The sequence below is a fragment of the Ochlerotatus camptorhynchus genome, unplaced genomic scaffold, assembly GCF_037179485.1.
Source record: "Ochlerotatus camptorhynchus isolate MF236.1 unplaced genomic scaffold, CSIRO-AGI_Acam_v1.1 ptg000367l, whole genome shotgun sequence".
Classification (NCBI taxonomy): Eukaryota; Metazoa; Arthropoda; class Insecta; order Diptera; family Culicidae; genus Ochlerotatus; species Ochlerotatus camptorhynchus.
The window spans coordinates 3,250,771-4,332,966 of NW_027040855.1; the positions used below are offsets into that span (position 1 = coordinate 3,250,771).

The following is a 1,082,196-nucleotide window of genomic DNA, read 5'->3' on the forward strand; positions in this document are numbered from 1 at the left end:
AGCAATCTAGCAAGGTTTTCTTGAAATGCAACACACGCACTACAAATTGTAGCTGATTTCGAGTTGCCGATACTAGAACAGCAGATTTACATGCAGTTCAAATGGAACGGTTGCCGAAGAAAAACTGGTTGCCGACAATACTCGCTCTCACTAGAGAAGATTGGAGCTTTGTAAAAGCGTTTCAAAACAGTTTTTGACAATTCTTTCGACTGAAATTGTTAGAGCAGCTGGCAGCAAATGATTGTAAACAAACCAATACTGCATATGTGTGCGTTCCATAGAGAAAAAGGCTATAGAAAGAAGGTCGCTGCTTAGGTTGCCGAGAATACGTAAATTCCCCTATATAATCTATTTTTAAAACATTCTTTTTAAGAAAATTACTCTTGAGAAAAGAAACTTATATTAAGATGAATAATGCGACCATTAGTAGTAGCGAACATATCAGCCATGTTTCATTAAAATCTGAAGGGGTGGAGACAAAACTAACATTTTTTTTTGCGTTTTGGGCTGGAAATGCTGGGGTGTGATTCAAAGTTCATCTCTCCGCTAAGATCAGCATCGATTTCCTTTTTTTGTTGCACCCAGTTCCTGCCAGAACCATACATTCTTTTCACTTCCCTATAGTGAGCGAGAGATAGAAAGTGTGCTGGTGAACGCGCAGTGGGATATCCACAGCATCCCATTTATATATTAGGGTGGTTCACAATATCGATCATGCTCCACCAAGATGAATGGATTCTAAATCAGGTCCTGATATTTGAACTCCATTCGTTGCGGTCTCATACTTTGAAGTTTACTTTTTGTTCTACTTATTCTAACCTTTCAATGATTTACGTGTTAGCTTACCATCTTACCTATAGTAAATTTTGTCAGCTACAACTTTGCTGGAGGCCAGTTTTGATTGATCGTTTTGATAATTTGTTATTCATTTGTTGACTGCTGATCAGTTGATGGAATGTGCCAGGCAAATATCGTCTTCTTTATTAATTAATAACTTACTATCCAGATTTGCAATCAAAAAAGGGCCTTTGACAAGGTTGTAGGTGAGAAAATTTCCTATAATTACTATTAGCAAGATAATACGTGAATCATTAAGCCGGTACGCTACGACAAGGTGAACAAGAAGTTCACTTTTCCCATAGGAATTCCCATATAGACTTCAAAAAAATAGCTAAAATAAACAATACCCGATTAAGAATCAATTGAGCTTGGCGGAGCAAAATCGATATTTTGAACCACCCTAATATATATATTTAGGTAGCAGGGGTGATATGACTTCACGGAAACAGAAACCCTCATTCCTGGCCGTGATTTAGCTGTGCACAGTAGGTTGACTGAGGGATGAAATTATGATGATAATAACGAACGAGTCCCTGTGCCACCTTCGTCACCGTTGCCACCAAGGTCGATTGCCACTGAATGCAACAAGACGCTGACTTTCAATATTATTGTAGGACTGACACAGAAGCCAGTACACGGCCAAGGAGCAGTGTCGCCACATTTTCCATCTGCATTTTAATTTTCTCAAATATTTTCCAATTTTCAATCTTAAAAGCCAGTACACATCTGAACATTTTTTTTTCCTCCAAAATCTGCAAAAAACTGCATATTTTTTACAAAAATCTGCAATATAGATCTTCTGTATCAAAAATGGTATAAAAGTCTGAACTGTATCAGAAAAATATGAGTATGTGGCAACACGGCCAATGAGAGTAAATTTTAATTAAATCAAATTTGATTCAAAATTGCAAACAGTGGGGTTACTCAATGACTGAGAAAAATGTTCAACGATATTCCAGGAAAACCTTCTTGAGTATAAGAAAAAAACCGAGAGATATTTTACTCAGTATATTAGTATACTCTTAGACTGAATAAAATTGGTGACCGTTTTTCTTCATTTTCAAGCATCTTTTACCGGAAAGTGAGGAACATTTTATTCAATTACTGAGTAGCACCAGCTTTTTGCAATTTTGAGTTGAATTTGCCTCAGTTACTGAGTTAATCTCATCGGCCGTGTAGAAGCTTTCGCTTCCTGCCACAAAGTGGAACAATAGTCAAGTAGAGAGTGAGAGACAGTATCCGAGAATCGATTGTTGGCACATGTTCAAACAGCGTCCTGGGTAATCTGCAAGGCCGAGAAACTCGCCTCGCTAGCTGGGAAAGAAAGAATTTTGAATAAAAAAATGGTTTTATAAATGATGGACGATCGATAAAGCTTTTGTCTGGTGCTTTCTGGAGTGTGAAATTTCATTCATTAATTTAAAGGCCGAGCTTATCAAGGAGAAACAGGTAGTAAGCATAGCATAGCATAGGCGAGTGCACAAATTGTGATGGGCTACATGATGGTCAACCAATACTTTTTGTAGAAAATATCGTGTGTTGCCGTGAAAAAACGCTATCTTTTTACACGAAACAGCTATTGGCAGTTACTTTCGGCACCCGCAGTAGTTGAGTTTATTCTTGCCAGATAGTTCTGTAGATCCGAAAAGAGGACACGGTTGCCGTCACTGGTGCTGCTGCCACCGTTTCCTCCATTGGTGACTTCTCCTGTGGTTGAAGCAGTCACAGGTACATGCATTAAAAAAAAAAATTAAAGGGTTGTGACCTAGACACGACCGCAGTATGACGTAGAACCTATCTATCTCTATCTGTGATGCATGATATATGCATTTAAGTTAACATCCGTCATCCCTCCTTTTTTACATATTTTGCAGAAAAAAAATCACCTGAAGTCCCTTTTTTTTTACATATTCTGGAGTGGGAAGAAATTAAGGGAAAAACTATTGTTTTAACTAATAATTGTGGTTTGTTTAAAATTTATTTCCCTGAAAAAAGTGATTGTCAAAGTCCATGTCGTTTTCGGGTTATTGTTGAAGGGGGGGGGGGGGAGAAGTTGTTGTAAAAGGGGGGGGGGGGAGGTTGTTGTGAATGGGGGAGGGGGTTTACATACATTGCTTTTCCTCATTGTGTCGCATTCCTCATTGTGATTACGCCGTGATCCACCTTTAGCTGCTGCAGGACCAAGTGCCACAGGAAGGATGATTTGTTTGTAGACAGCAAGCTTATTTTTCAGGGACAGGGTTGACTTCCTGTTGATAAGTGGATACAACGATCTTATAAAGATGTTGCACTTGGTTTTTGTTTTGTCAACGTGCTCCCTGAAAAGAAGCTTGCTGTCTAGTGTTAGTCCGAGGTACACGACCTCTTTGGACCATTCCACCACTGTGCCGTTCAGGCAGATCTTGTTATTCTCCGACGGAACAAGTCTAGGAGATTTAGAGTGTGGAAAGATAATGACCTGGGTCTTTGCCGCGTTGATACGGATCTTTCAGCTGTTGAAATATTCAGACAGGACGTCCAGGCCTCTCTGAAATTTGGCAGTCAGAGCTCCGATGACCCTACCCTTATAGACGATGGATGTATCATCTGCGAACAGAGACAACGATCCACCATCAGGGAGAGCCGGCATATCGGAGGTGAACAGGTTGAATAGGATGGGGCCAAGAATGCTTCCTTGTGGAACCCCGGCACCGATGTTGAAAGCATCCGATGTAATGCCATTCAGAGAGACTCGGAACGTCCTGTCTGATAAATAGTTGTTTATGATCTTCACTAGGAAGATTGGAAGACCGTACTGCTGCAATTTGAACACCAGGCCATCATGCCAGACATTGTCGAATGCTTTTTCAACGTCCAACAACGCCATGGCAGATGTTTTCGAAACAGACTTGTTCCGTCTGAGAATGTTTGTTACTCGAGTCAGCTGGTGGACGGTCGAACGACCTTTCCGAAAACCAAACTGTTCCTCGAGTAACAAGTTGTTTTCATCGGCAGATGTTAGGAGCCGGTGGTAAAGTGCTCTTTCGAACAGTTGTGATAACCCTGAGAGAGGGACGATTGGTCGATAACTTGAAGGAGAGGACGGATCCTTCCCAGGTTTCCGGACGGGTATGGCTTTAGCTGACTTCCAGCAAGAGGGGAAGTAGCCAAGTCGGAGGCACAGATTAAAAATCAGTGCCAGATGGTTGTAGAATCTGGAACTCAAGTGTTTGAGTTCCAGATTCAGGATGTTGTCGAAACCTGGGGCCTTCATGTTTTTAGATGATTTTATATAGGCCAACAGTTCGTCAGCCATAATCTCGGATTCCTCTGGAAAAATGTTAGGAGTCAGAAGAAGGTTGGTTGCATTTTCAGCAACCTCAGATTCATGAGGGCTGACGATGTTTTGTCCGAGATTATGGGAGCTGACGAAGTGTTGACCTATCGCGGCAGCCTTCTCTTCAGGAGTTATCAGATGAACCACTGGGTCGCCGGGACGATCCAGTGGGGTCAGTGGGGGAATGGGCCTAGGCTTGTTTTTAAGATTTTTTTGTAAGTTTCCAGAAGGGCTTAGCACAATCTGGAAGAGAGCGGATCTTACTAGCAAAATCGTTATTTCTGACATCCACCATCCTGGCCTGAATGATCTTTGTTAATCGATTACAATTGGTCTTCAAGTTAGGCAGGCCAGTACGCTGGTACTGCCTACGAATGGTGTTACGGAGTCTAATGAGATCTTTGGTAGGGCTGTCAAGGTTCAGAGTGTTACTCACCTGTCTGGATACTGGCACGTGTTGTTCCCTGGCCCGGGAAATCGCCTCCTGGATGGTTTGTAGACACCGGTCAACATCTACCGACGTCCCCGGTTGGACATCGTAGTCGATGATTGTGTCGACGCAGTGTTGATATTGCGCCCAGTTGACTCGATGGTAGTTGCGCCGAGAAGCTTCGAATCGGTTTACCGAGGATCCAACTTCGGCCACCACTGGGTAGTGGTCCGAGCTGAGTTCCTGATAGGTGATAGGTTGAGCGATGTTGTTGCCCATGTTGCTGATGAAGATATCGATGGTAGCGTGAACACCGGACCGACTCAACCGGGTGGGAGTTTCCGGACTCAAGATGTTGTACTGCGCTTCCTGCAGGTCATTGTTCAGGATTGTGCCGTTTTGATTGCGCCGATTGTTGCCCCAAGCTTGATGTTTGGCGTTCAGGTCGCCAGCGATGATAAAGTTTTCCCGTCGTCGTGTTAGCTTGATAATATCTCGTCGCAGATCTGCTGCCGATCCGTCCCTGATGTTGACTTGTTTGGGGCAGTAAGCCGCGACGATGGTGATGGGGCCGATAGGAGTAGAAACTTCCACCCCTACGGCTTCAATGATCTTCAGCTGAAAGCTGGGCATCAGTCGACAGCAGATGTTTCTCCTTAGTGCAATAGCCACTCCTCCTCCTCCAGAGTTGGTTCGATCTAGCCTCACGAGCCGGAAATCGGGAAGGTAGACGTTTGTTTCAGGCTTCAGGTGGGTTTCAGTTATGGCTTCAGGTGGGTTTCAGTTATGATGGCAATGTCGATGTTTCGTTCATTGAGAAACTCAACAAACTCGATGTTTTTGCTCTTCAAGGAGCAAGCGTTCCAATTTACGATCTTGATGGCTTCACGGTCCATACTTAGTGACAAGCGACAGGGCAGCATGTAGCTGTTCAGATCGAGTCTTGCAGGTGCGCAAGATGATGATGACCTCGGCCACGAGCGTCATAAGTTCCTCCGAGGTGAACGGAGAATCGTCGACAGGCTCACCTGAGACAGCACCAGCGTATGATAACCAAGGGCGGTGGAGGGACCTGGCATTGGCTGGGCAGCAGCAGCAGCGAGACGATGCTGGACTGTTCGATTGTTAGGAATACTCACATGCTTGACTTGTTGGTTGTTGAGCGGAAGTGGGACTAAGTTCGGAACATGTCGACGGGGCTGGAGAGCTGGGGACTGGACTTCCGTGCGTGCAGGAGGCGAACGATGATTACGGAGGCGACCGGGCTGATTATTGATCGTAGACTTCCGACGGATATTGATGAACTCCACTCGCTTGGGACATCCGCGATTGGAGGCTTGGTGGTTTCCACCGCAGTTGACACACGTTGGCTCGATGTCATCATCTTGCTCACAGGACGCAGTCGAGTGAGTTCCAGCACACTTGCCGCAGATAGTTTTCATATGGCAGTTTTTGGTGCCATGGCCGTAGGAGAGGCAGTTCATACACTGCGTAACATCACGATGTTGGGGTTTGTAATGCTCCCAACTGATGATGACCTGAAACAGGTCCCGGATTTTGGATCTCAGAGCCGCTAGACTGGTGGATCCCTTCGTGAAGTGCACCAGGAACAACTGGTCACGGAAGCTGGTGTTGTGGTTGGAACGCCGGTTTATTGGGAACACCGCCTCAGGTTTGAGCCCAAGCCGCTCCAGCTCGGATTTAACCACAGCCGCCTCGAACGACGGTAATCCACGCAATACCAGCTTCAGTGGCTTGCTCGATGGCAGATCGTGCGTGAAGAAGTCAACGTTGTTTTCCTTTAGGAAACATCCTGTTTGATTGTACTCCTCCAGGCTGGATCACATGATTTTGGTGCCGATGCTGCAAAGCTTGAAGCGAGGCAGCAGCTTGTGTTTTGCCAGTTTGGCACGCAGCTTGGCAACATCCTTCTCCGGCGTGAAAAGCGGGGGAATCCGCTCTCTTGCAGCGATGGGAACGACGTCACCATCGCCATTTTCTTCGGGGAGCACCGCAAACTGGTTGGCTTGCAGTACCCGTTTTCCGGCGTCATCCTGCGAAGCGCTGTGCTGGATTACCACCTTCTTTGAAGGGCCCGCTGCTGAATCATTGGTACGTTTACGCACCATTTGTTTCGTGTTGGCAAGTTGCAGTAAACTTGCCAGAACGCGCGAAGGTGGCGACGCTTCCACGGCGCAACGCGACAGCACAAACCGAATCGAATCGAGAACTCGAGCGAAAAGAAAACGAACTGAACAGCTCAACAGTCGAGCAAAGAGTGATGAGCAGAGGCAGGAGAGCAGCGCTAAATTATATCTTTTCAGGTTCAAGCAAAATGATGTACAACCAAGTGGTATTTGTTTATGATGACTGGGTTTGGGAAAAAGGCTTATTTCATGAAAACAGTGATAAAATTATCATTTGTACATTTTCAAAAGTTAAATTACAGAAAAAAAAAAATATTTACTTCAACAGGTACGTAATGAAATATCCTATCGATTGGCGTATTTGGATTTTAATTTCATCTATAAATGACAAAGTTACAAGCGTTCAAAACCTAACAATCCTTCACCACACATATTTTTTTGATTTGCACCCCAGTATAGTCGACAAAGACGTAGTTCTACGTCAAAAAAAAAAAAGGCAGGAGCTTCAGAAGCCGATTATCTTCGTAGAATATATCTTTGTAATGTGGCTTATAAAGTATATGCTAAAGGGATAGGTAACCAGCTTCGAAAATTCACAGGAGATCCAGGGTTCCATCAAGCAGCATTTACAAGGAGTAGATCAACAGATGATCATATATTCATTGCCAGGCGAGTCATGGAAGAATATTGGAATGCAGGAAAAGATCTAATTGTTTTAGCGTTGGATATCAGTAAGACATTTGATACAGTTAATGTGCAGAGTTTAAGATAAATTTTACTTAATTTAAATTTTCCATCTAGATTAGATGAACTCAATAGAGTTTTATGGCCAAACCAATTTTCTAAAGAGTTCAAAAGAGGTAAGGGAATTAAGCAAGGATGTCCCCTGTCACCTCAACTTTTCAATTATTTAATACAAGATGTTTTTAAAAACATGGCAAGAGATATTCCTGAATTAGAGTTGATGGATATAGATTGCTTAAAACTGCCGATAATTTTAGCATTTGCCGATGACATACTAATAATAGCAAGAAGTAGAATATTCTTAAAGTCCTAGAAGAGGAGCTATCCAAAGTAGGTCTTAAAATCAATAGGAAGAAAAGTCAAATTTTACTTAGATACCCACATGACACAGCAGTACAGCCAAACGAATTAATGCTTAATGAAACTGCTTTTAAAACTAGTGAACATATTAAGTATTTAGGAGTTTTTCTGACAGCAACCCTAAACAGGAAATTAACCAATACGCATAGATCTATAAACGCTGTGAAAACTTCAAGATTAGTAGTAGTAGTATACATTATTTTACATGAATAAAATAATTGATTTTCGTTTCGTGTATGGGGCGTAGTTGTGCCAGGTTGGTCGTGGCACATTTCGAGTATGCGAGGGTGATTGAAGTTTTCTCAGGGGTGCCTGAGTTAAATGCAAGTACTTTCAATGATTACCCGAGGTTGTGATAATAAATTTTTTTTTTCCTTGATTTGTTTTCCGTCGATCTTGTTTTCCGTGCTGAGCACCAATGCTACCGACGCCAGGGAGGCAGCTCTCACACCTGGATCCTACCTATCGACCCATCAACTCATGAACCGGGGACCAACGGCTTTACTTCCCTTCCGAAGGAAGGCGTGATCAGAGATGTTATGCCTCAGAGGTGAGAGGTTATCACGCTTACCACTACACCACCGTTATGATAGTAAAGATGTATAACCATATTCTCGTTTATGTACGGGTGGGGTTGACATACAGAAACCTTATTATTTGAATTGGTGTGGGGCATGAGGTTAGGGTTTGGACGGGCATATTGTATTGTTGTATCCTTGGTTGTATCTCTTTTTCGTTTGCATGCATTCCGGGTGGTGAGCGAACATGATAAAGAATGAGAAAATGGCTTTATCACAGAGCCCCATCTCGGAATTAGTGTATTGTTGATGGACCTGGTCTGCGATTCATTGGTTTCTGTGATGATAAGTATCACGATCTTCATCGAAATGTAAGTATTATTGACAATAATCATAACAATCAACTCGTATATAATCGTACATAAATAAATGGGAAGGGACGGTCCAACAGGGCACCCGATTGAAGCGATTTGGACGGGGAGAGTGAGAATGCCAACTCCCTGTTGATAACATTTCGTGGATAAAGGGCAGGCTCTTCTCCCCACTCCTTGGGGCACCTTCCTGTTTGGGGGCCTGTGTTTTTGACCAATTGGCTGATCAAGTTCCTGGAAGGAGATTCTTTATTGTTCCGTAGATGCGTATAGGCGACTTTGCCTATCGATCTACCCAATCCATTTTTGGCCCTTCACAGCGACATGTTGAGGACAATCAGAGGATATTAAGCTTGGTCAAGACAAACAGAGAAGAGAGCCCACTGCTGTCGGACTTAGTTTCCGTGCTACAATGGGTGGTAAACCACTATCATCATCATCATCCACGGTGCTATCAATCGGTTGAGTGTGGTGGTTAATAGTAGTGAACCGATTCGCCGCGGTCACTCACTACTACGCACGAACTGCACGGAGAAAGAAAGAGTTTCTCGTCGAAGAATGTGGGAAGTAGGATTAAGAGATAGAAATGTCAATAAAGGAAATTAGTTAGATCAAAAAGATACTCGTCGCGATCGGTCAACTGGGGCGAACCCCGTACGAAATACATATAGTTTGTTTTAGTTTAACTTCAATAAACATAGTGTTTTTGTAATAAATTGAATTTTGTGTGGAAATTTGTGTTCGGTGAAGGAAGGTCTACGGATGACAAAAGGATTTGGTCAAGGAAGGGATACAGATTCTATAAAGAAGGAAGGAAAGGGTACGTAGGGTATTTTTCTTCTTATGAGTTTTAATTCCGTATGGAGTAAAAATATTGTTTTAGTTTTTGCAGAGACATTATAAAGTCAATGGTTTCGCAATATTGATTAGTTTGAAATTTAATGGCCCATATTTTGCATAATTTGTGCGATGATGGTTAATGGCAAATGAATTGCGATTTAGTAGGTGCCGAGTAGGTGCATTGAAATTTATTGATTTTATATAAGTTTAAATAAAAAAAAAAAACAATATTTTTTTTATATTTTATTAAATTATATACACCCTTTAAAATACCAACAACATATATGTTTATTGTGTGCCTGTTAACCTGAGATATCATATATAAAAAGGTTGTCTTTTAAAAAAAACGTCAATAATTCTTGATCCGCGAAAGTTAAAGTTCTGCACGGTCTAAATTAGGTCTTCAAAAGTTTGTTCAGTATCCAAAGAAAAATTGGCTGAGAAATTTCAAATAAATAAAAAAGATCAATCAAACTGCTTTAAGAGATACCGTAAGTCACTCGATAAATTCATGAGATACAAACAAGTTTTTAAAATATAGTTGCTTAAAATTAGCTAAGCTAAAACTCTACCAAAAATTTACACCTTAATTTCTGCAAATAAAAAAGTTTTTATTTTTATTTCAATGATAATAAGAACCACCCTAGTGATCCGGTTTTATTCGAATAATCGGTTAATCGATTAACGAATCGAAAAAATATTTATTTTTACTCGGGTAAATCGTGCACCGGAGTGCAAGAACATAGTTGAGTCTTGTAGGGGGGTGGTAAAAACATTACGATTTATCCCAGACCACTATTGCAGAAAATCGTAACTGATAGATCTTGGGCGACAAGCTTCGGAATGTTTAGAATATATAGGATGCGTGATCCAGGTTGGGATACATTAGTGACTGCTCTCGAGTACGTAATTCTATTTTAATATTTTCTTCAATCAGGGCTTAAACAGTCGTCACGTCGGTCATAGCTTGTTATGATGTAAGAGGCACGATAGCATGAACAATAGACTGATGCAAAATTTGAAATTTTTGCTCCAAAGTGCTCAAACGGTTTCAAATCAGGTCCTGATAAGCCTCCCAAAATGTAAACTCATTTGGTAAAAAACTGACTTGGCACAAACCATTCGAAGTTTATATGGAAATTACTATGGGAAAACTAAAATTTCTGTTTATTGTCTTCTACATATTTTCCATATTGCTTTTTCGAAAAGTTCTTTATTTATTTTTACGGAAAATTTTCTAAGCTACAACTTTGCGAAATATCGTTTTTCAGTCAAATGTCAAATTAAATAGTTATTAATTGTTTAAGAGATTGATAATCTTATGGCATGATCAAGCAGCTGTTCGGTGAGCAACACTGTATTCCGCAGTGTGACATAGTAGCCATGATATTTGTGCTCTATTCTTCGCACCAGAAACACCAATGTTGCCTGCTGAACAGTTGAATGAGCATAATCATAAGACATTAGTGACTTGAATCATTAATAACTTTTGTTCCTTACATTTGATTGAAAAGTGGTATTCAACAAAGATGTAGCTGAGAAAATTTGCTACAATCACTGCTATCATTTTAAAAAGCATAATGATGTGGTGAATTGTTAGATAGATATGAACAAAAACATAAGTTTTCCCATAGTTATTCCCATATAAACTTGAAATGGTTTGTGCCAAGTCAGTTTCTTAATAAAGTAGTTCAAATTTTGGGAGGCTAATCAGGACCCAATTTGGAACCGTTTGAGCACTGTGGAGCGAAAATTTCAAATTTTGCATCAGTCTAATGAACAATGCTTAAAGAGCAAATTGAAACATTGAACGTCACGTGAAAGTGGAACTTACTGAAGACCTAAGTGCTTTTTCTTAGCTTTTTGTTTTCGGATTTGAAAGATCGTCGTTTTCAGTGGCTTGCATAATGAGCAGAAAAACGTGGTCCCAGGTCCTTTCATATTAAAAACATTTATGGTCAAATCGCTTGTTCATCGTGTATATTGCGAAACTTGTCGTCATCGGTGCCAGGATTTAAATGGTTACAACAACTTGAGTATGAGTATTATGTGATAGAGCGATCGTTTTTGCTTGCTGAGTAGAACATCATGAGTCCATCCACATGCAAGATTCGTCAATGCCTTTATTTGTTAATATGACTACATGGTAATAACAACAATTCTATAATTTAAAAGGAAGCTCGTTTACCTAGTGGCAAACGTTTTTGCTAGAGCAGAAGACCGTGGGTTCAATCCCAAGCTCCTTTGCGTTATATGATCGTTAGGGCATCAATTCAGCTTGTCGTTTACCAAAACGAACCCTGCTGCAAACCCAGCCCTCTTACCCACCATCGCAGAGATTCCTCGTGAAAGTGCAGAGACGCGGCTTCCATCAAAGCGACTGTCACGTCAACACATTCTTTCCCATAAGTTTTTTGACCTGTATTCGAACGCGGCCGGCGCCTAGTTTGAGATCACCAGTTTTTCCACATTGAGGACGATTGCTATATAGGTCCAAGCATCGCCTATTGGTTCTCTCTGAAGTTAAAGCTGATCTGTTAATAACAGATTAGCAACCGTGGGTGGTCAATCATGCTCATACTCATACGACTGGAAGTTGTATGCTGGTCACAAATGTCTGGTTTCTTACGCAAGTGATCAATCTTTGTTGTGAATTTCACGAATAAACACGAGGAGCATTTCTTGTAGCAAAATTTGCCATACGAAATGCTCATATTAAATTTTCGTCGACAAACTAACATTTCTCCTTTGTGTACCACCTACAGTATAACCATTTAAGGCAGTACACGTCAGTTAAATCCTTAGCAACGGTAAAGATAAACCCACTAACTAAATAAAAATCATTAGAAATCCCGTTGCGCGAACTACCAGGTTGTGTTTTCAATTTCATTATGATTTCTTGGACTGGATCAACTCCAGGTAATTTTGTCAATTCATGTTTGATCTGATCCAGTAATTCACCACTGGGCAGACCTTTCAAGAAAACTTTGAATAGACGTTGACTGTTGGTGTCGTAAGTGAAAAATTTGTGTTGCTTCACAGTAAGATGCTTGAGAAGACGTTTGAATCCGTCCAAGGTTTCAACCAATACACCGAATTCACCCCGACGGCCAATTTTAAGTGAAAACTTGAATCTAATGAAGTTCAAAAGTTTCATGCGAAGAGCATGGAAATTGGAAGTGGTTATCACAATAGGGGGTATCTTTTACATACTGGCATTCACTCGGGAAAATTTAGTATAATTTTTCCTTGATGATGGATCATTCTCATCATTCGTGAGCATATCAAATTGATTGCTCAAATACATTTCATCAGAACGGGGATCAAGATATTGCCTCTTTCTTTTGCGTTTAAGCGCCTTTGTTGCAGAAGAAAGTTTCTCCATATCGACTTCCAAGCAGATTATTTTAATAATCCGAAAGATTGAAAATTGATTTTACTAGTCGAACAAGGTAGAGTTCATGTATCATTTAGCACTGAGAAGTGTTGTTTAAATGTATCGTAGCTTTAGGTAGCAGTAACACTTCCTTCAGCAAAATCAAATAGTTTCGCACGGCAAGAGAGCACGATGGGGCTTGCCTGAAAAAATCCTGACTACGGCTCTGGCTCTACGTAAAGAAGACATTATTCAGCAGCTGCTGCGCACATTCGTGCATAAAAATTTGCAATCGCTAATAAAATTTCCTTCGTCGGAATGTCAGCACATTAACATTGAAAAGCAATTTCTTTTCATACATCTCTACCAGAAGCCTAATTTGGATTCCTATCGGCAGAAAAATGCAACACATCGCAAAAGCGACATCCAATTCGGTGGAAAACCGAACCCGTAAATAAATGTAACGTTCACCGGAATCGAAACCATCAGACACGAGCGATGGCTTAGAAGAATTTCGCTGGAATTCATGCCCCATAGCCTCGGAAGCGTCAGGAGGTGGAATATTCCTTTCCTTAACAGTAAGTCGTAAAGCAGCTGAATAAATTCAACATAACTCACACGTTCATTTTGGATGCATAATAAATCAGCTCCTTCGGATGGGAGTACTAGCATTTTTACGCCACCTTCGGTCAAATCGAGTGCCAACTGCCCTGGTGCCCTGCGGCAATGACACAAGCGTCATAAAATGATTTTTTTTTTGTATTCCTATAAACGGTCGTTAAGATGTGGATAAATAATATCGCATCCCAAACGACCAGAGGTGATTTTTTTTTCTAGGGAGCATGAGTAGTCAGGAAAAGTTCATGTCATGGTTGCCTGAACTTCAGGCGACAATATTCACGTTTCGTTGCTTGTGCGATTAAGGAGCTACCTGAAATGATACTAATTTCGGAAGGACTAACGAAGCGTTTCTATTTATCCAAGACAAAGCCGAAATCGATCCGACGAAAAATACTGCTAAGGTCATAGGTCAATGTGCCTCCCCCGTTTGCGATTGGTAAATACTGATATTCAAGAGCTGACAATTTAACGCAGCTTAAAGTTGAACGTGGTTCCAGTCGGACCTCATTCGTTCAATTCAACCAGTACTCAATTCTCATTAGGAATGTGATTCAATCAATTTGATTGAATTATATTTGATTTGGAACGATGTCGGAAAAGAGAAACAAAACGGAAGGAAACCGATTTTTGTTCATGTTCCCAAACGTACAATCCCGAATTGGGCTGACCATTACCGATCAACGCTCAACACTAGGGTGCCTCCTGATGGCGAAAATTTCTCCGTTGATTTTTCCTCGGGCTCACATTTCCGGGGCTATGAATCAAACAAGGTTCACCTTCAGGTGGCAGACATGGTTGCAAACAATTTTCCCATAATACATCACCCTAATAAACACACACACACACCCACACACTCAAGCTCAAATCGATGCGAAATTGTTTATTTTATGGCCGGATGCGTCCTCATACTAGTCGCAGTCAGGGGGATGCTATTTTTTCGGCAACTTTTATAGTCTGTTACAGGTAAATGGGACAAGCCCAACAAGCCACACCGTACCGATACAACACATCCCACGGTGAAGAAAACATGGATACATTCAACCAAACGAGGCAAAGTCTGTAATCAATACGAATTGTGAGCACTTGCCCGAGGAAACGCCTACCCGTTGGACTGTTGAAGGGAAACGTGAGCATGGACAAGGTCAAGCTTTACGACTCTGATTAAACAGCTATCACGGTTTTCGATGAAAATATTAGCTCGTAAAATAAAAAAAAAAACAGTGCGAGAGTGGGGCTTATTGATTAGCAGCAAAGGGCATCTAATTGAAATTTATTTCAACAAGCTTTATTGCCTCTAATAGCTGCTTGAAGAATGAAGCGTCGAGTACATACAGTTTAGCAAGACGGTGAGTTCAATTTATTGGGGGAGTGCGATCTCTTAAGTATGATAAAAAAAATATCACACACCAGCAACTGAATTCCGTGCGGTGCTGTTGTCGTTAAATTAGAGCTAATAGGGGAAATGGCTCTAATGTTGGCCTATGGATCTAAGATTTGGCCCATCGCTAAAAATCTGCTATTGATCAATTTTATCTAGATGAAAGCGTCATTGGGACGATACTAATGGATATTTTTGATCGCTATTGAAAATTTAGTCGATAGCTGAATTTATGTATGGGCACATATTAGGGGAGTTTAGGCCGATATTACATCCATTTTCCCTATGCTTTTTTTTATTTGGTGCAACATACATGATATAACAATACCCATGGTGCCAATAAGTGAATTTTGCCATTAATATATAATGTTTGTAAAATAAATAAAATCAACAAAAAAGGTTATCTTCCATTTAATTCCACTTAATTAATTTTGGTATCCATGACAAATACGTATTTCGACTACAATGTGCAGTGTTCATCAGTGTCATTCCCACTCAAGGACTTATCAAAATCTAACCCCCTTAAGTACTCATCCCCTAGGTATAAAAGTCAAGATCACAGGTATAAAAATTACGGTTGGTTCTTATTATCATTGAATTAAAAAATCTAACTTTTTTGTTTGTATATATTAAGGTATACATTTTCCGGCAAAGTTTTAGCTGAACTGATTTCAAGCAACTTCGTAGAAAAAAACTTTTTTGTATTTCTTGAATTGACCGATTTAGAGCTTTTTTCATGAATTGAGTTAGGGTGTCTATAAACAGTTATTTTGCTTTAGTTTTCTTATTTCCAATTTCTCGGTAAACGTGTCTAAAAATAACTTTTAGATCTTTAGTAGGCGCAAATTTTTGCTGCACAGAGCTTGTCGATATATTTGGTCGACCAAACATTATTGACGTTTTTCAACTTAAAATATACCCTTTTCAAATGTTAATATCTCTGGTTGGGACAAACAAAAAAAAAGGTTTTTTTACGGCATTTGAAAGGGCGTATGTTTTTCACAATAATATGAATAAATGGAGGTAGGTGAAATGGACATAATGTCGGCCTAAATGACCTTAATTTGGGCCCATACATAAATTCAGCAATCGACCGAATTTTTTAAATAGCGACCCCAAATATCCATTAAAAGAATGACTTGAAGATGACTTTCATGAAAACATTTGAAAAAATTATACCAAATAGGTTTTTTTGCACAAAGTTGCTTGAATTTAGTTCAGCTATGACTTAGCCGAAGAATGTTTACCTTAATTTCTAGAGTTAGTTTAGATTTTAGATTTTTTATTTCAATGATAATATGAACCACTAGACTGATGCGAAATTTGACTTTTTCGCTCCACAGTGCTTAAATGGTTTCAAATCGGGTCCTGATTAGCCTCCCAAAGTTACAACTCATTTGGTTAGAAACAGACTTCGCACAAGCCATTTGAAGTTTACATGTAAATTACTATGGAAAATCTCAACTTTTTGTTCATTGCCTTCTAGTCTTTTTCCATATTGAGCTGCGAAACAGTTCGATAGCCATTATTAAAGAAAATTTTCTAGGCTACAACTTTGCTGAAGATCGTTTCTATGTAAAACGAGACAGGAAAAAGTTATTAATTATTTAAGAGATTGGTAAACTTATGACAAGATCAAGCAGCTGCTCTGTAGGCAACACTGTATTTTGCTGTGTGACATAGTAGCCATGATTTTTGTGTCCTATTCAACGCCCCAGAAACACCAATGTTGCCTGCTGATCAGTTGATTGAGCATGATCATAAGACATCAGCGCATTGAACCATTGATAACTTTCGATACCTTACCTTACCAATCAGGCTAAGGCCTTGTTGTCCTCTGCTGTCCGAAGAAGTCGTCTCCACTCTACTCGATCCATGGCCACAGTTCACCAGCCTCGTAGTCTGCGAAGGGTCCGCAGGTCACCTTCTACTTGGTCGATCCACCTTGCCCGCTGCGCGCCTCTTCTTCTTCTTCCTGTTGGGTCGCTTTCTAGAACCATTTTCACTGGGTCGTCGTGCGGCATTCTTACGACGTGCGCAGCCCACCGTTGTCGCCCAATTTTTGCAATGTGGACGATGGATGGTTCTCCCAGCAGCTGGTGCAATTCGTGGTTCATTCTCCTCCTCCATGTTCCGTCATCCATCTGCACTCCACCGTAGATGGTACGCAACACCTTCCGTTCGAAAACACCAGGCGCTTTGGTCCTCCACGAGCATAGTCCAGGTCTTGTGGCCGTAGAGGACCACCGGTCCAATCAGCGTCTTGTAGACAGTCAACTTCGTGCGGCGGCGAATTTTATTCGACCGTAGCGTCCTCCGGAGTCCAAAGTAGGCACGATTCCCTGCCATAATGCGTCATTGAATTTCTCTGCTGGTATCATTTCCGGCGGTCACCAGTGAGCCCAAATACACGAACTCATCGACCACCTCGATTTCGTCACCGTCAATCTGAACTCGGGGTGGGAGGCTGAACTCGGGGTGGGAGGTCTTCCCTAGAACCTCTTCCTTTCATGTATTTTGTCTTTGATGCGTTAATGGCAAGTCCAATCCGCCTAGCTTCAGCCTTCAGTCTTATGTACGTTTCCGCCATCATCTCAAAGTTCCGTGCCATAATGTCAATGTCATCGGCGAAGCCAAGGAGCTGGATGGACTTCCTGAACATCGTGCCACTCGTGTCTATCCCAGCTCTTCTGATCACACCTTCGAACGCGATGTTGAACAGCAGACACGAAAGTCCATCATCCTGCCGTAACCCTCTTCGAGATTCAAAGGAATACTCGAACAACGCACATCACTCGATCCATCGTCGCCTTGACCAATCGCGTCAGTTTATCCGGAAGTCCGTACTCGTGCATAATCTGCCATAGCTGATCTCGATCGATTGTGTCGTATGCGGATTTGAAATCGATGAACAAATGATGTGTGGGCACGTTGTATTCGCGGCATTTCTGCAGAACCTGCCGAATCGCGAAAATTTGGTCCGTGGTAGAGCGGGCACCCATGAATCCCGCCTGGTATTGCCCCACGAACTCTCTTGCATATGGTGACAGGCGGCGGCATAGAATTTGGGAGAGTACCTTGTAGGCGGCGCTCAGCAGTGTGATCGCGCGGTAGTTGCAGCAATCCAACTTGTCGCCCTTTTTGTAGATTGGGCACACAACACCTTCCATCCACTCCTCCGGTAATATCTCCTCCTGCCAAATCTTGGCAATTATCCAGTGCAGCGCTCTAGCCAGTGCTTCACCTCCGTATTTTAATAGCTCAGTTGGTTGTTGATCCACACCAGTTGCTTTGTTGTTCTTCAGTCGACCGATCTCCTTCTCAACTTCTTGAAGATCAGGGGCCAGTAGCCTGTCGTCTTCTGCACGTGCTCCAAGGTCTGTTACCGTGCCACCTTCATTTTCTGCTGCTTCACCGTTGAGGTGCTCGTCATAGTACTGCTTCCACCTCTCAATCACCTCACACTCGTTCGTGAGAAGGTTACCGTCCAAGTCCTTGCACATATCGGCTTGCGGCACGTAGCCTTTGCGCGAACTATTTAGCTTCTCGTAGAACTTCCGTGTGTCGTTTACGCGGTTCAGATTTTCCATCGCCTCGCGATCTCGGTCCTCCTGCTGCCGCTTCTTCCTTCGGAAAACCGAGTTTTGTCTGTTCCGCGCTTGTCTGTATCGCTCCACATTCAATCTCGTGCGGTGTTGCAGCATTCTCGCCCGTGCTGCATTCTTCTCCTCTACTAACAGTTTGCATTCGCCGTCAAACCAGTCACTTCTGCGGTCCGGGATTGCAGTACCTAGTGCCGCTGCAGCAGTACTACCTATGGCTGAACGGATGTCCCTCCAGCCATCTTCAAGAGAAGCTGCGCCAAGCTGCTCTTCCGTGGGTAGTGCAACTTCCAGCTGCTGCGCGTAGTCCTGGGCAACTCCGGCGTCTCAAGTTGCTCAATGTTGCGTCGCGGCGTTCGACTTCGACGGGTGTTATGAACCGTCGAGAGTTTTGAGCGCATGCATACTGCAACTAGGTAGTGGTCCGAATCTATGTTCGCACTGCGGTACGTGCGGACGTTGATAATGTTGGAGAAGAATTTCCCGTCGATTAGAACGTGATCGATTTGGTTTTCTGTGTGTTGGTCAGGTGATCTCCAGGTGGCTTTGTGGATATCCTTGCGGGGGAAAAAGGTACTTCGAACTACCATTGCTCGAGAGGCTGCAAAGTTCACGCATCGTTGGCCGTTGTCGTTCGATACGGCATGCAGGCTGTTTGGCGCGATTGCCGGTCTATACATTGCCTTCCGTCCTACCTGAGCGTTCATGTCGCCGATGACGATTTTGACGTCCCGTTGCGAACAGCCGTCGTACATCTGCTCCAGCTGCGCAAAGAACGCTTCTTTCTCGTCGTCGGGTCTCCCTTCGTGTGGGCAGTGGACGTTGATGATACTGTAGATGAAGAAACGGCCCTTAATCCTCAGCTTACACATCCTCGCGTTGATCAGCTGCCAACCAATCGCGCGTTGGCGCATCTTACCCAGCACTACAAAGCCGGTTCCCAGCTCATTGGTGATGCCACGGCTCTGGTAGAAAGTTGCCGCTCGATGCCCGCTTTTCCATACCTTTTGTCCCGTCCAGCAAAGTTCCTGCAGTGCTACGACTTCGAAGTTGCGTGGTTGAAGTTCGTCATAGATTAACCTATCGCAACCCGGGAAGCCGAGCGATTTACAGTTCCATGTTCCGAGTTTCCAATCGTAGTCCTTATTTCGTCACGTACGTCTGTGCCGATTGTTCCGATCCGTATATCTTTCTTCGGTATTTGCAACTTTGTTTTTTTTTCAGGGCGGCTTGTTGGGCCTGCCCCAACCCCCTGTCTCGCCGGGGGACCATCATGCACAGCTCTGTTTAGAGTCCCACGCTGGCACTGGGACGGTGATCAGCCGCTCCTAACATGGAGAACAGACGCCGTTTTGAGCCGCACCTCCATGGTGAACAGACGCTCGAGTTTGGTGAAGCATTTCCTCTATCACCGTACTATGGTTACCACGCCAGTGTTCGCGTCGCACCTCTTCACTTTGCTATTGCCGGACTGGCAACATTGCCCAGGCTACGCCACCCAGCTGTGCCCATGTTTCAGCTGGTAGTCTTTTGTTATCATATGACTCGAGGAGGCGTGAAGTAGGAACTTGTGAGGACCAGGGCTAGGTATTCCGCTCCTTCCAGGTTGTCAACTCACCATTTTGTAGCCCAATAACTTTCGATCCTTGCATCTAATCAAAAAATGGTCTTCAGCAATGTTGTAGCTGGGAAAATTCCCTACAGGTAAAAATGAAAGTTTTTGAAGCAGACCGATATGGTGAATTATTAGATGGACATGAACAAAAATCATGGTTTTACCATAGTAATTCCCATACAAACTTCAAATGGTTTGTGCCATCTCAGTTTCTCACCAAATGGGTTCAAATTTTGAGAGGTTAGTCAGCATCCGATTTGGAATCGTTTAAGTATTGTGGATCGAAAATTTCAAATTTTGCATCACTCTAATGAACCACCCTTGAATTCATTGTCATAAAAAAGGGCCTAACTTTAAGAAACAACTTTGCAGAAGAGACCTTCCACCTAGAACTGCATCCTGGACCACTGTGCACTGGTTCCGCTGAATCGTCCCGATGATTCAGTGGTTCATATGATAACTTATGTTGAGATGCCTGCTGAGATAGGACAACACTTGGTCAGCTCCCAATCTCGGAAAAATCATCGTAAGTCTTCACGAAGCTGCAATAATTTTACATGCTTACATGCTCTTCAATTATCAACTGTGCTCAAACAAATCCAGCTATGACGTAACTAAAGCGTTTCTGTAATATGTAAACGTGCTTATGAGTTTATTGCGCAGATTACTGTAAACACAGCATAATTATTTAAATTATTGAGATTTTTTGTTTGTAGAGCAATCCCACAGCATTGGGTAAACCGCCCAGTGTAATGAAAGATGAAACACAGTAGGACGCAACATTTCATTGAACTCGGTTTTACGGTCCTAACAAAACTGGCCATAAATGTGTTTATAACGGAATACAAACATTAGTGAAGAAATCGGTCGACTGCCCTTTTCGGTTGGTTCACCCAGACCGGCAGTCCAAACCTTGAACCATTTTCTCTTACTCTCCTCTATCGCACCCTCGTTATACCTACTGCCGGTGAAAGTGGTCTGGTTTTAATCACAGCATGAATTTCATAACCGCCGATTGAGAATGGAAAATCCGTTAAGCAAATAAACAGACAATTGATACAAGTGAAATCGAAGAAATAACAACAACAACAGCATACTTCGGCGAATCGGATTTCATTTCTGCGTCAGTTTTTGTTTGTGTTGCCGAGTATGGAGCACACGGATTTTTTTCCCCTCCGAGCTGTTATCGGTATCGAGAGCGAACGTAGAGCACACAGACAACTTCAACGTGCTTGGTGGGAAGATAGGTCTAACAAAGGATCCATATTGCGACGTCTTTGAAGGCACGTAATAAAACTCCCGAAAAATGAAATTCGTCGAAGCGTACCAGATGAATATCCTGCCAGAGGACTTTCTTTTCTTTTTTTGTCAATTCGAGTGCAAAACAACATTGGGAGAAATAAGTAAGCTTATTATACAAGGGTATAAATATATAAAAAAACGGCGCTTCCTGAAAATCACTTCAGGCGAAGCTGGATGCTCGATATGCTTTTTGAGTTATCATTTTACAACCTTACGGCGACGACGATGACGACGACGACGACGGTGAGTGAATGAACAGAGCAGCTGCTCACTGGATGTGGATGATTTCATTCTCATGTGTTGACGAATGTTCTGATTCAGTTCAGTCCCATGGCTACCGGTGTTAAGGATTTATGCCTACATTCGAGGAGTTCAAAAGGACATTTAAATACCTAGTGGGAGCGGAAGCACGAATCAAATATCGATAAAAGTAGGCAGCGTTTAGGCCAGCTTTTCTTAATAGATGGGTGTTTGAGTTAGACTTTATAGAATTTAATCTCCATCAGGCATTTTGTACCGGAGATTGAATTGGTCGATGAACCTTACGAAATAAAAAACAAAACGGTTAATACTAGTTGTAGATTTGAAGGTTTTCACCCAATGATAGATGAACTCAGAGTTATATGCTTTTCTTAAGGAAAAACGACTGGAGTAGACAATGTTAATGCTAGAGTTATTCAATATTGCTTTCATGCCATTGACCACATCTTGCTGGACCTTATTAATGAATCACTGCTGACTGGACATGTACCATAAATTTGGAAGGAATCCTTGGTGGTTTCTATTCAAAAAGTTGCTGGAACGATTAAAGTCAAAGAGTTTCATCCCATCAACATGTTGCACGCATAAGGGACATTTTAGAACTTGTTGTTAAAGGCCAGCTGTTGGAGTGTTTAAATAGTAAAAGCATAGTAACTCTAAGACCAGAAGGTCTGGTCAGCTCTGGTACTCTCGTTGGCACCCCTCGAAACATAGGAAAATCCACGAACCCCTCATTTTAGAAGTCAAACTTTCATAGCGAATCTAAACAAACATAGTGTAGTGCTAGAATTTCGACTAAAATGTGGTACGCTCATCGATGTACTTGGGACCAATAGGCTAGTCCAGTGTGAGCCAATTTAAAATCGTAAGTTTCCATCGGTTGATAATGGTTTGTTTATACCAGAACAATCGGGATATCGAGAAGGTCATTATTGTGAATTATTTTGAATTTGGCATTAGCGAAGTGAAAAGATAACTTGGATCATAAAGTTGCTGTGTTTTAAACATTTTCTAGGCCCTTATTGTTACGATCAATCAAGCTTTTTGAGTTACAAGCACTGCATGAAAGCTATTTGTGTGATAGAACTTTAAGGACTATTTTTATTGTTTCTATTTCCAGTACCGTGGCGAATAACCTTGAAGTGCCCCAGGGAAGCGTATTAGGACTCCTTTTATTAATTATGTCTATTAATTACTTGCGACATGTTTTACGATTTTGCAACATTAATCTTTTTGCTGACGATACTGTGTTATTAATTGCAGCTAAGACTTGCATTTTCTTAGTAAACGGTTGAGAACTAAATGCATGATATTTTCACAAAATCGAGTAAATGAGAAAGTCTCTTTTGCGATAAGTGATGAGGCTATTGATCGCGTTCGGGAGATTAAATAACTTGATGACAAATCTTAAAAGTTCAACTCTCACATTGACAAGGTCATCAAGAAAATTGCCAAGAAGTATGGAATTCTATGTCGATTGAAAAACTATTTATTTATTACCAGTAAAAACAGCGATTCAAATCGATCATCTTTCCTCATTTTTACTTTTGCTCTTCAATTTTATTTTTGGTCGTTGCATTGAGAAATATGAAGATAACAGCGTAATAATGCGTAATTTTTAGATGTAATAGATTCATTTTGTTAACTTGATGCTGCACGCTTTAACATGGTTGTCAGTGAAGCAAAAAAATGTATATATGACTTTGGTGTTCATTTTTAAAGTAGTCAATGGTATTTCTATGCTAATCTTTTCCTCTTTCAATTCGATCACACAAATATAGATGCAGCAAGCGTAATATTTACAATTGTAACCAGTTCATTTCTGACGCAGGAGTACGTCTTTGTGGAAAATAATGGGATGCAAATAAAAAAAATGTGACAAAATAGTGTTAGGTTTTAAACGCTTCTTAATAAGTCATTCATTTATCTGTTCATGCCAATTGGTTCAGATTTGGTGCAATATTTGAAAGTAATTGAAAATAAACATTGTTTATCTTCATTTCCTACAAGGGCGCAAAGGGAAATGCTAAATTAGTAACCAGTTCCAAATTTTCCTCCGGGTTGCGGTCTTCCTCAAAGATTTTCTGATGGATAAGGCCTATTGGAAGGTGAACAATTGATTTCAGAATTCGTCTTCCAGATGGCACTAATATTATATTTGTTTTTCAAATGATACGCTTAACTTGACATTTTGACTAGATATAAGGTTTCGCTGTTTGGAAAATGTTTTCAATTTTAAGAAACTCATTGGATGATGTACTTCACACTAGTAAACTTTTTAATTTCTTATTGCTTTAATTTACGACCTCGACTCGATACAATGAGACCTATTGGATCATGGACAGCTCTGACGATCGAGTGCAATTTGACTTCTTATTGCTTGCTTTAACTTGACAGCATGACTAGATAGAAGGTTGCTGTAAACACGTCCAATTGCACAGTGGACATTTCAGTTCTGAACTCTTACACCACACCAGGTGATTTGACTTATTACTACTTGCTTTAATTTGAAAGCTCAACTAGATAGATGGATGCTGCTTTTGGCAAAGTTGATCAGATTTATAAAACTGGCAGTTGAAAATTTCTCCACCAGACGCTATGTTTGGACGAGTTTTTCAGATGCACAAGACCTACTGGATGGGACACAGTTTAGTTAAGAATTCTATCACCAGGGAAATGTGCCTTTGAAATCATGATTCTTTAAATCGATATTCTGATAAGTTCTTCTTATTCTTCATCTGTTGTTTTGGGACTGCCGTCATTACTTGTGATATGGAGATTACATGAATGTTACGTATTGATTTGTCATTATACGATTTGCGAAAGAAAACTGGACAAAAATTAATCAAAATGGTAGCATAATGTTAACCAATTTAAATACAGCCTTTTGCCTTGGGTAAATAAGGAAATGTCGGATTTCAATACATTGCAATGTATTTTAATCAGCGAATTTTCACTATGGTACTTGTTTTGAATGGGATAGGAACTGAATTTAAAAATATGAAAATTGAATTAAATTAAGTAGGTTGCCTTTTTTCAAAACTTTGAATTGAATTGTTTGTTTGTTTAAGAATAAAATTTATAAATCACTAACTCCATAATCATTATTAATTTTAGAAAGAAAAAAATACAATCTCGTTTTTCTACGTGAATAATGTGGTCAGGCTTGGGACAGAATTCTTAACTTGTTTTTTGGTAATCTGGATAAGATGTCATACTTAATTATCTTAAAGGTAAATCGTTTGGCTCAAACCTTTTTAAGGGTAAGCGGTGGGACCACTATCATCACCATATGCTGTGATGATAATTCGCCATCAGTGCACGATTTAAAGAGACGTACGGTTCCTTACAATAGTAATATCAATCTGTGAAGTCAAGTTATCGTCAATCCACTGCTGTAAAAGAGCCAAAAACCGAGATGCGGATTCGTTAGTAGAGGTATTTTTGCAAAGTCAGCTGAGAAAGAGAATCTCCTTCCAACATTAACATCTTATAACATGACATAACAGATCGTAGCTGTAATTTCGATTTCCGGAAATTCCAGGCTGATTGTGGAATGCTCGAGGCTAGGGGTAAGAATTGGTTAACAGGAGGATGAAGGCTAAGGACTAAGAAACAAGGGTTGGATGTTCACTGTGGTGGTGGTTGGACAAGTGCTCAGAATCTTACACAGACGATTGATGACAAAACTACAAAGAACACAAAAGTCGAATTATGGTGGAACACCGATGGAGGGCTGATGCTTCACTTTGGAGGAACACAAGACAAGATCATTTTAAATTGTCAGTAGTCATATAGGGTAGAGAACTACTTCATCATAATCACCCATTTTGGGCCTATCGAGCAGAAACATCAAATATATCCTTGATTTCGGCGTTAACAAGTCAATTATGCGTTTATGCGATACTTTAGCTCAAAAACTATCGAACGCGAATAAGACCGCGTGATATGAATATTGGCACCTTTAATCTCAAAACAAAAGAAGCGCTCAGACCGAATTAATTTTCATTTTCATCCGATAGGCCAAAGTGAATCCAATGGCGTTTCAATGCTTTAGGCTGAATTTAGAATCTTTAGAATGGCGTCAAGAAGCAGTGTTAGATTTTTAACGATATCACAACAATTTGTTACACTTTATAACATCTTACGGAAAGGTAAGTACATTTAGAAGACATCTGCAGTAAACACATTCCATTTTGTGAAAAAAAAACTCCGCTCGAAAAAATTTTAGTGGCAAAGGGCAAATTGTGCTTAGCACGCACAAAATTAGATCACATTTACTTACATTTACCCTGCAGTTATTTTCTGGGTTCAAGCCAACAGGGTTTAAGCTAGATTTGGAGTTTGACTATATGTTTAGTGTGGCATCTGCATAACAGACGCCATCGAATTCTATTCATTTCCAGCAGATCGCATTTGTTACGCCACTGCTGAGTCGAAATTCCTTAGCTGTCGCCAGTCATCGACCCTACAATAAGAGTAGAGGTACTGCATAATCAATTTCCGAGGAAAGGATCTAATTACTAAGCCAATGCACTACGTCTGTTTCCAAGCGGCGTTGTCACCATGCGACATGTAAACGTGGGAAAGCCGCAGCGCGGTTTCTCTCTTGATCATTTCTCTCCCTCTCTTTGTCGATCTATGTATCGATCGGTGATTGGCTAGCAAATACATAATGACTTCAATTACCTCCACTTTAGGCTAAGTTAAACATGAACAATAAAATCAATCTAACATAAACCATCAACAAGTGAAGTTGAATAATTTAATGAGAAACACAAGTGACAGATAGCAGGATACTTCACATTAGTATTACTTCTGCGTGAAGTCAACGATTTACATAGTTGAAGATGCTAATTTCAAATAACAGACTAAAGTGGTAATTTTTATACGATAGATGTCGATGAAAGTCTAGAGTTGATAGTTCCGTTAGAGTACGGCAGTGTGAAAATTGCATATAGATAGTAGATAGCGAGCTAGGACAACTTTTTTAAGGAAGGTACAAATCGGTTTTTTCATCTCTCTTTACCAAACTCCCCCTTTAAGAGGGATGGTGAGGAGTGAATTTTCGTAATCTTAGTTCAGTATTTTTTATATGAGATAACGAAGTGCCGTAGCTAATAAATTTTCCCGACCTTGGAAGAGGGGTTTAAACATAAAGGGCAGCTTATTATAGATCATTCTAATGAGGTCGTCTGTGAGGTCGCCGCCGAGACCGAAATCTAGTAACAGCAAGTGAACGGGAACTTGATCGTAATTTTTTTGTGATATAAGGAGCTCGGTGGCCTAGTGGGACCTTCATAATGCTTCCGTATGCCGATTAATTCTTGGTTGCTAATAGAACTTCCAAGATGAAATCAGCTGCTTCATGCAGACTGAGCAATTCTGATTATAGTATCAGGCCTCCCGTTTAGTAGATGTTATAGCATCAATATCCTTTCTTTCTCCGTAACGGAAACAATGGGCGTGGCCGGCAATGCTAATTGTCGTGATTTTCTGTTCTTAACTTTGATTGGAGAACTATTTACTCCCAAATAGAATTCCTTAAGCAATCGGAATAAGTACGTTAAAGTAGATACATGACAGTTGTTGGTATGCAATATACGAATTACTCCGTTTCAAACGTAACGCAATGCAACACATCCTTCTCAAGAGTCGTTTTTAGCGTAGTAACAGCAAGTTGAACAGGAACTTGGTCGTAATTTCAATCCCAAGCTCATTCACATGATAGAGTTATAGTTTAAATATGATTTCTTGCATAATATGATGTAAAGCGTAAAGAAATTCGGTTAGCGGGCTGGGTACGTGTTGATTAGAAATGCATATCAAATCCTTCTCAAGAGCAGTTGTTGTTGCCGTTGGTGAGGTCGCCACCGGGATAACAACAAGTTGAACGGAAACTTGATAGTAATTGTTTTGTGATATAAGGAGCTCGGTGACCTAGTGGTGACTGATTTTACTTACTGGGCAGAAGACCGTGGGTTCAATCTTTGCACCATTGAATCGTTAGGACATCTATTCTACATATCGTTTACCAAAACGAATCGTGCTGCAATCAAAACCTTTTTATCCAACATCCCGGTGAGTTCTCGTGGAAGTACAGAGGTGTTCTCGGCTTTCATTAAAGCGAGTCTTACCCAGGTAACAATTTGATGCTTAACAATTGTTGTTTCAACGATTTTAATTCAGCCTTTTTTGAATAATTGTTGTACATTGACCACGTTAACCTTTCTTCAGCTTTTAAATATCTAAAACTGGTGATTTTAAGCAGCCGAAAGCTTAACAGTAATATAAATTATAAGCTTTTTAAGGCATTCAATAACAGTCTTTTCCAACTCTTGTTCAGCCTTGTAGTTTTATTAAAAAATAGAAGATCGCTTCATATCTTAGATTTTTTATGAGATCACGAGCTTTACCATGTTGTTGCTGACTAATTGGATTTATAAACTTATATTGTTATTATACGTATGAAACCTTTGTTTGCATTTCGAGATTCGAACCGGTAGTCACTGATTCACAGGCCTTAACTATACCAACTGGACCACTTAAGCATATGTGTGGCAAAATGTATGATTATTAACTTGAAGCATGTCAAATTTAAGTTGAATAATAGCAACCGGAAGAGTATTATACAGTAATGCAGAATTTTGAACAATAAATGGTGACAGTAATCCTTCTCCCTTTAATTTTCAAGTGCAGTAATCACAATGTGGACACAAGTGCCCGATTTATTTTGATGGTCATTGGATGCTATTTTAGTGCCATAATTGAATTATATTTATGATATGTGGTCTGAAAATTATGTACAATATAAAGTGGTGACCCGGAGCTATTCGTTAAAAGCTTCTCTTCCTTGTCACAACTACTATCGCTGCTTGGGATTAGAAAGGTAGGAAATAAATTTATAAGAACTAAACTTTCGGAAATACAACAAAGGCAACCCTGAAGACATTTAACAATATTTTGCAATAGATTAATATTATTCTATCAGGATATCAAAATATTTGTAGCGCATTGCTGATTTGTGGAGTAGTGTTAAGTTTAAATAAATCTTGTTCATTCTTTAGATCAGCTAGTTCACTGAGGTTGAATTACGGGGATACAATTCGCTTTATGCACTACTAATCAACTTTATATTCAGCCTGGTGCTAACCAGCTTCGTACACCTTACCTCAACCAATAATCAGCTTCTGTTCTTACTATTCAGCTTGAATTGTTACTTGGGTATGTCAACATATTCCTACCCATTTCTTTCTTGACCAGCATTCGGACGTGGCTGGCGCTGGTATTGTCTAGATCTAGATCACCAGTATTTACACATTGACGATTATTGCTAGTCCCTAGCAACGTCTATTGGTTCTCTGTGTAATTACAGCTGATCTGGCAATAACGGAGTTGCATCCACATGCTCATGCTTATGCTAATATCGCATTAATCTGCAATATTTTATGCAAGCTTGTAAGCAATTTCGATAATTATGCCAACTATAGCTCAAAATTAAACGAGAGGACTTTTAACGCAACAATTACAATTCAGAACTTTTTTATGTGTTCTGTGGACTGCCGGCAATCTGACTGTTATTAATCTGAACACTTTTTAGTTTGAACCCCGCTTATCTGCACGCCATGCAAACTATTTTTTTTCCTTGATTTGTTCTCCGTCGATCTCAGGTTTACTTCCCTTCCGAAGGAACATCCCAGCGGCGCCGAGGCCTGCTGGAGTGAGAGGTAATCACTCTTACCACTACACAACCGGCGCCGCTGCCGATGTTAAAAATTGCTCAAACGTTATCTAGCACATGGAATAGAGTAAAGCAAAATGGAACGATGCGAAACGGAACCCAGAGCCACAACAAAACAGCAATTAAGACTACCACAAACTCGCTTTTCTGATGGTCGTAGGGTTGCTAGATGTTCAAATTAAAAATGAATCCCTGCAGTGCCGTTCAAATTAACGGGAGTCCACGGTATATATAAAGCTTTATAATATACCGTAGAACCGGCAATAAACGGCAAAATTGAATAAAAAACTTCAAGAGACAGCCTTATGGGGTTGAACCCAACGGTGACGTAGGACTACGTGGTCTTATATAATAAATCTTATTTGTTAACTGCAGCAGAAGCTTGTGTTTTGTGTAGGGATAGGAATTTGAGTGAGGTTCTCTCTGTTTATACTCTTTTGTATGACACGCTTGACATAGATGGCCCACAGCGACTCACGAAGAGCTACTGATTCCGATCAATAGCGGTGTGGCTTCTTCTTCCTTCTATGGATGTTCATGTGTGCTGCAGCTCACTGCCTTTCGTTGCGTACTGGAGAATGATGTTCAACGCCACGCGCCGAAAGCACTGCTGCTGCAGCAGCTGATGTTGACGACCGGACACCACCACACACGGTGATTGGAACTAGCTACTTGCGGGGAGCCTTTCGTTGTGTAGTGGAGAACACCACGCAGTGAGTGAATAAACATAGGATGAGATCGGATGGAATTCAACTTTGAAATCTGTGTTTGGGAAATCGCTTTTCGCAGGCAATCGGTGATAATTTTAATTATCATAGCAACAGTTGCACATTCAGTCAAATTTTAGATTGTAGGATTTTGAAAAATGGCAAAGTTTTAAATTGAACAGATGCGTAGAATTATTTCTGATCGATGATAAAATTATGGAAATTGGTCCAGGGGTAGCTGAGTTATTAACGTTCAAAATCTTTCATAATTTTGTTACATGTTCAATGTTTGGTTTCACAAAGTGTACCCCCAAATAGAAATCACACACGTAGTCCTACGTCACTGGACCAATGGGATAACCAGCCTTTCTGCCGCATCGAAGCTTCTCGAGCTTATCATCAGTGATCAAATTCTACGCGCTACAAAAAACAACATTTCGTCAGATCAACATGGATTTATTCCCGATAGGTCTGTCACTACTAACTTGCTGGATCTAACTACTACCTGTTTTTCGGCTATGGAAGATAAAGCGCAGGTTGACGTAATCTATACGGACCTAAAGGCGGCTTTTGACAAAATTGATCATAAAGTGTCATCATAATATATACTTGACTGGCAGAACGCTGTACGTTAAACACGGATCACATGTTTCATCGCCATTTGCTAGCACGTCCGGTGTCCCGCACGGAAGAAATTTGGGACCGTTATTGTTTGTGTTATTCTTCAATGACGCTGCATCTACCCTTGGCCACAAGTGCAAGCTCGTATATGCTGATGATCTGAAAATCTATGTGGTGGTACGCTGCATCGAGGACAGTTTTCACCTGCAAATGTTGCTCAACATGTTCGTTTAGTGGTGCCGCTCGAATAAGCTTGTCACCAGCGTCGCGAAATGTCATGTGATGACCTTCTATCGATCCAAAGACCTGTTAATTTAGGATCGCGTGTTCTTTGATATTGTCTCCGACGGACATTTTTAAGACGGATCAAGAGTTGAAGATCGTCGTCTATTATAATTGCATCGAATTTAACATCGCATTTTGGTACTGAAGCAGCAAATCGATGATACTGTTCTTAGCAGAGTGGATCAAGTGACGGATCTTGGTGTCGTATTGGACTCGAAGCTTTCCTTTCATTTCCATTATGCATCGATTATTCCCAAGGCTAATCGTCAACTTGGCTTCATCTCTAAGATTGCCAAGGATTTCACGGATCCACACTGTCTAAAAGCATTGTATTGTTCACTCGTAAGGCCGATCCTAGAAAATGCTTCAGTTGTATGGGCTCCAAACGACGTATCATGGAATCTAAGAATCGAGCGTGTGCAAAAAAGATTCATATGAATTGCGCTCAGAAACCTACCGTGGCGTTATTTTTTGAACCTTCCAGCATATCCCGATAGATGCCGTCTGCTTGACCTCGAAATGCTTGATCGAAGACGTAAGCTACAACAGGCTACGTTTATAGCTAAATTACTCAACGGCGACGTCGATTGCTCTCATCTTCTGTCAATGCTTGATTTCCATGCTTCAGGTAGGATGTTACGTCAGCAATCCCTGATGCAACCGAGCTTTCATCATACTCTCTATGGCTATTTGTGCAATGGTTCGTTTGTTTGTATCCGTCGAGTCCGCGTTTGATTTTGGTATGTCCACACCTCAATTTGTGAATAGAGTAAGAAGACTGAACCTTATTTAAGACGAATAGTTTATTCATTAAGACAACTTTGTCAGATGACTTATTAAATAAATAAATAAGTATATCCATAAACAATGTTTGGTACAAACTGCACTATACATTTCAAATTGAAATTCAAAATCTAATACATCTAGGTGCAGCAACCATAAAGTACACAGTTCGAAAAAGTAGTGTAAATGTATGTTCAGTATGATGCACATAAATGGAGCGTCACATATCATATAAGTTTACATTATGTATCATGTAAAGTTCTGAGACATTTCATGCAATGTAGCAAATATTGTATACAAAAGCCCATTTTTGTGAACAACATTGTTTACGAGTTCCTCGTTTGCGAGAAATGAAATACAAGTTTACGTGAATGAATGATTACATCACTATTAAAATTCAGAATTTTCATCTGTGTAACATACCGATTAGTTGAATACATGAAACATGCAAGACAACATTATCAAAACATGCATTCTAAAATCCTTCGTCATTTTCACATACTCGAACTATTCATACTTTCTGCCTTTTGTGTAACGTGATTCGATGTCACAATTCCGGGGAAGCCAAGACTGTTTGTTCCAACGAACCAAACCAATTGCCACCTGTGCGTGACGATCCAAGACCCCCCGTCATTGGCAAACGCTGCCGATATCCAGTCGACCTAACGGTTGACTGACAACTTCAAGCTCGGAAACGTCAACCGGAATTGTCAGTAATGCAAATTTCACTATCATTATCTATTCATAACAACTTAGTACAAGGAACACAGAAGAATACGTTAAAATTTGGAGTTTTTATTTAGTGCTACAATATTAAAAATTGTATCTTATAAAACCTACTGGTTATAAAACCATCTTGTGAGTAATTTTTTTTGCCTAAAATAAACACAAACACTGATTGAATTCATATAGACTAGGTTACAACAATCAAGCAAAGCAACTGTTACACACAGACGGATTAAAAAACGAAGAAGACTAATAATTGTAAGTAACAATAAAAATTTGTAAAAACGTACATAAAACTAATTAAAATAAATTGCAGCTAAAAGCTTACTCCGAAAGATAACTTGACGAGTTTGTCTTAAAGAAGTCCGAACGACACCGTCTCCGTAACAAACTTTGAGAATTATTATTTCAATTGCTCGAGCTAGACTTCAGCAAGAAATAAACATTTGCATAAATAGCACACAACCATGTCAGACCCTGCGCCGATTCATCGGATCATCAGTGCATTATCTGCAATCAACCGAACGATGCAGATCGGAAAATGGTACAGTGCGACGGATGTGAACGCTGGTACCATTTTAGATGTGTCGGTGTCAACGACAGCATCGAGAAAGAAGATCGAGGTTTTATGTGCATGGCATGTACAAATCCCAACCCCGGTTCGGTAGCATCAACATCCGCCAGCGCTCGAGAAGCCCGGTTGCAGCTAGAAATGCAGCGCTTGGCAGATGAGAAACGACTGCAGATACGGATGCAGGAAGAAAGGGAAAAACAAGACAAGCAAATTCAAGAGATGGCGTTACGTTTAGAGAGAGATCGGAGGGATAAAGCGATCGAGGCGATGTTCACTTTGGAGAAGGAGTTCATCTAGAAGAAATATAATCTCCTCCACACTCAGCTGGAGGACGATGGTGATGCAGCAAGTACTCGTAGCCACCGAATCTACAATCAAGGTAATAGCAAGGTTCAAGATTGGATTTGTCAGAACCCACCAGTAACCCTGAGTGCCAATACTGGGGGTATCCCCACTGGGCTCACGTTGCGAACGGAGGCACCATCGAGTTCAATCCAAACAACCTCAGCGACGACTACTGCAGTGGCTGGAAGCAGCAAAGTGCAACAATCATCGGCATCCATGGTTATTGTCAGTGAAAACCCACTGATGATGACGACCAGTCCTCTGATTTCTCCATTGAACTCTTTGGCGTGCACAACGTCACAGCAATTGTTTGTACAGCCACTTTCATCCGTTCAGCAACCGCTGCCTGTTCCGTCAATATCAACAACATTGATGCAGTGGAACCAAGGCAGACCAATACCAACTCCGTTGGTGAGTGCTCCGCAGAATGTGAATCTGCCGTCCACGACGAATGTCAACAATATGTTCGTGATATCACCAACAACGACGGCATCTGTTTCGTACCCTTTGCCTTCATTGCCACCGATGACTTATGTCCCATCGTACACGCCGTACCCTCTTACGCTATCGTCCACCACGTACCAACCGCAGGTATCGTCATCGTCAGCTTGGTCAATACCATCACACCCGCCCATGGTTTCATCATCTTCCGTACCGGTGTATGCGCAGTCAGGTGCAGCTCAGTCGGTTTGGCAGCAGCCTTCGTATTTTATACCACCACCATCTTACCATTCAACGCCAAGAAGCATACCGTTTGGGGAGCATATAGGAACAAGACGTGTGGTCAATACAACGCAGCCGATCATCTCGGATATGCAACCATCAGCCTCGATGATTTACCAGGGAATGTATACCGGCCAAAACGTGCCGGCCAATCCTGTAATGGGTCAGTATATTCCCCCCGACGACGGCGGTGAGTGATAGATGTTACGTGCATGACCAGCGAGAAACAAATCAAAATGTTGTACAAAATCCTTGGGGCACCGTTAACAATTATATACCGCCATCGTCTGTGGCACAGCAAGCAACTTATTAAAATCCTTTGGCTGTGTCATATTCGGATGGGAATTGGGGACAGAATCAAAATTCGGGATACCTAGGTCATGAATTTAATCAACCTGCCATGTCTTATCCGCAACCAGTATAAACCAGTACTCGTATGGCGGTGAACAATCCAAGAGTAACCAACATCCCGATCACGAATGCGCCGGATCATCCACCTCCGCAAGAGACATTCAGAGGACCAAACGCGCACCAATTAGCTGCACGTCATGTGTTTCCAAGGGATCTTCCATCGTTTGAGGGAAACCCAGTGGAATGGCCACTATTCTGGAGTAATTTCGAAACATCGATGCAAATGTGTGGGTACACGGATGCCGAAAATCTTCTAAGACTGCAGCGCTGTCTGAAAGGCGGTTAGCAATTTTTTGTTACATCCATCGAACGTAGGCGAGATTGTATCAACCCTTCGTATGTTGGATGAAGGATTCCTACGATACGTCCATGTGCAGTATGTCAAACCCCTGGACATAAACCAAAGGAATGTCCTACCTTCAAAGCGAAGAAACTTGATGACCGTTGGAAGGCAGTTCAGGAAGCACATTTGTGTAAACGGTGCCTGTATCCACACGGTAAGTAGCCGTGCAAGGCCCCAGTATGCGGAACTGACGGTTGCGAAGAACATCATCATAAGTTCCTACATCCGGGGAATCCGCAAGACGGAGGGAATTCCAGAAGTTTACCTGTAACAACTAGTACGGGCGTAGTGACGGTCCATCAACACCAACACCAGAGAATACTGTTCCGCATCATTCCAGTTTCGCTTCATGCCAATGGGAAAACCGTGAACACGTTCGCCTATCTGGATGGGGGATCAGATTCAACGTTGCTGGAGAGTTCGATAGCTAAGGAGCTTGGAGTTACGGAACTAGCCATTCCGCTGTGCTTGCAATGGACCAACGGTGTAAAGCGTACCGAGGAGGATTCCCAACGAGTGCATGTAGAGATTTCCGGAAGCAATTCCAACAAGCACTTCGCATTGAGCGGAGTACACACAGTATCCAGTTTGGACTTACCGCATCAAACTGTCGACTTCAATGAACTACAGGCCAAGTTTCCTCATTTGAAGGGGCTTCCTGTTACAAGTTACGATGGTGCGGTACCAAGGCTACTGATCGGTCTAGATAACACCAAGTTGAAGACGCCTCTCAAACTCCGAGAAGGCAAAGGGTATGAACCAGTTGCGGCGAAAACACGTCTAGGCTGGACGCTGTATGGGAGATCAGGAGATGCAAATGCCAAGCTGCCCCATCGAGTTATGCACGTCTGCAATCGCCCGACGAATTATGAACTTGACGAGATGGTGAAAAGTTTCTTCACTATCGAAGGTGCGGGCGTTGGAGCAACCGAAATGGTCGAATAAATTAGCGAAAAACGAGCTAGTGAATTGATGGAAGCCACTACAGTGCGTACAAATTCAAGGAAGTTCCAAACAGGTCTTTTATGGAAACAGGAAAAGGTGGAATTTTCTGACAGCAGGCCTATGGCGGAAAGAAGGACGCAGTGTCTTGAAAAGCGGTTATCAAAAGATCCAATGTTGTACGAGAAAGTCGACTATTTGGACAGCGTCGACACGGTCGAAGAAGCAGTACAGTTGGCAGAGGAGGTGAAAACAGTTCATGAACGTGGGGGATTTGAACTTCGACATTGGCTGTCCAACTCTTCAGAAGTGTTGAAGCGGATCGGTGAAGAATCATCAGATTCGACGAAGAACTTCATGATGGGAAAAGGTAACGGCTCGGAACGAGTTTTGGGTATGATTTGGCTACCCAAAGAGGACGTATTTTCCTTTGCGATACGCTTTCGCAGTGAACTCGAGAGATTGCTAAATGGATGTGTCTATCCCACCAAAAGGGAACTTCTAAGTCTTGTGATGAGCATATTCGATCCTTTGGGGCTGGTGGCGAATTTCGTAATCCATGGCAAAGTCTTGGTGCAAGATGTTTGGAGATCGGGCATAGGATGGGATGCAAAAATACCAGAGAAAATATTTCCACTGTGGCACCGTTGGGTTCTAGCTCTCCAAGACCTGGGAAAAGTACGAATTGAACGCTGCTATTTTCCCGGGACGATTTTCCAGGGAGCTCGGAAAGAACAGCAGCATGAAGTGAATCAGATCAACTATGTCTTGGCCGCCACGTTCACAAATGCAGCAACGCAGTGGAAGCTGAATCCTCCCTATGCTCCGCACATGGGGGGCATCTGGGAACGATTAGTGCGGTCGGTGGCCACCATGGATATTTCGAGGAATCCTGATGAAGAAACCCTCTTAACTGCCTTAGCAGAAGTGGAGTCAATGGTGAACACTCGTCCGCTTACGTATCTTCCTTTGGATTCAGCAGAGAGTGAAGCGCTCACTCCGAACCACTTCCTGCTTCTAAGTTCTAACGGAGTATGCCAGCCAGTCACTGCTTCGCTGCATGATGCATCGGTTATGCGTTCGAATTGGAAGCACGTGCAGGTCATGTTGGACCGTTTCTGGAATCGATGGATCAGGGAATACTTACCAGTCATATCGCGACAGTCGAAGTGGTTGGGGGAAGTGAAACCGATACAGATTGGAGACTTGGTCATGATCGTGAACGAAACAAGGAGGAATAGCTGGGAAAGAGGAATCGTCGTAAAAGTGTATACAGGAAAAGACGGAAGAATACGCAGCGCGGATGTGAGGTCTGCTACGGGCATACATCAGCGTCCGTTAACTAAGTTGGCTGTCTTGGATGTGCTGGAACAGGATGGTGTGGCTGAAGGAACTTCATGCAATACGGGGTGGGGTATGTGCGCGACGATCCAAGACCCCCCGTCATTGGCAAACGCTGCCGATATCCAGTCGACCTAACGGTTGACTGACAACTTCAAGCTCGGAAACGTCAACCGGAATTGTCAGTAATGCAAATTTCACTATCATTATCTATTCCCATTGTTATAACTTAGTACAAAGAACACAGAAGAATACGTTAAAATTTGGAGTTTTTATTTAGTGCTACAATATTAAAAGTTGTATCTTATAAAACCTACTGGTTCTAAAACCATCTTGTGAGTAATTTTTTTGTCTAAAATAAACACAAACACTGATTGAATTCATATAGACTAGGTTACAACAATCAAGCAAAGCAACTGTTACACACAGACGGATTAAAAAACGAAGAAGACTAATAATTGTAAGTAACAATAAAAATTTGTAAAAACGGGCATAAAACTAATTAAAATAATGAAGTAATGAAATTGGGTTGTTAGCGGAATGCTAAATAAAACAGCAAAAGGGTTTATCTTCCATTTAATTCCACTTAATTAATTTTGGTATCCATGACAGATACGTATTTCGACTACAATGTGCAGTCTTCATCAGTGTCATTCCCACTAAAGAACTTATCAAAATCTAACCCCCTTAAGTACTCATCCCCTAGGTAAAAAAGTCAAGATCATAGGTATAAAAATGAAACTACAATGTGTTGAATCGGAACCTACCTAACTAATAAAAACCAAAGATTTAAGTAAGCTAAAGGAGAAAAATCTATACAAATCTCTAATAAGGAAAATCCCCAAAGGCTTGGTAGCCATCATAATGAAGTAATGAAATTGGGTTGTTCCGCTAACAACCCAATTTCATTACTTCATTATGATGGCTACCAAGCCTTTGGGGATTTTCCTTATTAGAGATTTGTATAGATTTTTCTCCTTTAGCTTACTTAAATCTTTGGTTTTTATTAGTTAGGTAGGTTCCGATTCAACACATTGTAGTTTCATTTTTATACCTATGATCTTGACTTTTTTACCTAGGGGATGAGTACTTAAGGGGGTTAGATTTTGATAAGTTCTTTAGTGGGAATGACACTGATGAAGACTGCACATTGTAGTCGAAATACGTATCTGTCATGGATACCAAAATTAATTAAGTGGAATTAAATGGAAGATAAACCCTTTTGCTGTTTTAATTAAAATAAATTGCAGCTAAAAGCTTACTCCGAAAGATAACTTGACAAGTTTGTCTTAAAGAAGTCAGAACGACACCGTCTCCGTAACACCACCACTTAAAATTAATTTATTGGAAACCTTTTCTCTATTCCAACACGGACGATGACCCATGTTATCGTTACCTCACAGCAAAAGCAAAATTGTTTCCATAATCGATTAGTGCGAGGTGTTATTCGATCTCTCTAGTTATGCCTTGGCGTATCGTGCCCACAATGCAAGTGGCTGGTAAATTTCCATCGCTTACGCATCAATATAAAGAACCATTTCTCTCGAGTTCTATACGTCTCATGTATTGGTGAAACCTCTTGTATATAGCAAATGAGTAAATAAGACAATTAACTCTAAACACCTCCCTCCAGATTATTTTTGTAACCAATATTTCCTGTAAACAAAACAGATTGAATAAAACATTCTCATTTCAACACCCAGACAAACATCATGGTTAACAGGTTTAAAGGTCTCATAGAGTTTAATCCAATATTCGGTTGCGATCGTGGTTTATTTTTTCCCTGAAAACACCCCACAGTCGCGTGAACATGTCTCGGTCATATGCAATGGATCACGCGCGGTCGAGGTCATGAAGGATATCAAAGAAGAATGCGAGAGCACGCATCTCTATTGTTACCGACTAGATGTGAGCACCAATGTGTTTTTTCGTCAGCAGTGGCATGCATCGCATGGTGGTCTAAAACCTGAAAAAACGTGATCATTTGAGATTTTAGAGGGAAAACTTGATCCATATATTTTGCAAATGTCAATAGGGTAGATGTACCAGTTAGAGTCAATAGGGTAGATGTACCAGTAGCCGAATATATACGTTCCTATTATGGTGTGTTCCAATTATGGCCTATGGAAATTCCATAGGCCATAACTGGAACACACCATAATAGGAACGTATGGCCATAACTGGTACGCCTACCCTATATTGCATTGATGTCTTTAGCAAAGCTGTAGAAAATAGTATAACAATAAACTTTGATAAAGACAATAACTTTCTATGTGCTCGTTTATGTTTGTTAAACCATATTTATCATAAATAACCCCATAAAATCAATAATATATTATAACTTACAAATGTGTGGTTGTTATACAAATTTTGTATGTACTACAAAGTTTTACTGAAAGCAAAATTGCACTACCTTGTAGAACATAGTATGTCTTGGTTTCTTTCATAAATATAAAGACTATGATTATGATGAGATTATGATCGATGCAGTAGATTTTTCGTGCGTTTGAGATAGATTTTTAAAATCGATTAATTCATCCAGAAGAATCGATATTCCGTGAATCGATTTGAAATCGCCCACTACCAGCTTATATCAGCTTGTACCTAGTCGTCATGAATACAAATATTCCTTCACTCATCTCTTCTAAATATTAGAACCATGGCGTGAGACACAAATGACACTTTTTTCCTTTCTCCAATGGCATATTCGTTGGTCCCGTTTGGCTGCTTACCATCCAGCCTGAATCCTTTGAAATTTGTTTTATTTTGTTTTTACACGGGGATGGAACGGCAGTTTTGCATTTTATTTCCTACCCATCGAAGCGAAACACGGCCCTACCTTTGGAGTAAAATTCACCCAACCGTTCGTTAGACGGCTGGTAAAGCATAATATGGGTGGAAAAAATGCGAGCCAAGGCTAAGTCAGTCAGATAGGCATACCGTGAGCTACGCTGGTTAGAGTGGACCTGAAGTTACATAACGTCAATTTCCTCGGATTTACTTTTTTTTATAAGCATCGGAGAAGATTCCTAACTTTGGAGTGCTGCCGAATCTGCAATTTTGCTGGAGAACGTATCTTTCCTACTCTGCTTCTGTCTGGGGATTTGGCACTGAGGCCGAAGATAAGCAAATGGAAAGCTTCCGAAATTTTCCTTGCACTTGGCAACTGAGAACATAAAGTGGTGGACAAATCCCGGGACAGGCATAACAAGCGAAACGACGTAATCGCTAGTGGCAAAAACATACCGGCATGTCGACAGGTCTATAACTAGGAGTCGTGCAGACGCATAGAAGAGAAGAAAATTGCAAAACACAAAAAAAAAACGACACAACTTTGTCAGTCCAACTAGAAGAGCAAACCCTGCGGAATGTACTTGATGCGCGCTCGAATCGACACAGCAGAAGGATACATGAAGTGCATGAGCTCAGCTGTGGGTGTGCGTGTGTAGAGTATGGTGGGGCAAAAGTTTGACCTTAGTTGAAAAAAAAATTAAAGATCTCAAAACACCAAGCATTTTGGAATCAAACTAATTTCAGGCACAGGATCAGTTTTTTGACGTAGGACTACGTATTTAATTTCTATACTGGGGTACACTTTGTGAAAACCGAAAATGGAAAATGAAACAAAATTATGAAAGATTTTAAACATTAATCACTTAGCTGCCTCTGGATCATTTTCAACAATTTAATCACCAATCGATCAGAAATATGTTTACGCAATGCCTCCAACTGATGATTTTCAACAAGAAACTATTGAAAAAGTGGTAATGTCAAGCATTATCCAAAGTACAAATAAAAAGTGAGAATCTTTTCACTGTTTTCGAGAAATAAACGTTGTTGTCGTCATAATTGAGTACCACTTGATTGCACATCATTCTGCTTTAACCTGAAAAGATATAAAACAACTCATTTTCGCTTCTGAAGCCGTGGTGAGCAGACAGCAGAAGCAGCAAAAACAGTCGTCTGGCTCGCCTTGGCGGTGTCAAACGTGTCTCCAGATCTGATCTACGAAGTGTGCTGAAGGTGTTCTTGGAAAAGGTGATCCGTGATGCTGTCACCTATACTGAACACGCCAAGCGTAAGTGGCCATCGATGTCGTCTACGCTTTGAAGCGACAGACGAATTCTGTACAGTTTCGGAGGTTAAATCATCACCAACTTTGGCAACAAAACGACCCTTTTCTGTGCCAACAAGCTTATTGCAGTAAAAAGTTGGAATCGAATTTATCTGCCTGTTGGTCCATATGCAGAACCACATGACCCCAACGACCACACAAAATGCTCTCCATAGTTGTAATCTTGCAACCAAACTTCGAAGCAGGGGTGCAAGTGATTTTGATCGATTCTCTCCATCAACTTTCTCTTTGAAAAAACTACAATGGACAGCCCTATGGGGTTGTACGCAATGGTGACGTAAGACTACGTGACCGTATATAATAAATCTAATTTGTTAATTGCAGCAGGAGCTTGTGTTTTGTGTAGGAATAGTTATATAGTAGGAATTTATATTTAGTATGACGCGCTTGACATAGATGGCTCACAACGACTCACGAAGAGCTACTGATTCCGATCAATAGCGGTGAGGCTTCTTCCTCCTTCTATGGATGCTCGTGTAGGCTGCAACTTGCTGCTTGCAGGCAGCCTTTCGTTGTGTACTAGAGAAAACCACGACTCACCACGCGGTGATTGAATAAACACCGTTTGGAGAGACCGGATATAATTCAATTTTGAAATCGGTTTTAGGGAAATCGCTTTTCGCAGGCAATCGGTGATAATTATTTTTTATTATCATAGCAACAATTGCACATCTATACAATTTTCAAAAATGACATTTTGAAAAATGATAAAATCTTTTATTGAACAGATGCATAGAAATATTTCTGATCCATTGGTGATAAAATTATTTAAATTGGTCCAGGGGCAGCTGAGTTATTAACGTTCAAAATCTTTCATAATTTTGGTACATGTTTCATTTTAGGTTTTCACAAAGTGTACCCCCATATAGAAATCACAGACGTAGTCCAACGTCAAAAAAATTCTACATATTTGCTACGCCTACAAATCAAAAACGGAAAGAGTTAAGATAATAGATGATCGATCAATTTAAGAACTAAATTTTCTTCACATTTGTTCCGTGCCCTAGTGGTCCTACATCAAGCTCCCGTTCGTGCCCCTAGGCACAGACCCTTCTACTTTTTTTTTTACAAATGTGTGCAAACATTCGTAAACTTAATGAAAGTTTGTGAGAAGTTTTGCCACTACAAAACTATAAATGCCCAAGATGGTGTGAACGAGAAGGACAAAAAGAAACCACATGATTGTGCCCAGATATTATCATATTTTGGCTACAATGAAATCCACTCGAAAATAGTGGATTCTCACAATAAATGCAATAGGGTTACAATCGGTTCGAGGCTTTTGTCACATTCTGCTCCACTCAGGATTGTTTAGAGTTTTTAAATACATATAGACATTTGTGAATGTTTAAATGGATTTCTTAAAGGGAAACGCAATCAAGTCCTGTAATAAAACTGTTCTTTCAGTATTGTTTATTTTTTCATCTGCTGGTACAAATGTAAAAATTTATCATGTCTAACCAATCTTTTGCCTATAACTCTTCACGCCACCAATTTCTGTGTTTTTTTTTTTTTGAGAAAGTCTGGCTCCAAAATACCACCGAAAAAGGTGTCAAAACATTCAGTTATATTTTGAACGGGCTTCGAAATCCTCAAAACGAACTTTTGCCCCACCTTACGCTATCTGGGAGTTGGCAAGCGTAGGTCGGAACGACTTCCACAACCTAGCACATGCTCTTCAGCAGGAAAATCTTTCAGTTGTCGTTCGTCTTCCCCCTCCTGCCTGGTGTGCGTGGACAAGGAATGTGCGATGGTGCCAAGCACCGGGAAATTGAAGAGAACACATAAAAAGTAAAGCAGGCACCTGTTGATTTCATGCTGGATGGCATCGATTTTTTTCCAGCTTTTCTTTTTTACGATGGAAAGAGAGAGAGAGAGAGAATGTAGAATAAACGGAAACGCAATTGAATGCCGATAGATGCTCTGGATTCTATTATTGAGTATGTGTGTGTGTGTGTGTGTGTACCCTGATTCTTGATTGTGGAATTGTAAGAATTATTTCCAGTATAGCAGCTCAAGAAAACGACCGGTAAATTACTATAGCTTAGTTGTGCCATCAGACGGAGAGCCTTATTTTAACGATTCAGTAAGAAACTGTCATTTTATAGCTTTTCTTCATGTCATGAAAATTTGACCTATTGAAATCAAATCAAAATAGGCGTAGCAATATTGCCTGTTTTACTTTGAGCGTGTACACGCTAACTTCAAAGTACCCATTAATGAGTAAAATTTTACCCATTTCGAAGAAAAGTGGCTTAACTCATGAAATGAGTAAAACCGAGTTTACTCATTAATGAGTATTCGACTAGTACTTCATAAAATGGGTATTTTTTATCCTTCGTGTTTTTTGGCAATGAATAAAAAGTACCAATTATTTTAATTACTTCATAGGGCTCATAACTAACAATAATAAATATGTCAGAGGTCAACTTAAGATCAACAAAACACTTTATTTATTTGAATGATGAAACAATGGCACATTCGAGGGCACATTCAACACTCAAAAGCATTAAAAAATGTCTACCGCTTTTGCTAAGCTGGAAATTATTAAAGGATTTTTGAATCGGTAACTTTTGCGTCCTTTTCTCCTCCTGGTACTTTGGCTTACTGTTGTATATTGGCATGAAATCCTGCAAAATCATCTCGTACAGCTTTCTAGAGATAAAAAATTAGGATAGCCTGTAACGAACAAAGAGCATCATATGAATTGCAGAAAAATAAAAATAAACGAAAAATATTCTTACCTTCCAGTTTTTCGGATTGAAAGTTTCACGTCCGCACTGAGCATGCTTCTAGCTTCTGCTCTTTGAAAATGTTACCCATTTTAACTACAAGAAGCCAATATCAATATCAATACCACCAAAGATTTTGACAAAGACCTTTATTAATGGTTATCAATATGAATTTTAGTAAACATATGGCCTATTCAATGAATGAATCTAAAAAACGGTGTCCCATTGAAGAAGATAGCTAGAAACGGCAGTTTGTCAGAAATTACTTTTAGCAAGATTTTAATACTGCCTTTCTTTTGGCATGCGCTGCTATTTTTTCGAACACAGCTGTATAAATAATTTGAAAATACTGTTTAGCGACAAATTCAAATAATCATTAAAAGTTTATATTTCTTCATCGTAATCATAATTTTCAAGGCTCATAAAGTTGTATGATAATTTCTAAGAAACACATTCCAAAGAAATTCTGGGAAGAACTATGAGGAAAACATCAAGTGCAATCTGCTTCCAAGGTAGCCATGAGGAACTCTAGATTATATGTGAACCCTGAATACCATGGTATTTAGTTCTGAGTAGACATCCAAGTAAACCCTGAATAGGAAAGAGAAATTTTAATGAATATTCATACGAAATTCTAAAGTGTAAAACATGTTGCTTTCGTGTTGCATTTATCGGAAACCAAACCCTAACTTCCCAGGCAACAATTTGATGCCTAAAAAGTTTTCTTTCAGCATTAATTATTCAGTCTTAGTTTGAATAATTGTTGTACATACCGACAATCTACGTTAATATTTGTTCAGCTTTTCTCTATCTAAATCTGGTACCTTCTAAATCTGGTGATTTTAATCAGCTAAAAGCTTAACAGTATTGTAAATTTAAAGCTTTTTAAGGCATTAACACAGTCTAAGGGGGCGACCCCGTCGTAGTGGTTAACATCCATACCTCTCACACCAAAGTCCCGAGTTCAAATCTCACCCATAAAGGGCTGAACACAACGAAAGCGGCATAGCGGCATGCGCACATTTTCCAATACACTGAAATCCTTTTGACAACCCACAATGAGCGCGTTGCAGCAAAAGCGGCATTGTACTAAAATGCGTTTTTTTCCAACATTTTGGAAAAACGCGGTGCGGTTGAGCGGCAACCTGGGAAGTGCTTAATGTTTTCAGATGTATTTTTTTGTAATTTAGAATTAACCAGAAACTTCAAGACGTGAACCAAATAATCATGCAAGGTCAGAAAAATTATGGCCGCATCCGGACATGTTCTGGGTACCCCCGAGGAAGTGGTTAGATCCTTCTTGAACCAACACTCTCATGCGGCACATCAAATCAAGCTGAACTTTGCATTAGGTCCTAAGTAACATTGATCGATTCTCTTCGTCGACTTTCTCTTTCGTTAATAACTTATTCGCAGAACCGTTTCTTGATGTGTTTGTCATATTGTATGCTAGATAAAAGCTTCTTTAATCGATTTATGTCCTGAAAATATCTGGAAATGTCTTCACATGACCGTGGGGATGCAAAGGGAAAGTCGACGAAGAGAATCTGTCAATATTACTTAGGACCTAATGCAAGGTTCAGCTTGAAATTTTTTAAGAATTAAAAAATTATGACAATTTTTTCCATATTATGTATTGAAAACCACGTTGGCCAGATCCGGACACGTTCTGGATACCCCCGCAGAAGTGAAACTTGGACCTACAACCTCATGTGACACATCAAACTACATGAGAATTCAAAAATACGAACATTGGTGACCATATTTAGTACTGAGGACCACGCTGGCCAAACATGTTCCGGAAGCTCCCGGGGAGTTTCATAAATTTCCCGAAATTTTTCTGAGGTCAATGGAACTTCTCTGGAGTTCTCAGAAATTCTGAAAGTCTCCTCAGAATTACTCTGAAGCTCTCTTCAGAATTACTTTCTACTTCTCCTCAAAACTACTCTGAAGGTTTCCTCAGAACTACTCTGAAGTTCTCGTCAGATCTACTCTGAAGTTCTCCTAAAACTACTCTCGATCTTTGATGAAGTTTTCAAAATTTTCTTGAAATGAACGAAGTTGTTCGAATAATCTCTTGAACATCTTTGAACTTCTCTAAAGATATCGTTAATCCCCAAAGTTCCCCAAAGTTCTTTAAACTTCTCAATAAATTAGAGTTCTCTGGACCTCCCTAAAAATCATTGAGTTTTCTTTAAGCTCTCAAAGTTTTCCTAATATTCATAATTCTTCTATGAAGAGCTCTCAATATTTCCCCACGGTCAATGGTACTTCTTCAAAGAGTTTCTATTTTTTTTTTGAAGTTAATGCAAATTCAGAGACGATCACTGAACTTTGCCCCTTGGATATTTTTACAAGATTGATCAATCATTCAGAAGACCTTCTACTGATCAACTATACAATCAGATAATCCCTCACATATTTCCTCACTATGTCAGCTGAATCAGACATTATTCAAATAACCGTATGACTTCATGACGATTAGCTAGTTTGAAGATCTCCAACTGATTGGAAGTGCATGAACCGACTCTGCTTATCCACAAAATCATAAGAAAATCATGATAAAATATTCAATTTCCGATCAACGTGTACTTTTCAAAGATATCACACGTTCATGATTAAAAGTATGTAAAAAGCTATTAATAAAAGCGGTCTGATTATATGCTGTATTACGGTGTTTTACGTGTTTTTCTCAATCCGAAATTAGCCCGCCCATTAAGTCAGTCGCCCACACTCAAAACTAAAATCAAAATTATCCCATTTTCGTAGTTTGTTAACGTACAGCATGCAGCAGAAGAGGATAAATACATAGATTTTGCACGCATGCATTGTGGGTAGGAATGCGGCAAAGCAGCAGCGGTACAGCGTTTAGCGCAATTTAAGAACATTGCGCGTTTGCCGCTGTACCGCTATGTTGCTATGCCGCTGTCATTGTGTTCAGCCCTTAACTCAAAAGTGTTAAAGTGACTATTACAATAAAACATAAAAAAAATAAAAAATAAAACAGTCTTTTCCAAGCCTTGTTCGGTCTTCTAGTTTAAGTTTAAAAAAAAAAATCATGAAAGACCTTTTCATAAAGGCTGACTAAAATTAATTTGGTACGCACAAAAAGACCTATAATTCGTGATTCAATAAGTTTAAAAAGTCCATTAATGGCTGCTTTACAGTACTTTTATTAAAATTTCAAAGTTACATAATTGGATGGTTAAATTTCTCCAGTTCAAACAAAATCTCGAACCCTCCTCAAGATGGAACCCATCATCGCCCGCACAGTGGAAACGGAAACGGAATCTGCGCATTTCTTCCATTTTGCCCGCATTTGCTATATGTCCATGACTGCCCTGCTGCTTCGTCGAAGTCGCTGCTTTGAAATTGCCCTGTATTTTTCAATTGGTTGAAATTCCGGGCAATTCGGAGAATTCATTAGCTTGGGGACAAAATCGATCTTGTTGGCAGCATACCACTCCAGAACCACATTGGAGAAGTGGCAGCTGGCCAAATCGGGACAAAAGGCGACTTTCCCCCTATGCTTGTGGATGAACAGCAATACACACTTTTTCAGGTATTCTTCGATGTAAACTTGGGATGTCATCATCGAAGATGTGACGAATGGTTCCGTTTTCAGGACAAAACTGCAAATCGCTTGCAAAATCATGGCCTTCTTCGCGAACTTGTCGGCATACACGAACTTGAATCTTTCCGGCACATCCCCACGTCCAGTCACGATGTAAAACTTTTGACCGGGAAGCTGTTTACAATCGAGTTTGTCGCATGTTTTGTCATCGATCAAAGTGCAGCCCTTTTTTTTTTTTTTGTTAATTACTTTATTTGTACAGGCTCATTCGAATAAACTTTACAGAGCCAAGTTATCATTTTCTTTATACATTATAAATGTCTTAAATCTAAAATTAAAGGATTGGAACCGATTACTCGCGGTCTTCTCGAGGTTAGTGGATGACAATTGTTTGGATCGGGAGAGGGAAAAGGAGATTTGGAATATGATTTATGATTCAAAAATTTCACTATTTCTAAAACAAATACTTAATCCTATCGACGTTATATCAACTCTGTAATTATACAATTATTACAGAAACAAATCTACAAAAAAAAATACACACACACATACAAAACACAAACTTAACACAAGGTTAATCAAACTTACAATCTATGGTTAATATTCTTCAAGAAAACATATATGAGTTGCATAAACTCCAGATCGCGTCTAGCCAAAATATCCCGAACTGGAACATTAGGTTGTCTACCTCGAGCCCGAAGGGAATCGTACAACTCGGATCTGACTCCACGGTGCTCAGCACAAGACCAAATAATGTGATCTGCGTCCTGGTAACCTTGTCCACATTCACAGAGATTGCTGTCCCCCAGCCCAACACGGAACAAGTGAGCGCTTAGTGAATAGTGATTGGACATGAGGCGAGACATCACACGAATGAAGTCTCGACCCACCTCCAAACCTTTGAACCAAGGACACTTCGACACCTTAGGGATAATTGAATACAACCATCGTCCCAAACTCTCTTCACTCCAATTATTTTGCCAGCTGGCGAGTGACTGTTGACGATAAATGAAGAAAAATTCGTCGTAGGCGATTTGTCGATCGTAAATATCGCCTTCCATAGCGCCCACCTTTGCAAGTGAGTCCGCCTTCTCATTGCCCGCAATCGAGCAATGAGATGGGACCCATGCAAAGGTGATGACAAAAGATCTTAAAGATAAAGCACTTAGAAGCTCTCGTATTTTCATGAGAAAATACGAGGAGTGCTTTACCGGCCTCATGGAGCGAATAGCCTCGACAGAACTGAGACTATCCGTAAAAATAAAATAATGATCTGGTGCAAGTGAGGCGATCGTTTCTATCGTATAATGTATTGCCGCCAGTTCAGCAACATATACGGAACAAGGAGCATGAAGCATTCGAGAGGCGCTATGAAATTCGTTATAAATACCAAAACCAGCGGACGCCTCTATTAGTGATCCATCTGTGAAGAACGATCTTGCGGAATCAACTTGGCCAAACTTTGCAGCGAAAATTGACGGAGCAATCATGGAACGATGATGCTCTGGGATTCCGCGAATCTCTTGCGTCATTGATAAATCAAAATGAACAGAACTGTCGAAGTCGGAGAAGCAAACACGATAGGGATTATGCTGCGAAGGGCTAACATCCTGTGTTATGTACACGTAGTACAATGACATAAAACGAGTTTGAGGGTTTAGCTCAAGAAGCTTCTCAAAGTTTGCAATCACCAGTGGGTTCATAATTTCACAACGGGTGAGGAGCCTGAGGGATAATTCCGAAAACCGATCAGAGAGTGGCAACATGCCCGCTAACACTTCGAGACTCATCGTATGAGTCGAGTGCATGCATCCTAACGCGATACGAAGACAGCGATACTGGATCCGTTCCAGTTTGATGATGTGAGTTTTAGCCGCCGACTGGAAATAAAAACTACCGTATTCTAAAACCGATAAAATCGTTGTCCGGTACAACGTTAGAAGATCTTGCGGATGGGCTCCCCACCACGTTCCGGTAATTTTTCGGAGAAAATTGATCCTTTGTTGGCATTTCCGCTTCAGATACTCAATGTGGGATCTCCAGGTGCATTTTGAATCGAACCAGACCCGAAGATATTTGAAGGACATAGAATGAGTGATCGGTTTACCCAAAAGTTGAAGCTTTGGTTGTGCTGGGCTATGCTTCCTAGAAAAAACGACCAACTCAGTTTTCTCCGTGGAGAATTCGATACCTAGCTGGATAGCCCAAGTAGACAAATTGTCTAAGGTATCCTGTAAGGGTCCTTGCAGGTCGGCCTCTCTGGGTCCTGTCATAGACACTACTCCGTCATCTGCAAGTTGTCTCAACGTGCAGTTGTCCCTTAGACAATTGTCAATTTCTCTGACGTAGAAATTATACAGAAGGGGACTTAAACATGAGCCCTGGGGGAGACCCATGTAGCTAAATCGTGAAGCTGTAGAGTTTCCATGAGAAAAGCTCATATGTTTCTCTGACAGCAAATTGTACAAAAAGTTATTAATTAATGGAGAAAGGCCACAAGCGTGGAGTTTGTCTGAAAGGACTTCAACCGATACTGAATCAAAAGCCCCCTTAATATCCAAGAAGACAGAAGCCATTTGCTCTTTATTAGAGAAAGCCAACTGAATTTCAGTGGAAAGCAACGCGAGACAGTCGTTCGTTCCCTTGCCCCTACGGAAACCAAATTGAGTATCTGAGAGTAGGTGGTTCAACTCAACCCATTTGTCCAGGCGAAAAAGGATCATTTTCTCCAACAATTTTCGAATACACGATAGCATCGCAATGGGACGATACGAGTTGTGATCTGACGCGGGTTTTCCAGGCTTTTTAATGGCTATAACTCTCACCCGCCTCCAATCATCCGGAACAATATTAAGCTCCAGGAACTGACCAAACAAGTTCAACATGCGCCTCTTAGCGACGTCTGGGAGGTTCTTCAACAAGTTGAACTTGATTCTATCAGCCCCCGGAGCCGAATTGCCACACGAAAGGAGCGCGAGTGAGAGCTCCAGCATTGAAAAAGGCTGGCTGATCTCGTCTACCGAATTCGTCGTTTCGCGAGGAATCATCTGTGCCGGCACAGAATCAGGACATACTTTTCGCGCGAACTTGAGAATCCAACTATCCGAGTATTCCTCACTCTCGTTGTGTGAAGACCGGTTACGCATCCTTCGCGCCGCGTTCCAAAGCGTATTCATCGACGTTTCGCGCGATAATCCGTCCACGAATTGCCGCCAGTATCCGCGTTTCTTGGCTTTGATGAGGCTCTTGAGTTCGCGTTCAAGAGCCGAGTACGCTTCGAAATGTACGGGTGTTCCACGTTTCCGGAAAAGCTTAAACGCGTCGGACTTTTTACGATAAACCTCAGTGCATTGCTGGTCCCACCAAGGGGAAGGAGGTTTCCTACGGAAAGACGTTCCTGGAACCGGCCGAGTTTGAGCTTGAAGCGCGCTGTCCAAGATCAGATTGGAGAGGAAGTTATATTCCTCCAACGGTGGAAGCCCTTCTACCGACGTTAGGGCATCTTCTATCACATTCTTGAACTTTGTCCAATCGATATTACGGGTAAGATCGTACGCGACGTTAACGGGTTCCGACGGATTGAACCCACTGGCAATTGAAACTTTGATCGGCAAGTGATCACTACCGTGGGGATCTTGGATCACATTCCACGTGCAATCCAACGATAATGAGTTAGAGCAAAGTGTGAGGTCTAATCTACTTCCATTCGAGGATGGGCCAGCCAAACGTGTTACTTCTCCATTGTTAAGAATTGTCATATTAAAGCTGTCGCAGAGGTCATATATCAAAGTAGAACGGTTGTCATCATGCAGTTCCCCCCAGCCTGTACCGTGGGAATTCAAATCTCCCATAATCAACCGTGGAGCAGGAAGTACCGAACAGATATCTGAAAGTTGTTTGCGATTAACAACGGCTCTAGGAGGAATATAAACAGAAGCAATACAAAGGCTCTTACCTTTAATAATAGCCTGACATGCAACAACTTCAATACCTGGAAATTGTGGAAGATTCACTCTATAGAAGGAATGGCACTTTTTGATCCCCAAAAGTACCCCTCCTCCACGCGAATCCTCACGATCCAGTCGAATAATGTTAAAATCATAAAAAGGAAGATCGATATCTGAAGAGAGCCAAGTTTCACAAACAGCAAATGCATCACAATCATTATTGTGAATTAAAAACTTAAAAGAATCTAATTTAGGAATGAGACTTCGACAATTCCACTGTAGAACAGTGATCAAATCCCCGACCTGGTTTGGAAAATTATCCATCGAAGGAAATGATTGCTGCAATGAGGAGCCACTTCAATGTCAATTGCTTCAAGAGGGTCTTCACAGAAGGAAGCATTGCCAGAACAATGCTTTTGAGAGGATCAGAAATATTGAGGTACTTGAGAATATCGTCCACAATTTTATCAAATGAGAACAACCCGGATGAAGAAGGGGCTTCTGTTCTTAAAAATGGGCCATCAGGGGTTTTTGATGTCCCCGGGAGAGATGGAAAGTTCTGGTTATAGTCAGTTCTGCGGAAACCAGGAGGAGTTGAAACATCCTTTTTTCCATCACTCCTTGATTTGGGCAAGCTGATTTGGGGTTCCTTATCTGCAACTTTCCGCGAACGGATGCGTTTTCGTTTCCGTGCAGAACCTTCCGGAAAACTGAAAGAAACTCCCTCCTCAGCCAAGTCAGAGTCAGACTCGTCATCAGACAAAACAGCAAAAGGATTTTTGTCGTTGGTTGATGGTGTGGCTGTTTTTAGCATTGCTGCAAAAGACTGCCTGGAACGCTCCTTGAGAGAGCGTTCTAGTTTCTCCCCGCGTTGTTTGTACGCCGGGCACGATGAGAGACCATGAGGAGTTCCCTTACAGTACACGCATTTTGGTGCAGTGACTGTGCAGGCGCCATCCTCGTGCTTCTCCCCGCATTTAGAACAGCGTGCCTTGCTGCCACAGTGAGAGGCCGTATGTCCCAACTGTTTGCAGTTTTGGCAGTTCATGACCCGAGGAACAAACAAACGCACAGGTAGCCGAAGTTTTCCCAACTCGATGTAGTGAGGAAGGGCTGAACCAGAAAAGGTCACTCGAAACGAGTCTGTGGGGGTAAAGCTCTTTTTACCCTCGCTGAAAGATACTGAGTTCAGCTTCTGGACTTCCAGTATCTCAACCGTGGGAAGCAAGGGGTTTTTGAAACGGCCAACCGCTTGCTTCGCCAAGATCTCGGGGGTCAGACTCGCTTCGGTGACCACACCTTCGATCTCCACATTACGAGCTGGGATGTACACTCTATACTCGAGTGTAAAGAGCTGGGAGGCAGCAATCTCGTTAGCTTGTTTCAGGTTAGAGACGACAACGCGAAGTTTATTGTACCTCACCTTCGAGATTTCGGTCACGGCCGAGAACCGCTTCGTCAGATCATTAGTAATTTGCATTACATTCAAAGGTTTCTTTTTGGGCTGAAAGTAAACAACCCATGGGCCAGTCGAGTCTTCTGGGTAGGCTCGCGATCGGGGGCTTATCTGTCCCTGTCCATTACCAGACTGAGATGACGAACCAGGAGTGGCATCATCTGATTTCTGGGATGACAGACGTTTTCGACCCTTCTTGCTATCGCGTGGCAAAGTGGTGTCATCTTCCGACAAAACGTCCATTTCGTCTTCCGACAAAATGTCCATTTTGCCGTACTAGTGGGAGCGAAAAACGCTCTACCACTGCAACGATAATCAAAATTACTCGGACACAATACACGAGAAAAAAAAAAATACAAACACAGAAACACAAACTTAAAATTTAACTGATGGGAGAAAGAAAGAAACAAGAACAAAAACTTATCTGATAATCCTATACTACTACCACCGAGCGTTTACACAGCAGCAGCGGAGCGACGCGCAGCTTTGATGATCTTCGATCCGCGTGTGCGGGCGGTCTTCGTTGGTGTGTGCTTGTATGAAGCTCGGCACTCAGCTGAACACACGAGATGGATGAGCGGTTTGAATGTGGAGGCAGATGCTGACACTCGATGACGATGATCCGTGTGCACAGGTATGCGTGACCACGCCCCTATGGTGCGCAAAATGGTTGGCGAATTGGCAATCGCAAAAACAATTTTCCTTCCGATGATGCCGAAAACACACTTTCTTCTCAGAAAAAAACTCACTTTTTGATAAATTTATCGGGAATTATGCCAGGAATCACTAAGCGAGAAAAAACTGATTATTTACGTCAGATAATAGCGAGAAAACTTCCAAATTAACGGAGCGCGAAACAAGTCGACCGTTCTTCTTGCTAGGACGCAGTGAGATGAAAGTGCAGCCCTTGTATTTCGTAAAACACGGTCGTACAAGAGTCTTGCACGCTTTTTGGCCACGGAATGCTGCTTCATGTGCCGGTTTGGATGATAACTGGCTTTGTATGACTTGTATCCTTCCCTGGCAAGGACGTTCCACACCGTTTGAAAGTTGGCGTTGTACCTTCTGGCCACATATCGGATCGAAAGACTGGGGTTGGCTTTAACGCACCTCAACATCTTGCTGCGCAGCTGACTATCCCTGGTTCCAGTTTTTTTTATAGGCCCGCTGATTCCTTTCCACACTAAGGGTTTCCTTGTGGGTTTTTAGCACTCGACAAACTGTTGTTTTCGGCATATCCAGCACTTTAGCCAGCTTGGAACCGGACCACTCCGGATTTTCCAGGTGTTTGTGCACAATATGTTTTCTTCTTTCGAATTCTATTTCTGAACGCGATCGACTACTTTGATCAAACTTGCACCAGTTGTTTTCTATAGAAGTGTAAGCAAACCGTTGTCAAAGATTTTCGATTCCCAACACTAGAGACATGCTAGCGACGCACGAGGGGCGTTCCAATTTACTTTTAGTCAGTCTTTATATTATATTTGTTATGGGATTGTTTTACCTTATTAAGCTGACAAATTGGCTTAACATATGTATATTGCTATTATAAGTCTAAACAATACCTTTGCAATTCGGGATTCGAACTGGCAGTCGCTGATGTACGGGCTGATGTGCAAAATGCGATTTATTGCGATGGCCATTGGATGCTATTTTAATGTCATATTTGTATTATATTTTTGGACTGTGGACTGAAAATTCAGTGCAGTGAGTGAATATAAACAAGTCAAAACACAGGAATACGTTGACACTGTCGACTTCTACCTGAAGATATTCCTTAAAAGTTCCTCTTTCTTGTCTCTAATGCTGGATCTGCTTGGGATTAGAAAAGTAGGCAGTGGATTTAAAAAAACTAAAATGCCGGAAATGCTACTAATGTGCAACAGATTCCTATGCTTCCATCAGGTCATAAAAATATTTGTAGCATTTCTGATTTGTGGAGTAGTAATTAGCTTAAATAAGGCTTGTTCAGTCTTTAGTTCAGTCAACTCATTGCGGATGAATTATGGGGATACAATTCGCTTTATGCACTACTAATCAACTGGATTTCACAGTTTTTTTTTTTTTAATTTTAACCATCGCGTAAAATCTATCCTCGTTTAATCTTGAGCTACAGTTGACATAACAACGAAATTATTTACAAGCTTGTTTACAACATGGTTTATTTATGCAATATTGCCCAATTTACATTAAACATCGTCTTAATTTACGCCAAATCTAGCGTTGACAACGCGTGCGCTAAATCTCGCAAAAAAAAATACTTGGATTTTTCCAACGGTGTGTGTTTTTCAACTTTGTACAACTTTAATCAACCAATAATCAGCTTGTTTTTAGTTTTTTTTTGTTTTTTTATTGATTTATTTGATAAGGCTCAACCGAATTAACTTTACAGAGCCGAGGATTCTTGATACACCAGATACATCTTAAAATTACATATAGTCAAAAGGTACAGCACAATAAACATTTTACCTTCAGCTATCCAAAAAACCTCCTCCTCCAGAACGGGAGCTGCTTATAGTGGTTTCATTGTATGGTAGATTCGCCAACGAGCGTCAGAGCGCTTCCATTGCAGCAATGAACGCAAAACGTGGTCATCACTCACATATTCATCACGAAACGGTTGCTTTCCAAAGTCGACGACGCATCGACTGAAAGAACTGATGATGAAGAACAATGAGGAGTACCACACAATGGTTGCTGCCGAGTAAACAGACGATCGCGTGACACACATTGAGAGTGGTCTGCTTCTGTCGACAGCCGAGTGAACACTCTTATTGTTCTTACTGTTCAGTTTGAATTGTTACTTGGGTTACTTAAACGCTACAGTCCATTGCAGGAATTTCCATCACATTTTTTTGTAAGAAACATGTGCAGATGCTGTCAGAAATCCACACATTTGTTGTTCATGCCATTTGTTTTGCTTACACGGATAATAATGATCACTAAAAATTTATTAACCCTCCAAATGACTAGATAGCTTCACCAATGTAATGTTACCATGCTGATAACCAAATGCAACACAATAGTCATACTCAAAACCGCAATGACTCCCCTAATCCCTTAATGAGGACGGCCACTGCGTTCACCACAGTCAGTAGTGCAATTATTATAACATTGATTACGGTAACAAAACAGCAATTCAGATAGAGAGACTAAGCAAAACTGCAAACTATAATAATAAATGTTTCCCATGGGGCTGATTTTGGCCAATTTGAAGTTGCTTTCAAAACTGACCAACGGGCACATGCATTGATGTCGACTTTGAGGATGGAACACAAATTCAATTATTACATCACACGTCACGTCCTAGCACCTGAAAAAGTGGCATGTGGGGGACTATTTCGATATACATATTTGGATACGTCCAGTCAGCGGGTGGCACAATGTTGGATTTCACGTAGCACGTAGTCCTCTTTCCCTCGTCCGTCCGTCTTCATCGTCCACCGATCGATTGGTATTGTTCCTGTTGATATTAAGGCACAACAGCTGAGCACTGGTGGTGCAAAGCCAATGTAGTCACGTAACACCTTCTGCACAAGCCGAAAAAGCCAACCGTCGTCGTCAGCCTTAGCGTGAATAATAGGTACGCAATACACGAAAAACAATATACCTACTGCCCACATTTCCATGCGGCACATATATTTCGGTGATATGCGTGTGTAATTGTGGGTTGTATGTACATATGAATAAAACAGAACAGTCAGTGTGACTAACGGGGCAAAATTTGTTGGCAGGTCGGAAAAGTATGACTGCGCTTGCCAATTTATTACAATTAACTAAATCCCAGGATTACGGTTTGCTGCGTTGGCTTTTTACGATGTTCCAGATGTGATTCCATGGGGATTCTGGGGAAGAAACTCGACTGGTTGATACTAATTCAATGCAGCAATTAGGAGCGATTAGTTTGTTCTTTTCAAATGTGCTTATTTCTGTCCAGTAAATTCTTAATTAATCAGAGGACCAAATATTAATGAGTTTAACTCGAAATAAGTTGCAAAGAAATTCGATGATTTTTTAAAAAATATTTTTTTACTTCTTTTATTTTCAGGTAAACTAAATGGAAACTTCAGTTTTTGAACTATTGATGCAAATCGTTAGCTTGGTAAAGTATAGCTCTATATTTTATTTTCATTATTAATGAAACTGGTTTATAAAAAAATAAAAATATTAGTACACTACTGGATATACAAAATAATACAACGTGATGTTGTTTTTGTCATTCCGTGAAAGTTAAAAGAGTACCGTAAAACGGGAAAACTGTGATAGATTTTTGAAGCGCATGCAAAATATTTTTTTAAACAATGAATGTTTTCCATCTTCTTTACGTAGGACTACGTCTGTGATTTCTATATGGAGGTACACTTTGTGAAAATCAAAAATAGAACATGTAACAAAATTTGAAAGATTTTGAACATTAATAACTCTAGGGGCAGCTTTCAATACCAATCGATCAGAAATATTTCTACGCATCAATAGTAATGCTTCCGACTGATGATTTTCAACAAGAAACTATTGAAAAAAGTTGTCCAATGTACAAATAAAAAGTGACAATTTTATCACTGTTTTCATGAAATAAATGTTCTTCCCAAACCCAGTCGTCATAATCGAGTACCATTTGGTTGTACATCATTCTGCTTCAACCTGAAAAGATATAAAAGAGCGCTGCTGTCTAGCCTCAAGTGGCAGATTTGGTAGTCTGCTCTTCTACCCAACAAGATACAATGACTGACAAAGGAGAAAAGGTCTTGGTAAAGGAGGCGCCAAGCGCCATCGCAAGGTTGGTCGTGATAACCGCCATCCGTCGTCTGGCTCGCCGTGGCGGTGTCAGACGTATCTCCGGTCTGATCTACGAGAAAAAACGAGGTGTGCTGAAGGTGTTCATGAAAAATGTGATCCGTGATGCTGTCAACAACAGGTGGCAACTAGCAACCAACCAGGACGCAAGAAGGACAAAGTCCCGGCATTTCGGACGGAGGATTTCCCACCTCTTCGTGCTCCTCAGCAAAGGCAAGCGAATTTGCGGGTGCATCCCGCTCAAGCAACTTCCGGTGATTCTGCTGGCCAAAGCTCTCCATCCCCCCTGGATTCTGGAGACAACCAACAGCGCAAAACAACAACCCCGATCTGTTCTCAGCGGATGAACTGATGGAAATTTTCGTCAACATGTCCGGTGCTCTTCGTAAGTGCCGCAATAAGCCCGAACAGATCCAAGTGCTCGGTAAGTTCATCATCCAGTATGGCGTCTAAACCGATAACTATCGTCACCTGGAATGCTTGCTCTGTAAGAGTAAAAAAGATTGAGCTTTCCGACTTCCTCCGCAAGCACAGCATCGACGTGGGCCTTCTTTTTTTTTTCCTTTGGTTTGTTTTTTCCGTCGATCTTGTTTTCCGTGCTGAGCACCAATGCTACCGACGTGCCAGGAAGGCAGCTCTCACACCTGGACCCTACCTATCGACCCATCAACTCATGAACCGGGGACTAACGGCTTTACTTCCCATCCGAAGGAAGGCGTGATCAGAGATGTTGTGCCTCAGAACATCCCGGCGGCGCCGACTGGGATTGAACCCAGGCCTGTTGGGGTGAGAGGTAATCACGCTTACCACTACACCACCGGCGCCGTTACGTGGGCCTTCTAACCGAGACAGCTTCTGGTGCCTGACCACAACATTATTCGGCTTGATCGCACCAGCTCCAGGGGGGGTGGTGTTGCGGTCGTCGTCAAGAAAGGAATAAAATACAACACTCTGTCCCATATCCGCACCTCTATCATCGAGGCCCTTGGTGTGGAGGTAGAGTCGTCGACTGGATACGTTCAGTTCATCGCCGTCTACTGCCCTCGACAGTGTGCCGCCAGCAGTGGACTAGCGGCTAAATTTAAGAAGGACCTGTCCACCATCACCCGTACCGGTTCCCGCTTCATAGTTGGAGGAGATCTGAATGCTCGCCATGAGGCCTGGCAGAACTACCAGCAGAACCAGAACGGTCGTCTGCTGTTCGACCACTCACAGCATGGGCTGTACTCCGTTTGGTTTTCGGATGAACCAACATTTATCTCACCGACGGGCAACCCATCGACGCTAGACCTGTTCCTGACAAATATCGGCTCTGAGAATATTTAGCTAGAAAATGTCAGAGTTAGGGTCAACTCTCTCCAGAAGCGTTCGTTGTTTTCCCTGATACTTCTTTTTGCAGACATCAATAGACACGAGTTGAAAAGGTTAAACAGGAGCAGGTTGAATTTTCATCGTCTGGTGTTGTTGTGTTTATCGATATTTAACACAAAAGGAGCATTGTTGAATGCAGTCTTTTATTTAATTCTTCATTCTAGGTCCAAATAGGTTAGTTATGGCCAACTCCATAGTTGATTCTATTCTGAAACTTATATGAAGTTTGTCAATGAGCGATCGTCGAAAGGATGTAGGAACCATCGCATAACGTTTTTTAATGCTGGGACTGTCCAGAATCTACCTTTGGATTGACTGGATTATATGGAATCCCCCTCAATATTGAGTGCAATTCTTTCTGTGATTGTCCGGTATCCTCCCTGGTATAGTTCATATTACTTCTTTGGATTTTCCGAAGTTACCTTTGATATTGTTGGGAAACCGAACTGGAATTGTTTGAAATTCCCCCTAGGCTTGTTCGGAATCTCTACTGAGACTGTCATAGATCCCCTTTGCGATTGACTGAAGCCCTCCTAGAGATTGTACAAAATCCCCCTGTAATAGAACGTCATCGGTATGTCAGTAAAGCTAGATAGCTCTGACTGACATCTTCCATAGATTTTGAGGGGACAGCTTGTAGTTCCTTTCATACACGTGCAATTGCCCTTTCATTGCTGAAAGATCTTTCCAGTAAAGCATTGCAAGCGCACCGTTTAAAATGTTGTTGCTTTGCTTTGCTTGACAGTATCGGTTACTATGTGTATTTTATGTTGAGCAACGCGAGTTACTCAGAGTTACTCAAAACTAACTCCGATTTTACTCATGATCAAAAGCTGTCTTGCCCCAAGGTTCTGATGCATGGTCATTATCGGTGTCATTCCTTAATTTTGTTGCTAAGGAACCCAATTTTAACTGACAAAGTGGCGCGCCTTGGGAGGGTGTTTCAACACTCAGAAGGGTATAAATAGCGAGACCTTTCTATTAGAGTCGGATCCTTGCGATAACTGCAAGAATGACAACTGTAAAAAAATCAATAGTGATGGAGTAATACGACATGCACTATACTAAGGACACGGGATATACTACAATAGATCAAATTACTGGTCGCAGTGGTGTTAGGTCCCGAACAGAAAAAAAAATCACTTTCACTTTCACTATTTAAACGGCGCCGGTGGTGTAGTGACAAGCGTGATTACCTCTCACCCCAGCAGGCCTGGGTTCAATCCCAGTCGGCGCCGCCGGGATGTTCTGAGGCTTAACATCTCTGATCACGCCTTCCTTCGGATGGGAAGTAAAGCCGTTGGTCCCCGGTTCATGAGTTGATGGGTCGATAGTTAGGGTCTAGGTGTGGGAGCTGCCTTCCTGGCGTCGGTAGCAATGGTGCTCAGCACGGAAAACAAGATCGACGGAAAAAAACAAACCAAAGGAAAAAAAAAACTTTCACTATTTACTTTCACTATCGCTTTGAAAAATAACAGATACGCATTTTGGTTACTACTTGCAAACTTGCTCTGGTCTGGACTCATAGATACATAGAAATTTCTCATGTCCGGAATATTTCAATTTAAGCTTCTTGAGTTTTGAAGATTTTTCTTTATCCAGAGTCATACAATTTTCAAAACGTGAAATCTTATTTTTTTTATTATTAAATATTTCAAAATCTTGGCTCTTAATTAATTTTATTTGTCCAGGATCTCGAAAAAAAAATATATGCATCCTATTACCTTGGCAATCTTTACAGGATTTCTTCTGTATTTTCAGAATCCTCATAGTTCATCTTAGACCTCTTTCTGGTTTTCCCTTATAATTTGTTCCATTATATTCTTAAAAATCATCTGCATAACATTCTTTGTTTTAATCCTGCAATGCTCTCCAAATAATGTATAATTCATGCATTATTACCTAGGAGATCGGAGATTTCTGCGGAAAATTCACTTGGAGTTCTCCTTGGCATTCACTTTGTATTCTCCAGAAATTCCTATTGATTTTTCTAGGAATTTATTTTAAGATCTGCTCAGGCTCCCATTAAAGAAATGCTCCGCAGAATTCTCTTGGAACTATTCTTTGAATTCTCCAAAAATATCACCGGAATATGTTTGAAATTCACGGAATTCAATTTCCTTGGAATTTTTCTCTAAATTACGTTGAAATCCTTAGGAATTATTCTCAGAAATTCTTAGCAATGAACTTTACTCACTTTGAAAGTTTTTCAAGAATTCGCTTGTCAGTATAGTAACATATCCCGTAGATTTCTCATTTAAATTATTTGGCAATAATGTCAGAGCTCTCCTGGAATTCATTTCCACGATCCACTGAAGATCGTATGGAGTTATCTTTTGGTTTAACTTCAATCTTCAACTAAGCATACTCCCGAAGTATTCTCCCCCGGATTATTTTTCTTCTTGAAAATTCTTAAAATTATGCTTCTTTTTGGAATTTGGAATTCTTTTTTGAATTTCCGTGACGGCCTAGTCAGAATTCGTTAGGAATTTACTTCTGAAATTGCTATGAATTTTCATTAAAATTTCCTTCGAATGATATTTAGGGTTTATTTGGAATTTCACTCAGAACTACCTTGGTATTCTGGTTTCACATTGAATCTGGAGTTTTTCCTGACTACCTTAAAGAAGATTGTAATTGATGTTTTCATCACAGCTCTTCCCAGAATTCACTTGGATCTTGGAAAATACCCCGGAAAATACTCACTGTCAAACGTGGTGCATATGTGCTTTCAATCTATTTTTTTTCATTGATTCGTTTTACGTCGATCTTGTTTTCCGTACTGAGTACCAATGCTACCGATGCCAGGAAGGGCAGCTTCCACACCTGGACCCTACCTATCGACCCATAAACTCATGGACCTGGGGACCAACGAAAGGCGTGGAGAGAAAATCACACTTACCAATACACCACCGGGGCCGCTGAATTTGAATGACATTTAAGTAATTTTCCTCGGTTTTCCAGGAAAAACTTTTCGTAGGGGAAATGGATGTAATTTCGGCCTAAATGGCCCTTATTTGGGCCCATACATAAATTTAGCAATTGACTAAATTTTCAATAGCGACCAAAAATATCCATTAGTACCGTCCCAATGACGCATATCGTCGATTATCTTCATATTCGAGCAGATTTATGAGGAAAAGCCGAGGGGACGACTCTATGTACGATGCAGGAGAGATTTTGTTTTGGTGTGGTTAGCTGCACACACGCTGAGTAGATATTTCGCGAATAGATGCGAGAAATGAAAGAAGATTTTTCGTAGATTGATTTACTAGTGTGAGATTTTTTGATCATCTAGAATTGAGATTTAGATGTGACGCCCCCCCTTGGAAAAGGCGTGGAACATATATTAGTCAGTCTATGAGTGACCATCGTTATTGTGATTGATAGTGAAAAACCAATCAATTTTGAGTCTATCTCATCGGCCGTGCATTATAATTCCGATTAAGCCCTTCGGACAATTACTTCTAGAGCAACATGTGACAATGTCCTATGTGCCGAATGTAAACAATGGCTTTTAAACGTCGATTGCTCATTAATCACAACAAGTCCACGCAAACTAACTACACCATTTGATAGAGCAAACTTACTCTACCAGATGATGCTGTTGGTTTTCCTGAATGAGCCTTAATCCACGAGAAATCGACGTTTAATTCCATTGTTTACATTTGCAACATAGGTCCTTTTCAAATGTTACTCTAGACTTGATTTGACAGTTCGTTATATGTGTGGTCGTGAGATGAGTTATCTGCTTTGATTTTGATTCTAAAAGCATCGTGGTTTACATTATCTGAATCAAACGGAAAGAAAACACTGTCTCTTTCTTTCTCATCAGTTCTTACGCGGAAGTGTAAGTGACGTCAACAATGTGGTTACGTATGAATGCTAAGGAGTGGAAAAGAAGCGCGATTTCACATGCCGGACCTTTGTAGATCGAGGGTCATCTTCGAAAGGCTGAAGTTGCATCTATTTATAGACCCAATTTGAGTACAGTAGACTGACATTACAGTCACGTATCCGGAGAGTTTTTTGTTTTAAAATAGTGAGTTTTATAATTTTCGGTCGCGCTTAATTAATATCCAAATAATAAGAAATTCTTAACTTGCATGTTGCCAGTGAAAAATCGGTTGCAGCTCAAATATTAAATAAGATATGACATAAAATGTAACGCAAGGCTTCATATTAGACCGTGGCTTGGGGCATGTACCCTAATCCACCAAAGGAGGCATCGACTTGTAGAAATATCGACTTATGGAGAGTACGATAGATGGGAAAATGAAGGGACTGAAGAATCCATCGAGTCATAGAAAATATCGAGTTGTGGAAAGTTGACTGTACATGCTAATTTCTTAAGATTGAATAAACGTTGAAAATTTTCGAAGTTCAGAATAATTAAAGTTTTACTGTATATTTAAGTATCTCACAAGATCTTTGTCCAGAGTTAAACAATACGATTAGTTATGCATCATGATAATTCAATTTGTTCACATGATACAAAATGGCCATATGTATCCAATGTGTAGTACAAAGAACGTTCCTTTCAATCAACCGAAATCAATAACATATACGATTGCACCTTACCATACTGAACTCATTAACTTTCCCGCAACGGAAAAGCTACTTTCCCAATCACAATCTTCCACGCTGGCCCCCGTCCATTTAGTCAAATCCATTATCCGGTCCGATAAAGGACGGTTCAATGGTAATTTCAAGGACACCGACGACGACGCTGTCGACATTGGTTCTCGATTACCTACCATTTCTTTCGGTTCGATCGGTTTGATTGACACCATCCACCACGCTCTGAGGAATAACTTTCACCCGAATGAACTATTTCGGACACTTTGGTATTACTTCTGGGTGCTGTTGTGGTGAGCCACTCCGGCCAATAGCCAACAGTCATGAATAATGATATCGGAAAAGTTTTTTTTCCCCTCTGGCCCACTTTCGACACATTAATGATGAATTATGTACATTCTGTCGCAGGTTTACGGGCTTCCATCCGACCACGATCCATTTACTCGGAGAATAACGATACAGGATTCAACACGAAGTCGATAACAAGTAACGTTCGAAAAATCAACCAAAGCGTACTTGAACTTTATCCAATAAAATGTTTGGCATAGTTGTTGTCCAAATCGAAGGAAACGACGCTATCGATTTACCACAAATTGTTGCTGCCTGTTGGCACCCGGCCAAGTCATGCCCGATGATTTGTGATACGTTATATGTAGTGTCAAAGAGGCGGTCAAACTATTTCCTTTTCGGTCCACATCCCCACCAACAGAACAGATAATTGCAGTTTGTCGTTGGAAATGTCACCATTTCTTGCCTCGATGCACATTGTCGTTTGTCGTCTGTGGCTCTGCAGAGCTCACAAGAAAAGACTCGAACCAGAAGATAGTTGATCAAACAGAACTCCACAGCTTTGCAGTTTTCCTATCTTCCTGTGTCGTCCTGTGCACTCTTTTGTAGGTACGTGGGTTGCTGCAGGTGTGCTTCGAATTGACCCCATTTTGGTCAACGTGTGGTTGGTTCTATTATTAGATTATCCATATTTCGTCAGCCGAATGGAACTTGGTGAAGGGACCTAAAATAAGTATTTGCTTTCTTTGCTCAACCAACCCGGATCTGTGGGGTTTGTGCCATAACTGCTAGCTGGCGTCCTAGAATGGTTTCCGTTGTGCGTCGGTTGGTTGCGTATCATCGGTTCCCATCAAGGATGTTGTTGAGGAAGAAAAATTTCAATGAAAATTCCTGTGGCTCGGAAAACATTTCCCATGGACGCTTCAGTGCATCGAGAATATACTTACCTTCTTCGAAGCAGTGTGGCTTAATAAGAAGGGGGGAATGGTGGGTTCTGTGATGTATATTGCGGCTTTCGATAGATAGTTGGAATGGAAGGAATTTTCCTTTCTCGATAGACTCCTGCCCTTTAAAAGCTATCGTCAGAGCAATTTGATGAGTTTAAATAGGTCGCTTGGTTGAACACTATTTTAATTTTGAAATATTTATTTTCCTTTCAGACTTCAACTTTTTTGCATTCTTTTAAAACTTATTCAGCTTCGTTATCGAGATGAATGAAGAGCTATGTTAAACAATTTGCCGAAAGATTTCTGAATAGAAACAAGGTAAACATGTTTAGAGTTGGGAGGAAATGCTATACTTGTTAATATCACCAAGAAGCTTTAGTGCTTTTTTAGCTTTATTAGCTAAAAAATCGGTAAATGGCTCTAATGTTGGCCTATGGATCTAAGATTGGGCCCATCGCTAAAAATCTGCTATTTATCAATTGTATCTAGATGAACGCGTCATTGGGACGGTACTAATGGATATTTTTGGTTGCTATTGAAAATTTGGTCGTTTGCTGAATTTATGTATGGGTCCAAATTAGGGACACTTAGGCCGACATTACATACATTTCCCCTAGATATGGATTGATAGTTTCAATAGAATTGAACAAAAGTTGACATTAAGCGAGGGACCATTAATGCGACAATACGAATCAAATGCGCACTTCGTAGCAAATACTTTGATTGAATATAAATATTTTTTGGGCAGATTTTAAAACATAATACCAACATTTAAAAAATCAGCTTTTTATTCTGCCATTCGCGCTAAAAATCAAGAAAGCTGAAGCACATTCCAAACATCATTCATAACCAAAACCCTGCTCTGAATCATTATCAAAGAGAATTATCACCTACATAGGGAAAATGGCTCTAATGTTGGTCTATGGATCTAATATTGGGCCCATCGCTAAAAATCTGCTATTTATCAATTTTATCTAGATGAACGGTACTGATGGGGACGATACTAATGTAAATTTTTGTTCGCTATTGAAAGTTTAGTCGTTTTTCTGAATTTATGGGCCCAAATTAGGGACATTTAGGCCGACGTTAACTACGTTTCCCCTATATTATTTATTTATTTATTGCAAACCGTCTTCGACTACGTCGTACAGACCAAGGCCCAACAAAGTCACTTTCAATCGAAAATCGTCAAGCGACAACGAAGCTGTCAGTCATCATTTTCAATTGAAAGTCATTCTGTCTTCTCTTCGAGCAGATTTCCTTCAACATCAACAGAACCACTTTCGAACAGTTTTCAAGCTGTTTGTTTTGGCTTGACTCACGAGTTCATTTCGTCTTTCATTGTCAAATGAACTTACGTTCGAAGCTGTTCGATCCAAATTCGCGCAGTTGTCTGACTTTTTTTGATTGTTCACTTGTTTCATGCGCATAGATCTGTACACGTGATGTCAAATTTATCATTGTGGGTCGGTTTGTTTACCAATTAATATGTGTATTCTTGAAATTAGGGTGACGTTTAGAGGCTGGAAATCGATGACCGACGCCATTTTGAAATAAAAAATGGCGTCTTCCGACTTCAGAAAAAATTGGGAAATACTGAAACCGTCCCATCAATATGGTTATTTTTTAAATTGGGATGACGTCTAAAGATCGAAAATCGATATGCGATGCCATTTTAAAATCCAATATGGTGGCTTCCAGTTTAAGAAAAAGTGGGATATACTGTCAAATATCCATCAAAAGAGGTATTTTTGAATCGGGATGACGTATAGAGAATGAAAATCGATATTCGACACCATTTTGAAATCCAAGATAATGGCTTCCGTTTTTATAAAAAAGGAGGACATACTTATGCCGACCTATCAATATGGGTAACTTTGAAATCGGGATGTTGTCTACAGATTGGAAATCGATATTTGACGCCATGATGGTTTCCGATTTATCTCATAAATCCTGTAAAATTCCGATCAAGATTTACACTTTTTCTGAAACTCGATGGCCACCATATTGGATTCCAAAATGACATCGCATATCCAATTTCCGTATCAACGTGTTGTTCACGTTGGGAAAATACCCGTATCTTAGTGTATTAGGCACTTTTCTGAAAACCGATGGCCGCCATATTGAATTTTCAGTATCTATGTGTCGTTGCCGTTCCGAAAAAAATCCATGTCTTAGGGTATTTAACACGTTTTCTGAAAACCCATGGCCACCATCTTGGATTCCAAAATGACGTTGAATATCGATTTTCCCGTCGTCCCGTTCCGAAAATACCAATATTGTAGGCTATTTGACACTTTTTCTGGAAACCGATGGCCGCCATCTTGGATTCCAAAAAGGCATCGAATATCGATTTTAGTTCTACGTTCCGAAAATACCCATATCGTAGTGTATTTGACACTTTTTTTTGAAACCCGATGGCCACCATATTGGATTACAACATGACATCGGATATCCAATTTCCGTATCAACGCGTTGTTCCCGTTCGGAAAATACCCATATCTTAGTGTATTTGACACTTTTTCTGAAAACCGATGGCCGCCATATTGGATTCCAAAATAGCGTCGAATATCGATTATCGGCATCTACGTGTCGTTCACGTTCTGAAAATACCCATTTTAAACTTTACTTGAGCCCGATGGTCACCATCTTGGATTTTAAAATGGCGTCGTACATCGATTTTCAGCACCTTCGCGTCGTCCCCGTTCCAAATATACCCATCTCGGACTTCAGAATGGCCTCGTTAATTTAATTTTCGTTAAATATAAAATATCAATTTATATTTTGCGGATACTATCCGGATACTATATTTTTAAGCCCGACGACGCGATGCGTGACAAGTCGAATGAGTTCCGAATTGAAGTGAAAGTGGAAGAAACGAAGGAAGCCTAGGGGCATTTCACTCTAAACTTTAGCTCCAATACTCATTAAGTATTGTTAAATCTCTCTTAAATATTTTTAAGTATTTTCAAATATTTTTATCTTGACGTTATTTTGATCTTAGTAAGTCTTGGCTATAACATCGGTTTCTAGTGCAATTGTTTTTCATGTCGATGTCAAACATTACGCGTGAATTTTGCAAAATGTCTACCGAAGAGTTTGTACTATATTCATACTGATTGGATAAAATAGGTATTTTGAGGATTTGAATATAATTTAATTGACTACTGCTGCTAATCATTTTATATTAAATATTTTATTTGCAGACATCATTCAACGGGGCTTTGGTGAATTTCCTGTAAAGATGAAAATGGTGTTGGACGTACTAGCATTATCAGATAGCCTAACCATAGCTCAAGAGCGCTATGGTCTGAATCTATATCACAATTGGAAGAAGATATGAGGACGATGACAGATTCAATTCGGAAATGGCATGATGTCAATTATACAGACCTGTATGGGGATTTCAGTGAAACCCCGAGAACTTCCACCTGTTTACCCAATTGTTACCCCTAACATCAAGCATGCCACGAGTAATCGGCCCTAGGTCCACTAACATTAGGTTTATGAAAACTCTGTTAATCTAAAATTGAATTCGGCTTTTTTGAAGCTAATGCAAATGAGCTTTGACAAATAAAATACACAAATTTAAAATTAAATAAAGCATTACTTTGGTTTACATTTGGCTCACTGTCCTCTTTCACATGTTTGGCTAATACCTTGGCTAATACTTAATTTGACCAATGGATTCAAATTAGTCACTTATCTATTTCTATTTATCTCAAGTCACATTGCAAGTTTTATGGAGGTTTTAAAGTATGCTACAAGTCTAAATCGTGGTCTACATAACCCTTATAAAACCGAAATTGCTACTTGGGATTTATGTATCTACCCTTATTTTGATCGAAACAAATTTTTAATAAAAATACTTATGACAAATCTATTTCGATCCAAATAGGGAATAGGAGTGAATATCATAATGAAACTTGTTCAGAAAAGTGTGTTTGCTCAAATACTATCTCAAATATAGCTACTTAAGTAAGAGAGACGGGTACTTCAGGTTGAGAATCGGTGCAGCTGGAAAGCAGATTTTTTTTTAAATTTTCTCTTATGTCAGAAAAAAGACACATTCTCATAAATGGAAACTCATAATTAACCTTTCCTCTGAAGTTTTAAATCTCTTCGTTTGTATGATTTATTCACTAAATACTTTAACGCTCGCAATGCACAAAATCCAACCTGACACATAAAATCCCTGACATTGAGTAAACAAACATCAGTAATTTGTCTAGCAACCAGGGAAGCAATGTTGTACTAGGTATTTCTTAAGTATTTTTAAGTATTTATAGGTATCTAAGATATCAGATAGAAATTTATAAGTACATCGTTAGAAATACAAAGTTTAGAGTGGGATGCCCCTAGAAGGAAGCAGTTTTTGAGTCATTCATTGACCATTCCACGGAATAAACTGCATGAACAAATTGTTGTACACTCCGTGTTCGTGGGTTGGAGAAACACAGTGGCTCGGAAAAAAGCACCAGTACTAGAAACTTCTATTTCAAAGTCTTTATTGCCTGACGATCTGTTGGCTACTAACTCGCCTGTTGTTTATTATCTGTTGTTTTGTATTGCATGGTTTGTTTCGTTTCCTATACTTGCATGTGGTCTATGTACTTCTTTTCTATATGTGTTATCTGTAGTTATCAATGTTATCAGTGTAATAGTGTAGGTGTTGGGATGTTCAAATTGTCAGAGGTGTTTTTGTGTATAACAGTTATGCTTAATACTTATTCTAGCTTTAATTTTTAATCGTGGAACGCATGTATGTGTTGTTCTATTCCAGTGTCGTATAAATTCAAACTAACATGCTTCATTACCGGCCCCCTTGAACTAGCTTCAAAATTCATTTTTCAATTCAATCGTTCATCAAATGCTTATTTCTAAGAGCTCGAGATTGCTGGCAGCCCTGAAGACCTCGTAGTTCGTCGATCTACATCATCATTGGGTAGTGGACAGATGCGATTGACTGCCCGTTTATACACACCAGTCGCCGTCTTCACCGTCACTACTCGCACGATTCCGTCTGAGCCTGGGTGTAAGCTGATGATCCTCGCCAGTGGCCAACAAAGTGGTGGCAGGTTATCCTCTCGTAGCACGACGATTCCTCCGATTTGGATGGGGTTGATCGGCAGGTTCTTCGTTGTCACCTGTAGCTGCGTGAGGTACTGCTTGCTCCATCGCTGCCAGTAGCGCTGAAACATTTGCTGGATTTGCTGGTAGTGGTCAAGGCGGTTTGTGGGAATTGACATTACATTGGGGTCAGGAAGGGCTGTCATGGCTGAGCCTATCAAAAAATGCGCCGGGGTTAGCGCTTCAAATTCAGTGGGGTCGTCAGATAGAGGAGATAAAGGTCGTGAATTCAGTGCGGCGGTGATTTGAACTAGAAGCGTGGCGAAGTTGTCGTAGCTTAACTGTTGGAGGCCGATCTCCTTCTTCAGCGCAGTTTTCACGGAGCGTACCGCGGCCTCCCATAATCCTCCAAAGTTAGGAGCGCGTGGTGGAATAAACTTCCATTCAATTCCTTGCTGAGAAAGTTCCTTACTGATGATGGTAGAGCTAATCTGGTTATTCAGCAGTTCGTACAGCGCTTTTAGTTCGTTACAGGCCCCTGAGAAATTTTTGGCATTGTCCGAATGTATTTCAACAGGTCTTCCACGGTAGCCGATGAACCTTCGCAATACTGAGAGAAAACTAGCGGTAGATAAGTCGCTAGCCAGCTCGAGGTGCATTGCTTTTGTCGAAAAGCAAACAAAGACTGCAATATACACTTTCGGGGGAGCTGCATTTCGGCGGGTCGGCTTAAGATAGAACGGCCCACAATAATCAACGCCAGTTATCTGAAACGGTCGTCCCGGGCGTACGCGACCTGCAGGTAGCTGTCCCATGGGCTGCTGGATAGGCGTTGGATTGGTGCGGAAACAGCGAACGCATTGCCGAAGCACGGTGTTGACAATACGCTTACCATGTATGGGCCAAAACTCTTGACGTATTTCGGACAATGTAAATTGTGGACCGCTATGGAAATTCTGGTAGTGGAAGAAGTTTATAACGAGATTCGTTAATGGGTGATGACTTGGCAAAACAGCAGGATGCTTGACCGTATAACCTTCATTTGAGAAACGTAGCCGTCCCCCAACTCTGATGACTCCGCTATTGTCGAGAAAGGGGAATAGTCTCTTGAGGCTAGACTTGCAGTCGACTCGTTTCTGTTGTTGTAGAGCTTTGAGTTCGTCTGGGAATTGTTCAGCCTGTGCGATACGGGTCAGCGTCATCTTCGCTGATTGTATTTCATCAGGTGCGAGAGTGGTCGAGCTTTTTCTATCAGTTGAGTTGCGACAGTTGTAGGCAAAACGACGACAGTAAGCGACGATTCGAAGTAGAGGTGGCAATGAAGAACACAAGCTGAACAGCTCGTTGGGTGGTTCCGTGACTGTGACCTTGTGAACAGCCTTGCGAGTTTCCAACAGTTCTTCGGGGATGCTGTAGTCTTCTAAAGAATTGGGCCACGCATCTTCGTTACTACTCAACCATGGGGGTCCTTGTTTCCATAGCTGGCTATGTAGAAAATCATCAATAGCCATTCCGCGAGAAACCAAGTCAGCAGGGTTCTCCTTTCCCGCTATATACCGCCAAGAATGTGTGTAAGTGGAGGTTTGAATCGTCGACACTCTGTTAGCCACGAACGTATGTAATGTGTTAGGAGGAGTTCGTAGCCAATGTAACACAATCGTACTGTCCGACCAGAAAACCGAACGTACATTTTCCAAGGAGAGAGCCTTAACCACCTTCGAGTGTAGTAGTGCAGCTTCCTTGGCGGCACAAAGTTCAAGTCTTGGTAAGGTCAATCTTTTGAGTGGAGCGACGCGTGATTTTGAAGAAAGCAGCTCGATTCGAACGTTTCCTGCTTCATCCGTCGTCCGTACGTATAAACACGCACCGTAGGCAAGAGTAGAAGCGTCAGCGAAGCAGTGAAACTGAATATCCACCCAATTGGAAACGAAAGCAAATCGACTGATTCGTAGTTCCGATATTTTGCCCAACTGTGAGTGGAATGCTTTCCATTTCCTTTCGATGTCGACCGGAACAGGCGTATCCCATCCTGAGTTGAGCAGAGCGAGCTCTTGCATCAGCATTTTTGCCACAACAATCACCGGTGATATCAGTCCCAGCGGATCAAATAGTTTGGCTATAGACGACAGGATGCGTCTTCTCGTCCACGCTTGCTTGCTTGCTGTGATGTCATAGTAGAATCGTAATTGGTCCGTTCCAGGCTCCCAGGTGATTCCCAAGGTTTTCACCTGTTCCTCTGGACTTATTTCGAATGAAATAGATAAATTTGTCCCAAGTTGGTCGGCCGGGATGCCAGTCAGAACTTCCGGCCGATTGGAACACCATTTGTGTAAAGGAAATCCACCCTTCTTCATTAGCGTATCAAGGTCCTTTTGAAGCTGGATGGCCTCGTCTACGCTGGATGCTCCACCGATGTAATCGTCCACATAAAAATCCTTCACTACAGCATTGGCAGCTTCCGGGTATTCCTCTCCTTCATCTGCCGCAAGTTGATGTAGAGCACGAATCGCTAAGAATGACGAAGGTGTCAATCCATAAGTTATCGTTGATAACTCAAAAACTTTAATAGGTTCATCTGGAGAAAATCGGTAGAATATGCGTTGCAGCAAGGTATCTTCAACGTGTAGCCATACTTGTCGGTACATCTTCTCTACGTCGCCAACAAGTGCTACTTCATACTTCCGGAAACGTAGAAGAAGGCTGAGGAGTTCGTCTTGAATTATAGGGCCTTTCAGTAGCGCATCATTCAAGGAATAACCACTGTCCGTGCTGGCCGAACCATCGAAGACGACGCGTACTTTTGTAGTTGTGCTTGATTCCTTAAGCACTGCGTGGTGTGGCAAGTAGTACACCTTCTTCGCACTTGTTGCCGCTGCCTCCTTCTGAATTTCATCTCCACTTACTTCTCTCATATGCCCAAGATCCAAATATTCTTGCATGAATGCATTGTACTGCAACCGCATCTCCGGATACTTCTCCAGTTGCTTTTCCAATCTCTTGAATCGCGTTAGCGCCATTGCGCGAGAGTCACCCAACATCTGCTCGAAATTCACGTGCTTAGGTAGACGTACGACGTACCGACCTTCCTCCGTACGGCTGAATGTTCTCAAGAAATGATCTTCGCTGTCCTGTTCCTCCTTTGACCAAGCCGCTCGTTCTTCATTACTCTCGATCTCCCAAAACTTCTGCAACTGTACTTCCAAGTTATCCGGAGTTGCCGCTAAGCAACAGCTTACTGCCTTACTCGGAGCTTCCGAAACCTTCCCCGTGACGATCCAACCGAATACTGAGTTGACCAGCATTGGCAGCCCTGGTCCCAACTTGATCTGTTTCATATCTCTCTCGAACAGGAAACGATAGAAGTGCTCTGCTCCTATCAAGAGATCGATCCGATTGCTTATATTGAAGTTCGGATCAGCCAGCTGAATATGATTAGGAATCTTCCAGTACGCCACAGGTATGTGTGCCGATGGCAATTCCGACGTAACCTTCTGCAGAACTAGAAATTCCATCCCCACGGAGAAGTCTTGAACTCTGGAGCTAACTGTGGTTTTCACCTGGAATCTCGCTCGCGTTTCCGAATGACCGATCCCGCTAATCGGTAAGTTTATTTTGCGCCGGTTTAGGCTGAGCATCTGACATAACCGCTCGCTCATGATGTTCGCTTGCGATCCGTTGTCGAGCAATGCTCGCGCCAACTGTTTTCCTCCGTGCTGGTCCCGTATGACAAGTACAACTGTAGACAGCATTACGCTCGAGACTCTACCGCCCTTAGTCCCTACGCTGTATGTTCCAACCGCTTCTTGATCGTCGCTGTCTCCTTCTTCTTCAGATTCATCCTCGTTGGTCGCTAGGTTCGTCGCTACCGCCTTATCGTTCCGCTTGCGCTCCGATTTGCATCCCGATTGATCGCTGTTTCCGGCACCGCTACTGCTCAGAGGAAATCCTGGATGGATCAGCGAATTATGCTTTTTCCCGCAGTCTCGACAGCTGAATTTTGAATTGCAGTCACGTACCCAATGCCCTGACTTTAGGCAATTGCTACACAACCTTTTGCCGTTGACGAACTGCAATTTCTCCTTCAAGGTCATCTTCGTAAACTTGCCACACCGGCCCAAGAAATGTGAATCACCGCAACAGCAGCATGCTGAACTACTCCTATCACTATCGGTTGCGGAATGAACGACCACCTTTTGACGCCTAACTTCCACCTTCTGCGAACTGCCCTTCATCTCGACGTTTGATGATACCGCCTCCAACACCCTTGTCCGTTTCTCCAGAAAGTTCACCAGAATCGTATAAGTCGGATCGTTTGTTGATGCTGCGTGGTCCTCCCATAGCTGAAGTGTCTTCGTATCCAGTTTCGAACACATCCAGTGCACGATCATTGCACCCCAATGTTCAGTCTTCTCTCCTAACTGTTTCAGGATCTTCAAACGCTGATCAAATTCATCAACCAGAGCATGAATAGCAGATGACGACTCCTTTTCTACCCTTGGGTACTCCATAAGCGCCTGCAGATGCCTCTTCTTAAGAAGATACTCATTGGAGTACCGCTTCGTGATCGTATCCCAAGCGATTGGATAGTTTTCGTTGGTGAGTGTAAGCGACTCGATGAGCTTAGCCGCTTCCCCCTTGAGCGCCGACTTGAGGTAGTGAAACTTCTGGACGTCGCTAAGTTCTCCGGACTCGTGGATCAGCGAAACGTATGTAGATTTAAACGACAGCCATCCTTTGAAGTCGCCATCGAACTCCGGTAGCGAGATTTGTGGTAGACGCACCCCAGTGTGCGCCCCTACAGCTTGGCCATTCCTTGCAGTTGAGTTGTTTAAATCAGGAGCTGGATCTTCTCGTGGCAGTTTCGCTAGCAACGCTGCTCGTAGACGATAGTACAGCTTCTCAAAATCATCATAGGCTTTATTGCAGTCCTCTTCATACGCTCCTTCCGCATCCATCTCAGCAATCTCCTCCTGAACTTCCTCGAATTCCTCGAATTTTGCCTCAATTTTGTCCAGCCTCGACTGAACTTCCCCCGTTTGACTATCTGGATTGAAACTTCCCAGAAATGAAGCATGGCGTTTTACTGAAGCGACGATCCGCTCACGCCTTTTGACCTTTTCCTTAATTTTTTTCTCAGTCATACCCACTACCAACTAGGCCTTGTATTCAAATAATTTCAGTTTACGCCAACACTCGTGCAGTAGCAGACCGTGAAATAATCGTCGTCGTACTTCGAATTGAGGCTTATCCAAGAAAGGCCGAAGTGTGCAACCAGCAATGCAGACTGCGTTGCAGCAGATTATCTTCCAATGTGGAAAACTCCAACGGCTCAGCAAAAATCCAAAAAAGGGAAAGAAAATCCAAAATAGTACTGGCTTTAGGATATAGATTGGTTGGACAGGTACTAACCTTGTACCTGTCAACAACAGGCCTTGTATTTTTTTTTCAAAAATCGCCTCCAATGTAATCAGCTCCCCAGCAAATAATTTTGGTTCGATACCACTAGCCTCGGTTGTCGGTAGATTCAAGCGTCTCTTCCTCTAACCACCCAGATGTACCAGTATTCTTCCGTAACCATACGCCACTATGACGTCACGCCGTCCAGCAGTTGAACTCGATCCACTTCTGCTCCAAGTACGTCCAAGCCCAAACCAAATCGTCTCGTCGTGGTAACCTTTCGTCTCAGGTGTGCAGATCCTCCAATCGTAGCCAACGATCACGCGTATCGAGAAAGGGTCAAAATAGTACCATATAGCACCACCAAAAAGATTTAAATTAATTGGACAGGCACTCACCTGAGGCCTGTCAACAATAGGCCTTGAATTTTTAAATACAAACTCCAAATCGGCTCTTCTGCTGTCGAATTGGATTTCCACAGCCGATACAGTTGATGAACGAACACAGCTTACAATGCAATTGGTGTGCCTCAGGATCCCTTCCAGGCGTACGACTTGCACAATGTGTTGATACCGAGCCGTGCGACGTCACCAGCAGCAGTTGTATCCAGAGAACATGGAAGCAAAACAAACCTCAAAAGCACCAGCGAGATTGCGAGAGATAGTTGGAAAGCCACTCACCTGTGGCCTGAGGGATGCGGGCCTTGTATTAAATTTCCAACTGCAACTGGTTGTCGCGTGACACTGTACGTGTACGATGGCTATATTCGTCCGTCGTTGGCGTTGGAGAGAGAGAGTGAGTTCTCCAGCCGTTGATGAACCTGACAACAGCAGATCCGTTGCCACAAAGATGTCCTCTATTCGGCCTATTCTTCCTCCAAACAATACACCGCGGAACGCAATGGCCTTCTCCAACCACGAATCCTGGTCACGGCACAAAAATGTTGTACACTCCGTGTTCGTGGGTTGGAGAAACACAGTGGCTCGGAAAAAAGCACCAGTACTAGAAACTTCTATTTCAAAGTCTTTATTGCCTGACGATCTGTTGGCTACTAACTCGCCTGTTGTTTATTATCTGTTGTTTTGTATTGCATGGTTTGTTTCGTTTCCTATACTTGCATGTGGTCTATGTACTTCTTTTCTATATGTGTTATCTGTAGTTATCAATGTTATCAGTGTAATAGTGTAGGTGTTGGGATGTTCAAATTGTCAGAGGTGTTTTTGTGTATAACAGTTATGCTTAATACTTATTCTAGCTTTAATTTTTAATCGTGGAACGCATGTATGTGTTGTTCTATTCCAGTGTCGTATAAATTCAAACTAACATGCTTCACAAATGACGGAATAAACTGCATGACGGTTGAACGGTGCCGTGTTTAGTAAAAATGAACACATGAATAATACTCGCGTAACATTTAAAAATGGCCTATCAAGTTATGTACACACAACTTGTTAGACATTTTTCGCGCGAACCGAAGCATGCCCATGCAAACCAACAACACCATCGGGTAGGGTGAATTCTCCCCTTTCCGATAGTGGTTTGGTTTGCGTGGGTGTTCTTCGGCTCGTGAGAAAAGGGCCTAACAAGTTGTTTATAAAAGTTGATAGGGGGCTGTTCATAAACTATGTAGACAGTTTTTTTTTAATTATTGACCCCCCCCCCCCCTCTCCCCCTGCGTAGACAATTGTCCATACAAAAAAATTCAAATTTGTATGGGCCGTGGATAATTGTCAACATAGTCTAGTATGAACATGAGCATGATTGACCACCCACGGTTGCTACTCTGTTATTTACAAATAAAACTTTAGACTAGCATTCATCCTCAATGTGTAAAAACTGGTGATCTCATAGTTTACAATAGGAGATACCAATGTCGGCCGCCTCCAAATGCAGTTCAATTAGGAAATGGGTTGGAATATGTTAAGGGGAAACTTGTTTTGATGAAAGCTTAGAGAATAGAAGTAGGCTGCGCTGCTGAATTGACGTTTTTGTAGTGTGCTGCGTGATTTTCTCGTGAAAAGTTAAATTCAAATTTCAAATAAATAATAATGTGAATTAAAATGTAACAATTGTGAAGTAAAGTTTTTAGTGGATTGCGTGACGAAGACTAAATGGAGTTCCAGTCCATTCCGTCGCTGTAATTATTGGCATTGATGAATAATGAAGTCTTCCGGATAACAGCAGTTTGTTCCAGCCGGCGCCGAAGTTCAGCTAAGTTATTTTTTGGCTTTCGCTTCTGTAGCTCTTATACAAAAATTCAATAAAATTAACAGTAGCTCATTAAATACACGTCAATCAAGTACTGCATTACTGCTTGATTGAATGTTTCAGGGATATATTGGCATCGATATTGTACTGGAGCAGGACTTACCGGAATACTTGCATTCTTTTGTAATGGGCTATTGGATCTACGATTGAGGTGTCACCTTCTGGTTCTTGGATTCAAGGTTCTTAGATTCATGATTGCATAACTCATCCAAATTAAAATGAAGTTGATGAAGCAGAGCACGCAACAAGAATACATAACATTACATACATCTATTTATTTAACAGGTTATTTCTCGTCATGCATGACGTCATTTCGATGCGATTGGATTTACATTTTACTTTTAGCCCTGTTAGTTATACATCCTATTATTTTTTTCATTCTTGAAAAATATCAAGTATCATTCGAGCTAAAAATACTTATTTGCATAATATAACCACCGACAAACAGACATAACACTTAGGAGAAAATTCTTCAAAAAATATCGTCAAGCGTATTTTGCATTTGCACTAGCACCATCAATCATCCACATTCCCAAGCATTGTTTTGCAACCGGAGCATCCCTCGTTCATGCATTTTTTTAACTAGTTGCTTTTCCCTCGTTCTGTCAACGCGTCATCATCAACACAGCGTTGAATTGGCGTTGACGACATCGTCGAAAAATTTGCCCTTCCATCAAATATATACAGTTTCTTATGGGAAGTTTCGGTGGAGTGAAAGGATAGTACAAAGTCCGCCATGTTTCACGCACAGTCTGACGTTTGCTTATGGATTATATCATAGGAGTAAAGAGCTACAGAGTCGCCATCAACGCCAATAAAAACAAAACAGATGGAAGTTATTGATGTCGGTTCTGCGAAATTTTCGGATTTGTTTTGTTTGCTTAGTGTGCTTTTTCTTTTGCTGGAAACAAGTTTTTAAACGAGGTTATGCATCACTTATTAGTGCCCTTTCTAAATGTAGATGTGTCAATGTAATATGTATCAATCAATGATATTCATGGTGAAGTATTGAAGATCAATAACTGGTAATGTTAGGAAGGGAATGACTAATGTGCAGCAGTTTTGATGTAATATTCAACAACTTTTTTTTGTATTCGTCAGATGTGGTATGCCTTGACCAAGAACTGACATCTACTAACTAGACGTGAAAAAGAACTGGCATCACTGATAAGTTCAAAATGTGGTGGCTTGCTCAATGCTTCAGTGGCGTCACCATGACAAATGCAAGCACATTCCCAACTAAAACATTATTTGCGATGAATGTGATTGTGAGAGTTATGTTTGTATGTTTGTCTGTGATATAACTTTGAAATTTCAGTGTTAAATCCACCTTTTAGTGAGAGCTCAGGAGACATAGAGCTGCATTTTATTGCATGTAAAATATTTATTATTTTCGTTGCAGAATATCAAGTAATTTATCCATATAAATTTATTTTCATTATTTCATGTCTAATGTTCTGAAATATTTCATTTCTCCATTAGTTAATCTTTCAATATATAAATAAATACTGGGTTGGGAGGAAGCATCAGGGTATAATTAAAACTGGAGCTGGGCGATTATATGATTGACATCCGGAGTCTAAGAGGGAATAAACACTATCATTGTCTTTATCCTACCGATTCGATTGTGGTGGTGTGAATTCTACTCCAACAGTTTCAGTGAGCTTGACGCACCCTTCTTAACAAACCATCATGTAGGAAGCTTAATAAGTATTGAGAATTGCGTTATTCGATTTGTTGGATCGTATCGTTGGAAGGAGATTCTTAAATTCCTGTGGATTTCGCGTAAGTGCCTCTGTGGACCCGTAACCACCTCTCCGTTTTTGGCCCTTCATACAGCGATATTGTGAATTCAGATCGGTAGCTCAAATTGATCTTGTTATTAAGTGGAGCTGCATAACGGGTGTTCAATGAAAAATGAGAATGATTTCAGTGCCATCCAGCGCTCTTGTGAGAGCATCACAACTAAGTTGCGTCGTACGGCTGACCAGGGCCCCTTCTCCAATATTCATTGCGGTTTTTTTTAGAGAATAAACATTATGTTTTTAATAAAAAAAACTGAATTCGTTGATTTTTTTTTTACTAGCTATATGACTGAAAAAAATCTCATTTTTTATTGAACACCCGTTACAAGATCTTCGAAGGGATGGTGGCTACCTTATATACATACATACATACATACATACTTGTTTTGATGAAAGCTGAGAGGTTATATGCAAGTTGACCCTTCATATATTCCCTTAACATGTCAAGTTGGTAAGCAATTATTCTGAAGACCTTCAGCCTTTCAGATATGTTCTAATATAATTAGCATAAAATGCTGATTCTGATTTCTTCCCTGATTTTTCATATCGTCCGGCCATTTTCCACAGAGATGGCACTGTTCCGCTGGTGGAAAATGATAAAAATCCCCATATATAAATTGAGAGAAGTGGGAATAATTCGCTTTCGGTGCATATTCAGATAAAACAAAAGTGAACGACAACCTAAATAACCCAAGTACCAATTTAACAGCCTTTTGGCTTTCACTCTGATTCATTGTGGTCTTAAAATGGCAATAAGCAATCTTTTTAGTTTAAATACAGCATTTTGTAGTGCAAAACATTCGTGATTAGTGGTTCAGCTTAATTCTGTTTTAAAAACCTTTTGAAGTCTGACGAGCACTATATCCCTTTATAAAACTGTTCAGTAAATCTATTGGTATTTTTTTATTGCTGTCATGACAAAATTCTCCATAAAGGTGTTTTATCGTTATAAAAGCAATTTTGAAACGGGATCAAAAAGTACACATTGATGCGTTTTGGTGTCAATGAAGTGTATCACCTCCCACTGTTTACAAATAAAACTAAAAAGATGAATCCGCCTAGAGACAGAGAAAAACATAATCGAGTGGGGCTTTCAAACACAGAGTCACAAGGAAATGCCAAATGATAATCGAGTAATAATTCTAGCAATACTGTCGACGGAAGAGAAAAGGAATCCAATTCCAGAACTTTTTGGGACTTTCTCCAACAAAATCGGTCACAACAGAGTAGCCGACTGAGAGGAGCGAAGTGAATGCGAAGCACTGGAAGCCGTCAAATTAGATACTTAAAATTGATGGGAATACACAGCATATTTGCAATGACAGCCTTCTCCAGAAACAACGTTGCGATGATGATCCGAATAGCATCAGTGCCAAACTGGGACTGTGGAAATTGCTGATAGGAAACTCATCCGGAAGAAGGAAAACTTTTCGCGAACGATTGAGCTTCCACCTGTTCCAAGTTAGTAGACTCACTTCCTGAGTAACTGCTTTCAATAGATGAATTGCCCTTATCAAGGATGTCACGCAACTTGTTGATCCAACGCTAGAGTAGAACATCGTTGCAATGATCGCACAACAAAACCATCGAAAGATAACTTTTTCCAGGCAACTTTGCCAACGGCATTAAAACTAAACGAAATAGGATCAAGCTAAATGGCTTCAGATAAAAACAATTCAGTCTGTAAATTATCTGCATAATAGCCACATTAAAATGTTTTGCATTTGTTAGCGATTTCATGAAAGCACAACAGCTTTTTCACAAATGGCTTATGGAAAATTAATATTTATACTATCGCCATTTTGTTATTATTCCATTTGCTTTTTTAAAATCTTCGTTTTTCAAGATTTTTTTCTTTTAAAATAACTTTATTCTCATCAATGCATTAATGAGCAGTAATAGAAATTACGAAAATCATCAAATTGTCTCCGCTGTGAGCAATGATCAACATAACATATAACTATATTTTTTTTCCTAAATTAAAAATAATTTGGCAAATCAACGTTTTCCGAAGGCGGGACTTATTTTTTCGATTTTCCGAAGCACATTTCACATTAGATTAAATCTGTCGCCTAAAAATAGACCACAATATAAATTTCGAAAATTTTTGTAATTCTTTCACTCTAATGATGAGGAAATTTATGAGGATTATTGACCGATTCATTTTTGAACAATGAATTTGGCAAGTTCGGACGATATTTATGTATTCCTTTTTATCATGATTGATGCTTTATTTTTGGCATTTATTTAAATGGCAAAAGTATTGGTGCTTAATGGCTTTTATTGTACTTTAAATAAGGATTTCAAATGGTTCTCAATGCATTCGTCATATAAATTTTTTTGCAGCAAATCATTCTTGAAATGTATCGATAATACACTCTTTAGAACCTTCTCCAGGGTGGGCCAACTAGACAGATGCTAGTCTTAATGAGGTTTTGGTGAATGTAATAAAGGCAAAGCTATCTTGACAAGGGTTTAATGAATGTTGTTTTATAGAAGCCTTGTAGTACTTAATAAAACGTTAAATGTTACTAGGGAAATTAGTCAGGGACTCTGTCGTTCATTTGTTTCCCGGAAACCATTGTTAAACTAGCTACAATTAAATTTCCCCTTTCCCAAATTACAAAATAGAGTATCTAACACTACAAAACATGTCTGGTATCTCTATATATGCATTTAGATTAACTTCAAGCCCCTCCTTTTTTAAATATTCTGCACAAAAGTTACTTTCTGCCTTGCCCCATTCATTAAAAATGGGGGGGGGGGGGGAAATTCTGTGAGGGGTGAGCTATTCTGCTTGCAGAATGTGTAAAAAAGGAGGGACTTCGAATATTAATCTAAATGCATATAACTATAGAGGTACCATACATGTTTTGCACTGAAGTGTCCTCTGTGAACAATTAACGGAAAACAGATTGTGTGTAGTTTCCGATAGATGTCACTGCAAACAACAGCAATGACATCTGATGGAACATTAATGCAGAAGCTTGACAAAATGATTAATGAAAAGAAATTTCCAGTGTAAGCTAATGTAAACTTTTTGGAGAGATTGGATAAAACTTGTGAAACGGAGAAAGTTGGATGTAACTTCCAAAGGAAGCTGACCGACTCTATTGGAAGGTAAACAACCAGGAAAAGTCGGAAGGAAAGTCATTGTTCAAAGTTGAAATCATTACAATTCATCCCCTTGGCTCGTTGCCCTTGGCGGGGATCGTTTTCACTACCCTGTTACTACAGCGCAGGACATGCCTACTTCAATCAGCTATGTTTAAAAATATGTTCAAACTTTCACAACCCGTTACCCTTTCATTTTCATGTTGACCCATTTTCTTGACTGAAATAAATACAAAGTTATAACCGATGTTGCACTTCCGACAGACAAGTTGTTATATGTGCTACAAACTGACAGTGCCCTGTGACTTCTCAGCACCTCCCATCAAAAAAAGTTTCACAATAAATCCCACGCTTCCGGAAGCAGTCTAACGGACGCAAAAAAAAGAGAAGTTCTCCTATTGTTCGAAATTCAGAAACGAGAACTGGCAACGAGCGGAAGCAAAGCGTGATGACCACAACATGTTTATGAGCTAACTGCAACAAAGAATTAATTTGCGTCTTTGTGGGGCGACATAAAACGGTGAAATATTTAACACTGCCAACCGGTGCCGCTTTTTGAGCCCAACCGAACTCATCCTGGTAATGGGCAGTCAAATGTGCGGGCGTTTAATTTGCTGATGGTAAACGAACTTTTTTTTTCTCCTCTTCCACTCGCTCCCTGAGTTGTTTGATTCTGGTTGAATTATTCATCCAAAGCAAACGAGCAAATCCACGCCAACTGACGAATCGATTTTGATTTACCCGCTGCGAATTCCATGAAACTTCGCATAATTGTTCACTAGTGGCAATTGATGATGATGATGATGATGATGATGATGATGATGATGATGATGATGATGATGATGATGATGATGGACCCACCTCTTGCCCCTACAAAGGTTTGAGCTGGACGATTTATCTTTAAGATAATTAAATATGACATTTTAACCAGGTTGGCAAACAAAATCGAACTGGTTTCAGTTACAGATATTAATTCCCTCTAGAGTTTACAGTTGCTTCACAGCGATATAAATGTGGAAAAGCTCAGGCGTCCACCTCTTAGTTCGCCTTTTTGTCCACCTAAAATATTCAGAAGTATTACAAGCAATCAAGAGTTAATGAACAATCAACAAAGCATCCTATTACACTAGCAACCCCGCAATCTGATGCTGTCATAATTTTCAGCAATGTCAGGAATGCTCACGAACCCCTAACAAAACTTACTACTAAGGTATCATTCAAATAAGCTTCAAAATTGCATTTTTTTTTTTACTCAAATGTTAAATTCAGTCCTCTATATCCGTAATACGCGCGCGAGGCTCAAACCCTTGTAGACCACTTTTTTTTTAAATCTACTACTATTAAATCAAATATTAAAATTCCATCAACACCATCGTGGCGAACAGAAATAGTTTTTGCAGTGCTACAATAATTATTAAAAAGTCGTTATGACAGCTATCCATATAAAATAATCCGTTAGAGATAACTTCGTCAAGATACATATTTTGTCAATTCATAAAAAAAATCACAGGATAACTGTTCAAAAGACAGTTTTAACGTGTGAAATGCAGTGTCTTTTAAATTCTGTAAGTGTGGCTGAACGTTTGATATGTCTAGGCATCGAATTGAAAACATTTATTTCTTTAAAATACAATGAATTTTGTGAAGCACAAGTCAATAAATGTGGTGTTCTTTTAACCGCGTTTCTAGTATTAATATCTATGAAAGTCACTTCCTCTTTCAATTTGATCACACAAATATCGAGTCAGCAAAGGAAGTGAATCTATTATATCTCAAAATCAAACGCATTTTTTTTATCCTGCAAGCACTGTAATCTCGATATTTGTGTTGCATTGGCCAGAAATAAAATGGAAGGGCAAAAGTCTAGATGAGGAGAGATGATTGATGTGTATAGCTGTATTTTACTTTCAATAGTTAAATCGTTTTTCAGTCGACATAGAATTCCATACTTCTTGGCAATTTTCTTGATGACATTGTCAATGTGAGAGTTAAACTTAAGTGTGTCATCAATAATCACGCCAAGATATTTAATCTCCTGAACGCGATCAGTAGTCTCATCATCAATTACAACAGAAACGTTCGCATTTATTCTATTCCGCGAATTACCATAAATTTAGTTTTACTTGTATTCAATTTGAACTTCTTATACTTCAACCATCTACTTAGAGAACGCAAATCTTCATTCAAGTGTAGCATCTGCAAAAAGATTAATGTCGCAAAATCGTAAAACATGTCGCAAGTCATTAACATACATAATACATAACAGGGGCCCTAATACACTTCCCTGGGGCACTCCAAGGTTATTCCCCACGGGACTGGAAACATAATCATTAAAAACAGTCCGTTGAGTTCTGTCAGACAAATAGCTTTCAAACCATTTATATGCAGTACTCGTAATTCCAAAGCTCTTGATTTTAACAATAAGGGCCTAGAAATTGTTTCAAAAGTGCGTTTAAGATCCAAAAAAAAACAGCAACAATCGTATCTTTACACTCCAAGTTATTTTTCCACTTCGCTAATACCGAATTCAACGCGGTTTCACAAAAATGACCTTCCCTACCAATGACCTACGTAGATTTCTTCATTTTTTGAGTACTTTAATTTAGAAGTGAACATTTTTGATGTAGGGGTATACACTAAGATAAAAAATAACTTTTTTATGCCTAGTTGAAATTGATGATCATCTATTGTACATTGTAGATGAAGTCATTTCAAGAAACTTTGTCGAAAACATCCATTTTCAATCTCTCAAGTGAACGAAGTTATAGAGTTAAAATAGAGTATTAACGCTAGTACCCCCTTAAAAACCTTTTTTGGATCCCACTATGAATTGTATATGTAACAGTAGGGTATAAGCTGCTGAACGGAATTACGTAAAGTTTAGCTGCTAATACCTGCTAACATACAAGATACACCCCCTTACAGATAGCGTTAAAAAATTAAAAAGGGACTTAACGATTTGTTTTGGCAGCAAAAATGTGCAACTTTAGAACACACTTACAACTTTGTAGAACATGGAAAAAAAATGCAACATTCAAACTAAAAAGTTATGGTAACAAACATGGTTTTTAATTGGGTACTACCGGTTGTGCTCCATTTTCACTCTATAACTTCGTCCACTTGTGAGATGGAAAATTGACGTGTTGGACAAAGTTCCTTAAAATGACTTCATCTACAATGTTTCCATAGATGATCATCAATATCAACAAGACATAAAAAAGTAATTTTTTATCTTACTGTATACCTCCCTTAAGCAAAAAATTTCACCACTGCAACAAATTATTTAAAAATTGAAGAAACATTCTAGAAGACATCAAAATGCTACACTGAATAGTTTCGTCGTAAATAGCCATGTTCCTATTTTTTGATTTCGTCCCACTGTGCAGGGGCGGGATGTGCTGTCAAATCGGCCTACTGTAAATCCATCAATGAGATGTTAATAAGTAATAGCGAATTCGTTTATTATCGGGGTTGGAACCAGTTCCAACCCAGTGTGAAACCGAACTTTTTGTCAGTGCGAACCTCAACCTGAGCTAGGTTTTAAAAACAAACGAGCAAACTGACGTTTGTCAGAAAACAAGCAGACCCAATCCTGATAACCGATCCAGGTTGGAACTGAATTATAAACGAATTCGCTATAAGGCTCAGTGAATTTGTTATCTCTCTCATTCTCCCGCTGTTTAAACGGTGGAAGGAGTGTGACGTCAAACTCCGTCATCCATTCAATCAGCCGGAGAACGAAAGAGACGATAAATTTACTGGGCCTGACTTGTTTACGCTCATTGATTTTCCATATGTTAATTTTCTTCCAAACATCAACAAACCAGCGTTGCTTCTGGCTTTGTTATCGTTTGGCACCAGTTATGCGAACCAGCTTTTTAAGTCATCCCACACCGAAAAAAAAGTATTCTCGCATAATTTTAAGTACACGTATTTAAAATTATTTGTCAAGAAGTAATATTGCTAGGTTTATGATTCACAGCAAAAAATAAATTTTAATATTACATTCAAGAGGATGCACTTCTATAATGTTAAAAATGTCATGTAATTTTTATTGGCCACAACAATAAACAAATGTAGTAAAACCAGCGTAATGTCAGTCCATGTACTGTATTTATTAACATAATTGTATCCTTTTTGGCAAGTAATATTACAACATATTTTCGACACGATTGAAGTGCATCTACTTTAATGTGATATTAAAATTATGTTTTTGCTGTGTGGAAAATTGCAATAATATGAGCGCTTCTTTCGTGTGCGTCTTGGGAAACGTAAGTTAAATTTTTAATTACGTCAAATTCAAAAATCATATTTTTTGGTGTGTTGTTTGAAAATAAGGTCGTCGTTTCGTCGGAAAAAAAAATTAACAACAGCAGCACTTTTTTTTAATTTTTTAAACTTTTTTTAATTGAAAGCTTAAAGCTTTTGCCCCTAAAAAATGAAAAAAATAAAAAAATTGTGCCATAAATAAAAAAAAACTGTTAGAAATAGTTCACATAGGGTAAATTATGGCTTCGGCACCCATTGACTGTTTTCGGCAACCGAAATTGAAACGTTAATTTCACTGTATTTTCCCATCAAAACTCTTCGCTGAATGTATTAAGCCGATTCCTTACCTTTTCAGCTTCAATCTGATTACATTTTTACGACTGTGCAATCCTGTTCTGCCATATTTTTCTTTAAATGAAATATACACACTACAAAATACGGCTGATTTCGAGTTGCCGATAATTGAACAGCTGGTTAACACGCAGTTCAAATGGAAAGGGTGCCGAAGAAAAAGAGACTGCCGACAATAGTCACACTCACCTGAGAAGTTTGGAGCGTTGTAAAAACATGTTCAACCCGTTTTGATCAATTCTGTCGATTGGAATTGGTAGAACAGCAAGCAGCAGATAAATGTCAACAAACAAACCTGTCATGTATGTTTGTGACGCTGAGAAATCGCTAATAGAAGTTCGGACGCTGCTTAGACTGACGAGAATACGTAAATTCCCCTATATATGCTGTTTGCATTTTTTTTTAATAGGCAAAAGTTGTATTTTTTGATAAGCTTTCAATTAATTGAAGTTTTCATATATTTTTTGAATTGTGTGTGTTTTTTTCAATGTTATTTTTTCTTAGCAGACAATCCAGATTCCTACAAGTTTGTCTCCGATAATCATTTCGATTTGATAAGCCGTTTTCGTGCTATGGCCATTTTAAAACTAAGGTGGGTTACGAATTGGCCAAATTCTAGCATAATCTTGGTTCATTACCCCTAGCAAACGATTACACGAAATTTCATGGAGTTCTGAGGAGTAAAATATGATTTTCGTTTCGCTATTTGGCGTCAATTTTCTCAAATGGCATAAGCACCAAATAAAAGTATTGGTTTCTTATGCCATTTGTTTCTGCTTATAACATGCAATTTAAAATAAAGCACTCTGACTGTTACTGAATCCATCTCGTACTCACATGGAACCGAATTTCACCCAAGCTTTTCAATAGAACTGACAAAAACGGCCCACATTTAATAATCCCTGCCACTCCATCTAACAATTTAACGGCTTTAAACTTGCCACCGTTCATTCGCTGCTGATGGTTGGACCGGCAGGGATCCGTTGAATCGTGCCTTAATTCATCCCTTCGTTTGATATATGCACAGCCCGTACACGGAACGACATTGTAAAAGGCTAAATTAAACCATATAAATATAGGCTGACAAAACCTATTTCCGGACCGAACACCACTCTCCGAGCGCATGCAGAAATAGCAGTAAAGCAACAACAACAACTACAACAACATTAACGTGTGCATGTGTTCCCGTTGACTAAAACGCTATCGACGAGAATGTAAAGTTTGAACACGAAAAAATCCGGACACATTACAAACGCTGCCATTAGGGCATTTTTTGAGTCAAATTGATCAAAATGTCCCGGAATTGTGGTCAGGATAAGTTCATTTATTTAAATCATGACTGCACGCTCGAAACGAAAATTCTCGGTCTTTCCACTCCTGACAGTTTTCGATGAAATTCCTGGGCAGAAATGTTATACTTCGGTAGACTGTAAGAATGTAAAATCAAAAAGAAGTCTAAATTCTCCAAACAAAAACCTTGTCTGACAGAAAATCTGCAGTTGTGGGCTGCAAAACTGCGAAACTTTCAACAAGTTTACCAGGAGGAGTGCCTATGGAAGAGACTACTACCTTTGCTGGAGCAACATGAGGTGGATTGCCTATTCTGACCGGACTTGGCAAGCTGCCACTACTTCAATTCCACCAAACAGTGGTAGAGCGAAAATGGCGTCACAGTGGTTCCCAAGGGAGGTGAATCCAGCCAGTATTCCGAAACTATGTCCAATTTTGAAGCACATACTAAATAAAAAAAAAGGTGAAACTGCAACTGGCATGAAGGATTTCAAGCGGAAATGGAATATGGCAGCCAAACAAGTGGGAACAGGGCTCGTACAAAAGCTGATGGGCCGTGTACGAAGAAAAGTTCGAACAATGGCCTATGATAAGAAGAAAGACTGAAGCAATGGTCTTCCAATAAGCAAAATACCTACTGATGTATAGCTGTTACATTGTAATATGAAAAAAAAAAAAAAACGCATTTTGAAACTCCAACAAGATTTGCGTGTCGAAATTGTTTCGTGTTCAACCTTTAGTAGATGGCAAGGCATACCGCTATACCTGCAATACACAGCTAGCTATCTAATGAGGTAGATGGACCGTAGATCCGTGCTTACGCTCTGTGATGTGAGCAACGCCAGTGTGCGGAATGAGGACTACTATTTTCAGCTTTGGAACGACCAACTACAAATGGTGGAAGCCTAAGAATCTCTTCATCATTGTTGGTCGTCCGAAGCTGTGAAAAACGCGTTCTACTCATCCGGTTATCCATTATTATTACATTTTCTCAAGCACTCACCCCTCACGAGGCTCAACTGAGACACCTCATATGGTTGTACTATCGTTGTAGACACATCATATGGTCATAATTGGCGATGGGTTTTTATAGAGATGGTTCGTTTTTAGTTTGCTGTTATGGTGTTGATAATTGGACTAGTTTGTTGTAGCATCCCTACTTTGATGGTATTTTGTTCAACCTGCCTGAACACAAGGACGTCATCAGTTCATTAGAAACTACGGGGTCGAGATTCATCTTGTGGAAAGCGTAAGTGAACACGGGTTAACACCTGGGTGACGCGAAGCGATTCTTTTCAATATTTAATGCGCTGAAATCAGGGCTGCTATCTGATCATTCAATGCGCGCAATGTTCTGATTTTCTAAAATAAACAAAGTAAAAATCAAGCAAACACAAAGTTGCTTGTCTTTCACCCTGCGCAAGTGTAAAGCAACGGAGAAAGAGAGAACAAACAATGTAGAGCCATCGTTCCGACGGCTCCGTGTATGGTTGCAAATGGGAAACCCAGCAAAACTCAAAATTCTTCTTCGTTATGCCATTCTTCATCTCCTATGCATGCAGTCGTGGTAAGCAAAGTCTGCGACGAATTCAAAGAAGACATTAGTGCTTGTTGAATTATATTCGCTCCCTGTACCACACGGAGTATACTGCTCAATGTGGTGATCGCTTTCTCACAGATTAGTTGGAAAAGAGTGTGCAAAGTAAATGGGAGAACCACACACTCTTTGTCGAGTGTTGTGAGATGCATACACAAAGTTGCTTTGCTAACGCTCTGAGGTGCTTTCCAGCTCTGGCTGAAATAATCAATTCATCGCCTTCAGTTGGCAGCAAACGCTTTCAAACTGCATTTTGCGTAAAGCCGTGACTCTTTCATTCTTGACGTTCATCAATTCATGAAAGAGAACACAGATAATTTTGACGTAGGACTACGTCTTTGATTTCTATATGGGGGTACACTTTGTGAAAACCGAAAATGGAACATGTAACAAATTAAGAAAGATTTTGAACGTTAATAACTCAGCTGCCCCTGGTCCAATTTCAATAATTTTATCACCAATCGATCAGAAATATGGTTACGCATCGATAGCAATCCGAATGTTGATTTTCAACAAGAAGCTTTTGAAAAACTGGTGAATGTCCAGCATTGTTCAAAAGCGTCGAATTAACTAACAAATCCACCAATTACCTACATGCATATGCTGCTTCCCCAGCACAGTCGTCAGAGAGTAGTAAGTAGACGAAACAAGTCGAAGTGGCATTCGCCTTCGATCCTCGGGCACGTGCAAATAGGGAGGATGGAATTGCGTAATATTTTGCACACTCATCGCCATACTCAGAACCACACGCTCCCAACGACCACACTATTGTGTGGTGGTGTTCGGTCGTCGAAATTAGTAGCAGCAGTAGCAGTGCTTTCGGCGTGTGGCGTTGAAAATTATTCTCCAGTAACAACGAAAGGCTGCCTGCAAGCAGCGAGCTGCAGAGCCCACATAAGCAACCATCAAAGGAGGAAGAAGCTGCACCGCTATGCTATGGATCGAAATCAGTAGCTCTTTGTGAGTCGCTGCGGGTAGGTCATCTATGCCAAGCGTGTCACCCTCGCTCCAAACGACATATAGCTCGACAGCCGCATCCTTGTTGAACACCTAGCTCAGCATTACTCAACCATCACTACAAAACGGTCCTTTTCAGGGCCACCAAAAATTGGTTAAAGAGTCTTATTTGGACATTTTTCAAGGTCATCAGTTCCCGCCATCGGCTAGCTATCAAGGCTCAACCTGTATATAGAGGTGCAATTAGTTTTTCCTCGGCTTTCATTCCGCACGATTCGTTTCTTTCGTTTAATCAATCCGTGTAGTGATGCCAAAAAAATTTGTTTCGATCGGCGCTTACACATGAAATTGAATGTGGATTTTAGAATTTTTTGTATGTTACCAAAATTTATGAATGGTTTGCCACTAAATGTTGAGATAATTTATTGATTATTGAATTATCACACTGTATACCATAAAAAAGCAGCCTGTTTGTGAGCTTTTGCCTGTTTTCAAGTAAGGAGTTATCATAACAACAAATCGCCAGCTGGTATTTCAAGGCGACTTTACATATAAATAAAATCATACAAAATCATCATGCAGAACTAGCTAGGATTTGTTTTACTTCATATTTCACAAAATTGCTTTCGAGTGTTAAGACATCGTCTCCCGCAAAGTTTACCTTTTTCCCTCTACCAACACATACATCAGGGCTAGATAGATCTCCACAGGATCTATAGAATACACGCAATTTCAAAAAAACCAAAATGCACAGCATTACGAAAAGAGGTCAGGTTTCGACCAATGGCAGATAGATTTTAATTCTAAACAAGCCAAACGATTGGAAATTTATATACCAATCTGCTAAAATGAACACTTAGTTAATTTTCAATAGGTCACTATTGAAAAATACCAAATGTCCAACTGTTGCAATGGTGATCAAAATTATCACCGGATGTCTGAAAACAGCGCATTCCCTAACACGGACTTAAAAATCGAATTCGATACGGTCCCACTGAACGGTGGTGGTGTCCTGTCCAGCAGCAGCAGTAGTAGCAACAGTAGTAGCAGCAGCAGCAGGAGTGCTTTCAACAACAACAACAACAACGAAGGGCTGCCTGCTAGCAGCGAGCGCAGAGCTCATATGAGCAACCATAGAGAAGGAGGAAGAAGTCCCACCGCTAGGCTAGGATCGGAATCAGGAGCTCATCGTGCTCAGCTCAGCATTACACAACCATCGCTACAAAACGGTCCTTTTCAGGACCACCATAAATGTGTTAAGAGTATTATTTGGACGTTTGTCAAGGTCATCAGTTCCCGCAAGCAGCTAGGTATCAAGGCTCAACCTGGTCTCTATAGAATGTGTGGAATTGTAGGCCCGAATGTATTGATGAGATTAATCATCGTCCGACCATTTTCGATAACACGCCAGTAGGAAGTGTTAAAAATCCATATAGAATTTGAAAGAAGTGGGAATAATTCGCTTTGGGTGTACATATATTCAATACCTAGAAAGCCAATAAAATCAAATTTGTGAGAAAATTAGCTCTCACGAGTTCAAACTCTCGAAGTCCCTCCTTTTTTACATATTCTGCACAAACGATACTTTCCGCTCCACCCCATTCATAAAGTTTGGAAGGAAATCCTGTGAGGGGTGAATTGAATACACTTTAATACCAAAATGCGCAAAACTTAAAAATTCATAAAACACAAAAAAATCAAAATACACCTATTAAATTCGGGTAGATGAATCGAAAATACTCAAGTTGACAGTCTCTTGGATTCTCTTCATCAACTTTCTCTTTGAAATAAATACTACAAATTTGATACGCTTACAAATTAAAAACAGAAAGAGTTAAGATAATTGATGATTGATCAATTAAAAGAAATAAATGTTCACATTTGGAACCGTCCATTAGCGGTCCTACGTTAAGCTTCCGTTTGTGCCCCTAGGCACAGACCCTTCAACTTTTTTTTTCATTTTCTACTACCAACTGGAGTAGGTTTTTAACAATAAAATTACACGCTTAACAATCTGAATTCAATAATTTAAAACTGGAATTAACACATTCATTAAAATTTCAATGGAACTTTTGACTTCCATGTAAAAACACACATGTATGTAAAATTCAATTCAAATGAATATATTAAAGACTGTATTCGAAAAAAATGAGACACACAAAAATGATCAATAAACATACTGCCACTTACAGGAAATAAAGTATTCATGAATTTATTCAACCCTTTTCTCTATATCCAAATGCCCGCACCTTTGCCTATACACTGCTCATTCGATACAGGTCAATGGTGGATCCAACTTGTCAACTTGCCAAAATTTGTGATTCGTTTTCAGTGTCCTTTTTTTTTCTTCTGAAGATTAAATCTAGTTTCCTAAAAAAATTCTTAGACGTCATTCTTTATTCTTTATTCTTTTTCTTTATTCTTTATTCTTTATTCTTTATTCTTTATTCTTTATTCTTTTACTTTATTCTTTATTCTTTATTCTTTATTCTTTATTCTTTATTCTTTATTCTTTATTCTTTATTCTTTATTCTTTATTCTTTATTCTTTATTCTTAATTCTTTATTGGGAGCAGGGAAAAGCCCATTTGACTGGAGCTTATAAAAGATTTTTTCTCAAATGGGCATAAAACCTCCTTATCTCTTCACATCAACAGAACATTACATTCCAAATGTTACATTATTAACTAAAGACTAAACAAAATACGACCTTATTCTTTTTCTTACTACTACCTATAATTTACTAACTGAGCACTTCACGGAACCTATTTTTATTATTGGAACGTGACAGATGAAAGTCGAAGACATGGTAACAACGGTTGAACACACGACACATACTACTAAAAGGCTCATAATAGCCATAATTAGAACGGAACGTCGATATACGCATAAATTGATGAGAATGAAGAGTACGACGACGAATATCAAAATTCAACTCACGTAACACTGTAGGACAATCTATGTGAGATTGAACAACATCAGATATGAAACAAGCCTTAGTGACATTCCTACGAACCTCCAGAAGGTCAAGGTCAATTAATTTACAACGATCTTCATATCTAGGGAGATTGCGAATAAACTAATGTGGAATAGCTTCTAATTGCTGTTCGCTGTTCTAATAGTAAGGAGCTCATATCACAACTGCATACTCCAATGTAGAGCGAACTAAAGAACAATACAGGGTCTTCAAACTGTGAATATCCGAGAATTCTTTTGCAGCACGAAAAATAAAGCACAGGCATTTAGAAGCTTTGGAGGTTATATATGATCTTTAAAAGCAAGTTTCGAATCTAAAAGAACACCCAAATCCTTAACAGTAGATTCTCTCTTTAGAGATATTCCGGAAATGGTGTAATCAAATGAAATGACAGAACGTTTACGTCCAAAAGAAATTACTGAGCATTTGTTGGCATTCAAGCTCATACGATTAGTTGCGCACCATTTGGAAGAAGGTTAAGTTCTTTCTGAAGGAAATGTGCATCTTCTTCACAGGTGATTACATAATAGAGTTTGAAGTCATCGGCATACGAGATCTTAAAACATTTGAGCACTAGGTTGACGTCATTCAGGCACAGCAAGAATAAGAATGGTCCAATATGACTGCCCTGTGGAACACCAGATGTGACATGGAATAGTTCTGATATAGTATTACCAATTTTGACCGACATTGAACGACCAACCAGATAAGAGTTTAGCCAATCTAGCAATGAACCAGAGAAACCAAGACGTTCAAGCTTTGCGATCAAGATTTCATGGTTGATTTTATCGAAAACAGCTGAAAAATCAGTATAAATGGCATCGACCTGCTTGTGAGCTTCTATAGTCTTGATGATAAATGACGTATATGGAACCAGATTGGTGCAGGTGGATCTCTTTAGCATGAACCCATGTTGTGTCGCGGAAACGTAGTTGAGACAATGATGCTTGAGGAAGTCGAGGACAATCAGCTCAAATAGTTTAGACGTAGCACATAGTGCAGCGATTCCTCTGTAGTTTGAACCTTTCGTTCATCGCCTTTTTTGTGCACGGGAAAAACGAATGATATCTTCCATGTTTTAGGAAAAGATCCGGATGAGAGCGAGCGGTTGAAAATAATAGCTAGAGGATGCGAGAGAGCAGAACTACACTTCTTCAAGATGATAGATGGTATGCCGTCCGGACCGGGGTTTGGTGAGCATTTCAACCGAGCGCAAGCTGATTCAACAGTATTATGTGATATCCGTGGATGAGGACGAATGACAGAGCGGGGAGGTACATTAGCTGCAGCATCAGTCACCAGATGTAGGTCAAATGATTCGTCAGTAAATACTGCTGAGAATTGATCTTTGAAAAGGTCAGTTATGGCCGGAAGCTTCTTTATGGCTGAGCTTCATGGTTGAAGGTAGTCCTATTTTCTTCCGCTGTTCGTCGATATATGACAAGAACTTCTTAGGATTGTCTTTTAAATTACGTTTAATTCGACGCAGATAAGTATGAAACTGTTTCTTGTTTAGCCGTTTGTATCTACTGTTGCACGCGAGGTAATACGACCGTAAGTAGGAGTTACGATTCTTGGACAGTTTTTTAAGAGCCGATTTTTTAACCAACTTCAGGCGCTTAAGAAGGTTGTTGAACCAGGGTGGGTACACAGGATTTTTACACACTATTTTGGGGGTGAACTGATCTATGGCGTAAGCTACGACGAAAGTGAAGACTTCAACTGTTGTTTCGACGCTCAAATCATGCAACATGTTCTCCCAACCGATAGAGGATAAAAATAGATTCATTTTCGAAAAGTCAGTTTTTCTGAATGTATAACGAGTGGCTTCGGTGACAGGGATGAATTCATAAGAAACACATTCCTTTATGAACAATTGAAGAGGCGGATGATGGCGGCATTCCTTAACAAGAGGGGTTGGAACTTCAGAAACAGTAGTATCGTGATTGAGATTAGATAAGCCGTTTCCGTGCAATGATTTTTCTAACATGTCCAATACTAAATTTTGAAAAATTAGACTTGTGTCATGGCAAAATTCCAGCACAAACACATAAGCGAACATTTATGCGAAATTTGATGGAATTCTGAGAGGTAAAATCAAACATTTCTGATGAATGTGTGCGTCTTAGTTGAATACCTTTATAAAGAGAGAGAGAAGGATTTGTAATTTCCTTTTAATTCAACTACCTTATATGCTTATCCTTGACAGATACGCGTATTTCATTTACAATGTGCAGACTTCAGAAAAACATCGCATTTTACCGATTATATATCTTAACCCAGGTACATTTTCACTTAGAAGCTAGGTAAACTAAGATTTCATTTCCTGTGGGAGCAGGTACACCGCTGCTTACTCGTTTATGTGTCATTGGTAGTAACTTGAAAAGCCATGTGTATCCGTTTCCTTGATCCCTGTTGAGTAAAGTTGAATTCCGTTGTTTGTTGATCTCGAGGCTCTCTGCAACATCCAATTTCTATGGTGAAGATACGGTTCGTAAAATCGTGATGTCGTCCGTCGATAGTTGGTGGTCCTTTGTGAAGATGTGTTCTGCAACCTTGGATTTGAAATCATATGTTAGGCCTTTTACCTCTTGCTTTTTGGCCTTACTAACCTCCGCTATATGTTCTTTAAATCAAGTTGCTAAAGTTCTCTTGGTTTGTCCTACGTATACTTTGTAACAATGATTACAGCTTATTTTCCATACACCTGCTTTACCTAAAACATTAACTGGGTCTACTGTCTACTGGTGAAAACTAAATCTAATCAATATTGTTTTAACTTTGGTCTTAGCTTACAACTAATATCTTTCCCAGACAACCAGAATGCACGTATATTCAAAGTTGTTTTCGTGATATAAAGGGTGTCCACGATGAAATTGCCACACACAAAATTGATTCGCAAAATTCGAGTTTTCATCCGATTGCCATCAAATTTTCAGGGATTGAGAAATAACTATTAAACTTCATTTTACCATTTTACTCGTATTTTTCTTACAGTCCATACGCAAATGCCCGCACCTTGGCCTTAACCCCGGCCATAAGATTCTGCACAACCTGTGAATCAACCGTTTTTTGCATGTAAACCCATACTTTCTTCAGTTCCTCGACTGTCTTCACTACCTTAGGTCGTTTAAGAAGGTGCTGCTTCATAATCGCCCAGTACTTCTCGATGGGGCGGAGCTCCGGAGTGTTGGGAGGGTTGAACATTTTCGGCACGAAATTGACCTTATTGTCCGCATACCACTTCAGCACGTCCTTGGAGTAGTGGCATGAGGCCAAATCCGGCCAGAAGATTGTTGGGACGTTGTGGGCCTTCAGGAGAGGAAGCAGCCGCTTCTGGAGGCACTCTTTTATGTACACCTGTCCGTTCATCGTGTCCTGGGTCACGAAAGGTGCACTCCGCTTCCCGCACGTGCAGATGGCTTGCCAAACCAGGAATTTCTTCGCAAATTTGGACATCTTCTGAGTGCGGACATGCTCCGGAACGCTGAACTTATCCTTGGCCGTGAAAAACAGGTTGCCGGGGATCTGTTTGAAGTCGGCCTTCACATATGTTTCGTCGTCCATGATGCAGCATTCAACTTTCGTCAGCATGTTGAGGTACAACTTCCTGGCACGGGTTTTGGCGGACTTGTTCTGCTTCTCGTCGCGATTAGGGGCCTTTTGTACCTTGAACGTTCGAAGCCCAGCCTTAGTTTTGGCCTTCTGGACAAAACTTCGGCTTAGGTGCAGCTTCTTAGTCACATCCCTAACGGAGGTGTTCGGATTTCGGTTGAAGGCCCCAACTACGCGGTTGTGATTTTTGGTGTTGTACGGAATACTTTTTCCTTCACTTCTGGGCTTCCGATCGGTGGTCAACCGTTCCTCGAACCGCTTAATCACTCGCGACACCGTGGAATTCGCGATTCTCAACGTTTTAGCGATGGAACGATGCGAGAGATCCTTGTTCTCGTGATGAATGCGCAAGATTTTATCATGCACGAGCTGTTCTTTCGACTCCATTTCCGCGAGTTTTGATCACAGGACTTTAAAACTTGCAGGATGTAAATAATGCACTATGAACTAAATCCACCCAAATTTTCATTAAATTCTACCCAACGGTTAAAAAGTTAGAGCAATTTCATAGTGTGGTAATTTCATCGTGGACGCCCTTTACAAACATATATACAAACAAACAATTCGTATAGAATGCAAAGAAATGGCTTATACGTACAAAAGTGGAGGCCATATACGTGCATATTTTAATTTAATTTTAGACGAGTTGATTTATCATCATTTACGATTTAATTTGTAATAACAAATTCATTTTGAAAAGTCTAACGATGTAATCCGATTTAATTTGTGATACAGTACGACGGAAAAATGAGTCATCGCATATAAGTCGGAAATTTGCATTCTATACGATTTAACTTAAACATAGTGCGAGGTATGCCATTCTTATATGCGATTTTGACTTAAACTGTAGCAATTTACGATACGGTCTGTACATTGTTATACGATTTCTGGTTGTCTGGGTTATCAAATGAAACGGACACTCGTTTCAAGGGTTCAGGTGCTGCGGCGAGGGTTGTAAATAATCTCCTAGAATTCTCGCTTTTTTGTATCAATGATTGCCTGGATTGTGGTCTCCTTGTATCCGTTGAGTCTCACGGATGTACTGTAATACTTTAATCTTTCCTGTATCGCTGAGTGGAAGAGTCTGCATTCGATGAATCATGTGGTGAAAGGCGGCCATTTTCTACTGGAACGAATGGTAGGAACTATAGGGGATAACTCTTTTGGTGCTGTTTGGTTTCCTGTAAATTACATATTCAAGCAAAGAAGATGATGACGATTCCCTGCTGACTAGAAGATCGAGAAATGCGAGTTTTCCGTCTTTTTCTACTTCGTGAGTGAATTTGAGATCCTTGTGAATTCTGTTGATCTCATCTAAAATTTCTGGAAGGGCTTCCCGTTTAACTACGCTGAAGATGTCGTCAACATACCTCCACCAAAGGTTTGGTAATAGTCCTTTCTCCCTCAGGATTGTCTCCAAGTTGGCGATGAAAAGTTCACACAAAAGTGCTTGTAGAAGTTACCTCGGAAAGAGAAGTAGTTCTCTTCCATACAAAGGCGGGTCAGTTTAAGGTACGACCGAACCTTGTTTCTCCATGCTGCATCCTCTCGTTGTGGTAATAGCCAATCCTCCAAATGGTTGATCGCTTCCTTGACCGATACTCTGGGAAAAAGAACTGTGACGTCGAAATATACCATAATCTCGTCCTCGTTGATGTCTCCTGAAGATTGCATTTGCTGGGCGAGCTCCTGGATGTTGCTAACTGCTTTACTCTGGAACTGATTCGGCATACTCTGTAACTCTGTGACTAGCCACTTCACTAGTTTGTGGCTTTGAGAACCAACTGCAGACACTATCTCTGGGATTTAATTCCCCGGTTTGTGGACTTCGGGGAGACCTTTGATCCTGGGTAGAATGGGATTGGATTCCTTCAGTGCTTTCTCCACACGTTTCAATATGATCTGTAAGGGGTCTACTCGAAGCTGTCAATATGTTCCTTTGTTAATCTTCGTTGTCATCTCATCTCATCGTTGTCCACGTTTCCCTTGTCTTCTTTCACATAGTATACTGCTTTACTTTTCAGCTCCTTTACAATCCGAAGTTCCATTTCGTTGGTGTGACTTTGTTTCTGTCCGTCCTTGATTATGTTCGATCCTTAGTAGCACCCTCGTTATAAATTGGTCTTTCAGTTATAAACAAGTTGCTGCAACTTTTTGGGACATAATTATGCTACTTTGGATGCGATAGTCCTGACCGTATTCTGTGATGGTGTTGGAAGTGTCTTTGTAATCGCTTCCGTGAATGTAGTCGTCGATCGGTTGACAACCAACCCATCAATGGAGTGAACCCTCGGCGTCGTGGTGATGGTGGATGGGATCTGCTTACCCGTTCGGTGTGTCGTCCATCTCCGTTGAGACTCGTGTCGTAGTTTGTTTAGCTTCCTATCATGCAGCTTCCGTTTCTTATCCGATTCGCTTTCCTCTGCTACCGTGGCCCTAGACAGAAACTCCTGGAATTTAATTGGATACTCCAATTTGAAATGTAGAGAACAACATTCCAAAATCTTCATGTCCAGTTTGCTATACAGTCGTATACTATAGTCGTGCTAAAAACTCTGAATTCATTATGATAAGACGCCTATGAGTGGTTTCGACAAAACCACGGAGCTCTAGGATCGGTTTCATGAATTGACCACTTTTATAATAATACGTCTTTGAGTGGTTTAGAAAAAAAAAACGCGGAGCTTTAGGATCAGTTTCATAAAATGACAACTTTCACGGATGTTCCGGATCTTCCACCTGACCAGTCTTGTGACTTACCGGGAACTGGATATTCCCAAAAGATGATCAACTATTTGATTAACAACTTCTCCAAAGACATCAGGAAGTTATCTCTTCAAATTGTGTTTGGTCCCAATTAGCTCAAATTCCATATGCTCCGTGTATTCGTTAATGCCGGATCGACCGTACTATAGGAATCCGGCAAGAACAAATCCGTACTATAGGAATCTTGACTGTTTATCATCGACCAAAGAAGGCATCGACTTATGGAGAGTACGATACATGGAAACAAGAAGGGACCGCAGGATCCATCGAGTTATAGAAAATATCGAGCTATAGAATGTAAAGTTGTGAAGAGTTGACTATATATTAAACATACATTGTCTTTAGAGTTCGTTTGAAGTTTGTGTTCATGATAAGCTAGTTCTTTTGAATTAAACGTTTTCATGATTAAGGGTAGATTCTTATTCAAAATTTTCAGAAGATCGATTTTTTTGTTATTGCATTTTTTGAAAGGTATAAGTGTCTACTATATTGTGTTGAAAGGGTTTTTCGATCCGAGCACAAAAAAAAACTTTCTACTTGCCATTTTTCGAAACTTCGACCCGGCCGCCATTGGACGCTCTCGGCGCGACGCGTTTAACTCGAAACATGATTTTTCAAAACTACGTACAATCTTATTTGAAAACGGTTCAATTTAACTACTTATACCTGTGACCATTCGAAAGAAAATCTTTTTCATTGGAGGAATGACTTATAAAATCTAATAATTCTTTGTATTCACAATTGTTTCTGAAGCCTTAAAGAGGAAAAAAAAAGGGTGCAAAATCAACCAAAAAGTTTGAGATCGCACTATTAAGTCAAATTTAAAGTTTTTTACTCGTTCTTAGGTTATTCTTCCAATAAATTTAGTTCAATTTACAGCCTCATTAATCGTGTTGCGTTTCAGATCAATTCTGAGGTTGGTAGCTGTATGCAGTTTGATAATTCTAGGCGTACACTACCTTACTCAAAACGTGACCACGGGTGCCATTTTCTTTTTTTTTGTCTTGTAAAAATTTTAAAATAAGACGAAGTTCAAAGCTTTTTGAATTTCAAAACCGCGTCCTTCTATGTTTTTTCATTGGCCAAAAAAAAAATGCCAAACTTTGCTTACTTTTTAGCCATTTGAATGAGAACCTCCCTTTACTCCACCAATCAGGAAGATAGTAACATTTTTTTTTTAAAGTCGCGATAGGGGAAATGTCGGCTTCAGCAACTATTAACCTTAACCTATTATCGTCAGGAGGAAAACAAAGTCCTAGAGCACTCAAATTTGGCCAATTGATGCTCTGAAACACAATGTATCCACATGCCAAAATTGAGCTCTCAAGGACGTTGTTTACCCCACTGACGATAATAGGTTAAGGTATTGCCGAAGCCGACTTTTCCCCAAAATAGTATGGTGGGCAAAGTTTTAGATAATATTAAAACAAGCATTTTTGTATAAGACATAAACTCTATATCTTTTACAGTTTTTGAGAAGTGTAATGTTGTTGAATGGGGACTTCTACAAATCAATGTTTTGTCAATAACTTTTCTGGTAGTGATTTTCCGTTATTGACATATTCTACAATCCTTTTGGGTCATGAAGGTACGTGGTTTTGTATTTGGAAATAAGTTACTATCTTTTAGTTTTTATGAGTTTTGTATGTATGTAAAAGAAGCCGGCACAACCATTAGACAGTAAACTGTCCACCTCATACGACTTGATCAAGTACAACACCTGACCTGATTGTATTCAATTTACAATTGTATGAAGGTCCAAATATGGAGGGCGAACCTGTAAGCAGAGACACTTACGCTTAGTCAGCGAGAATCTCCTTCCAACTATAAAATCCTGCAACCGGGTAATGTACAAATGGGGAAGAAGAGCCCGCCTTCAATTCACGATCTGTTAACGACAGGAAGTTGGCAATTCCACTCTCCCCAGCCAAATCGCTTCAATAGAGTGCCCTGGTTGAACCGTCCCATACCTAGCATATAATGTGTCATATATGTAATAATGGAATGAATGTTAAGAGAACAATAAAGGAAAGATCTCACCCGATACGTTGCAAAATAATCCATAACTTTAAGGCGATTTCGAAGAACTCCCATAGATTACAGGATGAATTATATCCTTCTGCAGTTAAACAAAAACTATCGTCTCTGAAAGACTCTCGATAGAACTACACGATGAAAGCGTGACATCCGAACACGGTGAACCGGCCTCCCAGGAGGCAATGCAATTCGCAGGTACACTTATACAACCGCTGGTTACAAAAAAAAACACAGCTGTACAAATAAACGTCACTCTCACGAAAGCACACCTGTCGTCGACGAATGCCAAAACAAAAGGAATCGGTGGGCAATTTTGTGATATGGAATTTCCACTGAAAATCAACCGGGATTGTACGAATTTCACCACACCCAATTGCGAATCACGTTCAAAAGCATTTTTGGAACACTCTCGATCGAAAACACTTATTTTTTTTTTCAAAAATTGTTGCGAACAAACCAACATCATAAACTGAAATTAAAATTATCACTCGCGATGCCACAAATTTCTGGTCCGGGAGAAAAAATCAAACAACGCGGATAGCGCTAAATCTTTTGATGCTTGCAAACATGCTGAATCATAACTTTGACGTAGGATTACGTCTTTCGGCAGCATATTGGGGGTGTTATTTCAAAAAACCAAAATCGTCCGCGTTACGAAAAGTGGTCATGTTTTGATCACTTATAACTCTGTCAATACCTGATAGGTTTTAATTCTAAACATGCCAATCGATTAGAAATTCTTTTACGTATCTGTTAAAAAGAACAATTTATACATTTTCAGTAGGTCACTATTTAAAATAACACAAATGTCTAACTTTTGCAATGGTGATTAAAATTACCACCAATTGCCTGCAAGAAAAGTGGTTTCCGAAACACAGTCGCCGAATATGGATACCGAGCACATAATATTACGTCAAATCTGCAGTCGTGTCTTGGATACAACCTCTTACCTTTTTTTTCTCGATTTCTAAAACTTCTCGGAAAGAGAGAAAACCACCAATCACACACGTATCACCGTCTGGAAGGTGCCAGCGCTAGTCCGGCAAATGCAGCCGAAAACTATTAGCGAATTTGTTTATTCCCAGGTTGAAACTAGTTCCACACGAGTTTTAACTTAAAAAACGATAGGTTCGCACTTAAATATTTTATAGTTTCGCAGTTGGGTTCACCAATACATTGAAACAGACCTGTCAAACCAATATTATTTTTAATGAACCTCGGCTGGGGTCAAAAATTAAAAAAAAAAAACAACTATAAACATAAAATAAAATATTTTCCGTAGTGATTCAGTGGTTTATAAAGTTACTCCAAAAGTATGTGAAGTGACAATGTGCTTTGTCAAGTGAATCCAAATGTTTCCAAGTGATTCAGTACATGCCGAAGTAATTCCAATGTTTTCCGAACGAAATCAAAACTTTATCATTCCAAAGTTTTCTGAAACTACTCAGTACTTTGAAAAATGCATCCTAATTTTTCTCAAGTGATTCCACACTTTTCCAAGTGATTCAGAATATGACGAATATATTCTTAAGTTTTCCGAGATAAATCAAAACTTTTCTACTTAAGTTATTCAAAAATTTTATTAAGTAATTCAGAAATAGTTATTCCAAACTTTTTCAATATGATTCAGTACTTTTCGAAGTTATTTCAGAATTCAATACTTTGTGATGTTTTTTTAAATTGATATTTAGCCAACGGCTAGTTCATCTAAAACATCCTGAAGTGAGCTTTTCCGAAGTAGTTCAGAACTTTCAGAAGTAATTCCAAAAGTTTTCACGTTTTTCGACGATTTTTAAGGTAATGTTTTGGGAGGTGATACAATGAACCGTATTAATAAAAGAGTATACTTAAGAGTACGCTCCATAAGAAAAGCACGTAAAAAGCGACTCCAGTGTATGAGAAAATGAAATGAAATACTACAAAGCAACTATAAAGCAACATTCATAACACCCTGGTCAAGGGTATTTTGTCATTAATGCATCCACCAAAACCTCATTAAGACTAGAATAGGTCTAGTTGGCCCACCCTGGAGAAGGTTCTGAATGGTGTATTCTCAAAGCTCTTCAAGATTGATTTACTGCAAAAGGTTTTATGACGCACGCATTGAGAACCATTTGAAAGCTACAATAAGAGCTATTTAGCAACAATAAAAACCCTTTGCCACCCATTTCCCCTAGCCGCTTGCTGAATCCACTAGGAAAGGATCAATCAAGATAGAAAAAGATTTATGCATCCGATCTTATCAACATAATTTAAATAGAAACTGATCGTATAAATATCTTGTTGAATATCCAAATTTATTAAATGTACGTGAAAACATCGAAACAAATAAGTTCGCCCTTATAAAACGTCGATTTGACTAATTATTTTACATTGAAAAAAAAAATCTTCAGATCGAGCTAGGCCGAGATTTTTTTTTTTTTTGATTTACGCATTTAAATGTTTGCTCATTGCTAAATTTACCAAAATATAGTTATATCCAAGAAAATATAGATTAAGAATCGAAGATTGTAAAAAACAGGCAAACTAGTTGTAACATGGCGGTGGATTAAAAGTTGATTTTCATGGGTCATTTGCGAAAAAGTTGTTACATTCAAGAAATCCTTAACATATTCATAAGGTTTTGAAATGGCTTTTATGAAGAAAACTTGCAGGTTGAATTGTATTTATCTTAAGCCATTTTGCTTGATCCTAACCCATTCAGATTTAATGCAGCTAATAAGGCAGAATAAGGCAAAGTTACCAGCAAAAAGTTAAGCGTCAAAGTTTGTTTATCTTTCAATAGGTGCCATATGGGATCCAGGGTTCTTCCAGGCGGTTTTCTCCCGATGGATTGTGAACAGTTTGTCAGATAGTTTGCGATACTGTTTTACAACATTTCGCATTTCGAACAGCTGAAAGCGCAATCGTTCCCGAAAAAGATCCCCTTCTTCCGGATGGTTTCAGAAGTGCACCATCCAACAATGCAAGGATATACGCTTGAATTAAATTTTCGAAGAGTTGATTCTTACGTCGAATAAAATCGCTGGTTCGGAAACCCGCTAATCTTCGCTAACTAACAGTTTCAGTGGTTTGCTGTCGATTTTTATTTCGATTGCCATCTATTCGAACGATCTGGAGAAGGCTGGTATGTTTTTAAACTTTCAACAAGCTCACTTTACTCTTCTCCGCCAGATGGTCAGTCATTGATGGTGTGCTGGTTCTTCTAAAGAAGTAAATTTTGCTTAAATCGACTTGAATTTGTCATCCTATTTCGTCTATTCTTCGAGATTTCCTTGTCATAAATTTGGCTTTTATTAACTATGAGGAACCATCTCTTAACCTCAATTTGTAAACAGATTAATTGGTGAGTTTATGATGCACTTTAAAAAGCCTAAAAAACAGCAATAAATGCTTTTTTGCCCTACTGCAAAACCCAATGGTTCTATGGCTGCTTTTATAATGATAAAACACGTTTATGAAGTATTTGATCAAGACATTAACACACAATTGCTAATGACGTTTTTGCTTGAATTACAGAACAGTTTTACGGAGGGATTGAGAACTATTTTAAATTTATTTTTAAAACAAGACAGTTTTTGTCGTTTTAGCCAGACTATAAAAGATTTTTAAAACAGCAAAAAAACTGAACTTCTAAGCAGGAATGTTTTTCACTTTGAAATTCTGTATTAAAACTAAATGGATTGTTCATTGCCGTTTTAAAACCATCATAAATTCGAGTGGATGCCAAATGGTTACCGAATTGTTACTTGGGCAGAATCGCCCATATTTGAGACTTAGATTGTACAAACCATAGAAAACAGCATCATGCATAAGAGATACAGAAATGAGTTATTGACATTATTTGTAGCTTTTGTATCAAAACCACATACAAAAGCGTCACACATCATGTTACGGAATTCTGTTGATGAAAAAAGTTAGAGGCAAACGAATGTAAATGAATGCACAAAATGAATGGTAAAAAAAATAATAACATGTTTTTCACCGCAAAATATCCCCAGTCAGAAAGTAACTTGATTGCCCCCTTTCACATGGACCCCTAGTGACAACCCCTTGCATACACTATTCTTCAAACGACCCAATCACTATTCACGCTTTACTTCTACCCATAAAAAGCACTACAAACGAATTTACAATGATTTATCCGAGCGAACGTTTACGGTCTTCTACCCATATGCGAGGAACGGGATGTGCCGTCAATGTACCAATGTACCTCTGGCCGTTCCGAAGAGACGATGATGGGATTTGCACTTCGGTCAAAAAATCCCTGCGCCTTGATGTCTAGTGAGCATCCCACATGAGCCAAGGACCTGACGAGTGTTACTCGAATGCTTGTTCCAGCATAAAATTGGATGTATCGTTCGAGAGTTCCATTGCTCCTCTTTCGTCGCCGGATGAGGTTCAACCATTTTTACTTGCATTCTGTGAAATCGTTTGAAATGCACCGGTGGATTCGGATTTGTTTGTGGGATGTGGATAGTAGTGATTTTTTTAAGCTTGGATTTCGGAACAATAGAAACAATGTGGATGAAGTTCTCTGGAAAAAAAAAATGTCAAACTTGGACGAGGTCGATTCATTCGCAAACATTCAATTTCCGTTTCTGGAAAATGCAATTAAAACTTAACTTTGAAACTAAATGCTCCTTCATCTTCTTGGCTGACACAAGACTCGGGTTATGAGCTGTTGGTCTTTCCTATTTCCAGCAGAGCTCCCGGAAACGAAGAATTCCATTTATCCGAAATTAGTGTGCACATGAGGGGTAGCTAACTTCTTTCGGCACATTTCCTGAGTCTTTGAGTGTCTGTTGCCAGGAATTTTCCGACCAAAAGGGAAAGTTCCATAACGACTTACCGCCACCTATAATGTTGATACAACAAGTTTAACATTGGTTCCAAATTGGCTGCCAAAGTTTTAAGAGCGTATGTATCTGCGGGACGAATCATTGCTGAGAGAGAGAGAGAGGGAAATGTTCTAAAGATAAATGGTGAGGTGAGGGATTTCGTTCACACCCCAGCACACTTGTCCTTTTAGATTGGCTGGATGTGAGACTGTTGCTCTCCCACTGAGATTATCTTTGGCAGAGATCGATTATATTGCTTTCTGGCTGGATGCTGGTCGGTGCTGATGGAAGGGCAGATGATGAAGATGATGACGACGAGATGATGGTAGCTGACTTGTGAAAGTTGTTCTGCTGGAAAATTGCTGTGGATATGACAAGGACGAAGTTGATTTCTTAGTGTAGTTTTTTTTTTCGTCGTGCTAGAAGTTCGTGTTCAAAAAGCTGACTGACATGACAAAGTATATCCAAAGTAAGCATGTGAAAAGGAAACTAATTTTCTCCAAAAAGAGATTGCTTTTGGCGGTTTCTTTTGTGTTACTCAAAAAGAGTAGGGTGAGGAGCAAGATGCAGGAAATTTACGAAAAAGTTCCACTTGTCGGTCAATATTGAAGATCCTTTTATGATGAATATATGATGGATGCTGTGTATCGAACGCAGGGAAGGAATTTATTCTTGTAGATACCTTTTGACAGAATTGTTTTTGTATGTTTCAGCTGATGGAAAGATTGGAAAATTTTCACAACAGGACAAACTTTAAATGGCGTCTTTAATATTCGATGTCCATGAACATCTTCTCAAACCACTTAAAGCTTTTCTTCTTTGAATTGAATTTCAAAGCCTTCATCGTGCAACCACATTTCCATCGCTTCTCTTGAAAAGTTGTCCGAATTTTCTACAAATAATAAATTCATAAGCCAGAACGAGACAACCGAGTTTACTGAATAATAAAAACCTTCCACTTTGTACAAGTTTCCATCAAATGAAAAATTGACTCCCTCGACGTCCCCAGCTCAACGTTGGACGGGAAATATTTTCATTCCGTTAAATCACTGTCATGGAGTGGCACGGTACTTTAAAACTTCTCGACCACTGCCGCATTGTAACACACCGTTAAAATATACTCCATTTTACTCGAACGAAGGAAACAGATACCAGAACGGAAAGCTAGGTGATCAAGAACCATAATGTCATATATACTTATAGTTGTTAGATCCCTATGCCGTGGCTGGACCCATCAGATGACGCAGTAGACTGGTCCGAAAAAAAATTCGTCGGACCAATTTCCAGATTTGTTCTTTTAGGTGAAAAAACCACTCTGACTTATGGGATTCGTGATATCCCATCAAGCTTTTCATCCGATTTTAGTGCCGTTTCTTGGAAATGCTGCTACGGTGCAACAACCTCTCATGAAAAGAATCGAAAAACATCAGTCGTTTTAGAATTTGCCACTTCATCGACATCATCGATCCTGTATCCGAGCTCAGCGGATGTTAGCGCCATCGTACAATGTTTCTGTTCCTGCTACTGACTCTACGAACGGTTTTAGTGCCACATCGCACTACTGCCTCCTACTTTTTCTCGCCAGCTGCCACACATCCAGACAAACATAAACACGATGTCAGTCTTGCATCCTCCTGCTAATGCTAGCTCCAGTTGAAAGCTAGTTGCTCCTACAGCCCTATCTGGCACCAACGAGTCAGCCGAAAAGTTTAAACAGTTTTATATAACACCATTCGAGCCTTCAACGACCACTGAGCATATATAAAATCACATCTGAAGTAAAACCGGCTGGACTAAAACTTCGTTCCGTTGTCAACCGTTAACTTCCGCTGCTAGAAAGGGACGTCCTTTGAGCTTTGTATCCTTCAAAGTACTCGTTTTGGATAACCCAGTTTTCACTAACACCATCACCAACAATGGATTCTGGCCCAGTATTGTCAGCGTTGCCCCATTCGAGCCTCGTCTTCGGATGTAGCCATCAGCTACTGAACTTTTTTCTCAGGTCCTTCCGCACTTTCAGCCGCTTCAGATTATTTTCTCAGGTAATTGCACGATTAGGTTATTTCCTGCCGAAGCGGGGAATGATCACTACACCTCCCTGCACAATTTCAGTCATTCCCGCCATGATGACAACTGTAACGCAACCAGGTTTCAGGGATAAGAAATATTGCTGTAGTACCAAAACGTTTGAGGCATGAATACAACCGTAGCTGAGTACAAATTGCTGCTCGGATCAGGGTTTAAAAAATCACCAGCATTCACTACACGCTATTTCAAACCTATCTAAATTTGGGTAGAATCCACCCAGATCGGTCAAAACTGAACCTACCCAAAAATGGGTAAACTATGTTGGGAGTGACATGTTGACAAATTAACAACGTCGATCGGATTCACTAAAAAAAATATTCAAATCTAAATAGTATAAAAGTTACACTAAATCGCAACTCTCCTGCCCGACGCATAGCTTGGTATAAAGACAGAGAATGCACGCCTAGTATAAAACTGGATTAAGGATAGTTCAGTTTAAATATACTTTATACATGCAGTGATTAGTCTTGCTCTATGCTGGTTTTAGATTGCTTTGCGTTTTTGTTTTGATTTTTGGTTTCTTTTGAATTTATCAATTTGTTCACAGGATTAAAAACATTGAACCATTTTTATTTTTCTAGCAATAAACATTTACAATGTCATCATTTTACTTTATCGCTTCGTGCTACATGAGTATGTACCAATATTAGCACGGATATAGCTTAACTACCAACACCGACCATATTTCTTCGGCCACGCAACAGTTGCAATCCAAAAGCCACAAGAATCGACGCTGGTAGGGTTATGTAGTCGTAGTAGAGTTGTTCGCTCTCCGAACCGGATGCTAGCGAATTCATCGACAGTCGACAGAGGGCCCTTACTATGTGCTCTATAACCATTATCAGCGTATTTCAGTCGCCACGAATTTCTCCGGTGTCACCTACTTTCCAGCTCAGGTTTCTGTTCCTTATTTTTATTCATGAAAACGACTGACAGCACAAATCGATTTTCGAAGCGATCTATCTGTGAAGCGAAATGTCTTATATTACGGCTGGAAGACATACGGCATCTTCATCGCTGGAATTAGAGGGTAGAACGGGTAGAGCAGAAAGGATAGTTTAATTTGGGAAATGATTTCATAAAAAAAAAATGTCAGCAGATCGAACGAAGTGATGCCTAAGTTAGCTTTAACATAAATATCAACTCACCTTAAATTCATCCATCGGAAGCATCGGAAGATATTCTTCCAGCCATCTTGCGTCAGGTCTCTGGGACTGTTGTCATCTGACCGATCCCCACTTCAATTTCCTCCGTCGGTTTTCTGTCCTGGATTCTGCTCACTTTTTTTAAATCATGTCAAAGGCTAAATCAGCAGTATACACTAAACGAATACTTCATGGGTATTCAGACTTAGTATAATTTGGACATAAAAAATTAGATTCAATGTATAAATATTGATTAAGCATAACATGATTAAATTTTTATCTATCTGTGTATAGTAATATTTTTGAGTGTTCATGTCGATGTTGTTCACTCAAAAATATTATAAAACGAATATAGATTAAAATGTATGCATTTTTTGGATTTTCAAAATTTATACATTGGTTCGATTAAAATTTTCGTCAAAATTATACTAAGTCCGAATAACAGAGTGGAATTCGATCAGTGTTTACTACATGATAGGAAAAAGATCATCTGGTTGATCTTCGGAGCTTCGTGCTGGTGAAGAGCTTCGTCTCGGCGGATTTACACAGCGCATGTGATCAGCTGTGCAGCTAGACTGCGTGAGCACGAGCTCATCCTAATGAACATCGAAAAGGTATGTATTTTTTTTAAATAATATTCATTAAAAAAATAATTAAAAAACCTTCCTGAGACAATTTTAATTTTGATTTGAAAACAATAATATTTACCATAAATAAAATAAAAAAGCGAAAAATACATTCTCTCGAATAAACCGTATCTATGCATTGTAAGTATATTTCGATTTTATACTATGGCACGCATAAACCATTTTTATACTAAGTTTGCATTCTCTCCCTTTATACCGACCTTTGCGTCGGTACGGAGAGTTGCGATTTAGTGTAGCTTTTATACTATTTAGATTTCAATATTTTTTGAGTGTTCATTTGTCAACTTTTCACTCCCAACATAGTCTACCCATTTTTGGGTAGGCTCAGTTTGGACCGATCTGGGTGGATTTTACCAAAATTTGGGTAGTTTAGAAATAACGTATACGAAATGATGTAAAAGTATCATATTCTTTTCATCACCGCTGGCCATTGGCCAGCGGGGCAAACGACTGGGTAATGCGTACCACCAGTACCGCGAGTACTTGAAGGATAAAATAGACCCCATTAGTGGTCCATTAGCCTCTTACCCAGTAACTCCTATCCCTACCTCCTCGTGGTGTCTCCTGGGATATGAGCAACCTTAGCGAAGATCGGGTAACCAACCCCGGTGGGAGCTTTGGTCATATGCTGACAGGGAAGGGGGCCCCTAGCGGGTTCGGCCTACACGGCCTGAGCGTCTGTTCACCATGGAGGTGCGGCTCAAACAGCGTCTGACTGGCATCCAGCGGCTGAATAAGAAATGCTGTATTGTGTCAGCTAAATCTAAGATGGCAGCCCCATCTACACAATAACTGAGCGTCTGTCCACCATGGAGGTGCGGCTCAAACAGCGTCTGCCTGGCATCCAGCGGCTGAAACAAGAAATGCTTATCCCCGAAAGCTATACCCAAGATGGCAGCCCCATCACGGCGGATAGGAGACCTTAGGCTAACTACCTACTGTCCCCGAAACTTTACAACTGTTACAGAAACCAATAGAGAAAGATCACGGACTGATATTACGGCAACGACTTTTAGCGCAAAACAACGGACAAGAATTGGAACATGGAATGTACTAACGCTAGCCCAACAGGGGAAGCTGGCACAACTCGCCAGCGAGGCTCGACGCATGAAGCTCGAAATCCTGGGACTAAGCGAAGTCCGTTGGCCAAACTTTGGAGAACACAAGCTGCCGTCGGGACAGGTACTACTCTATTCTGGTATTCGAGGTGAAAACGCTCCCCGCCACCGTGGAGTTGGTTTCCTGCTTAGCGCCCAAGCAAATGCGGCGCTCATCAAGTGGGAACCTATCAATGAGAGGATAATCGTTGCCAGATTCAGAACGCGGGTTCGTAACCTAACCATAATCCAATGTTATGCGCCAACCGATGCTGCCGAGTTACAGGACAAAGAGAACTTTTACAGTCAACTGAATGCAGTCGTGGATAAAATTCCGAGAGGTGACATCAAGATCTACATCGGCGACTTCAATGCGAAGATCGGCTCCGACAACACGGATTATGAGCGTGTCATGGGGCGCCATGGTCTTGGCGAAATGAGCGAAAACGGTGAGCTGTTGGCAGAGTTTTGTGGCAATAACGACATGGTGATCGGGGGTTCGCTCTTCCCCCATCGACCAGTGCACAAAGTCACGTGGGTTTCCCGTGATGGACATACCGAAAATCAAATCGACCACATCTGCATCAGCCGAAAATGGAGAAGGAGCCTTCTTGACGTTCGGAACAAACGCAGTGCCGACATCGCGTCTGACCACCATCTCCTCGTTGGAGAGATCCGCCTTCGTATCGCGCGGGTCCAGCGGCGGGAGGAGCGGCTCGGACGGCGATTCAACACACGCCGATTGGAAGATCCAGCAGTAAAAAGGTCATTCGTCGAGGAACTGGAGACCAGAGCTGCGGATATTCCTGATGGTGGCAGCGTAGAAGAGCAATGGACGGCGATCAAGGATGCCTTTACTGAAACGAGTGAAAACAACCTGGGCGAGCTGCGCGCTCAGAGAAAGGAGTGGATCACGGATGACACCTGGAGGAAGATAGAGGAGCGGAGAAATGCAAAAGCCGCGATAGAGCGGGCGAGAACCAGAGGAGCGAAGAACCAGGCCCGCCAACTGTATTCGGCTCTCGAGAAGGAAGTGAAGCGCTCGTGTAGGCGGGATAAGCGAGCGTGGGTGGACTCCCTAGCCGATGAAGGTGAGAAAGCCGCAGCAACAGGCGATATCCGTCTCCTCTACGATATCTCACGACGCCTGAGTGGAGCAAGGATGAATCCTAGGATGCCAGTGAAGGACGCGACTGGTCAGTTGCTCACCGACCCCACTGATCAGCTGAAACGCTGGTTTGAACACTTCGAACAGCTTCTACAAGTTTCGTCGGTCAACCAGCCATCAACATCTCGGCATGAACCGCCAAGAGTGCGACGCATCACTCGCGTCAATTCTGAGGCGCCATCCCTACCGGAGATCGAAGCTGCTATCCGAACCATGAAATCCAACAAGGCTCCCGGGGTCGATCGCATATCAGCAGAGATGCTCAAAGCTGACCCCATGCTATCTGCACAAATGTTGCATCAACTATTCTGCAATATCTGGGACACCGCGACTTTTCCGGCTGACTGGATGCAGGGCGTCTTAGTGAAGGTCCCAAAGAAGGGGGACCCAACTGTATGCGATAACTGGCGTGGCATTATGTTACTGTGTTGTGTTCTCAAAGTTCTATGCAAAGTTATCCTCAACCGGATACAGGAGAAGATCGACGCGACTCTCCGACGGCAGCAGGCGGGATTCCGTGCTGGAAGATCCTGTGTGGACCATATTGTCTCGCTCCGCATAATCTTGGAGCAGGTCAACGAATTCCAAGAGTCCCTTTACTTGGTTTTCATTGACTACGAAAAAGCTTTCGACCGACTCAACCACGAAAACCTGTGGGGCGCCCTAAGGCGCAAGGGAGTTCCGGATAAAATCGTCAACCTCATCGAAGCTCAGTATGAGGCTTTCACGTGCAGGGTGCTGCACAACGGAGCCCTATCTGACCCTATTCGGGTAGTCGCTAGAGTGAGGCAAGGATGTATTCTATCACCGCTACTGTTCCTCATCGTAATCGACGAGATAATGGTTGGTGCGATCGACCGTGTGCCGAACCGTGGGTTGCTCTGGCAGCCTATTACAATGGAGCATCTAAACGACCTAGATTTGGCGGATGACGTTGCTTTAGTATCACAACGGCGTTCTGACATGCAGAGTAAGCTCGACGATCTCGCCGAACGCTCCTCAGCGGCAGGTCTCAACATCAACGTCAGCAAGACTAAATCGTTGGATATCAACACGGGAAATCCATCCAATTTTACGGTAGCTGGTCAGGAAGTGGAGAAGGTTGAAAGTTTCCAATATCTTGGCAGCCAGATAGCGTCGGACGGCGGAACCAAGAGTGACATAGGTGCACGGATCAAGAAGGCAAGGGCTGCTTTTGCGAGTTTACGAAACATCTGGAAGTCAAATCAGATTAGTCTCCGCACGAAGATCCGAATTTTCAACTCTAACGTGAAATCTGTACTGCTGTACGCTAGCGAAACATGGTGCGTATCAGCGGAGATCACACAGAAGCTGCAGGTGTTCATCAACCGATGCCTGCGGTATATAATTCGTGCTTGGTGGCCTCACAACTGGATTTCGAATGCCGAGCTCCATCGACGGTGTCACCAGAAGCCGATATCGACAGAAATTCGGGAACGTAAGTGGAGGTGGGTTGGCCACACTCTACGGAAGAGCGGAAATGAAATCTGCAAACAAGCGCTGGATTGGAATCCAGCCGGACATCGCAGCAGAGGCAGACCCAGGGGCTCATGGCGGCGAAGCCTAAACAAGGAGATTAAGCAAGTCGACCGGAATTTGACCTGGGCCCAGGTCAAGGCGAAAGCAAACAATCGCCCAGGATGGAGATCTTTCACGTTGGCCCTTTGCGCCAGGGATGGCGCTCAGGACACTTAAGTAAGTAAGTAAGTATACGAAATGAATGGTTCATCCATAGTGAACTTTGATGAATTTTAGTGATTTTTTCAGCCCTGGCTCAGATGCAAGGGGCAAGACAGTTGTACACAGAGTAAATATATTGGCTGCGGGTAAGTTGCTCAAATTTACTCAAAAATGAACAAAGCAGTCTCTTATTTTTCATCATAAGAATTTTTGGAAATTACCACCGTGTAACAGAATGTTTTGTCAAGCGATTGAGCCTTCCAAATAAACGAACTAGTTAAAAATAATGTTTTGTTTAAATATTTTCAATTGAGAGAAAATTTAGCATTTGGCGTCAGATTATCTACTTGATGTCCATGCAATGGCAATATTAAGTTTTTATATATTAAAAGATCCAATTTACATTGCTTTTGTCGATGCCTACGCCTTCTTAAGCTGACATCACACTGTTTGACAAGACATCAAATTTTTGACTAATTTTTACAAAAATATTGACAATTTGTCAAATAGTGTCATGGCCTTTTTATGTTTTACTAAACAGTCAAATAACACTGTGTAACATTTTTTAGGTCATCAAATGTGAACAAAATTTGGACTTCAGTTCCTGTAAGTACTCACCCAAACTAGCAAAACCCTACTTGGGTTTTGAGAGTTTTTTTTTTTGAAATTTTGATTTATGCCTTCATCAATATTTTTGCTCGTCCATTGGTTTTGCATGACTATATCTCGTAAACTATTTTGTATTTCTCAATGCAGTATTCTGATGAATTATTCTTCATATCACCATACAAAACATGTTAAGGCCAGAATTTTACTTTTTCGGAGTGTTTTTAGTGCAGAAAGCTAAAAATTTGCAATTTTTCTCACGTTTTTGATCATAACTCACAAGTCATGCATCAACAAATTTTTTTTCAACGAATTCAGTATTTTTATTAAAAGCATAATGTTTATTCTTCAAAAAAACGCAATGAATATTGGAGAAGGGGTCCTGGGCAGCCGTACGACGCAACTTAGTCGCGATGCTCTCACAAGCATGCTTGGCATGCACAGTTGTACACACCAACTGCTCATTTGCCAACTTTTCACTCAGTTGTTGAAAGTTAGTTTTCTTTAAAGTAATAGATAGATTACGATCATAGTATACTATAGATATGCTAAGAGTAGGTTAATCTTAATATTTGAACCAACACCAATGATTTTTTACACTAAAAGTCCGAGATGTGCTGCGAGCATTTCTCATTTCATTTTTACAACGCAAAAACAAATATAGTTTATTACTAGAATTAAAATCAACTTTTTGCTACGTATCTACACAGTTCGAAAAAGTAGCGTAAATTTCTGTTCAATATGATGCACATAAATGGAGCGTCACATATCATAAACGTTTACATTATATATCAAGTAAAGTTCAGACCCATTTCATGCAAGGTAGCAAATACTGTATACAAAAGCCCATCTTTGGAAACAACATTGTTTACAAGTTGCTCGGTTGCATGAAATGAAATACAAGTTTACGTGAATGAATGTTTACATCACAATTAAAATTCAGAATTTTTATCTGTGTTTAACAAGCTTATACTCTATTATATCTACTGCTTCAAAAAGAAATATGTTTCGTTATTAGGATATGAGCAGTTCGTGACCAAAACTGTGTATGCCAAGCATGCTCGCAAGAGTGCTGGACGGCACTGAAATCATTTTGGTAAGAGCGCAGTACGGCACTGAAATCATTTTGGTAGGTGATTTGCCAGTTATCTGTGTGGGTAAGTGTGCACGTGTATTTCATTGTAAATACACTACACTTACGTGGTCTCAGGCAAAGCTTATCACGTAATGCAAATTTTCTGTTCAAGTGTGATAATTGTCTATCAGATCAGAGTTGCGACGAGCAGAATGATCTGATCTCGCCAAGGGGGGGAGGCGGCTGTCAAATACGAACAATCGTCGCCTACCTCGCATAACTGCACTGCTAAAAAAAAGTAGTGTAAATTTCCGTTACTATGATGCACATAAATGGAGCGTCATATATCATGCAAGTTTACATTACAGATCGTGTAAATTTATGAGACATTTCATGCAATATGCCATATATTGTATGCAACTGTCCACCTTTGTTTGCAACATTTCTTGCAAGCTTCTAGTTTACGTGAAAAGGAAGTTTACAGGCATGAATGTTGGCATGCATGGATGTTTACATCGCCAGTAAAATTCACATTTTTTTGGTGTGTGGTTCCAAACGTAAACAAGCCATAAGAAACCTACAGCGTTTGTTTACGTTTGGAACCAGTTTGATACAAGATGATCAGTAGGCTGATTTGACAGCACGTCCCCCCCCCCCCCAGGATCTCGCGCGTCAAAAGGATAGAGGAAGAGACTCGGATCGGACTCGATCACTGGCATGCGAGATCACATTGCTGCTCAGATAGACATCGCTTTAAAGAGCGGTATGGTAAACATTAGCCGAAATGTAAATGGTATTGAAAAATTAATATGTGAGAAATTGGACGATATGAAAAACTAATTTTTTTCAAATTACTGTGGAGAAACAATTAGCTGCAACGAATGACCAGCGCAGTGTATCTAGGACGGTTCAGTCAAAATCGGACCAAAATACCGGACGCAAAAAAACGTAAATTAGTGATTAATAGTGATAATGATGATAATGTTTTTCAAGAAAATGCGAGTTTTGCGGATGTTGTAAAAAGACATAGTCGTGAAAGTAAAAATAAAAATATTAGTAACAGTAACAGTAACATTACCAGTAACATTAACAGTTACAGTAACAAAGAGAGTAACAAAGAGAGTAATTGTAAAACTCGTCAGGTCATTGTGATTAAACCAAAAGAGTCCAAACAAGCTTGCGAAGATACTCGTAAGTTTTTAAAAACTCAGTTAGATCCAAAAACACACAAAATCAGTAATTTCAGGAATGGTAAAGATGGCTCCATTATTGTTGAGTGTGCAACAGGAGCTAATCTTAATGATCTGAAAATGGTATTGTAAGCAATCTGGGTGAAAAATATAGTGCTGTTGTTCCCACTTCGGTGGCAATATTGAAAATAATGGGCATGAGCGATCAGTATTTACTTAAAAAGTCAGAATGAAGACATCGCTATAAATGATGTAAAAGTAGTGAACATGTTTGAAAATCCACGCCTCACTTATAACAAGTTTAGTGATGTAATTGAAGTCGATGTCGATACGTATAAATGTTTGTAAATGTAGGGTTTGATCGGTACTCGATAGTTTCCGCGATTAAAGTGTTGAGATGCTTCAAATGTGGAGAATTTGGGCACAAGAGCATGGATTGCAAAAATTGTGATGAGTGCTCTAGGTGCAGCCAACAACACAAAACGTTGGAGTGTACGTCAACTGTATTGAAATGTATTAATTGTTTGAAAATGAATAAAGAACCTAAAATGAACTTGGACAACTTGGACAATGCCATCAAGAAAATTGCCAAGAAGTATGGAATTCTATGTCGACTGAAAAACGATTTAACTATTGCCAGTAAAATACAGCTATACAAATCAATCATCTCTCCTCAACTAGACTTTTGCCCTTTCATTTTATTTCTGGCCAATGCAACACAAATATCGAGATTACAGCGCTTGCAGAGTAAAATAATGCGTTTGATTTGAGATGTAATAGATGCACTACCTCAACTTTGATGCTAGACGCCTTACAATGGTTGTCGGTGAAGCAAAGAATTGTATATTTGACTATGGTGTTCATTTTTAAAGTAGTTAACGGTTTGCTGCCTCGATATTTGTGTGATCGAATTGAAAGAGGAAGTGACTTTCATAGACACAATACTTGAAACGGGTTGTTAGTGTAATAGGATGCTTCGTTGATTGTTCATTAACTCTTGATTGCTTGTAATACTTATGAATATTTTAGGTGGACAAAAAGACGAGCTAAGAGGTGGGCGCCTGAGCTTTTCCAGATTTATATCGCTGTGAAGCAACTGTAAACTCTAGAGGGAATTTATATCTGTAACTGAAACCAGTTCGATTTTGTTTGCAAACCTGGTTAAATTGTCATATATAATTATCTTAAAGATAAACCGTCCAGCTCAAACCTTTGTAAGGATAAGAGGTGGGACCATCTTCATCTTCTCATATTTTATTGAACACCCGTTATAGATAAACTTTTTCTATCTTCCTCCTTCAGAATTAACTCTGGATCTAGTCGAGTAGATGAAAAAATTGATGCGATACGGCATACTATTTCATACGAATTTTATATGATAAATAGAACTGCATAATATAAGATCTTTCCTGGATGCCGTGAAATCTGTTTCAGAATAAATAAAGTGGAGAAAAGGATTTATTTGATGGAAATAAAACGAGCTTGGGGGCGTTTATAGGACTTCTCGAATAATTTATTTGACTTTACTGGGATATCCGTTGGACTTCTCAAGGTAACCCATAAGTATCTGAAGCTTGCATGACCCTCTGGGTAAGCATTTTCACAATGCTCGAGGCAACATTCTTGCTCTCTTTTGACCACTTGATAGGTAGTCGACTACTAGGGAGCAAGCTCGCTGCGCTTTATGCATGGTTCATATATACTTCGGTGGCATGTCATCAGAACTCTTCTATCCTCCCTATAAATGTTTTTCTCATTTTCCCTTCTTTTCATGTTTACGACCCTAAGATAAAGTCTTACGTTCTGGGCATATTCAACAATAATTTTTTTCACGCCAACCCATCAACTCCCGAACCGGGGACCGAAGGAAGGCGTAATCAGAGATTTTATGCCACCGAAAATTATTATTATTATTATTATTCTTTTATTTAAGAGGTTTTCAATTTTAACAAATTCAATCGCCTCTATATGCCACCGAAAATCCCGGTGGCATCGACTGGGATTGAACCCAGGCCCTTTGATGTGAGAGGCAACCTCGCTTACCACTACATCACCCAAGTAACAGTTCAGTAACCATTTAGCATCCACTCTGATTTATGACGGTTTTATAACGGCAATGAACAATCCATTTAGTTTAAATATAGCATTTCGAAGTGTAAAACATTCCTGCTTAGTAATTCAGCTTTTTGCTGTTTTAAAAAAACCTTTTATAGTCTGGCAAGAATGTCAAAAATTGTCTTGTTTTAAAAATAAATTTTAAACAGTTATCCATCCCTCCTTAAACTGTTCTGTAATTCAAGCATAAACTTCATTAGCAATTGTTTATTGATGTCTTGATAAAATACTTAATGTGTTCTATCATTATATGAGCAACCATAAAACCATTAGGTTTTGCTTTAGAGCAAAAAGCATTCATTTTGTTAGGCTTTTTAAAGTGCATCATTAACTCCCCAATTACTTTGTTTACAAATTGAGCTTAAAAGATGTTTCCTCATACTTAATAAATGCCAAATTTATGACAGGGAAATCTTGAAGGATTGACGAAGTAGGATGAAAAAATCAAGTCAATTTCAGATAAATTTACTTCTTTAGAAGAACCAGCACACCATCAACGACTGACCATCTGGCGGAGAAGAGCAAACTGAGCGGGGCCCTCAAATTCATAAAAAATTGTCGAAAGTTTAAAAAACATACCAGCCTTCTCCAGATCTTGCGAAAAGATAACAACTGACAGCAAACCACTGAAACTGTTAGTTAGCGGAGATTAGCTGGTTTCCGATCCATAGCAGCGATTTTATTCGGCGAAAGAATCAACTCTTCAAAAATTTCATTCAAGCGTACATCCCTGCATCGTTGGATGGTGTACTTCTGTAACCATCCGGAAGAAGGAGATCTTTTTCGGGAACGATTGCGCTTTCAGCTGTTCGAAATGCGAAATGTTGTAAAACAGTATCGCAAACTGTCTGAGTAACTGTTCCGAATCTATCGGGAGAAAACCACCTGGAAGAACCCTGGATCCCACACCGCAACTATCGAAAGATAAGCAAACTTTGACGTTTAACTTTTTGCAGGCAACTTTGCCTTCATAAGAGCTGCCATAAATCTGAACGGGTTAAGATCCAGCAAAATGGCTTTAGATAAATACAATTTAGCCTGAAAATTTTCTTCACAAAACCATTTTAAAACCTTATTAATTTGTTAAGGAATTCTTGGAAGCAAAACAACTTTTTCACAAATGACCCATGAAAATCAACTTTTATGCCACCGCCATGTTACAATAAGTTTGCTTGTTTTTTTTTTACAATCTTCGATTTTCAATCTATAGCTCCTTAGAAATAACTATATTTTGGTAGATTTAGCAATGAGCAAACATTTAAATGCGAAAATAATAAAAAAAATTTCGGCCAAGCTCGATTTGAAGAATATTTATTTTTTTCAATGTTAAATAATTAGTCAAATCGACGTTTTACGAGGGTGGATTTAATGTTTTCGATGTTTTCACGTACATTTCACATAAAGTTCAATATTGCACTTAAAACTAGGCCACTTAATGAGAACTATTGTAATAAATTTGGATATACAACAAGATTTCTATACCATCTGTTTCCATTTTAATTATTTTGATAAGATCGGATTCATTAATCCTTTGCTATCTTGATGCTTCCCTAGTGGATTCAGCATGCAAAAGGCTCGGAAAGGGTTTTTATTGTTGCTAAATAGCTTTTGTTGCAGCTTTCAAATGGTTCTCAAAGCGTTCTTCATACAACCTTTTGCAGTAAATCAATCTTGAAGAGCTTCGAGAATACACCCTTCAGAACCTTCTCCTGGGTGGGCCAACTAGACATATTCTAGTTTTAATGAGGTTTTGGTGGATGCATTAATGACAAAATAGCCTTGACCAGGGATTTATGAATGTTGTTTTATAGTAGCTTTGTAGTATTTCATAAAACTTTAAATGTTACTTGGGTACTGGCAACGCTGATGAGCTTTTCCTTCCAAATAAATAAAAAAAAATATTGATGCACCATTTAAAAAAAATTACTTTTTCACAAATTGACTGTGCTGTTCTCGTTGTCCGCCTGCGAATGGTGTAGCCAAGTGATGTACCAACCAGTTCCATTACGCTGAAAGTTTCAGCTAATTTTGGCTGGCGTTTTTAGTTTGATTTTTTTATGGGAATTTTGGTTAGAATGCCCCTTCACTCTTTCGGTCATAAAAAAGGGTCCTTCAGTCTCGATTTTACTTAAAAATTTCAGATTTTGCAGCTCACATAATGATAAACATCTTTGTTAAGGACAGCACCATGAATCCAATCAGTTTGATTGAGATATTAGCGTTGCAATGTATATGAGCATACATTTCAACCAAAAATCCTATGTAAATTAAACCAAAAGTGCCGGCCATAAAAAAAAAACAGTTGAAATATTCAGAGAGTGGCTTTTTCACCTAAAGTATTTGGGCTTTGGATTATGAAAAATATGAACTTTTTCTGGAGCAATCTGGTTAGCACCTCTATTTTGTTGAAAATTTCAAACAAAATACTAACATAAATTTTAAAATAATATCTCTATCAGGCTTCCTTGCACTCACTTGCTATAAAACAATGATTTTCGGATTTTTTAAATCATTAGATATTATAATGATATTCTGTACTTGCTAGATACAAAAAGAGGTTGAAAGGCAAGTGTTTGATACATGAAACCTGTCAAACTCACTTTTACACTCGCGAGCACTCACGAATCAGTGAAGTGAACGCTTACAAATCAAACAATCGCTGATTGTAACACTCTGAAAGCAAAATAGACAAATTGTATGTTTCAAACACATAACTTACAACTTCTTCTTTTAACTTACAAGTACAACATATTCATATTCATAATTCCAAAAAAACATTTTTTATAGCAAGTGAGTGGAAGCAACCCTGATCTCTATATCACTAATAGAAATCGTGATGAAGTCTTCAGCAAATTTGTTTCTCGAAGTTAAGCTACAAGTACTGAACCAGTTCTACGGCCGAAATAGTGAAGGGATGTTAATTATAGCAAAATTTTAACCAAAATCCTCATATAATTTTTTAACTAAAAGCGCCAGCTCATGTTACATCCAATTGAATTGAAACATTCAGAGAGCGGATTTCTCACCTTAAGGAACAAATCTCTTTAAAATAGTAGTAAAAATGTCTCCCACGTAAATTTGGGCCAGCCTAATAAAGCAGCAACAAACGCACAATGAATACCTACTGCCAGATAGAGCGAATGAGGTACACAGTTCCCTTCCTCCGACGTAGGGTGGATAACGACTTCAGCCCCCCAAGAGACCCTATTCCAAGCAAGGTTTTTTTTTCTATAGAAAATAGATCATAAATCTATCCAAAAGCGAAAAAATGAGCGTTTTAGGTTCTTTTTTACCCCATCCTTGAAATAGGGTCTGGGGGCCGAAGCCGATCTCCACCCTAGGTTAGTTTGATTTAGTATGATGTTTTATTGCGTTACGCGTCGTATTGCTGCCGCTTGCAGTTGGAAGCACCGCGGATTGTGAACGATACTGATTTACGAGATATGAATAAATATTGATTCGAGGGCGGTGGTCGTAAATTGTATGGATATATGCAAGGCAGAGGATTGACTAGGCGTGGTGCTTATTTAGCGAAATAACGAGCAATGATGGTTGAAATGTGTATCCAGTATGGACACCAGTGTTGTCACACACTATAAAAAAAGATGATCCCACCCCCTTGATGGATGTATGTAAACCCTTCAAAAACTGTCAAAGTTCCTTTAAAAAAAGGAAAACAAATATTTTTATACAGCCTACTCTAGATGGAGTTCGAATTCAGTTCGCGGATGAAGTTAAATACCTAGGTGTTACTTTGGATAGGAAACTGAACTGGAACTCTCATCTTGACAAGGTTATCACTAAGGCTACAAATGCGCTATGGATCTGTAGTAAAGCTGTGGGGAAAGCATGGGGACTACGACCGAATATGGTACACTGGATATATTCGGCCATAGTTCGACCAAAAATTACCTATGCTTCACTGATATGGTGGCCCAAAACAAATGAAATAACCGCTCAAAAGAAGTTAAGAAAAACACAAAGACTAGCTTATGTATCAATGACAGGCAGTCTTCAAGGTACAGCATCTAGGCGAGTAAGAGAGGTGCCACAGTCGGAAGAAGTGTTAGTTTGTTTACTTAAATGAACCATGCCCATTTTGTTATGGGAAGTTTGCTATAAGAAATGCTCCTCGTGTTTATTGGCGAAATTCACATCAAAGAAATGATTAATTGCGTAGGAAATCAGTTTGGCACGGCATTTGTGACCAGCATACACCTTCCGGTCGTACGAAACAGGTCAAAAACAGTCCAAATCCGCAGATAAAAATTTTTGTTTGAATTTCTGCATGGCAAAATAGTGAACATTAACGGCAAAGAACTCACCAACACTGAGACCGTGAGTTCCTGCCCACCTGTCATAAAAACATCTCGGTACAGCATAGCACTGATGTGCAAGCAGGCTTTTGCACTTACCTGAGCATTCACTCTATGTTCACGCATGCACTCAGGCAAATGAACTTGCACCCGCGCATGAGTGGAATGTTTACGTGCGAACATCGCTTGCTTCAGCGTTTAAAAAACATCGTTCGTATTCAAGTGCAACAAACAGACGTTGGCGTTGGAAAGAATTAATGATATTGAAAAGAATTATAAAACGGGATAATTCAAGCTCGAACCATGAACTTTGAGTGTATCAGACTGGCATGTTCACCTCTCGTCAGTTATTACTCTGAATGATGTGTAGGCTAAAAGCGTATAAGAAGCGTTCAACGATTTCGTCTGCCTTTTCTGTTGCAACATAGCAAGCCTCAATCGTTCACACTTGCGAGCAGGTACGAAGTATCACGTTCGATGTGCAGAGTACACCTGAGTTCGAAAGGTAACACGCGCGTTCAATGAACGTGCACTGAAGAAATTGAAACTCAAGCTCAACGCCGTCTATGTTTCGTGAGGACTGATGACAGGAGCAATAAGAAGCACATCGTCAGATGCTTTGGATGCCGTTCTCAATATTTTGCCCTTACACCAATTTGTTAAGCTACAGACAGCAAAAAGTGCTTACAGTTTAACCGTCAAAATAAACTTTTAGATGGTGACTTGGTAGGACATCTAAAGATCCTTAAGTATTTCAAGTTAAATTCAGCTGTAAAAACAATAGATGTTCCCTCCAAAGTGGTTAAACCAAGCCGCCATACATAGGAGTCTGGTGGGCCAAACATACGTTCAGGATCTATTGTATTTTACACCGACGGCTCGAAGATGGGTGAAGATACTGGAGCTGGGGTCTTTGGCCCTGGAGTCAGTAAAATTATTCCAATGGGGTATAGTCCCACAGTATTTCAAGCAGAAATTCAAGTAATCATAGAATTTGCAAACATCTGTCTAACAAGCAAATACAGGTTTGCCAAGATTTGTATATTTTCGGATAGCCAAGCTGCTCTTAATGCGCTTAAGGCGTTCACATGTCGATCTAACTAGTGTGGGAATGTATTCTTAGCTTAAAACAATTGCCTGAAAGGAACGAAGTTATATTATATTGGGTGCCCGGCCATTGCACTATGGGGATTCAGGTGGCCAATAAGAAGAAAACAGACTTCTGTCGATTCGGATTCTGTAATCTGCTATCGATGCATAAAATCCCACAAAAAGAATTCTCAAAACCGACTCTATTACTGCGATACAGGTAAAAGAGTTGGTAACTTACCATTTTTTGTGAAAAGCAGTCATATATTTGAAACTTAATATCCCCAAACTGACACAACCTAGTGCTTAGGAATAAGATGAAGCTGAAAGCTTAAATCTTAAGCTTTCAAATTGTATAAACAACTAGAAAAAGCATGCAATATAGACCAATGAAAAAAAAAATGTTTTTTTTTCAGCTTAAATGTAAAATACAAAAAAAGTTTGTAATAGTTTACAGTCGGGACAACATCCACGATTATCTTTAGAATACCTAGAATGGCAAAAGAATAAGATGCGCATAGCTGCGCGTATGAACTTATGACTAGATTAAATATATTTGGCTTAACAATTATAATTAGTGATAAATCAAATATTCGGCAGCTTGAACTTGGGCAAACATAAGGTCTGTTCCCGTACCTTTTTTTCTGCTGTTGTTGTAAGATACTGTAAAATAGCATGGGAAAACCAAGATTAGCAAGTCCAAAATGTGCAAAATCCAAGTAACAATTTTGGTTTGATAAGGGTTCTGTAGACCATGATTTAGACTTGTAGCATGCTTTAAAACCTCGGTAAAACTTGCAATGTTTCTTGGAAATGCATGTTTTTAACATACTTTATTAGGTTTTACCAGATTCTTATTTTACTGCAACATACAGCGGAAGCGTTAAAGCATGTGCGGAAACAAACCTACTATTTACTGAAATTTACGTCCAAATTGATAAACAATGAAGTTTTACCACAGTTGAAAAGATCAGATATAATAGAGCGCTTTCCCGGCGCATGTTAGTAATTTAGCTTCCTGTACCAAAAACCACATTATTCTTTCAACTCGGTTCTGCCGTCGATATCGAGATAGAATCTGTATTATTATGTTCAAAAAACAGAATTGGTATTATGACAAGCGTAAACAGTGAAATACTATTCCTTACGTCCTAGGTATCGATAGAAATTCACCGTACGCACCTACATGCAAATAAAGCATGAAGTGATTCATATAAAGCATGTTAGTGTGAGAAGTGATTATTCAAAGATAATATGGAAAACCGAAAAATTATTAGTAGTTTGCCCCAGGGCAGTAAACTCAAAGAATTGAAAAGACATTTGAGTAAATCTGCGAAAACTTCCGAGTGAGTAAAAACAAACAACTGCAGCTGAAGGAAAAATTAAAAAAATCTTGACTTAAAATTCCGACATCTATGGGAAAAGGCTAACAGACACAATCACAAAACGCAGTTTGTTAATAAAGATTTTCTTGACGCGCAGTTTAATATGGAAATATTCGTGGAAATTGAACCAGAACCTTCAACTTCATCGGGACGTGGACGGCCATCAAAACAATTCGATGTATCAAGCGAGTGTAGTAAACGGCGGAAAATAAACGACGAATTGATCGATCCAAAAGTGGATTTGATAGAAAAAGCGCTTTTGGTAGCAAAAAGAACTGCGTACAATCGTCGTGAAACCAGTCTTGTTAAAGTGATTGGTAACATTTTGAAGAACCGTGACAATGGTGCCAAAATGTTTGTTACTTTAAAAGATTCTCGAGAAATGATGTCAGCTGAAGAAGCATTTGATTTGATTGACTAGATTGTGACATGACCGAAAAAAATAAAAAAAAAATCCCGCGAGGTTTCCTACCTATAAAGTGATACAAACTATGAAAACGATCTGCTCTCCTCCACTAGAGTGCATTGAAGAAACGTCAACAAAAATACAAGTGAGTAATAATGCATTGATATTGAATAAACCAATAATAAAGGTTTTGATTTTCCTTTTTATAGGTTAAATTACAATCGCTTATGCAGCATACAACGGAAAGAATTTTAAAAGTGGTAAACTCAGAAATTCAACGATGACTGAGGTATGATCTTGAATACTTAGAGTTAGTGCTTCTGAGTAGTTGGGGCATGGACGGCTCAACTGGATACTCACAATATCATCAAACGTTCTCATCTGCAAATCAGCAAGACGATTCCGATGTATTTTCGGCAACAACAACTCCAATTCAACTATTTTTTTTTCCGTAACGATCAAAAACAAATATTTTGGTATAATTTAACATCACAGTATAAGATATTGTAGACAAATAATGTTAAAGTTTGTTAAATAATCTAAACATGTAGTACTCGTCCATTTTTATGATTTGAACCTCTCCCTACAACGTGGTCAAACGTCCATACAAATTTCTGCATGGACCTTAAGATGCATATTGCGTTAAACATCATTAGTAGGGACCTGATGGCATGTCAAATACGTCAATCCTTGATTTCATCGATAATATTCTCTAGACTAATGATTTCTTCAATAATGTTCAGGTCGTGAGTCTCAGAGGTGTTAAAAAGTTAACGCTATTTACCTGAATATAATTGAACTGCCCTGAAGTTCTTTGATGTATCCTGAAGCTCCCACAATAATTTGATGTTTTTGATACTTCCTTGAAGCTTAAGGAGCTTCTTTTAAAATTTTAAAACTTAGCTGAAGTTCCCTAAATTTTCAAGAACTTCTGGAATTTTCTCTTACGATTCCTTATTTTTCAAATAGTTTTTTGATCTTCTCTAGCGTTCCAGCTTATGGAACTTTCGTAAAAACATCACATATTAACAGAAATTTTCAGATCATTCCTGAAATTCTCGAAATGTTTCATAACTCTTCAGAACTTCTTGAAAGATATTTGGAACTGCTTTGTAGATAATCTAAAAATAACGATACTGCTTAGATATCTTAAGGTGATACTGTAAGGAAGCCTTAGCGTGAAACTTTAAAGGCACAATTGTCAGCTTCCACATTACATACAAATTTGAAATTGCTACTCCTTGTTTGCTGCGCTACTACAAATAGAGAGTAGTTATTTCAAATTTGTATGTTTTGTGGAAGCTTTTATTTGTGTCTTTGAAGTTTCACGCTAAGGCTTGTTAAGAGTATCACCTTAAAACTTCTTCAATGATCGCTGATTTTCTATGAAGGTGTTGGAACATTTCTGACGTTTTAGAAAATTCTCTGAGTTTATTGGAACTTCTGTTAAGTTCCTGTTATTTCCTTGAGGTTAATTGAACACCCCTGAAGATTTCGAAGCCATCTTGAAGTTCTTGCAATTCTTGTAAAGTTCTAGTTACTGTCCTAAAATAAATGGAACTGTCCTAAAAATCTTTAAACTTGCCAGAAAATCTCTGACCTTCTTTTTTTTCTTGATTTGTTTTCCGTGCTGAGCACCAAATGCTACCGACACCAGAGAGGCAGCTCCCACACCTGGACCCTACCTATCGCCCATCAACTCATGAACCGGGGACCAACGTCTTTACTTTCCTTCCGAAGGAAGGCGTGATCAGAGATGATCCCAGCGGTGCCGACTGGGATTGAACCCAGGCCTGCTGGGGTGAGAGGCAATCACGCTAGTGGTAAGACCACCGGCGCCGCTGTCTGCCCTTCTTTAAAATTCACAAAATATGTTCAGAGATTTATAAAATTTCTAGGACTTCTCTGGACTTCCCGGAAATCCCATGAAGTTCTTTAAATTTCTCAAAATTATGCTGACGTTCATGGTGCTTTCCCAAATTAATCGAAACTAACGTTCAAGGTTTTGAAAACTTGTCCAAAAGTTTGGACGTCCCTCAAGTTAGTTTGACAGCCTAAAAATACCTGAGCCACCCTAAAATCTCAAGTTCTATCTTCCCTGAGGATCTTGGAACTTCTCTAAAGTTTCCACAATTTCCGTCAAGTTTTCTGAACATTTCGGAAGTTTTTTAACTTTCCTGAAGCTCTCAGACTGAAGTTCCAATAAAGGACTGTTCGTTAACTACGTAGACAGTTTTTTGGGATATTTGACCCCCCTTCTCTGCGTAGACAATTGACCATGCACATTTTTTTTTAATTTGTATGTTCCGTGGATAGTTGTCAACCCCCCCACTATCTACGTAGTTTATGAACAGCCCCTAACTTCTTAAAAGTTTCTGCAGTTTCCTTGAAGCTGATGGAACCACCTCAAGAAGCTTCTTTGAAGTGAACCAAATTTTACAGAGGTTTTTCTTACTATCCCGCAGTCTGTCCATGAAACTGCTTCAAAATCCTCGGTATTTCCTTTCATTCCTCAGAACTTCTTCAAAGTTTCAGCGGCGGTGTAGTGGTAAGCGTGATTACCTCTCACCCCAGTAGGCATGGGTTCAACCCCAGTCGGTGCCGCTGGGATTTTCTGAGGCATAACATCTCTGATCACACCTTCTTTCGGGAAGTAAAGCCGTTGGTCCCCGGTTCATGAGTTCATGGGTCGATAGGTTGGGTCCAGGCACAGACAAACAGACATAACTCTTAGAACAAAATTCTTCAAAAAATATCGTCAAGCGTATTTTGCATGCGCACTAGCACCATCTGTCATCCACATTGCCAAGCATTGATGTGCAACTAAATACACAGCAAAAAAATAATTTTGATATCACGTCAAAGTGGATGCACTACAATCATGTCGAAAATATGGTGTAATATTACTTGCTAAAAAGGGCAACAGTATCATTAATACAATGCATGAACTGACATTACGCTGCTTTTACTGCATTTGTTTATTTATGTGGTCATAAAAATTACATGAAATTTTCGACATGATTGTAGTGCATCCACTTTGATGTGATATCAAAATTATTTTTTTGCTGTGTAGAGCATCCCTCGTTCATGCCATTTTTTCAGCAGTTGCTTTTCCCTCGTTCTGTAAACGCGTCAGCTGTGTTGAATAAAAACAAAACAGATGGAAGTCAGTAATGTCGGTTCTACTAAATTTTCTGTAGATCTATAGAATTGATTAAATCCTGCAGAAATAAGGATCCGTAGGAAAAATTCACAGAAGCTTAGACTTTTTTTTAGGGATTTGTTTTGTTTGTTTAGTGTGTTCATTCTTTTGCTGCAAACAAGTTTTTAAACGAGGCAATGTATTATTAATTTCTACCACTTATCATCACTTTAAAGTGTGTACAGCACAAAAAAATAATATGTATCAATCAATGAAATTCATGGTGAAGTATTGAAAATCAATAACTGGTAAAAGGAGTAAAAGTTGATAGAATATTACAGTTATCAACATGATTTGTTCTCGAATTCTGTGTTAATCGTACAGTGTAATATTAGCAACGGAATGACTAAAGTGCAGTACTTTTGATGTACTATTCAACAACTTTTTTTTCTGTATTCGTCAGATGTGGTTTGTGTCTCCAGTGGGATGTCTTGACCACTTATCATTTTCAAGAGCTGACATGTACTAACTAGACGTGAAAAAAAACTGGCATCAGTGATAAGCTCGAAATTTGGTGGCTTGCTCAATGCTTCAGTGGCGCCACCATGGCAAATGCAAGCACATTCCCAACTAAATCATTATTTGCGATGAATCTGATTGTGAGTGTTATGTCTGTTTGTCTGTGGTCCAGGTGTGGGAGCTGCCTCCCTGACGTCGGTAGCATTGGTGCTCAGCACAGAAAACAAGATCGACGGAAAAAAAAATCAAGAAAAAAAATAAGAAGTTCCTACAATTAATGATGACCGCCTTGAAGTTCTCTTATATATCTTGAGTTCTCCCTACTCTTATGATGATGTTCCTGGAATTGCTCTGAAATTAATAAAACTACCCTGAATACCTCTAAATTTTGCAACGTTGTCTGCTGTAATGAGATTGTTTTTCCTTTTTGTGAAGTTTCCGACATTCTTCTTGTTCTATAATCACCCAAATGTTCTTTCTAGACTGTCATTAATTACTAGAACTTCTTGAAGGTTCTCGCTATTTTTCTGAATTTAATAGCATTGCCCTAAAGTACTTAAAATTCACCTGAACTTCTTGGAATTTCTCTGAGATTCTTGGAATTTACTTGAAAATCTCAAGATTTTCCTGATAATCATTAATCTGTCCTGAATTGTCAAAATTACCCAAAGTTCCGAAACTTTCCTTAACAACTTCAAACAGCGGAAGCTCCTGAAGTTCCTGCAGAGCAGTTCCACGCTAAATGATTAATCGGAAAACCTCGACCTTCTTTGAGTTGCATAAAACATTGCATAATTGTGTGTAGAGGGCAATCATTCACATTTTTACAAAAAAATCTCTATTTTTTTAATAACGTCTTTGAAATTTTTCAATAAATTGTAGCACGAAAACGTCACTCCCGATCGAAATGACGTCTGAAACAAAGTTGTAGAGCAAAATGACTGGATGCCGCAGATGACGCAGAGTTTTCGAAACTGGTTTCATTCGAAGTCGTTGGGGTTTTTGGTGTGCCCCGTCCGCAGGCGTGACGCAACCTTTTGATCCCGATGGGTTTTCAGGTCCATCAATTCATGTATGCTTCCTTAACTTTGAGTATTGCAAGCGACCGGTTCTGCGCCCATTCGGAATTCCATGCATCCCATATCACTCCAGTTATCCAAGTGCCTTGCGTCCTGTAAGGGAACCTTGTTCATGTAGCGAGGGCCGGAGGGTAACGCTCCAGCCAGGTTGTCGGCGTCGTTGTTGCCGGAAGTCCTTCAATGTCTCGGTATCTAGGTGTAGACGGTGCGTACTTGACAACTGCTTGCACCTAGGGATGGGCGGGGGCCTTCGACGACAGTGGAAGCACCAAGCTATGGGAGCCGGTAAGGACCAGGACAGGCCGGTCGGATAGATTTGTTGCTGCTATATAGATGGCTGCGACCTCAACCGAGCAAACCGAGCATTGGGGTGCCAAACTGCTGCTGCTGGTTACGATGTACCATGTAACGCCTACTCCCACACCTGCTCGAGAAAGTGGTCCATCTGTGTTACGGTGCGCATATGTAGCGTAGCCTTCTCCTATCATTTCCGCTACCGACCTTCGGAGGGGAGCAGAGTTATCTGCTGCCTTGAAGCGGTCCTTGATCCAGGCATCTACATTTATTAGAGGTGCGTGCTAACTTCGTTCTCCATGCCAGTGACACTTGTCCTGTGTTGAGGTTTACGTTGGCGGTCGTGCGGAGGATTCTTTTCCCCTCATCAAGGCGTAAGATTCGGTGAGAGTCCGGTGTTTTTGCTGAAAAATAAGCGAACTAGATGGCAATATGCTGCGTAGAGTCGATGCTGGAAAGGAAGAATTCTTGCCTCGGTGGGCGTCGATGCCAGAAGGCCATCTAAAAAACTACAAGAGACAGACCCATGGGGTTGTACGCAACGGTGACGTAGGACTACGTGGTCTTATATAATAAACCTTATTTGTTAACTGCAGCAGGAGCTTGTGTTTTGTGTAGGAATAGGAATTTGAGCGGGGTTCTCACTGTTTATACTCTTTAGTATGACGCGCTTGACATAGATGGCCCACAGCGACTCACGAAGAGCTACTGATTCCGATTAGTAGCGGTACGGCTTCTTCCTTCTTCTATGGATGCTCATGTGGGCTGCAGTTCACTGCTTGCTGGCAGCCTTTCGTTGCGTACTGGAGAACACCACCACTCACTACCACTGTAATTCAACTTTGAAATCTGTGTTAGGGTAATCGCTTTTCGCAGGCAATCGGTGCAGCTTTCAATAGTGACATTTTGAAAAAATGATGAAGTCTTAAATTAGAAATAGTTGAATTATTTCTGATCCATTGGTGATAAAATTATTTTAATTGGTCCAGGGGCAACTGAGTTATTAACGTTCAAAATCTTTCATAATTTTGTTACATGTTCCATTTTCGGTTTTCGCAAAGTGTACTCCCATATAGAAATCACAGACTTCAAAAAATGTATTTCCGGGATCCCGGCAATTGCCAGGAAATAATTTTATAAATTCCTGATACACGGGAACTTTAGACAAGCACACTCACGTGAAATCTACGGGAAAGTAAGAAACTCATTCCAACTATACGATTCAACTAATCGAATAATGCAATTCGCTTCCTTCACGATGTTTTGTTAAGAAGGACGCGTCCATCTCGCTGAAACTGTTGTAGTAAGATTCACACTATGACAATCGAATCCGTAGGATAATGAAAATGACAATGTTCGCTCCCTCTTAAACTCCGGTTGTCAATCATACCATCGTCCAATTCCAGGTCGATTGATAATTTAAAAAAAATAAATATACAGTATCAGTACATTATAATATGACATAATAAAAAGTCTTCCTGCTACGTCGACATCTGATCAGTAATTATGTGGCAAGGACAAATATAAAGAATGCGCTATAAATACTGAATGAATAATATATAAATATATGATGTAAGGCCATAATTAAATATGTAATAGGCATCACATCTCATCAGATGTGGGTAAATCCAGGGTTTTCAAATGTGGAACACTGTGCGTCTACCCAACCCGAAAAAAACCAAGTCGTACCATGCAAACCACAATCGCTTACACATTCCCATTTTGAAAAAAAAAAACTATATAGACAACACAGTAACAAATTCTGAATTTCACTTATGATGCCTACATAAGTGTTTGTAAACTTATATTACACATAAACTTGCAAGAAATTATGCCTATCTCTTTCTCGACCACTGCAACTAGGACAAAGAACACATAACTCCCTGCATTGTGCATTATTAATCCCAATTTAAATGCCATGACACTTTTCAGGGTGCCCTCCATTCATTTTGACTAAAAAAATGTTTTATGAAATTATGGAATAATAAGATATTATGATAATATTTTGTATGTGTTAGGAACAAGAAATGATTTTAAAGTTTGTGTTTGACACATAAAACCTGAAAATTTAGCTTTGACAGAGTCACAATGAGCGGTTTTGAATGGAAGGCACCCTGATCCCATTCTACGTGTTTGACACTTCATCACCACTCTAAAAGTGCCAGACTTTGGGCAATCAAGGGTTTAGTTGTGTTGGAAAATAAAATTCAATTACAGGAAAATGTTACAGTTCATTTATAGACACAATTGAAATCGGATCAAACCTTCAAAAATGTGGGCATAACGTTGCAATGACAATCAACGTTGCTTTGTCCTCCATGTTTACCACCGTGACGAATAACCCCCCTACAAAATCATAGCACATTATCACTCTATACATGAACACATATATTGTAAATCAATGTTTTATGGCACTATGAAATGATTTACCCTTACCCCCATTGGCTTTCCCATTTGTGGTTTTCGATTATTTTACGACCGTTGTCACCCGTTGAGTGGTTTATGCCAGACAATGGTAAACACGGCGAACAAGCAATAACATCAGCATGTATCCCAAATGTGAGACATAACAGCAATTCGAACAGCGTGAACTCAACATTACCGAATCATGATTTGTGGCCACAAATGACCATACATAACCGTGCTACAGCTAATTGTTATGTTGCGTGCTGTGATGATGAATGCGTACATCCTAGTCTTTTTTTCCTCGAAACCCACTTTCTCTTATTCAATCAAATTTTAAATTTGGGTCACCTGAAATTAAGCTGTCACCCCTGAATGATTAATAACGGTTTACTTCCTCTCGAAGTCCTTACTAGGACGGAAGCTCATTTGATGCCCGGAGGAGCAACGCTCGGTACCCGTTTTAATGGGAATTAATTTGCCTTGCCCTTGCCCATTTTCCTCCTGTTGCTTGAAAAGCTTCCACTCTAAGTACCATTAAATATCTGTCTTTTTTTTTACTGGAAAAAGTTGACGCCATTAGAACAGACCCAATCTAGGAAAATAGTTTTCCGATTGAGGCCACCAACTCGATCTGACATCTGCAAACAATTTACTGAACAAATACTCACTGGTGACGGAGATCATAATGGAAGCCATGAGACATTATTCGTCCCTTCGATAAATTAAGTACCATTTGCGGACAGTCATGATGACTCTATCATTATTGGTCGTATAAAAGAAGTAGACGGAAGGAGTCTCACTTAATAGCTTCCGAAGTCGTTCGGCCAACAACAATGCCGAGAGCACTTGAGCGACACTATCGAATATGTTGGAAGCTATACAAAAAGGGAATGGAGAAGTTCTCAAGACAGTGCGGCATAGAGTTGACCACCAACTGAATAGCAAGTTTTTCCCGGTGGCCGACAAAGGGGACTTTTATTCCATAGAGATGCGGGGAGAATTGTGAGAGTCGAATCATTCTGTCAACTTACTCTCTCTATTAAGCTGATGGACGATGATGGTGGGAGAAGAGTGGGTGGTTTATTCGAACAGCTGATGGAGCTTTACTTCCATGAGGAGAACATTGGTTTTGACTAGTGGCCAGTAGGTGGCGTCACAGTGGAATCTTTTTAATTTTGTTTTTGGAATTGCGGTTGCTTTATTGGTGAAAGTAAGCAAACAATTATTAACCCCCTTCCGTCCCGTTTGCTGTCACATTGCTTGTCGCATAATTTAGCACACACCTCTTACCTCATGGACCGTGACATAACAAATTAATCACCCTTAAGTTCAGTTCCCTATTGTAAATCAAAAAAAAAAATCGTGGGCAGTCTTTTCAATCCGACGCTATCAAACCTTACGAAATGAAAACATTAAGAACTACACAGCCAATGAGAACGACCCAAATTTGAGTTTAGTTGCATAAAGTGCGGGAACTCAGCGTAAAGTAAAGTTGTCTCATATTTTAGCAGGCTTATCTAAGAAAAAAATCCCGAATATGAGAAAAGTAAAGATTGGATTCACTCAGTCTATTGGTACAACACCTAGCCTGAGTAAAAAAAATCATAAATTTTCATCATTTTCCGACAGATTTTCGAGGTTTTCCACAGGAAAATATAAGGCAAATTTACACACTGCTCACGTTTGGCGTTTATGAGTGAACTATACTCAAATTTGGTTAAGTGGCTAAGCAAAACTTCGCAGGAGATAATTTGGGTTTATGAGGGTTCTGTAGACCATGATATTGACTTGTTGAATGCTTTAAAAGCACAATAAAACTTGCAATGTTACTTGGGTTTGTTGCTACTACCGACACTTTTGGTGTGCAGCTTACTAGACAACACTAGAGCTTAAGTATAAATTACGTTTGCATATTTTTTAATCCGGCATCATCGGATTATCGAGAGCCGGATTATGGGGGATTCTGGATTAAAGAGCGTCGGATTATTGAGGGGATGCTATAAACGCTCAGCAATGATAAAGTTAAGCGTTGATTCAGCTTTATATTAAAAAAGATTATAAAAGAGAAAGAGGAAAATCATATTCGATCGATTTATAAATCACCAAGGACTGAGAATTAAAATTTAGTAAACTTCAGTATAGCTTAGCTGAAATGTACAATATTTTGAAACCTGCTTCCCTGTTTCCCTGTTTGTAGCATTAATCCGGAAGAAAAAAATACTGGAAGGGCCTTCTTCCGAGCTGGAACATCCAGAAATCATTGATCAATAAATAAAACGATCCAGACAGTTTTGATGTTCTTCTTCTTTCCAGTTTTGATGTTAAGCTAACAGAGAAATTGACAGATGTTGGCAGAACATGGTCCATGAAAACAACTTTAAATTGAGTAGGATTCACTTTTTCAACACGCTATTTTGACTCTACCTAGAGACTGGGTAGATGGTACCAATTCTTATGTGTAGTAAGGAGTTGTCAAAATCTGGGTAAAACAGTTTTGCTACGATGAATAGAATCCACCCAGATTCTGGGTAAATGGTTCTAATAACATGTTTCTCAAATTTAGAATGGCGGCGGTATGAAAGGGAGATTTTTACGCTGTCTAATTATCCTATAATATCGTGGACCCCCGTTACTCTGAACGACACTTCATGCATATTAACGTGGTTCATTTTTAATTTGAACTTCTAGTAGCCCTAATAGAGTTCTCCAGATGTACAAAAGTGTGCGTGAGACCGCGCGCTACCTTTTTAAGTAGTTGTGATATCGCGATACCTTTTTTGTTCTTCTTCTTCTTCATTTTTATATATGGATGTTGAATTTGAGTGTTCGTGAGATTGCGCTTGGAGATCGCTATATCATCAGAAATTTGAGTTACTGGTAGCCTTATTATTTTGACCAATGTTTGTTGTTGGTTGTGAACCAATTTACAAAACTCATTCAAAAGCTCATCTATATGGTTAAGTAACTCGATACGATACCCTTACTTGAGGATTGCATTGTTGAATTCCATTTCGAAAACTCATGATTAATCACCTTGATAGAGCCCAGAGAAGCCAGTCGGATGAGGTTATGTTTGCGCAGTGGAACTCGGCTTTTCATATCTATCAAAATGGGTAAAGTTTACCGAGATAGAAAACGTCAACATCTGAGTAAACTTTTCCCAGTTTCCTTCAAAAGTATGTTTACCCATTTTTCGATAGGGTCTGTTTTGACCAAGCTGGGTAGACTCTACCCAATTTTGAGTTATTTTCAAATAGCGTCTAGGCTTCAAACGCTGTTTTGCCATAACCTCCAGTTTGAATAAAATTGTAATATAATTTAGAATAGGTATTTTTGCGGGGTAAAATGTGGGGTAAAATTTTACCCTGTGAGTTGTTTTTGACAGTCTTGTTTATATTGAGCTGTCAACTGCTAGCGCTCAATTTACAGTGTAATAGTCACCTTTGGTGTCTCTAGAGCCGCTAGTGTCGGGGAAAAATCGTGTCGTGTCGTGTGAAAATAATAGAAGAGTGAACCATATTGTTAATTTATAATCTTTGACCACTCTGAAGTTTTCGCTTCTGAGGATGTTTCTGAAACTGCTCTGAAATCAATCAAACCGTCCTGAAAATCTCTTGAAATCCCGAAGTTTTTTACAGTGTGAAGTTTCAGAAATTTTTATTGAGTTCTCTGAATATGTTTAATTTTTTTAACTTCTTGAAATTTTGCGTTATTTTTTTATAATTTAACTGCCATAAAATTGTAAAAATATATTTGATGCTCTCAATTTCTGAAGTTCCTTCAATTTTCCTGTTATTCATGGAACTTATTTGAGGCTCTCATAACAACCACATAGTTCACGTTACTTCCCTTAAAATCTTTAAACTCTTTAAAGGAAGTCATTTAAAATCTGTAAACATCTGATAAGTTTTTGAAATTTCCCAGAATTTAATGAAGTATTTTTTGAAATTTTGCCAGAAATGTATGGAAAAGCCCTGAGAAGTATATTTATTTATTTATTTCTACTTGTCAACAGATAAAATAGTTACCCTAATGACAATTTTCTAGATCTAAACATCAAAACTGCTTCAAACACAAAATTAACGCAAACATCTCTTAAAGCTACGCTTATTTTTCTCGCGGGACACATTAAAATCGAACACATAATAACAACTATTGAAAACGCGGCACATACTCAACATTGGTTCGTGTACGCCATAGTTGGTCCTCGAACGCCGGTTGTTGAAGAACGCATGCAGCCGGAGGTCCCGTCGTTGAGTGTTGATGTCAAGAAGACTGAGAAGTGTAGAGCAGTCGACGTTCCCTTGCAGAAGATCCGCAACGAAACAAGCCTTCGCCACATTACGCCTTCCTTCCAAGAGCTCCAGGTCGATGAGGTTACAGCGACTTTCATAGCTCGGCAAGTTACGCGGGTCGCGCCAACGAAGGTGTCGCAACGCAAAGCGAATAAATTTTCGCTGAACAGCTTCAATTCTATGGATGGCATTCTGATAGAATGGCGACCAAACAACGGCAGAGTATTCCAGTATAGGTCGAACCAGGGAACAGTATAAAGCCTTCAGGAAATACACGTCCTTGAAGCTTTTGGCGAAACGGAATAAAAATCCTAGCTGCGATGAAGCTTTAGATACAACATAAGCAATGTGATCCTTGAACGTTAATTTGCAATCGAGCATGACTCCCAAGTCCTTGACAGTCGATTCGCGTTTCAAGCTTATTCCTCTTAAGGTGTAATCGTGGAAATGCATCGCCCGTTTACGGCCAAAGGAGATGACCGAGCACTTGGACACATTTAAAGACATCCTGTTTATCCGGCACCAATCATCAAAAACTTCAAGTTCTTGGTGGAGGAAATGAGCGTCTTGAGGCCCTTTTATTACGTAGTAGAGCTTCATGTCGTCGGCGTACGAGAGTTTAAGGCATTTGAGGATCAAGTTCACGTCGTTCATATACAACAGGAAAAGCAATGGCCCCAGGTGGCTGCCTTGAGGAACACCAGATGTAACCATGAAGGGTGGAGAAGCGTAGTCACCGATCTTAACAGACATAGATCTGCCAGTCAGATAGGAGCGAAGCCAGGTAAGTAGACTCCCATGAACACCCATTTTGTCATATTTAGAGATGGTAATTTCATGGTTCACTCTATCGAAAGCTGCAGAGAGGTCGGTGTATATGGCGTCAACTTGATGGCCACGTTCAATCTCACGAATAATGAACGATGTAAAAACAGTTAGATTAGTCGTCGTCGAGCGCTTAGGCATGAAGCCGTGTTGATCCTGAGAAATACTGTACGAGCAGTCTTGAACCAACTTTTCCAGGACAATTAGCTCGAATAGTTTGGAGATAGCACTCAATGCAGCTATTCCGCGGTAATTGGCGACAGTCTGCTTGCATCCTTTTTTGTGAACAGGGAAAACAAACGAATCCTTCCAACATTCTGGAAAAACTCCGGAGGTCATTGACAAGTTGAAGACCTTAGCTAAGGGCTCTGAAAGAGTGTCTAAGCAACGTTTCAGTACTAATGAGGGAATGCCATCTGGACCAGATCCTGTTGATGTTTTCATCTGTTTCCCGGCTGAAATCACCATGTCGCTGTGGATGGTGAATGGAGAACCAAACACCGACGTACGAGGGACATTACTCGTGGCAGCAGCAATTTCCTGAGCATCAAGAACTTCGTCTGAAAAAACGCTGCTGAATTGTGTGCGAAACATATTGGCGATATCTGCGACGGAGTTGGCATCAGTAACGCCATCAGTTATATTGGACGGCAATCCCGTTTCTTTCCGTTGCTCGTTCACATATCGCCAGAATTCCTTAGGATTAGCTTTGAGACGACTCTGCAAGTGAGACTGATGTGCGTTGTACAAGCTTGCATTGAGATCTCTGTACTCGTTGTTGGCGCGGACGTAATTAGCCTTCATAGAATCTGTGTGATATTTACTGTGTTTCCTCAGTGCAGCCCTTTTCACCTTTTTCAGATGCTTAAGATCAGAGTTCGACCAGGCGGGTTTGGCAGGTTTACACCGTAGTTTTTTAGGTACAAACTGATCGATAGCGTAGAATATGATACCACACATGGTCGAGGCAGCCAGATTCGCATCCCCGGAGTCTAGTGTCGCATTCCAATCCACATTAGCGAGAAAGTTATTCATTCGCTCGAAGTCTCCTTTGTGAAAGTTGTAGAAGACGGTTTCGGCGTGGTCTTGGAAGCGTTTCTCAGGATCGATTGCAAGCGTCAACAGTAGAGGTGAATGATGTCTGCAGTTTTTGACGAGCGGTGCCGGAGCATGGGTAACAGAGCAGCTTTGTCCCAAATCCTCCCCGACAAAGCACAGATCGAGCAAACGGTTGTTTGCATTCAGAACGCCATTCACTTGCTGAGCCCATTGGAATCTAATATTAAGTATCTTAAGAATTTTCCGTAGTTCTAGACGGTTTTGAATTTCTCAGAGCTATGCTGAAGTTATGAGAAGTCCTTTGAAATTCTCAAAACTATGATTGTCGCAATTTTTTCGATGTTAAGGACCCAAAAAAAAACTGCGTTTTGATGTTTCTGAAAATATTGGAAAATAAAAACCAGATTTTTATATTTACTTAAAAAAACCTACATGTAAAACAATTTTTTTTTTCTATGTCATCATCGCACATAATTGGACTCGAAAAATAACTAAAATCAGTTGTCAATTTTGTTTAGAGTTAAACATTTTTCATGGAAAGATGGAAAATATTGTTGCATGTATTTTTTTTATGAATCCAGTACAGAATATCCAAGAAAATTAGATTTCTCTTAGAGTCATGAGAAAATGTACATGCAAAATATGTTTTTTATCCCATCATGAAAAAAAGTTGAACTCTAAACAAAACCGAATGGTCGATTTATGCGGTTTTTTTAGTCCAACTTTTTGCCATGATGACTTAGAAAAATGTTTGTACACGTAAATTAAAAAGAAAAAGCCAAAAAAAATCGAATTCATCATATCGTATTTTGGAATCACTGTAAGGTTCCCTTACTGGAACTAACATAGCGTTTTCAGATTTTTCTGAAATTCTCGGATCTTAATTAAAGTTCCTAGAATTTTGCTGATGATCATTATGATCCCATATTCTTTAAAGTTTCCTGAACATTAATCTTAGAGTATCTGTCAAGTTCCTGAAGTTTTTTTTTAAATTAATCAAACGGCCCTGAACTTTAAAAAAAAATCTGAAGTTTTAAGTATTTTCCAAATGCTTCCAACCTTATGTTCATGGAACTGCTCGAAACTTCCCAAAACTTTTTCGATGTTCTCTACCCTTTTTTTATAGATCTTCAAACTTACCAGAATATTTCATGAAGTTCTTGTAAATGCTTGAAGTTGATGCAACTGTCTTGAAGTTCTCTGATCGATTTTTTTTTATATTCGTAGAACTTTCCTGAACTTTTCGGTATCATCAAAAATCAATCATCAATAATATCACCCGATATTACCGATAATACCGGTACTACAATCCTAGCAGCATTCAGATTCCTGAAATGTATTGAATAAGAACAATGAAATTCACTTCCCTTTGCTGCAGAATCCAAATAAACAATGCTTCTTCCATCAACGGGAAATGCTATTTCTTTGGAGTCCTCCGCTTCTCCACTCCATATTCTCTATATTTCTCCATTGAAATCTGAATCATCGTTTTAATTTGATGAACCTGCTCACAGATGACTTGCAAACTCTATGCTTCATGCCGATCTATTCATGGGACATTCCACGCGACTCTGTTTCATCAATAAGTTTTATTTGTCCACCAATGAAAGTGTTTTGTGTTTCCGATTGAATCCCGATGGATAATATATTGTAGAATACTGAACATGAGAGTTTTTATTTACATATTCAACATAACAATAAGTTCAAATTATTACATAGAGGAAATGGCTCTAATGTTGGCCTAAGGATCTAAGATTGGGCCCATTGCTAAAAATCTGCTATTTATCAATTTTATCTAGGTGAACGCATCATTGGGATGGTACTTTTTGGTCGCTATTGAAAATTTAATCGATTGCTGAATTTATGTATGGGCCCAAATAGGGGCATTTAGGCCGACATTACATCTATTTCTCCTACTTGTTTTAAATACGATGCATGTAGTATTGCGTAGAGTATCCCGTTTCCAGTCAACAAGTACGATGAAATTTACCCAACCACATCCAGTGGTGCAAAATATCGTGACACTCACTCGACAGTGTAGTCAACGCATCAACCGACTATCGCTGACAGAACGTTTTGTCACGCAGTGAGAGGTACAGCCAAAACAACAATCACCAGTAATGTTCGCTGCTCACAGGCAAAACGTAACACTCGCTGCTGATGATGTAAATCACAACGAAAACAACGAAGACTTCTGCAGTACGATGAAGAAAATTAAAACAATGGCTACGCATTCCAAGTTCGTCTGGCCACGCACGACTGTGTGAGTAACAAACAAAGCTGAAAAAATTCACCGGAAGCTGTTGGGCTCACTCAACAACACACACACATAAGCACCACCGAAGACGACATTCACCAGTTGCTTTTCACTTCTTTCGTCAACTTGATGGATGGTCATGGAGAGTGCTTCGACAAGCACATTGATAGGAATGTACCAAGCGTTACTACCATCAGCTGTTTGACGATCGTGATTGTGATAGGCACAGAAGCCAAATATTTTTTTTTCAGAAGTCTGCGAATGTCTGTTAATTTCAAAAATGTCTGTAATTGGGGTGCATAAAATTAGCACAATTTTTGCGTGTGATGGGGGCGGGGGTGTGGTCATGAAATCGATGCGAAATTTGAAATGTCTTAAGGTCATGTTTGAACAAAAATCACCTGCTTTTATCGAATTGAACCTAATTGAAGTTGGAAATGCATTTATTTACGCCGTATACGTTAAAAGCTATTAATAAAAAGATAAATTACGATTAAACTACAAATGAGGTCGACTCAAAGTTGAGATTAGTTCACTCATATTCTTGAAAACGTAGTTAACTCATAGGCTGAGTTAAACTTTCCGAGCTTTAACAGGTATTTGTTTCCTAATATGAGCAACATCTCGATGTGCATTCGAATTTAGTACACGGAAAAAAGTTTTCATGTAGTTTCTATTGGAAATGCACATAATATTTGTTCCATTAACAAGACCAATGCTATCTATATGAATTTCACATGTGATTTTCATGTGATCAGATTAGTTCTATATGATAAATCACTTAAATTTCATTTGACATATAAGGTTCATGTAATTTTGTGGTGCAATTCGGATTTCTATTAAATTTGCAGCACCTGCCGATATTTTCCGATTTCATGCACTATTCATCGATAATCTTGGATGTGTTAGAATTATCGAGCATTATGCTGATGTTGTTTTTAGTGTGTTTTGTGATGTGAACTGACACTTTCTTGAGCACTTGCTTTTGTGATTGTTGCATGTTCAAACTCTGGAAGCAACGATGTTTGCCCGGAGATTTGGCAACATAATTGATGGCCAAACGTGACCAAACACAAGACCAAACGATAAACGTCATCGATGCTGATCTTCACCGCATGCCTGAGATTGGGGAAGTCTGTTGAGGTAGTGATGGAAATAAGTAATGACCTTGGAGATATCCGAAAATTCCACTTAAAGTGATAGGGTATCTTCGCCATCATCAGGCAATTTGTGGACTCTTCAAGGAATCACCATAAATGATTTTTGAACAGATTTATCAACCAACAATACTAAAGGGTGAATCAGTAAACTTGTAATGACCTTATCATGCAAACTGAAGCACGCCTACGCAAACCAATTCCACCATCGGATAGGAGACAATTTTCCTTAGCCGACGGTTTTGTTGATTTGGCAAGGCGAGCTTTGATTTGCGAGAAAAGAGCATTACAAGATTTGATTACAAAACCTGATCCGCCTTTTTAAATTGTGTGGTGGAGACTTCACTACATTAATTTCTTACAAGCAAACGGCAGTCATCGTTATCTGTTATGATGCTTATAGCTTATGTATTGATATTATTTCTTTTTAGATATTTAAGCATGATTATATCGGATGAATTTGATAAAATGGATTTCTCCGGCTATAAATCAATAAATCAAACTTTCGAGTTATTTTTGGCAAAATTTGAATAAATCTGGGACTTTCGTTTCCCTCGGTTGCATTCACTTTTTTGGTGACAGTGACTATAGACAGCCAAGTTTAAGACCGGCCAACGTGAGTTGATGTATCCAAACAAACCGACAAATCGTATGAGAACGATTTGAATGCATCCCACGTGTATATTGATTAAAGATGAAAACATTGTAATCAAATAAATTTTGAAATTTTCCTTAAAAGTCTGTCAATGTCTGTAACGAAAAAAATGTATGTGAAAAAAATAAAAGTCTGTACATTCACAGACATGCCTGTAAATCTGGCATCTCACGCAACACATCAAACGATGTCTGCACCCGTCAAGAAATTTTACCCTTCTGTCAGTTGGCCTGAGTAACGAATTGAATTCGTTAGATGGGCTAAGGTGGTGGCCCAACCAGCCAATTTCTACTGTATTCAGAAATGTCATAAGCAATAAAAAGACAACATTGAATTTGTGAAGGCTACATCGGAAATTCATTTCATCATCATCATATTAATTTATTTTATTTGATAAGGCTCAACCGAATTAACTTTACAGAGCCGAGGATTCTTGGTCACTATACAATACATCTTAAAACTATAGTCAAAAGGTACAACACAATAAACACTTTATCTTCCGCTATCCAAAAAGCCTCCTCGATCAGAACTGGAGCCGCTTCTAGTAGTTTCATTGTATGGCAAATTGTTGTACGCCAACGAGGGTCAGAGCGCGTCCATTGCAGCAATGGACGCAAAACGTGGTCAGCACTCACACATTCATCACGAAACGGTTGCTTTCCAAAGTCGACGAATAATCGACCGAAAGAACTGCTGATGAAGAACAATGAGGAGGACCACACAATGGTTGCTGCCGAGAAAACAGACGATCGCGTAGCACACATCGAGAGTGGCCTGCTTTTGTCGACAGCCGAGTGAACACTGGTCGGAAATTCATTTAATAAGTGATTTTTGAGTGCATTTTCAATCATGCGAAAAACAAGATAATTGTTTTCATCGGATATTTGAAAATGTAAAACAGTATATAAAAACTCTATACCATATCAAAGGTCATATCCTAAGCTACAAAATGGAACCAATGTTTCTAATTCGGAAAGAGAGCACTATCAAAGCTACCCGCATTATCAAAGGTACCCCGTTTTACGGCGTTTCATGCACTTTAATCAACTTTTTCAATGGCCCCTATGAGTTTCTTTTTACGTAAGACTACGTCTGTGATTTCTATATGGGAGTACACTTCGTGAAAACCGAAAATGGAATATGTAACGAAATTATGAAAGATTTTGAACGTTAATAACTCAGCTGCCCCTGGAGCAATTTTAGTAATTTTTTATCATCAATCGAACAGCTATATTTCTACGCATTTTAAGACTTTATCATTTTAAAAAATTTAACTATTGAAAATTGCACGAATGTGCAACTGTTGCACTGATAACTAAAATCATCACCGATTACCTGCGAAAAGCGATTTCCCTAATACAGATTTCAAAGTTAAATTCCATCCGGTCTCACCAAACAGTGTTTATTCAATCACCGCTTGGTGAGTGGTGGTGTTCTCCAACACACAATGAAAGACTCCTCGCAAACGGCTGCCCTCAAGCGCTGATCGGATTCAGTTCTAATCACCGTGTGTGGTGGTGTCCGTCGCGTGGCTTTGAACATTGTTCACCAGTATACAACGAAAGGCTTCCTGCAAGCAGCGAGCTGCAGCCCACATGAGCATCCATAGAAGGAGGAAGAAGCTGCACAGATATTGATCGGAATCAGTAGCTCTTCGTGAGTCGCTGTGGGCCATATATGCCAAGCGCATCACCCTCATCCCAAACAACAGACAGCTCACCAGCCTCATCTGTGTTTAACACCCTAATACCTCAGTATTACCGAAGACAACAAATCAATAAGACTGGCAACTCTTCCATTTTCTCACACAAACTCTATTTATTTATTTATTTATTTATTTATTATTATTATAGTCCATCTGACTTGATAGTCTCAATGAAACACTTAAATCTAAATGTAGTCACTCATTAAAAATTAAAAATTGGCCAACAGCAAACGATGACGAAACATCGAGGCATTGATTTCAAAGTCAAATAGGTCAGAGGCTTCGTTGAATTGATGAATCATGGCGATAAAGGAACTGTTTGCAGCATAGTTGGTTGCATGTACTACTTCATGTAGTAAGGTTCTCGGACGGAGTGTTCGGGCAGGCCAGTAACTCAGGAACATCATATTCTGCGAGTAAAACTTTAGGAACGAAGACGACCTGCGATATGTTTCGTCGCTTAGCAAGAGTATCCAAACCCAGTAAACGACAGCGGTCAGCATACGGTGGTAAATTCAGCGGGTCACTCCATGGAAGATAGCGCAGTGCGTATCTGATGAATTTGCGTTGAACAGCTTCGAATCGTCCACTCCATACAGCTTGGTAGGGATTCCAGACAACAAACGCGAATTCCAGTAGTGAGCGTACCAATGAACAGTAAAGGGCTTTAAAACACAGAGGATCACGAAATTCCTTAGATATCTTGAACATGAATCCAAGCTGCCGATTAGCTTTGTCGATCGTGGTTGAGAAGTGGCGAGTGTATGTGAGCTTTTCATCCAACATGACACCGAGGTCTTTAACGTGATCGACACGTTGAACTGCAGTTCCAGCAACGTTATAATCATACAAAATGGCAGTCCTAGTTCGACGGAAACTAATTACGCAGCACTTTGAGGCGCACAGGACCATACAATTACGTTCACACCAATCATTAAAGATTTCAAGAAGGTTTTGTAGTTCTAAACAGCCGGCATAGCCTCGAACGACTAGATAAATCTTCAAGTCATCGGCAAAAAACAATTTACCTCCACGTAGTAGAATAAACGTTACATCGTTCACAAAAAGAGAAGAGCAGTGGTCCCAAAGTGCTACCCTGTGGAACTCCTGATCTGTTCGAGAAACAGTACGATGAGTAGTTTCCAATGCATACAGTAACTTCACGTTGCACGAGTTACGATCTAAGCCAGCTGCAGAAGGAAACAGTACATCCAATTTTGTCAAGCTTTGCTAGCAGAACGTCGTGCACAACTCTATCAAACGCAGCTTTAAGATCAGTGTAGATGACATCCACTTGAAGTTTCTTGCATACATTTTCCATACAGAACGACGTAAAGCTGACGAGATTAGTTTCCACGGAGCGGCCAGGAAAGAAACCATGTTGACATGTACTTATGTGATGCTTGCAGGAAGCAAACAATCTCTCATTTATCAGCGACTCAAACACCTTAGATTCAACCCCAAGCGGGGTAATCCCACGGTAGTTTTCCACATTGCGTTTGCCTCCTTTCTTGAAAACAGGGAACATAGTAGACCGTTTCCATAGTGCGGGAAATTTCTGTTGACGAAGTGACAGGTTGAAGAGCAAGGACAACGGAGCAGCTAAGATATCGGAGCATTTTTTTAGGACTGCAGATGGAATAACCCTCGCACCTGGTGAAAATGATGATTTGGTTTTACTCATCACAGAGAGAACCATTTGTACATCTACGGCAAAAACATCCATGTTTACGACGTCGGTTGGCACATCACGGGCGGCTCGCTAAATTTCTGCTTGCGATGGGGAGTCATTCGAGAAGACGCTTAAGAAGTGCCTAGCAAATAGGCTGCATTTGTCCTCAGTTGTCAATGCTACGTCATTGCCGAGAAACATTTTTGACGGCAGTCCAGTTTCCTTCCTCTTAGTATTCACAAACGACCAGAATCCCTTGTGGTGGCATTGCAGATTATGTTGAGTACGAATTACATACCTCTTGTAAAGAAGCTTGGTGTAGTGGCGATAATCATTACTGGCAATTGAAAAATTTCGCTTGGTAAGGGTACATCGTAGATGAGTGAGAGCACGGAGAACTCTAGATCGCACTCGTTTCAGGTTGCGGAGAGTAGCGTTAGACCAAGGCGGTTTTCTTCGAGGTTGGCACTTCGGTACTGAAGCACAAACACAGTCGCGCAAAAGGCTATTATAGCGAGCGGCTGCTGTATCGATATCACGGTCATTCAACACGTTCCAGTTGATCCGGGACAAGGAACGTCTCAGCAAATGGAAATCGGCCTTCCGGAAATTGAGCCGAGTGGCAGTCATGGCAGTATGAGACAGGTACTATCGCGTCATCTGCCGCTCAAAGGTAAATGCTTCGAACGAATTTGTTAGCAAAGATTACATCATCAGAAGAAGGGTTCGAGTATTTGCTCATTTTTCTATGCGTTGCTTCCATCTTCACTCAAGCGCAGCGCCATTGTATCTGTCGCTTGGATTCTGGCAAAGTGGCCAGTCTTCTTGATTTGTTGTCTTCGGTATTACTCAATCATCACGACAAAACGGTCCTTTTCAGAGCCACCATAAATTTGTTAAAGAGTATTTTTTGGCCCATGGGCTGTTCCTTGTGGGCGTAGTCCTATGTCAACTGTTCGTACAGCCTTATTGGGCTGTCCCTAGTAGTTTTTGGCAGTTTTGGCTCTTGACCTCAACGTTTTCTCTAACAGTTGCTTGATCTCAGTCTGGACGTTGCTTTCATCCTATATGAACTCAAAAAGCTCATTGATCTTCTTCTTGACTTCCATCACTCTGGTTCTCTCAACTGCTGCTGGATTTCGGTGTGAATATCTGGGGTCACATTAAGTAACCGAGACGAAATGACTTTACTATACAAGCGTTTATACGAAAAAGGTTTCTTTTCGAGTTCCTAAACGAAGCCTCCGGTTTAGCATTAGACCTTGTTGCTCTCTTTGCAGTCCTTTCTATTTATCTTGGCGGGTGATTTTTGCATAGATTAACTGGTGTCGAAACTCTCTTTCAATATTTCTACAGAGGTTATAAGGATGCTCTATATGCTGAAATAGCTATAGCATAGATTCAGAGATTGACAAAGACGCAATTTTGTTCATCTAGTTAACGTTTGTTTTGTTTCCTGATAGGCCTTTTTATTCGTTTGAGTAACGTATTCGAATTTACATCGCAGTCTTTCTTAGCCTATTGCAATTATTCATATGCGTTAATTGAATAATTTCTCCCTTTATTATAAATAAAGTAAACCTAACATTAATCCTTCTTTAATTCTTTTCAGGTAAGACAGACTCTCTTACACAAATATAATCTTTTATTAAGGTAATTATATCTGATGGATTGTTCACCATGAAAGTATTTGTTCTTACTATTATATAATTATAATATATTCGATTCAATTAGACCTATTTAGAAGAACAAACAACACCGCTCTACAATTTACTAATCTATGTTGCGAGTCTGAAAGTCCCTTCCAGTCCGCTATTAAGCATATTCCACCAACCAACCAAGGTCATCCATTGTTTACATTAATGTCAAGTTTATTTACCCGAAATCCAAATGGCTGAAACTGACATTGTTTTCCACTTTCTGTCACCTCTTCAGTCATTTTGGAGAGCGGGAGGGAGTGGAACTAAATTGAAAGCATTAGAAATTACAATTTTTAGCAGAAGAATGGGTTAGCGTAGCAGGGGAAGCGGACTCAGAAGAGCGGCTACAGTTCGTTTTGTTGGAATTGGATGAAGGATAATGGTTCGTATGGGATGGAGTGGAAATCGTTAAAATTATTCTCAATAGAGCGCACGTGCTTCGCTAATGGACACCGTTATGTGCTCAAGTCTGATGGGAGTAATTTTAAAAATAAATTCATTCGTTCATTCGAGTGCGTTTGGTGATCAAATCTCTAATCAGCATTTTTTTTTTTGAGAATCAATTGTGCAATCAAATGAATCGAAAACATCGAATCGTGTGAAAGTTTACCTTATTCAATCACAACTCACTATGCTGCTATCAGTTCTATTTGTGTCTCTATTAAATTTCCATATCAATGTCGGTTCGTCACCTCGATTTCATTATCACGCAAACTGCATGAGTTGGGTTCCGGTGGAGGTGGAGGTGGTGCTAGATCGCAATGGTTCGGCGATGGCACGTCAATGTCGAATGGAAAACGGTGTGGGCGCACACTGGCTGGTGATAAGAAAATAATAGAATGATATTCTCGTCACGTTCAGCCGGAAAGTCTCACTGGCTGCACGTGCATATGGATGGATGTGTGGGGGTAAGTGTGTGTGTGTGTGTGTGCGATTCAACCCGACCACGACGACGTGCTGAATACAGACAAGCTATGTAAAATAACCGGCTGCTGGTGGGAATTCCTGTTCGATAAAATTCGAACGGAAGCAAACGGTGCATGTCTGTGTGAAGATAACAAAGTTGGCTAAATTGAATATTTATTACCGCGATTGGAGATTTATACCCAGACTGAATTTCATCGACTTCAAATCAATTTTCATTTCCAGGAAAACCGAAATAAGACACTGCTTTGAAAATTCAAATCTATTGTTAATGGATTCAACTGAGTGCGAGCTTTCATCGTAGCCCATATTTACAAAAAATACCTAGTTCTAATAATAGCTCATTCGCCAGCCTACCAGTCGGGTGCTATCAAAACACCGAACTCCCATTACACTAGCTAGAAAATCCATCAATTTTCGCCTAAATGGGCCTCCGGGCAATTCTATATCACCAATCACCATCAGTGGACATAGTCGGTAATTGCCTTGACAGTCGGCAGACTAACCATATATCACATGTCCGACCGTCATCGTCCCGAGCATCAGTGGAATTGTAGCACATAGTGTCAACGGAGCCTTGGCAACCCCTTTAGAGAACGTTTTTATTATTTTGTCTCTCAGTCATGGGGCTGCACACGGTGTTGAAGGACCGGAAGGGATTGTGATGATTTTGGGGATAGATGGCCGTTGTTGGAAGTTTTCAATAAAATGTAATCATTACGCTTTTGATCGAATTAGGGGAATTTGTGTTTTCTCGTCAATCTAAGCAGCACCCGCACTTCTGTTAGTAATTTTTCATCATCACGCACACATATGACATTTACATTTTCTACTGGCTGCTATACACTCCATTCAAATTTGAAGCTCTCTAACTCTCTAACTTACATATTCTTCCTAGAAATTCCTGATGATCAATACTCCCAAGTTCTTTTAAGTTTCCTGGACACTATTCTTGGAACAGCTGTCAAGTTCCTAAAGGTTTTTTTTTAATTAATCAAATGGCCCTGAACTTTAAAAAAATCTGAAGTTTTAGGAATTTCCCAAATGCTTCCAACCTTTTTTTATGTCCATGGGACTGCCCGGAACTTCCCAAAACTTTAACGATGCTCTCTAACCTTTTTTTAAGACCTCTAAACTTACCAGAAGATTTCTTGAATTTCTTGTAAATGCTTGAAGTTGATGCACCTGGCATGAAGTTCTCTAATCGATGTTTTTTTTTTAAGTTCATGGAACTGCCCTGAACTTTGCAGAATTTACCCTTAAAGATCCCAAACTTCCCAAAGTACAGGACTAGACCATCAAAAATTGAAATTAGATTTAGCATTTTTCTAATCACCAGTACCGAAAATACCGGTATTTTCACATGCCAGTGCTGGTTTTTTTTTTTAAATCCCCCGGTATTACCGATAATACCGGTACTACAATCCTAGCAGCAGTGATGTTCCTGAAATGCATTGAATAAGAACAATTAAATTCACTTCCCTTTGCTGTAGAATTCAAATAAACAATGCTTCTTCCATCAACGAGAAATTCTGTTCCTTTAAATTCCTCCGCTTCTCCACTCCATATTCTCTATATTTCTCTATTGCAATCTGGATTACCGTTTTAATTTTGATGAACCTGCTCACAGATGACTTTTCAACTCTATTCTTCATGCCGGTCTATTCATGGGACATTCAACGCTGCTCTGCTTCATAAATAATTTTTAATTTGTCCACCAATGAAAGTGTTTTGTTACCGATTGAATCCCGATGGATAATATATTGTAGAATACTTGCATTGATACAGTTACATTTTCTACTGGCTGCTATTCAATCTATTCAAATCGACAGAATTGTCACAGGATTTAAAATATTTTTAGACCGGTCCAAACTTCTCAGGTGAGGGTGACTATTGTTGGCAGCCTATTTTTCATCGGTAACCTTTCCATTTTAACTGCGTGTTAATTAGTTGTTCTATTATCATCAACTCGAAATAGCATAGCATAGCATAGCATAGCATATGCGATTGCACAAATCGTGGGGGGCTATATAATAGTCACCCAGTACATTTTGTAGAAAACTGCGTTGCCGTGAAAAAACACTTGGGCCTAGTGGTTTCTCCCACGCATTAAAATCTACAAATCAAGCATCGCATTATACACCTGGCCACATCCTTACAATCGCAAGGGATAGGAAGGAAAATTAGTCCAACATCTACTTAAGAAGGTGCAGGGAACCCATACTACCTTCGTAGATGCCACGGGAGGGAACATTTGTGTTATAGCGAATTCGTTTTTAATTATTATTCAGTTCCAACCTGGATCGGGTATCAAGATTGGGTCTGCTTGTTTTCTGACAAACGTCAGTTTGCTCGTTTGTTTTTAAAACCTAGCTCAGGTTGAGGTTCACACTGATAAAAAGTTCGGTTTTGCACTGGGTTGGAACTGATGTTAACCCCGATAATAAACGAATTCGCTATTAGTATGAAATGGAATATACACTGAAACCTCCGTTTACGAAGTCTTTTTTTACGCAGTATTCAATTTACGTCCCTCTTTTTACGAAGTAAATCCCAAATAACGAGTTTCTTTTTACGAAGTAAATTCCAAATAACGAGTTTTTTTTGTGATTTTGGGAAACTAGGATATACTGTGAAATACCCCACAATATGGGTATTTTTGGAATCGGAGTGACATGTGGGGACCGGAAATCAATGTGTGACGTGATTTTGAAATCAAAAAGGCAGCTTCCGGTTACAGAAAACCTTGGACATTCTGCCAAATAGCCCTACACTATGGATATTTTTGGAATCAGGGTGATGTGCAGGGACCAGAAATCGATATCTGACGCCATTTTGAAATCCAAGATGGTGGCTTCCGGTTACATAAAAACTTGGAAATTCTGTCATATACCCCACAATATGGGTATTTTTGGAATCGGAGTGACCCGGAAATCAATGTTTGACGCCATTTTTAAATCCAAGATGGCGATTTCGGGTTACATAAAAACTTGGAAATTCTGCCAAATACCCCACAGTATGGGTATTTTAGAAATCAGATTGACGTTTAGGGACCGGAAATCGATGTCTGACGCCATTTTGAAATCCAAGGTGGAGGCTTCTGGTAACAGAAAAGCTTGGAAATTCTATCATATACCCCCACAATATGGGTATTTTTGGAATTGGATTGACGTGTAAGAAAAGGAAATTTATGTTTGACGCCATTTCAAAATCTATGAAGGCGGCTTCCGGTTACAGAAAAATTGGCAAAAACCACCACGTCACCCCGATTCATAAGATAACCATATTGTAGGTTATTTCACATTATTTTTATGTTTTTATGTAAACAGAAGTTGCCATATTGAATTTCAAAATGGCGTCAGACATGGGTTTTCAGTCCTAATAAGTAACCCCGATTCTAAAAAACCCATATTGTGGGGTGGTATTTGACAGAATTTCCATGTTTTCCTATAACCGAAAGCCGGCATCTTGGATTTCAAAATGGCATCAGACATCGATATTCGGTCCCTACACGTCACTCAGATTCCAAAATCACCCATATTGTGGGGTGGATATTTGGCAGAATTTCCAAGTTTTTCTGTAACCGGAAACCGCCATCTTGGATTTCAAAATGGCGTCAGACATCGATTTCCGATCCCTACACGTCACTCCGATTCCAAAAATACCCCTATTGTGGGGTATTTGACAATATTTTCAAAAACCTCTTTTTACGAAGTAAATCCCAAATAACGAGGTTTTTTACGCAGTAATTCGACTTACGAACCCCCGTTTTGGTTCGTAAATGGAGGTTCCAGTGTATTTAGGAATCTTTATTCGGCAATATAAAATAAAGGTTATATGAAAATGTAAACAAATTTAAATTAATAAAAAAAGAAAGATTTCACCAAAATCATCTGCTATAAGCCTGTCTTTCCATGTTTTCGAAGCTGTTTCATGAATCATCCTTACCAATACTATCCAGCAACCGTTTTCTTTTCACACCGAAGCACACTATTTATCACTCTTTCGCCTGCGCTACTGTATTGGAAGCAAACCGCAGGATTCACAGCAGAATGCGCAGACCCTTCAGTGTTTGGAGTTCATCTGATCACCAACACCATTATAGAACGATTAGAAAACCCAACACCTCCGACGCAGGCATCGATCGCTTCACTATGCCACACATTTCTGGTCCGGGAGCACACGGGAAGAAAATAAAACAAGTATGCAGATAGCGACATCTCTTCTGATTCTTGGAAACACGATAAATCACGTTTTCTTCTCGAGTCGAAAATCTCCCAGAAAGCGAGAAAACCACCACAATCACACACGCATAACCGTCGGGGAGGCAGAGTGCCAGCGCTAAACAGCCAAATACAACCGAAAACAATCAAAGCGAACGCACGCACAAAACAGAGAGCAAACTTAAAACAGAACCGTATCCGACGGATTTCGAAACTCGAATCCCTACCCGCAGGCAAAAGAACGTAAGAATTTCATAAGAAACACTTATGAATTTTAGCCACAAGAAATCAGTATGAATTTCATTGATTTGCCTTATGAAAAATAATGTTGACAAAAAAAATTATAAATCGGAGCAGACTGGAACTGGAAAATGGACGTTGAGGTTAGGGGGCCCGTGTATTGACCGCTCGTCTTTCAAAGCTTGGGAAAATGAAATGGTTAAAGGCGTATAAGAGCAACCGCATGTTACCCGAAAATCATTCATAAGTCACGCTTATGAAATTCATATATGTTGTTCATAAGACAAACCTTATGAAATTATTAGGACTATTTGCCTCAGTGTACATTCAGCACTGTAGGTTGTAAGTAATTCACATCTTACTTAATGAGACTGTAGAAATTAGTTAGGCCGTTCTCAATGTTGCGCTTCAAAAATGTTTCAAACTAATCGACAGTTCTAAAATTTGAAAATGTTAGAAATCGAACTGCAACGCGATCAGCGCAACACACAGTTTTAAAAATTATTTGGTATTGATCCCTACACTGCCCATAAAAGCATAACAGTCCCATATGGAGTAATCCATCAGAATCAAATGTAAACTACCGGCATGATACACTCTGTACTAAAACAGAGTGTATCATGCCGGTAGGTTACATTTGATTCTTATGGATTACTCCATATGTTACATGCTTTGTTAAGAAAATATCGTGAATAATACCAAAACTAGGTTGTCCCATGCATAAGAGCCTATGGAAAATTTAAAGGTTCAATAGTGTATTTGTCGGCTTGCTGTTTTCCTAAATGGAACTGATATGCTTTTAAGGGCAGTACATATGTGTATCTGATATATAGTACGTGTGCAAAGTTTACTTGCTTCGATGATTTTACCTGATAGCCTTTGAAGTAATTTCTGAGCAAACTGGTATCATAAAAAAATATTTGATTTATTTTATTTTACAGTAAAAGATCTTCAGAACAATTGATCCGCCAGCAGTATTAAAAGAATATCCACAGAAGTATTATAAGATCTTTGGAAATACTAGGAATCATCTGGTTTCCAGAGAGAATATCTTAGATACATAATGGAATTTTTTTTATATTTACCGAACAGGTTTGGGCCGAAAGGGGTCTTCGATTTCTATGAAACTTGACCCATAGGCAGAGTTCATCGATATATTATCATAAGTAAATTAAAAAAAATCAGGATTGCCCATTTTCCCGGAAAACCTTAGTTAAAGTTTCCGATTTTCTCGGACACCACCAACCACCAAATCATAACTTTTGAACCGAACATTGCACAGTCGAAGTCAATTAACTGACATAATCCCAAGTCATCGAAACTTCCTCAAAGTACCAACGGAAAAACCCGGAAAAGTCCCGAGCGAAATGCGTGTCGATTCATGTTGACATGACTGGATCTCGGCAATTTGGTTACCACATCTTAAGATTGAAAGGTATGACTATCTACTTTCAAACGGAACAGACAAGATACCGATTGGGGTTGTGGGTGGAACAATCGGAACGATAAAACCCGTGAAAGGTGGCTATGTGGAAATTCGGATTCACCGGGAAAATGGTCGAATCTTAAAAGTAGTCCTAGAGCTGCGCGATTTTTTTCTAAATAGCATATTATCATGAGCATAGAGGAAATATACCATCGCCATATCGATGTTGCAACCAAGTGGCCAGAAAACGGTCCTCTGGAAATCCGGAATCACCGGGAAATTAGTCAATTCCAGAAAGTAGACCTAGAGATCCGCGATTTGTTCTAACCTGCATATTTAGCATAGAGGAAATACGACATCAACATATCGATTTTGCTACCGGGTGGCCAGAATACGGTCCTTTGGATATCCGGAATCACCGGGAAAATAGTCAATTCTTAAAAGTAGACCTGGAGATCCGTGCCTTTTTAGAAAATGTGAAGAACCCTTAGTTGAGAAGATGTTTCTCAGTGGCATATTTATTTGGTCCCCGGTGGTTATTGAACACCTTTCTGGATATCCGGATTCATCGGGAATGTTACCTATTCTCAAAATTAGTCCTAGAGATTCGGGATTTTTATTTTATAAAATGCATACCCTCACCACCATACAGATTCTGAACTGCATAAAGCCCTTAGTTGAACAAATATATCTCAGCACCATATTGATTCGATCCCCCGGTAGCCATAAAGTGCGCTTCTGGATATCCAGTTTCACCGGCGAAATGGTCAATTCCTTAAAGTTATCCTAGTGATTCGCGATTTTTTCTAAATTGCATGCAATCTTGAGCATAGAGGAAATATACCATCACCATATTGATTACACTAGTTTACAGCATATTTGAACTTTGTACGCTGATGGTCTTTTCCCATGTAAAATCATGCGCTGAATCCAAAAATGTTGTTCAAACAATAAGGCTGACATATCTTACCAATAAACAGATTCACTTACCCGGTAACCATAAAATGACAGGATTAACCTGAAAAGTGGTCGATTTGCTACCAAACGGCCATACATATTACAGGGCTGGTAGCGAGCCACTTTTTAGTGACTTGGTCACTTTTTTCAAGCCAGTCACTAAAAAGTTTCTTTTTTTAAGGCCAAGTCACTAAAGTCACTTTTCTTGTAACCAGTCACTATTTTCAACTTTTTTAGCGTGAATTTATTTCAAGATTGATCATTCTTTGATTTGTGGCGTTTAATTGTCTTTCTCTATCTACAGGGTGTCTACTTATTTTTCTAAATAGAATTACCTGAGTTTTCCAAAGTTTTCCAGTTATTTAACGGATAAATTCCAGGTTTATAATAAGAAAGCTATTTTTTAAATGCGTTAAAAATATGCTTTTTTTGGTAGATCAAAAACAATAGCAATTTATCCAAACTTTTTTAAGACTGGCAATCAGTTTTCAAGAAATAGCTTCACAATCAAATCCATTGAATGTTGTAGTTTAACACTTACTTAATTTCTCAGGTAATAAAGTTAAAAAAAAACTTTCTTAATAATGAGTAAGTCTAAGATCTAAATTTTTTCAATATCTTGAAGTTTCGTATTCCATGTTCAAGATATTGAAAATTTTCAAAGTGCCGGATTCAAGGAAAAAAAATAATGTTTTTTAAGATCGTAATTGTAGGAACTTTGGAGAAGTTCGGAGTAATTAAAAGAAATAATGAGAATTTTAGTGAAGCTCCATAAACAAACTGCGGGAACATAAGGGAAGTCAATACGCTGAAAATATGGGGAACTTACTGGAAGCATTAAGAACCTCAAAGCGGTTCTTTTGGCATCCGAAAATTTTCGGGAACTTTTATGAAGTTCCTAGAATGTCAGAGAACTTCACAAATGTCAAGCGAACTTGAGAAACAGTTTCGGTAGCTTCAGTCCAGACTTTTTGAGCAGTTTAAAGATCTATAACCGTAAATTTAGAAAAATCAGGATAGTTCCATGATGTGCTGAAAAAAATCGAGAACCTTTAAGATGTTCCGAGAATTTTAGGGAAATTTAAAGGTGTTTACGGGAATTTCGTTTATTTCCGAGCAGAACTGAGATCTTCAATAGAATTGAGAGCTTTAGGGAAGTTTCGAGAACATCAAGACAGATTAGATAATCAAAGGAGAGTTCATATAATTTCAAGGAAATTGTAGAAACCTTAAAGATGTTGCGAGAAACTCAGGGAATTTCCGGAAACTTCAGCAAAGCTCCAAGAGCATTTCTGGAACGTGATTAGAAAAAATCAAAGAAGTTCCATTAATTAAAAAAAACGCGAGAACTTTTAGCAATCAGTGATATCTTCAAGCAATTCCAGAGAACTTATTATAAATTTAGATACTTTTAGATAGTTTCATGATATTCAGCGAAGTTCCGAGTATTTCAAGGACGATCAAATAGCTTCAGAATAATCCCATGAACTTAAGCAATTTTGCAGAGACTAACAAGGAGTTCCGTGGAATTATGGGGTATTCCATGAATTCTATCTTCTTCTTCTTCTTCGCATTTTAAGCTTATTGCATATCGCATATTAGCTTATTGCGTGCTCTCAACTTAGTGTTTTAGATGCACTTCCACAGTTATTAATTGAGAGCTTTCGATGCCTGTACCATTTTTGCATTGATATGATTGTGTGGCAAGTCCAATCATACTTCTATGCCCAGGGTAGTCGAGAAATTTTCCAACCCGAAAAATTCCTAGACGGAATCGTGAACCGAACCCAGCCGCCTCCAGCATGGTCTTGCTTTGTAGCTGCGCCTTTACCGACTGAGCTCAATTCTATGATTGATCCGAAAACGTCAGACTGTCAAACTTTCATAGCGAATCAAAACAAACATTACGTAGTACTAGAATTTCGACTAGAATGGGGTACGTTTGCTTGGGACCAATAGGCTAGTCAAGTAGTGAGCCAATTTAAAATCGTTAGTTTCGTATTGATTGTTGCTAATACCGTGGGTTTGGACATAAACATTCTATTGAATCTTTCGTTGTAAAGGTTCATATCGTACATAAGTGTTTATGAGATACTTGTTGAATAAGTCTAAAACATCAAACATTTATTTTCTCTTAGGACACTTTTTAGTCACTATTTTTACAACTATAAGTCAACATTTGGTCACTTATTTCTACAACATGGTCACTAAAATCACAATTTTTGACAGCAGTGATCGCTACCAGCCCTGATATTACTTCAGATAAAGGGCGAACACGAAATTATTGCGACACCGAAAATGTCATGCCAATTTTCTTATAATGTTTAGAATCAAACCAAAATTTTAGGGTAGTTTTATACAAATATTCACTTCAAATTAAAAAAAGTTAATCGATGGAGCCTTGAGTGTAAAATTGAACGCATTTGCGCTTGATGCCCTCCATCAAAGTCTTTACAGTGTCATCCGGTACCAGTTTCTCAGTTTTTTTTCCATTTTCTTAACATGTCCTTCTCGTCTTTGACTGTCTTCTTGCTCTTCCGAAGTTCCCGCTTCATTATTGCCCAGTACTGCTCCACCGGGCGCAGCTCCGGACAGTTTGGCGGATTCATGTCCTTTGGAACAAAATGGACAGAATTGGCCTCATACCACTCCAGGACACTTTTAGAATAGTGGCATGATGCCAAATCTGGCCAAAATAGCGGAGCTTCGTCGTGCTGCTGCAAGAACGGCAAAAGGCGCTTCTCGAGGCACTCAGATTTGTAGATCTCGCCATTTACTGTGCCCTGTCAGGGTGTCACGAAAGGCTCACTCCTCAGTCCGCAAGAGCAGATGGCCTGCCAAATGAGATATTTGGAGGCGAACTTCGACATTTTCTTCTTCTTAAATGTGTCGTCCACATCGAACTTGCTCTTGCCGGTGAAAAACTCCAACCCCGGAATTTGCTTAAAATCGGCTTTTATATACGTTTCGTCGTCCATCACACAGCAGCCATATTTTGTCAGCATCTTCTCGTAGAGCTTCCGTGCCCGAGTTTTAGCCGTCGATTGTTGCCACTCATCGCGGTTTGGGAAGTTCTGTACCTTGTATGTATGTAGTCCAGCTCTCTTCTTTGCAGTCTGGACGTTGGGATTTGCTTTAATCATTCGCTTCACCTTTCCCTCCGTCTTTTTGTTCTCCGGTCCCGGTTTTCTTCCAGCTCCTTTGCCGTGGTCCAACGTCAACCGCTCCTGGAACCGCTTCAACACTCTGGAGACGGTTGAATGGTGAATGTTCTACATTTTTCCCAACTGCCGGTGCGACAGGTCAGGAAATTCCAGGTGTTTGGAAAGAATTTGTTCTCTCAACTCGCGTTGGTTCACCTCCATTTTCGTTGAATCGAAAAACACGACTTCGAGTTTGACAGCATGTACACAATACACATCAATGAGAAAGTGTGCAAAATTTGGTTGATTTTTACCCAATGGTAAAAAAGTTATGCCCTGTTGAATGTGTCGCAATAATTTCGTGTTCGCCCTTTATCATCAGTCTGTCAAAGAGATTATTGTATTGTTTACTAGAGTAATCTGACTTGACGGTTCTTCGTCTTAAGTTTTCTCCTTCACAATTGATGCAAACATAATACACTTACAAATTAAACTTTCTTAAATGGTTTGACCGAGTGCAACTCTTACAACTTGTTGTATGCGGAAAATTTTGATTTGCTTTGATTGATTGCCCTTTTGCAGGAATAATTCAAAGCCTCTTTGTAATTCAGTAAGCGCTCCTTTTTTTTCTCCGATTTTTGCTGTCGCGGGATCGTTTGCAGGATCGTTTTCTGGCCACCCTGAAGCAGCATCGATAGGGTGATGGCATATTTACTCTATACTCAAGATTGCATGCAATTTAGAAAATATCGCAGATCTCTGGGACTAGTTTGGGAAATAAACAATTTCCCAGTAAATCCGGATATCCAGATGGGCATTTTATGGCCACCGGGGGATTGAATCAATAAAGAGCTGAGATATCGCTTCTCAACTGAAGGTTCTTCATATTTTCTAAAAAATCATAAATCTACCGCAAAAAAATGACCTTGATTCCAGTGATTTTGGATATCCAGAGGACCGTTTTCTGGTCACTCGGAAGCAGCATAGATATGGTGATGACATATTCCCTCTGTGGGACTCTAGGACCATTTCCAGGAAATGGTGAATCCGGATATACAAAAGGGCACTTTATGGTCATCCAGCAGCAGAATCTATGTATTGATGGCTTATTTTCTCTATGCTCATGCTTGTATGCAATTTAGAAAAAAAAAAAATCGCGGGTATCTAGGTCTACTTTTAAGAATTGATTTTTTTCCTGGTGATTTCGGATATCCAGAGGACCGTATTCCGTCCACCTAGTAGCAGAATCAATATGATGGTGACAAATTTCTTCTATGCTCATAATTGTAAGCAAATCTAGAAAAAAAACACGGATATTTATGTCTACTTTGAAGAATAAACTATTTTTCCGATGACTCCGGGTATCCACAGGACCGTTTTCTGGCCACTTGGTTGCAGAATCGATATGGTGAAGATTTTTTTTTCCTTAATGCTCATGATTGTATGAAATTTATAAAAAAAAATCGCGGATCTCTAGGTCTACTTTCCGGAATTGACCATTTTCCCGGTGAATCCGGATATCCAGAGGGGCATTCAATAACCCCTGTGGGATCAAATCAATATGGCACTGACATATATCTTCTCAACTAAGGGTTCTTCACATTTTCTAAAAAACTCACGTATCTCCAGGTCAACTTTTTTGAATTTACTATTTTCCCGGTGATTCCGGATATCCAGAGGACCGTATTCTGGCCACTCGGTAGCAAAATCGATATGTTGATGTCATATTTCCTTTATGCCAATGATTATATGTAAGTTAGAAAAAATCGCGGATCTCTAGGTCTACTTTCAGGGTTTGACTACTTTCCCGGTGATTCCGGATATCCAGACGACCGTTTTCTGGCCACTTGGTTGCAAAATCGATATGGCGTTGGTATATTACCTCTATGCTCATGATTATATGCAAATTAGAAAAAATCGCGCTGCTCTAGATCTACATTCAGGACCCTTTTCCTGGTGAATCCAAATTTCCACAGAGCCACCTTTCACGGGTTTTATCGTTCCAATTGGCCACCCACAACTCCAATTGGTTCTTTGTCTGTTCCGTTTGAAAGTAGATAGTCATACCTTTCAAGTAGTGGCTCAATCTTAAGATGTGGTAACCAAATTTCCGAGAACCAGTCATGTCAACATGCATCGACACGCATTTTGCTCGGGACTTTTCCGGGTTTTTCCGTTCCGGCTGGCCAACCACAGGTCCAATCGGGGTTCTATCTATTCAAAATAAAATAAAATAGCCATATCTTTCGATTGGTGGCTGAATCATAACGATTGGTCATTGCATTGCTGAGAACCAGCCATGTCAACATGCATCGACACGCATTTTGCAGAATCTGAGCCCACGTTTATGCTTTTTGATGCTAGTAGTAAAATTATGTTTATTTCTGTTGATTATGATAGTACATTGATTTTAACATTTTTATTGATTAGCCTAGCTGGCTCTTCATCTTTGTTTAATTTGATATTCTAACTTAGTAATTGCGTTTTTCAACTAGTTTACAGAATACCCCTTTGGCGGTGTGTTTTGTTTGAATTGAAAAAAAGTGAAAATCTACCTAACTACAAGTATAACCTAACCTAACGTGCTAGATCACGTATGATCTGAGGATTTGATCTCAGACAGGTGTCTCTGAACCTTTCCAGGATGAATACTTTCCGTTCTTTTAATGACTGAACTCCAGCAAGAAGGTGGATCTCAGAATTTCTAGTCCGCAGGGGACTGTTTAGGACCATTTTTTTCCCTCTGTTCGGGACCTAACACTACTGCGACCAGTAAATTGATCTATTGTAGTATATCCCGTGTCCTTAGTTTAGTGCATGTCGTATTACTCCATCACTATTGAGAAATGATGAAGTATTCGATTTTTTTACAGTTGCCACTCTTGCATTTATCGCAAGGATCCGACTCTAATTGAAAGGTCCCGCTATTTATACCCTTCGGAGTGTTGAAACACCCTCCAAAAGCGCGCCCCTTTGTCAGTCAAAATTGGATTCCTTAGCAACAAAATTAAGGTATGACACCGATAATGACCATGCATCAGAACCCTAGTCTTAACCACTTCAAACTAGGGAACAACGAAGAGAAGATTAGGAATCACATAGATGAAAACAACTAACTCAATTTTTCCTTGTATCAAGATCATCCTCGGTAGACAAAGCCGAGTCTTGTCACTATCAACAAGGCGTAAAAAGTAACAAGGACTAAGATGTGTTTCTTGGATTACTGAAAAATCCTGTTCCCCTAGTTTGAAGTAGTCAGGACTAGGAATCGGTGGTAGATCTTACATCCCGTAACGGACGGAGTTTAGGACCATTCTAAGGATCTTGTTCTGGATCCTTTGGAGTTTGAGGTGATGGCATTTGGCTCAACTCTCCCAGATTGGCATCCCGTATTTTTTTTCGGGAAGGATGATTTGTTTGTAGACAGCAAGCTTATTTTTCAGGGACAGGGTAGACCTCCTGTTGATGAGTGGATACAGTGATCTTATCAAGATGTTACACATGGTTTTGGTTTTGTCAACGTGCTCCCTGAAAATCAGCTTGCTGTCTAGTGTTAAGCCGAAGTAGACTACCTCTTTTGACCATTCCACCACTGTGTCGTTCAGGCAGATCTTATTATTCACCGACGGAACAAGTCTGGGAGTTTGGGTCTTTGCCGCGTTGATACGGATCTTCCAGCTGTTGAAATATTCAGACAGGATGTCCAAGCCTCTCTGAAGTTTGGCAGTTAGAGTTTCGATGACCCTACCCTTGTAGACGATGGATGTGTCATCTGCGAACAGAGACAACAATCCACCATCAAGGAGAGCCGGAATATCGGAGGTGAACAGGTTGAATAGAATGGGGCCAAGGATGCTTCCTTGTGGAACCCCAGCACCGATGTTGAAAGATTCAGAGAGACTCGAAACGTCCTGTTTGTTAATTATCTTCACTAGGAAGATTGGAAGCCCGTACTGCTTCAATTTGAACACCAGGCCATCATGCCAGACATTGTCGAACGCTTTTTCAACGTCCAACAACGCCATGGCAGATGTTTTCGAAACAGACTTGGTCCGTCTGAGAATGTTTGTTACTTGAGTCAGCTGGTGGACGGTCGAACGACCTTTCCGAAAACCAAACTGTTCCTCGAGTAACAAGTTGTTTTCATCGGCAGATGTTAGGAGCCGGTGGAACAGTGCTCTTTCGAACAGCTTTGATAACCCTGAGAGAAGGCTGATTGGTCGATAACGTGACGGAGAGAACGGATCCTTCCCAGGTTTCCGGATGGGTATGACTTTAGCTGACTTCCAATACGAGGGGAAGTAGCCAAGTCAGAGGCACAGATTAAAAATCAGTGCCAGATAGTTATAGAATCTGGAACTCAAGTGCTTGCGTTCTAGATTCAGGATGTTGTCGAAACCTGGGGCCTTCATGTTTTTAGATGATTTAATATAGGCCAACAGTTCGTCAGCCGTAATCTCGGATTCCTCGGAAAAAAATATTGGGAATCTGATGGAGGTTGGTTGCGCTTTCAGCAACTTCAGCTTCGTGAGGGCTGACGATGTTTTGTCCGAGATTATGGGAGCTGACGAAGTGTTGACCTATCGCGGCAGCCTTCTCTTCAGGAGCTATCAGATGAACCACTGGGTCGCCGTAACGATCCAGTGGGGTCAGTGGTGGAATGGGCCTTGGCTTATTTTTAGAAATTTTGGTTAGTTTCCAAAAAGGCTTTGCACAATCTTGGAGAAAGCGGATCCTGTTAGCAAAGTCCGGATTCCTGAGGTCCACCGTCCTGGCTTGGATAGTTTTTGTTAGACGATTACAGTGGGTCTTAAGGACAGGCAGACCAGAGCGTTGGTACTGCCTTCGGATTTACGGAGTCTTATAAGGTCTTTGGTAGATCTGTCAAGGTTCAGAGTATTACTCACCTGTCTGGATGCTAACACGTGTTGCTCCCTGGCCCAGGAAATCGCTTCATCGATGGAGCGTAGACACCGGTCGAACGTCATAGTCAATACTGGTGTCAATGCAGTGTTGGAACTGCGACGATTCTACCCGATGGTATTTTCGCCGTGATGCTTGGAACTTGTTGACTAAGGAACCCACTTCAGCCACCACCAGATAGTGGTCCGAGCTGAGTTGCTGATGTAGATATCGTGGCGTGATCACCGGACCTACTCAACCGGGTGGGAGTGTCCGGACTCAAGATGTTGTACTGCGCTTCGTGCAAATCGTTGTTCAGGATGGTGCCGTTTTGATTGCGCCGACTGTTGCCCCAAGCTTGATGTGTGGCATTCAGGTCACCAGCGATGATGTATTTTTGCTGCCACCGAGTCAGCTTGATGATATCTCGTCGAAGGTCCACAGCCGATCCATCCCTGTTGTTGACTTGTTTGGGGCAGTAATCCGCAATGATGGTGATGGGGCCAAGCTAGATGTTGATGTTGACTTCCGGCTTTAGATGGGTTTCGGTGATGATGGCAATGTCGATTTCCTTGGCGTCAAGCAGTTCGAAATGCTTGTTCTTCAGCGAACAAGCGTTCCAATGTGCAATCTTTATAACTCCATGACCCATACTTAGTGACAAGGGACACACGCAAAAAAACCGTTCCTCTATTCGTGAAGAAAAAATCATGAATCCGTGAACTGCTAGTTCATCTGACTTCATGACTTTATTCCAGTAAACGTGATCACTTAATTCGGATTTTCAAGAATGTAATCATAAATCCATGAATATAGTTCACACCCCAAGTAACAATTTTGGTTTTATGAGGGTTCTGGAGACCATGATTTAGATTTGTAGCATGCTTTAAAACCTCGATAAAACTTACAATGTTACTTGGGACCTATTCAGTGTAACCAAAAAATCGTAACGCTATATAAAATTCAAAATGAAATCATGATTTCGTGAACCATTAACCCATAAGCGTGATTTCGTTCCTGCTATCGGGAACTTGGATCACGAGCAGTTGTTTATGGCCGGTTGTTTGGCAGGCAATGTGTCCCGGGGCAAGGTTCAAGTTCACTTATATCAGCTAGATATGAACTAGTTATTCCGGCGGTGGCAGCAGCGAGCGGTGGCAGTAGAATTGGTCAACCAACGAGTGCTGAATTCACCAATCAGTATATTTTATACGGCAAATGATCGTCTAGTTTACGGGCACTGCTACAGCAGCAATCTTGTCTAGCTTCGTAATGAACAGTGGAGCGCTAGCTGCTTTGAAGAGTTGTCTGGATTTTTCCCCGGGACTGGCTTTGTCCTACACTTCTTCTTCTGTATCGATGACAACATTAGCAGGTTCTGGTCTTTCGTCGTCGTATTCTAGCTGCAGATTTTTCGGTGGTGCTAACGGTAGATCTTGGTAAACTAACGGCAGTGATGCACCGATTATTTCATGGTCAAAACATTGACAATAATATTATTGTTTACATTTTGAAGCTCATGAACCATGCTCCCGTTTTCTAGAACAGGTTCACAATTTTAAGCACAACTCATGAACTTAAATCACGTTTACCAGAACTGAAAATCATGATTTTCAAAACAGAGTTCACGTTTCTATGACTTCTATTACCATTGCTGGTGCCCGGTGCACCGTAACGCAGGCGTTACGAATATTTTGTGGAACAATGTTCACGATTCCATGAATTTTATTCATGGTGTATATTCGTTAACGAAAAATGTACTTGTCCTGAAATTCGTGACCTGAGGTTGACGAATTTCAGAACGGATTTTTTCCCGTGCAGGGCAGCATGAAGCTGTTCAGATCTGATCTTGCAGGTGCGCAGGATGATGATGACCTCTGCCACGAGTGTCACAAGTTCCTCCGAGGTAAATGGGGAATCGTCGACGGACTCACCTGACACAGCACTGGCATACGATAAACCAGGGGCAGTGGAGGGACCTTGTTTCGGCTGGGCTGCTGCAGCAGCGAGGCGATGCTGGGCTGATTGGCGGTTGGGGGCTGCTTGCTCTGTTGGAGAATACCCAGCGGGGGTGCTAAGGGCTCGTTGATTGTTGAGGGGAAGCGGTGCTAGGTTCGGGACCAGTCGACGGGGCTGGATTGCTTGGGGCAGTCGCGAGTGAAGCACGGTGATTTCCACCACAGTTGGCACACTTTGGCTCGTTGTCATCAGCTTGACCACAGGACGCTGTCGCGTGTGTACCTCCACACTTGTCACAGCGTGGCTTCATATGGCATTTTTTCGTGCCATGGCCGTAAGAGAGGCAGTTCATGCACTGCGTTACATCACGGTGTTGAGGTCTGTACGTCTGCCAAGAGATGATGACTTTGAACAGATCCCGGATGTTGTCCTTCAGCCCGGCAAGTGTGGTGAAGCCCTTGATAAAGTGAACCAGGAATAGCTGGTCCCGGTAGTTGGTGTCGCCGATTCGTCGGATACACGCCTCTGGTTGTAGACCAAGCCGCTCCAGCTCAGCCTTCACAATGGCCGCCTCGAATAACGGCAAACCTCGCAAAACTACCTTCAGTGGCTTCAGCGATGGCAAATCATGCGTGTAAAAATCCACCTTGTTGTCCTTCAGGAAGCTTCCGATCGCCTTGTACTCCTCCAGGCTGGAGCACATAATTTTTGTTCCGACGCTGCAGAGCTTGAACCGAGGCTGTAGGTTGCTATCTGTCAACACAGTCCTAAGCTGGTCGACATCCTTCATTGAAGTGAAGAGTGGGGGAATCCGCTCATTTTTTGTTATGGCAAGAGCGTCACCACCACCTCCTTTGTCTTCCTCGAGCACTGAGAACTGGTGCTTTGTAGCACACGGTTTTCAGCGTCGTTCATTGACGTTCCGGTCTGCGTTCGGGCCTTTTTCGTAGGGCCCCCTACTGCTGATCTGGTTTTTGGCGAGTTGAACCAAACTTGCCAGAGCGTATGCCGATGACGGCACTTCCACGGTGCGAAACGAAAAAACGTAGAACGAAACTAACTAAAACCGAACAACTCAAGAATGCGAGCGGGAATCTGAACTGAACAGAACTGCGCTTTTTGATGCAAAATTTAAGCCTTAAGAGAATTCGGTAAGATTTTTTTTTCCATAATTCTCTAAATAGGAGGGGCTTAAAATTATTTTCATCAAAATGCATTAATAAAGGTACGGTCTGGCATGCTCAGTGCTAGGTATCAATATTCGGCGACTGTGTTAGAGAGACCACTTTTCCCAACACGAAAATGCCTCGTTTTCTCAAGTCAAAATTATGCATTTTCGTGCTCAAAACGCACAGAACTTTTGGTTTATTCAATAAATAATAAAAAATAAAATAACGAAAATTTATTTAAGGAATTTCTTGCTTAAATTGAGATTTTTTTTTTGCTTCAATTTAAAAAAAATGATAAATCCTTAATTTTAACAGATTTGTAGAAAAATTTCCTATAGATTTGCATATTCAGAATTCAAATCCATCATCTTGGTATCAAAATCAGACCACTTTCATGCCGCGACCGACTTTGGATTCTGAAATTGCACCCACAAAGATGCCTTAGATGTTAGATTTAACCATATGGGACCTGAAATCCGATTGATGACCTTTGCAAATGTCCAAAAAATACTCTTATCAAATTTATGGTGGTCATGGTCATTATGGTATCAAAGGACCATTTTGTCGTGATGGTTGAGTAATACTGAGCTATTAGGGTTTCAACATGGATGAGGTTGGCGAGCTGTATGTTGTTTTGCACGAGAGTGACACGCTTGGTATAGATGGCTCACAGCGACTCACGACGATGGATCCCGATCAGTAGCGGTGACTCCGGTGACGCCGGTGAGACTTCTTCCTCCTTCTTCGGTGAATGGACGCTCATGTTGGCTGCAGGTCGCTGCTTGCGGGAAGCCTTTCTTTGTGTACTGGAGAATAATGTTCAACGCCACGCACCGAAAGCACAGCTGCTTCTACTGCTGATGACAACTGACCACAAACCACCACACACGGTCTCATAACATACAACAAATCAGAGTAATTGGTTGAAGGACAGCCGAGCAACAGCGGAGGAAGGACGGTACCACCCACCGCATATATGGAGAAGTTACTGCATTTTTTTCTTTCCTTTCACACTATCTTGATACACGATTTATTCTTCTTTGTTCTAAAATTGATGACATGGTGACCCTATCCCCTTGAAACCTCTTGAAACACTCACACAACCGTCAACTTTCAAACGCCGGTTCAAAAACGTCATCGTTTCCCCCATTTTCCCTCCCAATTTTCCCACACTACTGAGTGGCAGCTTTCTCTCCCAAATTCGCACAACCTCACCGAAAGCTTCCACTACTCCCAGGTCCCGTTGCTATTAGGTTCGTTGCAGAGAGTGCCATTTCTCTCATGGTCCTCGCCATGGTAAGTGTAACACCGACCGGTGTCACTTCCACTTTCCCACGAGCGCATTGCTCTTCCTTTGGAACGGAGATGCGAGAATCGTTTGGGGAGTCGTTTGTGTTTCATCTTCGACTAACGACCACCACAATCAATGAATGCTTGTGTCTAACCTTCCGAGGATGCTTTCAATGAGGGAGGGGGGAGGGGGTATTTTCCGAAAGATTGTATTTGTGCCTCGATGCGTGGTAGGAGCAAGGTTTGCCGCAAAATTGTGATAGCTTTAGGATTCCCAAACCTTAACACACCTCTGTTGAAAGCGTCCAACAGCTGCTGCAGTGGTAGTTAGTTATGAGTTACGACATGCAGTGAAATCCGCGGTGGTCACGGGGACTGGGGTTTGTTGTGGTACTTTCCGGAGTGAAGGTCTACCCACCAGTCGAACCACTTGGCAAGTTTAGTCCTGTTCGAGGGAACACGTGCTCCAGAGGGGATTTTCGAGGGCGAGCCTTCGCAGTTCCACTTGTTTCGGTCTCTCGGTTGGTTATTACCGTCCGTGTGGTGCAGGCCAGTGTGGAAATCGTCAGTTTGGTTAGGTAGCAGCAACTGCATCGCTCGGTACGTGTGGTTTCGTGTGTTTGTGGTGCAAAGCAGGTTCGAGTGTTGTGGGTGTTGAAAATAAATCTGTGCTTATCCCATCTACCTAGTCACCGAAGACTTTTTTTTTCAAGTGCAACATACTACGCTATCAGGTGCGCTGTGGTTAATGGAAACAGATGGTTCCGGGAAAAATGAAGTGATTCTCGGTTGCGATGTGGGTTGATTGAATTGTAGAGTGCTGGTGGTCTTTAATGATTGCATATTTTCGATTAACGGTAATGCAGAGATGCAGGTTGCTCAATATCCGGGTATCTAAATAAACGCATATGTTTTCGACCGGTGAAAAGTTGTCGCATTAGTGCGTAAGAGCGCGAGCCCGTTAAAGTGGTGGGCGTGCACGTGGTCGATAGTGTGTCTGGTGCAAAGTGTTTAAAAATAGATTTGTACCTGGGCCTGTTTCGCAATGTTACACCGTTGGAGCAAGTCTGCTACGGTGGAGGGGCTTGTTAGTCGAACCGGATAGAAATGAAGTGGTTGCTTCCGTTTCCAGGTCAGTGTCTAAGAGAAATCCAGTACGTGCGAATGAGAAGAAGAGGCAATACCATCGGAATGGTGAATAGTAAACACAAGCACCAAATTAAGGATATTTAATTAATTGCGGAACTCCATGACATTCGCCTGCGCTTGGTACTCGGTTGAGGAATAAATACACGAACTTATCAGTGTTGGTCAAAGAATCAAACTGGATGTAAAACGAGAAACTGGAAATGGAAAAGAGATGAAACGATGGTACTTTGCGAAACATTAAAGCAGATTTTGTGCTCTCCAGTAATGATTTACTAACTTTGGATTCGTTGCGGTTCAAAAGATATTCGCCGGAGCATTTTAAAACATGCCGAGTGATCATAAAATTTCATGTAGAAAAAGTTTCCTTATTTCGAATAAATTAAAAGTGAAACTGTCATACTCACAAAAAGTTATAAATAGAGAGTTGTGGGCCCTCGTCATAGGCGCCAAGTAAAAAGGGGTTGGAGAGGAGGGGGCATCACCATTTTAGTCGCTCCAATAATTTTTAATAGGAGCAAAATATCATCAAAGTATTTACAAAAAAAAAAGAATATTACTGAAACTGTCTGTAGAAGCTTTTATCCAAATATGAAATTTCAAATCAACATTCAATTCAAATTAAATTTAAGGCGACTAAACTAGTGCAACCGAAAAAACCGGGAACTATCACAAATGTTTTAGGGTAGCTACGTGAGCTTCAGCACAGTTCCGAGAGTTACGTCTCAGATAGAATTATGGCGAGCTGAATGCAGACAAATTTTACTAAAATCTCAGTGTCAGTTTGAGGGAACTAAATCCAATTTATATGCAGATAAACAATAATTCCTTTATTTGAATCAATGGCGTCAGGCTGATCAACACCAAATTTAGGTATCAGGAACATAATTAGGTATTCATAAGTTATTTCCTCCTGCTCAGGTGAAGTTCACTGGAAGTCCTTGGAACATTTTAAAAGCTACACAATTATCCTGAAGTTAAGCTCCGTTTAGACTATCTGATTTCTTGGTCTGATTTTGACTGAATCCTGTAGCCTTTTAGCTGCTCAGAAGGGAAAACGGGTAAGGTTATGCTGAGCACTGGGTCGCTAATACTCAATGAGCACTATCACACAACGTCAACAGAATATTCATTTTAGCCGGCGCTATACTTTCGTCAACAATTGACTTTTCCAGGTAAAGGGAACGGTTACCAATCAAAACACCAAGGTAAAAATATCTAAGGTATAGTGGACTTAAAAGGTTGAGGCCTGGGTTCCCCTTTTTGGATACGGAATCATACAGAACGAGAACGGTGTATATAAATTACCTTTGGGAATGCTTGCTTGAAAGAAAGCCAACTACTACCTCATTACATGCCTAATTTGTTTTTATTAGCCCATACTGGGGCTTTTGTTTTAAAGAGAGAGAGACATCTTTATGGGTGTACTACTTGCGGTTTTTTCTGCAGTGGTGTTGATGGTGAACGATGGCTTCGGTGGCTAGCATTGGTGGTGGTGGCGGCAGGTGATAATTGAAACGTCTTGGTGGCTTCTGAACAGTGGGTGATGGTCACGGCCCGGTTCAACCGTATTGGGGGTTGATCAACGGACTATTCAGGCAGACGACCTGTATTGTTGGCAGCTGCGTGTTGTCTGGTCAGCTTCCAAGATGGCGCTGGGAAAATGGCCGCAATACGTTCTCCTTCAATCCAATTTGACCGAACTTCCTTCCCAAAATGTCACGGAATATCGGCGTCTTACAAGGATACCGACGTGCTTCGTCTAGCGCTCGGCCTACGCTATTGCTGTGGGTACGTAAACGAAAAGGCCCGAATATGGACCTTTTCTTATAATCTTCACGCTGACACCAGACGCTGACGGCTTTGACTACGAATAACAATAGCTAACTGTGTTTAACAAAGCGTACAATTAGGCTATAGGTTTCTTTTACGTACTACTACTGTAACTGACCGTACTATTAACTTTTTGTACTAGCACTACTTTTTATGAATTGTTTGTGACCGTCCAACTATCGACTAACTGCAAGAAAGCAACTTTAAATTATCGCGCACTTCGACTACCTTGTAAGTCACGGACAGGAATGAGAGCGACCAATGCTTTGAAGCGGTTATTTAATACCTTGGTTAAAATATTCTGAAATATCTTCGGGAAAATCCGAAGTTTGACATGTCTTTTCTTTACGGTTGGTAGCCCTTCCAAACAAGGAACTCTTTGTCGACTACTAAGATGGGTGTTACCTTGGCTACAACCGCTGTCAACAAACACCCTGTGAGAGTTGTGTAACGCGTACTCATTAAATAAATGGACGGCTCTGCGCATTTTTCTAATGACAGCTAAGGATGCAACCGCCAGTGAGGCTGTCCGATATTCTACAGGCTTGGATTAAGGAATTAGGTTCTCACTGGCAGGCGTGACAAATGACATTGGGATGCTTGTGGAGGAGCCAACAAGCTACAAGATTGGGACCAACGGTTACAAGCCATAATGAAAAATCTGCTCGAATTTACTTTCGACACACTTTGTCGAACCACCATGTTTGCTGGTGTTCACACTGCTTGCACATGTCCAAGGAGCTGTCAATTTGGATTTCAAAACAAAACTGTAAAAGTAAATACTTCAATCACGAATTACCGGAAAATTGCTCTAGCTTCAGCAGGCGTGTTTTCTTTTATTATTTTAAATAAAAGGAGAAGGGAATGGTGAACTTTGTGGAGTAGGAAATGGTTGCTCAGGAGGAGCACCGGCAGGGATCTGGCTCATCTTGTCGTTCAAGAGCTGCGATATGAAGGGAAGCTAGGATGACCATACCAACTTTCGACCAGGTAGTGGGAAAAGTTCTGTATAGATCTACATGATTTCTTTCGCTTAAAATCCAAGAACCACAATAAAATTTTGAAAATTTATTGAAACGTATGCAAATTTTTCAGCAGATTAACGATCTAACTCTGAACTTTTCTGATGTTCTTAAAATATTTTTTGCAAATTCTGTAAAGTTTTCTGAAGTACTGTAAACTTTCTGCTCTCAAGATCTACGAACTGCCCTTAAGTTCAATAAATTGCTCAGTAGATCTCCGAACATCTCTAAAGCTCTGTAAATTTATTTGTGGATTCTTGGATTTCCATAAAGTTCTGCAGATCAAAAATTCTTTGAAATTCCCCAAAGCTCTACAAATTGTCTGAAAATATTTGAAAATTTCCGAATTTCTCTGAAGTTGTGTTAACTCTTCTAAAGATCGGTAAACTTTCCCAAAGCTCTGTGAGTTTTGCTGAAGTTTTACATTTTTTTCTAAAGACGTATGAGCTTTCCGACGTTCTACAAACTTCTTTTAAGGACTACGGACTTCTCTGAAGTTTTTCAGATCTATATATTTCCAACATCCATGGAGTTCTGGACATCTTTACTTTGCAATATGTTTTTGGAATTGAAACTTTCTGAAAAATTCCTGCAAATATCTTTAAAGTTCTGTAAAGTTGTCTGAAGCTCCGTAATTCTATTCTCAAGATATACAAAAAAAAACCTGGAGGTTCAATCAATTTCTCAGTAGATCTGCAAACTTCTCTGAAGTTTTGTAAATTCCTCTGTAGGCTCTCGGGCAACCATGAAGATCTGAAAATTTCCCTGAAGATCTTCTAAAGTACCTAAAATTCTCAAAATATATCTGAACATATGTGAGCTTTCTTGAAGTTTTAAATGTCCCTCTCAAGATCGACAGATTTCCCTGAAATCGTATTAATATTTTTTTGAATCGCTGAACTTCCCTGAAATTCTGCAAATTTTACTAAAGATCCATTAAAATTTCTTAAATTCTAAAAATGTATCAGAAAATCTGCACACTTTATTGAAGGTCTTCAAATTTATCTGAAGATCTTTGACTACCGGAAAATTGTGTGAATTTTTCAGAAGTTCCGTATTTTTTTTTCAAGGGTCTGTAGCTTTGTTTTGATGTTGAATAATTTTTCAGTAGATCTCCAAATTTCATTGTAGATTCTTGGACTTACCTGAAGCTATGCGAATTTCCCTGAAGATTTGCAAAATTTCGCTTATAGTTTTGAAAATTTCTTTGAACATTTATTTGAAGATCTACTGATCAAAGTTATTACGGCATCTTTCTGCCAATCACAGGACATTACTGAACAGTGAAACCGGTTGACCTTCCCTAATAAAAGTACCATACCATAGACTATCTGATTTGTTGGTCTGATTCAAGCGGACTGCTCGATAATTTTGTTGGATGCAATATTCGAATGCGTTCACACTTTTTCGACATGACGATTAGATTTGACGTTTGATTTGTCTAACGTTGTAGGTTTGTGATTGATTTTCATTCGACTCATTCCGAAAAATAGCCGCAAATTAAATGAAAATATTGATTTGCTTCTTCTAAAATTTCAAGGATTTGATTTGCGTTTTGATGACATTCAGCAGCAAGGTAAACCGATTTCACTATTCAATGAGAATAATTTGACTTATTTTTTATTTTCCAGTAAGTTTGGGCATCAACAAACAGGAGTTTATATAATACGAAGTATGTATTATATAAGAATTAGCATACCAAACAGCAGGTCTGAGAGCCTACTAAGATTTTTTTTAGAGCTTCAGAGAGATTTGGTGATCTACTGATAAATTTGTTGAGCTTCAGAGTAGTTCGTAGATCTTGAGAACAGAACTGCAAAACTTCAGAAAATTTTACAGAAACTAAAAGAAATTCGCAGAAATTCAGAAAAGTTCACAAGAGAGATCGTAGATCTTCAGATCCAGGTTTCCCTGGACATTGCGAAAGCCTTCAACCGTACATGGACGAACGCGGTACTGAAGCAATTCGTCACCTGGGGCCATTTCCATTTCGTCCAAAATTTCCTGACTGGCAGATCCTTCCGAGTCTCGGTAGGTAATACCAAATCCCGCACTTTCTGCGAGGAAACCGGCGTTCCCCAAGGTTCTGTGATCGCTGTCACTTTGTTCCTGGTAGCCATAAACAGTGTCTTCGAGCGGTTATCAGCGAACATCTACATTTTCGTGTACGCAGACGACGTGCTAATCGTAGCCACAGGTCAAACTCCGGGACGAACGAGGATTAGAGCCCAAGCAGGGGTTTCCGCCGTAGCCAAATGGGCCTTCGAAAGGTTTTCAGCTGTCTACTGGAAAGAGCGCTAGGTGCCACGTTTTCCAGTACCGACATCGGGTCTGCGGACCTCCCATAAAGATCGGTAATCAAGCTATCGCATTGAAGAAAACTGTGAAACTGCTAGGGGTTGTCATTGACCGGTCGCTGAGTTTTGACCAGCACCTTCAAGGGGTCAAGGCCAGCTGTCACAGCAGGATCAACCTCATCCGCACAATCTCCCGTCCTCACTGGTCCAACAACAGAGAAGTACGTCTCCGTGTTGCCCGGGCCATCGTAGACAGCCGGCTGATGTATGGACTGGAGCTGACCTGCACCGCTACCGAAAAAGCATAACAAATACTCGCTCCGGTGTACAATAGCTACACACGCATCATCTCCGGTCTCCTACCCTCGACGCCAGCCGATGCCAGCTGTGTCGAAGCCCTCCCTTTCCGGTACCGCATCTACGCAGCCATTGTCAACAAAGCCGCTGCATTTTCAGCAAATACTGCCGGAAACGACAGAATCTGCCTCCTCAGCGAGAGGGACACAGTTCTCCGTACAATCGCCAACTCAGAGCTCCACCCAGTGGCCAAGATTCACTGGTACGGAGATAAGAGTTGGCAATCTCCCGCACCAAACATCGACAGCCGGATAAAGGAGAAGTTCAGAGCCGGGGACAATTCCGTAGCCCTTAGGAGATCGGTAGCAGAGCTGACCGGATTGTACCCAAAATACATGCATCGTTGCACGGACGGGTCAAGATCTAGAGCTGGAGTCGGAATGGGAATCGCTGGTGATATTTCCCCAACGAGTAGAAGTCTGCCAAAACAATGTTCGGTGTTCTCGGCAGAAGCCGTCACGGTTCCTGCGGATCGCCCAATCCAGATCCTGTCGAACTCCCACAGTGTTATTCAGGCCCTTTCATCGGAGGTCCCGGTCCACCCCTGGATCCAGGGCATCTTGAAGATTGCGCCACCAAACACTACATACGCATGGATTCCCGGACACTGCGGGATCCCAGGGAACATCGAGGCGGACAACTTAGCTGGGTCAGGCCCATCGGGTCCTCGGTACTCGCACAAGGTACCGTTGCAGGACGTGAAAAATTAAAGGTGACATCGGAAAGTGGACGGACCTTGCAAACCTACGAGCTCAAAGGATTTTTTCCAGAATCCGGACAGGACACTCCCTAATCTCACAAGATTTCAGCGGAGGACCCTTAAGGAAGACCTGTGAATTCTGCCATATTCCTTCGACGGTGGAGCACGAGTTATGCGTATGTCCACAATTCGAGCACCTTCGTTGCCTCCACGGTCTGCCTGCCAGCGTACGGGACACGCTAGTAGACGAGCCCTCAACTCAAGCAGCTGTACTGCGCTTTTTTTTTAAGGCGGCGAAGCTAAGCCGTCCGGACATCCCCCCACTGGACGGGGCCCCCAGGAAGTTCGTACATTTTAAGCAAAAAAGGCAAAATACAGTTCGCTGATCTTCAGAAGTATTTACACAAATTCAGAGAAATTCAAATACCTTCAGATATTTTTAGAGCTTTAAGGAATTTCAAAGAATTTCAAATAAATCGGCAGAACTTTATGGAAGTCCGAGAATCCACAAAGAAATGTAGAGAACTTTAGAGAAGATCTGCAGAATTTTATTGAGGTTCTTGGATTTTAAGTGGAATTTACAGAATTTCTGGGAAGTTCACTGATCTTTATAGATATTAGCACAGCTTCAGAAAAAATAGCAGATCTTCAGGAAACTTCTTTAAATTTCCAGGAGCTCAAAAATTTCTAGATATTTTTTTTTATTCTTATGGGAATTGCGTAGATGTTCATAGATAACCGGAGACGAACCAGCCCAGGGGCGAAAGTCTCCTTAATAAAATGTTCATAGTTATTTACAAATATTAATTGAATCATGATAATCTACAGCGAAAATTATATAAATTTCGCGAAGTTCGTGGATTATTAGACATTTAGTGAACATCAGAGAAAATTGTTTATATCTAGGATCTTAAATCTGCATGGATTCAGGAACTTTGTAAAATTTTAGAGAAATTTGCAGATCTTCAGGAAAGTTTGTTGATTTTCAAAGATATTTTACCAGAGAACAGAAATAAAACTTCAGGGACGTCCGAAGGCCTTCAGAGAACTATGCAGAATTTAGATCCTAACAGAAATTTTCAAAACTCAAGGAATCATATAGATCTATAGAGAACTTTTCCCACAAGCTTGTCGAAAGTTGGTATCGATAACCTGGTGAAGTTTTGCAACCATTTCCTACTCCACAAAGTTCATCTTCTCCTTTTTATTAGCAAATACGCCTTGCAAAGATTGAGCAATTTTCCGGTAATTCATTATGGAAGCATTTACTTTTGATTCCGGATACAATTTTGTTTTGAAATCTAAATTGACAGTTCTTTCGACTTGTGAAAGCAGTGTGAACATCAGCAAGTAGTGGAGTTCGACAAAGTGTGTTGAAAATAAATTCGAGCAGATTTTCCATTATGGTGGCGGTCAAAATCAGACCCAGAAATCAGATAGTCTAAACGGACCTTTACTGAGATCTCAACAAAAGTGACGTTTGACTGCTGAGTCTCAGCACACAAATGACATGTTTACTGAGATCTCAGTAATACTGATTGCCAAGCGCTCGGCTGTGCAAATCTCGGCAAAAAATTGCCAATCTGGTGAAAATTAAAACTAAATTGTATTACAATTTCTCTGAAGTTCTCAAAACTACAAAAAAAATGTATTTTTTTCCGGAAATAAATAGCTAATGTTCTCTGTTCTTCCCTGAAGATCTCGGAAATTCTCCAAAGTTCTTGCAATTTTCATTGTTCTGAGTCATCTGAACTCCTATGAAGTTCTTATAAAATTTCAAAAGATTTTCAAATATCTTTGAACTTCTCTGGACTTCCTGAAAACATGTGAACTTCTTAAATTCTCGAAACAGTCCTTAAGCTTACGAAACTCTTTTTCAAAACTGTTTTTGCGTTTTCCTGATGTTCTCAGAATTTCTCCGAAATTTCAAAATCTTTCCTGACGTTCTCTGGAATTCTTCTTTGAATTTCAAGCTTATTGCTTACCGCATATTAACTTATTGCGTGCTCTCAACTTAGTGTTCTAGATGCACTTCCACAGTTATTATTGAGAGCTTTCGATGCCTGTACCATTTTTGCATAAGTATAATTGTGTGGCAAGTCCAAACATACTCTATGCCCAGGGAAGTATCTCTACATCTCTGAAGTTCTCTTGACTTCCCTGAAGGGTTTTGGATACCCTGAAATTATCAGATCTTCTTAAAAGTACCTGCAGATTTTTTTGAAGCGAATGGAACCACTTTCAAGTTCTTTAAGATCCCATGAAGATTCCAAAACATTCCAGACGGAAACTTCCATAACAGTTGGTAGCAGTCGCCTCGCGTTTGCCATCGGTGAAGAAGTAAAAACATTATTATACCTTCTCTTTCTAAGAAAACGAGGTGCACTTGCTATAAAACATTGATTTTCGGAATTACGAAATCATGACTCAGTGGTAAGCGTGATTGCCTCTCAACCCACCAGGCCTGGGTTCAAACCCAGTCGGCGCCGCCGGGATGTTCTGAGGCATAACATCTCTGATCACGCCTTCCTTTGGAAGGGAAGTAAAGCCGTTGGTCCCCGGTTCATGAGTTGATGGGTCGATAGGTAGGGTCCAGGTGTTCAAGCTGCTTCGCTGGTGTCGGTAGCATTGGTTCTCAGCACGGAAAACAAGATCGAAGAAAAACAAATCAACGGAAAAAAAACTATTATAATCGGCTCCGTAAAGCTAACGCACTTGAGCCTTTCAAATTTATGAAAAAAATACTCTTCACGAACTGATTTTTTAGTCTCAAGGATAACAGAAGGTAACCAAATAACTTTGAAAGATAAATCAAGATTTTAAATCGTACTTCAAGATCACACCATGGTCTACAAGACTATGATGAAACCGAAATTGATACTTGGGCAGTAGCCTAAATATTGAGAGAATCATCATCAATATCATCAGTTCTGTCAGGCTAAATAGCTCCTTTCATTTTGAAAAATGAACTATTTTCATAAACATCTAGCCCTCCAATAATTTCATTAGATTGACACTACTGGCACCCCGTAGATGTTAGGTCAGAGTAAGTAATCAAAACTCCAACTGAGGTGTGAACGTTGAAAGAATCGAAAAGTAGATTTAGCTGTGCTAGAAATATATTCGTTCCAAACCATTAACTGCATTTGAGTTTCGAAGCAATTTTCACTTTTTCCGCATAAAGTTACCAACTCACTATGAAATGGTAAAAGAAAATGCTATCAAACCCAAACAACATTCCGAATATTATCGATAAAAAAATACGATTGCGCACTAGCTAAATTCCCGATGCAATATATCCACTCACTCCCTACGGGCACCGTTCAAAGATCCCTGCAGCAAAACTTCGCCCACCCTATTAGAGTGATGTACACTGGCAAATTTTGCGTTCCACTCCATCATTTATCCACAATTCGTCGGGAAAAAATCTCTAGGAGTGGAATAAAACAAAAAAGTTGAATTTTCCTGAAAGTTCCAACAGCTGAAAGATTCTGTGCTCAGCAGCGGGTGGCTTCCCGTTGCCAGGTAACAAAAAGATCCAAAAAAAGGATTGAAACCATTTAAGAAGAACTTTTTCTCCCGGGCGGCAGCCAGATTCCGGGCCAGGCAGCTGACAGAGTGCAGTTTGTGCAAGTTTTCCGCTTAAGTGACGACAATTGGATCGGGTGGTTTCATGACGGGGTTTTGGCATGTTTTGTGGCCGTTCCTTGGCTGATAACGGCTTTTTCCGGGCTGGGAGCCGAAGAAGGAAACCTGATGAGTAGCGGATAAGTTTCCTGAATGAATACGGCATTGTTTTGGGGGACGATAGTTACTCTTTAAGAATGAATTAATGTGAGCACAGTTCTGTAAGCGTGTTTTAAAATGCGCTAAAACTTTGTTGCGCTTCGAATAGCTGCCTTTTAATCGAAGGGAAACGGTAGGTAGTGTAAAAGTTGTAATTTTAACTGGAATAGAAGAATAGAAGATTTTTGGAAGTTGTATATCATTGTTTGAATTTGGAGCATTTAGAGCCATTCTGGTGGATAATTAAACCTAATGGGTCGGTTCAGCGTGGTTGAATGGAATTTGAAAATTGTTTACAATTCTTGGACATGGTTAATATGGTTAATATGAAGTAGAGAAAAACAATATTCAACGATACAGACTGTAAAAAAAATAATATCGTAGATTATGGCTGCTATTTATTAAAACGCAAGCTGCTTTTCTTCTGTTCAAAAAGTCTTTTGTAGAGCAAACATTCAGAGCTTAATGCGGCATGGTTGACGTCCAAGTTAATTTTACGTTCTTTATTCAGTTTCAAACAATTAACATATTTCAATACATTTAACGTACACTCCGACGTTTTGTGTTGTTGGCTGGACCTAGAGCATCTCTCACATTTTTTGAAATCCATGCTCTTGTGCCAAAATTCTCCACATTTGAGGCATCTCAACACATTGATCGTGGGAACTATCGAGCACCGATCAAACCCTACATTTACTTTTTTCGCACATAGCAAACATTTATACCTATCGACATCGACTTCAATTACAACACTGAACTTGTTGTAAGTGTGGCGTGGATTTTCAAACATGTTCACTACTTTAACATCATTTATAGCGATGTCTTGATTTTGACTTTTTAAGTAGTCAATGAAGACATCGGAGGAAAACTGATCGCTCATGCCCACTATTTTCAATCTTGCCACCGAAGTGGGAACAACAGAACTATATTTTTCACCCAGATTGCTTTCAATACCATTTTTTAAAATCACTCCGGAACTGTGCCCAATAGAAAAATACTGGGCCATTATGAAGGAGCACCCTCTAAAACGACTTAAAGTATTGAAGAATGTAGAAGAAATTAAGAGAGCATGGGTTAATATGCAAAAAAAAACTGTCGATTCTGTGGTTGTGCAGAACCTTAGAATGAATTTTGTGTGTGCGGGTTTTAAACGGTACACGCTTTAGCAACTCTTCCTCGATATAATGTTAGCTTGGTTTGCTGTCTGACTTTGTAAAAGGATCTATTGATTGAGGTTTTACTTCTGCTTAGTCATCTTACAGTAAAATCAACGCGAGTTCCCTTATCATTTCAACAGTCTAAAATTTGGGGCTCCTCACTTAAGATGAGTGTCCTTCAAGAACTGCGTTTTGATGAGCATGTATAGAGGTACTTAAATTGACCACCAGAGGCGCTACCATTTCAAAAAGGTGCTCGAATATTGCTGCTTCGTTTCCAAGACAATTAACCATTTAATTCGAGCAGTTGAAAATGACGTTTCCTACCACTCGAATTTCAAAATAACACAATATTTTGGAGGTTTATCTTTTAAAACCACGAGAAAAGTAGCCAAAAGTAGTGCGTTTCATAGTAAAATAGTAATTTGTTGGTCCAATTTTGTGAAATCGCTGGTAGCAAGTCACGGTGAAACTGATTGACAAAGTAGTCCATTTGAATCGATCATTTCGAAGCGAAAAGAAAGACAATCAAAAATATAAATCAGAACAATCATTCGTTTCTTGTAACCTCGTTACAAGCTAAGGATTCATGTTCACACATAGTAAAACTAGAGTCAAAAGCGAACCCTACACGATTGCTTGTATTGGTAATAATCGTATTGTCAATACATTCTTTATTGGAGTCAATACATCGATATGGACAATATTTCTGTATTTACATCATCAATAGTATTGTCAATAATTCCCCTTCGCATCAATTTGTTGAAACGTGTGGGGTTTGCTAGAAGGTACAGCACAAGAAACACTTTATCTTCCGCTATCCAATAAGCCTCTTCCACCAGAACGGGATCCGCTTCCAGTGGTTTCGTTGTATGGTAGTATCGGCAAAGGGGAGCAGAGGACACCCATTGCAGCAATGGACGAAAAACGTTGGAATCACACACAAACTTATCACGAAACGGTTGCTTTCCAAAGTCGACGATGCATCGACCGAAAGAACTGTTGACAAAGAACAATGAGAAGGACCAAACAATGATTGCTGCCGAGTAAAGGTCCCCCCAAACTGGCGCGTTTAAATCGCGTTAACCACGGCAGCGAAATTTGCGAGGATACCCACACCAAAGCAGCAGTTTTTTTTTTCAGTGTCGTAGCGATCGTGGGAAATGGATTCGTCGTCGGATGAAGAAGAGGCGCTTTTGCTAGTTTCTTTACTAGCAGATGAAAATGCTTTGAAGTATTTGGTAATTTCCTTCATTTAAGTGATATTTATTTTCAGTTTTGTTTGATATTACAGATTTCTTACCACTGATGATCACGGAAGTTCATGCAATTTTAAAGAAAGTTTGTCAATCTCTAGAAAAAAATACAAAACTTAATTTCCCCTGGAATGCATATCATCAGAAAAAATTGCAGATCTTCGGGAAATTTCATAGACAGAACATCAGGGAAGTTCGCATAACTTCAAAGAAATTTGCAAAACTTCAAAGAAAGTCTGTATATCTTCAGATAAATTTGCAGAACGTTAGGAAAATTCGTAGATCATCAAAAATTAAGCAAAATATCAAAGAGGTTCACAGAACTTCAGAAATGTTTATAGATCATCAGAGAAATTTGCAAAATATAAGGGAAGCTCACAGAACTTCTGAAAAGTTCATGGATCATCAAAGAAATTCAAGTTGAAGATTGAAAAACATATCCTCCGAGGAATTTGTGAAAGTTCAAGGAAGTTCATAGATTATTTTATTTATTTGCCGTCAATTAGTGTAGACCGTTTTACAATTGTTGTCTTAAGAGCTATTTTTACAATTTTGTCTTTGTTTATATTTTTTTTATAATATGTCTTGAACAAGTTAAAACATTACTTCTAGCTGACGTTATGCGAGGAATTAAAATATTGCTTTAATTTGGTTTTTGTCATTGTAAAGTCAATGTTATCGCAGTGCTTACTATATGTGTCCATCATTTGGTTCAAGGGTCCAAATTTGGCATAATTCGTACGATGACGATTTGTAGCCAATATATTTCTATTTCGTAAATGCCTAGGTGGTGTATATACATTTAAGGATGACAATAGTTCTATAGAATCAATGCGATGTGATACGATATCGTTTACGAAAGAAATCATAGCAAATTCACGACGCTCTTTTAATGTTTGGATTTTTATGAGCATACACCGAGCTGTGTAAGATGGCAGAGGAAATACAGTCCAACCTATCTTGCGGAGTGCATACAATAGAAACTGCTTTTGAACTGACTCTATTCTTTCTTCGTGTGTGATTGGAAAAGGAGACCAAACTATGCTGCAATATTCTAATATCGACCTTACATAAGCAATGTACAATGTTTTTATCGTATACGGATCGTGAAAGTTATAGCAGAAACGTTTTATGAAACCAAGCATGTTGTTAGCTCTGTTAATAATTGTGTTATAATGATCGGTGAAAGTAAGTTTTGAGTCCAAAATAACACCTAGATCCCTGACTCTATCACACTTTTCTACGATCTGGTTTCCTAAAGTGATTGTTATATCGGGTAGGATTTGTTTTCTACTAATGGTAATGGAATTACATTTTTTATATTTAATTGTAGCAGGCTTTTTTGATATCTAGTATGGAATATCTGAATTTCCGCTTTGAATGTGATGATGTCTTTGGCATCTTTTATTTCCAAAAAAAGTTTAATGTCGTCAGCTTAGATTAAAACTTTCAATTTCTTAATAATGAAAGATAGGTATGTCATTGACGAAGAGAATAAATAAAAGCGGTCCTAAATGGGAGCCTTGAGGAACTCCAGAAGTGACATCAACGGGATTTGATGTCTTTCCTTTGTATTTTACTATTTGATGGTGGTCAGTTAAATATGATTCAAGCCACTTGAGGAGTGCGTAATGAATCCCCATTTTTTGAAGTTTAAAAAGAAGCATAGGTATGTCAATTCGATCAAACGCTTTGCTGAAATCTGTATACAACGCTTCTACATGGTTTCCGTTATCCATTGCATTCAAGGAATAATTAATTAATTCGAGCAAATTCGTAGTTGTTGAACGGCATTTAAAGAAGCCATGTTGCATAGTAGTTATTCTGTTTTTAATTTGAAGAAAGAGTTTTTCATTCACAATCGCCTCGAAAAGTTTTGGAATGCAAGAGATAATAGCTATACCACGATAATTACGTATGTCGGATTTTTTGCCCGATTTAAAGATAGGCACTTAAAACGAGTTTTTCCATATTTTAAGGAAGTTTCCAGATTCCAGTGACGTATTGAAAATCCAAAATAATGGAGCAGTAAGTTCAGTTGCTAAAGCTTTCATAAAAACTGGCGGAACACCGTCAGGGCCAGGACCTTTAGATGCATCTAAATTGTTTAAACCCTTTAAGATATCATGAACTTTGATTTGACTTACGCTGATGTCACTTGAAAATTCTGCATAAGATTCAAAATATTCACGGTCACGGTCCTCTTCTGAAAACGTAGTATAGATTTATTGGAAGAAATTTGCAAACAAATTGCATATATCATCCGAGTTCTCACCTACCCTATCGTCCAAATGCATCTTTAATGGAAAATTATCAGATTTTAATTTGGTTTTCACATAATTTCCTAGGACAAGATTTTATTTCAAGTTCAGTTTTTAAATTATACTCGGCCAAATTTAACTGATCGCAATTGACTTCTTGTTGTTCCTCGTCGTCCTCGGCATTTATTTCGTTTTCGTGCCATGAGAAATCCATTGTTCCTGCATCCAACAAGTACAGAAGGTGTCGATCTGCTGTATCATCGAACGATTCTGTTGGTTGTGGCTCCTGGACTAATCTGGATAGTGCGTCTGCTAAATTTTCATTTCCGGGTATTCGCTCCACTTTGAAGTTGTACGGTTGCAATCTGAGCGCCCACGCCTCTGCACGTGATACTGCCCTTTTACCAATACGGTGCATACCGCCGAATATAAACTCGTTCGATTCTGCGTCAGATTTTATTGTGAAATTGATACTCATGATACACCATCGCCAGAGCCTCTTTTTGTGTCTGTGGGTATTTCATCTCGGTAGCTGAGAGTGCTTTAGAAGCGCAGGCTATCACTCTAGGTTTCAAGTTTTGATCAAACTGTACAAGTACTGCTCCTAGTCCATATGGTGAAGCGTCCACAAAAAGCTCCGTAACGTCCTCTCGATTATAGTAACCCAATGTTTGAATCATTTTCCAGGCGTTGTGTGTGAGATATTCAAACTCTTTATCTTCATCGTGTGACCAATAGAAGTTGTCAGCTTTTGCAAGCTCCCTGAGATATCGTGTTTTATCTGCACGTTGTGGTATGAACTTCTCTATAAAATTTATTAAGCCCAAAAAACTCTTTACTTCGGCTTGAGTTTCTGGTCTCCGGAATTGCTTTATTGCTTGGATTTTGTCATCTTCAATACTCCAACCCTTTTCGGACAACCTGAGACCCAGGAACGTTACCGCTTGCTGATTTAGTGCACAATTATTCAAGTTGATATTCACGTTATGATTTTTTAATCGTGCCATAACTTCCTTCAGGTTGTCATCGTGCTCTTCTTTTGTTTTTCCAACAACAAGAACGTCGTCTAGATAATTTACTAAGCCTTTACATCCCGAAAGAATAGTCGATTGCATGATTTCCTGAAAAATATCAGGGGCATTGCAGAGCCCAAATGGTAATCGACAACATCTATATATGTACTCGCCGGAGAAAAAGTTGGCAAGGTGAAGACAGCTCTCGTCAAGAACGACGTGGAAGAAAGCGCTTTTAAGATCAATGGTTGAAAACCATTTCGCTCCATGAAGATCCATCAATATCTCCTCAAATGTCGGCATACTGAACGGTGTCCGATGGATGCATTTGTTAGGGCCTCTTAGGTCGATAACAAGTCGTATATCATCACGACCTTTTGGCACAACCAAAAGTGACGAACAGAATAAACGATCCATGTCCTCAGTTACAACCTCTATTATGCTAGAAGCTAGCAATTCGTCTAGTTTGAGCTTTGTCAGTTCTTTGTATGTGGCCGGGATGTGGGTGAACACATTTCTGGATGGAGGCATATTCTTGTCGTAGTACAGAACAACTGGTGGGACATTAAACTTGGGGAACTCTTCTCCGGGTGACTTTGATACTGTATTTACTGATGCTAGTTCACATGACCAATTGCTGTATTCATGAAAATTACCGACTGGGATTTTCAAGCCCACCGCAAGAACGCTGTATCTTGTTGCAGTGTCGAACCCTAATAGCGATCTTTTCTCATCTACAACGTAGAATTTCTCGATACAGACAGGACGATCTTTGGATATGAGCAGTTTAGCCGAAAACGTGGCTATTATCTTGATATCGGAGTTTGCAGCATAGGCTCTAAGTAATTTATCTGGTGTGTAGCTCAAGTCAATCAACTTATTTCTTGTTGACTCTTTTTCAAGGATCTTGTAAAAGGTTGACTTTGTTACTGTGTTAACTTGCGCTCCAGAGTCTATGACGAATATGACACGCGTTCCGGCTACACGTGCTATTACGAAGGCATCCTCCCCATCTTGATAATTTTGTATCGTTGAGGCAACTTTATCAATTTCTACGGAGTAACTCGGCGGTGGAATCTGTACCTGAAAGATTGTTTTTGTTTTGACGGTTACAACTTGATTTTATTCTCGGTCAACCATGAGTCGATATCGACGGGAAATTCGAAGCGAAAGAACAATGATTTGAAAATTAGGTCCTGTCAGCAAATTTTCTCGCGAGCAGCGTCGCAAGTTTTTTTTTTTTGATTTAGAGATTTCTTTTTTTTTAAGGAAATCACCGCTTACTGATAAAAGTCTGATAACGAAGCATGGGAGTGAGTGTACTATTTCTATTATGTAATGAACCAACAAATTTATCGATAACAAGTTTTATTTAACCATTTTCTCAGAATTCAACAAATCCGTTTTCGTAGATAACATGTCAAATTAAAAAAATAAAGATCACGTTTGAGATTATTCAATTTCACTTACATCAACTGTTGCTGCATCATTTTCTTCTTCGTTCTTGATAGCCGCAATTTTACGAGGAGGGGCTTCATCGTCTGAGTCGGCTTGGCGTTGCGTTGACGGATTGGCTCGATTCCGTTGTAGGCAGCATCGAGAGAGGTGTCCTCGCCTGTTGCAGTTGTGGCAAACTTTGTCGATGCATGGGCATTGCGCAGGACCATGGTAAATGCTTGCACAACGCGAACAAGCTTTTCTCGGCAGTTCTCGCTTGCGGATTGCTCCACGGTGAAATGTGCCCCTACCGCGATTTCCGTGGTTGATTCTGCTCATAGAATTTCGATAGAATTGTCCGCGTCCATCTGTATTACCAGTGATTGCTGCGACCGTAGCGGTCCCTTGTGGCTTGCGTAATTTCTGGAACTCTTCTTCATTAGACAACTCGGTTTCATGATCTCGTACAAGGTCTATTAGGTCATTTAATAAACCTTGCTTGACCCAATTACGGTGCGCTAACGTACGCACACGCTTGTCGGTTGAGCTTTTGATTATTGTGCGTGCGATTCGCAAATGTCTTAATAGTATGCCAAAGTTTCTTCACTATTTTTTAAGTTGAGCAAATTCCAAGTACAGCAAGGAATTTTGTAGAAGTTCTTGGAACTACATATAAGCTCTGCTAGAATTTGGAGAATTTCGGGGGGATTCAGGGAGTTTTTTTAGTTGGAAATATTGTATGATAGTATGAGATTTTGATCAAATTTCAGGGAGCAGTAAAGTAAATCTTTGAAACCCAATTCTATTAAGGTTTCCGTTTTTGCCATTTTTTATCACCTGAAAACATCTCATAGAATCATAAAAATAAACCTTAAAACTCCTAAAGCATAGACTTGCGACCGTAGAAATCATAAAGGACTTTTCCTAACACATCGAAATCGAATCAGTCAGGTGTCAAGCCTGCAGGTTTGAACCCGATTGCGGTATCTATTTTTTAAAAGTGCATCAAGTTTCAACATGAACAAAAGCTCAATCGCACATATCCAACCAACACTCAATCTCTCAAATAAGTAACCAAATACTTATCAGCTGTTTCGTTATGATTTTTTCATAAATTGCCGTACCACGGTAAGTCCTTAATTCGGCATTCAGAACAGGATACCTTGAGTTTAAATCTTCAAGGAAATATTTTAAATTTACCTAGTGGAAACAATTTGGTGCCCATCATCCCCCATCCGGCCGTGTTCGATTCAGCAAAATACCATATCATCTTGCCGGGAACAAATTGGAATGTAATCGAAATATGCAATTACCGAAGGCATTCCACCGGCGGCAGCGTATATCATGAAACCCTGTTACAGAAGCAACTGAATTGCGGCATAACTATGAACCTGAAGGCGAACAAAATGTCTCAACCACGGGTTGGAAATTCGTGGCTTTCTCGACCACCCAAAGTAAGTTTGCAATACATTTTCTTTGAAAGACAAAATCGTGATTTTTTCCTGAAGGTATGTTTGAAGTGTCTGTATACCAGGCATCAGCAAGATACACAAGAAGACGAGGGGTTGAACAGTCCCGTCTGAAACACTGGAATATTGCATTTCTGATGGAGTAAATATTTACATATTATCACGGGGGCAACAATCAATTGTTTCGTCGCAGATCACATCAATGTGATTAATATAGGGGTTAGGATGATTACAACAGACTACTCTTTCTAGCATTCAGCGCTGCGACGGAAGTGTGAAAGAGTAAGCTGTTTTGTTCTGTCATACCTCCGTCAGTTTAACCGCTGCCAGTTTGCCCAAAAATGTCAAAATCATGTGAGTTATGGTGCATCTACATGTGGTTGACAGGGATAGAGTCCCCCGCATATTATCTATCCAGCTTCCGGCATCCCACAAAGAGTAAACAAGACATACAAGAATGCGTATCATTTCACAGTGTCTTCTTGGTATCAACAGACGCCATTTTACGGAAGTTATTTGCCCTGAAAACGTGAGCAACGACAAGGCAAGACTAGACGTTGAGGAACAAGTTCGAAACAGAGAGAACATTTCCCTTCAACATCCAATCCATCATTGAGAAGCTCTCTGTTATGACATGGGATTAACAAAAATCCTACGGCGGAAAGATGCGCTACTGATTGTGTACTTTGTAGGAGAATGTAAATATTTCGCTTCTGCTTTCGTTCGTTCGCCCCTTAAGTAGTGTAGTTTATTGTAAATAAAAGTATATGACATAGGACTTAGGCAAATGGCGACGCTCGTTCGTTTCGGAGAAAATCAAATTCGATGCTAATTTTGCTTACTTTTATCTCACCCACAAGACTATTGACGCCTAGTATGCTTTTAGGATGCTCAAACAATTTTAGCGGTGAAATCGGATTTAGTTTCTATAATTAGAACACGTTTCCAGAAGCAGCAGGGCTGCGTTTGCCCTATTTATCCTTCTTATAGGGTTATTGTTTCGATCTTGAGCCCATGCTCTTATTTTAGTCATTCAGACCGCTGGCATTGGAATTGAGGAAAGAGAGAGAGAGCAATCGCTTCGCAGCTAGTTTCAGGAATTAGAATTGAACCCAAAATAGGAACAATGATACTGTTTTTACTTTCTGAGAGAAGACGATGGCAACATTTAACAAAGAAAGTGGAGGCGTCTGACAGCGACTGCTGGGCAAGAAAATGGTTTTGCTTGTAAATCCGAAAGCTGGGTGCTTTCTAGGCAATCTCGGGCAGGATTTTGGCTTCTGTCTGGTATTTGATTGATGTACAAGGAGAAAACCGACGTATGGATGAAGAAGCTGGTTAAATTCTGTGGGTGAAATAATATGTTTGGATCTCTGCATTGGATGGAACACGAAACTCATTTGTCTAAAAACTGTTATTTCCAGATGTCCTTTAATAAAACTCCAGTCACAGGCTGAATTTCTGATACACCCAAAACCTCGAAATCTGAGAATGAAAGAACTCATGGTACACGCTATCTCCAAAGTACCCATTAATGAGATTTATTTTACTTATTTTGAAGAAAAGTGGCTTAACTCATGAAATGAGTAAAACCGATTTTACTCATTAATTAGTATTCAATGAATAAGTAAAAAAATCTGTATTTTTCATTCTTCATGCTTTTTGTACATCACCAAATCATTAAAGAAAAAAGCTTCATACTCTTTATTATACACACAAAATCAATAGTATCAACCAGGGATCGGTCAACGAGGGTTGCTGCTTATCGAACAGGTTCGGACCTTTTCGCATCTAAATTTTGTTGACAATGAGACGATATACAAGAACGCTAGCGTGATGAATTGTGTCAGTGTAATATGTTCTGACTGGCAACATTGACACGAGCAAAAGTATAGAGAAGATAAACTGTAAAAGAAACAGCGAGATGAGCGACATTCAGTTGTGTTCCGAACGTCGAAGAAAAAAAAACCGTTTTTTTATCTGCACAACAAAACAACCCTGTTTTACTCTTGCTTGTTCAACAGGTTATGGGCCCAGCACAGCAGAGTTTGTTGTTGTTGTTGTAATTAGATTCGTTAGAAAAGTGATTTCTTCGTGTGCTACACCCGTGTGCAAGTGTAAGCAAGAGGAAAATGGATGTCGGAAAGCTGGGAATCAAGAGACTGACGTACGATAATTATGAGACCTGGACGCTTCGTGCACAACAGGTTTTGACCCGTAAAAAGTTATGTAGCTATGTGTGTGCAGAAACTCCGATAAAGTACAGAACAGCGGAATGGATTTCGAACGATGAATTGGCGCTAAAAACCATCGGTTTTCTAATGGAGGATCCTCAATTGAGGATAATCAAGGATGCTGCAACGGCAAGGGAAGCCTGGGTTCTTCTTAAGGATTACTACGTGAAGGATTCGTCGGTTGGAAAAGTAGCTTTGATTAAAAAGCTTTCGAAAATGGAGCTCTCTGAAGGTGGTGATATGCGGCAATATCTGATCGAGTTTGAAGGATTGATTTAGCGGATAGAGAATGTTGGATGTAAAATGAATGAAGATATGAAGGCGGCATTCATACTTGCGAGTTTGCCCAAGTCGTATGAGAGCACTGTGGCATCTATACAAGGTCGTATGGACGTGTTCACGATAAATTTTGTTAAAACAAAGTTGCTTGAAAAATTTTAGCGCCGTCAAGAGAAAGGTAATGATTATGATGATGGAAAAGCATTGGCGGTGAAAGTTGGATACAAGCAATCGAACTATTTGGAGGGCAAACGTTTGTGTTATGCTTGCAGCAGTCCTAATCATTCGATGCGGAATTGTGGATTATTGCGAAATGTTCGAGGCGAATCATCTACAATGCCCAAAGCCCGATCTGCAGTATCTGATAAAGATGGATCTGGACAAGGAAACATTTGATATGCAGCGTTTGAGGAGGATACAAGTTCTTGTTGGTTCCTGGACTCAGAAGCGTCGAGTCACATGACGGGTCATGTGCATTTTCTGGATAGCCATGAGCAGGTGAAGAAAAGAGGAGTGATACTGGCAAACGGGACGATTACGAGCTGCGATACAAAGGGAGAAGATATAATTCCTGCAGTCAGTGGAACAGGATGTTCGGTAGCAGTGGCATTGAAGAATGTTATTGTTGTCCCAGGGTTATCAGCAAATCTTGTGTCAGTGCAAGTCATTACAAGTAAAGGTTTTAATGTTGTATTTGGGGTTAATGATTGCCAGATTATCAAAGACAATAATATTGTTGTTTTGGGAAAGAAGGTAGGGAAACTATATCGCTTAAGTGCATAGTAAGTGTAATACTGACGTTCTTGAGGAGGAGTGTTGACAATGAGACGATATACAAGAACGCTAGCGTGATGAATTGTTTCAGTGTAATATGTTCTGACTGGCAACATTGACACGAGCAAAAGTATAGAGAAGATAAACTGTAAAAGAAACAGCGAGATGAGCGACATTCAGTTGTGTTCCGAACGTCGAAGAATAAATAAACCATTTTTTATCTGCACAACAAAACAACCCTGTTTTACTCTTGCTTGTTCAACAAATTTCACTTCTTCCTCTTTAAAGAACTTCGCTAACCTGTGCTGTTGATTCCGATTTGACTCTTCTCTTCTCTAAAAGTGAAGGAAACAATGAAACTCCCAGTCGCATGATTTTTTTTTTAAATAAACTTGTTCACCTCAATCTACACCGGCCGAATCAAAACTGCTAACTCCATCGTACCACCGTCACGTAATCGATGTTAAAAATTATTAAACACTCGGCACTTCCACCACTGACTCTTCCACTTCACCAAAGATGTCTTGGCATTAATTTAATACAAAATGGCGTTCCGTACACAATGGCGGGGCGGATGATTTGCTTGTGGACGGCAAGCTTGTTTTTAATGGAAAGGGTGGATTTTCTGTTGATAAGTGCATAGAGCGACCTAATCAAGATGTTGCACTTGGTAGATGATTTGTCCAGATGGGAACGGAACAGTATATTTTTAATGGAAAGGGTGGATTTTCTGTTGATAAGTGCATAGAGCGACCTAATCAAGATGTTGCACTTGGTAGATGATTTGTCCAGATGGGAACGGAACAGCAGCTTGCTATCAAGGGTGAGACCAACGTAGATGACTTCAATTGACCACTCTATGGGAGTATTATCAAGGTGGACCTCGGGACAAGCCGAGGTGAATTGGAGTGTGGAAATAGTATGGTCTGTGTTTTAGGTACATTGAAACAAATCTTCCAGCTTTTGATATAATCGGGCAGAACATCCAGGCCTGATTGGAGTTTTCTCATCAGAGCAACGATCACTCGACCCTTATAGATGATGGCAGTGTCATTCGCAAACATTGACAAAATACCACCACCCGGCAGGGGAGGAACGTCTGACGTGAAAATGTTGAATAGGATAGGCCCAAGCAGGCTACCCTGAGGAACCCCTGCATCAACGTTGAACGTATCAGAGGGGACATTGTTTAAGTAGACCCGGAATGATCTGCCCGACAAGTAGTTTTTTATGATCTTCACGAGGTATATCGGAAAGTTGTATCGATGCAGCTTGTACACTAGACCATCATGCCAGATATTGTCGAACGCCTTCTCGACGTCCAACAATGCCATGGCAGATGTATTGGAAACGGACCTTGTTCCGCTTGATGATGTTAGTAACCCGTGCGAATTGGTGGATGGTAGAGTGGCCATTCCTTAGCCCGAATTGCTCTTTGAAAAAGATGTTATTGCCATTTGAAAACACCAGCAGACGGCTGAGTATCAACTCTTCGAATAGCTTCGAGATGGAGGACAACAGGCTGATGGGGCGATAGCTTTTGGCACTGGTAGCTTACCAGTGGTAGGATCTTTGCCAGGTTTGTGTATTGGACCCACTTTGGCTAACTTCCAGCATGCAGGGAAGTTGCCAAGCACCAAACATTTGTGGAAGATAACGGTAAGATGGCTGAAGAAGTCAATACTCAAGTTTTTCAACTCGAGGTTGACTACACCATCCATACCCGCGGACTTCATGTTTTTAGTGCTTATATAAAATCGTTATTTTTGAGTTCTACCATCCTGGCCTGGATAATTTTGGTTAGCCTATTGACATTGGTCTTCAATTGGGGTAGCCCAGAACGTTGGAACTGCCTACCAATGGTGTTACGGAGCCTGATAAGATATTTGGTTGGGCTGTCAAGGTTCAGAGTATGACTCACTTGTCTCGATGCTGGTACGTGTTGCTCCCTGGCACGGGCTATCGCCTCTTCAATGGTTTGCAGACACCAATCGACTTCTTCGAACGACTCCGGTTGGACGTCGTAGTCCATTGCTGTGTCCACACAGCGTTGATACTACTGCCAGTTTACATGATGGTAATTTCGCCGGGAAACTTGAAACCAATTGGCCAAGGAATCTACTTCGGCCACCACCGGATAGTGGTCCGAGCTCAGTTTCTGATAGGCGATAGTTTGAGAGATGTTATCGCCAATGTTGCTGATGAAGATGTCGATGGTGGCATGAGCTGCGGATCGACTCAACCGGGTGGGAGTGTCCGGACACAGGATGTTGTAGTGGGCTTCCTGCAGATCGTTGTAAAAGATTGTGCCGTTCTGGTTTCGCCGACTATTGCCCTAGGCTTGATGCTTGGCGTTCAGGTCGCCAGCGATGATGAAATTTTGTTCCCGTCGTGTTAGCTTGACGATGTCTCTTCGGAGGTCCAGCCGTCCCTAATGTTGGTTTGCTTGGGGCAGTAGACCGCGATGATGGTGATTGGACCAAGCGATGTGCTCACCTCAACTCCTATGACTTCGATAGTTTTCAGCTGGAAGCTTGGTAGTAGCTGGCAGCTGATGTTCCGTCTCGCAGCGATGGCCACTGGGGAGGAAGAGTGGCGGCGAAAGTCGGGAAGGAAGACGTTCAGCTCGGGCTTCAAGTGAGTCTCGGTGATGACGGCTATGTCGATGTGCCGTTCGTTGAGAAAGTCAACAAAATCGAGGTTTTTGCTCTTCAAGGAGCAAGCATTCCAATTTACGATCTTGATGGCTTCACGGTGCATACTTAGTGACAAGGGACAGGGCAGCATGTAGCTGTTCAGATCGAGTCTTGCAGGTGCGAATAACGATGATGACCTCGGCCACGAGCGTCACAAGTTCCTCCGAGGTGAATGGAGAATCGTCGACAGGTTCACCTGAGACAGCACCAGCGTATGATAAACCAGGGGTGGTGGATGAACCTGGAATTGACTGGGTCGCAGTAGCAGCGAGACGATGCTGAACTGTCCGACTTTTGGGAACCATTTGGATACTCACAGGATTGGCTTGTTGGTTGTTAAGCGGAAGCGGGGCTAGGTTCGGAACATGTCGGGACTAGATAGTTGGGTACTGGACTTCCGTGGGTACAGGAGACGAACGTTGATTACGGAGGCGACCGGACTGTTTGTTGATTGTAGCCTTCCGACAGATATTCATAAATTCTACTTGCTTGGAACATCCGCAATTGCACACAGGACGCAGTTGAGTGAGTTCCAGCACACTTGCCGCAGTTTGTCTTCATGTGGCAGTTTTTGGTGCCATGACCATATGAGAGGCAATTCATACACTGCGTTACATCACGATGTTGGGGTTTGTAATGCTCCCAACTGATGATGACCTGAAACAGGTCCCGGATTTTAGATCTCAGTGCCGCAAGGCTGGTGGATCCCTTCGTGAAATGCACCAGGAAAAACTGATCACGGAAGCTGGTGTTGTGGTTGGAACACCGGTTCATCGGGTACACTGCCTCAGGTTTGAGCCCAAGCCGCTCCAGCTCAGATTTCACGGCAGCCGCCTCGAACGACGTTAATCCACGCAAAACCACCTTCAGTGGCTTGCTCGATGGTTTCTAGCGGCGCCGGTGGTGTAGTGGTAAGCGTGATTGCCTCTCACCCCAGCAAGTTTGGGTTCAATCCCAGTCGGCGCCGCCGCGATGTTCTGAGGCATTACATCTCTGATCACGCCTTCCTTCGGAAGGGAAGTAAAACCATTGGTACCCGGTTCATGCGTTCATGGGTCGATAGGTAGGGTCCAGGTGCGGTAATTTACAAAAATCCATCCGTGATCTACTCTATCCTTCGATACTGTTTTGAACAATCTTGAATGTTAAAGTGGAGAACCACAGCCATAAATAATTTTCATTTCCATCGGTAAAAGTCCCTCGTCACAGTGCCCCGAAAGATGAAAAGATTCCTATAATTTTCCGATTTTCCATCCTGTTCACATCTTCCATCATCGGTTGATTATTTTCAGATAGATCCTGTCTGGAGCTGTGCGCGTTCATTTCATTTTTTTTTCCATTTTTATCTGCCAAGGTCTCGCCATCTTCGTCGTCACCGTCGTCATCGGTCCGGATATTTGGAAGATGGCCTCGGCATTTTCCCTTTCCACAGTGTGCTTTCTTGCACTGTCCTACTACTACAGTGCTCTCCCGATTTTTTTAAACCCACTCAGCTTCCGTTGTTTTTTTTTTTTGTTTAACTGACTTCTCAAAAACCTGATTCAAAATCTTTCACAATCATCATCTTTGATGCAGGGACAAATCTATGAAGAAGTTTAAAAGTTTACAAAGTCGGTAAAGCACTGTACATGAAGACTGGAAATGCACACAATTTTCTCCCAGCCACCTGCTTGATTTCAGACGGTGGCGACGGCGGGCGGCGCAGGACAGAGATTTCTTCTTTGAACAAGTTTTTTTTTCGGTTTCTCAAAGAGGCTAGATGAGATTCGTTGTGGATTGATAAATTGTCGAGATATTAAATAATCTTGAATGAAGCGGAGGACAGCGGCCAATACGTGGCTTATCAAGCTTTCGTTTGCGTAGCAATGGAGAAAACTGGCAAAAATTGACGAAAATTGAACGCCATTATGAATGGTGGTTTGAATTTGTCTGTTGGTAGTTCTTCTTCTGAAATGAGAAAAAAAAAATGGAATGAGATATTTATATCTATTCAAAGATGGTATTGTATAACACCATTCTTCTGCATCTGGAAAGGCAATTTTTTAACGCTTCTCGAACATAAAAAAATCAATATTAAAAAAACCTACTAATAGTAGCCTTCCGCCCAGAGCCACTTTAAACCTGAATTGAGGCTCATTAACCGCTTGCATCACAAAAGTTTGTGGCGCAATTATCGTTCACGGAAGCTCTTATGCTTGCATAATACGGCTGCCAACGCAATCGTTGTGTGCTTACTCATCTCAACGTCCCAACGACGACGACGACCACTCAGTGGTCCCATCTCGGTCCATCCCAGGTACGTTCCGGTTCGGTAACTGCCCAGAAAAAGGATGCCTACCCATCCACCGGCGATGGTGCTCTCTGTGGAGTTTCATATTACGGCTTTCTGGGAAAATTGAAATATCAAACCTATTTGCCTGATATTGTTTGAAAAGCGAACGAACAACAGACGAAGCCATCCCGATGGCAACGGGCCAGACTTGGATTTTACATGGAGCCAGTCATCGGCTGTGGACTTTGTCGGTGGAGTGTTGTTGAACAGTTTTTTTTTTTTTTTTTTTTTGGTTGTGTGCCAGCCTGGCTTTTGAGAAGATTGTACCAGGTTGGCCAGAAGCCAGAAGCCTGCTGGGGTGAGAGGTTATCACGGCTACCACTACACCACCGGCGCCGCTTCAATTTTATCTAGATGAACGGGTCATTCGGACGGTACCAATGTGTATTTTTGGTCGCTATTGAAAATTTAGCCAATTGCTGAATTTATGTATGGGCCCAAATTAGGGGCATTCAGGTTGACATAACATCCACACATTTCTCAAACACTTTTTTAACTCTTTATTTGTTCCAAAGTCAAACTAAATTACATTTCATTGTAACCTAGGTGCTCCAGTTACTACAGTAACTTACCAGCCTTAATTGTTATGATATATTTCTAACTATGTTTACATTGTTCCTGCCTTCAAAATTCAGTATTTTAAACAGGTTTTCTATACCTGCATGTCAGTATAACAATTGATAGCTTAAAACTAAAAATAAAACAAAATCTTATGTAAGTATCAAGGGAATTAATCATTGCAATTAACGATCGCAACGATTTTTGTCTGAAATTATTAATTATTTTGTTGGACAATTGTTCTATAGCCTCAAGCCTGGGAGGCAAATTCAAAATCATTTTCAGAACTTTGTTCTGAATCCTTTGAAGTGCTTTTTTCCTGGTAGTGCAACAACAAGACCATATTGGCACAGCATAAAGTATGGCCGGTCTAAAAGCTTGTTTGAATATTAGAAGTTTATTCGTCAGACAAAGTTTGGATTTCCTGTTAATAAGAGGATACAAACATCTATATAAAAAACAAAGTTGCATACATAAGACAGCGCATAACTCAAGAATGGATAGTCCGATTGGAGCAATTTTTTTTGTTGTGTTCGTCTCTGCCCAAGAAACATTTTTACATTGAAAAAACAAACAAAAAATGGCAAAAATGAACATTTTAAAGGACGTTTCTTATAAATGCCTTTTTAGAGTGTCATACATAAGCATATTGCGTTACTTTCACACAGATCTAGATAGAGCTGGAATTAGGGCCTAACAGTTTTTGTAAACAATGACTTCTATCGATGATTTCTAGAAATTCAAGGCTCGTCCACGCAAACCAACATTCTCATCGGTAGGGAAAGACTTCTCCTATCCGATGGTTATGTTGGTCTGCGTGGGTGTGCCTTGAGTTCCCAGAAATCATCGATAGAAGTCATTGTTTACAAAAGCTGTTTCGCCCTAAATCCAGCTCTATGTAGAAATGAGTTTTCTATAATTATTCTGACTTTGCTTTTAAACCAAGAAAAAATAATCTATCTACCAAACTGCGAACCTTACTTAACAGTCCCAACGCTGAGTTTATGTAAACTTAATTTTGGGTACTTTTTCCTTACCACGTAGATGGTGTTACATTGCGCCATCTGACAGGTATGCTTTTTGCTTCGTCAGTTCATATTGATATTTTGTTTAGTGAGGCATCTTCAGATTGAGTCGGCAGTCCATGTTTTGCGATTTTAGAGGTGATTTCAGTGGAAATTTTCATGCATTTGCGAGTACAATTTCTTCAACTTTGAATTTTAAGTGTTACAGAGACATTATGCCGCCGGTCAGACGATCGATCTTTGGTTCACGCAGTCGCAATGCACGAGGATTGGCGGTTCGCCGTGCGAATCAAACTCCTGAGCATTGCGCCGAAGCTAATGAACAGCTTTGAGCCCAGAGATGCCAGATTTTTTTCTATGCAATTCCGTAGACTTATTCAAATCTACGGATTTCTACGGATTTTTTTAGTCGAAGGTGATATTTTTTTTTAGTTCTAAGGTGATATTTTACGTTAAATGATAAATCGATGAAAGAACTTTTGAAAAAAAAACTAGGGATAGCCCTCTGGGGTTGTACGAAATGGTGACGTCGGACTACGTGGTCTTATAAAATAAATGTTATTTGTTAACTGCAGCAGGACTTGTGTTTTGTGTAGGAATAGGAATTTGAGCGGGGTTCTCTCTGTTTATACTCTTTAGTATGACTATGATTGCCCTGAAAAGAAGCTTTTGATATGAATTTTAGTTGGGACATGTTCAGAAATTTAACTCTTTTGGAAAATCTTGGTGGCCCTGAAAATGGCCGATAGTAGTACAGGCATGAATACCATGATACTGTTGCACCTGTAGTTTTTGGCATACTTTCACTGATTGCTTCCCGGGGATCCTTGTTCAGCCATAGCAAGATGTGTGCGTGAGGACTTCCACGGTGCTGAAATTCAATCGTGTCAACCAGCTTGTTGAAGTACACACAGCACGTGACTGGATCATCATTCATCAGAGTTGCTCTTTGTAGTGCAGTCAATTCCTGGATAGGATCTTTTAAGTCATTGCCATTGTGTCCTTCTGACAATCGATGTAGGAGATTCAACAAATGGGGCCACTTCATCTCACTTGCACTGAGTGTGATGAACATCGTAGGCTTTCCCAGTTGTCGCATCATGGTGAACAAATTTCTCTTCCTTTGTTGCCAATACTGTACTGAATTCGGTATGGATTTGAGGACGGATAGATTTCGCTCAATGCACTGCTCCATGAATAAGGCGGTCCTTAAGGTCCACGTGTAATGTTTGCGGTCGCCGTGCACTTAAAAGTACATTGCAAGCCTTCGGAAACTCTAAACCGAAGAACTTTCATTGTCATATACAACAAATGTGGTTTGGCCACATGCCTGTCTTGAAGACGAGTTTCACTAGATGCCATCATGAAATATGTCACCCGAACCCCTGGCTTGAATTTCCGTAGATGACCGAAACAAATGGCAGGAAAATCTATCTTTTCGCCGTGCTCGTCATATATTAAAGACAGAGGAACCCTGTTTTGCGCGGGAGCGATCTCCAGGCATTTGTTCTCATACCAAAGGAGTGTTTCCTGTTGTCCAAGCAGCAATCCTGTCTCACTATCCACGGCAATGGCTTAGAGCTCAATTTGAGGATCCACTGCAGGGGTTTCAAGACCATCTATGGCGATCTGATCAATTGTGATCCCGCAGCGGTGGTACAGTGGAGTCGTAATCTAATAAGAAAGCCACACTTTAACCGTAGTTTCCTTTATAAAGCCGGACAAGTACGACGACTTATGGATTACGTGCTTTTTGATGAACACGTTAAAGGCCTGATCATCATCGAGCTGACGGGGAAGAGAGCGTCGTCTCTCTTACACAACGCAAACGGTAGAACAACATTCGAGCAAAAAGAAAATTATAAAATGACTATCATATGACATATGTGATTTCGTTCTAATTCCTCAATTTGGTGTAAATGAAACCATTTCTGATCAAAAAGGTTATTACTATGACATCGTTGCTTGCTTAAGCACAACATCAGCAGCTCTTATTATGAGAAAAACTAAAATACTTACATCCGTGATGGTCTTTTAGTTTGGTACTGTAATTTGAAAGCTTGTTTTGCAAGTGTCGGAAGCAAAGGCAATCGATTATCACAGAAAATGTGTTGACTACGGTGACCGCTTACAAGACTGGTCTCGACATGACTTTTATTCGCCTTCACACGGCACCGTCGAAAATTGTTCTCTTCATGCAAAAATTGACTGTATATTATGGGAACTTTCGACGGAGTGAAGAGATAGTACGAAGACCGCTATGTTTCACGCACAGTCTGACGTTTTTTACTCAAAAAGCGGATAAGTGAGCAAGAAAACGGTTGACAAGTTGCAGAGGTGTATTTTACATGCTTCTTTGCCTTCAGAAAGATTGTAAAATTCGATTCTGAAGGGAAGCGTACACTGAAGAAAAACATCCGTAGAAATTGTACCGAATTCCGTAGATTTTGCCTACGGATCCGTATTTCTGCAAAAATTTGCAAAATCCGTAGATCTACGGAGATTTCCGTAGATCTGGCATCTCTGTTGAGCGCATGCATTGCGAACTCAGGAGGAACGAGAAATACATGCATGTTCACGTGTTGGAAACCCAAACAAAGGATTATACTAAATTGACCAAAGAAATTACTGGTTTAACTGTTAGTAGAGGAGAAGAAGTAAAGTTAAGTTTTCTTTATTAGGGTAGCCATTCCATAGTAAAACATTATAATGGTTCTCAGAATTTCGTAACAATTGGTTGTTTTTTTCCTTATCGAAAAATATTAGACCCGTATTTTTTTCAAATTTCTCATTAGGGTGACCATTTTCATGTTTTAAAAATTGGAGTTTTGTCTAGAAACATGTTGGATGTATTTGTTTTGTATGGTTTTTATGGTTTAAAGACAGAAGGCGGAATTTGTTTTTATATCCTTCCCTAATTTAGATTTTTTTACACAACGATGTATTTTTCTTCGTTTTTGAATAACAATTTTTTGAAATGATCATTTTTAGAAATTTCGCTCATTACGCCAATACGACTGGATTACCCTGCGTCTCCATTGATACATATCGAATGTAACATGGTTACATTACTTTCTTATTTCAATTTCTGATCCTAGACTACCATGACATTCATAGCAACTTGAATCAAATTTATTGATTGCTTTTGAGTTGTGTGTCAATAATAATTACCACAGTGATTCCCCGAGTAGCACACTTCCACTACCATAAGTTGCAGCATCTTGTTTATGACTGAAATAAGTCGTATAGAAGTTTCCACAACCGATTAACGACAAGCGTGCTACTAGGGTCGTAGTAAAGGGATTCAAATAGAATATTTTTATATTAAATTTGGGTAGTAAACCTTTCACGGACTGTTTTGAGCTCCATACCGATATCCATTTGGACTAGAATCAATGCTTTGATAAGACAATCTTATGATTTGCAACGATGCACATGGCAGGTTTGAAATAAAATTTATTAATTTGTTATATTTTTATTTATTTTTATTTGTAGACATACTATAAAACATGCTTAAAGATACTTTCAAAGTTTCACAGAATGTTCTTCTTCCGAGAAAGAGAATCGTTTCACAAGTTCATCCTTCAATATACTACCATGCATTGAACCTAAGAACGAACACCTTACCTACCAAGTTTTCCATATGATTTTAGCATGTGCTCTATCTATGTAGCTATTAACTTCTTGAAGTATTCACTTTGAATAAACAAGCCTATACCAGCGGAAGCAGAAAATTGATATGGATTATGTGACTATGTCAGCTATGTACCAATGGAGACGCAAGGTAGTCTAGTCGTATAAGAGTAATGAGCAAGATTTCTAAACATGATAATTTAAAAAAAAAATGCATAGCTGATTTGTTTATGTGTTGTATAAAAAAGCCTAAATTTTTAAAGAAAATATAAATACGTGTTACATCCATTATCCACAAACCATGAAAACCATAAAAAAAAAAAAACAAATGCAATCGATGTTCTTCTAAACAAAATTGCAATTTTTCAAAACATTTTTATTATTTTTCTGTAAAGTATTTTTAATAACCTTTCATTTGATATTTTGATCATTCAAATAAACTCAGTGGTTCAAAAGTTATGTTTTTCTTTTAATGTCATTGTTAGAAAAAATAGAAAAAAGATATTTTGCGGATCACCCTAACAGGTAAATGGTTACCCTAATGAGAAAATTTAAAATACGGGTCTAATTTTTTTTCGATAAGAAACAAAACAACCAATTGTTACGAAATTCTGAGCACAACTATATCGTTTTGCCATGGAATGGCTGAGGGAGACTTTCAGCTTGATGCTGGTTCGCCTCCGTAGAGGAGAAGAATGCAGCAACGTAGCTGCAACACTGCACGAGATTGAATGTGGAGCGATATAGATAGGCGCGGAACAGACAAAACTCGGATTTTCGAAGGAAGAAGCGTCAGTAAAAATATCAAGCCTAAGGAAATTCTGTACCGCGTAAACGACACACTAAACTAAAGTAGAAAATACAATTTTTCGAACAACATCTTCAACGTCAGGGGCCTGTGCATCGTTATTTTAGGCAGATTTATATTTCAGGGCACTGGTCAATATTGGCTGCAATCACTTAAAGGGTGTCCCACATCACATTTGCATCACGGAAAAAAACGCTGGAGAAAATTACCCATTGAGTATTTTCTCTTGAACATTTGGGTAGAAGTAGTTTAGATTGTATTGTTTACACTGTATTTTTATAAACAACTCGGAATCGTGCAGTCAACGGTGAGTCGTGTGATTAAACGTCACTACGAAACTCTGAGCATCGAACGGAAGGAGAAATGTGGTCAGAATAGATGTTCTATTAGTGATCAGGATCACAAGCGTATCGTGAAAGCGTATAAGCGGAATCCCAATGCTTCGGTCTGGGTTGTGGCCAAAAAGTTGAATCTGTCAAAGTATTTTGTTCATAGAGCCAAGGACCGGGAGGGACTGCATACGTACAAAGTGCAGAAGGCTCCAAATCGTGACGAACGCCAAAATACGGTGGGAGAGTCACGGGCCCGAAACCTGTACACTAGACTGATGCAAAATTTGAAATTTTCGCTCCACAGTGCTCAAACGGATTCAAATCAGGTCCTGATTAGCCGCCCAAAATTTAAACTCATTTGGTAAGAAACGGACTTGGCATAAATCATTCGAAGTTTATATGGAAATTACTATGGGAAAACCAAACTTTTTGTTCATTGTCTTCTACACATTTTCTTTATTGCTTTTTTGAAAAGTTCTTTAATTATTCTTACGGGAATTTTTTTAAGGTGCAACTTTGCGCAACATCATTTTTCAGCCAAATGTCAAATTAAATAGTTATTAATTGTTTAAGAGATTGATAATCTTATGACATGATCAAGCAGCCGTTCTGTTAGCAACACTGTATTCCGCAGTGTCACATAGTAGCCATGATATTTGTGCTCTATTCTTCTCACCAGAAACACCAATGTTGCCTGCTCAACAGTTGAATGAGCATAATCATAAGACGTCAGTGACTTGAATCATTAATAACTTTTGTTTCGAGCATTTGATTGAAAAGTGGTCTTCAACAAAGTTGTAGCTGAGTAAGTTTTCTACAATCACTGCTATCATTTTTAAAAGCACAGTGATGTGGTGAATTGTTAGATAGATATAAACAAAAAAATAAGTTTTCCTATAGTAATTCCCATATAAACTTGAAATTGTTTGTGCCAAGTCAGTTTCTTACTAAAGTAGTTCAAATTTTTGGAGGCTAAGCAGGACCCAATTTGGAACCGTTTGAGCACTATGGAGCGAAAATTTCAAATTTTGCATCAGTCTACTGTACACCCAGATGCTGATGAAGCCTCATTGTCATGGATGATGAGACTTACGTCAAGGCGGACTTCTGGCAACTTCCGGGGCTACTGATCTTCACCGCCCAACACAAGTTTATTGTTCCAGAGGAAGTAAGGAAGCAGAAACTTTCAAGGTTTGCCAAGAAATACATGATTTGGCAAGCGATCTGCTCATGTGACAAACGGAGTGCGCCGTTCGTGACTACCGGGACTGTAAAAAAGGAGATCTACCTCAAAGAGTTTCTACAGAAGCGTCTGCTTCCTCTGTTGAAGCAACACGAGGGCCCTACGATCTTCTGGTCGGATCTAGCTTCGTGCCACTATTCTAATGTTGTCCTGGAGTGGTACGAAGCCAACGGGGTCTCTTCGTACCCAAGGGCATGAATCCCCCCAACGCACCGGAACTAAGGCCCATCGAAAAATACTGGGCTATTATGAAGCAGGCACTACGGAAGCATCCCAAGGAGATCAAATCTGAGGAAGACATGAAGAAAAAGTGGGTTTCCGCACAGAAGCAGCTGCAGCCAGATGTTGTACAGAACCTAATGAGTGGAGTTAAGCGTAAGGTGCGAGCGTACGGTTATGGCATTGAAGTTGAATGAAATAAATATTCAAAGTGTTTTCAGAGTTGGTTGGAAATGCCATCTAACATAAAGCTTTAGTGTGATAATTTATTAGCTAGAGAATGATCTTAGAAGAGAGTAGGTAGATAGTTCTGTTAGAGTACGGCAGAATGAAAATTGAATAGAAGTTGAAAATAAGCGAAGGGCTATTAACCCGACAGTGCAAGTCAAGCGCACACTTTTTGCCTAACCCGTACGATGTACGCGGAGATTTGAAGTATGTCTTCAAAACTACAGGCAAAAAGTGTGCGCATGTCTTAACTCAAATACTGCCTGCGGCTGTAGAACAGTTTTAGCTAAAATTTGAGGAACACAGCACTGACATTAGGGTACATTTTAAATCAAATGCCGTAAGCTTTCGAGTGGTTTCAAGATTAAGGCGAACATCAGGGAATACTGTTTGAATTTCAATTAATTGCAGGAAAATTTAGAACAATTTTGAGAGGTTCCCAAATGTTCTAGAAATCTAGAGCACTTCAAAGATGTTTAGACATATTTTAAGAATCTCACCGATTTACAAGCATTTTCAAGAAAATTTTGATTCTTATGATAGTTCTAATAAATTCAGAGCAGGAACAAAGGTTTTAGGAGCATTGGAAAATTTTTAGAGATGTTCCAGGACAATTCCATAAACTTCAAAGCAATTACAACAATATTGAAAAAGTTTCGACAACTAATGGGAATTTGATAAAGCTTTATGAACTTTTCTGAATTCCATAAAAAAAATCGGGGAGTTAAGAGTAGATCCATGATCATTCGAAAAATTGAGGGAACTTTAGTTTAGTCCAGTGAATATTAAGGAAGCACAAAGATTTCAAGGGATGTTCCATGAGCATCAAGGTAGTTTTGAAAACATCGAAAGAACGTAACGGCAGTTCTTTTAACTTAAGGAAATTTATAGGAACCTTAAGAAAGAAGGCCAGAGAACTTCAAGAAAGTCCAGCGAAACTAACGAAAGCTTAGAGATGTTTAGGAAAATTATGTGAATTACAGAGTAGTTCCGTGAACTTAATATTTGATTTTTGCAAATAACAGTCACGTTTCAAGTTAACCCTGTCGATTGGGATCTTTTCGAGATTAATATTCTCGCTTTAATTAAGGCCGGCTATTGCCTAATTCTCTGTAATACTACGCAGGCTATCAACTTAGATGTACTTTCCTTTTTGTCTTGATTTGTTTCTCGTCGATCTTGTTTTCTGTGCTGAGCACCAATGGTCCCGACGCCAGGGAGGCAGCTCCCACGCCTGGACCCTACCTATCGACCCATAAACTCATGAACCGGGGACCAACGGCCTTTTTTCGTGAGGCGTGATCAGAGATGTTATGCCTCAGAACATCCCGGCGGATTGAACCCAGGCCTGCTGGGGTGAGAGGTAATCACGCTTACCATTATACCACCGGCGCCGCTGAGATACACTTTCCTTGTAATGCATAATTTTGGTAATTGGGTGGCAAGCACAATGATATTTTATGTCCAGGGAAATCAAGAAAATCCCAAACCCGAAAGATTTCCTCGATCACACCGGGAATCCAACCCACCGCCTCCGGTTTGGTAATACCGTGACTAGGCTATATGAGGCCCAATTATCTCTACCCAATTCTTATTTGTGAACGAAGACAGTGAAACAAGCATAGTGGAGTCAATCAATGATTAGGGGTTTGGCATATCAAGGCTAGGGTCTGGGTCAATTTCAATTTGCGAACGTAGTTTACGTCTCAAAAATCGATTACTTGCAAAAGGTAATGATGAAGCTCTTCCTTTTGCCCATAGAGGGATCAAAATTGTGTGTACAAGCCCAAGTAACACTTTAAAAGCCTTTTGGCATTTACTTTGATTTAGTGTGGTTTTATAACGGCAATAAGCAATCTTTTTAGTTTAAAAACAGCATTTAAAAGTGCAAAGCATTATTGATTAGTAGTTCAGTTTTATGCTGTTTTAAAAGCATTTCATAGCCTGATGATAAAATCAGAAAGTGTCTGGTTTTAAAAATGAATTTAATGCTGCACTGTATCCCTTTATAAAATTGTTCAGTAAATCATAAACCAGCTCGGTATTTGATTAAAAATAAAACTAAAAAGATGGATCCGGCTAGAGACAGAGAAAAACATAATCGAGTGGGGTTTTCAAACGCAGAATCACAAAGAAATTCCAAAGGATAATCGAGTAATAATTCTAGCAATGCTGTCGACGGAAGAGAAAAACGAATCCAATTCCAGAATTTTCTGGAAGGTCCCGAAGCTCCGACAAAATCTGTCAACAACAACAGAGCAGCCGACCGAGAGAATCGAAGTAAATGTGGCTTACAAAGCACTTGAAGCTGACAAATAAGACACTTAAATTGATGGGAATACACAGCATATTGTCAATGGCAGCCTTCTCCAGAAATAACATTGCGATGATGATCCGAATAGCATCAGTGCCAAACTGGGACTGCGGAAAACTGCTGACCGGAAACTTCAGAAGCTGTCTGTCAGCTGGAAATTGACTGCCTTCCGAACCATAGGGTTAACTGTTCCAAAAATGTCAAGCAAGCGCACATAAACTTCATCGCATTATTCAGAAGAAGGAGAATTTTTCGGGAACGAGTGAGCTTCCACCTGTTCCAAGTTACGTAGATACACTTCCTGAGTAACTGCTTCCAATAGATGAATCGCCCTTATCAAGGAGTAGAACATCGTTCAAAACAAAACTATCGAAAGATAAACAAATGTTGACGTTTAACGTTTTCCAGGCAACTTTGACTTAGTGGAATAGGATCAAGCAAAATGGTTTAAGATAAAAACAATTCAGTCTGCAAATTATTTTCATAAAAGTCGCACTATTTTTATTTTTTGCTTTTATTAGCGATTTTATGAAAGCAAAACAGCTTTTTCACAAATGGCTTTTGGGAAATTAATATTTGTGCAATCGGCATATTCCATTTGCATTTTTACAGTCTTCGTTTTTCAAGATGTTTTTCTTTTAAAATAACTTTATTCTCATAAATTCATCAATGAGCAGTAATAGAGATTACGAAAATCATCAAATTGACTCGGCCTAAACCCTAAAATAGACCACAATACGAGTTTCGAGAATTTTTACTAATTTTAGTTTCACTTTAATGATGAGGAAATTTATAAGGATTTTTGACAGATTCATTTTTGAACAATGAATTTTAGCAAGATCGATATTTATGTATCCCTGTTTAGTGCGCTTAGCACGCATCAAATACAAATGGCAGAAGTAACGTTTGCATTTAAAAAAATGGACAAAAATTATCGATTTTTCATGGGTTTACCTTCATCCGCACTGACGAAACTACCCATGCAGCATCAATCATAGTAGCCCATGAGTCAGCAGACAAAATTTGACAGCTCTATCAGTCGAACTCTAACCGTGTTGGCAAAAACAGTGTGCGAAGTGAAGAAGTGTGCGCGTTCAAAGAACGGCACCCCGCCGCGTCAAAAACGGACATCGTGCGGCACTTTGTGGACGCCGGAAACGCCCGTTCCGGCATCTACAACATCTTGGTACTATTAGACAACAATCAGAGCATCGAAAGAAAGCTCGGTTCCGGACGGCCGACGATCCTGAGCGACAAGAAGCTCCAAAGGATGCTAAAGAAGAAGACTGAGGGAACCGGCTAAACAGTGACCAACTAGACAGATTGTAGTCTTAATGAGGTTTTGGTAGATGCAGTGTTGGGAAAATATCAAAAAATCAAATCTCACCAACGCCCAAGATCACGCTTGATTTTCGTAGACAAAAATCAACAAGCAAACAACTGCGGTTGATTTTGCAAGCTGTGATACCGCAGCTCGGAATATTTATCAAGCTCACCAACTGCAAATCTCACCAGATTGAGTTTAATGATTTTTGCTTTACACCCGAATGCAACCGAAACTTCCATAACGGCTTGCAGCAGTCCCTTCGCGTCTGCCATCGGTGAAGATTAAAAAGCGATAGCAAACCATGCTTTCTCTTTCTAAAAAAACGATGTGCAATGGAATCATTTTTGTGTCGAGTCAACTCTCAGCTTGATTTTTGCACGTTGTGAATAGTCTCGCAATATCAAAAGAGCTTGTAAAATCAATAAGAAGCATGATTTTTTGTTCCAATATCACGCGTGATATTGCGAGCCCAGGAGAGCGGAAAAATACCAATTGATTTCTGAGTTTGCCAACACTGGGTAGATGTAATAAAGGAAAAGCTTGACCAGGGTTTTATGAATGTTGTTTTATAGAAGCCTTGTAGTACTTCATAAAACGTTAAATGTTAGTTGGGACCACACATTACTTTAGAGTAAGTGAGCCAATTTTGGTACTAGTGGTCGATTGTTTGGCCATATCTTAAATTCGAAACATTATTTACCAAATTTATTTCGATACAAGTTAAGAGCATACTTTGTTGCCAAATATCTACGCAAATAAAACCATAACAGATGACAAAAACTGGACTATGCCATAACTGACACACTTATCCTATAAAAAATAATTGAACGGGGGTGCATGGATTTAAATTGGGCGGAGTGCGCACATTTATAAAATCAGTGACTAATAAGCTCTAAATTTACCATGAAATTGAAATTGGTGTCCAATAAAATCTCTTATACCAGGATTCAAAATGAAATCTAGTGCCCTCTTCTGTAAATACATCAATTTTAGTTTAGAACAATTTGTTGGTCAGGACCTTGTTTCTAATTGTCGAATTTTCTCTCACTTGAAAATAAAAATTAGTGTCAGCTAATCAAGCAAATATAATAAAAACTCTGAGTTGAGCTCTCAATTCTGTGCATTACGAACCGGATGTATGCTTATTGTTAAATTAAAAAAAAATTGATATAACCAATGCGATGCTTCATATAACTGAATAGCTTCTCAAAAAGGACATTCGATAAATCTGTCACGAAACTTCGAAGCAGCCCAGAAAAAGTTTTAAATTCCACTTGAATCTCAACATTTCCAACGAAGTACTCAAAAGTTTTCCATCGACAAGTTACTCAGCATTCTTTCAATTCTTACATCCGGATCTGCCATGCTGTGGCAAAAGTGACGACATCCTCGCCAACAACAACAGCAACTCACGGTGGCAAACAAGCATGTGAATAATTTATTACGTGATCATGTGTACAATGTTGTTCCTTGTGCCATTGCCGTTGCCATTTCCACCCCCTCAACGATTTCGAGGTCGAAAGCACTCTACTGGGGGATAACGGAGAAAACTTTCATCATATTTGTTCCCGTTCTCGTGATGTTACTATTTTTTATGTCCTACCCACTTCTGCTTCATATTGCGTCGCACCTTGTTGTCCATTTGGAACATACCTGAAATTCAATGATTTTACTACGGGCAGGAATAAAGCATTCCCTTTGCTGATGCCGAAGTGAATAACGTGCTCGGAGAACGGTGGAGAATGATTCAACTTTTTGTGAAGGGGTTGGGGACATCTGTAAATATTCCAATGGAATGATAGAGGAAGCTCTTAAGATTATTTTGATGAATTGATTGCTGAAATCCATGATTTTTTTTAATCTTATCGTTGGCTTTTTGGGTATTGATCCTATGAGTAAATTGGTAGCGAAAAAATAAACAAATTTCTGATTTTAACTACCATGAAAATTTGCATAATTGTTCGCCGGGGACAATAATCCAAGTTTCTGCTGGAATTCGGTGATTTGGACCCTAGCCAAATTTTTAAAATTGCGTAATCGATATTTTTCGATAATCAGATCACGAAAAAAATTTCGATGCTCAATATTTCTATATAGGTCATTCTAGCTCAAGTGGGTACACACCCTGTGTTCCCAATGTATCCCAAAGGAACGTATTTTTCACTTTTAGGATCATAATTAAATTATGGACAGAAGTAAATATATGAGGCAGTTATGATTTCATATATTTAGAATCCTGCCAGTAACATGTGAAAAATAACATAAAAATATGATTGTGCCATCGGCGTGAAAGAAATCAAGAAAAAAAAAATGGTATTGATTTTCCACCAAAAAAGCTCAAAACTAACACTCACTCATCTGGTTATATCTCAAAAACTATTTGTCCAAATCATTTACGCTTGGAAACACAAGAGTTTTTCAAGGTGTAGTGAAAATTAGAGATTTCTCGAAAATACAGGGCTGTAGCTCAGAAGGATCTAGGCACTTTAGAGCAAAATCAAAAACGGCGTTTGTTCAAAATGCCAAAATAAGCGTTTTGGCCAAGTTTGGCTCAAATCGGTGACATCGACCATAACTTTTTTTAAATTCTGTTCCCACTTGAGCTGGAATGACCCATATGTGATCGAATTTTTCTATATGTCAATGGTCGTCCCACTCCCTTCGAACGGTCTAGTAGGCTAATGTTGTTCTATACCTCGATGGTCCCTTTAATCTCGTGTTATATAGAGCTGACTGTATTATGCACAGTTTCATCGAATTCGAAGAAGCGAAGATTGGCTCATATCAATAATGATCCACTTGCTCTCTATTTTTTTATCAAGTAATGAATACTCTTGCATTCTATAACAATAACTGCTAATGTACTAAAATATTGTTTTGCCACGTTACGAAATTACTAAACTGAATCGTTACTTCTACGTTGCTTGTATTCATCTTCATTGAAATAACTCAAGATCTTTTTCGTTTCCACCATCATAATTCGTAAGAAAATCGCCTGCCTTCAGGAAAACCGAGTACCTAAAAATTAACTGTCTGTGTAAATTTGCAAATTAATCTTTCCGCGTCAAATTTACTTCCAGTAAATTAAATTAGACCGTTTTCGGTGCAGTCTTGTTTCTTCATTCTGCAGCAGCTATTCTGCTGTACTGGTGTACTGGTTTGGTACCTTCTTTGAAAACAACGCGTCACAAAACAAAAGCAGCGCCTCGAGATGTAAAAACACAAGCGAAAAATAAAAATAAATTAACAATGGCTTGGTGTCGAGGGAAAAGGAAAAGAAAACCCACTCGACAGAAAATGGTGAAGTAAATTCAAATAAACGTGGGTTCGCTGATGATGGAAAAGCACTCAGCACCGCGCTCTTCGCTTCTTATTTATTCTTGAATTAAGCCGCCTCCATTCTTGCGCTCTTTACTGGTAAACTCAAACATGCAGGCGAGCTACAGGTCCTGTAGTCAGTTGAAATGAGTTCCGGCTTAGCACCATAGAAACCAACCAATTTCATGACATCAGCAGTGATGTCACGGTGTGGTTAGAACTGGTGGCCCTCTAGAGTTATCGAAGGCAAGCAATATTTTTGGGCAGTTTCATTATTTTCAGCATGTATTTGAAGGATGGTCTGAGAACTTCATAGCAGTTGAATTAATTAATTGCTGGTACAACATCATCAAATAACGGCGCCGGTGGAGTAGTGGTAAGCGTGATTACCTCTCACCCCAGCAGGCCTGGGTTCAATCCCAGTCGGCGCCGCCGGGATGTTCTGAAGCATAACATCTCTGATCACGCCTTCCTTCGGAAGGGAAGTAAAGCCGTTGGTCCCCGGTTCATGAGTTGATGGGTCGATATGTAGGGTCCAGGTGTGGGAGCTGCCTTCCTGGCACGTCGGTAGCATTGGTGCTCAGCACGGAAAACAAGATCGACGGAAAAACAAACCAAAGGAAAAAAAAAAACATCTTCAGGGAAGTTATATGAATACCAGAAAAATTAATGGTACGTTAGAGAAGTTCAGAAAACTCATTGAAAAATAAGAGAATTCCATGAAGAAACGTAAACTTCAGGAAAATGCCGGGAACTTCAACATAGATCAAAAAACATCAAGACATTTTAATCAACTTTAGTAAAATTGCGAGTACTTTCAAAAAGTTCTGAGAAACTCGTGAAAGTCTATAAAGCTTTGTTGAAGTTCAGAGATCATAAAGACAGTTCAAATAACTTTGCTGAATACTTTAGAAAAGTCTGAACTTTCGGGGAAGCTTACAGATCATGAAGAATTAGAAATTTGATTTTGTCTTTTCATACTTCAAGTGCTGATTACAGTTTTATCATCGCCAACGTCCCTTTCCAAGGGGTTGTGATCTTCATTAATCGAAATGGCCCATAATTATATCTCCCACGTGCACCTGTATCTAAAGTCCTACTGTACTACCAGAACGTTGCGTTGGTGGTATTAATAGTTCGCTCGCTGAGTACCAATTAGCATGCAGTGACGCTTGCTACGACATGTATGCTGAATGGCTCAACAACCACACCGATCAACCCTCAACAGCAATAAGAGCTCCGGTGGTGGGGTTCTTTTGGCCGTTCGCTCCAGCTTCATATCTCGGTTACTAAAACCGCCTGAAGATTCAACGGTTGTGCATTAGCGGGTGGCGATTTCCACTCTGAATGGAACACTCTTTATCAGCGTAATGTATGTTCCTCCCGATCGCGTTAAAGACTGCAGCCTAGTCGAGAAACACGCACTTTCTCTGGATTGGATTGCCTCTCAGATCTGAGTCAGAGACAGCATCGTCATCGTGGGCGATTTCAATCTCAGTACCATACCGTGGCTAAGCGACTGTTAAGCTGGGTTTCGACTATGCAAGTCAAATGATCAACTCAGTTGAATTCAATTGGCTTGAAAAGTTGAGCCTGGTTCAACTTTTGACGTAGGACTACGTCTTTGATTTCTATATGGGGGTACACTTTGTGGCAACCGAAAATGGAACATGTAACAAATTAAGAAAGATTTTGAACGTTAATAACTCAGCTGCCCCTGGTCCAATTACAATAATTTTATCACCAATCGATCAGAAATATGGCTACGCATCGATAACAATGCTTCCAAATGTTGATTTTCAACAAGAAACTATTGAAAACTGGTAAATGTCCAGCATTGTCCAAAATCGTCGAATTAACTAACAAATCCACCAATTACCTACATGCATATGCTACTTCCCCAGCACAGTCGTCAGAGAGTAGTAAGTAGACGAAACAAGTCGAAGTGGCATTCGCCTCCGATCTTCGGGCGCGTGCGAATAGGGAGGATGGAATTGCGTAATATTTTGCACACTCATCGCCATATTCAGAACCAAACGCAAATTCTTCAAGATAACCACCATCCGTCGTCTGGCTCGCCGTGGCGGTGTCTGACGTATCTCCGGTCTGATTTACGAGGTGTGCTGAAGGTGTTCCTGAAAAATGAGATCCGTGATGCTGTCACCTACACTAAACACGCCAAGCATAAGCGGCCATGGATGTCATCTACGTTTTGAAGTGACAGAGACGCACTCTGTTTGGTTTCGGAAGTTAAATCATCACCAACTTTGGCAACAAAACGGTTTTTTTCAGGGCCACCAAGCTTATTACAGTAAAGAGTAGGAATAGAATTCATCTGCTTGTTTCTCCATATTCAGAACCAACGATCACACAAAATGCTCATGTAATCAAACTGAAAGCAGGGGTACACATTATTTTGATCAACCTTGATCAACTTTGAATCGCCACGGCCGGATATTTTGGATGGAAGAAGCAACAATCTAGCATCTAATTCGACGAAGACGGCAGGAAACATTCGTGAAGCCGAGTTATTTACGAAAGAGTGTGTCGATGAAGAGAATCGATCAATGTAGATAGGACCTATTGAAAAGTGACGCGAGATTTGTTTTCCGTACTGAACTCCAATGCTACCGACGCCAGGGAGGCAGCTCCCACATCTGGACCCTACCAATCGACCCATCAACTCATGAACCGAGGACCAACGGCTTTACTTCGCGAAGGAAGGCGTGATCAGAGATGTTATGCCTTAGAACATGCCGGTGGCGTCGACTGAGATTGGACCCAAGCTTGATGGGGTGAGAAGTAATCACGCTAACCACCGGTGCCGATATCTTTCAAGATGATATCACGGTGAATGAGAACGACCCAAATTTGAGTTTAGTTATCTCAGAAATTAGAAATAAAGTGCAGGAACTCAGCGACGAGTAAATTTGCCTCATGTTTTCCTAGGTTTTTCCAGGATTTTCCAGGGAAAAATTCCTGAATTTGAGAAAAGCAAAGATTGGATTCACTCAGTCTATTGGTACTACTCCGAGACTGAATAAAATTTTCGTCAATTTCCTCATTTTCCAGCAGATATTTTAGGTTTTCCACAGAAAACCATGAGACAAATTTACTCATCGCTGAGTTTCTGCACTTTTGGCGATTATGAGTGAACTAAACTCAAATTTGGGTCGTTCTCATTCGCCGTGTATGCAAAAAGAAAAGAGCCAGTGTCGCTACTTGATAGCAAACTACTCATAATGGGAGGAGTCTTTGTAGCGTTTATACCACTTGGTTGCACGTCATTCTGCTTTAACCTGAAAAGATATAAAAGAGCGCTGTGGCTAGTCCACTCCTTCACGCATAACAAGCAACAATTGACTGGTCGTGGCAAAGGAGGAAAAGGTCTGGTAAAGGAGGTGCCAAGCGTCATCGCAAAGTTCTTCGAGGTAACCGCCATCGGTCGTCTGGCTCGCCGTGGTGGTGTCAAACGTATCTCCGGTCTGATCTACGAGGTGTGCTGAAGGTGTTCCTGGAAAATGAGGTTCGTGATGCTGTCACCTACACTAAACACGCCAAGCGTAAGTGGCCATGGATGTCCTCTTCAATAAACGGCCCTTTTCAGGGCCATCAAGCTTACATCAGTAAAGAGTTGGAATAGAATTTATCTGTGCTTGATTGTCCATATTCAGAACCACAAGCCCCCAACGACCACACAAAATGCTCTCCAGAGTTGTAATCTTGTAACCAAACTTGGAAGCAGGTGTGCAATAGGGTGTTTCATTTTGAAAAAAGTGATGAATTTTTGATAGGCCACCCTCCAGTTCGATTCATAGCCCCAAAATATGAACCTGTGCAAAAAATGGTAAAGATTGATGAAGGTTTAGAGGTCGCGCCAATGATTTGGATTTTGTATGGAGATTTTGGTGAATTAGTATGGGAAATTATTGATTTTCGTTTACATTGCTCTAACTTTGGTTGTAGTTGTCCAAACGTTGAAAAAAAAAAAATATGTGGTTGTCATGACAATGATCAACAAGCCTGTTGTTGTTGCGATGAAATTGGCGTTGTTGCCTTGTACATATTCATCTGTCAAAATTACCCTATTTTGCCATTTTTTCACATTTTTATAATTCTTGATACGCTGCAAAACTGAGCGTAGCAACTGTAGGCTTTTTGTTTATTGCCATAGCAATAACATACTAAATTTTTTCGACATTTGGACAAGTAGAAGCAAAGTTATAGCGATATAAGCGATTTTTTAAATTCTTCCATAGTAATTCCCATACAAATTTCAAATCATTGGCGCGACCTCTAAACCTTCATCAATCTTTACCAATTTTTGCACAGGTTCATATTTTGGGGCTATGAATCGAACTGGAGGGTGGCCCATCAGAAATTCATCACTTTTTTCAGAATGAAGCACTCTAGTGTGCAAGTGATTTTGATTGATTCTCTTAATCAACTTTCTCTTTGAAAAAAATTACTACAAATTTGGTGCGCCTACAATTCAAAAACGGAAAGAGTTGAGATAATAGATAATTGATCAATTTAAAGAACTAAATGCTCTTCACATTTATTCCGTTCACTAGTGGCCCTACGTCAAGCTTCCGTTCGTGCCCCTAGGCACAGACCCTTCTACTTTTTTCAATCGCGGCGCTGGTGGTGTAGTGGTAAGCGTGATTATCTCTCACCCCAGCAGGCTTGGGTTCAATCCCAGTCAATACAAGTGAGTTGATCAAGTCAGTTGAATGACATGGTTTACACGTTCAATTCGCGTTCAAGTCAGTTGAATTCAACTGGCTTGATCAATTGACTTGCCCTGTCTTAACCCAGCTTTATGGTTTTCACATTCCCGATAACTCCCGTTCATCGTTCAGATCAGCATCTCTCTCGTTGCTAGACGCGCATTCTACCGCTGGGTTTCGGCAAGTAAATGGCATTCCGAATGCAAACAACTGTTTGGTCGATCAGAGCTTTGTCAGCGAAGAATAGGACAAAGTTGTTCGGTCATTCATGCTCCGGCACCGCTCGTCAAAAACTGCAGACCTCATTCTCCTCTATTGTTGACGGTTGGGATCAAACCTGAGAATCGCTTTCTGGACTACGCCGAAAACGTCTACTACGACTGTTTCAAAGCAGACTTTGAGGGAATGAATATCTTTCTCGCTAGCACAACAAGCCTGTGTCATTGAATTCAGGTTTAATTGGAAACTACGCCGCTAGAGGTGCTTCACTTTTACATATGCTACTTATGACGGGCGCTATAATATATGGATGTTAGGTCCAACATAGAATATTTCGTGATCCTGGCCAAACAGAAAGTTGCTGTCTTCAACGAAGCTGTTAAAGTGACCATGTCCTTTCAGATGGTGGCCATATTAGTTCAGAACTCTCTCACTACGTAGCGCAAGTGGTAATGTTCTACAGCGTCTTTTTCCGTGATGCAATTTGATGTGGGACACCCTGTAAAGCTCTACTACGTAATTTGCCCACTACCTACCACAGGAATTAGAAGTTTTCGATGACTGGTGCCTGATTAACAGGATGTCATTAAAATGCTTGGTCATCTCCTTTGGTCGAAAACATGCGATATACTGGCACGATTACGCCTTAACAGGGACGAGCTTGAAACGTGAATCAACTATTAAGGATTTGGGCGTCATGCTCGACTCCAAGCTGACGTTCAAGGACCACACCGCTTATGCCGTATCTAAAGCTTCATCGTCCCTAGGATTTTTATTTCGTTTCGCCAAAAGCTTCAAGGACGTGTATTGCCTGAAGGGGTTTTATTAATCTCTTGTTCGTCCTATACTGAAATATTCAGCCGTTGTCTTGTCTACATTCTATCAAAACGCTATCCAGAGGATTGAAGCTGTTCAACGAAAATTTGTTCGATTTGCTTTGCGACATTTTCCTTGACCCACGTAACTTACCGAGTTACGGAAGTCGCTGTGAGCTCATCGGCTTGAAGCTACCAGAAGGAAGGCGCAACGTAGCTAAGGCGTGTTTCATCCGCGATCTTCTGCAGGCGAACGTCGACTGCTCTACACTTACTTACTTGTTTACTTATCCTGGTCCGACATCCCTCAGGATTGCACCTGCATCACAATGTTGCGTCAATTCACTCGGTCCGTGGCTGCTTGTCTCCAATTTATTGACCGTCCCAAACTTCCAACATCCTGCTCCACTTGGTCTAACCACCTTGTTCGCTGTGCTCCTCTTCGTCTTGTACCGGCCGGATTCGAAGCAAACACCATTTTTGTGGATTGTTGTCCGGCATTCTTAAAACGTGTCCCACCCATTGAACCCGGCCAGCTTTTGCAACTTTCTGAATACAGAGTTGGCCATAGAGTTGCACCAGCTCGTGGTTCATCCTTCGCCTCCATACATCGTTTTCACATACCCTGCCATAGATGGTCCTAAGCACTCGTCGTTCGACACCCAGTGCTTGCAGGTCCTCTTCGAGCATCGTCCACGTCTCGTGCCCGTAGATAACTACCGGTCTTATCAGCGTCTTGTACATGGTACATTTAGTACGGAGGTGAAGTTTACCCGACCTCAGGATCTTGTGAAGTCCGTAGTAAGCACGACTTCCGGCAATAATACGCCGACGAATTTCTCTGTTGCAGTTGTTATCCGACGTCACCAATGATCCGAGGTACACAAATTCATCCACCACCTCGAACTCATCCCCGTCGATTGTCACGCTTCTGCCTATGCGAGCCCTATCCCGCTCGGTTCCTCCAGCTAACAGATACTTTATCTTCGACGTATTCACCTTTGATCCAACCTTCTCTACTTCACGTTTCAGCCTGGTGTACTGCTCCACCACGGCCTGAAACGTTCTTCCGAAAATGTCCACATCTTCAGCGAAGCAGATGAACTGGCAGGACTTATTGAAGATCGTGCCCCACATGTTAAAGCCCGCACGTTTCATAACACCTTCTAGCGCAATGTTGAACAGGAGGCAGGAAAGACCATCGCCTTGTCGAAGTCCTTTGCGAGTTTCAAACGAGTCCGATCTTCTTCTTCTTTTCCGCATTTCAAGCTTATTGCTTATCGCATATTAGCTTATTGCGTGCTCTCAACTTAGTGTTCTAGATGCACTTCCACAGTTATTAATTGATAGCTTTCGATGCCAGGTACCATTTTGCATTAGTATAATTGTGTGGCAAGTACAATTAAACTCTAAGCCCAGGGAAGTCGAGAAATTTTCCAATCCGAAAAATTCCTAGACCGGACTGGGATTCGAACCCAGCCGCCTCCAGCATGGTCTTGCTTTGTAGCTGTGCCTTTACCGACTGAGCTAAGGGAGGCCCCGAGTCCGATAATCCACCCGAAATCTTCACGCAGCACTGTGCACCATCCATCGTATACCTGATCAGTCTGGTCAGCTTCCCGGGAAAACCGTTCTCGTCCAAAATCTTCCATAGGCCTTGAAATCGATGAATAGGTGGTGCGTAGGGATTTGATATTCACGACACTTTTGGAGAATCTGCCGCAACGTATAGATTTAGTCCGTTGTCGATCGCCCGTCCATAAAACCGGCTTGATAACTTCCCACAAATCTGCTTGCTAGCGGCGATAAACGGCGAAAGATTATCTGGGTAAGCACTTTGTAAGCCGCGTTAAGAATAGTGATATCTCGATAGTTCTCACATTCTAGTTTGTCACCTTTTTTATACACTGGGCATATTACTTCCTCTTTCCACTCCTCCGGTAGATCCTGACTATCAGTCGGTGCAGACAAGTGGCCAACTTATCCGGGCCCATTTTGATAAGTTCCGCTTCGATACCATCTTTCCCAGCTGGTTTGTTGTTCTTCGGCTGTCGGATAGCATCCTTAACTTCACCTATCGTAGGAGCTGGCATGTCCCCCTCATCCGCTGTACCGACGAAGCCATTCATCCTGCCGCCTTGGTCCTCCGCACCTGCGCCGTTCAGATGTTCATCGTAGTGCTGCTTCCACCTTTCAATCACCTCACGTTCGTCCGTTAAGATACCCCCTTCCATATCCTGACACATTTCGGCACACATTTCTTGTAGAACTTGCGTGTTTCTTGAGAACGATACAGCTGCTCCATTTCTTCGCACTCCAGCTCTTCCAAGCGGCGCTTCTTATCCCGGAAAAGATGGGATTGCTGTCTTCGCTTCTGTTTATATCACTCCACATTATGACGGGTTCCTTGCTGTTCTTCTCGTCCAAAACCGTATGACACTCTTCGTCGAACCAATTGTTCCGTCGATTCCGCTCCACGAACCCAACGGCGCCTTCAGCAGCGCTCTGTTGCTCTACACTTCTTAGTCTCCTTGACATTAACATTCGTCAACGCAACCTCCGTATGCATGCTTTCTTCAACAATCGGTGTTCAAGGACCAACTACCGAAGTAACCAACAAGCCCGCTAATTCGCCTTTTTGCAATATAAGGCTGATACACGGCTGACATAGAGCATGCAAAGCTTTTTATTAGCCGCATATTGGCCTTATATTGGTGGTTACTTGGGTATGGTGCACACGAACCAGTGCTGAGCAACGTGCCGCGTTTTCAATAACTGTTACTATGTTTTTGACTCTAATGTGTCCCGTTAGAAATATAAGTAAAGTCTGGAACGCGCAAAAATTGATCAACTTCAAATTGGTGTATTTCTGTTAAAAATTTATTTGAGTGTATATACAATGGTTGCTATGATGAGTTTTTACCGTCTGCTCTCCAGTTTTCAAAATGACGTCCAAGCAAGAGGAGCAGCCGGTCAAAATTTTGTTCGCGCAGCAAGAGAATCCGACGTTCTCACACGCCAAGTTGGCAAAATTGCTGGATGTGGCCAAATCGACCGTGACAAACGTTTTAAAAGTGTTCGGGGAGCGTAAAGCGTAAAGTTCTGGAAGCGGCGGCAATCGTAATCCGGACGTGGCAGTGACGAGGTGGCGGTGAAATATAAGCGGATTCCTGACCACTCCATCCGGGACGTTGCTGGTAAGCTCAATGTCTGCCCATACTACTGTGCAGCGGGCCAAGAAACGAGCCGGGTTGTCGACGTTTAAGAAGGTGAAGGTGGCGAACCGAGATTACAAACAAAACAGGTCGGCAAAGCAGCGGTCCCAAAAGCTGTATACGAATCTGCTCACAAAGATCGACTGTGTCGTCATGGACGACGAAACTTATGTGAAGGCGGATTTCAAGCAGCTTCCGGGACAGAAGTTTTATACCGCATCAGGAAAAGGGAAGGTGACTGAAATTTTCAAAACCATCAAACTATCAAAGTTCCCGAAAAAATATCTCGTCTGGCTGGCCTAAAAAGCGGCGGGACTACGGGAATCATCGATCAAGAGATCTACGTACAGGAGTGCCTGGAAAAGTGGCTGCTACCATTCCTAATGCAACCTGTGCTGTTCTGGCCGGACTTGGCGAGCTGCCACTATGGGAAAAAGGCAAAGTGTCTTAGAAGCACTTCCATTGTTATTAATTGAGAGCTTTCGATGCCTGTACCATTTTTGCATTAGTATAATTGTGTGGCAAGCACAATCATGCTCTATGCCCAGGGATGTCGAGAGATTTTCGTACCCGAAATATTCCTAGACCGGACTGGGAATTGAACCCAGCCATCTCTAGAATGCTCTTGCTTTGTAGCTGCGTCTTTTTCGACTGAGCTAAGGGAGACTCCGGGCCCCCCCGGTTGTTAAATCCGGCACTGCCTTCATAATCGGGTGGAAACGAAATCTGCAAACAAGCACTGTATTGGAACCCAGCAGATACAGGCCCTGGGCTTATGGCAGTGAAGCCTCAACAATAAATCGTGCACGTTATCGTATTAGTAGTCTCCCAGAATAAAAAAAAAATTGGTGGTGTTGTGTACAAGACACGACCGTATGGTTGACGTAGACTACGTTAAGCTATGTATTCTGGTGTATATGTATTCTATGTATTCTAGGGCATTTTTCTAGACATTGATTTAAAATACAGTTTAAGTAACCCATGATTTCGGTCCTATGTACATATTTTGGATGTCCTACTTAGTAAAAACTTGGTTTAATTCAGGACCTTATAAAAATACGAATACATATTCTATTACATTTGGTTCCTAAATTACAATCAGATATGAGTAAGGTGGTGGCCAGGGTAGACGCGATTCGCGATGCGACGCGACCAATTCAAAGGAATCTTTGCGTGTCGCGTCTACCCTGGCCGCCACCTAAGGCTTTCTTCAGGTGACTCATATAAGCGTCCAACAATGACCGTCATGATGGCTGATATTCCCTACCACTTCAAGATTTCTAGGGCATAAATCTTGGACGGTTGTAACTTCACTGATGAAATTGAAACTCCTTGTGTACTGCACTGCAGCAAACGTGAAGTCCCAGTTTCTTTGAAATAAGTTTCGTGAGAGCTGATATTTGTGCTATTGAAATTTTTATGTGGTACTGAGATTGATCAGTAATAAGATTTCCTAAGCGATTCAACTTCAAAACGCCAAAAACGGAGTGCACAATTTTGCACCAATGTTATGCAACATTTTGGAGTTCCGGAGAACTTCGAGATTTGGGCGTAATTGCTATTGTAAACAAATATGTCAATCGCTGATTTATTTCAAATAAAAGCTCAAATCTTAAATCACTCCGGAGTTGATCGGGATGATCTCGATTGGGCATAAATCCCTCCAATAAGTTCTCAGTAAATCTTTTATCTACCGATTGAGCAAAAAAACAAATACTAAATATTGCTGTTTTTTAAAGATTTCGTTCGCGTTTTGTAGACGCAAATGTATAATATGTCGTACGGGGCGTTTCTGTGGTGGAAAAAAAAGTGACTTTCATATCTATCACAGATTACACAGTGAGCATACATAAGGACGTAACTGTGATCGATTTTCTCTCTTGATAATAACTCGCTTGGATTAACATTTCTCGGTGCGTTTGCTTTTGCTATTGATAACCAATACAACCTGTTACAGCACTACAATGATCTAATTTCAGAAAATATTCAAGCTGAACATTGCATTAGGTCCTAAGTAGCATTGATCGATTCTCTTCATCGACTTTCTCTTCCGTTAATATTTTGAACACATAACCGTTTCTTGTATTAGTCGTATAAGATGCTAGATAAAAACTTCTTTTATCGATATGTGTGTTGAAAATACCTGTGCCAAATGGATTCAAGGAGAAAATCGACGAAGAGAATCTTGTCAGTGTTACTTAGGACCTAATGCAATATTCAGCTTGAATTGTTTCACTTAGTTGTAGCAATGTAAACGGAAAATCAATTAATGAATAGACCGTTACAAGTAGGCCCTTTTCACTGCCGAATTTCAGTACCTAGCACTGAAAAAAAAAAACTCGACGGTACTGCTAAGAGATAAGCATCCTACTTGGAAAATTATACAATCGAACGGCTTGCTATGCCTCGCCCCCATCAGCATAAAATCTAGGATTTTATAAACCGTTCTATGGTATAATTTTCCAAGTAGGATAGACTTTTACATAGAGGTACCGTCTGATAATTTCAGTGCTTGGTACAAGAGTCTGTAATCTGTGTAGGGAAATCCTTTTTTTTCACCACAGAAACACCCCGTTTTCTTATGCAAAATAATGGATGTGCGTTCATAAAATGCACGAAATCTTTAAAAAAACAACCATATTTAGTAATTTTTTCTTCAATCAATAGATTAAAAATGTACCGAGAATTAAATGGAGGGATTTCCAGCTAAAATGTTCTGATCGCGAGATATTGACGATCAATACCGAAATTTCGCCTAAATTTCCAACCCGTTTTGTGTGGTGTGTGCTGCTGATTTTCACTGTTGCCCAATGATCAGGGAACTTTCATAAATAACGTAGTAGTTGAGGGAGGATTGGGGTTTCAGAAGTTGGAACCGGCCATGTATTAGGTGTATTTTGCTCCAAGGGGGAAGGGGGGTTAATTGGTAAAAAAAAAACGCAATTTAAGGATGGCCCTAAATTTACTTCCAAACTGTGCTGCAATTGGCGAGTTAAATTTAACTCGTGGTTAAAAGTGACAGATGAATTATCGAATAACCCTGCTATACGAGCGTTTGAAGTCTGTACGAAAATTGATAAATTTCCGGCATTTCCAAACATTGAAAATAACTTTGGAAATGTCACGTTTAACAACGAATTAAATTTAACTCGGCAATTGGTACACAGCCCAAGAAGTATTTCTCGATTGCTTTTTCGAAGGGACGGATCAGCTTTTGAAAACAACGCATTTGATCGTCGATTTGGCGCTACTGGTAGCTCATCCACGCAACACTACCATCAGATAAAGGAAATTTTCCCCTACCTGATATAGTGGTGTTAGTCTGTGGGGCGAGCTATCCGTTATGCCAAACCGGCGATAAAATGCGATGTTTACAAAAGCTGATATGTCCTTTCGAAAAAGTAATCGTGATTTGTAGTTATCATTCAGGCAAGAAGCGCTTGCGCCATCGAGGCGACGCCGTTTCTAGCAGCCAGTGATCTCGACGGGAACGACGCGCAAAGTTCGAGGTGCTGCGCGCTTGACAGGAACCGCCTTTCTACTGCTACTGCTGCTGCTGCTACCTGCTTGCCCGCCGTCGGAAGCGAAAATGAGTTGAGGCACATTACCCAAGTAACAATTTGGGTTTTATGAGGGTTCTGTAGACCATGATTTAGACTTGTAGTATGCTATAAAACCTCAATAAAACTTGCAATGTTGCTTGGGTAGCACCGCTGTTTTAAAACTTTTCAGATTCAAGCAGCACGATGTTTATTTCATGAAAACAGTGATAACATTACCACTTTTTATTTGTACAATTTAATTTTTTTTTTTTTTTTAAAATATAAAACGCGTTTATTGAAACAACTTACAAGAGTTATTTCCTATCGATTGGTGTATTTGGATTTTAATTTCATCTTTAAATGACAAAGTTATAAGCTTTCAAAATTTTACGCCTTTTCGTGACGGTTGCAATTTTAGATTTTTGATTTACCCCCAGTACCTTCCCGTAAGACGTAGTCTACGTCAAAAAATCAAGATGAGGTACTCCGGATACATGAGTGAGTAAAGTGAGACTATCGGACGCCCATGATCAACTTTTTCAACTTTACCTTCAACCTAGTGTTCTGTAAGCACTTCTCTGTCGATTGAGAAATATACAGCCTGCGATAAGATTTAGACAAATTTCTAAACTGAGATAAGGAAGCAATTAATTTGAAATAGTATCCAGTTCTTGGTTTATATTTATATAATCCATCAAAGTTTGATAACTGTGGATGTCATTATAAAACGTTCCCTTTATCTGAACCTCCACCAACCGCCACATTCCACTGCAATCCAGTTCCAATCGCCTTTTCCGTCAGCCAGCTGTTTGTCACAACATTTTTCACATCCTTTTGTCCACACCACGATACCATCATCGGTTATTTATTATTTTCCCACAGTACTCTATCATTCTTCGACACGCTCCACTGCCACGGCTATCGAAGGCATGGTTGGTGTTCTCCTCCGGTCGTGAAAGTTTGAGCCATCACACGAGCTGCAGCATCATGCTGATCTGCACTGCCCCCACCCACGAGCGCAAACCGACTGATAGGCAGGTTTTCTTTACACTGCTTCCAGCCAGCTCAAGTGGTGGAAGTATTGTCCATGTTGACAGTGTATGTCCTCCCCCCCCCCCCTCCCACCGATGTGATTACTATGACTATGATGAAATGCTGAGCTCGTGCTATGAAATACCCGCAAGAGCACAAGTTGTATTTTTTTTTTTCACTTGGACACTAGTGATGTTCAATCGTGCATTTTGCCATTGGGATGAAGCTTACTAAGAAAGGAAAATCGTACTTCCCTACTGGGGACTATGGGAACAGCTGAATCCTGCCTCACTGCCACACTGCATATACACACACACACCCACTCGAGATGAGACGGAGAATTCATTTGATTGAAAAATGCCATTCATCGTTTTACCCCAAGGCGAGTGTCTTTTAAAGCCAAGCCAAGCCAACAACAATGGTGCAGCCTATCTCATTCACACCAGTAACGGTCGACACAGTCAGTGCCTTCCGTTGTAAATGGAGCACACCCACCAGCAATAACTCGGAAGCTGATCCTAGGTACAGAGCATGTGCAACGACCGAAAAAAAACGAGTTGCCTGAATGTGCGACGTAATCCGGGTGAATTAAATCATGTTGGCGCCCGCTGATGCTGTTAGTATTAATTTTTCACGCGTGAAAAATGAACTTTCAACGGCTCGCCTCGTTCCAGGCAAAGTGGCTGTCATGTGATGGAAAGTGGGACACAGGGAAGTTGATGCATGTGAAATGTTTCATATGCAGTTTGGCGAGTCGGGAATGGAATTTAAATATGTAAATTGAGTGCAATTGGTGGGTAATAAATTTAAGCAATTTTTTTTTATTTCGTTTCAAATGAATCGATAAAAACTTTGTGGTGACGTCAACTAGGATGGTTGGGAAAGCGAATGATGGGAAAGAGCACCACAACGTGACAGTGGCGTTACAGGACTGCTCCCCCTAACTCAGCAAAAAATTACATTTTTAATTTTATTTGCTTGTTCAATATTATTCATGCAAGTACTAATGTTTAAGTTTCAAGTTTAAATTTTATAAACCTCGCAATTATTATTTTTAATGGTCTCAGAACTTCGAATTTTTGTTAAGCTACCTTAATAAGAACTTTGTCGATGGCCATGGATCGAACGTTAATGGGCTGCTTTGGAGCATGAGCCCAAATATTTGATTGTAAAGATTGATCTGGGATTTTATTTTAATTCTTGAATTAAAATAAATAGTTCCATGAACTTGAAATCAGCAGCATTTTGTAGTGTGTATTTAATGCTAAATCTGGTATAACGGGAATGCTCAGTCGTAAAAATGTAATCAGCTTAAAATTTAAAGATTGAGGAATTTCAATTAAGTACATTCAGCGAAGTGTTTTTTTTTTTTTGCAAATACAGTAAAATTACCGTTTAAATTTTGGTTTCTGAAATTATCCAATGGGTGCTTACTTACTTACTTAAGGGTCATGTGCACCACCAGCGGTGCAAAGGGCCAACGTGAAAGACTTCCATCCTGGGCGGCTGCTCGCTTTAGCCTTGACCTGAGCCCAGGTCAGATTCCTATTGACTTGCTTAATTTCCTTATTGAGGCTCCGCCGCCATGAGCCCCTGGGTCTGCCTCTGCTGCGATGTCCTGCCGGATTATAATCCAGCGCTTGCTTGCAGATTTCGTTTCCGCCCCGCCGAAGTGTGTGACCGACCCACCTCCACCTTCGCTCTCGAATTCCTGTTGCTATCGGCTTCTGATGACATCGACTATGGAGCTCAGCATTCGAGATCCAGTTGTGAGGCCACCAGGCACGAATTATATACCGCAGGCATCGGTTGATGAAGACCTGCAGCTTTTGAGTGTTCTCCGCTGATACACACCACATCTCGCTGGCGTATAACAACACAGATTTCACGTTCGAGTTGAAAATTCGGATTTTGGTGCGTTGACTTATCTAGTTGGATCTCCATACGTTTCGTAAACTCGCAAAGGCAGCCCTAGCCTTCTTGATTCGTGCACCTATGTCGCTCTTGGTCCCGCCGTCCGACGCTATTTGGCTGCCAAGATATTGGAAACTTTCGACCTTCTCCACTGCTTGCCCCGCTACCGTAAAGTTGCAAGGGTTGCCCGTGTTGATATTCAACGATTTGGTCTTGTTTACGTTGACGGTGAGACCCGCCGCAGAGGAGCGTTTGGCTAGGTCATTGAGTTTACTCTGCATATCAGAGCGCCGTTGTGCTAGTAGAGCAATATCATCAGCCAAATCGAAGTCGTTGAAATGCTCCATGGTGATAGGCTGCCAAAGCAGCCCACGGTTCGGTACACGGTCAATTGCACCTACCATGATCTCGTCGATTACGATAAGAAACAGAAGCGGTGATAGTATACATCCTTGTCTCATACCAGCGACTACCCGGATAGGGTCGGACAAGGCTCCGTTATGCAGAACTCTGCACGTGAAAGCCTCATACTGCGCTTTGATAAGGTTGACGATTTTATCCGGGACTCCCTTGCGTCTCAGGGCGCCCCATAGATTCTCGTGATTGAGACGGTCGAAAGCTTTTTCGTAGTCAATGAATACCAAATAAAGGAACTCTTGGAATTCATTGACCTGCTCCAGAATGATGCGGAGCGTGCCAATATGGTCCACACAAGATCTTCCGACACAGAATCCTGCCTGCTGCCGTCGGAGAGTCGCGTCGATCTTCTCCTGTATCCGATTCAGGATAACTTTGCACAGAACTTTGAGAACAATACACATTGTACACAGTTGTCGCACACAGTCAGATCCCCCTTCTTTGGGACCTTCACTAAGATGCCCTGCATCCAGTCGGCCGAAAAAGTCGCGGTGTCCCAGATATTACACAATAGTTGATGCAACATTTGTGCGGATAGCATGGGGTCAGCTTTGAGCATCTCTGCTGATATGCGATCGACCCTGGAGCCTTGTTGGATTTCATGCTTCGGATAGCTGCTTCCATCTCCTGCAGTGATGGGGCCTCGGAATTGACGCGAGTGATGCGCCGCACCCTAGGCGGATCATGCCGATATGTTGATGGCTGGTTGGCCGTCGAAACTTGAAGAAGTTGTTCGAAGTGCTCAAACCAGCGTTTCAGCTGGTCAGTGGGATCGGTAAGCAATTGTCCAGTCGGGTCCTTCACTGGCATCCTCGGGTTCATCCTTGCTCCACTCAGGCGTCGTGAGATATCGTAGAGGAGACGTATATCGCCAGTGTTTGCGGCTTTCTCACCTTCGTCGGCCAGGGAGTTCACCCACGCTCGCTTGTCCCGTCTGCAAGAGCGCATGACTTCCTTCTCTAGAGCCGAGTACCGTTGACGGGCTTCGTTCTTGGCTCCTCTGGTTCTCGCCCGCTCTATCGCGGCTTTTGCTTCTCTATGCTCCTCAATCTTCCGCCAGGTTTCATCTGTGATCCACTCTTTCCTCTGGGTGCGCAGCTCACCCAAGTTGTTCTCGCTTGTTTCTATAAAGGCATTCTTGATGGCCGTCCATTGTTCTTCTGCGCTGCCACCTTCTGGAACGTCCGCAGATCGAGTCTCAAGTTTTTCAATAAAAGACCTTTTTACCGCTGGATCTTAAAGTCGGCGTGTGTTGAACCGCCGCCCGACTCTCTCCCCCTGTCGCTGGATCCGTGCCATGCGTAGGCGGATTTCTCTGATTATAAGGTGATGGTCAGACGCGATGTCGGTGCTGCGTTTATTCCGGGGTGCCGAAGCCGATATTTACCCTATTTGAACTCAGAAAACAATGTTTGGGACATTTTTAAGATTTTTGACATAGGACTACGTTTGTGATTTCTAGATGGAGGTAATGAAAACCGAAAATGGAACATGTAACGAATTTATGAAAGATTTTGAACGTTAACAACTCAGCTGCCCCTGAACCAATTTCAACAATTTCATCACCAATCGATCAGAAATATTTTCAGATTTCAGATTTTTAATAAGAAACTAATGAAAAAGTGGTAAATGTCAAGCATTGTTCAAAAGCGTTGAATTAACTAACAAATCCACCAATTACCTACATGCATATTAGACTGATGCAAAATTTGACTTTTTCGCTCCACAGTGCTTAAATGGTTTCAAATCGGGTCCTGATTAGCCTCCAAAAGTTACAACTCATTTGGTTAGAAACAGACTTCGCAAAAGCCATTTGAAGTTATCATGTAAATTACTATGGGAAATCTCAACTTTTTGTTCATTGCCTTTTAGTCTTTGACCATATTGAGCTGCGAGACAGCTCGATAGCCATTCTTACAGAAAATGTTCTCAGCTACAACTTTACCGAAGATCGTTTCTATGTAAAACGAGACAGGAAAAAGTTATTAATTATTTAAGAGATTGGTAAACTTATGCCATGATCAAGCAGCTACTCTGTAGGCAACACTGTATTTTGCAGTGTGACATATAGTAGCCATGATTTTTGTGTCCTATTCAACGCCCCACAAACATCAATGTTGCCTGCTGAGCAGTTGATTGAGCATGATCATAAGACATCAGCGCATTGAACCATTGATAACTTTCAATTCTTGCATTTAATCAAAAAGTTAGCTCGAGCAAAGTTGTAGCTGGGAAAATTTCCAACAAGTAAAGTTGAAAGCTTTTGAAGCAGACCGATATGATGAATTATTAGATAGACATGAACAAAAATCTTAGTTTTACGATAGCAATTCCCATCCAAACTTCAAATGGTTTGTGCCATCTCAGTTTCTCACCAAATGGGTTCAAATTTTGAGAGGTTAGTCAGGATCCTATTTGGATGCATTTAAGTATTGTGGAGCGAAAATTTCAAATTTTGCATCACTCTAATGCATATGCTGCTTCCCCAACACAGGCATAAGGAAATCGTTTCTAGACGAAACATGTCGATGTAGCATTGCTGTCTTCCCAACACTGTCATCAGAGAGTCGTTGGCAGACGGAACAAGTCGAAGTGGCATTCGCCTCCAATCTTCGGGCGTGTGCGAATAGGAAGGATGCAATTGCGTAACATTTTGCACACTCATCGCCATATTCATAGCCACACGCCCCCAACGACCATACAAAATGCTCTACAGAGTTGTAATCTTGTAACCAAACTTGGGAGCAGGGCTGCGAGTGATTTTGATCGATTCTCTTCATCGACTATCTGTTTCGTTAATAACTCGAAGGCAAACACATTCATTGATACTTTTGTTTTTCTGGATGATAGAAAAGCATAGCAGAAATAGTGCGAAATAGGTTAGTGAAGCCATGGTCATCAAAAGAAGGAATCGATGAAGAGTATTGGCTTTCACCTTTGTGCTTCTAAGCCCCTTAATTCAGTCATTTTCATAGCAATGAAAACTAGCATTGCACCGCTTTCGGTTCTTGGGTTACACTTGCTGGTTGCAATTCTGCTGTTGGACATTTTCAAAGGACCACCAAAAAACATGACATAACACTATTTTCTGGAGATACCTTACAGTCCAATTATTCGATCAACGATTAATCGTAAGGATTTTCACAGTTATTCAATTACATATTTATCGAATTTTGAATTACTCGAGCGCGTAACCGACATCCCTTCTTATTTCTACTCATTTGATTTAGCGCAATAGATAAAATAAAAAGATACTAATTTATGTGAACAGGCATAAAAAAGAACTACGACGTGAAACAGGATCATAAATTCGCCGAAAAAAATGTTAAACGTCGTTCTGCTAAAGGCTAAGATTTACCAACTTGTTGAGAGAAGGAGTTTAACGAGAAAAACTAAAAAAGGGAGGAGCTTTAGCTCGGTGGGCCACTAATATTCCGCGGTCGCAGACACCAGTTCAAATTCTGTCCAGCAGCAACTGACCACTTTTTCTCAGACGCCATTTCGATCAGAATAGCCGTTTTCAAACTGCAATTTTTTGAAAAATTTCAGAGTGCCATTTTGAAAATTTGGACTGCGAATCATTGCCCATAACAGGTCCCCGAGAAGGTCGATTCAAACAATTGTTTTGTAGTTTTTAGGAAAACTGCTGATGATATAAAAGAAAGTTTATATCTCAATTCTTAAGTTTTAAAATGTTCCAGAACTATTGCTTAATAAAAACCTTAATATTTGTTTGAATGAATCCTAATAAATTATCAAAATACCATAACATGTTGGAAATTTTATCATTAGCGGGATCTCAAAAATGTTTTCCAAACTCAGAATATTATCATTATTCTTCTATGCCTATGATCCCATGAATTCGTTGAAATTCAAAAAAAAAATGTTATATGTATTCATGAACAAAACAAACAACAAAAAAAATCATAATGATGACCCTTTTATATATTTGAGCAGTGGTGAATAATTTGTCAATTAAAAACGTGTGGCAATTACGAAAAAAAAAACTTTGCGGAAAACCGAAGGAGATTTTTGAGGAAACCCATAAGAAAACCTGTTGAGCTTCTTTAAATTTCGCTGTATTTATCTGTAGCCTAATAATATTATTTCAAATTCAGGAAATTTCTCCATGGAAATTCTGAGAAGAAGCCCAAAATAGTAAAATTACTAAGAAATTATGAGGAGATTTTTAAGGGAATTAGAAGGATATTAGGGAGAAGTATATAGATAATTTTGAGGAGAAATCAAAGACTAATCTGAGGTGTATTACATGGAATTTTTATTGAGAATTCAATCGATTGTGAATTATGAAAATACATCTTAGGATGAATTCCATGATTTATGTAAGGATTGTTTATAGAATTTCTAGACTATTATAAAGAAAATGTCAAGGGAAGTGTGTGTGTGTGTGTCCCCTCCCCCTATTTTGAAACCTGGCTAAGCCCTTGTGCAGCAATTACAACAATTTGCAGAACACTTCTTTCAGCTTTTGTTCAGATTATCTTATTAGTAGCCTTTTAATAAAGAACCCAAACCATTATCTTAGTAATAGTCTGATTCCGCACTCATGAAACCAACTTCCTCTCGCCAATTCATTTTGAACCATAACCCAAGAGCATTTTTCCACTTCAGTTTCGCATCCGACAACCGTTCAAATAAAATGCTAAAACCTCGTTTGCAGCTGATAAAACTGTCTAACGATGAAGAAGATCTATAACAAAGTGTCATAATTGTTAACAAAGTTAATAAATACGAACAGCGAGCATAACATTTTCCATGCAGTGAAAAATAAGCTCCCGAAATAAAAAACGGCGACTCAGCGTTGGAAAGGAAAGAAAAAAACCACCCAGACAAAAGTGATACCATCAGTGTGATGAAAAGCAATTCAACTCGAACAGCAGCAGGATGGAAAGGAAAAGTTTTATCGAGATGAAGTAAATTTCAAAACCATCATCAGCGAGTGAATAATCCACGTTGGAACGTTGGCCCCGGGAGTTTCGAGGGAAAATCAATTCCAATAGCAAGACCTGCGAGATATTTGAGCGTTTCGGTTTGGATAAGCGAGTGCGTTTGGCTTAGTGATTGCTTAGTGGAGCGATTGCGGGAAAAGTTCTGCAGCAAATATTTGCAAAAGTGCTTTTAGTTCCCATCACTTGGCGGAGGGAAGGAATGAAGTGAAGCGAAGAAAGACAAAAAAAAAATGGCAAACCAAACCAATCAATCGTTGAAAAGTAATAACCCATCATCGACGACATCATCGGCATCATCATCGTTTGCCGGAGATGTCCCTAGTGCTGCCAGTGGAGCTCAATCATCCAGTGCTCAGCTGTCTTTGGGATTGGGTGTGGGTGGTCCGAAGCCAGCGGTTGCAGCTAGACCCACAACCCTACCGGCGGGAAGACCAGCCCCGCTGGTACGTAGCTCTAGGAGTACAACCCGGGCAGCGTCCACCGTCGGGGCAGCATTCCCATCGCAGATCGCTGGCATGAGAGTGTTCAAAAAGTGCAAAAGCGCCACGTTTCAGATCGATGGACATACGTACACAATAGGTGAGTTGTTTTTATTTAGGAAATTTGAGACATTTTATTTTCATTGATACTACATTTGTTGTTAAATTAGTTTCATAGGGAAAACATTTTTTTTTACTGAAATGAGTATTTGCAACCTTGCATAAAACTACCAAAATTGCAAGAATTATATGTTTATATGTTTTTTTTTTTGAATTTTATGTTATATGTTAGTTTCTAATAAGCCCTCCCAGTTCCTCTGTATACAGAACAAATCTGATACTATAATCCGAATTGCTCAGTCTGCATGAAGCAGCCGATTGCATCAAGGAAGTTCTATTAACAACCAAGAATTAATCGTTTGAGGCATACTGAAGAATTAAGAAGGTGATATGTATCACTATAGGAAATCATCAGCGTTGCAAATATAATGAAATTAAACATAACCCTTTGCTTCAGTACCGTCAACCTCCATGTCCATGGGGAGGGAGATTGGTGATGTAAAAATCGATTCATGCAAAAAGTCATGCCTGTAAACTTCCTTTTCACGTAAACTGGCTACTTAAAAGACATAATACAGACAAATATGGCTAGTTGCATACAATATATGGAATATAATTGTCTCATAAATTTACACGATCTATAATGTAAACTTGTAAGATATTTGACGCTCCATTTTCATGGCAAGATATCGAATACACTCGAAAAATTTGACTCGAGTCAAAATGGCCTAATTCCAGCACAAGCTTGGTTAATTGACCTTAGCGAGCAATTATGCGAAGTCTCATGCAATTTGGAAGGGTAAAATCTAAGATTCGTTTACTTTTTCGCTTATTGACATGGAACAGCTCAACCTCATTCAGCTGAATTAGGGTTCAAAATATTGTTTTGTCTTACCGCTCGAAAGTCTCCCAATGAGCAGGGAGACTTTCGAGCGGTAAGACAAAACAATATTTTGAAACCTAATTCAGCTGAATCATCGTAAGTAACAATTCAAGCTGCCCATTAAGAACAGAAACTGATTATTGATTGATTTAAGGTATACATAAGGTAGATATTTCATTCTTATCTTCTACAGCTGATTCTGTTTACGGTTGACCGTTTGATTCATCGGGAGAAAGGTTCTGTATTTTCGAAACAAAGAAAAGAAAATGAACTCTCCACAGAATCGCTTCATTTCAGCAATATCATTTTCGTGTATGTCATCGTGTTTCTTGTTATCGAGTCACGATGAACATTCCTCCTGTCAAACATGACTGGATTTTTTTTTTTTTTGTTTCGTTCGTCAAGTGCTTCAGTTCATTTCATTTGAAGCAAAGACTTATTTCAATTGATACAACGAATGACTCGAAAACTGTTTTTTTTTCCACTTTCACTTCAATTCGGGGCTCATTCGACTTGTCACGACCTGACGACGCAGGCATCAAAATATAGTATCCGCACAATATCGGTTGCCGATAGGAGTGGCATCCGGATTATATGTAGTAATAATATATTATTTTATAATTAACGAAAATTAAATTAACGAGGCCATTCTGGAGTCCAAGATGGCAGCCAGGGAAAGTCTCAAATACCCTACAATATGGGTATTTTCGGAACGGGGACGACGTGAAGGTGACGAAGATCGATATTCGACGTTATTTTGTAATTCAAAATGGTGGCCATCGGGTTTCAGAAAAAGTGTCAAATACCCTAAGATATGGATGTGGATGCTGAAAATCAATATCCGATGGTATTTTGGAATATGGTGGCCATAGGGTTTCACAAAAAGTGTCAAATACCCTAATATCTGGATATTTTTGGAACGAGGACGACGCGTAGATGCTGAAAATCGATATTCGATGCTATTTCTAGGCTATTTGACACTTCTTCTGAAATTGGAAGCCTCCATCTTAAATTTCAAGATGGCGTCGGACATCGATTTCTGACTTCTAGATGTCAGCTCGATGTCAAAAAACCCACAGTGATCGGTATTTGACAGTATTTCACAAACCAAAGCCGGAGTTAAAGACGGCGTGACATAAATTTTCGGCAAATCGGAATCAATTTTCCGCAAATCGGAAGCCGCCGCCTTGGATTTCAAAATGGCGTCGGATATTGATTTCCAATCTCAAGACGTCACCCCGATTCTAAAAATACCCATTTTTTTAAAACTTTATTAGAGAGATTTTTAGCCGTTGGCTAGTTCATCTCTATAAAATGGGAGGACCCTGAGGGGGGTTCTGCCAGAAAATTTTGTTACGGAGTTGGCTTACAATTCACATGTACTCAAATAGAAGCAATTAAAACAGATTCCAGTAAAAAGACTAACAATACAGGCAACGAGAAAAAAAACAATCTGGTGCATCAAAGTTAGGTAGGATTTTGAAAGAGATCGGAGCTCCACCGTAGTTGGGGTAATCTCCTGTCCGGCAGAAATGTACCGTCAGCCAAAATAAAATTTAAAAGGACCTAAATGTTGTTGTATAACCCAGCGTCCTTGAGGAAATACATAACTGTCGCTAAAGTGGAAGGTTCGTCGCCCAGTATGTCCCTAATGCTGTTGGGAAGTGCGTACTGCTCCCGTAGTTGTTGGTATTGCGGACACAGGCATACGATGTGTTCCACCGATGCAGTGGTTCCGCAAACGTAGCACATTCTGTGGAACTGTGTCCCACCAAAACTATGTGAGATCCTTGTATGGCCTGTCCTAAGACGAGAAACCACCTTCTGGACCACTCTGCTTCCCAGGCTTCCCACATTTGGCTGACTATCCATCGCTTTATGTCCTGTAGTGGCACTTCGTCGGTGTAACGGGGGCCAGCTGGTCCAGACCCTGCCAGGCTGTCGGCTTCGCTGTTTCTTGGGATACCGCAGTGCCCAGGGATCCAGGAAAACACCGTGTTCGGAGGTGTGGCCCTGTATCCAGGGGTGAGTCATGGTCTCCGATGTAAGGGCTTGTATCACGCTGTACGAATCAGATAGCACCAGTATGGGCCGGTCCGAGGGTGTTGTAACGGCAACAAAGATGGCCGCAGCTTCGGCGGAGAAAACCGAGCATTGTGGCGGTAGGCTGCTACTCATCGGTGCTGAAATTCCGGCTACTCCAATTCCGACCCCGGCTCGGGAAAGCGATCCGTCTGTGTATATGTGGGCATGGGTTGGGTAGTCCGAGCCTAGCAGTTTGGCTATTGTTCTCTTCAGCGCTGCAGAGTTATCTCCAGCCTTGAACCTGCTTTTTAGCCCCGTAACGTGGGTAGATCACCTTTTCGTGGTACGTTACGGGATGTAAGATCTACCATCGATTCCTAGTCCTGACTACTTCAAACTAGGGGAACAGGTTTTTTCAGTAATCAAAGGAACACATCTTAGTCCTTGTTACTTTTTATGCCTTGTTGATAGTGATGAGTCCTCGGGTTGCCTGGACCGAGGATGATCTTGAAACAAGGAAAAAATGAGTTAGTTAGTCTTCACCTATGTATGTGACTCCTAATCTTCTATTCGTTGTTCCCTAGTTTGAAGTGGTTAAGACTAGGGTTCTGATGCATGGTCATTATCGGTTCCATAGCTTGTTTTTGTTGTTAAGGAATCCAAATTTGACTGACAAAGGGGCGCGCCTTTGGAGGGTGTTTCGACACTCCGAAGGGTATAAATAGCGGAACCTTTCGGTTAGAATCGATTCCGTGCGATGAAGGCAAGAATGACAACTGTATCAAAACCGAATACTTCATCATTTCTCAATAGTGATGGAGTAATACGACATGCACTAAACTAAGGACACGGGATATACTACAATAGATCAAATTACTGGTCGCAGTGGTGTTATGTCCCGAACAGAGGAAAAAAAAAAACCTGCTTTTTATCTGCCTCTCGATTTTTAGTGGAGGTATGCGCCAACTTTTGTCTCCGTACCAGTCGACCTTGGCCACCGGGGAGAGCTCCAAATTGGCAGTCATGCGGAGGAGTTTGTTCCCCTCATCGAGGAGAAAGATCCTGTCATTTCCGGAGGTGATTGCGGTAAAGGCAGCGGCTTTCATTGCAATTGCTGCGGTTATACGATGGCGGAAGGGCAGAATACCCGCTTCGATGCATGCGGCATCGGCGGGCGTTGACGGAAGAAGACCGGAGACAATCCAAACGTAGGTGTTAAAAGTTGGTGCTAGTATCTGCACGACCTTTTCGGTGGTGATGCACGTCATCTCAAGACCGTACAGTAGGCGACTATCGATGACGGCTCTTGCAACCCGGAAACGAATGTCGCGATTGTTAGACCGGTTGGGGCGAGAGATGGTGCGGATCAAGTTGATCCTACTGCGGCAGTCGTTCTGGATCGCCTTAAAGTGCTGCTCGAAGTTGAGGGACCGGTCAACAAGTACCCCCAGAATACGGACCGTCTTCTTCAGTGGTATGGGCTGGCTTTGAACTTAAATAGGTGGCCCGCTGACACGGTGCCGGGATGGACACACGTGGCACCTGATGCTTTTGGTGGCCGAAAGCTGGAAACCTACCGCGCTGACCCACCTGGCTACAGCGGAGACTGCTGCCTGGGCCTTGATCCTGTTACGTGCTGCCTTTGGGCCGGTAGCTACGATAAGTACATCGTCAGCATACACAAAAATGTAAACATTTTTCGGCAGTCCTCCGAAAACTCCGTTCATGGAAGAGGGTAACGGCGATAACTGAACCTTGTGGGATGCCCGTCTCTTCTCTGAAAAACTGGGACCTCGTGTTGCCAACTGCGATTCTGAAAGAGCGATCGGTCAGGAAATTTCTGATGAAGTGGACCATGGGTCCACACAGCCCCCAGTTGACAAGCAGCTCTAAGACGAGGGGCTTCCACGTCCTGTTGAAGGCCTTCGATATATCCAGCGAGACGATCTCGGTGTGAAGACCGCTATCGTTGGCACTCTTGAGGACCTCCCCTAATGTTGCGAAATAAGTTGACGTTCCGTACCCTTGACGGAAGGCGTGCTGTCGATGGTCTAGCAGGTTTTCGGCTTCAAGGAAATGCTTTAGCCTCCTGTTGACCATTCGCTCCAGGACCTTGGCCATACAGCATGTCAAGGCTATTGGTCGGAACTTGCTAGCTTCACGGGTTGTTTCATTGGCTTTTGGGATGGGAATGACTAAGCTCTCTTTCCACGACGCTGGATACGAGTTGGTGAGCCAGAGCTTGTTGAAAAGCTCCAGCATTCGTAGCTGGCCTGGCGTTGGTAACCTCTTGAGTAGAGGGTACCCGATTTCGTCGGGACCCGCAGACTTTCCGTTGCTGCAGTGGAGGGCATGCTGCAATTCCTGCCAGGAGAATGCCTGGTTGATGTCCGAGTTTCCAGCGTCAGAAGAAACAGAAAAACTTGCAATGGATGACGTCGAAGGCTTAGTTTTCCGCTTGAATTCGTCTTCGTGCTTCTCGATGGCTGCGAGATCGGCGATGGCTGCGAGATCGGCGATGGCTGTGAGATACCCATATTGAAGGGACGGTATCAGCATTCCCCCTTTTTTCTTAAATAGCAAGCCACCATATTGGATTTCAAAATGGCGTCGGATATCGATTTCCGACCTCTACACGCCATCCCCATTCCAAAAATACCTATATTGATGGGTATGTGACAGTATTTCCCACTTAATATGAAATCGGAAGCTGCCATCATGGATTTCTAAATGGTGTCGCATATCAATTTTCGATCTGTAGACTTTATACCGATTACAAAAGTACCAATATTGATGTGTATTTGGCTGTACTTCCACTTTTTCGTAAATCGGAAGCCGCCATCTTCGATTTTAAAATGGTGTTGGATATCGATTTTCATCCTCTAGACATCATACCGATTCCAAAAATACCTTTGACAGCATTTCCCACTTTTTCTTAAACTGGAAGCCACCATCTTGGATTTCAAAATGGCATCGCATATCCATTTTTGATCTCTAGACGTCACCCCGATTAAAAAAATGCCCATATTGATGGGTAAACAAACCACCCGACAATCATAAATTTGACATCCACGTGCACAGATCTATGTGTATACGCTTAAATGAACCGAGTGAACAATCAACAAAAGTCATAAAAACTGCGCGAATTTGGATCGCTTCGCTTGAATTCAACAGTAAGTTCATTTGACATTGAAAGAAGAAATGAACACGAGTCAAGCCAAAACTTGAAAACTGATCGAAAGTGGTTCTGTTGATGTTGACGGGGATCTGCTCGAAGAGAAGATAGAATGACTTTCAATTGAAAGTGATGGTTGACAGCTTCATTGTTGCTTGACAATTTCCGATGGAAAGTGACTTTGTGGGGCCCTGATCGGGAGTTGATTGGAGAAAAAAGCCTATTCGCACACGATCACTCCATGTGTGTGATAGGGAGAACGAAAGGGACTGATAACGTGTATGCATTCTAGTGGAGCAATATAGCCCACTGATAATGTGGAACCTATTTGGTCGCTCAACGTTCACTCGATCCCTAACGTTCTAGCTTGCTTCAACAAGGTCATTCGTAACTTATCTCGTGCTCATTTATCGTGAGAGGCATGGATGCTAACCACTAAGATGGGCTCGACCCATCAGAGTGAATTAACATTTGAGCATGTTCATGTGGAATGTTCAATAGCTTTTTATCTGACAAAAATACTGCTTATGTTGAAAAGAAGGAGTCAACTCCAAGGACGAGGAATAAAGTTCAAGCATTTCAGGTGGAAAGATCAATAGCTTTTATATATCAAAGACCTCTTCATCTGATTCGCAGATTGCAACTTTTTCAGTTAAAATGTTCAATGGTTATACTTGTCACTCTGTTGAAATTTTGTGCGTTTATAATTAATTCGGTCTTTTATCTCGTTATATTTCATTCGGCACTGTGTCCATTTACAAATAACAGCTGATCAGTTCGGAAAAAGTTCAGACATTTCTAAATTGAAATTATTATTGATTAGTTTTAAAGAAAACTCTACAAATTTTTGTAAAAGTAGCCTAGATTTTCATCTAGTTAGAGAAATTTTATTGTACGAATATGTAAAAATTATTTTTTGTTTTACGCAAACAATTAAATAGGGTATTGAAATACTGCGGCCTAATCTCCTAGTTTGGGCCTATCGAGCAGAATACATCTAATAAATTTATGATTTTGGCATTAATCATTATGTCAATTATGCGTTTGGCACGACACTTTAGTTCAAAAGCAACCGAACAAAGTCAATAAATACGCGCGATATCAATGTTTGCACCCATTATTTTCAAAAATAAAAGAAGCGCTCCGACCGAATCAATATTCATCTTCATCTGATAGACCAAAGTGAATTCAGAGGCATTTAAATGCGGTCAACCAAATTTAAAATCCATCGACCGAGTTTGGGGTCAAGAAGCAGTGTTAGATTTTTAATAATATCTTAACAATTTTTACTCTTCATAAAATCTTAAGGTACGTGCCGGTAGAGGTAAATAAATTAAGATGTCACCTGCAGTGAAAACATTCAATTTTGTTAAAAATATCCGCCCGAAAAATAAAAGCAATGGATGGGTTGTGCTCAGAAGGCCCAAAATTTGATCTAAGCCAAGGATTTAAACATCTGGAAAATAGGAAAACGAAGTGTGGCTCGCGCATTACGCAGCCAAAAGATGCAATGGGAACAAAAAATTCTACATGGGTCACAGACCCCAGTTACAATCTACTTATAAATCAACATCAAACTTCCTCGATTCATCCTTTATGCACCCCTTATGTTAGACGAAAATCGCATACATATTTCAACAAAGTTGTTCAACATTTTTAGCTTACATCTATTATCAGCCCGAACTGGGTTTTCAGAATCATTAATCTTGATTAGGCACTCTCTGTTGTGACATCTATCACAACCATGCCAATCACACTTGGTGATTTTCGGATTTACTCGTTATATATATAACATCCGACATAGCATCGTGGGCATTTTGACAATGAAAATATACATTCCCTCCGTTGCCCACAGAGCACAAACGAAACCGGCGTGAGAATTCCAACACAAAAACAACTTCAATTCATTTCCGCATCGCGCTCATTCTGATGCCATCCCGATCGTCATCTTGTTAGGCTAACGAACTTTGACAAACTTCATTATAAGTTTGGTGGTTTGTTTTGCTCCTTAGCGCCGGAAAACCGTGCGTTTCGGGAAATCCAAACATTCAAATATGCGTTGTTGTGTGGAATGTGGAGACGCGGGATTCAACGTCACTTCTTCAGTGTAAATACATGGCAAATGCGATTTTTGTTGGATCTTGAACGACCATCGTTTCATCGGTATGTGACTTTCCAGTTTTATATCCCATGGATGAAAAAAAAAAATAGGAACCGTAGCGTCCCACGACAGATGTGTCAAATTATGCAAATAAAAGTCAAAACCGATTTCAGTGAACTTTTTCTCAGCGACGCTTCGCAGGCTTGAATGGCAGACAGCTTCAACCTTGGTCGTTCCAGCATCGAATCAACAGCTTCTTCACTCATTCTCCGGGATCTCCGGGCACAATCTCATGAAAAATTCGCTAATTTGACCATAATTTTTCAACCACATTGCCGCTCTGCTTTGAACTGAACTTTATCCTTGCTCGCTCTCGGAATCGCTCCGTTGGGAATGCTGCATACCGTGCCGCACTTCCAGGCGTGGTTTTTGTATGGATTTTTTGTTCATGCATAAAAGTCTATTTTCGGCGAAGACATCAACGCAACATGTGCAAAGGACATGTGAGCCAAATGTAAGCACACGTTGATTTCTGATAAATCACATCACACTCCCACAAACAAACTCCCTTCCCTTCTTTCTTTGAGCAGATTTCCTCTACCAGATGCTGCTCTTGGATTGCCATGAATCGACATTTGAATGAATTGGTTACATTTAGAACAAAGGTCCGTTTCACACATTGCTCTTGAATGATTGTTTCATGGTGCATTCAAGAATTACGTCACGATTCAAATGACGAGCTCAAAGAAACGATGTATTAAGTAGGTATTCGGAACAAATTAAACAGAAACGAAGTATGCGTTTGACTTGTACTGTTGCTCATTTTCAACTTCTATTCAATTTTCATACTGCCGTACTCTAATCAAACTATGAACCTACGCTCTTCTAAAATCATTCTCTAGCTAATAAAGTATCACACATGTTAGGTAGCATTTCCAATCAAAACTCTGACGTGTATTAAGATTTTCTCAACCTTGGGTTGCATAGCTCAAGAACTTCTTCTTCTTCTTCGCATTTCAAGCTTATTGCATATCGCATGTTAGCTTATTGCGTGCTCTCAACTTAGTGTTCTAGATGCACTTCCACAGTTATTAATTGAGAGCTTTCGATGCCTGTACCATTTTTGCATTGGTATAATTGTGTGGCAAGTCCAATCATACTTCTATGCCCAGGGAAGTCGAGAAATTTTCCAACCCGAAAAATTCCTAGACCGGACCGGGAATTGAACCCAGCCACCTCCAGCATGGTCTTGCTTTGTAGCTGCGCCTTTACCGACTGAGCTAAGGGAGGCCCCGCTCCCTAGATTAATGGGCATGTTGTGTAACCAATTCACAGTGGATATTACATGTGCATGCAAAACACGTTGGTGGTAGGGAAAAATGGGCCCTCGTGGAATTCCAAGACGGTTTGGATGGAACGAGTAGAGATAACATTGAATTTACGAAGTCTTTCTACCCTGTAATAAATACATCATGCCACGTGAGCAGTAAGTATGGTTTGATACGGTAAAGGGAGGTTCGATTGAGTTATTTTTTCTTTAAATTTTTCCTCAGCGTTTTTCACCGTTTGTTGTTGGAAAATGAGCTCTGATTTTTTGGCTTTGATCTGGAAAAGGTCCTTTGAAGTGCCGCTTGTTTGTTGCTGATTTATAAATAAAATAAATTTAACTTGTTTTTTAACAATGGGCTGATCTTCACTCAAATCGAAACTGTGTTTCATCGTATTCAATTGTGGTGCTTATTTTAGTAGTATTTTACAATTAAGCAGTTCCATACCAAATGAAGAATCGGAAAAACTCGACCTTCTCCGATTTGCATGAATCGTTGTATATTTGTTTGTTTTTCTTTTTTTCTTTTCGAGTATTTTCATCACTGCGACTATCTTTATGATCTATTGTGATATATTCCCCATTTTTTTCCTTATCTATATCAAGATGCCGTATCACTATTATTAGGAGTGATCGCCATGGTTTGACTAATATCATTATCCCAGCACGGCATTATACTTTGAATCAAGTGTGCTGCCGTACTGGGAGTTGTTCTCAAAATGCCAAAGGGTTCTAGCAGCCCCTTGTCGAAGAACTTACGCCTTTTATTGAAAATTGCCGAACAGTGGCATAGCAAATGTTCCGAGTCTTCCTTTTCTATGCCACAGAAGTGACATACGTCATCTTGAAGTTTTCCAATCAGCTTCGAGTGATAATGGCTCGGACAATGACCTGCTATAAGATCTGCATATATACTAAGACCTTTATTAGAAAAGTCCAGGATTTTGTGGGTCACAGAAATGTTTGGATTAATAAATCGCTTCGACTACCTAGAAATAGAAGTGTTCTTCCAGTTTTCCTCCACTTTTGAAAATTCCCACGCTTTTAGCTCCATTCTAAGAGATGCAGCCAATAAGCCACAAAAGGGCTCTGGCCCGATGAACTTATGAGAAGATCCGAGTCTTGCTAGTGCATCAACTCTTTCATTTCCGTCAATCCCACAATGACCAGGAACCCAATATAAGTTGACTTGATTATGACAAGAACATTTTTGAAGTAATTGAACACACTCCCAGACAAGTTTTGATGTACATGTCGCCGACTTTAAAGCATTTAAAGCAGCTTGACTGTCGGACATGACGCATATATTTGAACACTTATAGTTTCTACGCAAACATAAAATGGAACACTCTAAAATTGCTTGGATTTCAGCTTGGAACACAGTTGGCCATCTGCCCATAGGAACCGATATTTATATACCTGGGCCAGTTACTCCTGCTCCCACTTGATTGGTCAATCTTGAACCATCTGTATAAAAAACAATCGATCCTGGACGAAGAACCGGGCCACCAAATTGCCATGAATTACGCCCAGGGTCAACTACTTCAAAAAGTCGATTGAAATTGTATCTTTCTCCATCCAGTCTTCGTTGTTCCTTATTAGAGAGTTGATACTAACAGTTTTTAGAATCCTAAGATGTCCTCTAAGGTCTCCTTCTAAGAGTTTCACTGACCTTGTAATCCTTAGAGCACACTTTTCGGCTTCAAATGGTACAAATTGATGCCATGGTGTACTTCTCATTGCACCTGTTATTGAGAGAGTTGCTAACCTTTGGAGTTTTTCTAACTTTCTCTGAGCAACACTCTCTTTTGTTTTTGGCCACCAGACCAATGCACCGCAAATAATCCTGGATTTCACAATTGCCGAGTAAATCCAATGGATCATTTTCGGTTTCAGTCCCCACTGTTTACCGAATGTTCTTTTGCATATCCATAGAGCATTAGTAGCTTTGTTTATTGCCTGCTCTAGATGCATATTCCAATTAAGTTTACAATAAATGATTACTCCAAGATATTTGACAGCATTAGAAAGTTCCAAAAGTGTGCCTTGCAATCTTATGTTGTCTAATGCAAATTTCTCCCTTCGCGTAAATGGCACGATAGTAGTTTTAGAAGGATTTATGTTTAATCCTTCCCTATCACACCACGATGAGACAAAATATAAAGCAATTTGCATTCTGTTAGCGATAGTACAATCATATTTGCCACGTACATTTATGACTATATCATCTGCGAAGCTAGTTATTTCGAAGCCTTGGGCTATAAAATTTTTTAGAAGATCATCAACTATTAAAGACCTATTTGCGGGCATCTTTTGGTTGCTTACACTGATGAGTGAGCTTCCAAGGTTGGCTGATATTTCTCTTTTTGATAACATTTCATTGATCCAATTTACAATGCTTTGATCGAAACCACGTTTCATCATAGCTGTAGTCATTGAATCGTGAGATGAATTATCGAATGCACCTTCAATGTCAAGGAATGCAGCAAGTGAAATTTTTTTTGCTTCAAAAGATCTTTATAGTTTTGTAACAACCGTATGAAGTGCTGTTACCTTCCTGGTATGCAAACTGATGTTTGCTCAGAGGATTTGTAACTAGATATGATGACTTTATGTGTTCATCTATTGGTTTTTTCCATTATTTTTAGCAAAATAGACGATAAGCTTATTGGCCTGAAAGATTTTGGTGAAGTTTTATCCTTTTTATTAGCCTTGGGCATAAAAATAACTCGCACTCGTCGCCACACTGCCGCCAAACCGCTTTTCCCTTCTGTAGTAGTACAGGAAAAAATCCATCCCATTCTACTTTTCTTTCAGTAAAGATTTTGTTGGCCAAAGTGCAAGCATCAGCTCTTGTTCTGTCTAACTTAGTCGTTTCATGCAATATTTCATGAATATCCGTCCTGGTTTCATCGATACCAATTGCTGTTGTCGTTACGTTTTGGTCTTCGTTTGAATTAATAATAGAACATGGAAAATGCGTTCTCATCATCAACTCTAACGTTTCATTTGTAGAAGTAGTAAAAGAGCCATCCTCTTTTTTCAAAGTGCCCAGACCATTGGAATGATCTTTAGCGAGTATTTTCTGCAACCTAGCAGTTGCTGGAGTATTTTCAATGTTCTCACATGTATGCCTCCAGTGTATTCTCCTTGATCTCCGTATTTCCTGATTATAAGCTGTGAGGGATTCCTTATATTGTTCCCACTGTTGTGTTCGTTTAGCCATATTTAAAAGCTTCCGGGCTTTTTTAAGAAGTTTCTGTAGCCTGTTGTTCCACCAAGGTACATCCCTTTTTGTAGAGCATTCCTTTTCGATGCAACTCTCATAAAAGTCATGTTGGATCAAATTTGAAAGTTGTTTAGAACTATTCTCAAGTTCTTCACAAGTGTTTAAGCTAATAGCTATCGTGTCTCTTCCTGCCACTAGCTCTGAATTTGTTATTATTCGATCATTTTGGATCTTGTAATATTTTCAAAATCGCATTTTATCATTTTTAAAGAATTGTAGCACGGAAATGGCACGTCTGATTGAAATGACGTCAGACACAATGTTTTAGAGAAAAAGTATATTTTTCTGGGAAAAATATATTGTTCAGGGAAAAATATAACAAATTTTGTTTAAGTTAATTTAAATAAAATGTTAACTGTCTTTGGCAACCAAAATTTAAACAAAAATTTCACTGCATTTTCTCTCCACAACACACGCTGAATATACTCAAACGAATCCTTAGACTTCCAGCTTCAATCCGTAAGATTTTTGCGACTGAGCACGACAAGATGCATCTTTGGAAGATATTAACTTTGTGATTAATGCCCCTAAAATTAAGATGAACAATTTATTTTATCACAATGTCGAGATAGCCGGGTAACGTCTCAAGCAAAGTTATAGCAAACATTGTTACAAACAACTTTGCTCAAGACATAAAAGTCGTATATTTCAACTAAATCGAGATAGAGAGGGTTGTTTGAGGACGGACCACAAAAACACTTTTTTTTTTTACTAAAACACACTTTTTTTTTTTTAATTTTACTATGTTCTACAAAGTTGTTGTTTTTTTATTTAATAATGCGTTTATTTTTCCAGGCTCATTTGCTGTAGCTTTGTGGAGCCAATATTACAAAGTTGTTTGTCAAACTAAAATACACAACTTTTTATAACTGCATAATTTGAATACGATGAGTTATTGATAAAATTTCTTCAATTTTATTCATTTTTTCGACTTGTATATTTTTCATTGATGCATATAAATGCATAAGAGGTCAAATGCATCTAAACAACATTAAAATAGCTTTAAAATGGTGGTAAACTTGTCCGTTCACGACCGTCTGCTGGGGAGTTGTGCTCAAATCAAACACTCGTTGATAAGCTATAAGTATGGAAATCATGTAAGATTGTTTATTTTGTATTTTATTCCGCTTAGTAAATTCATTTCCATAGCAGCTGGCTCCATAAAAAAGCTTCCCATTTCTCAGAGCATATAAATTGCAAAAACTGTACATTATTTTTTCAAACGTTTCCCAGACGGCGGAACTGAAGCATCAAAAATCTGTCAAATTCATACAAAATCATGAGTCGTTAAATGTTTTTCCACAGTGTGGCAAGATCGGACTTTTGGATTTATCCACTATAGTCTTAGACAGTTGAAAGTAGAATGTGAGTTTATTTTACCGAGTTCTTCAAATGAAAACTAGCATGGAGGGAAGCGACGCGTTAGGCTGTTTTGTAAACTATTTGGCGTACATACGCGCGGAATTTATTGTGTACATATGGTAGCACTTAAATGGTCTCAAAATAAGGAAAAGGAAAAGGTTTTGGTGCTGACTGAGTGTTTTCTCAGTAGGTTAAGAATTTGGGTAATTGTTTCTATGTCAAGCTGAGTGAGTATTTAATTTATGATGTGTAATGGAATTATACTTTCCATGTGATGCATGGTCCGTAGTAAGGGATAAGGAATTATTCAAAAGGGTAATTTGTTAAGGGATAAGATATTATTCAAAAGGGTAATTTGTTGAGGTTAGTATTACTACAATCACTGTTTTTTTTTTTTCAATAATCTTTTGTGAATGCTGATTACGTTCTATATTTTATTAAAAGTTTCACAAAACTTAGTAAGGGAGATTTGCCCACATATTTTTGAGAGTAAGGAACGTTATCATAAAGAGCCATACAATGAATGATTTATTCATGCAGTAATCAATCATTTATCGTATTCGTGGAATTTCTAGAAACCCTGAGCACTTTTGGTATCTTCTGAAAATGTAAAATACTCCGGAGTTATGGAAGCTTTGAAATTTTAAATATAATATTTATTCACGGACCTCTTGCAGCAGAACTCTAAAACCTTGCATCTTCTGAAACTGCTGGGATATAGATAATTTGAAGCATGAAAAACTAAAATAACTTCCAATAACTCGTTAATAAGTATGGATAGATTCCTTAACCTTTTGTCGGTACTTTGGGGTCAATATGCAGAATTTTAAGAATCTTGATTATTTATAAATTCATTTTTTTTTTTGTCTTTTTGCTGTGCTTAGTTTTTGAGACATATTCTGATTTTCGTTCAACCCGTAAAAGCCCGGGACAAAATTTTTATTTTCAAAAAGTTTGTATCGAAGAGATGCCATGGCCGATTAAATTGAAATTTATTTGACGTCATTACGGTGGCTGATTCTTACATTTGTTGCATGGTACTCCTCCCCATTTTTTGTTGTACAGTTGTGTTCGATAAAATAGCTAAAATAGATTTTCATACAAAACGGTCAACTTCAGCATGATGTTACTTTGTTAACTTACTGGAACGTTTACCAAAGAACTACAAATATGTTCAATTTTACGATTTCAAAATATTAAATTTTTGGAAGCACCTGCCGGAAAGTGAGACAGCAGGTAAAATTAATCAAAATACCGTCAACGCGAATAAATGCGTCTTTCCTAATTCACAGACTGTAAAAAGCAAAAAAAAAATCATGATCATTATGGCAATGATCATCACGGTTGTTCATCAGTTGTACATAATCCGAACAACTTCTTGTACTCCGCTGTATGCATTGAGATCTATAAATTGTAGCCAAAAAGCCTTGCGTAGTACAAGTAAAGTATCGTGAGTGCACACAGCAATTATGTTGTTTGCTCTCTTGAGATCTTGGTAACTCACTGTTCAAAATGCTCTCTCTGCGTATTAGTGTTAAGAGTCAGATTGCATCGCTAGCTTATGATGATACTAATAAATCTTATACGGGTGTGTGCGTATTCATTGATAGCTAGAAGAGATTTTTTGACATCACTGAACATAACACATTCCAACTAAAGACGACCGTCTTACCCCGATACAAGTCAAACTGTAACAGCTTCTTTAATACCTAATAATTAAAAGAAATCTTTTTTTTTTGTCTCTGAAAGTACATCGAACAGACTTGTATTTTCCTATAGTAACGTTACTTTTACATGCTAAATTATTTAATAACAGAAATTAAAAAATGTAGTCCACCGCCATACACAATGTTTGGTTTTGTTTTTTATTTGGCATTTCACTTGTTATCAAACTAGAATTTGATTTACAACTTCAACTATACTATACACGCATACCAAAAATGTATGACATTGAATGTTAGTTGCATTTTATATCATCCTCCGCAGCAAATACCTCAGTTGACCTAGTAGACGATGTAATGATAATTTGTCTTTTTTGTGTCGTGTTCTGTTTACGCTTGCGGCTTTACCAGCAAGCTACTTCGATTCTCTCTAATTTCCGTTCAGCAGAAAAAGCATGCGAAATTAAATTATTGAACTATGAGCGCTTCTTATTCGCTTATAGCCTCTCCATGTTCCGAAGCATGGAGAGATCAATGGAGAAACCACAGGTCTGATAATCGCATCGTTCGTGGTACGAGTCCCAGTTGACGGCAAACCTTTTTTCGACGTTATACAGTTCACTCACTCACGAGATGAACTAGCCTACGGCTAAAAATCTCAAAAATAATGTAAAAAAAAAGTTTACTCACTAATACACTCCACATTTTCTTGCTCCATTTTATTGCATTGGACCGCAGCTCCGTATATTGCATCCTCCGTTCATGCGGTCTCCACGAACATCCTGCTATCGTCATAAGTGTAAGTACATCTTACATACTTCGGTTGGGTGTAGCATAGAACTCTGCTACAAGAGTTGATTGTTTCAACAATCTAAAGCTTGGCCGTCTTACCCCGTCGTCCGCTATCACGCAAACACATTCCTTTACATTCCCTAATTGACCTGCATCCGGACGCGGCCGGAGCTGGTATTGCCTTTTTTAAAGTATGAGATCACCAGTTTTTCACATTGATGATGCACAGAGTAGCAACCGTGGGCGGTCAACCATGTTCATGCTCCAATCTTTGTAAGATATTGATAATGATCGCCTGTCTTCAAATATATCCATTCATATTTTTCCTGGCCAGCAGCAATATCAAGATGATCATCTTTGCGTTAATCGTAAGGTGTAACCATTTTTTTGAATTTCGTAGAATAAGCATTGCAAAGAATTCCATAACTTAATCTCATCAGACCAGCAAAATATCTCAGGAATGACTCGCAATATTACTTCCTCTGGAAAATAATGAAGCTAGGAAATTAGATTTCGAATACACCATCACTGTCAGACCAGATAACTGCCCACTAAATAGAATCAATCCAAAAAGGGACGAACTCTTTGATTGCAGTCTGATAAATTTTCTTCTGAAGAATTGTGACGGCCGAGTGTACCCTCCGGGTGCAAAGTTCACGTTGAAACCAGAAAAACCGCCGACCAGACACACGGATTGGACGGATTCGAACGCGGCGGGTTGTACAGCCCTCTTCGACTTCATTTTCTCGGTATCTGATTACCGACTGACGATGTGATCTGGTGAAAGGGTGATGGTGGGTGGTGGTGGTTTTGGAAGAACAGTTCAGTTCATCCGAGAATGGAAAAGCTTTCAAGATTTGTCTAATGGTACTGTGGGTAGATGTGTAAAAGAGCATGTAGGTGTGTGTGTATGTGTGCAGCATGTTCTGATGAAAGCGAAAGTCTATGTTGATTTGGGAGTTTAATCTCCGGTTCATAGGGCTTGGGATGAAAAATGGGAAATGGGTGTTATAGCACATAGTAGCTATGTGGTTCATTAGGAGAGAAATTAGTTTTGGATTGCTCAACGGCATTAAAGTAGAAATGTGGAATTGAACTTGTTTTATGTGGTAAAATTAAGCATACATTTAATTAGCTGCAATATCCTCACATCGGTAAGTCTAGAGTATGAAAAGAAAATCGCACCGCTGAAACTTTTCACTTGTACTTTCATCCGTATTCAGAAGATCCGGATGTCGTCGTTTCAAACTTTCCCAGAAAGCATTGTTCCATTCGGGTGTATGGTGTGTGTAAATTTTACATTAGCGTTGAAATTTACGTTCATTTTATTTCCGTACGCTCGCTGCTGCCGCCGGCAGTATAAACAAATTAGCGAAGCACTCATAACCTTTTGTTTTCTTGAGAATTTGAATTGTGTGAGATAGCGACAAATGAAAGCTCCCTCTTTGTTGGGGGAAATGGGAATGTGGAATCTTGGCAGATAGCATACATCTCCGGCGGGAAATTACCTTTGACAGCTGGGGACACTTTGTTTGTCGCCGCATTGGCTGAGCAGAAGAGAGGCCTATCTATTATGGAAGCTGTCGTCATTATGGAAGATTTCATGACATCCCTGAAAGGGATTTCAAGTTCAGGGATGGAAACGAGTGTCAGATAAATGTGAAGCTATGGCACCACTAGGGGCTTTATTGATTTATCATTCCTGCTGTTTAAGTATTGATGGGTTTCCCCAACATTTGAAACGCCGCATTCTATTTACGAGATCACATTCAAAGGCGGTTTTCAATTAAGAATTCTACATCGCACGTTTCAATTAATCAGAAATGCAAATATTTTCCCAAACGGCCTGAAGGTCATAAAAGTGGAACAACAACAACATCGATAGGTCTAATTGTTTGGCTATGATGTGTTGCGCCATCCGCCTCCATAAACACAAAGCTTACTTCATGGTATGAAAACCCAACGATATTGATTCTAATTCATTCAAACATTAATTGCTACCAAGCGAAACGATTATTTACTTTGCCAATTGCTGACGGCTTGCTAAAATATCGCTTAAATTTACCGCTAGCAAAACGAGGCGGAATCAATCAAAGACGTCGTTTTGCCGGAAAAATATACAAACTTGCCAAAAACAAATTCTTGTTACTTCGGAAGCTAACGTTAGTTTTCCATGAAGATTTCCACAGTTCTGTCCAGTGAAGTCTAATTCTTAGCACCAAAACCAGTTTAGCACAAAGATATAATTGTTTCGTCAATGCAATTTAATGTACAATAATGAATCAATTATTGATAACTGACTCATCGCAAAGCTTCCTGGTATGAAGATCCTTCGTGAAACATCCATCCAAGGTGGATAATGTTGTTTATTATCATCACAATCTCACAAAATTTAATAAACAGTATCTTGAAAGCGAAAATTGAGTTTGCAGCTTAGGTTGCTTACACTTACCATGTTCCGCTACCTGATTCCATGAACATGGAGTCAGCTGAAAACACGGATTCGAGAGCACATTGCTAATTGAATGTGGAAGCACATTTACCGAGGCAGGTTCCAAGAATCCGGCATCCACATATGTAAGGCCAGGGCACACACACACACACACACACACACACACACACACACACACACACACACACACACACACACACACACACACACACACACACACACACACACACACACACACGACCCCACTCAGGCAGTGTTCAAGCGGTGGGTAAACATGAGCTGAGAGAAGATTATATGGTAACGATGCCTGTGGGAAATGGCTATTGCCGTGGCGCGCTTCTGGCAGGGAAGCAACTACGAATATGATCACTAATTCTATTTGATAGTGGTAATTTAATTCGTCCTCGTTTGAAGCAATCGTACTCTGCCGGCATGTGGGTGGTGTTTTCGTTTTGGTCGAGAAAATCGTATGTCGGAGATTCGATAGCTGTCGCAAATTGTTGTAAATTGGAATGATTATAGTATTATTAGTCTTAGAGGATGTCTTACGTTTTCGTGGCAGTTATTTTGTTTCGCTAGGATTTCAATGTTGACATAAATAATGTGATTACTAGTGTAAAATGACAGCAATTAGAAGGATCGTTTATTTCAAATTTGTTAGCATCTTCTTCTTTGACTGCCACGTTTGTACTAAGATTTTGTGGCTTGGTGGCATTAAGCAATTCCAATGAAATGATGTCCCGCATCGCATACAGGGAAAGACGATGCAGCTCAAAATTAAATCTATTTTGCTCAACTTGACACCAAAGTGCAACCAGAGTGATCGAAGTGTGCGGTATTCGAAGACGGACGTGATTTTTGACGTAAGACTACGTCTTTGATTTCTATATGGGGGTACACTTTGTGAAAACCGAAAATGGAACATGTAACAAATTAAGAAAGATTTTGAACGTTAATAACTCAGCTGCACCTGGTCCAATTTCAATAATTTTATCACCAATCGATCAGGAATATGGCTACGCATCGATAAAAATGCTTCCGAATGTTTATTTTCAACAAGAAACTATTGAAAAACGGGTAAATGTCCAGCATTGTCCAAAAGCGTCGAATTAACTAACAAATCCACCAATTACCTACATGCATATGCTGCTTCCCCAGCATAGTCTTCAGAGAGTAGTAAGTAGACGAAACAAGTCGAAGTGGCATTCACCTCCGATCCTTGGGCGCGTGCGAATAGCGAGGATGGAATTGCGTAATATTTTGCACACTCATCGCCATATTCAGAACCAAACGCAAATTCTTCAAGATAACCAGCATCCGTTGTCTGGCTCGCCGTGGCGGTGTCTGACGTATCTCCGGTTCGATTTACGAGGTGTTCCTGGAAAATGAGATCCGTGATGCTGTCACCTACACTAAACACGCCAAGCATAAGCGGCCATGGATTTTTTTTTTTTTTTTTTTTTTTTTCCTTTGATTTGTTTTCCGTCGATCTTGTTTTCCGTGCTGAGCACCAATGCTACCGACGCCAGAGAGGCAGCTCCCACACCTGGACCCTACCTATCGACCCATCAACTCATGAACCGGGGACCAACGGCTTTACTTCCCTTCCGAAGGAAGGCGTGATCAGAGATGTTATGCCTCAGAACATCCCGGCGGCGCCGACTGGGATTGAACCCAGGCCTGCTGGGGTGAGAGGTAATCACGCTTACCACCACACCACCGGCGCCGCTAAGCGGCCATGGATGTCATCTACGTTTTGAAGTGACAGAGACGCACTCTGTTTGGTTTCGGAGGTTAAATCATCACCAACTTTGGCAACAAAACGGCTATTTTCAGGGCCACCAAGCTTATATTACAGTAAAGAGTTGGAATATAATTTATCTGTGCTTGTTTGTCCATATTCAGAACCACAAGCCCCCAACGACCACACAAACTTGGAAGTGATTTTCATTGATTCTCTTAATCAACTTGCTCTACAAATTTGGTACGCCTACAATTCAAAAACGGAAAGAGTTGAGATAATAGATAATTGATCAATTAAAAGAACTTGATGCTCTTTACATTTATTCCGTCCACTAACGGTCCTACGTCAAGCTTCCGTTCGTGCCCCTAGGCACAGACCCTTCTACTTTTTTCTCTTGTCAAATATATTGATTTTGTTCCGTTTTTTCGTGTTTCGATTAGAGTTTAGTACGATTTTACACAGAAAGTTTGCAAGAATCGCCAATGACGAAGAAAGTTCTGCTAAATCTGGAAAATTTTGAAACTGGCTAGAAACCCAACCCAATGGAATCCCATGAATTTACCATAAAGGAATTCAAACAGAGAATAATCAGCTTTCAACATCACAAAATTGGTGAAAGCTATCCATTTTTATTTATTAAAACACTCTCACAGACACTCACACATACACACATAAACATTTAATTTATTTTGACCAATAAATAATACATAACCAATGCTACCGTAAATCTGCCAGCAACGTTTACCGAACGCATGACCTTACCATCCCCACTAAGAAACCTCCAAACTCCTGTGACACTTATGAGCGGTCGTAGAGTTTTCTGCATCTCTCTTAAGTAAGTGTCCAACCAAAAATCCTTCCCATACCCAGCAGTTGCAAGAACGTGGCCAGGACAGTTCTCGATTATGGGAAATACTGCTACTTTCATCTAAGAGGCCGAGTTCAATCCCATATCTCGGTCAATACGGTAACGAAAGGAGGTGGCAGTACTCACATAAAATGGTATAGGGCTTGTACCACCTACGAATTTGTGCAACTTGCTTAATACTAATGCTAACTTAACACCTTAGTGCAACCAGACAAAATTTAGTTCTTTGCCAAATATCCAATTTAAAGTATTTTGTAAATACAAAGTTTAGAGTCAAATGTCACTGTTGCATAAGAGTGAATATTAGGTAAAAAATTAAAAATTGAGGTTTTTCTCTAAGGAACTTTTATCACAAAAATTGAGTTCTAATTGTTTCTCTTCAATATTCAAATTAAGCATGAGTATGAGCATGATTGACCACCCACGGTTGCTACTCTGTTATTGCCAGATCAACTGTAATTACACAGAGAACCAACAGACGATGCTTGGGACTAGCAATCATCCTCAATGTGTAAAAACTGGTGATCTCAAATTAGGTCATACCAGCGCCGGCCGCGTCCGAACGCAGGTTAAGAAAGGAATGGGTAGGAATGTGTTGACGTGACACTCGCTTTGATGGAAGCCGAAGAGTTCTCTACACTTCCATGAAGAATCACTGGGATGTTGGTTAATAGGGTTTGGTTTGCAGCAGGGTTCGTTATGGTAAGCGATAAGCTGAATTAATGTCCTAACGTTCATATAACGCGAAGGAACCTGGGATTGAACCCATGGTCTTCTGCTCAGTAAGCAAAAACGTGCACCACTAGGCAGACGAGCTTCTTTTTTAATCACCGAGTTGCTGTTATTACCATGTAGTTACATTATCAAATAAAACGATCGACAAATCTTGAATGTGGATGGGCCTGAGATGAGACTCATACTCAAAAACGGTTGCTCTAAGGCCACCGAGCACCTGATATCACATCATACCGTTACTCAAGTTGCTGTAACCATTCAAACCCGGCACCGACGACAACGACAAGTTTTGCAAAATACAAAAGTGATTTTACCATATATTTCTTTAATATGAAAGGGCCTGGGACCGCGTTTTTCTGTTCAGTAAGCAATCCACTGCAACCGACGATCTTTCAAATCCGAAAACTGAAAGCTATGAAAAAGTACTTAGGCCTTGATTAAATTCCACTTTCACACACCATTCAATGTTTCGATTTGCTCTTTAAGCATTGTTCAGGGAAAGTGATGCGATCTTTTAAAGTATGGTTTAAGCAAACGACGTGACCCTATCAAATAAGTAATGTAAAGGGGCTTGGGTGCTAACCCATGATCTTCTACGCTTTAAGCAAAAACGGTTGCTCTAAAGCCACCGTGCCATTTACATCACACCTCGACTGATAATATATCAAGCCCGGACCAATCCGACAGTTTGTTTGCTCGTTCAAAGTCGATATCGTACATGAATAATAAAACATTGTTAATGAAACTTAAAGAAAAACCTTAATACAATTGAGCAGTTCCACACAGATTCGCAAATCGTTTTGGATCTACCTTTTAAGATTACATATGATGAAACTTTGCGCAGTTGTTTATTATTGGCCAACATGCCATTTTACATATATGGTATCCTAGTTTTGCATACGACTAACACTTGAAAAGGGCTTATGCAAAAATGATACGCATCAGTAGAAAATTATATATCTCGTGAACGATTTGTTTGATCGAGATGGTGTCTTAGAAGAAGTTGCGGACAAGTATTGTGCCTTCCAAGAAAAAATATACAATGTAAAAAATTATAATTTTTTTTACGCAAAAAATAAATCAAAATTATAAAAAAAACAATCTAAAATTACGCAAATTGCATATTTATTTTTAAATTATTTTTTTATTTTTACTTTGTAGTTTAGATAAATTTTTACCTACTGACACTGTGCATTTGCTGGGCAAATCATAAACAAAAAAGTTATGAATTATTGAAAAAATAATTATTTTCCAAAATACTAGTAATAGTTATCGAATATCTTTAAAATAGTGTTGATATTATAACACATTAAATTTACAACAAAAAAGCTCGTTATGCTTAAATTGCCCAAAGTTGTTATTTGCGAGATACTCGTAGGTTAAAATTCACTTATCGCATAATTTGAGCAATTTTCGCTCTTTTGAGATGTTATTCGTGAGTGTTCAATCTTGAAAATATATTTAACAAAAAGCCCAAATAATTTCCCTAAACTTTGCTGTTCACAGTTTTTTAATCATACGCATGAGTTAAGATGAGCGAGCGTGAGATGAGCGTGAGATGAGCGTGAGATGAGCGTAACCCAACAACCGTACGAGGAGCGTTGTCGTCTCCTGGGAATCGAACCATTAGAGGCGAGACGGACTGTCGTTCAAACTATGTTCGCTGGAAAGCTGCTTACGGGTGACATTGAATGTGCAACACTGCTGGCTCAGCTAAATATGTATGGCCCTCAGGGCAATTCCGAGGATTCATTAACTTGACAAAATTGATCTTGTTGCCGGCATACCACTCTGACGAAATCGGGCCAAAAGATGACTTTGCAACGGCAACACTTTTTCGGGCATTCTTCGATGTAAACTTGGGATGTCCTCGTCGAGGATGTGACGGCTGGTTCCGTTTGCAGGCCACAAATTCAAATGGCTTGCCAAATCATTGCCTTCTTCGCGAACTTGTCGCAAACACGAACTTGATTCTTCCCGGCACATCCCCACGTCCAGTCACGATGTAAAAATTTTGACCGGGAAGCTGGGTAGAATCTAGTTTGACGCATGTTTCGTCATCGATCAAAATACAGCCTTGTGTTTCGTCAAAACACGGTCGTACAAGAGCCTTGCACGCTTTTTGGTCACAGAATTCTGCTTCATGTGCCGGTTTGGACGATAACTGGCTTTGAACAACTTGTATCCTTTCCTGACAAGGATTAAATTCCTTTATTTAACGTCGGTATCTGTTCCGCAATCTATTACCAATCACCGACGAACATCGATTGCCATCAATTGACGACAATCGAATGTGCACAGGAAGCCAGACCCATTGGGGTGAGAAAGCAGTCACGCTTACCACTGCACCACCAGTGCCGGCTCCTGACAAGGATGTTTCGCATCGTTTGAAAGTTGGCGTTTTACCTTCTGGCCACATCTCGGATCGAAAGACCGAGGTTGGCTTTTACGCACCTCAACACCTTGCTGCGCAGCTGACGATCCTTGGTTCCAGTTTTTTCGTAGGTCCGTTGATTCCTTTCCATACTCAGGTTTTCCTTGCAGGTTTTGAGCGCTCGACAAACTGTTGTTTTCGGGAACTTCAGCACTTTAGCCAGCTTGAAACTGGACCACTTCGGATTTTCCAGGTATTTGTACACAATATGTTTTCTTTTTTTGAGTTCCATTTGACGTTATTTCTGAACGCGATCGACTACTTTGATCAAACTTGCACCAGTTGTTCTCTATAGACGTGTAAATAAACCACTGTCAATGATTTTAGATTCCCAACACTAAAGGCGTCCAAGCAGCGCGCGAGGGGCGTACTAATTTACTTTTATTCAGCCTTTAATGTCAGTCTAGATCCTTGCTTCGGCCTATCAAGTTAATTCATAGGCCAACATTAGAGACAGTTGTTTGAAAATCTAAAGCTTTTATTTGTTCGCCAACTTTTCACAAAATCTTGCGTTCTACAACTTTGCCCAAGACAGCAAAACTCTATCTGGTGAAATAAAAAAAGTTTAAATTGCTGCGCCAGCTTTGCGGCCAAAAGGTGAACTATAGTTATTCATCAAATTGTATTCCTATTCAATCCAAGAAACTTCACTGCAAGCGTCAACTCAATTGGATGCATTCCAAAAGCGTTATTATTGTCCTTACAGAAATACTCTAGTTTTTTATTCGTGTAAGGCGGGTCACCAACGTGAACTATTGACATAAGTAGTTGAAGCACATAAGCAAATTCGCGGGAGTCTCGGTTTGATTTATTTCCTCTGATGGTTCTTGTCCAGGAAAGATGTTCCAAAATGCTAGGGTAGACTTTAATAAAAAAAAATCTGAACTCTGTTCCGAATGTTTACAAATCCTGATATAGAATTATCTATTAACGAAAATTCCTCCAAATGTCTGTTTACCCTTAATATTTTCCTCTGATAACACAGGGATTGGTTTCCTCGACGAATTGTGTAAGCAACTCATCCCAAAAAAATACGACTGCCTCCGAAAATGATTTTTTCTACTGTCGAAAAAGAAATGAAATCGTACTCCACGCACAGGGAGCCCGAATGAAGCGTTAAACCAAATTTAAAACAAGTTCTGATAACCAGTTATCAAGATTGAAAAACTGAATATCTAACCATTTTGATTGAATAAACAGACAACCGAACAAACAAAAAATGCTCGTGGTATATCACAAAAATAACTAATTTTGTTATCATTGAAAACAACTTGATAACAAATCCTGTGATCAATATAAATTTTCCTTACGCTGATAACTGAAATATGATTAGCGGTTTAAATCATAGTTGTTTTACCATGCGAATATTACTTTGAGTTTTCAGCTAGCCTTGCATCGCTTGTAAACAAATAGTACTTTAATTTTATGATAGCAAAATTAGTTATGGTTGATTACTAAATTAGTAATGCAGTAACAATTGAAAACAATAGCGGCGTCGGTAATGGCAAATAGTGACTGCTTCTCACTCCACAGGACCTGGATTTAACCCAATTAACGAACGACGCCGGGTTTTTCTGAGGCATACATTGATCATGCCTTTTTTTGTAAAGCTTGATTAAGGAGCTTTTTAGCCAACTGGCTAGTTCATCTCCTGCAGTAAAGTTGTTGGTTCCCAGTCCATGAGTTGATGGGTCAATAGGTAGGGTCCAGGTGTGAGAGCTGCCTCTCTGCCGTCGGTAGAATTAAACAAAATTGATGATGACTTGTTATTTAGATGATATCAGGTTGTTACTTTACTTTGCTCGGGAGAGCGAAGCCAGCAAGAAGGCAATCTATAATACCAGTAGCCCTCGCGCTTGGTTTGGTTAAATGAATTGAAGCTAAGGGTTCTTTCCGGAAACGAAAATATATGGTTTCAAACCATTATTCGGTTATAGGCTGGAGGTCTGCCACGTGGCACTCCAAACATCCATCGATTCGGGGAATCTTATTCCTATTACAAGGTTCATAATGATGCGGTTGTTGATCGTGATGATGTGTTTGACTTCCGGTTATTATGGAGATGTTCACTGTCCCATAACGGTTCAGCGATGGATTTATTCCATCTTGGGTTAAATATAAAAACCGTAATTTTTAACCAGTCAGAAATCCTTACCTCACCTCCAGATTGATCCAATATCATTAGAAAGAAATCAATCTTGTTCGGATCCTTTTCAATTCACGAATCAAAAGTAACCCACCTTGGCAAATCAATGAAAACTCTTTCCCTGTTTCATAACAATTTCGGAGCATGTCTTCTCAGTGCGAAATCAAATCTGCATGATACTGATATGGGTTCATTCGCATCCCTGGCTGGTTATTTCTGGGTTCTCTTCTCCAACGTGACACAATCGATTATAGCTACCTGATATTTCCTGTCTATTTTTTGACTTTCCTATATAGCAGACCCACGATGGATGTAGAAATAGACATGTGCGCCGCCGCGGTCGATAAAAATCTCCCGGCGCGCGTCCAAATATAAATCAGGTGCTGGTCAAATTAATGCCACGCTGATGATGGTTTGCTCTTGTTGTATCGGTTTTCATACTACAATTTATTAAATATTGTCAAATACACCATTTTGTTAAAATTTTAAAGATCCCAGAAGGTCGAATTTTAGCACGAAGGTGAATGATTGCCCACAAAAAACAATTATACAAAGTTTCATGTAAATTGGACCTTTAGTGGAACATTGCTATTTGGCCTGCAACTGCTAATAGAGCCCGTCTCTAATAAAAAAAATACTGTACTCGAACGACAACCCAAATGACACAATAATTCCACAAATGTTAAGCATAATAACCATACACATTTAATAAGGACTTGAATTGGGTTCTTTACATCATTTGAAAGAGCTTCGTTTTCTGAACGCAACGATATTATTTTCGATTCCATAGGTTTTCCACTCGATTTAAATTAGGACTTAAGTCAAAATAATAACTTCGCTTCGTGACACAGAACTAACAAATTGACAGCTCGCTCCCATACATAGCGCTAATATTGTTTAGCTAATATTTTGATCGGCACACATCTCTAGGTAGAAAGAGAAAAAATATGTACGCCCAATCGAATTACCGAATGGATTTGTTAGGCCCGGCCTTGTGTCGCACATTCACCAACAGAAAGGCAGAGGGTAAATAAAAACGGAAAATCATTGATAAGTAAACCCTTATCGTTTGACTTCTACGCAGAAGTACGGGCACACACGCACGCAACCCTCTGTGTAGAAAATGGTGACAGCCAACATGTAAACTTATGTGACAATAGTGTTCCCAACCCATAACTGCTGCTGGAAGGTATGAATGCGAGTATTTTACGGTATAAAAGGGTGATTCAAGTAAGGGAAACCGATTAAGTGGTAATGATTATTATCTAGATCGGTTTTAAGATGTGGTTACGATCCACATAATGTAAATGGTTTTTCAGATGTGCTGAAGCTAAAATATAGCAGAGCATTAGAACTACAGGGTGAGGCAGAGTAACTGTCACCGATTTCACATGTATGCAATGCTGAATGGGTGAAATGAATGTATGTTCAAGTAAAAGTAAATCCGTTTGTTGCCTGGCGGGAAAGCTTCGATCGCACATGATCGATTGTTTGGTTTTCGTTAGCTCCTAGCCGTTGAAGGCGTTAAGTTGCTCCCAAGCAATACAAAAAAAAACATCTTTTCAACGAAGAGTTAGAAAAGGATGTTCTATAAATGTATTATAAGCGATACAGAAAACATTCCTTGTTTTAATAGAGCTTTGCAAATGTTTCCTTGCTACTTCCCAGATTTTTTCAACCTTCAAGATGATATTTTTTTAATTTGATCGTTAAAAGTTTTATAAATGTGCATCTGACTTTTAAAATACCACAGAAAAACGTGAATGAACGAATAGGCTTTACGATGATTGACATTCAATATTTCTACACATTAATTCAAATTGCAAAAATTTGAATGCTATGGCATACGTGGACTGGCAAATGACATTATTCGTAGTTATTTAAGTGATAGGCAACAGTTTGTGGTACTGAAAGATGCACAGAGCTCGCTCCGGTTAGTAACCGTAGGAATTCCTCAAGGAAATAATATTGGGTCCCTCTTATTTCTAATCTACATAAACTATATTGGAAATTTACCTCTTAAAGGAATAGCCAAATTATTTGCGGACGATACAGCACTTTTTTACCCTTATCATGATACTTTATCTATTGTTTCTTGCATAAACGATGATATGCAGGTTCTCATGAGAAACTTTGATACAAATTTACTCTCGTTAAACTTGGATAGTGAGCAAAGTATGGGAAGCTTGGGACGCGAAGTGGGCCCAAAACCACACCTTCTTCATTAGACGGATCAAAGGGACGACGAGGAAGTGGGCCGAACCGTTGAACCAGTGGGATCAGAAGATACCGTCGCGTTTGAGAACCGGTCACAGCAAGATCTCGCACAATTTCGGTGGGACGTCGTTCCACAGGACTTGCCTCAATCGAGCACATTCTATGCGTATGCCCTCAGTATCAGAACCTGCGGGAACTCCACGGGGTACCAAATAGCATACGTGACATGCTGGGCGATGATCCCTCCTCACTGGCAGCAGTAAAGGGTGATACGGTCAAAATTTGGTCAAGGGAAAACGCGTGTAAATCGGTAAAATCGTTTATTTAAAAAATCAAATTAAATTTCTTTTTCAAGTTCAATTAGTATAAAATTCAGGAAAAATATTCAGTTAGGCTTCCGCTTTTCCAAATCCGAATTGCCGGGCCTTACGCTTGACCCCTGCCATCAGATTTTGTACAGCCACCTTGTCCACCTTCTTCGCCGCAGAAAGCCAGTTTGCCTTGAACTGCTGCTCGCCCTTAGCAGTTTTTTTGGTCTTCTTTAGGTTCCGCTTGACAATAGCCCAGTATTTCTCAATTGGGCGGAGCTCTGGCGTGTTGGGAGGGTTCTTGTCCTTGGGAACCACCTGCACGTTGTTGGTGGCGTACCACTCCATGGCCTTTTTACCGTAATGGCAAGATGCCAAATCCGGCCAAAACAGTACGGAACAACCGTGTTTCTTCAGGAAAGGCAGCAGACGTTTATTCAAACACTCTTTCACGTAAATTTCTTGGTTGACAGTCCCGGAAGCTATGAAAATGCTGCTTTTCAAGCCACAGGTACAGATGGCTTGCCAAACCAGATATTTCTTTGCGAACTTTGACAGTTTCATGTGCTTGAAAACATCTGCTACCTTTCCCCTTCCTTTTGCCGTATAAAACTCCTGTCCCGGAAGCTGCTTGTAGTCGGCTTTGACGTAGGTTTCGTCGTCCATTACCACGCAGTCAAACTTCGTCAGCATCGTCGTGTACAGCCTCCGGGATCGCGCTTTGGCCGTCGTATTTTGTTTATCATCGCGATTTGGAGTCACTACCTTCTTGTAAGTCGATAGTCCGGCTCGTTTTTTGGCTCGATGCACGGTTGTAGACGATACACCCAGCTTATTTGTGGCATCTCGGAGAGAGAGGTTAGGGTTTCGCTTGAAACTACCGGCAACTCTCTTTGTCGTCTCAGCGGCTTCCGGTTTTCGATTTTCCCCCGATCCAGACTTCCTGGCTGTCGACAAACGTTCCCCAAACACTTTAATTATATTTGTAACGGTTGATTTGGCAACTTTTAGCGATTTTGCCAACTTTGCGTGCGAGTAGCTCGGATTTTCGCGATGCGCGAGCAAAATTTTGATACGCTGCTCTTCTTGCTTGGACGGCATTTTGACAACTGAAGAGTGAATTCCAAAATCAAAATAGGAGCAACATTCTACACACACACACCTTCAAAATGAGGGGTGTTCAGGTTTTTTAAATGCAAAATTGAAAGAAATACGTCAAGTTGATATTGACCAAATTTTGACCGTATCACCCTTTAATGCTAGACAAAGAACCGGAAGTTGAAATGCAATCAAAAGTACTTAAAGTAATTAATGCGTTTTGAAGTAGTACTGACGGTTATTAAAATTATCCATCCGTAATTAATGTAATTAAAAGTATTGAAAATGTAATTAATGTACTTTAATTACGATTTTTCTGCTGTAATTAATAGAGTTAAGAAAGTAGTTAATGTTCTACATTGTGCAATAAATGTAATTAAAGCAGTAGTTAATGGAATTAATTTAATTACAGCCGTTGCCTGTGTTGGAGTTAAAGGTTATTGCATGCCCCTAGTTCCAAAAGTACGCCTAGAAGTTGAGTTTGTATATTTTATTTAATCGTTTTTCAATCGAGCAGAACTTTTGACAATACTTACATCATCCCATGCCTCTTCCATTTTAAAAACGGCACCGAACTTGGTGCATCTCAATAAGTGTTGGGAAAATATCAAAAGCTCAAATCTCACCAACCCCCAAGTTCACGCTTGATTTTCGTAGACAAAAATCAACAACAATCGCAAACAACTGCGGTTGATTTTGCAAGCTGTGATATCGCAGCACGGAATATCATGCTAATAAAACTCACCAACTGCAAATTTCACCAAACTATGGTGAGATTGAGTTTAATGACTTTTGCTTTACATCCGAATGCAACCGAAACTTCCATAATGGCTTGCAGCAGTCCCTTCGCGTCTTCCATCGGTGAAGATTAAAAAGAGATAGCAAACTATGCTTTCTCTTTCTAAGAAAACGATGTGCAATGGAATCATTTTTGTGTCGAGTCAACTCTCAGCTTGATTTTTGCACGTAGTGAATAGTCTTGCAATATCAAAGGAGCTTGTAAAATCAATATCAAGCATGATATTTTGTTACAATATCACGCGTGATATTGCGAGCGCATGATAACGGAAAAATATCAATTGATTTCTGATTTTGCCAACACTGATCTCAATAAACTTTTACAATTCTAGGATTAACCACTGTCACACCAGTATTGACGGATATTTTCATTTGGAGTAAACAAACGGGTAAATTGATTAGAAAAGCTTCAGCGATCAACAGTGTTGCCGTTTTATATAATATTGTTCGTGTCATACGTGTCAGCGTGTGCCTTAACGTTCCGAACAGTCTGGCACAGTGTGCAGAGTTGATTCCCCCTTGGCAACACTGTATGTTGCACTTATGACATAGTAGCCTGTTGTCCCCAAGTATACCAATGTTGCCTGCTGAGCAGTTTGTACTATGCATCTTCTCTAGTAGCACACTTGTTATAAATTGGTCTTGGAAACTTATATACGACTTATTTCAGTTATAAACAAGTTGCTACAACTTTTTTTGACAGAATTGTGCTATCCTGATCAATCAATTAGTAGAGTAAAGCGTATCCACAATTCAATTAACAAACGTTACCGTTAACTCACATTTTACTTCATTCATATCCACATAGTACCGCGATAGAATAAGGACGGTCGGAAATGCATGCATGGTGCGATTGCCCATAGCGAACGAACCGAACATGTGTGTTGCTGAGTTTCCTTTTTCTAGACTCGGCGCACCAAAAAGTTTCGAACTAGTAGAACCAGAAAGGGCAATAAAAAGTGTCCAATATCACAACACTTATATCGATGAACGCGTAAAACCAAATCAGCCAAAATTGTTCAATGTTTGTCAACACCTTCCCAGGCGTCTCTTTCTATATCTTTTTAATACACTAGATTTAAAGAAATGTCAATTGTTACCGTAGAAAATAGTGAAGCCGTTTTCGGCTATATAAACTCTGTAAATCTTATGAAATAAAGTTAGTCTTGTTCAAGCACGACTCTGACTTCAATGCGATTCCCTTTGGGAAGACCGCAAACTGAAGAAAGCCATTGGCTAGTGATCTACGGTCCATCCAGTAGATACCACTAAGTCTAAGTCTTGAAACGTCCGCCGCGACTATTCACTTTCGTATGAAACAAGTTCTACCGCGATAAACCACGGTGCTGTTGTGTGATGTAGTTTTGTAGCACGCCAGCATCGTATAAGTTGATGGAGCATGCCATGAAAAATTGCATATTAGTGCATATAGCAAACCTTTCCGTATATCATTGCGGTGAAGGGTCATAGTATGCGTTCACATCCAAATGAGCTCAAAGTTTGGCAGAATTATCAGGACCTGATTTGGAATCGATTGAGTTCGGTGGAGCAAAAACGATGTTTTGAATCACCCCATCATGTATATCCTTTTGAAAATAGGGCAAATGAGGGGATGCAAACATAGCTGTAGCTAGCTGGCCAATCTTTGTCCTCCTTATACCATCAACACGGTTGTACCCAGGTGTTGAAGTTGGGAAGAAAGCATGGTCTTAGCAGTTTTGTAATTTGCCAACGTTTTGCTTTTTCAGCTCGTCTGGAGATATTTAATATAGGGTAGAGAACTACTTTGGCCTAATTGACCAGCTTATCTAGCAAAAACCATAACATAAATCGAAGATTTCGGCGTTAACAAGTCAATTATGCGTTAGCAACCGAACGAAGTTAATAAAAACGCGTGATATCAATGTTTGCACCCAAAAACAAAAGAAGTGCTCCAACCGAATCAATTTTTTTCATCATCAGGTGTGAATTCAATGGTATTTCAATGGCATATCAATGCCTTTGGCCGAGCTTAGAATCTGTAGGCTACGTTTGAGGGGAAGCAGACCGCTCCGAAAAAAAATTACGTTTTGATTTTTCTAAAAATATTGAAAAAAAAGTATCAAAAATCTAAAAAAAATCACAAAAACATGTTTTATAAGTCATTATGGCATAAAGTTGGACTCAAAAAACCACAAAACATCAACTTTTCGGTTTTTCTGAGAGTCCAATTTTTTTTCATGATGGGATAGAAAAAATTTTTTTGCATGTAATTTTTGACAAAAATCTAAGGAAGAAACTGATTTTCTTGGATTTTTGATAATTTTTCCCAATATTTTTAGAAAAATAAAAACGTTCCGAAAATATTTTTTTATTTTTGGGCCGGTGAGCTTCCCCTAAGAAGCAGTGTATGATACCTCAACAATGTGTTACTCTTTATCAAATCTAACGGTACGTACGAAAAGGTAAATAAATTTAGAAATCATTTGCACTGTAGGTAAATTTATAAATAAACGCATCATTCTGCAAGGTCATGGCCACTGACACTGGTTTTTCCCACCCAGTGCGGTGTTATCACAGTCACACCCCTTTGTTTAATCATCACATCAGCTGACAAGAACTCGTGGCTTAGTTTCCCACCATCCGCGACAGTGCCTGGCATGACTTCTATAAAAGCCAGCAGCCATCCTTAATAAGCAAAACACGTCAACACTAAAGCCGACGATGCTTTCCCTTGTTCCTCACCCATTATCGCAGAACATTATTTGCGTGTTGATTTATTTATTCGTCTACTCATAATCCATCCCAACCACCAAATCCGGTGAATGAAATCCGTTCATTTGGCTCACGCTCGTGTATTACTAAATACCTAATGTGATAAATAGCTAATCACGATTATCGTTGATTCTGTCAGTATCGCTTTTCCTGTGAAATGTGAGAAACACCACGAATCAAAATACCACCCATTGAAACATTCATCGCGTGATAATGAAGTGGCGATACGAGTGACTGATGAAATTCCCACTTTGTTTGAAATTAATCGAAACAAATTGCTTTCAATTACAGTTGATTTTCGTTGGGATTGTTGAAACTTTCCGAGTTGATAAGATATAAATATTATCCTTTCAAGATTAACCACAAGGGAGGGAATGTTGATGACCATTTCTTATGACCTGCGGCATGTAACAGCAGATGCTACCGCTTCTACCGTCCAAACCCATTTCCATATCGGTGGTGACCTCTTCTAATTTACATCCATTCCATATTGAACATTCCATGATTTGCATTTTCATGATATATAAATACGGGTAGATAGAGCGAATAAAAGATAATCGCTTTTGCACCGTCGTCGTCGTCGTCGTCATCAGTCGAAATTAAATTCAGAAATTCCAACCATCTTCCACTTGCACAAACGAACGTTTCTTCTCTTTCATGGTGGATAGTTAGTCCTTGCAGCAGCAATGGATACTATCACGTTGAACCTCCACTCCCTCGAATGATGCAATTTATCTCACTGCACTGTCGACAACCGGACGTTTTTTTTTTTTCCTATGCCAGGATTCTCGAATCTCGATGCTGTAGATTTGTGATGCAGTCCCGTCTGTACTTACAGGGAAAAGCAGCTTTGCTTGTCTTCCCATGAATGGCACATCAGCTTTTTCATGGACCATCTGGTTTAGTTCTGTTTCGCTATTTACTGCTTTGTGCACTAGCTGGGAACTGACTATCACTGGGGCCAACTCTTGATGACCGTACACATCAATTCCATTTCTTCTGTCTCATTTCACTTCGATGCTTGATTGTGATCAACAGAAACAGTGTGCAGTCATTCTCCGTACGTAACGATGTGAGGTTTTCTTTTCTTTTCTTTTTCTGACTCACTACAACTTTAATGGAGTTGAAGATCGTGGTGGGAACACTCTCTAATGAAGATTTAAATATTAATTTTAGTTACAACCGAGATTTTTGGTGTGCAGTTGAATGTTGCATGCAGAATCAAGTGTTCGGAAAACTATTCTGAGTGTGGCCAATGTGGAACTCGGCACTTGATAAAACCACCACATGTGATTAGCATGATGGGCTTGATTCCATATCAGAAACTGGTAATTTTTCCTAGAGACTAGGAGCCGGGCCTGATGGGTCCAATGTGGATGCTTGATATAACTACCGTTGCAGTTGTTTTTGAATTCTCATGTGATTTGAGCTGTCACATGATGGGTTTTGACACAAGTCAGAAACGTCCTCGGGGGTACCCGGAACATGGCCGGATGTAGCCAATTTAGTCCTGCATGACAGTTCAACTGTGTCAACAGTACCCAATATTCTTTATCGCCCTCAACGCATCGTTTCTTAGGAAGATGAATTCGTATTCTTCTCATCGATTATATAGAATTTGTTATCAGTGTGCTTCATCCCATTCATTTTCATCATTTTGAAAAAATCGTCAACGAAATCGATGAGATGTCACATTTCTTCACCGCTACTTTACAAATTGGAGAGTGGGGGAGTTCAACGTTTTAGAAACTTCTTAGAAGTTATGACATCATCATATGTTTTCAGAGAAATTCGTAACAGTTTAGAGAACGTTGTAGAACCTCAAGGAACTTCGTAGATCTTCATAAACCTCGTATATTTTCAGGAAACTTGTTCTGTAATCTGTGAAGAAGTTCAGGAAGCATTCCTTTCTTATTTAATAGAAGTTCAGTTAATTTTTCTACGAGAGGTGATTCATCTTTGACGCTGGACGCTAACCATTATTATTATTTATCTTTATTAGGGAGGCTTTCAGCCTTGGGCTGGTTCGCCTCCAGAAGGACGCTAACCATTTTTATGGCACAGTTGCAGAAGGCAATGATTTATTTAATTGTTCCAAAAGTGACAGGTGATACATCAATATTTCTACCACTTCGCTGCATGGCCCCGGGCAGACCAAGGAGGAAGTCCCACAGGATCAGGACCAGAAGCTTGAACTGCAAAAGAAAAATCTCGAAATTCAGGAAGACAATTTGGAGAATTTGTTCGAACGCTCAGGAGTTGCCGCCAGTGCCCAACAAAGTCACTTTCAATCGAAAATCGTCAAGTGACGACGAAACTATCAACCATCACTTGAAAGTCATTGAAAATTGAATGAACTTACTTTCGCATTGAAGCGAAGCTGTTTGATCCGAATTCACGCAGTTTTTCTGACTTTTGTTGATTGTTATTTCGTTCGGTTTGTTTGCCTATCAATATGGGTATTTTTGGAATCGGGGTGACGTCTACAGACCGGAAATCGATGACCGACGCCATTTTAAAATCCAAGATGGTGGCATCTGATTTCAGAAAAAGTGGGAAATACTGATACCGAACCATCAATATGGCAGTTTTTGGAATCGGTGCGACGTCTTAAGATCGAAAATCAATATACGGCACCATTTTCAAATCCAAGATGGTGGTTTTCAGTTTAAGAAAAATGGGAAATACTGTCTAATATTCATTAATATATTATTGGAATCGGGATGACGCCTAATCCAACGCCGACGCTTCCGATTTCAGAGAAAATGGGAACTATTATCAAATACCCATCAATATAGGTATTTTGGGTATCGGGATGGCGACTAGAGGCCGAAAATCGAAGACCGACTTCATTTTGAAATCTAAGATGGTGACTTCCGATATCAGAAAAAGTGTAAAATACTGATGCCAACCCATCAATAAGGGTATTTTTTGGAATCGGGATGACGTCTCCAGAATGGAAATAAATATGCGACGCCATTTTGAAATCCAAGATCGTGGCTTCAGGTTTAATTTTTTTCCTTGGTTTGTTTCCGTCGATATTGTTTTCCGTGCTGAGCACCAATGCTACCGACGCCAGGGAGGCAGCTCCCACACCTGGATCCTACCTATCGACCCATCAACTCATGAACCGGGGACCAACCAGCTGTACTTCCATTCCGAAGGAACGCGTGATCAGAGATGTTATGCCTCAGAACATCCCGGCGGCGCCGACTGGGACTAAACCCAGGCCTGCTGGGGTGAGAGGCTATCACACTTACAACTATACCACCGACGCCCTTAGCTTCCGGTTTAAGAAAATTTGGAAAATACTTTAAAATAGCCATCAATATGGGTATGTTTGGAATCGAGATGACGTCTATAGAATAAAAATCGATATCCGACGTTATTTTAAAATCAGAGATGGCGGCTTCCGATTTTAGAAAAAGTGGGAAATATTGTCAAATACCCATCAATATACATATTTTTGGAATCGGGATGCCGTCTCGATGGATAGAAATCCACTTATAGCTTTTGGCAAATTTATATTGCTGATTATTCATAAAATGTATAAGTCAACTTATAAGCAGACGCATTGCAAAAAAAGCTAATGAAGATCATTAGATCATAAGGTATAAATTGTTATGATCGCGCACGGGCTGGACCCCATTTACGTTGTGTTTACAAAGAACTGTATAAATAAAAAAAAACGACCGTTGGATTGGCCGTCCTGCCATGGTGGAGGCAGACGAACTATAATTTTATTTGTCAAATACAATACAAAACAGTACACAACAGAAAGAGCAGGGTGGCCAGATTGTTTTTTTTTCATTATCGGTAGCTTCTCAAACGTTTATCGGTAGTTATCGATAGGCCATCTTAAGAAAGCTTTCCCGATACTTCCCGATGGTGGCGGGGGGGGGGACACCCCTCACCATCCCTCTCCAAAGGGGAAGTTTGGTAAAGAGAAATGAAAAAACCGATTTGTACCTTCCTTATAAGTTGTCCTAAGCTCTCTATTCTAATATCTATATGCAATCTTCACACTGCCGTACTCTAACGGAACTATCAACTCTATGCTTTCATCTACTCCATCTATCGTATAAAAATTACCACTACAGTCTGTTATTTGAAATTAGCATCTTCAACTATGTTAGATTTATGTTAGGTTTCGTCCGTTATCAGCCCTGTCGGCCCCTCCAACATTAGTTGCAGGCAGTGGTTGTTAGATCATGCCACACTGTAATAACTACTATGTTAGATGCATGATTCGTCAAGTTTAAACAACTCAATGTTTCAAATAAGGTAAAATATTTATCTTATAATTTCAAAAACAAACTTAAAATTACAATTATATGCAAATGCAAAATAAAACTTGACAAATCATCGTCCGCATCCTATCTCTGTCTTAACTCAAATACCAAATGCCAATGGTTTGAATGTATCAATATATAAATCGGAAATGACGGTCAATCAAATAATCCCATACCCCACTCACTTGGCCAGGCTTCAGAATCCCTTTTTTTTTCAAATTCACCCTAAATTTGATATTTTACCCCTTTGAGTGTTGATTAATCGCAATGAAACATTGTGATAGAGCACGGACTTGAGGTTACTAGAGTATTAAATAATCTAGGTCCTATTTAGGATTATATCTGAAAATCCAAATCTGGCCAACGCACTGTGGTTTAAAAGTGCAAATTCGTGAACTTAATTGTTTTCTGAGATGTACGTACGTTTTAGCATTAAGGTGTCTTCAGAAGATTTTCATAGTTCTGGATTCCGCACCTTTTGGAATGTTCACCTTAATTTTTCTTAAGGTGCAACTGCACTTCAAAAAACTAACTTTTTTATATTAACAGATATCGAGATGATGTCTTCTACAAAGTTGTAGGGCTTTCAATTTCAAGAAACTTTGCTGAAGACATCAAGTTGCCATGACTTCATTGTATGAAGATATAAGAGATTATTTGCCAGTTGCACCTTAAAATCAGTTGTTTGAGTTTTTCTATGTCTTATTCACGTTGTATCTCTTTGGTTCTGCAAAGTTTTAGATAATATCTAAACATACAACTTTTCTGAAGACACCAAAGTGCTATGATTTGATTGGCGAGAGATACAGTGATTTTTAAGCAAAAAATCACCCTTTTTCAAAAAGCTATAACTAAGCTGGCCGCAAATTGCCGCACTTGCAACAAGTTTCATTTGAAAGCTCAGAATTTGTACTTGAAATGTTGTGGAGATCATTAGTATCCGTTAGTATCCTGGAAACTGTGGTGGATTTTAGTAAACAAAGATTTAAGATTTTTGTATGGGGCTATTCAAGTAAAAACGATATTTTGCTATCTAACAATGGTCTCGATTTTTTTTTGTTTAATTTCTTGTTTGTTTTTTATTATTCTAAAGTAACTTAAAAGTAAAATAACATGTACGATTAATCAAAACATAACACCGAATTTAAAAGTGATGTTTTTAATACAAAAAGATTTTGACATCCTCTCTTACACAATGGACCCTTTGATATCGAGCTAGGGAGATTCGACTGTAATTTGTTTTTAAGGAGGAAAAATGATCAAAGCAAACTATATATTTTATTTGAAAAAAAAAAATAGTTTGTCGGCTGCTGTCGTAAGACCTGTTACTGCATTTCAAGTACCAAGAGAAGATCAGAACATCGTTTTCAAGAAACATCCATCGAAAATGTCCAATTATTCATCAGGTATTGATTTTAATCTTCGTAAAACTTATTGAAAATTGTAAAACATTGAAGGAACATGCTAACTTTTTTGTTCAGTTAAAATTGATAAGCGTAAGTTGCTGCAACTCTGGAAGAAAACCCAAGGAAGTGAAATTGAAAAAGTTCGAAAAATGAGTCAAGAAGTGTATAAAGCGTACATCATTGACGAGTCCGATTTAAATAGAGATGATGTGGAGGAGGCTCTGTTACCGATTGGCAAATATTTAAAAAAGCTTTATCGCAAGTTCCACCGATCCGAGACAAAAATGATCAAATGCAATATCCGCTACTTCGAAAAACCCTTCAATCTTCCCACTCTCTTGCTCTCTTAACTTCCTTCAACAAGCCGAGGTAGAACAACGACACCTTTCCGAGATAGTTCTGATGCTGTAAAACGCCGAAAGACTGCGTATCTAAGACGGGGTCATTCCGTTAGCAACTTGACTTACGCTACTCAAATGAAGTTGCGTGAAGGTGGATCCGTAGATGCGGCAAAAGTAGTGAAGGAAGCAACAATGACAACCCCTACCCGAGCATCAAAGATACTTGTTTCGTGGAGAAATTCTCAGGAGAAGCAGCCCTTACAGTATTCTGACCTGGAAGCACTAGCAATGAGCATAGATGCCAACTTGACCAAGTCACAATACCTCAAAATCCAAGGAGAAGCAAAACTGAGAAACGTGAATATTTACCCGTCGTACAACAAAATTGTCAATGCCAAGAAACAGTGCTATCCGGAAGATCAATTTATTATGGTTGATGAAAAAAATGCCGAAGTAAATCTTCAAAAGCTTTTGAACCATACCTCAAGTAGGATTGTTTTGGCAAACAAGGAGCATCTTGAAGATTTTTCAGATGACGAGCTCAAGCAGGTTGTACCTTTTTTATTTTCATTATAGAGACTTTGAACCAATAATTTATTTTCCTCAGGTTGTACTTTTGGTAAAATGGGGATTCGATGGCAGCAGCGGACATGCGGAATACAAACAAAAATTTGAGAATGACGACGGAGAATCTAGTGATTCAAATATGTTTATTACTTCCTTAGATGTAAACGGAAAAGTTCCAAAATCCCCGACCATCATCAACCCGATTCTGTAGACCTGTGAGGATTCAGCTCGTGAGTGAAACTACGGAAGTATCAATCAACGAGAAGAAACATATAGAGAATCAGATTGACCAGCTTGTTTCAACAGTAATTACGGTAGAAGGCCGTACCATTATTGTGCGCTATGAGATGGTTTTGACAATGGTAGACGGAAAGGTCTGCAATGCTGTTACGGGCAACAAATCGTCACAAACTTGCTATATTTGTAATGCAACCCCAAAATTGATGAACAATCTTGATTCAGTAACTGAACGCGTGGAGAACAGCGATGCTTTCCAGTTTGTGCTTTCAACTTTGCATGCCTGGATCCGGTGAGATTTATTAAAATTAAGTGTTAAGTATTATGGTTTGATACAATATCAATATTTTATAGCTTTATGGAATACTTTCTTCACTTGTCTTACCGACTTGAAATTAAAAAATGGCAGGTAAGAAGACAGAATGTTCAAGCCATGAAGATTAGAAAGAATCAAATCCAAAAACGGTTCAAAGTGAAAATGGCCTGATTGTTGACAAGCCTAAGCCTTGAGGATCTGGAACGTCCAACGACGGCAATACTGCCCGACGTTTCTTTTCCGATCCCAAGAAAACAGCTGCAATAACTGGACTGGATGTGACAGCACTGGAACGATGTGGTACCATATTACAGGTAATAAAATGGAATGCTGAAAAACCAGATGTACATACAAACAATACAATATTCTTAGGTATTAGCGTCAGGGCACAAAATCAACACGGAACGGTTTTCTAGTTATTGCATTGAAACAGCAAAGTATCTAGTGGACCTATACCCCTGGTACTACATGCCAGCTTCGGACAGCTTTCCGAAGAAGCACAGGAATCGAGGAATAAAGACCTCAAACGATACCGCCGAGACCGCACTAGAAAATTTTCCAGAACGATTTTGAATCGTGATTTGATTCGCCGTTTGCTAGTGTCTTCAGATCCACTAATCTCAAGCATGCGGAAAAGCCCCAAAAAGGAGACAAAAAATTTGTCTCAAGACGCAAAGTTCTTGTTGAGCTTAGATGATGGAGAAGAAATGGATTCGGAGGATGAACATGATGTTTCAGATGATTTTGAAGTTTAATTTGTTTATCAGAAATTTTTAATTGTTACTTTGGTTTTATGTTTGGATTAGTTTAACATGTTATTTTACTTTTAAGTTAGTTTAAAATAAGTAAAAACAAACTAGAAATTAAACAAAAAATCAAGACCATTGTTAGTTAGCAAAATATCGTTTTTACTTGAATAGCCCCATACAAAAATCTTAAATCTTTGTTTACTAAAATCCACCACAGTTTCCAGGATACTAACGGATACTAATGATCTCCACAAAATTTCAAGTACAAATTCTGAGCTTTCAAATGAAACTTGTTGCAAGTGCGGCAATTTGCGACCAGCTTAGTTATAGGTTTTTGAAGAAGGGTGATTTTTTGCTTAAAAATCACTGTATCTCTCGCCAATCAAATCATAGCACTTTGGTGTCTTCATAAAAGTTGTGTCTTTAGATATTATCTAAAACTTTGCAGAATACACCAAAGAGATACAACGTAAATAAGACATAGAAAACTCAAACAACTGATTTTAAGGTGCAACTGGCAAATAATCTCTTATATCTTCATACAATGAAGTCATGGCAACTTGATGTTTTCAGCAAAGTTTCTTGAAATTAAAAGCCCTACAACTTTGTAGAAGACATCATCTCGATATCTGTTAATATAAAAAAGTTAGGTTTTTGAAGTGCAGTTGCACCTTAAGAAAAATTAATGTGAACATTCCAAAAGGTGCGGAATCCAGAACTATGAAAATCTTCTGAAGACACCTTAATGCTAAAACGTACGTACATCTCAGAAAACAATTAAGTTCACGAATTTGCACTTTTTTTTTTTTTTTTTTTTTTTTTTTTTTTTTTTTTTTTTTTTTTTTTTTTTTTTTTATTATGTCACTTTAACACTCTTGGGTCATTCGTGACTTGTCCGGGGGTGAGATTTGAACTCGTGACTTTGGCGTGAGAGGTATGGATGTTAACCACTACGCCGGGGTCGCCCCCAAAAATTTGCACTTTTAAACCACTGTGCAACGCCCACCCGGAACGGGACGGCACGTAGATGCCGAAAATCGATGTTAGACGCCAGAGATTTTATGTCTCTGAAAATCCCGGCAGCACCGATTGGTATTGAACCCAGGTCTTTTGGGGTGAGAGACACTACAGGCGCCGCTTACAACTGATAGGATGGCTGTTAGTTTAGCAGGTCATTTGTTTTTTTTTTTTTTTTTTTTTCAAGAATCTCGATCAGAATTCAGAGTGATACTGTAGTGGAGCATTTGTTCCGCTTACCTGATCCAGAGAGATTAACAGCAATAAACAAGGTCAAATTTCTACTAACATCACACGTACAACTAACTAGAGCAAACCGCAAACGAAAAATGTTCACCAGTCTTCAATGCACTGTCTCACACTCCTTTTCCAATCAATGTCAAACCCTCTTCACTCCTCAGAGTCATGAGCCACACATTTTACCACCGATTTATGGAGAGTGTCAACCTGGGTCTGAAAGGAATAGTGGAATAGTGGCTGGCAATGGCGCGTTTCCATCCTCTCTTCACACTACTGGCTTTTCCGAATCAAAGTACGGTGCGAGATAATGTTGGTCCGATGATGATTTTTTTTTTTTTTATCTAGTTCGTTTATTTGGAAGGCTCAATCGCGTTAGCTTTACGGAGCCGATAATTCATTGTTCACTGTGTGTAACAAAATTCACTTAATTCTATGTCTAGTAGGAGTTGGGCCGATTACTCGCGGCTTACTCGAGGTTAGAAGGGTACATTTTCGAAGGATAGGATCAGGGGAGGAGCTTGGGGTAGGGTTTCGTTGTCTCATCAGAGCGTTGTCGCCAGTATGAACGGTAGTGCTGTTCTAGCTTCGTCCGGAGTTCGACCGGCTATGGTGGGTGACCAGTGGGCGACGATGAGACTCATCGAGACGGGGGGATAAGACAAACAAAAACTAATAAAGAGAGACAAAAGACAAAAGGAATTAAATTCTTATACTAGACATTTGAAGAAAAACATAAACGGACTGCATATAGCAGAGATCACGGGTTGCCAACACGTCTCTGATAGGAGCATAGGGTTGTCTTCCTTGGGCCTCGAGGGTATTCAAAAGTCGCTCTCTGGCGGCGTCATTATCCGTACATTGCCAAACTGCGTGTTCGATGTCATCGTAACCGTTTCCACACCGACAGATGTTGCTGTCCACGAGGTTTATTCTATTGAGATGAGCATCTAGCGAGTAGTGGTTGGACATAAGTCTACTCATCACGCGAATGAAGTCACGACTTAAGTCCAAGCCTTTAAACCACGCTCTCGAAGAAACATTAGGAATAATTGAATGTAACCACCGTCCAAGATTTCCAGTGTCCCAATCGGTTTGCCAACTCGAAAAGGTACTCTGACGCACTAAATGGTAAAATTCATCGTGTGAAATTTGCCTGTCATACAATTCGCCTTCCTGTGCGCCCACCTTTGCGAGAGAGTCCGCCTTCTCATTGCCTGGGATTGAGCAATGTGAGGGGACCCATACAAAGGTAATCATATATGATCTTTCGACCAGCACACACATCTGCTCCCTTACCTTTGAAAGGAAATAAGATGAGTGCCTACCTTGTTTCATCGACCGAATAGCCTCAATCGAACTGAGACTATCCGAGAAGATGAAGTAATGGTCTGCGGGCATGTTGGAAATCATCCCCAATGCGAAGTTGATTGCTGCCAGCTCAGCAACAAAAACGGAACAAGGTTCCTGGAGTTTGCGGAAGGCGCTAGAGTTTTCATTGAAGACACCGAAGCCAGTGGATCCACTGAGACGAGACCCGTCTGTAAAATATCTTTTCATGCAATTGACTTGTTGGTACTTTTCAGTAAAAATACGCGGAATAATAATAGGTCGAAGTTGATCGGGAATCCCATGAGTTGCTTGATTCATGGTCAGATCATATTCAATTGAGGAACTGCAATTGGTGAAGTGAACACGGTCTGGAGTATAACAAGGAAGACACATTATCTGATGATATGTAGTGGTGGTAGATTCTCATAAATCGAGATTGTGTGTTCAGCCCAAGAATTTCTTCAAAATTAGCAATTATAAGTGTGTTCGTCACTCCGCATTTGATTAGTATTCTGAGAGAGAGCTCCCAGAAACGGTTCTGGAGGGGTGTTACTCCTGCCAGAACCTCGAGACTCATGTTATGCGTTGAGTGCATACAGCCTAGAGCAATACGCAGACAACGATATTGAATTCGTTCCAATTTTATTAGGTGACTTTTTCTTGCCGAGAGAAAGCAGAAAGAGCCGTACTCTAGAACAGAGAGAATAGTTGTTTTATAAAGCGTTATGAGGTCTCCCGGATGAGCACCCCACCATGTGCCGCAAATTGAACGGAGAAAGTTGATCCTCTGCTGACATTTTTGCTTCAAATACGTAATATGAGCATTCCAAGTGCACTTTGAATCAAACCAGACCCCAAGGTACTTGAAAGACAATGATTGGGTAATGTTTCTGCCCAAAAGATTAAGCTGCATTTGGGCTGGGTACCGCTTTCGAGTAAACACTACCAGTTCAGTTTTCTGCGGCGAGAATTCGATCCCTAGATTCATAGCCCAAGAAGACAAGTTATCTAAGGAATTTTGCAATGGTCCTTGCAAGTCCACGGCATGTGGACCTCTTACGGAAACCACACCGTCATCTGCAAGTTGTCTTAGCGTGCATTGTTCTGCCAAACAGTTGTCGATATCTTTGACGTAAAAGTTATAAAGAAGAGGGCTGAGACATGAGCCTTGGGGCAGGCCCATGTAGCTAATTCTGGAAGTTGTCAGTTGTCCAAGGGAAAAGTTCATTTGCTTTTCTGACAACAAATTGTACAAGAAATTATTTAAAATTCCAGAAAGTCCACATCTGTGCAGATTGTCTGACAGAATTTCAATGGAAACTGAATCAAAAGCCCCCTTAATGTCCAAGAATACTGAAGCCAATTGCTCCTTGTGTGCAAAGGCCAGTTGAATATCTGTGGAAAGCAGCGCTAGACAATCGTTTGTTCCTTTGCTCTTGCGGAACCCAAACTGTGTATTTGATAGCAAGTTATTTGATTCGACCCAGTGATCGAGTCTCCGAAGGATCATTTTCTCCAACAATTTCCTAATGCACGAAAGCATAGCAATCGGACGGTATGAGTTATGGTCAGACGCTGATTTGCCAGGTTTTTTAATGGCTATTACTTTGACCTGTCTCCATTCAGGCGGTACAATGTTGTTTTCTAGCAAGGAATTGAATAAATCTAGCAAGCGTCTTTTAGCAATATCTGGGAGATTTTTCAGAAGATTGAATTTAATCATATCGCTTCCCGGTGAGGAGTTGTTCGATGAAAGAAGAGCCATAGAGAAATCCAGCATTGAGAATGGTCTATCCAGAGAGCCGCCGCTAGGAGACGCTTCTCGAAGAATATTTTGTGCTGGAACTGAGTCCGGACAGACCTTTTTAGCGAAATCGAATATCCATCGGTTGGAGTATTCTTCACTCTCATTGAAAGATGAGCGGTTACCCATGTTGCGAGCCACCCTCCACAAGGTGTTCATTGAGGTTTCTCGTGAGAGTCCCTCGACGAAATTGCGCCAATAACCGCGTTTTTTTGCTTTGATTAATTGTTTCAGCTTTGTCTCAAGCTTTGAATATTCCTCGAAGTAAGTGGAGGTTTTGTGTCTACGAAAAGCTTTGAAAGCATCAGATTTTTCTACATACAATTTTGTGCATTCTTCGTCCCAACCAGGTGTGGCTGGTCTCCTTTTGAAGGGCGCACTTGGAACTTTTCTTTTTTGTGCTTCCAGTGAGCTTTTGTATATCAAATCGGCGAGGAATCGATATTCTTCCAATGGTGGAAGCGTATCTATTGATTCTACACCGATTGTCACCGCCGTTGCATATTTCTGCCAGTCGATGTTCCTTGTAAGATCAAATGGAACCCGAGATGGTTCTGCAGAGTGAGGGCCACACTTTATTGAAATGATGATTGGCAAATGATCGCTACCATGGGGATCATTGATAACCTTCCACTGACAGTCCAATGATAGCGATCTTGAACACAAAGATAGGTCGAGTCGGCTTTCTCGAGCCGGAGGTTTTGCTATACGTGTCGCTTCACCAGTGTTCAAAATAGTCAAATTGAAATCGTCACATAAATCGTAAAAAATAGCCGCTCTATTGTCGTCATATAGATCGCCCCACCCAGTACCATGGGAGTTCATATCACCCAGAATTAATACTGGGGATGGAAGAATCGAAACTAGATTCCAGAGTTGACTACGGCTAATGGAGGTTCTTGGTGGAACGTATACTGAAGCTATGCAAAGATCTTTGTTCTTCACATTTATTTGGCAAGCGACGATTTCGACGCCTGATAGAGCAGGAAGGGAAATTTTGTAGAAAGGGTAGCACTTTTTGATCCCTAAAAGTACTCCTCCATAAGAATCGTCTCTATCCAGGCGAATAATGTTAAAATCGTGGAAGTTGAGTTCTTTATCGGAAGAAAGCCATGTTTCACAGAGAGCAAATATATCACAATCAGAATTGTGAAGTAAAAATTTGAACGAGTCTAGTTTAGGCACTAGACTACGGCAGTTCCACTGTAGCACAGTGATCATATCTTCAACCTCGTTCGACGAATTATCCATCGAAAGATATGATTGATGCAAGGAGGGGCCATGAAACAGTCAATTGCTTAAGATATGATTCTAATGTTGAAAGCAAGGCAGAAACTAAGCTTCTAAGAGGGTCTTGTATGTTGAACATATTTAATATGAATTCCACAATGTCCGAAAAAGCTAGCAAACCGCGTTCGGACTTGGATTTCTTTTGAGAAGTTTGAGGAGCAGCTTTTTTGTTTTTCTTTTCTTTGTTGGGTAATGGCGGAAAATCCTTACTGCAGCCAGGAAGTGGAGCAGTAGGAGCCTTCGATTTAATTTTTTCAGCCCCATTACCCTGGGAATTTTGCAATCCTCTGGGAGTGACTTTAGTTTTCTTACGGCGCACTTTCGGGGAGGAGCATTTTCGTTTTGAGGATCCGTTCGTTTTCAAAGGTGCGTGTACCACCGTAGAGTCACCCTCATCGGATGAGTCAGAGTCCGATTCTTCAACTGACAAAACCGAAAATTGGTTTGCATCTTGGACGGCTGATGCAGCCTTCAACATTTGAGCATATGTCTGCTTGGAGCGTCCAGAGATTGAACGCTGCACTTTATCGGAGTGCTGCTTGTACATCGGGCACTCCTGCAAGGGGTGAGGATTCTCGCCACAATAAGCGCATTTTACTGATTCTTTGTGGCAAGAATCCTCTTTGTGGTTTTCACCACATTTGCCACAACGAGTTTTGTTGCCGCAATGGCTGGCCGAGTGTCCCAGCCTTTTGCAGTTGGTACAATTATATACCCTCTGTACAAACAACCGCACCGGAAAAAAAGCACCATCAACTTTGACAAAGTTTGGGAGAGCTGAACCAGCGAAAGTCACCCGAAACGAGTCTGAATGCTGATAAACTTTCTTGTCATCTTGCAAAGATACTGAATGCAGTTGCCTAACATCCAGTATCTGTACCTGCTGACCGATTTTCGAGTTTTTGAAGCAACCCGATGCTCGTTTTAAATCCTCGACACTCAGACTCGCGTCGGAGACCACACCTTCTATCTCCACATCTCGAGAAGGGATGTAGATGTTGTACTCAACACTAAACAGCTCATGTTCAGCAATTTTATTTGCCACCTCATAAGTCGGTGCTTCTACACGCAGTTTATTGAATCTCTCCTTATGTACCAAGATTCCCGGATACTTCCGCAGCAAGTCTCTCGAAATGTCGAGAGTTTTCAAAGGTTTATTTTTAGGCCGAAAAAAGACAACCCATGGTCCTTTCGAAGACGGTTGGTAGTATCTAGTTCGCGCAACGTAGGTATCCGAAGACGCCATGAGTGTTGCGCAAAAGCGGTGCACAACCGCTTAAAAAGGAAAGAGAAAAAAAAACTAAAAAAAAAAAACCCTTCACCAATTAAACTACTTAACTACTAGATGTTAATATTTTGTTGCCCAGTGTATAAACAACCAAGCAAAACAAAATTATCAAAAAAAAAAAAAAAAAAAGTAAAACTTTTCACTAGTTGCAAGAAGTTGCACCACTATAGCCCTCACAACCCTATCAGGGGAGAGAGCAAAGCCACGCGCAAAATTGAATAACAAAAGCGCGGCAATGGGCTAGAGAAGACTATTGTATAGTAGGTATACTTAACACCGGCCGGTGCCGGCTGTGTGAGCTGGTGCAGCCACTCCGTTTGCTGCTTTGTTGTTGTTGCTTGCTGCTTTGGAGTGGTGATGAGATGATGACGGTGAGATGATAGTCCACCTATAGCGTCGCTAAAGGTGGCTACTTCCTCTGCTGACTGCGGTTGCCTTGGGCACTGAACTTCGTCCACGGTAGGTAAAACGCGCGATATAAAAAACCACTATGGTGGGAAAAAAACTCCACCGGCTACGAAACCAATACCCGCAACGGAGACACGAACAAACTACGTCCGGCTACTTCAAGCTATCGGCGAGGAATGGTCCGATGATGATAATGATGATGATGATGATGATGATGGGAGAGAGGAATGGGCAAAGTTTTACCGTAATAACCTTAGCAAATGATGCAGCATAAGTATCACGGCAATGGCATTCGCGACGGTGGGAGGGGCTCAGAAAAGGGATAAAATTGCGGGAAAAAATCGGATTTAAGCTCATTCATAGTTAATGAGGATAAGCTTTAGAGTTGGGCGATTTCATTTGAGTTTTACTATTTGGTGGTATTCGTTGGATGACGGTGAGGACAACGACGATCAGGAATGTGATCCACTGCGTAGGATACGAATAATTAAAGCTTATTTATAAACAATCTTCTTGAATTTCTTAAACCATCAACACCAGTCGGTAGTTCGGATGAATTTCTAATTGTTCTTCATTCTCTCTCGTTTCAGGTGGGTGACTACAAGGTGCAGAGGATAAGATTGAGTCAGGTGATATAAGTACTGTAATTATGGAACGATTTCAGAGCATATTCGGGAAGGTTAAAAGAGGAGGTTTGAACTCAGAACGAGAATGAATAAATTTGGATTATGAACTTGTTACTACACTCAAAAAATTCCACACGTCATCATCATGTGTCTCACATTTAATTTTGCGCTTATTGTGAAACACATTCATTTCATGTGTGAATCTTATGCTATGAACCATGCCTGAACACTATGGATTTGAATTGTGACACACTTGGATTCTATGTGCCTCATATGGTGATATCAATAGCTTTGCACATCATAGTTCAATATTCTACTTTATCGACATCTACTTTACCGACTCTAAAAATTAATCGACCAATATATAAACAAAACTTCCAGAGGCCAGAGCATTCACATATCTTTTTAATGGGTCTGATTTAGGATTCGATTATGGACTGTTGGGGTGTGCTGCTGCCGGAGTCTTCGTTCGATCCCACTGTGCCACGGTTGTTCTCATTTATGAGGTGGGGGTTGATAGGATAAAGTCACAACTCTTGTTTTCGATGTTTACCTTTATGAGCAAGCAATTCACATCGTATTGAAATGCAAAACACTTTAAATCCATCTGTTTTGAACAGTAGTGTGATTCAATGTGCAATACACTTGAATAGATAGTGAAATATTTTCAACATTTCAAAATTTGAAACACCAGAAATTAACGTGTATAACACATTGAACCAAGGTGAAATACACTTAAAGTAAATGTGATTGTGCATTCAAAAAATCAAAACTTCGATCAAACGTGTGGAATTTTTTGAGTGTATCATTGAGGTTGGGCTGGATGAAATAATTTACCAGACAAAAGGAGGGAAATGCAAAGCAGAAAAAAGGGATTTGTGAATATATTTGATTTAATTTTCAGCGTTTAAAAGAGCAAGAATTAAATTCAATCAGGTAGCTGAATGCACTGTATGATAAACTTACTTTAATATGATTTTTGTGTGTGATTTATGCGGCATCTAATCACACTCACATGAACAAGGGAAATTTAAAATGATGATCTCTGCTTGAATCGAAACAATCGCTACTTAATATTACTCTGTTTTTGAAGCTGGAATTGGAAATTTTCCAATGCGTCAACTATCACTATTTATTGAACGCGACCATTGCTAGATCTATTGTCAACTTATCATAAAGAATGTCAGCAATGAGTTGGATTTTTAAAACACCAAATGCAATGTGTTATCAAAAGGGAATAGTTACTCTTCGTTCGTCAAAGTTTATATTCGAATAAATTATAACAGCAAACAATCATCATTTCCCTCTCTCGTTTCGTAAACAACCCATTTTGGTCCAATTACAGTAATCACAGTATGTGCTTCCAATTTGGGTCCTTCTCCTAGCGATCCAATTACCTTTAACCGGTTGTTGCTGGATGCTCATCCTCTTTGTTTCGCATTTGAGCGGTTCCACGAACAAGTGGGAAATTTTTCCAGTTTTTATTTTTTGTATTTTTTGATTTGCATGAAACCTTGCATACAAGTTTTTGGGGAAGAAAAACGCCGTTTTGCATACTTGGTTCGCCATTTTGAATCTAGCCTTACTTATGAGAAGGGCCTATGAAAAATGCACATGATATCTTCAAAAAATTGTATCTCGGAAACGGTTTGTCCGATTGGTTTGGTGTCTTGGGCGAAGTTTTAGACAATTGTTGGTGTTATATGGAAAAAATATGCACGGTAAAAAAAAAAGTTTGGTATTTGTGTTTTGAACTAAAATATAAATTTTCCCTTTAAAGTGACATGTCAATAATTTTTTTATTATCCTTATGTTATAGCTGACTAAAAATGCTATCAAGTGCACAGTAGGTTGTTCTGGAGAAAAATAGGTTACAATGAGAATTTTTTTTTTTTTTTTAAATACAATTTTCAAAAAAGCTATTAAGAAAAGCCAAAAAAGTTTGTCACCCTAATTTTATAAAAGTACATCAAATTTGCAAACAAAAAGTACTTCGGTAACATTTTTCTAAGATGCACCGTTTAGAAGATATTACTGATTTAATTTTTTTTTATATAACTTAATAAGTTTTGGCCCTTTTCGGATGTACTCCGTGTTTTTCCAGTTTCAAAAGTATTTTTTCGGAAAGATTGGAAAATTTTGAGTTAAAATAACACTGACAGCTTAAAGATTCGAGTGAAATTCTCTGCCTTAAAAGTATTTTGAAAAACAAGTTACAAAATCCCACTATCAGGAACAATGATTTTTGGTGCGTTGTGCTGAAAACGTGCTAACAAGTATTAGATACAGGTAATCAGATACAGGTAATCAGATACCAGTTAGCTGTACTAGTACTGTACAGTTGGTGATTGTAAACATGGTCTTTGTTGGAACTAGTCCACCATGGCCACGCTGGTCATAACGAGGCTAGCTCCGTCGTTGACCGTTCCTTAATAATAAATAAAAAGAACGCAGTAGTCACCTTCCATCAAGTGGGCTGCCGACTGATACCTCAATCAACAACCGCCGCACTCTTTATTCATTCCAGGTATATACAATTTACAATCTTCTTCAATAACAATATACCTACGCCAGCAAATCTACCTCGCTTTAACTCTCCAAACTCGTACCTGAAGGTTCGACGATACCTGAGCGTTCAACTCTACCTATCTTCCAACAGTCTTTACCCAGCATTCTATGATTTCTACCCGTGAGCTGTATAATAATGTCTGACTCGGTTCTGAATTCATCCAGTATCTACTAGGGAAAACCATAACAGTAAATGCAGAAAGGTTGCTAGTAGCATAGTGATTATAGTAATTTCAGCTCATAATCCTGTGTTTTTGAACGAGATCCAGTGTTGTTTGATAACATAATAATTGTAAAGGAAAGTGTAACACGTTTTGGTGCAAAGGTAAGTTTTAAATACACATTTTAATTATATGTTTTGTGATATTTTCGTACAAAACTAACAATTGGAAAATATTTTCTATGTTACAGATTACAAAATGAGTAAAATAAGATGTATTCGCCCATTCAAAGACATTCAGTGTTCGAAAGAGCTGCGATATCTCACGGATGGTATCATCCAAAAACTAAAATCAATTGGATTTTCCAAGGTATCCACACTGAACACCAAGGATTTTCGTGTTTGTTCGTCTTGCCGTCTACATATTGATTCAAGAGCTCACCTCACCCAAAACGAGGAACAAAGCGTAGCCGGCGGCTCAAGGATGCCAACTGTTCAGACCATACCTGATGTACCTGATTCGCAAAGCTATGAAAGTTTGGTCACGATACCATCAGAGTCAACGCTAAGCACAATTAAATCAAATGAAGACTTCACGATGCCTGTAGACGTCGAAATATTCAACCGAGGAATAGCAGCTATTCGTGTTTCGCCTATAGATTTAGGTAAGGTTAAAAATGTTCACTATCATGAAAAAAAGGTGTACGAAGAAATCTTTTTAAATTAGACGCTAAAACAGAAAAAGCAAACGAGTTTGATGAAGTCATAGAAAATATGAAAATTAAATTTTTAAATTCAGCCACAAGGCAAGAAAAACTATCAATTTTATCATTGTTGCCAAAATCATGGTCAGTACAAAAAATTGTTGACGAATTTAAAACCAGTAGAAATATGGCATCAGATGCAAGAAAGGAAAGAGATAATGTATTTGATTCATCTCAAGGTTCAAGCTCTGGAAAAGCTTTGAGTAATGAAACAAAAGAACTAGTTTTGAATTTTTTTGAGGACGATGATATAAGCCGTGCAATGCCAGGCCAAAGAGATTTTGTTAGCGTAAAGACAGGAAATAAGAGATTAGCTGTTCAGAAAAGATGATGATGACATTGAGAGAAGCTTTTAATCGCTTTAATGAAATGTACGTCAATGCAAAATAAGGGTTTTCATCAATTGCAAGCCTCCAGCCAAGGCAATGTAAACTATTGACTATCACAGGAACACATAATGTTTGCGTTTGCACTACGCATGAAAATGTCAATTTAATTCTACATAGCTTAAAAAATACAATGTTTTGAATGATCTAAAAACATTAACGAATAGATTACTTTGCGAAAATAAGACAACTCATTGCCATCTACGAAGATGTAAAAACTGCCCAGATAGCTCAGTTTTAGAAACAACTGGAAGAAAACTTTGTTGAAAAGCTTTCATTCGAGCAATGGGTTACCACTGACAGATGTGATTTAGAAACTATTGTAAAGCAAACCGATGAGTTTGTTTCATTTTTCAGCTCAAAATTAGAAAGTTTGATTCCGCATGATTTTGTAAAAACCGAACAATCCAATTTTTTGAAAACTACAAAACCAAAACTTGCAAGATGGTGAATTTTTAGCTATTTGTGACTTTTCTGAAAATTACAGCTTCGTTTTGCAGGATGAAGTTCAATCACACCATTGGAACGTGCAACAGGCCACAATCCATCCTTTCGTAATATATTATACTGAAAATATGCAAATTAAACATTTTAGCTTCATTATAATTTCTGAAGAACTAAGACATGATTCAGTCGCTGTCAATTTGTTTATTGATAAAATGATAAACTTTTTACAAATTGATCAAAATAAAAACATAAAAAAAAATTTATTTTATGTCAGATGGTGCTGCTTCACAGTATAAAAACCGAAAAAACTTTTCTAGCCTTTGTACATTTAAGTCAAAGTATGGTATTGACGCTGAATGGCATTTCTTCGCAACATCGCACGGAAAAGGTCCATGCGATGCTATTGGAGGTACGATAAAACGCATGGCTACCAAAGCAAGTTAAGATAAAGACTGCAAGAGAGTTGTTTAATTGGGCAAACAAACGAAAAGAAGAAGAACTTACAAAGTTGTCATTTTGTTATTCTACTACAGAAGAATACGAAAATATGTCTTTGCAGCTAAATAATCAATATAATAATGCAAAAACAATTCAAGGAACTCTAAAATTCCACTCATTTCTTCCTCTATCAGAAAATACAATAAAGGCAAAGCTTTATTCAAACTGTCCTGACAATGATGCCAAAATATTCAATATTGTTAAGAAAGTTGTGTAAACAATAATTTTATAAAAATACAGGAATAAAAATAAACTGATGATATCCAACATATAATGTTATTTTTTATTGCGCACAATCACCATCCCTGAAAAATAAGCTTAATTCGCTCTTTTGAATCTTGCTAATTGAGGAGCTTACATTTGCAGTTCTCAAAAAGGTGTATCTCGAAATCGAGTTGTCTCATCGGTTTGATGTCTGTGGCGATGTTCGGCAATAGAGAGAAAATATGCACAGTATAAACACATCCAGTTTAAATGGATTAAACTGTTAGGCGATATGCAAGAGTTGAATGCACATTTTCAGCACAACGCACCAAAAATCACTTGAAGAAATTATTGCTCCTGATAGTGGGATTTTGTAACTTGTTTTTCAAAATACTTTTAAGGCAGAGAATTTCACTCGAGTCTTTAAGCTGTCAGTGTCATTTTAACTCAAAATTTTCCAATCTTTCCGAAAAAAATACTTTTGAAACTGGAAAAACACGGAGTACATCCGAAAAGGGCCAAAACTTATTAAGTTATAAAAAATAATATTAAATCAGTAATATCTTCTAAACGGTGCATCTTAGAAAAATGTTACCGAAGTACTTTTTGTTTGCAAATTTGATGTACTTTCATAAAATTAGGGTGACAAACTTTTTTGACTTTTCTACATAGCTTTTTTGAAAATTGTGTTTTTTTAAAAAACAATTTTTTTCATCGTAACCTATTTTTCTCCAGAACAACCTACTGTGCACTTGATAGCATTTTCAGTCAGCTATAACATAAGGATAATAAAAAAATTATTGACATGTCACTTTAAAGGGAAAATTTATATTTTAGTTCAAAACACAAATACCAAACTTTTTTTTTTACCGTGCATATTTTTTCCATATAACACCAACAATTGTCTAAAACTTCGCCCAAGACACCAAACCAATCGGACAAACCGTTTCCGAGATACAATTTTTTGAAGATATCATGTGCATTTTTCATAGGCCCTTCTCATAAGTAAGGCTAGATTCAAAATGGCGAACCAAGTATGCAAAACGGCGTTTTTCTTCCCCAAAAACTTGTATGCAAGGTTTCATGCAAATCAAAAAATATGAAAATTACTCGTTGCTTTAATGATATGGAACCGCTCATTTTGCATCCATCAGCAGTAATGGTATTCAAAACCGAACTGAAGACTCGACAAATCCACTCTCAAAGTGTTACGTCGTGTAATCTGCAGCACAAAGGGATTTATCATTCTACAATACCAGCAATTTACCTCAACAAATCCCTGATTTGAAGTCATTACAGTCAGCACTCTTTCTTCGTTTCCGATGAACTCCAATAATGGCGGGGGCAGGAGGCAGAGCATGAGTGTCTCCTTTTAGGATCCGTTGGCTCGGAAAACGTTGTGCACACCTTTGCGTAAGTCTGTTTCGCTTCGGATCATTCCGAGAAGAAGTCACTCATCCGCCACAAATATATGTGTACCCTACATGAATGAAAGTGAAAATTTCTACGACGTGCTCCCCCCACACCTGCCATCATAATGGAATGTGGATCCTTGTGTGTCTGTGACATGACGACCGAAGTGATTCCTAGGAGGAAGATGGGTTAGTCAACTGGTTGCCTTTGAAATGGAAATGAGATTTCTTCTTGATTTGGGTTCGCAAACGAAACGGAGCATCAGCAGAAGTCGACCGGGTATGCTTGTCAGTGAAAAAATACATACGAATCAGACACAGGTCTTTTACTTTCATTGCATGTGGGGGAAATGTTTGTCATTCAGGTACAGCAAGTTCTGAAGAAATATATGGCATCTGGCAAAGAGGTTCGAAACCGTCGACACAATTCGCTGAAGGTTTCAACGTTGCTCGGTTACTGCTGAAGGCCCTATTGCTGATTTACTTCGTTGCAAACGAAGCAAGGGGAACGTTATTTGCGTCGTTGAAGTCTTATTTTGATACATGGTCGGAACAGATGATTTCCAGAGGACTTATAAGAACTTCGATGATAAATTCAACAGGATTTTTGAAGGAATTCTTGAGGAAGCTCAGTGGGATCGATACACAACAAAACAATAAATTTTAATATTACATCCAAGAGGATGCACTTCAATCTTGTCGAAAATCTCATGTAATTTTTATGGCCACAAAAATAAACAAATGCAGTAAAAGCAGCGTGATTTCAGTTTATGCACTGTATTAATGATAATTTTGTCCTTTTTTACAAGCCATATTTTCGAAACGTTTTATGTGCATCCACTTTGATGCGATATTAAAATTATTTTTTTGCTGTGTAGGAAAAACCTATTTCAGTGCCAGTGGCTCTCAAACTTTTGTCCATTGTGACCTACATGGAGAAACTCCATAAACTCGGAACTTATTAATATTGAAGTAAGTTCAAAACGATCGTAGAAATGCGTTTTGCCAGTTCGTAACTACGTTTTCTAGATTAACTACACAGTTATTAAAGTAATACCCTTCGATGTTCCCCAAGAAACCTTCTTTATTTAATCGCTGGATTGATTATTCTCTGTGAAATCAATGCCCTGGGCTTTGGCAAAACCTTGAGGTAGTTTAATTAGGCTACCAGGTCCCATGGCTGATCTGGATCTTTAACACATTGGAAAGATGCACACTAGCGTTGCCAGATCAGTGTTGATGCTTACCAATAGCATAATAACAGATTAATCATCACCGTACATTGTTTATTTCTCTGTATTTATAATAAATTATTAAGCACAGCATTTGATATTTTAGTAGGAATGCTGGATTTAGTCACAGTAGTCACAGTAGAAATCATCTGTCACTGTAGAAGTCATCTGAAATCACTCGGTCTACAGCTTGTGGGCGGGTAGAGTTGTTTTTTTAAATCTAGTTATAGAGTAAATTCTTAGAAATACGGATCGAAAGACAAACCAAGCATTATTCACAAGACCTTCAAGAAAACTAACAACACAAAGTCTAGAAGTGGCAATGTTTCATTCAAAACGTCAAGTATTTCAAGAATATCGGGTGAGACTAATCTAATTGTATTTAATCTTATTTTTGTGTAGTAGGATATTCAATTGAACCGCTCTGGGTTATAATGATGCTGTATAATATTTTAAACATTTTTCTTAAATTTTGGGATGCAAGGGTTAAAAAATTATGGATTTTTTTCCTTTTACATAACATATTTGTTTACGTCTCATCTTTTATGTCAAAGATGGATTCCATCACGTGTAAAATTAGTTATTTCTAAGAGTGTATGCTTTAAAAAATATTGCAAATTTTCTCAGCTACAACTTTGTTCAAAACTGCTTTTCAATCAATTGCGATGAACAAAAGTTATTAATGATTCAAGTCACTGATGCCTTATGAATATGCTCATTCAACTGTTCAGCAGGCAACATTGGTGTTTCTGGAGCAAAACTAGAGCACAAATATTATGGCTACTATGTCACACTGCTGAATACAGTGTTGCCCACAGAACAGCTGCTTGATCATTAGAGTGATGCAAATTTTGAAATTTTCGCTCCACAATACTTAAACGATTCCAAATCGGATCCTGACTAACCTCTCAAAATTTGACCCCATTTGGTGAGAAACTGTGATGGCACAAACCATTTGAAGTTTGTATGGGAATTACTATGGTAAAACCAAGATTTTTGTTCATGTCTATCTTATAATTCACCATATCGGTCTGCTTCAAAAGCTTTCAACTGTACTTGTAGGAAATATTTCCAGCTACAACTTTGCTCAAAACAACTTTTTGATTAAATGCAAGGATCGAAAGTTATCAATGGTTGAATGCGCTGATGTCTTATGATCATGCTCAATCAACTGCTCAGCAGGCAACATTGGTGTTTCTTGGGCGTTGAATAGGACACAAAAATCTACTATGTCACACTGCAAAATACAGTGTTGCCTACAGAGCAGTTGCTTGATCATGTCATAAGTTTATCTTTCTTTTAAATAATTAATAGCTTTTTCCTGCCTCGTTTTACATAGAAACAATTTTCAGTAAAGTTGTAGCTGAGAAAATTTTCTATAAGAATGGCTATCAAACTGTTTTGTAGCTCAATATGGAAAAAGGCTAGAAGGCAATGAACAGAAAATTGAGATTTCCCATATTAATTTACATGTAAACTTCAAATGGCTTATGTGAAGCCTATTTGTAACCAAATGAGTTGTAACTTTGGGAGGCTAATCAGGACCCGATTTGAAACCATTTAGGCATTGTGGAGCAAAAAAGTCGAAATTTTACATCAGTCGATTGATCATGCCATAAGATTACCAATTTCTTAAACAATTAATAACAGTTTAATTTGACATTTGGCTGAAAAACGATTTTCCGCAAAGTTGTGACTTAGAAAATTTCCCGTAAGAATAGTTATAGAAATGTTCGAAAAAGCAATATGGAAAATTTGTAGTAGACAATGAACAAAAAGTTAGGTTTTCCCATAGTAATTTCCATATAAACTTCGAATAGTTTGTCAGTTTCTTACCCAATGAGTTTAAATTTTGGGAGGTTTTGGTTTAAAACCGTTTGAGCACTGTGGAGCGAAAATTTCAAATGTTGTATCAGTCTAGTGTAGATACGGCATTGGGTCCATTGTGCGTTCTTCGGAGATACATTGCGATTGGTCCTGCTCTGCATCAAGTAGTCAAATAGAAGAAGAAGGTGGTATCTTAACATGGTTTGCTATTGATGAACTCTGCTCAATTTGCATAATTTGCAAAAGCATCCTAGCCGTCCTCCACTCCCATATCCTCATTTCTACGTTTTGATTATCCGCTTTGGAGTGAATATAATTCCATAAACTCCAATGAGTTCACGGAAATATATCCTCGAGTACACACCAAAACCAAAAGCTACAACCTACAGCGTCTCCTCGGACCTCATTACGTAATCCGCAATTAACGAGCTCGCAATCGGTCACCATCCTCCGTTGCCTTACCGACGACCGACAGCCCAACCAACCAACCGCAGCTCAGCTCTACTTACCAGCATCAGTGCAGCGTAATTTGTAATTGCTCGGATTATGCTAATGCAACCAGCCAAGCCAACTGAAGGGGATCTACCAGCCGTCCCTGTAGACATCCTTTTCCTAGCACACCCAACGAGTGAACATGACTCGGAACTCCCACGTTCGACGGAAATGAGCTTCGAAGCGAATCCAAGAAACTGCAATTTAAAATCCCAGCGCCTATCATCCTGTCAGCATCATTTATCGTCGTTCGTTCATCCTACGAATGTGTGTGTGTATGTGTGTGCGTGTTCCTGTGAATGGACATTGCGTTAGAAATAGCCATCATTCACAAACACATGGCCCTGGCGGCCGAAGAGGCAACATAGTTCGTAATCCGTAAGTGAAACGTTTAATCTGCATTATATTATTGTCCTTCGTTATGAACATTTCTGCAAAAATGTAGGTAAAGACGTGACGCCTTGCTGCAGCCACCCACAACGTCAAGAGAAGATATATTCCATCGGAACGTTCGTCGGTAGAGAATAGCTACGATTTAGTGCATATATTCAAGGGAAAAATTCTGCACTTGGAACGGACCACCGGAAACATAGCCGGAAGAACGTTTATGAATGCATTTAGATTTCGTTTTTTGCAGAGCTCGGAAAACGTTGGGATCCGACAGGTGAAGCTTTCGGTTAGGATGAATAACATTTGTCGTTTAGGGTGGTTCTATTCTGTTAAAGCTTTTCAAAACGAAAAGTTTGGATTAGGTGGAACTCCAGGCTGCTTCAATGCTAAATTAGGAAGAGTTAAGTTTTTTACGAAACTGCAAGAGAGTATCATAGCATATGATTGGATTTTTTCAAATGCTGCAAGACCTACCCTTATGTTTGATCAGCTACTTCAAAAAATTTCATCCGCTGCAAAACAAAAGTGATCTGTGTTTCCTACCAAACACAACCGTAGAGTGCAGAGCTGTTGGCGTCCATCCAGCGAGTGGAATGAAAGATGAATCGGTCCCACAGACAAATGGAACAAATGTGTTGCCATAAAGTGAAAAATTTATTATTCATATTCACATTGTCCCAAGTGGAGCATCTGTATATTTCTAGCATTCTTTAGCTACCGTTCGTTTGTCCTAAACCGTTTTACCCGTACGTCACTTTTTCATGATTTCAAGAGCATTATGTCGAAAGTAACATTCGCACCGATCCGAGTAAAATAAAGTTTTGTTTTGATGACCGAAAAGTTATTCCTATTTCCAATTAAACACATATAGTCTCATAGTGATAGCAATGTTTAATATATTAAGTAGGGTTTTAATCATACAAAGCAGATCGCTAGCTTCCATGCTAAAAAAATCTGGTTTTTGAGTCAAAAGTTATTACACGTCGTTACCTAAGTAAAAATGTATTTACCAGGATATTCGCGAGAATAATCAATCACGTCTCCTTACGTGCAGCCCATTCATCATTTTTGGACCACCGAAATCATCTTAGCAACAAACAGTTCGATTTATTCACTTTAAAATGAGAAAGCGAAACGACGAACGTACACTTTTCACGGGTTTCTCTGCGCTGTTACTTAAGACTTTTTTTTCTTTTTTTTTACTTAAGACAAACGGCATATCCATAGAAATCGGGTGACTTAAATAAAATCGAAAAATATTTTGATCGGAAGGTGATTACGTCAAATAGCAATTTGACTGGTAAATAAATTTAAAAATGGGATGTGATCCTATATTCGAACCGTATATAATGTAATATGTAGCAGGAGCTTTGATTGACACTGATAGCTCGACTTTGTTTACCTTTGCTACTTTCTACGTAATGAACATTTGATCTTGATTCCATGTACTTTTGCGTAGGGGAGAAAGGTACATAACGCATCCCCGGGATAGAACGCACTTTTTAATTTTATTTAGAGTTTTTCTTGGAATTTTTAATCCAATTCTAGGATTTATCATGCAGCATTACGAATTCAGATGCTATGATAAAAGTGCTGTTTGATAAGAGAACAAAACAGTTACGAAAAAGCCATGAAAAGCACAAATGAAAGTCAGCTGGTGCGTTCTACCCTGGGGATGCGTTTTTTTAACTAGTTCGTTTATTTACTAGGCTCAGTCGTGTGTGACAATTTGCGAAGCCAAAAATCAGTAATGTTTGAATTTACATTTTATAAAGCAGTAGTTCTAGGTTAGTATTGGGTACCAATTACTCGTGGCGGGCTCGAGGTTAATGGGTAACAATTTCGATTGGAATTAGCTAGGTAGGAAACTAGTTTATGAAGCCTCCTTCAGATACTACTCTCGGACGGTTGACCAAATCCTGGCTGGGCTTTCCCCTGCTCACAGAAACAGGAGGATAATAAGACTGGGACACAATGGCTGGAAATTGTTTGGAAAGGAGGGGATGGTCACATCAAACTCTAACATCAGACAAACAAAGAAATTCGTAGATCGCCTGCATGTAGGGAAGATCATGGGTTCCCAATACATCTCTTATTTCACGGAAGGGTTGTCTACCTCGGGCCACTAGGGTATCCAACAGTCGTGCTCTGGAGGCATCATTATCCGGGCAATACCAAACTGCGTGATCGATTTCATCACACAGCAAAAAAATAATTTTGATATCACGTCAAAGTGGATGCACTACAATCATGTCGAAAATATGGTGTAATATTACTTGCTAAAAAGGACAAAATTATCATTAATACAATGCATGAACTGACATTACGCTGCTTTTACTGCATTTGTTTATCTATGTGGTCATAAAAATTACATGAAATTTTCGACATGATTGTAGTGCATCCACTTTGATGTGATATCAAAATTATTTTTTTGCTGTGCATAACTGGTTCTGCACCTACATATATTGCTGTCAACGAGGTTTATTCTGTAGAGGTGTGCGTCTAGCGAGTAGTGGTTGGACATAAGTCTCGGCATAACGCGAATGAAGCCCTGAATTACATCCAGACCTTTGAAGCACGCTCTCGAAGAAACATTTGGAATAATGGAGTGTAACCACCGCCCAAGAGATTAACTTGTCCAAGCGTTTTGCCAACTTAAAAGAGAACGCTGATGTACTAATGGGAAAAATTCATCATGTGAAATTTTTCTACCCATACAAAGGTAATCATATAGGATCTGTCGACCAGCAAACCCATCTGCTCCCTTACCTTTGAAAGGAAATAACCTTGTTTCATCGACCGAATAGCCTCAATCGAACTGAGACTATCCTAGAAGATGAAGTAATGGTCTATGGGCATATCGGAAATCATCCCCAATGCGAAGATGATTGCTGCTAGCTCAGCAACATAAACGACACAAGGTTCCTGAAGTTTCCGAAAGCCGGTTGAATATTCATTGAAGACGCCGAAGCCAGTGGATCCATCAATGCGTGAACCATCAGTGAAAAATCTTCTATTATTATTGACTTGTTGGTACTTTTCAGCCAAAATACGGGGAATTGAGATAGGCCGAAGTTGATCTGGAACTCCTTGAATAGCCTGTTTCATGGAGAGATCATAGTCAATGGGGGAACTGTAGCTAGTAAAGCATACACGAGGGGGGTTATAGCACGGAAGGCTAATATCCGATGACATATAATTAAGATAGATTCGCACGAATCTAGACTGGATGCTCAATTCAAGCATTTCTTCGAAGTTTTCAATCATAAGGCTATTACTGACACTACATTTAATCAATATTCTTAATGAGAGCTCCCAGAAACGGTTCTTCAGGGGTTTTACGCCCGCTAGGACCTCTTTATTGTGTGTTGAATACATACAGCCAAGGGCAATTCGTAAACAACGATAATGAATGCGTTCCAATTAAATTAGGTGGATTTTTCTTGCTGAGAGGAAGCAAAAAGAGCCATACTCAAGTACTGAAAGAATAGTCGTTTTATACAGTTTAATTAGGTCTTCCGGGTGAGCACCCTACCATGTCCCGGAAATTGATCGTAGAAAGTTGATCCTATGTTGACACTTTTGTTTCAAATACGTAATGTGGGTACCCCAAGTGCATTTTGAATCAAACCAGACTCCAAGGTATTTGAAGGTTAAAGAGTGGGTAATGTCTCTTCTCAAAAGGCTTAGACGCAGTTAGGCAGGAAACCGCTACCTTGTATACACTACTAATTTAGTTGTTTGCGGTGAAAACTCGATCCCGGAATTTTACAATGGTCTTTGCAAGATTTCCACACGTGGACCTCTCAGGAAAACCACGGCATCGTCTGCAAGCTGTCTAAGCTTGCATAGATTATCTAAGCAATATCTTTGACATAGAAATTATAAAGTAAGGGACCCAAGTAACATTTTAATTTTTATGAAGTAATACAAAACTTCTATAAAACAACATTCATAAAACCCTGGTCAAGGCTACTTTGCCATTGATGCATCCACGAAATCCTCATTAAGACTAGAATCTGTCTAGTTGGCCCATCCTGGAGAAGGTTCCGAAGGGTATATTTTCGAAGCTCTTCAAGATTGATTTACTGCAAAAAGGTTGTATGACGAACGTATTGAGAACCATTAGAATCCCTTATTTAAGCTACAATAAAAGCTATTTGGCAACAATAAAAACCCTTTTCAATCCATTTTCGCTAGCCCCTTGCTGAATCTACTAGAAAAATCATCAATCCTATTCTTTTTTCAAAATTATAAAAATTGTTCTCTTAAAGTGGCGTAGTTGTAGGTGCCATATTAAATCTTATGTGAAATGTACTTGAACACATCGAAAAAAATAAGTACCCTCGGAAAACGTCAATTTTGCTTATTATTTTTAATTGAGAAAAAAAAATAGTTATTCTTCAGATTAATCATTAAGTTCAGCCGAAATATTTTTTTATGGTTATCGTATTTCAAATATCTGCTCATTGCTAATTTGACCAAAATAAAGTTATATCCAACACAGATAAAAATTCTGAATTTTAATAGTGATGCAAACATTCGTTCACGTTAACTTGTATTTCATTTCACGCAACCGAGCAAGTTGTAAACAATGTTGTTTACAACAATGGGCTTTTGTATACAATATTTGCTATATTGCATGAAATGTCTCAGAACTTTACATGATATACAATGTAAACTTATATGATATGTGACGCTCCATTTATGTGCATCATACTGAACAGAAATTTGCACTACTTTTTCTAGCTGTGAAGGAAATACGCATTGAAAACGAAAATTGTAAAAATCAAACAAAATAATTGTAATATGGCGGTGGCTTAAAATTTGGTTTGCATGGGCCATTTGTGAAAAAGTTGTTTTGCTTTAATGAAATCCCTAAAAAATGCATAAGGTTTTGAAATGGCTTTTATGAAGAAAACTTCCTGACTGAATTGTATTTATATAAAGCCATTTTGCTTGATCCTGACCCGTTCAAATTTATGGCAGCATTTATGGAGGCAAAGTTACCTGCAAAAAGTTAAACGTCAAAGTTTGTTTATCTTTCGATAGTTGCGTTGTTCGATCACAACAGGTTTACTCCAGCGTTCTTCCAGGTGATTTTCTTCCGCTGGATTGGAAGCAGTTACTAAGGAAGTGTGCGGAACTGTTTTGCAGCATTTTGCAATATTTCGCATATATAATGGAACATCTGGGAGCTCAACCGTTCCCGTAAAAGATCCCCTTCTTCCGGATGGTTCCCGACCTACACCATCAAACGATGCAGTTTAAATTAAGTATAAAAAAATGTAATATCGATCAATGTAATTCAAGCTGATGTATGAAATAATGATGTAATAGCAAAAAGCAGATACAATATTACATCAATGGATGTAATTTTGTTTGCAAAATCGATGTACATCGTACAACGTTATATTACACAACCGATGGATTGACCTGGTTGCAGCAGTTTGGATGTTATATTCAACAACTTTTTTTTTCTGTGTACGCTTGAATGAAATTTCGAACCTTTCGCCGAATAAAATTACTGCTATGAATCGGAAACCAGCCAATCTCAACTTACTGACAGTTTCAGTGGTTTTCTGTAAGTACAAATACAAATTAATCTGTTCGTCCGATCTGGAGAATGCTGGTCTGTATTTTGACTATTTCATAAATATTCAACACCGGTTTGAATGTGATGCAAACGCCAGCAGCTCAGTCATTGCTGAAATTGACTTCCCTTGGGTAGTTAACATAGTTTGAATTTTTCATCCTACTACATCTTTTCTTCGAGATTTCCTTGTCTTAAATTTTGCTTATATTCACTATGAGAATCCAACTTTTATGTTGAATTTGGAAACAGAGTAATTGGGGATTTTATGATACACTTTAACAAGTCTAAACATCAACAATATATGCTTTTTGCTCTCATTTAAAATCGAATGGTTTTATGGTTGCTTTTATAATGATAGAACAACTTTGTAGAGTATTTTATCGAGGCATTAATAAACAATTGCTAATGAAGTTTATGATTGATTTACAGAACAGTTTTATTGAGGGATTGAGAGCTGCTTTAAATTTATTTTTAAATCAAGAAAGATTTTGATTTTCTCGACAGACTATAAAAGGTTTTTAAAACAGCAATAAGGTGAATTATAAACCAGGAATATTTTACATTTTGAAATGCTGCATTTAAACTAAATGGATTGTTCATTTCCTTTATAAAACCAACATAAATCAGAGTGGATGCCAAGTAGCTGCTGAATTGTTATTTGGGGACTAAAACATGAATCTTGGGGTAAGCCCATCTAGCTAATTCTAAAAGTTATCAGTTGACCTAGATTGAAGGTCATTTGTTTTTCTTACAGCAAATTATACAAGAAATTATTCAAAAAATCCACTACTGTGCAAATTGTCTGACAGTATATCTATGGAAACAGAATCAAATGCGCCCTCAATATCCAAGAAGAATGAAGCCAATTGCCCCTAGGCTTTTGAATAGCTATTACTTTAACCTGTCTCCATGCCGGTGGAACTATATTGAATTACATAGGTTAAGTAATCGTCTTTTAGCGATATCGGGGAGGTTTTTTAAAAAGTCGAATTTGATCATATCGCTTCCCGATGCAGAGTTATTCGATTAAAGAAGTGCCATTGAAAATTCCAGCATTGTGAATGGTTCTTCCAGAGAACCGTTACTTTGGGCTGTATCCCGTAAAGTTGGTTGTGCTGGTACAGAGTCTGGACAAACCTTTTTAGCGAAATCTAATATCCATTGGGAGGAGTATTCTTCACTCTCATTGGAAGAAGCTGTTTCGCATATAGCGAGCATTTTTCCAAAGCGTTGTCATCGAGGTTTCTCTAGAAAATCCTTCGATAAAAGTACGCCAGTTATTTTGTTTCTTTGATTTTAGTAAGTTTTTAAGCTTTTTTTAAGCTTTAGATGCTTTTCGAAAAGCTCAGATCTTTCATGTCTACGATAATCTTTAAAGGCATCGGATTTCTCAAGATACAACTTTGTGCATTCGTCATCCCATCCAGGAGTGACGGGTCTTCTTTTGAAGGATGCACTTGAAATACGTCGTTTCTGAGCTTCTAATGCACTTTTATAGATTAGCTCGATAAAGAAACGATACTAGTCCAATGGTGGTAAAGGATCGATACAATCAATACCAAGAGCTACCGCCGATACAATTTTTTTGCCAATCAATGTTCCTCGTGAGGTCAAAAGCAATTTGAATTGACTGATCTGTTTTTAGACGACCACTTTTTATTGAAATAATCATTGGTAAGTGATCACTATCATGGGGATCATTGATAACCTTCCACAGACAATATAATGTTAGTGAGTTAGAGCACAAAGATATGTCAAGATGGCTCTCTCGAGCAAGAGGTTTTGCTATACGTGTTGCTTCACCAGTGTTCAAGATAGTCAAGTTGAAATCGTCGCACAAATCATAGAAAATACCTGCTCTATTGTCATCGTATGATTCCAGCCAGTACCGTGTGAGTTCATATCGCCCAGTATTAAAACTGGAGATGGAAGGATATTAACTGAACTCCAAAGCTGTAGGCGGTTTATGGAAGTCCTAGGAGGGAGATATACGGAAGCTATTAAAAGATCTTTGTTCTTCAAATATATTTGACAAGCGACAATTTCAATGCCTGATTCTCTAGAAGGAGTAGCACTTGTTGATCCTCAAAAGTACGACACCATATGAATCATCTCGGTCCAGGCGGATAATGTTAAAATCGTGGAAGTTTAGTTCATCTTCAGAAGAATGCCCAGTTTCACAGAGTGCAAATGTATCAGAATCAGAATTGTGAATCAAATACTTGAACGAGTATTATTTAGGTATTAAGCTACGACAGTTCCATTGTAATAAAGTGACGAGAAAATACCATTCTCTGCTTGTTCGTCAAGCAGTTCAGTCCGGTATTGCTCGCTCTGTCGAGTTGTTCGATAGCTTATTCCAAACGTTTATTCGCGTCGTCAGTAGTGTCGGTCGCATCGTGTGATGGGAAGACAGCGCTCCCGGAGCAGGCTCCGTGAGAAAGCGGAGATGAACAGTGGTGAGTGTAGCACGAGTGTACCTATTTCAAATAGGTACGCTACTCTTCCCACCGATGTTGGAAATACCACCACCGCCACGGTGAAGCGATCCAAGAAGAGGAAGAAAAACCAAGGCCAGTCCGATGGTGCGAGTGGACGTGATGACGTCACAGCAACGAACGCCAGCGACATCGGTGATTTCGGCGACGCCATCGACAACGAAAATTCTGCCGGCCCGAGTGCGGCAAAAGTGAAGCTACCTCCGTTGGTAGTGAAAAATGCTCATCTTAATGAGCTCATCGCGGATCTAGCGACGCTGGGCGTTAAAGCCGAATACAAGTTGGGCAGAGTCGGCACCAAGGTGGTGCTCCGTACCAAAGCGGAGTATGACTTGGTCGTCGCCCACCTGAGGACTTCCAAGGTGGAATTCTTCACCCACGACATTCCCGGTGAGAAACCATTCAAGGTCGTCATCAGGGGCCTACCAAACTTCGACCCGAAGTTTATCGAAGCTGAAATCAGGGACCGGTACAAGCTGGCCCCAAGTGCCGTCTATCGGATGACAAGAAGAGACGAGAATGTGAAGGCGTATCCGGATAGCCTTTTCCTGGTACACTTCCAGAAGGGAACGGTGACACTCAAAGCGCTGAAAGCCATCCGCTCCATCAATTGCATCATCGTCCGCTGGGAGCCATACCGTGGTGGCCATCGCGATGTGACTCAGTGCCAACGGTGTCTGAACTTTGGACACGGCACCCGCAACTGCAACATTAAGCCACGCTGCGGCAATTGCGCTCAAGACCACGCCACTTCCGACTGCCCTGCGGATGGAGCTGTGGTGTTAAAATGCGCCAACTGTGGTGGTGCTCACCAAGGTTCCGACAGACAGTGCTCCAAACGCGAGGACTTCAAACGGATCCGAAAACAGGCGGCAGCTAACAGCCAACCAGGACGCAAGAAGGACAAAGTCCCGGCATTTCGGACGGAGGATTTCCCGCCTCTTCGTGCTCCTCAGCAAAGGCAAGCGAATTCGCGGGTGCATTCCGTTCAAGCAACTTCTGGTGATTCTGCTGGCCAAAGCTCTCCATCCCCCCCTGGATTCTGGAGACAACCACCAGCGCAAAACAACAACCCCGATCTGTTTTCAGCGGATGAACTGATGGAAATTTTCGTCAACATGACCGGTGCTCTACGTAAGTGCCGCAATAAGCCCGAACAGATCCAAGTGCTCGGTAAGTTCATCATCCAGTATGGTGTCTAAACCGCTAACCATCGCTACCTGGAACGCTTGCTCTGTAAGAGCAAAACATATTGAGCTTGCCGACTTCCTCCGCAAGCATAGCATCGACGTGGTTCTTCTAACTGAGACCCACCTAAAGTCCGGTGACAGCTTCTGGTTGCCTGACCACAACATTATCCGGCTTGATCGCACCAGCTCCAGGGGGGGTGGTGTAGCGGTCATCGTCAGAAAGGGAATCAAGTTTTGCACTCTGCCCCACATCCGCACTTCTAATACTACTACTAATGATCTCCACAACATTTTAAGTAAAAATTCTGAGCTTTCAAATGAAACTTGTTGCAAGTGCGGCAATTTGCGGCCAGCTTAGTTATAACTTTTTGAAAAAGGGTGATTTTTTGCTTAAAAATCACTGTATCTCTCGCCAATCAAATCATAGCACTTTGGTGTCTTGAGAAAAGTTGTGTGTTTAAATATTATCTAAAACTTTGCAGAATACACCAAAGAGATACAACGTGAATAAGACATAGAAAAACTCAAACAACTGATTTTAAGGTGCAACTGGCAAATAATCTCTTATATCTTCAGACAATGAAGTCATGGCAACTTGATGTCTTCAGCAAAATTTCTTGAAATTAAAATCCCTACAGCTTTGTAGAAGACATCATCTCGATATCTGTTAATATAAAAAAGTTAGTTTTTTGAAGTGCAGTTGCACCTTAAGAAAAATTAAGGTGAACATTCCAAAAGGTGCGGAATCCAGAACTATGAAAATCTTCTGAAGACACCTTAATGCTAAAACGTACGTACATCTCAGAAAACAATTAAGTTCACGAATTTGCACTTTTAAACCACAGTGGGCTGTGGGGAGATCCTGCTGCCATGGAGCAACAGCCGTATTTTGACCTGAATTTGCAGGGGCTCTGGCAGTTTGAACTTGAGTAGCAGTAGCAGCGGTACGAGCAGCAGCCAATCATTGATTGAGTGGCAGCGGTGGCAGCACCGGAACCGGTCATCGTGGAACCGGTGTGAAGTTCTGATCATTCATTTCCGGCACCTTCTTGCGGCCTTGCTTGTAACTTTGTGAGCAGCAGCCGGTGCGCTTGTACCGCTCCCACTTCACCACAATGTTGAACAGGACGCGGATGCCCTGGAGGTCCATCAAAGTTGTTGAGTTCTTCACAAGGTGAACCAGGTATAGCTGGTCGCAGTACTTGACGGCCTTGTTGTGGCGGGCCATCTTGTGAATTTGGACCGGCTTCAGTCCAATAGCCACCAGCTATTCCAAGAGCACGCCTGTGTCCATGTCGTATAGTCCACGCAGGACCACCTTGAACGGCTTAACAGCCTCGATGTCGTGGGAGAAGTACTCCACCTGTGATTAGTCCAGTATGGTCTGTACGGCCTTGTAATATTTCAATACCGGAACCATCAGTTTGTATCCTTCCGTGCACAGCTGGATGGTGCACCGAACGCCATGCGTGATGAAGAAGTTTATTTTTTTTTTTTTTTTTTGTTATAGTCACTTTAACACTCTTGGGTCATTCGTGACTTGTCCGGGGGTGAGATTTGAACTCGTGACTTTGGCGTGAGAGGTATGGATGTTAACCACTACGCCGGGGTCGCCCCCCGAAGTTTATTTTTCCCCACAGTCCGGAAGGGAAGCCCTTCGCGTAGACGGGCGGCATTCTGCCCTTCTTTGGCGGTCCTGTTTTTACCGTCACCGGTTCTATTCCGTCCTTCAAAACGGAGAACCGATTGTTGTCCAGCGGCTTCTTCGCGGCTGTCGCACTGTCACTGTTGTCTTCAGGCTTAGGCCCTTTTCCCGGGATTTCCGGTACTCGAATCACCGCGCGATTTTCTATCCATGGCTGCGTCTGTGAGAGCGTCTCTATTCAACGCGAGAATACACGGAACAACGCAGTCGAACGAACGAACGAAAATAACGAGAGAAAAACGTCGACTGTACTGCTCAACAGTCTGGCAGTGAATCTTTGGATGAAAGAGATAATATAATGAACATTTCAAATGATCCTATCTGCTTTGATCGATTTTCTTCATCGACTTTCTTTTTTCAAAACCTCTGCTATGCAAACAGATTTCGCGCTAATTCCACCACATAGTTTGATAAAGGAGGTTCTTATCTAGCGTCCAAAACGTCAAATACAACAAGGAAAGATTTTACATGTAAAACTGATGGCATTGCTCTACAAGCGTTATGTAATCTATAATTTAGAACGTTAATAATTGAAACCCCGTAAAAAAGTAGCCAATGAAATGCAATGACATTGCGTAGCCATGTTGAACTCTCTGGATTTTTTTTATGATGATAGGCTGACTTGTTGATATATGTTTGCAAATAAATTGATCTTAGATTCATTACCAACACGGTCTGTTTAGATAAGTTATTTTTAATGAAAATAGCAAAATAATCGGACAATAATAGAACCAGTGGGTAGTTTGCAATGTGTAAACTATCATCCGAAAGAAATAAGCTTGTGATGTGTTTGTTGGTGCCAAATTAATGAATGTTTCAAAATAGAATCAATGAAAATAAGGTAGCAATAACTTGCTGCTTTTCTCAGTAATGCGGCAGCTAAGAGGACACAAATATTATTTACTATCTCTCAGCAAATGTTTTTTTCTAATTATGTAATGCGTGGAATGTGAACAATGCCATCTATAAATGCTTTCGAACCATTCTACCATCCAGCATCCATTCCAAAACCAAAACTTTATCTCTAAAGCTAAAATATCAGTTAACTTTCTACCTTTCACCATACCTACACCTGTGAATTCCAATCCTGCCAAAAACATAAACTTTTCCGGACCGACAATCACAAAATCTGCTCACACACCTACGAACACTCAACCCAAACAAAACGAATTTAAACCCAACTGCTTTCACTCGGTTTGCTACATTCCGGATTCCTTCCAGGTCCATCCCATACGCAATGTTCGGTTCAGAATGAAACATCAACTGCGTCTCACATCTCCTAGCAGCTGGACCCCTACCCCGATATGTACACCATCCCATTGTCCTTTTCTCGGTCGTCCGTCTCTGCCGGAGTGTGCCAATGCAATGGTTACTTTTTCATTAAATGTATGCTTTATGCAAATATGTGCTTTGCCATTTAGAATGTGCAGTTTTTCCCAAGTTGCAGCATATTTTCCACCGTCCCCGCGCGCCCCCTAATGGAAAACGTGAAGAGGGAAGTGAAAGGCCGGCTTTGTCATATGTGTGTGTAGACGAGTCGGGCTTTTGCCGCTTCAACACAAAATGGCTTGACAATTTATGGAGCGAACGATTTAGTGCTTGCCGATGTGTGGGCGACGTTCGGCGGAAAAGTGGTACGATCAACTTTCATTTAGTCGCTGAATTGAGTCGAAACTGGTGCACACATTCCGCTGCAGCTCTACCATCGACCGGGTCCGGTGGTGGTGTGTGTGTGTGTGTGTGTGTGAGTTTGCAGTTTCCATTGAGGATATCGGATTTCTGCTCTAGTCAACGTTGTTGTTACAGTTATAGGAGCTAAAGGTGGTGGATATATGCATGTCACTGTGCTAGAGACCGTTACCGAACAATAGGCGCATAAGAACGAATAAGTTCAATTGAGCGTGCAGGTGAGGTTACATTTTGAATCGAACGAGCACTTACCACCGGAATCGATACGTGGGGATGTGACTACCTACATGGTGACATTTTAAGATTACTTGACGAGCGGGATGAAAATGGGATATGAAAACTTGTTCACAGTATGGGAACATGCATAAATGACGTAGCATTTGAGGGGGGAATGGGTTTCAGAAGTTGTGGCCTGCCATGGATTAGCTGTAACAAAATAAGCTACGAGGGGGAGGGGGGTCTAAATTAGTCAAAAATATGCCACGTCATTTATGGGCGGTCCTTAACAAGGAAAAGTTTGTTAATTTGAATATGTTTCTCGTTTTGAGGTCATTCGGCTATTGAGCACTATGAGCGAGAAGCACATAGTTCGCAAAGGAATCCGTTACACTTCAACTTTTGGCTTTCGATGTTTGCTGCTCACAATGTGGTTGGGATGGTCAAGAGTTGTATTATATTGGCTTAAGGGGGTATTCCCAATCTTTTGCCTTTTTTCGGCCTGTTTTTCAATTAATTTTTTTCAAGGAAAATGAATAGTAATGCGCCTAACTCTTTGGGATTCTTGTTTATTGAACATTAAAGTTTACAAATAAAAATTTTTCGACATAAAAAAAGACATTATTGACGTCACAAAATGGCGGCAAACAGACCCCTGTTCGCCGCAAACGCCTGGACGGGCGAAGACTTTTCTCTGGAACGGCTTCATCTGAAACAGATTTCGTGATGAAATTAATAATCTGCATAAGATTCTCTGGAGCTTCTCCCGTTGGCAGCAAAAAATCTTGCAAATTAACAAAATGGCGGCCAGATGAAAAAACAGGCGATTTTTAGCCCGCTTTTTTGCAGCTTTAAGGTGCTTCAAACAATGTTAAATGTTAATATTTTTGGCTGAAAGTGGGAGAAGCTCCAAAGAATTTAATAAGGAACAAAATGCGCAAAGATTCAAGTCAATATCTCTTATAGTTTCTGAGAAAAATCTTCGCCCGATAAAAAAAATGTGGTTTCGAGAAAAACGCGTTTAAAGTTTTGACTTTAGTTAAAACCATTTGGGGGTTCTTACCATTAGTCAGCTATGCCTGGACACCGAATTCGCTGATCGGAAAACGGCTTGGGGGGATGAAAGTATATAGTCTAAAGTACAAAAAAACGTGAAAAAAAAATTTAATTTTTGGAAAAAAAAGATCGGGATTACCCCTTTAATTTAACTCGTAAAGTACCAGGACGAGAACTGTTATTTTCTTAAATGCTCGTTCTCAGCAACGTTTCAAGCGATTTTAAACCTGGACTTTTACTGAAGGAGAATATTGGATCTAACTTTTGACGTATAGGCTGATTTAGAGTAAATTGGTACGCACAAAAAAACCTGTAAATCGTGATACAATAAATTTTAAAAGTTCATTAATGGTTTCTTTACAATACTTTTATTAAAACTTCAAAGTTACAGCATTATATGGTTACATTTCTCCAGTTCGAATCAAATTTCGAACCTTCCTTTTGATGGAGCCCATCAGCGCCAGTGGAAACGGACACGGAATCAGCGCATTTTTTCTGCTTTGAAATTTCCCAGTATTTTTTGATTGGTCGAAATTCCGGGCTATTCGAAGGATTCATTAGCTTGGTGACAAAATCGATCTTGTTGGCAGCATACCACTCCAGAACCACCTTGGAGTAGTGGCAGCTGGCCAAATCAGGCCAAAAGATGCCCCCTATGCTTGCGGATGAACGGCAATACACGCTTTTTCAGGCATTCTTCGATGTAAACTTGGGATGTCATCTTCGAGGATGTGATGAATGGTTCTGTTTTCAGGCCACAACTGCAAATCGCTTGCCAAATCATGGTCTTCTTCGCTAACTTGTCGGCAAACACGAACTTGAATCTTCCTCACACATCTCCTCGTCCAGTCGCGATGTAAAACTTTTGACCAGGAAGCTGTTTCAAATCGAGTTTGACGTATGTTTCGTCATCGATCAGAGTGCAGCCTTGTGTTTCGTCAAAACACGGTCGAATTCTGCTACATGTGCCGGTTCGGATGATTACTGGCTTTGTACGACTTTTATCATTCCCTGGCAAGGATGTTCCGCACCGTTTGATGTTGGCGTTGTACCTTCTGGCCACATCTCGGATCGAAAGACTGGGGTTGGCTTTAACGCACCTCAACACCTTGCTGCGCAGCTGACGATCCCTAGTTCCAGTTTTTCCGTAAGTCAGCTGATTCCATTCCACACTCAGGGTTTCCTTGTTGGTGTTGACCCTTCGACAAACTGTTGTTTTCGGCATCTTCAGCACTTTAGCCAGCTTGAAACTGGACCACTCCGGATTTTCCAGGTGTTTGTGCACAATATTTTTGCTTCTTTCGAATTCCATTTGACGTTATTTCTGAACGCGATCGACTACTTTGACCAAACTTGCACCAGTTGTTCTCTATAGATGTGTAAAAAAACCACTGTCAAAGATTTTCGTTTCACAACACTAAAGGCGTGCTAGCGGCGCGCGAGGGGCGTACCAATTCACTTTTAGTCAGCTTTTAGGTTAAATTCCGATAGACTGCTCCCCACGTTTGAAATATGCAACAAGGGGAAATGGCTACAATGTTGGCCTATGGATCTAAGATCGGGCTCATCGCTTAAAATCTGTTTTTAGCGGATTTTTTTTCTTGATATTTTGTTTTCCGTGCTGAGCACCTATGCTACCGATGCCAGATAGGTAGCTCCCACACCTGGACCCTACCTATTGTCCCATCAACTCATGAACCGGGGACCAACGGCTGTACTTCCCTTCCAAAGGAAGGCGTGATCAGAGATGTTATGCCTCAGAACATCCCGGCGGCGCCAACTGGGATTGAACATTTTCAGCCGATGAACTGATGGAAATTTTCGTCAACATGACGAAGTGCCGCAATAAGCTCGAACAGATCCAAAAGCTCGGTAAGTTCATTATCCAGTATGGTGTCTAAACCGCTAACCATCGCTACCTGGAACGCTTGCTCTGTAAAAGCAAAACAGATTGAGCTTGCCGACTTTCTCCACAAGCACATCATCGATGTGGGCCTTCTATCCCATCTAAATATTTGGGTGTAATCACACATAGCCGGTGAAACGCACGTGTTCGCCTCAGTGTATTTTCCACCAGACCATGCTCATAAAAGCACTTATGAAGCCTTCTTCCAAAGTGCTCAACAAATTCTATCTGCGCTTCCTCCTGAGGTTAAAGTTTACATCTATGGAGACTTTAATCAACGCCACGCTGACTTTATTCTGGTCTCTGAAAATGAATGTACCTTACTCCCAGTCGTTGGGGATAATGAAACATTGCAGTTCATTTTTGACAAAACTGCTAATTTAGGACTGAACCAAATTAACCCCATCAAAAACCAACAAAATTGCTATTTGGACTTTTTACTAACGAATATTAATGAAGATTTCTGTGTGACCGAATCATTAAATCCACTGTGGAAAAATGAAGCGTTTCACACAGCAATTGAATATTCTTTATTTGTGCATGAAAACCAAATACCCAATGACTGCGAATACGAAGAAGTCTTTGAATACAAATTAGCAGGCTACAAAATGGTGAGTTGACAACCTGGAAGGAGTGGAATACCTAGCCTTGGTCCTCACAAGTTCCTACTTCACGCCTCCTCGAGTCATATGATAACAAAAGACTACCAGCTGAAACATGGACACAGCTGGGTGGCGTAGCCTGAGCAATGTTGCCAGTCCGGCAATAGCAAAGTGAAGAGATGCGATGCGAACACTGGTGCGGTAACCATAGTACCAACAATCAATACGAAACTAACGATTTTAAATTGGCTCACTACTTGACTAGCCTATTGGTCCCAAGCAAACGATTAACGTACTCCATTCTAGTCGAAATTCTACTACTACACAATGTTTGTTTTGATTCGCTATGAAAGTTTGGCAGATAAAATGAGGGGTTAGTGGATTTTTCTATGTTTCGAGGGGTGAATCGGTTAGCTTAGGACCGAAGATAGTACCAGAGCTGAACCAAAAAGTTGAGCACGTCATTTCGGGACCTTCTAGTCTTAGAGTTACCTATATCATAGTACGGTGATAGAGGAAATGCTTCACCAAACCCGAGCGTCTGTTCACCATGGAGGTGCGGCTCAAAACGGCGTCTGTTCTCCATGTTAGGAGCGGCTGATCACCGTCCTAGTGCCAGCGTGGGATTCTAAGCAGAGCTGTGCACGATGGCCCCCCGGCGAGACAGGGGGTTGGGGCAGGTCCAACAAGCCGCCCTGAAAAAAAAACAAAGTTGCAAATACCGAAGAAAGAAATACGGATCGGAACAATCGGCACAGACCTACCCGACGAAGTAAGGACTACTTCGAAGTCGTAGCACTGCAGGAACTTTGCTGGACGGGACAAAAGGTATGGAAAAGCGGGCATTGAGTGGCTACTTTCTACCAGAGCTGTGGCATCACCAATGAGCTGGGAACCGGCTTTGTAGTGCTGGGTAAGATGCGCCAACGCGTGATTGGTTGGCAGCCGATCAACGCGAGGATGTGCAAGTTGAGGATTAAGGGCCGTTTCTTCAACTACAGTATCATCAACGTCCACTGCCCACACAAAGGGAGACCCGACGACAAGAAAGAAGCGGCTGTTCGCAACGGGACTTCAAAATCGTCATCGGCGACATGAACGCTCAGGTAGGACGAGAGGCAATGTATAGACCGGCAATCGGGCCAAACAGCCTGCATGCCGTATCAAACGACAACGGCCAACGATGCGTGAACTTTGCAGCCATCCGGGGTATGGTAGTTCGAAGTACCTTTTTCCCCCGCAAGGATATCCACAAAGCCAGCTGGAGATCACCTGAGCAACATACAGAAAACCAAATCGATCACGTTCTAATCGACGGGAAATTCTTCTCCGACATTATCAACGTCCGCACGTACCGCAGTGCGCACATAGATTCGGACCACTACCTAGTTGCAGTATGCATGCGCTCAAAACTCTCAACGGTGCATAACACACGTCGAAGTCGAACGCCACGACCTAACATTGAGCAACTACGGGACGCCGGAGTTGCCCAGGACTACGCGCAGCAGCTGGAAGTTGCACTACCCACGGAAGAGCAGCTTCTCTTGAAGATGACTGGAGGGACATCCGTTCAGCCATAGGTAGTACTGCTGCAGCGGTACTAGGTACCGCAATCCCGGACCGAAGAAATGACTGGTTTGACGGCGAATGCAAGCTGTTAGTAGAGGAGAAGAATGCAGCACGGGCGAGAATGCTGCAACACCGCACGAGATTGAATGTGGAGCGATACAGACAAGCGCGGAACAGACAAAACTCGATTTTCCGAAGGAAGAAGCGTCAGCAGGAAGACCGAGATTGCGAGGCGATGGATAATCTGTACCGCGTAAACGACACTCGGAAGTTCTACAAGAAGTTAAATAGTTCGCGCAAAGGCTACGTGCCGCAAGCCGATATGTGCAAGGACTTGGACGGTAACCTTCTCACGAACGAGTGTGAGGTGATTGAGAGGTGGAAGCAGTACTATGACGAGCACCTCAACGGTGAAGCAGCAGAAAACGAAGGTGGCACGGCAACAGACCTTGGAGCACGCGCAGAAGATGACAGGCTACCGGCCCCTGATCTTCAAGAAGTTGAGGAGGAGATCGGTCGGCTGAAGAACAACAAAGCAACTGGTGTAGATCAACTACCAAGTGAGCTATTAAAATACGGTGTTGAAGCACTGGCTAGAGCGCTGCACTGGGTAATTGCCAAGATTTGGGAGGAGGAGACATACCGGAGGAGTGGATGGAAGGTGTCGTGTGCCCAATCTACAAAAAGGGCGACAAGTTGGATTGCTGCAACTACCGCGCGATCACACTGCTGAGCGCCGCCTACAAGGTACTCTCCCAAATTCTATGCCGCCGTCTGTCACCATATGCAAGTGAGTTCGTGGGGCAATACCAGGCGGGATTCATGGGTGCCCGCGCTACCACGGACCAAATTTTCGCGATTCGGCAGGTTCTGCAGAAATGCCGCGAATACAACGTGCCCACACATCATTAGTTCATCGATTTCAAATCCGCATACGACACAATCGATCGAGATCAGCTATGGCAAATTATGCACGAGTACGGATTTCCGGATAAACTGACGCGATTGGTCAAGGCGACGATGGATCGAGTGATGTGCGTTGTTCGAGTATCGGGGACACTCTCGAGTCCTTTTGAATCTCGAAGGGGGTTACGGCAGGGTGATGGACTTTCGTGTCTGCTGTTCAACATCGCGTTAGAAGGTGTGATCAGAAGAGCTGGGATAGACACGAGTGGCACGATATTCAGGAAGTCCATCCAGCTCCTTGGCTTCGCCGATGACATTGACATTATGGCAAGGAACTTTGAGATGATGGCGGAAACGTACAACAGATTGAAGGCTGAAGCTAGACGGATTGGACTTGCCATCAACGTATAAAAGACAACATACATGAAAGGAAGAGGTTCTAGGCAAGACAATGTTAGCCTCCCACCCCGAGTTCAGATTGACGGTGACGAAATCGAGGTGGTCGATGAGTTCGTGTATTTGGGCTCACTGGTGACCGCCAAAAATGATACCAGCAGAGAAATTCAAAGACGCATTATGGCAGGGAATCGTGCCTACTTTGGACTCCGGAGGACGCTCCGGTCGAATAAAATTCGCCGCCGCACGAAGTTGACTGTCTACAAGACGCTGATTAGACCGGTGGTCCTTTACGGCCACGAGACCTGGACTATGCTCGTGGTGTTTTCGAACGAAAGGTGTTGCGTACCATCTACGGTGGAGTACAGATGGATGACGGAACGTGGAGGAGGCGAATGAACCACGAATTGCACCAACTGCTGGGAGAACCATCCATCGTCCACATTGCAAAAATTTGGCGACTACGGTGGGCTGGGCACGTCGTAAGAATGCCGCACGACGACCCAGTGAAAATGGTTCTAGAAAGCGACCCAACAGGAACAAGAAGAAGAGGCGCGCAGCGGGCAAGGTGGATCGACCAAGTAGAAGGTGACCTGCGGACCCTTCGCAGACTACGAGGCTGGCGAACTGTGCCCATGGATCGAGTAGAGTGGAGACGACTTCTTCGGACAGCAGAGGACAACAAGGCCTTGGTAAGGTAAGTAAGACTACGAAAAAATAAAATTTAAATTAAACAGTGTCAATTGGCAATTAATTTTAAGGAATGTAGGAAATGTCGAAATTGGTATAGACGTGATCTACAAAGTTTTAACAGAAATAATTTCGGAAGAAATTCCTTTGAAGAAAAAAAGACTCAACAGGAACACATAAAATCCAGTCTGGTTTAACAGACAAATAAAAAACTTGAAAAATCGGAAGCAAAAAGCACATAAAATTTATAAAAAACACAATAGTAGTAATAATTTATTAATTTATTTGGATATAGGGGAATTTACGTATTCTCGTCAATCTAAGCAGCGTCTGCACTTTTACTAGCATTTTCTCAGCGTCACGCACATATATGATGTGTCTGTTTGTTTACATTCATCTGCTGCTTGCTTCTCTATCCATTCCAATCGACAGAATTTTTCAAAACGTTTTGAAAGCGTTTTTACAACGCTCCAAACTTCTCAGGTGAGTGTGACTATTGTCGGCAGCCTCTTTTTCTTCGGCAACCTTCCCATTAGAACTGCGTGTTAACCAGCTGTTCTATTATCGGCAACTCGAAATCAACCTCATTTTGTAGTGCGTATGCTTTATTTGAAGAAAAATGTAGCATTACTGGATTGCTCGATCGTTCAAATATAATCAGATTGAAGCTGAAAGGCTAAACAATCGTTTGGACACATTCAGGGAAGTGCGTTGATGGGAAAACATAGTGAAATTAACGTTTAAATTTTGGTTGCCGAAAACAGTCAATGGGTGCCGAAGCCAACATTTACCCTACTACTAGGGTAGTTTACGTGAAAAGGAAGTTTATATTTATGAATGTTTGCATGCATGGATGTTTACATCGTCAGTAAAATTTAGAATTTTTTGGTGTGTACCTTCAGCAAAAGTCATTCAGGGTATCGTTGAATGGCTGCCTTTCAAACACGTTCTTCATCTCAGCAGGAGTCCCGCAAGGCAGTCTGTTGGGCCCGTTGATTTACAGCATCTACACTTCCGACATTCCTCCCCTCGGAGACGGTTGCGTGTTCTTCCTGTTCGCAGATGATACCGCAATAGCCGTCAAAGGAAGGATGCCTCGCGAAATAACAAACAAGCTCCAACGTTGCCTTAAGGTTCAATTTACTTTGATACATTTTTTTAAAAAATCAGAAGCAGTTTTTTTCGACGCATTATTTAAGATTCCAAAAAGCTCGCGTCATTTTGTGTAAAATATCAAAAGGAATCGAATAGAGCAAGCTTTTTGAAATCTGAAATATTGCGTCGGAAAAAACTGCTTTTGAAATTTTCTAAAAAGCATCAAAGTAAATTGAACCTTAACGCCTTTGCTGATTATGACACCACGTGGAAAATTAAAATCAATGCCTCCAAAACACAAGCGATCATGTTCCTCCATCGGTAATCGCCAAAACTTAAACCGGCTCCATCTTGTACTGTAATCATGGATGGCACAAGGGTTGAGTGGTCCGCCGAAGTAACCTATCTCGGGATGTTGTTCGATGAAAAGCTCCTCTTCCGTTCGCATGTAGAGAAAACAGTAGTCAAGTGTTCTGCCTTGGTTAGGTGTCTGTATCCGCTGATTTTCCGCAGATCCCGCCTCTCAAGGGTGAACAAACTGGCTGTCTACAAACAAATCATAGCACCATCGGTCCTCCTGCACAGACTCACAGGAACAAAATCCAGGTCGCTCAGAATTGAGTGCTGAGGATGGTACTTGATCGTCCTTTCGATACAAGAATTTCCTATCTCTCCTATCTAATTAGATTTCAAAATTGCTGAAATTAAGACAAGGCTTAGTTTAGCTTAGCTTAGCTTAGACTGACTGCACATATCAATGGTTGCTACTCTGTGATTGATCAGAATCAGTGAAATTGTACAATTAATCAACTGAATGGGGCTGGGAGTGACCGTCCATTTACATTGTACAAGTTTCAATGACTCCATATTTTGTAGATCAATAACAGCGCCGGCCACGTCCTTGAAATCAGGTGGGAGTAGGGAAGAAATATTAGAGTGACCTTTGTTGTTTGTGGGCCGTGTTTACCTCTGCACCCCAACAAAAGGCACAGCAAAGGAGATAAGTAAGTTGGGTTCGTTGGATCAGGATTCACCTTGATAAGTGATGCAACCATGGTTTTAAATTAATCAGTGTTATCATGCATTATACTTGGATTTGCCTGAAGCCTAAACAAAATGGTGGATCATTATAATATAAATCTGAAGATGTTCCATCATCGAAAAGCTGAAAATAAACTTGAATGAGCCAAATTGGCCGCCCGTGACTGCCAACACCAAAGAGCTGAAAACCAATTCAAACAAATCCAATCAACAATCCAAGAAAGCTGTAATAGTGAATCATTACAGTATAAATCTAATGATGTTCCGTTATCTAAGAGCTGGAAGAAAACTTAAATAATTTAAATCGATAGATCCAGTCTGAATGAAGGCTGAAAATAGATAATAATTATACAGCTAGCACAGTATGTGTATCTTAAACATTCATCTTGAAGGAGGAAGATATGAAATCACAATTATGTGGAGTTACTGAAAAATAACAGTCTAATGCGCGGAAGGGAAGTGAAGCCGTTGGTCCCGGCCCATGTGTGTGTTGAGTGGGTGAGATATCCTACGCAGGTGTGGAAGCTGCCTTCCTGCACATTCGATTGCCGTCAATGGATGACAATCGATGTCCGTCGGTGATTGGCACTAGATTGCGGAACAGAGACAACTCCAGCCTGTAGAAAAGCTGAAAATAGGGGTGTTGGGGAACAACCTTTTCTCACCGCCTTACGGACGTCGTTTGCCTAACGGTTAGCAACACGCAGCTTTTTCTTTGCACGGTTAAACGAATCAGATTCGCACAGAGGGACGATACGTTAATTCAACACCAAACACTTAACAAACTTTGTTTCTTACTTCTAGGAAGAGTATATTTGCAACTCGGTTTCTACTTGCAAACTCAGTGGTGGCTGATACTCCTGCATACAAATTTTCACACCGATCGGTTCAGTAGTTTCAGAATCTATAAGGGTCAGACAGACAGACAGACAGAAATTTGTTTGTATGTATAGATATATATTTGTAGGTGAATTTTTTTTCAAACGTTTGTCCCTCCCCAACGGCGATGATCAACTCTATATAATATATATATTTATCTTCTATCTTAGGCATAACATTTGATAACGGCACAAAAGCATTTGTAAACAAACTTGCTAAGGCCCTTTACACGCGAACCAAAGTACACACACGCAAACCAACAACATCATCGGATAGGGGCAACTATCACCTTTTCGGAAGTGGTATTGGTTTGCGTGGGCGTACTTTGGTTCGCGTGTAAAGGGTCTTAGAAAGTTTGTTTACAAATGCTTTTGTACCGTAATCAAATGTTATGCCTAATCTTATCTATAGTATAACTTTAAGTCTAATAACGTTAAGCATCTCCAACTATGTAAGTCGTTAACTTCACGCATGAAGTAATTCAAACATGTTTGCTTTAAGTAATTTGTTATATGTAATTTAATTTAACATTTAATATATTTCATGTTGTTGTAGTTCTGCCCCCAGCATTTTTTTTTAAAACGAAAAATAAATAGGGATTTGGAGCCAGCATGACAGGCCTGGCTACGTCAATATTGGTGTCGTGTTTCGTTCACACCTATTTTATTATTCTCGATATGTTATAGTGATCGAAACAAGTTGCATCATGGAATTCATGCAGTTCAACCGATCATGCTGTTTCTAAAAATACAAACCACTAGCGATATTTTCGCCTACTTTTTCAACATAGTCGGACATCTGATATAACCTTCACCTTGGGTCACATTCTGTGATTGCTTCTTATTCGAAAACCTGGATTGTTGTAAATAAACAAATAAATTTCAAACTTTCCCCACATTATACCACTTGGCGGGTTTTACTCGGAGAATCGTTATAAATACACCATCGTCTGGGTCTGTGGGATTCGAAACAGCAGAATCGAGGAGAGTTTTCGCACAACAATACCATAATTTCAGTGAGCAATTCCCTCTCTGCGGTGCGGTGTTTGGGGATCGACCTGAGGTAGCACGGCAGAGGTGGTGGTCGGAAACGCCATTGTACTCGATTGCGACCAGGAAACATGTTCCCGACATAATTTTACACTCCTCTGTCGACACTAACACGCTTGTTTCAACGCTCGTCCGGTTCAACGGTGCTACAACAGCCGCCTTCAACCACTAACGGTGCTGCTTCCCGGCGAACGTGTCGGAAACCATTTCCGATGAGGGGTTGAGAATAACAAAAAAAAAGTTTTATTGAAAACAAAGCTGGGGTTTAAAGCGATGAAATTTTCTTTTTGTTTCACTGCTGTCATATTTCTTATGGGTCATTAGCGAAAAATAATATTGACGGGTGAACGGGAAAGATAACTTGGAAAGGAAAACGTGTTATTTTTAATTGTGATAACTCAAGGACTGTAGGTGACATATACCGTGATGATGACGATGTCATTTATTGTGTCATGTTTTTTTTTTTTTTTTTTTTTTTTTTTCCTTTGGTTTGTTTTTTTCCGTCGATCTTGTTTTCCGTGCTGAGCACCAATGCTACCGACGTGCCAGGAAGGCAGCTCCCACACCTGGACCCTAAAGGGTGATACGGTCAAAATTTGGTCAATATCAACTTGACGTATTTCTTTCAATTTTGCATTTAAAAAACCTGAACACCCCTCATTTTGAAGGTGTGTGTGTGTAGAATGTTGCTCCTATTTTGATTTTGGAATTCACTCTTCAGTTGTCAAAATGCCGTCCAAGCAAGAAGAGCAGCGTATCAAAATTTTGCTCGCGCATCGCGAAAATCCGAGCTACTCGCACGCAAAGTTGGCAAAATCGCTAAAAGTTGCCAAATCAACCGTTACAAATGTAATTAAAGTGTTTGGGGAACGTTTGTCGACAGCCAGGAAGTCTGGATCGGGGGGAAATCGAAAACCGGAAGCCGCTGAGACGACAAAGAGAGTTGCCGGTAGTTTCAAGCGAAACCCTAACCTCTCTCTCCGAGATGCCGCAAATAAGCTGGGTGCATCGAGCCAAAAAACGAGCCGGACTATCGACTTACAAGAAGGTAGTGACTCCAAATCGCGATGATAAACAAAATACGACGGCCAAAGCGCGATCCCGGAGGCTGTACACGACGATGCTGACGAAGTTTGACTGCGTGGTAATGGACGACGAAACCTACGTCAAAGCCGACTACAAGCAGCTTCCGGGACAGGAGTTTTATACGGCAAAAGGAAGAGGAAAGGTAGCAGATGTTTTCAAGCACATGAAACTGTCAAAGTTCGCAAAGAAATATCTGGTTTGGCAAGCCATCTGTACCTGTGGCTTGAAAAGCAGCATTTTCATAGCTTCCGGGACTGTCAACCAAGAAATTTACGTGAAAGAGTGTTTGAATAAACGTCTGCTGCCTTTCCTGAAGAAACACGGTTGTTCCGTACTGGGCTATTGTCAAGCGGAACCTAAAGAAGACCAAAAAACTGCTAAGGGCGAGCAGCAGTTCAAGGCAAACTGGCTTTCTGCGGCGAAGAAGGTGGACAAGGTGGCTGTACAAAATCTCATGGCAGGGGTCAAGCGTAAGGCCCGGCAATTCGGATTTGGAAAAGCGGAAGCCTAACTGAATATTTTTCCTGAATTTTATACTAATTTAACTTGAAAAAGAAATTTAATTTGATTTTTTAAATAAACGATTTCACCGATTTACACGCGTTTTCCCTTGACCAAATTTTGACCGTATCACCCTTTACCTATCGACCCATCAACTCATGAACCGGGGACCAACGGCTTTACTTCCCATCCGAAGGAAGGCGTGATCAGAGATGTTATGCCTCAGAACATCCCGGCGGCGCCGACTGGGATTGAACCCAGGCCTGCTGGGGTGAGAGGTAATCACGCTTACCAATACACCACCGGCGCCGTTATTGTGTCATGTTAAACTCCTAGTTTTGACAATTTAATTTTCATTCCAACCTCTCGCTAGATTATTTTCACTCTGAGAGACAACTGGCCAACACCACCCAAACGAGCAATCGTAAATTAATAAGTCCATTTCCCGGGACTAATTAGTGTTCCTATTCAACGAACCGTTTGACACTTCCCAGGCAACCCGAAATCTATTTCAATACAAAGCAAAGTCACACAGTCACAACCAATGGCGGGACATGTGGCATAAACGGCCGCCATTACCAGCATCTGCTGCTGGTCGTCATACTTTTGCTATTTTACGGCATTCCGATATTGGACTGTCACGCTGATGCTGCATTTACTGTCGCTACCTTTTGCTACAAGGACAACGAGCGTATCATGCGGTGAGATGTTTATTAACTCCCATCCCTCCCATCGCTTCAGCACTGCAATGAGAGCTTTCTATCTATGCTTCGGGTTGCATTGGAGTGAGAAATCGGAGAGATTGGAGACACATTATCCGGAAGCTTTTTAGCTCTTCATACAATGGGTGAAGCACAAAGGAGAGAAAAGCTTTCGATTTTACGGCGCTTGAGCGGTGGATATCCAATTCACATTCGGAGCTTTCAAAGATAAGAAATGTTATGGTTCCTCTAGTGCCCACCAGACGTGTTACCCTATCCAGATTAAGCTCCTCATGCGATTTTAATGTGTGTACCACAGTTTTTTCCTATAATACTATTTGCTTATTGCTTTTATAATGGACTCATTACCTACTGATTCAATTATTTTCCGTTTCGTTACAGGTAAGCTAAATATTCCTCAAAGCTGTCTCAGGTAAATAATTGAAAACTTAATTGCTATGAAATTAAATATTTAAGATCCAAACAATTCTGCGAGTCACAAAGGCGTTGAAAATACTGATTTATGCCAACAAAAACTAGGGGAAACGCTCCAGTATTGGCCATGTTCTTTTATTGCCCACCTTTTGACAATATTTCACGTTGTTTACAATTTTGAGATGTGCAATTGCTTTCAGTTTGTTGGTACAAATCATATTCATCGCTGTACATAAACATGTCGAACACAAAAGGCAAGAATATTGTAATTTAATCGGTTTTCTGAGGTGTGGCCAAAATAGGAACGGATGACCAATACTGGTGCCCTTCCCCTACACCGTTTGAAAAATTTATGTTAATTTCTGCGTGGTATAGTGCACATAAAATTAAAGCCAGTTTCGGCGCAAATTTACACGTTAGCAATATTGTATGCAAGCTTGTAAACAATTTCGTTGTTTATGCCAACTGTAGCTCAAAATTAAACGAGGGGAGGTTAAAATTATATTATATTTTAATTATTATTCCTTTATTCATTAAAATTTCAAATCATTACGCATGAGGAATTCTATTTTTCAGGTGCAACATCTAGTTCATTATAAACAAATTCAATAACTACAAAGAAAAAAAAAAGTTTTTACTATTACTTCCAAACAACTGCACAGAGGTCATTCCGCTGGTTGTGTAATATAACGTAATACGATGTACAGTTGTGTTCAATATAATAGCAGCGCATGCCGATTTCCATACAAAATGGTCAACTTTGACATGATGTAACTTTGTTAACTTATGATCAATTGAGTGTGTGTAGTGTATGTGGTGTACACAGCAAAAAAATAATTTTGATATCACATCAAAGTGGATGCACTACAATCATGTCGAAAATTTCATGTAATTTTTATGACCACATAAATAAACAAATGCAGTAAAAGCAGCGTTATTTCAGTTCATGCATTGTATTAATGATAATTTTGTCCTTTTTAGCAAGTAATATTACACCATATTTTCGACATGATTGTAGTGCATCCACTTTGACGTGATATCAAAATTATTTTTTTGCTGTGTAGTGATTGTCTCTGCGAAATCACATGGTGAACGAAATTCTTTGATTTTGAACAAAGTTAGGCACACCGTTTGAAAAATTCACGTAAATTTCTGCGAGATATAGCGCACATAAAATGAACGCTAGATTTGGCATAAATTTACGCGATATTTCGTGTAAATTTAAGCGCAATATCACATAAATTAGCAATATTGTATACAAGCTTGTAGATGATTTCGCTGTTTATGCCAAGTATAGCTCAAAATTAAACGAAGGGAGATTTTAAGCGATAGTTTAAATTCAGAATTTTTTACTGCGCACTACGAAAAAGTCATGTAAACTTCGATGAATCAAGAATCAGTTAAAAGAAACGAGAAGTTGAATTCAATCAAACGCACTTTTCGTTGATTTACTAATGCTTAGGTCTCGGGACACTTAATTTTACATGATTTGTTTGTTTACGTTCCATGATTTACGTCGAAGATGGATTAAGTCTCGTGTAAAAATAGAGATTTCTAAGTGTGTGTATGATCGAAATTTTATTAAGGTGCAAATCAGATTGGATTCACCCTTTGTATATATTAGTATGTTTTAGCGATTTGAGCTTATGTATTGGTTATGGTGCAAGGATACTAATACATATACTAAACTCGTGTATATTTTCTAAAAGGTGGGAGGTATTGTAATCTCGCAGATTTAAATTTAACTATAAGATTATCTGAGAATGTAATGGCATGCGTTAAGTTCAGATTCAAAACAAACTGATTCATGTTAGAGGTCTTTCACTTATTATTTAAGGGTTTATAGGGGGAGAGAAGTCTAGGATTTTCTTATTTTTAGGATTTGTTTTGTTATTTCTCGGATTTTTTAGGAAAAAATCAGGAGGGTTGAAAAATACTGAAATAGTCTTACGTAATTAATGGACGGCCCCTAAATAATAGAAATAAGCATGTTGACGGAGGTTGCAATATTCCCAAACAATGGTCTAAGACTTGTACCACCTACGAATTTGTGAAACCTTTATTCTTTCGGAACAATATGGAGGAAAAAATATAAATTTATTTTGAAGAGCAACACTCCTGATTTTTTTTTCTCATTTAGGGTTTTGACAGGAACATTTTTTTTAGGAAAACAGACTATTTTGGAAAACGGCATTCGTCATGGTTTCTTCCTTAATTGAAATTTTGCTATACAGGGAAATCAGCTTCAATAAAACAATAATTAAGAATTATTTATAACATACCTTCATCCTTTTCATTTCTGGCATCATCATGCACATGCTGAATCCACAGACAAACAGAAATAACACTCACAAGTTGTTCATCGATCAAGCATTTAACAGTTAATTTAAAAGTATCTCAGTTGTTAGTACTGCCACCTGTGGCGCGCATAGTCAATTTCCTTGCGTTTGACGTTTACACATTACCGCCATCTGTTCAGCGTACTACCCACCACAGTGTACTCAACAGATGGCGGTAATGTTTTAGCGACGATGTTTTACAATGAGAAATATTCAATGTTTTATGTCTGTTTGTCTGTGCTGAATCATTTCTTCAGTTTCCTCGGTCATTTTATCACAATCAAAAATACTTCCTTCCATTTCCATATTCTTAAATAAATCCATATTTTCAATTTACCCGAGTGAGAAGCTCTGCAGTTCACTGCCTGGGCAAGCATTAAAAGTCTTCTATACACTTCCGGAACCAAGTATGTCTGATTGTCGATTCCGAACCTCCGGACTTCATTTGCATCTATGAGCTTATAATGGAACTCATAATCACTATCATCATTATTGACCGAATGTTCTGAATCTGATTCTAAACCACCGTAAGGAAATCCAAGATTTCTTCAAAATCGTCATCGCTTTCCGGTTTTGAATTACAAATCGCTACGTTTTCTCATACTGAATTTGTATTTTTACGTTTTAAAGCTGCTTTGTTGCCTTCGAAAAATTCTGAATTTTTATCTCTGGTTGAAAAGCTTGATAAGCCGCGCTCAGGATACGCAGAAGTCACGCACAAATTGAACACAATTTTTGTATACATTAGTCAGCTGTCAGTGCTGCCAAAAGTTAATTTAGTATTGAGACATTATTTCTCTTATTACTCGATATAATCATGTAAATAGCACAACAATTTGCAAATTGATCAAATTGAGAAAAAACTAAAACCAGCGGTTTCATGAATAAATACATCGAATTATTGGAATTTCGGGGTGCTGAAAATCATACGTTGTAATAAATATGAAACTTAGCAAAATGGCAGGTGATTTGCACCTGTGGGCTGAAAAGTGAAATTTTCGTGATAACTGGCATTTTCAACCAAGATATTTATTTAAAGGAATGTATGCAAAAACGCTTCCCGAGCAAAGTAGGATATCAAAATACTATATCATGGTGGAGCATATTTTGAAATGCTTTTTTTTTTTAATTTAGACTGAATTCATATATTGATATTATTTTGATATTTCAAGACCAACAATTGAAATGGCCTTAACTTCATTTTGTAAACAAACCTTGTAAGGCTATTTTCTCGCGAACCGAAACCTTCATTCGCAAACCCAAACCACAATCAGGCAGAGGAGAATTTCCCCTACCTGTTCATTATGTTGGTTTGCCTTTGTGGACTTCGTTTCGCGAGAAAATGGCCTTACAAGGTTTGTTTACAAAATGGAGTTAAGGCCATTTCAATTGGGTCTGGGTTCAATCCCAGCCGAGGTCGGTAGGATTTTTCTGAGGCATAAAAATCTCTGGTCACGTCTTCCTTCGGAAGGGAAGTAAAGCCGTTGGTCCCGGCCCATGATGTGTGTTTAATGGGTGCGATATCCTACGCAGGTGTGGAAGCTGCCTTCCTGCACATTCGATTGCCGTCAATGGATGGCAATCGATGTCCGTCAGTGATTGGCACTAGATTGCGGAACAGAGACCGACGTTAAATAAAGGAAAGAAGTACACTCAGAATCATTCCTGTTGCGCTCAGCTGTCTGTTTTGCTCAATTCTGCGTTCACCGAAGAAAATAGAAGCAATGCGAATAAGAATGAAATAAGTGCGGCTCGCACAAGCTGCTGTTCGTTTCTGATGTTGTATGCGTGTGAGTGAGTAGTAAATGCAAAATGAAGCGATTTTTCCCATGCTTGTTCTTCATATATCATTTAGATCTCATTTTTGTTATGATTACTGTTAACTCGAACACACGGTAGGAAAAATATGTTATCACGAACGCTCAGGAACGGTATACTGCCAACAACGTGCAAGTCGTACCCAAGGACAAAAACACTCCAAACTCGATTGAAAAATATTGGACAATCGTTCGGCGGAACATCAAGAAAACTCAGTAAACCGTTGGAAATGAGAAACAGTTCAAAGCAAATTAACGTCAAGCATCAAATAAGGTTGATATAACAGCGGTACAAAATCTGATGAAGGAGTGAAATATTAAGCCCAACAGTTCACATTTGTAAAATCGGAAGCCTTATCAAATGATTTTCCTGTATTTTGTTGTCATTGAGCTTCAAAAAGAAATAAAGTTTGATTATTTATACAATAACATAATCAGTGTACACTTAATCATATATGATGAATTTTTGACCGGTCCACCCTTTAGTTGATTGATTCAAAACCACACTTTGTACACTTTGATCATATACCCTCAAAAGATTTTCAAATATAAATAGATTAAAAGTTACGCTAAATCGCAACTCTCCTGACCGTCGCATAGCTTGGTATAAAGTGAAAGAATACGAACTTAGTATAAAAATGGTTTATATATAGATTGGAAGAAAGTGACTGTATTTATTCGATGCATGAAGTGAATGTATTTATTAGAGTATGTTTTATTTTCTGTCATTTCATTTGCTTTGTTTTTGACGTAAACTACGCCTTACGGGAAGGCACTGGGGGTTAATCGATAATCTAAAATTGCGACCGTCACGAAAAGGTGTAAGGTTTTGAACGATTACAACTTTGTCATTTATAGATGAAATTAAAATCCAAATACACCAATCGATAGGAAACAACTCTCGTAAACTGTTGCAATAAACGCTTTTTTATTTTTTTTTTTCATAAAAACTGTACTAAAAATGTACAAATAAAAGGTGATAATTTTATCACTGTTCTCATGAAATAAACGTTCTCCCCAAACCCAGTCATGATAATCGAATATCATTTGGTTGCACATCGTGCTGCTTGAATCTGAAAAGTTATAAAACAGCGCTGCCTATGTGCCTCAACTCATTTTCGCTTCGGACGACGGGTAACCAAGTAGCAGCAGCAGTAGCAGTAGCAATAGCAGCAGGTGGTGGTTCGAAAGGACATATCAGCTTTTGTAAACAACGCATTTTATCGTCGGTTTGGCATAACTGATAACCCCACATCACTATCAGGTAGGGTAAAATTTCCTCTATCTGATGGTAGTGTTAGCATGCGTGGATGAGCTACCAGTTACGCCAAATCGACGATCAAATGCGTTGTTTACAAAACCTGATACGTCCCTTGGAAAAAAGTAATCGAATAATACTTCTTGGGCTGTGTACCAATTGCCGAGTTAAATTTAACTCGTGGTTAAACGTGACATTTCGAAAGTTATTTTCAATGTTCGAAAATGCCGCAAATTGATCAGTTTTAAAACAGAACTCAGCCACAGTTACCAAAATTTAACTTCTAATCGGTCCGAAATAACCACGCTCGTATAGCACGAGTTAAATTTAACTCGCCAATTGGGACGCAGCCTTGGAAGTAAAATAAGGAACAAGCCATAAATGACGTAGAATTTGTTAGACCAATTACCCCCCTTCCCCCTCGTAGCGTGTGTTGATATACCTAATACATAGTCGGTCACACCTTCTGAAACTCCTCTCCCCACTACTACGTTATTTATGAAAGCTCCCTAAGCATTGGTCAACAGTGAAAATCAAAGCTATGTCTCAAAAATGTTCCTATTTTAATATTCAGGCACAGCTTCTTCAGAATGCTATAAAAAAAACACACAAAAAACGGGTTGGACCTTTATGCAAAATTTCGGTATTGATCGGTATTGATTTAGCTTAAAATTCCGTGCGTTTTGTTAAAGCACATCCATTATTTTGCATAAGAAAACGGGGTGTTTCTGTGGTGGGGATTTCCCTGCACAGATTACAGATTTCTGTACCAAGCACTGAAATTATCAGGCGGTACCTCTATTTATGCTTCTAGATTAGCTATGAAAGTCGATCCTACTTGGAAAATTATGCTATGGAACGCTTTATAAAATCCCAGATTTTCGCTAATGGGGGCGAGACATAGCAAGCCGTTCGATTGCATAATTCTTCAAGTAGGAGGGACTAACAATGCTTATATCTTAGCATTAAGAGAGGTCTATTTTTTCCATACTACGTACTGAAATTTTACAGTGAGAATTTTAAAGGGCCTACTTGCAATAATCGATTCTCTTCATCGATTTTCTTTTTACATTGCTACAGCTAAGCAAAACAATTCAAGCATTAGGTCCTAAGTAACATTGACAGATTCTCTTCGTTGACTTTCTCCTTGTATCCCCTCGGCCATGTAAAGACATTCCCACGTATTTTCAGCGATTTGTGTGCTAAAAGAAGCTTTTATCTAGCATCTAATACGACAAACACAACAAGAAGCGGTTATGTACTCAAGCTATTGACGTAATAGAAAGTCGACGAAGAGAATCGATCAATGTTATTCTTAGGACCTAATGTAATGTTAAACTTGAATATTATCTGAATTTTGTTCAATGTTGTGCTGTGACCTGTAACAGGTTGTATTGGCTATCAAAATCAACAGCAAGCGCACCGAGATATGCTAATCCAAGTGAGTTATTAACAAAAGAGAGAATCGATCATCGCGGTTACGCTCTTATGCATGCTCACTGTTGAATATGTAATATGTGATAGATATGGAAGTCAATTTTATTCCCACCACAGAAACGTCCCGTGTTCTTATGCCAAATGATGCATGTGCGTCTACAAAACGCAAACAAAATTTAAAAAAAATATACCTAAAACTTATTGAAGGGATTTATGGCTAATCGAGATATTCCCGTTCAACTACGAAATGTTGCATAACAATGGTGCCAATTTTTTTTTTTATTTTTCCCTCGTTTAGTTATATATATACGGCCTATCCAAAAATGATTGCAGAACTCAAACCTCCAGGTATACGGTAAGAAAAAAGTACTCTACAGTAAGTTATATTCACTCGTCTCGGCACTTTAGTGCCAAGCCAATAGTAGGTAAAGTGGGTCAAAGTAGTTTTCATTTACTTGTGTGCAATTCGTATGCAATTTTAAATTCGCTTTCTACCCAAAAGTAAGTTATTTGTACCCAAAATTAGGTGAATATGATTATACTCAACATTGGGCTACCGTTTCTGACAACATTAAAAGGAGAAAAGAGACAAACAAGTCAAAGGTAGATAAAAGTGAACTGGCCCTGGGTACTTTTTTATTATCGTGTATGTTTTTGATTTTGCATCATCCTTTTGCCTACTTTTTCATATCAGCTGATGGCTTCGACCAGTGTCACCAGAACTAAAGAGCCTGAATTTATAACGAGACGACATGTCAAAATTAGAACTATCGATTGTCTGTCAAAGTCATAGGAAAAGTCATTCCAATCGAGCAGAAGACCTGTCAAATAGATAACATGTCGCCTCTTTATAAATTCAGGCTCTTTAACCAGAACGACTCATATGTTTTCTATAGATGATTTTTAGGTTCGCTTACTTCCATTTTTTTTTTCTTGAAATTGTTTGTGATAAATCGTACCATGCCCCCCAAATTTGGATAGACATTTATTTTGGATAACTTATATTCGACTCAACACCATTGGCAATGATTGAGTGACGTTTAATGAGTGAACTAATATGACTAACCAATCTGTTCATCCTCAGGACCATAATTCACTATCTTCAATCATGTTAAACAAATAAAAACATGTTGCTCCCCTGCATAATTTTACACGTTTAATTACAACCCATTCCACCAACATCCAAGCTCGCCACTTCCAGTTGGTGCAGATTCGTTTATCTCTCAGCCTTCTTTTAATAACCATTTACATATGTCATTCTGCTTGTATCATTAGTAGGCAAATTCGATTTATCTCATCGCATGCATAAAAACGCGTAATCTCTCACGCATGCATAAAAACGGCACATGTTGAGATGAAGAAAAAAAAACAGAAGGGGCAAAACCCTGAATCAACACGGCCGGAAAAGCTGCCCCAGCTAAGAAACGAGTCACTTAATAAGCGAGCATCGCCTCCCGAAAGCGGGCTCTCCATAATAATTCGCATTGCACCGGACGTAGGCCGTAGGCTTCGACCTGATGTGCCTCAAGTGATGGGAAGTAAATTCTCGATGAATAAGTCTAAAGACTTGCACCCTGGGAACCGGTTCGGAGCGGCCGTACTGTCGGACATGCATCTTTTTAATCTCGTTATCGAATGCGTAATTGGGCATCCTTTCTGTGCTTCTTGCTACGGGGGTCTCGATCAAGGCCACTCTTTTAAGATTTCCAATTTCACCAGATGCTGCTAACTTTGAAATGCAACCAGTTTTACCAGGTGATATTTGTGCATTCAATCTTGGCGCCATTCCAACAAGGTTCCAGCTAATCGCCGGCTAGCTGTCAAAATATGACCCGATCCAGACTGACATGCTGGCCATCGGCGAGACGTGAATCATTAATCATCTGCCACCCAAAAACAGACTATCTTGGTTAATTTATCTCTCCGCGTCGTTCACCACCGCCGGTTTACCTCATCTCTTGGTTCACAGGGTGGGTCCAATTCGGCAATATGCCAAACGCTTGTTAACACGTGGAAATATGCGTGTCCAACTGGGGAGACTGGGTAGATCGACCGAGCAGATAGCCAAACGAGTGTTTGGTGATTTCATACAGGCCTATCTAATCGCCATCTCGAAGGAAACAAAATGTCACACTTAACTGTCACCAGATTCTGTGCAATATCAACACGCTACCACACTTCAACTTACCGAACTTGGCAGCACACATGGTTCTTCAAGAGAACACTTAATGATGACGGCTCAACTGCAGCCACCGGCTGAACAGGGTTGAAGCTCCATGCTTGTTTTATGCCGAACAAGTGACAGTTATGTCATCTTGACTGCACTCATGATATCCAAATTTGGCACCAGGTATAGATTTGAAAGATTGAATCATTAGTCGTACCGCCATATACTGCCATGCCTCTAGCTCCTTATCATCCTAGCATTCCTCATACCGAAAGCACAGTCATCAAACCGCTTCAGTTCAGTCGACTCCAGTGAAACCTCGTGCGACGAAAACATTTATGTGCGTGTCATGTGAGTATGTCGGAGCTGCCTTTTCGGTGTTACGTTTACCGTTCTCCTCCTAATAGGCCGCCTCCCAACCCAACTCTACATATTCCGCTTCTCATCTTAACGATCTGCACCACTTCGCGACTCGACCGACCCAGCACCTACCTAGGACCTAGTATCATTGCACTTCATCTTTTTGTCGTGCCTGCGCCAGCATCGGAGGCCCAACCTCTCGCTTGGCGGCGGCGATGCAACTTGCTTTGTGAAGCGGTAAATGGACACAATACCGACCGGCGGCTGACACACTGAACGGGTTAACGAGCGAGCGAGCGAGATGGAGGTGGTGGGACAAAAAGTTGGTACAAGTCTAGATTCGTAGTACCTAGTAGTGCAAAAGAACTGGCAACCAGCCAGACGGAGATGGGATCACGCACTTTGGCGATTCATTCTGTTTTGATCTTCGGGGTCGATCGATGTATTTTATGAACTTGCCAGGTGGTTTGTCACTAATGAAGGTTCACGTAGCAGTGAGGTAGGGATCGTTTTTCCGAGAGTTTTAAATTATAATGAAAAAACAATGGAATTTAGAAAATAATGCAATTCTTGTTGTTTAAATCTGTATTCTAGAAAATAAATGGTGGGGTTGTGTACAAAACACGACTGCATGGTTGGCAAAGACTACGTTGAGCTGTTTAGTGGACGTCTCGTGTATTTTTCTTGATATTGATTTAAAATACAGTAGATGAAATCTTTTATGTTGGTCCGAAGTACATATTTTAGATTTCATACTATAATTTATGGTATCTGTTTATTTTTTACATGCTATAAATATGTGTTAACGGCGCCGGTGGTTTAGTGGTAAGCGTGATTACCTCTCACCCCAGCAGGCCTGGGTTCAATCCCAGTCGGCGCCACCGGGATGTTCTGAGGCATAACATCTCTGATCACGCCTTCCTTCGGATGGGAAGTAAAGTCGTTGGTCCCCGGTTCATGAGTTGATGGGTCGATAGGTAGGGTCCAGGTGTGGGAGCTGCCTTCCTGGCACGTCGGTAGCAATGGTGCTCAGCACGGAAAACAAGATCGAGGGAAAAAAGAAACCAAAGGAAAAAATAAATAAATATGTGTTCGCGAGTGCAAGTCAATGGAAATGGAAGAGAGTGCTCAATATGCTTATTATGCTCCTTCCCATCTTATCTATAGATTACTGTGGCTTTTCTCAAATCAAACGTTTGGTTTACAATAAGTAGTTGCTCAGTATAACATTAATTGAAAATTAGGGGAATTCAGTTATTCAATTTTAAATTAGAGCGAAAGCTCGTATACAGGTTCTCCATCTGTTAAATGTTTTGATAATATGCATCATAGTTACGTATCGAACGTACGCAGTTCCGATGGCTTGAATTACCTACCTTAGCGGTGCCGGTAGTGTAGTGTTAATCATGATTGCCTCTCATCCCAAAAGGCCTGAGTTCAATCCCAGTCGGCGCCGCCGGGATTTTCCTTTGGAAGGGAAGTAAAGCTTTTGGGTCCCCGGTTCATTAGTTGTGATGGGTCGATAGGTAGGGTTCAGGTGTGGGAGCTGCCTCCCTGGTGTCGGTTGCATTGGTACTCAGTACGGAAAACAAGATCGACATAAAACTAATCAAGGGGAAAAAATGTCAACCTCGAGTTTGAAAGACCTCAAGCGTTCCAACGAGTAGATGGTGACGCATTACCTCTGACTACTTTCATGTTAGCTTAATAACACCGAGCTCTCTCTGCAGCGGTTTTGGGTCGTTTCGCGTTCTTTTGGGAATTACGCATGTATTTTACAGCCATATGTTGAGACAAAGCTGATTTTCACTGCTGCACAATTTCTCAACAATCACTTATTTTACTTCCAAGAAGTATTTGTACCGTTGGAGATACTGCTGCTGCTAGTTTCTCAGGAGATCGGTACACTACGTTATCCGACGTGAAATTTAGAGCTGTGACTTAAACTATCCGGATACTTCAGTTTTTTCAATAATATTACTTTCTGCACTAGTGAAATTGAGCTACAGTACGACATAGTTCTTAACTTAAAGCTCATCCCACACCTGCACGATATCATCCGATTGACTCTTCACAAATAAAAGAGCGAGATACATATAGAAATCCGCCAGTCGGCTCAGGTAATATCGGGTAGGTGCGGATTGAGCTTAATGCAAAAACAGCTCATAGAAGAGGTGAGTATTCTTCCCTCCTTTATCGTTGACTTGCTGCTCGTATCACTTGCCACGCAATTCGATGCGAAAATAAGCGGAGGCATAGCGATAATGTTCTGCACGATGACAAAGAGAGGGAACAATTCCACCTTTAACCGATGACTTGCTCCTGCTTTCTGCTGGTACCACTAATCACGCCGTCCAAAGCGGAGGCACGACAGCAGCACTCTTTTATAACTTTTCAGGTTGAAACAGAACGATGTGTAACCAATTCGATTATGACGACTGGGCTTGAGGAATACGTTTATTTCATGAAAACAGTGACATTTTTCAACAGTTTTTTTTTTCAGCAGGATTGTAGAGTTATGTACTATAGATTGATGTATTTGGATTTTGAATTCATCTATAAATTACAAAGTTATAAATGTTCAAAACCTAGCACTTTTTCGTGACGGTCTCAATTTTAGATTTTCGATTTACCACCTGTACCTTCCCGTAAGACGTAGTCTACGTCGAAATGGATGAAATGATAAATCAGTTCAAAATAAACATAAGTTGCTCTAAAGCTGTCAATTTCAGGAATATGATCCATTTTTAAAACAAAGACGTTTATCGTTGTTGCCGAAAAATTTGAACTGAATTTTTATCACTGGCCTTGATTATAGGTGTACGGAGAAGGCTTGTTTCATATAAATAAATCTCATACCTTTTAGGTTTGAAAAGAAATCCAGAATTGGCATCGATTTATTTCGGTTTTAGTTTTATATCAGTTACAACGAGTATCTTAAATCTATGTATTGAGGAACGTGGATTAGCGTTCGGTAAAATGTTAACCAATCAGAAGTTAGCATTCTGATCGGTACATAATCGATTCTAGCATTTAGATGGATGGTGCATGGAGGGGATGATAGAAAGATAGAGAATGTAAATATAGAGAGAGTGAGTGCCCTAGCGCGAGTGACTTGTCATAGTCGCTTGCGCTATGCATTTCTCGAGAATGGAACTGTGTTAGCGGTGTGGTAATAGGACACTTTTTGCATGTTCTTCAGTTCTTAGTTTCAAGTGCTGTTGTGCTACTTGAGGTTTATTGCTTTGTATGAATGATTGGAACTGTCCGTGGGTACGGGTTAATATGTTGTAATTAGGATGGGAACATGGACTTGATGTTCTGGTGGGAAATGGTTAAGTTTAAAGGATGTGTTAGGAAATTTACGATGTGTTATGAAATGTAGGCTTTATGAGAAAGATTGTACTGTGAGAAAGTTTATGTGGGTAAGTTTGCTTACACCTTCCCCTTTTGAGAAGAATGATATTACATAGTAGGATCATTCTTGATATTACTAATCCAAGGACCTCTTAATTGATTTATATAATGATATTAATAATGATATTAATGATATTGATATTGTTATTATAAATTTTGATACTTATGTTATATTTTAAACTTTATAAATTCTTGATAGATTGTGTTTTGCTTAATCTTTAGTTAATAAAACATGATTTTCATTATATATATATATATATATATATATATATATTTTTTTATACATTCACAATTCTATTTTTATGAACTTTTTGGGTATCCTGTGTAATTAAATTTTTAATTATAACATTTGGGTGATCTTCGCTAATAACTTCAAATAGACCTGTATATACCGGATCGAGTTTTCTTCGATTTTCTTTTTTTTAACCATACTTTTGTTCTAATATTTATTTGAATAGGATTTGAATGTTGTTGCTGTTTGTTAATTCTATTTAATTTTGATTTATCCAAAAGATTCTTTGCTTTTTGACATACTGTATGTAACTTGAATTTCAGCTCCGAGAGATACGACTCATGATTGTAAATTGGCTCAACTGTAGGGTTATTTGTAAATTGACTTGGTAGATTAGCTTGTTTTCCGAAAATTAACTCAAACGGTGTGAAGGAATGCTCTGAATGTGGAGTAGTATTGTAACAAAAGGTATAAAAACTTAGCCATGAGTCCCAATCGTCATGTTGATCATTAATGAAATGTCTAAGATATTCATTAAGACAACGATGATTGCGCTCAAGACTGCCTATTGTTTGTGGGTGGTAGGCTGTTGAAAACTTTTGTTGTATCGATAGTAAATTGCTTATGTCGTTGAAAATTTCATTTTTATACTCTGTTCCTAAATCAGATTTTATAACTGATGGACATCCGTAAATGAGAAAACAGTTTTCTACCAATGCTCTTGCTAAAGTCTTAGCTTGTTTATCTTGTAGTGGTACTACTGCTACATATTTAGATAAGTCACATTGAATTGTCAATGCGTATCTATTTCCTTTGTTTGACCTTGTAAACGGTCCAATTGTGTCGATTGAAATTACATCGAAACATTTAATTGGTGTCGTAGTTTTAGTATAAGTTTCATTTGTTTTAATTTTATGTTTATTTTGTATACACTTATTACAATTTTTTATGTAATTAGAAATAGAGTTTTTCATATTAAACCAATAATATTTTGACCTTAATTTTTTAAGTAATCTATTAGTACCAACGTGACCTCCCGTAGGTGTGTCGTGGTTTTCAGATATCAATTTTTGTATCATTTCTTCATTTTTAATTATTTTTACCGGTACATATATTACGATTTGCAAATTTTTCAATTCATTGTTACACGCTTGCTTAAATACCTCTAATGGTATCATCGTGAACAGTTTATCATCTCTTTTTATTGCAAGTGATTTTATTTTCATTTTCACTGCCATTTCATTTATGACCTGCAGGCATTTTGTTAAATCTACTTCACCATTAATATAGAATAAATGCGCATGTGCGATTATTCTTTTCAAGTTTTTCGTAAGTAACTGTATATTAACTTTATCGTTTTGTATGTCGAATATAATTTTAGGCATATTAAATGCTTCTAAATTGTTTACTGATTCATAAACTCTGAGGTGATCAATCTCAGGTGTAAATGAATTAGTGTGAGTCAAATATTGGTGTGGGTTTACACCCTTTTTAGTCATAGATCTTGTTTGAACTTGTAAAATGGAAAGATTTTTAAGTTCATCAGAGTCAATAATAACACGTGAAAGTGCGTCGGCGCCAACGTTTTCCTTACCTTTGACATGTTCTATATCAAAACTGAATTCCTCTAAATCCAACCTCATTCTTGTTAATCTTGATGAGGGGTCTTTCATTGAAAATAGGTATATAAGTGGACGATGGTCAGTTTTGACTGTAAATCGTCTACCATATAAATACGGTCTAAAATAAGTGATAGCCCAATGAATGGCTATCAGCTCTTGTTCTATCGTTGATTTTTTTTCCTCGCCTTTAGTGAATGCTTTACTGGCATATGCAATTGGCATTTCTAAACTGTCATGAATTTGTGTAAGTACCGCTCCGCATGCAATTTTTGAAGCGTCTGTACTCAATATAAATTTTTTAGTGAAATCAGGATATTTTAGTATTTGAGGAGATAATAATTTGTTTTTTAAATTCAAAAATGAATTTTGACAATCTTTAGTCCATTCAAATTTGGAATTTTTCTTCAGCATTGCATTCAGTGGACTTGTAATTTCTGAAAAATATGGTATAAATCTTCTGTAATAATTGCAAAATGCAACGAATCTTCTGACGTCGTCTGCATTTTTAGGAGTTGGGTAATTTTGAATTGCTTGATACTTTGATTTGTCCGGTTGTATACCCATTGAACTTATATGATGTCCTAAATAGGTAACATCAGAACAAAAAAAATTGCATTTTGAAGGATTTAACTTGAGGTTATATTTAGCAAGTTGTTTAAAAACATGTTCTAAATTTATGAGATGATGATTTATTGAACAACCTATTACAATAATATCATCTATATACAAAAATGCACATTCCGGAGGAAGACCACTTAGTGCTATAGTCATCATCCTCTGGAAACTGTTTGGGGAAATTGATAGACCAAAAGGTAGTCTATTAAATTCATAATGACCATGATTTGTTGAAAAAGCTGTAAATTGCTTTGAACTATCATCTAGTTCAATTTGATGAAATCCTGACGCTAAATCGAGCGTAGAAAAATATTTAGCTCTTCCTAGCTGGTCAAGGATTTCGTCAATTCGTGGAAGTGGAAATTTGTCTGCAATTATTTTCTTGTTTAGTTGCCTAAAATCAACAACTAAACGCCATTTTTTATCTCCTGTGGAAGACTTTTTTGGAACTAGTAGAATAGGTGAATTGTACGGTGATATCGAATGTTGTATAATATTTTCATTTAACATCTTGTTAACTTGTGCATCTATTTCAGTTTTATGAACTTCTGGAGTTCTGTAGTTTTTAATATAAACCGGTGTAGGATCATCTAAATTAATTTGTTGTTTATAAAAATTATTGCATGTTGAAGTATCTGTTTTCAAAGCAAATAAATGGTTATATTTTTCGCATAAATTAAGCAATTTTGGCTTAATATATGTTAAAACATGTGATAAGTTTAATTCATCCAACAGTTGTTGATTTCTGTTATTTATAGAATCCTCGTTAAAGCTGAATATATCGTAATTTTCTAAAGGTATACATTTGTAGGATAAATTTTTGTTGACTTTTGCTGTAACATTAGTTGTATTTATGAATTTAACTATTGAACTATCTGAATTTACTATTGTATTAGCATTGAACACACCTGGAATCAATTCATCAGATGGAAGTAGATAGTTACCTTGTGGAAAATCTAATTTGATTTGTCGGAAGATTTCACATCTGGGTGGCAGAATAATTTCTCCTTCTAAATTATCTTCAATTAAAATTTCAACTGCTTCGTTTTTTATAAAACAAGTTAATGTCCAAGTATCATAATTAACAATACAATGATATTTGGTGAGAAAATCTCTACCTAAAATACCGTCGGTAGGGATTGGAAAACTTTCATCGACGATTTGGAATTTATGATTAATTACAGAATCGTTTGAGAGTTGAATATCGGTTTTGGACGTACCAAGTGTTTGAATTGCATTGTTATTGATTCCTGTTAATAAACATTTTTCATCAGTTTTAACAAATTTGGTTGAAATCATTTTAGAAACTTTAAATATTGAAATTTCGGCTCCTGAATCAATTAATAATGTACATAAAGAATTGCAAAATTTTAGTTTAAAAATTACAAAATTTGAAAAATTTGCTTGAATTTTGAATATATTTTTTACTGTCTTTGTTGACGAATTGTTGGTGTTGTTGTTTGATTCTGATAAAATATTTGCTGTGGTTGTGGTTGTTGTTGGCTTGAAATGGGTTGGTGAAACCCCAACGTCATATGTGGGTTTTGAATTGTTTGCACATCGTAATCTTGTCTCCTAGTTTGCTGTGGAATTTCAGAATTCCCAGTAGCATAGTAGACTCTGGAATTACTATTATTATGGAAGTTTCCACGGCTGTTGCCTCTGGTGTAGTTATTTTGATAATTTGGATAATTTTGGTTATTTTGATAATTTGGACGATAATTTTGTTGAAAATTATTGCGTCCTCTGAAATTTCTACCGTTTCCACGTTGACTGCTTTGTCCTTGGTAGTGGTTATTTCTGTTTGATTGAAAGTAATTTCTGCGATTTTGAAAATTGTTTCTGGGGGCTTGTCCTCTGCTGCTGTAATGTAGAACTTGAGACGAATTTTCGAACGACCCTGAATTTTCATTAAGTTTTTGGATCGCTTCCTGAATTGTACTGAATGATCCAGCTTTCAGTATTATTTTGGCTTCCAAACTGTTGACATTGTTGATGAGAGCATCAACACCTGCCTTAGTAGACATTGTTTTTGCGATGTTCTCTGGGATCTGCTGTTCCAAGTAGATTCCTTTTAATTTTGTTGTTAAATTTTCGATTTCTTTGCAAAAACTAGTTATTTCGCCTTTATTTTTGATTGCCTTAATTTTAGCCAATATGTTGTCAGGTGTCGATTTTTCCTCGCACCTGTTCTTAACATCATCAATTAAAGCTTGTATTGTTGCACAATTTTCCGGTAAGCCAACTCTAGCTTTACTCGTTAATCGCGTTTTAATAAATCTCAATAACATTGGAAGGTGGTTTGCAGTAGTTAAATCTTTTAATAGATTTACTGCGTCTACAAACGCACACAAATTTTCTGGCGATCCATCATACGGTTGAAGTATGCTGGATGCCGTTTTAACATCAAACTGAGCCATTTTCGTTTCGTTGTTGTAATCGTTACTGAGTTTACGTTTTATAATTTCTGTTATTTCATGAATCGCTTCTCTTGATGCTTTTATGAAAAAATCTAATTGTTTTATGGGAATATTTGATTCTTTACTAATCAAAGTTTCTTGTATGTCGTTAAATAATGCTGTCGCAAATTCTAATTTTGCTTGTATCGTCTCTCTTTTATATACTGTATTGATTGATTTTTTTAAATTATCAGATAATTTTACTAAGGTAACAACATCTATTTCAAGTTGTTCTAACATTAATAAAAATATTAATGTAATTAGTTTATCGTATAATCTTATAATTACATCTCAAATTTTAAATATAAATGTTTGTATCGTTAATCGTCGTACCTTTCATCCACTCGTCATTTGCCGTCCTGTGTTGAAGCTTTTTATTCGGTTACGTCTTCTCTCAGTATTCTCGTCCTTCGTAGACCCGCCTATCGGCCTCAGATAGTGGGCTCGCCTGCAGTTGATAGTTGGTAAATACCACTTTTAATTTTTCCTCATTTTTATTAACTTTTTCCACTTTTATTAAACGTTTTTTAGTTCGTTGTCGTTTTGTTTTGCGATGCAAACATCAGTGTAGGCATCGATTGACTCTTTTAAGCTATTCCAATCCATGCCTTGTTTCGGAACATAGGTCATGGTTCTATTGTATCTATTTCTGATGGGATTTATTCGGCGATATTCTCTGTATCCGTGATTGACAATGAATTTTAACGCACTTATTTGGGCGTCAATTTGCGCCTTAATGTCTTCCCACGTTTCACTCATTTAACTAGAGTTCACACTTTAGAAACACACGAACTTTATTTGTCTTTATTTCACTGCACTTTACCTTATACGGTGTGAATTGTGGCTACTGATTTTGCCGCTTTCAGAGCTTGTGATTTGGAGTGACTCTTGTACATCTTGTACGCAGTGATCACCAATTGCATAATCACTATCACAAGTATAATTATGAGCAATTTATCATGCTCGTCATGTTTTTCACTGTGCACTGCAAGCTGATTTAAAACGTTCACTTGTGGGTCTCCAGAATTAGAAACACTCTTCGATTGTGTTTTACCCATTTTTAAGTTTTCACAGTCACTTTTTATCACTTCTTTTAAAAATTTTTTTTAACTATTTTTCTAAATCTAGTTTGAACCTAGACTTAGACTGTCTACGGTCAGCCATGTACGGAGAAGGCTTGTTTCATATAAATAAATCTCATACCTTTTAGGTTTGAAAAGAAATCCAGAATTGGCATCGATTTATTTCGGTTTTAGTTTTATATCAGTTACAACGAGTATCTTAAATCTATGTATTGAGGAACGTGGATTAGCGTTCGGTAAAATGTTAACCAATCAGAAGTTAGCATTCTGATCGGTACATAATCGATTCTAGCATTTAGATGGATGGTGCATGGAGGGGATGATAGAAAGATAGAGAATGTAAATATAGAGAGAGTGAGTGCCCTAGCGCGAGTGACTTGTCATAGTCGCTTGCGCTATGCATTTCTCGAGAATGGAACTGTGTTAGCGGTGTGGTAATAGGACACTTTTTGCATGTTCTTCAGTTCTTAGTTTCAAGTGCTGTTGTGCTACTTGAGGTTTATTGCTTTGTATGAATGATTGGAACTGTCCGTGGGTACGGGTTAATATGTTGTAATTAGGATGGGAACATGGACTTGATGTTCTGGTGGGAAATGGTTAAGTTTAAAGGATGTGTTAGGAAATTTACGATGTGTTATGAAATGTAGGCTTTATGAGAAAGATTGTACTGTGAGAAAGTTTATGTGGGTAAGTTTGCTTACATAGGGGAAACGGTCTAATTTTTACAATATTTTAGAAGCATTAGGAGCTTTTTTCATGTGCCATCATTGCACATATTATGCAAAATATATGCCATTAAATTGCATGATGTTCTCTTACAATCAATATTGCGAAATCATTGACTTTACAAAATCTCGGCATGAACTAAAACAATATTTTAACTACATAAAAAATCATAACTCATAACTCATATGAAAATATTTAAGCAGACACTGCCTAATTTTGTTTTTAAATTTTTATTTCAAATACTATATTGACATTATATTTAAGAAAAAAAAATTGTTTTTAAATTAGTATTAGTTTACGTCATTTGACGAAGTAAATAAATCTCAAATTTGTTGTGTGAGACCTCCATACACAACAATAGCCTTCTAACGCACCACAACAATAAAACTGTTTCCCCTAGGCACTTTGACACTCTAGGGACATTCGTGACTTGTCTAGGGGTGAGATTTGAACTCGTGACATTGGCTTGAGAGTTATGCATGTTAACCACTACGTGGGGGTTATCCTCACACAACTAAATTTTGTTGAGATTGCGAAAATTAAATGTAACAAGAAAAAAAATCTAGATCTTCAACTAAGCCTTGAAATTATAAACTTTGAATTCATTTGAGATCGTATACCTACTCAATTTAAATAATTGTTAAACTTCAACTAACGGTTTTCGATTGAATATATTTAAGCTTTAAAAATGAGTGTCATGTTTAAAAACTTCCATTGCAATTCAGTTTACCTTTTTTAAGTATCATTATTACGAACAGTGTCTAACTTCCCGTATTTGCAGTGTATTGTAATATTTTTGCATTTTTTTTCCTTTACGTTAGTCGCAGCCTAAATTTCTGGCTCAATTATAAGTGAAGACACATATATATTTTGTTAGACATTGAATATATTCCAAGGTATTTTCCATGTCCACAAATTTTAAATACAGCGATATTAAGGACCTTACATAATTTTCAAGGCTCATTTAATTTGATTTTTTCTGTTAAATAGTTAATTTCATAAGGTCAATCGAATTAACATTACAGAGTCGGAGGTTTCTTGTTCACTATACAAAAAAAACTTAGAACTTAAGTCAAAACTTTAAACTTTAAATGATCTATATTTCTTGAATTTGTGTGGTTTACATGTATAACTTATCAAGTGACACAGATGCGTCTTTTCAACTTTAGTTCCTGTGAAATTTCAATTATTATTAATTACAGTTCCTAGTCCTATCAGGCCTGTTTTAGAGAATGACCACCTTGGTGGGATTGGTTTGTTTGAAAATTTGAAAAAGGAGACTACTTATAACTACTATTTACAACTACAACTAACCTACAACTACTATATACACCTAATCTACTATATACAAATTGCTTATCAAAGCATGTTCTGATAAATTACATTTTTGTGCAAATTTAGTCTTAATTTCGTTAATTCTGGAATCTATTTTGGCAATGCCTGCCTCTTCGTGTAAATTTGTTATTCTAGTGTCAAAAGGACGATCAAGTACCATCCTCAGCACTCTATTCTGAGCGACCTGGATTTTGTTCCTGTGAGTCTGTGCACATGATTCCCACACCGGAGCTGCGTAGAGGATCGCAGGTGCTATGATTTGTTTATAGACAGCCAGTTTGTTCACCCTTGAGAGGCAGGATCTGCGGCAAATCAGCGGAAACAGACACCTAACCAAGGCAGAACACTTGACTACAGTTTTCTCTACGTGCGAACGGAAGAGGAGCTTTTCATCGAACAACATCCCGAGATAGGTTACTTCGGCGGACCACTCAACCCTTGTGCCATCCATGATTACAGTACAAGATGGAGCCGGTTTCAGTTTGGGCGATTGCCGATGGAGGAACATGATCGCTTGTGTTTTGGTGGCATTGATTTTGATTTTCCACGTGGTGGCATAATCAGCAAAGGCGTTAAGGCATCGTTGAAGTTTGTTCGTTATTTCGCGAGGCATCCTTCCTTTGACGGCTATTGCGGTATCATCTGCGAACAGGAAAAACACGCAACCGTCACCGAGGGGAGGAATGTCGGAAGTGTAAATGCTGTAAAGCAAGGGGCCCAGCAGACTACCTTGCGGGACTCCTGCTGGGATCGAAAACGTGTCTGAGAGACAACCATTCAACGATACCTTAAACGACCTTTGCTGGAGGTAGTTACGGGTGATTTTAATAAGATGTAAAGGAAAGTTGAAGTTACAAAGCTTGTACACAAGTCCATCATGCCAAACATTGTCAAACGCCTTTTCAACGTCTAACAAGGCCATGGCTGTGGACTTGGATACAGCTTTGTTACTTCGGATGTTATTCATCACCCGCACTAGCTGATGAATGGTGGAGTGCCCCTTTCTGAATCCAAACTGTTCCGGAAGGAGAATGTTATTTTCCTCGACAAACTTGAGCAAACGATTGAGAATGAGTTTCTCGAACAATTTGCTCAGCGCTGAAAGGAGGCTGATTGGTCTGTAGCTTGAAGGCAATGTTGGATCCTTACCGGGCTTGCGGATTGGTATGATTTTTGCTACTTTCCAGATGCTTGGAAAGTAGTGCAGTTCCAAGCATCTGTTGAAGATAGCGGTTAGAAGAGACTGCACTTTCATGCTGAGTCTCTTCAAGATCAAGTTGAATATACCGTCAAACCCGGGAGCCTTCATGTTCTTGGTGCATTTCAGCGCTGAGCAAATTTGTTGTACTGTAATCATATCCGCCGGAGGCACGACACAAGGGGAGGCATCTAGGTTTTGAACGCATTGCGCAACCTGGTTTTCGAGCGGACTTTGGATAGTCGAGCCAAGCAAATGCGATGAAGCGACATGCTCGCCGATCGCATTTGCTTTCTCCTGTGGGGTAATTAAAAACCGATCGTCATCATTTTCGACTTTGAGCGGTGGAACGGGTTTGGGATGATTTTTCAGGACCTTGGCTACCTTCCAGAATGGCCTGGAGCGGTCGTCCAGATTCTGGACAACACGCTCGAAACTTTCATTTCGGAGTGAGTCCATTCTGGAAGCAATCTGCCTGTTCAGATCGGCCATTTCACGTTTTTTGCCCAGGTCTCCAGTCCTCTGAAACTGGCGTCTACGCACATTTCTCAATCGAATCAATAATTGGGTGTGGGAATCAATAGCAACAAACTTACCCCTCACAGGAACTTGTCGAACGCATGTCTCGTCAGCCTCGGATATGGCCTGTTGGAGTCCTTCCAACGCCCGGTCGATGTCATCTACGGTGTCGAGTAGTGGATTTTCATCGATGTTGCTGTCCACCATTCGACCGTACTGCACCCAGTTGACATGGTGGTAGTCTTTACGCAGGCAGCCTCTAGCAGGAACCACGTTGACACCGACTTCAGTAACCACCGGTTGGTGGTCGGAGCTGAGATCGTTGTGCGCCTCCGGCTTGGATAGTCCGATGTTTGACAGGAAAAAGTCTAGCGTGGAGGGATTTCCCGCTGGAGAGATGAAAGTTGGTTCGTCCGGAAATTGCACTGTGTACAGTCCATGTTGTGCGTGGTCGAACAATAGACATCCGTTTCGATTCCTCTGGTAGTTCCGCCAAGCTTCATGGCGGGCGTTCAGGTCGCCCCCAACGATGAATCGGGAGCTAGTACGGGTGATGGCGGTCAGGTCCTTCTTGAATTGGATTCCTAATCCGTTGCTTGCGGTACACTGGCGTGGGCAGTAAACAGCGATGAACCGGACGTTTCCAGTTGGTGATTCCACCTCCACACTAATGGCCTCGATGATAGAAGTGCGGATGTGGGGCAGAGTGCAAAACTTGATTCCCTTTCTGACGATGACCGCTACACCACCCCCCCTGGAGCTGGTGCGATCAAGCCGGATAATGTTGTGGTCAGGCAACCAGAAGCTGTCACCGAACTTTAGGTGGGTTTCGGTTAGAAGACCCACGTCGATGCTATGCTTGCGGAGGAAGTCGGCAAGCTCAATCTGTTTAGCTCTTACAGAGCAAGCGTTCCAGGTAGCGATGGTTAGCGGTTTAGACACCATATTGGATGATGAACTTACCGAGCACTTGGATCTGTTTGGGCTTATTGCGGCACTTACGTAGAGCACCGGTCATGTTGATAAAAATCTCCATCAGTTCGTCTGCTGAGAACAGATCGGGATTGTTTGTTTGAGCTGTTGGTTGCCTCCAGAATCCAGGGGGGGATGGAGAGCTTTGTCCAGCAGAAGATCCAGACGTTTCTTGAGGGGGCGCGGATCGCACCCTGGGATTCGCTTGTCCACGAAGAGGTGGAAAGTCTTCTGTCCTGAAAGCCGGGGCCTTATCTTTCCTTCGTGCTGGTTGATTGTTGGTGGACGCTTGATTTCGGATGCGCTTGAAATCCTCGCGTTTAGGGCACTGCTTGTTGGATCCTTGGTGAGCACCACCACAGTTGGCGCATTTGGACGCCACAGCTTCATCCGCAGCACATTCGGAGGTGGCATGGTCTTGAGCGCAATTTCCGCAGCGTGGCTTAATGTTGCAGTTGCGGGTACCGTGTCCGAAGTTCAGACACCGCTGGCACTGAGTCACATCGCGATGGCCACCACGGTATGGCTCCCAGCGAACGATGATGGAATTGATGGAGCGGATGGCTTTCAGTGCGTTGAGCGTCACCGTTCCCTTCTGGAAGTGTACCAGGAAAAGGCTATCCGGATACGCCTTCACATTCTCGTCTCTTCTTGTCATTCGATACACGGCACTTGGGGCCAGCTTGTACCGGTCCCTGATTTCTGATTCGATAAACTTCGGGTCGAAGTTTGGTAGGCCCCTGATGACGACCTTGAACGGCTTCTCACCGGGAATGTCGTGGGTAAAGAATTCCACCTTGGAAGTCCTCAGGTGGGCGACGACCACGTCAAACTCCGTTTTGGTACGGAGCATCACTTTAGTGCCGACTCTGCCCAACTTGTATTCGGCTTTAACACCCAGCGTCGCTAGATCCGCAATGAGCACATTAAGATGGGCATTTTTCACTACCAATGGAGGTAGCTTCACTTTTGCCGTGCTCATTTCGGCAGTATTCATGGTTTCGGCAGCGTCACCGAAATCTCCAACATCGCTGTTGTTCGTCGCAGTGACATCGGACTGGCCTCGATTCTTCTTCCTCTTCTTACTGCGTTTTTCCAACACAGCTGGCTGGATATTCCCATCCATGGGGAGAACAGCAAACCTGTTCGAGGTAGGCACACCAGAGCTTCCTTCTCCGGGGTTCTGGACCTTCGCCGGGCTTCGCGACCGATGCTTCCCCATTACGGGGCACACACACACGCACGACAAACCGCGAAAGATAGAACGCGAACACTATCGCAATGAACTTTTCAAACAACTCGAGAGAGCGAGCTAACACCGAACTGAACTGCTTGACGATCAAGCAGAGAATGATGAGCTAATGCCATACAGCAGGGCTCTTTTATATCTTTTCAGGTTAAAGCAGAATGATGTGCAACCAAGTGGTATAAAAACTACAAAGACTCCTCCCATTATGAGTAGTTTGCTATCAAGTAGCGACACTGGCTCTTTTCCTTTTGCAGACACGGCGAATGAGAACGACCCAAATTTGAGTTTAGTTCACTCATAATCGCCAAAAGTGCAGGAACTCAGCGATGAGTAAATTTGTCTCATGGTTTCCTGTGGAAAACCTAAAAAATCTGCCAGAAAATGAGGAAATTAACGAAAATGTTCTTCAGTCTCGGAGTAGTACCAATAGACTGAGTGAATCCAATATTTACTTTTCTCAAATTCGGGAATTTTTCCCAGGAAAATCCTGGAAAAACTTGGGAAAACCTGAGGCAAATTTACTCATCGCTGAGCTCCTGTACTTTATTTCTTATTTCTGAGATAACTAAACTCAAATTTGGGTCGATCTCATTCGCCGTGATATCAAAAGATATCGGCGCCGGTGGTTAGCGTGATAACCTCTCACCCCAGCAGGCCTGTGTCCAATCTCAGTCGGCGCCACCGGCATGTTCTAAGGCATAACATCTCTGATCACGCCTTCCTTAGGGAAGTAAAGCCGTTGGTCCCCGGTTGAGTTGGTGAGTCGATAGATAGGGTCCAGGTGTGGGAGCTACCTCCCTTGGCATCGGTAGCATTGGAGCTCAGTACGGAAAACAAATCTCGCGTCACTTTTCAATAGGTCCTATCTACATTGATCGATTCTCTTCATCGACACTCTCTTTCGTAAATAACTCGGCTTCACAAATGTTTCCTGCCGTCTTCGTCGAATTAGATGCTAGATTGTTGCTTCTTCCATCGAAAATATCCGGCCGTGGCGATTCAAAGTTGATCAAGGTTGATCAAAATAATTTGTACTACTGCTTCCAGTTTGATTACATAAGCATTTTGTGTGATCTTTGGTTCTGAATATGGACAAACCGGCAGATGAATTCTATTCCTACTCTTTACTGTAATAAGCTTGGTGGCCCTGAAAAGAGCCGTTTTGTTGCCAAAGTTGGTAATGATTTAACCTCCGAAACCAATCGGAGTGCGTCTCTGTCAATTCAAAACGTAGATGACATCCATGGCCGCTTACGCTTGGCGTGTTTAGTCCATACACAACAATAGGCTACCAACGCACCACAACAATATAACCGTTTGCCCTAGGCATTATGACACTCTAGGGACATTCGCGACTTGTCCAGGTGTGAGATTTACGCCAAAGTCACGAGCTCAACTCTCACCCCTGGATAAGTCATGAATGTCCCTAGAGTGTGTATGTTAACCACTACGTCGCAGTTACCCCCACACAACACAATGTTGTTGAGATTGCGAAAATTAAATGTATCAAATGTTTGGGACATCCTTCTTTCAAATTCTGGCAATTATAACAAAAAACAAATCAAGATCTTCAACTTCCTTCGCAGACTCGATCAGTGGGTTGAAGCAAATAACTTGCTATCAAATACACAGTTTGGGTTCCGCGCTGCTTTCCACAGATATTCAACAGGCCTTTGCACACAATGAGCAATTGGCTTGAGTATTTTTGGACCTTAAGGGGGCTTTTGATTCATTTTCCATTGAAATTCTGTCAGACAATCTGCACAGATGTGGACTTTCTGGAATTTCAAATAATTTCTTGTACAATTTGTTGTCAGAAAAGCAAATTAATTTTTCCCTTGGACAACTGACAATTTCCAGAATTAGCTACATGGGCCTGCCCCAAGGTTCATGTCTCAGCCCTCTTCTTTATAACTTTTAAGTCAAAAATATCGACAACTATTTAGCAGAACAATGCACACTAAGACAACTTGCAGATGACGGTGTGGTTTTCGTTGGAGGTCCACATGCCGTGGTCTTGCAAGAACCATTCCCTAGTAGCATTGCAAGTTTTATCACGGTTTTAAAGCATTCCACAAGTTTAAATTATGGTCTTCAGAACCCTCATAAAACCAAAATTGTTACTTGGGTTGGGATAGGAATCTAGGGATCAAGTTTTCGCCGCAGAAAATTGAACTGGTAGTGTTTACTCGAAAGTGGTACCCAGCCCATATGCAGCTTAATCTCTTCGGCAGAAACATTACTCAATCATTGTCTGTCAAATACCTTGGGGTCTGGTTTGATTCAAAGTGCACTTGGAATACCCATATAACGTATTTGAAGCAAAAATGTCAGCAGAGGATCAACTTTCTCCGTTCAATTTGTGGCACATAGTGGGGTGCTCATCCGGGAGACCTCATACATAACGCTTTATAAAACAACTATTCTCTCTGTTCTAGAGTACGGCTCTTTCTGCTTTCTCTCGGCAAGAAAGTGTCACCTAATACAATTGGAACGAATTCAATATCGTTGTCTGCGTATTGCTCTCGGCTGTAATTCAGCAATGGATTTTAAATCATTAAATGTTTTAAATTGGAATGCTCGATCTCTTAAAGATAATGAAGACGAGCTATTTAACTTTTTGAGAGTTCATAAAGTGAATATTGCCGTTATAAATGAAACGTTCCTTAAATCTGACGCAAATTATTTCATTAATAGAAATGATCGTCTTGATGAAACCTGTGGTGGCGTTGCAATCATTGTTCATTGACGAATCAAACATAAAATTATATCTTCATTTGAAAAAAAAGTTTTTGAGATTTTGGGAGTTTCTGTTGACACAAAATGTGGACAACTTACGTTTATAACTGCCTATTTGCCATTCCAATGCGTTGGCCGGCAAAAGAATTTTCTCAAGGGTGGCTTTCAGAAACTTACCCGTCTTAGGTCTAAATTCTTCATTATTGGTTATTTTAATGCAAAACACTGCAACAGCTCTACTTTCTATTACCAAAGAGCTGATAAGAAGCAATATCGAACATTTATGGAAAACAACTTCGATCCAAACAATCCTTTGCTAACCAAAGATGAAGTTAATTATGCTCTTGAATCTCTGACTACTTCTCTAGTTGAAGCGAGAGCTGCCCCAGTACCAAAATGCGAGGTTAAATTCGATTCAATTATAATAGACGACGACCTTCAGCTTTTGATCTGTCTGAAAAATTCGTCAAAAAACATGCGATACTGCCATGATTTATCTGGCGGGATTTGCAAAAACAAATTAAAAAGCGAGTATCTGGCCTGAGGAACAAAACTTTTGAAAATAACGTTTCTAAATTAGACCCGAGTTCTAAACCCTTTTGGAAACTCACAAAAATTTTGAGAAAACCTCAAAAGCCTATCCCAGCGCTTAAAGAAGGTGGTAAAATTTTGATCACAAATTTGGAAAAAGCTCAGAAACTTGCTAAGCAATTCGAGAGTTCCCATAATTTCAGTTTGGGTCTTACTAGTCCTATTGAGAATCAGGTTGCTCGGGATTATCTGAATATTTTCTCTCGGGAAAATATTTTTGATGATTCCTGGGGGACTGATTTGGACGAAGTAAGGTCTATAACTAAAAAGTTTCATAATATGAAAGCTCCAGGTGATGATGGACTTCTCTATATCCTCATCAAAAGACTCCTAGAGAGTGTATTATCTTTCTTGGCAAAATTATTTAACAGATGTTTCCATTTGGCATACTTTCCTGATAAATGAAAAAATGCAAAAGTTGTTCCAATTTTGAAGCCGGATAAAAATCCAGCTGAAGCTTCTAGCTACCGTCCATAAGTTTGCTTTCTTCAATAAGTAAACTTTTTGAAACGATAATTTTACATAGAATGATGCTTCACATCAATTTTTGCAGATGAGCAGTTTGGATTTCGCCATGGGCATTCAACTACTCATCAACTTTTAAGAGCTACCAATTTAATTCGTTCAAACAAATCGGAAGGCCACTCAACTGGAGTTGCTCTTCTAGGCATAGAAAAAGCATTCGACAGTGTTTGGCATGAAGAATGGATTGCTTAATTGAAAAAGTTTAATGTTCCACTTTATATTATTTAATTAGTTCTAAATTATTGAACTGACAGAACTCTGCAGGTAAATTATCGAAATTCCAAATCTAAACGACCACCTGTTAGAGCAGGAGTACCTCAGGGTAGCATTCTTGCGCCTATATTGTATAACATTTTTGCTTCGGACCTCCCTGATTTGCATCAGAGTTGCCACAAATCTTTGTTCGCTGTTGACACAGGCATTTCCGCAAAAGGAAGAAGTCTTCGTGTTATTTGCAGCAGACCGCAGAAAAGTTTAGATTTTTTCTCTGCTTATTTACAAAATTTGAAGATTTCTCCCAACGCTTCCAAAACTCAACTTATAATATTTCCACATAAGCCTAGAGCTTCCTTTTTGAAACCTAGTAATAGTCATATATAGTCACTATGAACGGAGCTCCATTTTCATAGAAAAAGTGTCAGGTAAAATATCTTAGGTTAGTACTTGACCAAAAATTAACTTTTAAAGATCACATTGTGGGCATTCAAGGGACCAGCCATGCTTTACGATGTGCCAATGTGGTCTAGTTGTTGCACTACCAGGAAAAAAGCACTTCAAACGATTCAGAACAAAGTTCTGAAGATGACTTTAAAGTTGCCTCTCTGGTACAGTACTATCGAGGTACATAGAATTTTGAATGTTGAGATTTTAGAACAAATGACAAAACAAAATAATTAATAATTTAAGGCAAAATTCGTTGAAATCCTCAATTGCAATGAATAATTCCGTCTATACTTAGATAATATTTAGTTTTTAGTTTTAAGATCTCAATTGTCATACTGACAGGTTTATAAAAAAACCTGTTTAAAATACCAAGGAAACGAAAACGCATCCGTTCGCGGCAGTGTTGGAAAATTCGCGATATTTCTCGAAGTTCGCCAAGGGAAAAGTTCGCGAGTCATGGTGATTTTTTGCGAACTTTTCCATCACTGGTTTGCGGAAAGTTGAGAATGAAGAACCTCAAATCAAGTTAAAGCCAAGAAGTGTTCTAAAAATAATTCTAGAGGACTTCTGAGAAGAATTTTAAAGGAGCTCAGAGATTTCTAAAAACTTTGAAAAGACCCTCAAGGAATTCTAAAGATGGACTTTCCCGCAACTGTACACAGGTTAAAGACAGCTTTTGGATTCCCTAATTGAAAAATGGGTAATAGTTTGCCATTGAACCTTGGTCTATTGTTGTCTTGCCAAGAATTCGTCTAAGAATCTTCTCTGAAAATTTCAAGTCATTTGTTACCGTGGTTAAAAAGTTATAGTTGTTCATGTACGTTGCAATAATTTCGGGATTGTCCTTTATATCATCTTTAAAACATGATGAATGTTCGGCATCATTTCCTGTCACCCCGACTGGCGGTAATTTGGGACAGGGTTGACATGCTCAATCCTTCGCAAAAGTCGTAATTCTGTTAACAATCCTGTACTCGCTTGTCAAAATAGTTTTGTGCGCTTTTATTCCAATAATTACATATTTTTTAAACCTTTTAATGATCCTATTAGTCTTGGCATTTAGATCAAAATTTGAAAAAAAAAAATTGAAGTACGATTTTCGCTGAAAATGACCAAGTTCAACGTACTCACAACGGTTATAGTAAAGTGTAAAGTGTAAACCTTGAAATAGTCAAAAATAAACTGTAACGATGCCTTCAAAATATACAAAAACGTGCTGCACAAAATATCAGAAAGATAACTGATTATAAGATGATACCAGGACGTTGAAGAATATATCATTTTTGGGTTTATATTTTTAACCTGTAAACAAGAGCAAGAGGCAAAATATTATTACAAGGATTCAGAAATTGTAAGAAAGCGACCGAGTTGCTGGGCAAACACAATCGCAGTGATACCCATATTGGTAGTATGAAAGCGTGGAAACATTTCAGAACCAGGAAGGGTATCGACGAAAAACTGGACCGCCAAAAAACAGCTATGATTGCTGCTAGTGAGGCTACAAAATTGCTTTATAATGGAACGTTTCATCGATATTGTGTCTGTGTGCATATTTTGCAAAGGTGGCCGACCACTTCGTGGATATTCGTAAGGAGCGGAAAGTTGATGGCTAACTAACATCCTGTGCTGGAAAAACACTTGGCGAAAGGTGCCAAAAATTGCCAGTATACATGTAACCGTATTCAAAATGACATGATTACGTTGTTGCACAATGTAGTGTCGTATTGATAATGATGGGATTAAATTTCCAATTCCATTGGCTGTCTGAAAGCCATTTGCATTGAAGAAGATGAACCACCACCGGAGCAAATAATAAATAAAATTAGCTAAATTGAATTAGCCACCACTGAGGATGAACAGCCACTCCCCATCCCCATATTAAATGCACCATAGAAAAAAAAACATTGCCCCTCCTTAACAAGTTTCCTGTGCACGCTAGTGATTGAAAGTACCGTCTTCTGATAAGGAAAACAGCTTCCTGGTACGTTATCATGAAATGCAACCTTCACTCCCTTCTCTGCTTCAGATACCTAATTTAAAACTAATGATAAACCTAACTAAACTAAAAATTAAAGTATTTTATGCCAATTGTTTCATCCCACAACATGCATGGCGTCTTTGTGGACTATACTAGGGGCTACTCAAAAAGATATAACGGCTTGTTTAGGACCCCACATTAGAATTTTCATAATTTATTACATTCCAGGAGAAACACTTGAACCAACATTGAACCATAACCGAAACATTGAAATTCTTGAAAAGTTTAAGATAAAGTATAATAAATAAAAATGCATGACATTCATTAATTTTACGTAGTTCCTCGTCATACTGCGGTCGTGTCTAGGACACAACCCTTTAGTTATTATTTTTCACACTATGCAAACGAAACCTCAAAATTCCATGATCCTACCCTTAAAAGTCTCTAGAATTTATCAACTGCAAAATAAACACTACTTGTACCAATGATCCTAAAATGTGCACCCTCGATACGCTGCAACATTGTGTGATAATGCGCACCTTAATCACACGCATACTGCACTTTCCAACCGACGACCGTTCAACAAAACACAGCTCCCGAACAGTTTTATCACTTTTCGTTCGCACATAAATCACACTTTGCCGGTCAGCCGCCATTGCAGAGTACTACAGAGCACGCACCCAATTATAATGATTGTCCACGGGCAACTCGTTTAATAACCATAAAAACCCATTTCCATCGCCCGACTTTGGTCACATGTGCTGCACAATTTAGCTCGCACTAGAGGCCTGCCTACCTACTTACCTATTGGCGCTGTCTGTCGTCGTTTTGATCGTTGTCGTCGTTGTAGACTCTCGGCGGGTCAGTTCAACAGCAGTAAAATCAAAGCTCAACTGCTACTCTCACTGAATGACGAAGCGATCGACCGAGTGGAGGAGTCTCGTTGCAACCACCAGCATCCAAAAGAAGGGACCAGCGTGTTGGAATCGTAGAAAGTTGAAAAATCGGTTGAAGGCAATCTAATCTTTCCAGGTACCTCTTAGATTTCCGACCTCTTTGATCGGGGGAACCCTCCAAGCCAATTCATTTGTTGGCCACCACGAGAATGTGATTATACGACGATTTTTTTTTTAGTTTCGATCTTTACCTCGGCCGAACTTGTGCGCAACCGTTGGCACTTACTGGTAGGCGCGATCGCGATCATTTGTTTTTGTGTCTGAAAATGTTATGACTATTATGATTGTTATTATTGGTGCTCCTTAGTGCGTCGTGTTTCAAAGTTAGCTTTGAACTTCAAAGGGCCTCGGGACGCGAAACAGGTCCGATACGAATACCTTAATTATGTTGCGCTTGTTTGATTGATTGTTTTTTTTTTTTTTTTTTTGGTGTTAGCGTGAGACTGGGGGCCATGCTACGATTTGCGTACGTGTTCCCCGCGTTTAGGATTTAATTGCACCCGATTTACGACAACAGTTTCAAACTAGTTTTGGAACTGAAAGAAAAAAAATCAAACTCGGTTGTTGGGTTCCACCGATTGCAGCGCGGGAAAGGCAATAAATGGTTTTTTTTTTCGAAAAGTGAAATACCAAAGCGAAGCAGTCACCAAAATTATCATACGTGCAGTGTTTATGAAACGTATAATTACAATGTTGCTGGTTTAATTATACTTGACATCGAAAGCTGCGCACAACGTTTATGAGGTGTTCTGAGGCCCGTGTACCGACATATGTAAATTTGGAGTCGAGCAGCTGGGGAAAAAATATTATGAAGCATAAATGTGTTCAACACCCATCGAAAGTGTTGGGGTGCGTGTAGTTTGTGCCACGGGGTAGAAGAATTCATAAAATATTGCAAAGAGAAAAAAATGAATGTGCACTATTAGAAGCCAACCGAGAATGGCCTCTGAGTGAGTCTCGTGACTGCGTCTGACTGGGCTGTGATCCTCCGCTTGCAGAAATAAGGGGCCTAACCCGTCAGCATCTGAATCTCTTGAAGCAGCCCTGAGGTGCAGAGATCCGACTGCCAAAGCGTAGGAGGGGCCGTGTGACCCACCCGGTGAAATATTGAATCATAAATTATCGGAAAAATACCAAACGGCGACGGTCGGTGGCACGCAGTGCATATGAAGTGCACCAGGTTTGGTGACGGGGTGGCAAGAATAAATATGAGAAAAAAAAGTATGAAAAATGTGCACTGCTTTGAGCGGTAAAGTTCTGCTCGGCTGCTTAGAAGAATTGTGCCAAGTGAAGTGATTTGTATTTGTGTGTCTGTGCCCGATAGTCCAAGTGGGGCTTGAAGCTGCAATTAACTGCTGAAGTAGGTCGGTGGGTGTTTAGATGATTGAAGATATTTATTAGAAAAAAGGTGCTGAAGTCTGCGATCGGCCCTCACTGGGTAATGCGAATTTGGTTTTGCTTTGGTTGAACGAAGCTTTAAAATGTCGTGTTTCCTAGGGGATTTAACTGTCTTGCAAAAAGTCATCTTCATGGGTACGAGACGGATTATATTCGGTCCTCGATTGAACTGACGCAAACTGAACCACGTAGAGAAATATATAATTTTCTAAACATGCTTAAAAGTGGTTAGTCTCTTCAGCAAAGTTGTATAGCATATGAGCATGTGCATGATTGACCACCCGTGGTTGTACCTCCGTTATTTTCAGATCAGTTGTAATTACACCGACAAGGTTGGTAGCAGGTCATTTTTTAGCGGCTAGGTCACTATTTTCAAGTCAATCACTAAAAAGTCACTTTTTTACTTTGACTATATGTTCTAGTATTACTTCTACGTGAAGTCAACGATTTACATAGTTGAAGATGCTAATTTCAAATAACAGACTGTAGTGGTAATTTTTATACGATAGATGGAGTAGATGAAAGCATAGAGTTGATAGTTCCGTTAGAGTACGGCAGTGTGAAGATTGCATATAGATATTAGAATAGTGAGCTAGGACAACTTTAAGGAAGGTACAAATCGGGTTTTTCATCTCTCTTCACCAAACTACCCCTTTGGAGAGGGATGGTGAGGGGTGTAAAACCAAAACCTCATTAAGAAAAGTATATGCCTAGTTGGCCCACCTTTGAGAAGGTTCTGAAGGGTGTATTCTCGAAGCTCGTCAAGATTGATTTACTGCAAAAGGTTGTATGACGGACGCATTAAGAACCATTTGAAAGCTACAATAAAAGCTATTTAGCATCAATAAAAACCCTTTCCGGGCCATTTTCCCTAGCCGCTTGCTAAATCTAGAAGAAAGCATCAATCAAGATAGGAAAGGATTTATGAATCCTAGCCTATCAAAATAATTAAAATAGAAACTGAAGGTACACAAATATTGTTGAATATTGAAATTTATTACAATAGTTCTCATTAATTCGCCTAGTTTTAAGTGCCTTGTTAAATGTTATGTGGAATGTACGTTAAAACATCGAAAACAATAAGCCATCGTAAAATGTCGATTTGACTCATTATTTTTTAATTCTTAAGATAGAGCTTGGTCGAGATTTTTTTTTATGATTTTCTCATTTTAATGTTTCCTCATTGCTTAATTTACCAAAATATAATTTAATCCAAGGAAATATCGATTATGATAACTCGGCTCTGTAAAGTTTATTCGATTGAGCCTGTACAAATAAATTAATATAAAAAAAAAAGGAAATATCGATTGAAAATCGACGATTGTAGAAAACAAGTAAACACGGCGGTGGCAAAAAGTTGATTTTCATTGGTCATTTGTGAAAATTTTATTTTGCTTTCAAGAAATCCTTAACAAACTCATAAGGTTTTATAATGGCTTATTATGAAATAAACTTGTAACAAGCTGAATTGTATTTATCTAAAGCCATTTTGCTTGATCCTTACCCGTTCAGATTTATTGCAGCATTTATGGCGGCAATATTGCCTACAAAATGCTAAACGTCAAAGTTTGTTTATCTTTCAAAATTAAGTTGCGCTGTGGGATCTAGGGTTCTTCCAGCCGGTTTTCTCCAGATGGATTGGAAGCAGTTACTCAGATAGTTTGATATATTGTTTTGCAACATTTCGCATTTCGAACAGCTGGAAGCGCAATCGTTCCCGAAAAAGATCCCATTCTTCCGGATGGTTACAGAAGTCATCTGTTCGCAAAATCTGGAGAAGGCCGGTATGTTTTTAATTTTTCGACAATGTTTTACGAATTCGAGGGCCACGCTCACTTTACTCTTCTCAGCCAGATGGTCAGTCGTTGATAGTGTGCTGGTTCTTCTAAAGAAGTAAATTTTGCTGAAAGCGACTTGAAGTTTTCAACCTACTTCGTCTAACCTTCGAGATTTCCTTCTCATAAATTTGGCTTTTATTAACTATGAGAAACCATCTTTTAAGCGCAATTTGTAAACAGAGTAATTGCGGAGTTTATGATGCACTATAAAAAGCCTAAAAAGCAACAACAAATGTTTTTTGCTCTAATGCAAAACCTAATGGTTTTATGGTTGCTTTTATAATGATAGAACACGTTTATAAAGTATAAATGAATTAATAAACAATTGCTAATGACATTTATGCTTGAATTACAAAACAGTTTTAAGAAGGCAACTGTTTTAAATTTATTTTTAAAACAAGACAGTTTTTGACTTGCTAGCCAGACTGTAAAAGGTTTTTACAACAGCAAAAAGCTGAATTACTAATCAGGAATGTTTTACACTTTGAAATGCTGTATATAAACTAAATGGATTGTTCATTGCCGTTATAAAACCATCATAAATCAGAGTGCCAAATGGTTACTGAATTGTTACTTGGGTTGTCTGCCAAAAATAAGTCTGGTGGAATAGCAGGGTTATTTGAAAAATTATCATATGTCAAATTTAAGTGAAAATTTACCAAATGAAACACAACCATAGGGACATTGAGGTAATTGCATATTCATCAATTTTGAAGCACTGGAACTATTTTAATTAAGTGCGATTACATTAACAAAAACCTCCCAGCGCTCCTCAGTGGTACTTTAAATGGGAGCAAGCTGTCAATTTGTTAGTTTTGTGTCAGATAGTGAAGTGATTATTTTGCATTAAATCTTGATTAAATAATCAATGGGATCAGAAACCATATCGTTGTACTCAGTACACGAAGCCTTTTCAGATGATGCATGACGTAGGACTACGTCTTTAATTTTCATATTGGGGTTCACTTTGTGAAAACCGAAAATGGAACATGTAACGAAATTAAGAAAGATTTTGTACGTTAATAGCTCAGCTGCCTCTGGACCAATTTCAATCGTTTTATCACCAATCGATCAGAAATATTTCTACGCATTGATAACACATGCTTCCGACTGTTGAGTTTCATCAACAAACTACTGAAAAAGTGTAAAAAGGTAAATGTCATGCATTATCCAAAAGCGTCGAAATAACTAACAAATCCACCAATTACGTACATGCATATGCTGCTTCCCCAACACTGTAATCAGAGAGTCGATAGTGGACGAAACAAGTCGAAGTGGTGTAGAAGCACCGGTGGTGTAGTGGTAAGCGTGATTACCTCTCACCCCAGCAGGCCTGGGCTCAATCCCAGTCGACGCCACTTATTGTTAAGATCAATCAAGCACTTTGGAGTTATGAGTACTGCATATAAATGGTTTGAAAGCTATTTGTCTAACAGAACTCAATGGACTGTTTTTAATGATTCTGTTTCCAGTCCCGTGGGGAATAGCCTTGGAGTGCCCCAGGGAAGTGTATTAGGGCCACTGTAATTTATTATGTATATTAATGAATTGCGACTTGTTTTACGATTTTGCGACATTGATCTTCTTGCAGATGATACTGTGTTATTAATTGCAGCTAAGGATTTAGATGATGCCGTTTTACACTTGAATGAAGATTTGCGTTCTCTAAGTAGATGGTTGAAGTATAAGTAGTTGAAATTGAATTCAAGTAAAACTAAATTTATGGTAATTTCGCGGAATCGAGTAAATGAGAACGTCTCTATTGTAATTGACGATGAGACTATTGGTCGCGTTCGGGAGATTAAATATCTTGGCGTGATTATTGATGACAAACTTAAGTTCAACTCCCACATTGACAATGTCATCAAGAAAATTGCCAAGTATTATGGAATTCTATGTCGACTGAAAAACGATTTAAGTATTGCCAGTTAAATACAGCTTTACAAATCAATCATCGCTCCTCATTTAGACTTTTGCCCTTCCATTTTATTTTTGGCCAATGCATCACAAATATCGAGATTACAGCGCTTGCAGAATAAAATAATGCGTTTGATTTTGAATTGTAAAAGATTCACTTCCTCAACTTTGATGCTAGACGCCTTACAATGGTTGTCGGTGAAGCAAAGAATTGTATATTTGACTACGTTGTTCATTTTTAAAGTAGTTAGAAGTTTGCTGTCTCGATATTTGTGTGATCGAATTGAAAGACGAAGTGACTTTCAGAGATATAATACTAGAGACGCGGCTGAAATAAGAACATCACATTTCTTGGGTTGTGCTTCACAAAATTCATTATATTATAAGGGAATAAATGTTTTCAATTCGATGTCTAGACATATCAAACGTTCAGCAACATTTACAGAATTTAAAAGACATTGCATTTCACACGTTAAAACTGTCTTTTGAACAGTTATCCAGTGACTTTTTTTTTAATTGAAAAATTATGTATTTTGACGAAGTTATCTCTAACGGATTATTTTATATGGATAGCTGTTATAACAACTTTTTAATAATTATTGTAGCACTGCAAAAACTATTTCTGTTCGCCACGATGGTGATGATGGATTTTTAATATTTAATTTAATAGCAGTATGTATATTTAAAAAAAAAAGTAGGTTTGAGCCTCACGCGCGTATTACGGATATAGAGGAATGAATTTAATATTTGAAAAAAAAAATGCAATTTTGAAGCTTATTTGGAAGATACCTTGAGTTAGCAGTAAGTTTTTTGGCAAATGTTGGGGGCTCGTGAGCATATTCCTGACATTGCTGAAAATTATGATAGCATCAGATTGCGGGGTTGCTAGTGTAATAGGATGCTTTGTTGATTGTTCATTAACTCTTGACTGCTTGTAATACTTATGAATATTTGAGATGGACAAAAAGGCGAACTAAGAGGTGGACGTCTGAGCTTTTCCACATTTATATCGCTGTGAAGCAACTGTAAACTCTAGAGGGAGTTTATATCTGTAACTGAAACCAGTTCGATTTTGTTTGCTAACCTGGTTAAAATGTTATATATAATTATCTTAAAGATAAATCGTCCAGCTCAAACCTTTGTAGGGGTAAGAGGTGGGACCATCATCAAAAGTTATAATCTTGTAACCAAACTTGGAAGCAGGGGTGCAAGTGATTTTGATCGATTCTCTTTATCGACTTTCTGTTTCGTTAAAAACTCGACGGCAAACACATTCATTGATACGTTTGTTGTTCTGGATGATAGAAGAGCATAGCAGATATAGTGTGAAATAGGTTAGTGAAGTCATGGTCATCAAAAGACGAAATCGATGAAGAGAATTGACTTTCATCCCTTTGCTTCTAAGCAACTTAATTCAGTCGTCGCCACAGCAATGAAAACTGGGTTACACTTGCTGGTTGCAATTCTGATATTTGAAACTTTCCAAAATCCACAAAGAAACATGAAATTAAAATTTTTTCTAAGGATGCCTAAAAATCCAATTATTCTATTAACGAATAATCAGAAAGATTTTTCCAGTTATTCATTTACATATTTATGGAATTTTCAATTATTCGAACGCGTAACCGACATCCCTTCTTATTTCTACTCGTTTGATTTAGCGCAGCAGAGATTCTTGAATTAGAGAAAATAAATAAAAGTACTAATTTATCTGAACAGGTATAAAGAAGAGCTATGACGTGAAACAGCATCATAAATTCTCCGAAAAAGTGTTCAGCGTCTTTCTGCTAAAGACTAAGATTTACCAACTTGTTGTGAGAAGGAGTTTAACAAGAAAAACTAAAAAGGGAAGCAGCTTTAGCTGGGTGGACACTAGAGTGATGCAAAATTTGAAATTATCGCTCCACAATACTTAAACGATTCCAAATCGGATCCTGACTAACCTCTCAAAATTTTAACCCATTTGGTGAGAAACTGAGATGGCACAAACCATTTGAAATTTGTATGGGAATTACTATGGTAAAACCAAGATTTTTGTTCATGTCTATCTAATAATTCACCATATCGGTCTGCTTCAAAAACTTTCAACTGTGCCTGTAGGAAATTCTTCCAGCTACAACTTTGCCGAAGACCACTTTTTGATTAAATGCAAGGATCGAAAGTTATCAATGGTTCAATGCGCTGATGTCTTATGATCATGCTCAATCAACTGCTCAGCAGGCAACATTGGTGTTTCTGGGGCGTTGAATAGGACATAAAAATCAAGGCTACTATGTCACACTGCAAAATACAGTGTTTCCTACAGAGCAGCTGCTTGATCATGTCATAAGTTTACCAATCTCTTAAATAATTAATAACTTTTTCCTGTCTTGTTTCACATAGAAACAATCTTCAGCAAAGTTGTAGCTGAGAAAATTTTCTATAAGGATGGCTATCGAACTGTTTCGCAGCTCAATATGGAAAAAGACTAGAAGGCAATGAACAAAAAGTTGAGGTTTCCCATAGTAATTTACATGTAAACTTCAAATGGCTTGTGCGAAGTCTGTTTCTAACCAAATGAGTTGTAACTTTGGGAGGCTAATCAGGACCCGATTTGAAACCATTTAAGCACTGTGGAGCGAAAAAGTCAAATTTTGCATCAGTCTAGTGGACACCAATATTCTCCGGCCTTCCAACCTGTCACAGAACAGCCCCTGTCCAGCAGCAGACGGGCAGAGACTTTTGCGAGTGCCCAATCATTGAACCGAAGAATATGGGACTGTCCGGTCCAATTTGCTGATCCAGCTGCCTACACGTCATCATAATCTTCAAATCTAATCTAATCTAATCTAACACCAACACAGCCAGTTCATGAAAGCATCCTGGAAAATGATAGATATACCTCCATCCTGTTTCTTGTCTATTTGGTATATTTTGTACATCAGAGATACCCAAAATACATCAAAACTGTCAGGCCTACTGTGCAGGGGCAAGATGATTCAGAAACATCGGGCCTGTTTAAATCAAAGATTTAAACATGATGCTTCAAAATCCAATAAATGGATGAAACGTGGACATCTCGTACCGTACGTTTCGTTGTTATAAATGATTGGTCGTTGGGAGCAGCTTATCTAAAATAGTTAAATGATGCTACATTTTTCTTGAGTGGTTGGGACATGAGCACTAGCTCTTGTCTTAGCCCTATATGGCATATGGTTATAGCACCATTACTCGCTTTCTGAAAAGAAAAAAAAATGAAATAAAAGGCCGTAGGAGAAAGGAAAAGGAGGAAGGAACCCTAGTTCTATCTTCCCTTGTTTAAAAACTGAAAAAACGGGTATCTAATCAATCTACAGGAAAAGTTTGTGAAACTCACAATGACTCGCGAACTTTTCCTTTTGTGTGTCTATATTCTATATTTACCGTAACTAGGGATAGGAAAGGAAGTACTGGATGAAGTACTTACTCAACGAAAGGCCACCGAATTAGTGACACCCTCATAAGTACTACGATCTTATGCACAGTAAGCAAACACAGCAGCCGCTAAGCTAGCCGAAATCCTCAATTTGTCTTCTTAGTACTGTATTAGTGAAATTTATATGGATCATAATGTTACGAACTAAATAAATAAAAAGGAAGCATCTCACCCGAATAATCCTTGAAGCTCCCGAATACAGTTCAGAAATGTTTCTTGGATCTTGATTAAGGAAAACCGCTACTCGTTGCCAGCCCTCGGAAAGGGATGCATAAAATGCAACAGTCCGGCATATCTCGGTATCACTATAAGCCTGCTGGATTCACACCATCGTGATCATCTTGGGATCTTCGTTGCCCATCAGCTAAGACAGCTCCCAACAAACACCGCTGCTGGATCTTCCTTTTTTTTTCTTTTTTTTTTTCCACTTATCATCTGCCATGGTCTGGTCTATTTCGATCCCGTCCATGAGATTTTGAACAATTGAACAATCGGAAGTTTGTTTAAACATGATTAAAATTGTTAAAATCACTAAATCAGCAGCAACGTCATCATAATCTTCAAAATGCTTTAAGTCTGTACTACCATCGGCCACCAAGATGTTTCAAAAGAGTTAAATTTCTGAACATGTCCCAACTAAAACTCATATCAAAAGATACTTTTCAGGGCAATCATAGTCATACTAAAAAGTATGAACAGAGAAAACCCCGTTCAACTTCCTATTTCTACACAAAACACAAGCTCCTGCTGCAGTTAACAAATAACATTTATTATATAAGACCACGTAGTACTATGTCACCATTGCGTACAACCCCATAAAACTGTCGCTTTTATTTTTTTGCTTTTTTCGAGCGTCTTCGAGAAAACCTTAACTTAATTCGAAGTGTTTCTGGTTAATTGACAAGGTACTGTGGTATCCGGTCATTGCAAGAATGTTTATGTACCACTTCAATATTGTTACGCATTTAACCACAAACGTTTGGCATCGAAGAGCTTTGGGGGTGATGTGGCTGGCAGCAAGGCGAGCGAACGTTCAATGAAAATTAACTCATATTTAAACAACAAAAATCTATGGTAGTCCTGAGCAGAACAGATTTGTCGTGATTGTTGAGTAATGCTGAGCTATTAGGGTGTTCAACACGGATGAGGCTGCGAGCTGTATGTTGTTTGGAATGAAGGTGATGTGCTTGGCATAGATGGGCCTCAGTGGCTCACGACGAGCAACTGAATCCGATCAGAAGCGGTGCGGGTTATTCCTTCTTCTTCAGTGAATCGAGGACTCTTGAGGACAGCCTTGTTATCTAGCTGCTTGCGGGTACAACGGTACGCACCGAAAGCACTGTTGCTGCTGCTGATGACGACCGGACACCACCACCACACGGTGATTGAATAAATACCGTTCGGCAATACCAGATGGAATTCGATTTTGAAATCTGTATTAGGGAAAGCGCTTTTTGCAAGCATTCGGTGATACTGTTGAGCACCATTGCAACAATTGGACATTTGTGTAATTTTCAATAGCGAATAATTGAAAATTTATAAAGTGTTCATTTTAGCAGATACGTAGAAAAACTTCCAATCGATTGACTAGTTTAGAATAAACATCCATCCGCTTTTGACAGAGTTATATTTGGTCAAAACTTGACCACTTTTCGTAACGCGGTCGATTTTAGTTTTTTGAAATTGCGTCCTCAATATGTTACCAAAATACGTAATCCTACTTCAACAAATAGGAAATTATACATTATTATTATTTTAGATCGCTTTAGAATGTGAGTCACGATGTCCAGGTGTTTAATGTATATATCATGATTGCACTGTCAAAATCACCTGTTCTATTTTAGTCTCAGTCGAAATTCATGTTGTTAAATATATCCAGGACGGATTCTATACTGTAACAATCCCTTTTGTTACGCCTGCTCAGCCCACAAGTGACTCTAACCACACTCTGGGTCGGCTTCTTTCCACCGAGGTTTGCGAAATTAGAGGAAAAACCATGATAAAATTAATTTTCTTACTGACGGCGATTTATTGAATTTTTGCCCTAACGGTCCCTAACAGCCCCATCTCTTCCTATCAATAAGTACTCACAGTTTTTGTTCGTGTGTGGTGTCAGTGTCGTGCCCGTCGATGAACGTTAGCTGGCTGGTTCTTTCAAGGCTGACACGAGGACTCCGTGCCTGGTTGGATGCTACGGATTTTGTATCCTTCCTTGTCGTTCACGCCAATCGTGCCGAATGCCCCGATTGCGCCGCTCGCGTCGATTACGCGGATCTGGCTTCCCCGAATCTGGTGGGATGGTTGTGCCAATCGTGCCGATTGCCCCGATTGCGCCGTGTACGTCGAACACACTTATTGTTGAGATTGCACTCGTCTGTTTCCCCGGGACTTAGATGATTCCAAGCCGACACGTGTTACGACGGGACTACACTCAGTGGAGCGTTGATTCGCAGCCTTATTGTGCGTCTTCGTCCACTTGATGACGGTGTCGCTTACCGTTTTATTCAAGTATGGCTGTCGATCGTAGTTCACAGAACTTTTCCACCACTTCACTTGGTTTTGGTTTTCTTCGAGAGCTAAGGTCTGGATGCTTTTCTAGTGCTCAAGCAAGTGACCGAGTCTATCTACTTGCAATCCTCAGGACTCAGGAACTGGCGAATAGGCCTTTTTCTGTGGTTTTTAAAGGTAGCAACCACCCATCAGGCAGTACTGCTACCATAATTACCAGCGTTTAGGGGTGTACTGTGGGTGTGTCGTGTTGTTGAGGCTGTGTACAATACCTTCACAGTGTGTTGTGCTTTTCAATTTGGTCGTTAACCGTCTTTTGCCTTCTAGATAAAATTTGCATGATACCTAGTTTAGTTTATTTGTTTGCATGAATTTTACTGTTTATATAGCTTTTATATTTATTATTTTAGTTTGAACTAAGTCCCTATCTAGCTCGCTCAGGTTTTATTTATGATTTTTCATAGATATATTTATATATAAATCCCCATTTGTGGAACGAACGGAGTGACTTGTCACAATACAAACACGACTAGTGGTTGGCAGTGCACCCTAAGACTCCAAATGACCGTAATTGCATGTAGAGACTTTAACTGATTAGCCATCTACGCATACTTTTTGTCGGTAAAATAAAACAGGACATCATTTTTAAAACTGATGAGCTTAGGAAAAATTTTGATACAGACTATTTAATTAAAAATGATGCATAAAATTTGGGTTAGGATTGATTTACATAAAAATACGAAATACTAAAAAAATTTAAAATTTGTGCAAAACAAAAAACTAATTTGAAAAAATATGTTTAAGAATTTAAACATCTAACACTTTGCACCAGATTTGAGAGCATAATTTCAGCTTCCTCCACAAAAAGAATTGAAAGGTATCTTTTGTGAAAATTTAAAATTTTACTCTTATACATTGCATTTTGTGTGTGCATGTGTTTTTTTTTTATTTCTGTAATAATTGTTTAATAACAAAGCTGAAAAACGTTGAATAGGATAACGTACATGTTTTAGAAATAGAGAAATTTTTGTAACATTAATCATACTTAAAATCTCCTTCTCCCTATCCACATCCATGAAATTGTCATCCACGAACCTAGAGAAGACCGGGAGTATTCGGTTGAATTCCTTTAACTTTAGATTCAAGACAATAATAATGTGGGGGAAATGGATGTAAAGTCGGCCTTAATGCCCCTAATTTGGGCCCATACATAAATTCAGCAATTGACTAAATTTTCAATAGTGACTAAAAATATCCATTAATACCGTCCCAATGACGTGTTCATCTAGATAAAATTGATGAATTACAGATTGTTAGCAATGGGCCCAATCTTAGATCCATAGGCCAACATTAGAGCCATTTCTCATATAACGTAAATGATAATTTGGCTCTGTAAAGTTTCCTCGATTGAGCCTTTTTAAATAAAGTAATTAATAAAAAAGGTTTATAAAGGATTTAACAGCGACTTTTCTCTGAGTGTGCTTTTTTCGGATATACCATACAACTTCCTACAACTTCTTCTTAAACGTCATTTTGACCACTTATACTGTTTTCAAGTTATACTTTTTTGAAAAATATAACCCATTTGTTATATAAGTCCTTTTAAAAAAGTAGTCCGGAAAAATTTCATTTTTTTAAATAGAAAATGTCAGTACTATGCAAAGGTTTATTCAAATCTGAAAGGGTCGGGACGGAAGTGGGACGGAGACTGCGGTTGGGCTGGAGCAAAGATGCCAGATTTACTGACATGGCTGTGAATTTACAGACTTTTGTTTCTTTCACAGACATTTTTCCGTTACAGACATTAACAGAATTTTTTAGGTTTTTTTTGTAATCAAGGGAAAATTTTAAAATTTATTTGGTAGCACTGTCATACATATTTATTCAAATTAAACGTGCGATCCATTTTGCAACATGCATTAGAAATTCGGGCGTTTTCCAATGCACCACACGAACGAGTTGTCACTGTTACAGACGGTCATAGTTGTAGACCTGTCAATGTGTTGTATCCAAAATGAACATTTTCCATATGATTTGACAGTTTGTTTGGATACATCAACTCACGTTGGCCTGTCTATAACTTTGCTGTCTATAGTCACTGTCACTGAAAAAGTGAATGAAATCGAGGGGGACGAAAGTCCAAGATTTATTCGAAAATTACTCTAAAGTTTGGTTTATTGATTCATCCGATATAATCGTGCTTAAATCTTATATCGGGTCACATCTCTATAAGTATCATGACAGGTAACACCCGTTTGTTTATAAGAAAGGAACGTCGTGAAATCTCAACCAACAATTCAAAAAGGCTGATCAGCTTTTGTAATCAAATCTTGTAATGATCTTTTCTCGCAAATCAAAGCTCACCTTGCCAAATCAACAACACCGTCGGCTTGGGAAAAGCTTTTCTATTTGATGAAGGAATTGGTTTCCGTAGGTTTGCTTCAGTTTGAAAAATAAGGTTATTAGGGTTAACTACCCCATTTCTGGCCTATTAAGCACAACCCGCACTTAGTCTTTCTTAATCTAGCGCAGTTTAGCACCAAAAGGAATGTTATCATTACTGATGGCTTCCAAATTCATTTACATTCACTTTCCGTATGTACCATAAGATTTGATAAAGAGAAACAAACCGTTGAGATATTGTTAAAAGTCTAACACTACTTCTTGACGCCAAACTCGGCCTACGGATTCTAAACTCGGCCTAACGCATTGAAACGCCATTGAAACGCCAATGAATTCACTTCGGCCTATCGGATGAACACAAAAATTGATTCGGTCGGAGCGCTTCTTTTGTTTTTGGGAATATTGGGTGCAAACCTTCATATCATGCGTTCTCATCTTTTATGTCAATGACGGATTCCGTCACGCGTAAAATTAGTTATTTCTAAGTGTGTATATTTAGGTGGTGAAAAGTTGAATCTTTCACTAAGATATGCTCGTTCCCTCGCTGCTGGCGTGCAAAAGAACCAGTACTAAGTAACTAACGGATTTCCACACTAAATGGCATATAAGATCGACTCAAATTTAAGTTTAAATTACTCAAACTCTAGAAAACGTAGTTTACTTGTAGAATGAGTAAAATTTTTCGGGCCTCATCAATCTTTTCGAATATGACAAAATTCGACGAAAAATCCATTCATTCTAGAAGTTTACACTCAAAGAATAAATCACATATCCAATGGAAAATAATTATTAGAATTTCACATAACTTTCATGTGATATCATAATTGGGAAATGCACCACAAAATCACATGAACCTTATATGTCAAATGAAATTTAAGTGATGTATGATATAGAACTCATGAGTTTATCTTTATCTTTCATTATTAAAGAGACTTTCAGCCATCGGCTGGTTCATCTCTGGCAACCCCAGAAGGGAGTAGAACTCATGTGATCACATGAATGTTATGTGAAATTCAGATAGATATCATTGGTTTTGTTCAGGGTGCCTTCCATTCATTTTTCCTAAAAAAATGTTTTATTAAATTATAGAATAATAAGATATTATAATGATATTTTGTATGTGTAAGTTACAAGAAAAGATTGTAATGTTTGTGTTTGACGCATAAAACCTGCAAATTTAGCTTTGGCAGAGTCACAATGAGCGATTTTCTAATCGCCGCTTCGCGAAGAGTGAAGAGCGAAGAGTGGGTGAGATAAATGACAAAATCGCTTATTGCGACACTCGTGTAGCAAAATTGGAAGGTATTAGGTGTCAAACACAAACTTCACAGTCTTTTCTTGTTGCTTACACAAACAAAATACTACTATAATATCTTATTATTCCATAATTTAATAAAACATTTGTTTATCCAAAATGAATGGAAGGCACCCTGGTTTTGTTATTGAAAACTTTTTTCCGTGCTCTTATTTCATATGTACACCGAGATGTTGCTCATATTAGAAAACAAATTCCTGTAAAAGCTCGAGAAGATTTACTCAGTCAATGAGTTTACTACGTTTTCAAGAAAATGAGTGAGCTAATCTCAACTTAGAGTTAACCTCATTTGTCGTGTAGTCGTAATTTATCTTTACATTAATTGCTTTTAACGTATACGGCGTATATGGATGCATACCCAATTCCAATTAGGTCCAATTCGTTTTAAGCATGTAATTTTTGCTTTTACATGACTTTTACAGGCATTTCAAATTTCGCTTCTATTTCATGACCACCCCTCCTTCCCCACGACCCTTCGTCACACGCAAATCTTCTGCTAGTTTTATGCAGTCCAATCACAGTCATTTCTGAAATTCACAGATATTTTTCGCAGACTTCTGAAAAACAAATCTGGCATCTCTGGGCTGAAGTGATACTGGTGCAAAAGTGGCCGTCCCTTTTGGAGCCAGCAGTGCTAAAGACATATTCAACCTACCGTCCTTCGGCGTTATGACCCAGTACCATATATTCGGAACCAGTAGACCAATTAACGACTTCATTCGAGCAGTTAAAATGACGTTTACTACCACTCGAACTTTGAAATAAACATTATTTTGAGATTGTTTCTTCTAGAACCACGAGAAAAGTAGCCAACATTTGTGCGTTTCATAAAAAAATAGAAATTAGTTGGTTTTTTGTGAAATTGCTGGTAGAAAGCCACGCTCAAACTGCTTGACAAAGTAGTCAATTCTAAGAACGCCTCTACCACCGGTACTCGCATTCAAAAGCCTGATTTGTTTACAAAATTTGATTTCCAAAATGTCAATGCATTTTTAGTATTGGCTCTAAACAAGAGAAGAAGATAATATACTTGCCTAGGTGTAATCGAAAGTCGTTCCTAAAATGATATCCTGCATTTGATGAAGAAAGCATCTAAATTTGTACCATTACGCTACACCACATTCACTTTCTATAATCATGTCTCATGATGAGACATCACACGAATCATTTTGCTACACCAACGAAATTATGATCAGACCAATTGAGAAGCAAAGGTTTCAACATTTTTCATTTTGCTGCCTTAACATCTGCAACGGGTTAAGCCATCATTGCTCCTAATTACAGGATCAGACATTTTCAGCGCTGCCATCAAGAGGAATACGGTTTTTATTGCCGATCTCTACCCGCAACATAGCATCGTTCATTTAATTCCACTGACGGACCCCTCATCAGTTGTTGGACGTTGGAGATTTTTTGCTGATTAAACCCAAGCTCGGATAAAGCTGGAAGCTTGCGCTCGGTTGATGTTTATGCTGCCAGCTGGGTAAGCAGCATAGCAGTTTAGTTTTATTTTTTACTCTGCAAATCCATTTGAGCTGAATGTCGAAGCCCGGTAAAAACAGTGAACAGAGAAATAAACAGCGAGGGGACAAATCAAACTAAATAATTAAGCAGTTTCCTCCCAAATAGGAAATTACATCAAAATTGCAGCAGGGTACTCATTAGCGAAGTGGATTGTACTGCTGATGTGGAACCAACTGTGATGCAAGGTAGTAGATGTTTATGGTGTGTGGGGAGATTTTCAGAATAACTTCCTTTTATATTTACATAAATGTGACCCAATATGCACATATCGACTCGTATCAGCACTCCACAAATTAATAACCAACAACCAAAGTGTGCTGTATTTATTTATGCACCAGAAAAAGCCCGGTGGCTGTGCATGGAGCTTAAAATCAGTGACCGAAATAATAATCATAAAAATAACCTCACAACGGAACATGAACCAATAAAACCGAGTGTGGGCGATTGAAGGGGTATTAAATGTCATAACTATTAAATTTCTTCGTTTTACGATGCAAATGGTGCGAAGTTGAAAGCTTTGCTGAAATTGTGCGTATGATTGCCGTTACCGGCCGAGAGCTGATCCGTTTCCAAGGCCAACATCAAGGGAATTTAATGGTGGTCAGTCAATTTAAAAAAAAGGGATTGAAATGAATGCCTTCACCATGCAAGAATTTTGTTTAATTACAATGCACAAAAATAATACCGGTGATTTAGTTGGGAACGGAAATGAGTATGAGTTTCCTCGCATGGACATTTGGATGATTTAAAGATTCGATCAATTCGAGCAGAGGTGTAGTTGGGGTTGTTTGCTCCCTAGGCATTCTTTGAAAATAACGTCCCTTTCCAAACAGAAATCATCAAGCGCCATGTTTTGAACGCACCGGTGGTTGAGTGGTAAGCAAGACTGCTTTCTCAACCCATTGTGTCTGGATCTAAGCCCAGCCGAGGTCATTGAAATTTTCAAAGGTAAAAAGACTCTGGTCACACCTTATTTCGGAAGGAAAGAAACCTCGTTGTTCAAGGGCCATGCGTTGTTGAGTTTGATATGTCGCCAATGGTCGCAAAGCCGAATTTAGGAAGGCTAACATTGCGCTAAAGCCGTTAGTTTTAGGTTCATGGTGTCTTGGGGTGAGTTTTTATTTATTGTTTAGAACTCAACTTCACCCGATCATTACACCGTTCATTTTTCGTTTCTCAATAAATATTATTTTATTATATTTTTATGAGATAATTTCTCCAGTGCTTTTTGGAGTAGTTTAAAATAGGTCGTTTGACGCGTTTTTTTCTAACAAACAATGCATTCTACCGCTCTTAATTTACTATTTTGTGGGAGTGATAAAATATACAACTTTTAACTGCTCCTCAAAATCCGATCATTATCAGTATCTGGTGCTTTGATCGGCAAAATCATGTATTCTACTTAGATTTGGGATGCTGAATACAAATCTGGAATCATATTTTGTTAAAATAAAAGCCTTAGTATCATAAGAATGATTTTATATGAATAAGGCAGGTGGCTTTATACGCTTACATTTTTCAATATTTTGCGACAAAATATCAGTTTTTTCGTAATCCACACCTTTTGGTGAAATGTTAACACCAGATTCTTTTTCAGCAAACACACATCAAGTTTAAATGCTAACTTCTGAATATTGGGGGCGACCCCGGCGTATTGGTTAGCATTCATACCTCTCACGCCAAAGTCTCGAGTTCAAATCTCACCCCCGGACAAGTCACGAATGACCCAAGAGCGTTAAAGTGACTAAAAAAACTTCTGAATATTGAATTGCATAAACACTTGCATGATCAACTTCCCCCCAGAATAGAATATTATAATTTTTAATCAAATTATAATTCTACAATGGGTCAATATGTCATTTAAAAATTAAATTCGTACAATGTAAAAAGCATTCGTTGGTACAGGTTTGAGAGGTGTTTTTGGGCGCCAAACATATTAGAGATGGGCGATCAGATCCAGATCCATTCAAAAGATCCGGGTCAGCGGGGAGAATTCTCTATGTTCTTGGATCGGAAGGATTGAAAACGAGCTGTCAAAAATGATTCGGATCTCTCTCTCACTCGCTCTTACATGTTGCTTTGCTTCTATCCGTCTTCCCACATTTGACAACTCTTGTCAGGCAGCCCAGCGGAAACCCGCTGATGTATCCAATTGGTTTTCTAACAGTATTTTTTTTTTCGTTGAATGGATTTCAAATAATTTGGATTTAAGATGTGGAGGCAAATATAGCATTCTTCATATTATATGAAATCTGATGATGCCGGTGTTACAACGAAATCCAAACGTTTATTATTACGCCCGCTGGGGTTTTTTTTTTATACAGGGGGGAATCTGCTCCCAGACACCTGAGAAGATAACTCAGGGTGTGGCGATGGGAGAAGAAGCTCTCCCGACCCACTAAACCTTACCCTGTGCTCTAGGCCCTTGCCCTCCCCGGAACCGCCCGAAAGCATTACGTCATGGGAGGGGGCCGGTTGCGCTATGGCGCATCACTAGGTGTTGTGTCCGACGTGACACTGGCTACTGCACAGTGAGCAGCTGTGCAGGGCCTTCCTCTTGTTGCTCGCTGTTCGTTGTTCGCCTGAGTTCTAGAGCAGACGTGATAGCCAGCCGACTGTCCAGGGTCCATACAGGACAGATGTGACCGCTTACCAGCTGCGTGTGCTAAGCACTAAGAACCCGGCGTCACTCCTGCCTTTGCATAACGAGGGTTTGTGCAGGGCTTCTCTGCGGTAGTTCGTTTAGCCGCAATATCTCTCCCTTGGGTTCGATAATTAGCGTTTCCAGGGCACACCACGAGGAGGCGAGCTACTTCATGCCCCCTGGGGTTGCAGAAGTTCATTTGCTGTTTTGCTGATTACTGCTGTCAAAATTTTGTTGTTGTGAGTGTGGGCTTTAAGCAAAACAAAATCCTCCAGCTGGAAGACAAAATTACGTCTATTTTCGTAATCTGTGAGTAACTAATTTGAATCATTGGTCATGAAATTAAATCTTTACAAACAATTATGTATTCTAGGAACTAATTGCATAATGTCTGCTCAAGGAAAAGCTTCGAGTGAAATTTGGTATCATTTCACGAAGGAGAAGGGCAAAGGTAAATGCCGGCACTGTTCTGATTTGATAGCAACAGTCGGTGGTTCGACCGGAAACCTAAAAAGGCATATTAGAGGCAAACATCCGACGATTCAGAGCGGATAGTCCTGCACCACCAGCAAAATATGAAGAGATTTTAAATCCTGCTGCTGTAAGTACAGGCAAACCCAAGGATGATTTGGATCAATCTCCGGAATCAAGTTCGGCTCCAGTTTCCGCTCGATCTACCTCTCAAACAACGATGTCGAAATTTGTTGACATCGTCAAGCCAATGTCGGTGCAAAAAAGCAAGCTTTTCAACACACAACTGTTGAAAATGATATGTAAGGGATACCACCCGTTTTTAATAGTCGAAGATGATGAGTTTCGTAAATTTGTGAAAATGTTGTGCCCATCATACACGTTGCCAAGCAGAAAGACGTTAACAAACAGTTTACTCCCAACCGTTTACGATGAACTATTGGCTAAAGTTATGAATGATCTGTCGGCTGCTTCGGCTGTTTGTCTAACTTGCGATGGATGGACCAACTCAAACAATGTCGGATTTTATACTTTAACCGCTCATTTTTTTTTTGGTCAGAATTCACGGCTCCAATTTTACTTGTTGGAGTGTTCCGAGTTCAGTGATAGACATACTGGAGAAAACATTTCTGTTTGGATCACGAATGTCTTGAAAAAGTTTACAATTCAGAACAAAATTATTGCTTTGGTTACTGATGATGCCGCTAATATGAAAACAGCTGCATCAAAATTGAACATTATTCATCTGTCATGTTTTGCTCACTCCCTCAATTTGATTGTTCAACGCAACATTGCAAACTCCATCCAGCTGGTGGTAGATAAATGAAAGTCCATCGAGCAGTATTAAAAAAAAGTAGTTCAGCGCTGGCTAAGCTTCACGAGCTGCAAGGAAAACTTGGCATGAAAGAGCTGAAACTAAAGCAAGACGTTGCCACTAGATATGTTGCAACGGCTTCTTATTAACAAACAAGCTGTTGTATCAACCTTGGCATTGCTGGAATTGAAGCTTCGTTTGGAAACGCGTGAATGGGATTAAATTGAAAGAGCTGTCAAGATTTTGGAGATTTTTTACGCCGTTACGGAGGAAATTTCAGCTGAGAAAAATGTTTCACTGTCGAAAACTGCAGTCCTAGTCCGAATCATGAGCCAACAAGTAAAACAAAATTTGGAAAAAGAGTCATAATCACCAGCGATAGTGCGGAAGTTGGGACAGGAACTTCTTGATGGATTAGCCAAGCGGTTTGGTGGCAGGGAAACCAACGAGTTGGTGGGCCTGGCAGTTTTATTGGACCCCAGATTCAAGAAGCAAGGATTCAGCGAAGATTCGAACTATAATGAGACGTATCAATCATTAATTGAGAAGATTCGACAAGCTGATCCTGGCAATTCAGATCAGCTGCACGTGCATATTGAAGGATACAACGAGAAACTATGTTGATCCATAGTTTGGGATGAATTCGATGAAAACGTCAATGAATTACAAAGCACCAAGGATCCGTCTGCATCGGCAATCGCCGAAATATACAAATATTTGGCAGAACCCTATCTTGCCAGAACCAAGGATCCCCTGGAATGGTGGGAGGCAAGAAAATTGCTTTATCCAAGGCTGTATGGCGTAATGCAAGAGCGGCTTTGTATTCTGGCGACGTCTGTTCTTTCTCCGAAGAATATTTCCAAAATTTTGTTCATCACCCATAATTACTAAAAGATGCGTTTGTAGATGCGAATTATTAGAGAAATAATAAATGAATAATTGATGACAATAAGTTGTAAATGAATTTTCTGTGCTCAAGGTAGAATCTCCGAATAAATTTAAAATGCACTAGGTGTAAGTGATCCGATGATCCGATCAACTGATCCGGATCACCTTTGTGAATGATCTGGTTGAAAAATGTTCATATAGTTAAAAAAATTTCTTTAGGTTTATCAGAAAATAGTGATCAACTTCCTCCAGTTTTACGATAAGTGACATAAGGGTGGTCCCTATGTTTATTGAGTTCAAAATATCACCTTTTAAGCATATTTTATATATATCAGCACAAAGTTCTACAAAGTTGTAGAACAATTAATTTGAATCAACTGTCTCTAATGGTTCTACTTATATAAAACTGGTTTTATGATGACTTAGGGTAGGGTGACTTAGGGTAGTGTAACTTAGGGTAACCCCAAACAAATCAGTTTTTTACATCAATTGTGTAGCCCATGATTGGTAACATGTTTCGTAGCTAACGCATGTCCAAAGAAATAATATACTCATTGAGATCTTTTGATGGTAGTAAGAATGTGTTTAATCAAATGGTCTAAAAGTGTTCATATTAAATCATTTGCGAGAAATCTATGAATACACATTTTATTTAACCTAATGCATTAGGAAAAAGTTACTCTTTGAGCATTAGGGTAAAAAAGACCCAAACTGCAACTCGCTCCCATAATTCCATTTTTGAACCGATTCTTGATATATTGGCCTCAAATGAAAGATGAAGGATCCTTTAATCTGACCCTTCCCAGGATTTCCCCAATTTGAACATATAGGCTACCTGGTACCGGTTCCGATAGGTCACAAAAGGAAATATCCAAAACCTCATTTACTGGTATCGTCCGTCCTTAATTTTGTAAATTTTGTCAATTCTTTAATACATTCTCTAAACGTTGTTAAATTTGTACATTTTAATTTTTTTTTTCATTTTTTTTCAATTTTTTAGATGATGTAATTTTTTTAAATTTTTTCAACTTAATAAATTTTATAGAATTTTATCAATTTTGCCCTTTTTTAATTTTATCTTATGTGACAATTTTTTAAATTGAAATCTTTTGTAAATTTTTCAACTGTGATTTTTTTTTTCAATTTTGACAATTTAATCTTATTTTCTTCAAATTTTGTCATAATTGAATGTCAATTTTATCTTTTATGTAACTTTTTAAAATTTTGTCAGTTTTGACAATTTTATCAATTTTATTAATTTTGTAATTTTGAACATTTAAAAATTATTAAATCTTATAAATTTTACCTATTTCATATTTTTTAAATGTTGTTAATTATATAAATTTCCTTCAATCAATTTTGCATTTTTTTTTTCAATTTTGTCAATCTTCTAATTTTTATTTAAGGTTGCAAATTTGTAATTTTTTTCAGCATATCAAGTTTGAACATTTTGTCATTTTTTTCAATCGTGCTTAGTTTGAAAATCGTGCCATTTTGTATTTTTATTTTGTCAATTTTGTAAAAGTTGTCTTGTTTGACAATTTTGTCTATTTTATCAACGGCAGTATATCAATTGCCAAATTTGTAGATTTTTTCAACTCTTGTAAATTTTTTCAACTTTTTTAAATTTTGTAGAATTTTTAAAAACTTGTCAATTTTGCAAATTTTTAAATGTTTGTCAATTTTGCAATTTTTTCTAATATTGATAGTTTTGACATTTTGGTGAATGTTGAATGACACTTTTTTTCAAAATTTGTCTACCTTGTATTTTTTTTTCATTTTTTTTTAAATTTTTGTCTATTTTTTCTATTCTACCGATAATGTAAATTTCGTCAATTAAGGTTATTTTGTCTATTTTGTAACATTGATAATTTTGTTATTTAGTACATTTATGAATTATGTACATTTTATAAATTTTGTCACTAGTGTATTTTTTTTTGTTAACATTGTTAATTTTGTAAATTTTGTACATTTTTCATCCATGTATTTTATTCAGCGTTTTTTATTTCAATATTGTTAATTTTAAAAATAAATAATTCTTTAAATTCATTTGTCTTTTTTCCAATAAATTTTTAAATTTTGTTTATTTTGTAATTATTTAGTTTTTTTTTTTATTTTTTTTATTTTTTTAAATTTATAAAATTGCATTTTTTTTTTTAATTTTGTCATTATGTCAATTTTTCCATGTTGTAAGTTTTGAAATTTTTTCCATCGAAAATCTGGATATTTTTAAAAATTTTATCAACTTTTTGAATTTTGTCGTTGTCAATTTTGTCAATTTTGTCAATTTTGTCAATTTTGTCAATTTTGTCAATTTTGTCAATTTTGTCAATTTTGTCAATTTTGTCAATTTTGTCAATTTTGTCAATTTTGTCAATTTTGTCAATTTTGTCAATTTTGTCAATTTTGTCAATTTTGTCAATTTTGTCAATTTTGTCAATTTTGTCAATTTTGTCAATTTTGTCAATTTTGTCAATTTTGTCAATTTTGTCAATTTTGTCAATTTTGTCAATTTTGTCAATTTTGTCAATTTTGTCAATTTTGTCAATTTTGTCAATTTTGTCAATTTTGTCAATTTTGTCAATTTTGTCAATTTTGTCAATTTTGTCAATTTTGTCAATTTTGTCAATTTTGTCAATTTTGTCAATTTTGTTAATTTTGTCAATTTTGTCAATTTTGTCAATTTTGTCAATTTTGTCAATTTTGTCAATTTTGTCAATTTTGTCAATTTTGTCAATTTTGTCAATTTTGTCAATTTTGTCAATTTTGTCAATTTTGTCAATTTTGTCAATATTGTCAATTTTGTCAATTTTGTCAATTTTGTCAATTTTGTCAATTTCGTCAATTTTGTCAGTTTTGTCAATTTCGTCAATTTTGTCAATTTTGTCAATTTTGTCAATTTTGTCATTTTTGTCAATTTTGCTATTTTGTCAATTTTGTCAGTTTCGGACTTTTTTTTTAAATTGTTAGTTTTTAAACTTTGTATATTTTTGTAATTTTTTTTTCCATTTCTATTAATTGATGTAAAATTTTGCAATTGATTTGAAATTTCTTTAATTTTAATAATTTTGTTTTTTTTTCGATGGATGGACGGAAATGTGAATCTGGTTACATCCGGATTCCCACTTCCGGTTCTGGCAGGGTCCCAAAAATGATACTACCAAAATCTTATGTACTAGTGCCGTTCGATTGCTCAAAATTTATGATTTTTCATTCAGAAGTAAATAGACATCATGGCAGAGGCCGAAAGATAAATCTGGCTACACCTGGATCCCTGTTATCGGTTTTGGTAGGACTCAAAAAGAACAATTCCTGAACCTCATTTACTGGTATCGTTCGACGGTTAAAAATTAATTGCTTTTCATCCAGAAGTAAATAGACATCATCCCCTGAACCAAAAGGTGAATCTGGTCATATCCGGATACCCAGAACCGGTTCCGGCAGAGCCCCAAAATGAACATATCCTATACTTCAATTTATGTAAAATTTTCCAATTTATTTAAAATTTCTACAATTTAATCAATTTTGTGTTTTTTTTTCGATGGATGGACGGAAATGTGGATCTGGTGACATCCAGATACCTGATTTTGGTTCTGGCAGGGCCCCGAAAATGATACTAAATCTTATGTGCTGGTACCGTCCGACGGCTCAAAGTTTATGGTTTTTCATCCAGAAGTAAATAGACATCATGCCATGGATTTCGTTGATCGCCAAGTTCTGACTGGACATAAACTTGTGCCCAACTAACATGTTTAGCTTTATAAGCCAACTTTTGCAGTGCAGAATTTGGGAAAAATATAAACGGAAACTTTGAATAGTAATTTTGAGTACACATTCAAACAAGTTTTAAAATATTGAATATAACTCATGAAAAATGCAAACTTTAGGTGTTTTTAAAACCATAAACATTAAAAAAATTACAAAAACTTTCAAATGTTGGTTATATTTTTCAAATATTTAAGCCGCCATTTTGAAAAAAAAAATATCATTGTCAAAATGGACGAATTTTTCGTAAAAATGTAAATGATTTCGCATAGCACACATTTATGCAAAGTTCATGCAAATCAGAGAAGGTTATTCCGATTCGTTATTTGGTGTGTAACTGCTCAGTTTTAATAAATCCTTTGAAAATAAGTAGTGGCTAGTGGCCACCGGAGATGTTCTGAATTTTTGGGAGCAGAGAACTAGTTCGGCCTAATCGCCCATTTTGAGCCTATCGAGCAGAAAACTTCAAAGAAATCCATGATTTGGGAGTTAGCAAGTCAATTATACGTTTGGTACGATACCTTAGTTAATAAGCTACGGAACGAAGTCAATGAGAACGCGTGGTTTGAAAGTTCGCACCAATTATTCCCAAAAAAAAAAAAAGAAGCGCTCCGACCGAATCAATATTTATCTTCATCCGATAGGCCTAAATAAATTCTTTTGCGTTTCAATAGCGTTTCAATGCGTTAGGCCGAGTTTAAAATCCGTAGGCCGAGTTTGGCGTCAAGAAGCAGTGTTAGACTTTTGACAATGTCTCAATGATTGGTTTCTCTTTATCAAATCTTACGGTACGTACGGATAGGTAAATACATTTGGAAGCCATCAGTAATAATAACATTCCGTTTGATGCTAAACTGTGCTAGATTAAGAAAGACTATAAGAAAAAAAAATAAGTGTGGGTTGTGCTTAATTGGCTGGAAATGGAATAGTTAACCCTACATCTTAATTTTTTTTTTCATCGCTCTTTTTTTTCTGGAATGAAATTTTATTTGAATTATTTTTTTTCCTGATACTAGAAATAGTATTGAATTCTATGCTGACCACAGATTCAAGCTCTATTGAGAAATAACCGAGATCTGGCCATTTTCTTAAAATCGGTTCCGGTGAAGTGACAAGTATTGATAATGTTTCGAATCACGTCAATATGAGTATCAATCCTTATGATTTTTCAGCGTGATGCCTCCAGTATCGTTTAAAGCGTCACAAGTTTCAATGGTCATCCTAAAGCAGGGTCTGGGCTCCCCGGGGGAAGTGGCAATTTTAGAACATGACCGGAACCATATCAATATGGGTGTCAAACTTCAAGATGTCAATAGTAGCTTTTTCAGGTTCACAGCTTGCCCCGGTTTCATTGGAGCAGGTTCTGGGTTCCCCAGGGAAAGCGGTCAATTTAAGACATGACCGGAACCATATCAATGTCGCTGTCAAAGTTCAAGATTTTGCAAATGGTAGATTTTTCATGTCTTTAACTTGCCCCGGCTGGTTCTGAAGCAGAATCTGAGTGCCTCGGCCAATATCGAACATGACCGGAACCATGTTAATATGTCAATCTTCAAGATTTTACAAGCCAACACCAATGGAGGATTTATCAGGCTATCAACTTGCCATGGCTACTCTGTAGCAGGTTCTGGATGCTCTAGAGGAAGTGGCCAATTTGAGACATATCAATATGGGTGTCAAACTTCAAGATTTTGCAAGCCAACACCAATGACAGTTTTATCAGGCAAACAACTTGTCATTGCTACTATGTATCAGGATCTGGGTATCCCAGGAGCAGTGTTAAATTGAAAATAGGATGGTCCCCATGGCTATTAAGTTTGAAACTTCTGCTTTTTAGGAATTTGAGATCGACCAGCACGATTTTTAACAAAGTTGTACGCACTTAATTATGTTTGCCAAATCTGCACAGCCGAGCTCGCGGCAAACATATTTTGCCGAGATCTAAGCAAAAGTGAGGTTTGCTTGCTGAGTCTAGGAAAATGTATTGCTGAATCTCAGCAAACAAAAGCCATGTTTGTTGAGATCTCAGCTTAATTCGGCTCGGCTGTGCTAATATCGGCAAAAAATTGCCGAGCTGGCAAACAAAACTAATTGTGTAGGACTATTTATTTGAACCAACCAAGCGGGGAACATGATGACAGCTCCAGTGTAATGTAAATGTTCCCCGAAAATTTTGGATCTCTGGCTCAGTGCTGCAAAATATCAATATCAATACCTACAAAATTCTGAATTTCACTAGCCACCTAATGTCAGTATCAGTTCACACAGTTGGAATATCAATATCATTCGCCTCAATGTCAGTGCGGTTATGATATTGACATCGTAAAGCGACAACTTATATTAAAAATTTGGCCGCAATTTTTTTCTTATATACGCCAGCTAATCGAGTACCGATCTCTAGGATTTATCTGTAATATTAAAGCAATGCAACGGTTTTATAAAAAAGTTGATTTATTGAGATAAAAGTAAGATTTTCAACTTTTCCATAGTAATATTCATATGGAGAGTAATGTCAAATCCGTACCGCCTGATATCATGCTTACTGTGAATATCAGTGTCGGAAGTGAAATTTAGTGCAAGGCCAATATCTTACGTCAATTTACATTGTTGACAGCACGCAGCCCTTCTCTTGTTATGTAATATCGAATGAATATATGTGTTATTTTTTAATTGAGCTTATTTTAGTTATCTTTTTTTCTCGCATGTGCAGTTTCTTTTTCGGCAATTGAAAGCATTTTTTAACGTTTATATTCTTCGTTTTGACAAATAAATGAAAATATGGGGAAACTTGTCGATTGAGCTGATTTTGATTGAATACTTTCAAATAACGGACATCCAAATTGATGTCAATGAACTGCGAGATCTTTTTCTTTTAGTTTATGCATGAATAAGCGCGTAACGTAGTTGATTTGTTACACACTTAGAAATAACTACTTTTACACGAGACGTAATCCACATTGGACGTAAATCATAGAACGTAAACAAACATTTCAAATTAAGTGTTCTCAAACCGAAACATCAGCTAGTCGACGAATTGATTTGCACATTTCTTTCAACTGATTATTATGTCAAAAGGCCCGCTTACATGTGTCGGTCTCAGGGAACCGAAATTTACATGACTTTTTAGTAGTGTGTAGTTTTGAGTGCAATGGTATTTGAATTGGGGTAGATTTTACGGTATTTTACCTCGATGCCTATTGTCCGATGTATAAACATAGAATTCATTGTGATTTCACTAGAGCTAGTAATAAGGACACTGAAAATGTAAGTTTTTATCAATATGATAGGTTTATAAAACTAAGAAATAAATGAAATTTCAGCTTTGTAGCAGCTTCTTCGGATGTTTGCTAAAGGAGTCAGTGGTTTGCACAGTAGTAAAAGATTCAAATTAAATACGATCTATGACGATTGTTTCTGGTTTGTCAAGTTTTAATCATTTACGATTTTATTTAAAAAATTTTGGTTGTAATTTACAATTAGAGATTTCGACCAATGAATTGTTTTAAAGTCAAACGACCAGCCAAACCAATTTGTAAACCAGTGCAGGGGCCATCAATTTATGATTAATAAAAAAAATACAATATCCAAGTAAATAGCTTTCGTTTATATTTGCGTATTTACGTTCCCGTTCAGTGAATGCAAAGTGCTTTTGTTAAAACAACAAAAGAAAAAAAAACATAAATAAAAATACCGACAAAGATATAAAAAAGCTGTGTTTCCGCATCCTGCGAATAAAATTACATACCCATAAAAATGGATAAAAAGCTACAGTTGCAGGACGACAGCGGCGGTGGTGGTGGAGAGGGCGAGAATGAGCGAAATGTCTCTTCCCCGGGACAACGTGACAATAAAAGTGGTCCTCAGGGCAACAACCGCAAAGTAAACCGAGCACCGCTGCCATCATCGTCACCACCATCGACGACACAGATGGAGGATGGCAGCAGCAGCAGCAGCAACATCGGTGATGGAACTGTGGCCAAACTCGTGGCAACTGCGGTCGCCCAGAAGCAGCACGTTGTCCGCCAGAGGTCGCAAAAAATAGTACTCGCACCGGGCAACAGCGACGATCCCATCTATCACATTTACGGTGAGTTGGATGTTGTTTTGTTTTGGTTTATGATTATATTTGTTTTAATTGCTTGAACAAGTTGACATTGCAAACATGTTCATGGGATGAGTAACACTCAAATACAAGCTGCAGTGAACCAGAAATATACAATTCTACAAATTAATGCTGTTCTGCCCTCTGACCTTTTAATTCCTTCAAGCTTTAACTTAGACGTTTATCAGTACAAACTATCGAAAACCTTTTAAAGTGTAGAAAACAGTTTCATTATTTAAAAACACATCTTTGATTTACGGTGCCCTCAGCAAAACTGGCAATTACATTTTAATCAACTTTGGCACAGACCCAATGTCTCACGCAGGAAAAACAGTGCATGATTTAGAGCTTATAGTTTCTGTTTTCCAATCCCAAAATGATTCTTAAACATAGACTGGAAAAATAACCAACCTTCGTCCAACCATCCCATAAAACAACTCAAACCAGCCAAAACTGCAAATGCGTGTAACCGTTCTCCGGAAGCACGCTTCGCATCGCAGGTCATACCTACAAAACTGGGTCATTCCCAGAGGGTGGGGCACCACGCGACAGCCACCGACCTTCCGAACAGCAGCTGTGCAGCACAGGAAACGACATACGACAGGAGGACAAATTTTACGGATGAGTAATTCCGCCTTGCTCGGGTGGTATTTTTGGCAACCGTTCCGGTTCCAGTCCGCGGAATGATTTTATGGCCTCTTCTGTTTTTTTTTCCTGTGCAAATTATTCCAAAATGGGAAAACTATGTTGGTTCACTGCGATGAATACTCTCAATGGATGGGGGGGGGGGGGGTTAAGTGATCAAGTCTATTGGCTGGGTAATCCTTGTTTAATTTGCTGCAGTTGTTAGATGCTTTGACACTAATGACTGTTTTTGTTTTTTGTTTCATTTCAGGTGAGTTTCAAATGTCATACTGAGAAAAATAAAGGTGGTAAGTATAAGTCAAATCCCATGAAAATTTGTATCCTGGTGTTCGCGTTGACCAGGGGTTTTCATATTTCTTAAAACTTGCCATGAAATTTCTCAAATGCTTTTCAGATGGCATCTGCAGCCGGTCTGAAATTTCAGACATGCATCTACTGCCGGTGAGATCAACTCAAAATTGAGTCGGATCACATTCAAAATCGTTAAAAGTAAAGTTACTCGTATGGAGAAATTTCTAATATCTCGTATGGAGAAATCGTATTATCTCGCTTCATTTTTTTGTTTGTTAACTCTTTATTTGTTCCAAATTCAAAATAAATTACATTTCATTTTATTGAAGGTCTGCAAAATACGCCTCCGCGGTGTTGATGATTTCCTCACGCAAACTGATTTTTTTATTGATGAGCCATCTTTTGAGGTTTGGGAAGCGATAATAGTCTGAGGGAGCCAAATCGGTTGAATACGGTGGATACAGAAGCAATTGGGGCCGTAAGTCATTGATTTTAGTCGTGGTTGCGATGCTCTTGTGCGCCGGCGCATTGTCCTGCAAAAAAAAAATATATATATTTTTTTCGTTTCGGCCTCTTGCAGCGATTTCGGCCTTCAATCGCTCCAATAATGCACAGTTATACTCGCTGTTCATGGTTTTTTTCCTTTTTCAAGGTAGTCCACGAAAAGTATGCAATGAAAATCGCAGAAAACCGACGCCATAACCTTTCCGACCCATCGAGCCTACCTCGACCGCTTCGGAGCCTTCGTGCCGGCTTCAGTCCATTGCCTGGCACTCATTCTGTTCTCTAGGGTGTAATAGTAGATCCAGGTTTCATCAACAGTTACTAACAGATTCCGCATCAGCAAGTCCAAACACTCTTTCGAAGTGCTATTGGGTTCGTGTTTTTGTTCAGGAGTGAGCTTGCGCGGCACGTGGCGGTACCCAGCGGCAGGATAACCTTTTCATATGCAGAATCTCGCCCAAAATATAGCGTGAGCGCTCAGTACTAATCTTTGCGGTTCCTGCTAGCTCGCGCACTTTTACTTTCCGGTCAGCCAACACCATTTCATGTTTTTTTTTTTACATTGTCCTCTGTAATCGCATCGGAGGGCCTGCCGCTGCGGACTTGATCGGTAGTGGAGTTGCGGCCACCACGAAACTCTCGAAACCAATATTTGACGGTATAAACTGACGGAGCATTATACCCATAATATTTATCCAACTTTTCGTTTGTTTCCTTCGCCGTTTTGCCTCTCAAAAAGTAATGTTTTATGAGAGAACGAAAATCGTTTTTATCCATACTCAACATGATGTCAAACACGTCAGCAACAATCAACTGTCAAAACAAAACTAAAGACAGTATCACACTGAAATTTGGAATTTCTGCTGAACGGACTACAAGGCACCATAAGCTTTTTGCAGTAGCAGCGCATTCTGGCGGTCAAGGAGGCTACTTTTCACCCCACCTAGTAAATTAGGTGCTCCAGCCAGTACAGTAACTTACCAGCCTGAATTGTTATGATATATATCTAAATGATCGCGCACGGATAGGACCCAATTTGCCATGGCTGCTATGTCAGATATTCTAAAGGGTGATACGGTCAAAATTTGGTCAAGGGAAAACGCGTGTAAATCGGTGAAATCGTTTATTTAAAAAATCAAATTAAATTTCTTTTTCAAGTTCAATTAGTATAAAATTCAGGAAAAATATTCAGTTAGGCTTCCGCTTTTCCAAATCCGAATTGCCGGGCCTTACGCTTGACCCCTGCCATCAGATTTTGTACAGCCACCTTGTCCACCTTCTTCGCCGCAGAAAGCCAGTTTGCCTTGAACTGCTGCTCGCCCTTAGCAGTTTTTTTGGTCTTCTTTAGGTTCCGCTTGACAATAGCCCAGTATTTCTCAATTGGGCGGAGCTCTGGCGTGTTGGGAGGGTTCTTGTCCTTGGGAACCACCTGCACGTTGTTGGCGGCGTACCACTCCATGGCCTTTTTACCGTAATGGCAAGATGCCAAATCCGGCCAAAACAGTACGGAACAACCGTGTTTCTTCAGGAAAGGCAGCAGACGTTTATTCAAACACTCTTTCACGTAAATTTCTTGGTTGACAGTCCCGGAAGCTATGAAAATGCTGCTTTTCAAGCCACAGGTACAGATGGCTTGCCAAACCAGATATTTCTTTGCGAACTTTGACAGTTTCATGTGCTTGAAAACATCTGCTACCTTTCCCCTTCCTTTTGCCGTATAAAACTCCTGTCCCGGAAGCTGCTTGTAGTCGGCTTTGACGTAGGTTTCGTCGTCCATTACCACGCAGTCAAACTTCGTCAGCATCGTCGTGTACAGCCTCCGGGATCGCGCTTTGGCCGTCGTATTTTGTTTATCATCGCGATTTGGAGTCACTACCTTCTTGTAAGTCGATAGTCCGGCTCGTTTTTTGGCTCGATGCACGGTTGTAGACGATACACCCAGCTTATTTGCGGCATCTCGGAAAGAGAGGTTAGGGTTTCGCTTGAAACTACCGGCAACTCTCTTTGTCGTCTCAGTGGCTTCCGGTTTTCGATTTCCCCCCGATCCAGACTTCCTGGCTGTCGACAAACGTTCCCCAAACACTTTAATTACATTTGTAACGGTTGATTTGGCAACTTTTAGCGATTTTGCCAACTTTGCGTGCGAGTAGCTCGGATTTTCGCGATGCGCGAGCAAAATTTTGATACGCTGCTCTTCTTGCTTGGACGGCATTTTGACAACTGAAGAGTGAATTCCAAAATCAAAATAGGAGCAACATTCTACACACACACACCTTCAAAATGAGGGGTGTTCAGGTTTTTTAAATGCAAAATTGAAAGAAATACGTCAAGTTGATATTGACCAAATTTTGACCGTATCACCCTTTACTACGTGGAGGTAAATCGTTTTTTTGCCGATGACTTGAAGATTTATCTAGTCGTTCGAGGCAATGCCGACTGTTTAGTACTACAAAGCCTTCTTGAAATCTTTAATGATTGGTGTGAACGTTATTGTATGGTCCAGTGCGTCTCAAAGTGCTGCGTAAATAGTTTCCGTCGAACTAGGACTGCCGTTTTGTTTGATTATAACATTCAAAGTGTTTTTATGTTACTTATTTACTGTTTACGTTGCTGGGACTGCAGTTCAACGTCAACGGTGTCATGTTGGATGAAAAGCTCACATACACTCGCCACTTCTCAACGACGATCGACAAAGCTAATCGTCAGCTTGGATTCATGTTCAAGATATCTAAGGAATTTCATGATCCTCTGTGTTTTAAAGCCCATTACTGTTCATTGGTACGCTCACTAGTGGAATTCGCGTGTGTTGTCTGGAATCCCTACCAAGCAGTATGGAGTGGACGATTCGAAGCTGTTCAACGCAAATTCGTCAAATACGCACTGCGCTATAGTCCATGGAGTGACCCACTGAATTTACCACCCTATGCTGAACACTGTCGTTTACTGGGTTTGGATACTGGTCAAAATTAATCTATATGCTCCTGCCCGAACACTCCGTCCGAGAGCCTTACTACATGAAGAAGTACATGCATCCAGCTATGCTGCAAACAGTTCCTTTGTCGCCATGATTCATCAATTCAACGAAGTATCTGACCTATTTGACTTTGATATCAATGCCTCCAGATTTCGGCATCGTTTGCTGTCGGCTTATTTTTAATTTTTTATGAGTGACTACATTTAGATGTAAGTGTTTCATTGAGACTATCAAGTCAGATGGACTATAATAATAATAATGGCGGAGGTAAAGGTACTACAGACGTTTATTTACAGTAACATAACAAGAACAGTACATAATTAGTAATGACAATGGTTCAAGGACAAGTGGTGACATCTATGTGTAGGTACAGTAGCTATTTCATGTTAAGGGAAGAGGCAGTAGTAGTAGCAAGTCAGTATAACAATTGAAATCTTAAAACTAAAAACTAAAACTAAATCTTATCTAAGTATAAAAGGAATTAATCGTTGCAATTGAGGATTACAACGATTTCTGCCTGAAATTATTAATTATTTTGTTGGACATTTGTCCTAAAGTCTCAACATTCGAAATTCTATGTACCTCGGTAGTACTGCACCAGCAAGACAGCTTCATAATCATCTTCAGAACTTTGTTCTGAATCATTTGAAGTGCTTTTTTCCTGGTAGTGCAACAACTAGACCATATTGGCATGCATGGCCAGTCTAAAAACTAGTTTAAATATTAGAAGTTTATTCATCAGGCAAAGGTTGGATTTCCTATTTATAAGAGGATACAAACATTTTATATATTTGTTACATATGGCTTGAATGCCCTCAATGTGATCTTTAAAAGTCAATTTTTGTTCAAGGTTTGACCAGGAAATTAGAACTCCGTTCATACTGACTATGCGACTACTACTAGGTTCCAAAAGGGAAGCTTCAGGCTTATGTGGAAATACTATAAGTTGAGTTTTGGAAGCGTTGGGAGAAGTCTTCCATTTTTGTAAATAAGAAGAGAAAATATCTCAACTTTTCTGCAGTCTACTGCAAATAACAAGCGGAAATGCCTGTGTCATCAGCGAATAAAGATTTTTGGAATCCCTGAGGTAAATCAGGGAGGTCAGAAGTAAAAATTTCATACAATATAGGCCCAAGAACCCCAGCTCTAACAGATAGTCGTTCAGATTTGGAATTTTGATAATTTACCTGCAAAATTCTGTCAGTTAAACAATTTTGAATTAATTTTGTAATATAGAGTGAACAATTAAACTTTTCAATTTGGCAATCAAACTTTCTTACCAAACACTGTTGAATGCTTTTCCTACGTCTAGTAGAGAAAATTCAGTTGAGCTGCCTTCAGATTTGTTTGAACGAATTAAATTGGTAACTCTTGAGAGTTGATGAGTAGTTGAATGCCCATGGCGAAATCCAAACTGCTCATCTGCAAAAATTGAGCTCGTATCGATGTGAAGCATCATTATATTTAAAATTATCTTTTCGAAAAGTTTACTTAGTGAAGAAAGCAAACTTATTGGACGGTAGCTAGAAGATTCAACTTGATTTTTATCTGGCTTCAAAATTGGAACAACTTTGGCATGTTTCCTTTTAATAGGAATGTACGGCAAATTAAAAAAATATGTGTAAACAAGTTTTACCATGAAAGACAAGTACTCTCTGTGAGTTTTTTGATGATGATATAGAAAATGCCATCATCACCTGGAGGTTTCATAATATAAAATTTTTTAGTTATCGATCTTACTTCGTCCAAAACAACAGCCCCCCAGGAATCATCAAAAATATTTTCCTAAGAGAAAATATTCAGATAATCCCGAGTAACCTGATTCTCAATAGAAATAGTAAGACCCAAACTGAACTTATGGGAACTAATTATAATTGAATCGAATTCAACCTCGCGTTTTGGATCTTAGACAGCTTTTACTTCAACTATAGAAGTAGTCAGAGATTTAAGAGCATAATTACCACCATCTTTGGTTCGCAAAGGAATGTTTGGATCAAAGCTATGTTCCTTTAATGTTTGATATTGCTCCCAATCAGCTCTATGGTATTTTTTTTTATTATTATAGACCCTTTAAATTGTTATTCGAGTCCTTCTTGTTACAGAGTTTAAGAAAATGCGCTTCTTATAGATTATAAGTGATTGTTATATGGTATTCTCTGCATCTCATTCGGCCTGAAACATCATCTCTGGAGGTCTCTTTTTGTGGTGCTATCGGGATCACGGTTATCGGTTACAACTGTTGGATAATAGCGATGGGTACCCAACAAACAATTCAAAATCACAAATAAGCATACACATTGAATAAATGCTGTATAACAGTGTACAAGAATAAAACAGGATGTCAAATTATGTGCTGATAAAAGCTCATTGAGATCGATAGATGCGCCTTTATTCCGCCTTTTGCTCTGATGTGATTAATTTCCTTATTAAAAGCTTTATTAACGATGACTGTCTTCCTTATTCAGAACCAGAAGTTTGATCTAATAACAAACTGAATAAGTGTAATTTGCACATACATTGTCGCTTTTATTCGACTGTTTTCAATTGATTGAATAAAATTATGCTTTATTAAACGTCTTATAAATATTTTCTAGCTCCATTATTAGATTTCATTGCATTGCTTTACAATATTGCTGTATAAAGATGAATACACTCATCAAAATAGCTTTTACACCACCCAACAAACAATTCAAAGTCACAAATAAGCATATGCTGTATAACAGTGTACAATGCTGAATAAAAAAAGTTGTCGAATTATGTGCCGAAAAGGCTCATTGAGATCGATAGATTAACATTTATTCCACTGTTTGCTCTGATCTGATTAATTTACTTATTAAAAGCTGTAAAAGTGTTAAAAATCTTCCCAATTCAACGCCAGAAGTTTGATCTAATAACAAACTGAATAAGTGTAATTTGCACATACGTTGACATTTTAATTCGACTGTTTTCAATTGATTTAATAACATGCTTCATTAGACGTCTATTAAATGTTCTCCAGCTCCTTTATTAGATTTCATTGCATTACTTTACAATATTACTACATAAAGGTGAATACAGTCAGTATAATAGCTCTTAAACCACTATGCGTCCATGTTGTTATCACATGATTTATAAATGCTTTATAAACGACGTATTAGATTCATTATTCCACCACACTGATTCAGTATTACAACAAGGCAAAATCAGTAGAGTAGTGGTTACCGTTTCCGCTTTCCAATTAGAAGGTCGTGAAGGTCAATCCCAAGCTCAACCCTTTTTTATTTGTGTAGAACATAATTAATTTAAATAGTAATCATCGATCACATGACTCACGATAATGAATGCATTGATGTAGTTTAAAATATAACAGAGCATCCTTTCTTTCGACTTGGCGATGGGAAGATTCAACATTGGTCTCATTTAAAACAACGATGAATGAATTAATCATTCCCACAGGGCCTTGAAGGAGATAGAGTTGTGATCGGGAGTGCTGATAGGTATTTACTTTCAAGCAAGCTTTTATAGATTATTGAGTTGCCCGTATGATGAATTCTAGGATAGCTCAGATGAATAGGCAAGCGGCTGGTGATCGGAAGGTGCATGGTTCGAATCCCATACAACGACATGTATAAGAATTTAATAAATTTTCTAATATCTGTATGGTGCGAGCCACGTCAGAAATAATGAAATACGATACACTTAAGAAACACACCTTTCCCTGTCCCCTCTTATTTTTGGGTTTATTTTCCCACTGTTGAATAATCGTTTAGTAATGAATGTATAATAATGTCTAATTAAACGTTACTTCACATGAGAATCAAGCGTATACAGAGCATCACTGTTTTAAAGAAGCAGTGATGTCTAATAAACGCTGAATAATCAAAAATTATATCGTATAAACTCTGTTACAACTCATATAAGTCGAATAAAAGCTTCTCGACATACCTTATACAACACCAGTAGTTCAATGTTGTGGTTGAATAAATTCTCCAGAGTTTTGTGAACAAAGCCTGAACAGAAGTTATTATTAAAAATTGTACAAGTACTATTAAGCATGCAGTTGAATAAAATGCCCAAGAAGTCGTTTCTTCAATAGACGATTGTTTGTTGGGTAGTGCTGTCTCTGGGGGTCTCTTCAGTGTGTTGTCGGGGTAGAAGTTGCTGGTTACACCTCCTGTATGGTAGCGACGGACCTTGCCGTTTTGAAAGCTTGCTTCTTGCAGAATCTCCATCCGATTTTCAGAATCTTCAGGGCCAGTAGTATCAAGACCGCAGTCATGATTTCTAGCAGCTTCCACTCGTGTTGCGTGTGGTTCTCAGTGTGAACCTCCTGGTTCTCGACGACGGTGACCTGCTGATCACCAATTTGCTTAACCTTCTGGTCTTTCGAGTCAGAGTTTCCCATATTGTGGTTGTCCGAGAACTGGTGTAATAAGACTGTGCCAGTAAGGGACTCCTCGCGGTACTTTATAGGTTTATTTTGTTCACCAAGCAATGCCATCATATTGCATCCATCAGCGAAATTTCTTTGAAGAACTCGAGCACTTTGTTTTGCTCGGGCGTTATCGTCAGCTAGGGCCTATCTTATATTGGGTTGAAGTCCGATTTTTCTCCTTTGGTCATCATATCCTGGTTAGTCGACGATTATGTGTTTAATTAAGCTTAGTTCAGCTCTTCTTTGTCTCAGGCCTCTTATGTTCCACGAAACGATGCTGTTTTCTTTGTGTGTTTGCATGTTTGTGAGTAAGTTCAGGGTTCGATTCAGGGTTGCATTTCATCATCATTTTGTTATCATGATTCGTCTGAATCAGAGTTCTGGTATTCCACATTTTCGCATGGCTTCATAGGTTTGCTTCCTTTCTTTTTCCTTGGAGGCTATGGTGCAGGATTTTCATAGCTTCTGGGGTGCTTTGTAGATAACTTGTAGCCATATAACATAATGCACAGTGCGGTGAAGAAGCTCTTAAAAATATTGAACAAGCGGCTTTCCGATACACTTCCGAAAGATCCTGCTTTACCCGGCTAGATGGAAGCACGAACCCTTCTTAAAACAACGCAGACAGTTTCACTAAATCCGGTTGGAGATGGCCAGTATTGGCATCACGGCTTTAAACCTTGTATTGGAAAAGCTTTTAGTGGATCCAATAAGCATTTCTTACATCTTGATTACAAGATAAAATAGGAGGATCGCTTGGAATGTTGTCTTTTTGACAGGGTTGCCATGGATTATATTTTGTTTTGATTGGTAAAAAGGTAAATGAATCATTAAACAATGACGATGTTCCTTAATAAGTAAAAAAAAATCTCCTTAAAATAGATCGGGTTGCTCCTTAAATCATTGATCAAAACACGTTAAAAATCTTTAAATGCTCAGTAAATATTTAAAGTACGCTCCCTAAAATAGAGAAAACTGTACATTTAGCATTTGAAAATGCTCCTTAGTATGCACCGCTTTGCACCATTTTGAAGTGTAATTGTACCATATATCATCGGAAAAGCTGCTGTAGAAAGGTTAATAAGTACCATGAAATCAGCTGAAATGTTCAGTAAAAATGCACAAATGCACGCAATGATTTCCATGTTTATGTTATGACCCCAAATTAATTTATATATGACAGTTCCAAGTGATTTCAAGAAAACCACGGAGCTCTAGGATTAGTCTAATAGATTGACAACTTTTACTGATGTCGCGGATTTTCCCGAGGACGGTTCGATGGCCATCTGGGTCCATTTTTATGTCACAACCCAATTTTTTTTCTTATAGTAGAAATGGCTCTAATATTGGCTTATGGATCTAAGATTGGGCGCATCACTAGAAATCGGCTATTTATCAATTTATCTAAATGAATGCGTCATTGGGACGGTACTAATGTATATTTTTGGTCGCAATTGAAAATTTAGTCGTTTGCTGAATGGGCTTAAATGTATGTATGTGCCCATATTAGAGGCATTTAGGCCGACATTACATCCATTTACCCTATCACAGCTTCAAATGTTAAAATTTTTTTGGGGAGCTCTAGTATCAGTTTCGTGGATTGACCTCTTCTACGGATGTTCCGGATCTTTCGAGTACCGTTCCGTTGGCTCCAGGAACCATATACAGGAACCATGACTGTATTCTAGCTAATTTTGAACATATCTGCCCAATCAAAGTATCAAATCAATTGTACAATCAAAATAATCTACAGACCCTAGAAATGTTAGAGGTACCACAAATTATGAAATTCATCAAGAAGTGGCTAAGTTATGTCATTGCTAACTTCCCAACTAACAATGTTCACAATTTAAACGCTGGAACAAGCTCTTATTGAATTTCCATTTACGCTTCTAAACAGCTGTTATCCTGCTGTTTAGTTGTGTACAAACTTGAAAGGTGCTTATTAAACCTTTTCCTGGTTATCCAATAATCACTACACAGCTTTCTGTTGAAGCCGGGTTGAATATTGTTTAATATTTTTTGTTGGAGGAATTGATTGAGTTTATTTTGCTGTGAGAATCAAATTAATCGAAATTAGTTATAAGCACACCACCAAATTATTTACCCTGCACCGGAACCTGGGATCAAACTCTAGATGACCGCATTGGCAAACCTTGGCACTACCAACTTCGCTACGCCAACATTTTGAACTGACGTAAACAAATATACATGACTTTCTATAATAATATCGTTGAGTAGAGGATATTAGCTCTTTATTATTTAAAAATAGTATTAATGCTTGAGGGGCTGAGCTTACCACCAGTTCCCCTAGTTCTCAAACAAAAAATGTATATTAAATAATTGAATTCCAAATTCATAAATGAATAGCTCTCAGGCTAACTCATTTGAAAAGTAACAAAAAATGGTAGGGCAATTGTTCGTTAACAATGGAAATCATAATTCTAGCTACTAATAATCTGAAAATTCATCAAAGCTCTGTAAGAGAAAGTTAATTAGGGATCCTGTGTTTAGAATTAGTTAGATTCCTAATGCTTGGGGCATTGTGATATATTTTTTTTTTCAATTCGTGGTATCGATCTTTTGCCCCATCTTAATGCTTTACATTTTCTTCAACACATATTTTAAGAAGCAAGTTCCGTATCGATTCATAGTTCCGCAGTACCTGTGAAATCACTAAACTAAAGATGACACTCTTCCTTCAACAAATTCAATAAGCGCACATCTCTCACCAAACCATATCATCTAAGCGCATCTTCCTATTGTATCAGCTCACGAAAACCTTCCATCAATGCAGGCTTGAGGAAACTTTTCCCCATCAGCCATAAAAGTTCAACCATTTCCAATCAAAAGTTAGCTCTACATGAACATATTGTGCAAATAGTGCATCTTAAAGTTTTCGCAATGAACTTGAGCGGAAAATTTCATTCTGTGTAAACAACCCATCACCTAGTAAGCTCTCGTAAAAATCGGGCAGGTAGGTTTTGAACTTCCCTGAGAGCATCATTTACCTGTGCAAAACGAGAAGAAAACTTTTCCTTCCAACAGCTGTCCAACGCATCTCCCACCACTCATGCTGGATGCTGGAATATCGATTTTTGATCCTTCTCTCTTTCTCTCTGCGGGCCCATATCTCCGCACTGAACCTTAACCCTGAAGCGAAAAAGGTTGTTGTTCACTCTAGTAGGTCGTAACAAATTTGCGCTCATCCATGCACAACATCTGATGATTATGTTGCCAAAAGCGAAAGCTTCCATGTTGAACGAATGAATTTGCCCAACTGAGAGGAAAAGAGCGGATTGAAAAAGGCTATGGTTGACGAAGCTCGCTCCGCCAAAATGGTATGCTCCTCTCTCACGAACATTGAATTTGTGCGAGAATGTAGACTGATTCACCACCTACCTCCCCGTGAAGGCATACATAGCCGCGTGTAAATTGAGCAACAACATGTTGCTTCGGTGCACTGTTATCAGTCAGCTGATGAATACAGAATTTACAGACAGTTCACTCGGAGCAACTGACGTCGTAACCGGTTCATTCTCATGCACTGCGGCAATCGTGTGAGAAGTGGTTCAGTATGTTTGTATCGTGTCAAAGGGTGATTGTTTACCAACAATAGCCGATGGGAAACGGGACGAAAATAGATCCGACGACTCTTGCAACGCATACCTGTCATACAATGCTGGTCTTGGACTCGTCGAGGCCATCAATTGAAGTGTTTGTTTTTCATAAGCTAAAAGATGTTGAAGCTAGGCACTAGGTGCACCAAATTTCAACAAACGATGTGTGCGATTGAGGAAATTTTCTGGTGTTCTTCGCGCAACTATCCCATTTTTAATGGAAACAATGCTCGACGTGGGACAGTTCTGCGGATAGGGGTGGTTTGAACATCGTCGAAAATTGATTCATTTAGGCGGATGTTTATAAGTTACATTTGCAACAGTTAACATTTATTATTATGTCACGCTCATAGGCAACTGACCAAAGCCCCCAACCCCCCCTTAATCTCTGTTGCGAAATATATATAGATTGAAGCTAGATTCATTATTTCAGAAAACTCGAAAAAAAAACGTAACAATTTTTTTTTCTTGATGATTACAGACTACGAAAATCCTCCTGATTCATGGATTTTGTTGAAAGACTGATAATTATTATTCAGATTATAAAATTTTAAAATAATGTTCTAAAAATCCAAATTATAGCTTTGAATTTTTTGACGTAGGGCTATATGGGGGTACACTTTGTGAAAACCGAAAATGGAACATGTAACAAAATTAAGAAAGATTTTGGACATTAATAGCTCTGCTGCCCTTGGACCAATTTCAATGATTTTATCACCAATCGATTAGAAATATTTCTACGCATCAAGAACAATGCTTTCGACTGATGATTTTCAACAAGAAACTATTGAAAAAGTGGTAATGTCAAGAATTGCTCAATGTACAAATAAAAAGTGATAATTTTATCACTGTTTTCATGAAATAAACGTTCTTTCCAAACCCAGTCGTCATAATCGAGTACCACTTGGTTGCACATCATTCTGCTTTAACCTGAAAAGATATAAAAAAGCGCTGCTGTCTAGCCTCTACTCATGTGTGGTCATTCTTTAAACAGGCCTGATAGGACTAGGAACTTCAAAAGAACTAAAGTTGAAAAGACGAATCTGTGTCACTTGATAAGTTACATGTATAACATGTAACCACACAAATTCAGGAAATATAGATCATTTAAAGTAAAAAAAGTCAGTCTCAACTTATTTTCGCTTCGGACGGCGTGTTGAGCAGGCAGCAGAAGCAGCAATAGCAGCAGTAGGAAGGTGGTGGCAGATTAGGTAGTCCACTCTTCTACTTAACAAGTATTAATGGCAGGTCGTGTCAAAGGAGGAAAAGGTCTTGGTAAAGTGGGCGCCAAGCATCATCGCAAGGTTCTTCGTGATAACCGCCATACGTCGTCTGGTTCGCCGTGGCGGTGTCAAACGTATCTCCGGTCTGATCTACGAGGTATGCTGAAGGTGTTTCTAGAAAATGAGATCCGTGATGCTGTCACCTACACTGCACACGCCAAGCGTGTGTGGCCATGGATTTCATCTATGCTTTGAAGCGACAGAGACAAACTCTGTACGGTTTCAGAGGTCAAATCACACCCCCAATGACCACACAAAATGCTCTCCAGAGTTGTAATCTTGTAACCAAACTTGGAAGCAGGGATGCAAGTGATTTTGATCGATTCTCTTTATCAACTTTCTCTTTGAACAAAAAAAATAGCTACAAATTTGGTACGCCTACAATTCCGAAACGGAAAGAGTTAAGATAATAGATGATCGATTAATTAAAAGACCTAAATGCTCTTCACATTTGTTCCATCCACTAGCGGTCCTACGTCAAGCTTCCGTTCGTGCCCCTAGGCACAGACCCTTCTATTTTTTTTTCTCTTCCATGAATCTCCAATTACTCTTAAACTTTCCCAAGAATCTGACATATTGAAATGTTTTCAACAGTCTGGCACTTCAAAGATTGACAATGTTGGCTAGAATTCTAAAGAAATGTTTTGCTCGAGAGATAATTTCAATGGGTTCTTAATAAATATTAGGGAATTTTAAGAAGAACCCCTGTTAGGGAATCTTGAGAAGAATTTTATCAAAGTTCTGAGGAAATTTTCGGGAATGTTCTGAAGAAAGTTTCAAGAAAATTATAAGCAAACTTCAATAGAAGGTCAAAGGTGAATTTCAAAAGGTTTCAGAAAAATGAGTATAGGTAAATCTGAAAAAAAGGAATTGTAATGAATATAACAAGAGTATTTTATACATAGAATAAACTGAAGTGTGAGGTTTTATGAGAGTGAATTAAAAAAAATCAGTAGATGGTGAAAGTTTGAAGGGAATTCCAATTAGAATCCAAATTGTTCCTAGTGTGCCGAGTTGCTTCCACTCACTTGTTATAAAAACAAATATTTTTTGAATTTTGAAATCATTAGATGTTAAAATGATATGTTTTCCTCGTTACATACAAGAAGAGGTTGAAAGGCAAGTATTTGATACATATAACCTGTCCAGGTCATTCCACATCGAACGCTCGACTGTTTCGGTCAAGTATTGCTTGCACTCCGTAATCGGTACTAGTTTTTTTCCCCTATTGAGGTTTTTTTTTCAATCCGCTTTCATACTGAGTGGTGTTGTAGTATACAACAGTGCAGTGAGCATCGCGGAATTGTAATTGCCGCTCAATCGTTCGAGAAAGGAAGCAGTCATTTCCGGCCGAGTCCGGCAGATGAGCTGTACATCTCTAACCAACAAGTTTCATCGCATCACGAAACGGCAAACTCAAGGTCATCGAGTTCACCAGCCGGCGAGCCAGCTGGTGCTTTGTTGCAAACACTCGAGGGCAACAATAGAACGATCATCACCATCATTCTCACATCAGGATAGATCATCGTCATCAGCCACACTCCGTGCGCTTGTGTGGAGAGTTAAGTAACAAACGGTTATCTTCCGTTCTCCGCAACCTGATTAATCTCCATACAGTGTTGATTAACTTTTCTGACGCCTTTTTGTTTTTTCCTGAAAAAATTTTCATTTTTTTTTTTTCTCTTTTTTTTTCATTTACTGTTTTTTTTTTTGCAAGTTGATTAATCTCCCTATAGTGTTGATTAACTTTCCTGGCATTATTTTTTTCCATTTAAAAGTTTTTTTTTTTTTTTTTGCTTTGTTGGATTAAGTATTATTTTTACCGTTATATTTTTTGGATAAGTTTATTTTTTTTCTTATTTTTTTTTATTTTTTTTTTTTTTTCTCAACGCATATATAAATATATATATATATATATATAAATATATATATATATTTCCTTTTTTATGTCGAAATCTGTTGCGGAGGTACTTAAGACCCCGCAATGGATGAAACCAATGATGGCGGGGGTATTTCGCTAGCAGATATCTCCGATGATGAGTCTGTTAAATCTCCATCATTCGAAAATCTGCTTCTCACTGAAGAGGAAATGGATACCTCAGGGGATTCTACTTCGGACCCCAAAACGAGCACTGGAGCTTACCCAAAGGTGATGTCTAAACAACAACCTCCTTCACCCCCTGCCCCCCCTTCTCCACCATCGCCCCCTCGTCCACCTGTTCCCCCTACTCCAACCGTTCCCTTAAAAATTTCTGCGACCCCCCGCCATAAAGCTTACCCAAGCGACTCAAAAGGTCCGTGGGTTGTTTTTTTCCGGCCCAAACAAAAACCTTTGAATATTTCTCGGATTTCGAAGGATCTGACAAAACATTTTTCGGCCGTAACCGATATCTTTAAGGTAACGTCAAACAAACTGCGCGTTACCGTTGATGACCTGAAACAGGCAAACCGGATTGTTGCCTGTGAGCTTTTTTCGATCGAATATCGAGTCTACGTCCCCAGTTGTGACGTAGAAATTGAAGGAGTGGTCACCGAATCGAGTCTGACTTGTGAGGATTTCCTGCAAGTCGAATCTTTCGGCATTTTCAAAAACCGTGCCCTCCCGAAAGTCAAGATACTGGACTGCATTCAACTGCAGTCAGTGTCGCACATAGGCACAAAAAAAAAGTATACCCTCTCAGATTCGTTTCGTGTGACCTTTTCAGGATCGGCATTACCTGACTACGTCACAATTGGGAAGGTTCGACTACCTGTACGCTTGTTTGTACCGAGGGTAATGAATTGCTTGAAATGCAAACAACTAGGTCACACCGCGGACTTTTGTTCCAACAAACCGCGGTGCGATCAATGTGGGGAGGAGCATACGGAGGGTCCTTGTCATGCCACCCCAAAATGCGTTTACTGTAAGGATGCTCCGCATGCTCTGAGTGATTGCCCGAAGTACAAACAGCAGGGAGAAAAACTAAAGCGGTCTTTGCAAGCTCGCTCTAAGCGCTCGTTAGCAGAAATTTTAAAAACGACCGCTTCATCTTCCCAAACCACCCCAAAAAGCAACAACACATTCCACCTCCTGCCAGATGATGATCAGGGCTCTGACTCAGAGGTGGGTGAGAGTAGTCCTTTTGTCTTTAATGGCAACACGAGGAAGCGGTCCAAAATAAACGTCACCCAAAAACCTCGTAAGGCCTCTCGTATGGACTACCAACCTACCTTGACAAATTTAAGAGGTAGCGGAAATGTACCGAAACCCCCACCACCGGGATTTAAATCTTGTAATTTTAACAAGGACTTTCCGCCACTTCCGGGATCATCTAAAACCCCAGATATCCCAGTTTTTCAGCCAGAAAAACAGCTGAATAATCAGCAAGAACATGATGCCATGTTCACGTTTTCTGAAATTGTGGAGAGCATCTTCAATATATTCAACGTCTCTGACTCAACTCGGAACATTATTAATTTAGTGCTTCCATTCGTGAAAACTCTTTTGAAGCAACTAGCTTCTAGGTGGTCCTTCCTTGCATCGATCATATCCTTTGATGGATAATTTTCCGAATGAGGTCGGGGATATGATCTCTGTTCTTCAGTGGAACTGTAGAAGTCTTATACCGAAACTTGACACATTCAAATTTTTAGTTCACAACTCACTTTGTGATGCATTTGCTCTTTGTGAAACATGGCTTTCTTCAGACACCGATCTCCCTTTCCACGATTTTAACATTATTCGCCTTGATCGAGCAGATTCGTATGGAGGGGTGCTTCTCGGGATTCATAAGCTCCATTCCTTTCATAGAATCGATCTGCCTTCCGTGACAGGCATTGAAGTTGTCGCATGTCAGGTAAATATTCGAGGTAAAAGCCTCAGTATTGCCTCAGTGTATCTTCCTCCAAGAACTGCGATTTCTCGCCAAGGTCTCTCAGATATCTGCTCAGCTTTATCTGAGCCTCGGTTGATATTAGGAGATTTTAACTCCCACGGTACAGGCTGGGGGGAACTGTACGATGACAACCGCTCAACCCTGATATACGACCTTTGCGATAACTTCAATATGACAATTCTAAACACTGGGGAAGTAACACGAGTGGCCAAACCTCCAGCAAGAGAAAGTAGATTAGACCTCTCCCTCAGTTCGAGTTCACTATCGTTGGATTGCTCGTGGAAAGTAATTCAAGATCCCTACGGTAGTGACCACTTGCCAATCAAAATTTCTATTACCAATGGTTCATCTTCCACTCGCTCGGTTGACATCGCGTACGACCTCACGAAAAACATCGACTGGCAAAAATTTGCGTCCGCGGTTCTCGGTGGTACTGATTCGGTTGACATACTCCCTCCGCTGGATGAGTACTCCTTTTTATCGCGGCTTATCGTTGACTGCGCTCTTCAAGCACAGACGAAACGCGTTCCGGGTGTTTTCGTTCGCAAACGACCTCTCACTCCGTGGTGGGATAAGGATTGCACCGACGCGAACAGCGAGAAGTCCGCCGCGTTTAAACGCTTCCGCAAACACGGTAAGGTCGAGGATTTCGAGCGGTACACCGACCTCGAGAAAACTTTTAAGAGCTTGATTAAAGCCAAAAAACGCGGTTACTGGCGTCGGTTCGTCGATGGTTTGTCGAGAGAGACTTCGATGAGAACACTCTGGAATGTCGGCAGGAGAATGCGCAACGCGTCATCACCGGTCAACGAAGACAAGGAGTACTCAGACAGTTGGATATTCAGCTTCGCGCAGAAAGTTTGCCCGGATTCGGTGTCGGTTCAAACCAACGTTCGTGATAGTCCGTCGGGTAGTAACGAAATAGATTCTCCGTTTTCGATGGTGGAATTCTCACTTGCTCTCCTCTCATGTAACAACTCAGCTCCAGGAATGGATAGAATCAAGTTCAACTTGCTCAAAAATCTCCCAGACGTCGCGAAGAGACGCTTGTTGAACTTATTCAATCAATTTCTGGAGCACAACATTGTTCCGGATGATTGGAGGCAAGTAAGAGTTATCGCCATTCGAAAACCCGGTAAACCCGCGTCGGATTATAACTCGTACCGTCCCATCGCGATGCTGTCCTGTATACGGAAATTGTTGGAGAAAATGATTCTTTTTCGTCTAGACAAATGGGTCGAGTCGAATGGTTTACTTTCAGATACGCAATTTGGATTTCGGAGAGGCAAAGGAACGAGCGACTGTCTTGCGTTGCTTTCAACTGAAATTCAACTGGCCTATGCGCAAAAACAGCAAATGGGTTCAGTTTTCTTGGATATTAAGGGGGCTTTTGATTCTGTTTGTATCGATGTCCTTTCGGATAAACTCCACGATAGTGGGCTTTCACCAATTATGAACAACTATTTGAGCAACTTGTTGTCTGAGAAATATATGAGCTTTTCTCATGGAAACTCGACAACTTCACGAATTAGTTACATGGGTCTCCCCCAGGGCTCATGTTTAAGCCCCCTTCTTTATAATTTTTACGTTAAAGACATTGATGGTTGTCTTGATGAAAATTGCTCGCTAAGGCAGCTTGCAGATGACGGCGTTGTGTCCGTTATAGGGCCAAGTGCACCGGACCTGCAAGGACCATTGCAAGATACCTTAGACAATTTGTCTACTTGGGCTATGAAGCTGGGTATCGAATTCTCTCCGGAGAAAACTGAGTTGGTTGTTTTTTCTAGGAAGCATCATCCTGCACAGTTACAGCTTCAACTAAAGGGTAGAACAATCACTCAAAGTATATCTTTCAAGTATTTAGGTGTCTGGTTCGATTCCAAATGCACATGGGGAAAACATATTGCGTATCTAAAACAAAAATGCCAACAAAGAATCAATTTTCTTCGTACAATTACCGGAACTTGGTGGGGAGCACACCCGGAAGATCTTATCAGGTTGTATCGAACAACCATCTTGTCGGTTCTAGAGTACGGTAGCTTCTGCTTTCAATCCGCGGCGAAAACACATATCTTGAAGCTGCAACGAGTTCAATACCGTTGCCTCCGAATCGCGCTTGGCTGTATGCACTCGACGCATACGATGAGCCTCGAAGTACTCGCGGGTGTTCTCCCACTGACAGATCGTTTCGCTGAGCTGTCTTTCCGGTTCCTCATCCGTTGTGAAGTATTGAATCCTTTGGTAATAGAACACTTTGAGAAGCTGCTCGACCAAAATCCTCAAACAAGATTCATGAGTTTGTACTATGAGTACATGACGCTGGAGGTTGGTCCTTCTTCATTAATCTCCAATCGTGATTGCTTCCAAGCCTTCTATAGTTCCTCTGTAAATTTTGATCTGACCATGATGCAAGAAATCCATGGAATACCAGATCACCATCGGTCGATGGTTGTTCCCTCAATTTTTGCAATCAAGTACCACCATGTAAGTAACGATAAAAGATTTTTCACAGATGGGTCAACCATAAATGCTTCCACTGGATTTGGTGTATTTAATCAATTTCATAGCGCCTCCTATAAACTGCAGAAACCATGCTCCGTATACGTTGCGGAACTTGCAGCTATATTTTACGCAGTAGAGCGAATTGCCTCACTACCTTCTGACCATTATTTCATTTTTACGGATAGTCTTAGCTCATTGGAGGCTATTCGTTCAATGAGGCCGATGAAGCACTCCTCGTATTTCCTGCCTGAAATACGATCTAAACTGAGTGCTTTATCTAACTGCTCCTATACTATCACCTTAGCTTGGGTCCCATCTCATTGCTCAATTCCGGGTAATGAGAAAGCGGACTCATTGGCTAAGGTGGGCGCTATGGAAGGCGATATTTTTGAGCGACAAATCGCCTTCAACGAATTTTTCTCCATTGCTCGCCAGCAAGTCCTCATCAGTTGGCAACAAAAATGGAATGATGGTGAATTGGGAAGATGGTTACATTCTATTCTCCCACAGGTGTCGAACAAACCATGGTTCAAAGGGTTGGACATGAGCCGCGACTTTATACGCGTTATTTCAAGGCTTATGTCCAATCACTGCTCGTTAGACTCGGACTTCTATCGAATTGGGCTCTCAGGCAGCAATTTATGTGCGTGTGGCAGTGGTTATCACGATATCGAGCATGTTGTTTGGTCGTGTACCTTACACCGTGTTGCCAGATCTGAGTTATCCACATCCCTCAGGGCCCGAGGAAAACAACCCGCGATACCCGTTAGAGATGTCTTGGCGAGCCGAGACCTTGACTATTTGAATTTAATTTATGTGTTTTTAAAACGGATAGATTTGAGGATTTAGAAGTTAGTGTCATCTTGTGTTCTCCCAAGTTGTTAGCTACCCATCGGTGTACCCCCATGTTTGTCTTTTTCATCAGAGTGTCGCCTAGTTCGAGATCAAGAGCACATTGCTCTCCAAACCTTGTGTTCACAATCCCTACCCTGCCATCCATTTGTTACAATTTGTTACCCCTAACCTCGAGATAGCCGCGAGTAATCGGCCCCCGCTTTACTAACGTTAGTTTTAAGTAATTTTGTTATCTAAACAATGAATATCGGCTCCGCAAAGCTACAGCAAATGAGCCTGGAAAAATAAACGAATTATTAAAAAAAAAAAAAAAAAACCTGTCCAGATCGTTACAATTAGCGATTTTATGATTCGCTCACTCAGAGTGAACGCTCCCGAATCGTAAAATCGCTGATTGTGACTATCTGAAAGTGGATTTGACAGGTTTTATGTGTCAAACACTTGCCTTTCAACCTCTTCTTGTATCTAAACAAAGACAAATATCATTATAACATCTAATGATTCCAAAATTCAGAAAATTATCTTTCAGAAATTTTACTTGTGAATACAGTTCCTTCCCGTTTTAGGCAACACGACTTCATCAACAAATTATTTCTTCAAACTTGTGCTAGCGCTTTCTGGGGAATTTTTTTATGAAAATCCAAGGGTGACCCCGGCGTAGTGGTTAGCATCCATACCTCTCACGCCAAAGTCACGAGTTCAAATCTCACCGCCGGACAAGTCACGAATGACCCAAGAGCGTTAAAGTGACTATAATAATAAAAAAAAAAACATGAAAATCCAAGTAGAAAGGATCCTTAAAGAGGTGTCTTGTGATATCAGAAATGGATTTAAGCGTTGAGTCTTCTGCTCAGTAAGCAAATTCGGTCACCACTAGGTCACCGAGCTCCTTATATCACAAAACAATTACGTTCAAGTTTCCGTTCAACTGATTGTTACCGAGGGGGACGACTCTATCTACGATGCAGAAAATATTGTGTTTTGCTGTGGCTAGCTGCGCGTACGCTGAGTAGATAACAAGAAGATTTATCACGATTTTGAAGATATCCTGCAAAAAAATTATGCGCGATGCAAGTAGATGCGAGAAATGAAAGAAGATTTTTCGAAGATTTATTCGCTAGTGTGAGATTTTTTGAGCATCTAGAATCGAGATTTAGATGTATCGCCCCCCTCGATTGTTACAAGGTTTCGATCGACGACGATAGCAACTCCTCTTGAGAAGGATTTGATATGGATTTCCAATGTACACGCTTTTTTTTCTGAAATTAAAATATTACTTCTTTTACGTACCCGACCTTCCATCCGAATTTCTTTACGCTTTACATCATATTATGAAAGAAAGTTGAGTATAGAGTATAACTCTATATTGTGGAGAAGCTTAAGATTAAACTCATGATTTTCTGCTCAGTAAGAAAAATTCGTCGCCACAACGCCACCGAGCTCCTTGTATAACAAGAAAAATTCCGACCAAGCTCCTGTTCAACTTGCTGAAACTACGGTAAAAACTACTCTTCAAAAGGGTTTGTTATTGATTTTTGATCAGCACGTCTTTCCTAAAATTCGAATATAATTCCTTTTACGTATTCGTTAAATTCGATTCACTCTAAAACACTATAATGTGAAGGAACTTGCGATTACTTACAGAAACTTCCACCCTTCATCGACTTGAAGTAAAAATCACAATTTAGGCCTTCATTAATAAGATAAGCGCGATTAAAGATTTTGAAAACCAAAGCACCCCTCAAATCACGAGTTCTTAATTAAGGAGACCAACGCGATTAAAGATTTTAAACTCCCAATTGAGGGGTTGGGATAAGTCGCAATAAGTCTCAATTAAGAAGATTATCGCCATTGCACTTCTGTCATTGTATGGAAAACACGCCTCGAACGAAAAGTATAATACGTAATCTAATGAAGTTTCATCATCGGAGGGCGAAAAATAAATTTAAATCAATAGACTCAATCTGCACGAAGGCTGAAAAAAGGTGAATCTATAAATGTTCCATCTATCGAATTTAATTCAATAGATTTAGCCTGCATGAAGGCTAAAAAGGGTGAATCATTATAATATAAATCCAATGATTTTCCATTATCGAAGGGCAGACAAAATAAATCAAAAAGCTCAGCCTGAACGCTGGGCTGAAAAGAGTGAATTTAAAGATACCTCATCATTAAAGAGTTAAACAGAAACTCAAATTAAGGGAACTTTTGATAAACTTAAATAATTTAAATCAATAGATCCAATAGAAGTTTTGTAACATCTGTGTCACACATGTTGTGCTGTTGATTCTTAAGCTGCACGATAATATGATATGAATAACGATACTTCCACATAATTTTCACTGGACAGAACCTTAACCACCAATCCCAATCACACACTCCGATCATTGACGAATAGCGACGCCGGTGGTGTAATGGTAAGCGTGATTACCTTTCACCCCAGCAGGCCTGAGTTCAATCCCAGTCGGCGTCGCCGGGATGTTCTGAGGCATAACATCTCTGATCATGCCTTCCTTTGGAAGGGAAGTAAAGCCGTTGGTCCCCGGTTCATGAGTTGATCGATATGTAGGGTCCAGGTGTGGGAGCTGCCTCTCTGGCGTCGGTAGCATTAGTGCTCAGCACGGAAAACAAGATCGACGAAAAACAAATCAAGGAGAAAAAAAAAGAAATCAAAATCAATAATAACAAATGTATAAGAACGTTCTTCAACTGGGACAAACTCATCAAATCAAACCATGATCGTTGCCCAATGGTGCGGATTTATACATAATGAATTCAAATTGTACTTTATTTAGAAATGGCAGAAAACGACTAGGAACTCGTCATGCATGACCATAATTCCGCGCACATTCCAAAGTTTATGAATGGTCCTATGTAACACAAACTGAAATACAGGAAACTTCTGAAGACCACCATTGCTTGGTGGTTTTGTAGCCGATTAGACTGATTTTTTTCATGGAATTAGAGTCAACCCTAAAGCAGCTATGCATGAATAACGTAGCATTATAGGAGGAGAGCCTGCAGACGTTGTGAATGGCATTACAGTTTGTAAATTCATGTAAATGTCAGTGACATATAGCGCACACGTAGTTGACGCAAGATTTGTCGCAGATTTAGAAAGAATACATAAATCAGTAATGCACAGTAATCCCGTATGGGACTTCAGCAGGAAAGTAGTAGTAGTAAGACTTTTCGTGACGACATGAAGTTTCTGTGCTTGAAAAATCCGTTCTTTTTGAGGTTGTAAAACATTAGGGTAGTTCTCAACTGGATTGGCATCGAAAAACTAACTTCCGTGTCTTTGAAAATAAAGAGTTTCAAGTATAATTCATTTCAAGCCCCTTTTTTTTTAAATCATCAGGGTGTACCTGAAAAGCTTAGTTTTGTTATGTTTAATCATTTATTTGATAAAATTCATTCGAATTAACTTAACAGAGCCGACGATTCTAATTAACTATTAAAAACATCGTGAAACTACAGTTAAACGGTACAACATAATAAACACTGTATCTTCAGCTATCCAATAAGCCTCTTCCATCAAAGCGAGATTCGCTTCCAGTTGTTTCATTGTATGACAGTATCTCCAACGGGGGCAGGACGCTTGCATTGCAGCAATGGACGCAAAACGTGGTCAGTACTCACACACTCATCACGAAACGGTTGCTTTCCAAAGTCGACGACGCATCGATTGAAAGAATTGTCAATGAAGAACAATGAGAAGAACCACACAATGCACACTGGGCAAAAATTTACAAAACCGCTACTAAACTGAATATCTCGGCTGCCAAATGGTTTCAGTAATCATGTTATACATATTCTCAAAGGAAAAACTCTGCTTATGCCACTATCTATCGACATAATTGTACACATTACTTAACGTATATTACTGGAAATTGATAGTAATAAGTATATATGGTGTAAATACACCATAAACGCCCTCAGGGAAACTCTACTGGCCTAAAGGAGGATCCCGAACGACCGATAAAGTGGCCACATTATAAAAAAAATGTCCAATAACCTTGTGATTTTTTCTAGGTTGTTGTTCAGAATCAAGAGATCAAAACGTATTTATTATTGAAACTATATTTTGGGGTATAGTGGCCATATTCTGCTTCTTCGGATAATCTGGATTGACCGAAAAAGCGGCCACATTATAAAAATTATCCTAGAACCTTGCTGGACATAAAAACGAAAACATCGTGATTTGCTTTGTCGAATGTTCATGATCAGTCCGATCGAAAATTGGTCCCTGGTATTCCAAATCATCTGGTAGTGGCCTAAGAGGTGGTCGGAGGTCCCAATACTATTTGAACAGTTAATTTTGGCATTTTATTGAAAAAAAAAAAAAAAAAATAGTATGAGACGATTCAAACATCTTGTTTTTTTTTTGGAAATTATTGTGATCTACCATACATAGAAAAAATATACCCCATTTAAATCCGGTATTACTCTGAAATCAAGTGCCTAATTCTAGCTTTTCAGAAACATATCGATAATTAACCAAGACTTCGTGATTTTTTTTTCTCTTCAAAAAATTTAATGAGCTATGCGCGGTAACTTTTCAGGACGGCTTCAACATTTTGGAAATGTTGATTGCTGCACACTTAGTTTTTTTTCTACCGACCTCAGCTGTGTAAATCTCGGCAAAAAAGTTTCACTGAGATCTCAGCAAAAGTGACATTTGATTGCTAAGTCACGGATAATGCTTAGCTGAATCTCAGCAAACAAATGAAATGTTTGCTGAGATCTCAGTAAAACTTTTTTTTGCCGAGATTTGCACAGCCGAGCTCGGTAGAAAAAAAACTAAGTGTGTGGTACTTCAACTTTTCAAAATGTATCAGTATAGTTTTGCGCTTGATTGGCTGAATTCGTTGGAAGTTTGTGCAATTTTAGTAAAACGCTTTTTATTTGTTGCCCTTTTTCAAAGTGTTATTTCTTGAAGTATAATAAACCAAATTACCTGAAATTTTATATATTTGTAGTCAAAAAATTATTCTTAGAAAAGCTTAAGATTTGAATTAAATCTGCTCACGATGTTTCAAAGGTCTTGAATACACATGAGAAATAAATCAGCTAATTCAGTACATTGTGCTTCACTTAAATTAGTTTAAAGATAGAAATTTTTAAAGAAGCCCCTTCATTGAAACTGCTCAAACTTCATACAAATTCGACCAACCAAACTCAAAACCATACCGATATAACTTGAATAGTTGCCCAGGTTTCAGAAATTTTAATGTCCATCCAAACAAGTTACAGCTTATTGAACTTTTGTGAAGAGTTAAAATACTTTTGTCCAGTACTGCACATCTCTGCTTTTACATTTCCAGGTTCGAATCAGATTTAGTCATGGAAGTATTAATATTTATATATAAAATACAACAATAAAATCTGCCAAACTTTCACGTGTTAAAAATATTATGTATTACTGATCGATTGGAACATGGCGCATGAAACTTCATTAATCCTTTATTATGATAACAAGGAACGCACCAGTCTTAAATAACATACTTATTCTATGGTTAATGGTAATGGTCGTGTTATTCAGAGTATAATACACACACATACCAAAACTGCGGGTTTCTAGGAGAGTTTACAGTGCCGATCGATATAATATTTAGCAGATATAACTTTGTTCTCTTATGATTAATTGAGCTGAAGCCTTCTTCACAGAAGTTCAAATGTGTTCAATTTTTCGATTTAAAGTACCAATTTTTTTAACGCACCTTCCAGATCTCACAAAAATTCCAGGGATTTTTTTTTGTTCCTTGGTTTGTTTTCCGTCGATCTTGTTTTCCGTGTTGAGCACCAATGCTACCGACACCAGGAAGGCTGCTCCCATACCTAGACCCTACCTATCGACCCATCAACTCATGAACCGGGGACCATCGGCTTTACTTTACGAAGGCATGATCAGAGATGTTATGCCTCAGAATATCCCGGTGGCGCCAACTGGGATTGAACCCAGGCCTGCTGGGGTGAGAAGTAATCACGCTTACCACTACACCACCAGCACCGCTCCCAGGGCTTTTTTTGACGTAGGACTACGTCTGTGATTTCTATATGGGGGTTCACTTTGTGAAAACCGATGAAAGATTTTGAACGTTAATAACTTATCTGCCACTGGACCAATTTCAATAATTTGATCACCAATCGATCAGAAATACTCCTATGCATCTTCCGAAATTATCAACCGATTTCCTCTGGAAGATTCTCTCGATTTTCTACAAAATGCCACTTAAAACTCTTCTGGCTTACGTTGACAGTTTTTCCAGAAGCTATCCCAGGAGATGACGTAGGACTATGTTTTTGTCGACTATACTGGGGTGCAAATAAATAAAAAAAAATTGTGTGACGAAATAGTGTCAGGTTTTGAACGCTTATAACATGATCATTTATGAATTAATTTCAATTTTATTTCTACTATTTGATTCAGATTGGATGTAAGATTTGTTTGGGATAGAGATCATAGTTCTTTATCAATGGTCAACTATTTAAAACTGGTCAAACTTTTTAGTCGTAATCAACTAATCACATGCTTTCTAGAGAACAGAGAGACGAGCCGATTTCGCGAGGTTATAAATGAGCGTACCAGTATGTTTTGTGTCAGTTCGTCTGCGGATGTGACGGCGGAGACTCAACTCACCGTTAGATACTATTGCAAGTTGACTTGAATGACTCGTTCCAATATCGAAATTCCCTCCTAATGAAGGATACCAGCAAAGATGATCAGATGGACAAGGCCTATTAAATTGAGCAGTTGGTCTCTGATCTGCTGTTGCTTGCACTTTGGCCAACAAAATCTTTACTGAAAGAAAAGTTGAATGAACTCCCTTGAACCCTGCAAGTCATCAGGTAGCAATGGAATTTTTCCTGTACTTCTACTGAAGGGAAAAGCGGTTGTAACGCCTATTCTAACAAAGCTATTTCACGCAAGCTTAATATTAAGCTATATATTGGCAATGTGGCGATAAGCGCGGGTTATTTTTATCCCCAAGGCTAATAAAAAGGATAAAACTTCACCAAGATCATTCAGGCCAATAAGCTTATCATCTATTTTGCTAAAAAAAAAATGGAAAAAAATAGATGAACACATAAAGTCATCCAGAGCCCTTTTGTGGCTTATCGGCTGCATCACTTAGAAGGGAGTTAAAAGCGTGGGAATCTTAAAAAGTGTAGGAAAACTTGAAGAACACTTCCATTGCTAGGCAGTCGAAGCGATTCATTAATCCAAACATTTCTGTGACCCACACAAGATCCTGGAACATTCTAAGAAAGATATCAGTATACATACATGTCTTATAACAGGTCATTAACCGAGCCGTTATCACTTGAAGCTGATTAGAAAACTTCAAGATGTTGTAGGTCGCTTCTGTGGCATATAAAAGGAAGACTCGGAACATTTGCTATGCCACTGTCCGGAACTTTTCAATAAAAGGCGTAAGTTCTTCGACAAGGGGCTGCTATTAGTCTCAATCGAATTAACTTTACAGAGCCGAGGATTCTTGTTCACTATACAATACATCTTAAAACTATATTCAAAAGGTACAACACAAAGAACACCTTTTTTCCGCTATCCAATAAGCCTCCTCAATCAGAACGGGAGCCGCTTCCAGTGGTTTCATAGTATGGCAGTATCGCCAACGGGAGGCAGAGCGCTTCCGTTGCAGCAATGGACGTAAAACGTGGTCAGCACTCACACAATCATCACGGAACGGTTGCTTTCTAAAGTCGACGACGCATCGATCGAAATAACTGGTGATGAAGAACAATGAGGAGTACCACACAATGGTTGCTGCCGAGTAAACAGACGATCGCGTGACACATATCGAGAGTGGCCTGCTTCTGTCGACAGCCGAGTGAACACTGCAAGGGGCTGATATAACCCTTTAACATTTGGAGAACAACTACCAGTACGGCAGTGCACTTTATTCGAAGTGTAATGCCTTGCTGGGATAATGCTATTAGTCAAACAATGGCGATCACTCCTAATAAAAGTGATACGCTATCTTGATACAGCTTTTAAAAAAAATGGGGAATGTAGAGGAAATGGATGTTATGTCGAATAAATAATGAATTATTAATTTTTCAAAATGTCACTATTGAAAATTGCACGAATGTGCTACTGTTGCTATGATAATAAAAATTATCACTCATTGCCTGTGAAAAGCGATTTCCCTAAGACAGGTTTCAAAATTGAATTCCATCTGGTCTCACCGAACGGTGATTATTCAATCACTCCGTGGTGAGTGGTGCTATTTTCCAGCACACAAAGAAAGAGGCTGCCTGCAAGCAGCGAGCTGCTGCCCACGTGAGCATCCATAGAAGAAGAAAGAAGCCGCACCGCTATTGATTGGAATCAGTAGCTCTTCGTGAGTTGCTGTGGATCATCTAAGCCAAGCGCGTCATACTAAAGAGTATAAACAGAGAGAACCCCGCTCAAATTCCTATTCCTACACAAAACACAAGCTCCTGCTGCAGTTAACAAATAAGATTCATTATATAAGACTACGTAGTCCTACGCCGCGATTTCGTACAACCCCATAGGGCTGTTCCTTGTAGTTTTTTTTAAATAAAAATCGTTTTAATTATTTGAATATGAACAAGATTGTTAAGAAAAACAGATCGCGGTTTTGCAGGACTGTTTACATGGTAGGACAACTTCTACGTCAATCCAAATTTTCCGGAGCATATGGCCACTTTACCCCAAAATATTTTTTTTTATTAAATTCGCTTTGATCTTATGATTCTGAACAAACATAGAAAAAATCGCAAGGTTCTTGGATCATTTCAACGTTGTTGTTCTTGACATCCCAAGTAACATTTTAAGTTTTATGAAATACTACAAAGCAACTATAAAACAACATTCATAAAACCTTGGTCAAGGCTATTTTGTCATTAATGCATCCACCAAAACCTCATTAAGACTAGAATATGTCTAGTTGGCCCACCCTGGAGAAGGTTCTGAAGGGTGTATTCTCGAAGCTATTCGAGATTGATTTACTGCAAAAGGTTGTATGACCAACGCATTGAGAACCATTTGAAAGCTACAATAAAATCTATTTAGCAGCAATAAAAACCCTTTCCGAGCCATTTCCCCTAGCCGCATGCTGAATCCACTAGGAAAGCATCAATCAAGATAGAAAAAGATTTATGAATCCGATCTTATCAAAATAATTAAAATAGAAACTGATGGTATAAAAATCTTGTTGAATATCCAAATCTATTACAATAGTTCTCATTAAGTGGCCTAATTTTAATTGCTATATTAAATTTTATGTGAAATGTACGTGAAAACATCGTCGATTTGAAAACATTGAAAAAAAAAAAATCTTAAGATCGAGCTGGACCGAGATTTTTTTATTATTTTCGCATTTAAATGTTTGCTTATTGCTAAATTTACCAAAATATCGTTATATCTAAGGAAATATTGATTGAAAATCGAAGATTGTAAAAAACAAGCAAACTAATTGTAACATGGCTCTGGCATAAAAGTTGATTTTCATGGGTCATTTGTGAAAAAGTTGTTTTGCTTACAAGAATTCCTTAATAAATTAATATGGTTTTAAAATGGCTTTTATGAAGAAAACTTGCAGAGTGAACTGTATTCATCCAAAGCAATTTTGCTTGATCCTAACCCGTTCAGATTTATGGCAGCATTTATGGAGGAAAAGTGGCCTGCAAAAAGTTAAACGTCAAAGTTTGTTTATCTTTCGATAGTTGCGCTGTGGGATCCATCTTCCAGGCGGTTTTCTCCCGATGAATTGTGAACAGATAGTTTGCGATACTGTTTTACAACATTTCGCATTTCGAACAGTTGGAAGCGCAAACGTTCCCGAAAAAGATCCCCTTCTCCGGATGGTTACAGAAGTGCACCATCCAATGATGCAGGGATGTACGCTTGAATGAAATTTTCAAATAGTTGATTCTTTCGCCGAATAAAATCGCTGCTTTGGATCGGAAACTAGCTAATCTCCGCTAACTGACAGTTTCAGTGGTTTGCTGTCGGTTGTTATTCTGATTGTCATCGCAAGATCTGGAGAAGTCTGGTATGTTTTTCAACTTTCGACAATGTTTTATGAGTTCGAGGGCCCCGCTCACTTTACTCTTCTCCGACAGATGGTCAGTAGGGTGTTTCATTTTGAAAAAAGTGATGAATTTTTGATAGGCCACCCTCCAGTTCGATTCATAGCCCCAAAATATGAACCTGTGCAAAAAATGGTAAAGATTGATGAAGGTTTAGAGGTCGCGCCAATGATTTGGATTTTGTATGGAGATTTTGGTGAATTAGTATGGGAAATTATTGATTTTCGTTTACATTGCTCTAACTTTGGTTGTAGTTGTCCAAACGTTGAAAAAAAAAAATATGTGGTTGTCATGACAATGATCAACAAGCCTGTTGTTGTTGCGATGAAATTGGCGTTGTTGCCTTGTACATATGCATCTGTCAATTTACCCTATTTTGCCATTTTTTCACATTTTTATAATTCTTGATACGCTGCAAAACTGAGCGTAGCAACTGTAGGCTTTTTGTTTATTGCCATAGCAATAACATACTAAATTTTTTCGACATTTGGACAAGTAGAAGCAAAGTTATAGCGATATAAGCGATTTTTTAAATTCTTCCATAGTAATTCCCATACAAATTTCAAATCATTGGCGCGACCTCTAAACCTTCATCAATCTTTACCAATTTTTGCACAGGTTCATATTTTGGGGCTATGAATCGAACTGGAGGGTGGCCCATCAGAAATTCATCACTTTTTTTCAGAATGAAGCACCCTAATGGTCAGTCGTTGGTGGTTTGCTGGTTCTTCTAAGGAGTAAATTTATCTGAAATTGACTTGATTTTTTCATCCTACTTCGTCTATCGTTCGAGATTTCCTTGTCATAAATTTGGCATTTATTAACTATGAGGAACCATCTTTTAAGCTCAATTTGTAAACAGAGTAATTGGGAAGTTAATGATGCAATTTAAAAAGCCTAAAATCAACAATAAATGCTTTTTGCTCTATTGCAAAACCTAATGCTTCTGTTACTCTTGTTTTGATTGGAACCAATGTTTACTCCCCAGCATTATTCCTGAAAGTAGTCTTACTGAGAATTTCAGAAGAGACGTGAGTGTCGCTAGTATCCAATCTACGAAGTATATCATAACAACGCTAACGCTAACGCTAACGCGATTGCAAAACCTAATGGTTTTATGGTTGCTTTTATAATGATAGAACACGTTTATAAAGTATTTTATCATGACATTAATAAACAGTTGCTAAAGACGTTTATGCTTGAATTACAGAACAGTTTTAAGGAGGGATTGATAACTGTTTTAAATTTATTTTTAAAACAAGACAGTTTTTGGCTTTCTTGTCAGACTATAAAAGGTTTTTAAAACAGCAAAAAGCTGAATTACTAAGCAGGAATGTTTTACACTTTGAAATGCTATATTTAAACTAAATGTATTGTTCATTGCCGTTATAAAACCATCATAAATCAGAGTGGATGCTAAATGGTTGCTGAATTGTTACTTGGGATGTGTGATTTCGTTCTAATTCCTTAATTTGGTGTTATTGCTAGGACACCGTTGCTTGCTATTTTCAAAATTCACACAAGCACAACATCAGCAGGTCTTATTATGAGAACAACTAAAATACGTACATTTGTGACGGTTTCTGGCGACAGTGTCGTATAATTGTAATTTGATAGCTTATTTTGCAATTGTCGGAAGCAAAGGAAGTCGATTATCACAGAAAATGCATCGAATATGGTGACCGCGACACATCAAAACACATTGATGCGTATGAAATCATTATTCGAAAATATTCTGGTTACTCGTGGCCAGTGTTCCGATGGCCTGATGTTCCGGATAGGTGCACGACGTTAGGCATACGGTCGTTAGGCATACGGACGTTAGGCATACGTACGTTAGGCATACGGACGTTAGGCATAATGTACGATAGGCATAATGGACGTTGGGCAAAAAGGACGTTAGGCATAATGGACGTTAGGCATAATCTACCCGATGAATTCCAGAAGGATGATAATGGAGACCGTCTATTGATTGCTGACTTCGGTGACAATAATGAAAGAGCCTTAATTTTTGGAACTCATGAACGACGTGTTGGACAGGCAAAGTATTGGGTTACAGATGGTACGTTTGCCACAGTTCCTTGTTTGTTTCGGCAACTCGTCACTGTTCATGGAAGTATCAATCCCTCACATCAGCAGACGGTTCCGCTAGTTTTCATTCTGATGACAACAAAATCAGAATCGTTGTATCGAAAAGTTTGGCAGGAAATCCTGGAAGCAGCAGGTATGTTTTTTTGTTATTGAATGAAAAACCACAGAATTAACCATTCTTGATTTCATGAGCTGTTCTTTGGCATCATATTTTATTCAACTTTGGCTGTTTTTTTTTGTTATTGAATGAAAAATCACAGAATTCACCATTCTTTATTTCATGAGCTGTTCTTTGAGGAAAATCTTTTCTTCTTTGACTTTTGCAATATGTGCGTAAGAATATATTACAACAAATGTGTGATTTTTTTATTTCTAGATGCGATTGATTTCAAGATATAGTTCAAAACAAAGCTGAGTTTTCATTGTAAGATTACTTTACCACTATCGCTACTAATCATGGATCTAAGTAAATATGTAGATACGTCACTTATGATATGATAAATAATGGATTCCAAACTGTGCTTATTAAATAAACTATGTTTGTTTAACTTGTATCATTTTTTATTCAACGCTAAGCCTAATTTAAGCATTGTTTACAGGTTTACAGGTTAAGCAGGTTCCTAGAGTTGCACAGCAGCAAGGTATTTTATGCCTAACGTCCATTATGCCTAACGTCCATTATGCCTAATGACTTGATGCCTAACGTCCATTATGCCTAACGTCCGTATGCCTAACGTATTTATGCCTAATGGGGTACACTCGTTCCGGATATTGGTTCCAGAGGCCACATTCATCTTTTTCATAAGAATGGCCATGTGACACACCGAATCACATAAAACTGCTGCATTTGAAACGATTCTTAGACTATTTTGCCAATATTGTGGTTACTCGTGGCCAGTGACCTAGTCCAAATGTTCCGGATACCGGTTCCAGGGGAAAAATTAAACTGTTTGATAAGAATTGTCATGCGACACATCAAAATAAGTCATATTGAGCGTATGAAACGATTCTTCGAATATTTTGATATTTTGCTAATATTCCTTCCTCGGATGTTCCGGATACCGGTTATAGTGACCACAATCAAGTGTTCTCATAAAATGGCTTGGTCTACCCGAGCAGGAACGAATATCTCGATACCTTAAATTGGTATGGATGAGCCTGACATAAAAGGTAAAATACCAAAAAAATGCTCCCACAATACCATTCCAATAACAAATTATGATAATGCAATACCAAAACAATACCACCCAGGTATTCTTTTGGTGTCCAAATATCAATTTTTGGTATTTACAAAGTATTTTCCATGTAATTTTTTGGTGTTATTCTTTGGTATTTTACCTCTTATGTCATGCTGGTCAATACCAAATTTTGGTATCAGATCAGAATGAGGTATTCATTAGTTATTTTCTCCTGCTCGGGTAACGCTATTTGAAGTATACTTCCTTGCTGAACAGATGCTTGGTGAGGTGAGCTTCTACTACAGCGCATCCTAGCGTGCGGCCCGTGGGCCAGACGAGGTCTATGGATATCAGTCATGATATCAATCTAGTCCAATTTTATTCATCAAAATGAATTATAGCCCAGAATGAATGAGAAATATTCAAAGTGCAGCTTGAAACATTTAACAAGGATACAGTCATTTAAGATAGCAAGATGCCCTACTATATCCTTATTCCTTCTCCTCATAAGATTTGAAAATTATTGTTTATAATTTCAGCTGCTATCATGTGATGATGATGAATATACCCGACCTATTCTAAAAACAAATAGTTCCATTATAACTTTATCAATCAACGCCATCAACCTTTATCACTCGGATATTGATTTACCCAACTTCGTCATGACCTAAGCAACATAGTAATATTCAATCGACGTAAAACGAAATGAATTGCGAAATGATTCCCTTATCTTTGATGACATCTTACCCATCTGCTGGACATATAGCAGATCAGCAGCGCAGCAAAATGAACCTGTTTAGCGTTCGACATGCAAGTCCGCCACCACATGGTCTGCCTCTCGTCTGCGCAGTGAGAGCGAGCGGAAATTGCTCCACATTTTCCCCTCCAAGTCTGGTTCTCTTGGCTCTTCGGCAGCCAGCCGGGAGGCGCCCCAACTCAACAACCGAGAAAACGCACGGCACAGCATGGGAAAAGAATGGGAAAAATAAACAACTTTTTCCACCCCGCAATGCTCCTTTCTCTTTCCCTCTCAGCTGAGATTTTCGCAAAGGCTAGAGACTAGACCTACCGGCTGACTCTATTGCGAAAAATGAAAACACCGACAACATAAACTCACAGCTTTTCGTCTCAACAACGGTCGGGTGGTGATGGTGGTTCACTAGCAGTGGATCCCAGCTGACAGCCCAAGACCCGAGTCGACCGACTGTGGACGACCGAGACCGGGCAGACTGGGAGGCAGGCAGGCAGGGCCCGAACTGGCACCGGACTGAATTCGATAATTCATTTCAATCGCAACAACACAAAAATCGCAGTCTCAGTCTGTGTCGCCGCCGTCGTCGTCGTAGTCGTCGTCGTCGGTCTGCTAGTACCAACCTGCCAGTTGATTGCCAGTTTGCTCACAGAGGGCACTGAGTTCGCGCGCGTGAATTCTTCAATCTCTGCTCGGTGAGGTCCCCAGCCCTATGTCCGGTCAAAGGGACACGTTAAAGCTCTAACTTATGAGAAACTAGTCGTGTTCGGGTTTTTGATATTTGGTTGGTTCTACGATTAGCATCGAACTATGGACAATCGGAATTTCAGAATGTGTTAATCGATTCCGCGCAATCTGGTGAAAGTTGAACCCACTCTAGATCTTATCGTGTGATTTGTGCAGTGTTGTACTTGATCAGGAAAAACAAGATAAGCCTGTACCGCTCGCGTTATCAACGTCACCATATATATCGATGACGGCACGCGTTCCACCGGCGAGGAAAGCTCCGTAATTAAGTGAACCAGCCCAGAACCTGTCGGTTGGAAAAAAAAGGGGGGCGAAAGGGAAATCAAAGTGCGTACATCAACAGCAAATTGCTCCGGGAGTATTGAATGAAAAATTGAAAGTGTTTGTAAACATAGTAAACAAGTATTCAAATAGCTCTAGATCAGCAGAAGCCTGCTGCCGCCACCGCCGCGGTGTCAGTGGTGAGTGATTTGATCGCCGAGAGTAACACACCCATATCGGCGTCTGGGAGGAGGGGGCTGAAATCCGCCCGGAGCCAATGAAAAAGCAATTTCGAAAAATTAGCTCCCATTAATTTAAAGTGATGCCGAGAGGTTCCCCGCCACTCCCGTAACAACAGTAGTAGTACTAGGTCGTCAACGCGATACACTCGTCCAAGATCACCGATATCGGCGAGTATCGATTCATTGATCACTGTGGCCTAAGTGTGTCTGGTGTCGCGAAGCTAAGTGTTCGGTCGGGGCCCCAGAAGTGCGAGCCGAAAACAAAAGTATATGTATCAAGTCCCTAAAACGGCCCCTCCCGCTGCCCTGGGGTGGAAGAAGAAGCAAACGACGAGAAGAAAAGTGCAAAAAATCGATCTCCCTCGTGGCTGTGAGTGCGTCTGCTAAGAGATCCAATTTAATCAAATTATAAAATAAAAATCGCGTAAATATTGATGAAGGTGAGCGGTGTCCGATCTCGACGTCGCGTCGTCATCGTACCTCCTCAGGCAGGAGCCGTAGGTGTTGTGTGTTGATATTATTAGTGCCATTTTCCTTCTTATTATTTTTCCTGTTTCAAAAGAGAGTGGGTCCAATCAATGGAGCGAGAAAATGGAGTGATCTTTAGGCTATGAGATTGGTGTAGCAAAAAAAAATAAGAAGCAAATATACGATCCAACCGAGATCGATCTCGAATGGGTCAATCAAACCTCGGCTGGGGAGAGGAGACCTTTGGGCAGGTGACGCGGTGTGTTTGTATACTATATGCCTACAACAGTAAATCCGGAGCATAAACACAGCCGACGCCGCCGTCGTCGTCGTCGCGTGGTAAAACGAGATTTTGTTTGAAGTTGCGGGCCGTCGTCGATTGCTGAAGCAGCTCAGCGCCACCATCGCCGGTTATATCGATCAACTTTTTTTTTTATTATAAATCTTGATGTGTAGAGTGTAGCCTTCGATTGCACGTTTCATGGTGGCAGCAATCGGTTCGAGTAGAATTGATTGAGTATATTTTGTCAGAAACATGAAACTTATCTTTTCCTGCGGGGACTTCAGATTGTCGCTTTGGCAGAATGTGGGGATGAAGCATCAATAAATCCTTTTTATTAATCTTATGTCAGAAGATCTTTTCAAGTACGAAGTGAACCTTTGTTGAATACGCGTCCAGGTTCAACATTGAATGATGCATTTCAGCATGCGATAGGGTTTAATATAAAAAATGCAAAAACCGAATTATTCGAAACACTTTTTTTTAGCTATAAACTATTAACAAACTCAGAACTGCCTATATTTTTCGACGCAAAATACACATGACAGAGCTTTGTGTTGCATCTTTTATGATAAAATTTTGAGTTAAATGTGCTGAGAGATTATTTATTTATTTATTTATTCTATGTAATTCCATCTGACATCAAGTCTAACTGAAATATGGGATGGAGAAAAACCTTTTTGAGATAGCACATTTGACTCAAAAAGGCGTAAAAACCCCAAATATTTTCACAAAACAGTACACATTAACGTTTTTCACAAGGCATTAATGGTATACAGATTATAAATAAAACATAGATAAGTTTCAAATAACAGACTGTAGTGGTAATTTTTATACGATAGATGGAGTAGATGAAAGCATAGAGTTGATAGTTCCGTTAGAGTACGGCAGTGTGAAGATTGTACAGTCTGTTATTTGAAATTAGCATCTTCAACTATGTAAATCGTTGACTTCACGTAGAAGTAATACTAAAAACATATAGTCAAAGTACATAACTCTGGATGGGAGCATACCATCAATTACTGTCAATGGTCGAAAGGTACAGTAGCAGCACCTACCCCACCCGTGTCCCCTCGAGATCGTCAAGTCGACGATGACAGGAGCACATATCGTGGTAGGGGTAAACAATAGTTGCAATTTCCAAACCTACGACTGGATGCCTTCCTTCAAATAACAACTGAAGTGCGGTAAACAATCGGTAGAACTGTTTCAAACACACAGTTGGTACATGAGCGGGTCGGTTTTCATCTCTTTTTGCCAGTGGTGGCGGGGGGGGGGGGGACACCCCTCACCATCCCTCTCCAAAGGGGGAGTTTGGTAAAGAGAGATGAAAAAACCGATTTGTACCTTCCTTAAAAGTTGTCCTAGCTCGCTTGTCTAATATCTATATGCAATCTTCACACTGCTGTACTCTAACGGAACTATCAACTCTATGCTTTCATCTACTCCATCTATCGTATAAAAATTACCACTACAGTCTGTTATTTGAAATTAGCATCTTCAACTATGTAAATCGTTGACTTCACGTAGAAGTAATACTAAAAACATATAATCAAAATAGATAAGTTCTTAAAGTGAATCAATCAATAAAACAATTTTTAGTTGGCAACTGCAAACAGGTCAGATGGCAGGAACCAATGTCGTGTAGATTATGGCGAATCATGAAACAAAAAACAACATTTCCTAGTTAATGATTGGACAGATACTCACGAATTGCATTATTGTTCGATTCAATATCGTTGATTATTATTAAGTTGGCGTTGCAGAGTGGTGGCAGAACTATTGAAGTCAAATCTGCTGGCGATTTCGTTAAACTGAAGTGTCATGAATCTGATTGGATCATGTTGTCCATAACGAGTGTGACGGTTATCTAAATGCAAGAAATTGCGTTGTCTCAAATGTCGTTCTGGAACATATATATTCAATTCAGCGAGAATATCTGGGACGTCAATATCGTTGGTCAACACCTTAGCCACGAATACAGCTTGCATAGTCGATCTTCTTTGTTCCAGGGTATCAATTCCCAGCAGCATACAGCGCTGTTCATATGGAGGTAGATTCAGTGCTTCGTGCCAGGGTAAGTGTCGGAGAGCTAAGCGCACAAACTTTTTCTGTACAGCCTCGAAGCGATCGATCTAGTTTCTATTGTATAGACACCATACTAATACGGTAGATTCCAAAATAGAGCGTACTAGGGCACAGTAGAGGGACTTTAGGCAGAGAGGATCGCGAAATCCATCAGCAAGCTTAAAAATGAACCCGAGCTGCTTGTTAGTTTTTGCTAACACATCTTCACAATGCGGTCGGAAAGTGAGTTCACGGTTCAATATCACACCAAAATCCCTCACCTGATCCATGCGTTCGAGAGTTTGCCCAGATAGCTTGTAGTTGAAATATAACGATTGACGCTTTCTACTAAATGAGATCGTCAAGTAGTCTTCAATACAAGTGATTACCATAAATATCTTAACGTCATCTGCATACAATATTCGCTGTCCGCGTGGCAGAACAAATAAAACATCATTTATGAATAACGAGAAGAGAAGCGGGCCTAGATTACTTCCTTGCGGTACGCCGGAAGTAATGAAAAATTCATCTGAATATGAAGAGCCGATCCTTACTTTCACAGACCTTCCAGTCAGGTACGATCTAAACCAGTTTACTAGGTCGGAGGAAAGTCCAAGTTTCTCAAGCTTTCCAAGTAGGATAGAATGGTTCACTCGGTCGAATGCAGCTTTGAAATCTATGTACACGGCATCTTCTTGTGTACCAGCGTCCATCGAGCGTATGCAGAGTGAATTAAACTGTGTGAAATTTGTAGTGACGGATCGTTTCGGGAAGAATCCATGCTGAGAACAGGATATGTAGTTCTTGCTAACCTCAAAGAGAATATATTTAACGATAATCTCAAAAGGTTAGAGCAGGCACTCGACGAAGTAATTCTCCGGTAGTTGGCAACATTACATTTGTCCCCCTTTTTGTGAATCGGAGACAGGAATGAAGTTTTCCATCCAGCAGGAAATGTTTTCCTTTGAAACGGTAGGTTAAATAGTTTTACTAATGGTTTCAGCAGAGCACTTGAACATTTTTTCCGTGCGGTTGAAAGAACCCCATCAGGACCAGGTGATACAGACTGTTTTTAACTAACGTAGAGCATTTTGGACGTGCTCCCCGGTGATTTGAAAAATTCCAAGTTCAAAGCTGTGTGACGGAGTATTACTGAGGACAGCGTCGACCTGCGTTTCCGTGGTCAATGTATTCGAGAAAGCATTCTTGAAGTGATCACATTAACCAGACGCTGAACTAGCAAAACGCTCATCAAAGAACATGGATGTAGTTAATACATCTTCCTTACGTTTAGTACGAACAAACGACTAGAATTTTTTCGGATGAACACGCAAGTTCCTTTGCGTCCGATCAATGTACCGAGCAAACAGAATAAGGGAAATGGCTCTAATGTTGACCTATGGGTCTAAAATTGGGCCCATAGCTAAAAATCTGCTATTTATCAATTTTATCTAGAGGAACGCGTCATTGGGACGGCACTAATGGATATTTTTGGTCGCTATTGAAAATTTAATCGATTGCTAAATTTTTATATGGGCCCATTTCCCCTACGATTACGTATTAATCCAGTGTGTCCCGAGTTTTAAACCATACTTTTTGTCCATTCTGGAGAAAATTGTTTAAAAATATTTCAATACTTCACAGCGAGATTTCAAAAACACATCGAGATTTTACTAATTCGTAGTTTTTTTTTAACGTTTTAAAATAATACCATAAAATTAGGCAACAAGTATGGCCTTAAACCAAAATTTCACATATTGTCACATTTTCTCGACCACCTCCTTGAAAAGTTAACCGCTTTATCACAAGGGGAGGAGGCTAGGGGGGCTAATTATTTCGAAGTTTGTTTGGCAATCAATTTTAAAAATGTTTGACCGAAGCATGATTTTTTATCAATGAAATTTTGTTTAAACTCTTCATTTGTTCCAAATTCAAATTAAATTGGGTGGTCCAGCTACTAAAGATAAAGCCTGTTCACGTTAAATTTCGGACGCTAAGATAATGTCGGGGGGAAAAATCTACCCATAATATAACAAAACTGATTGTTTATTTCAGTAAAGTATACTTATACCGATAGCATACATAGCTTATTTGAATGTTAATTCTTTTGTCTGTAAAATTCTCAAACTTTTTGTGGGATACTCGCCATCAGGTTGCGTATAGTATCCTCAGATACCTTTGTGGCGGCGTGCCTCCATCTCCTCTTGAAATCATTGATGCCATTTGCTTTCCTCTTTATTTCGAATAGTTTCTGCCAAACCAGAGCCCAGTACCTTCCTATTGGGCAAAGTTCTGGTCAGTTTGGCGGATTGGATGTTTTTAGCACGTAGTGCATTATACCATTCCACGACGGATTTTGCATAGTGACAAGAGGCCAAATCAAGCCAAAATAAAGCTGTTTTTGGCTGCTGATGAATGGTAGCAACCGCATTTGCAAACATAATTTCTCGTACACATCTTTGTTGATAGTGCCGGTAGAGATGAAACTTTTTGATTTCCGATCGCAACTACATATGGCCTAATACTTTTTGGGAATTTTTTTGTCCGGAAACACTCGAAAACGGTATTCCTTTGCATTGCAGTATAAAAAGTCAAACCCGTCCGTCCATTATGATACTAGAAATGTTTTGCAAAAACTGGGTGAAAAGCTCCTTAGTACGATTTTTTGCAGTGAAATTTTGCTTATCATTACAAAATTGGCACATAATATATATAGAACCTCATGAAAAACTGATGACTAAAAGTTGACCCCTTTTTTGTGTTGGCTCAGTGGTATAACTGGTATAGTTGGACATCGATCTGTCAAAATTAAATTTTCGTGATTCGACACTGAGCGTCCATGTGGGCCAATGTGGTAAACGTAAGCAATGGCTTCTTTCGTAAACATCTTGTAATTCAAAGCCAATTCATGTAACCCAGAAATTATATCAGCTTATTATATCAGCTATGGGGACTTTCCCTGTACGCAACCGTCGTGGTGGCTTACTTGAGCAAGTTTTACTTCTCAAGAAATTCGTGGAAAAGTCAGTGTTTACGTTTGTGACATTGGTCTTTACGAAAGAAAAGCAGATATTTGATTGCAATCTCAGTACACGTTATTTGAAAACTACCCAAATTTGAGTAAAATCCACCCTGATCGGTCTAAACTGAACCTATCAAAAAATTGGTAAACTACACAGCAAAAAAATAATTTTGATATCACATCAAAGTGGATGCACTACAATCATGTCGAAAATTTCATGTAATTTTTATGACCACATAAATAAACAAATGCAGTAAAAGCAGCGTAATGTCAGTTCATGCATTGTATTAATGATAATTTTGTCCTTTTTAGCATGTAATATTACACCATATTTTCGACATGATTGTAGTGCATCCACTTTGACGTGATATCAAAATTATTTTTTTGCTGTGTATGACTGGTTAACAATTGAACAACGTCGGTCGGATCCATGCCAATGTAGTCCATTTGTCAACTTGTCACTCCCAAGTAGTGTACCCATTTTTGAGTAGGTTAAGTTGTGACCGATGTGGGAGGATTCTACCCAAATTTTAGTATTTTTGAAATAACGCGTAAGTATTGACGTTGAGGCTCTGTAACTCTTTACTTCTATGATGAAATCCAATCTGTCAATATGTGCTTGAAATCTAGTGGATTTTGTCTTTTCTCTTCGCTCCACCATGGTACCAGCGAGCCGCTATCTCTTCATGCAAAGATTAAGATGCGATTTTTTACTGGAATGAAAGGTTAAGGAAATGTCTAACATGTTTCACACACAGACTGACGTTCGCATTTTTCCGTAGGAGTAAAAAGTTAAGGCCCAAACGCAATGTGGGCGGAAGCGGAACGGAAACGGAAAGTTTGACAGTTGCCACAAATGACATCAAGATGCCTAACCGAAGTCGATTTGGTTCTAGTTTTCTAGTTTTCAATTCGACAAGTAGGATTACTCAGATTGGGCTTTTCCGCTGTCGTTCCGCTTCCGCTGTCATTGCGCTTGGGCCTTTACAGAGTGACAGAAAAGGCGACTTGTCAAGGTAATGCGGTCATTCTTGTTAAGACGAGCTTTAGGGCACAGGGGGCTTATCAAAGGATTTATTAAAGCGTGTTTACAAATCGGACAGAAGTCAATCAAGCACGTTGTAAACCAGTCATATTGTTGATAACCAGTCAGTAGATCTTTGTGTTGGGATTCAAGCAGAAACATTCAATTGTACGGAATTGAGGAAAAATTGAAAGGTAAAACCTTGGGTGTTACAGGTATCGATAAGAGCTCGGTCTCATTTATCCTTCTTGCAAAATTCTAGCGAATGGAAAGATGCAAAGTCAGCTCAAAACACAATATCCAGAGATTTATGTCTGTTTTACGAAATAATTTCAAGAAGAAGAAATTCCACCACAGCTATTTAATGAAAAACAGGTGGAATTTTTTTTTATCTAAGATTATCATAGAAAAATAAAATTGAAAAAAAAAATACCCACGTAAATTTAAAGAAATAAACAAGTATTCGCTTGGAGTTTCGCCTGTTCTGGTCATAATTACAAAAAAAAAGCAATACGTATCGCTTTCAATACTGAATTATAAGCAGTTAACACATAGCATCTTAAAATTACATTTTTTATATGGCAGGTCATCGCTTAAAAAATCGGCAAAAAATGTCAACTTTAACGTTAATTTATGTTATGCTGTGTGAAGGCAATACAAAAACATGAGTTCAAGAGTGCTAAGAAGATATTGAATCAAAAACCTCGTTAGGATTATTTTAATAGAACTGACTACCCTCTTGATCTCCTTTCTCATTTTACAGCTGGTATATTCAGTTTGACAGATCGATGTCCTACTATACCACTTGAAATCACTGAAATGGGGTTGTTTTTTTTTAAATTGAACAGTTTTTTTTAAGATGTAAGCATGTTTTACCACGAAATAAAGTAGAGAGCTTCAGCTGTCATAGAAGTGAAATGTTTTAGCGGTTGGTGAAATATTTCAAAAACTGCACTGAATGAAAACTGTTCGAAATTTAACGTGGTCAGGCTTACCAGCCTAGATTGATATTTTTTTTTTGTTGGGGGGAGTTGAACCACTGCGTCCATTATTTGAACTTTTGTGGTACCCCTGCTTCTTCTTCTTCTTCTTCGCATTTAAAGCTTATTGCATATCGCATATTAGCTTATTGCGTGCTCTCAACTTAGTGTTCTAGATGCACTTCCACAGTTATTAATTGAGAACTTTCGATGCCTGTACCATTTTTACATTGGTATAATTGTGTGGCAAGTCCAATCATACTTCTTTGCCCAGGGAAGTCGAGAAATTTTCCTACCCGAAAAATTCCTAGACCGGACCGGGAATTGAACCCAGCCACCTCCAGCATGGTCTTGCTTTGTAGCTGCGCCTTTACCGACTGAGCTAAGGGAGGCCCCTGCTTACTGTTCGTATCATGCAAGCTGACCACCATTTAATGAGTGTACAGCTAATTGCTTGGACACGTCCTTTCCCAGTCAGGTATTATATGGTTTATGAAACCAAGATTGATATTATGTGTTTTTCTAAGTGTGTTTACATTGTTCCTGCTTGGACAATTCAGTATTTTAAAAAAGTGTTCTATCTCTTAATTTTGTCGAACCTCTTAACGGAATCGCTTTATGAAGAGCTTTTTGAGAGTGTTGATTTATTTCCTTTTAAGTCCGTTATAATTTCTTATCTTTTTACAAACACGCGTATTTCGTCTACTACTTCCAGACTTCATCAGTGCCAAGTACTCAACTCCACTGAAGAATCCAGCTTGTATATACAATTTATAAACTAATCAATAGATACTATAAATAAGCAGATACCCAACTGCCATTGCGTGTTGCGTTACGTTGCGTGTGTAACGGAGTAATTCATAGATTACATACTGGAAACTGTCATGTATCAACTTTAACGTTCTTATTCTGATTGCTTAAGGAAAACTCTTTGGGAGTGAATAGTTCTCCAATAAAAGTTCAGAACAGGAAAAGCATGACAATTACTATCAGGCTTCCAAATAGTACAGCCTCTTCGCGACAGTTGGTTTATACCTGAATTGACTGTTGCTTTGTGTGCTTTACTGCCGCTTGCTACCGTACGTTCAGATCTGAATTCGAAGTGTATTGGCAACAGCGCACGCACGAACGAATGAAAGCTGTATTAGAACAGTCGCATCTATACCCGCTTTGCTAAAATCATCGTGCTTGGAACGTAGTGAACCGAATGGGCTGTATTTATACAATTCTTTATGACCAGGTTCTCAATGTTTCTGTCGTCATAACAGCCTTCACAAATCGACGACATCCCTCAGCTTACCCAAGTGGCTGTCACGAAAAGGCTGTCACGAGACATTATATACAATTGATATACGGCAGTGGAGTATGGAAGAAACCCAGAAGAATGATCCCGAACAGATATGTCGGCCCGATGTCGGATCAATGTAAGGTCAATTTATGGTCGACGTCGGCCAAATGTCGGGTCGATGTCGGGTCAATTTTGCAATTATGTCGGGTCAATGTCGGGCCAACATCGGGTTGGGGTTTGGTAGAAGTCAGGTTGGTGTCGGGTAGGCTTATATTTTTCGCCGGAGACCGCGCGTTTTTAAAAAAATATCGGATGAAAATTTTGCAATGGGCAGCACGAACGTGATAGCAACACCAAACGAGCTCCGGCGCCACACTGGTAGTGTAGTAGCAGTCTTACGACACACAAACAAAATTTCAAAGACAGCAGCAACGAATCGGCAGTTCGACGGACTGCTTGTTGTATGTACGAGGAACGTTACGAATGACCATCCGAGGCTGTCATAGCCGAACGAACAAAATACATGACTGAGAACGAGCTGTCGTGTACTGCACAAGACGGCAACGTTGCATGTCGTATAACAGCCTCACTGTGGGCTGTCGCTTATAGCTCAATCTCAAGGCTGTCGTAGGGAAAAGAAAGCGACAGCCGTTGGAATACTGTCATGAGGCGGTACTTTTGGTATGCCTGATTACTATTGCCGGGCACGCCCATCTTCTCCGTTACGAGAAAAGGAAAGATATTGTTGATGTTACATTTCATCGAATTCATCACAAAGAAAACCATTTCTACTTTACTGCTTTGCTAGCAATCGTGAAAGTATCATTGAAACAGCGGTGCCTGATGTATTGCCACTAGCAATAAATTTAAGTTTATTAAAACAATTAATTGCGAAGTCTGCCTTATTAACATAGATGAGTGGATGTGTTTAATGGTGGATAAATATCAAAAACTGATTAAATAAAACATAAATGACCATTTTAAACATTTTACCGGTCCAATTAAAAAAGTCACAGAAGATTGAATTCAACACTAACAGGGTTGATGGCAGCAGTGCCCGTAGCCTGTTATACACTTTCCCGCTCAGGGGTGTAAACAAACTTGCATACAGCGCAGTCTGGCAGTGCTTATGTTTTATCTGCTACATTCTTATCCACTAGATAGTGTGACATCACATTTGCTGTTGTATTGAAATGAAGGAAGAAAAGAGATGGTTAAGTTTTCCTCACCATTTCCTCACCATACCAGTTGATATTTATGAAAAATGGGCAGTTTTGGCGTGGGGACATGCACTTCCAATGAATTTTACCAATACATTTAGAAAATGATGATCGAAGAATATTTCAATTAGAAGAAGTAAACAAAATAATGACCCTTTGTAGAACCTTAATCCCAACCTTTCCCACAACATGGTAAACCGCCATCGTTGGGTTCCGAGAGCATAAAGCGCAGTTAATTACCAATAGTTGAATTGTTTAAACCATGAGTTTCATAAAGGGTGGATGCGTGAGCTAGTTTAGAAGACATTGTTGGCTGCTTTCAGAGACGATAGTTATTGTTTAACTGCAGTAGGATATAAATCGTCGCGAAAACGAATTAATCTCCACGACTATCGACCGTCGTTGGAGTAGTCCTCAGAACTGGCCAAGTGGCCCAACAAAGTGCATCAATATTTTTAACACATATAGCTGGAGTAAGTTGGATAATTTGGGTGAGAAGGTTCCTTTTTGTTTGTTTTATTTTATTTTAAACAGGATTTAAATTTAAATTTAGGAGCTCAGCTAGCTTGGCAGCTGCGGCTTTTGTATACTGAGTAGAAGATTGTGGGTTTACTCCCAAGCTCCTCAAGAAAAAAAAAAAACAATTAGTATGGTCGCATCGCCTGCTTAAGCGAATCCTGACCCATCTCCTACCAAACTATCCAAATAAGCAGGTACCTAACTGCCATTCCACATTTATCTAATTAGTTTAGCTGGTACCTAAATTCATGCTTTTTTTTTCCTTTGGTTTGTTTTTTCCGTCGATCTTGTTTTCCGTGCTGAGCACCAATGCTACCGACGTGCCAGGAAGGCAGCTCCCACACCTGGACCCTACCTATCGACCCATCAACTCATGAACCGGGGACCAACGGCTTTACTTCCCATCCGAAGGAAGGCGTGATCAGAGATGTTATGCCTCAGAACATCCCGGCGGCGCCGACTGGGATTGAACCCAGGCCTGCTGGGGTGAGAGGTAATCACGCTTACCACTACACCACCGGCGCCGTTCTAATTTCATGCTACGATGTGTGGTTTTAGGTAGTATCGAAGACAACAAATCAAGAAGACTAGCAACTCTTCCAGTTTCTCATACGAACGCTATGAGACAGGTACAATCGCGTCATCTGCCACTCAAAGGTAAATGCTTCGAACGAATTTGATAGCAAATATTACATCCTCAGAAGAAAGGTTTGTGTATTTGCTCATTTATCTATGCGTTGCTTCCACCTTCACTCAAGCGCAGCGCTATTGTATCTGTCGCTTTGATTCTGGCAAAGTTGCCAGTCTTCTTGATGTGATGTCTTCGGTAGTATGCTAAAGAGTCCCGAGTATATGTTTCCTTGATATTTATTAAGCAATGTTGATGGATTATGTTAAAATATTTCTAAACTGTCTCCTACGTCTAGGCGAATATACACTTCTTATTCTTCTTCCTCGCATTTCAAGCTTATTGCATATCACATATTAGCTTATTGTGTGCTCTCAACTTAGTGTTCGAAATGCACTTCCACAGTTATTAAATTAAGAGCCTTCGATGCCTGCACCATATTTGCATTAGTATAAATGTGTTGCGATTACAATCATACTACAATGCCTAGGGAAGTCGAGAAATTTTCCAACCCGGAATATTTCTAGACCTGACCGGGAATCGAACCCAGCCACCCCAACATGGTCTTGCTTTGTAGCTGCGCCTTTACCGACAGAGATAAGGGAGGCCCTAGCATATACTTCGCAGGATATTAATATTATTATTTTTTGTCAAGGGGCACACCCTTTGTAAAGATATATTCTGCAACCTTGGAATTTATAATGAAGTCCTTTATCAATATCTTTGTTAGCCTTCTTTACCTCTGCAATGTGTTCCTTAAACCTTGTTTCCAAAGTCCTTTTCATCTAACCAGTGTAGATATTATTACTATCTGGACACGACAATCTTTTGTTGATCCTAACAAAGATTTTAACTGATTTGTCCTGCTTCTGAATACTAAATCTAGGTCAATCTCAATGGTTTGGTAATGTTTTTGTCGAAATTCACCGCTACCCGATGTAAACCCTCAGTTACTGGTGTAAGAGTTGTCAAAGAAGGAAGAGTGAATCATGTGGTTAAAAGCGACCATTTTGTGTTGATAGAAATGGTTTGAAGAACTTGGTAAAGGGTGATACGGTCAAAATTTGGTCAATATCAACTTGACGTATTTCTTTCAATTTTGCATTTAAAAAACCTGAACACCCCTCATTTTGAAGGTGTGTGTGTGTAGAATGTTGCTCCTATTTTGAATTTGGAATTCACTCTTCAGTTGTCAAAATGCCGTCCAAGCAAGAAGAGCAGCGTATCAAAATTTTGCTCGCGCATCGCGAAAATCCGAGCTACTCGCACGCAAAGTTGGCAAAATCGCTAAAAGTTGCCAAATCAACCTTTACAAATGTAATTAAAGTGTTTGGGGAACGTTTGTCGACAGCCAGGAAGTCTGGATCGGGGGAAATCGAAAACCGGAAGCCGCTGAGACGACAAAGAGAGTTGCCGGTAGTTTCAAGCGAAACCCTAACCTCTCTCTCCGAGATGCCGCAAATAAGCTGGGTGTATCGTCTACAACCGTGCATCGAGCCAAAAAACGAGCCGGACTATCGACTTACAAGAAGGAAGTGACTCCAAATCGCGATGATAAACAAAATACGACGGCCAAAGCGCGATCCCGGAGGCTGTACACGACGATGCTGACGAAGTTTGACTGCGTGGTAATGGACGACGAAACCTACGTCAAAGCCGACTACAAGCAGCTTCCGGGACAGGAGTTTTATACGGCAAAAGGAAGGGGAAAGGTAGCAGATGTTTTCAAGCACATGAAACTGTCAAAGTTCGCAAAGAAATATCTGGTTTGGCAAGCCATCTGTACCTGTGGCTTGAAAAGCAGCATTTTCATATCTTCCGGGACTGTCAACCAAGAAATTTACGTGAAAGAGTGTTTGAATAAACGTCTGCTGCCTTTCCTGAAGAAACACGGTTGTTCCGTACTGTTTTGGCCGGATTTGGCATCTTGCCATTACGGTAAAAAGGCCATGGAGTGGTACGCCGCCAACAACGTGCAGGTGGTTCCCAAGGACAAGAACCCTCCCAACACGCCAGAGCTCCGCCCAATTGAGAAATACTGGGCTATCGTCAAGCGGAACCTAAAGAAGACCAAAAAAACTGCTAAGGGCGAGCAGCAGTTCAAGGCAAACTGGCTTTCTGCGGCGAAGAAGGTGGACAAGGTGGCTGTACAAAATCTGATGGCAGGGGTCAAGCGTAAGGCCCGGCAATTCGGATTTGGAAAAGCGGAAGCCTAACTGAATATTTTTCCTGAATTTTATACTAATTGAACTTGAAAAAGAAATTTAATTTGATTTTTTAAATAAACGATTTCACCGATTTACACGCGTTTTCCCTTGACCAAATTTTGACCGTATCACCCTTTATTGTTATCTTTGTATTTGTTTGTTTCCTATAGAGGACGTTTGATGAAAAGATTGAAGGTGAGTTTTCCGTCTTTCTCTTCTTCGTCAGTAATTTTGATGTCATTGTGAACGGTGTCCACAATTTTTGATAAATCTTCCCTTTTGACAATGCTAAAAATGTCATCGACATACCTATACCAGCACTTGGGCAACAAATTCATATCCTCAAGAATATTTTCTATGTTAGCCATGAACTATTCACATAATAATGGAGAAATTGAATTGCACATAGGAGGTCATTTAGTTTGTTTATAAAAATTTCCCGTGAAAATGAAATAATTATCCTCCATACGAGTACGCTTGAGATATGACCGAACTTTGTTTTTCCAAGTAGAATACTCACGTTGCCGCCAGAAGCCAGTCCTCTAAAAGGCAGATGGCTTCCTTTACTGGCACGCTCGGAAAAAGGGCTGTGACAACAAATGAAACCATGACTTCATCTTCCCGAATCTTTCCTGATGCCTGAAGTTGATTTGCGAATTCCTGTATGCTGTTAACTGAGCGCGTGGCAAACGGGTTAGGCATATTTTGAAATTCTTTTACAAGCCATGTATAAAATATCAAAAAAGACTTTTTTTCACAGACCCCTCTCTTGTTCATCTACTAGGTATTTTACCACAGAACAGAAGGGGAAGTGCAAACAAATCGGTGAATCAAAAAGTGGTACGTTTTTCTGCTCAACAAGCGATACGTTGTGGTAGCGTTCCACACGGGCTTTCTGTGCGCACTTACACTACCATAGCATGCTGCCTATCTCAGCTGCAGGCAGAAGATGCCTTCTACAGCGAGGTGCGCTAGTGTTCGTCAATGAAAAAAGGATCCACTTTCTGATCCGAAGTTCCAATTCTGTTCTGTGTTTTTACAGCAAGCGCTTTTCCGGCTCTCATCTTAGTGTTTTTGATGCACATTACATAATTGTTTAAAAATGTCAGGAATCGAACCCGCCACCTCCAGTTTGGAAATACTGTGCTTTTTTAACTAGGCTATCTGAACCCAAGTAACACATATTCATGGAATTATGTTGAGTAATCTTCTTTATAACCAAAATCAGGTTATGTAAACTGTTATGGTACTTGTGTGTTGCTCGGAAGGCCACCCTATATACTAGCTCCGGAGGCTAAAATTACAGAAAACCATAAAAAAAGAACTCAATCTCACTTGATCCGTACCTTCCTGGGAATTCAAATCCATTACAGTATCTCTTTGAAAAAGTCAATGGCATAGCGCACCGGTCCTAAGCCCGTACTGAGAATTTCAACTAACCGCATTCTCTTCTCCGCTTCCACTGCTATTGAAGAGCATAACCAGCCGTACCAGAAGCTGGTGTCCCCTTTCCCAGCCGTATTCTTCATTCCCGGAAATCCACCGAAGAAGTGGACAACAGATTTCAACAGCGCTTTCACACCCGGTAGGCGGGAATTTTGCAAATGAAATGAAATAAAATGACCTGACCTGGTTGCAAGGACTACTGGTGGCTGGCTGCCTGAGCCAGCAGTCTATCTACCGCAAACAATTTAATGTGTTTCTGTGGTCATGGTTGGGACGCGCAGCAAAACCGAGCGACCGACCGACCAAGAAGGTGGTCCCTACCATCATCGCACCTCCCGTTCAGGATGAGCAAATTTTTAACACCAGCCCGGAAATTAGTCTTGTGGGAACGGAGATGGAGGCCCCGTGCGTTTCGTAGTCTTGGAATTGAGCAGTTCCACGCCAATTGACGGATCAAAATGATGCGACCTTCTCCGATTCGCATGAAACTTTGCATAATTGTTTATTATGGTCAATCATGAAAATGGCGTGTTCCATGTTTTTAAACAAATCTTAACTCAAAAATGTCACTTTCAGTCAAAATGACGTCTGGCACAGAGTTGTAGAAAAAAGTAATTCCTTTTCAGGAAAAAAAAATTTACCCGGCAAAAAATTCTTTTGAAGTTTAAATATCAAAAATTTAAGCTATTCTATATTTCAAATATGTGTCATTAAAAGTTTATGAAAAATGTTATCATCTGTGAAATTTTCAAGTTGGACACACAAAAATTGACAAAAGTTACAACATAGCATCAGTTAACTTTTTGTTTAAAAATTTCTGTGAAAAGAGTTGCACTAAAAAGCATTTTTTAGATAATCAAAATAGTTTTCTGTGTATAAATTTAAAGTTAAAAAATTTTACCAAAAGTTTATGTTCTATAATATTTGTTAATTTTACAGTGTCCTGCTTGATATTTTCACAGCAGATAGATTTTTTTACAAGATTTGCAATAAAAATAATTTTAAAATATTGAGGAAGGCCATTTCTTAGTATTAAAGTTTAAACATTTTAAACCGTTCTTTTGATTTTCACATCACAATTACTTGAAATTTATAACCGTTTATATTTTTCCTACAAAGCAATTATTATTTTCCTATAATTTTATCTCAGACGTGCAGTTGAGTTTTTTTTATACATTACTATAGTTACTTTAACGCTTTTCGGTCATTCGTGACCTGTCCGGGGTTAAGATTTGAAGTCGTGACTTTGTTTTTTTCTTTCTTTATTTATAGTCAAATGTGTTTTTAGTATTACTTCTACGTGAAGTCAACGATTTACATAGTTGAAGATGCTAATTTGGGAGTTTGGTAAAGAGAGATGAAAAAACCGTTTTGTACCTTCCTTTAAAAGTTGTCCTAGCTTGCTATTCTAATATCTATATACAATCTTCACACTGCCGTACACTAACGGAACTATCAACTCTATGCTTTTAACTACTTCATCTATCGTATAAAAATTACCACTACAGTCTGTTATTTGAAATTAGCATCTTCAACTATGTTTCTTTATTTGTTTTCCGTCGATCTTGTATTCCGTGCTGAGCACCAATGCTACCGACACCAGGGGGCTCCCACACCTGAACCCTACCTATCTACCCATCAACTCATGAACCAGGGAACAATGGCTTTACTTTACAAATTTCGTGATCAGAGATGTTATGCCCCAGAACATCCCGGCGGCGCCGACTGGATTGAACCCAGGCCTGCTGGGGTGAGAGGTAATCACGCTTACCACTACACCTCATGGCTTTGCTGTGAGAGGTATGGATGCTAACCACTACGCCGGGGTCGCCAACCCTCGCTTTCGAGTATATCAAATACGCCATTTTAAAGCTCAAATTTCAATGATTCACAATAACAAACAATTATGCAACTTTTCACACACATCGGATAAGGACAAGTCTGAAATTCAATTTTGTTTTGCTATATGACCTGGAAATGCTCAATACCGAGTGAAGAATTACAGGTGAAATATTCAAAAGGCACAACATGTTATTGCTTCCTCTTTTGAGATTGACGTGCGACAGTGGTGGACATGCGCTTATTGGGATTAATTATGGAGGAGTGGTTGTTGCTGTTGCCGCAACGACTTGGACTTGCTTGAGTTGTATCCCGAAAGCGATTTATCCATTTCTCCCACATCACTTCCCAAGTAACATTTTAAGTTTTATGAAACACTACAAAGCTACTATAAAACAACATTCATAAAATCCTGGTCAAGACTGCTTTTCCATTGATGCATCCACTATAACCACATTAAGGCTAGAATCTGCTTAACGCCAAATATCAGACCTAAAGAGGTATTTTTTTAACGATAGATGAGTATAAAGACCACTTTAAGTTCTGATATTTGACGTAAGGCATCTCCAACTATGTAAATCGTTAACTTCACACTAGAAGTAATACAAACATGATTAGTTATCGTACTAGAATCTGTCTAGTTGGCCCACTCTGGAGAAAGTTCTAAGGAGTGAATTTTAGCTCTTAAAATAGTCGGACAAAACATCCAGGCCTGAGTTTACTCGCCAGAGCACGGATCACTCGACCCTTATAGATTATGGAGGTGTCATCTACGAACATAGACAGGATACCACCACCCGGCAGGGGAGGAACGTCTGACGTGAAAATGTTGAATACGATAGGCCCAAGCAGGCTACCCTGAGGGACCCCTGCATCAACGTTGAACGTATAAGAGGGACCTGGAATTAGAGCTTCCATTTCCCGGTGGTTTTCACCATCCCGGCATTCGGGAAATATTTATTTGATATCCCGGGAAATCCCGGGATCCCGGGAAGTCAATAAAGGCAGTAAATTGTTTTAATATTCGTATGTATCTAATTTCTTTTAACGATGTTCTGAAATGTATGTTTCATCTCCTTAGAAGAATGATTAAAAAAGAAGATTTCTTTAATACAAGGGACACCAGATTTAACGAAATATCTTCATTTTGAAGACATTTAAAATTCTGTGAAGGCAGATATGTAGACATTTTGAAGACATTTCATGATAAGTAAAGTTGTTTCAAGACATGCGGAAGCTGAAGCAGACTTCCGATGGATTTTTTTATTTCAACCTGGCATATGAAGATTTTTGTTAAATAAATGAAGTTTATGATTTCATATTTTAAGCTTCTTCCTGAATATGTTGAATATGAATAATTTAACCAAAATCGGATGTTTCAAGATAAAACTTGATCCAATTGAATATTCACAGGACTTTCACGGAAATATTAGATTAGCTGGATGCCAATAATGTTGATGATTTCTTTCAATTCGTTTTTAAAAAACACTAACACTTCACTTCTTATGCTAGAAAATTATATTGACTACACTGTTCACTTACTGCACCGGCGGTTATAATGAAAAAGATCAACGTTCAGTTTTGGGAGAATATCTTCACAATAATACTTGATCGACCTGAAGTCTTGAAAAATATCCAGAGGTCTTTAAATATCCGACCAGCTGTACATCCTTTAAATACTCTCTCATCAAACTTCCGTCTGGGAAGGATGTCAAGAAGACGTCTTTTGAATTTATGAACACTTGCAAATATTCAGAACATTACTTGATTAAGTTGGAAAGTTTTGAATAATATCCAGAGATATCATCACAAATCCGTGAATATCAGTTATACGAAGATTCGTGTACTTTCAAGAAGTTTCTTGACCTTAAGCTCAGTGCCATGAACTCAAAGCATATATAAAGTTCCCTGAATATGTAGAATATTCTACGAAATCCTGGGATTTTTCGTCAACTTCTTCGAAGTTCCCAGTACTTCAAAGATTTTTCCATAGCTTACATCTTTTAATTTTTCGATGGGTACAACTGAATTTCTGCCCAGTTTGCTGAACTTGTACGAATTTCAAATAATTCATGCGATGTTCCGTAATCATCGTCCACGAAGTTGTTTAACATTCTACGAAGTATCCTGAAGATCTATGATGTTCCCTGGACTTTTACGAAGTTCCACGAACTTCTATGAAGTTCTCTAAAATCAAATGAATGTCTCTTGACATCTAAGAAGTTCCCTAATGGGACGTGATATTATGTCTGTCAGCCAAACTGCACAATAGTCTGTGCAGATCATGATGATTTTGGTGAATGATTTCTCTCATGAATGTATTTGTAAAAACTATTTTGCCGTGCTTTAGGATTACAAAGATTACATACTAACGGGTAAAGGTAATGCATACCTTTCAACGTAACGACAAGATTCCGCTAGCTAATCTAAGGAAGGACTCTAAAAACTGCAAATACTGAGTCTTTTCATCAGTTGAGACTAGCACTACGTACTTCCAACCATCTTAACAATGCATTTCAATGATTTTAGATCAACTGATTGATGGACATCTCACGACGTTCAACCTGATTGAATCAAAATGTTTACGGTTTGTTTCACTGCTAGATCGTATTTTTCACGAGTGCTTCTTGTACAACGATCATATACAAAACGTGATGTCTGTGTGCAATTCTTTCGAAAAATCAGAATGAATGGCAAACTAAGGGAAGAGATATATTTCATAAGATGTAAAAGTTCTGGATTCAAATTCTGCTACAGATATTCCAAGAAAGGTTTAAAGTGGTAAAAGAGTCTCAAATTAAAAAAAATCCTGGGGTACACGCGATCCCGGGATTTTTAAATTAATTTCCCGGGATTCGGAAATCCCGGGAAATGTAACAATCCCGGAATTTTCATCCCGGGACATCCCGGGTTGGAAGCTCTACCTGGAATGATCTGCCCGACAAGTAGTTTTTGATGATCTTCACGAGGTAAATCGGAAAGTTGTATCGATGCAGCATGTACACTAGACCATCATGCCACATTGTCGAACGCCTTCTCGATCTCCAACAATGCCATGGCAGATGTTTTGGAAACGGAATTGTTTCGCTTGATGATGTTATTAACCCGTGCGAGTTGGTGGATGGTAGAGTGGCCTTTCCTAAACCCAAATTGCTCTTTGAGAAAGATGTTATTATCATTTGAAAACACCATCAGACGGCTGAGTATCAATTTTTCGAATAGCTTCGAGATGGAGGACAAGAGACTGATGGGGCGATAGCTTTTGACACTGGTAGGATCTTTGCCAGGCTTGTGTATTGGAATCACTTTGGCTAACTTCCAGCATGCGGGGAAGTAGCCAAGCTCCAAACATTTGTTGAAGATAACGTAATGTTTAGTAGAGGGAAAAATATCACTTTTTCCTAATTTGCTTCTGCTTTTGCTTGCCATGCCGTCTGAAGTTTTAATGAGCAAAGGAACGACAGCAGAGTTCTTATATAGGTTATAGGTATAGGTTCAAAATGATGCGCAAACAAATGATACTCGATTATGACGACTTGGTTTGGGGAGAATGTTTATTTCATTGAAACAGCGAAAAAATTATCACTTTTGTAGGTTTTTTAAGGATCTGTTTTTGGAGAAAACTGAAAAAGCATTTATTGTAGTAGATTGTGGGAGTTATTTCCTATCGATTGGAGTATTTGGATTTTAATTTCATCTATAAATGACAAAGCTATGATCGTTCAAAATCTTATACCTTTTCGTGACGGTCGCAGTTTTAGATTTTCGATTTACCCCAGTACCTTCCCGTCAGACGTAGTCTTCGTCAAAACTGATCATATTAAAATACTGTTTCTTCATATAGTTCGCTTATTTATCCAGGCTCAGTAGCTGTTCATGGAGCCGAAATTCAGTTCTTGTTAAACAAAATTACTTCAAACTAAAATTAGTGTAGAGGGGGCCAATTACTCATGGCTTGCTCAAGGTTAAAAATCCTGTTGAGTTTCAAAAAATTATTTCATTTTTTTTTTCATAAGGTGGCCTACTTTTCGATGCCATAATAAATCTTATGTGAAATGTACGTGAAAACCTGAGTACTGCGAACTAACTCAAAATGCTTGTCATCTGGGAGCCGAGTCGAACTTTCAAACGGGAGCCAAACATTCAAAAGAGCTCATAAGTCATGTATAGTTACTGTTTGAACCACAAGTAAAGGTATTGCCACTTACTGAAATCAAATTATAATTATAATTATGAAACTGTCGAAACATCAACCTTAGTAGGCAGATAATGTAAATCATCGAACGTGACGCTCGAATAAGTATTTTTATTTGATATATATATAATAATGCCAAAACTGGGTTACGAATTGCTGAAACAAGAATTTAATCAAACTTTATAAGAGTCATGTGAGCTTTGTCGGCAGGAGCATTCCCAACACCATGTATACGTTATTTATGGAGCAGAAAAGGAGGAGCCTAGAGCTCATTTGACAGCATGTATACACGATTTCGTGAGCTGTTTCAGCAAAACAATTTGAAGCTTCGAAAGATTTTCAAGATGTTTTCTTGCTCACTTGAAACATTAAATCGACAGAGCTCGCAATACGCAGGAGAAAACATCAAAAAAAAAATAAGTCCGCCCTGAGCAATTTGGTCATTGAGTATAGCCATGTTGTTTTTTTATGATTTTCGCATTTTAAATATTTGCTCATTACAAAATAGACCAAATAAAAGTAATATCCAAGAAAATGATGATTGAAAATCAGAGATTGTAAAACATAAACAGAATAACTGTAATATTGCGGTGGCATAAAAGTAGATTTTCATTGGCCATTTGTGAAAAAGTTGTTTTGCTTTCAATCAATCCCTAACAAATTTATAAGGTTTTAACATGGCTTTTATGAAGAAAACTTGCAGACTGACTTGTATTTATCTAAAGCCATTTTGCTTGACCCTAACCCATTCAGATTTATGGCAACATTTATGGAGGCAAAGTGGCCTGCAAAAAGTTAAACTTCAATGTTTGTTTATCTTTCGATAGTTGCACTGTGCGATCCAGCGCGAGGGAGAAGGCAGTGAGAAATTAAGAGCAATCGAGAGTAACTTTGAGGAACTATTTTGCTCTCTGATGAACGATTTTATTATCTCGATTAGTTTTTTCAGCCGGTGATCTATGCCGTAAAATACACTCAATTTATCAGAGAACCTGCTAGCAAAACAAACATCACGCAATAACGTTGCTGTTTTGATACAAAATAAATTGGGCTAGGGGGACGTATGTGGAATAGTTTGTACGTTTGTGTTTTCCTGTTCTAGCAACCGAGACCCTCACAGGATTCATCCTCAAGTACATGCTCCCACCAGAGTTGGTAGCCGGAAGGGAATATCCATTCGCTCGCTCTAAGCATCTGGATGCCCAGTACTACAGTAGCAAGATCCTAGTCAATTTCATTAACATTGCAAAGAGAAAAGTGCCCTGCAGAAAGCCATCATCAGAGTGATTTAAGAAAATTTGCAAACCTTCAATGAACTGGTAGAAAACGAGATCATTTCCTTATTTAAATATTGCATCCACTTATTTTCTTCATTCATTGTTTTCGTTTCGTTATCGAACTCATGGTCAGATTCCAAAACTATATGCCCTACTAATTCTGTTTTCGTCACAAATCACAACAGATCCCAGAGCAAACCAGAGTAGCTCTGAGCAATTCTGAGTAAAAGAGGTACTCAAATGAAAGCCGTCTTCCCCCTTGATCCTGCGTTCTTCCAGGCGATTTTATCTCGATGGATTGGAAGCAATTATGACCCAAATGCAATGTGGGCGGAAGCGGAAGGAAAACGGAAAGTTTGACAGTTGTCACAAATGACTTCAAGATGCCTATCAGAAGTCAATTTGGTTCTAACCTGAGAGAGATACGTGAAGAGAGAAAAATGGAACGTCAAATGCAGCCAGACGACTGCTGTCACGAGCTTTCATTGGGAGCCAAGCAATTTTATAATGCTTTCCTTACAGTTGTGTGTTCTTGACAAGGCGGTATTGAAATTTTGCGTAAAGTAATTTATTACAAACTGTCGTTTCCAGCTATTTCATTCAATGGGACACCGTGTATTTTTAATTCATTCAAAATACACACAAATTAATATAGAAACCAAGTTTTTTTTTTCAAAACATCCAGTGGCAAAATAAAATACCAAACAGCAAAATAGAGCTGTTTACTGCACAATGAACAATCTCAAACAATTACTACCCGTTCAAAGCAAAACACGCTATTTTCCACGCCTGTTTTGATTTGATTTCAATGGCACAAATATTCATGGCTAGAAGAACAAGTATGCAATGAATTCCGTGTGTGCAATCTGCTTCTCCCTCCCTGGCTTTAACGAGTTTTCAATCGGACAAGTAAGCTTACTCAGGTAGGGATTTTCCGCTGTCATTTCGCTTGGGCCTTTACTCAGAATACTGTTTTACAACATTTCGCATTTCAAACAGCTGGAAACTCAATCGTTCCCAAAAAATATCCCTTTCTTCCGGATAGTTCCCGAAGTGCACCATCAAACGATGCAGGCAGCAAAAAAATAAAAAAATAGCTGCTATGGATCGGAAACCAGCAAATATCCGCTAACTGACAGTTTCAGTGGCTTGATGTCGGTACTGATGAAAGTTATTCTTATCGCAAGGGGTATTCAACTGTGCACACTGTGCCGAAACACTTTATGGCATACTGTTCGGTACGTTAGGGCACACTTTGACATCTACACACTTTGAAAAATTAATGTAAATTTAAGTGCTCTGAGACTGACATATACGAGCGCCAATTTTGACATAAACCCCCCGTCTCGATGAGTCTCATCGTCGCCCACTGGTCACCCACCATAGCCGGTCGAACTCCGGACGAAGCTAGAACAGCACTACCGTTCATACTGGCGACAACGCTCTGATGAGACAACGAAACACTACCCCAAGCTCCTCCCCTGATCCTATCCTTCGAAAATGTACCCTTCTAACCTCGAGTAAGCCGCGAGTAATCGGCCCAACTCCTACTAGACATAGAATTAAGTGAATTTTGTTACACACAGTGAACAATGAATTATCGGCTCCGTAAAGCTAACGCGATTGAGCCTTCCAAATAAACGAACTAGATAAAAAATTTGCCATAAAATTAAGCCATTATAAGCAAAGTTCAGTTCAATAAAACATACTTTTCGTCGAGTAACGAACTTTCCAGTCTCGGAGTTCTTAACAGTACATGTTTGTTTACGTCAAAAATGTAAAATTTGTTTAAGTGTGTAAATAAAACTGATAAAACAACGATTCAATCAAGGATTTAAGAACGACAAGCCGGTTTCGAGGATCGTTCGAAAAAATCCATGTATATTCTCTGAACCGTGAATCTCTTTGAATCTTTCAAAATCAGTTCGTCTCGTCCGACTCACAGCAAAAATCCCGACGGCTCATAGTGGGACGAAAAAAAAAAAAAAAGAAGACATGGCCATTTGCGACGAAACTATTGAGTGTATCATTTTGAAGTCTACTAGAATGTTTCTTCAATTTTAAATACTTTATAAAATTTTGCGCTTGTATACACTTAGATAAAGAAAAATAACTTTTTTATGTCTTGTTAAAATTGATGATCATCTTTAAAATCATTGTAGATGAGGTCATTTTAAGAAACTTTGCCGAAAATGTCAATTTTACATCACTCAAGTGGGCGGAGTTAGAGGGTCAAAATGGAGTACAAACGGTAGTAGCCCATTAAAACCCGTTTTTTTACCATCACTTTTAAGTTTGAATTTTCCAATTTTTTCAATGTTCTACAAAGTTGTAAGTGCTCTAGAACTGCAATTTTACTGCATAAACAAATAGCTATCTCTTTGTTTAAAGGATTTAAGTCCCTTTTTATTATTTTTTAACGCTATCTGCAAGGGGGTGCTTCTTGCAGGTTAGCAAGTATTAGCACCTAGTCGCAACGTTATTCTGTTCAGTACTTTCTATTCTACTGTTGCATATACAATTAGGAGGAGGATCCAAGGGGATGCATAATGAATTTTCTAAAAGGTACCTCAATGCTTTGTTACGTTTTGCTTTTTTCATGACCATGTTTCCAAGTGTTTAAAGTTGTGATTTAAAAGTTATGGTGAAAAAACGGGTTTTAAGGAGGTACTAGCGTTTATGCTCCATTTTCACCATTTACCTTTGTCCACTTGAGAGAAAAAAAATTGACGTCTTGGACAAAGTTTCTTAAAATGACTTCATCTACAATGTTTCGATAGATGTTCATCAATTTCAACAAGACATAAAAAAGTTATTTTCTTTATCTTAGTGTATACCTCCCTTAATCAAAAATGTTCACTGCTCAATTAAAGTACTCAAATAACGAAAAAAACATTCTAAAAGACATCAAAATGCTACACTCAATAGTTTCGTTGCAAATAGCCATGTCCCACTACTTTTGATTTTGTCCCACTGTGCGGCTCGTAGTTTCATGCAGAACAGCTTTTATTCGGGCTTCTCTTTAATCGAGTTCATCCACACCATGGCCGGTCGAGAGGGTCTTGTCTATACGACAGTAAAGGCGACTGAAATGGGTTACTTCCAGCGACGATTGGTGAAATACGGTACAATACGGAATGCGATCGGCGAAATCGTTGAGTCTTATGGTGAAAACTGGTTGTATAACGTGATCATGCAAATCAAAAACAATCCTGGAGACTTCAATGTCAGTAAATCAGTCTATGCAATTTCACAGTACGTATGCTCGTTTGGGACGCAAATCTAAATTAAGCCGACTGCAGAGGAATTTTTGAATCCAGGAATTGAGAAGGAAACTACGTATAAACCCCACACATTCCATCAGACCTGGATCGGTGTACGATTCCCTTAGCACAATAATACTGGATTTAAAGTAACGGATCATTGCACTTAGAATGCAATTTAATTCTATTCCAAGAGTCCGATATTAAGCATATGCCCGTCATCAGATCCGGTGATTTTCCAGATGCATCTCAGTCATCATCTTTCTGTTGAACTAGCTCGTATCAAAGGACTTCAGTGGGATGCCTACCGATGATCGGTCTGTAACTGTAAAGTCTGGCTCATTATTGAAAATTTGATTCGAGGCTTTAATAAAAAGTGGCTCAAGGATGTTCCTCCTAGGGTGGACTTGATGTCTACTATGGGTTGATGCATATATTATGTCACGCTCTAGGGAGGGGGGTCCAAGATTTTGTGACAAGCAATGCATTAGGTATAGGAAAAACGTCACGATAGAGGGGGGGGGGGGTGGTAAATGCATGGGCCCTATCCCGTTCGAGTTCTAGGTTACGTCTTCGTTTATATACATCTGCAAGAAATCAGCAGTTCAAAGGGACATCGAGCCGAAATATGGTGCTTGAACACCGTACAGTTTTGATGGCTTCCACTTCCTCTTCCACATTCAGATCCGCTAAATCTGTAATAAGATAGAAGGGAAGCTGAATGCTTGCCATGATCCATCAGAAAAATATTGAATGTAAACAAAATTACAAAAGTAATAACTTTCGCGGTGGCCAAACTCATGGAATATTGACACATTGAAAGGCACACTTTGATTGACAACTTGATAGGCACGTTCGGCACAGAGCTTGGCACAGCTTTCGGCACAGCTCAATTTCTCGGCACGGATTGAGGTGTGCAGAGTTGTAAACGCCTTGTCCGATTGTCATCTATTCGCAAGACCTGGAGAAGGCTGGTCTGTTTTTAGACTGTTTCGGCTATGTTTCATGAATTCGAGGGCCACGTTCACTTCACTATTCACTACCGAATGCTCATTCAACGATCATACCAGTTCAGCTGGACGTTCTGGTTCTTCTAAAGAATACAATTTTGATGACATCGACTTCCCTTTGGTCGTAAGCATCGCTTCGTCTATCCTTCGAGATTTCTTTGTCATAAGTTTGACTTTTATTCCCTATGAGGATACATCTTTTAAGTTCAATTTGTAAACAGAGTAAATGCGAAACTTTTTAACAATATTGAACACTGTAGATTTACTGCACCTTTACTGAGGACCTCCCTCAGTCAGTAAAGGCGCAGCTACAAAGCAAGACCATGCTGGAGGTGGCTGGGTTCAATTCCCGGTCCGGTCGAGGAGTTTTTCGGGTTGGAAAATTTCTCGACTTCCCTGGGCATAGAAGTATCATTGGACTTGCCACACAATTATACCAATGCAAAAATGGTACAGGCATCGAAAGCTCTCAATTAATAACTGTGGAAGTGCATCTAGAACACTAAGTTGAGAGCACGCAATAAGCTAATATGCGATATGCAATAAGCTTGAAATGCGAAGAAGAAGAAGAAGAAGATTTACTGCACTTCACGCTTTTTGCCGATTCTCGAAACGATTTTCGACTTAAGAAAAAGGGAAACCATTTGCGCAGAATTCATCTGCGAGTTGATAAGTTGATCCGACCCATCGTTCGAAAATTCTCACTTTTGTTTACAAACAATGTTTTTACACACTGAGCGAAAATTCACAATTTTTCGTTAAGTTTTAACCCTAAACCTAATTTCAAAACACTGTCAGCCTGGTTCAGATAATCGAGGATGGCAAGGATTGCGGTGAAGTTTCTTTGTTTTGAAGTTTTAAATCTAGTGAATTAAAATGTATTTCTCCATTACATATATTTTCATTACATAAATAAATACTGTGTTGGGAGGGACCATCAGGGTATCACTTGACCTGGAACTGGACGTTGGAGTGGTATGACAACCGGAGTCTAGGAGGGAATAAACACTATCATTTTTTTTATCCTACCGATTCGATGATGGTGGTGTGAATTCTACTTCAACAGTGAGATTGACGTGCCCTTCTTTACGAACCATCCTGTAGGAAGCTTAATAAGTATTGCGTTATTCGATTTGTTGAAGATTCTTAAATTCCCATGGATTTCGCGTAAGTGTCTCTGCTTACGGGTCCACACCTCCGTTTTTGGCCCTTCATACAGCGATATTGTGAATTCAGATCGATAACTCAAATTGATCTTGCTGTGGAGCTGCATACAAGACTAGATCTTGTTACAATTTGTAAACAGAATAAATTGGAATTTTATGATACACTTTAAAAAGTCTAAAGAGCAACAATATATGCTTTTGCTCTTATTTAAATCCTAATAGTTTTATGGTTTATAGAGCATTTTATCAATACATTTATAAATAATTGCTACCGAAGTTTTTGGTTGAATAGGGGGTAGTACACTTTGAACGTCCAAAAAGTAAGGCATTTTCGTTAATTTTTTTAAGCAATAAAACACTCAGGGAGGGCAAATATGTTATAACCCATTTATTAGTCATCCTTCGAACTACAATTTGTATTTTTTTGAACTCGATTGGCGTCTCCCCGTGGTCGGTGCACCAGGTCGCGCGGGCGTCCTCGCGCGGAAGTCGGAAAACGGCGTGGGAAAATACTCCTTTCCATGTGATCCTGGAACATAAATCGAACAAAAATCCTGATTAGTAATGAAATTTGGGTTAGAAATACGTATTTCGATTTTTTTTTTAAATTAATTTTTCAAAAGTTGTGGCCTTAGGGAAAAAAAAAATCCATTTTTCACCCTAAAAATGCTTACAAAATCGTGGATTAAAAATCCATTTTTGACAAAATCGAAAATGTGGATACGTATTTCTAAGCAGAATTTAATTCTGAACAAGAAAACCTAGGCGATATCCAAATTTGATGATAACTGGTTAGAGTTATTTCCCACGCCAGTTTGAAAAACCCCGTTTCGAGATAAACTCGTTTAAAGATAAAATTGCTCTCTCAGCGCGCCGGTAGATGTTTTAGGAAATCGCTTCGTAAAGCGGTAAGAAATATTCTGGTGGACTTGGAGTCTTTTCTAAATTAAAGTATACATCCCAAGAAACATTTTAAGCCAAAAAAATGCATTTTTTTCTGAAAAATCAAGGTGTACTCCCCCCTTAAAGAACAGTTTTAACGCGGGATTGAGAGCTGTTTTAAATTTATTTTAAAGCCAGACTGTTTTTTTTTCTCGCCAGATAAAAAAAGGGTTTTAACACAGTAAAAAACAGAATTAATAAGTGAAAATGACTATAAAATTCAGTAGTTAAACTATAACATTGTCATTATAACACCATCATGAAGCAGATTGTATGCCAAATGGGTGATAAATTGTTACTTCGGTAGCTTTTTATCAACAAGGTTTTGCGCAATGAGTATATTAATCCCTCAATTTTTAGTTTTCTCAATTGAATATTACTTTCCACAATCGAATCAGACAAATGTGGTTTATCCTGGCAGATGAGTAAAAATAACTTACTTTTGGGTTATTTTTTCTTACTGTGCATCATAATCCTAGTCTTAACCAGGATTCCCGGAAACGGAAAATGTGAATTTTGTTAAATTTGCGGTATTTTTTTTTCCTGAGCTGTCCTGGGTAGGAAACACTACCTGATCTTATTGCACAAATCATGTCCCCGTGTATCCTCTAAGTACAAAACGTACCCTATAACAATCGGTTCACATTACTGCATCAGTAGACTATATAGGACTGCTGTTCACGAAGACGTCGACGATGAGTGAACCTTTCTTGTTTTCGTTGATCAACCAAAAACCTTCTCATGGGGCTCTTGCCGACTGACTACCCTGGTAGGCAGGCTTCCACTGCACACTCCAATAAATTGTGGTCGTTAAATTCGAACACATACCCCGATAGGGAGGGCACCCATTAACTGGCTGAGCTGCTTCTTGTCAAAATTGCTACTTCCATCACGCCTGATCGTGACAAGCGCACTGACTGCATCGAGTGGCCTGTAGTCAAAGGAACAAGTTTTGATTGCTGTTTTGGGAAGTTGAAGTTCGGTGATCTGATCAATCAATTTCGTAAATGTAGTCATTAACACTCGTTACGGTCGAAATTTTGGTGAAACCTTCAAAAGCCGGCTGATAATGGTTCCACATGGGAACAATTTTATCGATAAATATCCAATGTCTTCAATTTGGTCAACGGAATAATAAATTCTTGACTCGAGAGTATATCATAAACAATCGACGATGTTGTAGCAATTAAAATCCAAAACAAAAATCAGAGGCTTAGGCCAGGATCATTTTAATCCAGCTAACCGCTGAACAAAATCACTCCTGTCACTTTCCGCGCGTTACCTGTGCTCAAACCAGCACACGTAGTCACTTATTAATTCGACAAGCTACTGACACTAATTTGTTTACCTTTTATTATTCTCCCTTTTCAACGAAGGCATTTTTCTGCGTCTTGTTTTTAGCCTGTTTATGGTCATACTCGTATATATTTTTATTTTGGTGTTTCCGAGTCAGCATCTGATGCGTAAGTAGGTAGGTACAAACACGCGATCTTCGTCGTGTTGCTGCTCGGTCGTACAATCCTGTCATAAAGTGGTGAATGGAACTTGCGAGCGAGCGTGTGCCTCGCGCCCTAGCCATACCACGTATGGTGATTAAAAGTGAATGAAACCACCACACGATGACGGTTGGTTGCAGCAAAAGAGAAACCGATCAGAGGAAGAATGTTAAACAATTAAAAAGAGAGATGAGAAACTGCCACCCCTGGGACTTGGGAGACGGATTGAATGGTTGAACAAGAAATTGATAATGGACCGTTTGCTGCATTCCCCGTCGCAGATTATCTCATTTAGTCATAAGGGAACAATCACTACCATTCCCTATTTATTTTATTTTTTCGTGAAGGACGCCTTTCATCTTAATGATTCTTTTTTGAATGTTTAATGGTTATGCATGAGTTTTTAAAATCAGAAACAAATTGCTCTGGCTTAAGAATGTTACGACTCTTACATGAACGCAACAAAAAGAGAACATTCGAACAGATATCTGGTAGCCGGAATTCGTACCCTACTTCTCGCGCAAAATCACTGCAAATTTTAAGCTTATTTGATGAATTAATGGAACGATCTACAAACGATGATATGATCGATGTGCCATCCAAGTGAAGTTGAGGTTTTCAATACTATCATACGGGGACATTCATAGAATAGAGTTTGCTCGAGATCGCTTAAAAGATGTGCAATGTTCGTGTTATAATACTCGATTCTGATCGAAAATTATGGCTGGGCCTTCCGAGGAGGTCATTCTATGTGTAGGGGACGACGGGGTAAGACGGCCACCCTAATTTTGAAGTGAAGTTTAAGTCTGGTGAATATTAAACTTTAGAGTACTTTCCCTAATTACATTGATTTTCAGAAAATTTCCTTTTGGGGCTGTCCATAAACTACGTAGACAGGTAAGGGGGGAGGTGGGGGGTTGATAATTATCCACGGCCCATACAAATTTAAAAAAATATATGGACAATTGCCTACGCAGGGGGAGGGGGGGGGGTCAATAATTCCATAAAACTGTCTACGTAGTTGATGAACAGTTCCTTTCATTTGATGATGTTTTATCACGAACAAAAAAAGACCAAAAGGTTGGCCACCCCTAGTATTAAGACGGCCACATGGAATGTCACATGATCCTGGCCATATAAAAGATTACTATCTTCGCACAGTAGGTCAAGGTGGATAGAGAACAGAAGCACAGATTTTTTTTTCATTATGCGGCGCTAATGTGAAAGTCAATTTCCTGTATAAAATATATCTTGAGATCTTTACCATTTACAAAGTTTCTGTCTTCGGGAAAGTTGTTCAGGGTAACAATGTCTTCTATTTTCATAATATATAATACAGGAAGTTCACATGTACACTAGTGCCGCGTAGTATGGGAATTTCAAATTTATCGGTAAACCATCTTCATTTGTAATGGCTACACAATAATACATCTGATCACCAACACCATCATAGATCGATTAGAAAACCCAACACCACCGACGCAGGCAACGATCGCTCCACTATGCTACCACTACCACTATGCTCACGCGAAGAAAATAAAACAAGTAGGGGAAGTGCACCAGTATTGGCCATAGGTTCCTATTTTGGCCACACCTCAGAAAACCGATTAAATTAGAATATTCGTGCATTTTGTGGTCGAAATGTTTACGTACACCGCTGAATATGGTTTGTATCAACAAACTGAACGCAACTGAACATCTCAAAATTGTATAAAACGTGAGATTTCATCAAAAGGTGGCCAAAATAGGAACATGGCCAATACTGGTGCGTTTCCCCTACGCAGATAGCGACATCTCTTCTGATGCTTGCAAACACGATGAATCACGTTTCGTTCTCGATTCGAAAACTTCTCAGAAAGAGAGAAAACCACCATTTACACACGTATGACCGTCCGGGAGGCAGAGTGCCAGCGCTCATCAGCCAAAAGCAGCTGAAAACGATCAAAGCGAACACACGCACAAATCACAGAGTACACTAAAAACAGAACCGTATCCGACGGGTTTTGAAGCTCGAATCCGAATACAACTCGATTGAAACAGTGCGAAAAAAAATGGATTAAATCCATTCCAAATTCAAATTTTGTCGATAAAATATTTGATGATTTGATTTTTCCATGATTTGTGTCCGTTGAACTTGTTTTCCGTGCTGAGCACTGATAATACCAACGCACACTGGGGACAACATCGAAACAATGTGTTAAAATTCAATAACTTCGGTGCTCGCTGGAACAAGAGACTAAAAATAGTCATTCTTATAGAAAAAAAGTCTCAGGAATCGATTGGAGTGGGTTTTATCTAAGACACGATAAGGTAAGTTGGGGTTTTTCACAGTTTTGCCCTAAAATCTCCTATTTTGCATGATTTGAATGCTGTATCTCAAGATACCGGACGGATGATTTCTTGCGCAAAGTTGATCAGGAGGTCAAGAACTGTTCGATGATGGACAGAACAATTCGGAATTCTTCCGCTAGGCGGCGCTAGTGAGCATTCGAAGTGTATATGTTTGTGCTGCTGTATCTCAAGATCCTGACTATTTAGACGGATGATTTTTGGGCAAAGTTAATCAGGAGGTCAAGAACTGTTGGATGATGGACAGAACAATTCGGAATTCTTCCGCAAGGCGGCGCTAGTGAGCATTCGAAGTGTATATGTTTGTGCTGCTGTATCCCAAGATCCTGACTATTTAGATAGATGATTTCTTCGGCAAAGTTAATCAAGAGGTCAAGAACTGTTGGATGATGGACAGAACAATTCGGAATTCTTCCGCTAGGCGGCGCTAGTGAGCATTCGAAGTGTATATGTTTGTGCTGCTGTATCTCAAGATCCTGTCTATTTAGACGGATGATTTCTTCGTCAATGTTGTTCAGGAGGTCAAGGACTGTTGGATGATGGACAGAAAAATTCGGAATTCTTCTGCTAGGTGGCACTTGTGAGCATTCGAAGTGAATATGTTTGCGCTGCAGTCGGTAGTTTTTGTTTAGGATTTTTATAAATTATTCATACAAATATCAAAGACAAATCTTCTTCTAATCGCGGTTGATGCTATTGATTATTAAGTAACATGAACAAAAACATATTTCATCAGTAGTATGTCTTGCTTTACATTAACGCATTTCCACGCTTTTACTAATTTTCATTCAAGTTCAATTTAAATTGGTTTGGAATCCGTTGTTTTTTGAATATTTAGCACTTCGCTCAACAGGTACAATTTTTCCGAACTGTTAATTTTTTTAATGTTGGACGGTATCGTATTAAAAACGTTTCTTCGTTAATTTATGCTGTTTTCTAAAATTAAGCACGCCCAGGGATTCTTACCTCGAATATGCTTTCAAGCCACTTTGCATTCTTCTTAAAGAATCGATCCTTACTGTGGGTTTTTGACCATCGCCGATTAAATTGACCAATCCAGTTTTTAACACCTTGCGCAACAGCCGCAGGTGCTTTCGACAGTGCCCTCGACACAAAGTCAAGTAAACGGTTTTTATCTCGACCAGACGCAAAATATTTCTCAACGATAATTTTATTTGACAGAATTTTGCTTAATGAAATTCAGTGGAACACACTTAACACCACGTGAGAACTGCACTACACTGAGGTACTGTCACGCAAGAAACAAGAGTAAACAAATAATTCTTTTGGATTGGATTTCGATGACGACATTTCACATTTTCGCGTCAAAGTGGTCTTCGTGGTCGAGTGGTTAGTGGCGTCACCCGTCTAACAGCTATTTTGCGTGTGCCATGGAGTGAGGGTTCGATTCCCGCTCCAGCCGGTGGAATTTTTTTAAAGATATAATATATACAATAATGACCCGATTTTATCAGCCTACTTTTTGATAATATTTTCTAATATTCTACGAATCCCATGCGCTATTTCAATGGTTTTATTGCACCAAAGTTTACCCTAAACATCGATCAAGTAGATTAGTGGAAAAGATTTCGAATTATGGATATAGGAAATTACTGAACATTAAAAGAATATTGCGTGAAGGAACTGATAAAATCAGGTCATTACTGTAGTTTATATTTTAAAGGTTATTAAGAGACCAACCTTGCTTATATGTATAGGAAAAATCCCAATTTATTCACCTATGGTCTGACCCTATTTACACTCAATATGACTACCAATGGTCTTATTTAAAAATTCTCACGTCATTTGATGTGGCACACGATTGATTTAAAAAAAAAAATCAAATCTGGCCACTTCCCCGGTGCAACCCGGAACATATCCGGATTCAGCAAATCTGGTTCAGGGTACTAGACATCATTGTTATTGAACTTGTTTTCGATGTCTGATGTAATTTATTGTGTCGCATGATGGGTTTTGAACTTACTCATAAGCTGGTTATTTTCCCTGAGACACTAAGAACTTGTTCCGGCCGTATCTCCGGAATTGTATGACCAATTTTGAAACTATTCCGTAGCGATCTATGTAATCATAATCCCGAGCAAAGTAAAATATCAAATTGATAACAAGTTCTATGACCCGGTCATCACTTTTTGATAATTTCCTGCAAAATACCTCAGCTGCGAAACCTGCCCAAACATGTTCAAGGCAGGGTTGCTTCCACTCACTTGCTATAAAAAAAATGATTTTCTGAATTTTGAAATAATTAGATGTTATAATGATATTTTGTGCTTGTTAGATACAAGAAGAGGATGAAAGGCAAGTGTTTGACTCATAAAACCTGTCAATTTTGCTACCAGAGTGTTACAATAAAAGATTTTATGATTCGTGAGCATTCACTCAATCGCTGATTGTGACTATCTGAAAGCGAATTTAACAGGTTTCATGTGTCAAACACTTGCATTTCAACATTAAACGTTAAACATATCATGCACATTATTTGCGTGTGACTTCGATATGTTTAAGACGTTCTAGGTTCACCAAATTATCCTCAAAACTTGTTAATTAGGCTACCATCTCGCATTTTAGTTTGATTACATTCATAGATCAGGGGGCTTCCATAAGCTCGGTCGGTAGAGCCTGTGACTATAAAGCAAACCATGCTGAAGGTGGCTGGGTTCGAATCCTGATTGGTCTAGGATTTCAGATTGGAAAATTTTTCGACTTCCCTGGGCATAGTATATTATTGTACTTGCCACACAATATACACATGTAAAAATCGAACAGGCTTGGAAAGCTTTCAATTAACAACTGTGGAAGTGCAACTAGAGCACTAAGTTGAGAGCAGGCGTTAAGTTACAGTTTGAACGTAATAGCCAGAGAAGATCATAGATAGCACTAACTAGCGGATGAATTCCGAATTGTTCTGTCCATCATCCAACAGTCCTCGACCCCCTGATCAACTTTGCCGAAGAAATCATCCGTCTAAATAGACAGGATCTTGAGATACAGCAGCACAATTTTTTTTCACTTTCAATAATCACTAGCGCCACCTAGTGGAGGAATTCCAAATTGTTCTGTCCATCACCCAACAATCCTTGACCCCCTGATCAACTTTGCCGAAGAAATCATCCGTCTAAATAGTCAGGATCTTGAGATACAGCAGCACAAACATATACACTTCGAATGCTCACTAGCGCCACCTAGCGGATGAATTTCAAATTGTTCTGTCCATCATCCAATAGTCCTTAACCTCCTGATCAACTTTGCCGAGGAAATCATCCGTCTAAATCGTCAGGATCTTGAGATACAGCAGCACAAACATATACACTTCGAATGCTCACTAGCGCCGCCTAGCGGAAGAATTCCGAATTGTTCTGTCCATCATCCAACAGTTCTTGACCTCCTGATCAACTTTGCCGAAGAAATCATCCGTCCATATCATCGGTATCTTGAGATACAGCATTCAAATCATGCAAAATAGGAGATTTTAGGGCAAAACTGTGAAAAACCCCAACTTACCCTATCGTGTCCAAGATGAAACCCACTCCAATTGATTTATGATACTTTTTTCTATAAGAATGACTATTTTTTAGTCTCTTGTTCCAGCGAGCACCGAAGTTATTGAATTTTAACACATTGTTTCGATGTTGTCCCCAGTGTGCGTTGGTATTATCAGTGCTCAGCACGGAAAACAAGTTCAACGGACACAAATCATGGAAAAATCAAATCATCAAATATTTTATCGACAAAATTTGAATTTGGAATGGATTTAATCCATTTTTTTTCGCACTGTTTCAATCGAGTTGTATTCGGATTCGAGTTTCAAAACCCGTCGGATACGGTTCTGTTTTTAGTGTACTCTGTGATTTGTGCGTGTGTTCGCTTTGATCGTTTTCAGCTGCCTTTGGCTGATGAGCGCTGGCACTCTGCCTCCCGGACGGTCATACGTGTGTAAATGGTGGTTTTCTCACTTTCTGAGAAGTTTTCGAATCGAGAACGAAACGTGATTCATCGTGTTTGCAAGCATCAGAAGAGATGTCGCTATCTGCGTACTTGTTTTATTTTCTTCGCGTGAGCTCCCGGACCAGAAATCCCCGAGTCAATTTTTGATATCAACATCAAATTGAAATCATAATTTGATTTCAGTTTACGCAATTGACAAATTTGATACCATTTTTTTTTTTCGTTTTGCTGTACATTTGCTTTTCAAAAATATGTTGTTGTGGGTTTGTTTTCATTGCCTTAACATTGAATACTTGTTTTGTTATCAACAGGAAAGAATGATATCAAATTTTGTTTTCAGTTTGCTCTCACTGATAGCAGAATTAGTTTTCAATGTGATGTCACAGGAAGATATTTTTGCTCTCAATTTTGATATTTTAACCGTAAAAACGACCAAAACGACAGCAACCTGTGTAATCATTATCAGCGAAATCACAACATCAAATTTAGATTTCAATTTGATCTCAGACTTTGCTCGGGTCTGGTATTATATAATGCCTTCATTATACCCCGTAACGTGGGTAGATCACCTTTTCGTGGTACGTTACGGGATGTAAGATCTACCACCGATTCCTAGTCCTGACTACTTCAAACTAGGGGAACAGGATTTTTCAGTAATCCAAGGAACACATCTTAGTCCTTGTTACTTTTTATGCCTTGTTGATAGTGACAAGACTTGGCTTTGTCTACCGAGGATGATCTTTGAAACAAGGAAAAAAATTAGTTAGTTGTCTTCATCTATGTGGTTCCTAATCTTCAACGACCCTAGTTTGAAGTGGTTAAGACTAGGGTTCTGATGCATGGTCATTATCGGTGTCATACCTTAATTTTGTTGCTGAGGAATCCAATTTTGACTGACAAAGGGGCGCGCCTTTGGAGGTTGTTTCAACACTCCGAAGGGTATAAATAGCGGAACCTTTCATGCAAAAGTGGCAACTGTAAAAAAAAATCGAATACTTCATCATTTCTCAATAGTGATGGAGTAATACGACATGCACTAAACTAAGGACACGGGATATACTACAATAGGCAAAATTACTGCACAGTTCGAAAAGTAGTGTAAATTTCTGTTCAATATGATGCACACAAATGGAGCGTCATATTTCATATAAGTTTATATTATATATCATGTAAACTTCTAGCACAATTCATGCAATGTAGCAAATATTGTATACAAAAGCCCATCTTTGTAAACAACATTGTTTACAAGTTGCTCGGTTGTGTGAAATTAAATTTAAGTTTACGTCAATGAATGTTTACATCACAATTAAAATTAAGAATTTTTATCTGTGATGGTCACAGTGGTGTTAGGTCCCGAACAGATGAAAAAAAAGGTCGATAATAGGCCAATTTACCCTATTATCAAAAAAAAACTTCTATGCTTTGTCTCGAATAAGAGCTCGCCTGTGCAAATAATACACTATCAGATAGAGGAGAATTCTTAAATCCGATAATGTTGTTAGCATGAATATCCGAGCTCTGATAAGCGACAAAAGGATGGCGTGTAAGATTTTTGTTAAAAAAGTAGATGTGGCCATCTAAAATGATTGTCCTGAATTTACAAACAACTACTTACATCTTTAAAATCAATCTTAAAGACATCATAACAAGAACTTGTATCCTACCTTGAAGTCAAACCTATCAGCAAAGTGGTCAATTCCCTTCTACCTTAGATAGTACGTGGCAACGTTCTACGCAAGCAAACTCCTAATAAAAAATTAATCAACTTCCTGCAAACCAATCGATTCCGAAAGGTTCACGACTCAGACATCGATTTTAACACGACCTATGGTACACAGCGTGCCGTAGTTTCTAGGTAATACCAACCTATACATAGCTAGATCAATTTACGCGATGAACTCAATCGAACTGACCGACCACAGCTGTAAACTGCTGCCTGCGACGGCGGCGGCGTCAGCCGGCTGCAAATCGATCCTACCCATCCCTGCTGTGGTCTACCAAACAAACAGTCTGTACTAGTTGTTGGCCACCAGCGCATTAAAAAAAATAACCGTATCACAACTGCCGACTTGGGACTGGGCCAATTTTCCCGAGAGAAAAAGAACGGGAAAATAAATCAGTAGTTTCGTGACTGCTTTCATTGAGAAAACGATTTCCTCGACCCTTTGTTGCCCGTTGTCGTGTGACAGAATAAAAACGAACGGCGACGAAAGTTGAACATCGGATCGGCTCTCACGTGCCTCGATGACATCCACGTACCGCTGTAATTAGCCAACGTCAAGGGACGTTAGTATTTACAATGTTTCAAATTGGTCCCCGAGTGTGTGCTGCTGTAGCTGCTGTGGTGGGTGGTGCTGTGCTGAGTGAGAGGAATTTTTAATTTGGCATCTGAATTCAATTTCGACATTTCAAAAGGGACGGATCTAAATTGTGTGGTGAATGTGTGGCGTGATTCGTGATGTTATTTCGACATACGTTTGTGGGAAGATATCTTGAGGAGGAAGTTTCAGTTGTTACCGATACGCTCTATTTCGGTTCGCTATGTGGGGACACAATCGGGAACGATTGTTTGGATTTATGGCTTCTTGAATTATTAGTGCAATACGATGTTTTCCGTCTTTGTCAATACCTTTACCTTTTTATCTTCTGGAAGGTAAAGCCTTCGTCTGTGCCAAAACAAAACTTACGTTGTCTGTACGCTGGGGTCAAACTCTAAATTCAAATTGCGCGGTCCTTGAAAAAATGGGTAGCCCATATTTTGTACCAATAGAAATACTAAGCACCCTAAAAAATAAATAATTTACCCACAAAAAACAGGCAGATATACCAAGATTTAAGTAGAAATGCTTATTAAAAAAAAAAGTTGGAGACATGATTAATAAGACCAGTTTAAGGCTCGACCTTCTACGATTTGCATGAAACTCTGCATAACACATATAACGCAATCATTCACATTATTGCAAAAATGCGGCCAAAATGGATGCTGTATTTTTTATCAAAATTGTTCTTTCAATAAATTGTAGGATGGTAAGGGTGATTGCCTCTCACTCCAGCAGGCCTGGGTTCAATCCCATTAGGCGCTGCCGGGATTTTCTGAGGCACAAAATCTCTGATCACGTCTTTTTTAGGAAGGGAAGTTAAGCCGTTGGTTTCCGGTCTTGAGAGTTGAGAAAACAAATCAAGGAAGAAAAAAAATTGTAGCACTAAAACGTCACTTCTGATCAAAATGATGCCTGGTTCATAGTTGTTAAGCAAAGTAAAGTAATTCTAGGAAAAATCAAGACGGTATTTCTTTTAGTAATAATGAGTAATAATTCAAAAAAAAAAGTGTTAATAACTGAAAAAGTTTAAAAAGTATATCTGCAATGTTTATAATTTGATTTTTAAATAAAAAATGCATACTTTAGGATATTTTAAAACCATGTTCACTTAAAAATTGATAAAAACTTGAGAACATCAACTTTTGGTAATATTTTTAAACTTTTTTTTTAACTAGCTTTTTTAAGTTATTTTTTTTCACAGATACCGATTAGGAATGTTTCAATTATTGATTCTTGTTTAGAAATTACTTTAAAAAGAGTACCAGCAAAAAGTTCAAAAATTTTACCAAAAGTTCTTGTTCAACGATCTTTTTAAATTTGAAAGTGTCCATGGTTTAAAATATTTTAAAAGTTTTCGTTTTTCATGATTTTTTTTTTTTTGTATTATAAAATTGGAAGATATAGTTTTTGAGATATTTGAGCTTGTAACTAGTTTTTGGGATTTGTACCCAAAATAAAAAATAAAGTACCGTAAAACGGGGTATCTTTGATAATGCGGGTAGCTTTGATTGTAGAATATTATGATTAAATTTAAACTCTGCACTATTTCCGAATTGGAAATATTATTTCTATTTTGTAGCTTAGGGTTTTAACTTCGATATCGTATACAGTTTTTTGCAGTATGTTTTACATATTTTCCACATACTGCAAAAAAAAAATTTCTTGTATTTCGCCTGATTAAAAAGGCACTCAAATAATCACTCATAAAATGTGTTTCTTATAAAGTAATGACAAACTCAATATTGTTTTGTTTATTGCTAATGATGTTTCTGATTACATACTCATTCAAAGTTTCTTTTTTCTTGATCAAAATTGTTTGTGATTCTCGCATGGTTTTCTACATTTATCGAGTATTATCGAAGTAACCCCAAAACAAAAATCTGATGTTCGGTCACAAGACAATAAAAAAGAGTGCAAATGCAATAATTCCAGGTAAACATGTTACCAACGAATTGACTTAAGGATCCCCAGTACTTGATTAAACAAATTAAAATTTGAAAAACATTCATTGTTGTAAACATTATTTAGAATATACTTAAAAAAACTATCAAAGTTACCCCTTTTTACGGTACAAAATATAACTGTTTTAAGGTACCTGGCCCTACCGAGTTTCATTAAGCTTTATATCATATCATAAAAAAGCCGATTTAAGTATAACTGTATAATGTGAAGGTGCTTGAGATTTATCGCATGATTTTCTGCTCAGTAAGCAATATCGGTCACCACAAGGCCGCTGAACTCCATATTTCATAAAACTATTACGACCATGTTTCTGTTCAACTTGCTGTTACTACGATATTAACTACTCTTGAGCAGAATTTGATATGTTTTTGCGATCAAAACGTCGTTCCTAAAACTTGAATGTTATTTCTTAAACGTACTCGTTCCTCTAACCGAATTTCAATACGGTTTGTTTCGTATTAAGAATAAATCCGATTTACACTAAAACACTAACATGTAAACGAGCTTGAGATTGAACTCATAATGTTCTGCTCAATATGAAAAATTGGTATCAAAGAGTGCTTTGAGAGGCATCTTTTGGTTAGACAAAACAATAGTCTTTATTACGTATCTCTTGAAATAATAAGGGAAAACACGTAGAAAAACATTAATTTTAGACATGATTATCTCTTAACTGTAACAGGTTATTTGAAGTTAAAAAAGACACTTTTAAGTTGAAAGTTTGCTTAGCTGTCTAATCTAGGCAATTATGTTGTGTTAAGTAGCATATTTTTTAATTATGTATGGCAGACGTAATTTATGTGTAGAAGTAGTCAAACATTTCCACTGATTCTCCGAAAATGTATGGCTTACGGGCAAATTTGCTTCAAAATCAAATTTGGTGCAAGTGTTAAGTGTTTTTGGGTGTCATTAAGGATGTAAAACTCGAATATGATGCAAAGTGAAAACTGATCATGGTGACTATAACGTCACTATCTTATCTCAAGGCAGTGAAGTTGCCGCAATTTTTCTAGAATTCTAGGAAACTCCTAATGTTTCAAAAATTTGCAGAAGTTCTCGAATTTTTTTTTTGTTTATGTTATTTCTCTTAAACTCAAGGAACTTTCATTCGGTTCTCTGTTCTTTCCTGAAATTACAAAAACTTGCTAAGTGACCAAATAATGACTTATATAGTGAATGCAATAAAAGGACTAAAGAGTTATCCCGGTTTCCGTTGGGGTTACTCTGGGACGGCATTGGACTTAACTGTTCTGCAATAATTATACACACTGTGATCATAATATTTTCACACTCAAATGATGCAATTGGACCAATGGCGGCTATACCGATGGTCCATGATCACCTTGGCCACCCGGAAAGATACTGTTCCCCTGGGAAAGTGGTACATTCTCAACAAGAACCAAATCCCGTCGTGTGACATATCAAACTTCATGATTTTACAAAAGTTGGCCGACAATGGCCTTATTGACAGTCCACAGTCAAATTACCTCTGCTGGACAGAGGGAAGTAGATAATTCCCGACAAGAACGAGAACCCATTGTGCGAAATATCAAACTTCATGATTTAACAAAAGTAGGCCGGTAATGGGTTTGTTGAGAATCCACGGAAATAATACCTCTCTCAGGAAAGTTTCGCTGCTCACAGAAAAAGTTCCGGTGCCCCCGAGAAAGTGTTCAATTCTCGGCAAAAATCAAAACCCGACGTGCGATATAACAAGCTTCGTGGTTTTTCGGCTGGTATTGGCCATGTTGAGAAACCATGATCACCTTGACGATCCCGGATATGTGGTAGAACTCTCGAGCAAGTTGCCAATTCTCAACAAGAATTAAAGCTCGTCGTGTGACATATCAAACTTCATGATTTTACAAAAGTTGGCCGACAATGGCCTTATTGACAGTCCACAGTCAAATTACCTCTGCTGGACAGAGGGAAGTAGATAATTCCCGACAAGAACGAGAACCCATTGTGCGAAATATCAAACTTCATGATTTTACAAAAGTAGACCGGTAATGGGTTTGTTGAGAATCCACGGAAATAATACCTCTCTCAGGAAAGTTTCGCTGCTCACAGAAAAAGTTCCGGTGCCCCCGAGAAAGTGTTCAATTCTCGGCAAAACCCGACGTGCGATATAACAAGCTTCGTGGTTTTTCGGCTGGTATTGGCCTTGTTGAGAGTCCATGATCACCTTGACGATCCCGGATATGTGGTAGAACCCTCGAGCAAGTTGCCAATTCTCAACAAGAATTAAAACTCGTCGTGCGACACATCAAACTTCATGGTTATTCATAACTCGGCTGGTCTTAATGATAGTCCACGGTCACACTAGCTCTCACAGGCATTTTCTGGTGCCCCAGAAATGTTACAGTGCTCCCGAGGAAATGGCCGATTCTCGACAAGAACCAAATCCGTCGTACGACATATCAAACCTCATGATTTTGTAGAACTAGGCCGGTAATGGCCTTATTGAGAATCCATATATCTCGACAACCACTGAACTTAATTGCACCGTATGAAAAAATCATGTTAATTTCTGCGATATATAGCGCACATGTTATTAACGCTAGAATTGGCGTAATTTTATACGATATTTCAAGTAAATTTAAGCGCAATATCGCGTTAATCAGCAATATTGTATACAAGCTTGTAAGCAATTTCGTGTTTTACGCCAACTATAGCTCAAAATTAAACGAGAGGATCTACGCGACGCCGGCGCCGGTGGTGTAGTGGTAAGCGTGACTGCTTTCTCACCCCAATGGGTCTGGGTTCAATCCCAGCCGAGGTCGGTGGGATTTTTCTGAGGCATAAAAATCTCTGGTCACGTCTTCCTTGGGAAAGGAAGTAAAGCCGTTGGTCCCGCCCCATGTATGTGTGTTGAATGCGTGCGATATCCTACGCAGGTGTGGAAGCTGCCTTCCTGCACATTCGATTGCCGTCAATGGATGGCAATCGATGTCCGTCGGTGATTGGCACTAGATTGCGGAACAGAGACCGACGTTAAATAAAGGAAAAGAAGAAAGGATCTACGCGACAGTTAAAATTCAGATTTTTTTCTGTGTGGATTTGTTGCTAGTTGGGTCAGACCTTGAGTTCACAAAGGTCATTAAAAATTACCTGTGATTCACGCAAGTTTTAGGTGTCAATTCTTAAGCAAAATTGACTCCTAAAAGATGCGTGAATCACACATCACATGGTCATGATCTAGAATATTATCTCTATTGAACGTTTTGCGGAGCGACATAAACCAAGCATAATCGTAAAGAAAAAAACAAGAGACGTTGTCAAATTAGCATTAGAGCACTGCACGTTAAATCAAACCTCTCTTTTTGCCGCCTCTTGCGAGGAATAGAGATAAGGAGATTTAGATTAAGGTTTCGCGTAGAGATCTATATGAAATTTGACTTCATTCGAGTTGTTTGCAGATTGACGACGTTTCAGTCCTGTGTGCCAAATGTGTTCAGTTGCTATTTTTATCTTGGATAGTTCTGAATGTAAGAGCATCATCGATATTGATACGGATCTTGTTGGAAATTGTCCATTACCTAGGGGCATCGGAACATTTCTGGGAGCACTGTAACATGCCCGGGAGACCCAGTATGACCGCGAACTCTCAATAAGGCCGGTCGAGTTTTGTAAAATCATAAAGATTGATATGTTGCACGACGGGTTTTGGATCTTGTTTAGAATTGGCCACTTCCCCGGGGAAACCGGAACTTTTCCGGGATGCCCAATGTGATCATGGACCATTGGTTTAGCTGCAATTGGTCCAATTAGATAATTTTAGTGTGAACATATTATGATCACCTTGTGTATAATTATTACAGAACAGTAAAGCCCAATGCCATCCCAGAGTGACCCCAACGGTAATCGGAACAACTCTGAAACCAAGCATTTTCCTGACGGATTAAAAATTTGAAAAAATTCCCATCAAAATGCAGCTTGTTGTGTAGACAAATATTTAGAACTGATGTTGTTAGAGCTTATTGAATTTTGAAATCAATGAAAATTTAGACGTTAGGCACGTTAAAGTAGGAACTTTTGTTATACCTAAAATATAGACCTCTGGTGTCCTTGAAACTGTTTGAAGTCCAATTTGACATACGTTTTATCATCCATAAGTATGCATCCGTTGAATTTGTTCAACACTTGGTCATACATCTTTCGGGCCCGCGTTTTGACTGTAATGTTTTGCTTTACCGATCCGGTGACTTAATAGCCCGATACTTGAAGAAACCTTCCCGAATGCGTGTATTCCAAACTGTACTGTGCAGCACCGAGTTTGTTTGTCCACGACCGAAAGTCCTGGATTCACTTTGAAAGCCTTCTTTACACGGTAAAAAAAAAACATCATGTTCATGTGAAGTGATTTGCTGTTGAATTTGTATTATTTGCACTATTATTGAATACAGCAACAATGTCGTATTATTCACGCTCTAGAACGCAAATTATTTCTCTAGCTTGACATCATTTGTTGTTGATTTGCCATCGTCGCGAGTAATGTTTGACATGTGCGTTTTTGAAATTTGCTTTCAAAAACAAAACAAATCGATAATCATTCTGATTTAAAGGTGTTATACAGTGCATATTTTTCAACGACAAATCACTTTGTTTCAAAACGCAAATCACTTGAAAATCAATGATTAATCACTTCGATTCGTAGTGCCGCATGACAGACTGAGTCAAGTGCAAGAGCATTTGGATAAGATGTGACAACTTTTTACCGTGCACGTTCTGACACAGTTTCCGGTCTACTGTATTGCTTCTTGACGCCTTTGTTTTTTTCTTGGTTTGTTTTCCGTCGATCTTGTTTTCCCGTACTGACTACCAATGGCTACCGACGAAGCCAGAGGAAGCAGCTCCCACGACCCATCAACTCATGAACCGGGGACCAACGGCTTGAGGAGGCGTGATCAGAGATTTTATGCTTCAGAAAAATACCGGCGGCGCCGACTGGGATTGAACCCAGGCCCTTTGGGGTGAGAAGCTATCACGCTTACCACTACACCACCGGCACCCTTTAGGTTCGACGCCTTGATTGTACCTTTCTTTCCGGACTACTTCACAGACGGTGGTTTTGGCCATTTTCAACTCCTTTGCGATCCTCGTACCCGACCATGTCGGGTTTTCATTTCTTGTGTGCAAGATTAATTCTCTTCTTTTTGCTTCCATCAAGTGTTAATTAAAAAAAAACATAACCTTTTTTTTTGAAAATATTGGACAGGATTTTATGAAAAAGACATTGTTAACAAATTTCTGTCAAAAGATTCCAGAACCGATCACTAGGAGCGCTGTACCGGACAAAGAAAAGTGTACCGATTCTAAATTGGCAGGGCTTTATGTGCCTGTTACTGATCGATATGTATTTATTCATGATTTGATGGTGAAAGGATAGTCATATTTTTGCATATTTTCATTACAATATTGATATATTTTCAGAGTGTTTTTATGTTACTTCAGACGCGAAGCTTACGATTTTCAGAGTTGATTGGAAATGCTATCTAACATGAAGCTTTAGTGTGATAATTAAATAGCTAAAGAATGCTCTTCTGAGAACATTATCTAGCTAATAAAATATTAAACTAAAGCTTCATGTAAGATAGCACTTCCAACCAATTTTGATATGTTTGCCATGCAATACAAAAACGCTAAAAAAATATGATTTATTTGGAAAAACAAACAAGTTTGATTTATTCAGAACTTAAAAGTATGGACATCTACGAACACAAATACAAATATTACGGAGAGTTTGGGGCTGAGCAGAAGTTACTAAGTTAAATGAGATATGTCGACGAGTTACAATTGGTAACTAATAATTATCAAAAAACTAAACCATCATCTGCATACATTTTCATACATTAAAGCTAAGAATAAAATTAGTGGATGGCGATGATTATTAGGTTATATTTTTTTTTAAATTTGACATCCCAATTAGGGTTGGCAACACCGGAGGCTTATTTCTTAAACCGGTTTTCCGATATTGAAAAATCTAATACCGGTAAAACCGGTATAAGAAGGAACTACAAAAACTGTATGATTTTAAGAAAAAAAAATCATGGTAAATGAATTAGTTAGAGCGTTTATCGCATGATAGGGTATCCCAGAATGTCTAAGCATGATTAAAAAAAGTTAACGTAACTCTGTTTACAGCAAATTCAATTTGTATTTCGTATTCATGTTCTTTTACAGTTTAACGTAGAAAATCTGAGATCCGATCAGTCGTAAGCCAAGGAGCGGATTTTTGATCTCACGCTACTCATTAGCTTCAGCTAAGATGCCTTCCAACAATTTTTTTGATAATTTTTCCCAGTCTTTCGCAAACTTTGTAACGGGGCGCTGCTTTTACATGTTTTCGCAAATATGCTTTGGACAGGGCCCAAAAAGTTTCGATTGACCTGGCTTGGGGACAGTTTGGAGTAATGAACCGACGCCAAATCCGACCAGAACAGTACTGAGGCGTCGTGTTTGCGCATCTTGGGTAACAGACGCTTGTTTAGTCACTCACGCACGTTGTCACAAACGGTTTGGAAAGCATACAACACTCAAAAATGGTTTGCCAAACCATAGCCTTTTTGCCGAATTTTTCGGAAAAAAACGACTTATCCGCGACGTCAACACTTCTGCCATCACGAGTTTTGTAATCACATTTAACGTATCGTCCATAATCACGCACACCGATTTTCTGCACAGCAATTGGTCGTATAACTTCCGCCGGGATGTTCTGAGGCATAACATCTCTGATCACGCCTTCCTTCGGATGGGAAGTAAAGCCGTTGGTCCCCGGTTCATGAGTTGATGGGTCGATAGGTAGGGTCCAGGTGTGGGAGCTGCCTTCCTGGCACGTCGGTAGCATTGGTGCTCAGCACGGAAAACAAGATCGACGGAAAAAGAGCCCTCTGTTTGACGGATGCTGCTTGTTTTTCACTCCGATTTGGCTTCTTCTACTTCTTATACGTTTTTAGACCCATTCTAGCCTTGGCCCGCTGGACGTTACTCTTCGAGGATCCCACTTTTTTAGTTGTTTCATCACCATACTTCCGAATCGCGTTTCGAACGGCTCCGATGCTTACACCTTCCGATTTCGCTAATTGACTCAGACAAATGTTGGGGATTGTACACCATTTGTGCACGATCTGTTTGCGCTTTTCAAGAGAAATGCTACGCATTGTCACGGAAATGTAAAGAACCGACGCTTGCGATACACAAAACTGTTGGTCGAAATGTAAACAATGATTCAGCGTGATAATCAGCTGTTTAAATGTCATCTGAAACAAGCAGGGGTGTTCCAAAGTCGTGCTTGAACATTCTGGGACGCCCTATATCTCCCAAACGAGATCGGATCTTACTGACGAAGTTTCCTGAAACCGAAAATGCTCTTTCGGAGTCCACTGATGTAGAAAGTACAGTACAAAGTGCACCGTAAATTATCTGCATATATTTTCCTTTCAAACCCTGAGCATCGTACTAGGCAAACTTTTGTTTAATAACTTTTTTCAAACTGTTTGCTAACGTTGACACTGAGATAGTTCTGGAAGCTGTACACGGAACCGAAAAATTACCCAAAATTAAGTTATTTTCACTCATCTCCCATGCTTATAGTTGTTTACATTTGACTACGGCAAAAATAATTACTTACTCGTGAGTATTTTCTACCCTAAATTAAGTTCAATTGACTCAAATTTGAGAATATCTCATATATTCACTAGCAGTTTATTGAATGATAGTCATGAGGAAATCGAATCTCTCGTTCCGGTTTTGACAACAACAAAAAGTGAGAGTGAGATGCAAAACTCAAAATTACCCAAAATTAAGTAAAAACAACTTAAATTTAAAAAATCTCTTCGCTCGGCTTCTGCATGTATTCCGTTTTCTTCCAAATCAATCAAACGACGAAGAATTTCAAGCGAATGTTTTATCAAAGAAGACCGCGATGTCTTGTATGTAACTTTTATTATTCTTTTGTTTTTTGTTCTTAATATAACAAACATTCATTTATACTTCAGTCACTGTGGGAATCATGTAAAAAATAATAATAAAAAATGCTGGAATAATCTAAAAATACCGAAAATACCGTTTTTTTTATCGTATAAAAATTGAAAATAGCACGGTAATACCGGTAAAACCGGTTAATCAACTCTTATCCCAATGTTCTTTGGATTAGCTGAAAATTATAACGAGTTTGCTCTAAACACTGATTATCATAAGCACATTAAAAAGCATTTTTTCAACATATAAAATATAAAAAAAAAAACACATAAAAGGGCTGGGTTGCACTAAATGTCAATTCTTTAGAAATATTTGATAAACTCTGACTATGAGAAATCGACTTTCTTCATTAAATCTCATCGGGGTTTCCTTTAAATCAAATTATTCAGAGTTTTCACAATACAAAAGTTTCTTTGAAATAGCCTTGGCTATCATTTAGAGGGTGAGCCCTCAGTTTTCCAGACAAAGTGTTATTTTGGGACACCCAACTGTTCTGTTCCAAAATAAACTTACATGTTTTCTTTCCAATTGCACATGCTGTATGTCAAGTTTTTTCAAGAAAATCTTGCAAACTGGAATTCAAATCAAACAAATTAGCAAAACGAATCTTTTGATTTCTTCAGCAGAGATCTGAAATGTAAATTTTCTGGGCAGAATTCAAAATTCCAATTTGCTAACGAGCTCCTAAACCATTCGTCAACTGATAATTAAACAAAATCGCTGGCTGTCTGGCACCCGCTTGGTATGCTGTTGGGCAAATAAGCGACACTCGTGGACAGAATTGAAAAAAAAAAAAATCTCAAGTGCATGCCACTTGGGTGTAATTATCTTGTTTCCATTTTCACTTACGTTGGCAGCTTCACGCCATGACACTATTTAGCACCACGATCGACTCCTTCGGGTCGGGGCACATCAATCAATTTCAGAAGCCCAAGTTGTCCCGCGCACACCATTCCACCCGATCTTGTCCGCTGCTGTCAGCATTGAATTCGAAACGTGTGAGCAGCACAAAAACGACGACATCTCCCAGCATGTCGCCATCGAGGACGATAATGCTTCGAAAGTAGCAATTAAGAAAATGATGGCCTCTTTTCTCAAGATGATAGAGGGACCATGCCTCGATTCTTGGAGGCATCGTTCGCAAAGAAAGGCTTGAGAAAATGGGTTTGCTTGATTTTTGCATGATTAGAACTTTTCTCCTATCAACAGCTATTAATTATACGTCCAAGGAGCTAATTTATGACAGTTTGATAAGGCCGTTTTAAATATCCTACGGGGGGTGATTGAAGGTTTCCGACAGTTTGTACAAATTCTTTCGTCACATTTGGCGTCGCTAATCGCGCCAACCGCTGACGGCATTTCGCTAAATGAAATACGACGTGCACGCGATCCAGAAATTACGACCGGCGCTCATACGGTGCCCGGTCAATTGTATGTAACGTATAGTACGTAACACCTTCTGGGGACGGAGCAGTGGAAATTAAAACCACACAGATCGCGTGGCAGCAGAGTTTTCGTTTCTAAAGTGAGAGAAAAGTGTGTGTGTGGGTTGGTGCTGCATTCTGGCAAAAAGCTGTCAAGACTAATTAATTGTTTCCGACGAGGGTGCCTGCGGGACACGCGTCTTGCACGGGATATTTGTTTTGGGCGGTCTCAGGTGAACCCCCGGCTAGCACGGTTTGTGGTTATTTAGTCTGATGGGAAAGGCGTTACTCATCAAATAACGCATATTCTGAACTGTGCTGAACCCAGGAGGATTTTGATAACCTACTATGATGTTATAAGAAATCTATGTAGTTGCTTCCAAAAATGTGTGTATGTGTGTGTGTGTGTGTGTGTGTGTGTGTGTGTGTGTGTGTGTGTCTATCTAGCCGCAATCAGTTTTAGACATTATTTGAAGATACTGATGTTCATTGATGGGGTGTAAATTTAGTTTTTCGAGAATTTTAAGTTATCCAGGATGAAGTATTTGGAAGTGCTGCGAATTTTATATGAGGAGTCTTTCGGTAATAATTCCAGCGTATTTTTGATAAAATTTAAAATTGCAACACAGTGAATTTATGAAAATAACTTGAAAAATTTAAGAGGGTGATCGCGCACGGGCGGGATCCCTACGTTGTGTTGAGTTTTGTGATAATTTCGAAGACGGATAGAACTAAAAAGCACCGATTGCTTCGCCGTCCTGCCATGGCGGAGGCATACGAGATACTGTTTATTGTATTTTATATTGTTTTCTAGAATCGTTCAGTGGGTAGGGTAGTGGCACATATAATCGACGATGCATAAACAGAGGGTTTCTTGGAGATTATTCAGATATCTAGAAATTATTACAACGACTTAAGGGTTCAAGTGGAAAGTAGATAAGATTGAATTTCTCAGTCCTATGAACTATCTAAGGCCTTTTTTTGTTATAGTCACATTAAAACATTTTAGCTAATTCGTGACTTGATATAGAAGACTGTGTTCAGTAGGGTCACAAAATTGCACTATGTCTGGAAATCTGGGGGCTCTCCCTCCAAATGATAGCTAAAGGTGTTACAAGACGAGAGTCAGTTTTTCATAGCTATTATCCAATAAATATGTTTAGTTCTTTCAATTGCAGTGAAACCTCAACCTTTTATATTTTTCGCAGATTTTCAACGGTCAACGCGCAGTGTAGAGTAAAATTTCTAATTTGAAACAGTCTAAAAGTACTTCAAACTCTCCATATATTTTCAGAACTCCTCCTAAAAGATACCTCTAACTTTCTGGAGCGGGTAAACACCAAATGACGAATCGGAAAAAACTAGACCATTTCAGATTTTCATGACACTTGCATGCATAATTGTCTTCATAGGCTTCATTGCTAAAATTCATCCATTTTGGGAAAAAACTTTCGAAATGGCGTCTCAGAAATTTTTCAAAAATTTGTTGCACGAAAATGGCACATCTGATAGAAATGACTTCACATTTCCTTGTTTGGTTTTGATTTCTTTTTAAACTAATAAAAATGCAATCTTTTGCAATGTTTAAAATTATAGACACTTAAAAATTTACAAAAACCGTAGCTAAAGAACTTTCGGTAAATTTTTTGAACGTTTTGTTAAAATGGGTTTTAGTGGAATGTATACTCAGAGTATAATGTTTCAAATCGTATTTTTGTGAAAAAAAATTTACCAAAAGTTCTTGTTCTACGGTTTTGGTCACTTTTCAAGTGTCCATGGTTTTGAATATTGTGAAAACCCGCATCTGGCATTTTACCCCAGGGTGCATTTTGGACTGTCTTCCCTTATTGTATTCTGCTTAAGCATGGGTTTAGATTTCCAGGCGTCAGAACCACTTCAAATAGCCATCGCCTGACTAGATAATGTTGGTGGAGTAAATCAGTTGAATTTCAAATTCATCCAACTCTACTATCAAATGTATTTTCAAATATCCGTATCTTCGTCAAATAGTCAAAACTCTTAGCTCACTGTGTCCCTAAAAATAAAATAAAATAAACGGTTACAAAGTTGATCCAATTGAGGTTAGCCACTGACGGTACAAATCCCCATCGGCGGACAAAAGTTGGCGCACTTAGTGGCGAGAGATAGAAATTTTGACATAATGATGCTTTCAAAATTATTTCACGGTGAGCAATGAATGAGAATTTTAAAAAAGGCCTGTACACCCGACCCTTTCTGGTTCTGATTTCCTTTTTTTTTTGATAGTTATTTGAAAACAAGCTCAATGCAACTACACTAGTAAAAATCCTCACATGTTTAGAAGAAGATTTCCGTAAAAAGTTTAGCATAATATTAATTTGGTAACACATTACTAGATATCACGGAAGTAGTAGTAGTAGTAGTAGTAGTAGTAGTAGTAGTAGTAGTAGTAGTAGTAGTAGTAGTAGTAGTAGTAGTAGTAGTAGTAGTAGTAGTAGTAGTAGTAGTAAAATTACGTTAATTTCTATTAAATATGATTTTACATTGTTTTAACATTTTAACTGATTAGCCTATCAGGCTCTTCATCTTAGTTTAATTTGATTTTCTAATTTACGTATTCCTCTTTTTTTTACTAGTCTACTGAATACCCCTTGGGGAGTGTGCTATGTTTGAATTGAAAAAAGTGATAACCAACCTAACTACGAGCATAACATAACCTAGCGTGCTAGATCACGTATGATCCGATAATCTGATCTAATTTCTAGTTCGCGGCTGACTGGATCTTGTTCTGGATCTTTGAAGTTTAAGGTGATGGCATTTGGTGCAACTCTCTTAGATTGGCATACCGTACTCGTACGGGAAGGATGATTTGCTTGAAGACAGCAAGCTTATTTTCCAGGGACAGGGTAGACCTCCTGTTGATGAGTGGATACAGTGATCTTATTAAGTTGTTACACTTGGTTTTCGTTTTGTCGACATGCTCCCTGAAAATCAGCTTTCTGTCTAGTGTTAAGCCGAGGTAGACCTCTTTCGACCATTCCACCACTGTGCCGGAACAAGTCTGGGAGATTTAGAGTGTGGAAAGATGATAACCCGGGTCTTTGCCGCGTTGATACGGATCATCCAGCTGTTGAAATATTCAGACAGGACGTCCAGGCCTCTCTGAAGTTTGGCAGTCAGAGCTCCGATGACCCTACCCTTGTAGACGATGGATGTGTCATCTGCAAACAGAGACAACGATCCACCATCAGGGAGAGCTGGCATATCGGAGGTGAACAGGATGCTTCCTTGTGGAACCCCGGCACCGATGTTTTCTTTTGTTTTCCTGGATTTGTGTTCCGTCGATCTTTTTTTCCGTGCTGAGCACCAATGCTACCGACGGCAGGAAGGCAGCTTCCATACCTATCGACCCATCAACTCATGAAGGAAGGCGTGATCAGAGATGTTATGCCTCAGAACATCCCGGCGGCGCCAACTGGGATTACCCAGGCCTGCTGGGGTGAGAGGTTATCACGCTTACCACTACACCACTGGCGCCGCTATTCGTCTTCATCTTGGTGGGGATGATTTTGAGGTCAAATGCAAAATGATGGGGGTATGGCCAATAGACTGATGCAAAATTAGAAATTATTGCTCCACAGTGTTCAAACGGTTTCAAATCGGGTTCTGATTAGCCTTCGAAAGTTTAAACTAATTAGATAAGAAACTGACTTCGCACAAACCATTTGAAGTTTATATGGAAATTACTATGGGGAAACAAAACATTTTGTAAATTGTCTTCTACTCTTTCTACATACTGCACTGTTAACAAATTCTATTACTATTCTTATGCGAATTTTTATCAGCTACAACTTTGAAGAAAATCGTTTTTCAGCCAAACTTCAAACTAAATAGTTACTAATTGTTTAAGAGATTGATAATCTTATGGCAAGATTAAGCAACTGTATTGTGGGCAACACTGTATTCTGCAGTGTGACATTGTGTTGCCTGCTGAACAGTTGATTGAGCATAATCATAAGACATCAGTGACTTAAATCATTACTAATTTTTATTCCTTACATTTGATCGAAAAGTGGTCTTGAACAAAGTTGTAGCTGAAAAAAATTCAACAAGCTCAGCTATCATTTTTTTAAGTAGAGGGAACTGGTGAATTTTTAGACACATATGAACCTTAATTACGCTTTCCCCATAGTTATTTCCATATAAACTTCAAATAGTTTGTGTCAAGTCAGTTTCTCACTAAATGAGTTCAAATTTTGGGAGGCTAATCAGGACCCAATTTGAAACCGTTTGAGCACTGTTGAGTGAAAATTTCAAATTTTGCATCAGTTTAATGGCCAATTGATTAATTTGGAAAAAGAGCCGTCCTAGCCCTTTTTTCTGGTTTTAGGTGTTTGATGTTTTGTACTTGAAAGTTCATGTGCTCATGATTTTCCTGAAGCAGTGTTTGGAAATCTGTCAACATGCCATTGAACTACCGTGTGTCAGGTTCGTAGCTGATCATGAATAGATATTCACAAATGAGTGAAGTGTCAGACACCTTTGCCGAATAAGAGTATTCAGTTTTGTAGCACCAAATGAATGAACGAAACGAAGAACGATGGTTGCACAAAAAAAAACGATCTCAACAGTTCACCGAATAACGCGTTCAATGATTGTATACAACTTTGAACTGCACATATCTTCTCTTCGTGTCTACCGCACAACATTGCCGTACAGAGCCATACAAAGCAGTGGATGATACATAAGGAATCGCAAACGTCATCTTTCTACCGCACCAAATCTGGCAGTAGCACAGCGCAGCTAGGTACATAAGAAACATTCCTTTGTCCTGCGGTACCTTAAGAGCGAATAAGGGAAGAAATAATCGAAGAAATGGAACGCGGATAAGTTAGTTAGTTTTGACATATTATGAACACGAATCAATGTCATAGTCGGTTTAAAATGAAAGAAACTAAATTTATATACAGTCAATAAAACTCTGATAAACTCTGATATTAAAGTTATATGCATAGATAACTTCCTGGTATCTTCGGGGAAATTGTTAACTTTCCTCCTTTTGGTACAATGTGTCTTCCAGCGGGACACCGTAACATCCTTAAAAGTGGTAAATTCATGAAATTGGAGTTAGAGCTGCGCAGTTTTTAGCGGAAGCACTTATTGGTGAGTTTTAAGAAAAAATATGGGGTTTTGGTACAAATATGTACCCTGGAGGGCTAAGGCTGGTCCATTAAAAGATCCGGAACATGCGTAAAAGTGGTCAATTCATTAAACTATTTCTAGAGCTCTATTTTTTTTTTTTTGCGAACACACTTGTTGATGTGTTTTTCGAATTAATTTCATATTGTGGCCAGAATATTGACGATCACAGACTGGTCCTCCGGAAGATCCAGAACATCCGTAAAAGAGGTAAATAAATTAAACTGGTCCTAGAGCCTCATGTTTTTTTTTTGCGCAAGTACTTGTTGATGTATTTGACTGAATTTGGCATTGAGGCCAAATTATGCACACTGGATGATCCGGATTATCCATAAAATGGGCAATCACGCTTGCTACAACGTATGAAAAATCTGTGAATGGGTGTCTTCGGGAAAATTTTCATATATTTTTTGGACAACTTTGCAGTGACCTTGGCCATATGAACAACTTTGCAGTGAACAGTTATTTCTCAGAATGCCAAAATCTTGAGATATGATACATGCACAAGCTCTTACGTACACTAGCGCAGTGTACGTAAGAGCTTGTGCATGTTTCATACACACTTACACACTAAGATGTTGTTTCCGTGTTCGGTAAATTTTACCGAAATCAGAACAGCTGAACGTTCTGTAAAACTTTTACCTTCATTTTAAAGGCTATTGAATTTGAAAATAATATCAAAACATTTTCAACCTTGTTTAAAGTATCAAATCTTGTCATTTTAGTGGAGATTTAGTTTCAAAGTAGCTGAAAAGCAATTGAATTGAATTGCATAAATTTTACCGAAAAGTTCAGCTGTTCAGATTTCGGTAAAAATTACAGAAGTCGGCGATAATTTCTAAGAGTGTATTGTCCATCATTTGAAATGACTTGATTAGCTTGGCAACTATGTAGAAGACTGTATTTTCCAAGTAAGTCAGGATCTTGTGATAAAGCACATATGCAATAGAGCCGCGTAACAAGAGCATTCGCAACTAACCTGTTCTTCATGTAGAAGGCCTTGTCCACCGGAAAAAAAACATTGTTGAGGACTGTACTGTCCATGAATGTCAGGTTCATGAGATGTAAATAGCACATAAAAAATCTCATATATACACTTACGCCACCTAGTGACTGAACTCTGAACTTATATGTCCACCATCCGAAATATCTTAGTCACCTGAAAATGTTTGCCGAACACAGTAACTTCCTATATCGCCGGGATCACGGGGTGTTCCATTTTGGAACCAATTAAATCAAATCCCACATGATACGTGTATTAAATTTACGACATTCACTCGTGTAATCGAAAAAAAAAACTCTAGAACAACGTACTGCGGACACGAGACGAGGCGCCCACTGTTGTGGCGACGGTTTATCAACATGCCAGAAGATCATGTGGATGTAATGTGGCGTAAGGCAAATCTCGACAAGCTTTTTTACCATGCTAGCAGATGCCACTCCGCCGCCATATCAGAAACTAACTTGACTAACATCATGTTGACGTTCGCCACATGCAATATTTCATCATAATGTTTTGACATGCCACATCGCCGCCACAGTAGTGGGGCAGTGGGTGTCTAACATTAATCGAGGTTGCATGCACGTTTTGTGGAATGAGAGGAATGTTGTCATGATGTTTTGACATGCTAGTACATGCCACATCACCACAACAGTGGACGACGCCTTAACATCCCGACTAATAAAGAAAATCCAGTCAAGAACATGAGGGGTACTAGGGATTATGTTTTGTTGGAAATTCTCTGAAAAAGTTGTCAGGAATATAGTATTTCAATGGATTTACAATGGCTAGGATATATACGCAAAATTAGGAACCTGGCAATACAAAATATCCCCCAATAACCCACGTAATTTGATGTGAAAAGTGTTAATGTTCACTTTATGCAACAGCTTTTGACCATTCATATTCAGTGTCATTACATGTTGCTGAATATAAACCATTCGCCAGTGTTATACTACGATACGCAGATGTATCATGAACAGAAACTAACGCACACAATCCATGCCGAATGGTACACACGAATATAAAGATTCTTTCGATGATACCGTCAGTAGTAAATCGTTTGTGTGAACGTATTTGATCATCGATGCAGCAAGATTTATTTTTCTCTGTTTCTTTATGTGCCATGATTCGTCGTCTCGCCGATACAAGAAACGGTTGCGGAAATACACGTGAATTATTCAGTGAACAGTGAAAACTTCAAACACGGGCCTGAAGAATTTTTGAACTAGTTTGGAACTGGAAGTTTGGGTTTAACAGTAGTGCAGCAGATCAGTAAGAGTACAAAATTATGAAACTGGCTGAGATTTTCCCTTTATTTTCATTTATATGTTCTTATTTTTATTTTTTTTGATATATCTTCATTCTATTACTCTCTACTGAAATCTAGTTTCCACGTGGAAATTTATGGAGCACACAAAAATAAATTTGATTTACATGGCAATCACTTCACCATGAGTGAAAACTGGTCACTTCACTTCGTTTTCATCGTAAAGTGACACCCGTAATATGGGCCATTGTGAGTTTTAGCGAACTTTTCCAGTACATTGATTAGAGACCCGCTTTTCTTTCCACGTTTCATCCATTTATTGGATTCTGAAGCATCGTGTTTAAATCTTTAATTTCAACAGGCCCGATGTTTCTGAATCATCTTGCCCCTTGAATACTGCACAGTAGGCCTGGACGTTTTAATATATTTTGCGCATCAATGCGATGTTCAAAATATACCAAATAGACAAGAAACAGAATGGAGGTATATCTATCATTTACCAGGATGCTTTCATAAACTGGCTGTGTTTGTGTTAGATTAGAGTAGATTAGATTAGAGTATCATATCAACTAGATAATACACTAGTTGAAACAACGTCATCAACGACAGGGGTGGGTGCATCTGATTTATGATGGTTTTATAATGACAATAAATAATCCATTTAGTTAAAAAACAGCATTTCACAGTGTAGAACGTTCCTGCTTAGTAGTTCACATTTTCACTATTCTAAAAACCTTTTGCAGTCTGGCGAGAAGTCATAAACTGTCTTGTTTTAAAATTAAATTTAAAGTAGTTCTCAATTCCACCATAAAACTGTTCTTTAAATCAGTAATAAACTTCATTGGCAATTTTGTATTAATGTATTGATAAAATACTCTTTAAACCTGCTCTATCATTATAAAAGAAATCATAAAACAATAAGGTTTTAAATGAGAGCAAAAGGCATATATTGTTGCCTTATAGGCTTTTAAAAGTTTATCATAAAATCTCCTCTGTTTACAAATTGAATTTTAAGGATGGATCCTCACAGTGAATAAAAACCAAATTTATGACAAGGATATCTCGAAGGATAAACAAAGTTGGAGGAAAAATTCACGACCGAAGGGAAGTCGGTTTAAGTAAAATTTAGTTTTTTAGAAGAACTAGCACGTCCGGCGGAACGGGTACCATCAACGACTGAGCATCTGGTGGAGAAGAGTGAAGTGAGCGTGGTCCTCAAATTCATAAACATTGTCAAAACAGTCTGAAAACAGACCAGCCTTCTCCAGACCTTGTGAGTAGATTAAGATCGGAATAACTTGTGTCAGCACCGACAGCAAACCACAGAAACTGACAGTTAGCGGACACTAGTTGGTTTCCGATCCATAGCTGCAATCAGTGTTGGGAAAATATCAAAAAATCAAATCTCACCAACGCCCAAGATCACCCTTGATTTTCGTAGACAAAAATCAACAAGCAAACAACTGCGGTTGATTTTGCAAGCTGTGATATCGCAGCTCGGAATATCAAGCTAACAAAACTCACCAACTGCAAATCTCGCCAAACTGTGGTGAGATCGAGGGGGACGACTCTATCTACGATGCAGGAAAGATTGTGCGCGTACGCTGAGTAGATAGAAAGAGGATTGATGACGATTCTGAAGATTTCCTGCAAAAAGATGATGCGCGATGTAAGTAGATGCGAGAAATTAATGAAGATTTTTAGAAGATTGATTCGCCAGTGTGAGATTTTTCGAGCATCTAGAATTGAGATTTAGATGTGTCGCCCCCCTCGGGTGAGATTGAGTTTAATGATTTTTGCTTTACATTAGAATAAAACCTGAAACTTCCATAACGGCTTGCAGCAGTCCCTTTGCGTCTGCCATCGATGAAGATTAAAAAAAGATAGCAAACTATGCTTTCTCTTTCTAAAAAACGATGTGAAATGGAATCATTTTTATGACGATTCAACTCTCAGCTTGATGTTTGCACGTTGTGAATAGTCTCGCAATATCAAAGGAGCTTGTAAAATTAATATCAAGCATGATATTTTGTTCCTATATCACGCGTGATATTGTGAACCCATGAGAGCAGAAAAATATCAATGGATTTCTGATTTTGCCAACACTGGCTCCGATTTTATTCGGCGAAAGGGTCATCACTTGGAAAAAAAATCATTCAACCGTACATTCCTGCATCGTTTGATGGTGCACTTCCAGAACCATCCGGAAGAAGGGGATTTTTTTTCGGGGATGATTGAGGTTACAGCTGTGCGAAATGCAAAATGTTGTGAACACTTTCTGAGTAACTGCTTCCAAACCATCGGGAGCGAATCACCTGGAAGAACGCTGAATCGCACAGCGCAACTATCGAAAGATAAACAAACTTTGACGTTTAACATTTTATAGGCCACTTTGCCGCCATAAATGCTGCCATAAACCTGAACGGGGTAGGATCAAGCAAAATGGCTTTAGATAAATACAATTCAGTCTACAAGTTTTCTTCATAAAAGCCATTTCAAAACCTTATGAATTTGTTAAGGATTTCTTGAAAGCAAAATAACTTTTTAGCAAATGGCCCATGAAAATCAACCTTTATGCCACCGCCATATTACAATTATTTTGTTTGTTTTTTACAATCTTCGATTTTCAATTTATATTTCCTTGGATATAACTTTATTTTAGTTAATTTAGCAATGAGAAAATATTTAAAATGCAAAAATCATGAGAAACAAAAACTTAGGCCAAGCTTAATGATCGAACTAAAGGACTCAATTTCTCAATTTTTTCACGTACATTTCACATCAAATTGTATATGGTACATAAAACTAGGCCACCTCATGAGAATTATTTTATAATTTTGGATATTCGGCAGAATTTTTATACGATCAGTTTTTATTTTAATTATTTTGATAAGATCGGATGGTATTTATGAATCCTTTTTCATCTTGATTGTTGTTTTTCTAGTGAACTTAGCAAGAATCTTGGGTAAATGGCTCGGATAATGGTTTTAATTGTTGCTAAATAGCTTTTATTGTAGCTTAAATACGGTTTTAAAATGGATTTCAATGCGTTTATCGTACAACCATTTTGCAGTTAATCAATCTTGAAGAGCTTCAAAAATATACCCTTCAGAACCTTATCCAGGGTGGACCCACTAGACAGATTCTAGCATCAATGAGGTTTTGGTGGATGCATCAATGACAAAGCAGTCTTGACCAGGGTTTTATTTTAAGGGCGCAGTAAGGCGCAATATTGGTGCGACTGCTTACCTCAAATTTTAGGAACACAGCACTGCATTCACTCCGATCAGCCAAAGGCATGATCAGATCATCGCAACAACTGATCAATAAATCAGCGTAATCGAGGTCATATCGGATAACGCATGGAAACGAAAGCATACAAAGCATATTAAACAATCCAAGAAAAAACTTATTCAATCAAATCAAATGATCGCGCACGTAATACAAAACTAACAAAATGCGATCATCTCTCCACAAAAACACATCCGAAAAATCAGAGCTGCTCGACAATCAGGCACGACCAACCTCTTTTCCATATCACTCCACTTTTTCCCTGCCGGTACCCTCTTCACCATCACTCGCTCCGACCAGCCAAGGCCAAGTTAAAACATTCTATATCAGCCGTATATCAGAAATAAGGGTCCTTATCGGGTTTTTTTGGTTACTCGAGTAGCTATGCCACACCAATGCGTGGGTTTAACGACAGATACGAATAATCTCGAGCTGGGAGTTTTTAGGATCTAATGATTGCGATTGTTACCATACAGCATTTGTTTGATGACCACCGACACACGAACACATCCTGCGCTCAATTTATGTTTAAAATTACTACCTATCGTCCGATAAGGTTCGATCGACAACATCTGTGCACAAGTGTGAAAATCAACTCTGTCTCTCTTGCTCTCTGCCTACCATTCAACGCTTACAAACTGAGGTGCCAAAATCCAACTGACTGCAGCCAGGTAAATAAACACTTCGATTTTCCTGAGCAGAAACGACTGGAAAACCGACACAAAGTTAATTCACGAACCAAAACCAACTAAGAGAGGGATAGAGAGGGAGAAGCGGAGAGGTGGGGCGCTTGGCTAAGGGAAACTTTCGATTTCGTTCCACCCTCACACACCCCCACGAGACACACAGAGGGGAAAAATCTGGACAGTAATTATGGCCCGCCTGCACGCGTCATGGCGCGCTTCGGTTGTGTTTATCGAACCAACGAAAAATTTTAATAGGCTAAAATTAGATTTTTGTGGTTTTGCGGCTGGAAATGTGCTAAATAAAATAAATGTGGGTGCTGAATATCGACAACGTCGTTTGTCGATTATGACGTAGTGGGTTTTCCGAGAACAATTGGCTACCGCCGGTCATCGGTTGGTCGATAAAAAATCTCCTAGGACGGGTCACCGGTTTGCGCTTTGCTGGAAATAGATGCTGTGATTGATATAGAGTTAATTACAAGGTATCCCAAGCATGGACATTTTCCCCAGGCTTTTGGAAAGTAATCTTTTAAATTTCTCTTAATGATTCACTTTTCGCGACAAAATCCGCTCAGAGTTGACGGCAGAAAAAATCGAATGAATTAGTTTGAATTATGCAATCTGTCCTAACTTGCGTAGTAAAAACATTACCACTTTGTCGATAAGCTCCCAAAACACATTTAATAAATCTCCCAATGTGCAAACACCAATTCAACAATCACAACACAATCCCGCAAAGCCACTCCAGCTGAATATCAATAACTTTCCGAACGATCAATTACCGAATCAAAACACGGAGTTTTCCATACCACGCTCGCTGATGCATTCGTTGGAGCTTATCCCCTTGTTTTGCTTTCGTCGTGTTTACAAATATCTATCCACCAGCTAAAAGTTGTCCATTCCACTCAAACAAACGCCACTTGGCGCTCAGCTCGACTTGGGCAAAAACTTCCACGGATCAAATCGGGGAAAACATTTTCTCGTTTTTTTTTTTGCTTCTTCCTTTCTTTCTGGGAGGAACTACTTCAACGAAACCGAAAGTCACAATTTGGCTTGCGAAATATTAGCATCATCATCCTCGTTATCATCTGTGCTCAAAGCAAGGTCAGAAAGATTACTAAACGAGAGCTCTTCCAAGAAAAACACGTTGAAATGAGGAAAATCGGCCCAACTGAATGATTAACTCAATGAAAACGATGACATTGTCAACGGGGAAAAAGGTTTTACCTCAAAAGTATTAATCATGCAATCACGTAAACGTAAAATACACCATTGTAAGGGGTGGGTAAGATTGATTTCCAATCAAATTCCCTTCCTTGAACAGTTGAGAACAGGCAAAAGCTTCGATAGCAACGAAGCAATCCAGAATGCTAAAGATGTCATCGTCGCAAAAACCAGTTTCAACCCAACGACGACACATTTTTTTGCAAGTTATCAAATTTTCTCCAACCGAAAAGAAAAGGTTAATTTGTGTTGCGACGATTCTCTGACAACTGCTGGGAAAAAATGAGGGTAAAAATGGAATAAATTGTCCTACATTATTGGTGATTTTCGATGTTTTCTCCTTATTTTCTTGCTCTTTTGGCGTCATCATCCACACCCACCTCTTAGCTTCGGATAATCAGGATGCTGTTGGATCCGGCATAGACACAGACAAAAGTTGCTGACCTAGCACAAAGAAAGCGTTCGTCGCCCGGCTTCGGGAATTGGGACGAGTTGATGTTGAGTTCGTCCCCGGTGGCGATGGCAAAACAGTGGCAAGCTCGAATTGTCCGAATAATACTTTCCAAAAGGACAAATTGTTGCAAGGGTGGCGGTTTAAAATGAATACAAATGAGCGCTAAACTGATTTTGAATAAGTTGATCATACTAAACAGCAGGCTCTTTTTTGAAGCGCTAGAGTATCCACCCGTAATAAATGGCTTCCACTCAATCTGTTCACTGTTCCACATTTGTCATATTAACACGTATGTGAAGTCTGATCAACGTCGTAAATTTTCCACCCTAGCTAGAAGCTTTCATCCCATGCGCCATTTGAAATTCCTGCGATGAACAGGTGTGGAATGTTCGAAATATAGGCTTTCGACAATAATGCCATGGTATGGCATGTGTATTTTAATATGTCACTCCACCGAATTCAGATACGGCGTGTGTGACAACAATGTCTACAGCGAAAGTCATCGTCTTCGTTGTCGACAGCTATTGAAGTAGCAAAAAGCTATTGAGTGGGAATTGTGGGGCTTGATTTTCACGAGCTTTACTTTTCTTACTTTTCTATGCAAGATGAACAGGAATAAATATAATGTTCATATTATAATGCCTAATTTTTCAAAATGGCGTATTAGATATTGAGGTAAACTCCGTCTGTGATTTTTATATGGGGGTACACTTTGTGAAAACCGAAAATGGAACATGTAACAACATTATGAAAGACTTTGAACGTTAATAACTCAGCTGCCCCTGGACCAATTTTATTAAGTTTAACTACAATCAATCAGAAATATGTCTACGCATCAGTTAAGTTTAAGACTTCATATTTTTTATTTCTAAATTTCAATATTCAAAATTGTTGAATGAGCAAATGTTGCTATGATAATCACCGATTGCCTGCGAAAATCAATTTCCCTAACATGGATTTCAAAGTTGAATTCCATCCGGTCTCACCATACGGTGTTTATTCCATAACCACGTGGTGAGTAGTGATGTTCTCTAGTACACAACGAAAGGCTCCCCGCAAGCAACTAGCTGTCAAGGCTGCCCACAACCGCTGATCGAATTCAGTTCCAATCATCGTGTGTGGTATTGTCCGGTCGTTTGTATCAGCAGCAGCAGCAGTGCTTTCGGCAAGTGGCGCTGACATTTTTCTCCAGTACACAACGAAAGGCTGCCTGCAAGCAGCGAGCTGCAGCCTACATTTAGAACACGGGTTCGTAACCTTACCATAATCCAATGTTATGCGCCAACCGATGCTGCCGAGCTACAGGACAAGGAGAATTTTTACAGTCAACTGAATGCCGGGTGACATCAAGATCTATACTGGCGACTTTAATGCGAAGATCGGCTCCGACAATACGGACTATGAGCGTGTCATGGGACGCCATGGTCTCGGCGAAATGAGCGAGAACGGTCAGCTGTTTGCAGAATTTTGTGGCAATAACGACATGGTGATCGGGGGCTCGCTCTTCCCCCATCGGCCAGTGCACAAAGTCACGTGGGTTTCCCGTGATGGACATACCGAGAATCAGATCGACCACATCTGCATCAGCCGAAAATGGAGACGGAGCCTTCTTGATGTCCGGAATAAACGCAGCGCCGACCTCGCGTCTGACCATCACCTTCTAATCGGTGAAATCCGCCTACGCATGACACGGATTCAGCGACGGGAGGAGAGACTCGGACGGTGGTTCAACACACGCCGACTTGAAGATCCAGCGGTAAAAAGGTCTTTTGTTCATGAACTTGAGACTCGAGCTGCGGATGTTCCAGAAGGTGGCAGCGTAGAAGAACAATGGACGGCCATCAAGAATGCCTTTATAGAAACAAGCGAGAATAACTTGGGTGAGCTGCACACCCAGAGGAAAGAGTGGATCACAGATGAAACCTGGCGGAAGATTGAGGAGCGTAGAGAAGCAAAAGCCGCGATAGAGCGGGCGAGAACCAGAGGAGCCAGGAACGAAGCCCGTCAACGGTACTCGGCTCTAGAGAAGGAAGTCAAGCGCTCTTGCAGACGGGACAAGCGAGCGTGGGTGAACTCCCTGGCCGACGAAGGGGAGAAAGCCGCAAACACTGGCGATATACGCCTCCTCTACGATATCTCACGACGCCTGAGTGGAGTAAGGATGAACCCGAGGATGCCAGTGAAGGACACGACTGGACAATTGCTTACCGACCCCACTGACCAGCTGAAACGCTGGTTTGAGCATTCGAACAACTTCTTCAAGTTTCGACGGCCAACCAGCCATCAACATCTCGGCATGATCCGCCTAGGGTGCGGCGCATCACTCGCGTCAATTCCGAGGCCCCATCACTGCAGGAGATTGAAGCAGCTATCCGAAGCATGAAATCCAACAAGGGTCCAGGAGTCGATCGCATATCAGCAGAGATGCTCAAAGCTGACCCCATGCTATCCGCACAAATGTTGCATCAACTATTCTGTAATATCTGGGACACCGCGACTTTTCCGGCCAACTGGATGCAGGGCATCTTAGTGAAGGTCCCAAAGAAGGGGAATCTGACTGTGTGCGACAATTGGCGAGGCATCATGTTACTGTGTATTGTTCTCAAAGTTCTGTGCAAAGTTATCCTGAATTGGATACAGGAGAAGATCGACGCGACTCTCCGACGGCAGCAGGCAGGATTCCGTGCCGGAAGATCTTGTGTGGACCATATTGTCACGCTCCGCATCATCCTGGAGCAGGTCAATGAATTCCAAGAGTCCCTTTATTTGGTATTCATTGACTACGAAAAAGCTTTCGACCGTCTCAATCACGAGAATCTGTGGGGCGCCCTGAGACGCAAGGGAGTCCCGGATAAAATCGTCAACCTCATCTAAGCGCAGTATGAGGCTTTCACGTGCAGAGTTCTGCATAACGGAGCCTTGTCCGACCCTATCCGGGTAGTCGCTGGTGTGAGACAAGGATGTATACTATCCCCGCTACTGTTTCTCATCGTAATCGACGAGATCATGGTAGGTGCAATTGACCGTGTACCGAACCGTGGGCTGCTTTGGCAGCCTATCACCATGGAGCATCTCAACGACTTCGATTTGGCTGATGATGTTGCTCTACTAGCACAACGGCGCTCTGATATGCAGAGTAAGCTCAATGACCTAGCCGAACGCTCCTCTGCGGCGGGTCTCACCATCAACGTCAACAAGACCAAATCGTTGGATATCAACACGGGCAACCCTTCCAACTTTACGGTAGCGGGGCAAGCAGTGGAGAAGGTCGAAAGTTTCCAATATCTTGGCAGCCAAATAGCATCGGACGGCGGGACCAAGACCGACATAGGTGCACGAATCAAGAAGGCTAGGGCTGCCTTTGCGAGTTTACGAAACGTATGGAGATCCAACCAGATAAGTCAACGCCCCAAAATCCGGATTTTCAACTCGAACGTGTGAAATCTGTGTTGTTATACGCCAGCGAGACGTGGTGTGTATCAGCGGAGAACATTCAAAAGCTGCAGGTCTTCATCAACCGATGCCTGCGGTATATAATTCGTGCCTGGTGGCCTCACAACTGGATCTTGAATGCCGAGCTCCATCGTCGATGTCATCAGAAGCCGATAGCAACAGAAATTCGAGATTGAAAGTGGAGGTGGGTCGGCCACACACTTCGACGGGGCGGAAACGAAATCTGCAAGCAAGCGCTGGATTGGAATCCAGCAGGACATCGCAGCAGAGGCAGACCCAGGGGCTCATGGCGGCGGAGCCTCAATAAGGAAATTAAGCAAGTCGATAGAAATCTGACCTGGGCCCAGGTCTAGGCAAAAGCGAGCAGCCGCCCATGATGGAAGCCTTTACGTTGGCCCTTTGCACCGCTGGTGGTGTACAGGACCCTTAAGCAGCCTACATGAGCACCCATAGAAGGAGGAAGAAGCCGCACCGCTATTAATCGGAATCAGAAGCTCTTCGTCAGTCGCTGTGGGCCATCTATGTTAAGCGCGTCATACAAAAGAGTATAAACAGATAGAACCCCGCTCAAATTCCTATTCCAACACAAAACACAAGCTCCTGCTGCAGTTAACAAATAAGATTTATTATTTAAGACCACGTAGTCCTAGGTCACCATTGCGTACAATCCCAAAGGGCTGTCTTTTGTAGTTTTCTCCAATATATCGGCCCATCTAATCGAAATGACGTCTGAGACAAAATAGTAGGTAACCGGACTGCCTTTTCTGAAAAAATACACACTGGAAAATAACTCAATTTATTAACCTGAAAAAAAAAACTCTTATTAACTTCAATAACAAAAAATAAAGACCACTGTTTATTTGAAAGCTTATCAAAAATTTTAACTTTTCTGGAATTTTGACACCATAGACACTTCATGCAAACCATCCAAAACCATTGTTTGAAAGCAGTTTACAAGAAACGACGATTGCATTCTACACTCAGCCAAGGTTGCAAATACTCATTTCAGCTCAAATAATGTTTTTCGGAATAATAAAATCAAAAGATGATATGATGGCATGTTTTACTTGTAACTTACAAGAAGAGGTTACAAAGTATGCGTTTGAAACATAAAACCTGTAAATTTTGCTTTCTATGAGTCACAATCAGCGATTTTCTGATCGCTGAGTGAGTGAGTGAGTGAGTGAGTGAGTGTGTGAAAAATCGCTGATTGTGACTCTCATGAAGTGAAATAAACAGGTTTAATATGTCAAACACATTCTTTGCAACCTCTTCTTGTATCCTACCAATTCAAAATTTGATCATGGCATCTAATTATTTCATAATTTAGAAAAACATTGTTTTAGCTGAAATGAGTCTTTGCAACCTTGCTCGTAGAACGAATTTAGAATCAAGAAGCAGTATTAGATTTTAAACAATATCTCAACAATTTGTGACTCTTCATCAAATCCAATTTCCATACGTATCGAAAGGTGAATAAATTTAGAGGTCATCTTTGGCAGGAATATTTAGTTTTTTTGTTCAAACCCGTTCAAAAAAGAGAAGTTAAGCACGGGTTGTGCTTAGTAGGACAGAAATTAGATCAAAAACCCTATTAGATCATTGATTCTTATGAAAGTTTGTATTTTGTGAAAAACATGACACAGGTTTGGAAATCACCGTGTTAAGTGTTTAACAGTATAAACAACATCATGGAACGAATTCACTCGTCATATAAATTTTAGATATTTGTTAATTTCAGTTTAACACTCTATTCAGACCTTATTTTTAAGTGATGCATTTTACTCCAATGTTGCTGGAGTTTGAAATCACTCGATCTTCGTCGAAAACATTTTGATGGACCATACTTAACAACTTTTTCCTGAAATTGGAGCTCCCATTCCGCTAGCCAATCGTGATTTTGCTTAAAGGGTGCGTTACAGACATTTGCAGACTTTTAAGTTTATTCACAGATATTTACAGACTTTAGCGAAAATTTTAAAATTTATTTAGTTACATGGTTAATCAAATTACACGAGCGATGCATTTTGCAACACGCATTAGAAATTCGCGATCGGGTATGGGGATCTGGAACACATCTTCTGGAACTTGTTCCACTAAAATTGGTCAAGTCATCTCTGCGAAAATGGAGATCTGAAACACATCTTCTGGAACTTGTTCCACTAAAATTGGTCACGTCATCTCTGCGAAAATTGAGTGAGTAACACTCATACGAACTTAAATACATACATACATACATACATACATACATACATACATATTAGGGTGGGACAACATTCAAATTCCAGTTCCAGTATGATTTTCGGGGGCCTTCTGGGTCCTAAAATAACTGTGTAAAATTTCAGGTCGGTCGGTGGAACTATATTTTGGTGCCAGCGGTTTTAATTTTACATAGGATTTTATATGGTAAAACTTACTTTTCCAAATAAAAATCTGGTGAGGTCACCCATTGTCCTCTAAAAATAAATCAACCCATGTACTCCCTAGGAAATTTTACAAGGAAACTTTTCTTTGAACACCGCAAAACGATCCGACGCTTGTGGAAAAAGTTAGTTAGCCATTACTGAATGCTAACCAAACGAACTGCTCATTATTCTTTTTTTTTCTAGCAGCACTGCCAGCTGCCGCCTGCTGCTGTCTGCGCGAGGCAGTCACGTTGTGTGGGGCAGTCACTCAGCATGGAGGAAAGCCGATATCATGCGCAAAGAATCTTCGATTTTGATGAAACTTTACACTGGTCTCCGTTATAGTACAACAATTTTGTTTCACGGGGGTCATTTGGAAACAAGCGTGATTTTTCACAAGGGTGTATTTGCTCTGGCGCACAATTTATTCAAACCTTATCAGTCGATGTGCTGCTGCTCAGACATCAATATTTCATCGGCTGCATTTTTCGGTGGTACTCCACAACTTGCAGTAGGTATTCATGTTGTTCGAGATTCTTGGTTCTTGGTTAGGTCGGAAACAAGCTCTACGGCCCTTTCCGCGACATCATACACAACCCAAAGAGCTCGAACTCGCTACTGCGCTGTTAAGAAGAAAAAAAAACCGCCGTCACTTTCAATAATTTTAAAGCACTTTTTTTGTTCAAAATCGAAACAATGTTTGTGAAAATATATCACTTTCTTTCGGTTGGTAACAGTGAATACATTTTCATGAACATGGCACATCAACAAAAAACTACAAGGGACAGCCCTATGGGGTTGTACGCAATGGGGACGTAGGACTACGTGGTCTTATATAATAAATGTTATTTGTTAACTACAACAGGAGCTTGTGTTTCGTGTAGGAATAAGAATTTGAGCGGGGTTCTCTCTGTTTATAATCTTTAGTATGACTATGATTGCCCTGAAAAGAACCTTTTGATAAGAATTTTAGTTGAGACATGTTCAGAGATTTAACTCTTTTGGAGAATCTTTGTGGCCCTGAAAAGGGCCGATGGTAGTACAGGCTTAAAATCTTTGGAAGATGATGATGACGTGTAGGCAGCTGGATCAGCAAATCGGACCGGATAATCCCATATTCTTCGGTTCAATGATTGCGCATTTGCAAGATTCTCGGCCCGTCTGCTACTGGACAGGGGTTAAACTGGTGTCTGCGACAGGTTGGAAGGCTGCGAGGGAAACCTCAACCTTGCTACGATGAATGGGCACTCGGAAGAGTGTCAGCGCGACTGCTGCTGGACACGGGTTGACTAGGTGGATCTTTGGAAGATGATGATGAAGTGTAGGCAGCTGGATCAGCAAATCGGCGGGAAAGGCGCAGCGAAGGATACATCAACTTTGCTACAAGAAATGGGCACTCAGAAGAGTGTCGGCCCAGTTGATTAAGGATTAGAAGCTTGGTTGCTACCGTTTTGCTGATTGTTGCGATCATAGGCGTAGCCAGAGGGGGAAAGGGAGGGCAACTGCTCCCAACTAAACTCAGCAACACAAAGGTTTTCGGTGAAATGGCGTTCGGTGAAATGGCATTCGGCCAAACTTTCCACAGTAATTTTTTTTCACCCCTCACTAGTTCGAAACCTGGCTACGCCCTTGGTCGCGATGGTTCTACTTCCACACATAGATTCGGCGATACACTAGATGCTAACGACACCACCAAATGGGAGGAGCTTCGGTCAGCTACTGTATGGACAAAAGCAACAATGAAAGGCATATCAGTTGAAGTTCCTCCTTTTTTACGGTTTTGTCGCTTGTCAATCGGACATGAAAAATAATCATTTTTCGAAAGCTAGAAAATCATGCCCCACTAATTTTGGGTATTTTATCATACACTCATCTGCTGTGCTTTACTACACTAAATTATGCGTTGTATAGACAAAGCTGGTATAATATCAGTACTAAAGCTCCTCCCATTTTATTAAAGGGCTTAGAAGCAGAAGGGTGAAAGTCAATTCTCTTCATCGATGACCATGGCTTCACTAACCTATTTCGCACTATTTCTGCTATGCTCTTCTATCATTAACGAAACAGAAAGTCGATAAAGTCGATCAAAATCACTTACACCCTTGCTTCCAAGTTTGGATACAACTCTGGAGAGCAGTTGGTGTGGTCGTTGTAGGCGTGTGGCTCTGAATATGGCGATGAGTGTGCAAAATGTTACGCAATTGTATTCTCCCTATTCGCATACGCCCGAAGATCGGAGGTGAATGCCACTTCGACTTGTTTCATTTATTAACGACTCTCTGTTGGGTAAGCAGCAATGCTACATCGACATGTTTCGTCTATAAACGATTCTCTGATAACTGTGTTGGGGAAGCAGCATATGCATTTACATAATTGGCGGATTTGTCAGTTATTTCGAAGCTTTTGAAAAATGCTTGACATTTACGAAAGCATTGTTATCGATGCGTAGAAATATTTCTGATCAATTGGCGATAAAATTATTGAAATTGGTACAGGGGCAGCTGAGTTATTCACGTTCAAAATCTTTCATAATTTCGTTACATGTTCCATTTTCGGTTTTCACAAAGTGTACCCCCATATAGAAATCACAGACGTAGTCCTACGTCAAAATAACTTTGATCTTGATGATTTGTTATATTTACTTACCTCTCAGATAATCTTGATTTAAATCCCAATGTTCAGGGTTTTCACCGAGAAAATTGGTGGAGATGTTCATTACAGTAAAAAACTCTCTTGAAGCCTCAGTAATATAGTCCAAAAGGGTCGAATGGTCACTGATGCTAGATACTAGACCTGTTCATTTTAAACGAAATTTTCGGAATGTAACGGGTCAACGGTGATTACTGTTCGTCATGTTAATTTGAACTTCTGTGCAAAATTTCCAGCCAAATCGGTGATGATTTAGAGGTGCTTCAAGTTAATTTTATGTTTTTAAGGTAATTTACGGCTTATAATATTTGTATCTCGAGACTGAAACAACGAAAACTGCTGTAGCAACTTTCATAGCAAAGCTTAATGTGTTATCTATCAACTTTGTAACCAAAGGTTGACTATTCAAAGTGATTATATTGAAGTTTGACTTAGTTTCATGCTCAAAGATATCTTAAAAAGTGAAGAATTTTAAAGTATTTGTTCTACGAATTTTTAACCCATATGGTATAAACATTTGTAGTCTACGGTATAATGTTCCTCATATTGTTCTAGAAATGTCGTTGAGATATAGTTTTCGTGTATATGTCATAGATTGAGAGATAAAAATCAGAAAAGAGGCAGCTATAGCTAAAATTCACAAGACAACAGAGCCATTAAAAGTTTAATTAGATTGACAGAACATAGTTGCATTGCTTTTCAATGACGACCGATGACTGTTTCATTGATATATGATTTTTTCCATAAATATGAATCCTAAGTAGACGTGTTTTTTTTTTATCAAAGGTAAGTGTCACTCGAGCCATAACAGCAATTTATAAAATAACGACCTAGGATTTTCGGCTGCGTTGGTGAGGAGACCGGCGGAGGTACCGAAGCTGCGTTGCGCACTACTTCGGTCCGGAAACTATCATCGATATGATATACGGCTGTCTTGGGTGTCTCCTACACCGATTCATGGCCTTACGCGTGGAGCGTGGTACATACGCTCTTCGTCCAGAAACTGTTGCTTTCGCGCCGAATCAGTAGAATGCGCGTGGATCCGATTGCTGTTAATCGACACAGCGATGGTTTCCCTACCTGCCAATGGCGCGAAATGGGTGATTTAGTTTCAGGAAGACCAATGCACGCATGGGGAGAATCACAATCACGGCCTTAAGGTTATCTTAACCGGTAGCTTTACCTGAACACATTCATTTCCACACGCACTACCGCCACTAAGGCCTGTACCCGAAAAAAAATGCACCAGACAAAAGTGTTCGCCAAAAATTTATTTTGCTAATAAATATGGATCCATATGGAATACATATGGATAATGTTTCGGCATAATTACTTTATTCATAGTTGAAGATTCATCGTTGACTTCACGTAGAAGTAATACTAAAAACATATAGTCAAAGTACTTTATTCAATTTCCTTTCCATCGCTAAAAGCCCGCACCTTTCCCTTAAGACCCCTCATTACATTTTTTGCAATGGTGGAGCCGACCTTTTTGGTCACTTTCATCCATTCTTTCTTCAACTCCAGCTCGTTCTTAAACACCGTGGACGATTTTCGAACTTTGGCCTTCATTATGCCCCAAAATCTTTCCACCGGACGAATCTCTGATGAATTTGGGGGCTTAGCGGTTTTTGGTACAAAAGCAACGTCGATCGCGCGTAATGGCATTGGACGCTTTTTGGATCGATAGGCTTGTGGGTCGATGTCCGCAAGCCAACGCAGTGACAATGTGGTATCAGAGTGATATACCAGGCAAAATTTCAGCCTATCGGGACATTTCCTTTGCGCTTGTAGCTTAACGTAGGGAAGTCATTCGATTTATATTATGGCTATTGTAACTTTTATAACTGGATATCTCCCTTGGTGGTACATTTAGGCTTAAATTTTAAAGACGAGCTTTCATGCTATAAATAATATAACGTGATTACAGACAAAGCAAAGAATAATGAATTGAAAAACTATCTATATTTACAGTTGATAAATATTCAATGATGATTAGTAAATAATAAAGCGTGCTTGCTACAAATAATAGCTTTTAAGAAATACTAACTAAATTTCTAACCATTCTCTAATTATCTGTTACTCAAATTAAATTTTCCTATATTTGATCATCAGATGCAACGTTCCAAAACGAAATTCATGAAACTTTCTAGATGAATTGATCCCATCATTTTTCCCCATCGAAGGAAATGGATTTAGCTATACTTGTGTCCTTTTAAAGCACACGTTCCAACGAACGAACAAACACCATCCTTATATACATTTCCCCCTCTCTCTTTGTCTCTGTGTGTGTCTTCCTGCCTGGATCAGTATGAATATATTACGGGCTGACACGGGTGAATACCGAGGAAATTCCCCGTTTGAAGCAAACAAAAAATTGCTATTCCAGAGACATTTTTCCATCGTAGGCCCAGGATAAGTCGCAACTCAGCATCAGACCGTAGAGTTGATTGACAGAACCCGCCCGCAGCCAATACAAAGCAGCTGCGGAAGAGAAAGTTGAGATTTATTCCCTCGTCTGACCTAGATTTAAATTCAAGACGATTGGATTCGATTCCCAACTATATCGGAGGAGATGGTGTAAAACGGGGTAATATGGCCAACAGCATTTTTTCATGGACTTTTCAAAGAAAATTTAATGGTTTGTCATCCAGAAATTCTGATCTATCATTAAGTGAAATTATAATTTAAATTGCTGCTTTAAAAGTACTTTAAAAAAAAGGTCCATGGTCATATTACCCCGCTGGCGCGTATTACGCCAAGTTTCCCTTTATGCATAACTCTGGATGGGGCAAAGTGCTTCCTCAATAACCTACAGGCAATAAATATTTCAGCGCGGTTGATGTAGATATATGCTAGATAGAGGAGGCATGTGTCGTCCTACGTCACTTCAAAAGGACAAAATTGACACGAGTTAAGAAAGCCGTTTTAGGCGGGTGGTGAATAAATCCACATGATTGATCGGGGTCCTGGCTTTGATCGACACGTGTTGTCGGTGTTGCTGCGGATCGTAGAATGGGTTAGACGAACGAAGCATGAGTATAAATATGATTAATGACTCTGCGAGGGAAGCCCTTTATATCGGTTGTCAATAAGGAAAAATGGTGACATTACTCTCTCACACATGTTGATGTTGAGATATGTTCGTACATTTGTCAACTACTAAAAGCTTGACTCAAATCAATTTATTCGACATTCATGCCCTGGCTTTCAATTGGTGTGACTGGTGCAACAAATTCCCTCACACTAAAAGGTACTTAACGATAAGGGCAAAAGCTGCGGCAAACGAAAGCGAGAAGACGGTAGCAGAGGAAGCAGCTCTCAGTACAACTGAATCGTACGGGCCTAGAGTTAGTTTGCTGATTTCAACCTCATCACTAAAATATAAAACAGTTATTTAAAAAACAGGTATTATCTATAATAAGTTCACAAAACCTACCCAGCTTTCAGCGCAGACTTGGGTTGTGCTACTTCAACGATCATCCTTTCCGGGAGGTTCACAAAGTCTCCGAGATCCGCTTCGTACTTCTCACCGGCCATGTTGAGAACGGTCAGGAACGAATCTTGACCACGAAGTTCTCTCAGCAAAGCGTAAACATGGCTTCCGACGGTTCGATGCAGATAGTCACCATTCTGCATTGTTACGTGCCGTCGCAATTTGGTCAAGGAATCGAAGTGATGGTAGGTGTTCTTTTCTGTATTTTGCTGTATGTAAACGTTCCGAGTGGGATAATCTGGGTGTACCTTCAACCAGGTGCTAGAGTTGGTACTGAAGCCTGCACTGGTTGTATTATCCCACTGCATGGGAGTACGATTCGGATCACGGCTGTCGTAGACATTAGCCTCCTTGTAGTCCAGCATGCCAACTTCTTCACCCTGTAGAACTTCTGTTAGTGTCATTATACCAATAAAAGGTTTACAATCTACTTACATAGTATGTGATGCTGGTTCCCGGCAAGGTATGCATCAGTGTCATCACCTGATCCACACGGTCCTCCCCGACCCTGGAAGCAAACCGGGAATGATCATGCGATCCGCTAACCCAGCTCGGTGTATGTCTGGCGGGCATGTGATTCATCCACCAATCAATCGATGACTTCAAACCGGCAGCATTTTGATCACTCTTAAAATCATAGATCAACTGGAAGTTGAACGGCATATGTGCCCCTTGACGGGTACGATTCGCATTCTCATAGTACAGCATCGTGCCTTCGATCGAGGAATACGCTTCCGTCATCAGAATGATCGTCCGTCCGTGCTCCTTCGAGTAGGCATCCATCAAGTCACGCCATCCATACACGACACCATACACATCTTCAACATCCTTGGTATAGATGTGATCCAGCGAATCATAAGATCCCGGCACACCACCAGCTGGAGGTTCATTACGAAACTCTGCATCCTCAAACATATGATTGATGGCATCTAGGCGGAATCCATCGACTCCACGGTCCAACCAGAAAAACAACATCTTTGTCATCTCTTCCAGCACCGCAGGGTTGCGGTAGTTCAAATCCGGCTGCTTGTCCGTAAACTGATGCAGGTAGTACTCCTGACGACCTTCATGGTACTTCCAAGCGGGTCCACCAAATACCGAGATCCAATTATTCGGTGGATCATACTGACCCGTTTGCTGATTTTGCACTCCCTTATGCCAAACGTAAAAGTCTTTGTACTTCTCATCTCTTGCCACCGACTTAACGAACCACTCATGTTCATCACTCGAATGATTCGGAATGAAATCCAACATCAGTTTGATTCCGTTTGCATGTGCTTCCTTCACCAGCTCATCGAACTGATCCAGCGTTCCATATTCCGGTTGGATCTCGTAGAAATCAGACACGTCGTAACCGAAATCCCTCAGCGGCGATTTGAACGGTGGACTCAACCAGGTCGCATCGATACCGATATCGGCTAAGTACTTCATTTTCCCGGTGATGCCCGGTAGATCACCAATTCCGTCACCATCACTATCCATGAACGAGCGCGGGTAGATTTGATAGAACGTTGCATGCTGATACCAATCTTTCTGCTCCGGTTCACGGATGTCGAAACTGCTACTGCAACCGGCAACCGCTAGGGCCACCAGACACGGAATCACGAAACCCATCTTGACAGCCGGGCTGTTTAGAGCCAACTGTGCGACGGTGGCTGATGCTAGGCAAATTGCCATGCTATCTCGCGCATTGAATTACTCCCGATAAGAGGCATTACGATTTAGAATTGAACGATAATTTGAGTGTGACGGTTATATACGGTCATCGAACGTCGGTGCAATAAACACATCAATGGAATAATTGATCGGAGTCAATTGCTTAGCGAGTCTAACAGGGTGAATTGGTGCAAAAATATGAATCATCATATTTCGGAAACTTCAATCAGAAGTAAAGAATTGAAGGGATTTGAAGTTGATTTCAGTAAATTGTAATTACCATGCAGTGATAGTTCGGTACACGGAGAGTTGAGTTGGACCAATAGAAAATCAGTCAATATTTTGCATCCTCCAATGTTTCGGTGCAAGCATTGTAAAAGTTTACATGATTTGACAAATCTCAGGTAATCATAATAGCAGTAGATCTCTTTTCGTTATTTAAACTGTTGTCAATAATCAAACGTCATGATTACCCAGTTTTTAGTCAGATAAGGTAAATATTTACACCGGTTGCACCAAAGAATGCAGTTCAAGTCAGTATCTAAATGAATCGTGATCAGAATTGAGTTCTGTGTCTCACTATAGGGTGTGCCATTAATTATGAGCATATTTTCAACACGCCTTCATTTCAAGCTGAACATTTCATTAGGTCGTAAGTAACATTGATCGATTCTCTTCACCGACTTTCTCTTTCGTTAATAACTTGAGCACAGAACCGTTTCTTGGTGTGTTTGTCATATTATATGGTAGATTAAAACTTCTTGTATCGATCTGTGTGCTGAAAATACCTGGGAATGTCTTTACATGACAAAGCGTGACTGCTTTCTAACACCCCAATGGGTCTGGGTTCAATCCCAGCCGAGGTCGGTGGGATTTTTCTGAGGCATAAAAATCTCCTTCGGAAAGGAAGTAAAGCCGTTGGTCCCGGCCCATGTGTGTGTTGTGAATGGGTGCGATATCCTAAGCAGGTGTGGAAGCTGCCTTCCTGCATATTCGGTTGCCGTCAATGGATGGCAATCGATGTCCGTCGGTGATTGGCACTAGATTGTGGAACAGAGACCAACGTTAAATAAAGAAAAAGAAAATTCTATCATGATCAACAATCTGCCTTAATTGAGTATGTACAGGAATTGAAGGCACCACTTCCAGCCAGATTTCCGACCTATCAACAAACATGATCGTCAAACAACTGATGAAAGTAACACTTGGTACATTCCCACCAATGTGCTTGTCGAAGCACTCTCCATGACCATCCATCAAGTTAAAGAAAGAAGTAAAAAGCAACTGGTGAATGTCGTCTTTGGTGGTGATCCTTCACCCAACTGGTCATTCCTGACAATCACGACACTGATCTGTGCTCGTTTTGAAGCAGTTGCTGCTTTGCTTGCTTATGTGAGTGTGTTGGTAAGTGAGCCCAACAGCTACCGTTTAAATTTGCCAGCTTTGTTTGTAATTCACACAGTCACGCGTGCCGAGACGAACTTGGAATGCGTAGGCATTGCTTTCATTTTCTTCTGTCGTTTCGGGTTTTCTCATCATCGTTGATGAGCGGTTGATGTGTTGACGAGTGTCGAGTGAGTGTCATGATATTTTGCATCACTGCTTCCAGTTATCATTGGCTCTTAATTATTATTCAAAACATGGAAACTATCTATAAGTGTTGATTTTAACCCAAAGTCTTGATAATGGCCAATAGTTGAGCATGGCAAGTTAATGATCAAGGTAGATTGCTAAATAGGTTAAATTTTTTGTCATGCGATCATGTGATTTGATCAAGACAAGTTTTTGATCATAGCAGGTTGTTGATTGATGAAATAATCATCATCATGAATAACCAATCTCGAAAAGAACAGATGTGCCGTAATATTAATGATGTGGCCAATTTTAATTGCTGAAAACTATGTCACGACCAGGCATGGAAAATCATTTGCATTCATTTCGTGCATTCATTTACATTGCCCCTAACTTTTTTCATCAACAGAACTCCGCAAAATATTGTATGGAGCTTAAGTAGGTTTTATTATTAGCTACAACTTTTGTTAACAACTCAAATCCGTATCTCTTATGCATGACGAACCAGAGCGAACAGAAGCCACTACTGTTTTTCAGTGAATGTATTTTACATTCACTGAAAAACAGTAACAAGTTCTGCCCGCTCTAATTCGGGATGCATAAGAGATACAGATTTGAGTAACGGTTGTAGCTAATAACAAACCCTACAAAAGCACTATACATCATTTTGCGGAATGCTGTTGATGAAAAAAGTTAGAGGCAAATGAATGTAAATGATTTTCCATGCCTGGTCACGACAATCTTATTTGGCCAACAACTTGTCTTAACTCTCCAGAACCTATAAGGGCACCGATAAAATAAACGCATTTCTATTCATACCACACCATTTAGGATGTTGTTAGGATCAGGAAAAAAAAGATTTGGAACCGACTCAAAGAAACCATTCAGGTTGAATACGATCCACACCAAAGCAAATGAAATTAGAATAGGAATTTGAACGGGATTCTCTCTGCTTTTACTCTTTAGTATGACGCACTTGACATAGATGGCCCACAGCGACTCTTCACGATCTACTGATTCCGATCCATAGCGGTGAGGCTTCTTCTTCTAACGGCGCCGGTAGTGTAGTGGTAAGCGTGATTACCTCTCACCCCACCAGGCCTGGGTTCAATCCCAGTCGGCGCCGCTGGGATATTCTGAGGCATAACATCTCTGATCACGCCTTCCTTCGGATGGGAAGTAAAGCCGTTGGTCCTTGGTTCGTGAGTTGATGGGTCGATAGGTAGGGTCCAGGTGTGGGAGTTGCCTTCCTGGCACGTCGGTAGCATTGGTGCTCAGCACGGAAAACAAGATCGACGGAAAAAAACAAAAACCAAAGGCTTCTTCTTCTTTCTATGGATGCTCATGTAGGCTGCAGCTCGCGGGGAGCCTTTCGTTGTGTACTGGAGACCACCACCACTCACCACGTCGTGATTGAATAAACACCGTTTGGTGAGATCGGATCGAATTCATCTTTGAAATCCGTCTTAGGGTAATCGCTTTTCGCAGGCAATCGATGATCATTTTAATTATCATAGCAACAGTTGCACATACATGCAATTTTCAATAGTGTCAATTTTGAAAAATAATAAAGTGCTCATTTTAACAGAAAACAAAGTTTAAAGCGTCAAAACCTGACCACTTTTCGTACCGCGGTCAACTTCGTTTTTTGTTTCAATTGCACCTCCAAAATGTTGCTGAAAGAAATATTTCTGATCGATTGGTGATAATATTGTTAAAATTGGTCCAGGGGCAGCTGAGTTATTAACGTTCAAAATCTTCCATAATTTTGTTAAATGTTCCATTTTCGGTTTTCAGTTCGCGTTTGGCTTTCAACGTTAGCAGTTCAGCTCGTTCCGTGCTTTGTGTGGGCATTTTGTCTTCTCTTTGCTTGTTCGTGCTGGCGTTCCGCCTCCCGGACGAATGTTGTCATCGTCGTGTTTGCTGACGCGTGTGTTTTCGGTCGCTGGAGTTTTCGGTTCTGATTTTGGCGTCGGTCGCGAGTTGATTGGGCCGGTGAGGAGCTGCCGTCGCGAGAGTAAATTCTTCCAACCAAGTGACTCTGCAGGTCGACTCAGAACTGACAGCAGTGGAAGGAAAGAAGGATAAACTGAAAGGCAGCCGAAAAATTTTCTCTACCGAGGGAGAACCAGATTGAATGAGAAAGAACGGAATGCTAACGATTTTAATAGCCGAGTCAGACAGCTTTTGGCTCACTGATTTAAATCAGTTGAATTGGCCACAGCAGTTTTACGATATTTGCTTGACGGTTATGTTAATGTGTTACTGTATAACAGTTTTATCCATATTAACAGCAATTTAAATGTGTCAATGTATGTTTAAAGCTAGAAAATAAAAGTGATTCTTTCAGCAAAATTCTCATTCGCTCAATCAGCAGAATGCAATCGTAAAAGGCTCAGCATGGCAAAAATAATAAAAGAGAAATCATACACACTACTACACTCAGAATCATTCAGCTGAGCGTAGCTGTCTGTTTTGCTCAATTCTGCGTTCATCGAAGAAAATAGAAGCAATGCGAACACGAACGAAATCAGTGCAGCTCGCACAAGCTGCTGTTCGTTTCTGAAGTTGTATGCATGTGAGTGAGTAGTAAATGCAAAATGAATCGATTTTTTTCATGCTTGGATGCAGTCTTTTTTTTCTCTACTGAGATCCCTCTAGTTGGAGCAGCTAGAGTGTATTTCGTGGTTGATGACGTTTGTGCTGCTGTGTGAGAACCGAAAGGCGAGAGTGCTGTTTGTAACACCAGTTGATGAAGTAGCGGCAGCATATCTACACCGTTCGAAAAATTCCTGTAAAGCGCTCTTCAGATATAGCGCACATAAAATTAACGCTAGATTTGGCATAAATTTACGCGATATTTCGTGTAAATATAAGCGCAATATCGCATAAATTAGCAATATTGCATGCAAGCTTGTAAACGATTTCGCTGTTTATGCCAAGTATAGCTCAAAATAAAACGAGGGGAGATTTTACGCGATAGTTATAATTCAGAATTTTTTTCTGTGTATTGGAGCTCTTCGAAATCATCATCATTTCAAATTTGCAAGAGTGATGAGATGAGAGTGGTGAGATCTCTCCTTTATTTTTCTCTCAACTCAGTGAGATTGACGCGCCCTTCTTTACAAACCATCCTGTAGGAAGCTTAATAAGTATTGCGAATTGCTTTATTCGAATTGTTGGATCGTATCATTGGAAGGAGATTCTTATATTCCCATGGATTTCATGTAAGTGTCTCTGCTTACGGATCCGCCATTTCGTGTTTGGCCCTTCATACAGCGATATTGTGAATTCAGATCGGTAGCTCAAATTGATCTTGCTATTAAATAAGTGGAGCTGCATACAAGACAAGATCTTTAAAGGGATGGTAGCTACCTTACATACATACATACATGTTCCATTTTTGGTTTTTACAAAGTGTACCCCCATATAGAAATCACAGACGTAGTCCCTACGTCAAAAAAAATTGTTCCATCAAAAAAGGATAACAATTGGATTTTTACAGCCAAATAAAAAAAGAAGTCACTTCTCATCAAATCAAATGGCTGATCAGAGCTAATTTTCAATCAATGCAGATTGCTGAAGATCAAAAATTGTTGATCAAGCTTATTGAAGGTATGAATAAAGGTACATTTGTGGTTCAGATTAATCATTTACTATAACTGAAAAAAATGATGATTAAAACCGAATTTTGATCAAAATAAATAGTTCACTAAGGCATGCATCAAGTAAAATTGGCTTCCAATCTTATTGCTTGTCGCATATTAGCTTATTTCGTGCTCTCAACTAAATGTTCTAGATGCACTTTCACGGTTATTAATGGAGAACTTTCGATGCCTGGTATCATTTTTTCATTAGTTTAATTGTGTGGCAAGTACAATCATGCTCTATGCCCAGGGATGTCGAGAAATATTCCTAGACCGAACGGGGAATTGAACTCAGCCACATCCAGCATGGTCTTGCTTGTAGCTGTGGAAACGTTCATTATAGACATGTTTAATCAAGGCTTGTTTATCAAGACAAGTCGTCGATCATATCATAATGTATATCATATGTATATCACTATAAACTTTTCAGCTTGACATATTTTATATCAAGATTAAAACACATCGTTAGTCAAATTGAATTGTTCATCAACGAAGATTATTGATTAAGGCAGATTGTTGACCAAGGTATTTGATGATCAGAGAACATTCATGACTACAGTTAATTTTTGATCAAGACTTATAAATGCCAAGGTAAGCTAAAGAGATTGTTGATCAACGTGATTAGTTGGTCAAGTTGAACAGTTAATCATGGTAAACTGTGTATCTTGCCATTCCGATTTTCTTGCCATTCCGATTTTCTAGTGATTGTGTGAGATTTTCCAGTGTGCAGTGAGAAAATGTACTTTTTCTGTTTTGTATTTTATTATGCCACTAAATATTTTGAAAAAAAAATTTCAATATGGATTTGAGTATTTATTCAATGCATGAATTTAAAAAACTATGTCCCATTGAATAAGATACCTGAATACTACAGTTTTTCACGCAACATTCCAATTCCGTCTTGTGTATTCTAGACTAATATTTGAAAAGCGCGTAATTTCATTTTTTTAAATCTTTATTTTAGAGATTTTTAACCTAACGCTAGTTCATCTCTTTAATTCCAAAATGATCATTTCGAGAAAATCGCTTCCGAATTTTTATGACCTAAAAATTCATCCTATTTCACAACCTTCCATTTTTTTTGGATGATTTTATAAGCTTGACATATAGTTAATAATGTAATCTATCATTATGCATCACTAAAAACTCAAAAAACCTAAAAATTCATCCTATTTCACAACCTTTCATTTTTTTTTTTTTTATGATTTAATAAGCTTGACATATAGTTAATAATGTAATCTATCATCATGCATCACTAAAAACTCAAAAAAAAGTTTTCTTTGTCGTGAAATTGAGAAGAAAACATCATACGCCTGATAATTTCTTACATGTTGTTACCCCCCGCATCTTCCATCCTTTGAACTGCCAACACTGGTGATACGCCGTGGAAGTACACCCTAGGGATTTTTTGTTTGTTGTTCCGCCTTGGTTCCTCGTTAGGAAATTTTGTGAGAATGGAATTACGTCTGGGGATTTTTTTTTTGGTCTTCTTTTGGTTCGTTGTTTACACGTTAAATATCAATCGGATGCATTTCAAACGCTTCGGGCATGACTAGATACTACAGAATCAGTACGTTTGACATATTAAAACAATATAATTCGTAGTTCTGCTGCAAGGCGTAACAACCAGATACGCATCATTGAGTTGAAAGTTGGGAATACGCCATGTAAAAAGAAACGTTTTTGATGATTTGAAGTGATATTTACTTCTACTTTTTCGTATTAATCGAGTTGTTTGCGAACTGTTCTCTCTATATGTGGCAAAATATGGTTTATTTACATTTTGGCACTTCCACCCCTTTCAAATGTTAGTCTAGTATTCTTGTTCAACTGTAGGAAAAGCATCAACCAACTCCGGAGTTTGTTGGAAATGCTAACATGAAGCTTTAGTGTGATAATTTATTAGCTAGATAATGATCTTTAGAAGAGAGTAGGTGGATAGTTTCGTTAGAGTACGGCAGTATGAAAATTGAATAGAAATTGAAAATAAGCGAAGGGCCATTAATGCGACAGTTTTTAAAGTTAGACGCACATCTTTTGCCTAACCCGTACGATGTACGCGGAGACTTGAAGTATGTCTCCAAGTCTACAGGCAAAAGATGTGCGTCCTCCTTCTGCTCATCTTCTGCGGCTGTGGAATAGTTCTAGCGACGTTTCATCATTAACTAAAGCCCCACGTTTGCGAGAGCATTTCCAGTCGATGGTGTGTAATAATGCAATTCGTCTTTACTCAACTATTGTGTTGCTCTGCTTGGCTCCCAATGACGGTTCGTGACTGGCTCCTATTGACGTTCATATTTTTCGAGACTGCTTCTCCCTCCCAGGTGTAGACTAAGGTACAAATTGAGTAGATTGGTATGTATTGGTATGCAGAATGCCGATCAAAACAGATTGATGATGAAGGTCAAGGTTGATAGTTTAGTAGGTTGAAATGTTGAGGTTAAAAATAGTTGATAAAAACAGTTTTGTTGATCATCATAGTTCGTTGAACAAGGCAAGTTGTTAATCAAAGAAAGCTCATGATCAAGACAAGCTGGCCATTTTCTGTTTATGCCAAAGTGTTGGTCAAGCTCAATTGTTGATCAAATCAAATAGTTGCAAAAGGCAAATAGCTGTTTTCTGATATATTTGATCATTACAGATCGTTAATAGAAAAAATTAAAATGATCAAATATAAATTATGATCAAGACAGATTCATGATTCTGGCACATTTTTGTTCATGGTTGATTGTTGTTCAAGTTGAATTCAGATCCAAAGCAAACCATATTGCTCTTATCACACCAATTATCCAGAAAAGTTGTAGGTTAGGACACATTGGGCAGAATTAAACCAAAGCAAATTTTGATCAAGGAAGAACGTTGATCAAGACGGATTGATGATCAAACTATATTATTGGTCAAGACGGATTGATAATAATGGCTAATTCTAGAGCAACATACGTGAAAAAGGCCTGTGCGCCCAATATAAACAGTGAATTTGAATGGAAATTTCTCCCTGATTAAGCCATATTCAAGCAAAGCAAATATGACACAGCAAAGGGGGGATTAGTGCTCCTTGAGGAACATATAACATGCACTTACTCGATCGCTCCCTTACACTATATTGCCCGTAACTCGATAGAAATCCAGAACACTTCGATCACTTTTCCCATATAATTGCCCATAATTTACCTCCATAGCTCGATTTCTTCCCCAACTCGATGGTTCCTAGCACGGAAGAGTTGACTGTGCAAAATTTGAGTCAATTTGAATGCTTATACTTACCTTGCCAATCAGGTTAAGGTCTTGTTGTCCTCTGCTGTCCGAAGAAGTCGTCTCCTCTCTACTCGATGCATGGCTACACTTCGCCAGCCTCGTAACCTGCGAAGGCACCGCAGGTCGTCTTCTTCTTGGTCAATCCACCTTGCCCGCTGCGTGCCTCTTCTTCTTGTTCCTTTTGGGTCACATTCGAGAACCATTTTCACTGGGTCGTCGAGCGGCATTCTTACGACGTGCCTAGCCCACCGTAGTCGCCCAATTTTTGCAATGTGGACGATGGATGGTTCTCCCAGCAGTTGGTGCAATTCGTGGTTCATTCGCATCCTCCACGTTCCGTCATCCATCTGCACTCTACCGTAGATGGTACGCAACACCTTCCATTCGAAAACACCAAGGGCACGTTGGTCCTCCACGAGCATAGTCCAGGTCTTGTGGCCGTAGAGGATCACCGGTCTTATCAGCGTCTTGTAGACAGTCAACTTCGAACGGCGGCGAACTTTATTCGACCGGAGCGTTCTCCGGAGTTCAAAGTAGGCACGATTACCTGCCATAAAGCGTTTTTGAATTAAGTCTCATCCAAATTTATAAAGTAATGATAAATTCTTAAATAAAATCATGGCATAATTACATTTTAATTCAATTAAGTGACCATCTGTATTTTGGAAATTCACTACTATTAAAGAATTAATTAATTTATCTTTATTTGGGAGGCTTTCAGCCTGGGGCTGTTTCGCCTCCATTGCTATTAAAGAACTACAAAGCCTTTTACTGAGATGTATGGGCTATCTTAGCATTTTTTAACTTATTTTTTGTATTGAATAGCCTTTTTTGGCATTTTAGGGACCAATCACTCAATTGTGTTGTAATTGTGGCGCTTTAAACGTTTTATAATAGATTTGAAAGTTGGTTTGGCGTTTCAACATTGTTTTGATTACTTGGGTGGTATAAAAAAAACCTACAAGGGACAGCCCTTTGGGGTTGAACGCAATAATAATGTAGGACTACGTGGGCTTATATAATAAATCTTATTTGTTAACTGCATAAGAAGCTTGTGTTTTGTGTAGGAATAGGAATTTTAGCGGGGTTCTCTCTGTTTATAATCTTTAGTATGACGCGCTTGACATAGATGGCCCATAGCGACTCACGAAGAGCTACTGATTCCGATCAATAGCGATGCGACTTCTTCTTTCTTCTATGGATGCTCATGTCGGCTGCAACTCGCTGCTTGCAGGCAGCCTTTCGTTGTGTACTGGAGAACACCACCACTCACATGATTGAATAAACACCGTTTGGTGAGACCGGGTGGAATTCAACTTTGAAATCTGTGTTAGGGAAATCGCTTTTCGCAGGCAATCGGTGATAATTTTAACTATCATAGTAACAGTTGCACGTTGGTGCAACTTTTAATAGTGACAATTTGAAAATTTATAAAGTCTTAATTTTAACAAATTCGTAGAAAAAAATCCTATTGATTGGCGTATTAAGAATTAAAATCAATCATCTCTGGATCAAAATGAGACCACTTTCATGCCATGACCGTTATTGGTTTTTTAAATTGCACCCCCAATGTTACCTTGAAGTACATGGTATATTAGATTTAAATAACTCTAGATAAAGCTGGAATTAGGCGTAACAGTTTTTGTAAACAATGACTTCTCTCTATGATTTTTAGGAATTCAAGGCACGCCCACGCAAACCAACATTACCGTCGGGTAGGAGAAGTCTTACCCTACCTGATGGTGATGCTGATTTTCGTGGGTGAGCCTTGACTTTCAAGACATAATCGAAAGAAGTCATTGTTTACAAAAGCTGATACACCCTAATTCCAGCTCTATCTTGATATGAGAACTGACATCCGATTGATGACCTTGACATATGTCCAGAAAATACTCTTTATTTATGGTGGACCGTTTTGTCGTGATGTTTGAGTTATGCTGAGCTATTAGGGTGTTAAACACAGATGGTAAGGTGTATGTTGTTTGGAGTGAGGGTGATGCGCTTGGCATAGATGGCCCACAGCGACTCACGAAGAGCTACTGATTCCGATCAATAGCGGTGCGGCTTCTTCCTCCTTCTATGCATGCTCATGTGGGCTGCAGCTCACTGCTTTCAGACAGCCTTTCGTTGTGTACTGGAGAACAATGTTCAACGCCATGCGCCGAAAGCACTGCTCCTGCTGCTGGTGCCGACGACCGGACACCACCGCACACGGTGATTGGAACTGAATCCGATCAGTGGTTTAGGCCAGCCTTGGTAGCAAGCTGCTTACGGGGAGCCCTTCGTTGTGTACTGAAGAACACCACCACTCACCCCGAGGTGATTAAATAAACACCGTTTGGTGAGACTTTGAAATATGTGTCGCTTTTCGCAAGCAATCGGTGATAATTTTCATTCGTGCAATTTTCAATAGTGACATTTTGAAAAATGATTTAGTCATAAACTCAACAGATGCGTCGTCGAAATATTTCTGATCGATTGGTGATAAAATTATTGAAATTGGTTCAGGGGCAGCTGAGTTATTAACGTTCAAAATCTTTCATAATTTTGTTACATGTTCCATTTTTGGTTTTCACACAAGTGAAATAGAATATCACAGACGTAGTCCTACGTCAAAAACTAGGATTAGGTCAAGGTGAAAGCTTGTAGTTGCCCTATATGGTTATCTTGCACGATGGTGCTATGCACCACTGGAAGTGGCTGAGTGAGCCACCTGTTTCTAAAAACTTTGAATGCGAAATCAAATATATTTAAAGATGTCAAACCTTTCAAGATAAAGATACTCACATGTAACGCAACTTGAACACATCCACGATGAAACCAATTACATCTCGTCCAACCATCATCGAGACCGAAAATAACGCCATCCAATTTATCGCAACAAAGCGTGCGAAAATCCAATCACAGCTCCAATAAAAAGCCCATCCAATGGATAATCGTGGCTAAGAGTGCAATAAATAGATACCCAAACACACACCCACACACAATTACTGTAAGGCGTCTACGAAAAAATAGCTTTACGGCGGGCGGTGATGGGAGTCCCAAACAAAATTCGACATGATGAAATCCCCCCCGCAATTCATTCGTAATTCCCTTCATTCTATATATCTATATAGCTGCTGCTGGCACGATACAGACAGAACACTTAAGATAAACACGCACGCAAACCGGAAATGGCTGCGTGACATGAAAGCGAATTGAACTCTGCGAACCGTTTTGCAATTTGTCGTTTCAGTTTGTCACGAACAATCTTTTAGTAAGCAGATCATTACTTAACAGGTTGAAATTGAAATCAGTTCTATTGATGTGTTTAAAAACTTTGCTTTAAAATTACGCACTCTGTTCGTTTTTCGTGTTTTGCAAGCAGTACTCTTTTTTTGTCTTATCAATTTTATCACCGTAAAAAAATTCCGAGTTCTCATAAATTCCCCAAAATGATGATGGGCATCCATCTGTGACCAAACATCGGCAGGGTACGATGAAGCTATCTCCTTGTTCACACCCGTTTGAGCAATCATCGACCATATAGGACATTTTCGAGTGCACTTCTCAGGGGTGCGCAATCATCGAAACCACCCATTTCGAATTTTAGGATCCCATTCTATACCCCTGTACATACTAGGGGAAGACAGGTCAAAATGCACCTTTGGGATAAAATTCCACTTGCAGACAAACAACGGTAACTTATTTCTCAGGGGCTATTATTTTTTTTTTATGAATTGATTTATTTGTACAGGCTCAATCGAATAAACTTTACAGAGCCAAGCTATCATTTTCGTTATACATACTTAATCCTAATCTTAAATCTAGAGTTACAAGGATTGAACCGAATACTCGCGGTTCTCTCGATGTTAGAGGAGATTTACAATTTTATGGATGGGGAGAGCAGAGTTACATTTTCCTCGTGTGTACAAAAATGTGCTGCCGAGACTCTCAACAAACCGTCTCCCGTCGCAACGAAAACAACATGTGACGAGCGAGAAAGAGACACACGAGAATAAGATACGAGCGAGAAACAAATGCGACACCCAAAAATCCTGGCGTGCGCGAGACTCGCGCTGATCTCATGTGCCTCATCTCATGTGCCTCATCTCATGTGCTACGATTAATGCTAGAACTGCAGAGCTCGAAGTTCTTGAAGGTGTAGGTAAGCAAAATACAGGCTGTTGAAACTTGGTTGCTTTGACCGACATTTCATTTGCGTTTGCACAAACCATTTCTATTTTAGAGGAAAGGTAGCATATATTTGCAGTGCTTAAATTCTTGAAATCCTCTAATAGCAAAAGCCATTAAGTTGCTGGTCAATTAGAATATTCTTTGTTTATTTTTTCCGGTTCAACCCTTAACTTCACTTGCATGACTAACATCTTTTGACACGTTATTTTCAAAATATAGAATGGACAAAAATTCTACAAAAAGTGTATCGGTATTGTTTAGTACGAAGATTTGACCGTTGCAAGACGTTCACACATTTTCAACGTAATTTAACCATTCATCGGCAACACAACTGATATACATTGTTAGATGGGATGTTACGTATTTTGAAAAGATTATATCGGAATGCTACGAATGCAGCAATGTTATGGTAATTCAATGGGTGAAAGAATTTTTTGCAGAACATTTTTTTCTTGGCGTTTTACCTTTACGCTTTCCCTTGTACTTTGTTACCATTACATTAAAAATGTTCAGATTTTTTTTAATGTGCCTCATGCATTCAGATAAATTCTATAACAGAAGCGGTGACCCACTGGGTGATGGCGTGGTCTATGCTAAATAGTTGCTGCAAAATAGTGACATGAGCGGGCTTCGTTGGCTTTAACTCAGATGAGCGTGTAGACCAGTGCAGTGATATATTTACCATTCCAATTATTAATATCACCAAGTCTACCGAACTTCTGTTCCGTTCCTTCAAATCGCTTTCTGGTTGGCACGGTACGATCTAGGTGGCTTCTGCTGACCATTGCTCTGCGGGTTTCGACGGCATCGTTTTCGCGTCGATGTCCGTAATCGCTAAGAAGAAATAACCTTTTCGGTTACATGACGGGACGAACTTGTCTTTGTATACCAACAGTGTCAGAAAGAAGCGCCTAAGTATCGGCACCAATTCCACAAAGTGACCACCAACCGCCACCATCTCGCTACAACAAACCAGAAAGTGGTACAGCCATTGCTACAACTTGCAACAGATCAACCAATCAAATCACATCTTCAGGAAGTTCATTGAGATTTTTAATAATCCTGACAAACTGCTATGAAGTTCCCTAAACTGAAACGAAGATCCCTAGCCAAAACATCCCGAACTGGAACATTAGGTTGTCTACCTCGAGCCCGAAGGGAATCGTACAGCTCAGATCTGACTCCACGATGCTCAGCACAAGACCAAATGATATGATCTGCGTCTTGGTAACCTTGTCCACATTCACAGAGATTGCTGACCCCCAGCCCAACATGGTACAAGTGAGAGTTTAACGAATAGTGATTGGACATGAGGCGAGACATCACACGAATGAAGTCTCGACCCACATGCAAGCCTTTGAACCAAGGACTCTTCGACACCTTAGGGATGATCGAATATAGCCATCGTCAACTGGAGGTTTCGCAAATAATTTCTGGTCAAGAAATCCTGTATTAGAATCATTGATTCTTCTGAAATTTGGTATTTTGTGCAAAACATGCCACAGGTTTGGAAATCACCAACCACAAATTAAGCTTCTAACAGTATAAACAACATCATGGAACGAATTCATATAAATTTTAGATATATGTTAACTTCAGTTTAACACTCTTTTCAGACCTAATTCCTTTGTATGCTCTACATGCAGGTTTTTTTTTCAAGTGATGCATTTTACTCCAATGTTGCTGGAGTTTGAAATCACTCGATCTTCGTCGAAAACATTTTGATGGACCATACTTAACAACTTTTTCCTGAAATTGGAGCTCCCATTCCGCTTGCCAATCGTGATTTTGCTTAAAGGGTGCGTTTTGCACCACCGTACCCCACCTAGGTCTCTGGTATGGTTGTCATGTTTACGGTGGGAAACCGAAACGTTCACTTTTACAGCTTCCGGTTGTGTTGTACTCCGCATAAAAGTTGTCGTCCGTGTGGTCAACATGTACTCTAGGTATGCCCGGGGGACGTCAGATCAGTACCGTGTCCGGGTGGGTAGGACCGAACCCAGCTGTATTTTTTTTTGCTCGGTCCTTTATGGGCAACCACTATCAATGATTACGGGCAGAGTGGTGTTTGTCGTCATACTCTGGCAGTTTTCACATTGATGAAACCATGAGACACATCTTTAGGTACATCGCTTGTGGCGAGATGGATCCAAAAAAAATGGAATGGATAATGCTAGAATAAACCACACTCGCACACAACGAAACGGAAACTTCTTCTTATGCCTCTTGTTCCTATGCGGTATTGTACGGCAAGAAACGGTAAGTTCCTCCCCTAATATTGTCTCAGAATAAAGGAGCCGCATCGTTCCGGTGCCATCACCGGGCTGGAGACAATGTACAAGAAACGCAGCAGGATTTGAGGCAATTTATTCAATCGGAAAGAAACCATTTTCCCCACCTCAATCCAGGTCTAACAGGGGTTCAGGGTACTTTTATTTTCGTTTAAGTAGCTGTCGTCATTTGACATAGGCTGCTGGGGGTTGGGAGATGTGTTTATGAAGCTATTTTTGTGGATGCGGTGGAATATTAGATGAACCTGGGAACTCATTGTACTACTTCTGCTTGATTGAAATTAAATCCCAAAGGAAACTTTTGGAAAATTGAGGTAAGGGATAACGGAGATCTGGGGTAAGACGGCCATTAGACTGATGCAAAATTTGAAATTTCCGCTCCATAGTGCTCAAATGGTTCCAAATTGGGCCCTGATTAGCCTCCCAAAATTTGAACTCATTTAGTGAGAAACTGACTTGGCACAAACCATTTGAAGTTTATATGGGAATTACTATGGAGAAACCATAATTTCGGTTCATATCCATCTCAAAATTCACCAGTTCACTCTACTTTAGAAAATGATAGTTGAGCTTGTTGAAAATTTTCTCAGCTACAACTTTGTTCAAGACCACTTTTCGATAAAATGTAAGGAACAAAAATTATTAATGATTCAAGTCACTAATGTCTTATGATTATGCTCAACATTGGTGTTTATGGCACGTAGAATAGAGGACAAAAATCATGGCTACTATGTCACACTGCAGAATACAGTGTTGCCCACAATACAGTTGTCAAAATGATTTACATAATCAAACATTGTCGGCGGCCAGTACTTGTTATTTTATGAATACGGATTTTAATATTTTAGAGCTGCTTTATAATCTATCATGTAAAATTATGTTACCATAAAAGGATGTCCCAGAATGTCTAAGCACGACTTTGGAACACCCCTGCTTGTTTCAGATGACGTTTAAACAGCTGATTATCACGCTGAATCATTGTTTACATTTCGACCAACAGTTTCGTGTATCGCAAGTGTCGGTCAATGCGAAGCATTTCTCCGAAAAAGCACAAACAGATCGTGCCCAAATGGTATACTATCCCCAACATTTCGCTGAGTCAATTAGCGAAATTGGAAGGTGAAGCCTCAGAGCCGTTCGAAACGCAATTCGGAAATATGGTGATGAAGCAACTTTCCAGGACAAGTAAAAATCTGAATGTAAACCGAACCCTGCTGACTGAAATCTGGACCGGAAAATCGTGCATCTTTCACTCACAAGAAAAGTGCTTCGGTTCGAGACGTGGCTAAAAAAGTGGGATCCTCGAAGAGTAACGTCCAGCGGGTCAAGACAAGGACGGGTCTTAAGACGTATAAGAAGTAGAAAAAGCCAAATCGGAGTGAAAAACAAGCAGCATCCGTCAAACCGAGGGCTCGGAAGTAATACGACCAATTGCTGTGCGGAAAATCGGTGTGCGTAATTATGGACAATGAATCATACGTTAAATGTGATTTCAAAACTCTTCCTGGTGATCAGTACTACACCGTTCGTGACGACGCGGATAAGTCGATTTTTTATCGAAAAAATCGGTAAAAAGGCCAAACCATAGCTGTTGTAATAGCAAGTCATTTGTGAGTGTGGTATGTTTCCAAACAGTTTGTGGCCGTTTATTTGAAGTAATACTTGATAAAGTACCATGACAGAGAAGAAGGCATCAGGGCAACTCAAAACATCCAGTTTGGTTCAACAGACAAATCAAAAATTTAATAAACCAAAAACATACAGCATATACAAATTATAAAAAAAAGCATAACCACAATGGTAATTTGCATAACTATTTGAACATTTGCATTCAACTACATAAGGCCATCGATATTGCATTTGAAGAGTACAATGCAAGAATAGAATTTGAATTTATATTGTGTCCAAAAACAATTTTTCAACTACGTTAAAACCAACCCCCTGGATTATCTAGAAAACTCTATCTATTTTCCGCAACACGGTGCGACATGTACCAAGCCTGATCATAAAGGAAAAGGAGGAGCTGTCAAATTAGCACCAGAGCACCAGAGAAATTTGGCTTCACTCGAGTTGCTCACAGTTGACATGCGTTACAGTCCTGCTGTTGAAACTAAATAAAAATTTGCATAGGGGAATTTACGTATTCTCGGCAACCTAAGCAGCGACCTTCTTTCTATAGCCTTTTTCTCTATGGAACGCACACATATGTAGTATTGGTTTGTTTACAATCTTTTGCTGCCAGCTGCTCTAACAATTTCAGTCGAAAGAATTGTCAAAAACTGTTTTGAAACGCTTTTACAAAGCTCCAATCTTCTCTAGTGAGAGCGAGTATTGTCGGCAACCAGTTTTTCTTCGGCAACCGTTCCTTTTGAACTGCATGTAAATCTGCTGTTCTATTATCGGCAACTCGAAATCAGTTACAATTTGTAGTGCGTGCGTTTCATTTCAAGAAAACCCTGCTAGATTGCTTTTTCTCAGTGGTAAAAATATAGTCAAATTGAAGCTGAAAGCATAAAGAATCGTTTGCATGCATTCAACGAAGTGTTTTCGTAAGAAAATCCAGTGAAAATAGTGTTTCAATTTGGGTTGCCGAAAATAGTCTGTCATGTCGAAGCCGTCATTTCCCCCAATTAACTTTTTTTTCCTTTGGTTTGTTTTTTCCGTCGATCTTGTTTTCCGTGCTGAGCACCAATGCTATCGACGTGCCAGGAAGGCAGCTCCCACACCTGAACCCTACCTATCGACCCATCAACTCATGAACCGGGGACCAACGGCTTTACTTCCCATCCGAAGGAAGGCGTGATCAGAGATGTTATGCCTCAGAACATCCCGGCGGCGCCGACTCGGATTGAACCCAGGCCTGCTGGGGTGAGGGGTAATCACGCTTACCACTACACCACCGGCGCCGTTGCATAGATAATTAATTTGGACGAATTTGGAACATATTTGCAACTTTCTTTCAAGAAATATAGACCACTTTTTCTGATGAATTTACAAGAGTCATTAGTGTCAATCAAGTCAAAGTGGAGGACATTAAATATGGTGGCTTTAAGAAATTTAGACATCTCCTAAGGTTCAGGACGAGATTCCACCAGTATTAATAAAAAGCTTAGCAATAGGCCCACTATTTTGGCTTATAAATAAGTCGCTCAAATATGAGAACTTCCCTAAAAACATGGAAAAGTTCTATCTTAGTGCCTATATTTAACAGTGGAAAAAATCTGACATACGTAATTACCATTTCCGGGATTTACGGGATTTCCATTATATCTTGCATTCCAAAGATGTTTGAAGCAATCGTTAATGAAAAATAATTCCATGAAATCTCAAACAGAATCACTAACATGCAGCATGGTTTCTTTAAAGGCCGTTCAACTAGTAAAAATTTATTCGAATTTGTTAACTATCCGCTGATTGCAATCGATAATGGAAATCACGTTGAAGCTCTATACACAGACTTCAGCAAGGCATTTGATCGCATTGACATACCCTTGCTACTTTTCAAATAGCAAAACATTAGAATTGAGCCAGGACTTCTCAAATGGCTAGAATCATATCTTACTAATCGCCAACAAATAAGTAGATACATAGGGAATAAATCAAATCCCATTCAAGTCACTTCAGGAGTTTTGCAAGGTTCTCATATAAGCCCCCTTTTGATTGTACTATTTGTAAATTACATATCCTTCAATTAAAAAAAAAACACGTTTTAATTTATGTATGATACATTTTTAATACATTCCAGAATGCAATATACAACACAACCGAATCTTTGAAAAAATTATTCAATAGTTATTACCAACAAAACAAAGCTCACCATATATTACAATCTTTTAAGGAAATCAGGCAAAAGAAAAGTGTGCAAGAGTTAGGGATTTAGGAGCTATCATCGATATCAAACTAACATTCAGTGATCATTATAATACAATCTGTTCGGAATCGAGATCCTCATTAAACAACAACCCTGGCCTTCATAGATTACAGCTGAGCAGTACAATAGCCAGTCCGTGCAACCGCCAGGCAGATTTTTAACGTTTGGGCTTTCGCCTGCAGTTTAGACCATCAAATAAACGATCTACCGATGGGGATAAGGGATCGAGGAGGTTTGGGTGTATAGGAATCATTTCTTCTTCGTGGTTAGGTTAGATCAGTAGGTACCACATATCATCTAATGTAATCTAACGAGAGCATGAAGAGAGGATAATAACCCTAGCTTGCCAGACCATCGACCGGCAATATCCGTGACGTCACCTCTCATCATCAATCATCAAATCATCATCAAAAATATTTTCCCGAAAAAAAAAATGTTAAGAAAATCCCGAGCAACCTAATTTTTAAAAGGGCAAGTGAGATCAAAATGACATTTTGGGAATTCTCAAATTGCTTAGCAAGTTTCTGAGCTTTTCCAAATTTGTTATCACAATTTTACAACCGTCTTTGAGCGCTGGAATAGGCTTTCGAGGTTTTCAAAAATAGTGTGAGCATCCAAAAGGGTTTGGAACTCGGATCTAATTTCGAAACATTATTTTCAAAAGTGTTGTTCCTCAGAGCAGTGAATCATTATTTAATTTGTTTTCGTGAATCCTGGTCTTGATTTGCTTTCTCCTGAGGGGTGATTATGAGCCGATCGTCATCATTTTCATCTTTGAGTGGTGGAATGGGTTTGGAGTGCGTCTTTCGCCGATCGGACGTCGGCAACTTTCTAGAATGGTCTGGAGCGGTCGTCCAGATTCTGGACAAGCCGCCCGAAACTTTAATTCTGGAGTGATACCATTCTGGAAGCAATCTCCTAGTTCAGATCGGCCATTTCACGTTTCCTCGCTAGATCTCCGGTTCTTTAGAATTGGCGTCTACGAATATTTCTCAGGCGAATCAAGAGTTGGGTGTGGGAATCAATGACAATAAACTTACCCCTCACAGGAACTCGTCGGACACACGCCTCGTCAGCCATGGTTATGGCTTGGTGGAGTCCCTCAAACGCTCGGTCGATGTCCTCTACGGTGTCAAGCGGCGGGTTGTCGATGATGTGCCTGTCTACCACGCGTCCAAACTGGGCCCAGTTTACGCGCTGGTAGTCCTTGTGCCCAGTTCAGCCACCACCGGTTGGTGGTCGGAGCTGAGTTCGTTCAAGGCTACCGGCTTGGACAAGCCGATATTTGTCAGGAACAGGTCTAGCGTCGATGGGTTGCCCGCCGGTGAGATAAATGTTGGCTCATCCGAAAACCAAACGGAGTACAGACCATGCTGCGAGTGGTCGAACAGCAGACGACCGTTCTGGCTCTGCTGGTAGTTCCGCCAGGCCTCATGGCGAGCGTTTAGATCTCATCCTACTACGAAGCGGGAAACGTTACGGGTGATGGTGGGCAGGTCTTTCTTGAATTTAGCCGCAAGTCCACTGCTGGCGGCACACTGTCGAGGGCAGTAGACGGCGATGAACTGGACGTATCCAGTCGACGACTCCACCTCCACACCAAGGGCCTCAATGATAGAGGTGCGGATATGGGACAGAGTGTGGTATTTTATTCCTTTCTTGACGACGACCGCAACACCCCCCCCCCCCATTATCATCATCCGTGAGCATATCAAATTAATTGCTCCAATGAATTTGATCAGAAGGGGGATCAATAGATTGCCCTTAACTTTTAAGTTTAAGCACCATGGCGGCAGAATACAGTTTCTCCAAATCGACTTCCAAGCAGATTACTATAAGAATACGAAGGATCAAAGAGGAGTTTTCCAAATCGATATGGAAGTAAGATTACCTCGGGGAGGGTCCAAACAAGGATCGAAGAGGAATAAGAATCGAACATGGTAGAAAATTTTGCAGGTAATATTTAACACTGAAATGATCTGTTTAAATAATGTGTAGCTTTAGGTAGCAGTAGCACTTCCTTTACCAAAAAAAGCAAATATATTCACACGAACACGATGCGGATTGACCATGATTTGCGTCCATTTCGGCAATGGAAGAGCTTTGTCCCCCTTTGGCGATATTGTCACATCTTGAATCCACTGGAAGTAAATCCTATTCTAATGGAAGTAGCTTATTGGATGACGAAAGATACAGTGATTTTTTTTTATGTATTGTACATCCTGACTATAGTTTAAAGATGTATATGGTACCTCTCTATCTCTCTCTCTCTCTTCAACACAAGACAATCAGAACGGAGAAGTAACATAACAAAAAAATCCTATTAATGTACGAGTCTAATCGAACTGTGTATCATGCTGACAAAGAAGGCAAACAACAATATTTTGATGCATGCTGTTACTGATGACTAGGGCGCTTCATTTTAAAAACAAAATTCCCTGTCAATGCAGTTTGATTCATAGCCACAAACTATGGGTCTGTGCGAATCATGATAAAAATTTAATTAAGGATTCGGTACAGCTAGAAGACTTCCAATGATAAATCCACCGCCGGGTGGAACCAAGCTTTTTGACCAAATGGTAATTCGAGTTGATAAGGGTAGCCATATTGGTCTTGATGGCATGTCGTCGCAGATGTGGGTTGATAGTGTCATTCCGATGCTTTTTAAGGATTGTAAACCTTTTCCAATACGCCATACGGCATTTTTAGGGAAACCCAACGCTGTCGCAAGATCAAATGTGAACTATGTTTAAGTTTCCAGGAGATTGAGTGCAATTGTTTATTATCGCTCTTTTAACATCCATTTATGTTTTATCGTTGTTGTTGTTGTTGTTGTTGTGTTATAAGCTTTTAAATATATGCATTAGATTAGCTGGTAAAACCAAAAATGTTTATGTCTGTACTAAATGACCTTTAACAACGATCTGAGCAATACCTCTGCAAAGAAAAGTATTTTAAAATGCATAAATCAAACTCACTGCAATCAAAGTATTTTTATGTTACTTCATACGCGAAGTTTGTGATTTTCAGAGTTGGTTGGAAATGCTATCTAACATGAAGCTTTTGTGTGATAATTTATTAGCTAGAGAATGATCTTAGAACAGGGTAGGTAGATAGTTCCGATAGAGTACGGCAGTATGAAAATTGAATAGAAGTTGAAAATGAGCGAAGGGCCATTAATGCGACAGTACAAAGTCAAACCCACACATTTAGCCTAACCCGTACGATGTACGCGAATGTGTGGCTGTGGAAGTAATGAGCCGCAGACAGTAATTAGCAAATTTCGGGCGCACACTTTTTGCCTGTAGATTTGAAGACATACTTCAAATATCCGCGCACATCGTACGGGTTAGGCAAAAAGTGTGCGTTTGACAATGTACTGTCGCATTAATGGCCCTTCGCTCATTTTCAACTTCTATTAAATTTTCATACTGCCGTACTCTAACGGAACTATCCACCTAACCTCTTCTAAAATCATTCTCTAGCTAATAAATTATCACACTAAAGCTTCATGTTTGATAGCATTTCCAACCAACTCTCACTACAATCAGCCAAACAACAATTAAAGCACGACAAATGCCAATTCGAAAATCCTACTGCTATCTGAAGCGCAAATATGCTTTGTTTAACATTAAAACTCGTTGTACATATCAATCACAACCGCTTTGCTTGTCACAGTGGCAATTTATGAGCTGATTATTGCGTTTGACAACTTGACAAATAATTGATAAGCGCGCACCAACGCCACGAGCGGCAAAAAGCATTTACAGCTCACATTTTACATGTCAAGACATTTTGCGATTGACTTTTGTTGACACTCACCAATCAATTTGGGGTATTACCTGTTGGTGAGCTGGTGATGAAATTGGAATCATTGAAAACATATAAATTACCATCACTTTTTTGCCGCTTCCCTAAAGTTTGATTGCGGTTGTGAAAAGAGAACGGTAGCGCATGTCCGCAAACAGTCCTAATTAACTTTTGGGTATTATTGTTGTAGATAAATTAACATTTTCGGGTGCAAACATAGGACTTGCTTTGAAACAGAAATGACTGAAAAAAAACCAAAACCGAAACGGCGGCAGCTAAAACAACTTTTGAAAAGTTAATCAAACTTTGCAGAGAGGCGGAAAGTCTGAGTTGATATTTTAAAAACTGTGCTTGGGTCGATTATTTACGCTTAAGAAGGTGGCTGAGGTGAGCTTGAGTTGAACTTATATTTATCTTTAAAACCATCCCATCTACTCATCTTAACGATTGACTACATACTTCGAACCAATCAACATCCTTGGTTTATTGCAAGTGGTCTAATATTGGAACGCTAATCTTCCTGGAAGCGGCTCACTCATTTCCAGAGAGCCAATGTTCATTAAGAATTCACGAGAATGTTGTTTTCCTTGAAATTAACGAAACAAGCATTGAGCCTACTTCCTACTTCCATCGTGATTCGCATCTCCCTGCTTCCATTGAAAATGCTGCCCGAAGATATTATGGAAATAGAAGCCATTATCCACATTGAGACAACAACTGTCAGTGCAACAACGACGACGGTACGCAAATGAACGAAAATGGAGCGAGAAAATTGGGACATTAAAGGTTAATGTGCTTTCCTTAGAAAGACCCCCCACTGAGCTAATACGAACGTGCAGCCACTTAACGGGAGATGAACGGGAAGGATCAGCTTGAGAGTGGGGCTTAGATAGCCGCTCTGGGTCACGTCATGCAGGTAGTGCTCAGGGCATCTATATGCCTAATTCAATTTCCGACATTCGAATTTTCCGGGCTGCCTGGCAACAGCCTATCAGGCAAATGGTTTCTGGCGAATGGTATGATTGGGAAATGTGATCCGATTTTGTTTTTCCTGAGATTTCGCCCAAAGCATGCCATGGATGTTGTCATCTGAACTAGCCAACTGTGTTGCTACGGTGGTGTCAATTCTTTTATTCGGGCGATGGATAACCAAATTGGACTGGTGTCCGTGGGTGGAAAACTTTGAGGTGATGAATTTCTTTTTAAGAATTTTCTCATTTAAACTTGTTAATTAACTCCTCGAGGGACAGTGGTGGAAAGTTTTTGATAATATCTGCGGAGGGATGTTTTGCGGTGGTGGTGTTTTGTCCTTCTGGTTTCAGGGTAGCGTTTATTTTAATTTGATTCTAGATTATTACTGTGGTAAAAACAACAACAATATTTTACTGAAGAAGTACAAGCTAATTTTAGTCAAACAACACATTTCAGAGCATGGTAACAAGGATGGATCCGTGTGAAATTTCCGTTATTATCCTAATCGTAGACCAGTACCCGATTCGGGAAATAACTCTTCAGAATCCTGAAAATCAAGTTTAATGATTATTTGAACTAACTCTTTAGTGATCCAGAGACGAACAGCCCTAGGCAGAAAGCCTCTTTAATTTTTTTTTTTTTTTTATATATTAATTTATTTGTACAGGCTCAATCGAATAAACTTTACAGAGCCGAGTTATCATTTGCATTATACATGATTCATGTCTTAAATCTAGAGTTAAAGGAATTGAACCGTTTACTCGCGGTCGTCTCGAGGTTAGTGGAGATTTACAATTTTTTGGATGGGGAAAGGGAGAAGGAGGTTTGAAATATGATTTATTATACAAATATTTAATTAATCCTAAAACATGAACTTATTTCTATTCATCTTGAAGACAAACATTAAAAAAAAAAAAACTACACGCACAATACTCAAACTAAACACAAGGTTAATCAAACTTACAATCTAAGGTTAGTATTCTTAAAGTAAACATATATGAGTTTCATAAACTCCAGATCACGTCTAGCCAAAATATCCCGAACTGGAACATTAGGTTGTCTACCTCGAACCCGAAGGGAATCGCATAGCTCAGATCTGACTCCACGATGCTCAGCACAAGACCAAAGGATGTGATCGGCGTCTTGGTAACCTTGTCCACATTCACAGAGATTGCTGTCTCCCAGCCCAACACGAAACAAGTGAGCGTTTAACGAATAGTGATTGGACATGAGGCGAGACATCAGACGAATGAAGTCTCGACCCACATCCAACCCCTTGAACCAAGGACTCTTCGACACCTTAGGGATGATCGAGAATAGCCATCGTCCCAAACTTCCTTCACTCCATTTATTTTGCCAGCTGGCGAGCGACTGTTGACGATAAATGAAGAAAAATTCATTGTAGGCGATTTGTCGATCGTAAATATCGCCTTGCATAGCGCCCACCTTAGCAAGTGAGTCCGCCTTCTCATTGCCCGGAATCGAGCAATGAGATGGGACCCATGCAAAGGTGATGACAAAAGATCTTAAAGATAAAGCACTCAGAAGCTCTCGTATTTTCATGAGAAAATACGAGGAGTGCTTTACCGGCCTCATGGATCGAATAGCCTCGACAGAACTGAGACTATCCGTAAAAATAAAATAATGATCTGGTGCAAGTGAGGCGATCGTTTCTAGCGTATAATGTATTGCCGCCAGCTCAGCAACATATACGGAACAAGGAGCTTGAAGCATTCGAGAGGCGCTATGAAATTCGTTATAAATACCAAAACCAGCGGACGCCTCTATTAGTGATCCATCTGTGAAGAACGATCTTGCGGAATCAACTTGGCCAAACTTTGCAGCGTAAATTGATGGAACAATCATGGAACGATGATGTTCTGGGATCCCACGAATCTCCCGCGTCATGGATAAATCAAAACTAACTGAATTGCCGAAGTCGGAGAAGCATACACGATGGGGATTATGCTGTGAAGGGCTGACATCCTGAGTTATGTACACGTAGTACAATGACATAAAACGAGTTTGAGGGTTTAGCTCAAGAAGCTTCTCAAAGTTTTCGATTACCAGTGGGTTCATAACTTCACAACGGGTGAGGAGCCTGAGGGACAGTTCCGAAAACCGATTAAAGCCTCTTTAATAATGATTAACAAACTAACTTACTCCTTACTTATTTTGATCCCACAATAATTTTTGACATTCTAAATCGTGATACTAAAATAATCAATCTCCCATATAATTCATATGCATATTTCAAAAGGAGAAAAGCACATTTCCATTTGGGGCTGCCCATAAACTACGTCGACAGGTTAGGGGAGGAGGGGTTGGTAATTATCCACGGTCCATACAAATTTTAAAAAAATATGTATGTACAATTGTTTACACAGGGGGAGGGGGGAGGGTCAAAAATCCCAAAAAACTGTCTATGTAGTTAATGAACAGTCCTTTTGTTTCTCATGATGCAGTTGGTTCTATGTGTGGCTCATGATGATTTGTCATCCAAACACAAGTGGCTTATAATTTACGATTCTTAAAATTAGTTAATGCTTTTCAAAGTTTTTTTTTTTTTACAGTGTACACACTTAGAAAAATCTAATTTTACACGTGACGGAATCCACCACCCAATGACACAAAGGATGAGACGTAAACAAACATGTCATGTGAAATTAAGTGCTCCGAGACAGAAAAGTTTGTTACTCGACGAAAAGTACGTTTGATTTAGCTGAATTTCACGTCTATTATGACTCAATTCTATGTCAAAATTGACGCTCGTATATGTCAGTCTCAGAGCACCTAAATTTACATGATTTTTTCAAAGTGTGTAGGTCAGCCGGACGAGATGGGAAAATGTGTTTTCTTCATGGTCACTTTTCACTACAAGGTTGTAAAACATTGTTATAATGTTACCCTGGATGTATTTTTACTAAAAGAGACATTTGCAGTACTGTCATGATAATTTTTAGAGCTGGTAACTCACTGATTTTCATTCTTAAAACAAAACCCACACACTTATAAATAACTTATTTTACACGAGACTTAATCCATCTTTGACGTAAATTATGGAACGTAAACAAACATGCCATGTAAAATTAAGTGTTCCTAAACCGAAACATACGCAACTCGACGAAAAGTACGATTGATTGCAATTATTTTCTCGTTTCTTTCAACTAATTCTTATGTCATTTGGGCCGCTTGCATGTTTCGGTCTCAGGGTACGGAAATTTACATGACTTTTTGGTAGTGTGCATAAGCAACTGTTAGTTTCATGAAACATAGCGGACCATTTCTTATCCTTTTACTCCTCTGAAAAAAACCCGTAAACGGTAACTCCAAAATACCCAATAATGCCTACAAAGTAAACATTTTAGAGGGAAACTGTGGCTACCCAAAATTTCACCCATTTATGAGTAATTACAACTACATAAATGAGTAGTAAGTATTGAATTATGAGTAACAAACACTCATAAATTGGTAAAAAAATTCCCTCGAAAATGCTTACTTTGTAGTCAATATTGGGTATTTTGCGATTACCGTGTAGGCAAAATGCCAATCTTTGCATAAAAGGACGTGTCGAAACTTTCAAAATTTGAGTTGGATATACTCATATTCGTCAAAAGTAGGGTTTCCCAAAATTGAGTCAACAAAGTTGGGACTGACATTATGATGGATGGAAAACATCAAGTTGTAAGTGTGATTATCTCTCACCCCAGCAGGCCAGGGTTCAATCCCAGTCGGCGCCACCGGGATGTTCTGAGGCATAACATCTTTGATCACGTTGGGTTGTAAAGCCGTTGGTCCCCGGTTCATGAGCATTGGTGCTCATTACGGAAAACAAGATCGACGGAAAACGTCCCAATGGAAGAAAAACATTGTTTGCTCAATTTTGGGTAGCCCTACTTTTCACGGATATGAGTAGATCCTATTCAAGTTTTGATAGTTTAGAAATAGCGTGCAGTCAACCCTGCCGTCAAACACACTGAACGCTATTTATAAACAACCCTAATTTGAGCAGGATCTGCTCACTGACTAAGTAAAATGTTTCTCGATTTTCCTGGAAAAACTTTTCGAATATTAGGAGGTTTCGAGAGAGGTTGAAACTCAGTGAATTCAGTTTAATAAACTCCTAGGTTGAGTTAAATTTTCGTCGAAAATTCTCATATTCGAGAAGATTTTTGAGAAAAAGTGAAGAAATATTTAGCCAGACTATAATCAATCGGTGGAAACTAACGATTTAAAATTGGCTCGCTACTTGACTAGCCTATTGGTCCCAAGCAAATCGATTAACGTTCCCCATTCTAGTCAAACTTCTAGTACTACACTATGTTTGTTTTGATTCTCTATGAAAATTTGACACATAAAATTAGGGGTTCGTGAATTTTCCTATGTTTCGAGGGGTGCATCGATTAGCTTGGGACCGAAGAGAGTACCAGAGCTGAGCCAAAAAGTTGAGCACGTTTCTACGGGACCTTCTAGTCTTAGAGTTACCTCTATGCTATAAATGACCTACGTTTTTGCAATTTTAAGTAAAAAACCATTAAATTTCGAATCGATCTCATGAGCCGTGCATTACAATTCTGATTGGACCCTTCGAAAAACTCTGGAGCAACAATATCACGCGTTCTCATTGACTTCATTCGGTAGCTTATTAACTAAAGTATCGTACCAAACGCATAATTGACTTGTTAACTCTGAAATCATGGATTTATTTGATATTTTCTGCTCGATAGGCCCAAAATGGGCGATTAGGCCGAAGTAGTTCTCTACCCTACTCCATCACTATTGAGAAATGGTGAAGTGTTCGATTTTTTTTACAGTTGTCATTCAAGCATTTATCCGAAGGATCCGATTCTAATTGGAAAGGAACCGCTATTTATACCCTTCGGAGTGTTGGAACACCCTTCAAAGGCGCGCCCCTTTGTCAATCAAAATTGGATTCCTTAGCAACAAAATTAAACAATGACACCGATAATGACCATGCATCAGAGCCCTAATCTTAACCACTTCAAACTAGAAAACAACGAATAGAAGATTAGGAATCACATAGAAAAGACGGTGGACAAAACCGAGTCTTGCCACTGTCAACAAAGCATAAAAAGTATCAAGGACTAAGATGTTTTCCTTTGATTACTGAAAAATCCTGTTACCCTAGTTTGAAGTAGTCAAGACTAGGATTTGGTGGTAGATCTTACAGCCCGTAACGTACCACGAAAAGGTGATCTACCCACGTTACGTGGCTTACTCCCAATTTATTATCTCCTAATCGAAATAAGGATACGAGAAATCTTTTCTGTTAACATGAAACTTAAAAACAGTAAACAATTTAACAATGGATCAACAATGTTTTATATCTGACGTTTCGTTCTTTGAACTTGACCACCTCTAGGGGATATAAAGTTGTTCCGCCTTTCGTTCAGAGCAAACATCTTTACGGTCCTAAACTAAAAGTAGTCCTGATGAGGATTCCAATCCCTGGATCGAAACGTTGACGATGACAAAACTGTAGTCTACAGTTTGTCTTGAAAAATTAAAAGCCGAAACAAAGTGATTAATTCTTCATGATCTTTAGATGCCCCGCAAATCTAAAATTTTCTGCAGATTTTCGTGCTCAATTGAAGTAATTTGAACTGCTTTAAAAAGCTCTGTACCTCAAAAGTTTCCGCAACTTTCATGATGTTTGTTTTCGGAATTTCTCTTACGATCCAAAAATTTCCCTGATATTTTCGGAACATCCCAGAAGAGCCTGCAAATTTCTTAGAATATTTTTTTTTTCTTTGATTTGTTTTCCGTCAATCTTGTTATCCGTGCTGAGCACCAATGCTACCGACGACAGGGAGGCAGCTCCCACACCTGGACCCTACTTATCGACCTATCAACTCATGAACCGGGGACCAACGGCTTTACTTCCCTTCCGAAGGAAAGCGTGAACAGTGATGTTATGCCTCAGAACATCCCGGCGGTGCTGACTGGGATTGAACCCAGGCCTGCTGGGGTGAGAGGCAATCACGCTTACCAACGGCGCCGCTAGGAATATTTCATAATTCTTGGAACTTCTGGAAATTTCCTGCTATTAATCAATGAAACTGCTCTGAAGTTCTTTGATCTACCTCGGAATACTCGGAACATCCCTGTGAATATATGAAACTACATGAACATCTTTGAACTAACCGATATGTTAGGGCAGGATCGTGGTTTCCGGTGGGGTATTTCGGGATCACGCACGGGCACTAGTCATCATCAAATAGACACACAGTTAAGTATGAGGCGAATTCTTTGTGAAATCAAAGGAGAATTTCAAACTAATTCTGAGTAGAGTTTTTGTGGGCTTCGGGGTCGTGCAGCGTCACCCATCATATAGGCGTATTGTGAGTGCCATGAAGTGAGGGTTCGATTCCCGCTCCAACCGGTGCAAATACAAAGGAAATACAATCCGGAAGAGAAATCATAAAAAATTCTCATGATGAAACTTAAGGAGTATGCTGATACGAATCGTAAGAATAATTTCAATGGAATTCTGTCCAATGTTTCTATGGAGATTAATTTTAATAAAATTTTAAGCGCAATTTCTGGGATACTTTCAAAGCCATTTTGGCAAAGTCTGAGAAGAGTGCGACGGTCATTCTGAAGAGTGTACAAAGGAAATTGTTAAGAATATTCTAAGAATTTCATAGAGAAAAATGGACACAAAATTGAGCCAATTCTTGAAAATTATTACCAGTTTGAGGGAGTCGTGGAATTGGAGAGTGATTTATAAGAGATTATAAGAGGTTATGCTAAGAACTTGTAGAATGGTACTGGAAAAGTTTAGATTTTTTCAAGATTATTTTTGGGGAATAGAAAAAAGAAATATGATGGGATTCTAGGATGATTCAAATTGAACCAAAAAAAAAGGTGAAGATATCCTGTTAAGAGTTCCAAGTAAATTCAGATTAACAAAAAAATCCATGATCTGGGACGCAGGAAAAATATAAATTCTTGAGACTTCAAAAATGAAGCTATCAGACTTTCATTTAAGTAATATAATAAAAAAATTCTTTGGCAACATAATCATGCGAATAGTGGAGTTACCCGTAGTTTAGATAAACTGTGTGTGAGTTCCACGATGTTAGGCTTTGATTCCCACTTCAGCCCGGTGAATTTTGTTTCAAAATAAAATTGCCTACTGGTCTGCTGGGTGTTGTGTGTTGTATGATGTCAAGAATAAAACTGTGAATGATCAACCTCAGAGTAATATCAGAATTATTAAGAACTAATAAAAACTTTAAATTCTGGTACTGCATCAAATAGTACGGACTACATCGACTATTAGTTTAAAAAATCCATCCCATCAAGTTTCCTTGACTGTTTGCTTCTCATTCTTTTTAAAAAGTTACAGTTTAAAAAAAATTCTAACCATATTTTCTGCTGTTTTTTACCCACATCTAACTCAATTTTTGAAATGCTGCGTAATAGATGTTTAAACTTTTTGGGCACACCGTAAAACTTTTGGATGATTTTAGCAATGCTAACTAGTTATTTGCTTTATTTAATTTATTTAAACATGTAATTTATAACCATTCTAGTACATTAAATAAATTTCAGATGATCATATTCAACTATTTTTACGGAATATTCGCACATCACTTTGATTTCAATAGAATTATGTTAAAAAGAGGATTTTTGGAGCATTCCGGATTTTTCCAAATTTTTTATTTTACCTGGTCCTGATTTTTCTGAAAATGACCTGGCAACGCTGATTGGAACAGTGGATATTGATCGCAAGAATAACATTTTTGCGAAGTGGCTTCTGTGTGGCATACGAAACGGTTTTATGGATCGGTATGGACTTCCCTGAAGATCACAGAACTTTGTTGAATTTTCGGAAATTTCCTGAATTTCTTCGGAATGCTATAACACTCCTGCATATACCATGAAATTAAATACCCTGCAGTTTTCAAAATTCTCAGGAAGTTCTTGGTACTGCTTTGAAATTAATGGAACTGCTTTAAACATATTTAAACATTCATGGAAAACTATTGTAATCTGTGAAATTCCCTAAGTATGTATATAGTTAGATATCTTGACTTTCCTGAAATTTCGGTAAATTCTTTTAGAAGATAAGGAGATTTGGGTCTTAATAATTTTCCTAATGTTCTGTGGACTTCTCTAGACTTCTCTTAAGTTCTCTGGCCAGCGGAACCGGTGGTGTAGGGTTAAGCGTGATTGTCTCTCACCCCAAAGGGCTTGGGTTCGATCCCAGTTGGTGCCGCCGGGATTTTCTGATGCATAACATCTCTGATCACGCCTTCCTCCGGAAGGATATTAAAACCGTTGGTCCATGAGTTGATGGGTCGTCAGGTAGGATTCAGGTGTAAGAGCTGCCTCCCTGGCGTCGGTAGCATTGGTACTCAGTACGGAAAACAAGATCGACGGAAAACAAATCAAAGAAAAAAAAATCTCTGGCTATCCATGAAGTTCCTAGAACAGTTGCCTTTAAACTAATTGAACTTCCTGTAAGATCTCCAAACTTCCCAACGTGTTCTGCAGTTTACTGGATTTCTCGAAATTTCTCTAAAGTTCTTTTAATTACATTCCTGATGTAATACTCAACAGCCTTTCGGAAACTTCAGGAACCTTGTTCCGTTTATGTTGCAGAGCCAGTAGCAATCAACTTCGTATTGAGGATGATTTCCGACATGCCCATAGACCATTACATCATCTTCTCGGATAGTCTCAGTTCGATTGAGGCTATTCGGTCGATGAAACAAGGTAGGCACTCATCTTATTTCCTTTCGAAAGTAAGAGAGAAGATGAGTTTGCTGGTCGAAAGATCATATATGATTATCTTTGTATGGGTCCCCTCACATTGCTCAATCCCAGGCATTGAGAAGGCAGACTCTCTCGCATAGGGGGGCGCATAACAAGGCGAGATTTATGATAGAAGAATTTCACATGATGAATTTTTCCCATTAGTACGTCAGAGTTCTCTTTTAAGTTGGCAAAACGATTGGACAAGTAATTCTCTTGGGCGGTGGTTACATTCCATTATGCCAAATGTTTCTTCGAAAGCGTGGTTCAAAGGTCTGGATGTAAGTCGTGGCTTCATTCGCATGATGTCAAGACTTATGTCCAACCAATACTCGCTAGACGCACAACTCTACAGAAAAAAAAAACTCGTTTACAGTTTGGTATTGCCCGGGTAATGACGCCTCCAGAGCACGACTGTTGGATACCCTAGTGGCCCGAGGTAGACAACCCTTCCGTGAAGTAAGAGATGTATTGGGAACCCGTGATCTTCCCTACATGCAGGCGATCTACGAATTCCTTAGTTTGACTGATGTTAGAGTTTGATGTGACCATACCCTCCTTTCCAAACAACTTCCAGCCATTGTGTCCCAGTCTTATTATCCGCCTGATCCTGTGCTGCTTGCCCCTGCCCAGCCAGGATTAAGAGTAGTATCTGAAGGAGGCTTCAGAAACCGTTTCCTACCTAGCTTCTTCCAATCGAAATTGTTACCCATTAACCTCGAGCCTGTCTCGAATAATTGGTACCCAATACTAACCTAGAACTACTGCTGTTTAAAATGTAAATTCAAACATTACTGATTTTTGGTTCCGCAAAGTGTCACACATGACTGAGCTTAGTAAATAAACGAACTAGTTAAAAAACATTCCTGATGCTCTCAAGACTACCTCTAATTTTTGGAACTTCTTTAAGGTCGCGAATTTTCTGAATTTAATGGAACTGCCTTAAAGTACTCTAAATTTACCAAAAGGTCTTGAAATATTCCAGAAGTTACCACAATTTGCCTAATCATGTGCCTATACTGAGTTCTCTGAACTAACAAACCAAAGTCTTGTAACTTTCCATAAGATCTTTAAACTCAACTGAATGTTTGGCAACTTCAGTTTAGTTCCTGAAATTTTTTTGAAGTTGATGGAACTGCTCTGAAGCTCATTGGTATTCACTGAGGTTTTCAAAGTTTTCTAAAATTTATGCCTAAAGCCATCGGAACTAACCATAACATACCATACATGTTGTTCTGGACTTTCTTGAAGGTCTCGAAACTACTCTGAAGTTTTCGGAGCTTCCTATAAGTTCTAGGAATTTCCATGAAATTCTTAGGACTCTTTGAAATTTCCCTCAATTTTTGGGTATAAAGCTTTCAAAAATTATCTATAAGATCTGGCACTCATGGAACTCGTAACTTTGTTTGTGTTTTCAGGACTGTGTTCTTGGAATATCTGTCAAGATCCTACAATTTTTCAGAAGTTAATCCAACGGATCTTCCTTAGTAACCAAACATTCCGCATTGAACGATAAAACTCACTTTCAAGTTCCATAAAGGTCCAATAAAGTTACGACAGAACCTTCAAGTTCCATAGAGTACGAATAAAGTTCTGACAGAACTTTCAAGTTCCATAAAGTTCAAATAAAGTTCCAAACGAACTTTCAAGTTTCATAAAGTTCCGAACGAACTTTCAAGTTCCATAATGTTCAAATAAAGTTCCGACAGAACTTTCTTCCCAAGCAACAAAAACTTCCGCATTCAGCGATAAAACTAACTTTCAAGTTCCAAAAAGTGCATTCCCCAGGTAACATAGCAAGTTTTATCGAGGATTTAAAGCGTTCTTTAAGTCTAAAACGTGGTCAGCTTAGCCGTCATAAAACCATAATGGTTACTTGGGTATAAAGTTCCAACACAAATTTATGGCTACTTTAGAAGCTAAATAAATCACACGAAGAACTTCAGGCTCCAAAACGTTCCGATGCGTACTCCTAGCAACTTGAAGTTCAAAAAAAAGTTCCAAAAAGCATCCCTAAGCACTTCTCAAGAACTTCAGAAAAGGCTGAAAACATGACCAGAACAAAGTTCCAAACAAGCTCCCAGCGGAACTTCTTAGCTGCTTTAAAGTTTGTTAAAAGTTTTCTGCGGAACTTCTTAGCAACTTGAACGTTTCTTAAAAGGTCCGTCATAGCCCACACGAAGCAATCCGCACAAGTCTTCATTAGTAACAAGATTTAATGTACGTAAATATGGAATGATCAGTGGCTCAAATAATCCATACTTATTATATTTATGCAGTGCATAAATATTCTATCCAAACATAAAAAATGAAGATCAATTTCCTGGATTCGAACCCGTGTATTCGGCATACGATCTACGAACACTAACCACTGCGCCACAAGTGTGTTTGTTTACCAGGTGGAAAAATACCGATTTAAAATTCATCAAGGTGTTTTGTTTCGTAGTCAAGTCAGTCAGCTGGCATTGAAAACTCCAACAGTAGGCGGGACAACAGCTCACTTTAATGTATCGCAGATGGCGTAGTGGTTCGTGCTGGGACTCTCAATCAGAAAGACTGGGTTTAATTCTTTAAACAGCTACACAACTGCTACTAATGCTGATAAATCAATACTCGGTCATAACTGTCATTGAAATAACTTTCATAAAGACCTGACTTTATAATTAACTTTCATAAAAGTGCGAACTAAATATACAATGGGTTTAGAAAGTAAACCCAACAAACAATTCAGAGTCCCAAATAAGCATATATATATATATATTGATTAAATGCTTCATAACAGTGTACAATGCTGAATAAAACGGGTTGTCAAATTATGTGCTGAAAAACCCTCATTGAGATTGCTAGAAGTGCCTTTATTCCGCTGTTTGCGCTGATTTTATTTTATATACTTATTAAAAGCTATACAAACGATGACTGTCTTCCTGTTTCAACACCAGAAGTTTGATCTAATAACATACTGAATAAGTGTAATTTGCACATACATTGACGCTTTGATTCAACTGTTTTCAATTTATTTAATAACATGCTTTATTATACGTCTAATAATTGTTTTCTAGCTCCATTATAAGATTCCATTGAATTGCTAGAAAATATTGCTGAGTAAAGCTGAATACAGTCACCATAATAGCTCTTATACCACTATGCGTCAATGTTTTAATTGCATGCTTTGTAAATGTTTTACAAACGACGTATTAGATTCATTAATCCACAACACTGTTTCAGGCTAACAACAAAACGAAATTGGTAGCTAAGTGACTACCGTTTCCGTTTTCTTAGTATAGAATGTCGCGAGTTCAATCCCAACCTCAACCGTTTTTTTTATATATGTTCTACGCTTAATTAATGTAAATCATGATCATAGATCGTATCACTCACGACTACCAATTCATTGATCTATCTAAAAGAATAGCCCAGCATCCATTCCATCGAAATTAGAGAGATGGAGAGGTAACATTGGTCTCATGTAAAACAACTATGAATGAATTAATCATTCTTACATCTCCTTGAATTAGCTAGAGTTACGACAGGGAGTGCTGATAGGTATTCAGATTCAAGCTTTCATTGCTTATTTAGCGGCCTATATGATGTATTCTAGGATAGCTCACAGGGCAAGGCAAGCGGCTGGTGATCGGAAGGTGATGGTTCGAATCTCATATAACGACATGTGTGTGTATGTATGTATGTATGTTAGACTGATGCAAAATTTGAAATTTTCGCTCCACAGTGCTCAAACGGTTTCAAATTGGGCCCTTATTAGCCTCCCAAAATTTGAACTCATTTTATGAGAAGCTGACTTGGCACAAACCATTTCAAGTTTATATGGGAATTACTATGGAGAAACCATAATTTCGGTTTATATCTATCTCAAAACTCACCAGTTTACTCTAATTTAGAAAATGATAACTAAGCTTATTAAAAAAATTCTCATCTTCAACTTTGTTGAAGACCACTTTTTGATCAAATGTAAGGAACAAAAGTTTTTAATGATTCAAGTCACTGATGTCTTATGATTATGCTCAATCAACTGTTCAGAAGGCAACATTGGTGTTTATTGCACGAAGAATAGAGGACAAAAATCATGGCTACAATGTCACACTGCAGAATACAGTGTTGCCCACAATACAGTTGCTTAATCTTGCCATAAGATTATCAATCTCTTAAACAATTAATAACTATTTAATTTTACGTTTGGCTGAATAACGATTTCCTGCAAAGTTGTAGCTGATAAAAATTCCTATAAGAATAGTAATAGAATTTGTTAACAGTACAATATGTAAAAAGGCTAGAAGACAATGAACAAAAAAAAAATGTTTTCCCATAGTAATTTCTATGTAAACTTCAAATGGTTTGTGCCAAGTCAGTTTCTTATCAAATGAGTTTAATGTTTCGGAGGCTAATCAGGACCCGACTTGAAACCGTTTGAACATTGTGGAGTGAAAATTTCAAATTTTGCATCAGCCTAATGTATGTATGTATGTATGTAATACATTTTCTAGTAGCTGAGTAGTGGGTGGCGTGCTTCGACAGAAATAATGACGCAACAATCACTAACGAGAACAACCCTGCTGCTCTGTGCCGTTCTTATTTTCGGATTAATTATCCCGTAGTTGAACAATCGTTTATAAATGTATAATATAGTGCCTAATTAAACATTATTTTATTTCACACGAGAATCAAGCGTCTATATACACCGAGATATACACCTTTATATCATCGCTGTTTAAGGAAGTTATGATGTCTAATAAACGCTGAATAATCAAAAATTTGATCGAATAAGCTCTGTTACAACTCTTGTAAGTCGTCGAATACCTTAATCAACACCAAATATTTCGATGTTGTGGTTGAATAAATTCTCCAGATTTGAGTGAACGTGCAGGCTTTGAAGTTATTATTTGAAATAGTACAAGTATTATTAAGCATGCAGTTGAATAAAATCATCAAGAAGTGGTTTATTCAATAGACAATTGTTTGTTGGGAAGTTCCGTTCAAGTTCGGCCAGAAACTGCTAAGAATGCTCTTCATTTATGGTACCGAACTTTTCAAGTTCTTATATAACGACTTAAAAATGAGGCTGCTTAGAATTCTATAGACCACCTTCAACCAAGCTGCTTAAGCCGTAAGTAGCCTTTTATCTGAACTTTTGGTTACTTGGGTTAGGTTCACATAATTTTCCTGACGCTTTCAGAATTTCTCTTCCGTGTCCACAATTGACCAGATATCCATGGAACTCCCAATGGACGTGTTCATATATGACCCCGATAACCCGAAATGGTTTAACTGATAATAAATTTCATCACCACGTACCAAATTAAGATACCATTCCATCGCAAGCTGTGTTCATGTCTGACGTGCTCAATTCCATCTAGATTTCCAAAACAAAAATAATCCTGAAACTCAGACATAACATATTGCCCGTTTGCGTGATAGATTGTAATTTTCTCGAACAGGAATTTAGTCTTCCCACCCGCACGCTCAAGCTAATCTCAACTCTCTCAAGCTAACCGAGATGTCATGACAGATATACATCTTCAACATCAAAGTACTATCTACCATGCGTGAGACAAACTGAAACTGGCTGTCCACTTGTAGAAAGGAGGAAGGGCATTGTCAGTTGTGGGAAGTGAACCAGCAGCGAAACAAGGTCATCAAGTTTTTGCAAGCCACATTCTGGGAGGCATTTTCCCAGCTAACCCGGTCATTTTCTTTCTCCATTGCCACTTTGTCTCATCCATTAATTAATTAGCCAGTTTATCCGATTTCCAATGTTACCGCCCCGCTAGATAACGTCTGGCTAATCGATAGGTAGTTAAATTTATTATCAGGATTATGATGGTGCGAATAACAGCACTTGCCACTTGAATTATTCATTCGACTATGTTTTCTCCAGTTTCATACTTGATTTTGGCGACGTTTGGTAATTCATTGAACATGATTCATTTTTCTTAAGCAGCACAATTATCCGAAACGCAGATATAGGATTTCAAATTCACAACATAAAAAAACCTTCAATTATGTCTCATTTCTTCGAAATCCACTCCATCTGCCATAGATCCACCTCGTTGCCCGGGAAAATTCATTCAGCTCTCCGTCAATCCGACACTGATCCGGTGACATAAGAGCGACACAGACATGCAACCAACAAAGCGAACAGAATGGCAAATGATTTCGAATGTTCCCTCCCCATGTTGCTGGAGTTTGACAAAGTTGTAAATCGCTAATGGCTTCAAAAAGCAAAAAGTTGTTCTTTTTCATTCGCGTACCTTCGATTCGCTTTTCCCTGATGCCCTTTTAAACGGCTGTTCCATTGATGGCAGGACGGGATGATATCCAGGCGTATGCAAACGTACGATAGGAAAATAAAGTTTAAAGACGATGAAAGTTGAAACGTGTGGTTCCTAGTAATTACGATCAATAGTATTAAAATTCTTAAATTTCCCAGATCTGACATCACTAAAGATTTGTTGGTATAGCAAGGAACATACAGAGCAGCAAAACCTCTGATAATATTCATTTTTATATTACTCTAGATGAACATTTCAAAAAGTCCTATCTGCTGTGATCGAATCTCTTCGTCGACTTTCTATTCTGATAACCATGGGTAGGCAAACAGATTCTGTGTTATTCTAGCAAACATACTTTTATAAAGGAGCATCCACGATCTATGCGCCATATGTACAGGTGCCACAGAAGGAAGCAGTGTTAGTTTGTTTACTAAAATTCACATCACTTCCTGTCGTATGAAACAGGTCCAAATCTATCCTAATCCACCCGTACAGTTGTCTTGTTTTTTCACCGTTTATGGCAAAATATTGAACATTTCATGAACATTAACGACAAATAACTCACCAACACTAGCGGACCGTGACACTTGTGCAACCTGTACAGCTATCCATCTTGATCCAGGACGTCAAACATAGTAGTGAATGATTTTGCGGCTGAGATATATTAAAGAAAGTGAAAGTCGCTGAAGATAATGAATCAAACCTTTTGAAACGTTCTTCTAGCATCGTCGTATTACTCAGCGAAAAACATGACATTGATATGCTTACTGCCTGCAGCAGAGTGTCATCTTTGACAAACGATTTAATGAGACATCAACAGAAAAGCTCTGGGAAGAATGATGATGACGATGCATTATTTATCTGCTAGTGGTCTGATGGTACGATTCCATTTTTCGTTTCCTTTGCCAGAAGGCACATATCCATCTCCGAGCAGCTTAAATGTCTGCCATCGATGTTTGATAATCGATCGTGTGATTGGATTGATATTGAGCTGATTGAAAAATACGAACCGAAAACCAAACAACGAAGATAATTGTCTCGGAATAAAGAACCTCATCCTTCGGAAACGCCTGAGAGTGCCTAGGGAAGAGGCTTTGCTGTGAAGATCAATTGTGATGTCTTGCGCCGGTAGGACTTGCGATGCAGGATGATAAAGTAGGGACGTAAGCTGATAGAAAAAGTTATGCTCGCTCTGAGGAAGAATGATGATGAGGAGCCTTGGGAATGCTGTCTCGGAGGATAAAATTATCACATTATTTGCAAAGTGGCATAATGGTTTGCGGTGGAAACGAGCGTCTATCTTAAGGTGGGAAGGACTGTGCATTGGTTGTGGATTGAAGTGGTTTACTCAAAGGGTGTCCCGCATCAAATTGCATCTCGGAAAAAATGCTGTAGAAAATTACCTAGTTGGCCGATCCTTTTCAAACTTTCAGACAGTACAAAATAACCCATTAGTAAGCTTTTGGCATATTTATTTCATTCAACTTCAATACCATAATCGTACGCTCGCACCTACGCTTAACTCCACTCATTAGGTTCTGTACCTCATCTGGCTGCAGCTTCTTCTGTACGGAAACTCACTTTTTCTTCATGTCTTCCTAAGATTTGACCTCCTTGGGATGCTTCCGTAGTGCCTGTTTTATAATACCCCAGTATTTTTCGATGGGCCTTAGTTCCGGTGCGTTGGGGGCGTTCATGTCCTTGGGTATGAAAGAGCCCCGTTGGCTTCGTACCACTCCATGACAACATTTGAATAGTGGTACAAAGCTAGATCCGGCCAGAAGATCGTAAGGCCCTCGTGTTGCTTCAACAGAGGAAGCAGACGCTTCTGTAGAAACTCCTTGAGGTAGATCTCTCCGTTTACACTCCCGGTAGTAACGGCGCACTCCGTTTGTCATCAAACTTGTGTTGGGCGGTGAAGAACAGTAGCCCTGGAAGCTGCCGGAGGTCCGCCTTGACGTAAGTCTTATCATCCATGATGAGACAATTAGGCTTCGTCAGCAGCTGGGTGCACATTTACCAGGCCCGTGACTTTCCCACCTTATTCTGCCGTTCGTCACGGTTTGGAGCCTTCTGTACTTTGTATGTATACAGTCCGTCCCGGTCTTTGGCTCTCTGAACGAAAAACTTGGACAGATTCAACTTGTTGGCCAAATCCCTGACCGAAGCATTGGGATTCCGCTTAAAGGCTTTCACAACACGCTTGTGATCCTGATCACTTATAGAACATCCATTCTAACCGCATTTCTCCTTCCGTACGATGCTCAGAATTTCGTAGTAACGTTTAATCACACGACTCACCGTTGACTGCACGATTCTGAGGTGTTGTCCGATATCCCGATGAGAGAGTTGAGGATTTTACAGGTGTTTGCGTGAATTCAATTTGCAACCTTGCTTTTCGGGTGACGCCATTTTTTCCAACTTTCGAAAATTGGACGGTGATAAAAATACAGTGTAAACAATACACTCTAAACTACTTCTACCCAAATGTTCAAGAAAAAATACCCAAAGGGTAATTTTGTACAGCGTTTTTTTCCGTGATGAAATTTGATGTGGGACACCCTTTAGTGTTAAGTAAGAGTTCGGTCTGTGCAACCTCTTTTGTTTACGCCTTCATGGATTGCTGCCAGTTTTTTTGGATGCGTCAGATTCTGTAGTAAAAACTAAAGCCCTCTAGTAAAAGTTTGGACGTCTGCCTAAAGTTGTTCCAATCTAACTGTGTAATCGAAGGGATCTGCTTTTTAAAGATTTTTGGTGACAGTTGTTTATACTTTTCCTAGAGGGCTTTAGTAAAAACGATTTTACGATTTTGTGAAGAGGTGGTTGCTCACCTCAGTTTAGCGTTACACAATACGCACATCTACCCCTCGACACGTTACGAGTCAATCGGTCAAATTTGCAAAATATTTATTTGGAAGGTTTATTGTCTCTTGGAGCTAAACGAAGCCGAGGGAATATTTTTTTTTTTTTTATACAATGATTGACATTTTGACTTTTGTTCACTAATCTATTTTTTCTTCTCTTTCAATCTCATTTTCTTCTCGCCGATTCGTAGGCCACCAGATCCACCTAATGCTCTGTCGTCAGTTTGGGTTTCCTACTGTTGGGCTTGGGTCTCCGGGGTCGCCTGGTTCATTTTTACCACCTCCTCATGCTGCACTACGATTACTTCCTTCTTCTTGACTGTTGCTGTCCAATTCACTTCCCGTCGCTACACTAGCGTACGTACCGCTCTGTTCTTTCATTTCTTTCTGACTGTCCCTGTCTTTTCCCTCTTCCGGTTGCTTTCGGACCATCCACTTGAGACAGGAATTAATCCGGTGACCCTCCGCCTAACACAGAATGCATTTATTCTAATTCCCTGAATAGAATGTATTCCCCTTCCGATTGAAGAGATTGAGTAAGGAGGGATTCTCATTTTCCACGTCCATGTAACTTCTTTGCACCTCTGTATGGGGCTGTTTATAAACTACGTAGATAGTTTATGGGGGGAGTTGGCTATTATTCACGGCCCATACAAATTGTCTACACAGGTAGAGGGGACCCAGAATCCCAAAAAATACTGTCTACGCAGTTAATGGGCAGCCCCTATGCATATCTAGGCCCAGCACTGGTGGAAATTTTTCCCAGATGACACACTTCACTTTCCCATATTTTTCCAGCACCCACGTAAGGCCCTTACACAGAAAAAAAAAGTTCTGAATTTTAACCGTCGCGTAAAATCTCCTATCGTTTAATTTTCAGCTATAGTTGGCATAATCTATATAAAAATTTTCCTTGACCTAAGAGCACTCGCGTCAACTTTTGAACCTCAAGTTCTCACGTGTTGTATTAAATATTCTATAAAATACAACAGCCCATGGGCACTTAAGGGCACTGTTGTTGGACCATTCCGCATTTCATCGACTTCACACCTGACAATCTATGTTTCCATGTAGGGAAAATGGATGCCCCTAATTAGGACCCATACATAAATTCAGCAATCGACTAAATTTTCAATAGCGACCAAAAATATCCATCAGTACCGTCCCAATGACGCGTTCATCTAGATAAAATTGATATATATCAGACTTTAAGCGAAAGGTCCAGTCTTAGATCCATAGGCCAACATTAGAGCCATTTCCCCTATATATATTCTTTTTCAGGAATCTATTCGATTTTTCCCCTTAATGGATTTTGCCCTTGTTTAAAATGAAGACATTTTATGTTTGAAAATAACCACCAAATTTTAAAATAAAGAAAAAAAAACATAAGAAAAGGCGAAACGATGCTCTGCCATCTGTCCAAGCCATTGAAGGCTACCCCCGACCAGATGTGGTAAATGTCATGAAAATTTTATAAGGAAAATGTCACGACATTATTTTCTCCATAAAATTTTAATGTACATTAACCCACGAGGCAATTGGATTGATTTCGGGTTTTCGTGCTTAAAACATTTGTTAGCGCCTGATGGCCAATGGTTCACTACATCCACACATTATTCATTCGATGAAAAAATGCAGAACGTCTAAAGGCTGACTAAAAGTAAATTGGTACCCACAAAAAGACCTGTAATTCATGATTCAATAAGTGTAAAAGTCCATTAATAATTACTTTACAGTACTTTTATTAAAATTTCAAAGTTACAGCATTAAATGGTTACATTTTTCCAGTTCGAACGAAATCTCGAACCTCGCAACTTTGAAATTGCCCATTATTTTTCGATTGGTCGAAATTCCGGGCAATTCGGAGGGTTCATTAGCTTGGGGACAAAATCGATCTTGTGGGCAGCATACCACTCCAAAACCACCTTGAAGTAGCGGCAGCTGGCCAAATCGGGCCAAAATATGACTTTGCCCCTATGGTTGCGGATGAACGGCAATACACGCTTTTTCAGGCATTCTTCGATGTAAACATGGGATGTCATCGTCGAGGATGTGACGAATGGTTCCGTTTTCAGGCCACAACTGCAAATTTCTTGGCAAATCATGACCTTCTTCGCGAACTTGTTGACAAACACGAACTTGAATCTTCCCGGCACATCCCCAATGTAAAACTTTTGACCGGGAAGCTGCTTGAAATCGAGTTTGACGTATGTTTCGTCATCGATCAAAGAGCAGCCCTTGTGTTTCGTCAAAACACGGTCGTACAAGAGCCTTGCACGCTTTTTAGCCACGGAATTCTGCTTCATGTGCCGGTTCGGATGTTTACTGGCTTTGTACGACTTGTACCCTTCCCTGGCAAGGATGTTCCGCACCGTTTGAAAGTTGGCCTTGTACCTTCTGGCCGCATATCGGATTGAAAGACCGGGGTTGGCATTAACGCACCTCAACACCTTGCTGCGCAGCTGGCGATCCTTCATTCCAATTTTTTCGTAGGTCCGTTGATTCCTTTCCATACTTAGGGTCAGTCTTCGGTATTCTACATACAACGTAGTGTTCGAGATGAAAGTGTTTTCGCTGTGTTGCTGCTTTTCATGTTTGCACTCACACATAATCTTTTTAACCTTGTGTTCGAACATGTGGGCGCGTCTAATGTTTGTACATGATGTTTGAACATTGTGTTTTCAACGTCTCAAAGAACAACAGTGCAGCGTGTTGCAAAGGGTTCTTTGATAAAATTACGATTAATCTCCAGAGCCTTCATTTTGATTTCTTGGTGAGCGAACATGCATGCATTGCGCGTAATTTATGCTTTTGAGTTCACAAATATGAGTATGCCTGAATATATGAATTACGTTGGTACAAAAGATATAGAGAACTTGTGGATTTCTACCAACATTCGATAAAGAAAAAATAGTGAAGTAAAACAATGATAAAGTGCATCTCTTTCTACTTTCTATTTAACAGAAATATTTTTCATCATGCTTCCAGTGCCTGTAAAATAACAAATAATGCATATTGCTAAAGTCAAGCTGAATATTGCATTAGGTCCTAAGTAACATTGACAGATTCCTTCCGTCGACTTTCTCTTTGTATCCCCACGGCTATGAAAAGATATTCCCAGATATTTTTGTCGGATTAAACCAAACGAATCTAATTACAATTGAAATGCTCACTGCGTGTTTATGGTCATTTCTTCGATCAAATTTTATATTTTATTGCAATACCTACAATATTTTATTGCAATATGTACCAAAGCTACACGAAGCTTTCATAGCATCGTGATATTTATTTATTTTGCACGATAGGTAGCCAGTTTGACAGTTCAATAGGTAGACTTGGCTTCACTCTTGGCGTGACTCATTATACACTGACTCTACACGCTATTACAAAACTACCCAAATTTGAGTACAATCCACCCAGATCGGTCAAAACTGAACCTACTCAAAAATGGGTAAGCTGTGTTGGGAGTGACAAGTTGACAAATGAACAACATCGACATGAATCCGATCAACTTTGTTCATTTGTCAACTTGTCACTCCCAACACAGTTTACCCATTTTTGGGTAGGTTCAGTTTTGACCGATCTTGGTGGATTCTACCCAAATTTGGGTAGTTTTGAATTAGCGTGTAAGCTTAGATAATTAAAACATAGATTGCTCAGTCGGGCATCCCTGCTCTTACTCGAAAAGTAACATTGATAGCGCGCTATCTGTCGGCCAACGGATGAACTATAAGTTTAGCAGCTGAAATGAGTGCGCATTTCGAATCAAAACTGTCCTGCGTAAATTAATATTTTGGATGGCGCATCACATCGGTTTTGTTTTGATTTTTATTAGATGTGTTCAATCTTAAGTGGTGGAGTCAATATTATTATTAATGTGCAACTATATTGTCATGAATATCGTCAATCTCTATACATTCCGATTCCGACTCGCTAAATTGAAAGTCAACATCCATCGAACTAACGACAACGTGAAATTTGGCTCGCAACGTTCCGATTTGAAGACGGAACAGCTGTTGGTAGTAGTCTGCAGATAAGAAAACTTTATAATATATTATTGAGAATTAATAGACATCAATTAACGCTAATTCCTGAGTTTTGCAAAGCGGAATAATGAAGTCATCATCCTGGAAGTGATCGCTGCAAATAACCGAGAATTTCATGGCACCGCAGACGTTAATCCAATTCTACAAGACTCTTGAGCTGGAACCTAAGAAAATATCATTCAAATGTTCATCAAAAACCAACAGCTGTTTTTCACTAGAACCTTGTGAAACGTTTTTGAACTTGGACTGGAAGCAGCTATAGTACAAGTTTGAAACTCCCACCGTCGAAACCCTATTTTGGTTTCTGGTATGAATCACTATTGTTTTAGACAGAAATCGGTAATGAAAGTGTTTGTTCACGCAAATGCAGATATACACGTTAATCACAAATTACTCTGCACGCTTTGATTAAATAACTAAACTGGACGAACAAAAACATGGGAAAATTTATGACAATTTTGCATAAAAATAAATCATATATCAACACCATTTGGGTTTGTTCACTATGCACCCAATCAAGATAATTTCTTTGTGCAATCTAAGTAAATTTATCTTAGCGTGCAAAGTTATGAATGCGCAGGGAGAAAAAATAGTTCACCCGTTGACCGCCTTTCTCAGTTAGGCGCCACATTTTTGTTGTCATTTTATTTTCCGAAATGGCAAACCTATGTTTTAATTATCTAAGCTCTAAGTCATATGTTTCCATCAGGAAATTATTCTACCATAGTCCATTCTACGCGCACGAGTATTAATAGTCCGAAAGTGAGGATAACAATAACAAACCAACATTTTTGGCTGGAGTGAAAGTGAGGATAACAAACTTCGCACTTTAACATGGGACTACGCAAGTGTGCGTGTTATAAACGACAGAAAGGTCAATGGAAGAAGATTTCCAGATGAAAACATTGACATATACGCCTATCTCAAACACGACACAAGGTAAAAATACCCTACAAGCACCAAATTCCACACAGTGTCTACTTCTGCGCATAAAATATTTTTTGTTTATTTTTCAACAATATTTTTGAAATGATAAAATTTTAAATAATACTTCCCGTGCATTACAGCTGTAAGTACATGGAACATTTTGTAAATATTTCATAATATGTTGATGCTTTCTAAACACTTGATTGCACAATCATTATGAACAACGTAGAAAATGGTCTGGCACGGTAATCCGTACAACAAAAGCAATCCCAAGAAAAACATCGTGTTCAAACACCGTGTTTGCACATATGAAAAAACCGTGGTTTCAACAAAACGTTCATGTGTGTGTATTGGACAGCATGTTTGAAATGAACATTACAACACAAGGAAGAGCGCGTACGTGTTCAACCAAAACGTTATGTTTTTCATCGGGCGCAAATGTGCGCGTGTTTTTCGGAGGGTTTCCTTGTAGGTTTTGAGCACTCGACAAACTGTTGTTTTTGGCACTTCAGCACTTTAGCCAGCTTGTAAACGGACCATTTTGGATTTCCCAGGCGTTTGTGCACAGTATTTTCTCTTCTTTAGAGTTCCATTTGAAGTTATTTCTGAACGCGCTCGACTACTTTGATCAAACTTGCACTAGTTGTTTTCTATAGAGGTGTAAACAAACCACTGTCAAAGATGTTCGATTCCACACACTAGAGGCGTGCTAGTGGCGTGTGAGGGACGTCCAATTTACTTTTAGTCAGCCTTTATTTATAATTTTGTTCATATTCAATGCCAATCTGTTTCACTGCTAAATGTTTGCAGGCACCCACCGAAAAAGTTGCTTAGATTTCGGTGCTCTGAGCGCAACACATGAAAAATTCATGTAAATTTAGGTGTTCTGAGACTGACATATACGAGGGTCAATTTTGACATAAATTACAGAGTACTTAATATTACATGACATGATTGTTTACGTTTCATCTTTTATGTCAAACATGGATTCTGTCACATGTAAAAATAGTAATTTCTAAGTGTGTACGTACACACTTAGAAATACCTAATTTTACACGTGGTGGAATCCATCTTAGACATAAAGGATGAGACGTAAACAAACATGTCATGTAATTTGGTCCTGACGAGAGGAGCAACACAATAGTTGGGTAAAGAAGAACTGCATTATAACACACCATCGACTGAAAATGCTCTCGCAACGTGAGGCTTTAGGTAGTGATGAAAACGTCGCTAGAACTATTCCACAGCCACAGTCAGTTTATGAGCAAAAAGAGGGACGCACATTTTTGCCTGTGGACTTGGAGACATACTTCAAGTCCCCGCGTACATCGTACGGGTTAGGCAAAAATGTGCGTCTATCTTGAAAAACTGTCGCATTAATGGCCCTTCGCTCATTTTCAACTTCTATTCAATTTTCATACTGCCGTACTCTAACGGAACTATCCACCTACCCTCTTCTAAAGATCATTCTCTAGCTAATAAATCATCACACTAAAGCTTCATGTTAGCATTTCCAACCAACTCTGATGTCATGTAATTTTAAGTACTCCAAGACTGTTCATTATTCGACGAAAAGTGCGTTTGATTTAGCTGAATTTCGCGTCTATTATGACTCAATTTTATGTCAGAATTGGTGCTCGTATATGTCAGTCTCAGAGCACCTAAATTTACATGAATTTGTCTAAGTGTATACTTTTTGGTCGTGTTTGTGTACGTTTCATGATTTAAGTCAATGATGAATTTCGTGTAAAATTAAATTAGTTAGTTCAAAGTTTCTGGGATTTTTTTTTTCATCCTCTGTAAAAGTTTCATAAGCGAAATGTTTTGGTTGTATTTGTAGAATGAGCACATTTGAAAACCGATGTTAGCAGTTTAGTTGTAAGCGCTACTGCCATCTCACCCCGTTTGGGTCTGGATTCAATCTCAGCCGAGGTTGTTGGGATTTTGTAAGGCAAAAACCTCTAGTCACGTTCTTCTTTGGAAGTGAAGTAAACCCGTTTTTTCCCTCTATTCGGGACCTAACACTACTGCGACCAGTAATTTGATCTATTGTAGTATATCCCGTGTCCTTAGTTTAGTGCATGTCTATTACTCCATCACTATTGAGAAATGATGAAGTATTCGATTTTTTTACAGTTGCCACTCTTGCATTTATCGCAAGGATCCGATTCTAATTGAAAGGTCCCGCTATTTATACCCTTCGGAGTGTTGAAACACCCTCCAAAGGCGCGCCCCTTTGTCAGTCAAAATTGGATTCCTTAGCAACAAGGTATGACACCGATAATGACCATGCATCAGAACCCTAGTCTTAACCACTTCAAACTAGGGAACAACGAATAGAAGATTAGGAATCACATACATGAAGGCAACTAACTCATTTTTTTCCTTGTTTCAAGATCATCCTCGGTAGACAAAGCCGAGTCTTGTCACTATCAACAAGGCATAAAATGTAACAAGGACTAAGATGTGTTCCTTGGATTACTGAAAAATCCTGTTCCCCTAGTTTGAAGAAGTCAGGACTAGGAATCGGTGGTAGATCTTACATCCCGTAACGTACCACTAAAAGGTGATCTACCCACGTTACGGGGTACGTAAACCCGTAAACCCGTTGGTTTCGTTCCATGTTGGGCTCGATATTAAAGGGATTTATAGCCTCCCATTGATGATAGGCACTCGTTTGAGGAACAGGGACCTACGAAAAATAAATAAAAATATCCAATGACTAGTTTAAAAATATAAGCTACACATTTTTCATTTCTTATATAAAAAAAACTGGAAGACAGTCTTACATTTTCCGGTCACTATAATGAATTCAATTCTTCGACTCGTAACATCAGAAAAAAAAATTAAAAACGCACAAACAAAGCACATCAGCCAAACTCCGCACTGCATCGCTCCATTGACTGAACCCTACCAACAATTTAAGTTCCTTTGTTTATTCAGTTATTTAAGTGAATCGAAAAAAAAATCAATTGATTGCCGTCAATTGTGAAGAAATCATCGCCTTCAACGTCATCAGGTGTATCGATCTCGGCCAAGTCAACTACGTGTGTATCCTGTTCATCCATCCATCCCCAATCTGCGAGAGAAAAAAAAAACCCGCGCAATTGTTCGTAAATCAACCAACCGCGTCCGTCATCGCGTCCGACAGCAATTAATACGTGAAATTCTTCGTGTAATCGTTCGTAATTAACCCGTCCAACCGAAAACCTGTCCGCTGCTGCCTGGTCGCTGAAACGAGAAATTTAAACAGGACGAATTCCGCCACACTCAACAACTGCCGCAAATACCACACTGTGTCACCGGCAGTACCAACAGCATGGCGTCGCCATCGTTGCCGTTGTCGTTGAAAAGACAAGAAGTGAGATTTCAATTAAGCTGCTAATTTATTTACCATAATTATATTGGATGTTAAAATTTCCAACTCGTTCCTCGAGGCAAGCTCGAGCAATGTGAACCGGAGCGTGGAGTAATGGTCACCCATCACGTTGCTGTGTGGATCCCCGGAGATCTGGAGCCGCCCACACACCATCGTTGCCGTCAATGAAGCATGGGAAATCAAGTAATCAAGAACCGGGAAAACAACAACAGCCTGAAGGTGTGCCATTTGCTGGCCCGTAAAAAGTGTCCCAGCAGCAGCAAGTGCACTATGTAGGTGAAATTGCATTACGGAAAAAAACGTACTTCTGCTGCGAAGAATCCAGAAGAAACGTGACTCCCACTCACGCCAGGATGCCAACCTGGAGGGTCTGAGAGTTCTTTCCGAGTTTTGTGAGGCTGTGCTTAAATAGCATCGGTGGAAGTCAATTAATAATTAAGTTGATTGTAATTTATTGATCAAGTTTTGGGTGCGACTTTTGAGTTAATTAGAATTACGCACTGGTGCTTTTCGCTGAAAGTGTTTGTAAGCTGCTTTGAAATAGCTTTACAGTGAACAGTGTACCATTCATAAAAGACTGGAAAAAGTTGGAGGGCCTATAAGGCTTCGAGTACGTGAAGAAAATGTAAATTTCTACAAGCCGTCGTAATAAAGATGGTTCTGAGAAAAAGCGACTGAGAAAATATCTTACGACGATAAAAAAATTATGTGCCGTTGAGTGGTTCCAAGTGGGGGAGATAGAGAAAGGAAATAACAACCATTTAATAGTGTGTGCATTGTGCAAAGATCGATAAAATCCACCGAAGATTAATTCCGTTCGGAAAAAGATAAATAAAAATAAAAATGGCCGATTCAAGCAGCAGCGATGAAGAATTGGCTCAGGCTGCTGCCACGGCATCCACCGCTTTGGTGACGAAGCCTTCGACAGCAGCCGTGAAGATGGTCCAATCGAGAGAACGTGGACCGGCTCAGTGTCACGAGTGCTACGGAGACTGCAGTGATTGTAGTGCCGTCTGCTGCAAGGATACGGTGCACAAGTGCCACTCGGATCCACTGAGTGGAAGGATTATAACGGGGAAGAACTTGCTGACCCGTTCGCTTCGATATGCACCCGGTCCGGCTACCAGAAAGTGTGTGCTCACCCTGGATGGGTACTCCTATGTTATCGGTGAGTATGGGTCTTTGAATGTAAATGATTTTGCCATATTACTTTCTAGGAAACGTTTGATTTACTGTTTTAATTAAGGTCAGTACCTAATGGATTTAGCAACCGAAAAATTACAGCCAGTAATGAAAAGATTTATAAAATATCAGCTCAATTCAATAGCTCCTTATTCCAGCTAAGATTACATAAAATATTCCTCATTTTTGACTAGGGTAAACGCTCCTATAAGTTCGGTACGTACGTCTAACGTACCGTAACTATAGGAGCGTTTCCCCTATGTAAACCTTTGTGAAGATGACTCAATGCACAGTGGTCCAAAATGCAGATTTAGATGGAAGGATATGTTTTGAGTCTGAAATTGAAATTTTAGACTAAAAGCGTCTTATACAAAGTTGTTTCTTATAGTTAGGCCCTCATTTTTATGACAAGGAATTCTAGGGTGGTTCTTATTATCACTGAAATCAAAAATCAAAACTTTTTTGTTTGTAGAAATTAAGGTACAAATTAATCTTCAAAATTATAGCTGAGCTAATTTCAAGCAACTTTGTAGAAAGAACTTTATTGTATCTCTTAAGTTTGCCGATTTAGAGCGATTTTCTTGAATTGAGTTAGGGTGTCTCTAAAAACCAGTTGTTTTGCACTAGATTTTTTATTTCAAATTTATCAGCAAAAGTGTCTGTTGAAAACAATGGCGATGAGCACCGATCTTTTAGCAGAGCAAATAAAACAATTGCAATATTTGCCACATGCTGCAAAGCTGTAATATTTATATAATTAAAATACTCATCAAAATAAAATACATTACAGTACTTACAATTTCGGTGTTTTCTCGCATTGGAATAGCCAACAGAGCGATTTGCTCTTCCAATGCACCGTGCCGTCGCTTGCTTTCACTGATCTATTGTGACTGTGATCATTGACAGCACCGGCGTGTCCAAGAAAACCCCGAAGAACGACAAACAAACACACTACAATATCAAACAATTCTTCACGGGGTTCGTCGAGCGTCAAAACGCAACAGTATCTTCAAATATTTTTTAGATCTTTACAAGGCGCAAACGTTTGCTCCAAAGAGCTTGTCGATATCTTTCGCCGATCAAGAGTTATTGACGTTTTTCTACTAAAAAATATTCCCTTTTCAAATTCTGTCTCTCTAGTTGGGGAAAGCAAAAAAAATGGTTTTTAAATGGCATTTTCAAGAACGTATGTTATTCTTAATAAAATGAAAATATTAGAGGCAAGTTATTTTTTAAACAAATATAAAATCATTTTTAATTTATATGTTTTACTATAATTGGATATATCTTTTTTATTAGAAGAGATACAGATAACTATTTTGCAATTACACATTCGTATTAAAGAGCTTTAGAAGTCTCTAGAAGATGACTTTCATGAGTAATTTGATATAAAAAAGTTAGTGCAAAAAAAATTTTTTTTTCCAGGAACACCCTAAGTAAACTTAAAAAAATTTCTCTAAGCCGAGAACGTTAAGAGATAAAAAAAAAACTACAGGACACAGCCCTATAGGGTTGTGCGCAATGGTGACGCAGGATTACGTGGTCTTATATATAATCACGATGGTGTTGCAATATGATGTCTGTGTTTGGGAAACAATCACAAAATGATGGATTGCCTTTCTTTTTGCACACGCCGTTAAGCTACACAGACTCCTCCCATCATGAGTAGTTGCTATCAAGTAGCGACACTGGCTCCTCTACTTTTGCGTTGTTTGCCAATGTCAACACCTTGAAAGCAAAGGGAAATTAACTAGTTATTAACGAAACAGACAGTCGATGAAGATAATCGATCAAAATCATTTGATTACAAGATTACAACTCTGGAGAGCATTTTGTGTGGTCTTTGGGGGCGTGTGGTTCTGAATGTCGACAAACAGGCACAGATAAATTCTATTCCAACTATTAACTGTAATAAACTTGGTGGCCCTGGAAAGGGCCGTTTTGTTGCCAAAGTTGGTGATGATTTAACCTCCGAAACCGTACAGAGTGCGTCCCTGCCGCTTCCATTTTCCAGGAACACCTTCAGCACACATCGGGTTTCCTAGTAGATAAGACCGGAGACACGTTTGACACCGCCACGGCGAGCCAGATGACGGATGGCGGCCTTGATAATACCCTGGATGTTATCACGAAGAACCTTACGATGACGCTTGGCGCCTCCTTTACCAAGACTTTTTTCTTCTTTGCCACGACCAGTCATTCTTACTATTTAGATAGAAGAGTGGACTACCTAACCTGCCACTTTCCTACTGCTGCTATTGCTGCTTCTGCTGCCTGCTCACGACACCATCCGAAGCGAAAATGAGTTTAGGCTAGACAGCAGCGCTCTTTTATATCTTTTCAGGTTAAAGCAGAATGATACTCGAATGATACTCGATTATGACGAATGGGTTTGGGAAGAACGTTTATTTCATGAAAACAATGATAAAATTATCACTTTTTCTTTGTTCATTGGACAATGCTTGACATTTACCACTTCTTCAATAGTTTTTTGTTAAAAATCAAAAGTCGAAAGCATTACTATCGATGCGTAGAAGTATTTCTGATCGATTGGTGATAACATTATTGAAATTAGTCCAGGGGCAGCTGAGTTGTTAACGTTCAAAATCTTTCATAATTTTGTTACATGTTCCATTTTTGGTTTTCATAAAGTGCACAGACATAGTCCTCGTCAAAAAATTATCTTCAACAAAGTTGTTTGAAATTACCTCAGTTAATGTCTTTATTTTGTAAAACAAAAAGTTAGTTTTAAAAAATACTCTAATTTGAGGTCCATCCTGATGCTTGCAAACACCGAAAGAAGGGAATTTTTAAGCACAAAAACTTCTCCGAAGTCACAAATGTTCAAATATTCAAACAAATGTACTAGCACATTTTATTTAAATTTGTCATTAGAGTGGTCCTGTAAAAACCATATTTTGCCAATAGCTTTTTTATTTAAAAATTTTCATGTAAGTCATCTTCTAGAGACTTTTGAAACTCTTTATGACGGATTTTTAAAACCAAATTTTGCTGTCTGTATCTCTTCTAATAAAAAAGATAAACCCAAATATAGTAAAAATATGAATAAATTCAAATTGATTTCTTGCGACTTTAAAAAATAACATACCTCCATTTTTTCATATTATTGAGGATAACATACGCCCTTCCAAATGCCGTAAAAAACTTTTTTTTTGTTTGCCCCAACCAGAGATATTCACATTTGAAAAGGGCATATTTTAAGTAGAAAAACTACAAAGGGCAGCCCCATGGGCTTATTTAATAAATCTTATTTGTTAACTGCAGCAGGAGCTTGTGTTTTGCGTGGGAGTAGGAATTTGAGCGGGGTTCTCTCTGTTAATACTCTTTAGTATGACGCGCTTTACATAGATGGCTCACAGCGACTCACGAAGAGCTACTGATTCACAGAACACCACCGCGGTGATTGAATAAACACCATTTGGTGAAACCAGATGGAATTCAACTTTGAAAACTGTGTTAGGGAAATCGCATTTTGCAGGTAATCGGTGATAATTTTAATTATCATAGCAATAGTTGCACATTCGTGCAATTTTAAATAGTGACATTTTGAAAAATGATAAAGTTTTGAATTTTTCAGATGCTTAGGAATATTTCTGATCGATTGGTGATAAAATTATTGAAATTGGTCCAGGGGCAGCTGAGTTATTAACGTTCAAAATCTTTCATAATTTTGTTACATGTTCCATTTTTGGTTTTCACAAAGTGTACCCCCATATAGAAATCACAGACGTAGTTCTACGTCAAAACGTCAATAGCTCTTGATCGGCGCAAAATATCGTCAAGTTCTGTGGAGACAAAATGTGCGCCTTCTAAAGATCTAAAAGTTATTTCCAGGGAGAACGGTCGTTCGATTTCATGCCGTCAGTAGGACGTCGTGATCTTCTACCTCAACAAATAAGTTCAGATGTTGCAGAGTTCCAACAAACCAATGGCGTCGCCTTAACCTCAATCTACCTGTGCACCAACTCTCAAAACATAAACAATTATCAAAATATTGCTTGCAATGGATAGATATCGAGTTAACTAGAATATTAAGTGTGTTTTTCAACCGATTTGAGTATGAATATGGCATTAAATCTGTTTTTGAAAGTTGGTGCACAGGTGAAAAGTGAGGTTACGCGACGCCACTGCAACAAACTGTAGCGGATCGTTGCTATGATGTAGTTGTGACGTACACACTACCAAAAAATCATGTAAATTTCCGTGCCCTGAGACCGACACATACAAGCGGCCCAAATTACATAAGAATCAGTTGAAAGAAACGAGAAAATAAATTCAATCAATCGTACTTTTCGTTGAGTTGCGCATGTTTCGGTTTGGGAACACACGAGGAAAATTTTACTGAGCCTATGAGAAGATTTTGAATGAAAAACCAGTTAATTTTGAATCGATTAGTCGTGAGACTTCCGTCTACGGTTGATCAGTTTTCATAGTAATGGAAAATGTAACTCCAATCAGGGCTGGAAAGCACCTCAGAGCATTAGCAAAGAAACTTTGTGCATGCATCTCACAACACTCGACAAAGAGTGTGTGGTTCTCGCATTTACTTTGCACACTCTTTTCCAACTAATCTGTGAGAAAGCCAAGCGAGCGGAACACTCCGTGCGGCGCAGACTTTGCTTACCATGACTGCATGCATAGGAGATGAAGAAGAGCATAACGAATAAGAATTTTGTCTTTATGCTGGGTTTCCTATTTGCAACCCTACACTGAGTGGCGCTCTTTGCGTCGGAGCCGTGTGTGTCTGTCTTCTCTTCTCCGCTGCTTTACACTTGCGCAGGGTGAAAGACAAGCAAACTTTGTGTTTACTTGATTCTCACTTTGTATATTTCAGAAAATCAGTCGCTCATTGGGTGATCAGATGACAGCCCTAACTCCAATTAATCATATCACCATTCCATTTTCCACAGAGATGGCCCTGTTCCGCTGGTAGGAAGTAATAAAAATATACACAATATATAAATTGAGATAAGTTTGAATAGTTCGCTTTCGATGCATATTTAGGTCAAAAAAGTAGACGATAGCCTAAAAAATCATTCATGGATTGTCATTTATTTATTTCCAGGAAATTATTGTTAAACAAGCTACAATTAAATAAAAATTATTTTTCCCATACAGTTTTACCAGCTCTACTGCCAGTCCTCAGGGAGCCAAAAATTTCATATTTGAGAGAGAAAATTTGCTCTCTCGAGCTCCATGCGAGCCACATGCCATGCATTTTTATGACACTCTATTTGTGATTTGTCTCTCACAGACTGCAAAATAGAGTAACTAACACTGCAAAACCTGTCTGGTACCTATGTTTATGTATTAAGATTAACATCCGAAGTCTCTCATTCTCTGCTTGACCGTCAAGCAGTACAGTTCGGCTTTGGCTCGCTTTGTCGAGCTGTTCGATAAACCTATAGTTTGTAACAAACGTTCGCAGATATACTGCATGTCGCGTCGTCAGTAGTGTTGGTCGTATCGCGTTATGGGAAGACAGCGCTCCCGGAGCAGACTTCGTGATCAAGCGGAGAAGAAGAACAATGGTGAGGGTAGCTCGGTACCTACCTCGAATAGGTACGCTACTCTTCCCACCGATGTTGGGACTACCAACCCAGTCCCGGTAAAGCGGACGAAAAAGAAGAAGAAGAAGAAGAATCAAGGACAGTCCGATGGTACGAGCGGACGCGACGATGTTACCGCGACGAACGCCAGTGACATCGGTGATATCGGTGACGCCGTCGAAACCGAGAATTCTGCCGGCCCGAGTGCGGCGAAAGTCAAGCTTCCTCCACTGGTGGTGAAGGTAGTGCCACTCAAGACGCTCATTGGCGATTTCGCATTCCTCAGCAGGATCGGCACTAAGGTGATGCTCCGGAAGAAAGCGGAATACGAAATCGCCGTCAAATTCCTGAAGGATTCCAATGCGGAATACTTCACGCACCATATCCCGGGTGAGAAGCCCTTCAAGGTAGTTATCAGGGGTCTACCGAATGTTGACCCCAAGGCGATCGAAGAAGAACTCAAGGACCGGTACAAGCTGGCTTCAATCGCTGTCTTTCGGATGACGAAGATAGACTAAAACGTGAAGACGGAATATTCAACCTAGTGTTGAAAAGTCTCCGCATGAAAGTTCACTCTCTGCTGGCTGCTGTGTTCAACAGATGCTTGGAACTGCACTCCCAAAAAACATTGCAGGTTTTATCGTGGTTTTATAGCATTTTACAAGTCTAGAACATGGTCTACAGAACCCTCATAAAACCAAAATTGTTACTTGGGCTACGTTCCAAGTATCTGGAAGACAGCGAAAATCATCCGCAAACCCGGGAAGGACCCAACGCTAACTTCAAGCTACAGACCGATCAGCCTCCTGTCAGCGCTGAGCAAATTGTTCGAGAAACTTATTCTCAATCGTTTGCTCAAGTTTGTCGAAGAGCACAACATTCTCCTACCGGAACAGTTCGGGTTCATTAAGGTGCTCTCCACAAATCATCAGCTAGTACGGGTGATGAATAACATCCGAAGTAACAAGGCTGTATCCATGTCCACAGCCATGGCAGTGTTAGACGTTGAGAAAGCGTTTGACAATGTTTGGGACAATGGGCTTGTATACAAGCTTTGCAACTTCAACTTTCCTTTGCATCTAGTTAAGATCACCCGTAACTACCTTCAGCAACGGTCGCAGCTCCCTCTTGTACTGTAATCATGGATGGCACAAGGGTTGAGTGGTCTGCCGAAGTAACCTATCTCGGGATGTTGTTTGACGAAAAGCTCCTATTCCGGTCGCATGTGGAGAAAACCGTAATCAAGTGTTCCGCCTTGGTTAGGTGTCTGTATCCGCTGATTTGCCGTAGATCTCGCCTCTCAAGAGTGAACAAAATGGCTGTCTACAAACAAATAATAGCACATGCGATCCTCTACGCAGCTCCGGTGTGGGAATAATGTGCACAGACTCAGAGGAACAAAATCCAAGTCGCTTAGAATAGAATGCTGAGGATGGTTCTTGATCGCCCCTTTGAAACAAGAATTTCAGATCTCCACTAAGAGGCGAATGTTCCAAAATTAGATTTCAAAATTGATGACATTAGGACTAGGTTTGTGCAGAAATGCAATACATCAGAACATGCTTTGATAAGCAATTTGTATATAGTAGGTTAGGTATATATAGTAGTTGTAGGTTAGTTGTAGTTGTAAATAGTAGTTATAAGAAGTCTCCTTTTCCAATTCAAATCAAACCAATCCCACCAAGGTAGTCATACTTTAAAATAGGCCTGATAGGACTAGAAAATGTAAACAATAGTTGAAATCTCAAATGTACTAAAGTTGAAAAGATTCATACATGTAAACCACGCAAACACAAGAAATTATTTGTGTAGCTAATTTAAAGTCAAAAAAAAGTCCCTAGTCTCTCCATTTCTACATATTTTGCACAATACATACTTTTTGTCCCGCTTCATTCACAAAAAAATGGCGGGAAATCCTGTCAGGGGCGGAGCTTAGAAAGTATTGTTTTTGCAGAATATGTTTATAAGAAGGGTCTTTGGATTTTAATCTAACTGCATATTAACCGTACTGTCCTCTGTTAACAATTAACGGAACTAAGTGTATGCGAAATCTGATAGATGTCACCATTAAGAAAATCATGACTCTAGGATTTCTAGATCTTTTAAATATATGAATTCTTTAGAAAGCAAACTTCACGTTTTAAGATTCCAAAATTTCTTCATTTTGAACAGAAATGGCCTCTCCATGCCACAATTTATTGAAAAATGTCATGGACACCATTTAAAAAAATGTACAAGTTCAAAAATGGCCTAATTTTTGAAAATTATTACACAAATTTCCATACAATTTGTTTTCGCTATTTTTCCTGCAACTGCTCTATAGAGATATTTTGTACTTGTAAGCTGCACGAATAGGTTGTAAAGTAGGGTGAGTGTACCAGTTATGGCTATACGATCCTGCTATCCTATTATGATATGTTCTAGTTATGGTCAATAGGATTCCCATACGCCATAATTGGAACACACCATAATATGAACGTATAGCCATAACTGGTACATCTCTCCTCTGTCTTTGACTAATAAAACCTGCCAATTTTGCTTGTCAAACGCATGTTTTAACATGTTTTATTGTAAGGTACACCAGGGCAAGTTAAAACGCGCGGGAAAGTTGAAACGGGACGTGTATCTCTTAGCGGAAGTAAATATTCACTGTAATTATTTTGCCGGAAACTATTAGATTAGAAATAATCTCAGCGATTATTCACTTCCGATAAGAAATACACCTACCGTATGCATTTCAACTTGCCCCGGTGTACCTCACATTAACAAGTACAACAGCTAATGGTTTCTTAATTCTGAAAAACCTTTTTTTACAGCAAGCTGCGTGGAAGCAACCCTTGCTACAGGTAAATCGAAGAAAAATTGGCTGTTTCGACTCAAATTCAACTTATCGCAATCAATTCCTTTGACATTTTGTCATAAGTAGTAATAGTTTGTGTTTAGATAATCATTCAAAACTGTTTAGCTTTAGTCTCCGAATATAGGGAAATTCTTCACTTTTTAGCTAATTGCGTGCTATCAACTTAGTGTTCTAGATGTACTTCCACAGTTATTAATTTGAGAGCCATATTTGCATTAGTACACTTGTGAGGCAAGTACAATCATATTCTATGCCAAGGGAAATTGTGGAATTTTCCAACCCGAAGAATCCCTAGACCGGACCACGAAATATGGTCTTGCTTTGTAGCTGTGCCTTAACCGACTGAGTTAAGGAAGGCCCCTGACTTCTGTCGTCTATGAATCCTAGCACAATTTCATCAAACAAATCATAATATATCAGATATGAATCTAACTATCCATAAATAACTTTATATCAGTCAATTCCACTTATATACTCAAATCTACAAATACTATATCATATTTATTTTATTCGTTTCTTTCCAGGTAAGACCATGAGTGGAATACACATTTATCAGTAATAAATATAACATTCAACACGATCCGGGTATGTGATATAAATAAAACATGGTATAATCCGTACAGCATGCCAAGGAAAGCTCTTTTCCAACTAATTTGGTTGATATGCGAATGTAAACCCCATTTAAATCGAAATCAACCGTACCTTTCCCATAAATCACCGTCTAAAGTAATTCCATTCCTAAGAAAACGGTTCAAACCACACTTGCGATCCCATCGCCTTACGACAGTGGAAATCCCCCAATCAAAAATCAATTTAAGATTCAATAGAAAATCTCTTACCCACCTTCGTACACACCCACACACGCATAGGTACATAGGAAGAATCTATCCTTGAAATCGATTTTCCTTATGGCACCGTCAATTTGTAAAAAATGATTGATAGTGCTACGTGTTCTTAGCGTTTCGCTTGCCGCTCTCTACTGCCACTGCACCACCCGCGGTCCGCTATCGGAAGTGGAGCGTGAAGAATACCAAGCCCAAACACAGAAGACCAATATTTACCCGGCAGCTTCACATCGCCACAATCCTAGACGGCACATCCGTTCTGCCGCTCCATGCACCATGTAGCGTGAGTCCGCTTGGTCTTGGATCTGTTTTATGTCGTTTTTCTCCTGCGTTTATCTAGGAAGCAATCGGCGAGGTCAACCTAGATAAGAGGAAAACAATAAACCATATCGCTACTCGACTAAACTGACTGGTTATCGTCCGTCCCATCCAACCATCCACCCCATTTATGGATGTATTGATTTTTCCTTTATTCCGTTCCACCGAGCTGAACGGAAATGGGCCACATATGGGGACGTGTGTGCGTGTTTGTTCAAATGATTTTCCGACTTTGCTTGCTAAATTCACACACACACACATCTACGCTGACACAGTGACGCTTTCGGCTGATATTTTTGTCCTTTGCTAATGTAGTAATAAATCAATCATTAATTTACATCTTCGTCATATTGATTTTGTATCGTTATTTCTGTGGCTTACGGGTTGACATGACGTCATTGATGACGATGGTAATGCGGTAGTACGATTCTTTCTTATCATCGGACGAGCAATTTAGTGTTTTGCTGTGTATTTTGTATTGACCGTTAGTAATTTATTTGTCATCGCTTGGTTTAACTGATTTACAATTGATAACAATATTGTATTTGTATCAGCAATAAGTATTTAATATTCCGACATTTGAACACAAGAGACTGCTGATTCAGTAGTTCGCTTTTGCTTTGCCATCTAAATAGTTCTCTTCAGCCCCCGGAAATGTCACATACCTACCTAATGCATTTCCACTCTCTTTTTCCATAAGCGTAGCCAGGGGAGCACAGCCGCAATTTTTTTGTAAGTTCGCGATTTTTGCAAAATGTTCAACGTTCAGTCCAAATTTTCTAAGTATCATAATTAATTTGCTTGAGTTGCAGAAACACGAAGTTTTTCCCATTGTATCGAATTTAGACTTTAATTTTGGATCAGGATGATTGAACGATTTAATTTTTATTAATCCTTGAATTTATAAAAATGCGTTTCAGGAAAACCGTTTTGACTGATTGATATTTTGTATATTCGCACGAGCAAAATGTAACTCTGATTCTAACATATGGATTTTTTAAAGCGAAATTATCTTGCAGAGCTTCTGGTAAATTATTGAAAGAATTAAAATAAAATTCTGAAGAGAACTACATGAGCGAATACAGGAGAAATCCAACAACATTCTATCGACATTGTGAGGAGATTTAATGTTTGCCATGCATATCAAAACCCTCAACTTCTTTTCTTCTGTCTATGGGGTGTAGCATGGTCACTTTTATGTAAATATAATTTAAGGATTGCCACGTATTTATTTGAATTTATATTTTGTTTTGTCATTTATTTATGAATTCCATTAATAATTATCGTTCACGTTATTTATTTATTATTTATATTTATTCATTTTGTGGAATAATTATACGCTCACTTTAATTAAATTGAAATCCCTATTACAAATGAAACATATTGTAAATCCGCATAAAAACGAAACGCTTGCATATAAGCTGCCTTTCAAAATACATTTTATCCGCCACTGGAAACGTTCACTGGTTTGTAAGACTCGTCGTTTCAGTCCAAGGTTCGAATTTTAACATTCTCTCTCGTAAAAAATAACAATCTAACCAGAAATAGATTGAAACAAACAGTTTAATCAAACCGTATGGGCGAGAAAGAGATAGAGTGTTCAATCGGCTCAAGATCGTAGTGGATGAGATTTGTCGTCTGAAAAAGTCGTTAATTACTTCGGTATAAAAAGCACAGCCAAAACTTGGCACCAGTGCTGTAAATTCTCAAAATCATTTGAACATTTTTGATGAAAATGAGAAAAGTAGCTATTCGCTATCAAAGGGGACCTCCTCCGAAGGGGTGATATCAGTTGCTTAGTCATTTGACGAAGGCATGGATCATTCTCATTTGAGAAACGCTATATATCATTCGATTGAGTGTAACCTACACACAAACGGAGCTCTGGTCGACATTCCGGCGAAAAAGCTAAGCCAACCCGACACCAACCTGACTTCTATCAAACCCCAACCCGATGTTGACCCGACATTGACCCGACATAAACCCAAAATTGACCCGACATTAACACGACATTGGGTCGACATCGACCTTAAATTAGCCTTAAATTGATCCGACATCGGGTCGACTTGTCTGTTCGGTACCATTTTCCTGGATTTCTTCCATACTCCACTGTCGTATTTCAAATGATACTGAGTGACTTAATTGACAGTGACAATGAGCTTCGAATGAGAAAGGGGCTCTTCAAATTATGGTCATGTGAGAATTCGTTTACACAGAATTGATTGAATGGTTGTAGTGGTTCATCTTCAATCGAATGATATGAAAATTTACAGCACTGCTTGGCACACCGCATCTCCAACAAAAGCGTGACTCTCAACCCCACGCTTCTGCGTCAAAAGTCCCGGTTTGAGGGGAAAGCCGGAAGGAAGCAAACCGTTTCGACAGAGCGGCCATTTCATCATTTCCGCCACACGCGGTAAGCACGTTAAAAAACACCGACGTCCCCAACGTCGTCTACAGCGCAAATCCATTTCGGCGCGAGTTCAGTACCAGCTTCGAGACCATCCATCGACTGGGAATTTCCGTAGCAACATCGTCAATCGCCACATTTCGGGCGATAGCCACAATACCGCCGCAAACCAGCCGGTATCTGCTTTGCCGACCAATTCATCAAGCAGCTATTTCGGTACCGTGACTAATTAAACAATTAACCTAACCATGCGCATGCGTTAACCACACCACATATTTACACACTCCACGAAAGAAGAGCTCGATGAGTAAAAATAGCTAGCGAACACTAGAATAAATCCGCACACAGTAGGGAAACTAGAGAGGAAGAAACACGAATAATGAAAACCTTAATAATGCAATTAAATAAACTTTAATGTTTTATAGTAGTTTACTCCAATAAATGTTTTCCGCTAAATGTTAAAGTTTCCCATGTAACTTATTTTTTAGTTTCGAGAATTCTCACATTTCGCGTCGTTCTACTTTTTTGTGTTTATGTTCTTGTACGCCAGGTTCGACTGCCTGGGACATCACGTGTCTCGATCAACGGAGATTTTTGAATAAGTGATGATACTGGTGAGTGTTGTTTTTCGTGATAGGTAGAACGACCGGTAGCATCAACTATTTTCTCGTCGCGATTGAGGCGACCTCTTTGTGTGGAGAATCTCGATCCATCGTACCGTTTGAGTCTTCTGTTTCGTTTTGAAATTAAATTTTTGGTTCTGATTGAACAAACCCGCCCTGAGGTTGGGTTTCTAGCCGGGCAAACAAGACTCGACGGACGGTCCTCCTTGGAGGTAGCGCTTAAGCCGTCCGTTTATCGAGCCAGAAAACGATTCAGAAGACGGAAAACCGTTAGCCGCATTTGGTATACCCTTACCAGAAATGTTCAAGCACGATTTTGGAACACCCCTGCTTGTTTCAGATAACGTTTAAACAGCTGATTATCACGCTGAATCATTGTTTACATTTCAACCAACAGTTTCGTGTATCGAAAGTGTCGTTTCTTTACATTTCCGTGATAATGCGAAGCATTTCTCCGGAAAAGCACACACAGATCGTGCACAAATGGTGTACTATCCCCAACATTTCTCTTAGTCAATTAGCGAAATTGGAAGGTGAAGCCTCAGAGCCGTTCGAAACGCAATTCGGAAGTATGGTGATGAAGCAAATTTCCAGGACAAGCAAAAATCTGGACGTAAACCGAACCCTGTTGACCGAAATCTGGACCGGAACATCGTGCAATCTTTCACTCGAAAAAAAAAAAGTGCTTCGGTTCGAGACGTGGCTAAAAAAAGTGGGATCCTCGAAGAGTAACGCCCAAGTAACAATCCAGTAACCATTTAGCATCCACTCTGATTTATGATGGTTTTATAACGACAATGAACAATCCAATTAGTTTAAGTATAGCATTTCAAAGTGTAAAACATTCCTGCTTAGTAATTCAGCTTTTTGTTGTTGTAAAAACCTTTTATAGTCTTGCAAGAAAGTCAAAAACTGTCTTGTTTTAAAAATAAATTTAAAACAGTTATCAATCCCTCCTTAAAACTGTTCTGTAATTCAAGCATAAACGTCATTAGCAATTGTTTATTAATGTCTTGATAAAATACTTTATAAACGTGTTCTATCATTATAAAAGCAACCATAAAATCATTTGGTTTTGCATTAGAGCAAAAAGCATTTATTGTTGCTTTTTAGGCTTTTTAAAGTGCATCATCAACTCCCCAATTACTCTGTTTACAAATTGAGCTTAAAAGATGGTTCCTCATAATTAATAAATGCCAGTTTTATGACAAGGAAATCTCATAGAATAGACGAAGTAGGATGAAAAATTCAAGTCGATTTCAGAAAAATTTACTTCCTTAGAAGAATCAGCACACCATCAACGACAGACCATCTGGCGGAGAAGAGTAAACTGAGCGGTGCCATAAAACATTGTCGAAAGTTAAAACACATACCAGCCTTCTCCAGATCTTGCGAAGTATCAACCGACAGCAAACCACTGAAATTGTTCGTAAGCGGAGATTAGCTGGTTTCCGATCCATAGCAGCGATTTTAGAATCAAATCTTCGAAAATTTCATTCAAGCGTACATCCCTGCATCGTTGGATGGTGCACTTCTGTAACCATCCGGAAGAAGGGGATCTTTTTCGGGAACGATTGTACTTCCAGCTGTTCGACATGCGAAATGTTGTAAAACAGTATCGCAAACTATTTGAGTAACTGCTTCCAATCCATCGGGAGAAAACCGCCTGGAAGAATCCTGGATCTCACAGCGCAACTATCGAAAGATAAACAAACTTTGACGTTTAACTTTTTGCAGGCAACTTTGCCTCCATAAATGCTGCCATAAATCGGAACGGGTTAGAATCAAGCAAAATGGCTTTAGATAAATACAATTCAGCCTGCAAGTTTTCTTCATAAAAGCCATTTTAAACCCTTATTAATTTGTCAAGGAATTCTTGAAAGCAAAACAACTTTTTCACAAATGACCCATGAAAATCAACTTTGATGCCCCCGCCATGTTACAATTAGTTTGCTTGTTTTTTACAATCTTCGATTTTCAATCAATATTTTCTTAGATATAACTTTATTTTGGTAAATTTAGCAATGAGCAAACATTTAAATGCGAAAATAATAAAAAGAAAGTCTCGGCCAAGCTCGATCTGAAAAATATATTTTTTTTTCTATGTTAAATAATTTGTCTAATCGACGTTTTACGAGGGTGGACTTATTTTTTTTCGATGTTTTCACGTACATTTCACATAAAATATAATATGGCACTTAAAACTAGGCCACTTAATGAGAACTATTGTAATAAATTTGGATATTCAACAAGATTTTTATACCATCAGTTTCTATTTTCATTATTTTGATAAGATCGGATTCATAAATCCTTTTCTATCTTGATTGATGCTTTCCTAGTGGATTCAGCAGGCGGCTAGGGGAAATGGCTCGGAAAGGGTTTTTATTGTTGCTAAATAGCTTTTATTGTAGCTTTCAAATGGTTATCAATGCGTTCGTCACACAACCTTTTGCAGTAGATCAATCTTGAAGAGCTTCGAGAATACACCCTTCAGAACCTTCTCCAGGGTGGGCCAACTAGGCATATTCTAGTCTTAATGAGGTTTTGGTGAATGCATTAATGACAAAATAGCCTTGACCAGGGTTTTATGAATGTTGTTTTATAGTTGCTTTGTAGTATTTCATAAAACTTAAAATGTTACTTGGGCGTCCAGCGGGCCAAAGCAAAAATGGGTCTAAAGACGTCTAAGAAGCAGAAGAAGCCAAAGCGGAGTGAAAAAGAAGCCGCATCCGTCAAACCGAGGGCTCGGAAGTTAAACGACCAATTGCTGTGCGGAAAATCGGTGTGCGTAATTATGGACGATGAACCATGTATACGTTAAATGTGATTAAAAAACTCTTCTTGGTGATCAGTACTACACCATTCGTGATGGCCGAAGTGCTGACGACGCGGGGTTTGGCAAGCCATTTGTTAATGTGGTATGCTTTCCAAACCGTTTGTGACAACCGATGTTTACGTGCGTGAGTGATTAAACAAGCGTCTGTTACCTATGATCCGCAAACACCACATCATGGAATTTGAGAAACGAAAATTAATTAAGAACTCTTCGTGGTCTGCCTCAAAAATAGCAAAAGTGTTAAAATTCCTAAAGTCAACGGTGAGTCTTGCAATCAAACGTTGCAAGGATACTCTGAGTGTGGATAGAGCACAGCGCATCTATCATAAAAGTGGCACGTGAAAAGCAATGCAGGTGTCTCCATACGTGATTTGACAAAGAAATACGATTCCAACTTTTCCACCGTGCGTAACATCCTTTCAAGAGAAGGATATTAGTCTTTTTGTGCCAGTAAACATCCGAATCGCTCCCTGAAGCAAAATTTAGTGGCCCAAAAGCGAGCACGATTACTATACGAACGAATTTTGACGAAATTTGATGGCTGTATTTTAAAAGATGACGTAACATATGTCAAAATGGATTATAAACAAATCCCAGGCGAAAATTTTACCTGGCAACTGGTCGTGGGGAAATTTGTTTTTGCTGATAAGTTTGCTCGGAAACTAATGATTTGGCAAGGAATCTGCAGTTGTGGCCTTAAAAACAAGGTTTTCATCACATCTCACACAATGACGTCGAAGTTTTACATTAAAGAGTGTCTGAAAAAGCGGATTTTATCCTTCATTCAGCACCACAAGACCAACGTTATATTTTCGCCGGATCTAGCCAGCATCCACTACTCTAAGCAGGTACTAGAATGGTATGCTGCAAACAATGTTAATTTTGTCGCAAAAGAGATTAATCCTCCGAATTGCCCTAGTTCAGACCGATCGAAAAATATTGGGCGAATGTTAAGCAAAACATTCAAGGATGCGGTAAAGAAGTGACAAATGCACAACAAATGCGTTTAAAGTGGAATAAGTTTGCCGGTACAGTCTCACCAGCGACTGTGCAGATCATGATGGCATCGATCACAAATAAAGTGCGACAGTTCGTTCGAAATGGTAAAATGTAATAAATTGTTATATATCGTTTGTAAGCTTAATAAATGTTCCTTTTGTTTGACGTTTTGATCAACCGTGTATGTTGTATAGTTCTTGAGTTATGATCACTTGAATGCGTCAAATTTACTTTAGCTAGCTGCTTGCGGATAGCCTTTCGTTGTGTACTGGAGCACACCACCACTCACCACGTGATGATTGCATAAACACCGTTTGGTGAGACCGGATGGAATCAACTTTGAAATCTGTATAAGGGAAATCGCTTTTCGCAGGCAATTTATGATAATTTTAATCATAGCAACAGTTGCATATTCGTGCAATTTTCAATAGTGTCATTTTGAAAAATGATAAAGTCCTAAATTTAACAAATGCGTAGAAATATTTCTGATCGATTGGTGATAAAATTATTGAAATTGGTCCAGGGGCAGCTGCGTTATCAACGTTCAAAATCTTTCTTAATTTTGTTACACGTTCCAATTTCGGTTTTCACAAGGTATACCCCCATATAGAAATCATAGACGTAGTCATACGTCAAAAAACTCCAGTTTGAATGATCTTATCCGTACTAGTATGCCAAATCCCGTCACCGCAGTTTTACTTTCTTTAGTGCGATCAGTGTCCAGATTTAAATAGTTTTAAATAGCTACTAAATGATGGCATTAATTACTCTATTGAAGAAGTTAAATTCAAAAACTACGTACAAATCGAACATTATAACCAGCTGGTTGATTGTTCGAAGTCTCCAGAAGAATGCATTATAAACAAATCCAGAGAGAACCCCGCTCAAATTCCCATTCCTGTACAAAACACAAGCTCCTCATGCAGTTAAAAAATAAAGATTTATGATATAAGACCAGGTAGTCCTACGGCACCATTGCGTCCCTTGTAGTTTTTACTATAAGAAGTGATTTTATAGAACGCAAGCACAGTTCAACATTCTCATGTCGCATACATACGCAGACAGAATGAGTTCCAGGAGCGCCCATCAAAAGGAGAAGTTTTGCAAAGGTCGAAAATCCAATATTTGCGCTATGGGATGACTAACGCTGCTGGCGTACGTCCCTATCAGTTCGAGATGTTTTTAAAGTGGTTCGCTGTGAGATCCTTATTCTCGCTATCACTTCGAAACTTTAAGTGCACAAGTATCAGCTTCCACGGCACGTACTACAATGAAACTGTTACTCTACGTTTGCTACGCTGCAGCAATAGACTGATGCAAATTTTGACATTTTCGCTCCACAGTGCTTAAACGGTTCCAAATCGGGTCCTGATTAGTCTTCCAAAATTTGAACTCATTTGAAAAGAAACTGACTTCGCACAAACCATTTGAAGTTTATATGGAAATTACTATGGGAAAACCAAATGTTTTGTTCATATCCATATAACAATTTACCATATATTAAGAGATGAACTAGCCTCAGGCTAAAAATCTCTAAAATAAAGAAAAAAAAAAAAAAAAAAAAATTTACCATATAGCTCTGCTTTAAAAAATGATAACTGAGCTCGTAGAAAATTTTCTCAGCTACAACTTTGTCCTGAACGACTTTTCAATATAATGTTAGCATCAAAAGTTATCAATAATTCAAGCCACTAATGTCTTACGATTATGCTCAATCAACTGTTCAGCAGGCAACGTTGGTGTTTCTGGCGCTTGGAATAGAGCACAAAAATCATGGCTACTATGTCACACTGCAAGATACAGTGTTGCTCACAAAACAGCTGCTTGATCATGCCATGAGATTATCAATCTCTTAAACAATTAATAACTATTTTATTTGACGTTTGGCTCAACAACTACATTCTGCTAAGTTGAAGCTGAGAAAATTTTCCATAAGTATAGCTTTTGAATTTTTGAGCAGTGCCATATGGAAAAAGGTAAGAAGACAATGAACAAAAAGTTTGGATTTCCCATAGTAATTTCCATATAAACTTCAAATGGTTTGTGCGAAGTCAGTTTCTTTTCAAATGAGTTCAAATTTTGGGAGACTAATCAGGACCCGATTTGGAACCGTTTGAGCACTGTGGAGCGAAAATGTCAAAATTTGCATCAGTCTACTGCAGCATACATGCAGTAGCAATTTCAGGTGAAATGGAACTCTAATTTCCGAGATTTGCGTAATTGAAAATTCGAGGTGGAAGTGCATTTATAGCCTACGTGGTGGCCATTTGTGGACTCTACAAGGAATCACCTTAAGACAGGTAGGCAGGAACTCACGGTCTCCCAGTATTGGTGAGTTCTTTGCCGTTAATGTTCACGAAAAGTTCACTATTTTGCCACACAGAAATTCAAAACAAAAATTTTTATCTGCGGATTTGGACTGTTTTTGACCTGTTTCGTACGACGGGAAGGTGTATGCTGGTCACAAATGCCGTACCTAACTGATTTCCTACGCAATTAATCAATCTTTGATGTGAATTTCGCTAATAAACACGAGGAGCATTTCTTATAGCAAACTTGCCATAACAAAATGGGCATGGTTCATTTAAGTAAACAAACTAACACTTCTTCCGACTGTGGCACCTCTCTTACTCGCCTGGCTATCAGTTGATGTTTTTATGCTTATTCTTTCTTGAACACCGGGCATGACTGTGCTGGATTCGTAAAAGTATTCAACGGCCTTTTATGAGCTTCTCGCTCCTCCACGGAGGCATTTGTCGTTGGGGTAGGTAACTAGGAAGGACCCTTAAAACTTCTGATGCTAAGGGCTTTTCTAGCGGTCCACTTACCTTTGACGAAAGACAAAACTCATCAAGATGATGATGATGATGGTCCCACCTCTTACCCCTACAAAGGTTTGAGCTGGACGATTTATCTTTAAGATAATTAAATGTAAACATTTTAACCAGGTTAGTAGATATAAATTCCTTCCAGAGTTTACAGTTGCTTCACAGCGATATAAATGTGAAAAATTTCAGGCGGTCGGCTTTTTTGTCCACCTAAAATATTCCTAAGTATTACAAGCGATAAAGAGTTAATGAACAATCAACAAAGCATCCTATTATACTAGCAGCCTCACAATCTGATGCTATCATAATTTTCAGCAATGTCAAGGAAGCTCACGAACCCCCAACATTTGCCAGAAAACTTACTACTAACTCAAGGTATCTTCCAAATAAGCTTAAAAATTGAATTTTTTTTTTTATCAAATGTTAAATTCAGTCCTCTTTATCCGTAATACGCGCGTGAGGCTCAAACCTTTGTAGACTGCTAAAAAATATATTTTTTTACTACTACTATTAAATTAAATATCAAAAATCCATCATCACCATCGTGGCGAACAAAATAGTTTTTGCAGTGCTACAATAATTATTTAATAGTCGTTAGAACAACTATCCAGTGCTTAGCTCATTAAACCAGTTTTTTTTTTCTTTATTTTTGTGATTTTTAGCCCTAGGCTAGTTCATCACATTTGATAGTAGAAGGTCAGGCTTAGGGCTTGCCTCTAAGGAAACGTTTCAGTCTAACATTAACGTAACGTAAAACTGGCTCTGAGACAACATTAAAAAAAAAACTTAATGTTAAATGGGAGTTACATCGAGACTGTGGTGATGAATGGATGCGCGAATAAGGTAGAGCTCCACCGTAAGAGACAGTGCTCCAGTCCGGCAGAGATATCCCGATTGCAGGAAAATAGGAAGGTGAAAGAACACGGACAGCGCAGCCAACGACGAGAGTGCTAGATTTGGTTGTACAGGTGAGCGTCCTTCAAGAAAGCAATCAGCGCAGCCAGCGTCGAGGGGTCGTTGCCAAGTACCTCCTTGATGTTCTATGGGAGTCGGTGTTGTTCGCGTAGCCTCTGAAACTCTGGGCTGACACACAGCACGTGTTCCACCGAGGCAGGGATGCTGCAGATTGGACAAACCTTGTGGAAGGGTGTCCCACCAAAATGGTGGGAAATCCTCGCATGGCCGGTCCGGAGTCTTGAAATGATCCGTTGGTCCTTGTACTAGCCAGGCCAGGATCGTACAGTTTTTCTTTGATCTTTCTCAGGAAAGTGGTCCGCGACTGAAACCATTCCTCCTGCCAGGCTTCCATGATAATATTCGCGATCCAACGCTTGACGTCTAGGAGTGGTACGTTCCTGGTGAAGCGGGGACCAGATGGACCGGATCCCGCCAGCCTGTCCGCAGCCTCATTTCCAGGAACACCGCAGTGCCCGGGAATCCACGTAAAAACGGTTGAGGTTGGGGCATATCGTGTAATGGCTTGTATCCAGGGGTGGCTCGGGGCTTCGGATTCCAGTGCCTGGATGACGCTGTGTGAGTCCGTTAGCACAAGGATCGGTTGATCTGCAGGAATGATGGCTGCATCAAGAATAGCAGCGGCTTCTGCGAAAAAAAAAAACGGAACACTCCTCCGGTAGACTTTGACTTGTTGCGGAGTTTGGTCCTACCACTACGAGTCCCACTCCAGCCCGTGATCGCGATCCGTCCGTAAAGCGATGAACGTGCCCCGGATAGACCGACCCAAGAGGTTCTGCAACAGAACCCCTCAACGCTACAGAGTTATCTTCGGCTTGGAATCCTCTCTTAATACGCTTATCTATTTTGATAACTTGGCGTTGGCTGCAGTGCGGAAGGCTCTGTTCCCCTCGTTGAGGAGAAAGACCCTATCATTCCCGGATGTCTTAGCAGCGAGGGCAGCGGCTTTCGTAGCAGTAGCTGCAGCAGATCGATAGCGGAAAGGGAGAACTCCGATTTCCGCACAAGCAGCGTCTGCAGGCGTGGAAGGTAGAAGGCCGGATGCGATGCGTACGTAGGTATTGTATACCGGAGCGAGGATGCGGTTCAGCTTCTCGGTGGCTAAGCAGGTAATTTCAATGCCGTAGAAAAGTCGACTGTCGATAACAGCCCGGGCGACACGAAGGCGGATCTCGCGGTTACTGGAGCGGTGCGGGCGGGAGATTGTCCTGACGATGTTGATGCGGCTACGACAGTTTTCTTTCACCGTTCTGAAGTGCTGGTCGAAACTTAGAGTCCGATCCAGAACTACCCCCAGAACACGTACTGTTTTCTTAAGCGGAATTGGATGGTCCTGGATGGTGATCGGTGGTCCCCGAACCAGATGGCCCGAGTGGCAGATATGGCACCCAACACTCTTTGGAGCGGAGAGCTGGAAACCAACAGAAAGCGTCCACCTGCTGACGGCGGAGACAGCTGCTTGGGCAATATTCCTGGTCCGTTTAGTCGTTCGTCCCGTTACGACGATGAGTATGTCATCGGCATAGACGATTACGTGCACGTTCTTGGGCAGTCGGCTGAACACCCCGTTCATTGCCACCAGGAATAGCGTTACCGCTATGACGGAACCCTGGGGCACTCCAGTTTCCTCGGGGAACTGATCCGATCGAGTGTTCCCGACAGTAACCTGGAAGGTACGACCAAGGAGGAAATTCCATACAAAGTGCGTGATGTGGCCTTTCAGGCCCCAGTCGATGAGCTCCCTGATGACGCCAGGCGTCCACGTCCTGTTGAACGCCTTTGAAATATCAAGGGATACTAACTCCGCATGGTGACCGTTGTCCTGGGCTTCCTTGAGTACATTCCCGAGGGCTGCAAAGTAAGTGAAGGAGCCATGTCCTTGCCGGAATGCATGCTGCCGTTCGTCAAGGAGACTGTTAGACTCCAGGAACTACCTAAGTTGACGATTTACCATTCTCTCCATCACTTTTGCCGCGCAGCAAGTGAGCGCAATCGGCCTGAAGGAGGAGGCCTCTCCACTCACCGCGTTGTGATTTACTTACTACATCCAGTTTCCAATAACATTTTTTTTTTCGGTTCCACGAACAGTAAAAACAGTAAATATTTTTAATTTCTGTACATTGGAACCATCTGCAAAACATATTAAAAGATCTTGCCCCACAGGAGTCTCAGAGTCTTAATAATGAATCTCATCGTCCAATTATGATCTCAAGGGCGGCTTGTTTGAAAATGTCAATGCGTGATTTTTCGAACGAATACCTGACATGGATACTTCCTAATCCGAGTAACTGCAGAATCTCTTTGAGCTTTTCATTTCGGGAAAATGAGCACTTCTTGTTTGCTTTTAGTCTATCCATATCTTGAAGCGTATAGAGAGCAGTGTAGAAAGCACAGGTCTGATAATCGCAAAGTTTGTGGTTCGAGTCCCCAAGTCAGCATAAGCAATCGAAAAGTTTGAATATCCGAAAAATAGTATGTTAGGAAAGTTTGATGAACAGGGATTTGAATTTTAATGTAGCTTCCATGAGCTGTCTCGGCAGATCGTCGGTCAAACAAACTCTTACTCCATTTAAGAAAAAAAAAAGATCTGATTGCAAATTCAAATTACAGCTAAAATGCATTTTTTTCGGAATTGATTGATAATTAATCATAATTTTTATTTGCACCTTGCAAATGGAGGAAAAGTTGTGTGTGACACATAAAACCCGTCAATTTAGCTTTCTGAGCGAATCAATGATCATTAAATCGCAAACATGACATAAGGGAAATGACGGCTTCGGTATGCCAGACTATTTTCGGCAACCCAAATTGAAACACTATTTTCACTGGATTTTCTTACGAAAACACTTCGCTGAATGCATGCAAACGATTATTTATAGTTGAAGATGCTAATTTCAAATAACAGACTGTAGTGGTAATATTTATACGATAGATGGAGTAGATGAAAGCATAGAGTTGATAGTTTCGTTAGAGTACGGCAGTGTGAAGATTGCATATAGATATTAGAATAGCGAGCTAGAACAACTTTTAAGGAAGGTACAAATCGGTTTTTTTATCTCTCTTCACCAAACTCCCCCTTTGGAAAGGGATGGTGAGGAGTGTGTCCCCCCCCCCCCGCCACCACTGGCAAAAAGAGATGAAAACCGACGCGCTCAAGTACCAACTGTGTGTTTGAAACAGTTCTACCGATTTTTACCGCACTTCAGTTGTTATTTGAAGGAAGGTATCCAGTCGTAGGTTTGGAAATTTCAACTATTGTTTACCCCTACCACGATATGTGCTCCTGTCATCGTCGACTTGACTATTTATGCCTTCAGCTTCAATTTGACTATATTTTTACCACTGAGAAAAAGCAATCTAGCAAGGTTTTCTTGAAATGAAACGCGCACTACAAATTGTAGCTGATTTCGAGTTGCCGATAATAGAACAGCAGATTTACATGCAGTTCAAATGGAACGGGTGCCGAAGAAAAACTGGTTGCCGACAATACTCGCTCTCCCTAGAGAAGATTGGAGCTTGTAAAAGCGTTTCAAAACAGTTTTTGACAATTCTTTCGACTGAAATTGTTAGAGCAGCTGGCAGCAAAAGATTGTAAACAAACCAATACTGCATATGTGTGCGTTCCTTAGAGAAAAAGGCTATAGAAAGAAGGTCGCTGCTTAGGTTGCCGAGAATACGTAAATTCCCCTATTTGATGTGTCATAAATAAACTTGGCCACCTTTTCTTGCTTCTTGCGAATAAATATAGTAGGGGAAATGGCTCTAATGTTGGCCTATGGATCTAAGATTGGACCCATCGCTAAAAATCTGCTATTTATCAATTTTATCTATCTGAACGCGTCATTGAGACGGTACATATCCATGGTCGCTATTGAAAATTTAGTCGATTGCTGAATTTATTTATGTATTCAAATTAGGGGCACTTAGGCCAACATTAGAGCCATTTCCCCTACATCATAGTTTCATAATCACGAAAAATAGCATTTGTTGCGATATAGGGGAAATGGATGTAATGTCGGCCTAAATGCCCCTAATTTGGGCTCATACATAAATTTAGCAATCGACTATATTTTCAATAGCGACCAAAAATATCCATTAGTACCGTCCCAATGACGCGTTTGTCTAGATAAAATTGATAAACAGCAGATTTTTTGCGATGGGCCCAATCTTAGATCCATATGCCAACATTAGAGCCATTTCCTCTATCTTTTTTTTTTTCCGCTACCTTTATGGAATATGTTGAGGACATCGTAAAAATGGAACCAGGACGGAGACTCAAAAATTAGAGTTTGCCACCTAAAACATATCTTGAGTACGGTTCTGTTAAGAGACACTCCTTTGAAAAGGGTAGATCCGAACGACATGTTGTTCTCCGCACCTGTGGTATAGCGAAACGTTTGCTCTGTATGATATTCGAGATCAGTTGCTTACCGAACAAAAGCTGCTTTGAGAGGACCGCTTTTGACAAGAAGGATCCGAGGGGGTTCCAAATCAACCAGAACATTTGGATCAAGAGGCATCTTGGACAACACTCCACCAGATCTTCTGAGTGCCTATTAAAAGTCTTGGATCGCTCGTAGTTCAGTGGATCCCTTATGCGACTTCTTCGTAAGGTTTATAAAACCGTTAGGTTTATATATATCGCTGTATAACTAACTAATACCATCTATTGAACGTTTGAAATTTCGGAAAACTGGTTGCTTTATTCGATATGAATGAATGTTTGGAATTCATTTCCCAAGACGATCACAGCAACAAAAGCTGAAACGTTGGGATGGCTCACAACCGTGCCGTTTTAATTCCAACTTAGTTTGAACCTCAACAGACGAAATTTACTCCACTATCTTAATGATAATATAATTATTGTTCAATTCAATTGAATATTTACGCAACGAAACGTGACCTATACGAATCTAATCTTTATAGCCCTTATTAAATTGATTACTGCAATTCAAACGATCCATTTCGAGCCTGATTAACATTCAGCATGATTCGGTCAGATAAGCTATCAATTGATAAAAGTGTCAAAATTTTATCACGATCTGCTAGAGTTATATTCAGTCAACTCACAGTTCTGAATGCAGATAATGTATGCATTGTTACAAATACATAGAAAATGCGCTGTCTTGAAACGCTTAAATTTAAACTTGCGATCCTTATTAAATCTATGAGGGAGAAAAATCTTCTCAGCAAACTGTATTGCTTTGCATAATATCCCCGTTACTTGTTTTATTCAACCGTTGAATACCAATCTTCATCCAACACACATTCAACGACCCTCTATCTCTCTGATTGCCGTAACAAGCGCCGGGGTTGTCAGTCTATATATAGAGCTCACGACGGCGTGCCAATTATCAGTCCAATCGAACAATTGCAATGATTAGTCTTAAGGTGTCATTGTCGCTGCTGGTGGCGACGACGACGACGGCCATCCTCTTCGTAGCAGCTCAGCAGCCAGTCACCGATCAGAAGGATTGGTGGGAAACGGCCGTCTTTTATCAGATCTATCCGCGATCGTTCTTCGACTCCAACGATGATGGCACCGGTGACGTTAAGGGAATTACTGCTAAGTTGCAACATCTGAAGGATACCGGGTTCGAGGCAACTTGGCTCAGTCCCATTTTCAAATCTCCCCAAGAGGACTTTGGATACGATGTGAGTGATTTCATCTCGGTGGATCCACTGTTCGGCACGAACGAGCACCTGGAAGAACTGTTTGTCGAAGCAAAGAAACTTGGAATCAGGATCGTCTTGGATTTTGTGCCCAATCATTCGAGCAAGGAGCACGAGTGGTTCAAGATGTCTGAGGATAAAATTGATCCCTATACGGATTACTACGTGTGGGTTGATGGCAAGCTAGATGGTGCCGGAAATCGAACAGTTCCAAACAATTGGGTATGTGATTTATTCGTGGTGAAAGCTTCGAATGGTAATTAATAAAAAAGTGAGTTGTATTGAATCATCCACAGCAATCCGTCTTCTATGGGTCGGCTTGGGAGTGGAGCGAGAAGCGTCAGCAGTACTATTTACATCAGTTTGCTGTAGGTCAACCGGATTTGAACTACCGCAACGAAGCGGTGATAGAGGAGTTTGATGAAGTTCTGCGCTACTGGATGCGGAAGGGAGCTTCCGGATTTCGAATCGATGCCATCAACCATATGTTCGAAGTGGAAGATCTTCGCGATGAACCGATCAACGATCCGAGAGATCCCAACAGCTACGGTTACACACATCACATCTACACGAAAGATCTCCCGGAGACATACGAAGTGATCGCTCGCTGGCGTAAGGTTATCGATGATTTCGTGACGGAAAACGATTCCGAGACAATGTAAGTAAATGGGAATGGTCATTAGAAGGCACTTTCTGAGAAATTACATATTGTGATCCATTACAGCATTATGATGACTGAAGCGTACGCCAATTTATCTATGACGATGAAGTTTTACGAATCGGATGATGGTACTCAGCAGCGGGCTCATTTCCCGTTTAACTTCGCAATGATTGAAGACTTGAACGATGGCTCCAATGCTCACCATTTCAAATATGTGATTGATCGATGGTTGGACAACATGCCTCGTGGTAAGGTCACCAACTGGGTGCTGGGTAACCATGATAAGCCTCGTATTGCTAGTCGCTACGGTCGGGAACGGATCGATGGAATGGCATTGATTCTGATGGTGCTTCCTGGAGTAGCGGTCGTGTACAATGGGGAGGAAATCGGTATGGAGGACTACCGCGATATGTCCTACGAAGACAGCTTGGATCCCCAGGGATGTAACTTGGGGGAGGAAGGCTACAAATGGGCATCACGAGATCCTCAGCGAACTCCGTTCCAGTGGGATGATACTTTCAACGCTGGATTCTCAAAGTCTAACAAAACATGGCTTCCAATGAATCCACTCTACAGGCAGACCAATCTGCTGAAGCAAAAAGAAGCCGACTACAGTACCTACCAATTCTACGTCGATTGCTTGCAGCTACGCAAGGAACGCATTTTGACTCATGGAGACTTCCGATCTCGCGCCTTCAACGACGATGTGTTTGCCTTCGTTCGATTCCTTCGGGAAAATGAAAACCGCGAAAAGGATCCCTACTATGTAGTGCTGGTCAACTTCCAAGGAAACACTCATACGGTGGATGTGAAGGAACTGTACCAGTTTGTGGGTGACAGTGCTACGGTCAGATTGGTTGGCACCGAGTCCCGTCACATGGTCGGTCATAGCGTCAACACCACCGCGGTGACACTGGGCCCCTACGAATCCATCGTGATCGGTGGAATCAGTGCGGCGGTTGGAGTTCATCTTTCGATGGGATTGCTTATTGCAGCTCTAGTTAAGTATCTGTTCTTGTGAGGAAATTGAATAAATAGCACATCAATTTTTCCATCGGTATAATCATCCTTGCAGGTCCATAAATCATCGTTGACTGCCTAATTAATAAATCAAACAAGAATTCCTAATACATCTCAGCAAAGGCTCGGGGATGATAAAACATCAAACTTATCGCACCTGTCGAAACTCCAGCGAATCACCTGACCAAAGAAGTGATGCTCAAAAGGCAAACAGCAAACAACTCCCCGTAAATGGGCAATGTAATAAACAAATTATTGATTGCACATTAATCTTATCTCCTGCCCGATAATATGCACTCGAATGGGCCGCAAGTTTGCTCCGGGAAGATGTTTTCTAGATCGGCACCAGGCCCGTTGGTGCTAGCTGGCAGCGAAAGATTTATTATCGTCTTCAATTACGCTTTATCTACTTGGTCGTTCGCTTACGATCGGGATGATGAATATTACATTCGGATGGTTGAATGCCGATAAGAAAATGGGCAATATTTTTTTCGATAACATATTGGAATGACATCATACAAAAGTTTCCTACCATGTATGATTAGTTTGGGAGGAAACTTTTGTCTGAAGGGGGTTCATCAACATCTTCTTCGTATTCATATTATTATTATTATTATTATTAGACGTCCCCCAAACTGGAATTTAACACTTGCTCTCAACCAGAGTTGTTACTTGAACCTCTATGCCCGTACTGTTTTTGAATTAATGTATTGTATGCCAAGACCGGTGATACGGTAAATGTCGGCTGTTGACTGATAGGGTAATGTTGACTGTTTTCGGCAAAAAAAAATGTATACGGTTATTTCATTGGGGAACACATTCCATCAAGGGAACAAAATGTGTGTTTCCTTTGTAAGATTGAAAGGCATCGGATAAATTCCTGCCCAGTGCTGCAAAATATCAATATCAATACCTACAAAATGCTGAATTTCACTAGCCACCTGATGTCAGTATCAGTTCAGACAGTTAGAATATCAATATCATTCGCCTCAATGTCAGTGCGCAAATGACATTGGCATCGTGAAGGGACCACTGATATTCAAAATTCTACCCTAAATGTTTCTTATATACGCCAGCTAATTGAGTAGCAATATTAAGAAAACTCATCACTAAAATTAAAACAATATAACGGTTATACAAAACAGTTGATTTATTGAGATAAAAGTAAGATTTTCAACTTTTCCCTAGTGATATTTATATGGATAGCAATATCAAAACCGTACCGCCTGATAGCATGCCTACTGCGAATATCAGTGTCGGAGGTAAAATTCAGTGCAAGACCAACATCTTACGTCAATTGACATTGTTGACAGAACGCAGCACTGTTCCTGCCCTAAGCGCAAGGATTGCAAGCAGCCAGTACAACAACGTACGGAAGAAGAAAACCAACAACGGAATGTGGAAGAGACCAGCACGTACGCTGGTGTAGTGACTGAAGGTGCATGGCCGAACGAGGAAGCGGTTGAGGTCCTGAAAGAAGAGGTGGTGATGATGTATTTGACGTTCCTGGATGCCGGAAAGAACAGTGGAGTGGAAGCAAGTGCTGCTGAGAAACAGCAGCCGCCTGATTCCAAGCGCTCAAAATTGATGCGTATTAGAATTTGGGATAGTGGACTATACGGAGAACTTCGCTTCTTACAATATAGATTTATGCACCAAAGGAAATGAACCTACTTTTTCAAATGTCATTGGACAGGAAGTTTTAGATTTGACATTATGCATTCCTTCAATTTCGGAAAAAAAATCGGAATTGGCATGTGTCCGATGAAATCTCTTTGTCTGATCATAAACATTCTTCTTTCTTCTTATTCGTGTTTCAAGCTTATTGCTTAGTGCATATTAGCTTATTGCGTGCTCTTAACTTAGTGTTCTAAATGCACTTCCACAGTTATTAATTGAGAGCTTTCGATGCCTATTACCAATGCATGAATTTGTATATTCTGAGGCAACCACAATGATACTCTATGCCCAGGGAAGTCGAGAAAATTTCCAACCCGAAAGATACCCTCGACTGGACCGGGAATCGAACCCGCCGCATCCGACCTGGTAAAACCGTGCCTTTACTGACTAGGCTATGAGGCCCCATATTATGTTTGAATGGGGGGGAGGTGATTTGTATTTAGGAATCCTAGGAAAACAAACATTGATCTTGAATTCTTACATATTTACAAATGATATTAAAATTGAATCGATTCAGCAGTTGGAATCATTTTCCCAAAAGGTAAACGAAGGTATTATCAGTTCTTTCAACAGTAGTTGTCCTATCAAGTGGTCCTCCTCTAGCAGGGATGTACTGTGGTAGAATTCGAATTTGGAACGCCTTCGGAAAACTTCTCGTAAGATTATCAATAAGGCGAAAATCACTTCTGATTGGACACAGTACAAGAAATCTCTATCTGAATATAATAATGAAATAAGGAAATCTAAGAGGCGGTCTTGGATTCGAATGTGTGAAAGCATAAACAGTATTCCGGAAGTGACAAGGTTACAAAAAGCTCTTTCGAGTGATCATACGACAGAACTCGGTAATCTGAAATCTCTTGATGGAGGTTTCACCAAATCTCCTTCTGAAACTTTAGATCTAATGATGGAAACAAATTTTCCAGGATCAGTCTTGTGTGAGGAATCGGGTAACTCTGATTTTGTTGATGAAAGATGTCCTCTTGGATACCTCTTCGGAGTCTCAAAGAACAGGAATCACCACACCAGATATAGACGATGACATCTTCACTGAGGCCAGAGTAGAAAATGCGGTGAGATCTTTTAAACCCTTCAAATCTGCAGGTGTGTACGAAATATTTCCGACGCTACTTCAAAATGGTGAATCAGTGCTGATTCCGGCTCTAACTAAGATTTTTAAGGCAAGTATAAGGATAAATTATATTTCATCAAAATGGAGGTTGGTAACAGTTATATTCATACCAAAAATGGGAGGCACGACAAAACTCATTCAAAATCATTCAGGCCCATCAGTCTTTCATCAATTTTGTTAAAGACTATGGAAAAGGTGATGAATGATTTCATCAATTCAACTTACATGTTCACGCATCCATTATTTAATTTTCAGTTTGCGTATCAATCCGGAAAGTCAACAGTTACTGCTCTCCATACCTTAGTAACAAAAATTGAAAAATCTCTTTCAGTTAAAGAAATTGCACTTTGCTCTTTCTTGGATATTCAAGGAGCTTTTGATAATGCATCCTATTCGTCTATGGTTTACGCCATGAAGGCAAAGAACTTCGATAGGCGCATCGTCAACTGGATACAGATTATGCTTGCAAAAAGAGAAATCACTTCTGGGCTGGGTAGCTCATCTATAACAGTAAAGGCAACAAAAGGTTGTCCTCAAGGAGGAGTTCTCTCACCACTGGCACTGCTGTGGTCTTTAGTTGAAGATGATCTTCTAAGAAGCCTGGAAGCAAAAAGGTTCGAAGTTGTGGGCTTTGCGGATTACATAGTCATTATAGTGAGAGGAAAGTTTGACGTTATCATTTCTGAATGAATGCAAGAGGTCTTAAAGTCTACCCAGTTTTGGTGCATTAAAGAGGGCCTTAGTATTAATCCAGGTCGGTTAATGCTGGGTAATGCTCAATACAGATCCCATTGAGATCACTAGCCTCTTCCTTATCCCTACCTCCCCGTGGTACCGGTCGGGAACTGTGAGCAACCTTAGGGAAGATCGGGTAACCAACCCTGGTGGGAACTTTGGTCATAGACTGACAGGAAAGGGGGGTTTGCCTGAGCGTCTGTTCTCCAAGAGGAGCGGCTCACAACAGCGTCTGTTCCCCTTGTTAGGGGCGGCTGATCTACGTCCGAGTGCCAGTGAAGGACTCTAAGCACAACTGTGCACCCTGGTCCTCCGGAAAGTTAGGGGGTTGGTGTCAGGCCCTGCGAGCCAGCCGTAAAAAAGCATTGCAACGGAAAATCAGCAACAGAGGACTACGAACCGAGACCAACGGCAACGACCCCAGCGACGAAATACGACTCGGCACGTGGAACTGTCGATCTCTCAATTTCATCGGGAGCACCCGAATACTCGCCAATCTACTGAAGGACCGCGGATTCGGCATCGTAGCGCTGCAGGAGGTGTGTTGGACAGGATCCATGGTGCGAACGTTTAGAGGTAATCATACCATCTACCAGAGTTGTGGCAACACACGCGAGCTGGGCACAGCTTTCATCGTGATGGGCGAAATGCAGAAGCACGTGATCGGTTAGTGGCCGATCGACGAAAGAATGTGCAGGTTGAGGATCAAGGGCCGATTTTTCATTTTAGCATAATCAACGTGCACAGCCCTCACTCCGAAAGCACTGATGATGACAAGGACGCAATTTACGCGCAGCTCGATCGCGAGTACGATCGCTGCCCAAACCAGGAGGAGGAATTCAGACCGACGATTGGAAAGTTCAGCGCCCACTAGCTGACGAACGGGAACGGCCTACGACTCATCGATTACGCCGCCTCCAAGAACATGGCCATACGTAGCAAGTTCTTCCAACACAGCCTCCCCTATCGTTACACCTGGAGATCACCACAGCAGACGGAATCGCAAATCGATCACGTTCTGATTGATGAACGGCACTTCTCCGACATTATCGACGTCAGGACCTATCGTGGCTCTAACATCGACTCTGACCACTACCTGGTGATGGTCAAACTGCGCCCAAAACTTTCCGTCATCAACAATGAACGGTACCAAGGCCCGCCACGGTACAACCTAGAGCGACTGAAGCAACCGGATGTCGCCTTGGCATACGCGCAGAATCTCGAGGCAGCGTTGCCAGAGGAGAGCGACCTCGATGTGCCCCATCTAGAGGACTGCTGGAGTACAGTAAAAGCAGCCATCACCGACGCAGCCGAGAGCACCATCGGGTACGTGGAAAGAAGTCGACGGAATGAATGGTTAGACGAGGAGTGCAAATGGAACTGCTGTGCCGTTCCCAAGAAACACGGAAGTTCTACCAGAAGCTTAACGGATCCCGCAACGGCTTCGTGCCGCGAGCCGAAATGTGCAAGGATAAGGACGGGAGCCTCTTGACGGACGGACGTGAGGTTATTGAAAGGTGGAAGCAGCACTTCAATGCGCACCTGAATGGCGAGCAGAACGTAGGCACGGGAGACCAGCGCAATGGAGGAAACGCTGAGGGAAGTTAAGGATCTGAATGGCATCAGCTCAAAAACAACAAAGCAGCTCGTAAGGATCGCCCCGTAACGTGGGTAGATCACCTTTTCGTGGTACGTTACGGGATGTAAGATCTACCACCGATTCCTAGTCCTGACTACTTCAAACTAGGGGAACAGGATTTTTCAGTAATCCAAGGAACACATCTTAGTCCTTGTTACTTTTTATGCCTTGTTGATAGTGACAAAACTCGGCTTTGTCTACCGAGGATGATCTTGAAACAAGGCAAAAAAATGAGCTAGTTGTCTTCATCTATGTGATTCCTAATCTTCTCTTCGTTGTTCCCTAGTTTGAAGTGGTTAAGACTAGGGTTCTGATGCATGGTCATTATCGGTGTCATACCTTAATTTTGTTGCTAAGGAATCCAATTTTGACTGACAAAGGGGCGCGCCTTTGGAGGGTGTTTCAACACTCCGAAGGGTATAAATAGCGGGACCTTTCAATTAGAGTCGGATCCTTGCAATAAATGCAAGAGTGGCAACTGTAAAAAAATCGAATACTTCATCATTTTTCAATAGTGATGGAGTAATACGACATGCACTAAACTAAGGACACGGGATATACTACAATAGATCAATTTACTGGTCGCAGTAGTGTTAGGTCCCGAACAAAGGAAAAAAAAGGATGGAATCGCAGCCGAACTCATCAAGATGGGCCCAGAAAAGTTGGCAATCTGCCTGCACCGGATGATGGTCAGGATCTGGGAAACAGAACAGCTACCGGAGGAGTGGAAGGAGGGGTTAATCTGCCCCATTCACAAGAAAGGCGACCATTTGGAATTTGAGAACTTCAGAGCGATCACCATTTTGAATACCGCCTACAAAATGCTATCCCAGATCATCTTCCGTCGTCTATCACCTAAAATGACCGAGTTCGTGGGAAGTTATCAAGCCGGCTTCATTGACGGCCGAGCGACAACGGACCAGACCTTCACCGTACGGCAAATCCTCCAGAAATGCCGTGAATACCAGGTCCCAATGCATCAATTGTTCATCGACTTCAAGGTGGCATACGACAGTATCGACCGCACAGAGCTATGGAAAATCATGGACGAGAACGGCTTTCCTGGGAAGCTGATCAGGCAGCTCAAAGCAACGATGGACGGTGTGCAAAACTGCGTAAGGGTTTCGGGTGAACTATTCAGTTCATTCGAATCTCGCCGGGAACTGCGACAAGGTGACGGACTCTCATGCCTACTCTTCAACATCGCGGGGATACTTTCGGGGCAGTGGAGGAAGTAGGAAGTAGCTCTTAGAGCTCAATAAAAGAACTCTTAGTATAAAAATTGGCCTAGTAACTGGGCATTGTCCTAGTAGATATAACATGAAGAACATTGGTCGGGTTCAGAGTGATTTCTGTCGATTCTGAAAGAAAAACAATTAGGTACTGCAGCGTCACAAATGAACTCAATGTTCATCTGATGAACTTTTTGACAGTTCAGTGGTACTGTTTACATGCACTTAGAATTTTTTTCGAAAAATTTATTTGAAAAATTCCAAATTTTAATTTGAAAAAATACCAAGGAAATGCACGAGGAAAGGATGTTTCTTGGGGACATTGTAAAAGTGGGGTTTCATCTTACTGCAGTCTGAAAAATTATCAAGAAAATCTTACGCAAGAAAAATTGACAAAGTCCACGTAAACAGCACCACAGATCTGTTATCCGATTGAGGTTAACTCCAACGGTGCAAAACCTTATTGGAAGAAGCAATGGAGATGAGGGCACTGATGAAAGTGGAAGCAAGCTAAACTCAAGTCACTTCCAACCGTGTTTTGCGACCACCGTACATAGACGAGTGCAAGGGTGAACTTTTGTTCAGCTACTGAAAAAAAAATTGACACAACAGCGGGGCCCTGTTTACTAAAAATGAACACATGAATCATGCTATCGTAACATTTGCAAAGGGGCCTATCAACTTTTGTTAACAACTTCCTTGGTCCTTTTCACGAGAAGCTCAGTACGCCCACGCAAACCAAGCGCACTATCCGAAAGGGAAAAAATTGTGTGCAAAAGTTGATAGGCCCGTTTAAAATGTTACGCTTTTTGTCTATGGCAGGTATTGTGCACTGAGCATAGCGTTAAAAAACTCATTTGCGCTCGATAGCTTGGTGTTTTTCTTATACACTGTCATACCTATCTCGAACGTATTGGTGGATTTTCAGAATCGAATATTATATGTTTGTGCGGCGACCTAGTGTGCTTTTAGCAAACTATTCTGAGCATAAAATGCAGGGTTTTATGTCTTGATCAAGACAGCTCGTTCTTTTAAGAACGATTCTTCCTCGTTTTCAAAACGGAAATGATCCGTTCCTGAGTATAATATCATCACTCTTGACAACCCGGAACGGGCTGTATTCAGTAGAGGAATGTGTGGTCGAGTTAATGACTACTTCTATTACCAGTTCGGTACACATAATTTTAGCTGAAATGTTTGGAAGGGCATGTAACTGCACCCCGTAACGTGGGTAGATCACCTTTTTGTGGTACGTTACGGGATGTAAGATCTACCACCGATTCCTAGTTCCAACTACTTCAAACTAGGGGAACAGGATTTTTCAGTAATCAAAGGAACACATCTTAGTCCTTGTTACTTTTTATGCCTTGTTTATAGTAATAAGATTCGGCTTTGTCCACCGAGGATGATCTTGAAACAAGGAAAAAATGAGTTAGTTTGTCTTCATCTATGTGGTTCCTAATCTTCTATTCGTTGTTCTCTAGTTTGAAGTGGTTAAGACTAGGGTTCTGATGCATGGTCATTATCGGTGTCATTCCTTAATTTTGTTGCTAAGGAATCCAATTTTGACTGACAAAGGGGCGTGCCTTTGCAGGGTGTTTCAACACTCCAAGTGGTATGAATAGCGGGACCTTGGATCCTTGCGATCAATACAAGAATAGCAACTGTAAAAAAAATCGAATACTTCATCATTTCTCAATAGTGATTTGGTAATACGACATGCACAAAACTAAGGACACGGGATATACTACAATAGATCAAATAACTGGTCGCAGTGGTGTTAGGTCCCGAACAGAGGAAAAAAAAACTGCACCCATCTACTGAACAGATCCAACGTTACTAAGAAGAATGCCTCTCTGTTCTGAGACTAAAACCCTAGATAAACCCTAAATTAAAAAAAAATACACCGGAAAAAAGACCTTTTCTAGATTCGAAGACGAACAGAAATGCTCAAGATGCCGAATTTCAAAATTTGTTTGAGATTTCAAATAAAAAAAGGATCCTGCTTCTCTGAAACTTTCAATGAACAATCACATTATAATTAAATCAGGCAAATTTTCAAGAACATGGACATCGAAAAATGTGTAATACTCTTGGACTGCTTCCAAAACTAAACTCCCAACATCGTGGATTAAATTATGCTGTTAGGTTTAGATCACTTTGAAGCTAAACAATTTAAATTCAAATTGGAATCCATCTGCAATGCATCCTTTGGCGTCAGCAACGCAGTGCATTGATTAGAATGAAAACGCACTCCAACAGTTGTTATTCTCTCGCTATTGTGTAGCTCGTTTCATTTGTTCCGTTATCACTCTATCAGTTTTCCTTCTTCCAAAATTGCCACATGAGCGGACCGGTCACCATCACCCATAGCTAGAAAAATTATTCGATAGTGAAATAAAGAAATTAGTTTTAAAAGTGAATAAATTGGTTTTTTTTTTTGTAACCGCGCCGTATCAGTTAAGTACAAACCCGAAATTTACGCCCGTGATTCATCCCCGTATAAAACATATGCATTAACGATATGTTGGCTTCTTTCATTTTTTTTCGTTGATTTGTTTTCCGTCAATCTTGATCGAAGGAAAGCCTGATCAGAGATTTTATGCCTCAGAAAATCCTGGCGGTGCCAACTGGAATTGTACCCAGCTGGTGCTGTAGTGGTATGCGTGATTACTTCTCACCCTGGGTTCAATCCCAGTCGGTGCCACCGGGATGTTCTGAGGTATAACATTTCTATCAGGCAAGTAAAGCCGTTAGTCCCCGGTTCATGAGTTGATGGATCGATAGGTAGCGTCCAGGCGTGGGAACTACCTCTTTGGCGTCGGTAGCATTGGTGCTCAGCACGGAAAACAAGATCGACGGAAAACAAATCAAGGAAAAAAGAAAAAAAATAGGCTGTATGACTAACTATGGATGATTACTAGAATTTTGCCTAAGAGATCCCTGTGACCTAGCCACATTTGCTTCAATAGCGTACTGCTTAGTGACATTTCATGTAATGACCTATTTGAAAATAAAACGTTCACCCATTATTTAGAATACTTTCTACCTACTTTCTATATGCTTCAATATGAATAAGGATTGTGATGAAAAAATCTTGAGGGTTGAGAAAGTTTCTGCAATGCAAAAATCTTTGGATTCATCAATAAAGGAGCCTTAAAAAATGGTTTGGTGAGCGGCGGTGCTGTCTTCTTATCTGAGTCTCTTATTCGAAAGAACATATATTTTCCCATAAAAATACGGTATTACAGTTTTTATTTCGTTTTTTTATTTCATAATTTTCAATTTCATTAGTATTAACTCACTTCGACCAAACAATAAATAAATTAATCTCCGAACTAAATCACTATTGGAACAAACATCTCAACACAGACGCCAAAATCAACATCAACGAACCGGTGATGGCAGCACTGCCAGCCGTGATGATCTCAAACACCACCGCATCGTAGCTCTCTAATGTCATGTTCTGCACGTCGGTCACTTCCTGGTCGACTTCAAACTTCGACTCCGGCGTACTGGCCACAACCTTCAGCTTCTCTGCCTCACCGTCCAAGTGTTTCATGTTCAACTGAACCTCGGCCGAATTCATATTCATCACAACGGCGTACGATTTGTGATCGGCCAACTTTCTCGTGTAACCCAACACGTTGTTGATCAGGGCCTTCGATTCAAAGTCACCGTACATGAAGGTGTGATCCTTACGTAGCTGAATCAAATGCTTGTACAACTTGAAGATGCTCTTCGGTGCTGCCTTCTGGGCAGCCAAGTTCAGGTCCTTGTAGTTGGGATGAACCGGCAGCCAGGTCTTCGGGGTAGTGGCAGCTGTGAAACCAGCATATGCCGTAGCATCCCATTGGAATGGTGTCCGCACCGGGTCACGTGTGTACAGCTGATATATCTCTTTGTTGGTATTGGCAGCCTGAGGATCCTGTGTGTCCTCGAAGGAGATATCCCGGAAGTCCTCCATACCGATTTCCTCTCCATAGTAGACCACAGCAATTCCCGGTAGAGTCAACTCCATTATGGCAAAACTGGCAGCACGTTCTGGACCAAAGCGAGATGCAATACGCGGACGGTCATGATTTCCCAAAACCCAGTTGGCCTGCGCTCCCTTTGGCATGTTTTCCAGCCACTGATCGACGACCGATTTTAAATCAGCAGCGTTGGAACTGCTGGACAGTCCATTGATCATGGCAAAGTTGAACGGGAAGTGCGAACCGTTACGTTTGCCGTCACCATACCAACGCATGGTATGCTCCAGATCGGCATAGGCTTCCGTCATCATCAGTTTGGTCTTATTCGTCTTGGTGGACCATTGATCAAACACCTCACGCCAATCATAAATCAAGTCGTATGATTTGTTCTAGGGTTAGTAAGAGCATAGATTAGATTCTTGAAATCTGTGGCAAGATAATTTACCCGCATACCTGATTCATAGTGTACTTGTGTTCCATATTTTCGTAGAACAGCCCCTTGTTTGTATCGATAATTGGTTCATCCAGGAATCGTTCGTCTTCGTAGGCATGGTTGATGGCATCAATTCGGAATCCGTCCACTCCCTTTTCGAACCAGAATTCGATCATTGTCTTCATCTCGTCCTTGACCTTGGGATTTTCGTAGTTCAAATCCGGTTGACCCTTGTCGAACTGATGCAGATAGTACTTGGTCTGACCGACCGGTTTGGTCCAAGCGTCGGTATGGAACACGGATTGCTGAACGGAGAAAGAGGAATTGAGATGATCAATAATCAATACCAAGGAATTTGGCTAGTTGTCTATAAAATCAAAAACACAAACTTCAAACGATAGAACCGCAATCCAACCTGGCTAGAAAATGTCAATTTTCAATGAAAGGTCTCACGCGATATTTACAGAGATACTTCTGTCACTATCGTCGGATGAGAAAACGATGATAGAGATTTTCTTCAAAATCTCATCGATTTTTTTTTTGTCATGACAGAACATGACAGTGTTGTGATCATCGTTATTAATAGCTCATTTATCGCTATTGTTGATACTTGTACCGAGGAAATATTAAAAATATATTCAATCTGCCGATTACATAAGGTTATTTGCTTAAATTCATCAAAATCAGTTAGAAATGTTAATGTCAAAACCGCATAAGAATTATAAGGTCTATTCTACGAAATCCAAGCCTGATTTTCAAACGGACGGAGCCTAAATCCTACTTGGCTGATCAAGAAACCCACATTTCTATAAAAAAAAAACCTTCTTTTGTCGATGTAAACCCAGTTTTCTCAACAATTGTGCTTGCTTAAACAAATCTGCCATTAGGTATGAACACACAAAGGTCCATTCTTTAAAATCTTAGCCTAATTTTCAAAGGATGTGAATCTTACAAGAACGAGGGAGGGGTCTAGGGGAGGAAAGCTCAGACTAACATTAAATATAATTCAATCACTCAACAGAAAAGTTTGAACTCCTTAAGGAAAGTATTGAACCACTTCAGAAAAGGATGAACTCCATTTGGAAAATTTTAGCTCAAAAAGGTGTCGCGCTTCGGAAAACTTCCTACACTTTTTGGAAAGCTAGATGACCTCAACAAGATTGTGTCCTTGCCAAATACCAAGCAGTTAACACAAATATGAGGCTCACTTAGGAAAATGTCAAACCCGTTCTAACAAGTTTGGATTCAGTTCGGAAAAAGTTGAATCAACCCGAGCAGGAGAAAATAACTTATGGATACCAAATTTGGTTAAGAAAACAGCATAACTGGCATCCTAAATATGGTATTGACGAGGCTGACTTAAGAGGTAAAATACCAAAAATAATACCTCAAAACTGTAAAAATGTAAATGAACATACCAAAACAATGTATCATACCACATTAAGATATTCAAATGTTATCGGTTAGCTATCGGTTTCTGCTCGGGAATGCAGGAAACATTGAATTCATTTAGGAAAAGGGATTAAATCCGCTAATGTGGCTTCACTCCAGAAAATGTGAAACCAAGTCTTTAAAGCTTGGGTTCGGGATATGTTGAATCACTTCAGGAAACATTTGACAACTTTAAAAAGAATTGAATAACATAACAGAAATGTTTAGACTCAGTTATAAAAATGTTGATGACTTATTCGAAAGTTTGAACTCACTTCAAAAAAGGTCAGCCTCAGTTTTGAATCTGCTTTGAAAAATGTCACCTCAATTAGGAATTTCCTAAATCGTTTCTGATTTGGTCTCACTTCTAAAAATTTTAAACCAATTTTGAAAAGATTGGATTTAGCTCGGAAATTGTTGAATCACTGTAGAAAATATTTGAATTAATAAGTAGCATTGCAGCTGGTTTGTAAGTTAAGAAATTTAGATGGAATGCGAAGATCGGGCGACTACGAAGGGCTGAGCACATCGTAACAATGCCGAATAACGACCCAATGAAACTGGTTCCTGGTAGCGACCCGACTGGAACAAGACGAAGATGTACGCAGCGAACAAGGGGGATCGAGCAGATTGAAGGCGGCTTACCTAGTGAGTTGTCAATCAAGATTAGGAATGATGTTCGATGAAATTCGTTTTCAAAAACTGAAACAGGCTGATCCGATTGCAAGGACCTGACATGCCGCACCAGTCTAGTACTAATTTATGTAAACTTCTATAAAAGCACAAGGTGATATTCTACAATATAATCAGGGATCCAACTTTTCGTTTTCGCAAAAAGAAAATAACCTTTTTTTTCATTCGTCATGAGAAACGATAATCGCTGAGAAGCACGGGTGGTGAATTTCCTACCAACCTTTTCTCACAATCGTTTTCGTTCTCGTTTCTCATTTTTATTCATTCTGGAGAGGGCATTCACTCTCACTTGTACAACTGCTCGTGAGCGAGCAGAGTTTTTCATTCATACTTGGTTCATCAGACACAATTTCCGGTCTCTTTCACTCTGCAGATGTTCAAATATAACAAGGAACGTGACGTCGTTCCTTGTTACATGTAAAGAACGGCCGAGTAAAAGAGACGGCAAATTCTGGCTGATGGACCTAGTATATATGACATTGAGCTACAAACAAGTCCTCAAAATATCTAGCATACTTTTGAAAGAAGTCCGATGTTCAGTTCATTAATTAAAATTTCAAGTAAATCAAGTTACATACGTTAGAAAAATTGTAAAATTTCATTCGCTACACAAACAATATTCAATCATAAATCAAAGCTAATTGAATTCGGTTTTTTGATAATTGATTTGATTTTGAAATACGGTTCAAATTGATTTTCACATAAGACTTTTTGAAAAAAAAAATAGTCTATTCTTCTTCCGCAGCAACGGTTTGATCACATTACGATACCATTCGGTTCGTAAATCGAATTATTGCGTAAAAAAAACTCGTTATTTGGGATTTACTTCGTAAAAAGAGGTTTTTGAAAATATTGTCAAATACCTCACAATATTGGTATTTTTGGAATCGGAGGGACGTGTAGGGACCGGAAATCGATGTGTGACGCCATTTTGAAATTCAAGATGGTGGTATCCGGTTCATGAAAATCTGGAAAATACTGTCAATACCCCACAATATGGGTATTTTTGGAATCAGAGTGACATGTAGGAATTGTAAATCTATGTCTGACGCCATTTTGAAATTCAAGATGACGGCATCTGGTTACAGAAAACCTGGGAAATAATGTCAATACCCCACAATTCTTTGGTACAAGCAATGTAAATATTTACGACTTTCTTCAGATGTTTCTTCCAGTCAACCTTAAGAAGTTTATGTCAGCGTCTCCAGGAAGTTTCTTTCGTCTTCTCCAGGAAGTTCAATTAATTCTCCCAGAAATTTCATTCGTCTTCTCCTGGAAGTTTGACCATAAGTGAAAGGTATTTTTGATCGACTTCTATTGGAAGGTTTTTCCGAGCTTTAACTGGCTTTTAAAAGAAATGGCTACTTCCGGAAATTTACTTCCAGCTTCCGAAACTTTTCGGGCTTCCTTTGGATGTGACATCCGATTTTTTTCCGATAGTTCATTTAAGGAAGTTTCCCGGATGATTTTCCAGGTTTTATCGAACTTTATTCAGGAGAGCTTCTTTCGTCTTTCTCTGGATGTTTTTTCAGCTCCATTCAGAAACTAATTCAAACATTCCCCGGAGTTTCTTCCGGAATTTTCCGATCATAGTTCAAAGATGTTGCTTTGATTAACGGCTTTCTTAGTCTTAAAACACTGCAACGATGTAATTTGCCGGACATTTCGGCCATGGGTTGTGCCTTTTTTCAAGGGAAAATATTGTTTGTCGTTGTTTTGGCTGATTTTTCTTATTTTGGTTTCATTGAATGATATTTAATTGGAAAAAAAACGCTGCTTGGTTACAATTTTGATCACCACTTGAGGACAACGATAGTTTTAAAATAAAATTAAAAAATTAAGGAGTATTTTAGGACTGAGAAAGCCGTCAAACAAAGCAATTCCCCTCAAATTCCAGTCGTCACCATCGTTAAAATTTTCGCTTTCAAAAACGGCAAAATATAAAATTAAATAAATAGAAAATCCGATAAATACCGATTTTTTAATACCTTCGATACCGATAAGCTTTAAACAATCTGACAACGCTGATCACAGTAGGGTTGAATAAGATCTCTTATTCCTTCGAAATGAATAAACGAAAATTGGAGCCCATGTACTAAAACACACTTGATTACACCACCATATAAGCGTTGCCTGGTCATTCGCACAGGAATCTTTGGATCCTGACGTTCCGAGTGAGGATTAGCTTGGCCGGTTCCGAGTTCCAGTATCTGAAATTCTCTCGTGTGGAGTTTTTAAATATGGTATTTAAACTTTCCAACATTGTACGTTGTCTGTGTGTAACAACAACCATCAACAACTGTACAACGGTATTCACTGCAAGTTAACTTTTTAGTTACGGTATTAACAAACTCCTGAACGCTCCGACGTTTTTTTTTTAATTTTGCCATCAATTTCCATCAGTAAAAACCACAAATGCACAAAAATATCAAACGATGAAACAACACCATGAACTTGATAGAGCCTTCCGCTAAGTCAGTGTGAAAGAGAATGAAGCTTTTTGCGTGTGGAGAATCGATGCTATGAGCGAGAAATAAAAGTCATCGATTTCCAATGATTTTTCTCAACATACAAGAGTGAGAGAAAATATTTTTTTCAGTGAGGATTCAGTGAGGGAAAAGTTGAAAAGTTTATTTTCAGAGAAAAAGATGACAAGTGAGGATTTAATCCTCACGAAAATGAGTGAGAAGTTGGAACCCTGAATATAATAAAATCCAGCAAAGTAGGGTTTTTGATCTAATTTCCGTCCTACTAAGCACAACCCGCGCTTTACATCTCTTTTTTGAACGGGTTTGAACAAAAAGTTGAATATTCCTATCAAAGATGACTTCTAAATTTATTCACCATTCCATAAGTACCGTTGGATTTGATAAAGAGTCACAAATTGTTGAGTCATTGTATAAAATCTAATACTGCTTCTTGATTCTAAATTCGTCCTATGAGTTTCAATTCCATCCTAACGCATTGAAACGCCATTCGATTTTCTTCATCCTACGGATAGAAAAACGGAATTTGCTAGGAGCGCTTCTTTTGTTTTGAGAACAATAAGCGTTAATATTCATACAATGCACTCTAATAGGATTTATGTTGCAGCTAGTGAACTAACGCATCGGAACAAACCTATTATTGATTTGTGCACGGTTAAATCATGAACATTATTGATCTTTTCTGATCGATAGAACGAAAATGGGCGATTACGACAAAATAGCGCTCTACCCTATCCATACCCAAATGAATTAGCGATACTCGATATCAAAGGAACGATCCTGTTATTTTTATCGTCTGATCCGTTTCCTAGACGAGTATGTCGATGGGAAGCTAAATCGGAGCAGCTCCAGGAGTCCGTGATGTTCCGTGATATTGTCATACGACGCTTTTCGAGCGTGAATATTGTTCTGCCAAACTTGGTTACAAATAAAAATTTGTAAACAGCAACGTAACAACAAATAATCACTATTAAATCTACACTTCGAGATGCAAGAGTTAAAGCACGAGATCACACCGCCATGAACTCTTTTGACTCTTTGTATAGAGTTCTCTACCACCGTTACTATTAGTGAGCAGTTTCACTAATCATGCGTTTTACTGGTTGAAAATAAAAAACAAACCGCTGTCAAGTCGAAAACTTTGAGAGCTGATTTCGTGGTTGAAAATAATAAACAAATCGATTTTACACGACTACACAAGCTAGGTTGTATTAGTGAGATCTTGCGTCGAGAATTCAATAGCTGAATAGAGATCTCCAAGCGCAATCTCACAAACACTAAAATCTAACATCCATATATAAAAATGAAGAAGAAGAAGAACCAAAAAGGTATCGCATTATCACAACTACTTAAAAAGGTAGCGCGCGGTCTCACGCACACTTTTGTGCATCTGGAGAACTCTATGACTGTTCTGTACGAGAATCGTTGAGCGGAGCGTTGCAGGAAAACGCGCAAAGACGAATGACAGTTGACCCAGTGCTTAAATATAAAGAGCCTAAATTTATAAAGAGGCGACATGTCAAAATTGGAACAATCGATAGTCTGTCAAAGTCATAGCAAAAGTCATTCCAATCGAGCAGAAGACCTGTCAAATGGATAAGATGTCGTCTCTTTATAAATTCAGGCTCTTTACTCAAATAATGGCAATGAAGGAACGAAGCGAGGGAGCGCGCTTAAGCAGCGCATCACCCAGTGCATACAAAATAAATATACACTGAAAGTTTTTTTTAGTATTTCCCCCTTTGTGATATTCCAAGCTTTTGAAGGGAAAGGAGTCACCAAATAAAAACTTGAGATTTGTTCTGGCCTTATTAACCTCAAACCTCGCAGCAAATTTCACAAGTGCTAGAATTTATATTACTGTTTGAACCAGAACATGTCGCAAATATTTAAAGGGATGAGATTTCAAAAAGATCCTCGGTATCGTAAAATGAACCAAAATGTTTAAATAACTTCCGGAGTGATTTGAGATTAGATTGTAACTGCTTTTGAAAACAATGACCTAAGTAACCAATTTTTCGAAAATAATAGTCACTGCCGTAAGCAAACTATAGCAGCTGTGAAGGAATCATTCCCCTACAGGCTTGTTTTGTAAGTTTACGAGTATGAACATTTATTCAGAAGAAATCGATGAAACACAACATATGTGCCCTAATCTCAAACCAATCCTGAAATGGATTGGAACTTTGTGGGATGCATTTACATTTACAAGATTTCAGAGTTTGCTATTCAAACCTCTATAACTTGTGTTAAGTAATTGGACCAGCAAAGAATAGCGTCCAACTTAAATTTATCAACGTTGATTTGGTTTTAAAGGTTTTAGAGCAACTTAGAGCCTTAAGCAAACATGACTGATGTATTTTTTATACTGCTGATTTTCAAAAATTTGCGAAAACGTTACCACTGAATATGATATCACATTGATTGAACAACTTTAAACTCGCTTGACGTCAAGTGACAGGTTGGCTTCTGGCAAAATATAAATTTATTTACCTTTGCTTATCGTAGTATCTAGTAATGGTTGGATAAGGATTTTTTTTTATCACAATCACACTTTTGTCTTAATAACCCATATTTTGATCCATGACAACTTCTGTCTCAATGTCGAAAAACTATCTCGATTATATTCCTTCAAAATTTGTATATATTGGGAAAGACAAAAATGCGGCAAAACTGTTGTTTTAAAATATATACAATGTACAGTGTACATTCTATTGTTAATTATAATTTCATCGTTTTCCGGTGCATTTCATCAATCTTTCAACTCAGTTTAAGTTACATTAATGTTTCTGCTATTTTGAAAACAAAATACTTAGGATCCAGTCTAAATTTCAAGTCGACACATGAAAGTTCACCCTGAACGAAAATTGAAACCATAACTCACCTACCCAGGGGTTGAAACTGTTGACGTTTTTTACTACGCTCGCTTCGTTGTCGTGCGCGACAGTCTGTTTGTATGCGTAAACTCATGCTCTACCGTCATCTCTCTCACACAACATTCGAGCAAAAATAAAATTATCAAATATCTATCACATGACATGTGTTATTTCGTTCTAATACCTCAATTTAAACTATTTCTGATCAGAAATGTTATTACTTGGTCATCATTGCTTGCTATTTACAGAACTCACACAAGCACAACATCAGCAGCTCTTATTATGAGAAAAATTAAAATACATACATTCATGTGACGGTCTTCGGCGACAGTGTCGTTTGACAGAGCCTGTCATATGACATTTTAGTCTGTTACTGGACTACACACTTAGAAAAATTCATGTAAATTTAGGTGCTCTGAGACTGACATATACGAGCGTCAATTTTGACATAAATTTGAGTCATAACAGACGCGAAATATAGCTTAATCAAACGTACTTTTCGTCGAGCAACGAACTTTTCAGTCTCGGAGCACTTTATATTGCATGACATGTTTGTTTACGTCTCATCTTTTATGTCAAAGATGGATTCCGTCACTTGTAAAATTAGCTATTTCTAAGTGTGTATGATAACTTGTTTTGCAAGTGTCGGAGGCAAAGGCAGTCGATTATCACAAAAAATGTGTCGAATACTGTGACCCCTTACAAGACTGCAACTAAGATATTTTTTTTTTTTCTTCAAAAATCATGTAAAAAATGCTTTTTTGAACAAAATATACGTGAGAACACGTGAAACTGAACCGAAACTAATTAAATGAACATAAGCCTTAGCTTTTTAATAACATTCCCTCTAAACAAACTTCTACTGCTCTAGTATTTTTATCAAATCATCAGTCCCTCTGCTCAAGGCCAAGCTTTTGACGTAGACTACGTCTTACGGGAAGGTAAATCGAAAATCCAAAATTGCGACCGCCACGGAAAGGTGTACGATTTTGAACGCGTATAACTTAGTCATTTATTGATGAATTTAAAATCCAAATACACCAATCGATAGGAAATACCTTTCGTAAGCTGTTCCAATAAACCCTTTTCTTTTTTTAAACTGTTTTAAAAATGGACAAATAAAAAGTAATAATGTTATCACTGTTTTCATGAAATAAACGTTCTCCCTAAGCCCAGTCCTCATAATCTAGTACAATTTTGTTTGAATCTGAAAAGCTGAAAAACCGCGCTGCTAATGTGCCTAAGCTCATTTTAGCTTCGGACGGCGGGTAAGCAGGTAGCAGGTAGCAGTAGCAGCAGTAGGAAGACGGTTCCTGTCAAGCGCGCAGCGTTCGAGTTTTGCACCTCGAACAACGACGAGTTTACTGGCTGCCTGTAGCAGCGTCGCCTCGATGGCGCAAGCGCTCCTTGGTTGAATGATAACTACAAATCTCGATTACTTTTCGAAAGGACATATCAGCTTATGTAAACATAACTAATAGCTCGCCCCACATACTAACACCACTATATCAGGTAGGGGAAAATTGCCTCTATCTCATGGTAGTGTTAGCATGCGTGAGTGAGCTACCAGTTACACCAAGTCGACGATCAAATGCGTTGTTTACAAAATATGATACGTTCCTTCGAAAAAGTAATCGAGAAATGCTTCGTGTACAAATTGCCGAGTTTTTTATCGTGATATTTCGAAATTTATTTTCAATGTTCGAAAATGCCGGAAATTGATCAGTTTTCAAACAGAGCTCAGCCAAAATTTAACGTCTTTACCAAAATTTAACTTCTAGTCGGTCCGAAATAATCACGCTCGTATAGCAGAGTTATTCGATAACTCATCTGTCACTTTTTACCACGAGATAAATTTAACTCGCCCATTGCGACACAGTCTTGGAAGTAAAATTAGGGCCATCCATAAATTACGTATATATTTTTTGACAAATTAACCTCCCTACCCCTCAGAGCGTGTTTTGCAATACACCTAATACATGGCCGGTCCCAACTTCTGAAACCCCTCTCCTCCCTCTACTACTACGTTATTTATGAAAGTTCCCACTGAGCAACACTGGAAATCAGCACACCACACAAAACAGGTTGGACGGTATTGATCATCAATATTTCGCGATAAGAACATTTTAGCTTGAAATCCCTGCACTTAATTATCGGTACATCTTTAATCTATTGATTGAATTAAACATATTCTTAACATGGTTTTTTAAGGCTGTGAACCATTTGCCGAGTTAAATTTAACTCGTAGTTAAAAGTGACATTTCGAAAGTTATTTCTTATGTTCGAAAATCCCCGTGCTGTCGATCGACCGGTTTTCGAGCCACGGTCGTCAAAATTTAACTTCTTGTCTGTCAGAAATAACCACGCTCGGATAGCAGGGTTAATCGATAACTTTCCATCTGTCAAATTTTAACCAAAAGTTAAAATAATCCACCAAATGGTTCAGAGCCTAAGATTTCGTGCGTTTTGTGAACGCACATTCATTATTTTGCATAAGAAAACGGGAACGGGGTGTTTCTGTGGTGATAAGAAGGATTTTCCTACACAGATTGCAGTTTTCTGTTCCAAGCATTGAAATTATCAGACGGTGTCTTATGCTTTTAGATTAGGTATGAAAGTCCCTCCTATTTTGAAAAATTATGCTATAGAACGGTTTATACAACCCCAGTTTTTTTTCTGATGGGGGCGAGACATAGCAAGCCGTTCGATTGCATAATTCTTTAAGTAGGAGGGACTTGCAATGCTTATCTCTAAGCATAAATAGAGGTACCGTCGAGTTTATTTTCAGTGCTAGTGCTAGGTTCTGAAATTCGAAAGTGAGCGTTCAAAAGCGCCTACTTGTAATGTTCGATTCTCTTCATCGATTTTCTGTTTACATTGCTGCAGCTAAGCAAAACAATTCAATCTGAACATTGCATTAGGTCCTAAGTAACACTGACAAGATTCTCTTCGTCGACTTTCTCCTTCACTCGGCCCAGGTATTTTCAGCACACATATGGATAAAAGAAGTTTTTACCTCGCATCTAATACAACAAGCACAACAAGAAACGATTCTCAAGTTATTAAGGTTGTGTTCCATTTGGTGAATGTTTACTTAAATTTGAAAGATGGAAAATTTTCAAATAAACCTGCTTATCCAGCAGACTTATTACTGACATACAAGGAATCAATTTTGATATACGCTTTCTCGAAAATCGGCCGATCAACGATCAACAACAGGGTTTTTCGAACATCTTAATTTATTTTCGAAGTGAACATTTTCCAAATGGAACACAGCCTTAGTATTTTTTTATTTGTTCAATCGGTGGATAAAAGATGTACCGAGAACTTATTGGAGGGATTTATGGCTAATTGATATCCCGATCAACTATGAAATGTTGCATAACATTGTTGCAAATTTGTGCACTCCGTTTAGCGTTTTGAAGTTGAATCGCTGAGGAAACCTTATTTCTGATCAATCTCATTACCACATAAAAATTTCAATAGTACAGATATCAGCTCTCACAAAACTTATAACAAAGAAACTGTAACTTCAAGTTTGTTGCAGTCCAGTACGCAAGCAGTTTCAATGTCAGAAGTGATGTCACACCCGTCCAAGATTTATGTCCTAGAAATCTTGAAGTGATAGGGAATATCAGCCATCATGACGGTCATTGTTGGACGCTTCAATGAATCACCTGAAGAAAGCCTTACTCATATCTGATTGTTATTTAGGAACCAAATGAAATACAATATGTATTCGCATTTTTATGAGGTCCTAAATTTAAACAAATTTTACTAAGAAGGAAATCCAAAATGTGTACATAGGACCGAAATCATAGGTTACTTCTACTGTATTTTAAATCAATAGCTTGAAAAACGCACAAGAATTTTATGCCCGTTACAAAAGTATAAACCGTTGTAAATTCAATCAAAATAAAATTTTCTAAAGTAACAGTTATAGTCACTTTTATGTTGCCAAATTTAGCCAGAATCAAATTACTTCAACTTGAAGCGGCAGAAGTCGCAAACCTATATTCCAACTTACAAATATCACAAAAAATATTCCACCATAAATAATTTAGTTGGCACGCATCCACTTAATCACTTGCACGAACAACAACAACAAAAAACTGAAACCGCTACGCCCCACAAAACTTACCCAATTATTCGGTGGTTCACCATTGGCTTTACCATCCTTCCACACGTAGTAATCCACGTACGAGATATTGCCGGCCAGCGCCTCCTGGAACCACTTGTGCTCATCGCTCGTATGATTCGGCACAAAGTCCAATATCACCTTGATGTCCAGCTCTTTCGCCTTAGCAAACAACCGTTCCAGATCGGCCAACGTCCCGAACGTTGGATCCACGTCCATGAAATCGGAAATATCGTACCCAAAGTCCTTCATCGGTGACTTGAACAGCGGACTGAACCACACTCCCGTTACACCCAGCTCGGCCAGGTGATCCATTTTTTCCAAAATGCCAGCGATATCCCCTACACCATCACCGTTCGAGTCCTTGAATGACCGTGGATAAATCTGATAGAACACTCCGTTCTCCCACCAATCCAAAGCCGGCATATCGTGGTCGTGGTCGTGGTCATCCTGCCGGACGGTTAATTTGGCACCTGCCAGGGCCAACAGACCCAGCAAGCACAACACTGAACACTTCTTCATCCGAAACGCAACACAGAACAGGGACAATCGCGGATTAGTACTATTGACAGACAGACGCAGATGGACGACAATTTAGGCTTTTTATAGTGTCCCGCTTATCTGGGAACACGTTTCGGAGATAAGTGGCTGATAAGTGACGAACAATGCTGGTATGATTCGGCTGTTAGTCAACAGCTACGGTTTGCAATTGCTGTTTTCGATTGGAATCGATTTGGAAGGGATTGAATATTAATGACTTATTTCCTTTTTGATAATGTAATTTATAATCAGAGTTTATTGCGTGATGGAACTCTCCATCCAGTTACCCAACGAATTCAAACAAAAACGAAACGAAAAACTGACGCCAAAAGAAGCGCAATAGACATCCTAATCACAGCAGTTCCGCTTGTTTCAAACACCACAGCGTTGTACCTTCCGAGAACGATGTTCTCCACGTCTTCAACTTCATCATCCTTTTGTAACTCCGCGTCCAGTGATGCGATCACCACCTTAGCTCTGGTCATGTCATCACTCAAATGTTTCAGGTTCACATTGACCTCATTCGGGTTGACGTTCACCACGACTACGTAGTTTTTGTGGTCAACCAGGCGCCGGGTGAATGCAAACACATTATTGATCAACGAGTATGTTTTTAAATCACCGTGACGGAAGGTATGTTCCTTACGCAGTTGAATCAACTCCTTGTACAGCTTGAACATACTCTTCGGAGCCGCTTTCTGGGCTGCAAGGTTCAGCTCCCGATAGTTGGGATGCACCGGAAGCCAAGTGTCGTTTTTGGCGTCTGCGGGTGAGAATCCTGCATTCGCGGAGTCATCCCACTGGAATGGCGTACGAACCGGATCGCGGGTGTGCTCCTGGAAGACGTCCGGGTTGGTGTTGCAAGCTTGCGGATCCTGCGTGTCATTCCAGGTGATGTCCCGGTTGTCTTCCATACCAATCTCCTCGCCCTATGGGTGGAGAGAAAGACGATTGTACTTAAGCTAGAGACGATAGTGTTAAGGGTAAACTTACATAGTACACCACAGCGATTCCAGGCAGCAACATCTCTAGAATGGCCATTCCCGATGCCCGATCTCTGCCGAAACGGGAAGCCACCCGAGGACGGTCATGATTTCCCAGCACCCAATTTGGAGTTCCATACTCAGGCATCGCTGCAATCCACCCATCGATTAACCGTTTGTAGTCCTCTGCTCGGGATTCGTTGCGTATATCCATGACAAAGTCGAAGTTGAACGGCATATGCGATCCACGACGGTCACCCTGTCCGAACCATTTCATCAGATTCTCCAAAGAGGTGTAAGCTTCAGTCATCATGAAACGCGTATGGTTGTCGACTTGCTTGTACGAATCGAACAGATCTCTCCAAGAATAGATTATTTCGTAATTTTCCTCCTAAACAATGTGCAACATTAGAAATCGGCATCAGCTAAGCTCAGCGGATCACTTACCAAATCCCTAGTATAAATGTGATCAAGATTTTCATACGACAGAGGCAAGTTCTCGTCGATGACAGGCTCATCATCAAACTTCTGATCCTCGTGAACGTGATTGATTGCGTCAATTCGGAACCCATCCACCCCTTTGTCCAACCAAAATTTAATCATATCGTCCATTTCCTTCTTAACCTCCTCATTGCGATAGTTCAGATCCGGTTGCTTCTTATCAAACTGGTGCAGATAGTACATCGACTGCCCAACTGGTTTCGTCCAGGCTGGTGTATGGAAAACGGCAACCTAAAATTAGCACAACGAATTTGTAACTTCTTATACACTTATCTATAAACGTCAGCACATTACCCAATTGTTTGGTGGCTGCTCCTGAGAATTCACAACCCGTCCATCACGCCACGTGTAATATTCCCGATACTTTGGATCACCCTCTAGCGCCTTCTGGAACCACTCATGCTCATCACTGCTATGATTCGGTACGAAATCCAAAATCACTTTCACTCCAAGTTGCTTCGATTTTGCAATCAACCGATCCAAATCTTCGATCGTTCCGAAAATCGGATCAACATCCCGAAAGTCGGAAATGTCATACCCAAAGTCAGCCATTGGCGACCGAAACAGCGGACTGAACCACACTCCATCGACGCCGAGCTCCACCAGATGTTCGAGATTTTCCGTGATTCCTTTGATGTCCCCAACACCGTCCCCATCACTGTCCTTGTACGATCGTGGATAGATCTGATAGAACACTCCACCTTCCCACCAGTCCAGTTCATGATGTTCGTGATCATTTCGAACGTCCAAACCGAACCCTAGGCAGACGGCAACGCCGACCGACACTATAAGACCACACACTATCAACAGTCGCATCCTGACGGATACTCAGCACACAACTTACGGTAAAAATTTACCTTTGGGATGGGTTGCTATTGGGCTTATATATCGATTTGGATTCTTATCGAAAAAAAAAATGCCGATATTCCTCCAGACGATAAGTTAATCCATCGATAGCGATACGATGGTAATCGTGCGACTCATATTAAAGAGGTAGCTTAGCTTTGGCTCAATACCTAAATAATATACTATGTAGAATTTCTTTTGCACCGAAAGAGATTTCAGGTGCAGGAACGGTGGACCGGATGTGAATTTGGAAGACTACGGATCAGGTGAATTTTTGGTTGGGACCGCGAAACTTCATATGCAAATTCAAAGAGGGGTGTTTGGGATTTCCAAATCTTAAATTCCATTGATCTCCTTAAAAAGGCCTTTATCGAGATTTTAGGAATGTATGGGATTTTCAAATCTTAAAATTCATGTTTCTGCGTAAATAAGGACATTTATAGAGATTTTTTAGGGATACTTGGGTTTTCCAAACCTCAAATCCATTTTTCTCGGTGAATAAGGCACTTATGACGATTTTAGTGGTGAATGGGTTTTTCAAATCTAAAAATCCAGTTACATCCGAAATAAAGGCCTTTATCGAGATTTTAAGACTTGACTTTATATGATCTTTATTTCTTGTGTTTGTGTGGTTTACATGTATTACTTATCAAGTGACACAGATGCGTCTATTCAACTTTAGTTCAATTATTATTAATTACAGTTCCTAGTCCTGTCAGGCCTGTTTAGAGAATGAGCACCTTGGTGGGATTGGTTTGTTATAAATTTGAAAAAGGAGACTACTTAAAACTACTATTTACAACTACAACTAACCTACAACTACTATATAAACCTAATCTACTACATACAAATTGCTTATCAAAGCATATTCTGATAAAATACATTTTTGTGCAAATTTAGTTTTAATTTCGTTAATTCTAAAATCTATTTTGCAATGCCTACCTCTTCGTGTAAATTTGTTATTCTAGTGTCGAAAGGGACGATCAAGTACCATCTTCAGCACTCTATTCTGAGTGAACTGGATTTTGTTCCTGTGAGTCTTTGCACATGATTCCCGGAGCTGCGTAGAGGATCGTAGGTGCTATGATTTGTTTGTAGACAGCCAGTTTGTTTACCCTTGAGAGGCGGGATCTGCGGCAAATCAGCGGATACAGACACCCAACCAAAGCAGAACACATGACTACAGTTTTCTCTACATGCGAAAAACATCCCGAGATAGGTTACTTCGGCAGACCACTCAGTCATGGATATGGCCTGTTGAAGTCCTTCCAACGTCCGGTCGATGTAATCTACGGTGTCGAGCGGTGGATTTCCATCGATGTTGCTCTCCACCATTCGTCCGTACTGCACCCAGCTGACATGGTGGTAGTCTTTACGCAGGCAGCTTCTAGCAGGAACCACGTTGACACCGACTTCAGTCACCACCGGTTGGTGGTCGGAGCTGAGATCGTTGTGCGCCTCCGGCTTGGATAGTCCGATGTTCGACAGGAAAAAAAAATCCAGGGTGGAGGGAATTCCCGCCGGAGAGATAAAAGTTGGTTCGTCTGGAAACTGCACAGTGTACAGTCCATGTTGTGCGTGGTCGAACAATAGACACCCATTCCGGTTCAACTGGTAGTTCCGCCAAGCTTCATGGCTGGCATTAAGGTCGCCCCCAACGATGAATCGGGAGCTAGTACAAGTGATGGCGGTCAGGTCGTTGTTGAATTTGATTCCTATAGTCCGTTGCTTGAAGTACACTGGCGTGGGCAGTAAACAGCGATAAACCGGATGACTAACGGCCTCAGTCTCGATTAGAAGATGGGTCTCGGTTAGAAGAACCACGTCGATGCTATGCTTGCGGAGGAAGTCGGCAAGCTCAATCTGTTTTGCTCTTACAGAGCAAGCGTTCCAGGTAGCGATGGTTAGCGGTTTAGACACCATACTGGATGATGAACTTACCGAGCACTTGGATCTGTTCGGGCTTATTGCGGCACTTACGAAGACCACCGGTCATGTTGACGAAAATTTCCATCAGTTCATCCGCTGAAAACAGATCGGGGTTGTAGTTTTGCGCTGGTGGTTGTCTCCAGAATCCAGGGGGGGATGGAGAGCTTTGGCCAGCAGAATCACCAGAAGTTGCTTGAGCTGAATGCACCCGTGAATTCGCTTACCTTTGCTGAGGAGCACGAAGAGGCGGAAAATCCTCCGTCCGAAATGCCGGGACTTTGTCCTTCTTGCGTCCTGGTTGGTTGTTAGTTGCCGCCTGTTTTCGAATGCGTTTGAAGTCCTCGCGTTTGGAGCACTGTCTGTCGGAACCTTGGTGAGCACCACCACAGTTGGCGCATTTTAACGCCACGGCTCCATCCGCAGGGCAGTCGGAAGTGGCGTGGTCTTGAGCGCAATTGCCACAGCGTGGCTTAATGTTGCAGTTGCGGGTGCCGTGTCCGAAGTTCAGACACCGTTGGCACTGAGTCACATCACGATGGCCGCCACGGTATGGCTCCCAGCGGACGATGATGGAATTGATGGAGCGGATGGCTTTCAGCGCGTTGAGCGTCACCGTTCCCTTCTGGAAGTGTACCAGGAAAAGGCTATCCGGATACGCCTTCACATTTTCGTCCTTCCTTGTCATCCGATAGAAGGCACTTGGGGCCAGCTCGTACCGGTCTCTGATTTCAGTTTCGATAAACTTTGGGTCGAAGTTTGGTAGGCCCCTAATGACGACCTTGAATGGCTTCTCACCGGGAATGTCGTGGGTGAAGAATTCCACCTTGGAAGTCCTCAGGTGGGCGACGACCAAGTCATACTCCGCTTTGGTACGGAGCACCACCTTGGTGCCGACTCTGCCCAACTAGTATTCGGCTTTAACGCCCAGCGTCGGTAGGTCTGCGATGAGCTCATTAAGATGGGCATTTTTCACTACCAATGGAGGTAGCTTCACTTTTGCCGCACTCGGGCCGGCAGAATTTTCGTTGCCGATGGCGTCGCCGAAGTCACCGATGTCGCTGGCGTTCGTCGCAGTGACATCGGACTGGCCTCGATTCTTCTTCCTCTTCTTGCTACATTTTTCCAACACAGCTGGCTGGATACTCCCATCCATGGGGAGAACAGCAAACCTGTTCGAGATAGGCACACCGGAGCTTCCTTCACCGGGGTTCTGGACCTTCGCCGGGCTTCGCGACCGATGCTTCCCCATTTCGGGGCACACACACACGCAAGACAACCCGCGAAAGAGAGAGCGCGAACACTGTCACCACGAACTTTTCAAACAACTCGAGAGACCGAGCTAACACCGAACTGAACTGCTTGACGATCAAGCAGAGAATCTCAAAACAAAATGGTATTTCACCATCCCAAATATATGTCTTTATTTAAACTTAAGCGATTTTAATTTCATGGTACTCAAATTTAACTAAACACCCTTTCAATCTTGCGCTCTATTTATTTGTTGCTTTTTATGTTATGCGTACTTTGGACCCATTCTTTCTAATTCATCCAGCGATTTTGTCTGCTAAAAAAACACGCACTCCTTGATGCAAAGAAAAATACATTGGAAATGTGAGTTTTAATACCTGTAGAAAATTTTGCAAGCTCAGATATGGAGTTGAAGTTGAATAATCTAAATATTTGCAATATTTCTTAATAATTCGGTGTCAATATTTAAATAGAGTGCAAATACTTTTGTGAACTGGTTTTATACAAATAAATGCTCACACACATACACTAAAACAACAGGAAGAGGAGTATTTCGTCTAATAGAAGATTATAAAGCGTAATTCAAATAGGGGAATTTACGTATTCTCGGCAACCTAAGCAGCGACCTTCTTTCTGTAGCCTTTTTCTCTAAGGAACGCACACATATGCAGTATTGGTTTGTTTAAAATCTTTTGCTGCCAGCTGCTCTAACAATTTCAGTCGAAAGAATTGTCAAAAGCTGTTTTGAAACGCTTTTACAAAGCTCCAATCTTCTCTAGTGAGAGCGAGTATTGTCGGCAACCAGTTTTTCTTCGGCAACCGTTCCATTTGAACTGCATGTAAATCTGCTGTTCTATTATCGGCAACTCGAAATCAGCTACAATTTGTAGTGCGTGTGTTTCATTTCAAGAAAACCTTGCTGGATTGCTTTTTCTCAGTGGTAAAAATATAGTCAAATTGAAGCTGAAAGCATAAAGAATCGTTTGCATGCATTCATGCATGAAAATAGTGTTTCAATTTGGGTTGCCGAAAAAAGTCTGGCATGCCGAAGCCGTCATTTCCCCTATATAAAAAATTATTTGCCTCGAATCGATTTTTTTTTTCTTTCGTTATTTTTGAGGGTTGATTTAATATTCAGTTTTAAAATCGAATCACTAACATCGATTTTTTTTTTTTCAAAACGTCCATTCCTATGACGATCAAGCAGAGAATGGCGAGATTTTAAGGGTGGTCTCTGTGAATAAGAACTTATTCGACATTTTGGGGGTGTTTTTCTTAATATTAATTTTATTATTATTTACTAGTCTTCGTATAAAAAAAACGCACAGACAGCGTATCTCCTTATTTTTCTAAAGTATCTATAAAGTACTGTTGGGAGCTTATATGCACCTAATGGAACGTGAAAGTGGGTTTTATCGTGGAATGTGAAACTTTTGGTTGTTTGAGAAGAAATTTTTTTCGGAACTTTATTTGAACTTTATGGAACTTAAAAATTCTGTCAGAACTTTATTCGAACTTTATGGAACTTGAAGGTTCTGTTGGAATTTTATATAAACTTTGTGGAACTTGAAAGGGAGTTTTATCGTTGAATGCAGAACTTTTGGTTGCTTGGGATTTTGTCGAGAGAAGTTGTTCAAGTACGATTCAGACGTATGTGGTCAGTTGTTACTTTTCACATTCGGAAAGAACGCCGGGAACAGATTTGCATAGTCCGAGCGTAAATCGGCTGTGTCTCCCTGATACCGAAGAGGTCCTCTGGTCCATTTCCGATTCTTCACATATGCGCAAACCGATTTTAAGTCCCGTTTCAAACTTGCTTCGGTGCGATGAATGTAGCAGCGAAAGCATTAGGGAAGAGCACTACTTCGTCGTAATCGCCCATTTCCGTTCTATCGATCAGAAAATATCAATAATATCAATGATTTCACTGTACACAAATCAATAATAGGTTTGTTCCGATGCGTTAGTTCATTAGCTACAACATAAATCCTGTTAGAGCGCATTGTATGAATATTTACGCTCATTGTTCTCAAAACAAAAGAAGCGCTCCTAGCGAATCCCCTTTTTCTACGTTTATCCGTAGGACGAAGAAAATCTAATGGCGTTTCAATGCGTTAGGACGGAATTGAAACTCGTAAGACGAATTTAGAATCAAGAAGCAGTGTTAGATTTTAAACAATATCTCAACAATTTGTGACTCTTTATCAAATCCAACGGTACGTATAGAAAGGTGAATAAATTTAGAAGTCATCTTTGACAGAAATATTCCATTTTTTGTTTAAACTCGTTCAGAAAATAGAGGTAAAGCACGAGTTGTGCTTAGTAGGACGGAAATTAGATCAAAAACCCTATATTCGCTTTCTAAGCAACGCAGTTCAGCCATAGAGGTAACTCAAAGACAAGAAGGTCCCGAAGAAACGTGCTCATTTTTTTTTTGCTCAGCTCTGGTACTATTTTTGGTCCCATGCTAATCGATGCACCCCTCGAAACATAGGAAAATCCACGAACCCCTCATTTATCGGTCAAACTTTCATAGTGAATCAAAACAAACATAGTGTAGTACTAGAATTTCGACTAGAAGTACCCCATTCTAATTTAATTAATTTGTTTGAGACCAATAGGCTAGTCAAGTAGTGAGCCAATTTAATATCGTTAGTTTCCATCGGTTGGCTCAGCCTTGTGCTGTTAATTTTTCGAACGAAAATAACGTTTCCTTGCCCTGCGTAAACGATTTTGAAGCCTTTAAAGCTGGTTATTCCACCAAGATTGACTTTTTCTGTGGACGTCAACCCGCTGTTTCAAAGGCACAACTACAATGATAATCCCATAGAGGTTATTTCAGAAGGTCAAAACGGCTTCACCTGCACTTTCTTCTTCTTCTTGTTCGCATTTCAAGCTTATTGCTTAGCGCATATTAGCTTATTGCGTGCTCCCAGCTTAGTGTTCTAAATGCACTTCCACAGTTATTAATTGAGAGCTTTCGATGCCAATACCAATGCATGAATTTGTATATTGTTTGGCAAGCACAATGATACTCTGCCCAGGGAAGTCGAGAAAATTTCCAACCCGAAAGATTCCCTCGACCGGACCGGAAATCGAACCCGCCGCCTCCGGCTTGATAATACCGTGCCTTTACTGACTAGGCTATGAGGCCCCCTCGACTTCACCGGCGCACTGCAACCAATTAGGAAATCATAAAATTATGGAGCTCAAAACCGCAAAATCACATGGATTGGAATCAAAGTCCAACGCAACTGCATGAACAATTTCTCTTTCACTCGTAGTTTCAATCAGCAGCACTAGCGGATTATGATGATTATCAACACGCAGTAGCGGTGACGGAGGCTCCAAAAGCTCGAGACCACAGGTATCTCTAGTGAAAACCAAATCCAGAATCCTACCATTCACATTGGCATTCATCTGATACATACACACTTAGAAATACCTAATCTTTCACGTGACGGAATCCATCTTTGACATAAAGGATGAGACGTAAACAAACATGCATAGGCGTAGCCAGATAGGGGCAGGGGGGGGCGACTGCCCCCCCCCCTAAACTCGGCAACACAAAGGCTTTCGAGGAAATGGCGTTCGGTGAAATGGCATTCGGCCAAATTTTCCATGGTAATTTTTTTTTCGCCCCTCCCTAGCTCGAAACCTGGCTACGCCCTTGCAAACATGTCATGTAAAATTAAGTGCTCCGAGACTGACAAGTACGTTTGATTGCGCTGAATTTTGCGACAATTATGACTCAATTTTATGTCAAAATTGACGCTCGTATATGTCAGTCTTCGAGCACCTACATTTACATCAATTTTTCTAAGTGTGTACCATTAGCAAAGAACGATTTAACCGCAGTTAACTCATGCTCAGGTGACGCATTTGTAGGTAGCAAGCATCGCAATTTATCAGCAACATCCCAATGCAAATACGACAGATTGTAGTCACCAACAACAACAACTACACTACGATCTCGGGCTTGTTCCAACATTATTTGAACACATGCACAGTGCTGTTCATACAGTGAATTGTCGCAATTTGAATGGAGATAAACTGAGCAAACGAAGAGTTCAAAAGGAAGCTTGATCGAAACGATTGTTTGCTCCAAACGCTTTCTACCAGAAATCTAAACAACGGCACTATACAAAACATTTCTGACTCCATCCAAAACACCTCCACCACGTCAAAATCGGCTTGCTGAGGCGTTGCGATTACAGCGATTGATCATATAGTTGTGTGAAAATTCATAGTTTGAAATATCAGGACCGAGCCAGGTTTCGGAAAAACTACTACATTGGGATAGTTCTGTTTCGGAACTGTGTTTTGTCATTTCGTATGAAGATTGCGAGTTGACCGTCTGTGATGATACACCGATTTGTAGGGTGCTCAAGGTATTACTGTGTTGTGGCCAGGGTTCTGCATTTTCGAAACAAAGAAAAGAAAATGAACTCTCCGCAGAATCGCTTCATTTCGAGCAATATCTTTTTCGTGTGAGTCATCGTGTTTCTTGTTATCGATGGCAGCCATCGGGGTCAGGGAAAGTCTCAAATACCCTACAATACGGGTATTTTCGGAACGGGGACGGCGCGAAGGTGCCGAAAATCGATATTCGACGTTACTTTGGAATCCAAAATGGTGGCCATCAGGATTCAGAAAGTATCAACCATCCTAAAACATGGGTATTTTCGGAACGGGGATGCCGACAATCGATATTCGACATCATTTTGGAATCCAAGATGGTGGCCATCAAGTTTCATAAAACGTGTCAAATACCCTAAGATATGGGTATTTTCGGAACGGAGATAACCCGTAGCTGCCGAAAATCGATATCCGATTCTATGTTGGAGTCCAATATGGCGGCCATAGGGTTTCAGAAAAAGTGTCAAATACCCTACAATATGATTATTTTCGGAATTCGGACACACAGTTTTTTAACCAAAGCCGCCATCATGGATTTAAAGAGGGCGTGACATCAATTTTCGGCATCTACGTCTCATCCCCATTCTGAAAATAACCATATTTTAGGATATTTTACACTTTTACGCAAATCGGAAACCACCATCATGGATTTCAAAATGGCGTCGGATATAAAGCAGGGACTTCAACTATCCGCATACTTCAATTTTTTTACTAAAATTACTTTCAAACAAATGAAATATCATTGAATTGATATTCAGTAAACAGAATATCATGCTTTCTCTTGCCGAATATTGAAATAAAATAAATTGAGAAAACGTTGAGATGGTTATCAGGCGGATAGTAATTATGCGGATATCCGGATAGTGGAATTTCAAATTTATCCTCCCTTTAACAGTTTTCTGTTTTACAGTTCTAAATATTTGTCAAAAATTTGGTTTTAAGGTGCCCATGTGACCTGATGTGGAATGGTAGATCTGTTAATTTTCAAAATTTAATAAAATTGAAAACTAAAAATATCCGGATAATCCGAGTCCCAGCACTAGTCGGATATTGATTTCCAATCTCCAGACGTCACCCCGATTCCAAGAATACCCATATTGATGGGACGGCATCAGCATTTCCCATTTTTTCTGAAATAGGAAGCCGCCATATTGGATTAAAAAATGACATCGGATATCGATTTCTGGCCTCTAGACGCCATCCCGATTCCAAAAATACCTATAATGATGGGTATTTGACAGCATTTCCCACTTTTTCTTAAACTGGAAGCCACCATCTTGGATTTCGAAATGGCGTCACATATCAATTTTCGATCTCTAGACGTCACCACGTTTAAAAAAAAATGCTAATATTGATGGGTAAACAACCCACCCGACGATGATCTGAACCGAAATGAACCGAGTGAACAAGCAACAAAAGTCATAAAAACTGCACGAATTTGGATCGAACAGCTTCGCTTCAATGCATGCAATAGTAAGTTCATTTGACAATGAAAGAAGAAATGAACACGAGTCAAGTAAAAACAAACAGCACGAAAACTGATCGAAACTGGTTCTGTTGATGTTTACGGGGATCTGCTCGAAGAGAAAACAGAATGACTTTCAATTGAAAGTGATGGTTGATAGCTTCATCGTCGCTTGACGATTTTCGATTGAAAGTGACTTTGTGGAGCCCTGGTTGTGGCTCCGTGGTAAAGGTGAGGGTTTTCAACACAACTCGCAAAATTGTGTTATGGCAGAAACCAGCATAACAAGCTAACTCCCTGTGCTATGTCTTCAAAATGGGAATTACAAGTTCAAGTCCTTGTAGTTTCATTATGCTACCCGCGCCAGGGATGCCAAATATGAAGACATTTATGAGAAAAAAAAATTTCTCCCTCAACATTATCCAAGTTACAAATGTTGCTAAGCTCTCTTAATTATAACAAAATTTCAGCACATATATGAATTTCTTCAAACATACGGGAAGACCCTCAACATGTTGTAGAATATACCTGAACTTCTGGGTAGGTTCCTGAAATTAAATGGGATTTTCCAAACTTCCAGGAAGTTTACAAATGGTAAGCTTTCTGAATAACAGAAGTTCCCTGAAGTTCTAAGAAGTTATTTAAACTATTCCAAAAATTCCTGAGCTTCTATGTAGTTTAAGTATTTAAGTCTGATGCGTATGACAAACTTCTACGAATTTAAGACAAAAGAACAAAATTATCTGCACTTTTCCGATGTTTTTTAAAGATTGTTTTGTTTACAATTTTTAACACCGTACTCTAACGGAATTATCAACTCTATTCTTTCATCTCCTAATCTATCGCATAAAATGACCATTTCAAGTCTGATATTTGACTTTAAGCATCTCTAACTATGCCCCGTAACGTGGGTAGATCACCTTTCGTGGTACGTTACGGGATGTAAGATCTACCACCGATTCCTAGTCCTGACTACTTCAAACTAGGAGAACAGGATTTTTCAGTAATCCAAGGAACATATCTAAGTCCTTGTTACTTTTTATGCCTTGTTGATAGTGACAAGACTCGGATTTGTTCACCGAGGATGATCTTGAAACAAGGAAAAAATGAGTTAATTAGTCTTCATCTATGTGATTCCTAATCTTCTATTCGTTGTTCCCTAGTTTGAAGTGATTAAGACTAGGGTTCTGATGCATCGTCATTATCGGTGTCATCCCTTAATTTTGTTGCTAAGGAATCCAATTTTGACTGACAAAGGGGCGTGTCTTTGGAGGGTGTTTCAACACTCCGAAGGGTATAAATAGCGGGACCTTTCAATTAGAGTCGGATCCTTGCGATAAATGCAAGAATGGCAACTGTAAAAAAATCGAATACTTCATCATTTCTCAATAGTGATGGAGTAATACGACATGCACTAAACTAAGGGCACGGGATATACTATAATAGATCAAATTACTGGTCGCAGGGGTGTTAGGTCCCGGACAGAGAAAAAAGAATATCCAACTATGAAAATCATGTTATTGTTAATCTATTCTGTAATGAACATTTACAATTATCTCAAGGATTTCATTTAGAACTGGCTGGGGTCCGTCTTACCTCACCGGGTAGGCATTCATATCCCCTACACCCAATCGTTTGCTCAGTTCAATTCGCATGATTCATCCATCTCAATATCTCATCCTGAACACACTTTTCTACGTTTGTCACATCTTACAGATACAGATATTTGCCTTTACTGCTTCAACACTCCTGAATAAAAATCCATTGGTGGAAAGTACGTGCCAACTACCATTCACAAAGCCCCGAAACAGAGTTCGGACAGCACGAGCTGACTTATTTTGAGCAATCAATAAACGCTAATCTAATCAATCGTCCAAGGCAAATTATCAAACCTATTCAACCCCTGCTATTGGTACTACAGCAATCGTTTGATATTGCCAAAACGAAACCTAGTTGTTATCTCCAAAAGCTAGAATAATCCGTCTTCGTCGGGGTCAATTCAGCCAATATTGATGGTGGATTCCGATTCGACTGTAATCTTATCTTTCAAAAGCAAAAAAGCAAACCAACGCGAGAACGGTGTATTGGATTGATATATTAATGTACGAATACGTTTTACAAAACAATGCAACACTGAACACATTTGGGTTTTATTTGATCGATGAAAATTGAGCAATAGCTTCGATTGGTCGGTGCGAATAAAATATCAAACCGGTTATCAAAATAATTCTCTTGACTTATTTCTGGAGAATTCCAGGTCTGCATGGAGATATTTCAATAGCCTGATTCCACAATCGCACGAACCAACATTTAAATAGATCTTTTGCTTATTTTTCATGTGTAAATCCTGCCATGGTATTCTGAGGGTAGATCCTGCAAGCCACACTTAAACAAGAAGCAAACCGAAATGGTAATGATTATTTCTTTCTCGAGTGGTTTTGATACATTTCCTAGTTGAGTGGCGGTTGCGGTCGTCACATGGTATACTGGTTCAACTGAGTTGCAAAAACCTACGTCAAATACTCAGGTAGAGCAGGGCTTTCCTTCTGATTAATTCTAAAACGCCATCGTTCTCTTATTCTTAATATATTTCTTGAACAAATTGGCATCACTGCCTCATTATCTACTCACCACTGTTGATTACTATGTATTTCTACCACGAGGTGGCAATTTCACCCAGTCCACCCATTATGGTTGCGGTTATCTACAGCGAAGGTACCACCAGGTCGCACTTTTCCCCCATCTTGCTATTGATGTAGTAGTGGTAGTTAGAGCACCAACTGAGGAGTGCCTGTCGGCTCCAAACGCCATCAGCTCCACGTCCACTGCCGCGCCGATAGAAATGGTAACAACCAGTGCCGAGTGCAATTAAAATTGTCGCAATTATGGCGATGTCCTTAGCCGCACTTGGCAGGGAAACCGGAAGGGGGATTCCAAGGGGTAGCCGCTGCCGGATGGTGTAGCTGTTTGTGACAGAGGACGTAGGACGAATAATAACATGAAAAATCACTTTCTGTACGGTTGTCAATTGAAGGAGTTGCGTGCTGGAAGGAGAGTACAGCGGCCCGAGAAAAGTTTTATATCAAATTGATAACAAGTTTGTTATCATTGTGGTTGAATACGGCGATATTTAAAATTCGGCTTTGGTCACTCAGTTGTCAGTTGTGCTAACAGTCATTGTCAGGGCAAACCATGTCAATTGTCAGTGACGAACATGTGCAGATTTTTGTATTAGCTTATTTTGTTACAAAATTCATTGACTTGAGCAAAAAATTACATGAAGCCGTTAAAGTGAACAATCGTCAGAGATGCCAGATTTGTTTTTCAGAAGTCTGCGAAAAATGTCTATGAATTTCAGAAATGTTTGTAATTGGGCCGCAAAAAGTCTTGCGTGTGATGCAAAATTTGATATGTCAGTAAAAGCCATTTTAGACCAAAAAAGACCTGCTTTTAACGAATTGAACCTAATTGGAGTTGGGAATGCATCCATTTACACCGTATACGTTAAAAGCAATCAATAAAACGATAAGTTACGGCTGCACGAAAAATGAGGTCGACTCAAAGATTAGTTCACTCATATTCTTGAAAACTTAGCTAACTCATAGATTGAGTAAAGCTTTCGGAGCTTTTAAAGGAATTTGTTTTCTAATATGAGCAACATCTCGATGTACATATGCAATTAGTACACGGAAAAAAGTTTTCATGTAGTTTCCATTTGGATACACATAATATTTCTCCATTAACAAAACCAACGATATCTATCTGAATTTCACATATCATTCATGTGATCACATGAGTCCTATATGATAAATCACTTAAATTTCATTTGACACATAAGGTTCATATGATTTTGTGGTACAATTCCCAATTACATATGATATCACATGAAATGAGGAATGGAAAAGGAAATCGCTCACATTTTTGAAATCGCTAGACTTAATGGGTATCAAGAAAAAACAATTCAAGCAGAACAAGGGATCATTTAAGGCGTACTTTGACAACTCTTACACCAGTAACTGAGGGTTTTAAACGAATTTCGTCAAAAACATTACCAAACCATTCAGTTCGATGTTTTGAAGTTTTGACCAAGATTTAGTATTCAGCAGCAGGACAAATCAGCTGACGTCACTGCACAGTGGTCGGAAATGCCAATTTGGTGAACTTAATTGTTTTGTGGTCAAACCGTTGACTTAATCCAAAAACTGTCTTCAGAAGAATTGTTTACAAAAACATTGCGCATATTATGACAATTTTCAATATTTGTCATGGCATACTATGAAAAAATTAAGAAAAATTACTTTTTTTGCAAAAGAGATAGAAGGGTAATTACTTGAGCAAACTTGTAGTACTTACAAAAATATGAAACTTTGTTGAAGACATCAAATTTTTATGACGAATACTTGTGAAGATATGAAGCGTTTTTGATGGAAACCCCCTTAAATTAAGTTTTTTATGTATAACTTTTTAATAAGAGTTTTTTTAAGTAAACAATGTTCTAATAAAATGTAAACAACATACAAATACATATTTTTGCTGAAGACAGTATGTGGCTAAAATCATTCCTTTCAATGTTATAGTACTTTTTACATTTATTTTTCCTTAATTTCAGCTGCATATAGGGGAGAAGGTGGCAAACCGGGACACAGCACCAAGTGCTCTTTTTAAAGCTTAGACTCTGTACTACAAAGTAGTGAAGGTTTGGTTAGCGCCAATTCATAAGTGAGTGAATAGGGTCACGTTGAATGTTCACGTGTTTGGCCTTTTTCTATATAAAAATAACCCTGTCTCCTCATTTATGAACGGTAAATTACGGATTATCATCCGTGAACAACAAGGACATTTTCTGTATGTGTCCATTTAAGTGTGCATGTGAGGAAGAGTATGTAGGTTATTGTGGATTAAAAATGGTTTTTGAATTTACTTTCACTTTCATTTATCTGCGCGAGTCAAGAAGAACATAATTATCTTGCTGTTAGTAGTTTTATCTGTAGTTTAACAATAATAATTTTTCTGAGAAGTAACATGATAACATGTTTCACTTTTCATCTGTTTCCTCTTCGCTGTCTGAAAAATATAACGAAAATTGTGCATCTTCGGAAAACTCTCTGTCCTGAGATTTTACACGCAAACCAGCAATTAGTGGATCTGAAGAAACTAATATTCGCCGCATGAGATCACCGTTTATTGTAGCTCGTGATGATTTTCGAGTGTGATCTAGTCTGAACCTTTTCAGTACTTTATTTTGCAACTTTTGTGCCTCTTCAGACACAAAGACGTTTACTACCACTCGAACTTAGAAATAAAACAGAATTTAGTTGGTCCAGTTTTGTGAAATCGCTGTTATAAAGTCACGCCAAAACTGCTTGACATCGTGGTCTGGCCGATAGGAACATTGAAATGGAGAATTATGTCTGAACCGTGCATAAAAATCTTAGGGACCGTGGCGGGCAAGTAAAACCAAGGGTATAGGGTTACTAACAACTGAGCTTTTTCTAGACAATAGTTCTTGAACTTAGATGCATTGATTTCTCGTCCGGAAGACAATACCTGCAAAAAAGTTGAGCAACGTTCTATCACCTGCAGGTCGACACCCAAAATCTCTGCAGGAAACTGCTGCATTCACAAAAAAACGTCGCGCAGTATTCCCACGTTGCCGCGTGGCATATCAATAAGAAGTCCCAATTCTTGTTTGAAGCGTTGTCGGATAAGCTGCTTGCGGACTTTAACTTTTTCGGCATCAGGTCCTGTACATCTCCATTTTTTGACTTCTATTTTGTAGCCCAAGTGTAAAAATTATTCGAAAAATCTGTAACAATTTGTCAAATTTTGAATGGATTGAACAACGTTATATTACATTTTTATTATTTGATTTTTGCATGGAGAACTGATAATCCAAACTGAAATACTTCTCCATCGATTGGTCGCAAAAGAACATTTTGAATATTATTCATTTGAGTGGGTGTAGCCTTGCAGATATTACATCGCTGTGCTGATTTGGTGGTGGTAACAGCATTAACAACTTTGCCATCAATCATGGTCATATGTAGCCTATATTCGACTCGGATCCGACGACCATTGATTTCGAATTCTGTTGGCCGAAAATTTTGGAACTTATTATCCACATACTCTTTTTCTATGAGGGTAGCTTCAGTTGTCTCACTAACCAACTGAATTCGCACGGGTCGGCAGTATCTTGTTGAGGATGGTATAGGGTTTTTCACCACCGCTTTAATTTCACTCTTTTCTAACCAAAATATATATTGACAACTGGAGTACACTAAGCACACAAAGTGCTTTTCTTAGAAAATGTTTTGTTAATACATACATACAGAAAATTTCCTTGTTGTTCACGGATGAGTTTGATAATATCTGTTTATATAATCCGTAATTTACCGTTCATAAATGAGGAGACAGGGTTATTTTTATATAGAAAAAGGCCAAACACGTGAACATTCAACGTGACCCTATTCACTCACTTATGAATTGGCGCTAACCAAACCTTCACTACTTTGTAGTACAGAGTCTAAGCTTTAAAAAGAGCACTTGGTGCTGTGTCCCGGTTTACCACCTTCTCCCCTATATGCAGCTGAAATTAAGGAAAAATAAATGTAAAAAGTACTCTAACTTTGAAAGAGATGATTTTAGCGACAAACTGTCTTCAGAAAAATATGTATTTGTATGTTGTTTACATTTTTTTAGAACATTGCTTACTTAAAAAACTGTTATAAAAAAAGTTATACATAAAAAACTGAATTTAAGGGGGTTTCCATCAAAAACGCTTCATATCTTCACAATTATTCGTCATAAAAATTTGATGTCTTCAACAAAGTTTCATATTTTTGTAAGTACTACAAGTTTGCTCAAGTAATTACCCTTCTATCTCTTTTGCAAAAAAAGTTATTTTTCTTAATTTTTTCATAGTGTGCCATGACAAATATTGAAAATTGTCATAATATGCGCAATGTTTTTGTAAACAATTCTTCTGAAGACAGTTTTTGGATTAAGTCAACGGTTTGATCACAAAACAATTAAGTTCACTAAATTGGCATCTCCGACCACTGTGCACTGTTAGGATCAACAAAATATTCAATAAATGTCTTAGAAAAAGTCAGAGTCTACAAAATCTCTTATCCAGACTCCAATAATATCTACATTGGCTACACAAAAAGGACTTTGGAAACAAGGTTTAAGGAACACATGGCAGAGGTAAAAAAGGCTAACAAAGAGATGGATAAAGGACTTCATTATGAATTGAAAGGAAATAAACCAACACACTCAAAGCTCTTCATATAGGGATTCAGTTAAGAGGTTCGAAAAATTTAAAGATTATATCACATGAAAGTTATGTAAAATTCAAATGAATATTTTCCATTGGATATATAATTTATTCTTTGAGTGTATAAGTAAATTTTTCGTCGATTTTTGTCATATTCGAAAAGACTTATGAGGCTCCGAATATTTTACTCAGTGTACAAGTAAACTACGTTTCCTAGAGATTGAGTCATTTGAAATCAAATTTAAGTCGATCTTATATGCCATGTACCGAATGCGTGATAATGTTTGCACCATCGTAAAAATAAGGTTCCCGTTTCACCTTGGTTTTTTTTTTTTTGCATGCACGTAACCTATAGCTCATACTGTAGTAGGCTGTGTATAAAAGAAAATGATTTACATGAAAACGACAATAGTTTGAAAGTTGCACCATATTCGCAGCGTATTCGTGATTTGTCCCACGCGCAAATGTCGCAAAAAGACATTTAAATCACCGTGGGAGTGTTCCGGTGGACCGTCAAAAGGGTCACACCTCGAACCGCACTCAGAAATGGTTGCAGGAACATCTTCCGTTCTGGGCGAAGGATATGTGGCCGCCATCCAGCCCCGATCTTAATCCGCTGGATTACTCAATATGGCGCGTCATGAAGGCCAAGGCCTGTTCTAAACGCCACCCTAGAGCAGCAAGTCTCAGACAAACATTGACCCGTACCTGGAGAGAAATGGATCCAGACTACATTATTAGAACCTGCCGTGCATTCCGGAAGCGTGTGGATGCCGTAATTGCAGCAAGTGGAAACTCGATTGATGATTAACATAGTTTAAGACATCCCCCCTTTGAATAAATAACAAACTCGAAAACGCAATCTTTGAGAATTTTTTTTAATTTTGACATTGCTCAGTGGTGCAAACATTATCACGCATACGGTATGTGGAAATCCGTTAGTTAATTAGTACTGGTTCTTTTGCACGCCAGTAGCGGAGGAACGATCACGGCTTAGTGATAGATTCAACTTTCCACCACTTAAATATGGAGAACTCGACAATCAAAAGAGCAATTTATAAGCTTATTAATACGACTATAAACACTACGTGCTTAAAAAGTGTTGATGAATCAGGATCAGTGTTGCTGAAACGATTCAGATAGCAACACTAACACTAAACACTCACACTGTTGTAATGATTTTACAAATACAGTTTACCGAAAGACTATGATATCACTTGAAAAAAAAAACAATTTCGTTCCAAGAACCGGAGAGACGAATGGCATATACCAATATACTCATCTCAACAGGATCGGAAAATGTTTCTGTAGTATATGTATGTATGTATGTATGTATGTATGTATGTATGTATGTATGTATGTATGTATGTATGTATGTATGTATGTATGTATGTATGTATGTATGTATGTATGTATGTATGTATGTATGTATGTATGTATGTATGTATGTATGTATGTATGTATGTATGTATGTATGTATGTATGTATGTATGTATGTATGTATGTATGTATGTATGTATGTATGTATGTATGTATGTATGTATGTATGTATGTATGTATGTATGTATGTATGTATGTATGTATGTATGTATGTATGTATGTATGTATGTATGTATGTATGTATGTATGTATGTATGTATGTATGTATGTATGTATGTATGTATGTATGTATGTATGTATGTATGTATGTATGTATGTATGTATGTATGTATGTATGTATGTATGTATGTATGTATGTATGTATGTATGTATGTATGTATGTATGTATGTATGTATGTATGTATGTATGTATGTATGTATGTATGTATGTATGTATGTATGTATGTATGTATGTATGTATGTATGTATGTATGTATGTATGTATGTATGTATGTATGTATGTATGTATGTATGTATGTATGTATGTATGTATGTATGTATGTATGTATGTATGTAGGTTCGTATAAGTGTAGCTCACTAAATTTTCGCATAGATGGCTGGACTAGTGGAGCAAGTTCAAGAAGGCGAGTTGCAGATCCCCATTGATCGCAATTGATTTTTTTATCGGAATTACGGTTCCGAAGATATGAACAAAAATAAGAATTCCAGATTCCACTAGGGAATTCGCAAAGATTGATGTATCGAAAACTCATCATGTGAAACCTCAAATCACATTAGAATCTTATTATAAGATCAATGGGGGACAAATTCAGACCCAATGAGCATAATGGCCTCTTTCAAATGTACCGGGTACTCCCGGGAAGTTGACAGATTCTGACATGCGCCGAAATGCATCGCGCAATACCTCAAATCACATGGAACTCAACATAATGATTAGTGCAAGTATATATATTCATTTTCCATAAAACCTCATTGAAATTTATTTATGGAAGAGGAAAAGTGCGTAACGGCTGAAATCGAGGAGCGGTGGTCAACTCGGATCTTTGACGGATTGATTCTGACCAGCGGTTTTGGATGAAGCATCGAAATGATTTGGACCAGCAGTGCCTATACACATATAATACTGAGACTCAGAAATGAAACACACTTATAGCATACCTGATCCTTTGAAATAGTTGGTTTTACGATTTCCACATTTTTACGACTCTTATTCAAGTACAAAACTTCGATCAGCACTTAAACTGCGCGGGGGGGAGTGTGCTCGAATAAAAAGATGGAATAGAGTGGAATCACAATGTGCAATTTCATTCCCTTTTTCAGTGACATTGACTATAGACAGTCAAGTTATAGACCGGCAAACGTGAGTATCCAAACAAACCGTCAAATTGTATGGAAAATGTTCGTTACATACAACATGGCAGCACATTGACTGGTCTATAACCACCGACAAACCGACACGACACTTAATTCAGACTTATTCTAGAAAATCGTAAACGGCCGATTTAAATTTGCAGTGATCCGAACTGTCAAAAACACAAAAATAATTTGTCCAGAATAGATCAGACACGAACCAATTCATAACTTTTGCATGCGGTTTCAAGGCTTAGCTCAATATTTCCCGCGAACACGGAGCCAGATGTCAGTAGTGTGCTTTGGTCAGAAATTTCATGGTTAAAGCTAAGGTCATTCATGTTGGTTTGTCCGTGCTATAACTAAGACCATCTAAAAATAATATGTGTTGCAAAATGCAACGCGCTTGTAATTTGATTAAAGGAGTAAGACAGTGTAACCAAATAAATTTTAAAATTTTCCATTGATTACAAAAGTCTGTAAATATCTGTGAAAAAAAACTAAAAAGTTTGTAAATGTCTGTAACGAAAAAAATGTCTGAGAAAAAAATAAAAGTCTGTAAATTCACAGACATGTCTGCAAATCTGGCATCTCTGATGTCAAAGATGGTCCTTATTATGATGAGAAACTTTGCCCAAGACACCAAGTCGCGAAAATGCTTCGTTTCGGAGTTATTACTGGCCCAGTCTGGTGGCAAAAGGCTATCTTCAGAAGCAAAGCCAGAACTATGAAGAAACCTATGCACCTACAGCTCGATTGGCAACCATCAGGATAATTTTAGCAGGAGGTGTGCACAGACAATACTATTTCCCCCAAATGGATGCGTGGGCTGCTTTCCTCCACGGTAGCCCGAAGGAAACCATTTTCATGGAAGTCCCGGATGGTATATCTGCATTGCATTTCAATTTTGGCCCAATGTCACCCCGTCTTACAGTATTAAAAACCATGGACAGTTCAAATTCTTATAAACAGGAAATCCAAACTTTGCCTGACGAATAAACTTCTAATATTTAAACAAGTTTTTAGACCAGCCATGCTTTACGCTGTGCCAATATGGTCTAGTTGTTGCACTTCCAAGAAAAAAGCACTTCAAAAAATTCAGAACAAAGTTCTGAAGATGATTTTGAAGTTGCCTCCCTGGTACAGTACTACCGAGGTACATAGTATTTTGAATGTTGAGACTTTAGAACAAATGTCCAATAAAATAAATAATAATTTCAGGCGAAAATCGCTGCAATCCTCAATTGCAACGATTAATTCCCTTTATACTTAGTTAAGATTTAGTTTAAGTTTTTAGTTTAAAGATGTGAATTGTTTTGTAACAACACTTAGATATATATCATAACAATTAAGGCTGGTATGTTACGGTAGTAACTGGTAGGTTAAAATTAAATGTAATTTATTTTGAATTTGGAACAAATAAAGAGTAAAAAAAATTACAGTTCGAAATTGACACTTTTCTAGAATTGTTACACTAAATTTAAAAAAACAACCGTGAACAATTTTCCCAGCGGTTTTTAATATGACACACGTTAGTCCATGCAAAAAAGCTATAAACTAGTACACTCAGAATTTTTTTCGCTTAGAAGTTAAATGAAAACATATATAAATTTTTTCCATCTAGTTTTTCACGTAAATTTTACATTTTTGCATATGTAGATCGGTTCGAAAGTTTTAATTTCAATCCACATAAAACTGTATAGGCTTTTGAAGTATCTAATAGTACGTTCAGAATACAGAGTTATAACATGTAATAGCGCTATCTTGATGGTGGTTTCTGTGTTGCAATTATTTGTCAACCGTTATAGCATGTTGTAACTCTCCAGTCTGGACAGCGTTTAAGTTTCAAAGCTTATCACATTGCTTTTAATATGATTTGTAATGAGTTTTATTAACGTAATGATTTTTTTTACTTAAATGATCTATATTTCTTGAATTTGTGTGGTTTACATGTATAACTTATCAAGTGACACAGATGCGTCTTTTCAACTTTAGTTCCTGTGAAATTTCAATTATTATTAATTACAGTTCCTAGTCCTATCAGGCCTGTTTTAGAGAATGACCACCTTGGTGGGATTGGTTTGTTTGAAAATTTGAAAAAGGAGACTACTTATAACTACTATTTACTACTACAACTAACCTACAACTACTATGTACACCTAACCTACTATATACAAATTGCTTATCAAAGCATGTTCTGATAAATTACATTTTTGTGCAAATTTAATCTTAATTTCGTTAATTTTGGAATCTATTTTGGCAATGCCTGCCTCTTCATGTAAATTTGTTATTCTAGTGTCGAAAGGACGATCAAGAAGCATCCTCAGCACTCTATTCTGAGCGACCTGGATTTTGTTCCTGTGAGTCTGTGCACATGATTCCCACACCGGAGCTGCGTAGAGGATCGCAGGTGCTATTATTTGTTTGTAGACGGCCAGTTTGTTCACCCTTGAGAGGCGGGATCTGCGGCAAATCAGCGGATACAGACACCTAACCAAGGCGGAACACTTGACTACGGTTTTCTCCACATGCGAGCGGAATAGGAGCTTTTCGTCAAACAACATCCCGAGATAGGTTACTTCGGCGGACCACTCAACCCTTGTGCCATCCATGATTACAGTACAAGATGGAGCCGGTTTCAGTTTGGGCGATTGCCGATGGAGGAACATGATCGCTTGTGTTTTGGTGGCATTGATTTTGATTTTCCACGTGGTGGCATAATCAGCAAAGGCGTTAAGGCATCGTTGAAGTTTGTTCGTTATTTCGCGAGGCATCCTTCCTTTGACGGCTATTGCGGTATCATCTGCGAACAGGAAGAACACGCAACCGTCTCCAAGGGGAGGAATGTCGGAAGTGTAAATGCTGTAAAGCAAGGGGCCCAGCAGACTGCCTTGCGGGACTCCTGCTGGGATGGAAAACGTGTCTGAAAGACAACCATTCAACGATACCTTAAACGACCTTTGCTGGAGGTAGTTACGGGTGATTTTAACCAGATGTAATGGAAAGTTGAAGTTACAAAGCTTGTATACAAGCCCATTGTGTCAGACATTATCAAACGCTTTCTCAACGTCTAACAAGGCCATGGCTGTGGACTTGGATACAGCTTTGTTCCTTCGGATGTTATTCATCACCCGCACTAGCTGGTGATTGGTGGAGTGCCCCTTTCTGAATCCAAACTGTTCCGGAAGGAGAATGTTATTTTCCTCGACAAACTTGAGCAAACGATTGAGAATGAGTTTCTCGAACAATTTGCTCAGCGCTGAAAGGAGGCTGATTGGTCTGTAGCTTGAAGCTAGCGTTGGGTCCTTCCCGGGTTTGCGGATAGGTATGATTTTCGCTGTCTTCCAGATACTTGGAAAGTAGTGCAGTTCCAAGCATCTGTTGAAGACAGCAGCCAGCAGAGAGTGAACCTTCATGCTGAGATTTTTCATCACTAGGTTGAATATTCCGTCAAACCCGGGGGCCTTCATGTTTTTGGTGCATTTCAGCGCTGAGCAAATCTGTTCCACTGTGATTCTATCCTCCGGAGGGATGGCACAAGGGGAGGAATCAAGGTTGAGTACGCATTGCTCAACCTGAACTTCGAGCGGACTTTGGATGTTGGAGCCAAGCATGTGCGATTTGGCAATATGCTCACCAATCGCATTTGCTTTCTCCTGAGGGGTGATTATGAGCCGATCGTCATCATTTTCATCTTTTAGTGGCGGAATGGGTTTAGGGTGCGTCTTTAAGACCTTGGCAACTTTCCAGAATGGTCTGGAGCGGTCGTCCAGATTCTGGACAAGCCGCCCGAAACTTTCGTTCCGGAGTGAGACCATTCTGGAAGCAATCTCCTTGTTCAGATCGGCCATTTCACGTTTCCTCGCTTGATCTCCAGTCCTCTGAAACTGGCGTCTACGAACATTTCTCAGGCGAATTAAGAGTTGGGTGTGGGAATCAATGGCAATAAACTTACCCCTCACAGGAACTCGTCGGACGCACGTCTCGTCAGCCACGGTTATGGCTTGGTGGAGTCCCTCCAACGCTCGGTCGATGTCCTCCACGGTGTCAAGCGGCGGGTTGTCGATGATGTGCCTGTCTACCACGCGTCCAAACTGGGCCCAGTTTACGTGATGATAGTCCTTGCGCAGGCTTGAAGCAGGAGCCACGTTGCAGCCCAGCTCAGACACCACCGGTTGGTGGTCGGAGCTGAGTTCGTTCAAGGCTACCGGCTTGGACAAGCCGATATTTGTCAGGAACAGGTCTAGCGTCGATGGGTTGCCCGCCGGTGAGATGAATGTTGGTTCATCCGAAAACCAAACGGAGTACAGCCCATGCTGTGAGTGGTCGAACAGGAGACGACCGTTCTGGTTCTGCTGGTAGTTCCGCCAGGCCTCATGGCGAGCATTCAGATCTCCTCCAACTACGAAGCGGGAACCGGTACGGGTGATGGTGGACAGGTCCTTCTTAAATTTAGCCGCTAGTCCACTGCTGGCGGCACACTGTCGAGGGCAGTAGACGGCGATGAACTGGACGTATGGGACAGAGTGTGCGGATATGGGACAGAGTGTGGTATTTTATTCCTTTCTTGACGACGACCGCAACACCACCCCCCTGGAGCTGGTGCGATCAAGCCAGATAATATTGTGGTCAGGCAACCAGAAGCTGTCGCCGGACTTTAGATGGGTCTCGGTTAGAAGGCCCACGTCGATGCTGTGCTTGCGGAGGAAGTCGGCAAGCTCAATTCTTTTTGCTCTTACGGAGCAAGCATTCCAGGTGACGATAGTTAGCGGTTTAGACGCCATACTGGATGATGAACTTACCGAGCACTTGGATCTGTTCGGGCTTATTGCGGCACTTACGAAGAGCACCGGACATGTTGACGAAAATTTCCATCAGTTCATCCGCTGAGAACAGATCGGGGTTGTTGTTTTGCGTTGTTGGTTGTCTCCAGAATCCAGGGGGAGATGGAGAGCTTTGGCCAGCAGAATCACCGGAAGCTTCTTGAGGAGGGGCGGGTTGCACCCGCGAATTCGCTTGCCTTTGCTGGGGAGCACGAAGAGGCGGAAAATCCTCCGTCCTGAATGCTGGAGTTTTGTCCTTCTTGCGTCCTGGTTGATTGTTGCTTGACGCCTGCTTTCGGATGCGTTTGAAGTCCTCGCGTTTGGAGCACTGTCTGTCGGAACCTTGATGTGCACCACCACAGTTGGCGCATTTTAACGCCACGGCTCCATCCGCAGGGCAGTAGGAAGTGGCGTGTTCTTGAGCGCAGTTGCTGCAGCGTGGCTTGATGTTGCAGTTGCGGGTACCGTGACCAAAATTGATTCACCGCTGGCACTGCGTTACGTCACGATGGCCGCCACGGTATGGCTCCCATCGTACGATGATGGAGTAGATCGATCGGATGGCTTGCAGCGCATTGAGAGTCACCGTCCCTTTCTGGAAGTGCACCAGGAAGAGGCAATCCGGGTACGTCTTCACGTTTTCGTCTCTCCTTGTCATTCGGAATACAGCGATTGGGGCTAGCTTGTGTCGGTTGATTTCAGCTTCGACCATCTTGATGTCGAAATTTGGTAGACCCCTGATGACTACCTTGAAGGGCTTCTCACCGGGGATGTCGTGCGTGAAGAATTCCGCCTTGGAATCCTTCAGATATTTCACGGCCACTTCGTACTCCGCTTTTGTTCGCAGCATCACCTTGGTGCCGATCCTGCCGAGCTTAAACTCAGCGGCAACGCCCAGCGATGAGAGATCGCCAATCAGCGTGTTGAGTGGTACTTGCTTCACCACCAGTGGAGGAAGCTTGATTTTCACCGCACTCGGGCCGGCAGAATTCTCGGTTTCGACGGCGTCGCCGAAATCACCGATGTCACTGGCGTTCGTCGCGGTAACATCGTCGCGTCCGCTCGTACCATCGGACTGACCTTGGTTCTTCTTCCTCTTTTTCGTCCGCTTCACCGGGACTGGGTTGGTATTTCCAACATCGGTGGGCAGAGTAGCGTACCTATTTGAGGTAGGTACCGAGCTACCCTCACCACTGTTCTTCTTCTCCGCTTGGTCACGAAGTCTGCTCCGAGAGCGCTGTCTTCCCATCACGCTATGCGACCGACACTACTGACGACGCGACGTGCAGTATATCTGCGAACGTTTGTAACAAACTATAGGTTAATCAAACAACTCGACAGAGCGAGCAAAGACCGAACTGTACTGCTTGACGTTCAAGCAGCTAATGATCGAGCTTAACGTAATGATCTTTACAGGTAACTTTTAATATCTGAAGGTTACGTTTTTTTTTCAGTGAAATTTATGTGACAAATTTTTTAGTGTAAAATACAAATCGAGCTGAACATTGCATTAGGTCCTAAAAAACATTTATCAATTCTTTTTGTCGACTTTCTTTTTCGTTAATAACATGAGCACTAAGGTGTTTCATTCGTGAAAAAAAGATTGATATTTTTGATAGGCCACCCCCTAGTTCAGTTCTTAACACAAAAACAAACATCTGTGCAAAGAATCAGCTAAATTGGTCAACGTTAAGAGGTCGCGCCAATGATTTTAATTTTGATCGGGTTTTTCGTCAAATTAGTATGGGAGAAATTGATGACCCACTAAAATCATTCTAACTTTTTTCCTAACGATCCGATTTGCATGAAATTAAAATATGTTATACTTAAAACTATAATGAATAACTTTGTTCAAGATTGTAAGTAGATTTGATGCTTCAGAAAACAGAAATTGGCTTTCGGAACTCAGATTGCAGATAAACTTTGATTTGAGCAGAAAAACAGGTATGCTGATAGGGCATATTTCATAGTATGCTTTGCCAGATTTTTTTTACCTCAATGTTTATAAACATATTGTGCTGTCATCTCTGGATACAATAGTGCCATGGAGTTGAGAAGTGATACGGAGAAGCAGTTGATTGGTCAGCCCATTATTAGGTTCACCGGTGGAAAACTTCCGAATTACCGAGAAATACTGCAGCTCTTCACAATCTCGCTCCACGATACGAACCTGCTGGAAGGTGGTTCAATTGGCAGAACAAGTTTAGGTCAGGGCTCGTATCCCAATGAGGAAAACCAGGCTTTGGAAAAACTTCATGATAGGTGGACAAACATAAAAAAAAGTATTTCTCACATTGACGACAAATTTGTTCAGCAAAGAAAAGCTTTCAACGAAGGATTGGACAACCTTTTCGATATGGCTCATTTGAATGCCTTGGAGATGATTACGGAAGCAGAAGATCGCGATTTCATTTTAGCGCAGAGAGGAGACCAGGATTCATGTTGGGCTCTTAGAGCGACGCATGTGATGACGGTAAGAGTCTGAAGGAATCGGAAATCAAGGAGAGGGCCGGAAAACGCATCAATCAAACAGCAGCTATCAATCCATACTCTGAAGTGCAAATCGGTTAATTAGGAAAAAAAGTTAGAGTGATTTTAGTGGGTCATCATTTTCTCCCATACTAATTTGACGAAAATCCCGAACAAAATAGAAATCATTGGCGCGACCTCTTAACGTTGACAATTTAGCTGATTCGTTGCACAGATGTTTGTTTTTGTGTTATGAACTGCACTAGGGGGTGGCCTATCAAAAATATCAATCTTTTTCCAGAATGAAACACCCTAATGAGCACCTAACCGTTTCTTGTTGTGTTTGTGTTATTAGATGCTAGATAAAAGCTTCTTTTATCGATATATGTTCTGAAAATACTTGGGAATGTCTTTACATGGCCGTGGGGATACAAAGAGAAAGTCGACGAAGAGAATCTGTCAATGTAACTTAGGACCTAATGCAATACTCAGCTTGAATTGAGCTTTAAATTTTAATTTTCAGGTAAACGATTTCAAAATCATCATTATCGAAAAAAAAAACGCGGCATTGTGATGTACACTCAAATTTGTTTTTACGAGATCACGTGATCACGAGATCGCAAATAACAACCAAATTTACGGAAAATTGTTGAAAAAAATCACAGAAAAATATCGTAATATTAAAAATCCTCCTGTATAAAGCCAAAGTTGAAAAATAAAAATCGGGCGAAACAGAATTGAATCGATAAGGTAAATGTCAACTTCAACAGGCACAACAGGCAACGATTGATTTCAACAAACAATATGGTAAAATCAATTTAACTGGACTTTACTAAACACATCGCTGAATGAATTTAAACGATTTTTAAGTCTTTTAGTTACAATCAATTTCAATTTTCAGGAAGTACAAACGCATTTCACAAGGCTTATTTTAAAAATTGTCAGTAGTAGAACAGATAATTAATTCCAGGCAATTTAAATAAAAAAGGAACAGGGGGCCTCCCTTAGTTCAGTCGGTACAGGTGCAGATACAAAGCATGACCATGCTGGAGGTGGCTGAGTTCGATTCCCAGTCTGGCCTAGGAATTTTTCGGATTGAAAAATTTTTCGTCTTTCCTGGGCATAATAGGGTATAATTGTACTTGCCACACAATTATGCTAATGCAAAAATGGTACAGGCCTCGCAAGCTCTGAATTAATAACTGTGGAAGTGCATCTAGAATGCGAGGTACAAGAAGAAGCGGCTGACAATAGCTACCAAGAGGTTTAAAGAGTTTAAAATCGTGTTTCAATAATTTGAAAATATTCTATCCATTGGAATGGATAGTTAAACCAGGAGCAAATATCTTTAAACAAGCAGACTTTTCTTATCGGACCGTATTCTGCTTAGATTGACGGGAATACGTACTATAAATTTTCACTTCTTTCAGAATAATACCAAAAAAGACTGTCTTACTTCACAATAAAATTAAAATAATAATCAAACTCAATTATTTCCTTTCTTTTTCTTAATTTCAGGTATGTGTCATCGGATATGCATGAATCATTGTTTATTAGCTCAAACACGTCCTTGAATGTTACCAAGCTAGGTTGAACTGTGAGTACAATTAAGTATTCTCGGATGAAAATTGTATATATCAAACGTTCTGAATTTTCCGATCCCAAATCATAATCCACTTCAAAAGAATTCACCACAAATTGAAAACAGTAGATATTTGAGCAACGCATTCCAGCTAAACCTACCTCTCCTGCAGTACCAGCGCGTCATACGGTTCGATTAGTAACCTATCTCGTTCAACTGAGTCCCTGTTGGCGAAACAAGCAAACAATAAGGCAAATTGTTATTATTAGCCGCAAAATACAACCCATCGGCCGTCGCTCTCGTGCTTGTCGATGAGTGCGATAATTTATGTGGGATCACTTCAATAAAAAAAAAACATAAACCTATACGTACACTCTTATCGTTCTCACTATCAAAACGGGATACATTTACCATGCTGGTGATAACATTGAACACTTTTTACACACCTAAAATCAAGCAGAAATATCACGCAAACAAACACTGACCGGCAGTTTCCAAAACAGTTCGAATCGAATGCACTTTTTCCCTTCAACCTTCTTTTCCTCAACCAAGATTCAATGGATGCTGCAGTGTCAGCCCCTCCGCGTATGTAACTGACGTTGATTGACAACATTTCTAATCGTCAACGACTTGCTTGACCGAGAAAGAAAAAACAATAGCTTTCTGGCAGCTCTTCGAATCAGCACAAGGTGTGTTGTCCCATGGCGTTACTGATTGATAGAGTGAAACGGCGGTGGCACCGAGAGCAGCGCCCGGCTCGGTGTCCAACGTCAAGATCTGAACAAACAAAAAAGCATGCAACGAGAAAACACGGCACACAGTCGAATGACATTTACTTTATTGGACAGGTGATGGCTAATTATGGACGTCCCCAGCTGGGACTCTTACCCTGTCGAGATGCTGGAGCTAGACGATGCGACTGCCACCTTCAAGTGCTGTGAAAGTCGAGGGAAAATTGACAAATCAACAAGTTGCTCCCGTGGGCCGAGGTTCAACACGACTACGAAACTATCGTGGTTCGTTAGTTCTCTGGATTAAAGTGGATGTTAGTTGATTAGCGGGTAGCAATGTAATGAACATTTACCTGATAAACAGAACCACCTCGTCATTGTACGGGATAAGTTGAATTGTCCCCTTCCGGAATGTATCGTATTTTCGAAGCTCGACAAGCAGCTGATAGGTTTTATAATGGCTTTTTTCGGCCTGTTTTTGGTTTTTCAAATTGAGTTCGACGTAGTTCGGATTGATAGGTAGCCACGTTTTAGAAGCGGTGGAAAACCCACCATTCATGCTATCATCCCACTGGAATGGTGTCCGTTCCGGATCACGCGAAAAGTCTATAAAGATTTGGTTATTGATATTCCTTGCCGTAGGATCCCGCGTATCTTCCCTTGGAATATCCTTAAAGTCTTCCATACCGATCTCTTCGCCGTAGTAGGTCACGGCAATTCCGGGAAGCGTCATCAGCAGCATATTGATAGAATCGATCCGTTCCGTTCCGTATCGCGATCCAACCCGGGGCTGGTCGTGATTTCCTATGACCCAGTTAGCTTCCTGATCACGAGGCATGTAGGTCAACCATTTATTGATGGTAAAAATGAAATCCTGGGAGCTGGAGGCCCGATTCAAGTCGGTTATCAAAAGAAAGTTGAACGGCATGTGTGAGCCAAGTCGAGTGCCGTCCGTCGAGCGGTAGTACTTCATTGTGAAGGTAATGTTGGCGTAGGCTTCGGTCATCATGATTCGCGCTGGCCCCCCGTGGTCCTGCGTCCATCCGTCCAGGAGGGATCGCCAATGGTATACCGTGTCGTAAACTTCTGGCTGGAATAATCGGAAATGGAAAATCAACTGTTTTCTACATATATCAACGCTCAAGATTCGGGAATGCTCCTGTTAAATGAGGGGCTCGGTTTCCCAGTGGTGACCATTTTTTGTTACTGGGCAGAACATCGTGGGAGTAGCTATTCTCCTCAGCGTACGCAAAGTTTAGAGAGGAAAATAACAATGCACTCACCAGTCCACATGGTACTCTCTTGCCGTGCGGATCTATTTACTTTTTTGCTAAAAGAAGCGTTACTGCTACCTAAGGCTACAACAAATTTAAACAGCACTTTTCAGTGCTCAATATAGGGGAAATGGATGTAATGTCGGCCTTAATGCCCCTAATTTGGGCCCATACATACATTTATCAATCGACAAAATTTTCAATAGCGACCAAAAATATCCATTAGTACCGTCCCAATGACGCGTTCATCTAGATAAAATGGATAAATAGCAGCTTTTTAGCGATGAGCCATTTTCCCAACCTGCAAATTTTATAGTTTGTTCGACTCTTATTCCTCTTCGATCCTTCTTTGAACCCTACCCGAGGTAATCCTGCTTGGACATCAACTTGGAAAATTCCTCTTCGATCCTTTGGATTTTTATAGTTATCTGCTTGGAAGTCGATTTGGATAAACGTTTTACTGACGTCATGGCGCCTAAGCGTAAAAGAAAAAGGCAGGCTCTTGATCCCCCTTCTGACGAAATTAATTTGAACAATCAATTCGATATGCTGACGGATGATGAGAATGAGGCAAATTTCCACTAAACTTTTCCGGCTTAATACCAAAAAAGAAAAGGTCACAATCTATGCTCATCGCACGGAACTTTTGAACTTCGTTCAATTCAAGTTTTCACTTCAAATTGGCCGTCGGGTGAATGCCGTGAAGCAACACAACACACTTATGAAACCAAAACTGAAAGTCTGTTCATGGTTGTCTTGAAAGGTCTGCCCAGTGGTGAATCTCTGGATCAGATCAAAGATGAGTTGACTAAATTACAGTGTACTCTCTACAACTCGATCGATTATTGAGTTACAGAATAACAATTCCATACAAAATCGCTACCACAGTAGCCATGAAATCAATGTTTGCTATGGTTCTATAACTTGATATCGAGCTAGTGGACATCGAGTTGTAGAGAGTTGACTGTACTTGGAGTTGAGCCAATCCAAGTAATCAAAATAAAAATGATATCCCGTCCAGGTGATTCACGCAACGGGATTTCCAATGATTTTTATTTAGTTCACTTCGAATCTAGTGAACTAAACAACCTTAAGGCCTCTGACAAAGCTAGCCTTATGCTTCATGTCCAAGTGAAGTGGGAACACTTCAGGAAGACTGGAGGAAATTTCCAAAACCTCTCCCAGTGCCGTAAATGCCAGGGATGGGGTCACGGAAGCAAACAATTGCTTTTTGGGTTCAAAATGCATATTTGTCTATCCCGTATCCAAAACAAAATTTGATAAATTACTTCTAGGTAGAGGGCCCTACTCGGGATATGCGGAATCTGAAAAATCCTGAATCCCTAGATTTCCCGAAAATTGAGAATTTATAACCTTGAATAACACTAAAAAAGAAAAACAAAATGCCTGACCGATTTATCAAACTACAATGATTGAGTCAAGGCAGCACATAATACGCTTTGTTAATATTTACTTGAATTTTGATAAAATTCGCCTTCGAAGGTTTGAAGCCTATTTGATTCGTTAATGAAGTTGAAGGAATCGAGATACTAGATTATCGGCGTCTGAAGGTGGCTGAGCTGTTGTTGTGGATAGTCCTTCCAAATTCATCAAAATGTTTCAAGATGGTTTTGGAGCGCGGCATTAGTTTTATTTTTTCCAGTTCGGCAATATTTTACCAAAATTTACAAACTCGAGAGTGCTCGGCATTAAATTTTACTATGATCTTAGCAAACATGACGTATAACATTTTCCAAGACTCAGAAGCCAACCGTCACTTTTGCGGAGATCTCTAATTGTTTGGGAGACTTCCAGACATTTCTAAAAAATGTCGGGCGGAGCGATACAAAAATTTGGATTTTCCAGATAAATCTAAAAAAGGTTCGCATTGCTGGATGGAAGATGAAATAAGAAAATTTGTTTTGCTCAAATTGATCGCATATCATAACCCGAAGTGGTCAGCTAAAAAAATCGCGAATTAAAGGGTGATACGGTCAAAATTTGGTCAATATCAACTTGACGTATTTGTTTCAATTTTGCATTTAAAAAACCTGAACACCCCTCATTTTGAAGGTGTGTGTGTGTAGAATGTTGCTCCTATTTTGATTTTGGAATTCACTCTTCAGTTGTCAAAATGCCGTCCAAGCAAGAAGAGCAGCGTATCAAAATTTTGCTCGCGCATCGCGAAAATCCGAGCTACTCGCACGCAAAGTTGGCAAAATCGCTAAAAGTTGCCAAATCAACCGTTACAAATGTAATTAAAGTGTTTGGGGAACGTTTGTCGACAGCCAGGAAGTCTGGATCGGGGGGAAATCGAAAACCGGAAGCCGCTGAGACGACAAAGAGAGTTGCCGGTAGTTTCAAGCGAAACCCTAACCTCTCTCTCCGAGATGCCGCAAATAAGCTGGGTGTATCGTCTACAACCGTGCATCGAGCCAAAAAACGAGCCGGACTATCGACTTACAAGAAGGTAGTGACTCCAAATCGCGATGATAAACAAAATACGACGGCCAAAGCGCGATCCCGGAAGCTATACACGACGATGCTGACGAAGTTTGACTGCGTGGTAATGGACGACGAAACCTACGTCAAAGCCGACTACAAGCAGCTTCCGGGACAGGAGTTTTATACGGCAAAAGGAAGGGGAAAGGTAGCAGATGTTTTCAAGCACATGAAACTGTCAAAGTTCGCAAAGAAATATCTGGTTTGGCAAGCCATCTGTACCTGTGGCTTGAAAAGCAGCATTTTCATAGCTTCCGGGACTGTCAACCAAGAAATTTACGTGAAAGAGTGTTTGAATAAACGTCTGCTGCCTTTCCTGAAGAAACACGGTTGTTCCGTACTGTTTTGGCCGGATTTGGCATCTTGCCATTACGGTAAAAAGGCCATGGAGTGGTACGCCGCCAACAACGTGCAGGTGGTTCCCAAGGACAAGAACCCTCCCAACACGCCAGAGCTCCGCCCAATTGAGAAATACTGGGCTATTGTCAAGCGGAACCTAAAGAAGACCAAAAAAACTGCTAAGGGCGAGCAGCAGTTCAAGGCAAACTGTCTTTCTGCGGCGAAGAAGGTGGACAAGGTGGCTGTACAAAATCTGATGGCAGGGGTCAAGCGTAAGGCCCGGCAATTCGGATTTGGAAAAGCGGAAGCCTAACTGAATATTTTTCCTGAATTTTATACTAATTGAACTTGAAAAAGAAATTTAATTTGATTTTTTAAATAAACGATTTCACCGATTTACACGCGTTTTCCCTTGACCAAATTTTGACCGTATCACCCTTAAGTGTAACAATTATGCCGCTAAAACCCAGGTTTTCGCCACAAACTTGAAGGTGAAGAACAGTTTAATCAAGAGTGACTGAAAAAACGCCTTCTACCGATTATTAAGACACACAAAGAACCTGTGAGGTTTTGTCGAGGGAAATATGAGACGGGGTGGAAGGAAAGGGCGGGGGTTGAATTTTCTTAAATTTTGCATGTCCCTTAAGATGTGTAGGGCATTTAATAAAAACAGAATTGAGTATAGACAAATCAGAAAAATACGCTGTATGGGGAGAAAGGGGGTTCTATAATTTATGAAAAATATGCTGTACGTCTTTCAAGTATGCTCACAGTGCTGCTGTTTTAGATGCTGTTTCATATAAAAATTCCCTTAACACTCAACACTTTCAACTTACCAAATCTTTCGTGTAGTAATGGTGCGTAAATCCATAGGACAATGGGTCCGGATCCGTTCCCGTTTCCGGTTCGTCGCGAAAATCTTCCACCTCAAACAGATGGTTCACCGCATCTATCCTGAATCCAGCCACACCTTTGCCCAGCCAAAACCGCATCACCTCGTCCATCCGTTGCACCACGGCCGGATTGCGAAAATTCAGATCCGGTTGCTCTTTCGTAAATTGATGCAAATAGAACTGCCTACGCTGCGGGTGATACGTCCAAGCCGAACCGTAGAAAACCGATTGCTGTAATTGGACCAACCATAATTGAGACACACCATACTAAATAATAAACGAAATGAGAAACTACTACCCAATTGTTCGGTGGTAAAGGCTCGCCTCCCGTCGGGTTCTCCCGCCCATCGTGCCACACGTAGAAATTCTCATACTCCGGGTCTCGCGAAACGGAGCGCAAAAACCATTCACACTGATCGCTGCTATGGTTCGGTACGAAATCGAGCACTACCCTAATACCCAATCGATTCGCTTCCTGCATCATTCCGTCGAACTCCTCCATCGTGCCGTACTCGGGCTGAATGGCCATGTAGTCGGCAATGTCGTAACCAAAGTCAACCATCGGTGAGCGAAAGATGGGGGACATCCAAGTTGCACCGATTCCCGCATCCCGCAGGTGCTGCAGCTTTGAAGTTATGCCCCGAAGGTCCCCCACACCGTCACCGTCGCTATCCATGTAGGACCGTGGGTAGATCTGGTAGAACACGGTATCCTGCCACCAGTCCCGGGAATCACTGCCGCTGCAGTGAATCGTTGATAATATTGCAAACAGCAGGATTATTCGATATAATCCCCTTTGCCGCTGCCAGTAGTGCAGCAACAGGTAATTTATCATTCCGTCGTTTCAATTGATTACAGAGGAACCCACGGCGGAGCTTATTTGGATGCAGAAGGGCAATCCTCGAAAAAATAGAGGATGGAATAGTGAGGTGAGTGTCGTTCCACAGGAGGGCCTTCGTTCCGAGCGGTTAGCTTGACATCTGTGAAAAGAATAGAAAATGGCTGTGCTTTGAGTTTCTTGATTGGATTCGGAGCTGATGGAAATTTTCAGAGGACTTTGCGAAAAGCTACTGCCTGTCATTGGGTAGTGTTTGTAACACCAAAAACAATAGTATTCAACGTGAATTGGATTATTATGAAATGTGAAGAACGTAGACGAAGGTTCGTGTTGCACAGTGAAATTAGCCGTACATTTATTTCTGATGGAATCCCTACGCAAACATTTCACATGTATCTGAAAGTGAACATTTTGATTATTATTTTTTTGTTTTCACAGTGATGAATTTACCGTTCCTATTCAAATTTCGGACGATTCAAATTTCGGACACTTTCATTTTTAATTAAATATTACATCCAGTTAGAAACAAAGTAATAATGTTAGATGATCGTGGAGGGCACTAGTCAAAAAAATTTAAAAATTACAAGACATGTGGATCATATTCGACCGAGATAATCAACTTTTAAAAGTGTCCGAAATTCGAGTTTAAGTGTCCGAAATTTGAATCGGCACGGTATATAAACTTAAAAAATAACGTTCCCATCCCATCCCAAAATAATGTCTTTGTTCTGCCTTCAATCAAAGATACCCATATTAGTATGTCAAGTTTGCCGTGACCTTAAACATCTGTGGCTATAAATTATTCATGATGGGTTCAAAAAGAGTAAATCGCTTTCTCCATTCCGAGGGTTGAAAACGCATAAACAACGGCACAAAAGGTGTTAAAGTGGGTGCCTATACCGTTTTCCACATCACTGCCAGTTCAGTCAAGCCTGACTCTTTGTTGTTATGTCCTGCACTTATCGGAATGCTGATTCGACAACACATGTTTAGGACTAGTTAGCGCAAAAATTGTGTATCCACCCAAGGGATTTGATATTTTTGTCCCTTACTGTGGAGAATCCTTCGACTTTTAGTAGGTCAGGACGATGACATGCACAGCCGAGGGAAACAGATCCAGGAAATACGAACCATTCGGGCAAAAGAGAAAACGTTAATCCAGCGACCGTACTTTGTTTTTCCACATCTCATTTGGCAAACATGTGCAAGATTTGTCCATCGCCTACCTACTTTTGTTGCTGTGGTAGCTTGTTTTCCCGTTCTTGAGGCACGAAATTTGGGGATTTCCCAGAACCGTCTCGTCGTTGAATCGTAAAGCCGTCTTTTAGCCACCATGCTTACCGACGCAAGTGAGATGGGGTTTGTTTTAATTTGATTCTTTCGAGTGAGTTGTGCCTAGCCGCATTTTTTTTTTCATCCTTTCGGGGCAAAAGCTCAAGGAAAATGGTGTATCAAATGGGATCCATTCATCCCTTTCTCCAGTGCTGCAGTAATGCAGCAAAAGTAGGTAGGTAGGTACCCATTCTAGGCGAGAGTAAACTTGAGTAGGCTTAACTCTTCTGGGGATCAAGGTTAGGTTAATAAATACATTTGATGCTGCAGTCTAGCGGTGTATTCTTACAGGTGGAGAACGGATATTTTTGAGGAGCCTTATTGCAAAGTGTGTGGCAAGGTGTAAAGGCGGTAAAGGTGTTATTTGTCAAGATAGGGTCAGACACGGTAGGCCTTTTTCATTAGAATATATTTTATATAAAATTATATTCTCCCGGATAAGTGAATCGAAACCATGGCTGTGAAGACGGATGAAAATCGATCGATTCCGACTCCAACTCCTATTCAAACAAAGTACAACTATTGCATAAACGAATAATAGTAAAAATTGCACCAAAATGTTAAGCACTTTTAAGCAAACAAAAATCTTGGGATTATAATTTTTTTAGCAGATATTTCACACATTTTTAATAAAGATTCTTGTTCATATTTGGAAACAGGGTGCCTTCCATTCATTTTGACTAAAAAAATGTTTTATGAAATTATGGAATAATAGGATATTATGATGATATTTTGTATGTGTAAGTAATAAGAAAAGATTGTAAAGTTTGTGTTTCACACATCAAACCTGCAAATTTAGCTTTGACAGAGTCACAATGAGCGTTTTTCTGATCGCCTCTTCGCGAAGAGTGAAGAGCGAAGAGTGGGTGAGATAAATTACAAAATCGCTTATTGCGACTCTCATGTAGCAAAATTGGCAGGTATTATGTGTCAAACATAAGCTTAACAATCTTTTCTTGTGGTTTACATAATCAAAATATTTTCATAATATCTTATTATTCCATAATTTCTTAAAACATTTTTTTAGTCAAAATGAATGGAAGGCACCCTGTTTGGAAATACTAGCTGTATGACAGTAAACTGATACAATTAAATTATAAATAAAAACAGTAATCGTACAATGGAATATAATGTGAAGATATTTTAATAACATTGTTCCAAGGCCAATGCTTTCAACCTTTATTTTATTTTTAATAACTACTAGCTAACCCAGCAGACGTTGTCTTGCATAAGAATGATATTTCTCGGTGGCTTTATAATAAAAAAGTAGAAGGGTCTGTGCCTGGGCACGAACGGAAGCTGGACGTCGGATCGCTAGTGGACGGAATAAATGTGAAGAGCATTTAGTTCTTTTAATTGATCAATTATCTATTATCTCAACTCTTTCCGTTTTTGAATTGTAGGCGTACCAAATTTGTAGTAATTTTTTTCAAAGAGAAAGTTGATTAAGAGAATCGATCAAAATCAATTGCAATCCTGCTTCCAAGTTTCGTTAGGTACATGATTACAACTCTGGAGAGCATTTCGTGTGGTCGTTGGGAGCTTGTGGTTCTGAATATGGACAAACAAGCACAGATAAATTCTACTCCAACTCCTTACTGATGTAAGCTTGATGGCCCTGAAAAGGGCAGTTTTATTGAAGAGGACATCCATGGCTACTTACGCTTGGCGTGTTTAGTGTAGGTGACAGCATCACGGACCTCATTTTCCAGGAACACCTTCAGCACACCTTCTAGATCAGACCGAAGATACGTTTGACACCACCACGGCGAGCCAGACGACCGATGGCGGTTATCTCGAAGAACTTTGCGATGACGCTTGGCGCCTCATTTACCAGACCTTTCCTCCTTTGCCACGACCAGTCAATTGTTGCTTGTTAGGTGTGAAGGAGTGGACTAGCCACCACCTTCCGACTGCTGATATTGCTGTTTACCACGCCGTCCGAAGCGAAAATGAGCTAATGCCATGATCTTTTTGTTTTTGATCTTTATTTCAGTTCAACTTGGATGATTACCATGTACATTTGTCTAAGTGATTTAATTGCTTTCTTCATCTTTAGGTATGGGCAAAATTCAAAATTTGTTTTACAGAATTAGTCCTAGACTTAGTACACGGTCGACCACCTTGGTGGGATTGGTTCGTTTTGTTTTTAGAATTTGAAGAGAAACTACTTAATACTACTATTTACAGCTTAAAACTAACCTAATCTACTATATACACTTAACCTGCTATGTACAAATTACTTATTAAAGCATGTTCAGAAAGATTGCATTTTTGGATAAATTTAGTTGTCATATCCTTAATTTTGGAATCTATTTTGGGAATTTCTGCCTCTTGATGGAGGTCTGCTATTCTTGTGTCGAATGGACGATCTAGGATCATCCTCAACACTCTATTCTGTGCAACCTGGATTTTGTTCCTGTGGGTCTGAGCGCACGATTCCCACACCGGGGCGGCATAGAAGATCGCGGGGGCTATGATCTGTTTGTAGACAGCCAGTTTGTTTTGCCTTGAGAGGCGGGATCTGCGGCAAATGAGCGGATACAAACACCTAACCAAGGCGGAGCACTTAACTAGGGTTTTCTCTATGTGCGAGCGGAACAGGAGCTTCTCATCGAACAACATCCCGAGATAAGTAACATCAGCGGACCACTCGACCCTTGTACCATCCATTAATATGGTACAGGAGGGAGACGGTTTAAGTTTTGGTGATTGTCTGTGAAGGAACATGATCGCTTGGGTTTTCGAGGCGTTGATTTTGATTTTCCACGTGGTGGCATAATCAGTAAAGGTGTCAAGGCATCGTTGGAGCTTGTTCGTAATTTCACGAGGCATCCTACCCTTGACGGCTATCGCGGTGTCATCTGCGAACAGGAAGGACACGCAACCGTCTCCTAGAGGAGGGATGTCTGACGTGTAGATGCTGTAAAGCAGTGGTCCCAGCAGACTCCCTTGCGGAACACCAGCTGGGATCGGAAATTGTCCCGAAAGGGAACTATTCAACGACACCCTGAACGACCTTTGTTGGAGGTAGTTACGGGTGATTTTCACAAGGTATGGTGGAAAGTTCGAGTTACAAAGCTTGTATATAAGTCCGTCGTGCCAGACATTGTCAAACGCCTTTTCGACGTCTAACAAAGCCATGGCTGTGGACTTGGATACAGCTTTGTTACTTCGGATGTTATTCATCACCCGCACTAGCTGATGATTGGTGGAATGCCCCTTGCGGAACCCGAACTGTTCCGGAAGAAGAATGTCATGTTCCTCCACAAACTTGTTTAGTCAGCTGAGGATCAATTTTTCGAACAGCTTGCTCAGTGCTGAGAGCAGGCTAATCGGTCTGTAGCTTGACGGTAGTGAAGGGTCTTTCCCAGGTTTGCGGATCGGGATGATTTTTGCCACCTTCCAGATGCTTGGAAAGTAGTGCAGCTCCAGGTACCTGTTGAGGATGGCAGCCAGCTGCGAGTGCACCCTCGCGCTGAGATTTTTCAACTCTAGGTTGAATATTCCGTCAAACCCGGGAGCCTTCATGTTCTTACTGTGTTTCAGCGCTGAGCAAATTTGTTCCTCTGTAATCCGTTCTTCTGGAGGGGCGGTACAAGGGGAGGCATCTAACGTCTGAACGCACTGCGCAACCTGGTGCTCGAGTGGACTTGGGATTTTGCAGCCAAGCAAATGCGACTGGGCAATGTGCTCCCCAATCGCATTGGCTTTCTCTTCGTTGGTGATAAGCCGTTCGTCATTGACTCTAAGTGGTGGAATGGGCTTGGGGTGAAACTTCAGCACCTTGGCAACCTTCCAGAATGGTCTGGAACGGTCGTCCAGGTTCTGAACGAGCCGCTCGAAACTCTCGTTCCGGATTGAGACCATTCTGGAAGCGATCTGCCGATTCAGATCGACCATTTCGTATTTACGCTGCAGATCCCCAGTCCGCTGGAACTGGCGTCTACGAACATTTCTGAGCCGAATCAAGAGTTTGGTGTGGGAATCAATTGCTTGAAACTTACCCCTCACAGGAACTCGTCGAACGCACTCTTCGTCAGCCACGGATATGGCTTAATGGAGACCCTCCAGGGCCCGGTCGATGTCCTCCACTGTGTCGAGCGGTGGGTTGTCGACGATGTGGCGGTCGACCACGCGCCGAAACTGGACCCAGTTGACTCGATGGTAGTCCTTCCGCAGGCACGGTGCAGGGGCCACGTTGCAGCCCAGCTCGGTCAGCACCGGTTCGTGGTCCGAACTCAGGTCGTTGACGGCAACCGGCTTGGCTAATCCAATGTTTGCCAAGAACAGGTCCAGCGTCGATGGGTTGCCCGCCGGTGATGTGAAGGTTGGTTCGTCCGGAAACCAGACGGAATAGAGACCATGCTGGGAATGGTCGAATAATAGGCGGCCGTTCTGGTTCTGCTGGTAGTTTCGCCAGGCCTCGTGCCGGGCGTTCAGGTCCCCTCCGATTACGAAGCGGGCATTGGTGCGGGTTATGATGGCAAGGTCGTTCTTGAACTGATGTGCTGTACCATTGCTAACGGTACATTGCCGGGGGCAGTAGGCGGCGATGAACCGGACGTTTCCGGTCGATGTTTCCACCTCTACGCCGACGGCCTCGATGATGGAAGTGCGGTAGTGGGGTAGGGTGCAGTACTTGATGCCTTTCTTGATGATGACCGCGACATCGCCCCCCCTGGAGCTGGTGCGATCAAGCCGGACAATGCTGTGGTCGGGCAGCCAGCAGTCCATAATTAGCGACGAAGGAGATGATAGCTTGGAGCTGTTGTGTTCTTGTAGCGCTTGATGATGATGGCCTGGGCCAGCAGTGTGACGATCTCATCCGTTGACAGCGGAGAATCGTCGGATGCTTCGCCGGTTGTACCGGCCAATCCCGGAGCAGGGGGATCCGTCGATGGGCTGGAGGCTTGACCGGGTACTGCAGCGGCAGCCGACTGGGCAGCAGCCAACTGTTGGTTGAGCGGGAGCGGCGCCAACACTGGAGTTGGCCGTGGTTGGACCGGTGATAACGGAGGAAAGTTCTGCGCGTTGTTTTCCAGGACCTTCTTGCGACCGGGCTGGTTGTTGGACGAGGCCTTCTTCCGGATCTCGGCGTATTCGGCCCGCTTCGGACAGGCCTTACTCGTGGCCTTGTGGGCGGCACCGCAGTTGGCGCATGTGGGAGCGGCTTCATCGATGCTGTCGCAGTCGTCGATCTTGTGGTTTTTGCCGCATTTGATGCAGCGACTGGCCATGCGGCAGTTCCTGGTGCCGTGCTCGAACAATAGGCAGTTCGAGCACTGAATTACGCCACGGTGGGTCGGCTTATACCGCTCCCACTTCACTACGATGTGGAACAGTGTGCGTGTCGTCTGGAGATCCTTCACGGTTGTGGAGTTCTTCTGCAGATGGACCAGGTAGAGCTGGTCACGATACTTGATTGCCTTGCTGTGGGTCATCTTGTGGATTTCGACCGGCTTGAGGCCGTTCGCCTTAATCTCGTCCATTAAGGTGGTGGTGTCCATGTCGTGGAGCCCACGCAGCACCACTTTCAGCGGCTTGGTGGCCTCGACGTCGTGGGAGAAGTACTCCAGCTTCATCCTGTCCAAGAGGGCCTGGACTGCGTTGTAGTAATTTTCGGCCGAGACCATCAGTTTGTAGCCTTCCGTGCACCGTTGAATGGTGCAACGAAGGCCCTCCTTAATGTAGTAATCCAGCTTTTCCCATAGCCCGGGAGGGAAGCCCTTCACATAGAAGGGTGGCAACTTCACTTTTTTCGGCACCGTCACAGGGTCCGACTGCGGCTGGGCTCCGTTCTGCAGGGCGGAGAACGGATTGGTGCTCAGCAGCTTTTTTGCTGCCGATGCGGTGGCACTGCTGTCTTCAGTTCTGGGTCGTTTAGTTCCGGGAGGCCCCGGATGCGGGTCCGCAACGCCCGTCGGGACGGGCAATGGGGTTATCTTTTGCTTCTTCTGGGCAGGCTCGGTGGTCGCGCCGTCTCCTGGGAGAGGCTGTTTTCCGGTAAACTGGCACTCGCGTTACCGCGCGATTTCTTACTCATGGCTGGGTCAGCGAGAGCGTCACTACACAACGCGGAGCTAATTCGATTTGCGAACGAACGAACGAACGAAACGAGAGAGAATAAAAATCGACTGAACTGCTCAACAGTCTGGCAGCGAATGTCGACGTTGAGACTGGGCTAATGCCATACAGCAGCGCTCTTTTATATCTTTTCAGGTTAAAGCAGAATGATGTGCAACCAAGTGGTATAAAAGCTACAAAGACTCCTCCCATTATGAGTCCTACGTCAAAAAAACGTATCATTTTTTTTTATTCAATATAGTCCCTTTTAGCTCGATACACTTATTCCAGCGATTTTCCAACTTCATGATCCCGTCCGAAAAGTAATTTTCCAGAAAGTCTGCAAAATACTCCTCCGCGGCATCGATGATTTCCTAACCTGAGCTGAATTTTTTATTGATGAGCCATCTTTAGAGGTTTGAGAAGTGAAAATAGTCTAAAGCTGGGTTTAGACAGGGCAAGTCAATTGATCAAGTCAGTTGAATTCAACTGACTTGAACGCGAATTGAACGTGTAAACCATGCCATTCAACTGACTTGATCAACTCACTTGAATTGAAAAAAAGTTGTTCCAGGCTCAACTTTTCAAGCCACTTGAATTCAACTGAGTTGATCAAATGACTTGCCTAGTCTAAACCCAGCTTAAGGGAGCCAGATCGGGCGAATACGGTGGGTGCGGAAGCAATTGGATCCGTAAGTCATTGATTTTAGCCGTGGTTGCGACGCTCTTGTGCGTTGTCTTGCAAAAACAATTTTTTTTTCGCTTCATGTGAGGCCGTTTTGCAGCGATTTCGGCCTTCAATCGCTCCAATAATGCACAATAATACTCGCGGTTGATGGTTTTTCCTTTTTAGAGGTAGTCCACGAAGAGTATGTAATGACAATCCCAGAAAACCGACGCCATAACCTTTCCAACGCATCGAGCCTTCCTCGGCCGCTTCGGAGTTCATTGCCGGGCACTCATTCTGTTCTCTGGGGTGTAATAGTGGATCCAGGTTTCATCAACAGTTACCAATCGACGCCAAAACCCAACCCGATTCCACATCAGCAAGTTCAAGCACTCTTTCAGGAGTGAGCTTGCGCGGCACCCAGCGGAAGGTTAACTGTTTTCATATGCAGAATCTCGCCCAACATATGACGGGTGCGCTCAGTACTAATCTTTGCGGTATCTGCTAGCTCGCGCACCTTCACCTTCCAGTCAGCCAACACCATTTCATGTATTATTATTTTTGACATTGTCCTCTGTAACCGCATCGGAGGGCCTGCCGCTGCGGACTTGATCGGTAGTGGAGTTGCGGCCACCACGAAACTCTCGAAACCAATATTTGACGGTGTAATCTGACGGAGCATTAGCCTCATAATATTTATCCATTATTGTTTCGTTCGCCATTTAGAATCTCAAAAAATAATGTTTTATGAGAGAACGAAAATTGTTTTTATCCATACTCAACATGATCCCAAGCACGTCAATAACAATCAGCTGTCAAAACAAAACTAAAGATAGTACCGCACTGACATTTGGCATGTCTGCCTCAGAGACGATAAATAAGAGACGCGCAAAACCAGTCCGCATCGTGCTCTCTTGCCGTGCGGATCTATTTGCTTTTTGCTTAAGGAAGTGTTACTACTTCCTAAAGCTACAACAAATTTAAACAGCACTTTTCAGTGCTCAACCTGTAAAAATTTTCTACCTCGTTCAACTCTTATTCCTCTTCGATCCTTGTTTGGACCCTACCCGAGGTAATCCTTCTTGGATATCGATTTGGAAAATTCCTCTTCGATCCTTCAGATTCTTATAGTAATCTGCTTGGAAGTCGATTTGGATAAAAATTTACTGCCGCCATGGCGCCTAAACGCAAAAGAAAGGGGCAAACTCTTGACCCCCCTTCTGATGAAATTAATTTGAGTAATCAATTTGATTTGCTCACGGATGATGAGAATGATCCATCATCCAAGAAAAATTCTAGTAAACTTTCCCGGCTTAATGCCAAGAAGGAAAAGATTCCCCCTATTGTGATAACCACTACCGATTTCCATGCTCTTCGCATGGAACTTTTGAATTTCGTGAAAGTTAAGTTTTCACTACAAATTGGACGTCGGGGTGAATGCCGTGTATTGGCTGAAACCTTGGACGGATTTAAATGTCTTCTCAAGTATCTTACTGAGAAGAAGCACAATTTTTTTACTTACGACACCAAAACTGAACGTGTGTTCAAGGTTGTCATGAAAGGACTGCCCAGTGGTGAATCCCTGGATCAGATCAAAGATGAACTGGCAAAATTACTTGGAGTTGTGCCACTCCAAGTAATCAAAATGAAAATGAAATCCCGTCCTGGCGATTCGCGCAACGGGATTTCTAATGATTTTTATTTAGTTCACTTCAAGTCTAGTGAACTAAACAACCTTAAGGCCTTAGAAAAAGCTAGCCTTATGCTCCATGTCCGAGTGAAGTGGGAACACTTCAGGAAGACTGGAGGAAATTTCCAAAACCTCACCCAGTGCCGTAAGTGCCAGGGATGGGGTCACGGAACTAAAAATTGCTACATGCCAGCTAAATGCATGAATTGTGGTGATTCCTCTCACGCAAAGGACGACTGTCCTGTGAAGGAAGATCCTAAGAAATTTAAATGTTCAAATTGTGGTGAAAACCACAAATCCAATTTTTGGGAATGTAAGACTCGCAAAGCGATCCTACAATCTCGTTCTAACCGACAGGTAGGAAACGCTCCACGTTTCCGACCAGGTACAAATTCCTCTGCTGTTAACAACGGTCAGCGAGGAACAAATTCTACATTCGTACCCGTAGGTACAAATATCTCCCCTGCTTCAAATGTTTCATCTGTACCTACTCCCCTCGCTGCTAACAATGTTCAGCGAGTTAATGGAGCTACCTATGCTGCTATTGCAGCGGGTAGAAATCAAAATACTAACCAACGTTCTAACGGAAATTTTGACAATTTTGACTTAGGAAGCATTACTGCCCCCAAAATGGAATTTTTACAGAATTCATTAATTGACATGATTTCTGATATGCTTAAATCTAACTCCATGTTTGATGCTATTCAAACTGGAGTAAAATTTGCAAATAATATTGTCATGACTTTAAAATTCAGTAATGGATTTTAAAGCATTAAATATTGTAAATTGGAATGCTCGATCTCTTAAAGATAATGAAGACGAGCTATTTAACTTTTTGAGAGTTCATAACGTGCATATTGCCGTTATAACTGAAACGTTCCTTAAACCTGCCCATAAGGTTAAGAAGGACGCAAATTACTTGATTTATAGAAATGATCGTCTTGATGGACCCTGTGGTGGCGTTGCCATCATTATTCATAGACGAATCAAACATAAAATTCTTTCTTCATTTGAAACCAAAGTTTTTGAAACTTTGGGGGTTTCTGTTGAAACAAAATTTGGACAACTTACGTTTATAGCTGCTTATTTGCCATTCCAATGCGTAGGCCAGCAAAAGAATTTTCTCAAGGGTGACCTCCAGAACGTCCATACGTCTAAATTCTTCATTATTGGTGATTTTAATGCAAAACACCGCTCATGGAATAATGCTCAAAGCAATTCCAATGGTAATATTCTGTTTGATGATTGTTCTGCAGGTTATTACACTATTCAATATCCAAACAGCCCAACATGCTTTTCTTCTGCAAGAAATCCCTCCACTATTGATTTGGTTTTAACTGATTCATGTCAACTTTGTAGCCAATTGGTTACCCATGCTGACTTCGGTTCTGATCACCTTCCAGTAACTTTTGAAATATCCCAAGAAATAATTTGTAATCCCAACAGCTCTACTTTCAATTACCATAGAGCTAATTGGGAGCGGTATCGAACATTTATGGAATATAACTTCGATCCAAACATTCCTTTGCAAACCAAAGATGAAATTAATTATGCTCTTGAATCTCTTACTACTTCTATAGTTGAAGCAAGAGCTGTCTCAGTACCAAAATGCGAGGTTAAATTCGATTCAATTATAATAGACGATGATCTTCAGCTCTTGATCCGTCTTAAAAATGTCCGTAGGAGACAATATCAAAGAACACGCGATCCTGCCATGAAAGTTATCTGGCGGGATTTGCAAAAACAAATTAAAAAGCGATTCTCTGCCCTGAGGAACAAAACTTTTGAAAATAATATTTCTAAATTAGACCCGAGTTCCAAACCCTTTTGGAAACTCACAAAAATTTTGAAAAAACCTCAAAAGCCTATTCCAGCGCTTAAAGAAGGTGGTAAAATTTTGATCACAAATTTGGAAAAAGCTCAGAAACTTGCTAAGCAATTCGAGAGTTCCCATAATTTCAGTTTGGGTCTTACTAGTCCTATTGAGAATCAGGTTGCTCGGGATTTTCTGAATATTTTCTCTCGGGAAAATATTTTTGATGATTCCTGGGGGACTGATTTGGACGAAGTAAGGTCTATAACTAAAAAATTTCAAAATATGAAAGCTCCAGGTGATGATGGAATTTTCTATATCCTCATCAAAAAACTCCCAGAGAGTACCTTGTCTTTCTTGGTAAAATTATTTAACAGATGTTTCCATTTGGCATACTTTCCTGATAAATGGAAAAATGCAAAAGTTGTTCCAATTTTGAAGCCGGATAAAAATCCAGCTGAAGCTTCTAGCTACCGTCCAATAAGTTTGCTTTCTTCAATAAGTAAACTTTTTGAAAAGATAATTTTGAATAGAATGATGCTTCACTACGAACTCAATTTTTGCAGATGAGCAGTTTGGATTTCGCCATGGGCATTCAACTACTCATCAACTCCTAAGAGTTAACAATTTAATTCGTTCAAACAAATCTGAAGGCCACTCAACTGGAGTTGCTCTTCTAGACATAGAAAAAGCATTCGACAGTGTTTGGCATGAAGGTTTGATTGCTAAATTGAAAAAGTTTAATTTTCCACTTTATATTATGAAATTAGTTCAAAGTTATTTAACTGACAGAACTCTTCAAGTAAATTATCATAATTCCAAATCTAATCGACTACCTGTTAGGGCAGGAGTTCCTCAGGGTAGCATTCTTGGGCCTATATTGTATAACATTTTCACTTCGGACCTCCCTGATTTGCCTCAGGGTTGCCACAAATCTTTGTTCGCTGATGACACAGGCATTTCCGCTAAAGGAAGAAGTCTTCGTGTTATTTGCAGCAGACTGCAGAAAAGTTTAGATATTTTCTCTTCTTATTTACAAAAATGGAAGATTTCTCCCAACGCTTCCAAAACTCAACTTATAATATTTCCACATAAGCCTAGAGCTTCGTTTTTGAAACCTAGTAGTAGTCACATAGTCACTATGAACGGAGTTCCAATTTCCTGGTCAAACCAAGTGAAATATCTTGGATTAATACTTGACCAAAAATTAACTTTTAAAGATCACATTGAGGGCATTCAAGCCAAATGTAACAAATATATAAAATGTTTGTATCCTCTTATAAACAGGAAATCCAAACTTTGCCTGACGAATAAACTTCTAATATTTAAACAAGTTTTTAGACCGGCCATGCTTTACGCTGTGCCAATATGGTCTAGTTGCTGCATTACCAGGAAAAAAGCACTTCAAAGGATTCAGAACAAAATTCTGAAAATGATTTTGAAGTTGCCTCCCTGGTACAGTACAACCGAAGTACATAGAATTTCGAATGTTGAGACTTTAGCACAAATGTCCAACAAAATAATTAATAATTTCAGGCAAAAATCGTTGCAATCCTCAATTGCAACGATTAATTCCCTTTATACTTAGATAAGATTTAGTTTTAGTTTTTAGTTTTAAGATATCAATTGTTATACTGACATGCAGGTTAAAAAACCAGTTTAAAATACTGAATTGCCAAGACATGAACAATGTAAAAACACTTAGATATATATCATAACAATTAAGGCTGGTACGTTACTGCAGTAACTGGAGCACCTAGGTTAAAATGAAATGTAATTTATTTTGAATTTGGAACAAATAAAGAGTTAAAAAAAAAAAAAAAAAAAAAAAAAAAAAAAAGAGACGCGCAAAGACTGAAGCCAAAAGTTCCAATCACGAAGAAAAGCGTGGGAAGTATTGAGATTGGGGTTGAATTTAATTTTTGAGGTATGTTGTCTTTAGGAGATTTTCAGCGGTTGAGATTTAAATAATGATAATTAAGTTTGCGCATGAAACGTGAAATTGGACAGGGAATATTATTGTTATTCATCGGCTGTATTCAGGTTATGTTCTCACGAAATATTTGCTCCCGAAAATATTAACATCTACAAAAGCTCTGTAACAAAGATCAAGGCGTTTCCGGTGTAATTTTTCAAAATAGTAAAATTTGTGAAATACTTCAAAAGAGAATTTTTTTTCCTTGATTTTGTTTTCCGTCGATCTTGTTTTCCGTGCTGAGCACCAATGCTACCGACGCCAGGAAGGCAGCTCCCACACCTGGACCCTACCTATCGAACCATCAACTCATGAACCGGGGACCACCGGATTTACTTCCGTGATCAGAGATGGTATGCCTCAGAACATCCCGGCGGCGCCGACTGGGATTTAACCCAGGCCTGCTGGGGTGAGAGTTAATCACGAAGCGGTGCCTAACAGCAAAGCCTTCTTTCAATTGCCAGATCGTTATTTAAAAGTATTTTCAACTCCGTATAAGACAACCTATAATACATTTATACAACGAGCCGTTCTAATTCTTTTTCAAAAAGATGCTTTATGTGTTACTTGGGTTTAATTGTACATGAGCTGTTTGTTTGCGTCTTCTCCTTTATGTCAAAGATGGATTCCGTCAGGTGTTCGATTAGGTATTTCTAAGTGTCTAGAGCATACGGCCATTTTGTAGTAGTAGCAAATTATATGACAGATATGGGCATTAGACTGATGCAAAATTTGACTTTTTCGCTCCACAGTGCTTAAATGGTTTCAAATCGGGTCCTGATTAGCCTCCAAAAGTTACAACTCATTTGGTTAGAAACAGACTTCGCACAAACCATTTGAAGTTTACATGTAAATTACTATGGGAAATCTCAACTTTTTGTTCATTGCCTTCTAGTCTTTTTCCATATTGAGCTGCGAAACAGTTCTATAGCCATTCTTATAGAAAATTTTCTCAGCTACAACTTTGCTGCAGATCGTTTCTATGTAAAACGAGACAGGAAAAAGTTATTAATTATTTAAGAGATTGATAAACTTATGACATGATCAAGCAGCTGCTCTGTAGGCAACACTGTATTTTGCAGTGTGACATAGTAGCCATGATTTTGGTGTCCTATTCAACGCCCCAGAAACACCAATGTTGCCTGCTGATCAGTTGATTGAGCATGATCATAAGACATCAGCGCATTGAACCATTGATAACTTTCGATCCTTGCATTTAATCAAAAAATGATCTATAGCAAAGTTGTAGCTGGGAAAATTTCCTACAAGTACAGTTGAAAGTTTTCGAAGCAAACCGATATGGTGAATTATTAGATAGACATGAACAAAAATCTTGGTTTTACCATAGTAATTCCCATACAAACTTCAAATCGTTTGTGCCATCTCAGTTTCTCACCAAATGGGTTCAAATTTTGAGAGGTTAGTCAGGATCTGATTTGGAATCGTTTAAGTATTGTGGAGCGAAAATTTCAAATTTTGCATCACTCTAATGGGCATATTGCCGCGCATAGTTGAAGAACCTAGCATTGTGGGTGTTTTCGAAATATTTTCCTAACTTCTTTGTTAACCCTTAAATGCATGATATTTTTTTTGCTATGATTTTTTTTTCTTATGATATATATTGCGCTTACTATTAAAATGTTGTTTCATTATGTTTAAAGACTTACATAGTTATGTTGCCAAATGGCAACACTATGCATTTAAGGGTTAACTGCCACCGAAGGAAAAAATATAACAAGTTATTAATAACTTCCAAAGCAACTGATCAACGTGATTACCCCGTAATTGAAGTCAAAACGGTACAAATATAACCGTATACTAAAAGGGGCGTATTATACCTGTTTACCCTACTCCGTTATGACAGAGCTATATTTTCGATGATAACGGTCCGAGGGACACTGTCATTGAAGCAAATGGTTTGCCGTACACCTTCGCTTCCGCATTACCATTCCCAATTTCAACTCAATCAACGATGCAATTCAATTTCCAACTCACGTAAACCTGTCAGATTCATCCACAATCTAAGAAAAACAAATTGAATTCTGAGTAGGGAAGGCTTAAGCCCGAAAGCTTTTACCCGGAAAGTATTAGTTCCACTAACACTCGCAATTTCCTTCCACCATCATATTCCTATATACATCATAACCAATTACTGCTACACTGCTGCTACTGTTGATGCTATTTTGAGCCAAGATTCATTTCACTCTGCCGTCACTCTTTCTCCTGTCTCGCGAGTCTTCTTAAAATCTACTCTCATCACTCACCTCGGGATTGAAGACTCTATCTAGCAGCAGATTGCACACACTTCGTAATCTGAACAAAACCGAAAACAAAGCTGCACACTTGATAAAGCTGCCGGATCACTCCGCTTGCCTCTTCCAGGAATATCGAGCAAATTTGTTACCTTCAAAGAAGGACCGTTACTTTTAATGCGGTAAAATTAATCAAAGCCGATACACTGCAAACAACTCTCACTTCGGTCGCGCGGGCTTGTTTACCGTCTTACTGGGGAAAGCAAGACGACGACTTTTGTTGACTTTCAGCTGATCGATATAGCTACTTCAAGACACACTGCAGGACATGAACCTGGCTGGTGCTGTGAGATAGAACAAACGCAGTATGGCGCATGTGCGATGAATTCGCACTTCGGCTGCCGTGTTCATCTCGGCCGATGGGGTGAATTTTGCTTTACTATTTTGATTCGTACCGTGCTGATACCATAATGGAAAAGAAACATGTTGTTTATAGAGGGAAGTGAAAAAGTGTCGACTTTAAAATGATCACACTCTGAGGAAATTTAATTGTCAAAAAGCATAATTAATAAATGGACATCTGGTTGCAGCTGGATCGGTTCGTCAGGAGGCTGACGAAAATTGTCAGTAACACGTACTAGTCATGAAGAAAACGATATCAAATAATGTATCCTATCTCAAACAACTTTGCCCTCCACATCGAAAACCAAATTAATCATAGAAGCTTTTAGCACCAATTTGCTTCACGTAAGTAACATTTGATCAAATATAAATAACGAACTTTCCTCCTGCCATACTGTTCTCAGGCAACTAATGCACTGCAACTACATCGTCCATTAGCAAGGCAGATTAAATTTACAGCAGCTTTTCGAATAAAATGCTCTCAGTACCATGGATATCGGGGAATCATCACATCGCTCCTCTGAAGGAAAACACTGGCAGCTCTATCAGTACCGACATCATGCAAATATTTACCAACCCAGTATCCAACGCATCTCATATCTGCAACAATGTTTTTTTTGTTTTTTCGAAAGCGCGAACGTGTTGAGAGATTCCGAAAAATCACGTTTTCTTGTTATCAAAACGAACACGAACGACAATCCAGCTGTAAGCATAAGCATGACATTTTTTTATATTCTGAAACTGGAATATGTTTTACCGGAGTGCTGCTGCTGCTACTGCTGTGGGGACACAGCTAGTAGATCCAATTTGCAAGATAGCAAATCTTCTCCATCGTTGCTGCTGGAGATTGTAAGCTTCTTATAGGGAATAAAAAAGAAGCCGGCGAGATCAAAATTACATCCTAGTTTCCTTATCGAGATATTGATGTAAAATGGAATTTTTTCGATCGTTCGGGTGTATAAAATTGGTAGGTTAGAGCCAAATTCATCGATTGGCAATTTTGTTATGCTGCTAAAGGGTGACCACGAAATTAATGTCACAGACATAAGAAGATGTAACTTTTTAACCACGTTGCCAAATGATTTGAAATTTCCAGTGATGATTCTTTAGTAATATTTATGACGGTCTTGGGGACTGTTTAACCCGAGTTACAGTCAAGCGAACAGACGACTCTCAAAAAAATGTTCTCCAGTCTCAAATTTGAAATCAGCGGTTATATGAGGAAAGTTGTTGATCATTGCTACTTTTGATTCACGGGGCTTACCCATTTTTTAGGCCAATATTACATCTCCAAATATTGTGCAGTTGGTCAGATAGAACCCTTAAAAATTCCGGCTCATTCTGTCACAAAAAATCTGAATTCCCCTGAGCACAGGACAACTCAACTCTTTAAATCCAAACAAAAGCAACAATTTTTCTCACACCTTAAAGTTTTATAATCTGTGAATAAGTTGAACAAAGAATATACCAAATTATTTAAATTAGCTAAATTTACTTTTTGGCAAATGGACAAAATTTGTAAGACAACTTTTTGTATTCCTGATTGGAACAGGTTTAATTAACAAACATTGCCTGCTGAATAAGGGCTTATTCTGGTAAAATAATGTTTCTTCTGCTTAATTCAGCTTTTAATCCATGCACAGTATTTGTTGGGTAAGTTTGTCGTTAAACCTTTGGTTTTTTTGTTTTCAAATTTATAACCCGCTTAAGAATCTTCTCTGAAAACGTCAAGACATTTGGTGATATTCATTTCGTGTTCACCCTTTATCACGTAGATGTACAAGTAATCTTGATTGGATTCAGATGAGCGGAAATGGTTTGTGATGAAAATTGAAGATAGTGCTGAACCAGACCCCCTTCACTCTTTGGAACTTATAGAGACAGATAACAGCGCCAAATGGTTTGTGACGAGACAACGTTGAACTGCTGCGTTGGAAGAAAACACGCACACAAACATCTATACATGTACGAACCCACACAACTGAGCGCACGATACAGCGCAAATCAAAACACGAAGCGGTGTCACCTCATCGTCATCATTCAGCTTTAGCTACTCCTGTTTGCGTTTGTTTTCAGCGGGTTTGTCAAATACTTCATACGGAAAGTAATGTTTATTCCAACGTATTTTTTTAATAGAATGCGTGCTGCGTTGGCCAAAAAAGACGGCATATCTTATTACGTTTAGCAATGATGTAGATACGTTGCATTTCCAGTGGCAGTAGAGTAATTCTTTAGAGAGATTGAAGAGGTTTTTCCCATGTTTACTTATATGCTTATTAAGATTATGTTGAATAACAGCTCCACAAATCATCAATTACTATTAGAGATTTGCATCTTACTGGTATATTTGAAACTCTTTCGCTCGAAAGCAAAACATATTACAAGCACATAATGATGCGCGCTTGGATGTGTGATTGTCTTTTCAAGTGTTTCTGTTGCGTTAAAAGTGGTAATGATTGAAAATCGAAGCAATCACAAACAAGTAAGAATCTTGCTATCGCAATATAATGATGACTTCGAGGATGATATCGTCCTCTTCCCTCGGCTGATCATCAACGTTCGCGTTGACATCTGTCATGCTGACACCCTTCAGTTATTGAGCCCTGGTGGTAAATTTGGCGGGGAACTCTCAACAGTTTCAATGCGCACTCAACAGATAGCACTGCGATCACATAAGGGTGGTAACTATATGCCTTGTATGAGGAATTGATTAGTGGGATATCTTGTTAATTAGATATCTTTGGCTGAACATACCGCGCTCTTCCTAACATACTCGTTTCCTTAAAAAAAAAATTTTAAACAGCCCCTGAAACGACTGTGTAGGCAGGCCAAATAATGCTTGGCACAGTTTGGTCACGAATAGTGCTGGAACTATCCGGATAGTATTCAAAATCCGGATCAACCGGATATCCGGATAAAATATGGACGGATATCTGGATATCTGGACAGTCAGATATCGGATAGTGTCAGGCATGGAAAATCATTTGAATTCATTTCGTGTGCATTCATTTTCATTCATTTGCCTCTAACTTTTTTCTTGAACAGCATTCCGCAAAATGATGTATAGAGCTTTTGTATGTTAGCTACAACTTTTGTTAACAAGTCAAATTCGTATCTCTTATGCATGACGAACCAGAGTGAACAGAAGCCACTACTGTTTTTCAGTGAATGTATTTCACATTCACTGAAAAACAGTAACAACACAGCTAAAAAATAGTAGTGTAAATTTCCGTTACTATGATGCACATAAATGGAGCGTCATATATCATACAAGTTTAGATTATAGATCGTGTAAATTTATGAGACATGTCATGTAATATCCCATATGTTGTATGCAACTGTCCACTTTTGTTTGCAACATTTCTTGCAAGTTGCTAGATTACGTGAAAAGGAAGTTTACATGTATGAATGTTTGCATGCATGGATGTTTACATCGCCAGTAAAATTCAGAATTTTTTGGTGTGAAGTTCTGCCCGCTCTAGTTCGTGATGCATAAGAGATACAGATTTTAGTTATGAGCAAAAGTTGTAGCTAATAACAAAACGAACAAAAGTTTCATACAACATTTTGCGGAATGCTGTTGATGAAAAAAGTATGAGGCAAATGAATGTAAATGAATGTATGAAATGATTGCAAATGATTTTCCATGCCTGGATAGTGTAATAAATTATGATCAAATAATATAAAAAAAACGTTTCTCACACTGAATTACTATTAATTTATGCATTTTCTTATGTTACAATTAATTATATCATTCTCATAAATTAACACCAATAATGAAAAAACACAACATACAATGGAAGAATAGAAAAATATTACAAAAGCAATAATACATTGTCATATCAATTCCCTAATTTTTCTAACAAAAGTTCTCTATTATGATGTAGAAAAACTAAATTATTTACAGTGGCTGGAAGCAAACAATTTTGTCTGGCCGAAACAATATAGCCTACCCAAGAAAAACTACTTATTACAAAACATCACGAGCAACAAGGAACTCTTTTTTCTTCCACATATCGACTTCAAGTGGACAATTAGAGATGAGAAATTTCTCATATAGCAGTTAAAACATAATCTTTGCTCTGAAAAGACGTGAACTTGAACGAAGCTGAATTTCACCAACGTCAAATTCTTGCAATTTTCCACACTTTTTGGTGCATTGAAGCATTTAAAAAAAAACGGGCTATTCAAATTTCCTGAAAGTTCTCTTCCTGAAATTCGGTAGGCGAACGCAAAGCCGAACGAATAGGCACAATGAATTTTCAATTGAAATTTATTTCCATCTGAACTCAGGGTACTCATTTGTATGTCTGTTGCAAATCTGAAATGGGTTCTCCGTAGCGGTGAATATTATTTAGACTAAAAACGGAAAACGAAAATATCCTTCGATTTGATTAAATGGTCGGTGTTAAGTCAGCGGGGACTAAGATGCAATTTAAAAAAAAATAGATAATGATAGCATGGGATGAAAAGTTTCCTCAGCTACATTTTTTTTCGGATTTGGTAAATGTTACAAACGGCAGCGAAGTTGTCCCATTACATTTGAAACAATGCTTACAATGCAAATTTTAAAATTATTTTTTCTCGAATTCAAAAGAATATGCGATCTGAATTTACATGTGAGCAGTGTCGATGGTGAACTAATCACTCACAGAAAATAAGAACGCCGCCGAGAATAATCGGTCGAGAGAACTCAGTGGTCAACTCACTCTTCGGGAGAATGCTGTATGCCCACCCGGATATTCGGATGTATAAGCTTCACTATATATGTACCGTTATACACTTGGTACAACTCGTGATTCATGCGACACCGCCAGATGCCATTTTCTTGTTTCCCGTCGAGTATTGTTCACAGCACCTTACGCTTTAAGACACCAAATGCTCTCCGGTCAGTCTCCTTTTACGTCCACGATTCATGGCCGTAGAGGGCCACCGAAAGTCAGTGTTGCTAGATTGTTTTCATGATTATCGGTATCAATTGATTAAAAAATCGGTATTTATCGGTATTCACTGATTTAATTAATTTTAATTTTTTTTCAATTTTTTTGGACTAGAATCGAGAGATGTACTTTCTATGTAAGTCAGAAGAAATCTCTGGGAAATATTTGAATAAGTCTCTTAATGGTACCGACTAAACTTCCAGAGGAAGAATAAAGAAGATCTTGTGGAGAAAGTTTGAAGGAAGTTCTAAAAGATGTCTAAAAAACATCCAAGACAAATATTGAGAACCTTCTGGCAAACATATTTTAGTAACTTTCGGAAAAAATTTGGAAGTCCGAAAAGTTTGGAAATTGGAAGCCAATCCCGGAGGACCCATTTGCTGGGAAAGTTAGGAGAAGCTTGGAAAAAACTTCCAACAATTCGGAAAAAAAAACCTACGGAGAGTGACTTATGAAGAAACTTTCATAGGAAGACAAAATAAACTTCTGGGAGAACTCGATAGATGCATCCGGTTGAACTTTAATTGAACTTCTTGGAGAAGACGGAAGAAACTTCCAGGAGACACTGGGAGAAACTTCGTTAAGTAGATTGGAAGAAACTTCTGGAAAAAGTCGGATGCCATGTACAAAACAGTCGAAAGATATCAAGTCAAGAAGAAGATGGGAAAATATCTGGAAGATTTAGATTTCTTGGGGATGTTAGCACAATATTCCCTGTAGTTACTCATATGTTCTATTAATTCAGAAATTTTCCTGATATTCATAAAACATTCATGAAAATCCCACAATGTTCCTGAAGTTTTCGGAACATTCCTGAATTGCACTTCGGAATATCCCATAATTCTTCGGAACTCCTTGAAAGTTCTTGCTATTTTCCTAAAGTTAATGGGGATGTTTTGAGGTTCTCTGATCATCCTTGAAGTACTCGGATCTTTCCTGATTATTTTGAAACTACCGGAAAATCTCTTATCTACTTTAAAAGTCCCTTGAACATCTTTAGCACATACTTTTTTTTAAATAATGAACATCAGCATTAAAGTTCTTTGATCTTCCCGATGTTTTTAATTTTTTTTTTAAATTCTCTAAACTGCCGATAAAAAATACAGAATTTCCCTTAAAATGTTCTCCCAATTTTCTACTGTTCATGTTACTTTTCTTACGTTTCCAAAATTTTCATGAACCTCTCGAAACTTAACTGAAGTTTTCGAATATTCTCTGAGAAATTTCCTTGAATTTATATGTCCTGATGTTCTCAGAGCTTCCCTAAAGTTATCTCAAATCTCCTGAAACAAATGGAACTATTCAGAAAACCATTGAATTTCTTTGAAGTTCTTTGGTCTTGTAGAGATTCCAAAATATTTCATTTTCCTTAAGTTCATTAGAGTTCTCTGGGCTTTCTTGAGATTTCGGGGTTCTCGAATATGAACAGAAGTTCATGAAACTGTTTTTAATTTATCGGAACCTACCCAAAAGTCCGAACTATTCTGAAGTTTCAGAACTTCTGAAAGGTTTCTGAAGTTTTCCTGAAACTAATGGAACCGCAATAAAACTCTGGAAGCATTTCTGAAGTACCGGGGAAGTTGAAAAAACTGACGGGAGGAGACGGGAGAACCTTTCGACGAAGCCAGAAGAAGCTTCCAAGGGAAGTCGAAATAGCTTTCCGGAAGAAATAGGAAAATAAGTTACAGGCTAAGGTGGACGGAAATTCCTAGGGAAAGTTGGAAGAAACTTCAAAGAAAAGATTGAAGAAATTTCAGGAAGTTCAAAAATTAACGTTTTTATGGACCCATTTTTCCAAAGAATAGAAGTATTTCCCGATTTCCAGAAATTACTGGGGTGATCCATTAGCTGTTTCTCGACTCCTTGGTAAGCAAAAATGGCGAGGAAATGGAAGCATTAGTCGAAAGAGTATCAATCATAAGACATTTTTGAAGATGAATTTTTTTTAGAGCACTCTCAAAAATGTTAATTTTTAATAAGATAAAAGTTTGTCACAATAGATTCCTCTGACAATTCAGTGCGGGCAGGCAGTAATCATTTTGATTATTAATAAAAAAAAAATCGGTATAAATCGGTATTAAAACTCAAATATCGGTATTTTGAGAAACCTTATCTGTATATCGGTATCAAGTTTGAAAATCGGTATAAACACCGATAAATCGGTATATCTGGCAACGCAGAAAGCAAGTATCAATGTCTTATACAAAGCAAATTTCGTTTTCGTTTGCAAGCTACGGGACTTCAGTTGGTTAGGTAATCCGTAAAAGGCCCTGTTTGCAGCTGCACACATCTCTTCACTTCGCGTGTCACTAGTGTTCCAAAATACACAAATTCTTCCACTACCTCAAATTGTTCACCATCTAACACCACTTCATTTCCAAAACCACTATTGCTGCCACGCTGTCTACCGGCTACCATGTACTTTGTTTTGGTAGAACTTATCGTGAGCCCAATCCTAGCCGTCTCCCTCACAAGGCACAAAGGCCTCTTCCACTGTTCTACGGTCAATTCCGATGATATCGATGTCGTCCGCAAAGGCAAGGAGCATGTGCGATCGTGTGATGATGGTACCGTTCCTCTGCACACCAGCTCTCCTAATCGCTCCTTCAATATCAATGTTGAATAGTAAGTTTGAAAGTGCATCGCCCTGCTTCACTCCATCTAAGGTCACGAACGAGGTCGAAATCTCATCTGCAACCCGCACACGTGATTTCGATCCATCCAGCGTTGCGCGAATCAGTCTAATCAGTTTCTTCGGAAAGCCATGTTCTAGCATAATCTGCCAAAGCTCTTTCTCTCTACTGAATCGTACGCTGCTTTGAAATCAATAAACAGATGGCCAATCTGCAAGTCGTACTCCCGGAATTTATCAACGATTTGACGCAAGGTAAACATTTTATCCGTCGTTGGTCGGCCCTCACGAAAACCAGCATGGTATTCGCCGACGAAGGACTCATCAAGCGGTCTCAATCTGTTAAACAGAACGCGTGACAGAATTTTGTACGCCGATTGTAGCGTTAATTGGCGCACTCTAGTCTGTGCCCTTTTTTGAATAATGGGCAATTGAGACCATCCAACCAGCTAGCAGGCAGTTCTTCGTCCTCCCATATCTTCATTAGAATACGGCGGATTGCTTGATGCAGCTGCTCACTTCCGTGTTAAAAAAGTTCGGCCGGGAGCTCGTCCTTCCCAGCAGCCTTATTGTTTTTCAGCTCACGTATTGCCTTTTTAACCTCGGGTTCCATTGTTCGGAGTTGGGAGCCTGGTTCTCCGAGTTCGGATGCTACACTTTCGGCGAGTAGTTCTATTGAAAGATCGGTCCGGTTGGTGAATTAGTCCGGGAACGTGTTGAGAATGTGTCCGTCGCGAGGTTTGGTGGTGATTCGCTGGCTGACGTTGCCGTGAATCAGCAAGTTTCCGCTTGCAAAAGTGCTCGGCTGCTGGTCTCTCGCCGGTGTCGGAGATTGCGAGTAATATGAAAGATGTCTCGCAAACCTCCTCCCAGATGACCATGACAATGCAAGAAAATTTGTGTTTGTTAAAGGAAGTATTACGACAAAGGTACATCACGAAATGCATAGAGAAAATCAAAATTACGGAATCCATAGATTGGAGGATCAAATTAACATGGTGATACCAGCCCAAATACATTTAACAATTAAAAAAAATATATAAACTAAATACGTGCCAGGTTTGAAAAGAATATATTCGAACCTGGAAGCGTGTATGTAAGACCAATATCTATTTGATAACGGTAATGCATACAGCGGGGCTTATTGTAAGTGAAAGTAACCTCGGAATGGGCGTGACTCTCCAGAAATTCTGAAATGGGTTGCTGGAGCTGCAATAGAGCTATCACCTTTTAACTCCCGGACTAAAGCTGTCTACAATGGCCATAAATGCGACATTGTAGAGAGAGTTTTTCCATAATAACACTGCCGGCCAGTGGGGGTTAGAGGGAATACACACACACACGTATTGCTTTTTTAACCTCGTCTAGCGTTAGAGGCTCTACAACTTGATTGTCGTCTGCGTTGTTCACTCTGCTTCTTGATACACCTTCACTCTCTCCATTCAACAATACCTCAAAGTCTTCCTTCCACCTGGAAACCATCATTGTTTTATCTGTCAGCAAATTTCCGCGCTGTTTTACTCCACACACCATTGACTGTCCTACCTTCGCATATCGTTTTGATCCATACTTTCTTGCGCCTCAGCAATCACACGTTTTTCGTATTGCCTTTTCTTTCTGTGGTGGGTTCGTTTCTCAGCTGCCCTTGCTAATTTGTACCGCTCTTTGTTCAGCCGGGTACCAAACACTAATATCCGGCTTCTGGCAACGTTCTTCTCATCCGTCAACCTCTGGCACTCCTCATCAAACCATCCATTACGTGGTCGTCTTTCAGCTGTACCTATCACTTCTTGTGCTGTTGTGTTCACCTCTCTGTGGATTGTGTTCCACAGATTGTTGAGGTCCTCGTTCACGTTGATTTCACTAATTCACTCATCAAGCTTCTGCAGTAACACCCTCTGCTGACAAGCGATGGATATTGAAACGCATCGATCTCCGGTTCGTTGAATTAATAACGGTCGCCAGACGCGCTCGAATTTTGCAGATAATGATCTGAGTCTATGTTAAAGTCCTTCATCGATAAAATCTGAGAAGTGCTGGCCATCGACCAACATGTGATCGATCTGAGTGCAAGTTTCGCCATTTGGATGTCTCCAGGTGTTCTTTTGGATATTCTTGTGTGCAAAGTAGGTGCAACTGATGGCCACACCTCTAGCAGCAGCGAAGTTTATTCATTTCAGGCCGTTATCATTGGCTCTCTGTACCAATAATTGGACGAAAGAAATCTTCCCTCCTGACCTGCGCATTTGCATCTCCGATTACAATCGTCTCGTTGTGTTGTGGGCACTCATCATAAGTTTTATCGAGACTGTCATAAAACGCATCCTTAACGTAATCGGATTAATCGTTAGTTGGCGCATAGATGTTGATCAGGCTGTAGTTTAAGAATTTGCCTCGTCGCTTACCGGTCTCCATCTCATAACATGCTGCATCTGCTTCCTGATCACTATGAACCCTACTCTATGTTATATGCCCTATCGCCACCGCTGTGATAGATACGATATTTGAAAGAAGTGTTGGCGATGGGATCCACCGCCCAGAATTCACGTTCTCCAGATTTAGACCACCGTACTTCCTAAATAGCAACTACGCTCACATTCACTTTTTGCAGTTCACGAGCCAAAAGGCCCACTCGTCCAGGTTTATTCAAGGTTCTGACATTCCAAGAACCTATTTTCCATTCATTGTCCTTATTTCTTTGCCGGGTTGTTTTCTCTTTCTTCGTTTCTCTGAGTAAAGGTGAGGTTTCGGTATGCTACCTTACCGGGGTCGCGATACCTACATCATGTTGGTGGGGCTACCACCTTAGGTGTAGCTGACGTGATACAGCATTTCGTATTCATCCGCTCGCTCCAAGACAGACGCTGTTTGAGCCGCAACTCCATGGTGAACAGACACTCGAGAGTCGCACCTCCTCACTTTGCTATCACCACGATTCGGATCCATGTTTTTATCGTGGTGACATTGCCCAGGCTACGCTACCAGCATCTTTTGCTGGTGGTCTTCGTCATCGGCTGACCCGTGGAAGCGTGAGGAACGAACTTGTGAGGACCAGAGCTGTTGGGAAAACACTCCTTCCAGATTGTCGACTCATGAACATTTGTAGTCCATCAACATTATTGAAAAAAAAAATAACAATCGCGAAGCTCTGCGATTAGTTTCAACTTGAAGTTTGACGATAGATTTAGCAACAACCGGTGCGAAAGTTAAAAGGATAAATTAACAATCGTGATAGCAACGACCGCGTAAACCAGTTGATATCTAAAATAGCAACGGCTAAAGTTGTCAAAGTAGCAGCCTGAATAGCAACACACCGGTGCGGGTGGTCTCAGAAATCTGTTTGTAGGTGAGGATGGTTATTTTTGTTGTGGTGCTCGCACGAGTAAACGAAATTTCTCATGCTTGGTTATGAAAATTATAGGTTTTTTTTTTTTCATTGGTTTGTTTTCCGTCGATCTTGTTTTCCGTGCTGAGCACCAATGCTACCGACGCCAGGAAGGCAGCTCCCACATCTGGACCGTGCCTATCGACCCATCAACTCATGAGTCGGGGACCAACGGTTTTACTTCCCTTCCGAAGGAAGGCGTGATCAGAGATGTTATGGCTCAGAACATCCCAGCGGCGCCGACTGGGATTGAACCCAGGCCTACTGGGGTGAGAGCTAATCACGCTTACCACTACACCACCGGCGTCGCTTGAAAATTATCGTTATCTTGGTTATTTTTTGATTTTCTAACAATGGCATATATTGCCAGTTCGCTGAAATCTTAGCATTCATTGATTTACCAAAAACAATAAAAAAAAACACAACCGCAGCTGTCATACATTCCAAACACTGACACAAAAACCTATTATTAAATGAATTGTAGACTCCGAACTTTTATAAAATTCAGATCTAATATCTGCGGATATCAAAATATAACTCTGTTGGTCCCGAATAGCAAGCATTTTATCATGAACTATATTTCGGAAGTTTGGGAGTAACAAATATCGTTTATTGCCCGTTTAAGGACAAAATAAACTGTTTTCCGCTGACCCGCTAGATGACTTGGTTGACGGCTTTGAACGTGTTGATTATAGCTGGATCGCTCAAAGATCGCTATAAAAATTTGGTTAATTTAACTAGATTGCAGGCTAGAATGCAGGATGAATATTCGGTATATTTTACGCATGATAGTGTTGAACGGTGGCTGGATTGCCAGCTGGATTATCGACTGCATTATTTTGCACATAAAATATTTAAAATCTTTATTTTCTTTTATCTAAATGATGCATCGGGGATGTAGCGCTACAAATCCGCACACAAACTTATTGTGATGCTTTTCGCGTTGTTATGAGGGCATAGCCTTCTGCGAATAGTTTTGGGTCAGTGCTGGAAAGATTCATTGACATTGGCTGTCAGTGACGATTGTTAATTTCGGTTGTCAAATCTGACGCCAAATGCTATTTTTCTCTGAATTGGTAATAACACCACCAGTGAAAGGTAATAAATTTGATAAGAACTTTAAAATAATTCCCACCACGTGCGCAACCAAACCAACTGGCCAATAAATCACACGCAATTGAGATTATCACACCAGGTAGCAAAAGGGATTCAGGAAAAATGACTAAAAAATATATAAGATATATGTTTTTCAACAGGAACAAACTCGCCAAATCAGTCCATTATCGATGTCCATCGGTTTGGATTCGCGCACTTTAAAATAAAGCCATATCTCATTTGCATTGCTTTTTTTTTAATTCCTACCTTTTTTAACTCTTTATTTGTTCTAAATTCAAAATAAATTACATACCATTTTAACGTAGGGGCTCCAGTTACTAGTAACTTACCAGCCATAATTGCTATGATATATATCTAAGTAGTTTTACATTGTTCCTGCCTCGGCAATTCAGTATTTTATACAGAATTTTTTTAAACCTTGATGTCAGTATAACAAGTGAAATCTTAAAACTAAAAACTAAAACTAAATCTTATCTAAGTATAATGGGAATTAATCGTTACAATTGAGGATTTCAACGATTTTTGGCTGAAATTATTAATTATTTTATTGGACATTTGTTCTAAAGTCTCAACATTCGAAATTTCATATACTTCGGTAGTACTGTACCAGGGATGCAACTTCAAAATCATCATCAGAACTTTGTTCTGAATCCTTTGAAGTGCTTTTTTCCTGGTAGAGCAAAAACTAGACCATATTGGCACAGCGTAAAGCATGGCCGGTCTAAAAACTTGTTTAAATATTAGAAGTTTATTGAGCTTGCTTGATTGACCGCCCACGGTTGCTACTCTGTTACTGCCAGATCAGCTGTAATTTCACAGAGAACCAGTAGACGATGCTTGGGACTAGCAATCATCCTCAATGTGTAAACACTGGTGATCTTAAATTAGGCAATAACAGCGCCGGCCGCGCCCGAACACGAGGAATCACTGGGATGTTGGATAAGAGGGTTGGGTTTGCAGCAGGGTTCGTTTTGGTAAACGATAAGCTGAATTGATGTCCTAACGATCATATAACGCGAAGGAGCTTGGGACTAAACCCACGGTCTTCTGCTAAGTAAGCAAAAACGTTTGCCACTAGGCAGACGAGCACCTTTTTAATCACCGAGTTGCTGTTATTATCATGTAGTCATATTAACAAATAAAACGATTGACGAATCTTGAATGTGGATGGGCCTGAGATTAGACTCATGATGTTCTGCTCAGTAAGCAAAAAAGGTTGCTCTAAGGCCACCGAGCCCCTCATATCACATAATACCGTTGTTCAAATTTGTGTATCCATTCAAACCCGGAACTAACGACAACAACGAGTTTCGCAAAATACACGATACACAAGCGATTTTACCATAAATCTCTTTGATATGTAAGGACCTGGGACCGCGTTTTTCTTCTCAGTAAGCAGGCCACTGTAACCGACGATCTTTCAAATCCGAAAACTAAAAACTACGAAAAAGTACTTAGGCCTTCATTAAGTTCCACTTTCACGCGACGTTCAATGACAGGGTCCTATGCAGGATTACATCTGAAAAATCTAAATCTGGCCAACGCCCACCTAAACCTGTTCTTATCCTCCTGAAATGACTAACGAATGGAAGACTTTGATTACCCAGCCATGCAATAGTCTCATTCCGTGCCTTACGGCAACTTGATGATTCTATTGCGCTCATCTTTTGGCACCACCCAGGGGAGACTTGGTCCTGTACCCAATGCTTAACTTATCTTCATTCCACTCAGCTACTCGCAATTTCTTGTAATATAGTGGGCGGAATATTATTATATGAGACAATTCATTGCAGACGTCTTTCCAAATTTGGCAGATCGACAGGTAATCGGTGAGTTACCACGATAGTTGCTATTCAACAACTCGACAACGTCCCATCGTCAACGCCTGCTATGAGCATTTCCCATTGCAGACGCCAACGAAATGACGTCATCGAGCTATCGATCAACTACCCTGCTGATCGCCTGGTACCTTATAGCACGATGCTAGGAGGCGAACCGGAAGAATCGATGAGCTACCTCTCCCCCATTGTTTAAATATTAGAAGTTTATTCGTCAGACAAAGTTTGGATTTCCTGTTTATAAGAGGATACAAACATTTTATATATTTGTTACATTTGGCTTGAATGCCCTCAATGTGATCTTTAAAAGTTAATTTTTGGTCAAGTTTTGATCAAAGATATTTCACTTGGTTTGACCAGGAAATTGGAACTCCGTTCATAGTAACTATGTGACTACTACTAGGTTTAAAAAACGAAGCTCTAGACTGGAAATATTATAAGTTGAGTTTTGGAAGTGTTGGGAGAAATCTTCCATTTTTGTAAATAATAAGAGAAAATATCCAAAACTTTTCTGCAGTCTGCTGCAAATAACACGAAGACTTCTTCCTTGAGGGAAAATGCCTGTGTCATCAGCGAACAAAGATTTGTGACAACCCGGGGCAAATCAGGGAGGTCCGAAGTGAAAATGTTATACAATATAGGCCCAAAAATGCTACCCTGAGGAACTCTTGCTCTAACAGGTAGTCGATTAGATTTGGAATTTTGATAATTTACCTGCAGAGTTCTGTCAAATAAATAATTTTGAACTAAATTCATAATATAAAGTGGAAAATTAAACTTTTTCAATTTAGCAATCAAACCTTCATGCCAAACACTGTCAAAACTACGTCTAGAAGAGCAACTCAAGTTGAGTAGCCTTCAGATTTGTTTGAACGAATTAATTTGGTAACTCTTAAGAGTTGATGAGTAGTTGAATGCAAATGGCGAAATCCAAACTGCTCATCTGCAAAAATTGTGTTCGAATTGATGTGAAGCATCATTTTATTTAAAATTATCTTTTCAAAAAGTTTACTTATTGAAGAAAGCAAATTTATTGGACGGTAGCTAGAAGCTTCAGATGGATTTTTATCCGGCTTCAAAATTGGAACAACTTTTGCATTTTTCCATTTATCAGAAAAGTATGCCAAACGTAAACATCTGTTAAATAATTTTACCAAGAAAGACAAAGTACTCTCTGGGAGTTTTTTGATGAGGATAAAGAAAATTTCATCATCACCTGGAGCTTTCATATTATGAAACTTTTTAGTTATAGACCTTACTTCGTCCAAATCAGTCCCTCAGGGGTCATCAAAAATATTTTCACGATAGAAAATATTCAGATAATCCCGAGCAATATAATATTCTCAATAGGACTAGTAAGACCCAAACTGAAATTATGGGAACTCACGAATTGCTTAGCAAGATTCTGAGTTTTTCCAAATTTGTGATCAAAATTTTACCACCTTTTTAAAGTGCTGGAATAGGCTTTTGAGGTTTTTTCAAACTTTTGTGAGTTTCCAAAAGGGTTTGGAACTCGGGTCTGATTTAGAAACATTATTTTCAAAAGTTTTGTTCCTCAGGGCAGAGAATCGCTTTTTAATTTGTTTTTTCAAGTCCCTCCAGATAACTTTCATGGCAGGATAGGTGTGTTCTTTGATATTGTCTCCTACGGACATTTTTAAGACGGATCAAGAGCTGAAGATAGTCGTCTATTATAATTAAATCGAATTTAACCTCGCATTTTGGTACTGAGGCAGCTCTTGCTTCAACTATAGAAGTAGTCAGAGATTCAAGAGCATAATTTACATCATCTTTGGTTTGCAAAGGTATATTTTGAATGAAGCTATATTCCATAACTGTTCGATATTGCTCCCAATCAGCTATATGGTAATTGAAAGTAGAGCTGTTGGATTAAATTCCTACCTGTTTCCACGCTTCCCAGAGTTGACCGGATCACAACTTAATTAATTTCTGTCAATGTGCTTGGCTCATTCAAACACGATTTTTACATCCCCACGGATAATGGCATGACAGACGTATTCTCTTCTCTGGTTCTCAAATTAATTTAACTAATAATATTAATAACAATGTATGCAGTGGCAACCGAAACCCGTACACACGGAAAACGACACGTAACCCATTCTTTCTGATACATGATTGTAGCATTGTAGCAAGGAAACTGTGGGGTATCATCACTGTTGAACTTGATCATGCTTAATAACCTCTGATTGTCTTCAGTAAATCGCTGTATCAAGGGCCAAAAACGAATAAATTGAATGATAGGCAATTCGCCTATTCATTTCCTTGAGACATTTAAAAATCTCCTTCCAACGACTTGATCAGCCAATTGGTTAGAAAACGAGCCATCCAACAGGGAGATGTCCCAATGAATGGGGAGAAGATCCCGCCCTGCATCCACGAAATATTAGCAACAAGGAGTTGACAGTTTTACTCTTCCCATCCCAATCGCTTCAATTGGGTGCCCGGATGGTCTCTACACATCCATTTTTTTTTTAATTTAGTAATATTTAATATAATAATCAGATAATCAGAAGCAGAACATCTACAAAAAATATGCGAGTCAATTGAAAACTGCCGAAAATAAATGAGGGCTCAGTTGATTCTCAACATAGAAGCGTAGATGCATAGGTGAAGGATTAAGAGAAAGGAGAGTCACGCACAATTAGAAGTCGTACGCGAATGCGAATGAATGCGCTTGTTTAAATATCGTTGATCCACTTACCTATCATATAAATTTAAATATCATATTGTTATGATTATTGTCAGTAATACTTACATTTCAATGAAGATAGTGCTACCTATTTTACCTTTTATGTAATACCAAACGTCACAGAAGCCAACTTTAAAGCGTAGACCAGGTAGATTAATAATACACTCGTTCCGTGAAGAGGCTCATACTGTATCTTCTTCTTCTTCTTCTTCTTCTTCTTCTTCTGGTTTACTTATTACCCAGAATGATCTCCCAGTGCTTCATAAATTTGATATGGTTAATAATATCAAATAGTGTTGCACGCAAACGAAAAAGAGGTACAGCCCGGATTAGTAAAACGACACAGAAACTATTATTCCTATACAAAAATGTATACATACTGCATAAGATAAAGAGGCCCTGAAATAATCCATTCCAGTTCCACACGTTAACTACTGACAAACTGATATGAATGACCAACATTTATTTATTTTTTATTTAAACACCATCCTTGACATTTTAGCCATACAGACTGTTTAAAGTGACTAAATCCTATTCTTAAAAACTGGTCTACTTATATTAAAATCAAAAACATCAAACACATCATTAAACAGTCTGCAACATCTATCGAGAGGATTGTTATAACCGTAGGCAGTACGATGTCCGGGAGTCCACAGAAAGTAATAGTTCCGGAGACGGTGAGCTGGAGTGTGGAAATTGATGTTCCCGAGCAAACAACTGCAGTCAATGTGATTTCTAATCATGTATGAACATCTTATGGAGAAAGACTCGGCGATTTGTTAGTGTTTGCAGTCCAATAAGCGCACATCTATGCTCGTACGGAGGTAAGCTATCTGGATTTGTCCATGGCAAGGTTGCAAAGACTCATTTCAGCCAAAACAATGTTTTTTCTAAATTATGAAATAATTAGATGCCATGATCAAATTTTGAATTGGTAGGATACAAGAAGAGGTTGCAAAGAATGTGTTTGACATATTAAACCTGTTTATTTCACTTCATGAGAGTCACAATTAGCGATTTTTCACAAACTCACTCACTCACTCACTCACTCACTCAGCGATCAGCAAATCGCTGATTGTGACTCATAGAAAGCAAAATTTACAGGTTTTATGTTTCCAACGCATACTTTGTAACCTCTTCTTGTAAGTTACAAGTAAAACATGCCATCATACCATCTTTTGGTTTTATTATTGCGAAAAACATTATTTTAGCTGAAATGAGTCTTTGCAACCTTGGTCCATGGCAGACGTCGTAATGCAAACTTTAAAAACTGTTTCTGGATTCTCTCGATGCGCGGTAGATGAACAGCATGATATGGAGTCCAAATTTGTACTCCATATTCAAGAACACTGCGGACCATAGAGCAGTACAGCGCTTTCAGGGCATACACGTTGTCGAATTGTGCAGTATTGCGGCCCAAAATCCTAGCATGGAGTTGGCCTTTGCAACTGTTATGGATATGTGCTCGTAAACCGTAGTTTTCTGTCCAAGATGAGCGCAAGATCCTTAATGGCATTAACCCTTTCCAGCGGCGATTGATTCATAGAGTAATCAAAAATAATCGGAGAGTGAGAGCGGGTAAGGGTAATCACTTTGCATTTGGCAGCATTGGCTTGCATTCCATTCATCTGACACCAGAATGACAATCGCTCTATATCAGCTTGTAGTGCGCAACAAACCACGATCGATTTGATCACACGGTACAGCTTAAGATCATCCGCATATACCAACTTACAGGAATTTAGCATATCACACACGTCGTTAATAAACAGAAAGAAAATTAAAGGTGGTGACTCCCTTGTGGAACCCCCGATGGTATATGGAATACCTCGGATCTGGTAAGTATGATTTCAACTAACAAACGATCCACGGTGGAAGACCAAGGCGGTTTAGCTTCATAATGGCTAGGTCGTGAGGGACTTTGTCAAAAGGCTTAGAGAAGTCGATGTAAACGGAGTCCACTTGCTGACGCTTCTCGATGCTACCTATAAGAGTGTTCGTGTAAGTCATCAAGTTAGAGACTGTCGAGCGCTTTTTCATGAATCCATGCTAAAACTCTGAGGTTATGGATTGAACAGCTGGATACAACTTCTCATGCAGAAGACTTTCGAGAACTTTGGCCAAGCAGTTCAGAATCGAGATAGGTCGGTAATTTTCCACTTTGTGCATGTTACCGGACTTGAAAATTGGTGTAATTGAGGCGAGCTTCCAGGCATCCGGAAAAGCGCCATCCTTAAGCGATCGATTGAAAATAAACATAACGGGAGTGGCCAACGATGCTGCACAGTTCTTGACGAAAGACGGTGGAATACGGTCCAGGCCTGGACCTTTCGATGGATTGACTGAGCAAAGGACTTTGAGAATAGCGTCTTGACTTAAGATGAGCTGCTGCAGGTGAATGTCGTATTTTGGTAGCTGATCAATGTATTGCTGCAGTGGAGTCGGTGGTGGAGCTCCTACTACCGTAGGTGACGTCCACGGGAATACCAGCTGATCTTTTCCGAGAGTTGATAAAAGACCAGAACGACGATGGATTTTCCTTGAATCCCTCTGGAGGTTGTCGACGTACTCACGAAAGCGAGCTTCCTGCAAACTATTATACTCTGCTTCTACTAGCTGCACCGTATACTTGTTTTCTGCGGTCCGGGAACGAAAGTAGCGTTTTCGAGCATTCCGCAGATTATGCAATTGCGGATTCCACCAAGGTTGTTGGAATTGCAAACAAGACTTTCGTGTCTTCACCGGAACAGTATCTTGGATTACTTTATAGATGTTGTCGTAGAATACGGAGACGGCGGCATCAATGGTAGGTTGGTCAAGTATTTGTACCCAATCCAAGGCGGCAATCCTCGTGTTAACAACATCGAAATCACATTGTGCAAAATTATACTCACTGCGGGCTGCTGGGTACGGGAGCGGATGATCTCTCGAACGGGAGTCAACTTTTAGAACCAACGGCTTGTGGTAACAATCAACTTTCATAATTGCAGAGGGTGGTTCAAACAGCTCGATGCAATCGGAGTCACTGGCGAGAACCAGGTCAAGAAGCTTACCATTCGTGTTCACCAGATCCTTGATTTGCTTCAATCCAGCAGACAGTATGGACTCCACTACAGCGAGTTCATGTTCTGATGAAGCATTGAGAGGCAGAAATCGTCTGACGTCTTCATCGAAGTGCCAAGCTAGATTTGGCATATTGTAATCACCCACAACTATGGTTGTATCGTGAGGGTTCGCCATACCAAGGAGCTGTTGTACGGACTCAGCGTGTTTGGTGTAAATGTCGGGCTGACTGTTTGGTCGAATATAGGAATCAGGAACACAGGAAGATCGATTGATGTTATAAAGCGACTTGAACAGCAATTTGTTCGAGGCTCTCAACGCCCACAAGATGCACAGCCTTACACTTCAGCTCGGATTTCACGGCAATTAAGACGCCACCGCCACGTCGCAGTGCGCTGGTGCGAGAATTCCGGTCACATCGGTAGATTGTGTAGTTGCTTGCGAGTTCAGCATTCGTAATGTCGGTATGAAGCCAGGTTTCAGTGAATACCACCATGTAGAAATCACAAGAAAGCAGTGAATGGAGTAGAGCGTTAGTTTTTGTCTTCAAACCTCGGACGTTTTGATAATAACCGGTCCAATCTGTGCGAATGTTGGCAGGGTCACAAGACGCTAGGTTAGGCGAGGTGCTTGGTTCAGTTGACTCTAGGCGTTGCTCATTGGACCAGAATCTATGTGCAGTACTGGTTTCCAAAAAAAAAACATTCCACGCATATTTTCCTCTAGCCAATTCTAAAGCTCCACGATAATTATGTATGATTAGCTTTTCTTCCACATCATTTTCATTTTTGCTTGGCGGGCACTATCATCATTCCTGGTCATTCACTTCAATCAGCCAAGAGCCAAGCTCCACCGCTGCATCCTATATGAGTTTATTTACCCATAATTTTACATTTAGAAATTAAATATTTAAGTCCTCTCCTAAGCCATCAAAATTCTTATATTCAAGCTTCCAATCTCTGAGAAAATATAACGACGAAAAAAGGCTCCATTCTATAGAAAAATGTGCTCAATTGAGATGAATCTCACAATGTGCTGGAAACCTATAACCCACATTTTTTATTTAGTTTCCAACAAAGGACGAGCAAAAAACATCCGAACAGAAAAGAAACTTCAAGCTGGAGCACAGATTGCATGTTCCGAGAAATGTATCCATTGTGCATGAATGATTGCTGCTACAATGTGATACATTTTTAAATAATCTCCCAAAGTTGTATGCAATACGACACTTTTCTGGGAAATTATACCCCGAGTTGAACGGGATACCGAAACACATGTAATTGGCATGTGTGTACTATTGGCCCTTCCTTATTGTGGTGCAGTTTTGCTCTCGAAATCAAAGGCTGGGTGTCATGACTATAACGCAGCTAAAAAATATTGGACTCAAACAAACGGTCTTGTAATGCTGCTAAAAATCGCAGAGTAAATAGCTTCAAGTCAACTTGTGAAATGGGTTTCATCACTACATTATCACTAGACTCAACTGCACAGGCTCACCAGAAGGTCAATTTTATTTTGTTGGAGGCTACAGAGTGCACAAATTCTCCCTCCAACGAACGAATGGCTGAGAGTAATCTCACCTACCTTAAAACAATGTTATTGAATAGAAATTGAACAGATGTAGCTTACCAACGTCAACACTTGCTATTGACTTTTCAGTTCGGCTCAGTAAGTTTTGATAGAGAGTCAATATTTTCGTTTAATTCAACTCGGAACAATATCCCGCATGATGCCGAACGTGCCTGTGTATTTACATTACATCCTACCTCAACAGCCGGAGAGTACCACTTCTCCGGGCCAACATCCGAAATTTATTCAGCAAAATGATCTCGAGTTTGCTCATCCATTTTTCCGTCAATCCCTTCGACTGGCTGCTCAGAGTCAGCCTGAGGAAATCCCATTAAAATCACGTCAAAGCGCGTAAAACTATAAAATTCAGCTACTGGATCAAAGTTAATGTTCCCATCGGTTTGCATTATCCTCGGGGAATCCCAACCTTACTTTCCATTTCTTCTTAGTTTCTTGGCGCAGATTTCATCTTCTGAAGAGTAGCTACTGAAGTCTACCACCATTGCGGCCGGCGGTAGGTAGGGGAAGCTAGGAAACTTTTCACCACTCATTTTTTGATGGCAACAGGGGAGGTTGGGGTGGTGGTGAGGCGAACGACATAACGACTTGTAAACGAGTTTTCCCGCTTCGTTCGTCTCCCGGCCTTCCCTGCATTTCCCAACCGACCGAACGATGGTTGACTTGAATCCCGAAAAGGGTTCCTTTTGTAAACATGTAGCGTTTGACGATGCGGTTACGACGACAACAAGGACTCCGACCCGAGAAATGCTTCGGAAGCTGCTTTTGAAAGATGTGGTCTTCTAGAGGGTGATGGAAACTCTTGATTTCGATTGTACACTTTAGATTGCCTTCGAGAAAAAGAAGCACGGAGGTGGTGAGACGATTATTCCACAATAAATTAGTTGTGTAATGGTAGCTGGAGTCCTGTATAGCCGTCGGATAAGGCAGGTAACATAGCTTCATCTATAGCGTTTGATGGATTGTGCTGTTGCACAATGAGAATGAAGAATGCTTTCTAAAGATTGCAATTCATTTGATGTGGTTGCATGTAATAGGAATGATTTTCGAATGGTTGTGGTATTTCTGTTTGGATGCAGTGATGCATCGCTGCATGTTATTTAAAATATCGGCTTTAATTTAATTAATGCAACACATCAGCTGTGTACTGGAGTGGTTAAACTTACGCAAAAACTACATTGAAAACGATTTGGAAAATTCGAGAAAAACGCCCAGTACTCTTAAAAATCACGAAGTAGGTAGCTTAAAACCACTAAAATTACCTAGGAAAGCCAGATCGGCTAAGGTAATATCTAATGATTTAATAGGATAAAAAACAACACTTATTTGCAAAAACTAGCTCAAAAACGGCCAAAACGACCTGAAACTTTCAAAATTATGTTGAAAATCCAAAATGACTCACAACACGAGAAATCCTGAGCAAGAACCGATAACTAAGCGATAACATATTATTAAATTAATTAGGTATGATACCTTATTTAATTTTGCTATTGGTTAGTTATTGAAATATTTTGTAAAATATCAAATGAATGCCAAAATAACAAAACGTGATCCTCAAGTATTTACCCGAGCCGGAACCGATAGCTAATCGATAAAAATTAATATCTTAATGTGGCATAATATCAAATTTCGGTCTGCTTGTGGTAGAAAACCTTGTTTTGATATTTCATTTTTCATTTTGCAGCGTTTGGTGGGGCAATGGGAGCGCAAATCAATCCAAAGCCGAGGATAAAGGAAGGGTAATGGCTGAATAGTCTATGCGGACCACTTGAACGCCATGGGAAAGGAAGGGGTTGAAGAGGTCGGTTATTGGGGGGTTTTGAGGAAATGACACATAGTACTAGATTTGTGTTGCGAAATGTAAATAAACCAAAAATCCAAATCCCACCGATTCATCCTTTCACATATATACCAAATTGATATTTTAAAGCAACCATCAAAATAAACAGACAATATATGAAAAGGCTAGTTGCCAGTTGCTTTAAAGGCTTATTGCCTCCTTAAGCGGACCCTCCGCATCATAACTCTTTTGTTAATCTACATAATGTTATTAGGCTGCTTAAATTTTCTTATTCAAGTTCGTTTGATGATTATGATATCTAATTGAATAAATAATTGAAATCTCTAATTTACCTAATCAATCATAACTCATGCTTTATTAAGTACCTAAACTGCTATTTAATCTAAAATTTAATGTGTTTCAAGTAATTTAAACTTTGATCTATATTTATTATATCTTAGATCGACCCAGATCGACTAAAATGCTTCACTTTGAAATTAGTTTCCTAGCTGATTTTTAAATAATATAAGGTTTATGCTCCAACTACACTCACACGTTGCCACTATGTCGTCCCACAAAATTACGTATGGATATGTCACAATAGAAGCACGCCACAGTAAAAATCCCGAGCCGTAGTTCAAACACTTATCCCAAATCAAAATGAAGCACATATAAGATTAGTTACAATACCATGAACAAAAATTGTGTTTAACATTGTTCCCAGAGTAATACTTCAATGAAAACAACAATGAAAGCTTGTCACGCAAATAGAAGAAGCACTGTTGGACACTTTCTGAAATATTTCAATAGTATAATTCCCTTGCAAGCTTAAATAAATCTATCTGCGTAAAAATAAATAAAATAAGAATGATTTGCGAAAAAAAACCCGCCAGTATCGCACCCAACATCAGTGCCCATACGTAAGCGTACTGCAAAGCGGCTTTCAAACAAAGGAGTAACAAGTGTAATACTATCACTTCAGGCTAGAACTTTGGTTCTCCCATGCAATGGTTCATCAGAGAGGGGAAGCTCAGTAATCCTCATCGCATGCTCATGACGCTATTCTGCCACGGCATGAGACAACGATGCCGGACCTAAACCAACCGTCTCCAACGCTCTACTATGAAGCATAAGATTAGGCCCGCCCACCAACGTCCAGATTAAAAACTAGCCAAGGGGAGGGAAAACCTTGTTTTGATATTATTCAGCTATCGAAATACTTTGTAAAATATCAAATGAATACCAAAATAACAAAATGTGATCTTTCAGTTTTTTGACATTAACACCTAAAAGAGATATTGAATTGGTAATAGAAGACCTTCAAAATAACAAACAATGGTATTCTGGCATCTAAAAAAGCGTCTGAATATTTTTGAGGCATAATTTTTGGTATTTTACTTCTTATGTCAGCCTCACTAATACCATATATAGGTTGCCAGTTATGCTATTTTTATACCTTCATCTGGTATCAATAAGTTATGTTTACCTGCACGGGTAGATAATAATACCTAAAAGAGTTATTAGATTGGAATTTAAATACCTTTTAAATGACAAATTATGATATTCTGGCATCAAGCGTTTATTATTCGTCGATCATTTTTGAGGTATTTTACTTCTTATGTCAGGCACATTTAAGATGCCAGTTAAGCATACCTGGATTTGGTATTCATAAGATAATTTCTCCTACTCGGGCTTAGAACATGAAAACCAGCTTTAACAACGTTACAATGCCCTCAAAGAGATTAGAATTGCTTCTAAACGCCAGAAAGACCTAACAAGCTCTTGATACACAAAGGTATCGTCAAGCGTCAAACACCAAAAATCATCAGAAAACCTCAAAGGCAACACCAAAAAAGGATAATAATTGCGATACAATGGCAAAGAATCATTGAAAAAAAAATGGAAAATTTCGTAAAAAAAAAAGGTCAACAAACTAATCTTTAAAACAAAATCACGACTTACAACCATAATAAGAATCTTGAAAATTTTAAAATGACCTTTACCTATTCGATCCCTTACTTACCTTACCAATCAGGCTAAGCCTTGTTGTCCTCTGCTGTCCGAAGAAGTCGTCTCCACTCTACTCGATCCATGGCCACAGTTCGCCAGCCTCGTAGTCTGCGAAGGGTCCGCAGGTCACCTTCTACTTGGTCGATCCACCTTGCCCGCTGTGCGCCTCTTCTTCTTGTTCCTGTTGGGTCGCTTTCTAGAACCATTTTCACTGGGTCATCGTGCGGCATTCTTACGACGTGCCCAGCCCACCGTAGTCGCCCAATTTTTGCAATGTGGACGATGGATGGTTCTCCCAGCAGCTGGTGCAATTCGTGGTTCATTCGCCTCCTCCACGTTCCGTCATCCATCTGCACTCCACCGTAGATGGTACGCAACACCTTCCGTTCGAAAACACCAAGGGCGCGTTGGTCCTCCACGAGCATAGTCCAGGTCTCGTGGCCGTAGAGGACCACCGGTCTAATCAGCGTCTTGTAGACAGTCAACTTCGTGCGGTGGCGAATTTTATTCGACCGGAGCGTCCTCCGGAGTCCAAAGTAGGCACGATTCCCTGCCATAATGCGTCTTTGAATTTCTCTGCTGGTATCATTTTCGGCGGTCACCAGTGAGCCCAAATACACGAACTCATCGACCACCTCGATTTCGTCACCGTCAATCTGAACTCGGGGTAGGAGGCTAACATTGTCTTCCCTAGAACCTCTTGCTTTCATGTATTTTGTCTTTGATGCGTTGATGGCAAGTCCAATCCGTCTAGCTTCAGCCTTCAGTCTGATGTACGTTTCCGCCATCATCTCAAAGTTCCGTGCCATAATGTCAATGTCATCGGCGAAACCAAGGAGCTGGATGGACTTCCTGAATATCGTGCCACTCGTGTCTATCCCAGCTCTTCTGATCACACCTTCTAACGCGATGTTGAACAGCAGACACGAAAGTCCATCACCCTGCCGTAACCCCCTTCGAGATTCAAAGGAACTCGAGAGTGTCCCCGATACTCGAACAACGCACATCACTCGATCCATCGTCGCCTTGATCAATCGCGTCAGTTTATCCGGAAATCCGTACTCGTGCATAATCTGCCATAGCTGATCTCGATCGATTGTGTCGTATGCGGATTTGAAATCGATGAACAAATGATGTGTGGGCACGTTGTATTCGCGGCATTTCTGCAGAACCTGCCGAATCGCGAAAATTTGGTCCGTGGTAGCGCGGGCACCCATGAATCCCGCCTGGTATTGCCCCACGAACTCTCTTGCATATGGTGACAGACGGCGGCATAGAATTTGGGAGAGTACCTTGTAGGCGGCGCTCAGCAGTGTGATCGCGCGGTAGTTGCAGCAATCCAACTTGTCGCCCTTTTTGTAGATTGGGCATACGACACCTTCCATCCACTCCTCCGGTAATATCTCCTCCTCCCAAATCTTGGCAATTACCCAGTGCAGCGTGTCGCGACCGTCCATTATTTCTTCCTCCATATGGAGGGTTTGATACTGGCTTGATTGATGGGCGCTACTGTCGAGCAGTCCCGGTCAGGGTATCACCCTGCGACTGATGATCAGATCTTCGAAGCCGCAGTGAGGGAAACTCTTCAAAAGCCCTCACTGTGGATGCCACAGAAGCTGTGGTTGCTGGATGGGCACTACTGTTGAGTAGCCTCGGCCCGGATGTTGATGCTGGATGGGCGCTACTGGTGAGTAGCCTCGGCCCGGATGTTGTTGTTCCTGGATGGGCGCTATTGTTGAGTAGCCTCGGCCCGGATGTTGTTGTTCCTGGATGGGCGCTACTGTTGAGTAGCCTCGGCCCGGATGTTGTTGCTGGATGGGCGCTACTGGTGAGTAGCCTCGGCCCGGATGTTGTTGTTCCTGGATGGGCGCTACTGTTAAGTAGCCTCAGCCCGGGTGTTGTTGTTGCTGGATGGGCGCTACTGGTTAGTAGCCTCGGCCCGGATTTGATTCACTGTCGTTGTTGCTGGATGGGCTCGTGATGGAGGCCCGTTGCTGTATTTGCTATCTGCTGCTGTATTTGCTATCTGCTGCTGTATTTGATATTTGCTGCTGTATCTGCTGCTGGTTCTTGGTGCTGCCGCTTCCAAGTCTGCCGTAATTCTCTTCGTTTCTCTGACTTTTGACTTAAATGATCTATATTTCTTGAATTTGTGTGGTTTACATGTATAACTTATCGTCCTCGTTTCTCTGTTTTGCATGAGCTTATATAAGCACATATGCTTCTTCTTATTTTCTGTTTTTTTCGTAACAGTAGGCGCTCGGCAGTCGTTCGGATTACGGAGCAATGGGCGATCGTACATAGCAATGAGCGATTTCATTTTTGTTTTCGATCAAAATATAAAAATTCATTTAAATTTTGAAACTACAATTTAAGAAAATAGATTATTATTTCTTATTCCACTCTCCATTACCACACAGCGCTCTAGCCAGTGCTTCACCACCGTATTTCAATAGCTCACTTGGTAGTTGATCTACACCAGTTGCTTTGTTGTTCTTCAGCTTCCACCTCTCAATCACCTCACACTCGTTCGTGAGAAGGTTACCGTCCAAGTCGTTGCACATATCGGCTTGCGGCACGTAGCCTTTGCGCGAACTATTTAGCTTCTCGTAGAATTTCCGTGTGTCGTTTACGCGGTACAGATTTTCCATCGCCTCGCGATCTCGGTCTTCCTGCTGACGCTTCTTCCTTCGGAAAACCGAGTTTTGTCTGTTCCGCGCTTGTCTGTATCGCTCCACATTCAATCTCGTGCGGTGTTGCAGCATTCTCGCCCGTGCTGCATTCTTCTCCTCTACTAACAGTTTGCATTCGCCGTCAAACCAGTCATTTCTTCGGTCCGGGATTGCAGTACCTAGTGCCGCTGCAGCAGTACTACCTATGGCTGAACGGATGTCCCTCCAGCCATCTTCAAGAGAAGCTGCGCCAAGCTGCTCTTCCGTGGGTAGTGCAGCTTCCAGCTGCTGCGCGTAGTCCTGGGCAATTCCGGCGTCCCGTAGTTGCTCAATGTTAGGTCGCGGCGTTCGACTTCGACGTGTGTTATGCACCGTCGAGAGTTTTGAGCGCATGCATACTGCAACTAGGTAGTGGTCCGAATCTATGTTCGCACTGCGGTACGTACGGAAGTTGATAATGTCGGAGAAGAATTTCCCGTCGATTAGAACGTGATCAATTTGGTTTTCTGTGTGTTGGTCAGGTGATCTCCAGGTGGCTTTGTGGATATCCTTGCGGGGGAAAAAGGTACTTCGAACTACCATACCCCGGGAGACTGCAAAGTTCACGCATCGTTGGCCGTTGTCGTTCGATACGGCATGCAGGCTGTTTGGCCCGATTGCCGGTCTATACATTGCCTCCTGTCCTACCTGAGCGTTCATGTCGCCGATGACGATTTTGACGTCCCGTTGCGAACAGCCGTCGTACACCTGCTCCAGCTGCGCATAGAACGCTTCTTTCTCGTCGTCGGGTCTCCCTTCGTGTGGGCAGTGCACGTTGATGATGCTGTAGTTGAAGAAACGGCCCTTAATCCTCAACTTGCACATCCTCGCGTTGATCGGCTGCCAACCAATCACGCGTTGGCGTATCTTACCCAGCACTACAAAGCCGGTTCCAAGCTCGTTGATCCCACGGGGGCATATTTGACCCTTACACAAAAAAAAAACTGTCAAACGGTGGTTCAGAGAAAGCAGAAAAAATATGAAATGGGATTTTCAAGGACCCGTTCGCGACCTTCATTTCCCAACGCTCATGGAAATATGAGATTTCGAATACAATCAAAGAGATGTTGTCTCTACATGTTGAAAAGTGCATACATCAGTACAAAAGAACTGATCACGAAAAATTCGGTTTTAAAAGTTCTCCAAATCATCCTGAAGTTTAAATTTTGCAGTTCTGTAGGCTCAACAAAGCATTGTGCGATGACTCGAACGATTTTTTGAACCTCTTGAGCTAAATAGAACTCAATAACATTCTATGGGACATATTGTTGTACTTACGCAATATTTTATGTTCTAGAAATCATTCTGGAGTTAAAATCTTGAAGTTCTACAGGTTTAACCATGTATAGTGTGATGCACCGAATGAATCTTATAACTCTAATCACTTCATAACTCTGATCTCTCTTCAATTGTCGAATAATCACTTCATAGTGCTCTATAGCATCATGTGAAGCATAAAGTTGTGTTGTTCGCGGAGGGTTCAGGATCGGGATGGGAGGTGGGAATGGTAGGTTTTTGCGCTAGCGATTGGGTTTTTTGGTGCCCAATTCGAGGATCGTTTTTAAATACGATATAAACGGTTGCCAAGTCCGATGCGAAGGTAATCGGATCGCTTGCGCTGGATGGTGTTGCGAACTTACTTTTTTCCTTCTTGAAGTATAGTGAAGTGATTGATTAACTTTGGCCCTTTGAACCGGATTGCTGGCTATTTGCCACAACCGGGTCTTAGTTCTACTTAAGTTAGGTTCCACCTAAAAAGAGTCCGGTGCTACATGCCAGTCTTAGGGGTGGCAGTATGACGTTTCCGCATTCAATTTTAAGGTTGGATTACTAATTCTGTAGACCAGTGATCCAAAGTTATTCTGCTAAACTCAAGATTGGGCTCTGGGAAATAGCTATCCGGTGCTACATGCCAGTCTTAGGGGTGGCAGTATGACGCTACCGGAGTTAACCTTTTCACTACATATTACCAACTTGGGTTGTGGCCAGCCCGAAAAGGTTTCGGATGAAATGAGTTCCGCATGGAGTTCCTTATGAACGTAACACAAAAACTGAATCTTTATTTTCTAAATGTTTCCCTTATATAGAGGTTTTGGGCCCTAGAATTTGCTGCTATGCAAGGGTCTAATGCACCTACACTCAAGTCCCTACGTACAAGAATTTTATTACCTTTCTTCTAATTTCGGGAGTCAGACGATGCATGTGATCATCTCGCGCTACAATTCTTAAACAATGTACTTCTTAAAGTAGACGCGGGCCTTACCTCTTACAGGTAGTTTACTGAACCTTCCCAAACATCTTCTAGCTGGTTCTATAAATGCGCCCTTGCTCACTGAGGTATCGTTCTTCTAGTACTCGGCCGTACCACCACGTATCGAGTCTTTTACGACCTTTTAATGGGCTAGCGCTCTATCCTCATTTCCTTATCGAGCAGATGCCCTTGGCTCTACGCATGGTTCAAGTGCAGGCCTAGCGCGCTGCATGCTATGATGCCCGTTTAAACGGAGAAGCGGCAGAGAAAGTAAAAGTCTATTCTTATCGGCTGCCTTACTAGGCTTGGGCTTGCGACTTTGCTTGCCGGCGCAAGGCTGAGCAGTACACGTGTGTATCTATGCCGTCCTTTGGCTTGTGTTACCTCGGTCGTAAACATGGATTGACTTTCGTCACCATGCGCCGTTTATTTTGGTGCAGTACAAGCACGACCTCTTCCGAGCAGTGGCTTGCCTTTGTTTTCTTTTCACTTTTGCCCTTTTTTATAAACAATAATTTCCTACCGAAATACTTTCGCTATCCCCTACCACTCTCATACGGTGAATGACCTGGCAGAGGAAGCCCTCCTCTCGATTAGGGAATTTTTAATAATTACGATGTCGCGTTCGCAAAAAGTTGTGTAAAGAAAATATGTATGATTCTCCAAATTACCCTGGAGTTAAGATCCGTATGTGCGAAACCGAACTTTTTGTCAGTGCGAACCTCAACCTGAGCTAGGTTTTGAAAACAAACGAGCAAACTGACGTTTGTCAGAAAACAAGCGGACCCAATCTTGATACCCGATCCAGGTTGGAACTGAATAATACAAGAATTCGCTGTAAGCGTGATTATCTTCAATCCCAGTCGGCGCCGCCGGGATGTTCTAAGCATAACATCTCTGATCACGCTTTCCTTAAAGCCGTTGCTCCCCGGTTCATAAGTTGATGGGTAGATAGGTAGGGTCCAGGTGTGGGAACTGCCTCGCTGGCGTCGGTAGCATTGGTGCTCAGCATAGAAAACAAGATCGACGGAAAACAAATCAAGGTAAAAAAGAAGATCTCATCAAAATCTCAATCGACGTATGTACCCAGTTTCTTGAGCCCTAGCACTTTTTGGAAATTTATATCATCATGTAAGACATGTAAGATTCAAATAAATGTTAGAAGTTGTAAACGTTCGTGGAGCCCCATAATATCATGTGGGATTTATAGTTGCAATGACAAAGTATTTCGAGATCTCCAAATTATTCAGGAGTTCAGATCTTAAAGCTCTACATTCTCAACAAGATATTCAAGATAGATCGTGAAGCTGTACAGGCTCAACAAAGTCTTGCACGATGTCCTGATTTAGTATAAAAATCTTTAGAAATTCTCAGGATCACACAACATCATGTGAGATATACAGTTGTATTTAACAAATATCCTTGCTTATTCCAATCATCGGGAAAGATCAGACCCTGCCCAGACAACCAGAAGTCGTGTAACAATGTACAGACAGTATCGTAAATTGCTACAGTTTAAGTCAAAATCGCATATTAGAATGGCATACCTCGCATTATGTTTAAGTTAAATCGTATAGAATGCAAATTTCCGACTTATATGCGATGACTCATTTTTCCGTCGTACTGTATCACAAATTTAATCGGATTACATCGTAAGACTTTTCAAAATGGATTTGTTATTACAGATCAAATAGCATATGATGTTAAATCAACTCGTTTAAAATTAAACGAAAATATGCACGTATATGGCCTCCACTTTTGTACGTATAAGCCATTTCTTTGCATTCTATACGACTTGTTTGTTTGTATATATGTTTGTATATCACGAAAACAGCTTTGAATATACGTGCATTCTGGTTGTCTGGGTGGCGCTCTACAAACTCAACGATGGATTATGCGTTTTCGCTATAAAATTGTTGAAACTGTAGAGCCTTGTAGTGCTCCACAATATCAAGTGAAGTACATATTTGTAATGACCAGTGTTGGCAAAATCATGAATCAAATAATATTTTTTCGCTCTCATACGCTCTCAATATCACGCGTGATATTGGAACAAAATAGCATGCTTCATATTGATTTTACAAGCTCCTTTGATATTGCGAGACTATTCACAACGCGCAAAAATCAAGCTGAGAGCTGACTTGACACAAAAATGATTCCGTTCCACATCGTTTTCTTAAGCAAACCCCACACGCATCTATATTTTGACGCGAAGGGGAATTATTGACAATAATATTGATGATGTGAATTCAGAAATATTGTCAATCTTGATATATTGACGTCAGTATAGCATGTATTGACAATACGATTATTGTCAATAAAAGCAATCGTGTAGGGTTCACTTTAGAAAGAGAAAGTATAGTTTGCTATCTCTTATTAATCTTCACCGAAGCACAGTGGTTTGAATGCTCAATATCACGAACTTTTTTATTTGCGCCTTCAAAGTCGTTTTTTTCACTATGATGTCTTTAAAAGAGTTTTTGCATAAAATAAGGCGCAAAGACTAGTGATAGGTTTAAGTTCGGAACTCCACCACAGGCGGCGCTGCAAAATCTAACTTTTTACATTCACAAGATAGGTATGTGGTGTCTTGAGCAAAGTTGTAGATAATTTTACTGCAACAATCTTTGCTCATCACACAAATCCTCTATATTCCTTTGTTATTGAGATACGTAGCGTTTAATATGACTGTTCAACAAAATTTATTTTTTTTTCAGTTTTTATAACATATTTAAAAAACTATAGGTTTTTGAAGACTATAATGTTCTACAAATATTTGTATTTTATCACAATACAAAACTTTGTTCAAGACGTCCAAAAGGTATCGATTGCACAGACTGAGTTATTCACAAATTTGGTAATTTTTTTTACATATTTTGTGCCCTCACAGACAAAAATCCGGCAAAATCCGGCAGGTGAATCTTGAATAGGATGAAAGCTTGTTCAAAAGTGATCTCAAATTCCATTAAAACATTTGTCCCTTTTAGTATCCTCGTTATTTGTTTTGTATTTTTAAAAGGTCGTTCCATAGTTCAGTGACAGCGCGCATTTGTCAAAGACTGAATCAAAGTAGGCTCAGTGATAATATATCAAAGTTTGGTCACACATTGATCGGTTTTGCAGCATTAAACGCATATTACTTAGAAAATAATCCTTTTATAGTGAAGTGAAGGTTATTTTTTCAACATTTCCGTAGCAGATCCCAAAAGTGAGAAAAGCATGTCTTTCAACAATGAAAGTAAGTACAACCATGTTGTTAAAAAGGTATTTAGTGATATTTTCCAATGCATAATATATATGAGTTATCTATGGAAGTTATTTGTTTGTGACAATTTCAAAAATAGTTTAAATTATAAGTTATCAAATAAAATTTCAGTTGAAATCGACAGGTGAAAGCTTTTGACGTAGGAGTACGTCTTTGATTTCTATATGGGGGTACACTTAGTGAAAACTGAAAATGGAACATGTAACCAAATTATGAAAGATTTTGAACGTTTATAACTCAGCTGCCCCTGAACCAATTTCAATAATTGTATCACCAATCGATGAGGGCTACGCTTACGCATCGATATTAATGCTATTAACTGTTTATACTCAATAAGAAACTATTGAAAAGTAGAAAATGTCAAGCATTGTCCAAAAGCGTCGAAATAATTAACAAACCCACCAATTACGTACATGCATATGCTGCTTCCCCAGCACAGTCGTCAGAGAGTAGTAAGTAAACGAAACAAGTCGAAGTGGACGGAATTGCGTAATATTTTGCACACTCATCGCCATATTCAGAACCACACGCTCCAAACGACCACACAAAATGCTCTCCAGAGTTGTAATCTTGTAACCAAACTTGGAAACAGGGGATACACTCAAAAAATATATCGCATATGTAATGCATGAAATCCATGTGAATTTCACATAGCTTTCCAAAAAAAGTTGACGACAACCTAAAGAAATCCTTTATGGACTTTTTCGTTCAGTTCTTTCCTGGAATTTTTCGTTAAATAAGCTAGAATTAAATAAAAAGGGTTTTTTTCCCATACATTTTTAACCGCTTTAATACCAATCCCCATAGAGCCAAAACATTCAAATTTGAAAGAGAAAATTCACTCTCACGATCTCATTATCTCAACTTACCATGTATTTTGATGAAAGTCTGTAACATTTGGTGAGGGTGTGAGGATAAACATTTGAAGTCCCTCCCATTTTGCATATTCTGCATAAAAAATACTTAAAAGTTCCCTCCCTTTTCACATATTCTGCAAGAAAATACTATTTAACAAAAATTTCTAGGAAAAAACTGAACGATAATGAATGATTTCTTTTGACTTATTTTGACCATAATATGCATCCAAAGCGTGCCATCCACTTTTCCAACTTTCTAACTTACTATCAATGGAACAGCGCCATCAATGAGAAATGGTGAAAACTATTTTTGTAGTTCTTTAAAAATTCTACTCTAACTGTTTTCTTAAATGAACTTGGTGGCCCTGAAAAGGGCCGTTTTGTTAATTGGTAATGACGAGGAGACGACATCCATGGCCAGGACTGTCTGCTTTTGGCGTGTTCAGTGACGGCATCACGGATCACATTTTCTCGGCACACCTTTAGCACACCTCGGGTTTCCTCGTTGTTTGCCGTTAAACGGATGCATCGCAACTAATGCGAACGCGCAGTTAGCTACCTGTTATATAGACAACCAGCTCTGCCGGTACGAAAAGCGAAAAAATATGTTACCGGCAAAGGATTTGATTAAGGAGTCGCCAAGTGTCATCGTGTGATAACATCCAGGGCCTGCCATTCGTCGTCTGGCTCGATGTGATGGTGTCAAGCTCATCTCCGGTCTGATGTACGAGGAAACCCTAAGGTGTGCCGAGAAAATGTGATCCGTGATGCCGTCACTGAACACGCAGCTGCCTACACGTCATCATCATCTTCCAAAGGCTTCAAGCCCCTTTTCAGGGCCACCAACATTTTCCAAAAAGTTAATTTTCTGAACATGTCCCAACTAAAATTCATATCAAAAGGTTCGTTTCAGGGCAACCATAGTCATACTAAAGAGTATAAACAGAGAGAACCCCGCTAAAATTTCTATTCCTACACAAAACACAAGCTCCTACTGCAGTTAACAAAAATATTTATTATATCATACCACGTAGTCCTACGTCATTATTGCGTACACAACAAAAAAATAATTTTGATATCACATCAAAGTGGATGCACTACAATCATGTCGAAAATTTCATGTAATTTTTATGACCACATAAATAAACAAATGCAGTAAAAGCAGCGTAATGTCAGTTCATGCATTGTATTAATGATAATTTTGTCCTTTTTAGCAAGTAATATTACACCATATTTTCGACATGATTGTAGTGCATCCACTTTGACGTGATATCAAAATTATTTTTTTGCTGTGTACAACCCCATTGGGCTGTCCCTTGTAGTTTTTAAACTGTGGAAAGAATTTAAGGGAAACGACATTGATAAATCAAACGTTGTGTCGAGAGAAGTTTTTGACTGTGACGGCATTGAAACATAATCTATGCCGTAACAGTCAAAACTTCTCTGGACACAAGTGGCAGCTGAAGTCAACCATTTTGTGAAGGCGACATGCAAATATAAAAAAAAAACTGTGGGAAACCCACAACCGGACTATGCTTGAAAGCAGTCGTGATTATTTTGATAGGGGCTTCAAACTACCACAGAAAGTTGTTGATCGTTTCCCTTGTACTTCTGGATCTTCCCGTCGTGGAAGAAAATCTTTGGCATTCGAAGAAAGCAGCGAGGTTGTTAAGAGACGCAAGACGTCTGCAATGCGGTCTAACTACCCAACAGATGACCTTGCATTTGCAACCCAAATGAAATTACGTGAGGATGGTAAATAAGATGCAGCGTTCATTGTAAAACAGGCAACGCAAACAACTCCGACAAGAGCCGTGAAAATGGGTTCGGCTATGCAATCATCCAAAAATGGCTTTGTACCCTATTCGGAGACGGAAGCTCTTCCGTTAATATTGGATCTTAATTTATCGAAAGACCAATACGAAAAGCTTCGTAATGGAGCTCTGGATCGTAATGTGCCATTGTATCCGTCCTACTACAAAGTGCTGCAAGCTAAAAAGTGCTGTTATCCCAATACAGGGTTAGTAGTTTCGGAAACGTCTGCAGAAGTGAAACTAAAGGATCTCTTGGAGCACACGGAAATGAGGATTGTTGATGCAAATGCGTGCATGCTGGAAAAGTTTAGTGATGACGAATTGGAGAAAATGACGATTAAGTGGGGATTTGATGGCATAACTGGATTAGGTGAACACAAGCAAGCACTTGGCGATGATGACGAAAATAAATCCGATGCAAATATGTTGGTTACATCCATTGTGCCGATCAAATTGGAATCAAATGGGAACATTTTCAGATCCTCTCATCAGCAGCCTTAGAGCATCTCGAGACAAGCCGATTAATGACCTCTGTAGCGATGCGAAATACATGCTTGATGTGGAAGAGAAAGATGAAATTGTTTGTGATAACAATATTGTGTAACCTTTGTTTATATTTTTGGAATATTTATATATACATACTTTCAATGATGTATAACGTAATACGTTAAATAATTAGTAATAATAGCTAACTCAAAATTATATATTACTTTCAAGTAGACTACTGTGATTTATGATTATGGCAATTACTCAAAATAATCAACGAGGATACTAAAAGGGACAAATGTTTCAATGGAATTTGAGATCAGTTTTGAACAAGCTTTCATCCTATTCAAGATTCACCTGCCGGATTTTGCCGGATTTTTGTCTGTGAGGGCACCAAACATGTAAAAAAAAATTACTAAATTTGTGAATAGCTAAGCCTGTTTAATCGATACCTTTTGGACGTCTTGAACAAAGTTTTGTATTGTAATAAAATACAAATATTTGTAGAACATTATAGTTTTCTAACACCTAAAGTTTTTTATATATGTTATAAAAACTGAAAAAAAAAAAAAATTTTTTGTTTTACAGTCATATTAAACGCTACGTATCTCAATAACAAAGGAATATAGAGGATTTGTGTGATGAGCAAAGATTGTTGTTGTAAAATTATCTACAACTTTGCTGAAGACACCAAAAATCATTAAACTCAATCTCATCACAGTTTGGTGAGATTTGCAGTTGGTGAGTTTTGTTAGCTTGATATTCCGATTTTTTTTATGAAAGATTTTCTCTATCTGGTCTATAGTTGCATTTGAAATGGTTTTCTATAGGTTATTGGCAGTTGAGACGTAACGGTAAACTAGAAGAATGATATTGATTCAGAATATTTTCATAAACCCCTATCAGGGCTATGCTTATTTTTTTCAATCAGGTAATTGACATATCGCCATTGATAAACATGTTTTCCCATCATCGAACAACATCTCAAAGCATCTCGCTGGTAAAAAAAAAACATTTTCAACATCTTTTCGTACCATTAAACAATATTATCAAAAACACCCACAGCTACTCCATGTTGACGGGTTCACAACTTAGATGTGAGACTAACATTTTCAGAACTGCGCACAAACCATCACTTCATATTGAGGTTGTTAAATAAATATGCTCAACATTCGCAGGCATTTGAACCTTATGTCAGCACTACCAACCATAACACACAACTTTATAAAATGATGAAAAAATCGTCGAGGAAAACCGTCTGGCCGTGCATCAGACGACCATCACATCCCTTCCATCATCGATCGACATAAACAGCTGAACTGACGAAGGTTTCATTCTTGCCACGTTTCTGTTCGCTTCTGATGTTGGTTGGGAGCGAGCTGATTATGAGATCATCAATGACGCTGTCGTCTTCATCGTCCACCGTTGGCAATTTTAAACACAAATACCGTGTTCAACGATGACAGTCTCGAATCCTGCGTGAGAGTGGTTGTGACGTCCTTGGTGATATATCCTTGGGGTGGACTGAATAACGCAATTCAAGGATTATTTTTCAAAAAGACGTATATTCTTCAGCAAACCAAGATTCAATCGTTAATTATTCGAAACACAATCAGAAAGGATAATATTCCCCAACAAGATAGTGGTGTTACTTTGCGTGTGAGGGCTTAGAGTTTCGATTAATTGACGTTTGAGTCTTTAAACACAAATACGTCGTTTTGTAAAATAACACTTGAGTTCATCATTTGTCGTTGGAAGAAGCGTATTCTGAACACTCTCTATATCCTGCGTGGCTACCAATATTAAAATTTGGACTACCGGTCGATGGGAGGGCAAATTTCAGCTACTGTTTTGAATCCGCTTTGAAATGTGTTCCAATCATGTGGTGTATCTTGCGGGCAAACAATTTGGAAACATGCGACGGGATTGAATAGACAATGTTCTACCGCAATATGTGATGGGGGGATGAAGGAAAACTAATCTCGAATGATATCAATAGATGCTTGATTTTGGTAATAGCGTATGGCTAGCGAAATTGTCACGTGTTGCATACCCAATATAGTGTATGATAATGAGATGCTATTGATTGGCAAGCTTGTCAATTTGACTGTAATTAGAACTCAATAATTAGGTGGCTTGATCACTTTATTAAACTACAGTCGAGGACTTGTGACTGCTAGCTGAAGCATGATTGGTAGATGGACAGATGTTGTCAATTCCAATCGATTCTAAAATCTGTCAATTACGAAAACCTACCATAAATTAACCCATCAATTAAAGAAACGGTAACACCAAGCTGGTGGCGGCGGGTTCGATTTCTGGTTCGGTTGAGGAATTATTTTGGGTTGAAAATTTTGTCGACTTCCCTGGGCATAGAGTATCATTTTGCTTGCCATACAATATACAAATTCAGGCAATAATGGTCGGCATAGTTGAGAACCAACAAAACTGCAGAAGCGCACAAACCCTAGAAGAAGAACATTAATTAGCCCTTTGTATGAAAACGTATACCGTAAGTCGCCAACATCCGAAAACATAGTCCAACATCTCGTTCTAAGCGACAGGTAGGAAACGCTCCACGTTTCCGACCAGGTAGAAATTACTCTGCTGTTAACAACGGTCAGCGAGGAACAAATTCTACATTCGTACCCGTTGGTACAAATAGCACCCCTGCTTCAAATTTTTCATCTATATCTACTCCCCTCGCTGCTAACAATGTTCAGCTATTTGCAACTGGTAGAAATCAAGATACTAACCAACGTAATTCTAAAGGAAATTTTGACAATTTTGACTTAGGAAGCATTACTGCCCCTAAAATGTATTTTTTACAGAAATAATTAATTAAATCTAACTCCATGTTTGATGCTATTCAAACTGGAGTAAAAATTGCAAACAATATTTTCATGACTTTAAAATTCAGTAATGGATTTTAAAGAATTAAATGTCTTAAATTGGAATGCTAGATCTCTTAAATATAATGAAAACGAGCTATTTAACTTTTTGAGAGTTCATAACGTGCATATTGCCGTTATAACTGAAACGTTCCTTAAACCTGACCATAAGGTTAAGAAGGACTCAAATTATTTAATTTATAGAAATGATCGTCTTGATGGACCCTGTAGGGGCGTTGCCATCATTGTTCATAGACGAATCAAACATAAAATTCTTTCTTCATTTGAAACCAAAGTTTTTGAAACTTTGGGAGTTTCTGTTGGACAACTTACGTTTATAGCTTCCTATTTGCCATTCCAATGCGTGGGCCAGCAAAAGAATTTTCTCAAGGGTGACCATCAGAAACTTACCCGTCATAGGTCTAAATTCTTCATTATTGGTGAATCTAATGCAAAACACCGCTCATGGAATAATGCTCAAAGCAATTCCAATGGTAATATTCTGTTTGATGATTGTTCTGCAGGTTATTACACTATTCAATATCCAAACAGCCCAACATGCTTTTCTTCTGCAAGAAACCCCTCAAATATTGATTTGGTCTTAACTTTGTAGCCAATTGGTTACGCATGCTGACTTCGGTTCTGATCACCTTCCAGTAACTTTTGAAACATCCCAAGAAATAATTTCTAATCCCAACAGCTCTACTTTCAATTACCATAGAGCTGATTGGGAGCAATATCAAACATTTATGGAATATAACTTCGATCCAAACATTCCTTTACAAACCAAAGATGAAATTAATTATGCTCTTGAATCTCTGACAGCTTCTATAGTTGAAGCAAGAGCTGCCTCAGTACCAAAATGCGGGGTTAAAATCGATTCCATAATAATAGACGACGATCTTCAGCTCTTGATCCGTCTTAAAAATGTCCGTAGGAGACAATATCAAAGAACACGTGATCCTGCCATGAAAGTTATCTGGCGGGATTTGCAAAAATAAATTAAAAAGCGATTCTCTGCCCTGAGGAACAAAACTTTTGAAAATAACGTTCTAAATTTAGACCCGAGTTCCAAACCCTTTTGGAAACTCACAACATTTTTGAAAAAACCTCAAAAGCCTATTTCAGCGCTTAAAGAAGGTGGTAAATTTTGATCACAAATTTGGAAAAAGCTCAGAAACTTGCTAAACAATTCGAGAGCTCCCATAATTTCAGTTTGGGTCTTACTAGTCCTATTGAGAATCAGGTTGCTCGGGATTATCTGAATATTTTCTCTCGGGAAAATATTTTTGATGATTCCTGTGGGACTGATTTGGACGAAGTAAGGTCTATAACTAAAAAGTTTTATAATATGCAAGCTCCAGGTGATGATGGAATTTTCTATATTCTCATCGAAAAACTCCCAGAGATTACCTTGTATTTCTTGGTAAAATCATTTAACAGATGTTTCCATTTGGCATACTTTCCTGATAAATGGAAAAATGAAAAAGTTGTTCCAATTTTTAAGCCGGATAAAAGTCCAGCTGAAGCTTCTAGCTACCGTTCAATAAGTTTGCTTTCTTCAATAAGTAAACTTTTTGAAAAGATAATTTTAAATAGAATGATGCTTCACATCAATACGAACTCAATTTTTGCAGATGAGCAGTTCGGATTTTGCCATGGGCATTCAACTACTCATCAACTCTTAAGAGTTACCAATTGAATGCGTTCAAACAAATCTGAAGGCCACTCAACTGGAGTTGCTCTTCTAGACATAGAAAAAGTATTCGACAGTGTTTGGCATGAAGGTTTGAATGCTGAATTGAAAAAGTTTAATTTTCCATGAGGAATAACAGAACTCTGCAGGTAAATTATCAAAATTCCAAATCTAATCGACTACCTGTTAGAGCAGGAGTTCCTCAGGGTAGCATTCTGTGCCAAAATGGTCTTGTTTTTGCACTACCAGGAAAAAAGCACTTCAAAGGATTCAGAACAAAGTTCTGAAAATGATTTTGAAGTTGCCTCTGTACATAGAATTTCGAATGTTCAGACTTCAAATGTCCAACAAAATAATTAATAATTTCAGGCAAAAATCGTTGCAATCCTCAATTGCAACGATTAATTCCCTTTATACTTAGATAAAATTTAGTTTTAATTTTTAGTTTTAAGATTTCAATTGTTATACTGACATGCAGGTAAAAAAAAACCTGTTTAAATTAATGAATTGCCAAGGCAGGAACAATGTAAAAACACATAGATATAAATATATATCATAACAATTAAGGCTGGTAAGTTACTGCAGTAACTGGAGCACCTAGGTTAAAATGAAATGAAACTTATTTTGAATTTGAAACAAATAAAGAGTAGTCTGGCGGATACAAAATCCGGCAACTTTGACTCTTGCTAAGGAAGTAAAGCCGTTGGTCCCCGGTTCATGAGTTTATGGGTCGATAGGTAGTGTCCAGGCGCGGGAGCTACCTCCCTGGCGTCAGAAGCATCGGTACTGAGTACGGAAATCAAGAACGACGGAAAACAAATAAAGGAAAAAACAATTGTTGAACTGATAAAAAATCTTATGGCAAGCTGCTGTAGTATAGTAACCATAATTATGCTCTATTCCACGTGCCAGAAACACCAATGTTGCCTGCTGAGCAGTTGATTCAGAGTAATCATAGAACACCAGCGACTTGAATCATGAATAACTATTAATCGAAATATGGTCTTAACCAAAGTTATAGCTGAGAAAATTGCCTATGAGCAGGTTTCATTTCTTAAAGCAGAGCGAAATGGTGACTTATTAGTTAGATGTGATGTGATGTGATGTGAATGGAACCCACCATCATTGCAAGGATTACCAAAGTCTGCAGATACTTTACCGGTTGTAAAGTTCTGCCTGATGGTTTGTTGCAGCAAGGTGAATCAGCTTCATTGAAGACCTTTGGAAGACAAAACGACCCCCCAACTCAGTATATTATATGTTTCAATATACATGAATTACAGTAATGTTCCACCACATGTTCCAAAATGTGCAGTCATTAGAAACGATGATTTCAAGTAAACAAAAAATGGGATTTGTGGAAAAAAACTCCATTAAGAATTTGCCAGAGAATCATCTATATTTAGTTCAAATAGATGAAATCAGAAACGATCTCACCAAGTTAGTCCAAATGAATCCACAGGAAGCATCCGTGCTATTGTTGCATTGTAGTTCCAATCAAAGACAGTTCGCTTGATGGGGATCGACATAAACTAGTCCCGTCCTATGTAGAACCAATTTGAAGTGTCCAATCGTCGAAAATGTTACCTGGATTAATAACCAAATAAGCATAAAAAAAACTCCAAGAAAAAAATGAACGTCATGTTCGTTCACACGCGCAGCCTGCTGAAGTGATGACTTATTAGTTAAAACAAACAAACAAACAAAAATTGATTTTTCCTTAGTAATTTCCATAAAAACTTCAAATAATTTGTGCCAAATCAGTTTCTTTAAAAAAATAGTTCAAATTTTGGAAGACTAATAAGGACCCAATTTGAAACCGTCTACTCATGTTCCTACCGCCAGAGAAAAATGGAGCATCGTTTAGCCATTTACGACTAGATGCTTCCAAATATAAACTATTTATAATTTTTGACTATATGTTTTAGTATTACTTCTACGTGAAGTCAACGATTTACATAGTTGAAGATGCTAATTTCAAATAACAGACTGTAGTGGTAATTTTTATACGATAGATGGAGTAGATGAAAGCATAGAGTTGATAGTTCCGTTAGAGTACGGCAGTGTGAAGATTGTATATAGATATTAGAATAGCAAGCTAGGACAACTTTTAAGGAAGGTACAAATCGGTTTTTTCATCTCTCTTTACCAAACTCCCCCACCCGTGTCCCCTCGAGATCGTCAAGTCGACGATGACAGGAGCACATATCGTGGTAGGGGTAAACAATAGTTGCAATTTCCAAACCTACGACTGGATGCCTTCCTTCAAATAACAACTGAAGTGCGGTAAAAAAAATCGGTAGAACTGTTTCAAACACACAGTTGGTACTTGAGCGGGTCTGTTTTCATCTCTTTTTGCCAGTGGTGGCGGGGGGGACACCCCTCACCATCCCTCTCCAAGTTTGGTAAAGAGAGATGAAAAAACCGATTTGTACCTTCCTTAAAAGTTGTCCTAGCTTGCTATTCTAATATCTATATACAATCTTCACACTGCCGTACTCTAACGGAACTATCAACTCTATGCTTTCATCTACTCCATCTATCGTATAAAAATTACCACTACACTCTGTTATTTCAAATTAGCATCTTCAACTATATTTATAATTAACAAAACATCGAAACCGTACGAGATGTCCACGATTCATCCTTTTATCGGATGCTGAAACATCGTATTGAAATGATTTCTGAATCATCTTGTCCCTTAAATGTCGCTCAGTAGGCCGGGCTGTTTTGATATGTGTTGCGCATCTCTGATGTGTAACATATATCAAATTGACAAGAAAAATTATGGAGGAATATCTATCATTTTCCAGGATTCTTTCAAGAACTGGCTGTGTTGGTGTTAGATTAGATTAGATTAAATTAAATTACTTGAGAAAAAAAAACTGAGAAAGTGACCGTCGACAGGATGACTCAAATGCAATCGTTCAAACTTCTCCGCTTTCCAAAAACTTTTCACGGCCATTACCTTTGACATTAGTGACATTTACTTAAATTAAAAATGGTATAAAATCATAATAAACAACAGAAAACGACACTGAACACTTCTTGGACATAGGGTCCTACATCAAGGACTGCGTCTGTGATTTCTATATAGGGTTACACTTTGTGAAAACCAAAAATGGAACATGTAGCAAAATTATGAAAGATTTTGAACGTTAATAACTCAGCTGCCCCTGGACCAATTTCAATATTTCTACGTATCTGTTAAGTTTAAGACTTTATCATTTTTCAAAATGTCACTGTTGAAAATTGCACGAATGTGCAAATGTTGCTATGATAATTAAAATTATTACCGAATGCCTGCGAAAAGCGATTTCTCTAACACAGATTACCAAGTTAAATTCCATCCGGTCTCACCAAACGGTATTTATTCAATCACCACGTGGTGAGTGGTGGTGTTCTCCATCAGTACAAAATGAAGGCTCCCCGCAAGCAGCTAGCCATCAAGGCTGCCTTCAACCGCTGATGGGATTCAGTTCCAATCACCGTGTGTGGTGTGTCCGGTCATCGGCATCAGTAGCAGCAGCAGTGTTTTCGGCGCGTGGCGTTGAACATTGTTCTCCAGTACACAACGAAAGGCTGCCTGCCAGCAGCGAGCTGCAGCCCACATGAGCACCCATAGAAGGAGGAAGAAGCTGCACCGCTATTGATCGGAATCAGTAGCTCTTCGTGAGTCGCTGTGGGCCATCTATGTCAACCGCGTCATACTAAAGAGTATAAACAGAGAGAACCCCGCTCAAATTCCTATTCCTACACAAAACACTCAAAGCTCTCAATTAATAACTGTGGAAGTGCATTTAGAACACTAAGTTGAGAGCACGCAGTAAGCTAATATGCGCTAAGCAATAAGCTTGAAATGCGAACAAGAAGAAGAAGACACAAAACACAAGCTGCTGCTGCAGTTAACAAATAAGATTTATTATATAAGACGACGTAGTCCTACGTCACCATTGCGTACAACCCCATAGGGCTGTCCTTAGTAGTTTTGGATCTTATTTCCATCCTACTTAGCACAACCCACGCTTTACCTCTCTTTCTTAAATGGGTTTTTAACAATAAATGAAATGTTTCTATCGAAGATAACTTCTAAATTTATTCCCTTTTCCATAAGTACCGTTGAATTTGATAAAGAGCCACACATTGTTAAAATCTAACACTGCTTGATTCTAAATTCGTCCTACGAGTTTCAATTACCGACAAACCGACATGAAACTTAAACTTAACCTTCGCTCGAAAATCTATAACGGCCGATTCAAATGTGCAGCGATCCCATCTATCAAAACCATAGAAACGTTTCATCTAGATAAAACTAACTTCAAGCTGAACATTGCATTAGGTCCTAAGTAGCATTGATCGATTCTCTTCGTCGACTTTCTCTTTCGTTAATAACTTGAGCACCTAACCGTTTCTTGTTGTGTTTGTCGTCAGGCTTGCAATTGCTCATTACAGCTAAAATGCTATTTTTCGTAATTATGAAACAATGAGATACTATAATGATAATTTTTAATTGTAAGATACAAGAAGAGGTGGTAAAGTTTGTATATGATATATAAAATTTGTCAATTTTGCTTTCAGAAGGTCACAACTAGCGATTAGCTGTAACGATGAGCAACGCGATGAGCGAGCAATGAGCGATCATAAAATCGCTAGTTGCGACCTTCTGAAAGCAAAATTGACAAATTTTATATGTCGTACACAAACTTTACCACCTCTTCTTGCATCTTACAAATAAAAATTATCATTATAGTATCTCATTATTTCATAATTACAAAAAAAAATAGCATTTTTGCTGTAATGAGCAATTGCAAGCCTGTTTGTCGTATTAGATGCTAGATAAAAACTTCTCTTACTGGTCTGTGTGCTGAAAATACCTGGGCATGTCTTTACATGGCCGTAGGGATACAAAGAGAAAGTCGACGAAGTGCATCTATCAATGTTACTTAGGACCTAATGCAATGTTCAGCTTGATTTGTCTAGAATAGATCAGACACGAACCAACTCATACATTTTGCACTCGTGTTTGTGGCTTAGATAAACGTTTTCCGCGAACACGAAGACAGATGTCGGTAGTGAGTTTTGAGCAGAAATTTTGTGGAAATTTGTATGGTCATTCATGTCGGTTTATCGGTGTTTCATTTCCGTCCAAACGCGTTGAAACGCCATTGGATTTTCTTCGTCCTACTGATGAAGGTACACGGCCAATCATACCAATTCAGCGACTGAGATTAATTGACTCAGAGAATTTTCTTTCCATACGAAATTTACTCAGATTTCGAAAAAAAACTGCAGTTACTCATAGCTTGTGAGTAACTGCAGTAACAACACATTCCAGGAGTTCGGGACATTAGGTAGAAGATGAACAGTCGTTGCCTTTGTATACGCCTTGCTGCGAGAGATTCCAAATCAATCAGCATGCATCGGTCTGGATAGCTAGGAAGAATTACAGGATCATTCCATGGGAGCTGACGTAAATCAAACCTCATGAAAATTTTCTGAATCCGTCGGGAATACACGTAGCTTTAATTTATCCTTAATCGAAGAATCATGGTTCAGTCAGTTCTTGCATTATTCGTAATGGGATCTTTCTCGTTGCCAATGTGGTATTTCTTATAAATTCCTGTACTGGACTTCACAGCTTGAAAGGAATATGTTTAATGAACCCAAAGCAATGATTATTGGGATTTCTTGAACAGTAGATCACAACATCGTTTTTATTGGGTGGCATAGTTATATGTTAATTGATATAAAATCAAACTGCGAGAATCATGTTAGCAGAATTTTAGCTAACAAATTATTTGATAGATAAAAGAAAAAAAAAAATTTAGATTAATCAGTGAAAATAAGTTTAAATATATCATTCCTTACAAGTTCAAACAAGAATTGGAATCAGCAGACATATTTCTGAAGAGTTGGAGTTGAAATATTGTTAACAGATTTCACAGTACAAAGAAAGAGAAAATGATAAGGAATTTCAATTTAATTCCACTACCTTAGATATTTGCTTATCCTTGACAGATACGCGTATTTCGTCTACAATGTGCAGACTTCTTCAGTGTCTAGTACTAATAATTGACGTCCAAATTGATCAGGGGATGTTACAGTCCTGAAAATATGAGGCTATTAATGTATTTTTAGTCTCATGATCCCCGCAATGCCCTTTTTCACCTGTTTATGCCACGAAACATTTTTTTTTGTATACTCCATTCGACGCTGTCATTGATAGAAAACTTTATTTAAAAATAAATCAGTATTGCTGAAAACAAAAGATTAGTTTCATCCCTTCCATATGAGGCTAGTATAGAAACCTCATAATGGTCTTGAACATTTTTAGTTTGTTAGATAAATTACTTCCATAAATTTTTTTTTGTAGCCAAAAAAGGAATGGACAAAATCCTGATACTAGCCTCAAATTAAAGAAGAACTTCTACGATTTCGTTTGATAGGAGTCTCAGCGATTGTATTATATATTATATACTCATATGCACATATTGGTGAATATGTTTGCTCGCCTCAACGCTGGTAAGTTAAAGGTTGTCTCTATTGTGTGAATGAGAATGCCAGTCATTTTGTAAATTTTATTCGTACTGAAAAAAGATATTAATTCAAGCAAGTGGAGGTTGCTGTCTATTTGATGGAAGCGGACCTGTTGGTCCACAATAATCTAACCATCGTAAATCGAGAAAAAAAAATGGTAGAGGAATGCTCGTGGCAGTGTTAGTAAACAAACTGTTCAGTTCCTCAACTTCCTCCTCCCGCAGCATACATTCCCTAACCACTGCCTTCTACTAGAAAGATGTATTTCGAAGCGTCTGTCCAACAACTTGGGCAAGCGCCGCTAATGGCTAATGATTGTAATGAATTCACAATCCATCATCGAACACAATACGCGCTTACCATACTTATGAACATCTCTAGGGCAAGGATGTAGCACCGTTCGTTCCATCAACTTTCATGACGCTTCAAGTACCTAATACTCATACATCAACATAAAAACTTCCCACAGTCATGGCGCGCCTCGAATGAATACATCGTCGGTTTCATGCAATACTGTCACAACTCACCGCTTTCCGTTTTATCGGTTAAAGCCATACAAATACCAAATAATGTCATGGTATTTCACCTATTTTTCAAAGGCTGTACATTCCGCTAGCAAATTTTTTGAGTATACTTATTTTGAGATGTGACAGAATTGCATGAACCCAATTTTCGAATAGCCGTATCTCCTTTAGCAAACAATGATTCAAACGTCAATTTGTCTAAACGGCTTGCTTTCTAACGAAAATCAACACCACCATCCGGTAGGATAAAGTTTCCCCATCCTGCTGGTGGTGTTAGTTTGCGTGGGTGTGCTAGAAGTTTCGACAATTTGGCGTTTGAAGCATTGTTTACAAAAGCAGATACGGCTGTTTGACAATGTATCCTTGATATCACAGTAATGCAAATAAAAGCCGGTTATCTTTCAACGGAAAAAAAGCTTCATTAGCATTGCTAATCGGATCCACCCACTCACAGGCACAGACCCCACGACGCTTTCGCTAGCAATTTTCATCTTCTTCTACATTTTGTGGAAAATTCAACTTCATGACGAACTGGGTGAGCTATCGTTTGTTGTGTGCCAGGCCAGCTACGTCAAGAATAACGGATGACAGCGATAGGAATTTCAAGTATGGCCTTCGGCACTTTTACCAAAACTATGCGCATATTTGAAAAAGTATGATACACGAACAAAACTTGAACCTACCAGAAACCACGCTGGGGAGTCAGATTTCATGGCAATTTGAATACTGAGTAGTTGAAGCAGGGTAGTTTTGTCAAATGAATGGCTTGCCAGTAGAAATTAAAACGCTTTGTTTTGTAGAGTTGTTGAGTAGTAGATTGAAGTAGTATTTTTATCCCTTTTCCATATCTAAATTTTTAAACAAGTAGAGTATAGTCATCACAAATCATATCCGAATGGTAATTCCAATTGCCATTGTTCTTTGTCAGTAAGTAAAAAATTAAAATCTACAAAGTTAACCTCCGTTGTCATACGATCCCTCAATTAAATTTGATCTCCCCTCAGGCTATCCCCCTTCCTTCCTATTTAAGGCCATTCGACCGCTGCGCTGTACTGGTGTGGCTGCAGCATCACATCATCCGACATCGATCAAACGTTTGAACCGAATGTGCGTGACGGATTTTTCTTTTTTAAGAAGAGGAAGCTGGGTACCCGCGTACTACGTCACACATAACGGCAAAACGTCCACTGTGATGCCTCACCAACGCCACACCATTGAGCAGTTCCACGCAAACTGACGAATAGATTTCATTTTACCCTCTCCAAATTTACCATTTTGTCAAGCTTCTGCATGCATTTTCCATCAATAACATCTGATGGAAAGTGCATGCAGAAGCTTGACAAAATGGCTATTGGAAACTACGCATAATCTGTTTTCCTTTCATTGTTCACAGAGGACAGTGCCACAAACGAAGTGACAGATGCTAGGCTAGTATTTTTGTCTTTATTTGAACAAAGTTGATTTTGTGTGCGAATGATCTTTGACAGTGTGCAAAGAGTGTATCATTTTGTCATTTTTTTATGCATTTCAGTTTTAAGTAGAGTGAAAGAGATAGGACCAGGGATGAAAAATCATTTACATTCATTTCGTGCATTCAATTACATTCATTTGCCTCTAATTTTTTTCATCAACAGAATTCCAAAAAATAGTGTTGGAAGGTTTTGTAGGCTTTGGTCTTGCATTGACTTCACTGAAAAACAATAACATGTTCTGCCAGCTCTATTTCGTCATGCATAAGAGATACAGATTTTATTTATTTGTAAAAGTTGTAGTTCATATCAAAAATTTCAAAAGCTTTATACATCATTTTACGGTATTCTGTTGATGAAAAAGTTACCATAGGCAAATGAATGTAAATGAATGCACGAAATGAATGTAAATGATTTTCCATCCCTGGATAGAACCACAACAATCTAGTACATTTGGTGAAAATGCTAGTACAATCCAGTAGTAGTGGTGTTGCCATGTGGTACACTGAAAAATTGCAATAGCAGGTTCGTCACCAAAGTTTTTGAGCCACTCCGTCTGTCACTTCGTTTGTGACAGTGCAGTGCAAAACAGGTCTGATACCTCTATATAGGCATTTATATTACACTCCAAAGTCCCTCCTTTTTTACATATTCTCCTAAAAAAATACACCCGAATTCCCTCCCGTTTGTTATGCATGGGGCGGGCAGAAAGTATCTTTTGTGCAGAATATGTAAAAAATGATGGACTTCAGATGTTCTGCAGTGCCAGGTACTCTATTTTGTAATCTGTGAGAGGGAAATCACAAATCGAGTGTCATCAAAATACATGTGAGAGAGAATTTTCTGTCACAAATTTGATTTTTTTTTTGGCTCTCTGGAGCCTGGTAGTAAAGCGGTTAAATGTTAGTAAAGCGGTTAAAAAAAAATTTAACCCACAACTACATATTCACGTCAACTTTTTTTGACCAGAATATGCATCAAAAGCGTATGATTTAATCTTTTCCAAATTTCTATATGGGGATTTTTATAACTTAATGGAATGGAACAGCGCCATCTGTGTGAAAAATACCCTTGACAAAATGGTTCATTCCTTGAAACTTCACAGAATTGTTCACTAGGGGCAATGAACCAAGTTTTTGCCAGAATTCGGCCATTTCGACTAACGCCTAATTTTTAAAAATGTCGTATTCAACATTTTTCAATAAAGTAAAGCTCGAAAACGGCTTATCTAATCGGAATGACGTCTGAGACAGATTTGTAGGAAATTGAATTGCCTTTCCAGAAAAAAAATACACACTGAAAAAAATCACCATGCTCTGTAAAGAATTTAAAAACAAAGTTAATTTTTAAGCTTGTTTAACATATGTTTCTTGGAAAGCTTATCAAATATGCAAACTTTACTAAAATTGACACAATGGACACTTAACTCTGAGTACGAATTTTTAATTTAATTTTCCTTTAATAATTTTTATTGTTTTTAATTTTTATTGTTTGGTCCCCAAAATGATTTCCCATGCACAAATCAAATATACTTATATTGTGTTAAAAAATCGTTCAAAAATATAACTAAAAGTTTATGTTCTACGATTTTTGTCAATTTTGAAGCGTACATTGTGTCTTTTTTAGAAAAGTTAGCATTTTAATTTGGATAGTATTTTAGTGTGTAATTTTGGATTTTGTAATACTGGATTTTGTAATTTTGGATTTTGTAATTTTGGATAGTATTTTAGTGTGTAATTTTTCAGAAAAACCAGCCTAGCATCCTGCATTAGATTTGTTTCCGTACTTGCTTTTTTGCCTTTTCTGTAAGTTGCTGTAAGAAAATAATATAGGAATCCCCGATTTGCGCAATGGGTAGTGCCGTCTACCTACCGTTTCTAAGGAATCTTTCAGCCAATGGAGCTGATTTTTTGTATGTGATTAGGGTCAACCTCAAACTTGACAATCACAAAAGTCAGCTCAATTGGTTGAAAGACTGTTGATAAATGGCTTACAGCAAAAGCAAGTACGGGAACAAACTTATTATTGTCTCAGACATCACTTCGACTAGAGGAGCCGTTTTCGTACTATGATTTATTGAAAAATATCGAATACGCCATTTTGATACGTAATGCTTGAGTAAAATGGCCAAATTCGAGAATAAACTTGGTTCATTACCCCTAGCAAACAATGAATCATATCGTCAGGCCATTTTCCATAGAGATGGCGCTGTTGCGCAAATAGGAAGAAATTATAATCTACAAATATAAATTCAGAGAAGTGGGAATAATTTGCTTTTGTTACAAATTCAGGTCAAACTTTGTCGTTCACTTATTTCCCGGAAATTATTGTTAAACAAAACTAATATCCTCCATACAGTTTTACCCGCTTTACTACCAGTCTCCAGAGAGCCTGAAAAATTAAATTTGAGAGAGAAAATCTCCTCTCACGAGTTTCATCTCTCAATATGCCATGTATTTTGATGACACTCTATTTATAATTTCCTGTTACAGACTACAAACTAGAGTATCTGACACTGCAAAACATGTCTGGCACCTCTATACATGCAGTAAGATTAACATCTGAAGTCCTTCCATTTTACATATTCTGCACAAAATGTACTTTCTGTCCCGCTCCATTCATGAAAATGGTGAAAAATCCTGTCAGTGGCGGGGCTTAGAAAATATTTTTTAACAGAATATGTACAAAAATGAGGGTCTTCGGATGTTAATCTAACTGCATATATAGAGGTACCATACATGTTCTGACAGCACTGCCCTCTGTTAACAATTAACGGAACTAAGCGTATGCGTAATTTATGATAGATGTCACCATTAATAACAGTTGTGACATCTGAAGGAAAATTAACGCAGTAGAAGCATGGTAACATGATTAGTTATGCGAATTTTCATGGAAGGTAAAATTTCGGTATTTGACCTGGAACTGCCTCCATTGCGTGAGCACTTGACCTTAAAACCCAAACATCTGAAAATAAATCGTTGTTCCCGTTTAGTGACCACACCATTCGCAGTCGCCTGTATGATGCACACGATCTGCACATCACGTCCTAAATTGTTTCGCATCGTTACGTTATTTTCATCGTACATTTTCCTCATCTCTGTATCTTTTGCAGTGGCCAGTTCACCCGAGAACAAATTTACCAAAGATGATCTAGCCGTAGCACCACGCGAACAGTCGCCCTGCTACGACGCCACGTGTCAAGGATCTGCCTCCAGCTACGGTGCTTGTTCATCCTCATCGGCAGCTGCTACGGGGACACATTCTCAACATCAGCAACAACAACAACAACAACAACAACAACAACAACAACAGTCAGTAGTAGAGCAATCACCCCTTTACCAACAGCAGCCGAGGCCCCCGTCGTCGTCGTCGTCTTCGAGTTGTCTCCCGCACCATCATCATCACCATCACCACCATCATCACTGTCATCAGACACCAACGCCACCACCGGGGGCATCCTTCGCAGACTGCGGCTCACGTAATGGACAGCTTGCAAGTAAGTATCCGGTGTGGATGTAGAGTTGCTAAACTTGAGTTAAAAGTTCATAATTGCTTCTCGCAAAATGGCCTGGCATGCGGCCGACGTCCATTCGGGCGATAGATATAGTTTGGTAAGGCTTTTAGTTCCTGCAATAGTGTGCCTCACGACCGAGGCGTCCATTAGCCACTTGGCCTTTTGTTCTACGACGGCAAGGTAATATATTGTCGATATCATCATAGTTAGTACTTTCTCGTAGACTTCCATTTGGGACCAGCTCGAAGTTAATTTTCCTAATGCGTAAGACATCAATTATTAGATTGGCTGGTTGTCTCCTCGACAGATGCTTGTTTTGCACGGTAGAATGAAAGATATTTGAAGGCTTTGATCTCTTTTCCGGTCGATGGCCAGTCGGCTGCCCATCCGGGGTCGTATTGCACGGAAATAAGCATCCATTCAAAGATTCCGCAAAGGATACGCGGCTAATGGATTTGGGTATTAGGTACTCTTCTTTGAAGTGATAAAAGGGAAGATTGTACTGTATACAGATAATGAGTGTATCATTAGTGGATGTTACCAAATATTGAGAGAAGCTTCTTGATTAGTACGATGGGTAGAGATACATTAATTTGTGGCTAGATAATTAGAGTTGGGAGAACTGTAAGATCATAATAACTAAACGTTTCCGAATTCTTCTCATTGATGGAAAGAAATTATGTGATTCAGGTCAGTACTGAGCCCCACACGCATCAATATATTACCAACCAGAAGGAAATAGCAACATTATAACAACTTGTGTTATTTTGCTTCACAGATTTCTTTAACAACGGTTGTTATAATTTTAATCCCAGATGGAGTACCCCACTCCTGAAATTCTCTTGAATATTGAAATCAAATCAAAACTACATCTAGAAATATCAAAAAAACAAGTTTAGTCGCCTGTCATCAACAGAATTAAAAGTGTCTTCGCCGTTTGGTGGTTAAACAAACCCAAGCAACCAAAAGTTCCGCATTCAACGATAAAACCCACTTTCAAGTTCCATGAAGTGCATAAAAAATTCAAATACAACTTTCTGGCTGATTTAGAAGCTAAAGAAAGCACACGAGGAACTTCAGGCTCCAAAACAGTTCCAATGCGTACTTCTAGCAACTTGAAGCTCAAAAAAGTTCCAAAAAGCATCCCTAAGTGCTTCTTAGGAACTTCAGGCAAGGCTGAAAACATGGCCACAAGAAAGTTATGAACAAGTTCCCTGCGGAACTTCTTAGCAACTTTAAAGCATCTTTAAAGTTCACCGTGGAACTTTTTAGCAACTTGAAAGTTTATAAAAAGGTCCGTCACAGCCCACATGAAGCAATCCGCACAAGTATTTTTTAGGAACAAAAATTAATGTACGTAAATATGAAATAATCTGTGGCTCAAATAAATCATAATTCTTATGCTTATACAGTGCATCAATATTCCATCCAAGCAAAAAAAAGCAAATTTATGGATTCGAACCCGTGTATTTGGCGTGCGATCTACGAACGCTAACCACTGCACCGCAAGTGTGTTGGAATACCATGCGGGCAATCACCAATTTAAAATTCATCAAGGTGTTGCGTTTCGCATCCAAGTCAGTAAGCTGGCATTGAAAACTCCAACAGTAGGCGGGATAACAGCTAACTTGAATGGATTTCAGATGACGTAGCGATTCGTGCTGGGGCTCTCACGCAGACGGGGACTGGGTTTAATTCTTCAAACAGCTGAATACAATTACTAATGCTGTTAAATCAATACACGTTCATAACTGCCTTTAGAAATAACTTTCATAAAGACCTGACTTTAGAAGTAACTTTCATAAAAGTGCGAACGAAATATAAAATTAGTGTAACGGAAAAAACCTTTTTCAACTTATTTCCTAAAAGCTCCGTTCAAGTTCCGCCAGAAGCTGCTTAGAATGCTCTTAAATTATGGTACCGGAACTTTCAAGTTCTTATAACGATTTAAAAATGAGACTGCTTAAAATTCTATAGGCCACCTTCAACCAAGTGCTTAAGTCACAAATTGCCTTTTATCAGAACTTTTGGTAAGTTAAGAATAATCTGGGTTTATTTTCTATCAAACTTATAACTAATCTTCTTTTAATCTAGTACTTCTCTTCGTTTTTCCTAGCTGGTGGGAGAATTTTGAAACAACCATTTACCAATTAACCAATCAAAAGAAAGCAAACATAAAGAAAAATACCAATACGTGGACGCGACCGCGCCATTGCACAGTGGCAGTGCGCAAAACATTCAGATTCAATGAGTCATTTTCATATGAATATGAACTGCCATCTGCCTCAATATAAGCTGCCTCGTGAGAGTCTGAATGATTGAGAAGTAAACGAGTCACTGACAGCCGAGCACTCGGTCAGTAGCTCAGTCAGCACGGTTATTCTTCCATGATGGTACCCAATCCTTGTTTTGAATGACTGATTCTCAATTTGGGTCGCTGAGTTCAAATATGATACAAAAATTACTAGATTAATCCACTTTGTAGTGATAGTTGAACATTTTTACCTTTTTTATTGGTTGAGGGAGGATGTAAAGAAATAGTATATTGAACTCATCCATCCGCTTAAATTATCATCTACATGACTATTCCAGAATAGATTTTGATGTTCTTTAGTTAAATATTGTTATTAATAACAACGTAATCCTAATGTACATAACATCTTAAAATAAGTACAAACAATAAAAGAAATCATCAAATCAGGTCCTGATTAGCCTCCCAATAATTAAACTCATTCGGTAAGAAACTGACTTGGCACAAACTATTTGAAGTTTATATGGTAATAACTATGGGACAACCAAACTTTTTGTTCATTGTCTTCTGCCCATTTTCCATATTGATTTTTCGAAAATTTCTATAACTTTTCGTACGGGAAATTTTCTAAGCTACAACTTGGCACAATATCGTTTTTCAGCCAAATGTCAAATTAAATTGTTATTAATTGTTTAAGAGATTGATAATCTTATGGCATGATCAAGCAGCTGTTTTGTGGGCAACACTGTTTTCTGCAGTGTGACATAGTAGCCATGATATTTGTGCTCTATTCTATGCACCAGAAACACCAATGTTGCCTGCTGTACAGTTGAATGAGCATAATCATAATACATCAGTGACTTGAATCATTAATAACTTTTGTTCCTTACATTTGATTGAAAATTAGTTTTCGACAAAGTTATAGCTGAGATCACTTTTAAAAGCATAGTGATGTGGTGAATTGTAAGATAGATATGAACAAAAATATAAGTTTTCCCATAGTAATTCTCATATAAACTTGAAATGGTTTGTGCCAAGTCAGTTTCTTACTAAATTAGTTCAAATTTTGGGAGGCTAAGCAGGACCCAATTTGGAACCGCTTAAGCACTGTGGAGCGAGAATTTCAAATTTTGCATCAGTCTAATGGTTAATGAACTCTTGAAAGGCATATCGATTTATTTAGTAACAAATGTGAAAATCAGGTTTTATAAATATCATCTTTTTTTAGGGCCCATGCATTAATTATGTCACCCCCCCCTCCCTATCGTGACGTTTTTCTTAAACCTAATGCATTGTTTGTCACAAAATCTTAGACCCCCCCTCCCCCCTTAGAGCGTGACATAATGTATGCATCAACCCTTAGGGCGATTGCTATATCCATCACAATCACTTTTTGTTCTCCTACGATTACAGCAAATATGCTCCTTTTCTTGTACAATTTTTCTTAAATTGATTTTCTCTATATATTTCAACCAATCTGAATATTTGGAAATCATAGTAAATTTTTTTCTGTTTACTTTCTTTCAGTGTGCCACAATTCATTTACATACCGTGTATTTCAAAATTGAGCGTACAGATGTCCTTAAATTTGAAGAGATACGTTTCTGAATTTCTGGCTGCTGAATCATCATAAATGTATCAATTATTGGTACAGTGTTGGCCTCATTTGTTTGCGTTTATTAAAAGTAACCTTGAAAAACTTTAATACCTAGAAATATAATGAACTAAACTTTTTTTTAATTTTGCTTATTTTTAGTTGTAATAAAGATCATACATATTCCACTTATTTTACTAAAAATCGTCCACTAGATAAAAAGTTGAGAATCGTGCGTTTTACTAAAATAAATCTAACTTCATACAGGTTATTCCAATAAAGAGAAAAACTTAAACGATAAATCAATAAACATCTGTTTACCCTAATAAAAATGTTTTGATTTTTGCTTGACAACGTGTTCGGGGTACCATCCAAACCATTTGTTGAAAAGTTCAACTTTTTGATTTATTGTTCGTTTGTGGTATTTTAAGATAGAACTGGAATTAGGGCGTAACAGATTTTGTGAACAAAAACTTATTTCGATGATGTCTTGAAAGTCAATGCTAGCTCACGCAAATAAACATCGCCATCAGGTAGGGTAAGACTTCCCCTACCCGAAGGCCATGTTGGTTTGCGTGGGCGTGCCTTGAATTCCAAGAAATCATCGAGAAAAGTCATTGTTTACAAAAGCTGTTACGCTCTTATAACAGATCTATCAAGATTTGTTTATTAGGGTTCCTACCAGCCAAGATTAAAAAATATATATATCTATTCAGAATGTTTAAAAAAATGTTGTAGGGTGTACGCTCAATTTCACGATACACTGTAAACAAGCGTCCTTAACACATTAGTATTTTTGATATCCTTTCCAGCAAGAGTTTACAAAACAACATCGGTCCCTTGGTGGGTCTTGTCTGCATCTGATCAATTCATAGAACGCCAGATTCCAAAAATGTACATTCTTGTGAATGAGCAGTGAAAAACTGATGCTGAAATAACAATATTATAAGAACTAATGTACCAACAGCCTCGTGTTGTTGGTAAACATGCATGTCTTAAAAAAACGCGTGGACCGTGAATGCGCAAAAATGGGCAGTTGAACTATGTATTGTTAGGTTCCCCGAGGACACGGTAACACAATGTAATACGACTTATGGCTGAAATCGCAAGGGAAGTTAGGTATTTTTTCAAGAGTGTTCCGCTATGAAAGAAACCACCATATAGATAGAACCAAACATTCAACAATCTAGCATGGAAATAAAAACATGTATAATATACTACAAATCAGGGTAACTTTTGCCTCTTACCTTGTTCTTGAAGTTCCATTATGAAAAACTTGGCAAAACACTTGAAATACCTAAAACCAAAGCAGTTAGTATACGACTGTTTGGCCAACCTTCGACAAAAAAAAACTTCTACAACTCTCTCTAATTTGAGTGGCTGAAATGTTCATCGTTTTTTAGACAATCGACATTCATTTAGCAAATTTATTCTAGAATTCGAAGATATGATCAGTTTCGTTCAAAGAAATAAACGATTTTTTGGATTTCTGTCTTCTAGACGAGGGGGAAGACGGCTTTCATTTGAGTACCTCTTTTACTCATAGTTGCTCAGAGTTACTCTGGTTTGCTCTGGAATCTGATTTAATTTGTGACGAAAACAGAATTAGTAGGACATAAAGTTTTGGAATCTGACCATGCCCCCACAGACACCTCCCCTTAGCCTCATTTATTTTGTATCAAAACAGCAACGTTATGGCGTGATGTTTGTTTTGCTAGTAGGTTCTCCGATGAATTGAGTGTATTTTACGGCATAGATCACCGGCTGACTGAAAACTACCGTTCTTTTACACCGAAAACATTAATTGTTTGGGCTGTGCTGTCAAAACAATCGAGATATTAAAATCGTTCATCAGAGAGCAAAAGAGTTCATCATAGGTACTTAATTTCTCACTGTCTTCCCCCTCGCTAGAGGAACCACTGTGAAGTGGTGCAAAAGTTAGGAATTTTTGAACAAAGTAATTAAAATAAAAAAAAAAAAGATTTTTTGGACCATCCTAACATCATAATGGTCACCCTGATAACAAAATATAAAAATACGGGTCTAATATTTTGCGAAAAGGGACGAGACTGTAATTTTTTACAAAATTCTGAGAATCGCTCGTTTTGCTATGGTATGGCTATATATATACAGCCATTCCATAACAAAACGGTATAGTGGTTCTCCGAATTTCGTATCAATTGGTAGTTTTGTTCATTATCGAAAAATATTAGATATTAGAAATATTTTTTTTTTTTTTTTTAATAATTCGTTTATTTTTCCAGGCTCATTTGCTGTAGCTTTGCGGAGCCGAAATTCATTGTTTAGATAACAAAATTACTTAAAACTAACGTTAGTAAAGCGGGGGCCGATTACTCGCGGCTATCTCGAGGTTAGGGGTAACAAATTGTAACAAATGGATGGCAGGGTAGGGATTGTGAACACAAGGTTTGGAGAGCAATGTGCTCTTGATCTCGAACTAGGCGACACTCTGATGAAAAAGACAAACATGGGGGTACACCGATGGGTAGCTAACAACTTGGGAGAACACAAGATGACACTAACTTCTAAATCCTCAAATCTATCCGTTTTAAAAACACATAAATTAAATTCAAATAGTCAAGGTCTCGGCTCGCCAAGACATCTCTAACGGGTATCGCGGGTTGTTTTCCTCGGGCCCTGAGGGATGTGGATAACTCAGATCTGGCAACACGGTGTAAGGTACACGACCAAACAACATGCTCGATATCGTGATAACCACTGCCACACGCACATAAATTGCTGCCTGAGAGCCCAATTCGATAGAAGTGCGAGTCTAACGAGCAGTGATTGGACATAAGCCTTGAAATAACGCGTATAAAGTCGCGGCTCATGTCCAACCCTTTGAACCATGGTTTGTTCGACACCTGTGGGAGAATAGAATGTAACCATCTTCCCAATTCACCATCATTCCATTTTTGTTGCCAACTGATGAGGACTTGCTGGCGAGCAATGGAGAAAAATTCGTTGAAGGCGATTTGTCGCTCAAAAATATCGCCTTCCATAGCGCCCACCTTAGCCAATGAGTCCGCTTTCTCATTACCCGGAATTGAGCAATGAGATGGGACCCAAGCTAAGGTGATAGTATAGGAGCAGTTAGATAAAGCACTCAGTTTAGATCGTATTTCAGGCAGGAAATACGAGGAGTGCTTCATCGGCCTCATTGAACGAATAGCCTCCAATGAGCTAAGACTATCCGTAAAAATGAAATAATGGTCAGAAGGTAGTGAGGCAATTTGCTCTACTGCGTAAAATATAGCTGCGAGTTCCGCAACGTATACGGAGCATGGTTTCTGCAGTTTATAGGAGGCGCTATGAAATTGATTAAATACACCAAATCCAGTGGAAGCATTTATGGTTGACCCATCTGTGAAAAATCTTTTATCGTTACTAACATGGTGGTACTTGATTGCAAAAATTGAGGGAACAACCATCGACCGATGGTGATCTGGTATTCCATGGATTTCTTGCATCATGGTCAGATCAAAATTTACAGAGGAACTATAGAAGGCTTGGAAGCAATCACGATTGGAGATTAATGAAGAAGGACCAACCTCCAGCGTCATGTACTCATAGTACAAACTCATGAATCTTGTTTGAGGATTTTGGTCGAGCAGCTTCTCAAAGTGTTCTATTACCAAAGGATTCAATACTTCACAACGGATGAGGAACCGGAAAGACAGCTCAGCGAAACGATCTGTCAGTGGGAGAACACCCGCGAGTACTTCGAGGCTCATCGTATGCGTCGAGTGCATACAGCCAAGCGCGATTCGGAGGCAACGGTATTGAACTCGTTGCAGCTTCAAGATATGTGTTTTCGCCGCGGATTGAAAGCAGAAGCTACCGTACTCTAGAACCGACAAGATGGTTGTTCGATACAACCTGATAAGATCTTCCGGGTGTGCTCCCCACCAAGTTCCGGTAATTGTACGAAGAAAATTGATTCTTTGTTGGCATTTTTGTTTTAGATACGCAATATGTTTTCCCCATGTGCATTTGGAATCGAACCAGACACCTAAATACTTGAAAGATATACTTTGAGTGATTGTTCTACCCTTTAGTTGAAGCTGTAACTGTGCAGGATGATGCTTCCTAGAAAAAACAACCAACTCAGTTTTCTCCGGAGAGAATTCGATACCCAGCTTCATAGCCCAAGTAGACAAATTGTCTAAGGTATCTTGCAATGGTCCTTGCAGGTCCGGTGCACTTGGCCCTATAACGGACACAACGCCGTCATCTGCAAGCTGCCTTAGCGAGCAATTTTCATCAAGACAACCATCAATGTCTTTAACGTAAAAATTATAAAGAAGGGGGCTTAAACATGAGCCCTGGGGGAGACCCATGTAACTAATTCGTGAAGTTGTCGAGTTTCCATGAGAAAAGCTCATATATTTCTCAGACAACAAGTTGCTCAAATAGTTGTTCATAATTGGTGAAAGCCCACTATCGTGGAGTTTATCCGAAAGGACATCGATACAAACAGAATCAAAAGCCCCCTTAATGTTCAAGAAAACTGAACCCATTTGCTGTTTTTGCGCATAGGCCAGTTGAATTTCAGTTGAAAGCAACGCAAGACAGTCGCTCGTTCCTTTGCCTCTCCGAAATCCAAATTGCGTATCTGAAAGTAAACCATTCGACTCGACCCATTTGTCTAGACGAAAAAGAATCATTTTCTCCAACAATTTCCGTATACAGGACAGCATCGCGATGGGACGGTACGAGTTATAATCCGACGCGGGTTTACCGGGTTTTCGAATGACGATAACTCTTACTTGCCTCCAATCATCCGGAACAATGTTGTGCTCCAGAAATTGATTGAATAAGTTCAACAAGCGTCTCTTCGCGACGTCTGGGAGATTTTTGAGCAAGTTGAACTTGATTCTATCCATTCCTGGAGCTGAGTTGTTACATGAGAGGAGAGCAAGTGAGAATTCCACCATCGAAAACGGAGAATCTATTTCGTTACTACCCGACGGACTATCACGAACGTTGGTTTGAACCGACACCGAATCCGGGCAAACTTTCTGCGCGAAGCTGAATATCCAACTGTCTGAGTACTCCTTGTCTTCGTTGACCGGTGATGACGCGTTGCGCATTCTCCTGCCGACATTCCAGAGTGTTCTCATAGAAGTCTCTCTCGACAAACCATCGACGAACCGACGCCAGTAACCGCGTTTTTTGGCTTTAATCAAGCCCTTAAAAGTTTTCTCGAGGTCGGTGTACCGCTAGAAATCCTCGACCTTACCGTGTTTGCGGAAGCGTTTAAACGCGGCGGACTTCTCGCTGTTCGCGTCGGTGCAATCCTTATCCCACCACGGAGTGAGAGGTCGTTTGCGAACGAAAACACCCGGAACGCGTTTCGTCTGTGCTTGAAGAGCGCAGTCAACGATAAGTCGCGATAAAAAGGAGTACTCATCCAGCGGAGGGAGTATGTCAACCGAATCAGTACCACCGAGAACCGCGGACGCAAATTTTTGCCAGTCGATGTTTTTCGTGAGGTCGTACGCGATGTCAACCGAGCGAGTGGAAGATGAACCATTGGTAATAGAAATTTTGATTGGCAAGTGGTCACTACCGTAGGGATCTTGAATTACTTTCCACGAGCAATCCAACGATAGTGAACTCGAACTGAGGGAGAGGTCTAATCTACTTTCTCTTGCTGGAGGTTTGGCCACTCGTGTTACTTCCCCAGTGTTTAGAATTGTCATATTGAAGTTATCGCAAAGGTCGTATATCAGGGTTGAGCGGTTGTCATCGTACAGTTCCCCCCAGCCTGTACCGTGGGAGTTAAAATCTCCTAATATCAACCGAGGCTCAGATAAAGCTGAGCAGATATCTGAGAGACCTTGGCGAGAAATCGCAGTTCTTGGAGGAAGATATACTGAGGCAATACTGAGGCTTTTACCTCGAATATTTACCTGACATGCGACAACTTCAATGCCTGTCACGGAAGGCAGATCGATTCTATGAAAGGAATGGAGCTTATGAATCCCGAGAAGCACCCCTCCGTACGAATCTGCTCGATCAAGGCGAATAATGTTAAAATCGTGGAAAGGGAGATCGGTGTCTGAAGAAAGCCATGTTTCACAAAGAGCAAATGCATCACAAAGTGAGTTGTGAACTAAAAATTTGAATGTGTCAAGTTTCGGTATAAGACTTCTACAGTTCCACTGAAGAACAGAGATCATATCCCCGACCTCATTCGGAAAATTATCCATCAAAGGATATGATCGATGCAAGGAAGGACCACCTAGAAGCTAGTTGCTTCAAAAGAGTTTTCACGAATGGAAGCACTAAATTAATAATGTTCTGAGTTGAGTCAGAGACGTTGAATATATTGAAGATGCTCTCCACAATTTCAGAAAACGTGAACATGGCATCATGTTCTTGCTGATTATTCAGCTGTTTTTCTGGCTGAAAAACTGGGATATCTGGGGTTTTAGATGATCCCGGAAGTGGCGGAAAGTCCTTGTTAAAATTACAAGATTTAAATCCCGGTGGTGGGGGTTTCGGTACATTTCCGCTACCTCTTAAATTTGTCAAGGTAGGTTGGTAGTCCATACGAGAGGCCTTACGAGGTTTTTGGGTGACGTTTATTTTGGACCGCTTCCTCGTGTTGCCATTAAAGACAAAAGGACTACTCTCACCCACCCCTGAGTCAGAGCCCTGATCATCATCTGGCAGGAGGTGGAATGTGTTGTTGCTTTTTGGGGTGGTTTGGGAAGATGAAGCGGTCGTTTTTAAAATTTCTGCTAACGAGCGCTTAGAGCGAGCTTGCAAAGACCGCTTTAGTTTTTCTCCCTGCTGTTTGTACTTCGGGCAATCACTCAGAGCATGCGGAGCATCCTTACAGTAAACGCATTTTGGGGTAGCATGACAAGGATCCTCCGTATGCTCCTCCCCACATTGATTGCACCGCGGTTTGTTGGAACAAAAGTCCGCGGTGTGACCTAGTTGTTTGCATTTCAAGCAATTCATTACCCTCGGTACAAACAAGCGTACAGGTAGTCGAACCTTCCCAATTGTGACGTAGTCAGGTAATGCCGATCCTGAAAAGGTCACACGAAACGAATCTGAGAGGGTATACTTTTTTTTTGTGCCTATGTGCGACACTGACTGCAGTTGAATGCAGTCCAGTATCTTGACTTTCGGGAGGGCACGGTTTTTGAAAATGCCGAAAGATTCGACTTGCAGGAAATCCTCACAAGTCAGACTCGATTCGGTGACCACTCCTTCAATTTCTACATCACAACTGGGGACGTAGACTCGATATTCGATCGAAAAAAGCTCACAGGCAACAATCCGGTTTGCCTGTTTCAGGTCATCAACGGTAACGCGCAGTTTGTTTGACGTTACCTTAAAGATATCGGTTACGGCCGAAAAATGTTTTGTCAGATCCTTCGAAATCCGAGAAATATTCAAAGGTTTTTGTTTGGGCCGGAAAAAAACAACCCACGGACCTTTTGAGTCGCTTGGGTAAGCTTTATGGCGGGGGGTCGCAGAAATTTTTAAGGGAACGGTTGGAGTAGGGGGAACAGGTGGACGAGGGGGCGATGGTGGAGAAGGGGGGGCAGGATGTGAAGGAGGTTGTTGTTTAGACATCACCTTTGGGTAAGCTCCAGTGCTCGTTTTGGGGTCCGAAGTAGAATCCCCTGAGGTATCCATTTCCTCTTCAGTGAGAAGCAGATTTTCGAATGATGGAGATTTAACAGACTCATCATCGGAGATATCTGCTAGCGAAATACCCCCGCCATCATTGGTTTCATCCATTGCGGGGTCTTAAGTACCTCCGCAACAGATTTCGACATAAAAAAGGAAATATATATATATATTTATATATATATATATATATATATATATATATATGCGTTGAGAAAAAAAAATAATAAATAAAAAAAAAAAATAAGAAAAAAATAAACTTATCCAAAAAATATAACGGTAAAAATAATACTTAATCCAACAAAGCAAAAAAAAAAAAAAACTTTAAAATGGAAAAAAATAATGCCAGGAAAGTTAATCAACACTATAGGGAGATTAATCAACTTGCAAAAAAAAAAAAACAGTAAATAAAAAAAAAAGAGAAAAAAAAAATGAAAATTTTTTCAGGAAAAAACAAAAAGGTGTCAGAAAAGTTAATCAACACTGTATGGAGATTAATCAGGTTGCGGAGAACGGAAGATAACCGTTTGTTACTTAACTCTCCACCCAAGCGCACGGAGTGTGGCTGATGACGATGATCTATCCTGATGTGAGAATGATGGTGATGATCGTTCTATTGTTGCCCTCGAGTGTTTGCAACAAAGCACCGGCTGGCTCGCCGGCTGGTGAACTCGATGACCTTGAGTTTGCCGTTTTGTGATGCGATGAAACTTGTTGGTTAGAGATGTACAGCTCATCTGCCGGACTCGGCCGGAAATGACTGCTTCCTTTCTCGAACGATTGAGCGGCAATTACAATTCCGCGATGCTCACTGCACTGTTGTATACTACAACACCACTCAGTATGAAAGCGGATTGAAAAAAAAAAAACCTCAATAGGGGAAAAAAACTAGTACCGATTACGGAGTGCAAGCAATACTTGACCGAAACAGTCGAGCGTTCGATGTGGAATGAGATATTAGAAATATTAGAAATATTAGAAATATTAGATTATTTTTTTTTTCTCATTCGGGTGGCCATTTCCATGTAAGAGTGGTCCAAAAACTCGTTTTTTTTTCTATTTTTTTTTTCGAAAATGATTTTTTTTTAATCATAACTTTTGAACCACTGAATGACCAAAAATATAAAATTAAAGGTTATTAAAACTACCCTACAGATTTTTTTTATTTGAGTTTTGAATACAAGAACTTTGATTGTATTTGTTTTTTTTATGGTTTTCATGGTTTGCACACAATGGGCGTAACATGTTTTAAGATTTTTCTTTGAAAATTTAGGCTTTTCTTCACAAAACATAAAAAAAATAGCGATGAATTTTTCTATGTTTTTGAGCTACGATTTTTTTAAATTATCATGTTTTGAATTTTCGCTCATTACTCAAATACGACTTGTCTAACCTGCGTCTCCATTGATACATATTGAATGTAACATGGTTACATTACTTACTTATTTAAATTTCTGATCCTTAACTAGAAATTTTTAAAAATTATAATTTCAAAACATCGTAGCTAACGCAGAAAAATATATCGCTGATTTTTATATGTTGTGTAGAAAAGCCTAAAGTTTCAAAAATATAGTATTACGCCTATTGTCTTCAAACCATGAAACCCATGAAAACAGGACCGCTATATGTTTTTTTTTTCTATGGGAAGGCTGACCGACTTTTACGATTGACTCTTCAAATGAAAGATGTTTTAATGTAGTTTTAAGAAAAAATATGAAACACTCAGAGATATTTGGTTTTGTAGGAAAAAAATATGTTACAAATGCTTTTTCTTGATTTTCACTGCGAGGGTCTTCACTAACTTCTTATTTTAGTATTTTTAATTGAAAGATCATTCAATTTTACATAACATATCAAAAAATTAGCGATGTCGAAGAAGCAGTTTTGGAGATACAATTTTTTTAAAATAAAACATTATTGTTCCGCAATATATGCACCACACGTGCATGGAAACGATGAAGACGCAAGGTAGTTCACAATGCGTCTCCATCGAGTCACAGCAGCTGTGACTAATGAAATCTATGAGTAACTTACAAGTTACAGTGCAACATTCAGTTCAACCTGCGGGACGTCCATAAACCACGTAGACCAAGTTTTAAACATTGCAGATCCTACCTCCCCCCTCGTATACTTAACTAAAATTTTAAAATATTTTTACCGAGCGTATACTGTGGCTGGACTCCCCTCCCCCATTGAAGTCTTCGTGGCTTTAAAACAGGCCCCAGTTTGGCATTATTAATTTAATAATTATAAAAATTCTGGGAGAAGTACTTAAATGCTACAAATAATGACGAGGTCGAAGAAAAATAAGTAAAACATGAAGCATTTATTTTCTTTAATTACAATTTCACACATTTTTCTTCCGTTGAAAATTAATACCGTTTGACAATAATATACTTTTCGTTTTGAGGCTTAAAACTATGGAATGACTGTGTCCTCGAAATTTGGTTCACATGTATATAACGGTTTTTCAATTTCCTTTCCATTTTATTGTAATCGGATTCCGGAAAAAACTGATAGTGAAATAGCCCATGAGTAAAGTTCTTGGGCCGTTGTTATATGGTGGCCTTGCAAACTCGCTTTCGCAGCGTTTCGTTTTAATACTCCTCCCAAAGCATCACAAGGGCCCTTTCCATGACAAGTTGCGAAAAAATTCCACTCGGCAGCAATGCCAAAATCTTTTTGCATGTTGCATAAATTAAAAGCGGTCATCTTATTTTTATATTGGCTTCCTGATCCATCTGAGAAAAAGTAAATCTGTTGTAAGCTTGGCAATTTACATTTTATGAACGCTAGACAATGCGTAAGAAATAAACGAACTGCGACATGATTATGTTTAGTGAAATCAGCAATTGCAATAAAACTAGTAAATTTCAAATCGTTAGATTCTTCGTCTTTAAAATAAATAGCACAAGGGTGAATAGTACATTGGGCCTTGAACTGCATCCTGCACAACGAAAGAATAATTCTCCGAAAAATCACAGATTATGATGCATTCTGTAGCTTTCAAATTGCTTTTGACGTGTTTCATGTAATTTGCCTGTTGCTCAGCTATAAAGTTATGCGGCAATAAATTGAATAATTTTTCTAAAAAAGTATCAATAAATTCCTGTGTGTCCATTTCAACTAAGTCCATAATGCATCTCTCTACTTGACGCCATTGTTTGAATTGTATTGATTCAACATGTCCGTTACTAAGAATAGTCATTAGTTCTGTTGCCAAAATTTGCGTTCCTGAACAATTTTTGCAACACTGCAGCCAGCATTGTTCACTTGGATTTTGACAAATTATTTTTTTAAACAAATCGTGATAGGAATCAACACCATCTGGGAGTGATTGTCTGCTTTGTAGTGTTTTAAAAATAAGTTTAACGTTCTGATGATATATACAAACGCATACGGTATGCGTGCCACTTGTCCCTGCCAAAATGCAGTGTTTTGGACGGTTACTGGCGAACATGGAAAATCCTATTTTAATATCAGGATATGTATTTTTAAAGATGGAGTACGCCTCCTGCAAGTTACACAAAACTAATCTTCTTTGTACGTAAAGGGTGTCCACGATGAAATTGCCACACTATGAAATTGCTCTAACTTTTTAACCGTTGGGTAGAATTTAATGAAAATTTGGGTGGATTTAGTTCATAGTGCATTATTTACATCCTGTGATCAAAACTCGCGGAAATGGAGTCGAAAGAACAGCTCGTGCGTGATAAAATCTTGCGCATTCATCACGAGAACAAGGATCTCTTGCATCGTTCCATCGCTAAAACGTTGGGAATCGCGAATTCCACGGTGTCGCGAGTGATTAAGCGGTTCGAGGAACGGTTGACCACCGATCGGAAGCCCAGAAGTGAAGGAACAAGTATTCCGTACAACACCAAAAATCACAACCGCGTAGTTGGGGCCTTCAACCGAAATCCGAACGCCTCCGTTAGAGATGTGGCTAAGAAGCTGCACCTAAGCCGAAGTTTTGTCCAGAAGGCCAAAACTAAGGCTGGGCTTCGAACGTTCAAGGTACAAAAGGCCCCTAATCGCGACGAGAAGCAGAACAAGTCCGCCAAAACCCGTGCCAGGAAGTTGTACCTCAAAATGCTGACAAAAGTTGAATGCTGCATCATGGACGACGAAACATATGTGAAGGCCGACTTCAAACAGATCCCCGGCAACCTGTTTTTCACGGCCAAGGATAAGTTCAGCGTTCCGGAGCATGTCCGCACTCAGAAGATGTCCAAATTTGCGAAGAAATTCCTGGTTTGGCAAGCCATCTGCACGTGCGGGAAGCGGAGTGCACCTTTCGTGACCCAGGACACGATGAACGGACAGGTGTACATAAAAGAGTGCCTCCAGAAGCGGCTGCTTCCTCTCCTGAAGGCCCACAACGTCCCAACAATCTTCTGGCCGGATTTGGCCTCATGCCACTACTCCAAGGACGTGCTGAAGTGGTATGCGGACAATAAGTTCAATTTCGTGCCGAAAATGTTCAACCCTCCCAACACTCCGGAGCTCCGCCCCATCGAGAAGTACTGGGCGACTATGAAGCAGCACCTTTTTAAACGACCTAAAGTAGTGAAGACAGTCGAGGAACTGAAGAAAGTATGGGTTTACATGCAAAAAACGGTTGATTCACAGGTTGTGCAGAATCTTATGGCCGGGGTTAAGGCCAAGGTGCGGGCATTTGCGTATGGACTGTAAATAAAATACAAGTAAAATGGTAAAATGAAGTTTAATAGTTATTTCTCAATCCCTGAAAATTTGATGGCAATCGGATGAAAACTCGAATTTTGCGAATCAATTTTGTGTGTGGCAATTTCATCGTGGACACCCTTTAGATTTCGCCTTCATCATTTTTAGATATTAAATAATCTCTTTTCCCCGAACAAGCATTATCGTTGGTTCTCCTTATGAAGCTCTGCTTAACCTCTTTACAGGCACCGAAATTATTCCTTTCTCTTGCTGCAGTGCTTTTGCTTGGTTGGCCATATGTTGGGAAACATTGAACTCCTTCATAATTCTATATGTAGACCAACTTTTGGGAAGTGTGGTTAAAATCCTGTATCGCTCATTGCTGTCTCTTGTTTCTTTATATTTATCCTTAAGTTGTATAAGGAATTCATTTTCGTCCGACAAAGGTGCGTTGTAGGTGGTAACGATCGATTCAGAACTGGTTGTTTCCACTGATTCTGAAAATAAATATAAAAATGATTGATTATTAGAAAAAAAAACATACAAATGATTTATTTTTTATTATTTACCTTGGCAGGGAAAAGGAACCATTCTGGACGGTCCCGCAACGGAAATTGATTCAATGCTGGTTGCTTCGATGGACTCTGAAAAATGATTGCAAAAAAGAAGAGTTTAAGTTAGTAGTTAGAAGAAAAGAATTGAAATTTAAAGAAGAATCACATGAATTTTCAAATAACGTACCTGCAGCAGCGATTCTGGATGGTCCTGCAACGGCTTCTTCGGTCACGGCATCATTGGGTTCATATAGTTTGTGGTAGCATCGTTGACAAATAAAGGAGCTACTCTCATCTATTTTAATCTTTTTTCCACTGCATAATCGTACAATTTATTGGTGATTTTTCTGGCACATGAACTCAACATCCAAACATCACACATTGAACACTTACGTTTCATTTTTAGATATTCTTCAATTCAACTGTTCTAGTAGGAAACTTTGATTTCTAACTGATCATTTCTTTCATAACATTCGTTGTTTTATGTGAAGCATTATATCGTACCTACGAGTGAGTGATATACCTACGAGTCTAAGCTGTAACTCATAGGTATATCACCTGTTCGTAAGCAATGACGTCACTTCAAACAGCTGTTTCAGGTAAATAGATGAATATTGCGAATAAATACAAACACCACCAAACATTTCCAAATGTCACTAACACCGCGAAGCCTATTGGGCTGGAGCTTATGTAAAAGTCATTGCCTACGAACGAGTGATATACCTATGAGGTACAGCTTGGACTCTTAGGTACTGATGCAACATGGCATTGCTGCCGTGTGACATTTTTTCGCAACTTGTCATGGAAAAGGCCCTATGGGAGGAGTATTGAAACGAAACGCTTTGAAAATTGAGTATACGAAGGGAAAGGTAGGATCTGCAATGTTTAAAACTTGGTCTACGTGGTTTATGGACGGCCCGCAGGTTGAACTGAATGTTGCACCCAGCTTGTAAGTTACTCATAGATTTCATTAGTCACAGCTGCTGTGACTCGATGGAGACGCATTGTGAACTACCTTGCGTCTTCATCGTTTCCATGCACGTGTGGTGCATATATTGCGGAACAATATTTTTTTATTTTAAAAAAATTGTATCTCCAAAACTGCTTCTTCGACATCGCTAATTTTTTTGATATGTAACGTAAAATTAAATGATCATTCAATTAAAAATACTAAAATAAGAAGTTGTTGAAGACCCTCGCAGTGAAAATCAAGAAAAAGCATTTGTAACAAAGAGGTTCAGAAGGTTCAAGAGGTTCAGAAGTTATAAATTTTTTGAAAAAAGACATTTTTGAAAAAAATGATTTTTTGGACCACCCTAACACGGAAATGGTCACCCTAATGGCGCAATAAAAAAATACGAGTCTAATATTTTTTGATAAGGAAGAACGATACCAATTTTCATGAAATTCTGAGACCCACTATAACTTTTTTCTATGGAATTGCTGTATATATATATATATATATATTCGTTAACGAATATTTATGATGATTAAATGATATTATGCTCAGTAAAACGCTTCGAAATTTCGAGTTTTACATTCAAATGGTATGAGCACTATTTGTGTGACAACACTCAATGAACTGTTTTCAATAATTCTGTTTAAGCGAAGCCAGTGGTGTAGTGGTAAACGTGACTGCCTGTCACTCCAAAGGGCCTTAGTTTAATCCCAGTCGGAGCCACCGGGATTTTCTGAAGCATAAAACCTTTGATCACGTTGGTCCCTGGTCCATGAAGTAGGGTAGGGTCCAGGTGTGGGAGTTGCCTTCCTGGCATCTGTAGCATTAATACTCAGTACGATACTCACTTTTTTGGATTTTTAATCAAACAATTTTGCTGAATTTTTACAAAAAAAAAAATTGTATATTTTTGTATCCAGAAAAAAGTCTCAGGCGTCATTTCTATCATAAGTGACTGTTTCGTGCTACAATTTATAAAAAAAAAATCTGTTTTCTGAATAACATAACCATCAGAAATGTTTTTTTTTTTTTTTTTTTTTTAGTGTTTACTCGGCTGTCGACAAAAGCAGGCCACTCTCGATGTGTGCTACGCGATCGTCTGTTTTCTCGGCAACAACCATTGTGTGGTCCTCCTTATTGTTCTTCATCAGCAGTTCTTTCGGTCGAAGCGTCGTCGACTTTGGAAAGCAACCGTTTCGTGATGAGTGTTTGAGTGCTGACCACTCTTTGCGTCCATTGCTGCAATGGACGCGCTCTGACCCTCGTTGGCGTACAACAATTTGCCATACAATGAAACTACTGGAAGCGGCTTCAATTCTGATGGAGGAGGCTTTTTGGATAGCGGAAGATAAAGTGTTTATTGTGTTGTACCTTTTGACTATAGTTTTAAAATGTATTGTATAGTGACCAAGAATCCTCGGCTCTGTAAAGTTAATTCGGTTGAGCCTTATCAAATAAATTATTAATAATAAAAAAAAAAGAAATGTTTTTTCAACATCTTAACAACCTATACTCAGCTAATAAACTATGTAAGCGCTACTTTGAAAGCATTTTACAGTCAATTAGGTTTGTTTGTAGATGTTTGCAGTTTTACAGCTTTTGCTCCGCTCCTTTACAAAGCTGAATTAACTAGCCGAGAAAAGTTATTCATGGGCACTATTATAAAGCCTCTACTCAGCGATCTTGATGTAGAAGAGCATGTAGATTTGATAATAATAATATTGACACGTGACGGGTACGCTTATGAGACGAAAGTTAATACTTTTCTAATGGAAATGACTCATCACTAGGATTATTCAACCTTTTGACGCTTTTGACATTGACATTTCGTGCATTAGGTCTTCTGCCCTTTCGACCATACTGTTAAAAGCTTGTTCTACAGCCTGCTGAAATGCTATCAAACTAGCCAACGAGCAATCCTAAACTTCCTTCTTCTTCTTATTTGCATTTCAAGCTTATTGCTTAGTGCATATTAGCTTATTGCGTGCTCTCAACTTAGTGTTCTAAATGCACTTCCACAGTTATTAATTGAGAGCTTTCGATACCATGTGGTAAGGCAAGTACAATGATACTCTATTGCCCAGGGAAGTCGAGAAAAGTTCCAACCCGAAAACATTCCCTCGACCGGACCGGGAATCGAACCCACCGCCTCCGGCTTGGTAATACCGTGCCTTTACTGACTAGGCTATGAGGCCCCAAACTTTCGCTGCACTTCGAAAGGCAACCATCAGCAGCACGTTTCCAGTAGGTGGTAAGGCAACCGATGATGATCATTCAACTGTGTACTCGCGGGAGCGTTCTTCTCCGACAACATCATAAAATCGCTTGTTTATAGAGGCAATCTATGAACCATCCACTGAGTAGTGGCATAAACAGCCACGATGCCGCCAAAGGCAGTAACCGACCGGTAGTATGTATGATCCGCCACAGCTTTCCTCTAATTATGGGTGAAGTTTTCCTTCTGCCATGGAACTTCTGAACGCGGTGGTCTCATGGTGGATTTTCAACTGAAGCGCAAGGCTTGAAAAAAATAAACGAATAATTTTCTCTAGTGGTGCTGCAGCTGAAGTGACTTGTACACTACAGGAAATGCACACTTGAGCGCAAGTATTGTACATTGGAATGCACAGCGGAAAACCACCACATGCATAATTTCAGCATAACAATAGTTGAGAGTTATTATTCATTACGGCATAGCTTGTTTCCACCCTGAGAGCTGTGCAACTGTAGGAGAAAATACCTTTAAGGAATCTTTCATATATACACGTTGGAACGAAACACAGCACGTGAATGAAATTATCTGGATGCCTCTACAGAACTGGAGCGCTTCCATGTACATGCTCTGCACGTTCCCATGAGCATCCAACCATTTTGCCATTTTTCCGAGGCGATTGAAAGGCAATAACACGTTAACAAGCAGTTAGGTTCACTTGTAGCCATGCTTGGCATGCATTGTTCTAAACACCAACTGCTCATTTGTTAATAACTTTTCTCTCAGATGTTAAAATATGTTTTCTTTAAAGTATTTAATAGAATGGGATCATAGTTTACTATGCAACGAGTAGGTTAATCTCAACATTTGAATCAACACCAATGATTTTTTTCACTTCAAGTCCGAGATATGAAGCGAGCATTTCTCATTTCATTTTTACAACGCAAAAATAAATACAGTTTATTCAATTAAAATCAACAACTATAACAAGCTTGAATTGATATCTACTACTTCAAAAAGAACTACACACTTTGAAAAATTGATGTAAATTTAGGTGCTCTGAGACTAACTTGTAAGATCGTCAATTTTGACAAAAAATTGAGTCAAAATAGACGTGAAATTCAGTTCAATTACACGTACTTACGCACTTTTCAGTCTCGGAACACTTAATTTTACATGAAATTTTTACTTACGTCTCATCCTTTATGTCAAAGATGGTTTCCGTCACGTGTAAGATTAGGTATTTCTAAGTGTGTGTGTTTCGTCAACTGTCAAAGTTGTTAGCAAATGAGCAGTTCGTGACCAAAACTGTGAATGCCCAGTAGACTGATGCAAAATTTGACTTTTTCGCTCCACAGTGCTTAAATGGTTTCAAATCGGGTCCTGATTAGCCTCCCAAAGTTACAACTCATTTGGTCAGAAACAGACTTCGCACTAGCCATTTGAAGTTTACATGTAAATTACTATGGGAAATCTCAGCGTTTTGTTCATTTCCTTCTAGTCTTTTTCCATATTGAGCTGCGAAACAGTTCGATAACCATTCTTATAGAAAATTTTCTCAGCTACAACTTTGATCACGATCGTTTCTATGTAAAACGAGGCAGGAAAAAGTTATTAATTATTTAAGAAATTGATACACTTATGACATGATCAAGCAGCTGCTCTGTAGGCAACACTGTATTTTGCAGTGTGACATAGTAGCCATCAGAGGTGGCAACAGTACATTTTTTGAAAAACCATCGTCCAGAGCGAAACAAAACAGCCAGCACACGGGCGGCCGTTTATAGCTACATTCCAAGCGAACAGCGGAGATAGAGAATAAATAAAATCTCGCAGCCTGATTTTTCCAAACAGTTTATTGTAATGAAATTTTAGCTGCAGGCTTGCGTATGACAGTAAATTACCAACTCCCTTATTTACGCATAATTTTAACATTAATGCTTATGAGTGGTCAATGTTCATTCTTATCTTTTAATTCCATGCAATAAACATCAAATAAATGCAGTAATTAGCCAGAAATCAGCAAAATTATACACGACATAAATTTGTGTCGCGCGCGCCGCCGGTCTTGTCTGCTTCTTTGTGCGAAAATGTTCTGTCGCTGGCAGAAAACAGTTTAGAAATGTCATGACATTTTTGCCGCTTGCCAGTTTGTTTTTGTGTGTCGTCACAATGGTTATCGCAAAAAGTATCAAATGTTAAGGAAAAAATGTTAAACTCCAGGACTCGTGCCACCACTGGTAGCCATGATTTTTGTGTCCTATTCAACGCCCCAGGAAACACCAATGTTGCCTGCTGAGCAGTTGATTGAGCATGATCATAAGACATCAGCGCATTGAACCATTGATTACTTTCGATCCTTGCATTTAATCAAAAAGTAGTCTTCAGCAAAGTTGTAGCTGGGAAAATTTCCTACTTGGATTTTTTTTTTAGCAGACCGATATGATGAATTATGAGATAGACATGAACAAAAATCTTGGTTTTACCACAGTAATTTCCATACAAACCATTTCATTGTGCCATCTCAGTTTCTCACCAAATGGGTTCAAATTTTGAGAGGTGAGTCAGGATCCGATTTGGAATCGTTTAAGTATTGTGGAGCGCAAATTTCAAATCACTCTAATGCCCAGCATGCTTGTAGCCCGCTTGAAGATAATTACCAAAATTGGAATTAATTTCCCAAGGATAGCATTCCATTCTAGAACGGTTAATAGACGGGAGAAACTGTGGTGATGGCGAGGGATTGATGGATGTGTTCGATCAATAACGGCTGTAATGAAGCAACATTTATGCCACTCGACAAGCACGATTCGAGCCGTTGAGCACGTCTGAGGTAGGCTGAGAGATGCAATTCACAAGGTAGGGGAGGTCAGTTTTGCGCATGAAAGCCATACGTATATCCAACGAGATTGTAATGTGATTTCGGGTAATGGATGGAACTAACATGATTAATGTCGATGGCTTCTGATGGACGCCGCGGATTTCAACGGGAAGAGACTACATGTGTAGCTGGTCAGGATTGCGGTTAGCTATCTGATGGTGGTGACTATGGTAATTGAATATTTGGGTTGTTGTTCGATCGATTTCCCACTATTACGACCGATGCACGAATGCACATGATGCGTTTAACCAGCAAGTGATGCTTGAAGTATTAAATTCACTTGTTTGATTGCTGATTGATTCATTGCGGAATCAATGTACCTTATGTTCCGTCTCCATATAAACAACAACGCAGCAACAAGCAACAAGCAACAAGTGAACGTATTTTTTCTCTAATACATATAGACAGGCCTCGGATAGTCTAGTCTGCACATAATTCGAATCATTTGTGATCTTTGATAAAGTTGTTCGGCATAGTGTCCCCATTGTTAGCCTCATACTAGGTGGAGTGAAAAGTAACCTCTTTGACCACCTTTGGTGCCTTGTAGTCCGTTCATATTTAGGCAGACATGCCAAATTTCAGTGCGATACTGTCTTTAGTTTTGTTTTGACAGCTGATTGTTGTTGACGTGTTTGGCATCATGTTTAGTATGGATAAAAACATTATTTTTTGAGAGGCAATTCGGCGAAGGAAACAAAATAAAAGTTGAATAAATATTATAAGGCTAATGTTTCGTCAGTTTATACCGTCAAATATTGGTTTCGAGAGTTTCGTGGTGGCCGCAACTCCACTACCGATCAAGTCCGCAGTGGCAGGCCCTCCGATGCGATTACAGAGGACAGGACAATGTCAAAAAAAAAATAATACATGAAATGGTGTTGGCAGACCGGAAAGTAAAGGTGCGCGAGCTAGCAGGAACCGCAAAGATTAATACTGAGCGCACACGCCATATTTTGGGCGAGATTCTGCATATGAAAAAGTTATCCTACCGCTGGGTGCCGCGCAAGCTCACTCCTGACCAAAAACACGAACGCGAGAGCACTTCGAAAGAGTGTTTAGACTTGCTGATGCGGAAATTGGCGGACTTTTGGCGTCGATTGGTAACTGTTGATGAATCCTGGATCCACTATTACACCCCAGAGAACAGAATGAGTACCCGGCAATGGACTGCAGCCGGTACGAGTGCTCCGAAGCGGCCGAGTGAGGCTCGATGGGTCGCAACGGTTATGGTGTCGGCTTTCTGGGATTGTTATGTCATACTCTGATACTCTTCTACCATCAACCATCAACAGCGAGTATTACTGTGCATTATTGGAGCGATTGAAGGCCGAAATCGCTGCAAAACGGCCTCACATGAAGCGAAAAAAATTTGTTTTTGCAAGACAATGTGCCGGTGCACAAGAGCATCGCAACCACGGCTAAAATCAATAGACTTCTCTGACGTTTGTGAAATGCACAAGTATTAGTGCGGAACTCGGGATAAATTATAAGTATTAGTGCAAAAAAAACCTTTGAATTTACCCAAAGTTCTGCACTAATACTTGTACAATTCACAACCGTCAGAGAAGTATATTACTTACGGCTCCAATTGCTTCCGCATCCACCGTATTCGCCCGATTTGGCTCTTTCAGACTATTATCTCTTCCCAAACCGCAAAAGATGGCTCCTCAATAAAAAATTCAGCTCATCATCGACGCCGCGGAGGAGTATCGAGCTAAAAGGGGACTATACTGAATAGAATAAAAAAAACATTAAAAAGAAATCATTCCCAAGGAGGTTACTTTTCACCCAACCTAGTATATGACAATTTGTGAGTTTTTTAAACAGAGGCAAAAGATTATTTTTCATATACTTTCCCATACAAAATTAAATTCTTAAGCAAACTCAGATCGCATCCACATTTGTTCAAATATGACACAGATGTTTGGAGCCTTAATATCGAAAGAAAAGTAGGATGTTCTTCAACGACCGTCCGCTTTAATGGCCAAAACATTTCAGCCAAAGAAGAATACTAATATGAAACAGTCGGAAGAAACACTTTCTATTTCAGTGTCCTCTTTCACGGACCTTTTCATCCAATGAATACCTCCCGTATGCAAGGTTATTTTGTGGTTTTGCTGTCCCCTCGGCAGAGATGAAATTTTGCGCACTTTTTATCAAAACAATCACAACAAATTCAAAGATGTCCCATTTTTTTAATTATTCGATTAACAACTAATCGATTATGTTTTGTTCACTGTGCTGTTATTTTTCCGCCAATGAGAGTGCAGCAAATGTTTGAAACGATGGGTGATGATAATCTGGAGAAGACAATGCTTATATCAGCATGATATAACCGATTACAAATATTTTACTTTTTGGTTCGTTAATCGATTAATCTATTATTCGAATGAAAATCGGCCATCACTAGATGCACGTGAAACGTCATTTAAAATTTAAGGCCGTTCATAAATAATGATACAATTTTAAAGGGACCGGGGCTAATCACAAATTACGTCCCCATGGTAACTGAAATAAAGACGAGTGCGGACCGGTTGGTTCAGCCTTTAATATTGTACATCATCGTCAACTCTCGCTTCCACCGATTTATCATGACTGCAGAGCATGAGCATGAACATCATTGACCACCCACGGCTGCTACTCTGTTATTGCCAGAAGTGAAATTTCTCAAATAGTACACAATATTTTGAATTATAATATTTTGTAAAAAATGGTTTGGTTTCAAAATTCAACAGCAACAATGACGAAACAATTTCATTGCATAACTGCTGATTTAAAATTTGGGATCATACAAAATTCATTAAACAGCATGTTGTACTCATGGCCACGAGTTAAACTATCCTCATAAAAATCACATAGCGGTGCCGGTGGTGTAGTGGTAAGTGTGATTGCCTCTCACCCCAGCAGGCCTGGGTTCAATCCCAGTCGGCGCCGCCGGGATGTTCTGAGGCATAACATCTCTGATCACGCCTTCCTTCGGAAGGGAAGTAAAGCCGTTGGTGCCCGGTTCATGAGTTGATGGGTCGATAGATAGGGTCCAGGTGTGGGAGCTGCCTCCCTGGCGCCGGTAGCATTGGTGCTCAACACGGAAAACAAGATCGACGGTAAACAAACCATTTTCAATATTTTAATAATCGAAATGATTTTGAGATCAACTTTAACCGTTATTTATCCACTATTAATGGAATGACTGATAAATGTTTACTATTCTTACAACAAAGGGTACACCAAACGTCTCAAAAAGTTTTCGTACGGTTTGTTGAGCCGGTACGTACTGTTCGGTTTCCTTAAATTCCGCTTGGTTTTCAGCGCTGCAACCAAGGGAGAACCTCCATATCTCAGTATCAACGTAAATATACTAGCTAGGAGCCGTCTCTTGCTACTGATTGGTCCCGAGATGTTCAGTATGATTCTGGCTACAGCGTTGATGGCCTTCACTGCCTTCTCGTAGACGTATTGGACGTGACTATTGAAGCCAAACGGTCGTCGACCATCACTCCCAGGCATTTGAACACGCACTTCTAGTTTATTGCATGCTCCCCAACGGTAATTTCTAACCGCTGCAGTGCTTTAAAGTTACTGATCAATACCACCTCGCTTGTGGGCTATCTGCAGTTTCACTCCATTCATTAGGTTTCCAATCATGTCGACCGCCTCGGTCGCCAACATTTCCATATATTCCAGCTTCTTGCTTGTTACCGTAAGACGACGTCATCCGCAAACCCAACGATCTCAACTCGTTTGGGTAGCTTCATCGTTAGACCGCCGTTTAAATCACGTTCCGACCTTTGGACCAAGGATGGAGCCTTGAGGCATTCCCACCGTGATCCTATTCGATCTCTGTCCTATATTTGGCTCGTAGATCAGAACCCGCCTCTGGAAGTAGCGTCGGCCTCCCAGCTGGAGCTGTTGAACGCATTCTTGACGTCGATGGTTATCACGGCGTAATATCGATCTCCTTTCCACTTCTGTTTCGGCGCCTTCTCGGCTCTCTCGACGACTGTCCGAATTGCATCCACTTTTGCTCTTCCTTTTCGAAATCCGAACTGCCTCTCCAACAATCCTTGCTAACTTTTCGTGCATTTCGTCAGCCTGCTTAGGATGATCATCTCCAAGAGTTTTCCGAGTGTATCCAGCAGGCACTGCTACGAGTTGCTCGTTGGTGACTTCGTCGTTATCTCCCTCTCCGTTTCCGTATAATGTACATAGGTGACCAGGTCGTTGCATCGTGCTTCGAGAAAAGTCCTTCCACGATGACTTTCAGGTTCTCTAAGCACAACATCTGATCTTCGTCATGACGGCACGGTATGCGTCGTTGGCAGCAGCGTCTCGCCCCGGAACCAGTTGATAGTTTGACTTACTCTGCTTTATCTCTCGTTTATGTGCTTGGAAAATTCCTCTACGTTTCTCTCTGTCTGCTTCTGTTCTTGCTCTCTGAACACGTCTTCTGGCTCTAAGACAACTATCGCGGAGGGTGCTAAATGCCTCATTGCAGCAGTAAGCTGGAGACCATCTGTTATTTAGCTCCAGTTTCCTCGGCTTGGTCGTGTCACAGGATTCCGTTGGCCGATGCCCCTATCGGATTACCTGATGGTCACTATGGGTATATTCTACACACACTCTGCAATTCATGTTTTCCACCAGCGACGGACTGCAGTCCGCATAAAGTGACGTCGATAATGGATTCCCGGCCATCTCTGCGAAAAGTTCTGGTGGTGCCTTTATTGAACAGCCTAATTTCCAGCTTCGCCAGAGCTTCCAGCAGAATGTGCCCTCTTGCGTTGGTACATCTGTTCCCCACTCCACTGCCTAAGCATTGAAGTCTCCTCCGATGACTACCGGTCTTCGTCCGATCAGCTCTGCGGTAAGTCCAACCAGCGTCTCGTGTAACTGCTCCATCGTCCATCGGGTGCGTAGCAACTGCATATGAATATTCCGCTTATTTTGGCGATCACGAAACCTTCTTCTTGAATGGGGTATCTGCCCATAACATGTATTACAGCCATCCCAGCTCTATCCGCCACCTATTTACGTTTATCGGGAGGGATTCGATACAGCTGTGCAGTGTCGCAATAATTGAGGTTTATTTGATTTACCTCTGTTATTGTAGCGACAAAACAATTGAGTGTCATTTGGAGCGAGAGCTCAAGCTTAAAAACCAAAAAGTTCAGCAAAATCTTCAGGCTGACAAAATCGGGACAGCACTGTAATAGGTAAAAATTTAAAACTATTTAAGGACTTGGACGGTAACCTTCTCACGAACGAGTGTGAGGTTATTGAGAGGTGGAAGCATTACTATGACAAGCACCTCAACGGTTTTGCAGCAGAAAACGAAGGTGGTACGGCAACAGACCTTGGAGCACGAGCAGAAGCCGACAGGCTATCGGCCCCTGAACCTCAAGAAGTTGAGGAGGAGATCGGTCGGCTGAAGAACAACAAAGCAACTGATGTAGATCAACTGCCAAGTGAGCTATTAAAATACGGTGGTGAAGCACTGGCTAGAGCGCTGCACTGGGTAATTGCCAAGATTTGGGAAGAGGAGATATTACCGGAGGAGTGGATGGAAGGTGTCGTATGCCCAATCTACAAAAAGGGCGACAAGTTGGATTGCTGCAACTACCGCGCGATCACACTGCTGAGCGCCACCTACAAGGGACTCTCCCAAATTCTATGCCGCCGCCTGTCACCATTTGCGAACTGTGGGGCAATACCAGGCGGTATTCATGGGTGCCCGCGCTACCACGGACCAAATTTTCGCGATTCTGCAGAAATGCCGCGAACACAACGTGCCCACACATCATTTGTTCATCGATTTCAAATCCGCATACGACACAATCGATTGAGATCAGCTATGGCAGATTATGCACGAGTACGGATTTCCGGATAAACTGACGCGATTGGTCAAGGCGACGATAGATCGAGTGATGTGCGTTGTTCGAGTATCGGGGACACTCTCGAGTCCCTTTGAATCTCGAAAAGGGTTACGGCAAGGTGATGTACTTTCGTGTCTGCTATTCAACATTGCGTTAGAAGGTGTGATCAGAAGAGCTGGGTACGAGTAACACGATCTTCAGGAAGTCCATCCAGCTTCTTGGCTTCACCGATGACACTGACATCATGGCACGGAACTTTTAGACGATGGCGGAAACGTTCATCAGACTGAAGGCTGAAGCTAGGCGGATTGGACTTGCCATCAACGCACCAAAGACCAAATACATGAAAGGAAGAGGTTCTAGGGAAGAAAATGTTAACCTCCCACCCCGAGTTCAGATTGACGGTGACGAAATCGAGGTGGTCGATGAGTTCGTGTATTTGGGCTCACTGGTGACCGCCGAAAATGATACCAGCAGAGAAATTCAAAGACGCATTATGGCAGGGAATCGTGCCTACTGTGGATTCCGAAGGACGCTCTGGTCGAATAAAATTCGCCGCCGCACGAAGTTGACTGTCTACAAGACGTTGATTAGACAGGTGGTCCTCTACGGCCACGAGATCTGGACTATGCTCGTGGAGGACCAACGCGCCCTTGGTGTTTTCGAACGGACGGTGTTGCGTACCATCTACGGTGGAGTGCAGATGGATGACGGAACGTGGAGGAGGCGAATGAACCACGAATTGCACCAGCTGCTTTGAGAACCATCCATCGTCCACATTGCAAAAATTGGGCGACTACGGTGGCCTGGGCACGTCGTAAGAATGCCGCACGACGACCCAGTGAAAATGGTTCTAGAAAGCGACCCAACAGGAACAAGAAGAAGAGGCGCGCAGCGGGCAAGGTGGATCGACCAAGTAGAAGGTGACCTGCAAACCCTTTGCAGACTACGAGGCTGGCGAAGTGTGGCCATTGATCGAGTAGAGTGGAGACGACTTCTTCGGACAGCAAAGGACAACAAGGCCTTATCCTGATTGGTAAGTAAGTCATATTAAGAAGACTGGCAACTTTGCCAGAATCCAAGCGACAGATACAGTAGTGCTGCGCTGGAGTGAAGTTGGAAGCAACACATAGAAAAATGAGCAAATACACAAACCTTTCTTCGGAGGATGTAATCTTTGCTATCAAATTCGTTCGAAGCATTTACCTTAGAGCGGCAGATTGCGCAATTGTACCTGTCTCATATCGTTCGTATCAGAAAATGGAAGAGTTGCCAGTCTTCTTGATATGTTGTCTTCGGTTTTATTTTTGCCTCTGCTTTGATTTGAATTATCTGATAAGACAACAAAATCCCAATTTAGAGTTCCTCCCCTGAACAATGTGAACCTTCTATCCTCGAATGAACCGTCAGTAATCGGTCCCATCCCTAGAGACAAATATTTAAGCGATATTTGTAATGTTCTTCTTCTTCTTCTTCTTCTTCGCATTTCAAGCTTATTGCATATCGCATATTTAGCTTATTGCGTGCTCTCAACTTAGTGTTCTAGATGCACTTCCACAGTTATTAATTGAGAGCTTTCGATGCCTGTACCATTTTTGCATTGGTATAATTGTGTGGCAAGTCCAATTATACTTTTATGCCCAGGGAAGTCGAGAAATTTTCCAACCCGAAAAATTCCTAGACCGGACCGGGAATTGAACCCAGCCACCTCCAGCATGGTCTTGCTTTGTAGCTGCGCCTTTACCGACTGAGCTAAGGGAGGCAAACATGATTATTGCTCCCGCTATAGAACCTTTTAAAATAAACGAATTGATATTTAGTATAATATAATGTAGACATATAAAACCCTCATGTGCTCTCAAAGCCACATTACGAACGTGAGCGGGAAATTCATGTGGATTTGCTCCTTTCTCAAATTGCTGTGCAACAAATAAAACCTAGGTGAAAGTTACAATGCCAGTAAAATATGAACCAGACGACTTATGCAAACAACCTTTCTCTGATCCTGGCTCTCCAGTGGACATTCGGACCTCAATGAAGGTGCTCCATGGTCCATAGGGACACAACAAACTCTAAATTATTTGGGTAATAAGCTGTAAGAGGAATTCATTTTTTGTTATATGAATTATATGCTATTTATTTTTAAGAGGTATGCAATCAATTGTAGAACATCAAGCTCAGTACTGTGACCTCTCAATGTATTATAAGCTCTATGCAAACCTCTCTTTGAACGGTTCTGAGCTAGCAACAACACTTGTACTCATATACAGCGAATCCAAACACATAAAGCAACCAACGATACAGACAAAACGGTTGCTACGACTACCATGACAAACTCGCTCTGTAACATAGCTCGATCCGAGTGGTAGAAGGATAATGATATATTGCTTGCCTGCTTTGTTGCCATATACACGGATAAGGACATAGCTTGATATGAATCGAGAAAAGACATAACAAAAAAATTCCCATTAACACACGTGTATCATGTTCGGCTTTATTCGTGAAGCAGCTTGCCAACAATTTGCTCGTTTCCTTCTACCGCCCCGAGTGCACTGTTTCGCACGGGCTGCTTGTCATGAAAAAGAAGGAAGAAGATTATATCATTATTGCTTTGCACTTCTGACAGCGTTATTATTCGGTTCGTTGATCGCTTGTCATTTTGTCATTTGGAGATATTTTTGATTCCTTGCTCATATATGTTTGTTCCTTACTTTATGGTTGTGGTAAAAACATAATTTAAAAAACCTTTGTTCGGAATCCCTCTGTGAATTGTTTCCAAACAGGTACCAAATTAGAGGTAAAAAGTTAAATTTTCAAGCGGGGAAAGATTTAGTGATGCTTATTTTTTTGTTATAAAGTTTCTCCATATACACACCGTGTTTTTATATTGGACAAAATGGACGCTTTAAAATTGACCAAAAGCAACTCCGAGTATAAAATTTCGCGTAATATTTATGTAATTTGTGCCTAGGAAACGATTTTGTGGACTAAAAAATATTTTCGTTATTTTCTGAAAAGATAGCTTAATAATTATTGCGAATTGCGTTATTCGATTTGTTGGATCGTATCGTTGGAAGGAGATTCTTGAATTCCCGTGAATTTCGCGTAAGTGCCTCTGCTTACGGGTCTACCCCTTCGTTTTTGGCCCTTCATACAGCGATTTTGTGAATTCAGATCGGTAGCTCAATTTGATCTTGCTATTAAGTGGAGCTGCATACAAGACAAGATCTTCGAAAGGAAGTTGGCTACCTCACAAACAATAAAACAGCAAAAAAGGTTATCTTCCATTTAATTCCACTTAAATAATTTTGGTATCCCTGACAGATATGTATTTCGACTACAATGTGCAGTCTTCATCAGTGTCATTCCCACTAAAGACTTATCAAAAATCTAACCCTCTTAAGTACTCATCCCCTAGGTAATAAGGTCAAGATCACAACCCAATTTCATTACTTCATTATGATGGCTACCAAGCCTTTGGGATTTTTTCCTTATTAGGGATTTGAATAGATTTTTCTCCTTTACTTTACTAAAACCTTTGGTTATTATTGGTTAGGTAGGTTCCGATTCTACACATTGTAGTTTCATTTTTACACCTGTGATCTTGACATTTTACCTAGGGGATGAGTACTTAAGGGACAAACAAGATAATCCAGTTTCCTGCAGCTTTGTCTCCTACGACATTTCGATTAAATGAGCCGGTTTTGTGCTATTATTTATTGAAAAATATCGAATAAGCCATTTTGGGAAAAATGCTCAAATTCCTCAACAAACGGGGTTCATTGCCCCTTGGGAACAATTATGCAAAGTTTCACGGAAATCAGGGAGGGGAAAATAAAATCGGTACGTCAGTTGGCATGGATTTGCTCTGCAGATGTGCCAGGATTATTATTATTATTTATCTTTATTAGGGAGGCTTTCAGCCTTGGGCTGGTCGCCTCCAATGTGCCAGGATATAAACTGAGCAAGCTGGCAATGATCTCTTTGTAAAATAATCCCCATCATTTCGCAATAGGATACTGCATATCGCATCAAAAAGCCATCGCATTCCGTAAAACTAGAAAACCAGAAATGACATTTCCTTGCCTCCAATAACCGTTACCATTATACAAGACTGCCTGCCTCCGATGGACATTGCAACGCATCCGGGAATAAAACTTTATCACCAATTAATTAGCGAAATGTCCTCCAGGACGATCGGTAGGCTGCACGGACGTCAGTATAACCTGCTGGTATACGTACTATACGCGTTCCGGTCGGGTATGAAGCAGCAAGTTGTTTTCTGCCTCCTCGCAAAGCCCCACCATAATTGATCGTTAACCTTCAGTTGATGAACTCCCGCTGTGTGAGCCTGGCGGTGGTTTTTCTCATTCTCATACTGTTCCCGTCTGCCTCTATGTGGAATGGGATGCATTTGATGATACAAGTGCGCGCACGGTCAATAGAAGCTCTAATGGAGTATGGGTGGGAGGTATAATAGTAAACAACAACTGCAGCACCCATTGGGCGACCCATTGTGGTCCCGTGGTGGTTATACGAGCCTGGGACGAGCCATCATTTTGAATTTTCCACCCATATGATGGAGATGCAACCTATTTTCGAAATCCGCATGTATATTCAAAACCTGTAGGTCGGTTCGGCCTAATGCTCCGGCATTGTCATTACTTCAGCGGCAAAAATCGATACGACCTGCAATATCCGTTACTACCGGGAAGCCTGTTGCCATAGGACCCTCAGCTGCTATCAAGCGATAACTTCCATTCGCTGTCATTTCCCACTGGACCACAATTTTCATTTTCCATTCTGTGCTACAGACTTCACGCTAACTTGAAAGTACCCCTTAATGGGTAAAAAAGACCAATTTTGTAGAAAAGTGACTTTACTCGTTGATGGGTAAAATGTATACCCATTTATTGAGTATCTGGTAAAAAAAAATAAGTTTCCCCGATTTTCCTCAAAATGGGTCTAAACATGGGTAATTTCAAGTTAGCGTGTATGCAATAAACTACATTAAGAGCAACATCATACAAAGTAGACTTTGTTCAGCACACCGAAGTCACAACAAATGCGATTTAATCCATTGCATTGCACGATAGCGGTTCCTGATGTGAGTACTTATTGTGATGACGATCATCAACCTTATTCTCATCGTAATCATTATCATCAAATCTAATAGCGTGTACTTTAAACTGATGAAGGTTGGGTTGACGGAAAAGTTGACAGCCTTTTTCCTACAGGTGGCAAAGTTTTCACTGAATGTGTCTTGAAGCATAAATTTGGTTAAATCTATCAATAGACCTGTACTGCCAGTAATCGCAAGTCAGTCCCATCTGCATTTTTATCAATTTTGAGTTAGCATCGTTATTCAGTATATCTTTCTATGTTTTTTGAGAAGTGCCATTGAAAAAAGGTGGTTCGTTCAAGCAAAATGAAAAACAATACCAAGTCAAATTGTCCTACGGCGAAAAGTAACCGCAAGTCAGTCCCATTAGAAAAAAAAAACATATGTTAGAAATGTTAGACAACACATCGCATCATGAGATTTGTCTCAAGACAGATGTTGTCCACTTCCCCAAGGGTATCTGGCACATGACCAGATGTGGCCAATATAATTCTTACGATACTCAGTTTGACGGGATCGAATGGAATATGGCTTTGAATTCTCATGTGATTGTATGTATCGCTAGATGGATTTTGATCAAAAAAGGATTTACTACTTCTTCGGGGATACCCGGAACATGTCCGGGTGTGACCAACATGATGCTGGTAACTCACCATGACTTTTACTGGTCTTATTTTTGAATTCTCATGTGAATTGATTTATCGCATGGTGGTTTTGGCACGTTTATGAAAAGCTCTGGTCTGATGAAGAGCCATACTCACCGGAATATGTTCCGGCCAGTGCTCTGGAACCAGCGGAACAAATCCAGAAACATTCAATAATGTTTTATGGGACCACGATATCTATTAACTGTTCAATAATGTGCTAAACTAAAGCAGCATCGTCATGGAATTGTGACTGACTTGCGGTTATTTATCTCATTGACCTTAAATGTAATCGCAAGTCAGCCCCACTCAGATTTTGGCCATGAAATAAAAATTTCACGATACTTTTCCAATACTTTTTGGTAAACATAGATTCATTATATCACATTGTACGTTTATTTTTAAATTTATCCCTCCAAAATAAGTGTCAAAACAGAAAACTTGTAAAATCTTTGAACACCGTTTTCTCATTTCCAGTTTTTAATCTGAACACTTTTTAATTTGAACCCCGATAATCTGCATGACGTGCAAACTAAAAATGGTGCAAACGTCATAACCAATATGGCATAACAACTTAAACGTCAAGCACATGCTCATGAAGGCAATGTTTACCTTCTGATAAAACCGCTAAGCAGCTAGTCGATATTTTTATATCTACCTTTCCAGTGTAAAAGTATTAAAGAAGGGCTTCGCTGAAATCTTAGCTTGAATTTCAAAAATTAAAATCCAATGAATGCAATCGATACTGCCGTACCGGACCAGGTGCTAGTATCAATGGAAGTGAAAATTTCATTAATGTTGAACAATATCAATAGCTATTGATAAGTCCATCCGAGAGTCCAATCCAGATTTTAAAGCAGTAAAACCAGCAGTTAAGTTGGAGCTTCTTGGAACTATTATAGTTCACTGGTAATAATGATTTGTCTTTAGGAAGAGCTCTTGGATTTTGTGCAGTCCCCAAAAGCAGTAATGGCAATTTATTTGATCCATCTATGATACAGCAGGACATGAAAGTAACGCAAGATTTTATAATTTTCCTTCCTTCAACTATGTCCTCATCATGCAAAGTCAGCGTTTGAGAGTGCTCTGGTGATTCTTCCACATTCCCACACTCCGGACAGAAGGGTGACGTTGTATGTCCGAACCGATGCAGGTACTTCCTGAAGCAGCCATGACCAGTCAAGAACTGCGTCAAGTGGAAGTTGACTTCTCCATGCGTCCTGTTCACCCAGGTCGAAAGAATCGGTATTAGCCTGTGTGTCCATCTACCGTTCTCTGCTGCCAGTTAGCCATCGGCACCGTTCTCACCATTTTTCGTACTCCTCTGGTTTCTCTCGTCATATAGCACTTGTAGTCCTCCACCAAGGTGATACCGATTGGGATCATACCGGCGATAACGCATACTGCCTCCATCGAAATGGTTCTGTACGCACTCACTACTCGCATGGCCATAAGCCGGAACGTATTGCTCAATTTTCTTTGGCTCAGCTTCGTTTTCAGCGCTTCAATCCAGACTGGACCTCCGTACCTTAGTGTCGATGAGGACACACTAGCCAGAAGACGCCTCTTGCTGCTGCTAGGACCAGAATTGTTCGGCATGATTTTGGCTATTGCGATGATGACCTTCGCCGCCTTCTCGCAAGCATATTCAATGTGGCTGTTAAAGTTTAGCCGGTCATCGATCATCACTCCCAGATACTTCAGCACGCGCTTCGAAACAATGATGTGCTCTTCAACGGTGATTTCTGCCCGCTGCACTGCTTTGCATGTACTGACCAACATCACTTATGTTTTGTGGTGGGCTATCTGCAGCTTCGCTCCTTACATCCAGTTACCAATCGTATCTATCGCCTCAGCCGCCAGCATATCCACTTCTTCCAGCGTCTCACCGGCTACCGTCAGTTGATGTCTCCTGAAGATAATGTCCATGATAACGACCGCGTTGCCCTTGTCTGCCTTCACATACATAGTATACTGTTTTACTTTACAAAAAGCGCGAATTCTACAAAGGAGATTATTTACAACCCTCACCGCAGCACCTGACCCCTTGAAACGAGGATGAGGAGAGTGGAATTGAAATCACTGTTGTTAACATTTCGTGAATTGTAGGTGGGCTCTTCGCCCCACTCATTGGGACATCCCCTCGTATGATGGCTTGTTGTGTATCGGATTGGAGCATTTTCATCATTGCAAGGAAATTCTTCTTGCTCCCATGGATCACGAGTAAGTGTCTCTATTTATGGGTCCATCCTCCGTTTTAGGCCCATTATCCAATGGTAAATTTAATACAACCAAGTATCGTACTTGATCAAGTCAAGCAAGATGGCCAGTCCACTGTCTAATGACTGTGCCCTGCAACAATTAGTGAAATTATTTACATACATACAGCAATTCCATAGAAAAAAGTTATAGTGGGTCTCAGAATTTCATGAAAATTGGTATAGTTCTTCCTTATCAAAAAATATTAGACTCGTATTTTTTTATTGCGCCATTAGGGTGACCATTTCCGTGTTAGGGTGGTCCAAAAAATCATTTTTTTTTCAAAAATGTCTTTTTTTCAAATATTTATAACTTCTGAACCTCTCGACCGATTTTTACGATTGACCCTTCAAATGAAAGATGTTTTAATGTAGTTTTAAGAAAAATTATGAAACACTCAAAGATATTTGATTTTGTAGGAAAAAAATATGTTACAAATGCTTTTTCTTGATTTTCACTGCGAGGGTCTTCAACAACTTCTTATTTTAGTATTTTTAATTGAAAGATCATTTAATTTTACATATCATCTTTTAGCAATCGGAAATAATGCGTCGAAAAAAACTGGTTTTGAATTTTTCGAAAATGCATCAAAGTAAAATGAACATTAAAACAGGCCCCAGTTTGACATTATTAATTTTGGTATCAAAATTCTGGGAGAAGTACTTAAATGCTACAAATAATGACGAGGCGAAGAAAAATAAGTAAAACATCAAGCATTTATTTTCTTTAATTACAATTTCACACATTTTTCTTCCGTTGAAAATGAATACCGTTTGACAATAATATACTTTTCGTTTTGAGGCTTAAAACTATGGAATGACTGTGTCCCCGAAATTTGGTTCACATGTATATAACGGTTTTTCAATTTTCTTTCCATTTTATTGTAATCGGATTCCGAAAAAAACTGATAGTGTATTTTTGAATCTGGCTTAGAAATAGCCCATGAGTAAAGTTCTTGGGCCGTTGTTATATGGTGGCCTTGCAAACTCGCTTTCGCAGCGTTTCGTTTTAATACTCCTCCCAAAGCATCACAAGGGCCCTTTCCATGACAAGTTGCGAAAAAATTCCACTCGGCAGCAATGCCAAAATCTTTTTGCATGTTGCATAAATTAAAAGTGGTCATCTTATTTTTATATTGGCTTCCTGATCCATCTGAGAAAAAGTAAATCTGTTGTAAGCTTGGCAATTTACATTTTATGAACGCTAGACAATGCGTAAGAAATAAACGAACTGCGACATGATTATGTTTAGTGAAATCAGCAATTGCAATAAAACTAGTAAATTTCAAATCGTTAGATTCTTCGTCTTTAAAATAAATAGCACAAGGGTGAATAGTACATTGGGCGTTCGCCCAATGAAAGCCTTGAACTGCATCCTGCACAACGAAAGAATAATTCTCCGAAAAATCACAGATTATGATGCATTCTGTAGCTTTCAAATTGCTTTTGACGTGTTTCATGTAATTTGCCTGTTGCTCAGCTATAAAGTTATGCGGCAATAAATTGAATAATTTTTCTAAAAAAGTATCAATAAATTCCTGTGTGTCCATTTCAACTAAGTCCATAATGCATCTCTCTACTTGACGCCATTGTTTGAATTGTATTGATTCAACATGTCCGTTACTAAGAATAGTCATTAGTTCTGTTGCCAAAATTTGCGTTCCTGAACAATTTTTGCAACACTGCAGCCAGCATTGTTCACTTGGATTTTGACAAATTATTTTTTTAAACAAATCGTGATAGGAATCAACACCATCTGGGAGTGATTGTCTGCTTTGTAGTGTTTTAAAAATAAGTTTAACGTTCTGATGATATATACAAACGCATACGGTATGCGTGCCACTTGTCCCTGCCAAAATGCAGTGTTTTGGACGGTTACTGGCGAACATGGAAAATCCTATTTTAATATCAGGATATGTATTTTTAAAGATGGAGTACGCCTCCTGCAAGTTACACAAAACTAATCTTCTTTGTACGTAGATTTCGCCTTCATCATTTTTAGATATTAAATAATCTCTTTTCCCCGGACAAACACGACTTATATCGTCACTATTGTAAAAATCACGAACAAGCATTATCGTTGGTTCTCCTAATGAAGCTCTGCTTAACCTCTTTACAGGCACCGAAATTATTCCTTTCTCTTGCTGCAGTGCTTTTGCTTGGTTGGCCATATGTTGGGAAACATTGAACTCCTTCATAATTCTATATGTAGACCAACTTTTGGGAAGTGTGGTTAAAATCCTGTATCGCTCATTGCTGTCTCTTGTTTCTTTATATTTATCCTTAAGTTGTATAAGGAATTCATTTTCGTCCGACAAAGGTGCGTTGTAGGTGGTAACGATCGATTCAGAACTGGTTGTTTCCACTGATTCTGAAAATAAATATAAAAAATGATTGATTATTAGAAAAAAAAAACATACAAATGATTTATTTTTTATTATTTACCTTGGCAGGGAAAAGGAACCATTCTGGACGGTCCCGCAACGGAAATTGATTCAATGCTGGTTGCTTCGATGGACTCTGAAAAATGATTGCAAAAAAGAAGAGTTTAAGTTAGTAGTTAGACGAAAATAATTGAAATTTAAAGAAGAATCACATGAATTTTCAAATAACGTACCTGTAGCAGCGATTCTGGATGGTCCTGTAACGGCTTCTTCGGTCACGGCATCATTGGGTTCATATAGTTTGTGGTAGCATCGTTGACAAATAAAGGAGCTACTCTCATCTATTTTAATCTTTTTTTCCACTGCATAATCGTACAATTTATTGGTGATTTTTCTGGCACATGAACTCAACATCCAAACATCACACATTGAACACTTACGTTTCATTTTTAGATATTCTTCAATTCAACTGTTCTAGTAGGAAACTTTGATTTCTAACTGATCATTTCTTTCATAACATTCGTTGTTTTATGTGAAGCATTATATCGTACCTACGTACGTACGGTATACCTACGATATACCTACGAGTCTAAGCTGTAACTCATAGATATATCACCTGTTCGTAAGCAATGACGTCACTTCAAACAGCTGTTTCAGGTAAATAGATGAATATTGCGAATAAATACAAACACCACCAAACATTTCCAAATGTCACTAACACCGCGAAGCCTATTGGGCTGGAGCTTATGTAAAAGTCATTGCCTACGAACGAGTGATATACCTATGAGGTACAGCTTGGACTCTTAGGTACTGATGCAACATGCAAAAAAATTTTGCCTTTGCTGCCGTGTGACATTTTTTCGCAACTTGTCATGGAAAAGGCCCTATGGGAGGAGTATTGAAACGAAACGCTTTAAAATTTGAGTATACGAAGGGAAAGGTAGGATCTGCAATGTTTAAAACTTGGTCTACGTGGTTTATGGACGGCCCGCAGGTTGAACTGAATGTTGCACCCAGCTTGTAAGTTACTCATAGATTTCATTAGTCACAGCTGCTGTGACTCGATGGAGACGCATTGTGAACTACCTTGCGTCTTCATCGTTTCCATGCACGTGTGGTGCATATATTGCGGAACAATAATTTTTTATTTTAAAAAAATTGTTTCTCCAAAACTGCTTCTGCGACATCGCTAATTTTTTGATACGATATGTAAAATTAAATGATCTTTCAATTAAAAATACTAAAATAAGAAGTTGTTGAAAACCCTCGCAGTGAAAATCAAGAAAAAGCATTTGTAACATATTTTTTTCATACAAAATCAAATATCTTTGAGTGTTTCATAATTTTTCTTAAAACTACATTAAAACATCTTTCATTTGAAGGGTCAATCGTAAAAATCGGTCGAGAGGTTCAGAAGTTATAAATTTTTGAAAAAAGACATTTTGAAAAAAAATGATTTTTTGGACCACCCTAACACGGAAATGGTCACCCTAATGGCGCAATAAAAAAATACGAGTCTAATATTTTTTGATAAGGAAGAACTATACCAATTTTCATGAAATTCTGAGACCCACTATAACTTTTTTCTATGGAATTGCTGCATATATACTAGAGTGGGTCATCGTTATATGGAAAAACGCAAACTTTACCTCAGCAATCGAGAACAACCCTTTTTTGGTTCCATTTGGAGTCCCAAACAACTATGCAAAATTTGGGGACGATTGGTTGTAACTCGGCTTTCCACATTGCGTTTAAAATTTGCATGGAAATTAGTATGGGAAAACCATCTTTTTGCATTTTTATCCCTAGAGACCACAATTTTGCAACAAAGTATGTTATATTATATTAAATATTTATGGTTAGAATTAAATACCAAAAATCAATTTTTCGGCCAACACTGCCGCTGTACCAATGGCCCCAATAATGGGAGTCAGATTCCAAACTGAAATATTTTCGGAGTTTCTTATCTTGCCGATTTGGTATGTTCAGATGAATTATTCAAATACAATTGTTCTATATCGTATGTGTAGTTGGAGGGGGGGGGGGGATAATATACCCCGCCCCCTCTCTCATATCAATAGAAGTAAAATCTCAAAATGAAATAACTTCGGAGTTTCTTATCTTATCGATTTGGTATGTTCAGGATGAATTCTTCAAAAATATTTGCTCAATCTCATAAGCGTAGTTAGAGAACGGGGGGGGGGGAGATTGTTTGATGTTGTTTGAATTATTAGTCCAACTGCTATATTATTTCTATATAAAGCCCGCATATAGAAAAAAAAACAGAAGTAGTCTTACGTCAAAAACCAAAAACAGTAGAAAACGGAAACTGTCTTCACCAGTTTTGTCTCAGACACAGGTACAGTCGAATTTTTCTCGTTGGGCTAACTTTAAGTGGGCTACGTTTCAGTTGGGCTCCCAAGTGCAAAAACCGGAGTGGAGTAATGATACAAATTATTTCAATGCGATACAACGAGTTGCTTCCTTGATGGTTGTCTGAATGAGGTGTGAAACTAATTTCTGACTTATCAAGAAATTCACCCGAGACCTAATTCAACAGCAATATTTGCTTCAGGGGATAGAACAGCATCGAAAAGAGTACCTTGAGAAATCGTAGAATATATTGAAAATGAAATATAGTCATTACAATCCAATGACATTTGTGTGAATATATCAGACATTTTATATTGCACCAAAAGAGTAGGGAAGGGAATGGGGGTACTCGCTTTCAAAATGCTCTTATGAGATTGAGCAACTGTTTTTTGAATAACCCATCAAAACAACTCGAGCGATGGGAAACTCCGAAGTTATTTTGGTCTTTATGTTTACTTTCATTGATATAAGTAAGGGGCGGAAAGGATACCGTAAGCCCCCTCCCCCCATATCTAACTACGTCTATTAAATGTAGCACATGTTTTTGAATACATCTGAACACACCAACTTGACAAGATCAGAAACACCGAAGTTATTGCATTTTGAAACTTTACTTCCATTTATATGATATTATCTTAATATGCCTATGAGATTGAAAAATTGGTTTTGAATAATTCATCTGAACATACCAAATCGATACAATAAGAAACTCCGAAGTTATTTCAGTTTGGAGTGTGACTTTCATTGGTACACCGGCAGTGTTGGCAGAAAAAAGGATTTTTGGCATTTAATTCGAAACATTGATCTTAGAACAGTTATAACTTTTTCTAGGGGCATTCAAGAACAATACATCCTTCAACCAAAGTTGTTAGACACTTTCTGGGCTATAATTTACCGTATTTAGATGCGTGGTTTGTGCAAAATTATGGTCACTAGTAATAAAGATGCAAAAAAGTAGGTTTGCTCATACTAACTTCCATACAAATTTCAAACGCAATGCAGAAAGCCGGGTTACAACCAATCATCCCCAAATTTTGCATAGCTATTTGGGACCCCAAATGGAACCAAAAAAACATTGTTCTGAAAAAATGATCGTGATGACCCATCCTAATACATACATACACATATACAAAAAGTGATCAACATCTCCCATTTTACGGTACTCCAAGGTGTCACAGCCATTCAGCCATTTCTTCAGAGATTTGTTTAAACACATTTCTAGCAACATAAAAGAAACCCATATTATGCTCGTGGTGTATTTTTTTTTTTTTGGTTCTGGGACCAATATTTCAAGTACCGTAAAACGGGGTAACATTGATATTTTTTTAAAGTATAATCGAAATAATTTTTGCAGCAATGAATATTTTTCGAATTTTATATTTTTAAAACAAGTACTGAAGATCCAAGAGTTACTTCGTTAGTAATTTGTTAAACATAAATTAAAGCATTTGCACTATTTTTTAACTTTGTGACCGAACATCAGTATTTTGATTTTGGATTACTTTGATAATGCTCAATGAATGTAGAAGAAAATGCGTGAAACTTAAACATTTTAATTCTTTAAATATGAAACTTTGAATGAGTATATAATCAGAAAACATCATAGGCAATAAGATTACAACATTGAATTTGTTATGCCTATATCGGAATTACATTTCAAACAGGCGAAAAATACGAAAATTGTTTTTAATATGTTTGTAAAATATGTAACACATACTAAATAAAAACTTTATACGATATTAACGGAAATACCCTAAGCTACAACGTGGAACCAATATTTCTAATTTAGAAAAAGCGCAGCTAGTAAATTTAATCGTTATATTATACTATCAAAGTTACCAGCATTATCGAAGATACCCCGTTTTACGGTACTGAAGATGATGATTTCACAAACGATTCGATAAAACACGATGCAAGCGATTCTAAAGGATTGCCTTTACTGACCACGTGCTATTTCAAACAAATCGCTGAGTGCCAAATGATGTAAACAAACGACTGAGTACCAGTTCTCAGATTTTTCTCCCCCGCTGTTGACAACTCGTTTTTTCTACAAACTAACGAAGTGAAGTTATGTAATCTAATTCCTAGAAATCGTTGTATACAAATCTGGAATGAGGAACTCAGAAAATATTGGCTGAAATTGACGTTTACTCGAGTGAGATCACCTTAGACTACTCATCTTCACTACGGTAACATCCGAAAGATGTTAGTGATGCTTGCTAGGTTTGCAATTCTCGCCAAAACATTCCCACTAGTTTTTCGAGGTTCTAAAATCCCAAGTAACCACTAAGCCCGCTAATTCACCTTTTTGCAATATAAGGCTGATACACGGCTAACATAGGGCATGCTACACGGTAGGAAAAAATACTGACATTTAAGTTTAAAAAAACTCACCTTTGGGTTCTATCATTTGAGGTCTACCGTTGAGTGAATCAGAAAAGCGGTGATGGGTCAAATTTATTCATCTATTGAGTAATAATAGATGAACTCAAATTTAAAGTAATTTTCTGTTAATCATCGTTTAGCTCAAAACGTAGTATGTATTTGTCATTATTGATTGAATTAGTGCTTTCCGTAGTTGTTCAAAATGTACATGTTAGGAAATTGTATTGCGTAAAGTAATTTACGAAGAATATCCTGAAATATTTATCGATACATTCCGTTTAGCTAAAAAACGCTGCGATTCAAAGTAAAATATAACTCAATTTTCAGTTAAAAGAACTCAACCGTTATGTTTTCACCGTTGGATACTTTTAACTTAATTTTGGATGAAAATCATAGCCATCGACGCTGTCATTTGTTTGTGCTCCATCTCCTCCGTTCCTGCTCAATTAGTCATCGCATTAGTCTTCGTTAGTGTTTGGTACATATCCCGCATAAACATAAGAAACGCCTAACCACCAATTCAGGATATCATCCCAACTCTATGCGGTATGGTCGTACCATCTATGATATCGTTAGTGTATGGTATCCGTAGGGGATAGTGACAAAAAAAGTTGCAACGAAAACCAGTTGGATGCTGGTACGTTGGGTATTTTTCACCTATTCCATTCGATTGATCGTTAGGTAATTTTTACTCAATGGATTCTTCATCAAGATTACTCAAAATTGAGTTTTCTTCTTTAACTTCATTTTACCTAGCCCCACTGAATCCACGTGTTGAGTGAAAGGAACATTAGCCGCATATTAGCCTTATATTGCAAAAAGGAGAATTAGCGGGCTTGTTAGCTACTTGGGATATTTAATGATTGGAATTTATATATCTATAAAAATAATCAAAACATGTTCTCCATCCATGCTCTTAAAATTTATCTTAGTCCCCGAATTTTGAAAAGCTTCAAGTTGGGATCCTAAACTTTGAATGAGACCAAATAACAAAAATAAACAGAGTCAGAAGAAGTGTCTGTTTTAATCATTTACTTTCACACGCAAGGAGTTGCACTTCAAACCAGTGTAGATGAATTGCGTGTGTTTTGAAAATCTTCGCTGTCACGTACGAGCGAAATGAACAAATGAGTTCAATTTTCATCAATGAATACTCGCGTAACACAAGATCGATTCTCTTCATAGATTTTCTCTTTCGCGAATAACGCGACGGAAAATGCATTTTCCATCGAGTGTGTTGGTTCAGGTACAAGCTAATATCATCTTCTGTAGAACTGTGCTGCGAGCATAGCGATAATTTTTGTATTTTGCCGTGGTAAACCGAAGAGAAAGTCGATGAAGAGAATCGATCAACGAGGATAGGCCCTTTTCTCGTGTTACGCGAGAATATACGTTTGTTTATATTCACCAGTGCTTGATTATCCAACCCAAAATTGTCAAAATCAGAAGCAATCCTCAAAAGCAAAGTAATCAAATTAATTTTGGACATAATGATTATTTTGAATACTGTCGACCCCCTCCTAAAACCAGCGAGGGGCAATAATTTTCCATCAATTTCTGTGTAAAAACCAACATGACACGTTCTTACGCGCTATATTTGTTTAAAATGAAAATAATCATTTTGCATTTGATTCTCAAAATCATCTCCACCAAGATGAAGACGAATAGTGGCGCCAGTGATGTAGTGGTAAGCGTGATTATCTCTCACCCCAGCAGGCCTGGGTTCAATCCCAGTCGACGCCACCGGGATGTTCTGAGGCATAACAGGGAAGGGAAATAAAGGCGTTGGTCCCCGGTTCATGAGGGTCGATAGGTAGGGTCCAGGTGTGGAAGCTGCCCCCCTGGCGTTGGTAGCAATGGTGCTCAGCACGGACAACAAGATCGACGGGAAACAAATCAAGGAAGAAAAAAAGATGAAGACTAATATAATTATTGACAACAACACAGGCCATAATGAACATCTAGCCACGAATGGAAAAAAAAAAACAAAAGTTGACTTCGATACACAGTGGTTGCCTTGATCCTGGGACGGGACAATCGGGTAGCAATTTCGAGCCAATTTTCTGTCAAATCCGATTCAGTTTCTGATTGACCGATTTGACAGTAGCAATCGTGGAATAAAAAGGACAAAGTGATCGCATCAATCTGGCTCGCAGTGATGCCGGAATCAATGTTTACGTTAATGGCGTTATTAATTGTTTATTTTTGCGATAGGAAAATTGAAAAATTGAGTGCACTGCGTGTTTTAAGCGATGGATATTGTTGTTTGTTTATGGTTGTTTTTTTTTTGTGTTGAGTAAAACTGATGTACAAGCTGTTAAACTGCGGTAGAAACAATACAACCTGTTACTACTCTGCATTGAACAAATTCTAGAAAATTGTTTCGCCTAGCTGTAGCAATGCAAAGAGAAAATCGATGAAGAGAATCGATCATCGCGTATTCGCCCTTATGAATGCTCACTGTCGAAATGATTTTTATCAGCACTGGTCAGAAGTCCAAAAAATTTAATTTTTACCAAACAGAGTACAATTTAAAAAAAATTGATAAATTTAAGTTTAATATGTTGTTAAGTTTGGTCTTGAAAAATTCTCAACGTTATATGTTCCAATAAATACTAAGGCCAATCTTTCACTTTTCAAAATTCAACCTAATTTCGCATTCAGTCTAATGGCTTTGGCCTGATGATCCATGATGGCGTGATGGCGCTACACTGGAATAAAATACCATGTTTTCTTTATGGAAGTCGGGTAAGAACTAAAAGCACTTAAATTGGTTCAACTATATATGGCAAAAGTGAGTGAACAACACGAATTTAAAAAAAAAACCAAAACATTTAAAGAACAATACTACAAAATGCATCCTCATTACTGCCATTAATATTGTTATGCATATTTTTCACAGCATCCTCTTTTCCACATTTCTCCAAACATAACTCGGGCTGCGTAACACAGTACATTTTCATCATGGTTCTCATTTTTCACTTCAACTATGACAAGAGCCGGAAAAGTGAAGCTCACTAGTATACAATGCACCAACAACACAGACCGGGCATCAAACAAAATGAAACTCGCTTCCGCATCCAGTTTAAATGGAAAGTGATGCTATATAACTAACTACCTACAGTGTATCTCAAAATTGATCGTACACCCTAGAAGATTTATTTTTTAACATGGTGAATAGGCGATTTTTTTTAAAACCATGGCTGGTGATTTAACCGATGTTTATTGATTTATGGCTATTATGTTGGACTTTATTTGAGGAGCGTATGAAGTTAGATTTTTACCTAGTGGACGAATTTTAGTAAAATTAGTGGTAGATGAATGATCTTTATTACGACTAAAAATGAGCAAAATTTCAAAAAGTTATATCCATTTTATTTCAAGAAAATTTCAAGATTATAATTGCTCTAACTTTTTGTAAACTCAACCAAATATGCCCAATACTGAGCCAATAATTGATAAATGTATGCTGAATCAGCTGTCAAAAATTCAGAGACGTATATTTTTAACTTGTGCTTTTAAAGCCGTTTTTCTAAAATTTAAGTACTGCTGTACGATCAATTTTGAGATACACTGTATATCTTCACTCAAGCTGCTTCTTCAATTCATTCGGGAAGGATTTTGCGCTCGTCAGCAGCCTGTACATATTTACTACAGGGAGAAAAAAAATGCATTTCAAATGAGCAACTTGCAACCCTTTCACCAATGAACTGCAACTTTCTCAACTGGAACGTAATCTAAAGCAAGACTTTGTGCTGGAGTTTGCCACAGATCTACTCAAAACATTTTTTTTGCTTTTCTGGTGTTTCTGGATTCAGAACGTAGTCGACGTGAGTTACCCAGAGATGAAACTTGCTCATTTATGTCCCACTGTGCATCAGTTGGTTGGCTAGCTGGGTGGCATTTAGCTGCCGAGTGGAATTATAATAAAATTTTGTCAGAACAGTGCAGAACCCCCCACAGACAGCGGGGAAATTGCAACACAAGCTGTGCACTTGATTGCTTTGGTTTGATAGATAGATTAAAGCCACCTTGATGAAGACATTCGTCGCGTCCGTGCTTTGAGTTAATTAAGTTGGAATGAATTTCTAACGCAAGTGAAAAAGCCGGCAACCACTCTGCAGGTGTTTAAAGATTACTGATACCAAAACTAAGTTTACCAACTCAGTTATAATTTAAGATTGCATCCTTTGCATACCCCAAAGCCCCACATAAACGGTGATAATGGTGCGATATCTAATTAAATACAACTACGCATGAATAATTTCAATTTACTTGCAAATTCACTTGCATTTACTTGAACATCAAGAGCTGTACACCCTCAGGTCTGTGTCTGCGAGAAGCAGTAGAGTTGCAAGTACCTCTCTACTTTGACGGAGCTTTCAGCTTCAAGAGTATACCTACTAGAAACAACCTGTTTTCCTCCATTCTGCCACCGATGCAAACGAGAATGTAGGGCAATACGAGATGAAAAGTTTTTCCGAATCACAAAGCGAGCCCCTCAGGCCAGGACGTCCGTCATTCTCCAAGTGGCCGGAAAATTTGATAGCTCAAGTGTTATCCTGTTTCCTTTGGCCGCTATTACCGTCACTTGCATCCCTTACATCGAACATCATAAGCAATTAGACTCGCCTTGCTCACAATTGCCTCTTTTCCTTTTTTCCTTGCTTTCAGAACAAGGCAGTCTGACGATCGTAAGACGCACCAACAGTCGGAAAAATACGCACATCCTGCAGCAGCAACTTCAACATCAACAAGAGCTACTTGACTCTGACACCGGTGACTATCAGAACCAGCAGCAACAGCCAGAGGGGGACTTTTCCCAGCAGCAGCCTCTGTCGGAAAGTGAACTCGCGCTCGTCAATAGCCAGCTCAGTCGAGAGCTCGAGAGTATGCAACCAACAGCCGGGTCCGGGTCCGGGTCGCCGCCGTCCAGCGCCGTCGTGCACCGTGCCGATACGCTCACAGGGGATGAGTTGGAAAATGTTGACTTGGCCACAGACAATCTACCAGCGGTCGATACACCAGATGCATGTGATAAAGCCGCACTAAGGTAAGGCATTTGGTGTGTTTGTGATGTGCTTTGAATATGTATAGGACAACCAGGGTATTGACTTGTCAATCGAAAATGCAAAATTGATGATTGTATAGAGCTTTTGAAAACGCTATCTGGAGGAATACAGAATGCCACAGAGTGCAGGAATGAATATTGTTGAACCTGCTGTTCACAAAATGTGTCCAAACAAATCTTTCAAATGGACTTCTCGGCAGAAATGTTCAGTTGAAGCATGGAACATTTGCAGGAATTTAAGAACAGTGTAAATTTATTCTGGATCTTTAATCAACAGTGCAGAACAAGTTACGATTTGTAGTAATTACATAAGGTGCTGTCCACGAACCATGTGGCCAGTTTAGGTGGTGGAGAGCTGGCAAGTGTTGTGTTGGAGTAGGGGTAAGAGGGGCATAGTGAGCATCCCGTACAGCAGCTTGGACTTCCGGCCGTTCGGAACAAATTTATTGGTGGTAGGATCAATCTCATAATGATATTGAACCTACTACCAGTTGATTTGTTTCATGCAGCTTGAGATCCAGGGCCAAACTGTGGGATGCTCACTATGCCCCACCTATTCACTATGCCCCTCCTCCCCTACGCGATAATAACAACAAACTGAGCAGAAGACCGTGGGTTCAATTCCAAGCTCCTACTTTTTACAGGATCGTTGTTAGCACACCAATTCAGTTTATCGTTTACCAAAACGAATGCTGCTGCAATCCCTACCTTATTATCCAACGTCCCAGTGATTACTCGTGGAAGTGCAAAGGATTTCACGGTTTCCATTACCCCTGGAAGGCTGGGACAAACTTTTTATTTTCTAAAATTTGTATCTAAGAGGAGCCTTATCCAATTAAGTTTAGATTAATATAATGTAAATATAATTTCGGTGAGTGGTTCTTACATCTGTTGGATGGTACTTCCCCCCAGGTACATCCCATTTGTTATATATTCATGAATGTGTGGGGACGGGGGTGTTTTTTAAATCTTATATTTTATCTATCATTGCTATAACATATTTATTTTTACGGAAATCATAGAGAACAATCATAAGACCCCATGCCTGTTCCAGATTATGGTTCCATTTGGTCAAATTTATTAACTATCATATCCATATCAAGCAACATATCAAATCACATCTACTCGATGAAATATGACCAACGGCACTCAAAACAACAACTACGACAACTTTAGAGCCATATGGCCTCCATAGAATCGGTTCTAGATATTCCAGAATATGGTTCCACATGACAAATTTGATATCGCTCATAAACATATCAAGCGACATATCAAATCACATCTTCTCGATGAAATATGGCCAATGGCACTAAGAACGGCAACCATAGAGCCATATGGCCACCGTAGAACCACTTCTGGATATTCCGGATTATGATTCCGTATGGCGATATTTGATTGTCTCAGAACCATATCAAGCGACATATCAAATCACACCTACTCGACGAAATATGATACAAGGCACTCCAAACGACATGCATACATATAGCCATATGGCCACCGTAGAATCGGTTCCGGACAATCTGGATTATGATTCCGTAGGGTCATATTTGATATGTCTCATAACCAAATCAAGCGACACATAAAATCACATCTACACGATGAACTATGACCAATGACACTCAAAACGACAATAATCGAGCCATATGACCTCCGTGGAATCGGTTCTAGATATTCAAGATTACAGTTCCACATGGACAAATTAGATATCTGTCAAAACCATATCATGCGACACATAAAATCACATCTACTCGATGGAATATGACCAATGGCACTCAAAACAACAACCATAGAATCATATGGACACCATATGTATATTCCGGATTATGGTTGCATATTGCTAAATATGATATCTTTCATAACTATATCAAGTGACATATCAAATCACATCTACTCGACAAAATATCACTAACAAAACAATAACACTGTAGAAACGGCTCTGAGTTTTACGAATTTTTGTTCCATGCGGTCGAAAAGAATTTGTCTCTCATGGTTATGACAAGTGAAATATCAAATCATATCTTCATGAAATATGACCAAAACACTCAAGCACTCAAAACATTAGCCATAGAATCATATGACCATCGTTAAATTTAATCGGATATTGTTGTTTAGAGTGGCAATGAAAACAAATATATAGCTATATTGACTCCATATAATAGGTTTCTGATGATCCAGGTAGTGGGTTTACATTTTTCAAATTCATGAATAATCATTATTATATTACACTGGCCCACATTTATAAGGGGAAAATTTTTTGTAATTTTTTCCTACGGGCCAACCCCTAGATTTGTGACATTAGGTGAAAAAACCACTCTCTTAAAATTACCATACTAAGGTTTAGGTACAAAATTTTGAAAGATAGAAGGTCGAAAGACAGAAGGTCAAAAAACAGAAGGTTGAAAAACAGAAGGAGACAGAAAGTCAAAATACAGAAGGTCGAAAGACAGAAGATCGAAAGACAGAAGATCGAAAGACAGAAAATCGGGAAACAGAAGGTCGCAAGACAGAAGGTTGAAAGACAGAAGGTCGAAAGACAGAAGGTCAAAAAAAAGAAGGTCGAAAGAAAGAAGGTCGAAAGACAGAAGGTCGAAAGACAGAAGGTCGAAAGACAGAAGGTTGAAAGACAGAAGGTCGAATGACAGAACATCGGAAGACAGCAGGTCAAAAGACAGAAGGTTGAAATACAGAAGGTTGAAAGACAGAAGGTCGAAAGACAGAAGGTCGAAAGACAGAATATCGAAAAACAGAAGGTCGCAAGACAGAAGGTCGCAAGACAGAAGGTCGAAAGACAGAAGGTCGAAAGACAGAAGGTCGAAAGACAGAAGATCGAAAGACAGAAGGTCGAAAGACAGAATGTCGAAAGACAGAAGGTCGAAAGACAGAAGGTCGAAAGAAAGAAAGTCGAAAGACAGAAAGTCGAAAGACAGAAGGTCAAAAGACAGAAGCTGGAAAGACAGAAGGTCAAAAGACAGAAGGTTGAAAGAAAGAAGGTCAAAGACAGAAGATCAAAAGACAGAAGGTTGAAAGACAGAAGCTCGAAAGACAGAAGGTCAAAAGACAGAAGGTTGAAAGAAAGAAGGTCGAAAGACAGAACATCGGAAGACAGCAGGTCGAAAGACAGAAGGTCGAAATACAGAAGGTTGAAAGACAGAAGGTCGAAAGACAGAAGGTTGAAAGACAGAATGTCGAAAAACAGAAGGTCGAAAGACAGAAGGTCGAAAGACAGAAGGTCGAACGACAGAAGCTCGAAAGACAGAAGATCGAAAGACAGAAGGTCGAAAGACAGAATGTCGAAAGACAGAAGATCGAAAGACAGAAGGTCGAAAGAAAGAAGGTCGAAAGACAGAAGGTCGAAAGACAGAAGGTTGAAAGACAGAAGGTTGAAAGACAGAAGGTCGAAAGACAGAAGTTCGAAAGACAGAAGGTCGAAAGACAGAAGGCCGAAAGACAGAAAGTCGAAAGACAGAAGGTCGAAAGACAGAAGGTCGAAAGACAGAAGGTCGAAAGACAGAAGGTCGAAAGACAGAAGGTCGAAAGACAGAAAGTCGGAAAACAGAAGGTCAAAATACAGAAGGTCGAAAGACAGAAAGTCGAAATACAGAAGGTCGAAAGAAAGAAAATCGGAAGACAGAAGGTTGAAAGACAGAAGGTCGAAAGACAGAAGGTCGAAAGACAGAAGGTCGAAAGACAGAAGGTCGAAAGACAGAAGGTCGAAAGACAGAAGGTCGAAAGACAGAAGGTCGAAAGACAGAAGGTCGAAAGACAGAAGGTCGAAAGACAGAAGGTCGAAAGACAGAAGGTCGAAAGACAGAAGGTCGAAAGACAGAAGGTCGAAAGACAGAAGGTCGAAAGACAGAAGGTCGAAAGACAGAAGGTCGAAAGACAGAAGGTCGAAAGACAGAAGGTCGAAAGACAGAAGGTCGAAAGACAGAAGGTCGAAAGACAGAAGGTCGAAAGACAGAAGGTCGAAAGACAGAAGGTCGAAAGACAGAAGGTCGAAAGACAGAAGGTCGAAAGACAGAAGGTCGAAAGACAGAAGGTCGAAAGACAGAAGGTCGAAAGACAGAAGGTCGAAAGAAAGAAAATCGGAAGACAGAAGGTTGAAAGACAGAAAGTCGAAAGACAGATGGTCGAAAGACAGAAGGTCGAAAGACAGAAGGTCGAAAGACAGAGGGTCGAAAGACAGAAGGTCGAAAGACAGAAGGTCGAAAGACAGAAGGTCGAAAGACAGAAGGTCGAAAGACAGAAGATCGAAAGACAGAAAATCGGGAAACAGAAGGTCGCAAGACAGAAGGTTGAAAGACAGAAGGTCGAAAGACAGAAGGTCAAAAAAAAGAAGGTCGAAAGAAAGAAGGTCGAAAGACAGAAGGTCGAAAGACAGAAGGTCGAAAGACAGAAGGTCGAAAGACAGAAGGTCGAAAGACAGAAGGTTGAAAGACAGAAGGTTGAAAGACAGAAGGTCGAATGACAGAACATCGGAAGACAGCAGGTCAAAAGACAGAAGGTTGAAAGACAGAAGGTCGAAAGACAGAAGGGTGAAAGACAGAAGGTCGAAATACAGAAGGTCGAAAGACAGAAGTTCGAAAGACAGAAGGTCGAAAGACAGAAGGTCGAAAGACAGAAGGTCGAAAGACAGAAGGTCGAAAAACAGAAGGTCGAAAGACAGAAGGTCGAAAGACAGAAGGTCGAAAGACAGAAGGTCGAAAAACAGAAGGTCGAAAAACAGAAGGTCGAAAGACAGAAGGTCGAAAGACAGAAGGTCGAAAGACAGAAGGTCGAAAGACAGAAGGTCGAAAGACAGAAGGTCGAAAGACAGAAGGTCGAAAAACAGAAGGTCGAAAGACAGAAGGTCGAAAGACAGAATATCGAAAGACAGAAGGTCGAAAGACAGAAGGTCGAAATACAGAAGGTCGAAAGACAGAAGGTCGAAAGACAGAAGATCGAAAAACAGAAGGTCGAAAGACAGAAGGTCGAAAGACAGAAGGTCGAAAGACAGAAGGTCGAAAGACAGAAGGTCGAAAGACAGAAGGTCGAAAGACAGAAGGTCGAAAGACAGAAGGTCGAAAGACAGAAGGTCGAAAGACAGAAGGTCGAAAGACAGAAGGTCGAAAGACAGAAGGTCGAAAGACAGAATGTCGAAAGACAGAAGGTCGAAAGAAAGAAAATCGGAAGACAGAAGGTTGAAAGACAGAAAGTCGAAAGACAGATGGTCGAAAGACAGAAGGTCGAAAGACAGAGGGTCGAAAGACAGAAGGTCGAAAGACAGAAGGTCGAAAGACAGAAGGTCGAAAGACAGAAGGTCGAAAGACAGAAGGTCGAAAGACAGAAAGTCGGAAAACAGAAGGTCAAAATACAGAAGGTCGAAAGACAGAAAGTCGAAATACAGAAGGTCGAAAGAAAGAAAATCGGAAGACAGAAGGTTGAAAGACAGAAAGTCGAAAGACAGAAGGTCGAAAGACAGAAGGTCAGAAGGACAAAATGTCGGAGGGACAAAAGGTTGAAAGGCCAAAAGCTGATGTAAATATTCTGAAACTGATTTGTTATGACTTCTTTGAAAGTTGCTCGTTCTGTAATTTTTTTTTTTTTTGCTGCAATGTTGGATGATAAGGGAAATGGCTCTTATGTTGGTCTATGGATCCTATGGAGTGCGCCCATCGCTAAAAATCTGCTATTTATCAATTTTATCCAGATGAAAGCGTCATTGGGACGATACTAATGGATATTTTTGGTCGTTTTTTAACAATTTTGTCGATTGCCGAATTTATGTAGACCTGAGCGTTGCCACGCCACGCTGCCTCCACTGACGATTTTCATACGCCGCCGCCACCGATGAAATTGAGCCAGTGCGCCTCCGCAGTAAAATCTTTCACGCCGCCGAATAAATTTATGGCACGCCGATGAAAAATCCGCAGCACCTTTTCGGTAAAATGCATGTTGAATTTGTTGAAATTAGAACTTGTGTGTGATGCAGCGATTGTCATATTCATATGGAATGAATCATTCGGATCGGATTTAAATAAAGGTGAATAAGTGACTATTATTAACAACACGTTGATATTTGACCTCTTACAAGTTCAAGTTGTGCGGGATTATACGTATATTCAAAATACATTTTCTTCAAATACATAAACAAAAAGTTACATGACTACAATGCGTGTACATTCAAATATGTATCAGAGTAGTAACTACAAGTAATAAAAGTAATCATTTATCGCTATCATTTTAATATCGTGTAATGTTCAATAAGGCCGGAACAAACCTCAATTTATTTCTGGTGTAGAGTTTCCCGAAGTGAACCGACACTTTTTTAGATTAAATTTTCCAAACGGAGTCCAACCTTTTCTGAAGTGGTTCAATACCTTTCTTGGGAAGTCCAAACTTTTCTATTGAGTGATTAAATTATATTTAATGTTAATCTGAGCTTTCCTGAAGTGATTTTATTAACTTTTAACGTAGATTCCGCTCCCCTAGACCCCTTCCTCGTTCTTGTGAGAATCACATCCTTTGAAAATTAGGCTGAGATTTTAAAGTATGGACCTTCGTGTATTCATGGAATGGTAGATTTTTTTAAGCAAGCACAATTGTTGATAAAAGTGGGTTTATATCCACAAAAGTACTTATTTTTTTTATAAATTTGGGTTTCTTGATCAGCCAAGTTGGATTTTGGCTCCGTCCTTTGAAAAACACGCTTGGATTTTATAGAATAGACCTTTGTGAGTTCATACGTGATGGTAGATTTTTTGAAGCCAGGTTGGATTTTTGTTCTATTGTTTGAAATTTGTGCTTGGATTTTATAGAACGGAATTTTCTGAATCCCTACGTGAAAGACCAGTAAGTAGGTATTTTCATAGAAAATTGATTTTTACGTTTTGCCGAACTGAATTTAAACTCCTATCTTTGAAAAATAGGCTTGTATTTTATGGAATAGAACTTGCTGAATCCAAATGTGACGATAGAATTTCTGAATTTTTGAGAAAACCGAGTTGAAATTCACAAAAGTAGTTGAATTTCAGCTCTGATATTTGAAAAATAGACTTGAATTTTTTAGAATGGACCTTGCTGAATCCATAAGTCAGGGTTGATTTTTTTTAATTTTAAGATTTTAAATTCACAAAAATACGCATTTTGATGGAAGTTTGGATTTCCTGTTCAACCAAGCTGGATTTCAGCTCCTTCCATTAAAAATAGCCGTGGATTTTTATAGAATTGCTGAATCCATACGTATTTTCATAGAAATTAAGTTTTTCGGTTCTGCCAAATTGCATTTCGGTTCATATCTTTCAAAAATAAGCTTGAATTTTATTGAATGGACCTTGCTGAATCCATACGTGAAGGTTGAACCGGGTTTGTAATTCGAAAAGTATATTTTTAGAAATATGCTCCTTTTCTGCTTGGATTTTGATACCGTCCTTTGAAAGTTACTGTTCAACATAAAAAATCAACATTTGTGGCTTCTGTTATGCAGTGTTAACGGCTTCAAAGAAGTATAAGACTAAAGCGAAGTAAGAGGTAATGTAAACGATTGAAATATAAATGTGAAGTTAAATGAATTTTGAATGTTTTTTTTTGTTTGTTTTTTTTTTATTCCCTCCCCCTTTCGATTCGTGCGAGCATCGAGTGACAAAATAAAAACTTGTGATTTGTTCCGGTCTAAATGAAGCAATTTCTAGAGGCCATTTAAATGTTACATAATGCAACAGATTGCTTTTAAGTAATATCCACCCCTACATAACGTACTTTTCTTATACTTAATAAAATGGTTGTATCACTTTGCCATATGACTCAACCCCCTGCAATCTTAACAAGCACTTGACATACTTTTCTAAGCAAATTCAACATGCACGGCCAATGAGAACGAGTCAAAGTTATTCATATTTGAGTTCGGGTTACTCAAATTCGCAAAAACGTAGAACACTCATAGAATGAGTAAATTTTCCGACGATTTTCTTAGGAAAATATCTCGAATATGACGAAAAATGATTTGGTTTTTAGTCTGTCTACTAGTTCACTTCTAACCTGTGTATATTTTTTTTTAATTTTCCTCATATTCGAGAAGTTTTCCCGACGAAGTATCGTAAAATTTACTCAAACTTTGAGTGACCTACGTTTTAACGATTTTGAGTAATCTGAACTATTTTTTTTTTGTCCATGTGCGATTGGTTTGGAAGTATTTTTTCTAAATCATTAAACATAAACTCAGTTTTCCGCCAGAAGTTTTGAAATTTCGTAAAATATCAAATTTTGAGGTGAAATAGGTTGGGTACGCAAAGGTCAATTTTCCCTATCTCTATCTTGAACATTGAAAGGATCATCGAGTTAGAAAGAACATCGAGTTTTGGAGGTAAATTTTAGAATGTTTTTATGAATAGTGTGGTCAAAGTAGCCTGGATTTCCATCGAGCTATGGAAAATATCGAATTAGATAAAGCTCGAGTAGAGGAGCGTAACTTGTATCGCACAAAATTGTTCACCGATCAAATGTTACAAGGAGTCTCTACCTAAAATGTCTTCTACATACATCCAATATAAGTTTTGTTGAATTAGGGTTTCATGAAGTAGTGCTTTTCATGACGAAACACATATTTAACTGTAGATAAAAAAAAATCAATATCTTGCAAACCAAGGACGTTGCGATTTTGACGTTTTCATAAGAGTTTTATGTTTTTGACTAATAGAAAACTTTGGAGAAAACAGCAACTTTCCAAAAAATAAATTATTAAAAGGTTTTATGTTGAATGGCCGTTAAGCACAAGCTTAGAATAATTATTTTTTTATGCAAAAATATTGCAATTATCATTTAAAAAAACGTTGCCGACGATATAAAATTACTTGTTTAGGAGTCATGAATTTTGTTGCGCTAGATTGCATTTCTGGACCATTGTTCACTGTGTCTATTTCTGAAATGTCAGGATTTTTTAAATGCTTTCAAATAAATGTAAGTTTTGATATATGATTTTGAATTTGAATTTGGAATGTACTTTCTTTGGTATTGAAGTTATTCAGTTTATTTTTTTTTATTGTTTTACGAGAGTCAATGATTGTTTATTGTATTATTTTTTCTGAAAAAGCAATCCAGTTTTCAACAACTTTGTCTTAGACGTCATATCGATAAGGTTTCTTGCTGTGGTTTATTGAAAAATATCAAAATGGCCGATTCAAGCACAAACTTGGTTCATTGCTTTTAGCGAACAATTATGCGAAGTTTAATGAAATTGTGAGAGGTAAAATCTCAAATTTGTTTACTTTTCGCTATTTGGTCTGGAACTTCTCAGCTGTGAACTATAGATCACATTGTACATATCATACTAGACGCTCACCGTGACTATATAGCACGTCTGCCGTTCACGAATATTAGAACGATTTTTTTTTCCCTAGCACTCTCGGAAGTGTTTTCGTATTTCCTTCGATAATTTCGCTCCGAATGTTTCTTCTAATTTACTAGTGGATTTCTTACGAGTTTCTCCGTGTAATTTGTATTTTTCAATATTCCCCAGAAAATAATGCAAATTGTCCGGGGTGATGTGGTCTAACTTTAGTACAAAGTATAAAAAATAGATGTTTCCCGAAAAATTGAAACAACTCAGCACCGTGGTCGTCACGTTCATTTCCACTACTTTCTGCTCAAGCACCTCCACCTCTTCTTTCGTTACCTTGTCGTTTTTGTCCACACTAGCGTAAGTACTGCCACCGCTGTGCTTTTGCATGCATTGAATTTACCGACTTTAACTAAGTAAAAACCACCTTCTCCTCCGCGATTCGGTTCGTTACCTCCATCTCAATGAGGTTCACATCGAGTGTCTTCACAAAACTGACAATTTCACCCATGGTGGGCTTCACGCTTCCATTGGGAAAGTCAATACCAATCGTGTTCTTCATTCCCACAATTTTGAACTGATCGAGCTGCAGACAATAAACAAAGCTGCTATCGACGACCACGTAATCAATACTGAGAGCCACATTAAGCGATAAAAAATATTGAAGGGTTTTATATAAATTACTCAAATTTCATACAGCCAATCAAGTTCAAAACTATTCCAATTTGATTATTTGATCACCTAGCAGCCAAGATTTTTTTAATCTATCTATCGATCTATTTTTCAAGTAATCTATATGACATTTTCCGAAGGGACTTGATGGCACCAATCAACATCAAGTGTAAGATATTTTGTAGGCTTTAAAGAATTTAGACGCCTCAAATGGTCCTGAACCTTGACGAAATGCCGCCAGTATTTTTAAAAAGTCCAGCAATGGAACTCACTGTTCTATTGTTTTGGCTTTTTAATATGTCACTGGAATCCGGAACCTTCCCAAAAATATGGAAAAGCTCATTTTTAGCAGCGTAAAACGGGGTAACATTGATAGGTTTTTTTAAGGTATATTCTAAATATTTTTTTCAGCAATGACTGTTTTTCAAATTTTATATTTTTAAAACAAGTTCAGAGGATCCAAAAGTTAATTCGTTAGTAATATATTGAACGAAAATCAAAGCATTTACACTATTTTTTTAGTTTTGTGACCGAACTTCAGTATTTTGATTTGGGGTTACGTTGATAATAGATAATAAATGTAGAAAAAAAATGAGTGAAACTCAAACAATTTAGTTCTTAAATATGAAACATTGAATGAGTATATAATCAGGAAACTTCATAAGCAATAAGAATACAAGATTGAATTTGTGATGACTGTATCGGAAATACATTTCATAAGCGAAGGTTTGAGTGCTTTTTAAAAAACTCAAAAATGGTTTATTAATATTTTTGTAAAATATGTAACACATACTATTTAAAAACTATATACCATATCAACGGAAATACCCTAAGCTACAATATGGAACCAATTTTTCTATTTTAGAAAAAGCGCAGCGAGTAAATTTAATCTTTTTATTATACTATCAAAGTTACCCGCATTATCAAAGATACCCCGTTTTACGGTACCTTAATTTTAAATCTGGCCGGAAATCTGACGTACGTAATTATCGTTGAATAGCCATTATATAGCCATTGTATTCCAAAGCTTTTTGCTTTGTATTCCAAAGCTTTTTGCTTTTGAAAAATTATTTCTTCAAACCAAAATAGAATTGCTGACATGCAACACGGCTTCTTTAAAGGACGTTCGACCTCGACAAATTTACTTGAATTTATAAACTATTCATAAAATGCAATGGATGATGGAAACCACGTAGAAGCCCTCTATACGGACTTTAGCAAGGCATTTGACCGAATTAACATACCAATGCTGCTCTTCAAATTGAAAAAAAATGGAATTGAGCCAGAACTCCGATTTCATGAATGTGAATGATTTATTTATTTAGATTTTATTTATTTATTTTTATTTAATACATCCATCTGACAATAAGTCTTAATGAACCAGAAGCCATAACAAATACTAAATGTATCTGGAGTTAATAATACGTCTCTGGAATTGAGCAGCAGGTTCCCCAAACTCGAACAACTCTTCAACTGTAGAAAACGTGCGAATCATACTCGTAACAGGTTCATGTTGTCCAAAAGAAGAGCGGTGTGAGTCTTGACGCAATAGGAACGTTGAGCGTAGAAATCTGCTTGGCGCACGAAAGTTCAAGCAAGAGAGTAAGTGGGTAGAGTCAATTTCACCACTTAATAACTTCGCGACGAATGTTGCCTGTTGAATTTGTCGCCGTCGTTGTAACGTGTCCATGCTTAGCAAGCGACATCTCTCAGCATACGGAGGTAAGTTTAGTGGATCTCTCCAAGGAAGTTGTCTTAATGCTCGACGAATGAATGTTTTTTGGATACGTTCTATTCTGATGTTCCAGGAAAGTTGGTAGGGAGTCCAAACAACAGATGCAGTCTCGATAATCGGACGAACGAGTGAACAGTACAGTGCTTTTAAACAGTACGGATCCGAAAAATCTCTTGAGATTCTTGATATAAAACCAAGCTGACGATTAGCCTTAGTGATTACCATTGAATGGTGTAAGTCAAACGTAAGTTTAGGGTCCAGCATTACACCTAGGTCGCTTACTTGTTCTACTCTTTCTAGTACAAATCCATCAATTGAGTAATCGAATACGATTGGCGTTCTTGTGCGATTAAATGTCATGACCACACATTTTGATATACTGACGGAAAGCTTGTTTAAGCGGCACCAATCAACAAATTGGTCTAACATTGCTTGGAGCTGACGGCAATCCTCGACGTTCTTGACAACAATGTATAGTTTGAGATCATCGGCGTATATGAGCACACAACCACTCGGCAAGAGGAGCGTCACATCGTTGAAGAAGATTGTGAACAGCAATGGTCCTAATTGCTGCCCTGGGGAACACCGGAGGTTGCAGCAAATGGTGATGAAGTGCACGAACCCAGCTTGACACGAAGTGTTCTGTTGGAAAGATATGATTTCAGCCAATCAACCAAACCATCCGAAATTCCCAGGCGAGACATTTTCCGAAGAAGAATACCATGATCGATGCAATCGAATGCCGCTTTCAGATCGGTATAAACGGTATCTACTTGAGCCCTATTTTCCAAATGATTTATACATGTTGAGGTGAACTCCAGCAAATTTGATGTAACTGAGCGTCCTGGCATAAATCCGTGTTGCGTTGCTGAAATGTAGCTCTTGACATGAAAGAAGATAGCATCGTTCACAATGATCTCGAATAATTTTGAAGCTGCAGATAGACTTGTTATGCCACGATAATTTGTCACGTCACGTTTGTCGCCCTTCTTATGGACAGGGAACATAAAAGAATGTCTCCATATTTCGGGGAAAACTCCTTGGTGCAACGAAGCGGTAAAGATGCGAGCTAGGGGATCAGCTAAAACAGCAACACAGCGGCAAAAAAAATGATTGCAGGTACACCATCAGGACCCGGTGAAACAGATTTCTTCAACTTCCTAACAGCTTTAACGACATACATATTGCTAACCACAAATGTACGCAAATCGATGAGACCCTCAGGAACATTGCAAGCCGCTCTTTCTACTTCATCTGAGTTGGCGGCTGAATCCGAAAAAACAGAACTGAAGTAGCGGGAAAATAGATCACACGATTCGAGCATAGAAGTAGGACTCCAAATCGCCAAAAAATACGGATGAAGGAATATTCGACGATTTTCGCTTGGAGTTCACAAACTTCCAGAAGCTCTTGGGATTTCTACGTAAATTGGTCTGGACACGCAAGACATATGACTTGTATAGGGTTGAATTAAGCTTACGATAGGCGTTGCAAGCGCGATGAAAGTTGCGTTTCGTTTCAGAAGTTCGATGTCGGCGAAGTTTACGCTGCCAGGAATTTTTATCGCGTTTCAAAAGCCGCAGGAGAGGAGAACTCCAAGCAGGAGATATAGGAGGTTTTCGTCTTGGAGTGTTATCGGTGAGCCAATTGCAAATTATGTTGCAAAATTGTGCTGCCATATCGTTGACGTCATTTGTTGCCAGAATACTGCTCCAATCACAGCTCATCAGGAACTCGTTGAGCATGACGAAGTCGATTTTTGAGTAGTCGAGCGTATGTTCACCAGCATCAAGGGATTCCACACGGTCAACACAATCGGATTGAGTTGGTATGGAGAATAAAATCGGTGGATGATGCAAATCAATAGCCAGCAATGGGGACACCGCTTCGTTAACTACAATGTTGCAATCGGAATCACAGAAAACCAAATCTAGGATGCGCCCCAGGTGATTGCGAATAGAGTTGTATTGCCGGATATTCAGGAAGCTCGTTCCATCCATCAGAGCAGCACTGGCAGCAGACGTCGTGGAAGGATCAAGGTTTAAGATTCCATCATCAAGACAATCCCATGCTATGTGTGGTTGATTGTAGTCACCACAAGCAAGCAAAAGGTCACCATCTGGAGTTGCATCACGTAATTCACGAAGAGTAGCTAAATGGGCATCGATAACTCCTACGTCCCGACTACGATCTGGAGGAATATATACAGCGCAAAGCACGAACCGCTTTCCGCGAATACAGGCAGACACACTTACTTGTTCCAGGTTACTACCATTAATAGTCTTTATCTCAACAGACTTGTAAACGCTGGCCACGGCAATAAGCACTCCTCCAAACTTCGCTTTCTGGCTATTACGAGCACTGCGATCGCAGCGAAATACATTAAAGTCAGTACCAAAAAGTTGCAGTGAGTTGATGCTGTCGTCAAGGCCCGTTTCTATCAATATGATGACATCGTAATTGCAATCACATACCGCTACAACCAGGTCGTCAATTTTGGTTCTTAGACCACGTACGTTTTGGAAGTAAAGCCAAACATCGTTGTCACCAGCAATTCCACAACTGTTGTCACGAGATGCCGGCGTGTAGGAATTTTCGGCGCGTCCCGACATAGGTAGGGGACGTTCAAGGCGTTGTCCATGTTGGCTGGAGGTACTCCCGGCAGAACAAGTTGGTGATCTGAGGAGGGAATCATCATCAGGCAGGAAATTATGAAAATTATGTTGATACTTGCCTAGACAAGCAAGCTGGAAGACCTCTTCTCGCACATCAGACACAGGGCCGGGACGACTTCGACTGCATTCACCATTTTTCGGCGCGACTGTGCTGAGTGGATAAGAAGCTTCCAAAATGCTTATTTTTGCGCGTCCCGGGGTCCATCCATCGGTTGATTTGCTGCAAACGTCGTCTGCGGTGTCACTGGCGTGGGTGTTAGATTCACACCAGATGGTCTCCGAAATTTTTGAGCCGAGTGATCTTCGAATTCACGGAATAGAACTCCTTCGGGCCAAGATGACGGATCCAAAGCTCTCTTCTTCAAAGCTGGGTCTAGACCGATTTTGAATGAAATAAAGGTCATGTTACTGGTGTCGGTTCCTTTGGCGACCAATTTCACAACATCAGGTTCATTTTCGAGTTCCAGGTTGGCTTTCACCATTTCAGAGATTGCTTCGTTGCTCACATCACGTTGGATACGGGACAAGTAGAGCCAGAATTTTGCCGCCGGTTTTTCACATGTAGGTACAGAGATGACGTTCTGACCCAACAGTTTTGAGCCAGACTGACACTCAGATGTTTTAGGCACCACAGAGTCGGATCCACGAAATCGTTTTGATGGTCGAGTTGCTTCAAGTGTTGGCCATCAGTTGACAGCAGGTGGCAGAATTAACGGGACAGGCTTTGATGACAACTGTTTAATTTCCGTCTGCAAATTCGTGATAGCTTCCTTGAGAGAAAGCAGCGATGATTTTTCAACTGCCAAATTGGTGATGGATCGGAGGTGCGAATTCTCAAAAAGTTCCGCACATTTATCGCACATCCAAAAGAGGTTTTTCCGATGGGATGTGAAGTAACCAGACAGGGCACGAGACACTCCGGAACACGTCATGTGAAACACACTGCCACAGTATCCTCGGCAGGTCACATACTCAATGCCAGTAATTTCCAACGAGCACTTGGCACAATTTGTCTCCATGCTGGCAGTTGAATGGTCAAACGCCTTTATTTAGACTTCTTGCAGGAACAAAAGTTGGCGGTAGGACGGTGATGACAAACAAGCTCAGGATGATTGAGTGCTGTTTCAACAATAGCACGTAGGTGAAGAATGAACAAAAACAACTCTATAGCACAGCACAGCGCGGACAAAAACAGTTAAATTGTACTTCGAATAACTACTTTACGAGCACAATTTTTTAACAATAATGTCCGGATGATTAAAACGAAAAACTTGGTCAAGAAATAAATATTTTTGACTAGATAAGACACGAAAAATAACGAATAAAACTACGACTTGAAATAGCACAAGTAGCAAAGCCACACGATGCACACTTAAATATCCGCTAATTAACTAACCGCCATCAAATAATTAAATTCAACGGAAAGAGATCGGCCCCGATTCAAGTCACATCAGGAGTCCCCAAGACTTTCTTTTTATTCTGTATGTAAACGACATTTCCTTCATTCTAAAAAAAAAATGCTAATCTATGCGGACGACATGATGCTTTAAGGAATAATAAATGATGAAAACATCAATATATTCCAGAGTGAAATACATGGTGTAAAAAAGCCGTTTAAAACTGAATGTAAAAAAAAATGCAACTTAATATCATTTAGCAGAAAAAGAACACTATCAAACATTTCAATTGCATTAGGTAATCAGAATGTAGAAAAATGTGAAAGAGTAAGGGATTTGGGGATCATCTTAGACTCCAAACTAACTTTCATAGACCATTACAATACAATTATTCACAGGGCAAATAACATGCTAGGCTTTTTCAATCGCTTTTCCTATAACTTTCAGAACCCATACATTATTAAAACACTATATATTGCCTATGTGAGGTCAATGCTGGAATATTGCAGCATTGTATGGTCTAAATTTGCAATCACGCACGAAGAAAGATTGCAATCAATACAAAAACAATTTCTACTATACGCATGTGGTAAACCAAAATCGTTAAGTCAGCATCAACTTACTAATTCATCTTTCATTGAAGTAGCTCAGACTTCAAATCACTAATATCTAATAATTCAGAATCAAATAAAAACAAATTACTAGATATTTTTGCAATGAAGTTTCTCTGACTTTCAAGCTTTCATTTCACGTAATTTCTAACTTATTTATCTCCGACTTATTAACTCATTTTTCTTTAAAGTAATTCTCATTTTCATTTTAAATAATTATCAAACTACACACAGTGACTAATTGTATTTTGCGTACCAGGCTTTTAGTTTAAAGAATAATGAGTTAATAATTGCGTGAAATGAATGCTTGAAACTCAGAGATAATTCGATGGAAGATGAATTAGTCAATTGATGCTGATTTGATTCTGAACGTATGCGAATAATCAAGTCGGAGCTATTTAAGAAGAAAATTAATTAGTTATTCGATATTTATTTGATGATGTTTATTTAGTTCAAGAACTTTTCTTTACACTAAGAGCCTGGTAAGCTCATACAAATAGTCGTGGAGTGTTGTTTAGACATAAGTTTAAATAATTCAAATTACTGGATAAATTCGAATTTTAAAGTCGGAGTCATTTAAAGAATGTTGTAGCGCACGGATGTGCACCTCACTGGTCTTTGTTAAGACACATGGCCGAGGCTTGAAATCTCGGCCAGGTCACGACAGCGCCCTTCGTAAATTAGGTTGGACATCATTTCCTCTTCCATCATAGGAAGCACGCTGCTTGCTTATAAACATTAAAAGAGACGTGAATATGCAATGGTTTCTTTTGTAAACGATATCGTTTCGCAGCGCATTAACTCAGCAGAACTTTTATCAAAATAAAATTTTATATACCTACTTGACAACTCAGAAATCGAAATTTATTTACCATAACCATCAGTGCACAAATTATGCAAAATTTGGCCCATTAAATCGTATGATGGCGTCTTAAAATCAATACTGCGAAACCATTGACTTTTAAATGCCTTAGCTTAAACTAAAACAATATGTTTACTCCATACGGAACCATAACTCGTAAGAAGTAGAAATAGAATGGCAGACAATTCATTTTTAATATTCTTAAGAAAAACAAATTTGTATATGTATTTGTACTAGTCTACATCGGTTGATGAAATTAATAAATAAATGTGAGACAATACGGGTACGGTTAATTTTTTGTAACATTGCAATGTTTCCGAATCGTATATTTTTATTTATTTTTTTAATTTGTCTAGGGATAAAATTATTCCGAACTATATTCCAACTTCACAAGCTTATCCAACGTGTTCTTACTCTACTCAACATAAATTATTAAATGTCCATAACAATCAACCCATTTTCAAACAATGTCATCAAAGTTTGCCTTCTCTTCTTCCTTTCCAGACTCCGTTGTCTTTTGCGGCAGCTGCAGCGCGGTGAAATATCCGCTGAACTGCTGCAGAAAAACCTTCATTACGCTGCCCGCGTACTTGAAGCCGTTTTCATCGACGAGACAAAGTAAGTATTCCTTTCGGTGAGCTCCCACACACACACCATACCGTAACTTTATACATAATCTATCAATCGTTTTTTTCTCCTAGAGTACTCTTCTCTAGGAAGGCATCGTTCGTCGTACATTTATTCTCTTTCTCGCTAACACATTCTCAGTGTCAGTGTCGGTAGAGTAGCACAGGAAAAAAAAATATGAACTGATCCTGATTGCTGACGCTGCGGGAGAAATCAGATTTCCACTAGTCATCTTCATTTTTCATTCCTCCCTAAACCCACTGAGCCAAAGAACGCTTTGGCCAGGGAGAAGGAAAAACGAAGATGTGGATTCTCATTCATCAGTATCATCGCTCATTTTGACCATCATCCATAATGACATCATCTTCCAATCGGTCAATATGGAAATCGTTCCGAACTTTTGCTTTTTTTTTCGGTCCAATCCAAGAGATTTTCCTTTTGCTGTTTTCCTTCGCCAATGAAGTAAACCACGCTCTGGCAAGTGCTTCATTCTGTCGGGGAAAATCGACTTATGAAAACAAAGCGGATCAAATATAATTCATTTTTATATGGTGCGAGCAGGGCTTTGTTTTTTTTTCTGCTGTGTTTGTGGGATTTTTATCATTCAATGAAACAGCATAAAACCGAGTTTTCGCGAATCAATAAATTAATACAAACGCGTGGTTGTTTGGCGATATAAACGAACCGGCCGCTCACTTTGGAATTCATTTGTATTTACATTTATGGCTACGGCTGGGTTCATTACAAATTCAATATGCCCTTGTTTTATAGCATTTGTCAGGGAAGCAGCCAGGGAATGAAATCGATGTGAACAGCAGCGATAGCAATCGATTGGTAAAAGGAAGGGTGAGATCTTAAAATTTCCAAATCTTCCTAAAATGTAAAGTCTTTCTTGTGAGCCCAGCCACAAACATCCGAGAATTTCTATAAATATAACAATGTTACATGTAACGATGAAACCACCTTTGAAATAGCAAGATATAAAGAAGCGGCAATTTGCTCGTGAACAAAAGGAATTTCCAAACCCTGAGTACAACCGTGTTGCTATGAATACCGAATGATACCTATATTACAAAAACTGCATGCTAACGGTACGTTGCAAGCAGCCGATCAGGTAGAGAACTAGAAATGGCACAATTTAGTGCAAGCCCTGGCACGGAAAAAGCGGTCACTCCCATTAAATACCACTAATGAAAGCGGAGCAGGTTTAGTATAAGGAAAAGCCGCATCGACAAATTTTCACTTCAAAGGGGTATTAAATATATTACCCATGGCTGACCCATACGATGAAGTTTGGTTTGCAGTTGCGTTCAGTAAATAATCAAAATATTATATTTAATGAATGTACACACCAACCATTGGTCAAAACAAATGAACACCTATATTTTTGGTTTCCTGGTAAACACAAGCTTTATGTTAACCATAAAACGATGCTTGGTACCTCAGCATTAGATGGAAACAAAATTGTAATTGTATTTCATTGAGTTTTTGTGAAACAGCAAAACAAACAAAACTCAAAAACAGCAATAAACAAGATATCTTCAATTTAATTCCATTTAATTAACTTATGCATCCATGACAGATACGTATTTTGACTACAATGTGCAGTCTTTATCAGTGGAATTGACACTGAGGCAGACTGCCCATTGTAGTCGAAATATGTCATGCATAAAACATTAATTAAGTGGAATTAACTGGAAGGTAACCTTTTGTTGCTGTCCTTAAAAACATTGCATCGTTTTAGATTTGCAAAGTGAACCCTTGCTCCTCTGGAACACAACCGCTAAAGCATAATAATTAATAAATTGAAATCCTAAAATTTAACTGAATCTCATGAATAGATTCCACTGGGACTCATCGGGAGATTTCACAGAAGTTTATCCGAAGAAATCTTCCGCAGTAATTCCCCAATTATGAATCCTTACAGCAATCCGTCGAAAATTAACGTAAGATATGTTTACAGAATCCATGAATCACTCATAAAAAAAAACTGCTTTTAAAAATTCGCTAAAAATATTTTCTTAAAAATACGTTTAATATTTTTCCTGGAATAATTTAAAAAAACGAGAATATAACAAAAGGATAATCCTGTCAGGGTTCCTCTGAGAATAATTCTGAGAATCCTTTCCGGATTTCTCTAAGCATCCTCACTGGATTCCTCTGAGGCTCCCAATAGGATTCCTCGGATTATCGTCTCAGGCTTCCTCTGAGAATCCACTCAGGATTCTACTGAAAATCCACTCAAGATTCGTCTGAAAATCCACTCAGGATTCGTCTGCATATGAACTCGGTATTCCTCTGAGAATCCTCTCAGGATTCCTTCGAGAACCCTCTCTGGATTTCTCCGAGAATCCTCTCAGGATTCCTCTGAGAATCCTCTCAGGAAACCTCTGAGAATCCTCTCTGGATTTCTCTGAGAATCCTTTCAGGATTCCTCCGAGAATCCTCTCAGGATTCCTCTGAGAATCCTCTCAGGAAACCTCTGAGAATCCTCTCTGGATTTCTCTGAGAATCCTCACAGGATTCCTCTGATAATCCTATCAGGATTCATCTGAGAATCCTCTCAGGATTCCTCTGAGAATCCTCTCAGGATTCCTCTGAGAATCCTCTCAGGATTCCTCTAAGAATCCTCTCAGGATTCCTATGATAAACCTCTAAGGATTTCTCTGAGAATCCTCTCAGGATTCCTCTGAGAATCCTCTAAGGATTTCTCTGAGAATCCTCTCAGGATTCCTCTGAGAATCCTCTCAGGATTCCTCCAAGAATCCTCTCAGGATTCCTCTGAAAATCCTCTCAGGAAACCTATGAGAATCCTCTCAGGATTCCTCTGAGAATTCTATAATGGTTCATCTGAGGATCCTCTCAGGATTCCTCTGAAAATTTTCTCAGGTATTTCTCTGAAAATCTTCTTAGGATTAGATTTTGATAAGTTCTTTAGTGGGAATGACACTGATGAAGACTGCATATTGTAGTCGAAATACGTATCTGTCATGGATACCAAAATTAATTAAGTGGAATTAAATGGAAGATAACCTTTTTTGCTGTTTCTCTCAGGATAACTCTGAGAATCCTCTCAGGATTCTTCTGAGAATCCTCTCGGGATTCATCTGAAAATCTTCTCAGAATTCCTCTGGGAATTCTCTCCGGATTCCTCTGAGAATCCTCTCCGGATTCCTCAGAAAAACTCTCAGGATACCTTGGATAATCCTCTCAGGATTCCTTGGAGAATCAGAGGATCTTCTATGAATTCTTAGGAGAATCCTCTCAGGATTCCTCGGAGAATTCTCTCATGGTTCATCTGAGCATCCTCTCAGGATTTCTCTGAAAATTTTCTCAGGTTTTCTCTGAAAATCTTCTTAGAATTCTTATGCGAATGCGCTCAAGATTTCTTTGATAATCTTCCTTAGAGAATCCTTTCCGGATTCATCTGGATTCCTCTGAGAACCTCTTAGAATTCTTGTGAGAATCCTCTCAGGATTCCTCGGAGAATCCTCTCAGCATTCCTTGGAGAATCCTTTCAGCATTCCTCAGAGAATCCTCTCAGGATTCCTCGGAGATTCCCTTCCGATTTCCTCGGAAAATCCACTCAAGATTCTTCGGAGAATCCTATTAGGATTCCTCGAAGAATCCTCTCAGGAATCATAAGAGAATCCTCTCAGTATTCTTAGGAGAATCCTCTCAGGATTCTTAGGAGAATCCTCTCAAGATTTCTCGGAGAATCTTCTCAGGATTCCTCGGAGAATCCTCTCTGATAATCTGGAAATTCTCTCAGGTTTTTTTCTGAAAATCTTCATAGAATTCTTGTGCGAATCTGCTCAGGATTTCTCTGATAATATTCTAAGGATTCCTTAGAGCAACCTCTTAGGATTCCTTAGAGCAACCTCTTAGGATTCCTCTGAGCCGGATTCATCTGATAATCCTCTCCGGATTCCTCTAAGAACCTCTAAGCATTCTTATAAGAATCCTATCAGGATGCTTCGAAGAATCCTCCCAGGATTCTTAGGTGAATCCTCTCAGGATTCTCAGGTTAATCCTCTCAGGTTTTCTCGGAGATTCCCCTCCGATTGCCTCGGAAAATCCACTCAACATTCTTCAGGAATCCTCTCTCAGGATTCCTTGGAGAATTCTTTCAGGATTCCTATCAGAATCCTATCAGGATTTTTCTGAGAATCCTCTCAGAGTTCCTCGGAGAATCCCCTCAGGGTTCATCTGAGGATCCTCTCAGGATTCCTTTGAAAATCGTCTTAGGATTCTTATGGGAATTCGTTCAGGATTCATCTTAAGATCTTATCAGGATTCCTCTGAAAATCTCCTTAGGATTCCTCTGAAAATTCTTTCAGGATTTATCTGAAAATTCTCATAGGCTTGCTCTAGGATTCCTTTTATGCTTACACCAGGAATCCTCTCAGGACTCCTCTGGGAATTTTTGAAGGATTTCGAAGGATTGTTATGGGAATCTTCATTCGCAAGATGCATATAGGATGTCCATCAGATGCATATGAAAATCATGGAATGCACACTCTGGAACTCATCGAAATTTGTTAGTGAATCATTTCCGGGTTTGAATCTGAGAATCTTCTCACGATTTTTGCTGGGAAATCCTTTCAGGATTCTTGGGGAAATTCTCTCAGAATTCATGGAGGAATTCTTTTAGGATTCATTGAGGAAGCCTCTTAGGATTCTTGGGAGGAACCCTCTCAGCATTTTGGGGAATTACCTTAGGATATCTCTGAAAATACTATCAGGATTCGTCTAAAACTCCTTTAAGAATTAACTTGTAAATATTCCAAGAATCCTCTCTGGATACATCTGAAAATGCTGTCAGAACTTCTCTGAAAATGTTTTTAGAATTCTCTTCTAAATCTACTCAGGATTCCTCTATAAATCCACTCAGGATTTTTTTGAGAACAGATCCATGAATTTCAATAAGAATTTTCTCGGTAGTGAGAATCCTCTCAGGATTCCTATCGAGGATATTTTTCTCTGGGAATCCTTACTTAATTATTCAAGGAATCTTCCCTAGCAGCAAACATGTCACTGAAAAATTGTGGTTACTTGTATGCAACTTATTCCAGTCACAAACAAGTTGCAGTAACTTATTGTGATGGAAGTGTGCTGCTTGGGTTCTCATCATTTCCATTTGAATCTTCAAAGTATTCCTCTTTGAATCCCCGTCGATTCATTTGAGAATTCTCTCTGGATTTCTGCTGGGAATCCTTTCAGGATTGTTACCGCAATTCTCTCTGGATTCCTCTTGAAATCCTATCAGCCCTTTTAGAATAATCTCTTGATTATCCTTTCATTCCATTTAATTCAGGAATCCTCTGAAAACCATATTAGGATTACTCTTGGGATCCTCTCAAGATTTGTATGAGAATTCTCTTTGTATTTATGTGGGAATCATCTAAGAACTTCTTTGGAAATTCTCTTTTTTCGAGGAATCCTCCAAGAATCCTCAGGGAATGCAAACATGTTTCCTGTAGTATTCTTCTACCGACTCATCAGGAAATCTTCTCAGCATTTCTTAGTGAATACTATGAAATATCCCATGAGAATCATATCATACTGCCGATAACAATCCAATCAGGCCTTGGAATCATCTCCAGATACCTTTGATAATACTATCAAAATTCCTCTGAGATTTTTTTTTCAAATATCGCTTAGGATTTCTTTCAAGATTTCTCAGGGAATCCACTACAAATTTCTCAAGGAAATCAAATCAGGATTCCTCTCTGAATCCTTTTCGGATTATTCCTGGATTCTTTTGGGGTTCTTCTGGGAATCCTCTCACAAAAGATGGTGATGAGCATTTCGAATGTTTTCAAAATTTCTATAAGAATCCCCACAGTATTACTTATATCTTCTTGGAATTTCGCTGGAAACCCTTTCAAATTTAAGTGAAAAAAACAAAAAACAAAGTTAACCATCTAATGGGTGTTATTTGAGGAATTGAAACATAAACAGAAATCGTGTCAGCACTGTTCTGCTAAACATTTCAGGTTGCCTTTGGAAATACTCTAGAAATTCCATTCAGGCTTTGCCAAGGATTACTGAGGGAATGTTCTCAGGGTTCCTCTGGGAATTCTCTCATTTTTTCTCTGGAAATCCTCTCAAGAGTTCTCAATGAACCTTCACCGGATTAGTCTTGGAATTTTTTCAAGATTTCTCTGGAAATGCTCTCAGGATTTTTGTGGGAATCCTATCAGAAACTTTCATCTTAGGATTTATTAGGGGATCGTCACAAAATTCCCTGGGAAAACTCATAGGATTCCTCAGGATATGCCCGAAATTAAATTTATAAATCCACATAATATTCCTCTAGGCACTTAACAAACATTGGAAGCTAAATAGTCGTTTGCAGTGATTTCACGAGTCTTCTTTTGTTTTCTTTATTAAAGGGGCTTTTTTGATCATTGGTTGGTTTACCGCTTATTTCCCGATTTTTTTCAGAGACCAGATATGTTTGTAATTCTTTGAGAATTATTTAAACACACTTTGGATTACATTGTCGATCACAAATCTTTGGGCATCTTCTAGATGCCCAGCCAGAACCTTCTAAAACTGTATGTTGAAAATGTCTTTGAACATATAAAAGTAGCAAAAACGGAAATGTAAACCAATTCAGAGATCAGCGAATGTGAACGTGGAAAAATCTCCAAATCGTTGGTAACATCCTTTTGAGTTCAACTACCTTCGAATAATTCTATAAGAATACCACAAATGAGGATCAATAATGGCAAGATTGCAAATTTATTTCAAGATCTCAAGTCAGAATGCGAAGGGTGCAAAATTCGTGTCGATGTTGTGACACCGGACGGCTGATCCGTTGCAGAGAAGCGTGCTTGCTCACAGCACCGACACGCATTTTGCAGCCTTGGTATTCAGACAATACAAGCTCCATCGGCCAAAAACTCTAAATCAATAACCTGACAAACAATTTGATCATAAAATCATACAGATTCCAACAAAAAAAATCTATCTCAAATACAGTTAGGAATGCAGGTCGATGTGCCGCGTAATACAATACTTGAAACGTTGTTTCTGTGTCCCTGCAGAAACGTCTTTGCAATGTAGTTTCAAACGAGATAAACTTCAATCAAATCAAACGACATCTTAACGCTTCCCGCGGAAGCACTGCTTCCTATGTATTGTGACAACCCGTTTGGCTACTTTTCTAAACTTTTCGAAAACAAATGTGTTGAGTGCATCGAGTATTATGAAAATATGGGTGATTATCTACCATTTCCATTGACTCCATTCCAAACTCAGTTTTGACAAAATCGTAAATGGAACCGCAACAATGATTCTCTCCAGATTGTATAACTCTAGACAAAACAAAAGAGAAACTGTTTTCCATATTCAACTTTCCATGAATATAAGTGTTCTATATAGTATTCACAGACAAAATACTAATTCTCTTTCAACACATTCATTTCGATCCATCGGAAATTTAATAGCATCATCCATGAAAAGCTATTCCCTGGAGAGGTGCCGTGAAAGCAATTCAATTGAAAGCCATGATCAGTAGTGTTGCGGTTCTCTGAGCGCAGTTGGAACTTGCATCAATGCTGAATGGTGTTGAATGTTTTATCAGCACTTGCCCACAAAACGAATACACCCCCTGCTGTTTGAATTTCGTTGGGTCATCGAGGAAAAAGGGATAGAACTTTCCATTGGCAGAATGCACATCAAGCGACCCCGCTGTGATTTTGTTGGTTGAATTATGCATTGATTCTACTATTGGCGATGAAAAGAAAGAATGATTCAAAATAAACGGAACGATTTCCATTGCAGCCATTTGGTCACCCATTATTGCTCTCATCCATTAGTACTGTAAGCTTATCTAGTCAATAAGTCACCAGAAGAACCCATAGCTATAAGACAACTTTTTCTTTTCTTTTCGTTCAACTCTGACCTGAAATGTTGTATGACTCTCGCAAACAAATGAAAAACCCCAAAAATCCAAAATCGATATCACTAACCCTCGCTGTTATGCTGCTAATTGCAATTTTTAATTTCGCTGTCATGGTGTGATGACAAATGGTTCCATTTTAAAAATTGCAAAACGAAAAAATAAATCAAAATCATCACTGCTACTCGAACCCGCCCGAATCGATATCGAAATGCGACGATGACCGATGACCCAGTCAAGAGGAAGGCGGTGGCGGTGGTGATGTAAATGCGGCAAACAGCAGAGGTGGTTGTGGTGGTGGTGGTGGTGGTGCTAACACTAACAACGTCGGTACCGCAGGAGACAGTAGCAACGTCAGCAATGCCACCAGTAAGGAACCCAGGCGGGGCGTCACGACTTCGGCCCCGCCCACCCACAGTGGTCCCACGGGACCACCGATTGGAAAAACCGTCATTCAGAGGCGAAAACTACGTGCACCGGTTTGGGCCAGGTCTCTGTTCTGAATGGGAAAACGTGCTCGACCGTGAAAAAGCGAGCATTTTTCCAGTTATTGCTTTTCCCAATTCAACTAATTTAGTTCTCTTACTAACACTGAATGAACATATTTCTTAATACTCCTTCTCACTCCTTCGACATTATTCCGTCCCTTGTGAACTTTCTTATTTTCAACAAATGAATAATAGCACACAAGTTTTTTTCGTCTCCTTTCTCTCAAAAATATTCCTTTGACTACACATTTCCAGCACTTACGTCCTCACTTTCTCGTTTTGTGAATGAACATGCGCAAAATACACCATTATAATACAGACTGTGTTCGAGAGCACGTTTGCAAAGTGAAAGTTGCCTCCTGTTCGCGAACCGAAGACTTAAACAACTTTCCTAGCATCATTAATGAACACTAATTGCCGATCATATTCGAAAAGTTAGCAGAAAGAACAGCAGCACAACGGCAAACCAAGCATCCTCTACATTTACTCTCTTCTATCTTTGAAGTTTTAAAAAGGAACTTTATTACATGATGCAGTAATGACCCGATTTTGTCAGCCCCTTTGCGCATCAGATATTTATCTTTCAATAATTTCACAGGACCGTCGTCATTCCAAATCTTCCTCATTCATCTTCAATATGGATGTTTAAGGTAAACTTTGGTGCAATAAGACCACGTAAAAAGCGGATTTGTTTCGTAAAACATTAGAAAAGAAAAGGGGAGCGGACAGAATCGGGTCCCTACTGCAATTACTATTGCAGGTTGATCGCAAGAAATTGTCGAAATTTCAACTATAGACTATTTTAGATTTTCAACAATAGCACAGTTCATACGTCAAATGATGAATCGATCAGACTCGACCTGCTCCGATTTGCATGAAACTTTGCATAATTGTATGTTAAGGGCAACCATTCCCATTTGTGCTGAAATTCTCTCATCTCTTTCAAAATGGCGTGTTTGTCATTTATCGGTAAATCGTAGCGCGAAAATGTCACTTAAAATTGCAATGACTTCTGAGACAACGTTGTAGGGAAATATAAATTCTTTCGTGGAAAAATATCCACGGCAAATCTTTTTTTTTTTATAATTTCGAGAAAAAATCCAAAAGTTAAATTTTAAGTCTTAAAAACTTTAATAACAAAAAAGATTACTGTTCGATGCTCTCTTTGAAAAAACAGCTTGTGGAAAATGCAAAAATTTGGAAATATTGAAAAGCGTAAGCACTTAAAAATTGACAAAAATCCTTCAAAAAAACTTTGGTAAAATTTTTGAACTTTTTACTGCGCAATTTTGTTTTGTATTTATTGCACAGATAACGAGTTCAAAATGATATAAAATATGGGTCATTCCAGCTCAAGTGGGAACAGAATTTTAAAAAGCTGTGGTCGATGTCACCGATTTGTGCCAAACTTGGCCAAAATGCGTTTTTTTTTTCATTCTGAACAAACGCCTTTTTTTATTTTACTCTAAAGTGCCTAGATCCTTCTGGGCTACAACCCTGGATATTTGAGATTTCAAAAAAATTATCTTTCAGAAGAGATCCCTCCACAACCAAATAAGCTATTTGTGATCTTAGAACGTCAATTTAAAGGTTTTTTAATGCAGATGCACATAGATGTACCCACATTTTGTTTTTGTTTAGTAACTACAGTAAATAGACTGATTACCGGCAGGTATCGAAGTTGTCAAAAAAAATTCACCGTGGGCGGGATTTTTTATTTCTTAATTAATTTGGGCTCAAAATTTCAACACACTTTGGAAAACTCTTCTACTTGGTGTGTTTCGAAGGGCAAACTATTTGGACAAATAGTTTTTGAGATACGACCAGATGAGTGAGTAGTCGTTTTGTGTTTTTCTGGTGGAAAATCAATGTTATTTAATATTTTTTTTTCTTGAATTCCTTCACGCCGATGGCAGAATAAAATTTTTATGGCTGGATTCTCATTATATGAAATCATACCTAGCTCATTTATTTATTGCTGTCCATAATTTAACTGTGGTCCTAAAAGTGAAACATATGTTCCTATGGGATACAGCCAAAATTTTGTGCTTTAGAATTACGATGCAATCAGATAGATTAGCAGGTACATATAGGGGAAATGCAGGTAATGTCGGCCTAAGTGTCCCTAATTTGGGCCCATACGTAAATTCAGCAATCGACTAAATTTTCAATAGCAACCAAAAATATCAATTAGTAACGTCCCAATAACGCGTTCATCTAGATAAAATTGATAAATAGCAGATTTTTAAGTGAACCACAGATTGCAGCCGTTTGGGGCTCAGTTGTCTGCGCCTGCTCTGTCCAATAGATCCGCTACACGACCGCCAGAAGAGACAACCAATAGTGGTTAAAAAGATACTGCTAACACATTTGAATAGGGATCTATTGGGGTAGCATGATTTACCTATGAAATTCTAGGCTAACTTGTGTTGCTAGATCATCAGTTGACTGGGGATGCTCTGTGGGTTGTTATTGTCGTTGCCTCGAACCGACTTCTTCGCCAGAATCGGTTACTCTCATGATGGGGTCCTTAACACTGAATCAGGAAAAGTCTGAAGAGACTAGATCTTCTGTTTCACTATCCCAGTCAGAGTCGCTGCTAGTCTCAAATTTCGACTCCATCATGTTACTATACAGATTTTTAGTGGTTTCTTTGAACTTGCTCCTATCTTGTGCTAAAGGGTGTCCCACATCAAATTACATCACGGAAAAGAACGCTGTAGAAAATTACCTAGTTGACCGATCCTTTTCAAATTTTCAGACAATGTAACCCATTAGTAAGCTTTTGGCATATTTATTTCATTCAACTTCAATACCATAACCGTACACTCGCACCTTACGCTTAACTCCACTCATTGGGTTCTGTACAACATCTGGCTGCAGCTTCTTCTGTACGTACGGAAACCCACTTTTTCTTCAAGTCTTACTCAGATTTGACCTCCTTCGAATGCTTGCCTGCTTGCTTCTTTACCTAACACATCAATGGATAAGGAGATTTGAAGTATTTCCTGTAGATTTGAAGAAATACTTCAAATCTCCTAATCCATTGATGTGTTAGGTAAAGAAGCGTGCGTTTGACTAGTACTGTTGCATTAACGGGCCTTCGCTCATTTTCAACTTCTATTGAATTTTCATACTGCCGTACTCTACCGGATCTATCTACCTTCCCTCTTCAGACCCTTCTCTAGCTTATAAATTATCGCACTGAAGCTTCATGTTAGATAGCATTTTCAACCAACTCCATAAATTATTTATTTTTTTCAATTTTGCCTGGAACTACTCCATTAACAAACGGGCAGTTCCAGGCCAAATAGTAAAAAAAAAATATCAACTCGACCTCCTCCGATTTGCCTGAAACATTGCACAATTGCTTGTTATGGAAAATAATTCACAATTTGGAAAAAAAAATAAACAACTTTGAAAAAACGGCGTTTGAGATATTTTTCCAAAAATCTTAGCACTAAAACGTCACATTAAATCAAAATTACGTCTCAGACAAAGTTGTAGAAAAAATAAAATACCGTATGCGTGATAATGTTTGCACCATTGAGCAATGTCAAAACTTAAAAAATTCTCAAAAAATTTCGTTTTTGAGTTTTTTTATTTATTCAAAGGGGGGATCTTTCTCAGAATCTTAAACTTTGTTAATCATCGATCGAGTTTCCACTTGCTGCAATTATGCCCTCCACACGCTTCCGAAATGCACGGCAGGTTCTAATAATGTAGTCTGGATCCATTTCTCTCCAGGTACAGGTGTTTTGCCATCGGAAGCCACCAATCCAAACACCATAACGCTAGCAGGATGCTTGGTCAGGTACACGTTCTTGTGCTTGTCGGCCACGTCCTTTATCGGAAGAGAACTAATATACCGGTCGGTTCTGGAATTTGATACGGGATCGACGGTAAACATGCTCTCGTCGGTGAACAGGATTACCGGATTTTTTCGCTTAAGGAACTTCAAGATTTTCTTGCATCGTTCGACTCGTAGCTCCCAGATGCGGTTGGTAATCATGTGAGTTATTTTCCGTGCCCTCGACTCCGCCTCGCAATCTTCCTTTACGATCTTGGGACAAATCACGAATACGCTGCCACTTCGTCATGGTGCAACTGTCAAACTAAGAAATCATTTCTTTTATACATAGCCTACTACGATATGAGCTATAGGTTACGTGCATGCAAAGAAAACCAAGGCATTGTATGCACAGGTGAAACGGGAACCTTATTTGTACGATGGTGCAAACATTATCACGCATACGGTATCTCTAGGGGGAAAATAACGGTTTTAATAAGTATAAAGGTAACAGACAAACAAAAAGAATTGAAAGGGGGCATTACCAAACAAACAAATTTTAACTGCAGACTAGATTAAACAGCCAACATTTGCTTTTTGCAGCTATTATCTGTATAAACTGACCTGCAGCTAAAATTGTTCGTTGGGTATTTGTTATTTAAATTTTTCAAACCTTTTTTGAATTATTTACCATAAATTACTAATATTGTTTACTCGTGTATGCTTTCCCTAGAAGTCTTGTTTTTCCAACAACTTTGTCTCAGACGTCATTTCAATTAGAAGTGACGTTTCATGTTATAACTTAGCGGCGCCGGTGGTGTAGTGGTAAGCGTGATTACCTCTCACCACAGCATGCCTGGGTCCAATCCCAGTCAGCGCAGCCGGGATGTTCTGAGGCATAACATCGGAAGGGAAGTAAAGCCGTTGGTCTTCGGTTCATAGTTGATGGATCGATATGTAGGGTCCAGGTGTGGGAGCTGCCTTTCTGGCGTCGGTAGCATTGGTGCTCAGTACGAAAAACAAGATCGACGGAGAACAAATCAAGGAAAAAAAAATGTTATAATTTATTGAAAAATATGGACTATTTTGAAGAAAAAGGTGCGCTTCAAAATGTCTGAATTCCAGCACAAACTTGATTCATTGTTCCTAGTGAACAATTATGTGAAGTTTTATGGGATTTCTAGAGATATAATCTAAAATTTGTTTATTTTTTCGGTATTTGGTCTGGAACTGCTCAGTGAGTGAATTTCACTGCATTTAACTCTTCATAAAGTTCTAGAAAAAAATCCACTTGAAAGTTCTCAAAATAATCTACAGTAGAAATCTTAGCATACCTCTAAGAATAATTTGCAGATTCCTATGAGAATCCTCTAGCAGTTATTTCATTATTCCTCTGAAAATTCGCTCCGGATTCTTAAGTGAATCCATTAATGATTCCCATGAGAATCCTTTCAGGATTCCCCAAGAAATTTTGCCAAGATTTCTCTGATAATGCTTTTAGAAATCCTCTGGAAATCCTCTCTGGACTCCTATATGAATCCACATAGGATTCCACTGAGAATCTTATCCAGATTTCATTCGGAATATTATCAAGATTCCTCTACGAGTCCACTCACGGTTCCTCTGAGAACCCCCTCAGGAATCTGGGACCTTCTCTCAGAGATCCTCTGAAAATCCAGTCACGATTCCTTTGAGAACCCCCTTGCTGGAAACTTCCTGGGATTCCTCAAGGAATTCGTTCAAGATTTTTTTCTGATAATTCATTTTTTTTTTGTTTAGGAAAGAATCCCCTCTATATTCCTGTGAACCCTCTCCAAATTTATCTGGGAATCCTATCATGGTTTTTCTAGGAGTTCAACAAGTATTCCTCAGGAAATCTTTCTAAGATTCCTCTGGGAAAAAACTTATGATTTCCCTGATAATATTGTAAGAATGCCACTAGGAATCTCCTCAGAATTCCTCTGGGAATTCTCCAAAGTATCCTTTAGAATCCTTTTCAAGATTCCTTTGGGACTTTTCACAGGATTCCTTTGGTAATACTTTCAGGATTCCTTATGGAATCTGTGCAGGATTCCTCGAAGAGTTTTCTCAACATTCCTCTAAGAACCCTGTGACGATGTGGGTTGGAACCCTCACATGATACTTTTGTAAAATCCCGCAGAAGCCCCTTGAGAACCCCCAAAGATTTATGTTATTACAGTCACTTTAACATTCTTGGGTCATTCTTGACTTGTCCGGGTATGAAATTTGAACTAGTGACTTTGACGTGAGAAATATGGGTGCAAACCACTACACCGGGGCCGTCCACTTTTGAGAAATTATTTTCAGATTCTTCTGAAAAATCTCCTAGGATTCCTCTGGAAGTTTTATAATAATTCCTTTAAGAATCATCTGATGATTCCACCGTGATTTGTTTCAGAATTCAGGATACTCATCTTAAGATTTTTTTTGGAAATCCGCTTCAGAATCCGCTAGGAATTCTCTCATGGTTTCTCTGCGAAGCTATTCAGAATTCCTCAGTGTTTCTCTGACTAATCCGTAACGATTCCACTAGTAATCCTCGAAGACAATAGATTTGCTGATCATCTTGCCGCAATAAATCACTAATCTACCGCTCATGACAAGTCCGTCCCACAGCACAAATCAGCAAGTCGAAAAAAAAACACGTTTTAAGTTATCTTCGTACCATTGATTCTTATGTAATGGGACAACCAGTTTGGCTGTTTTTCCTAACTTTTCCAGAACAAAGCTGTTGAGTTCATGTACAACGAATCTATGGGTGATTAGCAAACACTTCCATTGAAAAACTCGATTTTGACAAAAACGCAAATGGGACCGACTTGCAATGAGTGGCAGTAGTGTAATCATTCCAAGCAGCACACTTCCATCGAAATAAGTTGCTGCAACTTTATTGTGACTGGATTAAGTTGCGCACAAGTAACCACAATTGTTCAGTGACAAGTGTGCTGCTAGGGATCCCAAAACATAGGGTTTCTTGTCGTATTTGTACCATTTGACCCCACAATGGATAGTACAGAGCCATATTTTACTGCAACTTTCAATGAATTCAGCTTCCGTCCTAGTGAATTTTTGGCCTGGAAACACTGTGTAAATTTTTCCGAATGCATCAGGAAGGTTAAATCTAAAATATTCAAAGCAATTATTCTGCAGAACACATCTGGATCCAACAAATATGCACCGTAATAAAACTGCATGATCTTACAAGATGCAGTCAAATCTTCATTTCTTGATATTGAAGGGACCATTGAGATATGGAGAGATCAAGATATAGACAAGCAAACCCAAGTAACATTGCAAGTTTTATTGAGGTTTGAAAGCATTCTACACGTCTGAATAATGGTCTACAGAACCCTCATAAAACCCAAATGGTTACTTGTGAAGCTAACTATACCATTTGAAGGGACCGCGATAATCATCGATATAAAGAAAAAAGTTGTCGAGATATAGAACATCGAGATATGAAGAGTTTACTGTATATAAATTTTGGTAAATTAGATGTTATTCTCTTTTTTCTTTAAACTATCTCTGTTAGCAAGAATGCCAAAAGGGAACCACCATATCATCCTATCAATGCAACGACTAGGTATCGTGATATCAAATCAATCCAAAGATGCCTAGCTGTAGCAGTAAGGGGACAATATGTTTGCACCATCCCTAGTTTTTGCAACATTATATTGCTTGACCGACTTCGCAATTCTGCACATTTTAATATAGCCTAAAAGTTTATTTACGTTTTAAATTCATCAACTATTTGATCACTAACATTTCAAAACAACAAAAACAAAACAAAGCTCCACATGGAGCTTATCATTACCCACCAATAGATCGATCACGCGGTCTTATTTGCCATCATACCACCCACTCAGTCATCCAATCCAACTGACTTCCACTTTTCGGTCTGAAAATATATCTCATCGAAACAAGACACAAACTTGATTATACCGGCACCCGACTGCACCGTCTTTCTTTCGACCCAAGGGCTATCATCATCATCTCGACCCCTGCGGAAAGACAGCTCAAGTTACACAAACCACCCCCACAAAAAATAAATAAACCGCGACAATCAAATTATAGCCAAAGTTGATTGCATTTCAACGTTTCCTGGGAAAGTTTCCGATCCTTCTTTCACACACACACACCTTCACGAAAGTTGGTGCCACCGGATGGAACTTCCATTAGACCAAAAGATTTGATTTTCTATTGTGGGAAGTCAAAACAATGCCAACCAGAGAAAACCCTTCTAGGATGCTTCCCAAATGCAACGTTATAGATAGAAAGATTAGAAAGTTGTTTTCAAACTAATACAGTGCTGGAGCTGAGTCTCATCCTCGAATTATTCGTGCACAAAATTTGAATGCCGAGATGAACTCTCCTCGAGCTTGAAATCCGCAAACTAATGGGGGCGAACATTTGCTTCCAGTGGTTCACTTTAAGTCGGTAAACGATAGCGGCGAGAATCACAGGCAAGTCGCACCATAATAATCGAAAATGTTTCGTAACCGAAAAAAGTGCTTTAAAGGACGAAGGTGAACTCTGGCAACTTTCCACGAGTCCCCAGCCAGGCAAGTATGGATTAAAAGAAATACAGAGAAAGCACGCTCAGACTCACAGAGGGCAGCATTGTTACCCGAGATTAATTAAAAGTTGCTGTTACCGAGTTCAGTTGGGAGCACCAAGCAAGAGGTCAACATCAAGTAAAACCGTTGACCAAGCTCGGAAAATACTGTGAACAACAGATTTTCGGGAAACTCACTTAAATTATTGGAGCGAAACCTATTGTTGTCCTTTAAGTGGGTCATTTTTTTTGTAGGTGTGCTGCCAAATGTAAATCGCAGTGCACGATCCTAATGTGTTGTATAGGGTGGGTCAAGTTTGTATGGCAGATCAAAATCCCCTGTTCCCCAATTCTCGTTCGATCTGTATAAAGGTCCCCAACAACAGTGCCAAATTGGAAGAAATTTGGCTACAATCGGAATTTGCGGGTGAACTTTAAAGTTTGTAGAAACGAACTGAAACTATTCAGTTGCTGGCTGAAAATTCAAAATTTGTTGAATAGTGTTGGATAGTGTTCCAACCTCGGAATCACGTTTCACGATTCCCGGGAATTTGTTCCAATTTTCCAGAAAACAATTTTAGAAGTATTTTTGGGTGAACAATATAAGAACTTTCACAGAAGAGTCATAGGAGAAAATGTGCAGAAACGTCCAGAGAAAGTCTAAAGATTTTCTGAAGGAAATCGGAAGAATGCTCTAAGTGGAGTCAGAGGAATTTTCTAAGGGAAGTTAGAAAAAATTCTGGAGGAGTCCAGAAAAAAACTTTTCTGGAATGCACAGAACTTTCTCACGCGAAGCCTAAAAGAAGTCGGTAGAAACTTCCGGAGATGTCGAAAAAAAACTCCTGATGTATTCAAAAACGATTAAAAAGAATCTTACCATGACATTTTTAGAAACTTGCTGAAGATGTCAAAAGCAGCTACCGCGGAAGCCAAAAGCAATTCTGGAAGAAGCTACCAAAGAGACAGATCGCTATTAAGAAGTTAAGAAATAAACATTCTGATGAATAAATACCATGAATTAAACTTATTATCTTTCTGGACTTTGAACAAAAATATTTCCCGTTTCCCAGGAATTCCAAGGAAAAGCCATCAGCTGTTTCCCGTTTCCAGGGAAGCCAAAAATGGCCGGGAAATGGAAACACAAATGATGACCAAACATAAGACTTTGCCGAATAAATCTGTCAAAGATCGCAAATTGATTGGATTTCTGTGCAAAAAGCTACTAACCTTTTACTTTCAAGTGCTTCGCGCATGTTTTAGAGACAAAAGGTAGAAATACAAAAGGTAGAACGGACAAAAGGTCGAAAGGACAAAACTGCCTTTAATCGCATATCAGTCCCATATGGATTTTCGTCAATTTTGATTTTAATTCAATTGGCATCTACTTTCATATTATGTGATAAAACTACAATCTTTGATCATGAAACATGTAAAAACAACATCACAGTTTGTCCCATCAAGCAAGATAATCGCATATCAGTCCCATCTTAAAATTCGATCGTCCATAGTTCAAGTTAAAGTTCTGCTTTTCGAACTGCCATAACATGAAAGCTTCGTTGCAACTGATTTTAACTTGAAAGAAATACTAATAAATTAACTATGATTTTCAAATATTTACTTGGGAATTGCACTTCAGAATTTTGACGGCCAATTTTTCAATGCCTACTTTTTTCCATATTGAACTGATATGCGATTATAGGCAGAAAAGGTCTAAATACGAAAGAGACAAAAGGTCGAAAGGACAGAAGGTCGAAATATTATAAAACTGATTTGCCATTGCTTCCTGCAAATATTATTTTTCGTTTATTTTTAAGGCTCAAACGCGTTAGCTTAACGGAGCCGACAACAAATATGATTTAAATGATTTTCCCTTCCTAGTGCATTAGGGTCATTTTTGACCCGGTGTCACTTAAACAAACTGTAACTTTGTAACGAAATTTCCTCACTTTTCCTAACTTTTGGAAACAAACATATTGCTGTAAAAATAAGCTTTCAGCGACCTCTAGGAGTGGCACTACAAAAAAAGTAACACATTGTGAATTAGGGTCTAAAAATATCCAGACTGCAACTCACTTCCAAAAATCCATTTTTTAAAAGATGGTTGATCTATTGGCCTTAAAAGAAAGATTAAGGTTCCTAAAATGGCACCCTGCCAGGTTATTTTTTTCAATTTGGCCGTTTAGGTAACCTGGCACTGGATCCGATAGGGCAGAATGGACACTTCCAAAATCTCAGGTACTGGTACCGTCCGACGGCTCAAAATTTATGATTTTTCATCCGGAAGTAAATAGACATCATGTCATGGCCCAACAGGTGGATCTGGTCTGGAACTGGTTCCGGCAGGGCCCGAAAAGAGCATTTCCTAACCTTCATGCAGTGGTATCGTCCTACGGCTCAAAATTTATGATTTCCAAACCAGAAGTAAATAGACATTATGCCATGGATCGACTGGTGGATCTGGCACCAGTACATGAAGTTTAGGAATTGTGATAGCATATGTGACCAGATCCACCTATCGGGCCATGGCATGATGTCTATTTATTCTGGATGAAAAATAATAAGTGTTGAGCCGTCGGACGGTACTAGTACATGAGGATTAAGAAGCTTCCCAGATGTGGCCAGATCCACCTGTTGGTCCATAGCATGATATCTATTTACTTCTAGATGAAAAATCATAAATTTTGAGCCGTCGGACAGTACCAGTGCATGAGGTTTAGGAAGTGTCCTTTTCGCGCCCAATTGGAACCGGTTTCGAGTATCCGGATGTGTCCAGATTCCATTCACCCGTGGAACTGCTCAAAAATCGAATCAATTTGCAGTCTTGGACAAAGTTGTTCTGCATTGTTCTTCCAATCAACTATAAGTCCCATCTAAGCAATTTTAAAATTTTTGAGAAGCTGCAAGTTTCCCATACATTTTCCCATACAATTTTTAAAGTTCTCCCACTAATCCAGATCGTAACCAATTTCGCTAAAATTTGGCAACTTTTTAGGACCTTTATACTGATCGAAATAGCAGTGGGTTGATAAGTTGACCCACCCTAGTGGTAAGAATATTTGTTGGCTCTAGGAGTACGACAAGTGCACCCAAAATGAATGAGTGAATAATTTCTTGTCGAGGAGGGAAAAAACATTTCTGAAACCACATTCCTTACAAAACCATCCCTTCTCAAGCGATTTCCTCAATAGAATAGAGCAATGTCTCCAAAAAGATTAAAATTGTTCTATGGCCCTTGATAGTACACGGATAAAAATCTATTGTAATTTTCAACTACAAACTGAAGCAGGTTTTAGAATACAAAATTACACGTTTAACGATCAATGAATTGAAGCTGAAATTTATACGTTCATGAAATTTTATATCGTTGTTCGTTGCAAATTGAATCAGTTTCAATTAAGCGTTTCACTGTCATGTAAAAACGGCAGCTATGGTAACGCATTATTAAAACGATGAAATATTCCATACATATTGAAAAAATACTCTTTTGCTGCGTAGCTACTCAGATTTAATGTAAATCGTCTAGAATGAGTTTCCAAAAGAAGTTTATTTTAGAATCTTCTTAAGCTTCTTTAAGGGAGCCTTAGCGTAAAATATCACAGGTACAAATGTCATATTCCACAAAACATACAAATATGAAACTGTTCTTTTGAAGTTTCATTAGAATCTTATTCAGAATCTTCTTTGGAATCTTCTTTGGGATCTTCTTTAGAATCTTCTTTAGAATCTTCTTTAGAATCTTCTTTAGAATATTTTTCATAATATTCTTTAGAGTCTTCATTATAATCTTCTGTTGAATTTTCTTTGGAATCTTTTTCAGAACCTCCTTAAGAATCTTCTTCAGAATCTTTATGAGAATCTTCTTTATAATCGTCTTTAGAATCTTCGTATTATTCTTCTTTAGAATCTTCTTAAGAATCTTCTTCAGAATCTTCTTTAGAATCTTCTTTAGAATCTTTTTTAGAATCTTCTCTAGAATATTCTTCATAATATTCTTTAGAGTCTTCATTAGAATCTTCTGTTGAATTTTCTTTGGAATCTTTTTCAGAACCTCCTTAAGAATCTTCTTCAGAATCTTTATGAGAATCTTCTTTATAATCGTCTTTAGAATCTTCTTTAGAATCTTCTTTAGAATCTTCTTTAGAATCTTCTTTAGAATCTTCTTTAGAATCTTCTTTAGAATCTTCTTTAGAATCTTCTTTCGAATCTTCTTTAGAATCTTCTTTAGAATCTTCTTTAGAATCTTCTTTAGAATCTTCTTTAGAATCTTCTTTAGAATCTTCTTTAGAATCTTCTTTAGAATCTTCTTTAGAATCTTCTTTAGAATCTTCTTTAGAATCTTCTTTACAATCTTCTTTAGAATCTTCTTTAGAAAGTTTTTTAGAATTTTCTTTATACTCTTTTTTTTAATCTTCTTCAGAATCTTAACAAGCATCTTTTTTTAAATCTTCTAATGATTTTTCTTTAGAATTTTCTTTCGAATCTTCTTTAGAATCTTCTTTAGAATGAGAATCTTCTTTATAATCGTCTTTAGAATCTTCGTATTATTCTTCTTTAGAATCTTCTTAAGAATCTTCTTCAGAATCTTCTTTAGAATCTTCTTTAGAATCTTCTTCAGAATCTTCTCTAGAATCTTCTTTAGAATCTTCTGTAGAATTTTCTTTAGAATCTTCTTTAGAATCTTCTTTAGAATCTTCTTTAGAATCTTCTTTAGAATCTTCTTTAGAATCTTCTTTAGAATCTTCTTTAGAATCTTCTTTAGAATCTTCTTTAGAATCTTCTTTAGAATCTTCTTTAGAATCTTCTTTAGAATCTTCTTTAGAATCTTCTTAAGAACTTTCTTTAGAATCTTCTTTAGAATCTTCTTTAGAATCTTATTTAGAATCTTCTCTAGAATCTTCTTTAGAATCTTCTTCAGAATCTTCTTTAGAATAACAATAAACAGTTTCGGCTTTGCAGTCTGACAATCACTCAATCAGAACAAATTAATTTTGTTATTTGTCCCTACGTTTCAGAGCCGAAACGTAGGGACAAATTACAAAATTAATTTGTTCTGATTGAGTGATTGCCAGACTGCCAAGCCGAAACTGTTTATTGTAAAACCTCACAGTCGAACACTCCAACACAATATTTCTTTAGAATCTTCTTCAGAATCTTCTTTGGAATTTTCTTTAGAAACTGCTGTAGAATCTTCTTTAGAATTTTCTTTTAAATCTTTTTTTATCTTCTTTAGAATCTTGTTTGGAGTCTTCTTTTTAATATCATTAAGAATTTCCTTCATAATCTTCTTTGGAATCTTCATAGAAATCTTCTTCTTCTTTGGAATTTTTTATGGAATCTTTTTAAAAAAATCTCAAGAATCTTCTTTAGAATCTTTAAGAAAAAAATTATAGAATCTCCTTCAGAATGTTATTTAGACTATTCTTAAGAACCTTCTTTAGAATCTTCTTTGGAATCTTCTTTAGAATCTTCTTTAGAATCTTCTTTTGAGTTTTCTTTTGAATCTTTTGTAGATCCTTATTCAGAATCTTCTTTGAAATCTTCTTTATAAACTTTTTTAGAAATTTCTTTATAATCTTTTTTTTTAATCTTCTTCAGAATCTAACAAGCATCTTCTTTAAAATCTTCTTATGATTCTTCTTTAGAATTTTCTTTCGAATCTTCTTTAGAATGAGAATCTTCTTTATAATCGTCTTTAGAATCTTCGTATTATTCTTCTTTAGAATCTTCTTAAGAATCTTCTTTAGAATCTTCTTTGGAGTTTTCTTTAGAATATTTTTTAGATCCTTCTTCAGAATCTACTTTGAAATCTTCTTTAGAAAGTTTTTTAGAATTTTCTTTATACTCTTTTTTTAATCTTCTTCAGAATCTTAACAAGCATCTTTTTTAAAATCTTCTTATGATTTTTCTTTAGATTTTTCTTTCGAATCTTCTTTAGAATCTTCTTTAGAATGAGAATCTTCTTTATAATCGTCTTTAGAATCTTCGTATTATTCTTCTTTAGAATCTTCTTAAGAATCTTCTTCAGAATCTTCTTTAGAATCTTCTTTAAAATCTTCTTTAGAATCTTCTCTAGAATCTTCTTTAGAATCTTCTTTAGAATCTTATTAAGAATCTTCTTTAGAATCTTCTTTAGAATCTTCTTTAGAACCTTCTTAGAATCTTCTTTAGAATCTTCTTTAGAATCTTCTTTAGAATCTTCTTTAGAATCTTCTTAAGAACTTTCTTTAGAATCTTCTTTAGAATCTTCTTTAGAATCTTCTTTAGAATCTTCTTTGGAGTTTTCTTTAGAATATTTTTTAGATCCTTCTTCAGAATCTACTTTGAAATCTTCTTTAGAAAGTTTTTTAGAATTTTCTTTATACTCTTTTTTTAATCTTCTTCAGAATCTTAACAAGCATCTTTTTTAAAATCTTCTTATGATTTTTCTTTAGATTTTTCTTTCGAATCTTCTTTAGAATCTTCTTTAGAATGAGAATCTTCTTTATAATCGTCTTTAGAATCTTCGTATTATTCTTCTTTAGAATCTTCTTAAGAATCTTCTTCAGAATCTTCTTTAGAATCTTCTTTAGAATCTTCTTTAGAATCTTCTCTAGAATCTTCTTTAGAATCTTCTGTAGAATCTTCTTTAGAATCTTCTTTACAATCTTCTTAAGAATCTTCTTAAGAATCTTCTTTAGAATCTTCTTTAGAATCTTCTTTAGAATCTTCTCTAGAATCTTCTTTAGAATCCTCTTTAGAATCTTCTTTAGAATCTTATTAAGAATCTTCTTTAGAATCTTCTTTAGAATCTTCTTTAGAACCTTCTTAGGATCTTCTTTAGAATCTTCTTTAGAATCTTCTTTAGAATCTTCTTAAGAACTTTCTTTAGAATCTTCTTTATAATCTTCTTTAGAATCTTATTTAGAATCTTCTCTAGAATCTTCTTTAGAATCTTCTTTAGAATAACAATAAACAGTTTCGGCTTTGCAGTCTGACAATCACTCAATCAGAACAAATTAATTTTGTTATTTGTCCCTACGTTTCAGAGCCGAAACGTAGGGACAAATTACAAAATTAATTTGTTCTGATTGAGTGATTGCCAGACTGCCAAGCCGAAACTGTTTATTGTAAAACCTCACAGTCGAACACTCCAACACAATATTTCTTTAGAATCTTCTTCAGAATCTTCTTTGGAATTTTCTTTAGAAACTGCTGTAGAATCTTCTTTAGAATTTTCTTTTAAATCTTTTTTTATCTTCTTTAGAATCTTGTTTGGAGTCTTCTTTTTAATATCATTTAGAATTTCCTTTATAATCTTCTTTGGAATCTTCATAGAAATCTTCTTCTTCTTTGGAATTTTTTATGGAATCTTTTTAAAAAAATCTCAAGAATCTTCTTTAGAATCTTTAAGAAAAAAATTATAGAATCTCCTTCAGAATGTTATTTAGACTATTCTTAAGAACCTTCTTTAGAATCTTCTTTTGGATATTCTTTAGAATATTCTTGAGAATATTCCATAGAATCTTCTTTATAATCTTCTATAGAATCTTCTTTGGATCGTCTTTAGAATCTTCTTTAGAATCTTCTTTAGAATTTGCTTTAGAATCATATTTAGAATCTTCTATGGAATCTTATTTAGAATCTTCTATAGAATTCTGATTAAAACCTTCTTAAGAATCTTCTTTGGAGTTTTCTTCGGAATCTTTTTTAGATGATTCTTCAGAATCTTCTTTGGAATCTTCTTTATAAACTTTTTTAGAATTTTCTTTTTGAATCTTCTTCTGAATCTTAACAAGCATCTTCTTTCAAATCTTCTTATGATTCTTCTTTAGAGTCTTCTTTAGAATATTCTTTAGAATCTTCTTTGGAATCTTCTTTAGAATGAGAATCTTCTATAGAATCGTCTTCAGAATTTTCTTTAGAATCTTTTTATGAATCTTCTTTTGAATCTTCTTTAGAATTTGCTTTAGAATCATATTTAGAATCGTCTTCAGAATCTTCTTTAGAATATTTTTATGAATCTTCTTTAGAATCTTATTAAGAATTTTCTATAGAATCTTCTTCAGAATCTTCCTTGGAATCTTCTTTAGAAACTTCTTAAGAATCTTCTTTAAGGGGGTATTCCCAATCTTTTGCCTTTTTTTGGCCTGTTTTTCAATTAATTTTTTTTTCAAGGAAAATGAATAGTAATGCGCCTTACTCTTTGGGATTCTTGTTTATTGAACATTAAAGTTTACAAATAAAATTTTTTCGAAATAAAAAAAAAAAAACTTTATTGACGTCACAAAATGGCGGCAAACAGACCCCTGTTCGCCGCAAACGCCTGGACGGGCGAAGACTTTTCTCTGGAACGGCTTCATCTGAAACAGATTTCGTGATGAAATTAATAATCTGCATAAGATTCTTTGGAGCTTCTCCCGTTGGCAGCAAAAAATCTTGCAAATTAACAAAATGGCGGCCATATGAAAAAACAGGCGGTTTTTAGCCCGCTTTTTTGCAGCTTTAAGGTGCTTCAAACAATGTTAAATGTTAATATTTTTGGCTGAAAGTGGGAGAAGCTCCAAAGAATTTAATAAGGAACAAAATGCGCAAATATTCAAGTCAATATCTCTTATAGTTTCTGAGAAAAATCTTCGTTCGATAAAAAAATGTGGTTTCGAGAAAAACGCGTTTAAAGTTTTGATTTTAGTTAAAACCATTTGGGGCTATGCCTGGACACCGAATTCGCTGATCGGAAAACGGCTTGGGGGGATGAAAGTATATAGTCTAAAGTACAAAAAAAACGTGAAAAAAAAATTTGATTTTTTGAAAAAAAAAGATCGGGAATACCCCCTTAAAATCTTCTTTAGACTGTTCTTTAGAATCTTCTTTAAAATCTTTAGAAGCTTTTTATCTTTAGGATCTTGTTTGGATTTTTTTTAAATCTTATTTCGAATTTCCTTCAGAATGTTCTTAGGAATCTTCTTAGAAATCTTCTTTAGAATCTTCTTTAGATTTTGTTTGAATCTTCTTTTGAAAAATCTCTAGAATCTTCTTAGAATCTTCTTCAGAATCTTCTCTAGGATCTTCTTGTATTGAATTTTCTTCAGAATGTTATTTAGAAAATTCATTAGACTCTTCTTTAGAATCTTCTTAAGAACCTTCCTGAGAATCTTCTTTGGGATATTCTTTAGAATATTCTTTAGAAACTTTGTTAGAATCTTGTTTAGAATCTTCTTAAATAAGAATGTTCTTTAGAATCTTCTTTAGAATTTTATTTAGATTTTTCTATAGAATCTTATTCAGAATCATCTTTGGAATTTTCTTTAAAACCATATTTAGAATCATCATCTGTAAAAATCTTTTTTGGAATTTTTTTAAGAATCTTCTTTAGAATCTTCTTTAGAATCTTCTTTAGAATCTTCTTCAGAATTTTCATTCTTCGTATGATTCTTCTTTAGAATCTTCTTCAGAATTTTCATTCTTCGTATGATTCTTCTTTAGAATCTTCTTCAGAATCTTCTTTCGAATCTTCTTTAAAAAGCATACTCTAGAAGCTTGCCCGTCTCTCCACTCCTCTGACCATCTGCCGGGCGGGGCAGTAAATCTGAATAGCTACTCATTAAAGAAGCATGTTTCCATGGTCTGAGGAGCATTTCATCGTTTTAATATTAGAAAAACCATTTTCTCGATTCATTATTTGTTGAAAGTTGCGGCATCCGCAATTTTTCCTAGCCTCTCATCGAAGCAAAGAAAACAAACGCCTCCGAGCAGGCAGAATCAATCAAATTGGCTCAACTAACGCTGAAATGTAATGAAAGTCAATCCCATTATCCCAAATCACGTTCCCCGGTGCGCGTTTGGCGATTCGAATTTTCCCCGACGATTATTTTCCGTTATTCACCGAGATTTTCCTTCTCTGTTTTTTTTTATTCTTCTTTATCTTTTTTTAGCCCAATTCATCGTTCCAAGTACGATGCGATCCCGTTTGCACAAGACCTGAAACCACCATCGTCGCGCGTTGTGCATGCGTCCGTCATTAGGTCTGTGTGATTGTCCAATCTCGCTCGCTCTCTGTCACATTTTATTATCCTCCTGGCTTTCGTTGTAACTACATACATACACACCTCGGTGGATTCCTAGAATCGGGTTGCTGTCCAATATCAGTGGTAGTAAATTAGAGTTCCTGGCAAGCCAGGGTGAGACCAGCTTGGCTCAAAACGGCTTAATGTTGATTAGTGAGATTTGCTTCCGCTAGGACTCACATAGGCCATTACGTAAACGGTAGAGCTGTAAATACACACACACACACACTCACACATTATTCGGCCTTATTAGCAGTAGGCCAATATTGTTTTCCCCAGTCGGTCACACATGGTTTCATAAATTTTCATCACGAAAAAAAATGCACTTAAATTGTAGCAATTCAGTCGTCAGTTGAATTCTAACCCCTAGCCACACAGCAAAAAAAAAGTTGTTGAATATTACACCGAAACTGATGCACATAGGTAATTCCATCGGTTGTGTAATATTACATTGCACGATGTACACAGAAATTGCGATCCAAATTACATCCATGGGTGTAATATTGTATCTGATTTTTGCCATACATCAGCATGAAATATGATGATCGATATTACAATTGTTTTCGCTGTGTAGGTTGTATAAAACTGTGCCAAACGGGTCTGCATCACCTTCCGCCTAGACTAGGCTAGAATAATTGAAAAGCAAGTACGAAAAATCCTACAATGGTGACACTCAAGTGCCGTATTTACGATTCCGTTTTTGTTCAGTGTCTTTCGGTGTAGTGATTGTAGCTCTATAGGACTGGAAATAAATTTCACTCCCAACAGGAAATTGTGCAGCTACAACAAACGCCGCTCGATGACAAGCAGCCAAGGACGGAAGCCAAAAGGTAGGAAAAAAGGACTTTTGCGTTGACTGTGTGAAAGCTGGTAGAAAATATCTTTCTTCGTTTTGCAGTCCGTTTTCTAAGGTGAAAAGTTCCGTTCCAAGAAATGTTGGAACCATATTTCCAGCTTACGTATATACGTTGTATCCGATTACCGAGCAAGCGAAGGGATAATAATGCTTCTTGAAATATGTCAGCACCGGCTTTTGTTTTTGGGCCGTTGCAAGTGGGACAAGGACTACCTGCATAGGACAACTCCATTCGAAAAACGGCCCGAGCAGTAACCTTGCATATTACAGTTTTCAGTTTTCTGACGCTGATAATTATCCTTGATGGGCTCATGTTAACGGGATGAAATTGTTTAGTTTCTGTAACTGGGGTCGTTGATTGGAAAGAAGAATGCTGCAAAGTTGTCCAGGTAGACGAGTTTAGTTTAGGAAACAGTTTGGTTCAAAATTTTGGGTATGTTCAAAGGAACACTTAATGCTTGAATTTCAAGGTATCCATTATTTATGCATTTGTTTCAAGGCAAATTATCTAAATAATTACAAAGTTTTTTGAATTGATATACAATCTTGGCTTGCAATGGGATTTTTTCTTAATTCCCGGGATTTTCTATATAGAAAACAACCCAATTCATAACTTGCACTATGCTGCCTACCAAGCCTTGGAGGTTTTTCTTTGTTAAAAAGTTGTTTAAATTTTCCTTCATTACTGGAATCTTGGGATATTTAGTAAGGTAGGCTTCAAGTCTGTTGTAAAATTAATTTTTATGATCTTGACATGTTTACGTGGCAGGTGCCGTTAAGATGGATTGATTTCAATAGGTATTAGTGGGAATGACACTGTTGAAGACTGCACATTGTAGTATAAATATGTATCTGTCATAGATACAAAACACTAAGGAAAATTAACGCAGAAGCATAATAACATGATTCATTGATGGCATGAGGATGAATGTTTTGGAGTTGGTTGAAAATGCTATCTAACATGAAGCTTTAGTGTGATAATTTATTAGCTAGAGAATGGTCTTTAGCAGAGGGCAGGTAGATAGTTCCATTAGAGTACGGCAGTCTGAAAATTGAATAGAAGTTGAAAATGAGCGAAGGGCCATTAATGCGACAGTACAAAGTCAAACCCACACCTTTTGCCTAACCCGTACGATGTACGCGGAGATTTGAAGTATGTCTTCAAATCTACAGGCAAAAGTGTGCGTTTGCCTTTGCTCATTACTGTCTGCGGTTGTGGAATAGTTCTATCGACGATTCATCACTACCTTAGGTGTGCGCTTGACTTTGTACTTTCGCATTAATGGCCCTTCGCTCATTTTCAACTTCTATTCAATGTTCATACTTCCGTACTCTAACGGAACTATCTACCTACCTTCTTGTAAAGGCCATTCCCTAGCTAATAAATTATCACACAAAAGCTTCATGGTAGATAGCATTTCCAACCAACTCTGAAAATCGTAAACTTCGCGTATGAAGTAACATAAAAACACTTTGAATGAATGTTTTGTTATTTTTGAATGTTTGAACCGAAGCACTCATCGGTGATTTTTGCGCCGCTGAATTTTGCAAGGCAAAACTCATAAACAAATCATCTCTTTGACAAAAAGATTTCAAAATTCACATTGTTGATCAAATTTGTGAAAATTAAAATGTCTTCTCTCATCTTCCATCTGGTAACACCTTTTAAAATCAGTACGTATTGAAACTTTCAGTACTGTAAGAGGAACGCTTTCAAAACAAGGTGTCAAAACATTCCAGATCCAACCAATACGGGAACTGTTATAAAATAAACTTTACTATCAGATTCTTAATGGACCAGCCTTAAAAAATATCCAAAAAATAATTAAAATACACTCTTCTCCCAAATAACACGAACTCACCAAGTAACCAAAAGTTCCGCATTCAACGATTAAAATCACTACCAAGTTCCATAAAGTTCAAATAAAGTTCCGACCGAACCTTCAAGTTCCATAAAGTTCAAATAAAGTTCCGACAGAACTTTCAAGATCCACAAAGTTCGAATAAAGTCCCGACCAAGGGGTAAGACAGCTCCTAATCATGCGCAGTTTTAGAGTTGCTTTTGAGGCACCTCAAGTAACTCACATTGCTCAGTGAGCAAGATCACTGTCATTTGCATTCTCACTTTTCACATCACAGCAACATATGAAGATGCGAAGCCGAAAAGCTGCTGTCAAGCAAAACAACAACAAACAACCGGCTTGATGTGGTAGAAGAACTCGATCCACCTGACCGAATAATCCAGATCCGGCTAGATGAAACTACGATCGTGAAATGGGCCGTTTTCTGCGATACCTACACCACCGAGATTTTCCGGATGAGGACTGGATGTATGACAGTGATTTACAACAACGATTTCACTTTCTCCTCGGTGGACATCTGAAAACGATTCCTGTGCTTATTTTACGAGAACAAATCGCATATGTTCACATACCTACAGTTAATTCACATTCAACGTTTTGAAATGGAGGAATTCAATAACAGCAGCCTATCGGCACAGAGAAGCAGATGAAAATCCACGCCAATGCGCCCACTTTCGAAGCTTTCCCAGAATCGTTCAATCCATTTTTTGAACAAAATCTGGAATTCACATCGTTTCAATAGTCGAACAATTCTACTTTGCTTATAAACAAGACTTACGTCTAATATGTGAAAGTGATAAACGGAGTAAGCCAAGGAGTAACCAGACAAAAACATCGATGAACGTCGACTAAACTTTGAGGTACAGTGAGTTACTCACGAGTTACTCACTGCAAAAAAAGCAACTCAGAATAAAGCTGTCTCACCCCTTGGTCCCGACCGAACTTTCAAGTTCCATAAAGTTCAAATAAAGTTCTGACAGAACTTTAAAGTTCCATAAAGTTCGAATAAAGTGCTGACAGAACTTTCAAATAACGGCGCCGGTGGTGTAGTGGTAAGCGTGATTACCTCTCACCCCAGCAGGCCTGGGTTCAATCCCAGTCGGCGCCGCCGGGATGTTCTGAGGCATAACATCTCTGATCACGCCTTCCTTTGGATGGGAAGTAAAGCCGTTGGTCCCCGGTTCATGAGTTGATGGGTCGATAGGTAGGGTCCAGATGTGGGAGCTGCCTTCCTGGCACGTCGGTAGCATTGGTGCTCAGCACGGAAAACAAGATCGACGGAAAAAACAAACCAAAGGAAAAAAAAAAAAAGAACTTTCAAATTCCATAAAGTTCAAATAAAGTTCCGACAGAACTTTCAAGCCACATGAAGTAATCCGCACAAGTCTTTATTAGTAACAAAATTTAATGTATGTAAATATGAAATAATAAGTGGACCGAATAAATCATAATTCTTATGCAGTGCATCAACATACTATCCAAACATTAAAAAAAAATAAAGAGTAATTTAATAGATTCGAACCCATGTATTCGGCATGCGATCTACGATTGCTAACCACTGCGCCACAAGTGTGTTGGAATACCATGCGGGAAAACACCAACTTAAAATTCATCAAGGTGTTGTGTTTCGTATTCAAGCCAGTCAGCGAGCACTTAAAACTCCAACAGTAGGCGGGACAACAGCTCACTTTAATATATCTCAGATGACGTAGCGGTTCGTGCTGGGGTTCTCAAGCAGAAGGACTGCGTTCAAATCTTCAAACAGCTCCAATTCTACTAAATAATGCTGATAAATCAATACACAATAATACCTGCCTTTAGAAATAACTTTCATAAAAGTGCGAACTAATTATATATAGAATTGGTTTAGATCAAAAACTTTTTTCAATTTATTTTCTAAAAGTTCCGTTTAAGTTCCGCCAAAAGTTGCTTAGAATGCTCTTCAATTATGGTACCGGAACTTTCAAGTTCTTATAACGACTTAAAAATGAGACTGCTTAGAATCAAGGTTGCAAAGACTCATTTCAGCTAAAATAATGTTTTTCGGAATAATAAAACCAAAAGATGGTATGATGGCATGTTTTACTTGTAACTTACAGGAAGAGGTTACAAAGTATGTGTTGGAAACATAAAACCTGTAAATTTTGCTTTCTATGAGTCACAATCAGCGATTTTCTTATCGCTGAGTGAGTGAGTGAGTGAGTGAGTTTGTGAAAAATCGCTGATTGTGACTCTCATGAAGTGAAATAAACAGGTTTAATATGTTCAACACATTCTTTGCAACCTCTTCTTGTATCCTACCAGTTCAAAATTTGATCATGGCATCTAATTATTTCATAATTTAGAAAAACATTGTTTTAGCTGAAATGAGTCTTTGCAACCTTGCTTAGAATTCAATAGACCACCTTCAACCAAGCTGCTTAAGCCACAAATAGCCTTTTATCAGAACTTTTGTTTACTTGGGTCAGTCTACAAGAATTCCATTTACGTTGGTCTCGAATGATTCCGTTCACGCGAGGGGATCGCGTAAATAGAGTACACTAGAAACACTCGAATAAGAGACCAGCGGAGAAAAAAAACATGAATTTGGCAACAAGATAAACATCAAAGCAATCCTGGCATCACTTGCATTTGTAACTGCTTGCGAGTGACTTCGCCAATGCAACGACGAGCGAGTTCATGAGTGATTGTTAAACGATTTTAATACTCCTCCCTAATTGAAGCAAACTATTTGTAAACATTGCAAATTGGAACCGCTTTTGACAGTTCGATTGGAATCATAACAGTGTCTCCGCTGGTTTCTTATTCCAGTGTTTCTACACGTAGCATATGGGATTTGACCTAATAGGGACCAACATGGAATATCTGGCGATCCTGGACATATAGAAAGTTACTGTCTTCGGCAAAGTTGTTCAATAGATCAAGACCTATTGGTTGGTGGACAGAAGTTCGGAATTTTCTTACTACGCGGTGCTAGTATGCATGTATTTGTGATATCCTTGTTTATGTGATATGTTGCAATCTTTGCTATCTAGGAAGTTGCTGTTTTCGGCAAAGTTGTTCAGTGGATCAAGACCTTATGGTTGGTGGACAGAAGTTTGAAATTTCCTCACTACGCGGTGCTAGTGTAATAGTGTTTTCCTTGTTTTTGTCGATATCTTAAAATCCTTTCCATTAAGGAGATTGCTGCCTTCGGCAAAATTGATCAGTGGATCATGACCTAATGGTTGATTGTCTTCAAAAAAAAACTTCCTAGATGGCAAGGATTTCAAGATAGCGCATAAAAAAGGAAATCATAAATTCAAGCACACTAGCACCGCGTAGTGAGCAAATTCCAAACTTCTGTTCACCAATGATAAGGTTTTGATCCACTGAACAACTTCACCCAAGAAAGCAACTTCTTAGATGACAAGGATTTCAAGATATCACAAAATCAAGGGCATCATTAATCCATGCACACTAGCGCTGCGTAGTAAGAAAATTCAGAACTTCTTTCCACTAGCGATAAAGTCTAGATCCACTGAACAACTCCGCCCGAAAGGCAACTTTCAAGATGGCAAGGATTTCAAGATATCACACAAACAACAATATCACACATTCAAGCGCACTAGCGCCGCGTAGTGAGAAAATTCCGAACTTCTGTCCACCAATGATAAAGTCTTGATTCACTGAACAACTTTGCCGAAGAAAGCAACTTCTTAGATGGCAAGGATTTCAAGATATCACACAAACAAGTATATCACAAATTCATGTACACGAGCGCCGCGTAATACGAAAATTCCAAATTTCTGTCCACCAACGATAAGGTCTGGATCCACTGAACAACTTCGCCTTAGAAAGCACCTCCTGGATTCTCTCGATGCGCGGTACATGAACAGCATGGAGCCCAAATTTGTACTCCATATTCAAGAACACTGCGGACCATAGAGCAGTACAGCGCTTTCAGGGCGTACACGTCGTCGAATTGTGCAGTATTGCGGCGCAAAAATCCTAGCATGGAGTTGGCCTTTGCAACTGTCATGGATATTTGCTCGTTAAACCGTAGTTTGCTGTCCAAGATGAGCCCAAGATCCTTAATGGCATTAACCCTTTCCAGCGGCGATTGATTCATAGAGAAAAATGATCGGAGAGTGAGAGCGGGTAAGGGTAATCACTTTGCATTTGGCAGCATTTTTTTTTTTTTTTTTTTTATAATCCATTTATTTGTCAAGGCTCAAATGCGTTAGCTTTGCGGAGCCGAATATTTTTACATAATTGTGTGTGAATATCATTTTCTTACAACTAATGTTAGTAGAACGGGGGCCGATTACTCGCGGTTTACTCGAGATTAGGGATTACATTTATTTATCATTTGGAGGGAGGACAAGGGAAAGCATTTTGAACTAATTTAAAACTTAAACGTAAAGGATGACTAAAACACAAAACACTAAACACATAAATCAACAGCTTTAAGAAAGTCGTAAATAAGCTTCATAAAGTCGATATCACGGCAAGCCAAGACGTCTCTAATTGGCTTAAAGGGTTGTTTTCCTCGGACCCTAAGGGAATCACACAGAACGGATCTCGCCTCATGATGCAAGGAGCAGGACCAAACAACATGCTCGATGTCGTGATAACCGTTTCCACAGGTGCACAAGTTGCTGTCGGCAAGCGTAATACGGAAGAGGTGGGCGTTTAACGAACAGTGATTGGACATGAGCCTGGACATTACACGAATAAAATCACGACTCATATCCAACCCTTTGAACCAGGGTTTGATCGACACCTGTGGGACAATAGAATGTAGCCATCTTCCCAGATCACCATCATTCCACTTTTGTTGCCAGTTGGCGAGGACTTGCTGACGAGAAATCGTGAAAAATTCGTGGTAGGCGATTTGTCGCTCGTAAATATCGCCTTCCATAGCGCCCACCTTGGCCAGCGAGTCCGCTTTCTCATTGCCCGGGATAGAGCAATGAGAAGGGACCCATACCAAGGTGATGACATGTGAGCTGTTTGATAAAGCACTCAATGACGATCGTATTTCCTGGAGGAAATACGCCGAGTGCTTCATCGGCCTCATTGAACGCATAGCCTCCAGGGAGCTTAGGCTATCCGTAAAAATGAAATATTGGTCAGGTGGAAGTGAGGCAATACGCTCTAACGTGTACGATATAGCTGCTAGTTCAGCAACGTATACCGAACACGGCTTTTGAAGCTTGTATGAGGCGCTATGAAGATCGTGGAATACTCCAAAACCAGTGGACGCATTTATCACCGACCCATCTGTGAAAAATCTCTTCTCGGTGGGGACGTGGCGGTATTTGTTCGCAAAAATAGTTGGGACAATCAGGGCACGGTGAGGCTCTGGAATTCCTTGAATCTCCTGCCTCATTGTGAGATCGAATCTCACGGAAGAACCACTGAAATGATGGGAGACAGCGCGATTGGGGTTGAACGAGGAGGGGCCGATGTCCAGAGTCATGTACTCGTAGTACAAGCTCATGAATCGTGTTTGAGGATTCCGCTCTAGCAGCTTCTCAAAGTTTTCGATCACCAGCGGGTTCATGACTTCACAGCGGATGAGGAACCGGAACGATAAATCCGCAAAACGATTTGTTAAGGGGAGGACGCCCGCAAGAACTTCAAGACTCATGGTATGCGTCGATTGCATACAACCTAGCGCGATTCGAATGCAACGATATTGAATCCTTTGGAGCTTCAATATGTGCGTCCCCGCCGCCGATTGAAAGCAAAAGCTACCGTACTCCAAAATCGAGAGAATGGTGGTCTTGTAGAGTCTTATCAGATCTTCCGGATGGGCTCCCCATGAAGTGCCGGTAATGGAACGAAGGAAATTGATTCGCTGTTGGCATCTCTGCCTCAGATACGCTATGTGTTTTCCCCAAGTGCACTTGGAATCGAACCAGACACCTAAATACTTAAACGACATGCTGTGAGTGATTGTTCTACCCATAAGTTGAAGCTGAAACTGTGCTGGATAAAGCTTCCTAGAAAAAACAACCATCTCTGTTTTCTCCGGAGAGAATTCGATACCCAGATTCATTGCCCAAGTAGACAAATTATCCAAGGTATCTTGCAATGGTCCTTGCAGGTCCGGTGCTGTTGGTCCAACCATGGAAACCACGCCGTCATCTGCAAGCTGCCTTAGCGTGCAATTTTCGGCCAGACATTCATCAATGTCTTTGACATAGAAGTTGTACAGGAGGGGACTTAAACATGAGCCTTGTGGAAGACCCATGTAGCTGATTCGTGCAATTTCCGTGTTGCCATGAGAGAAGCTCATTCGTTTCTCGGACAACAAATTAAACAGGAAATTGTTGATAATCGGAGAAAGCCCACTCGCATGGAGTTTTTCCGAAAGGATGTCGATGCAAATAGAATCAAACGCCCCTTTAATGTCCAAGAAAACTGAACCCATCTGCTGTTTTTCAGCATAGGCTAATTGGATTTCAGTTGAAAGCAACGCAAGGCAGTCGTTCGTCCCTTTGCCCCTACGGAATCCAAATTGCGTATCTGAGAGTAAGCCATTCGCCTCGACCCACTTGTCCAGACGAAGAAGAATCATTTTTTCTAACAGCTTCCGAATACACGACAGCATCGCGATGGGACGGTACGAATTAAGATCCGAAGCGGGTTTACCGGGCTTCTGGATGGCGATAACTCTCACTTGTCTCCAATCATCCGGAACAACGTTGAGCTCAAGGAATCGATTGAACAAGTTCAACAATCGCCTCTTTGTGACTTCTGGGAGGTTCTTGAGCAGGTTGAACTTGATTCGATCAATTCCCGGAGCTGAGTTATTGCATGAAAGAAGAGCAATTGAGAATTCTACCATCGAAAACAGGGAGTCCATGTCATCGTTTTCCAGCGGCGGATCGCGAGTGTTGCATCGGACCGGAACCGAATCGGGACAAACCTTACGCGCGAAGTCGAAAATCCACTTGTTAGAGTACTCCTTGCCCTCGTTGACCGACGATGCCGCGTTACGCATTCTCCTGCCGACATTCCAGAGCGTTTGCATGGAAGTCTCTCGCGATAGCCCTTCGACGAACCGACGCCAGTAACCGCGTTTTTTGGCCCTGATCAAGCTCTTAAACTTTTCCTCTAGCTCCGTATACCGCTCAAAGTATTCGCGGGAACCGTATTTACGAAACTGTTTAAACGCGGTAGACTTCTCTTTATTCACGTCAGTGCATTCCTGGTCCCACCACACAGTGGGAGGACGTTTGCGAATGGTAGTGCCAGGAACAGGCTTCGTTTGTGCTTGAAGCGCGCAATCCACTATGAGCCGCGATAGGAAGGAGTACTCATCCAACGGAGAGAGAACGTCGACCGATTCTGAACCGTCACGGACCGCGTTCGCGTATTCTTCCCAATTGATGTTTCTCGTGAGATCGTACGCGATGTTGATTGGACACTGTGAAGATGAACCGTTGGAAATCGAAATTTTGATGGGCAAATGATCACTACCATAGGGGTCTTGGATTACCTCCCACATGCAATCCAATGATAGTGAGTTCGAACAGAGTGACAAGTCTAGTCTGCTCTCTCTTGCTGGAGGTTTGGCTATTCGAGTTACTTCACCGGTGTTTAGAATGGTCATATTGAAATCGTCGCATAGGTCATAGATGATGGTTGAGCGGTTGTCATCGTACAGCTCTCCCCAGCCTGTACCGTGGGAATTAAAATCCCCTAAGATCAACCGCGGCTCAGGTAGCACTGAGCAGATGTCAGATAGCGCTCGCCGAGAAACAGCCGTTCTCGGAGGGATGTATAACGAGGTAATACTGAAGGTTTTACCTCTAATATTCACCTGACATGCGACAATTTCAATACCTGACACTGGAGGAAGGTCGATTCTGTAGAATGAGTGTTGTTTGTTGACCCCTAGGAGCACCCCACCGTACGAATCTGCACGATCGAGACGGATAATGTTGTAGTCGTGAAGAGAAAGGTTAACATCTGGAGAGAGCCATGTTTCGCAGAGAGCAAACGCATCACAGTGTATGTTATGCAGTAAAAATTTGAATATGTCTAGTTTTGGTAAAATGCTTCTACAATTCCATTGAAGGAGAGATACCGTATCACTTTTTGGAAAATTATCCATCGAAGGATACGAATGAAGCAAGGAGGGGCCACTTGGAAGCAAATTGCTTCAGAAAAGGTTTCACGATTGGAAGCATCATGTTAATGATGCTCCGAAGAGGGTCAGTGATGTTGAACAGATCGAGAATGCTGTCCACAATTCCAGAAAGCGTGAACATGGCGTTCTGCTGTTCTGGTTGCAAAACTGGGACATCTGGGGTTTTAGATGTTCCCGGAAGCCCCGGAAATTCTTTGTCATAATCGACAGGCTTAAAACCCGGTGGATTGGGTTTCGGTTTATTTCCGTGACCTCTTGATTTATCCAAGTGGGCTTGGGAGTCAGTTTTTTTAGTTTTCTGCGAGTCATTCTTGGATCGCTTCCTTGAAGGACCTTTGAAAACAAAAGGACTTCCGTCATTGCCCTCTGAGTCAGTGTCGTCCTCGTCAACTGGGAGAAGATTGAACGGATTATTGTTTTCTTTTTCCGGAGTGATTTTGGGAGGAGGATTGAAAGTCTTCAAGATCTCCGCAAAGGAACGCTGAGAGCGCGCCTTCAGAGACCGTTCAAGTTTTTTTCCTTGCTGTTTATATTTCGGGCAATCTGCGAGAGGATGCGGAGGTGCCAAACAATAAACACATTTAGGAGGAGCACCACAAGCACCCTCCGCATGCTTCTCGCCGCACTGATCGCATCGTGGCTTGTTGCCGCAGAAGGCGGCGGTGTGGCCTAATTGTTTGCACTTGGTGCAGTTCATCACCCTTGGTATAAACAACCGCACAGGAAGTCGAACCCTCCCAATTCGGACGTAATCTGGCAGAGTCGATCCGGAGAAAGTCACTCGAAACGAGTCAGTCAGCGAATAGATTTTTTTTGTCCCGTCGAGGGATGCTGACTGCATTTGGGTGCAGTCAAGAATCTTGACTTCTGGAAGAACGGGGTTCTTGAAGACACCAACCCCCCTCTTCAAGAAGTCATCGCAGGTCAAACTCGCTTCGGTGACCACTCCTTCGATTTCCACGTCACGACTGGGAATGTAAACGCGGTACTCTAACGTAAAAAGCTCGCAGGCAACAATCTCATTCGCCTGCTTGCGGTTACCAACAGTGACGCGCAGTTTGTCTGGCCTCACCTTCAAAATGTCGGTCACTGACGAGAAACGTTTGAATAGATCTTTTTCGATCTGGTTAACGTTAAGCGGTTTTTGTTTGGGTCGGAAAAAAACAACCCATGGGCCTGTCGAGGCGTCTGGGTATGACTTATGGCGGGGGGCAGTTTTTGTTTTCTTAGCGGGGTTAGGCGGAGTAGGGGGAGACGGTTTTGGCGGTGTGGGGGGAGAGGGATTAGGTGGGGTAGGGAGAAACGGGTTTGGTGGTGCGGGGGGTGACGGTGCTGGTGGTGTTGGTGGCGATGGATTAGGCGGGGTAGGAGGAGATGGGGTAGGAGGAGATGGGGTAGGCGGTACGGGCTCCGGTGCTCGTTTTCGCCTGGGCCGCTTCGGGATGGTTCCGGTGTACTTCTTCACCGTGGCTGACGTTTCCACGTCGGACAGTTCGTCTTCAGTGGGAAGGGCAGGAAGGGTATTCCCCCCGCCATCACTATTACCATCCATTGCGGGGCAACTGCCACCGCAATAGATACAAAACAACTACACACAGGGAACACACAGGGACAAGAGAAAAAAGAAGAAGAAGAAGAAAATATTTGCGTGGGATGGGAGAAAGGGGAAACTAAAACAAAGGGGCAATAAATAAAACTTATTCGCTACTTAACTACACCGGCACAAAGCGTGTGTGTGGAAACGCTGTTATCACGTGGTGCGTTGGTGTTGGTCCACGCTGCTATCCGGTGGTGATGGTTGGTGTTGGTGGGTCAGCAAGCTGGTGATACGACACGCTTCACTATCACTTGCACAACCTCGCGACGGCGTGAAAAAATGATGGACTTGACGACGCCGTTAACTCCGGTGATGGATTACCGGGATGAATTAAAGCTGGATGGTAACTCCAAGGGGCTCGGCCGATGGAATTCCACTTCCTCTGTTGGACACTGGTCACTTGGGGCACCCAATGGGGGGTGAAAAAAACCGCTCGGGCGGAAAAAACACCGAAAAAAACTAGATGCCGCGCAACTGAAACTGGGACGTTGTTAACCGACTGAATGCTCAACTAGGAATGATTTGGCAGCATTGGCTTGCATTCCATTCAGCTGACACCAGGATGACAATCGCTCTATATCAGCTTGTAGTGCGCAACAAACCACGATCGATTTGATCACACGGTACAGCTTAAGATCATCCGCATATATCAACTTACAGGAATTTAGCATATCACACCCGTCGTTAATAAACAGAACGAAAATGAGAGGTCCTAGGTGACTCCCTTGTGGAACCCCCGGTGGTATATGGAATCACGTACCTTAACGGAAGCCTTCCTGGATGATAAGAATGATTTCAACCAACAAACGATCCACGGTGGAAGACCAAGGCGGTTTAGATTCATAATGGCTAGGTCGTGAGGGACTTTATCAAAAGCCTTAGAGAAGTCGATGTAAACGGAGTCCACTTACTGACGCTTCTCGATGCTACCTATAAGAGTGTTCGTGTAAGTCATCAAGTTAGAGACTGTCGAGCGCTTTTTCATGAATCCATGCTGGAACTCTGAGATTATGGGTTGAACAGCTGGATACAACTTCTCATGCAGAAGACTTTCGAGAACTTTGGCCAAGCAGTTCAGGATCGAGATAGGTCGGTAATTTTCCACTTTGTGCATGTTACCGGACTTGAAGATTGGTGTAATTGAGGCGAGCCAGGCATTGGTGTAATTGAGGCGAACCAGGCATCCGGAAAAACGCTATCCTTAAGCGATCGATTGAAAATAGACATAACGGGAGTGGCCAAAGATGCTGCACAGTTCTTGACGAAAGACGGTGGAATACGGTCCGGGCCTGGACCTTTCGATGGGTTGACTGAGCAAAGGGCTTTGAGAATAGCGTCTTGACTGAAGATGAGCTGCTGCAGGTGAATGTCGTATCTTGGTAGCTGATCAATGTATTGCTGCAGTGGAGGAGTTTGATCGGGTTCGAAAACACTTCGAAAAAAGTCATCGAAAAGGTCAGCAGAAGCGGTGTCGGTGGTGGAGCTCCTACTACCGTAGGTGACATCCACGGGAATACTAGCTGATCTTTTCCGAGAGTTGATAAAAGACCAGAACAACGATGGATTTTCCTTGAAACCCCTCTGGAGGTTGTCGACGTACTCACGAAAGCGAGCTTCCTGCAAACTATTATACTCTGCTTCTACTAGCTGCACCGTATACTTGTTTGCTGCGGTCCGCGAACGAAAGTAACGTTTTCGAGCTTTACGCAGACGGTTACGCAGATTACGCAATTGCGGATTCCACGAAGGTTGTTGGAATTGCAAACAAGATTTTCGTGTCTTCACCGGAACAGTATCTTGGATTACTTTATAGATGCTGTCGTGGAATACGGAGACGGTGGCATCAATGGTGGGTTGGTCAAGTATTTGTACCCAATCCAAGGCGGCAATCCTCGTGTTAACAACATCGAAATCACATTGTGCAAAATTATACTCACTGCGGGCTGCTGAGTACGGGAGCGGATGATCTCTCAAACGGGAGTCAACTTTTAGAACCAACGCACAGTGGTTCCTGGCTGGTCAAAACCTCAAAAATTAAAGTTGATATATTTTTATATCAATATTTTTATCATTTTCACATGTTAAGAGTATCTTAAATTGAATGATTTGTGCAGTTCTGTTGATTACACATTTTTTTTATGGTTGTTATAGTGTAGCGATATCACAAATTTTTGAACAAAATCGTAATGTTTATTCTTACTGTTTTGCTCAAATATAGCAAAAAATAATGTGTTTATCAATTTGGTGGCTTTAGAAAAGTTCCTCGGCTTATTTCACGTCAAATGGATGGTAAAAAAGAGTGTCTGCACTGGTCTTAGTGACAGTTTCTAATAAAAAAATAGCAAAAATATTCTTTTTTCACATTAAGACTAAACAAAACATATGACGAACACATCCGCCCATTATCCTTCAGTAACCAAAAGATAGCTAGAAAAGTTAGCTTTCAGATAGGTTTTAATATGTGTTTTGCAATTTTTCGTGAAAGATGTTGAATTTAGTAATAACAAGTAAAGTGTTCATTGAAAAAAAAACCGTTTCTAAGTTATATAATCTTCGGTGTATACTGTAGCAAGCTTCACAATGCCTTTTTCAAAGCACACCAACACGCACACACATATACACACGCACCATATATCTATCTCTTATGGTTAATGAGTTATGATTTTTTAAACAAGCAGGTTAGGGTGGGCCCTAGACAATCGACATTCTTTAATTATATTTTTATACGTTCATTTCTCGTGAAACTTTCATACTTGAAGAATTTTTTATGACACATATTTTTGCCAAGTTGTTATCTCTTTTATTTGAAAAGTTATGGCTTGTTTTTGCTGAAAAATCTTACTTTTTTTAATTAAACTTGATGCTTTAAACAGAAAAACCCCTGGCAGTTTTTTTTTTGCCAAAGAATAAGAAAAAACGAAGTTTTTCTAATCAAAAAAGGTAGTAACCTTGTTGCTTGAGCAAAAATGTGCGTCATCCAAAGTTCTAAATGTAATCAGAACAATGTTTTTTACGATAAATTAACGCGTGAAAGATATTCAAAGAAAACCGCTTTTAGTGGCCACCCTAACCTTTTTTTTTAAATCATAGCTCATGAACCATAAGAGATAAAAACTTTGCCTTGAATTGAATGTTCTACAACTGTTTAAAACACTGCTTTGGTGTATCTCAAATAATAAAAAAAGTTTGTATTTTTAATTCACCAATTTTATGGACCACCCTAATTTTACGAACATCAAAAGATTGAACAAAAAATATGAGGCAACTTTCCCTAATAAACCACACAGATAAAATTTCTGAATTTTAATTGTGATGTAAATATTCAAACACGTAGACTTGTATTTCATTTCACGCAACCGAGCAACTTGCAAACAATGTTGTTTACAAAGATGGGCTTTTGTATACAATATTTGCTACGTTGCATGAAATATGTCAGAACTTTACATGATATATAATGTAAACGTATATGATATGTGACGCTCCGTTTATGTGCATCATATTGAACAGACATTTACACTACTTTTTCGAACTATGCATATACCTAAAATTGTCAGTTTGGGCGCAAACATTTTTGTCTTCTTGAATACCAAAGTAACCAACAAGCCCGTTAATCGCCCTTTTTGGTATATAAGGCTGCTATACGACTGATATAAAGTTCGGAAACCCTATATTTACCTTATATCGCAAAAAGGGCGATTATCGGGTAGTTAGCGGGCTTGGTGGTTACTTGGGTATGGCTTGACAAAGTTACAAGCGTTCAAAACCTAACACTCCTTCACCACACATATTTTTTGACTTGCACCCCAGTATAGTCGACAAAGACGTAGTTCTACGTCAAAAGTCAGCGAAAAGGTCAGCAGAAGCGGTGTCGGTGGTGGAGCTCCTATTACCGTAGGTGACGTCCACGGGAATACCAGCTGATCTTTTCCGAGAGTTGATAAAAGACCAGAACGACGATGGATTTTCCTTGAATCCCTCTGGAGGTTGTCGACGTACTCATGAAAGCGAGCTTCCTGCAAACTATTATACTCTGCTTCTACTAGCTGCACCGTATACTTGTTTGCTGCGGTCCGCGAACGAAAGTAACGTTTTCGAGCTTTACGCAGACGGTTACGCAGATTACGCAATTGCGGATTCCACGAAGGTTGTTGGAATTGCAAACAAGATTTTCGTGTCTTCACCGGAACAGTATCTTGGATTACTTTATAGATGCTGTCGTGGAATACGGAGACGGTGGCATCAATGGTGGGTTGGTCAAGTATTTGTACCCAATCCAAGGCGGCAATCTTCGTGTTAACAACATCGAAATCACATTGTGCAAAATTATACTCACTGCGGGCTGCTGAGTACGGGAGCGGATGATATCTCAACGGGAGTCAACTTTTAGAACCAACAGCTTGTGGTGACAATCAACTTTATTAATTGCAGAGGGTGGTTCAAACAGACCGATGCAATCGGAGTCACTGACGAGAACCAGGTCAAGAAGCTTACCATTCGTGTTCACCAGATCGTTGATTTGCTTCAATCCAGCAGACAGTATGGACTCCACTGCAGCGAGTTCCTGTTCTGATGAAGCATTGAGAGGCAGAAATCCTCTGACGTCCTCATCGAAGCCCCAAATCTAGATTTGGCAGATTGTAATCGCCCACAACTATGGTTGTATCGTGAGGGTTCGCCATACCAAGGAGCTGTTGCACGGACTCAGCGTGTTTGGTGTAAATGTCGAGCTCACTGTTTGGTCGAATATAGATGCAGCACAGGAAGATCGATTGATGTTGTAAATCGACTTGAACAGCAATTTGTTCGAGGCTCTCAACGCCCACAACATGCACAGCCTTACACTTCAGCTCGGATTTCACGGCAATTAATCATTTTGTTCGAATATTTTCCACAGAGATGGCGCTGTTCCGCTGGTAGGAAGTGATAAAAATCCCCATATAGAAATTGATAGAAGTGGGAATAATTTGCTTTCGGTGCATATTCAGGTCAAAAAAAGTGAACGACAACATAAAGAAATTAGTCAGGGGCTTTGTCGTTCAGTTTTTTCCCGGAAATTAATGCTAAACAAGCGACAATTAAATAAAAATGATTTTTCCCCATACAATTTTACCTGCTTTACTACCAGTCCCCAGAGAGCTAAAAAAAATTCAAATTTGAGAGAGAAATTCTCTCTCACGAGCTCAATCTCTCAACATGCCATGTATTTTGTTGACACTCGATTTGTGATTTCCCTTTCACAGATTACAAAATAGAGTACCTGACACTACAAAAAATGTCTGGTATCTCTATATATGCATTTGCTTTATCATTTGAAGTCCCTCCTTTTTTACATATTCAGCGCAAAAGATACTTTATGCCCCGCCCCATACATAAAATTCGGCGGGAAATTCTGTGAGGGGTGAGCTATTTTGTGGGCAGAATGTGTAAAAAAAAAGGGACTTCGAATAATAATCTAAATGCATGTATAGAGGTCCAGCCATGTTTTGCACTGCAGTGTCCTCTGTGAACAATTAAAAGAAAACAGATTGTGTCTAGTTTCCGATAGATATCACCGCAAACAACAGCTGTGACATCTGATGGAACATGTATGCAGAAGCTTGACAAAATGATCAATTAAGACGCCACCGCCACGTCGCAGTGCGCTGGTGCGAGAATTCCGGTCACAGCGGTAGATTGTGTAGTTGCTTGCGAGTTCAGCATTCTTAATGTCGGTATGAAGCCAGGTTTCAGTGAATACCACCATGCCGAAATCACAAGAAAGCAGCGAATGGAGTAAAGCGTTAGTTTTTGTCCTCAAGCCTCGGAAGTTTTGATAATATACGGTCCAATCTGTGCGAATGTTGGCAGGGTCACAAGACGCTAGGTTAAGCGAGGTTCTTGGTTCAGCTGACTCTAGGCGTTGCTCATTGGACCAGAATCTATGTGCAGTACCGGTTTCCAAAAATTCTGCGTTCTACTTTCATCTTCAACGAACTCCCGAAAATCGATACATTGTGGCCAAGACGAAGGATCCATCGCTTTTGTCTTCATTTCGAGATTGACTCCAACCTTGAATGAAACGAAGGACAGTGCTGACAAAGGTCGTCCTCTGGGTTTCAGGGATTTTGCAACAACTTCATCCGTATTCAAACAATCTTTGGCAAGTTTCTCGATGTCTGCCTCCGATACATCTGGTGAAATTTTTGTTGGATACAGTCAGAACTTGTCGTCGGATCTACTTATTGGGCTAATGTCACGTTGAGAGTTGATTGGCCTGTGCCACGTAAAACTTTGTTTGGCTGATCGGATGCCGATGATTCGTCGTCACGGGGTCTCTTTGGCCAAGAACACAGAAGCCAACTGAATTTCTGTAGAAAGCATAGTGAGACAGTCGTTCGTTCCCCTTACTAATTGAAATAACTACAAAAGAAATCGTTTAGTTTGTCGTTTTGAGTGTTCCGTTTGGACAGATGCAGACAAATTGTATGAGACAACTAAACGTTCCCTAAGTGAAAAACCTTCAACTGAAATGTCGTTTAACTGAAAGTCCATTGGCAAAACAAAATCAATTACCACATTTATCTGGTAAATCTCCCAAGTAACATGTCAAGCTTTATCGTGATTTTAAAGAGATTTATGAGGCTTCGAATGGACTTGAAGACAATAATAAAATCTTGAAATCGACCTCTTCCAATTTAAATAACGTATGGTAGACAGCAGCACTGTCAATTGAATTCGTATTCATACAACTTCTCTAAAGAATGCAACAAACGAAGAAATATGTTTGAAGAATCTTTGCTTTTTCCAAATTTTTTACCTGCCTAATGCCATTTTGGACCATGGTGCATTGTAACCTCTGGAATGTAAAAGGTAAAAGCTAGTCTATTATGTACTTTAAACAGAGCAAACAGCTAATTATTTATCTTAGAAAGGACGACAAAGTCAAGAAACAAGGGTACAAAAGTATGTTTCATTCATCGCCTCCCAGCCCAAGTACATGCAAAATCCCATCACTGAAGGTACTCCCTAGACATGGGAACTTCTATGTACATAATTCGATAATTAACAAAAAACCGAAAGCTCAAGGTTCAAAATGTCCCTCATCAAACGAAGGCATCGAGCGTTAACGAAGCTCTTAAAAGATGAAACCCAAAAAGGATGTGCAATTTCATTACTGATTTGATACTGACGCACTCGCAGGCTCTCAATAAACAATAAGCCCGACCCCAGTTGAATTATTACCACCATTACAGCCAAGCTTATGCTATAAAGCAAACGATCGTTTAGATCTTCAGCCCCAAGCATGGGTTAAAGAAAATTATTGATTGATTTAGTACATCTACCATTACCCGTAGTTTATTCTCACCGTTTCCGAGTTGTTTGTTCAACAATGGATTCCATCAAATGTCTTTACAAGTATATCCGTCTTCTCCCACTCTCTTTCTACTTGTTGTTTAATCCATCATGCGTCTCCATTGAACCTATTTCAATTAAGGAGAACGAATCGGATTACGAATTACGTTCCAAGCCAATCGTACCACCTACGACGAAATGCGGCTATCGAGTTAGCAATTTAATACGGTTGACTTTCCTTGGTGAAATAAAGCTACAATGAGTTTTTCATTACGGTGAAACCCCGTTGGTTTGAGTAGCTAAAAACGTAATTAAACGGAGCTCATTTATTTAACTTGTACCCCTATTGAGGTGTCCAATGACGTGTTCAACAAATTCTATATGAGCGCCGATCAATTACGATTTTTTCTATTCAAACTAACAGGATTCTACAGTAGTTTGCTACATACACTGAAGCTGCACCCTTCATCATGATTCAAGCACGCGTGGTGGTTCTAAAATAAGTATCGTAGTAGCATACTAGCAATATGTGTGCCATTTTTCCAACTGAAGAAATACATGTTTCTATTTTGATGATAATGTAACAACCGCTCACTCAACTCCAGTTCAAACCTTTCGAGTCAACCTTAAATAGAACATCCAACGCCACCCCCATTGTTCCCATCATTTAAAACCACTCAGAACGGCTCGGTTGATTGTGACTTTTCAGCAGCTTCCGATTTTGCTCCGCTCTTTCCCCCCGGCTGCGGTATGTTTCAGTACATTAACATGTGCTTTCCGCTGGAGTAACTTCCAACGGTACGATATGGTGGTGACCTTCTCCGAATTCCCCCGTGCACCTACCACATTGAGTTCTATGAAAGCTAGCATTTCATCCCTTGAGTTGTGTTTTGCTTACATTACGAATGAAAAATGTATATTTTATGCTTTCAACGTCGGTCCCCCAGCCCTCCGTTCTGACCTTTCTGCCACCGTCATGGTAGCAGCAAGCCTTCCGATACCGTGTGGCGAAATGGGACCATCGTTGCCAGCTACCCCCAATGGAGCAGCCACTATGGGAGCTACCAGTAGTCAATGCTTGATGGTATAAGAAACTTGAAGTTTTTCTCAAATTGAAGAAACACAAGCTTAATAGCAACCCCAAGCACGGCCAGTGTAGAGCTATCTGGATTTTCCGTGAATTTGAATTCCGACGGATTGGCCGTGGATAGACGATGGCATGGGAATCAGCACGGTAGCTGCCATTATTGCTACACACTGTGTCTGCTGGAATGTAATTTATTCGCTTTCTTTTCATTTCCCTAAATGGTTCTCTTGAGTTCAACACACAAATCGTAATGGGAGTTGTTTCTCATCAAAATTTCAACAAGGGAGCGTTTGTTTCTGGATCAAAAGCAGTCGGAATGATCAAGAATGTGATGGTGAATTTGTAGTACAGAATGTTAATCAAAATCCTTCACAATGACGGGTTGGAAAATCATAATTTAATTGCAACTGCTGGAATAAATCAAGCAGAAAAACTATAAATAGACAATCAATTTGTCCTTGTTCGACAGCCATCGACCCATAGGACCAATCCCATAGTCAACCGTGCGGCAGAAAGCGTCTTCGTTAATTCACCCAACTATCTCTTCATCACGCTTCTGCTTTCACAACTAACTAACGTCCCTCCTTTGCAGGGCTGCGCTACATTTTACGAATACAGTTTGTTGCAAGTGTCTCCGAAAGTGTTCTTCAACCGGAGAAAACACTGATACCATCAGTTTACTATTACCGAGTCTGCTCCGGTTGCTGTCGGGCATCCAGGAGCGTGAAAAGAAGCAGTTTATCGGAGCAGATAAATGTACACTGGATGCCTTCCGGTCGTCCCCTGTCCTTCCATTGATTGTTCCCCGTTGAAACAACAGCTCAAGAACGCGAGCGCTGATGGCACATTTTCCTGGAAAATCGATATAAGTCCTACATAGTATTCCGCGACATACTGTTCATTACTTATCCAGAACGACAAAGACGCACGGGTGTAGGGAGAGAGAGATAGCAGAGACGCAGATACTTGGATAGAAAATTGTTGGAATTTATTGTTGAACAAGAAAGTTGGAAACGGTTAGAATTACCCGAGGATAAAAGTTGATGTTATAAATCAATTAATTTTTCTGTTGGCTTGGGTTTTCTTTGCTCTAGATGGGGCTGAAGATCTGAACGATCATTTGCCTCACAGCATTAGCTTAGATATAATGTTGGTAATAATTTAACTGGAGGGGCTTACTGTTCATTGAGCGAATGTGAGTGTGTCAGTATCAAATCAGCAATTGAATTATATGTTTCCCATAAAGACTTTTCCAGAGATGGCGCTGCTTTGTTGGTTGGCATCGTTGAATTTCAGTATGAAGGAAGAGAGAACTTTAATTATGTACTATAATTACAAGCAGTAATCAATAATTCACGTGGTCAAGTACGTAGAGATAGTAAATATCTACCTTCTTTGGAACTTTTACCTCACACATTACTTGTAAATTTATTGTACAATCAATAAAACAGCTCATTCCCATACACTTTACTTTAAACCTTACTACCAAGAGAGTAAGCTACTTTGTCCCTCACACTATTATCTCTCACGAGCTGATGACACACGATTTGTGATTTCCCTCTCACAGATTTCAGAATAGAGTAAAGTTGTTGGTAACATACTTAGTCCCTCCTTTTTTGTATACTCGGCACAAAAGATACTTTCTAAGCCCCGTCCATTCTTTAAAATTGCGAAAATGCTGTTAGGAGCGGGGCTTAGAAAGTGTTTTTGTGTGCCGAGTATGCAAAAAAGGATGCGATTTGGATGTAAATCTAAATACATTTATGCATGTACCAAGCATATTATGCAGTGTCCAGTATCAAGACAGGTGAGCAATACTCTGAAACTTGCCAGATTTACCAAAGACCTTATAAGACTCCGTAACACCATCCGAAGGCAGTACCAACACTCTGGTCTGCCTGTCCTTAAGACCCACTGTAATCGCCTAACAAAAACCATCCAAGCCAGGATGGTGAACCTCCGAAATCAGGACTTTGTTAACAGGATCCGCATTCTCCCAGATTGTGCAAAGCCCTTTTGGAAACCAACCAAAATTCTTAAAAATAAGCCAAGACCCATTCCATCACTGCCCCACTGGATCGTTACGGCAACCCAGTGGTTCACCGTATTACTCCTGAAGAGAAGGAAGCAGCGATAGGTCAACACTTCGTCAGCTCCCATAATCTCGGACAAAACATCGTCAGCCCTCACGAAGCTGAGGTTGCTGAAAACGCAACCAACCTCCATCAGATTTCCAATATTTTTTCCGAGGAATCCGAGATTACGACTGACGAACTGTTGGCCTATATCAAATTATCTAAAAACATGAAGGTCCCAGGTTTCGACAACATCCTGAATCTGGAACTCAATCACTTGAGTTTCAGATTCTACATCCATCTGGCACTGATTTTTAATCTGTGCCTCCGACTTGGCTACTTCCCCTCGTGCTGGAAGTCAGCTAAAGTCATACCCATCCGGAAACCTGGGAAGGATCCGTCCTCTCCTTCAAGTTATCGACAAATCAGCCTTCTCTCAGGGTTATCAAAACTGTTCGAAGAGCTGTCTACCACCGGCTCCTAACATCTGCCGAAGAAAACAACTTGTCACTTGAGGAACAGTTTCGTTTTCGGAAAGGTCGTTCGACCGTCCACCAGCTGACTCGAGTAACAAACATTCTCAGACGGAACATGCCTGTTTCGAAAACATCTGCCATGGCGTTGTTGGACGTTGAAAAAGCGTTCGACAATGTCTGGCATGGTGGCCTGATGTTCAAATTGCAGCACTACGGTCTTCCAATCTTCCTAGTGAAGATAATCAACAACTATCTATCGAACAGGACGTTCCGGGTCTCTCTGAATGGCATCACATCGGAAGCTTTCAACATCGGTGCTGGGGTTCCACAAGGAAGTATCCTTGACCCCATTCTATTCAACCTGTTCACTTCCGATATGCCGGCTCTCCCTGATGGTGGATCGTTGTCTCTGTTCGTAGATGACACATCCATCGTCTACAAGGGTAGGGTCATCGGAGCTCTGACTGCCAAACTTCAGAGAAGCTTGGACGTCCTGTCTGAATATTTCAACAGCTAGAAGATTCGTATCAACGCGGCAAAGACCCAGGTTATCATCTTTCCACATTCTAAATCTCCCAGACTTGTTCTGTCGGTGAATAATAACGTAATTTGAAAGATGGTTGCAGCAGTCAAAGTTTGCAGCTTCCAGAACTAGCTCAGCGTCAACGTCAGCAAACATTTTGAAAAAAGTTATTAAACAAGAGTTTGCGTACTACGATGCTGAGGGTTTGAATGGCAAATATATGAAGATGATTTACAATGCAGTTTGTATTATACGTCATGTACGTAAGATCCGTTCTCGTTTGGAAGAAAATACGATAAACGCTCTTTGCATTCTTAAATTTTACTTTAATGAACAAGCCTAGCTTTGAAGAGCGCATTTCTAACTGAATCATTTACCAATAAACAAATTTTCTTATAATTATGCAGTTTTTTCTAGTTCCATCTATTACCGGTTTCACTGGTATTAGATTTTTCAATACCGGAAATTTTAGAAATAAGCCTCCGGTATTGCCAACCCTAATCATATGTCACTGTCCCCAATATGAGGGCCCCCGTAATTTTATGATAAACCTGGAAGCATCAAAGATGTCCTTAGTGAGGACCTGACCAGAACCACGGCATTACTCGGTTTCCTCAGAGAAGCCAGACTACTGGAATATATTTAACATTTACCCATTGGACCCATTGAACCTGAACACAATTTTTACCACCCCCACAAAGACCGACCTTAGCTTCTCACTTGAACATGAACCTGGATGACCGACAATACTCGACCTACATTATTTTCTCAAATGGATAACACGAACGGATGATTTCTACGACAACACGATATGAAGTATGACAGCGAAAACGGTGATAAAACTGCAACTCTGATTGTAGGGGGCCCTTTTCTGGGACTCCAACCTATTTTCCAAACACTGTAATTAGAGGGGAATACTTCTGGGGCCCCTCCATTAACTCTGTAACAAGGGGGTAACCCTTGTGGTGCCCACCCATCCAAAACTTTGTAACAAAGGGGACTCCCTTCCGGAACCTCCAGTGGTGTAAGAGACGATCCAACCCATGGCTGAAAGTCTCGATAATAAAGAAAACTAAACTAAACCATTATACTGACTTTTTTAGGATGTTTAAAAATGTTCTGCATCTCGATTGGTCGCAACTCTAGTGTATTTGTGTGGAATTGTAGTTATGTAGACCAAGTTTTAGACTTGTAGAATGCTTTAAAACCTTGATAAAACTTGCAATGTTACTTGGGATACTTTATATCACTCCATCACGTTCTGTTTTTAACAATGGCGGCTTTAGAAACGAAGAAGCCAGTTGCCATGAAAGGGGTGCTCCGTTTTCCACACGAACAAATCGCATTTGTTCAAAGTCGAATTTAGGAGGTGGCGGAAACGGGTGACCAACCAAAGAGGCGAATTCAAAGTGTTGCAACCTAGAAATTTTGCTATGGAATTTATTTCATTAACATTTAATCCACGTAGGCAGAGGGGGGGGGGCAGAGAGGAGGGTAATGCTTCGCAATAATTTAGAATGAAGATAAATTTTCAGTAGTTCAATTTTATAATTACAAGAATTAGCTTAAACTGACTGCACGTATCAATGGTTACCACTCCGTGATTGATTAGATTCAGTGAAATTGCACAATAAGTCAACTGAATGGAGCTGGGAGTGACCAAAGATGAATACTAAGATGAAACTGTCGGAAGAAAAACTTTCAATTTTAGTGTCCTCTTTCACGGTCCCTTTCATCCAATGAATACCCCCAGTATGCAAGGTAATTTTGTGGTTTAGCTGCCCCCTCGGTAGAGATGAAATTTTGCGCGCTTTTTTATCAAAATAATCACACCAAAATCAGAGATGTCCCATATTTTAATTACTCATGGAATAACTAATCGATTATTTTTTGTTCGCTGTCCTGTCATTTTTCCACCAATGAGAGTGCAAAACTTGTTTGAAACGATCGGTGATGATCCTCTGAAGAAGTTAATGCTTATATCGGCATGATATAACCGATTACAAATATTTTACTGTTCGATTCATTAATCGATTAATCGATTATTCGAATGAAAATCGGCCATCACTAGATGAATGTGAAACGTCATTTCAAATATAAGGACCGTACATATGATACAATTTGAAAGGGACCGGGGTCAATCACAAATTGCGTCCCCACGGTAACTGAAATAAACACGAGTGTTCACCGGTTGGAGTGACCGTCTATTCGCATTGTAAAAGTAACTCCACATTTTAAAGATTGTAGTAGGGAAGGAATATTAGAGTGACCTTTGTTGTTTTGGGAACCCAAGTTAATAGAATTATGTTGAGTAAAAAATCAGTCACAAGCAAAGGTTATCTAAACTTCGTGTATTGGTTGAGAATCATGTTTACCTCTGCGTCCCAACAAAGGTCATAGAAGAGGAAATTTTATTATTAGGTTGGGTTCACCGGATCAGGATTCACCAGTAAGCAATCGTAGCTTTGATATAATGAATTATTTTTCTAAATTCACACGAATAAGATAAACGATATTTTGATGCGAATGATGCAACCATATCAACTCAGTCATGTCAAGGAGCCTGGGATCGAACCCGTGATCTTCTGCCCAGTAAGCAAAAACGGTTGGCCCCTTACCAACTACGATTGTTTATGCCCGGCGACATGAAGTTATTCAAATGGAAAGATGTTCCGCATCAAGCATACGTCATATTTTACCGAGAAAACCATTTTTATCCGGACTGTTTCGATTACTAGCCATTGTCTGCATATTGTCCCTTTACGGGCACAAACATTGCACATCTTAAGTGATCTCAACCGAACTCTATTGCGTTTTAAAACGTTTTTTTTTTCCTTCGCAATTCATCGGATACAAACACCGCACGACCCACCGTGACAACCATAAATTTTCCACAATGGCTCTTATGGTTGACTTGGAGAGGACGCCTACGCATACGACAACAAATCAAAGTCTAATCGGTCTGAAAAGACGCGGAAAATATCCCCTCGTTTCCTACTTAGCTGGAATGAACAACGAAATTGATCACAAGCTTGTATTTAACAAAGCTGATTTGATCAATATTGTGCTAAAATCTACATAGAAATTTAAGCCAAATCTAGGGTTAATCACGTGTGCGCTGTATGCTGTACCACAAATTTCCATTAACTACGCGATCTAGGTTATACCAATTATTTAAAAAGCTATTTCACTAAATTTTAATTTCAAAACACTGTCAGCTTTGTTCCTAAGTAACAATTTTGGTTTTATGAAGGTTCTGTAGACCATGATTTGGACTTGTAGAATACTATAAAACTTCTATAAAGCTTGCAATGTTACTTGGGTTTAAATAGTTGATGGTGAAGTTTTCCTTGTTTTGTAGACTTAAAACTAATTAATTAAAAAGCCCGATTTTTACCACCGAAAGTTCGGTAAAAACTACCGAGGTCGGTAATCATTTCTAAGTGTGTGGAGATCTATGATGAACATAAGGTCTTTGAAATCATTGTTTATGAACCTTGAGAGAATATCTCAGTAACTTCTAACTTTTTCATGCAAACAATCAATTCTGACTAAAAAGTCGTTAACCGTAATCAAAAACTATCCAAAGGTCTTTATGCAGATCTTTGATCAACTGAAAGTCTTTGAAATAATTTATGATGAGCGTGATATCTAGCGAGAGTATCCGGGAGACATAATTTGTAGTGATGGAATGTTGGAGATCTTCTGGACTTCAACCTGAAGTCTTGACAAAATTTCCAAAGGACTTTATGGAGATCTTTAATTAACTGAAGGTCTTTGGAATAATTCCTGATCAACCGGATATCTTTAAAAAAATGTCTGAGAGACGTGACTTGAGCTGTTGAACAGTTGAAGGTCTTCAGAATAATACTTGATCAACCTGAAGTCTTGAAAAAAAAACTTCAAGGTACAGCCCAATGGGGTTGCACGCAATGGTGACGTAGGACTACGTGGTCTTATATAATAAATCTTATTTGTTAACTGCAGCAGGAGCTTCCCGAGCAGGAGAGAATAACTAATGAATACCTTATTCTGATCTGATACCAAAATTTGGTATTGACCAGCCTGACATAAGAGGTACCAAAGAATAATACCAAAAAATTACATGTAAAATACTTTGTAAATACCAAAAATTGATATTTGGATACCAAAAGAATGTGCAATATCATAATTTGGTATTGGAATGGTATTGTGGGAACATTTTTTTTTTTTGGTATTATTTTTTGGCATTTTACCTCTTATGTCAGGCTCATCCATACCAATTTAAGGTATCGAGATATTCGTTCCTGCTCGGGTTGTGTTTTGTGTAGGAATAGGAATTTGAGCGGGGTTCTCTCTGTTTATACTCTTTAGCATGACGCGCTTGACATGGCCAGCGACTCACGAAGAGCTACTGATTCCGGTCAATAGCTGTGCGGCTTCTTCCTCCTTATATGAATGGTCATGTGGGCTGCAGCTCACTGCTTGCAGGCAGTCTTTCGTTGTGTACTGGAGAACACCACCACTCACCACACGGTGATTGAATAAACACCGTTTGGTGAGACCGGATGGAATTCAACTTTGAAATCTGTGTTAGGGAATTCACTTTTTGCAGGCAATCGGTGATTGTTTTAACTATCATAGCAACTGTTGCACATTCGTGCAATTTTCAATAGTGATGTTTTGAAAAAAAAATGTCTTAACTTTAACGTAAGAATATTTCTGATCGATTGGTAATAAAATTATTGAAATTGGTCCAGGGGAGGCTGAGTTATTAACGTTCAAAATCTTTCATAATTTTGTTACATGTTCCATTATCGGTTTTCATAAAGTGTACCCCCATATAGAAATCACAGACGTAGTCCTATGTCAAAAAAAATTACTTTATGGAGATCTATAATCTACTGACGTTGTTTGAAATATTTCCTGATAAACCTGGTATATTTCAAAAAATGTCTGAGAAACGTGACTTGAATTGTTGGACAGTTACAGAGCTTCATAATAATACTTGATCAACCTGAAGTCTTGACAAAATATCCAAAGAACTATATGGACATCTTTGATCAACTGAAGGTCTTTGGAACAATTCCTGGTTAACCTGATATCTTTAAAATATCGTGACTTGAGTAGTTGAAGTTATGAAGATCTTCAGAACAATATCTGACCAACAGCTTCTGAACAATTCACAGAACTTCCAAGTTGTTCATATAACTTTCGAGACGGTTATAGAATATCCGAGATGAGCATGGAACTTCCGAGATGTTCTATAATCTTCCGAGCAGATCATAGAACTTCCGAATAGTAGATATAATTTCCAAGATGTTTGTAAAACTTCCGAGTAGTTCATAGAATTTCAGAGATGTCGAGAAAACTTCCGAGATGTATTATTATTATTGTTCCTAATAAAAACACATCTCTCATTGAACTTCCGACGAGTTCATAGTACTTCCGTGCAGTTCACAGGACTTCCGAGAAATTGTCGAGATGCTTGAATAACTCCCGAGACGTTCATAAAATGAAATGTATTCTCCCTTAAATTCCATAGATTTCACCTATGAATTCTTCACAAAATTCCTTTAATAGGATGAACTTTTGTAAATGTCATAGAATTCTCTTTAAACACTCCTTAGTATACCCTTGAAAATATCTTCAAATTCTCTTATAGCGCTGTTTATAGTTTCTCTGAAGTTCTGTAAACTTCTCTGAATCTTTAATGATCTAAAGGCGTTTTGAATAATTCTTGATGATTTTGCCATCTTGCGAGAATATCTTAAAGAAGTGACTCGAAATAGAATAGAACTTCCGAGCCGTTCACAGAACTTCAGAGCAGTTTATAGATCGTCAAAAACTCTCATAGAACTTCCGAGATGGTAATGGAACTTCCGAGATGAACATGGAACTCTCAAGATGATTATAGAGCAGTTCATAGAACTTCCGAGAAGTTTAGCGAACTTCAAAAACTGTCATAGAACTTCCGAGATGTTTATGAAACTTCCGATATGAACTTTGGACTTTCGAGATAAGCATAGAATTTTCGAGCAGTTCATAGAACTTCCGAGAAGTTTATAGAACTTCTGAAACTCTCATAGAACTTCCGAGGTGTTCATGGAACTTCCGTGATGAGCATGGAACTACCGAGATGATCATAGCATTTTCAAGCAGTTGATACAACTTCCGTAAAATGTATAGAACTTCCATTCTCAACTCTCATAGAACTTCCATGATTTGCGTGGAACTTCCGAGATGTTAGTGGAACTTCCGAGATGTTAGTGGAACTTCCGAGATGATCATAAAAATTTTAAGCAGGTCATAGAACTTCCGAAAACTTTATAGAACTTCCGAAACTCTCATAGAACTGCCCAGATGTTCGTGGAACTTCCGTGATGAGCATGTAACTACCGAGATGATCATAGAATTTTTAAGCAGTTCATAGAACTTCCGAAAAATTTATTGAATTTCCAAAATTCTCATAGAACTTCCGAGATGTTCATGGAACTTCCGAGCTGATCATAAAATTTTTGAGCAGTTCATAGAACTTCTGAGTAGTGTATAGAACTACCAAAACTCTCATACAACTTCCGAGATGTTCATGGAATTTCCTTGGTGTTCATGGAACTTCCGAGATGATCATACAATTTTTGAGCAGTTCATAAAACTTCCGAGCAGTCTATATAACTCCCAAAACTCTCATAGAACTTCCGAAATGTTAATGGAACTTCCGAGATGAACATGGAACTCTCGAGATGATCATAGAGCAGTTCATAGATCTTCTGAGAAGTTTATAGATCTTCCAAAAGTCTCATAGAACTTCCGAGATGTTCATGGAACTTCCAAGATGAGCATGAAACATCCGAGATGACCAAAGAATTTTCGAGCAGTTCATAGAACTTCCGAGAAGTTTAGCGAACTTCCAAAACTCTTATAGAACTTCCGAGATATTCATGGAACTTCCGGGATAAGCATGGAACTTCCGAGATAATCATAGAAAGGCCCAGCAATTCATTGAACTTTCCAGCTGTACATCTGAACAGTTCAAAGAACTTCCAAACTGTTCATAGACCTTTCGAGATGTGCATGGAGCTTCCGAGATGTTAATGGAACTTCCGAGATGATCATAGAATTTTCGAGCAGTTCATAGAACTTCTGAGAAGTTTAGAGAACTTCCAAAACTCTCATGAATCATCCAAGATGAGCATGGAACTACCGAGATGATCATAGAATTTTCGAGCAGTTCATAAAACTTCCGAGAAGTTTATAGAACTTCCAAAACTCTCATAGAACTTCTCGGATGTTCATGGAACTTCCAAGATGATCATAGAATTTTTGAGCAGTTAATAGAACTTCCGAGCAGTGTATATAACATTCAAAACTCTCATTGAACTTCCGAGATGTTAAGGGAACTTCCGAAATGAACTTTAGACTTACGAGATGATCATAGAATTTCGAGTAGTTCATTAAACTTCCGAGAATGGAATGGAATGGAAATGGAATTTCCAAGATGAGCATGAAACATCCGAGATGATCAAAGAATGTTGGAGCAGTTCATAAAACTTCCGCGAAGTTTATAGAACTTCCAAAACTCTTACAGAAGTTCCGAGATGTTCATGGAACTTCCGAGATAAGCATGGAACTTACGATATGATCATAGAATTTTCAAGTAGTTCACAGAACTTCCGAGCAGTTTATAGATCTTCTAAAAGTCTCATCGAACTTCCGAGATGATAATGGGACTTCCGAGATGAACATGGAACTCTCGAGATGATCATAGAGCAGTTCATAGATCTTCCGAGAAGTTTATAGATCTTCCAAAAGTCTCATAGAACTTCCGAGATGTTCATGGAACTTCCGGGATGATCATAGAATTTTTCAGCAGTTCAAAGATCTTCCGAAAAGTATAGAGAACTACAAAATCTCTCATAGAACTTCTGATATGTTCATGGAACATTCGAGATGAACATGGAACTTCCGAGATTATCATAGAATTTTGAAGCAGTTCATAAAACTCCCGAGAAGTTCATCGAACTTCCAAAACTCTCACAAAACTTCCGATATGTTCATGGAACTTCCGGGATGAGCATGGAACTTACGAGATAATCATAGAATTTCCGAGCAGCTCATAGATCTTTCCAGCAATTCATTGAACTTCCCAGTTGTACATATGAACAGTTCAAAGAACTTTCGAGACGTTCATAGAACATCCGTTCAAGTTCTTCAAGTTCTGCAAATCCCAACGTGGTTCGAAAGTTCACTTTTTTACCGTTTCCGTTTTATTTGTTTCCCCCATGGTTTCCCCTTAACCATAGACTCATACCAATGCAATGTTGTGTCGCTTTGAAATCGCCCCATGTGAACACTACGGACACGCAACAATCGCTTATAAAAATTAGGCATTTTATATGAAATGTACGGATTTTGATTAATTTCTTAGGTGTAATGATTTTGATCTCTGCAGAAGTTACCTCAAAACACTTTTAAATCTTTGGAAAAATATAAATAAATCCGTGCAAAGCATCACCAGATGTTCCAATATTGTCGCTGATTTATGCATCCGTTGTTCGCTTCAATAACCGCCCATCACAGGAACCATCTTCTACAATATGGCATACTGCACCACCGTGCATACAATTTTCATGCTACATCAGTTCTGCGGAAACGACCAAACACGGAACGCGACACCCGAGCTCGTCTCGTCGATTTCGATCGCTTGGAAGACGGTTGTACTTCACATCCACCGTGTCGTGTTGCATCTCGAATGACGAATTTATTTGATTGCATTCTAGTGGGTCAGTGTTGTGCAGTGCATACAACAACGTTCGATGGAGGTGAAAGTTTTCTAATTTCGGTTGACACCTGCTGTGCAAACTGTCAACACGATAACTTTCAATTATTCAGAACGATTTGAGAAAATTGAGCTTGTCATGTTGCGTTTTCGTTTTGCTAAAAATAGATGCTCAGCTTTGACGTCATGAAAATGAATACAAGGGGCATGCCGCAAAACATGCCAGTTAGGTTGTATTGTGACGTAATAAACGAATGCAACGTTGGTATAGGCTTGGAAGCCTCTCTGCTACCAATTATGAAAGTGCTTCAAGAGGTGTAAATCCAAGCTAGTACAAATATGCAAAACAAACTTCTAAAAGTCATAACTATCAAACAAGCATCATTCCCATAGCGACACAGAAGCTACTCATTTAACCTATAATTACATTTAATCATGCCCTTCGTCATTGAGTCCACAACACAGAGGTCTTAATTGAAAATCTAATTATACCCATACCGATAGATAGGGATATTCATCGAACGCCCCCATTTTCCGTTTCTGGGCGTTGTTGGCGTTCTTATCATCGACCGTCGTTCCTTCTTCAGTGCTCCACCAACGTAACGGCAGCGGAAGATCAATGAGGCAAGTGCAACTGTGGAGACGGCGACGACTACAGTGTAAATAATCATTCATGCCGTCAGAAGAGGAGAACCTATCGAAGAACCTTCTTCCTTCCTGCCTGCAATTAATGGTGTCCTCAACCGCCCCCTCCACACCCGGAAACCGAGCGTCCAGCAAATTTGCGTGTCCCTAACAGGTACGGAAGTGCTCTTAGTTGGGGCTAGGTAAATGATGATGATGAGTGGCACAACTGTAGCGCACCGGTCACATCCAAGTTCAATTATTGACGACACAACCAGAAGAATGGATGGCGTTTGCTAAAGGGATAGTAATTATTGGAACGCCCAAGGAAGGAACTCGATTGGGGGGTTCAGTTTCGGTTAAGAAGTCGGTGTAGACTTTCTTTCCTTCAGTTCATGGTCAAACAACAAACGGGGCCCGGAATTTGCCGGCAGTCTACAGTTTTCGTTCGAGCGTGATGGATCGTATCGACTAGAATCGGATAATCGTGCTGAGGAAGATATTTTGGAGTGCTTTTCAAAAAATTGTGGTTCGGCTTTTCCGTGGTGTTAACTAACAAATATGCACAAGCGAATTTGTAGCGGTGGACGTGGTGGCAAAAAAGACAAAAAGGATAAAAAGGACAAGAAGAGTGCCAAGCAGCAACAGCAGCGACCGCAGCAGCAGCCGACTATGATCATGGAAACCTACTGCCATGAGCACTGCCGATCGGTTGCAATAGATTTGGTGAACTTCATGATCCGGTATCAGTATGAGAACAGGTATTCAGTATATGTTGTATCAGCACAAAGTTAATGTAAATGTCCTAACGGTTGAGTGAAGTTGAAAAGTTGAAGATCAATCAAGGATCAATAAGCAAACATATGATCAACACATCTAATTTTCAAAGCTGTAAGGTGGACCAAAAGTTCGAGGCAGCTGGGCAAAGTTTGAATCGTGTCCCAGACCTTTGATATAATCATGACTGAATATAGAGGTTAGATGGGGCAGAGAGGGACGAAAGTCGAAGTGCCGAAGTTTAGGTTATTTCTTGATGTTTAAGATCTCAAAAATTTCATAAAGCTACAGTCTCAGATATTAAAAAAAAAATAAAAATCATGAATATTTTTTTACTATAATTAGGTATAGATAATGTGACTATGTTAGCTATGTATCAATAGAGACACATGATAGTCTAGTCGCATCAAGTCCCCGGCAAGGTGACAGATAGTCTTATAGCGAATTCGTTTATTATTCAGTTCCAACCTGGATCGGGTATCAAGATTGGGTCTGTTTCTTTTCTGACAAACGTCAGTTTGTTCCTTTGTTTTTAAAACCTAGCTCAGGTTGAGGTTCGCACTGACAAAAAGTACGGTTTCGCACTGGGTTGGAACTGGTTCCAACCCCGATAATAAACGAATTCGCTATTAGTTTCAATAGTAGATGTCGCAACACAATGTATACAAAGGGATTGTCCTTCACCACTGCAATGGTATTTCTCTATGGAACACCAACTTTTTGTTTCACCATGTGTGTATGACAAACAACATGCAGGAATGCTATATGAAAAGAGCGAATATATGATTTTGAATTTTGAATATGATTTGAAATGAAATAATTCCAAACGAATTGAAACAGATTGATGGAGGTTAATTTTCTTATATAATCAAATGGCAATAAAAATACTTTTCCGTCTTCTATTTTATTTTGCTCTTGAACTTAATCAGGCTTCAGGTTATTATTTTTTTATCATAGCTGTGCGATGAAGACTTTCCATGAGCCGTATGAATAAAAAGAGTTTACTTTTCCGTGTTTCTATGTTCTTGTGTTCCTGTGTGTTCTTCTGATATGCAACACCACAAAAATTTCAACGTTGTGAAATTTTCTGAACGTCTTGAAAATAGCATCCTTTAAGCATCTGCAGCATACATCAATATGTTTTTTGTAACTATCAGGACATATTTTGGAGCAGGAGGCAGTAAACAATCATCAATGATAAAATTGTGTATCGATTTTTATTTATAAACATTTATATTTTTGATTTAAATGAACTGTTGCAGTTGCAGATAAGTGGCATCGAGCATCCCCTCGAAGTACGGGTACCAATCGGTTACCAACAACAACAGGAATTCACCTGCGAATAATCTAATGATTAGACAATAGTTTTTTGGGCCTTTTGCGACACACAAAACTGCCAAAAGAGAGAGTTGGAGTTAGCTTGCAATCCGGGCAGCAGTCGCGTCGCGTGCGTTTTTTGATTCTAAGTTATATTTGTAGTACTTGTTAGTTGATTTAGTAGAATAAATAGCCTAAGTGTAAAGTATTGAATCTATACACTGGTATTTTTGTACTACGAAGAAACCGGCGAAAACGGTGGCAACTTCTCCCACAATAAAGATTGGTTACTAATCATCCCACCCCAACCAACCCCACGGATTTTACTGCGTTTGGCGATTTTGGAGGGTAATCTGAAGGGAACCAGTACAGCTAACGAACAAGTGGTCCTTCGAACCGAATAGTTGGAGGAAAACTTATCCGGTAGGACACCTACGGTATTCGGTTCGCCAACGCGGTATCAAAAATCCCACTTCTATTGTTACCTGTGGAAACGCCATCTTTTTTGAGAGCGTCGGTTGTGATTGTGCCAACCAAGGAGAATTAATTATCAACATTCAAGGCATATTACTTGCCTTAAATAGGTGAGTAAATTTCCAATCAAATTACTGCCCACCTCCCAGTACTACTCGCGGTCTTTCTATTGGATTAGATAAATCTTACCTATCGTACCTTGACGCTGCTACATCCACGCTGCTACTACATCGGTTGCTTACTACAATTTTTACCGAGACAACAACATCAATTTGAAGGTAGATAAGCTTACCGACTGGACGTGAACATCCCATTTTCGATTCGTCTGGAGGTGTTCCTACTTCGGTTAAGGTTCATCTGCTGCTGTGGCAGCATTCATATGGGTCCTTCGGTTGCTGATTGAACGAGGAGCATCTTTTAAAAATCACAAGGCTCGATTTGAGAGCTACCAGGTAATTAGCTCTCCAAGTACGTTAATCCTCTCAAGCTTCGCTACTTGGTCTTATTTTTTGAGGGTACATCATGTCGAAAAGGAAATCGATTCCACTGCGGATGTTGCAGACACGACTTCGTGGACTGCAGACGACGTTCACCAACTTGTATACTTTTATGGAAAATTACACGCCCCAGACGAAGCCGTTGGAAGTTACCGTGCGATTGAATAAGCTGGATTGCCTTTGGGATCAGATGAACGAAGCCATCGACGACATCGTTGCACACGAAGAATCACCCGACGAACCAGAAGCCTTCGTGAAGGATCGTGTTGATTTCGAGAACCGATTCTTCACACTGAAAACATTCCTGCTGGAGAAATGTCAGCCTACTCAAAACAATCTGTCTACTTCCACTTCTACTTCAATGCTTCCTCTGGTTCTACACCTCACGTACGACTACCACAGATCACGCTCCCCTAGTTCAACGGCAAACTAGATGACTGGCTTACGTTTCGAGATCTTTACACCTCGCTTATTCACTGGCAAGCGGATCTCCCAGCGGTTGAAAAATTCCATTATCTTCGGAGTCAACTCGAAGGCGAAGCCTTAACAGTGATTGATTCGCTCTCCCTAACTGCCGCCAATTACACTATTGCGTGGGATCTGCTCACCAAACGGTACACCAACTCCAACGTAAACGGCAAGTTCAGGCACTTTTCGAACTACCCACGATTAAAAGGGAATCGGCATCGGATCTACACGGTCTTCTGGACTCGTTCGAAGAGATTGTAAAAAGCCTGGATCAAGTCGTCTCCGATAAAGCCGATTATAAGGACATGTTGTTGCTTCACGTACTCACCTCTCGGTTAGATAGCATAACCAGGAGATGTTGGCAAGAAAAAATTCTTCTAGCGAGGAGAAAGACACCATAAAAGACCTCACCGAATTTCTGCAACGCCGAATAAGAATATTGGAAGCACTTCCCAGCAAGGCATCGGATCAAAGGGTAGATCCTGTTCAGTCAAAATTTCCGAAGAAGATCTCATCGGTGAAATCCTGCAATGCTACGTTCCAGTCTTCGATGTCCAGCAAATGTATGGTCTGTCCAAAAAGCCATCTATTGTATCAATGCCCACAATTTCAAAGAATGACTATGGTGGAAAGGGACGGTGTTCTTCGAACTAATTCATTGTGTCGAAATTGCTTTCGATGGGTCCCCAAGCGAAAGAATGTTCGTCCAAATATTCGTGTCGCAACTGTAAGGTGAAACACCACACACTCGTCTGTTTTAAAGGAAAGGCAGTATCCGAAGCAAAGGCGAACGAGAAACCCGAACCTAAAGATATACCGAGTCAACCGGAATCAACTGTGGAACCAACCACTTCTAAGGTCGTTAACCTGGCAACGACAGGCTCGAAGATCTGCCACTCAGCTACAGCATCCACAACGGGTGTGGTTTTGCTCACTGCGCTAGTAGTGTTGGAAGACGACAGAGGTCACAAGGGCATTGTTGGACAGTGCTGCAGAATGTAACTTGATCAGCAAACGGCTGAGGAAAATGCTCACGGTGAAGGAGGACAGCAGTACGGTAGAGGTCATTGGTATTCAAGGTGTGGCATCCAAGGTTCAAGGGAAAATTACAGTCCTCGTACAATCCCGGATAACAGACTACAATCAGCCAATGGAAATCTATATTATGCCAAAAATTGCAGCACAGGCATCCACAGCGGCAATTGGTACCAGCAAGTGGAACATACCCGAGGGAGTTCAGTTGGCGGATCCAACCTTTTTGCAAGGCGAACGAATTGATCTGCTATTAGGAGCGGAATCATTTTTCGAATTCTTTGTCTCTGATCGTCGCATTCGGTTAGGTGATAATTTACCATCGTTAGTCGACTCCGTCTTCGGATGGGTGGTAACAGGCAGAAACTCGGTGAGTGGTCATATCAAATCTGTCCTAATGTGAGCTTGCGGTTTCCAGTTGACTCGATGAGCTATTTGAACGATTCTGGAGATGCGAAGAGGTTATTTCTGAGAGGGATAATAACTACTCGCCCGAGGAAACAAAGTGTGAAGCGCATTTTTTTCAAACCGTGAAACGAGATGCGTCTGGTCAATATTTGGTGTCGCTGCCTAAGAACGAGGAAACAATAGCCAAGCTTGGCAATTCCAGATCGATTGCGGAGAGGAGATTTTCGCTGTTGGAACGACGGTTGTCCCGTGATGAGAAGCTACGAGGTCAATATTGCGCCTTTTTGGAGGAGTACGAAGCTTTAGGGCATATGCGGCTGGTTACGGACGGAGCAATGGAGCAAGGTCGGTGCTACCTCCCACATCACCCTGTTGTGAAGGAGGATAGTACAACCACAAAAGTGAGGGTAGTGTTTGATGCTTCAGCACAAACGACGTCAGGATTTTCCCTCAACGATGGGCTGCTCGCAGGTCTTGTTATTCAGGATGAAATGCGTTCCATTATACCATAGAGGTAGCTCTAAGACCAGAAGGTCCCGAAGAAACGAGCTCAACTTTTTGGCTCAGCTCTGGTACTATCTTCGGTCCCAAGCTAATCGATTCACCCCTCGAAACTTGGGAAAATCCACTAAACCCCCATTTTATCTGTCAAACTTTCATAGCGAATCAAAACAAACATAGTGTAGTACTGGAATGTATACTAGAATGGGGTACGTTAGTCGATTTGCTTGGGACCAATAGGCTAGTCAAGTAGTGAGCCAATTTGGAACCGTTAGTTTCGTATTGATTGTTGATTATACTGCGAAGCCGCACTCGTCAAATTATGTTAGTGGCTGACGCAGAAAAAATGTTTAGGCAAATCGGTGTCTACCCTAAAGATTGCCTTCTCCAGTCGATATTGTTTAGGCCAAGCCCAGACAATGTACCGTAGCCTATGGTACAAAACCTGCTCCTTTCCTGGCTACCAGGACGTTACTACAAATTTCAATTGATGAAGCTGGCAGATTCCCATTAGCCGCTAAAGCCGTAAAGGAAGATTTTTATATGGACGATGCCATTACGGGAGCGGATGACCTGGCCACCACCAAAGAGTTAAGGATCCAGATGCAGGACATGTTGCGGAGAGGTGGATTTGAACTGCGGAAGTTTGCCTCAAATTGTGAATCAGTCTTGGAAGACCTACCTAACGAAAGTCGAGCAATACAAACGGCGGATTGAATCCATTTGGATCCGGATTCAACGGTGAAGACGCTAGGCTTGGTATGGATGCCTAACACGGATGTTTTTCGGTATCGGTTCCAGATCTCTCCATTGATGGAAGACACTGTATTAACCAAACGGAAGATTTTATCGGAAATCGCAGCCCTCTTCGATCCATTAGGGCTCATCGGAGCAGTAATCACCAAGGCCAAAATTTTCATGCAACGTCTATGGCGTCTACGGGATGCAAATAACCACCAATTAGCATGGGATGCTAAACTACCCGAGAAAATCGAAAGAGAATGGATTCGCTTTCATCAATAACTTCCTGTTTTGAGTGATTTGTGCATCGAACGCTTGGTCACCCTACCCAACACAGTTAACACTCAACTACATCTCAAGAGCCACATGTGAAAAAGGCATACAAGCTTTCTGTAAACAAACCTTTGTAGGCCCTTTTCTCGCCAACCGAGAGTTGCCCACGCAAACCAACAACATCATCGGGAAGGGTAAAGATTCCCCTACCCGATGATGGTGATGGTTTGTGTTGGTGTCATTTGGGGGGCAAGAACAAGACATAAGAATGTTTGTTTACAAAAAGCTTGTATGCCCCTTTCACATGTTGTTCTTGAATCTGTTCTCTGACGCATCAGAAAAGGCGTGCGTAGATGAATTGCGTTTGTATTTAAAATCTTCGCTGTCAACGTACGAGTGAAATGAACAAATAAGTTCATTATCCATCGACGAATACGCGTTTATTGATAAACTTCAACGCTTGTATTTCCAACCCAAAATTGTCAAAACCGGAAACGATCCTCAAAAGCAAAAAAATCAAATTCATTTTGCCATAAATGATTATGATGAATATTATCGATTGAAGAGCTTAAAACCTCGATATTATCATCAATTCTGCAAAAGGCAATAATCTTCTATCGATCTGAGTGAAAAAAGCAACATAATACACTACACAACGGTATATTAGTGTAAAACGAAAATAATCATTTCGCATTTAATACTCAATATCATCCCCATCAAGATGATTATGAATATTGATATGACAACAGAACAGGCGATAATGAATACACATCTTTGAATGAACAAAAACAAATGTTGACCTCGAAACTCAGCGGTTGCCTTGATCAAGAGCATTTTATCATGTCAAAATTCAAATTCATGCAAGTAGTTGGTTTGCCTTCATTTTCAGCTTATTTGAGTGTAGAAGGAATGATTTTTATCAGCACTGAATTAGATGACAATCACATATTTTCGTTTTACGAATTATATGTTTAAACTTGCTCAAAAACACACTAAACTACAAAAAAAAATTAAAGGGTTGTGTCCTAGACACGACCGCAGTATGACGTAGAACCTATCTATCTATCTCTATCTATGATGCATGATATATGCATTTAGGTTAACATCCGACGTCCCTCCTTTTTTACATATTTTGCAGAAAAAGTACATCCGAAGTCCCTCCTTTTTTACATATTCGGCACAAAACATACTTTCTAAGCCCCGCAACTGACAGGATTTCCCGCCATTTTATTATGAATGGGGGCGGGGCAGAACGTTTCTTTTGTGCAGAATATGGAAAAAAAAGGATGGACTTTGGATGTTATTTTAATTTACCAGATATGTTCTACGGTCAGTTGTGTGTAATTCACCAACATAAAATGACCGAATATGTCTTTCAAGCAACTTTTTTTCTCTCAAATTTGAAAGTTTTGGTGCGGGAAGAAATTTAGGGAAAAACTTCTCCTTCTTTTCCTTTATTTAACGTCGGTCTCTGTTCCGCAATCTAGTGCCAATCACCGACGGACATCGATTGCCATCCATTGACGGCAATCGAATGTGCAGGAAGGCAGCTTCCACACCTGCGTAGGATATCGCACCCATTCAAACACACATTGGCCGGGACCAACGGCTTTACTTCCCTTCCGAAGGAAGACGTGACCAGAGATTTTTATGCCTCAGAAAAATCCCACCGACCTCGACTGGGATTGAACCCAGACTTATTGGGGTAAGAAAGCAGTCACGCTTACCACTACACCACCGGCGCCGGCTATTTTGGGAAAACTTCTGTTTTTACTAATAATTGTGGTTTGTTTAAAATTTATTTCCCGGAAAAAAGTGTCTTTTTCGGGTTATTGTTGGGGGGAGAGATTGTTGAGGGGAGGGGGAGGAGAGGTTGTTGTGAAGGGAGGAGGGGGTTTACATACATTGCTCCTCATTGTGTCGCATTCTACATTGTGGTCACGCCGTGATCCACCTTTAGCCACTGACTTGGTCCTGGTTGCTGCAGGACCAAGTGCCACGCCGTCCGAAGCGACAATGAGCAAAAGCACGACAGCAGCGCCTTTTTTATATCTTTTCAGGTTCCGAACCTGATAAGATTTCCTGCCGTTTTTTTATGAATGGGGCGGAGCAAAAAGCTTGTTAGGTGCAGAATATGTAAAAAAGGATGGACTTTGGATGTTAATATAATTGCATATATAGAGGTACCAGATATGTTTTACAGTCAGTTGTTGGTAATTCATCGAGTGTATGTCTCCTGTTAAGCAAATTTTTTTTTGAAAATGTTGGCTTTGCATGTAAAGAATTAATTGTTTTTAAATAATTGGGGTTTGCTTAAAATTTATTTCCCCGAAAAAATGATCGTCAAAGTCCATGTCTTTTTCGGGTTATGTTAAGGGGTGAGGGGGAGAGATTGTTAAGGGAGAGGGGTTTTTACATGAACGTTTTTTCAAGTCTCATTTCTCATTGTGGTGGACACGCCGTGATCCTCCTTTGGCATGGCATTTTATCTCAATTAAAATTTCAATATATAGCGAAAATGGCGAAATTCGTCACGATAACACCGGAGCAGACTTCAAAGTTCATCGAGTTCTGAAAGTCTAAGTAAGGGCCAAGGTGGATGTACGAACGTGCGGCTGTCTTAGGTGATAAGTACGCGTTCGCCGCTGCGAACTTGAGCATTCGGAACAGATCCAATCAAGTTCGGATTCTGAGCCTAATTCAACGATTGCAGAAGCTTGACGAAGAATACGCGAATGAAGCCGCGGATATTATCGTGATTCGTACCGCGATAGATGCTGCAGATGGTGCTGTGGTTAGTGCCGCAGATGGTACCGCTGAAAGTGCTGCGCATGCGGTTGGTGCCACAGATGGTGCTGCGGTTGGAGCTGCAGATTGTGCCGCAGAAGGTGCTGCGGATGCGGTTGGTGCCACAGACGGTTGGTGCCGCAGATGGTGTTGTGGATCCGGTTGGTGACGAGGTTGGTGCTGTGGTTTGTGCTGCGGTGGTTGATGCCACAGAAAGTGCTGTGGATGCGGTTGTTGCCGCTGATGGTGCTGAGGATGCTCCCGCAGATGGTGCTGCGGTGGTTGATGCCACAGAAAGTGCTGTGGATGCGATTGTTGCCGCTGATGGTGCTGAAGATGGTCCGGCAGATGGTGCTGCGGATAATCGTTGGGATGTGGGAGATAGATGTATTGAGAACAACGTGGTTCCAACTGTAGATTTCGAAATTAGTTTTGAAAGTTTGAGTTCCGTTGAAAATGGTGGCACAACTGAAATTTTGGTGGCACAAGAATCTGCTGTGGATAATTATGCGAATAATGATTCAAAAACTGATAAGCATATATTGACCAACATGACTGATCTGGAATCTTTCCGGTCAATTCCAGATTTTGACTTTTTTACAGTTCGTTGTAAATACTTCGGTGATTTTGAGTTTCTTGGACTTGATTTTAAATCTTTCTTCGACAACGAGTAGCTATATACTGGCGGTTTAGATGCTGGATTGGAGGTTACGTTGTCCGAATACAGCAAATTTAACATGAGGGTTCTCAATGTTCATGAATCGCAAGTGTTTTATAGAAAAGTGAACATTGAATTTGACTGTCAAATTTTGAATGGGTTTTTGCGAGAGGATTTGATTTTCATGCCGATTTTGGAAGACAATCATTTATCTTTAGTGGTACTGGACGCTGCACAATCAGTTTTCCACTATTTTGATTCAAGTAAATGCAAGCCATTAGAACTGCGCAATAGAAGCAATCCGGAGTAATGGACAAAAGCCGGTTAGTCATTACGATGGTACACAAGGGATTTTCGAATTTTTAGATGATCTTAAAGATCTGGAACTCATAGTCATAGGGGTAAGAGTCAACTTCTCGGCTTTTGATAGCAGAAAAGTAACTATCCCGGTTTATGCGCATATAACATCTGACTTGCATGCTGTAACACTGCAAAACGGATTGTCTAGTTACTACGCTTCCTACTCAAAACTATTTCCAAACGATGGTCCTCCATTTAAGGCGATGGTCAGTGACAATGCAAAAGGCAACTTGCATGCCTTATGCATGGCATTCAACAATATGAAACTTATAGATTATATTAAATCGTCATATTCTTGGATTTCCCTGCCACTAGATCAAAAGGAGAAGGTTTTGTCATGCCATGCCGTGCGAAGCGATAATGAGCAGAGACAGTTTAGTTTTTTTTAGTTTAAATGATCTTTATTTTAGTTTAACTTGGACGATTACCATATAAATTTTTACTAAGTGATTTAATTGCTTTCTTCATCTTTAGGTATGGGCAAAATTTAAAATTTGTTTTACAGGATTAGTCCTAGACTTAGTACACGGTCGACCACCTTGGTGGGATTGGTTTGTTTTGTTTTTAGAATTTGAAGAGAAACTACTTAATACTACTATTTACAGCTTAAAACTAACTTACTCTACTATATACACTTAACCTACTATGTACAAATTGCTTATTAAAGCATGTTCGGAAAGATTGCATTTTTGAATAAATTTAGTTGTCATATCATCAATTTTGGAATCTACTTTGGGAATTTCTGCCTCTTGATGGAGGTCTGCTATTCTTGTGTCGAATGGACGATCTAGGATCATCCTCAACACTCTATTCTGTGCAACCTGGATTTTGTTCCTGTGGGTCTGAGCGCACGATTCCCACACCGGGGCGGCATAGAAGATCGCGGGGGCTATGATCTGTTTGTAAACAGCCAGTTTGTTTTGCCTTGAGAGGCGGGATCTGCGGCAAATGAGCGGATACAAACACCTAACCAAGGCGGAGCACTTAACTAGGGTTTTCTCTATGTGCGAGCGGAACAGGAGCTTCTCATCGAACAACATCCCGAGATAAGTAACATCAGTGGACCACTCGACCCTTGTACCATCCATTATTACGGTACAGGAGGGAGACGGTTTAAGTTTTGGTGATTGTCTGTGAAGGAACATGATCGCTTGGGTTTTCGAGGCGTTGATTTTGATTTTCCACGAGGTGGCATAATCAGTAAAGGTGTCAAGGCATCGTTGCAGCTTGTTCGTAATTTCACGAGGCATCCTACCCTTGACGGCTATCGCGGTGTCATCTGCGAACAGAAAGAACACGCAACCGTCTCCTAGAGGAGGGATGTCCGACGTGTAGATGCTGTAAAGCAGTGGTCCCAGCAGACTCCCTTGCGGAACACCTGCTGGGATCGGAAATTGTCCCGAAAGGGAACTATTCAACGACACCCTGAACGACCTTTGCTGGAGATAGTTACGGGTGATTTTCACAAGGTATGGTGGAAAGTTGGAGTTACAAAGCTTGTATATAAGTCCGTCGTGCCAGACATTGTCAAACGCCTTTTCGACGCCTAACAAGGCCATGGCTGTGGACTTGGATACAGCTTTGTTACTCCGGATGTTATTCATCACCCGCACTAGCTGATGATTGGTGGAATGCCCCTTACGGAACCCGAACTGTTCCGGAAGAAGAATGTCATGTTCCTCCACAAACTTGTTTAGTCGGCTGAGGATCAATTTTTCGAACAGCTTGCTCAGCGCAGGAGTGTGTAGGAGTGCTGATTTTTATCAGCACTGAATTAGATGACCAATCATATGTTTAAACTTTTGGTTCTGTTCTGCTCAAAAACACACGAGACTACACAAAAAAAGAAGTTTCATAATCTGATTATGAATTATGCATACGACCTCGCATACGACTGAAAATCAAAACGACATTTCTCGCTGGCATCACTGGACTTTCTGTGTCACTAATGTTAATTTTGACGTCGGACGCGCGTTCCGGTTTTGTGGGCGCGCAACAATGAGATGAATTTTAAGCTTGGATTTTATTTATTGTACATAATTTCCGCATTCGGGGTACACTGGCCATATTTTCGGGGTACACTGGCAATATACTGGAGTTGTCAAGTTGCCCCTGGGTTGTCTGAGAACCACTATATCGTTTTGCGAATGTATATATTTGTTTTGTGCCAAAGGCTAGGAGCAGGCATGACAAATCATTTACATTCATTTGCCTCTAACTTTTTTCATCAACAGCAATCCGCAAAATGATGTATAGAGCTTTAGTAGGGGGCCTCCCTTAGCTCAGTCGGTAAAGGCGCAGCTGCAAAGCAAGACCATGCTGGAGGTGGCTGGGTTAGATTCCCGGTCCAGCCTAGGAATTTTTCGAATTGGAAAATTTCTCGACTTCCTTGGGCATAGAGTATGATCGTACTTGCCACACAATTATATTAATGCAAAAATGGTACAGGCATCGAAAGCTCTCAATTAATAACTGTGGAAGTGCATCTAGAACACTAAGTTGAGAGCACGCAATAAGCTAATATGCGATTAGCAATAAGCTTGAAAGGCGAGGAAGAAGAAGAAGCTTTAGTAGGTTTTGTTATTAGCTATAACTATTGTCCATAACTCAAATCTGTATCTCTTATGCATCACGAATTAGAGCGGGCAGAACTTGTTACTGTTTTTCAGTGAATGTAAAATACATTCACTGAAAAGCAGTAGTGGCTTCTGTTCGCTCTGGTTCGTCATACATAAGAGGTACGGATTTGAGTTGTTAACAAAAGTTGTAGCTAATAACAAAACCTACAAAAGCTCGATACATTATTTTGCGGAGTTCTGTTGTTAAAAAAATTTAGGGGCAAATGAATGCACGAAATGAATGCAAATGATTTTCCATGCCTGGCTAGGAGCGATGTTGGACTTGAAAAAATCTTAGGTATACGCGCAAATATTGAAAACAAGATCGAGCATTTTCACTCCATCTTACAATCCTGTTCGACATATGAAGTAAAATCTGGCGGATACCTTTGCCATAAAATTATAATAAATAAATAAATACATAACTTTTCCTTTGTCTTTTGCGTGGACAGAATTCCTTTTCACGAGGAACTTTTACTATCAAACCGCTGATTTTTATGCCATCACATTCAATGATTCTTGTTTATCTCTAAACGAGGTGCGTAATACAGCGAGAACAAAAGTTTTCAAGCTGTAACTTTTTAATGGGTTCATTCTGCTTTGTGGAAACACCAAATCCACCCAGAATGTTCCTCCACTGGCTGCCAGCTCTCTCAGTTGGTATTCTTCTATATTCTGCTATTGCTTTTCTACTAGAAGAGAGGCAAAATGCTATCACACAAGAATGTTATCTAATTCCATTCCTGGGACCGATTGGAGAGCAACCAATATTACGCTGCTACTGAATAATTACGGTGGTTGGGTGATCATACGATTTGTATCAAAGTAAAGAAAGCAACCAAAGCTGTGACTTAAGTATCGTAAAAGAAAATTGAGTTTACCATCTCCCCATGGTGGAATGTTATTTTGGCATTCTTCGCATTGTTCCCCATCACGCTGCTTTCGAGTGGAGGAATTTTCTTTATTCAGCAACGCATGAGATAAATTCTTTGTAAAAGGGTTTTAAGAAAAATGCCATTTCTAGGATCTCTATTGAGAGCTAGGAGGCGGCTAGCAGCTTATTTACCTGGGCAATCTATCATAAATGCTTTGTAATGGAAAGCTTAAATTATGTCGAGTGCTGTGAACAGTATTTGTCTTCATTAGACATATCCCTTCTTCAATTAGTATAAGCTACTATTAGTTTCCAAGAGAATGCCCGATGCCTCGACAATGTCGGATTTACTATGCTAAATTATGTATTCAATAAGCATTTCCCTCGGATGCCGGCATTAGCAATGGATTACTTTCCGTGCTTGTTCACCAACCGAAGTCAAAGGCCTCTGCCAACCGGTGGGCACGATATCTCATCATCATATCCATGTGCTACATCCTTTATCCTGTGTCAGTGTCGCACAAACGCAATCGATGCCCCCAGCCCTACTGTCGAGGTTGGAAGGCACAGATCCTCAACCTCCCAGGTTTGCTGCCATACATATGGCTAATGATTTATGATGTCTACTGAGAAGAACACACACACTGGGCTGTCTTGAAGTTCCCAGTCATCGCATCGTCGAGCAGGAGACGTCGCTGTCAGAGACCATAACAAGGGAACAAAACAGGTGATTCAATCTAATACCTGACAACCAACGGTGGGTGGTCGATGGCGACATAAGCTTCAATTTAAAGAGGGAGGCGGGTAGAGAGAGAACATGGTACACAGAGGGAGACAGTATGTGATGGAGCTACTCGGGAACGAGATGATCGTCGTATTATCCTGTGTCAAGTATTTAATAATAGACGCTCGAGTGCGCACAGAAACACCGTCGTTCGAAAGATGGCTACTGTTGATATTCTTGTTGTTACTGCTGTTGCTGTGAAATCTTGCTGATAGCATCTGTATTGAATAGAATTATGGTTTAATATAATAAAGGAGGTATTTTCCATATTAAAAATCTGGATTGGAGTCCCCAACAATTATAGAACACTTCCATTTGAAAAACACGTTTTCATAATTGATTCTAAGTGTTCCATGATTGGAACCTAGGTGTGGCGAAGACGTTGTAGTTTTCTAACCAGTCAATTTTTGCTTGGAGATCATATACCAGTGAACCCCAGGCTTCTATGATGAATGAGTAGTAGGGTGGTTCAAAATATCGATTTTCCTCCACCAGGTTCAATAGATTCCAAATTAGGTCCTGATCATTCTCCCAAAATTTTAGTTTGTTTGGATGCGAACTCATACTGCACATTTCTAGATAGAGCTGGAATTAGGGCGTAACAGCTTTTGTAAACAATGACTTCTATCGATGATTTCTAGGAATTCAAGGCACGCCCACGCAGACCAACATAACCATCGGATAGGGAAAGTCTTTCCCTACCCGATGAGGATGTTGGTTTGCGTGGGCGAGCCTTGAATTCCAAGAAATCATTAAAATAAATCATTGTTTACAAAAGCTGTTAGGCCCTATAATTCCAGCTCTATCTAGATTTGACGTTTATATGGGAATTACTATGTGGAAAAGTGAACTTCATGTTCTCAACGGCCAAGAACTCCGTCATAATAATTTACGGAAAAGCTTGCTTTCTGCTCATATGTGAAATATTATCAGTTACTACTTTGCTCAAGACCACTTTTAGATTAGACTTCAAACTAATTAGTTATTAATTGATATCAACAGTGTCAATAGACAAAAGATATTGCACCAGCACTGAATTTCAATACTGACACTGATATTCCTAGAAAGCATGATATCGAGCGGTACGAAGCAATCCATATGAACATCACTTCAACAGTTGAAAATCTTACTTTCATCTCAATAAATGTACTATTTTGTATGACCATTGCATTGTTTCAATATTACCGATGAGTTTTTTAACGATCAGTTCCCGATTAGCAGACGTAATTGGGAAATATTAACTCCAGAGCTTTGAATTTCAGTAGGCTCCGTTTCGAATTCAATGCAATTTGCGCACGAACTAGAGGCGAGTGACATTGATATTGACACTTTATGAACTGATTCTGACATCAAGTGAAAACCAGTAATTTGCTGGTATTGATAATGATATTTTGCAGAACTCTTATGACATAGTAGCCTGGCACCAATGTGGCCTGCTAAGCAGTTTATGGAGCATATCAGAAGAATATCATCTTCCTAATTAATAAATAATTAATTATCCCGACATTCAACCTAAATGCGGTCATGAGCAAAGATGCAGCTGAGAAAATTCCACATTAGTACTGATCGCAAACTTTTATCTCTGCATCAAAGGGCTAGAACGATGAGAATAAAAAGTTCACTTTTCCCATAGTAAAGGTTGAACATGAAACAATTCGGACACATTAAAAACACTGCCATAAATAGATTTTTTTTTTCAAAACTTCACTAAATCAAGCTAAGAGTGTATAGAATTGCAGTAGGCATTGGTTCTCAGGATAAGTTCATTTGATTACATCATGGCTTCACCGGAGCAAGCACGTTACGATTCAATCCTGAACGCTCGAAACGAAAATCCTGGTCTATCCGCTCCTGGCAGTTTTCGATCAAATTCCTGGGCAGGAATTGTATGCATCGGTTAACCGGAAGAGTGCCCTGGAAGAATGTAAAATCAAAAGAAGTCGAAATTCCCCAAGAAGTTCCTTGTCTGGCAAGCAATCTGCAATTGTGGGCCGAAACCCGAAACTGTCGATACTTCTAGGACCATTAACCAGCAAATTTACCAGGAAGAGTGCCTACGGAAGAGACTACTTTCTTTTCTGGATCAGCAAGATGGGGATTTGCCTATTTTAGCCGGACTACAGACAAACAGTTGTAAAGGGAAAATGTCGTCACAGTGGTTCCCAAGGAGATGAATCAGGCCAATACTCCGGAACTGCGGTCAATTGAAGAATACTGGTAAATTGTGAAGCCATATTGAGAAAAAGAGCGAAATTTCAATTGACTTGAAAGATTTCAAATGGAACTGGAATTTGGCAACCAAATAAGTGGAAACAGGGCTCGTGCAAAAGATTATGTGCCATGTACGAAGAAAAGTTCGAGCAATGGCCTATGGTAAGAAGGAAGACTGAAAGAATGGTCTAACAATAAGCAAACCTACTTATGTATAGCTAGTGAACTATGAAAAATAAAACGCATTTTTAAACCCCAAGAAGATTTTCGAGTAGCGGCACCGGTGGTGTAGTGGTAAACGTGATTACCTCTCACCCCAGCAGGCCTGGGTTCAATCCACGTCGGCGCCGCCGGATGTTCTGAGGCATAACATCTCTGATCACGATTCGGTAAAGGGAAGTAAAGCCGTTGGTACCCGGTTCATGAGTTGATGGGTCGATAGGTAGGGTCCAGGAGTGGGCGTCGGTAACATTGGTGCTCAGCACGGAAAACAAGATTGACGGAAAACAAACTAAAGGAAAAAAAAAAAGATATTCGAGTCCGAATGCTTTCGTGATCAACCTTTAATTGTCATATAAACATCAACGGGCCAGTGCAGTTGGAGTTCACATCCAAATGAGCTCAAATTTTGACATAACTACCAGGACCTGAATTTAAATCGCTTAAGTTTGGTGGAGCAACTTCTATATTTTGAACCACTCTAATAAGTAAATAGTTTGGAGTGACTTCGCCAGAACTAGATTGGAGCCTTTTGGAACAGCCTGCCATTTGGAAATCAATGTTTTAACTTGTTTTAACTTTACTGGCAATGAAGCGATTTACAATATGGCTGCCTTGAGAAAAGTTGTTTATTTTGATGATATTGAAAACATTGTACAAGCATGTTGAACCGATTATTTAAGATTAATAATTCAAAAACAGTACCAAAAACTGATTTTAAGGTAGTCCTGTCAAAAATCCATTCATATCTCGCTAGATTTATGACGTAGAAATTTGGTATTATCAGCAAAGTTTCATGAAATTCATAGTGCTACAACTTTACCGAAGACATAAACGTATATTTTTTGATTAAAAAAAGTTAGGCTTTCTAAGTGTAATACCACCTTAATAAAAATGAACATGGATATTTTAGGAAATTCAAAACAATGTTTTTACCGTCTTTTTTCAGAATGGTTCCACTGTGCGTCGGGCAGATAGAACATTATCGTTTGAACTCGACAGATACTCAGTCGGCATCGAAAATTAGCTAACAACAGTCGGGATATCAAGTCCTGTTGTTTTCTAATTAATTAATTAACAAATTCAATAACTCAATTCCACAAACGATTTTAGGTCATGACAAAGTTGATGTTCGCAACAAAAATGCCTCAACAATTATGTGTCAGAAATTTAATTAACTTCAAATTCGTAATCTTAAACACATTTCAAAGCTCAGCATTTATAATATTTTTGTTTTGGAACTTAAATGCTTCTTATGTTCTCCAATCATGGAAATTGCTCCATGTACGGAGTATTTAACTTTAATTTAATCCCTGAAATTTAAAGAATTTTCTAAATTAATGGTTAACAATTTTCTAAACATGGAATCTAAAAAAATTCGAATACTCAGGAGTTATCTTGTATCTAGGTTTTTATTTTGTGTCCAGGAAATCATTTGCAGAACACTTTCTGAATTAACTCTGCAATGCTCTTCATATTATTAATAATCATTGCAGTTTATTACCAAGCAATTTCCCGAAACATACTCCTAGAGAAGATCACTTGCACTCAGAATTCACCTGATATTCTCATAAAATTGTCATAATAATTCATTTTTAACTCTGCTCAAAACTCCCAATAATTCTTTAAAATGTTCCTCATAATTTCATTGAAACTCTCTGTTGAATTTTCCAACAAAATATCACCGTAATATCCTTGGAATTCCCTTTGATTTTTTTCTAAGAATTCACTTGCAGGTCTCCTAACATTGTTTTTTATTCCTCCTCACAATTCACGACAGAGCTCTTTTGGAATTCCTTCGTAGTTCTCCTGTAATCATTCTCTGATTTGATTGCATTCTTCCGCTTAGCATACTACCAAATATTATAAATTAACAATATGGTTCACTCTGCTATTATCCCCAAGACACGATTTTTTCCCGACACTAGCGGCTCTACACAGAAAATGAAACTTACCCAAAGCTTGAGTTTTAAACAACCCAAATTTAAGTAAAACCATTATAGTTTCCCATTGGCTAAAAATCAATGTATAATGATGGTTAATTTTAACTCAACGGTTGAGTAAAACGTATATTACCCAAAAATGTGTAAAAACTAAATTTACTCAACGCTGAGTAACTTACTATAAAACTTGCGTTGAGTGAAAATAACTCTGAGTTGGATGAAAAAAAAATGCCACGACGACACCATTTGTCAGCGCGTGCGACGTCCGGACGTTTTTCTACCGCCATCCGTTCTGTTATTCCCCCGTGAGCTGGTTCCTTCGAGACCATGGGCATTCAACTACTCATCAACTCTTAAGAGTTACCAATTTAATTCGTTCAAACAAATCTGAAGGCCACTCTACTGGAGTTGCTCTTCTAGACATAGAAAAAGCATTCGACAGTGTTTGACATGAAGGTTTGCTTGCTAAATTGAAAAAGTTTAATTTTCCACTTTATATTATGAAATTAGTTCAAAATTATTTAACTGACAGAACTCTGCAGGTAAATTATCAAAATTCCAAATCTAATCGACTAATTAGGTTCTTGTTGAGAATTGGCCACTTCCCCGGGTGCACCGGAACATGTCTGGGAGGGCTAGTGTGACCATGGACTCTCAATAAGGCCATTATTGGCCAAGATTTGTCAAATCATTAAATTTGATATGTCGCACGATGGGTTTTGGTTCTTGTTGAGAATTGGCCACTTCCCCGGGGGCACCGGAACATGTATGGGAGGGCTAGTGTGACCTTAGACTCTCAATAAGGCCAAGATTTGTCAAATCATGAAATTTGATATGTCGCACGGTGGGGTTTTGTTCTTGTTGAGGATTGGCCACTTCCCCGGGGGCACCGGAACATTCCTGGGCGGGCTAGTGTGACCATGGACTCTCAATAAGGCCATTACTGGCCAAGATTAGTCAAATCATGAAATTTGATATGTCGCATGATGGGTTTTGGTTCTTGTTGAGAATTGACCACTTGACCACTTCCCCGGGGGCACCAGAACATTCCCTGGGGGGGGGTGTAGTGTGACCATGGACTCTCAATAAGGCCATTACCGGCCAAGATTTGTAAAATCATGAAGTTTGATTTGTCGCATGATGGGTTTTGGTTCTTGTTGAGAATCGGCCACTTCCCACCGGAACATTTCCGGGATGTCCAATATGATTGTGGACCGTCGGTATAGCTGCCATTGGTCCAATTACATCATTTGAGAGGAAAATCATGACTTTCATCTATACTTATTACAGAACAGTAAAGCCGACTGCCGACCAAAAGTGACCCCAACGGGAACCGGAATAACTCCGGAACCATGTATTGATTCAAATATTTTCAGATGGATTCAAAAATTTCAATAGATTCCCGACAAAATGCAATTTGTTGTGAAGAAAAAGATTGAGAAATTATGTTTTTAGAGCTAAATGAATTTTGAAATCTATGCAAATTCAGACGTTAGGCACGCAAAGATTAATAGATTTTTTTTTTTCTTTAAAAGGTTCACTGAATAAAGCTAAGAGTGTATAGGGATTGTTTATGGTGGGCGGATGCAACGGAGCGTTATCAAGGAGCAGCAAAGTCTTGAAGCTAATGTTCTTGACTGCACAAAACTCTTCCTTCGTCCCCTTTCCGAAAATACCCATATTTTAGAATATTTGACAGTTTTCCTCGAACCAATTGTTGCCATCTTGGATTACAAAATGGCGTCTGGCATCGATTTACAGTCTCTACACGTCATCCCCTATCCAGAAATACCTATATTGTAGAGTATTTGACAGTTTTTTTTTTAACTGGTGGTCTACATCTTGGATTTCAAAATGCCGTCTTGCATTGATTTCTGGTCTCTACACGTCATCCCCTTTCCGAAAATGCCCATATTGTAGGGTATTTGACAGTTTTTCTTGAACCGATGGCCTCTATTTTGGATTTCAAAATGGCATCCGGCATCGATTTCCGGCCTCTACACGCGTCGACCCCTTTTCGGAAATACCCATATTGTAGGGTATTTGACAGTTTTTCTTGAACCCATGGCCGCCATATTGGATTTTAAAATAGCGTCTGGCATCGATTTCCAGCCTCTACACGTCGTTCACTTTCCGAAAATACCCATATTGTAGGGCATTTGACAGTTTTTCTTGAATCGATGCCGCCATCTTGGATTTTAAAATGACGTCCGAAATCGATTTACAGCCTCTCTACACGGCATCCCTATTCCGTTTCGTGTCCTCGCATTGGACAGCAACATCTTAAGGAATATTAAGATACAGTTTATATAGGAAGTTCACATGCACACTAGCGCTGCGTAGTGAGAGAGTTCTGAGATAATATGCCCCGAAAGGACTTGGTCCCCTGAACAACTTTACTGAAGACAGTAACCTTATATATTGTCAGGATTTTGAGATACAGCTTATATAGGAAGCTCATGTGCACACTAGCGCTGTGAAGTGAAAGTGTTATGAACTAATATGGCCACCATCCGAAAGGACTTGGTCACTTGATCAACTTTTATGAAGACAGCAACTTTCTATATGGCCAGGATCACGGAATATTGTATGTTGGACCTAAGATCCATATATTATAGCACCCGTCATAAGTAACATAAAAGTGAAACGTCCCTATCGGCGTAGTTCCCAATTAAATCTGAATCCAATGACACAGGCTTGTTGGTCTATCTCAGTACAACAACTTTGTCCAAGACAGTATAGCTCTATATATTGTAACAAATGTGATAATCCACCACAGCTCCTATAAGTGGAAATCGCATAAGGTATGGGTATCCTTATTTGCTGATAGCCCGGCAATAAGGATCCGGCAATAGGGGATACCGGTAATAAGGATTCCTGACTGTATGTGAATTTCGGGAAAATCAGATTAGGTGAACCATAATTTTCCGGGCCGTATTTTGTATTACCCTCACAATAGTTGTTTAATGATTGTCCTTGCGATTTTCCTACACCGTGTACATTTTTGTGGAAAACTTTTTTCAGGCTAAATTTTTTCATGGATTGCTGAGATAAATTCCTTATAATTTCACTAATCAACGTTCTTTCTACAATGCATGGTTCATGAGTTAGGAATTTTCAAAGTAGGCAATTTATTAAAGGTTAAAATCTCTTAAATAAAGAAAATAAATCATAAACTCTACCTGTGGGCAAAATTTCAACAAATTATGACACCCTTTGGCATAAAACTATACGACAATTTTTTTTTAATCCTCTGGTGTTACTAAAATTAAAATAGATTGAAATCAGAGATCGAAATTTTCGCCTACATGAGAAATAGATGAGAATGTGAGAAGCGAGAGAGTATTATACGCTCACAGCCAGTGCGCAAAACAGTCAGGTTCATTGAGTAATTTTGATATGAATATGAACTGCCATCTGCCTCATCATTCACTGCCTCGTGAGAGTCTGAATGATTGAGAGGTAAACGAGTCACTGACAGCCAGCGTTGCCAGGTCATTTTCAGAAAAATCTGGACCAGTTAAAATGTAAAATCTGGAAAAATCTGGAATGCTTCAAAAAAATCCTGTTTTAACACAATGCTATTGAAATCAAAGTGATTTGTCAATCTCCCGTAAAAATCGGTCAGTATGATCATCTGGAATTTATTTAAACTACTAGAATGGTTACGAATTACATGTTTAAATAAATTATATAAAGCAAATAACTTGTTTGCATTGCTAAATCATCCAAAAGTTGAAAAGTGTTTTCACAGTATGCCCAAAAAGTTTAAATATCCATTACGCAAAAGATCAAATATTGAATTAAATGTGGGTAACATACTACAGAAAATATGTTTTGAATTATTTTTTAAACTGTAATTATTTTTAAAAGGAATGAAAAGCAAAGAATTAAGCAAATTTGATCGGATGGATTTTTTATACCTAATAGTCGATGTAGTCCTTACTATTTGATGCAGTACCAGAAGATAAAGATTTTATTAGTTGTAAATTATTCTAATATTATCCTGAGGTTGGTCAGATTTACAATTTGATTCTTCAACATCGTGGTACTCACACAAAGTTTACCTAACCTACGGGTAACTCCACTATTCGCGCATGACCATTACGAATAGTTTTATACCAAAGAATAATTTTATTATATTACTAAAATGAAAGTCTGACAGTGTCATTTTTTAAGTGTCAGGATCTTGAAATGATTATAAATTCTGTTAGTCTGAATTTTCTTGGAACTCTTAATAGGATATCTTAGAACGTTTTTTAATTCCATTTGAATGATCGTAGAATTTCATCATACTTATTTTCTAGATTCCCTTAAAATAATCATGATAATATCCAAACTTTTCCAGTAACATTCATAGCATTACCTCTGTAATATCTTATAAATTACTCTCCAATTCCACAATTCCCTCAAACTGCCCAAGTAACCAACAAGCCCGCTAATTCACCTTTTTGCGATATAAGGCCAATATGCGGTTAACATAAAGCTTAGCATGTCCTATGTTATCCGTGTATCAACCTTATATTGCAAAAAGGCGAATTAGCGGGCTTGTTGGTTACTTGGGTGATAATAATTCCAAAGAATTGGCATAATTTTGTGTCCATTTTAACCTTTGAAATTCTTAAAATATTCTTAGTAATTTCCTTGGTGCACTCTTCAGAACGACCATCACACTCTTCTCAGACTTCTCCGATAGTTCCCTTTGAACTGCTTTGTATGTTAGGTCAGAATTGTTTTGAAATCCTCTTCAGTATTTTCTAAGTACTCAAGTACTTTGCCAAAATGGCCTTGAAAGTCTCCAAGAAATTGGGCAGAATTCCGTTAAAATGTCTTAAATTTTATTAAAATGAATTTTCATCGAAAAATTTGACAGGATTCCATTGAAATTTATTTAACGATTTGTATCAGCATTCTCCTTAAGTTTCATCATAATAAATTTATGCGATTTCTCTTCCGGATTGTATTTCCTGTATATACAAAATCTCCAAGCCATTGTCATCAGAGTTGACAAGACAATTGAAACCGTCTTTAACCAGAGGTTGCACAGGCTGAGTATTTAACACTAGACAACGTACAACGCACCACACCCAGTAGACCAGTAGGGAAATTTTCAGGTTGCCAAAATTTGCACCGGCTGGAGCGGGAACCCTCACTTCGTGGCACTTACAATGCGCTTGAACGACGGGTGACACCGTACGACCACGAAGCCCACAAAGATGGATGGAAATCTACTCATAATTAGCTTGAAGTTCTCTTTTGATTTCACAAGGAATTCCCCTCACACTTCACTGTGAACTATTTTCAGAATTACCTTAAACTTCCAATAATGTCCAACGTTGATGGCCTTCAATAATTAAAGTAAAAAGATTGGATTATTATTTTTTTTTTATTAGAGGGTAAATCAATTGCAGTGATATTTTTAAAGCAACATGTTTAAAAATCTGGGTAAATCTGGAAATATTTAATAAATCTGGAACCATACGTGGTCTGTCTGTGAATCTGGCAAGACGAGTAAAAATCTGGAAAATCCAGATAAATCTGGAATACTGGCAACGCTGCTGACAGCCGAGCACTCAGTCAGTAGGTCAGTCAACACGTTTATTCTGCCGTCATGGTACCCAATATTTCAGTGCCAACATTTCAAAGGGGCGTAATTGCTTTTGTAAACAAAGGCTTTAGCCGTCGATTTCTCGCAAATAAAAGCTCACTCCTCCAAATTAACAGTGCTAGCTGGAAGAGGAAACATTCCTCTACCTGTTGGTGCAATCAATTTTCATGAGTGAGCTTTTATTTGCGAGAAATCAACGGCTAAAGCCATTGTTTACAAATGCAATTACGCCCCTTTGAAATGTTGGCAATGATTTGTTTTGAATGACTGAGCGTGCATTTTCTATGGAAAAATGACTCTATTACATGTGAGCGAAGGCAAGCGGTGTGCGTCGCCTGCTCGTGAGTGACTGAATGTTTTTGTTGGCTCTTTCATTGCCTCGTCGTTTACCGTTTGGTACAAACAGTCTGCACAGAGCAATAGATTGAATAGTGCAGTGCTTTCAACTCAGCCGAGGCAGTCAATAATTTTACGCTCTGCTCACAGCAGTTTTCACGAGAAAAGCAGCAGCGATTTATTTTTTTCGGAGAGCATGAGCGGCAGATAAATCGTTTCTTTTTCAGTGAATTCTTGATGCCGATAATGATTTTTCACTTCTTTCATAGGGTAGAGCGCTACTTCGTCGTAATCGCCCATTTCCGTTCTATCGATCAGAAAAGATCAATAATATCAATGATTTCACCGTGCACAAATCAATAATAGGTTTCTTCCGATGCGTTAGTTCATTAGCTACAACATAAATCCTATTAGTACCCATTGTATGAATATTTACGCTTATTGTTCTCAAAACAAAAGAAGCGCTCCTAGCGAATCCCCTTTTTCTACGTTAATCCGTACGACGAAGAGAATCTAATGGCGTTTCAATCCGTTTGGACGGAATTGAAACCCGCAGGACGAATTTCGAATCAAGAAGCAGTCTTAGGTTTAAACAATATCTCAAAAATTTGTGACTCTTTATCAAATCCAACGGTACGTATGGAAAGGTGAATAAATTTAGAAGAATCTTTGACAGAAATATTCCAATTTTTGTTTAAACTCGTTCAGAAAAGAGAGATAAAGCGCAAGTTGTGCTTAATAGGCCAGAAATTGGATCAAAAACCCTACACCTGAAAATTCACTTTCCGCACGCAAACGATGATCCGAAATTAGGAACCAAAACAACAGTTAGGACACATCCATAAGTTACGTAGAATCGGAGGAGTAATGGAGAGGGGGTTGCAACATGTGTAACGGACCATGCATAAAGTATAGAAAAAAAACGGCACGAAGGGGGAGGTGAAGGTCTAAAATTGGTAAGAAAATTGCATCGTCATTTATGGATGAACCTTATGATTTGACAGAAGGTATAAAAAGGAAATAAAAAAAATCTGCCGTACTGGTTGAAACCAATGAAATGCACACAGGTGAGGCTATGTGAAATCGTTGTCCCTTTCGTTCTGCCGCTGTTTAAATGGATAACACAGTCTGACATCACACTCCGTCAACCATTTAATCAGCGGAAGAACAAAAAAGACGGCGAATTCCCAAGCCTCAACTGTTTACATCACATCGGGTTGGAACCGAACAATTTGGGGTGGTATTTTTTTTCGCTCTTGGTAGTTTTCAGAGCCAAATGGGTGATGAAAAGTATTTTCGTTGGTTTTTGAAGAGAGATATTTTCGGATTATGTATGAGAGAGGATAATGAATTATCGGTGAAAAAGGAGAGATGAAAATGTGAACGGTTCACAATTCACCGAAAAGTAGCTTGAGTGAGGAAATGCGTTTCGTGCAGCTGAGTGAGAATTTCTATCTCTGATTGAAATGCATTGGCGTTCTTTAATATTTTCTATTTTTATTTTTAAGTATTGCTGATACGATAATTTCAATATTCCCTGAGGATTCCCGGTTTTCCAGGTTTTTCCAGGTTTTTCTAGGGTTGTCAATGTAGTAGGCACTCACGGTACTGATAAATAACGGTGTTTCAACCACAATGCAATGCGCACTATTTATTTTAAATTGAAATTCAGAATTCTATCTGTGCATTGCTATGAGAATTCTGGCTATCAATGACTCTCATAATTTATGTAAACTAAAGTTCATTCACGGAAATTCCTCAAAACATCACCAATCATATGCTGTATCAATGTGAACTACTTTCAAATAAAAAAAAGCATGTACTCCACGAACAAAAACGTAGCGTTTCATAATGTAACAGCCATTCCAATTGTTCACATTCTCACGATCATTCCATGATATATCGTGAAAAATTTGCATCCATCAAGTAAATTATGGCTATTGGCTATCATTACGGTTATGCCATGTCGTATAATTCATATTTTTTTTGTGGCATTTCCCTTTCAACTGAACATCATACCGACAGTGCATTCAATCCGTTCACGTATGAGTCCAGCTTTGTGTCCTGCTAACTGAACTGCCATCACGAAATATGGCTGATGAAATATTCCCTTTATGACTTCCGCTCTCACTCTTGCAATATGGAAGGACACTCGACGCCATCCCGGTTGGGTTACTTTTACACGCTACAGCGACCACTTATACACATAGAAGGATGTTTCGTATTTCACTATTGTAATAACGATACAAAGATCGCATCACAGTTGCGCACAATGTTCGCCCCATACTAGTCAAGGACGCGGCAACTCTTTTTACGAACATTATACCCACATAAATTCCAAAGTGCCATCCTGATGCGGCGGAATCTGAGCGAACATTAAAGGGGAGAGAAGTTCTCAGTTCACATGAATAAAGTTTTTCTTTGTTGCTCGATATAATCCAAATGCAATCTCGTTAATGTCTGTGTACTGTCCGATGTTAATTAAGAAGTAAAGGGCTGTTCATATACCACGTGGACACTTTAGAAAGGGAGGGGGGTTGTCAATATCCATGCAAATTTAAAAAAAATGCATGGTTATCCACGAAGGTTGAGGGAAGCGGTCTGAAGTCACTAAAAAACTGACCACGTGGTATATGGAAAGCCCCTAAGATGACGGCATCAAATTAATGCAAACTCTTTTATCGACAGGAAATCCGCTCAAAAGGCCCATCAAAAATATGAACTTTCCTCATCAAACATTGTTCAACTCCTCTCGGCAGCAGCCCGACCAACGAAATAGTAAGACAAAAATAGTGCACTGTCACACCGAATCTTCGCACTGTTTTGGGAATTCACCAAATTTTCATCCCCGTCCGCACCCTGCAAGATTCGGAAAGGTTGAACATCGGGGATATCCTATTCCAGTGGCGTCACAGAACATGGTTAACGTTTCGTAACATGAAACCGAATTTTATGCCCAGTAACCATAACCGTGTACCTCCATAAAAACGGCTTTTTGAAGGTTACGATGAAGTCGTTTCCGTGGAGGCGCATCATAGTCCATGGCGGAAAAACCTAATTGTGTGATGCCTCTCGTGATTTCCCCTTTTCGATTCAAACCCACCGGAACGTGTTGGCCTTTAATTGCATAAACTTTTCACCATCAACCTTCATCGGCATTGAAAATTGAATCCCCACTGAGGACACACGGGAAATTAAAGCACGTTCAAGATTTTCAGCATTTATTATCATTTAGTCTTTTGCTCGAAGGTGAAAGGTGACGCAAGGCGCACACACCTTGCCCGTCCGAGATATGCATAACAATAGGATCAATTGTGAGTGTGAAAGGCAATGCATGGAAAAGCTTTCACAGTGTGACATTTGCACTACTGCTGATACTGTCATAGTGTTGGGGTATTTAGGTGCTAGCGGACCGCAATCGGATTTTCTCACGAAACAAACAGAATGCCGTCATTGTCGCTGCTGCTGCTGCTTCCCAGTAGTGTCAAAAGGACGTTGAAGTGGATGCAGTTTTTCTGTGTGCATTCGCCATTGAGATCGGTTCGTTGGGACCTGGTAGGGTAGATATGCAGCAAAAGAGGATGAAAGAACTACCCTCGACTGCATTTCAATTCTCTCACGTAATGGAGCTTTATTTTGCGAATAGGTATATAGAAGCATACAATTTTGACTTCGATGTGTGGTTTCTGGATAAGGAAAAGTGGATTTCAAGCATACGAAAAGCAGCGAAGAGTGTACGGAGCAATACGATCATCGAAAATTCATTCAGTATAACTATGAATCGCAGTACTTACTACGATTTAGCTAGAGATTTAAGAATTTTAGCTGAATATCCAACTATAGGGTTCAAACTGTTGGTCTACCCAACGTTTTTAATTCTTGGGCCAAATTTCACACATATCACTTGGCGGGCACGACAATTTCATTCCAGTTTTGTTTTTCTCATGTTTTTCGGATACATAGGCTTGTATTATTTAGTTTTTTCATTGAATAAAATAATAGAATATGATTTGATTGGCAAGTGTAACTTACTTTATTAAGGCGTGATCCATTTGTTGAAGTTTCACTTAAAGATGATACTTCAAAAATAAATTAAAATGCTGGTTCTGCTGTTGATCAGTTAAATTTCGAGTTTGTCAAAATTGATTCCTTGTCTGTCATAAATAAGTCTGGATGAATAGGAGGGTTATTTAAATTTTGACGCAGGATTACGTCTTTCGGCAAAATATTGGGGGTGCAATTCTAAGACCACTCATAGCTCTGTCAATAGTGGATGGATTTTAATTCTAAACATGCCAATCGATTGGAAACTTTTCTATGAATCTGCTGAAATAAACGCTTTATCAATTTTCAATAGGTCACTATAATCCTACGTCATCAGCAGCAGCAGTGCTTTCCGCACGTGGCGTTGAACATTGTGCTCCAGTACACAACGAAAAGCTGCCCGCAAGCAGCGAGCTGCAGCGGTCATTCACCGAAGAAGAAGAAAGAAGCCGCACCGCTACTGATCGGATTCAGTAGCTCTTCGTGAGTCGCTGTGGGCCGTCTATGTCAAGCGCGTCATCCTCGTTCCAAACAACACACAGCTCACCAGTCTCATCTGTGTTGAACACCCTTATAGCTCAGCATTACTTAATCATCACGACATAATGGCCCTTTCAGGAACACCATTAATTTTGACGTAGGACTACGTCTGTGATTTCTATATGGGGGACACTTTGTGAAAACCGAAAATGGAACATGTAACAACATTATGAAAGATTTTGAACGTTAATAACTCAGCTGCCCCTGGACCAATATCAATAATTTTATCACTAATCGAACAGAAACATTTCAACGCATCTGTTAAATCTAAGACTTTGTAATTTTTCAAAATGTCACTATTGAAAATTGCACGAATGTGCAACTGTTGTTATGATAATTAAAATTATCACAGATTGCCTGGAAAAGCGCATTCCCTAACACAGATTTCAAAGTTGAATTTTATCCGGTCGCACCAAAAAGTGCTTATTCAATCACCGCGTGGTGAGTGGTGGTGTTCTCCAGTACACAACATAAGGCTCCCCGTAAACAGCTAGCTATCAGGGCTGACCTCAACCGCTGATCGGATACATTTCCAATCTCCGTGTGTGGTGGTGTCCGGTCGTCGGCATCAGCAGCATCAGCAGCAGCAGCAATGCTTTCGGAGCGTGGCGTTGAACATCGTCCTCCAGTACACAACGCAAAGCTGCCTGCAAGCAGTGAGCTGCAGCCCATATGAGCATCCATAGAAGGAGGAAGAAGCCGTACCGCTATCAGTAGCTCTTCGTGAGTCGCTGTGGGCCATCTTTGCCAAGCGCGTCACCCTCATTCCAAACAACATCCCAAGCAACACGGCTTGTCATAAAGAAGTTGAAAATACTTTGTAATGACTAACGCGAAGAATCACTAATACTTTAATATACATCATTTAATACATTTATACAACCTAAAAAGCGCAAGACGCGGAGCTTATACAACTAAATACTGGTCTTATAACATGTATTTTGGAAACATCATAAAAACCAGCGACAAAAAAAAATAAAAAAATCTTGAGCATGGGATTCGATCACTGGTCCTTGGCGTGGTAGACTTGTTTCTACCTAACTAGACCAACACCGCTTGATGAAAGGTTTGTTATAAGTATCTATCATGTTCTTGCCAATGGCATGAAAATTATTTTCTCGTTCAACACGCCTTCGATCCGTCATGAAGACGTTTTGTTAGTAGCAAAGCGTACATCTAATTGCCAGAATGTTATTTAAACGTATTTTCAACTCCTTATAAGACAACCTGCACATTTTCAGTTGTTTTAATTTATGAGATGTCATAAAAAAGTATTTTCAACTTTCTTTATAACAAACCTCCGAATACCTCATAAGAAACTGTCAATCACGGCATGAAGAGACAGTCCGGCTCAATGGCACCGTCAATGTTTACGTCAATCTGGATTGATTTTGTATACGACAAGCTTTATAGTGGTATTAAAACAGTAAGATGCACGTTCAAATAACATTTTAAGATAAAAGCAAAAGAAAACTATTTTAGAAAATGTTGAATCGAAGAAGTATGAAGAAAACATCTTTAAACCTCATATATAACGTAGGATGTTTTCTGCATCTCTTATAATACATTTATACAACAATCCGTTCTAATTCTTTTTCAAAAGATGTTTTACGTGTTACTTGGGATATAGCTCACCAGCCTCATCTGTGTTCAAAACCCTTATAGCTTAGCATTACTCAACCACCAGGACCACCATAAGTTTGTTAAAGAGTATTTTTTGGACATTTTTCAAGGTCATCAATCGGATGTCAGTTCCCATATCAAGATAGAGCTAGAATTAGGGCGTAACAGCTTTTGTAAACAATGGCTTCTTTTGATGATGTCTTGAAAGTCAAGGCAAGCTCACCCAAATCAACATCACCAACAGGTAGGATCAGACTTCCCCTACCCGACGGTAATGTTGGTTGGCGTGGGCGTGCCTTGAATTCCTAAAAATCATCGAGAGAAGTCATTGTTTACAAAAGCTGTTACGCCTAATTCCAGCTCTATCTAAATATGTTTAAATCTAACATACCATATACTTTAAGGCATTATTGGGGGTACAATTTAAAAAATCAAAGTCGGTCGTGGCATGGCGGTCTTGTTTTGATTATGCGTATGACTACAACATTAATTTTATTTGCCATTAAATACTTGGGAAAGGGTGACTCCCTTGCATTTGCCGTTTATACACTACCACCATCTGTTGAGTGTACTGCCCATGAAAGTTTGCGCAACAGATGGCGGTTGAGTTTTAGTGACGATGTTCTACAGTGAAAAATGATCAATGAGTTATGTCTATTTGTCTGTGATATAACTATAACTAGAACTATATGCTTTATGCACATGTAGTTAAATGAATTCGATTGGGAATTTAATATCCTACAATGAAACAATCAAATTGACATACCATTAAAACTTTTGTTATTTTTTTTATTAAGTACAGGTAGATATAACTTGAATTTAAGTTAACTTAAATAAGTTTTAGTTGAAAGCCACTTGTCTGTCATAGTTCTGCAACATAAGTATTTGTCATGTCAGGGGCACTTTGATTTCTAAAGTTGCTTTACTATGACTAACATTACTAAGTTTTCGAAACTTGGTTGAACATGCTGGGAACATATTTATGAATGAATAAAAACCTCCCAATTTCAACAAATCAGTGTCAACATTTCAAAGGGGCGTAATTGCATTTGTAAACAATGGCTTTAGCCGTCGATTTCTCGTGAATAGAAGCTCACTCATGAAAAATAATGACACCAGCAGGTAGAGGAATGTTTCCTCTACCAGTTAGCATTGTCATTTTGGAGAGGTAAGATTTCATTCACGAGAAATTGACGGATAAAGTCATTATTTACAAAAGCAATTACGCCCCTTTGAAATGTTGGCACTGAAATTTAATAATGAGTTCTCGCGTAACATTCGAAAAGGGTCTATCCTCGTTGATCGATTCTCTTCATCAACTTTCTCTTTGGTTTACAACAGCAACATAAACGAATTTCTTGCTAAGCTCGCAGCACAGTTCTACAGAAGATAATGTTGGCTTGCGCCTGGAACAACACACTGAATAGGAAATTCATTTGTAGTCGGGTTATTCGCGAAAGAGAAAATCGATGAAGAGAATCGATCAACAATGATAGGCCCTTTTCTCGTGCTGCGCGAGAGTTGTTCATTTTTGAGTAAAATTTATAAACCATTTGTTTTGTCATTAATATATTATTGAATGGAGCAGTAAACATAATCTCGTAGTCCTACGTCAACAATGCGGTCGTGCTTTGACACAACTTTTTTCCTATTATTCGTTTGGAATAATTATCCACAAGAAAACTGAACAAATCATCATTTTTGAGCAACACCTTATGATGTATATTTTTAAAGAACGGAATATTAACCGTCAGGATCTTTTCTCGGGCACGCTTGAATGTTGTTGAAAAATGTTGGCTATCAAAAACCTAAAGGTCTGCAAAAGTTTTGGACGCAGATTCAGGTTTAGCTACTTCAAATTAATTTAAGATAGAGTATTGCATCCGTGGGATAAATGTTTGTTGATTCATTCTAGATTATAGTGATAATATTAATAATACAGTGGATCTGCATATTTAATGATCCACGAATTTCATGCAGCCACACTAAGGCACTAAGTTTCCAAAAAGATAGATATTAAAGTTAATGATAGGGAAAACATAATTTTAGCTACAGTGTTCTTCGAAGTAAGCTTTAAACTTTAATTCGCTTCATAAATTATTAAACCACCTATGTGTGCACTCCCAAACCCATCAATAACAACAACAGGAATGATTCGACGCTATGAAACATGAATATTATATGAATTAAATATGTATCGAAAAGTCCTCACCTCGTTCTCTGTGGTGAGCAACGGACCTCCGTCAGGAATATGACAAAACCATGTTGATGCTCATAGGCGTAGCCAGATAGGGGCAGGGGGGGGCGACTGCCCCCCCTAAACTCGGCAACACAAAGGCTTTCGAGGAAATGGCGTTCGGTGAAATGGCATTCGGCCAAATTTTCCATGGTAATTTTTTTTTCGCCCCTCCCTAGCTCGAAACCTGGCTACGCCCTTGTGCTGGTGGTGATGAATATAGTCCCTATACTTATAGTCTGGTGGATAGAATTTCGGGAACCAATTTCAGCTGTCAAAAAGCGGAACACATCGAGCAGTACTGAACTTTGAAGTAGAAGTATTGTGAACGAGCCATAATTTCTGGAGCAATATTAGAAAGAATATAACTATTTTGATGATGTTCATTACGGATCATATGGAAAAGCAACATCATTACCGATACAGATGAGATTAATTTTTGCGACAGAAATAATAAACTTTGCAAAAGATTTTTAACGACGCTGGTGGTGTAGTGGTAAGCGTGATTGCCTCTCACCACAGCAGGCCTGGGTTCAATCCCAGTCGGCGCCGCCGGGATGTTCTGAGGCATAACATCTCTGATCACGCCTTCCTTCGGATGGGAAGTAAAGCCGTTGGTCCCCGGTTCATGAGTTGATGGATCGATAAGTAGGGTCCAGGTGTGGGAGCTGCCTTCCTGGCACGTCGGTAGCATTGGTGCTCAGCACGGAAAACAAGATCGACGGAAAAAAACAAACCAAAGGAAAACAAAAAAAAATAAACGATGCAAACGAAAAAGCTGAATAATTTATTGCATTTTCAAACAAAAGCTTGCAGCGCGGGAAAATATTTCTGCTGGAAGATGATTTTTTTTTTAAATAATATTGTTTACAGTATTTTTTTCCATAGAGTCATGTGCCAGCAGCAATATTTGCCCGTGCTGCTAGATTTTTGATTTGAAAAATTTGCGTAGCAATTTTTTGGTTTTTCTCTCCGCCCGACTATGAATATAGCCACTTTGGTGATGAATGATTGAAACTAATATGACTACGGTGTTACATCAGACAGCCTATGACGACAGGGAAACCGGATACGAGATTCGTTGTCAAAACCGTCGTCATCAGAGAAGAGTACAACAAGTACCTACATGTTACCATCGTGTATTTATTTACATACCAGTTTGATAGCCGGAGAGAAAGCTATCGATAATGCAACGTACAACAAGCGCCCATGCAGCATGGTTTTGCCAAATCTAAATAGGGGAAATGGCTCTAATGTTGGCCTATGGATCTAAATATTAGTCCCATCGATAAAAAAATCTCCCGTTGTTCAATTTTTCTTAGAACAAAGCGTCATCTGGTCAATACAAATTGATATTTTTAGCTGCTATTGAGTAAAAATCAAAAAATGCCTTCCATCGAAATTTTCCATGTGCCCAATATCAGGGATACTTAAGCCGACATTAGAGGCAATAACCCTACGTTGTTCGTGTTCTGTAACGTGTGCGAGACAAGAAAGCACTGTAGCTCAGAGAATATCAACCACTTTTACTTGAAGGGGTGAGGGTTGAATGGGTTCAACTCAGCTGGTGGGGCTTCGGGAGGAAGATATCCACCGAGCACATCAAGGAACCCCAGACTCTAGCCCGGAATGTATGTCGAGCTCGTTAAATTGTACGGCGAATAACATTTATTTTATGTTATTACGGTGTACGAGAGTTTCCTCCCCCAAGGGGGTTTGTGAGGGGGATGAATTGAACATGTCTGAATTGCTTCATTTCGGGAGATCATATATCGTGCAGCTGATACTACTGGATGTTATTTGAATTTTAAATGGAAAGAGCGTAAATTATATTCAAGTCGTTTAATTTAAACGTTAAGATCAGTTGGCATGATGTGATATTCGGCAGCTATGGAAAGGTAATAAAACGATGAAATGCTCCTTAAACCTTGGAAAAATGCTCCTTTACTTTTTTTTTTTTTTTTTTTTTTTTTTTTTTTATTATAGTCACTTTAACACTCTTGGGTTATTCGTGACTTGTCCGGGGGTGAGATTTGAACTCGTGACTTTGGCGTGAGAGGCATGGATGTTAACCACTACGCCGGGGTTGCCCCCAGCTCCTTTACTGCTTCAGAGAAGCGGAGCGACGGACAAACGGCTAGAATGAGCTTCCAAAGGGAGATTCATTTAGAATTCTTTTTTTGAATCTTAAAAACAGCTTAGAACCTTCTTTTAGAAGCTTCGTTTATTTTTTACGTAGGATTACGTCTTTCGGCAACATATTGAGGGCGCAATTAAAAAAAAAAAAAAACAAAATCGACCGCGTTACGAAAAGTGGTCAGCTTTTGCCCACTTATAACTCTGTCAATAGCGGATGGATTTTAATTCTAAACAAGCCAATCGATTGGAACTTTCTCCGCGAATCTGCTTAAACGAACACTTTATCAATTTTCAATAGGTCACTATTAAAATTACACAAATAACCAACTGTTGCAATGGTGATCAAAATAATCACCGATTGCCTGCAAAAAGCACTTTCCCTAACATAGATTTCAGAATCGAATTCCATCCGGTCTCTCTGCACCGTTATTCAATCACCGTGTGTGGTGGTGTTCGGTCTGTCGGAAAATGCTTAATTTTGTCATCATAAAACGAGGCGTTTTCGCGATGAGAAAAAGTGGTTTCCCTAACACAGTCGCCGAATTTTGATACCAAGTACGTAATCCTACGTCAAATCAACGGTCATTTCCTGGATACAACCTCTTACTTTTTTTATTTAGAATTTTCTTTGAGAACCTTCTTTATGAATCTTCTTTTAGAAGCTTATTCTAGAAGCCTATTATAGAAGTCTATTCTAGAGGCCTATTCAAGAAACCTATTCTAGAAGCCTATTCTAGAATCCTATTCTAAAAGCCTATTCTAGAAGCTTATTCTAGAAACCTATTCAAGAAGCCTATTCTAGAAGCCTATCCTAGAAGCCTATTCTAGAAGCCTATTGTAGAAGCCTTTTCTAGATGCTTATTCTAGAAGCCTATTCTAGAAGCCTATTCCAGAAGCTTATTCTAAAAGCCTATTCTAGAAGCCTATTCTAGAAGCCTATTCTAGAGGCTTATTTTAGAAGCTACTTCTAGAAGCTTATTCTAAAAGCTTATTTTAGAAGTTTATTCTAGAAGCTTATTCTAGAAGCTCATTCTATAGAAGCCTATCCTCGAAGCCTATTTTAGAAGCCTAATCTAGAGGCCTATTATAGAAGCTTATTCTAGAAGCCTATTCTAGAAGCCTATTCTAGCAGCCTATTCTAGAAGCTTATTCTAGAAGCATATTTTAGAAGCTACTTCTAGAAGCTTACTCTAGAAGCTTATTCTAGAAGTTTGTTCTAGAAGCTTATTCTAGAAGTTTATTCTAGAAGCCTATTCTAGAAGCTTATTCTAGAAGCCTATTCTAGAAACCTATTCTAGTAGCCTATTCTCGAAGTCTTTTCTAGAAGCCTATTCTAGAGGCCTATTATAGAAGTTTATTCTAGAGGCCTATTATAAAAGCTTATTCTAGAAGCCTATTCTAGAAGCTTATTTTAGAAGCTACTTCTAGAAGCTTATCCTAGAAGCGTATTTTAGAAGTTTATTCTAGAAGTTTATTCCAGAAGCTTATTCTAGAAGCTCATTCTAGACGCCTATCCTCGAAGCCTATTTTAGAAGCCTATTCCAGAAGTCTATTCTAGAAGCCTATTCTAGAAGCCAATTCTAGAAGCCTACTCTAAAAGCCTATTCTAGAAGCCTATTCTAGAAGCTTATTCTAGAAGCATATTTTAGAAGCTACTTCTAGAAGCCTATTCTAGAAGCTAATTCTAGAAGTTTCATCTAGAAGCTTATTCTAGAAGTTTATTCTAGAAGCCTATTCTAGAAGCCTATTCTAGAAGCCTATTCAAGAAGAATATTCTAGAAGCCTATTCTAGAAGCCTATTCTAGAAGCCTATTCTAGAAGCCTATTCTAGAAGCTTATTCTAGAAGCTTATTCTAGAAGTTTTTTCTAGAAGCTTATTCTAGAAGCTTTTTCTAGAAGTTTGTTCTAGAAGCTTATTCTAGAAGCTTATTCTAGAAGCTTATTCTAGAAGCCTATTCAAGAAGCCTATTATAGAAGCCTATTCAAGAAGCCTATTCTAGAAGCCTATTATAGAAACCTATTCTAGAAGCCTATTGTAGAAGCCTTTTCTAGAAGCCTATTCTCGAAGCCTATTCTAGAGGCCTTTTATAGAAGCTTATTCTAGAAGCCTATTTTAGAAGCCTATTTCAGAAGCCTATTCTAGAAGCTTATTTTAGAAGCTACTTCTAGAAGCTTTTTCTAGAAGCTTATTTTAGAAGTTTATTCTAGAAGCTTATTCTAGAAGCTCATTCTAGAAGCCTATCCTCGAAGCCTATATTAGAAGCCTAATCTAGAGGCCTATTATAGAAGCTTATTCTAGAAACATATTCTAGAAGCCTATTCCAGAAGCCTATTCTAGAAGCATATTCTAGAAGCCTATTCCAGAAGCCTATTCTAGAAGCATATTCTAGAAGCGTATTCTAGAAGCCTATTCTAGAAGCCTATTATAGAATCTTATTCTGGAAGCATATTTTAGAAGCTACTTCTAGAAGCTTATTCAATAAGCTTATTCTAGAAGCTTATTCTAGAAGTTTGTTCTAGAAGCTTATTCTAGAAGCTTATTCTAGAAGCCTATTCTAGAAGCCTATTCTAGAAGCTTATTCTAGAAGCTACTTCTAGAAACCTATACTAGAAGCCCATTCTATAAGCCTATTCTAGTAGAAGCCTATTATAGAAACCTATTCTAGAAGCCAATTGTAGAAGCCTTTTCTAAAAGCCTATTCTAGAAGCCTATTCTAGGGGCCTATTATAGAAGCTTATTCTAGGAGCCTATTCCAGAATCCTATTCTAGAAGGCTATTCTAGAAGCCTATTCTAGAAGCCTATTCAAGAAGCTTATTTTAGATGCTACTTCTAGAAACTTATTCTAGAAGCTCATTCTAGAAGCTTATTCTAGAAGCCTATTCTAGAAGCCTATTCTGGAAGCCTATTCTAGAAGCCTATTCTAGAAGCCTATTCTAGAAGCCTATTCTAGAAGCCTATTCTAGAAGCCTATTCTAGAAGCCTATTCTAGAAGCCTATTCTAGAAGCATATTCTAGAAGCCTTTTCTATAAACCTATTCTGGAAGCCTATTCTAGAAGCCTATTAGAGAACCTATTCTAGAAGCCTTTTCTAGAAGCCTATTCTAGAAGCTTGCCCGTCGCTCCGCTTCTCTGACTAAAAAAACACGCGCAGGTCAGTAAATCTGAATAGATACGCAGTGAAAGTGCATGTTTTCAAGGTTTAAGAATTCATCGTTTTAATATTACAAAAAATATTTTTGTCATTAATGATCTTTGCGAGTAAGGTTATGCCACCGGTAGTAACGGGTGATTTTCTGGTACCGGAATACCGGTACTGGCATTACCGGTTTTCCGTACTGGACATTTGAAAAATGATGAGCAAATTTCAATATTCGATGCTTATAATATATGTTTTAAACATTTTTAGTAGCACTGTCAACGAGTTTTTTTTTATATATTTTATAAAACGTCGTGATAAACAAAGCTTGAAAAATTTAATAAAATATCGTGAACCAACTAACTTGGAATACTTTGAAACTGGAGAATTGAAAAGAAAGTATTTCCCAATGCTTTTGAAACTATTAAGTACTGTTCGCCCACGGGGTAACACAACACAGATATATCATCCATCGAAAAAATTTTTTTTTTTTTTTATAAAATAATATAGTTAGATATATAGCTTTTGGAGCTCAACAAGTTCGTTTTTGACGCTATTTTAGGTAAGGATAAATTTCAACATATATTTTGATATATTGACCCAAGTTGTCCCGCCCTTGGGTTCATCATACTTCAGTAAAATCAGAGAGAGCATTTATATGTGTCTGGGAATTTCGCGACAAAAATAAGTTCTCGCATGGGAGATGGTACGTTGAATGTACACACATAGGCGTAGCCAGAGGGAGGTAGGGGGCTCCCCCCTAAACTCAGCAACACAAAGGCTTTCAGTGAAATGGCGTTCGGTTAAATGGCATTCGGCCAAACTTTCCATAGTAATTTTTTTTTTCGCCTCTCCCTAGCTCGAAACCTCGCTACGCCCTTGTACACACATCGAGGTTTAGGGGTTTTCGTGACAAAAAGAAAAGATTTGAAGTAGTGACCAAGGAATTGATGTGAAACACTACACCAGGCCGAACTGCTTTAAATAAATAGTTAACCTAATTTGTTTTCTTTGGATTTACCGGTACCGGTATTTTCTCGGTACCGAAATAACGGTACTCGCAAAAAGTGTCCGGTAATGACAACCCTATTTGCGAGATTTGGAGCTAATGGAATGTAATTCAATTGACTTCTGTATGCTTTTTAAAATAGTATCGTCTCCATCCATGTTCAATCGTATCGTTGTCCATCCATGTTCACAAGTTCCCAATTTCTGGATATTTATAATTGCTAGATCGCCACAATGTTCCAGACCGGGCAAAATATGCTCTGCACAAGACACTACAAACAAACTCTGCTAATTATTTGAAACAAAAAGTGACCTATAATGTTTCACGATTTTGAGTAAATGTTTGCTTTGAATCTAACTTATTACTTGTATACATGTGTGTCAAGTAAAAACTACTTTTAAAATAAATATAACTATCAAAACTATGTTATAACTTCTAACTTCTAACTTGTTTGGAATTCCACTTAAAAGAAACAAAAGTAATTGAAGTTGTTTCTTCGTCATACTGATAAATCACAAAACCATCCTCGTGGTTCACTGCTTCATTTATTCAAAATTGAAAAGCTTTCTAAAGGGCGAATTGCTTTTAGCTTTTATTGTCAAATGGAAATTAGCTACATTCAACGAATTTGTTCCGTTTGTCCTCCGCGACCACATTTTCCAACCTTCATACTACTCACAACGCCACAACTATAGTGCAAACTCCGGTATACCTTACACACACACAGGGAGGTACGAACCTGGTAAAAGTTTCAATTAAGCTTATTTGCATACAAAAAGAAACCAATGTTTCCCCTTTCTTGGCAGAACGAGCGCACTGCGAATCTAGAAAGACAGAATACAACGGCACACGCGATCACAGGAAGAAAGACAACGGTACGTCAGATTGCACGAATGTCGCCGATTAATTCCACTTCATGCATATTTCACGTGGCGGAAAACGTCGTCAACCCTTGCCGGATGTGCAGCAAAAAAATGGTGACTAGCAGGGAAGGAGTACTGTAACACTCTACACCAGTAAATTTTGCTACCCACCACGAGAAATAACCCACTTTTTAAAACCATCCCGTCGCAGGCAGTTTAGCTTGAATTCACAACGCTGTGCGCTGGTACGTGAACGTGATTGTAAACTCCGCTGATTTTTGTGGGGTGGTAGTCCTCGAACTCATCTTAAATTCTTAAACTCTTCAGGTGCGTTAATTTTTTACTAGAGTTGCAAGAGGCGTCCCACGCAGGGTTTGAAGTTTGTTACTGTTAGAGGTAATTTAAAGTGGGTCACGCATGGATAAAATGGATTTAACTGTTAGGAGAAATGTCTCTAATGTTGGCCTATGCATCTAAGATTGGACCCATTGCTAAAAATATGCTATTTATTAATTTTATCTAGATGAACGCGTCATTGGGACGGTACTAATGGTTATGTTTGATTGCTATTGAAAATTAAGTCAATTGCTGAATTAATGTATGGGTATATATTAGGGGCGTTTAGGCCGACATTACATCCATTTACCCTATTTAGATTTAATTGTTCATATTCAGAAAAAAAATAAAAACAAAAAACGGCCTTTGGTTGTAACGACACATGGCCTATTTCGATTCGAACCGAAATTTCACGAACTAAAAACTAAATTAATGGATCAGTGGCAAGGGCTTGGTTAGGTTATGTAATAAACTTGTGCAAAATCTTGAATGAACTGTTCATCAAGAGAAGAAATCTGCTTTGAGCAATCGATTCCTAGTGCCAGAATCATAAAACAAATGTAAAGTGCGGTGTATCGAATATTTTTTTCTCAGAATCATGAAAATAGCATCGCTTCAGACATTTTAAATTCTATTAAGATTGGGATATAGCAAATTTTCCAAAGTCTGATGTAACAACATTTTAAAAATTGTTTGAGTTAAAGAGCCGGAATTCTAAAATTGCTCAAGCTTCAGAGACTTGGTTTATTTTAAGTTCACAGTTCCAAAAATAAATCAGAGTCTCGCATCTCGAATGTTTCTGGATTAGAATCGTGGAAAAACATCTTAGTCATGGATACTTACCTGCAGAGTTGGCTTGCTCAATTTATCACACATATTGCATATTTAATAATAATTCTGCAGTCATATGACGAAACATGCATTTTCTTGAAGCAACATGTTAGAAAAGAAAGTTGCAAGAAAATCCTATACTAATATCAAAATGAAGCTTTCGTATTATAATTTATTAGCTAGAGAAAGTTCTGAAGAGGATATATTGATAGTTCCGTTAGAGTATGGTAGTGTGAAAATTGAACAGAAGCAGAGATGCGACCTATCACAATCACGATCGTCAAACAGCTGATGGTAGTAACGCTTGCTATATTCCTATCAATGTGCTTGTCGGAGAACTCTCCATGACCATCCATCAAGCTGACGAAAGATGTAAGAAGCAACTGGCGAATGTCATCTTCGATGGTAATCCATCACCGATCCGGTCATTCCCTACAATCACGACACTCATCTGCAGTTATGCCACATTTTAACGAAGTTCAATCTGTATTTTCATCGCAAAAAATCTTATTTATCTGTATCTGGCTGACAAAAATCTGAAAAAAATTCAGTATAATTTCTATATTATGGTCTCAGTGCGGATTGTTTTTTCAATGTTTAGAATCATGAAAAATTACTAAAGTTTGCTTTGTAAAGAATTTGTTTGTACTGAAAATCGTGAAATCCTACAATCTTGAATTTTTAAAGTGTTTTCTATTTCTTCTACTGTCTGAAAATACAAAACATTAAGTACCAGTTGTGAGAGACAAATGTGTTTCCGACTGAAAATTTCCTTAATGAAGTAACTATCACAATTCCCTAGAATTTGATTTTTTTATGTCTGAGTCTACGAAAACCTTTATCTGGACATTGGATATAACAGAGAACTTTTAAAGGAAGTTTAGTCGAATTGCCTGCAATATTCTTTATTTCTGTAATCACGCTTTTAAAATATAAAAATATCCAGTTGACTCTCACAAATTGTAATCAACCACTTTGTGGGTTTTCTTAAATGGCGTGTTTGCCGATTTGACAAAAATATATTTAATTAACCTTCGTATCTGCCACCATGTGACATAGTTACTTAAACAATTAGAAAGAAAAACTTATATCCCTTCCAACGAGGAATCAGAATATCTGAACATCAGAAGTCCATTCGAAAGATTCCTAGTCCATGCAAAGCTTAGCAATAATAATGTATTTAGTTAAAAATACAATAGGGGTTTGATGCTCAGATTGAATTCAAGCTGCTCAAAAGGAAGAAACGATTATTCATCGGAATTAATAAATATAATAAACAATACAAAATATATTCTCTTTATTTGAAAAGTCTGAAAAATCTGCATCTTTTTTCAAAAATCTGTATATTTTTCGAAAATCTGTAATCTGTATATACAGAAATCTGTATATTGAAAAAAAAATCTGTATGATTACAGATCTGTATATGTGGCAACACTGCTCATCTGTGCTCTTTTTGAATCAGTTGCTGCTTTGCTTGCTTATGTGAGTGTGTTTTGTTTGTAACTCACACAGTCGCGCGTGTCGAGACGAACTTGGAATGCGTAGGCATTGTTTTCATTTTCTTCTGTCGTTTCGCTTTTTCTCATCATCGCACTGCAGAAGTCTTCACTGTTTTCGTTGTGCTTTAAATCATCAGCAGCGAGTGTTACGTGCTGCCTGTAAGCAGCGACCATTGCTGGTGATTGTTGTTTGCCATGGCTCTACCTCTCACTGCGTGACAAAACGTTCTTTCATGAATATTTTGCATCACTGAACAGAAGTTGAAATAGTGCGAAGGGCCATCGATGCGACAATGCGCAATTCTTTGCCTAGCTCACTTGATGGATGAGGGGACTTGGGGTATTTCCTAAAATCCAAAGGCAAAAGAGTGCGCGTTGGACTTGCTCATATACTGTCTGAGGCGGGGTATAGTTCTAGGGAGATTGAGGTAAAAGGTACGTAAAACACAGTCAATTTTTATTTAGACGAAAAGCTGTTCTCAAATTCGCGTCACAAAAACGGAAAGAGAAATAATCACTGCTCGTTTCAGACTTTCAACGAAAAAACTCATTGGTGTGAATTAACAACTCTATGCGTATCTACTGTGAACTCTGATCCTACTTCGTCAATTGCTTAAAGTAAAACCAATTTCATCAACTGAGTGAAAAGTTATTAGCAAAAGAAAAGTGTTACGTGATAATTGTTCCCAAAACATTCGTGGAATTATCCTTAGAATTTCTTAAGACGCTTTTTACAATTACAATCTAGGAAAATTCCCAGCGAACCTCGTTACGAAGTTTCATTGAAATCTACTTCGAAAGCCGAAATTTGCTTGAAAATCTCAGAATTTGCTTGAAACTATCCTCAGGATTCCAATGTAATTTTCCTAAGAAATTCCATCGAATACTCTTTTCAATTCTCTTTGTAATCCTTAAAATTCTCCTAGCTTTTATAACAGAATTCACCTCAAAATTACTTTGAAATTCTTGTCAGGACACGTCTACGATTCTCTACAGAGCCAGTCAGGATTTTTTTTTACATCGCAAACTATCAGTTGTGTGCCCCCTCCCCCTGGCTTTTTTACTTTTACGATGCCATCATCACATTCCATAAGGGTAGCGTAAAAGTGACATCGCAACCAATTGGGATCTTTAAGGGTATTGAGGTAAATGCATATTCGTAATCTGCATTAAAAATGGAACCCAAACCCAAAATTTCATCAAATTTGGTACACTCGAACTATTTTAAATAAGTACGATTACATTTGCAAAAATCACCTTATTAGCGCCCCTCGGTGTCACTTTGTATGGGAGCGAGCTGTCAGTTTGTTAGTTTAGTGTCAAACAGTGAAGTTATTATTTTGCTTTAAATCTTGATTTAAAAATCGAGATGAAAGTGTGTGGGTTCGAAAAAAATATCGCAGTGCTCCAAAAACGAAGCTCTTTCAGTATAAAAAACGATACATTTTTCAAAATTAAAGAACCTAATTCTCATTATTATACCTGTTTTCTCTTACATGAAGTGAGAGTTATTCTTCAAAGAGATCGACGCGATGGCTTCACCGCTACTTTTAAATTTATAAAACTGAGGGAACGTTGAAGAATTTCAAGGAATGTCATAGATCTTAGACATTCATTGCACTGCGTAGACGTTCTGGAAACTTTCTAAAAGTGCAGCAAATTTTATAGAAATTCAGCATCTTTGTAAAAGCTCAGTCAACTTCTAAGAAATTCAGAGATTTTTGTAGAGCATCAAAAAGTTTTGTTAAAGTTCAGAGAACTTTGATGAACTTCATCAAACATCATTGAAAATTCGGTGAACATTAGAGAGATTTAGCGAATTTTCTAGAAATGCGATTTCTCAGGGATTTTTCTTTAACTTAATTAGACTTTTGAAAACTTCATAGACTTAGTAGATGTTCATGGGACATCCTAGAAAGTCGGGAAATTTAATATAAATTAGGCGAACTTCGTAGAGCTTCAGGGTGCTTTGTAAAATTCGCGAAAACTTCGTGGAATTGGGAACCTTGTACAAGTTTGAGGAGCTTCTTTTAGTATGTGAGGATCTTTAAAGTTATTGAACTTAGAGTATATATCAGGAAAATCGGTAAAAGTTCAGGAAACTTAGTAGAACTTCAGGGATCTACACAGATAATCAATTAAATACTAAAAAAAAATTAGGGAACTTTGAAGAAGTGCAGCGATCTTCATAATAATTCTGTTCCGTCGATCTTGTTTTCCGTGCTGATAACCAATGCTACCGACGTGCCAGGAGGAAAGCTCCCACACCTGGACCCTACCTATCGACCCATCAACTCATGAACCGGGGACCAACGGCTTTACTTCCCATCCGAAGGAAGGCGTGATCAGAGATGTTATGCCTCAGAACATCCCGACGGCGCCGACTGGGATTGAACCCAGGCCTGCTGGGGTGAGAGGTAATCACGCTTACCAGTACACCACCGGCACCGTTAAACTTCATAAAAATGCAAGAATTTGTTTTTTGTTCAAGGACCGTAGAAGTTCAGCCAACATTGTAAATTCTCAGCGAACAGTTCAGTGAGTTCAGTGGAGACTCACAGAATATCGTAGAAATTCAGCATATTTCTTAGAACTTAAGCGTTTGATTTGGCAACTTTGATTCACCCAGATGTTTACAACAAATCGTAGAAAAGGTTCAAGGTCTTCCTCAAGTCTGACAAAGGTCATGGATGTTTTAAGATCTTGGCCCACTTGGTTTTTCAAAGCTTTCCCATACCTATTTCAGAGATTTCATGGGTAGCCATGATTAGTACTAGCAATGTTGGTCATCAAGCAGTTTCAATCTAACTATAATTCTGATAAATAAACCATTCGTACCATTTAACACCTAACTTCATACATTGGAAAAGCGTTTGCTAGTACAAAATTGAGAGATACTTGTGTGTGTGTGCCAAACATATGGTTAGAAAAATGTTCAGGATTACAGTTCGCTCGAAGCTGTCGTCGTGAGTTTTTTTCGGGCGAGTCTCGCGATACACTATTTTTCGATAGCAACTCATTGGTGCTTGCTCATTGTTTAAGGTCTTTTGCTGTGAGATCCTTATTCTAGTAATCACTTCAAAAACTCAAGTGCACAAATAACAGCTTCCAGGTCACGTACCACAATCAAAGTATTACTCCACGTTTGCCACACTGCAGTATTAGAGTGATGCAAATTTTGAAATTTTCGCTCCACAATACTTAAACGATTCCAAATCGGATCCTGACTAACCTCTCAAAATTTGAACCCATTTGGTGAGAAACTGTGATGGCACAAACCATTTGAAGTTTGTATGGGAATTACTATGGTAAATCCAAGATTTTTGTTCATGTCTATCTAATTCATCACCATATCCACCGGTCTGCTTCAAAAACTTTCAACTGTTCTTGTAGGAAATTTTCCCAGCTACAACTTTGCTGAAGACCACTTTTTGATTAAATGCAAGTATCGAAAGTTATCAATGGTTCAATGCGCTGATGTCTTATGATCATGCTCAATCAACTGCTCAGCAGGCAACATTGGTGTTTCTGGGGCGTTGAATAGGACACAAAAATCATGGCTACTATGTCACACTGCAAAATACAGTGTTGCCTACTCAAGCAGCTGCTCTTGCTTGATCATGTCATAAGTTTATCAATCTCTTAAATAAATAATAACTTTTTTCTGCCTCGTTTTACATAGAAACAATCTTCAGCAAAGTTGTAGCTGAGAAAATTTTCTATAAGAATGGCTATCAAACTGTTTCGTAGCTCAATATGGAAAAAGACTAGAAGGCAATGAACAGAAAGTTGAGATTTCCCATATTAATTTACATGTAAACTTCAAATGGCTTGTGCGAAGCCTGTTTCTAACCAATTGAGTTGTAACTTTGGGAGGCTAATCAGGACCCGATTTGTAACCATTTAAGCATTGTGGAGCGAAAAAGGCAAATTTTGCATCAGTCTACTGCAGTATGCATAAAGTAGCTTTTTCAGGAGAAATGAGGCACTAATTTCTGAGATTTGTGTAATTAAAAAATCGAAGTAGTAGTGCATGTATAGCCTTCGTGGCGGTCATTTGTGGACTCTACAAGGAATCACCTTAACGTTCGTTCGCTTTTGTTGATACCCGTTGGAATCAAACAACTAGTAGAGATGTCAGTGGAAATAAAACTGGCGATAAAATTAAGCTTCCCACATAGCTCACCGAAAACATCAATGAAAGAAATTGCGAATTGTGTGAAATCGCTGAACGCAGATCCCGTTCAGATGATCGCTACATACTATATATTGAAGGAAAAATTTATGTTCATCAAGTTCAAATCAGAAGATTCGATGCAAACAAACACAAACGCGAACAATTAATTTTCCATTATGCCGATGGGAAGCCAGTCCAGGCATGCATGTCACCTGCTGGAGCCACCGTTCAATACGTGAGAGTAGGAGAGTACGATCGCCCACCAGAAGTTCTTGGTAGCAATCTAGCAATGGTGCTAGGGAAATACGGTGATAAAAGGCGTGTAGTTCGGGAGAAATTTCCAGTCGCCTTGGTCCTGGACATGCACATAGGTGTACGGGGACTGTTACGTGGATCGAGGGGGACGACTCTATCTACGATGCAGAAAATATTGTGTTTTTCTGTGGCTTGCTGCTCGCACGCTGAGTGGATAGAAAGAAGATTGATGACGATTCTGAAGATTTTCTGAAAAAAAGATGACCTCGATGCAAGTAGATGCGCGAAATAAAAGAAAATTTTTCGAAGATTAATTCACTAGTGTGAGATTTTTTGAGCATCTACAATTGAGATTTAGATGTGTCGCCCCCCTCGACGTGGATTTAAAAAAACGAGATTCCCAACTCGCTGCATTTCCTCAATCGAAAAGAGAATACGTTATATCAAGGGAAAAAAAAGTATGTCTCCTTGTAATAAGGAGGAGCATTGGATGAATTCCTGCCCCAAGCGGAAGGATCGCAAGCAGCTAGCACAAAAACGAACGGAAGAAGAAAATCAACAACGGTCCAAAATTGGTGAACACAAATTTGACGATTATTTTTAATCGGGTATTTAAAGGATTTGAGCACCCCTCATTTTGTAGGTCTGTGCATAGGGAATGTAGCCTCTATTTTGTTTTGTTTTCTCAATTTTCTATTCAGTTGTCAAAATGGCGTCGAAGCCAGAGGAGCAAAAATACTTGGTTTGGCAGGCGATAAGCACCTGTAGGATGAAAAATTTAATTTTCGTGACATCTGGCATTGTCAACCAAGATATTTATGAAACGATTGTTGCCTTTTTTGAAGAAACACAGTTGTTCTGTGCTATTTTGGCCCGACCTCGCTTCCTGCTCTACGGAGATATGGCTCAGGAACGGTATACCGCCAACAACGTACAAGTCGTACCCAAGGAAAAAACCCTCCAAACTCACCGAAACTGTACCCAATTGAAAAATATTGTGCAATCGTTAAGCGGAAGCTCAAGAAAACTCAGAAAACAGCATCAAATACATACAACAAGGTTGATACAACAGCGGTACAAAATCTGATGGAAGGTGTGAAACGTGAAGCCCGACAGATCGCATTTGGAAAACCGGAAGCCTAATCAAATAATTTTCCTGTATTTTGTAGTCATTGAACTTAAAAAAAGAAATAAATTTTGAACATTTATACAATAACATAATCAGTGTACACATAATAGCGATTGACCAATTTTTGCCTGTTCCTCCCTTTACAAATTCGAGATAGTGGACTAAACCGAAGAATGCAGATAAAGGACAAAGAGGAGGCGGGCACTGCTGAAGGAAACACTCGGAGGAGCAGGGGCACAGATGAAAGCAGAAGCTAAACTCAAGTCGCCTCCAAGAGTAAGAAGAACTCACAGACTATGTCCCTCTTAATATATGAATGTAATTAGTAAATTATTTAATGGTTCTCGACTCCATGAAGTCTTTTGGCTATTGAAAAATGTTTAACATCTTCCCCCAATTTCATGGTGCTCGTGGCTTCCTGGATAATGTTTTCTTTCCAATAGATTTACGTAGAAATGTGTTAATCATGTTTCTCGCTTCCTGGAAACTTGGTCCGATTTCTCGAAAAGCAGCTATTCTTGAACAAAAGTCGTGTTGAAACATACATTTTCACTAAAAATAGACCACACCACTCGAGAACTTTACTTATTAAATTTATTATTTACTTGTGGAAGAACCAACCGAAGGAAGGCGAAAGATTCTTCCTGGGCAAATTGAAAGCAATCTCAACCAAAAGGACCTCCGGGCAAGTTGACTTCCTGGCAAAAACTTCCTCCAAGAATCGGAAGAGTCTTCCAGGGTAAGTTAAATGACTATTCCGAGGGAAACAGGGAAACTAACTTGGGAGATCAGAATTCTCTTAGAATTTTCCTAGTATTATTTGTCATTTATACATTTTTTATTATTGGCTAGGAATTCTCCTCAGGAGTCTCCTGAAAATTTCCTTCAAATCTATTCAGCGAGTATTTCAGAGTTCGCAACTGGTATATGAAAAGGACTGTCTTGGGGATTTTCGGCGCTTTCAGTATTCCAACAGAAGCTTATTGAGGTATTGCCACAGCTATCCAACGTTTCGATGAACTGAGGCAATACAACGTGTTTACTACTTTTCAGGGCCATCACTGGTGATTTAAGTGACCATGTTGAAGAAATAAGTGACCAAATAGTGACTTATAGTTGTAAAAATAGTGACTACACCCAACCGGGGGATGTAAGATTCGCTTACAATTATGTGGGATTCATCATCAGAGGATGTTAGTGGAGACCGCATGAACCGAGGATGCGATATACCTAGCTGCGGTCCAATGCAAGAAAATTGGAGACCGAAAAATGTAGAGTGTATTAGTGAGGTAAATTAGTTATGTCGAAAAAAATAGGACTCAGCTTGCCGGACTGGACTCGAACCACGAACGTTGCGATTATCAAACCTGTGCTTTCTCCACTGCTCTCTCCATGCTTCTGAATATGGATAGCCTAAAAGCAAATATGAAGCGCTCATTTTCTCGCATACTCGACTTCGTATGCTTTTTCTGCTGGAGAGATTTGAGGCAAGTGTGTGTGTCGTTCTACAATGTTCTACAATGTACGTCGTTCTACAAGCTTACTGGTATAGTCGAAAGCGTAGATAGAACACGAAATAAAAAAGACAATAACCATTACATTGCATGCATGGTCAATCTCTAACATTCGTTGCGATGTTCATGAACAGAGGATGATAGGAAACGGAACTAACATTCATTGTAATAGATTTTTGGTTTGCGTGTAAAAAGTGACTTAAGAGAAAATAAATGTTTGGTGTTTTAGACTTATTCACCAAACTTCATAAACACTTATGTACGATATGAACCTTTAAAATGAAAGATTCAATAGAAAGTGTATGGCCAAACCCACGGTATTAGTCAGGGTGTCTACTAAGTTAGTACTAACTGCAAAAACCTGGAAAACCGGGAATTCCCGGGCCTTTTTTATTTTTCCTTAAAATACCTGGAAGGCTTAGAGAATTTGATAAATTTCTTACTAAGTATTTTAAAGAAAAGAATAAATTTTAAAATACAAGCATTTAATGTTTCTCGTTATTAACATCCACACTTTTAACTTTTTAGATCCACATTGGACTAATATTCAGCAACATATATATTTAAAAAACAGAGGCTTGAAATGTTTTTTTTTTTTTTTTTTTGTTTGAAACATGCATATTTCCTAGAAATTTTAAATTTAAACTAGTTCTGGACTTAAAAGCTATAATACTTCAAGAAATTTTAAAGAATCTGGAGTAAAAATCCATGCACAGTTTTAAAAGCTCGTGGAATTTTACATCAAAACATCAAATTCAATCTGCTTTTAAGGTAGTTCTGAAGAATTTTAGATTTCTTGTGAAGCCTGAAAGTTTTGAGTAGAATTTCAAGCAACCCTGAATTGAATTAAAAGCAAATTTTAATGAAAACTCTGAAAATTTCTGAGGAGCACAACCCCTTCAGAGCAAAATTCCAAGGGCCTTCTGAGGATAATTTTATAAATTTGTGGAAGAAAACGAATCCGGAGCATAAGTCCTTGGAATCTTTTTGAAAATACTAAAATGAGGATAGCAATTAAATCTGAGAATAACTCCAGGACATCTTCAAAGGAATTCGGAAAATGAATTCAGGAGAGTTTGTCAAACAAATTATGAGAAGAAATCTAAGGAATTTGTAAGGAGAAATGCCAATAAATTCTTAGGAGACGTTCAATGTGAGTAGAATTCCAAGGGAAGGAGTGAGATTGAAATGGAAATCTGAAATGAATTCAATGAATATTCGGAGAGTTTTACCAAAAGGTTTCTTATTGTGGAGAATTTCAAGGTCTTTCCGAGGAAAACTTAAAGAAAATTAAATTAGGAGGATAGCTTTATTGAAATGTTGAGGAATATTTCGATGGAAATCAAAATAGACTATTTTGAGGTCTTCCGAACTACTTCAAAGTTCCAAAATTTTTCCTGGAGTTAATGAAACTGCCTTAAAATTCTTTTGTAGTTTGAGAAACTATGCTCACTGATGCAAATTCTTAAACTTCCCTGAACTTAATAGGCCTTCCTGAAGTTTCCTCAGTGTTTCTAACGTTGCCTTGAAGTTTCGACAATTTTCGTTAAATATTATAACCATTATAAACGCTCACTAATTTTCCATGAATTTATCTATGGTTACCTGAAGTTCTCTAAATTTGTTTAATAATCCGGCAAACGCTTCTGACGTTTTCGGATCAATCATAGAATTCATAGAATACCCCATAACGGAACTCTTTGTAAGTCTCTGCAAATTTGCTTATATTAGTGGTATAATTCTGAAGCTATCTGATCGTCCTTGAATTACTCGGAACTTCGCTGAATATCATGAAACTATCTAAAAGTATCTAAATTTATAATAAGTTCTCTGGACTTTCTTGAAGATATCACTGATTGCTAAAAGTTCTCGCAAAGCTGTTTCTTTGAACCTGATTGCCATGTCTTAAAATTTTTTTTGGGTATATTGCTGTTGTTTTTGATCTACAAAAAAAGCATATTTTAACGTATTTAAAAAATAACTTTCTTATTATAAACCTGGAATTAATCCGTTAAAATACTGGGAAACTTTGGAAAACTCATGTACTTCTATTTATAAAAATGAGTAGACACCCTGTAGATAGAGAAAGACGATTAAACACCACAAGCAAAGAATGATCAATCTTGAAATAAATTCACACTAAAATAGTTGAAAATAGTGACTGATTACAAGAAAAAGTGACTTTAGTGACTTGGCATTAAAAAAAGAGACTTTTTAGTGACTGGCTTGAAAAAAGTGACCGAGTCACTTAAAAGTGACTCGCTACCAGCCCTGCTTTTGGAAGATTGAAAGAGCTCCAAATCAGTCAATTTTATTTAGCATTCGCTAGGCATTCTCTCACAACTGTCTTGGAATTTTCCTCAGAATTCTCTTGAAATGCTCCCAGAATTACACTCCTCAGAATCCCCTTGGAGGTTGGAGCTGTCCTCAAAAATTGTTTCTTTTGGGATTCTTCTTGAAATTCCCTTGCAGCATTCCTCAAAATTTCTTTGGATTTCACTCCCTCTATCTTTCCAGCTCAAAAACTTGAAAATTTGTAAAGAATCATTGGAATATTATTCAAACGTAGAGTGTTGAAAATGTTTTAAAATCTTGCATCACGAGTATTTCTATTCGGAGGGGTACTTAAATGCCGCAGATTTTTTTTTGCCAAATTTAAGACTCTTAAATTACCCTGCCCCCTCAGCGTTTTTTTTTTTTTGTTTCCAAATACATGGCCGATCATAACTTTATCCGTCAACTACGATTACTACTGTAACTGTAAATTAGTGTATCATTGCTTAATGGTTCATGCATGGGACCGTTCATGCACTAGCGCGAGCGCCACAGAAGAAACCAAATAGCCATCCTTGGTTACTAACAGAATGTAAATTCTTCCGAACATCTGACTTTGCAGCGTATCCTCGGAAGTGGAACAGTAGGACAGCACAGGCGAGAAATTGAAAGAATGCAAAAAATATTCTCCACCGAGTGCAAACTCGATTGAAAACGAAAACGAAAACTGAGTTCTGTGGTAGAATCGGTTGGATTAATTGAAGCAATGCTTTTCTTCATTGCAATCCCAGTTTAAATGCGCAAAGTTATGAGTCAAACAAACGAGTGAGTGTTTTTTCTACGATTAAAATAAATCATTGAGAATCAGTTGTCATCTTAGCTCCGTTCTACGAATGTAAAAAACGAGGGAATCTATGGCAGCTCGACATCAATTCAATTAGAATTTCATTTCTCTTCTTTTATGCCTTGTCTGTGATGTTTAAAATTTAAAGAATCATGAAAATTCACTTTTCGAATCAACTATGCAAACCATTTCACGATTTCTACAAATGCGAATCTAAAAGGTGAACACGTTTCTCGAAACATGCCATGGTTGGCTGTTTCCTTCCATTCTCCAATCATCCCCCCTTTCATATCTCACGAGTCACGATATTATTATAGGTACTGGCTTCATCGCAGCCCATTGGCAGAGCCAAACGTTGATAGCAACGTATTTATGTGCCCCTGCTAATTTACTATCCACAACTTTTGCTCTTGGTCGACACTGCGCACACTAGGCACGTAGGTGCCATCTAATGGAGACGGTTGGTATTTTAATCAGAAGAATCCTTTGCTTGTTCGAAGTCCGGACGACGACGAACGACGTCGGCAGCAAGCCAAATGCCATTCGAACGCCAAACGACGCTCAAGGATCTCAAGTCTAATGTGATTTGAAGATTTCTTTTTTCCAGTTCGAGGCGACGCGTCGACCCGGCTCAGAAACGAACATGGATTTCAAGAAGGACGTCTGGATACATATCTGTTTGATTTTAAGTGTAAATGTCGAACTTTGCGTGATGAAAATATTCTAGACTTCTCAGACACAACGCAACAGACGCCAATGGTATACAATGTGTGTGTGAGCAGATATAAACTCCTATTGGAACGTATACAACCAGAAATTAAGAAGAAGACGAAGCTGATTATCGGGTTCGTTTTCCACCAACAGACAGAAGGGTTGAAAGTGAACATATTTTTGCGTAGTTTTATTGGCTAAAATCTTGTGAAACGAGAAGATATGTGACAGCTTCCCCATGGCGACTGGTGATGGTGCACAATTCTACTTGGGACGAGCAAAGTAAACCAATTGTTTCGATTATTCGGCCAGCTCCCCCGGAGGGCCAATGTCGAAAGTCGTTCGCAGCATTTGCCATCTATTCATTCCACCGCAGAGGGGAGCATTAAATTGAAACAATAAAATATCCTAACGAAGGATCGTAACATATTCTGGTGCCGTCCGACCGGAGATGTGAAGAGCTAAACGAAGTGCATAATGCATAAGGATTTGCTGGTTCCTAGAAGGAGGATTCAGAATCCAGCTCTCATGCACTCTCATTCCTATAACTTTCCCAGCAGAAAATTGCGTACTGGGATTTTGCACTTTCATTTTGAAACGGTACAAAGCCATCATGCCGGAAGGTAATATAGGAAATGTTCCTACTTGGAGTGTGTACTATGCTAATTTCTGTTCTAAATATTGAGATAGCATAGAGGAAACAGTTTTCCCAATGATGCCGTATGCAAATTATAAATTACGGGAGATCGTAAGGAATCAGCACTTTTTGCCTAGGAAATGCTGCTGGTCATTGAAAGCTGGTGTTATGGGGTTTTAATGCAACGGAATGTGACGTGCGTTTGATTTCTCCATTGCCCTATCCAGAAAATGCAATAATTTTAACTAAAAACTGGGTCACTGTTCAAAACCGCTTTTCTATTTCAATAAAAATAACAATAGATAGGGTAAATGCCAGCAGCTGCACTATAGTTACCTACGCCCAAACAATCAATTTATTGCGAAAATGCAATATCTGAAATGTTGCTTATTGAAGAAATTACTATTGATGATTTTATTCAACTGCATGCTGAATAATACAGGCATTATTTTCAATAATGACTTCTGTTCAGTCTTTGATGACACAAATTTTCGGTATTTTTTCTAACCACAACATTGAACTGCTTGGTGTTCTTTAAGTATTTGTTTGCATTACTTCTGTGTGAAGTTAACGATTTACATAGTTGGATCTACAGGGTGATTCAGAATAACTGTCACCGATTTCACAAATATGCAATTCTCAATGGGTAAAATGGGTATATGTTCAAGTATTTTTGTTTTAAGTGTGTACAAATATCAGCTTGTATTGATAGTAGGATTTGAAATTTCATTCGTTTGTGATTTCAAGCAGCCATTGACGTCAAAATGGAGAATGGCATAAATCTTTAAAAAAAATCGTGTGTTATCTTTTAGAAACTGAAATCTCTTCGCAAAACATTTATTTTTGCATCATTATAGAGGTACAAAGGAAGCATGCTTGGAAAATCCGTTCAATATCAGAGCTTAAACGCATCACCAGGGCTCAAAAAGTGCTGGAATTAAAGCGTGCGTGCCAGCTGTGGTTAATTTTTATGACAAATGTGGCTGATAATTAAGGTAAAGGGAGAGAGATTTGAAATGAACTATGCTTAGTTGAAGATTATATATGTAGAATATCTGGAATATAATGATATCAAAAATTCATGCAAGCGTTCAATCGTTATGACCATTTTAAAAAGGGACAGTTATTCCGAATCACCCTGTAAGTCTCAGACTAAAGTGGTAATTTTTTTACGATAGATGAGGAGATGAAGGTATAGAGCTGATAATTCCGTTAGAGTACGGCAGTGTGAGAATTGTATATAGAGAGTAGAAAGCGAGCAAGGACAACTTTCAGGAAGGTACAAATCGTGGGTATTCCCCCCCCCCCCCTCCTGACACCACTGGCAAAAAGAGATGATCACTGACTTGCTCATGTACCGAAGATGTGTTTGAAATAGTTCTGCCTATTGTACCGGACTCAAGTTGTTATCTGAAGGGAGGCATCTAGTCGTAGGTTTGGAAATTGCAGCTATTTTTACCTCTACCACGGTATGTGCTCCTGTCATCGTCGACTTGACGATCTCGAGGAGACATGGGACACAGCACCTACCCTAGCCACTTAAATATAAAGTTAAAATGAAAAAATACCGTAGTAGAGGTAACTGCAATTTCCAAACCTACGACTGGATGCCTCCCTTCAGATAACAACTTGAGTCCGGTACAATAGGCAGAACTATTTCAAACACATCTTCGGTACATGAGCAAGTCAGTGATCATCTTTTTTTTCAGTGGTGGTGGTGGTGGGGGGGGATACCCCTCACCATCCCTCTCCAACGGGGGAGTTTGGGAAAGAGAGATGATCAACCCGATTGGTACCTTCCTCAAAATAATCCTTGCTCACTTTCTACTCTCTATATACAATTTTCACACTGCCGTACTCTAACGGAACTATCAACTCTATACTTTCATCTCCTCATCTATCGTATAAACATTACCAATTTAGTCTATTATTTGAAATTAGCATCTTCAACTATGCTTGTTGTTGCTTAAGGTACATCGGAATGCTTTTATTCGACTAAATATACGTGTGTTTTAACAAAGCTTAATCAATCGCATTTTCAATTGGTCAGCGTTTAGTAGACTTCTTTGATTCCATAATCAGCGATGCGGTGTACGCTTGATTATCTGTATGAAGTAACGTTTAATAAGGTAATCAATATTTTTTGTTTATGGGAAATCCGTTTTGAACGGAATAGATAATAAGGGTGGTATGGTTTTTATAGCTCTGTGGCGCGAATTTTGGATTGAAATCTTATCAAAGACAATTAAACCAGTATTATGTTTTTTCATCTTCACTTTATATTCAAGTGAATAACAAAAATGTGTTCACCAATTTTTGATCGAGGTTGTGAAGAAAATTAATATTTAAAATTTCCATTGAATCAGATAAAAAATATACTTTTTTTGTTTATCGAGATACCAAAATGGTGTCATCAGCAAAGTTTTAGTCAATATTAAACCAAAAATTTTGCTGAAGACTTCAACCCACTATCTCTTATGTTTACAGAGACATGTAATTTTGTTGGTAAGAGCCTTCAGAAAATCAATGTTTTACAAATAAATTTTCAGGAAGCAATTTTTGGGCATTAAAATTTTGTACACAAATGTTTGTTTTTTTTTTAATACGCCATTTTGTCTTGAGAAGTCCCCATCATACATATTTCTTAAGATATTCAAGGTATTGAAACAAAATTAGAACTATGTTCAACGCCAACAGTTCGAAGTTGGTCAAAATTGGGCAAACCAGGCAAATTACATTTGAAAGTATACTTAAAATACTGCCCAATAATGCATACCAAATCAATAGTATTCATTAGTATTCTCTGCCGATCTGCTTATTAGGGTAACTACTTCCCGCATAATTGTGTCACTGTTGTTTGTTTTTATATATAACGGAAATACGCATGATGAACCTTACTAAAAACATTACTACCTCAAATGATTACTACCTATATCTCAATATAGTTATATTTTATCAAGCATTTCATACAATATCAAAGAAAAAATAATTCACCGCTACCCATTTCCTCGTCACTTTCAGAACTGTCTTTCACAATCGATGCATTGGTAGATGGAACTAGAAAAGCACCTTCGGAAAAGGAAAGTTTTGCTTGTTTCGGAAGTGGTCTTATTGTTGAAATTAACGGGTCAGATAATTCAAGCAGACGATTCAGAAGGTCGATGTTTGTTGCTGTTCGGGAGATTTCTCGTGTATGGTCCATCCGAAAGCGTCCTTATGTCTTTATTTTTTGACTCCTGGGCCAAGATAACTGGCCAATTGGCACAAGAAAAGATTGTATGATCGTCGAGCCATGGATACGTATTTTATGAACCGTTACAGGCAAATAAAACCAAGGGTATTCTGTTCGTTCAGTCAACCGGTTACTACAACAGACACCGAGAATCACATTCCGGGAAGAACAAGGACCACTGTTCGTTCAATCAATCGGTCACTACTGCCAGGGGGAATAAACACCAATCATAGTTCAGTCAATTTTTGGTCACTACAATAGACACCGGGACTCAGTCAACCGATCACTACAATAGACACTACGAATCACCTTCTTGTCCAGTCAACCGGTCACTACAAATTAGAATTTGGAATCAAAACTTTTACCGAACGCTGCTTTGCAACGCATACCCTTTGTGCAGTAGCGGGTATATAGCTAAAAGCAGAATCCAACTCTAGTGTGAACTCTACGTTAGTTTAGTTATTGCTGTTCATTTCTTTCGTGCAGTTTACAATACATACACATCATCAGCTGTTCCTATTAGATTTAAGTCGACAGTATCAGTAATAAATTACATTCCTTATCAGTAGCTCAAGAAGTGAAGATCAAGAACCAAATTTGTAGTCAATTTAAAGTGAGTGAAACCAATAAACTGAAGTTTAAACGGTGGTGTAAAAAGTGGATTTTTGTGAGCTTGGTCTATCGATGACCATTTGACTAATTGTGGCGAGCCATAGCCGAAGAGTAGGGTCCAGATCGGCCACATCCTGCCACTAAGTGAACCGTTTCCCCAACACCCTTCTTTTGCATGCCTACTTCGATTTAACACCAAGAGTAAGTGACGTTTGAAGGAGCTGCTCTATGTATAAATACAAGAAAACGATTATCTGTGCACGGTTTACTAAAGTTTGGTAATAAGCAAATCGGCAGCGAATACTAAGGAAGACTAATGATTTGGTATGCATTTGGTAGCATTTTAAGTATACTTTCAAATGTAATTAGCCCAATTTTGCCCAACTTCGAGCTGTTGGCCTTGGAAATAGTGCTAATTTTGGATCAAAACCTTCAATATGTTAAGAAATATTGAAGATAGGAACTTGCTTCCCAAGACAAATTAGCGTATTTAAAAAAAAGAAACATTTGTGTTGAACATACTCATGTTGAAACTTTTAGACCACTGCGGTGGTGTACTGGTAAGCGTGATTGCCTCTCATCCCAAGGGGCATGGATTCAATCCCAATCGGCGCTGCCGGGATTTTAATCATTTTTGTAGAAGACAGAAGTTCCGACAAGACGATTTATGAAAAAATTGGCATTTTTGAATCAAATTGTCACATAACAGCGTTTATTGCGACTTTTTGGAGACCCTATTGAGGCATTTATCTGTTACAAAGCAATGCTTTCCTCTATCGCAAACTATATTAACAAACGAGTGATTATTAACTAAATGTTATAAAAAAAATCATTAATGAATCATCTCAGAATCAGTTGTCACCTTTACTCCGTTCTACGGATGAAAAAAACTTAAGACGGGACTTAACAATGGGGAAGCAATTTCAAGCCAATTTCCTGTCAAATACGAGTCAATGGCTGATTGGCCAATTTGACAGAAACATTTGAGCAATAAAAAGCATAGAGGGGGAGGGAAGCAACCCAGGCATAGTGGTTAACATCCATACCTCTCACGCCAAAGTCACTAGTTCAAATCTCAGCCCCGAACAAGTCAGGAATGACCCAAGAATGTTAAGTGCCTATAATAAAAAAACAGAAAAGCATAGAGGGATCACTGCAATCTGTCTACATAGTAAAGGGTGTTACGATCAAAATTTAGTCGTCTAACGGTTTTTTTTTTAAATCGAGCATTTAAAAAAAACCTGAATACCCCTCATAGGTAGGTGTCTGCGTGCAGAATGATGCCACTATTTTTATATAGACATTTGCTCTTCAGTTTTGAAAATGGCGTTCAGGCAAGAGCAACGCATCACAGTTTTGCATTCGCATAGCAAATTTTGAACACGCGCCCACGAATCCTAGGTCAAGGCAGACTTCTAACAGCTTCCTGGACAGGAGTTTTATACTGGTGGTTTATACTACTGGACAAAAGGTTGAATGAACTAAAGGACGAACGGATACTAAGTTGAATTGACAACAGATCGAATGATGAAAAGGTTGAATGATAAAAAAAGGGCGAGGTTACTGATTATCGCACTGAAGCGATCATCGGATTATTTTCCCATCGCGGTAGAAGAACAGCACCAATGTGTGTACAGTTCATTCTTCGTGTGCGATCGCTTATATTGACGAAGCAATTCGTGCTATTTTGCACCCTTCCCTTCATTCGCTGAGTGACCACATGCACCCATTGAGCATGGTCACTCACTCTTAAATTTCCAACAACACGATCCCAACAATCGTTCTTCGCGAGCGATGCCACTCGTAGAAGAATACACCCGGATTGATCCTCTCCATGAAGAGCGTCATTGCTATTATCGTTCATGAACGAGGTTTTGTGTTATTCCTTGTGATGACGATTGTCTTGATTTTGGCAAAAGGGAATATTTTTTGCTTCATTTATACAAACATTAATGAGAAACATCTTTAGAGAAAAATAGCTTCCCGACGGAGAGACGTTGTCAGCGCCAATACTCTTCGTGCGACATCATTAGAGCATATTCAAATATTCTTCGTGAGGATCAAAGCATGAGCATCGCGTTGATGCGAAAAACCATACGCATCGTCATGAAGACTAAAGCTGGGTTTAGACTAGGCAAGTCAAATGATCAACTCAGTTGAGTTCAATTGGCTTGAAAAGTTGAGCCTGGTTCAACTTTTTTCAATTCAAGTGAGTTGATCAAGTCAGTTGAATCACATGGTTTACACGTTCAATTCGCGTTCAAGTCAGTTGAATTTAAATGACTTGATCAATTGACTTCCCGTAAAAAAAAGAACGATATAGGTACAATGAAATGTATTGTAACCATAAAATAGAAATTATTGTACTTAAAATAAATTGTATCGTTCACAACTATAAAATAACCATAGAATTTATTGTTTGCACAATATAATCTATGGTAAATGGAGAAATCTACAATAGAACAAGGGGGTTGTTATGTATCTTAACCATACAAAAAATCACTTTTTCCCGAACAAACTTGAGCCATTTACCATTAATTTTATTGTTTTTCTATTGTTGAAAATTCATACTATATGGGACGTATTGTACATCTAATGTAATAACAATATGTTAAAATTTCTTGTACAATATACGCACAATAAGATCGATTGTTGGCAATAGATTTGGATGTAATTGTATTTTATTTTATGGTAATTGTATGGTTATTTTTTTCCGGGTTGCCCTGTCTAAACCCAGCTTAAAGCATACGAAGAACGATCTCCACCGCTCGCGATGCGAACGACGAACAGAAGAAGAGCACGCAGCCCGAAGGTTTGAGTGGTGCATCGGCACTAACACTCCTCACTCACCGAGCATTCTTTACGATTTGCTTTCATGTGGGCATCCACATCATTCAAGAGTTTTGCTGAGATACCGATGCTTCGAGTACCATCACACACGATGAACGAATATAAGATAAATGAAGCGAATATCAGTAACCTTGAAAAAGGGTACAAAAGGTTGAATTATGAGAAGGGGGACAAAAGGTCGAATGATTCAAAAAGGGACAAAAGGTCGAATTATGAGAAGGGGGACAAACAGTTGAATGAAAAAAACGTCGAAGAATTCATAGAGAGACAAAAGGTCGAAATGCGGTACATTTTGCTGTGAAGGACACTTAGGCAGAAGGCAAACAGTGGCAAGAATACTTGCCAGACTTAAAACACCGTTACTTTGAATATAAAATGACTAATCATGTTAATGTTTTATTTTATTTTCTAATTATATATGTGTGTGAAGTATTATATTGTATTTCCTCTTTGTGTCATTCGATCTTTTGTCCCTCTTCGGACCATTCGACCATTGGACCTTTTACCCCCTTTGAACCATTGTACCATGCGACCATTGGACCTTTTGTCTCCCTTCTAATCTTTGTTTGGGTCATTCGACTATTTTTCCCTCTTTGGGTCGTTGGACCTTTTGTTCCTCTTTGAAACATTCGACATTTTGTCTATTCAACCTATTGTCCATTTGAAATTTTTGTCCATTCGAACTATAACCATTTTTTTTATGGTTATAAGAATGAGCAGAGATGAAAAGAAGGAAAAATAATGATAATGGGACCTTAATCCCCAGTATCATAAACTATAATATCATTGTTATTCGAAAGGGCAGTGCTTGTTTGTACAAAATTTTGTTTTATTCTATTTTTTTAAGATATCGGTGTATTATTGGACCATTCGAACATTCGACCTTCTTTCCCTCTTTGAACCATGCGCCAATTGGACATTTTGTCTCAATTCTAATCCCCGTTTGGATCATTCAACCTTATGTCACCATTAGACGTTTAGTCTATCTGACTTTCTGTTCCTCTTTGGGCCAATCGACCTTTTGTCCCTCTTTGAGCCATTAGACCTTTTGTCCCTCTTTGAACCAAAGGACCTTTTGTCCATTCGACCTTTTGTCCGTTCGAAATTTTGTCCATTCATCCTTTTGTCTCTTTGTGAACCATTCGATCATTTGTCCATTCGACTTTTTGTCCCCTTCTCATTATTCGACCTTTTGTACCTTCGACCTTTGGTCTTTTCGATATTTTGTCATTTTTACATTTTGTCAATCGACGTTTTGTCATTCTACCATTTGTCCCACAACCGAAGAAGATCGTAAGGCCACGGCCAGAGTAGACGAGACACGCAACGCGACGCGTAGCCGTATTATAAAAGTTTAGTGGTATTTTCAGTTAAATGTAACGTATACTCGACGTTCGAGTTAGCAATAACGGGCGTCAATAGGCCACCGAGCCCCGCACCTCACAGAAAACTACTACCCTCTACGATATTTTAAACCTTATTTGCGTGAAGATTTTTTTGCTTTTTTCTACACCGTATTATCATAGAGGTAACTCTAAGACTAGAAGGTCCCGAAATAATGTGCTCAACTTTTTGGCTCAGCTCTGGTACTCTCTTCGGTCCCAAGCTAATCGATTCACCCCTCGAAACATAGGAAAAACCAATAACCCCTCATTTTATCTGTCAAACTTTCCAAACGAATCAAAACAAACATTGCGTAGTACTAGAATTTCAACTAGAATGGGATACGTTAATCGTTTGCTTGAGACCAATAGGCTAGTCAAGTAGTGAGCCAATTTAAAAGCGTTAGTTTCGTATTGATTGTTGGTATTATTTAAATGGGTGCTGGGTACCCTTCTACCAGAGAGGTAAATCTAATACCAGAAGGTCCCGAAGAAAAGTGCTCAACTTTTTGGCTCAGCTCTCTTCGGTCCCAAAAAACATAGGAAAATCCACGAACCCCTAATTTTATCTGTCAATCTTTCATAGCGAATCAAAACAAACATAGTGTAGTACTAGAATTTCGACTAGAATGGGGTATGTAAATCGATTTGCTTGGGACCAATAAGCTAGTCAAGTAGTGAGCCAATTTAAAACCGTTAGTTTCCACCGGTTGCTTCTACTCCGTCACGCCCGGTGAAGCCCGGTGACATCAAGCTATTTAAATTAAATGACATTCCTGGAAGAAGTCGACTATGTTTTCGGATCGAGCTCGAAAACATAGTTGACTCCTTCCGGGAATGTAATTTAATGTGGATAGCTTTATGTCACCGAGCTTAACCATTATGTGCGTCCTGGGGTAGCTCCCACTTGCATAACACGGTGTTGAAAAATGCATAAAATTCTTCACGCAAGGGTTAAAAATATCGTCGGGTGCAGTAGTTTTCTGTAGTGTAAGGGGCTCGGTAACCTATTGACGCCCGTTTTTTGCTTACTAAGCAGAAGATCATGGGTTCAACCGAAGACTACAAATAAAGAAGACTGACAACTCTGCCTCTTCTGAGCAAAAGTGGAACCTGTGTATGATGGTGTGTGTTAATTCACGAGTGCATTCACGTACATAGGTAGAAATAAATAGCTGTCAATTATTGTTTTTTTTGTTATGATTGCCATAAAAAGTGAAACGTTGTTTTTTTCTTTGCTATATGCTGACAACGAGTAAAATTCCAGCTGATATTGAACAGATGCTTAAGTAAAATTGTTTTGGAAATTGAAACTGTAATTCACAATGATGGTGGGGCCTTCCTCGATCTTTAATTTGCTATCTCAGAATTATCTTCCACTTTTCCTAAGCCCTTTAGTGATGCATTTATGGGCATTCGTATGGTGCATTAGTAAAATGCATGCTCGGCAACTTGGCACAGTACTCGCTGACCATTTGAATGTCACTGGCCAATCCGACACTGTTGTTATCATTCTCTGGAAGAGGTCGGTCGATTCCAAGAATTGTTAAAACATACAGAGGTTCACTATCCGGTGATTTCATGTTCTGACAACATCTAAAATAGAAATATATTTGATCGCGCACGGGCAGAACTTTTCCTACGTTGTGTTTACGGATGTATGAATAAAAGACACAGTTTGCTTGACCGTCCTGCCATGGCGGAGGTATTCGAGATACTACCCAACAAACATTACATGTATAATAAGAGCTTATTCAGGCAAAAATGTGCTTCTTCAGGTAATAAATGGCTTATTCAGCTTTGAATCAGCTCAAATTGTTTGTTGGGTACTCTATTTATTGATAGTGTATAGGGATACAATACAACACACAGCTGGTAGGGTAGGAACACAGGTAGTGGACGTTTGCACAAACAATATTCTTTATCAATACGTACCGTTTGGGATTGTAGTCCTTCAACCTTTTATTTTCATTTTCTCCAACATTAGATCCTGCTACGCCTTCCGTTGGATCGTGATGTAGGTATCGGATCTTTCTTCTTTTTCAATCCTTGAATTTTCAGCAGCTTCCGGATGACGGTAGTTCACTAAATGGAGGTGGAAGCTTCCAATTGTTTATTATTGATTGCTTCCAACAGGCAAAATAAACAATATTTCGGTTCCTCGTTCACTAGTAAAAGTTACTTTCACTAGGTATCGATCCGAGTTTCAATCCTCTACTTGATCCACCATGACAAGTTTTTCGGTTTGGAGTTGGAAAACCACCGGCTTGCTGGGATTAGCTAGAGCAAAACAAAAACAACAACGAGTACCGTGTTATGATTATTCGTTTCGGTGACATTAGGTCACACACACAGTCGCTGTTTATGAGCAGTCTCACTAACACTTGTGCTTCAAAGTTCCACCTTTGATTGACAGAGGCGCTGTTATCAGTGACGTTTGACATTTGTATGGGAGAAGGGAACAGTTGCCAGTCTTCCTGATTTGTAGTCTTCGGTTCAACCATATTTTGTTTGTATTTGTATATTAGGCTCAGGATTGCTTCGACTCACGTCGCTATAGAAAACCTTTTTTTTTCGAAATTGGATGCTATAATGATATTTCTTACTTGTAAGTTACAAGATGAGCTTGAAAAGTATGTGTTTGAGACATCAAATCTGTTAATTTCACTTTCAGAGAGTCACAATCAGCGATTTAATGATTCGTGAGCGCTCCAGTTTGGCACCGTAAGCGATTGCAGGTGAAACAGAATATATGTGTCAACATTTTAATGGTGCGTAATTGCTTTTGTAAACAATGACTTTAGCCGTCGATTTCTCGCAAATAAAAGCTCACACATGAAAATGTCCATGACACTAACAGATAGAGGAATATTTCCTCACCAGCTAGCACAGCTAATTTCGAGGAGTGAGCTTTTATTAGCGAGAAATCAACGGCAGGGCTGGTAGCGATCAATGCTTTTAGTGACCATATGGAAGAAATAAGTGACCAACTAGTGACTTATAGTTGTAAAAAAGTGACTAAAAAGTGACCTAAGGGAAGAAAATAAGTCGTTCTGTATCCATCAATGCCATCTAAATAAATGTTTGATTTTTTAGATTTATTCAATTTGAATCTCATAAACATTTAAATGCGTACGATAGGAACCTTTAGAATGAAAAATTCAATAGAAAGTGTATGACTAAACCTCCAAGTGTCTACTACTTGGAAAAACCTGAAAAAACGGGAATTCTCAGAGAATTTGATTTCTCTTGAAAATACCTGGAAGTCTCAGGGAATTTAATTTCTCCTGAAAGTACCTGGAAGTCTCAGGGAATCTCCTCAGTACTCAGGTAATTTAATATTTTTTTACTAAGGATATTCCTAAGAAAAGAATGCATTTTAAAATAAAAAGATTATATGTTCCTAGTTATTTCCATTCACACATTTAAAATCGAAGCATAAGTCCTCGTAATGTTATGGTGAATACTTAGGGGGTGAAGGGGATGCTAAAAGGAGGATTATAGTTAAATCTGAGAATAACTCCAGGGAGATCTTCAAAGAAATTCGGAAAATAATTCCAGGAGAGATTGCCCATCAAATTAAAGGGGAGAAATCTAAGGAATTTGTGAGGAGAAATGAAAATGAATTCTAAGGAGGCTTTCAATGTGAGTAGAATTCCAAGGGAAGGAGTGACATTTAAAAAAAATCTGAAATGCATTCATTGAAAATTCTTAGAATATTTCCATAGGATTTCTTACAGAAGAGAAATTCAAGGCAATTCCTAGGAAAATTAAACTGATATTCTTGTGATATTTTTTAGAGAATTGAGAGAAGCGTTCAGTGAATTTCTGAAATAATACCATGAGAGTTTCGGTAGAATACGAGCTAATGATGAGGAGAACTCCAAGCGAATTTTCATGAGAAAACTCCGTTGAATATGTAATGGACAACTCTGAGGTCTTCAGAACAACTTGAAAGTTCCCCAAATATTCCTGAAGTTAATGAAACTGTCTTGAAGTTTTTTTGTAGTTTGAGAAACTAGCCTGATGTTCGCAATACTTCTCATCATTGTTTTTAAGTTCTCTAAACTTTTTCGGACTTCCTAAATTTTCCACAATTTTCCTAACGATCATGAATCTTCTCTAAAGCTTTAACAATTCACTGAATTTCTCGAAACTTTTTTTAAAATTTATATAATGTCGCTGCTTTGGAATATCTCTGCTCTGAGGATATCTGTTCTTTCTTGAAGTTTTTTTTTGTTGAGATTTTTAGCGAGATCAATATCTTTCTTGAAGTTCTTGAAACATCTCTAAAGTGTTTGCAGTTCTCATGAAGCTTGTTGTACTATCCTGAATTTAATTGAACTTTTCTAAAAATGTTTACGCTTCTGTGAACTCTAAACTTATGTGAAAACCTCAATAATTTTCTTAGCAACTCCAAAGTTCTCTGAAAATCTGGGAACTTCTCGAAATTTTCCGCTAATTAAGTGAAACTAATGGAACTGAACTCCCCTGAAATTCCCCTTGTTTTTGAGCTTTACTAAACTTATTTGAAATGCTCCCGAAATGTCCATATAAGTTCCTGAAGTTCTCGGATCTTCCCTTAAGTTCCATAGACTATTATGAAGTTCTCGAAATGTTTTTGAAGATCTCTGTACTTTTGTGAAGTTTTCGAAGTTGTTCTGAAATTTCAGGAACTTATTTAAGCTCCCGCAACGAAATAATATAGTTTTAAGAATTTCACTGAAGTTCTCAATATTTGTCGATTTTCGAAACTAATTCATGGTCTTCAATAGTCTTGAGTTTCCTGTTGTTTTTAAAACTGCCCAAAATATTTCTTAATTTCCTTAAAATTCTCTAGACTGCCCTGAATATAAATTTTTTTAAGAACCCGCAATTTAACTGGAATTGATAGAACTGCCTTTAAGTCATACAATTTTTCTTAAGTTTTATAAAGTTTATAAACGCTCACTGAACTTTCTCTTAAATTTTCTGATATATATATAAATATATATATATATATTTATAATTCCTTGAATCTTCTAAAGTTTTCAGATCAACCATAGAACTCTCGGAATATCCCGTAATTCCAAGGAACTCTTTGTAAGTAGCAGCAAATTTCCTTAAATTAATGGGATATTTGTGATGTTATCTGATCGACCTCGAAGTACTCGGCCCTTCACTGAAGATAACGAAACAATCTAAAAATATCTAAATTTCTTAGAAGTTCTCTGGATTTTCTTGAAAATATCGGTGCTTGCTAAAAGTTATAGAATTTTTTTAATTAATGGAACTTCGTTGATGTTCTCTTATCAACTCTCTTAATTATCAACATTATCCGGATGTTCATATAATTTTTATTGCGTTCCAGAAATTTTCTTTGAGTAATCCGAAGTTTCCGGAAATTCTTTTAAAGTTTCTGCAATTTCCTTGAAATCTTTTTAACTGCCCTTTAAGGTGATTCCTTGTAGAGTCCATAAATCGCCGCCACGAGGACTATACATGCACTTCCACTTCGAATTTTCAATCACACAAATCTCAGATTAGTGCCTCATTTCACCTGAAATTGCTACTTTATGTATGCTGCAGTGCAGCGAACGTAGAGTACCAGTTTAATTGTGCCACGTGTCCTGGAAGCTGATATTTGTGCACTTGAAGTTTCGAAGTGATTACTAGAATAAGGATCTCACAGCGAAACACCTTAATTTTATGATCTGTCTTGATGTTCTCGGAGCTTCCCTAAAGCTCTCAATTCTAATGAAGATCTCGGTTCTGCTTTAAAATAAATGGTATTCGCGTGAAAACCTTTAAACTTCCATGGAATTTTCTGGATTTCTGTGATGTTCCTGAAATATTTCTGAAGTTTTCATAAATATTCTGAAGGTCTCTGTACTGAATCTCTCGGAACATCTTAAGGGTTCTCGATTTTATGTCAGCACATCATGCTCACGCTTGTATATTTTTAAACCAATCCAATAATCTGGGCTACAATTTCGGGGACTTCTGCTTAAGATCTCTGGAATTCCCCAAAGATCTCTAGATCTAGTTTTTCTGAGATAAAGAGAACTTGTTAAAAGTTTCCACAATTTTGCTAGTACGAAACTTCTTAATATTGTGATCTTAGACTTACTAAAATGAAGTAAAGCTGTTTCTTTAAAACTGATTGTCATGACTTTAAAATGTTTGCATTAATTGTTGTTGTTGTTTTACAAAAAAAAAATCATATTTTTAACGCATTTCATAAATAGCTCTCTTATTATAAACCTGGAAATTATCCGCTAAAGTTATGGAAAACCTGGAAAACGTAAAGAACTTTATTTAGCCAAATGAGTGGACACCCTGTAGATAGAGAAAGATGATTAAACGTAAAAAAAAACTCTATACAAGGTCGTCAACTTCGAATTATTCAAAAATTAGAACAAAATGTAGGCCATCCTACACACTGCAAGAAGAATAATCAATCGTGAAATAAATTCACGATAAAAAAAGTTTAAAATAGTGACTGATTACAAAAAACAGTGACTTTAGTGACTTGGCCTTAAAAAAGGAAACTTTTTAGTGACTTGCTTGAAAAAAGTGACCAAGTCACTAAAAAGTGACTCGCTACCAGCCCTGCAACGGTTATATATACTGATTCTGATGTATCGATTTAGGCTTTAAAGGATCCCATCACTTTCCAAAGTGAATGCAAATCTAATTAACCCTTCCCACTAAGAAAAACATCCTTCTCGTGACAGATGTGGAGATGCAGAGGCATACTAACGGATGTCAAACAATCATTCCCCTCCCCGATAACCGTAAGGACGTGACCGGCACCGTTGTTGATCTTGAAAGTGCTGATTCACCGGAGTTCTAACACTGATAATGGATTGCAAATTCCAATCCCCATTCGTTAGTTGATTCTTTGTAAAAAAAATTCACTGGATCTGTATACCTTATTACGTTGTTTTTCTTTTAAATTGTACTACTATTGTAACACTTTCACTTCCACTATCCACTTTCACTATTTACTTTGACTATCACTTTAAAAAAAACTATAATAGATACGTATTTCGTTTACTACTTGCAAACGTCTTCAGTGTCTAGTGATAGACTCAGAAACTGGAGAAGTTTGCAAGAAGTAAATGAATTACGTATCTGTTATGGTTTTTCATGTGATAGTGAAAATAAATAGGGAAAGTGAATACAATATTGAATAACTAACTAGATAAATGCAACCCTACAAAGGCTCTCGTGCTTATGCTCCTGAGTAATTTTATCTCATATTGATTCACCCTGTAAATGTTTGGCCACGTGCTCCCCTCACCTAGAGCCATACTGAAATCAAACGAAATAGGCCAACAAAAGCATTACATCTGTAAACACGGATGAACGCAATTGAGTGACACTTTCCGCCACACAAACAGGAATCCGCGTCGAAGCGGAAATTATTACGCGAATTACATGATTGGAAAATGTTACTCGATTCCGCTTCCATCGGTGTTGCATTGCTCGTTTTCCACTCAGATGCTCCTCCAATTTAAACCGGGTGTGACAAACATTCGCACTGGATGCATTCGGTTCCGATTCCCGCCACGCATAGATAACGGAATAATAGTTTTCCTTTGATGTTCTCCTGCTGTCGAAATGGGAATTCAACTGTTTTATGTCCAAATAACGCTTTATTTTATTGGTCCGATAGTGGAAGCAAGTGGTGATAAAAACCAGCACCCAGCCGAGGGGTCGTATTTAAGAGTTTGGAAATGCTGGAAGTTACGCACGATTTCGGTTCCCTAATTACATCGCACCTTCAATAAAAGACAATGAAAACGGTGGCAACTAAACAAACATCAAACAACGATAAACTCGGTTGAACTTTTCCAGGGTTGGCGGTTGGATTGGGAAAAGGACTGTTATTGGATAAAGTTCACACAATTAGTCCGATGGTGGATGGCGTGTAGAAAATTGACTCAACTTTTGGCTGCTCAGAGTTCAACTACCACGTGCTTTTATCATTAAGTTACGTTAGCTTTCCACTTACAATCCCAAATACGGTATGCGTACACCATTCAGAAAGTGCGTGGATTGTATGTATACATAGGATTCAAAAAGTTCGTTAGACAATAATGCAACTGTTAGCAAATTAAACTCGTTCCTGTAGCAACGATATGTAAGCACTTAATACCTACCGGAAGAGAGCAAACGTAGAGCTTGGAATAGATAGACAAAAGCAAAAAAAAAACAGCACCGGTGCTTCAGTAGTTTTCAAATCAAACAAATTGCACTTTGGCACGCTAGGTAAAAGATAACCCTTTACTTTATCACATCCCTATCTCCTTGTTATAGTTCGTCACCCTCGCTATAGTTCATACCGTTCAACACTTCAAATCCTTCCATCTTTTTACGATATCACTACAAGAAATTAACCACACACGAATAATCGGAAAACGCTTTCCACTAGATTAAGCGCCACTAAAACTCTTTTCTTGCTTTTCCCCATTAAAGCTAATATAATATACTGTAAAAACAAAAACTAAAAGTTTGTGCAATCGAGAATGAACTAACACGTACACAAGCGAAAAGTGACTGACCTCAGCCGCGCTCTGCGAGTAGCGAGTAGTTTGAATGCATTTTTTGTTTTATTTCACTCGAAAAACTTAATTAAAAACACTCCCCTCGGAAAAGTTATCCTCCACTCTAACTTTTTTGTTATGTTCCGATTTATATCCACACCGAGTTATTGTCACAACCGTTTCATTTTAATTTAATTTTAAATCCCGTTCCTGCATCCCCTCGCCGCTCCTTGGCCTGAGCGATCGGAACCGTGTTACTAATTCAAACTTTTCTATCTTTTCTCTTTCCCCCTCCATCTCGGTGGTTTCCGTCCGTTGTGACTGCCATTCGTTCTACTGAACAGGCGTCTAGCTGACGAAGACGATGAGCTATCGGAGGTGCAACCGGATGCCGTTCCCCCGGAGGTGCGGGAATGGTTGGCGTCGACTTTCACCCGCCAGCTCGGTACCACTCGGAAGCGGTCCGACGAGAAGCCCAAGTTCCGCTCGGTGGCCCACGCGATCCGGGCGGGCATCTTCGTCGATCGGATCTACCGACGCATCTCAAGCACGGCGCTGATGCAGTTCCCGCCCGAGGTTGTCAAGGTTTTGAAGGTGAGTGGAATTTGGTTTGTACATTGCATTCAGATTGTATAGCTAACAAAACAAGTCATATAAAACAGCAAAATAGGGTTATCTTCCATTTAATTCCACTTAATTAATTTTGGTATCCATGACAGATACGTATTTCGACTACAATGTGCAGTCTTCATCAGTGCCATTCCCACCAAAGAACTTATCAAAATCTAACCCCCTTAAGTACTCATCCCCTAGGTATAAAAGTCAAGATCACAGGTATATAAATGAAACTACAATGTGTTGAATCGGAACCTACCTAACTAATTAAAACCAAAGATTTAAGTAAGCTAAAGGAGAAAAATCTATTCAACTCTCTAATAAGGAAAATCCCAAAGGCTTGGTAGCCATCATAATGAAGTAATGAAATTGGGTTGTTAGCGGAATGCTTTAATAAAACAGCAAAATAGGGTTATCTTCCATTTAATTCCACTTAATTAATTTTGGTATCCATGACAGATACGTATTTCGACTACAATGTGCAGTCTTCATCAGTGCCATTCCCACTAAAGAACTTATCAAAATCTAACCCCCTTAAGTACTCATCCCCTAGGTATAAAAGTCAAGATCACAGGTATATAAATGAAACTACAATGTGTTGAATCGGAACCTACCTAACTAATTAAAACCAAAGATTTAAGTAAGCTAAAGGAGAAAAATCTATTCAACTCTCTAATAAGGAAAATCCCAAAGGCTTGGTAGCCATCATAATGAAGTAATGAAATTGGGTTGTTAGCGGAATGCTTTAATAAAACAGCAAAATAGGGTTATCTTCCATTTAATTCCACTTAATTAATTTTGGTATCCATGACAGATACGTATTTCGACTACAATGTGCAGTCTTCATCAGTGCCATTCCCACTAAAGAACTTATCAAAATCTAACCCCCTTAAGTACTCATCCCCTAGGTATAAAAGTCAAGATCACAGGTATATAAATGAAACTACAATGTGTTGAATCGGAACCTACCTAACTAATTAAAACCAAAGATTTAAGTAAGCTAAAGGAGAAAAATCTATTCAACTCTCTAATAAGGAAAATCCCAAAGGCTTGGTAGCCATCATAATGAAGTAATGAAATTGGGTTGTTAGCGGAATGCTTTAATAAAACAGCAAAATAGGGTTATCTTCCATTTAATTCCACTTAATTAATTTTGGTATCCATGACAGATACGTATTTCGACTACAATGTGCAGTCTTCATCAGTGCCATTCCCACTAAAGAACCTATCAAAATCTAACCCCCTTAAGTACTCATCCCCTAGGTATAAAAGTCAAGATCACAGGTATATAAATGAAACTACAATGTGTTGAATCGGAACCTACCTAACTAATTAAAACCAAAGATTTAAGTAAGCTAAAGGAGAAAAATCTATTCAACTCTCTAATAAGGAAAATCCCAAAGGCTTGGTAGCCATCATAATGAAGTAATGAAATTGGGTTGTTAGCGGAATGCTTTAATAAAACAGCAAAATAGGGTTATCTTCCATTTAATTCCACTTAATTAATTTTGGTATCCATGACAGATACGTATTTCGACTACAATGTGCAGTCTTCATCAGTGCCATTCCCACTAAAGAACTTATCAAAATCTAACCCCCTTAAGTACTCATCCCCTAGGTATAAAAGTCAAGATCACAGGTATATAAATGAAACTACAATGTGTTGAATCGGAACCTACCTAACTAATTAAAACCAAAGATTTAAGTAAGCTAAAGGAGAAAAATCTATTCAACTCTCTAATAAGGAAAATCCCAAAGGCTTGGTAGCCATCATAATGAAGTAATGAAATTGGGTTGTTAGCGGAATGCTTTAATAAAACAGCAAAATAGGGTTATCTTCCATTTAATTCCACTTAATTAATTTTGGTATCCATGACAGATACGTATTTCGACTACAATGTGCAGTCTTCATCAGTGCCATTCCCACTAAAGAACTTATCAAAATCTAACCCCCTTAAGTACTCATCCCCTAGGTATAAAAGTCAAGATCACAGGTATATAAATGAAACTACACTGTGTTGAATCGGAACCTACCTAACTAATTAAAACCAAAGATTTAAGTAAGCTAAAGGAGAAAAATCTATTCAACTCTCTAATAAGGAAAATCCCAAAGGCTTGGTAGCCATCATAATGAAGTAATGAAATTGGGTTGTTAGCGGAATGCTTTAATAAAACAGCAAAATAGGGTTATCTTCCATTTAATTCCACTTAATTAATTTTGGTATCCATGACAGATACGTATTTCGACTACAATGTGCAGTCTTCATCAGTGCCATTCCCACTAAAGAACTTATCAAAATCTAACCCCCTTAAGTACTCATCCCCTAGGTATAAAAGTCAAGATCACAGGTATATAAATGAAACTACAATGTGTTGAATCGGAACCTACCTAACTAATTAAAACCAAAGATTTAAGTAAGCTAAAGGAGAAAAATCTATTCAACTCTCTAATAAGGAAAATCCCAAAGGCTTGGTAGCCATCATAATGAAGTAATGAAATTGGGTTGTTAGCGGAATGCTTTAATAAAACAGCAAAATAGGGTTATCTTCCATTTAATTCCACTTAATTAATTTTGGTATCCATGACAGATACGTATTTCGACTACAATGTGCAGTCTTCATCAGTGCCATTCCCACTAAAGAACTTATCAAAATCTAACCCCCTTAAGTACTCATCCCCTAGGTATTTTGGTATCCATGACAGATACGTATTTCGACTACAATGTGCAGTCTTCATCAGTGCCATTCCCACTAAAGAACTTATCAAAATCTAACCCCCTTAAGTACTCATCCCCTAGGTATAAAAGTCAAGATCACAGGTATATAAATGAAACTACAATGTGTTGAATCGGAACCTACCTAACTAATTAAAACCAAAGATTTAAGTAAGCTAAAGGAGAAAAATCTATTCAACTCTCTAATAAGGAAAATCCCAAAGGCTTGGTAGCCATCATAATGAAGTAATGAAATTGGGTTGTTAGCGGAATGCTTTAATAAAACAGCAAAATAGGGTTATCTTCCATTTAATTCCACTTAATTAATTTTGGTATCCATGACAGATACGTATTTCGACTACAATGTGCAGTCTTCATCAGTGTCATTCCCACTAAAGAACTTATCAAAATCTAACCCCCTTAAGTACTCATCCCCTAGGTAAAAAAGTCAAGATCATAGGTATAAAAATGAAACTACAATGTGTTGAATCGGAACCTACCTAACTAATAAAAACCAAAGATTTAAGTAAGCTAAAGGAGAAAAATCTATTCAACTCTCTAATAAGGAAAATCCCAAAGGCTTGGTAACCATCATAATGAAGTAATGAAAATGGGTTGTTAGCGGAATGCTTTAATAAAACAGCAAAAAAAGGTTATCTTCCATTTTATTAAAGCATTCCGCTAACAACCCAATTTCATTACTTCATTATGATGGCTACCAAGCCTTTGGGATTTTCCTTATTAGAGAGTTGAATAGATTTTTCTCCTTTAGCTTACTTAAATCTTTGGTTTTAATTAGTTAGGTAGGTTCCGATTCAACACATTGTAGTTTCATTTATATACCTGTGATCTTGACTTTTATACCTAGGGGATGAGTACTTAAGGGGGTTAGATTTTGATAGGTTCTTTAGTGGGAATGGCACTGATGAAGACTGCACATTGTAGTCGAAATACGTATCTGTCATGGATACCAAAATTAATTAAGTGGAATTAAATGGAAGATAACCCTATTTTGCTGTTTTATTAAAGCATTCCGCTAACAACCCAATTTCATTACTTCAAAACAAGTCAGTTTCCGGCTCTAATGGTGGTATAGGGGAGAGGGGGGCAAGCTGGCCACAGTAACGAAACTCGAATATAATTTCACAATTTTGACCAGAAAATTATTCTTTCTATACCCTACAGAAGCTTCAAGGGTTGACCTATGAAGAACTTGAAGAGCAATCATACAAATATATTTAATTCGATTAAAATTCAAAAGAAAATTTAATTTTTTCTGGCACAGTTTTTGGTGAAGTCATGTTTATTAAGGTTCATTAAAATTACACAATCTTTCAATATGTTTTTATGAAATTTCACTTGTTAGAATTTTTTTCCAATATTTTTTTTTTATCATAAATTAGTCTTAACTGTGATGTACTACGGAATGAATGTTAGGCACTGTTATCCTTATAAGTTGAAGTTTTAGAGAACTGGCTCGAGACATGCCTTGATTTTAGTAAATTAAATATATTGGCTGGTGATTTTAATATTAATTGGCGTGATAACCATAATTCGAATCATATGAAGCGTTTAGCTGAGTTTTTTAATTTAAAGCAAACGGTAAATGAATATACGCGTATTTCCAGGCACAGTAGAACTTTAAATGACCACGTTTATTCCAATTTTGATTCTATTTGTTCAGTTACGGATACTGATTTGAAAATAAACGATCATGAGACCTTAGTGATTAATGTCTTAGATCATGTTAACGATAACGATAATTTTGTAAAATTGAAGTGCTGGAAGAAATATTTGTTTATTTGTTTATTTGTTATGGTTGCATCAACAGACTAGAAATAGTCCCAATGATGTGTTGTAAAAAGTACAGATTATACAGACGACATACATATACTACAGTTACTACAGTTACAAACAAAAATAACTAAGAAAGCATTGTCAAGTTAATAAAAATTTATAAGTCTTAAATTTTACGCTTAGCTGTTGGGCATCAAGCGCCTTCGGTCAGCAAAAAAGGCAGAGAATCTTCGGCGAAGCATATTCCGTGTCAAGTGGAAATCGAACATCGACGCTACTCGGTTGAACACTAGCTGCAAGCCGTAAATAGCGCTCCCTATGCTATAATTAGTTCGAAGAAGTGGAAGTCTCAGCATAAGACTGTTGCGCAGTGATCGAGGTTGAACATTAATGTTCACTTGTTGCAGAATTGCTTCGCAGTCGATTCTTCCTTGCAGAGTATCGGCGACGGTTAAGGCTCTGAAAACATCTCTTCGGATACGTGTGTGTGTGTGTGTGTGTGTGTATGTGTGTATGTGTGTATGTGTGTGTGTATGTAACGAAATGAATGCGCTCACGTTTCTCAGCAACCGCTCAACCGATTTGGACAAACTTGGCGCCAAATGATAGGTCTTGGGGTCTCATTGAACGCTATTGAACGGTTTTGGAATCGGTGAACCGGTTCCGGAGATATGGCCAGAATAAGATCCGGTGAATATGGGCCTTCACGCTGGATTTAACGGAAAACGTATCAAAACCATCATATACCATTCGACTCAGCTCGACGAGATCGGAACATGTCTGTGTGTTTTTTTTTTTTTTTTTTTTTTTGGCAAGGAGGAAACCTTCAAAAAGGCCATCGTGCCACCGCTGACGACTGGGCGCACAATCGCGGTGACACGGTGTGTGGGATTCTTACCGCACTAAAACCTCCTTAGACGCCTTGCCCTTTTCCCCCGGAACCACTTGTCGTATTACTTCGGAGGGGGCCGTGCATTACGCACCTCACTTTACCTCAGCTAATTGGCGCTTCCAGTTCGCTGATCGTCTCTCCAATTTGTGAGCCATTTAGCTCCCAGCGTCACGTTCTACTCGGTTATCCCTGGTTGTGGATACAGCCTACTCTGACGGAGAGTTCTCCCGGCTTCGGCTTTCAGTTCGCACTTGTGTGAGCACGTTACTACTTTCTAGTTGGTCTTCCCGCCATTTTCGCTGCAGCGCTGACATGATCTGCGTTACTGCTCTGCTGACGGTGTTAAAGGTGCCCTCCTCTCGACACATTTCTTCGACGATATTCTCCGTGCTAAGGGCGAGCATATCCTCTCGCACATCATCAAATCTAGGACATTCGAAGACCACGTGCTCTGGTGATTCTTCCACATTCCCACACTCCGGACAGAAGGGTGACGTTGTGTGTCCGAACCGATGCAGGTACTGGAAGTTGACTTCTCCATGCTTCCTGTTCACCCAGGTCGAAAGAGTCGGTATTAGCTTGTGTGTCCATCTACCGTTCTCTGCTGCATCCCACTCCTGCTGCCACTTAGCCATCGACTCCGTTCTCACCATTTTTCGTACTCCTCTGGTTTCTCTCGTCATATAGCACTCGTAGTCCTCCGCCAAGGTGATGCCGATTGGGATCATACCGGCGATAACGCATACTGCGTCCATCGAAATGGTTCTGTACGCACTCACGACTCGCATAGCCATGAGCCGGAACGTACTGCTCAATTTACTTTGGTTCTGCTTCGTTTTCAGCGCTTCAATCCAGGCTGGACCTCCGTACCTTAGTATCGATGAGAACACACTAGCCAGAAAACGCCTCTTGCTGCTGCTTGGACCAGAATTGTTCGGCATGATTCTGGCTATTGCGTTGATAACCTTCGTCGCCTTCTCGCAAGCATATTCGATGTGGCTATTAAAGTTTAGCCGGTCGTCGATCATCACTCCCAGATACTTTAGCATGCGCTTCGAAGCAATGGTGTGCTCTCCAACGGTAATTTCTGCCCGCTGCATTGCTTTGCAGTTACTGACCAACATCACTTCTGTTTTGTGGTGGGCTATCTGCAGCTTCGCTCCTTGCATCCAGTTACCAATCGTATCTATCGCCTCGGCCGCCAACATTTCCACTTCTTCCAGCGTCTCACCGGTTACCGTCAAGACGACATCGTCCGCAAAGCCAACGATCTCAACTCCTTTGGGCAGCTTGAGCGTCAGCACGCCATTGTACATTCCGTTCCACAGCGTGGGACCTAGAATGGAGCCTTGGGGAACCCCCGCCGTGATTCTAAGCGATTTCTGCCCCGTGTCTGTCACGTAGACCAGGACCCGGTTCTGGAAGTAACTACTTAGAATCCTGCAGAGGTAGTCTGGAACCCTCATTCTATGGAGCGCCTTGGCGATGGCCTCCCAGCTGGCGCTATTGAATGCATTCTTCACATCAATCGTAATCACGGCGCAGTATCGATTTCCTCTCCGCTTCTGTTTGGAAGCTTTCTCGGCTCTGTCAATCACTGTCCGAATTGCATCCACCGTCGATCTTCCTTTCCGGAATCCAAACTGTCTCTCCGACAATCCGTGTTCACTCTCCGTGCATTTCGTCAGCCTGTTGAGGATGATCCTCTCCAATAGCTTTCCTACAGTATCCAGCAAGCATATTGGCCTATACGATGCAGGATCCCCCGGCGGTTTTCCGGGCTTCGGCAACAGCACAAGCTTTTGTACCTTCCACCTATCAGGGAACTGACCCTCGTCCAGACATTTCTGCAGCACCATCCTGAACATGTCCGGAAACGTCTGGATCGCCGCCTTCAACGCCACGTTGGGAATTCCATCCGGGCCGGGAGCTTTATTCGCTTTCAGCCCTTTCGCTGCTGCTATGAGTTCCTCGTTGGAGACTTGTTCAACGTTGTCTTCATCTACCTCGCCATATGGTGTAGGTGGCCAGTTCGTTGGGTCATGCTGTGGGAAAAGTCCCTCCACGATGACTTTCAGCTTGTTGTGACACATTTCAACCGGCATCGTTGGGCCTCTGATCTTCGCCATCGCAACTCGGTATGCGTTGCCCCAGGGGTTGGCATCGGCATCGCGGCACAACTCCTTGAAACTATTTGACTTGCTCAGCTTTATATTTCGTTTCAGTGCAGCCCTGGCCTCTCGGAACACCACCCTGCGCTCCTCTCTGTCTGCTTCTGTTCTTGCTCTCTGAGCACGCCTTCTGGCTAGAAGACAAGTAGCACGGAGGGTGCTAATTTCCTCGTTCCACCAGTAGGCTGGACGCCGCCTGTTCGTTGGCTCCAGTTTTCTCGGCATAGTTGTGTCACATGCCCTTGCTAATGATTCGGTCAACTCGTTCGCGCTTAGGCCCGGGACGCTGTTGTCTACCCTTAGAGCTTCGATGAAGAGATCCTTATTGAATGTCCGCCTGATGGTCACTATGGGTGTACTCCTCGCACACTGTCCAGTTCATATTTGCCATTAGCGACGTACTGCAGAAAGTGACGTCGATAATGGATTCCCTACCATCTTTGCGGAAGGTTCTGATGGTTCCTTCGTTGGCCAGACTGACGTTCAACTTTGCCAGAGCTTCCAGCAGGCTATACCCTCTTGCGTTGGTACATCTGCTCCCCCAATCCACTGCCCAAGCATTGAAGTCTCCTGCGATGACGACTGGTCTCCGTCCAATGAGCTCTTCGGTGAGCCCATCTAGCATCTGATGGAACTGCTCAATTGTCCATCTCGGGGGTGCGTAGCAACTACATACATAGATTCCATTGATTTTGGCGATCACGAAACCTTCATATGAGCTTGCCACCACTTGTTGTATGGGATACCTGCCCATGACTTGTATGGCCGCCATTCCTGCTCTATCCGCCACCCAGTTACCATTATCGAGAGGGACTCGGTATGGCTCTGCAATGATTGCAACGTCGCACTTTGTTTCCGTTGTTGACTGCCACAACAGTTGCTGTGCTGTGTTACAATGATTGAGATTTATTTGGGTTACCTTCATTATTGCTGGCCCACCATCGCCTTCTTGAACTCAGGGCACCTGAAACTTCCCGTCACATGGCCATTTCCGTCCTCCTTTTTGCAGAGCATGCACCTCGGTTGCTTTGTACAGTCTTTTGCAACGTGCCCCTTCTCTCCGCATTTCCTGCACAGATCAGATCTGTCAGGGCCTTTGCAGTGTCTCGCCTGGTGACCGAAGCCCATGCATTTGTAGCATCTCTCCATTTTCTTAGATACCCGAGGAATAGCTTTCAACGGGCACACTGACCACCCAACCTTGATTCGGCCAGTCTTCAGCAGCTCGTTAGCTGCGTCCGAAGAAAGTCGTATCGACGCCGTCTGCGTGCCACCATACGCCTTTCTCAACCGAATTGCCATCGGTACGTCTCCCAGGTTGCATTGCACCTTCAGCGCACTTTTCAACTCGTCTTCTGTTGTGACCTCGTCCAGATCCCTGCACTCTACCACTGTCTCCTGGGATAAGGCTCTTACGTTCGCCGTCTCGCCAAGAGATTTTTCGACGAGCTCCTTAAAAGCTGCGCTCTTAACCGTAGGGTCCCTTTTCAGCTCGAATAGCATCTCGCCTTTCTGGGTTCGCCTGGTTTTCACCACATTCTCGCCTAGTTGTTTCAACTCAGGATCCTCTCACTTTCCGGAGGAGTGCTGCGTAGGACGTTTTGTCCTTCGCCTCAACAACCAGAGCGTCACCCTTGCTTCTCTCCCTACGAGGCCTAGGCTTCTCCTTATTCTTCCTGTCTTCCTTCTTCTTCTCTTCCTTCTTCCTCGCTTCCTCTTCCTTCTTCCTCACTTCATCTTCCTTCTGTTTTTTCTTCCTCTCCTTCTGGTTCTCGACTTTACGCCACGCACCATTTTCTCCCATCTCCTTGATGCCTTCCTCGTCGTCCCTGCGTTTTTTGGGCTCCTCCTCATCTCCTGGCGTGTCCCTATCTCTCTTTTCAGGACGTGGATTTGTGGGTCCCTTCGGCGTCTCATGTGCTTGAGCCAGTCTTATGCTCTCCTTGGCCTCCAGCAGAGCCTTTTCGGCATTTTCGGCTCTTTTTCTCCACTCTTGACATTCCCGATCTGCCACTGTTATGCCGGATTTGATACCGGTCACAAGTTGCTTGATCTCTTTGTGTACGTTGTTTTTATCCTTCACGAACACATAGAGATCATCGATCTTCCTCCTGACCTCCGTCATTTTGGTTCTCCCGAGCTGCAGTTCTTGGGATTTGCTACTACTGGATATTGGTGTGAATATCTGGCTTAGCCCAACGCCTGGCTGCTCTTCTTGAAACTTATTGCTGCTGCTGGAATTTGCAGTGACCCCCAGGTTCGACACTGGTGATCTCTGCAATATCCCACTCCTTGCGAACACGTTTGCTCCTCCGTTTTCACTGTCTGGCGTCTTGCCGTCGTTCTTCATATTTTTTTTGGTATTTTCTTTTTCTTCATTTTTGTTTTTTTCTCCAATTTTATCCATTCTGATGGGTCCCCCCTTCGGGCCGCTATCTCCACTAGTTGTATGTAGTCTCCTATCGTGATCCCATGGTTATCTATGCAAGCAGGGAGGCCATGCTAGGGTTGACACGGTCCTTCATGGGGGCCGTGTTCAGAGCCAGATCGGCGTAAGTCAGGAATGTTACATCTGAGCCTACTACTCACCAATCACCAATTGGTGACGAGTTTTGAACGTATCCGTACATGTCTGTGTGTGTGTGTATGTGTGTATGTGTGTATGTGTGTATGTGTGTATGTGTGTGTGTATGTAACGAAATGAATGCGCTCACGTTTCTCAGCAACCGCTCAACCGATTTGGACAAACTCGGCGCCAAATGATAGGTCTTGGGGTCCCATTGAACGCTATTGAACGGTTTTGGAATCGGTGAACCGGTTCGGGAGATATGGCCGGAATAAGATCCGGTGAATATAGGCCTTCACGCTGGATTTAACGGAAAACGTATTAAAACCATCATGCGACACATCAAATTACTACAGAATTCAAAAATAAGATCAATGCAAGTCGTGTTAAGTGTTCCAGACCACATTGGACACACTTGGACATGTTCCGGGTACCCCGGGGAAGTTGCTTGAATATGAGTTGAATTAAAACCCATTAAATCACATTAAAATACGATGATAAGGTGATTGGTAGCCTCACCAAATAGACTACACCCGGATATATTCCGGGTACCCCCAGGCAGTGGCGTAGCGTCATTGGATGACACGGGGGTGGGGGGCTTGGTCACTGATAATGACAATTAAATAAATAAACTTGAATAAGTAAGAAGGGTCTGATCACACCATAGGTGGATAAATTCGGGTTTTTTTTTAAGAATAATCCACGGAACACCATCGGGTCCAGCCTTAGTTGAAGTCTTAAGTTTAGATGCTGCTCTAAAAATCGTATCTGTAGTGGCTTCGACCATGCTGAGCGTTTGGTTGATCAAAGGAACATTACTGGCCGCGGAAGTAATGATATTAGCGGAGAGTTGCTCGGCTTCAAACACACTAGCAAATTTGGCTGAGAACAGGTTGCAAATGTCTTGTTGATTTCCAGCAGTTTCACCATTAAAAATCATGGAAGAGGGTAAGCCGACTTCCCTGCGTTGTTCATTTACGAAGTTCCAGAAGGATTTCGGGTGTGATTTTAGCCGCCGTTGAATCCTCCTTTGATAGCGTTGAAAACAGAGACGACTTAGCCGCTTATACTCGTGGTTGAGTCTGACATAGTAGCATTTCAGCGGCAGTGTGCGGAGTTTAGTAAATCTTCTGAAAGCAGCCTTCTTAGTTCTTTTCAACGAGCGAAGATCTTTCGTCATCCACGGGACGCGAGAGTCGATATGGATCATCTTTTTGGAAACGTGACTGTCAATGACATATGCCAAGACGTGAGAAAAGGTTTGTGCAGCAATGTTGACGTCTACAGGATCTAGGTTATGCTCCCAATCCAGGTTAGACAGCACATGGACGATACTGCGATGGTCAGCTCTACGGAAGTCATATGACACAGCGTTTGGAGTGCTGGTGAAATCATGGACAATATTATTTTCGATCACGATAACTAAAGCAGGGTGATGATGCACTACCTTGACTAAAGGTTCGGGTGCCGTGGAGAGGAAAGGAGCTGTATCACGAGCACTCACAAAGCAGAGATCCAGGGTGCGGTTGTTTTCATTCAACAGGCCATTGATTTGTGACAGAATTGCGGTACTATAACTGTCCAAGAGCTGGATGGTTCCTACGTGGAAAGATGAACGCTCGTGATCAGGACAAAAGAAACCACTATGGGTTGGAGTCCATGCAATGTCCGGTAGGTTAAAATCGCCAAGAACAATAACTTCGTCGGAAGGGCCTGCTTTGTCTGAAGCGGCCAAGACGGATCGACAATGTGCGTCAATAAGCTCCAAGTCACGGGTTCGATCTGGAGGAATGTACACTGCACAGAGAAGCAATTGACGATCACCAAGTTGAATAGCCACCCACATTTGTTTCAACCCTGTTCCAGGAATCGTCCTCGATAACTTCTGCTTTCAGCTTGGAATTAACTGCGATAAGGACGCCTCCCCCAGTAGTTTTCCTACTATTATTCGTGTTTCGATCGCAGCGAAATATTTCGTAGCCAGCACCAAAGACATAGTTTGAAATGGTTCGATTATTGAGCCATGTTTCGGTCAAAACTAAAATGTCGTAGCAGTGATCCATGACGGCCAGATGATAATCTTCCACGAGGCCTTTCATACCGCCAACGTTCTCATAGTAAATCGTTATGTCCGACCTCCGCTGTTCGGGAACAATGGAAGGTTCAGCGTGTAGTTGCATTTGGGAGCTGGTAGATGTCACTTGACGGAGGAAGGATGTTCCAGTAGGGCCGTTGCCAATAACAGGAATGTGGAAGACCCCTTCTCCCATCTCAAACGCAGGGCCGGGACGACTGCTGGTTGATGGCAGGAGGGGCTCGACTGCGATGAGTGGAATAGGGGCTTCCTCAGGGCGGACGGCAAGAATGCGTCCCGGAGTGCAGTTGACTGTGGTGGCTCCATGTTGCCGACTGGCAGATGTTTGAGGTGAGTTGAAGGCACTGGAATTATGAATTATGATCATCATCAGGCAGTGAAAGTTCGTTAGTAAGTGTGTACTTGCCTAATATAGCAAGCTGGGAGACCCTCAATCCACATCTTAACTCAGGGCCAGGACGACTTGGATGAACGCTGGCTGCAATAGGCGCGACTGATTTAGAGGAACTGGGGACTTCCAAAATGCTTTCTACGTTGCGTCCTGGTAGAGAAGTAATTTGGCTCAATAGATTTTCAGAGGGCAAGCAGTTTCGAATCTTGTTGAGAGGAGCGTGCATTTTCCATTCGCGGCCGGTAACTTAGATGAATCTACAGCTGTTCTTAATAACGCATTGAAAACGTGTACCAATCAACTAGTTGAGCAAAAGTTTGTTTCTTTGAAGAACTCGAACAGCTGGTACAATTTGGATATTTTGCGTCCTAAGCGGAAAAGGAACAAATGGTACAAAAAGTTTTGTAGATCAAATAATGAAAATCATTGGAATAGGTACACAATCGCCCGTAATAAGTATTCACAATCGATAAAAAAAATTCGTTGTGAATATGTTCAAAGGAAGATTGATCAGCATCAAAACAACAACAAAGAGTTATGGAAAATTTTAAAATCTTTATTAAAATCTATTAATTGCAAACTGCGGTCCATAACCTTTAATGGGACATTAGAACAGTCACAATAAGTAATTGCATCTAAGTTTAATGATTATTTTGTAGACAGTCTTTCATTGATTAATCAATCCATTGAATTAGTCAATGAACCTGACGAAATAAAACAACCAATTAATAATATTTGTAGATTTGAAGGTTTTCACCCAATTACATTAGATGAACTTAGAGTTATTTGTTTTTCATTAGGAAAATCGGCTGGAGTAGATCATGTTAATGCTAAAGTTATTCAAGATTGCTTTCATGTCATTGGCCACACCTTGCTGGACCTTATTAATGAATCATTGCAAACCGGACATGTGCCACAAATTTGGAAGGAATCCTTAGTGGTCCCTATTCTAAATTTTGCCGGAACGATTAAAGCCGAATAGTTTCGTCCTATCCACATGTTGCACACATTAGAGAAAATCTTAGAACTTGTTGTTAAAGGCCAGCTGTTGGAGTATTTAAATAGTAATAGTTTGTTGATACCAGAACAATCGGGAAGTCGGGAAGGTCATTCTTGTGAAACGATTTTTTTTTTGATCTAAAACGCGCTTATGAAACAATTTCTAGTCCCTTATTGTTAAGATCAATCAAGCGCTTAGTGATTACGAGTACTGCATATAAATGGTTTGAAAGCTATTTGTCTGACAGAACTCAGCGGACTGTTTTTAATGATTCTGTTTCCAGTCCCGTGGGGAATAACCTTGGAGTGCTCCAAGGAAGTGTATTAGGGCCCCTGTTATTTATTATGTATATTAATGACATGAGACGTGTTTTACGATTTTGCGACATTGATCTTTTAGCAGATGATATTGTGTTATTCGTTGCAGCTAAGGATTTAGATGATGCCGTGTAACTTGAATGATATATTTATGTGTAACTTGAATGAAGATTTGCGTTCTCTAAGTAGATGATTGAAGTATAAGCAGTTGAAATTGAATACAAGTAAAAATTAATTTATGATAATTTCGCGGAATCGATTAAATGAGAACGTCTCTGTTGTAATTGATGATGAAACTATTGATCGCGTTCGGGAGATTAAATATCTTGGCGTCATTATTGACGACAAACTTAAGTTCAACTCTCAAATTGACAATGTCATCAAGAAAATTCTATGTCGACTGAAAAACGATTTAACTATTGCCAGTAAAATGCAGCTATACAAATCAATCATCGCTCCTCATCTAGACTTTTGCCCTTCCATTTTATTTTTGGCCAATGCAACACAAATATCGAGATTACAACTTTGATGCTAGACGCCTTACAATGGTTGTCGGTGAAGCAAAGAATTGTATATTTGACTATGGTAGTGATTTTTAAAGTAGTTAACGGTTTGCTGCTTCGATATTTGTGTGATCTAATTGAAAGTGGAAGTGACTTTCATAGATATAATACTAGAAACGCGGTTGAAATAAGAACACCACATTTCTTGACTTGCACTTCACAAAATTCATTATATTATAAAGGAATAAATCTTTTCAATTCGATGCCTAGACATATCAATCGTTCAGCAACATTTACAGAATTTAAAAGACAATGCACTTCACACGTTAAAACTGTCTTTTGAACAGTTATCCAGTGATGTTTTTATAAATTGAGCGGTTCCATATCATTAAAGCAACGAGTAATTTTCATCTTTTTTGATTTGCATGAAACCTTGCATACAAGTTTTTGGAGAAGAAAAACGCCGTTTTGCATACTTGGTTCGCCATTTTGAATCTAGCCTTACTTATGAGAAGGGCCTATGAAAAATGCACATGATATCTTCAAAAAATTGTATCTCGGAAACGGTTTGTCCGATTGGTTTGGTCTCTTGGGCGAAGTTTTAGACAATTGTTGGTGTTATATGGATAAAATATGCACGGTAAAAAAAAAGTTTGATATTTGTGTTTTGAACTAAAATATAAATTTTCCGTTTAAAGTGACATGTCAATAATTTTTTTATTATCCTTATGTTATAGCTGACTAAAAATGCTATCTAGTACACAGTAGGTTGTTCTGGAGAAAAATAGGTTACAATGAAAAAAATTGTTTTTTAAAAAAATACAATTTTCAAAAAAGCTATTAAGAAAAGTCAAAAAAGTTTGTCACCCTAATTTTATGAAAGTACATCAAATTTGCAAACAAAAAGTACTTCGGTAACATTTTTCTAAGATGCACCGTTTAGAAGATATTACTGATTTAATATTGTTTTTTTTTGATAACTTAATAAGTTTTGGCCCTTTTCGGATGTACTCCGTGTTTTTCCAGTTTCAAAAGTATTTTTTCGGAAAGATTGGAAAATTTTGAGTTAAAATGACACTGACAGCTTAAAGATTCGAGTGAAATTCTCTGCCTTAAAAGTATTTTGAAAAACAAGTTACAAAATCCCACTATCAGGAACAATGATTTCTTCAAGTGATTTTTGGTGCGTTGTGCTGAAAATGTGCATTCAACTCTTGCATATCGCCTAACAGTTTAATCCATTTAAACTGGATGTGTTTATACTGTGCATATTTTCTCTCTATTGCCGAACATCGCCACAGACATCAAACCGATGAGACAACTCGATTTCGAGATACACCTTTTTGAGAACTGCAAATGTAAGCTCCTCAATTAGCAAGATTCAAAAGAGCGAATTAAGCTTATTTTTCAGGGATGGTGATTGTGCGCAATAAAAAATAACATTATATGTTGGATATCATCAGTTTATTTTTATTCCTGTATTTTTATAAAATTATTGTTTACACAACTTTCTTAACAATATTGAATATTTTGGCATCATTGTCAGGACAGTTTGAATAAAGCTTTGCCTTTATTGTATTTTCTGATAGAGGAAGAAATGAGTGGAATTTTAGAGTTCCTTGAATTGTTTTTGCATTATTATATTGATTATTTAGCTGCAAAGACATATTTTCGTATTCTTCTGTAGTAGAATAACAAAATGACAACTTTGTAAGTTCTTCTTCTTTTCGTTTGTTTGCCCAATTAAACAACTCTCTTGCAGTCTTTATCGGGTGTTCGCGTTCTTTGGCTAAACTTGCTCTGGTAGCCATGCGTTTTATCGTACCTCCAATAGCATCGCATGGACCTTTCCGTGCGATGTTGCGAAGAAATGCCATTCAGCGTCAATACCATACTTTGACTTAAATTTACAAAGGCTAGAAAAGTTTTTTCGGTTTTTATACTGTGAAGCAGCACCATCTGACATAAAAATTTTTTTTTTTATGTTTTTATTTTGATCAATTTGTAAAAAGTTTATCATTTTATCAATAAACAAATTGACAGCGACTGAATCATGTCTTAGTTCTTCAGAAATTATAATGAAGCTAAAATGTTTAATTTGCATATTTTCAGTATAATATATGAAAGGATGGATTGTGGCCTGTTGCACGTTCCAATGGTGTGATTGAACTTCATCCTGCAAAACGAAGCTGTAATTTTCAGAAAAGTCACAAATAGCTAAAAATTCACCATCTTGCATTTCTGTTTAAGCGTCTAATTTAAAAAGATTTCTTCGTACACCTTCGACGATTTCAGCGCACTTTTTTTCAGGATAGTGAACATTTTTAACCTTACCTAAATCTATAGGCGAAACACGAATAGCTGCTATTCCTCGGTTGAATATTTCGACGTCTACAGGCATCGTGAAGTCTTCATTTGATTTAATTGTGCTTAGCGTTGACTCTGATGGTATCGTGACCAAACTTTCATAGCTTTGCGAATCAGGTACATCAGGTATGGTCTGAACAGTTGGCATCCTTGAGCCGCCGGCTACGCTTTGTTCCTCGTTTTGGGTGAGGTGAGCTCTTGAATCAATATGTAGACGGCAAGACGAACAAACACGAAAATCCTTGGTGTTCAGTGTGGATACCTTGGAAAATCCAATTGATTTTAGTTTTTGGATGATACCATCCGTGAGATATCGCAGCTCTTTCGAACACTGAATGTCTTTGAATGGGCGAATACATCTTATTTTACTCATTTTGTAATCTGTAACATAGAAAATATTTTCAATTGTTAGTTTTGTACGAAAATATCACAAAACATATAATTAAAATGTGTATTTAAAACTTACCTTTGCACCAAAACGTGTTACACTTTCCTTTACAATTATTATGTTATCAAACAACACTGGATCTCGTTCAAAAACACAGGATTATGAGCTGAAATTACTATAATCACTATGTTACTAGCAACCTTTCTGCATTTACTGTTTGGTTTTCCCTAGTAGATACTGGATGAATTCAGAACCGAGTCAGACATTATTATACAGCTCACGGGTAGAAATCATAGAATGCTGGGTAAAGACTGTTGGAAGATAGGTAGAGTTGAACGCTCAGGTTTCGTCGAACCTTCAGGTACGAGTTTGGAGAGTTGGAGCGAGGTAGATTTGCTGGCGTAGGTATATTGTTATTGAAGAAGATTGTAAATTGTATATACCTGGAATGAATAAAGAGTGCGGCGGTTGTTGATTGAGGTATCAGTCGACAGCCCTCTAGTTTGATGGAAGGTGACTACTGCGTTCTTTTTATTTATTATTAAGGAACGGTCAACGACGGAGCTAGCCTCGTTATGGCCAGCGTGGCCATGGTGGACTAGTTCCAACAAAGACCATGTTTACAATCACCAACTGTACGTAGTACAGCTAACTGGTATCTGATTACCTGTATCTAATACTTGTTAGCACGTTTTCAGCACAACGCACCAAAAATCATTTGAAGAAATCATTGTTCCTGATAGTGGGATTTTGTAACTTGTTTTTCAAAATACTTTTAAGGCAGAGAATTTCACTCGAATCTTTAAGCTGTCAGTGTCATTTTAACTTAAAATTTTCCAATCTTTCCGAAAAAAATACTTTTGAAACTGGAAAAATACGGAGTACATCCGAAAAGGGCCAAAACTTATTAAGTTATAAAAAAAAAACAATATTAAATCAGTAATATCTTCTAAACGGTGCATCTTAGAAAAATGTTACCGAAGTACTTTTTGTTTGCAAATTTGATGTACTTTCATAAAATTAGGGTGACAAACTTTTTTGACTTTTCTTAATAGCTTTTTTGAAAATTGTATTTTTTTAAAAAACAATTTTTTTCATTGTAACCTATTTTTCTCCAGAACAACCTACTGTGCACTAGATAGCATTTTTAGTCAGCTATAACATAAGGATAATAAAAAAATTATTGACATGTCACTTTAAAGGGAAAATTTATATTTTAGTTCAAAACACAAATATCAAACTTTTTTTTTACCGTGCATATTTTCTCCATATAACACCAACAATTGTCTAAAACTTCGCCCAAGAGACCAAACCAATCGGACAAACCGTTTCCGAGATACAATTTTTTGAAGATATCATGTGCATTTTTCATAGGCCCTTCTCATAAGTAAGGCTAGATTCAAAATGGCGAACCAAGTATGCAAAACGGCGTTTTTCTTCCCCAAAAACTTGTATGCAAGGTTTCATGCAAATCAAAAAATACAAAAAATAAAAACTGGAAAAATTTCCCACTTGTTCGTGGAACCGCTCAATTGACAAATTATGTGTCTTGACGAAGTTATCTCTAACGGATTATTTTATATGGATAACTACTTTTTAATAATTATTGTAGCACTGCAAAAACTATTTCTGTTCGCCACGATGGTGATGATGGAATTTTAATATTTGTTTTAATAGTAGTAGATTTAAAAAAAAAAGTAGTCTACAAGGGTTTGAGCATCGCGCGCGTTTTACGGATATAGAGAACTGAATTTAACATTTGATAAAAAAAATGCAATTTTGAAGCTTATTTGGAAGATACCTTGAGTTAGTAGTAAGTTTTTTGGCAAATGTCGGGGGTTCGTGAGCATTCCTGACATAGCTGAAAATTATGATAGCATCAGATTGCGGGGTTGCTAGTGTAATAGGATGCTTTGTTGATTGTTCATTAACTCTTGATCGCTTGCAATACTTATGAATATTTTAGGTGGACAAAAATCTTCGTAATATTATTTAATAAAGGCCAATATGGCACCTCCACACAAAATTAAACAAGGATAACATTATTACGGTAATTTCGGTAATCGGGTTGGAGTTCGTGAGCTCCCGAATTTGAAGCAAAACAGACCTAATTGACGTAACTTACCTTATCTACCACTCCCACTCACTTTAATCCACATTTGGATGCATAAGGCTTTTCAGATATGATTTTAAAATAAAAAAAATACGAACAGTAGCGAAATTACTGCCCTAGTTGAATCACATCAAAATATTATAACGAAAAATTGTTCAATGGATTTATCAAATACAATAACAATTTCGAACCACCCAACACACTCACATGTACGATCTGCTTTCAAGAAAATCTCATCAAAATTGTCAAAATCAAGTACAGTAAACTCTCCATAACTCGATATTGAAGTGACCATCGTGTTATAGAATTATCGTGTTCGTGCTTAATTTTAAGAATTATTCCTTCCACTGTAATATCTGTTCTTATTTATCTACATAAATTCAAGAAATGTTTCAATAATCCATTTACGGAAGCTCTGAGTAGTTTTTTTTCAAAATATTATGCCAATATGAACAAAAATACATACACATATAGGACTGTCAATTCTTGAAGTTTAATTTGTCGCATGAAAAGTTTTGGTTTAGTATGCGTTTTAGCTATCTGCCCCAATGTCGCCCAAAAAATTCTGGATGTGTTTGCAGTTCAATATACTTCACAAATGATTTAATATGAATGAGATTTGATCTACCGGGTGTTGCTTAAAAACAGTTTTTGAGCACTTCTATGACACTATGTCGCACTACCCAACTAACATTTTCAGCTTTATAAGCCAACTTTTGCAGCGTTGAGCTGTAAAGTAGCTGAAAAAAGCAGCAGCTACAAGCAGAAGCTAGCAAAATAGTTTTGGAGAGCGGTTACTCAACTTTTTCACAATCATTATTCAATTTGTCAGTCGCACTGAATAACATCAGCCAATAAACGCTGATGCCACTTCTATGCAAATATTAATCAACTTTCAACTTTAAGCTTCAAATTAAAGCTAATAAAGCGAATATATTACTCATTTGATGGCTTCTATACAACCAACCACTCTTGCTGAATAACATAAACATCAAAAGTGCTTTTTCAGCAACTAAACAACCTGTATTCAGCTAATAAACTGTGTTAACGCTAATTTGGAAGCATTTTTACTGTCAACAATTTTCGCAATGTAAACGCTTTACTCATTTCATTTATACAGCCTCAAGTTGTATTCAAATGCTATACAATATGAGGAAACCTTTACTCAACCTCTCTACAAGCAAATCTGGCGAACTTAGTCAGCTACTTATGGCTGTTATGACGGTTGGGACAAGCTCTTGTTGTATATCTATTTACGCTTCTATACAGCTGTTATACTGCTGTTTAGTTGCGTGTGAAATTGAAAAGCGCTTACTCAACCTTTACCTGATTATCCAATAATCACTACACAGTTTTCTCTTGACGCCAGGTTAAATATTGTTTACGCAATTTTTTTTTTGTTGGAGGAATTTATCAAATTTATTTTATTACGAATCAAATTAAACGAAATTAGTTATAAGCACACCACCAAATAATTTACACTGTACCGGAACCTGGAATCGAACTCGAGATGATCGCATTGACGAACCTTGAAACTACCAACTTCGCTACGCCAACACTTTGATCTGACGTAAACAAAAATACACGCCCTTATAAAACTAGATTGCTGAGTAGAGACTTTATAATAGTGCACATGAATCACTTTTGTCTAATCAAGAGTAAAAGCTGTAAAACTGCACAAGTCTAAAAATAAACCTAGTTGACTGTAAAATAGCTTCCAAAGTAGCGCTAACGCAGTTTATTAGCTGAGTACAGGTTGTTTAGTTGTTGAAAAAGCACTTTTGATGTTTATGCTATTCAGCAAGAGTGGTTGATTGTGTAGAAGCCATCTAATGAGAAATATATTTACTTTATTAGCTTTGTTTTGCAGCTACAAGTTGAATGTTGATTAATATTTGCATAGAAGTGACATAAGCGTTTATTGGCTGCTGTTATTCAGTAAGACTGACAAATTGAATAATGGTTGTGAAAAGATTGAGCAAACGCTCTCCAAAACCAATTTGCTAGCTTCTGCTTGTAGCTGTATCTGCAGCTTTGTTTCAGCTACTTTACAGCACAACGCTGGAAAAGTTGGCTTACAAAGCTGAAAATGTTAGTTGGGACGTGTGCAGTTTTACAGCTTTTACTCTGCTCCTTTGCAAAGCTGAAGTAACTAGTCGAGAAAAGTGATTCATGTGTACTATTATAAAGCCTCTACTCAACGGTATTATTGTAGAAAGTCATGTATATTTGTTTACGTCAGTTCAAAGTGTTGGCGTAGCGAAGTTGGTGGTGTCAAGGTTTGCCAATACGGTTGTCTCAAGTTCGATTCCAGGTTCCGGTGCAGGGTAAATAATTTGGTGGTATGCTTATAACTAATTTCGATTAATTTGATTCTCACAGCAAAATAAACTCAATCCATTCCTCCAACAAAAAAAGCGAAAATAATATTTAACCCGGCTTCAAGAGAAAGCTGTGTAGTGTTTATTTGATAACCATGAAAAGGTTGAGTAAGCGCCGTTCAAGTGCACACACAACTAAACAGCAGGATAACAGCTGTATAGAAGCGTAAATAGATAGAGGAAATGGATGTAATGTCGGCCTAATGCCCCTAATTTGGGCCCATACATAAATTCAGCAATAGACTAAATTTTCAATAGCGACCAAAATATCCATTAGTACCGTGCCAATGACGCGTTCATCTAGATAAAATTGATAAAGAGCAGATTTTTACCAATGGGCCCAATCTTAGATCCATAGGCCAACATTAGAGCCATTTCCCCTATGCTTGTCCCAACCGTCACAACAGCCATAAGTAGCTGACTAAGTTCACCAGATTTGCTTGTATAGAGGTTGAGTAAAGGTTGCCTCATATCGTATAACATTTGAATACAACTTAAGGCTGTATGAATGAAATGAGCAAAGCGTTTACATTGTGAAAATTGTTAGTTGGGTACCGCCCTAAGCCAGTGATGCCAGATTTGAAGACATGTCATCATTTTGAAGGCATTTGAAATCTTATGGAGACTTTTATTTTCCGTAGACATTTTGTTTGTATTGCCTCATAGAGCCGTAATGCCTCCTCGGAGGGGATACCCTGATAAAAAAATAACCCTCAAAGCTTCGGTTGAATTATTCCTTAAATAACTTTTGAAATCTGATCAAGAATTACTAAAAATATGTTTCAGAATTATCAAGGAATTCAATTTTTAGTTTCCATTAAATTCTCATAGAATGTGCATTGGAATACTCCATGCAATTCTTTTCAGACTCTCTTAATAATTCGCTTGGAAATCTCCTCCTCCTAAACCTTCAATTTAATTTGGATTTATCCTCAGAATTTCCATCAAATTCACCTAATAATTCTCCTGAAATTATTGTCAGAACTCCCTTGGAACTCTCATCAGAATTCTTTTAAAATTCTCCCTTGAAGTTCACATGCAATTCGCCTCATAATTCCTAGTAAATAGTCCTACATTAAGTTTTCTTCAGAATTCACTTGGAATGCTCTCAAAATTCCCTTGGAATTATTCTCACATTTCCTTAGTTATTATGCTTAAATAATCTTTTGAATTTTCTTCTTATCTTGAAATTCTACTTTGAATAAAATTGAAGCTCTTCTCGTTTGAATTTTTCTCTGAACTACTTAAGAATTCGTCCAGGACATCAGTTGACTTGTTCTACTAGATCAACCAAGACTGCAATAATGCTATTCCCGAGTAATTCAGATGTTCAATGTTCTTCCAATCGTCCTGGAGTTCAGATAATTTGATCTACTAGATCAACCAAGATTGGGACAATGTCTTTAGTATCGAAATATTTCCAGACAGATGTACAGTGTCTATATGGATCATGCATGAACTGTATACCAGATATTTTAAGTTCTCCAAATTGTTCTGGAGTTCATTATTCTACTCAGGGCCCCACAAAGTCACTTTCAATCGAAAATCATCAAGTGACGATGAAACTGTAAACCATCACTTTCAATTGAAAGTTATTCTGTCTTCTCTTCGAGCAGATCTCCGTCGATCAGTTCTCATGCTGTTTGTTTTGGCTTGACTCGTGTTCATTTCTTCTATCATTGTCAAATGAACTTACTTACTATTTACGCATTGAAGCGAAGCTGTTCGATCCAAATTCGCCCAGTTTTCATGACTTTTGTTGATGGTTCACTCGGTTCATTTACTCGGTTTGTTTGCCCATCAATATGGGTATTTTTTTTTAATCGGTTGACGTCTAGGGATCCAAAAATGGTATTCGACGCCATTTTGAAATCCAAAATGGCGGCTTCCAGTTTAATAAAAAGTGGGAAATACTGTCAAATAACTATCAATAAAGGTATTCTAGAGGATGAAAATCGATATCCGATGCCATTTTGAAATCACACTTCCGACTTAATAAAAAAGTGGAAAGAAAGTCAAATACACATCAATATTGATATTATTGTAATCAGTATGAAGTCTACAGATCGAAAATTGATATGCGGCGCCATTTAGAAATCCAAGATGGCGGCTTCCGATTTCAGAACAAATGGGAAATATTGACAAATTCTTATCAAGATAGGTATTTTTGGAATCGAGGTGACATCCAGAAGCCAAAAATCGATGTCCGACGCCATTTTGAAATTCAAGACGGTGGCTTCCTATTTCAAAAGAAGTGTCGAATGGCCTGCAAATGGCCGAAAAATACCCTGATATTAGGGTATTTGACATTTTTTATGAAACCTAATGGCGACTATATTGGATTCCAAAATGGCATCGTTCCGTTCCGTTCAGAAAATACCCATATTGTAGGATATTTGACGCTTTCTGAACCCTGATGGCCGCCATATTGGATGTCAAAATGGTATCTGATACCGATTTTCGGCATCTACGCGTTGTCCCCGTTCCTAGAATAACCATATTGTAGGGTATTTGACTCTTTTTCTGAAACCCGATGGCCGCCATATTGGAGTCCAACATAGCGTCGGATATCGATTTTCGGCATCCACGCGTTGTCCCCGTTCCGAAAATACCCTTATCTTAGGATATTTGACACGTTTTATGAAACTTTATGAAACGTCCTGCAGTTCGGATGATTTGTTTTACTAGATCAACAAAGACTAGGATAATATCTGTAGTATCGAAATATCGATTTGGAAATCCTAGAACATTTGGCATGATCCACATAGACACTGCAAATTTGTTTGGGCATATTTCGATACCACAGATATTGAATTAGTCTTGGGTGATCTAGTAGAAAAATAATCTGATCTCCAGAATGATTTCAGAACCTATAACATCTTGTATACGTAGCAATATGTCGGACACGATCCACATAGTCACTTTGAATCCCTTTGGACATATTTCGATACTACATACATTATTGCAGTCCTGGTTGATATAGTAGAACAAATCATCTGAACTCCAGGACGATTTAGAATATCCGGTATACATGGCAATTACTCGCATATATACGATTCGTTTATGATTTGATAACGAAAAATGTTATGTTCATATTGGAAATATAAAACCATGAAAATGTCTCACATTGGACAGAACCCAGGGAATTTCCGTGTAGATCTGGTGTGACTTATGGAATTGAGATCATTTCTCGATTATTTGCAGGGTGGTTGGTTTGAACCGGTAAAAAATTGAGAGCCAAATGAACAACAAAATTGATGACAGCAAAATAATCCGGGACGGAAGGTTACAATGAATTCCACAATTTTTGTGACAGCACATCTGTCCCTTCGCGATTTTAGCGACATCATTAAATGTTTCCGCGATTTTTGCGGCTGAAAGTTCAAATCCGCGAAAATCGCGAAATCCGCGCCTGTTGTAACAGCCCTGAAAATGGAAGAAATTTGAAACGCCGAGCATGAAAATTTAAATAGCTAACTGAGATGAAGATAGCGTCATGATTTTGGGAAAAATATGAGATTCTGAGAAAAAATATGGCGGACTTCGAAAAATGTGATGCTCCTAGTGTCTACATTTTAAAAGGACGTAATTGGTTTTGTAAACAATGGTTTTAGCCATCGATTTCTCTCGAATAAAAACTTAGACACGAAAATTAATTACACCAACAGGTAGATGGATGTTTCCTCTACCACCTAGCATTGTTAATTTGGGGGGGGGGGGAGGGGGTACGCTTTTATCTGGGAGAAATGAACGGCTATAGCCATTGTATACAAAAGCAATTACCCCCCTTTGAAATGTTAGCACTGAATTAATAAAGCCAAAAATCCAAGTGACAAATACAGCAGTGCTGCGCTTGAGCGAAGGTCGAAGCAAAGCATAGAAAAATCAGCATATACACAAACCTTTTTTCTGAGGTTGGAATCTTATCTTTCAAATTTGTTTGGAGTGTTTAACTTTGAACGGCAGATGACGCTATTATCACAGAGGTAACTCTAAGACTAGAAGGTCCCGAAAAAACGTGCTCAACTTTTTGGCTCAGCTCTGGTACTCTCTTCGGTCCCAAGCTAATCGACGCGCCCCTCGAAATATATAAAAATCCACGAACCCCTCATTTCATCTGTCAAACTTTCATAGCAAATCAAAACAAACATAGTGTAGTACTAGAATTATGACTGGAATGGGGTACGTTAATCGATTTGCTTGGGACCAATAGGCTAGTCAAGTAGTGAGCCAATTTAAAATCGTTAGTTTCCACCGGTTGCTATTATGCCTATCTCATACCGGTTGTAAGAGAGAATGGGACTGTTGCCAGTCTTCTTGATATGTTGTCTCCGCTAAAATGCTAAATTTTATTATGTTCCTGTAGTATTGTTCACGTTCACCTCTCATATTTACTATGTTGTAAGGTGGATGTAATACTGAACTAAAAATAAATGTCCGGATTAATTGACCGTTCGGCATTCGTTGCACTCAGGTAACTAATTTCATAAAACCATTGCGCAGTGTTGGGATTCAGACAAAATTTCAGTTTAGATATACAGGCCGGACTCGATTATCCGGAGGCTCGATTAACCGGAGGCTCGATTATCCGGGGCTCGATTATCCGGAGAAAATGGCTCGATTATCCGGAGTCATATATTTTTTTCCCTATCTTGCAAATTATTTTTCATAAACCGCTTGGAAAACCGACTTTCGATCCGAGGACGAGTAACATACATTATTCGACTCAGTCTGACAAGATCGGGAAATGACTATATTTAAGTGTTTGTGTGCCTTTGTTACAAAATCCGGCGTTAAAGGGTTTTCGATTAACTTTGAACTGAAAGGAATCAAACATATCATGTGCCACAACAACATACAGAAACTGAATCCCATGATGGTCCGTTCACTAATTACATCACGTTTCAGGGGGGCGGGGAATAGCAACCAAAATTTTTGAAGATCCGTAAAAAAAAATGTACCAAAGGGTCTTTAACCCTCCGTTACTCGTGCTGTTGTACTTTGCACAACACACATGAGTTTTCCATTGCCATTTTGTTGCTGAGTTACCAATCGATCTGAAACCAACGAGTATTCCTCAAAAAACTTGTTTTGATCTAAACAAGCTGAACTTTGATTACAGTAAACACCTAAAACATTCGGATAATAGGGATAATGTTAATGGAAACCGCGAAAACTGTGACCATACTACGTGGGATTTGACTTAATTGATTACAACATGGAATATATCAAGATTCTGACAAGATAGAAAGTTACTGTCTCTGACAAAGTTGTTCATGAGATCATAGCCTTGTCGCTGCCGGACAGTAGTTCAGAATTTTCTCACTACGTAGCGCTAGTATACATGTCGCATGTGATATATCTCGAGATCCTGACCAGATAAAAAGTTACTGTCTTTCACAAAGTTTTTCAGGAGATCAAAGCCTATTCAGAATTTGCTCACTACGCGACGCTAGTATACACGTGAAATTCTCATATAAAATATCTCGGGTTCCAAACCATATAGAAAGGTACTGTCTTCGGCATAGTTGTTCAGGATGTCAAGGCTTTTTCGCAGGTGGACAGTAGTTCAGAGTTTTCTCACTTTGCGCCGCTACTATAGATGTGAAACTCTTGCATATAAAATATCTCTAGATCCTGACCAGATAGAAAGTAAATGTATTCGGCAAAGTTTTTCAGGAAGTCAAGATCTTTTTGTTGGGTGACAATAGTTTAGAATTTTCTCACTATGCGGTGCTAGTATATACGTGCCTTTCTCCCATATTCAATAGCTTGAGATCTTGATCAGCTAGAAAGCTGCTGTCTTCGGCAAAGTTGTTTAGGGGGTCAGTAGTTAATAATTTTCTCACCACGCGGCGTTAGTATACATGTACACTTCTCGCATATGCTATATCTCGAGATCCTGATCAGATAGAAAGTTGTTCAGGAGGTCAAGGTCTTTTGGCTGGTGGACAGTAGTACAGAATTTTCTCACTTCATGATGCTAGTATACATGTGAAATTCTCGCATATAAAATATCTCACGTTCTTGACCAGATAGAAAGTTACTGTCTTGAACAAAGTTGTTCAGGAGTTCAAAGCCTAGAGCCTTGAAAATTCTAAACTATTGTTCACCAGCCAAAAGACTATGACCTCCTGAATAACTTTGTTGTAGACAGTAACTTTCTATCTGATTAGGATTTCGAGGTATAGCATATGCAAGAAGTGTACATCTATGCCACGTGGTGAGAAAATTCTTAACTACTGTTTACCAGCCAAAAATGCTTTGACCTCCTGAACAACTTTGTCGAAGACAGTAATTTTCTCGTGTTATAAAAGTTGGCGGCGTTGGCGCGAGTAACGGAGGGTTAAGAACAGCATTGACTATGTCAGCATCAGACATGACATCGAATTCCGCATTCTCGTCTTCATTTTCGCCTGCAGCCGTTTTATCAGCAACCATCAGTTGAATTGTTACACTATCATCCCTAGAGCACCGGAACTAATATTTGCAATGTTAACATTTCAAGAATATTAATGGAAAATGGTCGAAATTGATCGAGTGCGTCAAGTTAGGAACCACGTCAAATATGGTGCCTTCACGCCGTGATTTTTAGCCAAGCTCAACTTTGTCTCTACACACTCGTGAGAGTCGTGAGATTACAATTTTTCTCAAGTTGAGGGGTCCTATGGCGTGGTTGGCTACACGTTCGCTTCTCAAGCGGATGGTCCATGGGTTCAATTCCATTGATCTTCTTATCGAATTTTGATGTATTTTAATGTGCCTCATGATTGGTTATTATCCAAGTCCGATTCTGGTCACTTCCAGGGTCACCTGGAACTTGTCCGGAAGTGGCCAATATGGTCCAAGGTACTTAATTTTTTTCCACCATTGATCTGGTTATCGAATTTTGATATAATCTGATGTGTCGCATGATATGTTATTATTCAAGTCTGGTTCTGGCCACTTTTCCGGAGGCACCCGGAACTTGCCCGGAATTGTCAATATGGTCCAAGGTACTTAATGTTTGCCACCATTGATCTTGATATCAAATTTTGATTTAATTTGATGTGTCGCTTAATGGGTGTTGTTCCTTTCAAGTCAAATTTAGCCTCATGGCCCATAAACGCCGGAACTTGTTCCGGCCATATTTTCGAAACCAGTGGTCCGATTCAATAATCCTTCAATAGCGTTCAATGGGACCACTAAAAACATTAAATGAGACCACATGAGACCAAAAAAAAATTTTTTTTTTAATGGCTCGATTATCCGGAGGGCTCGATTATCCGGAGTGAAATTTTTTTCAAGACTCCGGATAATCGAGTCTGCCCTGTAGTAGAACTAGAAATGACTTAAGGATTTTCGGATATGAAAATAAGAAGACGATTGCTTAACTTTTGATTCTCGTCTATATTTTTTCCATCCAGATTATTTTTTTCGAGAAAGTTTTGATAAATTTTGAGTTTGCACAGTTTTACATTCAATAATATGTATGTTTTATTCAGAGTTTTACATGCTTCCAACTACATTTTATTGGTTCAGACCGAAATTCCCAACTTCCTATGCTTTGTTTTCAATTTTAAGTAATGTTTGCGAGAGGTAATATCCGTATCCTATTAGAATTTATAAATAGTCTTCTCAACTGACCTGCTGACATTGCTCAATCCTAAACGACCTTACTGCAGTCAACAAATACTCCTACTTACCATTTCAAAAATGTGTCAATAAAATTGAATCACTTTTACAACTTAATACAGTTAAATAGCACTCTTCACACACAGCTTTTTGTGTGTGTGCATAAGCAACGAAAACAAAAAAAAACGAAGATCTTTCTCAGAACAAAGAACAATCCTACTCTGTTTGCTTGCTCGATGCACTTTCCTGAAAGCATGGTTGTTCTTTTCTCGCTGCTTTTTATTGACTTTCCCAAAAGCCCTCTCTGTATACCGAGTCCCTTCGCCTCCGCCGTGAGCGAGGGTACACGGTATTTTCCTCTTCTCTATGATGGCTGCTCCAGCTAGCTTTTTGTGTGTGTGTCCTGCTCTATGCTTGCCCCGTGAACGAACGATGTTTACTTGGCTAGTGGTCCCCTCCCGGAGGGAAACACTGCAGGACTGAGTCACAGTGCTGACGAAGACCTTTTCGAAGATCCTGTGCTGGCTGAGTGGTCTGGAGAAGCAGCGGTTACCATGAATTGAAAAGAAGAGACATTTTTCAAACGGACGGAAATATGAGGGCACAAATTAGGGGAGACGACTTTAGAACAAGATGCAGTTTGGTTACGTCAGGATGGTCCCATGCGTTTTTTTTTCATTGTAAATATAATGAAACGAATTGATTAACACAATGTAAGCCCTGCGAGGAAATATATCTCAACAAAAAATACATACATAATATTAACATCGTATGCCAATTTGACAACATTGTACCGGGACCAACCTTCATCGGAGAAAAAAAGCTGTTATGTATTGCTTTCAAAATGAATAATGACAGACATGGCCATAATGATGTGTCCATTCTGTCTTGTCTCGAATGGAAACACTGATGATGATGATGATGATAATGTTCTTCCCTCCCATGCACAGCAAGAACAGCGCACACTAAAAACACGATTAATAACTCCCACCATCAAACTCACCTTTCGAATCCATCAAACGTTGTCGTTTGGCTTCCGGAGCGCTACTGTACAAGCTGTTGAACCCGGGCGACGAACTTCGATCGCCGAATCCGGTGCTATTTTCCTGCTCCTCCAGGAACCGGTCCATGTGGTCCGTCAGCCCCGGATGGAGGTTGTACTTTTTCTTCTCTAGTCGTGCCTTGTTGGCAAAAAGGTCATGTCGTTCGGTTTTCTTCCACAGGTAGTAGAACTGAACCAGCTCGCCGACCGATCGCGTGCGAACCTAAAAGTTGATTTGTTTACTTAGCAATAAACCAACTAAAAGATTAGAGAATAGTTTTTGACATCTGTTGTAGTAGATTGGAAGAATTCAAGAAATGGTCATGAACCATGCGCCTCCATTATACTGCGCTATGCTCGCGGCGACACACGGTTTCGAACAGAATGACTTTGATTAACTGCTAAATTTAATTTTACCTTCGATTGCTGAATCATGTGAAAGTCCTTCCCATGTATCCGGAGACCATTTTCAAAATTCCTACACTCCTCCTCGGACCAAATGCTCATGTGCTGTTCTGCCACCGGGACGGCATTTATCCGTTTTCTCCGCAGAGCTTCGTCTATATTGTGCCCACATTGCTGCAGCAGGTACAGTCCCTGCTCGTCATCCCGCAGGTGCCTTCCTAGGGGAATCGAAAAAACACTATTCGTCTGCGGTGTCCCCGTATTGCTACTCGCCGCAGCGGAAATCTTCTTCAGATACTCTTCGATGAGGTCCTCACCGAGCACCGTCGGATTCCACAGCAGTTTATCTTCGTTCTCGTAAGGCAGTGCATCGTCGTACCGGCAGAGACCCTCCGGTATCACTGCCTGGAAGTCACTACCCACCATAATGGTCTTTTTCACCTCCTCGTCCGGAATGTAGTCCCCATCTTCTTCGTCTTCGCTTTGCGCTTGTGCGTCTGCCGGAATGGAATGCAATTTATTTATTTTTTTCCAATCAAGAAAAGGTATGCAACTTACTTATGGGTGCAAACAGTTGCCGCAGTCCAGATTGTTCTTCAATTTCGTCTTCTTCATCCTCTTCGTCCTCCTCGTAGAAGCCACCTCCGGCCGAGGCCACCTGTGTGCTGGAATAGCTACGAGCTCCGTCCGTGGGATCTCCTCCGGTTCCGGCTTCATCGTCGTCCTCATCGTCTTCATCATCCTCTTCGTCCGGCGGTGCCCTTATCGGTATCGCTTGATCTGTTTGATTGGTTTGAGGCTGCTGTTGAGATTGCTGCTGCTGTTGTACTTCTTCTATAGGCATTTTTGTTGGAGTTGAGGTGCTGAAAGGAGAGTTTTAGATGGCGTGATGGTTAAAACTGAATTTGCACTGAATATGTTTGTTTTTAAATTTGTCGTTAAACAAAATGATCCTCGCGGATAAGGGCAAAAAATTGATAACTAATAGTTTCTGTCTTTTTTATTGCAGTGTTTGGACGACTGGTCGTTCGATGTGTTCGCCCTTGCCGACGCCGGCAACTGCCAACCGGTCAAGTACTTGGGTTACGACCTGCTGAACCGTTACGGAAGCATCCACAAGTTCAAGATTCCACCGGCCATGCTGGAAACGTTCCTATCGCGCATCGAGGAGGGCTACTGCCGCTTCCGCAATCCGTACCACAACAATCTACATGCCGCCGATGTCGCACAAACCGTACACCACATCCTCTGCCAGACGGGGATGATGCATTGGCTGACCGATCTGGAGATCTTCGCCACGCTTTTAGCGGCCTTAATTCACGACTACGAGCACACGGGGACGACCAACAACTTCCACGTGATGTCCGGATCGGATACAGCGATGCTGTACAACGATCGTGCCGTGTTAGAGAATCATCACATCAGTGCAGCGTTCCGGGTGCTGAAGGAGGACGACTGCAACGTGCTGCAGAATCTCTCGAAGGAAGAGTACCGCGAGCTGCGGTCACTGATAATTGACATGGTACTCGCGACCGATATGTCGTTCCACTTTCAGCAACTGAAGAACATGCGTAACCTGCTGACGCTGGCCGAGCCGCAGGTGGACAAGTCCAAGGCGCTCTCGCTGGTGCTGCATTGTTGTGATATTTCTCATCCGGCCAAACGCTGGGACATCCATCACAAGTGGACTATGCTACTGCTCGAGGAGTTCTTCCGGCAGGGCGATCTCGAGCAGGAACTCGGGCTCCCCTTTAGTCCGCTCTGCGATCGGAACAATACGCTGGTGGCGGAGTCACAGATCGGTTTTATCGAATTTATCGTCGAGCCCAGTATGGCTGTGTGTGCCGATATGTTAGAGATAATCTTAGCACCGATAGCACCAATCGCAATGAATAGTAGTAATAGCAAGAACAACAATAACAATAATACTAGCATTAAAGGAAACAATACTCTAAGTGTACCGAACAACAGCAACAACAACAACAACAACAACAACAACAACAACAGTAGCAGCCACAATAATACAAGTAATGAAGCAATAACCAATAACGGAGGCACTAGCGGAGGAGGTGGAGGAGCAGGAGGCGGAAGTAGTGGTGGTAATGCGGAGGCAGGTGCCGGTGACAAGCCGAAGCCGAAACCGGACGTTAAGAATGGCGCAAAACCGGATCGGTTCGAGATTAAGAAACCGTGGATCACCTGTCTGGCAGAGAACAAGAAGATTTGGAAGGAGCAGGCTCAGAGAGGTAAGTTCGTAGTACACATAGCCATAACACTAAAGAGCACTGGGAATTTAGGGTACAGCGGTTCTCAAACTGAGCGTTGATTATTGAGACCCACTTTCATAAAATCCGTAAGCACACTGTATGGGGTTGCCCGCATACAACGTAGACTGTAATTCTTAAAAAAAATCAGTATGGTTGAAAGATCCACGCAGAGGGAAAGGATCTGGAATCACTCAAAAATTGTCCACGTGGTTTGTGGATCAAAATTAAGCTAAAATGGCCTAAAAACACTGATAAAGTCTTCAAAGCTCATAATGGACGGACACCGCAAAATAGCTTCAAACAACAATATTGGTCGAAATCGCCAAATCAAGACTTCAAAAGCGCAAAAATCAAAACACTAAATAGGGGAAATGGATGTAATGTCGGCCTGAAGGCCCCTAATTTGGGCCCATACATAAATTCAGCAATCGACTAAATTTTCAATAGCGACCAAAATTTCCATTAGTACCGTCCAAATGGCGCGTTCATCTAGATAAAATTGATAAATAGCAGATTTTTAGCGATGGGCCCAATCTTTGATCCATAGGCCAACATTAGAGCCTACCATACAAATAGACTAAAACGACCAAAAGATCCATGGAAACAGCAAAATGGACTTTAAATCGTCAAATCAGCATAAAATCGACAAAACAAAAGGTAAACAAAAACGTCAAAACAAACTTTAAAATTGCAAAAAAGAAACGTTAAAAAAGCTAAAACCGCCTAAAGCTCCGAAAATAACCTTGAAAAAACCCAAATTAAAAACAAACATGTGAAATGGTCAGTACGCCAAAGGTAAGCAAACTAACTACACTATTTGATGAAGCAAAATTCCTCTACCTTATACTACTATTGATCTGCCTGAATGCGGCTAAATCCGCGAAAAGTCGAAGCCACTGTTTATATTTGCCACGTAGGCCATTTTGACATGTTCGTCTCCAATTGACCTTAGAAATTACAATAAAGAATAAACCCGCCAAATGGCTTTAAAACCACCAAAACGGCCTAAAAATGCTTAAGGTGAAAGTTGATAGAATCCATAAATGGGCGCTATTTTGTTTTTTTTTCCTGATGGCACGTATCTCAGAAACTATACAAATTTCGTGCAGGTATTAATTTTAATTCATGAATGCTACAGTGCAGCGAAATAGTGATTATACTTTGAAAAATCCAAAATTTAGCCCCCAAAACAACCAAATTTGTTAGGGCTATATGTAAGACATATTTCAATCCACTTCAAAATCTCTTCATGAAGGATTCCGTTAAGCGGTTTGATGGCTTATCGCTTAACTTTAGGATAATTTTGACCAATTTAGGCCAATTTTTATGTTTTTAGACATTTTTTGCCGAATAATTTGGCATTTGAAGGTAATTTAGGGGCTTGAATGTTATAATTCCGTTTATAGGTCATTTAGGCGTTTTTGAGAAAGTTCACTGCACCGAAAAAAATAATTACGTTTTGATTTTTCTAAAAGTATTGGAAAAAGCTATCAAAATTCTAAAAACATCACAAATTTTCTTGCTTTCTAAAGAAAATTCACGGGAAAAAACATTTTTTTGTAAGTCATCATGGCATAAAGTTGGACTCAAAAATCACAAAACATCGAAGGTTCGGTTTTGCTGAGGGTCCAATTATTTTTTTTTTTTTATGATGAGATAGAAATAAATGTGTTTACAGAAAAATCATAACTTATTTATTTTTTCAGAGCGGTGAACTTCCGTGCCATTTTACAATTATGCAGTACTATTTTCTTGCTTCCTGTTTGCAATTTTGACGGTTTTAAGTTACATCGAGGCCGTAATGCAAATTTTGCGAGTTTCATTATTACGCAATCGTGCGTTTTGAAGGCTCCTTTGCCGATTCAAGACAACTTTAGCGCCAAAGTTTTACCGTTTTACTGTTGAGATTTCGGTAGCAAAATTACCGAACACAAAAATAAATTCTAAGTGTGTATGTGATTTGTGCACAGGAAACGATTTTCTGAACTAACAAAATATGGTTTCTGCACATTATTTGACAAGAGTAAAAATGGCCTAGTTCCAGCATAAAGTTAGTTCATTGCCCCTAGCGAACAATTAATCTTATTGTCGAACAGTTTTAGGACAACCTTCTACCAACGGTGATAAGAAAATGAAGCCATAAATTCCAGATTGGGGTAGGTTAGCATAAATAAGACCGTGTTTTCCCGAGGTTCTAGAAGACAATGTTTCAACATATTGTTCCTCGGAAAAGATCGAGTGGTAGGAAATCTCGGTGAACATTTCAAAAGGTCTTATCTGCTTTGATCGATTCTCTTCATCGACTTTCTCTTTTGATAACCACGCCTACGAAAACATATTTCGTGCTCTTTTGCCACACAGTTTGATAGCAGAAGTTCCGGAGAACTTTGAGATTTAGGCGTAATTGCTTTTGTAAACGAACAAGTCAATCGCCGATTGCTCGCGAATAAAAGCTCAATATCACAAACAAACTATACCAAATGATAGAAGAGTCATTCTTCTACCTGTTTGTGTTGCTAGTTTTCGAGATAGAGCTTTAATTAGCGAGAAATAGGTGATTGACGTGTTTGTTTACAAAAGTAATTACGCCCTAATCTCGAAGTTCTCCGGATTGTCTTGCGCTTAGAAGTTTGAACACAGCAAGGAATGCTTTTGAAATTGAGTTATTAACGAAAGAGATAGTCGATGAATGCAGATAGGACCTTTTGAAATGTTTATCTAGAAATGTCACTTTAAACTGCTGCTCGAATGATGTGATCCATTATGCGAAGTTTCATGGAATCCGGAGAAGGTAAAGTATAATCGATTCGTACGTTGGCCGAGACTTGGTCGATTGTCCACGGAAAAGGGAGGTGAAATATATGAACAGCCCCTGAGCGCAGTTTAATTCAAAATTGCACCCTCCTGATGGAATTGTGGGAAAATGGAACGCCCTTCGTCACGTTTTCCCAATAATGCAATGCTTGTCACATAATCATACACCCTCCCTCTCCATCCTATCTATCACCTCACGGTAGTTTGCATGGGCAAGCTATCAGTTTCGACAAATTGCCGTTTGAAGCCATTGTTTACAAAAATAATTATCTCAATTTGGCAATTTGTTATACATTTTGTTATACGTCTTCAAGGTCAGTTAATAACGTGGGTATAGAACCGTTTCTTGTCATGTTTGTCATATTAGAAGATAGATAATAGCTTCTTTTATCGATCTGGGTGCTGAAAATAGCTAGGAATGTCTTAACATGACCGTGAGGGTGCAAAGAGAAAGTCGACGAAGAGAATCTATCAATGTTACTTCGGACCTAATGCAATGTTCAGCTTGATGTAACCCAAATCTTAAAGTGCAATTTACTATGAATAATTATCCAAAAATCGAAACTAGTTTTATTTTTACGTAGGCGAAATGGCTTTAATGTTGGTTTATGTATCTAAAGATGGGTCCTATCGATCTCACGTTCTTCAATTTTTTATGGAATAATGTCTCATCTGGACAATCCTAATGGATGTTTTTGGACGCAATTGAAAAAATGCTTTCCTTCGAAATGTATGTACAGGCTCAATAGGGACACTTAGGCCGACATTAAAGACATTAAGCCTATCATTTTAGATTGCAAAACGCAATTCTCGATCAACATTTCAAATGGTCCTATCCAGTGGTGTACGCGGTCACAGTAGTCATCGTATTTTCTGTGATAATCCGTTGCCTTTCCATCTGACTCTCGCAACATAAGCTATCGAAATACAGTACCAAACTAAAATGTCATATGACATGGCTCTCATACGACCGTGCCACCGAAGAATGCTCCGCTTTCGTGTTGGTTTTTTTCTCATTATGAGAGCTGCTCATTCCGTGCTTATGACAATTATCAATATAATATGCAACGATAAGCGAGAGGAAGCATTGCTAATCAAAAATAGTTGAAATACACACAAAATAGAAGAATTATAACGGAATGACGCTGTCGATATGATAGTTATTTGATAGTTTTCTTTTCACATGAATTTTGTTTTACCGCTCGTGCTATGCGAGAGTGGTGATGGTAGAGCATGAGTACAAAAATAAAGACTATAGCCCACGACCACGAAACGAATCTAGTAAAAAGCAATCACCGTTTACCAACAGATTTCACATTATTTTTGTAACATAGGGGAAATGGCTATAATGTTGGCCTAAGGATCTAAGATTGGGCCCATCGCTAAAAATCTGCTATTTCAAGACCAACAATTGAAAAGGCCTCAACTCCATTTTGCAAACAATTTCCAGGCCAGGCCATTTTCTCGCGAGCCGAAGTCCACCAAGGCAAAACAACAAAACGAACAAGTAGAGGAAATTCTCCTCTACCCGATTGTGGTTAAGGTTTGCGAATGTAGGTTTCGGTTCACGAGAAAATGGCCTTGCAAGGTTTGTTTGCAAAATGGAGTTGAGGCCATTTCAATGGTTGGTCTTGATTTATCAATTTTATCTATATGAACGCATCATTGGGACGGTACTAATGTCGCTATTGCAAATTTAGTCGATTGCTAAATTTATATATGGGCCCAAATTAGGGGCATTTAGGCCGACATTGCATCCATTTCCCCTACTGTGTTACCTGACTTATAACGTTGTATACGAGTACCCCGAACACAACGTATGACTCGTCTAAATTTACATAGCATTTGCAATGAAAAATTAAACGAACTATACGTTGTATTCGGGGTACTCGTGTACAACGTATATTCTTTATAAGTCAGGTAACACAGAAATAATCTCCTCTGATTCTCAGCTAGCATCGCGAACATCAAGCTCAACCGAGTTTTTTTTGTAGCTGAGCTACTAACGAAAAAGAAAGTCGATGGAGAGAATCGATCGGACCTTTTTAATTGTTCGTCTAGAATTATCATCTAAAATGACAGGATAAATGCACTTGGTAGAATGGCTTGTTGGTTTTCGAGTTTCGAAGAGAAAAAGTGCTTTATTGAGATCAGCGCTGCTTTTTGGATGAGGTAGATTTTTTCGACTGATACTGGGTCTCCAATATTTCCCATTTTGAGTAGTTTGTCTTATTTGACTATGTAATGTAACTTACCATCAAATGCTGTGAAGAGCTCCAAGAATGGGTTGAGTAATTTTCTTTGAATTTCGTTCCAATTGCTTAGCGTATTTCGTAGACTGGTAGACTTGTTCAGTGCCAAGAACTCCCTCTTTACATATTAAATGCTAACTTGTAATCCATAAGGGACTGTTCATAAGCAAAGTAGACAGTTTTTGAGAGGTTTTGGACCTCCGCTCCTCTGCGATGATAATCGTCCATGAAATTGCCCGCATGATTTGATTTTCAAACGCGCACAACTCCCCCTTCTTCCAGAGACGATGCTTGATAAGAGACGCGCTGAGACAATAAAAGTAAATTTGGTTTCACGGCCAACTAAGTTATTTTGTCTGCAAGATTTGGCAAACTGCAATTTTGTGTTTACTGCGAGTGACTTTTAATTTGAGTGACTGTCGTCTGCTTCATCGTCACGGTAAAACGAATTCTTTCTTGACCGTATCGGTAATTATTTATAAAATTTCATTGAAATGCACAGCATCCTTTTGTAAAACTACAACGAATAAAACGTGACAAATGTAAGTTTTTTCTGGACAACGTCGTCAGAGAAAAGTGGTTTCAATTCGGTCGGTTTCCTCCTGGTCAAAGCGTGGCGGAAAACTCTCGATGATCTAGCATAATTAATCTACCATATTGATAATTGAATTGTCGTTTAAATGAAAGTCGATTTTAAACTGATGTATTTGAAATAAATATACTTTTTACATTTCAATTACGATTTACATTTAAACGTTTCATCGGATAGCGGAAAACTATTAGCAGTGCTAGGTGCTGTTCCTATTTTTGAAATTATAGCGGACGAGGGAATAGATAATTAAATTTATGATGACATAAAATATTATAAAAGGCCTGTCTGGTTGACGATTTACACTTTACATACGCAAACAAAATTATTCAATTCTAAAACATTATATTTCAATCTCAATACTTCCCACGCTTTTCCTAATGATGCGCTTGTGTTTATTTACATTGATCGATTGGAACCGCATTTTGCGGCTCGATTGGAACTTGATTTCAGTCTTCGTGCGTCTTTTATTTAACATCGTCTCTGCCTTCTTCCACCTAATGTGTCTCCAAGGCCTACTTTGATACAGCGTGCTAGAATAAATTTAGTGTTCAGGAATCATAAGGGCCTAACTGCGGTGATCGATTTTCTTCATAGAATTTCTCGTTTGTTAATAACTCGGCTGGAATAACATTTTTCGGTGCGTGCATCATTGTTGCTTTTGCTAGCTAATGCAATATTTCACTACACTGCATTGTAATAATTTCGAAAAATTAGTTCACTGTACTGTGGCAATGCGAAGAGAAAAAATCGACTAGGAATACAATAGTAGAAGAACTTTTAAATGTTTACTTGAGAAAGAGATTGATGAACATTGATATGCATTCAGAATCATTCTAGTGAAGACGGAATAATCTGAATTTATCAGCATACGAAAATTAACTTTAAGATGCGAGATAGCATTATTAAATAGCATCGGTCTTACAGCACTACCGCCATCTGTGTTGAATCTGTTAAAATTGTACTTCCAGCAAACATATCGCATCGGGTTTCAGTCGAACGGGCAAGATTAGAATAAAGGAAACCTTAAAACTACATTTTTACACGGTGAATGAGAACACCCAAATTTGAATTTAGTTAACTCATAAATCACATAAAGTGCAGGAACTCAGCGATGAGTAAATTTGCCTCGTTTTACCAGGTTTGGCCAGGAAAAACTTCCCGAATATGAGAGATGTAAAGATTGGATTGACTCAGTCTATTGGTACTACTCCTAGACTGAGTAAAACTTTCGTCAATTGCCTCATTTTCCAGCAGATTTTATAGTTTTTCCACAGGAACCCATGAGGCAAATTTACTCATCGCTGAGTTCCTGCACTTTTGGCGATTATTAGTGAACTAAACCTCCTGTCCATAATAGGGCAAGCTTTGGCTGTCATTCGATGATATCTTTTTCACTACCATTGAGAAGGAAGAATAAAAGCAAACGGAAAAGTAAGGTTAGCTCAGTGTTGAAAACATGCACTGACGAAAATAAATTTCCGCCACTTTTTTATGTTGGTCTAAATTTTCCTTTAACAGCCCAAGTAATAATTTTGGTTTTATGAGGGATCTTTAAACCATGTTTTAGACTTAAATAATGCTTTAAATCCTTGGTAAAACTTGCAAATGTTACTTGAGAGTGTATTCTGTAGTAAGACTTATTCTAGTCCAGTCAATAATATCAATCTTTTCTCTTCCCCTATCCAGATGCCGAAGCCCGTGCGGCGGCTGCTGCCGCAGCGGAGGCCGCTGCCAACGTCGACGAGCAAAAGACGACGACCGAAGAAGCCGCCCCGGAGGCGGAACAGGAGTCGCAGGAAGCCACCAAGGAATAGTTTGTTTCTACAACAGCATCCTATAACGATACGACTACTGCTGCAACTAACTGCTAATGCTGCTGCTACAGCTACTACTACAGCTACTAGTGTTAGTACTAAAAACACATACCTACATACCAGAGACACTTTTTTCTAGCGAAACATGAACAAAAACAAACCAGATAGATCAGTAAACCCAACCACCAAAACAAATAAGTACAGTAGTAGACTTTCGATGGTATTTTTGTGCGCGTATGAAAATCAAGACAACAGTCAGTGACGACCGCTGTCTCCGGCACTGTTTCTCAAAAAAAAAACTCTTTCACAAGGAAACTAGTAGTCTAAAATCAGAATAAGCTAAAGGAAGCAAAACTTACAAAAAAATACTAAAAAGTAAACACACACACACTCATATTTCGATAAATGTTATTAGGAGAGAACAATCTAAACAAAGAGTCTAATAGCGTAATTAAAAAAAAAGAGCAAAGAAGAAAGAAATGACAGAAGTATTTACAATCTCTATCCATACAGCTAACACTCAATAAAACACAAACACACACACATACACGCATATTCATAAAGTATATAACAAAACAATGAAAATTTAGAAATGATCCTGCTGAACGTGACAAGATTTAGGCAGCCAATATTGCACCCGGCTTTCTTTTTTTTTTTTGAAACGTGAAACAAGAATTGCGAAATTCGCCGGAATTCGAAAATCTCTCCTATCCTATATACATACAATCAAATGATCGCAAATGAACACAAAAATCCCACTATTTTCCATCGACTATCCGTGCAAACGAAAAACAAACAAAAACTCCCGCTTATAAATAGTGTGAATGATAAAAGCTAAGAGGATAAGTTGAATAAAACAAAAATCAGCAAGCAAATGGAATTCAGATTGATGGCTTACAAAACTGCGTTTTCTTCTTATTCTTCTTCTTCTAACAATCATTTGGCCATTTTTAATTTCACCACAGCTGATGCAGCGTTGCGAAAAATGAGTGAGTTTTCCTTTAACTGTAGGTAAACGCAGATGTAAACCGGCTTTACCTTTCAGTTTTCTCCACTTCAGCTCCGGGGGTTGCCGGGTTCAGAAATAAATCCAACTTTATTTCCAATTAGAGACTCCTTGTGTCGGTTGGTGCTGTTGTTGTTGTTGTTTTTCAGTGGAGAGGGTTATTCTGGGTGGTAAGAGGATTACGTGTAGGGACGTCTGGGACGGTCAGCAGTCAATGATGGTCAATAGGAGAATATTCAAAATGGTCTCTAATTGAGTCGATTTAAAAAAAAAAATCCATATAGGATCGACTGGTATTAGGAGCAAAAGGTCACCACCGGTTAGGATAAGAAGATATATTTCAAATTCGAGAAAATCTCAGGAATAATGGACCACTTTGTCAAGCAGTTTTGGCGCGATGCCAGAAAACTGGACCAACAAATTACTATGTTTCTTGTGGTTCTAATAGCAAAAATCTCATAGTATTATTATTTTACGACGTCATTTTGAACTGCTCGAATTATGCGGTTGATTCATGTAATTTTTTTCGGGATGAAATCTGATTGAAACATGAACACTTAACGCATTCAATTAAATCTGTTCTTTTTTAAACCATACATGCAAAATGATAGAAGCTTGCATTATTGGATTACCATGTTTCGTTTTCACTTCGATCTGCTAGAATAAAGCAGTAAATATGTGAAAACGATGGAACCTGTAAACCGCGAGTATTCAGTCTTCTTCAACTAACTTTAGTGTTAGGAAACATTGTAAAACGAATAATGCATTACGGCTCCACAAAGTCACCACTACTGAGCCTTGATAAATAGATTAAATTAAATAAAACGTCAGACTGATAATTTATGACTGAAATTTGGGTCAAACATTTCGGCATGTGAAACCTAAGTAGTTGGTCCTAATCAAATTTCAATTAAAATTATGTTTTCGTGACCGAATTGGAAGAAAAACAATGGTTAAACAAAAAAGAAAGCTCAAGATAAGCTAGATTAGTTTAGAACTAAATATTGCTTCCATCAATTTATCAAATTATAGAAAGGACTAAACCCATAACTCGAGCAGTTGAGGGTTGACAGCTAAAAGTTCGACACTGCATTTGGTAGATCATATCTGTACTTGCCACAATTGTGTTTTTTGAGGATATTGAGGTAAATGCATATTGGTAATCTGCATTAAAAATGAAACCGAAATCCAAAATTTCACCAAATTTGGTGCACTGGAACTATTTCAATAAAATCAAGATCTTAGCGCCCCTCAGTGGGACTTTGTATGGGAGCGAGCTAACAATTGAGTTGTTTAGCGGTATTGATCTATCTGCATTTAAAATGGAAGCGAAATCCAAAATTTAATTATTTTTGGTACGCTGCAACTATTCTAAATAAGTTCCATTGTTTGATTATTAATTCATTTGATAAGGCTCAATCGAATTAACTTTACACAGCCGAGGATTTACTTAAACACTTTATCTTCCGCTATCCAAAAAGCCTCCTTCATCAGAACGGGATCCGGTGGTTTAATTGTATGGCAGCTTCGCCAACGGGGGGCCGAGCGTTTCAATTGTAGCAATGGACACAAAACGTTGTCATCACTCACACACTCATCACGAAACGGTTGCTCTCGAAAGTCGACGACGCATCGACCGAAAAAACTGCTGATGAAGAACAATGAGGAGGGCAACACCAGCGTTGCCAACCTTCCATATTAATGGACCATCCAAACAATCTCTTGTCTAGACCAGACGTTTTATCATTTTCCAGAGTTCTCAATTCGCCTTGGTTTACAATGTTAAATAAAGTGGGCATCAAACGGTTTTACTGCTCACGGAAAACTTTCAAATATTATTCCTTGGGAAATTATTCAGATTTAAGATAGCTGATTTTAACTTTTGGAATCAATTTCTGGATGAACCAAGCAATGTGGTTAACTTCTGGGGTTAAAGTTTGAGCCACAACAAAATGTGTTGGTGCCAGCTCAATGACTTTGGCATACTTTGAAATAATATATTAACATTTGATGGTCGAGGAGATATGCAACAAGCCATTATCCTTGGTGTTAAGGTTTTGACATATATTTAAAAAACGTCATTATAAAGAACATCCAGACCAGTGATGGCATGATCATTAGCAAATTGATATTTTTCCGCTCTCATACGCTCTCAAATACCACGCGTGATAATGGAGCAAAATATCATGCTTGATCTTGATTTTACAAGCTCCTTTGATATTATGAGACTATTCACAACGTGTAAAGTTAAAGCTGAGAGTTGAATCGACGCAAATATGATTGTGTTGCACCTCGTTTTCTTAGAAAGAGGAGGTATGATAATGCTATCTCTTTTTACTCTTCACCGATGGCAGACACGAAACGATTGCTGCCAGCCTAATGGAAGTTTGGGTTGCGTTCGGGTGTAACGAGAAAATCACGAAACTCAATCTCACCACAGTTTGGTGAGATCTGCAGTTGGTGAGTTTTGTTAGCTTGATATTCCGAGCTGCAATATCAAAGCTAACGATATCAACCGCAGTTGTTTGCTTGTTGATTTTTAGCTACGAAAATCAAGCGTGATATTGTGCTTTGGTGAAATTTGATTATTTGATATTTTTCCAACACTGATACGGACAAATCCAGACTTTTCACTCTACAACAGCCTGATTTTTCGAAAAATCACTTGGCAACCTGGACCACACAATGGTTGCTGCCGAGTAAACAGACGATCGCGAGACTCTTATCGAGAGTTTCCTGCTTCTTTCGAAACCCAAGTGAAAATTGAAATAAGTGCGATTACATTAGCGAAAATTCATAAAAATATCGTTGTGCTCAGAAAACGAAGATCTTTCAAATGATGTATCAAAACCGATATACTTTTCTAAATTAAAAAAAAACTCAATTGGTACAGGCTTTGATAGCTCTCAATCAACAACTGTGGAAGTGCTCAAAGAACACTAAGAGAGCCGGCGTAAAGTCCCAATGGGGACGTAATAAAGCCAAAAGAAGTGCATCAATCTAATATTGGTGTAAATATTCTTGGGAACTCCATACGACCACAAATGATCTTGTTTTTGAATTCTTATGTGATTTGATGAATCACACGTAGCCTTTCTTTTGAGTTAAGTAAGATTCTACCCGAGCAATGTCTGGGCTTAAATTGAAAACATAATTTGATGTTGTGATGTCCATGATAATAACCACTCAGATTGCTGTCGTTTTCGTCGTTTTAACGGTTAAAATATCGCATTGAAAACTAATTCTGCTCTCAGTGAGAGATCAAACTGAAAACTCAATTTGTTATCAAATTTTTCAATTGCGTAAACCGATTTCAGAATGAAACTTTTTGGTGGATTTATTTGTTAAAGCTCAATTGAATAAACTTTACAGAGCCGATGATTCTTGTGTACTATACTAAACATCTTAACACTATAGTCAAAAGGTGCAACACAATAAACACTTTATCTTCCCCTATCCAATAAGCCTCCTCCATCAGAACGGGAGCCACTTCCAGTGGTTTCATTGTATGGCAGTATCACCAACGGGGGGCAGCACGCTTCCATCGCAGCAATGGTTGCTGCCAAGTAAACAGACGCTTGTGTTACACACATCGAGAGTGGCCTGCTTCTGTCGACAGCCGAGTGAACACTGAATGATTTCAGTTTGATGTTTGAAATTTGATTTCAATTTGCTGTCATTTTGATGCTGGATTTTGCTCGGGTAGTCACTTTTCTAGGGGCACCGGAATAGGATCGTGTGTGACCAATATGGTTCAGGCCACTCAATATTATCGTCAATAATCTTGTTTTCGAATTCTCAATTGAGTTGAAGTGACGCAGGGGATTGGTACGTTTTGGGTCATCCCTGATTCCAAGATATGTTTCAGTCATATTTCCGAAACCAGTTAACCAAATCTAAAGATGGTGATCAACAAATCCCAATTAGTAATTTTCCGGGATTCCCGGTTGTGCGATACACATTTAAATTAAGCATAACACCAAAAGCGATTGAGCCCAAGAGATAACTACGTAAATGGATCACTACATTTTTTCTGGAATTTATAACTTGTTTCTACGATCGAAGTCTTTGAAAATTATCTCAAGATTTTACATGATTTCTATAAATTTGAGATTCTCTCTAGGAGACCCTTGAAATTTTGTTTATAACAATGCAGAACTTCTCTACAGAACACTCTAAAAAATCTATGAAATTCGAACTTATTTTCTACGAATTTTAAACATTTTCTAAGAATTCACTAAAGTTTCAATTAAATGCTTTTTTTTAATTTGCTTGATTCCTCCTTAGAATTACCATGCTATTCACATCTTAATTGTCATAAAAGTTTGCTCAGAATGGAGCACTTCTCTAAATTCTACGGAAAATTCACTTGGAATTGCCCTTAAAACTTTCTAAAAAATATTTTCGTGATGCCTTTTAAATTATCCTTGGAATAAACTTAAAATTCTTCTAAGGGTAATTCAAAATTCGATTCCGTTGATGTTTTTCACAGATCCTGGAATCTTCTTCAAAATCACCATGGAGTTTTCCACAGAGCTACTTAAAAAATACTCACACAATCGACGTGGAGTTTTGGTCAAAATTCGCTCATAGGACATATCAAGCTGAACAATGCATTAGGTTCTAAGTAACATTGACAGACTCTCTTCATCGACTTTTTCTTTGTATCCTCACGGCCATGTTAAGACATTCCCAGCTATTTTCAGCAAACAGATCGATGATAGAAGCTATTATCTAGCTTCTAATACGACAAACACGACAAGAAACGATTGTGTGCTCAACAGTGCGCCAAACAGTCAAGTTCAATGAGTCATTTTCATATGAATATGAACTGCCATCTGCCTCATCATTCACTACCTCGTGGGAGTCTGAATGATTGAGAGTTAAACAAGTCAATGACAGCCAAGCACTCAGTCAGTAGCTCAATCAGCACGTTTATTCTTCCGTGATGGTATCCAATACTTGTTTTGAATGACTGAGCGTACATTTTCTATGGAAAAGTGCCTCAATTTACATGCTGTGTGAGCGAAAGCAAGCGGTGTGAGTCACCTGTTCGTGAATGACTGAATGTTTTTGTTGGCTCTTTCATTGCCTCGTCCTTTACCGGTACAAACGGTCTGCACAGAGCAATGGATTGAATAGTAGGTACAGTGCTTCCACACTCAGCATAAGCAGTCAATAATTGTATGCTTTGGTACTCAAGTTATTGACGAAAGAGAAAGTCGATGTAGGGAATCGATCAATGTTATTTAGGACCTCTTGCATTGTTCAGTTTTATATTCTCTAAAATACCTTGGTGTTATATTTAGAATTCATTCTAAAATCGGCTCAAAAATGCTTTGGGAAAAAAAATCTAAAATTCTCTTAGTAGTTCTTCAAAGTGACTGTATCCTGAAAATCTAGTCCAGTCCAGGGTCTTGAATTTAAAAAAAAAAATCGAGGTAAGTTGGCAGAAACATCCGGAGGAAGCTGACAGAATATGTCGAGAGTTCAACATCTAGGATAAGTAAAATTGCTTTTGGATCAAGTTGGACAAAACTTCCAGCGAAATTTACGGAGGAAGTCGGAAGACACTTTCGGGACAAGTCCGTAGGACTTCTGGCGGAAGTCTGAAGGTGCTTCCACGATAAATCGCAAGAATCGCCCAGTAGCAGTCAAAAGAAACTTCTGGAGGAAGTCTGGAATAAACTCCCAGATGATGTCGGAAAAAACTTCCGGAGAAATCCAAACTGGAACTTCCTTCCGCGTAAAGATGGAATGAATTTCCGGGAAAAATTGGAAGAGTCTTCTTGAAAAAGTCAAAGAGAAAATTTCCGGGAGTAGTCACAAGGAACTTTCAGGGGAAATAAAAAAAAAAAACTTCCGGGCAAGTCTGAAGAATCCTAAAATATAAATTCAAATATTGGATGAACCTTCGAGTTAGGGAGGATTTCGAGTTACGGAGGTAAATTTTGGAAATTTTAATGGGAAAAGTGGTCGAAGTATCCTGGATTTCCAGTTAACGGGAATATCAAGCTAGGGAGGGATCAAGTAGAAAAGAGCTGACTGTATGAAAAGCACAGAAGTAGACTCCCATGCTAAAAGACAATTTTATATGTTCCTTAAGGCCATTTATGAAGAGGTAGTACCCTACCTTCGCTGTGCCAGTGGTTAGTTAATTTCATTTGACAAATATTGTGTCACATTATACAATGAACCATTTAGTCAAAGCTACTTCTGTGCCATTGGTAGTAAATATAGAAATTTGGAAAAGTGAAAATAATACGCTTTTGATACATAATCAGGTCAAAAATCGTTGACGACAACCTTTAGATATCATTCTTGAACCTTGTCGTTCAGTGTTCCCTGAAAATTATTGTTAAACAAGCAACAATTAAATAGACAAAGCTTTTCTCAAACGTGTTTTACCCGCTTCACTACCAGTTCCCAGAGAGCCAAAACATTCAAATTTGAGAGGGGGAGAATTCTCTCTCACGAGCTCATTCTCTCAACAAGCCATGCATTTCGATGACTCTCGATATGTAATTTCCCTCTCACAGACTTCATACCTAGTACCTGGCACTGCAAAAGTGGTTGGTACCCGTAGTTATGCACTTAGATTAACATTTGTTGATATTTTCTAAGACCTACCGATTCATAAAAAGAAACAGCGGGAAATCCTACTAGGGGCGAATATACAAAAAGAAACGATTTCGGATGTTAATCTAAATGCATATATAGAGGTACCTAACATGCTTATGCCTCTTAAACAGATTCGTTCGAAAGATGAAGTATTAGGATCAGCACTCAACATTTTATCCTACAATAAAATTGAAAAGTAATAAAATAAGTGTATCTTAGAAGCTGGCCAAATTTATTCATATCAATGAAAAAGTACGATTAATTCATGGCAATAAGCACTAATGATTGTAAACATCCTCCACAAAGAAAACTTTAACATCAAAATAAACGCGTTTGAGGGAAAGCAGCAAAAGCATATTCGACCGTTTGACTTGATATTGATCAGTTTTTTATTCAGGGTGTCGACTCAATGAAGAAAACAAAATCCCCTGATGTTCCCTGATTTTCCAGTAATTTTCAAACAAATTCCAGTTGATGGTTTTGTCAACACGATCTCATCAGCTATTACTTTCCTCAGATATGTATTACCCAACAAACAGTTCTAGCTGCAGACCAGCCTATACAGGCACAAATTAGATGCATAACGTAATTTTTCAGTTGTATCAGCTAGTCTGCAGCTAAAATTGTTAGATGGGTAGTGCTTTCTGGACATTTTTTCATGAAATACCACATGGACCTCTAACCCATGAAGAGTGGTCCAGTACAATCTGAAATTGAATAAAGCGTTCGATACATTTTATAGAATGCAAAAAATGAAGAAATCGCGAGTTGATAAAAACGGGAAGGCGCCACATTTTTCTAAATTCACAAATTGTGATCGCGAAACTGAACCATCTCGATATCAATCTACAAACAATTGCTTAATCGCTTAACATTTTCAACAAGATTGCTCGATTTAATCCTTGATATGAGAAGAAATCATTGGCATGGCGATTTTCTCACCCTTAGAAGCTGTTGAAAATATTCACTAAAACTCGCTATGACTCGCGAACTTTTACCTAGTTGAACTTCGTGAAATATCGCGAACTTTTTCAACCCGACTTAGAAGTTCTTTTCTGACTGTTTCTGAACTCAACGCTAGGGGCAGAAATTCAACCAGTTCACCTACATTTTACATATGAAACACTTGTATTTAATCCCTTCAGCTCCACAAGAAAATTATATCGGTTAATACGCTTAACCAAACGCTAATTTGCGGCCATATTCCTATATGGTGGGAAATCGTAAAAAACAGCGCTTTCACCTTTCACTGAGAAGCTAATTTTCCGAGCTAATCAGATTTACCTAGAAGACTTAGAATACTCAATAAAGTCACGCTATGCTGTCAAGGCAATGCTTGTCTCCGTTTCTTTGAATCATATTTCAATCATAAAAGTGCTACTCCAAGCATCAAAGACAAAAATCCACCCAAGCAAGAAAATTATCCTAAATTTTCAATTGATTTATTCTCTGATCTAATCAGGCAGATAAGAACACAATAAGGAACAGGAACTATAAGTGTTCAAACAAAAAAATAATTCTCTTCTCTTAACTCTTTACCATACTTGAATTTACTCAAAAGCGCTCCAATACGCCCAAAGGATCTAAGTCAGACGCAATTAGTTGTAACATCTACTAAGAGACCAAGACATACAAATTTGGAGGTTACATTTGGCAACAACTAACAATGTCTAGAGACTACGGAAATGGATTTTTATCAACCCTCAGGGTTGATCAGTTCAACTCAGGAATGTGTCAACACTCAGCTGAATTTATATTAGGCGCAGATCATCAAAATACCCTTTTATTTGAGTAATTCTTGCTCAACTTGCAAAAATGCAACATCAAGCATTGAGCAACCACAAATTCGCAGCTCTATTTAAAATTTGAAATGACCAACCATCTTCAAACTACACCGAGTAATCAAGTAGTTTGAAACTAGCAAAGTTTGTCATACTTTTGTGTTTAAGAAATGTTTCCCTGAGATTCCCTGATTTTCTAGGGCAAAAATGAATTCCCTGATATTCCCTGATTTTCCAGGTTTTTCCAAGTAGTCAACACCCTGTTATTCGATAACTATTTCAAAACTTATTCCGAACACTACAATATATTTGATCAGTCAAGCATATGTAAACAACAAGTCACAAACGATTTTTCATATTTGTTCTGGCAAAAAAGGCACCAATTTGAGAGAGCGGTGTTGAGAGGATGTAAACAAAGGCAAGAAAATTAATATTTTACAAGTAAAATAACTTGTAAATTGAAAGTCATCGACTCCGCACCACTCAGGTTTTGCAGTACCAGATACTCTGTTTTGAAGTCTGTGAAAGGGATTTGACTGCACTGTCCTCTGTGAACAACTAACGGAATACAGATTATTCCCCTCTAGATTGCATTCCTGGCCCACAGTGCAATGGCTTTACTTTCCTGACGGAAGACGTGACGAGAGATTTTTCACCTAAAAAAATCAATTTATGAATCAGTTATGCTTTTCTCATGTGTAATAAAGAGAACTGATTCAGAATGAAAGTATCTGATTCAACAATTACATCATGCTCCGTCATTTTGTAGAAAATCTTCAAAATCTTTATCAATCTTCTTTCTATCTACTCTGCGTGCACACATCTCAGGACAGCAAAGCAAAACCTTCCCTGCATCATAGCTAGGAGTCATTTTCCTCAGACATTTTACGTAACCATTTTCGACTACTTTTTGACAAAGTTCCCGATCGATTTCAGGATGAACTATTTGAGATTTTTCCGTGAAAGATTTATTTGAACAAAAATCACACCCAATCCACAATAAGTTACTGCAACTTGATTATGTCTGAAATACGTCACAAAGAAGTAACCACAACTGTTCAGTGACAAGGGCAGGGTGAATTCTGGGCTACCCTACGCGGTTCTTTGGGGCCATGCATTAATTATGTCACGCTAAATTGATGAAAAAATTTACCCCCTCCCCCCATCTCCCTTTTTCCTATATCTAATGCATTGTTTGTCACAAATTCTTACATCCGAGTTGATCAAGAACTGATTTAGTAGACAAAAGACAATCTAAATGTACACAAACTATTGCCTAAATCATGAATATCGAGCTATAAATTTCGCCATCCAGGAGACCTTATCTATTCGAACAAGTTTCCAGAAGACAACTAATCCTATTTTGTGAGGTTTCGAAGTAAGAATAACCGACCAAATACTACAATGATTTTGGAACCTCCTTCGCCTGCGGCCTTATTGTTGACTCAACAATCATTCTGGCAAGTTGTGAATTTTGCCTGCTCCCAAATTAGTGCTGTTTGAAGCACTTCTACAGAAATTAATAGAGAGTTTTCTATGCCATCCAATGCATGAACTTGTATATTGTGTGCAGTGATCGGAACAACTCAAAACTCATGCATGAGTTTATTCACCTATGAGTTTTGTCTTGCAAAATTTCACTTCGTGACTGCGTGAAAATGCATGAGAAACTCAAGCCTGAGATTTGTTTTCAACATTCACACGCGAGTTTTTTTCTCTCAGGGAGGCTCAATGAATGAGATTTGAGAATGATTTTCCAGACACTGATTGTGTGTCAAGCACTATGATACTCTATGCCCAAGAAAATTGAGAAAATTTCCAACTAAAAAAGATTTTCTAAACCGTACCGGGAATCGAATCCGCCACCTCCGGCTTTGTAATATCGTGCTTTAACGGAATAGGTTATCTGAGGCCCAGGGTTAGGTACCATTGCAGAAAACTCACTCATTTGACGCTCTTAACGTCAGAATAAAATACACATGCATCAAAATTGACCCCACCTCAACCATTGAAATACAAAGAAGCTGATATAATATTTGCAGCAATTGATGAAAATTGGAATTGACGATGAAAATTGAAAGACTCACGACGGAATTTCATTAACGTTTTTAGGAATCGATACAATTCTAACGCACTACCGACCAAAACAACTGAAAACCAACCGTAAGAAATACAATAAATAATTCCAAACTTGGTACGCAATAGAAACCAAACCACAGGCGAAAAAAAAAGTTCACGGAACAATCCTAGCCGTAAGAAATTCATCTCGAAAACAAAAGAGCTAGCATTAGGCAACGAACGAAACAAAAGGCCAATCTGGTTTTCATCTTCACATTCAACCGCCATTCACACAAACACACTCAAACACATACGCAAACCTGAGATAGAGAATGAAAAGAACATTCAAAGACCTTCTACAATACCTAAATCCGCCCCATTGTTTGTTGGAGAATTAAAAAAAAAACAATGCAACAGTAAAACAGAACCTATTTATACGAATGTAGTGCGCCGAAGGAAGAATTTAAACAAAAGCTATGCTTTGACTGTAGAGAAACGAAATCGGAAGCAAACAATTTTGTGCTCATCATTTTCATCTACTTATCAACGTGTAACGGAAAATTGAGGTCAAAAGAGACTGATGCTTTCCTGTATTATCCCGTTATGAACACACACACACAAAAACTAATGAAACAAGTACTAACTTGAATGGCCTTCATTCCATGAAATAACACAGAAAGATGCTACTCTATCTACTGTTTTTAAATATTGTTACTAGTACTTTCTCCTCCCTATATAAGAAAATTTAAAATTCAAACTTATTCCTAATGAACTGTTCTCTCTCTCTCTCTCCTCCTCTCTCCTTTCTCCCTCACTTCTACCACTTATAATAACACCTACATTCTCGAAACCCAATTGGATCTGATCCCCATGTTTTAAGATAATAAAGATATATTGAAACGATTTGAAAATATTTTAAACGATTCCACACCAGTCTACTAGAGATTGTAACCATAATAACAGTTACTTTATCGCCGCTATCAAGTATCACACACACAAACAAAAGATAAACAGAACCAACTGGAATGAAAATGGATTCGTTGCACAAAGCTAAAGGAATTGCACCGAAAGGCGAGAGAAAGTAAGCTAACAATTATAAAATACGAACCTCCACACAGTTGAGTTTTTGTTTTCCGTAATTTATTGTTTTACTAAGATTGATAATAAAATATATGATAAATAAAAACTAACGCTAAAACGATGATGTGTGTATTTGAAATTCGGTCTATTGTGTAATGGGAAGGTTGATTGTCATTCCCAAATGGTGCGGGGGGAAAAAGCGAATGCACATTCAATTGCTTACGCTGAAAACGGACACTGAAGGATGTTGTTGTATTTTTGAAAATGAATCGTAGCTGGGAAAGAAAATGCAATCAGGACTTTGGACAGGATTGCATTGAACTGACATTTGCCCACATGTACTTTGATTTATTAATTTGTCAGCATCTTTAGGCTTAATTGTAGCTTCATCAATGATAATTTGAAAAAGTAAACCATCATTGGGATTTTTTTTCTGTTCGGGACCAAACACCACTGCTACCAGTAATTTGATCTATTGTAGTATATGTCTTTAGTTTAATGCATGTCGTATTAGTTCATCACTATTGAGAAATGATGAAGTATTCGATTTTTTTACAGTTGTCATTCTCGCATTTATCGCAAGGATCCGACTCTAATTGAAAGGTTCCGTTATTTATACCCTTCGGAGTGTTGAATCTCATTGGTTTGCACCCAACCTGGTCTATACAAGGTGTGGAGATCTAGCCCTCACGTATGTGCTGGTAGAGAGAAAAAAGGTAAACATTGCGGGAGAGGATGACCACGACGTCATAGCAGTCGAAAGCAAATTTGTGAAAATCTTGCTTGTATGCTTTTGTAAAGTATCCGGGAAATATCAGCAGCCGTTTTGTATTTTTATAGTAACTAATCACTTGGAAACGGGCTAAAACTCACCAGCAGGCTGTTTTTTCCTGGTATACAGTGTGCTAATAAAATAGTCAATACATTATCTCAACAATCAGTGGAAAAACATTCATAGTTGGCTTCATACAGAAATTCTATAATTCATATTCAATTTCCAATGCAAACGCTGATTGAAACAAATGTTATGACGTAACTACGATCGTGTTTGAGCGTACGGAAGAAGCAAATCGTGCTAAGCCGACTGAAAGCCGAGTGAAAAATGAACTGCACCAATACGTACAGGTCATCAATTCCTCACACCTTGTATAGACCAGGTTGGTTTGCACCACTAGTTGTAGTTGAAACTTTCAGCAGTCATGCGTCAAACGGGAGCAACACGGAAACAGCAGTCTGGTACGCTTTGGACGTGTATCGTACTTGCAGACCGGTTTGAATGTGTGAGTTTAAATTAGAAGAACATTTGTGATGTATCGGTGCCTAAAGCGTGCATTACTCGCTTTGCACTTGCACGGCGAATGAGAACGACCCAAATTTGAGTTTAGTTTACTCATAATCGCCAAAAGTGCAGGAACTCAGCGATGAGTAAATTTGTCTCATGGTTTCCTGTGGAAAACCTAAAAAATCTGCCGGAAAATGAGGAAATTGACGAAAATTTTATTCAGTCTCGGAGTAGTACCAATAGACTGAGTGAATCCAATCTTTACTTTTCTCAAATTCGGGAATTTTTCCCTGGAAAATCCTGGGAAAACATGGGACAAATTTTACTCATCGCTGAGTTCCTGCACTTTTGGCGATTATGTGTGAACTAAACTCAAATTTGGGCCGTTCTCATTCGCCGTGTGGATATCTGATTGCAGGCAAAGAGAGTAATGGGGAAAGAGAGCGCAAAAGCTCGGTCTCACTCTCTTGTCAGCTGTAAATCTCGCGTCACTTTTCAATAGGTGCTAAGTAACAAATGTAAACAAATCGAGCTAAGCGATACAAACTATTGCTGTTGTATCATTGTATATGCTACAAAAACACCAATCCAAATTTACTTTCATTTATTTAAGATAATCATTGGTCAAATATTGTCCAATGTGCAGTTTGAAATGATGGCTACATGATTGTTACTTCGGTCATTCGGACTGTCTAACTGGATTGGTGCTCTTTTTCTAAAGGCGGGGCCAATCTAAAATTAGGTATTCTACTCTGAAATCTGTGAAAGGGAATCTAGTATCATGTAGCCCTAGACGGGTAATATAAAGGTGACACATTAGGAAGAAGTGTTAGTTTGTTTACTAAAATGAACTATTCCCTTTTTTGTTATGGCAAGTTTTGCAATAAGAAATGCTCCTCGTGTTTATTAGCGTAATTCACATCAAAGGTTGATTAATTTCGTAGGAAATCAGTTTGGCACGGCATTTGTGACCAGCATACACCTTCCGGTCGTATGAAACAGGTCAAAAACTGTCCAAATTCGCCCATACACATTTTTGTTTTGAATTTCTGTATGGCAAAATAGTGAACTTTCCGTGAATATTAACGGCAAAGAACTCACCAACAAAGCAGGCTATTTTTTAACTATACGGAAATCGGGAAACAGCTGATGGCGGGAATCGGGAAATCTGTTTGTCCTAGTTCTTCATTTGAGTAATTGTTTACCAAATATTCGGTCGCCATAGTATTCGGCCGAATATCAAGCTTTGTAGTCTCAAAATTTCGGGCCTCCCTTAGCTCAGTCGGTAAAGGCGTAGCTACAAAGCAAGACCATGCTAGAGGTGGCTGGGTTCGATTCCCGGTCCGGTCTAGGAATTTTTCGGGTTGGAAAATTTCTCGACATCCCTGGGCATATAGAGTATGATTATACTAGCCACACAATTATACTAATGCAAAAATGGTACAGGCATCGAAAGCCCTCAATTAATAACTGTGGAAGTGCATCTAGAACACTTGGAACTTTGTCCGACTTTGCACAGAAGTTTGTTCCAACATCTCCCGGAAGTTTCTTCCAAATTGCCTTGTAAGATTCTTCCATATTTCTTCCAATATTCCATGCAAATTTCATCAAACCCGGAAATATGTCCCAACTTACCCTAGAAGTCCAACTGGTTTCCAATGGAAGTGAAAATTGTATCCTATTTTACACGAAAGGCCCTTAAGATTTCTCCGGAAGACTCTTTTGACCTCTCCTGGAACTTTCTTCCTACTTCCACTCTTTACACACTTTAGTCCTAATCACTTTCTTTGAAAGTGTCTCCCGACTTTCACGGTTCAGAGTTCCCATTCGATTTTTTCCTCCGGATAATTATGCCGCCTTACACCAGAAGTTTCAACAGGCTTGCCCTGGAAGACACCAATATTGGTTGACTCTTATGGGCTTACCACCATTCAACTGGTATTATCCTCGGATTAAATCCCAATCACGCATGTCAGGCTTTGATTTCGACATCAGAGTCAATCAACTCGACTCTAAGTAAACATTTTGCAAATCATCCAAACAGGGTAGGAATTAAAAGGTAATGCAAGTTGGAGCTTGCCGCCATTAATAAATCACTCATTAGACAGGGTGGCCAGTAATTTTACAGTTTTCAGTCAGTCTTTCCACAGTTTGCCTGGTGCATATCTCAAATATTTTCCGGTGGTTCATATTCAGCAAGAAACGAAGGTATTCAGTATGTTTTAACTTTAATCAAATTTCCAAGATTGTTTTCGACTTATGTTTAGAATCTTAGACTACGATATATTTTCGAGCCTAAAAAACATTCGTGATCCTAGATTCAGAAATCAGGGTGGCCAGTGAATTTTCAATTTGAAATTCCCGGTTTTTCCGGTTCAAATTTTAAAAATTTCCCTATTGTTATTCAACAAAAAACGAAATTGAACGCATTTTTATAAACGTGCTGAAAGGATAAAAAATGTGATTCCCAAGATTCTGAGGCTTTGAAATTTGTGTAGAGTCTGAAACTAGAACTTTTCTTCAAATTTTTTTGATTAATAACAATCTTCGTGATGTAACATTTGGAGAAAAAATTACTAAAATGTGAGATTTTGAAACATTTTCCAGAACACAGATTTGAAAAAAAAAAATCATACTTATGAGTCGTGGAGTCATTATTCTCACGCTCTGAGACTTGGAAGCATTTTAAGGGTTATAACAAATTACAGAACAAGCTATAGAATCTTGCGAATTCCCAAACAGTTTTTGAAGCAGAAGTTCTGAGCAGAATTCCAGATTTATTCTGACATGAAGTCCTTAGAAATTGTTAGATTAATTTGGAGGGATTTCTGTGGAGAAGAATTCAAGCTCTAAATTAAATTGTTACGTAATTTTAGAAGATTGCAAAAGGTGTTGTGAAAAACAACCGTAACTTAAAGCAAACTTCCTACGTGATTCTGACGAGATTTGTATGGGGATCGTGAGAAAAGTGACAGATGAATTTTAAAAGGAATTCCAAGAGAATTATGATCATAATTCAACAAGAACAGAGTTCTAAGAGTGTTCTGGCAAGAATTTCAACCCTAGTGCGAAAAATTTATCACAGAACTCAAACAAAATTGATTGCCAAAAATTTGCTGATATTCAGAAAAAAAATTCTTTAAAATACTGGAAGGGGTTTCTAAATAAAATTTCGAAAGATTTCTGCGGTTTTGAATAGAGTTAAAATAAATTTTTGAAACGATTTTCAAAAGAATCAATGGGTTCAAGGCAATTCTAAGAAGGATTCCAATTAAATTCTTAGAAGGGATTTAATGTAAATTCCAAAAAGAATTCAACGGTAATTATTACGCGGAGTGTTTTCTGGTTAATTTCAGAAGAATTCCATGATAATTCAGAGCAGAATTCCAAGTTAATTCTGGAATTCATATCATGAGAATTTTGAACAAGGAAAAATTAAAAACCCGGAAAAGAATAATTCAGTTTCGGTTTTTACAAATATTTGTACCCACAGTGCTCATTATGCCCCATCTGTTCATTATGCCCCTACTAGCCACAAGATATACAAAATCGTAAACGAAAAACGCCTAGAAGAAGAAGATGCTATGATTAATTGATTCATCCCGGTTCTCGCATCGGATTCCCGGTTTTCCCGTTGACTTTTCAAATACCCGGTTATTTCACGGATTTCCCGGTTTTCCAGGTTTGCTGACCACCCGATTAGAGAGAACTAAGATATATTTTTACATACCCACATACAAATTAAAATCATGTAATTCCTAGTGTAGGTAAACTTGTAGGGTTTTTGATCTAATTTCCGTCCTCCTAAACACAACCCGCGCTTTACCTCTCTTTTCTGAACGAGTTTAAACACAAAGGGAACATTTCTGTCAAAGATGACTTCTAAATTTATTCACCTTTCCATACGTACCATTAGATTTGAAAAAGAGTAACACATTGTTGAGATATTGTTTAAAATCTAATTATGCTTCTTGATTCTAACGTGATAAACGTAGAAAAAGGAGCGCTCCTTTTGTCTTGAGAACAATGAGCGTAAATATTCATACAATGCGCTCTAACAGGATTTATGTTATAGCTAATGAACTAACGCATCGGAACAAACTTATTGTTGATTTGTGCACGGTGAAATCATTGATATTATTGATGTTTTCTGATCGATAGAACGGAAATAGGCGATTACGACGAAGTAACGCTCTACCCTATTCGCAGGAAATTTTCGATAGATGTTTACATAAGCAGTTTCCCCTCTTTTGAAAGCCTGGCGCTCAACTGGCTTCTTGAAATAACCACCATTTGTCTTCAAGAGTAAATCCATGATTGTAATTGTGAACTTGTGTGTTGGAAAGAAATAACTCACTACAATACACAAGTACTGACCAAGAAGCCGGATTTAAAGATTACGCTTGACACGAACTGATGAAAGCGCTATGCTATTTTTCGCGAGTTGACCTTAGTTGGCAAAAGGTGTGCTCCCGTACAGTGCTGCTAATTCTCAAATTCAATTTAAAGGGACCTCATTCGAATGGATGATTCTAGTCTGGTTCGTTCTTTGACGAACGCATGGATCATCTACAATTGAGAAATGCTTGATCTCATTCAATTGAGTGTAACCTCCAAACGGGAGCTCTTGTCGACATTCCGACGCAAAACCTGAGCGAACTCAACACCAACTATGCTTCTACCAGACGGCTTCCAGTCACCCACTTTTAACGGTGATACCATCATACCATCAATGGGTTCGTAACGAGTGGTGTTTTTAGTAACATGAATAGCTTAAGGTTGCCGGGATTGAACTATCGTCGTTCGAAATGAGGAGCTAAAGAGCCCGTTGGCCTAGAAGCGACCATTTTTGTTTACTGAGTAGAAAATCGTGGGTTAAATCTCAGGCTTCTTCCTATATAAAAGTTTTTTTTTTGTTAGAAGAGAACGTGAAAAATTGCTACTGATAAAGCTCGATAAAAGTTCCGAACTGGGTGTGTGTAAAAAAAAATGTTATCCTCAGTCAGAGATGCAAACATGACACTCACTTGACACTCGTCAACGCATCAACCGAATATCGCTGACAGAACGTTTTGTCAACAAGTAAGAGGTAGAGCCATGGCAAACAATGGTCGCTCACAGGCAAAATGTAACACTCGCTGCTGATGATATAAAGCATAACGAAAACAGTGAAGACTTCTGCAGTACGATGATGCGCAAAAGGTAAACGACAGAATAAAATAAAAACAATGCCCACGCATTCCAAGTTCGTCTCGGCACGCGTGACTGTGTGAGTTACAAACAAATCTGGCAAAATTAAACGGAAGCTGTTGGGCTCTCTCACCAACACACTCACATAAGCAAGCAAAGCAGCAACTGCTTCAAAACGAGAACAAATGAGTGTGATGATTGTCGGAAATGATTTGATCGATGATGGATCACCACCGAAGACGACATTCACCAGTTGCTTTTTACTTCTTTCGTCAATTTGAAGGATGGTCATGGAGAGTGCTTCGACATTGATAGGAATGTACTAAACGTTACTACCACCAGCTGTTTGACGATCGTGAGTGTGATAGGTCGCAACTCTGTCCTCAGTAAAATGTAACGAGCATACCGACGTGCGATCGTCGGTGGCAGAGGTTTGCTGTAATGTACATTGGTGGCCTAATGGTAACCGTTTTTGCGTACTGAGCAGAGGCCCCTTTTATTACTGAGCAGATAAGGTCACATCATTTACTCATCAGAAAAGATCCCAACAGTTTCCAAGCTAAATACTGATTTAATTTACCTTTCTCACTTTAAAAAAAACCATCCATCCCGTGACAGCCGTAGCTATGCACAGATATACTCGGTTTCTAACAAAAACGGGTGGCACTAATTCGCATTATTCAGCACAATGGGAATCCATTTCTAATCCCATTTCATGTTTCGACGTTTTTTTTTTATTTAACTTGCTCCATTACTGTGTAGTTACTTAGATTTACTGTCCTCCCCTTGTTGTTTTAGGTAGAGGTGTGGAGTGACGGGCAAGGGTCTAGAATTAGCTTCCAAAAGAAGCTTCTATAATAATCATCTTATTATAGATGCTCGCCCATCGCTCCGCTCTTCTGACAAAAAAAAAACACGGGCAGAACTTTAAACCTGCACGCAGCAATGGAGCAATTTTCCAATGTGTATGGACCTAATTAAAAAAAAAATCAGTGTCCAAAACATGAAAAATATATGAAGGGGTTAGAAGAAATGGAGTGTAAGTGACTTTGATCAATTCTCTTCATCGACTTTCTCTTTCGTTCATAATTCAGTTGCAAACACATTCCTTGATTCGTGTGCCATTCTGGGTGCTAGATGAGAACCTCTTTTATCAAACTATCTGGCAGAAATGGCGCAAAATTTGTTTATAAAGCTGTGGCTATCAAACTAGAAAGTCGATGAAGAGAATCGATCAAAGACACTTACACCCCTTTCCTTCTAACCCCCTCATATGTACATTGTATGCATCATACCTACACTCAAAGATAAATTAAATCATAAAAGCTTAAAAAGTATGCAGTTTCCCGCTTCACCTTATTGAGTCCGAGCCATGATTACTTCGGCAATAGTCATGCATGATTAAAATCGAAATAATCTTTCCAGTATTAAATTTTATTCTTTTTGAATACTGATATATAATCAAAAAAGATTAAAATTCAATCAAAAATTATTAAAATAGAATCTAAAATGATTAAAATTTATTCAAAAAAAGATAATCTACAATCTAATCAACTATGATTAAACTGGGATTAATATCAGATGCTTATTTTGATTTTGAAATTGATTAAATTTCAAGCAAAATGGGAATAGTTCAATTTATCAGTGTAGGGAAGGTGTACCAGTTATGGTGTGTTGGAACATGGGAAAATGGGAACTGAATAGGCCATAATTGGAACACACCATAATAGGGACGTATGGCCATAACTGGTACTGCTACCCTATATATTTAAGTGCGTAAACTTGATTTTCTATGGACCAACTTCGTTAGTTTATGGTTCATTGTTGAAAGTTGTATGGATCATATGCAATATATTTATAGGTAATTCGTGTAATTTCTATGCTCATTATTTAGAAATTTAGCGGTACATTTTTACAATTGTGTTGCTAAATTTTACATAAAATTTGGATCATATTGATATTTTTATGAAGCATTCAAACTTTTTAGGGATTTTCTCCGGTGTTTTATGGATCATTTGGATGTTTTTTTAAAGAACGTTTTTCAATATTTTATGGATTGTTTTATCAATTCTTAGGGCACCTACGAATTGTGCGGTCATCAATGCTCATTGACCCAATATGTGCACATCATCTATCCGATACGAATCCGACATCCGGTTAACAGATATATTTAGGAACCCTTTTTTACTGACTTCGTTCCACAGTCCAAAACCATCAATTGAGAGCGAATGTGACTCAATGAAAAATAGATGATAAGGTTCGTTTGAAACAGTTGTTTTTCAATTGATGGAAATGAAAACATGCAATGAATACAATTGATTGACTGGTCCTGTTGGATCACCTTCAATTGAATAATATGGAAATTATCAGCACTGAGAACCTTAGTCAAATGACGAATCGGAAAAACTCGACCTTCTCCGATTTGCTTGAAACTTGGCATAATTGTTTGTTTTGGCAATGATTTACATTTATGATAAATTTCCAATTTCCGATCAATTGTTATCTTGTAGAACATTAAAAATGGCAGCCTTGAAATGGGTCATTCCACGCCAAGTGTCCAATGCAAATGAAATTTACCTCTTCCGATTTAGACCAAATTTTGATGAGATACTTATTTTAATCCAACTTCAAAATCCACAATTTTGTGTCGATCGGTGCACCCCTCGGCCCAAGAGCACATTTTCTATGTTTCGTGATTTTTAGGAAAGCAAATTTGAGCAAGGAATCTAAATCAGATATTGCTGTTATTTGTGTACAGTGTTGCCAAATATTTTTAATTCAGGTTTGAAAACTTTAAACACAATTTTCTCAAAAGCAATGTTTTTTTTTAAGAAGGTGGTGGTGGTTTAATGGTGGACATGTGAAGTGTTCAGAACCTTATTGGATACATTCGGACATGTACCGGACACCCCAGGGCCCGTTTCTGACTTGTGCCAAAAACCATCATGAGACACCTCAAATCACATGGGGATTCAAAAACATGCCATGGTGGTTATATTAAGTGCCCAGGATTAGGTACATCTGGACATGCCCCTGGTGCACCTTGGATAGTTTACAGTTCCTTTCGAGGGCCAAAAAGCATCATATGACAAATGAAATCAATACGTAAGAAGGGTATGAAAAATAGTGCAATCGTATTTGGGAATGACATAAAACCTTGCAAAACATTCAATCAGCCGAAACATTAACACTGTACACATCAAAACGAAAGAAAAAATTATAATCTACGATTCGTAATGTGTGTGAACCTAACTGTGTCTAACTCTCCTTCTTATGTTCGAACGTGTTGCCTTCATTTTCTTTACATCGTCCAACAAAAAAAAAATGTAATATCTGGGTAGATATTGACAGATAGCAAACCAGCCCTCTACCACCATTTTTCAAACATGTCTGATTAAGGGACCAGTCTTTTAAGTTTCGCCATTGCTCCAACGATCGAGAAAAATACAAATTCCCGCACTTGCCAATGAGAAACTAAAAACAATTCATTGAAGGATAAAAAAAAATCCAAAATTAGTTAAACATTCAAGCGACAACTCGAGCAATGGTGACCTAGCTTAGCAGTAAGGTACCGTTATCAGCTGAATTTGGGATCATAGCTTTACTAAGATAGGATTAATGAACACTACGAACAAAACTGAATTGAAGTAGGCACCTGTGCCGTCGGAGCTCGACGGACGTGCAAAAGTTTTAAGAAATTTAGACAAACTGTAGCAACAGAAACCGTAACGTGTTAGCTTTGAATATTCCTGTACCAACTATCGAAAAAAAAAACTTTCAACAATGCGATGTTGTTGCTCAGAAGAAAATTACGTGGCGAGCCTTCTGCTGTAGAAAACTAGAAGTAGACCAACAATGCAATGTCTGAATAGAATTTGTAAATAACCGTAGCTAATAATGTCAATATAATAAAGTTGCTCCCTCTGGCAGGGCTGACCATGTCTAAATATTGTTAAATTTAGCGGAAAACAACAACTGTTAAAGTTGAAAATGTCGCAGGAAATCAGTAGAACAAAAGTAAATCAGATAGCAAAGAAAAAGCAAACAGTACACCAACTATGATGCACCGGATTGAAATTTGAGAATTGCAAGCACAAGGTACTTTTCGGTAGACTTTAAAAACCCTCTGATAGGCATAAGATTGACGAATTGTGACGAACTAAAAAAAAAACTAAAAGACTCACCTTAAATGTAACACTGTAGCAGAACTGTACACGACCAGCCAAGGGATAGTTTCTCCTCCTTACAGTGGCCCTACTGCCATACCTTTGAGCTGAAAGCAAACGGAAACAGAACCTCTTTCATCATTCAAACTCGCTTAGGAGATCATCATCACGTCGGAAAATAAAATCGTTACTAGTTTTATGCAACCAGAATTTATAACTAACGAGAACAAAGCAAGTGTATCGCGTAATGAAGCAAAGGAATGAAACATATACTATAGAACAAGCTCGTTATGCCAGATTTGTACAACACTTGAGCAAAAGAAGGATGCTAATAATCTCTTATGTAATAGGCGAAAGTGAAGAAAACTTGAATAAATATGGAGATTGGTTGTTAAGCTACCGTTATCTATCGCACTAGTTTATCCTCGTATATTTTTCAAACTATTTATACCGTTTCGTCAACTGCAATGAACAGACACATACACTCTTGTACATAGGATAGAGGAAAGACGATGAATAAAACTTCTATTTCAATCATCTTGCGGGGGTTGTTTGAATTGGGTGAAAAGAAAATCAATCCCTTACTACTCGACGCCCCAATCAAGGGTCTAAAACCACAAAGTTTTAACAATATTTAAAAATACCACTCCAGACATTAGAAAAAAACATTTCAGATTGAAACATTTTATTGTTTCGGTCCTCGAAAGGCACGCTTCATAGTTCCGACAGTGTGAAATTTGTATATAGAAAGTAGAAAGCGAACAAAGGACAATTTTGAGGAAGGTACGAATCGGGTAGATCATCTCCTTTACCAAGCTACCGTTAATGAGCCACCACTGGCAAAAGGGAAACCTCATGAACCTCCGATGTGCAGAAACAATTCTATCGATTGTTTAACACTCTAGTCGCCATCTGACGTAAACAACTACCCGATTCGTACCTTCCTCAAAATTGTTCTTAGCTCGCTTTCTACTTTGTATATACAATTTTTATACTGCCGTACTATAACTCCTCATCTATCGTATGAAATGTCCACTTTAAGTCTGATATTTTACGTTAAGCATCTCCTACTATGCAAATCGTTAAATTCACGCATGAAGTAATAACAGATGATTAGTTAAAGTAGATTACTTTCGATTTTTTATTGATTCTTCAAGGAACTCTCTGAAGACTCCTTCCATAAGTCCATTTTACATTAATTTGAATTCTCCTTAAAATTTCCATGCAATTAACCTCAGAAATTACATAAATTTATACTTATAATAATCTTGGACTTTTCCCCTGCATTCAATTTGAAATTCAATTCGTATTCTACTTAGAATTCCCTCAGTATTTCCTCAGAATTCTCAAAACAAAGATCCAACACAGAATAACTTTGAAACTCTTCTCAGATTTCCTTTGAGATTGAACCCTCATTCCATTGGAATTCTCGGAATTTATTTCGAACTCTTTAGGATTCTCTTGGAAGTATCATCAGAAATCACCCATATTTTGGAAGCATCTTCAGAAATCATCCTAGATTTCTTTTAGAACAATCCGCAGAGACCATATTTGGAGTTCACAGGATTTTCAGGGAATTTTCATTAGAGCTCTTTTAAGCAAAATTTGAGAACTAATTTTGATTCTTATTGGAAATAGACCTAGAATCTTCATCCAATCATCATAGAATTCTTCTCAGAACTCTCGTTAAAATTGCACTCTCAATTAAATTGGAATTATTTCCAAAATTGTTTCGTAGCTGAATTTTGCGTCTCTAATCATTTAAACAATAATCAAAAGCGACGCTCGTGTGTTTTAAGCCAAGTTTTACTATATGATGCAAAATATCACGAAACTCACGTGACACTCGTCTTCGCATCAAACGACTATCGCTGACAGATCGTTTTGTCACGCAGTGAGAGTTAGAGCCATGGCAAACAACAATCACCAGTAATCGTCGCTGCTCACAAGCAAAACGTTACACTCGCTGCTGATAATGAAAAGCACAACGAAAACAGTGAAGACTTCTGCAGCACGATCATGTGAAAAAGCGAAACGACAGAAGAAAATGAAAACAATGCCTACGCATTCCAAGTTCGTCTCGGCACTCGGCAGGCGCGGGTGTGTGAGTTACAAACAAAGCAGGCAATATTAAACGGAAGCTGTTGGGCTCACTCACCAACACACTCACATAAGTAAGCAAACCACCAACTGCTTCAAAACGAGCACAGATGAGTGTCGTGATTGTCAGGAATGACCAGATCGGTGATGGATCACAACAGAAGACGACATTCACCAATTGCTTGTTACTTCTTTCGTCAACTTGATGGATGGTCATGGAGAGCGCTTCCGCGAGCACATTGATAGGAATGTACAAAGCGTTACTACCATCAGCTGTTTGATGATGGTGATTGTGATAGGTCGCAACTCTGCTCAGAGCACTTAATTTTACATGAGACTTTCGTCGTCTGTACTTTGGTATTTTTCTCTGATATATATTGGTGTCATCCCTTGAATCCTTTAAAATTCTCTTTAAATTTACTTTTCATCCTTAAAAGACTTTTGAAAATCTATCACAGACAAATACATTTGGAAAGTTTCCAAGGTTTACAATTTATTTTCTGGGAAGGAGGTATATTTTCCCCCATTTTTAATAGAAATTGGAGGCATTTCCCAATAGTTTTCCTGGTGTTCTAACGTTAACGTTCTGGTTAAAATTTTCAATTTTTTAACAGCTATGTATATTTTGTTAAAATAACTTTAGACTTTCTTAGTGCCAAGTACTCAATTTAAAGATTTGGTTGATATTTTTTAAATTTCACTCTACTTTAGTAGTGAAAAAGTGACTTTAGTGACTATTTTTAGAGAAATAGTGACTTTAGTGACTTTTTAGTTTAAAAAGTGACTTTTTAGTGACTGGCTTCAAAATAGTGACCAAGTCACTAAAAAGTGACCTGCTACCAGCCTTGGGCCAGGCATCGATTTCAACGAAATGTATTCCCCGGTGGTACGGTATTCCACCATCCGATACCTTCTGGCGCAGGCAGTGAAGCACGACTTGGATGTGGAGCAGAAGGATGCTGTCACCGCGTTCCTTCAAGGAAAGCTATAGGAATAAATCATCTATATGAACCTACTCGAAGGGTTTGCCGGTAATTCGAAGGAAGCCTGTCTTTTTGTGGAAAGCACTAAATGGCCTCAAGCAATCCAGCCGTGTGTGTAACAACCAGCTGAACGATGCGCTGAAGGAGTTTGGACTGTAGCGGTCCAAAGTTGATCCATGATTGTACTTTCGGATCGACGGTGAAAAAATGATTTTCGTCACCATCTTTGTCGACGATTTCTTAATCTTCACCAACGATGCCCAGTTAGAGGGGAAGTTGAAGATGTTCCTTCACAACCGCTTCAAAATGAAGGACCTTTCTGTCGGGGATTGAAGATCACACTAGATAAGAACGGAAAGTTGTGGGTAGATTAGGAGCTACATCGGCAGTTCGGTTCAATCTGGCGAACTGTAATCCAGTATCCACACCTGCGAATGCTAAAAGACGAAAACGTAATTATTGCAACACATTTAATTTGCTCTCAAATTTCACGTAGGGTAGAGAACTACTTCGGCCTAATCGCCCATTTTGGGCCTATCGAGCAGAAAACTTCAAATAAATTCATGATTTAAGAGTTAACAAGTCAATTATGCGTTTGGTACGATACTTTAGTTAATGATCTACGGAACGAAGTCAGTGAGAACGCGTGATACAGAGGTTTGCACCCATTATTCTTAAAAACAAAAGAAGCGCTCCGACCGAAGCCATTTTTATCTTCATCCGATAGGCCGAAGTGAACTCATTGGCGTTTCAATACGTTAGGCCGAGTTTAGAATCCGTAGGCCGAGTTTGGCGTCAAGAAACACTGTTAGACTTTTGACAATATCTCAACGATTGATTTCTCTTTATCAAATCTTACGGTACATACGGAAAGGTAAATAAATTTGGAACCCATCAGTAATAATAACATTCCGCTTGGTGCTAAACTGCGCTAGATTAAGAAAGACTAAGTGCGGGTTGTGCTTAATAGGCCGGAAATGGGGTAGTTAACCCTACTTTCATTCTAGTCGAAATTTTAGTACTACACAATGTTTGTTTTGATTCGCTATAAAAGTTTGACAGATAAAATGAGGGGTTCGTGGATTTTCCTGTGTTTCGAGGGGTGCATCGATTAGCTTGGGAGTACCAGAGCTGAGCCAAAAAGTTGAGCACGTTTCTTCGGGACCTTGTAGTCTTAGAGTTACCTCTATGGTATTATTTAGGTTGTCTACTAACTGCAAAAACCTGGAAAACCACAAATCCTCAGGAAATTTTATTGTTCTTTAAAATACCTGGAAGGCTCAGATAATTTAATAATTTTCTAATTCTAATTCTAAAGGATATTTAAAGAAAATAATGAATTTTGAAATACAAGCATTTCATGTTTCTCGATATTTACATTCACACTTTGAACTTTATAGATCCACAGTGTATTAGTAACAAATAAATAAAAAAAAAACAGAGACTAGAAATGTTTTTTTTTTTTTGGAAAATGCATATTTCCAAGAAATTTTCTGGGCTTAAAAGCTATAATACTTCAAGAAATTTTCAAGAATCTGGAGTCAAAATCCATGCACAGTTTTAAAAGCTCGTTGAATTTTATTATAATTTCTAAGGAGCTCATTTCAAGGAAGTTCTGGAAAAAAAAATCTTTCAGAAAAACATCAAATGCAATCTGCTTTTAAGGTAGTTCTGAGGAATTTTAGATTTCTTGTGAAGCCTAAAAGTTTTGAGTAGAATTTTAAGAAACCCTGAATTGAATTAAAAGCAAATTTTAATGAAAACTCTGAAAATTTCTGAGGAGCACAACTCCTTAGAGCAAAATTCCAAGGGCCTTCTGAGGATAATTTTTTTTTTTTGCTCTATTATAGAGACTTTCAGCCTGTAGCTGGTTCGTCTCTTTAGGTTCTGAGGATAATGTTATAAAGTTGTGGGAGAAAACGAATCCGGAGCATTAGTCCTTGGAATCTTTTTGAAAATACTAAAGGGAGGATTACAATTAAATCTGAGAATAACTCCAGAACATCTTCAAAGGAATTCGGAAAATAAATTCAGGAGGGTTTGCCATACAAATTATGAGAAGAAATCTAAGGAATTTGTAAGGAGAAATGCTAATGAATTCTTAGGAGACTTTCAATGTGAGTAGAATTCCATGGGAAGGAGTGAGATTCAAAATGAAATCTGAAATGAATTCAATGAATATTCGGAGAATTTTTCCAAATGGTTTCTTATTGTGGAGAATGTCAAGGTAATTCCGAGGAAAACTAAAAGAAAATTTAATGAAGAGAATAGCTTTATTGAAATGTTGAGGAATATTTCAATGGAAATCAGAATGGACTATTCTGAGGTCTTCAGAACTACTTGAAAGTTCCCAATTTTTTCCAGAAGTTAATGCAACTGCCTTGAAGTTCTTTCGTAGTTTGAGAAACTTGCCGGATGCTCACAATACTTCTCATCAAATTCTTAAACTTCCCTGAACTTTATATGACTTCCTAAAGTTTCCTCAATGTTTCTAATGTTGCCTTGAAGTTTCGACAATTTTCCTTAAGTATTATAGCCATTATAAATGCTCACTAATTTTCCCTGAACTTATCTATGGTTAGCTGAAGTTCTCTAATTTTTTTTAATGATCCGGCAAATTTTCTGATATATATTCATAATACCCTGGCGCTTCTGACGTTTTCGGATCAATCGTAGAATTCATGGAATTCCCCATTATTCCACGGAACTCCCTGTAAGTCTCTGCAAATTTGCTTAAGGGGGGAGTACACCTTGATTTTTCAAAAAAATGCATTTTTTTGGCTTAAAATGTTTCTTGGGATGTATACTTTAATTTAGAAAAGACTCCAAGTCCGCCAGAATATTCCTTACCGCTTTACGAAGCGATTTCCCAAAACATGTACCGGCGCGTTGAGAGAGCAATTTTATCTTTAAACGCGTTTATCTCGAAACGGGGTTTTTCAAATTGGCGTGGGAAATAACTCTAACCAGTTATCATCAAATTTGGATATCGCCTAGGTTTTCTTGTTCAGAATTAAATTCTGCTTAGAAATACGTATCCACATTTTCGATTTTGTCAAAAATGGATTTTTAATCCACGATTTTGTAAGCATTTTTAGGGTGAAAAAATGGACTTTTTTTTCCTAAGACCACAACTTTTGAAAAAATTAATTAAAAAAAATCGGAATACGTATTTCTAGCCCAAATTTCATTACTAATCAGGATTTTTGTTCGATTTATGTTCCAGGATCACATGGAAAGGAGTATTTTCCCACGCCGTTTTCCGACTTCCGCGCGAGAACACCCGCGCGACCTGGTGCACCCACGCCGTGTCCGAAGAGGCGGATTAATCAACTTTCATGTACCTCGGATTTTTCTTCACCAAAAGTAAGTTTGGGTGCTTAAATTTAACAATCGATTGGTTTTAAAATATTCTATCGGGGGAAATTCGAAAAATCTTGATTTTAAATTTTGGATTTTTTACCGTTTTTACAGTAGGTTTTGCATGGAGACGCAATGTACTTTGTGGAGAGATGGATTAATCTACTTTCATATACCTCGGATTTTCTTCACATGTTAGTTTTGATGCTTACATTTTAAAATCGGTTAGATTGAAAATAAACTGTCGAGCGAAAAATTTTAAAAAATAGACTTGAATATTTTGAATATTACTTAATTTAGCTCTATTGACTTTTTCTTTTGTTTATACTCAACATAGTTAACTTGATTTAATCGTGTTGCCATGTTGTCATGTTCCGCGTAGAACTAAATACAAAAACATTGTTTTAGTGCTCTGGAGCTAAGGCTGTGTTCCATTTGGTGAATTTTCACTTAAATTTGACAGATGGACAATTTTCAAATAAACCTGCTATTGTGCCAGACTGATTTCTGACCGACCAGGAATCAATTTTGACAAACACCTTCTCGAAAATAGGAAGATCAACAACAGAGGGATTTTCGAACATCTTAATTTATTTTCGAAGTGTCAAATTTAAGTGAAAATTCACCAAATGGAACACACCCTGAACCACTTGTATTAATTATAACGTTCAGCTGCGTGTGACCATGAAGAAAACTCACGAACAAAACCTGTTGAAAATATGCCTTTTATGTTTCAATAAAGCAAAACTAGGCAAACCCTGGGCCAAACACATTCATAAACCGTTAAAAAAAAACAATTAAAGAGTGTTTTGTACCTGATTTTGACGAACAAAATTAAATGTATCCAAAAGTGCTGTGCGGAAGCTGCTACATTGCGGTGTATAGATGTAAGAGTGGTGAAAAGTTTAAAAAAAAATCTGTGCATAAATACCATAGCAGAATAATAACGAGAGGTTCAACAAAACACGTGGATTGCGATATTTGTCGTGTGGCACAACAAACGTTGCAGAAAAACGTTTCTATATTGAAAAAAAAACATCGAACGTCATCAAAATTTGCTAAAGACTTCTTCAATTGTGTAAACAAACCTTTATTTTCCGGTAATGACTGCACGAAAGTATTATATGTATGTACACCACCATGATTGCACTTGTTTTTGGGTTTAATGAACAGCGCCTACGACAACATAGCTAAAAACTATCCAAGCATTGCAGAATCATGGACTAAGGCTGCAAATGCAACTCGACATGCGCAATGTGGTTTTGCTGGAAGACATTGTCGTGCTTTACCAACCAAAAAAGGAGTTTTACTCGATGCTGGTCTAAAAGAATATGCCCTTACGATGCAAAATCTTGGCTCGGTAATTGAAAAATGTTTTGGCATGGAACTTATTGATGGGTATCGTCAATCTATCGACGAATTTTGTGAAAGTTGGGAAGCTTTAAGACTTCCAACAACTCCGAAGTTTTGCATCATTAAATTCCACGTAACTGGATTTTGCAGTAATTCAAACAAAGGACTTGGACGATATTCAGAACAGACAATCGAAGCAATTCACCACGATTTCGCCAAAACATGGATGAATTATAAAGTTCCTGAAAGCCACAACAGCTATCAACGAAATCTGCTTAAGGCAGATCTGTCGCATACAACAGTAGCCACATTTGAGACCAATCTAGGAATGAAGCTTTCCTAACAATTATGAACTGAATTTAACTTTGTTCGCAGCACCTGTATACATAATTTAAATCATTTAAATGAAATCAAATATTCGATATAATAAACAATCAAAAATTAAATACATGTATTTTTTTATGATTATCTACAGTAAAAGCGCGGTTATTTAGTTAGAAGATTTCCCTAATTATAGAGTGTCACTTTATTTGTCTAACTCTACAAATGCGAAAATGGTACAACTGTGCAAGTGCTAAAACCACAAAGTTGAGAATAGACGTCAAGTTTCGTGTGTGACGTAAATGAAAACAGAAATAAAAAAAAGCAAATGAAAAATAACTGTTCTAAGATACATATGAATGTACAAAATTTAACTTATAAACATATGCCTAAATTATAAAGTGTATTGCGTCTCCATAAAATGTATAGAAACAGCATAAAAATTCAAAAATTTCAAATCAAGTTTATTCAATTTTCCCCCGATAGAATATTTTAAAACTAACCGATTTTTAAATGTAATCACCAAACTACCTTTTGGTGAAGAAAAACCCGAGGTACATGAAAGTTGATTAATCCGCCACTTAGAACACGGCGTGGCACCGGCCACGGGGAGACGCCAATCGAGTTCAAAAAAAAAATACAAATTGTAGTTCGAAGGATGACTAATAAATGGGTTATAACATATTTGCCTTCCTTGAGTGTTTTATTGCTTAAAAAAATTAACGAAAATGCCTTACTTTTTGGACGTTCAAAGTGTACTACCCCCTTAAGTTAATGGGGTTATTTTGAAGCTGTCTGATCGCTGTACTCGGAACTTCGCTGAATATCATGAAACTATCTAAAAATATCTAAGTTTATTAGAAGTTATCTGGAATTTCTTGAAGATAGCGCTGCTTGCTAAAAGTTCCTCGTTTTTTTATATATATAATGGAACTTCGTTGATGTCCCGGAAAAAAATAACCATACAATAACCATAAAATAATATAAAATCACAACACAATCTATTGCCAACAATCGATCCTATTGTATGTGTATCATACAAGTAAATTTAAAATATTGTTATTACATTAGATCTACAATACCTTCCATAGAGCATGAATTTTCAACAATACAACAGAAAAACAATAAAATTAATGGTAAATGACTCAAGTTCATTCGGGAAAAAGTGATTTTCTGTAATACATATACATATACATGATACATAACAACCCCCTAGTTCTATTGTATATTTCCACATTTACCATAGAATCTATTGTGGAAACTATATATTTTATGGTGATTTTTTATCGTTGCTGACAATACAATTTATTTTAAGAACAATAAATTCTATTGTATGGTTACAATACATTTCATTCTACCTGTATCGTTCTTTTTTTTACGGGGTTCCCGGAAAAAATAGCCATACAATTACCATAAAATAAAATACAATTACATTCAAATCTATTGCCAACAATCGATCTTATTGTGCGTATATTGTACAAGAAATTTTAACATATTGTTATTACAATAGATCTACAATATGTCCCATATAGTATGAATTTTCAACAATAGAAAAACAATAAAATTAATGGTAAATGTCTCAAGTTCGTTCGGGAAAAAGCTATTTTTTGTACGATTAAGATACATAACAACCCACTTGTTCTATTGTAGATTTACCCATTTACCATATATTATATTGTGCAAACAATAAATTCTATGGTTATTTTATAGTTGTGGGCGATACAATTTATTTTAAGTACAATAAATTCTATTGTATGGTTACAATAAGTTTCATTGTACCTATATCGTTCTTTTCTTTACGGGTTCTCTAATCAACTTAGCAAAATTTTCACACTTTTTATGTTCTTGAAATTACCATGATGTAACACCCTTAAATTACTCTCACGTTTTCCGGATGTTCATATAATTTTTATTACGTTCCAAAAATTCTCTCGGAGCTTTGCTGAAGTTTCCGGAAATTCCCTGAGTTTCTCAAAACTTCTTTAAAATTTCAACAATTTCCTTGAAATTATTTGCACTACCCTTTGATTCTCTGATCTGTCTTGATGATATCGAAGCTTATCTAAAGCTCTCAATTCTATTGAAGATCTCGGTTCTGCTTGGAAATAAATGGAATTCCCGTAAACCCCTTTAAATTTATCTGGACTTCTGTGAAGTTTCTGAAATATTTCTTAAGTTTTCATAAATTTTCTGATGGACTCTGTGCTACCCTGAAATTCTCGGAACATCTTAAGGATTCTCTTTTTCAGCACATCATGGAACTATCCTGATTTTTTTTTCTAAATTTACGATTATAGATCTTTAAACTGCTCCAAAAGTCTGGACTAAAGCTACGGAAACTGCTCCTAAGATCTGAAATTCCCCAAAAATCTCTAGATCTAGCTTTTCTGAATTTCTTTTTATTACTTAAAACTTTTCCAAAGTTCCTACAATTACGAACATAAAATAAATCATTTATTTTTTTCCTTGATTCTGGCACTTTGAAATTTTTTAATATTTTGAACATGGAATACGAAACTTCAAGATATTGAAAAATTTTAGATCTTAGACTTACTCAAATTAAGTAGTAAGTGAGAAATTAAGTAAGTGTTATACTTCAACATTCAATGAATTTGATTGTACAGCTGTTTCTTTAAAACTGATTGCCATGTCTTAAAAAAAAGTTTGGGTAAATTGCTGTTGTTTTTGATCCACAAAAAAGGGCATATTTTTAACACATTTAAAGAATAGCTTTCTTATTATAAACCTAGAATTTATCCGTTCAAGTACTTGTTGGATCGCACCATCGGTGCCGGGCTCTACGGCGTTTGAATATATAAAGCGTTACCAGTAAAAAACCCCCCGTCACGATGATAGCGATGCTATCCACATTGTTTGTATCATAGTGTTTTGTATGCATTTGTTATTGATTATATTTTGTATGGTTGTTTTTAGTTGTAAAGAATTATTGTGAGTGAGTTTTATTGTTCAGTTTTAATTATAAGGCCTCATTTTTGTAAATAGTTTAAGTTATTCGGTCCTCCTCCGAGCAGGAAGGATGCCTCTCGGAAGCAATAAAACATTGAACTAAGTGGTAAATAATTGCACAATCGCAAAAATTGTTTTAATTATACTCTGGAAAAGTCTTCGCCTTGCCGATTTCCATCACACCGTAAAAACACAACGCAGGGCCGCATCCTGACCGAAACAGTACTGGAAAACACCCTGTAGATAGAGAAAGACGATTAAACGCCACAAAGCAAAGAATGATCAATCTTGAAATAAATTCACGCTAAAAAAGTTGTCACTATGACTGATTACAAGCAAAAATGACTTTGATGACTTGGCCTTAAAAAAAGAGACTTATTAGTGTTTGGCTTGACCAAGTCAGTGACCAAGTCACTAAAAAGTGACTCGCTACCAGCCCTGATATTGGATCAACTTTGGGGTTGTTTGATAAAAAGCTGACACTTTTGCTTCACGCCATCCATACGAGCTTGTACAATCGTATCCGGTACCTTTTACAAAGTTTTAATCCATTTTCTCCGCATGTCATTTGCATCCTTTACTTCCTCCTTGGTCTTTCTGAGTTCCCACTACATTAGGTTTCGATTGGACGTAGTTCTGGACAGTTCGATGGATTCATGACCTTGGGGACAAAATGCACCGAATTAGCCTCATACCATTCCAGCACGCCTTCAGAATAGTGACATGAAGCTAAGTCCGGCCAGAACAATGGTTTTTCACTGTGGCGCTTCAAAAAGGACAGCAAACGTTTTTGGAGGCATTCATTTTTGTAAATTTCGCCATTGATGGCGCCTGTCACATTACGAAAATTTTACTTCTTTTGCCACAGGTGCAGATAGCCTGTCAAATAAGGTATTTTGATGCAAATTTCGATATTTTCTTTTTCTTGCAACGACCATTCACTTGAAACATATCTTTTCCGGCGTAAAACTGCTGTCCTGGTATTTGTTGGAAGTCAGTTTTGACGTAAAGACTGGAACGCGCAAAAATTGGTCGACAAAGACCGTTTCTTTCAGTCAAGTCAGTTCACCTTCTTAAACGTCGACAACCCGGCTCGTTTTTTGGCCCGCTGCACAGTAGTATGGGAGACATTGAGCTTGCTAGCGACGTCCTGGATGGAGAGGTTAGGATTCCGCTTATATTTCACCGCCACCTTCTTCGTCGTCGCTGCCACGTCCGGATTACGATTGCCGCTGCTTCCTGGCGGTCGACAGACGATCCCCGAACACTTTTAAAACGTTTGTCACGGTCGATTTGGCCACATCCAGCAATTTTGCCAACTTGGCGGATTCTCTTGCTGCGCGAGCAAAATTTTGACACGCTGCGCCTCTTGCGTGGACGTCATTTTGAAAAACGGAGAGCAAACGGTGAAAACTCATCATAGCAACCATTGTATATACACTCAACTTCCAAATGCAGCATTTCAGTTTTTTTTATGATTTTTTTACAGAAATACACCAATTTGAAGATGACCAATTTTTGCGCGTTCCAGACTTTATGTTTCATCATCTATTACACAGCAACTGTATCTGGCCAACATTTCCGTGTAGAGCTTCCTTGCGCGGGTTTTGGCAACAGTTTGCTGGTGTTCATCGCGGTTTGGGAAGTTTTGAACCTTGAATGCATGTAACCCAGCTCTTGCCTTGACCTACTATACGTAACATTGCGAAGCACTAACCTTTTTGGCAACATCACGTGTTGAAATGTTGGGATTTTGAGTAAAATTACCCTTCACACATGCTGCTCCCGGGTTCCTTCCTGCTCCGTGCTTGTGATCCAATGTCAACCGTTCTTTGCATCTGTTCATAACGGTTGAATTATTGATATGCAGTATTGTTTCTAAAGCACGATTGGACAGCTCCGTCACGCTTACCACTACACCACCGGCGCCGGCTTGACTCACTTCCATCTTAGCCGCATCGAAACAGACAATACCGCAATTTACAGGATGTAAACAATACACTTCAAAGAGAAACTATGCAAAGTTTGCTTAATTTCCGCCTAGTAGGAATAAAGATACAGCCAGTTGTAAGTGTTGCAATAATTTCGTGTTCGCCCTTTAGTGTCAAACTGGATAAGTCTATGGCAGCGACAACGCGAGAAGAGATACGCAAAATGAAGCAGGTTGCTTGCCGGCTGTTGGCTGTCTCACCTATCTGGCGCAGGCGACGTGGCCAGACATCAGTTTTGTGGTCAACCAAGTTAGCCAATTTAACAGCAATCCCGGACGAAGCCATTGGAATGCTGTCAAGCGCATCATCCGGTACCTGCGAGGTACAAGTGCAGTTCGGCTGACATACTCCAAGGAGCACTGCGTGGATTTGGATGGCCATTGGGGGATGCCGATTGGGGAGGAGATCCAGATTCAAGGAAATCCACAACCGGAATGTTAAGCGACCTCCAACAGTGGCACTATCCACATGCGAAGCGGAATAAATCTTGCTTTCCATTCGCAGATTTTTGGTATGCAAGGGATTCCGATCCGGTGTGACAATCAATCAGCCATCTGTATCGCACGTAATCAATGTTACAATCCTAGGACCAAGCATCTAGACATCAGGTTTCATTTCGTCAAAGATGTGCTATAAAGAGGAGCCGTTGAGCTGGGATATGTTACCGGACTTATTTATTTTACTCTGCGTAAAGGTTTGCATTCTTTTACGATTTTATCCACACGTTTCACTGTTACTTGTAATGGGTCTTTTCTTTGTTTTCTATATGGTTCGTTGTTGAGTTTTTCTGTCATTATGTTGTCGTTGTCTGTCTTGTCTAAAATGACTATTGCGTTTCTTTTTCTACTTTTGTGTAGTATTCTCGTTCTGGTTGAATTAAAACCGTGATGATGAGTTTTTGTTTAGTAACTTTGGTGTTCCTTTCTTGATGGTTTCTATGATATTTTTTCCTTGATTTATTTTCCGCCGATCTTGTATTCCGTGCTGAGCACCAATGCTACCGACGCCAGGAAGGCAGTTCCCACATCTGGACCCTACCTATCGACCCATCAACTCATGAACCGGAGACCAACGCCTTTACTTCCCTTCCGAAGGAAGGCGTGATCAGAGATATTATGTCTCAGAACATCCCGGCGGCGCCGACTGGGATTGAACCCAGGCCTGCTGGGGTGAGAGGTAATCACGCTTACCACTACACCACACGCGCCGCTTTTTTCTTCAGATAATGGTCTGATTGTGTTTTTGTGTTCGGTTGATAGTTGGCAAGTGTTAATGGCTGTTTCTATGTCTATGATTATGTGTACTATGTTAGGTTTTGTTGTTAATTAATCTGTTGTAAATTGTTGTGATGACTTGTTCCATCAACGTATGAGCTAGGTAATGGAGTGCGCGTTTGATTAGTATTGTCGCAATAATGGCCCTTCGCTCAATTTCAACTTCTGTTCAATTTTCACACTGTCGTACTTTAGCGGAACTATCAATCTATCCTCTTCAGAACTTTCTCTAGCACCAAAGCTTCATGTTGATATTAGTATAGCATTTCCTTCCAACTCTGAAGCATTAGTGTTATTTTTGCAAAACAACTCTCTGGACCATGATGCACCTTCATACAAAAAATCAGCGCTCTAGGACTTATAAATTCCCTGGCGTTTATAAGTAAAAAAGTGTCGAAACCGTCTTTTCCCCTATGTTCTCTTCAGACTTCAAACTGAACATTGCATTAGGCCCTAAGTAACATACACAGATTCTTTTCGTCGACTTTCCCAGGTATTTTCAGCACACAGATCGATAAACGAAGCTTTTATCTAGCATCTAATACGACAAACACAACAAGAAACGGTTTTATGCTCAAGTTATTAACGAAAGAGAAAGTCGACGAAGAGGATCGATCTATGTTCCTTAGGACCTAATGTAATGTTCAGCTTGACTTTTCTAGCAAATAATCATCGATTGTTTATTGTTTATTTGGTTCTACATCAACAGACTGGGTTTAGCCCTAATGATGGATTAAGCAATACTAGCAAATACAATATAGTCAAGAAGTAACAAGCTGCAAAGGCCGTTCCAACTTAATTCCTAGTTCTTTAAAATATATCACGGAATCTGTTTGGAAGCGAGATTCCCGGTTGACTACAACCCTGCCATCGTTAACCGCTGGCGAATTCAATAGTCTGCCGGCGCAACTACTAGACAGAGTTGTTTACGTCTGGGCTATTGTTATATACCATCCACTGCATAGCATCCATCGAATAGAATAAGGGATATCGTTCGGAAGACCAGTTTAGGTTTAAAATTTAGGAGATTTTAGTTGATGGTGGCTTATTAACGATATCAAGATCGTTCCATTGCATCAGCAATTTGGTGTTGGAGCTCCGTCCAAACCAATCCACTACGTCATCGAAGGTGAGTCGGTTCAGGGCACAACAGAATCTCTGACGCAGCGTCTCGCGTGCCAAGTGAAAATCAAATAAGGAAGCAACACGATTGAAAACCCTTTGTAGCCCATTGAACGTTAACGTCGATTTGTTGTAGAATAGAAGGACAATCGATTCTGCCCTTTAGAATGTCTGCCACAAACAGGGCCCTTGTCGTATCTCTTCAACTCCGCAAAGGATCCAGGTGAATTAACTGGCACCGACTTCCGTAGCCTGGAAGGCGATGAGGATCCCTCCAAGGCAATCGTCGAAGGGCAAACCAGATGAATCGTCGTTGAATAGACTCTACTCTTTGTACACTGTTTTGGTAATTGGGATTCCATACAGGGCAGCAGTATTCTAACACCGACCGGACGAGGGAGCAGTAAAGCGACTTCAAACAGTAGATGACCGTGAAACTTTTAGCTATCCTGAAAATGAAGCCGAGCGTTCTGGATGACTTGTCGATCACGTACGAGATATGCTAGCTGTATGTGAGTTGACAATCTAAGATGACTCCCAGATCCTTATTGTGATTCACACGATGTACGCCAACGCCTTCTAGGATATAACTGAATGTTTCTTCCGTGAGAACGTGATTACTGAACATTTTGTTGGATTTACAACCATGCGTTTCAGTTGGCACCAATAAGCAACCAGATTCGGAGATAGATTTTCATGTCGTCTGCGAACGACAGTCGTGGACCGTCGAGGACGAAATTGACGTCGTTGAAATACACAAGAAATATCAACGGGCCGAGGTGGCTACCTTGCGGAATACCCGAAGTGGCAGGGAACGATCTCCTGATCGGCAGTCGTAGATTGTAACTTCCAACTGACGATCAGATAGATAGGATGCGAACCATCGTAGGAGACTGCCGTTTATACCGAGCCTATCCAGTTTGGCGATCGCTATAGGATGGTTCAACTTGTCGAAGGCGGCTGATAGGTCAGTGTAGATGACATCTGTTTGCATATGGTCTGTCATACTCTCCGTAATGTATGAGGTGAGACACAGAAGGTTTGAAGTAGTCGACCGCCCTGCCATGAAACTATGCTGGTCTTCGCTCAAGTGCTGCTTGAAGTGAGAGACTAATGGTTCCATAACGACCAACTCGAACAGTTTAGATATGGCATCCTTTCTTATGCACTGGAAACATCGCAGCTGATTTCCAGCAGGAAGGAAACACCCCACTGGAGAGGGACATTTCGAACAGAAGGAAGAGCGGAGCCACTAGGCTATCGATGTGTTGCTTGAGAAAGACGGAAGGAACTCCATCAGGTCCAAGTTTAAATGAAGACTACAGTTGCGAAGCCGCTCTAGTTATCATAGCGAGGTCGATGTTGATAGCTGCCAAAGATTGACCCAGTGGCGTCGCGTAACTTCACTTTTTACCTGTTCAACAGCTTTGAAAACGTTATTTTTACATTCAAATAAATTTCAAAAGGCACAGTTGTGTGCACATAATTTCACTGATTTATATTAATTGATACCAATATTGTTTATTTGATTACGTTTTGAAAGTTGCTGAACAGGTAGATTGAGGTTAGGGCGACGCCACTGGATTGACCAGACATTGGAACATTACTGGCTGCTAGAGAAACGTGCTCGTCAGCTAGGTTCTCATCCGAGAATACACTCGCAAACTTGGTTGAGAACAGACGGCAAATGTCCTGAGGGGATGAAGCTTCTTCGCCGGTCAGTACCATAGTGGAAGGCCAGACTCCTTTCGTTGCTCATTCACATAATTCCAAAAAGTAGTCGGGTGAGATCGAAGCTTCCGTTGAACATCTCGTTGATAACGCCGATAAGGGTTGGTGCATATATTATGTCACGCTCTAAAAGGGGAAGGGGGGATCTAAGATTTTGTGACAAGCAATGCATTAGGTATAGGAAAAACGTCGCGATAGGGGGGAGAGGGGGTAATTTTTTGCTCGATTTAGCGTGACATAATTAATGCATGGGCCCTAACAGTGGCGACTGGCTCGTCGATGCATAATGGTCCTTGAGTTGTAAGGTGTGGTACTTGGTGTATTTTCTTAGCGCACTTTTTTGGAAGACTTTGCCAAGGATGATGATTACCTTGTTTAGGAACTTTATTCGGAACGTGTCGCGATTGATTCTCTTCACCGGCACTCGCTTTCGTTAATAACTCGGCTCCAAATACATGTTAAGCTGTTCTTATCATCCAATACGCCAACAGCGTTTTTCTCAGTTTGCTTTTTTTTCCAAATGAGACTGATATGCTTTTATGGGCAGTACTAGTGTGACCATTGATGTGCTCATCGTTAATTATACAAATAATGCTCATGTTCATAGTTGCGCATAGTTTGTATCCACGGCACTAGAAAGTTGAATATTCGACGGTGTCGCATATCTTCATCTGGTGCATTTCTACAAAAAATGTTCACGGGACAGATGTTGATACAGGAATCCCTTGAATAGCGTGGTGGGTGGTGCAGTTCATCTACCGCTATTTCTCGGCAGTCTTCCAACCAATTGAGCTGATTTTTTGTATGTGATTAGTGATACCAACCATACTAGTCACCTACAAGAAATCAGCTCAATTAGGTGGAGGACTGCCGAGAAATACCGGTGGGTGAACTGCTCTAGTCACTGCGCTTTTCGGGGGGATCCCTGGCGTGCTACTAATAATCGAAAACCGTATATCAACACAACTGATGCAAGTCACCCCGTTTGACTGTGCTCCAAATTTAGTACCATTTCTGATTACATCGTTCTGGATCTGCCAGTGAATTTGCTTTACTCTATACTATTGTTTGATAACCTTTCCCGAAAACATCACGGTATTATAAGTCACTTAGGTCCCAATAAGTGCGTGTAGTCTTTAAAGACAGAACGGCTACCATAGATCATTTAAATCACAACAAACGACAGTTCAAGTTAATGAGAAAATTAGAAACCAAAATCCTAATTAAATTGCCGGCAGAAGTTGCAAATAACTTTAATCCTGTATTTGACCTATCCAAACATTACATGGATATAATATAACAAAAGAAGCACTCCTGGCGAAAAACTTTCGCCTGTCTTCCTCCTTTGTATGACGAAGCAAATCCAATAGCGTTTCAATGCGTTTGGACGGAATTGAAACTTATTTGGAACCAATAAGCAATGTTAGGTTTTTAACAAAATCCCAACAATGTCTAACTCTTTATCAAACCCAACGGTACGTATAGAAAGGTAAATAAATTTACAAATCATCTTTAGTAGACACATTCCATTTTTGTTGCTCAAATCCGTTCGAAAAAGAGCGATAAAGCGCGGGTTGATCAAATCTCCTACTCACCTTACACCTCCAGAAAATAGTAATTATTTTCTTTCAGATGATAAGTGCAAAATCGATATCTCTTCCGGTCTCCTCCCTAAAAATGAAATCAATGTATTAGCTTTTTTCCAGCTCTATTCGCGTATCATGTAAATTTGGAAACAAAAAATACATACAATTACCGGCTTAAAGCGGCGTCCTTCTGCCGCTGTAACCGATGTTGATTTTTTTTCTGAACGGCGAGATTTGCTTGTTTTGCTTTTGCACATCCACTGCATGTATTCCGGACAACAAAAATCACGTACACCACTTTTCTTGAGAGAGAATTGATTGAATAGAAAAAACCACTGTCCACTGCACAAATCGTTCACTTTCTAGTGCATCAGGCTAGTGTGACGCACTATAACAATGCAAAAAAAAAGCAAATTTGTCAAAGATTCAGATTGAAATAATTAAAAATTTAAATTTTTACATCGGGAAAAACTTTTCGCAAAATGCCTTCGCGAAACGAAACATAAACACTAACTACCCTGTCGGAAACTGTGATAATACATTTGGAGTTCGATATGAAATGTCAAGTTTGACGTTCCTAACACGCTAATTTCAGGCTAACCAAAATGAACCCACACTGAACCAAATTGTCCATACATCAATGTATGATTATTGCTTCACTTGAGCCCCATACGGATTATTTTTCTATTTGTGAAAGATTATCATTCTCTGATTCAGCTCTCAAAGCACAGAAGAACTGAATAGCATTAATTCTAAAACAGGATGATTTTCGTTCTGCACGCTGTAAACCATAAGTTCTAAATCAGCACGATTATCATCCATTCTTAGGAAGACTTGTAATGAACAAACCGTATGATTAACATTGAGAAAGATACGGACTCGTCATACAGTTTCAAAATAAATTGTCATGCAATGTTTAAATGAAATATAAGAGCAATCTGAATGAAAAATATATGGAAGAAGAAAGCTTATTTTACAGTTTAAAAATTGTGATCATAACGAAATATATCTCTTCTAAATCGTTGGAACTGTAAATTAATGTTGTAAATGAAACGCTTCTGTTTTATAAGTTGAGCAATTGTTTTATTCATTTATGATAAAACAACCACACTAAATGCTGCACTGGGCCGGCCTCTCCCCTGGCGTCCCCATCGAACAGTGGATTCGCCGGTTCGGACTCGTCATCCACGGAATCGAACCCAATCACGTTCTGTAGGAACTTGTGCAATTAAGGATGTTGGCTCGGGTTGTTTGTGGCCTCAAAAAGCGCTTCGGGCAGTTTGAAAATTTTGTCTAAAATCTGCTAAACGAGCTCATCAGCTGGTTGGTCTTGAAGATATCACTGGAAGATAAATTTGTTTTGTTAGAATCATATTGCTTGAAACAAAGGACCTCCCTCCCAGTAACTTACTGAAGTCTAGGAATTTGAATCAACAAGCGGATGTTGTTCTGATTACACGTTTCTGTCGATGGCCCACTTGGCCAGTTTGTAAAACTCCACTCGTTCGGCGACTTGCCGTAGTACGAAAGAGGCAGTTCGGCGTTCTGGTATTTGCTTTCCTCAAAGTCGCTGACCACCTCCTTGAGGGGGGGCTGGATCGCGAACAATCCACGGGCACTGAAGCATTCGAATCAAACGGGAACGGAACGAGTAGATATTTTTTGCCACATGAATCCGAAAACTTTTTTCTCGTTCGCTTTTTGGTGACACTCCCCGTGGTATGCGAAAAAACTGTGTACTGCTATTCGAGAGAGTCGCAACAAGCTGCGAAAAAATGGTAAGGCCAACACGCAATGGGAGACTGAAACGATAAGAAAATGAATCGCATGACAGTTGTTGTATGATTTTCGTTATGGGGTTCACTTGGATGATTTTAGTTCATTTCTGTTCTTGAATTCATTTATTGTTAATACCTTTCAAAATTTGAACGGTACTTCATTAAGTGGTTGATGTAATTTCTTGTTATGATAAGTATGATGAATCATCCCATTTAATGTCAATTATCAGTCAATCGGGTATCTCATATTATTTTCGATGTTAAAGAAATCGGATAGCTCTGAATGATTAATCATGCAATGACGACATGGTAAATTCGCTCAGTGCAGGTAGCTGCAATGAGCTTACACCAAAATTTTGAATCAAGTTCCCAGCAAAATGAATTGCTGAACTGATCCCAGCAAAACCACATTTCACCGCCCGCATAAACGCGAACCATTAATTGACCTTACCGAAAAAGGTTAAAAATTGTTTATAATCCCTGCTAAACTTCAACTGAAATGGTTATGGAACTTTACAAGAACGTTTAATGATAAAGTTTTAACCTTATGTATAATGGTTTTTTGGAAGCGGACCTTACAAATAATGAGTTGTTAAGAACCATTACCATTCAAAATTCTTGTTTTCTCCATATATTTTCGGGAGGAGGACTATATTAGAACCTTTTAACTTATAGTTTGAGAACATTAATGGTTATGGTTATGGTAGTCAGTAAGGTCCATGAATAGTTTTGTAACATCGATCAACTTTATGTGGAATATATCGCGAATTGGTTGCCTGTAAATTACTGATTCACTAGGTCGTATGAATAAAAGCGTTTACTTTACTTTTCCCGTAAGAAAAGCATTGGAAAGTAAAGTAAACTCATTTTATTCATACGGCCCACTGATTGCAATTCACGATATATTCCACGTAAAGTTGAGCGATAATACAAAACCATTAATGGACCTTACTGACTATCATAACCATAACCATTAATGTTCTCAAACCATAAGTAAAAACGTTCAAATATAGTTCTCTTTTCGAAAATGTATGGAGAAAACAAGAATTTTGAATGGTAATGGTTCTTAACAATCCATTATTTGTGAGGTCCGCTTTCAAAAAACAATAATACATAAGGTTAAAACTTTATCACACAAACGTTCATGTAAAGTTCCATAACCATTTCAGTTAAAGTTTAGGAGTGATTATAAACAATTTATAATTATTATCGGTAAGGTCAAGTTATGGTTCGCGTTTATACGGGATGCTAAAAGCTCAGTAAATTGTATTCGATCTGTCAAATTAAGCGTCAGTGCCTGAAAATTCAATTTCCCCCGTATGTTTGATTCCTGACTGTAATATTCGCAGTAAATATGCAACATTCTAGCATCATTTTTCTTTAAAATGATGTTTACTTATACAGCAATAAGTAAGTGCAACATTTTTAACGTGTAATCCTAAAAAAATCATGCTGAAATTATGAAAACAAAAATATATATAATTTATCTCTATGCTTGCAGCTCAAAACAAAACTGCAATATGACCGGATCAGAAGACGCGTTTGCCTGTTTTATAGAAACCTTACAACAAAAAGTGTGTTCCAAACACCGTATGCATGATTTGGAGATGAACTAGCCAAAAGGCTAAAAATCTCCTTAATAAAGGTTAAAAAAAACGTATGCATGATACCAAATAAACTAGCCTAGAATAAATAACGATATTTAGAATAAATAAATTGTGGCACACATTGAATTCCACACACACTTAAACAGAGACCCTGAGTTCGGTAAAAAAAATTACCGTCTTAGATCGGTAATCCTAAAAATTACAGATGTTTCGGTATTTTCTCGCTCCACTGCTGAAAACTGTAAATAAAATTACCGAATTTCGGTGATTTCATTTCAATCCAACGAAAACGGTAAAAAAAATTACCGGCAAATCTGTAAATCAGCTTCATCACTGACTTCGGTGAAATATTTTACTGAAGTTTCGGTAAACAAACCGTTCCATTACCGAGTTCGGTAGTTTTCACAGCGAGAAACGTCAAATTCACCATATTGTCATTTTCGACCTTCTTAAAAAAAATTGTAAGTGGAAACTTGTGAAAAATAAGAAGTTCAATTATGGATCCTGTTATGGACCAGCTGCAACACCAAGATGAGCGAATCGTAGATATTTTCCGTAAGTAATGATATTTCGTTATCTAAATAAATACCCATTGCTACAGATGGCCGATGCTGTTGCTTGTTTTTTTTATCAATCACCACATAAAAAAGAAAGATTTTATACCGGCAAACACAATTTTTGATTGTACATATCAGAAATGTGATGCAAGATATAGAAACTTCTATTCTTCTAAACGCCATATCATTGAAAAGCATCCACTTGAGAGCTTTGTTCCAGCCGGAAGTACCATGAAGGGAAACGATCCACTCGGGGAAACCCTTTTCATCGGTCATGAAATGCCTACTCAATGCGATGAAGCAAGTTCTACCCGTGAATCAGAGACATCATTGAATGAACTCAAAAAAAAAATATTCATCTGAGTATTTGTATTTAATTTTTATGATTGATAAAATCCGAAAAACACCTTGAAACAATATTAAAGCGCATTAAATTTAAGTCGATAGACTTTTTAATAAATTACAGATCTTTCGGTAATTTTCATTTTCCAATTTACAGTTCTCCGGTAAAATCAATTACAAATCAAGTTTGTTTTTTCGGTAAACGTTACCGATCGTTCGGTAAATTTGACAGCTAATTTTGCTGATTCAGTTTACAGATTTTTCGGTAATGTTCTCGATTACCGAACACATTACCGACCGGTCAGCTGTTGAGAATTCGGTAAATGAATTACCGAAGTCGGTAATTTTTTCTAAGTGTGCACCTTTTACATTTTTCATACCTTCATGCTGTAAAATAATTGCTCCTTCTATTTGCTGCAGCATCAGTAAAATTTTACTGGTTTGTCAGCAATCTGCGCTCACTTTATGCGGTTGTTTTCGTTAAGTGCGGATTTGCTAGCGCTAGTGTACTCGCTTACTAGAATGAATGTCAGTTGCTCCTGAAATCTCATGCTGGTAGACGCTAATGCCCTGTTTACATTATGCCAGTGAACTTTTTTGCTAGCAGCTAGTGAAATAGCATAAGTGTAAACACCCCATTATAGTCGCTATCCAGCATTTTGCGATCGCTTATGGCCGCCACAATCTGGCTGAGTTTCTGGTAGGGAACATAAGATTTGAAGTTTTGCTTGTGTCGTTTGACGTGTAAACGTTCAAATTTGAACGGTTACACGTCAAACGACACAACCCAAACGTCAAATCATATATTCCCTACCAAAAACCCAGTCAGATTGTGGTGGCCATAAGCGCTCGTAAAATGCTGGATACATCATTTTGCGGAATGCTGTTGATGAAAAAAGTTAGAGGCAAATGGATGTAAATAAATGCATGAAATGAATGCAAATGATTTTCCATGCCTGGTGATGAGGGCTGAAATTTTCACTGTGATTATCATCCACATGGAATATCTTGTTTCCTGTATCGATTTGGGAGTGATCCGGCTGGTGCTTCCACATATTTTAGTTAAGAAAAGTGAAGATTTATAAAACTACCCCTGCGGTTTGAACTTCCAGATTTTGAATGTGGTGTTTTTTGAGTTGTTTCTTATTCTTATTTTATTATTTTTCACATATTTGAATGGATTATATGTGAAAAATAATAAAATAAGACCCATCGTGAATTATGCAAGATACGCATAACAATTTGCGTTAAATTGAGATGTCAAAAATGTAATTTTGATGTAAACAAACGGTTTGGTTGACGTTTCCTCTCATAATGGCCTACGCTAATAAAATTTAATGATTATTTTAATGTGTCCCACACATGAATTTTTGCAATAATATGATATATATGTGTCGGACACATACTTCTTATGTGTGCACATACAATCACGCAGAAAAATTTATCGTTGTAACAAAAATATTTGAGGTAAATTTAAACGTAAACTCAGTTTGTTCTGGCCACAAAAATAAACAAGGTTTATTGCAAACGTATTCCATGTTTGAAGTCATGTGATGTTTAAAATAAAAATAATGTTACGTTTATTTTAAAAATATTCGTGTTGAAAATAAACGTGAATATTTTTGTTTGGTTTGTCAACTATGCGAATAAAAATAAATATGTTTATTTTAAACATGCTTCTTATGTTTGAAAGAAACATACTTAATTTTAAATTATATTAGCATTTTAATGTAGGATAAAGCAAAAAATGAATTGCAAAGAGATGAAAAAAACGATCTGCAGACAAGGCATCTAAACTCCTGCTCTCTTTCGGGTGCGATTAAGGGTGGGCTGTGGCTTTTGGGGTCCTGGTCCGAGATGCGGGGACCCGTCGGGGTGAGTGTCCAGAAGTTCCAGTTCAGTAAAACCAGTGAAACTTTGTGATATTAGCGTCGTTTTGTCGTTTCTAACGCTGGTCCATATACCGACCTATTTCTACGTTCGATGTTGGAGGATCCGGGATAGATTCAAAATCCATTTCGGATTTTCGTTTTTCTTCCAACGTCAGTTGTGGAGGAGGATAGGATGATACAGGGATCGGCATCAGAAACGACAGAGTGACGTCGATACTGTGGGGTTCCTCCGGTTTTATCGAGCTGGAACTTTGTTAAGACACTTACCAAGGTGGGTTTCCGGATCCATGGCTTCGGTTATGTTGCGGGCCGTTTTCAGTTGATCGGCAAAGCTGGGGCAATTTTTTTTCCGAATGCAAACAAGAAGGAAAAAAAGGCAGGGCACACTAAAAATCGTTTACCCAAATTCTATATTGTTGAAATGAACATGCTTATGACTTTAATTCAAACATCTATATTTTTGTTGCAAACATGGTTTTAATTTATTTTGAATTATTCATATTTTATAGAATGAACATTTCGACAGTGAGCATTCATAAGGGCGAATACGCGATGATCGATTCTCTTCATCGATTTTCTCTTTGCATTGCCACAGCTAGGCGAAACAATTTTCTAGAATTTGTTCAATGCAGAGTAGTAACAGGTTGTATTGGCTATCGAAAGCAACAGCAAACGCACCGAGAAACGTTAAATCTAGCGAGTTATTATCAAAAGAGAAAATCGACGAAGAGAATCGATCATCGCGTATAGGCCCTTATGCATGCTCACGGTCGATTTATATTTTTGATTTAAATGAACAAAATTCGGTTCCGTGTAGATATGTGCACTTTCTTCGATTATTGGTAATTTTTACCGATATCTACACGGTAACTGCAAAATACCCAATAAAGAGAAGGCATTTTCGAGGGAGACTGGGACTACCCATTAAATGAGTAAAAAGATTACCCATATATGAGTATTTGATATTCACAAATGAATACTAACTAATTATTTTTGTGGTTGTAATTACTCATAAATGGGTAAAATTTTACTCATTTAATGGGTAGTCCCAGTTTCCCTCGAAAATGCTTACTATGTAGTCATTATTGGGTATTTTGCGGTTACCGTGTAGATATCGGTAAAAATTACTTCACCGAATTTTAAGTATGTGCATCTTAGAGTCGGTGTATAATGAGTCACGCCAAGAGTGAAGCCAAGTCTCGATGAACATTTCAAATGGTCCTATCTGCTTTGATCGATTCTCTTCATCGACTTTCTCTTTTCATAACCACTGCTATGCAAACAGATTTCACGCTAATTCTACCACATAGTTTGATAAAGGAGGTTCTTGTCTAGCGTCCAAAACGTCAAATACGACAGGGAAAGGTTTTGCAGCTGAGTTATTAACGAAAGAGAAAGTCGATGAAGAGAATCGATCAAAGCAGATAGGACCATTTGAAATGTTCATCGAGAAGTCTACCTATTGGACTGTCAAACTGGCTACCTATCTGTAGTGTCGGAGTTGGTCAGTCAATGGTATGTGTTAAGATTCATTACTACGGAGATATCACTAATACACTTATGAGCTATGGTATACGCAGCAAAGAGAATAAAGCGTGAGTTTGATACAGACTGTATGTGGAGTCGGTTGCGTTTCTTTTTTTATCCGAAGATCCGATATCACATTTTTGGCGACAAGGATAAATTTTCATTTTGATGAAACAGTGTAAACAGTACAAATTGTAGTTGGAAGTTATTGTGGAATAGGTGAGTGTTTTTTTTTGCAATGAAAGAAGGAAAGAAAGTTGGTGTTGATCGTGATGGTAAATGCAAAACGTTGATGGATGGATGAAATTATTAAGGAAAAAGAGTAGAGATTGAGAAAAGCTCAGTAGTTATGTTAATAATTGTGATATTAAATTAATAATGATTTTTAATTAATTCCATAAAGAAAAGGGGGAATGCCCCATAAAAGAAGAGAAAACAAAATGGGTGAGGTGAGATAGCTGAAGCCGAGGGGCAATTCACTGCTCTCGAAAATGAATCGAAAATACGTGAATGCAAAAAATACACAAAAATTCATCGTTACTCAAAAAAATGCAAGAAATACAAAATTCGGAAAAAAATACACAAATATTCGACGAGTAATAAAAATACACGATAATTCGTCATTTGCACGGAAAATTCGAAATATGTACAATCAAAATGTTGGATTCGGACAAAATGCGTAAATTTATTATTTTATATTTTAATCCGAGCTAGAATCACAAAACAATGCATTAATGAGTAGGATTTCACCCATTTTTATGAAAAGTGCCTTAAATCGTTTATTAAATAAAAAACATTAATGAGTAGTTGTGACCAAGGTTGTGACCCAAAAATAAGTAACGAATGCGCAACAGCCTTGGTAACATATGCTTTTTAATGCGTAATGAGCGAGGTAAGGGGCTGTTCATGAACTACGGGGGAGGGGGGGGGAGTTGGTAATTATCCACGGCCCATACACATTTTTAAAATTTGGTATGGACAATTGGCTACCAAGGGGGGGGGGGGGCGTTAGCTCCAGAATCCCAAAAATCTGTCTACGTAGCCCCTAATGAGTTTATGAGTAAAGCCTCTTTTCTTTAAATTGTCAACAATGTCAACATTGTTAGTTTGATCCGTTTGATTCTCGGTTCGAGTGGTAAACATAAACACTGAAATGACAGAATACACTTATAACTGTTTTTCAATACATTAATGCATAAAAATACACTTTTATTTTTCAAATACACAGAAAATTACATGTATTCAAAATGTGCAAAATAATACATTATTACGAAAAATACACGTTTATTCGATAAAAAATACTTCAATACGTTCATCAATACGTTGGCCTGAATCGAAAATACACAAGTGAATCGCCCCTCGGCTGAAGCTATGTTCGTTTCGAGTGCAGGGAATAAGTAGTAGTGTGACTACATAATGGTGCTGCTATGTGAAAAAAAAGAAGAAAACGTTGAGCTTGAATGGGAGCTGTTATAGTTTTATACAGCAACAGAGTACATATATGTTACCCTATAGGGTCGAAATAGGAACGGCTACCGCTTGCCTGTGAGCGGCAGAGCAGAAGACCTGAAATGGGATGTTAGAGCGAAATGGTATGTATTTCTTTGTACGTTTGATCGGCAACTGTGTGCCTATGGATTTTTCGCAACTGTGTGCGACAGAAAAAGCAACAGTGTGCTAAAGAGTGGCAAGTGTTATATTTTAGATACATACGTTGACAACTATGTGTCCACGCATTCTCGCAACTGTGTGCGAAAGAGAGAGGAAAAAAAGCAACAGGGTGCTAGAAAATATGAATTTCTATGTACTTTTAGTACATATGATCGGCAGCTGTTTGCCTGTGGATTCTCACAACTGTGTGTGGTATATAAAAAAAACAATGGTGTGCTTGAGCATGAAAAGTAATGTGTGTTTTTGTTTACATACGTGACATGGCAACTGTGTGTACTGGAGTGTTGAGCGTAAAGAAATAATGATTAGTACATGATCGACAAATGAGAGCCGCACTTGCTTAAGAAGGTATATAAGAAGGACAGTGTTTTTTTTGTTGGGGGAGTTAAACTACTCCGTCTGGATACGGGACAGAGTTACGTAGAGGTATAAAAGCAGAAAGGTGATACAGAGATGACAAGGCTCGTGACAAGGTAGGTACGTACAGAAATAACATATACTGAAAATATTTCAAGTGGCATAGAAATAGATTTTGGGCGTAGCCTGAGTAAATGTAAGGGAAAGTATTTTAGAAGCACGGATATTGAGGAATACTTATTGCACAGTTGTAAGGGTCAAAATAAACAATTGCAATGAGTACAATCTAAAAGAACACATCCATCCATCCTCGTGATTGCTATTATTTTTTGATAGGGTAATAAATAAACGGAATGTTTTTATTGTTGTTGTTTGCCATAAAATTCCATAGGATGGATTCAGTAAGACGCGTGCGGCCATTTGAGATCCTAGCTGATAGATCTCGGTTGCCAGTGGAATGGTACAAATGGAAACGCGAGCTGGAACGATATTTTGATGCCTGTGGAATAACGTCGCAGTGGGAGAAGCGTTCACAATTGCTACATTTGGCTGGCCCAGACCTTCAGGAAATTTTTGATCATTTGCCGGGAGTTGACGATATTCCACATGTCGTACGTGATCCTCCTTACTACGATGTGGCAGTTCGGAAACTCGACGAACATTTTGAGCCCATGCGCAGGCGTAATTATGAACGACACTTGTTCCGGCAAATTGAACAGAAACAGGACGAAAGGTTTGCTGATTTTGTTTTGAGACTTCGAATCCAAGCAAAACGTTGCGAATTCGACCGTTTTGATCAGCGGGAGGTGGAGGACAGACTGATTGAACAGATTGTGGAGAGTTGCCAATCAAAAGAACTACGCCGGCGCATTTTGGAAAAGGACATGAATTTGGACGAAATTGTTACACTGGGCACCACTTTAGCCGATGTACAGCAACAAATGAAGGAGCTGGATCGGTCTCATGGAGAAATAAAGTAGCCGGATATAGTCAACCGCGTGACTCGGCGACCACAGTTTTTGAAGCCTAGATTTCAGCCTGATTTTCGCTATTCTAATTCTACGTACAGGTCCAACAGATCTTGTTTTGCTTGTGGAAGGAAGGGTCATTTGAAAGGCGACAGTGGTTGCAGGGCACGGAATGCTAAATGCATTAAATGTGGTGAAGTCGGGCATTTTGTGAACCGTTGTTTGAAGCGCGCTGCTGGAAATGATCAGGCACCTTCGAGAACAAAACGGGTCAACCTGGTCGATGAAGTTGGACCGGAATACCAGAAAGAGGAGGCAGTTTTCTACGCTATGGGGAAAAATACCTTCGATTTTAGTGTCGGTGGAGTTATGATTTCCATGGTCATTGATTCGGGAGCAGATGCCAATATAATTGGAGAAGCGACATGGGAACAAGTCAAAGCTGCAGGAATAGAAACGTTCGAAATCACGTCGGTCGTTGACCGTAAGCTTGTGGCATATGCTACGAAACTGTCAATGCAAATTAGGTGTATGTTTTGGGCAGAGATAATGGCTGGCGATAACAAGACAACTGCGAAGTTCTATGTGGTAAAGAACGGTCAACAGAACTTACTGGGAGATGTCACAGCTAAGGAACTAAAAGTTCTGAAGGTGGGATTCGAAGTAGCATCAGTGACCGAGATGCGTAAGATAGTTTTTCCGAAAATCAAGGGGATTGTTGTGGAGATTCCAATTGATAAGACGATTCAACCTGTCCGTCAACCTTATCGACGAGCACCAATTGCGCTGGAAGAGAAAATTCACGACAAGTTGGAGTACCTGCTCGATAAGGACATCCTTGAGAAAGTTAATGGGCCGTCAGCTTGGGTTTCCCCAGTGGTACCGATTCTTAAAGAATCTGGTGACATAAGGCTTTGTGTGGATATGCGTCGGGCTAACCAAGCTGTACTCCGCGAATCACATCCGCTTCCGCTGATTGAGGAATTACTGGCTGGGGTGGCTGGCGCTGTGAAGTTCTCCAAGCTCGATGTTAAGGACGCTTACCATCAACTTGAGATTTCAGAGGGTTCTCGCGTGATCACAACATTCATAACAAAATACGGATTGTTCCGGTAAGTTTTTAAATAGGGATTTTCTTTTTGCTGTACCGAATGAATAAATGAATGGTTAAACTAACTTAAGATATTTAATTTTCGAACTCAGATACAAACGGCTGATGTTTGGCATTAGTTGTGCGCCGGAAACTTTCCAAAAAGTCATGGATGAATTAGTAGCGGGCTTAGAAGGGGTGATAGTTTACCTCGATGATGTCATGGTCTGGGGTAGCACGCAAGAAGAACACGATATCCGCTTAATCAATCTATTGAACCGTTTAAAAGAGTATAATGTGCTTCTAAATGATGAAAAATGCAAGTATAACGTAGATGAGCTCGAATTTCTGGGACACAACCTGTCAGTCGAGGGGGTAAAACCAACAGAAAGTCGTGTAAGGGCGGTGGAACAATTTCGAAGACCGGAAAACACTGCAGAACTCAGAAGTTTTTTAGGGCTTATCACCTATGTAGGTAGATTTATTCCTCACCTGGCATCTAAAACGGATGTATTGCGTGCTCTGTTGAGGAAGGAAACTAAATTCCAGTGGACGTCAGCTCATCAGTTGGCATTCGAGGAAATTAAACAAGCTGCATCAAAAATCAACAATCTAGGGTTCTTCAACCCTAAAGACAAAACTATATTGGTAGCTGATGCAAGCCCATGTGGACTAGGTGCCGTTTTGATGCAGGAGAATAAGAATAAACAAACAAGAATAATTGCGTATGCCAGTAAATCGTTGACAGCGCTGGAACGAAAATACTTTCAAACTGAAAGAGAAGCACTGGCGTTAGTTTGGGCGGTAGATCGTTTCAAGCTGTACTTGCAGGGCACCAGATTTGTGTTGCTCACGGATTGCAAGCCGCTGCAATTTCTTTTCAGTCCTAGGTCGAGACCATGTGCTAGGCTTTAACGTTGGGTATTGCGTTTGCAATCATATAGCTATAAAATTGTGTATCAACCAGGACCAACGAATTTGGCGGATGCATTGTCAAGATTATCAGTTTCGGATGAGGGAATAGAAAGTTTTGATCCTGATAATGAAGGTTACGTGCAAATGTTAACTATTATGTCAGCACCAGTGGCAATTACGGTACAGGAAATTCAGAACGAGACTAGTAGAGATGAGGAGATCCAGGAGGTCATTAAGGCGTTAGACCAAGAAGATTGGACAGGACAAGCCAAACCCTACAAAGCATATGGTTCAGAGCTTTGTGTATCATCGGGAGTACTTTTGCGAGGGGAGAGGATAATTATTCCGGAGGGGCTGCGTCGTCGAACACTGGAGTTGGCACATGAAGGGCATCCAGGGATGGTCGTCATGAAGAGACGTCTTCGGCAGAAAGGTTGAACAATTTGTCAAAAATTGCCGAGATTGTACATTGGTATTGAATACTACTGCTCCAGAACCTATGATTCGTACAGCGATGCCCGATAGGCCTTGGATTCACATAGCAGTTGATTTTATGGGTCCATTGCCTTCTGGTCATAATTTGTTGGTTATAGTGGATTATTATAGCCGTTTTGTGGAGGTTATTGTAATGAAGGAAATTTCTGCAAAAAGTACTATACAAGCACTACATGAAACATTTTGCCGTTTTGGAATTCCGGAAACGATGAAATCAGACAATGGGCCACAATTCGTGAGTGAAGCTTTGAAAGAGTTCTGTAAGGAATACGGAGTTAAACTTCGTAAAACTACTCCCTATTGGCCACAAGCCAATGGGGAAGTAGAAAGAGCGAATAGAGCACTCAAGAAACGACTGCAGATCAGTCAGACATCCAAATCTGACTGGAAGTGGGACTTACGTATGTATTTGTTGATGTACAACTCAACCCCGCACTCAACTACCGGGGTAGCTCCATCAGCACTGATGTTTGGAAGAGTGCTTCGAGATAAGCTGCCAGGATTTCCATCGGTTGGTATGAAATCTATCGAAGAGGTTCAAGACAGAGATCGCGATAGAAAAATGAAAGAAGGAGAGTATGCGGACATCAAACGTAAAGCCAAGCCGAACCCATTGAAGGGTGGAGATGTAGTAGTGGCGAAAAGAATGTCTAGGGAGAATAAGTTGGCGTCAAATTTCAGCCCTGAAGAACTTGTAGTACTCAGTAGAGAGGGATCAGATGTCATTGTTAAATCAATGGAGTCTGGAAAAATATTTCATAGAAACGTGACTCATCTAAAGCCCATTATTTCGAACACACAGGACGTTATAGAAGACATGCCATCGCAAAGGAATGATGCAAAAGAATCACAAGATCAACAAGCTGTGGAACCAACACAAGGAACGGAAAACCCGGAGATTGTTTCAGGACCATTCAGCAAGGAACGGCCCCACCGAGAAATAAAGAGACCGGAGTATCTTGAAGACTATCTTTTGCGTACAGTACAAGACTATTGAGAAAAAGGTGAGTGTAGTGTCGGAGTTGGTCAGTCAATGGTATGTGTTAAGATTCATTACTACGGAGATATCACTAATACACTTATGAGCTATGGTATACGCAGCAAAGAGAATAAAGCGTGAGTTTGATACAGACTGTATGTGGAGTCGGTTGCGTTTCTTTTTTTATCCGAAGATCCGATATCACCTTATCGTGCAAAGTAAACAAACATTACGATGCTATGAAAGGTCCACGAAAGGTATCGCAATAAAATATAAAATATAATCGAAGAAATGATCATAAACACGCAGTGAGCATTAAATTGTCATGGGATACGTTTGGTTACGATCAGTAATGAGAATTTCTACTATTTTTTGTTAAGATGATTGGACAAAATCACTGATAGAATGATTTACAACAGCCGCTATTTTTTTTTGCTCGCTAGAAGTCATTTGAAGTTGATGTAGCAGTCCTCTGTTGCCAAGTGAAAAGAAAGGGAATCTTTCGAAAACCGTGATGCGAGTTCAACTGTGTTTCTCTTGGCGTGACTCATTATACACCGACTCTAGTGCATCTTAGCGTGTAGCTATGTCAATCATACTACACCGTAAGAAAAAAGTACCCAACGGCCAGTGCACTTTTACCTTCTTTTGACTAGTTTGTCTCCTATTCTCCTTCTAATGTTGTCAAAAACTGAGGAGCAAAACCACCCAACAGGGGTAGTAAAGTGTGGGAACCCAACGTTGAGTATAATCATATTTACCTACTGTTGGGTACAACTAACTTACTTTTGGATTGAAAGCTAGTGGAAAATTCCATACGAATTGCACACAAGTAAATGAAAATTACTTTGACCCGCTTTACCTACTTTTGGGTTCCTGCACTATAGTGCCGAGATGAGTGAAAAGAACTTATTTTTGGGTACTTTTTTCTAACCGTGTAGGTCTGGAACTACAGGCAACTTGCTGGTGTTAGAAGCAAAAATGTTGTAAACATTGCTGACAAAGCGAATGACATTCCATACTGCGAATGGCAGACGTGTCGTCACAGAAAACAGCTGTTTCGTGAAAAAGATAAACATTGTGATGAAATACGAACACAACTAAACATTTCCACATATCACTAATCCCAATAAGCCGGTTGGGCCAGATCTTGTAAAATTGACATCGAGCGTGTAGAACCAGCCCATTCAAGCTGTTGTATGAAAATATACAACATTTTTTTTTGCTGTGTGTGGATGGGTAATACTCAAATTATGGGTGTTTTGAAATAGTGTGTTTAATAATTCAGTAACGGGATTCCGCCCAAGGATTACATTACCGAGGTACAACACTCGGTTAAGCTGTGTGAGTGACACCACTGTTCTGCAATACAACCACATACGCAGTACTTCGTATGCTGCCTGTGCTAATCGTGACGTCAGGATTTGTGGTTACGTTATTATTTTTACTTACCAACCGCTTTTAGCAATCTGTGCACCCTTTCTGAAAATTCATTGATCTCCGCCGTCAGAAAAGCTTTTGACAGTCAATCTCACGCACACACTCTTGGAGTTCGTGAAAGAAAAAAATCTTCTTTCTCTTCCGTAGACCTTTCGGTTCGCAGTATGTAAAAAAGTGCAGACGGGATTTCTCGCAGCAGCAGCAGCAGAGTGTTTGAGCAAAATGTCTTGCTTTTGGAACAACAAAGCATCATCAGCCGCTGCATACTGTTTGTGTCAAGAAAAATAATTTTTGTACATTTTGGCTGCTCCCATCGTGTTGTAGAAATTGTTACAAGTGAAGTTGGGTAGTGCATTAAAGTGACCAACAGTGGATTGACATTGTGCAAGCCAGTTTTTTTTCGCCAAAGTTTATCGTGTTCGGATTCGGATCGGATTGGCAAAAGGTGAAAAACTCGGAAGAATTTAGCATCAGGAGCAGGGTGTCTGTTCGTACCCAGTTCCGAGTGCGGAGACGGAAAAGAAGCTGAACATTTGAAGGATCTTTTCACTTTAGTGCGTTGCGCCGTTTTCATCAATCTTGGTCGCAGCCTTTTGCTGATGGTGGTCAGTAGGTATCCGTGCAAAAAAAAAACTTAATGCAAAAACCGGCTCCCTTGTCCGTGTCACCGATTAGCTACTGGCTGCTGACGGTTTGGCACCAAGCAAGAATGACTTTTTTTTTTGTTTCTCATGTCACTCTTCATTTCAATGCTATTTTGCCATTGGTGGTGTTGCTGTCCCCTCCCCCTCCGATGGCAAATCAGAAGGCTTTTTCTCTTTGCTACTCCGTGTGTGATGCAGTAGTTCTTAACTAGATGCTAGCAACCTTCAATTGTTTTCGCTTGCTTTTACAGTCGTTCTGCTGTACTGGGTCAATTGTGGGTAAAATTTTGTTTAAAGGGAGTTCTATGTATAGTTTCAGTGAGTTTCATTTGCTTTAAAAAAATTGGAACTCTATTCTATTTGAACGCTTCTAAAGTAGTTTCAGTAGCTCTCAAATTACTTCAGTAAGAGTATAGTACTAGGTTAATCCAAAACTAATTATTTTTATTTTTTATTAAGTGCCAAATCACAAAAATAGACCTAAAAATCACATAGTCGAAAGAAGTTTAAATTCCAGGCAGATACATGGTTTAAACATTAATAAATCAAAATATCAGAAAAATTTGGGATTGGAGTACATGTCTAAAGATGAATTTATTGTTGCCAAGCCAAAACAATCGCTTCTATGTTAAAAATTCATATGGTTTGAGAAAACATTAAATTTTATTGAATTAGAATGGAATGGAATAGCAATAGAGCAGTTAATAATTTTAACGCTATATGTTTTTTGCTCAAGGTCTTGCAAAAATATGCATGTTTTAATTTTGTTTTTAGGTGTCAAACTTGTTTTTAGTGGTAATACGAATTTTTAATTCACGGTGGGATTTAGTTTTTGAATTTATTTAGTGAAAACATCACTTAAGTTCCAATTTTTGAGAAAAAAAATACAAAACCTTGTACAGAATAAATTTCAGACCTTGAACTTGAACTTACGAATTAAAGTTTTAGGGACAGCAACTTGCAAATTTTTGCATCATTTTTTTTTCAAATTAACTCTTTAAATTGTTTAAATTTTTTTTCAATTTCTCCGAAGTTCCATAAACTTCTTCCAAGCTCCATGGTTATTTTTTTCAAAGTTATCTCAATTTGACCAAGACCTCAGAACATTCATCGCCTTCTCCAAATTTCAGGAAACACCTTGAACCTTCTCTACGAATCTTCGGAGGCGAACCAGCCTAAGGCTGAAAGCCTCCTAAATAAAGCTAAATTAATTAATTAATTCTCTACGAATGTTCCTAATCATCTGGGCGAAATAAAAATCCCACAACATCCAGTAATATCCTCAAATCAAACCCTGAAGTGTAAAATTGTCTGAACGAGCTGAGCTTCCACAATTTTGGCCTAACTTAGAAGTTCATTGAACTTTAAAAAAAATGCCATCACTTGTATGAAATTTTACGAGTGCATTGAATTGTTTGCTTGACTTCGACAAAGTTATCAGTATTCCTGTTAAGTTCACTGAACTTTTTAGAATTTCGTTGATTTTCTGCTAAAGTCTTAGAAGCTCTACAAGTAGATGTTGAACTATTTTTTCTTCCTATCCTCTGCGATTGTAAGGATGTGGCCAGGTGCAAAATGCGATGCTTGTTTTGCACATTTTGATGTGTGGAAAAAAGCACTAATCCCAAGTGTTTTTTCACGGCAACACACGATATTTTCTGCAAAATGTATTTGTTGACCATTATACAGCCCCCACGATTTGTGCAATCGCATATGCTATGATATGCTAAGTCTTAGAAGTTCTACAAAGTTTCCTGAATTTCCAAATCTATTTTAAGAATTTTTATTAAGTTTCTTAAAATTAAACAAAGTTTTCAAAACTTCAACAAAGTTTTCAAAACTTCAACAAAGTTTACCAAACTTGTACAAAGTTTCCAATTTTACAAGCTTTTCTGAATTTTTACAATGCACTCTGAATTTCTTTTCATTTCTCTGAGGGTCTATCTATGAAGTTCCCTGAATTTATATTATGTGTTATGTGTTTCTACGATGACCCTTGAACAAAATCCTTGAAATTAAAAAAAAGTCTACTAAAGTTATTGAACTTCCATAAAACTGGCTGAAGTTAGTCTATAGCCTAGTCTAGCCTAGCCACAGTCCGTACACAATAATAAAATTGGTTGAAGTTAGTTCTACAAAATTCTCTGGTTACTATTAAGTTCACTGAGCTTCTATAACGTTTGTAGAGTTTTTACAAATTTAGTTGAACTTCAATGAAACTTGCTGCACTTTTAGAAAGTTTCCAGAAATTCTACGCAGTTCAATTCATGTCTACACAGTTTTCGAAAGTTCTACGATGTTTCTTCTTGACTTATATGATGTTCTATTATGTTTCTATTTGACTTCTACAAATTTCTCAGAATTCCTGTTAAGTTTGCTGCACTTCTAAAAAGTTTACTGAACTTTTTAAGATTTCGTTGATTTTCTTCAAAGTCCTTAGAAGCTCTACAAAGTTTCCTGAATTTCCACGGAATTTTCTGATCTATTTTAAGTCTATAAAACTTTAACGAATTGCCCTGAAGCTAACAGAACTTTAATTAAGTTTCTTTAAATCAAACAATGTTTTCTAAACTTCAACGAAGTTTCCCAAACTTGTACAAAGTTCCCCGAATTTCTTCGAAATTCTCTGAGTTCCATGAATTTATATTTATTTAACTGTATTCCTACGATGACCCTTGAATTCTTAAAGTTTTAAAAAGTCTAATGAAGTTAAAGAAAAATATTGGAGCTTCATCGATGTTCCTCTTCTTAAAATTTCACTTAATGTTGCTAAAAAAAACAATGTTTGATGAAGTTCTAAAAAGTTCTCTGAACTTCCATAACACTTGCTGAAGTTAGTCTAGTCTAGCCTACACATACACAACCAGTAATCAATTTTAAACCTGCCGAAGTTAGTTCTTCAAAATTCTCTGGAGTTCTATTAAGGAGCTGTTCATTAACTATGTAGACAGTAAGAGGGAGGGGGGTTGGCACTTATCCACGGACCATACAAATTTTAAAAATTGTGTATGGACAACTGTGACTGAGCTTCTATTTCTATTTGAAATTTGCTGCACTTCTAGAAAGTTTCCAGAAATTCTACATAGTTCAATTAATGTCTACAAAGTTTTCGAAAGTTCTACGATGTTTCTTGAAATTCTACAACGTTGCCTTTACTTTTATGAAGTCCTTCAAGCTTCTTCGAATTTCTCTGAAATCAAATGATGTTCTCTTAATGTTAACGTATTGCCCTTGACTTCTAAGAATGTACCGAACTTCTGCGAATAATCATTTTCATACATCTCAAATATTGAATTCCTTCGCCCGGCTACAAATTTTAAAAGTAGCGGAGAAGACAGGTGAAAACATCTAGTTGATCTGGTTGAAGATTTTTCTGTAAATACCTCTGGGTTCCCTGGGTTGTCTCTTTTACGTAACCCTTAAGGAAAAATCCTGAGTACGGCCATAGAGGTCTCTAAGACTAGTAGGTCCCGAAGAAACGTGCTCAACTTTTTGGCTCAGCTCTGGTACTATCTTCGGTCCCAAGCTAATCGATGTACCCCTCGAAACATAGGAAAATCCACGAACCCCTCATTTTATCTGTCAAACTTTCATAGCGAATCAAAACAAACACTGTGTGGTACTAGAATTTTGACTAGAATGAGGTACGTTAATCGATTTGCTTGGGACCAATAGGCTAGTCAAGTAGTGAGCCAATTTAAAATCGTTAGTTTCCACCGGTTGGTACGGCTCTGATATAATAGTTTTTCGGCCTAATTACCCTTTCGGACTTTCGGTCTAATGGTGTTCGGCCCAATGGCATTCGACCTAGTGCCATTCGTCCTAATGACCCGTACCCTTCATTCCCATCGGATGATGAGCATTTTCCTTTGAGCGCATTGGAGCGCCTTTGAGAAAATGCAAGGATGGTATAGAGTTAAGAGAAGAGGATGCTTTTTTCTGAATAAGTGTAGTTCTTGTTCCTTATTGTGTTCTAAACAGCCTGATTAACTCAGAGAATCAACTAAATGAGAATTTAGGATAATGGTCGTGCTTGTTTGAAATATTTATTTATTGTTTGGAGTAGCATAGCCTAGGATGGATTTATTGAATACTGTAGGTCTTCATTGTAAACCTGGTTAGCTGGGACAATTAGCTTCTCAGTGAAGTTTTAGTATGGTGATGTTGCTGCTATTGCAATTGAGATGGAATTAACTTACAGAATTGTGGTGGTAAAAGCGCTTTTTCTACGATTTCCCACCGGAAAAATCCGGCCGCGAATTAAAGTTTGGCTAAATTTGGGCTCAAGGGAAAATAATATAATGTGATTAAAGACCCCTAGCGTTAAGTTCGGAAACAGTCAGAAAAGGGCTTCTAAGGGTGTGAAAATGTTCATGCCAAGGACCTGTTCTCGGATTAAATTAAGGTAAAAACGGATCATGAACTTGCTGAAAACTTCACGCGATTAAGTAAGCCTTTTTTGTAGATTTATATCGAGATGTTTCCTTCACACATGGCTATAAAACATCCCGGTTACTGCTTAAACTGGAATTTCTGGGATAATCCCAGGGCTGCAGAGTCTGGTCGAAAACGATCTAGGATCTGGATCTGAGATCATCACCCCTATTCTGTATTTCGTTTCAAACGAAATTCTCATACAAAAAAATATTTTTTTGTGTGAGAATTTTGTTCGAAACGAAATACAGAATAGGGGTGCATATCTGGTGCTTTCGATTCGACTCTGGCGCAACTCCGAAACCCTGAATAATTCGAACGGAATTTTAAGCAGAAGGCATTGGGAATTCTGAAAATAATCCCGCAGAAATTCGGATGAATATCGCTAGAGAAAGCTAACAAGATTTCCAATTCTGACAAAAATTCCAGGATTTTGAACCTGAAGGTGATTTTCATGACGAGGAAGATTTCAAGGAGAATATCAAAGAACTTTTGAGAGCATTCCAAACAAATTTGGGAAGGATTCTAATGGAATTCTGATGAGAATTCCTAGCGAATTTACTTAATAATTCTGAGTATAATTTCTAAATGATACCGAGGGCGGCGGCAGGGAATCTCAGATATGAGGAATACAGAACTTGCTGATGTTCGATGTTGAAGTTACAACATTAGATGGTTACATTTCTCCAATTCGAACGAAATCGCGAACCTTCCTCTTGATGGAGCCCATCAGCACCCGCACAGTGGAAACGGACACGGAATCAGCGCATTTCCGCCATTTTGTCCGTAATTTGCTTGATGTCCTTGACTGCCACGCCGCTTCGTCGAAGTCGCTGCTTTGAAATGGCCCGTATTTTTCGAGTGGTCGAAATTCCGGGCAATTCGGAGGATTCATTAGCCAGGGGACAACATCGATCTTGTTGGCAGCATACCACTCCAGAACCACCTTAGAGTAGTGGCTGCTGACCAAATCGGGCCAAAAGATGACTTTGCCCCTATGCTTGCGGATGAGCAGCAATACATGCTTTTTCAGGCATTCTTCAGGCATTCTTCGATGTAAACTTGGGATGTCATCGTCGAGGATGTGACGAATGGTTCTGTTTTCAGGCCACAACTGGAAATCGCTTGCCAAATCATGGCTTTCATCGTGAACTTGTCGGTAAACACGAACTTGAATCTTCCCGGCACATCCCCACGTCCAGTCGTGATGTAAAACTTTTGACTGGGAAGCTGCTTAAAATCGAGTTTGAGTATGTTTCGTCATCGATCAAAGTGCAACCCTTGTTTTTCGTCAAAACACGATCGTACAAGAGCCTTGCACGCTTTTTGCCCACGGAATTCTGCTTCATGTGCCGGTTCGGATGTTCACTAGCTTTGTACGACTTGTATCCTTCCCTGGTAAGGATCCGCACCGTTTGAAAGTTGGCGTTGTACCTTCTGGCCACATCTCGGATCGAAAGACCGGGGTTGGCTTTAACGCACCTCAACACGATCACTCAGAGTTTCCGGGTAGGTGTTGATCACTCGACAAACTGTTGTTTTCGGCATCTTCAGCACTTTACCCAGCTTGGAACCGGACCACTCTGGATTTTCCAAGTGTTTGTGCACAATATTTTTTGCTTCTTTCTAGTTCCATTTGACGTTATTTCTGAACGCGATCGACTACTTTGAGCAAACTTGCACCAGTTGTTCTCTATAGAAGTGTAAACAAACCACTGTCAAAGATTTTCGATTCACAACCCCAGAGGTGTGCTAACAGCGCGCGAGGGGCGTACCAATTTACTTTTAGTCAGCATTTAGATCTTATGAAGAGGGAGCCGGGATAGTAGTAGATTTTTTTTTTTTTTAAGAACACTAAAAGAGATTTGAATAGAACTCCGAGGCATTTGTATGCGTTCAGAGGAGAATCTTTAGGTAGTTCTTGTGGAATATCCATAAAGATTGTGAAGAGGATTTCAGGTTCTTTTCTTATGAATATTCAAAATAAGTTCTGGAGAGAATTGTAAAAATGTTGTGATGGAAATTACAAGGTATTGAATTCTTAGAACATTAAGATAATTTCAAGTGAATTCCAAAGAGAGTTACAAGGAAATCTCGCGATAAATACCAAGGGGATTGCATTTTGAGGGAACAATGAGAATTCCGAGAAGAATTTCTAGATAATTCGAAGGAGAAATCCAAGTCAAATGCTCCAACATGAGCAAAATGGTAAGTCAATTCTGAGGAGATTCCAGGCTAATTTTAAATAAAATTATAGAAGGAAGCGTCAGAGAACTCTTTCGAAGCAAATCTAAGGATGAATTTCTCAAATTTTAAAGCGTTCTAAAATGTTGTAGGGGAAAGTGCGGCAGTTTGGCCACCTTAAGAAAATCATCACTAATCATACAAAATTCAGTGGAAAATCCGAATGATGTTTACAGTGCTGTTACAACAGGCGCGGATTTCGCGGATTTCACGATTTTCGCGGATTTGTCGCGGGCTTGAACTTTCAGTTGCGAATTTCGCGTAAACATTAAATGATGTCGTCAAAATCGCGAAGGGACTGTTGTGCTGTCATAAAAAATGTGGAATTTATTGTAACCTTTCCGTCCCGGATTATTTGCTGTCATCAATTTTGTTGTTCATTTGGCTCTCAAATTTTTACCGGTTCAAACCAAACACCCTGCAAATAATCGAGAAATGATCTCAATTCCATAAGTCATACCGGATTTACACGGAAAAATCCTTGGAGTCTGTCCAACGTGAGCCATTTTCATGTTTTAAATTTTATTTCCATTATGAACATAGCACTTTTTGTTGTCAAATCATAAACGAATCGTATACATGCGAGTAATTGACATGTATACCGGATATTCTAGGTTCTCCAAATCGTCCTAGAGTTCAATTGATTTGTTCAACTATATTAACCAAGACTGCAATAATGTCTGTAGTATCGAAATATGTCCAAACAGATTCAAAGTGTCTATATGGATCGTGTCCGACCTATTGCTACGTATACAAGATGTTATAGGTTCTGAAATCATTCTGGAGATTAGATTATTTTTATACTAGATTATCCAAGACTAATTCAATATCTGTAGTATCGAAATATGTCCAAACAAATTTGCAGTGTCTATGTGGATCATGCCAACCTAATTCCGTGTATGCCAAATGATCTAAGATTTACAAATCGATATTTCGATACTACAGATATTATCCTAGTCTTTGTTGATCTAGAAAACAAATCATCTGAAGTGCAGGACGATTTGGAGAACCTAAAACATCTGGTATACATAGCAATAGTTCATGTATGATCCACATACATACTGTGCATCTGTCTGGAAATATTTCGATACTAAAGACATTGAAGGCGATTTGAAGAACCTACAACATCTGGATTACTCGGAAATAGATCATGAAATGATCCACATAGACACTATGAATCTGATTGGACATTTTTCGATACTACAGATATTATTACAGTCTTGGTGGATCTAGTAGAACAAATCAACTGATGTCCTGGAAGATTTGGAGAACCTATAATTTCCGGTATACATAGTAATAAGTCGTGCATGATCCTAAGAGTCACATATATACGATTCGGATATGATTTGACATCGAAAAGGTTCATATTAGAAATAAAAAAATATCATGAAAATGTCTCACCATTGGACAGCAGAACCCAAGGAATATCCGTGTAAATACAGAACTGCGACGTGACCAACAATTGTGACTTATGAAACTCTGGTAATTTCTCGATTATGTGCAGGGTGTTTTGTTTGAATCTGTAAAACATTGAGAAAACAAGAGCCAAATTAACTAGAACATTTAGGACAGCAAAATACGTCAGAGACGCAAAGGTAATTTTCAAAAAAAAAATTGAATTCAAATGAAAATTGGCAAAGAAATTTCGATTATCCCACTAATTCCCAAGTTAAATTTTTCGCGTTTCTATAGTTCACCCGATCCGACGCTGCTTCGCGTTTATCAGAAAATTGGTTCGAAAAAGACCCCCTATTTTCACCTCTTCCTCTTAGGACAGCAGTAGGTCTCTTTTCCTGATTCAAATTGCAATAATCAAACGTCATCATTACCTGGGTTTTGTCAAAATAGGTTAATAAGTCCGTTGCTTGCACCAAAGAATACGAAAAACTCGATTTGATTTGGTTGCATAATGGATCCTAATTTTTTTAAGATTTTCCTTTTTTTAATCTCTAAATTCGATTTCCAGTAATTCAATAATAAAGTATACCTGAAACAACTGGAATCATAAAATTTACATACAATAATAAAGAATATGATAATAGATAATTCTAGAGTACAAATATTTATGGAATTGCTAGAATTACTGCTTATCTTTAAAATTACCAAATTATTTTCCAAGCAGTAGGAATTACTGAAATTACCCACAATTATTTTTTTTACATAGAAATTACTGGTTAATTCAAAATTTACTCATTATTTTAATAATTTGTGGTACTATTTGATTACCGATCACCTTACAAGTTTGGTAGAAACCCCTCGTTTTTTTTACCAAAGCAGCTGCTTCAAAACGTGATTTCATATGATACAGTCATATTTATGCAAAATTAAAGAATTTAAGTTGAAATATCAGTGGTGCTCATATTGTCCCGAATGGACGTAAGAAATATTTATGTTAAGAAAATCTTTAATGTTTATTAAATTCTAGAAAAACATCAAGTCTTATACGAAACCAATAACCATTTATAAAGCTGCTAAAGAAATATCAACGATAAGTTATCGGAAATTACTTATTTTCTGATTCAGAAATCTTATAACAGTTTTGGCATTTTGAGCTAGTCTAACATTTTTCGAATATTTCAGTGCTAACATTTGAAAACGGCACAAAAGCCATTTGTAAACAAATGGTTTGTGGGCCCTTTACTCACTACTTGAAGTACACCCACGCGACACAACAGCAACATCGGGTAGGGGAAATTTTCCCCTTCCTGACGATGCTGTTGGTTTGCGTGGGCGTTCTTCGGGTAGCGAGTAAAGGGCCCACAAACCATTTGTTTACAAATGGCTTTTGCGCCGTTTTCAAATGTTAGCACTGATTTGCTCTAGAGAAAAGTATTGTGTTAGACTTAAATTTATTGGATAGTTAAAGTAGGCTTCAAGCATAAAGCCTACAACAGATATTTTTGTAAAATATGTTCAATAAGTTGATTTTTTAGCGGGTAGCCATATTGCCCCACTTTCCCCTACAGAAATTTTCAAGGGACTCTCAGACAGCATCTCAAATTAATTTTAGAGAAACTCTGTAATGAACTCTGTTAAGCGAATTAATCTAAAGAAAATTGGAGATCATTTCATGAAAAATCGTGGAAAGAGTCCTGAGCGAACTTTTTTAATGTAGTTAAAACATAAATCTTGATGACTTCAAACGACTTTTTTTTCCGAAATTTTGGTAATTTCACGGTTGTGCATTATACATTTAAATTAAGCATATAACCGAATGCGATTGACCCGAAGAGATCACTCAGTTAAATAGGTTATAATTTAGAAAGCAGATTTTTTCCTGGCTCAAAACAATCGCGAAAATTACCAAAATACCGGGCACAAATCGGAATGTGCTGGGCACCACGTTTTAATATAATATAAGCATTAGGCAAAAAACGACCACCTTTGCATTTGAAACTACTTGCAAGACCAAACATCCAGCTTCTCCGATTCGCCTCGCTACCAGTCCAGTCCAGCAGCAAGCAGTGCCCACCTTCATTGCATCCTATCCTATCCACGCGTCCATGCAGCAACCTAAATAAATGCAATATAGTGCAATTTCATCTTTATAGGACCAACCGTCGTCGTTGCTGCAGTGATCCGAGTGTGAACTGAGTTTGCGGGAAATTAATTCAGGTTAAATGGTGGATAAGTTTGTGGAATGAGCTGCCGTGGAGTCTGAGAGTGCTGCTGTAAGATACTAAGAAGAAGAAGAAATAATTCAGCCAACGGCCAAGAAAGTCCGCACACATTGAGTGAGTTAGTGAGTGTACGAAAAGGGAAACATCTCCAAGAGTGATGGTGGTGATGCTGAAATGTGAATGATTATGATGATGATGAAGATAATGTAAGATAAGGTGGCGTTTGCAGATGAGGCAAATTAAAAGTGTCGGCTGGAAAATAAGAAGAATTACGCTGCTAATGTTATCATTGGAGACGCGGTTTTGAAGCAGGCCTACGCTAAATAAATATTAGGATAACCAGAGAATCACTGAATTTGAAGGACCCGAAGAATCCCTGAAACAGGAAACTTTAAAAGCTTTCGGTAAGTAAGGACGGAACTTATATGATTATTGATTAACCGATTAACGATTTTTTTTTCTTTTCAATCACTCGATATTGAATAATACACATATTGGCTTATCTAATACGTATATGACATTGATTTGATCAATATTGTATACCTATGTCTTACATACAAACATCAATAACTCGTTATAATTCAAACGGTTGGGATTACATTGCCATGACCGTAAATATTGGGTCAGCGATTGTTTACACCCAATCATTGAGCTATTTCTCGTACGCTAGTTTCCCTTCAATCAAACGCATCGTTCGTTGCAAGCAGCGGCGAAACTCTTTTCGATTCAAACTCTGTGCCTGTTTGGAATTCACATTTCAATGAACACAACATCTCTCGCGCACGCGATGGTCCTACTCCGGTAGATAGTTGTAGGAACCTACATAGAGTGGTGGTGGTTGGATTATCTTCATTCGATTTACCTCATCATTCGCGGTGATACCAATCAATGAGTTCGTACGTAATTGTCGGTACCGTATAATACGTTCGTGCGACATTGTGCCACACTTTGCCTTTTTTTAAAATGTCTTAGCGATGATTGCGCGAATCACCCCGATGAAATCGGACGTGAATCAGCGGTCAATCAATAATTTGATTGGGAAAACTGTACAGCTGGCAAGCGAAAGTGTGTGAGAGAGTGAGTTAAGGTGCTTGAAGGGTGATTGCGACATATTGTGAGCAATTATAACACTTGACTTTTTTGCAGGTTGCATGACTGAATTCTCGCGTCACTTTTCAAATAGACCAATGTAACATATCCACCATTTTGAGAAAATCGAAGTTGAAGTTCGACAGATTATTATTTAAACTGTTTAGAAACAATACATTTTGCAATACTATTTTTAATGGAGTCAGTGAATAATAACGTTGAAAATTCAGTAGAAACGATAAAATCACAATTTAACTTTGAATTTCATGCTACAACATAGAAAAAAACCACATACGACGTTTTGACAAGTCGCGTTGTACATCGGACATGTTACATTGGACGATTTTTCTCACTGACATAATCAATTAGTGTTACATTGGACGTTTTGATCTACATGATACTAGATTCCCTTTCACAGATTTCATAGTAGAATACCTAACTTTAGATTGGCCCCGCCTTTAGGAAACGAGCACCAATCATGTTAGGCAGTCCGAATGACCGAAGTAACAATCATGTACCCATCATCATCAACTTTACATTGGACAATTTTTGAGCTAAGATTTTCTCAAATAAATGAAAGTTAATTTGGATGGGTGTTTTTGTATCACATACAATGATAGAAGAGCAATAGTTTGTATCGCTTAACTCGATTTGTTTACATTTGTTACATTGGTCTATTTTACACTTATTCATACCTTTCTACTTCCTATGATATCACAGTTGAAATTTTATTTTTCTTGAATTTAAACAAAATGAAAAGGGGTTAGAATAATTCTGTGGAGTTTCCGCTAGTTCTCTTAAAATGGAGATCAAGAAATGAAAAGGAACTGATTACCAACTGGAACGCAAGTTTCATTACTAGGCATTCTAATTAGTCCCTCAATCCGAACGTTTCAATGACTCTCAAAATACTCGAATTATCAATGAAATGTCTCAGTGTTTACCTTATCTTACCTTTCCTGGTCCAACGTCTTCGGTGGGACCTCACCTGCTGTACAATGTTACACCAAATAACTTGATTCGTAGCTGCTTGTTTCCTGTTTCTGGAGTGTCCCGCATTTCCTAGTTCTTTTTACCCTTCTTACAAAGAAGGGTATAGATATCACTTGAAAAACCGACTATCGATCCGAGTCCCGGAGGGCCGAGTGTCATATACCATTCGACTCAGCTCGACGAGATCGGAACATGTCTGTGTGTGTGTGTGTATGTAACGAAATGAATGCGCTCACGTTTCTCAGCAATCGCTCAACCGATTTGGACAAACTCGGCGCCAAATGATAGGTCTTGGGGTCTCATTGAACGCTATTGAACGGTTTTGGAATCGGTGAACCGGTTCCGGAGATATGACCGGAATAAGATCCGGTGAATATGGACCTTCACGCTGGATTTAACGGAAAACGTATCAAAACCATCATATACCATTCGACTCAGCTCGACGAGATCGGAACATGTCTGTGTGTGTGTGTGTACGTGTGTATGTGTGTATGTGTGTATGTGTGTATGTGTGTGTGTATGTAACGAAATGAATGCGCTCACGTTTCTCAGCAACCGCTCAACCGATTTGGACAAACTCGGCGCCAAATGATAGGTCTTGGGGTCTAATTGAACGCTATTGAACGGTTTTGGAATCGGTGAACCGGTTCCGGAGATATGGCCGGAATAAGATCCGGTGAATATGGGCCTTCACGCTGGATTTAACGGAAAACGTATTAAAACCATCATGCGACACATCAAATTACTACAGAATTTAAAAATAAGATCAATGCAAGTCGTGTTAAGTGTTCCAGACCACATTGGACACACTTGGACATGTTCCGGGTACCCCGGGGAAGTTCCTTGAATATGAATTGAATTAAAACCCATTAAATCACATTAAAATACGATGATAAGGTGATTGGTAGCCTCACCAAATAGACTACACCCGGATATATTCCGGGTACCCCCAGGCAGTGGCGTAGCGTCACTGGATGACACGGGGGTGGGGGGCTTGGTCACTGATAATGACAATAAAATAAATAAACTTGAATAAGTAAGAAGGGTCTGATCACACCATAGGTGGATAAATTCGGGTTTTTTCACTTGGTCTGACGGTTTCTGAATTTCTCATAAGTGATATTGGCACATGTTTCAAAAAAAATGTGCTGCAAGATGAACATAATTACCCTCAAGTAAGGGTTTAGTCAATGTATTGTGTATTTATCGTTATTTTAAAGGTTTTGTTCCGATTCAATTGTATTGTCGATCGCGACATGCTTCGCATAATCGAGTGAAAATAGACAAGTGAATATGCTGAGTCACTTTCAAGTATATTGACAGGTACCTAGATATACCAAATCAATCCCAGCTTTAAACATAATTGTGATACTATTCAGGTAGAGATAATTACTATGTTTTAATCGATCGATGTTATCCAAATGGGTAGAATCTTAGCCGCAAACAACGCACTATCTGATTTTAGATCTTATTGTTCAGTATGTGAGAACGTTTTTCATATTCTCCCAGTTTCTAGTCTGTTTCGTTCTGCTGTTGGTGCCAGTTCCGAGTCGATTAGCAGATATCTGTTAGCTAGAATCAACACCCGTTCAGTTATTTGTTAGCATCCAAGCAGATATGTTTAAGTATTCAATCAAAAATTGAAGTAAGTGTAAGTCGCAATACTTTCTAATCCTAAAGTACACCAAAGTAGTTTTTGCTCAGGCCTCAGCGCTATGTTACATTCAAAATTATCCATTTTTATTTTGACTGACCTGCGCGACGGGAATCTGGGTGATTATATTTTGCGCACTGCTTTGATACTTACCTTACCAATCAGGCTAAGGCCTTGTTGTCTTCTGCTGTCCGAAGAAGTCGTCTCCACTCTACTCGATCCATGGCCACACCCGCCTCGTAGTCTGCGAAGGGTCCGCAGGTCGCTTTCTACTTCTACATTTTCACTAGGTCGTCGTGCGGCATTCTTACGACGTGTCCAGCCCACCGTAGTCGCCCAATTTTTGCAATGTGGACGATGGATGGTTCTCCCAGCAGCTGGTTCATTCGTCTCCTCCACGTTCCGTCATCCATCTGCACTCCACCATAGATGGTACGCAACACCTTCCGTTCGAAAGCACCAAGGGTTGGTCCTCCACGAGCATAGTCCAGGTCTCGTCGCCGTAGAGGACCACCGGTCTAATCAGCGTTTTGTAGATAGTCAACTTCATGCGGTGGCGAATTTTATTCGACCGGAGCGTCCTCTGGAGTCCAAAGTAGGCCGTATATCGGTCACCAGTGAGCCCAAATACACGAACTCGTCACCGTCAATCTGAACTCGGGGATGGACGCTATCATTGTCTTCCCTAGAACCTCTTCCTCTCATGCATTTCTACTTCGATGCGTTGATGGTAATTCCAATCCGCCTAGCTTCAGCATTCAGTCTGGTGTATGTTTCCGCCATCGTCTCAAAGTTCCGTTCCATGATGTCGATATCATCGGCGAAGCCAAGAAGCTGGATGGACTTCCTGAAGATCGTGCCATTCGTATGTCTATCCCAGCTCTTCTGAGCACACCTTCTAACGCGATGCTAAATAGCATTTTTACCCATTCCGTCGTAGCTTTTAGTTTGCACGGCGTGCTGATTAGCGGGATTCAAATTAAAAAGAGTTCAGTGAATACGGTCGTGAACACGAAATTGAAAAGTAGCATCTTTGACTTCGACAGACATGTAGGAAATAACTCTTTAGAAATCTGCAATCTCTTTGCAAATTTCTTCCAAGAAGTATACACTACATTCTCCAAAGAGGACCGCGACCGGGACTAATTAGCATTCATCCCTGAATTTTCAAATGACATATCTGTCAACCAACTATCTCAACAAGAAATTCTCAAAGCAAACGCATCTAAAGGACCAGGATCTTATGGGATAGCACCTGTATTCCTGAAGAATCTTTCAGAAGAACTCTGCCTTCCTTTAGAACGCCTTTTTAGCATGTCTTTGAAAAATTCAATATTTCCTGAAATTTGGTAAGCCTCTTTTTTTGGTGCCTATTGTCAAATCTGGCTCGAAATCTGACATCCAAAATTACCGTGGAGTTGCCATTATTTCTTGCATTCCAAAACTTTTTTAATCTATCATAACGACAAAATGTATCAAGAGTAAAAAACCAAATAACAAGTCAACAAGCATGGCTTCACGGGCCGCACCACTGATTCTTAATCTTCTGGAGTTTGTCTCTTTTACACTGAATGCCATGGATAATGGTACTGACTTCAGTAAAGCATTTACAACAGTATCGACATACCATTATTACTCTTCAAGCTGCAGAAAGTAGGAATGGAAGCCGGACTTTTGAACTGGCTCCAGTCCTACTTAACAAACCGTAAGCAAATTGTACGCTTTCAAAATAAACATTCAGAACCAATTCTAGTCACCTCTGGGGTCCCTCAGGGATCTCATTTCGGCCGACTTCTTTTTGTTCGTAAACGACATTTCCTTCACCCTTAAGAACATTACGACATGAAGCTCTTCATAGAAATAAGAAATGCCTCCGACGCAGAAATACTCCAGAATGAAATAAATCTATTCTACACCTGTTGTAGCAAAAGTCTACTCCAACTCAACGTAAAAAATGTAACGTAATAACATTTAGTAGAAAAATTGAAAACTCTCGCATAAACATACGTTGAAAAAAAAGGAATAGTAGACAAATGCAAATGCAAGTCCCTTAAAATATAGGCGTAATACTGGACACCAAACTTACATTTGTAGAACATTATAACACTATCATAATCAAATCAAATGCTGGGCTTTATTAAGAGGTTTATGAGAAAGTTTGAACATACTGAGAGGTAAGCACATATCATCGGTAAGAGACGTGTGTTTGAGAAAATTTTCGAAAAAATCTTCGATTCGAACCCACATTTCCCATTAAGTACACGGGTGCATTGCCAATTATACAACGGTAGACCTATGGTCTACGGATGTATTTGGCTAATGACATTTGAGTTTCGAATCCGATTAAGCACAGCATTTAATAATTTAGTAGAAATGCTGGATTTAGTCACAGTAATCACAGTAGAAATCATCTGTTTTTTCTAATAAATCCTTTATTGAATTGGATTTATTTCTATGGGTATGCACGTTTGGAAAGTATCATCACAAAGATTCTGCACTCGGTCTACAGCTTGTGGACGAGAAGCGTTGTTTTGACGTAGGACTACGTCTGTGATTTCTATGTGGGGGTACGCTTTGTGAAAACCGAAAATGGAACATGTAACGGAATTATGAAATATTTTGAAAGCTAATAACTCAGCTGCCCCTGGACCGATTTCAACAATTTTATCACCAATCGATCAGAAATATTTCTACGCATCAAAAGCAGTGCTTCCGATTGTTGAGTTTCAACAAGAAACTACTGAAAAATGGTAATTATCAAGCATTGTCCAAAAGCGTCGAAATAACAAAAAAAATCCACAAATTACGTACATGCATATGCTGCTTCCCCAACACAGTCATCAGAGAATCGTTTCTAGACGAAACATGTCGATGTAGCATTGCTACTTCCCCAACACAGTCATCAGATAGTCGTTAGTAGACGAAACAAGTCGAAGTGGCATTCGCCTCCGATTTTCGATCGTGTGCGAATAGGGAGGATGCAATTGCGTAACATTTTGCACACTCATTGCCATATTCAGAACCACACGCCCTCAACGACCACACAAAATGCTCTCCAGAGTTGTAATCTTGTAACCAAACTTGGAAGCACACAGCAAAAAAATAATTTTGATATCACATCAAAGTGGATGCACTACAATCATGTCGAAAATTTCATGTAATTTTTATGACCACATAAATAAACAAATGCAGTAAAAGCAGCGTAATGTCAGTTCATGCATTGTATTAATGATAATTTTGTCCTTTTTAGCAAGTAATTTTACACCATATTTTCGACATGATTGTAGTGCATCCACTTTGACGTGATATCAAAATAATTTTTTTGCTGTGCAGGGGAGCAAGTGATTTTGATCGAATTTCTTCATCGACTTTCTGTTTCGTTAATAACTCGACGGCAAACACATTCATTGATACGTTTTTTGATCTGGATGATAGAAGAGCATAGCAGAAATAGTGCGAAATACTTTAGTGAAGCCATGGTCATCAAAAGAGGAAATCGATGAAGAGAATTGACTTTCACCCCTCTGCATCTAAGCCCCTTAATTCAGTCGTCGTCATAGCAATGAAAACACATTCCATATCATTTTGTAGCATCATGGCCAACTAAATCAAAAAAACATCCAACCATCTACCTCAATCTAATCATTATCCTTTCCCATGGCGATCATGTAGCCTACAGGTGGCGAGTCAACCCCTCCTTTACTATCGGCCTTGGATTGAGTTGCACTCTGACTGCCCCACCCTGCGCTGCAAAATGAAAATGAAATGAGATATGATCAGACCCAACTTTTAAATAATTTCGAGTTTCTTATCCGGAAATTTTGTCCCAGTTGGCAGGATTCTATGTCACAATTTCTTACTTTTCTAGTCAGGATGATTTCAGAGCTTTGCATTCAAATTTTCTGAAAAATAATTAGTACAAGGGGTCTCAAAATTTCGACAAAAGTTAAGAATTTTTCACACGGTGTTTGGGAATTAGACAAACAACTATGCAAGCTTTTGTCGGAATATGAACAAAAGATATCCAAAGCCGAGGGGGACGAAAGTAAGCCATTCTACATTAAATTTGACGGATTTCAATAAAATAGGCTTCATAAATTCGATTTTTGTGGATTTCTTCGATTCGTAAAAAATAATAACACGCGCGTGCTGATATCATCCGATTTCATCCGCTGTTCATCGGTTATCTTAAATGAGTCAGAATTATCCAACCGTTCTCGCACTTAATTTTTAGTGTGTATTATGGCTTGACTGACTGTCACTTTCATTATTGCACCTCGTACTACCATGGCCATGGCTCATATTTTCAAAAACTTGTGCGGAAATAACATTAACCCACCCAAATTCTACATTCACCCAACCATCTACAGCAGAAACACACTCCGAAGCTCTTCGTATGAAGCTCCCAACCAACGAATTTCTTTCATAGGATCTAAACCTCCATTCCTCACCGAATACTCCTGAAATCCAGTATTCAGCCGTAATTCGTTTGCCTTCGCAACCACTTCCGCCTTTGACTTAGAACACCTCCAAACCGTGGCATTATCTTCGTCCTGATCTTTTCGTTTTCCTGCATCTTTTATTAACTGTTAGCTTCCTCTCTATTGTCCATACAGGGCTGGTAGCAGGTCACTTTTTAGTGACCTGGTCACTATTTTTAAATCAGTCACTAAAAAGTCACTTTTTTCACCTAAAAGTCACTAAAGTCACTATTTCTTAAAATTTAGTCACTAAAGTCACTTTTTTACGATCAATATTTTCAAGAGTAAATAATATGCATTTTAAAAATCACATCAAGTAACAGCTTGATTTGGTAACAAATTTGTGTTAAAAAGATTCATTAAAAATCAGCATGTAAAGTCCGACCAAGAAGAGTTGCGAACAGACCAGAGCTGTCCAATTGGTGCTGATCGAATCACTAATATTTTTTATCTTCGATTTTTTCCAGACCAGATTATAAAATTTCTAATTTATTCCTTTGCCTTGTGTCTAGAAAAATTTACTCGTGCTAGACATTTTTTTCAAAGATTATAATTTTGAAAAACTTTGAAGCTCTTTGTAGCTTTAATATTCATTCAAACATTTCCAAGACTAAAGTAAAGAAAAAAAAATCTATGTCCAAGATCAAGGACTGTGAACTTACATTCCATATATTCAACATATGAAAATTATTCCGGGCCTTTCCTTAACTTGTTTGTCTTCGAATGCTTGAAAAATTGGTCCAAAATACCTCAAATTTATCCCGAAATCTTTCATTTTTTTTTTTCGATTCCTAGATGTTAAGCAAAATATTCTACACGGCAAATAAATCTAACTCATATGTGAGTCCCGTTCACAAAAATTCGCATTTGAGTAAATTTTTACTAAAATATGAGCAAATATCACTCATATTTGAATGACATTTATTCATATATATAAGTGACATTTACGCATCTTTGAGTCTAAATTTACTCATTCTTGTGACCTACGTTTTTGCGAATTTAAGTGAACTTGACTCAAATATGAGTCAGATTTATTTGCCGTGTCCTTACACGATCTTTCCATCTTGGAAAATTTCCTCGTTCCAGAATAATGAGATTTGTTCTTGGACCGCTTCTAGAAAAATTGTGTAGGTTCCTGAGCTATAAAAATTTGAGGTGTTTCAAAAGTTTCTATATCCGAGGTCTTTAAAATTGATTGTCTAAAAATTCTCAACATTTGTCTTGTTATTATTATTTGATTACCTAATAAGGCATAAGGATGATGCAAATAATATTTCCATTTTATGTCCAGCATCACTCAAATAGGTCTAGGAAGGACAAATATTAAATAACAAAAAAGAAATAAGTTTACGTGTAAGCAACTCATTTTATGATAAATTCATAAATTAATAATAAAAAAAATGTTTGTGTACTTTTAGGAAAGTGAAGTGGAAAACGATTTTAAAAAGAGCTAAATTTTCAAATGTTGGGTAACATAAAACAAAAATCAAATTGGCATTACTCCTAATCATGGTGACCAGCAAATCCCAATTTGCAATTTCTTGGGGATTTCCCGGAATTTTGGTAATTTTCCCGGTTGTTTTGAGATCGTTAAATTCATCCTAAGATTCGTTTCGAAAAAACTTTCTGAAACTTCCTTAAATACTCCTTGCATTCTATTTAGAAATAGTCTGAATATTCCTTATAATTTTCATGCAATTCTCCTCAGAATTGTCATACAATTCTCCTCATAATTATCTTGAAGCTCTCCACTAAATTCTTCTGAAAATTTGAGAAGAATTCTCATCTCAAAATTCCTTTGCAATTCTTCTCGAGATGCTCTTGTAATTAAACTCGGAATTCTCATAAAAGTCATCTCAGAATTCCTTTCGAATTGTTCCCTTAAAAATTCGATTCCCTTCCAGAGGAAAGTCGGTTAACAAAACCAAATCGATATTAAAGTTTGCAGTTCCTATCATAATGAAAACTCATTTTGATTTCAATTGTCGCGACATAAGTCTGATATCATATGGTGCTTTCATTATGCAGTCAAGACTTTTTAAATGAAAGCAACTTAACTTGAACTTCTGCTGTTAGCGCCTTGTTTAAAATTTAAGTTAAGTTCATTTGCCGTTGAACTAACGATTATTGTTTATTTGTTTCGTTTAACTTATTTTAGGTCATTCGTAACTTGCACGGGTGAGATTTCAGCTCAAGTCTTTCAGCGTGAGAAGTATGGATGCTAACCTTTCACGCCAGGTCCGTATTCAGTTAAACAGTATGAATGCAAAATCTGTAATCAAACTGATTTCATTGAAAGCAGGATTAGTTTTCCGTTTGATTCAACAGTGTACAATTTTGCTCTCATTTTTGCTGTGTTAATCGTTAAGTCAAATGAGATCAACTGGAGTATTCAAAATAAGTTACATCATAACAGCAAATTTTGATTTCAATTGGCTCTCCAGCTTTGCTCGGGTTGGTATTTATCGTACATATCCTTCGAAATGTGATCACAATTCTTCTTAGAACTTATTTTGAATATTCATTTGAAATGGACTTGGAATCCGCTTCCCAATGGTCATGAATTTTCAAAAAAAAAAAACTACATAAAGATTTTACTCTGAACGTCTGAAGTCCCACAAATGACTGGGAGTTCTAGTGTAATCTCTCTTAGAGTTCTTACAAAGATCTATTGGTATTTTTCTCTAAAAACATTGTTGTTATCTGCAGAATTGTGACTGTATCCTGAAAACATTTGCCAGTCCAGGGGTCATGCAATTGTTTAAAGGTCCAGAATCTTATTTTTTCCCGGGTTGTCTTCGAAATTCACGGGATTTTCCCGATTTTTTTTCCGGCGATTTCGAATTCACGCCTTTTTTACGGTTTTCCTGAATTCCTGGTTCACTGTAAATAAATGAATATTAATTTTTCGAGACAAATTTATGGGACAACCATTATTTGTTTTATTTTAAAGGAGCATGAAAAATTCTCAGGATGGGTTGTGATTGTGAGTTTATAAAATTTCTCGAAGTGGGTCGCAGTCAACGAAATATTGTAACATTTTTTTCCGATCAATAAATGTCACTAATAGTCACTTTTTTATTGCTTTAAAGTCACTATTTGGTCACTATTTTCGTTATTTTAGTCACTAAAGTCACTACTATTAAATTACATATCCACTACCAGCCCTGCCATGACGGCACCGTCGAGAAATCGTCTCTTCTAGCAAAAATTGACAGTTGCTTATGGGATTTTTCAGTGGGTGAAATGATAATTTTGAATGGTATCCATAACCAATTTCACTCCGTTTTGCGGTTACAGATATTAGCTCTAGCATTGGAATTTATAGCAAAACAATTTTGTTTCCCTTGTAACCTGTTAAAAACCTACGTTCGATTATACCTTCCTTACCGGTCATCGGAAGTCGGTTTCCAGCTTTGATGCTGCGCATCGAATGCGGCAATCAACTTAATGTTCACCCTCTCCTCGGATGCACTGCCTTTAAGCCAAACCAGCTTCGATCAACAAACCATATGTACTATGCAGCATATCCACAACGTGCGGACAGCCTTGTTCTTCTTATTTGTCTATAACGTCCCAACTGGAACCTGTTTCACTGAATGTTGTTAGTTGTTGTATTCAAATATTGTGTGGCAAGCACAACGACTCTATACGCGAACCCGCCACCTTCAGCATAGCAGGGTGTGCCTTGAGTGACCAGCCTATCGGGAGGCCCCGCACCCTACTTAAGTTAATTCAATGCATCGAATTGATAGCTGCACCGATTAGTGCCTATGCCTATGAACGGAATGTAGGTGAAGGCGATTGTTTGTTGTTGAAGCGTATCGATGACGCGCGCCAATTTCATACTTTTCCCAGCATCATCTGAAACGTCGAAAAACGTCTATTGGAAATGTACTTATACCTACTACCAGACGAGCTCTTGATGGAAAATGGGATGTAATTGAAAAAAAAGGTATCTACCACGACTCCCCTCGAGAACCTTTTGAGGATGCCGCTTGTTGCTCAATCGCACTGCAGCTTTACAAGATTGCCGACTTTTAAACACTTCGTCGTCGTCGTCGTCGTTGGTGTGCGAGTATAAATTTTAATATTTAATTAACCTACATTGCTATGCGCGCTTCCTCTCGCTACCTGTATGTATACCGACAACTGCTTGCTAATACAATTCCCCGCCATGACGAAGAGCGCCCTTGAAGATTGCTTTCATCGTCCCAAAGGTTCTTCGCGTTTCTCTCGTCGCGGGTATGCAGAAATTAGGAGGGTCGATATTGACGTCATTGGCTCTCTCTCTCGACGTTTGCGAGATATGACGTTTTCCCAGATTTCCATTTCCCATCCAGAAAGGTTGCAAGTACCTATAATAACAGTCATCGGCGACAGGTGTCTGGTGAATATTGTCGTGCAGCCGACAGTTTTGGTTGATTGATCGTCCAGTTGAAGTGGTATAATGGGTTGCTTGGTGTTCGTATTACATTCAATAGCTTCATGATTTTTTGTATTCAAATGGAAGGACCTCATTTCAAATATATAATATTAACATTGTGATCCAATCTTGCCATTTCCATACATCTCAATGACCACTAGACTGATGCCAAATTTGAAATTTACGCTCCACAGTGCTCAAACCGTTCCAAATCGGATCCTGATCATCTTCCTAAAATTTGAACTCATTCAGTTAAAAACTGACTGTGTACAAACCATTTGAAGTTTATATGGGAATTACTATGGAAAAGCACATTTTTTGTTCATATTTTTCTTTGCTTGCAAGACATTTTGATACGCTTATGTCTTATGATCATTTTCAATCAACTGCTCTGCAGACAACATTGGTGCTTCTGGCGCGTGAATTAGAGTAAAAATAATGGCTTTTATGTCACACTGCACAATACAGTGGTGTGAAGCTGATTGATCATGTCAGAAGCAGGGTTCTGCATTTTCGAAACAAAGAAAAGAAAATGATATCTCCGCAGAATCGCTTCATTTCGAGCAATATCATTTTCGTGTAAGTCATCGTGTTTCTTATTATCGAGTCACGATGAACATTCCTCTTTTCAATCTATCACTTGTTTCGTTCGTCAAGTGCTTCAGTTCATTTCATTGGCAGCAAAAACTTATTTCAATTGATGCAATGAATGACTCGAAAACTGCTTCCTTCGTTTTTTCCACTTTCACTTCAATTCGGGGCTCATTCGACTTGTCACGACCTGACGACGCAGCCATCAAAATATAGTATCCGCACAATATCGGTTGCCGGTAGGGATGGCATCCGGATTATATGTAGTAATAATATATTATTTTATATTAAACGAAAATTAAATTACCGAGGCCATTCTGGAGTCCAAGATGGCAGCCATCGAGGTCAGGGAAAGTCACAAATACCCTACAATATGGGTATTTTCGGAACGGGGACGATGCGAAGGTGCCGAAAATCGTTATTTTGAAATCCAAAATGGTAGCCATCGGGTTTCAGTAAAGTGTCAAATACCCTACAATAGGGTATTTTCGGAACGGGGATGCCGCGTAGATGCTAAATATCGATACCCGACGCCATTTTGGAATTCAAGATAGTGGCCATTGGTTTTATGAAGTGTCAAATACCTTAAGATATGGGTATTTTCGGAACGGGAACAACGCGTAGATGCTGAAAATCGATATTCGATGCCATTTGACACTTCTTCTGATATCGGAAGCCTCCATCTTGAATTTCAAGATGGCGTCGGACATCGATTTCTGGCTGCTAGATGTCAGCCGGATTAAAAAACAACCCACATTGATCGGTATTTGACAGTATTTCACAGTTTTTTTCTGAACCAAAGTCACTATTTTGAATTTAAAGACGGCGTGACATCAATTTTCGGCATCTTCGTCTCATCCCCATTCTAAAAATAACCATATTTTAGAGTATTTGACACTTTTCCGCAAATCGGAAGCTGCCGTCTTGTATGACAAAATGGCGTCGGATATCGATTTCCGGCTTCTAGACGTTACGCTGATTCTAAAAAAAAAACCGATTGTACAACTTTTTCTCAAACTGGAAGCCGCCATATTGGTTTTCAAAATGGCGTCTGATATCGATTTCCGGCCTCAAGACGCCATCCCCATTCCAAAAATACCTATATTGATGGGTATTTGACAGTATTTCCCACTTAATCGGAAATCGGAAGCCGCCATCATGGATTTCTAAATAACGTTGCATATCAATTTTCGATCTGTAGACTTCATATCGATTACAAAAATACCAATATTGATGTGTATTTGACTGTATTTCCACTTTTTCGTAGATCGGAAGCCGCCATCTTCGATTTCAAATTGGCGTCGGATATCGATTTTCATCATCCCGATTCCAAAAATACCTTTATTGATAAGTATTTGACCGCATTTCCCACTTTTTCTTAAACTTGAAGCCACCATCTTGGATTTAAAGATGGCGTCGCATATCAATTTTCGTTCTCTAGGCGTCACTCCAATTAAAAAAATACCTTTATTGATGGGTAAACAAACCACCCGACAATGATAAATTTGACATACACGTGCACAGATCTATGCGCATACGCTTAAATGAACCAAGTGAACAAACAACAAAAGTCATAAAAACTGTGCGAATGTAAGTTCATTTGACATTGAAAGAAGAAATGAACACGAGTCAAGGCAAAACAAACAATGTTGACGGGGATCTGCTCGAAGAGAAGACATAATAACTTCCAATTGAAAGTGATGGTTGACAACTTCATCGTCGCTTGACGATTTTCGATTGAAAGTGACTTTGTGGGACCCTGGTCAGAAGATTACCAATCTCTTAAATAATTGACATCTATTTAGTTTGTCATATGCTCCAGTAAAGTTGTAGCTGAGAAAACTTTCTACAAGAATAACTAACGATCTTTCTCTCAGTCAGAGCAATATAGAAAAAGTGTACAAGGCATTGATCAAAAAGTTTGCATATCCCATTATAATTTCCATACAATCTTCAATTTCCTCCTTTTGGCTAGTTTTTGCACCTTTTTGCTGGTGGTCAGGCTTAATGTCATGCTTAATAGTGGAGCTTTGGAGACGGTAGGTTTATGGCCGGTGTTGCTGGCTCATGCCGCGATAGGACACTGAAAATGGTGTGGGAAATCCTCGGCTCGGAGGATCCCAGCTGTACGGCCAATTCCCTCTTCAAGGGGAATACCAAAGGTTGGATGGGAGTTACGAAATACTCGACTTGCAGGAATTATCCCATTGCGAGCCTTGAGAAAGGCTGATTGTTTTCGGCTTGTCACGGAAAAGCAGAATGCGTATTTGTTTAGTTTAAACTTTGTTTTTGATTATCCGTTCGATACAATGGTTGGTACACGTGTGTGCGCTTTGCGCGAAAGGTGGCTACTTTTATATGATAAATTCTTCTTCTTCTTCTCCTCTTTTGCTATCGTGGCTGCTGTGCTAAGCTATGAAATCCTTCTAGTGGGAGGAGCCAAAGCTTGCGTCAACATGCTCACTTTCGGTAGTGCGTGTGTTGAAGTGGAAAAGGGTTGAAGTTAGTGGGGTGACCGATTACCCGCGGTCGTCTCGGAGTTAATGGATGGGACTTTTCCAAATAATATGAGGCGGAAAACGGGGATCAATCTAATCAGCACTTAAAAGAATGAATACAAGAAAATCACACAAACGGTTCGCCTCGTGCGCGAACAATTAGAGATTTCATAATCATCAAACGAACTTAAATAAAAAAATTCAGAAAGTCTAACAACATTAAGTCTAATGTATGCGGTTAAAGCATTTGAGTTAACTTATTTCTTAGTGTTCAAGTACTTACATTTGTAAACAGCAGTCAATGTTAATCTATGAATGTGGTATTGATGCATGTTTAACTTTTCGCGGCTGTCGGATTCAACGCGCCTACGTCTACGGAGCTTACGCTGAAGTGATTCGCAATTCGGTAGAGCTTACCAAAAGTGTTTATTGAGCTTATGTACTTTAGACTTTGTTCGGTACGGTCACGAAAGTTTGAAATCTAGACTAACATTTGAAAAGGGCGGAACTCCAAAATTACCATATCGAGAAAATCGCTTCCGAATTTTGATGACCTAAAAATTAATCCTATTTCACGACTTTCCATTTTCTGGATGATTTTATAAGCTTGACATATAGTTAATAGTGTAATCTATCATCATGCATCACTAAAACTCAAAAAAAGGTTTCTTTGTCGTGAAATTGAGAAGAAAACATCATACGCCCTGATAATTTCTTACATGTTGTTACCCCCCAGATCTTCCATCCTTTGAACTGTCAACACTGGTGATACGCCGTGGAAGTACACCATCGGGATTTTTTGTTTGTTGTTCCGCCTTGGTTCTTCGTTCGCAAATTTTGTGAGAGTGGAATTACGCCCGGAGATTTTTTTTTGGTCTTCTTTTTGTTCGTTGTTTACACGTGAAATATCAATCGGATGCATTTCAAATGAATCGGGCGTGACTAGATACTACAGAATCAATACGTTTGGCATATTAAAACAATATAATTCGTTGTTCTGGTGCAAGGCGTAACAACCAGTTGCATCATCGACTTGAAAGTTGGAAATACGTCATGTAAGAAGAAACGTTTTTGATGATATGAAGTGATATTTTATTCTACTTTTTCGTGTTAATCGAGTAGTTTGTGAACTGTTCTCTCTATATGTGCCAAAATTTGGTTTGTTTACATTTTGGCTCTTCCGCCCCTTTTAAATGTTAGTCTAGAAATGATTGATACGTGCGGTAAAATAACTAAATTGAAACAAAGCTCAAAGGTAAAATAAGTAGAATATCTAGGGAGGAAACCAAAATTATTCAACTTGCCAACATAGACTATCGCATTTATTTTGGTGGCACTCTTTAAGTGATAATAAGCTGTTTTTTTTCTCTACGGTTGTCTCGCGCAGCGTTCGCAATGCGCGATTTTCGTATCTTACGTAATTTAGATGTTTAGCTCTAAACGGTTTTACTGACTCGAGGTCTTTCCTTAAGCGGTTTTGGTGCAGGTTAAACATTTGGCGGCTGTCGGAATCAACGCGGCTACGTATGCCAGCTTGATACCAAAAAAAACATTTTCAAGGTACCGGATACATACAATAAATTCAAGGCAAGACGCAGGATTTATAAAACTAACTAACATTCTGTCTTAGTCTTCGACATTTGTTTTGCTCCACTCTGAATCCTTGCTATTCCCTTCAACCAAATTCCCTGAACTATTGTTCTACTTGTAACGCCACACACTGGGGCAGATCAGTGATTTTCTCGGCAGTCCGCATCGTGCTCTCTTGCCGTGCGGATCTATTTGCTTTTTGCTTAAGGAAGTGTTACTACTACCTAAAGCTACAACAAATTTAAACAGCGCTTTTCAGTGCTCAACCTGTAAAATTTCTACCTTGTTCAACTCTTATTCCTCTTCGACCCTTGTTTGGACCCTACCCGAGGTAATCCTTCTTGGATATCGATTTGGAAAATTCCTCTTCGATCCTTCAGATTCTTTTAGAAATCTGCCTGGAAGTCGGTTTGGATAAAAATTTACTGCCGCCATGGCGCCTAAACGCAAAAGAAAGGGGCAAACTCTTGACCCCCCTTCTGAAGAAATTAATTTGAGTAATCAATTTGATTTGCTCACGGATGATGAGAATGATCCATCATCCAAGAAAAATTCTAGTAAACTTTCCCGGCTTAATGCCAAGAAGGAAAAGATTCCGCCTATTGTGATAACCACTACCGATTTCCATGCTCTTCGCATGGAACTTTTGAATTTCGTGAAGATTAAGTTTTCACTACAAATTGGACGTCGGGGTGAATGCCGTGTATTGGCTGAAACCTTGGACGGATTTAAATGTCTTCTCAAGTATCTTACTGAGAAGAAGCACAAATTTTTTACTTACGACACCAAAACTGAACGTGTGTTCAAGGTTGTCATGAAAGGACTGCCCAGTGGTGAATCCCTGGATCAGATCAAAGGTGAACTGGCAAAATTACTTGGAGTTGTGCCACTCCAAGTAATCAAAATGAAAATGAAATCCCGTCCTGGCGATTCGCGCAACGGGATTTCTAATGATTTTTATTTAGTTCACTTCAAGTCTAGTGAACTAAACAACCTTAAGGCCTTAGAAAAAGCTAGCCTTATGCTCCATGTCCGAGTGAAGTGGGAACACTTCAGGAAGACTGGAGGAAATTTCCAAAACCTCACTCAGTGCCGTAAGTGTCAGGGATTGGGTCACGGAACTAAAAATTGCTACATGCCAGCTAAATGCATGAATTGTGGTGATTCCTCTCACGCAAAGGACGACTGTCCTGTGAAGGAAGATCCTAAGAAATTTAAATGTTCAAATTGTGGTGAAAACCACAAATCCAATTTTTGGGAATGTAAGACTCGCAAAGCGATCCTACAATCTCGTTCTAACCGACAGGTAGGAAACGCTCCACGTTTCCGACCAGGTACAAATTCCTCTGCTGTTAACAACGGTCAGCGAGGAACAAATTCTACATTCGTACCCGTAGGTACAAATATCACCTCTGCTTCAAATGTTTCATCTGTACCTACTCCCCTCGCTGCTAACAATGTTCAGCGAGTTAATGGAGCTACCTATGCTGCTATTGCAGCGGGTAGAAATCAAAATACTAACCAACGTTCTAACGGAAATTTTGACAATTTTGACTTAGGAAGCATTACTGCCCCTAAAATGGAATTTTTACAGAATTCATTAATTGACATGATTTCTGATATGCTTAAATCTAACTCCATGTTTGATGCTATTCAAACTGGAGTAAAATTTGCTAATAATATTGTCATGACTTTAAAATTCAGTAATGGATTTTAAAGCATTAAACATTTTAAATTGGAATGCTCGATCTCTTAAAGATAATGAAGACGAGCTATTTAATTTTTTGAGAGTTCATAACGTGCATATTGCCGTTATAACTGAAACGTTCCTTAAACCTGACCATAAGGTTAAGAAGGACGCAAATTACTTGATTTACAGAAATGATCGTCTTGATGGACCCTGTGGTGGCGTTGCCATCATTATTCATAGACGAATCAAGCATAAAATTCTTTCTTCATTTGAAACCAAAGTTTTTGAAACTTTGGGAGTTTCTGTTGAAACAAAATTTGGACAACTTACGTTTATAGCTGCCTATTTGCCATTCCAATGCGTAGGCCAGCAAAAGAATTTTCTCAAGGGTGACCTCCAGAAACTTACCCGTCATAGGTCTAAATTCTTCATTATTGGTGATTTTAATGCAAAACACCGCTCATGGAATAATGCTCAAAGCAATTCCAATGGTAATATTCTGTTTGATGATTGTTCTGCAGGTTATTACACTATTCAATATCCAAACAGCCCAACATGCTTTTCTTCTGCAAGAAATCCCTCCACTATTGATTTGGTCTTAACTGATTCATGTCAACTTTGTAGCCAATTGGTTACCCATGCTGACTTCGGTTCTGATCACCTTCCAGTAACTTTTGAAATATCCCAAGAAATAATTTGTAATCCCAACAGCTCTACTTTCAATTACCATAGAGCTGATTGGGAGCAGTATCGAACATTTATGGAATATAACTTCGATCCAAACATTCCTTTGCAAACCAAAGATGAAATTAATTATGCTCTTGAATCTCTGACTACTTCTATAGTTGAAGCAAGAGCTGCCTCAGTACCAAAATGCGAGGTTAAATTCGATTCAATTATAATAGACGATGATCTTCAGCTCTTGATCCGTCTTAAAAATGTCCGTAGGAGACAATTTCAAAGAACACGCGATCCTGCCATGAAAGTTATCTGGCGGGATTTGCAAAAACAAATTAAAAAGCGATTCTCTGCCCTGAGGAACAAAACTTTTGAAAATAATGTTTCTAAATTAGACCCGAGTTCCAAACCCTTTTGGAAACTCACAAAAATTTTGAAAAAACCTCAAAAGCCAATTCCAGCGCTTAAAGAAGGTGGTAAAATTTTGATCACAAATTTGGAAAAAGCTCAGAAACTTGCTAAGCAATTCGAGAGTTCCCATAATTTCAGTTTGGGTCTTACTAGCCCTATTGAGAATCAGGTTGCTCGGGATTTTCGGAATATTTTCTCTCGGGAAAATATTTTTGATGATTCCTGGGGGACTGATTTGGACGAAGTAAGGTCTATAACTAAAAAATTTCAAAATATGAAAGCTCCAGGTGATGATGGAATTTTCTATATCCTCATCAAAAAACTTTCCTGGTAAAATTATTTAACAGATGTTTCCATTTGGCATACTTTCCTGATAAATGGAAAAATGCAAAAGTTGTTCCAATTTTGAAGCCGGATAAAAATCCAGCTGAAGCTTCTAGCTACCGTCCAATAAGTTTGCTTTCTTCAATAAGTAAACTTTTTGAAAAAATAATTTTGAATAGAATGATGCTTCACATCAATACGAACTCAATTTTTGCAGATGAGCAGTTTGGATTTCGCCATGGGCATTCAACTACTCATCAACTCTTGAGAGTTACCAATTTAATTCGTTCAAACAAATCTGACGGCCACTCAACTGGAGTTGCTCTTCTAGACATAGAAAAAGCATTCGACAGTGTTTGGCATGAAGGTTTGATTGCTAAATTGAAAAAGTTTAATTTTCCACTTTACATTATGAAATTAGTTCAAAATTATTTAACTGACAGAACTCTGCAGGTAAATTATCAAAATTCCAAATCAAATCGACTACCTGTTAGAGCAGGAGTTCCTCAGGGTAGCATTCTTGGGCCTATATTGTATAACATTTTCACTTCGGACCTCCCTGATTTGCCTCAGGGTTGCCACAAATCTTTGTTCGCTGATGACACAGGCATTTCCGCTAAAGGAAGAAGTCTTCGTGTTATTTGCAGCAGACTTCAGAAAAGTTTAGATATTTTCTCTTCTTATTTACAAAAATGGAAGATTTCTCCCAACGCTTCCAAAACTCAACTTATAATATTTCCACATAAGCCCAGGGCTTCCTTTTTGAAACCTAGTAGTAGTCACATAGTCACTATGAACGGAGTTCCAATTTCCTGGTCAAACCAAGTGAAATATCTTGGATTAATACTTGACCATAAATTAACTTTTAAAGATCACATTGAGGGCGTTCAAGCCAAATGTAACAAATATATAAAATGTTTGTATCCTCTTATTAACAGGAAATCCAAACTTTGCCTGACGAATAAACTTCTAATATTTAAACAAGTTTTTAGACCGGCCATGCTTTACGCTGTGCCAATATGGTCTAGTTGTTGCACTACCAGGAAAAAAGCACTTCAAAGGATTCAGAACAAAATTCTGAAGATGATTTTGAAGTTGCCTCCCTGGTACAGTACTACCGAAGTACATAGAATTTCGAATGTTGAGACTTTAGCACAAATGTCCAACAAAATAATTAATAATTTCCGGCAAAAATCGTTACAATCCTCAATTGCAACGATTAATTCCCTTTATACTTAGATAAGATTTAGTTTTAGTTATTTAGTTTTAAGCTATCAATTGTTATACTGACATGCAGGTTTAAAAAACCTGTTTAAAATACTGAATTGCCAAGACAGGAACAATGTAAAAACACTTAGATATATATCATAACAATTAAGGCTGGTAAGTTACTGTAGTAACTGGAGCACCTAGGTTAAAAATGAAATGTAATTTATTTTGAATTTGGAACAAATAAAGAGTTAAAAAAAAAAAAAAAAAAAAGTGATTTTCTCGGAAGAAATTAATAACTTTTGAGCGAAGCATCCAATCAGATTACTGTCTTCTGTAAAGTTGCTTGTATTAGTTAAGCGCTTCTTCTGAATAACTTAATTAGGTCGCAACATGGACGTAGAGATGGCGCGCGAATCTAACTTATGAATAAAGCGTCCTAGACGTATGGTGTTTTCAACAAAGTTGTTTATCTGTCAGAATGAAGCAAAGTTGCACAGGGCATGAAACTTCTGTAACCTTTAGTTTCAGAGATATAAGGTATATTAAAAAAATTGAACTCAAAATTATTATTTTTTAACTGTTTTTATATAGTTTTATATGTTTGCTCTGGTTTTTGCATTTATTCCAATGAAAACAAACTAGGTACGAATTTCCATTGAACTATTTGTGGAATTTTTAATGGTTTTAGTGAAATATTCTCGAAAAACAAAACATTTTGCCTGTATTTTAGGTGGGTGGGATTCTCGAAAGGGCAGCTGGACTTTGTTTCTTTTGTTAGCTCATGTCATCCTCTAACATATCTAATCTAATCTAACTCCAACACAGCCAGTTCTTGAAAGCATACTGGAAAATCATGGATATACCTCCATCATTTTTCTTGTCTATTGATATATGTTTCACATTGAAGATGCGTCACACATATCAAAACGGCCAGGCCTACTGTGCAGCATTTAAGAGGCAAGATAATTCAGAAAACATCGGGCCAAACGTGGACATCTCGTACCGTACGTTCCGATTTTGGTAATTAGGTATATGATTGGTTGGTTGTTGCAAGTATCAAAGCTAGAAAGGTTAAGTGATGCGCCATTTTCTTCTGACGGTTGAGACATGAGTACTAACTCTTGTCCTAGCCTTTTATGGCTTATGGCTATAGCGCCATTACTCGATTTCTGAAAAGAGAAGAGGAAAAGGAAAAGGAGAAGGACAAAGGGAAAGGATTATGTAAACTCTATGAACATAAACAATATTTTTGGTCTGTGGTTACTACCCAAGCCTTGTCGCTATTATCAAGTCATAAAAAGTAACAAGGACTAAAATGTGATCCTTTGGCATTTCGGCCAAATCGTATTCGGAGCTGGCAGCACCAGAATAATTAAACGGAGCAGACTGGAACCGAACCATGGACCTTGAGATTACGGGGCCCGTGTGTTGACCACTCGGCTTTCAACGCTTTCTCATGTCATCCTCTAACATATACCAGAAAACTGAAGTCATGATATTCGATGATTTTTTTTTATTTTCACTTTGTAAACCGATAAAAAAACATCCCTTATATTGAACATGACTGTTTCACAAAATGGATAACATTATATAAATTTTTAACATGTAACCATTTTTAAATGCTGTGCTGAATTTTTAGATTGATTACTAATATGAGTTGTCAGCGAACTCATTCGCGGATTTGCAACGTTTTTAGCTTATGCCAAGGCAAAGTAAATAAGATAAGAAAACCAGCTCAATCAGCTGCATTACCCAGGTGTAATGTTGTGTGTGTGACATCATCGTACATGCCGTGCCAACGTGATCGTGTACAACGTACAATTATCTATGTGCGTCAATTTCTCAGTAGTTGGTATCCGTAAGCGTGAAATTTTTTCTCGTCAATTTTCGGTGTTGTGCAATAATTTACAAAGTTGCTATAATGGATTCACCTTCATGTAAATATAAATGTAAATTTTCAACTGTTATTCATTCTATACCATATGCTCAAGATGCATTGTCTCAAAATTAATTTTAGTAAAGATAATTATGCGAATTAAATCACACAAGCACATCAATTTTTTCTCCAACCAGATGGTTGAAAAAAATCTTAATCATGAGTTTCAAATCATAATAAAACATAAAATCTAAATGGATTTTAGTAAAAAAAAAAAGTTTTTTGCCTTTGAATTTGGATTTTGCAATCATGAATTCAGTGCCAACATTTCAAAGGACCTTAATTGCATTTGTAAACGATGGCTTTAGCCGTCGATTTCACGCGAATAAAAGCTCACTCATGAAAAATAATGACTTCAATAGGAAGAGGAATATTTCCTTTACCATCTAGCATTGTTATTTTGAAGTGGAGTGAGCTTTAAGATGCGAGAAATCGACAGCTCAAGCCATTGTTTACAAAAGCAATTACGCCCCTTTGAAATGTTGGCACTGAATTGATGATTTTTTTTTGGATCGAGATGCGCGAATTACTTTTTGAGTCTTAGATATATTTTCCATAAAATGAGGAGTTCTGGGTTCACAGATTTGGATCGTCAATTGATATATCTACAAGCATTTATTGAAGTCCATACAAATTGCTTAAACTTATCAGAGGGGTGAAGTCAATAAAAGATTAAGCTTCTTCGCTTCCGATTTCAAGAAAAGATGGAATGAATGCTTCAATTAGCTTTCACAATTTCGGTGTTTCTCCTAAAAAAACTCTGCCGGTAGACCAGTGAAAAGTTTTGAAGAATGCTCTGACAAAGCTAAACAGCTCAAAACCTAGGAGCTGAGGTCCACCCACTCTTCAGGGTCTACTCGGGCTGCAAAAATAATATCTCCGAAACTAAAGGTTCAGGAAGTTTAATGTCTTCTGCAATTTTACTTCATTTTAATAGATAAACAACTTTGTTGAAAACACCATACGTGTGGGACGCTTTATACAAAAGTTAGATTCGCGCGCCATCTCTACAGCCATGCTTCTAACTAATTAAGTTATTCAGAAGAAGCGCTTAACTAATAAAAGCAACTCTACTAAAGACAGTTATCTGATCGGATGCTCAAAAGTTATTATTTTTTCCGACAAATTCATTGATCTACTCCAGTGTGCGCCATCGTATAGCGACGCCACGTTATCAATAGAACCGTGAAGTGCCATTCCATAATTCATCAGTCGCGCCTAGAAGTGATTTAGTTATATTAATTACATTTCAGCATGTTTTCTGCGTCATCGGGTTGTTCTGCGAGCAGCTTGCTTATATTAAACATGGCTATTCCATGAATCCCATCCAAAAACCATTGCAACCGAATGGAATTATTCCGGCCGGTCACGATTTGGTGATTTATTGACACTGCTTTCGTCATCGTGCATCAACATTCATAGGATACGTCTGCTTTGGTAATAGATCTTGGTCCAACTGGTAGCTTTAACGCCACAATTGGATGGCCATTCAACCGGTCGGATTTCGCCTGACTGGGAGCCACTAACTTCGTTTTGATGGAACCCCTCTAGCTTTCACAGCCATTCAGTTGGAACCAACGCTAGTTGATAAAGATGTTTACGGATTTCACTTGTTGTTCCGTTTTCTTCATTGTTTCATCGAGTTCGTTTTAGGGCTGCTATTTTTGGTTGGACGTACTTATTGAATTGGATGAGGGTCCAATTTGAACTAACTCGACCAATCCTTCGGTTGTTTTGGAATCGAGCAGGGGATAAAAAATTAACCACTAAGTTTACCGTTTCTCGTGAAGGACTCGCAATTGCGCCGCAGCCATCATCATACGATACGGCGTTTATCTAATGGTGGTCATAAATCGAAGGAGCGCAAAAGACGAGTTGCATCAATTTATAGGTACCTACCTACCTACCTACCTACCTGAATAATGCAACAACTCGAGTTACGGTGGCATAGGCACGTTCCAAAACTGGAAAATGCAGCAGCAAAAATTGTAGGTACCATCAAGCGGGTAGGATCGAAATGCGCTTCTTTCAGCTATAATCGGTTTGCCGGCACAGTGGAGGCTCTCACACGTGTCAGTACGTCTGTACGTGAAATGGGATGATCTTTCATGAAATTCAATACCATTGGAATGTGATTTAGCGGCATATCCAACAGCCGTTGGCGCAATACCGCTTTGGTGATTTAATTTGGAGAGAAATGGCTTTGTTTGGGAGATTGCAACGATGCGATCCGGGTCAGTTGCTGTCATCAGGTTTTCATGAAATGTGGTCAAATAGGGTATCGGATATCCGAGTACGTTGACGTGAAAGCTTTCATGTTTCAAATACACACGATTAAAGTTCACGAATCAGATGACCGGTGACATAATCGACATGGCAAAGGTTCCCCACGAAGTAACGCACCGCATCGCCACTATTAACCGCTGTCGTGAACAACGATAACGAGTACAAATAAATGCAACAGCATTAACAATTTATGAGAGAGAAAACACTTTTGGTGGCAATGCGTCTACTTTAGTGCGAACGAATTAAATTTTATGTTGGTGGGATTATTGCCATTGAATTGATAAGAAAAGAAGACCTCCTTGCAGCCGAAAAACTGAATCAGCATTTGAAACTGCTATTGCTTCTAAACAGGCATTCATACAAACGAAACTTGTCACAATTTCCCAACATTCCATGCGAAACATTACTCCACAAATCAGGTCGTTGGCCGACCCCACGCTTCGACGATAACTTTATCACAAAACCACGTGAGATAGCGAAACAAGATATCACTCGGTGCACCTGTTCACCACCTTTGCTCCCGACCCGACAGTAGTACCGTCGTCGTAGACAAACACCGTGCCGCTCCAATCAATACGAACGGACGGACGGACCGGTTAGTAGTTAGTGATACAAATGGTGTAAAGCAAGCCCCGAACAAACATTCCATTCGTCGTCGGTGTACAGGTTGAAGTATTGTGTGCCATACGCGAGACTTTGTCGCCATTGTATATGTATCGAACATCGGTAATAAAATCGCAAATTTATGTCGTCACATGGCACTTTTTCCCATGGCATCCCTCCCTTTTGGTAGTAACCCAGTTGTAACAAGTCTGATCTGGGGCGGGGTGACCAATGTAAAACTTTCTGTCCTACAGGAATTCTTTGGTTCGTTTCAGTATGTTTGGCGATGAAGGAAATAAAAATAGATACTGTGCAGAAGGCATAATCTAGCTTTTTTTTCTGATATTGTTTGACAAAGTCCTACGACAACTTTATTCCGTAGGACTTCTGCAGTAGCAGCAGTAAACATTTGACAAACGACATCATCAGCCCTATAAATTCTCAAGTGTAATTCGACATAGTGTTGCCAAACTTCAACGTGTTAACCGGTGCGGTTGATTTCATAGTTTCATTCCTGCATTCGCCTTGACGTAAAATTATGCAATCTTTTCCAAAATAAACCTGTTCAACTGCAACAACTGTATCTGAAATGTAACTTGATTTTCAATAGATGTTACGGTCGACAAAAACGTATTGTGTTGCATGGACTGACCATAGGTTTTTTTTTTTAATTATTGAACAGGTTTGGACCGAAGGGTCTCAGAATTTTATGAAATTTTGCCCACATTTAGAATGTACAGCAAACCGGGAAAATCAGAAAATAACCGGGAATTTGAAAAGTAGCCGAGAAAAACGGAAATTCGACGGGAGAACCAAGAAAAATAAATAATCTTCAATTAATGAAACAGAGCAAGTTTTTATCGAAAGAAAGACTTACTCTTTTTGCCCATATTTTTATTATTTTCATTCTGATAAAAAAAACTGCCGGTTGTTGACACATGTTTTATATTCAGGGTGGCCAGCGAATACCGGGAACTATCCGGGAGTTTGGAAAGTAACCGGGAAAAACCCGGGGATTCGATGGAAGAATCGGGAAAATAAATAAACCATAATTTCAGAATTAACTATTAAAACAGCGTGATTATTTACCAAATAAATTTCTTGCTCTTTTTGCTGTATAATGTACTTCAGTTTCCCGTCTTATTGTTTTTAGTATTAAATCACTCAGCAAAATTACAATTTGATTTTTGTCGTTTCAATTTCAGATGTAAAGTGCATGGGCCCTTAAACAGGGCTGGTAGTGAGTCACTTTTTAGTGACTTGGTCACTTTTTTCAAGCCAGTCACTAAAACGTCTCTTATTTTAAAGTCAAGTCACTAAAGTCACTTTTTCTTGTAATCAGTCACTATTTTTAACTTTTTTAGCGTGAATTTATTTCAAGATTGATCATTCTGCAGGGTGTCTACTCATTTTTCTATATAAAATTTCCTGAGTTTTCCAGGTTTTTCGTGAACTTTAACGGATAAATTCCAGGCTTATAATAAGAAAGCAATTTTTAAAATGCGTTCAAAATATGCTTTTCCTGAAAGATCAAAAACAACAGTAATTAACCCAAACGTTTTTAAGACATGGCAATCAGCTTTAAAAAAAACAACTTTTTAATCAAATCCATTGAATGTTGAAGTTTAGCACTTACTTAATTTCTCACTTTAATAAAGTTAAAAAAAAAACGTGCTTAGTTTGAATAAGTCCAAGATCTAAAAATATTCAATGTTTCGTGTTCCATGTACAAGTTCAAGATATTGAAAATATTCAAAATGCCTGAATTAAGGAAAACATCAAATGATTTATTTCAAGTTCGGAATTAACTTTATGAAAGATTAGAGATCTTCATTGCAGTCTCATTAACTTCACAACAATTGTAGGAACTTTGAAGAAGCTCTGAGGAATGAAAGGAAATGCTGAGAATTTCTGTGAAGCTCCATAAACAAACTACGGTAACATAACGGAAGTTAACACACTGAAATTATGGGGATCTTACTGGAAGCTTTAAGATCCTCATATAGATTCTTTCAACATCCTAAAATTTTCAGGAACTTTTATGAAGTTCCTAGAATTTAAGAGCACATCACAAGTGTCAAGCTAACTTGAGAAATATAGAAACCTTGAGAGGTATTGTGCAAATTTTTAAAAAGTTCTAAGCACCTCAGAGACCGTCTAAAAATTTATGAAAACTTCAGAAATATTTCAGAAACTTCACAGAAGTCCAAAGAATTTCAAGGAAAGCAATCCTCAAATTCCATATTCAATGGTTATTTTGATGAAAGTATTCTCCGAACTCAATTTCCAAGTTTTCCTCGTAATTTTTTTTTCCAAGTTTTCCTCGTAATTACCTTGAAATTCTCCACAATAAGACACCCTTTGGAAAGATTATCATATTCATTGAATTCATCTCAGATTTCCTTTTGAATCTCACTCCTTCCTTTGTAATTCTACTCACATTGGAAGTCTCCTAAGAAATCATTGGCATTTCTACTCACAAATTCCTTAGATTTCTTCTCATAATTTGTTTGGCTAACTCTCCTGAATTTATTTTCCGAATTCCTTTCCTTATTCTCAGATTTAATTGTAATCCGTCTTTTAGTATTTAAAAAAAAATCCAAAGACTTATGCTGCGAACTTGTTTTCTACCACAAACTTTATGAAATTATCCTCAGAATGCCATTGAAAGTTTCCTTTGAAGTTCACAGGAGTTGTGCTCCTCAGAAATTCCTAAGAGTTTTAAATAAAATTCACTTTTAATTCAATTCAGGGTCACTTTTTGGTCACTATTTAGTAGTGCTGGCTACCAGCCCTGCTTAAAGAAAATTTTGGAGATGCTGGACTTTGGAAAAAAATATTTGTAAAATCCGAAACTGAACTATTCTTTTCCTTGGTTTTAATTTTTCGTTATTCAAAATTCTCATGATATGAATTCCAGAATTAACTTGGAATTCTTCTATGAATCATCATGGAATTCTTCTGAAATTAACCAAAAAACACTTCGCGTAATAATTACCGTTGTCCGTTGAATCCTTTTTTTCGAATTTCCTTGAAAACCCTTCTAAGAACTTGATTGTAATACTTCTTAGAATTCCCTTGCACGAAGACTTTGATTCCTTTGAAATTCTTTTAAAAATTTTATTTTAACTCTATTCAAAACAGCATAAATCTTTCGAAATTTTATTTAGAACCCCCTTGGAGTATTTTAATGAAATTCTTTCTATTTACACTACATTACAAATAAAAGTAAACAAAATGAGCTTCAATGTTTGACCCATAATTCTTATGTTAAATCGTGCGCTGAATCCAAAAATGTAGTCTGGAAAAATCTCAGTAAGATAGTTTTTTGTAGATACACCTAAAAATTGAAATTTCTCCTAAAAATTAAATATCACTTACTAAAACACAAATACCTATTTCCGGCTGTAATGAAGCTATATCAATTATTTGAACGCCAAAGTGAAGGGATTTTTTTTTTTTCGAGCTTGAGCTTGAGCTTGATTGACCGCCCACGGTTGCTACTCTCTTACTGCCAGATCAGCTGTAATTACACAGAGAACCAATAGACGATGCTTGGGACTAGCAATCATCCTCAATGTGTAAAAACTGGTGATCTTAAATTAGGCAATATAAGCGCCGGCCGCGCCCGAACACAGGTCAAGAAAGGAATGGGAAGGATTGTGTTGACATGACACTCGCTTTGATGGAAGCCGAGAACACCTCTGCACTTCCACGAGGAATCACTGGGATGTTGGATAAGAGGGTTGGGTTTGCAGCAGGGTTCGTTTTGGTAAACGATAAGCTGAATTGATGTCCTAACGATCATATAACGCGAAGGAGCTTGGAACTAAACCCACGGTCTTCTGCTCAGTAAGCAAAAACGTTTGCCACTAGGCAGACGAGCACCTTTTTAATCACCGAGATGCTGTTATTACCATGTAGTCATATTAACAAATAAAACGATTGACGAATCTTGAATGTGGATTGGCCTGAGATTAGACTCATGATGTTCTGCTCAGTAAGCAAAAACGGTTGCTCTGAGGCCACCGAGCCCCTCATATCACATAATACCGTTGCTCAAATTTGTGTATCCATTCAAACCCGGAACCAACTACAACAACGAGTTTCGCAAAATATACGATACACAAGCGATTTTACCATAAATCTCTTTGATATGTAAGGACCTGGGACAGCGTTTTTCTGCTCAGTAAGCAGGCCACTGTAACCGACGATCTTTCAAATCCGAAAACTAAAAACTACGAAAAAGTACTTAGGCCTTCATTAAGTTCCACTTTCACGCGACGTTCAATGACAGGGTCCTATCCAGGATTACATCTGAAAAATCCAAATCTTGCCAACGCCCACCTAAACCTGTTCTAAAATCCACCTGAAATGACTAACGAATGGAAGACTTTGACTACCCAGCCATGCAATAGTCTCATTCCGTGCCTTATGGCAACTTGATGATTCTATTGCGCTCATCTTTTGGCACCACCCAGGGGAGACTTGGTCCTGTACCCAATGCTTAACTTATCTCCATTCCACTCAGCTACTCGCAATTTCTTGTGATATAGTGGGCGGAATATTATTATATGAGACAATTCAATGCAGACGTCTTTCCAAATTTGGCAGATCGACAGGTAATCGGTGAGTTACCACGATAGTTGCTATTCAACAACTCGACAACGTCCCATCGTCAACGCCTGCTATGAGAATTTCCCATTGCATACGTCAACGAAATGACGTCATCGAGCTATCGATCAACTACCCTGGTTATCGCCTGTTACCTTATAGCACGATGCTAGGAGGCGAACCGGAAGAATCGTTGAGCTACCTCTTCCCCCAAAGTGAATGGATTTTTTTTTTCGATCATCTGAACATCATTTGTCAGAGATTAGTGGCATTGTTGTTAATTAATAGTTTGTTTGTTTTTTTTTTTATGTTTTGCATATTGTGCTTCCCGAGAAAATATGTCGTTTCCCTTTTTCACGAATCTGTCATTCACTTGTGCGCAAATGTCAACTTTAGTGCCATAGAGAACAGGTCCGGCAATGCAACGACAACGACAAGTGTAACGTCACACTTGTTGTTACATATAAAACAATGGAAGAATGGAAGAGATGACTGATTTGCATTGCCGGACCTGTTTTATATGACATTGGGGTCAGCGCTTTCAACGGAAAAACGTAAATATTGATTCTTGTTTTCGTTTAGTGTGAGGAAAAGCGTAAAAGAATTGTGTTTGGTTTGTCTTTTTGAAGTGTTCTGTTCTATTTTTCTGCTGTTTTACTGATCAGGTATTTAAATTAACTTTTCATATTGCGATTTATAGCACGATAACATCACGTATAAAAATATTCAGCTCCCTACGATGGACGACGTGGAACCGTCAGGATCACCGAAGCTTGTTCCGTTGGCCATCGATTATGATATGGATGAACTTGAGAACCACGATATAATTTCTCGATGTTTCCGAGGATGAGGAAAAGGAAGATAAAAAACTGTTCCGTTTCACCGTTCAAATTTTGACGAGGAACTTCAAAGGGCACAAGAAAGGTCCATCGGTAGGCGGAATAAACATTAACTGTGACTCAGTGCAAGAAGTTATGTGAAGGGAAGCGATCTTTGATGCAGCTGCTGGAGTTGGTGATGACCAGTATTTCGCACGTTGGGCCGAGACAACGGCTCCAACTATCGAAGAAATGGACAAATTCGTCACATTTCAGGACAAAATTTCAAAAAGGACATATAAGCCGTCACAGTTTATCGAAAAGTCGGAAAAGATGCAAAATTTTTTGGACAAGGAGATAAACGCGTTTGTTTATGTTTTCTCTGAGTTAGTTACTTCGGCAAACATGTATGTACGATACCCTCAGGATTCAACTCTTGAAGCCAGAGGAAAGGGACAGAGCTGGTGCTGCTTCAAATCAAGCAGTGTCTGTGCTGGTTGCAGAGCTGAAAAACTTGCACAAGGGATCCTATGTCTCTCAAGACGTGAACTGGGCAGTGTGGGCTTCGTTCCTTTTTACCAAGGATGCACTGGAACGGGATGGATTGAAACTTCAAGACCCTCCTCATCACTTGATCCATCTGTTCAAAACGGTACCTTCTGCAAGTCAGCAAGTTTTGTCAAGTACGCGAAATGACATTAGGATCGCTCAAAACGTGAATACTGGATTTAAGGAGGAATTGGATACGTTGTGGAAAGAGTTGGACCAGGTTTGCGTTCTTGTTAATTCAATGAAACTTCGCTTAACTGCACTGCGCACGATGCAAGCTACCAATGATTCCATTCTATTCGATGTCTCTGGAACCATGGAAACAAGCGAGGATGTCTTCGGAGAGGAACTGGCCAATCAAGTAACTGATTGCTTGGACGTGGACCACCTATAGGAAGCCTTCGTTCTTTTAACTGTAACCGTAACTGCAAATTTTCTTTTAACGAGTGAGTATATGTGCTGGATCAATTAAAACGGTATTAACTCTTGTTTTATAAGTTTGCTTTACATTTTATTCGGATGATTAAACCCCATGGACTGGATACTTTGCTTCAAACCAATGGCGGGATTAAATTTTCTCCCACGTAAATATCCACATTTACGAAAAACCCTGGTACAATCAAAATGACCGAAGGAATTCAACGTCGCGGAAATTGTGGTTAAGATTTGACGACTGTTTTCCACGTAATTTCTCTGCAATTTATTTTTACAATAACCGAAAATAAACTCTATATGGTTGAAGAATGGTGTGTACGGGGGAAGGAATACGATGTAAATGCCAAGTGATCGTAGATATTCGGTTATGCGACGGTCGCAATGGATTCGTGCACCGTCTAGTATCCACACCGAGTTAACTCCTGGATGCCGAAAAACCAAGCCACTGTTTGCAAATTTTCTACAGCAATCAAAGAAACGCGCTCTCGTGAACGTTCCGTCAGTTTGGAACGTTTCTAATATCCCAGTTTGCCCAAGAAAACACAGTAATGATACTCGTGCTTTGCGGTTAAATTCCCCCCGGAAGATCAATTTTTCTCCTACTTTGGCATATCCGCGATTCCTCAGCATACCCCGATTATCAATTTAAACCTCATTCATAAAAAAAACCATGTTTTGGAGGTTCCAATTGAATGAACACAATTCATTCACAAAAAAGCATATTTGGGCTTCTTTCACTTGAATCGCTCTCCGTTCAATGACTTTCCACGTATAACCCTCGGCATGCAGAATTCTGGAAATGCTGTATGTACTTATTGGGCACTGAAAAGTGTTCTCAAACTTGTTTTTCGCTTCGTCCAAAAACAGTGTTGGTTCGTTTCGGAATAGCATGATGATACAGTGGCGTTTCTCGTCATTAAACTGCAGATAGACTTCTGTCCTGATACTGTCGGATCCAGTTGCCAATGGTAACTGGAGTCTTCCCATAAATTTTCGCTAGTTGAGGTTTGGATAAACCTAGAAAAAAGAATCCGTACAGGGCGTGATATTTTGTGTTGGCAGAAGCATGCCGCTTAAACACAGCTTGCTGAATCTGGTGCATCTAAAATCAGTGTATGTTTAACTCACTTTGATTATTAAGTAAAACAACATGGAACTTACCGTTAATCAAATAAAAAGATGAAAAATTTGAGGGGAATTTATTTTTGCTGCTTCCAAAATAAACAACCAGTACGATCAGCTGATGAATATTTTGACGTTGGAATTCTTTTCTTATTGGCTGCGCAAAAATTTCAGAAAATATTCGCAATATTTCCCAAAAAAATTGATTTCAGCAAAGTTTTTAAGCAAGGAAATACAAATGTTTGTAGTGGTTGTGCACACAATACCACTAATCTCACTGAAAAATAGTATTCAGTTGATCGAAAGTCAATTTTCTCACTCTTAATTTGGCATTAAAATAATTGATATAGCTTCATTACAGCCGGAGATATTTGTATTTTAGTAAACAAACTTTTATTAGGAAAAATTCTTTTTTAACTGTTTTTAGAAAACTATCCTAATAAGATATTTTCTGACAACATTTTTGAATTCAGCACACGATTTTACATGGGAAATGACCATCAGGGACTCAGGGCTGGTAAATGTCATTTTCAATGAAAGATCTCACGCGATATTTACAGAGATACTTCTGTCACTATCATTGGATGAGAAAACAATGATAGAGATTTTCTTCAAAATCTCATCGAATTTTTCGTCATGACAGAACGTGACAGTGTTGTGATCATCGTAATTACTAGCTCATGTAATACTATTAAAGTTACTTGTACCGAGGAAATCTTAATAATACATCCACTCTACCGATTACATACGGTAGTTTGCTTAAATTCATCTAAATTAGTTAGAAATGTAGATGTAGAAACCGCATAAGAATTATTCTCATGAGTGCTTGATCATTGAAAATGACAAGAATGCTAATGATAGGTAGTTTCGTCTCGTGATAGTGAGAGAACCTGTTTTCTCATCGTCACATGACGACCGTGATATTTACCAGCTCTAATCAGGGTACACAGTTCAAATATGCTGTAAACTAGTAAATTAGTATTTTTTGCAATACATTTTGTTGGAGCTCTGTGATGAATCTTCCGCACTATGGTTGAAATTAGAGCCAAAACACTCTCAGAACTATGTCTCTTGTTGAATTTTCATCATAATTATCTTGGAATTCTTCTTAAAATTCATCTGTCTTTTTCCTCACGATCCTCATACAAATCTCCTCAGAATCACGTACGAATTTTCACAACTCCTTTTGAAATCTTCATAAAATACATAAGAATTTAATTTAGAACTTGCATTCTTCTCCACAGAAAGCTCTCCAAATTCATCTTACAATTTCTAATTCCGAAATTGAATATATTTCTGGAATTCTGCTCAGAACTTCTCCGTCGAAAATTATGTGGGGATCCTCCTCAATATTTGATTGAAATCAACACTTTGAATACTTTTAAATTTTACTAAATATTCCAGGGTTTGTCCGCAAGATTCTATCGATTGTTATGTAATGTGTTATAACCCTTAAAATGCTTGCAAGTCTCAGAGCCTTGAGAATTATGACTCCATGGCTCATAAATATATTTTTTTTTCAAATCTGTAATCTTGAGAAAAAAATCCAAATCTCACATTTTGATTATTTTTTTCTCCAAGTCTTGTATCACGAAGATTGTTATTAATCACAAATTTTAAAGAAAAGTTCTAGTTTGAAACTGTACAGAAATTTCAAAGTCTCAGAATTTTGGGAATCTTTAAATCATATTTTTTATCCTTTCAGTAAATGACCTTTCAGTAATATTTTTCAAGTATTGATCTATTGGACGTGGGTATTAAATTTCATGAACCATGTTTAGTTTTACGTTGAGTGAGTTCCAACGTCAAAAGTTGTTACATATTTGTTTGTGTTTAACTTTGTACATCAGCGCGAGTACTAAAAGGTTTTTTTTAGTTCTTTATTTGTTCCAAATTCAAAATAAATTACATTTCATTTTAACCTAGGTGTTTTAGTTACTACAGTAACTTACCAGCGTTAATTGTTATGATATATATCTAAGTGTTTTTACATTGTTCCTGCCTTGGCAATTCAATATTTTAAACAGGTTTTTTAAACCTGCATGTCAGTATAGCAATTGAAATTTTAAAACTAAATAACTAAAACTAAATCTTATCTAAGTATAAAGGGAATTAATCGTTGCAATTGAGGATTGTAACGATTTTTGCCGGAAATTATTAATTATTTTGTTGGACATTTGTGCTAAAGTCTCAACATTCGAAATTCTATGTACTTCGGTAGTACTGTACCAGGGAGGCAACTTCAAAATTATCTTCAGAACTTTGTTCTGAATCCTTTGAAGTGCTTTTTTCCTGGTAGAGCAACAACTAGACCATATTGGCACAGCGTAAAGCATGGCCGGACTAAAAACTTGTTCAAATATTAGGAGTTTATTCGTCAGGTAAAGTTTGAATTTCCTGTTTATAAGAGGATACAAACATTTTATATATTTGTTACATTTGGCTTGAATGCCCTCAATGTGATCTTTAAAAGTTAATTTTTGGTCAAGTATTTATCCAAGATATTTCACTTGGTTTGACCAGGAAATTGAAACTCCGTTCATAGTGACTATGTGACTACTACTAGGTTTCAAAAAGGAAGCTCTAAAATGTGGAAATATTATAAGTTGAGGTTTGGAAGCGTTGGGAGAAATCTTCCATTTTTGTAAATAAGAAGAGAAAATATATAAGCTCTTCTGCAGTCTGCTGCAAAAAACACGAAGACTTATTCCTTTAGCGGAAATGCCTGTGTCATCAGCGAACAAAGATTTGCTAACTAATTAGACTTTTTTAATTTAGCAATCAAACCTTCATGCCAAACACTGTCGAATGCTTTTTCTATGTCTAGAAGAGCAACTCCAGTTGAGCGGCCTTCAGATTTGTTTGAACGAATTAAATTGGTAACTCTTAAGAGTTGAAGAGTAGTTGAATGCCCATGGCGAAATCCAAACTGCTCATCTGCAAAAATTGAGTTCGTATTGATGTGAAACATCATTCTATTTAAAATTATCTTTTCAAAAAGTTTACTTATTGAAGAAAGCAAACTTATTGGACGGTAGCTAGAAGTTTCAGCTGGATTTTTATCCGGCTTCAAAATTGGAACAACTTTTGCATTTTTCCATTTATCAGGAAAGTATGCCAAATGGAAACATCTGTTAAATAATTTTACCAAGAAAGACAAGGTACTCTCTGGGAGTTTTTTGATGAGGATATAGAAAATTCCATCATCACCTGGAGCTTTCATATTATGAAACTTTTTAGTTATAGACCTTACTTCGTCCAAATCAGTGCCCCAGGAATCATATTCAGATAATCCCGAGCAACCTGATTCTCAATAGGACTAGTAAGACTCAAACTGAAATTATGGGAACTCTCGAATTGCTTAGCAAGTTTCTGAGCTTTTTTCAAATTTGTGATCAAAATTTTACCACCTTCTTTAAGCGCTGACACTTTATATTTCAAGGTATCGTTCAACTAAAGTTAAGTACTCAAGGACTTCATTTACACTTCTTGACGATAATAACTAAAGGAATCGAAGAAGACGTAGCACACTCTGAAATTAGTGTTATTTTTGTAAGAAAACTGAAATAGTTAAGGTGTGACTTGACTTTAATAGTCAGTCTTCTTATTGCTTCATTATTTCCTAGCTGGAACATAATACTTCCCTTACCATACGTTGTTAGACTAACATCAAATTGGTGTCCAAAGTTTCCCCTGTTGACTGTGCTACATGCAGTAAGGCTTCGTTTCGATGGCTGAATTCACTCAACAGCGTCAATTCATAGCCCACTATATCCACTATGCATAACATTCCATCACCGTGGCCACGCGTGATGCCGGTTCATCGTATCGCATTTGTCAGCACATATGCTTAGCCTGACTTGACAGGAAATTTATCGGCGTCCTATGCCACAGACACATAAATGACGTAACAGTGACATGACGAAGCGACGACGGTAGGCACCACATGGCGGTGCTAAACGTGATTTAGTGTGATCCTACTAATTGTAATTGCTCTCTCCTTTAGCAGTTGGTTTGTAGGTTAGTACCGTTCCACTAACTAACTACCGGCTACAGGTAGGGTCAGTCGCAAGTATTTTTTTCGTTTTATCACTCCTTAGTGGATTACGTACATGTCAAGCACGGGACGACCAACAAGCTAAGGTGCAAGGTTTGGGCTCTTCAATTTTGGCGTAAGTGGCGTCTGGTTTAGCGAAGAAGCATTTCGCTTTGTACAGGCTTCTCCCGTTATGCGACAAGAAAGTAAATTAGACTCAATGTAGGACTGAGATTAAAGCTCTTGAAAGGTGACACAAGTGTCAACCCTAGTTAAAAGCTTAGATTGCTCAGGAAAGTACGCGTGGGAAAGCATTTTGGAACATATTTTTGCAGTATTACTTTAAGTTATATTCAAAGCAAACAAAGTAAGTCTGAAATGCTTAATTACCACTTGGTAGTTTCCGATCGCTCTTCAATGGTTTTACATTTCTACGTGCAGTAGGTATTTGTTTAGTAGGAAAGGCTTGGAATGCTGTTTCAATAGCAATTAGGAACAACGGAGCTTGTTTTTAATTATTTCTGCAAATACAAAGCTGCAAATATGCGTCTTATTTGTTGAAGCTAAGCGCCGACCAAAGATAAGCGGAAATGTACAGCGAATTGGTGAACGAAAACAAAACAGCTGAAACGTTGATAACATACCTGAATCAATCCGACATGTCTTCTTGTATTTTGTACATAGGTATATATATTTTCTTTGTTTTTTTTTGCACTAACATTCAATCTAAAATTTTAAGCGTGCCCAAAACTTAATATCCTTTGAGCACTTTCGCCGTTATTGACCTAGCGTTGAGGCGTCGTGCTATGTGTTTTCCGAGGAGTGCGAGTGGGGTTGTTTACCAGTAATTTCGTTGCAACATAACACTTTGGATCTGTTTTGCTTCAAATTCAGGAGCTCACGAACTTCATTACCGGCTCGATTACCGAAATTACCGAAATTACGTGTAAATCCCAAGTCACGTGTAAATGGAAGTATTGTCGAGGAGTACACTTGAGTTCTTGATAACTGGTTACACTTGTGAATAGTTTATTTATCAGGGAATTTATATCTGTAATTGTAACCAGCTCTATTTTGTTTGCAAACCTGGTTAAAATGTTTATATTTAATTATCTTAAAAATCAGCGGCGCCGGTAGTGTAGTGGTAAGCGTGATTACCTCTCAACCCAGCATGCCTGGGTTCAATCCCAGTCGGCGCCGCCGGGCTATTCTGAGGCATAACATCTCTGATCACGCCTTCCTTCGGGAAGTAAAGCCGTTGGTTCATGAGTTGATGGGTCGATAGGTAGGGTCCAGGTGTGGGAGCTGCCTTCCTGGCGTCGCTCGATAGCATTGGTGCTCAGCACGGAAAACAAGTTCGACGGAAAACAAATCAAGGAAAAAAATTATCCTAAAGATAACTCGTCCTGCTCAAACCATCATCATCATCATCATCGCCATAGGTCATTGCTTGATTTTTTTTTTCGTACACGGCCCATCATCTTTTGCACGGGCCCTGTTCCAAAAAGTTTTGCTGCCAAATTCCATTTCGGCTTGAAATCCTTCAGGTCCATTGTAGTAAAGGGTGGAACAGTTAAAAATTGGTCAATCATGATTAAGTGCACACTGATTATGTTATTGTATAAATGATCAAACTTTATTTCTTTTTGAAGTTCAATGACTACAAAATACAGGAAAATTAATTGATTAGGCTTCCGATTTTCCCCATGCGAACTGTCGGGCTATACGTTTCACAACTTTCATCAGATTTTGTACCGCTGTTGTATCAACCTTATTTGATGCTGAATGTCAATTTGCATTTAACTGTTTCTCATTTCCAATTGTTTTCTGAGTTTTCTTGAGGATCCGCTTAACGATTGCCCAATATTTTTCAATTGGGTGCAGCTCCGGCGAGCTAGGAGGGTTTTTGTCCTTGGATACGTTCTAATCGACGGGGAATTCTTCTCCGATATTATCAACGTCCGCACGTACCGCAGTGCGAACATAGATTCGGACCACTACCTAGTTGCAGTATGCATGCGCTCAAAACTCTCGACGGTGCATAACACCCGTCGAAGTCGAACGCCGCGACCCAACATTGAGCAACTACGGGACGCCGGAGTTGCCCAGGGCTACGCGCAGCAGCTGGAAGTTGCACTACCCACGGAAGAGCAGCTTGGCGCAGCTTCTCTTGAAGATGGCTGGAGGGACATCCGTTCCGCCATAGGTAGTACTTCTGCAGCGGAACAAGGTACTGCAATCCCGGACCGAAGAAATGACTGGTTTGACGGCGAATGCAAACTGTTAGTAGAGGAGAAGTATACAGCACGGGCGAGAATGCTGCAACATCGCACGAGCTTGAATGTGGAGCGATACAGACAAGCGCGGAACAGACAAAACTCGGTTTTCCGAAGGAAGAAGCGTCAGTAAACGACACACAGAAGTTCTACGATAAGCTAAATAGTTCGCGCACAGGCTACTTGCCGCAAGCCCATATGTGCAAGGACTTGGACTGTAACCTTCTCACGAACGAGTGTGAGGTGATTGAGAGGTGGAAGCGGTACTATGACGAGCACCTCAACGGCGAAGCAGCAGAAAACGAAGGTGTCACGGCAACAGACCTATGCCGCCGTCTGTCACCATTTGCAAGAGAGTTCGTGGGGCAATACCAGGCGGGATTCATGGGTTCCCGTGCTACCACGGACCAAATTTTCGCGATTCGGCAGGTTCTGCAGAAATGCCGCGAATACAACGTGCCCACACATCATTTGTTCATCGATTTCAAATCCGCATACGACACAATCGATCGAGATTAGTTATGGCAGATTATGCACGACTACGGATTTCCGGATAAACTGACGCGATTGGTCAAGGCGACGATGGATCGAGTGATGTGCGAGTATCGGGGACACTCTCGAGTCTCTTTGAATCTCGTTGGGGGTTACGGCAAGGTGATGGACTTTCGTGTCTGCTATTCAACATCGCGTTAGAAGGTGTGATCAGAAGAGCTGGGATAGACACGAGTGGCACGAACTTAAGGAAGTCCATCCAGCTTATTGGTTTCGCCGATGACATTGACATTATGGCACGGAACTTTGAGATGATGGCGGAAACGTACATCAGACTGAAGGCCAGCGTTGCCAGTATTCCAGATTTATCTGGATTTTCCAGATTTTTTGTCGTCTTGCCAGATACACAGACAGACCACGTATATTTCCAGATTTTTTAAATATGTTCCAGATTTTCCCAGATTTTTAACATGTTGCATTAAAAATATCATTGCAATTGATTTACCCTCTAATAAAAAAATAAAAAGCCAAACTTGCTACTTTAATGTTTAAAGGCCATCAATTGGGATTTTAAGGTAATTCTGAAAATAGTTCACAGTTAAGTGTGAGGCGAATTCTTTAAGAAATCAATGGAGAATTTCAAGCTACTTCTGAGTAGAATTACATCCATATTTTTGGGCTTCGTGGTCGTGCGACGTCACCCGTCGTTCAGGCGTATTGTAAGTTCCACGAAGTGAGGGTTCGATCCCCGCTCCAGCCGGTGCAAATTTTGGCAACCTGAAAATTTCCCTACTGGTCTAATGGGTGTGGTGTGTTGTCCGTTGTCTAGTGTTAAATATTTAGTCTGTGCAACCTCTGGTTGAACACGGTGTCAATTGTCTTGTCAACTCTGATGACAATTGCATGGAGATTTTGTCAATAAAGGAAATACAATCCGGAAGAGAAATCATAGAAAATTCTTATGATGAAACTTAGGAGTATGCTGATACGAATCGTGAGAATAATTTCAATGGAATTCTGTCTGTGAGAATAATTTGAATGGAATTCCATGGAGATTAATTTTAATAGAATTTTAAACGCAATTTCTGGGAGACTTTCAAAACCATTTTGGCAAAGTACTTGAGTACTTAGATAATACTGAAAAGGATTTCAAAACAATTCTGATCTAACCTACAAAGCAGTTTAAAGGGAATTATCGGATAAGTCTGGGAAGAGTGTGACGGTCATTCTGAAGACATATTTTAAGAATTTCATAGAGAAAAATGGACACAAAATTGAGCCACTTCTTGGGAATAATTACCAATTTGAGGGAGTTGTGGAAATGGAGAGTGATTTATAAGAGATTACAAGAGGTAATGCTAAGAACTCTTAGAATGTTATTGGAAAAGTTTAGATATTTTCAAGATTATTTTAGGGGAATATAGAAAAGAAATATGATGGAATTCTAGGATGATTCGAATTGAACTTCCAAGAACTTGAACTTAGAGAGTTCCAAGTAAATTCAGACTAACAAAAAAATTCATGATCTGGAAGGCAGGAAAAATATAAATCCGGAATTTAGAATCATTGCAAAATACTGAGACTTCAAAAATGAAGCTATCAGACTTTCATTTTAGTAATATAGTAACATTATTCTTTGGCATAATGGTCATGTGAATAGTGGAGTTACCCGTAGTTTAGGAAAACTGTGTGTGAGTTCCACGATGTTAGACTTTGATTCCCACTTCAGCCCGGTGAATTTAGCTTCAAAATAAAATTGCCTACTGGGTGCTGTGTGTTGTACATTTAACACATTTTTTTAAAAAAAGTGCGTAATGGATATTTGAACTTTTTGGGCATACCACGTCAATACTTTTCAACTTTTGGATGATTTTAGCAATGCTAACAAGTTATTTGCTTTATTTAATTTATTTAAACATGTAATGTATAACCATTCTAGCACTTTAAATAAATTCCAGATGATCATACTGGCCTATTTTTACGGGAAATTGGCACATCACTTTGATTTCAATACTATTATGTTAAAAAGCGGATTTTTTTGAGCATTCCAGATTTTTCCAGATTTTATATTTTAGCTGGTCCAGATTTATCTGAAAATCGCCTGGCAACGCTGCTGAAGGCTGAAGCTAGGCGGATTGGACTTGCCATCAACGTATCAAAGACAAAATACATGAAAGGAAGAGCTTCTAGGGAAGACAATGTTAGCCTCCCACCCCGAGTTCAGATTGACGGTGCTGAATTTGGGCTCACTAGTGACCGCCGAAAATGATACCAGCAGAGAAATTCAAAGACGCATTATGGCAGGGAATCGTGTCTTCTTTGGACTCCGGAGGACGCTCCGATCGAATAAAATTCTCCGCCGCACGAAATTGGCTGCCTACAAGACAATGATTAGACCGGTGGTCCTCTACGGCCACGAGACCTGGACTATGCTCGAACGGAAGGTGTTGCGTACCATCTACAGTGGAGTGCTGGGAGAATGCCGCACGACGACCCAGTGAAAATGGTTCTAGAAAGCGACCCAATAGGAACAAGAAGAGGCGCGCAGCGGGCAAGGTGGATCGACCAAGTAGAAGGCGACCTACGAACCCTTCGCAGACTACGAGGCTCGGCTGGCGAAGTGTGCCCATGGATCGAGTAGAGTCGAGACGACTTCTTCGGACAGCAGAGGACAACAAGACCTTAGCCTGATTGGTAAGGTAAGCATGCTTGGTATACACAGTTTTGGTCACGAACTGCTCATTTGTTACTAACTTTGCCTACAGTTGACGAAACATAACACTTTTTGAAGCAGTAGATAGAATAGATTTTAAGTTTGTTATAGGTACGTACAAAAAAGCAGGTTTTAATTCTAGTAATAAACTGTATTTGTTTTTGCATTATAAAAATGAAGTGAGAAATGCTCACTGCACATCTCGGACTTTAAGTGTAAAAATTAATTGGTGTTGATTCAAATGTTAAGATTTATCTACTCTTTTCATATCTTTAGTAAGCTATGATCCTAATCTATCAATTACTTTAAGGTGATTCCTTGTAGAGTCCACAAATGGCCGCCACGTAGGCTATACATGCACTTCCACTTCGAATTTTCAATTACACAAATCTCGGAAATCGGTACACCATGTCTCCTGAAATTGCTACTTTATGCATGCTGCAGTGCAGCAAACGTGGAGTAACAATTTGAATGTTGCATGTGTCGTAGAAGCTGATATTTGTGCACTTAAAGTTTTGAAGTGGTTCCGAGAATAAAGATGTCACAGTGATTCACCTTAAGGAAAAACAAATTTCAACAACTGAGTGAAAAGTTATTAACAAATGAGCAGTTGGTGTGTACAACTGTGCATGCCAAGCATGAAGGTAAGTAAGGCGGTAAGCTCCAACACGGATAAACTTTTAATACCATCCCTGATTGAAGAATCTGCCACATGTTTGTTAAGGATCGTATTGATTAACATCGACATCGACACCATAACAGCCTGACATTTGTGATCAGGATTTAAACCGAGGATAATTCCGGTGGGGTGTAAGCATAATTTCTCACAGCGCGGTCTGGCAATGTGATTTTTTTGTCTACAACATCCTTATGTACTAGGTAGTATGACGTCACATTTGCTGTTGTATTGAAATGATGGAAGAAAAGAGATGGTTAAACTTTCCTCACCATTCCAGTTGGTGCTTATGAATCATGGACAGTCTTGGCTTGGTGACATGCTGTAACATGTGCATCCCTCATGTCATAAATACAATAAAGGGTGTCCACGATGAAATTGCCACACTATGAAATTGCTCTAACTTTTTAACCGTTAGGTAGAATTTAATGAAAATTTGGGTGGATTTAGTTCATAGTGCATTATTTACATCCTGCAAGTTTTAAAGTCCTGTGATCAAAACTCGCGGAAATGGAGTCGAAAGAACAGTACGTGCGTGATAAAATCTTGCGCATTCATCACGAGAACAAGAATCTCTCGCATCGTTCCATCGCTAAAACGTTGGGAATCGCGAATTCCACGATGTCGCGAGTGATTAAGCGGTTCGAGGAACGGTTGACCACCGATCGGAAGCCCAGAAGTGAAGGAAAAAGTATTCCGTACAACACCAAAAATCACAACCGCGTAGTTGGGGCCTTCAACCGAAATCCGAACGCCTCCGTTAGGGATGTGGCTAAGAAGCTGCACCTAAGCCGAAGTTGTGTCCAGAAGGCCAAAACTAAGGCTGGGCTTCGAACGTTCAAGGTACAAAAGGCCCCTAATCGCGACGAGAAGCAGAACAAGTCCGCCAAAACCCGTGCCAGGAAGTTGTACCTCAACATGCTGACGAAAGTTGAATGCTGCATCATGGACGACGAAACATATGTGAAGGCCGACTTCAAACAGATCCCCGGCAACCTGTTTTTCACGGCCAAGGATAAGTTCAGCGTTCCGGAGCATGTCCGCACTCAGAAGATGTCCAAATTTGCGAAGAAATTCCTGGTTTGGCAAGCCATCTGCACGTGCGGGAAGCGGAGTGCACCTTTCGTGACCCAGGACACGATGAACGGACAGGTGTACATAAAAGAGTGCCTCCAGAAGCGGCTGCTTCCTCTCCTGAAGGCCCACAACGTCCCAACAATCTTCTGGCCGGATTTGGCCTCATGCCACTACTCCAAGGACGTGCTGAAGTGGTATGCGGACAATAAGGTAAATTTCGTGCCGAAAATGTTCAACCCTCCCAACACTCCGGAGCTCCGCCCCATCGAGAAGTACTGGGCGATTATGAAGCAGCACCTTCTTAAACGACCTAAGGTAGTGAAGACAGTCGAGGAACTGAAGAAAGTATGGGTTTACATGCAAAAAACGGTTGATTCACAGGTTGTGCAGAATCTTATGGCCGGGGTTAAGGCCAAGGTGCGGGCATTTGCGTATGGACTGTAAATAAAATAAGAGTAAAATGGTAAAATGAAGTTTAATAGTTATTTCTCAATACCTGAAAATTTGATGGCAATCGGATGAAAACTCGAATTTTGCGAATCAATTTTGTGTGTGGCAATTTCATCGTGGACACCCTTTATTTACCACGACGCTTCTAGCAGACCCCTTTTGCTGTATCAAGCTATGAAGAGTTAATTTCCAGTAAACTGCAACGGCCATCGAACAACTGCATTAGCATGAGTCAATCGTTCGATGAGCGTTAAGCATTCCTTAAAGTGTCACATTTTGATGCTATCGTCATTCTCTCTTTTCGTTAATTGCCTTCTCCTATTCTCTCCTTATGTATTGATCGCTGATTGGTGATCGAGTACATGGTGACTCCTGGAGCCTCCAGTAGGAAATTGCCCAACTGGACTAACAGTTAGTCATTAGAGAAAGAAAATGATGATCAAAAAGAAGAAGTAAACAAATTATTTTCCCTTTGTTGAACCTTAATGGCAGCGTTTTTAATGTAGCCGCAGGGCTGGTAGCGAGTCACTTTTTAGTGACTTGGTCACTTTTTTCAAGCAAGTCACTAAAAACTCTCCTTTTTAAGGCCAAGTCACTAAAGTCATTTTTTCTTGTAATCAGTCACTATTTTAAACATTTTTTTTAACGTAAATTCATTTCAAGATTGATCATTCTTCTTGCAGTGTGTAGGAAAGGCCTACATTTTGTTCTAATTTTTGAACAATTCGAAGTTGACGACCTTGTATAGAGTTTTTTTTACGTTTGATCGCCTTTTTCTATTTACAGGGTGTCCACTCATTTGGCTAAATAAAGTGCCCTAAGTGTTCCAGGTTTTTCCATAACTTTGGCGAATAATTTCCAGGTTTATAATAAGAAAGCTATTTATGGAATGCGTTAAAAATATGTTTTTTTTTGTAAAACAACTACAACAACAATTAACGCACTACTTCTACGAAATTTAGATATTTTAGATTGTTTCGTTATATTCAGTGAAGTTCCGAGTAGTTTGAAGACGATCAGATAACATCACAAAAATTCCATTAACTTAACTTAAGGAAATTTGCAGGGACTTACAAGGAGTTCCTTGGAATATTCCGATGGGATATTCCAAGAATTCTATGATTGATCTGAAAACTTTAGAAGATTCAGGGAATTATAAATATGTATCAGAAAATTCACCGCAACATTTGATCAATATAGGAATTAAGGTAAGTCAGGGCTGGACTTTCCAGGGAAAATTAGTGATTTAAGGCAATTCAATCGATTCCAGTACAATTTTTGGTCCCTTAAAAAAATACTAAGATATTCAGGGCAGTCTAGAAAATTTTAAGGAAATTAAGAAATATTTTGGGCAGTTTTAAAAACATCAGGAAGCTCTAGACTATTAAAGAAGCTATTTGTTTCGAAAATCGACAAATCTTGAGAACTTCAGTGAAAATCATAGAACTATATTAATTATTTCGTTGCGGGAGCTTAAAGACGTTCCTGAAATTTCAGAATAACTTCGAAAACTTTACAGAAGTACAGAGATCTTCAGAAACATTTCGAGAACTTCAGAAAAGTCTAAAGGGAAGATCCGAGAACTTCAGGAACTTATTTCGGGAGCATTTCAAATAAGATTAGCAAAGCTAAAAAAACAAAGGGATTTTGAGGGGAGTTCAGTTCCACTAGTTTCACTAAATTAGCGGAAAATTTCAAGAAGTTCCCAGATTGAGGTTTTCACATACGTCCAAAAGTTCACTTCAACATTTTAGAACAGTTCAATTAAATTCAGGGCAGTACAACAAGCTTCATGAGAACTACAAACATTTTAGAGAAGTTTCGAGAACTTCAAGAAAGATTTTGGTTTCGCTAAAAAGCTAAACAAAAAAACTTCAAGAAAGAACAGATATCCTCAGAGCAGAAATATTCCAGAGCAGCGAAATTACATACATTAAAAAAAAATTCGAGAAATTCAATGAATTGTTAAAACTTTAGAGAAGATTCATAATCGTTGGAAAAATTGTGGAAGTCCGAAAATGTTTAGAGAACTTTGAAAAAAAATGATGAGAAGTATTGCGAGCATCAGGCTAGTTTCTCAAACTACAAAAGAACTTCTAGGCAGTTTCATTAACTTCACGAATATTTTGGGAACTTTCAAGTTAGCGAAATAACAGAATAGTTCAGTACATATTCAACGGAGATTTCTCATGAAAATTCGCTTGGAGTTCTCCTCATCATTCGCTCGTGTTCTCCCGAAACTCTCATGGAATTATTTTAGAAATTCACTTGAAACGCTTCTCTGAATTCTATAAAAAAAAATATCACAAGAATATAGTTAGTATACTTCTCGGAACCATAATCCGAATCAAATTTTCTTTTAATTTTCCTAGGAATTGCCTTGAAATTCTCATCAGTAAGAAATCCTATGGAAAGATTCTCAGAATTTTCATTGAATTCATTTCATTTGTTTGGCAATCTCCCCTGAAATTATTTTCCGAATTTCTTTGATGATTTGGAGTTATTCTCAGATTTAACTATAATCCTCCTTTTAGCATCCCCTTCACCCCCTGAGTATTCACCATAAAATTACGAGGACACATGCTCCGATTTCAAATGTGTGAATAAAACTAGGAATATTGAATGTATTTATTTTAAAAAGCATTATTTTCTTTGGAATATCCTTAGTAAGAAAATTATTGAATTTCCTGAGTAATTATAAGACTTCCAGGTATTTTCAGGAGAAATATAATTCCATGAGAATTCCCGTTTTTTTTTCAGGGTTTCCAGATAGTAGACACTTGGATGTTTAGTCATAAACTTTCTAATGAATCTTTCGCTCTAAAGGTTCCTATCGTACATATTTAAGTGTTTATGAGATTCTAATTTAATAAGTCTAAATCATCCATTATTTGGTATGCCATCAGAACGACAAATTTTCTACCCTTAGGTCACTTTTTAGTCACTTTTTTACAACTATAAATCACTATTTGGCCACTTATTTCTTCAACATGGTCACTAAAATCACTATTTTTGACAGCATTGATCGCTACCAGCCCTGAGCCGGATTTTTTCGTGTTTAACCTCACATGAACGTTATGTGTCCAATGAAATATATATGATTTCTCATATATAATGTCTCATGCTATGTGATATGTATATGTATATAAGGTAGCCACCATCCCTTCGAAGATCTTGTCTTGTATGCAGCTCCACTTAATAGCAAGATCAATTTGAGCTACCGATCTGAATTCACAATATCGCTGTATGAAGGGCCAAAAACGGTGGGGTGGACCCGTAAGCAGAGACACTTACGCGAAATCCACGGGAATTTAAGAATCTCCTTCCAACGATACGATCCAACAAATCGAATAACGCAATTCGCAATACTTATTAAGCTTCCTACAGGATGGTTTGTTAAGAAGGGCGCGTCAATCTCACTGAAACTGTTGGAGTAGAATTCACACCATCACAATCGAATCGGTAGGATAAAGAAAATGATAGTGTTTATTCCCTCCTAGACTCCGGTTGTCATACCACTCCAATCGTCCAGTTTCAGGTCAAATGATACCCTGATGCTCCCTCCCAACCCAGTATTTATTTATATATATAGTAAACATATGTAATGGAGAAATGAAATATATCAGAACATTAAAATACGTAATAATGAAAATACATTTATATGGATAAAAAAACTGGTATTCCGCAATGAAAATAATAATTATTTTATATACAATATGATGCAGCTCTATGTCTCCTCAGCTCCCAATAAGGAAGATGTAACCCTGAAATTTCCAACAAAAGACACAGAAAAGGAGATTTTGTTAGTAAGTTGGGTTCGTTGGATCAGGATTCACCTTGATAAGTGATGCGACCATGGTTTTAAATGAATCAGTGTTATCATGCATTATACTTGGATTTGCCCGAAGCCAAAACCAAATGGTGTATCATTGGGCCTTATTACGGGTGTCACTACACGGTGATAAGAAAGTGATACTCAGAATAAGAGCCGTGATTACCGTACAAATCAAATGGGAATCACTTCACCGTGACGACAAGTGACAACTTTTCACCGTGATGTGACATCCGTAATAAGCCCCCTTATAATATAAATCTGAAGACGTTCCATCATCGAAATGCTGAAAATGAACTTAGAGCATGAGCATGAGCAAAATTGATCGCCCGCGACTGCCAACACCAAGGAGCTGAAAACCAATTCAAACAAATCAAATCAACAGACAAAACCAGGGTGAAAGCTGTAAGAGTGAATCATTACAGTATAAATCTAGTGATGTTCCGTCATCAAAGAGCTGGAAGAAAACTCAAATAATTTAAATCAATAGATCCAGTCTGAATGAAGGCTGCAAAAAGAGAATAATTATACAGCAATGACCCCATTTTGTCAACTAGCAAAGTATGCGTATCTTAAACATTCATCTTGAAGGAGGAAGGTATGAAATTACAATTATGTGGAATTATTGAAAAATAACAGTCTGATGCGCGGAGAGATTGACAGGATCGGGTCATAACTGTAATGTGAATATTAGGAAGATTTATCATCATCAAACTATTCTTGAATTGACCTGGAAGAATGCTTGTGAATAATTGTTATACAGATAAATTAAATTGATAAACTAAATGGTTCAAACAACAACTCCAGCCTGTAAAAAAGCTGAAAATAGGGAATCTTTACAATGTGGATACCCGGCGGTCTTCTACTCAGTAAGCAAAAGCGGCAGCCACCAGGCTAGTCGATCTGCTCAATTTAAATATTGAAACCTTATTTTATGAAGTTCTTAAGAATACCAATTGAAACACAATGTAAACAAATAAAAGTTAAGAGTCTCATCCGAATCAAATGATTCCAAACGATACGCATTCATAGAAATTAAGTTTAAATAGACAAAAGTAGAAAAAAGGAACAATCTCACCAAATCAGTCCAACTGAATCCCTTGCAAGCAGCTATGTCACGCTTGGTGTAGTAGCTCCGATCATAGACCCGCCCTAAGGGGTCAATCCTCTGGTCGAATGTAGTCGATTGCTCCATGACGTGAACACGAAGCGACCGCTCACAAAATCATACAACGCGTAAACAACTGAAATCAAAAACTATCACACGCGACGCCACAAATTTCTGTACCGGGAGCACAAGCGAAGAAAAAAACAAACAACGCAGATAGCGACACTTCTTCTGATGCCTGCAAACATGATGCATCACGTTTTCTTTTTCGATTCCAAAACTTCTCGGAAAGCGAGAAAACCACCAATCACACACGTATAACCGTCCGGGAGGCAGAGTGCCAGCGCTAATCTGGCAAAATCAGCGAACGCACGCACAAAACAGAAATAAACTTATACACAACCGTATCCGAACAGGTTCGAAGCTGAACTGATGTCTCATGCTATGTGATATTCAGATAAAAATCATTATTTTTGTTATTGGAAAAATATGATGTGCGTTCGTAATAGAAACTAAGTGAAAACTTTTTTCAGTGCAGATTTTTACTGAAAATCGTAACTTCACTACACGCAGGCTAAAGAACGTAAGAATTTCATAAGAAACACTTATGAATTTTAGCCACAAGAAATCAGTATGAATTTCATTGATTTGCCTTATGAAAAATAATGTTGACAATAAAAATTATAAATCGGAGCAGACTGGAACTGGAAAATAGACGTTGAGGTTAGGGGGCCCGTGTGTTGACCACTCGTCTTTCAACGCTTAAGAAAAATGGAATGGTTAAAGGCGTATAAGAGCTACGTTAAGTTAGACGAAAATCTTTCATAAGTCGCGCTTATGAGAAATTCATATTTGTCGTTCATAAGTCGAGTCATATGAAATTCTTAAGTCTATTTGCCTCAGTGTAGTTACTAATTCATCACAAATTTTCGGGAACTGGTTTTCGAGAAAAAGTCGTACAATAGCGTTAAACAAAGTAAACACATAGTACCGATATTATAACACTACATTGCTCATAAGAAACATGTATAGATTTAAGAAACCCATACTTACACCACCGACAAACCGACATGACACTTAATTCTGACTTATGCCCGAAAATCGTAAACGGCTGATTTAAATGTGCAGTGATCCGAACTGTCAAAACCATAGGAATTTTTGATCTAGATAAAAATAATTTGTTCAGAATAGATCAGACACGAACCAATTCATAACTTTTGCATGCAGGTTCATGGCTAAGCTAAATATTTCCCGCGAACACGGAGCCAGATGTCAGTAGTGTGCTTTGGTCAGAAATTTTATTGTTTTTGTTATGGTCATTCACGTCGGTTTGTCGGTGCTTTCACAGCAAAAAATTAATTTTAATATCACATCAAAGTGGATGCACTTCAATCGTGTCGAAAATATGGTATATTACTATACATAAATGTACAGTGCATGAACTGACATTACGCTGCTTTTACTGCATTTGTTTATTTTTGTGGCCATAAAAATTACATGAGATTTTCGACATGCTTGAAGTGCATCCTCTTGGATGTAATATTAAAATTTATTTTTGCTGTGTACAGTTAATATATTTGCCGTTTCGTTGTCGTGTTAATATCGGATGGTGAACGATATTCCTGTCCTGCACTGTACAATATAAAACCGAAGGGAATCAGATCATCTTTCTCGTGACCTCGCACAGCAAGCACAGATGCTGCAGACATTATTGGCGGAAGCGCATTGTTCCTATTATTGCAAAGTGTGTTTATGTTGGTACGGTACTTATATGCAGCACGGTTGGACCATTCATCTCCTAATAAAAAGGAGGTTTTATAATACTTTGCCGCAGCACATGACATACTTTTCCATGCATAATCAAGAATCAATATATGCAAGCTATCCTAGATCCGGAAATGGGAGACGCTTTCCTGTGCTCCGAAAATAGATACCTAGGAACCAGAAACGTACAGCAGAAAGCAAGGGTTCAGCCGCTTTGGGGATTTGATTACGACAAGCTGGTCGCTTATCAGTGAGTCCTATTGCACACAATCAATGAAAGCGCAATAAACGTATTTACCTTTACCTGACTCAACCGGAGTGTGCGGAAATCATGTTCTTTGGCAAAGAGATACGATGACTCACTCTAAAGAAGAAAAGAGTTCATTCAAGCAAACAATTTCAATACGAAATTGTTTAACAAACCACACTGAGACAGGACTTTGATGACCTACTTTCCATCGCGATCCTTACTCGCTATCCTAGTGGCACATTACTGGAAGATAGAGAGCTTTCGTTCGAGTCGAGAATTATGCTACCATGCCAAATGGGTCGAGACGACAGTTCAAGCACACTAAAGAAACTAAGTATACATTAAGGGGACAAACAAACAGGCTGCCGCCGCCACTGCTGGTAGCCAGTAGCGGTGGGTACCCAAGAGCGTGACTTGGGAATGGCAAAATTACCACTTTTGGTTGCAACAACAACACACACCTGATTAAGAAGGGAAGGGACACAGTGTCACAACAACCGGGCTTATAGGATTAAGGGGTATTATTCCGCTTTATTCCGTGACAAGAATCACTTGTTCACCGTGGTGGGGTGGCGTCCCGAGCAAAGCTGGATACCAAATTGAAATAAATATTTGCTGTTATGATGTCAGTTTTTTTTATTGCTGCACCAGTTGACTTGCAGTTGCAGATTTGAGTTCAAATCTCTCAGGGACAAGTCACGAATGACCTAAAATTTTTGTTTAAAAAAAAACAAACAAACAATAATGGTTAGTTCAACGACACATGAAATGCAATTAAATTTTGAACAATACCTCAAGCAAAACTTGAAGTTAAGTTGCTTTCATTTTTAAAACCGTGCAATCCATGTATTATATCGGACTTATTTCGCGACAATGGATGTCACAGGGCTGGTAGCGAGTCACTTTTTAGTGACTTGGTCACTTTTTTCAAGCCAGTCACTAAAAAGTCACTTTTTTTAAGACCAAGTCACTAAAGTCACTTTTTCTTGTTATAAGTCACTATTTCAATCTTTTTTAATCGTGAATTTATTTCAAGCTTGATAAGCCTACATTTTGTTCTATTTTTGAACAATTCGAAGTTGACGACCTGGTACAGAGTTTTTTTTTTACGTTTAATCGTTCTTCTCTATTAACAGGGTGTCCACTCATTTGGCTAATTAAAGTTCCCTGGGTTTTCTAGGTTTTTCCATAACTTTGGCGGATAATTTCCAGGTTTATAATAAGATTGCTATTTATAAAATCGTAAAAAAATATGTTTTTAACGCAAACGTTTTTAAGACATGACAATCAGTTTTAAAGAAACAGCTTTACTATTAAATCCATTAACGGTTGAAGTTGAACACTTACTTTATTTTAGTAAGTTGAAGATCACAACATTTTTAATGTCTTCACGTTTCAAAAATGTGGAAACTTTAATGTAGTTATATTGATCTCAGAAAAGCTAGATCTAGAGATCTTAAGGGAAATTCCCCGAAACTTTAGCCCAGACTATTGAATTTGGTTTAAAAACCTATAAGCGTGAGCTTAGACAAATTCGAGATAGTTCCATGAGGTGCTGGAATAATATCGAGCACCCATAAGATGTTCCGAAAGATTCAGTACAGGAACCTTCAGAAAATTTATGAAAACTTCAGAAATATTTCAGGAACTTCACGGAAATCCAGAAAATTCCAGGGAAGTTTAAAGGTGTTTATGAGAATTCCATTTATTTTAAAGCAGAACCGAGATCTTCATTAGGGTTGAGAGTTTCAGGGAAGATCCGAGAACATCAAGACAGACCAGAGAATTAAAGGGCAGTTCAAACAATTTCAAGGAAATTTCAGAAACCTGAATTTTCGGAAACTTGGGTTTGCTCAGAGAAAATTTCTGGAAAGCAATAAAAATTATATGAACATCCGGAAAATGTGAGAGTATTTCAAAAGTGTTATATCATGAAAATTTCGAGATGTAAAGAAAATTTGAAAATTTTGCTAAGTTGATTAGAGAACTTTAGGCAAGCACCGATATTTTCAAGAAATTTCAGAGAACTTCTAAGAAATTTAGATATTTTTAGATTGTTTCATTATATTCAGTGAAGTGCCGAGTACTTCGAGGACGATCAGATAACATCATAAAACTCACATTAACTTAAGGAAATTTGCAGCGACTTAGAGTTCCTTAAAATTATGGAATATTCCGAGAATTCTATGATAGATCCGAAAACTTTAGAAGCGGAAATTATCAAAAAATTTACCGGAACATTTGATCAATTTAGAGAAATTAAATAAGCATAGAAAAATTCTTGCAGGGAAAATAAGTGATCTGAGGCAAAGTTCCGTGAGCGTTTATAAACTTAATAAAACTTAAGGAAAATTGTAGAACTTAAAGGCAATAAAACTAATTCCAGTAAAATGGTTAGTTCTTTTTAAAAAAAATACTGAGGCAGGGTAGTCTAGAGAATTTTAAGAAAATTGAGGAATATTCTGGACAGTTTCAAAAACATCAGGAAACTCTAGATTATTGAAGAAGTTATGAATAAGTTTCGATAATTTGAACTTCAGACAAATCTTGAGAACTTCAGTGAGAATCATAGAACTATCAGAGGCGTTGCATGCCTTATTTGTTTACCTGTGCACCAAACTTTGTTCGTTATAGTTGACCACCACATATGTATTAGTTTTTGTTTTATTTTTCAATGCTCCATGAATTCGAGGGACAAACTCTCAATAACTATATTAATCACTTCCTAACGTAACATTTGAAGGGCCTATCATCTTGTGTAAACACAACTTGTATGGCCCTTTTCGCGCTAACCGAAGTAGGAGGAATTGCAAAACTTAACTAATTCAAGCTCAACATTGCATTAGGTCCTAAGTAATATTGATCGATTCTCTTCATCGACTTTCTCTTTCGTTAATAACTTGAGCACATAACCATTTCTTGTTGTGTTTTTCGTATTAGATGCTAGATAAAAGCTTCTTTTATCGATATGTGTGCTGAAAATATCTGGGAATGTCTTTACATGGCCGACAAGATACAAAGACGAAGTCAACGGAGAAAATCTGTCAATGTTACTTAGGACCTAATGCAATGTTCAGCTTGAATTCTCGTTTTTATCAAAAGGCTAACTCTTTCGACTGAAGTGTAATAAAGAATATCCGTCAAACACTTCCGAAAAAAAATTTTGATACAAAACAGTGCCAAAATCTAGAGAAAATGCATAGTCCCCTGGGTAGCAAACTTGAATTAATCACCTCTTTATTCGTCAGAACAACACTATCAGAATGAACCAGGGGAAGCTCATAAGTTTTGATAGGCGCACCGGTGCAACTATCGGTAATTGAGAGATTCACAACTGACAAGAGAGTGAGAGCGAGCTTTTTGCGCTCTCTTTCTCCATTACTCTCTTTTTCTGCAATCAGATATCCAAGTGCACAGCGAGAAATGCACGCTTTAGGCACCCATCCATCACAAATGTTTTTCTAATTTAAACTCACACATTCAAACCGGTCTGCAAGTATGATAACGTCTAAAGCGTACCAAACTGCTGTTTCCGTGTTGCTCCCGTGCAAACCGCCATGTATTGTGGAAAATTTGGGGTATGTTTCAAGAGGTGATGCTTGGCTTACATCAGGCATTTGACCATTCACAAACTTGCCACTCGCCACCCAAAAAAGCTCGCTTTTAGGTGCATTATTTAACGAGTTTTGTCGTGGTAATGTTAGTGACATGCATAGAAATCAATGCATTAGGGATTAGGCAGACCATCCAAACTGAATTTTATACATTTTGAAGCGAACCGAGGTCGAAGATTTAATTGAACCACACTATAAAATAGTGTATTCATGGTCACTTGTGGTCTGAAGTAAAGAAGTACAGCTATAATGTAACCATAAAATCTATAAAAATCTAAACGCATTTTAAAAAATTATTTACACCTGTGTCGTGCACAGGTTGCACATGTGGACGCGACGCCACTGAGAACTATATTAATTATTTCGCTGCGGAAGCCTAAAGAAGGTTCCTGAAAATTCAGAATAACTTCGAAAACTTTACAGAAGTACGTAGATCTTCAGAAACATTTCGAGATCTTCATAAAAGTCTATGGATTTTAAGAGAATTTAACTAAATTAGCGGGAAATTTCAAGAAGTTCCCAGATTTTCAGAGAACTTTAGAGATGTTAAGAAAATTATTGAGGTTTTCACATAGGTCCAGAAGCATGCTTAAACATTTTTAGAACAGTTCAATTCAATGCATGATAGTACAACAAGCTTCATGAGAACTGCAAACACTTTAGAGAAGTTTCGAGAACTTCGAGAAAGATATTGATCTCGCTAATAAGGCTCTAAACACGCACAAAACTTCAAGAAAGAACAGACATCCTCAGAGCAGAGATGTTCCAGAGCAGGAAAATTACAAGATTCATGAAAATTGTGGAAACTTTAGAAAGTCCGAAAAAGTTTAGAGAAGTTAAAAAAAAAATAATCAGAAATATTGCGAGCATCAGGTTAGTTTCTCTAACTACAAAAGAACTTCAAAGCAGTTTAATTAAATTCAGAAATATTTTGGGAGCTTTCAAGTAGTTATGAAGACGTCAGAATAGTCCATTCCATATTCAACGGAGATTTCTCATGAAAATTCGCTTAGAGTTTACTATCTTAGGCTTAGGCTTCACATGAAGCCTAAAATTTCTCAGAAGTACCATGAAAGCAGATTGCAGTTGATGTTTTTCTCATAGATTTTTTTTTTCAGAACTCCCGTAGACTGAGGTTCTTAGAAATTATAATAAAATTCCATGAGCCTTAAAACTGTGCAGGGAACTTGACTCCAAATTCTTTAAATTTTCTTGAAGTATTATAACTTTTCATTTCAGAGTTTATAAAATTTGGGGGAAATATGCATATTCTAAACAAAACAAATCATTTGAAGCCTCTGAATTTAAAAAAATGTATTTGTTCCTAAAGATTAATCCAACTGCGCCTGTGGTGTAGTGGTAAGCGTGATTACCTCTCACCCCAGCAGGCCTGGGTTCAATCCCAGTCGGCGCCGCCGGGATGTTCTGAGGCATAACATCTCTGATCACGCCTTCCTTCGGATGGGAAGTAAAGCCGTTGGTCCCCGGTTCATGAGTTGATGGGTCGATAGGTAGGGTCCAGGTGTGGGAGCTGCCTTCCTGGCACGTCGGTAGCATTGGTGCTCAGCACGGAAAACAAGATCGACGGAAAAAACAAACCAAAGGAAAAAAAATAAAGATTAATCCATTCTGGATATATAAAGTTCAATGTGTGAAAGAGCTTGGAGGTTTAGTCATAAACTTTCTATTGAATATTTTGCTTTAAAGGTTCCTATCGTACATATATAAGTGTTTATGAGAATCTAATTGAATAAGTCTAAAACATCAAACACAGTGGCGTCTCGTAACCTCACTTTTTACCTGTGCACCAACTTTCAAAATCATATTTAATGCCATATTCATACTCGAATCGATTGAAAAATAAACGTAATCTTCTAGTTTACTCGATATCTATCCATTGCATGCAATATTTTGATAATTGTTTATGTTTTGAGAGTTGGTGCACAAGTAGATTGAGGTTAAGGAAACGCCACTTTCAAACATTTATTTGTTATGCCATCAGAACGACTAATTTTCTTCCCTTTGGTCACTTTTTAGTCACTTTTTTACAAACTGTAAGTCACTATTTGGTCACTTATTTCTTCAACATGGTCACTAAAATCACTATTTTGGACAGCATATATCGCTACCAGCCCTGATATCAAAATGTGATTTCATTATGATAGGAACAGCAAACTTTAATATCGGTTTGCTTTCATTTTGTTAACCGACTTTACTCGGGATGGGGTGATTCCTACAGCAATGGGCTAAAAATGAAACGTGAGAAGGTGATGTTTCATGGCGTGACAACGGTCTTCGGACCTGACCAGTCAGTCTAGCAGCAGCAGGTGGAGTATCTCTCTATATAATGGCAAAGGGTGGGTTTTTTAAATGTGATATATTTGTATATCTGTATGATTTTGCATGTCGTGTGCCTGCACGATTAGGCGCCACCGTGGTTTGACATAGTCATTCAAGAATTTAATATGAAACATGCATTGTATACCGCACTAGACGTGATGCCAGAGGTAGTGTCAATTATTGAGGGGCTTTTATGGTATTTAGCCCACTTGATGATTTGAACGAACCGTAATCGTCTTTAAGCCATTGTGTCCAAATTTGTTTCAGCTGGATTCCTTAAACATATCAATTAATTGTTCAAAAAGAAACTTCATGTAAAGCATTTTAATAATTCTCTCGTATCTGCTTCCTTTACAGGCAACCTTGCGAGATTGCAGACACTCCGACACAACCGCACCGATAAAAAGCAACGTGCAGAATAGATCCGTCTGCCACAAAACCACAAACACGCGATAACCAGCCTGAGGAGTCATCAAAAAAAAAAAAGCTTTCCTCGTCTATCTCTGTGTCCCTCTTTCGACGAAACGCACAACCGCACATTATTGTGGCCAGGTACCGACGACTCCGTAAGACATACTCACCACTCACCCAACCCCCCATACAAGAGAAGCAATCCACTCGCGTCTAGGCCATAAAGGATCCAGTGCCAAATTTTACCGCTTAACATTCGAACCAGAGAACAAACGAAACAAAGTGAAACTAGAAAGCAAAATTTAGGATCAGTAAGCTACACACTAAGGTACTAGTCATATATTTTGTAGGCAGGCAATTGGCGTAGAACATTAAAAGTATACAGATATATTTTGATATTAGTCACGACGACGACGACAACGGTTAGCGCAAGTGAGATTTTGGTAATTTTTTATCAAACTCGACATTTCCGAAGCAAAGGGAAGCGAGATAAAGGGGGATAAGCTTCAGAGAAAAAAAATTGTTTGCATGCATCAGTGGTGCGATAGCGCTTGTAGGTCTGAAACCCGAATGACTATGCTTCAGTAGAGATTATCTTCCAAGCATGCTTCAGTCCTGTCCAGTCTGACGTGAAGAGTGTGCGTAAACTTGAACGTCCAGTAGACCGAAATGGGTAACAAGAATTCGTGCTGCTCGTATTCGAGCCCTCCGCCAACGCGGAAAACTAAGGAAGCGCCAGTGTTCGAGGAACATCTTCCGGAAGGTGAACTCTCGACAAACAACCTACAGCACATCTCCGAACGGGAAGGCGACGATGGGGAACACGATCCGTCGGTGGATCCCTCGGCGGGGACAATGTTTCTTGAGCGATCCAAGCAAAGTTTAGAGAATGGAATGACGAGGAAAAAGTCCCAGCACCAGATAGCCCCCCAAGGGGGAACGGTACTGAAGAAGAGCAGCTCTTGCTCGACCATCTATCTGGACGATTCGACTGTGTCGCAGCCAAACCTCAAGAATACAGTGAAGTGCGTCTCGTTAGCTATCTACTATCACATTAAAACTCGCACCAGTGAACGAAGGATAGACATCTTCGACGAGAAGCTTCACCCGTTAACCCGCGAACCAGTGCCGGACGATTACGACCAGCACAATCCCGAACATCGGCAAATCTACAAGTTTGTCCGGACGCTGTTCAATGCCGCTCAGCTGACAGCCGAATGTGCCATCATCACCCTGATATACCTGGAACGGTTACTAACGTACGCCGAGCTGGACATCGGCCCGTACAACTGGAAACGGATAGTGCTAGGTGCAATCCTGCTCGCGTCCAAGGTGTGGGACGACCAGGCGGTCTGGAACGTGGACTACTGCCAGATCCTGAAGGACATCACCGTCGAAGACATGAACGAACTCGAAAGGCAATTTCTCGAACTGCTTCAATTCAACATCAATGTACCATCGTCCGTGTACGCCAAGTATTACTTCGATCTGCGAACGCTTGCCGAAGCAAACGACCTATCATTCCCGACGGAACCGCTATCGAAGGAGCGGGCCCAAAAGCTGGAAGCCATGTCCCGTGTGATGCAGGATAAGGCAACGGCGGAAGCGCTTAAAAATGGCATGAAGAAGTGGTCCTCCATCGATAACATCCACCAGCAGGGCAACGTGCGGCGAAGTGTTGCCATTCTGTCGTGATTCTTCCGCTGGGATGTGGAAGTCCGTGCGTTTGGTGTAATTGTTCACTTGTTTTTTGGTCAACCTCCGCTCTCCGGTGGGCTTAGTGTGTCTGTGTTAGGGCTGATGGGTGTTTGAGAGAAGAATATTCCGTATGCATGAGCTGAATTGGAGACAACGGTGTATGTGTATTTTGTATGTATTTATACGAAAGGTGAAAATAAGAATATGCAGTTTGATGCGAACAATTCGAGATGGGCCGTTATCGAGCAATTTACTCAGTCCGATGTTAGGAGTGTTGTGATCACTTTCAGAACGAATTTCAGTTGTGCAACAAGGTTTGATATGTGTTGAGCTGTGCTGTGCATTCCTTCGGTTTGTGCCAACTATGAGCCATGAATTTGGCACTAAAGGCTCTCCCTTCTCAGCTCTTAATACTTTTCAATACAATCGTACATTTTCTACCACATTGCTTAAATTGAAAATCTCGCGTCACCTTTCAAATAGACCAATCATCATTGACCGATTCTCTTCTTCGACTCTCTCTATCGTTAATAATTCTGCTCCAAAAACATGTTCAGCTGTTCTTATTGTCCAATACGCTAATTAACCCGAAATATGAATGCAACGAAGTTATTAACGAAAGCGAGTCGATGAAGAGAATCGATCAATGCTGATAGGACCTTTTGAAAATCGGTACTATTGTTTTAAACAAGTCAAAATAACTGCATTTAATCGACTGTCACATGTTTTGCATTTAAATCAATCTTTTGCGATGTGATGAACTCACACCAGTTCTTCACTAGGGAGAATTTCCCTCCGTTTCGTAGTAAGCCAAGCTCAATGAACGAATTTTTTTTTCCTAAAAAATATTTTTCCGTCACTACCTTCATATCAGGGACACATGAGAAATGGGCATAAAATGATCAATAAACCGACATGAATGACCATAGAAATTACCGCTTCTTCTTCTTCTTATTCGGATTTCAAGCTTATTGCTTAGTGCAGTGGCGTTTCTTTAACCTCAATCTACCTGTGCACCAACTCTCAAAACATAAACAATTATCAAAATATTGCATGCAATGGATAGATATCGAGTAAACTATGCCCAGGGAAGTCGAGAAAATTTCCAACCCGAAAGATTCCCTCGACCGGCCCGGGAATCGAACCCGCCGCCTCCGGCTTGGTAATACCGTGCCTTTACTGACTAGGCTATGAGGCCCCAGAAATTACCGCTTACTACTGCCAAATCAAGCTGAACATTGCATTAGGTCCTAAGTAACATTGACAGATTTTCTTCGTCGACTTTCTCTTTGTTTCCCCACGGCCATGTAAAGACATTCCCAGGTATTTGCAGCATACAGTTCGATAAAAGAAGCTTTTATCTAGCATCTAATACGACAAACAAAACAAGAAACGGTTATGTGCTCATGCTATTAACGAAAGAGAAAGTCTACGCAGAGAATCAAGCAATGTTACTTAGCACCAGGCTTGCAATTGCTCATTACAGCTAAAATGCTTGTTTTCGTAATTATGAAACTGTGGGATAATGATAATTTTTATTTGTAAGAAGCGAGAAGAGGTGGTAAAGTTTGTGTATGACTTATAAAATTCGGCAATTTTGCTTTCACAAAGTCACAACTAACGATTTTATGATCGCTGATTGCTCGCTCATCGCGTTGCTCATCGTTACAGTTAATCGCTATTGTGACCCTCTGAAAGCTAAATTGACAGGTTTTATGTGTCATACACACACTTTACCTTCTTTTCTTGCATCTTGTGAATAAGAATTATCATTAAAATATCTGGAGGCGACCCCGGCGTAGTGGTTAACATCCATACCTCTCACGCCAAAGTCACGAGTTCAAATCTCACTCCGGACAAGGCACGAATGACCCAAGAGTGTTAAAGTGACTATAATTAACAAAAAAAAATTTCTTATAGCTTCATAAATCTGAAAAATAGCATTTTAGCTGTAATGAGCATTTGCAAGCTTGCTTAGGACCCAATGCAATGTTCAGCAATGTTGTTATCCGTGTTCGCGGAAAACTTTTATCTGAGCCACGAATACGCGTGTAAAATGTATGAGTTGGTTCGTGTCTGATCTATTCTGGACAAGTTATTTTTTATCTAGATAAAAACATTTCTATGGTTTTGACAGATGGGATCGCTGCACATTTGAATCGCCCGTTATAGGTTTTTGAGCAAAAGTTAAGTTGAAGTTTCATATCAGTTTGCCGGTGATAAAATCGTCTCTAAGTTGCAAACTCGTTTCAAGGGATGTGTCACTCAAAAGCACGCCGCCACACTCAACGCCATATCCAACATTGTTTCCAACGACGAACACCTCACGCTCACACGATTTTAAGATCAAACCATCGCAAATTGCAGTTTGCACGAGAAGCTAAACACCCGATAAACCATGTGTCAATTCGTATTAGACGAAGTATTAGGTAACAAAAAAGTGAAATCAAAACTAGATCTGGAACACCGATATGGGCTGCTGACTGAGCAGAGAATCTGAAGACGATCATTTGCTTTAATTTCATTGACATTGACTTCCATTAGAATACCATTTCGTTAGGATTCACTCGCACCATTCTAGAGGATGATAGGCACCACTCACCACTTCCTTCCACACACCCAAGCAGCACGCTCGTATCGTAACCAGTACTCCCTCCTCCCTGTCATAGTCCCGAAATATGGCAAACGAAGCAAGATAAAACGACAACCCCCGTGTTAGTAGCTTTATAGAGCAAACCACGCTACCCATAAAATCGCATAGACTAGAAATTTGCTAAACAAAATTAAACAAAACAACTACTAAACTAAACACACAGACAGAGTGCACTCTTTGATAGAAATCGAAAGCTGCTCCCAGCACCAGCGAACCGAAAGTAATTATAATGCCGTCACTAGCTAAATATAGCACCGAAACTTTTAACCGAATGAAAAAAGGTAACTAAACATAACAAACATTGAACATAAAATAGAGACTCATGAGGTAAACGAGGACGCATAAATAGTAAAACTCATTGACTAGAAGGAAACAAGAACATTAAACCTAGATTTAGTAAGAAATCGAACCGTCGCCGGTATGAATGGTAGATGATAACAGGAAATCGTGTAAAGTACTAGAGTAAAGTGTCCCAATATTAGGAAACCAAGTCATGTCTATTATTTTCTAATTTCGTTTTCGTTAGGACCTAAGTGCAAAAAAATAAAAGTCTGCTTCGAAACTTTTCCGTTTTTTTTTTTTACATAACTGTTTATAGCTGAAATCGTTTCTCAAAGAAGAATTAAAGGATCCTAAAAGAAGATAACAGAAGCATAAACTCTAATCAATAGCTGTAGGTCGTTAGGAAAGTAAGAAGAATAAGAAAAAGTCATGTAGTTTCCATCATTTATATCTTTTAGTCGAAAAAAAAAAGAAACAAAATTCATTGATCGGAATAAATTTAGAGAAAACAGAAACTTGAATTGACAACCCAGAGAAAGTCAATCGAATACGATCGAAAGCAAAAAGACGAAACTGAGAGTAATTTTTCTGCGAATGAAGCAAATGAGTAGAGCGTTATGCCAGCGAGAGCCGGAAACAGGAATATGGTCTATTGAGAGTTGAAAGAAATATCGTACCAATTTATATGTAACTTAAGCTATTGCGAGAAAGAAAAAGTATATGAGAATAAATTGAAATAATGGAAAATTCATTCCTACCTTCGGTGTCTGGGCACGGTTTTTGCGATCCGAAATTCCTGTATTACGTTACACAAACGCCATAATATCACCGACAAACCGACATGAATGACCATAGCTAAAGCAATAAAATTTCTGACCAAAGTACACTACGATATCTGGCTCCGTGTTCGCGGGAAATATTTAGCTCAGCCATGAACCTGCATGCAAAAGTTATGAATTGGTTCGTATCTGATCTATTCTGTACAAACTATTTTTATCTAGATAAAAAAATCCTATGTTTTTGACAGTTCGGATCACTGAACATTTAAATCGTCCGCTTACGATTTTCGGGCATAAGTAAGAATTAAGTGTCACGTCGGTTTGTCGGTGCTGAAATTATTGTGCCAAAAGGACGATCAAGTATCATCCTCAGCACTCTATTCTGAGCGGCTTGATTTTTGTTCCTGTGAGTCTGTGCAAATGATTCCCACACCGTAGCTGCGTAGAGGATCGAAGGTGCTATAATTTGTTTGTAGACAAACGGTTTTCTCCACATGCGAGCGGAATAGGAGCTTTTCGTCAAACAACATCCCGAGATAGGTTACTTCGGCGGACCACTCAACCCTTGTGCCATCCATGATTACAGTACAAGAGGGAGCCGGTTTTAGTTTGGGTGATTGCCGATGGAGGAACATTATCGCTTGTGTTTTGTAGGCATTGATTTTAATTTTTCACGTGGTGGCATAATCAGCAAAGGCGTCAAGGCATTGTTGGAGCTTGTTTGTTATTTCGCAAGGCATCCTACCCTTGACGGTTATTGCGGTATCATCTGCGAACAGGAAAAACACGCAAACGTCTCCGAGGGAGGAATGTCTGAAGTGTAGATGCTGTAAAGCAAAGGGCCCAACATGCTTCCTTGCGGAACTCCTGCTGGGATGGAGAACGTGTTTGAAAGGCAGCCATTCAACGATACCTTAAACGACCTTTGCTGAAGGTAGTTACGGGTAATTTTAACAAGATGCAAAGGAAAATTGAAGTTACAAAGCTTGTATACAAGCCCATTGTGCCAGACATTGTCAAACGCTTTCTCAACGTCTTACAATGCCATGGCTGTGGACTTCACTCCAAAAAATCTTCACGTTGATGCTACGTGAAAAATCACGTAACCCCTTAAACACCCCACTTCAATCATTTTCACGTGCCGCAGATCAATGTCAAATGGAATTTTGATAAAATGTACGTGATTTTCATGTCGGTTGATACTACGGGAATTTCACGTAAAAAGAATGTGATAAGCATGTACACTCTACAAAGTATACACGTTCAACCTACGTGAAAAATCAAGTAGCCATTTCGATTACTTCAACTTCCATTATTACATGATGGTAGTGAAATTGACAAACATACCATGTAATGTTCACTGGAGCTGATGATGAAAGTGCTTACGTGAAATGGGTTTACGTGATTTACATGTATGAAAAAGTTATTCAATATGGCGTCGACTTCATTAAAGGAAGAGTTGCTCTCATTTTTGGATTTCCTAACACTAACACTGCATAAACTAGAAGGTGTTTTTATACTATTTTACATCATTCGAAGACCGCGCAAATAATTGTATTTATTTAGATTTCAGAGGCTGGAATCAATATCATAACTCTGAATAAGACAGCGCAAACAGATATTGCATCAGAATGGTCCTGATCAAAGATTTGAGGCAACGAAATGTTCAGTGTTAATTTTTTAATGGCAATAGAGAAATGCTTGACGTTTAATTACAAAATCTAAAAATGTTTAAAAATTATTTTCTTGGTGTTTTTAGATCTTGTAAACGTTGCTTCAAGATCACGTAAACATTCTGTGAAAATCCATTTCAATATTAGTAAAAATCAATAAACAATAAATGTCAGTAAATATCATTTAAAAATCAAGTAAACATTGCGTGAAAATCTATTCCAAGTTAAGTGGAAATCACGTAAAATTTACCTTACTGTTCACGTTGACCACTAAATGCGAATATTTTTGGCTACATGACATTAACGTAAATGTTACGTGAAAAGTAGTATGGACGAAAGCTACCTATGTTTTCACGTAGATCGGACGTGCATATTTTTTGGAGTGTTGGATACAGCCTTGTTACTTTGGATGTTATTCATCACCCGTACTAGCTGATGATTTGTGGAGTGCCCCTTACTGAACCCGAACTGTTCCGGTAGGAGAATGTTGTGCTCCTCGACAAACTTGAGCAAACGATTGAGAATAAGTTTCTCGAACAATTTGCTCAGCGCTGAAAGGAGGCTGATTAGTCTGTAGCTTGAAGCTAGCGTTGGGTCCTTCCCGGGTTTGCGGATAGGTACGATTTTTGCTGTCTTCCAGATACTTGGAAAGTAGTGCAGTTCCAAGCATCTATTGTCAAGTGAACCTTCATGCTGAGAATGTTCAACACTAGGTAGAAAATTCCGTCGAACCCTTCATGTTTTTGGTGCATTTCAGCGCTGAGCAAATCTGTTCCACTGTGATTGTATCCTCCGGAGGGATAGCACAAGGGGAAGGAATCAATCACCAATCGCATTTGCTTTCTCCTGCGGGGTGATTATGAGCCGATCGTCATCATTTTCGTCTTTGAGTGGTGGAAAAGGTTTGACGTGCGTCTTTAAAACCTTGGCAACTTTTCAGAATGGTCTGGAGCGGTCGTCCAGATTCTGGATAAGCCGTCCGAAACATTCGTTCCGGAGTGAGACCATTCTGGAAGCAATCTTCTTGTTCAGATAGGCCATTTCACGTTTCCTCGCTAGATCTACGGTTCTTTGGAACTGGCGTCTACGAACAATTCTCAGGCGAATCAAGAGTTGGGCGTAGGAATCAATGGCAATAGATTTACCCCTCACAGGAACTCGTCGGACGCACGCCTCGTCAGCCACGGTTATGGCTTGGTGGAGTCCCTCCAACGCTCGGTCGATGTCCTCCACGGTGTCAAGCGGTAGGTTGTCGATGATGTGCCTGTCTAACACGCGTCCAAACTGGGCCCAGTTTACGCGGTGGTCGTCCTTGTGCAGACTTGGAGCAGGGGCCACGTTGTAGTCCAGTTCAGCCACCACCGGTCGGAGCTGAGTCCGTTCAAGGCTACCGGCTTGGACAAGCTGGTATTTATCAGGAACAGGTCTAGCATCGATGGATTGCTCGCCGGTGAGATGAATGTTGGCTCATTCGAAAACCAAACGGAGTACAGCCCATGCTGCGAGTGGTCGAACAGCAGACGACCGTTCTGGTTCTGCTGGTAGTTCCGTCAGGCCTCATGGCGAGCATTTAGATCTCCTACGGGTGATGATGGACAGGTCCTTCTTGAATTTGGCTGCAAGTCCACTGCTGGCGGCACACTGTCGAGGACAGTAGACGGCGATGAACTGGACGTATCCAGTCGACGACTCCACCTCCACACCAAGGGCCTCAATAATAGAGGTGCGGATATGGGACAGAGTGTGGTATTTTATTCCTTTCTTGACGACGACCGCAACACCACCCCCTGGAGCTGGTGCGATCAAGCCGAATAATGCTGTGGTCAGGCAACCAGAAGCTGTCGCCGGACTTTAGATGGGTCTCGGTTAGAAGGCCCTCATCGATGCTGTGCTTGCGGAGGAAGTCGGCAAGCTCAATCTCTTTTGCTCTTACAGAGCAAGCATTCCAGGTGAGTTAGCGGTTTAGACGCCATTTTGGATGATGAACCTACCGAGCACTTGGATCTGCTCGAGTTTATTGCGGCACTTACGAAGAGCACCGGACATGTTGAAGAAAATTTCCATCAGTTCGTCCGCTGAGAATAGATCGGGGTTGTTGCTTTGCGTTGTTGGTTGTCTCCAGAATCCAGGGGTGGAGAGCTTTGGTCAGCAGAATCACCGGAAGCTTCTTGTCTTTGCTGGGGAACACGAAGAGGCGGGAAATCCTCCGTCCTGAATGCTGGGGTTTTGTCCTTCTTGCGTCCTGGTTGATTGTTGCTTGACGCCTGCTTTCGGATGCGTTTGAAGTCCTCGCGTTTGGAGCACTGTCTGTCGGAACCTTGATGTGCACCACCACAGTTGGCGCATTTTAACGCCACGACTTCATCCGCTGGGCAGTCAGAAGTGGCGTGTTCGTGAGCGCAGTTGCTGCAGCGTGGCAAGATGTTGTAGTTGCGAGTACCGTGTCCAAAATTGAGGCACCTCTGGCACTGCGTTACGTCACGATGGCCGCCACGGTATGGCTCCCACCTTACGATGATGGAGTAGATCGATCGGATGGCATGCAACGCATTGAGCGTCACCGTCCCTTTCTGGAAGTGCACCAGGAAAAGACAATATGGGTACGTCTTCACATTTTCCTTCTCTCCTTGTCATTCGGTAGACAGCGATTGGGGCTAGCTTTTTTTCCCTCTGTTCGGGACCTAACACCACTGCGACCAGTAGTTTGATCTATTGTAGTCTATCCCGTGTCCTTAGTTTAGTGCATGTCGTATTACTCCATCACGATTGAGAAATGATAAAGTATTCGATTTTTTTTCACAGTTGTCATCCTTGTATTTATCGCAAGGATCCGACTCTAATTGAAAGGTTCCGCTATTTATACCCTTCGGAGTGTTGAAACACCCTCCAAAGGCGCGCCCCTCTGTCAGTCAAAATTGGATTCCTTAGCAACAAAATTAAGGAATGACACCGATAATGACCATGCATCAGAACCCTAGTCTTAACCACTTCAAACTGGAGATCAACGAATAGAAGATTAGGAATCACATAGATGAAGACTAACTAACTCATTGTTTCCTTGTTTCAAGATCATCCTCGGTGGGCAAAGCCGAGTCTTGTCACTATCAACAAGGCATAAAAAGTAACAAGGACTAAGATGTGTTCCTTGGCATACTGAAAAATCCTGTTCCCCTAGTTTAAAGTAGTCAGGACTAGGAATCGGTGGTAGATCTTACATCCCGTAACGTACCACGAAAAGGTGATCTACCCACGTTACGGGGCTGGGGCTAGCTTGTACCGGTTGATTTCAGCTTCGACCATCTTGGGGTCGAAGTTTGGTAGACCCCTGTAGCCTTCTCACCGGGGATGTCGTGCGTGAAGAATTCCGCCTTGGTATCCTTCAGATATTTAACGGCCACTTCGTACTCCGCTTTCGTTCGGAGCATCACCTTGGTGCCGATCCTGTCGAGCTTAAACTCAGCTGCAATGCCCAGCGATGAGAGATCGTCAATCAGCGTGTTGAG

General features: G+C 39.4%; 10 protein-coding genes and 1 pseudogene across 21 annotated transcripts; 5 read left to right on the forward strand and 6 right to left on the reverse strand.

Annotated features, from left to right (window-relative positions):
- Positions 1 to 36,045: 36,045 nt before the first annotated feature.
- On the forward strand, positions 36,046 to 37,401 carry LOC135709905 (uncharacterized). Its single transcript, XM_065232351.1, has 2 exons — positions 36,046 to 36,150; positions 36,643 to 37,401. Exons 1-2 carry the CDS (start codon positions 36,046 to 36,048, stop codon positions 37,399 to 37,401), a joined length of 864 nt encoding a protein of 287 aa, XP_065088423.1.
- A 35,194-nt stretch (positions 37,402 to 72,595) lies between these two features.
- LOC135709906 (uncharacterized) lies at positions 72,596 to 75,110 on the reverse strand. Its single transcript, XM_065232352.1, has 2 exons — positions 72,954 to 75,110; positions 72,596 to 72,664 (listed from the first exon to the last, which is right to left on the reverse strand). Exons 1-2 carry the CDS (start codon positions 75,108 to 75,110, stop codon positions 72,596 to 72,598), a joined length of 2,226 nt encoding a protein of 741 aa, XP_065088424.1.
- Positions 75,111 to 234,863: 159,753 nt separating this feature from the next.
- LOC135709868 (dual specificity calcium/calmodulin-dependent 3',5'-cyclic nucleotide phosphodiesterase 1-like) lies at positions 234,864 to 949,062 on the forward strand. Of its 7 annotated transcripts, none has more exons than XM_065232294.1 (9): positions 419,126 to 420,286; positions 546,330 to 547,933; positions 704,274 to 704,657; positions 753,202 to 753,580; positions 771,368 to 771,481; positions 779,638 to 779,892; positions 903,272 to 903,521; positions 935,308 to 936,544; positions 943,910 to 949,062. In XM_065232294.1, exons 2-9 carry the CDS (start codon positions 547,609 to 547,611, stop codon positions 944,035 to 944,037), a joined length of 3,072 nt encoding a protein of 1,023 aa, XP_065088366.1. In that variant the 5' UTR covers positions 419,126 to 420,286; positions 546,330 to 547,608; the 3' UTR covers positions 944,038 to 949,062. The 7 variants fall into 7 exon arrangements, with proteins under 7 accessions (XP_065088371.1, XP_065088373.1, XP_065088366.1 ...); XM_065232295.1 differs by having other exon boundaries at positions 419,126 to 420,229; XM_065232299.1 differs by lacking the exons at positions 419,126 to 420,286; positions 546,330 to 547,933 and adding an exon at positions 234,864 to 234,951.
- LOC135709933 (alpha-glucosidase-like) lies at positions 494,962 to 496,923 on the reverse strand. The gene is made up of 3 exons (XM_065232381.1): positions 495,667 to 496,923; positions 495,175 to 495,611; positions 494,962 to 495,112 (listed from the first exon to the last, which is right to left on the reverse strand). Exons 1-3 carry the CDS (start codon positions 496,906 to 496,908, stop codon positions 494,977 to 494,979), a joined length of 1,815 nt encoding a protein of 604 aa, XP_065088453.1. The 5' UTR covers positions 496,909 to 496,923; the 3' UTR covers positions 494,962 to 494,976.
- Positions 573,558 to 575,580, forward strand: LOC135709935 (maltase 1-like). Its single transcript, XM_065232382.1, has 3 exons — positions 573,558 to 574,106; positions 574,181 to 574,542; positions 574,609 to 575,580. The coding sequence occupies exons 1-3, from the start codon at positions 573,588 to 573,590 to the stop codon at positions 575,564 to 575,566; spliced, it is 1,839 nt and encodes a 612-aa protein (XP_065088454.1). The 5' UTR covers positions 573,558 to 573,587; the 3' UTR covers positions 575,567 to 575,580.
- LOC135709873 (alpha-glucosidase-like) lies at positions 585,291 to 598,565 on the reverse strand. The gene is made up of 3 exons (XM_065232306.1): positions 598,018 to 598,565; positions 586,411 to 586,695; positions 585,291 to 586,346 (listed from the first exon to the last, which is right to left on the reverse strand). The coding sequence occupies exons 1-3, from the start codon at positions 598,534 to 598,536 to the stop codon at positions 585,330 to 585,332; spliced, it is 1,821 nt and encodes a 606-aa protein (XP_065088378.1). The 5' UTR covers positions 598,537 to 598,565; the 3' UTR covers positions 585,291 to 585,329.
- Positions 598,851 to 600,854, reverse strand: LOC135709901 (maltase A3-like). The gene is made up of 4 exons (XM_065232348.1): positions 600,333 to 600,854; positions 599,985 to 600,269; positions 599,548 to 599,928; positions 598,851 to 599,483 (listed from the first exon to the last, which is right to left on the reverse strand). The coding sequence occupies exons 1-4, from the start codon at positions 600,852 to 600,854 to the stop codon at positions 598,851 to 598,853; spliced, it is 1,821 nt and encodes a 606-aa protein (XP_065088420.1).
- Positions 612,516 to 651,555, reverse strand: LOC135709870 (maltase 2-like). The gene is made up of 7 exons (XM_065232303.1): positions 651,210 to 651,555; positions 634,863 to 635,544; positions 634,508 to 634,795; positions 629,910 to 630,646; positions 629,714 to 629,854; positions 628,987 to 629,049; positions 612,516 to 612,908 (listed from the first exon to the last, which is right to left on the reverse strand). Exons 2-7 carry the CDS (start codon positions 635,397 to 635,399, stop codon positions 612,650 to 612,652), a joined length of 2,025 nt encoding a protein of 674 aa, XP_065088375.1. The 5' UTR covers positions 635,400 to 635,544; positions 651,210 to 651,555; the 3' UTR covers positions 612,516 to 612,649.
- LOC135709883 (mesoderm induction early response protein 1) lies at positions 933,239 to 967,714 on the reverse strand. Its single transcript, XM_065232327.1, is given in 5 exon segments — positions 933,239 to 933,385; positions 933,855 to 934,116; positions 934,311 to 934,857; positions 934,859 to 935,161; positions 967,240 to 967,714. Coding segments are annotated over 4 exon segments (1,143 nt in total). The 5' UTR covers positions 935,143 to 935,161; positions 967,240 to 967,714; the 3' UTR covers positions 933,239 to 933,335.
- Positions 967,715 to 1,001,803: 34,089 nt separating this feature from the next.
- Positions 1,001,804 to 1,076,037, forward strand: CycY (cyclin Y). 6 transcript variants are annotated; one of them, XM_065232331.1, is made up of 3 exons: positions 1,001,804 to 1,002,240; positions 1,012,501 to 1,012,973; positions 1,071,555 to 1,076,037. In XM_065232331.1, the coding sequence occupies exon 3, from the start codon at positions 1,072,278 to 1,072,280 to the stop codon at positions 1,073,301 to 1,073,303; it is 1,026 nt and encodes a 341-aa protein (XP_065088403.1). In that variant the 5' UTR covers positions 1,001,804 to 1,002,240; positions 1,012,501 to 1,012,973; positions 1,071,555 to 1,072,277; the 3' UTR covers positions 1,073,304 to 1,076,037. The 6 variants fall into 6 exon arrangements, with proteins under 6 accessions (XP_065088403.1, XP_065088401.1, XP_065088404.1 ...); XM_065232329.1 differs by having other exon boundaries at positions 1,001,804 to 1,002,236; XM_065232332.1 differs by having other exon boundaries at positions 1,001,804 to 1,002,232.
- LOC135709936 (uncharacterized) lies at positions 1,044,004 to 1,045,447 on the forward strand (annotated as a pseudogene).
- Positions 1,076,038 to 1,082,196: the final 6,159 nt, after the last annotated feature.

What these genes read in the sequence shown, in the direction of transcription:
- LOC135709868 (XM_065232294.1), top strand. Translation starts at nt 547,609, where the DNA reads ATGGCCGATTCAAGCAGCAGCGATGAAGAATTGGCTCAGGCTGCTGCC. An exon ending in CGTGCACCGGTTTGGGCCAG is followed by an intron (nt 779,893 to 903,271) that starts GTCTCTGTTCTG and finishes TCTACTGAACAG; the next exon opens with GCGTCTAGCTGACGAAGACG. An exon ending in AGGTTGTCAAGGTTTTGAAG is followed by an intron (nt 903,522 to 935,307) that starts GTGAGTGGAATT and finishes TTTTTATTGCAG; the next exon opens with TGTTTGGACGACTGGTCGTT.
- LOC135709935 (XM_065232382.1), top strand. Translation starts at nt 573,588, where the DNA reads ATGATTAGTCTTAAGGTGTCATTGTCGCTGCTGGTGGCGACGACGACG. An exon ending in GAACAGTTCCAAACAATTGG is followed by an intron (nt 574,107 to 574,180) that starts GTATGTGATTTA and finishes AATCATCCACAG; the next exon opens with CAATCCGTCTTCTATGGGTC. An exon ending in GAAAACGATTCCGAGACAAT is followed by an intron (nt 574,543 to 574,608) that starts GTAAGTAAATGG and finishes GATCCATTACAG; the next exon opens with CATTATGATGACTGAAGCGT.
- LOC135709901 (XM_065232348.1), bottom strand. Translation starts at nt 600,854, where the DNA reads ATGCGACTGTTGATAGTGTGTGGTCTTATAGTGTCGGTCGGCGTTGCC. An exon ending in AGCAGCCACCAAACAATTGG is followed by an intron (nt 600,270 to 600,332) that starts GTAATGTGCTGA and finishes TGCTAATTTTAG; the next exon opens with GTTGCCGTTTTCCATACACC. An exon ending in ACATTTATACTAGGGATTTG is followed by an intron (nt 599,929 to 599,984) that starts GTAAGTGATCCG and finishes CACATTGTTTAG; the next exon opens with GAGGAAAATTACGAAATAAT.
- LOC135709870 (XM_065232303.1), bottom strand. Translation starts at nt 635,399, where the DNA reads ATGATAAATTACCTGTTGCTGCACTACTGGCAGCGGCAAAGGGGATTA. An exon ending in AGCTCCAGCATCTCGACAGG is followed by an intron (nt 629,050 to 629,713) that starts GTAAGAGTCCCA and finishes TTTCGCCAACAG; the next exon opens with GGACTCAGTTGAACGAGATA. An exon ending in GCGCTGGTACTGCAGGAGAG is followed by an intron (nt 612,909 to 628,986) that starts GTAGGTTTAGCT and finishes TGTCACAAACAG; the next exon opens with CTACACCATCCGGCAGCGGC.
- LOC135709933 (XM_065232381.1), bottom strand. Translation starts at nt 496,908, where the DNA reads ATGGCAATTTGCCTAGCATCAGCCACCGTCGCACAGTTGGCTCTAAAC. An exon ending in GAACCAGCATCACATACTAT is followed by an intron (nt 495,612 to 495,666) that starts GTAAGTAGATTG and finishes GAAGTTCTACAG; the next exon opens with GGTGAAGAAGTTGGCATGCT. An exon ending in AAGTCTGCGCTGAAAGCTGG is followed by an intron (nt 495,113 to 495,174) that starts GTAGGTTTTGTG and finishes TTTATATTTTAG; the next exon opens with TGATGAGGTTGAAATCAGCA.
- LOC135709906 (XM_065232352.1), bottom strand. Translation starts at nt 75,110, where the DNA reads ATGGATGCGGAAGGAGCGTATGAAGAGGACTGCAATAAAGCCTATGAT. An exon ending in AATCAAGCACAACTACAAAA is followed by an intron (nt 72,665 to 72,953) that starts GTACGCGTCGTC and finishes CGTCATTCTTAG; the next exon opens with CGATTCGTGCTCTACATCAA.
- LOC135709905 (XM_065232351.1), top strand. Translation starts at nt 36,046, where the DNA reads ATGGCGGAAAGAAGGACGCAGTGTCTTGAAAAGCGGTTATCAAAAGAT. An exon ending in TCGACACGGTCGAAGAAGCA is followed by an intron (nt 36,151 to 36,642) that starts GTACAGTTGGCA and finishes ACGATTTTCCAG; the next exon opens with GGAGCTCGGAAAGAACAGCA.
- CycY (XM_065232331.1), top strand. Translation starts at nt 1,072,278, where the DNA reads ATGGGTAACAAGAATTCGTGCTGCTCGTATTCGAGCCCTCCGCCAACG.
- LOC135709873 (XM_065232306.1), bottom strand. Translation starts at nt 598,536, where the DNA reads ATGAAGAAGTGTTCAGTGTTGTGCTTGCTGGGTCTGTTGGCCCTGGCA. An exon ending in GTGAACCACCGAATAATTGG is followed by an intron (nt 586,696 to 598,017) that starts GTAAGTTTTGTG and finishes TTCTCCGTTCAG; the next exon opens with CAATCCGTGTTCCATACCGA. An exon ending in ACAAGTACACTATGAATCAG is followed by an intron (nt 586,347 to 586,410) that starts GTATGCGGGTAA and finishes TACTAACCCTAG; the next exon opens with AACAAATCATACGACTTGAT.